General features: G+C 39.4%; 2 protein-coding genes, 1 long non-coding RNA gene and 2 pseudogenes across 6 annotated transcripts; 2 read left to right on the top strand and 3 right to left on the bottom strand.

The window, feature by feature from the left end:
• Window positions 1-56,316: 56,316 nt before the first annotated feature.
• On the bottom strand, window positions 56,317-70,917 carry LOC132535246 (uncharacterized). The gene is made up of 3 exons (XR_009547015.1): window positions 70,795-70,917; window positions 66,755-67,088; window positions 56,317-57,141 (listed from the first exon to the last, which is right to left on the bottom strand). It is a non-coding gene; the product is annotated as an uncharacterized LOC132535246 (long non-coding RNA).
• Window positions 70,918-89,251: 18,334 nt separating this feature from the next.
• Window positions 89,252-90,197, bottom strand: LOC103108024 (high mobility group protein B1-like; annotated as a pseudogene).
• A 282,342-nt stretch (window positions 90,198-372,539) lies between these two features.
• Window positions 372,540-479,123, top strand: TGFBR2 (transforming growth factor beta receptor 2). The gene is made up of 7 exons (XM_007516856.3): window positions 372,540-373,161; window positions 413,444-413,612; window positions 420,219-420,409; window positions 452,774-453,573; window positions 456,345-456,486; window positions 473,412-473,539; window positions 476,434-479,123. Exons 1-7 carry the CDS (start codon window positions 373,068-373,070, stop codon window positions 476,611-476,613), a joined length of 1,704 nt encoding a protein of 567 aa, XP_007516918.1. The 5' UTR covers window positions 372,540-373,067; the 3' UTR covers window positions 476,614-479,123.
• Window positions 479,124-507,290: 28,167 nt separating this feature from the next.
• Window positions 507,291-947,139, bottom strand: GADL1 (glutamate decarboxylase like 1). 4 transcript variants are annotated; one of them, XM_060180480.1, is made up of 16 exons: window positions 946,994-947,139; window positions 799,844-800,021; window positions 700,872-701,044; window positions 694,269-694,395; window positions 691,616-691,706; window positions 687,874-687,980; window positions 687,006-687,121; window positions 682,038-682,117; window positions 681,858-681,912; window positions 678,118-678,234; window positions 674,459-674,523; window positions 673,695-673,776; window positions 623,236-623,435; window positions 601,207-601,258; window positions 588,655-588,744; window positions 507,292-509,668 (listed from the first exon to the last, which is right to left on the bottom strand). In XM_060180480.1, the coding sequence occupies exons 3-16, from the start codon at window positions 701,022-701,024 to the stop codon at window positions 509,495-509,497; spliced, it is 1,509 nt and encodes a 502-aa protein (XP_060036463.1). In that variant the 5' UTR covers window positions 701,025-701,044; window positions 799,844-800,021; window positions 946,994-947,139; the 3' UTR covers window positions 507,292-509,494. The 4 variants fall into 4 exon arrangements, with proteins under 4 accessions (XP_060036465.1, XP_060036463.1, XP_060036462.1 ...); XM_060180479.1 differs by lacking the exons at window positions 799,844-800,021; window positions 946,994-947,139 and adding an exon at window positions 728,756-728,922; XM_060180481.1 differs by lacking the exons at window positions 507,292-509,668; window positions 799,844-800,021; window positions 946,994-947,139 and adding exons at window positions 585,360-585,623; window positions 728,756-728,922.
• Window positions 821,565-958,765, top strand: LOC103108595 (protein arginine N-methyltransferase 3-like; annotated as a pseudogene).
• Window positions 958,766-1,153,433: the final 194,668 nt, after the last annotated feature.

Genomic DNA, 1,153,433 nt, shown 5'->3' on the forward strand with positions numbered 1-1,153,433 from the left:
TAAGCATAAAAGAACATTTCAGTGTCACCTAATCAATTTTTTTAATTTTTTATATATTTATTTTGGATATAGACAAAGAAATTGAGAGGGGAAAGGGAAATACAAAGGGAGAGAAAGTAAGATACCTGACTTACCACTTCTCTGCTCATGAAGCTTTCCTCCAGTAGGTGGGAAACAGGGGCTTGAACCCAGGTCCTTGTATATGATGACATGTACATTCAACTGGGTACACCATTGTCTGGCTCCAAGTCTTACCTAATTTAAAGAATAACAGAGGGGCTGGGTGGTGGTGCACCTGATTGAGCAGCACACATGTTACATCATGCAGGTTCAAGGCACTAGTACTCACCTGCAGGGAGAAAGCTTTGTAAGTGGTGAAGCAGTGTTACATGTATTTCTGTCTCTCTCCCTCTATATTTTCCTCTACCCTCTTGATTTCTGGCTGTATCCACACAATAAATAAATAAAGATAATGCTCCAAGGGGGGGAAAAAAAAGAATAACAGAGTAAGTAGACTTCCACATACAACTGGATATAGGTAAATGAGTAATGTCAAACTCCCCATTTCTAAATTCAATTTTTCCCTGATGTTTCATTCTTAATGTTCACTTACTGAAATAAACCACAGATGCCACTTATCATGAAATTTGTTTTGTCCTCTCTCATATGACTACAGGGATCACAAGTAAAAACACTTTGTATATAGAAATGACTATCTGAATAGTAAGAATTATTATGAAATACCCAGTCAAAAGTCATACTGTTTGTTGACCATCCTTAGCATGGTGATCTGATTAGCCTTTAATACTATGGTCTGATTAGTATAGTATTAATACCCATTTTATAACAAAAAACTCCTTGGAAGAAATCTACTGATATTAGTGTTTGAAAATGTTCTTAAGACCTGTATGAATAGCTCCTTTTGCTTTAAAAGACCCCTGATACTCTCAGGAGCTTGGTCACTTTACCAACAGCACATTTATTTGTGTCTTATCATTTGCAGTTTAGTAACTGAAGGGCATCAAGATGAAACTAATTAGATAAAGGTAAAAAGACAACCAGAGACAAAACAGGACAACCTGGTTTTTATTGGTTTGTTTTCTGCTTTCTAGGCCGTAGAAGGATCACTCACTTTTCTCCATCTTAGTAAAATGACAAGGGCACCATGACAAAATAAGTAGATTCAGAGTAGACTATCTCCTCAGAGATAAGAGCCTTATATCCTTAAAATTTATTCCATTGGTAGATGGAGCATGCATTGAATCTGATACAAAAACTGCAACCTTGAGCTTTCTGGAGGTGAAAATTGAACACGAGTTCTGTCGTCATTCTTTTATGCCATGATATCTTGGATAACTTACTGATAATAGCTGAAGCAACAATACAATACTTTCTGTGACTTTACAACCCTTCCTCCCCCTCCACCCCAACCCCCACCCCAGAGGATTGTGTTATTTTGAATTACTTGTTCTTCCACACTGAAGCACATGTATAGGTACTTATCCGGTCTCGTCAGGAGGGGTGGGGGTGAATGAGTCCGATTTTACCTTTAGAAAAGTATGAAGAAGGATGAAGTGTTTCCCTCTATTTCTTTGAGCAATTCATTAGTTTCAACCTTTTCTGAACATGCATGCATAGTAGTATTGTGCAGAAGCTGAAATAGTCAGTTGATTGGCAGAGTGCTGAGAAGAATGCAGAATTATTCCCTTGAGTTTCAAACAGCCTCAGCACAATAAGAAAATTCTCATGTATTGTTCTCAAGAAAGCCTTTGTCCCTTTCTTCCTCTAAATGCTCTTGTTCCTGCCATGGATCTGTTTAGCTCCAAAGGCTTTGCTAAACATTCTATTACTCAACTAAAAGAGGTGGGGGGAGAGATAGAGAGAGAGAAAGAAGAAGGAGGAGGAGGAGGAGAAGTAGATGGAGGAGAAGGAGAAGGAGAAGAGGGAGAGGGAGAAGGAGAAGGAGGAGGAGGAGGAGGAGGAGGAGGAGGAGAAGGAGGAGAAGAAGAAGAAGAAGAAGAAGAAGAAGAAGAAGAAGAAGAAGAAGAAGAAGAAGAAGAAGAAAAAGAAGAAGAAGGAGAAGAAGAAGGAAGAAGAAGAAGAGGAAGAGGAAGAGGAAGAAGAAGAAGAAGAAGAAGAAGAAGAAGAAGAAGAAGAAGAAAAAGAAGAAGAAGAAGGAGAAGAAGAAGGAAGAAGAAGAAGAGGAAGAGGAAGAAGAAGAAGAAGAAGAAGAAGAAGAAGAAGAAGAAGAAGAAGAAGAAGAAGAAGAAGAAGAAGAAGAAGAAGAAAAGAGAAGAGAAAAGAAAAATCTGGAACTTCATGTGTCAAAACTTTCCCCTGTAGGTGGACTCTTGACCTCTAAATCCATCCAGAGGTTTTAACCTTGTTAGAGAAGTGGCAAAAAATTAGTTTATAAGCTGGTGGAAAAAAAAAATCCAAGAGAGATAGCTCACTGTGTAGGGTATCTAATTGCCATGCACACAACCCAGGTTTGAAGTCAGCCATCATAAGAGAGCTGCTAAGGTAATGGAGGAAGATTTGTTTCTGTGTTACCCTTTACTCCAATACACATCAGTTTTTCTTCCACTGGGTCTCTCAGTACTATTGAAAAAAGTGACCGCAAATGGTAAAATTATGTAAAGCTCCAATCCTGCACCCTGCCACACATACTTCCTTTTATTGACTCACACTTGAGAACATACTGTAAATGCCTCTGAAACAAATGCCTGTTTTGAAAGTTTGAACACTATGAAAGCTACAAGGTTTTGCCAGGTCATTTCTTATCAAGGGCATCTTAGTCTCACTCAATTGCAATGCATACAAACATGTAGTGTTATCAATAGCACCACTGAAAACAATCCTGGTTTTTTTCCCCCAAATTCTTTTATTATCTTTATTTGTTAGGTAGAGACAGCCAGAAATTGAGAGGGATGGAGAGATAGAGAAAAAGAGAGATTACTTGCAACCCAGCTTCACCACTTGCAAAGATTTCCCCCTGCAGGTGGGGACCAGGGGGCTTGAACCTGGGTCCTTGTGCATTGTAACATGTGCGCTCAACCAGGTGCACCACAACCTGATGCCAACAATCCTGTTATTAAGTACAACTTTGTCCAAAATAATAATATCAATATCACATCTTCTCAATCATTATTGCAAGTATTTATCTTGGTTATGTTTTATTATGCATTTCAATGTCTCCATTAATTCCTTTATCAAATGAATTACAAAGATTTCTTTGTATTTTTTCTCAGATCTCAGACTGATTTCCAACCCTCAGATAATTCTGTCTCTTAATTGTACACTTTTCTGTTGGGGACACATAGAAGATGACTCTTAGCCCTAGCTAGGATTATCTAATGATTAAAACTGTCAAAACTTGCTCCTACTTAATATTTACTGACAGTCTCATGTACCCACAAATCTGTGGACTTTGTGTGAAATGTTTGTTTCTCCTTCAGCAGTAATTCTTATACCTAAAGGAATATAAGACTCACCCAAAGAGCTAAAAAATTGAGCTAATAGAAAACAGTTACAACAAGAATAATACCCCCCTGCCTGTGTAACATTCCGTATCAGTATATTGGAGACTAAATGCACAATTTCTGAAAAATACAGCTCTTTAGCTTTAAATAATTATAACACGTAGGAAAAACTACTGGTCTAACTACTGGGTCATAGGAAAACTCACAATGACATAGTTGGTACTAGTACTCATGGTTCTTCATTATTTAGGCACTGCCCTTTCCATTAGTCTATGCATAGTGTCCAAATGTAAGCCATAGCCAGTGATCCCATTCAGCAGTGTGAAGTTCAACCATTTAAAAATTATGACTGATTTGAATTTTCCCCTAAATAAGAGCTAAGAATGCCAACTTGCTTCACCTGAGCAACAGTTATATCTTAATGTGTGCAACCTCTGCATCCCTGCTGGTCTCAGCTCACATTCCATGGTCATAGCTCGGAACATTCAGGCTGCACTATTTCAGGACCAGTCTTCCTCGAGCGGCAGAGGATGCTGACCCAGCCTCCCTTCAGACAGCTGGGCAATTTCTACACTGATGTACCACATTGAGGGCAAGGTCCTGTAGAGTCCCACAAGAGGGTTTATGATGTTGTTCCCGATGGAGATGACCAGTAATGGTGGAGAGAGGGATCTGTTAGAGGTCTAGGCCTAACATATCATGTGAGAATCCCAGGATTCCCTGACTAGGGCCTGGATGATGGGGTGGCCTGGTAGTGACCAAAAGGGTCATCATTAAAGTGTGTTGGTCTCTTGCCATTATCCAGCTTTTTTAGTCCTTACTTTATCTGACAGGGCTAGGCTTAGAGAGATTGGGGGTAATAAAATTGAAAGTAGGAGACGAAGGTATCTGATAGTCTGATGTAGCAGATGTGTTTTTCCAAAGAAAACTACCACCAATATTTTATTCTCTTTGGTCCTTTTACAAAATAACAGTGACATTCCTCCCAGAGAATGATGCATTCTGTGTTTCCTCCCTTTGAAACCATGAGGACATCTCAAACTACTTTGCCCAATAGAATACAACCTCCAATGAATATGCCTTCCCAAGTACTTAATTAAAATTCCATGCATTTCAGCCTTTTTACTCTTGGATAGACCCTCTTGGAAGAAAACCATCATATTATGAGAAAACTAAGCAGCCATGTGAAAGAACTATGTTGTTTCCTGGTCAAAGCCACAGTTACTGCCATAAGAGACAGTCAAAATTAGCTGTCAGGAGAGAGAGAGTGAAACTGCACACGACCCAGCCCTCAGGCTTCAAATCCTCTCCAGTTGCAAGAATCACTGATGTGTGCTTCTTCCCAAGTTGCAGATGTTTTAGCATATTAATGATCGCTGATATTCTTTTGGAGATTCATTTCTTTCTGAATTTATGAGAAAGAGCCAAAAGGTCACTGGCATATGCAATGCTAGAGTCACAAACCTGAGACTGAATGTTTGAAGGTACACTGTTTTATCCACTGTGCTGTGCTGTATCCCAGGACAGTGATATTTTAAAGCTTTGAGTTTAACAATTTTAAATTTATTCCTCAAATTTAATTCAGTTTTATCTTATATTTTATTATGTATCATATGTTTATATTACAATATTTAAATTTTATTTACTTTCTATTTCTATTTTCAATACATGTATGCAATATTAATCATATATTAATTGTACTTATATTTTATTTATTTACTTTTATTGCCACCAGGGTTGATGCAGAACTTCGTGCCTACTTGATGAATCCATAATTCCTTCTGGCCATTATCTTTTTCTTCTTCTTCTTCTTGTTCTCCTTTTTTCCTCTTCTTCTTTATTTGATAGGCTAAAACGAAATTGAGAGGGGATAGGCTAATAGGAAAGGGAGAGAAATACATCTGCAGCACTGCTTCAGTGTTCATGAACCTTCCCTCTTGCAGGTAGGGACCAAAAGCTTGAACGCAAGTCTTTGTACATGGTAATGTGTCACCTTGAATCAGGCGCTCAACTGGAAACATCACCCCTGAGCTATTAAGTTTGGAATACGTCATTATTAAGTAGTAGGTGACTGTGATTCTACTTTCTTTACAATAGGTTTTTAATAATTACATAATAATTTACTGAATCTATTGAACACTCACAAAGTTCCAGATTAATAATGTGACATATTATAAACCCTGTAACAACTGTCAGTTAATAAATATGCATTGGATTATATATCAGTTTTTGTAAACTGCAAAGTTAATTACAAGTCAGCTCCTCAAAGATGAATCTGCTATCTCTTGTTGAATATACTAAACATCCAAGTCTAAAACCTAGAAACCAAACAGTAAAATCATGACTGTAAAGAATCCTATCCTTTCAGTACTTGCTAGTGAAATAATCTCTCCTTTGACTTGTAAACTGTACTAAAAAATTTAAACCTCAAGTTGAATTATCTCCTTTTCTTTCACTACTTCGTATCCAATGAATCACTCTAAATGGACAAAAGAGTAGAAATCTAGCTTACCTTGATTATGTCCTTAAGAATATCCTGGGATACAGAGCCACAGACACTATTTCCAGAAACAAGTGTTGGTTTGTGAGCCAGCCAAATCCCTTCATAATCGATTGTATGATTTTGTGAGAAGAAGCACTATTCTTTACGTTGGCTGCCCTCCGCTAAAGCAGAATATGTGTCATATAAACTCACCAAGGAACTCCAGACCAAGTGTTTTCAATTTATGAAATGCTAGATGTGATCTACAATGAGTTAATTACTCTTGGGAACAAATTGCTATCTTATAGATGAAAGCAGAGCTTAGGATTTATTGCTGCTAGTGAAATAACTCACAATAATGTATGATAATTTCTTCTAAGGCTGTGGTCTCCAGAGTTGAGGAATAATCCCATGTCTTGAGAAATGGGGATATAAATTGATGACAGATTTTTCAAGAAGTAAAGTTTCTTAAAGCAATAAGTAGTTTCAACTGTTGAAACAGACTGGAAAGTGAATAGAGAATTAATAGGAAAAATCAGAGATGACTAGTCCAAAAAGAAATGACAACTTATAAAGAACCTATAAAGAGTATTAATAAATATATTTTACTTATGTTCAGTGCCAATAGAAACACTATTATAAAGACAGTAGAGATGAAAGAGGTATAGACATACATACAAATAATTCTCAAATAATACTGTATAAAAAGAAGAACATAGAAGCTGTGATTTAATACTTTTTGCAATGTGAAAACATGAAAATGAAATTATATTTTATTTATAGGCACCTGCATAAATAGAATACTGTGAAAGCAAACATGAGTATGATTGATGACATTCAGAGTATCAATTATCTCTCAAAGGAGGTGATAGGATAAACCAATGACTACCTAGGAAGCTTAAAGACTACGTTTTCCTAAGTTGGGTGAATTGTTTCCAACTGATGTTTTTTTCCACAGTGTTTTGTATTCACAATGATAGAATGACCACTATATATTCTGACATGCAAATGTGATATATGTACTCTTTTCTAAGTGACATGTTTCAAAATACAATGAAGGAAGAAAATAGATTGTCACCCTATGTGATGGCAGACTTTTCCTAAGAACTTTCTAAAACCTTTGTAAACTTGAAAACTGAACAGTCGATTGATCAAATCCTGCTTCCGCATGGCAGCAAAATTAATTGCCCTGCTTTAGAGCACAGGAACTTGGTTCCTGTTACCCATGCTATAAATAGACAGGATAAGGTTATTTTGAGAGGAGAACAATGTTTAACATTTGGAACATTTATTTTTAAGGACATTCCCTTGGTACTTGCCCTTTTAGCATAACTGAGTCCTAAACATGCCTCAGAGAATGAAGTCCCGCAAAGTCTTGACACATCCTGTGCAATTGTCTTAATACAGCCTTTCACCTGTGTATTATGACTCTCCCTGTTTCCCAAGATGGCTCTTTAACTATTTTGTAAGGCAGTTTTAATTTTCAATTCAGTCATTAAAGAATCATAATTCTTTTTCCGACCCTCCTGCCAAAAACAGACAAACAGCATCCATAATCCTACTCTAAACACTTTACTGGAATGAGTATTTACAAATAATGATTTCCTCACACCTCTTTGTAGTCCTCTCATCTCTCCATGGGTATGGATCATATTCTGTAATTTTTTTTTGCCTATGCTATAATTTATATAGATTTATTTGTATTTTTAAATTTTTCTACAGTAAGTGTATTTATTCTTTTTTTTCTTCTGGAGGGAGGTTAAATGTGAACTGCGTTGTTTCACATACCAACAGCTTCTTCCTTTATTCTCTTTGTAACATCTACTGTATGCATATATCAAGGTTTATCTATCTTTTGGAAAGAATATAAAACTCATTCTGGTTTTTCCATACCTAAAATTATTACTGTTGCTATTACTATTTCCTTTCTTACCATGGAACTGCTCATCTCTGACTTGTGTGGTGGTGCTGGAGATTAAACCTGGGACCTCAGAGTCTCAGGTATGAAAGTTTTTTGCATAACCATTATGCTATATACCCTGCCTCAAATTATTTTTTAAAAATTGGTGGGGTCACATTAGCAGTAATCATACAAATACATTTGTCCTTCATCTTTACTGACTCATAGTCATTCCAGACTCCTTGTATTGCTTCTTCTCTAGGGGATGGCTTCAATGAACTTACAAGCATTTCCATTTCTGTTACACGGTTTCCACCTCTTTATCAGACAGACATCATATTCTATGGAGAAGCTTGTTAGTGCAAAGCTAGCACTAAAATCTAAAACAGCTCACGCTGGATGAAATTCCATTGTAAATAGGCAAGTTTTCATACTGTTGTAGGAGGATTCTAAAACTGAGTGGCTTATAGAGCTTTAATACTGAGCTTTTACATGTGTTTATTTCTGCTTCTTTAGATTGTAGGTATTATATCTGAAGTCATGCATTTGAGTTTACAAAAAATATAAATGTATTTTTCTGTGGCATTAATACTCTAAGCTGAAATCAATGTCTAACTGGATACACATTTCACCTAATGGCTGAAATTTGAATTTAGTCAAACCAGTGCATTTTACAGATAAATTAATTTGCCCTACACACATGTATACACACAAAAAAATACACAAACATTTTTATTCTACTTATGTTTTCATCTAACTTCCACAGGGCATGTATGTGCACAGCAGTCATAATTTTGAAAAGAATGAGTCTGCCCTTTGGTTGTCATCTGTGCTGATGCGTACTGTGGCTCGTCTTGTCCATCTGTCCTCCAGGTGTCAGCCCACACATCTTACTCTGCATTGTCTTTGCACCATCGCCACCCCCTTCCGTATTGTGACTATTAGTCCCATGTCTACACATGAAGATTATTATTTCTCTTTCTGCTTTTTGAGACTGGCTGTCTAAGTCAGTTTCTCTAAGTCCATCTTAGACCCATCGATGATGAATGATGAAAATATTGCTCATGTCTTGTTTCCAAACCATGTGAGGATATGTATGTCCTGCTTTCCAACAACTCTACTTCCCATATTACCTTGAAGTTTTAATCTCTCCTAGAATAAAGTCTGAGGAGTGGGTCTTCAGAAACTGGACTTATTTTTCTCCTCTGCTCATGAATGCTTTGTTAAAATGTGACAGTTTGCACGCAGAGATCATTCCCTAATATAAACTGGTATTTATTTATTTATTTATTTATTTTGCCACCAGAGTTTTCAGTGGGATTCCATGCCTATACACCACAACCTCTACCAGAAGCCATTTATTTATTTATTTTCTTTCTTTTATTTTTTGACAGAAGGTTAGAGACAGATAGATAGATGAATACATACACGCATACACAGATGATAGAGAAGGGGAAATACCTGTGGTGTTTCTCTACCATTCATGAAGCTTCTTCACTGTAGATGGGGACCTCGTGCTCACACTCAGGTCCTCACACATGGTAATGTGTGTGTGTTTTACCAGGTTAGCCACCAGCTAGCTCCTAGTATAAATTGTAAAAAAAGATCTTGTTTCTCACTTACATGAATTTTTGGGGTATATAACATTCTCCAGATTGTCATATATACTGATTTACATTCAATCCCAGTGCCAAATTCTTCAAAATAGCATCAGAAATGTGTTAAAGTGAAACTCAGAACATTTAATCTCTCTGCAGTTGGAGAGCACTGCTTTGGTAAGATTTTAGAAGAAATTCAGGACAAATCAGAGTGAGGTATTTATAGCCTTTGTGGTATCGATCTGAGTATCATAAGGTGAGTCTTTCAAGGAGGGTAACTGACTTCAACTGAGCAAAGTTTATCCTGTATTTGTTTAGGACTGGTTAGCTGTGAAGCAAGAATTTTGGAATATGTGATGATGAACAATTTTTTGTTTGTTGACATGAGATGGCCACTGTCTCTGATGAATTGATTTATAGGAATTTCCTCCAGAAAACAATAAAGTTATTAGTGTACAGTTTTATCTCTCCTGGGCTAGTTTCCTGGAAAAAAAATAAAACACTAAGTTATGCGGACATAAATGATCATAAAAAGTCTTATGCAAGTTCTTTTGGCATAGATGTACTCAGATCACAATCATTTAGACCTAAACTTGGATGCATATGTAGACACACATATACTGTACATACACACGTATGTATGTATGTCACATTGTCAGAGCCAGAGATGCAGGATACCCAAAAGAGTACTCAGAGAGACTGGAGTGGTGTGTCTAAGAACCTGGAGATGACCTTCACTGACCTGTGTCACCAGAGGAGTGAATTCAGGCCAGCAAAAAGACCTTTTCTTAGGGTCATGATCCTTTTATTAACAAAGTTTACAAAACATCAGAGATTTCAGGTACAAAGAGGTAGATCTGAGTGGGAATCAGAACGAACAGTTTGCTGAATGATTAAAGATACTTAAAACATAGGATGTCATAACTGAATCTAAAAATAGTATATTTAAACTGAGCATGTGGCTACTGTTTATTAGATAGCCTCTTTCATAACGACCGTTAAGACAGTAAATGTCTAGTATCTCTGGCTTCCCTGAGGATTTGGCCTGACAGCCCAGCTGCATTTGAAGAGTATTTAGATAGCTTACTGGAAACAGAGTATTTCAGATACTGAGTGAGTTAGACACCAAGCCTAAATTCAAGGACATCTGATATGAATGCGCGGGTGCACATGTTACAGGGCTCAAGGACCTGGGTTAAAGCCCCCGGTCCCCACCTGCAGAGGGAAAGCTTTGCAAGTGGTGAAGCAGGGCTGCAGGTGTCTCTCTTTCTCTCTCCCTCTCTATCTCCCCTACCCTCTCGTTCTGGTTGTCTCTATCCAATAAATAAAGATAATAATAAAAAAAAGTTTTCAATTTGGGTGATTACATTAAAGGTATATTTTTATAATTCTTGCATACACAATTAATTAGTTATTGTATTTCTATTTACATATTTATTATTAAGATTTCCTAAGCACTTCTGGGTTCATTGAATCCCACCAGTTATAAATGTTCAAGCATACCTCATACTATAAGGAGAGAGTGTCATGTTGTGGGTGTTGTGAATGACTCTAGTAGTATAACTGAGAGAAACAATAAATAAATTAATAAAATATATCTTGCATGTAAGTATCCAATAAATCATAGTTGGCACTGTCATCACTGCATTATATAAAAGATTTGCTGGCAATGATGAAGCAAGAGTCACAATCTCATTAATGCGCGTTTGATTAAACTCTGTGTAAATATCCATTTGGTGCAAGGAGCCACTTTATGAGTAAAAAAACATATATGGTGAGCAGTGAGAAGAATTAAATGTATATTTACAATCTGTTGCAAAGTATCAGGAAAGAGAACTAGATCTCACAAGACCCTTAAGAAGAACTCTCACTGACATTTTAATCTTCCTGCCTTCAGAGAAAATTAGGAAAAAGCAGCATGAAGTCTGAGTACCTGAGGTTTTGTTTTGTTTTGTTTTAGAGCACTGAGAAATAGCCATTCAATGTCTTAAAATTCTGACCAGGAAGATTTACTATTGATATGTTGTGAGGAAGTAGCTGAGGAAATAGACAGAACTCTGAGGTGGGGGCAGGATAGAGCTAAGTTTTCTGATCCTACATTTCTCTGTTCTATTTTGGTTCTGTTCAAATTCTCTTGTGATGACAGTGTAAGTTTGGGAATATATTGATGATTATTTTCTCTTTTTCTTTTTCCTTTATTGTGGATTTAATAGTTACTGTACAGTTGTTGACACTTGGGTACAATTTCTCACCACCTTGTGATAGGTGTCTACAAAATACATTTACCAACAACTAAAGTTCCTTTACACTATCACGCACCAGCACTCCAAACCTACCCACCCCAATTACCTGTGATAATTTTTTTTTTGCCTCCAGGGTTATTGCTGGGGCCCTGTGTCTGCACCATGAATCTACTGCTCCTGGAGGCTATTTTTTTCCCATTTTGTTGTCCTTGTTGTTTTATCATTTTTGTGGCTATTATTATTGTTATTGGATAGGAGAGAGAAGGGGAAGACAGAGAGGGGGAGATAGACACCTGCAGACCTGCTTCACCACTTATGAAGCGACCCTCCTGTGGGTGAGGAGCAGGGGACTCGAACCAGAATCCTTACACTGGTCCTTGCGCTTCTGCGCCATGTGTGCTTAACCCATTGCCTTACCACCCAACCCCCGATAATATTCTCAAAAAACTTAGGGTTCATTAATACTGCCTGGAATGTCAATTTCCTCTCCATGGATTTTTAAAATATTTTATTTATTTATTAATGAGAAAGATAAGATGAGAGGGAGAAAGAACCAGACATCAATCTGGTACATGTACTGCCAGGGACTGAACTCAGGACCGCATGCTTAAGAGCCCAGTACTCTATCCGCACTGCACCACCTCCTGGATCACTCTATTTGATTTCTAATGTAGCTAGAGACATGCAAGAAAGGTAACCAAACTGTAAAAATTCATTACCTAGAGTGGAAAACCCATATGTTCCCTAGTTGCATCAGTATATTACACATTAGTATAATGGTCTCTATCACTTTAAATCTATAATCTGGAATTTTATACCATTTGCAGTGCTCTTAGAGAATGGGAATGAAGTATGTGGGGAAAAAGCAGTATGGCCATATCTTCATTAAATATACTTAAAATTCTTCTCAGCTTTATGTATCAGGTCGGTAGAACAGAAGAACTTGTCTTTCATTTTCAGGACCTAAGGAAAGATATATAGTTTTCCAACTAGAAATAATGACCTCTTGTGGTTTGGGAGATGCTTCAGCAATTAGAATGTAGAACTTGCCTGAATGAAGCCCCAGGTACAATCCGGGGCACTGCACATGCTGAGCAGGACTCTGGAAACTCTGCCTGGTTCCTAGTGGGGGCAGGGCACAGACTCAGTTTAGGTGAGAGTTCTGCTGTCAAGTTTCATAAAACTGAGTTTTAAGTAACAGTTTTTCCCTTTCTATCTTCCTTCCTTTCTCCATCTCTCTCTCTCTCTCTCTCTCTCTTTCTTTCTTTCTATCTTTCTTGCTTTTTGCCACTAGGATCATTACTGGAGCTTGATGTCCTGAAGACTCCACCATTCCAAAGGATGTATTTCTTTTTTTCTCTAATAGAAATGGGGGTGAGGCTGGGGTTAGGGAAGAGAAAATGAGACACCTGCAGCACTACTGCATCACACCTGAGACTTCCCCATGTCTCATTCATGTCTGGGAACATAAATCCAGGTCCTCCTGTGTGATAGGAAATGTGTGTGCTCTGCCAGGCACATCACAACCTCACCCCATTTCTGTTTCTTGTCTACTAATGAAGAAAGCTAGACACTAATCACACAGTCCTTCTCTCTCCTCTCCAGTTTGAATGCAGACATTTATTTGCTAGTTAGGTGTGCACCTTATGCTCAAATCTGAAGGCAGCACTGATGCAGTCACAAAGGTCAGTGTGCCTGCCTTCAAGTCACTGAACGCAAGAAATTGACTACATCTAGCTTTATTGTTCAAGTGAGAAAAAATAAAGCCCTAGTAGCTTAGCTAATAGGAGTTTTCAGTGATATGTAGTCATTAACATTCTTGGATGTTATGGACTTTATCTAGGTTAGAAAGTAGATAAAAGTCTTGAAACAAAGCTGCCCAAATAAAAAATCCACATCTGAGTTGAAAAATAAGCATTATTTTTCTTTCCTTTTTGCAATAGAAAAAAATTATAATCTACATCTGGATGATGCTTTCCCCAGGTGCACAAGACAGGAAAGATGGAAAGTTAGGCTGTTCTGGTTTTTCACTTTGAGATCAGGAACAAATATAGAAAAATGATTCTCCACAGAAAAGGAAATGCCGTGATTCAAATTTCAACAGTCTGATTTTCCTCTGTGCTCAGAGTCCCAAGCCTTGAAGCTGAACTCCCCACTCAGGTTCCATGGGTCCAGATGTCTGATTTTGAAAAGCTGCTTTGTATTGGAACAATGGAGCTATGCACTGTAATTCTTTCATGTACTGAACTTCTTTGAAATGCTTTCATTGAGAACACAATGTGTTTACCAAATTTTTTTTAAAGGAAAGAAACTTATTTTTTAAAAAATATTTTTTATATTTTATTTATTTATTCCCTTTTGTTGCCCTTGTTTTATTGTTGTTGTTATTGATGTCATCATTGTTAGATAGGACAGAGAGAAATGGAGAGAGGAGGGGAAGACAAAGGGGGAGAGAAAGACAGACACCTGCAGACCTGCTTCACCACCTGTGAAGCAACTCACCTGCAGGTGGGGAGCCGGGGGCTCCAACCAGGATCCTTAAGCCAGCCCTTGCGCTTTAGGCCACCTGCACTTAACCCACTGCACTACCGCCTGACTCCCTCTCTTCTTGATTATTATACTTCTAGACTATGGCTATATATTTGAATCAATGCACAAGCAAAAAAAAAAAAAGTTTAGATTCAAACAAACTGGAAATTAAATCTTAGTTCTACCATTTATGGAAGTATGAGTCACTTGCCACTAGTACTCTGGTACTTAGAAGATTGTAACTTTGGACAAGAAACTTATTCTGTCTGAATCTTCATTTTCTCAGCTGGAAATGAAATTACTAACACTTGTCATTAAGGTTGTGGTAGGCAGTGGAGCAACATTCCTGACATGTAGCAATAGTTACTATTGTTATTAATTAATACTTGCCAAGCAAACATCCCATTTTTCTTAAAAATAAATAATAGCAACAACAATAATAATAATTACAACAAATTCCCACAGGGTCATTTTTGTCTAGGACAAGGCAGGAGATGGATGATAATGAACTGAACCACTTCTCAAAATCTCTAGTCTCTACTTCCTAACATTCCTGGGCAGCTGTTTAAGTCAGATTGACCCTTAGCAATTTTAGAAAACAAGATTCGTTTGAGTAAAGATGGTCTTTGTTACTTTCTCTACACCCAAATGAGTTGGAAAGGCTGACAGTCCAAGGGCAATGGGAAGTCTAAACCAGTCCCTTTTGGAAGTCCTTCTATCAATCTATTGAGAAAAAAAAAAGGGGGTTCAGAGTTCCCTAAAGAGGCCTTTTGCTAAAATGAGAGAGAGGAAAAGCAGCTTACTCTCTCTCTCCTACATGCTGGCTCCTCTGCTCCCTTGCAGATGAATGGCTTAAACAGCTGTATTCTTTGTTGGTTTATTGATCTTGAATAAAGTAATTCTAGACAAATTCTTGTATTTGGTATAACGTCCACAAAGTATAGAATATGTCATAAAAAAGGTGTCTGCCAGACTGCGTCACTGAACTATATATCAAACTGATTCTTATCCTGACAGTCAAAGACTAGTAATTTCCAATTCATAACCTATTAGGATATAGTGAATATAAAATGCAAGAGGCAAATTATAAAGTTGATGCAGAGAGATAGATAGATAACAGAGACTGATTTCACTGACTGAGGAAATTGAAGCTTAGTGATTTTCCTGAGCCCAGGATTTACCTGCAGTGAGCTAATATTCTCTGGAGACTATGCAGACTTGAGGCCAGACCTCAATTATAATATAGGATTTGCAATTAATTCAAGAGTTTCCTGGAAGTTCACATGATATTTCTAGGCTGTTGCTGGTAGTATGAGTTCACTTTGATTCACTTGTTACCAAGGATACTGTGAGATGTAAATGCTATGATGTTTTGACTTACAGTGGTAGAGGCCTCACACATTGGCAGATAAATGGCGCTGTCTGAGTAGTTGCAAGGTCTTTCTGGGTTTCCATCATGACACGTAAGAACTCAAGCTTTATTTTCCTGGATTGGGATGCTGACTTTCTATGTACACATTTTCCCTCCTTTATCTTTAAAAACAAGTATACAAGTCAAACTTTTCTGGTAGGATATTCTTATGGGAGGGTGGGGGATATTTTCACCACAATGAGATTCATTTGCAAGCAGTTAGCATATTATTGATCCTTGGGGCTTATAACAATTGAAAGCCTGTAAGGCAATTCGGCTGGACCTTTTGTTTTTCGAATTGAAGAACTGCAGAGCCTCAGCTATTTCATTACCATAAAAAGAAGAAAGAGAATACACAGTAAAAAGTCTGTGCTATAGCCTGACCTTGACATAGACCTGCAGCGCCACCTGTTGGCATCTGTATGAATAATCACCACATGCATCACAGGCCTCAATTTTCCAAAGGTAAATCGAATTTATCTCTAAAAACTTAAAAAGGAGAGAGGGTGTGGTATGTGAAGGTCAGAATTGAAATAAACTCACTTACATTTGAAAAGGAAAATCGTGTCCCAGAAATGTGGGGTACAACATACATCTGGATGGTTGGGAGGAAACCACTGCTGTTAAGATATTTTGTTTTTAGTGAGGTGCTAGAAAAGAATGAAGACACGGATGGGACTTGAGAGCTGTGTAGGTCTTTGAATAACAGCATGAGCTCTTGGTTGTTGAGATGAATAAAGTCAAGATGCTGGGATATTATATATTGCAGTGCTATAGAGGTTGGAAGTGTGAGTGGTAGGATTAGAACTCACTTCTTTGGGTATTTTGGTTACTACAAGGTGCATTCTGAATGACAGTCTTTAAAAAGATGTATTTTAAGGGGCCAGGTGGTGGCACACCTGGGTGAGCACACACACATGTCATAAAGCACTAGGACCTGGTTTCAGCCCCTGGGTCACCACGTCTGGGGGGAAGCTTTGCATGTTGTGAAACATTTTTTGCAATTATCTCTCTGTCTCCCTCTCTATTACCTCCTTCCCCCTCAATTCCTGACTGTCTCTATCCAATAAATACATAAATAAAAGACAAAAACAAGCACTTAAAAAGAAAATGTATTTTAAGAAAACTCTCCTCCTGTCTTCTAGTTTTAAAAAATAGAACATTGTTGAGAATCAGAGAGAGTTTTCACAATACTAGTTAAAGTCACACCACTCAGAAAGCAACTGTAGTAATAACCTACAATTCTCACTATCATTTTTTTTTGGCGACACCTATAATGATGCTTATACATTTAAACTTGCTGACAAACTAGTACTTTTCTTCTCCTGTTTCCTCTTTGTCATCAATTCATTTATCCCACCCTCCCACCCCCTCCCCACCACCAATTTATTGTGGACAATCAAGGTGGTGTGTGCCTTGAGATGTTGAGATGTACAACTACGAGGTTGCAGTTCGCTGAAAGGATTGGTTCATAACTAGAGACAGCCCAGAGCTGATGAGCATGTCTTGGTCCATCTTCAGGCAAATTCAAAGGGGTTGGAAACTTAACTGGTATATTTGTCCTTCCCTTAGTCCAGCAAAGTTTACAGAGAGAACAGATGAGGGGGAATGACCGCTGCTGGTAAAGGATCAGGGAGTCCGGCTGGACTTATAAGCACCATGTTTGAAGAGAGTCAGGGAAAATACTACCAGGAACAATATACTTTAGAACTCCAGACACTTTCTTTTCCCAAAACTAAAGACATTCACCTCATTTTTGTTAGATGATACCAAATTATATTAAGTTGAGTGTCACCTTAGTACCTGCAGAAAATGGTCCTATGACTTGATTTTAGAATAACTTACTCCCCATAAAATCTATTAACCAAATTAGAAGACTGAGTATTATCTATAATTAATTACTCCTCTGCTTCACTTCTAAAAACAGTTTGCTGCTTCCAATATATTTCTAAATCTGTCCTCTCCTCTCTGTTTCACTATCCCTATTTCTGTAAGTGGCATGTATATTTTTTACCAGAGCACTGCTCAGCTCTGGTTTATTCTAGTGCAGGGGATTGAACCTGGGACTTTGGAGCCTCAGACATGAGAGTTTCTTGCATAACCATTATGCTATCTACCCCCGATGCAAGAGTCATATAGTATACTCCAAGGGATTCCTAGCCAATCTCTTCCTCTTCAAATCCATTCCCACACTGCTCCAAACTTGATCTTTCTCAAATATAAGTTGACTCATCTAATCTCCTTGAGCAGGCATAGTATGCACTTCTATGAACATGGAGTACACAACTTTCCAATTTGGCTCAAATTTCCTGTCTGACCTTATTTCCTTGCTTGACACTTCCTGCCTTTTAAACACGCAGGCACCTTTTTACCACACACTTGTTCGTTTGGCTTTGGTATCTCTCTCTCTCTCTCCATATATATATATATATATATATATATATATATATCATGTCCTTTATCCTATCCCCGGGTTTGAATCCCTTTGCATTCTACAAGGTCAATTCTTTTCTCACTGCCCCAAAGCAGCTTCTCTACAATTCTCCAGCAGGGAACTTTTCAGCCTTGTTTACTTGCCCTCTACCTCTTTATTACATTTTTGTTTTGCAGGACGAGACTCATTGCATTATACCTCTATTAGCATATAACTCTTTCTTGCATAGACCACTAGTTTCAATATATTATGACCCAGGTAAAAACATTTTGTCATTCACTGGCCCACAAATTAACTAGGACAATTAAACATGAATTTGTCTCTCTGTTGTGTTAGAGATGCAGAAATTATTGAGGAATAAAACACCTAATAATCTCACTCAAGATCTGCCTCTTCTGAATTTGAATTCAGAAGAATATACTTTTTTATACTTGAGTATAAAGGTAGTTGGGAAGCAAAGAATGTGTGTGTTCTGAGGGCCAGGCAGTGGCTCATCCAGTTAAGTGCACACAGTACTAAGGGCAAGGACCCAGGCTAGAGCCCCTACCTCCCCACATGCAGGGGAGTCGCATCACAAGTAGTGAAGCAGGTCTGCATGTGTCTGTCTTTCTCTCTATCTCCCCATCCTCTCTCAATTTCTCTCTGTCCTATCCAATAAAAAGGAAAATAAAATAAAAGGCTCCCAGGAGCAGTGGATTTGTATTGCTGGCACCAAGCCCCAGAGATAACCCTGGAGATAAAAAAAGAAAGAAAATAAAAAAGCATATATGTGTTCTACATTGACTGAACTCTATTGAAAGGCAGTGTCTTTCTAGATCTCCACAATGAATAGTGAAACAGGCAGAATGTGCAATTTTAGTTCTTACCAATGCTCTTGTCAGTAGCTTTAACTGAAAACACCATCTGTATTATGTTGATTTACATGTATATTTTTTCCATCTCTTTGTTTTTGCCATGAAGGTGAACACTGGAGCTCAGTGCCTACATGATGACTTTACCTCTACTGGTGGCCATTTTTATTCTTTATTATCCTTTTATGTTAGAGAAAGATATTAAAAGGGAGAAATGAGGGAAGACACTCAGAACATTGCTTCACCACTCGTGAAGCTTCCCTGCTGCTGGTGGGGAGTAGAGTCTCCAGTGCAAGGCCTTGCATGTGGCAAACACATATGCTGGACTGAGCACATCACAGCTCAGTGCATGCACTGTTCCTTTTAAAACAGTTTGGATGCACTGCCCTATAGTTTTTGTGAGTACTGTATACCAAGACTTAACCAGTGGTTGGCGTGAAATGCTTGCATGGCGAATGAACTTTGTGTCATGTTAGTAATGGGCATCAGAATGATGACTTTATGGGGACATTTGGGTTCCTGATCTTCCGTCCACGAGAATTCACTACGTTCACAGTTAAAACTGCACTTTGAGGTAGATTTCATTTGTAGATATTTCAAATCACCATCTTTTCTGAGTGTTGCCCCACTTTCAGATTAGAGAAGCTGAAAACTACATTGTTCAGATAGTGTTGCCTGTGTGTGTTGATTTAAGATGCCACCAAAGAGGGAAATTGAGATAAGATTTAAAAGCTGAAAGAGGGGGCTGGATGGTGGTGCACCTGGTAGAATACACACATTACCATACATGAAGGATCCAGGTTCAAGGCCCTAGTCCCTTGAGGAAGTTTCATGTGCAGTAAAAAATGATGTTTTTTTCTCACTCTCTCTCTCTCTCTTTCTCTGAATTTCTGTCACTATCAAAAATAGATAAAATTTAGAAATTAAAAAAAAAAAAAAGAAGACATTATTCTCTGGTGGCAGCATTGGTGAGTGCGTGGTGGCATCCTGAGCCAAGGTGCTCAATGCTTGGTTTTGCTGTCATGAGTTACAGCAACTGTAGCTCTCTCCCTATGGCTTACAGGAGAGCCCTCCTTTAGCTGTGTTTCTGGAAAGCACTCATGTCTCTCCCCCTAGGTCTGTGCCTTATGACCTCTGTATCCACTTTGTTCCATTTTCATCCTCTCAGACTCCCTTTGCCTGGGGAGCAATTTGGGATCCTTTCCTCTCCTTCTTGTCCTCCTTGAATTTTCCTCTTCAGCTTTGCTGTGGGTTCTTTTATCTCCTTCCTTTATTCTCTTTGACACTGCCACTCTCTTAGACCTCATTAGTTTCAACCTCTCCACTTCCTTCAAGAAAATTTGCTGTTTTCCTGCCATAGTTCTCCTTGTTATTTCCCTTTCTTTCAAGAAGCTCATGTCAGCAATAGAAATAAAATTGTTTCTATTCATTTCTATTTCATATATTGGTGGCTTTCTCCAATATAAATACAAACCCAAAATGCTTTTTGTAAGATATTATCTACAAATTACTCTGACAAATGTGACAATCTAATAAAAATCCTTATGTGATTTATGTATATAAGATCATATCATAATGCAATACCATACATACCATATAGCAAGTATTTTCATGAACTGCTTGTGGAGGTAAGTGTCAATTGAACAATGGTGGAATAAGGATAGTCACTATTTTGTGACTGTGAGGCTCATGCATATATGAAACAGAACCAATGTGTCCTGGAGCCCCGCTTCCCCAGAGACCCACCCTACTAGGGAAAGAGAGAAGCAGGCTGGAAGTATGGATCAACCAGTCAATGCCCATGTTCATCAGGGAAGCAATTACAGAAACCAGACCTTCCACCTTCTGCAACCCACAACCACCCAGGATCCATACTCCCAGAGGGATAGAGAATGGGAAAGCTATCAGGTGAGGGGATGGGATGTGGAGATCGAGTGGTGGGAATTGTGTAGAGTTGTACCCCTCCTACCCTACAGTTTTGTTAATGTCTCCTTTTTTAAATAAATTTTAAAAAACTATGCACAAGAATGTTTATGGCAATATTACATGTAATCTTTCTGATCAAGAAGTAAAGTAAGTCCATCAGTGATAAAGTTTACATGATAATTATGATCTTTTTTTTTTTTTCTCGTCAAAGAGGCAGTGAGGAAGAATGAAAGAATGCAGCACTGAAGTTTTTTCCAATATGGTGAGGACCGGCTATCTTTGAACCTAAGTTGCACAGGTGGTAAAACACCTATCCAAGTGATCTAGCTTGTTGGCCTTATTTGTACGCTTTTCACATAAAAGATTTTATTATGTCCTATAAACATAATGTTGAACAAAATAATAAAGGTCAAGGATACTCACAGTATGATTAGATTCACATAAAGTCAGAAACACGGAGAGAGAGAGAGCATAATGGTTATGCAAAATGACTGTCATACCTGAATCTCTGTGGTCTCAGGCTCAATCCCTACCAACATTCTAAACCTAAGATGACCAGTGTTCGGGTCTCTTGCTCTACCTGAATCTTGAGTTAAAATAAATAAAATATTTGAAAGAGATCGTACACTCCATTTTTAGATACATCTTCCATGGTGTATTTGGGAAGGAATGTTGTAGTTAATGTGAAATTCAAGACAGTGTTAGCTTCAAGGAGAAAATAAGGGAGCTGGGTGTATAGTCCCTGTGTTGCTGGTAACAGAATATCTTGATCAATGCTATGGACATTTACTTTAGAAATTTGTTAATGAAGAAACAAATATATACTCTTATGTAACAACTTACTTGACAGCAGTTAATGATAACTATTCTCTCCTACAACTTTTGAAAGATGTACTGGAAACTACTGTCATAATTATATTATCCCTAAAATCTGGACACTTTTAACCCCAGTTCTCTGTTTATCTATAAAATAAACAAAACAATCTCTGTATATGTAAATCTATATCTACTTCCCCTACCTCCCCCAGCCCCTACTCCCCCCAGTCCTGGAACCCTTGGATAGGGCCCACTTTCCCGTATGCCTCTCCCAATCCATACCAAATAATACTGCATCCGCCGATCACAACCTAACCAATGCAACGATTGCCACCTCAACATGCTTCACCTCAGACTGTGTCCAGAGACTTCACGTGTGGAATGACAACCCTTCAGCTTCATTACTTGGGTGAGACCTTTCCTTTTATAGTACACTCTAATTTCATCTCAGGTGGTTCACTTTCTAACAAAGTCCCATAACCTAGATATACACCAGTTTCTGTGAGAGAGAGCTTATGTTCACACGTATCCATAAACTACTGCAAAATATATACCTGAAAGCAGAAGTACACTAGAGTTTGCAGTGAGTACCTCCCTAACACTTCCTCTCCACTATTCCAAGCTTTGGGCCCATGATTGTTCAACAATTTGTTTGGCCTCGTATGTTAACTCTCTTTTCAATCACCAGGTTCCAGATGCCACCAGGATGCTGGCCAGGCTTCCCTGGATTGAAGACCCCACCAATGTGTGAGGCAGACTGGGAGTATGGACTGACCAGTCAACGCCCATGTTCAGCGGGGAAGCAATTACAGAAGCCAGACCTTCTACCTTCTGCAACCCTCAATGACCCTGGGTCCATGCTCCCAGAGGGACAGAGAATGGGAAAGCTATCAGGGGAGGGGGTGGGTTATGGAGACTGGGTGGTGGGAATTGTGTGGAGTTGTACCCCTCCTACCTTATGGTTTTGTTAATTAATCCTTTCTTAATTAAAAAAAATAAAAAAAAAGAAATGGGAAAAAAAAAAGAAAATTCACTAGAATAGTGTTGCTGCCAAATTATATAACCATAGTCTATCTTTTTTTTTTTCTTCTCTCTCTCTCTCTTTCAGTCTTTTTGTTTTTTTCTTTCTGTATATTCTGGCAACTGACAATCATTTGTACTTACTACCCAAAAAAAGTGTCCTCAATAGCTCATTTGGTCTCTGTGTAAATTTTTCTTGGACATTGTTTTTTTCTTTACTGTGCCATCAAAAGATAAGAGCATATTCCCTTTGCTTGGCTGAGAACAGTCACTATCAAATTGATTCTTTACTGCCAGCGCTAAAGATTAAGAATTTTTATTTTATTTTTAGAAATTTTGATTACCTGAGAAGATTGTTGCACCTGGACTGCCCTACCTATCTCTAGAGAATCTTAGGAAAATACTGCATCTGCACAGGCTGTCAGTTCCATCTTAATGCATCTCCAGTTCACTGTAAAGTCTGAATCATCAGTGGAGTTTTTCTCTAAGGAAATATTCTAGGACTTCTGGTAACTCAAGTCCTGGATAATATAAAGAGTTCTCTAGTTGCCTCAAAAATCCATACATTATTCCTGGTCTTTTAATCTTATAGAGTTGACTATGAAAGGGATTTCTCTCTTCAATGAAAAACAGTAAATGTTCTTTCTTTTTTTAAAAGATTTTATTTATTTATTAGTGAGAAAGATAGGAGGAGAGAGAAAGAACCAGACATCACTCTGGTACATGTGCTGCTGGGGATCAAACTCAGGACCTCATGCTTGAGAGTCCAAAGCTTTACCACTGTGCCACAGTTTATCCTGGACCACAGTTAATGCTCTTTCTTAAGAACAGTTTATGTATAGACTAATACCAGTAATTGTTGAGTTGTCTTATCTTATTTTTTAAATTTTAAGTAGTTTGTTGATTTTATTTTAATGAGCAAGACAGACAGACAGTCCAGAGAACTGCTTAGCTTTGGGTTATGGTGGTGCTGGGGATTGAACCTGGGATCTCAGAGCCTCAGGCATGGATATTATTTGCATAACTATCATGCTGTCTCCCCAGCCTCTATTGATTAACTTTATACATCAAGTTTTTAAACAATTATTTATCAATAAGTGGTAGGAAATTATTTTGTTAGTTGTAGTAGATGATTAAATGGTAAATAGTATATTTTCTCTAAATTCAAAGGTGATTTTTCTGTACAGGAAGACTTACAGCTTTTTGTCTAAATTAATGTAATTATATGTATAGACACATAGGTTAGGTGCATAGAAATATACTCTCAGATTAAAATAGTAATATATAAAAAGCACATGTTGTGGAGGAGGTATGAGAACTAAAAACTAAGACACACCATTTCCTGAATTCACTGTTCTCACATAGAAAGGAAATTTCATAGATGACAAGCTCTTGGAGTTTGATACCAAAGAATGGGTAGTTCTGATGTGATTTTAAAAATGATTCATTCTGAGATTTAATGGAAAACTCAAGGTTCTGAAGTGTCTGTCCCTAAAGACAGAGTGGATAGTGGTGCCATTTGAGATGGGAACATTACTATTTTGATTGTTATTTGAGTTTCAAGTAATAGTCAAAACTAGATTACTGATGGAAACTAGGCTTTATGATGCTGTATAGGCATTGATGTTCCAAAGGCTGACAAGAGCACAGGAACTTAGTCAAACATCAGACAAAGTGATCTAAATTGATCTGGGACGCTTGGGAAGCCCTCTGAAGTCAGTGTACCAAATACCCGTAGTTCTTGTTTGTACTTTGAATACTAAGCTCCTTTTGTCAGAACACTGAAGTTCTTTATTTTTTAAATTGTTTTATTTTTATTTATTTATTTATTCCCTTTTGTTGCCTTTATTATTTTATTGTTGTAGTTATTGTTGTTGTTGTTATTGATGTCATTGTTGTTGGATAGGGCAGAGAGAAATGGAGAGAGGAAGGGAAGACAGAGGGGGGAGAGAAAGACACCTACAGACCTGTTTCACTGCTTGTGAAGAGACTCCCCTGCAGGTGGGGTAGACAGGGGCTTGAACCAGGATCCTTAAGCCAGTCCTTGTGCTCTGCGCCACCTGTGCTTAACCCACTGCACTACCGCTGACTCCCCGAAGTTCTTTCTTGGCTGTTTATCAGGAGCTTACACATATTTAGAGCCACTATTCTCTTATCTGTAAAACGGTAACTCATTACTTTTGCCACACATGATTAAGAGGAGTATGTGAAATGACTCTTATAAACCACATAGTATTGTGCTGACCAAAATAAATTTTCTTGTTTCCAGGTGTAAAGTGGTATCTCATTGTCTTTATTTGCATTTCTTTGATAAACAGTGACTTTGAGCACCTTCTCACATGTTGGCTCTCTGGATCTCTTCAGTGAAATTTCTGTCCATCCGATGTGAGTTGTGTAAAGATCTTCTCCCATGCCTTTAGGTGTCTTTCTGTTTGTGTGGTAGTACCCTTAGCTGTACAGAGCTCTTCAGTTTCATGTAGTCCTCTTGGTTTATTTTCTTTGCTACTGGATTTGAATTCTTATAGGCTTTTTAGAAGCATAGGTCATGAAGTGTCCTGCCAATGTTTTCTTCTATGTATTTGATAGTTTCTGGCCTAATATCCATGTTCTTGATACACTTGGAGTCGTCTTTTGTGTACGGATATAAGTTCAACTTCATTTGCTTATATGTTTCAATCCAATTTTCCCAGCACCATTTGTTGAGGAGACTCTCCTTTCACTACTTAATGGTTTACTAATTCTTGTCAAAAACTAGATGTCTGTAGGTGTGAGGACTTATTTCTGGATCTTCAATTTTATTCCACTGGTCTTTGTGTCTTTTTTGATTTCAGTACCAGGCATTTTTTATTACAGTAGCTCTATAGTATAGCTTGAGGTCAGGTAGTGTAATACATCTTGTTTCTTTTTTTTAAAGATTGCTTTGGCAATCCAGGGGATTTTTTTTTTCTGGTTCCAGATACATTTTTGTATCTTTTGTTTTATTCCTTTAAAGTTTGTTGGTACCTTGATGGGGGTAGCACTAAATCTATATATGCTCTGGGCAGGATGGTCGTTTTGACAATGTTAATCCCTGTAACCCATGAGCATGAAATGTCTTTCCACTTCTTTGCATCTCTATTTTATTAAAGAGTGATTCATAGATTTCAGTGTATAAGTTCTTTACTTTGTTAGAACTGTTTTGTTATTAGTTGTTAGGATGTACATTCAGGTTATCATATATCAGAGCATATTTACATTGGCAAATATTTAAAAATAAGTACTGGACCTTCTATTCCTTTGCTTAGTAAACACAATTACATATCACTGTAGGAAAGACAAAATCATGGATGCTATGTATGAAAGCATCTTTTCTGGTGATCTAGTATCTTTTCCCAACTATCTCATGAATAGTTGGAATGACATGTAGCTTTTTTCTTCAAACTAGAAAAAGAAACTATGCATTCATATTGATTTTCAACATTGCATCTGTTACTATGAAGATAAAAGAATCAGGCAGCACTGCACAATGGGTGGGATAGTGCTCTTACTCAGATAAAATAGAAAGTAAAAATGCAATGGTATCGCCTATTTTAGGAGTTGATAACAGTTTCAGCTACATGTCAAGTTTCATTTTCTGTCTCATTCCTAAGAACACAAACTCTATGTATAAAAAAGTTTTCCGGCTAGTAAAATCTAAGAATATAAAGCAAACTAGTTTTTGTCAGGCTAAGCAAGTTTCAATTGCTCAACAAGTTGACCAAATTTAATTACCTTACAAATCTGACTTGCATTGAATACTTAGTCAATACATATTGGATTTAAAATATTTCTCATGTTTTATCATATTGAACTCTGTCATTTCTAATGCTGTCAACAACTTCCTTGGACTACTTAGAGATCTTGACACTTGATTTTCTTTTTCTTTTCTCTTCTTTTCTTGTCTCTTCTTTCTCTTCTTCTTTTTTTTATTGTCACCAGGGTAATCACTGGAGCTCAATGCTTACATGACAAATACACCACTTCCAGTTGTTCACGTTTTTCTCTTTAGAGTACCCCTTTATTATTCATATCTATCTGAAAAATTTTCTCCAACAACTATTTTTCCAACTGTATGTATAATAGTAACTAACACAAATTGCATACAACATGATACATTAAGACTTATTTATCATATATCCATTATTTGTAAAAACAAACTTTTTTCAGAATAGGAATTGCTTTTTAGTCATCACTGATCCTTAGTAGATGAGATCCACTTGATATGTTACCAAATGAAGGAGGGAATCTTTTTTATGAAGTACAAACAAGAGATACAATGAAGTCTGTATTTATTACTATTATTATCATGGTGATGATCCTTACAACTACCATCCAAGGTATTGGCAAAGCAGAAATTCAGATAACAGGAAAATGAATCTGAAGACCAATGGACGATGCTCAAAGTTTTTTGAAAGCTACTTGTCAGCTGGATTGCAGTAGGTCCCAGAGTCATACTACACTTCAGTTGTATTCCATGCAAAGTGCAAATAATGCCATCCATTTATAACATTTAGAATATAGACAAAATTGCTATGAAACTCCAGACCTTGATTTAAATGGTCTATTATTTAAATACTTCTATATCATTTTTGGCTTTTTAAATATGTAAATTTGTGAATATTATTGTCATCAGGGCTATTGCTGAGGCTTGGTACCTGTGTGAAAAATCCACTGCTCCTGGAGGCCATTTTTTAAATAATTTGATGGACACAGAAAAGAATTGAGAGGTAATGAGGGGGATAAGGGGCGGGGGAGAGAAAGAGAAACATGCAGTACTGCTTCACTGCTTATGAAGCATCCCCCTTTCAAGTGGAGACCAGGGGCTTGGGACCAGGGACTTAGGCATGGTACCATGGGAACTCTCCCAGGCTTGCCACCTCCTGGCCCCTATAGCACATTTGATGTGATTATAATCATGTGCCACATACTCATCCACAGATACAAGTCCTGCTATATTGATATTTTTGTCTCATCCATTTGTGGTAGAAATCAAGTCATTTCTATGCTGGTGAAGATCCAAAGCAAGACATTATCTTGGGTTGGGGGAGGCTGTGTCACTTACATTACTTTAACTATCATTCCTTTGGAAGGAATTTACTTATCTGGCCACCTAGTTCTGCAAAAAGAAGCTAAGAAATATAACTCCTCTCTGAATGCTTGTAAGCCCACTTAAAGGGTTTTTGGTTTTTTTTAACTGGAGTAGAAAAGAGGAGATATATTTGGTGGGTAGCTGATAATGTACCCCACCCACTACTTCAGCATGACATTATGAAGACTGAGAATGAACATGTGTGGAATCACTTCAAAAGGGTCTGGCACATAGTGTGCACTCTATAAATATTGTCTACTAATATTCTTACTTTTATAGTCAAGGAAATTGAGATTCAGGGAGGTTAAAAATTTTTTGCCTTGAGGGCCCACACTAAGTGTCTGGCAGAGTTAAAATCGAGCGTAAAGATTTCCACCCTTCCTGCCTCCTAAAATATGGTACCCACTTACTGGCGTTTGGGAAAGAGAAAAGGCAAACCTGTTTCACACACTGGAGATGCATTTGTGTTAGTGAATGAATTCTCTGTGTGTGTTCGTTGCTAAAGCTATGGAGCTAATGCTATGGAGCTAGTGCTATGGATGCTTCAGGTCCTACCTTTCAATTGTCATAGGATTTGGCAGAGTCTGAATTTTGGCTATCATCTCTACAAGGTTATCAGAGCATTGGGTAATTGGAGCAAAAATCTTCCACCCCCACTACTCCAATAAAATGTCTTTGTGAAAGAAGTAATTTCTTGGGAGGGACTCTTGAAGGCAGAAGGCAGAATATGTTAGTTTTGAGATGGAAAGTCTCTCTCTTTTTTAATGTTTATTTATTTATTCCCTTTTGTTGTCCTTGTTGTTTTATTGTTGTAATTATTATTGTTGTTACTGATATCATTGTCATTAGATAGGACAGAGAGAAATGGAGAGAGGAGGGGAAGACAGAGAGGGGGAAAGAAAGATAGACACCTGCAGACCTTCTTCACCGCCTGTGAAGCGACTCCCCTGCAGGTGGGGAGCCGGGGGCTCCAACCGTGATCCTTATGCTGGTCCTTGAGCTTTGTGCCACGTACGATTAACCGCTTAACCCACAGACCTACCACCTGACTCCCAAGTCTTTTTTTTTTAATCTATTTTTTTTTTACGTCCAGGTTTATCAATGGGGTTTGGTGCAAGCACTAAGAATCTACTGCTCCTGGTGATCATTTTTCCTTTTTTTTTTTTTTATTGGATAGCACAGAAATTCAGAGAGGAAAGGGAGCTAGAAAGGGAGAGAAAGATAGAGACCTGCAGACATGCTTCTTCACTTGTGAAATGTCCCCACTGCAGATGGGGTCGGGGTTTGAATAAGGATCCTTAGGCAGGTCCTTGTGCTTTATACGATGTACGCTTAAGCCAGTAACTATAGCCTGCACCCACCCCCAACACTTTTCTTTTTTAAAAATCTATTTCAACTTTGTTCAGAATAGCTTGTTTCTGGATAATGCATTGTCACATCATTACTTCATCCAACATAGCTGTTGACACTTTAATATCTTCTGGCTTTCACTGTTTATTATTATTAATTTTTTTATTTTATAAAATTATGTGTCAATAGGGATTTAAATCTACACCATTCCCACCACCAGAGTTCTGAATCTTCAGTCTCCCCACCGCAATCTAGCACAGTTCCCCTAAGGTTGTGGACATGGGCCAACCATCATCTCTACAGCTATCTGTCCAGATTTATTCGTAGTTGACCCCCCTTTTTCTGATTCAATCCTCTCTTCCCCTCTAAGCCACACATGACATCATAACTACTTCTATATGTCCCTCTCCTTTTCCTTCTCTTTCTCTCTGGGTGCTGATGCAGCTGGAGTGCAGAGTCCTCTTATCTTCATCCTATCACTTCTCCCGCACTGGGAATATGGATCAAGGTTTTTTTTGGGGTGCAGAAGGTGGGCGTTCTGGCTTCTGTAATTGCTTGTCTTCTGTACATGGTTGTTAACAAGTTGATTCATACACCCAGCCTGTTTCTATATCTCCCTAGTGGACCAGAAAAAATGTTAAGTGACAGTTCCAAGATGACACAGTATCAGTGAATAAACCTGATTTTATTTATTTATCTGGACTCTATGATTCATACATATTCTTTTTACTGTGTCAGCATACATTTTCTTAACTCAGATAAAACGTCAAGTACAGTCTTGACAGTTTAAATACAGAAAAAGCTGATTTTTTGACTACTTGTCAATATTTTATTCTATGTCCAGAATGTTTATAACATCAAAGAATAAATTAGAAACCTTATAAACCTGGTTATTGGACTGTGTCAGTATGCTGAAACTCATGATAAAAATTATGTTAGGAAAGTTGGAGTGTGAGTACTAAGCCACTCATTACATGCAGATTGGATTTTGGCGTGTGTATGTTTCAGTACTTTGTATTACACACAGTATCACTAATGCTGTATTTCCCATCTCCTTTTCTTTCAGCTCTTAGGTATGTCTTGGCAGATTATCAAGGTGCTCAAAAAGAACACTTGTAAACTGAAGGGATGTTTCCAATGCAGTGAATAGTATTTAAGGAATCTAAAATGGCAACCACAAAGGAAATTCTTCTGTTAGTTTTTGAAGTCTCTTAGTTCTTTAGCAAAATGCTCTTCTTGTAGCCTTTGACTTAAAGAAGTATTAAAATCAAAGAGGTATCCTTGATGTTTGATAGGAACTTATTATATAAGAAGATGACTTTAGAATAGCAATGATGGACTTTTATGGTAAATCAAAGAATATGAGATGTTCATATGTCAAATGGAAATCTGGGAAAAGATGATAGAACAGGCAGAAAATTCATTCTCTATTTTTTTCCCCCTCGAAAGTCTGCCTGATGCTTAGCTAGAAGGGCAGGAAATAATGGAAGACATTTCATATAGGTATAATTGAACCTCAGATCACACTTTGGTCATTTTACATTCCCTAAGATAATTCAAGAGATTCTTAGATCTCAGGCTATCTCTTTGTAGTAAGAACCTTAATGCACTGTGATAACAATCATGAACTTTAGATAAGACCTCACTTAGCTTGTGAGCTACGTAATCTAAGACAACTTGTTTTTTTTTTGTTGTTGTTCTTTACCTCAGTATCATTCCAATTCCCTATCTTTGCCTGCAAACTTTGCTTCCATAGAAAACTTAAAATGTCATTATTCAATTTTCTTTGTACCTAGCGCTTGTGTGCATGGTTCAGTCCAGTAAAATTTCACAGGAATTCAAGGAAAAAAATCTGCTTAGCAGTCTCTCATATACAAGGGAAAACCCTTTGCCAGTAATTGTATCTATATAATGATGTGAGGACTGAAGTATGTTGCAATCATGACAGACAAAGCTAAGAAGCAAATATACAATTGACAGCATATTGGAAAACTGGAAAGACCCTGACCCTTCAGTGATGACTGTTTTTATCAGTGCACCAATTTTGAAACCTCACATTCCTTTAGTCATCTTCTGTTTCTCAGGCATCCATTACAAGAAATAATTACCAACTATAACATTACACCACTTCTAGATAGATTGTTAAAGCTAAAGAATCATATCAACATCATGAAAGATACAATAGTAATTACTATACAATTATTGTGAAAGTTAAAATAATAGAATATATTTAAAACAATGCAGCAAAGTATAATACTTGACATATGTAGATATATGGTGGGTAATATTTTTAATAAAAGAGTGATGCCTCAAATCTGATCATTTTTACAACCATCACATTTATATTATTCTGTGTTTTTAATAACTTTGACACAGCTGATCAGGATAATCTCAATCTTTTAAAAAATATATTTATTTATTTATTCCCTTTTGTTGTCCTTGTTTTATTGTTGTAATTATTGTTGTCATCGTTGTTGGATAGGACAGAGAGAAATGGAGAGAGGAGGGGAAAACAGAGAGGGGGAGAGAAAGATAAACAGCTGCAGACAGGCTTTACCACTTGTGAAGCGACTCCCCTCCAGGTGGGAAGCCGGGGGTTCGAACCGGGACCTATACACTGGTCCTTGTGCTTTGTGCCACCTGCGCTTAACCCACTGCACTACCGCCCAACTCCCAATCTTTTTTTTTTTTTTTAGTGATTTACATACAAAATTACAAAGTAACAGGAGTATAATTCCACACCATTCCCAACACCAGACTTCTGTGTCCCAATTCCCTCCACTGGAAACTGCAGTAGTTCTTCCAAGTTCACAGATATGGGTTGACTATTATTTCTATAACTATTTGTATTTATATATATTTGCCCATTTTTCTATGCTCCCGCCTTTTCTTTCTTTCTTTCTAAATTACAGCTGCACCTACATACATATTACTGCTTCCAAATTTTGTCCCTATTTTCCTCTTCTCTGTGTCCTGATGGAATTGGATTTCAGAGCCCCGTGGTCATCTTCCCCTAACATTTCTCCTCTTCTGGGAGTATGGACCAAAACTATTTTGGAGGTGCAGAAGGTAGGAGTTCTGGCTTCTGTAATTGCTTCTTTTCTGGAAATGGGCATTGGCAGGTCAACCCATACACCCAGCCTGTTTCTATCTTTTCTTAATGGGGCAGGACTCTGGAGAGGTGTATTGTTATATGGAAAACTGGGAAATGCTAGTGCTAATTTCACAGACGTTTACTATCTCTAGCACATTTGAAAAATCTTCTGTCAAAAAATTCCCTATTTAAATAGTTGATTTTGTGACATGTTTATTTTGGTGTAAGGGTGACTTTTTATTGCTGCCACACAGTAACTTGACTGTGACAGTTAAGTGACACACTACAGGACTGTTTCGTTTAAATAAATGAACAGGAGCAAAGAACCTAGAAAATTGAAGAGCCAGGCAAGTCACATGTGTAGAAATTGGTTTGGTCAGGATCAAGCAACTGTATGAAATCCAGATGTCTTTGCTTAGTTAATGGGGATTGGGTGTTGGGAATTGTGTGGAGTTGTACCCCTCCTACCTTATGCTTTTGTTCACTAATCCTTTCTTAAATAAAAAATTAAAAAAAAAAAATCTCAAGATTTACTGCTGAGTTGGAGATTCCACAGAAAGGAACCCTTCTGACTCAACTTACTTTTCTTCTCCTTTTAAACTTCATTTTAAATGGTGGACATGATAAGAATTGAGAAATTAAAAATGAAAAATCAATTTTAAGAATAGTGAGGCACTCTGAATAGAAAATTCCTGAACTCTCTTTAGGAAAGCTAGTTTGCGTAATGATTAGGTGACAAATTTGAGACAAGTAGAGGACCTTGTAAATTCAGAGTGGATCCCACCAACCTCACAAGACCCCTCCCCCCATTTTTTGGCAAGTTTTTGGCATTACAATGATTTAAAATAATGTATATGTTTTAAAGAAACTCTTCTTTTAAAAAAGATTTTATTTATTTATTAATGAGAAAGAGAGAAAGAACCAGACATCACTCTGGTGCATGTTTTGCCTGGGATCGAACTTGGGACCTCATGCTTGAGAACCCAGTGCTTTATTCACTGTGCCACCTCCCAGACCACTTAGAGAAACTATTTAGATATTAAATATATGTTCCCACACCACACCTACCACCCAAGTACCAATATCCCCCTAACACAGACTACTGGATCTCTGCACCATTTCAACCCTCTTCTTATGGTAAACTTGGTTCAGTGATTAGAGCCCAAGGGATTGTTTAGAGTTGCTTGTGCCTGTTCCCTTGCTTTGTTTCTTTAGATCCCACAAAGCAGTTGAATTATCCAGTATTTGTCTTTCTTATCCTGATTCATTTTACTTAACATGACCCCCTCTAGTTTTATCTACCTTGTTGCAAATGACAAGATTTCATCATTTTTTTAAGTTGAGTAGTATTTCCTCAGATATACAAAGACAGCTTCTTTATACACTTATCTGTCATTGGACATGGGCTGTTTCCCTATTGTGGTTGTTGTAAATCGAGCTATAATAAGCATAAGAACTATAATAAACATAAATGTACACATACTTGTTTAGATCGGTGATTTCAGAGTTTTTGTATTAGATATCAAGGAGTGGAATTGCTGGATAATATGTCAGCTTATTTATTTAATATTTTTAGAAAACTCCATACTGTTGTCCATAAAGTCAGGGCCAGTTTGCATTCACACTAACAGTATGCAAGGATTGCTGCTTTTCCACATACTCAACAGCACTTCCTGTTTCTACTCTTTTTGATATTGGTCACAGAGTCTGTTAGTTTCTTCATCTTGAGTAATTCAATAAACATAGAACTCTTAGCTAGAAAAGCCTCCAAAGCAACACAATTGGATCTTATGCTACATGTCTATCCAGTGATCTTTGGGGAACCTACTTATGGGGAACAAATTTGAGAGTCAACTGCAATATCCTTTTAAACAGAAACACCAAAGAAGTGAAAGACTTGTATACTGAAAACTATGAGTCACTATTCAAAGAAATAGAAACTGATACCAAGAAATGGAAAGACATCCCATGCTCATGGATCAGAAGAATAAATACCAAGATGAATATTCTCCCCAGAGCCATATACAGATTTAATGTGATACCCATCAAAGTTCCACCAAGCTTCTTTAAGAAAATAGAACAAAAATTAAACAGAAACAGCTTTTCATTATGTGAACAGTGGCCCAAAGCTTTATTTCATGTGTCTATAGGCATGTGAACAACGTTGTTCCATTCTAGTATGATCTTCTTTTTCAGTTCATTAGAAAGAAAGAAAGAAAGAAAGAAAGAGAAAGAAAGAAAGAAAGAAAGAAAGAAAGAAAGAAAGAAAGAAAGAAAGAATGCTACACAATGAATAAACCACTCAGTGGCTATATATGAAGTGGCTCCTAAGTATTAGCCATTATGTTGGAATATTAAAATAAGAATAAACCCCACCGAGGTACACCATGACTGGAAACCAGCAGAACTAGCCACTGGGAAAGGCATGTGCAGCTCTGTGATCTGAGTTATAGAGCTTTAATGAACAGCAGCATGAAGAACAGTCTATTTTCAAAATGAGCTGCACTTTATTTATTTTATTTTGACTCCCAAACTCAGATATTCACACTTAGTGATCAATAACATCACAGGCAAAAGGAACCATGTACATAAATGCATGGATATTGAGAAAAAAGTGAGGCACTGGGGAAATGGGAACAGTTTCTGCTAGTAATTGGAAGAAATGATGCAAAAACTCAGATTACCAAGCATCTTAGTTATCTATTATGGGAGATCTTTAACTTCAGGTTGTGGAGGTGGGAGACATGAAAGATGTTAGCTGGATTCAGACACAATCAGATAATCTTGCATAAAGGACATTAAACCCAACTGGAGGAAGTCAGGATGTGATAGATACTTGGACAGAGACTGTCACAGAGATTTGAGTTATCTGCCACATATTTGAGGATCTGGTAACTGGATGAGCAGAGAAGGAGTCAATGATGCATTTTAATTCTTGGTAAACATCCAATCTTGCCCAGACCATCCTTAATTTGGGTTGTTTAATTTCCTGTTCTTATAATTCTAAGTCTGGCTCTTATTCTATAGTTGAAGCAAATCACTTTCTCCTGAGACTGAGCTCTAGAGTGAGTTGGAAAAAATTTAATGAATGGCCAGAGAAACATCAACTGTGTAGAGATTGATTAGGAGCAGGAGCTCTGGGGCCCTCTTTTTAAAGACTGCTTTATGAACACATCAGTGATGAGCTGAGGCCAAAAATGAGGTGTCACTCTGAATGCAGTATGAAGAAAGGTTGGTTATACCAGATGTTTCCCAGTTTGCTTCGAGAAATCAAACCCCCAGAGAGAGGTTAGGAAAAAACCATCAGGGTCCACTAATGGATGACAATGGTTGACTGCCTTTTAATGATCTTCGCTCTCCACAGAAGTTTCCAAGGATAGGAAATGTGGAAACAGAAAGGCCATTTGCCTAATCAAGTCCTCACTTAACTTAAGCTGGGAACAAAGCACAGAGCATTTTTCAGTTTCTGTTGTGATTTTCTGAACTTCCTAAGGCTGGGAGAGGTGGGGGAAGGGATATAGTCATGTGGTTTGATTTAAATATTCTTTCTGCTTAATACTATCAGTCTTATTAAAAGTTTTCATGAGGAAAACCCATCAGACACCCTCTCACCCCGACCCTACCAGAAGAGGAAGGTTTTAACAATTTGCTAATTATTAGGACCGCTGATGCAGCTTTTTTCTTTGAGGCCTTTCAAAGATATCTGTTCTTCTAAAGAACAACATTTGTAATCCAGCCTATCAGCCAGGAAATACCCTCTCTAAACTTTGATGACATAAGCTTGTGCCTGTTATTATATTCTCAGTGGTTTGGTACTAAGTAAGCCAAAGAAGAGATGAACATTCTGAAAGAGAAGAAGCTAAAGCCTGGTAAGACTTAGAAATTAGAACTTAAATGAACTTAGAAGCTAAAATGTAGAACCCCAGAAAGATCCATAAACCAACAGGCCAGCCTCAACTGAAAAGTGAGACTTTTGCAGATGAAAGTCTAGCAACAACCACAGACCCACCTGGACTCAGAATCTTCATTTCAGTAAAATCCCCAGTTGTCTCCTTGAACAGTTGTTTTCCACTTGAACATATGTAGGTTTCATGTGACAAATGATTGGGGCAAGTCACCCAATGGCTTATTCTTCATGTACTTCAAATCATATGTTTTTGCTTTATTAGTTTTTATGTGCATAAAAAAATTTAGCTGTTCCATAATTTCTACAAAAAAAAAAAAAAAGAACCACGCATATGAGAAACTAGGATATCAAGATGCAATGATCAGAATGGTAATAAATGGAAACATAAGGAAAATCCTACCACAGGGGGAGTTAGATGGACAATTTACAAACCTTTTTCTTTCCAGTCACAGATCTATTTTATCTCAAACGTATCACATGTCACAGAAATACAAAAAAAAAAATAAAAAAACATAGTTTAAAGTTAACTGTTTCATATTTATTCATTTAAATCTTTAAAAAAATATCCTTTTGGTTTTGATTTGGTACTCTAATTCAATTCTCAGTGTTTTGCTCTACAAAACAACAAAACCACCAGACTAAAATAGCTTGTTTGTTTATTCATGAACAAACACATAACTGTGGTCTCATGAGAAAGATAGCAATACTGCAGTTGATGGTGGGGCAAGAATTTCACCTTCACTATTGATTGATTTTAAATTTAAAAAAAAAAGTGTGATCTGGGAGATGGCACAGTGGATAAAACATCAGAATCTCAAGCATGAGGTCCTGACTTCAATCCCTGGCAGCACATGTATCAGAGTAATGTCTGGTTCTTTCTCTCTTTCCTATCTTACTCTTAATTAAATAAATAAAATCTCAAAAAAAAAGCCAAACAGGCAGACAAAAGCAGAACCTGGCATATAGTAACAAATGATGAAATGATGAATAAAAATTAAGAATATTTAAAATGACTTTCTTTTTTCTTTCCTTTTTCTTTCTTTCTTTCTTTCTTTCTTTCTTTCTTTTTTTTTTTTTTACTATTTTATCTTTTTATCATTTTTTTGTTTTCTTTTCTTTTGGATAGAGATAGAGAAAAGGGAGAGAGAGAGAGAGAGAGAGATACTTACAAAATTATTTCACCACTTGTGGAGCTTTCCCCTTTACCCCTTACACGTGGGGACCAGGGGCTTAGATCTGAGTCCTTGAGCATTGTAAGATGTATTTGATCAGGTGTGCCAACATCCAGTCCCTAAAAGGACTTTCCTAATAAACACTATTCATGTTATCATTACCTGTACCAAATTGGCTTGCAGCATTTCTGTCTTAAAAAATAAATCCTTAGAAAAAGTGAATTGAATTTAACGCCTTCTAAATTGATCTTGTAAAAGGTGATAATTTGGTTTTTTTTGTTTGTTTGTTTTGCCTCCAAGGTTATTGCTGGGGCTCAGTGCCTGCACCATGAATCCATTGCTCCTGGAGGCCTTTTTTCCCCCTTTTGTTGCCCTTGTTGTGGTTATTGTTGTTGATGTTGTTCGTTGTTGGACAGGACAGAGAGAAATGGAGAGAGGAAGGGAAGACAGAGAGGGGGAGAAAAAGATAGTCACCTGCAGACCAGCTTCACGGCCTGTGAGGGAGGTGGGGAGCCGGGAGCTGGAACCTGGATCCTTATGCTGGTCCTTGCACTTTGCGCCACCTGCGCTTAACCTGCTGCTCTACTGCCCGACCCCCAAATGGTGATAATTTTAACACAAACCATGGACCTGGGGTCAGGAATGAACTGATAATCAAGTTCAGGAACTGGCTTTGAAATCATGAAGTGTAATGTATTTTAAAATCACCAAGGCATCCTCATTAGCATAAGGTTCATAAGGTGTTCTGGCAAATGGTTCCCTTTATTTCACAACTGAAAACAAATGGGTCTTAACAACAACCCTTGGGTGTCTCTAAATAAAATTATCACCAAGCATCACTAGAAATAGCTTTGTGTTGTTTGTGAATTCATGTCTATAAATACAAAACTCTACACTATCAACCCTTCAATCATAGATCCTTAAAACAAACCGCTTACAACTGAAAGTTGATTACATTCAGAATAGAGTTTTAAAAGGAGACTTCAGCTTCTGCCACCGTATGTTCATAATACATTCTCAAGTCAAAAATTGTAGAAGTCCTAGGATATGTTGATTTTTATTTTATATTTTATAAATAATATAAAGATTGGTTGCTCTAGAAAATTTGAGTAGTCTCACCCACTGACCTGATGCATGTAACCCAAATAAAGGGAGTCTTTTCTGCAGTAAATTAGATTTTATATTTACTAAAGAAAAGCTGTATGTATGTGTGTGTATGCATATTTATTGACCAGAGTGCCTGGCAGATCCAGTATATAGTAGTGTTAAAGACTGAACTGGGACACCTTCTTTACATCAAAAATTCATTCTAAAAGACTTTTTTTCCCCCTAGCTGCAACAACTATTGTAATTAAAGTATTAAAGTTCAAATCCAAACACACAGAACAAATTCTGCCACTAAGAAGTACACATTTATTCTTTTTTTAAAAATATATATTTTGGGGAACAGGTGGCAGCACACCTGGTTAAGTGCACATGTTATCATGTGCAAGGACCCAGGTTCAAGCACTAGGTCCCCACCAGAAGGGGAGAAATTTCACAAGCAGTGAAGCAGTGCTGCAGGTGTGTCCTTTTTTTTTTTTTTGGTCTCTCTCTCTCTCTCTCTCTCTCTCTCTCCTTCTCTATCCCCTTGTCCCTCTCAATTTAATTTTCTCCCATCAAAATAAAGTTATATTTTTTTAAATATTTAGAAAATATTTGATTATTTTTATTTTAGGAAAGAGAGAGAGAGATAAAGGGACCAGAGTACTTCTGTGGTGCAAGGGATTAAAACTGAAAACTTTGAGCCCCAGGCATGAAAATATTTTTGCATACTCATCGTGCTGTCTGGTGTATGACCATGGGAAACAACTTAAACTGGAGGAGAGGGTTATGTAGACATCTCTCACAGGGTGATGAGAAATTGTACCCATGTGTTAACAACTATACTCTAAACCATTAGCCTCCGCCCCCAGTAAAATAACAAAAGAAAAAATACATTTAATTAACAGTGTTAAAAACTGTAAAGGTGAAATATAGTGAAATAATTCAGTTCTTTCAAATGTTACTCATTTGCTCTCACACAAAATCTTGAAATATCTGTTCTCATTCTGATGTATATGTGCATAATGTGCTTAAGAGACTATAAGTTTTCAGAGTCAAAAGCCAAGACATCAACTTCATTACAATCCCTATTCTACCACACCTGAGTGTTAACTTGAATTAATCAGTGAAGTGATAAGTAAATCTTATCTCATTTCTCTCTAGTGCATAGTTAGTTATCCTTAGTGGTACAAAATTCTGATGAGTTTGGTGGGGAAAAAAACTGTCAAATTCAAGGACATCTCTTGTAAGTAAGTATCCAGCAATGGCCTTATATGATGCTCACTTAAACAGCAGTTTATTTGCCAAAGGCTCATTCAAGAACAGAAAGAATTAAACTGATTAAATGCCAGCCACAAAGCAATAAATTCATAGGGTGCTATAGTCATACAGGGAGAGTGGAAAGATTGAACTTGAAATACACAGATAATTTAAAATTACAACAAAAGACTCATTTTCCTTAACAAAAGGCAGAACTGTCTTCTCAATGTTCACTTTGCTTGGGATTCTCAACTCTCTGGTTCTACATGAATGTTACTGGGCCATGTTACACTTCCTGGCTGGACAGGCAGAATATCTACAATTTAGACCATGGAATTCTAGGCTCAAGAAAGGCCAAAAAAATTGGGTAGACCTAACAGATAGATGATCACCTTAGATTTGATTTAGAAGTAATAGACCCAAGAAAATTTTAAATGTAACACATTTATGTTTTCTTTTTGTCAGTGAGTTGATAAATACTAAACTTTATAATCAGAGACGCCACCTCCATTCATTACAGTTAGGAAGGTTAAAAGGAACTACACCTTTTCCATTGAACAGGCAGGAGATATGTTACTGACTTCATGCTCAATCAGGAAGTGGAAAGGTACATAGACAGGGTATAGTGTTAGATGTCTAGTTAAACTTTCAGAATCCTTGTGAGAAAGCTACTTCACAATTTGTTCACTTATTCATTTGTTCTACCTCTAGATTTTCTTTCTTTTTTAAAAATTTATTTTTGCCTTCAGGGTTATCGCTGGGGCTCAGTTGCCTGCACTATGAATCCACTGCTGCTGGAAGCTTTCTCCCCCATTTTGTTGCCCTTGTTGCTGCTATTGTTTTTGTCGTTATTGTTATAGTTGCCATTGCTATTGTTGCCATTGCTGTTGTTGTTGTTGTTGGATAGGACTGAGATAAATTGAGAGGAGGGGAAAACAAAGCTAGACACCTGTAGATCTGCTTCACCACCTGTGAAGTGACCCTCCTGCAGGTGGGGAGCTGGGGTTCAAACTGGAATCCTTAGGCCAGTCCTTGTGCTTTGTGCCAGGTGTGTTTAACTGGCTGTGTTACCACTCACCCCCATCTCTGGATTTTATAACAGAGTTGGCTGTATCATCCAGTTTCTGTAATAGTAGCTCAAGAATAACTTTGGGGAGAGCAAATTAGAATTTCTTATAACAAGAAAAAAACTGTAGGTCATAAAACACAATAAAAATAGCCCTTAGACTTGTAAAACCAAAGTGGTTTCTTGAGAGGAAGGGTAAGATGGGTGGGAGGAATGGTTACAGATTATTTTGAGGGGGCCAGGTTGTACCACACTCAGTTAAGCACTCATAGTATGAAGCCAAAGACCCATGCAAGGATCCAGGTTCGAGTCCTTGGCTCACCACCTATGGGGGTGGGGGCGGTGGGTTGCTTTCACAAGCAGCAAAGCAGGTCTGCAGGTTTCTATCTTTTCTCTCTCACTTTCTCTCTCCCCCTCCTCTCTCAATTTCTCTCTGTCCTGTCCAGTAAAATGGAAATACACTCCTGGCCTAAAGTGTGGCACAGTACTTGAAAATCTCATGTGATTCAGGTCTTCAGACTAGCTCACTTGGATACTTTGCTGTTTTGCCACCCAAGCTGGAGCCTGTCCCACTATATGGATCTTTTCAGGGGGAATTTTACAATTCTCTTTCCAAGATGAAGGCGGTAACTAGTTGCCATGGAGATGATTATCCAAGCTCCATTGAGGTTTCTGATTTCTGAGGGTGTGTGATAGGGAAGGTGTGTGTGTTTGGGGCGGGGGGGGGGGGATGAACACCAAGAACAAATAATTTTGTTACAGCACTTTCACATTTCAAAGCTAACTATTAAATTGACCCTATTGTATCACCAGTGGGACTATCTAGTTATCATGATTTCTGTTGGTGATGAAAAGTTGTTGGATATTAACACTAGAGCTGAGCTGTTTGGAATACAGAATTAGACATAGCCATGGGCCATATCCTGTGTTCGAACCTCAGTTGTCCCCAGGGAGACAGAATGAAAAGAATAGCATCTCAAGGTTTCTGAACGTTGTTTGGTATTTCTGTAAATGGAAGGTAAAAAAATGTAAATTTAGAGCTTTTGCCTACTGCTGGTCTGCAGCAGCAATTTCCAGGGTAGACTAATGGAAAGAATCTTGGCTAGGTAATTAAAATTAGATTCAAATCTTGGCTCTGTTACAAAGTCCCCTAAGACTAAGGTTGCTAGATTTAGCAAATGAAAATACAGGATACTTAGCGAAGTTTTAATTTCATATAAACACATACTTTTTAGAATATGCATGCCCCATGCCATATTATTATAAAGATTATTCTTTGTGAATCTGAAATTGAGATTTAATTGGGCATCCTATATTTTTTCTGTCAGTCTTTCCTTAGAGAAATCACACATACATAATCTTCTAGAGACAGTCTTTTCATATTTAGTTTGTTTACATGAAAATAGTTTTTTGCTTAATAAGTTATTTCTAGGGTAGCAAAGGTTACCTGTTATCACAAGTGTCCCCTGCTTCTTAGAAAGTTAATATTGTAGGATTTCTCATGCTTCTATCACATCCAAGAGGGTTCCCCTTCATCTTCTGGATTTATCATTTTAAAAAATATGGTTTGACTCCTTTTTTTTAACCTCTCAAAAAAAAATCAGGGTGCAAACTCGACAATAAAGGCATTTTACTTGGTAAATACAGAAGGGGATTACAGCTGGGAAGGAGGTTTTAAGAGCAAAAGCAAGTCAAGCCCACCGCAGAATGACTGGGAGTGAGTAGACCGGAAGAGACAAGTTCTGCACTGAAGCCTGGAGACCTTCCAGTTTTTATAGATTCTTTTATAGTCCCTCCCCTTCCTCTTGTTTGTAAGCAGTTGACTCAAATCTGCATCCATCAGGCGGCCCATAATTTACTGATTCCGCTCAGGTGATGTTGAATAGGCAACTTTAGCTGCTTGCGACAGACCACAATCTCTCAGGTGACTTTTACATCAAGTGAGGGCCCTCCACTTTAAAACTCCATTGCTTTCACATGGTCCCCTCTATCCTAGGGCTATTTTCAGCATTGCTACTATAACAAGGTTCAGCCTATTGTAAGAATGGTCGCTGATACTCTAAGATGCGAAGTCACTGAAGTGTTTGAGACAAAGGATGATATATTTGTACTAAAATTTAAAATTCATACATTGGGTGTGTTTTTAATATATTTCACTTGTACAGAAGAGATCTGGGGAAGTTGTGTAATGGTCAAAAACCACTCATGATCAGCTGTTAGAATGGCATTGACTTACCAAGTCTGGAGGAGTTGCAGGTTTGGGGCCATTAGAAATAGAAAGAAGGGAACTCCCCCCTGAGCACATATTAGGAGTGCGATCCATGTACAAAGACCTGGGTTCAAGCTCTCAGTCCCCACCTGCAGAAAGAAACTTCATAAGCTCTGAGGAGGGGCTGAAGGTGTGTCTCTTTCTCCCTACCTCCCCTCCCCCTCTCAATTTCTCTGTCCTATTATGTAAAAATAATAGATAAGTAAGTAAAAGTCCAAATTCTAAGGAAAAAAAAAAAGAAAGGAAAAGGAGTGGATTTGGGGGGGGGAAAGTTGTATTTGCAGGGACTGGTATGTGGCTCGCTTAGTTGAGTGCACACATTACTGTCTGCAAGGACCAGGTCTACCACATGAGAAGGCCTATATGGAGGGATCTTCATGAGCAGTGGAGTGGTGCTGTGATGTCTCCCTTTCTCTCTGTCTGGCCGCCCCCCCCCTATTGATTTTTCTTTAAGAAATTTATGTGCAAAGATCCCGGTTCCAGGCCCTGGCTCCCCACCTGCTGGGGCGGGGGGTCTCTTTACAAGTGGTGAAGCAGGTCTGCAGGTGTTTCTTTCTCTCTCCCTCTCTATCTTCCCCTCCTCCCTCAGTTTCTCTCTGTCCTGTTCAACAACAACAGCAGCAGCAACCATCATAATAGCAACAACAATGGGAAAAAGATGGCCTCCAAGAGCAGTGAGTTCATAGTGCAAGCACCAAGTTCCAGCGATAATCCTGGAGGTAAATACATACATCATTAGTGACTCAGTCGTGATTCACAGAATTATAAGACAATAGAGGTATAATTCCATGTTGTCCCCACCACTAGAGTTCTGTGTCCCCATTCCTCTTCAGCAGAAACTGCAATAGTTCTCCCAAGACCACAGATAGGGGTTGAATTAGTCTCTATCTCTATTTCTTTCTGTTTTATTGTACTTTTTTTTTTGTCTATGTCCTGCCTTCACAGGTGACAGACAAAAATGATGCCTGATTCTTTCTCTCTCTCTTCTCTTCTCTTTCTCATAAATAAATAAACAAACTATTTAAAACTAATAATCCTTTCAATGTCTACTAGTTGCCCAGGTGAACAAATATATCTATGGGTTAGAGAACAAACTGCTCCTGTAGCTACAGTGAGGTTCATTGCCATAACTGTGACATTAAAACAATTAGATTGAATGCTTTTACCGAAGAGAAGGAGAGAGAGAGAGAGAGAGAGAGAGCAGTAAAGGTCTAGAGAATGGGCCTCTCAGCCTCTCAACTTTAAGTGATCAAAAAGAAAAGGAAGAATCATCAAAAACTTGCTACAAACTTGAAACCAGAAAGGAAGTGATTCAAGAACAAATTTAACTGAACACAGATGCACTCAAAGGTTCAAATGCCATTGGTTGATTAAGATGAGAACTCATGAGAGATCACTGAATTATGCAAGGTGGACATCACTGGTAACCTTTCAACTCTTCAAATTTAATTAATTAGAGAGATAAAAACTTAACTAGTTCAGTTCATTAGCGAACAAGAAGAAAGTTGCTTTTTTTGGGGAGGGGGAAGAGTTTTCTTCTGTGAAATAAATAGGTGATTAAGTTTTCTTTTTAAAGTAAATTCAAATTAGATCCTAATTTATTTCCACTAATTTGACAATTATTTGCTTCTTGTTAATTATATAAGTGACATAAGATTAGATGTTATAGATACAATGATCAGCGAAAAGCACCGTGATGCTGACCTAGGTTTTGAGTTATAGTAGATGCAGAGAAGGCATTAAAGGGAAGTTTACAATGTGTTCATAGGGACCATAAGTTGGCAGAGCAGGGAGTGAATTGGACTTGTGTACATGAAGTCTGGAGTGCAGATCTGACTCTGCATATGTAAGAGTGTTGTTCTTTCTTTCTCTCATTAATGAATAGATATCTAAACAGTTCTAAAAGAGTCAGATTAGAATGCTGTGGGATTCAAAAAGACAATCAATAGTTAATATTATCATCACATTATTTGTTAATTGGGTTAACTTTGAAAAGTCCCTTTGTTATGGTTTGCTGTACAGTACCCAGTATCTTGTATATAGCTGTGCTATTGGAAGTGTCGTATGCTTTACATTGGCTTGTTCTAGCCCTCCCCCCGCCAAGAGAATTGGATCAGGCCTGCTAATTTCGCGGGCCCGCTTGGCCCCGCCCCAAGGAACCCCAGGAGAGGGTTCCTGAGTTCGAGAGTGCCAGAGTTCCTGAGTTAGACTGAGTTCCTGAGTTCCTGAGTTAGACAGAGTTCCTGAGTTCCTGAGTTAGACTGAGTTCCTGAGTTCCTGAGTTAGACAGAGTTCCTGAGTTAGACTGAGTTCCTGAGTTAGACAGAGTTCCTGAGTTCCTGAGTTAGACTGAGTTCCTGAGTTCCTGAGTTAGACAGAGTTCCTGAGTTCCTGAGTTCGAGAGTGCCAGAGTTTCAGAGGGTTCCCGAGTACGAGAGTTCTAGAGTTCCTGAGTTCGAGAAGAAGAGAGAGAGGGCCAGAGAGTTCCAGAGTTGGAGAGTTCCCGAGTTACAGAAAAGGAAAGAGTGCTTGCGCCGCCGCAAAGAGACAGCAGAGTTTTGTTTGGTGATTAGTTTGTCTTAGTTTATGAATCGTGGTTCCTGAATAAAGAAATACAGCTTCCCTGCCCAGCCGTTGTCTCCGCGTCTCTGTTACCCGCCGTGAAGCAAGTAAAAGCTTATAAAAGCTTTTCAACTGATAATACAAATGATATCTACACACATACTCATTAAAAAATTGAGAGAACCAGGAGATAGATCACCAGAGAGAGCAGAAGCCTTGCCATGCCCAAGTCCCAATAAACCTGGGAGCACCACAGCACCAGAGGAAGTCCAGCAAGTTATGGAGTAGTGCTATGGTTTCTCTCCATATATATATATGTATGTATATATATATATATATGTATGTATGTATATATATTAAAATGACTGCAAGTCAGCCCAGGACCTGTGGAACTCAATATACACAAAGCCCCTGTGCTGCAAAAGAAGGGGGAGGGGGGAAGAGAAGAACTGCTATCTTGGCTAAACCCCCTCACAGGCAAGACACCAGTTAATCAATCAATGGGAATCTATGGACTAAAAGCTCCAATTCAGGAAAGTCCCGATGGAAACATGCTGATAAGCACTAACACCACTCTAATTCCTTAGAGAGTTCTAAGAATTCTAGAACTAACATCAGTCATGATATTGACTTTTGGTCTTTTACATGTCAATAATCATGGAAAAGGTTCTCTTCTTACCCAGTATTGCCAGTAGCATGAGATCCTGGTCAAGGGAGAAAAAGAGACCAGATTAGTCTAACAGGTCACACCAACAAAGTGGGGTCAGGCTGACCTCTGCGCTCACCAGGAGCCAAAGCTATACAGCTGAGCAAGTGTGTGTGTTTGAACCTCACAGGACAACTGTCATACGCCATTTGTATTATCAGTTGAAAAGCTTTTATAAGCTTTTACTTGCTTCACGGCGGGTAACAGAGACGCGGAGACAACGGCTGGGCAGGGAAGCTGTATTTCTTTATTCAGGAACCACGATTCATAAACTAAGACAAACTAATCACCAAACAAAACTCTGCTGTCTCTTTGCGGCGGCGCAAGCACTCTTTCCTTTTCTGTAACTCGGGAACTCTCCAACTCTGGAACTCTCTGGCCCTCTCTCTCTTCTTCTCGAACTCAGGAACTCTAGAACTCTCGTACTCGGGAACCCTCTGAAACTCTGGCACTCTCGAACTCAGGAACTCAGGAACTCTGTCTAACTCAGGAACTCAGGAACTCAGTCTAACTCAGGAACTCAGGAACTCTGTCTAACTCAGGAACTCAGGAACTCAGTCTAACTCAGGAACTCTGTCTAACTCAGGAACTCAGGAACTCAGTCTAACTCAGGAACTCTGGCACTCTCGAACTCAGGAACCCTCTCCTGGGGTTCCTTGGGGCGGGGCCAAGCGGGCCCGCGAAATTAGCAGGCCTGATCCAATTCTCTTGGCGGGGGGAGGGCTAGAACAAGCCAATGTAAAGCATACAACAGGAAGCTTCTAATCTACTTGGTCTAGGCTTTTGAGAGAGTCCGTATATCAAATACATAGCCTATATATTAAAAAGATTCAGTTTGTGTTTTGAGAAACTTTGAGACATACAATTGATTTCCCCCTCTCATATTAATTAACTGCTGATTTATATGTCTACATTTTGCTAGGAGTGTACATAAACACCATTCCCACCACCAAAGGACTGTGACCCATCCCTCCCGCCCACTCCCACCCCCCACTGGCCCAGGAAGCTACATGTCTACCCCAATCCAAACCAAATAATATTGCATCTGCCGATCACAACCTAACCAAAGCAACGATTGCCATCTCAACATGCTTCACCTCAGACTGTATCCAGAGACTTCACGTGTGGAATGACAACCTGACTTCAGCTTCATTACTTGGGTGAGACCTTTCCTTTAATAGTACACTCTAATTTCATCTCAGGTAGTTCACTTTCTAACAAAGTCCCATAACCTAGATATACACCAGTTTCTGTGAGAGAGAGCTTATGTGCACACGTATCCATAAACGACTGCAAAATATATACCTGAAAGCAGGATTACACTAGAGTTTGCAGTGAGTACCTCCCTAACACTTCCTCTCCACTATTCCAAGCTTGGGATCCATGATTGCTCAACAAATTGTTTGGCTTCATATGTTAACTCTCTTTTCAATCACCAGGTTCCAGATGCCACCAGGATGCTGGCTAGGCTTCCCTGGATTGAAGACCCCACCAATGTGTCCTGGAGCTCAGCTTCCCCAGAGACACACCCTACTAGGGAAAGAGAGAGGCAGACTGGGGGTATGGACCGACCAGTCAACGCCCATGTTCAGCGGGGAAGCAATTACAGAAGCCAGACCTTCTACCTTCTGCAACCCTCAACGTCCCTGGGTCCATGCTCCCAGAGGGATAGAGAATGGGAAAGCTACCATGGGAGGGGGTGGGTTATGGGGATTGGGTGGTGGGAATTGTGTGGAGTTGTACCCCTCCTACCTTATGCTTTTGTTCACTAATCCTTTCTTAAATAAAAAATTAAAAAAACAAAAAAAGAATGCTGTGGGAACAAGCTGAAAAAAGTGGCGAACCTTAGTAGGTCAGGGTCCATTTCACAGAGATGAAATGGGATAGCAGCGGTGCACCTATATGCAAGGACCCCAGTTCAAGCCCCCCTTTTTTTCTGAAAAAAAAAAAAAAGTCCTGGGAAATATGGTCCTCAGCATGATCTAGAAAGCTTTTATAAGAACAAATTATTGACCACATCCCAGACCTACTGTATCGGAATCTCTGAGGTGAATATTGTGTGAGGAGGAAGCATTTTATCAAACTTTTAAACAAACGTAGGCAATTTTTATATAGCTACAATTTGCAAAGCAGCTTACTATAGTATCTCTGTTGACACAGTAGTTTCAGATTTCTTTTCTCTTGTGTTTCTCAGCTCACACGATTGTAAATACTTTATTCTAGGACTACATGTTTTCTAAGATAGCTTCTAATATTTCAATGAGAAAATCTCGAATTTTTTTTCTTCACATTTTATACTTCTGAACTATTTCAATTAAAAAATCAAGTGTGTTTAACTTTCTACTTGTTAAACAGCAGGTTGATATTCTTCATTTGATCTAGAACAACTACTTAGGGAGGATCAGGTCTGGACATTCAGAAAACATGACCAATCAAAGGGAAAAAAATTTTAAAAAGGCATAGCAGGGTTCATTCACCATGAGTTTCCATGAAATAAACTGAACTGTTTTTTTAGAACTCTGCCTCTTTCAGGATTATTATTTTCTCTAATTCCATCTCCCTAGAGCATCCAAACTTCCTTGTTATGCTCTCTGGAAAGTAAATAGCAAGATCAATAGTTGCTGCTTTAGTCATTACTATATTCCAAGTGTTAAATGTTTTAGAAATGTAATTTCATTTGTTCTTTGCAGCGGTCCATGAGGTAATTATTACTAGATTTATTTTAATAAAGCTTAGAGAATTTGAAATAAACATGAAATGCTGATCTAGAGGATACAGCCAAGCCTATTGGAGTCACGAGTCATAAGTCTTCATTTCACAAAGGCTGCCTCAATGACAATGACTGTCCTGTTTTTCCCCAGGGACATTTGTTTTTAACATAATCTATGATCACAAAATTCATTGCACTGTCTCGAGGGGGCTAGAGCAATGAGGAATATACGAAATGTATCTTATATATTTTTAAAGCTATTAGGTGAAAGGAAGAGAGGGAGAAGGAAACAACGAGAAGAGAAAGAGAGAGAGAGAGAGAGAGAGAATATCACTACTCTACTGCTGGTGAAGCTTCTTTGCTGGTGCTTCCATGTGGTGTCTGGAAGCTACAAGCTAGGCTCTCACACATGTAAAGTGTATAATCTAATGGGTAGGCTGTCTTTCAGCTTACAAGTTTTGTTACGAGAAGGAAAGACGAAGAGGCTCAAGCGAACTCTGCCATATGTATTGACAGGGATCAAACTCGGAGCCCCACAAACATGCCAGATCTGGGCTCTACGCACTGAGGCATTGCTCATCTACAGGATTCTTAGTCTTTCTTTAAGTGTTAATATAGTTCTATAAATAAACACTGAATATTAGCTCTCATCACTAGTATACTGGGTTATCAGAAAAGTCATAATGTAGTTTTTCTACAAAACAAAAATGTCATGACTTTTTCAACAACCCAATATGATTTTTCAAGTGAAAAATTATTACCTGCTTATGCAGAATAAAGTATAGGCTGATTTGCATTGGCTATGTGGATTATTGAAAGCTGTTTTTATGAAATTGCTATCAAGCCACTTTAAAAGGACAGGCTATAAGTAGGAATGATCTATTATCTCTATTTAGACAATATTCCAGAGTTAGTCAGGGATGAAAGGTGGGGTAGAAAAAAGAGGGACCACAGCAAGGGATAGATAAATCTACCCCTTACATTAATCTTTACTGCCAGTTTTAAATGTTTTAGGAAGGACACCTGCAATGTAAATAGGAAAGGAGTGGACAGTCAGCCTTTCACAAGTTATCCTTTTACCTAAGGGAAGCATCCTGTGGGTTATCCCAAAGGAATTCAGTTTCCTGCTTGGTTTGCCATGGAAGGGGAGGAAGGCCTGACAAACAGGGCCCTTTGGTTTGCTCAGCTGTGAGATTTCCATTAACCACACAGAAGTTCGCGTGGGCAACACTGTGTGTTTACATAGCTCACAGTGGCATCTTTTCAACACCCATCATTGTCCGGAAAGTCCTCCAAAGCCAATAATCAACCAAATAACATGAACAAGCACTACTGTCAAACTGTTTTTATAGAGTAGCCCCTGAATGACATTAGTTGAATTAAATCCCAACAAGTCTAAACAGCATGCATGACAGATAGTTCAGTGTGTCCTCATGCTTGCTGGCCTATTAGCCATTTCCTTCAGGACACGTTTTTTCCACCAAACTGTTGGAATTTTACACTAAAACGTATAAACAGAGACAAACCATGCTCTGAGTTTTATTGAGGAACTTTTCCATAATGGGAAGTCTTAAACCATTTTCCTTGAGGAGTTCAGATATGATATGAATAGCTAGTCATCATCCTTATGGTTTGGCTTTTCAAAATCACTTGCTCACATAGTCTTTTTTTTTTTTTCTGTTCTTAAAGCTTGTGTCTTCACTAGTACTATGTCATTTTACCCATTACAAAACTATGGCTTAATGTTGCTAGAGGGTTGTCTTAAAATTATTCACCCAGTGAGTAGTAGCAAAAAAGGTATAGGTGCTATACTTTCATCTCCAGAGCCTAGATGCTTTGCAATACTCATCTTCTACATTTTGTCACCCAAGGTGTGTGCAATGAAGCAGCAACATCTCTAACTGCTGAGGACTTGTCACAAAAACAGAGTATTAGCTCTCACTTGGATCTACTAAGTCTATTTCTAGGGTTAGGAAGATGGCAGAATGGCTAGGCAAAAAGGCCACCCAATGATTGAGGCTCTCAGCTCCCAGGCTGTCTCCAGCACTACCATGAGCCAGAACTGAGTAGTGCTCTGGAGGAAAAAATCTGAATCTATGTGATTAGCAAGACCTCTAGTTGGTAACTGAAGTTTGAACAGCCCTCTCCCAGTTTCTCACCAACACAAGAGCTCCTCTCTTCCTTTCTCCAGTGGAATTATATTTTAACCTATGAAGGCATTTGAAATCATGTGTTTAAACACCAAGAGAACAGCTAGCTTCGTGCTATTTCTTAAAAGGTTATCAGAGCTTGACAGTCTATCATTTTATGTTCACTTGTTCAGAATTCTATTGCTGATACCAATTAATACAACTTATAATTCTGCACATGTGTTCTCACCAGTCTGGTTACCAGTCTGGTGAATTGTGGGGGGAATTCATCTGAAACTTGAACCTAGTATTTGACTAAGTTGAGTCAAACTTTTAAATGAAATGTTCCATGCCAAGTAAATGCCTATAAGGTTGCAGCCTACCTGACATATGCTGTTCTGTTTAGCTGTAGATTATATTTGATGTTCCTAAGACAAATTACCTATTGGAAATCAATGCTCTGTCCAATGGCTTTGCTGATAACCAGTTAAATTAGCTCAGATATGTCATTTAACTTCTTGGTTCTTGTTTTCCTGCTTGAAATGTTGAATCAGGTCATCTCTATGCATCTCATCCAAGACTCAGCACAAAACTGGAATTTTAAAAGTTACTGAAGATTTATGGCATCTGGAGGAGGAAACTATATTCACAGCCAAATAATATCTTTCCTGTCTGCATTCTTTCGTGAATAAAATCCTCTCTGGCCTTCATTAATTGCACTTACTATAACTGTTTCCTTTCTTACCCCAAGTACAAAAGAACTTCTAAAATCTCAGCAATGTAGGCTAGTTCAGCCCCCAAATGAAGTATGCAGCACTGAATGCCAAGGAGTTGCTCAAACACTCCACAGAATTCACAGAGCAATCATAGGATCAGATGCCAGTAAGTTAGTGTTGGCGGCCTGTGGGACGAGTGTATGGAGAAAAATTAGACAAAATGGGCCTGGGAGGTGGTACATCTGTTTCAGCACATGCATTAAAGTGCACACAGACCAGGGTTCAAGTCCTTGGTCTCCACCTACAGTGGAGAAGCAATGCGGTGTCTCTTTCCCTTTTTCCATTTCTATCTCCCTCCCTCCTGCCAATTTATTTTTCTTTCCAATCAAATACTAAGAAAGGGAGAAAAAAAAAAGAAAAGAAAAAAATACATACACAAGTAAGAAACCTGAATCTCAGGGTCAGGCAGAGGTAGCGCAGCGGGTTAATAGCACGTGACACGCGAAGCACAAGGATCGTAAAGATCCCAGGTCGTGCCCTGGCTCCCTACCTGCAGGGGAGGCACTTCACAGGCGGTGAAGCAGGTCTGCAGGTGTCTCTCTACCCTCTCTCTGTCTTCCCCTCCTCTCTCCATTTCTCTCTGTCTTAGCCAACAACAATGACATCAACAATAACTACAAATAAAAACAATAAAACAACAATGGCAACAAAAGCGAAAATAAATAATAAAAAAAGAAACCTGAATCTCATGGCAACATTCATCTGTCAATAATCTTTTCTATTAGGCATATCCCCTTATAACAAGCTCCAAATGGATGGCCCACATGCTCAGTTAGGTCTGGAACTTCCTGCTTAGTCTCCTGCTGAAATATGGTCAATCTGTAAGGAGAAATTTTATGAAGACACTAGACCCATAAAGTGAGATGGTGCTGCCCAACTGGTGCTATTTAACCAGACAGGGTCACTGTAGACATTTGTCGCCTGTGATTGTCATACTCGTAGAGGTGGGGTTGGTGCTGGTAATGAGTAGTGGTAAAATTTAAGAACTAAAAACTAACCCCAAAGTCCACAGAACATTATATTGGGTAAAGACCAATAATACAGGGCCTAAACCAATTTAAACCTGTTTTAAGAACTAAAAACTAACCCCAAAGTCCACAGAACATTAGATTGGGTAAAGTCCAATAATACAGGGCCTAAACCAATTTTAACCTGTTTCTAAGTAGAAAAAGTTGATATAATTTTGTTCTAATGAAGGTGATAACTTCTGACTCAGAACTCAATATAGTAAGCAGAGGAGGGTTCTCATGATAGTTCAATGAAGAGCAAGAGGGAAAAGAGAAGTAAATATAGAAGCCCCCAGGAGACATGGCAGGCAAGGTTCTGGGGGACAATTCTGCCTTCTGGTTCTCTGGTCTACCTGGATCTTCCACTTTCAAGGTTTGAGGAAGCTCTAGGAATACATTCACAAAGTCCTTTCAAGAAATAAATAGCTTTTAAGACAAAATGAGTGTGTATCTATTTGCCTGGGTCGTTCTTCATGGAACTGAAAATTATCACAGAAACATCATGATTTTATAAAATTCCTAAATATCCTCCTCCCTTTCCCTGTTCTTTTCTTTTATTTCAGACTTGTAGAAAGAAAGGTATTTTATACTCCACTTGTACACAAATGCATGCATCTCTCTAACCTGAAGAAAAATTTTATAAAATAAGTCTGCTTTGCTATGAGATGCATTCCAATACTTTTTTTCTACCTTATTAAGTTCTATTTTGCTCTGGAAAAAAAGAAAGAGAGAAAGAAATAGAGAAAGAAGGAAAGAAAGAAAGAAAAAAAGAGAAAGTAGCTAACATCCTGGGTCCTCCTAGCATGTGTACTTGGCATTTATTTATTTATTTATTTATTTAGGCACCTGCCAGGCTAGCCTGAGGGTGTTTATTCCTGGGAACGTGCTTTCTGGATTGGAGAGAACTCAACGAGAGCCAACCTCATGACGTGGGTGAGGAACCAGGAACTCTCGTGGCTGAGCTGCAATGCAATGCTGCCTTTATTGATCAGAAAAGAACTGCCTTTTTACCTTCTGAAGCAGAAGTGGCAGGCTGGAAAAGGAAATGGTTAGGATAGGGGATGGAGAGGAGAAAAGAGCTCGAAAGTAGCAAGCTTCCATCTAACCAGTGGGGATTAAACCAATGTCCTGCAGGCAGGGTGGGTCTCAGACAAAACAATGATTATGTAAATAGACCAGTGTTAAGCAATGCAGGGGGCCTGGCTGAATGACCAACAGGCACCTGATGCTATTTCAGGTTCTGGCATCCTCTCTAACATCTTCCACTAGCTCTGTTGCTAGCCTTCTTGGGACCATTTTGGGTCACCAACTGCCTCAAGTCAGAATATCTGCCATAATGCTGTTACTAGAGAGATGACAAAGACAAACCCTTATTTCCTTGCTCCTTTCAAGTGCTTGTCAACAAAACAGAAAGCAAAACAGTAATTCTAACAATGAGAAGGTAATAAAAGGAATGGGTTACACTTAGTACTAGAAGACTAAAATGTCAAAAGGAGTAATGGAGATAAAAAAATAAATAAATAGCACTTCTGAAATGGAAGTGGATAAAGATAGGGAGTTGGGCTATTTGAAGGTTGAGCTGACAGAGCTGGGACTCTTTCTAAAGTCAGGTTATGTTCTATGCATCTCATCCAAGACTCAGCACAAAACTGGAATTTTAAAAGTTACTGATGATTCAAGGAATCTGGAGGAGAAAACTGTATCCACTGCCAAATAATACCTTTCCCGACTACGTTCTTTTGTGAATAGAATCCTCTCTAGCTTTCATTACTTAATTAATAAATGCTGGAACTTTTGGGGGGGGGATTCTGCCAAAAAAAATTAGATGAAGTCCTCTACAGAATCAAAACTTAGATCTCCATGATGGCAGTGCCAACCAGCTGAGATAACTATTGCTGGAGGGGGGAAGGTTTTTTACCATAAGTTGGTTTGGGAAGGAACGAAAGCTATTGCAAGCTGGAACTAATTGCTGTAGTTTAAACCAACATGGCTGCCAGTGAACCAGAGATCATGTAACACAAAGCAAAGGAGCCAATAAGAGGTGGCAAGCCTTTTCTTCCTCATCAAGTCTGGAAGCCCCTCTGACTCCAGAACCCCTATTGTCTTATCATGTAAATATGTCTTCATGTTTGTGGAACTCAACAAGAAATTTGGTAGAAAAGCAGAAATAAGGTGCTCCAGTCCTAGTGACAGAGAGGTCACAAAGCAGAGACAGGGTCTTTTTTGTTCCACTCTCAGATTCCACAGATCACAGCCACAAAGGCCATATAAGTGTAAGAGAGTTAAGGTTATTGGCTAGCCCACAAAAATTAAAATATGCAGGCAGCCAAGATAGCTCACCTAGAATGTGCCTGCCTTTCTATGCAAGCAACCTGGGTTTGAAGCATAGGACTATTACCACAATAGGAGAAGTTTCTGTGGTACAGTCTTTATCTGAAAAAGTTGGCTTAAATTTGTGAAGCCCTGAAGACAAAAAAGCAGATCAAGTATAGAGAATACATATTTCATTGAATTTGACAGTTCATAACAGTTAAGGAGACATAACTCAGTAACAAGTAAAATCAAATCCTTCATACAGACCCCAATTTCTTTTTCTTTTTTTTTATGATATGTTTTTTTTTTTTTTTTTGCTTTTTTATTTAATAAAGGAGACATTAACAAAATCATAGGATGGGGGGCACAACTCCACACAATTCCTGCCACCCACCCAATCTCCATATCCCATCCCCTCCCCAATAGCTTTCCCATTCTCTATTCCTCTGGGAGCATGGACCCAGGGTCATTGTGGGTTGCAGAAGGTGAAAGGTCTGGCTTCTGCAACTGCTTCCCCGCTGAACATGGGTGTTGACTGGTTGATCCATACTCCCAATCTGCCTCTCTCTTTCCCTAGTAGGGTGGGTCTCTGGGAAAGCGAAGCTCCAGGACGCATTGGTGGGGTCTTCAGTCCAGGGAAGCCTGGCCGGCATCCTGATGGCATCTGGCTGAAAAGAGAGTTAACATACAAAGCCAAACAAATTGTTGAAGAATCATGGACCCAAAGGTTGGCATAGTGGAGATGAAGTGTTGGGGGGTACTCACCGCAAATTCTAGTGTACTACTGCTTTCAGGTATATATTTTGCCCTAGTTTATGGATACGTGTGAACGTATGCTCTATTTCATGGAACTTCAGACCCCAATTTCTATATCTGTTCTTCAGATGGAATCTACTCTTTGACTTTCTCCTTAAAAACTATATAATTTTGGGCGGAGGGTAGACAGCATAATGGTTATGCAAAGAGACTCTCAAGCCTGAGGCTCCAAAGTCCCAGTTCAACCCCCCCCCCCGTACCACCATAAGCCAGAGCTGAGCAGTGCTGTGGTAAAAAAATAAATAAATAAAAATTAAAAATTAAAAAAACTATATAATTTTAAGGAGGTTCTATCATTTAATGTTTACTGAGAGGATATTGGTGCTTTAGTTGTTGGCATGGTGAGGTAACATGCATTTGAAAAGATATGAAACTGTATTCCTATAACATAACACCACTATAAACCAATGTACTTCAGTAAATAAAGTTTTTTTCAGTTCCAAAAAATGTTTCCTTTAAAAATTTATAATGCAGCTACCAAGTAATGGTGTACCTGGTTGAGTACACATTACCATAGTCAAGGACCTGGATTCAAGCTCCTGGGTCCCCATCTGCTCTGGAACCCTGCAACAGACGTCTCTATCTCTCTGTTTCTCATCCTCTATCACAAGAAAAGAAAATAATGACTGACTAGTGGAGGAGCATAGGCACCAGTGATAACTTCTCAGTTTTCTCTTTAGAGAGAGTCAGTCCCTGCCATCATAAATAAACTGGGAACAGAACTTTTTTTCTGCCTTCCCTAACCCCTTCCTGTCTAATATACAGTCTCCAACCCCCAGTATAGTTTTGAATTTCAATACATATGAAGGGGGCTTGAGGCAAAGAAAGTGCCTCAGAAGATAAATAAAGTGTTTTCTGACACTACATCCCAGTAACTAGTTTTATTTATACTGGGAGCATGGATCCAGGATCATTGCAGGGTGTAGAAGGTGGAGGGTCTGTCTTCTGTAATTGCTTCACTGCTGAACATGGGCATTGACAAATTGATCCATACTCCCAGCCTGTTTCTATCTTTTCCTAGTTGGGCAGGGCTCTGGAGAGGTGAGGTTCCAGGACACATTGGTAAGGTCCTCTGCCCAAGGAAGTCAGGTTGGCATCATGGTACCATCTGCAACATGGTGTCTGAAAAAGGATTAAGATAGAAAGCACAACAAATTGTTGAATAATCAGGAACTTAAAGGCAAAAATATAGCAGATAAGATTTGAGGTCTCAATTTTGGAAAAAGCTACTAGGTCTATTTTAGGTATATTCCAAGGGGCCCATGGCTTTACTAATTTTTGCGTGAGCCCAACAGCTTACATGCAGGTGGGCCAAAGGTATTGTCTGGGGAGATGCTGTCAGAGTTAGAAATAGGACTAGAAAGCTGGATCTGGGCAGAAAGTAGCTTCTAAATATGGGGAAAGTATATAAATATTGTTAACTGTAAACCCCATGAATTGCCCTGCGGTTCATATTCATCACGAGAGCCTGTGTAACCTTCACATCCTTGTAGGTCTGAGCTCTCATTCTGTAGTCATAGCTAGACACATTCTAGGCTGCCCCCATTGCAGGACCCATCTTCCTCGAGTGGCAGAGTATGTTGACTCAATATCCCTTCAGAGAATGAAGCAGTCCCTACCATTGTTGATCCACATTAAAGGTTAGGTCCTGTAGAAGCCCACAAGTAGAAACTATTTGGTTAAGTACTCTATGGTACTTTTGATAAGGAGCCCCCAAATATTATATGGTTATGTCTCTACTGAGACCTTAATGTTAACTGATTCTCAGCAGGGAAGATGCCCCTTCTTCCTGTCTTTACCCTCACAGCAAAAGATGCTCTCTGATGTGGAAAGATTTTAGGGATACTGGGTCCCAAATTGCAATATTGTGTGCTAACAAGCATCTTGAAGGCTTCACAATACTCAGAGAAGAATTTTCTGATCTCCCTGCTATGGCCCCAATATTTCTGTACATGCCACTTTTTCTCCCTGCCAACTTTCCAAAGCCATTAAATCAAGACTGTAGAGAAACAGCTCTGGAAAAAGAAAAGAAAAGAACTGAAGTAAAGTTGACATTCTCTGAGTGTGACATTCACATGCAAAAACACTATCCAGAAAGCACCCAACTCTCTGCCTTGAGAGCAGAAACTATTCTAATGAAAACCTTTTGTCGATTAAAAATCAGAAGATTTGGGGGGAGGAGCTGGTGGCTTAATTTCTGCCCTATGCTACTTTCCTCTGCCATATTTCTTTGGAAAATAGTTGAGGTTGGGGAGTGCTTGATATAGTTCATGTGGAATTCAGTAAAAAATTGAGGCAAACAACATTAAATATGCCCCTTATGAGAAGCAATCCATTCTTGCTTTCTCTGTTTATGGATAGACAACCTGCTAATATACTGTTGACTGAATTACCTTAGGCATAAACCATCTAAAGGCAATAAATTCAACTTTCATCAGGTGCCTCACAGCAAAGGCATTTTCCCCTTCATCTTACTTCCACTGGCTCTTGAGTATGGGTCATAATTACCCAGAGACTTTTAATTAAACACAGAGGTTGTTGTGCTTCTCATTCAAGTTGGGACTGTGTCCAGAAACTAGCATTTAGACATGTTCTCTAGAGATATTTGATTTCTACTTCCTTTATTCATGAGGCTCTGAACAAGCAGGCCCTAAGATCAAGAAGATCTTTTAAAAATATTTATTTATTCCCTTTTGTTGCCGTTGTTGTTATAAAGGAGATTAATTCTGCCATTGATTGGGATTTATATTTTAAATAGTTGGGAACTACCAGCCCTCTTTCATATGTCCCATATCATTTGAAAAAAACACACAGAAGAAAGCTACTTATGGTATAGCAAACTCTACTTTGCTTCTAGTACTAGCCTCACTCTTGTCTTTTCCTTGGAAAACAAGTTGTTAAAATTATTCTTTGTTCCTTTCACAGCTTATACAGCTCTAGGAATTTTGCTCACAGTGAGGACTGACACCACACTAGCTGGTTCTCATCTGTCATACAGTGTAGATTACACTTAATGTAACTTCTCTTTTGTTTAAGCATTTGCACAACTAACAGCACTTTCAGTCAATTTTTAATGTTGTTTATTTATTTTGATAGAGAAAGATAGAAATCACGAGGGTAGCAGGGGATATAGAAGAAGAAAGACAGAGATGCCTGGAGCACTGCTTCATTGCTTCACTACTTGGGGACCTGAACCCGGGTCCTTGCACACTGCAACATGTGTACTCAACAGGGTGCACCACCGCCCAGACCTTCAGTCAATTTTTTAAACATGTGTAAGTTATCAATATGGAGGAATAGTAGCCTACTCAGCCAAAAAAAAAAAAACTGAAAAAAATGTAAAACTGTTTACAGATACCAGTTCTGCTTTTGTGTAAGCTGTGCAACCACCTGTTAGAAAAAAGCTAAAATCATTTACATCTCTGTATTTATTACTTGGTATAAGAAAGCTTCTGTTTATTAACAAAGAAACATGCTAAAAAGTATGAACAGACTTATCTTAAATGAAGATTATTCATGTGATTCTCCTATGAAGAAATTTGTCCACCAAGCTATCTCATGCATAGAGTTCACATTCAACTAAGCTTTTAAGATACTTTAAAACTCAGACAGACTCACCACTGTTTTCTAAATTCTATTCACACTTACTTAGACCACTCTCCATTTGCCAGATATTGTGAATTTTTATTCCTAGTGTCTTGTCTCCTGTCTCAGACTATGCTCTTTTTCTACCATCTTTCCCTAAGCTGAGTCCTGCTTGCAGCCTAGAATGTTCCTAGCTATGATCACAGAACATGAGCTCAGGGATGCAGAGGTTATACAGGCTCCTGTGATGAATATGGGCCCCAGATCAAATCAATGGGGTTTATAGTTAACAATAATTACGTACTTTCCCCAGATTTGGGGCTACTCTCTTCCCTGATCCAATTTTCTAGACCTTTTTCCAACTATGACACCATCTTCCCAGGCAGTAACTTGGGTCTACCTACATATTAACTGTCAGACTCAGGCAAAAACTAGTAAAGCCAAGGGCCCCTTGGAATATACCTAAAATAAACCTACTACCTTTTTCCAAAATGGAGACCTCAAATCCTATCTACTATATTTTTGTCTTTAAACTCCTGATTATTAAAAAATTTGTTCTGCTTTATATCTTAATGCTTTTTCAGACACCATGTTGCAGATGCTACTATGATGACAACCTGACTTCTGTGGGAAGGAGGAGGAGGAGAGGAAGAAGAAGAAGAAGAAGAAGAAGAAGAAGGAGGAGGAGGAGGAGGAGGAGGAGGAGGAGGAGGAGGAAAGGAGGAGGAGGAGGAGGAGGAATGATGTGAATGGGGAAGGGAGGAGAAGGAGCAGAGGATGGGGAGAGGAGGGGGTAGGGGGAGGAGGAAGAAGGGGAAAGGGAGGGGGAGGAGAATAAGAATGAGAAAAAGGAGAATAAGAATAAGAAAAAGTATAATTTTTCTTTCCCTATGGAAAAGGTCCATTGTGTTATTTTACCCATTGTTATACCCTCTTAGCATTTTGTTCTTCCTCATAACAAAACTACATTTCCTTTAAAAGCCCCACAGTAGAAGCATCCAATAGCACAGCTATATACAAGATGCTGGATACTGTACAGCAAACCATAACAAAAGGACTTTTCAAAGTTAACCCAATTAACAAATAATGTGATGATAACATTAACTATTGATTGTCTTTTTGAACCCTAAGACAGCAGGAACCTCACATCTCCACTATAGAGCCCCTACTTCCCCCAGTCCTGGAACCCTTGGATAGGGCCCACTTTTCCGTATGCATCTCCCAATCCAAACCAAATAATATTGCATCTGCCAATCGCAACCTAATCAACACAAAGATTGCCACCTCAACATGTTTCACTTCAGACTGTGTCCAGAGACTACACGTGTGGAATGACAACCCTTCAGCTTCATTACTCAGGTGAGACCTTTCCTTTTATAGTACACTCTAATTTCATCTCAGGTAGTTCACTTTCTAACAAAGTCCCATAACCTAGATATACACCAGTTTCTGTGAGAGAGAGCTTATGTGAACACATATCCATAAACTACTGCAAAATATATACCTGAAAGCAGTAGTACACTAGAGTTTGCAGTGAGTACCTCCCTAACACTTCCTCTCCACTATTCCAAGCTTGGGATCCATGATTGCTCAACAAATTGTTTGGCTTCGTATGTTAACTCTCTTTTCAATCACCAGGTTCCAGATGCCACCAGGATGCTGGCCAGGCTTCCCTGGATTGAAGACCCCACCAATGTGTCCTGGAGCTCAGCTTCCCCAGAGACACACCCTACTAGGGAAAGAGAGAGGCAGACTGGGAGTATGGACTGACCAGTCAACGCCCATGTTCAGCGGGGAAGCAATTACAGAAGCCAGACCTTCTACCTTCTGCAACCCTCAACAACCCTGGGTCCATGCTCCCAGAGGGCTAGAGAATGGGAAAGCTATCATGGGAGGGGGTGGGTTATGGAGATTGGGTGGTGGGAATTGTGTGGAGTTGTACCCCTCCTACCTTACGTTTTTGTTCATTAATCCTTTCTTAAATAAAAAATTAAAAATAAATAAATAAAAAAAATGAAACCAAGTTTCTTACCAGAAAATTGGTTTCCGTTAAACAAGAAAAAAAAATAAAAATAAAAGCCCCACAGCTTGTACTGACAACTAATTTATGCGCAATGGTGTATCCATCAGTACAGAGTCAACAAAGAAAGATAGGGAAAGAAGAGAGGAGCATGTTTTACTGGTATGGCTTTTCATTTAAACAGTTAAAGTGTTCAGAAAAAAACAAATTGTTTCAGTATTTTGAATTTCAATTACTGTCTAGCTTCAAGTCTTCACTGTGTTGGATTGGTAGAAAATGCTAATAGTCACGGTAAAGTGTTTTCCTCCTCCCAGCACATGCCAGAATTCATGCACAGCAGGTTAAGCGTGCACATGGCATGAAGCACAAGGACCGGCATAAGGATCCTAGTTCCAGCCCCAGGCCCCCACCTGTGGGGAGGGGGGAACCTTCACAAATGGTGAAGCTGGTCTGCAGGTGTCTATCTTTCCCCATATGTGTCTTCTGATCCTCTCTCGATTTTTCTCTGTCCTATCCAACAACAATAGCAATGACAACAAGGGCAACAAATGGGAAAAATGGCCTCCAGGAGCAGTGGATTCATGGCGCAAGCACCGTACCCCAATGATAACCCTGGAGGCAATAAAATAAAATAAAGAATTCATGTGGTTTATGTGGTGATAGGATAGCAAAAGTTGTCATTTAAAAAAACAGTACCTAAATATAATTTTACTAGCGATTTAATAATGGTTTCCAAGACTAAGAGTTCAGAGTTATCAGAGAGAGGACTTTTAAGAACCAGCTTCCTTCCAAACGCATTGATATCCTCACTAGCCAGGTCCATACAGTGAATCTCTGCTTCTATGACAAGATTGAAATGTGGGAATCAGATAATGTGTCTGAACATAAAAATTGGTCAACTTATAAAGCTGCATTAATCAAAATGATCACAAAGAAGGTCTAGTCTCTTCTAGGTTTAGAAGGTAAAACTAATACACAGAGTAGATAAGAAATTCCCCAGATTTGTTTCATAAGCTTGGGGAAGAATGGTCTGCCTTTTTAATTTAATTTAATTTAATTTTTTATTTTTTTTAATTTAATTTAATTTATTTATTTAATTTTATTTAGTTATTGATGTCATTGTTAGGACAGAGAGAAATGGAGAGAGGAGGGGAAGACAGAGAGGGGGAGAGAAAGACAGACACCTGCAGACCTGCTTCACCGCCTGTGAAGCAACTCCCCTGCAGGTGGGGAGCTGGGGGCTTGAACCAGGATCCTTACGCCGGTCCTTGTGCTTTGCGCCACATGCGCTTAACCCACTGCGCTACTGCCCGACTCCCATGGTCTGCCTTTTATTTTATTTTATATCTCCAGACTATTCCACGTCTTTCATTTCTAGAGCCCTGCCTGTTCTTGTTTTACTGAATCAAACCTTAAATTTCAGAACAGTTACTATTTTTACCTGTCAACAATTGTGTTCCGTTTATCAAAGTAGATACATAGTCAATTGGGTAATATTTGCATATATAGTATTACATTTTATTCTCTAAAATGATAGACATTTAAACAATTGATACTGAAGGATATTGATAATAATGGATACTTCTTCTAGCGTTTGCCCTTCTTCCGTAGCCAGTCAACAGCGTCAGGTTGATCCTGATGTAAAGTTTCGAGACCTCCTTTGAATCTGGAGAGGTGGCAGTTGACTGTGTGGGTCATAGTCTGTCTGTAGCCGCAGGGGCAGTTCGGGTCGTCTCTGGCTCCCCAGCGATGGAACATAGCGGCGCACCGGCCATGGCCTGTTCGATAGCGATTGAGGAGGGCCCAATCATAACGTGCTAGGTCAAAGCCGGGTTGACGCTTGCAGGGGTCTGTGATGAGGTGTTTGTTCTTTACCTCAGCTGACTGCCAAGTCTGTTTCCAAGAGACTGGAACAGAGAAGTTCAGTGTAGGTGTAGGGGACCAGATTGGGTGACGAGACGTCAAGCGTTGGACAGGGTGGGCGAAGATATCCGCGTATATTGGCAGGTCCGGTCGAGCGTAGACATGGGAAATGAACTTAGATGATGCCGCATCCCGACGAATATCTGGCGGGGCGATGTTGCTAAGAACTGGCAGCCATGGAACCGGGGTGGAACGGATGGTTCCAGAAATTATCTTCATGGAGGAATATAATTTGGAATCGACCAAGTGGACATGGGGGCTACGGAACCATACTGGGGCACAGTATTCTGCAGTGGAATAGCATAATGCCAGAGATGATGATCGTAGTGTGCAATCACTCGCGCCCCATGATGAGCTGGCTAGTCTTGCAATGATGTTATTCCTCGCACCCACCTTTGCTGCAGTTTTTATGAGATGTTCGTGAAATGGCGATCGAGAGTAACGCCAAGATAGACTGGCTGGGCTTCATGCCGGATTCTCGTATCGCCAAGCTGCACATTAAGCTCACGCGAGGCCGAGGCATGGTGTAGATGGAAAACAGATGATACCGTTTTTGCAGTGCTAGGGATTAGTCGCCATTTTTTACAGTAATCAGATATCAGAGACATGTCTTTCGTGAGTGTTTCCTCGAGGATGTCAAACTTGGATGCCTGAGTTGCACAGCAGATGTCATCGGCGTAGATGAACTTCCTTGAAGAAATTTCTGGGAGGTCATTGATGTAAATATCAAATAGCGTAGGAGCCAGAACAGAGCCCTGGGGGAGGCCACTTGAGACAAGTCTCCATCTGCTAGACTTGTCACCCAGATGCACCCGGAATCTTCTGTTTTGGAGAAGAAACAATATAGTGTTGGCCACCCATGGAGGCAGGCATCTTGAGATCTTGACTAGGAGACCATGGTGCCAAACCATGTCATAGGCTTCTGTGAGATCAACAAAGACAGCACCCGTCTTTAAATTCTTCTGGAATCCATTTTCAATGTAAGTTGAGAGGGCCAGGGCTTGTTTGCAGGTAGATCTTCCTGGGCGGAAACCAGCTTGGGCGGGTGATAGGAATTTCTCTGTAAGATGAGAAATACATGACAGAAGCAGCCTCTCAAGGAGTTTGTAACACATGGAGAGGAGAGAAATTGGTCTATAGCTGGCGGCCAGTGTTGGGTCTTTCTTTGGTTTCAAAACCACTATAATCTTCACACGACACCAAACTTTGGGCATAGACTCAGATTCCAAGATGTGGGACATGAATGAAGCGAGCCACTTCTTTGCCGCGGGACCCAGGTTAAGAATGAGTTCTGGGGTGATGTTATCATAGCCAGCAGCTATTCCCGGTTTAACCCTCTTCAAAGTGTCTTCCAGTTCAGACAGTGTAAAGGGAGAGTGTTTTGGAGATGGACAAGATAACTGGAAGTGGGATGACCACTCATGGGAAATTTCTCTTTATAATGGATACTGATAATAATTCATAGTGATGAACAGTTCAGATATTGTTTACAGAATGTTACTTCAAAGCAGGAAGTGCTTTCAGATATTACTATCCTCTGATTATCCATGCAGCCTCGGTATACCTGGTCTGGTTTAGAAAGATGCTGGCTTTTTTTTTTTTTATTGAGAAAGCTATTTATTATCTTGTAAAAATAGTAGTTTGTAAGATAATATATACTGTGTGATCTTATTAATGTCAACATAAGTGAGTATAAACACTACTATAGTTGTGCTTAGAAGTACTTTAAAATGTTAATAGTACTTATATTTGAGTGTTGGATTATTGTTAACTTATTTCTTAATACATTTGCATTTTCTTATAAAGGAAAAGTTAAAACATACCACTAGCACAATTCATAATTACATTTTCTCATTAATTCTAAAAGAACCAGATTGATTATATAAGCATAATAAAATGAACAATTTCTTAATTCAATATAAACTGTCAGTTTATGGCTATATTTTTTTTATCTTGGCCAACTACCAGGTTTACTTTTAGGAGGGAAAATTAAAGGTATCATTCTTAATAGAGGGGGCTGATAATATGATATCATGTCTTACTTGTAAATTTATCATATCCCAATATCCCATACAATGTGGATGTACCAATATTTAAAGTTGTAACATTAAGTCAGGCAATAGCCATTAAAAAAAAAAAAACACACACCTGCAGGCAGAAAACAAAGAACAAGTCCTCCAATAACGTCAGTGTCCTTCAGGTTGGTTTTCCTAGACAGCATTCTAACAACATGCACTGGGTGGTGTGTCATTGCTCAAGGGCTAGTTGTACTCCCCCACCCACACACACTACCTGCCACCAAAGGAAACACACACACATACACACACACACACACACACACACACACACACACACACACACACACACACTTGCCAAAGTTGTAAATTCATAGACACTGAAATCAACTATTAAGAATGATCATGTTCAAACACTTTATTTCTCTCAGCAATGTTCATAGAACAACCCAAATGTCAAGTACAAATAATATGACAAAAATGATATCACCAGCTAATTTTCCATTTGAATGTCTGGTATTGCATATGGGTGTTGCAAAGACTGATGACAAATCATTTTAGCAGCCAAGATCATCAATAAAGAATCTTAATGGTTATAATGTCCATCTGTTTAAGAAGAAAAAAATAGTATTTTATGTAGAGACCCAACATTTCCAAGTCTGGTGCTGAGTGCCATAATAACGTTCCACCAAAGCAGACCCAAAACAATGATTCTGTACAAGTAGTTACCTCAGAGTTTTGGGGTACATTAGAGGTGAATAGTGGAGAGGGGGGAGGGAGAAAGGATAGTTGTTGAACCACCCATTATGTGGACAGCTACAGCTTAATTTAATGGCAGACATGTTGGGAAATGGAGAATACTTATCTTTCAGCTCAGAGCCTGAGAGAGAGCAAGTGGTCATGCATCTACTTTAATGAGTTGTGTGTCACACTGCCCTCAGAGATGAACTTCTTGGCATTTCTAATTTTATAGTCATACTTAAGGTCAGAATAACCTTCTTTGGTTCTGAAACAATACCCCCCCCCCACGCACATCTAATATACAAGATATAGACAGTGGATGGTCAATTTCTGCATGAGTAAACTGAAATATCCAAAAGGTATAACTAAAATACTGATAATAATAATGATGTCCACAATAAACCAACACATTCACTTTTAGTTTCTTGAAAATAGAAAACTCCCTCCTCACCTTTTACAAACCTTTTCTGAACAGCTGAGTAGTATTCCATTGTGTATATGCACCACAACTTTTTCAGTCACTCATCTGTTGTCGGATAGCTTGGTTGCTTCCAAGTTTGGGCTATTACAAATCATGCTGCTATGAACATAGGTATACACAGATATCCTTGGTAAAAATTCTGCTCATAATCCTCTCTTCATGTTCTGGTGAGTTCTTCATAAAGTTTGGTTACTAGCCCTTTGTCTAGCATGTGATGTGCAAAGATCTATTTCACGAGGAGCCTCTCACATACTGACTTTTTCTCTGAAACTGCCACATTGAGGTAGATGTCAAAGCTGTGTTACTGGATAACAACAACAATGAGTCTAAACATTCAGTCCAAGTAAACTTATATCTTTATCAAGCTGTATGTTTTGAACAGTATATACTGATGAAGTGCAATTGTAACTGAAGGTCTAGCAGTTGACATTACTAGTAAAATTCAACAAAATAAAAGTACCATCCGGTAACAGAGAAAACCTGTCTGCCTCCATGTGAAAGTACATCATTGACCATTTAAGGCAGATAATACAGAAGAATAGTTTTTTTTTCCTTGTTGAAAAATATTTGTGCAGCTTGATAGCAATGGTAGAATTCTGGACTTAATAAGGCCACAAGTTTAATCTTCAGTATTGCATATGACAGTGACTCTTAACTCTTCTTCTTACTCTCCCTCTCTCTCTCCCTTTCATTCTTTCCCTCAGCAAATTAAATCTTTAAAAAGAATGAAAAATAAAGCATTGTTGGGATTATCATTATTATCTCCTTGGAAACCTACATAGAGAACATATTTTTAATAAAATAATACATGATAGAAGTCTAATGAGCATTATCTTCATCTGGGAAAGTCTTTGGTAACAGTGAAAAGATTTGCTGGGAGTGTGGCCAGACTCCAAACCACAGAGGTAGGCGGGGGATAGATTTACACTGTGTACTAGCCCGTGAAATGTGAACTCTTGAGCAATGCAGAAGGGCGAGGTTGAGAAGCAAAGCCGAGAGTTGCTGAAGGAGAGGAGCCAAACACAAGAAGAGAAACAGAGACTGGGTGTGGTCAGTTAAATTCCTCTTTGGAGGAATGATGCTTATGCCTATTTGTTCCTTGAAAAGTAGTTTTTATTGTTGTTGTTGTCGTTATTTTTGGTAGATAACATCCCTAATTTCTTTTTTTTAATTTTTTTATTTATAAAAAGAAAACATTGGCAAAACCATAGGATAAGAGGGGTTAATTCCACACAATTCTCACCATCAGAACTCCATGCCCCCTCCCCTGATAGCTTTGCTATTCTTTATCCCTCTGGGAGTATGGACCCAAGGACATTGTGGATGCAGAAGGTGGAAGGTCTGGCTTCTGTAGTTGCTTCCCCACTGAACATGGGTGTTGACAGGTCGATCCATATTCCCAGCCTGTCTCTCTCTTTCCCTAGTGGGAAGGGGCTCTGAAGAAGGGGGGCTCCAGGACACATTGGTGGTGTTATCTGTCCAAGGAAGTCTGGTTGGCATCATGCTAGCATCTGGAAACTGGTGGCTGAAAATAGAGTTAATATATAAAGTCTACTTTCATGGGCTAAATTATACTGTCCCTCCCCAGTTGAAGAAAGTTCATTATTCTTATGAGTATTTTGATGGGAAGGATTTTTACTGAGAGGAATATAGAATAAACTGATACTCCAATCACAATGGAAATGGAGTTCAGGGAAAACAAATGAGTTCCAAGAACCTAGGAGAATAGAATAGTTGTGATTATAAACTGCCACTAGAAATGCACAGTATTCATGCAGGAAGGACTCTACTAACTCCACCAAGGAACTGGTGAAGGTTTGAATGAATCACATCTGCATATTAAAATGTAGAGTGACACTCAAATCAAGTCTGACATACACGTATGTATGTGTATGCTGCTCATCAAGCATTCTAATAGCAAAACTGTTTCCTCTAGTAAGTCTCAGAAAATACATACTACTTATTTGCTGACATTTAAAAAATAAACATATTCCCCACCTGCAAGGGGAAAGCTTTGCGAGTGGTGAAGCAGGGCTGCAGGAGTCTCTCTGTTTCTGTCCTTCTCTATCACCCTTTCCCTCTCAATTTCTGGCTGTTTCTATCCAATAAATAAATAAATACAATAAAATTTAAAAAAATAAACATGTATTTTATATATCCCCATAATAAAGGTTGTATTTCTGTCACTTTTTAAAAAAATCCTTATACATTGACTTTGGCTTTTGTTGTTTTATTTTAGGTAGATCTTTCTCAGTCAACAGAGTGGAGGAAACATTGGTAGTAACGAGAAAAGGTGGTGGTCATTTTCATTTTCAAGATTATTTTTTGGCATCTATTACAAAATATGTCGTCTCCTATAAAGAATAAGGGTGCTATATGTCCTTGTCACTAAAGAAAGTCTAGAGAGAAACCTAAAGGTCAACTATGATGCTAATAGTGACAAAATACTGTATTTCCTATAGGTAAAACTCGTTTCATTTTGTAACATGACTATAACTATTATTATTTATATTTTATAGCTTATCTATAAAATGCTATTATCTGTGAATATTAACTATAGTTGTTTATCACACTATGTTCTTCAATTAAGTGGTTGAGTTGTGATAAAAGCTTAGTCATATTAATGGAGGTAGAGTTAATGGGTATGCATCTTACTGTATAGTTTATATTATTCAATTACTCAGTGAGTTATTTACATCTTTATGAATATTGACTCCCATATAAAAGTATAGAAAACTATCTGATCTACCACTTCATTACCAGTTATCAGCTTGGGTTGTCGAAATTCTGGATGAGAATTATTTTTCTTCATGTGATTTTGTTCCATTTTACAATAGGAGAAAAATTAACTATCTGTGTTTTATTTTGATTGTGTTTGCTTTACTTCAGTGTATGTGAAATGTCATGGCATAGGACTGAGAAAAGCTATAGTATACTAAGTGCTTAATATCTCAGCAGAAATCACCTAAATTCTTTCTATCATTAATCATCTTGAAAAAAAGGGAATGACCTTTTCCCAGTAAAAGCAATGACCATTTCTCTCCTCCTTATTTCTTATCTCCTGCACTTCCACTATCTAGTACAAAGTAAGACTTTACTAAGTTCTTGGTTGTTTAATGCACAGAAATAAAGTAACAACAGGATAATTATAATGGCATGTAATTAGCACACTTGTACACAATAGCGTAAATAATATAAATAAAATGCATATTTGGTATTTAATAAATATTTTCTGACTCAGGAAATGAAACATGAATGAATGTTTTACATTAGTAAGATACCAAGAAGAAATAGTCTTTCTGTCTTCAGCACTAAATAGCTCCCAGAAGCTGACTGCAGGGAGGATTGCTAAATGATCATAAGCTGTAGAGCAGAGAGGATGGGGGAAAGAATGAGTCAGCTATTTATTCCCTATTAGGAATGCAAATTCTTGATCTGGAAATGCTTGAATATTTCTTCAGTAGAAGAGCTTGAAGGCAGAGCAGTTGGCTTTTGGGGGGCATTTTATTTACTTATTTATTTATTAGTGCACAAAAGTCAAGGGGTGGTTCACTAAGTAAAGTAAATGCTTTGCTTACAGGATGCCCTTAGCATCTATCCTGGTCATTGTGTATCATGGAGCAGGGTTCTGGTTTCTCTCACGCATGCACCTATTCTTTCTCATAAAGTGTATTTCAAAAAAGATTTTGAAATTAAGAGCTAGTGGATAAACATTGATGTTTATTCTATGAACATTTTAGAATAAATATAGGCATAATGAAGACAATAAAAACTGCCCAACATCCTAACACCTGAAGATATTCGGTAAAGACTCTGGTGTGCCTCTGTAGGTGTGCACATATGTGTGCCTTTGTGCACATGTGCGTATGTACGTGTGTGCACGTGCACTCACACGCAAATGGGAGAGGTGACGAGATAAACAGGAAGAAAGGGACTGGTAGATAGCTCACCACAGGAAAACAGGATAAACGAGATAAACAGGAAGAAAGGAACTAGTAGATAGCTCTTACCACAGGAAAACACCATGTACCAGTATTGCAGGAACTCCGTAAAATGTTGAGCTTTCAAAAAAGAAAGAAAAATATAGGCTCTGGAGAACAGTGGAATTATGCATGTATGAGGTTCCATTCCTGTGCTGAAGACAAAAATAAAAAGAATAAGAAAATATAATCCTACACTTACTAAATTTATCTCTATACCATATTCCTTACTATCTAGGTTAGATCATGTTCACTATACTTGATAAATTTAATTTTTCATTGGTATGCCATGGTAAGCATTTTTCAAGCAACACATTTATTTTTTATCATATTACTCTTGATGCTTGACCTGAGTAGATGCATTTTATTGACACTTTGAATATAACCAATTCTGTTCAGCAGGTTTTTATTTTATTATTATTACTACTATTATTATTATTTGCCTCCAGGATTATCACTGGGGCTTGGTGCCAGCAATCCACTGCTCCTGGTGGCCATCTTTTTCCCATTGTTACTGTTTTGCTATTATTGTTGTTGCTGCTGTTATTGTCGTTGGATAGGTCAGAGAGAAACTGAGAGAAGAGGGAAAGACAGAGACACCTGCAGATCTGCTTCACTGTGAAGTGACCCTTTTGCGGGTGGAGAGGCATTTATTTTTTTATTTCTTGTTTCTTGCTATTGACTATAGTTAGCAGTATGAGCTGAAAGTCCCTGAACATCTACCTGGGCCTTTGATGAATGATCAGACTATCGTATTTTGCTGTTGACTGTAAACCATTAATCCCCCAATAATGAATTTTTTTTTTAAAAAAGCTTGCAGTCCAAGACAGTGAGACTTACCCTTAATGCTGGTTCACATTCATCTGTACTGTACAATGATTCTTGTGAATATAATTAACTATGTGGGCCCAGAAATAACCCTGCTATTGGGAGGGCTTAAAGAATTTATGAGTCATTTCTTGTATTCTGAAACAGGTGACAAAGAAATAATGTTTTTTTTTTTTCTCAATGAAGCCAGTGGTTAAATGGAATTCCCTAGTGGAAGTGGGAGTGGTTGTTGGTTTGCTTGTACCATTCCCTTGCAGGAAAACTGCACAAATTTAATGAGCTGACCTCACTTAACTTACTGTCCAGTAAGGGCTGGAAAGAAAATTAAAGCTGGGAGGGGGAAGAAATGTAGTGAGGATGTGAACAAGGTTGAAATTTTAATTATGTTTTATATTTGTCAGAAAAGATACACTTATCCCTATTATTTGCAAAACTTGGACCAATGAAGTCAATATACTATACATGTAAATATTATAAATTTTTAAGTTGAAACAACAAAGTGTTTCATCTTCATGCATTCCATTTTCTTACATTGAAACATATCTTCATAATGATATATTTAAAATTTTGTATAGAACTATAGATTTTTATGTTTTAGAAAACACCTGCTGTTATTGAATGAAACTATTAGTGTGTACTTTAGGATATTATATAGATAGATCAGACATATTTAATGAGATGATGAAATAGGATACACAGAATTAAGTAGATGTGTTTATTAAATGAAATTTATTACATTTTTTTTATTTTGGTAGCATTTTGATAGAGTATAAAATTTTGATATAATTTTATTATAGCCATCTAAAGTTAATAGTGAAATATCATTGTATTCCAAATAAATTAAAAAATTACTTCATCAAAATTAAATTAAATGTAAATATTTAAAATATTATTATACCTATGTTTTGAAATGTATTTTATTCTAGACTTAAAATTTGCATACTTATTTGTAAAGCAAAATTTGAACTCTAATTTTACATTGATATATATTTAAAGCTAAATATTTTTAAAAGTGCAGCTAATTCTAAATAGTTTTTAAAATTTCTACTGTTCAATCACTAATAAGAAAAATCAGACAATTCTTTACTTAAACATTCAATACCTATCCAGTTTTCTATGAAAACAAGTGTATCACATTATATGAATATTTCATCCAGACCAACAAAAATGCAAATGTAAGAATCAGCATATTTTTTAACATTCTGATTTTTTTTTTTTGTAGACCACTATGGACACTCATGGTGAATATTATGCTGGTTCATGTGTATTCGTGGAATTGCATATTGGAGCATAAAGAGAAACAAGGAAATGGAAGTTCAATATTATTTAGTTAGTTAAATTAAGGAATACTGCCTATATATATGAGAAAGAGAATTTGATGAATTGACTAAGTTGTCTCTCTTCTCCCCTAAAAATTTTATTGATAACTAATAAATTGTTCTAAAATTTAGTTACTCCAAACAACAAAATGTATAATTTCACTGTTTATGTGGAATAGGAATCTCACTGTGCTAACTACCTGGATGTCCATGGCTCAAGGCATTTCCGAATAACTTTGGTGATGGTGTTAGGCTGCCGCTCAGTGTCCATTGGGGTAGGATCTTATCTCATGAACATACCCATGAGAAGGATATTGTATAGGAGAATGAATGCTAGGATAACAGCAATCAGATGGAGACCATTTGGGATGCTCATGAGCACAACCAACTCCTCCTCTCTTTCTTTAAAGATTTATTTCTGAGTCAACAAAATGGTTCACTTGGCTAGTGTGCTGCTTTATCATGTAGACAATCCAGGATTGAGCCCAACTAGCACCACATTGAAGGAAGCTTTGATGCTGTGGTCTCTCGCTTTCTCACTTGCTACTCTCACCTCTCTGTCTCTAAACACACACACACACACACACACACACACACACACACACACACACACACATACACACACATATATATATTAAAGAGAGTGGGAGAGAGAATACCAGAGCAGCATTCTGGCACAATTCTTCATTTATTGTGCTACCTCCCAAATAATGCATTTCCAACTTCATTCACTGGTTCCAACTCCATTTAGAGTTTGGAGGTCTTCTTAAAGAAAACAATGCAAATTATCAAATCCAAAATCAGGAAAACAACAGTAAGTATTTATTTAGAGGGATAAAATAAATGATAACAATTTGCAAATCTTATAAAGCAATGAGATAATAAAAATAAACTAAAAAAATTAACACATTCTTAGTTGACTGACTGCCATAATCTTTGAGATTATGAGGATCTTTGCTTGTCCCTTTTTACAACAACTCTGTGATATCTTTATAGCAAAAGTATAAGATAACATAGTCTTTTATTTACCATTGTTCATCAAAATCTGTACATACATTTGTTTGAAGTTTAATACCATCATAATATTTTAACACATTAAATTCTAGAAAGTGCTTATGATTTTTTCACCTAGATGAACTGCAAGATTTGGAATAATTTTCTTCAGTCTAGTACCTGGCTGTTGGTATTTTATTCTTTGTTTTCTACTATTTACATATTTCTTGCGCTAGGTGTAGATATCTTCATATAATAATCTTTGGAACCCATGCATCTGTTTGTGCACCTGTGTTCCACTGTTCTGTTGACAAAATGATGTAGGCACATTTGTGGAAATTATTTATACAGTGGGGCTACTATCAATAAATATGCAACTGTGTCAGAGAATTACATAAATACCTTTTACTTAACATCATTTTAACTGAAACCTTTTAATATTTGTATCTATTTGCTACACAACTGGAATGAGGGAGAAGTTTTCAGTGAGAAGAGCGAGTGGCCTAGTTTTATATGAAATAGCGTACTTTTGAAATTACACACTCAGAAAAGACATAATTGTAAAGTTATAACTTTACCAAAGGTGTGTGTGTGTGTGTGTGTGTGCGTGCGCACGCGCGCTTTTTAAATTCTCTTAGAATCTAAGATTCATTAGTTTTCATAAATTCACTTCTAGTCTTGGAAAACTGAAGCTCAGGTAGGAAAGTTCTCAAAAGAATGACAGAGCACTATGCAGAGCACATCTACTTTTCTGCATTCAATCACTACTGACACTTATATTGATTAAAAAATGTAGTTAATGTATGACTTCAATGTTTTCTGAGGAAAAGAACAAGAATGTGGGTCAGTTTATCCCCACTGTGCTCTCTAGTCCTCATGACTATGTGTGTCTTCCTTTTTAAAAAAATATTTTATTTATTTTGGTGGAAAAAAGAGATATAGAAATAAAGATACAGAGGAGGAAAAATAGAATGAGAGAGAGAGAGAGATAATACCAGAGCACTGCTCAACTCTCATTTCTGGTGATACCATAGATTGAATCTGGGATCTCAGAACTTCAGGCATGAAATTCTTTTGTGTAACTATTATGCTATCTACCCAGTCCTAATGATCTCTTTTTTATTAGTGATTTAATATTGATTTTAAAATTATGAGATAAGAGAGGCATATTTCTATACCATTCCCATCATCAGAGCTCTGTTTTCCTATTCCTTCCACTGGAAAAGGCAATAGTCCTCCCAAGGTCACAGATTTTGGGTTGCCTAGTATTTCTATAACTATCTTTGCCCATTTCTCTATGGTCCTTCCTTCTCTTACTTTCTAAGTCACACTTACACCTACTGCTACTTCTAAATGTCCATCCTTTTTTCTTCTCTCTCTCTGGGTCTTGGTGGAATTGTAGTTCTGAGCCTTCTAGCCATGTTCCCCTAACATTCTCCTCCTCTCTGGAGGTATAGAACAAAATTCTTTGTGGGGTGAAGAAGGTGGGAGTTCTAGCTTCTGTGACTGCTTCTCTTCTAGTAGCATTTGGAACTTGGTGGCTGAAGTGCAGTAACATATAAAGCAAGACAAAATGTTAAATAATCAGGAACCAGGAAGTAGGAATAAAGCAGATGAGAATAGGAATTTTAGGGTGGATAAAAGCTAGGAAATCTATTTTAGGTATGTTTCTAGGGGCCCATAACTTTACTAATTTTTGCTTGAGCTTGATAGCTATCATGCAGGTAGACTAAAAATATAGTCTGGTAAGATGGTGTCAGAGTTGAGACTAGAGATAGGAAGTTGGATCAGGTTAGAGAGTAGCTCCTAAACTTGAAGAAAGTATATAAATACAATTAACTATTTCCCACCTAATTTTCCTTTTTTTTTCTTTCTGAGAATTGTCTTTTAAAAATATATTTAATTAATTTGTTTATTTATTTATGATCAAGATACAGAGAAAACGATTCAGAGAGACCAGAGCACTGCTCAGTGCTGATTTAAGGTGGTGCTAGAGATGGAACATGGGACTTTGGAGCCTCAGATATGACAGTCTCTTTGCATGATCATTATGCTATCTCCCCTACCCTATGAGAATTTTATATACTGGTGTCTGAGTTTTTTTTTATTTTTTTTATCAGAGCACAGCTCAGCTCTAGTTTATGTGGGGGATTGAACCTGAGACTTTTTCTAGTTCTCTTTTTAAATATCTTTGCATGTACAAAAGGTTTATGGAGACTCAAAATTATCTGCCTGAGCCTCAACTAGACGGGAGATTCACACTGTCAAAAAACAAAACAAAAAACATTGATAGTTAAGTGGGAAGTTGATCATGTGCCAATATTTAAGGAATGTTAGTGATGGAAATTCTGAAGTACCCACCTAGCCTAGGACCTTAGACACAGGAAGATTTCTGCATCATAAGCAAGTAAGATTTGACTTACTCTTACCTCTGAATTAAAGTATGACTCAGTCCTTTCTGTCTAATTTCATTTGTATTATTTTGTTCCCATCTATCATAGTATTATTGGAACATTTTAACTGAGATGGTTCCATACTCTGAAAATGAAGCCTTAGTTACAAGAAGGATAAAAATTCATCACTGACATCTGTCATCATTTAATTAATTGGAGTGCCCTTAGTAAGACCCAGAAGAATGAGTACCACATCTGTGCACAATTACATTATATCTGTGTAGTGGCCTGCATTTCACAGTTTTGAAATCTTGTTTTTCCATCAGTTACAGAAATATACACAACTCAGAGAATGTCACAATTCTAGTCCTGGCTAGGTTATAGGAATCAAACCTAATGAAAACATTTTGGAATTCAGTTTAACAATTTCTAGAGAAAAGCATTTTGCTGTTAGCAGAGGTTAAAAAGTCCCTGTAGAAACAGAAATAATTAGATGCAAATTAGGGAATTATTTCAATATTTTGAAACATGATTAGCTTAAAACATGATAACTTTTTGTTCAGAATCTTTTGTAATAATCCTGGTTTCAAATCTAATTCTCACTTTCTACCACAACCTCATGCAGAGAGGTGCCTTGTATTTGTTACATCACAGTGACCAAATATTTGATTTAGAAAGTATTAACATGGGGGCTGGGAGGTGGCAAATCCAGTTATCACACAGAAGGGTCTGAATTTGAGCTCCCACTCCTGCTCCTCACCCTTGGGGGGCTAGCTTCATGAGACCTGAAGTAGGTCTGCAGGTGTCTGTGTTTATCATTCTCTCTCCATCTCCCCTCCCTTCTCAAATTCTCTATCTTATTAATTTAAAAAAACTGAAAAGAAAGAAAGAGAGGAAGAATAAAAGAAAGAAAGAGAGAGAGAGAGAAAGAAAGGAAGGAAGGAAGGAAGGAAGGAAGGAAGGAAGGGAGGAAGGAAGGAAGGAAGAAAGAAAGAGGAAGGAAAAGAAAAAGAAAGAAAGAACAAGGAAAAAGGGAGGGAAAATAACCACCAGGAACAGTGAATTCATCATGCAGGCATAACTCTGGTGGCAATTAAATAAAAGGAAGGAAGGAGGGAAGGAAGGAAGGAAGGAAGGAAGGAAGGAATGAAGGAAGGAAGGAAGGAAGGAAGGAAGGAAGAAGGTTGGTTAACATAAAATGGCAAAAGAGGACATATATCACCTGGAATCATTCTTTTCATTATTAAAGCTGCAAAAATAGAAGATAAATATTGCATATTGATGGGAAACCTGAATTTCTCCCTCCCTCTCTCTTTTCCTAGTATAAGAGTAAGATTTTCTTGTTCATAATGAAATTCAAACAAAAAACAACAACAAAAAAACCCCCCTTGAAATAAGCCTTCAAGAATTCACCAGACTTTGAGCCAAATGTGTGAGTAACCATCAGTACAGGTTCATTTCTGTTGCTACTTTACTGGCAAACAATGGCCAACTGCCAACGTGTGTTCAATCCACACAGCTGTTTTTAGTGATTCATTTCCCTTGATTTCCCAGCTGACCCATTCAAAAGGCAAACAGCAGGTTTCAAGCCCCAGTTGCTAGCCACATTGCCACAAGAAGCCCTTCCTTTCAATTGTGTGAGCTTGTTTTTTAGACTACAGTAGGGGTCACTTGCATCAAGAAATAAAACTTTCTCAAGGACTAGGGGGTAAAAAGACAAGAAAGATTTAAAAGAAATCCAAACATTGATTTTATACTGAGTTGCACGTCGTGGCTTTGAATCATAATATGGTTGCCTCTCCACCTTTCTCTCATTCCACTCCAAGAGTTTTGTCCCACATTCCGAAAGTCACACGAGCAGTTTCCAAGATGCAAAAGCTTTTTTCACCCATTTGCACCACCACTATTCTCACCAATTACAATGTTCTCTGCTCTTCTTTGTTTAAGAAATACCTGTTATCTCCAAGATACAACCCAAGTACTACAGGCTTGTGAAGCATCTTGTAAATCAACCGGATATGTTAGATTCCACATTCTAAATGGAGGCATAATATTCCCAATAGGGTGGGAATTCAGTCTGAATAGACAAAATAGTCTTTCCCTTTTGAAATACACAAATAATAAACAGGTGTTTAATTTAGCTTATATATGAAATTTTCATTTGAGGGAATAACTGGGGGAAATCTCTTAAAAAAAAATTCAGAGTGGTAGGAATTAAAAGATAATTAAGAAACACTGAGCTACACTCTCCAAAGAGAGGCTGTGTCATCGAACTCTACCACTTAAGGAAGTCTGATTATGAAACGAGCACAGCCTAGAATCTTCCCAGCTATGACCATGGACTGTGAGCTCGGTCTAACAGGTATTCAGAGGTTGTGCAGGCTCCTGTGCTAATTATAAATAGATTTGGGCCACAGGTTACATCTCTGTGGTAAACATTTAATTGCCTTTATATATTTTCTTCAAATTTGTGAGCAACTCTCTGCCCTAATCCTGCTTTATAGTTCTACTCTCAACTTTGACACTATCTTCCGAGACAATAGTTCTCATTCACTCTCATGTTAGCTGTCAAGCTCAAGTAAAAATTATTAAGATATAGGCTCCTAGGAACATTCCTAAAATACACTTCTTAGCTTCCTTCTACCCTAAGGTTCTACTTTCATTTTCTCTATTCCTAATTCTGGTTCCTGTTCATTAAACATTTTGTCCTGCTTTCCGTCTTACTGCATCTCAGCCACCAAGTTGCAGATGTTACTATAATTCCATCCTGACTTCCCTGGGCAGATGACCTCACTACTGAGTCCTGGCATCTCACCTCTCCAGAGCCCAGCCCCACTGGGGGAAGACAAAAACGGGCTGAGAGTATGGATAAACCTGCCAATGCTCATTTCCAGTGCAGAAGCAACTACAGAAGTCAGAACTCAATATATGCAGTGTAATTGATATGCAGACTCTCTCAAAAGCCTAGACCAAGTAGATCAGAAACAACCAACAGCACAGCTATACACAAGATACTGGGTACTGTACAGCAAACCCTAACAAAAGGACTTTTCAAAGTTTACCCAATTACCAAATACTGTGATGATAACATTAACTATCGATTGTCTGTTTGAACCCTAAGACAGCAGGAAACTCACATCTCCACTGTAGAGCCTCTACTTCCCCCAGTCCTGGAACCCTTGGATAGGGCCCACTTTCCCGTATGCCTCTCCCAATCCATATCAAATAATATTGCATCTGCCGATCACAACCTAACCAACACAATGATTGCCACTTCAACATGCTTCACTTCAGACTGTGTCCAGAGACTACACGTGTGGAATGACAACCCTTCAGCTTCATTGCTCGGGTGAGACCTTTCCTTTCATAGTATACTCTAATTCCATCTCAGGTGGTTCACTTTCTAACAAAGTCCCAAAACCTACATATACACCAGGTTCTGTGAGAGAGAGCATATGTTCACACGTATCCATAAACTACTGCAAAATATATACCTGAAAGCAGAAGTACACTAGAGTTTGCAGTGAGTATCCCCCTAACACTTCCTCTCCTCTATTCCAAGCTTTGGGTCCATGATTGCTCAACAATTTGTTTGGCTTCGTATGTTAACTCTCTTTTCAGTCACTAGGTTCCAGATGTCATCAGGATGCCGGCCAGGCTTCCCTGGATTGAAGACCCCACCAATGTGTCCTGGAGCTCCACTTCCCCAGAGACCCACCCTACTAGGGAAAGAGAGAGGCAGACTGGGAGTATGGACCGACCAGTCAATGCCCATGTTCAGCGGGGAAGCAATTACAGAAGCCAGACCTTCTACCTTCTGTAACCCACAATGACCCTGGGTCCATGCTCCCAGAGGGATAGAGAATAGGAAAGCTATCATGGGAAGGGGTGGGATATGGAGATTGGGTGGTGGGAATTGTGTGGAATTGTACCCCTCCTACCCTCTGGTTTTGTTAATTAATACTTTCTTAAATAAAAAAAAAAGTCAGAACTCCCACTTCCTGCACTCCAAAAATTATTTGGCCCATACCCCCAGTGGGATATAGAATAAAAAGTTTATAATGAAGGCGATGGGACACAGAACTTTGGTGGTGAGAACTGTATGGAATTATACCTCTATTACCTTTACAGCCTTATAAGTCAATATTAAATTACTAATAAAAATAAAGCATAAAAAAGGATATGGTGGGCTATTAGCTCTTCTGTCTTTCAATCTAATATTAAGTATGTTATGATTAATTCTAATTATTGGGATATCAAAAAGAAAAATAAAGAAAAATGGCTTCTAGGAATGTTAAAGTCATGCAGGCACTGAGCCTCAGTGATAATCCTGGTGTCAAACAAACAAACAAACAAACAAAACTTCCACTGAGCCCTACAAAGGAGATTCAGATCCAATCCCACTCTTTCACTACCCTATGTTTTCTTGAGATGATGTTTCAAGAATTTTTACATTCCTTTAAAAAAAAAATAAGTGATTTTCTAATTTTAATGAGATTTAAAGTGATTTGCATATATTGTATCTGACATGTAGGCCATTTTATCAATCAATATCCCACATTATAATGATGATTTAAAAAATAGTGCCAGGGAATAATCAGCTCTACTCAGCATATGTAATGTCCCATCTACTCTGCAAATATTTTTCATCCTTACCCTCATTTAACCCTCCCCACAGACCTATGAGACTAGTATCACTGCTTTCCTGATTTACAGATGAGGAAATTGAGGAGTAAAATTATTAAGTAATTAGCCCAAGGACTCACAGATGCAACAGGGAACAGTAGCTATTAAGCCCGGGAAAATCTGATTACGAAGTCTAAACTTTAAAAGTTCTATCCTAGTTAAAAAAAAAAAAAGTGTTTCAAAACACTGCATTTTAAAAGCACATAAATGATGAAGATCGTTAATACTTTCAACAAGATTAAATAAATGGGTAGGGCATTTCAATTGTAAAGAAATAGGACTTTGAGTTCCTGGTGTAAGATGTGGAAGGAAAACTAGTTTGGGGATAAGTGTTTTGCAGACATCTATCCTGGGGAGGTAAGAAATCATATCCATGCATCATAACTGTACTGTAAATAAGTAACCACCAAATAAAATGATAAAAACAAAAGTATCTCTGTATGTACCATGAATAAAATGTAAATTGGTGTAAATTGAAACAGAGAAAATCATGATAGTTCACTTAGAATCTACATTAAGCCTTTCCCTTCATGGGTGAGAATCACACTGAATTCTCACAAGTTCTGTAAAAAGTTATATGTTGATTAGCAGTTGCTATAAAATTCTTAATTATACAAGGTTATCTATTTAATTGTGTGAAGCGATTGTCTTTGCGTAAAAAATAAACATTGTCAACAACAAGAAAGAAGGTAGTTGAAAGAAAAATGTGAGGAGGCAGGTGGTGAAGAGACAGAAAACCCAAAGGCAAAATTCTAGTTCTTGTAAATCCTACTGCCTTTACCCACTCCAAAGATGAGTGTAAATGAACTTTTTAAAAAACAGAAATGTCACTGGACTTGGATATTTGTAGCTCAATCCGTATCTCCAGCCTGTTTCTATCTTTCCCTAGTGGGTAGGGCTCTGGAGAGGTGAGACTTCAGGACACACTGGTGGAGAAGCAGTTACAGAAGCCACACCTCCCACCTTCTGCACCCCATAAAGAATTTTGATCCATACTCCCAGAGGGATAAAGAATACGGAAGCTTCCAATAGAAGGTATGGGACACGGATCTCTGGTGGTGGGAAATGTATGGAATTGTACCCCAGTTATCTGATAGTCTGATTAATCATTATTAAATCATTAATAAAAAATAAAAATGTCATTACAATAAGATAGCGACTACAAAAATAAAAACATCCCAGAAGTCTAAATCTGGGAAATGACTTAATTAAAAGAATGACATCAGAGCAGATTTTTTTTTCCCATTTCTAGAGGATAAGACATTTACATGTGGCAACATTTCATTTGGGCCCTTTCAAAGACCCAGTCACGTATTGTAACGTTTAAACTAATATGGACAGAGTGGTGATACTTCTATTTAAGTCAAATTCTTTTTAAAATTGTGGCTTTACCACAGAGAAGGAAGATGATAATAGTCATAGACTCATGACTTGAGCTACGCATTTTATGGCGAAAGAAATTTCAGATTATTCTAATACTGAAAATGACTTACTAGCTAGTTTTATTTTTGTATGTGAACAGAAACCATTCTAGAATGTATTGCCACTGCTAGTTTACTCCTACATTTGTTATTGGAAAAAAAAAGTCAAGCAGCGTTAAGACGGCAGGAGCGAGAAGCACCTGCACTGAACCTTGAACAGTTGACTTACTTTCCAAAAACCTCAGTGTCCACACTGACCCTGTTGAATGACATTTTTTTAACCTCTAAAGGTGGCTTGAGTTTAATAAGGAAGTAAAGATCCAGCTCAGTTTCTTTTTTTTCTTCCCTACCCACCACCAACTGTAATTTAATTGGCAGTATTTTATAACTTCTATTCTACCTTTATAACATATGACAGTCAGTTTGTATGATCTAAAATATATGTTTTCATATTCAGTTTGTTGCCTGATTAAAGTTAAATGTATATTCCAGGGCTTGAAATTTAACTATAAAACTTATCTGGGCAACCAGAGACTATAGGTGACTTGGAAAGCTAGTTGGAGTAAATACCTAGTTGTTACAAATGTACAAGTACGCACTGCTGTTTACAATTCACAAACATGCACTGACTTTTCAAAATATCCATAGTCATTACTGGAATAGATACTTTGCAAGTGACTCTGAAAAATCTGGCTAAATATACATTTTTCAAGAAAGACAGCTGGAGAGGATGATGGAGGTCTGTGAGGGACACTAAACAAAGACATGAAAGAAAATAAAAAGCAGGGCTGGAGAATTATCCTAGTGGTAAATTATAAAAATTCCATGCAAGAAGTCTCAAGTTTGATTTTTCTGGTGTAGATGATCCCACTCATCAACAGAAGCTGACTTAGAAGATCTGAAAGGGAAACTAAAAGCAAGACCTGATCAAATTGTAAGTAGGGCACCAAAGTAAAAACCCAGTGGTGAGGGGTAGACATGTAGCTTCCTGGGCCAGTGGGGGGTGGGAGTGGGCGGGAGGGATGGGTCACAGTCCTTTGGTGGTGGGAAGGGTGTTTACGTACACTCCTAGCAAAATGTAGACATATAAATCAGTAGTTAATTAATATGAGAGGGGGAAATCAATTGTATGTCTCAAAGTTTCTCAAAAGACAAACTGAATCTTTTTAATATATAGGCTATGTACTTGATATGCAGACTCTCTCAAAAGCCTAGACCAAGTAGATTAGAAGCTTCCAATAGCACAGCTATATACAAGATACTGGGTACTGTACAGCAAACCATAACAAAAGGACTTTTCAAAGTTAACCCAATTACCAAATAATGTGATGATAATATTAACTATTGATTGTCTTTTTGAACCCTAAGACAGCAGGAACCTCACATCTTCACTATAGAGCCCCTACTTCCCCCAGTCCTGGCACCCTTGGATAGGGCCCACTTTCCCGTATGCATCTCCCAATCCAAACCAAATAATATTGCATCCGCTGATCACAACCTAACCAAAGCAACGATTGCCATCTCAACATGCTTCACCTCAGACTGTATCCAGAGACTTCACGTGTGGAATGACAACCCTTCAGCTTCATTACTCGGGTGAGACCTTTCCTTTAATAGTACACTCTAATTTCATCTCAGGTAGTTCACTTTCTAACAAAGTCCCATAACCTAGATATACACCAGTTTCTGTGAGAGAGAGCTTATGTGCACACGTATCCATAAACGACTGCAAAATATATACCTGAAAGCAGGATTACACTAGAGTTTGCAGTGAGTACCTCCCTAACACTTTCTCTCCACTATTCCAAGCTTGGGATCCATGATTCCTCAACAAATTGTTTGGCTTCATATGTTAACTCTCTTTTCAATCACCAGGTTCCAGATGCCACCAGGATGCTGGCTAGGCTTCCCTGGATTGAAGACCCCACCAATGTGTCCTGGAGCTCAGCTTCCCCAGAGACACACCCTACTAGGGAAAGAGAGAGGCAGACTGGGGGTATGGACCGACCAGTCAACGCCCATGTTCAGTGGGGAAACAATTACAGAAGATAGACCTTCTACCTTCTGCAACCCTCAACGACCCTGGGTCCATGCTCCCAGAGGGATAGAGAATGGGAAAGCTACCATGAGAGGGGGTGGGTTATGGGGATTGGGTGGTGGGAATTGTGTGGAGTTTTACCCCTCCTACCTTATGCTTTTGTTCACTAATCCTTTCTTAAATAAAAAATTTTAAAAAAAAGTTTTTTTATTATTTTATTTTTTATGTTTTTATTTTTTATTTTGATTAATTTATTTATAAAATGGAAATACTGACAAGACCACAGGATAAGAGGAGTACAGTTCCCACCATCAGAACTCCATATCCCATCCCCTACCCTGATAGCTTTCCTATTCTTTAACCCCCTGGGAGTATGGACCCAGGGTCATTATGGGATGCAGAAGGTTTCAAGGTCTGGCTTCTGTAATTCTTCCCCGCTGAACATGGGTATTTTATTATTTTAAATAATCATTTATTTATTTAGGATAGAGACAGAAATTGAGAGAAGGGCAAGACAGAGAAGGAAAGAGAGTGGTCTGGGGGGTCGTGCAGTGGGTAAAGCATTGAACTCTCAAGCATGAGGTCCTGAGTTCAATCCCCAGTAGCACATGTACCAGAGTGATGTCTGTTCCTTTCTTTCTTTCTTTCTTTCTTTCTTTCTTTCTTTCTTTCTTTCTTTCTTTCTTTCCCTCTCCTCCTATCTTTCTCATTAATAAAGAGACAAAAATTTAAAAAAAAAAGGGAGAGAGAGATATACTTGCAGCACTGTGGCACTGCTCATGACCATCTCCCCAGTAGGTGTGGCCTGGGGACACTGTCAGGTATGTGCCCAACCAGGTGCCACCACCCAGACCCCCCCAAAAAAGTTTTTTTTGTATTATTATTTTTAAAATGTTTATTTATTTACTTTCCCTTTTGTTGCCCTTGTTGTTTTATTGTTGTAGTTATTATTGTTGTCATCGTTGTTGGATAGGACAGAAAAAAATGGAGAGAGGAAGGGAAGACAGAGAGGGGGAGAGAAAGATAGACACCTGCAGACCTCTCTCACCACTTGTGAAGTGACTTCCCTCCATGTAGGGAGCCGGGGCTTGAACCTGGATCCTTATGCCAGTCCTTGTGCTTTGGGCCACGTGTGCTTAACCCATTGCACTACTGCCCGACTCCCAAAAGTTTTTTTTTTTTCATTAGTAGGCACTTTAAAACAATGTCATGTGCATATTATTGTGCTATCCTTTCAAGTAGCATAAAAATTAAACATCTTAGCTCCATTTTTTTAGCTGAGTAGGTTGGGGTTCCAAAAAGTTAAGTAGCTTCCCCAATCTTCTTCTAGCATTTGCCCTTCTTCCATAGCCAGTCAACAGCGTCAGGTTGAGCCTGATGTCAAGTTTCGAGACCTCCTTTGAATCTGGAGAGGTGGCAGTCGTTGACTATGTGGGTCATAGTCTGTCTGGAGCCGCAGGGGCAGTTCGGGTCGTCTCTGGCTCCCCAGCGATGGAACATAGCGGCGCACCGGCCATGGCCTGTTCGATAGCGATTGAGGAGGGCCCAATCATAACGTGCTAGGTCAAAGCCGGGTTGATGCTTGCAGGGGTCTGTGATGAGGTGTTTGTTCTTTACCTCAGCTGACTGCCAACTCTGTTTCCAAGAGTCTGGAACAGAGAAGTTCAGTGTAGGCGTAGGGGGCCAGATTGGATGACGAGACGTCAAGTGTTGAACAGGGTGGGCGAAGATAATGCGTTTGGTGAAGGACAGCCCCTCAACATTAAGTTGGAGGACTCAAAGAGCAGGACCAACAGCTTGAAAGCTGTCAGGAGCTGCTTGTTGCTGGCTTTGAAAGTGACTGGGATCCATGTGGATTCAGTCGGCTAGGAAGGATCGTTAGTTTCCCCAATGAATGTGTACTCACGGGATGCACCACGGGAAGGTCGATCCAATCCATCCCAATATAAGCCACTAGTAGGAGTCTAGGATGGAAGGGACTCTCAAGGGCATGCGATTGCAGGCTGATTTCCAGTGATACTTGAGCCAGGATGAGTAGTTTAAATTAATTTAAGTAAAAATAGGGAATATGTTACATCCTATAAGGAAGTCATGGGAGATTGAAAAGAAACAGACTCAGAAAAAAAAGACCTAATTTCAATGGATTTATACACTGCTGGGCTCTCAGTACCCTTCCTCCCTCCGTCCTTTTACCCTTCCCTTTCTCTAGTTCTCTTAAATCCATTTCTTGGCTCTTTCCCCATCATCTTTTCTTTTTTCCCCCCCATCATCTTTTCTTGCTGTCTTACCCCATGGCTCCAGAATACTTCAGTATCATATCTTACAGCTATATGACAATGGAAAGGTTTCCCTGACTTCTCCTAAGATAAGCTATTCCGGAAAGAAGTATTATTTTTCTATTCTTATTCCATATCTATATCTGAAAATACAGAAGTGTGAATGGAGATAGTGACAACTACTTCAGGCCAGGCTGTATGCTGACACCTATGATGAGGACTTGCATTGTTGTTTGGAATCCGATGAAACAAGCAATGACTGCTCTCTAGTTAGGGAAAAAAACAAGGATTGTGAAAATGGGTAGAAATAAGTTTTAACTTCATGTTATGGCTTCCTGAATATATGGCATTGATCTTTCTTACTATGGAAGTAATCTCTGAAATAATAAATTTGAAAAATGCCAATGCCAAATAAATAATTGCTCAATGAAGTGAAGATAAAGTGTCAGGTAAATTTAGGGATGCAATAGTGATAAAACTTTGATTTTAATTAAAATTTCTCAAGAGGACTTATGATTGTAGAACAATCACCTCCCCATCACCTGTGAATACTTCCCACAGGCACTGTATTTACATAGATTTCAGGATTCTGGAAGACAAGTAGAATACTGTGTGTCTGTGTATATGTGTGTGTGTATGCGTACATATGCATGTGTGTGTTTTCATAAGATGGAGTGAAAAACTGGGTATACCCTTGTATTGACATCACTTTTTCTTGTTTTTGCTTGTTAATTTTTGCCATTGAAAAACCCAAATCTAGGCAGAGCTGAACAGTGTTCTGGTAAAAAAATTTAAAAAAGAAAGAAAAACCCAAATCTAGCAGTATTTATGCTAATGTTCTGATAATGTTAGCAAATAGGTATTTCTGAGGACAAGTATTTAGTGTTAATGTTCACTTTTCTCTAAACTGTAAAAATCAGTGACATTTCATCAGTTTTTTTTCTTCTGAATTTGCAAGGTTGTGTTAAATCATTTCCAAATTCAGTATTTGTGGCCTCAAAACTGAGAACTATCCTGGTAAATTCTTGTACATGTCTCACTTTTTTCATCCCCTCAGTTCAGCTCTATTCTTCTCATGATCACTTTCATGTATTAATTATATTCACAATGATTTTCAAAAATAACCTCACCCAGGCTTATTATATATTTTTATGGAAAGACATTTAAATCTAAATGACCATTTACATTAACATTTATCTATCTAACATAGATTAGTGATGGTCATTAAAGGCTTTTCCCTAAATAGAGTCTGATTTTTAAAATCAAAATTGAATTTTAGATTTGTACCACGTAACATAAGCACATTATCATGTTGGCTGAAATTGCTAGATATCTCATCCAGTTATTCATGACTTTGAAATATGAGTTAGTGTTTCTTATCCTACTGTCACTGAACTGAAAGTACCCTTCAATGAGCATCATTTATTGAGCCTGAATACTGATGAGATGTAAGGACGCTTAATGTTTACTTGTGCTGTGTGTCTTGGACACTCAGGTTCTACAGACATGGGTACATTAATTTACATGTCAACATTCTTTTGTATGGAAATGGGAGGCAGTAATCACCTTTTTAATTTTAGTGAATTAATTAATTTTTATTGCCACCAAAGTTTATCGCTGGGGTTTGTTGCTGGCACTATGAATCCATGACTCCTGGTGGCCATTTTTTTCTTTCTACTTTAATTTTATTTGACAGGACAGAGAGAAATTGAGAATGGAGAGAAGACAGAGAGAGAGAGAAAGATAGACACCTGCTGAAAGAGAGAGAGAGAAAGATAGACACCTGCTGACATGCTTCACTGCTCATGAAGCATCCTTCCTGCATGTGGGAAGTAGGAGCTCAAACCCACATCCTTGCACATGGCTGTATGTGCCCTAAACTAAGTGGCAGTAATCACTTTTACATTATTGATCATCTCATAACTAACTCTGAGCCTTCTTGCTTTGTATTAGTTTTCAGTAGGCTTTGAACAGTCTCCCATTGCTCTGGAACATAGCCCAAATTATGTAAGATTGCCTTCAAGGACCTGCAGGTCTAAAGTCCTCCTAACTCCATTGTCTCATCTGTCTCTCTTTGCCAATCCCTTTCATGACTAGCTTTCTGCTCCTTCAGTTCCTCTGAGTCAAGCACCAGACTTTCCTTTACTCTCCACAAAATGCATTCACAAATCTATTCCTCTTCCCCAGAACATTCTTCCCTGTGCACCTTCATCTGGCTAAGTTTTACTAGTTCACACTTCCCAGACCACATGTGTATTTTCAAGGAGTGATGTGATGTGTTTTAGGCTTAGATTTCTTTTTTTCTTCTTCTTTTTTTTTATTAATAAAAAATTGCATTTACTTAGAAGCAATCAGAATGTCAACAAAACAGCTGCAACTTTCTTTTTTTGCAATTACAGAGTGGTATTTCAGTTTAAAAGAACAACAATTATTTCTTTTTTTAATGTGAAGGTCTTTCTTTTTTATTTTTTAACTACTTTTTGTTATTATCTTTATTTGTTTATTGGATAGAGACAGCCAGAAAATTCGTATAAGCTGCATCATAGACAACTGAAGATGGAAAAAAAAAAAAGAACGACATCCCCATATATAACTAATTTGTGCTGTGCACCAACAAGAACCTGCTTTAAATTTCCATTTTACAATTTACAACCCCCTTACTGTACCAGGCAAGATTAATGGCTATTGAAAATACTACCAGGATAGGACTATCAAAAGATACATTCAGTAGTGTGTTAACTATACAAAAAAAGACACTGTACAGTGTCTTATTAATCTTACACAGCCTTACATTTCAATTTTTTTTCTTTAAAAGGAGTGAATTGTATACAGGGGGGTTAAATGCTTTATAGACAAGGAGAAAAAACTGTGGTAGAACCGACTTATTCATCATCATCATCTTCCTCTTCATCTTCATCTTCCTCCTCTTTTTTTTTTTCTTTTTCCAACTTTGACAACTCTCTTTGTGGCTGTATCAGGCTTGCCTTTAGCTCGGTAGGCAGCAATATCCTTTTCGTATTTTTCCTTCATCTTAGCAGCCTTCTTCCCATAAGGCTGCTTGTCATCTGCGGCAGTGTTATTCCACGTCTCTCCCAGTTTCTTTGCAGCATCACCAATGGATAGGCCAGGATGTTCTCCTTTGATTTTGGGTTGATACTCAGAACAAAACAAGAAAAAGGCCAACAGAGGCTTCTTAGGTACATTGGGGTCCTTGAATTTCTTTTTTGTTTCCCCTTTAGGGGGGATATAAGTTTCATTTCTCTTTCATAATGGGCCTTGTCAGCCTTTGCCATGCCTTAAAATGTTCCTTTCTCTTTAGCAGACATGGTCTTCTAACTATCTGGGCACTTCTTAGAAAATTCTGAAAAGTTGACTGAAACATCTGGGTACTTCTTCTTGTGCTCCTCGCAGCAAGTTTGCACAAAGAATGCATATGATGATGTTTCGCCTCTTGGCTTCTTAGGATCTCCTTTGCCCATGTTTGATTACTTTTCCTCCGTGAAGCATGGAGTCGCCCAGTGCCTGTCCAGCTCGCTCTTGCCCTGGCACTGTCTCTGTGGAGCTCAATGTACTGAAATAGCTGTGAGAGCAGGAGCCAGACGCCCAGGCCTAGATTTCTAAGGGTCTAATTAGGGTTTACAATTTTTCCTTTAACAATGGATATCTGTGTCCCAAGGTTAATAGGGACCAAGAATAAAGAGAGGAAGAGCAGAAACATGTGGATTCTTTAACTGTTTTGTGTGTCCTTTCCCCAAAACTAGTTCACTGGAAAACAAAGTCAAGGAAACAGGAACTGAAGTAGCTAAAGGCTAAAGGATGGAGTTAGCCACAGAGAAGCTATCAAATCCCATGGTTTTCCTAGACTAGTCTGAATAAGATGGCTAAATCGCACCTATGAAACCATTCCATGAAACTATTCCACACAGACTATTTCCAACCACACCTGTGGTGTTTGTGACCTCTGTGCATAATTCTGAGTACTGACATTTAGCCATAAGCAGTGAGACTATTGAGGACCCTTGAATAAACTTATTCTTTACATTTAATCAACTATCATCTGACTTTATTTTAAATAGTTTGCAGAAGTGAAGTGTGCAAATGCATGTGTGTTGTACTCTGAGGAATTATACTTCAACATTATAATTTTCACACTTAATACTCCATACTCACAATGGCATTTTCATATCATCTCTGAAAGGTACTTGGCAGCATCCCAAAATCCAAAGTCACTAATTAGAGGAAACCTCTGCTGAGTTGAAGACCGAGATCAATCTCCCACACATCCATACTTTCTTATTAGAAGCATCCTGGTAATGACTGTTTCCCTATTTATTGGCTTAATAATGTTCCCTCCCTGTAGTCTGTGTGCCTCCTGAGGTTTGGTACTGTCTTGATCACTGTTTTCTTCCCACTGCTTAGACCACACTACATGTTCAGCAGAGAGACAGCAAAGCACATTCTAAACTTATTTTCTTATAAAATTTAAGCATCAACATATGTCTGAAATTGTTCTCACTGTCTCTTGTTTCTCTCTCCCAAGTATGAGCTTTAATTCTGCTGTCATGTACATATTTAAATACTCCATAACTAAAGGAAATAAGTTGTTCATTGTTCAGAACCATGTAGCAACTACGTTAGATGTTGTTTGCAAATTTGATGATTTTACTATAAGATATAGAGATACAAGAAACATGAGAATAAATTCAAATTTATTTTTTAAATATCCAGGCCATAGAACTTGTGAATAATAATTATTTGAAGCAACCGAAGAAATCATTGAATATATCATTCAAATGACTCAGTAGTAAATAAATAAACTAGATAGATTCTGGGTGTTTCTTTGAGATGTTTACTGAAAAGAGTCTTGGGCTAGTAACTCTTTTTAAAAAATATACATTTAATTTATTTATTGGACAGAGACAGAAAGAAATTGAGAGGACAGGGAAAGATAAAAAGGGAGAGACAAAGAGAGATATCTGCAGCACTGCTTCACAGTTTGGGAAGCTTCCCCCTGCGGGTGGGGACCAGGAGCTTGAAGCCAGGTCCTTGTGCATTAAAGCAAGTGCACTCAACCAGATTCACCACCACCCAGCCCCCGGAAGCTCTTCATACTTTATAATTATCAATATTTACCCACCACTCTGAGCCAACTTTTTTAGACAGATATGAAGACAGACGGGGAGAGAAGGGAAAATATTACAGCACAAATGTTTCTGCCAGTGTAATGGTGGCTAGATTTGAACCTGAGTTACATTCATGGCAAAACAGTTACCCTCCCAAGTGAGCTATCTTGCTGACCCTTGGGGCTCATCCCAAGAATTTCTGACAATAAGCTAAGTTAAAGCCTAGAAAGGTTATACTAAGTGGTGTAAAACATTCAATTGTACAACTAAGATATATGTAGCCTCAGAAGCTAACATTACTTCTCAATATGAAAAAAAAACCTAAAACAATTTTTTTGAAGAGACATTCTAAAATACATCTAAAATGTAAAGGAGAGAACTAGGTGAAGTCTATGAGCATGATTATTTGTTCCAGTTGACCCCAGGGAAGGACACAGAAGAGTGCAGTGAAGACTTTGGGTCAGCCCATGTTCCACTTGAGTGAACACTTTTCAGTCTACAAAATCCTACTACTTTGAACTTTGGCTCTTGCTCCCAATCTCTGCAACATATAAAATAAAATTATAGCTTAATGAGAAAGATCTGTGTTTGATCTTGATGCTTATTTTGCATATTTATACTCTGTAATTAGCTTGAGAGACAATTCAGCAAATGACTGCAGACATGTGTTACACATGAGAAAAAAACAAAACACCATACTGGAATTTATCACCTGCTAGTTGAGTTACTTTTAGAGAAAGGTCTCTTTTAGATCCTGGACAACTCCAAATTCAATTTTAAAATGATAATGTCACATTCTAAGGTTAAAATTTAAACATCTGTGTTATATCTGATATAATCTCTGGCATATAGTAGGTGCTCAATAAACAACAGTCACTGCTACATTGGTTAGTTAGGTTTTTTTTTTTATGGTACGCTTTGAGGAGTTATTTTAAAAGGAAGCACACTTATCTAAAGCTAAATAAAGGCACAAAGATGGAGTCATGCCCCAAACAACTCAAGAAATTGGAGGTAGTAAAATAACATATTATGGTAAAACATGCTGCTTTTGTTTTGCCAGCAGAAGTTATCACTGGGGTCGGGTACCTGCATGATGACTACACTACTCCTGGTTTTCGCTTACTTTTTTATTTCTGCTTTCTTTTACAGATAGAACCATAGAGTAAAAGACCTGGAAAGCGGGGTGGAAGGACAGGGAGCATGAGATAGACAAATACTTGTAGCACCCCACCTCCCAACACACACACACACACACACACACAGACACACACACACATGTGGGGACAGAAGGCTTGGACCTTGGTCTTCACTTATGACAATGTGTGTACTTTACCAAGCATGTCACTATCTCAGGCCTGAAAAGATGTCCTTCGAAACTTAATTATGGACAGACAATAATGGTGATTCAATGAGCAGGAGAACTTTGTTGATCTTTGACAATACCAAAAGATATAACAAATGGTTCTTACATATGAAGTGACCTGAATTCCAGCTGGCTATGAAAATGCAAATTATACTTAAGTCAAGGATAGACTATGAGCAAAGAAACATTTAACCAAAGAGTAATGAGCCATGGTGGACCCGGTAGAACTCACACATAGCCTTGCACAGGAACCGGAGTTCAAGCCCTTGGTCCCCACCTGCCGGGTCAGGGGAACCTTTTTTTAAAAAATTGTTTATTGGGAGATTAATGATGGGGGGTGGTTTATGAGTGGTGAAGTAGCTGTGGGCTTCTGTCTTTCTCCTTCTCTGTATCATCCTTTCCTTTCAATTTCTCTATCTCTATCAGAAATAAAAGAAACATATTTAGCCACCAAGGAGCAGGAGATGCACCATGCGGACACATAGCCCTGGTGATAACTCTGGTAGAAATAAAAAAAAAGTAATTAAAATAAAAAGAAGTAGTGTAGTACTATAGGTGTCTCTCTTTTTCTCCCCTACTTTCTCTATTTCTCCATGTCTCTCTCTATCAGGAAAACAGAAGGACAAATGGAGGCTGCTAGAACCATGGAGTGCAGGCAGTGAGCCACAGCAATAACCTTGAAGACAAAATAAAACTGAAATAAAATAATGTTTATATAGCTTTTCAGACAGCAATCATTACAGCTATTGTTTAAAATATCATTTTGTATATCTGTATCCATGAAATAAATCAGGTTTCTCACACACACACACACACACACACACACGATGTGAAAACACAGAAAATTCAAAGGTGGTGTGATGTGGAGCTGGTACATCACATTTCAGTCCTAACTTTACAGCCACTTATTTTGCATATGGATTTTTTAAAAAAATGATTGCATTAATCAAAACCCTGTTTATTCTACTATATTAGTATTGATTTCCCCTTTATTTCTCCAATTTATATTCTGCCTCTTTAATTGTCTACAGCCTACTGCTTCTCACTTCTCTGGGCTGAAAGCACATATCACAGCCATGCTGGAGGTGCTCTTTGAAATAAGATGCGTCTATAAAACACAAAACACACAGAGTTGAATTAGGTTTTATTTGTTTGTTTTTGTTGTTTTTTTCTATGGTTTCTCATTGAACCTGATCCTGATTTTTTTTGGGGGTCAATCCCAGTTTTTATTTGCATTTATTATATAAGCCAATGATTATTTGATTATACTGAGTTTCCTGAAAATTGATAAATGAGTTCATTTGATGGGTGACATTTTAGGCCAGGAAAATTAAACAGCAACTAGGTTTTTTAGAAGGAGCTAGTATTAAAGTGCTATGAAATATCAATTCAACATCTACAACTCAATGAAAAGAAGAAGGGGAACAATAAATACGATAAAATTTAATATTTGGGGGGAACAGGAAAGACAAATAAGCAGCAGTTTTTGTACAATTGCTGAAATCTTGTTGCTAAAATTATGCCATCCAGGCAATACTGCAAATGGGGATAATTCATTACAATTAATATATTTTTTAATTTTGTTGAATAATTAGGGACAGAAGGATATACAGAGCAAAAGACCACACCGCTACTCAACTTTGGCTTGCTGTGGAGCTGGGGATTAAACCTAAGACCTTGGAGTTTCAGCTATGAAAGTCCTTTGCATAACCAATAAACTATCCTTCACGTCCAGATTGATGACAGTTTAAGATGAAGAACATGGAAGGTGGTTTTTGAGAAGCAGAATATAATTGATGAGACTGGCCTAGAATGTACTTAATATGGGTCTATCACCTAATACACAAACCCTGCCCACAAAAGCTCAGTAGTCTCATTTAAAACATCTGTTGAGGTCCTGATTAAGATGCAAAGATTTTCAAGAGGCAACACCAGTCTTCCAAAAGACTTCTAGCAAAATAAAATAAAGTAAGGTAGAATACAAAATAAGTACTGGGATAGCACATCTATGTTGGCATGCATGCAACCCAACTTCAAACTCACCTCCTACTATATTGGCACACACTTTGGTACTGTGGTGCCTCTATCTATCTATCTATCTATCTATCTATCTATCTATCTATCTATCATCAATCATTTATCTATCTATCTATCTATCTATCTATCTGAAAATGTCATTCTAGAGCAGTAAAGCTATAGTCACAGCATATATATTATATATATGTACATATATGTATATATATATTAACAAACTGTGGTGGCTTTCAACTAGATATACATAAATTTCAGCAAACTATCAGCCAAATATCCTTTCCATTACTTAAGACTATATCAAAGAAAAGCAACACAATTTGCAATACCATTATAATTATGTCATGTTTATCGTCAGTGGATTGTTCTCTACTTACTTGAACTAATCATCTCACTTGTTTCTAAGACACACATTAGGCATCCACAAGCCATAGCCCTGCCATCAGAGCTCACAACTCTCCTTTGGGCATAGTTAACCCCAATGGTAAACGTGGCATGAGGTGTGTGAGGCAGGGAAATGTGTGAGCCCTCTGAATCCTTTGTTCATTTAGACAGCATGACATTTTACAGCTTCCCTCAAGAGAACACTCCAATTATCTCTGCAATTTGTCTAGGTTTCTGGATAAAAATCTGTTTGAAAATTGTCTTCCTACCCCATTTCCCATGGTGATAGGTTGACTGAAGAATGCACTTTACTGCTACATTTTTATTTCTGAAGAAAAAGTGCTCACTAGACATTTGTTTTCCATGTGTTTCCCTGAGAGAGACACACACAAACAGGAAGACTATAAAATAGAGCAGGATAAATTGGGACAGCAAGATAAACATGCACTTTGATTCTGCTATCCTAACCTATTTTTAAAACTAAAGCAAAGGACAAGTTCTGTTTTTCTCCTAAGCCATTTCATGGGAATATGCTCAGTGCCATGGTGGCAATATATAGCATAAAGCAGCTCTCTCTGTTTCTGGAAAGGAAGTTCAGTTTCTGGTTGATTTTTTTTTTTTTTTTGTATTTATTTCTAGAAGAGATACCGGTAGTTGTTTTTTGTCTTCGGTTTTCCGATAGATTCGAGATAGCAGCAACTGCCACTTCTTGGATCCAAGTACCACTGGAAAAGCTACTATTTTATGATTCCTTTTTCAGTTTCCAATATGAAATGCTATGAAATTTAAAATGACAACATACCTAACCTTTGAGTCTACCCCCATTGGGCCTGGGAGATAGTAGCAAGGTGGTTATGTCTTAGACTGAGTCCTAGATAAAATTCCCAGCACCATCATAAACATGAACAGAGCACTGCTTTCACAACAAAGTAAATAACTAAATAAACAAATAGATAAATATTTCCTTTCTGAAGATTTGGAATGATCTTTGAGGAGAAACCAGGGATCAATTGGGAATACAACACTACAAACAGATTCTAATGTGATTTACTTCAAAGAAGGCAGTCGTTGTGAAAACCTTTCAATTGGAATAAATTTCAAAATTTCCATGAAAACTGGTGTACCAGAAGGAAAGAAAGAAATCAGCAAAATTCTACAGAAATCTGAATTTCAACCCCACTCCTTACTTAATGTTCACTAGATCCTACCACAGTACCTTTGCATGTGCTGTTCTCTGTTGCTTTGACTGTATCTATTTGGTATTTTTTCTATGTTTGTTTTAGTAATGTAAACAATGTTATAACAGACTGGTTAAGAGAAGGTATTTGAAATCCACACTGCTTGAGTTTCTTCCTAATCTGTCATCAGCTGTGTGAGCTCAGATACACTACTTACTCTCTCTGGCCTTCAGTTTTCCTACCCAAAAAAATAAGATTTGATATGACTGACTTGATATTTAAATGAAAGTGTGTGTGTGTGTGTGTGTGTGTGTGTGTGTGTGTGTGTGTGTGTGTGTGTGTGTGTAATATCCCTATGTCTATATCTGGCTATCTAATGTATGTGAGCTTAGAGAATCCTGTATCAAAAATTTGTTCTTAACACCAATGTTATAAAAATTCATAAAATTAATACAACTAAATTCAACCTAGAGACTTTTCAAACCTGGCTTTGGGATTGTATTTTTAAAGATGCATCAGTTGGTAAAGTAGACTTCTTTTTCTAATATTCTGACAACATTAGGAGCATTTCCAGATTTCAAATGATCAGCTCTTCACAGCTTCACAGCTAAGTTTCAACCTTACACTGTTTGCCTCAAGTTTTTTTCCCTACTCTTAGAAGAAATCATTAGATTTCATTATAAACAAATGCTACAAAACACAGCTGAGAACACCTCCATGAATGAACTAAGTTTGGAGAAAGTATTCTTAACAAGCACATTAGCTATTTAAGTGTTTAGACATCCAGAATATATGCTTTACAATTTCCTGGCCTGCACCTGGACTTTGAAGTTAAAGAAGATAGTCATATAAATGTTCTCGGAACATTCTGAAACACTCCACATTCTCAAAGGAGCTTGGGATACTTTGAGAGTAAAATATGTCTGACTGGATTTATCTACCACTGCTTATTATTGTCTCTGTATGCCAAAAAAAAAAAAAAAAAAGTCAGACCACTACCTAATTATTGTGATTTTTATCCACATGTAACCGACAAATGTTGTCCCTTATGTACCCGAAAGAAGGTAAAGTTCAAATAGGTGCCTTAGTGATAGCAAATCAGACTATCAATCTTGAGGGTCCAGAGGTCCTCAGTTCAATCCTCAGTAGGAACAGAGAATTAATCTACAATGCCAAAGTTAAGGAGTGCTCTGGATTTTTTTCTCTTTCCTAAATAAATAAGAATATTTATTTATTTATTTATTATTTTGTTTACCAGAGCACTGCTTATCTCTAGTTTATGATGGTGTGGGGGACTGAACTTGAGATTTTGAAACCTCAAGTATGAGAGTCTGTTTGCATAACCATTAAAATGTTTCAGGTTTCAAACTTAAGTCTGTATTTTTTCATTTCCCACAAACTGATAACATTTGAAATCATTACTGTAACTTTGTGAGTTTCCAAAATAATGTGTGCTTTTGGAGAGGGTATCATAGATGTATATTAATTATATTTTCATGAAGTAAAAGGAAATTTGAGTTGTGCTCTGATAATAACAAGGTCTGGCAAAAGAGACAGAGATTACTGCAGATATTCATTCATTATTTTTTCACTTAATCACATTTTAACCAAGGCCCAGTATTTGGTAGGGTTTTATAAGAAAGTTAGATTTATTTTAATCATCCTACAGTGTGCCCAGACACAGACTAAACAGATGGATATGATACAGCTTAATAGCATGATGAAAACATGCTATCACATACTATGGGGACATTAGAGTCACTCAACTTAGGGGGTGAAATCAAGAAGAGTTCCTGAGAAAGAAATACTAAGCTACTACTCATCATGAAGACTGAATCAGCGCTGGCAAATAGAGCATGATGAGAAGTACCTCCACCCCTGAGAAATAGCAGATTCAGGTGGCCAGGCTCCCATGTTACCATGCACAAAGGCCTGGGATCAAACCTCTGGCCCGTTTCCGCCTGCAGGGGGGTGGTAGCATCACATATGGTAAAACAAGTGCTGTAGCTGTCTCTAGTAATTTCTCTCTGTTATGTTGAAAGAAAGAGAAAAGGGAGAGAGAGAGAGAGAAGAGAAGAGGAGAGGGAGGGAAGGAGAAAGAGAGAAAGGAATGAAGGAAGGAAGGGAGGGAGGGAGGGAGGAAGGAAGGAAGGAAGGAAGGAAGGAAGGGAGGAAGGAAGGAAGGGGGAAAGAGGATAAGGGAATGCTCAGATTTCCTCATCAATAATGTGGGCATCAACCTCTAATTGATCCTACTCTCTTTTTCTTAAATGTTTTTTAAATTTTTTTTATTATCTTGATTTCTTGGATAGAGAGAGCCAGAAACCTATAAGGTAGGGGGAGAGAGGAGAGAGAGAGAGAGAGAGAGAGAGAGAGAGAGAAAGAGAGAGAGAGAGAAAGAGAGACCTGCTTCACTCCTTGCAAAGCTTTCCACATGCAGGTGGGGACTGAAGGCATGAACCTGGGTCCTTGTTACATGTCTACTCAACCAGGTGTGCCACCACCCAGCCCCAGATCCTACTGTCTATCATCACTGTTCACGTCCATCAGGAATGACATCACAAGCACTTTCATAGGCCTCTTCTGAACGGTACACTCACTATAAACTGGCAATGGTAGGGATTGCTCTACTCTGAAGGGAGGCTGGGTCATCTTACTCTTCTACTTGAGGAATTACAGAAGTCAGAATCCCACCTTCTGTACCCCAAAAAGAATTTTGGCCCATACTCCTATGGGTAAACAATAGGGAAGTTTCTAATGGAGGGAATGAGCACAGAACTCTGGTGGTAGGAACTATGTGTAATTCCATTTAGAGCACATCAAAGTCACCCCCATATCAAAATCCTTATTTCCAATTTAAATGACTTTTTAAAAATATAAGGCGGCATTACTACATTTCAAGGTTTAGGGTTTGATGTCTTAGATTGATTTCATCCCACCACAATTTGCCATCTTAAAAAAAATAAAAATCCCACTGCAAATTTCATAAAATCCTTAATTTGCTTTTGTGTGTATTGAGGACACAAATTTTGTCTTATCGATAAAAAACCCATGCCAATGAGTAAATGTAATAATGCATTTCAAATTATAAAGTGAAGCATACATCATTCCAAAACTCTAGGAAGATAAAATATGCATTTGGAAGTGTCTCATTTACAAGTTTAAGAATCTAGTGGGAGAAGATGATCACAGTTCTAGGAGAAAACAGATGGTACAATTAACTGGGGTAATTAAGGAGATTAATGAAAGGAAAAGTTGAGTAAAAACAACAATTGATCATGATAGCAAGAGTAGGAGAAATGTACCACCCCTAAGTCTTAAGAAGCAAGGAAAAAAAAAAAAACAGTTTATCAGAATGAGGAGAAGCTAAATCTATACTTAGAGCCTTACTAGTCTGCAGTTTTGGCAGAGGAATACTGCTACTGCCAACTCTGGCCAGAGGGAACAAAGGTGCAGATTTTGTACAGTGACCAAAAAAAATGGGAAGACAGATGGCAGGGGGGACTCCCTGATGCTGTATGAGTTATGTAATTTTGGAAACAGTGACCAATTGTAAATATACCTAGAAGTTATCATGGTTTCCACTTGAATGACGGGCAAGTATCATTGTTAGCAAAATCATGTCACTCGTGTCATTGGGAATATAGCAAGTGATTTTAGTTTTTCATAGATTAAATGTTTTACTTCTATCATTATTACTTTATTTTAAAATAATATTTGAATTATTAGTATGTTTTAAAAGAGAGAGAGAGAGATACAGAGAGAATGACACAGACAGAAAGACCAGAGGGGGCCGGGTGGTGGTGTAGCTGGTTGTACAAAGACCCTGATTCAAACCCCCAGTCCCCACTTGCAGAGGGAAAGCTTTGAGAGTGGTAAAGCAGTGTTGCCTCTCTCCCTAACTACCTCCCCCTTCCCTCTCAATTTCTGGATGTCTCTATTAAGTAAATAAATGAATAAATATAATTTAATTAAAGAAAAGATAAAGGAAAGAACAGAGCACTGCTCAGCTCTGGCTTATGGTGGTGTTGGGGACTGAACCCGGGACCTTGTTGCCTTAGGCATGAGAGACTTTTGCATAACCATTATGTTGTCTTCCTAGCCATGAATTTATAATTGGATTTAGATACTAGTGTTTCAGGATACTGATTTTTCTGTTCATGTTGGTCATAGTTTCTTTCTTAGTTAGGTGGCTTTATATAAGAAAAGATGACCTAAAATACAAGCAAGTATCATTCACTTCAGTTAAATGATATTTGATATACATAGTATTATATGTTGCTTGCTTATGGAATTAATGACATTTTTTTGGTGTAAGAAGATTTAGAAATCCAAATATTCTGTCCATTACCTTAGTTTTAAATTAGTATCTCAAACAATTAAGAATGTGAAGCACCCAGAAGAATTAAAGAAGAAAGGGTGAAGCAACAATTTTCTTTAGAACTTAGCTGAGTGGACAGAAGGATCGTCTTAGCAACAGACTTTATCGTCTAATTAAAGAGAGACCCTCTGACTAAATGGAGAAGCAAGCTCATTTCAGCTGGTGATGGTGGGAAGTGATTGCAATATTTTGCTTTATCCAAAGTAAAGTAAATAGGGATACTTTTACAGTGTGAGTTTTTGCTGTCTGGGCTGCAGTCTAATTGTTAACAAATTTTCAGTACTTAACAGGTAAGGTCAGGTCAATTAGAGGTCTCAAAGTAACCAAGATTTTTTTTTTTACAAATGATTTCTCAAAGAGCTGCATGCTTCAAGTGTTGAATAATGTATTATTAAAGCTAGTTCACTGGCTGTTCTAGTACAGTGAGATTCTTTTGTTACTTTCACTAAGTTGACCCTTGCTCTTGAATATGCCATGTTATTATTTCCTTTCCTAGTTGAGGAAAGTCCAATTTTTCTTCAAAGGGTTGCTTCTCCTCCCTAAGTGTAATAACCTGGTAAAATATTTAGTGAGAATATAAAATGCAATATATTTTTATTAGAATTATAGTAACCAACATACCTATTTCTGGGCAAATCATCAGTTTGGCATTGTCAGTGGACTGCTTTTTCATCTGTAGAGCAACTGAGTGTTCTAAAAGCTCTTCTTCTACTCTCCCAAAGAATTTGAACACACCTCTGAGCTCTGTGTATACCTAGCTCTCTTTTTATTTCTGAAATTATAAAAATTTCAGGTTTGTATACCCTTTTCATGATCAAAATGTAAAAAATATCTCCTTCTTTGGTTTTTTTTTGGGGGGGGGGCCTCGAGGGTTATTTCTGGGGCTCATACACTGCTCCTGGAGGGCATTTTTTTTCCCTTTTGTTACCCTTCTTGTTTATTGTTGTTGTTGTTGCTGTCATTGTTGTTGGGTAGGACAAAGAGAAATCAAGAGAGGACTGGAAGACAGGGGAAGAGAAAGATACCTGCAGACCTGCTTCACCGCTTGTGAAGTAACCCCCGCCCCTGCAGGTGAGGAGCCAGGGGCTGGAACCAGGATCCTTACATCAGTCCTTGCACTTTGCAGCTATGTGCGCTTAACCTGCTGTGCTACCGCCCGCCGCCCCCCCCTTCTTCTGGGCTTTTACCTTTGTCCAAAATCAGATCCATTCTAGTAGTCCAGTGTTTCTGATTATTTCTTAACACCTTGGTTCATTAAAAGGGCTTTTAAATTTGATTAATATTTATATCATTTGTATTTTGGGGTTCTAGTTACCAAGTCCTTGACTTAAGTATAAAAATGATTTATCAGCTTCCTAGAAATGTTATAACATATTACTACAAATTGAAAGACTGTAAACAAAATATGGTAATTTATTCTCTTACAATTCTGGATGTCAGAAATTTTAAAAATTGTGTGTAATCAGAGTCATTCCTGTGTACTCTAAAACCCCCAAAAGAGAATCTTTTCTAGTTTCTGGTATCCTAGTAACTCTTGGGTTTCTTTCCTGGTACAAAACCCATTCTGAGTCCTGCCTCCTTCATCACAAGACATGTCTCTGTCTTCTCTTCATTTCAATTTAACTAATTTCATCTGCAAAGGTGCTATTTTTAAAATAAAACCCATATCTTGAGTTTGCTGGTGGATATGAATTTGTGTGGACACTCTTCAATCCAGTGTGAATTATTATTATGATATTAAAAAAATATTTATTTATTCCCTTTCTGTTGACCTTGTTTTTTTATTGTTGTAGTTATTATTGTTGTTATTGATGTCATCCTTGTTGGATAGGACAGAGAGAAATGGAGAGAGGAGGAGAAGACAGAGAGGGGGAGAGAAACCTGCTTCACCTCTTGTGAAGCGACTCCCCTGCAGATGGGGAGCCAGGGCCTCAAACCGGGATCCTTATGCCAGTCCTTGTGCTTTGCCCCACATGCGCTTAACCCACTGCACTACCGTCTGACTCCCTGATTATTATAATTTACAATGACTCTTCTTTTTTCCTGAAACTTAATTCTTCCATATTTTAGCAACTAGAGGGGACCAAATGCCTTTTGTTACTCTATTTATAAATGCAGCTTAGTGACAGTGCTTTTCTAAGATACAGGAAGTCTCCAGTTTTTTCCCTTTTCTGAGATCTCTAGGAAGTTAAAAAGTAAAGCTCAAACAGCGGTTGGAAGAATCACTATACAATGACATACTCCTGTAGCCTCCTTAAGATATTCTGCCAAGAGCCCTGTGTCCTCAGAATTTACCAACCAGCTTGCAGGCCATTATTACACAGAACTCTGTGCACTGAATATTTCCAGCATTTCTCCTACAGTCATTCACAGTAAAGATCATCATTCTGGCCTATCAGACAATGGTCAACCTAGCCACTGTGCATTTTCAGGATGTCACACTGTTAATCTGGAAGATAAAAACCATAAAGGTAGAAGAACTGTGTCTCAGTGGTTCTAAGTACAGGGTTAAATGAGCACAACTGGTGAGGTACCAGGGAACTGAGGATAAGCCAAACTCAAAGGGCAGATAAACAGATGGACATTAGGCCTAAACTCAGAGACAGAAATGAAGCTCAAAAAACCAGAGCTTTAAATATTAGAGTATGCTGATCCAATCAGGACCTGATGGGGAGAGGAAGATCCTGGAGAATGTACCCTAAGTTCACATTACTGAGCACTATTTACTTTGCATCCATTACTGGGAGTTCAGCACTTTATATTCATTACATGACTCAACCCCAAACAACCTTGTGAGATAGACATTATGATCTTCATATAGCAGATGATGGAACTGAAATTTAGACTAGCAAACTTTTTGAAGTCATTTTGGGAGAGAATCTAATCCATGAATAAAGAGGGAGATATTAATGGTCACCAAGTTGGTACAGATGATTAGAATATTATTAGCTCTGTTCCTTGGACCTCCTTAAATTTATGTTTAAATTACTACCCAGTCATGCAAAATGGGTGATAGTTGGTCATCACATGGCAGGAAAAAAAGCAAATAGTGACAAATCAGCTAATTTTGTATCTGAGAAAAGAAACAGGCTCTGACTTTTAGAAGTCTAGATTTTTTCCTGACTTTTTGTCTGTATAGACATAAATTATATTTTCCATTTTTTTAATTTTTACTTATTAAATGGAAATATTAATAAGACCATAGGATAAGAGGGGTATAATTCCACACAATTCCCACCAACAGAACTCTGTATCCCATCACCTCCCCTGATAGCTTTCCTATTCTTTATCCCTCTGGGAGTATGGACCCAAAGTCATTATGGGTTGCAGACGGTGGAAGGTCTGGCTTCTGTTAATTGCTTCCCTACTAAACATGGGTGTTGGCAGGTGGGTCCATATTCCCAGCCTGTCTCTCTCTTTCCCTAGGGCTCTGGTAAAACAGGGTTCCGGGACACATTGATGGTGTCGTCTGCCAAGGGAAATCAAGTTGGCATCATGGTATCATCTGGAACCTGGTGGCTAAAAAAGAGTTAAGATACAAAGTAGAACATTTGTTGACTAATCGTGAACATGTTCCAATTTTTAGCCTAAAGGAAACCCATGGGCAACTCCCCCTGTGACTTCCCTGCCAATAATAGAAATATTCAGGGAGATGCAGGTACTCCTAACCCTGGAGGCAGAAAAGGAAAGAAATGGAAGAAAAAGTCTCTAATAGTGGACTAAGTGGTAGTTCAATAGTAGCCACAGAATTTGCAAACATGAGATTATAGTTTTGTCTCCAGTGCCATGTACCAGAGTGATACTAGTTCACCATTAAATACATCAATTTAAAGTCAATTTAGGGGGTGAGGCTATAGCGCAGCGAGTTAAGCCCACATGACGCAAAGCTCAAGGACCAGTGTAAGAATCCCGGTTGGAGGCCCTGGCTCCCCACTTGCAGGGAGTTGTTTCACAGGCGGTGAAGCAGGTCTGCAGGTGTCTATCTTTCTCTCCCCCTCTCTGTCTTGCCCCTCCTCTCTTCATTTCTCTCTGCCCTATCCAACAATGAACGACATCAACAGTAACAATAATAACCACAACAAGGCTACAACAAGAAGGGCAACAAGTGTGGGGGGGGGGGAATGGCCTCCAGGAGCAGTGGATTCATGGTGCAGGCGCTGAGCCCCAGCAATAACCCTAGAGGCAATAAATAAATAAAGTAAGTAAGTCAATTTAAAACCTCTAACAATGGGAATTGGGCGGTAGCACAGCAGGTTAAGCGCACTTGGCACAAAGCGCAAGGACCTGAGTAAGGATCCGGGTTCAAGCCCCGGGCTCCCCATCTATAGGGGAGTTGCTTCACAAATGATGAAGCAGGTCTACAGGTGTCTATCTTTCTCTTTACCTCTCTGTCTTCCCCTCCTTCCTCATTTCTCTCTGTCCTATCCAACAACAACATCAATAATAACTACAACAATAAACAACAAGGGAAACAAAAGGGAATAAATAAATACATATTTTAAAAAATCTCTAACAAAAATCATACTGTGAATGCCAAATGGATCGCTTGCTGACAACATAGTCATAATATCTTATAGATTCCTCCATCCCTAGGTTTTGTTATTTAAACATAGTTCCTAAGCATTAGAAGAATCTCTTTTACTTCCTGATTTTCTAAGAGTCAACTCAGAGAAATAACACATTTGGATAGTGTGCTGCTTTGTCAGCTTCCTGACCCAGGTTCTAGGCTGACCCCCATGACACTGAAGAAAGTTTAAGGGTTGTGGTCATTCTCTCTCTCACTCTTAAAATTAATGAAATAAAATAAAATAAAATAAAATAACCAACAAGTAAAGTGGAACTGATGGTTTCCTTGAATTGCTGCCAGAGAGTATATCCTTACGACATCAATATCTCAGTGTGTGTCAACTTTTTCAGGGCATCTGAGGAATGGAATAAGCCCTCCAGGACAATGTCTATGTTCCTGTCTTTTGAGAAAAATTTTAGTATGTATTTTCTCACAAACTGTGTTGTTTCTGTTTTCATTTTTCTTTTAAGAGACTCCAGAGGCCAGGGCTATTGATTATTTGTCTCATAAGGTCAGTCTGCTGCATAGAACCTAGTATATAGCAGATGGCCAATTTAGTTGTTGAATAAACAATAATGAAGAAGCTATCTCTGGAAATGCATTAAATGATCATGTTCTCTGGTAGGATGAAGGTAGTTGGAATGGCCTAAGGCAGGGGTCAACAAAATACAACCGAAGAAGCATACCCAGTGACTGCTGACATTTTTAATTCAGTCTTATTGGAACTCTCTATTTGTGTAATGTCCGTGGCCACTTTCACACAACAGCTGAGTGGCTATGACAAGGTCTCTGTGCGCAACAAAGCAAAAAACATTTGATACCTGACCCTTGATACAAAACAAATGTGTTGACTCATGACTTAAATGAAAGAATGAATTAAGCGTAAAGGTAAACAATCAAGACTAATTACGGAATCCTTGTTATGTGCCTAATACTATTGCAAGGTTTACAGAAGACACAAATACTTAAGTAATAACTCCTATAACCATTTGAGGGCATTGGTTTCAGCAGTTTGCCCAATAATGAAGAGAAATGATCGTCCATTGTTGGAGAGGAATGAATCTCCTGGAGATAGAGCAGCTGAGAAGGTACAGAGGTGCTAAGTAGAGGAATAAAAGGAAATGCAAAAGTAGTTGTCTGGAGGCAACAGTCACAATAGTGACCAGAACAATACAGTTACCACCTAATTCCCCTCATTCCTATTTTCCAACATAGAACTGGAGAAAGAATCCCATTCTGTATTCAGTAAAGTATGAAGACTGAAACTCTTTCACTTGGATATTGAATGAGGATAGCTGAAAAATGTGCCTAGTCTTACACTGCAAATATTTGATCTCTACAGTCTGTGTGTGTGTGTGTGTGTGTGTGTGTGTGTGTGTGTGTGTGTGTGTGTGTAATATTGTTGATGTCATACTGTGAATTAAGGGGTTATGCATTTTAGTGGATCGCAGTCTTGCACAGGAAACTTCATTGTTGCTCTAACAAGCATAGTTGTTTTCCCTGTAACCTTCTAAGCCATGCAGTGTATAAGTCAGTGTGGTTCTGCTATCATACCTGGGAATGGAAGAATCTATATGAAACATGAACTCAGTAACAAGCAAACCCCACATCTAATCGGCTTAACACAACATTAGTTCATTTCTTGCTCAAGTTACCTGCACAGGTCTCTGCCTCCTACAGTAGCCAACGAATGAGGTCTGCAGGAGGTCATTCTTTTTGCACCCCTGCTTTGAACCTGCATGCACTGAGAAAAAAGAATTGCAGCACTCACCTACTACCTTTAGTGTGCTTCACTTTGAAGTGATATACATACAAAAGATTGTCACTTACATATTATCGCAAGATTTAAAACCTACATTTTTGTTGTTGATAGTGAAAGAGAGATCAAGAGCAGATCATTAACATTTTAGATGTTGCAGAGACTCAGACTCAAAAGCCTCATGGATGCAAGGCATGCTCTATGTTACTGTGCTCCTTCCCCAGTCCCTGGCACCTGCTTCTTTTATTGATTTATTTATTATTAATGATTTCATATTGGTTTACAAAATTACAAGATAACAGGGGTACAATCCCACACCACCAGAGTTCTGTGTCCCCATTCTCTCCATGGAAACTTCAATAGTTCTCCTAAGGTCACAGTTATGGGTTGAATACTATTACTATAGTGATCTATATTTAATTATCTATCTATCTATCTATCTATCTATCTATCTATCTATCTATCTCTATCTTTTGGCCTATATTTTCTATGGTCCTATCTTCTCTTTCTTTCCATGCCAGACCTATACCTGTTACTACGTTCAAATGTCTTTCTTTTTTCCTCTTTTCTCTCTATGTTCTTATGAAATTGGATTTAAGAACCCTCTAATCACCTTCCCTTAACATATCTCCCCACCATGGGAATATGGACCAAAATTCATTTTGGGGATAAGAAGGTGGGAGTTCTGGATTCTGTAATTGCTTCTCCAATAGACCTGGGCATTGGTAGGTTAATCCATAACCCCAGCCTGTTTCCACCTTTCCCTAGTAGGGTAGGGCACTAGGAGAGGTGAGATTCTGGCACATTGGTATAGCCCTCTACACGGGGAGTTCAGGATAGAATTGTAGAAGCATCTGCAATAAGGTGTCTGAAAGTTAGTTAACATATGAAGCAGGAAAAAAATGTTTAATTACAAGAACCAGAAAGAAGGAATAGAACAGGTGAGAATTGGAATTTTAGGGTGGATAGACACTAGGAAGCCTATTTTAGGTATGTTCCTAGAGGCCCATGAATTTAGTGATTTTTGCTTGAGCTTAAGATAACATGCACTAAGAATATTGTCTGGGAAGATGTTGTCAGAGTTGAGAATAAAACTAGAAAGTTGAATTAAGGCAAATAGTATCTCCCAAAGTTAAACAAAGCATATAAATAAAATTAATTTTTTAACCCATTAATCTGACCCAAGACCCATGTATATTCGTATTTAACACAGGAGCCTGTGTCACCTGTCACCTCTAAGTCCCTGTCAATCTGAGCTCACAGTTTATGGTCACAGCTGGGAACATTCTAGGCTACAATCATTTCAGGACCAGTTTCCTTGAGTGGCAGAGCAGGATGACTCAGCCTCCCTTCTGAGAGTGGGGCAGTCCCCACTATCGCTAATTTATAGTAAGGGCAAGTTCCTGGAGAAGTCCTCAAAAGGGCTTATGATGATATTCCCAATGAAAGTGACTAGTGGTGGAGAGAGAGGGGTCTAATAGAGGTCTAGGTCCATTCTATGTCTGGGAGAAACCTACGACACCCTGACTAGGACCCCATGTGATGGGGTGGCCTGGTAGAGACCAAAAAGGTCACCGTTAAGTGAGATAGTCAACCTCGCACCTCTTTCTATCTAATTCTAATGTTATTATTTTACCATTATTTTCATAGTTACATTAGATTAATAAAACAATGTGTTTTGCTGGTGTTTTTCAGTCAAGGATGCACTGACTTTGATTACTTCAAAACATAATTTGTTGAATGTCTCCTTTAATCCATATATTAACACATTCAATATCTTAGCTACTAGGAATATAATCAAAACAGAAAGCATACTGGCAGTAATGCAGATTAATTTAAATCTATCTTCTGGATGTGATGGAGGAGTTGGGACTCTGCTGGGATCATCTGGTTTTCTGTTGTCTCTTTCAGTTGGAGATGAGGACATTGTAGGAAGGGCAACTGTATTCAAAAATGTGAACTCTGCTATGCTTTACAAAATATGACAGAGTGGTAGGCAAGGAGGAAGTTCATAAAATAATTCTTTGAGTGCACACATTACAGTGTCTAAGGAGCTGGGTTCGAGCCTCCAGTCCCCATCTACAGAGGAAAAACTGTAAGCAGTGAAATAGTGCTGCAGGTATCTCTCTCTCTTTCCCTCTCTATCCCTCTCCATCTCAATTTCTCTCTCTATCCAAAGCATGAATAAATACATACATAAAAAATTTAAATAAAATTTCAGTGGATACAATGATGAGAAGAGAGGTCTACTGGCATTCAGAAAGATGTCTGGGTATGTATCTTACATGTGTGAATGGAGGCTAGAGGTAAGCCTGCTTTGGGGCTGGCTGGTAGAGGACTGGGATATTTCTCTTCATTTATACTGAATGACATGTTGTAATGAATTTTCCTTGCCCAAGTTGTGGTCCTACTTTCCTCTTTCCTAAAAGAAGCTTTTCCATTTGCTCACACCTACTCCAAAGTCCTTTGGCCCTTTCTATTGGCTCCCATTGGTAGCTTTAAAACATAGGATGTTTTAAAGCCAAATTATTCTCCCTACATTTATAAATGCCATTGTCTTTTCCCCTTTGCAATTTTTCAAACTTGCTTTCAATCTTTGTGTTAAGGTTTCAGCAATGTATGAGGATAAAAAAATATCCCCTTTACAAGTGGCCTTTTCTATTAACCTGGTTCATCCCACCTTGTCAAAACACTTAGCCCTAAGACAGTAACTCCTTCAAAGTCCTTGCTCAGATTTCAATTTACCAGTGACCTTGGGTGGATGAATCACTTTGCCACTCTGACAAAGAAGGTTCCTCAGGGGGAAGCAGCAGTATTCATTTTTCACTCAGCTACAGACTAAGAATTTAAGGATCTCTTAATATTTGAACAGTGCCCTGTAGTCAAAAAAGGAGAAAAATGGCATTGACATTCTATTTGGTAACACTGATTAGTTAGAAATAGATGAAAACGTGTGTCCAGTCCGCCCTCTGAGCTCAGGTTTTACCACAGATTATCAGAACAACATTGTACTTCCTCAGTAGCTGCCTCATTTCTAAACCAGCTGCCCACCTTCTGGGATTACTTCCCTCCTCTCCATCCTATCCCTCTACAAAACCCTAAGAGTGATCTCTTATTGAGCACATACTATCTACATACGGTAACCATCACTTTATACATTGGTGTAGGTGGCATTGCTCACATTTCTTCTCGCTTCCATGTTACCGTGGTTTTAATGTCATTTCCCATATGACTTTACAGTTCCTCCCACACAGGCAGAATGTACAACCTGCTTTGTTGATGTTGGGTTTACTCATGTGATTTGCTTTAGCCAGTAGACTCTGGTCTCAGTGATGTGTCACTTCTAAAGTCAGGCTTTATTTCTCTCTTGTCTTTCTGCCTCTACTAAGAGAACAGGTCTAAGCTAGATACCTGAAGGGTGACAGACATGAGTCTCTGTTACCTGAATGGTCTTAATATCCAGCCAACATTTAGTAAGCCCCAGGTCATGTGCAGCCCCCATCTAACTGCATGAATGGGAGAAGCTAATGATATCAACCATGCCAGGTAGCAGTGACATTTAACTGACCCACATTCTCAGGAGAAATTATAGCATAGCATTCATTCATGCATTCATTTTTGGTAATCTCCAAGACTCCATAACACTGATCTCCAAGACTCTAAAATTCTGAGTTTATTTTTCAGATAGAAACAGAGAGACAGAGAAACAGAAGGAGGGGAAGAAATCACAACACCAAAGGAAGCTCCCATCAAAGTAGCGAGGCTCAAATCTGTGTGACACACACAGCAAAGCAGCATATCATCCAAATGAGATATTTGTGTGCCCAACAGGGTTTTATTTTAAGCCATGCGTTTGCCGTGCTATAATAGTTAACTGATAAGCTAATCTTCCTCATAATTTTACAGAGTAGATATTACTGCTACTCCCATTTTTGTAGAAAAGAAAACCAAATCTTAGAAAGTTTTAAAATTGCATAGCTGTGAGATGGTGGAGTTAGGAGTCTAAATCCTAATGTCTGATTATTCAAAGTCTAATATCCCTGTGGACACACCCTTTTTGCAATCCCCCTCCCCCAATTGCTCATCTCAATAGGGAAGGGCTCAGTTGTAAGGAAATACAATTCACTAAAATCCAGGCTTTTTTTTCTTTCTTTAACTTTTTCATTGAAGGAATTAATGTTCTGTAGTGCAGTCATTGTCACATGCAGATGATTTTATTAAGCACCAGCCCCACAATTCTCTTCCACCCTTCCGTAGTTCACCCTTTTGCCCAGAGTCCCTTGTTTTGATGTAATACATTACTTCTAAATATGAAGAATTTCTTTTTATCTGGTTCAAAATGAGAACTCCAGGAAACTAAACTTAGGTGGTAAGAGGAAGTATCTCTATTATCTTGTGAAGCTTCTTGGAAATATTCCTATAAACATAAACCCAGCGCATTTCTGAATTGTCATTAAATTGTGTTTATTTATTTATTTATTTAGGTAGTGCTAATGGCTTGCTCACACAAATAACAAATGAGTCATTTGCTGAAACAAATAGCTTCTTAGAGTGTTCTGCCTACCTCTTAACACAGTTAATGGTTCTTGTACCTCAGTCAGAAATAAGTTTGTTTCCAAACTGAACAACTAGTTAAATGGGTCAGTCCATGCATGATCATTAAGGATGAATTTTTTGAAAAATGGAAGAATGAAGTCTAGCTGGGAAAGCACTGTGTTTTCATGGAGATGACAGAAGAAAACTTGGCTTTGCATGGTATTAAGAATGCTTGCTCTCTCTGGAGGCATCCTGAGCCCATACATCAACCCTGAATGGAGCAATGGAGGGATTGTTTTGCTCATTTCTATATGGTATCTATATGAAATTCTTTCACTTAAAAAAAGAGTTAGTTTCATTCTAAAGTATGGTGAACAAATAAAACTTTGTTCTTTTTAAGATGTCACCTCTTAATAATTTTTTTCCTATTTGCAAAGTTCAGTATTAAAACTGTCATTGTTTCAAGCATTTTTTTTGTTTGTTTCAGATACGTTGTAGTTGCTATTACATTTACTCTTATAAAAGTGCAAACAAGAAGATTCAAGATTTTTAGTATGTCATAGAGCTTTTCTATAACTTAAAAAGAATGAGAAAAGAGCTATTATCAGCTCACAGCCAGTAAGTCTGGTATATTATACATTGCTATAATTACTTTTCAAACACACAGCTTTGTGTGGGGGAAAAATGAATGCTTGTGATGCCTGAATCATTCAGAGCCTTCATGATTGTTCTATTGTCAATGACAAATGAATGACATTTTTCTTATTTTCCATTCTATATAAAGTTGGGAAAGCTGACATTCTTCTTTTGATTCATTTTCATAAAATGGGGCAAATTCTTCAATATGACATTTTTCTTCATAAGCCTATGGGCTTAACAGAATTAAATAAGTGAACATTGAATGCAATTCTTAAAAACTCACTTCTAATTATATGAACTCCAGCACATACAACAATTCAATAAAGATTAGAAATAGGATATGAGGAAAACTTTCCTTTTCCACCTATATTATTATTTATCCTTTACAAATACACTTTGATTCAAAAAGAATAAAAGGTTCTTCCTAAGTTATCTCTTGACACATTGTCTAGTATTATTAGTATCCTCTGTCAATCACATCTTCTTTCATTTAAGTATTTTAAAAGTTTTTTTAAGCAAAGTTTGACATACAACACTAACAATCTACAAAATCACAATCACTTGCTGTAGCATTTTATACCTAAAATAGTTTATTTCAAACAACTGCTAGTGTTTTGACATATACATAAAAGATTATTCTAACGCTTATAAACTTGAAGTTTTCATGTCAGGTTACATGACATGAAATGTGTAATGAAATTTTAAAGTAACTTTTTTAAAATAAACAATGAATCAGAATAAAATATATTGATATAAATATTTGCTTGATTATAACAGCTAGGTTGATGGTAATTTTTGACTTGTCCGCCCTTTATTTAAGAACATTAGAAACAGGTGAAATTGCAAATGAGTGTTTGCCTAGAGTATTTTAAGGTCAATGAGACTAAAGCTAACATGCAGATTTTGACTAAATACCTAGGTCATTGATGTATCCTTTGACAATTCTGTTTGGAAATAGACAACTTTTAATACATTAAAAATATGTTTTACTAGATCATTTTGCACTTCTGTTTGGTGTTTAGATGCAGTTGAATAACCTTCAGTATCCTTTTCAAATCACTCTTGCTAAGTCTAAAAAAAAAAAAAATAGGCTTCTCATGATTTAGCTTAATAAAGAAAGCACTTTGCTTTAGGTATCCAAGAGCATTTTTTCCAAATGATTTGAAAATGTTAGTTCACACAAACACCTACAAGTGAATGCTTATGCCAATTATTGTCTTAACGAATAAAACTTGAAAGCAACTAAGATATCCCCCAGTAGGCAAATAGATAAAGTGGAAAGCTGTCAATCCATGAAAAAGACATGGAAGAATATTATGTGTGTAACAGTGTTTGAAATAAGCCATGATAAAAAGGTTACATAGAATGGTATTCCAACAATATGACATTGTGTAAAAGGCAATCATGCACTACGGGTGGTGATACATTAATGTAAGTTCATCTATTGTACCAAAAGTACCACACACTCTTCATGGTGGAGGATGCTGATCTTGGGGAAGACAGTGATTTTATGAATGTAGGATGTGAGTAGGAACCTATAGTTCCCGCTAAACACCAAATCTAAACATACCTTGAAGATAAAATTTCTTCCCAACAAAACTTATTACAAAAATAGTAAGAACATAATATTCATTTGCTGATGATTAATGTCTTTATTTGTTCTTTTTAAATATTTACTTATTTATTATCTTTTGTTGCCCTTGTTGTTTTATTGTTGTAGTTATTATTGTTGTTGTTATTGATGTCATCTTTGTTGGATAGGACAGAAAGAAATGGAGAGAGAAGGGAAAGACAGAGAGGGGGAGAGAAAGATAGATACCTGCAGACCTGCTTCACCACTTGTGAAGCAACTCCCCTGCAGGTGGGGAGCCGAACGAGGATCCTTATGCTGGTCCTTGCGCTTTGCGCCATGTGAGCTTAACCCACTTTGCTACTGCCTGACTCCCTATTTATTTGTTCTTAATGAGAAAATAAGCTGCTTTCATGAATTGTAGGAAATGATGTGTTATATAGTTTACCAGCAGACATTCATGCATGGCTGTACCTTCCTTTCAGTGAAAACTTATCGAAAAAAAGAAAGGATACAAGGTGTTTTACTTTCTTGGAATTGAACATTGCCACCATGCCAGTGATAGACTTGGAAATACCTCTAGAGCATTTATTTTCACAGAAGAATTTCTACTTAGTAAAGTAATGTTAAGAAATCCACATCTGAAACAAAAATCAACTCCAAATGGATCAAAGACCTGGATTTCAGACCAGAAACAATCAAATACTTAGAGGAAAAAATTGGTAAAACAGTTTCCCACCTACACCTCAAGGAAATCTTTGATGAATCAAGCCAAATTTCAAGGAAGACTAAAGCAGAAACAAACCAATGGGACTACATCAAATTGAAAAGCTTCTGCACATCCAAAGAAACTATTAAACAAACAAAGAGACCCCTCACAGAATGGGAGAAGATCTTCACATGCCATACATCAGACAAGAAACTAATCACCAAAATATATAAAGAGCTCAGCAAACTTAGCACCAAAAAAGCAAATGACCCCATCCAAAAATGGGCAGAGGATGAGATCCAAAAGGCTAACAAACATATGAAAAACTGCTGTAGGTCACTGATTGTCAGAGAAATGCAAATTAAGACAATACTAAGATACCACCTAACTCCTGTAAGAGTGGCATACATCAAAAAGGACAGCAGCAACAAATGCTGGAGAGGCTTTGGGGACAAAGGAACCCTATTGCATTGCTGGTGGGAATGTAATTTGGTACAGCCTCTGTGGAGAGCAGTCTGGAAAACTCTCAGAAGGCTAGACATGGACCTTCCATATGATCCAGTAATTCCTCTCCTGGGGTTATACCCCAAGGACTCCATAACACCCAACCAAAAAGAGGTGTGAACTCATATGTTCATAGCAGCACAATTCATAATAGCTAAAACCTGGAAGCAACCCAGGTGCCCAACAACAGATGAGTGACTGAGAAAGCTGTGGTATATATACACAATGGAATACTATACAGCTATCAAGAACAATGAACCCACCTTCTCTGACCCATCTTGGACAGAGCTAGAAGGAATTATGTTAAGTGAGCTAAGTCAGAAAGATAAAGATGAGTATGGGATGATTCCACTCATCAACAGAAGTTGAGGAAGAAGATCTGAATGGGAAACTAAAAGCAGGACCTGATCAAATTGTAAGTAGGGCACCAAAGTAAAAGCCCTGTGGTGAGGGGTAGACATGCAGCTTCCTGGGACAGTGGGGGGTGGGAGTGGGTGGGAGGGATGGGTCACAGTCTTCTGGTGGTGGGAATGGTGTTTATGTACACTCCTAGCAAAATGTAGACATATAAATCACTAGTAAGTAATATGAGATGGGGGAAATTAATTGTATGTCTCAAAGTATTTAAAACACAGACTAAGTCTTTTCAATATATAGGCTGTGTATTTGATAGGCAGACTCGCAAAAGTAGATCAGAAGCAACCAATAGCACAGCTATATACAAGATACTGGGTACTGTACAGCAAACCCTAACAAAAGGACTTTTCAAAGTTAACCCAATTAACAAATAATGTGATGATAACATTAACTATCGATTGTCTTTTTGAACCCTAAGACAGCAGGAAACTCACATCTCCACTATAGAGCCTCTACTTCCCCCAGTCCTGGAACCCTTGGATAGGGCCCACTTTCCCGTATGCCTCTCCCAATCCATATCAAATAATGTTGCATCTGCCGATCGCAACCTAATCAACACAAAGATTGCCACCTCAACATGTTTCACTTCAGACTGTGTCCAGAGACTTCACGTGTGGAATGACAACCCTTCAGCTTCATTACTCAGGTGAGACCTTTCCTTTCATAGTATACTCTAATTCCATCCCAGGTGGTTCACTTTTTTTTTTTTTTACTTCTTCTTCCTTTTATTTATTTATTTTTTTAATGCATAAGATTCCCCAGATTCCCATTTAGCAATACAACCCCCACTATTTCATTCATCATTTTTCATGGACCTGAATTCTCCCCACCCACCCACCCACCCCAGAGTCTTTTACTTTGGTGTAATACTCCAATTCCATTTTAGGTTCGACTTGTGTTTTCTTTTCTAATCTTGTTTTTCAACTTCGGCCTGAGAGTGAGATCATCCCATATTCATCCTTCTGTTTCTGACTTATTTCACTCAACATGATTTTTTCAAGGTCCATCCAAGATCGGCTGAAAACGGTGAAGTCACCATTTTTTACAGCTGAGTAGTATTCCATTGTGTATATATACCACAACTTGCTCAGCCACTCATCTGTTGTTGGACACCTGGGTTGCTTCCAGGTTTTGGCTATTACAAAACCTGGAAGGTGGTTCACTTTTTAACAAAGTCCCAAAACCTGGATATAGACCAGGTTCGGTGAGAGAGAGCATGTTCACACTTATCCTTAAACTACTGCAAAGTATATACCTGAAAGCAGAAGTACACTAGAGTTTGCAGTGAGTACCCCCCTAACACTTCCTCTCCACTATTCCAAGCTTTGGGTCCATGATTGCTCAACAATTTGTTTGGCTTTGTGTATGTTAACTCTCTTTTCAGTCACCAGGTTCTAGATGTCATCAGGATGCCGGCCAAGCTTCCCTGGGCTGAAGACCCCACCAGTGTGTACTGGAGCTCTGCTTCACTAGAGACCCACCCCACTAGGGAAAGAGAGAGGAAGACTGGGAGTATGGACCGACCAGTCAATGTCCATGTTCAGCGGGGAAGCAATTACAGAAGCCAGACCTTCCACCTTCTGCAACCCACAAAGACCATGGGTCCATGCTCCCAGAGGGACAGAGAATGGGAAAGCTATCAGGGGAGGGGGTGGGATATGGAGATTGTGTGGTGGGAATTGTGTGGAGTTGTACCCCTCCTACCCAATGGTTTTGTTAATTTATCCTTTCTTAAATAAATAAAAAAAGAAATCCACATCTTTATTCAAATAATAAAAATTTTTATTGTATTTAATAGGTTAAGAGGAGTATAGATAAACATAGTCCCCACCACCATAGATCTATGTCCCTATACCTCCTGCCCCACAAATGAGATTAAAATCTATCCTCCTCATGCCCCCAGAGACTTAATAATTCTTTCTTTCAAATATTTATTTATTCTCTTTTGTTGCCCTTGTTTTATTGTTGAAGTTATTATTATTGTCATTGTTGTTGGATAAGACAGAGCGAAATGGAGAGGGAGGGGAAGACAAAGATGAGGAGAGAAAGATAAAACACCTACAAACCTGCTTCACCTCTTGTGCAGCGACTCCTCTGCAGGTGGGGAGCGGGGGGCTTGATCCAGGATCCTTACACTGTTCCTTGTGCTTTGTGCCATCTGCGCTTAATCTGCTGCGCTACTGCCCGACTCCCCTAATAATTCTTAATTAGACGGCACTGACATTAGGAAAGAGATCTAAATCTAAAGATTTGGGCAGGGATTTTAAATAATGTGTTTCTGTTGCTAACAAATGATCTCAGATTTAGGGAAGTATCACATAGTGCTATGAGTTTTCACTCAATATGACACAAAAAAAATGTTATGTCATCTCTCCAAGTTTATGGACAGCATGGCATCTGCTCAGGTCTAATGTAAATAAAATCTTTTGTTGTTGCTGCTGTTTTTAAATAAAACCTTGTGCTAAAATCTTCATAGATGTCATTCACTTAAATATGACAACATCCTGTGAGCAATTATGCCTATTCCTGTTTTTAAAATGAGAATATTAGAGAGCAGAAGAGCTAAGTACCTCTAGGGGGTTTACTTAACAAGTACATGAAATTCTATATCTTGAAGTCATTTGTGTTTTGTTTTGGAATGGCTATGCTTAATTTTCTCACTCCTCTACTTCCCTAAGTACTCCTTCCTTGGATAGAGAGAGGTAAAGTCAACACTTTTGAAATGTATATTTTATTACCTTTCTGTTTTTAAAAGTTAATCACCACCATAGATTTGTGAGAAATGGCAGTAATTTTAACTTAAGATAAAAAAATTAATCCTAAAACTTAAGTATTGACTAAATGTGATTTATTCAAGACAATTAATTATTTTGAATAATTAAGAAAATGAGAAAGAGAGAGAGAGAGGGAAAGGGAGAGGGAGAGAGAGAGAGAGAGAGAGAGAGAGAGAGAGATCAGAGCACCAGTCAGTTCTGGCATATGCAGTGCCTGTGATTGAACCTGAGGTCTTAGACTTGCTAGTCCTGTGTGCTATCACTGTGCAATTGCTCCAACCCATCCAAAATAATTTTCTCTGTGTCATAAACTAGCCCTTACGTACTAGGATGACAGAGGAAAGAAAAACGCAGTCTTGTGTATTAAAAAAAAAAAAAAGATTTACTTCCTTAAAGAGGACAGAACTTTTAGAACAAAGAGAGAGCATAAGGAATCAGAGGACCCATGCAGAGATCCTGCTTATAGGACAAAGGCGGGGCCATACTAAAGACCATGGTTGAATTACACAGGCCAGATGTTCAAAACACAAGTTTATCTGTGGTCTGATAAAGGAGTTCATGTGATGCCAGGAACCTCCATTCTGTGTTCTGTCGTCTTAGGTAAGAAGGGACGATGTTTGTGCAGCTGGTATCTACATTCAGACCATTCACCTCTACTATGTGCTGATGCTTTCAGGGCCATCAGCTACTCGACAAAATTGGCAGGATAGTTAACTGGGAATATGGCTGCCAGTGTCTTGGCATCAGTGCTTCCAAGTCAAATTACTACCCAGTAGTGAGTGAACCCACATCTTCACTCACATGTTTTAAAAGGATGCTACTCAATTTGAAGACAAGGGCACACAATGTCCAAGGTCAGGGTGCTAACATGAAATTTACTAAATAGGGAGTCAGGCTGTAGCGCAGCGGGTTAAGCGCAGGTGGCGCAAAGCACAAGGACCGGCATAAGGATCCCGGTTTGAACCCCGCCTCCCCACCTGCAGGGGAGTCGCTTCACAGGCGGTGAAGCAGGTCTGCAGGTGTCTATCTTTCTCTCCTCCTCTCTGTCTTCCCCTCCTCTCTCCATTTCTCTCTGTCCTATCCAACAATGACAACAACAATAATAATAACTACAACAATAAAAAACAACAAGGGCAACAAAAGGGAATAAATAAATAATAAAATAAATATTTTTAAAAAAGACTTAAAAAAAGAAATTTACTAAATAGTATACTTTTATACTTTTCTAGAAATCACACTTTTCCTCAAAATCCGGTAGCAAGGCAGTGTGTGTGTGTGTGTGGGGTGGTGGCAAGGAGAGTTTATCTGTAGAATACAGAATTTGTGTAAAGTCATAGATTTGATCCCTGGTAACACATACATCAGAGCTGACCACTACTCTAATATCTCATTTTCATACAGCTAAATAAACAAACAAATGTTTAAAAATAAACAAAACAAGGATTGAGTGGTGATGTACTCAGTTGAGCACACACATTATCATGTATAAGGACCCGGGTTCGAACCGCTATTCCCTATCTACAGGAGAATGCAGTTTGCATGATGACACAGGTGTGCCGGTCATGGATTGTTCTACTTTCCATTACTCTCCCTTCCTATCAATTTCTTTCTGTTCTATCAGATAAAATGGGGAGGGTGTGATTGGCTAGAACTGATTCATAATGAAGGCATCCCACCCCAGCAATAACCCTACTGACAATAAAAACATACATAATAAAACAAAATAAAATGTGAGAACAGATGAACAGTAGAAATATCCACTGCCTCCAGTAATCAGCACAAAATCAGCTGTTTCAGAATTATTTGAAGAAATCATTGTTGAGATTGGTGGTAGGTTAGTAAAATTTGTTCTAAGTTTTTTGTTTGTTTGTTTGTTTGTTTTTGAGTCCACAAAATTCTCCACAACTTTGAATCTCTCAAAATAAAATGATGTGAAGAGTAGCCATTTCCCTTTAATGATGGCAGGCTCGTTACTGCATCACCAAAGACCCCCTTCTAGGAGAAAGGCTTAAGATTCCCCTGAAACATGCTGCTTTAGACTTCAGCACAGACTTGAGGATAACTAGTAAGCCTCTATCCCAGTGATGTTTTCCTTTCTGCCAGTAGAGCTCTTTGAAGCAACAATTTGCCACTCCTCAGGAATATCTTCAAGTCAAGAATGATGGGCTTGAAACACATGGGTCTGAAACAGATCATAGAGAATCTGAATCTTGAAACCCATCATCCTTCACAGTTTGTGAAGCAACACCTCTGCAGGTGAGGAGCCGGGGGCTCGAACTAGAATCCTCACACCAGTCCTTGCACTTCACGCCTCATGAGCTTAACCGCCCAACTCCTAATATATCTGTTTATTCAAAATCAGTGCTCAACTCTGATTTATGGTGATTCTGGGAATTTAAATTCAGTTAAATTAATTTGCATATCCATTATGCTTTCTCCCCAGTCTAGCCCAGATTGATTCTAATTTTGACTTTCCCTAGTAGGTCTTCTTTGTTGCATTTAGTTCTATCAAAGCAGATTCTGAGATACATTCTCTTGTGCAAGAGGTTTACTAAGGAAGCTTCCTGGGAGGGACCAGTAAGGACCATGGGAAGCAGGACAGGGGTGAAAGAGTCCTGGAAAACATGTGACTTTAGATAAAGCTCATTCCAATCCTGCCAGGAAATCTGGAGGCCAAGTTATATCTCACTGTCTTGCCTGGAGGCAAGAGAAATGGGTTTTCACAGCCCTGAAGAGTCAGTCATGGATGAGTATCTTTTTTTTTTAGGTTATCTCCTCCTAGGTCCCTCCAAATCTTCATGCAAAATGGAAAGTGGCACCTTTCACCCCAGGGTGGTGCTCTTAAGGGAGTTCTTTTTTTATTTATTTGTTTATTTATTTATTTATTCTTTTTATAAAAATTTTGCCTCCAGGGTCATTGCTGGGGCTTGGTGCCAGCACTGCAAATCCACTGCTCCTGGAGGCCATTTCTTCACATTTTTGTTGCCCTTGTTGTTACTTGTTATTGTTGTTGGTGCTGTTGGATAGGAAATGGAGAGAGAAGGAGAAGACAGAGAGGGGGAGAAAAAGATAGACACCTGAAGACCTGCTTCAACACTTGTGAAGTGACCCCCCTGCAGGTGGGGAGCTGGGGGCTTGAACCTTATGCCTGTCCTTGTGCTTCGCTCCATTTGTGCTTAAGCCACTGGATGTGCTACCGCCGACGCCCTCCTAAGGCGGTTCTATAGGAGTAGCTTAATGGAAGCCAAAACACATGAGAGCTGGAAGGAATCAGAAGGAACCATAGATGTGGGTGGGGTGGAGTGTAGCGCATTTGCTTCAGTAGTCAGAAAAAAATTTTCCTTCTATTAATTTTGTGTTTTGGCTTGTCACACACAACCAGGGATCTGTGCTTGCTTGCTTCTATAACTAGTGGTCTCTAATCTCCTTCCTCTTTCTTCTTCTTTTTCTTTTAAAAATTTTTTAAATAAATTTTTGTATTATCTTTATTTGTCTATTGGGTAGAGATAGGCAGAAATTGAGAGGAGTGGAGAGATAGAGAGGGAGACAGAGAAACACCTGCATTTGCACTTCACCATTTGTGAAGCTTACCCTTCTGAAGGTGGGGAACTGAGGGACTCAAACTGGATCCCTGCACATTGTGTCATGTGTGCTCAATCAGATGCACTAGCGCCTGGCCCCTCTTTCACTTGTCATACCTTTCTTTTGCCACAGGGTTAATGTTGGGCCTCAGTTCCTGTATGACAACTCCACTGTTCCCTGTGGCTACTGTATGTGTGCATAGTTTGATCTGGTTTGTTTTAAAGATGATGCACAGCTGAGTAGTATTCCACTGTGTATATCTACTGCGGCTTTGTTAGTCATTATCTTTTGTTGGACACCTGGGTTGCTTTCAAGGTTAGGTTCATGAAACTGTGCTGCTATGAACAAATGTGTACATAGATTTCTTTGAAAACAGTTCCCATTTTGCATAATATATTACAAAACTATTTTGAGCAGAGCATATTTTTTTGACAGTTTGTGAGTCTATATTTAAAAATCTCAATGCTTTGTCCCTATACCTTCTCTCCTAAAGGGAAAGTTATACTTCCCAGGGTTTTTGGAAGAACCCTATGTGATTGTGTTTTGGAAAATATTTTAAGCTTACTGTCTACATTTAAAGTAATCAACGTAAGTGTGCCTGTCTGTGTAGTTTTGTGTACAGACAAATGTGTGCATGGACCAGGGAAGTGTGAAGCGTTTTGAATTAGGTATCAGTGTTACACTATTATGCTACCAGATCTACTCCATATACGCTCCATATCAACGCACAAATAACCAGTGTTTCATCTGGACATCTAGGTTTCTTCATCTGTAATGTTACATGATTCGGTGAGTTTACTAGAAGGTTCTTTTATGACTGGAGAACATTTTCTGACATTTCTGTAAATGCAAGTGTTGACTCTCATCCACCTATATCCTTCATCTCAAAATAAATAGCTAGATGATAAATATAGCTAAATAAAACATCTACTTTCTTGTCCTAAGACTCAACTTTGTGAAAAATAGATGTAGTTCCTCTAAAATGACCAGAAGCGATGCAAAGTGGGTCATCATGGTCTTTAGACCTTGACACTATGTGAAAAATGTTAAAGTAGTTCCATAGAGACATAGTTGATGAAGAAGCATCATTGCCACTGCTAACATTTCATTACAGATTCGAAGAAGGTGCCCCTACCCTAACATAAGTACATTCAGCATTAGTTACACTATCAACCTGCTATGACTGTCAGTCGGTAAGAGATGTGCACACACATGTATGCCCAGGGCAAGAATTCATTCCTGTCATGTCAGATAATTTTTTTATTTGCTTGATAGTATAATCTCTATTTTGAGTTCCTTGAGGGCTAGTACCAAGTTTCTCACACCTATGTAAAGCCTTTATTTAATACCTACTGAGGCTCTATACATATGTTAAATTATTTAATCTGTACTACACCAAAAATAATTATAAAAAGGTAATTGATCTTGTATGAAAGCTCTGCTGCAGCCAGGAACCTGGGAACACTCAGTCATTCCACTGACGTAGTCCAAATTCATCTGTTTCTGCTCATGCTACAAAGAAATGAAAATTCTGCATTCCAGCATGTTGTATGAAGGAAATAAGTTTATTTTGTTCCTTTTTTTTCTCTCTCCAGAACTGATCCCCTCCATTACTGTCTTGGTCACTTTTAGAATCCTGGGAATGGAGGCAAGACTGGAAACTCAACGCTCAGACTTTTCTCAATGCTGGTGATTTTTGCTGCTACTCTCTTCCCCCCAAAGAAGGGCTGAGCAGAACTTGCCCACCCCCCACACCTCCCACCATAGAGCTTGATTCCACTTCTCCCTCTCTGATTATATGAAGACAATCCAAAATCCCAGTTTCTTTGGTGTCTTGATTTTACTATTTTATCAACCTACTGTGTGATATAAATATTTTAAAGATCAACTTATGGATTAGCAGGACTGCTGGGACTGTAGCTATTATGCTCATATCCCAGGTTTAAAAAGGTAGAGAAAGTGGAATTAATTTCCAATTGAGTCAGAACTATTCAAGGACTTTACCAGAAGCTAGAGCATTTCTTGTGAGACATTAGTCACAAGAAGACTAAGAAACATATTTTTCTACACCTTAAACAATGTCTTCACCTAAAAATCAGTAATGCATAATCAAGAAAGTAGAGAATGATATCTAATAGGCCAATGTTAAAGATATTATCTCTAGGCTACAGATGCAGATATTAGGTTTCATTGTGACTAACTGTGTACAATCTTAAAATCCAAGAACTAGTAGTCTATTCCTCCCACAAAATGTGTTATTTTCAGTGTGTACCATCACCATCAATATTATTTTAAAGAAAGGCTTTCCATGCAATAGACAACAAGTGTATGTTTGGGTAGTGAGTTAGTAAGTGAGCATCCTGAGCCAGTAATAGTATCATGGTGCAGAGCAAGGTTTCTAGAGCAGTATTACTCAGTCATCTTTCGTTTTCAGTCTATGTTTTTGCAGAGATGGGGCCTCAATATCTATGATTTCATTTATCTGGGTTTTTTTTTTCAGAGACAGAAAGATCAACCATAATATCAGAGTACCATAGTGCCTCCCATGTTGTGACAGGACTTGAATATAGGCCACAGGCATAGCAAGACACATACCCTACCAAGTAAGCCCTGTGAATTTTGTCAAAGTAGATAAATACAATAGGCATAGGGTGAATTTCATGCATTCATCTTCTTTTTCTTTCTTCTTTCATTTTTGCCAGTTAAGGTCTCATGTGCATAATTCTGCCACTCCCAGGCTAATTATTTTTAGGATAGAAGGGAGGGGGAATTGACAGGTTGAAACATTACAGCCCTGCTGAACAACCCATGAAGCTTCCTCCAATACCTTGGTCCTCCTATGTAGTGACTGGGCTTAAACCTAAGGTCTGCTATTCTACTGGATGAACTATATCTCAAGCTAGAAACTTCATACCTAATATGACTGTAAAAAACAATCATGCTGCTGATCCATGTAGTGTATTTTGAGAAGCAAAGGTGGAGACATACATTATCCAGTACAATGACCACTTGCTGTCTATGGCCACTGAACACTTAAAATGACTAGTCTGGTTTAATATGCATTACTCAGTAGGTATAAAGTGCAATTTTTTCAAGATATTACGCATAAAAGGGAATACAAAAATCTCATTAATATTTCATGTATACATTTCAAATTAAAAGTTCATTTTTTAAATTTAGCATACTTGTTATGTAATTTGGTAATTGCTGCTTATGATTAAAAGTCATTTTGGTCATACATATTCAACATACTTCTCTAGGCTCACTCTTACCTGCTGTGTTCCATAAAGTCAATGAGGCTCCCAGTGAACATATAAATTTTTAATGATGGACATAACTATCATGCTTACATTTGAAGCTTAATGAAAGTTGAATCTTATTGCTAAAATTTGCACAGACTATAGGTCTTTGCAGCAAAGGGAGTCTGGTGGTAGCAGGTTAAGCGCATGTGGCAAGAAGCACAAGGGCCTGCATAAGAATCCCAATTCCAATGCCCTCCCCCACCTGCAGGGGAGTCGCTTCACAGGCGATGAAGCAGGTAGCCAGTGTCTATCTTTCTCTCCCCCTCTCTGTCTTCCCATCCTCTCTCCATTTCTCTCTGTCCTATCTAACAATGATGACACCAATAACCAAAACAATAACTACAACAACAATAAAAAATAACAAGGGCAACAAAAGGGAAAAATAAAGAAAATTTTTAAAAAATAAAAGAGAAAAACTAATCTTCAAATTCTTTGTTTTCACCAGTCTAACTTTTCCCAGAATACGTAGGGTCTAGGTAAATTCAGCAGAAGTCAATTTGTTGAGTGAGCAATTTGTCTAAAGTCAATTTGTGAAAAGGTTGACTCATAAAGTGAATCAAGAAATTTACTTATTAACTATTTAGTTGTGGTTCATGAATTTTGATTTTTTTTCCTCATAACTTTTTAAGGGTTATTTAATTTTTTTATATAGCAGTTCTCACTGGTCGAGCTCGAGTTACAGGGTAAAGAGAAGAGAATGTAGAGAGAAATAAAAATTAAACAGAGGAAGATGCAGAATGAGGTAAAGAGAGTGCATAAAATTCAAAAGATAAGTAGGGTAGAATTATTCAAGAACATATTTGCAAATTAGAAGCACCCTTGTGGATATATTTTTCAAGAATACATTATTAACTATGCAAGAAGACAACAGTAATAGGCCCTGATACCCAAGAAAATAATCTTGAATGTATATTTATTAACTATCTGAAAAATCTTTACCAACATAATCTCTTCATGATAATTTATTTATAAGATTTTTTCTTTTCTTTTTCAAACTTTTATATTATCTTTATTTATTTATTGGATAGAGACAACCGGAAATTAAGAGGAGGAGGGTAGAGAGAGGGACAGGGAGATACACCTGCAGACCTGCTTCACCACTCACAAAGATTTCCCCCTGCAGGTAGGGATCAGGGGCTTGAACCCAAGTTCTTGTACACTGTAATATGTGCACTCAACCAGGTGCACCACCACCCAGCCCCAAGATTTTTTATTTTCAATGATCAACATTATGAAATGTCTTCCTATATCCCAATCACTTGTGTCTCTGTCTCTCATCCTCCAGCTGGTAGCACAGAAAGCCAAGATAGAAGTAAACTGGAGAGTCCTGGAACATTGTTATGCAAATGAAAATAAAAAATCATTCAAAACAGGCTGTTAAAAATTCATTGCTTTATTTTTCTGGCAAAGTGTGGTCACTTAGTGCTTTCAGTAGTTGACTTGTTTTAGGATGTGTAAATGAAAAAAATTATACTTAATGATGTACATTCTGACGTCTACTTTCATGATAAAAAATTAGGCAAGCAATGATCATATAGGTACTATCTTATTTATTTACACTCTAGGTCTATAGGCTAGCATGTAAAATCCAAAACAATGTCAGAAAATATGTCTCTACAGGCTGGGAGTATGGATAGACTGCCAATGTATAGACCTGCCAATGATCACGGGAGAAGCAATTACAAAAGCGAGTCCTTCCACCTTCTGCACCCCACAATGATGCTCCCAGAGGGATAAAGAATAAAAAAGCTTCCAAGGGAGGGGATGGGATATGAAGTTCTGAGGATGGGAATTGTGAGGAATTGTAGCCCTCTTATCCTATGGTCTTGTCAATATTTGCATTTTATAAATCAATTAAAAAATAAAATAAGAAAATGTGTCTCTATTACCACCCTGAGCTCTTCCCACCTTGTCCCCAATCACTTATCAACCACACTGATTCTTCCTTCTAAGTGGATGTGATTTTAGAAACTTCTCCTAAATTCCACAGTCACTGTACTTTTTAATATGCAAATAACAAGAAAATCTACTTGACATTTAATCTCATAGCTCTGTTAGCAAATAAGGGAGACAGATATGCTTTTCTCCACTAAATAAATGGCAAAATAAACATCAGTATCTTAATGAAGAGATGAAGGTCAATGACCAGCAAAACATGCCTAGAACAAGACTGAGGTCTTTAATATGACTAAAAATAAATTGTGGCAGAGAGAATGGGTGGCCAAAGGACATGGAATGTAGAGGAGAGGGAGTTCCTCCTCACACTAACATCTGTGTGGTTGGCTCCAGAGGGAACTATCTTCATTTCATGTTGCTGTCATAACCTGGCTCATTTAAAATGTGCATAACTAGGTTTGATTGCTTCTGCACCTTTTCTATATTTGCACACAAAGCTTTGGTGTAATTTGGCTTATATAAATTATAATTTATAGGATCAACTGGTACTGCAACAAAAAAGGACTAGAACGACTTCAGGGACCCACCAAATCACTGGTAAGTGCAAACACATGTGGCTTGTGGACAGAAAAGAGCCTAAGGAGAGAGACTGAGTGACTGGTAACAGTCAGGCACTTTACCAGTTGAGGCACCACCTCCAGTCAGAATTGCAGAAAGAACAAATGGCACCCTGGAAGAAAACACTAATTATTTCAAGGTCATTAGAGAGCTGAAAGCTGAAAGAACTGAGATAAGAACACAATTAGAGGACAAGCTAAAACAGTATCAGAACAGGGTAACAAATAGATGAAAACAGTAGAGGGGAGAGAGAATAGAATAAATGAGGCTGAAGACAGAATTAGCAAGATTGAGGATGAATTAGAGACAACTAAAAAAGAAATAAAAGCTCTCAAAAAGAGATTAAGAGATACTGTAGGGAGTCGGGAGGTAGCACAGCGGGTTAAGCACACGTGACGCAAAGCCCAAGGACCAGAGTAAGTATCCTGGTTTGAGCCCCCGGCTCCCCAACTTCAGGGGCTGTTGCTTCAAAGGCAGTGAAGCAGGTCTGCAGGTGTTTGTCTTTGTCTCCCCCCTCTGTCTTCCCCTCCTCTCTCCAAATCTCTTTGTCCTATATAACAATGATGACATCAATAACAACAGCATTAACTACAACAACAATAAAAAAGGGTAACAAAAGGGAAAATAAATAAATGAATATTTAAAAAAAGATACTGTAAACAACAACAGAGACATATGGGATTACTTCAAAAGAAATAATATACACATTATTGGCTTACCATAGGAAGAAAGAGAGGGAGAGGAAGAAAGAATTCTTAAGGACATAATAGCTGAGAACTTCTCTAGTCTAGACAACATAAAAGACATAAAGATTCAAGAATCCTAGAGAGTCCCAAACAGAATTAACCCAGACTTAAAGACACCAAGACACATCATATTTAGAATGGAAAGGAATAAGGATAAAGAAAGGAACATGAAGGCTACAAGAGGAAAACAAAGAGTCATCTTCTGAGAAAACCATAAGATTTGCAGCAGAATTCTCCATAAAAACACTACAGGCCAGAAGAGAATAGCAAGATATCTATCAAGTGATTAATGAGAAAGGCTCTCAACCAAGACTACTGTGTCCTGCTAGAGTGTCATTCAGATTAGATGGGGGCATAAAAACCTACTCAGACAAGCAACAGTTGAAAGAATCAACTATCACCAAGCCTGCCCTGAAAAAAGTTCTGAAAGTTCTCCTATAAACAGTCAGACCACCATAAATATGCCATATATCAGAACACTCTAAAAACTACAATAATGGCATTAAAATATCTCCAATTTATGATATCAACAAATGTCAATGGCCTGAATTCACCTATTAAAAGGCACAGAGTAGAAAGATGGATCATAAAACACAACCACTTAACAATTACTGGGTCAAAGAGGAAATAAAGGAAGAAATCAAAATGTTTTGAGAGTTCAATGAAAATGAAGACACAAGCTATCAAAATATTTGGGACACAGCTAAGGCAGTACTGAGAGGGAAGTTCATAGCCATACAAGCATACATTAGGAAACAAGAAAAAGCACAAACAATCTGATTGCACACCTTAAAGACCTAGAAGAAGAATAACAAAGGAAACCTAGAGCAACCAGGAGGACATAAATAACTAAAGTTAGGGCAGAAATAAAACATTGAAAATAAGAAAATCATACAAAAGATCAATGATAGTAAATGTTGGTTCTTTGAAAGAGTGAACAGAATAGACAAACCTCTAGGCAGACAAAACAAAAAAGGGAGAAGAACCAGATAAATCAGATTGTAAATGAAAGAGGAGACACCACAATCAAAACCACAGAAATTCAACATATCATGTGAGGCTTCTATGAACAACTATATGCCACCAGTCCAGAGAACCTGGAAGAAATGGATGAGTTCCTAGGTACCTATTAACTTCCAAAATTAAATAAATAGCAACTAGATAACAAGAACAGGCCCATCATAGCTAATGAAATTGAAACAGTTATCAAAAATCTCCCCAAGAATAAAAGTCCTGGACCAGATAGTTTTACAAATGAATTCTACAAAACCTTCCAAGAAGAACTAATATCTCTACTTTTAAAAGTCTTCCAGAAGATTCAATACACTGGAATACTCCCTGCCAGCTTCTATGAAGCCAACATCACTTTGATACCAAAAGCAGACAGGGACACAACCAAAAGAGAAAACTACAGACCAATATCTCTGATGAAAACAGATGCTAAAGTATTGAGCAAAATTCTAGCCAACTGTATACAGCAGTATATTCAAAAGATTGTTCATCATGACCAAGTGGGGTTTATCCCAGGGATGCAAGGTTGGTTTAATATACATAAATCAATCAACGTGATCCACCACATCAATAATAGCAAGACCAAAAACCACATGGTCATATCAATAGATGCAGAGAAAGCCTTTGACAAAATCCAACATCCCTTCATGATCAAAAAGCTACAATAAATGGGAATAGACGGAAAATTCCTCAAGATAGTGGAGTCAATAAACAGCTAACCTACAACCAACATCATACTCAACAGACAGAAGTTGAAAGCATTTCCCCTCAGATTGGGGACTAGACAAGGCTGCCCACTTTCACCATTACTATTCAACATAGTGTTGGAGGTTCTTGCCATAGCAATCAGGCAGGAGCAAGGAATTAAAGAGCTACAGATTGGAAGAGAAGAAGTCAAACTCTCCCTATTTGCAGATGACATGATAATAAACATAAGAAAACCTAAGGAATTCAGCAAGAAGCTTTTGGAAATCATCAGTCAATATAGTAAGGCGTCAGGCTACAAAAATAACATTCAAAAGTCAGTGGCATTCCTCTATGCAAACACTAAGTTAGAAGAAAATGAAATCCAGAAATCAATTCCTTTTACTATAGCAACAAAAACAATAAAACATCTAGGAATAAACCTAACCAAAGAAGTGAAAGACTTATATACTGAGAATTATGAGTCACTACTCAAGGAAATTGAAAAAGACACAAAGAAGTGGAAATATATTCCATGTTCATGGATTGGAAGAATTAACATTATCAAAATGAATATACTACGCAGAGCCATATACAAATTTAATGCTATCCCCATCAAGATTCCAACCACATTTTTTTTATAGAATAGAACAGATGTTTATCTGGAACCAGAGAAGACCTAGAATTGCCAAAACAATCTTAAGAAACAGAACCAGAGGCATCACACTCCCAGATCTCAAACTGTATTATAGGGCCATTGTCATCAAAACTGCTTGGTACTGACATGTGAATAGACACACTGACCAATGGAATAGAATTGAGAGCCCAGAAGTGAGCCCCCACACCTATGGACATGTAATCTTCCTCTTCCTTTTTCTTTGTCATCGCATCTGGGCTGATTTCAGTAGAGCAGGAAACAGAAGCAAATGACAGGTCACCTCAACACCAAAGCTTCTCTCAATGTGTTGGATGCCAAGTTCAAACCTGGGTTATAAAAATGGCACACCAGGAACAAGAATATATATTTTAAAGACTTATTTCATAAGAGAGACAAGATCACTGCTCAGCACTGGCTTATGTTGATGCCAGTAATAGAATTTGGCACCTCCAGACCTCAAGCATAAAATTCTGGTTAACAAACCTTGTGCTAGCTACCTGTTTCTACTCAATTTCAAAATGAGAATACTGTTAGATCAACACATGCAATACATTAATAAATTCACCTTAATTCTGGAGATAAGTTATTTGGGTCAGGATCCGTTTGAGGCTGAGAGGGGATTGTAATTTGCACCCACCAATAAGATAAAATAATAATAAAGCCAGCAAAAGCTGACTAGCTTACGAATTCAGCTGCTAATAGAGCCAGAAATTTTAGGGCTGACAGAAGTAAACATTAAGATATGAGCCAAAAGAAGAACAAAATAAAACTAGGGTCAAAGTAGAAACAGTCCTTGGATTCGTACATTGGAACAATATTAAGAACAAAAGATCTTTTCCCAGATATGAGAAATCCCCATCTCCCACGATCGATGAATCACTGAGCCAAAATATGGATCCCTTGGGGATGGTGGACAATTTGGAGGAAGACAGTAAAGAGAGCCGAAGCTTGTACCCTTCTCCAAGTGAAGAGAGAGCCGAAGATTTCACAATGGAAATGTTGGTAGGTACATACGATAATTCTCAGAATGCTGTTTGTCAGACCATCCTGTTCTTTGGTAAAATAAGGTTTTCCTGACACAAATATTCCTGACCTTTGGAAAGTAATTATGATTGTTGTGTACCAAATGACATGTGTTTGTTTTTGCCTCTGTGAAAATAAGAGTAATGAATGATGCTAGCTGATATTAGCTGGTAACATGAGAGCTTACCTTAACACCACTTTAGTCTTAACAAAAGAATGACAGTTAATGTAGGGGAAAGGAATTTCTTTTAGAACACAGGAAACTGATTCAGAAAAAAAAAAATCCAAACTTCATATGCTAAATTCTAATTTGAGAAGTCTGATATCACAAGGAAGAGAAGACACAGCAAACTTACATTTGAAGGCAAGGTGGTGATGGGATGGGTGAATGCAATCCCAGGTCATTCAATAGTTCTCAGTAGAATCTACATTGAAAGGTTTTAGTCTCTCCCTCTCTCTTCCCCCTCCCTCTGTTCCCCCCCCAGCCTTCCTCTTCCTCTTTTGCTTCTCCCCCCTCTCCCTTTCCCTCCTCTCCCTTTCCCATTTCCCTCTTCCCCTTCACCCTCTACTCCTTCCCTCACCTCCCTCTCCCTCTTACCTCTCCCTCTCTGCCTTTGTCTCTATCTAAAATAATAATAACAAAGACCTTGGGTTCTGTGGTCAGGTTGAAATAAGAATGTTTGTCAGTATTTTTCTTTGCCTTCTCTTCCACATTCCCTGCCTTACACACACACACACACACACACACACACACACACACACACACACCTACACATATTCAACATTCTGAAAACATTGCATCTCCGTAGGGATAACCAAATACTATTCAAGGTTTTGCTGTCCCTCTCCATTAGCAGTACTGACAATTGATGCCTACTGGTGGCTGCCTGCAAATGCAATTAGACCCTGAGTCCACTGGGAGCATTCAAGTGCATTTCATTAACTACTCCAAGACTGCATTCAAACTAATTTTCTACCTGCAAGAAAAATGGACACCTTACACTAACAGACATGAAACTAGATCAGGTAACCATTGCCCTTTCATAAAAGAGGTATGCAAGTCTTGGTCTATTATGCTTAATAGAGTTGTATCTTCTGGGTTCATTAGCAAAGTCTGTTTCCCCCAATCAAAGAAAAAAAAAGACCCTATTCTTTCTTGAAACTTTTTTTTTTTAGGACAGAGAGAAATGGAGAGAGGAGGGGAAGACAGAGAAGAGGAGAGAAAGATAGATACCTGCAGACCTACTTCATTGCCTTTGAAGCGACTCCCCTGCAGGTGGGGAGCCAGGGGCTCAAACCGGGATCCTTACGCTGGTCCTTACGCTTTGCGCCACCTGCACCTAACCCACTGCACTACTGCCTAACTCTTGAAACTTTTAAAGAGTACAGTTCATAGTCCTTCCAAAAGTAAAGTTATTACAGTTTAGAGGAAAAGAACATATGCCTTGGAGTTAGCCTGACTGAATCACCTTCTAATCACATCTTGAAAAGTGTTACCCCACAAATGAGTAGCAGTCAGGATTGGAACATAGACTGCTTTTTGCTAATCTTATGCCTTCTCTTAATGTTCATCTAGATTGTGCCCTATTAATAATTGAGACTTCATCCAGTTTTAATGAAACTTTTAGAAATCACATATTTATAAAGGTAGAATATTTTTTAAATTGTGTAGTAAATACAAGAATCTTCTGGAATCATCATGCAACCTGAGGCATCATTCTCAACTCCAATATTGAGTTTATTCATTATGATTTGTGGACTATTGTAGCAGTAAGTTCTTATTAATTAAAACTGAAATTTAGTTAAAAATAACTGGAATGTTGGTCTCAGGTGATTCTTAATATGAATCTGAAGAAAAAAGCAGGGAGCTCTGAAAAGAAGTATCAGGGCAAAAAAAATTACTTATCGTAGTAGCAAAAGGGGAGATAAGAGCCCAGTAACAATCCATAGTACGAAAGGATTAGGATAGGAGAGCATGACTCACTGTACCCCACAACCACACCCAGGAAGTGTGAATGCCAAATGAGCAGTCATAGTTGGAATTAGAGCCAATCTCAGGTCTGCCTGCATTAAAACAATAAACCGTTAAGTGTTCTTATATGATAATGCCATAGCATATTTGAGAACTCAGTCTTGAGGGCCAGAAAGATAACTCACCTGGAAGGACACACGCCTCGCCATACATACAGTTCAGATTCGAACATGCAGCACATGGGTGGTACTATGGCACTGAGGGCGGTTCCTGCGCTGTGGTGGCTCTTTTTCTCTATCTGAATGAAAAGGTGGCCCTGAAAGAGGTAGAAGTGTGTATGCACTAGGTCCCCATGCTACAAAAATAACTGGTCATAGTCCTCAGATATATATACTGGCTGGATTTGATATTGTTATTTCCAAAAGGACACAGAGAAATTGAGACAGGAGAGAGAGACTGAGAGGGAGAGAGAGGGGTGGGGAGAGGGAGGGAGAGAGAGAGAGAGAGAGAGAGAGAGAGAGAGAGAGATTGATTGATCTGCAGCACTTGCTTCACAGCTCATGAAGATTCCCCCCTGCAGGTGGGAAAAGGGGCTCGAACCCAGGTTCTTGATTTTGGTAACCTGTGTTCTTAACTGAGTAAGCCACTACCCAGCCCTCTTGGCTTATTTTTTCACTGCCTGGCTTCACTTTTGCAAGTTATTCAGTCCCTTGAAGATCTGAAGCCTCAAATGAATAAAAACAGAGTATCTTTCTTACAAGTTGGTTGTGAAACTTAAATGGCAAAAATCTAAGTAATGTACTTGGTGAAGAATGGGACCTAATATGTGTTAGCACATATTAAGTGTTATGTCTTGGGCATCACGTGTATACTGTGCTCTGATCTATGGCTTGGTGTATAAAAACATCTCTAATCAGTGTTCTGACATGTTTTAACATAAAATCAAGTTATCTCTATAACAATGACATAATGGTTCTTAGTCCAGCTAATGCTAATATGTATTCCTTTAGCCAGCTTACATATTTCTTATTTCCTCAATATTTACTACTCAAGACTCAAGTTAATTTAAGCTTTCTCTAACTCTACAGGTCAGAGAATTCTTTTTTTCTAAATAAAAAAAAAGGATTTTAAATAAGATCTGCTTGCAGAAATTAGTCTTTCTGTGTAGTATTGTATAAAATTCCTTGAGACTCATTCAAATTAATTTTTTTTCAAAGAACCGGGGCAGGGGGGCAATAGCCCTGAAGCTTCCTTCAATGTGATGGGGGCTAGGTTTGAACATGGATCATGTGCATGGCAAAACACACTACACAGCAAACTTTTTCACCAGCCCTAATTTAAGATTTTTTGTTCTAATTTAAGAAATCCTTAAAGACTCATTTCTCAGGAATTTCCACATAAATAATTCTACTGATGTGTACTTAATTAACACTGAGTTATAAGATAGTGGACATACATATACAAAATGTCCATCTAGGTTCACTTTACAAAGAAGTGTTGGAGGAGAAACAATTAATTATTCTAGTCAGTGCACAACTCAGCCAACTCCACCTTTTTCTCAAATTGGTGACCTTAACCTTACAGAAAAGATCAAATAGGCAAGGAAGCCAGTAATTCTGCAAGTTTAATTGATAATTGAGAGAAGATGACTGTAACTCATTGTTTGTTTGTTCCTGTTACAAATAAAAAAGGGGGGGTGTAAAGAGTGGGAGAAACACCTGAAAACCAGTTAGGATATAGGATAAATGGTATATAACAGCCTTCTTACAAAGTTATTGTCACATTCCAGCGAATCAGAGTCCAGGAACCTACAGCTAATTCCAGTGCACAATTTTGAATTAAATTGCATTAAGTTTTCCTTTTTTTAACAGATAGGGTAGGGGGAGGGAGAGAGAGAGGAAGGGAGGGAGGGAGGGAGAGAGAGAGAGAGAGAATGAGAGACCATAGCACTGAAGCTTCATTCAATGCAGCAGGGGCTGGATTGGAACCTGATTCATGTACACAGCAAAGCAGTGAACTACCCTAATGTGAGCTTCACTGGCCATGAAGTGTCATGTAAAGTTTATCAACATAGCCTTAAACACTTCAGACAACTTCTAGGCATTCCCAGCCTGTTTAAAACCAGAAAGTTTGGTTTTTTTTCCTTCTTCCTTATTTCCCCCTCTCTCTCACACACAGACACACAACACACTTTTCTTTGAGTACAGAAAATGATCCAAAATGAGCCATGATCCCCACCAAAACAGCCTTTTTCTGCCACTACATAAAGGTAATTTAGATGATTTTTTTCAAAGTCTGTGTTTGGATACAAAGGGATTTTTCTTTTTATTCTCAGAAGCACAATAATCAATTCCTCTAAGAGGAAAAAAAATTCCCAAATACATTGCACAGAAAAGATAAGGCGACTTCTCTCTAGGGAGATGGGAAGAACAAACAGTGTTGTCAACACAGGAAGGCTGCCACAGAGGTGAACACATCCCCCTACCACCCTGATTAGAGAAAGCCAGGAAACAAGGGCTGTTTCCTTGGGAACTACCATGAGAACCAGGCAGCAGTCCTAAGCTTGATAGGGGGAGGGAGGGGAAAAAATGTGTAAAAACTTCTATTCCAGCATGGCATTTATTGCTCTCACATCCTCTACAAGGGAATTTGTTTCTGAAGCTGAGATCACTATACCATTGAAAAAGACACCACGGGGGTCGGGCGGTGGCACAGTGGGTCAAGCGCATGTGGCACAAAGCGCAGGGACCGGCGTAAGGATCCCGGTTCGAGCCCCCGGCTCCCACCTGCAGGAGAGTCGCTTCACAGACGGTGTAGCAGGTCTGCAGGTGTCTATCTTTCTCTCCTCCTCTCTGTCTTCCCCTCCTCTCTCGATTTCTCTCTGTCCTATCCAACAACGAACAACATCAACAATGGCAATAATAATAACTACAAGGAAGCTACAACAACAAGGGCAACAGAAAGAGGGAATAAATGGCCTCCAGGAGCCGTGGATTCATGGTGCAGGCACCAAGCCCAGCAATGACCCTGGAGGGAAAAAAAAAAAGAAAAGAAAAAAAAGAAAAAGACACCACATTTGCCTCCTCCGAGACAGAACTGGAAAATAGGCCAGAGGAACCTAGCAAGAATTAAGGACAGAAAACAAAAAAATAATTCTCCATTCAGATTATGTGTAGGAAACAATGAGTTTGAGTGGATAATCTAACAAAAAGTATGCTTAGTCTTAATTAAGCAAGACCTATGTTTACCAGGATTCCCTTCCCTAATTTAATTTATGTTAACCTAAACCACATAGGACAGGATTAAAAAAAATTATCACTACTAGGTTTATGGCTGGGACTTGGTGCCTGCACTAAGAATCCACTGCTCCTGGTAGCTGAATTTTCTTTCTTTCTCTCCCTCCTTCCCTCCTTCCTTCCTTCCCTCCTTTTTCCTTCTTTCTTCCTTTCTTTCATTTTTCATTTGATAAAAGAGAGAAAAATTAAGAGAGGAGGGGGATGCAGAGGGAGAGGGACAGGGGGGCCTCTGTAGCACTGCTTCACTGTTTGTGAAGCCTCTTTGCAGGTGGGGGTCAGGGGTTAAACCCAGGTCTTGTTCATGGTAGTGTGTATAACTCTACAGGTATGCCACCACCTGGGCCAGGACAGGATTTTAATGGGAAGCATAAGCCATGTTCTTGTGTTAGGATAGGACATGAGACATAGTCACAGTCCCTGCAATGATTGCTGCTTTGTAGGCATGCTTTTTCATGCCTACTTTGTGGGCATGAACAGAAGCCAGGGAAACATCGTCTTGCATGCCTCCCAAATCGTCTTTCAGGTTTCCAAACACAGACCAGATGCATCTTAGCAACAAGACAATGTGCATGTCAATTTCTCCTGCAAGCCATTAACATTACTGGAGTTCAGGACAGAGACTGAGTGGCATTCTGGTTCTTGGGTTCCAGTCTGTCTTTGTGGACTGCAGTTTGTTTTTTCTCTGCCACATGCCACTTGTTTTTCTTTCTTGACTGCCTGTCCTACTGACTCCGGACTACAGGACCAGATGTAGAAACAACAAGCATAGATGATCTACTTAAGTATGTCTCACAACTAAAAGATCACATATCTGTAATAAATAACTAAATCCATATCATCCCTAATGATTTTATTTCTCTGGTCAGAACCTGCCTGATACCATCTGAATTCTAAAAGAAAGGAACAATGTCCATGGTGCTGAGTTTATCCCGCTTATTAGCCAGATGATCAAAAAGAGGAAGCTCTAAAGTTTACATATAGCATTAAGTCATGGAAGTAGACAGATGCAGCTGGCAGTAAGCTGCCATTCCGAAGCAATAAAAATGATAGTTGGAAACCTTGAAAAATCTGCCTTTAAAATGGTTTAAGTAATGTGTTATATAAATTTCATACACATGTGTGCATATATATCGGCAAATATATGTATACATTTGTAAGATAAACAACACTTTATCTAGCTGACATCTCCCTTTTTGCTTACTAGGCTTAAATTGATAGGCTACCGAAAGAATGCTGAAATATAACTCTTTAATTCAGTCTGGTTCTGGTTTGGAGAAAAGAAGCTTGCTCTTTGCAATGTTGAAAAGTAAGAAAAAATGATTGTTATAGTGTTTTATATATTATTCCTTATACTCCATCTCATTCCAAAAGTATTTGAGGCAGCTTGCAAAATATGCAGACTAAAATAAAATGAAACAGATAATAAAAATGGAATAAAGGGAAAGTGTGGTTAGAAATATAAAACAGAACATGTATGAATTCAGGAAAATGCACAAATTCAAAAGAGTACATGCAATTAATTCTGATGAAATCCAATCTAATTTGTATCAGCATTACATTGTGTTAAGGAGACTTAAGGCACTTATGCAGTTTAAGTTTAATTAAGCAGGATTCAGTATCCTTTACATGAAAGCTGATCATTCAATTATATTCTGTATTTATCTGCTTTTGATTATAATGTTTATTTTATTTACAGTTTCACATTCTATCTAACAAGCAGACACAATTCAGTTAAAATTAGCAAGACAGTGAAAAGATTCAAAATAATGCCACGGGAAGAACAATTGAAGGAGCTGGGAGCAGACTCCAAGAGAAGGAAGATATTGTGAAACAGAATAACTGTTTGCAACATTAAGGCTACCTTCATAGAATAGGGAATATTTGTAATTTATTACCAGGAGGAAAATATGAAGTGAGAGAGTTAAAGGTAAAAAGATTGAAAATACATATAAACTGAATATAATATTCATATCCTTGTAAACAAAAATTTAATACAGTGCTTTGACTGTTTATTTTAATTAAAAATATCATTGATTTAATAGTGGTTTACAAGATTATGAGATTGAGGCAAATAGGTCCTACTACATAAGCCACCAAAATCCTGTACCCTAACACTCCCAATGATAAGCACTATAATTCTCATAAAGTCTCGGACAGTTTGATGATTTCTTTCTTTCTTTGTTTATGCAAGTTCATGTGTTTCAACTCTCTAGATTCCACATATGAGTGCTACCATCTCATAGTTTGTACTGGTTTTAACCAGAGGTGCTTTCGGTTAGTGAGATTCCTCCTTACTGGTGATGTCACAGAGATGAGGCCAATACTCGGTGTGAGAATGGAAATGTTGATGTAAGTGTTTGTTTCCTATCTTGATCCATATCATAAACACCACCCCAAAACTAGTCGTATATGCCTTTAAAAAATCATGAGTTAAGTACTTGCAATTTGAAAAATAAAATCAGATCCTAAAATGTGAAAACTTGAGTGTTTCATTCATTTTCCTGGGAAACAGACCAGAACAATCTAGTCATACCTGAGATATATATTTCTCAGTCATGCCTAGCTTAGTTTTTCTTGTTTTCTTTTCCCACACCTAATAATAATTCCAATATAAACTCTCATCCCTACATTCTAAGCCCGAGACTGTATGAACTAATTCCCATCCTAAAGTAGATATACTTAACTGGATGGGTAGTTTTAAAATTCATTTCCAAGATGTAAAAATAAGAAAAGTCACACAGACTTTGATGTGGACAACTTTGGAAACACAGAAAGATAAGGGAATGCTGCTCCTGTTTTTCTGTATGACAATATTCTCACTGAAGTTGAATTTTGGGTCACCTATTTTTAGATGAAATTGGGATACTTGTGTTGCCTGCACTCTATATTGTCTTATATAGTTAGACCAGCTCTGTGCATCTGACTGGGCTGAAATCCTTACCATGTATTTTGAGTACCCTAATTGGTAGACTTTTCTGCATTGGGAAGGGTTTTAGAGGATGCATATGTCCATAAGAATATCCTAGTGGGTAGCAGTAAGATATCATAATGGTTATGCAAAGAGACTCTCATGCCTGAGGCTCCAAAGACCCAGGTTCAGTCCTTCACACTACCATAAGCCACAGCTGAGCAGTGCTGTGGTAAATATATATATTCCCAAGAGAAAAAAACTTGAGGCAAGAATTAAGTGTTGGTACTTTATTTGCAAGTGCTATAAGTGCAGAAGCTAAGAAGAATAAAGTTAGTCTGGTAATATAGGAAATGATTATTAGGAGATAATAATGTTATTGATCATAGCAGTCCTCTCAGCAGGCACACACTCAGTCAGGTGGACTACCGAAGAACCATTTGTACAAGAAATTGTGTTACCTTGGTTGGGAGAAGAAAGCTTATGGTCCCTTTCTTCCTTTTTCTCATTGGTTCAAATGCTCATTAAAAATTAGACATCTCGCCCCCACACCTGTGGACATCTAATCTTTGACAAAGGGGCCCAGACTATTAAATGGGGAAAGCAGAGTCTCTTCAACAAATGGTGTTGGAAACAATGGGTTGAAACATGCAGAAGAATAAAGCTGAACCACTGTATTTCACCAAATACAAATGTAAATTCCAAATGGATCAAGGACTTAGACCACAAACTATCAGATACTTAGAGGAAAATACTGGCAGAACTCTTTTCTGCATAAATTTTAAAGACATCTTCAATGAAATGAATCCAATTACAAAGAAGACTAAGGCAAGTATAAACCTATGGGACTACATCAAATTAAAAAGCTTCTTCACAGCAAAAGAAACCACTACCTAAACCAAGAGACCCCTCACAGGATGGAAGAAGATCTTTACATGCCATACATCAGACAAGAGTTTAATAACTAACATATATAAAGAGCTTGCCAAACTCAACAATAAAACAACAAATAACCACATCCAAAAATGGGGGGAGGACATGGGTAGAATATTCACCACAGAAGAGATCCAGAAGGCCAAGAAACACATGAAAAAATGCTCCAAGTCTCTGATTGTCAGAGAAATGCAAATAAAGACAACAATGAGATACCACTTCACTCCTGTGAGAATGTCATACATCAGAACAGGTAACAACAGCAAATGCTGGAGAGGGTGTGGGGTCAAAGGAACCCTCCTACACTGCTGGTGGGAATGTAAATTGGTCCAGCCTCTGTGGAGAACAGTCTGGAGACCTCTCAGAAGGCTAGAAATGGACCTACCCTATGATCCTGCAATTCCTCTCCTGGGGATATATCCTAAGGAACCCAACACATCCATCCAAAAAGATCTGTGTACACATATGTTCTTGGCAGCACAATTTGTAATAGCCAAAACCTGGAAGCAACCCAGGTGTCCAACAACAGATGAGTGGCTGAGCAAGTTGTGGTATATATACACAACGGAATACTACTGAGCTATAAAAAAAATGTGACTTCACTGTTTTCAGCCGATCTTGTATGGACCTTGAAAAATTCATGTTAAGTGAAATAAGCCAGAAACAGAAGGATGAATATGGGATGATCTCACTCTCAGGCATAAGTTGAAAAACAAGATCAGAAAAAAAAAAAATCACAAGTAGAACTTGAAATGGAATGGGCGTATCGCAACACAGTAAAAGACTCTGGTGTGGGTGGGTGGGGAGAATACAGGTCCAAGAAGGATGACAGAGGACCTAGTGGGGGTTGTATTGTTATATGGGAAACTGGGGAATATTGTGCTTGTAGAAACTATTGTGTTTCTGTTGAATGTAAAACATTAATTCCCTAATAAAGAAATTAAAAAAAAATTGGACATCTCTGTGCTACTGAGTTGCATGACCTAATCCTTCCAGTGCTAGATTTTTGCCCTGAAATGCTCCACCCCTCCCCCACACACACATTCTAATAGTCAGAGGAAGAGAGGCAAACAATATTTACAACTGGTGGGGCTGGTTGAACAGCAACAGTTAAGGGCAGGTCCAGGGCAATGCAAACAGATGTTTGTGCTGGCTGAGGGAATTTACCAGAATGGGACTAAACAAAATCTGCTGTCAACGAGGAAAAGCAAATGAATGAAAGTCACAGGGAACACTAAGGAGGTAGTCTAAGGCTAACAGCCCTACATGCTCCAAAAGGGCTTTCCACCTGCTTTGAGAATGGATTTGTATCTTTTAGCGAACAATGGGTAGGGCTGAAGGTGTCCATGCATAGTGAATATGGTAAAATACTGCTAGTGATGGTTTGGCTCATATGCAAAATATAGATAATTGAAACTCATGAACTTTCAAAAATATAAATGAGAGTAGTAATCAAAATATATTTGATGAGAACTATCATCCCCATGGTGGTGCTGAGGTGGGGTATAGAACTTTGGAGGTAGATGCAGCATGAAACTCTGCCTTATAATCATAATCTTGTAAACCATTATTAGATCACTAATAAAAGTTATATTACTGGAGGTAGGCAGGAAATAGTGTCCTGACTGAGGGCACATGTCACCATGTGCAAGGACCTAGAGTCAAGTTCCAGGTCCCCACTTGCCAGGGGAAAGCTTCAGAAGTGGTGAAGCAGTGTTACAGGTGTCTCTTGGTCTCTCTCCCTATCTATCTCCCCTTCCACTTTCAATTTATCTCAGTGCTATCAACATTAAAGAAAAAGAAAAAGAAACAAATGAGTGATATATACATTATGTAGGCCTGGGGTCCCAGCAGTATTACTGGTGGCAAAATAAATAACTAAATACTATATTATATTATGTTACTTTTTAAATCAGACTAAGGGTAATATTTCATGATACAGACAGGTTATATAAAATTCCAATATCGGTGCCCATAAATAAAGTTTTGTTGGAACACAGCCATGTTCATCCATTTGTGTATTGCCTATGAGTTGAGTAATTATAGCAGAGTCTGCCAAGCTTAAATATTTGTGATCATGCCCCTTTACAGAAAAAGTTTTTTGAGCTCGTGTCCAAGGAAGCCCATGTGGTGTATCCAAATCAAGAAGCAAAATAAAACCTCCTCAACAAGGTGCAAGAGGACTATAATCATTCAAAATTACATTTAAACCCACTACAATTTACACATGTCCACTTATGCTCTCTCATAACCCTGGAGATAACTGAACTCCCCTACACCATCTGTGACCATTATCCCCTTCCTGTCACCATTATCTGAGATGAGTTACAGGGCCACAGTGGACCAACTCTGTGCCCAGTGAAGCAATGTGTAGCTACTGTAATGATGGGCCCCATTTTGCTTACAGATAGAACTAAAAGAAGAAGTCTCTATGACTGAATATAATAAGAACTCCCCAATGGGGAAGACTGAGTGTTTAGAAAAATATCTTTAATATGAGGATTAAGTAACTTCTGTTTATTCATTCTTTCAAAGAGCATCGGTTGGATCTCTTAAGCAGTGATGTGAGGTAAAGATGCTAGAGACGATTATAAATAATATGACATCGTTCCTGCCTTGGCACTTTGAGTATCACCATCCAGCAAGCACTCTGAACCTCAAAAAGCTTGGTTTTCACAAACTAGATCAGTGACTGAGAGGCAGACTGACACTTGCAGCTGTAAAGAGGAGGCATCTGTCTGAAAGTAGGATTTTCTTGGGATCGTAGATGCCCTTGTGATATGAAGCCAGATCTTGATTCATTTGTATACTTTATGCATTGTGTGGTTCTTCTTTTCTTTTCTTTTTTTTTAAGATTTATTTATTTATTTATGAGAAAGATAGGAGAAGAAAGAGAATCAGATATCACTTTGGTACATGTGCTGCTGGGAACTAAACTTAGGGCCTCTTGCTTGAGAGTCCTATGCTTTATGCACTGCACCATCTCCAGTACCACAGGTTCTTCTTTTCTGATGGGACTGATTGGCATAGCCAGTGTCATCCACAAACAGCCAGGTGTACCACTAATTGGTCCCTTCTAAGACTTTCTTTTCCACTCTATTTTAGGGCAGTCCCAGCTCACCAGGCTTCTGACTCAGCCAAGAGTCAAAATCACAAACAAGAATACCATATTAAATTCCAAGAAAGAGATCTTGAGGGAGACATGTCTAGTTCTTTATAGGGACTACACCCCACACACAAACACATAAGCACACACTCCAAACCCTATAGAGTGGAGTCCTGTCTTATGACTTTCTGGCAACAAGGAGGATGCTGAGAAGAGAATGAGGTTGTGTCTTCCTTCTGCACAGCATAGAATTCACAGAAAATAGGTCAGTAAAGACCTAAAAATACTCACAGCAGATCCATAGATTATAGGAATATAATATATTGCTGGGAAATTGTGCCGATGCAGTCACATCTGCCACGTTGTCCCCTCAGGCTACTGCTAGTTCCAGCGAGATTGGGACATTCTCGGAGTGCCTGTTCAGCCATGTTGTGCCCTCAGGGCATTGTCTATATCCCTGCGATATTTGGAGTGCTTTGGTTACTCCTCCCGCCTCCCATTCTCACGAGAGTTATTATCCTATCCTGGAGTGCTATGGTTATTCCTCCCCCTTCCCATTCTCACGAAAGCTACTCCTATAAAAGCCCTTCTTCTTCTGCACCTCGTTCTCTTGCCAGCGCTTCACTCCGGTGTTCAGATGCAGGAAAGGTTACTGTGTGAGGCGGCCATTTTCGCTACCTCTACGTGGCCCAACCTGCTTCTCTAGCACCCAACTCTGAGGTGCCAGCACAAATAAAGATTTGTGTTTCCTCTTCGCTCCGGACCCCTCCCCTCTCTCTTCTCCGCAGCTCGCGCAGAACAACATCTGGCGCCCATCATGTTCTGCACCCATGCCCCACAGGGTGGCCTGGCCCGAGGTCCCCAAAAGCTGCCCAGACACAGGTAAGTGGCATCTGCCCACCTCTGTGGCCCTGCGTTTCCCTCCACCATGGGAATTTTTTCGTTTTATGAGGAGGTGTCCCAGTTATTATCTCCTTCTGCCCTGGGACAGATTCGCGCTCTCACAGACGGTTTAATTTTCGCTACCCCTTGGATTTTTATAACTGTGGTCGCCACTTACAAGATATGTACAACGTGGTCTGCCATGAGGATAAGTGACCTTGAGGCTGAGATACAAGAGTTAAAGCACATGTGCTTAAGACTCAGACGCCCTCAGTGATAAGCAGATAGACCCAGAACTTCCATTCCCACAGACACATACATGTTTTCAGAAGATCCTCCTCCAATCCTGCCCCCTGCTGCCCAGGGTTCAGTTTCTCCTGAGATACAAGAGTTAATAGATATATGCTTACAACCTAAACACCCTAAGCGATTTGCAGACAGCACCCAAACTTCTGTCCCTGCAGACACCTGCTCAGTTCCTTCTGCGGCTTCCATGACCCCTTCACCCACTGTCCCTGCAGACACATGTTCAGTTCCTTCTGCTTCTCTGGCCCTGCCCCCTGCTTCCCCTGAGGCTTCCGGATCTCTAACCCCTTCTCCTACCGCCCCAGTTTTGGCTTCCCCTGAGGCTTCTGCTTCTCTGACCCCACCCCCTGCTGATACGTCATCATTAAGAGACCTAGTGGCTGAGGTACGGGAGTTAAAGGATATTTTTTCAGCATTTAAGGACTTTAAACCATGTGCAGTCCACCCCAAGAGCTCCGTCCCCATAGATATGCGTTCAGTTTCCCCTGCGGCCACTACAGCAGTTTCCACGGCACCTTCCACTTCTGTAGTTCTCTCTCCCGTGCCATTGGACCAAATCCACACCTTCCTGGTAAATGTGGCCCCTTCTAAACAAAACCCTCAGCTGTGGCAGCCATACACCTCTTAAGAGATTGGAGCACTCAGGCAGGCGGTCAGGGAGGACGATATGCACTCTCCATGGACCAAGTCCGTTTTAAGGTGTTTTTACCACCATCTTAACACGCTGCAGGATTGGAAGGACCTGGCTCGTGCTGCACTCCCAGACCCCCTCTACCTACAGTGGAAGGCATGCTTCCATGATGAGTGCTCTAGACAGTCGCAGGAAAATAGTAACAAACAGGTAGAATGGGATTCTGATGCTTTGTTTGGAGAAGGAGCTTATGAATCTGGAGCTTAGCAGGCAGAAGCCAGGTTTCCAACCGGTTATTTTGAACAGGTACACATCTGCGCAACACAAGCATGGGAAAGGGTGACCCCACCCAATGCAGATTCATCAGTTCCCATTAACCCTCTTCGCCAAGGCACTGATGAATCATTAGCGAGCTTCATCTCAAGGGTGAAGACAAGCTTAGAGAGAAAGGTTTATAATCCTGACGTCCGCTCACTACTCCTGCGCTCTATTGTTTGGGAAGGCATGATACCACAATTCCATCAGGCACGGCTTAATCTTAAACACCTATACCCAGATAATTGGATTTCAACGACACAGGAACTTACATCAGGTAATTATGGGGCACCCACTATGACACAGGTTTATGCAGTTACCCCACGTAATCACAACAGGGCCTGCTTTCAGTGCGGTCACCAAGGACATTGGCATAACCAATGTCCTGATAAGCTGCGACCATGCCTCCAGTCAGGGAAACCCCGCCTCCAGTCAGAGCAACCCTGCTTTCAGTGGGAGCCAGAGGCCATGTACTGTTTGTCCAAGATGTCGTAAGGGGTTTTATTGGAAGAGAGATTGTTGGTCCCAATTTCATAAAGATGGTTCGCCCCTGAATGGTACAAATTAGGGGCCTGAGATTTTGTGAACCACTCCTGTTTTAGAACGGGGTCACCCTTCTATGACAGTAAAGATTGGTAATATTCCTTTTAAATTTTTGATTGACACGGGGACAGCAAAGACAATTTTAAGGCAAGAAGAGGTTCCCCAAGATTGGGAACTTATCCCTGGACCCAGTATACATGGAGTAGGAGGGGTGAACCAATCATTTCACACAGGAGACTCGCTCATGTGGGAAGACCCAGAGGTTCTACCGGACACTTCCACCCTTTGGTAGCTAATATTAGCACCAACCTATTGGGCATGGATATTCTGGAATGTCTTGATGTTAGGATATCCACAGATGCCTCTGCAGAGTGTAACACTCGTTCCCGCGAGACCAAGCCTAATCAGCACCCACAATACTAAATGCCACTGTTCGTAGCCAAACACCCAGCTTAAGCTGGCTTTCTAATGAGCCTGTCTGGGTGGAACAGTGGCCTTTACCTAGGGATAAAATATAAATTTTAAAAGAGCTCATCCAAGAGCAGTTGTCCTTGGGACACATTCGCCATTCTCGAAGCCCATGGAATACTCCTGTCTTTGTGATTAAAAAGCGCTCGGGAAAATGGCGCCTCCTTCAAGATCTCCATGCAGTAAATAAAACCATGCAGGTCTGGGGCTCCCCCCAAAGGGGTTTGCCTCTTGCTTCTGCAATTCCCACGGGAATTCCAATCATAGCTATTGATATACAAGATTGTTTTTTCTCTATTACCTTGCATCCGCAAGATTGTAAATGTTTTGCCTTCTCTATTCCTTCTATTAATAATGCCAGCCCTGCTGATAGATTTGAATGGGTAGTGCTACCCCAGGGTATGGCCAATAGTCCTACAATTTGTCAGGAGGCTATTAAATCTGCCCTTTTCCCATATATTCATAAGAGCCTTCATGTTTTTCATTATACAGATGATATTTTAATATGGGGAAAATCAGATACAGATCTCTATGCCTTACGTGATTTTCTCATTCCTGCATTAAAGAAAAGTGGCCTTAATGTAGCTCCTGAGATGATACAACTAATTCCTCCAATATCTTTCTTAGGTTCAGAGATTTCTTTAATGCAAATTTGTCCCTTAAAACCTAATGTCACCTTTCCTTCTAACCTTACTCTTGCTTCTTTACAAAGTTTTCTGGGAAATTTAAATTGGCTTAGGCAGTATCTCTATCTGCCTACAAGCTGCCTCCAACCACTGTTTGACCTGTTAAAAGGAAACAAACAGCCCTCCTCAAAACTTAAGTTAACTCCCGAGGCCTCCTTGGCACTGGAAAGGGTTAACAAGGCCCTCCAGGACATGCATCTTGTTCGATTCTCCCCCTCCTCTCTGGTAAACCTTCTAATCTTCAACTCCACCACCACAGTAGTAGTGGCATTGTGGAAAGAACATGGGGTTCTTGAGTGGCTTCACACGCCAGTAGGAGGAACTCCAAGACTCCTTACTGAGATAGATGTGTTAGCATTCATGGTTCGCCAAGGGAGAAATAGGTCTGTGCAGGTCTTAGGGAAAGAACCGGGTTTAATTATTCTGCCCTTTTCTCTCACAGATACAGAGTGGCTTATACGCCATCATCCCACTTTGCCATAAGCTTCGTGGGGTTTCCAGGACAAATAGATAACCGTTTTCCTTCCAATAAATTGATAGCTTCTTTACCTCTTCTGCCTCTACTAGCACCTAAACTTTTCTCTCGAGATCTCATTCCTTCTGCTCCTACAGTCTTCACTGATGGTGGAAAAAAAGGAGCTTCTGCCCTTATATATTACCCATACAAACAATCTCCTAAACCTCTCTTTACTGAGCTTCCTGAGAATTCCCCTCAGTACAAAGAACTTTATGCTGTTTTCCTTGCATTAGAAGCTGTACCAGAATCCTTCAACCTTTTTTCTGACAGTATTTACACTGTTAACTTACTTCCATGGCTTGCTCGTTCTTATGTGAAAATTGATGACAACCCACTTTCCCCTCTCTTGATTCAAATCGCCTCTATGCTCTGTTCTCAAACCCTACCACTGTATATTCAACACCTTCATTCCCACAGCCCTCTTCCTGGTTCCCTGTCCAAAGGGAATGCTGCAGTTGACTGCCTTGCCTCCACAGGAACTTTCCCAGTCTCTGTCTCTGATCCTGCTGATTTCCATTCTCTAACCCATGTTAATCTTGAAGGCCTTCGAGCTCGATTTCCTGATGTTCCTGTACCACAATTAAAACATATCCTCTACATGCTCTTCTTGTGCAAGTCTCATAGAGACACCTGCTATCCAGACCCTTGGGGTTAACCCCTGAGGTTTAAAAGCTAATGCTTTTTGGCAAATTGATGTCACCCACATACCAAACTTTGGCAAACAAAAATATGTGTTTGTCTCAATTGATAACTTTTCTAAATTTATGTGGGCTACAGCTCAGACTGGAGAAAGCTCTAAAAAGCGTAAAAGCCATATGCTTTCCTGTTTTGCTGTGATGGGTATACCTCTTCAACTGAAAACTGACCGTGGACTGGCGTTTACCAGCAAACAATTTAAAGATTTTTCTTCCCTCTGGAACATTACTCATACCACAGGCATTCCCTATAATCCACAGGGACAAGGCATTGTCGAGAGGACCCATCAAACCCTTAAGGCTCAACCAAATAAAATTAAAGAAGGAATGTACCCCCCAAATATCTAGCTAGCAAAAGCCTTAACTACGTTAAATCTTTTTAATATTTACAATAACTCGGACATACCTCCTATCATTCTTCACTGGCAAACACCATATACCCTCCCATCTATTAAGGTCAAATGGAGAGACCCACTCGATAAAATTTGGAAAGGGCCTGACCCATTATTGACCATGGGAAGGGGTTTCGCATGCGTTTTCCCTCAAAATTTCTCTAAACTTGTCTGGGCTCCTGCCCGCCATGTCTGACAATACCCGCAGGATGGCGCTGTTATCCCTGAAGAACAAGAAATACTACAGAGGACCAGACGCAGGATACATCCCAGGACCCATAATACGACATGGCTGAACCTACAAAATCTGGCTCACAGAGACCTTTCTCTTACCCTTTCCCTGAATGTCTTATATTATAACTGGCCAATTGTGTTTTGTGAGTGAGTGTGTTGAATGACAAAAATTTTTTTTGCATGACCCATCTGCTTGGAGTACTCTAAAAGGTAATTGGCTTTATATAAAAATGCTGGATGCAGCCAAAGTTTCTGGAGACGTCCAGAAACATTCCAAAATTTTTGTTTTTCTCCCTCTTTTGATTTATATATATATTTTTGTATATATGTAAGTGTTTAGTCTTAAACTGTGTGACTAATGACGGATATAAATTTGTTTTTAAAAATAATAGGTTTTTATAACAAAAGTTCTTTTTCCTCCAGTGTGTTATAACTAAATGTTTATGGGTATGTCTCAAGTTTGGTAACACTAACTTAACGGTCAAAAGTGTAACCCTACAACTACACTATTACCAGACAAGGTAAAAATTAATTTGTTAAGGTAACTAACTATTTAGGTAAAAGTCTAAATGTTTAACGTGACTATACATTCCCAAAACTAAAATATATAAATTTTATATACAGGACACATTTGAAGGGCCCCCAAAGGTGCCCTGTAAACTATCTTGTGGAAATTAATCCACAACAGATCTGGCATCAATCTGGCACTCTAAATGTTAAAACCATTGTCACTAACATGCGTTAACTCTCTAAGTAACCTGAGTCTGTTTATAGTCCAAAGTCAATTATAGTAAACCTCTAACTTGTTACAAGTTTTTTTTTTTTCACAAGTAAGTGATTACAGCTATCAAGCCTTCATATTAGGAATCATCTGTTCATATGGTAAGGTATTAAACTGTAAGAAGTTCCTCCATATCCAACCTATGTGAATTAACAACATTCACATATTCTTGTACACTTAACTGGTGTATCTTGTCTTGCCACTATAGGCCTGCCTTTGTCAGCCAACAATTTAAAGACATTTCCCTTTATAACATCACCCATGCCACGGACATCCTTTACTACCCCCAAAGACAAATGACTGTTCCCCTAGACATCACATCCACTGGCTGCTTCCCTTAGACTTTAGATATGATCCCATCTCTTCATACCAATGGATAAATTCCCCCTTCCTTACCTGTCTACCCTTAGTTGTGGGACCCTAGTTTGTTTTACTTCTTCTGCTCACGATAGGTCCTAAAATACTTTTTTAAAAAACATTTTAATTTATTCATTAATGAGAAAGATAGGAGGAGAAAGAAAGAACCAGATATCTTTCTGGTACATGTGCTGCCAGGGATCGAACTTGGGACCTCACGCTTGAGAGTCTAATGCCTTATCCACTACGACACCTCCCAGACCATGGTCCTATAATTTTTAATAAGCTCATGGCCTTTTTTCAATAACAGATTGATGCCATAAAGATTCAACCTATACAAACTCACTATCATAGGCTGGACATGGCAGAATATTGAATTGCTGTGGAGGATTTGCCCCCCTCCATCAGAACGTCCACCATGTAGAGGACTGGATAGCCAATGACGGGTAAAAGGGAAACTAGTGCTATCCAATCAACCTAAGACAGGGCACCTGGTACTACTGGGCAAAAATGACCAGGTGTTCCAATGACGGGTAAGACGGAAGGCTGATCCCCAACCTAAGACAGGCACAGTCCGCCCTGCCACAAAACAAAGTCTGCCAAATATCAAAACATGATATAACAAAGGGGGACATGTGGGGAGCCACATGTGCCCTCAAGGTTGCTATTGGCATGGCCATAGAGTTTATGTTAAAAGATAGTTCCTGGGAATCAGGCAGTAGCGCAGCAGGTTTAGCGCAGGTGGCGCTAAGTGCAAGAACCGGCTTGAAGATCCCAGTTTGAGCCCCTGGCTCCTCACCTGCAGGGGAATTGTTTCACAGGCGGTGAAGCAGGTCTGCAGGTGTCTCTTTCTCTCCTCTTCTCTGTCTTTCCCTCCTCTCTCCATTTCTCTCTGTCCTATCCAACAACCACAATATCAGCAATAACAACAATATAATTACAACAATAAAACAACTAGGGCAACAAAAGGCAAGATACCAAAAAAAAAAAAAAAGGGATAAGATAGTTCCCGCTTCCCTACACCTTAGAGTCTTTGTTAAAAGATAAGTTCTTTTTCCCCATGAATATATAATAATTAATAAATAGGAAAGATACATCCCCCAATACTCAGTTGGCTAAGGCACCAAACCTCTTTTTCTATAAAAAATTCAAATCAGATGCCCTGCTAACCACGAGAAGCAGATTGTTTTTGTTTCTTCCACAGGAATCCTGGAAAAAACCATCTGGACCCCTGCACACCCTGACATCACCCACTAGATGGCACGACTACAGTGGCACACCCCCCCCCCAAAACCCTAGATGTCACCTGATGCGATCTGAAGAACCTGATTCACAGACTCCAAGGACAGAACTTTTTTTATTGCCTATCTGCCTTTCCTGCTTCTGCTTTGACCTGTCATGTTTTGGCGGTTCCAGCTCACTCTCTACAGAAAAGCAGAATTCCAGAGGCTGACCTTCCTCATGCAACATTTCATCCGATGCTATTTCTCCCCCTAGTTGCCTACTTTGGACTGAGACTTCTATCGGACTTGCTGGTATACCCTTTGGACACTTTAGACAATTTTACAGCAGCTTCCTTCCCTTCACGTTGCTGGTTTTTCATAGACTGACCCTGAGTAGTTCATAGACTTTACACACTATTGCCCTGGGCATTAGATAAAAGGAAAGGGGGAGATGCTGGGAAAATGTGCCGATGCAGTCACATCTGCCATGTTGTCCCCTCAGGCTACTGCTAGTACCAGCGAGAGTTGGGACATTCTCAGAGTGCCTGTTCAGCCATGTTGTGCCCGCCCTCAGGGCATTGTCTATATCCCTGCGATATTTGGAGTGCTTTGGTTATTCCTCCTCCCTCCCATTCTCACAAGAGTTATTATCCTATCCTGGAGTGCTATGGTTACTCCTCCCCCTTCCCATTCTCATGAAAGCTACTCCTATAAAAGCCCTTCTTCTTCTGCACCTCGCTCTCTTGCCAGTGCTTCACTCCTGTGTTCAGACTCAGGAAAGGTTACTGTGTGAGGCGGCCATTTTTCACTACCTCCACGTGGCCCAACCTGCTTCTCTAGCACCCAACTCTGAGGTGCCAGCACAAATAAAGATTTGTGTTTCCTCTTTGCTCTGGACCCCTCCTCTCTCTCTTCTCTGTGGCCAGCGCACAACAACAATATATAATGGATGGATCCGGAACTGTCATATAAAAATCATATGTAGTCAAAAAAATTTCCCCAACTCCCTAATTTCTGGTAGAGTATAATCCAGCAAATATCTCCCCACCCCCTACTACCAACTCTAGCATTTCCCAGCTTGGGAATAAAGTGTTCTTTCTTGAGTTAAGCACCACGGTAATTCATTGGCTTGTCTCTTGGAGCCATGTGCTATGTAAACATGATATTATTTTGAAAGTGTGACTCATAATTAATATAAGATGTTTACACTTGAACTGTGATGGCAAGTGTGCCCACCTTGGATCTCACACTTATTCAGTGAAGTGGAAAGTGAAAAATAAACTGTTTTCCTCATTTGCTTTTCCTTTGTTGACCTCCAGCCATTAGATCTCTGTAGTAAATGTCCACTCTGTGTGTGTGTGTGTGTTTGTGTGTGTGTGTGTGTGTGTGTGTGCATGCACACACACTCTGTCTCCACTGTACCAACAGGAAACCCAGCCTCCATCTATTTTTATCCTTTTTTATTTTATTTTTGCATCCAGGATTATTGCTGCCTACACTACAAATCCACTACTCCTGGAGGCCATCCTTTTCCATTTTGCTGCCCTTGTTGTTGTCATTATTATTGTTGTTGTTGGATAGAACAGAGAGAAATTGTAAGAGGAGGGGGAGATAGAGAGGTGGAGAGAAAGACAGACACCTGCAGACCTGCTTCACTACTTCTGAAGCAATCCCCCAGCCTCCATTTTAATCAGACTAAAAACACAGAGTCAACTAGAAGGGAATATGTCTGTCCCATGGGACCCTAAAATGAGGCAGAATCTTTACATTATATTGGGTTCCAAGAGCAAGAGAAAGTTCAGGCTGAAGACTATCTAAAGTGGGTGCTGGCCTCTTGTCTTGAAGGAGTTCAGATTATCATTTCAGAGCATGTAGTACCAAGTACTAGAAGCTGTGACACTGGACCTGGGTAGAGTATGGAAATAGCCTCAGAGGACAACAGATATAACAGACACCTGGGTGGCTCTAGGAGAATCTTTACATGAACTCAGACTCCCTAGTTAAATAAAATCATGCCCCAAGAGGCATAGCTGGGCACCAACTTGTGGATAGTGTTCCTGCTCCTACTTGCCCTCTCAGCCCAATATTTTGTTGGCCTATTCCAACCATGCAAAGCTGCACAGCACTCCTCTTCAAAGGGAAAGGGGGTGGCCAAGATCTCTTATGATCCTCTGTCTCTGTGAAGCTGAATTAGTCTCAGGGCTTGGGTTGTTTCAGCAGGTGGGAGCTATGGAACTCTAAGGCTGGCAGTCAGGTTTCTCATTATGTGTGCTGGGCTCAAGAACCATCCTTTTAATCCCCCCAACAATGCCTGTAACAAGAAACACTGATTCTCCTTTTGTTTAATTAGAAGACTGTTTTCCCATGAGCATTCTGTCTGATTTATGAATAGCTATTGTTCAAAATTTAATTGCATATTCTGTACTGCTCAATGGAAGCAGGGCCATTTGGGTATGTACTGCTTGCTTTACATTTTCAAAAACCTTTTGCTTAAGTGTATATGATTTATTTCCATGTGATGCATAAAATCACTGTATTCCAAGAATGTTGTTGTGCGCGGGCCACGGAGAAGAGAGAGAGGGGGTCCGGAGCGAAGAGGAAACACAAATCTTTATTTGTGCTGGCACCTCAGAGTTGGGTGCTAGAGAGGTAGGTTGGGCCACGTGGAGGTAGCAAAAATGGCCGCCTCACACAGTAACCTTTCCTGCGTCTGAACACAGGAGTGAAGCGCTGGCAAGTCAACAAGGTATGGAAGAAGAAGGGCTTTTATAGGAGTAGCTTTCATGAGAATGGGAAGGGGGAGGAGTAACCATAGCACTCCAGGATAGGATAATAACTCTTGTGAGAATGGGAGGGGGGAGGAGTAACCAAAGCACTCCAAATATCACAGGGATATAGACAATGCCCTGAGAGCACAACATGGCTGAACAGGCACTCTGAGAATGTCCCAACTCTCGCTGGTACTAGCAGTAGCCTGAGGGGACAACATGGCAGATGTGACTGCATTGGCACAATTTCCCAGCACAATAAATAATCTATTCTTATGTGTTATTTGTAATCATTGCTAAGTCTTGTGGAAGTGTCTGTGCCAAACATTTTGGAAATATGTCTTATTTGGCTCAAAGTCTTGCAGTTTGGAGAAATGACAAGGTTGAGGCTGAGTCTCTAAGTTGCCCACAGCTTTCAGCTATTTAACCAATGAAAAACACTCCTAGTCTGCATGAATAAAAGACTAAATCATCTTTAAAACATTTAGTTCATAAAATAGCAATGTGATATATATATATATATATATATATATATATATATATATATATATAATTCTTTTCTGTAGTAAAGGAAGAGAGAGAGAGAATGAGAGACACTACAGCAGTGCTGTTTCCCTTGTACATGGTGGCCTCATGTGGTGGCTGAGTTGAACCTGCTACTTTGTGCATGGTAAAGTGTACACAATAGCAATTGAACCATCTTCCTGCCCCCAGTCCCAAACAACCTGAGAAACATAGATACATATATGTACACATACATTGATATAGATATATGTTTGCTGATACTCAGATACAGTGTCAGAGAATATGTTGCAGGTCTGAGGAAAATTCTACAGACATTATAGTTGAGTGCCTGCAATTAGAACTTTATCAGTTAACACTCACACTAACCATCTACAGCCCAGAGCCTCCTTGCCCTTTCTCCACAAACACACATTAGAGCTGACATCAATAAAGCTAATTATGGACTAGCAAGATAAGGAGCCAGCTAGCATACCTGCATTGTTCAGCACTAGACTCAAGTTAGACCTAAAGCCACATGGAATGTGTTACAGTAATAGAGGTGTCCGTACACATTTCTATTTATAACTCTCTGAGTTAAAAGGGGAGGGCACAGACCAGTGAACACATGACTGGGCAACACCCTGGTAGAAAGAAAGAAAGAAAGGAAGGAAGGAAGAAAGAAAGATCTATTTATGCAAGATACAAGATGATATAGGATAGATTTCCCATTCTCCTCCATTAGCTTCTCTTCATTCACCAACACTATTATTATTATTATTATTTTAAAAAGGGAATTCATTAACTTTGCTCTCTCATTCTAGTCTTTTTTCTTTGCCAACTCTAATCCTGTCTTTCTCTAACAACCAGTGCTACTTTTAGGGGTAGTTCTTAGGGGCAAAAGAACCAAAACCTCAATTCGCCAAGCCTGCCTGAGTCTATGATTATTTTATTTTGTGTTATCACATGTTTCTCCCAAGGAGTGGGGAAGAATGTAAAGATATTACTGGAGAAGTAGTAGGAAGGGTTTTTGAGAGGACAAGCGTAGTACTTTTATAGTATGGAATGAGCAGAAGAAAAGTAACCACACCTGGCAGAGAGTGACCCAATAAAAAGGGCAGGTAATCTCTGCAGGGAAACTGGCCCCAGGTGTGACTAGAATCTGGAATTTAAGAGAAGGGAGAGCACGTGAATTAGCCATCCTCTTCATAGCTTTCTTGCAGTCTGTTACTCAAATACTACATCTCAATACTATTTATGCATAACTTCTACCTCATGTCTTTGTAAAAATAATAATAAAAAAATTTCCACTTTGTACACCTCATCACAAACTCATTAGTCATTTTTGCGAACAACATTGTGACCAGGGCCCTTCTCAGTCCCCTCTGCCCCTCCTCCCTCACACACATTGGTAACACCACTATTATTTGTTTGTTTGTTTGTTTCAACTATGGTCAGAGTGTATGAACCGAATTTAAGGCATCTAGAAGCATTACCATGGACCAGGTCATTTCATTGGCTTTCACTGTGGCATTGGAAACTGGAACTATGAAATGCAAGTAAGGGTGAGTTCAAATGAATTTATGGGATCCAATTACCATGATTTCTACCACCATCTCTAACTCCCGCCTAGCCATCACCCTTTAACTGAAAGGAACACTTTACTCACTCTTCCCCACACATACCCCAGCTGAACCACACCCTGTGTTGTTGCCTTAGTGGGAGTTGTTTCTACTGATTCATCAACTCAGTTCCCAAGGCAACTAGAGTGGCAAACATACCCAGAAGGCTAACACTCATAGAGGACTGTAATACTGCCTTTAACAGGCGTGAAGTAGGAGTGCTGGCCACACCCTGGTATGTTCACCATTTTCTCTCCTCAGACCCAAACATTCAAATTCTCAATTTCTCTTTCTCCTTGTGAGTCATTAACAGGTATTTACATAACACCTATTATGTGTGAGATGTGTTTTTAAGCACTGGAGGAACAGAAATAAACAAAAACTAAACCTTTTTTTTAAAATGATCACTAATTTTACATGCCTTTGGTTTTCCATTACAACACTAAGAAAAAAAACACATAGGATTGCACAACTAAAATAAAAAATTATTCAATTAACAACCAGAAACTGCTTGAAGCCTGCATTTTTTTTCTTCTAGAAGATTTTCCCAAGGGGTTAGTTAACATTACTTCCCATTAGCAATCTGAATCTTCAAGGTTACCAGTCTAGAGGTAATCCACATATCCCTCTATCCCACCTCCATCCTGCCCTTTCCTAAGAGAAGTAGCTTTGCCAGAAATAATCCCTTTGTTTGCTAATAACCTTGTTCTACCCTCTTTCGGATTATAAAATCCTTCCATTTTACATAGCAGTTTGCATAGTCCTTCTACTTGCTGGAGAGAATTCTGTCTGGTTTATAAATTATTTAATAAAGTGAATTGGATTTCCAAATTTATTATACAAAATTTGATTGTTAACAATTACAAATATTGTTTTCAATTGAAGAACCTTGTTTCGACTTTCAAAACCAAGATGCAGAACATTCCAGTTATTTGATTCTTTATGTAAAGTTGTTAGCCTTTCAATAAGACACATATTACATAGAAATATGTAAAACAAAATCATATAGTTCAGGGAATTTTACCATGAGTCTCTCAAAGCAAATTCATACTAGCCCAACCTAGAATCGGAAAGGAATTATCTAGACTTTCAGAGATACTGCTTATATCTTTCATCAAACCAAAGTTAAACTTGCCATCAAAAAAGTCAAAGAAACAGCTGAATAGAAAACACTTGAAAGCAAGTTATGTTGAGCAATCCATCATAGGCTGCTAATCAAACTTCAAACTGAAGAAATGTGGGTATGGTTTTATGTTAAGTAGACATAGGGTGATGCAATTGTTAGGCATTGCAGGGCAGGGGAACCAGCATAACAGTTATGCAAACTGACTCTCATGATGAGGCTCTGAGGTCCCAGGTTCAATCCTCCATACCACCATAAGCCAAAGCTGAGCAGCATTCTGGAAAAATAAATAAACAAAAAAAAAAACAAATAAATAAAAAGGCATCCATAGCTATGGGCGAAAGGGAAAAGGTAGCTATATGTAATTAAGGGACATGCAGCAATTATGCACCACATATACAGAAAATAATGAAGAAATCTCATCTGGAGCATATATATATATATATATATATATATATATATATATATATATATATATATACTTTATTTTAGGTTGGTGATAAGAAGAAAGACTATATACCAACAGGAAGGGCTCCAATGTACAGCCTGCTCTGATCCATCCTGTCTAGCCAGCTTCGTGGGGTCCTTATCAGCACAAAGACATTTTCAAGGCCTTTCTTAGTCCAATCAATGTCAAGAGAATGTAGCAATAGCTGCTCTCAGAGTTGAAATACAGTCCACACTACAAGCCTCAGTCAATGAATATTTCTTTGCTTTTTTAAGCTAAAATGACTGTCTCTATTTTGATAATTAGGAAAAGGGTGCAGAGTTGTACACTGTTTTTAAATACTTGAATAGAAACTTGATGGTAATAACACATACTCTTAAGTTTACTTAGTTTTGAATTGCAAATAAATTGAAATTAAAAAATAACTTATTTCATGTCAGTTTCTCTTCTTTCATTCATAATTTTATTTGAAGCCCACTCATATTGTGGTGGGTGACTGATCACTATGCTATCTAGAAGAAAGTTTATAAGGGGGCCAGGCAGTGGCACACCCAGTTAAGCTCCTGTAGTACTAGGTCCAAGTACCCATGCAAGGATCCGGTTTTGAGACCCCGGCTCCCCAGTGGAGATGCTTCACAAGTGGTGAAGCAGGTCTACAGGTGTCTATCTTTCTCTCCTCTCTGCCTCCCCCTTCTCTCTCAAATTCTCTCTGTCTTATGGAATACAATCGAAAAAAAAAAAGTTCACCAGAAGCAGTAGATTCTTAGTGCAGATAGTGAGGCCCAGCAATAACCCCAGAGACAAAAAAAGAAAGTTTTTAAAGTCCTCCGCTGAGAAACCGACTAAACCTAAATTAACAAAGCAGCTTTTTTCATTCTATGAAGAGGTTGGTTCTGAAATCTGGCTCATCACCATGGCCACAGAACTGGATGTTTGATACCTGTTGACAAAAGAAGATGGTCATAATTTCAAGGGAACTTCTTTAAAAAGCACTTTGAGAAACAGTCCTGTCAGACTTATTCCCAAATAAGTCATGCTTTTTATCTCTTTGAATATTTTTATCCTAATGTGAACAATGTATAAATATCATTTTCATGTTATTCATTCAATATCATTCATGTGCGTAGGGTATATTTTTCATCTCATCTTTACTTAGACAGTTGTCCCAGTCCTATTTTCTATCTATTCTGTTGACCTGTTTTTATTCTCTGTAACACTGTTACCTGAAACAGTGTCTGAAATGTGGTGGCATTTACAGAGAGTAGCTAAGTTATCCCTACTATTAATTTTTTCACTCAGTGTTCTTTTTTTTTTAAATTATTTATATAAAGGAAACACTGACAAAAAACATAGGATAAGAGGGGTACAAATCCATACAATTCCAACCACCAGAATTCTATATCCCATCCCTTTCCCTCATAGCTTTCCTATTCTTCATCCCTCTGGGAGTGTGGACCCAGGGTCATTATGGGGTGCAGAATGTGAAAGGTCTGTCTTCTGTAACTGCTTCCCAGCTGAACATGGGCATTGACAGGTCAATCCATACACCCAGCCTGTCTCTCTCTTCCCCTAGTGGGGCAGAACTCTGGGGAAACAGGACTCCAGGACACATGGTGGGCTCATCTGCCCAGGGAAGTCTGGTTGGCATCATGTTAGCATCTGGAACCCGATGGCTGAAAAAAGCAGCTAACATATAGAACCAAATACAGTTATGTCAACATTCCAAAAATCTAAAAATATAGCAGACTTTATGATTATATGTAGAGAGAACAAGTTAGAGAAAATTGTGTTTACAAATAATTAAAGCAAACATGTATAGTATGCATATGTAACGTATCTCTATATATGTCACAAAGATTGTTAAAGCATATCAGTTTAGGAAGAAAATAAATATATTTAACACACCAATATTAAGTCATTTATCTGATTATTTTCCATTTTTGTTCATTCCTAAAGAAGGAATTCAGAGGAGATGAACCAGAAACTACATGACTTCCTAACAAAGGGGATGAGAACAGGAGATAAGGAATTAGAATAATTGGTCTAAAAAGAGAATTACAATCCCTTAAATGTAACTTTCATTATGACTCTCTGAGATCCACTGTAATATTTCATATGTGCACTACATACCCCAAATTGAACAAAAACATTACAACAACCAGGACATGAGGGTAAAACAAATGGCATTCAAAGACAAATAAGCGCAACTGTGCTCAAGAAATCATACAGTCATGCTTAATGGGATGGAAGGAAAGAAGCCATCCAAAGTAACTTTGGGAAGCTGCCTTAAATGTGTATTATAAAGCCAAAGACAAAACCAAAAATACATACATGAAAGTTGCATATATTTTTTGTCTATTTCTTAATTTCACTATCTACTATATAAAACAGAATACAGCTATATAAAACATACCGTTTCATGTTAACTGTTTTTGTTTTATTGGCACTTTAGTACTTTAATTTTGCTAATGTTCTAAGTATGAGGTATTTTTGCTTTTGTTTTTTTCTCAATGTCAAAGCTTCACTAATCCTGAAAGACATTATTCAGCTCTACCCTTAACATACTGGGGAAAGCTTTTATGATCTGGTGTTTTCCCCTTCTTCTTCTGTCTCAATGTCTGTCTCTGCTCATCAAAAAAAAAAAAAAAGAAAAGAAAAAAAAATCAGTATGGAGTGGTGAAGCCCTAGTGATGATGACAACAAAACTGAATAACTAAATAACCATAAGAGAAGTAACAGGTCTTGCTCATGGTAGTGTTGACATTAGTAAATGTGGAAGAAAATAATTATCATAAAGGAAAAAGCCAAATAAATAAAAGAAGTAGAGAAGAACCTCAAAATATTATGCCAGTAACCCTAGCATGATTTGCATAGAGGAAAATGTTCTGTTTTATGTATAGTTTCATGACTACTGAAAATATATTTATTTAGTCATAAAAAATCATGATTTCTGTGAGTTTCATATAAAACTTCCTGATCCAACACAACCACTAATAGCCTTCTGTTAGTGTAAATTAATTTTGCCTATTCTAGAATTTTCCATAGTTCTAAAAACTTCCGAATGTAAATTTAAAAATTGGCCAACAAACTGAGGACAGGTTATAAAAGGTTTTCTGCTTTTTAATTTTCCAAATCAAACTTCATATAACACAGAGGCCTCAAACTGGGCTTTATTTGGAATTAGAGTCTCCTTGTAGTCATCTGGGAGAAGCACATTCATGTTTATGAGAGGAAATGGAGTACTAGAAATATTAGTTACTACTAGCCGTAGGTTGGAAGGGAAAGAGAACAGGAAGGACCAGAGGGAGGTTGAAATGAGAACTAGGAGAAGAGTTGCCTGAGAGTGAGGACAATGCAGAAAATATTGCAAAACATAGAGCAAAGAAACATTTTCTGACTGCATCTCCCTTTTGTCATTCTTAAATTATCTACTGCCTCCTCTAGGCTGAACAGACCGGAAGTAGATTGGTAAAGGAACCCGGAAAATGCAGTCCAGTTGAATCAATTTCTACAGTAGAGGAAGGTCAGGAAATGGTTCTAAGGCCAAGCAGGCAAATGATAAGCCCAGTCTTAGTGAGAAACACTTCTTGACCTTCACTTTTGGGAAACTAAAGGACAAATGGTCTGGTGTGGAAGATTTAAGCCCCTAAATATTTTATCTTGACCATCTTGAGTAAGGTGAATGGGGACGAATTATTTCATTTCAACACACTTCCCAGGGGTGTCTTGTGAAATAATGAAAATGCACTAAGAACGAATCACAGAGCCAGCACCAGATGAATACTGAGTGTTTTCTGGTCTTCAAATCTTACCTTGGAGGGTCATTCTATTTTAAACAGAAAATGAAGTAAATTGTAAGTGAAAAGAGAACAAATATTTTAACATCTGAGCATTCCTAGCTGTAAAATTAAATAAAGCAGAGAGACTGATAGAAGCATGGCCAAGGCATTTATCTTTTAGAAACACTGAAGTATCACTAAGCAAATAATAAGCCAGGAAAAGCAAACATTCGTGTTCCTGCCATTTCAGGGTGTGCTCCTAATTCCTTTAATTCAGCATATTTATGAATTGCCTTGCCCACTTTTCTGCATTCTCCCAATTCTTGCGTCCTTGCAGGATACTGTCCTTTCACACAAGTTGTTCTTCTTTAATAAAGTAATAGCCGACACAATCTGCCCTCTCTGCACAGTAATTATGTTAGCCTGTTGTTCTTGATTTTGTTGCTAAGGTCTGAGAATCTGCTAATGTTCCACAGTGGGAGTGGTAAGGGCTAGGGGCAGGGAAAAGCATGGTCTTCTAATTTTCCCAAACACCAGATGTGTTGTTTTTTTCTTTTTTAACTCTTACATCTTTAAAATTTTTTCTCTGAAAAAGGAAAGAGAAAGAGAGAGAAAGGGTTAGAACAAGTGTAGGATACCAGTTCTTAGTTTCTCAGCATACCCACAGAGCTATGTGTGGAGATTTCATGCTGGTGGGTCCTTGTGTTTCTGCTACTCATTTGAGAAGCTATACATACATATATAGTAAAACCTGTTTGGTTTTTATCATGATTTTTGTAATATGCACAATCAGAATATAAGTCTTTAATATAATACAAATATTATAATACAAATCTTTTTTTTTCTCTGTTAAGATTTATTTAGTTTTATGAGAAAGAAGAAGAGAAAGAACATAGTTCCACTTAGACTTGGCATGGACTCTGTTGGAAACCCAACCTGGGACTTCATTCATGCAACTGTTGTGTTCTACCACTGAGAGAGCTAATCCCTTGACCCTAGAACCTATTTCTTATATATCCTCCCCACCATTTTTCATTGATTCATTGTCAGTTACTACTGCTGCACTATCTCAAACTTAGTGGATTAGAATAACTTCATTATTGCCTTTGATTTGTGAGGTCAAGAGCTTGGATACATGATTGGGCCAATAGCTCAGCTGGACTTGCATACATGGGGCTCCTGGTTCAATTTCCTGTAATAGGATGGCACTACAGCTTTTCTCTGTGTGTGTCTGTCTCTGTCTCTCTCGCATACTTAAATTTTCTCTATCTCGTGTGAAATAAAAATAAATCTTTAAAAAGATCAGTCTGGGGCGGGGCAGTAGTGCAACAGATTAAGCGCACATTGCAGGAAGCCAGGGACCTGCACGAGGATCCTGGTTTGAACCCCTGGCTCCCAACCTGCAGGGGATCACTTCACAAGCAGTGATGCAGGTCTGCAGGTATCTGTCTTTCTCTCCCCCTCTCTGTTTTCCTCTCCTTTCTCAATTTCTCTCTGTCCTATCCAACAGTAGCAGCAATGGCAACAATAATAATAACAACAAGGGCAACAAACTGGGGGAAAATGGCTTCCAGGAGCAGTGGATTCTTAGTGCAGACACTGAGTCCCAGCAATAACCCTTGAGGCTAAATAAATAAATAAAATTTCCCTTCTAAAGACCTATGGGCTCCTTCCTTTCTACTTTGTTCTAGTACAGTGGTTCTCAGTGAATGCTACATCTTGGATACATGAGCCTGAAATCTAAAGAACATTTGTACGTTCTGTATCTAAAGGAGAGGCCTTATTAGATGCATGGGAAGGTTAAAACCTCAGCAAGAGATGTGAAAAGCTGTTTATTTGCCCCCCTATACTGAGGAATGACTGACTCAGCAAGACTAAAGCCTCTTTCAAGATCCTTCCCTGGAATCAGGGTGTAACAGCAGCAGTTGGAGGCAACAGATGTCACTGAACATGCTGACAGCTTTTATATAGTGGAGAATAAAATATTTAAAGGGCCCATAGTACCAATAGCTGTTTTTTTAATTGCTTTCTGTTTTCTTATTTCTAAAACTATGTACTTGCCTATCTTTGCATTAGTCTAACAGTCTTCCCTACTCTCTTCAGATAAGGCATGAGATTTCTTTCCTTTTGTCACATTTTCTTCAGCTGATAAAAGAGGAGATAGTCTGCTCTCCTATTCCTCAAATATATCTGGAGCAACAAGCTGTATTTCAGAATAAGTCGTGGCTATTAGAGAAACTGGAAATGGACTGATCCAAACGCAAAAACGCAATCATAGAACCCCTGGGAAACATGATGTCAATAACTGAAAAACATGCTCAACATATATATATATATATATATATATATATATATATATATATATATATATATATAGAGAGAGAGAGAGAGAGAGAGAGAAATAACTTCTCTATGTTTAGGGCTCTGACACCTCCCCAAAGTTAGTCAAAGACATATACATTGAGAATGAGTATTAGATAAAAATGACTGGGCTGAATCATGGAGAGTTTCCCAAGTCTAGAAAGCAAAGTAGATAGATACATTCTGGTTTCAGGTTCAACACAGTTTGCTTTTCCATTTATGATTGTATTCTTTACTTGTGAACTGACTTACGATGGGAAGGACAAATTCTTAATTCTCCGTATAAACCTCACAAGGAATATGAAATGAATTTTGGCTATTAACTCTATAAATCTCCGCATGTGAATATGTGCTATTTCAATATTATGTCCTTTCTCTTGCTTCTGCAGTATTTGTACAACCCAAGAAAAATTTATGTTATCCCTTTTTATTTCCAGTGATAGTTTTTATTACAGTTCACCTGATATTCACAGATGATTTAAGATGTTCCTCTAACCAAGCTTCTGGAAGCAGATCCCATGCCCTTAATAGTCTTGGTGATCTATCATGTCTAACAGATTAATATGCATTTGCAACAAAAAGAAAAAAGTCACAAAGCTATTTTAACTTTCAACTCTGGATAACTTGCTGCATAACACGTTTGTTAATAATGTGAACAATAGCAAGCTTGCTAATTGTCTTCACTCTTCAAATGTTGCCTCGTTAAATTTCACTTTATTTTCCTGTACAGTTCAAGAGTTGCATACACAAAAAAAATGAATTGTCTAACTCGTTGCCATATTTAATAAAAATGTTCCGAAGTGGCTTATTTCTAATACAGCTGTACTGAGGCAGCACAGGCTATCAAGAGCTACAGGACATCGAGACTGTATGGACCTTTATAAATGAAACAAGTTTACAAGAGGGAAAAATGATACAACTTGAGTCTATAAAAGTAATCCAAGTTTTAAAAAAGTGAAAACCATTCTCTCATCTCCCCCCACAGGAAAAGGAAGAAACAATTGCTTCCCAGATAGAAACATTCTCTGAGAATTATCCATGATACTTCTTAAGCTCAAGGTTGTTTGCTATTTGGGAATCACATGATCTTGCACAATGCTATTTCTTTGTTGTCTCTTTCTCAGTTTCTCACAAACCACAACCTTTCGTCAGAGTTCCTCTCTCCAGTCGATATAATTGAATCTCCAGTTTTTTATTTGTATTTTCCAGGACTTCACTTCTCTGGATGACCTATTTAGACAGAGAGAAAGGGAGAAAGGGGTAAATACCACAGCACCAAAAAGTATCAAATAGCTCCCAAAGAGAAAAAGGAAAGAGAGAAGGTCAGATGGCAATAAGTTGACTTATTAGACACACTATCTATGATATGTCAGTCTCTAAAGATTCCCAGATACAGTCCCAGTTCCTGGATACTATTAAGTGAGCAAAGGAAACTTCTAGAGATTTATTGAATAGGTAAGAACTAAGTAAAAGTCCTAGATGGTGTAGAGGTGAATTTAGGAAGGAATTATGAGTTTCATTTTTGGTGTCTCAGCCAAAAGATGCTTTAAAAGATGAAAAAAAAGCAAGTATCCCAAAATGCAAAATGTAAGATGATCTCATCCTGAACCTCTTAGGGCAGTCAAGCCTCCTGAAAAATGTTTTTAAGAATTATGACTATTTATAGTAAACAGGCAGGAACCAAATGACACAGGCCTATCTCATTTAGCCCTGAGTATTTTTCCCAGACTAACCTGATTAAAGGTTGTAGGAGCCATTATGACATCATTCTTATGTAGCTGGATTCCTACATGCTGAATGTATTACAAATACAGCTAGGCACTTATTGGGTAACATAGTTATCATTTGAAAATTTGTTGGCATGATATTTGAGTCCTCATCACAGCTAGGTCAAGAGTCTAACTCATATTTTCCTAGTGTTTGCCTATTAGAGTGTAACAATAGTTAAAGTTCAATGTGTAGCATGTACATATATATATTAAAATATATATATACATATATACATTTTAATCATTGGGGCTTCACCATTCCAGGCCAACTTTCTCAAAGAGAAAAACAAAAGCATAGGGAGAGGAGGTCAGAGTTGGTGGCTTACCTGGTTGAACACACATGAGAAAATGTTCAAGGACCCAGGTTCAAGCCCTGAGTCCCCACCTGCAGGGGGAAAGATTCACAAGTAGTGAAGCAGGTCTGCAAGTGTCTCTCTCTTTCTCTTCCTTTATCTCTCCTCCCTTCCCTCTCAATATCTGATTGTCTCTGTCAAATATATAAAGAAAGCAAAAAAAGAAAAGCAAAAACAGAAAGACACCACAGCACCAAAGCTTCCCTCAGGCTCAAACCTAGGCTGTGCCCGGGACAAAGCAAGCACACTATCCAAGTGAGTTATCTTATTAGCCCTTTAGTAAACATTTTGTCATTGGAATAATGTATTTTTAGGGGTCGGGCAGTGGTGCACTGGGTTAAGTGCACATAGAAGTAGTAGGAAAACCAAGTCATTCACTATAAGTCTACAAGTGCCCCAAGTAAGCTGCATCATAAAGACTATCTTAGTATGAAATAGACTGGTCAATGCATTGCAATCTGAATAAGATGTTTAATCCTAGTTTTGAAAGCCAATGAATATACTACACTATGTGGCAAAAAAAGAAGTTTTCATATTTGATAAAGTGTCTTAAAAATGCAAAATAATCTGGTTTATTTAAGCGGGGACACAAGTTTCCATTAAGAAGAATTCAAGAAGGTCAAAGTCAGAGAGAAGACAAGCAATGACAGAGAACAGAGAGGCTATAGGACTGAGTTTTGAAGATAAAGGAAGAGGGGCCATAGAATTCAGAATGCCTCTAGCAAACAGAAAAGAAAAGAAAGCAAACTCTTCCTGAGAGATTCTAGTCTGAATGCCCCTCTTCTGACTTTGATTTTAGGCATATACAACTTAGTTTGAACTTCTCTTCTGAGCAATGAGATGATGTATTTAAGTACTTTCATTATGTCTGTGGCAATTTGATTCAGCAGCTACAGGGCAAACGCTAGAAGAAGAAGCAGCTACAGGAAACTCATGCAACCAGTGGACCTTAAACTAAGTGTTGTGCATTAGGGAACATGTGCTATCCTATTTAATGAGCCTCAGAAGGAGTCATTGCTTTAAAGATAATGCTAACTGAGGTATAACTACATTGGGAATACATTGCTTCACTGACCCTAAGCAAAAGGAATTATGGGCTATGTATGTAGTCAGTATACAACTGACATCAGGCTAATGTTAAGACAGGTGACAGTAAACTCCTGAGGAGTTGTGGGGCTGAAGTTATTTCATGAATGGTATGGCGCAAGTTCAGCCCTTTTCACGCTTTCAACTTTTTCGTCATTCGTTTCTCATCTCTGGCCTCTTCATTCCCCAGAACAAGAGATGCTGTTTCTCTTGAGATCCACGCGCCATGAAGCTGAAAGCGGCTAAACCTTTAAAAAACTCATGGCTACTTAATATAACCAAGTAACGAATTCAGAAAGAATCACTGCTTTAGGATTTCAAAAAAAAAAAAAAAAAAACCACCTCATGGCTCCTGCGACATATAGATATTTTTTCTCTCCTGAGTATGTTTTCATCTCAACATTGCGTTCCTCAATAAATCTGCCACTTTTATAACCCCCAAGCAAAAGTCACCAGAAGTTTTTTTTTGTTTGTTTGTTTCTATATAACTATAGAGGTGAATGTGGCATGAAGTGACAAAATAAAGGAAGAACTATTAACATGCACCAGCCAAGAATGCAAGTTAGACTCAGAATACTTATACACTGCTGGTGGGAGTGCAAATTGGTCCAATCCCTGTGGAAAACAATCTGGAGACTTTTCATAATTCTAGAAATTGACTTAAATTTCTATAAAACAAGTAATTCTTCTCCTAGGGATATAGCCAAAGGAAGAAAAATGAAACATCTAAAGAGATCTATATACACCTTTTTTCATAGTAACACAATCTGAAATAGCCCAAACTTGGAAGCAACGCAGTGCAAAACTTAGGGGTAAGCACAGGGAAGGTGGGAGAAGGAGGGGACTGGAGGAGAAGCTGTGGGGTCCTGGTGAATGATTTGAAGACGAGAATGTTTTTTCAGGCACTGATTACAGGGCAATGAGAAATTGCTCCCATGTGTCAGCAGTTGTTAACTAAACTATTAACCCCCTCCAATAAGATGAAGAAAAAGGAATGAAAGTATATTACAGATAAAGAATTTTATTACAAACTTCACTGCATATATGTTCTCAAATTTTACCAACATGAAAATGAGGCATGGAGAAAGCTTACTATTACACAGCTGACAAATGGTAAACAGAATTTTTTTATTGTTGTTGTAGTTATTGTTATTGATGTCTTCATTGTTAGATAGGACAGAGAGAAATGGAGAGAGGAGAGGAAGACAGAGAGGGGGAGAGAAAGACACCTGCAGACCTGCTTCACTGCCTGTGAAGTGACACCCCTGCAAGTGGGGAGCCGGGGGCTCGAACCGGGAGCCTTATGCCGGTTAATGGGCTTTGTGCCATGGGCACTTAACCCGTGGCGCTACTGCCCAACTCCCAGTAAACAGAATTTTAACCCAAGAAGTATCTCCTCAAACCTGTGTCCATAGTGTCGCTGTTTTGCAATCTCCCATGTGGCTATGACATGAGTTATTTTAATAGGCAATTTCTTCAGCATGTCAAGGTATAAAGAACTGTGTTGGGAACATATAGAGCCAAGAGTAATTTAATTAAAGATGGTAAACAAGAACAGCAGGTTACAAGAAGGGCAAAGCAAGGACAAGAGTGGCATAGGACCCACAAATGTCATTTGGGCTTCATCCAGCAAACAGTCCAATGAGCTAGTTGTCAACTGGCAAAGGTCAAGACAGTAAAGAGGTCTCGGGAAGAAAAAGGGTACAAAATATAGGGACACAATCAAAGAGCTGAACATTTGACGTTCATGACAGTCTGCCTCAAAGGGTATCGTCACGGTAGTTTCCACATACCTCTAGGCACACAGAGCATCTCTTAGTGTAGACTTTATGGATATAGGAGCTTCAATAGATATTTATTGACGTGTGTACCAAAAACAAAGCACAAAAATATTTATAGAAGCACTATTTATAATAATCATGTTCTGGAAATTACCCAAATGCCCATCAACAGTAGAATACATAAATACATTGGGAAATTTATATATATATATATATATATATATATATATATATATATATATATATATATATACATAATTGGATAGACACAAAAGTTTCGAGAAGATAGAGAGGGAGAGAGACAGAGCAATACCTACAGCCCTGCTTCACTACTCATGTAGCTTTACCCCTGCAGGTAAGGATCAGGGGCTTGAACCTGGGTCCTTGTGCACTGTAATGTGTGCATTTAGGCAGGTGTGCCATTGCCTAGCCCCCATTGGGACCATTTTTACACACACACACACACACACACACACACACACACACACACACACTACTCAGCAATATGAATAGAAGGCTTAGAACTATGCTTGAAAACACATTAAAAATAAATAAATACAAAGTCAAACAAGTTGTTGAACAATCATGGACCTAAAGACTGGAATAGTGCAGATGAAGTGTTGGGGGTAGAGAATGGGAAGGCTATCAGGGGAGAGTATGGGATATGGAGATCAGGTTGTGGGAATTGTGTGGAACTGTACCCCTCTTATTCTATGGTTTTGTTAATGTCTCCTTTCTTAAATAAAAATAAATAAATAAAATATAAGTATAAATAAATAAGTAAATAAATAGAAAACACAGTTAAATCTTCTGGATGTAATGATATGTGAGAGAAAGTAGACAAAACGGCACATATCCTATGTCTGGAGGGGAATACAAGGTATCAGGATTTATGCAATGTAAATAATCTTTTCTTCTTAATCTGGTGTCAGTTGGATATGTTTGACATGTGGAAATATATTGTGTTGGAAACCTGGAAAGTTTCTATGTAATCTTATATTTCAATATAAATGTAAGGACAAGACATATACATATATAAGTCTCTTGGGTGATGGGAAATGTTGAAACATACTCAGATGTGACTGAGAGTTAATTAAAGTGAGCTTAGCCTCTCTGATTAACTGCTGGAGAAAGCTGATAGCAGGTTGAGAAGAAACAGGACCCTGTGATTTTGTCAGCTGAGCTTTATTTAACACCCTCTGGAGCCTGCATGCACACTCACTATGTCAGAAATACATCCGTGTTGCTTACAATTGCTAATTGCTGGCCACAGATTAATTTACTTATCATTATGTCCCACGAAGATAACTTACTTCTCCTGACAAATGAGTCATTTAGTTCTGTAGATGGCTCCGAATCACACATGTCCTAAATATTTATCCCTGTCGAGCCTAAAAGAAATGGTGGTTTTTACAGTTCTATGAAACCAACCCATATCCGTGTTCAGCAGCTCAATTACTTGTATAAATATTTCATCATTATGTCCATGCCTGTAGTAACTTGTTATTTCTATTCTTTAATAGTCACTAGGGACACTAGTAATGAAAACGAAAAAATGACTTATGCTAAAGATCACTTTGTCCAAGATCATTTTCTTTAGCAGAACTTAGCCAGGATGATCAATTAAACACTTATTTTATACTGTTATTACCATCAAAAAGTCTACTGTGTGTGAGGATGGGTGAGGACAGAAGGTGGTTGTGGGAAAGTAAGTCCATAGTTCCAATCAATTGTGAGGTTTGCAAAGATTTGCAGTGCTTAGATTTTCAAATAAAAATGTCTGAATAGTCTAGATTGTAATTGTCAGCATTTTTTATTTAGACTTTGGGAGCAGGGTGGCCACCTACCTGGTAGCGTACATATGTTACCTTGCTCAAGGACCTGCATACAAGCCTCAGATCAAGTCTGCAGAGGACAAGCTTCACAAGTAAGGAAGCAGCACTGCAGGTATCTCCTCTCTCTCTCTCTCCCCTCAGTAGGTTTCAGTATCTCACCCTGTAATAAAGGAAGAAAAAAAAGAGAAAGAAAATAAAAGAAAGGTAAAAGAGAAAAGAGAGAAAGAAAAAAATCCAACTTTATTTTTAGCCAGTATTAACTTTTGTTGTTTTTTCAAATCATCTTGAAAAAGAAGAATGTGTTGAAGGTTATGCTAGGTTCTCAGGAAAGTTATTATGGTAAATGGTAATACCCAACTTGAAAGCAAGTGGGACCTTTGTGGTAGGAGGAAGTGCTAAGAGCTAAACCGCCCTGCTCTTGTTCTTAACTCAAAACTTCTGTCCTGGTAGGCTACTTTCAAATCCTGTCTCAGTAGCACACGAATACGCCACAAGAAAACAGCTGCGAATGTTAATCATATCAATGTTGAAACATCAGCTGCATGTCAAAGGTGTATGGCAAATGGAAATTATGTTTCTAAGGTTTCCTGTTCTTGGCTTTTGTTCCAAATTCAATGTCCCTTTTCAATATTATGTTGACCCTTTGGATAATTTCTAATTCTGATCCTTTACTCACAATCTTTGTTTTTAGTAACTTTTTTTTGGGGGGGTATTAAAAAAATGCTTGCTGTGCACAGTTCCTTATTTCCCCATGGTAAGTGCAAGCACACCACACTCTCCTTAAGTTGACATATTCCTCCATATAGGAGACTGGTCCTCAACCACCTCAGCCTCATAAAGGAAAATCTCTTAGGTAATAGGTCAGTAGAAGGAGGTGTAGATGGGCAGAATTCTTTCTTTCTTACTTGCTTTTTTTCTTTTCTTTCTTTCTCTCTTTTCTTCTCTTTCTTCTTCACCTCCTCCTCCTTCTCCCTCTCCTCCTTCTCCTCCTCTTCCTTTTTTCTCTAAGATGAGACTGGGCCAGATTTGACTTATGGTGGTACTGGAGACTGAACCTCAACCCTTGGATCCTCAGGCATAAAAGAGTTTTTGTTTGTTTGTTTGTTTTGTTTTTGCCTATATCCTATGATATCTCCCTAGACCTGGAAAGAAATCTTGAACTTTCATGAAACTTACAGAGTTGACCTGGGCTGCCAGAGTTGACTGTGGTAATAGTAAAGGGGTGTGTGTGTGTGTGTGAGAGAGAGAGAGAGAGAGAGAGAGAGAGAGAGAGAGAGAGAGAGATAACTTGGTCATTTTACTGGTCTTTCAAAATCTAGTGAAGAAGAGATATTTTCTATAGGCCCTATTCAAATTTGGAACTCTATCTTTGTAAGAGCAATCAATGGGGTATTCTCCCCTTTATTCCTATTTTGAAGAAGAATTTGCACATGATAGAAATCTGCTCCACTAAGTCTTGTCAGCTATCAGACCTAGTTTTAAGGAAGTTTGGAAAACTGATTTTACTTCTCTAGACTTCAATTTTCCTCATCTGCAAAGTGAAGATAAAGAAACCTATTCAGTAAATTTGCACAAAGGCTAACTCTGAGTAGATGCTTAAGAGAGCACAAAATGATACCTGCCTGAACTTTATCACCTCTGTCAGTCCCGTTACCTCCACATGTCTCCAGCATTACTTTATGTACTATAATATATGCTGCTCGACTCCTAGCTGCTGCTGATAAATTATTTTCTATTGAATTCAAAAGAGTCAATATTTCTGAGAAATTAACCAATGTGGGTTCTTTTTGCCTTGGGGCAATTATCTTTATTTCAGGAAGATTTTTTAGAGGCTTATGTTTTGTTTTCAAAGAAAAGATAGAAATACTAAGATAAAATAAAGGAACATTTCAACTATTTCTCAAAAATTGTTATTCCCCAGAGGATAAAAGTAATTATATGCATAAAATGCACATATTAGAATTAGAAGAATGTGGACTTTATAAAAATAGAACTCAGGACATACTACCATCCTGAAACTCAAAAATATGAAAGGAATTAAACAGATCTTATCTGGACCTGTACATTCTCTTCTATTTATTTGAGATGTGGATAAAATACAAACTTTCAGGGCAGGGAGATTTGGCATATACCTAAAATAGACCTATTAGCTTTTCCAAAATGGAGACCCCAAATCTTCATCTGCAATATTCTTGCTTTTGGGTTCATGATTAGTCAACAATTTGTTCTGCTTTATATCTTAACTGTTTTTCAGCCACCAGGTTCCAGATGCTATCATGATGCCAACTGGACTTCCCTGGGCAGATGACCCCACCAATGTGTCCAGGATCCCCACTTTCCCAGAGCTCTGCCCCACTAGGGAAAGCGGGAGACAGGCTGGGAGTATGGATTGACCTGTCAAAGCCCATGTTCAGTGAGGAAGCAATTACAGAAGCCAGACCTTCCACTTCTGCACCCCACAATGATCCTGGGTCCATACTCCCAGAGGGATGAAGAATAGGAAAGCTATCAAGGGAGGGGACTGGATATGGAGTTCTGGTGGTGGGATTTGTGTGGAATTTTACTCCTCTTATCTTATGGTCTTGTCAGTGTTTCCATTTTACAAATAAAAATTATAAATAAAATAAAATGCAATCTTTCAGGCCAGGGAGATAGTTCAATGGCTAGGATCATATATACTCCTCACTTTTGAGCCTTGACACCAGATGGAAGTGACATGACATTGGAGGAAGTTCCACTAGCAGTGAAATCACACAAGCACTAGTCTGTAGTTCCAAAGCAGAACAAAACAAACACACAAAAAGGAAAATTTGAGGATTGGGAAATTTTTGTGCAGAAGAACTTCCCTTTTAGAAGAGAATCCAAGGAAATCGTAAGATACCTGCACAGAAGCTGTGCTCTATTCTGGTATGCAGTGTGTCATAGAAGTAGTGCCCATGTCACCTGTAGCCACAGGTGCATGCAAATGATAAACAGAGGATCATGGGTAATGTAATCTATTGGAACATGCCTATCTGCCATTATAATGCCATGGGGGGAAAAGTAAGAGCACCTAAGCCCTCTTTGCGTCAAGTCTCCAGATATGTGGATGAGAGTGTGAGCTTTATTATATAGTTTGTTTCACAATGGAATGAAATAACTGTGTGTCTTATAGTGCTTGGTAACTAATTAGTATTCATTGTTTATCATTTACTTTCCTAACTCTAACTCCAGAGAGAAAAACATGGCGGGAGTGGGGGAGGGTTGGAGTGGGAATTGCTTCTAGAATTAAAAGGAAAACAAAGAGCCGGGGAAAGATGTTTGTCAGAAGATTATTAATGTTTTTTTTACTGCTAATTATGAGACCAGGTTTGCAGTTCCCAGATAGGGACTGCAATCAGCCAGATTTTCAGTTTGATGCTCCTTACAATTAGCAAGGTGCGGCCTATTGATTAGCGACAACTCCAAATTTTCAGGCCTTTTTTATCCTCGTGTGCAAGATCTCTGGCATCACATCTGAGTGAGATCAGACCTTTGTTATATCCCTCCAAAGGATGCCCACAATATGTACTGTCCATCTAAAGGAAAGAAGAAAACCTCCCAGAACAATGCTAATGGCAATGTGTGTTTTTCTATCACAGATCCACAGAAAAGCAGCTAGTTTTGTATGCTCATTATTTTAGACCTTCTGAAGATTCAGAACAGAAAAATAATGCCCGGTACCTAATTAGTATTCACTGTTTATCACTGATGGGAAGTTGAACTGACTTTCCCATCTTTTGCTTCCATATGGCACTCATGACTTAATAATGTGCTGATAGCAAAACACCATATAATCTTCCCAACCGTGTACCCCCAAATTTTATAATGAGAAATTTATCTTTCTAAGTATAATACTGTATTTCCCTGTCAAGAGTTCTGTCTCCAAATAGAGAAACTATTTGTTCTTTCCTGACTAACATCTTATGGGGATTAAAGAATGATGGCTTGGAAGACTGACCCGGAATCACTCAGCAGTGAAGGCTGGGGCTCTGTCTAGAGGTTTGTCTTTCTCATCTACAAAAGAGAGTGTGAAACAAAGTCTTCTCTGATTACATGAAACATATATCATATATTTCTAAAGCAGATTCGGTTTTAAACATTTTATCCATTTGTTCTCATGAGAACATTCATTTTCTCTTTGGTCAAAATTTCAGACAAATATATTGCTTTAAAGATTATTATTGACCAAAGTTTCTGTGATTTTGCTAGAAGCCAGAAAGTGACATACCTTGGGTATAAGAAATAAACACTTTCAAGATAAGTGAGATTAAAAGGTAAAACATCACCAAAAAGGGGAAAAAATAGATATGTTAGAGAGAATCTAAGAATATACCAGAGGCAACCTCAATTTCTTTACATACTTAAAACTTGCAGGCTACTCAGCAGTACATATGAACAGGTAAACAATTGATTTCATGATCAGAGCAGTAGGATACTTTCATTTTACTAATTTTCATGTGAGTTTACAACAGAAATACTTTGGTATTTCTTTAAAAAGCATGCTTTATCTACAATTAATTGTGTATTTGAATTGCTCATGACAAAGAATAGCCTACATTCATTCATCTATTCAGAAAATATCTATAAACAACTAAACAACTATAATGCATCAGAAGATCATGTGTGCAGCAGGGATAAGAGAAATGAGCAGATCCAGGTCTCTGTTCTTCAAAAGCTCAACATATATAAGAAAAGAAAATGTACAAGTAAGTGTAGTAGAAATAAAAACAAACTCCAAAAGTACCTTGTAAGAGGTAGGTGACTCTTAGAGGAACCTAGTAAAAATTCATGAATAAAAGGATGTTTGAGTTGAGTTCAGAAGATTAGTAAGTCCCTCTAGAAAGATAAAATAGCATTTTGGTTGAAACAACAGTATGTGGAAGTGGATTTAGAATAGGGCATGCTATGTTAATGATATTCCAAGAGACTATGCTATTTCCAGAGCATCGTGTGTGAGACAGAACAGTATGGCAAGAAATGTAAGCCAGGGCAGGTCATGATGAGGTAGGAATTCCATGCCTTTACAGCATTTGAACTTGACCTACATGAGAAAGCATTTGAAGCAGAGGAAAACATGACCGTGCTTTCCAACAGAAATCAAGAGAAGCTTAGAAGGCAGAGCTGAGTGAATAATAGGTAGAAGAAGCCTTTCATGAGAATACAGATATAGTCCACATGAGATACAGAGAGATTTACCTAGAAAAGCTCTCATTGATGCTGTTCATGGTGTGGTTCTGGGGCTTAAACCCAAGATGTCATAAATAGCAAGATGTGTGCTCTGCTGGGTGAGCTATCTTCTGGTGCTCCAGTGAAGTGGAATTGGGTGTAATTCACTGAAAAATAAAATGAGAAGAGCATGGTAGATTTGAGAGACAAGTAGAAAGGACACTCCAATATTAGAAAATAGTAGAGGGGGCTGGGTGGTGGTACATAGTACATAGCACAAGGACCCATGCAAGGATCTCAGTTTGAGCCCCAGCTCCCCAACTATGGGGGTCGCTTCACAAGTGGTGAGGCAGGTCTATAGGTATCTTTCTTTCTCCCTATCTTCCTCTCAATTTCCCCGCTGCCTTATCTAAAAAAAAAAAAAAAAAGTCAGAAAAACATAAATGGCCAAGGACTGAGCCCAGTGATAATCCTGGGGAAAAAAAAAGTTGAGAGAATAACTTTAATGAGTTTAGGAGGAGTGATTGGTATCAAAATTTAGATAACACCAGATTTCATGTCTAATTTTTGTCATGCCTGCTTCATAATAGTCATTAAGCTAGACACAGTGAACAAGATGGAAAATGCCACCTTCTAATGACAGTAGAATCTAGAGGATCTTCTCTCTCTCTCTCTCTCTCTCTCTCTCTCTCGGGAAATTTCTCCCCCTTCTCAGTAAGACTCTTCAAAAAATTACTGGGGGCAGTAAAAAATGGGGGCAGGCAGTGGCACACTTAGTTGAATATACAGATGACAGAGCGCAAGGATCCTGGTTCAAGCTGCTGGACCTCACCTATGCTGGGGTGGGAGGGAGCTCATGAGCTGTAAAACAGTGCTGCAGGTGTCTCTCTGTCTCCGTCTCTATTTCCCCCTTCTCTTACAATTTCTGTCTCTATTAAAAATAAATAAACTATGTTTTAGGCTTATGTTTTGAGGAGGCCATGTAGTTTATGTAAAGTCTCTTAAATTTCCCTTTTAGACAGTGACTCCTGTTCTACCAGAAAAGGATGCATTATTTACCTAAGAGAGACAGTAAGAGACTGAAATAAAGCATTCTGCTTCCAAGATGATTTTAAATAGTGTTTGCCTTGTCTTGTAAAATACTGCTGGGTAACTTATACATAGTAAGTCATCAGTAAAGGTTTTTGATGTTAAAATAAATAAATAAATAAATAAACAAACTAATAAAAATGAATTGCCAGGAGTCAGGCATTAACACAGAGGGTTAAGCAGACATGATGCATGGCACAAGGACTGGCGTAAGGATTCCAATTCGAGCCCCAGCTCCCCACCTGCAGGAGTGTCGCTTCACAGGTGCTAAAGCAGGTCTGCAGGTGTCTATCTTTCTCTCCCCCTCTCTTTCTTCCCCTCCTCCCTCCATTTCTCTCTGTCCTATCTAACAATGACAACAGGAATAATAACAATAACTACAACAACAATAAAAAAAACAAGGGCAACAAAGGGGGAAATAAATAAATTCTTCTTCTTCTAGCGTTTGCCCTTCTTCCATAGCCAGTCAATAGCGTCAGGTTGAAAGCTGTCAGGAGCTGCTTGTTGCTGGCTTTGAAAGTGACTGGGATCCATGTGGATTCAGTCGGCTAGGAAGGATCGTCAGTTTCCCCAATGAATGGGTACTCACGGGATGCACCACGAGAAGGTCGATCCATTTTTTTAAATTTAAATAAATAATAAAATAAATAAAAATAAAAAGCCCTATCTACAAAAATTAAAAAATAAAAATGAATTACCAAAAAGGATTATAGGGGTTTAGTTCTATACCACACCCAACCCCAAGACTCGAATTTATGAGAAATTAAACTGGTTCATGGAGTCTAAAAAGCTGAGAGTGGGTAAGTTAGCTCAGACATAGACATGGCAAGGCTATTTTAAAGAGTTTAAACTTTATCCACAGTGCAAGGAAAAAGCATTGAAGGAATTCTAGAAGGGTAGTGATACAATCAGACCTGTATTTTCAAAACCTCACTTGCAGCTACTGTGTGGAGAATGAGATGTTAATTAAAATAGTGAACCTGGATGTGATTACCTGGGGCAAAGATCACAATTCAATTCAACCTGCTAATGTGCTCTGGCCTCTGGAGTGTTAGGGTATTTTTTCTTCTTTTTGTGTAATTTAATTCTGAATTAGTTGGGAACATTCTACAATTGGAAGTTCTCACATAAAATCAAGGTTATAGACTACTCTTGAAAATTAGAAAAGCTGGCAGGGCCAGGTTCACATTCATGTCAGCAATGACTAGAGCTTGGGTGTCTACGAAGGAACCTTTTGGAATAAAGTGGGTGCTCTTTTCCATTGCACAGGCTAATGGAGGTATTGAGTTCTATTTTATTGTTTCTGACAACTGCCTAATTTGAGAGTGACGAAGCGTTGTGCATGCTTACCTAATACCAAACTCACAAACAAGATCTCATTACCACTGACTGCACATGGACCTTGTTCCAGCCATTTTCCTTTTTCTCATCAGATTTCCCCACTCTGTGGAAGCATTCCCACTAACAAACACACATGTACAAGCACGTGCCCACACACACACACACACACACACACACACACAAGCTATTATTTCTTCTATCATATCTCTGTTTCAATTTTTAAAAATTTTTAATTGAGTTAATTATGATCAACAAGTCCACTGAATGAGAGGGGTATAATTCCACACAATTCTCACCACCAGAGTTCTGCATCCTATCCCCTCCTTTAAAAGCTTTCCTATTCTTTATCCCTCTGAGAGTATGGACCCAGGGTCATTATGGGGTGTAGAAAATGGAAGGTCTGGCTTCTGTAATTGCTTCTCCTGGACATGGGCATCGGCAAGTCAATCCATACTTTCAGTTTCTAAGTCAAGGTGTCTTAAGGTATTTGCTTAGAGTAAGAAGGTCAAGAGTTTCTTCATGGGCTATTAATATTGTTGCATTTTTATGTTGGCGTTAGTAAGAGTACAGTTGAATGAATTCCTATAGGGAGAATTTTTGCTAATGGTAGCATATCACTCCAGAAAAAATTTCCAATTACTTAGTACAGCTGTGACAAAATATTGACTGATTACATCTGAGCTCAGTTCATTTAAAAAATGACAAGCATTAGAAAGTTGATCAATCAGATGTGAGTTGGGCATAGGAATGCTCAATATATTATATTCTCCTGAACCCTCTTTCTTCACCTGTCATTTAAATATTTATAATTCTCGAGGCTAATATTTGGATATTTTTTTATATATCCATTGATTCAGCTAAGAAATATTTACTCAACACATTGTTTTTCCAAGTTCTTGGGATTACTAATAAATATATGTCCTTATAAGTTCAATTGCATGTTGCATAATAAGTAAATTAGTGTCTTACAAATGGTGTAGAAAGAAATTAAGAGAAATGAGAAATTCTGGTGATAGAGTTGGGTTTTCCAGGGTAGACTGCATTTAAGAGGTGATATTTGAACAAAACTTCAGCATGAAGTCAAAATGTCAATAGAAATAGATCCCTGGGGAATGAACTTTTCTGATAGTAGGAAGGGTCAGTTGAAAGGCCCTGCCTGAGAGGTCATGTGACTGACATATTTGAGAAACAACAAGGCGGTCCTTCTAGTTGAGCATATGGGGAAAGGAGCAGAGACAAGATGGCTTGAGTAGCTGGGGAAGTCACTGTGAGAGGCTTTGCTTTTACATGAGTAAAATAGGAAGCATTTCAGGATTTTAAGGAAAGGAATGTCATATTCTAATAGGTCACTTTGACTGACTGTGTTCAGGAGAGTTGAGTGGTGATGCACATAGCAGAAGCACATGTACCACAATGTTAAGGAACCAGGTTTACTTTCCCAGTCACCACTTGCAGAGAAGAAACATCACAGGTGGTGAAGTAGTCCTACAGTTGCCTCTCTTTGTCTCCTCCTATCTTCCCATTCCCTCTGTTTCTCAGTCTCTATCCAAAGAAAGAAGGAAGGGAGAGAGAAAGGAATGAAGGAGGGAGGGAGGGTGAGAGGATGAAAGAAAAAAGAAAAGGAAGGAAAAAAGAAAAGGAAGAAAGAGAGAAAGGAAGGAAGAAATAAAGGGAAAGGAAGGAAAGAAGATAGAAATAAAGAGGGAAAGAGAAAAAAGGAAGAAAGAGAATTTGAGAAATAAAGAACTGACTTAAATGTAGCAATATGGTAATCAATTAGGAGGCTGTAGTAGACAGAGTTATGGGAAAGTCCCCCATGATTCATGACCTTCTAGGATTAACAGTTTCTGTGGAATCCTCTTGCTCTGAATGTGAGTTGAACCCAATAGATAAACTATGACAAAAGTTTGAATGTCACCACCTAGAATAGACTGTTAAGAATGGTGACTTCTTATTTATTTGCACTTTCTCTGTGAATCCTCTCACTTTAGTGAAGCAAACTGGAATATTGTGAAGCACGTTATGGAGAGATTCATAACAAGGCACTGAGGGAGATGACTAGTCAATAGTTAGCTAAGGCAGTCATCCCTCAGACCTATGACCACCACAAGCGGAATCTTACCATTGACATTGTGCATAAACTTGGAAGTATAATAGAATCTTTTAAAGATGAATCATGATATGCTTTCCCAACGGTCACTCTGTGAGGACCAATCAATTTATATTCCACTTTCTTGAACTTCAGGAGAAATATTTTCAATTGCACTACCATAGTTTCTTAGACATTCCTAGCAACATGGCATATAGCTGTAGTTTCCTTAGACAACAGTTGCACCTGTAGAGCATCTTTCTCTTCCCTATTTCACTTGTTCAATTCCCAAACTAATGTTTCTTGAGATCACTTGCTCAAAATGAACTCACTGGCACAAGAGTCTTTGTTTAAGCATGTGCTTTTAAGAGGGGTTATGTTGAGAGGTAATCAGTAGGAAGTGAAACCCACAAAGAATCAAGACTGGAAATTTAGAAATGACTGTTGGTAAGATAGTTCAAGGGAATTATAGGTGGGGGAATAATATTGAAATAGATTATTTAACAAATGAAGGTAAAACTTTGGGGATTTCAAATACAGACTACTCTTTCTTGAATGAAATTAACATTCTGGAGGAATATATAGGAGACAGTGGGAAAAGACAGTTATTCCAAGAAGTAAATATAGTTCTGTGGAAAGATATAAAAACACGCTAATAGGGAGTCATATGTGCCACATTTGGGAGAAAGTATATAGGAAGAGAATGTCAAGCTGTCTAACAAGAAAAATTTGCCAGAGTAAGCCTATGAAGATTTCAGGCAAATAGCTGAGATCAGGTTGTTGTTATTGATGTTGTAGTGATCGTATAGCAACACTGAAATCTGAAAGAAGAGAAAGTGGTTGAAGAATTTTAGAAACAACAATACAGCAAGCATATAAATGGTTACAATGCTACAGAAAATGCTAAAACAAAGCAGGGCAAACCTGTGTACAGGAGCCCAATTCTCTCTTTCTTATTGATAAGCTTCCTTCATTAGAAGCATTTTTAACTTGTGAAAGGAAGAATTCATGCCATTATCATCCTAACTATTGATGACAGTTCCTTGGTTCATAATTAATCTGACCCAATGTAGCTAATTCAAAAGTATCTTCACGGTTGATTTTTTTTTTTTTTGTATTACAATGCAAACAAGATCAATACTTTGATTTGGTAAAATCACTTAGGGATTGTTCTTGTTTTTAATCTAGAATAGTAGCACTGACTCTTGTTTTACAAGACATTTGCTTGTTGTAGATACTGAATTCAGACATTTTTAAGTCAAGCTACTGACTAGTCAGAAGTGATTGATCACATAATTGTTGCTTTTAGGAATTTAGTCAGGTTTTCTGTATTAATCTAACATGACCATCCTGTGATAGTGATCTGTAGACGCTTAATAGAAGCCTTATTTTAAGTTTGGACAACGATATAAATGCATTTTCAGCTTTACCAGCATAGAAGCTACCCATAGAGGGAAATAAAGAGAGTCATACCTAAACCATCCCCATTTGTGCTGAGCAGGCATTTGTTTGTTCATCAAGCACTTGAAGCGAATTATAATGAAGTTCTCCATGTCATGGGATCCTGTGATTTTCCTCAGAATTCTATGAAATACACTCATGTCAACTCTGTAAATATAGAAGAAGAAAGACGTGGATAATGACAAAAGAGAGTTCAATAGTCTTTACCTCACATTTTGGAAGGATTACTATGTAAACAATGAGGAGAGCATCTTAATCTTGAAGAATACATTGCAATGATCATCATGCAATATAATCCTCTTCTGCTAGCTGGCAGAGAGGCCTACTATTAACTATTTTATTTTATTTTATTTTATTTTATTTTATTTTATTTTATATATAGAGAGAGAGACCAGAGCACTGCTCAGCTCTGGCTTATGGTGGTTCGGGGGAATTGAACCTAGGACTTCAGAGCCCCAGGCAGGAGAGTCTCTTTGCATAACCATTATACTATCTCCCCCACCCCTATGTAACATTCTTATACAACCTTGAAAACAAATAATGACAAGTTTCAGGGCATCAACAGTTAAATTGAAAGCATATCTTTCCTGGTTCTCCCACCAGCCCACCTACAAACCATCGTACAACACACCTGACATGAAAGTGTATGTGCTTCCTTTATACCCAGTGGAAGTCTGCTTGTCAATCAAACCCAAACCATTTTCACTGGAGGCGTCAGTTTCCTAGGGAAAATACTCCTCCTGAGTTTTCTGACAATAACATCTTAAATATACATTCATACATTAGTAACAGAGACTGGAAATTTCAATCACTTGGGAAAAATAAGTTTGTCTTTCTTCTTCACATAAAATAATCCTTAATTTGATAGTCAGGACAACTATGATAGCTTCAAAGCACTATTACAGGAGTGTTCTCAATTTTTCTGTTATCAAGTTTCTTTCACACTGAAAGTCATACAATTTCTGGAGTTCCTGTTTGCCTTCTGTTCCTATTTACAAACCAGCCAATGGCATTTCTGAATTCATATTTTTCTTATGAAATTTTACCAGGAGCACTGTCAGACTACTAATACCACATTTTTCAAACTTTCCATATAAAACTACAAATTAATTTGATTTATTTGCTCCCAAATTATTCCCAACAGTTTATCAAATGTTTCAGTATTGCACACATTGGATGTCATCTATATTATTGCCTTTAGATTCCTGATTATTAAACAATTTCTCCTTCTTTATATCTAAATGCTTTTCAGCCACCAAGTTGCTGATGCTACCATGACATCAACCTGACTTCCCTGAGCAGACTACCCCACCAATGTGTCCTAGAGCCCCACCAGGGAAAGATAGGAACAGATTAGAAATATGGATCGACTTACCAACACCCATGTCCAGAATGGAAGCAATTACGGAAGCCAGAATTCTACCTTCCTCACCCCATAATGATCCTGGGTCCATACTCCAGAGGGATAAAGAATAAGGAAGTTTCCAATAGAGACGATGGGATATGGAGTTCTGGTGGTGGGAATTGTGTGGAATTGTACCCTTCTTATCCTATGGTCTTGTCAATATATTTTATTTCATAAATAAATTTTTAAAAGTCAGTAATACATATATTGTTTGTTTGTTTTTACCTTCAGCTTACTTTTAGAAATAGGTGTTTCTCAAGATTCGCTACATATGTTATAATACACAAGCTCAAAGATTTTGATGTTCAGATTTTTGTTTTATGCCACGGTGAGACACTGCTGTATATTTTATTTATATATTTATTTTTAAAGGATGGCATTTATTTATTTGTTTGTTTGTTTATTCATTTATTTTTGCCTCCAGGGTTATCACTGGGGCTTGGTGCCTGCCCTACAATCCACTGCTCCTGGAGACTATTTTTTCCATTTTGTTGCCTTTATTCATTGTTGTTGTTTTTTAGTTTTATTGTTATTGCTGTCATTGTTGCTGGATAGGATAGAGAGAAATTAAGAGAGGAGAGGAAGACTGAGGGGGAGAGAAAGACACCTGCCGACGTGCGTCACCACTTGTGAAGCGACGCCCCTGGCAGGAAGGGAGTCACAGGTTCAGACCAGGGTCTTTACACAGGGCCTTGAGCTTTGCGCCATGCACGTTTAATCCGGTGCGCTACCGCTTGATATCCCAGCTATAAGTTTTATCTCAGAGCCCAGGTTAAAGAAGAAATTCCTATCTAGGGACCAAGGTACAAGAAAATGATTTGAACCTTTTGCTTGACGTGGAAGACATTGTTTCTGCTCATATTTCATTGGCCAAATCCTTATGCCAATGAAGGAGAGAAATTCAGCCCCACCCCCATGTGAGAAGACTACAATGTGTTACCTTTAAAAAAGCTTAACAGCAACGGAGCAGGATGCATAAGCTTTTCATCTGGAGGGAAAAGCAAAATGCAGTAAGCTCACTATGAATATTCTCTTAGATTTTGTTACTTTAGAAAACAATAGTCTCAGGGAGTCGGTCATAGAGCAGCGGGTTAAGCACAGGTGGCGCAAGGACCAGCGTGAGGATCCTGGTTCGAGCCCCCGGCTCCCCACCTGCAGGGAAGTCGCTTCACAGGTGATGAAGCAGGTCTAAAGATGTTTATCTTTCTCTCCCCTTCTCTGTTTTCCCCTCCCCTCTCCATTTCTCTCTGTCCTATACAACAACGATGACATAAACAACAACAAGGGCAACAAAAAGGGAAAAATAAATTTTTAAAAATTATACATAAAAAAGAAAACAATAGTCTCTCCTATCTTCTTGCAAGTATGACAGCTTCCCTGTCCTATTTATGACAGATCTCTAATGTTAAAGAAATAACGCTTCATGAGCAGCTCTTCATCAGTGAACACCTCAGTTTACTTTTCTCTCCATGTAACTGTGAGGTTCGTGGTATACATAGGGTTGAGCTTTCATTTCCTTCTGTGGAGGTTCCACTACAACATACCAGCTCTTGGTTTCTGATCTATTTCCATCTTGCTTTACATTCCCATACTAGTAGTCCTAGTAAACACTTCCCAAATAAGTTACTTGCAATTAAAGCCTTGTTTGGGGAAATTTAAAATTTTAAAGAGAATTTTAAAATTCTATTTTAAGGATAGAAAAAGGAAGATACTATTTAAAGTAAGGATACAGTCTGCCCCAAAGAGAAGAAGACTGGTTGGTAAACGACTGTCTCTGCCAGGAACTCTACCATGAGCATGGATCCATGCATCTTCTTATATTTTTCATTCCCAAATCTGTCCATCTGTTTTTCAGAGCAGAAAATGTATTCCCAGAAGGGAGGAGGAGGCTTGTAATAGATTATTTCCTTCCACTTTTGGACCACAGAACTCAAGAGTAGTCATTTACTCTAAATAAACTTAGCCATTTTGCTTTTCACAGAACCTCAGGCATGCCTCCACATAATTTCTCTTTAAAGATATTTGTGCTCCTTGCCCACAGTACTGACGCTGCCAGTACTTTGTGCAGATGGTGAGAGCAGGTGCATCCAAGGCCCTTTCTCTAACTCTAGTCCCCATGCTTCTCTCCCATAACACTGAAGTATACTGTCTGCACAACCACATTGTCATTGCTCTCCTGCAACAAAGAAGCCTCATGTCTACACAAAACACTTTCTCCATGCACACATGTACATGCACAAACTAATGCAGATAGTAGTTTAGTTTTTTTTATATTTATTTATTTATTTTACCTTTTGTTGCCCTTTTTATTGTTGTCATTGTTATTGTTGTTGTTGTCATCATTGTTGGATAGGACAGAAAGAAATGGAGAGAGGAGGGGAAGACAGAGGGGGAGAGAAAGATAGACACCTGCAGACCTGCTTCACTGCCTGTGAGGCAACTCTCCTTGCAGGTGAGGAGCCAGGGACTTGAACCCAGATCCATATGCCTGTCCTGGCGCTTCATGCCAAGTGCGCTTAACCCACTGCACCACCGCTCTGCTCCCAGTTTAGTTTCTTTTTTGATAACTAAGGACAGAAATAAATATATTTTTTTAAATCATCTTTCCAGTCTGCCTCTTCCTTTCCTTCCCTCCCTCTTTTCCCCCACTTTCCCTCCCCTTTCCTCTCTTCCAGGAAGTCAGTACAATACTTGTTCTATCACATAAAATATTTTGAGATCCACAATTTAATATCTTATATTTTATTGAAGAGTATACCTAATATCTTATAGTTTATAGAAGTTGAGTTTGATGTTTTTGGTATAATGTGTTTCCCTTGATGGAGAAAACTCATGGAAAGATACTTAAAACAAACATAAATAATCCTTTTTAAAATATTGCTCAGAAATCAGGACTTTGTTGCTGGGAACAGCTCTAGGTGTGAATAATGGACTTTGGGAACATAATTAGCACAAGGCTGAGCATAACAGGATTTATGCAAGCTTACAAGGGGTCATGGGTAGAAGGGACTATCTAAGCAAGGACCTAGAGCAGCTTGAGTCCTTTTTGGATATTCTCCAGCGTGGCATTTTCCTACTATGAGCTACTCCTGCTCTCAGTTCCTATGGTTCCTGCCCATCTGGTTACTGCATGCTCTGCTTTTCCTGGGAGCTGCCACAATGATCCAATGTCATATTCTCAGATGCTGTTCTCCTTACCTGGAAGGAACATAGCACAGTGTTACATTTCCCTTCAGTGGAAAGTAAGCTTGGGGACGCTTAGGGATAGGCAGAGGTACTCGTTAATCCCCTTTGAATATGACCTTTGATAAAGCCAGGAAGCTGGTTTCACTTATTCAAAGATATATTTATTTGAAGACATATTCACAGAAGAAAACCCTGAAAGCAGACTACACAAGGATAACCAGACAATCCAAGAACTAGGAGAAGATATTGGCAAATTACACATTCAACAAGCAATTTATATCAAACATCTAAAAACAATACATAAAGCTCAACAAGAAGGGAAAAAACAGCTTGATAAAAAATTAGGCTAAAGAACCAAATAGACATTTTTCTAGATATACATGGCCCAAAGACATTTGAAGAAATTCTCCACTTCACTTATCACTGGAGAAATGCACATTAAAACTACACTGAGATTTCACCTCACACTTGTGAGAATGGCTTACATCAACAAAACAGAAAATCACAAATGCTATCAAGAATGCAAATTGGAACAGCCCCTATGGAATACTGTATTGAAAGCCCTTAAACAAGTAATAATGAAGTTACCAATGATCCAGCAATACCACTCAGACATTTATCATAAGGACAAGCAAATACTAATTTGAAAGCACATACGTTCATATGTTCTATGTTCATAGCAACATTATTCACTGTGGTTAAAGAGTGTAAGTTGCCCAAATGTCCACCAATAGATGGCTGGATATAGAAGTTATGGAATATATTCTCCATGTAATAATCAGTGAAATAAGTAAAGAGATGAAAGATAACTAGCAAATGGTCTCACTCAAACATGGCATCAAGAAACCTGAAACACATGGACTTGCAAAAATAAAAAGAGGGGTGGGGGTGGGGGAGAAAAAAGGAAGCAGAAGCAAAGGAAATGTCTGTAAGACTCTGTGAGAAATAAGGCTGTTATTGCTGGGAGGGTTAGGACACAACTTTGGCGATGGGTGCACTGTGGAATTGCACCTTCTACTCTCATTATCTTGTAAACCACGATAATTCACAAAAACAAAAAATGGCTTAGAAAACAATTAATAGAGTTCTTAGGGAAAGAATCTTTGGGTATTGGCTCAGGCAAAAACAGGAAAAGTCAGGGGACCCTTGTAATATACCTAAAATAGGCCTAATAGCTTTTTCCAAAATGGAGATTCCAGATCTTCATCGGCAATATTCTTGCCTTTAGGTTTATGATTGGTCAACAATTTGTTCTGCTTTATATCTTAACTCTTTTTCAGCCACCAGGTTCCAGATGCTACCATGATGCCAACCTGATTTCACTGGGCAGACCACCCCACCATGTGTCCTGGAGCCCTACCTCCCCAGAGCCCTGCCTTACTAGGGAGAGAGACAGGCTGGAAGTATGTATCTACACCCAATATCTATGTTCAACAAAGAAGCAATTATAGAAGCCAGACCTTCCACCTTCCGTACCCCATAATGACTAGGGTCCATACTCAGAGGGATAAAAAATAGGGAAGCTATCAAGGGCAGGAATTGGATACAGAGATCTGGTGGTGGGAATTGTGTGGAAATGTACCACTCTTATCCTATGGTCTTGTCAATATTTCCATTTTATAAATAAAAATTTTTTTAAAAAGGAATATTTGGGTATTGATGACACAGAGCTATAGTCGGCAGAAACCAGACATTAAAATCACCAGATTTTATGTTTCTAATAGAAGTAAAATTTATATAGTATGGTATAAGATTTATTAACTTTTTATTTTTATCAAATGAAGACATTTAGAAAAACAACCTATAAGGAAATATCAGTTATCAGTGCCACTTTTATTGTTATGTGGAAAACTGGGAAATGTTATGCATGTACAAACTATTGTATTTATTGTTGAATGTAAAACATTAATTCCCCAATAAAGAAATTAAAAAAAACAACCTATAAGGGAATATCAGTTATCGGTGCCATTTATTTTTAAGGAAGAGCATTTGAAGCTCCCCTTCCAAATGACTAGGCACTGGCTTACAGAAAATGTGAATATGATCTTTATCCCACCACTACCCCCCATGTTGAGATGTAGGGCTGGTGAAAGCTCCATGTTGGTGTCATTCTATTTGAAGAATTGCATTAGGGAAATATCACATCAGGTTATTTCCGTAAAAGGGTTTTTATTTTTTTAACTGCCTTTAGATGACATGCAGTTCAGCATTAAAGCTGCTTTTTCATGCTTGAGCAATATTTTTAAAAAAAAAATTTTGAGTCGTCTTGCATGTCAGATTTACAAGAATTCATGTCCTAATGTCAAATCATGAACTAGCTGTTCATAAGTGCCCACTCACGGGTGCACAATAATGAATTAAATTATTTCTAGGGAAAAGTGTTCCAATATACAGAACTATAGAATTCTTGGTATATATTTCTGAAATTTCTCTCTACATGTATCTATCTCTATGCAAATAATATGAACCAAAGACAAGGGGAGGGTACATTCTATGTGGTCCAGTATTTTTGTTGTTGTTGTTGATGATGCAATGTGTATCATCTGGACTAATCGAAATGAGTATGTGATAAAGGAGTCCTGCAGAAGACTGAAAGCGTATACATTTGTTTTCAAGAAACCAAGTGATTTTGCACATAAGCATATTTTTCTCATTTAAGAAAATAACCATATTTTAAAATAGTACATTTCAAGAAAAATAGGAGGGAAGCTGCAAGTGATCTAAACTTTGCATTACGATACTTCAAGTTTGGAAAATAAATGCACAATTAAGAAAGAAACAGTGCGGCAAAATATCAGTGATCATTGAAGTGAGCTAACAGATAGACAAGAGTTCATTGTGGTGTACTCTCTAATTTTGAGAATGAAATATGATCCAAATGAAAATGTAATTAGTAACAACATTAAAATACTATCTTGCAATAATTTATGTTTTGTAAGGACTGCATCAAAGGAATTGGAAGGGTCAGGTCATATAGTTTTAGAAGAGAGATACTGAAGTTTAGACAACTGATCCATGTGTTCTTTTTATGTATAAGTTAAGCTTATGAAGTGACCTCCTTCACCTCATCTTGGATGGAGCATGAAGTAATCATGATAAGACGATAAGACAGAAAGAAAAGGCTGAATATGGGATTATCTCACTTATGGGCAGAACTTAAGAAACAATAACCGAAACGTAAAAACTTGGAGTGGCTAGGTGTATTACACCAAGGCACAGGACTCTGAAGATAGATGGGGCAGGGGTGGGGGAAGAGGGGACTTTCAGGTTCTGGTACATGATGGTGGAAAAGGACCTAAGCTGGGGGTGAGAATATTTTGCAGACACCTATCATGAAGATATGAGAAATGTTACCCATGTGCCAACAAGTATTTTATAAACTATTATCTTCCCAATAAAATACATAGATAAATGAATAAACAAATACCACAAATAAAATGCAAATGTTTAATTATAAAATATGAATTTTAAAAGTATGTATCAGTAAAAATAAAATCAATCAATGCTCAGTAATGATACTAGTGAATGGTTCTCAGGCAAGAATCATCACTTGATACAGAGGGACATTTCTATTAAAGTGAAAACTATTTGTGTGGTTTTAAAGTGTCTCCCTACTGGTGATTTGTAAGTTGCAAGAGGAAGACTAATTACAAATACACAGTGGAAAAGAAACAATCCTTTGACCATATGATCACAATTAATTTCAGATTATTATGCTTTGCTACTGAATGTTCTGAAAAAGAATGACCCCTTTATGTCGAAATTGCATAGACAGACAAAGATAATGTCCAAAGACTTGGTGCCCTACCTTAAAAGGATCTTGAGTCTTAAAAACCATACAAGGAGCTAACTTACTCTGAATTACCTAAGAGATGGGATGCATTGGATCGACCTTCTTGTGGTGCATCCCGTGAGTACCCATTCATTGGGGAAACTGACGATCCTTCCTAGCCGACTGAATCCACATGGATCCCAGTCACTTTCAAAGCCAGCAACAAGCAGCTCCTGACAGCTTTCAACCTGACCTGTTGACTGGCTACGGAAGAAGGGCAAACGCTGGAAGAAGAAGAACCTAAGAGCTTTATTATGTGAGAAGAAAATAGGAAAATATCTTACTGTTTTAAACTTAAAGACAACCATAAACCAACTTAGACACTTGGAAACTTTCTGAACTCAATGTTCAGAAATAATATCCAGATTGATTGTAAAAAAATCATAGATATGAACATGTGGCATGGTTTCAGTTATTTCATTGTCATAAAAGCTTTTATTGCTAAGACAAATACTACAAATAAACAAAAAATCAATTAAAAACTTATAAAAATCAGTAAAGAAGACTCTGCGAGAGAGAGGAATCAAAACAATTAAAATATGAAATTACATAATTCAAAGAAATTGACTATAACTTAGAGAATGATAAATTTTCTGGTAAATGTAATTGCAGAAAAAAATGAAGAGATTAAATTTTAAAAAATAATTTTAAAAATAAAGTTAGAGATCAAAAATATCATTCTTGTATTATCATTAACATGTCATAGCAATAATCATGTGAAAGTCACTCCATGAACATAAATACATCACACACAAAATCCTGGACTAGAAATAGAAAATAAGGGTCAGGTGTTGGTACACCTGCCTAAGCACACACATTATAATTTATAAGGACTCGGGTTCAAGTCTCCAGTTTCCACATGCAAGGGGGAAGCTTCATGAGTGGTGAAGCTGTATGCCGGTATCTTTCTTGCATTCTATCTCACTATCTCCCTCCTATCCCTCAACTTGTCTATGTTTCTATGCCAAATTAAATAAATATCACAAATCTCCTTAAAATTAAAGAAATCGAGTAAATAATTAATACTATACAATATATCTATGATACGCAGTGGTAGAATTCTGGACCTCTAAGACTGAGTTCCTGAGTTCAGTCATTAGTATTGCATGAGCCAAAGTTATACTTTGACTATGGCTTTCTCTTTAATAAAATAATTTTAAAATAAATACATTTTTTAAAAAGTATGAAGTAGCCTTTAAATTTTTTTTTAAGCTGGGCCAGGTGGTGGCATACTTGGTTAAGTACATGTACTAAGCTCAAGGACCTATGCAAGGATCCAGGCTCAATCCCCTGATTTCCCCCTGAAGGGAGGATGCTTCACAAGCAGCAAAACAAGTCTGCAGGTGTCTGTCTTTCTTCCTCTCTATCTCCCTCTTCTTTCTCAATTTCTTTCTGTCCTATCCAATAAAATGGAAAAAAAAATTGCCACCAGGAACAGTGAATTCATAGTGCTGACACTGAGCCTTAGCAATAATCCTGGAGAACATATATATAGCATGTCCCTGCTGACTTTTCTATGGTGGAGGAGTGGGGGACTCTCATGGAAGAAGGGTCTATCCAATGCTGCTTGAATGTCCACAGTGAGTCAACAAAGTCACTTCATTCATGACTGCTGAGTTCAGTTCCTGTCATCCTACTGCCACATTCCCACACTGTAGATTTTGACAAAAGTGATTTAGTGGAAGAAAGAAATTCTTTTGGACAGTCTGTGTAACAGGTGGGTAGCAGAACTCTTTTCACCTTCATTCCCTTCTGTTCTGTAACCTCTGTGCAGAAGAGGCCTTTCTTGCTATATGGGAATGGAAGAAGAGGGAACTGATACCTCTGTTGATGATCCAGTGCTGGGGCTTACGTGGGATGGCTCCAGCCAGGAGGTAAGCTTACCAATTCTTCCTCTTTGGCTCTAAGGGGCTCAAAGATCTAGACAAGAGACATCAGGGAGCATTTTGGTATGAACACTCATTTATTTGAGGGTAGGCTTGGGTTTATATAGAAAGTTTAAACAAAGAACATTTTTTAAATATGTCAGAAATTACAGGTTTCTTAAAGGTCAGCTTGCCCCTATGGTAGGGGACTGGTATGACAAGAATTGATGCGATACATAAAGGTCAAGACAATTATTCTCCATGATGCAAACAGGTTAATTATCTAAAAGTATTTGAAAGAAGCATAGGGGTTAAACCAGTAAGGTGAGATGGAGAGAAGATAAACAAGGATTAATGTAAATCATAGATATCAAGGAACATAAGGAAATAGAGTTTCAAAGCTACTGTCTGGTATTGGGGAGGTGTTTGATGGAGTGTGTTCTCCTTTGTGATCAAACGCAAGGTGGATGTGTGAACTTTGGGTGACTTATGTGAGCTTTGAATGAACCTTAAAGCAGGCAGCCATGTTGCCTGCTGCTAGCAGGGAGAAACCGTGAGATTTCTGTGAGCTTGAGAGTATAACAAGGGAAAGCTGAGTCTGGAAGACTTTTCCTTCTTGGTTCATCTCTATGAGAGAGGCTAACAAGCGGGGTGTCTTTCCAGACCTCCATCCAAGGATGGGAGAGCTTCCCTAAGCCCTACCAAGCTTTCACATAGTCCCACACTCCAGGTCACCGAAATCCTGAAATGTAATCCTGGAATCCTGAAATGTAAACCAAGAAATATTAGGAGACTTTTTTGGTTATTGTTTCTGTTTGTTGGTTTGTCTCTTTATTGCAAGTATTAATAGTTTATAGCAAATATAGTTGTCAATACATGTGTAAAATTTCTGTTTCCAGCGTAGGCCCTCCTCCATCATCATGCACCAGGTTCTGAAAACCTCACCAGCAGCAAACCCCCCAGAGACCTTTACTTGGATGTAATACACCAAACCTAATCCAAGTTCTGCTTTGTATTTCCCCTTTCTGTTCTTATTTCTAATCTTCTGTCCATGAGTGAGATCATTCCATATTCATCTTTCTCTCCAGTACTATCTCACTTAACATGATTTCTCTAAGCTCTGTCCAAGATGAGGTGAAAAAGGTGGATTCACCATTTTTAATAGCTGAGTAATATTCCACTGTGTATATATAACACAACTAACTCAGCTACTTATCTGTTGTTGGGCTGCTTCCAGATTTTGGCTATTACAAACTGTGCTGCTATGAATATAGGTATACGCAGATCATTTTGGATAAGTGTGTTTGGTTCCTTAGGATATATCCCCAGGAGAGGAATTGCCAGATCATAGGCTAGGTCAGTTTCCTAAGGGTCAAAGAGCAGCTTCACATTTTCCTTATCCTCGACTTCACAGACACAGATAAACTGCTGGATAACCCTTCATTTATTGATAGACTTCTGAATTATAATACCTATTATTTATCTGAGTAACTATTTTTCTTAACTACTACAGTTATGCATTATGGCAAATAGATCAGGAATTCTTTGTTATCTCTGTAGTTTTGTGTCCAATCCCCAGGGGTGTTTTGGCCATATGAGAATAAACATAGATAGTGGCTAAAAGGCCTTTCCATGAACATGAAGCCTCTCTTATCTGATATATGCCTACATCCTTGAGGTAAAGTCAGGATTTGCAGAGTAAACATAGAATCTGATATAATCACTAGAATTGGAGATAACATGTCTAGTATAGAGTGCTCTACATACTAGGAGAGAGATCATCATTCAATTATGCATGCCCTTAAGGGATCTTATGTAATGATTTTATTTTATTTATTTATTTATTTATTTATTTATTTAACCAGAGCACTGTTCATTTCTGGCTTATGGTAGTGCAGGGGATTGAACTTGGGACTTTGGAGCCTCAGGCATGAAAGTCTGTTTGCATAACCATTATGCTATCTACCTCTGCCCAATAATGCTTAAGATGTTCATATTTCTGTATAACTCTAAGATGTTTATACTTAACATAGCTGTATGCACATATACCCAATAAATAAAGGGACAGGGCAGCCCATGCAGTAATCTTGGAGAAAGGAGGCAGGCACATTCCAGAGATTAGAAGACACGTGTGGGAGACATTTCTGTAGAACCTCACAGTGCCTGCTGGGGAGACACTCAGCAGAACCTCATTGTGAGAAGTTCACCATGAGTCCACCACTCCCTATAATCTCTTTTCTCACAGTACTAAGACCATAATGAAATTGATTTCTCACCCTGAGATGTGAATGAAGTTCAGCCCCTCAGCATCCAGAGACTCTGGAGAACAAGCACGGTTGTGTTTTGGCTTTGGTTTGGTTTTTATAGTAAACAGCTTACACTTTCATATGCCAAACATAAAGTCGTGGGTCATCTGAGAGAGTTCTAGCTGAGTGGGCTAGTCTTGAATGCTCAAAGGAGCAACCTGCAGGGATCTGGTGATTAAAGATTCAATGGGTTCAGGTAGTAGAGTACAAGAGGTCACAATCACCCAGCACAAGACAACTAGACAATTTATAGGTGCCCACATGGATGGCGGAATGTGCCTAAGGACAAGGTCAGTTATGTCAGCAGTGAAGTCAGCAAAAGATCAAGATTCCAAGCTTACAACTACCATCACAAGTACACACACCTACTTCTCTACTTGTTATTTATAGTCTTGTGTTCTTGGAAAAGAAAGAGGTGCAGTACAGAATATGATTGAATCTTTCTGGACTTACTGAAATAAGTAATGGGAATGAACAGTGGACTATGTAATGAATAAATGTGATTGCTTGGACAAACTGAATCGAAAAGTCAAAAATCAAATTGGGTTAAGAAATAAAATTCAATTCTGTATGCCTGAATCTGTGATGGAAAAAATTCATGGCCATTAAGCCTTAATCAAATTCGATTTCTCCTTGCTTGGTGACCCTTGACAATTTCCTTGTGGTACTTAGACTAAAATCCAAAGCCATCGTGCTCTAGAAACTGGATTATCTCTCCCTGTTTATATCTCTTAGCTGTGTCTTCTCATCTCATCTTCTTTCAACCATTTTTCCAGGGGCACAGACTTTACAACCCCTTGTACAGAGCAAGGTCCTTCCTAGTTGATGTCTTTTCAGTTTCTAGTTCCTTTTTTAGAGACTTCAGCTTCTTGTCTGGAATACTATTTCTTTGTTGTTTTTTTCTTCTTTTTGAGATTCCTCTTAAACTTCAGTTTTCAATTCTAGTGCCAGATCTTCAGAGAGAGCTGATTTTAAACTAGAGTTCTTTCTGGTCCTGGTGCATAAGCTATAGTTCTTTCTAATAAGTCCTATTTAGAGATCAAATTCAGTATCTATTCTGTTTACTTGTTTAAACAACATTCTCCCATCAAATGTAAACTTCCTAAAAACTAGGAACTTATATCACCATTTCCTTCCATGGTACCTGTGACAAAATAAATATCTATATTAGAAATTGGTATGTATGTGTAATCACTATGATTTCATTATTCCTAGTAGAATTTTTCAGATAGACAGCAAAAAAAGAGGGAGCGAGAGAAAAATATCAAAGCTTCCCCTAGTGTGGTTTTAAGCCTGTTCATAAGCATGGCAAAGAAAGCACCCTTCCATGTCCTAATACAATCCTAATACAGACTTTTTGATTAAATTAATTACTAAATTATTTTAAATCATATTGAAGAAGAGACTGCTTAAATAAAGGGAACTTTTCATGAAAGATACAGATTAAAAATGAACAAAATCCATCTTGTAAATATAGGGTTGTATAAAGCCAACTGAGTGCTAAAATTTTAAACTTTCAATAAAAATTTATCAAATATTTAAGATTTGGATGAGATTAGATATCACTTCTGTTTTCTCTTTTATACTTGAATTTCCTGAATTTTTTTTACACATACATATAATTTTTGTAAGTATTAAATATCTCAAATACAGTCATTAACTAATGACTTTTAATAGCCTCTTTTTCTTCCTTGATCTTTTCAGTGATTCTTAATCCTAAAACATAAAGGAAATTGTCAGGGAAACCACAGGCCAGGTTGAAATCCTCCTACTGTCTAGTGAACATGTGATCTGGGGCAAGTTACTCACCTTTTCTGAATTCCCATTTCAACATAATATGGAAATAGTATTACATGGGATTAATTAAAACTATTCGCACAAGATAATATTAAAATAAAAAAGACTGGGGCTAGGTGGTGGCACACCTAGTTGAGCACACATATTACCATGCACAAGAAGCAGGGTTCAAGCCCCCAGTCCCCACCTGCAGAGGGAAAGCTTTGCAAGTGGTGAAGCCAGTCTGCAGGTGTCTCTCTGTCTCTCTCCCTCTCTAGCTCCCCTTCCCTCTCAGTTTAGCTGTTTCTATCCAATAAATAAAGAAAATAAAAATAAATAAATAAAGAGTCCAGTGTGTCTGCTATTTAAAAAAGGAAATGGAGGAAAAAAACTTAGATGCGAATATCACCATTCCCAGATACACACTTTCCACTTTCCTTCTCAGTTTGTTTTCCCTACTGTTCTTTTCTCTTTCTTCCTCTGTAATCTGCTACCCATCCAATCTGACCTAATATCAGAAATGGTTTCTGAATATGAAAGTCTGACTCCTTTCTTTGGTGTTTTTTATTCATTTGGTATCCCACCAAGGTTTTCATCATGACTTTATGCCTGTACGGTTGTCCTGCTCCTCAGCAGACTCATGGTTTTCATTGGAGAGCTAGAGAGACAAAGAGAAGAGATGGAGAGAGAGAGAGAGAGAGAGAGAGAGAGAGAGAGAGAGAGAGAAGACAAGGAGAAACATCATATCACTGCTCCACCACTTGGGAAGCTACCCCTTTGCACGGTGCTCTCATGGCGTGTCCCTGGAATGCAAACCCAGGTCCTCGCGTGCAGTTGTGTGCACTCCACCAGGTGAGTTATCTCTCCCCACTCCCCAGCTTATTTCTTTGAAAAGACTCCTCAGCTCAATAAAAAAAAAAAATTAAGATTGATCTGGTGAAAGAAAAAAAAAAAACTTGTCTCCAAGACTCTGCAGATTGTGTCTCTAAATTCTTGCCAATATTTTCCTTTCATTGTTTCTTTCCAAGCTTTGAAACTCTTGGCATGGGGAGTGGGGAGAAAGCTGACAGCCTTTAGGTTAGGATTTGAAAAGCTTAGGGCAAGAAATATTACCATGTAAATAATATTATATACTGTCTTTTCCTAACCAAAGAGGTCAGAAGTTTCAAAACATGGGAGACAAATTATAATTGGCAAGTACCAGGATGAGGGAAGGGTTGAAAAATGAATGATTCAAATAAGGAGGGGGGGAAAAAAAGTATACTTTCTAGCTGACTCCGAGGATTCAAAGTTGAAATGTTATGATTCTTCTGGCTTCTCTTAGCAGTACTATATATTTCCATTTCACGTGGGAAGGACAAAATGAGGCAAGCAATTCAGGATTAAATGAAAACAGGTGGAACGGAGAGCTACGATTCCATTTTTACCACCTGGAATAAGGGTATTTGCCTCTTGTGGTTTTATAAGCTGGGGTGCGGGGCTACTGAAGAAATAACACCATCTATAAATTGAATCAACACTCATTAAACTCACTTGGAGAAATTCAGTTAGGAAAATAGCCTAGATGGAAAACAGCCCTTTGTTTTTATAGGATTTTACAATAGGGAGCATGCTAAGCTTTCAAACATTATATCAGGGAGGAGCTAACTATAGAAATTACCTTGATGTGGTATTGGACTTGGGGGAGCTGATGCCTCTCTAGAGAAAATAGCATATTTACAGCATAACACTGAGGCTAGACAGATTTTTATTGTCTTAAGACCCCCCAAATAGCAATCTTAATGTTATTTATCTATTACCCAGTTTTATCTCCCACCACTAGCAACACTTCTCCACCTCCTGCCCAACTCTCCTTCGTGTCACAACTCTTTTCAGATGATTTTTATTTATTTATTTTCCCTTTTGTTGCCATTCTTGTAGTTATCATTGTAGTTGTTATTGATGTTGTTGTGGTTAGGTAGGAAAGAGAGAAATGGAGAGAGGAGGGGAAGACAGAGACAGGGAGAGAAAGATAGACAGCTGCAGACCTGCTTCACTGCTTGTGAAGTGACTGCCCTGTAGGTGGGGAGCCGGGGGGGCTCGAACCCGGATTCTTAAGCCAGTCCCTGAGCTTTGTGCCGCATGCGCTTCACCTGCTGCGCTACCGCCTGACTCCCTTCAGATGATTTTTTTTTTGTACTGTCATTTCATTCTCTGCAGTCTGATGATGACTAAGATGACTGCAGTGTATTCAGAAATTATGAATTATTACACAATCAGAATTGTAAATAGCACAGCAGAATTTCATCTCTTAAAAAATACACAGCATCAGGAGTCGGGCGGTAGCGCAGCGGGTTAAGCGCACCTGGCGCAAAGTGCAAGGACACGTTGAAGGATCCCCGTTGGAGCCCCTGGTTCCCTACCTGCATGGGAGCCGCTTCACAAGTGGTGAAGCAGAACTGCGGGTGTCTTTCTCTCCCCCCTCTGTCCCGTCCTCTCTCCATTTTTCTCTGTCCTATCCAACAACGAAGACAACAATAATAACCACAACAATGAAAAACAACAAGGGCAACAAAAGGGAATAAATAAATAAATAAATAAATAAATACACAACATCTACTGACAAAATTAGCTCTTTTCCTACAAGCTTGGTGTGTCTGAACAATAGACTATTTCCAGAATTTAAAAAAAAAAAAGACTCTTCAAAAGTTCATTTCAGACTTATTTCAGTTTGTGAAACATGTGGACATGCCTCAGGATCCAGGAGTGGGGCCAAGCGGTGGTGCACCTGGTTAAGCACACATGCTACCATGTAACAAGACTGGGGTTCAAGACCTTGTTCCCACCTGCAGATCGATCTCTCTCTCTCTCTTTCTCTCTCTCTTTCTCTCTCTTCCTAATGCCACCCTTGAATTTTTCTGTCTCTATTCAATAAATAATAAATAGTTAAAAATGGTCTAGGAGCAATGATAAATGCTATATATAAATTAAAGGAGGGGAAGGGAAGAGGAAGTCGCCAACCTCTCTCCTGGAGCTCTCTCACCTTGTTGACTTACCATATATAGTTATTTAAACTGAGTTACAAAGGAGAACGGAATGTTATAGGTTAATAACTGAATCTTTAACTGAGACATGTATATTTCTGTAGCCCATAATTTTTCCACCATCCCAGATTTTGAGGTGACTCAAGAGGATTAAGTATTTATAATGCTAGAATCAGTCAAAAGTGTGTTCATTAGATGTAGTTTTAGAAGAAAATATTCTACTCATTTGGAAGAAATTCTTTCATGGCCCTATTCACTTGTATCCTGTTTCTTTTTTTTTTAATTTATTTTCCTTTTTGTTGTCCTTGTAGTTTTATTGTTGTAGTTATTATTGTTGTTGTCGTTGTTGCATAGGATAGAGAGAAATGGAGAGAGGAGGGGAAGACAGAGAGGGGGAGAGAAAGACAGACACCTGCAGACCTGCTTCACCGCCTGTGAAGTGACTCCCCTGAGGGTGGGGCTCAAACCAGGATCCTTATGCTGATCCTTGCACTTTACGCCACGTGCTCTTCACCTGACTCCCCTTCTGTCCTGTTTCTTAATGTACCTTTATTTCATGATGAAATAGCAGGGCATAAGGGGACCGAGACAGTAGCACACTGGGTTAAGTGCACATAGTATGAAGTGCGAAGACCCATGCAAGGATCTGCATTGGAGCACGTGACTCCCTGCCGCAGGGGGGCACTTCACAATAATGAAGCAGGTCTGCAGGTTAGTCTTTTGTCTCTCCCCCTATCCATCTCCCACTCTTATCTCAATTTCTCATTGTCCTATCCAATAAAATGAAAGAAAAAAAAAGTCTGCTAGAAGCAGTGGGTTCATAGTTTCAGCACCGAGCCCCAGCAATAATCCTGTAATCCTGGATGCAAAGAGAGAAAGAGAGAGAAGGAACATGTGTTGTTTCTGGGAAGCTAAAAAGGAGTGAGTATGCAGAAAATATCTAAAGTGTGAATTTTCCAATGGTTACTTGAGGGGCATCTGGTAAGACAGCTGAAGCACTGGAACTTTCAGTTATGGCTAATTTAGAAATAAGAGAAATTGATTCAAGGGCAGAGGGTAGATAGCATAATGGTTATACAAACAGACTATCAAGCTGAGGCTCCAAAGTCCCAGGTTCAATCCCCTGCACCACCATGAACCAGAGCTGAGCAATGCTCTGGTATATAAGAAAGAAAGAAAGAAAGAAAGAAAGAAAGAAAGAAAGAAAGAAAGAAAGAAAGAAAGAAAGAAAGAATGGAAGAAAGAAAGAAAGAGGGAAAGAAATTGATTCAATTTACATAAGTCCAGGGAGGAAGGAAGGAAGGAAGGAAGGAAGGAAGGAAGGAAGGAAGGAAGAAAGGAATTGGTTCAATTCACATGTCCAGGTATTGAAAGACCAGAGGGAGGCCTGCTAACATGCTGACGAGATCCATATGAGATGGGTTCATTCTGCTGCTCACTCTTGCTCATTATACTGCTTTATGTGAAGAATTTCCCACTTTTTCATAGAAGACCTGCTCTTTAGACCAAGCTGTGTAACAGGAAAATCTAAAATCTAACTCAAAATGAGTTAAGATACAATCTGTCATCTTAACAAATTGTCTTTCTAAGCCTAAACATGCTCAAAATACAATTAAGGTCAGACTGTGACAGAGAAGACCAATACCACCAGATGGACTTTATTCCACAAGGAAGGTCCAGACAGGGTCTCTAAGTCAGTAGACCATTGGGATGTCATCTGAGACTGATGCAAACATATGTGTTACTTTCTAGAATCAGAATGTTCTCCTTCAGCAGTCTGTTAAGAAAACTTTTTGAGGGTGGGGGAGATAGCATAATGGTTATGCAAACAGACTCAGAGGCTTCAATGTCCCAGGTTCAATCCCCCACACCACCATAAGCCAGAGCTGAGCAGTGCTCTGGTGTTTCTCTCTGTGTCTCTCTCTATCTGCATCTCTCTCAAAAATAAAATAAATAAAATATTTTTTAAAAAACTTTGAAAGTCAATTTCAATACGTAACTTTTCAAACTTTTCCACAGTGAATACCAGCATTGGCCCAATAGATTCACTGGAAAATCGTAGATCCAATATAACTTAAAAGTCTCTACACCAAAGGCAGCAAGGGTAGTCATAGTTTGTTATAGTCATCACATTGCTCCTTTTTCCTAATACAAGATCATTGTATTATATTTTTACTGGTAGCTTCAGGAAATGTCAAGAACATCTGTTTAATGATCAACCCTTGCATGGCAGCAAAGGAACATGCATGATTTCTGTGCTGATCCAAGAATCCATGGGAAAATTTCAATATTCTTTTTTCCAGTGCACTTGTTAGATACTATTTTCCAATTAAATAATGAGGATAGAAGTTGACCAAGAGAACTCTCCAAGTTGAAAGGTTAAGGTTATTCTAATTGTAGCTAATCTTACTGCTTTGGAGAGTAAAATGAAAAGTTCTTGGTGTGAAACCATTAATGAAAGTAAGTCACACTGCTCACTACTCCACAGAACTAAATTCATCAACATGATTTCCTGTTATAATTAAGCAATATACTAGTTGATCATTACTTCTAGCTATGTCCATTTAAATAATTAAATTCTATGCCTAGGTCTTCTGTGATATTTGGAAAGAAACAATGAACTGTTTAATAACATAATTTCATGCATGGGCTTTCACATCTTTGGAGGAAAACGAGTGAATGTCCTTAGAGTAAAAGAGAAAAACATCGAAGATTTCAATGAAGTCATTATTTTTAAAGAGAAAAGAACATATCACCTACTTCTGTCCTCTAGATTTAGTATAAATTATCTAAAAAGCCATAAATACATACTGAATAAGCATTATCCACCCCCTTTCTGCTCTGCTAATAGTGTCCATCAATGTAGAACACACAGGATGCTGTATCTCACAATGGAATTTAGTCTCACACAATGAGAAAATGAACATGGTCAAGATAAAGGCAGATGCTGTGAGCTGGGATCCCATACCCCCAAATTCATATACTGGAGCTCTCCCTCCCAAATGTGATTGACTTTTTAGGAGAAAGTAAAGCCTAAATGAGGTCAAGGTTGGGGCTCTAATTCAGTATATTTTACACTGTAATAATAGTCCTCCTAAATTCTTATGAGAGAGAAGCAATAGTAAGCACAAGCACAGAGCAAATATCATATCAGAAAGTAGAAAGAAGGTGATCAGTTACAAATCAGTTTGAGAGGCCCCAAGAGACATTGAACCTATCAATATGTTGGCTTTGAGCTTTCTGTCTTCAGAACTGTAAGAAAATAAATTGTTGTTTAAGCCACCCAGCCTGTGGTATTTTATTGGCAGCCCTCATAGACTAGTAAAGCAGGTATTATAGATTAGTCCATATTGCTGTATGCTAATATGCCAACAAGTTTAATATTTCAAGTTTTTATTGAGACAGATTTGGTTTATAAGACTTTCTATGTTTTAGGGTACAACCTAACCCCTCAACAGATTGTGTACTACCCTACCACATGCCCAACACCAAGGTGCTAATATCTTTGTCCCACTGTTTATGTGAATCACTCCTCCACTCCTTCCTACTTTAGTAACCTCAGTAATGAATCAAAATCACAGGCTTCATTTTTGTTTGACTTATTTCTTTAAATTCAAAGTGAGATTATATGGTATTGTCATTCTCCCAATGACATATCTTGCTGATTAATAGCCACCCTCACCAGCAACTCTGTTTGTAGTAAAAGACAAGACCTAATCTTATCTTAAAGTTGAGTAGTCATCCATTGTGTGTGTTCTCTCAACTGTCTTTGAACACTTGTATTACTTCTACCTCTTGGCTATTGTGAATAGAGGCACAATGAATATAGGCATATATATTTTTTTTCAGGTTAGTGATTTTGAGGTTTTTGGACATTTTGAAAGAATATATATATATATGGATTCATATATATATATATACAGTTATGTGTGTGTATTTATACATTATACATACATAATTTACAACAAAGGAATCAAGATTATAAAATGGAGAAAGAGGAGTCTCTTTAATAAATAGTGTTGGGAACACTAGAGAGTCACATGCAAAATAATTAAACTGGATCACCATCTCACACTATGTACAAAGATTGACTCTAAATATATTAAAGTCTTAGATGTTAGACTCTAAACCACAAAAATACATGTGATATAATAGAGGGCAAACACTTCATTCTACTGACTTTCAGGGATGACTTTAGACAACTGACTCTAATGAAAAGGAAAGAAAAACAAAGGACAAATGAGATCATATCAAAATTAAAAGTTTCTTTACAGCAAAAGAAAAGATTGAAACAAAAAAAAATCATGCTACAAAATATGATGAAATCCTCATTCAAATATAATTGGCTTGCTTTTTATAAATCATTTATCCCAGTATTTATAATTCATAAATGATTTATCAATGCTAACTATTTACCAGATGCTCACATCAGTATTAAGCAAAATTTAAAAATATGCCCTTGTTTTTATAGAACTTGGTTCCCATTGAGGGACAGTCAGGAAAATGAATGAAGAAGCAAGTAAATGTTGTAATTTCAGGTAGTAAGTGCTGGAGAGGACATTCCTGTGGCATATACTAGTCACTCTAGTTTCTTTCCTTACTCATTTAGCCCTTGAAGCACAATAGTTACTAAAATTTATTCTTGTGGGCTAATTTTACTTCATTTTACACATTTAGAAATGGTATAAACTCCTTTGTGTCTGATTTACTTCAATCAATATGATAATTTTGAAATCTATTCATGGTATTGCTTGTAGCAGTAGTTACTCATTTCTGTTATTCTATAGTATCCCAATTGCATGATCATATCCCAACTCACTTATTAATTCTCATTCTTTTTAGAGAGAGACGGAGAACCAGCTGGAGAGAGAGAGATAGAAGGCAATGACAGTGACAAAGCTTCCTTCAATTTGTGGGGAACAGACTCGAACCTGGGTACTGTTCAAGTCAAAGCAGTGTACTAAATGAGTTTATCCCACCAGCCCTCATTTATTAATTCTACAGCTGGTGGATTCCAGTTTGTACCATTTATTTATAATACTATTAACATTCTCATCAATATCTTCTGATGTATTACATACACAAGCCCAAAGTGTACATCTGGCCTTGGAATTGGTAGATAAGAAAGTAAGCATGAGAACAGCTTTGATCAATACTCCCAGGAACTTCTGAAAGTGGTGGTAGCAAATTGTAGCTTCACTAGCAATAGATCAGAGTCTGCTTTTTTCATGCTGTCATGCATTTGGATTTAATTTGTTTGTTCAGTATATAATGATAGATCACTGGGGTTTTGATTTACACTCCTCGATGACTCGTGATGTTGAAAATGTTTTATGTTTATTGGCATTTTGATTTTTTTTCTTTGGTGAAGTGCCTGGTGTGCATAGCTTCTATCCATTTTTAAATGGGTGGACTGTCCTTTTATCCTTTATTCCTATGTGTTTTCAATATATCTTGATTACATTTCAGAATATTTTTTCCAGCTTTATTTGGGATATGATTCATATTCAGGAAAATTTACCCATTACAGATTTGGTAATTTTTAATAAATGCTGAACAATATAAATAAAATGTTGCAAAAGCATTATGTGATTTTTATTTTCTTCAGAAACAATCTCATTTTTTCTGAAACTCAGAGAAGGATAAAATCACCTTTAATCCAATTAAGAATAACATCCTAGTGAGTATACAGAACTTCCTTTGAGCTTTTCCATAATGCAAATGCTATTTCAACAATCCCAATAAATTGCTTTATATTATTATTGTTATTATTACTATTATTATCACTATTGTTGTTGTTGTGGTTGTTATTATCATTATTATTATTATTATTATTATTATTATTATTATATTTTGCCGCCAGGGTTACCACTGGGATTTTGTGCCTGTATGGCAAATCTACCACTCTTCAAAACTATTTATTTTCTTTTTCTTTTTTCTTTTCTGATAAAGTCAGAGAAATCAAGGAAGAGGGCAGAAATGAAGAGGCAAGAGAGGGAGAGAAAGAGACACCTGAAACACTGCTTTATCGCTGATATAGCTTCCCTCCTACAGGTTGGAACCAGGGACTTGAACTGGTTCTGGCACACGGTAGTGCGTTCTTGACACCACGCACCACTACCCATCCACCAGCTACCCCTGCCCTCCACCCAGAGCTTGGTATAGATGTAAACTAAACATTTCAGCTTCTAAATGCTGCCCTCTTTTACTCATGTGTTTTTACTTTTTGCAGTTTACAATTTTTAAATACCCTGAGGGTTAAAATGTGCGCAGAGTTTTCACAATCATATTTCTGGAGTCCTCTTTTCTCCGAGACATTATCCCCTCAAGGCCTGACAAATTCAATAACCCCAAACACCAATTCATTTGTCCTCAAGCTAAAGCTAGGAAAGCAGGACCTGTCACTCTTCACTTGACGTCCTAGCCCCACATCTCTTATCAAGTACTAAATTCCTTAAGGGAAAATGTGTCCAGGAATATTAGACTAATTCTGATGTTTTTTTCTTCAAAAAGATGACTACTTTGTGTCAAACAGTAGGGAAAGTAGGTTGATTAGTTGGTTTGTATTTTGCCCAACTTTTATAGGTGTTCGAGTAGAATGGTCTCTACAAACCGATCTACCGTGACAAAATGCAGAAATTACAATCCATCAAGGATTTACTGATAGAAAACTACGTACAGCCCAGCTTTCAGCTTGGCTCCCACAGCACTGCAGGAAGCTTTGGGATTTTCGTATCATCCCCTCTCATCCTCTCCATTTCTCCCATTCTCTCTCTCTCCTTTTCTATCTGAAAATATTAACTCAGATAAATGAATTCCCAGTGAGGACAAAACTAGAGACGAAAATAAAAAATCCTTATGTAAGCTTCAAGAACGCCTTATAGCCAATGTTGATTTTTTTAACTTCTCTTTTTTCTTTTTTTATTGCCACCGGGGCTCATTGCCTGCATGATGGATCCAGCACTCCTGGCTGCACTATTTTGCTTTTTTCTTTTCTTTTCCTTTCTTTTCTTTTTTTTTTCTTTTTTTCTTCATTTGATAATGCAGAGAGAAATTAAAGGGGATTGGAAGAGAGACAGAGAAACCAGCAGAACTTGCTTCACTGTTTGTGAAGCTTCCTCCCCGTAGGCAGAGGGAGAGAGGGACTCACACCTGAATTTTTGCTCATTACCTAATGTGCAACACCTGTTCCCATGAAATTTCAATTTAATTACCAAAAAGATCTGAGTTAGTACTATCTAGTTGCATAGAAATGTATGGCTAGAATAAAGCTTTAGGGTATACTTCTACTTTTTTTTTTTACTAGAACTTTGAGCTCCAGACTCTAGGTACAATCTATGTCCTAGTAGGTAAAGCCTTACAAATAATCCCCACACAATTATCCCTACATCCTCCACAACACTTCCAGTAGAGCTAAGTAATAATTTTTAACTGTAGTGACTTGAGAATAAATGTACTCGAGGCTGGGTGGTGATGCACATACATTACAGTGTGCAAGAACCCTAGTTCGAGCCCCCAGACCCCACCTGCAGGGATGAGGCTTCACAAGTGCTGAAACAGTGCTGCAGGTGTCTCTCTGTCTCTCTCCCTATTAATCTTCCCCATCCCCTCTCATTGTCTCTCTGTCTCTATCCAAAATAAAGAAAGAAATATTTAAAAAATAAAGAATAAATATACTCTTGCAATGTTATGAGACATTCCTACTTTAGACCAACCAGTCTCCCCCCCACAGAAAATGACAATTTTCATCCTCTATCTTTAATTTATTTTGATTATTAAAAATATTTTTAATTATATGTTCATCTTTATGAGAGGGGAGTAAAGATAAGAGCACAGCTGAATCATATTATTATTATTATTGTCATTATTATTCTTATTATTTTATGCCAAAACACTGCTCAGCTCTGGCTAATGGTGTTGCAGGGGATTGAACGTAGGACCTCAGGCATGAGAGTGTATTTGCATAACCATTATGCTATCTCCCCTGCCCCACAGCTCAACTTTTGAGTCCTGCGCTTTACTATTGAACTATCTCCAAGACCCTGGTAATATTTTGGAAAATCAATTCCATAAATGAAATGCAACATTTGCAGACATAATCATGCTAGAAAGCCAAGGCAGGTTACCACACTGTGGAAATGTCCACCTCCATTGGTGAGGACTTTGGAAATGAAACCAGAGAAGCCCATTAATCTAAACTATACTATAGCACCTCAGCCCAGTTTCGGCAAAACAACTCCCCATCTGGTACTTTTGCCGCTGGCACTAACTGCAGTTAAAGAAAGTTCATGTTTCTCGGGAGGCCCTGGTAAAGGAAAGGCATCTTTAATTTAAGAAAGCAGGATCAATCTCTATCTCTCTCTTCCACTAACAAGTGCTTTTGCAGCCCTGCTCTGGGAGTAGAATTCTGTAGACAGTGTCTGCATATTGCTTTGGTCCCCAAAGGCGAAGCATATAAAGTAATTGCTTGCTGTTAAGTCAACATAGGCTCTACTAGAGACCAGTGTTTGGGAGTCTCTCAACAAAGCCTTGGTTGAGTTACTTTCAGCCTGCCTGCTTCTTGATCAGGCTACTCTTTGGTGTAAATATTACACTCAGTTCAGAGACTTCAAGTTTATCCATGTGAAACATTATTTCCCCAGTGCTTATTTTTCCTGAAATTAAATCCACTCTTTTGAGAGATACGGGAATTTACTTAACCACAAGAGAGTCATAAGAAGTCAACTCCTCTACCTACTACCCAAGAAAGATGGGTCCCGAAATCAGTGCAGCCTGGAATGTTCTTAGCTATGACCACAGAATGTGAGCTCAGACCTACAGGGATGCAGAGGCTACATAGGTTCCTGTGCTCAATATGGGCCCCAGAAAATCGATGGGGTTTACAGTTAACAATATTTATTTATATACTTTCCCCATATGTAGGAGTTACCCTCTTCCCTGATCTAGCTTTCTAGTCTATATTCCAACTATGACACCATCTCCCCAGACAATAACTTGGGGCCACCTGCATATTAGGTGTCAGACAAAGGCAAAAACTAGTAAAGTCATGGGCCCTCTGGAATATACCTAAAATAGACACTACTAGCATTTTCCAAAACAGAGACTCCAAATCTTCATCTGCAATATTCTTGCCTATAGGTTCATGATTAGTCAACAATTTGTTATGCTTTGTATATTAACTCTTTTTCAGCCACCAGGTTCCAGATGCTACCATGATACCAAACAGATGACCCCCACCGAGTGGCCTAGAGCCCTGCCTCTCCAGATCCCTGCCCCACTAGGGAAAGAGAGATAGGCTGAGAGTATGGATCAACTTGCTAATGCCCCACGTTCAGCGGGGAAGCAATTATAGACGCTAGACCTTCCACGTTCTGTACCCCATAACAATCCTGGATCCATACTCCCAGAGGGATAAAGACTAGGAAAACTATCAAGGGACGGAATTGGATACTGAGTTCTGGGGATGGGCATTGTGCAGAAATGTACCCCTCTTATCCTATGGTCTTATTAATATTTCTATTTTATAAAAATAAATAAATAGGCAACTCCCAGTTTTTCCTGCCCTCCCATCATGGAACACTCTTGGCATTGAGGACCATTCTGTTTAAAACACAGTAACATATTGTTGCTATAGAAAGCAAAAGAAAGTGAGTTGGGCGGTAGCCCAATGGGTTAAGCACAAGTGGTGAGAAGCACAAGGACCCGTGTAAGGATCCCAGTTCAAGCCCCCGGTTCCCCACATGCAGGGGGGGTCGCTTCACAAGCAGTGAAGCAGGTCTGCAGCTGTCTATCTTTCTCTCCCCCCCTCTGTCTTCCCCTCCTCTCTCCATTTCTCTCTGTCCTATCTAACAGTGATGACATCAAAAACAACAATAATAATAACTACAACAACAATAAAAAACAACAAGGGCAACAAAAGTGAAAATAAATAAATAAATAAATATTAAAAGAAAGCAAAAGAAAGACTTTTGAATGAATGGAAGCCCTAAACATTCTGATCATGCCATTTATTTGTAAAGCTTATTTAATATCATCAGTGATATTTATTGCCTAGAAATGCATTAAACACAAACAGCCAAAACCATGGTCATATGTTGACTCTTGATATATGCCAGAGAAGGCCCTCAAAATGTTGTCAAGAACTCATAGAAAGACAATAACTTCTTTTTAAAACCATAATTTATATCTTAGGAGGGAAAAGGCACACAAGAATTTTCTGGAGATATGTATCTTTTTTAAAATTTATTTTATTTATTCCCTTTTGTTGCCCTTGTTGTTTTATTGTTGTAGTTATTATTGTTGTCATCATTGTTGGATAGGACAGAGAGAGAAATGGAGAGAGGAGGGGAAGACAGAGAGGGGGAGAGAAAGATAGACACCTGCAGACCTGCTTCACCGCTTGTGAAGCGACTCCCCTGCAGGTGGGGAGCCAGGGCTCGAACCAGGATCCTGATGCCGGTCCTTGTGCTTTACACCACCAGTGCTTAACCCACAGCGCTACAGCCCGACTCCCTAAAGATATATATCTTAACTTAGATGTGGGTCTAGTGAATACAAATATTTGTCAAAATCCATCAACTGCCATATTTAAGATTTCCCCATTTAATATATATAAATCACACTTTGAGCAAAAAAGGAACAGAGTAAAGAAATTAAGAATCTCAGATTGTGCCGTGAATAATACTATCAGGAAGAAACAGGAACTGTTTATAGAGTTATCACAGTGGCCAAGCAAGAGAGACTGCCTCAAATACAGCCATCCATTCATGAAGACTCCTCCTATTGGAGGTTTAACTTTCTTTACCTGACACTCCTGCTATATCTGTCTTTTATTATCTCCCACCTCACATTCTCTTTGAAAATAGGAAGAATGTAAGTTATCAAGTTATCCATGTTTGCCACCACCATCCGGGCACCAGTATTACAAATTCAGCACTGACACTTCTCTTCTTCACAATGATTCCAAGCAGTATATTCCCCTATATGAAAATGAACATCTCTGAGTGGAGGTTCTCATAGTGGTAACATAGTGACAACCAGTTAAAAATATTGTGGCAACCATGAGTAATTGAACATTATTTTGTAATGGAAAAGAAGTTTTCCATCTAAAAACTTAACTTTCAGTTTCTTCCCTCCCCCAGGAATCTTACTGAGTATTCTTCTCTTCAGGATTATATTTCTTGCCACTAAATGAGAAAAATTAAGAAAAAACACCAGTTGGGCCGGGTGGTAGTGCATCTGGTTGAGTGCTCATGTTACAATACGCAAGGACCTGGGTTCAAGCCCCTGTTCCCCACCTGCAGGAGTAAGCTTTGTGAGTGGTGAAGCAGGGATGCAGGTGTCTCTCTGTTTCTCTCCCTCTCTCCCTCCCACTTCCTTTCCCATTTCTGGCTGTCTCTATCCAATAGATAAATAAGTAAATATAATAAAAAAATTTTTAAATGAAAAATACAAGAAAGATCTACATATATATATTTAGAAAGGAGTCTCACACATAAGCAATTTCACCACTCCTGGGCCACAGGACCACTTGTTTTAACATTTTATTGGGGGGGGTAATGGATTATAGTACAGTTATTGACACATGGGCACGATTCCTCATCTCCTCATTACACATATCTGCAAAGCACTCTCACCCCCAACTCATTTCCCCATCCGCCATCATACTCCAGGAATCCAAAGCAACAACAACAACAAAAAGCCACCTCTCCTCAGACACTATTGCTTTTGTACAATACATCAATCCCAGTCAAGCTTTACTTTGTGCTTTCCCTTTCTGCCCACAACCAATTTTTCAGAGAGAAGGAAGGAGTGGGGAAGGAGAAAGCCTGGAAGCATCACGGCACCAGAGTTCCCGCTGCTGGTGTAGCATCGCCATAGACCATTGGTGTTCCTACCCAGAATGTGTGCATAGCAGAGGACGCACCCTATCCGCTGAGCTCTTCCTTTGATCCCTATATTTACTTTTTTAAATAAAACACCTATTTTGCAGTGTTAAAACACTCTTGAAAAACAAACTTTTCTCAATGTATCCTGAAAGGAAGTAGTTTTTCTTTGATGTTCTATAGTGACTACAGAATAATAGCAATAAGAAGTCAAAAACTGGGAGTCAGGAGGTAGCGCAGCGGGTTAAGTGCACTTGGCGCAAAGCTCAAGGACTGACCAGCTTAAGGATCCCGGTTTGAACCCTCAGCCCCCCACTTTGCAGTCTAGTCGCTTCACAAGCGGTGAAGCAGGTCTGCAGGTGTCTATCTTTCTCTCCCCCTCTCTGTATTCCCCTCCTCTCTCCATTTCTCTCTGTCCTATCCGACATCAGCAACAATAATAACTACAACAATAAAACAACAAGGGCAACAAAAGGGAATAAATAAATAAATAAATATTTTTTAAAAAGAAGTCAAAAACTGAAAAATAACTTTGAGGTAATTCATGAAAATGTCCTCATCATTTATTTTGTTTTGTTTCTGTGTAAACGAATTTAACTTATGATAAATTGTTAATATAGTTCTCATTTTTAATCAAAAAGTTTGAGACATTTGATCCATTTTTCCCCTATCATATAAATTGAATAGTGATTTGTGAGACTGTAAGTTAATAGGAGTATATATTAACACCATTCCCACTACCAAAGATCTAGGACCCACCCACCTCCAACTCCCGGTGAAGCTGAACATCCACCCTCACCCTCCACCAGAGAGTTTTACTTTGGTGCCATACTCCAAACTCAGTCAGATTCTGCTTTGAGTTTCCCTTTCCATTCTACTTCCTCAACTTCTTATATTTGTCTTTCTTTTTCTGCCTTAGCTCACTTAACATAATTCCTTCTAGCTCTATCAAAAATGTGTCAGAGAAGGTGGGTTCACTGTTCTCAATAGCTGCATAGTATTCCATTGTGTACATATACCACAGCTTTCTCAGCCACTCATCTGTTGTTGGGCACTTGGTTTGCTTCCAGGTTTTAGCTATTTAGGCTATTGTACTCCTAATAAATTTGCCCTGTAAAACTTCAACACCTCACTCTCTCTCTTTCCCTTAGTTGACCTTAGTGAATGCCACCTATCATTGGGTACACCAATCATAAGAACCAGAGAAACCTGCTACAGTGGGATTGGTGTGGAACTACATCCCTTTTAACTTATAATCTTATAAATCACTAACAAAAAACTAGAGTAATATGTAGCAGATTTTTAAAAAAAGTGTGTGACTGGGTAAGCAGATAGGTCAGTGGGTAAAATAGATGCTTTATAAACCTGAAGTGTCCGATTTGATCCCTGGTGCTTCACAAGGCCTAAGAAGTACTTAGGACTCTGCAACACACACACTGTCTCTCAAGAAATAAATAAATAAATGTAGTTTTTTAAATAAAATCTCAAATGGAAACAAGTTTTTCTCTTCAACAGTTTGTCCCTTCCCATAGAAAAAAAAATTTAAAAAAACACCTTTATTTTCATTTCCCAAATAATGAAGATCTGTCATTCATTAAGTGATACTCAGAAAAAAACAACCAAACAAACAAAAACAGGAGGTTTGGAACATCCTTTCCTTCCCTAAATTAATTTCCTTTATACACAGTGAAAGGCCTATTTGCTTAGGGAGAAAGAGATCAGCCCTAAGTATTCCAACTGGCTCTCCAGTCAAGGTCATTTAGAGGTCAGAGGAGAGCCAAGGTAAACAGTTCAAAAGGGCCAGGTTTCTTTAGTCTGATGTATCAGCATGCTTTCTTATGTCCTTTCTAATGTGCTCCCACATAATCGAAGACTAATTACTGACTTAGTGAGGGAATTTTGAAGTCTGGCCTTTCCTCCTCAGTTATGATCAGGAGCTCCCCAGTGTGTGCCGTTTCATGTATTTGGAATTATTTCATGTATTTGAAATTATTCACATCTATCTGCAAAACAAGTAGTACTTCTCTATCTGCCAGGAGTGATTGTGGTATGCATTGGCACTCACATTATCGTCTACTATCTATCTATCTATCTATCTTTCTATATACATATATATGAAATATTCAAAAAGAAAATTACATATTACATAAACTTAAAATATTAATAAATAATAACAAAAATACACAGCTGAGGATTGCTGTTTACATAGTCCTCTGGGGCCCAACTATAGAAATAAGCAAATGAATCAGAAATAAATTTCTCCTCTAAATGCAATACTTGCCAAAAAAGAAAAAAAGAAAAGACTATGTTTTCTAAGATTTGTTTATCTTATAGTACTTGTAGAATATTCACTTTCTTGGCTGAATATTTACAGGCCTCACTTAAGTGAAATTATTATTATTAATAATTTTTATTTTATTTAAAATTTTTACCAGAGCACTGCTTTATTTTATGGTAGTGTGGAAGACTGAACCTAGGACTCTGGAGCCTCAAGCCTGAAAGTCTTTTTACATAACGATTATACTCTCCTTCCAGCTGAAATTAAACTTGTGAATTTAAATATAATGAGTGCTCAAAAGACTTGTTTTTGCACCTTATGAACTTAATGAGATCCAGCTCAATGCTTCACACAGAACTAGTGATAGATATTTCCTAGAATTTTAAAACTCCTACAAGTAATAAAACTACTTACAGTTGTGCTTTAAACATAGCTCTCAGCTCAGCCTCCCTTGGTAATCACACAACATACTTGGTAGATTTGGAGGAGTCACAGGTTGAAAGAGGGAACATTTGAAGAGTGTGCCCAGGACATGCTCTGCTGCTTCTCAATCCTCCCTCCGGAATGTCTTTATTATGACCCTGTAGGTTATGGCTAATGTAATTTCTGTCACCAGAATGGAAAGAAAGCAATGACTGAGGAGGGAGGGAGGACTATTTTAAATCCTGGAGACAAGAAAGTAAACAGAAAACATGATTGTAATATTGAGAATTCTTGTTGGAGAATCTATGGAAATGACAAGTGTTTAAGTTCAACTAGAGCCCCATAATTACTTCAGTCTAGTCTTCCAACTATATTAAAAAATATTATATTCATTGAGACTCAATTTTTAAGTTCACACTAATATGTCGTCTCAGCCCCAGCCTGACAGTGGCTAGAAGAGTTGTTTAGGATGTAGATTAGCCTGCAGGCCAGGAAACTGACATTACCAACCTCTACCCCTGAAGAACAATGGAAGGTGATTTACAAGAGATGAGCCAGCCTGAGGGCTTGGATCTGTTGCTACTAATTCTACTAACACACCTGGAAGACAACAAGAGGTGATTCACTTGAGAGGAGCCTGACTCTGGCAATGCCTTGGGGGTATGGACACTTGAAAAACAGAATTGAACGAAGTAGCTGCAAACGAAAATGGACATTTGGAAAAAAAAATTAAAAGGACTTCTGTTATGGGAATTGCAACTTCACCCACCAACCTCTACACCTGGAAATAATGAACTCATTTACATAGGGACATGGAATGAACTGAGAATGAGGAGCTGTGACGTGAAAACCTTTACAGAGGGAAGAAAATAGGCTTTGTTGGAGGGACATTTGGTATGGAGTATCCTTGACTCTCATTGCTGACTGTTTGCTATTTTCTATGCTTAATAAGTATTTCTTTCCTGGTTTTTTGTTTGTTTGTTGTTGTTGTTGTTGTTGTGTGTGTGTGTGTGTGTATGTGTTTTAAGCACAAATGAAGTTAGAGGACTCATAAACTAGGGGCAGGCAAACCCAGATATGACAGAATTTTATAATTTATTCAGTATGATAAACACCAAATTCCTCTTGTTCTTCAACATTTTCTTTTTTTAAAAAAAAATTATACCTTTTATTTATTTATTCCCTTTGGTTGCCCTTGTTGTTTTATTGTTGTAGTTATTATTGTTGTCATCATTGTTGGATAGGACAGAGAGAGAAATGGAGAGAGGAGGGGAAGACAGAGAGGGGGAGAGAAAGATAGACACCTGCAGACCTGCTTCACCGCTTGTGAAGCGACTCCCCTGCAGGTGGGGAGCCAGGGCTCGAACCAGGATCCTGATGCCGGTCCTTGTGCTTTACACCACCAGTGCTTAACCCACAGCGCTACAGCCCGACTCCCTAAAGATATATATCTTAACTTAGATGTGGGTCTAGTGAATACAAATATTTGTCAAAATCCATCAACTGCCATATTTAAGATTTCCCCATTTAATATATATAAATCACACTTTGAGCAAAAAAGGAACAGAGTAAAGAAATTAAGAATCTCAGATTGTGCCGTGAATAATACTATCAGGAAGAAACAGGAACTGTTTATAGAGTTATCACAGTGGCCAAGCAAGAGAGACTGCCTCAAATACAGCCATCCATTCATGAAGACTCCTCCTATTGGAGGTTTAACTTTCTTTACCTGACACTCCTGCTATATCTGTCTTTTATTATCTCCCACCTCACATTCTCTTTGAAAATAGGAAGAATGTAAGTTATCAAGTTATCCATGTTTGCCACCACCATCCGGGCACCAGTATTACAAATTCAGCACTGACACTTCTCTTCTTCACAATGATTCCAAGCAGTATATTCCCCTATATGAAAATGAACATCTCTGAGTGGAGGTTCTCATAGTGGTAACATAGTGACAACCAGTTAAAAATATTGTGGCAACCATGAGTAATTGAACATTATTTTGTAATGGAAAAGAAGTTTTCCATCTAAAAACTTAACTTTCAGTTTCTTCCCTCCCCCAGGAATCTTACTGAGTATTCTTCTCTTCAGGATTATATTTCTTGCCACTAAATGAGAAAAATTAAGAAAAAACACCAGTTGGGCCGGGTGGTAGTGCATCTGGTTGAGTGCTCATGTTACAATACGCAAGGACCTGGGTTCAAGCCCCTGTTCCCCACCTGCAGGAGTAAGCTTTGTGAGTGGTGAAGCAGGGATGCAGGTGTCTCTCTGTTTCTCTCCCTCTCTCCCTCCCACTTCCTTTCCCATTTCTGGCTGTCTCTATCCAATAGATAAATAAGTAAATATAATAAAAAAATTTTTAAATGAAAAATACAAGAAAGATCTACATATATATATTTAGAAAGGAGTCTCACACATAAGCAATTTCACCACTCCTGGGCCACAGGACCACTTGTTTTAACATTTTATTGGGGGGGGTAATGGATTATAGTACAGTTATTGACACATGGGCACGATTCCTCATCTCCTCATTACACATATCTGCAAAGCACTCTCACCCCCAACTCATTTCCCCATCCGCCATCATACTCCAGGAATCCAAAGCAACAACAACAACAAAAAGCCACCTCTCCTCAGACACTATTGCTTTTGTACAATACATCAATCCCAGTCAAGCTTTACTTTGTGCTTTCCCTTTCTGCCCACAACCAATTTTTCAGAGAGAAGGAAGGAGTGGGGAAGGAGAAAGCCTGGAAGCATCACGGCACCAGAGTTCCCGCTGCTGGTGTAGCATCGCCATAGACCATTGGTGTTCCTACCCAGAATGTGTGCATAGCAGAGGACGCACCCTATCCGCTGAGCTCTTCCTTTGATCCCTATATTTACTTTTTTAAATAAAACACCTATTTTGCAGTGTTAAAACACTCTTGAAAAACAAACTTTTCTCAATGTATCCTGAAAGGAAGTAGTTTTTCTTTGATGTTCTATAGTGACTACAGAATAATAGCAATAAGAAGTCAAAAACTGGGAGTCAGGAGGTAGCGCAGCGGGTTAAGTGCACTTGGCGCAAAGCTCAAGGACTGACCAGCTTAAGGATCCCGGTTTGAACCCTCAGCCCCCCACTTTGCAGTCTAGTCGCTTCACAAGCGGTGAAGCAGGTCTGCAGGTGTCTATCTTTCTCTCCCCCTCTCTGTATTCCCCTCCTCTCTCCATTTCTCTCTGTCCTATCCGACATCAGCAACAATAATAACTACAACAATAAAACAACAAGGGCAACAAAAGGGAATAAATAAATAAATAAATATTTTTTAAAAAGAAGTCAAAAACTGAAAAATAACTTTGAGGTAATTCATGAAAATGTCCTCATCATTTATTTTGTTTTGTTTCTGTGTAAACGAATTTAACTTATGATAAATTGTTAATATAGTTCTCATTTTTAATCAAAAAGTTTGAGACATTTGATCCATTTTTCCCCTATCATATAAATTGAATAGTGATTTGTGAGACTGTAAGTTAATAGGAGTATATATTAACACCATTCCCACTACCAAAGATCTAGGACCCACCCACCTCCAACTCCCGGTGAAGCTGAACATCCACCCTCACCCTCCACCAGAGAGTTTTACTTTGGTGCCATACTCCAAACTCAGTCAGATTCTGCTTTGAGTTTCCCTTTCCATTCTACTTCCTCAACTTCTTATATTTGTCTTTCTTTTTCTGCCTTAGCTCACTTAACATAATTCCTTCTAGCTCTATCAAAAATGTGTCAGAGAAGGTGGGTTCACTGTTCTCAATAGCTGCATAGTATTCCATTGTGTACATATACCACAGCTTTCTCAGCCACTCATCTGTTGTTGGGCACTTGGTTTGCTTCCAGGTTTTAGCTATTTAGGCTATTGTACTCCTAATAAATTTGCCCTGTAAAACTTCAACACCTCACTCTCTCTCTTTCCCTTAGTTGACCTTAGTGAATGCCACCTATCATTGGGTACACCAATCATAAGAACCAGAGAAACCTGCTACAGTGGGATTGGTGTGGAACTACATCCCTTTTAACTTATAATCTTATAAATCACTAACAAAAAACTAGAGTAATATGTAGCAGATTTTTAAAAAAAGTGTGTGACTGGGTAAGCAGATAGGTCAGTGGGTAAAATAGATGCTTTATAAACCTGAAGTGTCCGATTTGATCCCTGGTGCTTCACAAGGCCTAAGAAGTACTTAGGACTCTGCAACACACACACTGTCTCTCAAGAAATAAATAAATAAATGTAGTTTTTTAAATAAAATCTCAAATGGAAACAAGTTTTTCTCTTCAACAGTTTGTCCCTTCCCATAGAAAAAAAAATTTAAAAAAACACCTTTATTTTCATTTCCCAAATAATGAAGATCTGTCATTCATTAAGTGATACTCAGAAAAAAACAACCAAACAAACAAAAACAGGAGGTTTGGAACATCCTTTCCTTCCCTAAATTAATTTCCTTTATACACAGTGAAAGGCCTATTTGCTTAGGGAGAAAGAGATCAGCCCTAAGTATTCCAACTGGCTCTCCAGTCAAGGTCATTTAGAGGTCAGAGGAGAGCCAAGGTAAACAGTTCAAAAGGGCCAGGTTTCTTTAGTCTGATGTATCAGCATGCTTTCTTATGTCCTTTCTAATGTGCTCCCACATAATCGAAGACTAATTACTGACTTAGTGAGGGAATTTTGAAGTCTGGCCTTTCCTCCTCAGTTATGATCAGGAGCTCCCCAGTGTGTGCCGTTTCATGTATTTGGAATTATTTCATGTATTTGAAATTATTCACATCTATCTGCAAAACAAGTAGTACTTCTCTATCTGCCAGGAGTGATTGTGGTATGCATTGGCACTCACATTATCGTCTACTATCTATCTATCTATCTATCTTTCTATATACATATATATGAAATATTCAAAAAGAAAATTACATATTACATAAACTTAAAATATTAATAAATAATAACAAAAATACACAGCTGAGGATTGCTGTTTACATAGTCCTCTGGGGCCCAACTATAGAAATAAGCAAATGAATCAGAAATAAATTTCTCCTCTAAATGCAATACTTGCCAAAAAAGAAAAAAAGAAAAGACTATGTTTTCTAAGATTTGTTTATCTTATAGTACTTGTAGAATATTCACTTTCTTGGCTGAATATTTACAGGCCTCACTTAAGTGAAATTATTATTATTAATAATTTTTATTTTATTTAAAATTTTTACCAGAGCACTGCTTTATTTTATGGTAGTGTGGAAGACTGAACCTAGGACTCTGGAGCCTCAAGCCTGAAAGTCTTTTTACATAACGATTATACTCTCCTTCCAGCTGAAATTAAACTTGTGAATTTAAATATAATGAGTGCTCAAAAGACTTGTTTTTGCACCTTATGAACTTAATGAGATCCAGCTCAATGCTTCACACAGAACTAGTGATAGATATTTCCTAGAATTTTAAAACTCCTACAAGTAATAAAACTACTTACAGTTGTGCTTTAAACATAGCTCTCAGCTCAGCCTCCCTTGGTAATCACACAACATACTTGGTAGATTTGGAGGAGTCACAGGTTGAAAGAGGGAACATTTGAAGAGTGTGCCCAGGACATGCTCTGCTGCTTCTCAATCCTCCCTCCGGAATGTCTTTATTATGACCCTGTAGGTTATGGCTAATGTAATTTCTGTCACCAGAATGGAAAGAAAGCAATGACTGAGGAGGGAGGGAGGACTATTTTAAATCCTGGAGACAAGAAAGTAAACAGAAAACATGATTGTAATATTGAGAATTCTTGTTGGAGAATCTATGGAAATGACAAGTGTTTAAGTTCAACTAGAGCCCCATAATTACTTCAGTCTAGTCTTCCAACTATATTAAAAAATATTATATTCATTGAGACTCAATTTTTAAGTTCACACTAATATGTCGTCTCAGCCCCAGCCTGACAGTGGCTAGAAGAGTTGTTTAGGATGTAGATTAGCCTGCAGGCCAGGAAACTGACATTACCAACCTCTACCCCTGAAGAACAATGGAAGGTGATTTACAAGAGATGAGCCAGCCTGAGGGCTTGGATCTGTTGCTACTAATTCTACTAACACACCTGGAAGACAACAAGAGGTGATTCACTTGAGAGGAGCCTGACTCTGGCAATGCCTTGGGGGTATGGACACTTGAAAAACAGAATTGAACGAAGTAGCTGCAAACGAAAATGGACATTTGGAAAAAAAAATTAAAAGGACTTCTGTTATGGGAATTGCAACTTCACCCACCAACCTCTACACCTGGAAATAATGAACTCATTTACATAGGGACATGGAATGAACTGAGAATGAGGAGCTGTGACGTGAAAACCTTTACAGAGGGAAGAAAATAGGCTTTGTTGGAGGGACATTTGGTATGGAGTATCCTTGACTCTCATTGCTGACTGTTTGCTATTTTCTATGCTTAATAAGTATTTCTTTCCTGGTTTTTTGTTTGTTTGTTGTTGTTGTTGTTGTTGTGTGTGTGTGTGTGTGTATGTGTTTTAAGCACAAATGAAGTTAGAGGACTCATAAACTAGGGGCAGGCAAACCCAGATATGACAGAATTTTATAATTTATTCAGTATGATAAACACCAAATTCCTCTTGTTCTTCAACATTTTCTTTTTTTAAAAAAAAATTATACCTTTTATTTATTTATTCCCTTTGGTTGCCCTTGTTGTTTTATTGTTGTAGTTATTGATGTCGTCATCATTGTTGGATAGGACAGAGAGAAATGGAGAGAGGAGGGGAAGACAGAGAGGGGGAGAGAAAGACAGACACCTGCAGACCTGCTTCACCGCTTGTGAAGCGACTCCCCTGCAGGTGGGGAGCCGGGAGCTCGAACCCGGATCCTTACACCAGTCCTTGCACTTTGCACCACATGTGCTTAACCCACTGCGCTACTGCCCGACTCCCGTTCTTCAACATTTTCATCTGTGACATGAGCTTGAGGAATTGTGTTGCAAAAATACCTGAGCTATGAGGTTGATTATGACAATTAAACAAAATAATAAATGCACATATTTTCACAGAGCTTGAACTATAGTTAATGACTCTAAAGAGACCATTTTCTTTCTTTATTATTCAACTTCTCACTTTACAGATAAGATAATAGTTACAGGTGTGGGTGTCTTGCCCAGGTTTACAAGGGTTCATGAATAGGTAGTAAGATAATGAATAAGGGTGAGTGAACCTCCTTTTGGAAGATCTGACATGGATTTCACTCAAAAAGAATTTCAAGAGAACATGCGTGGTAGATGTGTGCATTTGTTCCTCCAATATTAAGGGTTCATCATACATTTTCTCAACAGAGAATTGAGGAGAGAGCATGGTTTTCAGGTACGTTAATTTTTTTTATTTGGGAAAATTGAGAATATTCCCATGTTAGGGCGAGAGAGAGAGAGAGAGAGATGTAAACAGAGTTGATACTCACATGGTGATAATCAGAGAGAAAGCCAAGAGATCAAAGGTCTAGCTTTTTAAAACCCGATCACCACCTCCACCTTTCCAAGCCACATCTGTAACCACTCCTATTTTCTGGGTGGCAACTGGTCCCTCAGCAATACAACTTGAGTTCATATCTGATTTTGAACCCAAAACCTCCCCCAGCACACTAGGAACAGAGCAATTAAATGACTCAACTGAGTGTTTTGTCCAAAATGATCCGCTACTATGATCCAGCATTTTGTTGCTTAAAATTTGCAATTCTATACAATACAATTTAGTATACAACAGTATACTAAGCTTCTTCTTGCCCTCACTTTGGTAACCACAGGTATTACTAAATACTAAAGATGATATCGTCTATGGACTTTCTCTCTATCTGATTGCAAAAGAGGAATTTCTGAAGTTGCATCTAAGGGAGATGAAGTAAGTCAACGAAATATGCCTGTCTCCCTCATGCCAAACATTTCAGATTCAGTAATAAAATCCAACATGTGGAGTTTCACTTAAAAATAAAGTTTTTTCATTACTTAGTAGCCCAGCTTTTTATGTTGTTACTTACATGTGAAAGTTACTCAATCACTGTAAATGACGAATGGTCCTATTAAAAATTGAGACTACCTATTAAAAATTGAGGCTATAACTCTGCATAAGAGTTATATAGCGTATCAATTCCTACTGAAGAGACTGAAAGCAAACATGTAAATAGATTAAATCTATTCTGTATTTTAAGCAGTATTAAGTACTGTGAGGAAAACTAGGTTGAAGGTTGAGTCAGTATAGTAGAGAAGTTAATTTAATTTGAATTGGATATTCTGGCACATTCTTTGAGGTGGTGACTTTGAGCAGAAACCTAAATGAGATGATGGGGGCTGGCATGTAAATGTGTTGAGGACAAGCAGTTAAGGAAAAAAAGGAAAGGAAAGGGAAGGGAAGGGAAGGGAAGGGAAGGGAAGGGAAGGGAAGGGAAGGGAAGGGAAGGAAAGGAAAGGAAAGGAAAGGGAAGGAAAGGGAAGAAAAGGGAAGGAAAGGGAAGGAAAGGGAAGGAAAGGGAAGGAAAGGGAAGGGAAGGAAAAGGAAGGGAAGGGAAGGAAAAGGAAGGGAAGGGAAGGGAAGGGAAGGGAAGGGAAGGGAAGGGAAGGGAAGGGAAGGGAAGGGAAGGGAAGGGAAGGGAAAGGAAAGGAAGGGAAGGAAAGGGGAAATGGGAAGGGAAGGAAAGGGGAAATGGGAAGGGAAGGAAAGGGGAAATGGGAAGGGAAGGGAAGGGAAGGGAAGGGAAGGGAAGGGAAAAAGGGCAGGAAATAGCAAATGCATTTGGTTTGTTAGAGGAGTTGCAAGTGGCCACAGTGGGTGGGTCATTGTGGTACAAATGAGATTTCCAGAAAATAAAATAAAAAACAGGGAGCAGGGGTGTTGGTTAGATAAGAAGATCCACAAGAGGGAGATTGACTTTTATTGCAAGTATGACTCAAAATCTGGAAAGTTTTAAGCCTGATGTGAGTCACATTAAAGTGTCTTTACTGCTTTGTGAAGAATGGATTATAGAAGGAGCAGAATGGGGGTGGGGAATGAAGAAGAAAGTAAAATTAAATTAAAAAGAAAGAAAGAAAGATCATGCTGGGAAATGACTGCTAAATTCCTACTCTGATTTAGACCAGAAGGCTCCTGGTCAAATTTGGTCCATAAGAGAGAGGCCTCAAATTTGCCATAAATTAAAACAATTGTTTTGTATCAGTATTTAGTATTTCAGACTTTACTTGTATAATTTAGAAAGCAGTAATTCTTTGAGATTCAACTTTATCAGAGTCTTCAGAATCCAAATGAGGTGACATTCAATCTAATGCTAAATGTATTTGTAATATCATAAATTTTTCTTCCCAAAATCACACATTTCAGAAAAGTACTAGCTTAGTTTACATAGCATTAAGATTTAGCATTGATTTACCCATGTGTGGAAGATAAATACATTAATTCTACCCAGAAGTTCTTCCCTTACTTTGAGAAACAAGGACACTTCTACTAGCCACAAATCAACAACACTAGTCTTATTCATTTATGTGCTATTCTCTCTCTCTCTCTCTCTCTCTCTCTCTCTCTAGTTTTAGAGAACATCCACAAATAGACCCTTTGCCAGAAGAAGATAAGTTGTGGGCAAGGCTCCATTACAGAACCTCCATAAGTTACAGTGATAGAACATCTTGGATATGTTCAATGAACACGAGTGATTGCCACACACCATCACTCAGAAAGTAAGTGCATGTGTGAAAAAGAAATACCTAGCCACTGAGAAACTAAATCCTCTAAATTGTTACTGTCTTTGCCTCCATTCTGAAGAATAAACCACAGAAACTTGCAATATCCAACCACTGATATATGCCTCCTACCCACCATCGAAAGCCATTCAAGCTCCAGGTATCCAATATCAACTCCTGCAGACATAAATCTGGTCAGCATTTTGGTTAGCCTCAGGAAAAGCATCATGGGAACAGATGAAGTTCATACTTTACCTTGTACTGAAGCAAGATGATAATGCTGAAATTGATCTTTACAGGTATAAACTATTCCTCTTAAAGGTATTAATATTGTCATTTAAAGCCTCTTTACTCTAAAATAATGTTAAACAAAGAGGCTCTAGGAGCTAGGCTGCTGTATACTTGGTAGAGTATACACATTATCATTCTTTAGGGTTGGGGTTCAGGCCTCCACAGCCCACCTGCAAGGGAGAAGCTTCAAAATCACTGGCACAGTGCTGTGGTTGTATTTCTTATACTCTATCATTCTTTTTATCTCCCTCTCTATATCTCTCTGTTTCTATAGGAAACATAGTTAAAAGAAAAGAAAAAAAAAGTTTCCAAATCCCAAAGATAACCTGGAGATAACTTTTTATTAATTAAAAAATTAATAAAAACCAGAAACTTCATGGAGAGGGTCCACAAAAGATTCAAAAGAACTTATCGATAAAGTATGTCTTCAGTGCTATCTGCATGTCTTTCAGGGCCTAAGGCTCAGATATTCTAGGTGTTTTAAGTCTGTGTATCTACAAAAGTCTAAGACTAAATAATTATTTCTTTTATTACCCCGAAGTCTTTAAGCTCTAAATTGGAAAAAGGACTCTATGCAACAGAGACAGAAGAATTTACCTGTGGGTCAAAATGACATGAATAATTTTCAGAAGCATAAGTGCAAAGTCTCCATCTTGTCTCTAAAACAAAGGTGCACAGGTAGTAAGGGAATATCCCTACTGACACACATGGAGAAACACATAATGACACTTGATGAACTGTAAAAGATGTTTGCTTTCAAGGCAGATGTATATTTAGTCTTTGAGGAACTGTATACCCTCTTTGAAGACTATGCTTCCATACTTAATATAGACTTCTTTGAATTAAATGACCTTAAAAGTAAGCAGAAGCTATGAATTAGTGTTTGGTATCATCTGCTGCTGTGATTTTTTTTTGTGTCATCATCTCATCGTGTTGAGGAATGCAGCAGGGATGTATGTGGAATGCACGTGTATGTATATACATGGTCCTATATTTTAATTATTTATTGGATAGAGACAGCCAGAAAGCAAGAGGAATGGGGAATATGAAAGAGACAGAGACAGAGAGATACCTGTAGCCCTGCTTTACCACTTAAGAAGCTTTCTCCCTGCAGATAGAAACTGGGGGCTTGAACCTGGGTCTTTGTGCATTGTAATATACAAACTCAGCCAGGTGCTCCATCAGCCAGTCCCTATGTCTACTTTCATAAGGAGCTTCTTGTGGATTAGGTGATGAAGCCAAATGAGGAGCACTAAAATGTTAGACCATCTGAGGGAACAATCTTCATAGTTTGGGGTCCCTCCATTGTTATTTCATCTTGAATCATTCAAGCAGAAAAAGAAATGCTGAATATCAACATTACATAACTAAAGTGAAAGGGCCAATTTATACTTTTAGGATAAAGGTGAATGTTTCCTCTAAATTAAGTAAATGGAGGGGGGAAAGAGAGGGAGAGAGAGAGAGAGAGAGAAGGAAATAAGATCTCTTTTCCTTTCTTGTTGAACCCAAAATAAAGGTGGAGGCCCACAGTCAAAGTCCTCATGTGTAGAAAGACTAGGTTTTCTCCAGGAAAGGTGAAGCAAACCAAAGTCAAGAAAAGATCAAGTGACAGACTGAAAAGCTATTTAGGATCCAATAGTACTTTTTACATGGTAGTTTCTTGCTTTTGTTCCCAAATCTTGAACCCAAGTTTCCTGTGACAAATTAATACAGATGCCTGTCTCCACTGTTAGGTTGAAACAGTACTGAGACAGAAGACATGAAACAGATGGCTGATAAAATGGACTAGTGAAAAACCATATGGGAATTGTCAAACATATAAACAATCCCTGGCGTTCTGAGATATGATTAGAGAAGGGATAAAAGAAAGGAGACTTTATACAGACTCTGCAGAGTCACTCAAAATGACAACTCAGATAGCCCCAGTATTTTGGCATTCAAGGTTCAAGAGAAAAGAGACAATGGAGATATCTGGTTGCATAAGCACCAATTAAAGAGAGGAGTGTTTTAACAACTCTAAGACTCGAAGGTTCAGTTACTAGTAGTAACATATTATTTTGCTGTCGTTGTGTTCTCCAGACTTTCATTGTTCTGGGCTGACTATTTTAGATGAAGCCAAGGGACAGAGATGGGGGTGGGGAACTACTGTGCGAAGCTGCCTTCAGTGCTGTGGAGCTTGGATTTGAACTTGGATTGTGCACATGACAAAGCAACAATAATCCATGTGAGCTATTGCAACTGACAGTAAGTTGTATCAAGCCCTTTCACTGACTCTATTTGTTGTCTAAAACTCAACACAAATGAAATTACCAAGTCACAAAATGAAGCCAAGCATTCTCTGGAGCTAGAAGCACCAAAGTCCAAACCTTGCTCTGTCACTTACTTAATCATGATGTTGAGCGTTATCATGACTGTCCCTGAGTGGCAGTCTTTCTCACCATAAAGGAAAAATAACAGATGTTCTTTGCACAGATGCAATGTAGTAACACTGCTGCACAACAAATACTTAGGTTTTATCATCTCTCCCTGCCCCAGAGTCCAGTTCTCTGTTACCTCTGGTCGTGCTTCTCAATCCAGGAATTACATAAACCTCGTGATGATCTTCCTAAGGTTCAGTTTTCAATTCAGCTGCTTTGGGATCCTACATCTTTTACAAGTATTCAACTGAAGATGACAAACCACCATTCAGAGTACAAACTCTACCTGCCATTTTCTAGAACACACTATTTGATCACACCCTCCCCTTCTATTTCTATCACCTGCCCTTTTTCTTTCATTGGTCCCTGGCTTTTACTTCATATTTCCACAGTTCTGTTCTTATTTCCATTTTTTTTATCTGAAAATATTCTAAGACTCCTATTTACCTGTTCTTATACTCTTGGGAAGGGTTGGTCAAGTTTAAAAATCTGCTTCAACTGTTGCTTTTATACAAGCATTCTGATTTTGCCACTGCTAGCAATACAGTCATGAAAGTGGAAGTGTTCCCCATGTTTCATAGACTATGATGCACAATTTATTACACTTAGCTGCTTTTTCACCTTCTAAAAACATAAACAAGAACTGTAGCTCATTTATATTTTATCTATAATATATAGCAGTATTTGGTAAATAGTTGTTTCTTGGTGAATAGTAATTAACATAAATAAATGAAAATGATATAGTGTAGCTGCCAAACCAGAAACTAATTATAACTTAGAAAAAAACACATAGAAATACAGCATGTAGGGGGTTGGGCAGTAGCGCAGTGGGTTAAGCGCACATGGCATGGAATGCAAGGACCCTAAAAAGGATCCTGGTTCAAGCCTCCAGCTCCCCACCTGCAGGGAGGTCACTTCACAAGCAGTGAAGCAGGTCTGCAGATATCTGTCTGTCTTTCTCTCCTGCTCTCTGTCTTCCCCTCTTCTATTTCTCTCTGTCCTACCCAACAACAACAACAGCAATAACTATAAACAACAAAGGAAACAAAAGGGTAAAAGTGGTCTCCAGGAGCAGTGGATTCCTAGTGCAATAACCCCTGGAGGCAAACAAAGGGAAAAAATATATAGCATATAAAACAGGGATTTATTCAGTTATGCTTCTAGATCTGAGGTAACATGTACATGATGTAACAAATACAATGACGCTGGTGAAGAAAATAATTCAAAGAGGTCAGGTTGTCAACAGAAACTGTTTAACTAAAGACGAAAATGATGCATCAAAGAATGGCATAGTCATCTTCAGATACTTGAATCTGCATCACACAAAGAAGTTGACTTCTATTTCACAGTGTCAAGATCTAGGATTTGAGCCAGAGAGGTAAAATAAAATGAAATTAAGCTTGGAAACAGTAGGGAACCAATAATAATATTTTGTTTATCCACATAACAAATTGTTTGCAATTTATTATAATTGTTTGCTATTATTTCTGGATTTAATCACTTTGCACTGACTTTTCCACATAGAAAGAAATATACAAAGAAAGGGAAATACAACACTGCACTCAAGATTCCCCTGGCGCCATAGCGCTCCCATGTCATGCACCAGGGGCTCAGACCTGGGCTGCCGGCATGGCAAGCAGGTACTCTCTCAGGTGAGCTATCTCTTCAGCACAGAGTAATATATAGAATATGTGATATATGAAAGTATATATATATATGTGAAATATATATATATATGGATTATATATATGTGAAAGTACATATATATATAAAAATTTTTTCCGAAGAGATTTTTTTTCAGAAGGTGTTGAGTTACCAGTTCCAGTCCATAGCAATCCAAATATACCAAGTTGTTGACTGAGGAAGAAATTCTAACAAAACAAAAAAAATTTCTATGAGATGTATTAAAGACACTTTCATTTTCAAGAATCCAGTGAGATGGCACAGTGGATAAAGCCCTGGACTATCAAATGTGAGGTCCTGAGTTCAACCCCCAGCAGCACATGGACTAGAGTGATGTCTGGTTCTTCTTTTCTATCTTCCTCATGAATAAATAAATAAATAAATAAATAGTCTTTTATATTTATTTATTTATTCCCTTTTGTTGCCCTTGTTGTTTTATTGTTGTAGTTATTATTGTTGTTATTGATGTCGTCATTGTTGGATAGGATAGAGAGAAATGGAGCGAGGAGGGGAAGACAGAGAGGAGGAGAGAAAGATAGACACCTGCAGACCTGCTTCACCGCTTGTGAAGTGACTCCCCTGCAGGTGGAGAGCTGGGGGCTTGAACCGGGATCTTTATGCCGGTCCTTGCGCTTTGCGCCATGTGCGCTTAACCCGCTGCACTACCGCCCAACTCCCATAAATAATCTTTTAAAAGAAGAATTCTCAGGGGCCTGGCAGTGGTGTACCTGGGTAAGTGCACATACTATAGTGTGCAAAGACCCAGGTTCAAGTCCCTGGTCCCCACCTGCAGAGGGAAAGCTTCATGAAGGGTGAAGAAGAGTTGAAGATGTCTCTCAATTCCTCCCTCCCTTCTCAATTTCTCTGTCTCTGTCCAATAATAAATAAATAAATCTTAAAAACAAACAAAAAAGAATCTTCAGAGCAAGTTAGCACTTTAGGGGTAAATTTCTGCTAAAGCTATACCTTTGAGGAAAGGTCACAGAAATATGTGATTACAAAGATGTGTTTGTGATTTTTTCTGTGAGAGTGAGCATCTCTATTAAATCTGTCAGCCATATCTTCCTTACCAAATAGAGTGAGAGAGATGATTGCTTAGCAAAGGTTGCAGGAGGCTGGACAGTGGAACACCGGGTTCAACGCACATAGTACGAAGAGCAAGGACCTGTAGAAGGAGTCGGGTTCAAGCCCCCAGCTCCCCATCTGCAGGAGGGTCGTTTCACATCTTTTTCTCCTCCTCTCTGCCTTCCCCTTCTCTTTCAATTTCTCTCTGTCCTATGAAAAACTTGACAACAGAAGCAGTGGATTCATGGTACAGGCACTGAATGATAACCGTGGAGGCAAAAATAAAAGTTGCAAAATGCACATTATATAAGTTTTGGTCACTCCTTTCAGAGAACACATGGTACCCAAGGACTGTTTACTGAATATTAATTGATAATTTTAAGGAAAAGAAAGGTGGAATTCTTTTTTTCTACATACTCTGAATAAGGCTAAAACAAGGACATATAGATTTTTCATTTATGAATTCTTTGATTTTGACAGATATTTCTGAGTTATTGAGACTACCAATCTAGAATAAACCAATCAGTAGTCCAATTGGAAAAAAAATGTATTGTTCATAAATAAAGTAATAATGACCATTCAACAAGGGATCCTGTTAGTAACTGATAATAAGGGAGTAACTACTAGGAAGTACTCTCAGTAAAGAGGTATTTTGATGTGAACCTTGTGATTTTTGGAAGCTTTAGAAATACAAAGTTAATTTCCTTGATTCATGCAAACCTTTTTGTTTTAACATGGAGAAGGAAAGTCTTGATCGTTCTCTTACATTATGGGTCTCTAAGTTCCTCAAAATTTTGAGCGGTAACTCAAAATCAGACAAAAAGAAAAACAGGCAATTTACAAAAGCCATTATAATTATGCTGCATAAACTGATCAAAATAACGTATGCAGACTTACCCTGTAGCTTGTACGCAAACTGCTAGATGATACATATTAAACCAACCCTAGGATACCTGTCTACCATTATGAAATTCTGTGATTTATATGAGCTATTATGAAGTACTAGCAAATCTCCAGCTAGAAAAAAACTGCAACATAGCCAGAAGTGTTCTCAGGATATCTTGAAGACTGAAGGGTCTCTCTTGCAATAGAAGTCCTTCATGTTCAGCAACTGCTGATCTCATCCTGTGGTAACCTTCCAAATATTTCATGGTTCACATTCATCTCAAGGCTTAATTACTAAATACTGGCTTTCCCAATCATCCATGGTTTTAGGCCTGAGGAATTTGTCTCCAGTCCTCTGGTAAATGTTAAATCTTTGTTAGTGAGTGACAACTACAGAATAACCTCAATGGCTGAGAGGCAAAAAAAAAAAAACTGAGGGAAACAAAGATATAATTTTTGGCCTTTGTAGCTCTGTAAATGTTAAAGGGGAAAAAAGCTCTGATGTGAATATCCTATAGATACAGTTGCCATTTTCTTGACCCCAAAGAAATGTTCTTCAGAAAGCTCACTTGTTCTGATACTAAAAATGCCTTCTTGTCAATCTCACAAAGCTGTGTTTTCCATCTCTCATGAATGCATTCTTATGATTTATATATAGCACTGGCTCTTGGAATAAAATGGGTGGGTGACAATAATACCATTGTTGTTCTAATGTATCAAAGAATCCTTTCATGAGAAAAGTCATCTTAATAGACTTAACATGTCAAATAGACTAAGCCCTTAAACCACACTGAAGTATCCTTTCATTGGGGCTTAATTCTATCCAAATCATTAGAAAGCCTTCTTAGAAAAAAATTAAATGGTCAAGGTCACCTTCAGTTGTCCTAAATTCTAGAAGAAATAATACTATAAGCATAGTTTTAAAGTTGAAAGTCATATAATATGAAGTGCCACATTTTTCAATCTATAAGATGATAGTTCGTAGAGACATGTGATTATACGTTCATTTTCTCCTATTTCTTTGAAAAATTAAGGCTTTTTATTTTGAAATAATTATAGATGAAGACAGAAAAACAATGCAGTTATTTGTCACAAATCCTTCTACCATAGACCCTCAAATTAAAATTTAATACTTGCTTTATATTTATCTAGAAAAACATTTTGCAGATTATTTGTGAGTACAGTGCAGACATTAGATCTTTTAAATATTTAAAAGTTTAATGTCTTAACAGCAAAAGGCACTCTCTTATGCAACCATAGTAGTTATCAAAATCAGAAAATTAACATTCCTGTACATAATTCTTTCAAACCTCGGGACCTCACCCAAATTTCACTAGTTGCCCAAATGTCTTGTATAGCAAAAGTAAAAAAAAAAAAAAATCCCTACACCACAGCACAATTTAATTTCATGTATTGTATTTTTTCATATCTCTTGGACCTTTCTAATCTTAAAAATTATTTTAATATTTATTTATTTGTTTATTTTTTTAATGAGATAAAGAAAGAAATTTGTAACAATATACAGAGAGAAAGAGACCAGAGCACTATTCAGCTCTGGCTTATGGTGGTCCTGGGAATTGAACCTGGGACCTCAGAGCCTCAGACATGAAAGAATTTTATATAAACTGGATTTCCTCTGTTTTCATTGGCTGTTCCATCCCTGTCCTCACTCGTAGATCTCTAAATGTTAGAGAGGTCCAAGGTGCCCTCTGCCTTCTTCTAGCCTCAGTTTATATTCACGTTGTAGTCTGGGCCAGTCTTATGGAAGTAAGTGCCTTCCATCCATACTAGCCTGTCCCTTCCCTGGTTGTCACACTCACATATTCAACCTCTAATGCAAATCTTTGTTTGATTGTCAAAATAAACCTAAAATCATAATAAAGCTTAACCAAACTTTTGATCCCTCTTCCCAAAATTTACTACCAGGGATTCTGAATTGAGATAAATAAGAAATCCAAGCCTTGGGAGTTGGGCGGTAGCACAGCGGGTTAAGAGCACGTGGCGCAAAGCGCAAGGACCGGGCTAAGGATCCCGGTTCGAGCCCCAGGCTCCCCACCTGCAGGGGAGTCGCTTCACAGGCGATGAAGCAGGTCTGCAGGTGTCTTTCTCTCCCCCTCTCTGTCTTCCCCTCCTCTCTCCATTTCTCTCTGTCCTATCTAACAACGACGATAACAATAACTACAACAAGAATAAAAAAAAAAAAACAAGGGCAACAAAAGGGAAAAGAAATAAAATTTAAAAAAAAGAAAAAAGAAATCCAAGCCTTAAAAATATAGTAAAAGTGGTTGAATAAAAGAAATATCCTCAAAAGAAGAAATTCTATTTCCATCTATCAAACTTTCTACAATTCATACAGTGTTCTGCACTTCCACAAGGGCTGGGACCTGTAATTGTTAGTGTAATTAGAAGTCTTTCAGGGGCTGGATGGTGGTGTATCTGGTTGTGTGTCTGTATTACAATTTTCAAGGACCCATGTTTGAGCCCCCAGTCCCCACCTGCAGGGAGAAAGCTTTGCAAGTGATGAAGCAGTGTTACAGGTGTCTCTCTGTCTCTCTTCCTATCTCTCAGTCTCTGGCTGTCTCTATCCAGTAAACAAATAAATGAAGATAATAATTTTTATAAAAAGAAGTGACAAAAGAATAAAAGCAAACAGAGCAAGCAGCCATGTCAAACAGCTGTAGTTAACTATGCTGCCTGTAACAATTGTTCCTACACACAGCCATCATTTCATAACTAATCGCACTCTGCATAATACAGATTGTGTTCCTGCATTAATCAATTAAGCTACATATAATATTCCTTAAGGGAGCACAAACTATAGAAACAATATCTGTAATGACCTTCTGCTTCAATGCACTCACTGACAGGAAGATTACTGTCTCACAAAGCAGTCCATTTCATTTTAAAAATATTACCCACTCTTATTAATGACTTCATACTGACTCTAGCACTGATTGCTACCGAGTAATTCTCCCCCACCGATGGCAAGTTCAGTCTTCTAGAGCTACAAAATAGTATTGTTTCTTCCCTACATGGCATGGAAAACTACCATGTTTCTTCTGAATTTGTTTTCTTTCCCCTGCATCACTATAATCCTGTTTAGTAAGTGATTTCTCTGTGAAATTAGAGACAAAGAGGTAGACCTTGCTGTTTGCAAAGTGAACCAAAGCAAACTAAGGTGTTGGTTCAGGCCAATGAGACTGACCTTTCAGTTATTATAGTGTCTAAGTCTCATGATGACAAATGCTACATCCATATTTACTGTTGTCATTGTTTAATCTTTCTCTACTGCAATAGCAATACAAGTCCATTTATAAACAAGGAGTAGACTGCCAGTTGGAAAGCATATTGACTTGACTTCAAATTCTCTCTTGGTCTCCCCATTGAGATTACAAATCCAATAGCACTGACCACTGTGGAAGGTCTTGTGACTCCATGGCTGATGTGTCATTATGATATTCTCACCATCTCTATGAAATGCATTCTGATATTTGGAGACACTCTTCTTTACCAGAGGTCTTGAAGTCAAACATACCTGCTTCACTTACTGAATGGGTAGGTATGTTTGTGTATGTTTAACAAATCTGTTTAGGCAAGTTGACATGAAATATCTGAAGTTGACAAATTGACATGATTGGCATGTATAATTCCATAAAGTAATCACATGAGAAGTAAACATATATATTTTCCCCCAAAAGTTACTTGTACATCTTTGTAGTAACTTCTTGCTAGCTTTTGAACCTCCAAATATTCAAGACATCATCTACTTTTTTTTCAATATATACTTTTTTGTATTTCTTTAATGTTATACAGACGAAATTATATGGTACCTTTGTGCCTGTTTTCTTTCACTAAGCATATATATTTTTTAGAAGTGTATCCTTATTGTTATAAGTATCATCTTGTTTGATTTTTCTTCTTTTTTGTGAAATCATATTCAATTAGATGAATATATCAAAAAATGTGGTCCATTTTTTATAGTGGACATCTTGGGCTATTTCTAGTATTTTAATGTTACAAATAAATTGATCATATTTCTTCTGATCTATTTCAGATGGGTAATCTCATCAATGGTTATCTATCATTAAGTCTTCTAATGATCAACTGATTCTTTAGAAGGTACAGCCTAATAATTTTCTTAAAAAAATAAATAAAAAGACTTACAACAAAGTCCCCAAGGTTTTATGTTTGTGAGAAACACAATAATATCTATGTATTAATTGCATATCTTTTAGAATACTCTTCTTTAGAATTTTCTATCCAATACAAAAGTGTAAACTCTTTCTTCTCACAGGTTGAGGTAGTCATTTATTTATTATTTTTTTAAATATTTATTTTATTTATTCATTCCCTTTTGTTGCCCTTGTTGTTTTATTGTTGTAGTTATTATTGTTGTTGTCGTTGTTGGATAGGACAGAGAGAAATGGAGAGAGGAGAGGAAGACAGAGAGGAGGAGAGAAAGATAGACACCTGCAGACCTGCTTCACCACCTGTGAAGCGACTCCCCTGCATGTGGAGAGCTGGGGTTCGAACCGGGATCCTTATGCCGGTCCTTGTGCTTTGCGCCACCTGCGCTTAACCCGGTGTGCTACAGCCCGACTCCCAGTCATTTATTTTTTATCAGAGAGATTTGACTGGACTTAAATTCTGGAGTTTACACATATTTGCAATTTTTTTTTGTTCTAAAAGATCTTAGGTCACTTATAAAAGAGGACTCAATAATTCACCCTATATTTCAGAAATCTCAAGAAGAATATTCAGTTTAAATTCATACCCTGGATTTTCTAACCTAGACAAATATCAAGAAAGAGCACATTATCTAATCATTGTTTTCTTTAGTTGTCTTTATTATGTCAAGATACCAATTTTGAATCCTGTAGTAACTCTCTCTTCTTTTTTAATTCCTCCCTCTCTTTTTCCTCCCTTCTCAGTTTCCTTTTTTGTGCTCAAACTACTTCAGGTCAATCTTCCTTTTAGAATAAACTGAAGAAGGTTGAAAGTTGTCAAAAACAATGAGATAGGAATTTAATTCCCTCGTTCAACATCAATTTTTGTTCTCCTATAAGTCTTCTAACTTGTACCAAAAATGTGAGATGCAGAATTTTTCATATAGTTTTTCATATATAGTATATATACATATATGTATAAAACTGTATAATTATACACATGTAAACACCCAGGTTGTCATCTGGGCAGAGTGGCAGGTTATTTGAAAGAAGTTTCTGGGGTTTCACATAGAGTTTGCTATTGTTCTCCATCAAGCAAACCCTCCCCTTTCAGATTACATGAATGACTGCTATTGATTTAACTTGGTTTTGGATGAGAGCACTGAGATCATGGAGCAGAGCTAATGGTTCACTTGGAAACCATTCCTCCCTGTGCTAAACAAAATTTCCTCCCCTCATCTTTGACTTTCGGTCAAATTACCTTTCAGCAGCAGTAGGAAAAAGTACCCATCAAAACCAATTCAATTTCTTAAGCTATGATCATTTAAGTTAATGGAGCCATATTACAGTTAGTCATTTATCTATCACATTGAAATAATTTAGTTCAAAAAGGGGCAAATAAAAAAAGACTTCATGTTTTTCTTTTTCTTTTGTCTTGGCTTAGTCTAAAGACTTCATCCAGCCTGAAATTACTCCAAACCTGAGAAACAAATATCCCAAATTCTGGATTTTCTCCTTGAGATTTCTTCTCCACCATTGTTATTACAACCTCTTTCAATCTCCTGCATTCCACAGTCAGCAGTATCCTATTGTGAATTAAATGGTTAATTCACAACAACCTGAGAAGTACCAGTAAGAGGCTGAAGTGTTACATAATTAATGTTATGGTACTATGCAAATGTGGCATCCATTTCATTTTAAAATGTCCCATATTAATGGAGCTTTCAGATCATAAATTACATCAGCATCTGGGATGATATATCCAGAAACCAGAGTCAAAGTCTGAGAAATAGCACATAAAGAGTTAGATACTGACATGAGATTAATATTTAAAAAAATAATAGAGATTTAGTCTGAATTTTTTAGACTTTAAGATACAAATTCAACCTCAGATTTATTTAATCAGGATAAGAATATTTGTTGGCTTTCATAACTAGAAAATTCAAGCATACGTAAATCAAAGCATAGCTTGATCAAGAGGTCTAGACAATGTTGTCAGCAACTTATCTTTGTCCATCTCTCCTGCTTTTTGTTGTTGCTATTGTTCAACTTTATTCTAAGTCAGGCTTAATCCTTCTCATTGAAAAGTGATAGCTACTTTATTCTAAACACTTATCAGTTTCTCTAGTCTAAAATTAAAAAGCAATGCATTGGTTTTCAGTCACTAATCCAGGTTTCACTATTCCTCCTCGGATATTAAATCCTCCTTTTCCATTGTCAATTGGAATGATGCTACGTTTTGTTAGTAGATGATGCCTGATGCCAGAAAGGTTGTGTGTAACTAAAGGCTTTTTCTTCCTGGTTTGAGTAAACTTCAGTTTTTATTCTTCCTTATTATTGTTGGACTGGTATGTAGATCCCTCAGTAGTACTGCTCCCATCAGGTTTCTTGTCAGCAGTGAGAACCTCAGAACAAACCCTTGTGGGCAACTTGTCGGAGTTCTCAGGGAATGGAATGACCCAGCAGGCCTCCTTAGAGTGAATCTTAGGTGCATTATAATGTGATTACTGTCAAATTTCTGGTGATATCCCTAACTTGATAACTTGATTGGCTTCCACAATTCCACCCACATCAATTCTTCTCCAGCTTAATTCCCACAGGCAACTTCATGATGAATTCTTGAGCCACCCAACTGGCAGTTAGTTTTCTGCTTGTAGCCCATACCTCACCAACTTTGAACTAGTTCTGGTGTGAGCAACTTGAGGGAACCTCTTCCTCATTAATTGGTATAACCATGCCTTTTCCAGTGGGGTGTGAATCCTGACCTTGAGAAGGACTTCCAACCTTCAAATTTTCTTCCTTCCTTCGGTGTTCTCATTATTCCCAGGGTGCTATTTTGATTTCTGGGCATATTTTTTAAGATTATTTTTTAAATTTTATTTTTCAAGAGAGATAGAGTTAATAATACTGCTTACCTATGGCTTACAACTGTGCCAGGAATTACACCTCAGATCTTTGGTCGCTCAGCCATGAAAGTTTGCTGTGCTACCAGTGGTTATTTCCCCATCCCTAAATTTATGTTTTAGGAATTCTTATTTTCCTAGAAATGACTAAAACTTTGTACAGAAAGTTCTTTCTGTTTACATTATGTTGTGGCTCTGTTTCCACACTGGAACCTGACATACCGGAAGTAGTGCTTCTTCATTTAGACTGACCAGATAGAGGTTTTTCTTAAAGTTCCAGAAGTAGTTTCCTAGTGAAGATGACTAATGACTAGAACTGAAATCATATAGAATATTGTTCAAACAGTAAAGAGGATACGTTAATATAATTAATGAAAATATTCAGATTTACACAATTCGAAAAGATTAGATTTATACTTGATACCCTAATTCAATGCTACTTTTTGAAGACAATTTCTATCATCTTTTTGCTCTATTTCTTTATAGTGTTGACCTGTTTTGACCTTGCTTCACTTTTATTTCCTGAATGGTTTCCTGAAGAGCCTAGGTAGTCATGTACTCTTATTCAGAAACTGAAATCTTCTGGATTAGACACTGAAAAACCAATATTCAAGGGAGTTGGGTGGTAGCACAGCAGGTTATGCGCAGGTGGTGCAAAGCACAAGGACTGGAGTAAGGATCCTGGTTCAAGCCTCACCTGCAGAGGAGTCATTTCACAAGCCTTGAAGCAGGTCTACAGGTGTCTTTCTCTCCCCCTCTAAGTCTTCCCCTTCTCTCTCCATTTCTCTCTGTCCTATCCAACAACGACATCAATAACTAAACAATAAAAAACAAGGACAACAAAAGGCAATAAATAAATAAACTCCAATATTAATTTTAATTTGAAAAACTTAATTCACAAATTCATCTCTGAACTGGCCCTAGAGGCAAAGAAAGCTCTAATTATTTTAACACACAGCACATGTTTTAGCGCATAGCTTCATTCTTTAAAATGAGGGATAGCAATATATGACAAATAATAGAATATAAAGTAGGAAGTCAATCTACAGACACTCTCTACAGGAACTACTCTACTCCTTCATTGCATCCATACAACATCCCAAACTTCTTCCTAACATGCAACAACCATATTGTATTTATCTTTATTACGGAACTTCCCCCCGCTGATTTTAGGTAAATTCTTCAATGGCAGAAAATGAACGAGGAATGTTGGGCTGAGGAGACAGTGTAATGGTTATGTAAACAGCCTTTCATGACAAAGGCAGCAAAAGTCCTGGGTGGTGGTGCACTTAGTTGAGTGCACATGTTACAGTGCGCCAGGACCCACGTTCAAGCCTCTGGTCCCCACATGCAGCGGAAAAACTTTGCACGTGGTGAAGCAGGGCTGCAGGTGTCTCTGTCTCTCTCCTCTATCTCCCCTTTCCTTCTCAATTTCTGGCTGTCTCTATTTGATAAATAAATACAGGTGATTAAAAAATTTAAAAAGCATTATAAAGATAAATTACTTTTTTTAAAAAAGTCCCACATTTAATACCCAGAATAACACTATAAGCAGTGTACTGGTAGAAAAAAAAATTAGTAATAATAAAAAAATAAAACCTGAATGCTGAAAGGCTTGAAACATAATAATGGGAACTTCTTGCAAAGCAAGCCTATGGCAAAGGCAAAATAAATGAACAGAAGATTCTGCTAATTTTTTAGAAGTAGCTTAAATGAGCCTGATGGTCAGAACATGGAGAATAAAAGTGACAAAATAAATTAAATGGAGACAATTAAGATATCTAACTCAGGTGACTAGGTGAATTGAGCAAGGGAAAAACAGAAAGCAAGTTATATAATTATTGGAGTTGATAAAGAGTTTATGATACATACTTTATAAAGCTCAATTTCTGTTTCTAAGTGTTCAAAAATGAGAATCTATTTATAAATAACACAAATATTTTCCTAGTTCTCCTCAAATTAAAGAGGGAGATTACTCATTAATAATTATTTACTATTTATATTATATCAAGAGCAGATGGCCCTAATGTAAATAATCTATATCATCTCCAATAATTATATTACTTCTTTCTGCTTCTTCCTTGGCTTAGTAAATTTGTTTCTTTGTTCACTTAACCCACTGCACTACCGCCCAACCCCAAATTTGTTATTTTGATGTCGATGGATCCTACTTAATTTTTGAACTAGCTGGCTCCAACAGTGAGAGAAGATGGAAGGATGGGTAACAGTTGACTGTTGACTGACCAGTAGACAATGTTAATGCGTATCCCTACGGACTGGAGAAGGGATATTCCTCCTACTATGCTTTTCATTTTTAAATAGTGCTGAATTGAAATCTCTGACAACATCCTTCATGAAAAGATTTTTGTCTATTTTCTGCCAATGAGCAATGATAGAACAAGGTATGAAATGTGCTGTTTGGTGATATTTTATATTGTTGTCTCCAGTGATCTAAAAAGGAGTGGATTATAAGATTTAGAGGAGAACTAGACCATGTACATAAATTCTGAATCAAAGTAGGTCTGAATTAAAATTGGATATATACCATTGCTTACCCCTATGACCACATGACTTTGAATAAAAGTGTAACCTCTTTAAATTCAGTTATTTTACCTTTTTTTTTTTTTGCCTCTAGTCACTGGACTTGGTGCTGGCACTACAGATCCTTTTTGTTTTGTTTTCCCCCACCCCCATCACTTTATTCAATAAAACAGAGAGAAATTGAGAGAGGAAGGGGCACAGAGGGGGAGAGAGAAAGATAGACACCTGCAAGACCTGCTTCACTACTCGAAAAGCTATTCCCCTGCAAGTGAGGGCCAGGGGCTCTAACCTGGGTCCTTACGCGGGTCCTTTTACTGTGTGTGCACCACTGCCCAGCTCCCCCAGTTATTTTATCTTTAAAATTCGGATTGGTTTGGGGCCAGGTGGTGGCACATCTGGTTGGGCATATATTATAATGCACAAGGACCCAGTCCAAGTCCCCAGCCCTCACATGCAGGGGGAAAGCTTTGCAAGTGGTGAAGCAGTGCTGCAGGTGTCTCTCTTTCTTCCTCCCTATCTTCCCCTTTCCCACTCAATTTCTGGCTGTCCCTATCCAATAAATTAATAAAGTCAATGAAAAACATTTAATTTAGATTGCTTCACGGAGCTAACTCAGTGTTAGAGAACACACTTATTACTGAGGCCCTCTAGGCCCAAGGTTGATTCTCCAGCACCATCATATGTCAGAGCTAAATGATGATTTTGTTTCTCTCCTTGTCATAAAAAAAAGATAAGCATGGATAACAACTATTACTTGACAAAATATTGTAGATATATAACATATGAAAAATGTTGCCTAGCAAAGAGTAAAGGAATAATAAAATAACAAAACAATTAATAAATAGGAATAGTGTATAAATATAAATATAATAAAGATATCTCCTCTCCTTGTGGGGTCAAAGGAACCCTCCTGCACTGCTGGTGGGAATGTCAATTGGTCCAACCTCTGTGGAGAACAGTCTGGAGAACTCTCAGAAGGATAAAAATGGACCTACCCTATGACCCTGCAACTCCCCTCCTAGGGATATATCCTAAGGAACCCAACACATCCATCCAAAAAGATCTGTGTACACATATGTTCTTGGCAGCACAATTTGTAATAGCCAAAACCTGGAAGCAACCCAGGTGTCCAACAACAGATGAGTGGCTGAGCAAGTTGTGGTATATATACACAAAGTTGTGGTATATATACACAATGGAATATTACTCAGCTGTAAAAAATGGTGACTTCACCGTTTTCAGCCAATCTTGGATGGACCTTGAAAAAATCATGTTGAGTGAAATAAGTCAGAAGCAGAACGATGAATATGGGATGACCTCACTCTCAGGCCGAAGTTGAAAAACAAGATTAGAAAAGAAAACACAAGTCGAACCTGAAATGGAATTGGAGTATTACACCAAAGTAAAAGACTCTGGGGTGGGTGGGTGGGTGGGTGGGGAGAATACAGGTCCATGAAAGATGATGAATGACATAGTGGGGGTTGTATTGTTAAATGGGAATCTGGGGAATGTTATTCATGTACAAACTACTGTATTTACTGTTGAATGTAAAGCATTAATTCCCCAATAAAGAAATGAATTATTAAAAAAAAAGATATCTCCTCTCCTCTCCACTCTTCTCCTCTCCTGGATCAACTAGCAATACCAAAGGAGACCACCTGGGACCGAAACAAGACAGGACTAGAACGACTCCAGGAACCCACCAAATCACCGGTGAGGGCAAATACGTGTAGCTCCTGGACAGAGAGGAGCTTAGGGAGAGATTAAGTGGCTGGTAACAGTTCAGCAATTCATCAGTTGAGACACCACCTCCAGTCTTTTTCACCAAGAAGGGAAAAGCTGAAGGGAGGAGAGGACTCCCCTGAGACTCATCAAGTGCAACTCTGAATCTCTACTGCTACTGCCCTCAGAATCTGGAGCAGTGGCAGAGAGGCCCTGTGCTGACACCAGGGGACAGAGAACTAACCAGGAAACTCAGGAGAAGATCTATACCTCAGTGGCCTAGTGGTGGGGCTGTGAAAGTCTGTTTGCATAACCACTGGATTATCTCTGCCACACTCTGCTTTATCTCTTGGTCAGGAGTCAGTGATTAAGCTAAGAAGTCTACTTAGAATTTAAAAGCCCTCAGGCTCCCATAGCCTACAGGAAAGAAAGAGCACAAAAAAGGCTTTTAAGCCACTGAGCTCCAAGTCAGGGATTAAAATACTATTGAAACAACTCTTAACTTCTACAACTGTGAATCCTTTAATTACCTTACCTGCATTGACACAAGTCAATCCAGCCAATAGTGATCAGTAGTTTGAAAAGTGATGAGAGAGGGACCTCATAACATAATATTTAGAATTGTTAAACCAACAAGAACAAATATTGGAGAAATGAACCAGGACAAGAATCCAGCTAAAAGCCCCCCAAAGGGTGAGGCACAAAATAATGAGGTCAACATCCAAACACTAGTTAAGGAAATAATCACATGAGTTAGTAAAGAGTTTGAAAGAATTGTCATCAGAAATGCAGAAACAACAAATAAGACTCTGAGAGAAAACCCTAGTTATCTCAAGGTTACTAGAGAACTGAAAGCTGAAATAGCTGAGCTAAGATAGAATGGGAGAATGGGAGAAGATCTTTACATGCCATGTTGTTAAAATTCGGAGGCTCCAGCTGGCCAGGCTAGCTTCACGGGCGGGTAACAGAGACTCAGGGACACACGGCTGGGCAGGGAAGCTGTATTTCTTTATTCAGGAACAACGATTCATAAACTAACCCAAACTAATCACCAAACAAAACTCTCCTGCCTCCTTCTCACATGGTGCCAAGAACTCTGTTGCCTCTTTCCCCCGCAGCAGCGCCAAGCACACTCAAACTCTGGAACTCTGGAACTCTGGCGGGGTTCCTTGGGGCGGGGACAAGTGGGCCCGCGAAAACTAGAAGGACTGAACCAATTTTCTTGGCAGGGAGAGAGCATACAACAATGCCATATATCAGGCAAGAGGCTAATAACCAGAATATATAATGAACTTGCAAATCTCAACAAGAAGAAAACAAATAACCCTATCCAAGAATGGGGGGAGGACATGGACAGAATATAAACCACAGAAGAGATCCAAAAGGCCGAGAAACACATGAAAAAAATGCTCCAAGTCTCTGATTGCTAGATAAATGCAAATAAAAACAACAATGGGATACCACTTCACTCCTGTGAGAATGTCATACATCAGAAAAGGTAACAGCAACAAATGCTGAAGAGGTTGTGGGGTCAAAGGAACCCTCCTACACTGCACTGCTGGTGGGAATGTCAATTGGTCCAGCCTCTGTGGAACACTGTCTGGAGAACTCTCAGAAGGCTAGAAATGGGCCTACCCTAAGATCCTGAAATTGCTCTCCTGGGGATATATCCTAAGGAACCCAACACACCTATCCAAAAAGGTCTGTGAATACATATGTCCTTGGGAGCAAAATTTGTAGTAGCCAAAACACAGTTATACAACAGATTTCATTGTGCAGATCATCTCATCTCAGGATCAAAGTTGTTTTCCATTCCTTTTCAGTTCATGTAAAATTGTTGTTCACGACATACCTTCCACTAGTGTCGTAGTTAATATACAATAAGGCAACTTAAAAATTCTCTTATTGAATGAGCTCAATGAAGCTGAAAGTCTTGTTCTGGTCACTGCTGTGTCCTTCACACTGTACCCAGTCTCTGTCATAAGTAAGTTGTACAACCATTAATCGTTATATGGTATGGGTATAATTTGCATTCTACCTGAGCCATATTACTTGGCCATTAAGTGGGTTCTTTTTTGTTTTTCTCCCCCACAACAGTTATCTCTGGGGATCCATGTCTATAGACAAATCCACTATTCCCACTTTTTTTTCCCATTTTTTTTTCTGCTTTCTTTCTTCCTTTATGTCTTCCTCTGATTTGATAAGATGGAGAGACATTTAGAGGACAGGGGGAAATAGAAAGGGGAGAAAGAATGAGAGACACCTGCAGCACTGCTTCATCTCTTTTGAAGTTTTCCTCCTGTGGGTGGGGACCAGGGACTTGAAACCTGTTCTATGCACATGGTAGCATGTGCACTCAACTGGCTGTGTCATCCCCCAGACCCACAATGAAGTCTTATTTTCTTCAAATTTTAATGCTTTTATTAGCTAATGCAAAGAGAACCAGCAAACAGCAATAAAATTAGCTGATGACAATAAAATTGTTGGAGATGTTGGAATTCAATTGTGCCAAATCATACCATAATCATAGTAAAGCTGTAGTTGGTCTGTGAGCCAATTCTACTCCTCAGCTGATGTCTTCTCCACACAGTGATATTAATAACAAATTGGAAAGCTGGAGAGGGAATTTAGCATTAGAACCCCAGACTTATATGCCTAAAGCCTAAGGCTCAATCCTTGGTACCACCTTATATCTATAGTGGGAGCAGGGATGCAAATGCAAGGCAAATATTAGGAGGAAGGAAAGATGAGACTCATTGGTCTTACCAGATGCTGAGCTATTTAGATATTGCAGAGCATGCAGTCCATTTTATGACATCCCCCAAATCTGTCAATATCGGTCATATTGTGTATATTGTTCCCAATGTCATAAAAATGGTGACTGTTTGGTATACTTCAGAAGTGCTTAAGTGCAAAAGCATGACTTTCTATAGGAGGGATAAGTCTAGAAACATCAACTATGGTAGTGTTTTAGAATTAAAACTTCAATGATTTAATGATCTCACTCTCAGGCCGAAGTTGAAAAACAAGATTAGAAAAGAAAACACAAGTCGAACCTGAAATGGAATTGGAGTATTGCACCAAAGTAAAAGACTCTGGGGTGGTTGGGTGGGTGGGGAGAATACAGGTCCATGAAAGATGATGAATGACATAGTGGGGGTTGTATTGTTAAATGGGAATCTGGGGAATGTTATGCATGTACAAACTATTGTATTTACTGTTGAATGTAAAACATTAATTCCCCAGTAAAGAAAAAAAAAAAAGATTTAATTGCATCTGCAGTAATGTCAGCTACAGGGATGATGACGGAAAACTTTGACCGCAGGGCTGGCCTTAGCTATTAAATGTGTCAGTAATAGCGCGCTTTTCTAGCTTTGTTTATGTAGGTTAGTGATTTGTTAGCTCAAGAATCTTATGACTTATCATCTTAATAGAAGATGTTGAGAAATAAGAAAACATAACCCTTTGAAACTAACTTTAAAACATCTGGAAAAAATGGAATTAGAGTAAATGAAAGTGACCCAAAATCCAAACACAGAACTGGGGAGAGAGAGAGGTAAAGAAGGCAAAGGGGGTGGGGTGGGGGAGTAAATGAAAAAAGGAAGGAAAGAAGGACATTTAAGCAGCCAAAGGATTCATCTTCCTTTTTCTCACATTATAAAAGCAAGGGAAAAAAAAAAGGTAAAAAAGGAGAAAAAAAAATGGAAAAAGATGAAGTTAAGGAGAAGGAAGAGAAAGTGATCAGTGTAACTGAAGAAATGCTATCTTTCCACTTCTCCTTTTTGGAGACTAAATAAAAATAAAGTAAATAAATAAACTCCATAGAGAGTTTACAAAATTTCTTTATTTCATGGACTATGTTGTCTTATATAAAAATGAGAAATTTTAATTCTAAAAAGAGTAATTCTTGACTTATTATTGTCCTTAATGTAAAAACCAGCAGTAGATCAAATGTATCTGTGTTTTCAAACACTCTCCCTACTCCACGCGAGGACATAAAGCCTATTTCCTGGGGACCTAACAATGTGAAGTTGTAAGCTGACTTACAGAGTTGTGGTGGATTTTATTAATAATAATAATAATAAAAGTGGAGGGTGTAACAGGAAATCTGATTGTGACCATAGATCAAAGTTGTTTTCTTCTCTACCATAAATAAGGTTGCTATTTTGATACCCATCTAATTAATTCATTTATCTATTCCTTTTTTCTAAACTAAGAATGACAAGAATGTTATTTATTGTTTCATAAAACTCCCAATTAGTGAAGCCTTGATAGATAGTTGTAAGCATTGATATGAGACTGGAAAATCCATAGAATCCATGGAGAGAAAAAGGTTATTGGTTCAATCAGGACTGGAAGATTAGATTTAAGCTTCAGTGTTTCATAAACTCAAGCCTCTCAGGCTTTTGATCTTGATAATTTGTAGCAGCTTGTATGTGATTATGCAGCTGTTTTTTTTATCTGGCATGGGTTGTGGAGGTCTCTGCAAATTATCCTAAAGTTTTCTTGTAGACACAGATTGGCTTTAACAGGGATAATGTCAACATTTCGTCATTCATGTGCACAAATATTTGATAAGAACCTACTAAGTACCAGGTACCACTCTGAATTTTTGCAATACAGAACAAAGACTATAGGAAGATAAGGGAGATCAGGAACTCCAGAGGTTCAAGGAAAGATTCCAATCTTTGTGTTAGGCTAAAGTACACTGAAGAAACAATATTTAGAGCAAAGACATTCAAGGATATTAATGGAATGAACCATACTGAAGAGGGAGTGGCAGAGGGTGTTGAAGTGGCCCAGGCCTAGGGAATAAGCTACACAAACTAAACAAACTGTTGTCAAGTCAAATCAAGGAGATCTACAGATGCCAGGAAGGTGGAAGGGAGAAAAATAATGTCAGGACTGCTGACAATGGTATAAATTTAACCTGAATGAGGTCAGGGACTCACCCAAGGGTTTCATTGTCTAACTTATCTATGTAAAGGAATATTTTCTTTGATGTGTGCAAAAATAGGTCATATGGGCATGGGTGGAGATAAAGAGAACAGTTAGAAGTCAACTACATGTCTTGCAGGTGAGAGATGGTGGTAACATGAACCAAGATTATTAAAATAGAGGTAGAAATAGTAGTGATCAAGAACAATGAACCCACCTTCTCTGACCCATCTTGAACAGAGCTAGAAGGAATTATGTTAAGTGAACTAAGTCAGAAAGATAAAGATGAGTATGGGATGATCCCACTCATCAACAGAAGTTGACTAAGAAGATCTGAAAGGGAAACTAAAAGCAGGACCTGATCAAATTGTAAGTAGGGCACCAAAGTAAAAGCCCTGTGGTGAGGGGTAGACATGTAGCTTCCTGGGACAGTGGGGGGTGGGAGTGGGTGGGAGGGATGGGTCACAGTCTTTTGGTGGTGGGAATGGTGTTTATGTACACTCCTAGCAAAATGTAGACATATAAATCAGTAGTTAATTAATATGAGAGGGGGAAAATCAGTTGTATGTCTCAAAGTTTCTCAAAACACAAACTGAATCTTTTTAATATATAGGCTGTGTATTTGATATGCAGACTCTCTCAAAAGCCTAGACCATGTAGATTAGAAGCATCCAATTGCACACCTATATACAAGATACTGTATACTGTACAGCAAACCCTAACAAAAGGACTTTTCAAAGTTAACCCAATTACCAAATAATGTGATGATAACATTAACTATCGATTGTCTTTTTGAACCCTAAGACAGCAGGAACCTCACATCTCCACTATAGAGGCCCTACTTCCCCCAGTCCTGGAACCCTTGGATAGGGCCCACTTTCCCGTATGCGTCTCCCAATCCATACCAAATAATATTGCATCCGCCGATCACAACCTAACCAACACAACGATTGCCACCTCAACATGCTTCACCTCAGACTGTGTCCAGAGACTTCATGTGTGGAATGACAACCCTTCAGCTTCATTACTCGGGTGAGACCTTTCCTTTTATAATACACTCTAATTTCATCTCAGGTGGTTCACTTTTTAACAAAGTCCCATAACCTAGATATACACCAGTTTCTGTGAGAGAGAGCTTATGTTCACACGTATCCGTAAACTACTGCAAAATATATACCTGAAAGCAGAAGTACACTAGAGTTTGCAGTGAGTACCTCCCTAACACTTTCTCTCCACTATTCCAAGCTTTGGATCCATGATTGCTCAACAATTTGTATGGCTTTGTATGTTAACTCACTTTTCAGTCACCAGGTTCCAGATGCCACCAGGATGCTGGCCAGGCTTCCCTGGATTGAAGACCCCACTAATGTGTCCTGGAGCTCAGCTTCCCCAGAGACCCACCCTACTAGGGAAAGAGAGAGGCAGACTGGGAGTATGGACCGACCAGTCAACGCCCATGTTCAGCGGAGAAGCAATTACAGAAGCCAGACCTTCTACCTTCTGCAACCCTCAATGACCCTGGGTCCATGCTCCCAGAGGGATAGAGAATGGGAAAGCTATCAGGGGAGGGGGTGGGTTATGGAGATTGGGTGGTGGGAATTGTGTAGAGTTGTACCCCTCCTACCTTATGGTTTTGTTCATTAATCCTTTCTTAAATAAAAAATTTAAAAAAAAAAAGAAATAGTAGTGAATTGGACGGTATATTTTCAGTGTAAGTCAACAGGATTTCCTGACCATTAGGATATAATAAAAATAAATAAATGAATAGCTAATCCATTGTCAGCAATCCTGACATTATTTTTCTCCCTTCCACCTTCCTGGCATCTGAAACACTCTCCATTTTGTTTGTAGATCTCCTTGATTTGTCTTGACAACGTTTGTCAATTTCTCTGTTTCTATCCAATTATAAAAATTAATTTTAGGGGGAGTTGGGCTGTAGTGCAGCGGGTTAAGCGCAGGTGGCGCAAAGCACAAGGACCGGCATAAGGATCTGGTTCGAACCCCGGCTTCCCACCTGCAGGGGAGTCGCTTCACAGGAGGTGAAGCAGGTCTGCAAGTGTCTATCTTTCTCTCCTCCTCTCTGTCTTCCCCTCCTCTCTCCATTTCTCTCTGTCCTATCCAACAACGATGACAACAACAATAATAACTACAACAATAAAACAACAAGGGCAACAAAAGGGAATGAATAAGTAAAATAAATATTTAAAAAAAAAAGAAAAATAAATTTTAGGGAGTCGGGCGGTGGCGCAGCGGGCTAAGCGCACGTGGCGCAAATCGCCAGGACCTGCATAAGGATACCAGTTCGAGCCCCCGGCTCCCCACCTGCAGGGGAATCGCTTCACAAGCGGTGAAACAGGTCTGCAGGTGTCTGTCTTTCTCTCCTCCTCTCTGTCTCCCCCTCCTCTCTCCATTTCTCTCTGTCCTATCCAACAACAACGACATTAATAACCACAACAGTGTTAAACAACAGGGGCAACAAAAAGGAAAATAAATAAATAAGTAAATAAGTGTTTAAAAAAATAAATAAATTTTAAAAGATATTTTTTAAAAAAAGAAGTCCAGTGAAAAGTCACTTATAGAGTAGTTATCAAGAGATAAGACTTGAGAATAAATCAGCAGAAGTACAAATCCAAAATTTTTATTACTTTACAGAGAGAGATAATATGTGCTAATAGGGAAATTCATCTATAGGCATTTTAGATTGAGCAATGTAAGGAGTACACCACCATACAACCTAAAAAATGCCTGATCTCATCTGTACACTGTTAGGGGAAACTACAATTTTCTATGGAGACCATGGGGATAATAATAATTATTCCTGTAGACTGAATCTCTATTCCTGGAATAGCATTCACAAGCATGGTATTACTCAAGCTAGCCAACAAGAAGAAAGGAGAAAGAAAAGCTCTCTTAAAGAAAGAATTTACACCTGCATTGCCCTTGTGGCAGAAGCTGTTATGGGGGCCGGGAGGTGGCCTAGCCATTTGCACACAGATGGCACACAGATTCAAGCCACCAGGGGCCCCTGCAGGAAGAAAACTTCACGAGAGGTAAAGCAGGTATGAAATTGTCTGTCTTTTTCTCCCACTCTATTTTCCATCCCCTTACTATTTCTCTCTGTCCTATCTAGTTAAAGGAAAAAATAGCCACTGGGAGCAGCGGATTCCTAGTTCAGCCACTGAGCCATGGAGACAGTTGAAAAGGAAGAAGAAAGGAAAGTAGGAAGGAATATGCATGTTTGTGAACTGGTAAGTAAATGGAGATTCTGCTCTTCCAAAAATCTTCTCATAAAAGTATCATTACATAAAATCTTACTAATACTACTTTCAATAGGTAGATATAGCCAAGACAAACGACTGGCAGGGTATCTCTCCTGTGTTCTCAGTGTTTGAACTTTTTCCCACTCTGTGTCTCTATCTGAGTAGTGAAAAATGACCTAAGCTGGGGGTCAGGATATTTTGCAGGCGTGAGTAGACGAAAAATTGTATCATATGTCAACAACTGTACTGTAAGCCAGTGACACTTCCCTGAATAAAATGATCAAAAAAAAAAAAAGTGACCAGGAACAATATCACATATACTAAAGATTCTGGTTCCACAGGAAAGAGAAAAAAAAAAGACCAAAAAAATTTACAATACTAGTAAAATCAGTTGTATAATAAATAATTACAAGAGCTGTTGGTTGCTCAATTTTTACACAAGAGTATTTTGAAAGAGAACTTTTGGGTTGTTTTTAACTTACTACAAATGAATTTGTTCTCATGTCACTTTAAGGAACCACTGCAGACAGATTGGCACCAACAGCTCTGTCTCCTTGCTAGATTTATGTACAATTCCTGATGTACTTTGGCATAAAGATATTCTTGTGTGTCTTACACACTATTCCACAGTTTCCAAGTTGGGAAGTCATTTGCATTGTCAAAAATATTCTGACTGAAGATATAACCCATGTACTATAGACAAGGCTCAGAAATGACAGACTCCCCATGAACAGTTGGGAAAGTTATTCGCAACAGAAATTTTAGTTCAGGCAAATCATCTGTTGTCATCTGCATTACCAGTTCACTGTTTAGTTTACCCTTAGCTAGACCTGCTTCATCTATCACTGTCCTTGTGTTTATCAAATGTGAATGAAGCCCACTGACTTAAACAAGATTGGAGGAAAGAGTGGAGAGGGTTGTAGAGGCCTGGGTCATGTTATAAGTACTAAGTCATCTATATCTTTATAATAATGTATTTGATAGAAGAGAAAAGCAATGCCCAACCTGTCCAGAGCCATAGAGCTGATTATAAGTGATAGGAACATAATCTTCCCTATCTGATTTCCTACATAACCACTAGTCTTTAAAATCTCTCAGTGAGAAAGGCCAACAAGACATCGGTAGACAGAACCAAGAAGACAATCTGTTTCTCAGGGTTGTTCTGCTGCTGACGTGAAGTATTCAAGTTACAGGCATTTAGGGGGCTCTGCTGCTGGCTACAACGTGATCCTGCGCAATTGCTCTACATCCCCATAGCCTGTTTTTTTTTTTTTTTCATTCTCAAGAGAACAAACCAGAAAAGCTCAAACATCCCAAGAATCTGTTACGTCATACTGTCAACTGCATCCAAAACCAATGTGGGTGGCTTGGATCACTTTTATTTCTCTTAAACAAAGAGTCCTTAGCTGATTGAAGACTGTCTTGAGAATCCTGCCAGACGTGTCTCCTTTCTCCATGTTGGGAGTGGTTGGAGAATCCACTCTATTAGAAAGAGTAGGTGGAGTTGGGGTGGGGGCGGTAGTATGCCATGGCACACCTAGTTAAGCACATATAGTCCTATGTGCAAGAGCCTGGTGAGATAACCCAGCTTCAAGCCCTCACTCCCCACCTGCAGTAGGAATGCTTTACAAGTAGTGAAGCAGATCTGCAGGTGTCTTTCTTCTTCTCTATCTTCCCCTCCCCCTCTCAATTTCTCTCTGTCCTATAAAATAAAATAGGAAAAAGGGGAAAAAGAAAAGAAAAGAAATAAAGGAAGAATATGACCAGTTGTTCAACCCCATTGTGACAATGTCATGAATCAGGACTACTGGATCTCAACAAATATGATGAGGCTCGGAAAAATCTTTCCAGAATTAATACTGCAGAGAGGTCACAGATGAATCAGTACATTTTTTTTTCAACTCATAAGATCATCCTGATTACTTTTCCCCTTCTCATAACTCATGCACACTTCCATACCCAGACTCACACACACTCCAATATAGGTCAGTATGTATTTGTCTCCCTATCCAAACCCCCAGCACAGAGTAAGTTTTGACTCAAATGCTGGCCCTCCCTCGTTCACACTGTCAGGCCACTGCCAACTCCTTCTTGCCAGGGAGGTGAGGGAAAAGTCTTGCTGTGGAAAGACAATTTTGATGAATTGGCTGCTGCTGAATAATTCATGCACTTTGTGAAGCTAATTACCGTAATCGAAAGATGCTGCTACGAATCCTCTTTCTTTCAGAAAGGGCTGAAGGAACTGAAGAAAAAAAAAAAAAAAAACCTTCAACAGCACACCCTGGTTGGATATGTCACCAGGAAGTCACATCCAATGCTCTGAAGGTGCTGAATATATTTTTTCCAATTGCTTTTTAGCTTTGTAATTACAAGGGTCTGAAAACCTTGATTTGACTTTTCAATAACTTATAGCGAAAACCCATTGCCAGCACAAGCAAAGCAATTTCCATGATGCCTGTGGGACGAAACGAATTGTGAAGGAGCAGAGGATAGGAAAGTGATCTCCATCCCCCCTCCTCTCTTCTCCACTGTTCTAGTTTGTCACTCATTTTCATTTCCTATTTTTAAATGCTAGCTAGTGAGCACCCAATTCGGCGTGTGAGGGGTTGCCTTCTGATTTCAAGGCCCTGCAAGGCCACATTAAAATAGGATTTATTTCACTTAAACTCTAGAGAGCATGGAAATGCAAGAGGATTTTGTTTCCCTCCTTGCATGTGCATTATTCATCACCCTCTGCTATTTCAGTAAATTATAAGGATAAGGCAGTTCTGTTCCTCACCATGACTCAAATGCCATTCATGGGATTTAATTTTGTTTCTTTCCTGTTTTTTTTTAAACATGTGATTTCTTTTCCCCCTACATATATATATATATATATCTGTGTGTGTGTGTGTGTGTGAGAGAGAGACCTTCCCTAATTTTTCATATTCCTAAACAATTAATCAAATAATGAGCATATTAATCTAAAAGCAACTCTCAATAATTTCTCTTTTTTTTTTTTTCCCTCCAGGGTTATTGCTGGGGCTTGGTGCCTGCACTACAAATCCACTGCTCCTGGAGGCCATTTTTTTCCCATTTTGTTGCCCTTTTTTGTCTTTATTGTTATTTTTACCACTGATATTGTTGTTGTTGGATAGGACAGAGAGAAATCGAGAGGGGAGACAGATAGACACCTGCAGACCTACTTCACCACTTGTGAAGCGACCCCCCTGCAGGTGGGGAGCCAGGGCTCGAACTGAGATCCTTACCAGGTCCTTGTGCTTTGTGCCATTTGTGCTTAACCCGCTGAACTACTGCCTGACTCCCCAACTCCCAATAATTTCTTAGTCTACTGACAGAGAGCCCTGAGGTATAGCATTGACACTAGACTTTCAGTTCTGAAGTCGGAAATATTGATAACCCACAGTCCCCCATCCCTTTGCCCTGTTTGTATCTAGAGGTCAGCTGATTTGAATCAATTGCAGATGTCTCTCCTGAGAAACTGGCACTATAACTTTGAGATAAGAATTAGCTTCTATAATACATTCTGTTAAAAAAAAAGTACTGAGAAGTTAGGGGTGATAGAATAATAACCATGCCAAAAAACATGCATTTTTGAGATTCTAGGTCTTGGCTCCATTTCCCTCACTATCATAAGCCAGAGCTGAGCAGTGCTCTGATAGCTTTTTCTCTCTGTCTCTATGCGTCTTTCCATCTCATGAAATAAGATAAATAAAATATATATTTCAAAAGGAGAAAATAATTGGAAATCCTGAAATTATGTAACCACATGGATAAGAAATTAGAAGTCAATTTGAAAGACAGGATAGATAAGTTTTGAGGGGCAAATAGATATAAAAATGAGAAATCATCTGAGTTTTTGCCACAGTCTGTTCTCTGATCCAGGTCATTTTTTAAAATGTAGCTGCATTCTGAATTGTAGGTACTGTGGCATATCCCTGTAATATGTTTTTGAGAGGTTATTCCATCCTTCCTCCCCTTTTTCTTTTATGAGTGCATTTTAAAACAACTGCAGTTATTTGTATACCAGGAGGTCTAACTAATATAAACTAGTAGAGTTAGTATAATCCAAAAGCACATGTTTCCTTCATCGTGTCTCCTTCAGGCCTTCCTGACAAACCTGCCTCCCTTTGGGGCTGCTTCACTTGATGAATTTAAACTTGTACTGTATTTACTTTATCTATAAAATGCACTTGTATCAGATTGCTTGAGCTCTCCTGGTGTAGTTCTGGTCTATTGTGTAAACACAGCATTGATGTGATGTATATAACTTGCATTATTTACCCAACAGACTGTGTAACTGCTCCAAATGAACCATTATGATTGTCATGTGGTGTAAATCCATCTTCAGGCACTTTTGAAAGCATGACTCACTGTCTTCTTTTTGTGCAAGGGAATTTATGAAATGCATATTATTCGTTCAATAAACCCTGATGTCTGCTTGGTGAGGTTTAAAGCTAAATTAATCCACTGGAGAAAAATGAAAGCTGTGAACAAAGAAGAAATAATACTTTATATGGGCTCATTCTAGCACACTCCTATTCTAGAAAAGAGTGAATCTACAGGGAGTCCGGCGGTGGCACAGCGGGTTAAGTGCACATGGCGCAAAGCGCAAGGACCAGCGTAGGGATCCCGGTTCTAGCCCCTGGCTCCCCACCTGCGGGGGAGTCGCTTCATAAGCCGTGAAGCAGGTCTGCAGGTGTCTATCTTTCTCTCCCCCTGTCTTCCCCTCCTGTCTCCATTCTCTCTGTCCTATCCAACAACAATGACATCAATAACCACAACAATGTTAAACAACAAAGGCAACAAAAGGGAAAACAAATATTTTTAAAAGTTAAAAAAAGAGTGAATCTACACATATTAGTAACTATTTTAGTTCACCTCTTTACAACCAAGTGCTAATGAATAAGAGTTCGTTAGAGTCTAATCTAGTTTTTAAAAATCTTATTTATCCATTTTCCTTCATTAGCTCACAGACCAGTCCAAGCTGTTTTTCTTTTCATTTTTTAAAATTCTTCCCCCTTCTGTTGCCCTTGTTGTTTTTATTGTTGTTTTAGTTATTATTGTTGTTGTTGTTATTGATGTCGTCGTTGTTGGATTGGTCAGAGAGAAATGGAAAGAGGAGGGGAAGACAGAGAGAGGGAGAGAAAGACAGACACCTGCAGCCCCGCTTCACTGCTTGTGGAGCGACTCCTCTGCAAGTGGGGAGTCGGGGATCGAACCGCGATCCTTACACAGGTCCTTGCGCTTTGAGCCACATGCGCTTAACCCGCTGCGTTACTGCCCGACCCCCGAGTCCAAGTTTTTTTTCTCTCAAAAATTTGTTCACGGCTCTTGGCCCAGTTTCGGACATAGTGTGCACTCTGTTCACACAGCTGAATAATTATCCGAGTGAAATTTCAAGGCTGAGACCTCAAGATTCCAGGTTCAATCCCCAGCATCATGATAGGTCAGAGTTGAACGGTGCTCTGACCTCTCACTCTCTCTTCCTTCCTTCTTTCTAAAAAAATAAGTTAATCATTTAATTGGAGCAATATCTCCATTTTACAGAAAGGTGACTATGTCTCAGAAGTGGCAAATTGGCATTCAATCGGATCTTTACCAAACCTCTTTCAGTTATATCAAAATGATCAGGAAAACCTCTTCAGAGACTATGAAACATTACTGCAACACTACCATAGCCAAAAATCATGGATTCCCAAGAACTAGAAGAAGCACTTCACACTGGACATTGATCTATTATAACACCTTCTCTCTATTCATTTTGCTACATGCTCTAGACAAATCACTTACTTTTCCTCACCTTTTCTTTTCTTCCTAGCAAGTGAATCAAATTCACTTTCTGAACATGCTATTTGGGGTAATCGTTTCAGTTGTCTTTATTTTTATTTCCCTTCAATTAGTACCCAAAAATCTTCTCATAGTTTATTTGATGGGTACCTTATGCCTCAACCAAGTCTACTTCTGCTCTTTCCATGTGTTCAGAAATATGTTATGGGAGTTGGTGGTAGCACAGCGGGTTAAGCACAGGTGGTGACAAAGCACAAGGACCGGCTAAAGGATCCCAGTTCGAGCCCCCAGCTCCCCACCTGCAGGGAAGTCGCTTCACAAGAGGTGAAGCAGGTCTGCAGGTGTCTATCTCCCCCCCCCCCCATCTTCCCCTCCTCTCTGCATTTCTCTCTGTCCTATCCAGCAACAACAGCAACAAGAATAACTACAATAAGGGCAACAAAAGGGAATAAATAAATGAATTCTAAAAAAATATGTTATAACTGAACCCGACTAATAAAAGTAATAAATACATAATAAATAAATACAATAATACATTTTTATTATTGAAATTTCAGAGGTCTTACAATATTAGTAAAGTAGAGGGACAGGTAGTATTTCTCTTCCTCTCGTTTTTTTTTCTTTTTTAAAATATCTTCTTTTTTAAATAAGTCATTATTTTATTTTTTTATTATCTATTTATTAGATAGAAACAGCCAGAAATTGAGAGGGAAGGTAGAGAGAGAGAGAGAGGCCTGTAGCACTGCTTCACCACTTATAAAGCATTCCCTCTATAGGTGGGGACTGGGGCTTGAACCCAGGTCCTTGTGCACTGTAACATGTGCACTTAACCAGATGTGCCACCACCCAGCCCCTTTAAAAACTTTAAGAAAAATAAAATAGAGTGGAGGGTAGATAGCATAACGGTTATACAAACAGACTCTCATGCCTGAGGCTCTAAAGTCCCAGGTTCAATCCCCTACACCACCATAATCCAGAGATGAACAGCACTGGTGAAGAAGGAGGAGGAGAAGAAGAAGAAATAAAAATAAATAATAAAAAATAGAATATTTTACTGGGGGCCAGGTGCACCTAATCAAACACACATATTACCATGTGCAAGGACCTGGGTTTAGCCCCTACTCCACCTGCAGAGGGGGCTGCTTCACAAGTGGTGAAGCAGGTCTGCAGGTGTCTATCTTTTTCTCTCTGTCTCTCTATCTCCCTCCCTTCTCAATTTCCCTCTTTCCTATCCAATAAAATAGAAAGAAAAAAAAAAAGGAGTGATGGATTCACAGTGCCAGCACCAAGCTGCAGAGGTAACCCTGGTGGAGAGTAAAAAAAAAAAATAAACAAAAATATTTTTTTTATTTATTTATTTCTGATAGAGACCAAGATAAATTGAGGAGGAGGGAGATAGGAAGAAAGAGAAATCCTGCAGCACTGCTTCACCACTTATGAAGTTTCTCCTTCTGCAGATGGGAACTGATATCTTGAACCTGGGTCCTTGAGCCTTCTACCAAGTGCTCTATCCCTGGTTCAGTACTGCCCAGCCCCTCTTTCTTTTTCAATGTTGTTGTATGCAGGCATCTCCCCAGACCTTTAATATCATATCAGATAGTTGCCACTGCTTTGCTAGACTTTTTCTTTTTCTCCAGATGGAGTGTGAGAAGCAGAAAGGAAGAGAGATGATAAGAAAGAAGAGAGACACAGGACAATTACACTTCTCATCAAAGAACCTCTGTGTGGTTCCCATGAGGTATGAGAGGCTTGAATCCAGCCCTCTGTGCCTGTTGAAGTCTGTGCTTTACCAGGTGAGCTGTCTTCCTTCCAGTCTCCAGATGGAATCATTTTTACCAGCTATAGCTGCTGGCTGCTCCAATGTGCATTTCCATCTTTGACCGGATTTTTAATTTTCTCAGTTGCTATCTTTGGTTCCTATAGTTTTTCCTGAAGAATAACAGTGCCCATCCTTCAGGAAGTCTGATGCTGTGGTATGCAGAGGACACAGTCCCCTGACATACTTTCTTTTGTACTCAGACCCACCCATGTCTGGGGATAGCACAACATAGCTGACTTATTGCACATGATTCTGAGTACAAAAGCAGGGAAAACCCACAAGCTGCCAGAGACTGTTATTTGTCACTTAATCTGGCCTGGGTTAACTTCAAGGTCTTACCTGGTTTTACAAGAATGTCTCCCAAATGATCATTATCATTGGGTAGGGTGGGTATGAAACTTCGGTGGTGGGTGTGGTAGAGATCTATAGCCCTGAAATTCTAAACCATGTTAAGACATTACTGTTACTAATCAAAATACAATTAAAAACAAATGGGGAAACTATATAGATATAAATTTCATGTGGTAGGGGAACTGCTTTAATAAATGCTTGCTTAGTAAAAAATAAATAAAATGTCTCCCAATCTTTTGAATTGGTTCCCAAAGGGCCTCAAAGTAGTTGAGTGAGGCCAAACCTGGGTGAGAAGAGCATGTCTCCCTGTAGAGCATGAGCCAGAAGGTAAGAAGGGAGTTCTTGGAGAAAGAAATGGCTTATGGACCGGATCGAAGGCCAGATAGTTGTCTGACATACTACTGTAACTGTAGCTGGACACCTTTGGAAATAGTCTCAGATGATCACTCTTCTCTACATCCTGGAGAGAAAACAGTGGTCTGCTGAGATATTGCCTGTTTTGAGCTGACTTCATTTACTCATTATGTATTTTATGCAGCAGAGAATTTACATCTGGACAGAATGCACTGCAAAACAAATTAAGTTAATTTATTAATCTTAAAAAGTAGAACTGCTATACTATTTTTTCCTTTTTTAATTTTTGAATTCTCCTTCATACACTGTACATATAAAAGGAACTCAGTGTCTTCACATTTCCACACTTTATATAGATGCAGAGAACTCTCTACACACACTTGTAACTTCATGAGTGCAATATGATTAATATAAAGTTATTATTATAAATGTAGATTTATTATTTATATAATTATTAGCATAACCCAAAGTGCACCAGTGTTTTGTGACTTTAACTAGTTCCTCTTTTACCAGAGGAAATATTTACAGCAAAACTTCATTATAATAATGATAGGGGAGGGTTTTGTTTTGTTTTTTGCTTATTTGAGGGTTTTTGTCCTTGTGGTGATTTTTAAAAACTTTTATATATATATATATATATATATATATATATATACATATATATATATATATATATTTCCCCTTTTGTTGCCCTTGTTGTTTTTTATTGTTGTTGTAGTTATTATTGTTGTAATTGATGTCGTTGATGTAAGATAGGGCTGAGAGAAATGGAGAGAGGAGGGGAAGACAAAGAGGGGGAGAGAAAGATAGACACCTGCAGACCTGCTTCACCGCTTGTGAAGAGACTCCCCTGCAGGTGAGGAGCCAGGGGCTGGAACCCGGATCCTTACTCCAGTCCTTGTGCTTAGAGGCACATGCTCTTAACCCGCTGTGCTACTGCCCAACTCCCCCTTGTGGTGATGTTTTTATACCTCAGTTCCAAGTAGTTATCTGAAGAATGTCTCTCTTGCGTAACATCTATAGGCTATCTTTCTCTGATAGAAAAGGAAAAAGAGAGAGAGGGAAAGAAAGAGAGACAGAGAAAGGAAGTCAGAGTCAGAAAGGAAGTCAGAGATAGAACACGGCACCCTATTACTTTAAGAATCAGGGTTCTGTGAAGCGCAAGGACCTGCGTAAGAATCCCAGTTCGAGCCCCCAGCCCCCCACCTTGCAGTCTAGTCGCTTCACAAGCGGTGAAGCAGGTCTGCAGGTGTCTATCTTTTTTTCCCCTCTGTGTCTTCCCCTCCTCTCTCCATTTCTCTCTGTCCTATCCAACAACGATGACAACAACAGCAATAATAACTACAACAAAAAACAACAAGGGCAACAAAAGAGAAAATAAATAAATAAATAAATATTAAAAATTAAAAAGAAAAGAAAAAAAAAAAAGAATCAGGGTTCCAGACCTAGATTACACGTGTGATGAAGCAGGTGCCTTCTCAGGTTAATTATCTCACCAGTTATCCTTAATAAAATTGAGAATGATATATTATTTATTCACAAGGCTGTAAGATAATAGGATAGTTCCTTACCACTCCCACCACCAACGTTGTGTACCCCCAGCCCCCTCCCCTGACAACCACAATAGTCCTGCCAAAGTCTTAGAGTCAGGCTGATTACTTTGTTTTACAAGGTCATGTGTTTTGATGCTCTATATTCCACACTTACCAGTTTTCTTAGAGGGATGAATACGGTCTTGCCCTTAAGATGATCATTATGAAGTGTTCCTTAAAACACATTTATGTCAAAATCATGAAACTACTCAAAATCTTTTCATTTTTAAGTAGCAACTCCCACTCACCCCTTCACATTCATGTTTGAAGCCATGCACAAAGTATAATGCCATAAACTTAATGGGTGCTCAAGAAAATAATTGAAAACCTCTTGTGCTGTCCCTTAGAGGAGATAAATAAAAGATCTCAAAAGAGCCCTTTTTCACTGAATTTCAGTTGTTTTATAATGCCTAAATAGTAGAGTTTGTATGCCAATAGCTTTGGGGACCAGGAAGTAGAGAAAATTGGAGGAAACTTTGGTCCTTAATTGTCTTCTCTTATTGAAGTTAACCACTACAATCATGAAATGTTTGTTCTAACCCTTTAGTGCTGCAAGCAGATAGGGAATTTCTATTGTCCTAAAATAAAGTTGTTGTCACAGGGGATTTCTTGCTTTCATTCTAAAGTATTTTAGTCTAGTATTTTTTTAAGCAAATGACAGAACATATTTGACAGAAGTTTTTTTTTCTCTTCCTTGGAACTCAAAGGGAAGAAACTTTTTGAGGACATAAGGACTGCTAGAAGGCGGCAGCTTCACTTTGAAGAGTGGAGACAGCCCCCAGAGAGAGTTAAGTTGGGGGTCTAGTTTCACCATTTACTAGATACTTGACCTTGAACATCACTTATATATTCAAACCTCAATTTTGTTTGTTGTGTAATGAGAAAAATATGGGTACCTATTCTGTACTGCTCTGAATGGCACTATAGAGACTATGCATGAGAAAGGTCTGCTTCAGGCTCTCAACTAATGATTATGTACAAATCCCTCTCCTTATTGAAGATAGACAATGGACTTCATATTAATATTACATATTATTGAATACAGCATCAAGAATACATAAGATGGCTCTTAGAACATCTTAACCTTTATTTAGTAACTACAAATAAAAAGATAAAACATGAGCAGTCTGTGTGAATAAAGACATCAATGCTCATATAAAACCTCTATAGTGCAATAAATATCTTCTAAGAATCGTGGTTGTTAAGACATCTCTTGAAAGATAAGAAATTACTGCCAGTGAGTTACATAGGAAAGCAATCTGGATCTTTGTAGGAAGTGTGTTTGCTGATTTAATGAGTTCACAAAGTTCCTAATAAAGTGGACTGACTGAAAATATACTCACACCCATGTTCCTTAATGGGAGATTTTTAAAACTCCAAGAGCAAAAAGAAATATATATATATATATCTTCAGACAACAAAGATTAAAGACACTTTTACTTCTTTCATTAATTAAGGAATTCCAAAAGCTTAAGAGCTCTGTATTGGGAATGGAGACAAAGACAAAATATATGCTCATGTTACAATATTACAACAGGATAACTGTTTCTTCATGGCACCTTTTTTCCCCCAAAGCACTACTCAACTCTGGCTTCTGGTGGTAAAAGTGATCGGAACTTTGGAGTCTCAGGCATGGGAGTCTCTTTCCATAGCTATGATGTACAGATATGTGCATGTCTTATGTTTAGGTATGTGTTTTTCTGACCTCTTCAGCCTTTATGAAGAGAAAGTGTTTATTCTTTCAACTCAAATAACTGTCGTAACCAAGATCTACTTTTATTAGGATCACAAATTAAAATGCATTTCAGATGTTTGTTAAAATATTAGCTTTTTTTATTAAAATAGAGCTATCTACTTCCTGATACCACCAATGGGATCATAAATAGCATAATTTCTTTGGGGGGGTGAAGGTTTTCTTTTATTGTACATATTCCTCTAGATAAGCACATTTAAAGTTATCTTAAGCCATGGACTTTTTGGTTCAGTGAAACCTTGCAAAGGATTGCATAGTATCCCAAAGATAACCACCACAGTTACCACAAGTCTTACAAACAATTTGCTTATTTCTGTTTTGTTTGACTTTTTTTTTTTTGGCAAGTTCATGTAAGATCTTTAGATTCCACATATGAGTCAAACCATCTGGTATTTGTTTGTCAATTCTTCACTTATTTTACTAAGTATAATCACCTCAAGTTCCATCCATTTTGTCCCAAAGGATACAGGATCATCTCTTTTGATTGAAGAGTAGTAGTCAATGGAATATATATCCCATAACTTCTTTAGCCGGTCATCTGATGATAGGCATTTATGCTGCTTCCATTCTTTGGCCATTCTTTGGTGAATAGTGCAGCTATGAACATAGTTGTTGTGTTCCTGGTTCTATTCTAATACTGATCATCTCATTAAAATTGGAATTCTTTTGCTGCTTCTTTTCATGTGGTATTCTTCTCAATAATTCTTTTATTATTATTATTTTTCTTTTATTTAAGAAAGGATAAATTAACAAAACCATAGGGTAGGAGGGGTACAACTCCACACAATTCCCACCACCCAATCTCCATATCCCACCCCCTCCCCTGATAGCTTTCCCATTCTCCATCCCTCTGGGAGCATGGACCCAGGGTCTCTGTGGGTTGCAGAAGGTGGAAGGTCTGGCTTCTGTAATTGCTTCCCCCCTGAACATGGGCGTTGACTGATTGGTCCATACTCCCAGTCTGCCTCTCTCTTTCCCTAGTAGGGTGGGTCTCTAGGGAAGCGGAGCTCCAGGACACATTGGTAGGGTCTTCAGTCCAGGGAAGCCTGGCCGGCATCCTGATGGCATCTGGAACCTGGTGACTGAAAAGAGAGTTAACATACAAAACCAAACAAACTGTTGAGCAATCATGGACCCAAAGCTTGGACTAGTGGAGAGGAAGTGTTAGAGGGGTACTCACTGCAAACTCCAGTGTACTTCTGCTTTCAGGTATTCTCAATAATTCTTACAAGGCATATTTGGTGGTGACAATTTATTTCATTTTCTAAATACTTAAAAAGATATTTATTTCTCTCCAAAATTTGAAGGATAATTTATCAGGATACTAAATTATTCACTGACAAGCCTTACCTTTTAATACTTTGAATATGCTATTCCACTCCTTCCTTGCCTCTAAGGTTTGTGAGGAGAAATCTGATGTAAGCCTGATGGTTCTATCTTTATATATGACTTCCTTTCCCTGGCAGCCTACAGTATTTTTTCCTTATCCCTGGTTTTGGACAGTTTTACAATGATGTGTCTTGGTGTGTGTCATTTTGAATTTAAAAATTTAAGTGTGCATTTACATTCTTGGATTTCTATATTTTGAACACTGCTAAGGTATACAAAAATTTCTGCTAACATTTCTTTGAATATGTTCTCTAAGACTCTCTACCTCTCTTCTGCAGGGATCCCAATAACTCTGGTGTTCATATTCTGATGCAATCTGCTATTTTATAGAGAAGTGCTTCATTTTTCCTAAACCGTTCCTCTCCAAGAGTTTTAAATTCCCATAGAGTTGTGGCTGATAGTCTCTCCTCCGCCTTATTATGTCTATGTCCAATGTATCTTACCTCTGCCTGAACTGTACTCAACATGTCCTTTAGGCCTTGTATTTCTGTTTGGAGTTTTTTTTTCTTCTGTAATTTGGTACTTTGTGTTTTTCAGTAAAATTATTACTGAATTCTTGAATATTGACTTTATTTTCTTGAACTGATTTCATAATGAGTTTTCTGAACTCTGTCTCTGTCATTTTTCTAGATCTGTGTCTGTCTGCTCATTTTGGAGTTTCTGTTTCTGCATTTAGTATTCTAAATTAGTTTAGTTTCAGAAACATTTAGTTTCTGTTTCTGTGTATTTCTGTTTCTGCATTTAGTATTCTTTTGTTGTTGTGCAACAGCATTGGAAACTAAAGAAGTGACAGTTGTAAATTGTGTGATTTTTTTTTCTTTTGAACAGTTTTCTGTTGCTTAAACTCAGACCTGGAAGTGGAGCATCCCAGCTGTCAGCCTCCCAATTTGGTGCCAGCCATCCCTAAGCACCACTTTTTAGTCCTGGGAATGGCACTCTCACTCCCTTTCCATCCACAAGCTACACAGGTCTGTACTCACCTGTAGCTTAGGCAATTTTCTTTTTCCTTTTCTTTCTTTCCTCCTTTCTTTCTTTCTTCCTTTCTTTCTTTCCTCCTTCCTTCCTTTGTTTCTTTATTTCTCTTTTTACAGTTGTTTCTTTAACTCAGATCTAGAAGTGGTGTGCCTCAGGTGCCATGCTCCCAGTCTTGCATCAGCTGTTTCTGTCTTTTAGTCCTGAGAATCACCCTTTTTCTGTCCAAAAGCCACATTTTCCTACTCTCCTGTGGCTTGTTGAGTTTCTGATAAAAATCTGGTCATTATTAAAAGTTAAGTAATATAGTAGACACAGAAGACCTTGATTCTTGCTCAGTCCTGGTTCTGAATCATGTTGGGGAAACCATTTAACCTAGAGGAGCCAATAACTATCTATGGAGGCTTCTAACATTGATGGTGCGTGGTTAAGGTCCTCATGACTCTAATCTCAATTCTATTCTTCCACCTTTCTCCACTTCTTACCCCCCATAGCTACCATACATATACCCATTCCTTACATTGTACACTCATGTTTCTTACAGTTACCAATTATGTGGAACTCATTTCTTCCTGAAGTAATACTTTCCCCTTTGCCTGGAAATCTCTTTTCCTAGATACATAAAATGAATTATACACACTATTTAGCTCTCTATTTTACTATGATTTTTTTCCATATGAACTTTCTTAATCTCCTAATAAAGAATATTTCCAGGCACCTACTTCATTATCTTCTCCCCTTGCTCTATATTTTACCTAACAATTATTGACATCAAAATTACCTTGTTTATTTAAATGTTCAGTTTCTCTTCTGTCTCTTTTATTCACTGTGAGAATAGCACCTGAAACAATGTGGTTTCTTCAGTCACTTATTGGATTCACATTGAATAGTATCTGTCTGTGGAAATGAGAACTCCTTGAGATTCTTATCTTTGGGGAAAAAAATCCCACATCTCCATTCTGGGATCACTCTCTGTGACACCAGATATCAACTATATCTTGTCAGGCAAGATTATATAAATTAAGTAACTTTCCTAGGAGAGTAGAGTTAACATGTGGCAGTGTCTATATGTATTTGAATTCTGATATCAAATTTAAAAGGCCTGGGTCTTTTTTTGTTAGTTTTGTTTTTGTGTGTTACATTTGCCAACATTTTGACAATTCCTGATATTTAGGTATTATGATCAAATATTCCACCAGTAAAAATAAAGATATACCAAAAACTCATTCACAGATAGATATTATGATACATATAAATTAGATAGATATAAACTGGAAAATTATATGGAAGTAAAAATACTGCTACATATAATAAACTGACTAACTTTGTTCTGTGTAAGTTCATGTACACATATACATAAGAATCTCAAACTCTATAGATAAAAGTTGTACCTTTCATACTATGTATACTGCTCTTTAGTAAAAAAAATCAAAATTAATACAAAGTCAAGAAGAAATGCAAGTAAAAATCAAAGTAAAAAGAAAATCAAGGATTTACTAAACAATGCGATAGAGCAGTTGAAATTAGGATGGCATGGAAAACTCCAGAGATATGGTGCCTGTAGAAAGCCTAGCAGACCATCTCATTGGGAATTCACGATTGTCTTTGGTGGCTGACAGCTGACAGGAAGATGGATCTAACCTCTGCCATCTGTCTGAAACCACCTCCAAGAAAGCTGAGCCACTGAAAAATTTAGAGAAGTAACTTGTTTTCTCCTGCCTATTTTGCCTCAGTCCCACTTCTTGAATTTAATGAAGCACTTTCTTCTCAGAGCAGCCTTTTCTCCTAACCACCCTTACTTTCCCACACATAGTGAGAAGGGTGAGAAATGTCCATCACACTTAGATGATGTTTGGTAGGAAAATAACCTTGCTAGACTTCTGTGTGTCATTAGAATTATCCTGCATTGAAAAGACTATGGTGAAAGCATTTAGTCTTTCCCTGTTTTTGTTTTGTTTTGTTTTTAATAGCAAGTTATTTAAAAAAAAACACCAAGATAGTGATGCATGGAAATGTCTGAGACCAAATAGGCTGCATTCATCTTTATTTTATTTTATTTTTAAAAAACACCCCATCTACATCAAGGAAGGGAAGATCTGGATAGTTTAGGAAGAAAGCCTATGTGACTGCTACAAAAGAAGGAAGGATAGGCAACCTCTGCAAAAATTGCCTCAGGGTCCTAAGGGACACATTGTGAAGAGGCAGGCTCCCTGGAAAGCTCTGGTAAATGGCTAATATCAAATCAGAGGACAAGATCGGTTTTCCCAGTGAATGGGGATGAGCGAGTCATACATCTGGGCACTTCAGTGTGCCTGGAAAATGAAGTCACCAGAGAGTCTGAGAGAGCTATGTCAAAGGCTGAAACTTGTTTATGGAAAAAAAGCATTTTGGGGGCCTTGGCTTTGCTCATGCACAGAGCCCTCTGGGCTGCTGGGCAATGGTTATTCTCTACAAAGTGGTTCTTGTCCTCAAGAGCAAGTGTTCTGAATCCAGGTCTCAACATGAAGCTCAAAGGAAAGGCCGGCCTATCAGTTTTCTTTATTTCCTGTGGGCTTGGCCACCACCCCAATCTCAAAGGGCAGCTTTTAAAGTGACACCTTCAGTTCATTTGGAAGCTAGTACCTCATCCGAAAAAGGAAGCCAAGAAACACACCAAGTATATATGGGCTGGAAGCAGAAAAAGGTGGCAAAAAAACGATGTGACTATTTACAATGTAACTGGCCTCATTCATCCCTTTCACACATGCTTACACGTCCTGTAAAAGCATTAAACTGCCTCTTTTCTCTCTTCGAAATAAATTGAGCTGTAAGACTCAGAAATGTAGGCCAGATTACAATTCAGATTTGTTCCTGCACAATTTCCTCTTCCCACAAAAGTCTCTGTTGGACAACAACCATTACTTGTCCCTATTTTTCGTGGGCATGAAGAACATAATGACAAAGTAGGACACTATGGTATAAAAATTGATGAAGGTCTTTACCTCCCAGGTCTCTGTAGGGATCTCAGTCTCCCAAGGTCAAATGTGGTGTGATGCTGAGGAATTCATATAATTTGTGGTATTCTCCCCCACCCCCATTTCTTGTTTTGGAAAACTCTTTCTACTTTTTAAATCTACAAAAGCTTCCGTGATTCCCCACTCTTACTCACCCTCTCCTTTTGTTCCTTGGCTGGGACCTGACAAGTGCTTAATGTTACATCTCTGGATCACATCTTCATTCAAAGAGAAGAATTAAGAGACAGACAGAGAGAGAGAGAGAGAGCTAGAATAACAGTAAAGCTTCCCTTGTGGCCACAGCACCTGCTTACTGGTGTTAGGACTTGAATCTAGACTACACGCATGGCAAGTCATGTGCCCTACCTGGTGAGATAGGCCTCTGGATGATGCCATGCTCCATTCTTGAGTCTCTTTAGGCTTGTCCATAATAGATATTTAAATTATTTTATTAATTTATTAATTTGTTTATAAAAAGGAAACATTGACAAAACCATAGGATAAGAGGCATACAACTCCACGCAGTTCCCACCACCAGAGCTCTATATCCCATCCCCTCCCCTGATAGCTTTCCTATTCTTTAACCCTCTGGGAGTATGGACCTAAGGTCATTGTGGGATGCAGAAGGTGGAAGGTCCGGTTTCTGTAATTGCTTCTCTGCTGAACATCGGTGTTGACAGGTCAATCCATATTCCCAGCCTGTCTCTCTCTTTCCCTAGTAGGGTGGGACATTTTTAGGGATTTTTTAGGGACTGAGGAGGAAAAGTGGAGGAGTTTTTCCTTGTAAGCCTCAGAGAGAATCACTACTCCTTGGGCAACACCTTGGTGGACCTCTCTCCATTTGCCTTCACTGAGGAATTCATTAGAATACCAAAGGAGGAGGGGCATATTCTGAGAGAGCAAGTCTCTCTCTCCTTCCTGCTTTAAAGCACAGAAGGGAACCCAAGTGCATGACTATGAGTCCTGTCAAATAAGGCCTGCAGTGTTTGCAAACCCAAAGAAGTTTAGAAGATTTCATTAGGGGAGTAGGGTGGTAGCTCAGCGGGTTAAGCGCACGTGGCGCAAAGCACAAGGACCGGTGTAAGGTTCGAGCCCGGCTCCCCACCTGCAGCGGAGTCACTTCACAGTCGGTGAAGCAGGTCTGCAGGTGTCTATCTTTCTCTCCCGCTCTCTATCTCCCTTCCTCTCTCCTTTTCTATCTGTCCTGTCCAACAACAACAACATCAATAACAAATACAACAACAAGGGCAACAAAAGGGAAATAAATAAAATACATTTTAAAAAAAGATTTCATTAGGCTCCATCACCCTCCCTGGCATGAGCTAACCCCTCTCTTCATTCAATCACTGATTTTCTTTTAAAGACAGGTTGTTGTCATTGCAGTAATTCTTATAGCAATTCTGCCTAGGCTAGGCTGTGTGGCATGGGTAAGTTCTGAATCTCTTTGGGCTCTAGCTTTTCATCTGTCAGGCAGGAATAGTCAAGGTCTCATCTTATTAGATAATTCTGAGGAACTGAAATCCTACATATTAGTAACTGGCTCATTGTAAATGTTTATATAATACTGTTACTTGGGACTGGAAATATAAGGAATATTTATTTATTTATTGGCAAATAAGCATCTGAAAATAATCAAAAGAATATTGCACTCAAGGGATGTCTTCTCTATGTATTTACTGCTCCAAAACTGTTAGGAAATCTGATTTCTAATTCTATCTCATTTATAAATTGTGTGCTTTATCTTGCACAACACTACTGTTCATGACCATTTTTTTTCTTCTTTCTTATGAATTATATTTTACAGAACAGTGCTCAGCTGGTCTGTGGCGGCATGAGGGACTGAACTTGGGACTTTGTAACTTCAGGCATGAGAGTCTTTTTGCATAACCATTATGTCATCTACCCTCACTCTTCATGCCCCCTTATATATTTCTTTTCATTAATATGACAGAAAGAATTTGAGATGGAAGGGGAAGATAAAGAGGGAGAGAAAAAGATAGACAAGGAACTGAGGGCTTAAACATAGGTTTCTGGGCATGGTGATATGTGGTCCACTAGGTAGGCAGGCCACTAACCAGTCCCAACGCTTATATGCTCTTGAACTAAACCTTTACCTCTTTGAGTTTCAGTGTCCTTATCTAGAAAATGAAGATAATGTCACTTAAATTTAATAGAAACAGTGGTACTTAGCAACCTCCCAAGTCCCTGCACATTCAAGGAAGTATAACTGTCCCATATGTAGATAGCCCTTCTGAAGAAAAGAATAAGAAGGCAGGGAGATTGCTTACTTTTGACACAGACAAACTACCTCTTTGAGCCCCCAATTTCTTACCTAAAAATTATATTAATAATATATGTTTCATAGGTTTCTTGTGAGGGGTCAAAGTGATTATTTATACAGAGGTGCCCAAGGGCTATCCCACAGGTGAAACCGTAAATGCTTATTTATTATTATTATTATTATTTTGCTTCCTTTTTCTCCCAACTCAGAGAATCTACTTGAAATTTTAATTCAAGGAAAGCAGGTGCCTAAAAGGCGCCATGTCCTATGCTCTCTCTCTGAAACCAGCTGAGGGTACCCGTAGTAGGTCAGAGAGAACTTGGAGAAGGAATGTAAAGACATGATTTCCACACTGTGCAAACTTACTCTGCTTCTGGAAAAATCTGCCGGGTGTTGACAGGAAGTCTCCTGCTAGGGTGTCTCCCAGGGTACAGCTCAGATGATGGATCTCCCACAGCAAACTATAAGTGAGGGTTCCTGAAACTGACAGCTGTGATTGATTTAAGTAAGTTGATTTTACACAGCAGTATGAGCAACTCAGAGAAATGGAAATGAGAACAAATGATGTCTGCTGCACATGGGAGAACAAGGCAGAACATGTGCTGTTCCCAGCCCTGTGGGTTCATAAAACCTGCCCTCCAGTCATGTGTGGGTGCTGTTCTGTCCACTCAGGGAAAGTACACTGGGAGAGAAGAAGATAATATCCAGGATGGGGAATGGCCAGGCAGAATTTGTGTTCTGACTTTTCAGGTCCCCAGTGGACTAGATAAGGGCACAAAGGGGGAATATTTCTGTTCTGAGAAACTGAAGCATAAAATAGGATATTAGGAAAAAGCATCCCAAGAGACTCTGACACTGAGATGTTGAGTGATTGATTGGAGCTGAGTTTTCTCCACTGTGGACCATGTTGTGAATAGATGTTTGAAAATCCCAAGTCTTCTTTTTGAGGATTCTGTGATCCTAAATCTCTGTGTCCCTCAGACTCTGGAGGATCTGGGATTCAAGAGGACAGATATGCTGACTAACAGTTGTCAATGGAGAGTGGGAGGTAGCACAGCGGGTTAAACACACATAGCAGGAAGCACAAGGACCTGCATAAGGATCCCGGTTCGAGTCCCTGGCTCCCCACCTGCAGGGGAGTCGCTTCACAAGCGGTGAAACAGGTCTGCAGTTGTCTATCTTTCCCCCTCTCTGTCTTCCCCTCCTCTCTCGATTTCTCTCTGTCCTATCCAACAACAACAATAGTAATAACAACAACAACGATAAACAACAAGGGCAACAAAAGGGAAAAAAATAACCTCCAGGAGCAGTGGATTCATAATGCAGGGACCGAGCCTCAGCAATAACCCTGGAGGCAATAAATAAATAAATAAATAAATAAATAAATAGTCATCAATAACATCAAGAGCTGACTCACAAGATTACCGACTTTTAGGCACACACTGGAATCAAGAATGACATGAAGTAGGTAGACAATGTTCACTCTTTTCCTTTATAGGTTTTCTTGCTAAACAGATGTTTGATTTTTATAGTTTGGAAGATTACAATTATTTTATTTAGTGAAACTTTTTACCTGTCTTCTCTATATGTCATGTATGAGGAAGTTTCCATCTGCCTAATTTCAGTTAGCATAGTATACTCTAAGTTCATTCATGTTGTTGTAATAGATGGGGTTTCACATTAGTTTATACCTGTATAGTATTTGTGTGTGTGTGTGTGTGTGTGTGTGTGTGTGTGGGTGTGTACCCAACTGTCCTTTTTATACTATCGCTATCATACGCATACACATACACACACCCCAACCACATCTTCTTGGTCTGTTGTTGGACTCATAGGAGGATTCTTAATCTTGGCTATTACACATCATGCTGCAATAAACTTAAGAGTAATTATGGGGGAGTCGGGCTGTAGTGCAGCGGGTTAAGCGCAGGTGGCGCAAAGCACAAGGACCGGCATAAGGACCCCGGTTCGAACCCTGGCTCCCCACCTGCAGGGGAGTCACTTCACAGGCGGTGAAGCAGGTCTGCAGGTGTCTATCTTTCTCTCCTCCTCTCTGTCTTCCCCTCCTCTCTCCATTTCTCTCTGTCCTATCCAACAACGACAACAATAATAATCACTACAACAATAAAACAACAAGGGCAACAAAAGGGAATAAATAAATAAAATTAAAAAAAAAGAACGTAGATCTTAAAAAAAAAAGAGTAATTATATCTCTTTGTCTTGGCTTTGTTTTAATTTTGTACTGTCTTTTAATTTTATTTCATTACACTGCTTTTTGTAATGTCCTTCCCTCTACTAGTTTTTTTTTATTTGTAGCTCATTACAATACTCTCACATTTCGCTCTTTTATTTTATTTTATTTGCCTTTTTACTTTTCTTACTAGATTATAACTCAGCTCTGCCTATTGATGTTGCCAATAGTCAAACTTGGACCCTCACATGCAGGTCCTGCGTGCCCCTTGGATGAACATTTTCTTTGTTCTTTACTATTATTCTACTTGGGTGTTTTCTACTGTCTTATTGTTCAACTCATCATTTACACTGTCTGTTTCTTCTCATTTCTGACTAGGCCCTTTATTGTACTCCTGTGGTCAACTATTGTATCTTCAAGTCCATTATTTCTATTTGAAACATTTTAAGACTTTTCTTGTCCTTGCTGTAATCTTATTTTGTTTATCTATTGTTTTACTAATTTTATTTAGCCTCATTCTATTTATGTTTCCACAAGCTATTTGGTTTCATTAAATTTGAGTTTTTCCTAGGTTTTTATTCTGCTCTATTATTTGCAGAAAGACCTCTGTTTTCTTATTTTGTTTAATAGTATATGTCAGTATTATGTACTGAACTGTGTGGCATTCACTAGCTTGCTATGTGGTTCTTGATGCTGAATCTTGGGTCATAGGATATAATATTAGGCTGTTTATCCAATATAATCTGTAGTCTGTTGCTTTATATATGGATACTTCTGGGTCTGTTTAGACGATCAGAGATTTAGTGCCCACCCAATACAGTGACCAAGCAAAGAGTGAAGAGGTTGCTGTTCATAGGTACCATGAATTCAACACTCCTATGGAGCTACGAGTGTCCAAGTGAAGAGAACAAAATCTGCAACTTCACTTTCCTCTAAACTAGTTCCTCTTTCTTTGCTTTTTTCAGCCACTTCAAATGATCAGTTATCTCTCAGCTGTGAGCTAGGGTTCCTCTATTAGGATTTACTGCCCACATTTTTCTCAAAGGTTAAACAGAAAGAGAGCAAGTTAGATGTTGCTTTAAACTATTATCAGACCACAGGCTCACAGGTAGATATGATGAGCATAGTTCATTGGTGCCCTCAATAAGAACTGCCTCCCTTATCAGCTATTTTCAATTGAGGCACCCTAGGCTCAACGCAAGAAGCAACCAGTGAATAAAATCTACTGATGACCCTAGATTTGACTAAAACAAGGGCCTTGCATAATATGAGGTTAGGGACACTTAAGAGATCACAGTTGGTGCACTTACCCAGTTGCAAATAAACCCCACAGTTTATGCCCAAAGGTACAAAATCTAATTGCCTGCATCAGAGTTCAGGTCACCAGTTTCCATCCTAGACAAGAGCTGTGTTGGCAGTCACTAGCCTCAGGCGCCCAGCAGAGGGTTGTGAGTATCTTCCCATTTAATTCTGGCTCCTTGACTGTTTTCTAACTCTCTAGTGCCTGCCTTTGCTAGGATTTGTTCCCCCACAAGTTGGCAATGGATATCTTCTCCTAACCACTTCACTACCCTCATACACTCCACTGCTCTCCAGAGGAAAGAGACTTTCCAACTTTTGCCTGACTCTCATTTGCAGTTTCCCTCCTTCTCACCAGTCACAGTATCTGGGAAAAATATCTGGTGGTTTTACTTATAGTTCTTGCTACCGTTCCTCGTGTTTCTCACTACTGTCCCTACTAAGGCGCTCTGATCCTTATCTCAATCTTATGCTTCCTATCATTAATCATTTTTGTTAGAAATCATAGAATAGTTGTATGTACTTACTTATCCACTGTCTTGCCAGAATTGAGCTTGGAGCAATGTATTCAATTTGCACTGAAACATGGTTGAGACCACTGCGTCACAGAAAAGACAGACTTGGATGAGGACTCTCTCTTTCCAGGAAACGTGAACTTCAGCAAGTTGCTCAGCCTCTTTAAGTCTGTTTTCCTCATCTGTAAATTAAGAATAATGACAATGCATGGGTCTTTGAACTGCTAAGATTCAAATAAGACAAACACACATAAAGCACGAATACTCATTAGGAGTTACTGTCACCATCATTATTGCCTAACTAGTCATATGTAGCTACCATCAAAGCTATATACAGGGGTTGGGTGGTGGTGTGCCTGGTTGAGCACACACATTACAGTGCTTAATGGCTCAGGTTCAAACCCTTAGTCCCCACCTGAAGGGGGAAAGCTTCACAAGTGGTGAGCAGTGCTGCAGGGGTCTCTCTGTCTCTCTATATATATCATCCCCTTCACTCTCAATTTCTATCTCAATACAATTAATTAATTAATTAATTAATATTTTTAAAACGGTATATACACTGTGAACAATATTGGCCCAAAATATTTGTGTGGAGATCTGGTGTTAGCTTAGGAGCTTGATCTAGGATCTGTATTCTTCTACCATGTCCCATTAGGTGTTCTCACCTAAGCCCCCAAACCTACTGTGAATTCTCTTCCACGGTCTGAGCCTAGAACTTTCCCCTTCTAGCTTGCCTCTTACACCTCCAGTATGCATATATGCATTTTGGGAATAATCTACAAATTCCTCAAGATTACACTGTGCTAATCTAATTCTGTTTCTTTTTAATTTCCTATTCTGATAACCTCACCATCAAACTCAAGACATGAAAGTCACCTGAGTTCTTGATTTCATGAATACTTTTCCCTCTACAGTAGTACCAAATTATCAAGTCCTATTTAGACCATCTAAAGAGCTCTCTATATCTGTACTATTTCTTGTTCAATGAAGATAGTCTCTCTCTCTCTCTCTCTCTCTCTCTCTCTCTCTCTGTCTCTCTCTGTCTCTCTCCCTCTCCCTCTCTCTCTCTCCCTCCCCCCCCTCTTCCTCTTCTCCCTCCCTCCAAATTTTTCCTTAGATGTTTCAACTTTAAGTCATATCCTATCTAATCATATCCTCATGAATAACTTACTACAATCTATCTAAATTGTGTATGATAATATGTATTACTTATGCTAAACATGTATTGGTGCTTATCCACTTTTCAGATGGCAAAAGCCACTTTCCTAAACTTGGCTTTCAAAATTATCTGTGTACTGTCCAGTCTAAATTCCAGCTCAGCATTCTAAGTATTTTCAACTTCCTTTAGCAACAAGAAATCCCCAGTTCCCCCCAGTTGCTTTACTTCCCAGTATTTTCTTAGACTGTTCCTCCTTCTGATAGATGGATAGACAGATAATCCTTTATATCTTAAGTTCAGTGTTGACACTTTTCTGGGAAGACTTTCCTACCTCCCAGTCTGGAAGAACAATCACTACTTTTAAGTTCTCACATTATTCTCAGTCACTGATTGCACCACATACCACTTTGGATGGTACTTGCCTGGTTATTTTTTTTGTCCCCTGCAATCAACTATCATAGCTCCAAAGAGATCAAGTCTCATTCAGCCTTGATTCAACAGAATATAGAAGAATGTCTTAGAAATAAATACTTTGAGGTTGAATATAAGTAGTAACTGTCTTTACTTTCCCCCAAATATTGGAGATCCTTTTTTTTTTGCCCTCCAGGGTTTTGTTGCCCTTGTTGTTTATCATTGTTGTTATTATTGTTGTTGTTATTGCTGTCATTATTGTTATATAGGACAGAGAGAAATTGAGAGAAACATAGATACCTACAGACCTGCTTCACTGTTCATAAGCCGACAACCCCCACCCCCCTACACCCCCACTGCAGGTTGGGAGTCTGAGGTGCGAACTAGAATCCTTGAGCCAGTCCTTATGCTTTGCCATGTGTGCTTAACCCTCTACGCTACTGCCTGCCCCCTACCCCCTTCTCCTTCTTAAAGTTTGAGTGTTGCTGGTGTTGCCTAACTGCCACAGTCAGAAGTTACTCTCCATGCCCAAGTAAAAAAGAAAAAAAAAAAAATAGACATAAGACACAACTTACTTGAACAACCTTTCACCTCCCCCACCTCCTCAGAGTTTGGAATATGTATCAGGATTAAAGGTCTGGACTTGGATGGCATTGAGCTATGAGCCATGTATGTTATCAAGAATCTAAGAGTCACAGGTAAGCAGAATCCTTTGTGGAAGGAATAGGGACTTTAAAGAACCAGTAGAGTTGGAAAAAGGAAGCATTCTTTAGAAAATTTGAGAGTCCCAGGTCCTTGAGTTTCCTCCCATTCCTTGTTATTTACTCCCTGCCCTCACCACCTACAGTAATATATGAAATCACAGCCATCTGCAAGGGTCTGGGAAACAACTCTGGTAGGCAAGTACAAAGACAGTACTTTGGCTCCCCTTTTCAAACTTTTGGTCTTATATCACAGTCTTTATTTTATCATATGACTCTTTATAATTCCTAAGGCCCTACACTAGACTAAATGCTTAGAAATTGTTCAAAAGATGAAGATTTGTGTGAAAGCAAATTAATATGAAACTTCCAAGAGAAACATATAAAAGGATTAGGAAAAATAGGACAGGAGAGAGAAGAGAACTGGGCAAAAGTCAGGTTTCAGGTGAAGTCAAACCTTATCCCAATCTCAAAGGAACTACCATAAGACAGTTTGTTCCAGAGAGTCTGAAAATAAGAAAATCTGTTTTTTGAGTCCCTACAATGGTCAGTCATTGACTTGGGGATGCCAGAAGTAGGAAAAGAATGAAAACATAAATGCCAGACACCTCTGGATTGGACATTTTCAATTGTCCAAGGACAACCCTCTGAAGAGGGCTGCAGCTATCAGTTCTGCTGACAGTGCTATCACTATCGCTGCGCTTCTGATATTGTTATTAACAATATCCCAAGCAGATGATGAAAGAATGTGGTGATTTTCCTGAAGTCACAGATCTTTTGCTTTCTTATGACAATATCGCATAATCTTCTTTAGCTGAAAGTCCTAAGGCAGTGTGCTACTTCTGAGACAGTAACTAGATCTTCTGTTCAGTTCAACAGTATCTTCTTTATCTTTAACTTCATCCTTACCTATTCTCTGACTTCACAGACTTGAATGTGAGTTTGAAAGCCATGATTCATAGCCTGACCAACTCTAATCTCTGTCAGAAGTGAGGTAGGAAAAAACAGAGATGCTGTCATTGTCACTCCCAACTGAATCCACAAACCAGAAATTTTATCATGCAGTTATGAGACCAGTGAAATAGTTTGCTTTTTTAAGCAATTACAGAATCCAGACCTTTTACCTTCTGCATCCCATAAAGAATTTTGGTCCAGGCTCCCAGAAGGGTAAAGAATAGTAAGGTTTCCAATGAAGGGGATGGGATATGGAACTCTGGTAGTGGGAATTATATGGAATTGTACTCATCATCTTACAATCTTGTTAATTGTTGCTAAATCAGTAATAGAAAATTAAAAAGAAAAGAATTGAATCTATCTTTGCCAAAAATCTTGACAAGTCAACAGAAAGAAGAATGTTCTTATGGAAAATAGCATCCAAAAACTTGACATCCATCCCCCCTTGACATCCATTTCCTTAGACTGTTGAGGTCCTCAACAGTCTATGAAGTTTTCAGCCTTCTATGACTATGAGTTTGATCACACTTCTCTGATTCTGAGATTATAGGCCATACTATTAAATGTTTTTGTCAATTATAGGATAATGTAATACAAATGCTGATTCATTGCTTTTTGTGTGAAGGATGCCATAATTATCCTACTTGATATCAAGCCCTAATATAGTATATAACATTTTTACAAAAAGTTTGATGGCTTATGTGATGTCACACCCAATAGAGCATGCAAGTTACAGTGTGATGACCTGGGTTCAAGCCTCAAGTCCCTACCTTCAGGGAGGAGGTGGGGAGAGCTTTAGGAGTGGTAGAATAGTTCTATAGGCATATTTTTCCTCTCAATTTCTCTTCCCCATTCTCTTCCTCTCTCTCTCTCTCTCTCTCTCTCTCTCTCTCTAGTATTTTGTTTATTTATTAGATAGAGACAGAGAGAAATTGACAGGGGAAGAGAGATAGTGAGAAAGGAGCACTGCTTCACCAGTTGTGAAGTTTTCCCCTACAGATGGGGACTCAAACCTGGTTCCTTGGGCTTTGTAACATGTGCACTTAACCAGGTGTGCCACCACCTGGCCCCTCTCTTTTTCTTTATCATAATTAAAAAAAAAAAAGGAAAAGGAAAGGAAAGGAAAAAAAAAACAAAGGTCTCCAGTAGCAGTGGTTTTATCAAGTGGACACAGAGGCCCAACAATAACCTTGGTATTAAAAATAAATTAATTTTATTAAAAAGTTTGAGTGTTAAAGAAGTAAATAAATAGATTAAATATTTTTTAAAGTGGTGGGGGGGGGGGCGCTCGATAGTGATGTATCCCATAGAATGCCCGTGTTGCAATGTACAAGGAATCAAGTTCAAGCCTCCGTCCCCAGCTGCAGGGGGGAAATTTTCACAAGCAGAAACGCAGTGCTACAGGTGTCTCTCCTTCTTGCTCCCTCTCTACCTCTCCCTTCCTTCTTGGTTTCCCCCACCTCTATCCAACAGATAAATCTAAATTTTTTTTTTAAGTGTGAGTGTTTATTATGGCCCCAGAACTAATCTCATCATTTTACATAGGACTTCTCTCACATAATCCTCAAAATAACCCAATGAGGTAAGGAATTACTATGCTCATTTTTCAGACAAGTAAATTGAGGCATCGAAGGACTGATAATGACTAAAATCATTAAAACAGTAAGACTTGGCACAGACATCTAATCAAGGGGTTACCTGACTCTGGCACATAAATTCTTAAATTTTTAATAGTTTTACCTTTATGGAGTGCCAATGGTGAATGAATTCTTATGTTTTCATCACAGGCCAATACACTCTCTGACTTTAATCATTTGTTTCAGATCTGCACTTTCTATGAGTTAATTAAATTGAGTTCCAAACAAGTTTAGACATGTATTAAGACTTTGCAACTGAGCCAATCACAGCTAGTTATATTTCTTTAAATACCTATTATACTAGTTAAGGCTTAAATAGCAAAATACCACAAACTAAGTAATATAAATATTTATTTTTTAAATAGTTCTGAAAGCTGAAAATCTGAGGTCAAGGTAATGGTAAATTTGTATTTTTCTGAACCCTTTTTCCTTGGCTGCCAGAAGGCTACCTTTCACTGAGTCCTTACTGGCCCCTTTTCTGTGTACACACAGTCCTGGCATGACTTTACATATGCAAATATCTTTTTATAGGCACATCATGCAGATTAGATTAGGGTTCACTTTAAAAGCCTCACTTTCACTTAATTACCTTTTAAAAGGCCCTATCTCCAAGTATAGACACATTCTAAACTGCTGGACATGTTTTAGGAAGAGATAATTCACTACCTGTAACACCTACCTATATAGTGGCATTGTGAAGGTATTGTAAGATATTTCATGAATAAATGTAAATAAATGAGGCTTGCTTTCTCACTGCACTGCACCCACAGATTTCTACATAGCAATGTACCCTGTGTTGATAGGCTCAGTACAGAATGAAGTATGCTGAGGCAATTGAGAGCTGACTTCCAGCTCAGAGAGTAAGTTCAAGCTTGCTTCATGGTAAACCTATTCTTAAAGAAAGTTACCACTCAGAAGCTGATATGGGGCTAAGAGGTTATGGTAGATGACTTTTTAAAAAATTCTTTTAAATAAAATAAATAAATTCTTTTAAATAAATAAATATTTATTTATTTTCCCTTTTGTTGCCCTTTTTTTGTCACAGTTATTATTGTTGTTGATGTCCTTGTTGTTGGATAGGATAGAGAGAAATGGAGAGAGGATGGGAAGACAGAGAGGGGGAGATAAAGACAGACACCCACAGACCGGCTTCACTGCCTGTGAAGAGACTCCCCTGCAGAAAGGGAGCCGGGGGCTTGAACTGGGATCCTTACACCAGTCCTTGCGCTTTGTGCCACCTGCTTAACCCACTGCACTACCACCTGACTTCCTATCCATGGTATTCTAAACCAAAGAAAATAACAGGATAATGCATCCTTTACTCACATTGTCTTTCTTCTCTTTTCTTTTGTGGTCTTTTCTCACCCTTTCTAAGCTGAGGTCAATGTAACTGGAGTTGAATCCCCCCCCAAAAAAAAACATGATTATAGGGAAGGTGGGTGTCGGGTCTTGCTTGATCAATAAAGGTAGTTCTTTCTCAAGGCCCTTGACCCTCCCTCAAGCATTTCAGTCTATGTTATCAGTCCCATAAATGATAAAAGAAAACAACATTTCGCCTAGAAACAAGAAGGAGCTTCATCCAGGAGTAAATCCAATGGATTATTAATCAGTAGGCCTTGAAGTCACTCCTCACACTGTACCGTTCAAATAAGTTTACTGTATTTGACCCTGAGAGCAGCAAAACTATGATAGACATATTTTATACGAGTGTGACTTATTTTTTTCTTCCTTGACTCCTCCATCCTTCTCTGTTCTTCCCTGCTCAGTACCTCTGAGTCGCTTTACCCTAAGGTCTAAACTGTCCAGACTCCCTTGTTCAATGGCATCTTGATGGGGTTTCTATATATCTTCAAGGTCATGCTACTTTAGCAAATGTAAAGCTGCTACACTCCTTTTAATAGCCCCTTTGTACTCTTTGCATTCTTTGGCATTTACCTCAAAGAGTTGGGCAATGGGTAGTGACTCTATCAAAGGCACATGTCATAGCAACTATTCTTCTTGTGAGGGTAGAGGCAGGTTGGGAGTGGAATGTGAATCTATGTCCTGACTCATATATCTATTCTTCACATTCCTAATTTATTAACTAGTTTTCTAGAGCTCACTGACTGACAGTAATCTTTTGTTATGACAAATAATGGAACAATTACTAATGTACATACATCATTTGTCACATATAGAAACCCATCCAAATTTCTCTTTTTAAAATATAATGCTATGAGCCTGCTTTCACTTCCTAAGTCACACATCTATTAAACATCCAAATGTCTTCCCTATTTCTCTCATCTTTCTCCAGGTCCTGACAAAACTGAAATTCAGAGCTTTATGGTCATCTTTCCCTAACATTTCTCCCCTTTGGGATTATGGACCAAAATTCTTTATGGGTTGCCATTAAAAATGCAAGCGTCCACACTCATATAGTACAACCCTTTCTCAAGCTGGGAGTCATCAGCCACATTTGTGAGAAAAATTTTTTAAAAAGTTTGCCTCTTCATTTCTGTTAGCATATTTGAAAATTCTCATTTTCATTTAAAATAAGTGCTGTGTTCTAATAAAACAACATTTCTAAAAATGGATGTCAGGTTGGATTTGACCCATGAGTCATGGATACTGACCCCTGGTATAAAAGGTAAATCATTATCTAAGTGACATTTTTCTTTCAATATGTGCCAGTGACAGATACTTTCTGTGGATCATTCTGTATCTGCTTGCCATTCCTCATTCTATGTCATGTAGAGAAACATTTCTTTTCACATATTTTTTACATTCCATGATTTTTATTGGTGATTTACAAGATTATAATAGGGTGCAGTTCTACGCCGCTTCCACAACTGAAGTCCTATGTTATCACCCCCACTCCCCTAGAGATAAATACCATGGTTCTTCCAAGGTTTTAGAGGTGGGTTGACTGCATTTTTTTTTCTTTTTTCTTTTGCAAGTTCACGTGTTTCAGTTCTCTATATTCCACATATGAGTGAAACCATTTTGTAGCTGTCTTTCACTACTTTCTTCCTTATTTCATTCCCACTGATCTTTATCTCAAAGGACACACCATTGGCTTTTCTTAATTGTATATTATTATTCCACTGAGTACATGTCTCTTCAAAGGCTGCATATCATCAGCTCAAAGCCTGAAAACATTTAGTTGCCCAAAGTTCTGACATGCTTGAGATCCTTCATACTATGCTCATTCTGCCATAATGTTATTAGAAATAAAAGCAATATAAAACAAGCCAGTATTGGGAGTCGGGCTGTAGCGCAGTGGGTTAAGAGCAGGTTTCACAAAGCTGAAGGACCGGCACAAGCACCTTGAGGATCCCGGTTCGATCCCTGGCCCTCCACCTGCAGGTGAGTCACTTCATGAGCAGTGAAACAGGTCTGCAGGTATCTATCTTTCTCTCCTCCTCTCTGTCTTCCCCTCCTCAACTCAGAGGTTCTCTTCCCCAGACTACCTCTCCTGGAAACCTCAACCCTGTACTAGTCACCCCCTCAGGTCTGTGGCAGGATGTTTTGCACTAGTCTGTTCTCACCTTTTGCTTTCCCTCTTCACAACTGGGATATAACTGTCTTATGGACAAAGGTTATTTCTTTTTCACCTCCAGCACTTTTGGTTTGAAAAATTCAATTATTTTCAGTCTTTTCAACATAGTCTTCCTGAAAAGAAGTGATAACTTCATTAAATAAGTCATTCCTCAAAAAAAAATGCATGAGACTCTCAGAGTCTTGTTGCACATTTTTATTGATGTCGTTGTTGTTGGATAGGACAGAGAGAAATGGAGAGAAGAGGGGAAAACAGACAGGGAGAGAGAAGGATAGACACCTGCAGACCTGCTTCATCCCTTGTGAAGCGACTCCCCTACAGGTGGGGAGCCAGGGCTCCATCCTTGCCCTTCATGTCATGTGCGCTTAACCCGCTGCACTACCGCCCAACTCCCAGCACAGATATCTTATTCTTATCCCTCAACACTCATTCTACCAATCCCTAGGCTTTCTCTAACAGCAACAATTCTTAGTTTCTTTTTTTTAAATATATTTTTATTTATCTATTATTGGATAGATACAGAGAGAAATTGAGAGGGGAGGGGAAGATAGGGAAAAAGACAGAAAGAGACCTGCAGTCCTGCTTCCCCACTTGTGAAGCTTTCGCTCGGCAACCAGGGGCTTGAACCTGAGTCTTTGCACATTGTAGTGTGTGCTCTCAACTAGGTGGCTGCCACCTGGACTCTATTCTTGGTTTCTTGTTCACTCAAATTCCTCCTTTTTACTGGGAAGGTAACTCAGTAGGAAAGTGCAGGACTTCCACGAGTTGAATTCTGTGCTTAATCACCGTTCTTTATATGTTTCAGGAATGTTCTGGTCTCTCTTTTTCCTTCTTTCTCTTTCTTCCTTATTTTTTACATGACAGACCAGAATTATTTGGGAACTACAGGTGAAAATACACATTCATACACAGTGAAGGCAGATTTGAGGGTGAATGATGCTAGTCAGGTGTATTGGAAAGAAAGAGAAACAAAAGTTAACACATTCAGAGGGAGTATGAGTAGATATTAGAATAAATAGTGTTTTTCTTACCACCTCCATAAAAATAAATGAATCATGTAAGAATAATAAAAAACAAGGGGTTGGGTGGTGATTCTCCTGATATAACACACATGTTACCAAGTACAACAACCCAGTTTCAAGTCTCTAGTCCCCATCTCCATGAGAAAAGCTTCACAAATAGTGCTGCAGGCATCTCATTTTCTCTCTGTCTCTCTTCCTTCATCTCTCTCTGTTTCTTACCCTCTGTTAAAAAAAAATGGTCTCCAGGAATAGTGACATCATGTTGACACTGAGCCCTAGCAATAACTCTTGTGATGGTAGTAGTAGTAGTAGTAGTAGTAGTAGTAGTAGTAGTAGTAGCAGTTTTAGCAATCATCATCATCATCATCATCATGAATCTCTTCTTTCTTTGAAAGCTCTTCACCACAGCTCTCTGGCAGTTGTCTTAATAAACTATACTAGAATTTCCAATAAGTTTCAGTAATGTAATTACTTAAGTGGTAATTAATTTTATTACTTATATAATCTGTATAACCAGTGCATCAAATCAATAATTTTATAGTTTTCCTTAGGAAGAAGCTAAAATTAGGGACAAATGAATGCCCTTGGTCCATGCTCCCAGAGGGATAAAGAATAGGAGAGCTATCAGGGGAAGGGATAGGATATGGAGTTTTGGTGGTGGGAACTGTGTGGAGTTGTACCCCTCTTATCCTTTGGTTTTTGTCAGTGTTTCCTTTTTATAAATTAAAAAAAAATAGGGACAAATGAGTTAACTTAATGAAAAAATAGTAAGAGTATAGTGTATCCAATAGAGCTCAACTTTTTTTTTTTTTCTTTAGTGGGAGATTAATGTTCTACAGTTGACAGTAAGACGCAATAGACTGTACATTCATAGCATTTCCCCAGTTTTCATTTTCTTTCTTTCTTTCTTTTTTTGTATACCCTTGGGATAAATGCCTAAGAGTAGACTGCTGTGTCATAAGGCAATCTCATTTTCTTAATGTCTTTAATTGGGGGATTAATGATTTACAGTTGACAGTAAAATGCAATAGTTTGCACATGCATAACATTTCCCAGTTTTCCACATAACAATTCAACCTCCACTAGGTCCTCCTCTACCATCATGTTCCAGGACCTGAAACTCCCCCCCCCCCAATCTCTTACTTTGGTGCAGTACGCCAAACCAAGTCCAAGTTCTGCTTATTGTTTTCCCTTCTGATCTTGTTTTTCAACTTCTGTTTAGGAGTGAGATCATCCCATATTCATTCTTTTGTTTCTTGTTGGTCATCATTTTTCCTTTGGCTAATTCTGCTTCTGTTTCTATCCATGCCATAACGCCAGGTTCCCATGCATTGCTTAACTCTGTGGTTTATTTACATAATCACTGTTTTGTCTGAGACCCACCCTGCCTGCAGGGCATTGGTTTAATCCCCACTGGTTAGATTCCCACTGGTTTAATCCCCACTGGTTCATGCTCTTTTTCCACTCTGCCCCTTCTCCTAATCACTTCCTTTTTTCCACCCTACCACTTCCATCTCAGAGGATATTTAAAGGCAGATCAATAAACACAGCAGGGTATTGTGTGTTCCCACTCTGAGAGTCCCAGAGTCTCTCTCGCGTGCGATGCTAGTTCCTGATCCCTTTCCTGCACAGCAGCCTAGACTAGGTTGGCTCCAGTCGAGTTCTCTCCAAGCCAGAGAGCCCGTCCCTGGGAAGAAGCACCCTCAGGCTAGCCCTGCAGTTTCTAGTGTATCTCAGTTAACATGATTTCTTCATGCTCCATCCAAGATGGAGTGAAGAAGGTGAATTCACCAATTTTAATAGCTGAGTAGTATTTCATTGTGTATGTATACAGAGCGAGCTCAACCTTTATCATATTTGGGAACTTGGTTTCAAAACACTGGACACCATAGAGAATCACCATGAAAAGGGGAACCTTCACAAGTAGTGAAGCAGTTATTTAATGTCTGTTCATATCTCTCCACCTCTCTCATTCTATGAGAAAAAAAATAATAAAAAGATGCCCTAGGTCTGTGGGGACAGAGCAAATAAATAAGTAGATACATGAATATGTAAGAAAAAGGAAAAGATTGTGTAAGAAAACAGCACAAAATGTGATTAAAAATAAATCCATAAAAGTCCTCAGTTATGATGGTCAGATTTCCTTTATTCTTATTTATTTTTTATTTGTTTCTTAGATGTAAGCTCATGCTACCATGGAATGAATCCAGGGCCTACAGGATGCAATGCTTCCCCTGAGCTGCCTTCCCAAGCCAGTGTTTTCATTCTGGCATTTAGGAAGAGAGAGAGAGAGAGAAAGGGACAGCACAGCATCATTCCATCATCCATGGTGTTCCTTCTCATACTGTCCATGAGCTCTAACATGGGACCTCACACATTGTGAGACACAAGCTCTACTAGGTAAGCTGTCTTCCGGCCCCTGACGGTCAGTCTTAAATTTCAGTTTGCCTTAGCTTTTATGCTTAATTATTCAGTCTAACACAAGTCCTGGTGTAGTTGTGAAAGCTTATGTATAGATGATTAACATCTATAATAAATCAATCTTTCATGAAGGAGATTGCCCTCTATAATCTGATTGGGTAGGATACAGTAAACTGAAGGGGTTAAGAACAGTCAGAAGTTTCCTTGATAGGGAAAAAGTTTTGTGTGTGAACTACAAGGTCTTCCCCTACCCTAAAGTTCTGTCTGTCCTGGCTGACATGGGCACCTGGCCTCTAGGTTTTGGCTACATATAACCAGTATCTACAAATTCCATTGGCATAAGTAAACAAAAAAAAGTAAACACATATACATATATCACAGGCAGATAATTTTCTGTTCTACTGGCCCTTTGATGAACCCATAAGAGGTATATCAGATGACTGAGGTTTTTTGTTGTTGAATGGAGACAGAAATAAAGAGAGAAGGGGAGATAGAGAGGGAGAGGGAGAGAGACAGAGATACCTGAAACACTACTTCACCACTCATGAAGTTTTCCCTCTGCAAGCCGAACCTGGGGGCTCAGACTCAGGTCCTTGCACATGGCAACATATGCCCTCAACCAGTTGCGCCACCAACTGGCTCAACCCGATTTCTTTTTCCCTTTTTTCCAGGGTTATTGCTGGGGCTTGGTGCCAGCACTATAAATCCACTGCTCCCAGTGACTTTATTTATCTTTCTTTTCATTAGTTAGAACAGAGATGAATTAAGAGGAGAGTAAAGAAGGAGAGAGAAAAATAGACACCTGCAGACCTGCTTCACCACCCATGAAGTGCCCCTACTACATGTGGAGAGTGGGGGCTTGAACCTGGGTCCTTGTACTGATCCTTGCACTTAACCAGGTGAGCCACTATGGCCCCCCTGAGGTTTTTCTTCTACAGTTATTTGTCTGGGAAAACATTATTCTGAAAACAATGCTTAAAATCAGCATCTGCCTTCAGTGTTTAGTATTGTTCTTGTAAACAAATTTTGAGGTCCTAGCTTTCACACCTTTATAAAAAGATTTTACTTCTTTCCTGCTTTCCCTTATATTGTTTGTATTGGCTCATAGACTTGCTGTCCTTGCCAACTATATCAGCTTGGAAAGGAATAGTAATACATTTAAGCTGACATATATTACCTGACACAGTAAAATGTTCTGGTACTTGATTGTCTCATGTGCTGTCAAAATAGAGGTGCGGCTTGGAATCCTGTGATTTTGGATGCTACAAAGCATCTACATCTGGAGAGTCTTATTAGAAGATGTGACTTCTGACCTATTTTAGTTCTATTAAACAAAATACCTCACAGAGGGCTACAGAACTTTAATTTTCACAAACTCAGAGCCTGACATTTATGTGCACTAATATTTAAATTAGTGCTCGAGAAGCTCCCCAGAGGACCTATAAAATCCAATTTGTGGATTCTGTAGCATTGTATTTGAGAAATTTTTAGTATACTTATATGAACACCAAATTATAGACCCTACATTAAGTATAGTTATATGAACACCAAATTATAGATCCTACTGAAGCATTCTGTGGTAGGTTCAATTACTGACCAGAGTTCTCTTCCAGTTTCATACCCTTCCCTGACAACTTTGTAGATGAAATCTATTCCCTTAACTTTGGGATTAGTCAAGAGATTAGATTTAGTCAATAGTGGGTGGAGCAGAGTTAACTGATTGACTCTAGGTAAAATACGTTATGCTAGCAATAGTAAACATACATATATTCTAATTGTTAGCTTTATACATGAGGCTACTGAGGAGATACCAAAAAGAGTTTATCCTAAGGGAGCTTAATGGAATAACTAAAATGGTAGAACTCTCATGGCAAGTCAGAAGACTGACAAACTAAAATGATTGTCTACATTATTTGTCCCAGGCCCACAAAGTAGAGTAGCTTGCTCAGGTTGATGTAATGTACAGCTGAAGCATTGTTATTAGGAGCTGGGGTGGTGGTGCACTCAGTTGAGTGTATACGCTTCCATAAGTAAGGACCCAGCTTCAAGCCTCCAGCCCCCATCTGCATGGGGGAGGCTTCATAAATGGTAAAGCACTACTGCAGGTACTTCTCTTACTTTCTCTCTTTCCATCTGCCCACAGTTTCAATTTGTCTCTGTCCTAACAAATAAAAGTAAAGAAAAGAAGCGTTGGTCCTTCTCATAAAATTTTGCTGTATCACAACCAATGAAGGAAACCATACTAAGTTGGGAGGCTGGTGTCTTCTGCCGACTCTACTGACCTCAACTCAGTTTTTCTGAAACCATTAAATTCTACTATCTGTTGAAATAAAAACAAATGCCACAAAATATTATTGCACTGTGCATGAAAATCTTTTTAGGCTATTAAGAATTATGCATCAAGTGGGGTAGGTGGGGGCACACCTGGTTAAGTGCACACACTGCAGTGTGCAAGTAACCTGGTTCAAACCCCTGGTCCCCACCTGCAGGGGGAAAGCTTCACAAGTGGTGAAGTAGAGCTGCAGTTGTCTCTCTGTCTCCCTCTCTATCACTCCTTCTCTCAATTTTTCTCTGTCTCTATCCAATAATAAATAAATAATAATAAAATTTAAAAAAACAATTATGTATCCAAATTCCTTTAGAACCCCTCATGAGCAGAGAAAAACTATTTGCTATATTAGAGTCCAATTAGGAATTGGGAGTTGGGATTACTTTCTTTTAAAAAAGTTGGGATTACTTTCTTTTAAAAAAATGTTTTATTATTATCTTTATTTACTGATAGAGATAGCCAGAGATAGTAGGGGTAGGGAGATAAAGGAGAGAGACAGAGAGACACCTACAGACCTGCTTTACCGCTCTCCCTCTGCAGGTGGGGACCAGGGGCTTGAACCTGGGTCCTTGCACAATGTAATGTGTGTTCTTAACTAGGTGCGTTACTGCCTCGCCCGGAATTACTTTTTTTTTTTTTTGTAATTTCTTTATTGGTGAATTAATATTTTACATTTGACAATAATTTGTATATGCATAACATTTCCCAGTTATATAACAATACAACCCCCACTAGGTCCTCTGTCATCCTTTTTGGACCTGTATTCTCACCCCCGCCCACCCCAGAGTCTTTTACTTTGTTGTAATACACCAACTCCAGTTCAGCTTTTACCTGTGTTTTCTCTTCTGATCTTGTTTTTCAACTTCTACCTGAGAGTGGGATCATCCCATATTCATCCTTCTGTTTCTGACTTATTTCACTTAACATGATTTCTTCAAGCTCCATCCAAGATGGACTGAAAACAGTGAAGTCACCATTTTTGACAGCTGAGTAGTACCGGAATTACTTTCTAAGACTCAAGTGTGTCCGCTCTGGGTGACAGAAAATATGATGCGGAGTATATACTACACAAGGAATCTGGGTGCAGTGCATAACCTAAAAGACATATTTTTTAATACCTGCACAGGTCACAAACTCTAGTGCTTTAGACCACAAGAAGCTCACTTAAACACTCTTATTATGTACAGTCTCCTTAATTAAGGAGCAAATGTACTCTTCACATCCACAAGGTGAGTTCACTGCTAAGGGGAGCTCAGCTCTACTGTGCCCTTGCATAAGGCTCAGAATAGGCAATGCTCAAAAAAAAAGATAAACATGATTCTAGGCACATTTCGTGCCTCATCTCTATGGCCCAGTTCCTGTTATCCATCAAGTTGGTTTTAAAATAGCCCACATTTTTCAGTCCTGCAAAGTCAACAGTACTGGAAAGTTGGCAGGTACACTTGTTTAAACAAAGTTCCCAAGTTTTCTGCTGGCAGGTGTTTCCAGAATTCTTGGAGCACAATTCTTTGGATAGGATATTTGCCAATATACATAGCAACAGAGGGAAAAAGTGTTTTTCCTTTAACACAGTGGAGACACTGAATGCCTTAGATGCAAAGCTGGATATTCAGGTCAGGAACTTATTCTGACTTTAAGTCAAAGAATAAATAAGAATAGAACCCAACATCACTGCATCCAGAATTCTAATGGGTTTCAGAGTGAGCTAGGGCTTCTTATCAAATTGGTGGCAGGTGTTCCCCAGTCATCTTTGTAGAGTTTAACCCCATGAGTTGGGTTCTTCCTTCTTTGTCAATTTCCTCAGATTCCTGAAGGTCTCGTTTTCAAGCTTTGTAGCTAATTCTGCTTGAAATTGAGGTTGAAAATGATGAGTTTTGAAATTTAATACGATGGAGGCAGAACAGGTAAAGATTTCTTCTTCTCCCATTAGCAGCTAGGCATTGATTTTAGTTACTCAAATCTAGTTTTTCAAAATTGAAACTTGGGACTGCTTTAAAAGCACATGACCAGTTTTATAATCTGTTCCTTGGCAGTTGAATTTATTCATATTTGCTGCCTTTAGATTTATTCCCTTAGCCATTCACTTAAACTCAACATTTGTGATGGAATTCTGTAAGAGTGAAGTAATCCTTTGTCTCTCACCCTGAACTTAAGGAAAATAAACAGAAATTGTTTATTTTTATTTTTTATTTTTATGCATGACCAAAGTTTGAGGAAAGAAATTATAAGTGTGGAAAGGCTTAGGGTGCAAGCTGTAAAAGGAAGTCAAAATATTTCTGCTTTGGAAGGTGCTTAATGGTCACTAAATTGTAACTCAGTGAAAATTTTAGTTTCAAATTCTGCCTATAAAACTTTAGCATATTTGGCACTGTTGAAAGTTATTTATAGTAATTTAGCCTATAATTGTTACTAGTGACACGTGTATATTCTATTTAAATTCCTTAATTACTTTGGTCTTATTAATTGGACCCATCTTGGGGATTACTTTATGCATTAGCCTGGGTTTCGTCTCACTCTCACTCTCTCTCATATTGTCTTGTCATTAAGTTTTTTTTTGAACACTTCCCTATGAATTTCAAAATAAGAATGCAATGTATAGACATTCTGTGCTTTAAATGGGCCCTTTTAGTAAATAGTCATAGACACATCTGAGGACTTTATTTTGTAAAATTATCTGGTTCAGAAAAAAAAAAAGAACTATTTGGGGGGTGCCTGGGCTCCCCACCTGCAGGAGGGTCACTTCACAGCGGTGAAGCAGGTCTGCAGGTGTTTATGGTTCTCTTCCCCTCTCTGTCTTCCCCTCCTCTCTCGATTTCTCTCTGTCCTATCCAACAACAATGACAGTAATAACAACAACTATTAACAAGGGCAACAAAAAGGAAAAAATATCTCCCAGGAGCAGTGGGTTTGTAATGGAGGCACCAAGTCCCAGCAATAGCTCTGGAGGCAAAAAAAAAAAAAAACTATTTGGTCATCAAAGGAAATCCAATCTATCTCTTTATGTTAACTGTGCCATAGAAGGCAAACAAGCCAGTTCAACTCTAACTCTGAAGGATATTTGAAGGTCTACCAGTGGTTAAAAAGTTAGACTTGGATCATGCAGACCTGAATTCAAATTTTCATTATGCAACTTATCTGTCCGGGGTTTAAGGATGAGGCTCTTCATTCAGTGTTAACTGACAGCTGATATAGTCACTTCCTAACTGCATAACTTAATCAGCCTATTAATCTATCTGGGTTTTGTTGCTTCAGTGGTCAAATGACTAACAAGAGTAGATATGGTCCAAAGAATTAAGGTAACATATTTCATGTAAATGTAAGTTAGATCTGTACAAATAGGAAGTCCAATAAGGTAGTACATGTCAAATGCAGAACTCATGAATGTAACTCAAAATGAGAATAGTCACAGAGAAAAGTATGTTTAACCTATCATTCTTAGCTTTAATTGTTTTGTCTCCTGGCTAATACACATCTCCTTTAGGAAAAGGAATATGTGGACCTATTTTAAAAGATGAAATTGTTTAATCACTTGTAGGATTATCTTGCAGAAATAATAGCTACAAGGATTTGATTAAGTCTTTCAGACACAGTCATGAAGCATCCAGGTGACTGAGAAAAAGCTCACTGCTCCTCAGAGGCTTCTTTTCTACCTTGAAGAGTATCTGCCTGATCTTTTTTATGAAAGTCAGTGGAAGAAGGCTATGGGAAAATTGATTTCTCAGCGATAAATCAGGAGGAAAAAATCCTGAGAAGATATGGGAGGAAATGAACTTATTGTTTGTTTGTTTTCAGAAACCAAGAAATGTGAATTCCAGGCAGGATATTGTTTTCTGCCAGATCATCTTATTATATGTTTTTTTGTTGGAAGAGGCAATAGTGCTAAACCAGATCTTTGCCCTGAAAGATAACAGGCCCAGAGGAATTGCTCTTGGGTAAGTTTCAGTAAATATGATGTATCAATATTGCTTTTACTGTTAACTCCCAATGATTAAATAAGAAAGGATTGATGAAGCAATAACTTTTTAATTTTATCTCCTTTTGCACTTGCTTAGCAGAAGAATTGTGACAAACTTTCTAGCTACCTCTGGATCTTTATTACCATATGATAGGAGCAATCGGTTTTGAGATGTTTATTCTAAAATGTATTTTCTAACAATGCTCAGCTATAATTTTTAACTTACTGCCTCATTTGGGATTGTAACAGCAAAACTACCGTTTGGAGAGGTAGTTTCTTTGTGTATAAGTCCTGTAATTTCATTTTATAGAGAACAAAAACTGAAGTTTAGAGAGAATAAGTAAAATTTAGTTAGTGATTAGTTGAACTGGAGTTAAAATACAGTTGTACCACAATTCAAAAACCAAATTCTGTTTACAGCAATATGTGAGAACATATTTTGTTTGCAAACACATAAACCCACACATGCTCCATACCACTTCTCCCTAGCACAAAGAAAGTACCAATAAGAATGTACAAAATTATGGAAATATCTGAATGTAGGAATATATTTTATATAGGAATGGCTTGGAATGGAACATGTTTCCCTTGGTATTTTACCAGTACCTGTGTGACACAGATAACAACACAATAATCTAGTTAATAAATTAAGAGTGATATTTTACATATATGTGAATATTATACTTGCATGACCTACAAAAATAAATAAATGCCAGTGAGTTCTTTTTTTTTTTTTTTGCCTCCAAGGTTATTGGTGGGGCTCGGTGCCTGCACCACAAATCCACTGCTCCTGGAGGCTATTTTTTTCCCTTTTGTTGCCCTTGTTGTTTTATCATTGTTGTGATTATTATTATTCTTTAATTTTTTTATTATCTTTATTTATTTATTGGATAGAGACAGCCAGAAATTGAGAGGGAAGGGGGAAATAATGAGGGGGAGTGACAGAGAGACACCTGCAGCCCTGCTTCACCACTTGCAAAGCTTTCCCCATGCAGGTGGGGACCGGGCGCTCGAACCTGGGTCCTTGTGCATTGTAACGTGCGCTCAACCAGGTGCGCCACCAACAGGCCACAATTATTATTATTTTTGTTATTGATGTCATTGTTGGATAGGACAGAGAGAAATGGGAGGGTGACAGAGGGGGCAGAGAAAGAGAAACACCTGCATCCCTGCTTCACTGCCCATGAGGTGGCACCCCCTTCAGGTGAAGAGCCCAGGGCTCGGACCAGAATCCCTGTGCCAGCTTAGCATGATATGTGCTTAAACTGCTACCGCCCAACCCCCACCAATGAATTCTTATCCAGTTCTTGGGTGATTCCTATAGGATCTATTGTCTAATTATATTAGAAGGTAAGACCTGAGATAAAACTTTTGGTATCTGAAATACGAACACGGGACTTTCTTAGAGAACAAGGTAGAAGCAGGTTGAAGTGAAAGGAGGACATATCTATAAGTTTATTATCTATAAGTCAATTTTTTCCTTTTTCTTAGACTCTATAAATTCAATACCAAAAAGATAGCATAAAGTAATTAATAAAATATTTTCTACTTAGACCTAGACACTCTCCTCATCTACTTCTGATTCACTTCCCTCAATCACTCTAAGCCTAGTCCTGTTAGATAAACAAAGTAGGTTAGCAGCAGGTTAACACCCACATACACAAGCAATCTTCTTGCAGGCTGAGAAGATCTACACTTCTAGAAGAGAGAAATCTGCATGTAAACTCTCTTATATCTATTATTTTTTATGTGGTACTGGGGAATAGACTCAAGGCCTAGGACATGCATAATACCACTGAGAGGCCTTCTAAACCCCTATCTTTCCCTAGAATGATGAAGCCTGGCCTTCATCATTCTAGGGAAAAACATTGGTACACTGATGTCTTATTTTCCTTATCTATTTCTAATAAACAGCCTCTATGACATCTCCAGGGTCAGGACACAGCAATAAATTTACTTTTAAAAGTATGCGAACTGTTAAGTGAAATAAACTAGAAAGAAGAGGATGAAGAATGAATATGGAATGATCCCACTCAAGACAGTGGTTGAGAAACTCTTCCCCCTCTTGACAATTCATGTTAATCCTGGCCTCCATCATTCTAGGGAAAAGCTTTGGTACACTGATGTCTTATTTTCCTTAACTATTTCTCTATCTCTTTCTTTCATTCTACCTAAAAATTTTGATCTGGAGTCCCAGCAATGACCAAAGGAAGAAGAGAGAGAGAGGAGAAAAACACAATACCACACCATTCTTCATAGAGCTCTGACAGTGCCACTAATGTTGTTCCCCTGTGCAGAGACTTGAACTCAAGGTCTCACACACAGCAAGGTAAAACTCTACCACGTGAGTTGTCTCCAGGCCCCTGCATGTAAACAGTCTGTGGTCTGGTTAATGCTTCTTTGCAGAGTTGTTAAACTAGGCCTTTTGTTTAAAATGCATCAGATGGGAAGAGCAAATGTTTTGTTTTGCTCTCAGCACCTGCAGCTATGTGGCTAACACGGATATAAGGTCCCTCATACTCTTGAGTTAATTTTGCCGCATTAAGAGATTCAGACCATTGTGAGCAAGGCTGGCCAGGGCTTTGTGAATTCCAGCTGAGATCTTGGCAGCTTTCTCATCAAATTCTGCTTTTATAATTTGCAGCAACTTCCTCAAATAGCTGCAGCCTTCTCAGATAGAGATTTTAGAAGTAAAGGTCCATATGGAAGGTCCATGTCTAGCCTTCTGAGAGTTTTCCAGACTGCTCTCCACCGAGGCTGTACCAATTTACATTCCCACCAGCAATGTAAAAGGGTTCCTCTGTCCCCACAACCTCTCCAGCATTTGTTGCTGCTGTCCTTTTCGATGTATGCCATTCTTACAGGAGTGAGGTGGTATCTTAGTGTTGTCTTAATTTGCATTTCTCTGACAATCAGTGACCTAGAGCAGTTTTTCATATGCTTCCCCAGAGACACACCCTACTAGGGAAAGAGAGAGGCAGACTGGGAGTATGGACCGACCAGTCAACGCCCATGTTCAGCGGGGAAGCAATTACAGAAGCCAGACCTTCTACCTTCTGCAACCCACAATGACCCTGGGTCCATGCTCCCAGAGGGATAGAGAATGGGAAAGTTATCAGGGGAGGGGGTAGGATATGGAGATTGGGTGGTGGGAATTGTGTGGAGTTGTACCCCTCCTACCCTATGGTTTTGTTAATTAAACCTTTCTTAAAGAAAAAAAAAAGAATTTGAAAAATAAAAAAAAAATAAAGAAGTAAAGGTCCAAGCCTAGGACAAAAGCACAAAAATGCTAAGAACTACAACCATGTTTACCAAGAGTTGCTCCAATATGGCTTATTTTTGGTATCATGATAGCATGATAACATGCCTAGAAAGTCCCAAAAATTCCAGTAAAAAGCTACTGGAAATAATAAAGTCAGTAAAATAGCAGGAGAGAGAATTGACATGTATAAATCTGAGGTATTTCTGAATACAAATGATGAGTGAGAGGAAAGATAATTGAAGAACATAGTCCCATTTACAGTTGACCCCCCCACTCAATAAAATACCCAATTCTTTCACAAAGAGGTGAAAGAACTTTAAAGTGAAAGATATAAGATACTGCTTTTAAAAAATGAAATAGAAATGCATTCTTTGTACTTGGACTGAAATAATAAATATTAAAATAGCCATCCTACCAAAAGCAACCTGCAGATCCCAATGACATTTTTCAATGAAATTGAACAACTTGTCTAAAAATTTGTGTCAGACCACAAAAAAACCACAAATAGCAAAAGCACTTCTTAGAAAATGGGGTTATCACCTGCTCAAATTCAGTCTATATTACAAAGAAATAGTAGTCAAAACAGCATAGTACTTGGATAAAAGTGGACACTGAGATCTATGGAAAAGATTTGAGAGGCCATACAAGTCCACACATATATAATCACCTAATATCTGACAGTGTGGAAAAAGAAGTCTTCCTCAACAAATGGTGCTGGAACAACTGGACAGCCACATGTACAAAAATAAAACTAGATCATCATTTAACACCATGCACCAAAATCAGATCAAAGATCTGAATATTAGAATAGAAACTATAAAATATATAGAAGATATTATTAGTGAAATATGGCAGGTCCTTAACCTCAAAGACATATTAAGAGACTCAAGCCCATGGAGATGTGAAATAAAAGCAAGAGTAAATAGATGGGACCATATCAAACTAAAAAGCTTCTGTAGGGACTTCCAGGACGTATGGTTTATGGAGTAGCTTTAATCAGACCTTCGCTCTCCCCCATGAAACTATTGTACACAACAAGAGATTGAATTGGACACATAATCTACAGCTGAAAGAAATTCACAGCCTCAGGTGGGTGCCAGCGCACGCGGTTGGGGAAATGGGAGTGGGTTGGAAGATACGGTCGATCGAAATGAGACCTCTGGGCAGAGGGTGCTCAGTGCCATTTTGGGCAGTAATGCAGTTATCAGACACCCCAGAAGAAAATAAATTGAAGCTTAAAACCTCTCAATCTTTGACCCATGGTTTTTAATAATATTATCATTTAATTTATTTATTTTGGTTATGCCACCTTCCAGACACCAGGCTGCAAATGCTACCATGACTCCACCCAGACTTTTCTGAGCAGATGACCTCACCAATATGACCTAGACCCTCGCATCTCCAGAGCTCTGGACCACTAGTGAAAGATAGAAACTTGCTGGGGGTATGGATCAACCTGTCAATGGCTATGCTCAGCGGAGAAGCAGCTACAGAAGCCAGAACTCCTACCTTCTGCTCCCCATAAACAACCTTGATCTATACTCTCAGCAGGGGAGAAGTGACAGGCTGAAGATAAGAGGACTCCAGCTCCATCAGCACCCAGAGAGAGAGAAGGAAAAGGAGAGGGACAAATGGAGGTAGTTATGATATCATGAGTGGCTTAGAGGGGAAGAGAGGATTGAATCAGGAAAAGAAGGGGCAACTATGTATAAATGTGGACAGATAGTTGTGGAGAAGATGGTTGGCCCATGTCTAAAACTTTAGAGGAACTGTGGTGGATTGCAGTGGGGAGAGTGAAGATTCAGAACTCTGGTGGTGGGAATGGTGTGGATTCAAACCCTGTCAAGATGTAATTCTGTAATATAAAAATATAAAAATAAGAAAATTTTTTAAAAGCTTCTGCACATCAACAGCATCTATACAAGGATAACTAGGCAACCCAGTAACTGGAAGAAGATATTTACATATTGCACATCAAATAGGAAATCAATATCTAGCACCTATAAATAACTATACAACTCAATAAAAGGGAAACAAAAACAATGATGACAAAGTAGGCCAAAGAACTGAATAGGCAGTTTTCTAAAGAAGAAATACACATGGCCCATACAAATATGAAGAAATCCTTCACCTCTTCACCTCACTTATCATCAGAGGAACGCAAATCAAAACTACACTTATATAAAACAGAACAAACTGTTGACTAATCATGAGCCCAAAGGCAAGAATATTGCAGATGAAGATTTGGGGTCGCCATTTTGGAAGAAGTTAGCAGGTCTGTTTTAAGTATATTTCAAGGGGCTGATGACTTTACTAGTTTTTGACTGAGCCTGACATCTAATATGCAGATGGGCCCAAGAAAAGCAAAGAACTTGGGTTCAAGCACCTCAGACCCCACCTGCAAGAGGGAAGTTCCTCCAGTGGTGAAGCAATGTTGCAGGTGTCTCTTCTCTCTCTCTTCCCCTTCATTTAATTTTTCTCTTTTTTCTATCCTAAATAAACAAAGAAATAAGTAGCTGAGTCATTTAAGAACCACCATTCTCCTACTATGTGCACTTAACCTGGTGTACCACTGCCCAGCCCTAAGAACCATCATTCTCATCTCTGAGATGAGAGATAGAAAGAAATAAAGGAAGAAAGAGAAAGAGAGAGAGAAAGAGAGAGAGAAAGAGAGAAACTATTGACCTGGTAAAGTACTAAAAACAATGTACAAAGTAACAGAAAGAACTTGATATTTTAAAAAGTATAATTATCTGTTCATTTTGATAAAACTAAATGAATCATTCATGTTGCCTCAAGATATCTTGTTAGGAGTAAACATATAGAGGGAAGTGATTCAATAATGGTGAAAAAATAAAATAGGTAACAACAAAGGACACTTGAGAAAATAATTGTTGATATGTAGGATTAAAGGTATAACATATACTCATTCGCAAAGCTTGTAAATTAGTAATTTACAAAACATACACCTTTTCTCACAGACTTTGACCTTTCCAGGTAACCAGAGAGAAAGGCAGGGCTGGCACTACAAACACAGTGTCACAAAAGAAATAAATGGAATTCACAGGAATTGAGAGATTTCCTCATTATCACAAAGCTGTAGTAGAAGTTAAGAGAATGAAACCCTGTGTTTTCAGTCTGGATGCAAAAAGGAGAGACCGAACACTCTGTAGAGATGAACTTCCCTTTCCTTCTACAACTAGTTCTGCTATTAACAGTGCACAGTTTACCTCCACTACCTGCTTTTGTTAAGCAGTCTCTCTATCAGATAGTCTCACATCAGTGGAGACCTTGAGGTCTTATCTGAGTCTTCTAAAACTCTCTTAAGGCTAGATTAAGGTTTTAACATTCCCAGTGCTGGGATAATCCATTACTTTAGAGGGTTCCTGAAGTATTGGCCACCCCATTTGTCATCATAAGACCCAGTTTTGAAGAGGAAAGGCAAATATATTGTCATCATTTCCTTTCTGTGGAAAAACAGAAAACAAAATACAGAAATTCTGTCATTTCCCTCAGGTTAAGTGACAGGCACTGACCTTTTATACTCAACTGATAAAACTCCAAAATAAATATAGAGTGACGCACACCTGAAGAAAAGAAGCCAAATCAAAGATACCAAACTTTAAAAAAAAAATATTACTAATAGTTTGTTACAAGATTGTAAGAGTACAATTCATAGCTCTACACTACACTCAGTACTAAAGTTCTGTATCCTCACCATCCCACCTCTCAGAGATAGTTCTCATAAGTCTTACAGTTTCTTGCTTCTGTTTTTTGGGGGGTTTTTTGTTTGTTTGTTTTTGCCTCCAGGGTTATCACTGGAACTCAGTGCCTGCTCTATGAATCCACTGCTCCTGGAAGCTACTTTTTCACTTTTGTTGCCCTTGTTGTTTATCGTTGTTGTTGTTATTACTGCTGTCATTGTTGTTGGATAGGAGAGAGAAATCAAGAGAGGAGGGGAAGACAGAGAGGGGGCAAGATAGACACCTGCAGACCTGCTTCACCACCCATGAAGTGATCCCCCTGCAGGTGGAGAACTGAGGGCTCAAACCAGAAACTTGAACCAGGATCCTTACACCCGTCCTTGCACTTTGTGCCATGTGTGCTTAACCAGATGCTACCAAATCCTTAATGAGGAGAAAAATACCTAGATAATTAGACTGTTGCTCTGTTGACCATGTCATAGAAGGACATTTTCCTGTTCTTGTAACTTGTAACTCACTCATAATCTTTTTTCCTTATATTTTTGGCAAAATGAAGCACTTAGTATGTTTGTAAAGCATATATACACTTTCTCTTTTAGTGCCTCTCTACAATTTGCAAGTCAGGGAACATCCTGGTCTCCATATGTGATACTCTAGACTTCAAGACACAGTCCATAATGCAGCATAGGTGAAGGAATAGCTATTACCAGGAGAAATTGGGTATAAAGAAGCAACAGCTCCTGTCTACTCAACCCTCATATTCCCCTGTGAGAGGACTGCCTGGTCCACTGTGCTGCTGAGCCTGAACGACAGGTCTGCTTTCTAGAACGTGAGCCTCCCACCTGCAGGCCTTTGTAGTGCAGACACAGACACGCTGCTGAGAAAGCAGTTGGTCCACAGGGACCATGGCAAGCTGCTTGGAAGCAGGCGTTACAGATTTCAGATGGCAGCTGTTGTCTGGGAATGCTGGCTGGCCAGCACTTGGAGACCTTGGTGACAATGGGATATTGCATTCCACTCTGGCAAGAGGGGAAACTGGCCTCCATAGGAAGCAGAGCTTGGGTTCAGGCCCTCCTCACAAGAGAGTAGGGTGGAGCAGGCAGAGCTGACCCATTGCACAGATCATACGAATTGACCTTCTGTGGTCTGCTCATTGCAATAGATACCCGCTAAATATCTACTCAGAATCTATATAAACCAAAGTATGAAGAATGATCCAGACTATCAAAATGTCCTCTAGAAATGTAGGGTTCCCCCCTGCTAAAGCTTCTCTATTAAAATTTTCTTTAGCAACTCAGGAGATGGTTTAGCAGCAGACCACAGGACTTGCAAGTGTGAGGTGCTGAGTTTGATCTCTCCACCACATGTGCTAGAGTAATATTTTGCCTCATTCTGCCAGCTATCAATCAATAAATAAATTGATGTTTAATGTAGCTTATTTCGATGTGGATTACCCTGCCAGCATGAAATCTCATGTACAAACTGGAATTGGCATGTTGCACTAAAGTAAAAGACTCTGGGGTGGGTGGGGGGAGAATACAGGTCCAAAAAGGATGACAGAGGACCTAGTGGGGGTTGTATTGTTATGTGGAAAACTTGGAAATGTTATGCATGTACAAACTATTGTATTTACTGTCGAATGTAAAACATTAATTCCTCAATAAAGAAATTAAAAAAAAAGAAATCTGATGTACATCTGAAAATTTATCCTTGACACATAGTTTAGTGATGGCACCAATTTCTAAAATGTCATGGAAAGAAAGATCTATTTTTGAGTGTTCATCACATAGACTTTTTATTACGACTTACTTTTTCAATTTAAAGCAGTTTAAAACATTATAGAAACTGTTAAATTCCCCTTTTCGTAGCCATCACAGTCTCAGTCACAAACTCCTATTGGATTGTTGGAAAAGTTACAAAGCATTTTTGCTTAGAAAATACATCCTAACTTTTCCAATAACACAATATTTTAAAACAACCACTTTCAGGAATTTGACATTAAGCTTTACTATGTGATTTCAATTATTTTTCTCACATACCTCTTTATTCAATAACTATGAAGGAAATCACTGTGCCATTAAGATATAATTTTTTGTCATACTGTGTTCATCAAACAGAAATTTGCTTTATGTATCTGTTATTTAGGGAAAAAATTGAATTAGTACTGGCAAGATAACTTATGTGAGAAGGTGCCTGCTTTGCCATGTGTGCAACCCAGATTCTATCCTAGCCCCCACCGCTGTAATTAATGTCTTTCCTTCTTTCCCTCTACCTCCCTGTCTCTTTCTGTCTGAATAAAAAGAAAAGCAGCAAATGCAGTAAAGTTCCAGTGACAATAACAAATAAATAAATAAATAAATTTGAATTGTATATTATATATATATATTATCAAAGTTATAGAAAATGAAAAGACCCTTATGTAACTATAATGTAGATTAATGAATATGACCGGACCTTTAGATACTCATGATTATTTTATTCCTTTCCTTTCCCCTAGAAGTAACAACTACCATGAATTTTATGTAAAGAAAAAAAATTCCTTTATTTTCCTTAAAGCTTGCATCACACATGACTGAACTACAAATAAACACTGATAATTCAGCCACCAGGTCCTGGATGCCAGCATGATGCCAACCAGACTTCCCTGGACTGACGACCCCACCAATGTGTCCTGGAGCTCCGCTTCCCCAGAGACCCACCCTACTAGGGAAAGAGAGAGGCAGACTGGGAGTATGGATCGACCAGTCAACGCCCATGTTCAGCGGGGAAGCAATTACAGAAGCCAGACCTTCCACTTTCTGCATCCCACAATGACCCTGGGTCCATACTCCTAGAGGGATTGAGAATGGGAAACCTATCAGGGGAGGGGATGTGATATGGAGTTAGGGTGGTGGGAATTGTGTGGAGTTGTACCCCTCTTATCCTATGGTTTTGTTAATGTCTCCTTTCATAAATAAAAAAAAATTAAAAAATAAATAAATAAACACTGATAATTTCTCCTTGCTTTTGTACTTTATCGACAAAGGATTTTACAAAATGCATTACATTTTATAAATTGATTCATGTTAATGCAGATAGTTGTGAATCAGTTATATTCAACAATATGATACAAAGAAATAGCCCTGTGGATATATATATATATATACATACATATACACACAGAGAGATGATTCTTAGCAAATTTTGTATTTATTTAATATGAGAGTCTTTGTCTTTCAATGGGAGCAATTAATGTATTTACATTTGCTGCCAACCTTGATTCAGATATTCAGTAGTAGATTACAGTGTCCTGGGGAAAATATCTACAGAGGTTAAATAGATTTAAAAATATTTGTAGAACAAGGAAGTAATCACAAAGAAGTGAGTGCTATCACTTGGGTTGTCAGTTACTCATTGTTTCTCTCCACCAGTAGCTTATGGAGGCTGAATAACTTTCAGGCTATGTTCCTAGCCTGTGGGTAGTGCCTTCCTAAGGCCAAGTCATCAGTACTTGCAAAATCACTTCCTGATCTTAGTACATGACCCCTACACCCTACCACAGCCTTAGAATACTTCTCTCTAGTTACAAGGGTTACAAGTGTCCAAATATTTTTCAGCCTCTCTCTGCCTTTGAGTTGTCTCTTGTTTCAATCAGAATTACCATTCTTTGCATTAATATATAGTTGAAAGGTTAAAAAAAACATTGACATAGTTTTAGGAAAAAATATTGGTTCAAAATTTCCATATATTCAAAATACAACAAGAAACTTTCTATATCTTCCCATTCTATCAGAAGAGCAAGGAATTTCATATGGTCTCTGCAGAGACTAAGATTTAGAATGTGCAGTGAATTATATATACCAAACTGCAATTTAACAGTTTATCTGTTATTACTTTAAAAAAAACTATAATTATGGTTAACTAAACTCTACATAGGCAAAATCATTTCTTGCCATTAAAAAATATATTTATGTGGAGAAGATATGACGTTGGGGTCCTGCTGGATGATGGTGAAAAGGACCGAAATTGGGAGTGAGAGTGCTGTGCAGACACCTACCATGAGAAAGTGAGAAATTGTATCTATAGGCCAACAGCTATATTGTAAAATGGGGCCAGGTGGTGGTGCACCTGGCTGAGTGCACATATTACAATGCACAAGGACTGGGGTTCAAGCCCCTGATCCCCACCTGCAGGGGGAAAGCTTTGTGAGCGCTGAAACATTGCTGCAGGTGTCTCTTTGTCTCTCACCCTCTCTATCTCCTCTCAATTTCTCTCTGTCTCTATCCAATAAATAAAGAAAGATAATAAGAAAATTTAGAAAACTATACTGAAAGTCATTCACTTCCCAATAAAATGATGAAAACAGTTATTTATATTAAGCTATATTATATCCAAGTATGATATGTATGAACATAGCACTGCAATATAGAGCATCAAAGAAATAATAAGTACAATGTTGTGTTTTACATAATGTGAGTATTTAAATAATAGCATAGGAGGGATTCAGGCGGTAGCACAGCGGGTTAAGCGCATGTGGAGCAAAGCTCAAGGACCGGCATAATGATCCCAGTTCCTCTGGCTCCCCACCTGCAGGGGAGTCTGCACGTGTCTATCTTTCTCTCCCCCTCTCTGTCTTCCCTTCCTCTCTCCATTCCTCTCTGTCCTATCTAACAACGATGACATCAACAACAACAATAATAACTACAACAATAATGAAAAAGAACAAGGAATAATAAAGAATAATGAACAAGGGCAACAAAAAGAGAAAATAAATAAATATAAAATCATAATAACATAAGTGTTTAAAGCATAAAACATAAAGCAAATTTCTGTTCTAACAGTATTTGTGGTTTTGTTTCCTAAAGTAAACAGAAAACAAAGGCACAGATCCTTCTATTAATGTCAAGACATGGCTGAAAAATACAAAGCCAGAATTGTTTTCTGCCCTCCCGTACATTTTCTAAATATATCCTTTCTTTTTTAATTTTATAATTTTTTATATTTAATTGTTTTTGATAGAGACAGAGAAATTGAAAGTGAAGAGGGAGATAGAAAGGGAGAGACTAAGAGTAAGACTTGCAGTATAATTTCACCACTTGTGAAACTTCTCCCTTGCAGGAGACCCAGAGATTGAACTCATGTCCTTGTGCACTGTAATGTGTACCATTCACCTGGTGTACCACCACATGGCTCCCTCCCAATCATTTATTTTCAGAATGGCAATAACATAGACAGAAAAATAAGAGATGATCTCACTCATGGACAGAAGTTGAGAACGGAAAAAACCAAAAGGCAAAACACAAAGTAGAACTTGGACTGGGTTTGGTGTATTGCACCAAAGTAAAGGACTCTAAGGGGGGTGGGCTTGTTTTGTTTTGTTTTGTTTTGTTTTTGGTCCTAGGGCATGATGATTGAGGAGGACCTTGGCTGGGGCTGACAGTGTTTTGCAGAAAACTGGGAAAATTTACACATGTACCAACAACTGTATTTACTGTCAACTATTAATCCCCTCAACAAATATATTTTCAAAAGAGTTCAGATGTAGGCATTTAAATTCAAAGGCTTGTTTAGAAATTAAGTTCATTGTCATTTTCATTACCGTTGGGTTTACTGGTTGTCTTTGTGATCATCAGGACTTTGCCATTTGGGAATAATTTTTTCAGATGGAGAGAGAGAAGGAGACATAGCACAGTACTGAGACTTCCCCTAGTGCCACAGTATTCCCATGGGTACACAGGGGCTCTGGCCTGGGGCATATGCATGGCAAAGCAGGTGCCCTCCAGGTGACCTGTCTTGACAGCCCCACCCCATTTGGTTTTGATAATTTTACATCCAGAATGAAACAATTACAACTAAAGTGAATGGAATTTGATCCTTCAAAAAATTAAAAATATAATTAATGCTCAACTCAGCAGTCCATTTCTAGGTATGTTCCCCACCCCCATCACCCAAAAATCTAAATAATTCAAACCAAAGCTTGCACAATTTTTTTTCATTTTCATAGCAACCCTACTCACAATAACCAGTAGGTAAAGTCTTCCCAAATGTTCATTCACTCATGAATAGATAAAACATAATGGAATATTACTTAGTCTCAGAAAGCAATGAATTACTGATATGGGTTACCACATGGTGAAACTACAAAGATGTTATGCTAAATAAGTGAAAGAAGTCAGGCACAAAAGTTATAAAATTATGTTATTACATATATAAGAAATATCCATGGTAGGTAAATCCACAGAGACAGAAGATTAGTGATTGCTTGGGAATGGGAGGAGGGGCAATAGGCAATGAATGCTTAATGGGCTCAGGGTTTCCTTTTGAGGACAATGAGTATGTTGTAGGACTAGGTAGAAATAGAGTTGCACAACACCGTAAATATACTAAACACCAATGAATAGTATACTTTAAATGATTTATTCCTTGTTAAATAAACACTTTAAAAACCAAAAATATCTGTAGTGACCTAGGTTTGTTTAACTCAGAATTTTTCGAATTTGAACCATAGAAACCTCAGTAATTTGTGTATATTTGAGGTTAGGCCCACAGACAGATGACAAGGCAGATAAATCATAGTAAGAGCCATGAGGAAGGAAATAAGAGGACCCATCCCAGGGAACTCCTAAGTGTCAAGGGCAGAACAAAGGAAAAAGATCAAAGATATATAAAGAAGAGGTGATAAGTAACTAAAATTCAATTGAAATATAATACGGACAATGTCAGTGAGGTAAAGAACATGTCTTAGGTCAAGTTCTTCAGGAAGCAAACTTGTTGAAGATTTATAGGCCATAAGTTCTGAAAGAATTCCCTATGTGTCCACATCTATAAATAGTGAGGAACAAAGAAGTGGGCAGAAGAAGCTGAACCATAATGTAGGTTCAACAAAGACCTCTGGCAATTCCAAAGGCTGTATGATCCTTCAGATCTTATGCCTTGGTCTTATACTTCTGTGTCAGCTGAGCACTCCAATGATTTAATCTTCCTTGAGGAGGGCAATTTCTAAAGAGAGATTCATCTGTAAATCTTCAAATTAAAGCATTCCTAGAAGTGGAGTGGTCAGTGTTTTGGCCCCAAACTAGTTTGATACCATACAATAACATCCAAAACCTTAGACAATTTTTCTCAAAAGGGCAACAACCTATAGATCTAAGAGCTATCAACTTTAAGATATCTACATTCAGTGATTATGAGTAATTTTTTTTCTTTATACACTATTTGATGTAGTATTTTCACTTTACAAAGAAAAGGTCAAAAATGAATTCAGGTTCTAGTATATCATCCTCTCTAGCAGAATAGCCCAATAAAGTTTTACTAAAATTAGATCAACGTGAGATGTCACAGATTAATTATTTATGAATTTTATTGATTTATTTATTTAACTTGTGCACTAAACAGCTCTGGTTTATGGTGGTGCAGGGGATTGAACCTGGGACTTCAGAGTCTCAGGCATGAGAGTCTCTTTGCATAACTATTATGGTATCTACCCCCGCCTGACAAATTTAAATTATCGTTGTTCATCATACATCCAGAAGTCTCATTAATTTACATCAAATTGTGATACATTTTACTTGCTCTCTGTTCACCTACTGTGGTTCACTTACCCTCTACAAAACTTTTCAAGAGAAGAGAGGGTGATAATTAAATATAGAGATTCATGACTAAAAGTCAGTGAGAGAAAATACAATAATTCTCCTTTCATATTTTATGATTCTTAGCAGTATAAAAAAGTCATCTTGGAAGACTACTATTTCAAGCTTCCTTTTTTATTTATTTGTTTAAAATTTTTTTTAACTAGAGCACTGCTCAGCTCTGGCTGAGAGGATTGAACCTGGGACCCTGGAGCCTCAGGAATGAGAGTCTGCTTGCATAACCATTATGCTGTCTACCCTCTGCCCTATTTCAAGCTTTCTAATCTGCCCTAGTCTGAATCAAACCTCTGGGAGTCATGGGCCCCTCACATAGGTGCATTATATGAACCTAGGAGTTTTTGTTTGTTTCACTTGATCACACTTTGACTAAATGCCAAGAGCCCCACAATGTGGGGTACTATATGAAATTACCCTGTATAACTTCTTTCCACATTCCCTATTCAGATGATAATTACCATGTTAGATTGATTAGGTGTTCTTTCTATAAACAATCATGGAAGAAAATTCTTTATATTGGGATAAAAAAGAATTGTTCATCTTGTGAACAACTAGGTCATTTTAACATTATAAATGGTGTGAATCACATACTTATAGTGTCTTCTCCTGATCATGGCTTAGAAGAAACTTAAAGTGAAATTTGGGACACACCTCTAACAAATATTCATGACATCATAGTGTATATTTATGTCCTGATTCACCTCCACTTCTATTCATTTTCTGACTCATTTTTTTCCTTATTTATTTGCTAATTCTAATATACTTAAATCCATTGCTTTAAATCATCATTGTAACAAGCCTGGGCATAAATAATCAGATTATTCTGACTATTAGCAAGTTGACATTCAACAAATCCAGTACATCAATGAAAATCATTTTTAATTTCTTTATTGGAAGATTAATAGTTTACTATCAACAGTAAATACAATAGTTTGTACATGCATAATATTTTCATATAACAATAAAATCCCCACTAGGTCCTCCTCTGCCATCATGTTCCAGGACCTGAACCCTCCCTCTAGTCCAGAGTCTTTTACTTTGGTGCAATACACCAACTCCAGTCCAAGTTCTGCTTAGTTTTTTACTCTTCTGATCTTGTTTTTCGACTTCTGTCTATGAGTAAGATCCCATATAGTGAAATATCCTAATACCAAAGTAGCCCCTGCCAATATAGTCCAAGTGTTTCTTCATGCAATACTGTGTGAAGTAATTATAGCAATGCTGCATCGAATTAATTGGGTGGAATTTCAACTTTTGACTCCAGGAACTGGTCTGACAACATTCTTTGACTTGACATATCATTGGACATGGTAGAAAATAATAGGCCCAGTGCAATTCCAAAGAATTATTGAGGAAGGAATTTAGAAAATGTCCTGCAATTTTAATTCTCTTCCCTTTGCTCCTAATCTTGTTTGCTTATACATATTCTAGCATAAAAATAATATAAAGGCTACAGGACTCAAAGATTTGATTAAAGTATTTCTGACTCTGAACATTTGCACAGAGCAAATTCTTTCTTTACACCCAGTTGAAATTCACAAGTTACATTTTGCTATGGAATAAAGAAATTCCTAGTAAGTTTGGGTTGCCATAACCAACTGTATCTTGGGAAGTAAAATTTAAAATATTTAGTGGCTATGAGTTAGTGCATTACAGATGAATTTGCATTTCAAGATAGGTATTAGCTGTAAAAGTCTTTTATAATCAACATTGCCTTTCTGCTAGGATTATATAAAGTATCTGAGTTAACCAGAAATGAGCTCAAAATTGTAGTGACTTCAGAATTGAATATTTTATTATAAATCTCTTCCCCTTCCCCACTTTTACTAAGATAATCTTGAGGAAAAAAATGTTTCTGATAACACCTATGGGTAGGTAGCATGGAACCTCAGAAAATTTTTAATCTGTAAAATTAGCCCTCTCCATCACTCTAGGTAACACATCAGGTACCAGTTAAGCAGGCACTGGTATTCAATTGCTTAGAGTTAAGCCCTGGATTTAGTAAATATTAAATAAGTCACACTGGGATTTTTAACTTTGTCTTCCCATGCCTTGTTCTCTCTCTCTCTCTTTTTTTTTTTTTTGCAGAGTCAGAATAACAGTACTATCTCAGAGTTTGTTTGTTTGTTTGTTTCTACTGAGGACTAAAAGAGTAAATTGATTGAAAGGTCTAAATCTAAAAGACTAACTCTATTGAAAGCTCTAAACAACAATGCAGTTTAATATATGCCAGTCTAGCTTCGTAGGTGGGAGACAGACGACCAGGGACTCATGGCTGAGCTGGGAAGCAGCATCTCGTTTATTAATCAGATACATCACCTTTTATGCATCTCTTCACCGGAAGTAGCAAGGGAAAGGAAATGACTAGGAGAGGGGGCAGAGCAAAAAAAGAGCGTGAACATAGAAAGCTTCCATCTAACTAGTGGGGATTAAACCAATACCCTGCAGGCAGGGCGGGACCCAGGTAAAACAGTGATTATGTAAATAGACCGCATCGTAAGTAATATAAGCGAACCTAATGTGATGATCAAAACAGAAGGTCTTATAAGCAGAATTTAGAAGCATACCAACAAATATACATTGGTCTTCCTTTTAATTCCATTCTAGATGAGTCCTTGAAATACAGATTTATCTGTAATCTCTACTGGAAGATTTGACAGGAAGTCCATCCTAGGAAGAGCATTACTGTCATAATTGTTACATCTCTATCTATAATAAACAGTGACAGGGTAAACATGGTAAACAATCAGAATGAACCAGATTTAGACATGTAAGGAGTGAAAACAAGAGACAAACTTGTATCACTAGAGGATTGAAATAGGAATAATAAAGTGCTCAGAGGGCCAGGTGGTGGCACACCTTGTTGAATGCACATGTTATAATGCACAGGACCCAGGTTCAAGCTCCTGGTCCCCATCTGCAGGGGGAAAGCTTCACAAGTGGTAAAACTGTGCTGCAGATGTCTCTCTTCCTCTCTACATCCCCCTTCCCTTTCCATTTCTGGCTGTCTCTATCTAATAAGTAAATAAGATAACTTAGAAAAATAAATAAAAATGAAGTCATCTAGGAGAAGGGCAATAGTGCAGTAGGTTAAGCGCACGTGGCACAAAGCTCAAGGACTGGAGTAAGGATCCCAGTTCGAGTCCCAGCTCCCCACCTGCAGGGGAGGTCGCTTCATAAGAGGTGTCCTAGCCAACAACAGCAACATCAATAGTAACTACAAAAATAAAACAAGGGCAACAAAAGGGAATAAATAAATAAATATTTTTAAAAGTCTTTAAAAAATGAAATTATCAGGTTTGGTTTTGAGAAAGATAGTTTTATAGATAGAAAATTAAAGAAAAAAAACAAAATTAAAGTGGCTTAAACAAGATGAAAATTTGTATGTGTGCAAATTTGGTATATGTAAATATTTCTTTTTGTTGCTTTATTGTTTTCTTTCTCCATTCCTTCCTTCCTTTCCTTGGTGTCATGTAAATGAAATTCATTTATGTCCAATCTTAGGCTGAAGATTAATAAGACAAATTCTAACATTTATCCATAACCAAGACTCCTCTGTCCTACTACTAGCCCATGAACAATTTTTAAAAAGTGAATTTTTATTTCAAGATTCAGAAAGAATCTTCAAGATATAGGTATTATGTCTTTGTTTCAGGTGTCAGGAAAGGGAAAAAAGGAAAGAAGTCTATGCCATCTTCTTTTAAGAATGTTGAGGTCAGGGGGTGAGGTGATGTCATGTCACTAAAGGACACTCAAAGAAAAGGGATTCTATGAATTACTTACCAATGAAGGAATATTTGTTGACAGCTAATGGCATTCCACAGGTCACAGAAGAGTATCATGTAAGAGAGCAAGAGATTAAAAAGTATTGTTAGGAAATTCTAGTATGTGTCTACTACTATTAAGAGACACACTGTCTCAGGCTATTTCAGTGGTTTAGTGGCAAAGCTGAGTTGTTGTGACAAAGAAGGCTCCGGTGACAGAGAAGGATGTATATGGGATGACCCCACTCATAGAAGTTGAAAAACAAGAACAGAAGGGAAAACACAAAGCAGAACATGGCTAGAGTTGGTGTATTGCACCAAAGTAAAAGACTCTAGAGTAGGTCAATAGTACTTTTAAATTATTAAGTAAAATCTTATCTTGATATCTAATGTCTCTGTTGTTCAGCAATCTGATTCTAGATGTACTGGAAAATGGGTCCACCCTTACTCATTTATATGTCATTGTTGGTAAAATTTTAATATATTTACACTTTACCTCAAGGCACATATATAATTTAAGTCATATGGATCGTTATGAGTGTGGAAATTATGTCTAATCCAACCACATGGGAATTATTTTAACTTAAAAGCATTTTAAACCATCATCTTTTACATATGCAGTTATTATGTGAGTCAAAATGTCCTAATTTTTTTATTCCAGGACAAATGAATTCAAAAAGTTTTTGAAATCACCAATAGTGAGTACAAAAAGGGAAGTGAAGTTGAGATTCAATTCAAGTGTAATTTTTTTTTAAAGTATTGAAGCCTAATACTAATGGCTGTCACCTATGAAAATCAAAAATGTGTTAGAATAGCAAAACAGAACAAGATTCATGGATCCTGTGACCTATTTTCCATTTAAGCACATAATTAAAGGATCTCAGCACTAAAGCTAAAATGCCATGGAAATACTTTAAATGCTATCCTGAATTATCTTTACTTAGAGTTGGTTGGAAGGAAATTTACCTGTTTGAATAAATTTAGCAGAAATTAGCTATATAAATGGAGAACCAGTGGACCACATTAACACCTAATAAATAAAAGTCAAAAAGTGATAAGTTAAATAAAGTACTACAGCTTCTTTGCAGGAAGACTTCAGTTTGAGCTCAGGTAATAATGAAATAGGAAATGAATAATTTGGGAAAAATCAGCCTGTGTTGTTTATTTCAATACTTAGTATCCTGCAGGGGCAAAATTTGTGTCTCATGAAATCTCAAACTTTAGTCAAGATCAAACTGAAGCAATCACAAGTTGCTTTCAAAGTTTTTCCAGCCATTCATTGAACACACCACCTCAAAATGTTCCTTCCTTTCCCCACAATGCTATTGTAGTGTTGGAAATGTCCCATATCTGTGTCCCGTTGTGGCATTTCCTAACCACCTATGACTACTGAGTACTTGTAATGACCCAATAACAACTGAATTTTTTTTTCTTTGCTCAGTTTAATTTCTTTAAAGTTTTATTTACATAACTATACCTGGGTAATATTTACCTCTCTGGACTTCACACATTTGAATCTTCTAAATATTTTTTAATTTACTTGCATATAAACAGAGAGAGTGTGAGAGAAGGGGGAGATTGCTGGGGAGAAAGAGAGAGAGAGAGAAACAACTGCAGCAATACTTCATTGGTTATAAAGTTTCCTGGCTGCAGGTGGAAGCCAGAGGCTTGAACTGAGGTGCTTGTACCTGGTAATGTGCGCACTTTACCGGATGTACCATCACCCAGAACCCATAATTATTAAATTTAGTAGATTTCATATATCACAACACAAAAGAAAATCTGGAAACTTTTTTCATAAATGACATTTATTTTTACTTAAATGTAATAATGTGACTACATAATATTATTAGATACATATTTTAGTTATAGTTCTAAGAGTTAGAAATAACTAATAGATATAATTAATTTAATATAATATAAATATTTAAGAACCGACCACCAGACCTGACACACTACTTTCTGTACTTCTTACTGCACCTCATCCTTTTTTTTTTTAAATAGAGCAGGTTCCCTACCTGCAGGGGTAAAGCTTCACAAGTTTGTTTTTTTTTAATATCTATTTTTGGCAGTACTCTCTGGTTACAGACTGTGCCTTATTATTATTTTTTAAATAAATTTTCCATCCTTTAGTTAATGAGAAAATGACAAATACATTCCATCAAAAAATCAATACTGCACATTATTTGTAAGGGAAATAAAAATCTTCAAACTTTATTTAAAATACCTATTGACCAAGGGAAGAGGAGTAAGCAAATCTCTCAAGTCATTATTGTCCTTTTTTTCTTCAATAGTGCCTGCCCCCTGAGTGTACACACACAACTCACAGTCATAAAACTAAAAGGTCTACATCTTGTAAACATGGGCATTTCTTTTCAGTATAGGATATACAAAAAAGGATCAAATCAGAGCTCCATTCTTAATATTAATAGAGGCAAAAGTATGTTCCTTTCTTAAACACAAGTGTTCAAAGGTCAAACTAGATGTCTTTTTTTTTTTTCTTAACACCAATCAATGTAAATTAAAAGTTTTACCTAAGAGTAACAAACGACAGGGGGGGCCGGGTGGTGGCGCACCTGGTTGAGTACACATGTTACAATGCGCAAGGACACAGATTCAAGTCCCTGGTCCTCACCTGCAGTGGTTAAGCAGTGCTGCAGGTGTCTCTTTGTCTCTCTTCCTCTCTATACCCCCTCCCTCTTGATTTCTGACTGTCTCTAATCCAATAAATAAATATATATAATTTTAAAAATTAAAAAACATAACAGACGATAATAGATATTAACTAACATTCCTTTCTTAGCAAAAATAAATGCAAAGTAGTATTCCTTAATGATATTTTTACTTCCTAATTCCTCCATTGCGCTAATATTTCTTCTTCTTACATATAGTGGGAATTCATGCTTATATGTCTTTCATCTGTGTTCCTTAACTAGCCCTCCCTTTCCCTCTCCCAATAGTCAGTGCATGCGGAAATTATTTAAAGATGAGGCCTATAATTACATGGCTAAGCTGTTCAGAATATCTGGGTCTCTCCCAGGTATACAGAAGTTTTGCTTGCCACTAATAACTTTTGTTTTACTTTTTTCTCCTATTAATCTACTACACACTTATTTGTTATTCATCTAGTCCTGCAGAACCCAAGGCAGTCTGGTTTATTTCCACCTCTACATCTTGGATTTCGAGTTTCCAGGTCTGTGAAAAAATAACACTTCTGTTGCTTATACCACCAAATATGTGATTCTTTGTTAGGGCAAACCTACCAAGCTAACATAGGCTTTTTTCCAATTTCTAGATTCAGTTGATGTCCAGATCAAATCTCATATAGGACAGTGGTTAAAATGTGTTCGTGGGAGCCGGGCAATAGAGCAGCCCGTGAAGCTCACGTGGTGCGAAGCGCAAGGGTCAGCATGAAGATACCTGTTCCAGCCCCCGCTCCCCACCTACAGGGGAGTAGCTTCACAATTGCGGAAGCGGGTCTGCAGGTGCCTATCTTTCTCTCCCACTCTCTGTCTTCCCCTCCTCTCTCCATTTCTCTGTCCTATCCAACAATGACGACAACAATAATAACTACAACAATAAAACAAGGGCAACAAAAGAGAATGAATAAATAAATATTTTTTTAAAAATGTGTCCTTTACTACGAAGAGGAGAAATAGTACCAACCCATGATCTGACGTGTGTCTACCAATGCTAAGCACAGAGTGGGTGACTTTCAGCACTCACTTTACTTAAAATGCCTGTCAAATGGAACTTCCAAGTAATAAATAACATATGGTGAAAAGAAGTAGAATAAAAGAAAAGGCTATCATCTTTTCGTATTGTAGTTGAAGCCCTTTTCCCAGATGGGTTTGTAGCAGAAGAACTACTCTGAAAAGAACCTATGGAGAACTTTCAAATGTGGACTCTAGGAAACAATCAACCTCACTTCCTGGCACTTTGGACTTTGTCAAGCAACAGGAACACCAGAATCGCCTTAGTGGAAGGGAACAATAACCTATTTATTCTGATATCCTGTCTCCCACTGAGATTTATGCCAGGGACTTATGTGGGAAGGCTAAATACCACAAGAACTACCTATTGTGTACCACTTGATGGGGCATGGGAAGGGGGAGTTCAGAGACTATGGGAAGGGTGTTTATTTTCCTGAGGCAAGTATGATGTGTAAACTACCTTCAGCAATTTGTCCCCATGGTTTGGATTTCTGAGGCCCTGGTTTTCAGAGCTGCAAAAATATACGCTATGAATGATGACGACACAGTCACCCTCTACTTTCCTCAGCTGCCCTTTGGTTTCTCTGTGACTTACCTTCCTTGTAATCCAAAAAAAAAAAAAAAAAACCGATAACACTGCCATAAATTCTAAGTTATTTTTTTTATTTGAACTTGGGAAAACATTACATATTCAATTTTCCATTTTCACATGTAGAACACCAACAATTTCTAATAGTCTATATTTGCTAGATCTATTCAGAATTGATGATTCCTAAGTTTACTTGGAAACAAGACTACTACTATATTTATTGTTACTTGATGGTCATTTATTCATAGACGCATTAAAAGTTTTTTTTTTTTTCAGGCATAAGCAAAAACTAGTAAAGTCATGAGCCCTTGGTATATACCTAAAACAGACCTATTAGCTTTTTCAAAAAAGGGAGACCCCAGATCTTCATCAGCAATATTCTTGTCTTTAGGTTCCTGATTCAAGAACAACTTGTTCTGCTTTGTATCTTAACTCTTTTTCAACCGCCAGGTTCCAGATGATACCATGATGTCAATTTGACTTCCCTGGGCAGACGACCCCACCAATGTGTCCTAGAGCCCCACTTCCCCAGAACCCCACTCCACTAGGGAAAGAGAGAGACAGGCTAGGAATATCGATTTACCAACGCCCATGTTCAACAGAGAAGCAATTACAGAAGCCAGACCTTCAACCTTCTGCTTCCCATAATAATCCTGGGTCCATACTCCCAGAGGGTGAAGGAATAGGAAGCTAATAAGGGAGCGAATTGAATATGGAGTTCTGGAGGTGGGAATTGTGTGGAAATGTACCCCTCTTAGCCTGTGGTCTTGTCAATATTTCCATTTTATAAATAAAATGTTTTTTAAAAATTCTTTTTTCTTCCACACTCTGAAATACATTGAAAAAAGTAAGCACTTCTTCCTGACAATTAACAAAAGATGCTTATTTTCCTTTTAAAAAAAAAATTCAACATCTCACAGCTGCTGGTTAGGGAAACAAAGTAAAGAAAGTAAAACTTTCTTTTTAAAAAATTTTTTCTCTTTTATTTATTTATTTCCTTTTTGTTGCCCTTGTTTTTTTGTTTGTTTGTTTGTTTGTTGTTTTTTTTTTTTACTGTTGTTTTAGTTATTGTTGTTGATGTTGTCATTGTTGGATAGGACAGAGAGAAATGGAGAGTGGAGGGGAAGATAGAGAGGGGGAGAGAAAAACAGACACCTGCAGACCTGCTTCACCACCTGTGAAGTGACCGTCCTGCAGGTGGGGAGCAGGGGGCTCAAATCTGCATCCTCATGCTGGTCCTTGTGTTTTGTGCCACATGTGCTTAACCCACTGTGCTACCTCCCGACTCCCTAAAACTTTCTTTAAAACAACCATTGGCCACTGAGGGCAGGGAGGTATATCTGTCAAATTATTTCCCCACTGAGGGGATGGGAGGGTTAATGGAGTTGTTTCTCAAATTATTCTAAATTAACCCCTCCCCCCTCCAATGTGTGCTGTATTTTTAATGTAGTTCCATCTCTTTTGATTACGTGCTACACTGTCTTAAGAAATAGTCATTTGCTCAAAAACCCACTTTGTAAAGCTGGGGGTTCCTCCTCCATAAAGGATATGCAAAAAGCATTAAACTAGAATTATCCTCTTAACTAGTAAATGCTAACTAAAATTCTTTTCCTAGATTAAAATTTCTTAATTTTCTTCTACCCTAATCCAACTTTCTAGCCCTATTTTCAACTCTGATACCATCTTCCCAGACAATATTTTTAGTCTACCTCCATGTTAGTTATCATGCTTGAGAAAAAATTACTAAAGTTACTAAAAGAAAACACAGACTTCCTAGCTTCCTTTCACCCTAAGATCCTTATTCTCACTTGCTCTATTTCTACTTTTTGGTTCCTGTTTATTAAACACTTTGTCCTGTTTTATGTCTTACTGCCTTTCAGTCATCATGTTTCAGATGCTATTATGATTATATACTGACTTCCATGGGTTCCTGACCTCACCCATCCAGAGTGCTACTCCTTTAGAGATAGACAGAAAAAAAGGCTAGGGGTTATGGATCAGCCTGCCAAATCTATACTCAGCAGAGAAGCAATTACTGAATCCAGAACTCTCACTCTCTGTATCCCATAAAGAATTTTGGTCCAAACTCCAAGAGGGGGGAAAAGTGTTAGGGGGAGATGACCAGAGGGCTCTGAACTCCAATTCAGTCAAGACCCAAAGACAGAAGAGTTAAAAATGAAGAACATTCTGAAGTAGTAATGGGTGTAGTTTGGACTTAGAAAGGAAGAGAAGGCACAACCAAAGACAAATTGGGCAAATATGTATAAATATAGATAGATATAGAAATAAGAACCCAATCAGCCACCCCACCCCCCCAGCTCTGGGGGCAATGTCGGGGGCTTTGGTGACTCTAGAAATAAAAGCCAGCCTGTATCTGTGGACTTGGCCCAACTATTGATGTTTCCAGTGGAGGGAATGGGACACAGAACTCTGGTGGTAGGAATGGTGCAGTACTATACCCCTGTCATCACATAATTTTGTAAAGCAATATTTAGTAACTAATAAAAAATTTTATAAATTTCTTTTTTATAATTATAAAAAAACAATGATTTTTCATCTCTTCTTGCTTGGTTACACTGTTATTTGCTTTATTTTGTTCAATCTAATGTCTACTCAATGAATTACTGTTTTTGTCTTATATAAGAATTTGAATCCACTATTGGGATTTTGAAATACTCCAGTAATCTTTGTTCTCAAAAATCAAACTCTCAATATGATATATATATATATGGGTCCCTGATTCTGTCCGTGATTTGAGATTCCTATGAATTATACCACTTGAAATCTTTGATATGTCAAGATGAATCAAGAATAAGCATGGCTTATTTGAAAGGAAAGCTCTCCCTGAAGTCATAATGGAAAGCACTAGAAGTAAGTTTCAGAGTGGCCGGCAGAAGCTGGTGAACATTCTACAGAGGGTAAGAAAACATTTGCACTCCATTTGAAGTTTTTACTTACTATTCTGGCCCATCTCCAACTATCTGGTTCTATATGCTCATAATATACATATATATACTGGGTAAGGGCGATAGCATAATGGTTATGCAAAGAGATTCTCCTGCCTGAGGCTTCAAAGTCCCATGTTCAATTCCCCAGCACCACTATCAGTCAGAGCTGAGCAGTGCACTGATTAAAAAAATAAATAAATGCATTATATATATAATTTATGAGAGTAATATTATTAAACTCTGTTTTTGCTGATTCAAAATATATCACATGAAAGACAATCTGTCCTTATAACTTGAAGCTTATAACAGAGCTGGAGGAACTATCTGGAGAATCAAAGCATATGCGTAAACAAGAAAAATAAAATAAAATAGAATATCAACAAGTGAATCCTGCTGACTCATCCATACATCAGTCAATAGTTGTGATCCTGGGGATACTTCACAGAAATGATGTGGTATGTTCATTTATTTATGGAACAGAGGAAAGATTTTTAAATAAAATTTTATTTATTTATAAATTTTAAATAAAATTTTATTTATTTATTTAAATTTTATTTATTTATAATAAATTTTATTTATTATTTTATTTATTTATTTATTATTTAAATAAAATTTATTTATTTAAATTTTATTTATTTAAAATTTTATTTATTTATTTAAAATTTATTTATAAATTTTATTTATTTATTTTTATTTATAAATAAAATGTATTTATTTATTTTAAATTTTATTTATTTATTTTATTATTTATAAAATAAAATAAAATTTTATTTATTTATTTTATTATTTATAAAATAAAATAAAATTTTATTTATTTATTTATTTATTTAGTTCAATCCCTGGTACATGTACTGCCAGGGATTGAACTAGGGACCTCATACTGGAGAATCTAGTGCCTTAGCCACTGTGCCACCTCCTGGATCACAATCTTTTTCTTTTTTTTTTTTTTTTAACTTCTGATCTTTAATGGCTGACGTCCCCAAATTAAACTGATACAAAACAAAAGAAAAAGCCTTAATTATGTATTTATGCACCAGCATTAGTAAATAAAAATTGACTCCTAGAGACATCCAGATAATTGATCTTCTGTATCATCTTAGGCTAACAATGGAAAAAGCCTCTGAGCTACTGTGTAGGAGAAACAAGTTCTGAGAAAGTGAGGGGAAGAGAATGATGATATGTAAGGATTGTACTAATATGTAGATAAGAGCCTCCTATGAGTATACTGCAGTGGCATGTTTTTATTAGCTGGTAATGTTTACTTTACCATTCTTACCATTCATTTAAAAATGAACACATCTCATTTTACTCCAGGAAAAAAAAAAAAGAATTTAAGAAGAAAATCTACTTGCAGGACCAGGTGGCAGTGCACATATTTGAGCTCACGTTACAATGTGCAAGCAGCTGGTTTTGAGCCCCTGATCCTCACCTACAGGGGGAAAGCTTTGCTTGTGGTAAAGCAGAGCTGCAGGTGTCCCGTTGTCTCTCTCCCACTTGATCTGCCCCTCCCCTCTTAATTTCTAGCTGTCTCTATCCAATAAATAAATAAATACATAAATAAAATTAATTTTTTAATAAAAAAAGAAATCTGCTGCAAAGTCTTTTATTTTATAGCAGGAGTTGGAAAGACTTTTCCATAGTCAGTACGTGTGAAACCAGAGCTAGAGTGAAACAAGAGAGGTCTCTGAGGCAAAAATCCAAGGAAACACTCTCAGAACCATGCAGGTGCCTCTGAGGAAGCACTAGATTTTACACCAGAGAGAACTGACTCACTTCAAACCGCTGTGAGCTTGAACAGTGCTAGCCAAATATTCTTGAACCATCACTCAGCTTTGCCCTCATTCCCTTCCACCCTTCCCTAGCACCAGAATAGCAGAAGACAATTCTGAATAAATGGGTGTGGTTGTGTTCCAATTCAATTTTATTTACAAAAACAAAGCAGCTCAAGTTTGATCTCAAAAAGGCCAGCTAACCAACTCTAGGCTCTAATTTCATGGAAATGGAAATGTTATGCCACATTATTTGATTTGACCATTAAATTTTACTAGTATTCAAAACATATTTTATGTAAAGGAAAAAAACATCTATTTAAAAAATAAACATTTTTAAAATACTATTTGGAAATACATAACATTAGAATTAGGATTCTAGAATTTATTCCAAAGTCTTATATTTCTGGGTTATATCACATGTATATTTTTAGACCTTTTAAAATTTATTTATTAACTTTCACCTACCCAACTATTAATCTCTCTGCCACAAACTTCTCATTCTTTAAAAGCTGAATTTAATTATTACTTCTAGGAATATATCTCTGGTTCTTCATTTTCTCCAAATATAAAATTGTTCATTCAGCCTCTTTGAGGATATAGACTTTGGTTTAGAAATCTATGCTAAAAGATTTCAAACTACCTTGGGTTCTGATTGACTGTCTCATCAGACTACAGAGCCATGGCCCATCTTGAAGCCACTTATTTTTCTAAATAGGAAGGTGTTGCATTGTTGGTGGTCATTCGATATATCCATAGAAATAAAATGAATTGAAACTCTGTAATGATTTGTTCTTAATGTTTCATAAGGTATCACTCCTAAAAGCCCTTCCCATTCCATTACATTCCAAACAGGCATTTCTGAAGCCATGTGGGAAGCATGTATGGGATTCTGTTGGCTCCAGACCATGATCATAGCCTACACTTAATCTTTTAACAAGCTGATATACTACCCACCAGTTAGTTATTATACTCTAATTTTTCCGATGCTACATAATGAGACTATACTGAGTCTAAGCATGCTATCCTTTATTAGAAAAAGATTCATTGCTAATGATTTTTCAAAGTTGCTTAACCAGTGCTGAGACATTTTTTTTTTCATAATGATCTAGAGGGTCAATGTAAGGGAGGACACAGATGAAACAAGAATGATCATGAGTTAATAATTAATATACTTAGTTGTTGAATTCTCCAGAGCTCCTTATATATTTTCTTCCAATTTTGAATACATTTTAAATTTCCCATAAGTAAGAATAACTGCACTTCATTTGAAAGGTAAGGGTGTTTGAAGTCTGCCTTTGATTTTGGTAACTAGATTTTTCTTTAGAGGACAACTCATAGGAACTAGACATACTGATCAATTCTAGATGGTGGATTAAAAGATTGATAGACACACATACACAGCACATACATGTACATGCAGGGCCTTCTTCATTGGTCCTATTTTCTGATATTCATTTATTTACCTTATCCTGATTATTTCTAGCTATTTATCCATTCTTAATTGGCTGGTGAAATGCCAAAAACAGCACAGTCTGGTATAATGGCCTGGGAGTAGGAACTCTTAATACATTAATACTAGCTAATTATTGAACTGCTTTTGCTATATAACAGAAAGGTGTTTGACAGAACTTAAAGAATCTGTCAAGCCAAGTACAAGTTTTCATGCTTTAGTGTCTGACACTATTTGCCAGAATCTAATCATCATCATTTCCTGATCATCTTGTGTTCTTTCAAGACGTTTCTGTAGACTGCCTGTTGTCAAAGCCTTGTAAGTTCTTCTCTATACCAGATTTTAGTAAAAAAAAAAACTCTAAAATATAGGTATCTTACAACAATAAAGGCTATTCCTTTATCCCAAGGAATACAGCTGGAGATTGCTATCAGACTATAGGGCTGCTCCATGCGTTTTCTCATTCAGCAATCTGAAGGGGAGAGAAGCTCCTATGTGTGCCCTGCCTGTGCTACTGACATAAGAGAAGAGGGGAAAACTCTGATGGAAATTTGAGAAACCTCGGAAAATTTCTGTATGAACACAGACTGTAGCACAGCCATTACATTCCACTAACCAAAGCATTTCATATGACAAAGCACAAATCTGTAGGGTAGTATGTTAACTCATCAGCCAGGAAATACAGTAAATAGGAATAATTACTGTCTCAAAAAGAAAAGGGGAGGGGACAGGCAGTCATGTACCCAGTTAGTGCACATAGTACAAGGACCTGCTCAAGGATCTGGGTTTGAGCTCCCAGATACCCACCTGGAGGGGAGATGCTTAAGTTGTAAAGTAGGTTCCTTACTCTCAATTTCTCTGTTTTATCCAGCCAAAAAAAAAAGAGGGGGTGGGGAAGGCTGTTAGTAGCAGCGAATTTGTAGTGTAGGAACAGAACCCCAGCAATAAACTTGGAGGCTAATAATAATAATAATAATAGCATATTATCATTATTATTGAATTTAAGAAATTAAATTAGGGGGCTGGGTGATAGCTCATCAGGTATAGTGCACACAATACAAAGCGCAAGGACCCCCACAAAGATCCTGGCTTGAGCCTCACCCCTCCTCCCCACCTGCACGTGGGGTCATTTCACAAGCAGTGAAGCAGGTCTACAGGTGTCTGTCTTTCTCTCCCCCCTCTATCTTCCCCTCCTCTCTCAATTTTTCTCTGTTCTACCCAATAAAATGAAGAGAAAGAAGGAAAGAAAGAAAAAAAGAAAGAAAGAAAAAAAGAAACAGAGGAAGAAAGAAAGGAAGAAAGAAAGAAAGGAAGAAAGAAGTGGCCTCCAGGAACAGTGGATTCATAGTGCAGGCACCAAGCCCAGCGATAACCCTGGAGGCAAATTAATTAATTGGTTAATTAATTAATTTTAAAAAGAAAAGGGGAGTAAATACTGTGAAAAGGCATTTAATCTACTACTTTCTATTTTTAAAAATACAAGTCTATATAGAGGTAGACAAATTGAAAGAGAAGGAGGAGAGAGCAGAAGAGAGAGAAAGAGATACACACCTGCAGTACACATCAGTGCTTCTGGGGACTAGAAGCTGGAACCTTGGCCCTTGGACATTGCTTGTCATTGTTGTTGTTGTTGTTTTTCTTTACTTGGGGGGGATTAATGGTTTATAGTCGACAGTAAATACAATAGTTTGTACGTGCATAACATTTCCCAATTTTCCACATAACAATCCAACCCCCACTAGGTCCTCCTCTGCCATCATGTTCCAGGACCTGAACCCTCCCCTCCACTCCAAAAACTTTTACTTTGGTGCAATACACCAATTCAAGGCCAAGTTCTGCTTTACGTTTTACTTTTTTTTTTTTTTAATTAACACCATTCCCACCACCAAAGGTCTGTGTCCTTACCCCCAAGCCTTACCATGGAGATGAAAATCTACCACCACCACCACCCCACCCAGGTTAATTTTACTTCGGTGCAATACTCCAAACTCAATCAAATTCTGCTTAGCGTGTACATTGTAATGTGTGTTCTCTACTGTGTGCACCAGAGCCTGATTCCTACCACTTTCTTCCTAACACCCAGCTACTTTTTAGACTATTTACTGATATTCTTCAAACTTATGTGCCAATGAACTAATGTGCCAATGAAAAATTCTCATATTTTATAATGTGCTATAGTTATTAAGATACAGTCACTGGGAGAGACAGTATAATAACTACATGGGACCTCTTGGTATAATTTTTGCAAGTGCTTATTGTGTATCTGAAATGATTTCCTATCAAATATTTTGAAAATTAACATATTGACCCAGTTTTTGTTATGCTCATCAATTTCATCATAATCCACTTCCTGGTTTAAAGATCTTTAATCACAGTAAGAGAGTTTTTTCATTTTACTTTCTCATCTTAGAGAAAATAAAATTTATGTTCAAAAGTGTATGATTAACAAATATCCAATTTCTTACAACAATAGGGGAATTTGAAAAACTCATCAAGGGTTTTCTACATGGTTTTTGCAGGACAACGTAGTACAAATCTGTTGGCATCCAGAAGTTTAATGACTGAGGTTATATGTAGAAAAAAGGAGTATTATTTAGAATTACACACATCAAATAACTCAAATACTACTACATAATTTTGAACGTCAAAGGGATTAACTTAGCTCTGATGTTGTAAAACTCCAAAATGGGCTGTCCTGGACTAGTAGTCAAGAATCCAGTATCCTTCTAAATTTCTGTTCTACCTACTTACATAACTTTGTACATCACATTTGCAGAAAAACAGCTGCCTATATGACTTGTTTCACTCAGGAAGAAAGGTAAAGGAACGTAAGTGGAGAATGTACACAGAAATATTCCTCTTTTAACTAAAATATGCCTACTAGCTATCTATAAACAGAGTTGCCACCCCCCAACTCTTCATCTGCACTACTCCAGCCTTAAAGTTCATGATTAGTCAACAACTTATTTGGCTTTATATGTTAACTCTCTTTTCAGCCACCAGGTTCCAGATGCTAATATGATGCCAACCAGACTTCCTGGACAGATGACCCCGCCAGTGTGTCCTGGAGCCCCGATTCCCCAGAGCCCCACCCTACTAGGGAAAGAGAGAGGCAGGCTGGGAGTATGGATCAACCAGTCAACACCCATGTTCAGCAGGGAAGCAATTACAGAAGCCAGACCTTCAACCTTCTGCATTCCACAATGACCTTGGGTCCATACTGCCAGAGAATTAAAGAGTAGGAAAGCTATTGGGGGAGGGAATGGGATACGGAGAGCTGGTGGTAGGAACTGTGTGAAGTTGTACCCCTCTTATCTTATGGTTTTGTAAGTGTTTTCTTTTTTTTAAGATTTTATTTATTTATTTATGAGAAAGATAGGAGAGAGAGAGAGAGAGAGAGAGAGAGAAAGAACCAAACATCACTCTGGTACATGTGCTACCAGGGATCAAACTCAGGATCTCATGTTTGAGAGTCCAATGCTTTATCCACTGCACCACCTCCCAGACCACAAGTGTTTCCTTTTTATAGATAAATTAAAATTAAAAACTTTAAATAAAAAGGAAATATTCCACTTTTATGTGTAATAAAATAAAGTATCCAGTGCCATCATTTGTGCAGTTTGCTTCTACTACATTGACCAAAATTGAGTTGCAAAGATATTCTTTTATTGAGAGAGAGAGAGAGAGAGAGAGAGAGATTAAACCAAAGCATTATTTTGGCATATGTGTTGCCTAGGGCTCAAATTTAGGACCTTAAACATGTAAGTCCTGTGCTTTCCTCCCGTGCCACCTACAAAACCTACACATTTATTCCTAATTACAACAAAAACTGGGTCAATATGTTAATTTTCAAAATATTTGATAGGAAATCATTTCAGATACACAATAAGCACTTGCAAAAATTATACCAAGAGGTCCCATGTAGTTATTATACTGCCTCTCCCAGTGACTGTATCTTAATAACTATAGCACATTATAAAATATGAGAATTTTTCATTGGCACATTATGATTAACTAGACTCTACTACAGATCCCATTAAGATATCACCACTTTTTCATGCTCTCAATTTTTTATGTCTATGTATATACTTCTACTGCATTTTATAGAGATCATATAACTATGGTCACAATCAAAGGACAGAACCGCACCATAACACAAAGGAACTCCGGGAGATAGCTCTTTGAAACCCCCTCCGCTGCAGCCCTGAACAAAATCAGGGATCCTGCTAGGAGGGAAGAAGGGAAATGGATTTGGGGTAGGAAGCAAGCAGCACCAGCCACAAAGGGTAGCTATTTTTAAGGAGAGGGAATTTTCCGTGATATTGAAAGTATGAATAGACGCCATCCACCCCCATCCTTCCTCTCTACACATACCCTTTTTTTGTTCTTTAGAAATCTCTCAAACAAATGCCATACAATTTGATTTATCTCATGCTGTAGGTCTGTAATGACCCCATTGAGATGTGGAATTCATGGCTTCAAGAAATAGCAACTATATGTCTGAGTTCAATGCCACTAAAACCACCCAAGAGACCAGTGAAAGAACAAAGGGTTTTTGTTGTTATTGTTTCAAAGAGAATGATTCCTTGACGTAGGAGCAAATGGACACAAGTATAGGAAAGTGAAAAATCCAGAGGATCTCAAATTGTATCATCTTGGGAAAGAGAACTGGGAGTAAAGGTGACCTCTGAACTAGAAGAACAACCATTATTTACAGTTTATTTCCAAAATTACCTGAATGAGGTTCAAAATATTGCTTACTATGGCAGCCTAAGGAACATTTCATCTCTCTGTCTATCATACATGTTGTTAAGTTACAATAATGAGGGGACATGTATTATGATGATACATGTAAAGTATATGTGTGTTCATAGTGGCAAAAGTACATCGTCTAGAAGTAGAAATGTGCATAAGAAAAAAGAGTTCTTTATTAATTGCTCTTTGTTTGAATGTCCTTGCTCTGTCAAAGTTCCAGTCAGCTCAACCTGATATGGGTGGTTGGTGACCGACAATGGCAATTTCATGAAATTCTAGGAATTTATGTAATATTTATCCTTTCTACCATCACTAGCTATTAATAAGTCTGCTATATTCACTGATATTATAATTAGTGTTAAGTTAATATACTCAGAGGACAGAGAAGATGACCCCAACCCCACCAAGGAAATAGGTACTAGAAAAGAAATTTAGGAGCCGGGTGGTGGCACACCTAGTTGGGCACACATGTTACAATGTGCAAGGATCTGGGTTCAAGCCCCCAGGCCCCACTTGCAGGGGCAATGCTTTTTGAGGGGTAAAGCAGTGCTGCAGGTGTCTCTCTATCTCTCTTCTTCTCTATCATCCTTTACCCCCTCGATATCTGGCTGTCTCTATCCAATAAATAAAGATAATTTTTAAAAAATCTAAAAGAAGAAAAGAAATGTATCCTTCCCAAAGTATCCTTTCCCAGTGGTGCCTTTTCCATAGTTCTTGGTGTGATAATTGTTAAGGTGAACAACAAAAGGCATCAGAGTACGTAACAGTTCAACTATTCAATAACCAGCAAAAGTAGTAATGGCAATTGATAGTGTACAAGTTCCCTTAGTGTTGAGTGTTGAGAACATCAATTCAATCTTCCTCAAATTTCTTAGACTCAATTCTACTCTCTAAAGCTAAGAATTGCATTTTTTATGTATTCATTTTTTTCTCTGAACTGAAAAATGTCAAAGACCATAGAAGGCATAGTAGTAAGACCTCATGTTTAGACACTAGGCTGGTAATACACACAAATGAAGTACATTTACAATGTTTACAATAAGGAAAGGTGAGGAGTATGACTAAGAGTTGTTAGAATGCATTACCCCAGTGCATTCAAACCATTATTAAAAATGTTTGATAAAGAAAGAAAAAAAACAAGGAGGGTAAATAACATAATATTATGCAAATAGACTAACATGCCTGAGGCTTTGCAGTCCCAGGCTCAATCCCCCTGCACCACCATAAAGCAGGTTGTGCAGTGCTCTGGTAAAAAGAAAAAGAATTAAATAAAAAAAAACACACACACAAGGGGGCTAGGTGATGGTGCATCTGGCTGAGTGTACACATTATAGTGCACAAGGACACAGGTTCAAGCCCCTGGTCCCCACCTGCAGAGGGAAAGCTTCACAAGTGGTGAAGCAGGACTGCAAGTATATCTCTCTTTTTCTCCTTCTCTATCTCTCCCTCCTCTCTGAATTTCTCTGTCTCTATCCAATAATAAATAAATAAAAGTTTTAGTAAAAAAGTAAAAATAAAATAAACACAATATGCTTGCTGCTTGCTGTATAGTGAGATGAGCAGATCCAGTCTAGGGTCTCCCACTATAAGACTTTTGCTGGACAAAAGACAAATATGCCACAAGCTAAGATCATCCAAAACTCCTCACTATTCCTTTACCATGTTGTAGAAATTCAATTGTCTGTCGTGTTTAAGATTCCCCGTTCACAGACATTCATGCAATGTATTCAGTTTCAATATTATGTTATCAGTCTCTAACACCAATGATTCACTTTTCAGCTGCCCCATAAAACCTGAAAATTGGCACAACATTATTAACTTTGTAGTTTTAATATTGAGCTTAGAAGCAACAAATACCTTCATATTTTCAGTAGATATCCTCATACATAATATCTTCAGGTTTTCAGTTCTATTGTGATCTAATTTTCAGATGAGAAAAGTAGAGGTAATTAATCTCAAAACTGAGAGATCCTTTATATGTTCTATAATACAAGATTAGTTTTATTGATACTAAAAATGAATGTTTATCAGCCCAATGTTTTCTGTGGTCAAAACTCTTCAAATGTGAACTTTTCCTGACGGTTCTTAAAGTATACTTCATGTGTAACATTTGCAAGACTAATGAAGGAATATATATGTATATTTATTATTATTATTTTTATTTTATTTTTTTTTTTTTTACCAGTGCACTGCTCAGCTCTGGCTTATGGTGGTGGAGAGGTATTGAGCCTGGGACTTCAGAGCCTGAGGCATGAAAGTCTATTTGCATAACCATTATGCTATCTACCCTCCACACACACCCTGAAGGAATATATTTTTATTCAGAATTGGGTTTGTGTGGTCCGGGAGGTGGTGCAGTAGATAGAGTATTGGACTTTTAATCATGAGTCCTGAATTTTGTCCTAGGCAACACATGTTCCAGATTTGATATCTAGCTTTCTTTCTCCTTCTCTCCTTTCCTCTCTCTCTCAGTTAATAAATACAATCCTTAAAAAAAAAAAAAAAAAACTGTACTGGAACATGCCTCAGGTTGGGCCAGGAGGTCATATATTTAAGATGACAGCAAATTCTTTACGTTTTTCCTCTTGGGATATGTAATCTAATCCACCACCACCACCCCCATCCATCTGCTTGCTTACACACAAATGGATACAATGTAAATTGTATTCCTTTTGAAAATTCCAGAGTTCCATTTTAAGATAGTTTATAGCTTTCACTGGAGTATCTTTAAATATGAGCTCTGGAAAATTTGAAATACCTGAGGACTGGGAGCCTACATAGTGAGTGGCTGGCTGGATTGGTCCTGGTTATGCTGACTACATGACAGTATCAGCTCCTTCCGGACTCAGTCACCCATGCCAAGATGTTAAGTATGTGGATAAAGTCACCTTGGGCCCTCTGGCTACTGAGTAACAGTTGTCTCACAAACAAGAAAGAAAGAAAAAAAAAAAAGTCATGTGAACATATGAACCCAACCAAATTCCTGATCTATAAAATTGTGAGATGTAACAAATCCTTTGCTTTCTTAAACCACTTTGAGGCCATTTTTTAATGAGGGATAGGACATCATAGTCATGAATAAATTTGGACATGTATTATATGTGTGTGATGCAGTAGATCAAAACCTTAAATAAGATAATACACAATTTTACAGAACTTAAATAGAACTCAAAATGACCCTGACATCATAGCATGAACTTCTTAGCTAGTACTACTATTACTACTGCCTCCTGTAGAAGCAGAGACACAAAAAGCTTGTATGAACTGTTCATGGTGATAGCATAACTACAATTCAAATCAAGCTGCTGATTTCAGAGTCTGTACTCTTGCCACTTGAGATAAAATTGACAAGAACCTTCTTTAAAAATTGGATTTTATACTAGTGGGTTTTTTTTATTTGTTTGTTTTGCCTGAACCTGAAATATGATATGCAGGTGGATCCTAATTATTGTCTGGGGAGATGATGTCATGGATGGCAGAAGGACTAGAAAGCTGGATCAGGGAAGAGAATAGTTCCCAAATATGGGAAAGGTGTATAAATATTGTTGACAGTGAACCCCATCGATTTGATGTGATCTGGGGCCCATATTCAGCTTAGGAGCCTATGTGACTTCTGCATCCCTGTAGATCTGAGTTCACATTCTGTGGTCATAAGTTGGAACATTCCAAGCTGCCCCAATAGTAGAACCCATCTTCCTCAGGTGTAGCATAGAGTATATTGTCCAGCCTCCCTTCGGAGGATGGAACATTCTCTACCATTGTTGATCCATGCTGAGGGCAAGGTCCTATGGGGGCCCACAAAGGGGTCTATTGTGTTGTTCCTGATAAAGATGACCAGTAACAATGGAGAGAGGGATTTATTTGAAGTCTAGGCCCATCATGTCTGTTTGGGAATCTCAGAACTCCCCGAATAGGGCCCCAGTTTATGGGGAGGCCTCATAGTGACTAAAGAGTCATCATTAAAGTATGCCAATTTCTTATCCTTATTCAGCATTTGCAGTCCTTGCTTTGGGGTGAGTGAGAGAACTGTAATAGGAAGTAGGTGAGGAAGGTATCTAAGTCTAAGTAGACACTATTTCATTAAGAACTTTATACTGACTCACTACAGACTATTGTATATTTTTGCTTTCAGGTATATCTTTTGACCTAATTTATGGATACATGTGAACATATGCTCTATCTTATGGGACCTGGTCTATATCTAGGTTTTGGGACTTTGTTAGGAAGTGAACCTCCTGGAACAGAATTAGAGAATACTATGAAAGGAAAAGTCTCACCCAATACACTAGTATAGCCATAGGCCCTTTGGAATATAATTAAAATATGCCTATGAGCTATCTACAAAACAGAGACACATGCCCCCCCCCCAAATCTTCTCCTGTGCTATTCCAGCCTTTAAGTTCATGATTGGTCAACAATTTGTTTATCTTTGTATATTAACTCTCTTTTCAGCTACCAGGTTCCAGATGCTAGCAGAATGCCGACCAGACTTCCCTGGACAGACAACCCCACCAATATGTCCTGGAGCTCTGCTTCCCCCAGAGCTCTTCCCCAATAGGGAAAGAAAAAGACAGGCTGGGAGTATGGATCGACCTGTCAACTCCCATGTTGGAAGCAATTACAGAAGATAGACCTTCAACCTTCTGCATCCCACAAAGACCATGCATCCATACTCCTAGAGGGTTAAAGAATAGGAAAGCTGTCAGGGGAGGGTATGGGATACAGAGTTCTGGTGGTGGGAATTGTGTGAAGTTGCACCCCTTTTATCCTGTGGTTTAGTCAATGTTTCCTTTTTATAAATAAAAAAAATTTTTTAATTATATTTTATTGATTTGAACAACAGAAGGGCTATCATGGAATCCTTCGTGTTGTAGTCCAACACACGTGTGTTCACCTCTGTTTCACTCTGGGTTGTGTTGGAGGAACTCAGTGAAAGGCCACTCTGGTGCAATGTTGCCGGTGAATGTTGAGCCTGATTACATTACACAATCCTCTATTTATAAGGATCCTCAGGGAAAAAAAATTCCCTTCCTGACATTAGGAACAGAAATCATTACAATTGTTGTGAACAGTTGCTTGCTTTTCAATAATTTCTACCGGGCTTAAAATCAAGTATAAGGTCCTACTACATAACATCTTAGGTTAAGTATTTTTCTGTCTTTCTCTTTCCAGGTTGGGTTTCTATCCCAACCTTTGCTCCCTTTTTATTTATGTCCCAGTTCTGTGAACTTAGTTTGTTTCTAATTTGTAAATATATTTGCATTTTCTAAACATAATTTGGATAAGTTATTTGTATCAATTGATTAGCAAAATAATGAGTTAGATCCTTTTTAAAAAATAATTTCTTATAATTTTTTAAGTTATCTTTATTTATTTATTGGATAGAATCATCCAGAAATTGGGACCGAAGGGAGAGACAGAGATACACCTGCAGTACCGCTTCATCGCTTGCAAAGCTTTTCCCCTGCAAGTGGGAGCTGGGAGCTCAAACTCTGGTTTTTATACATTGTAACATCAACCAGGTGTGCCACCACTTAGCCCTAGATTAAGATCTTTTTGAGCCATTGTATGAGTTCCAGAATTTAACCTTGTGAGTATTTAAATCTTTAATCTGAAGTAGGTGTGTGTGTGTGTGTGTGTGTGGGGTGTGTGTGTGTGTGTGTGTGTGTGTGTGTGTGTGTGTGTGTGTGTATGTGTGTGTACTCTCATGTACACATGTAAACTATGTAATAGTTGCCCTAGCAAGAAAGTATCTCATATCAAGAACACTGTTTTTGAGAATAGTTCGACCTGCCAATGGAGAAGTAATTACAGAAGCCAGACCTTCAACCTTCTGCACTCCATAGAGAATTTTGGTCCATACTCCCAGTAAGGTATAAAGAATAGGGAAGCTTCCAGTGGAAAGGATGAGAACTATATGGAATTGTACCCCTGTTATCTTACAATTTTGTTAATCATTACTAAATCACTAATAAAATTATTTTTAGAAAGGTAAGTATTTTAGTTAAAATTTATCATTTACTTTTTCCAGTTGTTTAAAGTATTGATATTTCTGTTAAATAATGCTTTATAAATTTAAATGAATGTAAATTTTTAAAAAAGGAGAAGAATAGTTCCAGGGGAAACATCTCACTAAGATGATTCAAAGAAGGATGACGTTTTTTTGGAAAAAATATCAGAACATTCTTGCAGGGGGAAGAAATAAAATTATATATAAAGAGACCTAAAATTCAGGCACAATAGTTTTTATTTAGCAAGAAGTCTGCACATAGTGATTTCCATTGCTAGTTCATGGCAGAGTCTCTTAGACTCTGTGCTGGCATTGTAAGGTGTTCACTGCCACTTTCTGCATCACTCCTTCTTGGAATTATTTACAATCCTAGGGATCAGGGACAGCTGGGATAGCAAGAAATCTCTTCTAGACAACATTAATGCTTTCATCATGGAGGAAAAGTTCTGAAGAACTCCAGAAAATTGTCTCTTATATCTCCTTCTTCAAAACAACATGACAGAATTATAGGTCGTTGCAAGGAAAACTGGGAAAAGTAAAACTGACATTATCCATCCATGTTGGAATAATGGAAAGTCAAGGAGTAAAAATGGGACTGGGGATAGTTCTATGTGGGGCAGACACATATTGCATATCACACAATTTTGAGTGCTCAATTTTATTAGAAACACAGGTGATAAGAAAAAAACATTTCATAATGGTTTTTGACCAATTGGCAGGAGCCAATCAGAACAGGAGATGGCCTTGAACTGCTAGTTGAACAATGAGGGTTGCCTATTATGTCTCAGTCTTGATTAGACATAGTCTTACAATGCATTAGTGAAATTCTAAGATGATCCGTGTTAACTCTGGAGCTCTACCTAGTCTTGGGGAGCAAAAACATCTGCTAGTCCCAAAATATACCTTGAGCAAAAGTATAATGTCACTGGAGAGGTTCTGAAGGCAAAATGAAAATAAAAATACTTCAAGATAAAAAGCTTTCTGGGAAAGGTCTTGCTCTGTGGAGAGGGCAAAACAAAAGTCCACCTAAACTTGGTCTTAGCCCCTATTTTATTTTTTAAAATAATCCTCCTTTCTTCATCCCAAAGTTCTTTTCCTTAGGGCAACATTGTGTGATTTAATTTCTGACTCTCTCTCTCTCATATGTATAGGACGTATACATGCTAGCAATAAATTTCCCTTTACCTTTTTCTCTTCAATCTGCCTTATGCCTGTTGATTATTTTTATTAAAAATTTGATGATGGTTTATAAATAATAAGATTTCAGGGATATAAATTTCATACCATATCCACCATCAAAATTCAGTGGTCCCTCATAAGCAACATAGTTATTAAAAGAGCTTGGGAGACAATTGGGTTGCTTTTTTTTTTTTAATATTTACTTATTTATTTGGATGGAGACAGCCAGAAATAGAGAGGTAAGGGGGTCATAGAGAGGGAGAGAGACAGATAGACACCTTCAGTCCTGCTTCATCACTTGTGAAGCTTTCCCCCTGCAGGTGGGAGCCAGGGGTTCAAACCTAGGTCCTCGCGCATTGTGACATGCCCTCAACCAATTGCGCCACCACCTGGCCCTCTTTTTGTCTTTAAAAAAAAATTTTTATTTATTTGAATGAGACAGAGAGAGATACAGAGAGAAAGACCAGAGCACTATTAAGCTCTGGCTTATGGTGGTGCTGGGCATTGAACCTGGGACCTCACAGCCCCAGACATGAAAGTCTTTGCAGAACCACTATACTGATTCCCCAGTCCACTTCTTTTCTCTTTTCAAGTCTGTATGCTTTAATTACCTATGTTCCAGGATAGGCAAAATAGCTCACTTAGAAATAGTATTAAGCCACACTGAAGGAAGCTTTGGTGCTAGCTTCTCTTTCTCTCTCTGTCTCTCTCTCTCTCTCTCTCCTTACTTTTATTTTTTTCATTATCTACGGTCCAAATATGAATGAAACCATTCCATAGTGTTGGGCATTATGCCAGCTTCCCCCTGCTCGATTGCTTGATGCTATGGTCTATTTACATAATCATTGTTTTCTCTGAGACCTGCCCTGCCTGCAGGGCATTGGTTTAATCCCCACTGGTTAGATGAAAGCTTGCTACTTTTGCGCTCTTCCCCCCCACACACTCCGCCCCCTAGCCTACCCATTTCCTTTTTCCAACCTGCCACTTCCATCTTGGAAGGTATAAAGGCAATTTTTTTCTGATCAATAAAGGCAGAATTGCATTGCATTCCCACTCAGCCACAAGAGTTCCTGGTTCCTCTCCTGCATCACTGAGTAAGCAGCAGCCTAGGTTGGCTCCAGCCGAGTTCTCTCCAACCTAGAGAGCACATGCCTGGGAAGAAACACCCTCTGGCTAGCCCAGCACCAGTTATCTTTTACCTTCTTACTTCACTAAGCAAAATCACCTCTGATTCCATCAATTTTACCCTGAAGTAAACAATATCATTTGAAAACATATTCTGTTTGGGCGAGGGGTTAGTGGTTTGCAGCACAGTTGCTGACACATAAGTACGACTCATGATCCATCTCTCCATTGTCTAGTTGTGTGGGAGACACTCACTACAGCAACATAGGGCCCTTTCCCAAATTACATATCAGGACCCCTATGCCCCTTCATCCCACCCTTTCTCTTTTTTCATTGTAGAGTAGTATTCCACTGAATATATAACTCATACCCTCTTTTACAATTTTTTTTATTTACAACCTAGGTTATCACTGCCAGCACTATGTATCTGTTGCTCCTGGAGGCCATTTTTTCTTTTCTTTTCTTTTTAGTGGGTAGGACAGAGAGAAATTGAGAGAGGAGGGGAGGCAGAGAGGGAGAGAGAAAGACACTGCTGACCTGCTTCACCCTTTGTGAAGTGACACCCCTCCCCCCCTGCAGTTGGGGAACCGGGGGCTCAAACTGGGATTCTTGAGCAGGACTTTGTGCTTAACCAGTAGCACCACTGCCCTGCCTCTCTCATACCCTCTGTATCTAGCCACATATCACTGGATTTTGTGTAGTTTCCATACCTTGGCTGTTGTGAATAATGCAGTTGTGAACATAGAGGTACATACATCCTTTTGAATTAGTGTTTTCATGTCCACTGGATATATGCCTAGGAGTGGTGTTGCCACATCGCAAGACATTTCCAATTTTACTTGTTTCAGGACTGTTAATGCTATGTCCTTAGAGACTACACCAGATTGTATTCCCAGCAACAGTACAGCAAAGTTCCTTTCTCCACATTCTTGCCAACACTTATCATTTCCTGTATTATGGTTCTAGAACATTTCACAAGTGTGAGTTAGGATTTCACTGTGGTTTTAGTATATATATATATTTTTTTTCTCTAGTGATTATTTGTCTAATTCTGAAAACACAGAGGAATACAGGATAGTTTCTATTCCACTTCCATCCCAGGAAGGAAATAAAAGAGCTTCCTTCAAGTGAAGCACAGAGAATGGTGTGCTAGCTACTAGCTGCCTCCAGCAAGTTTCCTGGGTTCCCTCCTATGGTTGAGTGGCAGGTCAAGTACAAAGTCTTTAGAACGACCATCTTCCTTTGCCAGAGTAGTTTTGTATCTGCTGTCTTTGTACACTAAGTTTAAAAAGCATTTGACTGCTAGCAAAATGTCTGATAAACATGGTTAATTCACTGCAGCTGGAGCAAAGTGTTTTCCAAAATGTGTTCTGCATGATAATCCCTTAGGATACTTGTCTAAAACTCAGTCTCCTAGACCCTATTTCAGTCCTCTAATTAGATATTCTTATTCCTTGATTTAGGGCTAGGGTCCAAGTTTCTATATTTTTAAGCAAGATTTAAAGTTGAAAATTTACCTAGATTCCTTAAAATCGACGATGTCCTAAAGGGGGGTATGTACAAAAATAAGGCTAGAGTGAATTCTGTTGTCTTTAGTGATGATTTTTTTTTTATTCCCTCAATTCTTGTGTCTGACATTTACCTTGAAATTCTCATACAGATTCTGAAATAACATTTCTGGTTTCTCTTGACTTATGTCTATGTATGCTAAGTAAAAAGTGAAATTGTCATTGAAAATCTTACATATATAAATCACTTCTCAGGCCCTGTCAGGAATGCTTCGTTCCTTCAGTCAATGAGGCAGTATTTCAGAATAATTAATTTAAATGACTGATGCAGCTTTTTTTTTCTCCCCAGGATTTAAATAAAAACAGACAAGCACTGACAAATGCAAGAAGTACTGGGTAAATGGTTGAAATTTAGGTATTCTTTTATTAGATCACAGCAGTGTGGGACAGATTAAATTTCAAGCATGGAGACTTTCATGACTGTTACTGCGATTACAAAGCATTCATAGGCATTCCATTCCTAATAATTACCCTCTCAATGAATGCAATGGTGCCTAAATATTAAACAAAAAGGTCCTAAGAAAATTACAGTTTGTTTATCCCAATACTGAAGGACAGACTGTACATTAATTAAATGTCCTTGCTTCAATTTCTATGTGGTATTGATTTTTCAATTCAGAGTTAATGCTTACGTTCTCACCCTTTAAAATGCTTGTTTATACAATTATTTCTAATCCTCTTTGGATAAAGATTTAATTTATAATTGAGTAGCTTCTATCCTCTACTTTAATTGTTCCTAACAAATGATGCAAATGAAAATGTCCTCTAAGGCTGGGAAAATTGTGGCTGAGAGAATTCTCACACATTGACTTTTAATATGTTTTGATCATTTCTCCGGAAATGTTATTATAGTTGAATAAGTGCCCTCTCCCATTACAATGGAAATACAGAGCTGAAGTATGAAAGCATAGGTTTGTGTCACAAAGCCATGTCCACCAGGACCCACATGAAAATAAAGAGAAATAGATTTGACTAATGAGTAAAATGAATAGTTATTTTATTCATGCTTTACTTACTCTGTTTTGTCTTCTCCTGGTCCCTCTGCTTCTTTCTCCTTTTTAATTCTTCCCATGACTTCCCATTACTTGTTAATCTTTAAAAATCTACATTTAAATCATCTTTAAAATAAAACTGTTTGTATTTTAGGGGGAAAATGTCAAAGCAATAAAAGAAGAAGAAATAAGCTGAGAGAGAGTTGCAAATAATGGATCAAAAGAAAGCTCACCCAGTAGAGTGGGCATCTTATATATAACATCTGCACTCTAGCCCCACCACTACATGTGTGCACCGCTGACGGCACCAAGAGAGTGAGTTTCCTGAATGGTGGAGTAGTACTGTGATGTCTTCCCCTCTCTCCTACTTTTAATTCAAAGAATTATAGTAGTTAATTGGTCTGGACCTTTGAAAACAGTATGTAGTTTCTTTTTTTTTTAATTTTTTATTATATTTATTTATTTTCCCTTTTGTTGCCCTTGTTTTTATTGCTGCTATTGTTATTGATGTTGTCATTGCTGGATAAGACAGAGAGAAATGGAGAGAGGAGGGGAAGAAGAGAAAGACAGACACCTGTAGACCTGCTTCAACGCCTGTGAAGCGACCCCCTCCCCCGCAGGTGAGGAGCCAGGGTTCAACCGAGATCCTTACGCAGTCATTGCTCTTTGCGCCATGTGCGCTTAACCACTGCGCAACCCAACTGTATGCAGTTTCTTTAAAAAATAAATTTAAAAAAGGAAATACCTTATAATCCAGCAATATCACAGCTAGGATATAAATCCAAAGGATATGAAAACACTAATATCAGGAGACCTATGAACCGCTACGTTCATAACTTCATTGTTTACAATAACCAAGGTGTGAAAGCAACCTAAATGCTCATTGACGGACGGACAAAGGAATTATGGTATCTATCTATCTATCTATCTATCTATCTATCTATCTATCTGTATGTATATTGTATATATGCATATATGTGTATATATATATTATGTAATACTCTTCAATTTTAATAGAATAATACTCTGCAGTTTAAAAAGATGAGATTGGGTTAGGTTTAAGGATTAAGATTAAAGTTAAGGGTTAGGGATTAAGGTTAGCAGTTGGGGTTAGGCTTATAAAATAAAATAAAGGGGGCCAAGAGGTAGTGCAGCAGGTTAACTGCACGTGGTGCCTGTTTGAGCTCCTGTCTCTGCACCTTTGGGGGGGCGGCACTTCACAAGAGGTGAAGCAGGTCTGAGGGTGTCTATATTTCTCTCCCTCTCTCTGTCTTCCTCACCTCTCTCCATTTCTCTCTGTCCTATCCAACAACAATGATAACAATGACAACAACAATAATAACCACAACAATAAAACACAAGGGCAACAAAAGGGAAAAAAAAACAACCTCCAGGAACAGTGGATTCATGGTGCAGGCACCAAGCCCCAGTAATAACCCTGGAGGCAAGAATAGATTTGTTTTTATAATATCTGCTAAATCTACTTTATGCTTAAGATTAGTTTTTCACTGTAGTTTGTGGATTTATATGAAACATTTTTAAATTGAAGTGTATTTTAAAGCCTATTATTCTATCAACTGAATGTAATAGATTTTTTTAAATGTATTATCAGGGCTTCACTACTCCAGGTAGACTTTTTCAGTTAGAAAAACAGACAGAAATGGAGAGGCAAAGAGCAAGACACCACAGCAATAAAGTTTCCTCAGTGCAGTGAGGACCAGACTCAACCTGGGCCATGGCCATTACAAACCAACTATACTATTCAAGTATACTATCTTACAACCAACATTACTCTATTTTTGAAGAAATTATAAAGAAAAAAAATCTTGATAAAATCACTGAGATATGGCAGAAATTAAACCTCAGGGTCTGAGAAATAGCTCATTTACATAGTGTATCTTGTTTGCCATGTGCCTAACCCAGGTTCTAATTTGGCCCTCACCACAGTGACAAGTTTCAGTGCTGTAATATTTTATTTTATCATTTTATTGGAGTATGATTAGTGGCTTACAGTGCACTTGTTGACACATGGATGCAATTTCTCATCTCCCCATGAGAGTTTTCTGCAGAATACTCTTACCCACAACATGGGTCCTTTTCCATCATCATGCAATAGGAATCCAAGGTTCTCTACACCCCCTATTTCCCTCATCTTGCCCAGAATCCTTCACTTTGGTGTGATACACTCCACCCTGTCCAAGTTTTGCATTGTGTTTTTGTTCTCTGTCCTTATTTCTTAAGTTCCAATTGTAAGATCATTCAGTATTTGTCCTTTTTTTGGGTGAAGTCACTTAACAATGATGCCTTGAAGTCCCATCCAAAATGAAGCAAAAGGTATGATTTTTTTTCAATTGAATAGCATTCCGTTGTGTGTGTGTGTGTGTGTGTGTGTGTGTGTGTGTGTGTGTATCATCTGTCTCTGTCTCTATCTGAGAAATGTCACTCTAGAGAAATGAGGCCCTAGCAACAACCAAGAAAATAAAAAGAGAAGGTAAGAACAGGAGAGGGGAGGGTAAAAGAGAGGAGATAAAAAGAAAGGGAAAAAAGAAGGGGAGGAGAGGGAAAGGGAAGGAAAAAGAGGGTTAAATAACTCAGTTGGTTGCATTGCCATAGACATGACTAGGCTTGACCCTGGACCCCAGGGTATTGTGGTCTCTTGCACACTATATACCTCTATGTCTCTAAAAAAGCAAAGGAAAGAAATTAAGCCTCAACCCAAACTATACCACTGGTATTCATTACCATAAATGATATGACAGAATGCACTTCCCCTTTGTTCAAAGGCTATAGTGATGCTTTTTTAAAAAGTATTAATTTTGGGGAGTTGGGCAGTAGCACAATGAGTTAAGTGCACGTGGCACAAAGTGCAAGGACCAGAGTAAGGATCCTGGTTTAAGCCTCCAGCTCCTCACCTGCTGGGGAGTCACTTCACAAGTGGTGAAGCAGGTCTGCAGGTGTCTAATTTTCTCTCGCCCTTTGTCTTCCCCTCCTTTCTCCATTTCTCTCTGTCCTATCCAACAACAATGACATCAATAACAACAATAATAATAACTACAACAATAAAACAACAAAGGGAATAAATAAAGAAAATTTAAAGAAAATTTTAAAATATATTAATTTTTATGATTTGCAACAGTTTTACTTAACAAGTGGTACTACAGTAATAGCAGTTGTGGGTGATAATTATGATCTTCCACCTGTAAAGTACCTTGTTCTAACTTTACCCCAAACTAGATTTTCTTGATTCATCAGATATATAGCAGGTTTTTACCTGACCTACATTTGGACTGAGCATAGTGTCAGCTTACTGAATACCAGTGAAGCCTGCGTATTGTGAATTTTTCCCACAGGCCCCATTCCTGGAGTGACAGAGAGTGAATCTTTTCTCATTTCAAGTCATAACACCTCCACAAATAAGTGTTTTGAATACATGTTTACGGGACTGTTTCCCCCAGAGACAAGAGCTCCTATAATATAGAGAATGTGCACTAATAACACCGTTTCTGCTCCATTTCAGTTACCTAATAAAGCCCATTGAATAGAGAGATACATAGTTGAATGGATGGATGTTGCTTTATCTTTCTACAGTGTAAGCTTGAAACGAGTGGTACATGTTACCACTTTAGGAGCATGTTCGAACCCTAGTGTCGTTGCTATCTATTAAATCTACCCATCACTTTTACGAAATATCAAGTAACTCTGAATGAATTGATGATGTGATAGAAACTTAGCACAACAAAGACTTCCCAGTCTCCCCTCCCTTTCATATTTTTACCTAAACTCTTCTTTATCATTTAAGCAACTATTTACTAAAACTTAAACCCTACTCTCTTTAATTTTTTGACTTATATAAACATAATGTTGAGAGGTTTGGGAGTCTGTTTTAAAATTGCTTTCTACTGAAGGTATTGTACTGCTACATAGATATTACATATGCTACATAATGCATTGTAGTATAACAAACATTTTAGGTGTGAATTGTTACAAATAAACTAGTCATGAGATCACTGAAAGTTTTATTTTATCCTTCATTGTGTAGTTGGAATCTTTTACCTCACTTACTCACCTGACCTCCCTATATGATAAACACTTTTTGAAAGCTTAAATGTGCTTTACCCCATTATAAAAATAATATTCATGAGCGTTTGAGCTCTATGAACCCATTACTCCATTACATTATTTTTCTAGTGCACACAAGGAGAGCCAGATAAGGACTGAAACTTGTACTATCCATTCCGATACTTTATGAAATTGCCTTGTACACAGCATGGGAAATACTGACACCTTGGCACAGGGGAGTGCCATATCCAACAATAATGTAATCTTTGTTAAATTTTTTAAATTTATTTATTTATTTTTATTTAAGAAAGGAGACATTAACAAAACCATAGAATAAGAGGGGTACAATTCCGCACAATTCCCATAACCCGATCTCCATATCCCATCCCCTCCCCTGATAGCCTTCCCATTCTCTATCTCTCTGTGAGTATGGATCCAGGGTCATTGTGGGTTGCAGAGGGTGGAAGGTCTGGCTTCTGTAACTGCTTCCCCGCTGAACATGGGCGTTGACTGGTCAATCCATACTCCCAGTCTGCCTCTCTCTTTCCCTAGTAGGGTAGGGCTCTGAGGAAGTGGAGCTCCAGTACATATTGATGGGGTCATCTGTCCAGGGAAGTCTGGTCAGCATCTTGCTGGCATCCGGAACCTGGTGGCTGAAAAGAGAGTTAACATACAAAGCCATCAAACTGTTGAACAATCATGGACCTAAAGACTGGAATAGTGCAGATGAAGTGTTGGGGGGTATTCCCTGCATGCTCTTGTGTACTTCTGCTTTCAGGTATATATTTTTCCCCTAGTTTATGGGCACGGGTGAACCTATGCTCTATCTCAGGGGGCCTGGACTATATCTAGGTTTGGGGACTTTATTGGGGAGTGGAATACCTGGAATGGAATTAGAGAATACTATGAAAAGAAAGGTCTCATCCGAGTGATGAAGCTTCTTCTTCTTCTAGCATTTGCCCTTCTTCCGTAGCCAGTCAACAGCATCAGGTTGAGCCTGATGTAAAGTTTCGAGACCTCCTTTGAATCTGGAGAGGTGGCAGTCGTTGACTATGTGGGTCATAGTCTGTCTGGAGCCGCAGGGGCAGTTCGGGTCGTCTCTGGCTCCCCAGCGATGGAACATAGCAGCGCACCGGCCATGGCCTGTTCGATAGCGATTGAGGAGGGCCCAATCATAACGTGCTAGATCAAAGCCGGGTTGATGCTTGCAGGGGTCTGTGATGAGGTGTTTGTTCTTTACCTCAGCTGACTGCCAACTCTGTTTCCAAGAGTCTGGAACAGAGAAGTTCAGTGTAGGCGTAGGAGACCAGATTGGATGACGAGACATCAAGCGTTGGACAGGGTGGGCAAAGATATCTGCGTATATTGGCAGGTCCGGTCGAGCGTAGACTTGGGAAATGAACTTAGATGATGCCGCATCCCGATGAATATCTGGCGGGACGATGTTGCTAAGAACTGGCAGCCATGGAACTGGGGTGGAACGGATGGTTCCAGAAATGATCCTCATGGAGGAATATAATTTGGAATCGACCAAGTGGACATGGGGGCTACGGAACCATACTGGGGCACAGTATTCTGCAGTGGAATAGCATAATGCCAGAGATGATGATCGTAGTGTGGAAGCGCTCGCGCCCCATGAGGAGCTGGCCAGTCTTGCAATGATGTTATTCCTCGCGCCCACCTTTGCTGCAGTTTTTATGAGATGTTCGTGAAATGACAGGGTGCGATCGAGAGTAACGCCAAGATAGACTGGCTGGGCTTCATGCCGGATTCTCGTATTGCCAAGCTGCACATTAAGCTCACACGAGGCCGAGGCATGGTGTAGATGGAAAACAGATGATACCGTTTTTGCAGTGCTAGGGATTAGTCGCCATTTTTTTTTTCCCTCCAGGGTTATTGCTGGGCTCGGTGCTTGCACCATGAATCCACCGCTCCTGGAGGCCATTTTCCCCCCTTTTTTTGTTGCCCTAGTTGTTGCAGCCTCGTTGTGGTTATTATTGCCATTGTTGACGTTGCTTTGTTGTTGGATAGGACAGAGAGAAATGGAGAGAGGAGGGGAAGACAGAGAGAGAGGGGGAGAGAAAGATAGACACCTGCATACCTGCTTCACCACCTGTGAAGCGACTCCACTGCAGGTGGGGAGCCGGGGGCTCGAACCGGGATCCTTATGCCGGTCCCTGCGCTTTGCGCCACGTGCGCTTAACCCACTGCGCCACCGCCCGACCCCCATTAGTCACCATTTTTTACAGTAATCAAATATCAGAGACATATCTTTCGTGAGTGTTTGCTGAAAGGTTGTCATTCCACACCTGAAGTCTCTGGTCACAGTCTGAAGTGAAGCATGCTGGGGTGGCACTTGTTGCATTGATTAGGTTGTGATCCGTGGATGCAATATTATTTGATTTGAATTGAGAGCAGCATGCAGAAAAGTGGGCCCCACCCTAAGGTTCCAGGACTGGGGGAAATATAGGCTCTATAGTGGAAATGTGAGGTTCCTGTTGTCTTAGGGTTCAAGAAGACAATGGATAGTTATTGTTAAAGTCACATTATTTGGTGATAGGGTTAACTTTGGAAAGTCCCTTTGATAGGGAAACTAAAAGCAGGATCTGATTAAATCGAGAGCAGGGCACCAATGTAAAAACCCTGTGGTGAAGGGGAGGGTGGCCATTGGGTTTCCCGGCACGGCGGGGGCTGGGGGGGGCAGGTGTGGGTGGTGGGGATGGGACACAGTCTTTTGGTGGTGGGAGTGGTGTTTATGTACAATCCTATTAAAGTGTAAACATATAAACCACTATTTAATTAATATGAGAGGTGAAAAAATAATGTAATCTTTTAAAAAGTCAACACAAAAAAACTGCTTTGAATCAAAGTAAGTATGGACAACTTAAAAATAATCGTGGACAATCCTTAAGGAACAAGAGTCAGAAATTTTCCAAGTTGTCTTCCAGGACTTTTTTCCATTGGTGGTGATCTGCTACTCCAGAAACATCACTTGGGATCCTTGGGGTTCTGTCTCTGTCTCTCTCTCTTGTTGTTAAAATTCGGAGGCTCCAGTTGGCCGGGCTAGCTTCACGGGCGGGTAACAGAGACGACCAGAGACATACGGCTGGGCAGGGAAGCTGTATTTCTTTATTCAGGAACAACGATTCATAAACTAAACCAAACTAATCACCAAACAGAACTCTGTTGCCTCTTTCCCCCCGCGACGGCGCCGCCAAGCACTCTCGAACTCTGGAACTCTGGAACCCTCTCGGGGTTCCTTGGGGCGGGGCCAAGCGGGCCTCGAAACTAGCAGGACTGTTCCAATTTTCTTGGCAGGGGGAGAGCTAGAACAACCCAATGTAAAGCATACAACACTCTCTGTCCTCTCTCTCTCTTTTCTCTCTTCTCTTTACCTCAGTCTGTCTCTCTCTTTTATTCTGAATCACCTATGGTGCAGGTATGGGGGGAGGAGCTAGTAGTAGTTTACAGTACAGTTGTTGATACATGAATACAATTCCTTATCTCCCCATTACATCTGTCTGTAAAACACTCTTGCCCCAACTTAGGTCCCTTTCCACTATCATTTTATGTTTCTTTCTTTTTTTTATTGATTTAATAATGATTGACAAGACGATATGATAAAAGGGGTACATTCCACACAGTTCCCACCACCAGAGTTTCACATCCCATCCTCTCCATTGGAAGCTTTCCTATTCTTTATCCCTCCAGGATCATGGACCCAGGATCATTATGAGGTGCAGAAAGTGGAGGGTCTGGCTTCTGTAATTGCTTCTCCATTGGACATGGGCATTGGCAGGTTGATCCATACTCCTAGCCTATTTCTATATTTCCCTAGTCGGGTAGGGCTCTGGGGAGGTGGGGTTCCAGGGTATATTGGTGAGATAATCAGCCCAGGGAAGTCAGGTTGGTACCATGATAGATAGCATGTGCAACTTGGTGTCTGAAAAGACATTAAGACAGAAAGCAGAGCAAATTGTTTAATAGTCAGGAAACTAAAGGGAAAAAAAATAGTGAATGAGATTTGAGGTCTCCATTTTGGAAAAAGTTAGTAGGTCTATTTTAGGGATATTCCAACTATTTTTCTAATAGTTAAGGAAATAATTATCTTTCCACTTAAAGCATTAGCTGATGAAATAGTTTCCAATTTAACATGTCATTCCTTTTTCTTCTTGTTTTCTCTCTCTTATCTTTTTCTTGCGATGAGAGTAGATGTGGAGCAAAGTTCACCCTTAAAGTGAAAAGACTTTTACCAGGGTTTCAAGAAAGAATTTTTTCAAGTTCAAACAAGTTTTAACTTATGGGCTCTTAACCTTTCTGCTATTGAACCATCAAGCCAATCCTTATCAGGCTGTTCTAATCTCTCTCCCCCCATTCACCCAGATGGCACCAACTCACTGTTATTTATTCTTATCTTACTGAAGAATTTGTGCACACAGAGAAAGTAGGTTAAAAATGAAGAGCAGAGGGAGTCCTGTGGTAGTGCAGCAGGTTAAGCACACGTGGCGCAAAGTGCAAGGACCAGCAGAAGGATTCCGGTTTGAGCCCCCGGCTCCCCATCTGCAGGGGAGTCGCTTCACAGGTGGTGAAGCAGGTGTACAGGTGTCTATCTTTCTCTCGCCCTCTCTATCTTTCCCTCCTCTCTCCATTTCTCTCTGTCCTATCCAGCAACTACGACAACAATCATAACTACAATAGTAAAACAATAAGGGCCACAAAAGGGAATAAATAAATAAATATTTTTAAAAAAAAAAAAAAAATAGCAGAAATCAATAGCTGGAATCTGAACAGTGGGCAGGAATTTTTGTTTACTTTTTTTTTTTCCAGAGAGAAAGAGAAGTGCTTAGAGGTTTGATTGCAAGGTATAGGTCTCCAAAGCATTTAATTAAGATGTCTGAGGCAGATAATAATAAATGTTAGGGATTCAGCTCCTTGAATGATCATTCTGCAGACAGTCTGGAAGCAAATAATCAGCAGGGCCAGAATGCACGTTGCTCCTTCTGTCTTTTTGGTTCTGTCCTGTAAAGTCTTCAAACTGACTATGAATATGACCTCTGAAGTCAGCTTGAGTGTAACTAGAAGACATTTGTCTTGATACGGATTGGCATCAAATTCTGGCTCTATCATTATCAATGATATCGTAAGTCTTAAAGTTAATTTAAATTCTCCTGCTCCATTTCCATCTAAAAGAATTGGGATTATTAGGGGCCTTGTGGTAGTACACCTGGTTAAGAGTATGTATTCCCATGCTCAAAAACCCAGGTTAAAACCCCTAATCCCTAACTGCAGGGGAGAAAGCTTCATAAGGGGTGAAGTTAGATACAGGTGTCTCTCTGTCTATCTAACTCTCTATCTGCTCTTCCTTTCTCAATTTCTATTCTATCAGATAAAATAAATAAAGTTGAAAATTAAAAAAATAAATAAAAATTGAGATGATTCAGAGTTTTGTGGAAACCAATTGAGAAACTATTTAGGAACTCAATTGAAAAACTATTTGTTTATTAATAATATATAGCATCTCAGAATTTAAGTATGACAATGACCATGTTATTTTGTGAGTCACAATTTGCTTGTACTCCTGTTTGTTATTACGTGAAAATGACAGATAGGAAGCTCTGACTTTCAGTTATCTGGAATTACTTTATGACCAAACAATTCCTCTTTTAGGGATTTACCTGATGGGAAACAAAAAGATTATGTGAAAAGACATATGCACACCAATGTTCATAGCAACACAGTTTGTAATAGCCCAAACTTGGGAGCAACCCAAATGCCCAGCAATAGGTGAATGACTAAGAAAGGTATGATACATATATATTATGGAATACTACGCAGCTGTCAGATAATGAGAAAAATCTCCTTTGCAATATTGTGGTCAGAATTTGAAGGCATCATATGGAGTGAGACAAGTCATAGAGAGGAAGACCGGTACTGAAAAATGACTCACTTACAGGTGGAACTTAAGAATAAAGAACAGTAAAGGAGAAAATAAGGTGTAACTTGGACTGGGTGTGCTGTACTGCCCCAATGCAAAAGACTCTGGGGAAGGAGTGAGAGGGACAGGATGAAGTTGGGATCTTGTTGTGTCTCCGAGACACCAATAAAGGGCTGATGAGAGGCTGTGCTTATGTGCTAAAAACTTAGTCGGTCAGTAGCACAGCAGGCTAAGCTCAGGTGGCGCAAAACGCAAGGACCAGCTTAAGGATCCTGGTTCGAGATCCCGGCTCCCCGCCTGCAGGGGAGTCGCTTCACAAGCAATGAAGCAGGTCTGAGGGTGTCTATCTTTCTCTCCCCATCTTCCCCTCCTCTCTCCATTTCTCTCTGTCCTAGCGAACAAAAATAACAACAATAATAATAACCACAACAATGACAAAACAAGGGCAACAAAAGGGAAAAAATAGCCTCCAGGAGCAGTGGTGCAGACACCTCCAGCAATAACCCTTGTGGCAAATAATAATAATAATAATTATTATTATTATTATTTTAGGAAGAAAGAAAAGAACATAAGTTGCTATGTTACTGTAAAAAGTTGCTGTCATAGGAGTTGGGCAGTAGCGCAGCGGGTTAAGCGCACGTGGCGCAAAGCACAAGGAGTGGTAGAAGGATCCCGGTTTGACCCCTGGCTCCCCACCTGCAGGGGAGTCGCTTCACAAGCGGTGAAGCAGGACTGAGGGTGTCTATCTTTTTCTCCCCCTCTCTGTCTTCCCCTCCTCTCTCCATTTCTCTCTGTCCTATCCAACAATGACATTAATAACAACAACAGTAAAACAACAAGGGCAACAAAAGGGAAAAAAGAAAGCAAAATTTAAAAAAAAAAAACTTATGCTCTAAACAATAATCTCCCGATAACATTTTTAAAAAGTCACAATAAACATGTTTTTAAATACAAACAAAAAATATTATATGTGAAATGTGTTACATCTAAGAGAATTAGGCCCAAAACTTGGAATATTTTTGGAGCTCTAGAATTGTTATAGATCAGAATGCCCTCAAATCAATTCCCTGTTGGAATAAATAATAACAATTCTAAAAAACCTCACTTCTAATATTTAAATAACAATAGATCCATGCTTATCTTTTATATTCATTAACCCCTTGTCACAATACCCTTATTTATATGTAAGAGATCTTTTTTGCTAAATTTTGGAAATAGACTAAGGCTTTTCTGCAGCTTGAGAAGTTTCAGCTTCCTACAGAATGAAATAGAGGCTAATTAGCTTTCGTTAGGAAATCTAGGTTGAAAAGCACATAAAAATAACTGTGACTTAAAAAAAAACAACTGTGACTTCAAAAAGACCTGCTTGATCACCTATAGTACAGAGCAAGCGCTGTTGGGATTATAATCATTATGACTGTAGTGAGTATATGTTTCTAGCAGATCTTACTTGCAAATGTACCTAAGAAAGTTTAGCACAGTAAGCAGGTCCTAGTGAAATTGAATAAGCACTGAGAAATGTATAGGGGAGTGAATGTTTCAAGTCAAATCATTCCAGATATCCATAACCATCAAACAATGTGATGGTGAAATATTTTAAATCCTGGAGGGAATTATCTGAGAGTTGAAATTCTGAGAGTTGATCTTGAGTTTGGGAAGTCACAGGATTTCATATCCGAGTTATCAGTAGACACATACCCTTGGAGGCCTGTGCTGACCAGTAATTTGCCACACATCACAGGTGGCTGTGAGTTACTTATAATGTTGCTTGTTCAAATTGACATGAAGGTGTGTAAAATATATAATGAAAATCAAAGATAGTACACAAATACCACTAACTACTTCATGAAAATGCTAAATTTTTGTGTGTGGAATTGGTAATACTTGAGATGTACTGAATTAGTAGTCTCTATTATTAAAATTAGCCTTACTTATTTTCTACATTTTGAAATGTGGCTTCTATTAAAGGGCTGTGAGACGGGATTGATCCTAACTTTTTTTTTTTTTTTAATCAGAGCACTGCTCAGCTCTGGTTTATGGTGGAGAAGGGGATTGAACCTGGGACTTTGGAGACTCAGGCATGAAAGTCTCTTTTCATAACCATTACGCTATCTAACCCTGCCCTGACAGGATTGATCTTAACAGTTTCAGACACAGGGTTGTACTATATGAATTGAGTCGTCCTAAAGCAACACTACCAAAAATTCTTTTGAAAACTGTTTGAGTTTATAGATAAAATTTCTATGAAGAAATGACCAGTAGGGCCCAGGCAGCGGTGCATCTGGTTAGGCTCACTTGTTACCATGCGCAAGTCCTGGGTTGAAGCCCAGCCTCCTCACCTGCAGGATGGAAGTTTACAGAGACATGAAGCAAGTACTGTAGGTGTCTCCTTATTTCCCCACCCCCTTTCAATTTCTTTGTCTTATCAAATAATGAAGTAAGAAAAAGGGCATGGGAAAGATGGCTGCCAGGAGCAGTGGATTCATCCTGCAGGCACTGAACCGCAGCGATAATCCTGGTGGCAAAAGAGAGAGAGAGAGAAAGAAAGGAGAGAGAAAGGAAAAGAAGTGGTTGACAAGAAAAATTAAGAGCTAAACCTAAACCTTCATGCTTTCCAGCAAACTTTAAGTGACAACCGCTGGATCCAACATTTTACAAAATGCCAAAAAAGAGAAATGGTTATTTTCTCTGTTATAGTAAAAACTGCTGGGAAAGCATTAAGATACAATGTGGTAACACATTAAGAGCATTTGCCTGTGAAGTTACTGGAAAATACTTGTAAAAATTTATGGACATATTCTAGAGATAAATATTCAAACCAGCAACATAATGTGAGAAGATTTGCACAGCAGATGAGCAGTTGAATAAAAATGCAGGTACTGTATGCCCCTCAGCTTGGGCTCTTTGATATTTTTTTTGTGATAGGGCTATATAAAGAAATTTATTTTGGAGAACTACTGGGAGAAAATGTGAAATCGTATTTTTTAAAAAATATATTTTAACAAAGAATGATAGCTTTTTTGGCTAGGAAAAAATTGCAGAAATATAAAGCCAAATGGTAAAGATAGTATTCTTTTCTTCTATAGTATTTGTTGGGTGGGGTAGAGTTCCCAGCTAAAAGAGAGCATTATCTAGGTCCCTTTAAAACAATCTATGGTCAAGTGACTAAATTCTGGACAATTAGATGAAGTTATTAGATAGACCTTCTGAGAAATGTCTTTAAAAGGGAGATCAGTGAGCTAAAATGAAATCCTTTGATATTATTTTTCTTTTTTTGCTTGTTCACGGACATATGGTGGTCATATCCTCAGCAGTTACTTTTGTCACTTTGAAGATAGAAAGTTACATGAAAGATAAGGAAGCAAAATATTTATGACTGCAGAAGTGCTGTGGTAGCTCTGGAAGTTATACCTTGAAGCTTATTCTGTACAAGAGATATTTTATGTGTTTCATGTCCTTTTAAACCATAAACATCCTCACCTATGAGAAAGAATGGAGTAGGGGGGCTGGGCGGTGGCACACTCATGCTCACAAATCACCCAGTACCACCTGCAGGGAGGATGCTTCATGGGTGTTGAAGCAGGTCTGCAAGTGTCTATCCATATCTCTCTCCCTCTCTAACTGCCCTTTCCTCTCAATATTTCTGTCCTGTTAAGTAAAAGTAAAGTAGAAAGGGGAAAAAATGGCTGCCAGAAGCCATGGGTTCATAGTTTCAGCACTGAGCCCCAGAAATAACCCGGAGGGGAGGGAAAAAAAAGGGAATGCCCAGGATCATTGATGGGGTAGAGGTGGAGGGTGGTTGGAGGGATGTGACAAATAACACCAGCAGGGCAAATCAGGACCCAAGAGGATAAGAAAAACTTTAGAAAGACTTCATATCTCCTTCCATTAGAATTGTACCAGCCTCCATTAAGAGCACAGTCCCAACTGGATCTCTCCAAGGTTAGTCCCTTTACAGGGTACCCTAGAGCTGTCTTGATAAAGTCAAAAAAAAACTCCTTCAGAATCAGAGCTTGCTAACACTCAGGTCTCATTACCTGCCACTCCCCTCTTTCCTTAGTTCCACCATCCCTTTTGAAGGCTTGCTTAAACATTAATTCTTTATCACAAGAGCAAAGTCAAGTGGAAGAGCCAGAGAGATAAAAGCACATCAAAGGAGATAGTCGGCATTACAGTCATTTGGCTACAGTTTGGGAGCAAGACTAAGCAGTAATATTACAGCCCTGTGGTTAAATTTTCATGTGAAAAGTTATACATCTCTCATGAGGGTCTAGTCAATATTTTCTAAAGACACATGGAAGGCCCCATTTGTTTTACTGCATTGTGCTGGTAAGTTCAACAACAGTCTCCTAGCTACTGAACTCACTGTCAACATAAAAGACAAAGAATACATTTTGTTTTACTTTTATTTCTCTACTTTTTGTGTATGAGCTCAAACATGGCATATGGATTTCAATTGTTGAACTGGAAGTTTCTTCTCAACTTCATCTCCAACAGGTTCTTAAATATTTTGGAATGCAGATGTCACGCATAGACTGAACTTAAAACCTTTGTGAATCCTTTATAAAATCATATCAGAAATCTTTGACAAAGTTCAGTAATTCTTTCAAAAAATGTAGCATCGAGAGTTTAATATTTCAGGTCAGATGGTGGTGCACCTGGTTGAATACACATAGTATAAGAGTTTAATATTTCAAGCTCCCACATTCACAAAGACAAAAATTAATCTTGTAATTATAGATGTACAACATGTATATCTATAATTATAGTAGTAATTATGTACTATGTGCATAAGAATGCATGTATGTGTATTCATGTGTGTATATAAGTAAAAAAGCAAAATATTTAACTTATAAGTTAAGGGAACAGAGTTATATAAGTTTACACACCACTAATAGGAGGGTCATTATTTCATAGCTACAATGAAACACTATTTTAATATGAAGGATTTATATTTATGTACAAATCATGAACTGATTGATAGTTAAAGAATAATGCCTTAAATAGGCTATTTACTTGATCTAATATTGTGTCTACTTGTATATTGTCATGATATATAGTTTCAAGACATGAAGACCTCACTTACTAGATTGTGTAAAACCCACACAAAGGAAATACAGTCCAAGGAATGAAATAGTTAATCAACCTATACATGCGCTATTGTATACCATGACATACTATAAACAACAGAAACATATTCTTGCAATTACATGGGGCTGGTCGGGGGCTTATGTCCAAGTTCTGTTATGCCGTAGCTATGGAGGCCTTAGGCAGAATTATTCAAGGACAGAATGGGAATAACAGCATTTTATCCTTCACAGTAGTTCAACTATAAGTAACACCAAGCCATACTGAAATTGTTTAATAAGAACACTAATTATTTCACATTCAAGAACTAGAGGAGAATGGAGTTGACTAAATCTGTCACTTGGTGACATTAGAGACTATGCTTCCTTGAGTTCTGCTAATATTTTCTTTCAGTATTATCTACTCATCTTTACTAGATGGCTATGTGGGTTCAAACCATGTTTTCATACCCTCATGTCCATAAGTTCAAAAAGAAACACTCATCTCTTCTTAAGGAAAAAAAAAACTTTTAAATAAATAACTCATTGTGAAAAGTCACTTCTCAGGACTAGGAAATAGTTTACCCAGGATGGTGCATGCTTTACCAGGTAGAAAGGAAACCTGAACTTAAGCCCAGTACAAGGCAACAAGGAGAAAAACATTGTCCCACAGAAAGTGGGGCAATGTTCTGGTTTTTCTCTTTTTCCCTCTTTGTTTGCCTCTCTCTATCTGAAATCAAAAGAATAAAAAAGAAAGAGAGAGAGAGAAAGAAGGAAAGAAAGAAAGGAAGAGCCAGGAATGGTGAAAAAGATACGATTTCTCTCTCATGTACTCATTATCACCAGTAAATTTCTTGTTTATCCAGAACTGGATCAGTTGCTCACATCTTAGTCTATAAGTAGGGAGGCTAAAGAAATGGCATAATTAGCCCATACTAATTAAGATTCATCCTGTTGAAATGTAAAAGAAAATTACTTGAAAAATGTGTGAGTAGATAGAGAAATAACATTTGAACAATGTAGAAAAAAGTTCAGGTAGAAAAAGAAAAGGTGGGAGTCAGGCTGTAGTGCAGCGGGTTAAGCGCAGGTGGCGCTAAGGTCAAGGACCGGCGTCAGGATCCCAGTTCAAACCCCCGGCTCCCCATCTGCAGGCAGGTCCCTTCACAGGTGGTGAAGCAGGTCTGCAGGTGTCTGTCTTTCTCTCCCCCTCTCTGTCTTCCCCTCCTCTCTCCATTTCTCTCTGTCCTATCCAACAACAACGACATCAATAATAACTACAACAATAAAACAACAAGGGCCACAAAAGGGAATAAATAAATAAAATTAAATTAAAATTAAAAAAAAAAGAAAAAGAAAAAGAAAAGGTATATACAATTTGGGCTGGAAATAGACATAGTTTGGATGAAATTAGGAAGTATACCCAAATACCTAATAAATCAAACTCACATTCTACTGAATGAGACCAACAAAGTGTACAATATATGTAAGAAGTCAAAAATTGATTATTATGTGGTTATTGTCTTAAAAAGTCTCCTGTGATGTAGAAAACATAATGTTTAACTATTTAAGACAGTGGTAATTTGAATTCACCTAGATAAAACATGAAGAAGAAAGAAAAAAAAAAGCCAGAGTCTGTGAGGGTAAGGATAGTAAATAATTAAAGAAGTACTAAGAATTCATTTCCCAGTTGAACACAGATTATGAAAGAGAAGTCTGGAAGGACTGAACTTTCTTACACAATATGAACAGTATCTGTGGACAGTGGTGTCATTGCTAGGACAAAAATGCAAGAGAAAAATCTACTGCAGGATTAGAAGGACCAACTTCAGATCTAGGAAGTGACACAAAGGATAAAGTATGAGGTCCTGAGTTCCATCTCTGGCTTAACATGTGCCATCTGGTTCTCTCTTCTCTTTTTTTTTTATCCCTCTCATAAATATATAAATCACTTAAATATTATATAAACTGTGTCTGCAGAATATTCCACTGTAAATTTCATTGTAATATAATCTACCATTTACTTAGTAATATGCCATTTACTCATTCAATAAATACTTATTTTATGCCTCATATTGTGTTTGACTCTAAATTCAACTGTTTTATAAACACTGCTATAAGACAGTTGCCTAATGGTCTCCAATCATTGGTTTTGTGGCAGATTTTAGAATCTACTCACTGGTATATCATTTCTAATTAATTACACAGTTGGCAACAGTATCCTCAAACACAGAAGTAACACTGTGTATGTCATCTCAGGACTGGAGTTAGCTATCTTCAGCATCATTAAATTTAGACTTGCACATACAACCCATACACACTTGAGAACTTCCAAGTTGAATGCTTAAGAACACTGGTGCAAAACCAAATTCAATTTTGTTCAAAGAAAAGATGAAATTTGGTGCTAGTTTAGCAGTGAATCATCTGGGTTTTGTTTGTTTTTGTTTTTTCTGTTCTGCTCTTTTGTTGTAACAGCTGGTACAAGGCACAGGGGGTGGGGAAGGTCAGGGCCAGGGCATCTTCTGAGATGTCAGGACAGCGCAGCTCTGGGACCCCAGGCCGGGCTCTTCCATCTGGGGTCTCCATCATGGGGGACGCCCAGGGGCAGCCCGCAGCGGCCGCAGAAGCGCTTGGGCTGCAGGTTCTTCCTGGGCACCAGCTAGCAGCTGGAGCAGCGGGTCCCGTATTTCTTGTACCTGATACCGCAGGCGTTGCAGAAGGGGGGTCCCGTCCTCCGCGTCCCTCCAAAGGGGGGTCCTCTGAGTCCGACAGGAAGCACAGCCGAATCATCTGATTTTTAAGCTTAGCATTTGTCAGTGCTTTGCAAGGTACTTATGAAAGGAATTTGTTTTGCTTGTCGAGTCAGGGCCTAATGCATGTATAATCTCACCACTTCTGGATTGGCATTATTATTATTATTATTATTATTATTATTATTATTATTATTATTATTGGATAGAGACAGAGAGACATTGAGAATAGAGGGTGAGATAGAGAGGGAGAGAGACAAAGAGACACCTGCAGCACTGCTTCACCAGTCATGAAGCTTTCCCCCTGAAGGTGGAGACCAGGGCTTGAACTTGGGTCCTTGCATGCTGTAACATGAGCACTTAACCAAATGCTCCATTACCTGATCCTGACTTTTTTTTTTTTTTTTGTATTCAGATAAAGAAAGAACTTGCTAAAGAGAGAAGAGAGAAACAACAACATAGATTTTCCCCCAGTGCCATGGCACTCCCATGTGGTGCCGGGGCTTAAATCTGGGTTGCACAAATGGCAGACATGTACCCTACCTGGCAAATTAACTCTCCAAAAGTTATTAATTTATAAGAATTTGGTTGTCGAGGGAATTTAGACAATTAGACATGATGTTAAATGGAACAATTTCAGTAAGATGGTTATAGATTCACATACTGCTGTAAATAACAGAGAGAGATTCCATGTGTCCCCAATTTTTTTCTTTTTTGTCAATGGGAAAATCAGAAAACTCTATTCAGTATTTCAGTCACAATATCATCACTGAAGCTGCCAAGATACAGAACTTTTCTACAGCCACAGGGGTGCCTCATCCTCTAAATGTCCTTTTCTCTCTCTGGAGATTTTCATTGTTCTAAAGTCTACTGTGTCATATCATAGTATAGCCACTCCTGCTTTTCTTTGATTAATATCTGCATGATCTTTTCCTTTGTTTTTCTTTCAATTTGCTTATAGCATTTTTTATAGAGTAGGCTTATTGGCAACACACTTTTTTAATTGTTCAAATTCTTTTTCTAATCTTTAAGTTCTCAGAAGGCAGGGTTCTGTTAAACTTCCATTGACAGGAGTTCGGGCGGTGGCGCCGTGGGTTAAGTGCATGTGGCGCAAAGCGCAAGGACCTGCGTAAGGATACCGGTTCGAGCCCCCGGCTCCCCACCTGCAGGGAAGTCGCTTCACAGGCAGTGAAGCAGGTCTGCAGGTGTCTGTCTTTCTCTCCCCCTCTCTGTCTTCCCCTCCTCTCTCCATTTCTCTCTGTCCTATCCAACAACGAACAACATCAACAATGGCAATAATAATAACCACAAAGAGGCTACAACAACAAGGGCAACAAAGGGGGGGGGGAAATGGCCTCCAGGAGCGGTGGATTCATGGTGCAGGCACCGAGCCCAGAAATAACCCTGGAGAAAAACAAAACAAAACAACTTCCATTGACACCTGAAAACAAGTTCTAGGGCATGGTGGTATCCACTAACATAGCAGCAGAGGTGCCCTTCTCATTTCCAGACAGAAGTGAAACTGTTAAATCTCTACTTACTCACCTCAAGAGCAGGAAAAGCGGTAACATGTGAAGGTAAAAGTGGCAAAAGCCAAAGTTCTTCACAGATACCATAGAGACTGCAGAGAGCAACCTGGGCTCCCCATTATTGCCATTAAGCTGTTAGGTAATGAAAGGCACTTCTCTTTCTAATACCTTGACCTTCTTCTATACCATGTTGGTGAGAGGGTTCCTCAGGACAGCATCCTAAAGTGGAAATCCAGGATCCTCATTTGCTCTTTGCTGGCATGGATGGGGGAGGCATAATGCTCTATATGGTTTCCTACTGCACAGCAGTGAGTTTCTATAACGTTTGTCTCTTTTTAGGTTGCCTTTTTCCTGATGTTTTAGCTAGAGAGTGAAGATTTGGGTTGAAGCTGTTTGGGTTAGGTTTTGGCAACTTCATACTGTTGAATTTTTATGTTCTGAATAATGGTTATATGATGAAGAAAAAGAAAAGACTAGAGAATTTAATACTATTAAATCATTCTTCAGATTTGACAGGTAGACTCTAGCTGGACTAGCTCCCTTCCATCTTACACAGTTTTTTTGTGTCAGTTTTACATATGTTTGAAGATTTTAGATGCACTGATTATTAGGAATGGGGGGGGGATCTACCTTATATTCTTAGAAGTGAATATATGATATGATTATCATCTCAACTTTAAGCATAAGTGAACTCAGAAATGTTAGAATCACTCAGTTAAATGGTGGAGATCAGCCAAGAGGTTAAAAACGAGCATTCCAGAGGAATATAAATTGTATGTGGTTCCAAAAATCAGTACTTTATCTATTCTTAGTAAACTTCCCTTTGTTATAACATCCCTTTAAAAATGTGATGAAATCTACAATTCCTTCTTTTGAACAAACACATACTGTGTGCCATTTGGGCAAATTCTATGAAATCAAGACTAGAATCTTCTCTGATGGAGAAAAGTGCTCTACAGTGCTGGGAGTAGAAGTAGAGGGGTTACAGAAAACAAATGCACTTGGATAGTATATTTGCCAGATTATGAGAGACCAAGGTTCAAGCTCAACCTGTACTTCAGTGCTATGGTATTTTTCCCTCTCCGTGTGTCCCTTTATTTCTTTCTATCTGCAAAGTCTAACTTGGTGGAGTGGAGACGCCCTAATGACAACAGCAACACACTTTGGGGGATGAGTGGTGGCACACTTGATTGAGCGAGCACACATGCACTATGATTCAAGCACCTGGTCCCCAACTGTGGGACTGGAGGAGAAAGAGCTTCATGTGTGGTGAAATAAAACTGCAAGTGTCTCTCTCCCTGTCTCTCTCTTTATCTTCTCTTTCCATCTCAGCTTCTCTCTGTCCCTATGAAATGAATGGAATGGGATAGGATAGGATAGGATAGGATAGGATAGGATAGGATAGGATAGGATAGGATAGGATAGGATAGGACAGGACAGAACAGAATAGAGTAAATGAAAATAGGAAAGGGAAAAAGAGAAAGTGGTCATGTTCATAAAGATGTAGCAGAGAACTCTGAAAGATCTTTCTTTGGTTTGAGAATTATTCTCAGTGCCAAAAAGCTCTTAGAAGAGTGTAGTCAGGGAGTCAGTGCCATAGCGTAGTGGGTTAAGTGCACGTGAAGCGCAAGGACCTGCATAAGGATCCAGGTTCGAGCCCCTGGATCCCCACCTACAGGGGCATCGCATCACAAGTGGTAAAGCACGTCTGCAGGTGTCTATCTTTCTTTCCCCTTCTCTGTCTTTCTCTCCATTTCTCTCTGTCCTATCCAACAATGGTGACAACAATAATAACAACAATAACAAACAACAAGGACAACAAAAGGGAATAAATAAATAAAATATTTTTAAAAGACTTTTAAAAAAAGAAGAAGAGTGCAGCCATGGGGTTATTGCTGCAATTCTATGAATAGTTGCTAAGCCAAATCCTCCTCACTAGGATCCCACCATCTTTCTTCTATCACACACACACACACACACACTGGGGCCCCTCTCAGATTATTCTCTCAGATAGACAGCTCCACTGGAATCGCCTGTATAAGATGACACCATCTACTTGTATTTAGTCACTGTTCACCATGAGGGTTGGGCTGGCTGCAACAATACTCCCAGAGCATTCTGATTTAAGAGCACTTCTGACCCCTTCTCTATAGGAGACAAGTGACAGTGTTTGAACTTTAGGAGTAGATTTAAGCATATCAATGTACCCTGAACTGGGGATAAAGATAAAAGCCCAATTTAGAGACATGGAAGCCAGCAGTATAGAAGCTAAGAAGTCCCTGTGGAGTAGAAGAAAGAGTCTAGGGAATTATTTGTGTTCTGGTTCCTACTAGTTGTATTGCCTCAGAGAAGTCACTAATGTCAGAATCTCAATTTCTTGCTCTGTAAAGGGAAGTTAATCATTTCTGTCCTGCTTACATAATGTGGTTTTCATAGGCAGCAAATAAGATCATGTTTTTAGAGACTCTGTGAACTGGGGAAAACGCTATCAATATTAATTTTAGATTTGACTACAGATTGTACACTTTGCCCTGAAGAAGATTGTTTACAGAATTATTACTTTTCAACAACACCTATTTACATAAAGGACCTTGTTCAAAAACATAAAACTTCTGTGGGAAAATCATTATCTAGTTTTCTCTACCTAGAGAAAAACATCCCATGGGAACATCGATGTTTCCCACAAAAGAAGAAAATATATATTTCATTAAAGCAGATGGTTGGGATGAAAAAAAAATAGAGCATAATTAAAGGCGTCTATAAAATGAGCCAAATAAAACATTAAGAGTTGTGAAAGCATCCCAGTGTTTTAATCGTTGTTCAGTTTGTCTTGCATGTGAAGAGAAAATGGAGACAATAAATTTCAGACGTAGTCATTCTAAGCCCCTCCCCCTAAAATCTGAAACAACTGGAAGATTCCAGCAGCCTTTAAGTGAGGAAAGAATCTGCAGAGCTGATGGTTTAATGTCATTAAGACTAGGAGATAAGCATTTACCATGACAATTCTAGACAAGGACCTATGAGCCAATTGTCAGCTTTGGTGAGAGGCCACCCTTTGAAATGCCCGAAGGCACAAGTGGCACATGCTTCTCCAATGACTGCATGAGTTAATAATTAATAGCCTCTTGAGCTTGAGCAAATGATTATGCAAGAGCACATATCACATTGTGGATTCTTCATCCCTGATATACAAAGCTTAAGTGTTTCATTACCATATATCTTTTGCACTCGTTCCTAACAGTTAATCTAAAGTTTCTGTGTCTGTAGAACGTAAATTGATCAAAATCAATTTATCATTGACAAATATTTGCTTAACTTTGGGAGATATAAGTTAAAAATGGATGAGAAATAAAGGTCTCCTCCTTACATCCTTGCTACCAACCAATACTCAAGAATGAAAGTAAGTCGAAGATTGAATTCTGCATCACATATAAACATTTATAAGCAAACCAGCAACGACCTCCTCTGTAGGGAGGTGAAGACTCTGCTCTGGACTTTTCACAGACTCTGGAAGTGTTTTACAGGAAATGGTCACTCTGGGAAAATATGGCGATTTTCTGCCAGCGATATTCCGTTAATAGTTAATGTGAGAACACGTGCCAGAATCTTCTGAGGGTGACTGAACACAGACTAATGGGTGAGGCCTAGGGCTCTGCTTTGGGTAGCAATCATTTCACCCATAAAAATTCACTCTATCAATTAACAAAGCCTCAGAAGAAGCTGCTTAGCATTGTAGTTATTTGATAAAAAGCCTGCTAAATGCCACCATTTCCCTCAAAATATTTATCACAGCACATTTTACAAATAAATCTTAGTATTTGCTGAATCTATTTAGGACACATGCATATTATATACCCTAGAGAGTACAGTGTCATAGATTTGGAGTAGAGATTAAAGTTAACTAGTTTTTGCTTGTTTGTTTGTTTGTTTGTTTTAACAGAAAACTGTTCAGCTCTGGCTTATGATGGTGCAGGAATTGTACCTGAGGTTTCAGAGCCTCAGGCATGAGAGTCTCTTTGCATAACTATTAGGCTCTCTACCACCATCCTAAAGCTAGCTCTTTAAAAAGGTTGCTATAATAATTTTTGACATGACTAAATTAATCCACTTTAAAATACATTTTTTATAGGACAAGAATATAACTTACACATGGGAGGTTATCTGCTTTGCTCTAGATGCATTCCAACTCCAGCCCCAGCACACCACAGGGGAGTGGGAGCATGACACCATGACACTGGAGGAAGCTTTGGCTTTATGGTGCTATTTGCCCCCCACCAGCCTATTTTATCTGAAAGTAGATGGATTGGATGAGGAAAGCCCATGTGACAAGGAAACATTAAAAACAAACAAAAAAACCCACCCAGATTCAAGTCCAGTCTTCACAGGGGGGCTGGGGTGCATATCTATTTATCTGCCTGGCTGTCTATCTATCTATCTCAGTCTCACTGTTTCTATCCGAAAAAGTCAGTCCAGAATAGAGAAACCCTGACAGTGACTAAATAATAACAATAAACCAATTAACAACATTCATTATGAAGTGATTTAGCACTGCTATGAAGTGAAAAATTAAAGCAGTTTATTGTAATTAAACCATAATATATTGTTTCTAACTTGCAAATACCTTAAATTAATTAATAATTATTTATTCAGCTGAATGATTTTGGAGACTGAAAATGTACCACAATTTAAAACATAAAAATGCAAAGGCTGAAGTATTAAATGTAAACAGTTTACTAGTATGGACTAGATGACTGTGACTTTAAAGACCTGTATCAGCACTCAGATGGCAAAAACTATTCTCATTCATTTGTATCGTTTTCACTTGAAGGAAGCATTTGTCAGAATTTTAAGAGGGAGGTTATGTGGTATTTAAATTCCATGGCAAGTATGCCCAGTCTCATTTGGTAATCAGTCATTGAGTGCAGATCCTATTTTGTTTCCCAAATTCAAACTCTTCAGAATCTCAGTTCTTGACTATTTTACATGGTGGCCTCTACTCATAGCATCACCCTCTTAATTGGATTCACTTATTGAGCCGTAAATATGGGCTAGGCAGAAGAAGCAAAAGGTGTAAAGTTCCTAAGATAAGAACCTCACTCTTTAGTGAGGGAGAAGAACTAGTGTCATCACATTACAAATCAGCCTAGATCTTGGTTCTGACACCAGTGTTCTGGACAAGAATTCCATATTTGTCAGTATTTATTTTTTTTAATTGGGGAATTAATGTTTTACCCTTTGTCAGTATTTAATGTCTTTGTGGTTAAGCATACCTACCTGCATAACATCTACCTTTTAGGTTGTTGTGAAGACTGAATATACTTACTCATATTAAAAAAAAAAAAAGCCAACCAGAATAGAATGTGATACATAGTCTGATGGATAACACATTTATTGGCTATCATATTACAAGTGTAGGGTGTTTTGGGAATTATTTTGTGCATGTGATCTCTTTTTGCTTCACCCCATGCCAACTTAGATACAAATTCCTGCCACCAAACTGAACTTTGTTACCTTTTTTTTTTTGGATTTAGAATAATTTTTCTTTTTTAAAAATGTATTTATAAAATGAAAATATTGATAAGACCATAGGATAAGAGGGGTACAATTCTACACAGTTCCTACCACCAGAGCTCCATATTCCAGCCCCCCCCCCGTTAGCTACCCTATTCTTTTTTATTATTATTTTATTTATAAAAAGGAAACACTGACAAAACCATAGGATAAGAGAGGTACAACTCCACACAGTTCCCAACACCAGAACTCCATATCCCATCCCCTCCACTGATAGCTTTCCTATTCTTTATCCCTCTGGAAGTATGAACCCAGGGTCATTGTGGGGTGCAGAAAGTGAAAGGTCTGGCTTCTATAATTGCTTCCCCAACGAACATGGGCGTTGACAGGCCGATCCATACTCCCAGCCTGTCTCTCTCTTTCCCTAGTGGGGCACGGCTCTGGGGAATCAGAGCTCCAGGATACATTGGTAGGGTCGTCTGCCCAGGGAAGTTTGGTTGTCATCATGTTAGCATCTGGAACCTGGTGGCTGAAAAAAAGAGTTAACATATAGAGCCCAAAAATTGTTGATTTATCATAAACCTAAAGGCTGGAAAAGTTCATATGAAGAGTTGGGGGGTTCCCCATTTTATAGATAGTTAGTAGGCCTATTTTAGTTATATTCCAAAGGGCCCATGGCTATACTAGTTTTTTTTCTCTCCAGTTCCATGATCATGACTTTGGTTGTGACTTATTACTTTAAATTTGTTTTCCTGGCATAATCTTTATTTTTTAAAGTTTTATTATTATTATTTATTAAATAGAGACAGAAAGAAATTGAGGAAGTATAGGAAGAAATATAGGAAGAGAGAGAGACAGACAGACAGACAGAGGGAGACCCACAACATTGTTTTACTGCTCCATAAGTTTCTCCACACTACAGATGGGGACCAGGGATTTGAACCAGAGTCCCTGCACACTGTAATTCCTGGCATAATCTTATGCCCTAAGATACATCTCTAAGACTGCTAAGAACGAATCTGAATACTTCATGATTACCTCTTGTCAGCTTCTTCTGATCAAAATTTCCTTTATCACCTTGCGTAGGTGCCTTTCATCACCTTGAATAGGAGATATGATCCCTGGTCTGACAAGGAAATTAGGGCCTCTCAAAAATCAAGCTATCATGACCCACACACAGGTTTTGAAATTCTTAACTAATGTGGAAAAGTTATAACTGCAAAAGGAAATTCAGAACATTTGGCCCATTTTTATGCTCGCACTTAGATACATAAGACTATAATTGTGTGATTCATATGATTGGAGACTATGTATAATTCCTATCATATAGTTGATGTGGTTCTGTTTGGTGCAGAGATCAACTTCTGTAAGGAAACTGCAACATTTTCCTCTTTCCACTCCACTAGTGAACTTCCCTATTATTTGGAAATGATTTTTATCTGGAATTAGCCATTTACTCACTATTTGCTTGTGTCTCATGACTATAAAATCTGGACTGCTATCATGTTACTAATTCTAATACCTCAGACACTTGCTAGGAGTAGAAAATTCAAGATAGTTTTTTTTTTTTTTGGTTCATATGTTTGGTGCCTCAGCTAGGAGGGTTGGGACTGCTGCTACTGGCCTGAGTGATAACCTCTTTCTCCAGATCATTTCGCATATGAATACCTTGGTCTTCTTCGTGAGGGTGTCAGTATACTCAGTAACCATACTTGACAACTGGCTTCTATGAGAAGTCTCTTCTTGAGATTAGTATTAGAACAGACAATCGTTCACTTTTGTCATGTGCTATTGGTATAAGCAAGTTACAAAGATAGCACAGTCACAGGCAAGAAATTAGAAAATAGATTCACATTATGGATTAAGGACTCAGCATAGGAATTTGGGGAAATATAATTCAGTCTTCAACAACGGGGTACAATTGCCTCAAAAGAGAAAGGAGTCAAAGAGGAGAGAATGCTAGAGAAGAACGTGTAAATATACAAGACAGTAGATAAAGAATTCAGCTGAGCAGCTGGCTGAACTGCGCCTACCAGTTACGCTGCTAATCAAACATAAAGTATAAGCAAAGCAGTAAAGCTCTTTTTTTTTTTTGCCTCCAGGGTTATTGCTGGGGCTCAGTGCCTACACCATGAATCCACTGCTCCTAGAGGCCATTTTTTCCCTTTTTGTTGCCCTGGTTGTTTTATCGTTGTAGTTATTATGATTGTTTTTATTGCTGTCTTTGTTGGATAGGACAGAGAGAAAGGGAAGACAGAGAGGAGGAGAGTAAGACAGACACCACGGGAGTCAGGCAGTGGCTCAGCAAGTTAAGTGCAGGTGATATAAAGGACTGGCATAAGGATCCTGGTTCCAGCCCCTGGCTGCCCACCTGCAGGGGAGTCACTTCACAAGCGGTGAAGCAGGTCTGCAAGTGTCTGTCTTTCTCTTCCCCTCTCTGTCTTCCCCTCCTCTCTCCATTTCTCTCTGTCCTATAAAATAACAATGACATCAATAACCATAACAATGTTAAACAACAAGGGCAACAAAAGGGGAAATAAATAAATATATATATATATAAAAACAAACAAACAAAAAAAGACACCTGCAGACCTGCTTCACTGCCTTGACTCCCCTGGAGGTGGGGAGCAGGGGCTCGAACTGGGATCCTTACACAGGTCCTTGCGCTTGCCACGTGCGCTACCGCAGGGGACACACACACACACACACACACACACACACACACACACACACGTTCATTTCCTTCTAGATTCACCCAGATACACTATGGTGGATGAGCTGGTTAGGTGATTAAGATCAACTATTTGATCAATTTATTCCACATTCCAGATTCTGGAGTAGGCTTCATTTTCAATTTGGGATTTCTCCCTTAGTAGCTATGGGATCTTTGCCAAATACAAAATCCCTTTAATCCTCAATTTCTTCATCTGTTATGTAAGGATTAATATACTATTGGGAAGACATGCTCCAAAGTGTTAAAAAGTTCATCTTTGGTCTACAGGGGTGAAATATCCTTTTTGTTTTCTTCTGTTGGCTTATTTGCATTTCAATTATTTTTCCACTTGAAAATAGAGATAAAAGATACAGAGAAGGAAAAAAGATAGAGAGCATCATATTGTCGCATTAGATGCCAAGGCTAGAGCTAGGGGCTTCACTCCAGAAATTACAACAGTTCATCCACTGCATCACCATTCAGGTCCTCATATATTACTTTTATAATTTAAACAAAATCAGTCTTCTCCAAAAGAATCTATTATGCTTTTTGAAAATTGTGTTCTAGTCTCTCTCCTTACCACATTCTCCTCTTCTATTAATAGCTGTAAAGAATTAAAAAGACAGTAATAGATTAGATAAATGGATAATCTCATATTTCATTCTACAGAATCTGGTCCCCTACGGCTACACTGAACTGTTCCAGACTCTTGGAAACAGAGTTGGCAGTCAGCTGAGGTCAAGAACAAACACCTCATCACAGACCCCTGCAAGCGTCAACCCTGCTTTGACCTAGCACGTTATGATCGGGCCCTCCTCAATCGCTATCGAACAGGCCATGGCCGGTGCGCCGCTATGTTCCATCGCTGGGGAGCCAGAGACGACCCGAACTGCCCCTGCGGCTACAGACAGACTATGACCCACATAGTCAATGACTGCCACCTCTCCAGATTCAAAGGAGGTCTCAAAACTTTACATCAGGCTCAACCTGACGCTGTTGACTGGCTACGGAAGAAGGGCAAATGCTAGAAGAAGAAGATTCTACAGAAGACTAGAAATAAACAGTGGTGGGGTCGGGCTATAGCGCAGCGGGTAAAGCTCACGTGGAGCAAAGCGCAAGGACAGGCTGAAGGATCCTGGTTCCAGCCCCCGGCTCCCCACGTGTAGGGGGCATCACCTCACAGGCGGTGAAGTAGGTCTGCAAGTGTCTATCTTTCTCTCCCCCTCTGGCTCCCCTCCTGTCTTGAGTACTCTCTGTCCTATCCAACAACAACAGCAATGAGTAACAACAACAAGGGTAACAAAATGGGGAAAATTACCTCCAGGAGCAGTGAATTCGTAGTGCAGGCACTGAGCCCCAGGGATAACCCTGGAGGCCAAAAAAAAGAGAGAAATATATAGTGGATGTAGTGCATACAGTGTGTATGTGAAAATTTATTTATTGAGAAATAAATTATCTGTGCATTCAAAAGACTATACAATAAGTAGGGTGAACTTTCACAAAGTAAATGAATAACTAAAAAGAACTCTAACAGAATATAGCCAATAGGACAAGTACAGGTTAAAATAACACACGCACCTCAGGTTGTCTCGGGGAGAAGAGAGAGCATATGATGCTGAAGGGATCACAAATGTTTCCCTGAAGAGTTAGCATCTTGGATGACTGAAAGGGTGGGTGACCTTCTAACTCACTGTTGTTTAAATGCTTCTTGGTTTGTTTCACAATCAAAGGAAAACTGGTCAAAAGATAAGCACTAGGAATGCAGAAGGATGGGGGCTGGGCTGTGGCACACCTGGTTGAGTGCACCTGTTATCGTGCTCAAGGACCGGGGTTTTAGTTGAGCTTCCCCACCTTGTCCCCACCTGCAGGGAGGAGGCTTCATGAATAGTGAAGCAGATCTGCTAGTGTCTTTTTCTCTCCATTTCTATCCCTCACCCCGTCTCAATTTCTCTCTGTTCTACCTAATAAAAAAGAAAGGGGGGAGCTTAAAATGGCTGCTAGGAGAAGTGGATTCCTCATGCAGGCACTGAACCTCTGAGATAACATTGGTGGCAATAAAATAAATAAATACATAAATAAGAAAAAATGCAGAAGGAGAGACTGGCATGGAGAGGAGTCTTTCTGTTAACTACTTTAGTAGCCACTAACCTCAACAGCTGCAAGTTAAAAGGTTCAGAGAAGCAGAAAGCCCTTGTCTCATCACAGCTGGGAAATGAAGGGCTTAAATTAACCACATTTTTATTTAGCCCAATTGTTCTATGTATGTATTTGGTTTGTAAAACTGGAATAATGAAGATACTTTATATTGTTGAATTCTCAGCCAACTGGGTTTTTGCAGTTTTTTTTAACATAGTAAATGTTTTTAAAAAATTATCTTGATTGTTTTTAACATACTGAGTTGAGTTTTTATCTTTAGTTTCTACTTTCTTTTGTAAAAATATTTTCATTTATTTATTATTGGATAGAGACAGAGAGAAATTGAGAGGGGGTGTGAGATAGAGAGGGAGAGAGACACTTGTAGCCCTGCTTCACCACTCGCGAAGCTTCCACCCTGCAGGTGGGGACCAGAGCTTTGAACCTGAGTCCTTACACACTGTAATGTAAACACTTAACCAAGTGTGTCACTGCCTGGCCCCTAGTTTCTATTTTCAAATTGTCCAATATGTCTACTGACTGTCTATGTGAATATACGGACCATGTCATCAAATATACAGCTATATTAGTTGAAGGTATCAATTTTATCTTCCAGTAAGGATAACAAAAGAGAGATTGTGATACATTTTTAAGTATGCCTATGAACACATGCCTATGAACACATCGTGTTAGTGTCTCAAACTCATGTTTGAAGTTGGCTTTGATGTTGCTGAAGTTAGATTTAATTTCCTAGGAGGTTGAGGGTTGAATGAGAAATCTTATTGGTGGTGGTGCATCTGGCTGAGCGCATGTTACAATGCACAAGGACCTGGGTTCAAGCCCCCAGTCCCCACCTACAGGGTGAAAGCTTTGAGAGTGGTGAAGCAGTGTTGCAGGTCCCTCTCCCTCTCCCTCTCCCTCTCCCTCTCCCTCTCCCTCTCCCTCTCCCTCTCCCTCTCCCTCTCCCTCTCCACTATCCCTCCCCTCCCAATTTCTGGCTGTCTCCATTCAATAAATAAATTAAGATAAAATTAAAAAAAATTTTTTTGAAAGGTCAGTGGAATAGCTTTTTTGTACAGTGCCCTACTTTGACGTGTGCAGCCCAGGTTCAAGTGCTATTTGCATAACACTGAAGGAAGCTTTAGTGTTGTGGTCTCTTTCACTCTCTCTGTGTCTTGCTATATCTATTTTTCTCCTAAAAAAAATTCTAAAGGCAAGCAAATTCAAAATCAACATGAATGATATGTGATAACAAGGACCACCAGTTAATTACTAATTCATGGAACCAAATATCTCACACTTGATTTCCAACAATATAAAAAAATCTATTTTTGTAATAACTTTATCTTTGGAGTCAACTGGACATTTATTCACCTCTCTGTGTTTGAGAGATTAAGGAAGTATATGCATGTTGTGCAAAGGAACTTGGACGAATCTACAAAAAAAAAAAAAAAAAAAAGCCCTTATACTTCTCCATTTTAGGAAAAGGAAGAAGTAAGTAGGGCACCAAAGTAAAAACCCTGGGTTGAGGGTGAAGGTGGATGTTCAGCTTCATGGGGCAGGGGGGAATGGGACACAGTCTTTTGGTGGTGGGAATGGTGTTTATGTACACTCCTATCAATTTGTAGTCATATAAGTCACTATATAATTAATATGAGAGGGAAAAAATTAATTGAATGTCTCAAACTTTTTAAAGTTCAGACTGTGTCTTCTTAATACATAGGCTGAGTCTTTGATATGTTGACTCTCTTAAAAGCTTAGACCAGGGAGAACAGAAGCAACTGGTGGCACAGCTATATGTAAATAATGTCAAAGGACATAAATTATGGTGATGTTGTGTATGAAACAGCAAATCCTAACAAAGGGATATTTCAATGTTAATCCAATCACCAAATAATGTGATTATAGCAGTAACTATCTGTTGTCTTCTTAAACCCTAAGACAGCAGGAATCTTCTGCTTCCTCTTTAGAGCCTAAATTTCCCCCAGTCCTGGAATCTCTATGGTGGGGCTCACTTTCCTGCATGCTTCTCTCAATCCATACCAAATGATATTCCATCCACTAATCAATGCAAGGAGTATCACCTCAGCATGCTTCACTTCAGACTGTGTCCAGAGACGACAGGCATGAAATGTCAACTCTTCACCCTCATTACTCAGGTGAGACCTTTACTTTCATAGTATTCTCAAATTCCATTCCAGGAGGTTCCCTTCCTAACAAAGTCCCAAAACCTGGATATAGACCAGGTCCCATAAGATAGAGCATATGTTCACATGTATCCATAAATTAGGGCAAAATATATACCTGAAAGCAAAAATACATAATAGTCTATAGTGAGTCTGTATCAAGTTCTTAATGAAATAGTGTCTACTTAGACTTAGATACCTTCCTCACCTACTTCTTATTACAGTTCTCTCACCCTAAAGCTAACTTCATCAAAGCAAGGACTGCAAACGCTGAATAAGGGCAAGAAATTGGCTTACTTTAAGGATGACTCTTTAGTCACTATTATGACACCCCATAAGCTGGGGCCCTAATCCGGGAGTCCTGAGATTCCCAAACAGACATGATGGGCCTAGACCTCAAATAAATCCCTCTCTCCATTGTTACCAGTCAACTCTATCAGGAATAACACAATAGACAGCTTTGTGGGCCCCCCATAGGATTTTGCCCTCAACTTGGATCAACAATTGTAGAGAATGTTCCATCCTCCAAAGGGAGGCTGGACAATATACTCTATGCTACACCTGAGGAAGATGGATCCTGATATTGGGGCAGTTTGGAATGTTCCAATTTATGACCACAGAATGGAGCTCATATCTACAGGGATGCAGAAGTCACATAGGCTCCTAAGCTGAATATGGGCCCCAGATCACATCAAATCGATGGGGTTTACAGTCAACAATATTTATACACCTTTCCTATTTTGGGAACTACTCTCTTACCTGCTTTCTGGTCCTTCTGCCATCCATGACATCACCTCCCCAGATTTCAGACTCAGGCAAAAACAAACAAACAAAAAGACAAAAAAACACTAGTATAGCTACAGGCCCTTTGGAATATAACTAAAATATGCCTACTAGCTATCTACAAAATGGAGGGCCTCCCAACTCTTCATCTGCACTATTCCAGCCTTTAGGTCCATGATTAGTCAATAATTTGTTTGGCTTTGTATGTTAACCCTATTTTCAACCACTAGGCTCCATATGCTAGCATAATGCCAACCAGACTTCCCTGGGCAGACAATCCCACCAATGTGTCTTGGAGCTCTGCTTCCCCAGAGCCCTTCCCCAGCAGGGAAAGAGAAAGACAGGCTGGGAGTATGGATCGACCTGTCAACACGCATGTTCCGCGGGAAAGCAATTACAGAAGCCAGACCTTCCACCTTCTACACCTCACAATGACCTTGGGTCCATACTCCCAGAGGGATAAAGAATAGGAAAGCTATCAGGGGAGGGGATGGGATACAGAGTTCTGGTAGTGGGAATTGTGTGAAGTTGTGCCCCTCTTATCCTACGGTTTAGTCAATGTTTCCTTTTTATAAATAAAAAATTAAATAAATTAAAAAGAAGAAAAGAAGTAATTACATCATCTGCTGAAATATATTGTGTTTATATCTCCATAGAATGACCTGAGCAGGATTAGGAACTACCTAGGATAGTTAAGTACAATTTACTTCTGAAATGTGATTGTTCCATGCATTCATTCATCCTGGAAAACATGTAATAACCATTTACTATGTGCTAGATCCTAGGGATAAAAGATTGAGTGGTGGGAGAAGCAATTACAGAAGTCAGACCTTCCACCTGCTACTACACCCCACAGAGAATTCTGGTCCATACTCCTAGAGGGATAAAGAACAGGGAAACTTCTAATGGAGAGGATACTGAACTCTGGTGGTGAGAATTATATGGAATTGTATCCCTTTTGTCCTACGCTATCATTAATCATTATTAAATCACTTATAAAAAATATTGAGTAGATGGAAATTTATAATCCCTACTCCCAAGAAATTTGAAAATAAAGAGGTGAAATAAGTGGAAATTATGAATGATACAAATAACTACAAAACTGTAGCTGTCTCAAGTGCTGCAAAAAGAGAGGCATAAGTTACACACGTGCCAAGAGAATCCATTTAAATGATCACACAAGAAGGTGAAGGAAAGCTCACCCATACAGAAATTATATTTCACTCGAGGAAGACCAATACTAGGCTAAATGAAGAGGAAATGATTGGCTGAGGAAGGGAGCCTGAACTGGGGTGGGTGTGGGGGTGGGGGTGGGGTATGTGTCTGTGGGGGAGAAACATTAGGTGTGTAGAGAAGACTCTAAGCTGGAGAGAACAGATGGCCTCTTCTGCAAGATCACAAGAGAGAAAGGAAGGCATGAAGGCACCTTAAAGGATCTACTGTCTGTTCTCTAGTTCAATAGCAGTGGGAAGCCATTGAATATTTTTATTCAGAAGGATGCTAAAAATGGCCTCCAGGAGCAGTAGATTTGTAATGCAGGCACCAGCCGCAGCAATAACCTTGGAGGCAGAAAGAAAGAAAGAAAGAAAGAAAGAAAGAAAGAAAGAAAGAAAGGAAGGAAGGAAGGAAGGAAGGGACACCTGCCACATTGTTTTATCTCTCCTGAAGCTTCCCCCTCTGAGGTGGGGATGAAGGGCTTGAACCAGCTTCCTTGTACATGGTAACGTGTGTACAACTGGTTAAGCCACCACCACCAGGCCCCACAGTTGCATTCTTAAAATATGACTTTTGCTCTTAAGAAACTAAGTGGAAGGGCTCAGGCTGCATGACTGGGGAACTCTGTTCAAGGCTGGCAGGGTCTTGTATATGCTGAGTGCTGAGGAAATGGGAGAAGAGAATATTGAACTACACAGTATTGCTAAAGTGACTCCAACTTGGGCAAGACTATTGATCAGCAAGACAATGTCCAACCATTCAATTTCATTGCACTTCCTGTCTGCTAAACAGAAGAACTGGGAAGTGGCATTTTCCTGAGAAATAGTCTGTGAGCCATTGCAGTGCCGGACACAACAGTAATGACCAGAATTAATGCCCCAGAATCAAAGAAATGGGTTGGCCAGGAAGGCTTTCAGAATTTAACCCCCTAGAAAGGCTATTTGCCTTTATTCCCAGTAAGACTGTCTACCTGCCTCTCCAAAACAATCTTTCTTTGAGATAAGGAATTTATTGTGCAACTTGCAGGAGGATCTGATCAAAGGGCTATAGGTACAAAATCTAAGTGTTTGAGAGCTTGAAATAGGGCAAGTCTATAATTCAGTATCCAATGAAGACACACAGGGAGGGAAAGGGGCTTTACTAATAATTAAACTTCTAAGGAGATATGTCCAAGCACTACTTGAGCAGACCTGGTCACCTTAGCAATATGGGAAAGTTGGAAGTTTATTTAGTATTGCTCTCAGTGTTTCCTCCTTTTGGAAGGCAAACTGATTATTCTCTTTGGTCTGTTGTATTGGGATGCAAACTGAGGCATTGAACCCTCTCTTAGGCCACTTTAATCTTCACAGCCCTACAGGGTACACCAAAGATATTGTTTCTTACCATCGCTAGTTTGTAAAGGCTGATCATTTACAATAATTTAATAAACAGCACTCCCCACCTCCAGACCCCCACCTCCCAAAAAAGACTTCTAAATCGGAGAAACTACCCAAAAGTCCATCAGACTCTGTACCTTGGGTCAAAGAAATCAGAATCTCTATTTTAACCAGATTTTCTTCAGTGATCAGAATGCATATTATAGTTTAAAAATGTCTTTTTATTTTTATTTTACACTTTGTAATGAGAGAGATGTACAGAGAAAAATGTACACAGAGAGAGAAAAGGGGAGAGAGAGATACTAGAACAGAACACTGCTCAGCTCTGACATAGTGCTGGGGATTGAATTTGGAAGCTCAGAGCTTCAGGCATGAATAATGAATATCTTTCACACAACTATCATGCTGTCTCTTCCAGTCATCATATTTTACTTTGAGAACAACTCCCCTCCACTCCTATCTCCCCCCAAAGGAAAAAAAAAAACAAACTTCTGGACTTCCCAGTCTTCTACCTAAAGAAAAACGTTTTACACCGTGATGATGTAGGCATCTATAACTGAAACAAAAGTGTAGTGAGTCAGTACTTACTCCTAGTTTATTGGAGGAAAGATGGTCAAAACTCATTAAATTTCAGCATCCCACTAATGGGTCCAGACTTGTAGCTTGAAACCCAAATTGTAAATCCCCAAGGAAGAATCCACGGGGGGGGGGGGGGGGGAAGGGAGATGTTTCCTGAAGGGAGGGGGACAGTGAAATGGAAAGTACATACACCTTCTCAGTCTAGTGACTTTCTGAAACATGTGCACGTAGTCACTCCGGAGTCAACAGTTGGAGGCAGGAACTCCTGTGGGCCTTGAGGGGCAGCTGAAAGTTTGCCAAAACCCTTGAAGGGGCTGGTCTAGAGGAACGTGATTGGCAGCTTCGAGGAGAGCGAGGGCTGGAAGCCCTGGGAGAGGGAGCAGCTCTGGGCTGCGAGCGGTCCTGCCCAGCTGTTGGCGAGGAGTTTCCTGTTTCCCCCGCAACGCCGGGTGAAGTTGAGTGAGTCACTCGCGCGCACCGACAGACGACACCCCCGCGCGCGCACACGCCCGAGGCAGGAGCCGGCCTCCCCGCAGCTCCCCTCGGCCGCCCCGCCGGGGGCCTCCCCGCGCCCCGCCGGCCTTCAGGCCCCCTCCTCGCCGGCCCGCGCGCCCGCGCCACAGCTGGCCCGCACATCTGCCCGGCCGGCCCGCCCGGCGCGGGGTCCCGGGAGTGCGCGGCGGCGCGAGGGCGCAGCCGGGGCTCCAGGAAGGCGCCTGGCGCTGCGCTCCGGGCTCGGTCTATGAGGAGCGGCGGGGTCTGCCATGGGTCGGGGGCTGCTCAAGGGCCTGTGGCCGCTGCACATCGTCCTGTGGACGCGCATCGCCAGCACGATCCCACCGCACGTTCAGAAGTCGGGTAGGTGCCCCCCCATCCCCAACCCCGGGCTTGGCGGGGCGCGGGGGGTCCCCGGGCCTCCCCGCCCCTTCGCAGCGCTTGACAGTCGGCCCTGGGCACCCGGCGCTCCGGCGGAAACAGAAAAGTTTCCCCTCGCTGCACCCACGTAGATCAACAACCTCGGCGGCAGAAGAGGAAGGGGGGGGGTCGGGTTTTTCTTCTAAAAAGAAAAGGAAAGTTAAAGTGGACGGCCCCCTTTGTGCAGAGACAGGAAAGGCGTTGTGTCAGCCGCGATCGAGGCGAACCCCCACCCCCGGAAAGGGAAGTTTGAGAAGTTGGTTATCTGGGGAGCAGCGGCCCGCTGGCTGCCCAGGCCGCCACAGCAGCTGGCACACCTGGAGCCACCGCGCCCGGCACCGGCCCCCCAGCCCCCCTCCCCCTTGACCACCTCACTCCATCCATCTGCAGCGCCTGCCCGCTCAGGCAAAAGCTGCATATTCCTCCAGGCCGACTTCTGGGCCTGGAGTCACTGGATAAAAGTTTCCAGAAGGCAAAGATTTCCAAAGAAAAGTTATCTGGATCCACGGGTGACTTGCTTTGCTGCCAGTGGCTTTGAGAGCAGAAATGGGCAGGTGGCTGGTGGCGAATGACTTGCAGCATGTGCATGCCTACTGGGTGCTAGATGGTGGCCAGGTTGCTGTTGCCTGGAGCAAGACAAGCTCTACCTTCCCAGAATTGATGGTTCTCTGCACTTATCACTGGGTGGAAATGGAGGTGTTAATATCCTAACTCTTTTGCCAGCTCAATTTCTGTCTCTAGATACAGGGTTTTTTGTTTGTTTGTTTGTTTGTTAGTCGGTCCCCCCCCCCCCCCAAGCACTGCTCAGCTGTGGCTTAAGGTGGTGGTGGGAGAGGGATTTGATTCTAGGACTTTGGAGCCTCAGGTGTGAGTCTTTTGCATAACCATTATGTTATCTACACCCACCCATTAGAGGTATTTTGGGGGGGTTGGGGGAAAGATGGCTTTCAGGATGCAGGAATTGAGTTTTCAGGCATTTCTTAGGAAAATTATGACATCCTTCAGCTTTTAACACAATGTGTGCAGCTATGAGCCACATAATTGAGTATTTGCAGCTGTGAACTGAGTTACAGTGCTGGGCCCTTTGCAGGGTACATCAGTTTCCTCATTTAAGTGGCCCTATTAGATGGGATAATTTTACACTCCCTTAAGCTTTCACATCAGTGGCTACTCTCCTCTCTCCTCTCTCCTCTCTCCTCTCTCCTCTTTCCCTTCCCTTCCCTTCCCTTCCCTTCCCTTCCCTTCCCTTCCCTTCCCCTCCCCTCCCCTCCCTTCCCCTCTCTTCCCCTCCCCTCCCCTCCCCTCCCCTCCCCTCCCCTCCCCTCCCCTCCCCTCCCCTCCCCTCCCCTCCCCTCCCCTCCCCTCCCCTCCCCTCCTCTTCTCTTCTCTTCTCTTCTCTTCTCTTCTCTTCTCTTCTCTTCTCTTCTCTTCTCTTCTCTTCTCTTCTCTCTCATGATTTGGAACTGTAATGTGCAGCCTTGGGATGAAGTGCAAGCTTGACAGCCCACATTATTGTGAGGCACACCTTATTTACCAAGGGCTGCAGGTTGACTGACCTTTAGGTTGTCTAGAAGAAATATGCACCAGGTTCTAGCTGGTACATTCCAGAGTATTTGTAGTGGATTGAGGACTTAAAAAATGTCATGCCTTATATCGAAGGTGGCATAAAATAGGAGTTTTTTTTTTTTTAAGGGAATAAGGAAGAAAGACTGTTATAAACAAGATATCTTAACTTACTACTTCATTTTTTTCAAATGTTTTTCTACACTGCAGCACCAGAATGCTCAACTGTTTGTGACAGAACTCTTAAAAACTAAGTTGTGTTTTGCTAATAAGCATCCTTAATTTTCTGTGTATGTTAAAAATCCTGGAAGTTTGTTTCAGATTAGAAAGAAGGAAATTAGGGGCCTTATTTTGCTAGACTTTGTTTACAAGGATAAGAGATTTATGATTTGCAAATTCCAGGCCCAGCAGTTCGTGAGTCAGTTTCATTTCATCTATATACACATTTTTAAACAATTACCTTAAAAGCCAAGGAGCTTTTTATTTGGACTTTTAAACCATTGTACTAGACCCATAGATTTCATATTTGTATGGGTTTAAAATTCCTATGGTTTTGTTAATTAATCCTTTCTTAAATAAAAAAGAAAAAAAATTTCAAAATGACTGGAGTTGGTGTATTGCACCAAAGTAAAAGACTCTGGGGTGGGGTGGGGGGAGAGTACAGGTCCTGGAAAAAGATGGCAGAGGACATAGTGGGGGTTGTACTGTTATGTGGAAAACTAAGAAATGTTATGCATGTACAAACTATTGTATTTACTGTGGACTGTAAAACAATCCCCCAAAAAAGAAATAAAAAAAAAATCAAAATGGCTGAACAAAGAAGCATTTTGAGTATGTATTCACCTGTAATTAAATTTCAAAGAGATTTAAAAGTTCTTACTGCAGTCCTTAGTTTTTAACTTGTTTTGTTTGTTTGTTTGTTTTTTAGACAGAGGCAGAGGGAGAGTGAAAGAGACCACAGGACCAAAGTTGACTTCAGTGCCATGGGTGCCAGACTCAAACCTGGGTCACACTCAGCACAGAACAGTACACAATCCAAATGAGCAATTTCACTAGACAAAGGTAGTTGGAAATTAAAGGTGATGGAGATTTTAAAAGGCCTCATTTCACTCACATCTAAATTTTACATGCAGATAAATTGTTTCAGAATATTTCTAACATAGTTGGCAAACTGCCCAATATTTTTCAAAATAATCTTATTTCATGGTAAAATACGAGGAAATGAAATTGTTGTAGACTGAAAACTAGGCAAAGAATTTCAGTGTAAGAACAAACTTTACTCAGATGTATTTTTAATTTAAAATATTTTTGTTTGACTTGTGAGAGTCTCTTCTTTCAAAATTAAGTAATTATTCTTTGGGGGGAAATTAGGGGAAAAAAATCCTGAAAATCCTTCAGATCTGAAAAAGTGACATACTTTTCTAATGTCCTAATAAGAGTTTCTTATTGAGTACTACACATTTTTAAAAGTGCATAAAAACAGACTTCTTTCCTTACATCATGTTAACGACATCCTTAGTTTTCAGGGTTAAAGAATACAACTTATTAGGTCCACAGATCTTTGGTCTGTTTGCTTTAGTTCCCAGAAAGTATATTCGTACCTCTAAAATAATTCCTTTAACCCTATTTTTAACACACTGGCTGTAGTATACACAAAATACATAACCATTTGGGTTCATTGCCTTCTTTCTGAGCTAGGATCCCATGGCCATGAGTCCTCACTGCTGGCTGTTTAGTCAGCAGAAAACCTGCATATTTTCCAGTTCAGTTTACTGATCCCTGCCTCCTCTCCTTTCCCCTGTGGAAACACAGCTTTTAAAATATTTCCTTATTTCTGGACCCCCATTTTCCCAAAAAAGAAGGACACCTCATTGGTGTCATTTTAAAAGGTGGCTAGTATTCATTCTTCCTTCTCTACAACATAGATATTCTTTTTGCTAGGCAGGGTGCAGAGAACAGGAGACACTGTCCCATGAATAGTAGAAACCTAGTGCCTTTGCTGTCATTGGCTTTCACATCTGTGAACTTGTTAAAAGCCAAGAGAAGAATATGCATTTCGGGAATCAGGTGGTAGTCGTGGATACGGAGAGTATCCTTCTCAGTTCCTCCTCTGAATAAATGTTTTCAGTGGACAAGTCTCAGTTTCTCATTTACTCTAGAAGCTTCTACTCATTTACTAGCTGTGTCACCTGTTGTAGTCACTTTTCTAGCCTTTACTTGCCCTCACCTGTAAAAATGTGGATTGTGGCATCAAATAATGTTTTAAAGAGTTTTATCAGAGGACTTCTAACATAGTAAATGCTCAGCAAATACCAGCTCCCTCTATTATCACCAAGCTCCTTCCTTAGTCACATTTTAAGGGGTCTTGCTTGACGTGATTGCCAGCTGAATCTCCATATCCCATCAAATTCTAGACTTTCCCAGACCACTCTTATCCACACTGCATGCACATTCTGTGAAAAAGTAAGATGATTGTGCCTTTGGTTAAGATTGTCTGTTTGAATCTTCTAATTCCTGCTGATTTTCGCCTCCGCCTCGTTTTAAAGATTTAATAGATACCTGTTTGGAGTGCCCCTGGCTAATTTAAGTAAGTATCCTTTCCTGGGTATAAAGCTTCTTTCTCAGCTGGTGACAGCAGTGACACACACTTGTCTTTCAATGGACCTCCATTGCTTCTGTCTTCAGGGTCTCCTGCAACAGTACTTGATATACCATTTAGTATCCTAGAAATGCTGTGTTGAGCCCCCCCCCCCCCCCTTTCTTCCTTCTGCAGTTAGTACTACCAAGTTGAGCATTGCTGCAAACTGAGAGTTTGGTCTGTATGGTGGAATCTATACTTTCAACGAGAACAATTTGGACTCTGGCTGTTTATAATCTGTATAATTGGTTCATTCATTCTACGGAGTTATGAGAAAAGGTAACTTCAGCTTTTGACAATCACATTGGAAGTGTGCTGGGAGTTTTCACCAGCCCTTTTAGCTATAACATTGAATTTCTATAGAGCACTCAGAACCATTACAGGCACTTGAAATTTTAAGAAAAATTCTCACAAATACTGAAATCTATTTTTTTTTCTAGAAGACTGTCAAAGGAGATTTTCATCAAAAGGAAATGCTGCTGTCTAAATTTAGCTTGTAGGTGCCTTTCTTCAATATAGTCTTATTCTTTGGTGTAAAAGCAGTGAAGCAGAGTTGCTCTAAGGAAGTGTGGCCCTGTGGTAGCAGATTTCTGCTACAGAACAGTGTGGATGTTATTTAGATCTGATGTAAACAACCACCAACATGGTCTAAAATAGGATGCAGAGGAAGCATATTGCCTGTCTACTGCAGCATGATATTATTTAGTCAGTTTCCATATAAAAACATAACTCTACCACCTTGTTAGTTTCTGCTCTCCAGCATCTTGTATTCCATTTCAGCAGTGTTAATTCATACATCCAGTAGAAATTACTTCACAGATAAGTGTTTGCAGCTAGGATGCTCACTTCTTCTATTGCATTCCTTCCCCACCTTCTAGTACTTCAGAGAAAAAGGAAGCTTGTCATCAGGTCAACATTCCTGATTTCATGATTTACTTTCCTTATGTCACCTTTCCTTCATGATTGTCTGTGTACTACAGAAAACTCAAGATTTGTACACACAAACTCTGCAGTGCCCAGTATGCTCATGGCAGCCGGGTAATGAGAACCACTGCAAATGATCTAAGGTGTGACCATTGCAGCATTTGGATGTGCACTGTTTTCAAAGTCGTGCACCCCAAACTTCAGACATAGTAGGACTGACTTCTGTAGATAGGCCTCAAACAACTGCTGGTAAGAATGAGAAGAGCAGGGAGTCGGGCGGTAGTGCAGTGGATCAAGCGCACATGGCACCAAGCGCAAGGACCTGCGTAAGGACCCCAGTTCAAGCCCCCAGCTCCCCACCTGCAGGAGGGGTTGCTTCACAAGCAGTGAAGCAGGTCTGCAGGTTTCTGTCTTTATCTCCCTCTCTCTGTCTTTATCCCCCTCCTCTCTCAATTTCTCTCTGTGCTATCCAATGACAGTAATAATAACAACAACCACAGCGATAAACAAGGACAACAAAAGGAAAAAATGGCCACCAGGAACAGTGGATTAGTAGTGCAGTCACTGAGCCCTAGCAATAACCCTGGAGGAAAAAAAGAAAATAAAAAGAATGAGAAGAGCAGAATTTTCCCAAAATAACAAAAAAGAATGAGGGGACTTTCAAGGTCCTACTAATTTCAAAACTTGCAGGTGGCTAAGATTCTTTTTCAGGATGGCTTCTGCCTTCTACTTGTCATGATTACCATTTTATATCTTGACAATCAACATTGAGCAGTTCCTCTTTAGATATAGTTAATTTATTTCATCCTACATAAGATTTTATTTTATTTTATCTTACCTTATTATTTATTTACCAGAGCACTGCTCAGGTCTGGCTTATGGTGGTGATGCTGGGGATTGAACCTGGCCTGCTTAGACTCTTAAGATTCTCCCCTCTAGCCTCTTCCCTTTATTTTTTTTTTTCCTTTCCCCTGTGGTCAAGGCTATAGATCTTTAGAATGAATTTAACTTCAGGACAGTGCCTTTGATTGGTGAGATTCTTTCAGGGAAAGACTGTTGACTGTTAAGATATGTGAGTCTTTCTCTTCCCTCTCTTTTCTGATGCGATAGTTTTCAGCTAAGCTAAACTGATAAGCATTACATAGGAGCAGAAAGGGCCTTTGCCCGAAGCTGTAGAGGCGACTTCCTAATAAAGGAAGTATTTATTTTTTTAATCAAGCTTTTGGCCTTTGGAAGAGGAGATTCCAGTTCTCCAAACAACTGCTGACGCAAGCATCTGGGAACTCAGGTAATTCTGAACCAGCTTTGCAGTTTACACGGACAAGTGGGTCCGTCATCTTGAGGACCTTCATAGCCAGTGGTGTTTGCCCCTGAGGCATGACAAAGGAAGAGCTGTGTATGTGGAAGTGCTGAAACTTGGGCATTCACAGGTTCCTCTTGGTGAAGGCTGGTAGAGCAGACAGTGGAACAAGAAAAGTGGATTGATGGTTGACCAGGCCTCAGTGTTGTTTTCTCACATCTACCTTTTCCCGGGGAGGGACTTCAAGTAGTAGTTTGAGTTTTAAAGTTGTATTTGTGGGGGTGGGGTGGATGGTGGATCACCCAGTTAAGCACACAAATTACCATGCTCAGGAACCCAGGTTGAAGCACTTGCCCAAAACCTGCAAAGGAGACACTTCATGAACAGTGAAGAAGGTTTGTAGATGTCTTTCTCCCTGTCTGTTTTCCCCTCCTCTCTCAATTTCTCTCTGTACTGTCTAATAATATAGAAAAAAGGAAGGAAAAAGAAAGAAAGAAAGGAAAGGAAGGAAGAGAGAACGAAATAGGAAATGGCCACCAGTGGGGGAAAAAGAAGACTGTGTTTGCTGTTTAAGACATTGTGAACATGTGTTTGCCAATCAAGCTGGAAGGATAAAATCTATGTTCATGAGCCTGGTTTGCAGCTATCAGTGTCTCCATTTGCCCTCGCAGTATTAGGGATCTATCTGGTCTCAACAACATTCCTTTACAGAGGTGTTGGGTGCAAAATTAGTTCTGTTGATTATATATTTGCCCTGGAACAGGGAGGCTGTTCACTAATGAAGTTGAGAGTTTGTGTGTGATCAAAGTGTTGTATTTCTTCTGGGAAAACCAGTTTCCCATAGTTTGTGCTTTCTTGAAGGAAACATAGTCTGATTAACTTAATTCGCTTTATCCTCTATTTAATTTCCTCCTTCTGCTAACTCCTTTTTCAATATTATTTATTGGATAGAGACGGAGAGAAATCAAGAGGAAAGAGGAGACAGAGAGGGGGAGAGACTGAGAAACATCTGCAGCACTGCTTCACTGCTTGTCTGTCTGTAACTTTTCCCAGAAGATTTTCCCGTGCCCTCACTGCATTTCCCCTGTGTATTGGGAGCACAGGGCAAGGTGAAACTTATCTGATGTTTTCCTTTACTATTGTAAATATTTTAAGTGATCCCTGACTTTCTCAAGCTATCTCTCCTTAGAGATAAGAAAACCAAGAGTATAGGAATGTAGAGAAGCAACAACTGCCTTCTGACACTGTAACAGAGGATTGTCAAAACTACGGACTTTAGAAAGCTTAGGAGTTTGACAGGACAAACATGAATATTTTTGAAAGAAAATATGTAGTCCAGTGCATATTTTCAGCATAGGCCTCATCAACAATCTGTCTGTTAAAGTTGTAAATTAGTACAGAGAATCCATTGACCCTGGCAGAAAATTCACTCAAGTACACATCATCCTGTGGGTCTTGTCAATATTTACATTTTATAAATGAAAGAAAAAAAACTAACTTGGCAGAACTTTTTTAAAGGATGAGACTGTTTTTACTGATATATTTTATTTATTTAGTATAGAGACATAGAGAAATTGAGAGGAAAGGGATAAGTGGAGAGGGAGGGAGAGGAAAAGAGAGGGAGGTAGGGAGAGAGAGAGAGAGGGGGGGGAGGGAGAGAGGGAGAGGGAGGGAGAGAGAGAGAGAGAACTGCAACACTGCTTCTCTGCTTATCGTGCCTTCCCCCTTCAGGTTCTTCTTCCATAGCCAGTCAACAGCATCAGGTTGAGCCTGATGTAAAGTATCGAGACCTCCTTTGAATCTGGAGAGGTGGCAGTCGTTGACTATGTGGGTCATAGTCTGTCTGTGGCCGCAGGGGCAGTTCGGGTCGTCTCTGGCTCCCCAGCGATGGAACATAGCAGCGCACTGGCCATGGCCTGTTCGATAGCGATTGAGGAGGGCCCAATCATAACGTGCTAGGTCAAAGCCGGTTTGACGCTTGCAGGGGTCTGTGATGAGGTGTTTGTTCTTGACCTCAGCTGACTGCCAACTCTGTTTCCAAGAGTCTGGAACAGAGAAGTTCAGTGTAGGCGTAGGGGACCAGATTGGGTGACGAGACGTCAAGCGTTGGACAGGGTGGGCGAAGATATCCGCGTATATTGGCAGGTCCGGTGGAGCGTAGACGTGGGAAATGAACTTAGATGATGCCGCATCCCGACGAATATCTGGCGGGGCGATGTTGCTAAGAACTGGCAGCCATGGAACCGGGGTGGAACGGATGGTTCCGGAAATGATCCTCATGGAGGAATATAATTTGGAATCGACCAAGTGGACATGGGGGCTATGGAACCATACTGGGGCACAGTATTCTGCAGTGGAATAGCATAATGCCAGAGATGATGATCGTAGTGTGGAAGCGCTTGAGCCCCATGAGGAGCTGGCCAGTCTTACAATGATGTTATTCCTCGCGCCCACCTTTGCTGCAGTTTTTATGAGATGTTTGTGAAATGACAGAGTGCGATCGAGAGTAACGCCAAGATAGACTGGCTGGGCTTCATGCCGGATTCTCGTATCGTCAAGCTGCACATTAAGCTCACGCGAGGCCGAGGCATGGTATAGATGGAAAACAGATGATACCGTTTTTGCAGCGACTTGATGAGGACTTGGTGAGGACCAGCGACTTGAACCCAGGTCCTTGTACACTGTATATAATATGTGTGCTCAACCAGGTACACCACCATCCAGCCCCTGAACTTTTCAACATAGACACATGTCATTGGCTTTTTACTGCCAGTACGTGGAGGTCTGATCTTCAGAAAACTACTCAAGATGGTTCATGGACATACATCCTACGACCAATGTAACTATCATTTATTAAGATCTTGTTACTTTCTAGGTCTGAGTAAATACTTAATGTGTATTATTAAACCTTCCAGTAGTCTGTCAAGTTGATCTGATAGTACTCAATTTAAGTCCTCTAGAGAAAGGAAACTTAGCTAAGACCAAGTAGTTGGTCTTAATTATTCTTGCACAGGAACTAAGGTGGTCTGGCCAGGCCTTAGTTATCTTTTAGGGGAGATGAGGCCACCTCAGTTGACATTAACCAAATGGGTGGTGGGAAACTATCAAGGGCATGAGAAATAGTGATATTGTTCAACATGCTGACAAGGTGTCAAAATTTTGCACATACATCCACATTGAATTTCTTGAGCTAAATAAAATCAGTATCAGTTCAATTATCAGGTCTTTAGAAATCATGGCTGCCTTGTGATCTCAATGGAAAAGTGAAATACATATCCGATGATAGAGTTTGTGCTGCGTCACGGAACAGATCAGAAGTTGAGCTAGTCTGAATACAGCGGGCACATCATTTAGAAGGACTGGGGGAATTCAAGGATGCGTAACCATAAGTAAGGGGTGCATACGGTATCCTAGGATAGGTTCATCATGAAGCGAATGAGACTTGACCAACAAATTTGCTCCTCTCTTCACTCTCAGAGAGGCCCTGGCAGTGTGATTAAGAAGTGTCAGCAAGTTAAAAAATATTTGAGATATTTCACAATGCTCTGAATCATACTGATCACATAAAAAATGAATTGATGGAGCTCTTCCCAGTTTAGAGGCAGTCCAAAAAGTTTATATGACATGACTTATAATGAGTTGCAAAGCTAGAGAAATATCTCCCAAGTTATTCAAGAATAAATTAAAGATCCTGATGAACAGTTTTAGGGGAAAAGACTCAATTATTTTTCTAGTATCTCTGTGAGAATGTTACAGAATATCTTTGGGCAAGGAGACTAAAGACTATGTAATGAGGGCCTGGGTGGTGGCGCACCTAGCTGCACACATGTCACAATGTGCAAAGACCTGGGTTGGAGACCCCAGCCCCCACCTGCAGGGGGAAAGCTTTGCAAGTGGTGAAACAGTGTTGCAGGTATCTCTCTGTCTCTCTCCCATCTCTACCACCCCCTTCCCTCTCGATTTCTGGCTGTCTCTATCCAATAAATAAAGATATTAAAAAAATAAAAAAGAATATGTAATGAAGTCTTACAGCAAACAAACTTCAAAAGTGTTTCAAGCAGTCAACAGAAACAGTTATTTTTCATTAAGTTTAGGGTATTTGAAACATCTAAACTTTATTTGTAAGGTGTCCTTTTAAATTGTAAATAACAACTTTCATTTTCAGCCATTTCATTCTTTTCCTTAATGAGTGAATCTTAGCCCTTATGAACTTCAGCTTCTCTAAGACCCAACTCTTTGACTGTGACCCAACTTGCTTATCAACTTAGAAAATAAATTTACAAGGCCACCTCATCCTCCCTCATTATAGTCTAAAGTCTGAATTACTGTGTCACCAAATCAAAACTTTTTTTCCAGGCTGAGCTAAATCCTTCATCATTTTCCTAGTTTAGAGGCCCCTTGCCAAGTTTGAAAAGAAGTTGCAAATAGGTGATTATCACAAAACCTTCATCTTGAATGAGAGGTAACCTGCATCTGACCCTTGGCTGAGATTAAGACTCTGCCTAGGAGCTTACTGGTGCAGAACAAAGCATGCTGTACTGGCAGTCAAGGTGTCTAGGTGACCTGCTTAAGTCCTCGAGTCTCACTCAATTTCATTTTTTGTATGTGTACAGTGAGAAAAATTGGACTAGATGAGATTTACAGGCTTCATTTTTTTATTCAATTCTGAAATGTTTTCACTCTGTATGTTAGTAGAGGAAACCATTAAAGTCGATGTAAAAAAAATACACTCTTTAACTGAAACTAGAAAATGACCCAAAGTCACCACAGGTCACAACTGACAAACTGCACACATGAACTTGTGGTTTCCACAGGGTGACTACTATTTAAAAAAGGAGAAGAAGGAGAAGGAGGAGGAGAAGGAAGGGGAGCGGAGGCTGGTGAGACAGCTCACCTGGGAAGGTGCCTGCTTTTTACCATGCATGTAACCCAGCACTCTGGGGGAAACTTTGGTGCTGTCATCTTTTCCTCTCCCCTTCTGTCTCTTCGTTGCTCTAGTTCTACTTTAAGAAGTCTGAAGTGGGGGGTCGGGCGGTAGCACAGTGGGTTAAGCGCACATGGTGCAAAGCGCAAGGACTGGCTTAAGGATAGCGGTTCGAGTCCCCCTGACCCCCCCTCCAGGGAGTTGCTTTACAGGCGGTGAAGCAGGTCAGCAGGTGTCTATCTTTCTCTCCCCCTCTCTGTCTTCCTTTCCTCTCTCTATTTCTCTCTGTCCTATCCAACAACAATGACATCAATAACAACGATAATAATAACCACAACAATGGTAAAACAACCAGGGTAACAAAAGGAAAAAAATGGCCTCCAAGAACAGTAGATTTGAGCCCCAGCAATAACCCTGGAGGCAAAAAAAAAAAGTCTAAAGTGATGACTGTGGCTATGACCAAACTGAAAAAAAAAAAAGAAGAAGAAATAAAAACGTAGTTATTTTGAAAGTGTCTTGGTACAGGTGCCTGAGCAGACATCCTTCTCTAAATACCATGTTTACTTCATCGTGCACACACTCGTTGCTGAAGGAAAGGCTTACTTGGTTTGGTGGTATTACTATTTCTCTTTGGTTAATTATGGTATCTTCATTTTTCCCCTTCTGCTGAAGTGGCAAAAGTGTCTGTGAAGGTTTTTTTTGAGGTAGAAAATCATGTAATATTTTGCTGCATGTGCCTATAGAAATGAAGCCTACTGAGCCTTTTGTTTGTTTGTTTTGCTATTTTTTTTGGAGGGGCAGGAAACTCATTTAAATAGAATTAGTCCTCCATTGCCTTTATCACCTTAATTAAAATATTCTGACATTCTGAGAAAAGGCAGAGTCTGTTACAGATTGACTCTTTCGAGACTGCTGTTTTAGGCAGTGCAATAGGTATAAATTCCATGCCAACATTTCTATATAGTGTGCAGAAACTTGTTAGCACAGAGATGGAATGTTCCCACTAATTATTTGAATGGCTATCTTGTTACCATACATTGCACTGCTGTTATAGTCTTTTTAAAAATTTTCTTAAAATATTTTTTTATTTATTTTCCCTTTTGTTGCCCTTTTTATTGTTGTAGTTATTATTGTTGTTGTTATTGATGTCATCATTGTTAGGACATAAAGAAATGGGGAGAGAAGGGGAAGATTGAGAAGGGGAGAGAAAGACACCAGCAGACCTGCTTCACCGCCTGTGAAATAAATCCCCTGTAGGTGGGGAGCCAGGGGCTCAAACCAGGATCCTTAGACCTGTCCTTGGACTTCACGCCACGTGCGCTTAACCCACCCGACTCCCTCTTATATTCTTTTTAAAAAAGTGTTTTATTATCTTTATTGGCTAGAGACAATCAGAAAGCAAGAGGGAAAGGCAAGGTAGAGGGGGAGACAGAGAGACACCAGCAATACTGCTTCACCACTTGCAAAGCTTTCCCCTGGAGATAGGGACTGGGGGCTTGAACCTGGCAACTTGTGCATTGTGTTATGTGCACTCAACCAGGTGTGCCACCACCTGGCCCCGCTGTTATATTCTTTAAAGCTTCTATCATTGGCAATAAAAAGACCATATTATGAAATGTGTCTTTCAAATATATAGGGGAAAAAGAACCATAGTACAAGCATTTTTGTACTCACTATCCTGCAATGTCTTCAATTGCATTTTATAAGATAATTTCTTTTTTCCTTTCTTTCTTTCTTTCTTTCTTTCTTTCTTTCTTTCTTTCTTTCTTTCTTTCTTTCTTTCGCCTCCAAGGTTATCACTGGGGCTCAGTGCCTGTACTACCAATCTGCTGCTCCTGGAGGCTATTTTTCCCCCTTTGTTGCTCTTGTTAACGTTGTTATTATTATTGTTGTCATTGTTGTTGGATAGGACAGAGAGAAATTGAGAGAGGAGGGGAAGAGAGAGAGGGGAGAGAAAGACCTGCTTCACCACCCTTGAAGCGGCCCCCCTGCCTCCAACCAAGATCCTTAAGCTGGTCTTTGCACTTTGTGCCATGTGCGCTTAACCCATTGCACCTACCACTCGGCCCCCTCTAACATAATTTCTTGCAATCTTAATCTACCATAGATCCTTCTACTTTTGCTTTTATAAATTCACTATCACACTTAATATGGTCTTAACCACTTCTCGTAACACATATTTACTTTAATTAGCTATAGTCCTATCTTCTGTTTTCTATGTCTTTCAACTTGGAGGCCCGTTTGCTCCACTTCCTCACTCTTTCAGGACTCCCACCCCCATACCCAGTTTCCTTTCTAGACATTTATTTACCTTTCTTGAGTTAGATACATCAAGGCCCAAATCGCCACCCTGAAAATGAAACTTTTCTATCATCCTTTGATAATAGACACTGGAGATGTCCTAATACTCTGCTGCTCAGTTAGTGAGTAGTCCAGGAACTAACAGAATCACTGAGGATTTGTCAGGCATAGAGAATATTGGACCTTTCCTAAAATCAACTGCATGGGAGTGTAGGTGTAACCAGACTCCCCCATGATTCATGTGTGTGCTAGAGGTTGAGAAGCTGTACTTGCACACCGTATTGAAGTGTTTACAACAAAGGAGTCAAATCATAAGCAGTGCTTTCGCGGCATCAGATTAGACTTGCTCCTGTCTCTAAGGAAGGAAAGGATTCAAGGAGGATGAGCTCCCAGGTTTATGAGAATCTTTTGACTCCTTCTACACCCCAATGCCCATTTTAACTGCAATTGATGCCGTCAGAAGAGAGAAAGCTCTGGTAGCAAGGCTAGTAGTGAATCAGTCTTTTTTTTTTTTTTTTTTTAAGCAGAGCACTGTTCAGCTCTGGCTTATGGTGGTGCGGGAGATTAAACCTGGGACTTTGGAGCCTCAGGCATGAGAGTCTGTTTGCATAACCATTATATTATATACCCACCGTGTGAATCACTCTTAATGTGCCCTTTTCCCCAACTCTCTTCCATAGTTGTTCTCTACCAGATGTCCCTGGATCACCCATAAACCACAAGCTGAAACCCAAGGAATCATTCCTTTGCTCATCTTATAGCATTTATCTTGCCTACTCATTTGGCATTTAATCACAGACTGCCTTGACACATGTAGGCCTTAATGAATTCTGGACCTATTTTGCCTTGGCATTTCACACACTATATAGCACATCACTGCATGCAAAATATGTACTAAATAAATTGTTGAACTGAGGTCAGCTTATTCGGGAAGTGCTTCTACTCTTTAAACATTTTTTTTTTCATCTTTTGTTGTTATCTTGAGAAGCTTATTTGGTTTGCACTCAGCAAGAATTCGTGATATTTTTTTGGAATCTCTCAACATTCATTTTAATATGGTTCTAATTGCACCACTGTTGGCTTCTGTATTTTACTTATCATAAGACAATGTTTTGTATCTCAATGACTTGTCTTAAAGATTAAGGGTCCTCATAGGTTAAAAGAGTCAGTTATCACAATTGTTTTTTGATTTTTTTCCTCAACTTATTTTGTCTTATTTTCTGTTAATAGTATCTGAATTTTTTCACCTTTTGACATCTAAACTACATACAAGGCAAAAACAAAAAAAAATGTTAAAAACTTTCCATTGCAACCTCTATCTTAAGTTGCTTCCTGTGTTTCAAATCTCAACTTATTCATCAGAATATTTTTTTAGTCTCAATATCTGGAATCTTGTAATCAGATACGTATTTCTAACAAAAACCTAGTTATATGAGATGCATAACCATCTGGTTTCATTTTTACTCTTTGATTATGCTTCCACACGCATGTCTGAACTCTTACTTCCTGTCATCTGTAAGACTTTGCTGTCATCTGTAAGACTGTACTAATGGGGTTCTATCCACAGACACCAGTGCTCCCTTATTTTTCTTTTAAAGCCTATTTCTTTTTAAAAAATGTTTATTTGAGAGGAAATAGATAAATTGAAAGGGGAAGAGGAGATAGAGATACCTGCTGTGTTGCTTCAGGGCTTGTGAAGGCTTGCACCACAAGTGGGGGTTAGGGGCTGGAACCCAGGTTCTTGATGAACTAATGTGTGAACTCTCCTAAGTGCACTACCACCTGCCCCCCCTTTTAAAGATTTTATTTATTTATTAATGAGAAAGATAGAAGGAGAGAGAAAGAACCAGACATCACTCTGGCACATGTACTGCTGGGGATCGAACTCGGGACCTCATGCTTAGAGTCCAAAGCTTTACCACTGTGCCACCTCCCGGACCACATAAAAAAAGTCGGCCCCCATAGGACCTCACCCTCAGTGTGGATAAACAATGGTAGGGAATGTTCCATTCTCTGAAGGGAGGTTGGACAACATACTCTACCTACTACCTGAGGAAGATGGGTTCTGAAATTAGTGCAGTGTGGAATGCTCCTAGCAGTGACCACAGAATGTGAGCTCAGACTTACTGGGATGGAGAGGTTACATAGGCTCAAACTGGGATCTTTACACACCGATCCTTGTGCTTCCATGCCACATGTGCTTAACCTGCTGTGCTACCACCTGGCCCCCAACACCTCCCTCCATTTTTACTAAATGAAGTTTGGCCTGAGTGCTAGTTCCTCTTGTGTTTTCTGTTACTATCTCAGTGAGATTCTTTTTTCTCCTCTTCACAGCCTTTTTCATAGGCCTTACCACCTATTTCAAGATGAGGTGGCTTGGGTCACCAAGTTACCCAAGTATATACATGTGTTTTAAGTCCTTTGCTTGAGTGAAAACTCATTGAGGGAGAACCTTCTATCTGATGTTCCCTTAGCACTTAGTTTCCATTCTTACTAGAAGGTTGTTGCTGTTTGGAATTCATTATTTTTAAGGGCCTGCTAAACTGCTTTCAGACTCTGTGACTATATATATGTCATTTTTTTCCCTTACCTTTTCATTGCTATATATATGTCAATGACTTTTTAATTATAGCCATCTGTAGTTTTTCTTGAGGTAACCACAAGCATGCGGGAAATTTCAAGCAACCTGATTTGTGTAAACTAGTCTTTACAGTAGAGGTTTGCTCTCTCTTCAAGTCTTTAGTTTCTATGAATTTGGGGGAGCTGTCATTTCTGGGTGCTAAGAGCTGTTGTTTTTCCATCCACTGTAGGTGGTGACCTTTGATTCAGTTGTCTTTTCATGTGTGGATCTTTTCAGAGGACCCAACACATTATGACTGTAGAAGTTAGAAAACTCATAACGCAAGCCATATTATCTGACTCAGGAGAATTTGCTGCCCCTTTTGTCTTTCACTTTATGAATCATTGATTATCTCCTGGTCTGGAGTGGTTGCATAAGAGACAGCTGAATGCAATGTAAAGGTTCTGAAGACACTACTATTAGATATTCCTAATGACAAACATTCTGCAGTGCAGAGGTAACTTCTGGTTGCACTTTGAGGAAAGCCTAGTTAAATGATTAAGGAAGCTTAAAATATGAAGTTTTCCTTAGTTAAGTGTTGAATAGGAATGAGTGTCCAAGGAAGGTATGGAAAACCTCAGCCTCTCCTCAACTATAGTCTCTATCAACTCCCTTCAGAGCCACACTGGATAAATGTGCACTGGATTTCAGAAGAAGCTTCCAGACAGGCTCCTGCCGTCTTCCAGTGGGATCCTCATTCAAGGAACATCTCACGTATGAGAATGTTGGAACTACTGTAGCTTTCACAACGCGCTTAATCCTATATAGAACCATTTATGGTTGATGTACCGTTCATTGGCTAGCTTTCAAAACTGCTGAAAACGTTATCTTCCAAGATTTTGATGGTGGTACTGGTGAAGATGTTGGTATGATTATATAATCAGTTATATCTACTCAGCATGTTGCAAAGCATTTTGTCAACCCCAGAGTGTTTCCTATTCTCAGTTTATTAATGAGGTGCTTGTAATATCTTCAGGGCTCAGGAGGGGACACTTCCTTTATAGTTCAATGTTTGCTTCTTGAATAACTATTGAAACTATAATTAACTTTAACTCTCATTGCTCCAAGCCTACTGGCCTTGTTACTCTTCAGGATATACCTTCTTTTATATGTAAAAAGGAACCAAAAGTTAGATGTTTTTGTTACTTGTATTCTGTCTGTCAAAACAGTTTTGTTTTTCTCTATGTATCTTTACTTAGGCAGGCATCTTTAGGTTCTAGGAAAAGAAACTCCAAACAATACTTAACCTCTAGTAGAATGGGCAGTTTTGATTATAATCCATACTTTATAGTAAAGTGTATGTTAAAGTTAGTAATTGGAGTGAGTCCCTGGCATCTTGGGAAGGTGATATTGACTCAGCATCCCTTCTCTTCAGTCACCTCCACGTGACAACCACAGGAGCTGATGTGATTCTTGTGTTTACTTAATAAGACATCTTGAAGTTTTAAGAAAGCAAAGGGGTCAGAGGAGCAGTTGATGATACACTAAGGACTTGTTTGTGTGTACTTACTTCTCAGTGGTAATGAGGGCCGTATTGGGAAAGGCCTTGATTTTAGTGAATATTTGTGCTCATTGCCTTCTTTGGTACTCATCTGATGGGAACAGATAATATGCCTTTCATGATTAGAGTAGCTATTAAACGAATATTATAAATACAACAGATATTGCAAAAAAAGTGACTTACTTGACCGTACAAAAGAAAATTAGTGCCGAAAGACAGAGAAGTGATTTGAATGATTCAACTGTCATTGAGATAACTAGAGAGAAGATCAACAGTGGGGGAAGGGAAAACTACATAGAGATGATAAGTTTGAAGAAAACATTGAATATCACTTATGCTAATCTTTCAATAATTCCATAGGTTAACAGAGTGCTTTATTTATCTGTGAAATGGCTTTGCTAGTATGTCACAGTTAATGTTGGAAACAGCCCTTTGAGATGGACATAATTATGGAGTCCTAGAAAGAGGAAACCACCCATTGCATTGGAACAAAGATTATTAGTTTGCTATTTTATCATTTCACCATTATTAAGTAATTGCATTCCCTTAATGCTTAGATTTTCCTTTTTGTTTTCTGATACAGACAGAGAGAAATGAGAGGCAGAGAGAAAGGGAGAGAGAAAGAGGTAGAAATAACAAGAGAGAAACCTAGAGCACTGTCCCACTGCTTGTGAAGCTTTCACCCATGGATGGGGGCCATACACTTGAGTGGGGGTCCTCAGGCAGGGGACCATGTTGCTCTACCAAGTGTGCCACCACCTGACCCTGATGCTTGATTTTGACTTAAATCTAAGCTAAGAACTATGGCCCCATTATGTTTTCGTACTTTTATTGATAAATGGTAGGAGACAGAAGAGTTAATTTACATCAGAAGCCTCTTCTTGGCCTTGAAAAATCAGTGGCCATGTTTAAGAGTGAAGTTCTTAAAAGATATACATCTTGGGGAGGGGGTTGCCTGCTAATATTTTCAGAATTCAAACCATGAAATAAGTATTTATTCCCTTTCTTTTTTCCCCCCTATTTTGCTGGGGGGGGGGTGTTTGTTTGTTTGTTTTGCTCTGCTTTTTCTGCCATCATGTTTATCGTGAGCTCAGTGCAAACATTATGAATCCACAGCTCCCAGCAGCCATTTTTTCCTTTTTTAAAAATTATTTTTCTCTATTTATTTTTTTTACTGGATAGGACAGAGAGAAATTTAGAGAGGAGAAAAGTTTCACTTTTAAATGCCATGTACTATGTAGTCTTGAGGGTTATGCCATTATTGCTAGTAGACAAATTTATTAAAATGAAAAAATAATAAAAGAGCTGACAGGTGTAGCCTCTGTTCTTTACGAGAATTTCAAGGTGCTTAACACAATCTGGGGGGTGGGTCTCCTAACATTAGAAAAGCACTCCTTCACCTTGTAACCTTGTTGGCCTAGTATTATCTTTAACTTTCCCAGAATTTCTTAAGGATGAGTGTCTGAGTAAAGATAGAACATCACAGTAGTATTAACAATATATTAGAATTAAAAACAACCCAAGTGCCCACTGGCTGAAGATTGGACCAAGAATATATAGCACTTATACACAGTAAAATATTTCAAATTAAAAAATAAAAGAAGCACCCGGCTCCCCACCTGCAGGGTCTCTTCACAGGCTGTGAAGCAGGTCTGCAGGTGTCTATCTTTCTCTCCCCATCTCTGTCTTCCCCTCCTTTCTCCATTTCTCTCTGTCCTATCCAACAATGATGACATCAATAACAACAGCAATAATAACTACAACAATAATAAAAAAAATAAAAAACAACAAGGGCAACAAAAGGGAAAATAAGTAAATATTAAAAAAAAAAAAAGAGAAGAATAGGAAAAGACCCTGCCATCCTAGCAACATAGGAGACTCAGAGGGTGGGGGTTAGGCAGCATCGCAGCGGGTTAAGAGCACTTGGTGTAAAGTGCAAGGACTGGCATAAGGATCCTGCTTCAAATCCCCACCCCACCTGCAGGGGGGTCACTTCACAGGCAGAGAAGCAGGTCTGCAGGTGTCTATCTCTCTCCCTTTCTTCCCTTCCTCTACATTTCTCTCTGTCCTATCCAACAGCAGCAACAGCAATAACAACAATAATAATAACGACGACAATAACAACAAGGGCAACAAAATGGGAAAAATGGCTTCCAAGAGCAGTAGATTCATAGTGCAGGCACCGAGCCCCAGCAATAACTCTGGAGGCAAAAAAAAGAAGACTCAGGATATTAAATGAAATTAAGCTAAGAGATAAAGACACTATAAGATTTCACTTATATGTGGTACATAAGAAGCAAAGAGAGGGGGCTGATCGATAGTGTATGGAGTAGAGTGCACACATTACCATGTGCAGGGATCCAGGTTCAAGCCCTGAGTCTTCACTTGCAGAAGAGCTTCATGAGCTTTGAAGTAGTGCCACAAGTGTCTCTGTTATTCCCCCTCATCCTCCTTCCATCTCAGTATCTATCAAATAAATAAATTCTTTTAAAAATTTATTTATTTATTATTTGGTAGAGACAGAGAAAAAAATAAGAGGAGAGGGAGAGACAGAGAGAGCCCTTGCTTCACCACTTGTGAAGCTTTCTTCCTGTAAGTGGGAAAGCCAGGGGTAGAACCTGAGTCCTTGCGCACTGTAATGTGTGTGCTTAACCACGTGCACCATCGCTTGGCCCCATAAACAGATCTTTTCAAAAGAAAACAAATGAGTTGCATAAAACAGAAACAAACCTTTAGTTTATAAAACCAAATTAGCAGTTACCATAATGGAAGGGGGTTGGAGCAGGCACATAAAAGGGGTCAATTGTATGACACATAAAAATGTATATTTAGTGGTGTCCCTGATATAGTATATACAGATGTTGATTTGTAATGACGCACACCTGTTATAATGCATATGTTGTTATAATGCAGTGTTACTGTAATGATTAAAACAAAATTGCTTGTTCACAGAAAAAAAGTTAAATAAACCTCAAATACATAGTCAAATGTCATGTCAAAGAAGCTTATACTGTATAAAGTATCTAGCAAAACTTACTTGTGTGACTATGACATTTTTAAAGGATATGGTAAGAAATAACCTCACCTTGCACAAATGACATTGTTTGCCAGCACCCAAAGCTCATTTATGTTTCTGCTTTCTTTGGAAATGCTCAATAAAAGTGTTATTGTCCTGACAACATAAGAGCAGCTGAGTTTGGCTTAAGGAAATGGATTAATCCAAGTTTCCACACTATACAGAAGACTTATTTCTCTACTCTCCCACCAGTATGCATCAGGATGATTTATCTAAGGGACTGGGACAAATAATCATTTTTAGCCTGTCTTCTCAATGATGGCCCCCCTCCAAAAAAATAGAAAATACATAAATAAACAAACAAACAAGCTTCATTAAGCAATGCCTTGGTTTATGAATTCATCAATTTCAATTGTAATATAAAGATGGAGATTTCTTTGAACTACAGTATATTTCATAGTCACCTTCTTAAATAAGATCTTTTAAAAAGAATTCCTATACTATATCTGCTAGAGTAATATATTATATAAATACATTTCTTTAAATTATAGGTTTACATACAGATTCCTGTTAGGGACAATGTAATTGTACCAAAAAAAAAATCCTAATATTTTGCACTGTTCAAGAATGCTTACTCTTCAGATCTGGCATATAAGTGTTGTTTAGTCTCTATTTGTTTAATAGACTGAAAAAGAAAAAAAAAGTATTACACAGACTAAAAGTTGAATTAAACTGCAGGAATATATTGACTGAAAAGTTATCTTGTTGTGTTACATTTGTTTAGCTTTGTACTTTTCAAAAGGCAAAGCTTGCCCACAACTGCTAACTCTGATCTAAATAACTATATGCCTTACTGCCTTTTGTTGCTAGATTATCTAAGGGAGATAGACTTTCTCACGTTAGTCTCCTTGAACTCACTATTCTTTTTGCCTTATGGGGTCAAGCCACTTTAGAAATTCAGTTTTCTCAGGAAACCTGCTCCTTAGATCTTTCAGACAGATCTTCCTTTAAGCATATTGTCCCCTTGGTGATTGGCAAAGGATTTCCACCCTTTAAAAAGATAAGAACTTGTAAAATCTGTGCTTAAAATTTAATCTAAAAATGATCTTCCCGGAAGAATGTGTACAATAGCAACCAAATACCTTGGGGCCAGTTATGTTCATGATTCCTGCCTCGTCCCCCAAATGCTATTAAAGTTTGAATCACATAAGAAAAGTATCTGTGTTGGGTTTGACTCTACCTGTATACATTACAATTATTTACAATAATGCAGGTTATTATGTTCTTAGCAGTCAAAGCAAGTTGAGAGAATTCATTTGTAGACCTGTCCACCTTAACCCATACTATTTCTAACTCCTGAATTTGAGTTCCTCACTCCATAGAAAGATCTTTTCAAACTCCTGTTATAAACTAAAATCACGGAGGAATATTTTAGAACAATTCTCAGTGCCTTAGCCAAGACTATACAATTACTGATTCATTGCTTTGGTGTAGGACTGTAGCAATCAGTGCTGTTTAAAAGATTCCCTGATTAGTCTTATGAGGAATCCAGATTGAAAAATATTGATTTACCCTACTCCAAATAGTGGTTACAAATGGGTAGTCTGACTAGAGAGGTCAAGCAGTTTACTCCTATTAGCTGAGTTTAAAACCTCTCATCTTCTGACTTGAAATTCAATATAACAGATATGATCAAGGTTTTGGAGTAGAGCTATAGGGGAGTCAAAATCCCTTTGCTTTTGGAAGCCCACCTACAGAAGGGAGTGAACACATACCCTGAAAATACACATTTTCCTCAGGTCTCCAAGGAGGCACATTCAGGTCATTTCTTAGCACCAGCAATCATAGTGTGATTCTTTGTACCTTTCCCTTCCTGTCCTCTGGGATCATAGAGCTTTTTTTTTTTTTTTTTTTCTCCACTTTTTTTTTCCTGTTTCTTTTCTATATGAATAGGATTCTGATGTTTTGATAATATTCTGTAGTAACATGCCCTAAAAATAAAATTGTGTCTTAAGAAATAAGCCACTCCTCCTATGTCATCTGTGTTTTTAGCTTTAATTGTAAAATGACTATAAAGTTAGTATTGTTTTGAGGGAAGAAAAAAATAATGTCTATGCCTGTGAAGCAGTAGAGAGTATAAAACTTTTAAACTCCTACTCAAATATTGGCTAAAGAAAAGATCAAGAGGCAGGTAAAGGTCTCCAAAGAGAAAACCTGCCTAGAAAGAAGCCTGTTAAGGTGAGCTCCTGTCCCTTAGTCACTGGAGTCCAAGGGGATGACCACTCTGTGAGTGCTGAGACCCTCCCTTCAGAAGGAAGTCTGCTACTATGGGTCACCTCTGTGCTTTGTTCTCCTAGAAACTCACCCCTCCTTGGCATGTGGTGATTTAAAGCCTCTCAAAACATGAGAAAAAGAGTCAATATTTTTTCTAAAATGTTAATTTCCTTGCTGTAGGCTTATGTGGGATTTGACTGGAAACATAATCTGTGTGCTTCAGCTCTGCATTACGTTTCAGTCATTGAAATGGGGCTTAATAAGAATTACTTGGGACCTCAGGAGTCAGAGGAGCCTTACTGCTTTTTTTCTTTTTTCCCCAGCAGTCTTTTATCTTAGGCACAGGGATTTGCATTTTGCCAACTGACTGGAGCCTTCACAGGTTTCAGCTTGTTGCAAATGTAGCTGGGCCCATTTTTCTCACTTTCAGAACCTTCTGTTGCTGCCACTCATGGCTTATGGGTGGTGGACCCTGTGACTCTCGCCCTTGTTCCCTAATTGTACTCTCTTCCTATCTAAGCAGTAGCGCCATAGACACTCATCATGTACTACTAACTAAACACATTCCTTAAAAAGTTGAAACGTAACTGTATTTCTAAATGGCATCCAAATTGTGAGGGAGGTCCCTTCCCAGAAAACTCATCTAGCTCTGCCTTACATCTCATTCCGGTTCTTTGCTGTCTCATCCCCCAGAAATTGAGAAACACAGGCACTTTGGGATAAAACTCTGTGTTGCCCAGTAAAACTTTCTGTGGTAAGAAAGAAAGAAAGAAAGAAAGAAAGAAAGAAAGAAAGAGAGAAAGAGGAAAAAGTCTTTATCTTTCCTGGCTACTTAAAGGCTAGTAATCACTTAAAAATATTTCCTACTACTCGAAGCTGAATATGTAATTGTATTCAACTTTAGTAAATTTATTTAAATTTTATGTTGACGAACCACGTATGCCACTGGCCACCATGTGGGAGCATGGTGTAGCTCTGTATTTTGGCTTTGGTTTCAGAACAATGTGCCTGGAAAGAAGCAGACTTTCTGGGATACTTCATCTTCCATCTTTATTAATATGTTCTTCCCTTTGAGTGTTCTTGTGGGACTCTGACTTCTGAACTGACTTCTAATCCTACTAATTAACTAGACCTTGAGCTCTTATTTTTTTAACGCACTTCACTGGCTTTTTATGTCTTCCTCGCCTGGGTTCAGTTTGTTTTGTTGTTGTTTATTTCTTTACAAATAAAGACTATTTATTAGAAGTGTAAAGAATTTTCTTGAAACTTGAGGATGGGATATAAAACTTGGATTCAGAGAACTTAGGAAAATGGAAAAGTTTGCTGAGTAGCAGTCACCTTGTGCCAGACAGTGTTCCAGATTTGCGAGCGGAGTCGTGAACTAAACACAGTCCATGTGTGCAAGTTTGTAAACAGGATTCCACAAATATGTCACGGCTGATAAGTGCAGGGTAAGAAAGAGAGTAATGGCGAGTGCTTGCAATTCCAGAAAGAGTTGTCACATGCTTTGAAGAAGGTAGATATATCTGTGGTAAAAAAAACATTCTTGTCAGAGGGAACAGCAAGTTCAAATGCCCTAAAACCTGAGTGTTCCTGTCATCTCTGCCCTTTCCCTCCACCTCCCCATGAACTTTCATCCTTGCTTCTCTTTTTACATGGTCTAGTCACACATGAACTCAACAAGAAGTAAAGCTAGCCTGTAGGCTCTTTGTTGTCATTAAAATATCAGACTGATATGGATAAGAGATTGTGAACTGTTCTTTCTCGGATGCCTCTGGGGCCATTCAGCATTTGCTATAGGCTCGTTTCCACTCCAGGACTTATTAGGCTTAATGAATATGATTCTTCAATACGTGGAGGGTTCAGTGAAAGGTGCAAATGTTAGCTGTACAGCTGAATTTATTTTAAAAAAATCTTAACAAGAAAGTTTTGTAATTTGACATTTTAGTCAAAAGTAATTCAAAACATAGCAGTTTTAAGCTACTTTCCTCACGCACCTTAGTTCTAAATGTTGTTTCAGCATATGATGTGGCCAGTCCTTCCAGAAGAAAGGAACAGGGTGAGTGGAGTACAGTGCTGTGTGAGAAGATGGTATTTTAAGGACTTTGAGTGTCTTTCTCATTCTCCAAATTGAAGTTAGTGGCTACAGTGGCATCCAGCACAGCCTGTTGGCAATCAAAGAGTGGCATCATTTGAATGTTGTTCTTTTGTCTCACCATCTTTACCGGAGTTTTGTTATTAGTGTTTGGAGGGAATTTGGTTTTTTCACTCATTGGAGGGTAGCATCAGTCAAAAATGCAGCTACTTATCTCATGAGAGACCTTTATCCTGCTTATTGCAAATAGCATTAAGGTCATGACAGCAATGAGTAATGCCTAGGAAAAGCAAAGATCACCCTCACACTTTCTCATCCAGCTGCACTGTGAGAAAACAAGCAAAGTTGCCCAGTTTAAGGGCAGATTCTCAGATTTCATTTCAAATTTCCTGCCCTTTGTTGTCCTTTCTTGATGCCTTAACAATGCCTGAAACTTGTTTCTTTTTTATTTCACTTCCTCTACTTGAAAAACATGAAGTGGGGGTGGTAGGGTGGTGGCTCAGAGACTTGAGTATTATCTTAGAAACCAAAGTGAAGCTGAATATGTTGTTTCAGTCTCTCAGGTAAACTAGTCAAGGGAAGTCTGACTGGTACTTGCCAATTGACAATCTCCTCAGTTCTTGAAGTAGATCACTGTTCTGGTATAACACTGAAACTGTATTGAGTGCTTTCTACTTTCATTTCCTTCAGGTTGACTGTATTCTTTTTCTTGATTTGCATTTTCAAGAATCAGCCTTGATTAGATGGCACAGTAGAAATAGTTGGACTTTGAACTTTAACTTTTAATTAAGTCAATGTTTATTGGTCCTCTGTAACATGGTAGACACTGCACAAACCCTGCCCTCATGTAGCAGCTCACTACCTGCTAACTTCAGCATGTTATCCCAATGCTTTTCTCTTCTGTAAAATACAACCAGTCTTCCGAAACCATCCGTCAGACATAATCTAGGGGTTTGGCAAACAATAGTAAGTTTTTATCCAATCGTGCCTGTTACTACTATTATCATTCAAACTAAGCCCAAAGAATGTGTTCAGAGTAAACATGAGCATTTCAGTGTTGAAGTTTATTGTTTTAAGCTATAGAAGCAAATACCTTTGCTCTAAATGAGAATTTCCTCCTCATACATCCCCTGTAAAATCAGAGGAAATGCCTGCAAGGGCTGAGTGGAAAGTGGTCTTTTGTCACCTGACATGATTTTCCTTTCTTCTAATCCCCTGATGCACAGTCGCCACTGCAGTTTTGTTCTTGCAAGGCTGGAGGGAGGATGAGGTTTAAGTCTGTGTACAAATGGTAAAGGAAGATGTGGTACTCACACTGCATACTAAGAAGTTGCAAAGGGAGGGTTTCTCAGCTAGTATAGAGAACAAAGCGAAATATAAAACTCATTGCTTGATCACCCTAAAGTAAAGCTTTTTTTCTTATAAAAGGAAATAAAGCAGCTCACCAGGACTGTCAGGTATAAATTGGAATATAGTTGTTATTAGTCCCCCCCCCCCCCCCCCCGTTTGGGGGTTGGTGTGTGTGTGGAAGTCTAAGGGTGAGTATTTTACAAAATTGGAGGGACCTTATAGACATCTTAAAAATTATGTTCAACCCATCTTTTTGGTCAGAAGACAGGCTCAGAAAGTGACTAAATAATTGTCCAGAGTTTTTTCTCTTACAACCTACTTTCCCAGAGGAAATCATATGACAATATCAAACAATTTCTCCAGGAGTAAATGGCACCAAAGAGATGATATTCAAAATACTACTTTCTGTAAATTGGTTTGGCATAGAACACTTCTGAGCTAGATGTTTAAAAAACTGCTGGAATTGTTTCTCATGCTCTTCTCCAGTTCACTCATCAGCTGTCAATTAGCCTGTAGTGGTTTGCTTTCCTTGAAAAAGAAATCTGCGCCTAAGTTGAGTTCAGCATGTGAGAATTCCATGATCTCAAGGCGCCTCATTGCCTCCCCATCCTGCATGTCAGACTCACTAAGTTTATTAACATCTTGCCAAAAAACACACTGAGTGTCTCAAAGCTAGGCAGATCATCTCTCACTTTTTAAACACTGTGCAAGAATCAGCCGATGATCTGAAAAATTGAATGTGATCCTCAAGTTACCACCTGATAAGTCTAAACTGGTTGTGAACAGTACTTTTTAGATGAGATTATTTGGTTCTGCAAAGTTTGCTTAAAGATACTAGCACTCTTGGGAAACTTAATTGTAACAATCATGGGTTCCATTATGTCCCTCTGGAAGCTTTAAAGCTTCATAGATGAATCAAGAATTATTATATTTCAATTTGATTACTCACTCATATTACAGGAAAGATGTTTTAGTAGTCATCAAACTACAGTCTGTTGATGAGTAGGAATAGGTTTACTAGACTTAATTATCTTCTCATGCCTTTTCTGTAATTTTCTTTCACGAGAAAGCATTGCATGCTATATTATTTTTCTAACCAGGAAATGCTTCTATAGCACTTTTATTGTCTAGACAGTTTTCACAGATATTTCAAACACATATTCTCTTCATTCTGACTCAAAAAGTACTATTTCAGGTTTGTCTTTTTTGATTTTTTTATCCAGAAATCAAGGGGGGTGGATGATAAGAGAGGGGGAGGGGTGATAAAGAAGGAGAGAGAAAGAGAAACACCTGTAGCACTGCTTCACCACTAGCAAAGCTTCCCCTCCTTTCAGGGGGCGGGTGCGGGGCTCGAACCTAGGTCCTTGAGCAGTGTAATATGTGCTCAGCCAGGTGTGCCACCAAAAGTACTGGCCCCAAAAGTACTATTTTACCAATAAACAGATGATCCCAAGAAACTCAGTAACCTATCCTTGGTTCTACAGCTAATTCTGATGTAACTTGCAGTCACCCTCAAATCCTTAAACATAAAAGCTCTTGGATCATGGTCCGGGAGGTGGCACAGTGGATAAGGTATTGGACTCACAAGCATGAGGTCCTGAGTTCTATCCCTGGCAGCACATGTACCAGAGTGATATCTGGTTCTTTTTCTCTCTCTCTCTCCTATCATTTTTCATGAATCAATAAATAAAATTAGAAAAAAAAAGAAAACACAAAATTATGAAAACCAGGGTTTTATTAAAAAAAAAAAAAAAGCTCTCGGATCCTAAAACACACCCACCCCAAAAGATTTGTGTATACCTATATTCATAGTGGCACAATTTGTAATAACCCAAACCTGGAAGCAACCCAGATGTCCAACAACAGATGAGTAGCTGAGCAAGTTGTGCTCTGTATACACAATGGAATACTACTCAGCTATTTAAAATGGTGATTTCACTTTTTTCAGCCCATCTTGGATGAAGCTTAAAGTAATGATGTTAGGTGAGATATGTCAGAAACAGAATTATAGACATGGATGACTTTACTTATAGAAGAAACAAGATGAAAAAAAACAAGATGAGAAGAGAAAACACTAAACAGAACTTGGACTGGAGTTGGTATATTGCACCAAAGTAAAAGACTCTGGGGTGGGTTGGGGGGAAGGTTCAGGTCCTGGAACATGATGGCAGAGTATCTAGTGGGGATTGTATGATATGCAAGTACAAACTATTGCATATACTGTTGACTGTAATCCCCCAGTAAAGAATTTTTTTTTAAAAAAGCTCTTGGGTCCTAATCAAGCTTTCTTTATTACCTGTGCTTCCTAAAATAAAGGAAATGGTTAGAAAGAAGCAAATATCTTTTTTTAATTGGTGTAAAATTGGTTTATGATATTATACCTTTTAGCAGATTGTGTGTTACCCCACCACATGCCCACCATCAGTGTGCCAATATCCTTCTCCAACTGCCTATTTGACTCTTCTAGGAAACGTGATGTTTCCCGTGTCCCTACTACTCCCCCCAACTCCTCTTGGATATGCTCATGGTCACTGAATGATTGTAAACCTTTACAACTGTTTAACAGATTTCAGCAGATAGCAATATCGGGAAGGACAAGGCTTCCATCTGACCTCTGGCTCTGTCTCTCGTTAATTCTGGATAGGTTATATCATATCACCTCTTGTCTTTTTCTTTTCCCATCTATAAAATTGTGATGACAAAATTACTTGGTTGTGATAAGGTGATGAAATAATAACTACAGTACTTAATACTGAACCGCTGTTTATTCCACAGTCAATAAATGGAGGTATTAGGAATAAAAATAACACTATCCTTAATACAGATCCAAATTAGATTTGTTTTCTAAAGTATGAAATTTTCCTTTCTGATGAAACAAAACATAACTTTTCACATTAGATGGTCAAATGACTATTAGAGAATGTTCATCTTGGGTTTAGAAGATGGCTCACCTGGCAGAGTGCATGCCCTCCTATGTTGGTGACTCAGGTCCAGCTACCTGTAAAACAGGGAAGCACCATATGGCACATCACAGTACTGGGAAACACTGGTGGGTGTTGTGGTCTGTCTGTCTGTCAGTGTCTCTTTCTCTGAAATAAAAAGAATGAAAATGTTGAAGTAGGAGTGGTGAAAGTGTGCATTTGTGGGGACTGGGAGCTGCAAGATCTCCATGTTCGACAGTTAAGTCATGAATGTTTCTCTCCCAGTTAAATCTCTGATCTTGGAAGAGAGAATTGATTGGACATGTTCAGTCATCACTAATGGTAAAAATTCAAATGACTACAAGATCATGCAGCGGTGTAGGGGGCAATGGAAAGGCCAGAAGGAGACTGAGTTGAAGTTCTTCAAAGTTCTCTAGGCCACACCCTCAGCATCAGCTGACTGATGTCATGAGACTGTGCTGACCCACTGTTGCTAAATCTTTTTATTAAGTGTAATTAGAAGTCCAGCGTTTCATGTGAAATATCCTGGCATTTAAAACTTGCTTCACATCTCTCAAAGAAAAGAGTTTAAGTCAAACAGAACACATCTGTGCACTGTTTCTTCCTCAAACACCCCCGCATAGCAAGCTTTAGCTTTTCCTAAGCACAAACACTCTCAAGTTATTTGGTTGTCAGAAAACAAATGTCGAGGACATCACCCTTTAAAGGAGAACCTCCCTTGAGGGCAGTAGTGTTTCTGGCCTTTTTCCAGAAAAGGAATATGGGAAACATCTGTTTTGACCAATATTTTTACATACTTAATAAAACTGTAATTGAAAAACCTTTCAGGCACAAGGCACATACTAGCTAGCTTAAGGCAGCGCAATTTGCAAGCAGGCAGAGGGGGAAATCTAGAAGTGAAAAGCCATGCTTTGCCATGCATGTGACCCAGGTTTGAGTCTGCCCCACCTCCCACCACCACATTGGAGGAAGCTTTGGAGATGTGGCCACTTTCACTCGCAAGCTCTGATTCTCTGCTTCAGAATAAAGAAAGAAAGAAAGGGCCAGAGAAATAGCTCACTTGGATAGTGTACTGCTTTGTCATGTGTGTGACCTAGGTTTGGGCCGAGACCCCACCTCCTTGAAGCAAGCTTTGGTGCTGTGCTATCTCTATCTATCTGAAGTGGGGAGGGAGAGAGAGAAGGAGAGAGAGACTTCTACAGAATTTGTGTGGTCACTATCTTTTTAAAAGAGATTGATTACACATGACTATATTTTGCTGTTGATAAACCATTAATGCCCCAATAAAGAAAAATAAATAAAAATAAAAAAGTTTGATTGACGAGAGACAGCCAGAGCATTATCCTGGCAAATGGGAAGCCAGGAGTTGAACTGGAGACCTTGTGCAGGTGAGTCCAAGATTCTATCTACTGCACCACCTCCTGGTCCCTATTATCTTACTTTTTTCTTTTCTTCTCTCCTTGTTTTAACCAAAGCACTGCTCAACTCTGGTTTATGATGATGCAGGGGCTTTTGATTATTTTTATTACTATCTTGCTTCTTTTAGACTTATTTTTACCTGTGTTGTTTTGCCTGATACCCAAAGGACTAGTTAATCATCATGTATTTTCCTTCATCTCTGGCTTATTTTCCATCTTGCTGTAACACATCGTCCAATTCGTCTTGGTGGAGGCGGAATTGTTTTTGCATTTACTGTTAACTGAAAGTATCAACTTTAAAGCACTTACCAGTAGGGTAAACTAATTTGACAGTTCAATAATCTGAGCCAAATTCTGCTCCTTCACTCAATACGCTGTCCCATTTGCACCCACGTGGTTTACTTTTCTCCACTGATTTCCGTTCTTGATTCCCAACTTCTGTCTGCTGCACCTCCCCCACCCCTCATGTTAAAGTCATAATACTTGAAATACACTATTAAGAATCAGCACTTATCAACGATAAACTAAAATTGCCTCATATGGATGATAGGATTGGATGTAGTCTGCTCACCGCTACGTAGGTTTCAGAAGTGTATTTTGTCCGCTAGATCCCTATAAAAGATGGAGAAAGGAGACTGAGAGAGCTTGACCTATTTTAGTTTTGGGAATATGGCAAAAGTGTTACTGTTTTGAAATACTACCTTTGGCATCAACATAGATATTTCCATCTGTGAAAGCCATTTGAAATTGTTTGGGTTTTCTCCTGATATGTGGCCTGATCCTGGGATGTGTATAAAAAACAAAAAACAAACAAACAAAAACCAGAGAGAGAGAAAGGTAATTTTAATAGGCCTTGGGAGAGCTCAGATAGCACTTAATTCCTTAGAGATCCAAGAAATTTAAGTTTCAGCAAGAAAACAGGGTGCTTATTTGCAAGTTAATGAAAGTGGACTGTATTAAATCAAGAAGGAGGTGATTGAAACTCAAGCTCAGTTATTTATGTTAAAAACTAATTGCTTTTAAATTCAGTTACAACTAGAATTTTTTTCTCTATGTGGCATCTTCTAAAATTTCCTTGAAAATCAAATTTTTTTACATTTTAGCTTAAAGGCACAGCCATGTTGTAAATGTAAAATGTCCTGTTGAACTAATCCCATTGAAACATCCTTTCATTCGTGAATTTACTTCTTTGTTGAAAGCAAATGTGTGTGTGTGTGTGTGTGTGTGTGTGTGTGTGTGTGTGTGTGTGTATGTGTGTGTAGGGGGACATTCTTAAAGTGAATTCAAACCCTCAGTGTTAAAAATCACTTCATTGCATAATTCATACCAGGAACTCTGCCAATCATACACAAACACATGTGCTCATACATACACTTCTCTCCAGTTCATTCATACTACCAACAGAATAGTATATTTAGCTTAGAGTTTTATTAAGAAGCTCTACCGCTGTTCAGATTCAGTGATGATCTTTCCAGCCCTTAACTTCTAAGTTTTTATACCAGACATTCAGTTTACTCAGTTCATTTTTAGAATAAAATATTTCTGTTAATGAAATCAGGTAGATGAAACCTTGCATTCTGTTCTTGACTGTGTACCTCTGCTCAAACATTTACTAAGCTTCCTTAATTTTCATTGCCCTTTGTAATTATAGTTTTGGCCAAGTCAATCTTAAGAGAAATACTCACTTTTGGAGCCTCAGACACGAGAGTCTCTTTGCATGACCATTATGCTATCTACCCCCACTCAAGAAATACTCATATTTGGAACATTCCTGTTGCTCTCATCCTTTCCATATCTCAGATATGTGTTTATTGAATAAATTTCTGTTTTATGGGAACTGACCTATAGATTGTCTGAATCCTTATTCTATTTAACTTCTAAGTTATGCTCTTAACTCATATGAAGAATAGATGCCATCAGGACTCTTGTTTCTCTCTTTCTCTCTCTCCCTCTCCATCTCCCTCTCTCTTTCTCTCCTTTCCCCATCCACATTCTGCGTTCCCACTTTAAATTAGTGATGGCTTCTCTAGTCCTAATCCTGAGACCCTTGGAAATCCTCACCTTGCTGCTCTCAAGAGACATAAAACTGTAGAAAGTGAGGGTCCAAGTACAGATCTAAAACTAGGCTGAAAAAAAGTCTTTTATTAGAGACTCTAATTATTCAGTAACTATTGAGAGAAGGAAATATTCCTGAAATATCTTGGACTTAATATTGGGGTGCTCTATTTGTTTATTATGACTGACCAAATCAGTACATTTGCTTTGCTGGAAGTGTCTTATCTTTTCCAAGTCACGAAGGAGGTCCTCCTAGACTTGCTTCTCTTTCTTGGTGGGAATATGTGTGTGACAGACCAATAGACTTATCCCACCTTGTCCCAGGGTCCACAGGGTGCTTGTTGCCAGCATCATAGACCATGGCGGCTGTCTGCCAGATGGTTGCCTCAGTGTCTGACTCTGAAATGCCAACTGCAATTAAAAACATTTTTTCAAAAAACAGGTCTTTAAATTCCAGGCCCATATTAGCCTCAGGGCCTATGATCACTTAAGAGGCTAAGCTCTAGAGAAAAGTAGATGGAAAGACATAGGATGAGAAATGCCTGTTTGTTTGTTTTGTTGTTGGTGGTGGTGTGTGTTTTGTTAAAGAAGAGGAGTATTTTATTTTTTTAGATCTAAAATGAGTGGAGAAAGAGAAATAAGAGTCATGCCCTGTGTTCTCCATGAGCTTTCTATCTAAAGTGTGGTTTTATATGTGCTAATCTTAGTTCCTACCTGCAGTGATCAGTTTTATAAGTACTAGGCTTGACTAGTGCCCAGTTTTCTCAACAAATTCTAGCCTAGGTATTGCAATGAAGAGAATGTGTGCATGTGATTAAAGACTCTGATCCTTTGACATTCAGTCTAGGAATTTCCCCCCTTAATAATGTGAATGGTCTTTTATCCTGTCAGTTGGCAGGCATTATGAACAAAAACTGAGGCTTCCTAAGGAAGAAATTCTCCTTCAAAACTATAGCATCGATTACGACCCAAGTTTGCAGCCTGTCGGTCTGGACGATAGATTTCAGACTTGGCAGTCCCACAGTTTTGTAAGCCAATACTCTCTTCCACACCTGTGGGTTTAACGTATTCCCAAGGCCTCTGTTTGCTTAATAACATCTGGGAAACACTGCTCCGAAGTCTAGTGACTTCTACTCACTGATTGCTATGGGTTATTCTTTGAGATACTGCTCTTATTTGTGGAAATTCTGCAATCTTACTATGACACATATGACACATACAGCATCAAGCAAGAGATTTGATCCCCATACTCCCAGGGGGTTAAAGAATAGGAAAGCTATCAAGGGAGGGGATGGGATACGGATTTCTGGTGGTGGGAATTGTGTGGAGTTGTCCCCCTCTTATCCTGTGGTTTTGTCAGTGTTTCCTTATTATAAATAATAATAAAAAAGAGATCTGATCCATGGGTATTCTTTTCTTACTGGTGTTAAGTTTGACTGTAATAAAGAGAAAAAAAATATTCCTTTGGACAACAATAGGTACATATATGTGTTCAAAGACACATAAAGACACTTTTAACAGTGTTTATACTTATCTGTCAAATCTTAAGATTTTACCTTATAGTTCAGCTATTAACTGACTTTATTTTAAAGATATGGGCTATAGGAGGCTGGGCAATAGCACAGCATTAAGCACACATGGTGCAAAGTGCAAGGACCAGCTTAAGAATACCAGTGTGAGCCCCAGCTCCTGACCTGCAGGGGGGTCACTTCGCATGCAGTGAAGCAGGTCTGCAGGTGTCTATCTTTCTCTCCCCCTCTCTGTTTTCCCCTCCTCTCTTGACTTCTCTCTGTCCTGTCCAACAATAATGACAGCAGCAGCAGCAACAACAATAATAACAACAATGATAAACAACAAGGGCAACAAAAGGGGAAAAAATAACCTCCAGGAGCAGTAGATTCATAGTGCAGGCACTGAGCCCCAAGCCCCAGTGATAACCCTGGAGGCAAAAGAAACAAAAATATGGGCTATAATTTATATTTTTTTTATCAGGAATGAGTCCAAACACCTTATTAGTCTGTTTTTTGTTTGTTTGTTTGTTTGTTTGTTTTTTACCAGAGCACTGCTCAGGTCTGGCTTATGATGGTGCAGGGGATTGAACCTGGGACTTTGGAGCCTCAGGCTTGAGAGTCTCTTTGCATAACCATTATGCTAATTAGTATGCTTTTATCTGACCTTCAAAGACAACAGTATTACTCCAGAAATAGACACAGCTAAGTAATTATTTAATTCATATTCTCATAATCAAAAACTCAGTCTCTAGGTAAGAGGTTGGAGAGGGGAGAGAATGTGCCTTAAAATGAGGAAGGCAGTCTGATTTAGACTGAAGGTCTTGCTGTTAATCATGGGTTTGAAGTGATGTGATATTGTCATTTGCTAAAACAAGCTGCCCACGCTCACTTCCTCTAATGAATAACTTTCTAGGTGAAAGTCATTTTTATTGGAACTGCTTTATGGAAAAGCATTATGAATAGGTAATTTGCCTGTCATGAGTAGAAAATTTGCCAAGGATGGTCAGCTGCTCACAATGGATCTGTTGGCATTAAACTACTCTCCTATATATGAGAACAGCTTAACTAAAGATACTTAGGAGAGTCATTTAACAACCTGAACTAGGGTTTGCTATAGGATTAACTACTTGATGTAGGTTGTGGTTTGGCTTAGAGTAACATCTTTATCCCTAGTTATTAACATGTCTGTATTTTTCATTTCTTTGACTTTATATAAGCCTTGTGAGCTAAACAGAAGATGATGTTTACACCACATGCGCTTAACCCGCTGGCTACCGCCCGACCCCCAGAAGATAATGTTTAATGCCTGAGATCAGAACAGTAACTTCTTTTCCCCTGGGATGGAAGACACAGATGTAATGATGTGCACAGTGATGGACCACCTAACTTCCCTGTGGCCCAGCTTAGCCCGTCATCCTATTCTGACGAGCTAGGTTTCATTTCTTAGCGTGTTAGCAGTAACACGTGAGGGCTTTTGTGCACCTGACATTCTTCAACTGGAGCTCTGGTGCTCTCAGTGAATGTGTGAACCAACCCTCTGAAATGAGGAGTTCTAGTTTGTTCGCATTTCTCTCTGCCTCCTCATTCCATGGTAGCTCATAACTTTTCACTAAAAAGATGACCTTCCCCCCAACAAAGGTTAAGCCCCCTACACTTATCTCGCTTCCACACCAGTGCACACCTCTATGCAGCAGTGTACTGGCTTAAGGTTGAAAGTTATTTGCCTGAGGAAATTATCAAGGTGTGTGTGGTATTGGTGACCAGTCAGGAAGAATCTCCTGAGGTTACTAAGTAGTGACTGGTTGGTGAAGGGTGGGGGACTATAGTGAATGATCTCTATGTAAAGGTTTTCAAACATATTTAAAAAATGCTGATTAAACTCAAGGTCTGCTCCTCTTAACAGTGGTGATTTTGACTGTGGTCAAGAGAAAAATGAGGCCTTCTCTCTGACTGGGTATGCCTTTTTCTGCCACTCCCCCTCCCCAGATGCAAGAATCTACCAGCTTAGAGGAAAATCGGCTATTTTCCCCTGAACTCTCTGGGGATGTTTTTTTTCTCTTTCTGAGCCTCATGGTAAGGCAGCATGAACTGTACAGCTGCATGAACCCAGGAGTCCTGTGACACAGACTGTAGGGAGAGTGGGGCCCCTGAGCTGTGTCACATGGTAAGCTGTCTTTCTCTGATTTCTTAACTCCTTTTATTCTTCCTCCTCCTCTGTCTTCTCTTCCTCCTCCTCCTCCTCTTTTTTTATTTTTGTGGTTCTTTTTTGTCACCCTGCTGGTGGTATTTTGCAAAACGTCATGTCTAAACCACTTACACATGCCAACATATCAGTGGCTGCCACCGCTGCTTCCAGCACTTTCTCCTGTGTGCTTTGACTTCTCTTTATCACTCCTAACTCCTGTCACTTTTCTCACACTTCTTAAACTTTTGTTAGAAAAGGGATTTTTCAGTGCAGAAAAAGGACTCCTTTTCATCAGAGTGGGTATAAAAGTGCTAATCACATAGCTTTAGATGTGTTTTACACACACACACACACACACACACACACACACACACACACACCCTTCCAGTTTCATTGGGGGCCTCCCTCTTAACTATCATATAAGTTGTGTTTGGGAGTATCTGTGTGTGTGTGGGGGGGGGCTTGCTCTTTTATGTGGTTTATTTTAGCCATATTGTTCTGAAATAATTCTACCTTAAAGTTCTCAGCCTTGGTGGTGCAGCAAAATCATTTGGGCAGCTGCAAACAGTTGAGATGATCCCAGATGTCAGAGCACCCCACCCCACAGAGTAATTAAATTAGCGTATCTCAGTCTTCATTATATATTTTTTTAAGCTCCCTGGGTGGGAAATTCCAATATGCTCTCAAAGTTGATAACCTCTAGTCTAAGATGAAATCGTAACATGGTAGAGCTGAAACACCAAAGCTTGCTAAACTTCAGCCTGGAGAACATTATACATACAAACACACACACACACACACACACACACACACACACAGTTACACACACACACACACACAAAGTAAATATAATATGGTTTAGCATTTTTTGTTTTAAATTCTTGTCCTTGTCCTGAAGATAAACCTAAAAGGTTACATTAATTATTTCACAATTGGTTCTAAATTTGACCATTGTTGAAAAAAAAATCTTCATCATGCTTTAGTTTCAAGTTGAACTCAAGATTCAGAGCATATTTTGGTCTGTATTTTTAGCTAAGCATAGAGTGTTTGGTCTGGGAGACACTGAGATTTTCAAAATAGTTTGTTACCTAAAAATACACTTCCTGAAATGGAACTTGAGTCCTGAGGGGGATGAATGGGCTTATTTTTTCTTCTATATTTAATGTTGCCACAAAAAAGAAAATCTTAAATTTATATATGTTTGTATTTTTAGAGACCCAGGAAACAGGTGTCATGCCTAAGTGACAAAGTGTGGTGTGGCAAAGTGTCTGAAACAGAAATCTAAGATTCACAGGACAGGGACCAACTAGGAAAAAGGTGTTGGCCTCGTTTTTCTCGCTTCTGACTGGAGAAGTCAGAAGGGAGAAGAAAGGAGACTGATGGTCACCAAAGGCTGATCATGTAGTGATGTCTCCCTTCAGCCTGAGTGTGGCTGGTGCCTTGCCTAGTGCCACATATGTTTAGACGTTTGATTTTTCTTAGTCTAGCATATGTGTGCATGCCTTAACTTCATGTTTGCTGACAAAAATACCCAGTAGCCTTACTTGACTTTGAGTCTCCCTGCAATTACCACCATTGCCAATGGGAGTGGATCTCATTAAAGAACAAGAAAGCAGGGCCAGCACCCTACTTGCACCCTATCTGCACCCTACCAACACTTCACAAGCTGGTGAAACAGGTCTGCAGGTCTATCTATCTCTGTCTCTGTCTCTGTCTCTATCTCTATGTCTATCTCTATCTCCACCTCCTCTCTCTGTCCTACCCAATAAAACAGGACCTCTGCCTCTCCAGACCCCTTCCCCACTAAGGAAAGACAGAGACAGGCTGGGAGTGTGGATTGACCTATCAATGCCCATGTTAAGCAGGGAAGCAATTATAGCAGCCAGGCCTTCCACCTTCTGCACCCCATAATGATCCTGGGTCCATGCTCCCAGAGGGATAAAGATTAGGAAAGCTATCAAGGGAGGGGATATGGAGCTCTGGGGGTGGACATTGTGTGGAAATGTATTCCTCTTATCCTATAGTCTTGTCAATATTTCCATTTTATAAATAAATATTAAAATTAAAAAAGAAAAGAAACAATGGCCACCAGGATCAGTGGATTCATAGTGCCAGCACCAAGCCCCAGCGATAACCCTGGAGTCAAAAAACTAAAAATAAACAAAAAAAGAAAGAGATGCATAGGATGGTCCTCAGCTTTGGTGAAGCAAGGCTCTCAATGGGCAGCACCGTCTCCCTAACCCCTGCAAAACAGTCTTCATTATTTCATAGACAACACTGAATGAATATGATATCACCATACTCTCCACAAATTCTTAGTCATTTCCCACCTGGTATAAAAAGCCAGATGTGGACGTTTGGTATTTCTTTCTTTGTGTGTTCATTTCTTCAGTCGCACCTGCAATAAATATTTTTAATGCCTTCTCAGCTGTAAGCCCTCATCTTGGTATGGGAGACACAGTATATAAACAAGGCAAAGAAAGTTGCTTTGGAACATATACTTTGGCTGGTGGATTATAAGCAAGTAAGTGGTTGACTTGTTTGTGCAGAAGTTGAAAAGAATCTTGTGGCAGTTTTAATTGCACTTGTAGGCAGATTCAGGAGGTGACTTTTAGTCAGATATCAAAAAGGTGATGAAAAGACAAGACTAAAGGGAATGATAAAAGGCCCGAGGGAGGAAAAGACTTGGCTTCATCCATGAGAGGCCCACATATCCTAAAAGGTGATGAGTAGTGAATAAGGGGCAGGGGTGCTTCTGGGGCAGTGGTGGTGAAGGATGAAGTTGCAGAGATCGCCTTTAAGGTGGAGCTTGATTTTTCTCTCCTGCAGAATTCATCACTTCACCAGTGTGAGGGGGTCCTATCTAGGAGATTGTGGTCAACTCACTATTGCTTCAGCTACTGATTTCCCTCAAAGCAACAGAGAGAGGTCATGGCAAAGAGAAAATCTCTTGCAAAGAAGGCTGCTGTAGCTCCTATCAGGATCCTTCAGGAAGACCTGGCAAAGTTGTACTTCACCTTCTGGTGTGACTGCTGAGTGTCAACTCCCCTTTACACTTCACAGCTCTGCACTGCTGTGGCCCCTCTCCTTAACCTTCTGGGTGTGACTCTTGTCTGCCTCCTACATCCTTTGGCTTCTCTCTATTTTTGGTTGCCCTGCTCTGGTCTGTTTCCTTGTCTATCCACCCAGCTAAGCTATAATTTCCTTAAGGTACTTTTTTTTTTTTAATTGTATTCTCAGTCACCAGTACTATGCATTGGGCCAGTGCAAGTTGTGTTTCTTCATTGAATGGTAAGACTTTTATAAAAGAAACAAAAACAAACAAAAAAAGAGCTCCTTAGAATAATCCCTGACAAAGGCAAGAAGGTCTTCAAGCTTCCCCCACCCTAACCACCATCACCTCACCAGCCCCCCTACAAAAGCTTTTATTACTAATGGCCTCTGTGAGGAAAAGTGCAATCTGATCTGAATTTATTATTTGGCCTTTCTCAGTATTGATGCTTATGACACCAGGTTTATCTGAAATCGCATAACATCATTAGGAATTTGTTGGCAGTCTGCCTAGTAGCTTAGATAATCATTCAATATATCTCTCTTCTCTCTTTCAGTTAACAATGGCATGATGGTCACTGACAACAATGGGGCAGTTAAGATTCCACAACTGTGCAAATTTTGTGATGTGAGGTCTTCTACCTGTGACAACCAGAAATCCTGCATGAGCAACTGTAGCATCACAGCCATCTGTGAAAAATCGCACGAAGTCTGTGTGGCTGTTTGGTAAGGCTGCCTTGTTTAAAAAAAAAAGTAAAAAAAAAAAATCTTTCTTTGGGGGTGGAGGGTAAATAGCATAACGGTTATGCAAACAGACTTTCATGCCTGAAGCTCCAAAGTCCCAGGTTCAATTCCCCCGCACCACCATAAGCCAGAGCTGAACAGTGCTCTGGTTAAAAAAAAGTGAAAAATCTTTCTTTTATGGGATCATGCAGTGCTGCACCTAATTAAGCACACCCATTACCATGCACAAGGACCTAGGTTCAAACCCCCTGGTCCCTACCTGCAGGGGAAAGCTTCACAAGCAGTAGTGTTGCAGGTATCTCTCTCTTGTAGCCCTTTCAATCTCTCTCTGTTTCTAATAAAATAAAGAAAATAATAAGTAAAATATATTTTTAAAACGTTCTTCTGTCCCTTTCATAAGCAAAACATACAATACCTAGAGTTACTATGCGTTCATCTCTTGATTACTCACCATCATTCCATCTTTCTTTCCTCTAGACCACCTTCCTTTCAGTTATGAATTGTAGTTTTTAGAGATAGTCTGTACAGTTTCAGATAGACACACATATCTCTTGGTGTGCATATTTGTATATGACAGTATTTCTGATGACTTTGATATCGATACTAAGTGTGGAAAAAATATTTTTGAATCAAGGAGAGGACCGTGCCGCTTTCTAGCTTGTTTGACACTCCTTCTTCAGATATTCAGAAGGGACGACAGAGACCTTGTTTTTCTCACATGGTTTAATGGAAGCAGAGGAGATGGGCTATCTGAAGGAGAAGAAAGCACTATTGTAAAAGTGGAAAAAAACTCTGGCGACCAGAAAAACAGCTCACCGTGGGAAGCTCTGGTGTGCTCACCTTACCCCTGGCCTACGCACTGTATCTCTTCCTCCAAGACTGTGACTGCCTATTTTTCTTGAATCAGGATTTCTTCTATCTCTCTTTGATCCCCTGCCCTCACCACACCCAAATACACACTGGCTACTCAGGAACCGTTTGATTCATAGAGCTCATTTAAAGGAGCCTCTATTTATTTTTAATAAAGCTGCGCAGATTCATTAATGAAACATACAGTTATTCTTATGTTTTAAATCGTCAGCTATTTTTATTTTATTTGATTTGACTTAATGTTGCCTTTACTTGTTGGCAAACAACAACATCACCCCAAAACAACAACATCTAACCCCTTTGGGAATAGAGTCTTTTGAAATTTTCTCCAGACCACAGAGAATTAGCTTTGATGATAGATCTGAAAACCTTGCAAATTTCCCTACATACCAGGGGATGAACTGGTTTCTTAAGAACTAAAGGAATGTTAACAGCAAAGACCTGTCAGTACAGCTTGCTATACCTGCCAATTCCCTTCGTGTCCAATTCTGGGCAATGCTTTGAAAATGGGATTTTGACAAAGATTGTGTTCAGAGGGAAAGGACCAGTGTGATTAGAGGTTTAGAATGCTTGCCATCTGAGGAAGGGCCAAGGCAATTAGACATGGTTAGTCCAGTAAAGAGAGGACATGGATTCTGTTGAGAGATATTTGAAAGGCTCTCCAGTGAAAATATAATAAACTTGTTATATATAACTCTGAAGGGCATAGGAGGAACCATGAAGCATAGAAGGGATACACTTGTACTCAGTGCAAGTTTAAACATTTTCATAATTGTGACTTCCTAACCGTAGAACTGCCTTCCTACTCTGGAAAAGTCAAATAAAGTTCAGAAGGGGCTGGAACCATCTGAAAGACAAGTAGAGGAAAGATTGAGACACCAAGCTAGATAACCTCAGTGTTTTCTTCTGTAGTTCTGTTCTCCACGGATGATCTTTGTTTATAAATCCACTTTGGAGTGACAACTTACTTCCGTTACTGAAGACAGGCGTTTTTCATTAAGATATTTTTCTGCTGACCCCATAGAACAAATCTAAATTACTTTAGTAGTCTTAGGAAATGTGAGCTTGTCAGGGGGAAGGGGCTTCCTGTCTCCTTTGTGTCCTGGCCAGAAAGAATAAATACAAGGGCTAGGAGATAGCCAACCTGGTAAAAGCACACACGTTATTATACATGAGGACCCAGGCTTAGCCTTTAACGCCACATAGGAGATCTATGAACAGGGAAAACTTCATGAGCAATAGAGCTATGCTGTGGCATCTCTCCGTGCTCTCTTTCTCTCCCTCTCTTGATTTGGGGGGAAAAAAAAAAGCACTCATCATTGGGAGCAATGGAATTGCACAAATGTGTAGCCCTGGCAGCAAAAATTGAATGAATGTTAGCATCACCCACATCCTTGTAGAGTGGAAGTGTAGAAAAGCAAAAAAGGGGGAGTCTGGTGGTAGCACAGTGGGTTAAGCGCACATGGCGCAAAGCGCAAGGGCCGGCTTAAGGATCCCGGTTTGAGCCCCCGGCTCCCCACCTGCAGGAGGTCGCTTCGCAAGTGGTGAAGCAGGTCTACAGGTGTCTGTCTTTCTCTCCTCCTCTCTGTCTTCCCCTCCTCTCTCCATTTCTCTCTGTCCTATCCAACAATAACAACAGCTGTGACAACAATAACTACAACAAGCACAACAACAAGGGCAACAAAATGGGAAAAATAGCCTCTAGGAGCAGTGGATTTGTAGTGCAGGCAGCAAGCCCCAGCAATAACCCTGGAGGCAGAAAAAGAAAGAAAAGAAAAAAAGGAAGCATAGTGAGCACTGGGTATTCCTCCCCAACCCATATCAGGTCTGAAGCGCCCACCCTTTCAGAACATTGGCTGCTGGAGGATTAATCATCCCTGAGTCCTTTCAGGTAATTGACCTCCACTGAACCAAGCTGCTTCATGGAGTTTGACCCATATTCCTGGGCAACATGACTGCTTGATGCAAGGGTACAAGTAGCTAGCCATGTTGCTTCTGTTTTGAAACACTGATTTGTCATTCCAACTTTATAGGCTCCATAGTTTTAGTTATTTGTTGTGTGTGTGTGTGTGTGTGTGTGTGTGTGTGTGTGTGTGTGTAGCAGGAATTCCTGAAACCATTAGCCTTCTCAGGTACAAAGAGATGACTATAATTCAGTTTTAGGAAAATCAAAATCGCATGCATATTTTTGATTATACATGGATCAGTGATCTAACCCCCTGCATGTTCAAAGCTCCAGAGTTTTTCTTCACGTGTTCAGTTGCATACTTCCCTCCCATTAGGGAGAGCACTCTTAGAAAAGTAGAGAAAGCAGTTAAGGACTCTGTCTAGGCTCAAGTATTATAATTTCATTTTTGCTGTGTAATTTGAGTTTTCTGTAAGATAGAAAGCAAGAGATTCTGGAAGATTTGTCCAGTGATCACAAACTCACAGTTACATTCTTGTCCCTTCCTTGGCCTCTGAAAACTCTGAAAGAGACCCCATAATTTTCCTTGGGGCCACAGAAGATTCAGCATGTCTTCTTTTTTTATTAACAAATCCAACAGGCAACTTTACACACACACACACACACACACACACACACACACACACACACACACACACACACACACACACACACCTGTTATGCCTGGGAGAAAAGTACTCTTGTTTTGACTCACTGCTTTTGCAGAAACTTTCCTTTACCTTTGGAGCAAAAGGATGAGAAGGTTTTTAAGTATTGGTTTTCATGGATACCCGAAAGCAGAACACTCCTTTGAAACCTTTTGTAAGCCAAAATGGTGTCAAGTGTAGAAGTGGTTACTGTGAGTTTATAGGAATTATTTTTAGCTTTTTCAGATCCCAAAATAATGTACCAAATTCTACCAAACATCACATAAAGCCTAAAACCACACGAACATACAGTGAGTTGTCAGAAAAGTCATGACATATTTTTCTCTGTGAAAATGCATCATGACTTTTTTGACAACCCAGTAGTAAAGACAAGAATGTTATGATAAACACACCACCTCTATAAAATTGTTCATGAAGAAAGAAGCTTAGTGATGCTCCTACTATTCAGCTTGGCTGCTGCAAAAACAAATACGGATGTAGTCGCCAAAAGGCCAAATGTTCTACTTCTGAATGACACTGCCCAAATATTGATATTGTTTTCACTTTTTGACTTTAAAAGTTAAAGCAAAAGCCTTTTTTACATTTCTTTCCATGAAGAAAAAAGCTGCTATTTAACTAATGCAAAAGCAAAATGTCATAATGTGAACATTCCAAAGCAAACCGAAAACCCCCATATATTTATTTCTCCTTCATTTGTTGTATCCTGCTGCCAAGTTTCACTTAGTTCTCTGTTACCCACACTACTCCTCCCAAAAGTAAGGATTCTGATTGTCCTCTTATGGTAGGAATGTACTTAGCAAGTACTGGATCCTTTCTCACCTGTGAAAGTGCTAACTTGAGAGCCACTGAGATCTTTCTCTGAGGGGTCTCTGTGCCTCAGCTGGATTCAGTTCTGGATATATAGATAGAATTATACTTACTTCATTCCATCTTGTTCCATCTTTGTTCCTAGGCTTGTATTTCTTCTTTTCTTGTTGATATCTGTCCCTTAGTGCTCTTGAATTAAATGCTAAGAAGGGGGAATTTCTCAATCACTTTTTTTTTTCTTTTTCCTCCAGGGTTATCGCTGGGGCTCAGTGCCTGCACCACCACTATGAATTCACTGCTCCTGGAGGCCATTTTTCTCATTTTGTTGCTATTGTTGTTATTGTTGCCATTGCTGTTGTTGTTGTTGGATAGGACAGAGAGAAATCAAGAGAGGAGGGGAAGACACAGTGGGGGAGAGAAAGACAGACACATGCAGACTTGCTTCACCACTGTTGAAGCAACTACCCACCCCCATTCACCCCCCTCCCCACACACACACACACAACAGGTGGGGAGCCGGGGTCTCGAACTGGTATTCTTTTTTTTTTTCTTTTTTGCCTAGAGGATTCTCACTGGGGCTCAGTGCCCGCACTATGAATCCACTGCTCCTAGAGGCAATTTTTCAACTTTGCTGCCATTGTTGTTATTCTTGTTTTATTGTTATTGTTGTTGATAGGACAGAGAGAAGTTGAGAGAGGAAGGGAAAACAGAGAGAGGGAGAGAGAGATAAGACACCTGCTCGAATGGGATTCTTAAGCCAGTCCTTGCGCTTCATGTCATGTGCACTTAACTCACTGCACTGCTGCCCAGCCCCCAGAGTCAGTCTTTCGATGGGATGGCCCTGCCTCTTTTCCTGATGAAAGTCTTATCTTAGCTGCTTCGTGCTTGCATTTCTACCTTCCATTTTCTTGCTTCAATCAGTGAGCTTATTTGGAGAAGGCAGGTGGTTGGTCAATGTATATAAATATGTATAAATATGTGTTCACACATGCGTGCACGCCAAATCCTTCTCCAGAAAGATTACACTCACAAAGTTTATTGGTCCTAGTATGGCATATAAGTCATGATTATTTCTTTCCTAAAATTTTCTCTAGGTGGACTTTTCTCACACCATTCAAGATAGTAGCTTTTATCAGCTATAAATGACAGAGTTAGAGGAAGGAGGTCAGAGAAACCTTGGTTTTGGACAGAGTCACATAAGATGACAAGCTTATGATAGGGACAGAGAGAAGCAGGCAGAGAATAATGTGCTTTTCCTGAGGATGGCAGAGTTTTATTTAGCTTTCGCAGTTATAATAGTGAGAATTCATTCTGCCATTTTGAAATGTAATGTACACTTACAGCCCATTGAGCACTTGCTGGGGCCCAAATAAAGTGCCACGTGAGAGGTTACCTGAGCCCTTTGCTGAGAGAGGCTCTAAGTGTGTGATACAAAGGCATAAGAAATGTACAAGTAGTTCATTTATGGCAGCATGAAATCCTTCACTGAACTGAAAATGAAGAGCACCTTGCAGATCCTTCCCCCTGCATTTCAAGTCTTCTCTTCTTTTGTTCCTCTGGGGACAAAATGTGGGGAACTGCAAGTCTTTATTTAGGAAGTTTCTTCTGTTGTCTCTTTATGGCTAGATGCTGATGTGGAGTATCCCTTCACACATGATGCCCTGGGGCTCATCAAACAAACAAAAGCCCAAGGAGCTGCTCTTTTGAGAACAGTTTATCTAGATTTGACCCTACCTATGCCAACTATGTGCACAGTGTGAGCCTTGTAGTACATACAGGTTTAAAATCATCCTGATCAGGTGAATGAGTCGTGGCACACTTAGCTGAGCATGCATGCTACTGTGCTCAAGGACCTAGGTTCAAATCCCCAGTCCCCACCTGAAGTGGAGCAGAAGTTCATGAGCAGTGAAGCAGTACTGCAGGTGTCTTTGTTTCTTCTTCTTTATCTCCCTCTTCCACCTCAATTTCTCTCTGTCTCTACTCAAATAAATAAATAAAAATAAAATCATCCTGATGACCTAGCAGTCTTTCTCATAACTTTCTCTCTACTAAGCTTAGACTTACTGAGTACAAGGTATGAGCAAGGCAGTTCCAAAGAAAGCTGCCATGTTTGTGATTACAAATGGGTATGACAATAACTAAAGAGAAAGCTGAAATAACTAGAGGAAACAAAAGAGAGCTTATCATGGCCAGGAATGACTTTACAAAGAACATATATCCCAGAGTACTTTTTTACCCAGAGACCACATTCATGCATTATTTTCCTCTCCCCTGACCCATGAATGTCTTGTGTCCTAGGAGGAAAAACGATGAGAACATAACACTAGAGACGGTGTGCCATGACCCCAAACTCACCTACCATGGGTTTGCTCTTGATGATGCTGATTCTCCAAAGTGTATTATGAAAGAAAAGAAGAGATCCGGCGAGACTTTCTTTATGTGTTCCTGTAGCGCTGAGGAGTGCAATGACCACATTATCTTTTCAGAAGGTGAGTTTTCTTCTCTGGAAGAGTCTGGGACCTGGCTTCCCCTGTGTCAGTGTTTGCATCCCTACATGCACATCTGGAGAGCACATCCTTCTATGGCTGATACAGGAACGCGAACTTGTTACACACTCTGGTTTGGGAACCCATTCACTTGCTTACTATTATCAGTGTTGGTTCTGGGCCTCATCAAATCTGAGGAAATTCAGAAAAGTGAAATCTATTGCATCTAGTGGGCATTATCACATTGTTCTTCCACACCCAAAACAAACAAATAAGGTCCTGGATGTGATTTTTTTTCAACACTAGAAGTGATCCATCTTTTAAATTTTGCTAGTTAAACAGTGAAAGAATATTCTTTTGGTTTTTTGCAATGTGATATAGAGTAGGGCAAGGTCATGAAAGATGCAGATAGTTCCTGTTTAATAAAAAAAAAAATAATTAGATAAGCAAACAAACAGAAAAGAACATTTGGAACAGAAGTGCTTGATATACAGTAAAACCCTGCAACTGGGTATTCCAACAGTGGATAGTGATGGGTCGCCCGCCTAGTGTGTGGTGATCGCTAGCACTGCAGACCCACCTCTTTCTCCGTGTGTCTATTCTTGTCCAGAGCACAACCTGCGGCTGCTTCTCAGCGCACAAAGTCACACATGCACATCTTGTCAGTGTAGCACTTTCCAAAGTGACTCTGTCTTCCTTGTTTCTTTCCCATTCCACAAAATACTCCATTGCTTCTTCTTTTTCTTTTTTTTAGTTAGAAGGGGAGATATAATAAAAAAGTAATCTTCATGAAGTCACAGTGACATCTGATATCTTGACTGAACATATGCCAGGTTTTTCTAAGTGTATCACCTTTGAAAAGATCGTCCAGGCTAAGCCAAGGGAATTAGTCTCTAGTAATAAAATGTCCAGACACTTTACTACCACCTATTAAACTTTTCTGTCTTTTTTGCCTATTGGATTACCTGTAATGAAAGAGTTTATTTTAACCAAAAGGATCAAATGTGGAGAACCAGCTTGCAAGATGAAGGTTGATAGAGCTTTATACTTATGTTATTGTAAGCATATTATTAAGTTCATTTTTCTGTATTGTTTTTACATAGAGAAAGGGAGAGAGAGGAAAAAGAAAGGGAGAGGGAGGGGACAATGTGTGAAGGAAAGAGAGAGGGAGAGAGGGAGAGAGAGAGAGAGAGATGCCACACCATCAGAATCTCCTTACAGTGGGAATACAGTGGGAGCAGGGCTTGAACAGAACACTATCCAGATGAGCTATTTCACATGTCCTAGAACTTTTTTTTCATAGGATTATTTTTGAATTATTTATGTAAGAAAGAGGGAGCTCAGAGCATCACTTTAGCATATGCAGTGCCTAGAACCATGCTGAGACCTCAGACATGCAAGTCCTGCTACTGACTGAGCCATCTCCCTTCCCACACAGTGTATTTCAATTCTGATGACAGTCAGGGGCCCCCAGATTGCCATTTCCCCTTTCATTCCTTATCAGACTATTGCTTTCCTTCTGAAGTGAACTGATGAGCTAGAGGGGAATTTCTCTTTGCAAAACTCAAGACATCTAGCTCTGTCGACTACTCAGAGATCTGGGAGATGTGGGAGACCTTCCAAAATGTTTCAGAGGCTGTTTGCTTTTCAGATACACTGTTTCTTTTTTTTGTTTGTTTAATCTGAGATGGACTATTTCCTTAACCTAAAACAACAGATTCTGAGAGAAGTGTTTTGCTATTCATTGTCTTCTATCGTCATCATCTTTTCTTTACACTAAGAAATAAAAATTCAAAGTAGTTTTATTTGTCTAGTTGTCATGAAGATAAAGGCAACTACAAATCTTTGTTTGATGCGGCATATTACTGTGTCAGATCTTTTCTGTAAAAGCATAGTGAATGATAACTGTTTACTTCTGTTTTACTTACACATGGAAAGAAAAGAAGTTGATCCATGAGTTTGCATTTTAAATGCATATCTTTATTCTTCAGTGCTGTCATTAGTAATAGCTGGCATGCAAAGAGAATGTACTTTTTAGCCTTTTCCATAACATAACTTTACTTTCATAACTTTCTCATGAGGTTAACATCCTATCCTTCTGTAAATATTATTGATGAAAAAAAATGAGCTTGGAGAAGAATAATGCTTTGCCTTGGACCACATGATTAGTAGGCAGCTTAGCAAGGATTTACTAGGAGTTTTTAAAATTTTATTATTATTATTTTTTTAATATTCCCTTTTGTTGCCCTTGTGTTTTATTGTTGTAGTTATTGTTGTTGTTATTGATGTAGTTGTTGTTGGATAGGACAGAGAAAAATGGAGAGAGGAGGGGAGGGGAAGACAGAGAGGGGGAGAGAAAAATAGACACCTGCAGACCTGCTTCACCACCTGTGAAGTGACTCCCCTGAAGGTGGGGAGCCGGGGCTCGAACCAGGATCCTTAAGCTGGTCCTTGCACTATGCGCCACATGTGCTTAACCCGCTGCGCTACTGACTGACTCCCTACTAGGAGTTTTATATGCACTAAACTATCCGTAAGAACTTCACATCTTTTCTCCCTTCCTCCTTTTTTTTCCTTCCCTCTTTTCCTGCCTTTTTATATTTCCTTCATTTTCTCTACCTAAATAGACAAGGTATAGACATGTTTAAAAAAATAATAACAACTCAAATGCTACTAAACCAGTGCAACAAAGTCTGGCTTCCATTTTGTTCCCTAAGTCATTGTTATCAGTTGATCTCTCATTCTTCCGGAGAGATTCTCTACATGGAAATTGTGAATTTGATAAAGGTTAGCACAGAAACCTTTAAAAACAGAGGTTCATTTACATAAAACAGAATTTACTATTATAAATGTATGATCTGCTTGATGGTGACAGATATCTACACTTATGTAACTACTGCTACAGTCGAGATACAGAACATTGCCTTGACTCCTAATTAGGTCCCTTATGCCCTCTTGCAGGCATCATTCATGCTTTTTATTCTCACTTTAAACCTTTGGCTGTTTTTTCCCCTACATTTTGTGATTTTCTTACTATATAACCAATATCATGCCTCTGCAGAATGGGCCTGTGGGGTGCCCCAAGCTTTGGATGACAAGACCCTGCTGTGTTCCTCTGCCTCTAGGGTCACCCAAGTCATTACAAAGAAATGAAAAAAGAAGGAACAAATGCCAGTTCTGAAGAGTTCAGCTCAACTTTCCGCGTGCTTGTGTTGCCTGTCTGAATGACCCACAGTGAGTGATTGTGAAGCCTGGCAGACAGTTTTCAGGGAGTCTAGGCCTTTATGTCAGCACCAGTCTCCCTTTCTGCCCCACTGCAGACTCCTGAGGACCAGCGGGTACTAATGGTTTTTGCTCGTCTTTCATCCTGTTCAACTTCTCAGTGTCTCCTTATTCTCTGGACATACAAAATGGGTAGGAAAGGGGTTGAAGATATACTGAAATAATCTTAAGGCCTGGAAAGCTATTTCTATTACTTTCCTTGGGGGATGGAGATGGGGAAGTAAGAACACAGAAGTTGAGTGACTTTCCTACTATCATTCAGTTAGTTAGGGGCAGAGCTGTGACTACTGTGTACGTTTGCTGGTCCTGTCCAGGTCTTGTTCCTCTTGTACAGAGTTGAAATCTGCCTTCACAGGGCAGCAGGGTATGCATCAGGGCTGCTCTGAAGAGCTGAAGGAGAGGAAATCAGCAGCTCTTCTTTGCCTGACCGATATACTGAGCTACAGAAGAGGACGGAAGCACGGGAAGATGTTATGGCTTACATCACTGGGAACAACTGCTGCAGAATAAAGGAGGGAAAGAGACTTTGTTGTCTTTCTCTTTGAACCATAGTCACCTGTACCTTTGAGTTCCCCCAATGGGACCTTGTGCTGTGTCCAGTGGCTTCTCTGCTTCCTTAAAGTAGCCACAGGCAGAGAATAGTAGAGAACCAGCTATACAACAGCTCTGTCTCCTTGTAATCTGAATATTTAGCCTTGCCATAAGATGCTGTGTAGGATTCTGAGGAAGCTGGAGTCTACCCCAGTATTCACCAAGACAAAAGATTCCAATTAAAAGAGAGACTGTTTGTATTGGTCATTACTGATGACCTGTGAGGCCAGCCTCACTGTGGGGTGGGGAGGAAGGAATCCTGAGCTAGCAGCTGCCTGCCTGCTTGAAATGATATATCCACTTTGCAAAGACATTATGTGGTAATCGACTTTTCACTGAACTTTTAAAAATCAAATACAACTGCTAAGTTTTTATTCATTTTGCAGGTGGATCCCAAGTACACTTGGAGAGCATGCTTAGCTTAGCTCAAGGAGGTGATATCTGCTGGTTTAGGTAAGAGAGGAAGAGTCTGCTGTGATAGTGATGAGTGAGAACTAGAGGGGTAGGGAGTGGTACTCCCAGTAAGTAGGAACATCACCAAACATGAAGATCTGGATTCAAGTCCCAGTCCCCACCTGCAGGGGTGGGGAAGTTTCAGGAGTGGTGGAATAGTGCTCTTTCTCCTCTGTCTCCACTAGACAGTAAGAGGGGGAAAAAAATAAAAAGAGGAAAAAAAATCCAAAAGTGGTAGAGTTGCAATGTAAGCACTAAGCTCCAGTGATAACACTGGTGAACAAAAATAAATTAAGAATGTGAATTCGAAATATATAAAATGAGGGATAAGAAACTGTAAGAATAACATTTAAAATGAATTGCCTTATAGCCATACTACTAAACATTTAGTAGTAACATCTTGAGTTATCAGATTGTTATACTTTCTCATAAGGGAAAGAGAGAGGCAGACTGGGAGTATGGACCGACCAGTCAACGCCCATGTTCAGCGGGGAAGCAATTACAGAAGCCAGACCTTCTACCTTCTGCAACCCACAATGACTCTGGGTCCATGCTCCCAGAGGGATAGAGAATGGGAAAGCTATCAGGGGAGGGGGTGGGATATGGAGATTGGGTGGTGGGAACTGTGTGGAATTGTACCCCTCCTACCCTATGGTTTTGTTAATTAACACTTTCTTAAATAAAAAAAAAAAAAGAATGTGAACTCGAACCTGGAGTCAGATGGTAACCATTGGATAGCGCTTTGCCATACACTTGACCCAGCGCCAAGCCCCAGCATTACATGGCCATATTATGTATGGCACTGGAAAAGGCCCCAGTACACACATGCACACTCTGTCTTCTCTCTCTCTCTCTTTTTCTTCCTCTCTCTCTCTCTCTTTTCCTTTCTCCCTTCTTCCCTCCCTCCATATTTATATATCTGTCTCTACCCAAAGGGAAAACAATGAGAGAGTCAACCCAAGATCAGTGAAATTGCACACATGTGAGGTCCTGGCAAGGCAACAAAGAAAGAAAGGGAGGCAGAGGTGACTTAGCAGGACTCACGGTCAATTGTCTCACTTGGTAGCTGTTCCACCTCGGCTCAGTAACCTCACATGCCCAGGCTTCTGTTTCCTCATCTGTGAATAGGAATGAAGAGAGTAGATGTGGCAGTATCCCAGTAAGGAACTGTTAGCTGTCAGTTGTCAGTGTTTTCAGCGTTTCATGTAGGGTATAGAATTTTATCTTAGTACCTGAATCCAGACCATTCAGCCCATAGCTCTGACTGCAGCCTTGGGTGACTGTGGTCTCTCTCATAGTTTGGCCGTGGTGTGCCAGCAGAGCCTTCAGATTCCCTAGGTATTATACCACAAGGCCCTTGAAGGGGCTTCTTTTGCTTTCATCTCCGGCTCATCCATTTCCCTTTTTCTCCACATGCTTTCACAGAGGCAAGGGAGCTGGCTGAGTCTAGGATTTCTAATCAAAGCTAACCACATCCCTAACATCAGGTGGATAATATTACAAATTAGGCATGTTGTTCCTGTTTTGACTCAGAATCACTGCAGGAGGCAGCTAAATAAAACTGGAAGAACTCACAAGTGCCTTTCAGATCAGTGATTAGGCTAATCTTTGTTCTGTAATTGCCAAGGGGATTCATTACTCTTCATCCCCGCCCAGTGGAAAGCTTGCTTTGTTAAGGGCATGCGGCCTTCTTGCTGAAAGGCTGTACCTTTGATAACCAGGCAGTGCTGATAATGGCACTAACCTGGTGACTGCTGGTGTGGAGTGGTTATGTTCCAGAGTGCCTCGAACAGTAGCTGGCACGCAGTAGGTTCTTCCTTCTTTCCCTGGAAGAAAGCAGGGCACTTGATACCACGGAGCATACCTATTTCAAAACATGAACCACTCTGCTTTTCAAAGTGCCCAGAATGCAGCAGCAACTAGTTGCCAGGAGCTTGTTGGATGCCCAGAAACTTAGGTCTCTCTTGGAACTACTGTTAAAACATCTGCCTAGTAACAGTGTTCTTGGTGATTTGTCTGCACACTAAAATATAGAAACCACTAGTGAACACAGGTGGCTAGGGGATGGAGCAAGATAATGGATCTTACTACCTTCATGCTAGCAACTGATCAAGGTAATCAGCTCAAGAAGAATGTATTTGATCTTAAACTTGCTCATTCAAACAAAATATGCTATAGACAGTTCATCTTAAACCGGACACTTCCACTCCCCAGAGAAATGTGTTTTTTTCAACAGTGATTATTTTTTTAAGATTTAACCTAAAAAAAAAAACCAACATTTTTATGGGGCTGTGTGGTGGTGAATTTGGCTGAGCACACACACATTACAGTGTGGAAGGACCCAGATTCAAGTCCCTGACCCCCACCTGCATGGGGTAGGCTTCACGAGTGGTGGAGCAGGGTTGCAGGTGTCTTACTTTCATTCTTTCTGTTTCTCCCTCTTCCCTCTCCACTTCTTTCTGTCTCCCTCCAACACAAATATACGCTTTTTGTTTTTATAATTTTTATTTATAAGATGGATATATTGACAAAGCCATAGGATAAGAGGGGTACAATTGCTCACAATTCCCACCACCAGAACTCCCTATCCCATCCCCTCCCTTGGTAGCTTTCCTATTCTATATCCCTCTGGGAGTATGGACCCAGGGTCATTATGGGGTGCAAAAGGTGGAAAGTCTGGCTTCTGTAATTGCTTCCCTGCTGAACATGGGCATTGGCAGGTTGATCAATATATATAATTTATTTTACTTTAAGGAGAGAGAGAGAGATGCATGAAGAAAGACTCACAGTGCAGAGAAACCAGAACACTGCTCAGCTCTGGCATATAGTGGTGCTGGCAATTGAACATGGCACCTCAGACTCTCAGGCATAAACGTTTTTTGCATAGCCTATATACTATCTCCATGACCCTAAATGTGTCTTTTATATGCTTCTTAAACTTTATGCTAGCATAGATCTCGATGCAGAGTCTATCAGGCACCCTTCTTAATAACATTTCTTCAGCTTCTATGATAATTTATATGCTAATTTATTTGTTATTATCTTCTAATTAGTTATTTTAGTACTTATTGCTTACCCCTTGTATCTCCTAAAGTAAGAAGACATTTGGGAATGCTCTCAAAAGGCACTTTGCAAGATGTTATTCTGAATTGGATCTAGAAGGAAGATAGTTGTGAGCCCCAGAGAGTCCTGGAGAATTAAGGTAGCACTAGAAAGAGTTATCCTGAATCAGTTTTATTCCTGGCAAACGCTAGAAGAAGAAGTTTTATTCCTCAGTCATCTGTTATGACCATGTTGGGACTGAGTGCATAGAAAGCAAGAAGAGACAAAGGAGATATGCTCTTGAGTATTGACAGCTCCCAGGAGACTGAACCCCTGGCCATCTTAACTTGCCTCCTCACTTGAAGCTGAATTACTTATTCTAGAATCTGAGAGACACCATAACCATGCAAGAAAATAAATTAGCTCAAAACGTAGGGCTCAGTATTTGGAAAGTATTGTTTCCAGACCAGAAGTCCACAGGACTGCAGACAAGCGGGCACCATGCACCAAGTCCCCCAGCTGTGGGGATTCACAGGAGGGTGGTAGCAGCGACCATTATCCTGTGCTGAGAGCCTACTCTGGATTGGTTCATTTGTGTGCTGACATCTTTCAAGTGTGTTGTTCTGTTTTCCAGAGTCATAGATTTTTTTTTTTTTGCATTATGTTTGAACTGAGGATTTTTACTACTTTATTCATGTGTAGTTGATGATATATAGATAATGAACGGGGGTTGGGCAGTAGTGCAGCAGGTTAAGTGGAGGTGGCGCAAAGTGCAAGGACCTGTGTAAGAATCCTGGTTCGAGGCCCTGGCTCCCCACCTCCAGGGGGGGTCACTTCACAGGCAGTGAAGCAGATCTGCAGGTGTGTATATTTTCTGTCTTCCCCATCTCTCTCCATTTCTCTCTGTCCTATCCAACAACAATGGCATCAATAACAACAGCAATAAAACAACAAGGGCAACAAAAGGGGGGAAGCAAATTTTAAAAAATTAAAATACTTTAAATATATATATATATATATATATCCATATGGACAATGTTGTACAATTTTAAATGTACATTGTAGTAACCTGATAAAACAAACATATGTATTTCTATATTGAAAAGATTCTTTCCATTCAACTAATTAACCATTACAGTGTGTGTGTGTGTGTGTGTGTGTGTGTGTGTGTGTGTGTAGAGAGATTGATTTTCTGTGTGAATATTTTCACTTCTTTTAATTTCATTTATACAATATGTTATCAAGTATGTTTGCCATGTTCTACATTAGATCTTTAGAACTTATTCATCTCACTTATGAAAGCCTGTGCCCTTTTACTAAACTATCCATGTATTCCCTACCCCAAACACTTGGAAACTTCATTTTTGCTTTGTATTTCATAGCATGTTGAAGTATATCAAATCTCCTTTATCCTTTCATATATTGAATAAAACTCGTATTTGCATATGTTGACCATAGTGAATAACATCAACATGATGTTGCAGACATCTCTTCGAATTCCTGACACACACACACACACACACACACACACACACACACACGTCAATACATATATATATGTGTGTGTGTGTAACTGCTGGATCATATGGCAGTTCCTTTTTTGGTTTTCTGTAGAACCTCTATAATAGCTGCACCAATTTACATTCCCACCAACAGTTCACAAAGTTCCTTCTTCTCCACATCCTTGCCAACAGTTGTTGCCTTCCTGTTTCTTTTGGAATCATAACGTATTATGCTGAAATGAAACCCGTGAAATTAACTCATCCATACTTTTAATTTTCACTGACAAAGAAATTGTTCTCCAGAAAGAATGGGCAAATTTTCCGGGATCAAGCAGTTGGCTGTATCACAGGAAAATCCAAAGGTTTTGTCTTTTTCGGGGGATATCCTCACTGTCCTATATTCAGGTCAGGGTAGGAGGGTGTACTCTTCATTGGTCAGTTCACCATGCATAAGAGGCTTCCTGCTTTCAGACACAAGAATGGTGACTAAACAGCAGCATGGATTCTGCATCCAGCAAGTTCTTGGCAAGCAGGACAGTGCCAGACTTGCACTGTGGATGGTGTTGTGAGCAATGATGCTTCTAAGGGTGGTCTAATAGGATTCTCATTTTTTAAGAAGATCATGATGTCCCCAGTGAGATCAGCTGGGTTCATATCCTAACTAAGTCACTATAAGCTGCTTGACCTTGGGTGAACCATTTCATCTTTGAAAATTGGAGGTCGATGGGAGGAAGGGAGGCCGAAACAGTGCTTGCTTTGCATAGAATTGTTGTGAGGACAGATGAGTTTATTCATGTAGGGAACTTAAAATAGTACCTGGCACAGATCAAAAATTCAATAAATCTTGGCTGCAAATAGCTACCATTGTTCCCCTTAATGCAAATATCTTATTTTTGGATTTTGCCAAATGAGTGAAGAGCTTTGTATCAAGGTCATGGTTTATTCCTCTCCTTCCTGAAAATTCCTTCGAGTGTATTGTGTGTGTGTAGTACCCATCATAAGCAAGGGTCCTATGAATCAATGTTGTGTTCACGGTACAGAATGCTGTGGAGGAAGCTATTCACTGTGTACTCTTATCTTCATGAGGAAGCCAGGAGAAATAACTCTTGACTCTTTGCCTTGGAAAAAGTATTTTTCATGTGGGGACCTGTTTGCTTCTGATCTTAAGGACATATTGAAGCATTCCTAGTGGGTTCAGCAAAACTTCTCTCATCAGTTAATAAATGATTTTGGTTTTGCAGACTATAATGTCTCTTGTCATAGCTTAACTCTGCTATGAAATCATTAGTATAACTGGACATTGGTGGGCTGGGTCATGGTGCACCTGGCTGAGTGCACATGTAGCCATGCACAAGGACCCAGGTTCAAGCCCCCAATTCCTACCTGCAGGAGGGAAGCTTCAAAAACTGTGAAGCAGTGCTCACATCTTACTTTCCCTCTGTTTTCCTTTCCCCTCTCAATTTCCCATGTCCTGTCAAATAAAAATTAATAATAAGTAAATCATAAATAACTGGACAGGGGCCAGGCAGTGGCAAACTGCGTTAAGTGCACATAGTACAAAGTACAAGAACCCACACAAGGATCCTGGTTCAAGCCCCTGGTTCCCCACCTGCAGGGGGTGGGTCACTTTACAAGTAGTGAAGAAGGTCTGCAGGCTTCTTTTTCTTTGCCTCTTTCCCTCTCTACCTCCTCCTCAACCTCTCAATTTCTCTCAGTTCTATTTTAAAAAATTGAAAAAACTGACTTCAGGAGCAGTGGACTTGGAGTGCAGGTATTGAGCCCCCGCAATAACCCTGGAGGCAGAGGAAGGGGGGAGAGGTGGAAGGAGAGGGAGGGAGAGAGAGAGAGAGAGAGAGGGAGGAGGGGAAATGGACATTGGATGTCATGATGATCCAATAAAATGTACTTACGGAAACAGGCTTCAGGCCAACCCCAGATATAGGTGATCCTGTTCTCCCAGAAAAGTTTCAGATCAATCGAACTCACTCTTCTAACAAGTCTCTGGACATACATGTGTATGTTGATATCACTCCTCCAGTCTTATTTTATTTTCTCACACATATTTGGTGTTGTCTCAATTAAAACTTACAGGGTGGTGGAGATAGCATAATGGTTATGCAAACAGACTCTCATGTCTGAGGCTCTAAGGTTCCAGGTTCAATCCCCAGCAGCATTAGCCAGAGCTGAGCAGTGTCTGGTTAAAAAATAAAAATAAAAAAAACTAACATGTTTTTAATTATTATGGCTATTTTTAAATTGTGTGCAGTTTTATTTATCTTGAAAGAGGATGGTACTAGCAACATACCAGTTTTACCTCACTAACTTAGAAATCACTTCTCTTTCTTTCTTTTACATATATTTTTTCTTTCTTCTCCACCCTTTACCTCCCACCCCAGGCTGTACTGTTCTGGGCTGGCTTTCTTTCAGGGATAGAGGGAGGGAGGGAGGGAGAAAGAGAGGGAGGAAGAGAGGTTACAGCAGGAAAACTTCCCCCAGTGCTGTAGAACTTTTATGCAGTAATAGGGACTTGAACCCAGACCATGCTCATGGCAAAGCAGGCACCCTCCCTAGAAGCCATTTCTGAGTCAACACTGAGCCTGTGAAGCTAGTTAGAGAAGCAGAGTATCAGGGCCAGGCCATCAGGGCCACCCAGGGCTGTGTTCATTGCTTTGTGCAGGCTTCAGAGCAGTTTGCACATTCTATTCAGACAGTTGGAGAAAAGAAAATGGAGACTCCTAGTAGTCACAGGATTCCAATCCTCCCTTTCTCATTGTTGCAGAATTTCTTTTTAAATGAAAACAGTTTCTTCGGTTTGCAAGCCTCGCTCTGGCAGGAAGACAAATGATTTTTTTACAGTATCAGACATGCGGTTTCCTGTCTATGTTTAACTTGCTAGCAGAACATCTCAGCCAGCTGGTTCCCCCTGGACCTATTGTGACCTTAATAATTTTGGTTCACTCCACCCTGCAGACCCACCCTCTGACTTGATCACACGCCTCGTTCACTTTGTTGATTCCTACTGGTTTCTGAGTCAGGAAAGGCTTAGAAGTTCTTCCCTCTTTCTCAGTCTCACTGAGTGCTTGTTCTGCTCTGTATCAGAGGGTTGAGTTCTTAGGGGTGACTGGGGGTGGCCTGGGTAGCTCTTAGTTCTTGCCTGTAAGAAATGAGAAGAAATGGCGCCTTGGCAGTGCCAAAGATTCTCAGTGTGTGGGCTCTGAACTCTGCCCTGGCCTGACTTGCCAACTGTGCATTTTTGATTCAAGAGAAACAAGCCTGATTTACTCTCTGGTCTAAGTTCAGAGGGGGGAGAAATAAGTGTGGACATACGGTTAAGAAAAGTTGTTAGAAGAGGAAGAAAATTATGGATTGAAGCCACTTGCCTCATTCCAGGGAAGAGAAATCAGTTATTTGAGGTGGTGACTCAGTATGGAAGGGAGGGAAGGAGCATTTGTTATGAATGAGTGAGACTAGGAGGCCTCCTCTGAAGTCTGAATACAGGGCCCATGTCTGGCCAAGTAAATAATAAAGATGGTACATGCCAGAGGGCAATGTGACTCAGTCTAGCGAAGACGGTGTTTGTATTTGCAGTGACTTCAGGCAAAGAAACCACTTTTGTAGTTTCCTTTCTCTCTCTCTTCCCTCCCTTCCTCCCTTCCTTCCTTCCTTCCTTCCTTCCTTCCTTCCTTCCTTCCTTCCTTCCTTCCTTCCTTCCTTCTTCCTGAGCAGCAAAGTAAACAGAACTGTTCTGAGGCCAGATGTGGTTGCTGGTTGTGAGTATTTTTTGCCCCAGAATTTCATTATGATATGAATCATGGCAGAGTGGAATTCAGTAAGACCACAGTGCCTCACAGTCCTATCCACTGGACCTGAGTGAACAATGTAACACTTGGATCATGTGGCCGTTAGACTCTGAGCTTCCCTCTGAAAGTCTCTAATCCCCCCATAATCTTGTCCTTGTGGTCCAGAAATAGTACAGAGATGGATGACAAAGAGTGTCCATGAGTACTTTTAAGTGTCCAGTGTCCCATTAGTGGAAAAACAATGGGAAGCTAGCTAACCACTGTGAAATTAACTTTCATTTCTGCTCATAGTAGACTCCAAAGGCTGTGTTTACCACCAGTTGCACATATGACTGATTTGAGCCTGACATTCTTTTCTTTTCTTTTTTTTAAAGACTTTATTTACGAGAAAGATAGGAGGAGAGAGAAAGAACCAGACATCACTCTGGCACATGTGCACCGGGGATCGAACTCTGGACCTCATGCTTGAGAGTCCAAAGCTTTACCACTGCGCCACCTCCCGGACCACTTGAAATTCTTTTCTGGTGCTCAAATCTCTCCTTTATGTTGCTAATTATGTGGATACCAATCCTATAGGCATACTTATGCCTATTAAAAAAAAACTGATCATTAACTTTCAAAGGAACCATTCATATTTGCCTTTACTTTTTTTTTTTCCATTTTGCTCATTAGAAAAGATATCAAGAACAATTCTTTCTACTTTCATCTTATTCATAGGGCCCACTTCTGTCAGACTGAAGTAGTTGTTCTTCACATAGATTGAACATTGAAAACACCTGAGAAAGTTTTAAAAACTACTAATTAGCTGGGCCTGAGCCCTGCAGTGTTAACTTAATTGGTCTGGGGCCTGGTATTAGGTTTTCCAAAAAGAAAAGAAAAGCAATTCCACAAAGTATTCTACTGTGCATCCAGTATTTGAGAACCACTCAGGGCACTTTATTCTGCCACCCATTTTTATATTTCTCATCATCCTCCCCATAGAGCCTGGAGAGGGATGGTAACAATTAGAGAATGGCAAGCACCACAGGAAACAGCCAGAATGTGGCCTTCTAGGGTAAAGGAGAGAAACAAGCGAAAGAAACAGCTATACTACCATATCCCTGAGGAGTAGTGAGAGCATTTAATATGGGGCATTGCTGTGTTTTGCACATTTATAAGCAATTACTTTAGAATGTGGTCAAGGGCCTCACTGGGAATGCCCATCTGAGGTTTTTTATTTTTTTTTCTTTTAAAATATTTATTTTATTTATTTATTCCCTTTTGTTGCCCTTGTTGTTTTATTGTTGTAGTTATTATTGTTGTTGTCATTGTTGGATAGGACAAAGAGAAATGGAGAGAGGAGGGGAAGACAGAGAGGAGGAGAGAAAGATAGATACCTGCAGACCTGCTTCACCGCCTGTAAAGCGACTCCCCTGCAGGTGGGGAACCGGGGTTCGAACCGGGATCCTTATGCCGGTCCTTGTGCTTTGTGCCACCTGCGCTTAACCCACTGCGCTACAGCCTGACTCCCTCATCTGAGGTTTTAGGGCTGGTGAAATCATACATTGGTGGCCAGCACATTTTGAATCTGTATAACACCGTGTGCGCCACTGGAGCTGTACACATTTTGAATCTTAAAGTGTGACAGGCCTGGTCTGGGTATCATTGTCAGGAGAAAGGCCAGGTGGAGAAAAGGTAGCAGCATGCATACTTGGCACCTGTGAGGATGCTCCTGTGGGAGACAACTGCAGCAAACTGGTTGGCAGGAAAAGCCAGGAGAAAAGTGAGGATGTGCTTTGGTGAGCTAAAAGGTGTCCATAGCGTGAATGACTAATGCGTTGTTGTAATGTTGAAAGGCCAGGTGGAGAAAAGGTGGCAGCATGCGTACTTGGCACCTGTGAGGATGCTCATGTTGTCATCCCCCTGTTGGATGAGATGCTAAAAAAAACTGGAGAAATGTTTCTCTGTTTCCTTGAAAATACAAAGAACCCAGAGAGAGCAGGAGATAGATACCAAAAAGATAGCCAGGAGTGAACTAAACAGCCAGGGCAGATGGAGGTACTAGCAAAATATAAGCTTCACGATCAAAAGGCAGGATTTAAAAAAGGGGGGGGGGGAGTTACACTTCCTGCTGCAAAGAACTTATGTTGAGTCTGAGACTCTGCTCATGGAGAGACATTCATAAGACATATCATCTCTTGGACAAAACCTGTCATATTCTAGTTGCTCTCTTAGTGTTGTTTGTCTGCTTTCTAAAGCCACAGCAACAGAAGCAGCAGAAGTCTACACCCCAAGGAGGAACATGTGTGATAACCAGTGCAGTGGAAGGAATGCTTAGCATGGCACAGGATCAGAAATTTCAGAATTGCTTTAAATGGAGAATTAGCAAAATGAAACCTAACAGGTAAATAAATGTGAAGCCAGGCATATAGGTTCAGATGATTGATTGCACAGGAGCGCTTAACATTACCCTGGCTTGGAATCCTCTCATATACAGCTGACCTGGGGGGTTTGAAGATGTTAAGCTGATTCTATAATCAGAGTAATCTGGCATAGAGAGTCCCCCCAACCCACCCCACCACCCCCCAAAAGAAAACAGAACAAATAAATACATCAGCAACAATCTTAAGTTGTATTATTGTAAAGAGTGGCGAGAGCCCCCTGGACTCTTGCATGTGCAGGTTCCATTCTAAGTATTGTCCCTGAGTCTAGGAAACATATATGTAGAATCTTGATTGGCAAGACTAACCTCAGAGAACTGAACACTTTTTACTTAGGAAGAGGACCTGAAATGTATTGAGCATGTCCTATAGGTAGAACAGGCTGATTTTGGCATCTGATAAAGATATCAGATGTTCGAGTCTGATGTATCCATCCTCTGAAGAATGATTGAAGAAAACAGGATGTTCAGCCTGGGAAAGAAATAATGGAAGGAAATGTTTAAGGATCCAGGAGGAGTTTGAGTTTCATGGCAGAGGAGAAGGAATTGTTTTGTTGTCTTGGGGAGCAATGTGAGAACAAGTAAGTGGAGAAGAGAAAAGCCTCTTCAAAGTGTAGCGGTTATTCATGGGCCTGGGGATGGAGACACAGACCTTCGGTGAAGGGAATGGTGAGAAAGAGAGAGAGAAAGGGAGGTGGGGAGAGAGAGATAGACATCTCAAAAATATAGAAAAGCCTCTTCCTCCTTCTCCTTCCTCCTTTTTCTTCTTCCCCTTCCCCTTGTTCCTGCTCTTCCTCCTCCTTCTCCTCCTCCTTCTCCTCCTTCTTCTCCTCCCTCTTCTTCTTTGCCAACAGGGTTATCATTGGGGCTCAGAGCCTGCCCAATTCTACCATTCCTGACTGCCACTGGTTTCCTTTTTTTTTTTTTTCATTTCTAATAGAGGCTGAGAAATAGAGAGGAGAAGAGAGATGTAGAGATTCCTGCTTCACTATTCATGAAGCCTCTACCTGGCAGATAGGGAGGGACAGGGGGCTTGAACTAGGTTCTTGTGCATGACAACATGCCTGCTCTATTTGTGAACCACCACTCAGGCCATGTAAAGTATATGCTTAAATATCCTAATGTTGGGAAGTCGGGCAGTAGTGCAGCAAGTTAAGCGCACATGGCGCAAAGCGCAAGGACTGGCTTAAAAGATCCCAGTTTGAGCCCCTGGCTCCCCACCTGCAGGGGGGTCTCTTTACAAGTGGTGAAGCAGGTCTGCAGGTGTCTTTCTTTCTCTCCCTCCTCTGTCTTCCCCTCAATTTCTCTATGTCTTATCCAACAACAATGACAGCAATGACAACAGTAACAATCACAACAACAAGGATAAATATATATATATATCCTAATGTTTAGACTTTATCCAGTAGGTCACAGTGAGGTCTATTATGATTTGGTTATGGAATGAATTATAAGTGTTTTTTTTAATATTTTATTCATTTTTTAATATTTATTTTATTTATTTATTCCCTTTTGTTGCCCTTGTTGTTTTATTGTTGTAGTTATTATTGTTGTTGTCGTTGTTGGATAGGACAGAGAGAAATGGAGAGAGGAGGGGAAGACAGAGAGGAGGAGAGAAAGATAGACACCTACAGACCTGCTTAACCGCCTGTGAAGCGACTCCCCTGCAGGTGGGGAGCCGGGGTTCGAACCGGGATCCTTATGCTGGTCCTTGTGCTTTGCGCCACCTGCGCTTAACCCGCTGCGCTACAGCCTGACTCCCTTAAGTGTGTTTTTCTATTCAGCCATAGGTTTTAGCTCTACCTTTCAAAAGTATTCCAAAAGAACCTATCATACTGGAGTAGACTGCATGTAAGGCCCTTTTATTGAGGAGACATGTGGGAAGAACTTAATAATGTCAATCAGACTGAAGTGGAATCTGAGAGGTGGGGAATAGCTGGCTTTTGAAATGTGTATAATTGGAATAAAACAATCACATGGACTGGAGAGAAAACTGCTTCCATCATTTTGGGATCCAACATTCTCAGAATATGTCCAGAATGTCCAACAGCGCTGTCCATATGTTGGAAGTTAAATGAAATCCTGCATTCTCAGTGAGCTTTCTGCCCTTCTGCTGTTTAATTAAACTGAATTTTTATTGTTTGCCTGGATTTAATTGTTTGCTTCATTTTGCGATGATGGATGGGGAATCATATCTCATTCTACACTCTTCCAGCAGTTCATTTGACTAGAAAAGTCTCATGGACCATTTGCTCATTGGCTAGCACTAAATACAATTGTGCTAAAGCTTTGCAAACAAGCCCTATAAGAATTTTCTTTGTTAGAGGAAAGCATCCCTGTGGATAGAGTACTAAGGAATTTACTCCAGGTTTGCTAAAGCCATGCATCTCAAACTGGGATGTGTGAATGAATTACCTGAGGAGCTCTTTTGAAAATGCAGACTCTGGAACCAGTAAGATATTTCACTTGGACCATGCATCTTCTTTGTCATGAACAGGACCCAGGTTTAGGTTGAGCCCTCATTGCTCTGGGGAAAGTGTTGGTTTTGTAGCATTTTTCCCTCTCTCCCACTTTTTGTGTCTGAAAATTGTGGCTTGGAGTGATGATGCCACAGCATGACAAAAATTACATATTCTAATTCAGCAGTTTAGGACAGAGTTGTTCATATTCTGCATTTCCAGTAAGTTTCCAGGTGATGCCTGCTGATTCTGCTGATTTGCAGAACTCACTGTGAATAGCAGATGCCAAGAGATTCTTTCTGTACCATGCCATCGATTTTTTTAAAATTATTATTATTATTTTGCCTCAATGGCCACTGCTACAGGAGTCCATTTTCCCCATTCTGTTGCCCTTGTTATTATTATTGCTGCCATTACTGCTATTGTTGCATAGAACAGAGAAGAATCGAGAAAAGAGGCTAAGACATAGAGAGGTAGAGAAAGACAGACACTGGCATACCTGTTTCACCACCTGTGAAGCAATCCCCGTGCAGGTAGGGAGCCAGGAGCTTGAACCAAGATCCTTAAACCAGACCTTTCACTTAGTGCCATGTGCACTTAACCCTCTGGGCTACCGCCCAAACCCTGTCATCAATTTTTTTTAAAGATACAAGAAGTGTGTTTGTGTGTGTGTGTGTGTGTGTGTGTGTGTGTGTGTGTGTGTGTAATGGGGCAAGGATAAGAATATGAAATATAACAGATATAAAATATGACAGATGAAAGAGACCATTTGTTTTTCTTCTTATGAAATCCTTTTTCTCTAGCTTCTCTGTGCCTTGAGAATGCTATAACTTAGGAATACTTCCTTTGCTTGTTGAAAGGACAAGTGGTAGCATAGCTTGCCTAGTAGAGCAAACACGTTTCCATGTGCAGATTTCAAACTACTGTCCACCAGTCAGTCTACTGGGACAGTGAAATCTTGCAGTCATGAAATCCCAGTGAGGAAAACATGACTGCGAAAGATAAGAACTTGGAAAGCCTAATAAATTATTAGAAGATACAGATACATAATTGATTTTTCCTTAGTTAAATCATTTTCTTTATCGTAACTGGTTTGAGTTAATGTCTCCAGAAAAAAAGCAATCCAAGCCAAACAACTGAAAAAAGCACAAACCTATATTTCCTTCTTACATATATGTGTGTGCATGTGTGTAGATGTGTTTATTTGTTTGTTTTGCCTCCAGGTTTATCACTGGGGCTGACACTACGAATCCACTGCTCCTGGAGACTATTTTTTTTTTTTTCCCATTTTGGGTGGGGAGGTAGGACAGAGAAAAATTGAGAGAGGAGGGGAAAATAGGGGTGACAGAAAGACAGAAAGACATCTGCAGATCTGTTTCACCGCTTCTGAAGCGACCCCCTAGCAGGTCGGGTGCCGGGGGCTCAAACCGGGATCCTTGCACAGATCCTGCACTTTGTACTATGTGAACTTAACCCAGTGCGCTACCACCCAGATCCCTCCCCTTTTTTTTTTTCTTTACTGGCAGTGAATTTTCATGGAATTTATCTTTTTAGTCTTTTCCATGCCCATGATTATGTCCACTATATGCCTTTGTTCTGTTCCATTATCAGTTGTAAGAGGTTTGGATATTGTATTTGTTGTGATACACTACCAATTTGGGTTGCTACTGGTTCTTCCTTGAATATCTTTCCTATTTCACCAGTTTCAACTTTTATCTTTCTTCTCTCTGTCCTGTGTTATTTGTTTCTACAGTCTTGTCCATTTTCTAAATTGTCACTTTGAATTCTGTGTTGGCTTTGATCCTGGTGTCTACCACAGTATCCATCTTCTGTGAAACTCTATCCCTTCAGCTGTTTCACTAAGTATGATGCACGGTTGCTCTGCTTAGGGCCCAGCTCACTTCATGTATACATTTATTTATTAATACATATGTATATATTATCTAGATTCCATTTCTATAAAATTGGAATAATGAGGGGGCCGGGTGGCAGCACAGCAGGTTAATTGCACATGGTGCAAGCGCAAGGACCTGTGTATGGATCCCGGTTCGAGGCCCCAGTGCCCAACCTACAAGGGGGTCGCTTCACAAGCAGTGAAGCAGGTCTGCAGATGTTTATCTTTCTCTCCACCTCTCTGTTTTTCCCTCCTCTCTCGATTTCTCTCTGTCCTATCCAACAACAGCAATGACAACAATAACAATAAAGGCAACAACATGGGGAAAAAAATGGTCTCCCAGAGTAGTGGATTCATGGTGCAGGCACTGAGGCCCAGCAATAACCCTGGAGGCAAAATAAACAAGTAAATAAAACCCCATGAGACCAATGTTATCATTAAAAAATAGGAATAATGATAATAGTACATATCCAATAGTCTTTGTTATAAAGCTTCATCAAGTAAAACTGCTTTTAGCATTTAGCAAGCACTTGATAATAATGTGAGTGCTCTCTAATATTACTCTCAGGGTAGTTAGTGGTAACAGGAAGTACTCCTTACTCGAGCATAGTTTGGGATTTCAGCCCTATATCTATACCTATATCTATATCTATATCTATATCTATATCATCTATATCTATATCATCTATATCTATATCATCTATATCTATATCTATATCTATATCTGTATGTCCTTTTGCTTTAGATGAACAGATAGATGTGTGGAGATCTTTGTGCTAAGAGTGTCACTGCCACCTTCACCAGAACTCTGTATTTGTCATGTGACAACCATTAGTAAATATACTGGTGTACCATTGTGTACAGAAAAACATCACCCAGATCCTTTTCTGTTGCTCAGATAGACCACTCTGTTGGTTAAATTGCATCCCCCTCCCCAGCTTTTCTTTGGGTGGAAGAATTGCCAAACTACTGGAAATATTAAGTTTCACTTCTTGGATTCACTTATAATGATTTGGTTTAGATCAAGACTAATTTACCAGGACCAGAGAATTAGGTCACCTGGTAGGATGTGCCTCTTGTCATACCGGAAGCTTGTTGCGAGCACAGGTGCCACTTAAGGGTACAATCAGGCACTGGGTGGAAGTTAAGGTGCTGTGGTGTTTCTCCTTTTCTGTGTCTTTTCTCCCCCTCCCCCTTTTGCCTCCAGGGTTATCACTGGGACTCGATGCCTGCACTACAAATCCACTGCTCCTGGAGGCTTTTTTCCCCCCTTTTGTTGCCCTTGTTGTTTATCGTTGTTGTTATTATTGTTGTTGTTACTGCTGTCGTTGTGGGGTATGACAGAGAGTAATGAAGAGAATGGAGAAGACAGAGAGGGGGAGAGAATGACACCTGCAGACCTGCTTCACCGCTTGTGAAGCGACCCCCCCGCAGGTGGAAGCAGGGGCTCAATCCGGGATCCTTACTCTAGTCCTTGTGCTTTGTGCCATGTGCGCTTAACCCTCTGCACTACTGCCCAGCCCCCTCTTTTTTCTCTCTGTTTATCTATGTAAATGAAAATGATTATCCGAGGTCTGGCTAGTGGCACACCCAGTTGCGCATAGTCCTATTTGGAAGTAGCCAGCAAGGACCCCCGTTCCAGCTGCCACTCCCCATCTGCAGTGGGGATACTTCATGAGCAGTGAAGGAGGTCTGCACGTGTCTATCTGTTTCTCCTTCTCTACTTACCCCCTCCCCTCTCAATACCTCTCTGTCTTATGGGATAAAATAGGAAAAGATGGCTCCTAGAAGTGGTAGATTGATAGTGCTGGCTTCGATAACCCTGGGGGCAAGTATATATATATGAAGTGAAATACTGTATGAACGAAGTCCCAGTTTTGCAAAATATTAACTACTATTACTAATATTAGTAATAATAGTAGTGATGATAATAATGATATGTACCAAACAATTTACCTTTTTCCTTATGTTGGCCTTAATTTAATATCTCTTCTACTATATGATTGTATTTGAAATTAGTATGGAGGTCCAGTTTTAGCTTTCTTTTAGAAGCAAAGGTTAGATTTGGGTCTAGTAAAGGACTTAAAAGAGGTTGGGAGCAAAATATTATTAGTGTGTGCCTCTGTATGTGAGTAATTTTTTTTTTTTTTTACTCTTAAGTCACTCAAAAGGAATATATGCCATGGAATTTCCCTCAAGTTTTTCTGCTAGTTTGTCTTTATATGGCATACTAACATTTATCTCTGACATTTGTTTTAAAAATGTTTATTTATAAAAAGTATGACATTTGAAAATGGCTCATTTGCAGTGAAATTTGGCCTCTCTATATGGAATTCACTTGCTTAGAGCTGTTTAGAGCTGTTTAGAATTATGAAATAGAGTCCTGGTTTCCTTGCAAGGAGACAGCTCAGTGGAATGAAATGACCAAAAGCTTAGAGCCAATCAGACCTTGAGAACTAGAATATCAGGTTTCTCTGCTTTGGGATGATTCCTGTTAACTATAAATTTCTATCTTCATTCCTTTATTCTGTTCTTTCTTATTTCTTTCACTTCCCTCTTTTGTCCCACATTGCATGAATGTTTATTGTGGCATCAATCACAGTTTGAAAGCACCAACAATGTTAAAATGGATTGTGGTATATTTATCTAAGTAGCTCTTAATTTCTTAGCCCTAAAAAATGAATAGTTGAAGAGGTATTTTGAGTATCAAATTATATGTATATTTGAAGTTCCTTATATATAGGAGATCTTCCCCCCCTCTTTTTTTTTCCTTTTCTTTCTTTTCTCTAAAGGATATATGAAACAATGTATTTAACTCAAGAGTAACATGTGACCTCTGTAATTATTATTCTGGATTCTTTGCTTTAAAAGAGAATATTCTCATTCAATAAAAAATGTATATACAGAAAAGCACACACACAAAAATACTTATCATAGTTAATTATTATAAAGCTAACACCATGTAACCACATCCGAGGCCATAATAGATGTCAGCCTCCCCATGTTTCCATCCCTCTTCCCTTCAAAAGTAACCACTAGTATTCTTTTATCACTAGCACTTCCTCATATGTTAGTTTTAAAAGGCTTTGTCATCCATGCATGTATGCACCTGTAGATACCACTTACGTTTTAGGTATTGTTATATAGTTTTATTAATTTGGTAATGTAATAGAACTAGGGCTATCTCTTTTAATATCCTACCCCTCCCAATTCCTCACCATCCTTACAATATATCTATTGAATAACTCCTTAACTGGTAGAGTGCACACGTTGCAGTGCACAAGGACCCACATTCAAACCCCCAGCCCCCACTTGCAGGGGAAAGCTTTGCAAGTGGTGAAGCAGTATTGCAAGTGTCTCTTTGTCTCTCTCCCTCTCTATCACCCCCTTCCCTCTTAAGTTCTGGCTGTCTCTATCCAATAAATAAATAAAAATAATTTTTAAAATGTCAAATCGATGAATGTCAAAAAAAAAAACTTTTACCTGTACTGTCTTAAACTCTAGATTTTGCTGAATGCTCACTAATGATGTAGTTAACTTTTTATATTCATTATATTTCCTGAAAATTGACAGAAAGCCTTGTCAGAATAGGGTGGGTCTCTTTGGTTAGTCTACCAGTGGAGTTACATTTCTCAGTTAGACTCACTAATATCTGATTGTCTCATTTTGTGATAGTAGCCAGCTCTGATGCCAGTTATTAAGATTCATTTAATTTATTAGGGCTTGAAAAGATAATAGTCTATTTCCATCAACTCATTTTCATTTGCTAGCTAGAGTAATTTAATAACAAGATACCTCTTTCAAGTCTTCAACTACCTGGTGGTATGGTATTATAGAAAAGGTTAGATAAGCACTTGAAGTTTGTTCTTTATTTTCTAGTTTTCAACATAATGAGCTGTCTTTCTAATGTCTTCAGAAGATGATCAGATGTATATATATCATATTATTAGGGTGATGTTTTAAATGTAAGCATATTTTTATCTTTTTTTTAAATATTTTATTTATTTGTTCCCTTTTGTTGCCCTTGTTGTTTTATTGTTGTAGTTATTATTGTTGTTGTTATTGATGTTGTCATTGTTGGATAGGACAGAGAGAAATGGAGAGAGGAGGGGAAGACAAGAGAGGGAGAGAGAAAGACAGACACCTGCAGACCTGCTTCACCGCCTATGAAGCAGCTCCCTTCAGGTGGGGAGCCGGGGGTTCGAACCGGGATCCTTACACCAGTCCTTGTGCCTCGCGCCATGTGTGCTTAACCCATTGCGCTACCGCCCGACTCCCAATGTAAGCATATTTAATGAGGTCCAATGCACTGCTTCTCTCATCTATATTAAAGCTCTGAATAGCCTAATTTGACCAATGGGAGTCTCTTCAAGATGGTTCCTGAGTGGTCATGACCTGTGTAGTCTTTGATCCAAATACATTATTTTCATAGTCAGACTAAGTGACATTTTGCCAGGAAGCTCTGAATTCATCTACTAGAAGAAATAAATTGATGAGTCATTTTCTTTCTGAATCAGAAGCCTAACAACATGGCATATGATTTTAGTAAAAACATAATCTCAGTGAGATTAAATGAGTTATCTGAACACTCGTGGATAAGGGACACTATTTAGTCTTGTGATTTTTAAATGTAATTATTTTTCACACCTTATCTGGGGACTTATAGTCATGGGCCCCACATGGTACAAATAAACCACAGAGGCAATTGGAACAAAATGAAACACATACCTACATTGCTGAGAAGCTCCTAGTTTATTCATGGGACTTAGCCTTTGTGAGAGAGGAGATCACCATTTCACATACATTCCTCATAATATCTGTTATATTGTTTTTAATCATTAATACAACATAAATTGCCTCCCTACCTATGCTCTAGGTTGCAAGTATATGATAATAAACAAAGACCACAACTCTATAAGTCTTTGTGCCAGAGAGTTTGCAAGAGAATTGATAGTAAGCTCAATATTTTCTCAGTTTTCCACAAAAATGAAGTAAGCAAGAATATTACAGAAGCAACTAAGATCCTATATACTTCTCTGTAAAACTAACTAGTGACAGTATCTGGCTTGGTTTTTGGTAAAATAAAGTCATATCGTACTTTTTAATTTTCAGTCATTTATTTGTTTTACTTTATAGGAAAGAGAGAAACTTAGAGGGAAAGGAGGTAAAGGAGAGGGAGAGAGAGAGGGAGAGGGAGAGGGAGAGGGAGAGGGAGAGGGAGAGGGAGAGGTAGGAAGAGACCTGCAGCACTACTTCACCATTCATGAAGCTTTCCCTCTGCAAGTGGGGCCCAGGGGCTTGAACCTGAGTCCTTGAGCATTGGAACCTGTGTGTTTAGCCAGGTATGCCACCATCGTGGTCCTGAAGTGGTACTTACAAAACAAGCCACCCACTGTCTAGTTTAATAAAGCACGTTATATGTTGGCTATCTTTAGGGTCCAAAACATTGAAAGGAGGTCTGCCAAGCTCCCTTCACACATGACAGAATCTCTAATGGGACCCAGATTTACCCTTGGGAAGCAGGGTGCATTGTTCCAGGAGGATCCATCCTTAGCACCAGTTTACTCTCTTAATAACTTTCTGGAGAAACAGATGAATTTCAAACGCTCTGCTCTAGGAAATCCTGGCACAGAGACTAGCATTCAAGTGTCTTCACTCTGCCAAAGACTCTTTGTTTTGTGTGTTGTCTGTGTGCCACACTGACTGCTCAGCAGTTAAGTGAAGTATATGGGTCCTTTCTCAGTGTGGAGGATGTTTTTAAACACATAAAACCTAAGCCAGGGCCAACACGAGTCTTCACCTGGGAGGGTCCCTGTTTTGTCACACACGTGATTTAGACCTCCACTACACTGGGGAAAGCTTTGGTACAATGGTGTTTTCCTCTCTCTCCTTCTTTCTTTTTGACAAAGTTGGTCCAGAGAGGTGAGTCCCCAGTAATGACCTCCCTCCACAAAAACAAGCAAAAAAAAAAAAATTCAAACACAGTATCTCAAAGAAAATCAATGAGATTGCAATAATAATAATTAGCAAATACTTTAAACATAAATGGAATGTGTGTGTTGTAATTCTGTAGTGATATTTTAAATGATGAGATCTATCAGGAGATTAAAAAAACAAGAAAACTGAAGTTGCCTAATAGATGAGTATAAATAATATGTCAAGTCATCTACAGCAAATATAATATGGTATGAAAATATTAGTGGGTTTAAAGTTTACTTAAAGGAAATAAAGAGATGTAAATTTTATCTGTTTGCCAAATTTGTCAAATCCTCTGAATTCTTTTTTTTATTTTTATTTTTTTATTTAAGAAAGGAGACATTAACAAAACCATAGGATAAGAGGGGTACAGTTCCACACACTTCCTACCACCCGATCTCCATATCGCATCCCCTCCCCTGATAGCTTTCCCATTCTCTATCCCTCTGGGAGTATGGACCCAAGATCATTGTGGGTTGCAGAAGGTGGAAGGTCTGGCTTCTGTAATTGCTTTCCCGCTAAAAATGGGCATCGACTGGTCGATCCATACTCCCTGTCTGCCTCTCTCTTTCCTTAGTAGGGTGGGGCTCTGGAAAAGTGGAGCTCCAGGACACATTGGTGAGGTCATCTGTCCAGGGATCCAGGGAAGTCTGGTCGGCATCGTGCTGGCATCTGGAACCTGGTGGCCGAGTGATGAAGCTGAAGGACTCAGCTGTGGTTGTCATTCCACACCTGAATCCTCTGAATTCTATCCATGAAGCCCAGATTAGGAATTTATGCTATCACAGTATAGACCCGTTTGTAATTGATTTTATTGTCTGTTGGGAGGTGAATGGTTTGCAGTACAGTGCTTAGCACATGGGCAGTATTTCACATCTCGCTGTGACAGGTGTCTGGGAAACACTCTCACCTCCACCTTCAGTCCTGTCCTACCATCATGTTCCAGGACCCGAAAGCACCCCCTTCACACCACTCCCTGTCCTTCCTCCCTCAAGTTCTTTGGTGTCACTCTTAGGCAGAACTTAGCCCCTATTTTAACGAACCCTGGAAAAGTTCTTGTTTTTAGCGTCATGTCTTTGGGAACTATATCTAGCCTAATATATTATGTGACAGGGGAGTTAAATATGAGCCTTCACTCTTAAATAGCACTTCCCCATGCATACACTCAGGAAGCAATTCATGTCATTTTCCAGTAGTTTAGCAATTATATTTCGAGTCCCCCATGTTTTAGACCCAGACAATGTTCTGGGAAGAGATCCTAGGAATAGGGGCCAGATGGTGGTTAAGCGGACACATCACAGTGCACAAGGACGTGGGCTCAAATCACTGGTCCCCACCTGCAGAGGGAAAGCTTCACCAGTGGGGAAGCAGGGCTGCAGATGTCTCTCTGCCTCTCTGCCTATCTATTCTCCTGCCTTCTCAATTTCTCTGTTTCTATCCAGTAATAAATAAATTTTTAAAAATTAAAAAAAATATCCTAGGGATATTCTGCCTATCAAACTTATTCTTTCCAGGCAGAGGAAGAACACTAATTTTCAGGGACATTCCTCAAATATGTTTTTGTGAAGAGCTAAAGGAAGCAATATACACACCCAGGATATGTCCTTCCAGATCAATTAGCCAAGAATTATCAGTATCACTTAAGAGTTAGCTATAAAATCACTTAGTTCAGCCTCCAAGAAGAAAACCACTTTGTCAAATTGAGAAGTTACATATAAAGTTATTTCTAATTGACTCTCATCAATTTAAAGTTTAAAAACACTACGATATGTGCCAAGGGAGTTTCTCCAATCAAACTCCTTCCTGATGCACGCTTTCCTGTTACCTGAGTGCATCATCTTGAAATCGCCTGCGCTTTAGGTCCATTCTATGTTAAATGTTTATAATAACAATACGATTTTCCTGTCAGTTAAATGTAAAAATGATCTAAAACTCTTTACACACGGCCAGGTAGCTAATAAGTATTGAATTCGAGTTTCTGAGTAATAGGGAGCTGGCATAAAGAAGTGTTTTCTGCTGATCTCAAAATAGAGAGTACCCACATCTGGCTTGTACCCACATCTGTGTCCCTTTTGCTAGTAGCAGCCCAAGGGTTAATGCTACAGGGGAGTGTGGGTGGCTTCTGTTTAGATAAAGCCACATCCCAAAGCTTCCTTTCAACCCCCTTTGCTATTGTTAGGGTTTTAATACCATCTCTTTGAAGTTTCAGAGGAGACATGCTAGTCACTGTACTTTTCCATGTAGGTTGTCAAAAATAAATCACAAGACATTTGGGGGGCATAGTAAAATTTCTTTTTTTGATATTGACTAGCAGCTGGGGGTGGAGGGGTGGTGGTGTTCTGGATCCTTCAATGATTGTCGCCCATAAATGTCAGGGAATTTTTGTTTTTATATATTCTGCAGCCCAAAAGGGAAGAGAAATTAGTGAGAAAGATCCTTTACACAGTAACCAAGATTTATGAAATTAAATGACTGGAAACAAACAGTTCATTTTGATGTTTTGTGTGCTTACAAAGCATTAGAAATACAACTAACAATGCAGTAATTCTGTTTAAGTGTTTCTGTTAGTTCTGTTCTAGCATACATAAAAGAGAATGTTCACACTACAATAAAATGAACAAGCTCCAAACTGTACTGTGATTGCATTATTATATTAAAATTATATAGGAAGTCAGGTGCTAGCGCAGTGGATTAAGCACATGTGGCTTGAAGTGCAAGGACTGGCTTAAGGATCCTGGTTCGAACCCCCAGCTTCCCCAGCTGCAGGGGAGTCGCTTCACAGGCTGTGAAGCAGGTCTGCGGGTGTTTTTATCTCCCCCTCTGTCTTTTTTTTTTCACTTGGAAGGAAAATTCTAATTTTATTTTATTTTTTTAAATTTTTTTTTATTTAAGAAAGGATTAATTAACAAAACCATAGGGTAGGAGGGGTACAACTCCACACAATTCCCACCACCCAATCTCCATATCCCACCCCCTCCCCTGATAGCTTTCCCATTCTCTATCCCTCTGGGAGCATGGACCCAGGGTCATTGCGGGTTCCAGAAGGTAGAAGGTCTGGCTTCTGTAATTGCTTCCCCGCTGAACATGGGCGTTGACTGGTCGGTCCATACTCCCAGTCTGCCTCTCTCTTTCCCTAGTAGGGTGTGTCTCTGGGGAAGCTGAGCTCCAGGACACATTGGTGGGGTCTTCAATTCAGGGAAGCCTGGCCAGCATCCTGGTGGCATCTGGAACCTGGTGATTGAAAAGAGAGTTAACATACGAGGCCAAACAAATTGTTGAGCAATCATGGACCCAAAGCTTGGAATAGTGGGGAGGAAGTGTTAGGGAGGTACTCACTGCAAACTCTAGTGTACTTCTGCTTTCAGGTATATATTTTGCAGTAGTTTATGGATACGTGTGAACATAAGCTCTCTCTCACAGAAACTGGTGTATATCTAGGTTATGGGACTTTGTTAGAAAGTGAACCACCTGAGATAAAATTAGAGTGTACTATAAAAGGAAAGGTCTCACCCGAGTAATGAAGCTGAAGGGTTGTCATTCCACATGTGAAGTCTCTGGACACAGTCTGAGGTGAAGCATGTTGAGGTGTCAATCGTTGCTTTGGTTAGGTTGTGATTGGCGGATACAATATTATTTGGTATGGATTGGGAGAGGCATACAGGAAAGTGGGCCCTATCCAAGGGTTCCAGGACTGGGGGAAGTAGGGGCTCTATAGTAGAGATGTGAGGTTCCTGCTGTCTTAGGGTTCAAAAAGACAATCGATAGTTAATGTTATCATCACATTATTTGGTAATTGGGTTAACTTTGAAAAGTCCTTTTGTTAGGGTTTGCTGTACAGTATCCAGTATCTTGTATCCAATAGCTGTGCTATTGGATGCTTCTAATCTACTTGGTCTAGGCTTTTGAGAGAGTCCACATATCAAATACACAGCCTATATATTAAAAAGATTCAGTTTGTGTTTTGAAAAACTTTGAGACATACAATTGATTTTCCCCCTCTCATATTAATTAACTAGTGATTTATATGTCTACATTTTGCTAGGAGTGTACATAAACACCATTCCCACCACCAAAAGACTGTGACCCATCCCTCCCACCCACTCCCACCCCCACTGGCCCAGGAAGCTGCATGTCTACCCCTCACCACAGGGTTTTTACTTTGGTGCCCTACTTACAATTTGATCAGGTCCTGCTTTTAGTTTCCCTTTCAGATCTTCTTACTCAACTTCTGTTGATAAGTGGGATCATCCCATACTCATCTTTATCTTTCTGACTTAGCTCACTTAACATAATTCCTTCTAGCTCTGTCCAAGATGGGTCAGAGAAGGTGGGTTCATTGTTCTTGATAGCTGCATAGTATTCCATTGTGTATATATACCACAGCTTTCTCAGCCACTCATCTGTTGTTGGGCATCTGGATTGCTTCCAGGTTTTAGCTATTATGAATTATGCTGCTATGAACATAGGAGTACACACCTCTTTTTGGTTGGGTGTTATGGAGTCCTTGGGGTATAACCCCAGGAGAGGAATTACTGGATCATATGGAAGGTCCATGTCTAGCCTTCTGAGAGTTTTCCAGACTGCTCTCCACAGAGGCTGTACCAATTTACATTCCCACCAGCAATGTAAAAGGGTTCCTCTGTCCCCACATCCTCTCCAGCATTTGTTGCTGCTGTCCTTTTTGATGTATGCCATTCTTACAGGAGTGAGGTGGTATCTTAGTGTTGTCTTAATTTGCATTTCTCTGACAATCAGTGACCTAGAGCAGTTTTTCATATGTTTGTTAGCCTTTTGGATCTCCTCTGTTGTGAATGTTTTGTTCATATCCTCTGCCCATTTTTGGATGGGGTCATTTGCTTTTTTGGTGCTAAGTTTGCTGAGCTCTTTATGTATTTTGGTGATTAGTTTCTTGTCTGATGTATGGCATGTGAAGATCTTCTCCCATTCTGTGAGGGGTCTCTCTGTTTGTTTAATAGTTTCTTTGGATGTGCAGAAGCTTTTCAATGTGATGTAGTCCCATTGGTTTGTTTCTGCTTTAGTCTTCCTTAAAATTGGGTTTGATTCATCAAAGATGTCCTTGAAATATAGGTGGGAAAGTGTTTTACCAATGTTTTCCTCTAAGTATTTGATTGTTTCTGGTCTGACATCTAGGTCTTTGATCCATTTTGGAGTTGATTTTTGTTTCTGGTGAGATAAAGTGGTTCAATTTCATTCTTCTGCATGTTACAACCCAGTTTTCCCAGCACCATTTATTGAAGAGACCCTCCTTTTTCCATTTAATCCTTTGTGCCCCCTTATCAAATATTACATGTCCATAGGTGTGGGGATTTATTTCTGGGCTTTCAATTCTGTTCCACTGGTCTGTGTGCCTATTTTTGTTCCAGTACCATGCTGTTTTGATGATGATGGCTTTATCATATAGTTTAAGGTCTGGGAGTGTGATGCCTCCATTGCTGTTTCTTTTCCTCAAGATGGTTTTGGTAATTCTAGGTGTTTTCAGGTTCTAGATAAATAATTGTAGTGTTTGTTCTATTCTTTTAAAGAAGCTTGGTGGAACTTTGATGGGTATTGCATTAAATTTATATATGGCTCTATCTCCCCCTCTGTCTTCCTCTCCTCTCTTCATTTCTCTCTGTCCTATCTAACAATGATGGCATCAATAACAATAATAATAATTACAACAATAAAAACAAGGGCAACAAAAGGGAAAATAAATAAATATAATTTTTAATTATATCTTCACAAGGAGGGATGTGCAAGAGACACCCTTTGGAAAAAAATTAGTGACTTAATATTGATTTACAAAATTATAAGATGACAGGGACATGATTCTGCACCACTCCTACTACCAGAGTTCTGTGCCCCTGTTTCCTCCAATGGAAGCTATAGCAATTCTCCTAAAGTTGCAGATATGTGTTAACTATCACTTCTACGACTCTCTGTCTATATTTGTATATATTTGCTCTTTTATTCCGGACTTCTCTCCCTTTTCAAGTCACACCTATACCTATTACTACATCCAAATGCCCCTCTTTTTCCTCTTCTTTTTCTGGGTCCTAATGGAGTTGGAGTTCAGAATCCTTGGGTCATCTTCTTCCTATTGTTTCTCCCCTTCTGGGAGTATGAACCCAAATTCTTTTTGGGGTGCAGAAGGTGGGATTTCTGGCTTCTGTATTTGCTTCTCCACTGGACATAGGCATTGGCAGGTTGATCCATACCCCCAGTCACAGTTGCCTTTCCCTCCCACTGATAGACCTGGAGATGACAGTTAAGGGATAGCCTGGATATTTATCCGAATAGGATGTGTTTGGGTTTGGAGCATGGACTATGGAAAAACTGTGGCAGGCTCTGTGTTAATGGGATATCATATATGCAGACTTTTATTGTGTTGTTGGCAAAGTCATGTCTCATTTTTACTTAGAAAAGCAGAATGGGCTGGGCAGTGGTGCACCTGGTTAAGCACAGGTATTGCAGTGCATAAGGACTAGGCCGTCCGCCTTCAGGGGGACGCTTCCAGATGGTGAAACAGTGCTGTAGATGTCTCTCGTCACTCTTCCTCTCTACTTTCAGTTCCCTCCCAACTTCTCTCTCCTTCCAAAATGAAAAACGTAGAGAAATGTGTCATGACTTTTCTGACAACTTAATAGTAAATAGCCAGGCCTGGCTTTTTTTTTTTCCTGTATTTTTAAAGTGTTCTGCAAGGTCTTGAGTGTAGTTGACATTCAACAGTTCTTTGTCCACTCATTCAGCACTCACGGAGGCCCTCAGCTCTGCTAGCTTAGCATCCTTTCCTGGACTAAAACCTCATAATATTACTACACAGGCACATGTAGGTGCATGCATGCGCACTGAAGATTTAAATACCTATAGATACCTGAGTTCTAACTCTGTTTCCTCATAGATAATACCCACTAAACTCAACTTTTCTTCCTTTATTTTTCTGTTTCAGAAAATGTGACCAACAATCCTGACTTGTGGCCATTAATATTCCAAGTGACCGGTGTCAGCCTCCTGCCACCACTGGGCATTGCCATAGCGGTCATTGTCATCTTCTACTGCTATCGTGTTCACCGGCAACAGAAGTTGAGCCCGTCCTGGGATAACACCAAGTCTAGGGCGCATATGGAGTTCAGTGAGCATCTTGCCATCATCCTGGAAGACGACCGCTCTGACATCAGCTCTACATGTGCCAACAACATCAACCACAACACAGAGCTCCTGCCCATCGAGCTGGACACTCTGGTAGGGAAGGGGCGCTTTGCTGAGGTCTACAAGGCCAAACTCAAGCAGAACACTTCTGAGCAGTTCGAGACTGTGGCAGTAAAGATCTTTCCATTTGAGGAGTATGCTTCCTGGAAGACAGAGAAGGACATTTTCTCAGACATCAACCTGAAACATGAGAACATCCTCCAGTTCCTTACCGCCGAGGAGCGGAAGACAGAACTGGGGAAGCAGTATTGGTTGATCACTGCCTTCCATACCAAAGGCAACCTGCAGGAGTACCTCACTCGGCATGTCATCAGCTGGGAGGACCTGCGCAAACTGGGCAGTTCCCTAGCACGGGGCATTGCTCACCTGCACAGTGACCACACGCTATGTGGGAGGCCCAAGATGCCTATTGTGCACAGGGACCTCAAAAGCTCCAATATCCTTGTGAAGAACGACTTGACCTGCTGCCTGTGTGACTTCGGTCTTTCCCTGCGCCTGGACCCAACTCTGTCTGTGGATGACTTGGCCAATAGTGGGCAGGTGAGTTAGATCTGGGTCCCCCTTACATTATTCCTGTCCTATCCTATATCTTGATCCATTTCTTATGCCACCTATCACCCAGAGCCCCACACTCTGCATACTTGTGTTGGGACTCTAGTTAAGGTAGGCATACACAAGTTTCCCCCTGCCAGAGTCCTCTTGGACAGCATTTCTTCTCCTGTTTCATCTAAATCAGAAAAAAAAATTTGGGGGGGGGGCTTGAGTAGTAGCACACCTGGTAGACACTTTATTTACTCTGTACCAGGCTCTGGGTTTGAACTTGAACACTGTGAGAGCACTGTGCTTGATGATAGAGGGATAATAAAGTGTTGCTGTGATGTCTCTCCTCTCTCTACAAGAAAAGAATGTGAAGACTATTCCCGGGAAGTTGCTCGGTGGTGATAATCTGAGTTCATTCAATAGGAGAATAGCAAAAAGACTTTATTCCTTTTTGAGTCAATCCTCATTTCTCTTCCATTTGCAAATTACTTTTGTTTTACAAATTGTTATTTATATATATTGTCCCCTCTTGTGTCTGTACTCAGCCCTTCAATATATATTCCATTCTAGAAGGCAGTGTCCTTGATCCATTTGGTCACATGTAACAGTACCTCAACAGTTAGTGATTGGTAAATATTCACATTCATTGACAAACTCAATAAGAAATGCCTTTATTGGGGCCAGGTGGTGGCGCACCTGGTTGAGCACACGTGTTGCAGTGCGCAAGGACCCAGGTTCAAGCCCCCAGTCCCCACCTGCAGGGGGAAAGCTTTGCGAGTGGTAGAGCAGGGTTGCAGGTGTCTCTCTGTCTCTCTCCCTCTCTGTCTCTCCCTTCCACTCAATTTCTGACTGTCTCTATCTAATAAATAAAGATAATTAAACAATTTTTTTAAATAGAAAAAGGAAATAAGGATAATAAAAAAAAGAAAGAAATGCCTTTATTTATTTACTTAGTAGAGAGAAATTGAGAGGAAAGGGGAGATAAAGAGAGAGTGGGCCACCTTTGGCAGTGCTTCACTGCTAGTGAAGCTCCCCCCAGGGGTGGGGACAGGAGGCTTAATCCTGACTCCTAATGCATACTGACGTGTGTTCAATTGAGAGCACCACTGCTTTGTCAAGGTCCAGTAGATGTCATCCCTTTTTTATTTTTTATGTATTTTTACAATTTTATTTATAAAGAGGAAACACTGACAAAACCATAGAATAAAGACGGGCACAACTCCACACAATTCCCACCACCAGAACTCCGTATCCCAACACCTCCCTTGATATCTTTCCTATTCTTTAACCCTGTGGGAGCTTGGACCCAAGATCGTTGTGGGATGCAAAAGGTGGAAGGTCTGACTTCTATAATTGCTTCCCCGATGGGTCTCCCTTTTTCAAATGTATCTACTCTAGGCTGACTTTTTCAGATAGAGAAATACAGAGAGAAGTAGAAATGCCGTGTCATCAGAACTTCATCCAAATATGGTGAAGGCCTGGACTGGGTCTTGGCCATGTACATGGCAAAATCAGATGTAGAGACATTTTACTGTTTGATCCATCTCGTAGGTTAAGCAGATTAAGCTAGAAACCACTTTGGTTATGAAACTACTACTGAAAAGTGACTAGAAATCACCAAGAGACCCATTACTAATGAGGAGGGTGTCCCATGTTTTCACGTATCAGACTGTTAACTGTGGATTTGAGTGGAGTCTGGAGAACACCATTATTTTCCCAAACCAGTCAGAGGGCTACACCCCTGACCCTCTGAGCCGCTGGCTGCACATGCGCTGTGGAGGCAAACATGTTGAAAAATGGACAGACCTAGGGTCTGACCTAAGGTCAGAGTCATACAATGATCGAGTAGGAAGAAAAACTTCTAGCACAAGCGAAAAGACACATTCTTGAGATGATAATGTCAACTCACTTGACCTTCCTTAAGTTCCTTAGGCTGATGGTATTTCATTGTTAATCAAGATATATATATACCACATAGGTAAATCCCTCCCTTAAAATATTTTTTCTTTTTTATTTCCCTTTACAGATTCCAATGTTTTCATATTCTTACCCATCATCAGAATAAAACTACAAAGCATATGACATGAATTCTGAACTGATACAAATTTGGTCTTTTACCATGGGGATACTTGCACATAATCTCATTTAGTGGAAGTTGCATATAATTGTACTACATCGTTAGGACACTATACTATGAAATAGGTTATAAAAATTAAGATACAGGTTCAGTCCCCAGCACCAAATAAGCAGAAGTTGAGTAGTACTCTAGTAAAATGGGAAAAAGAAATAAAAGAAAAGTGAAGACAGTGAGTAAAACTAATGATAGTATTTCTATTATTGTGCTATTGCTGATTTTACCACAAGTCTTAGAGTTTTAGAAATGAAAAAAAAATACCCACTTAGTTTGTAAAAGCAAAAATAAATATCTCAGAGCACTGCTGTCTCAAATGTTACCTGCAAAATATTATTTATTATGGTGACATATATCATGGAGTTAGATAGGGCAGCTCAGGGAACTGACTTTTTCTTATTTGGGCATATTTGTCTATATACCTGGAAGGATATTTCTCTCCTTAGGGAGAGAACACTTATTAATAAAAATAATAATAATTACATAAGCTATATAATTCTGTGCAGATCTCATTGCTTAAAAGAACATTGTGCTTTTTAAAGGTTATCTGAAACATGTAGGGAACAAATAACAACTGTATTTTGCAAGCTCATAGGTAACTGGAATAAAGCGATATGCTCCATGTCTGTTTATGGTCTAGGTGGGAACTGCAAGATACATGGCTCCAGAAGTCCTAGAGTCCAGGATGAATCTGGAGAACGTTGAGTCCTTCAAGCAGACAGATGTCTACTCCATGGCTCTGGTGCTCTGGGAAATGACTTCTCGTTGTAATGCAGTGGGAGGTAAGTAGGGGGCATCATTATGGTGCAGTGGTGGGCATGCTGTTGAAGTGATGCCACATCATTTGCTTCAAACATGAGTGTGGGGCTACCACATAATTCACTTCAGAGTGAGAACTGGCTGAGATGTGGTAGAACTCAGTCATTCCAAAACAGTTGAAGTTGTGCTAAAACCCCTTGGTTTTTATGTTGGAAGCCATGTTTGCAAGGTAAAGGTTTTCTTCTTTTTTATTTTATTTATAAAAAGGAAACACTGACAAAACCATAGGATAAGAGGGGTACAACTTCACACAGTTCCCACCACCAGAACTCCTTATCCCATCCCCTCCCCTGATAGATTTCCTATTCTTTAACCCTCTGAGAGTATGGACCCAAGGTCATTGCGGGATGCAGAAGGTGGAAGGTCTGGCTTCTGTAATTGCTTCCCCACTGAACATGAGTGGCGACAGGTCAATCCATACTCCCAGCCTGCCTCTCTCTTTCCCTAGTGGGGTGGGGCTCTGGGGAATCAGATCTTCAGGACACATTGGTGGTGTTGTCTGTCCAGGGAAGTCTAGTTGGCATCATGTTAGCATCTGGAACCTGGTGGCTGAAAAGAGAGTTAACATATAAAGCCAAACAAATTGTTGACTAATCATGAATCTAAAGGCTGAATAGTGCAGATGAAGAGCTGGGGCAGGACGGGGGCTCCATTTTGTAGATAGCTAGTAGGCATATTTTAGTTATATTCCAAAGGGCCTGTGGCTATACTGGTCCCCCCCCCCCAGCCTGAAATCTGATATGCAGGTGGATCCAAGTTATTACCTGGGGAGATGATGTCATGGCTGGCAGAAGGACCAGAAAGCTGGATCAGGGAAGAGAGTAGCTCCGTAATGTGGGAAAGGAGTATATTGTTGACTGTAAACCCCATTGAATTGATGTGATCTGGGGTCCATCTTTAGCTTAGGAGCCTATATGACCTCTGCATCCCTGTAGATCTGACCTCACATTCTGTGGTCATGAGTAGGAACATTCCATGCTACCCCAATATCAGGACCCATCTTCCTCAGGTGTAGCATAAAGTATGTTGTCCATCCTCTGAAGGGAGGATAGAACATTCTCTACTGTTGTTGACCCAAGTTGAAGACAAGGTCCTATGGGGGACCAAAAAGGGGTAAATTGTGTGGTTCCTGATAGAGATGACTGGTAACAATGGAGAGAGGGATTTATTCGAGGCCTAGGCTCATCATGTCTGTTTGGGAATTTCAGGACTCCCCGAATAGGGCCCCAGCTGATGGGTTGGTCTGATAGTGACTGAAGAGTCATCGTTAAAGTATGCCAGTCTCTTGCCCTTATTCAGCTTTTACAGTCCTTGTTTTGATTACGTTAGCTTTGGAGTGAGTGAGGGAAGTATAACAGGAAGTAGGTGGGAAGTGTTTCAAAGTCTAAGTAGACACTATTTCATTATGAACTTCATAATGACTCACTACAGACTATTGTGTATTTTCTGCTTTCAGGTATAACTTTTGGCCTAATTTATGGATACTCATGGGACCTGGTCTATATCTAGGTTTTGGGACTTTGTTAGGAAATGAACCACCTGGAATGGAATTAGAGAATCATATGAAAGGAAAGGTCTCACCTGAGTAATGAGGCTGAAGGGTTGACATTCCACACCTGATGTCTCTGGGGGAAGCTTCACAAGCAATGAAAACAGTGCTGCAGGTTTCTCTCACTCTTTCTCCCTATCTACCCCTCCCCTCTCAATTTTTCTCTGTATATGCCTTAAATAAATAAAAACATTTAAAATATATAAATAATAATAATACACTCAATAAAGTCTCCAAGGTGGGTTCAGATCACATTCTCCCACTGAGTAATTTGCTATATCTTTACCTACTTCCCAAGTTATGGAGATGCCATTTTCTTTTTTATTATTATTATTAATTATATTTTTTATGAGTATTGTTCCACTCTGGCTGATGACGGTGCAGGGAATTAAACCTAGGACTTTGGAGCCTCAGGCATGACAGTCTGTTTGTATAACCATTATGCTATTTACCCTCTTCCCTGGAAATGCCATTTTCTATCTTGCTGATGTAATTTTCTGATTTCCTTTATGATCTTTCTTCCCCATCATAATTCCAAGCATAACTTGGTTTCTCTTTGCACAGTGAATTTTTTTTAGCCACATTTTGTCCACTGAGAATAATTTTCTGCTTGAAAGGTTTGACAGTCCCACAGTGGATCCTAGACCAATGAGAGTTGCATGAGAGACAATGCTGTTGTCATCGTCAGAGTAAATTTACCTAGATCTCAGTTTCCTTTCCTGTTCTTTCAGACCTGTTATTCTATCCACATGAGCTAAGATGGTGCTTCTGTCTCGCTCTCTGTGAGTGCAGCCAGCCTGTTAAGGCCCTGTGTGAGCTCCTTGCTTTCATTGTTACCAATGACTGAAACCCTTCTCTGTTGATATCTGCTGAGGGTGGAAAAACTGGAGCGAGTGGGGAAGAACGGAGTTCAGCAACTCATATCTGTTCTAAAAATGGACGCTGTATAAACAAGTTTTCCCAAGGAAGGAACAGGATCTCATCTGTTCAGCTAGTCTCAAGAAAACCTTTCATAACCTTTAGGACAGCTTTTGGGGAACTGGAAGAGGCCATCCTAGTTCTCATTCTGTTTGATCTTAAGTCTACAATCCTCTTTCTCCCATCTCCGCTCAAAATATAAAACCAGTTATTGATCTACCCACATTTCAGTCCAACAGAAACCCTTTTACTTGATTGTGTGAGCCCACATATTGGGCTCCCTTGCTGTCTTTTAAAAGATTTTACTTTTAGAACAATGGGTGACTCATAACTGTTCTTATGCATGAGCACTTAGGTTCAGGCCCATGTTCCCCAACTGCAGAAGGGAATCATTATGAGTGAAGAAGTACTGTAGGTGTGGTCCGGGAGGTGGCACAGTGATAAGGCTTTGGACTCTCAAGCATGAGGTCCCAAGTTTGATGCCTGGCAGCACATGTGCCAGAATGATGTCTGGTTCTTTCTCTCTCTTCCTATCTTCCTCATAAATAAATTTAAAAAAATTAAAAATAAAGAAGAAGTGCTGCCGGTGTCTCTCCCCCTCCCCTCCCTTTCCGTCTCTTCCTTTTCCCCTCTCCTCTTTTCTCTTCTCCTCTCCATCTCTCTGTCTCTCTCTCTTTCTCCCTCTATTAAAAAAAAAAAAGGGCTTCCCAGAACAGTGCTCATGCAAGCACCAAGCCTCAGTGATAACATCAGTGACTATAACTACAGATAAAGACGTTTATTTTTGGAATATCTTTTTATTACCACCAGGCTTCTTACTCAGGTTCTGTGCCTGCATAACAAATCCAGCTTTCTCAGCAGCCACCAGTTTCTTCTTCTTTTTTCTTTTTTCTCTTTGTTCTTTTTCCTTTTTGATACAGCAGAGAAAAAATTGAGAGAGAAGGAGGGGGAGAGAGAGAAAGAGCCACCGGAGGCACTTTTTACTGTTCATAAACCTCCCTGCCCCACTCCCACATGTGGGTGGAGAAGAGGAGCTTGAATCTTGGTCCTGGGCTTTGGGAGCATGTGCTATCTACCCCGTGAACCACCACGCCGGCCCTGGAATATTTGAAAAACACATTTTTAGCTAGTCTCTAGTTAGCATCATAGAATTTTCGCTTTAGTATTTCAGTAGTCCCTTGAAAGGTACAGAAAACCTGAAGACTTAACTGTCCTAAAAGGAGAGGTCTTGCCCTTAAGAAGAGTTTTATTTCCCCTTGACTTGAAAAATGACCATATACAGTGTGGGGTTCATATGTCTTGAGTTACTTCTCAGAAGATTCTTGAGTTGCTTTTTTTTTTTTTTTGCCTCCAGTGTAATTGCTGGGGCAACACAAATCCACTGCTCCTAGAAGCCATCTTTTTCCCATTGTTGTTGGACAGGACAGAGAGAAATGGAGAGAGGAGGGGAAAACAGAGAGGAGGAGAAAAAGATAGACACCTGCAAACCTACTTCACCGATTTCCAAGTGACCCCCCATGCAGGTGGGGATCTGGGGGCTCGAACAGGGATCCTTACACTTGTCTTTGCGCTTTGTGCCTGCGCTTAACCCACTGCACTACTGCCCCAGCTCCCGGAGTTCTTTATTTATCAACTAGCCTCTTCCACTGTGCAGAGCAGCACAGTCAAAGCCAGAGAAAGAAAGAGCACTACGCTGGAGAAGCCTTGCTCTTACCAAGCATGAATATGCAAACTAATCATTGGAATACGTTGTGCTAGCTGGCTAACCAGTACAGCACTATCCTTACCAAATTCCTCGGGGGGGGGGGGGAGTTGGGCGGTAGCACAGCGGGTTAAGCTCACATGACACAAAGCGCAAGGACCAGTGTAAGGATCTCGGTTCGAGCCCCCCTTCCCCCCCCCCTACCCCCCCCCCCCGCTCACCACCTGCGGGGGGGGGGGTCACTTCACAAGTGGTGAAGCAGGTCTGCAGGTGTCTTTCTTTCTCTCCCCTCTGTCTTCCCCTTCCTCTCTCCATTTCTCTCTGTCCTATCCACCAACAAAGACATCAATAACAACAACAAAAAAAGAACAAGGGCAACTAAAGGGAATAAATAAATATTAACAAAATATATATTTTTTAAAATTCCCCTGAGGAGCTCAAGTGATGAGCTATGGTAATTAAGGGGAGTGTTCAAGAGGAAAGGCTTCCCAGTGGAAGTAGGTTTGGTTTAGATGAAGAAAACCACAAGGCAATAAGAACCATTAGGACCTGAGCACTTGCTTCATTGACATCAGCTCATTTTATATACTGAAAGGTCTTTGAATTAAATTCTGCTGTTGGCCCCATTTTACAGATAAGAAAACAGGCATCAGGAAGTGAGAGTGTTATATTACAGGAGTCCAAGCCTTTTAAATTCTGGTCCTTGGACCTTTACTTCCCTGTGTCTTGACTAATGAAAATACGAAATTATCAGATCAAAGCTGATTACTGCTACTTTTATTATTTGTCTATTACTGATGGCTAGCTAGTACTACTTGGTGCATCCTCACCTTTGACGTGAAGCCTCTCTAAAAAGTGCTGGCAAGACAGTAACATAATTGGGTAACATTCACTAATAGACATGCTTCTGAAAGTCTCCAGTAATCAACTTTACTCTCCCTTCTGGATAAAGTTAACCCGTAGGCTATCAAATTCTTCAGCGTATTATAGTTTCACTACCTCAAAGTCTGAGGTTAATATCTTACCCTTCTTTCTCTTGAAGGTGTATTTGTTTACTTATTCTCATTTAACAAATATTTATTGAGTACGTATTGCAAGGCGGGCACTATTCAAGAACAACCTGCATCTTAAATCAAAGGAGAGTGAGTCTAATGAAGAACGAATATTAGAGACAAAAAGATAACACAGAGATAGATATCCATATAACCTTGGGAGAGAGAAACAGTGGATGTGGTGAGTTTAGAAAAAACAATGAAGTAGATTTAGGGGAATGGATAATGAAAGGGGTGTTACTTCAGATATTTGAATCATGTGAGAGAGTACAAGAAAAAAAAACATATCAGAGAGTCAGGACATAGTACAGTGATTATGCAAAACACTTAAATGTCTGAGACTCCTCCAAGATCCCAGGTTCAATCCCCGGCACCACTGTAAGGTAGAGCTGAATAGTGTTCTCATAAAAATAAAATAGGACCAGGCAGTGGCACACCTGGTTGAGTGTACATATTTCAGTGCACAAGGACCCAGGTTTGAGCCCCTGGTTCCCACCTGCAGGGGCAAAGCTTTGCAAGTGGTGAAGCAGTGCTGCAGGTGTCTCACTGTCTCTCTCGTTCTCTACCTCCCTTCCCTCTCAATTTCTAGCTGTCTCTATCCAATAAATAAATAACAAAAATATAAATGAATAAATAAACAAATAACATAAGATAAAATGTCTCAGAGCTATTTGAAAAGTGAACAAAATTGAAGGACCTGGTTGGATAGTATGTGACTGTTGCTTCATAAAAGAGAAAAGTCATGGAATCCCCACTTAGGAAAGACAAGACTTGAGGTGTTTTTTTCTTTTTTTTTGTTTTTACAGAAATCTCTGTTGGGTATTTCAGTTTGTTTAGTGTTCCTGCAAGTGTGTGTTTGGGTGGGGGAGGCAAAGGAAGGCGAGGTCCCTTCAGAGGCCCCGTTGGCAAGCACAGCAGGTACAATATTCACGTCATCCTCAGCCAAAACTGGCCCACAAGCAAACCAACTTCCAAATCCCAAGGCATTTAGCCCCCTGAATAGGAGCTGCCGCACAGCAGCCAGCTAAGCAAGTCTTACACAAGAGGGGCAACACAGCCTCCAAGAATGACTCCTGCATGTATTGTCAGCTGCCTGCAGTCATGTGAGACAAACAAAAAGTATACATTAATCCTAAAGAAAGTATAGAATTAAAAAAAAAAAAAGAAATGGTGGGGCATATAAGAATATGATGGAGGAGAGTCTAGACCAGGAGACTGTCATTTGGTAGGCAGATAGGAAAACTCAGGTTCTGCTTGGGGGGAAACTGTCAACAACTCTGCAGTGCTGTGAAGCTGGAACTATAATCCAAACAACAGCTGTGTACCAGATGCTGACTTTCTGAGGAATGACATTGCTGTCCCAGAGACTCGCCCTCAGAGTCTTGTAGAACAAGGGAGTTTCTCTTGAGAGAAATTATCATTAAAAGAAGCAGCCTGGGAGTCGGGCTGTAGCGCAGCGGGTTAAGCGCAGGTGGCGCAAAGCACAAGGACCGGCATAAGGATCCCGGTTCGAACCCCGGCTCCCCACCTGCAGGGGAGTCGCTTCACAGGCGGTGAAGCAGGTCTGCAGGTGTCTATCTTTCTCTCCTCCTCTCTGTCTTCCCCTCCTCTCTCCATTTCTCTCTGTCCTATCCAACAATGACAACAACAATAATAACTACAACAATGAAACAACAAGTGCAACAAAAGGGAATAAATAAATAAAATAAATATATATATATAAAAAAAAGTTTAAAAAAAAAGGCTAATAGAAAAAAAAAAAAAAAGAAGCAGCCTGGCCTCCAGAGGCGTAGTGGGCTCCTATAAGTGAAAAGACTGCAGGGTAAGGGAATTAAGAAGAGCAAATTGTTCTCGAGCAATGAAATAAGAGACATTTCTTAGAAAAGATGCTGTCTGAGGCATGCAAGGAAATTCTGAGGGTTATCAGGCCTTGGGGTGGCTGGCTCAGTCCTGACGGAGGATGAGACAGGGACTTGATTTGAATAAGGAATTGTGCTTGGAGGTTGGGTTAAGTGCACATAGCACAAAGTGTTCAAGGACTTGCATAAGGATCTCAGTTTGAGCCACCAGCTCCCCACCTGCTCTGCGCGGGGGCGGTGGGGGCCACTTCACAATTGGTGAAGGAGGTCTGCAGGTGTCTGTTTTTCTTCCCCTCCTCTCTAGACTTCTCTTTGCCCTATCCAACAACAATAACAGCTATAATAACAATAACAACCACAACAAGGGCAACAAAATGGGGAAAATAGCCTCCGGGAGCAATGGACTCACAGTGCAGGCACCAAACCCCAGTGATAACCCTGGAGGAAAAAAAAAAAAAAGAATTCTGCTTTTGGCCCAGTGGAGGCACACTTTGTTGAACACACATGTTACAATGCACATGGACCCAGGTTCAAACCCCCAGCCCCCACTTGTAGGGGGAAAAGCTTTGCAAGTGGTAAAACAGTGTTGCTGGTATCTCTCTGGCTCTGTCTCTCTCCACCACTTCCTCTTGAATTTTGCTTCATGAGCCTCTGTTTTGTGTTAGGAACTTCTCAGACCCTGAAACAAGAATTTGAGCACAAGGAGTTTATTTGGGAAAACACTCAGGAAATCCTTTTAGAGAACATGGAAGTGAGTAGGAACCAAAGTCACAACATGATGTATAATGACCAGATGGGTCGCCTCTTTGGGCCAGGGAGCACAGTCCTGCTGGGGTCTCCGGATGTGGTGATCAGAATGCACCTCAGCTTCATACAACTGGACTCAGGAGGAAGCTGTGTATTTATCTTCCAAATTCTGTTGATTTGAGGATGGAGGCTGCGCCCAGGGCAAGTTAAAAGGGTGAAAATTCCAGCACACTCAGCCTGCTTGCCCTTCTTGGAGTTGGAAATGGTGAGTGATGAGGGTTGATTGTGGCCTGTGGGTCTGTGTATCACACTGAACAGGTTAGTAAGTAATGCACCTGAGATCTTCCCAGTTCCATGGAAACTAAGTCTAGTATCTTTTCCAAGGCCTCATTTGTAATATAATGAGGCCAGCTAAACACAGCTAATAATAACTCTACTTAATGATGTGTGTCATTAGCTCTTCCTTTTAAAATACTAAACTAAGTCTGAATCTCTAAACTTTCTTTTTTTCCTACCCTTCAAAACAGTTCTGATTTTAAACATGGCTCGCATAATTTAAGCCAGGTATAGCTCTTTCCAAATCAACCCTACTCACCCTAAGAGGTGATTTTCCCTCCTTCCTTTTTCCCTCCTTCCTTCTTTCCTTTCTTTCCTTCTCCCTATCTTTCATTTTTTAATTATCTTTATTTATTTGATAGAGATAGCCAAAAAGCGAGAGGAAGGAGGACAGAGAGGGAGAGAGAGATGAAGAGATACCTGTGGCACTACTTCGTCATTTGTGAAGCTTTCCCCCTGCAGTGGGGACCCGGGGCTTGAACCTGGGTCCTTGCACAAAGAGGAGTTTTTTTTTCTACCCATCATCACAAAAGGGAAGCCTGAGTCTGAGAATCATCTCATCAAATACACAGATTTTAGAAAGTACTGAATTAACTGCACTGCCAACCATACCCTAATCAGGTGTGTGTGGTACAAACTGAGACAGTCTCGTTTCTCCCCACATCCACCACCAGCGTGTTCCCTTACATCCCTAAACCCAATGTGGACAAGTGTTTGGGTTTAATGTCAGTAAATGATAGCAGTTAAGGAGAAGGCTGCTTTGCATATTTGCTTTTTATCTAAACAAAGCTTTTTTAGAAGCTACAAACTATAATCATCCAACTGATCCCATAAAGTTCCTCTTCTAGGGGTCACTTGGTTGGAGGACGAGCCAGTGCAGAAAGGGACACATTGTTCACATCTGGGACAGGCTGGTTCCCACCTGGGGCTGTCCCAGCTGTGTTTGTTCTGCTTGGCAGAGAATGCGCACACTGCAGTGTTTGGTAGAGAGGAGAAAGCATGAAGGCTTCCTAAAAAAGGCAAAGCCATTTCATTAAAGTAATGGCCACACAGCCGGCGCTTCCCAGAATCCAGCGTCCTCTTTGTCCTTAGTTTTTTCAACTGTGTAAATGAGGTGTTGGGTCACATCTGTGGAGACTCCACTTCAAGATCTTCTGTCTGACTCATTTGAAATGTTTAATGATTTGTACAGTCATTCCCTACGTCAATATGCAACTACTATTCCTTGCAAAGCAGTTTGAGCAGTGCTGTTTGAAGTACTTGTCCTCAGTCTGTTTTAGATTTGAGACATGATAGGAATAGGCACTGAAGGTATTGCAGCTTTAATAGCCTCAACTGATATTCCCATGCCATCGGAATGGGATTAATTTTTCTTCTAGTTTATTTTTGTAACATTTTTACCAAACTCTTAGTTACCAGAGTATTTAGGACAAAATACCTGTTCTTTTATTTAAAAATAAATTAACAAAACAAGTTTGAGAAGTGCTTTTCCATAAGCAATAACAAAACATTTAAAATCAGTTTTAATCCTACCATTCAACCCAAATGACTTTTGTAAAAACAAGCAAGGGATTAAGAATGATGCAGAACTCTGGTGGTTGGAATTGGGGTCCTGAGTAGCTTGCACACTGAGAAGCATCTCAGGCAGTAACTGTGGTGTTTTTTCTTCTCTCTGAGAGTGATGGAATTGAACAGGTGATTTATCCAGGAAATGCCCTGGATACAAAAACTTAACTAATTATTATCGTTATTATTATTATTATTATTATTTGCCTCCAGGGTTATTGCTGGGGCTCGGTGCCTACACTACAAATCCACTGCTCCTGGAGGCCATTTTTTCCCTTTTGTTGCCCTCGTTATTTATTATTGTTATTATTGTTTTTCTTATTGCTATCACTGGGTGGGACAGAGAAATCACGAGAGGGGAAGACGGAGAGGGGAAGAGAAAGATAGACACCTGCAGACCACTGCTTGTAAGGCGACCCCCCCAACCCCTGCAGGTGGGGAGGCGGGGGCTCAAACCAGGATCCTTAGGCCAGTCCTTGCGCTTTGTGCCATGTGCGCTTAACCCGCTGCGCTACTGCCCGGCCCCCTAGTTAATTAATTTTTAAAAAGGAATAAAAGAGTGGGAGAGAGATATTTGTTTTCTTTATAATTCATTGCTTTAGTGACTTTATAGTTTTTAAATTACATCTGTTTTCTAAAATACAAGCATTTTATCTGCACCCCACAAATGAGAGAAACCATCCTGTCATTTGTGAAAATTATTATCATAGGGAGGGGGACAAAGAAGTTTGCTGAGTGACTCACCCACATATGTGAATATAACTATCCAGTTGAACACATAGGATTTTTTAAATCAATATTAAATCACAAATAAATTTCAAATGTATTTATGACCCTACTTGGAAAACACAAATAGGGAGAAAGTATAAAGAACTTGCTCTCAGAGATTTTGCTAAAGTGAATTAGGTCTTGCTCAACCTTTAGATGCCTGAAATCAAGGGCAGGAAGTTGTAACTGCAAAGTTCCAGACCACCAGCTTTTTGCCAGATGCCAACTTTACTCTGATTCCCCAGGACTTCCTGGGTTGGGAAGCATAAAGACCACTCAGACCCACCCATCTGGCAGAGCCTTCCGCCCTCTCGTGGCCTTTCCTGGGGTCAGGCTTCCACCCAGCTGTCTGGGGCTGTCTCTTTGCCAGCTATGAGTACATGTCTTCAATGTTCAAAGGGACCCTGTGGGCAGCTAAGGCTGTTAGGAATATGGCTTGAGAAGGAATGGCCTCCAGTATAGTGTCGGGCGGTGGTCATCTTCCTCACCCTGTTGGGGACTCAAGAAAGAGATTTCTGTAAGAGCCACCAGAGGGAAAAGGGGAAAAAAAATACTGCTTGGATGAGGTACATGATACATGCTGTGAAGCTTTAGATAACCGCCGTATACTTTATTGGTTAGAAGAAAAAAAGGTTGTTGCGTAGCCAGTAGGATGCTTATGACCATGCTAGAGGATATGGGGTCAAGTACCGCTCCCCATCTGCAGGGGAGAAGCTTCATGGACAATAGAACAGTGCTGCACATCACTTTTTTCCCCCTCCAGCCTTCTCTTTTTCTTCTGTTTTTCTCTGTACAGAAGAGAAGGGGGAAAATGCTGCTGGTAGTGGTAGAATCACCAAGCCCCAGTGATAACCCTGGTGGGAAAAATGAAAACATAGATGAGCATAAGATGTTCACATTTAGGGAGAAGAGAGCAGTGACAGGAACCGTAAAACCCGTTATTAGCAGGGGCCCAACAGCGGCACACCTGGTTAAGCACACATATCATCAAGCACAAAGATCTGGTTCAAGCCCCCAGTTTCCACTTGCAGGGGAGACCTCTCCCAAGAGCTGAAGCAGGTCTGCAGGTGTCTTACCTTTCTCTGTCATTTTTTCTCTTCCCAGTCAAATCAAATAGAAATAAGAAGAAATAAAGGAAAAAAAAAGGGCCAGTAGGAGCAGTGGATTCATAATGCATGCACTGAGCCCTAGCGATAGCTCTGGTAACAATAATATATATGCCAAAAAAAAAAAGCAATTTTAGCAGTTTTAGAAAGTACATAAGGGTGGCCCAGTGGATACAGCTTTGGATTCTCAACCATGAGGTCCTGAGGTCGATCCCCAGCAGCACATGTACCAGAGTGATGTCTGGTTCTTTCTCTCTCTCCTCCTATCTTTCTCATTAATAAATAAATAAATAAATTCTAAAAAAAAAAGTATGTAAGTATGACATTGCTTAGGATTTGAAGTAAGCTCATCTTAGAAGAGGCATGCACTGGGATATGTCAGTTTAGGTCAAATTAGGATCACACTAGACTTCTGTGTTTTATACTTGGAAGGGAGGAGGAGACGCATAACTTCTCATGGTCCTCCAAATTTGTCTCAGGGAGTCTGTATCCTTGCCAGCTCCTGTCAGACTGCCTTTGACCTCTCTTTTTTAAGCAGCCTTCCTCAAGCCAGAGGTGAGAAGCGGGTCTTCTATCTTGGGGACACCAGGGAACCTCACAACTTTCCAAGCTTTTACAAAAAGTAGGAAGTAATACAACTAAAATTCTCTTACCCCTGGGAAAGGACTTTTGCTTTTGTCTTCTTGTCCACAGAAACCTTCAGTACTTTGTATTTCAGCAAAAAATATTATGGGTGGCAATGCCCCATGCCATCCTCTAACAGCTGTCTGCTGTACCCTTCAGAGAAACCTGCTTTGGTCAACAGAGCACTTACAAAATTGTAAAATTGATATAAGGGCTGGGAGATACAGCAGTGGTCATACAAAAGAGTTTCATGCTGAGGTTCTGAGGTCCCAGGTTCAATCCCAAGCATCACCACAATCCAGAGCTGAGCACTGCTCTGGTCTTTATCTCTTTATATATTTCTCTCTGTCTCTCTCATTGAAAATAAATAAGATGGGAGTCGGGCGGTAGTGCAACGGGTTAAGCACGGGTGGTGCAAAGCACAAGGACCAGCATTAAGGATCCCGGTTCGAGCCCCCAGCTCCTCACCTGTGGGGGGTGTCGCTTCACAAGCAGTGAAGCAGGTCAGCAGGTGTCTTTCTCTCCTCTCTGTCTTCTCATTCTCTTTCCATTTCTTTCTGTCCTGTCCAACAACGACGACATCAATAACAACAACAATAATAACTACAACAATAAAGCAACAAGGGCAACAAAAGGGAATGAGTAAATAAATAAGATATTTTAAAATTAATATAAATGTTGCAGAAATAAAATAGATTCACCCTGAATTGTAATCTCAGCTGTAGAGGCTTGTTCTGTGTTCACTGAAAGCATCTCAGCTATGCCGTGGGTTTGATTCTGATCCTGATGGTTCCTCCCCTGCTTGTGATCACCCACTCCCCCCCCTTCTGCATTTCTGGAGACTGTAATAGTTCTGCCATGGGAAACAACTGATGGTTTAGCATTTTCTGTTTCTCAAAAGGGGCAATATCAAGATTTCCTCAGAGTGGATTTGCAGCCATACTCAAATGATGCAGTTTAGTAGAGGGAGACTTAGAGAGGAAGGTGGAAAGCCTTCCTTGACTGCTATCTCAGGCTAGCTTTACTGGAGGTGGAGTCTGGTAGGAGGGATTTGGTGCAGTGATTTATTCAGCATAGGCATCACAGAAGGGAGTAACAGTAGCATGCGGGAACAGAGGGGAAGTTTTGGGAAAGGTCTGGTTTCAGCATGATCTCTAGGGCAGCTCTGGAACCTGAATTACACCACAGTGATCTCCTGCTGAGGCAAGAGGTCTAGAGGATCAGAACTCCCACAATAGTTATTGGTTACAGGCTGTCCCTAGGGATGAGACTGTCCGGTCCAGGCACTTCCCATAAGCCAAGGGCAGTCCTCCAGATAAAAGTGGGTCCCGCTGGGGTCAGGTACCTTTTGCTTGGTGAAGGGATCTAGGCAGCGTGCCAACTATGCCTGCAGTAGCAGCCAAGATGGTTAGAAGTGAAGTCAGGAACTGGCACATTGCCCTAGAGGCAGTTAATATCGCAGACACATCCTGCCCTGTTGCATTATACCTCATCAAAGTATACGTACCTAAAAGCCGAGTACTCAAGGACATCTCCCAAGAACCAGCTTGGTACCACATCTGCTTCTTCACCCTTCACCCTGACCCCAGCTGTAGCACAATTCACAATCCACGGCACTTAGTAAACATCAATCAATCACTGTCTAGTGAGTATGCCTCAAGCTACTTTCACAACCACTCCTTGCTGGTTATGTTAATCGACCACTACAAGAACTGCTTGCTTTTTTTTTTTTTTTTCTGCCTCCAGGGTAATCGCTGGGGCTCGTGCCTACACTATGAATCCACTGCTCCTGCTGGCCATTTTTTCCATTTTTTTATTGGACAGGACAGAGAGCAATGGAGAGAGGAGGGGAAGACAGAGAGGGAGAGAGAAAGACACCTGCAGACCTGCTTCACAGCTTGCAAAGCGACCCCTCCCTGCAGGTGGGGAGCCAGGGGTTGGAACCAAGATCTTGTGCTGGTCCTTGGGCTTTGTATTACGTGCACTTAAACCGGTACATCACCACCCGACTCCCCCCCAAATGCTCTTAATCACAAGAGAGCATCATACTATTTGTTTAGATTAGATGCAAGGTAACTTAGAAGGAGAACACAGAGGTCGTTCAGCCCAGCCCGTTCATTTCACAGAAGAAAGGAGGGTGTCGGAGTAAGCCCTCAATGGGAGCCAACTCTTATTCTCTCTGATTCTCAGTTCTTTGATTTCACTTGAATTTGACCCAGTTCATGTTTACCAAAAGCTTACTATAAAAGAAAGAGAAGGAGAGAGAAAGATAGACACCTGCAGACTTGCTTCACCACTGGTGAAGTGACCGCCCTGCTAGTGGGGAGCGGGGAAGGGGGGCTCAAACTGGGATCCTTGCGCTTTGTACTATGTGTACTATGTGTGCTTAACCCGCTGCGCCAACACCCAGCCCCACTTTGTGGTTTTCACATCTACCCAGAATGCCTGCATTGGCACTATGGATGTGATCTGAAATTAATTAAATCTTTCTTTCTTTCTTTTTTTTTTTTGCCTTCAGGGTTACTGCTGGGGCTCAGTGCCTGCACCACAAATCCACTGCTAGTGGAGACCTTTTTTTTTTTTTTAATCTTTTGTTGCCCTTGTTTTATTGTTGTTGTGGTTGTTATTATTATTGTGGTGGTGTTGTTGAATAGGACAGAGAGAAATGGAGAGAGGAGGCGAAGACAAAGAGGAGGAGAGAAAGATAGACACCTGCAGACCTGCTTCACCGCTTGTGAAGCGACCCCCCTGCAGGTGGGGAGCCAAGGGCTCAAACTGGGATCCTTATGCCGGTCCCTGCACTTTGCGCCATGTGCGCTTAACCCATTGTGCTATCTATTGCCCGACCCCCAAATCATTCTTTCTTTAATAAATCATTTATCAGGATCCTATTATCTTAGAGGCCCTGTTGTGAATGCTAAGGACACAAAACTAAGAAAGAATCCTGGAACCTGCCCCCAATCCTCATGTTGAGACAACCAGACAATTATAGTAAATCTGGTGCATATGAAATAGAGTTCTGTAAAAAGCAAGAATGGCTTTAAAGGGTGCTCAAGCAAGTTTTTTCTGAAGAAATTGACCTTACTTGAACTTGAAAGCTTTCATGAAGCATTTACGTTATCCTGTTCTTTGCTATTTAGGAAGTACCATTAAAGGAAAATTATCTGTTAAATTTTTGTTTGTTCAAACTGTTATTTGTCTGTCTCTTCTGTCACCCCAATGAAACGGTATTTCTCAAGTTTGTTTCATCACTGCTATCATAGAGGTCTTCTAGACATTGTTCCCCTTGAATTGTCCTGTGTGACAAAATACACACAATATAAAATCAGCAATTAACCATCTTCAAGTGTACAGTTATTTATGTTGTTATGCAACTACCACCATTATCCACTTCCAGAAATCAATCTCTCATCTTCCCCAGCTGAAACTATCTATTGAGCCATACTCCCCAGCCTCTTCAGCCCAGACTCTGAAAGCCACTATTCTGCTTGATACCTCTGAAAAATTATCCTATCCAAGTGTCTTGTATATATGTAATCAGACAGGATTTGGTCTGGTTTGTTTCACTTCACAGAATGTGTTCCAAGCTCATTCATGCTATAGCATGTACTATAATTTTATTCCTCTTATGGCTGAATGTCCCTGTGAAATTGAAAAGCACGTAGTAAGTGTCTGTGTACACTAGGCCTGGGGGGGGGGCATAAGCAATTGTAGTATATAAGATTTCCCCACCTCTCAAGAATCATTTCCCCCATTGAGACCACATCACCCTTTTAAGATGGCTCTGGTTGTTCATTCTCTCCCAAACTGTAGCATAATACCTCATACACAGTAAGTGTTCACATAACTTGCTATTTCTCAAGTTCTTTTCACTCCTTCCTTTTAATTTAATTTAATTTTTAATGTTTTACAGTCAACAGTAAAATAGAATAGTTTGTACATGCGTAACATTTCCCAGTTTTCCGCATAACAGTTCAACTCCCACTAGGTCCTCCTCTGCCATCCTGTTCCAGGACCTGAACCCTCCTTCCTTTTAATTTTAATCCACTGTACTAAAAAGCATCCTTAAAGAAATCACAGCTCTGTTTTATGTTCCGAGCTTTATGACACCAACCAGATAGCTCAGCAACATACTTCCTTATTCCTGTTGCACACAGTTTTTTTTTCCTTATAAACTGGAAGTATTGACAAGACCATAGGATAAGAGGGGTACAATTCCATATAATTCCCACTACCAGAACTCCATATCCCACCCCCTCCCCTGATAGCTTTCCTATTCTTTATCCCTCTGGGAGTATGGACCCAAGTTCATTGTGGGATGCAGAAGGTGGAAGGTCTGGCTTCTGTAGTTGCTTCTCTGCTGAACATGAGTGTTGGCAAGTTGATCCATATTCCCAGCCTGTCTCTTTCTTTCCCTAGTGGGGCAGGGCTCTGGGCAGATGAGGCTCCAGGACACAGGTGAGGTCATCTGCCCAGGGAAGTCAGGTTGGCATCATAATAGCGTCTGGAAACTGGTGGCTGAAAATGAGTTAAGATATAAAGAACAAATTGTTGACTAATCATGAACCTAAAGGCTGGAATGTTGCAGATGAAGATTTGGGGTCTCCGTTTTGGACAATGCTAATTTCTTACTGGTCCCCTGTCTGTTGCTTTCTCAATAGAAGTGAAAGACTATGAGCCTCCATTTGGGTCCAAGGTGCGGGAGCATCCGTGTGTTGAAAGCATGAAGGACAACGTGTTGAGAGATCGAGGGCGGCCAGAAATTCCCAGCTCCTGGCTCAACCACCAGGTAAGGAGTGACTGCTTCCAAGGACAAGGCAGACAGACTTGTTCCTAAGTAGTCCAGTGGGTGAGTAATAGGTAGTTCTGGGAGATGAGCTTCAATCCAGGGCATGTCCCTTCTGTGACCTTATTAGGTTTTATTGTATCAAGACAATTTCAGTAAAGTGGGATGGTTCTGTTTATGTCAGGAAAGGCCACTCAAAGAAAGCTCACAGAAGGGGGCCAGGCGGTAGTGCAGCAGGGTAAGTGCAGGTAAAGCACAAGGACCAGCGTAAGGATCCAGGTTCGAGCCCCCGGCTCCCCACTTGCAAGGGAGTCGCTTCACAGGTGGTGAAAAAGGTCTGAAGGTATCCATCTTTCTCTCCCCCTCTCTGTCTTCCCCTCCTATCTCCGTTTCTCTCTGTCCTGTCCAACAACAACGACATGAATAACAACATTAATTATAATAACTACAACAATAAAAAAGGGCAACAAAAGGAGAAAAAAGCAAGTAAAAAAAAAAAAAAAGAAGAAGAAATCTCACAGATACTCCCAGTGAAGGTCTTTTGTCATAATAACACCCTTCTTGGTAAATTCTTTGCTTCCTCTTGCCCCTGTGCTTTTCTATGGGGGGCTGGAGGGTAGCGTTTTGTTTAAGGTATTTCCCAATGAGTTCAAAGTGTTTTCTTCTGGGAATCTCCCCCCTAGAAGGGAGTACTTAGCATGAAAGCTAAGCCAAATTTATGAACCAGCTGGTCTAAAGTTGATCCTGTGAACTCAGATCTCAGCTGTGCACACAGCTGGGAAAAGAGAAGATCAGCTCCTCACTCTGAAATAAAAGAAAGTAGAGACAAGGGAAATGTAGGCCACCTAAAGAGGAATTCTTTTTTTTATTTTAATTTTTTAAATTTATTTATTATTGGATAGAGACAGAAATTGAGAGGAGAGGAGAGACAGAGAGAAAACTGCAGCCCTGCTTTACCACCTGCAAAGCTTCCCCCCTGCAGGTAGGGATCAGGGATTTGAACCCAGGTCCTTGTGCACTGTAGTGTGTCTACTTAATCAGGTGCACCACCGTCTGGCCCCCTAAGAGGAATTCTTTCTCTAGAGAACACCGTGGCTTTTTTCTTTTTTTCTTTCTTTTCAAGAAATAGTAGGTGAGGCCATCCACAGCAAGGCTGTGGTTCTAGACTTCCAGGGAGACCCATCCAAATACTTTATTTAAGAGCATTCTGATGCCAGCCTGAGGTCAGAGAAAATGAAGAAAGTGAAAGAAGGACGTGAGAGTGAGAGAACTGGCACACCAAGAAAAGAGCCTCATGAATGAAAAAGTGAGAAGGAACAACACGCCCTGTCTCACATAATGCTGTTCTTTCTACTCTGTGAAACCTCCAGCTGATTCCTTTGGATAAATTGCCTTATCCGGAGAAGACTGGGGTGGGGGAGGTTAAGTTAGAGACTTCCTTTAGAGCCAGGCCGATTCAGAGAAACACTGAAGACCAAAGCAGGTACAGTCAGAACATGTGGGACAGGAAGTGAGTCGTCCGACTCCTAGCCTAGAGACCTGAGGACATGCTTTACTTACAGTGGGGAGAGCGAGGCCAGGCAATCCCAGACTCTCTCCCCCACCCTTGGTTGACTCAAATTATAAAACCATCTCCTGTAAACTCTGAAATCAGAAGGCACTAGTGTTGTATCTACACACTGTTGCCTCCTCTGCTGCACGGTTCTTGTAATGAAGCCATTATTCATGATGATAAAATTCTGGAAAGAATTTGCATGATGCATTTTTTTCTCTTAATGAGATTTGTTGCCCTATTGATTTCAAGTTAATGCTTAATATTTAATTGAATTTACTGCCTGTAATTACAGTGCCAGACTAAAATAAATGTTACTTGTATACCAACAATAACACTCCACTTGTAGCAGCGCCATCAATCAATACCATCAATTAGGGGAATTATACAATTAATTCAACATCATGAACTCACTCACAGAGCAGGTGTGTATGCGTGTGCTGTGTGTGTGAAGTGGTGTTACTGGTGTTAGAGGGGAGAGGGGGAAAGTGCTGGCCCTCAAGGATTTGCGTGTCTCACCAGGGGACAGTACTGCAGCTCAAGCTGGCAAGGACAGCCTTATCCCTCCCTTTTGGGCTATCTATTTTAGCCCTGCCTGCATAGCAACCCCCCAAAAGGGGGGGGACTTGGAAATAATAACAGAAATATTTGTACTGTCAAATCAAAGCCAAGGCCAGGAGAAAAGGCCTTTGCCAATGAAGTGGAAGGCATTTCCTGGACAGGTCTTTTGAATGGGGTCTTTATGGCAGGTTAGGTTGAACCTTCTGAAATGGCCAGGAGGCAAGCGCTTCTGACCTCTACAAAGAGCTGTTTCATAGAGTCCAGCTGGATTCTGTTGGAGAGAAGTGGGGTGTAGCAGAGGCATCTTGCATAGCTACTGGAAGCTGCTACTGAATCACTCCACAGAAGGTGTGGACTTAGGACATTAAGCCAGACTTACACCTGGAGCCACTGTGAAAGGGTATATTCAGCCCTGTTCAGACAGAGCCATGTATGTGATTCCAACTATAAGATCCACTGGAAAAGGCAGAATTGTAGGCGATGGTGAGATGATTCATCCTATGATGATAGCAGAAGCGTGGTGGGGAGTGGTGGATAACAAACACCCTGTGGAGATCAGGTGCCACTAGAGCAGATGAGTACATCGGGTTTCCAGGGTGGTCACAGGCACCCAGCAGCCCCTTCTTTCCATTGGAAGTGTCGGGCCTGTTGCCATGAGCACTCTGCCAAATGCACAGGCTCTGCGACTCCGGGCCTGCTCTGTGGGGATGGGCTCAGCAGGCCTCCTTGCCCTCCATGGAACCCAGCCACTCAGGCAACCTATGGACTTTCTCTCCCCCTGCAGGGTATCCAGATGGTGTGTGAGACCCTGACCGAGTGCTGGGACCATGACCCCGAGGCCCGACTCACAGCCCAGTGTGTGGCAGAGCGCTTCAGTGAGCTAGAGCACCTGGACAGACTCTCAGGAAGGAGCTGCTCCGAGGAGAAGATTCCAGAAGATGGCTCACTGAACACTACCAAATAGCTCTTCCGGGGCACACTGGGCTGAGCTCAGAGGCCTCGCCTGTTACCAAAGAACAGAGGCAGCAGGAAACTGCCCCTAAACCAGTGCTTCCTGGCAACTCCAGGTTCCCTCTCTTCCCTGAAGGCTGTGGGGATTGAGCAGAAATGACAACAGCAGGGAGTGGGTGACATGAAGCATTCATTGCCTTTGACATTGTCTTAGGATAAGCTGTTAACACTTCTCAGGAAATGAGATTGATTTTTACAATAGCCAATAACATTTGCACTTTATTAATGCCTGTATATAAATATGAAATAGCTATGTTATATATATAAATATATATAAATCATATCTATATATATATACAGCCATACTCGGGAGAGAGGCAAGAAAAAAAGATCAAATATTCCCAGGAAATTGGCTTGATTGGAAAGCTCCAGAATGGAGCTTAGAAGAAAGGGATCCATGTCAGCCAGTATTAGCACTTAACAATCATGCAGGTGGTGGTTCTCTGATTCCACAAGGGGGACTTTGCATTAGAAGGAAGATGCCTTGTCTCAGATTCTGTTATGGCCATACTGCACTTGCTTTTGCAAAATATCCTCTGGGCCTGGGAGAGAGAGAATGTCCTCTCTGGCCATGGAGGTGATTAGAGTCGCACTGTTGGGGTTAGGACTGGGGAAACCAGGTTGTGGGGTTCCTGTGTGCTTCTCCTGGACTTTTCACTTGAGCTTCAAGCTCCACATCTGACTTGTAAACCACCTTCCTCCTCTAGTTAGAGCCTGCCCCACCTCTAACAGTTTAAATGCGTGGAGCCCCAGTTTGTAAAAACCAAAAACAAACAAGTGAAACCAAATTCCCCTCGTGATACTGCCACATTTTCTACTAATGAAAGATTATTTCTTTTAATTCCACTTTATACCTGTGTTGCTATTCTTAAGCTTAGCTCTTCTTTTCCTGAAAGGGAATGAATCTCCCCTCTATAGAGTTCCTCCTAGTTTGCTGAGTACATTTGGTCTGCGTCTCTAACTTTCTATGCAAACACTAGCGTTGTCCATCTTTCTGGGCTCCTGAATGTTCAAGTACATCTTGGCCAAGGATTCGAGCTGCACCTTATTGCCATAGTCAGAACTGTATGTTTGGACTTCCTGAGCATGTGTTTTTGCTTGACCGGTTCAGCACTTAGCTGAATTGAGCCACTTTTTTTTTTTTTAAATATTTGGAGATTTTGCAAAAATATTTGGATCCCCAAGTGAAGATAGATAGCAGATGGTTTCCATTTCTCTGGTGCACATCATTCAAAAATGAAAGTATAGGCACTCTTATCAATCTGCTTTACCACTTGCTGTAAACATTGGTATTTCCCACTGCTCACTCTTGCCCTGGTCTGGGGGTTCAACCTGCCCTTAACCACATTTCTCACATTTTTACCAGGAGCATGCATTCAGGCAGCCATTCCCTGGCTGTGCAATGTGATTCTGTTTCCCACTGTCTCCATGATCTGATGCTAAGATTTGAAGTTGATATATATATATATATCAACTTCAAAAGCATATATATATATATATATATGCTTCTTCTAGGTGGTTCCCTTGTGTTTGCGTACTAAGAGCTTCTCCCTCTTCATTTAGGAAGAGAATTCTTTATACCAAGAAGCTTTCCTTGTGGTTTCGGCCACACCATCACACCAGCCTTTGCAGAATTTGCTTTGCGAGGACTTGAATGTGGGATACCAGCCCCATTTAGTAGGAAACCAGTGTCCACTTGGACAAGAACAAAGAATGAGCTTTAATACTCCATAGGAAACTTGATAACTCACAACATGTATTAATGCTGCATATAACAAACTCTTTTCTACAAATGTTTTTGTAGCTACTTATTTTCAGCCAAATAGGAATATTAGCAAGGACTGGCATTGAGCAAAGTCAGCTCCAGTTAGGTTTTTGGAAGTTCTCCATCTCGTTGGGATTTGGGATGGATATACTGAAGTTGGGATTAGGTGGAATTTTCTAGGCACTTTGCTCTGTGTGGGTAGACTGAGTGAGTTAAGGATAATTTGGTTGCTGTACTGCCAAAGTGCCCAGAACTTCCAAGCTCCTTAGGACGCTTGGATGCTGTCCCAATAGCTGTTACTCATTGACCTCTAGTGGTGAATTTTCAGAATACTGGTCCATTAATGGGCTCTTCCAAAATCCAAAAGAGCTTTATCACTTCTGGGTCATTATCAGCATAAACTGGAATGTAGTGTCAGATGATACTGTGGCTTGTTTTGTTTATTTTTTTATTCAATAAAAAGACCAAGACTACATTCTGTCGTTCCTAAAAAACAAATAACTACTATGCAGAAAGGGAAAGTTTTATTCTTTTATGGAACATTTCAGCAGTACTCATGTATTAAAATAGGAATGTGAATGCTATATACTCTTTTTATATCAAATGTCTCAAGCACTTATTTTCATTCTATGCATTGTTTGTCTTTTTATATAAATAAATGTTTATTAGATTGAATAAAGAAAAAGATACTCAGGTCAGCTTCTTGTCTATTGTTCTATTCATAGATGTCTATTTGCCCTGTTTGGTTATTTTTCAGTTTTTATAGAAAAGGTCACATAACAAATCCTTTCCCACTTTTCCATATTTATTGGCTTCTTCAAAAGGCAGCTTCAGTCCTCTCTCTCTCTCTCTCTCTCTCTCTCTCAGATCTTAGTCTTATCTTTGGTAGTTACCAACTCCATCTTTCTTGTGGTTTTGTTCTTTTCTTGATAGGATGAGACAGAAACATATATAATGAGAGACACGTACATCACTCTTCCACAGCTTATGAAACTTCCCCTACAGGTAGGGCCCAGGCACTTGAACCCAGCTCCTAATGATTAGGAAGGCTTATACTCTCCCAGGGCAACTTCCACCTGGCTCCTCAAATGATGGTGGCCTGTCCCTCATACCAGGGCCCTGACTGTAGTCCCTCTGCATTCCCTGGTCACCATCTTGGCATGTCCCCCGACATGCTCTTGGGAGAGCAACCTCCAGCCATAGGACTGTGTCTTCCAAGGCTTGGCAGAGTTAAAGTTGTTAAGAACACATGCCTGTTTCTAGTAATTTCTGCCTTCCTCACTCCTAGCAGATCGTAGATTATGACTCACTAGGTGTCAAGCTTCCTACCTTTCCCTTCCTTTCTCTCTCTCTCTCTCTCTCTCTCTCTCTCTCTCTCTCTCTCTCTTTTGCCTTCAGGGTTATCGCTGGGGCTCAGTGCAGGAACTACTTCTCCACTTCTCTTGGTGCCCGCTTTCTCTTTTTTATTGGGTAGTACTGAGAGAAATTCAGAGGCAAGGGGAGAGAGAGAGACAGAGAGAGAGAGAGATGGAGACACATGCAGACCTGCTTCATTTTGCTCCTGAAGCGACCACGCTTCAGGTAAAGACCTGGGAGCTCGAACCAGGATCTTTGTGCAGGTCCTTGAGCTTCATACTATGTGCACTTAACCAGGTGCACCACCACTGGGCCCCTTCCTACTCAACCACAGCTTCCATTAGAGGGTTTTTTTTGTTTTGTTTTTTTTTCTGTCTCCAGGGTTATCGCTGGGACTCAGTGCCTGCACTATAAATCCACTGCTCCTGGAGGCTATTTTTTCCCTTTTGTTGCCCTTGTTGTTTATCATTATTATTATTGTTATTGCTGTCATTGTTGTTGGATAGGACAGAGAGAAATCGATAGAGGAAATGAAGACTGAGGAGGGAAAGACACCTACAGCTCTGCTTCACCGCTTGTGAAGCGACCCCCTCTGTAGGTGGGAAGCCAGGGTTTGAACCAGATTCCTTACACTGATCCTTACACTGGTCCTTGCGCTTTATGCCATGTGCACTTAACCCACTGTGCTACCACTGCCCCCCAGAGTTTTTTAGTCAGCTTATCTGCATCACCAGGTGAAAGTGTTTTAGGCAGCTAGTTCTAGGTCCTTGTGTTGGGTTCTCCCGTGATAGGAGGGTATATGTGATTTTCTATAAGCTACCTGTGTAGCATTTTCTCCTCTCTATAGAACCTAGGCCTCTATCATGCTATTTCACTACTCTGGGATGCTTTTTCTTTCTTTTCTTTTTTTTTTTAATTTGTTATTTATAGTATGTTACAACATTGTAAATGTGCACTGGGAATGATGGATTTGTAGTGCTCGTGCCAAGCCCCAGTGAAAAACCTGGTAGCAACTGAGAGAGAGAGAGACTGAGACTCACACCAACACATGTTCTTTCTAGTACAGCGGGAGCCAGGCTCAAACCTGGGCCATGCATATGGCAAAGAAAGTGCTCTACCCACACAACAAGCCTTGCTCTAGTAAGGTGTCAGCTGAACCAGTAGTATGCACGCTTTGTACACATGAGATCCCATGTTCATCCCCGCCACCACGTGCCAAGGAGTGGTGTTCTACACACAATAAATACATCTTTTTAGGTGGTTTAGTATACCCAGGGCAGCTTTTGAAAAGAGATGTGTACTTCAGACTGGTAGAATGATAAAGCTGTCCTGTGTAAGGTCATCTGAGGAAAACGTTCATCCATGAGGTACCTGTTGTGTCACGAGTTCCTCCTCCACAAATTCCATAAATTACAATCATGATGCTCATTATACAGATGAGAAGTCTCACTCCCACAACTTGAGTCAGAGGTCTAAGGTCTCCCCAAGTTGGAATCTGCGTATAAAACCAAGCTACTTGGGAAATGGAATTTGGACTCATAACTTGTAATTACACTTAGTACCTTTCTGTAGACTACACTGTCTCCTGGGGGAACCGGTCCACTCAGAGTGATGGGAGCACCACTCCATGATGGAGTAGCCCCCAATTTCATTTGTGTGGTTCATTCTCATCTTTTCCATGGGTCTGTGCTCAGTGAGGGTAGGGAAGAAAGAAACTCATTGCTCACCTGATAAGTGCTTGGCTGAATTCTTCCTGTGAAAACCATGAAAAGATGAATGAATATGCTTCAGTGTTTCCTAATGTGGAGAATATGCACTGACACTCTGACACTGGAGTTGCTTTGCAAATCACACCAATCTTTATAAAGGTAATTTCTGTGAGTTTGTTTTTAGTTGAAATATATTAGGAAAAATAAACACATTCAGCCTGAACTTTCACAAATACTATTACTTGAAATATAGCTGAATTAGGAAAAACTCACATTGGTTTTTGAAATGCATTAAGTAGATAATGGCATTTATTTTTTGGTAACTACAGGAAGAAATGTGAATGACAATAATTGAAGCTACAATGTTCTGCCCCAGAAAGCAAGTCATGTGAGTCGTAATATGTGTTAAGAGCCAAGTAAGTAGCAAGCATTTTCCTTTCACGGCATTTTTACCTGCGTTGATCTTCATTATAAACCAATGAGGGAGATTTGCCTCCATATTAGAGATGAGGAAACTAAGGCAGAGTGTGAGGTCTTGCTAAAAAAGTTTCCCCAAGGCTAGGTGGTAGCACATTGGGTTAATCACACACAGTGCGAAGCTCAAGGACTGGCGCAAGGATCCTGGTTCAAGTCCCAGGCTCCCCACCTGCAGGGAGGGTCCCTTTCCAAGCAGTGAAACAAGTCTGCAGGTGTCAATCTTTCTCTCCCCCTCTCTGACTTTCCCCTCACTTTCCCCTCCTCTTTCAGTTTCTCTCTGTCCTATCCAAGAACAACAATAATAATAGCAAAAATCACAATGGATAAAAGATGGCCACCAGGAACAGTGGATTCATAGTGCAGGCACCAAGCCACAGCAATAACCCTGGAGGCGAAATAAAATTAAATAGGGGGCCAGTGGTAGTGCCACAGGTTAAGCACACGTGGCGCGAAGCACACGGACCAGGGCAAGGATCCCGGTTTGAGCCCCTGCTCCCCACCTGTAGGGGGTTCGCTTCACAAGCGGTGAAGCAGGTCTGCAGATGTCTTTCTCTCCCCCTCTCTTTCTTCCCCTCCTCTCTCCATTTCTCTCTATCTTACCCAACAACAATGACAGCAACAATAATAATAATAACAACAACAGTGATAAACAACAAGGGCAACAAAAGGGAAAAAAATAGCCTTGAGGAGAAGTGGATTCATGGTGCAGGCACCGAGTCCCAGGGATAACCCTGGAGGCAAAAAAAAAAATTAAAAAAGAAAAAATAAAATAAAGTTTCCCACAGTTAGGTAGGCAGGATCTAAATGAAGGCAGTGGAAGGAACTTCAGAGCTCAGACTCCCCCCTTAAATATGGAATCAGAAGGAAAGATGGAGCATCCGGAATGTTCCTGAGAAACTAGTAATCCTTAACCTGCAGTTCAGAGGAAGAAGATGCAGTATGCACAGGACAGAAGGAGGTTGGCCTTCAGAGAGCTCAGGGAGAGAAAATGGTTCCTCCCAAGCACATAGACTATGGGATCCAGACCAAAAGCTTCAGCCGAAACAGGATCCAAGGTCCTCTGATGCCCTTGCAGGCTGGTTCTTGCTGCTACAAGGCCAAGAACTTTCCCAGTTGGCTGTAAGTCTGCTAGTGTCCTCAGTAGGGATACAGCCAGCGCCAGCAGCGTTTGGCTATGGGTGTTTTCTGTTCCTAGCAGTTTTCTATTTTGTGGCGGCCAGACTTATTTTCAGCTTTTCATGCAAAATGGCATACTAAACAAGGACCGGCACAAGGATCCTGGTTCGAGTCCCTGGCTCTCCACCTGTGCACAGGGGGTGGGGGGGAAGTGTCGCTTCACCAAGCAGTGCAGCAGGTCTGCAGGTGTCTATCTTTCTCTCCCCCTCTGTCTTCCCCTCCTCTCTCGACATCGCTCTGTCCTATCCAACAACAACAACTATAGTAACAAAGGCAACAAAAATGGGGGGGGGGTGGCATGCTAATAGTCCAGCCTGGAGGGAAACCCTTCCCCTAAATGACAGGCAGGGAACTTTTCTTCTAATCAAATGTGTCTGTTCCATTTCAAAGAAGTCACTACAGTAGGCATCTGCTCACGTTGCTCCTTCTTTTCCTGGAATGATTGAAATTGTTGCTTATCACATTTCCTATTATTTTATTAGTTTTTTTTTTGAATAATCACAACTGGAGACTATGAGTTTGGGGCTGTATCTTTCAGACCTACTTTGCAAACCGTGCTGATAAAGGCAAGATTGTGAACTTTCCTGCATTGCGTGGCCTGCCAATCAACCTCACACAGCGTGATTTAATTCTAGTACACCTCCTGATCTTTGGTGCATTTAAAAATAACTTGCTAATTGCCTTCCTATTCTAATTAAGCTAAAATTGTACATGCTGTGAGATGCTTGCTCTTTCTCTTGCTACCACCCGTCTACACACACACACACGCACACGCACACACACACACACAAGCGCGGTTCTTTAAAAAATGTTTCTATAGGCAGCAAAATGCCTCTGAAAGTGTCCTCAAAATCTTCCCTCTACAATGTTAGACAACAAACCTGCTGTAGGTATAGTTCCATGGAGCCATCACCAAAGACTGACTTTTGAAATGTCATGTTATGCCGAAAGATTCATCTACCCTGGTGAGGGTAGATCCCATTGCAATGGCTATTACCTGAGCCACTGGGCTTGTTATGGTCTGCCTCTCTTTTGGCTCCTCAGCTTGCCATGAACTTGGTATTATCCTTGAGAGAGACTGAGGCCCACTATGTTTGTTTCCCAGCACACCCTGGCTGCTTCCTTAAATGCCCCTGTACCCTCAGGGTTCGTCCTGGAAGTGAGAGGCAGGAGCTCTGTGCTCCAGAGACTTCCACAACTGCCATTTCTCCAAGTCCTGGAGATTTCCAACTTCCATCTTTTTCTTCCAAACTCCACCTCTGCCCTTTCTCAACAGATAGGGATATACTAACAACTTGGGGCTGAATCATTAGCAACCACATAAATAGTTCACTTAATCTTCAAATTTTCCCTGTAGAGGAAAAAATTTTACATTTCAGCTTTCTGTGCTCTAAAGAAAAGGAAGAACCAAATGATTGTTTTTCTATAATAAGAGCGAATGTTCACATCCTGCCACAAAAGAATACATCAGACTCATTTATATGCATTGCATATCCTCCAGCATAAAAAGATCACACTTCTGTCTGATAATTTTGTGGGTTTTTTTTTTTTTCTTTTGGCTGTGACTTATATCTCCTGATCTCCTGGGTGTGTTGGGAGGGCAATCCCTGACAACACTGAAGAAATATCACAATGAGAAGACAAGGGTAGACATGGTGTTGACTGTTGAGATCCTACACCTCCATAGTCCTATCTGCTATTTTAAATCCAGTAGCTCTTAAAAAAAATCTAAATAGACTTTCTTTTTCTCTTAGCTAACAGGGCTATTGCTGAGGCTCAGTGCCTATAGGACTCAGACTCCGCTACTCCAGGCAGTTATTTATTTTTTTGATGGATGAGAGATAGAAAGAGATAGAGAGGGAGAGAAAGGAAAGACACCTGCAGCACTACGTCACCTCTTGTGAATCTTCTCCCTGTAGGTAAGAAATGGGGACTGGGACACAGTTTCTTCTGCATCGTAACATGTACCCTCAAGCTGGGGAGCCATCTCCTGGCAAATTTTCAAACTGATTTGGTTTTTAAGCCTGATGAGACTATGAGGTTGCTTATAGTCCTTATCACATGAAGGGTACATATTTTTATGTGGCAGAAATAACTATATATGCTATGATGGTTAACTAGACTGTGCTTCAATATATATGAGATTATCCTTCAAAAAAATCTCCACGAAGTATTGACTTCTAAGTCCACATGAACCTGGAGGTGGGGATAGGATTGGCATAGATGTAAATAAATAAATAAATAAATAAATAAATAAATAAATAAATAAATAAATAAATATATATGTACTCTAAGTACATGTATATAACCCCACACTGCCAATCCATTTATCATTTATTATATTTCATCACATACCCATTTGTGGGGTCCTAAAATGATGTCTTTAGAGTATGACTGTTAAAGCTGAAAGCAATAGATAAACTTTTAGAATTTCAAAATATAGTGATGGACTCAAAGCAAGATAAAAATACAGATCACATCAAAGGAAAGAAAAACTTCTCATCTATACCACAGCATCTACTCAGAACTCTCCAGTCAAAAGAATATAAGGCAACTGTGATGAGGGAGTATGCCCATGGGGCAGGAGACCTGAGTGCCTCAGATCCGGGGGAGAAACTGCTGTCATCATCATCCGAGAATAGCCAGCCTTCACTAGAGTGATATATTAAGTTGACAGCCCATGGGTATGGCATTACAAACTCTAGAACCCCAGGATCTACTCAAGCAAGCCTCACTTGTCTGCTGTATGAAGGAAGGACACCGACATGCTTCCATCTAGCTATAACTTTCCATTCGGAGCAGCCAATTATTCCATGAATGTCAATCAGATGTGACCTCAAGGCCCAGGAGACATTCCTCAAGCCTCATCTGCTATGAGTTAAGCTAAGTCAATTTGCCAGTCATAATTATCAAACTCTTTAGGGTATCAGTCGCTTTCAAATTAGAAGCAGACTAAGTCTCTAATAGTCTCCTAACAACCTCATCAGCAAGACGGATCCCAGCAAAAGTATTTAGCCCTTATTGTTCTCCATCCAAACCACCCAGTAAGCAGATACCTTGCTCTGAATGCCTGTATAGCAAGCAGTTGCTTCTCAACCCAAAGCTTCTACGAGAAGCATGGAGGGGAAGTTGGCACAATCTATCCAAAGTCTCTACCCTATTCTTTTCTCAACAGCATCAGAGAGAACCTCCCAGAGGGATAATGGCTGCTGCCTTCAGCAGGACAGGTAACAAGCCCTCTTCCCAGGAGTTGATTTGGTTTGCACAGACAAATATTTCTGCCCTAAGGTTTACACACAAGTACTAGAAGCTTCACTACCAATCTGAGTGGGTCCCTAAGGAGAGTGATGACCCTGATGGGAGGAGACTACCCCAGAGAATTTAAGAGATGGGAGGGGTCTGGGGAGGGCAGGAAGAAGAGGGTCAGGAAGCCATGACTTGGTGCTTTCAGAAGGGAAGAGGGAACAGAATCTGCATGTCACATAGCCCGAGTGCATAACAGAGTAGATGATACACAGCTTATAAGAAACATACAGAATAGTCGGGCGATAGCACAGTGGGTTAAGTGCATGTGGCGGAAAGCGCAAGGACTGGCATAAGGATCCCGGTTAGATCCCCAGGCTCTCCACCTGCAGGGGAGTCTCTTCACAGGCAGTGAAGCAGGTCTGCAGGTGTCTATCTTTCTCTCACCCCCCCTCTGTCTTCCCCTCCTCTCTCCATTTCTCTCTGTCCTATCCAACAATGATGACAACAATAATAAGTACAACAACAAGGACAACAAAAGGGAATAAACAAACAAGCAAACAAACAAATATTAAAAGAAAAGAGCATGCAGAGTACACAGGACACACTGGACACATGCAGATACCTATAAGGACTGCTCAGTGAACCCACTGAACTGGAAGACAAGTCTTAGTGGAATTTCCAGTGGGCCCAAGCCAGAGAGATCTGGATAAGTCCACTTCTCCCCATGGACGTCACTCAGCTGCATTCCTGGCTGGCCAAGCCAAAAACTGCTACCAATAATTCCCAGATCTTACTGTTAGGGGTCTGCTTAGAGAAAGACTCCTCTGGAAAAAAAGATATTAGCTAGCCCTCCTCTGCAACCTGCGGGCAGCTAGGAAGAGAGACCAGATGTGCCAAGGTGTCTGCATCCTGTGCCAGCATCTCCCTTTCTACCTAACTCCTTAGACCATAAAATGCAGATGAATGCAGATGTTAGGGTCTGCAGACAATGGACAATGGCTGAAGTAAATCCCCTCAGAGTCCTCTGCAACCCATGATCCCACTATAAAACTTAGAAGGGGGGACAGGCGACAGCACCAGGTGATAGATAGTGCACCGGGTTAAGTGCATATGGCACAAAGCACAAGGACCAGCATAAGGATCCTGGTTTGAGCCCCTGACTCCCCACCTGCTTCGCAAGTGATGAAGCAGGTGGCTATCTTTCTTTCTCCCTCTCTGTCTTCCCCTTCTCTCCTGATTTCCCTCTGTCCTCTCCAACAACGACAGCAACAACATGGAAAAGATGGTCTCCAGCATAAGTGGATTTGTGGTGCAGGCACGGAGCCCCAGCAATAACCCTGGAGGCAAAAAAATAATAATAATAAAATTTAAAAAAATAAAAAAATAAATCCTTCCCTGAATTGACAGAAAAACACAGAATTCACGGTGATAGACACTACCTTCTACCAACAGGAGTTAAGCAATACACAAGGGGGATAGTAATGCACACACTAGTTACCCTACAAAAGAGAAGATTGGAAGTAAAGTTAACTAACACCTGCGGAACACCTGTGGATTCTGAAGTCCTGCCCTAGGGAAAAATGAGGAGTGAGGTCACTGGATACGAAACAGTCGCGATTAGTGTCCTATTCAAAATATTTAAAGTTTTCCAGAAAGACTAGGGAATTGTTGAGGGAAAATTCAGGACACAGGGGGGTCCTGGAGAGCACATTCCGGTTTCACTGAGTTTGCACACAGAGAGCTGGGATGCACGCTAGCATAACTTTAGCATAGATTGTTTTCGCTGAGTTTGCACATGTGGAACAGAGATTCACTTGGTGAAGGGTTCCCCTTTTCCCTTGCACTATATTGGGGGGGGAGTTTACTTCATCGGGCCAATGAAAAGTGGGCCTCCATGTGATGTAAGGAATGTTATAAAAGGAGCAGATCTTGAACAAAGAGGGGTCTTGGGGCCTTGGCCACTGACCTTGGCTTTTAGCCTGGGCTTCTGAGCCCAAAGACCCTCGGGAAATCTATCCCCCAAGTCTTTCCTCTTAAGGTTACTTTGCATGGATTTTAGAAACCATACACTGGAAGGTGTGTCCTCTGAAATTCTTTTTCATGGAAGCAGTCACAACCAGAGGGGAATCCGCTCAAACCAGCACATTCCCTCAACAATTGGGGCTTAGAAAACTGGGTCTTGGGGGCCAGGTGGTGGTGTACCTGGATGAGGGCACATGTTACAGTGCGCAAAGACCTGGGTTCAAGCCCTCAGTCCCCACCTGCAAGGGGAAAGCTTCACAAGTGGTGGAGCAGCTGCAGGTGTCTCTCTGTCTCTCTCCCTCTCTATCTCCCCCTCTCTTCTAGATTTCTGGCTGTTTCTATCCAAAAAATAAATAAAGATAATGAAAATTTAAAAAAGGAAACTGGGTCTTGTTGGAAGGCAGCTTAGGGAAAACAGCAACCCTCCCCTACACCCTGCAGGAAGCCCAGAGAAAGGACCTGAGGCAAGAGCAGAGGCCAGTTGGGCACCAACACTCCCTTCCAACCTGACTGCAAAAAGCCATAAAATGCAGATGAAGGCCTGTGCGAGCACCTGAAAAACAAAGTCCAAAGCACATTCCTTGAGGGGGCCGCCCTTTCTCTGAAGGGACTATAAAGTTTAGAAGGCGGGGCCTGCTGATAGTAGCAAGTTAAGTGCACATGATGCAAAGCTCAAGGACTGGCATAAGGATCCACGGGGGGGGGGGGGGGGGGGGGGGGGGTGTTTCACCTCACAAGCGGTGAAGCAGGTCTGCAGGTGTCTATCTTTCTCTCCCCCTCTCTGTCTTCCCCTCCTCTCTCCATTTCTCTCTGTCCTATCCAACAACAACGACATTAGTAATGACTACAACAATAAAACAGCAAGGGCAACAGAAGGGTTTATTTATTTATTTATTTTTCCTTTTTGCTGATGTGTAGTTACCCTACAATGAACCTTATTTTGTAAATCTTTTAAAATATTTTCATTTGAGTAGAGACAGAAATTGAGAGGAAAGAGTGGAGGGGGGAGAGACCCTTAAAATGCTATTTCACCACTACTGAGGTTCCCCCACTACAGGTGGGATCTGGGACTTGATCCCAGATTCTTGCATATGGCGACATGTGCCCTCAGCCAGGTGTACGGGATGCATTGGATCGACCTTCTCGTGGTGCATCCCGTGAGTACCCATTCATTGGGGAAACTGATGATCCTTCCTAGCCGACTGAATCCACATGGATCCCAGTCACTCTCAAAGCCAGCAACAAGCAGCTCCTGACAGCTCTCAACCTGACGCTGTTGACTGGCTATGGAAGAAGGGCAAACGCTAGAAGAAGAAGAAGCCAGGTGTACCACTGCCACATTCCAGGAATCTTATTTTAGAATAGCCTAAGCATCATCATTTTATTAACAATGATAATTTCTTTTATTGAATCTTCAATAACATATTTTCTTTTCCTTTGAAAAGTTTTAATTTAACTTTAAGACTTCAATAAATTTCAAAAACACAATTCTTTTAGGCATTTTAGATAACGAAAAGTCATATGCGAAATGAAATCTCAAACAAACAAAATCACATGTTATATGCTACTAGATTAACTCAAAATCAACCACAGTCCGAAACAGAAAAGTGTAAAATCACAGAACTTCTAGGGCAAATGCAAGAAATGAATAAAATGAAAATGTAGGAAATAAAAATGCAAAAGAAATATAATTTGGAGTTGTGGGAGAATCAGGGTGAAGCATGTCCCATTGGTGTCTGGTTTACCAACATAATTCCACAAAGAATTGAGGAGGCCATGTTCTTCGGGAATTATAAACTTTATTTAGAACTATGAAAACAGCCCTTTGGAAACTTATGGATCATTGGCTAAAATGGTGAGACTAGGTTCAAGCTTAGCCCTTTTCTGCACTTTTTTTTTTTTTTTTTTTGCTTCCAGGGTTATTGCTGGGGCTCAGTTCCTGCACCAAGAATCCACTGCTCCTGGAGGCCATTTCTCCCATTTCATTGCCCTTGTAGTTACCCTTATTGTTGTCATTATTATTATTGTTGTCATTGCTGTTGTTGTTGCTTGGATAGGACAGAGAGAAATGGAGAGAGGAGGGGAAGACAGAGAAGGGGAGAGAAAGACACCTGCACACCTGCTTCACCGCCTGTGAATGGACCCCACTGCAGGTGGGGATCCCGAAGCAGGTCCTGTGCTTTGCGCCAGGTGCACTTAACCTGCTGTGCCACTGCCCAACCCCCTACAGTTTCTAAGCCTCTTGTGTTCTCTTCCTTTCTAATCCATATTTACATACATCACTGCTTCCTGTGTTCTTTCCTTTTCTTCTCTCTAGGGCAGTAAAGGGTCTGACTTCTTTCTCAGGTGTCCTCCATAATTCTTCCCTCTCAGTGACAGGTTCAAAAATAAAGTTTCTTGGTCTTAATCTTCTGCTAACATTTTGACAGGGAGAACTCACAGATGTAGCATCAAAACATAAACTATTACAGAAAAAATATTAAATAGCAGTTGATCAAAATTTAGTGTTTGTTTTGTGGAAGACATTGATAAGAAAATGAGAAGATAAAAATATATACTGGGAGAAAATATTTTGAAATCACCGATGACTTGTACCTAGAATATATAAAGAACATTAGAAAAACCAGCATTAACAGAACAAAGTCATTTAAAATGAACAACAACAAAAAGAGTAAGACTATGTAATATAATATATACAATGATTATGTAGTTGTTAAATATATTCCTTATTCAGAATATAATCCACATATATGTCTATGTAGATATAATACATGCACACATATATATATGGCTGAAAATAAGCATATAAAATGGTTAACATTGTTCATCAATAGAGAATACTTACAGACATCACTCCACAAGCATTGGTACTACTAGTTTAAGAAGATCAGAGTAAGTCAACCTTATTGATATAATAAGGACAATTTTGAACTAAAGGCAATTAAGAAGCAATAAACACAGGAGCTTTTCTCTGCCCTGCAGCTTTCTATCAAAAAGCAGAACTTAAATTTCCCTTTTTAGTAGAGAAAATTTGTCACCTGAGATGATTTGAATCTTCATAGTTAACATATACTGTAAATTCCCCAGTAAATGTGTATTTTCTGGTCTCCTTCCAAATAGCTCAGCATGAGGGACCTAGATTTACATTCCTGTGATCTCAGACCCAAGGTTTCCTCCCTGGCACTACCATATGTCAGAGATGATCCATATGTCACTTTGATCTCTTTTTCTCTCTCATGAAAATAAATATATTACTTCACAACATTTCATTTTAAATATTTGCTCAAGCAACTGAACAATTGGAAACATGTCCACACAAAACCATATGCAATCTCTCTATATAGATTTTTCTTGAACATTATCACAAACTGAAAATATATAAGGTATCTTTCAACAGGTAAATATACACACAAAGGAATATTGCACAGCTATAAAAAATGAACCGTCTGCTAACATAACAACATAGGTGAATTTCAAATGCATTTTTTTTTTCAAGTGAAAGAGTCTAGCTCCTAAGAACCGTCTTTACACACATCTGCTTATAGAGCATCATGAAAAAGGCAATACTATGGCAGTTACAAACAGATCATCAGTTGCCAGAGTTTGTAGGTGAGAATAGGAGTTGACTGCTGACAGGCCACACTAAGAAAAAATTAGGTTATGAAACTCTTCCCAACTGAAGTTCTAGATATCTAACTCTATATAATTTTTAAACCATAAAATTAACACACCAAAATGGTAAAATTTACAATAGATTAAACATTTAAAAATCAAATAAGGATTTCAGAGTAGTACTGAAGGAAAAAGAAAAAACCTACTCTGACATTTGTTGAAATGGAGAGCATTGTATTCAAGACCTACAATAAGAACATCTCAAAAGCGATAGAGAATGAATTCCAAATTCCAAGTTTCTCTTTATTTTTTGTCAGTGAGCTAAGAGAAGGGAGTTTGTGAATTAAAAAGTACTAGTTTTCTCAAAATAAAGACAGGTCCAGAATTTAGATATCAAAGGTAGAGGGACAAGGATTATCAAGTATCAAGTGTGTGTATTGGGGTCTGGGTAGGGAAGGGACTCTTTAAACTATCTAGCAAGATTCTTGCTAAAATTGTACTTTGCAAGGCTGAAGCTAGTAGTCATATATCAAAGTGTGCTTAAAAGGACTCCTAGGAATCTATCTAAAGTTTGGGCAAATAGAGATTCCCTGACAGTAAGCAGAAAAGAATAAATTCAGTAGTATTATAAAGGTATCACACACAGACACACACACACACACACACACACACACACTAAAGAAAGGAAAGAAAAAGAGGTAGCCTAAGTTACTCATATTTTTTTTGTCTAGATATTATATGGCTAATAAAAAATTTACAATGTGCTAGTTGTTGATTTAAAAACTGTCTTATTTAATGAAAGAGAGTGAGAGAGAAAACAAAGTAAGCCAGAGCTATATGCAATGCCACAGATGGAACTTGGGATCTCAGACTTGTGAGTCCTATGTTTTATACACTATCCCACCTCCCAGTATGGTAATTGGGGGGGGGGCAGCATTCACATTTCTGAGAACAGTATAAAAATCTACTAGGGCTGAAGAAGGAAGTAAATGTAAATAAAGACTGTGAGATTTCCTACAGTCAAAGAAAGAAATTACAAGCAAGCAGCAGGCTGTGGCTACTTCTCATTTCTTCCCCACTCGTGCAGATCTGTCTTTAGTGTTCCTACAAGTCCACTGTAGCTTAAATTAGTTGAGTTTGATTCTCCACTTGGCTGCTGTGGCTCCTGTAGGCCAGTCTTTTGTCCGGAAAGGAAACTGCTATACAATCTAAGTCTAGAATATGCCTGACTCCATCATCCAGACCAAAGGTTGCTTAGTAATTTCCCTTATTTTCTGTTCTTAATTGTTATTCTGATGGAAAAGGCAGAAAAGAGATTTCAGGGACAATTAACATAGAAATTAAGTAAAGTCATCAGCAAAACTATCAAATTCACAATGGGGTCCAAAGTCATCCAGATACGATTCTCTGATTATTAGCTGAGTAATCTCTTTGACAAACATTCATTGCATCTTCTCTTATTTTTGAAAATAAAGCCAGGGGCCTAGATGCAGCACACTATGAATAAGGATTCAGGTTCAAGGCCCTACCACCATATGGGAACATCATGCGAAATAAGTGCTGGGGTATTTCTCCTCTCTGTGTGTCTCTCTCCATCTGTCTCCCATTTCTATCTCTATCTTAAATCTTGAAAAAACAAAACAGGAGTCTGCTTGGAGTGCTAAAATATTGCATGTGTAAAGTCCCAGCAGGGAAAAAAAGGAGAAAGGAACCAAAAGTAACATGCTTTTTACTATATCAGACACAAGATATGAACACACTCTATTACCATAATAACAGAAAACATCACAGAAAGCACTCAACGAGCAAGGAATATGAGATGATTGTAAACACTAATTTCTAACAGCCAGGCATGTTTTAGAAGACAGCAGTTGGAACAGGGACTGGTAAAGCAGATTTTCCTCAGTTTCATGATTGTTAGAATACTTCAATTTTCTGAATTCAACTACATCTCTCAAACAAAAACTCACCTGTTTATCTAAAATTAGATTCATCCCAACTAAATTACCAAAATAGATTCCCTTTCTCTTTCCCTGGCTACAACAAACACCCCCCACACACACACACACACTGAGAATCAAAGATTCAGCATAAATCTTCCACAAATTCCTTCACTCATCACAATATACCCTGACTTTGGCCCTTGATGGTAGTGCCATCCGCACACACATTAAACTGCCTGACTTGAAGAAGTGAAATTCAAACATCAGCTAGTATTCAGGTCGGTGATCTTAGTAGAGTTTTGATCTCAACTAGGAATCACATTTTCAAAGCTTCGCTGTCCGACTCTGTTAAATGTCTTATTCCTCACCTCTTGTATCTGGATTTTATTATTCAGACTTGGGCTCGGCAGCATTTAATACATGGTTTTCCCATGATGTAGGAGCATGATGGTCCTGCTGGATCACTGCATTCCAGTTAGAATTTCCAACTCCCGTTCTAGAACATGAAAACCAGGTTGGTTCCCATACCTGGACACCATCCCCTGTACTTTTACCTTTTCTTTTGTAGATTCAGAGAGAAACAGAGAGAGGGAGTAAGACAGATGTCTGTAGCACTGTTCCACAGCTCATGAAACTTGCCCCACTCCCTGCAAGCCCCCTAGGGGCTTAAACTCAGGTCCTCACAATACACATATGCACTCTATCAGGTGTTCCACTGCCTGTACCCCCCAGGACACATATTGTTCAAAACAACTCCAGCCACATAACTACATACTTTCACACCATCATCCAGTCATTATCTATTGCCATATAGAGGTAGCAGTGTGGAGGGGAGGGAGAGAAAGAGGGAGGGAGGGAGGGAGGGAGGGAGGGAGGGAGAGATATGTTGAAAGGGAGAGAATAGAATAGAATAGAATAGAATAGAATAGAATAGAATAGAATAGAATAGAATAGAATAGAATAGAATAGAATAGAATGGAGTGGAGTGGAGTGGAGTGGAGTGGAGTGGAGTGGAGTGGAGTGGAGTGGAGTGGAGTGGAGTGGAGTGGAGTGGAGTGGAGTGGAGTGGAATAGGATAGGACAGGACAGGACAGGACAGGACAGGACAGGACAGGACAAGACAGGACAGGACAGGACAGGACAGGACAGGACAGAATAGAATAGGAGCGAAGGGTAAGAAGAGAGGAGAGAAGAGGACAGCAGACAAGAACAGAGCTTTCAGTTTACTTCTTATAGAGATCACATTTTCATAATCTTACAACACAAATCAATACAGAGAGGGGGTGATATGCTATGGCACAGATATGCAAACTTTATTACATAAATACATGTAATAGTTTAGGTAGGTATAAGAGAAGGCTACATGCCAAGAATCTGCTTCTGCATAATCTTCAAGATCTGTTCCTCAGTCTTTATTGTTCACATTGGGAGAAGTGATGCAGAAATTTCCACATAGACTTTTTTTCTTTGGCTACAACTCTGATGACTAGAGAGCTATCAGATACTGGAGAGGCCCAAACAGATTCTTATAATTTGCATGTTTAATCTTTGTGCTCTTGCCTGGCAGATCAGCAAGTGTCTATAATATGAACATACCAATAAAATCTCCTTGGAATCTGAACTAAGGAGGTGAGAGACATAAATATTCATCCTAAGACCCAGAGAAATAGCCAGTAGACACTAAGTTGAGACTATTGGTCCCAAGATCAAAACATTTCCTTTCTATAGATCCAAATCTGAAAAATATTTTGAGCAACATGATCTTTTTTTTTTTTCTTTTTCTTTCCTTTTCTCTTCTTTTCTCTTTCTTCAGTGACTGACCTCATAATCTAACTGAAACTTCAGACCACTTACTGACTTTGGTATGATGTAGAGTATCTCACTTTTAGATTTAGCATCAGTTCTTACAAAATAGCATCAGCTCAACAAAATAGCTCACTTGGATAGTGTGATTCTTTGCTATGTGCATGACCCACATTCAGGCCTGGCTCCCACTACACTGGAGAAAGTTCCAATGCTGTTTGCTTGCACATACTATCTATCTATCTATCATCTATCTATCTACCTATCTATCTATCTATCTATCTATCTATCAAAAAATGACATAAGTCAAAACCAGGGAGGTGACGAGGTAATGAAATGTCCATCAGCATCCATTGCTCAACCTCAGTGTCCTGTCCACCAATAGAATAGGACTCCACTTGCAGGAAGAATAGCTGTGTTTCTGGTCTGACTTAGTAGCTTTCTCCTCTTTGGTCTCCAGAAGAACATGCCTACTCAAAGGGAAATTAAAGGCATCAAATAACAGAATACAAATAATTTAGGACAAGCTATGTATCTGAGTCACAGGGGCACACAGTGTACTGCTTGTGATCTACGCTGGAGTTAGTCGTCAGTCAAAAATGTAGAATTCTTACAATGTGAGTCTGTTCTAAGCAACGCTAATGAAGTTATCAACCAACTCGTGACTCAGTAGATGTGGCTCTAGTGTAGTACTCCTTTAAGGAACTCTTTTGAAGCCTGAACTGTACACATTCATAGAAAAACAGTTAGTCTGTGATAAGTCAAGTCTAAATTCATTTTCTAAATTTATCCGGGCTTCTGGGTATTTCTCTGTGCCTGCACCATTCCACTGTTTAAGGTGGATTTTTTTTCTTTTTTTTTTTTATTCCCCTATGATATAGCACAAGAGACAGAAACAGAAAAATAGATGATAGATGACAGATAGAGAGATAGATGATAGATAGACAGACAGACAGATAGATGGGGGGCTGGGTGGTGGTGCACCTGGTTGAGCATATACGTTGCAAAGCACAAGGACCTGGGTTCAAGCCCCCACCTGCAGGGGGAAAGCTTTACAAGTGCTGAAGCAGTGCTTCAGATCTCTCTCTGTCTCTCTCCCTTTCTATCTCCAGACTACTCTCAATTGCTGACTGTATCAAATGAATAAAAGATAATAAAAATTAGAAAAAGATAGATAAATAGATAGACAGACAGATAGGACACTGTTCCACTGCTAGGGACTGAGGACTTGAACCTGGGCTGAGGTGTGTGCTCTATCAAGCAAGCCGCCAACTGCCCCCCATTCATTTTTTGGGGTACACTGTCCTCTGTTACAGCAGGGACACATTACTAACAAGAACCCTCTCTATATTATGATTCTCACGTGGATTTGGAGAGTAAGGTTACTTAAGATTTTTCCTGGGGGCCCGAGGTGACTCAACTAGCTTAGCATACACATTATCATGGGCAAGGCGCCAGGTTCGACCCCCGTCTGCAGAGAAGAAGCTTCATGAGTGGTGAAGCAGTGCTGCAGCTGTGTCTCCATCTCCTCTTTTGTTGAGAATACGTTGTGTGTAATTGACCTGTGAACGTGAGGAAGGCCGGGCCATGCGGGCACGGTTAGCAGGCATCATTAGCGTACCACAGACATCACTTACAGTGTAACTAAAAGGATTTAAGGAAGAGTCTGGTGGAAATACAGCCCCTTCCATTCTCACCTTTGACCTTTCCTTAGCTCTTTCTTGCTTGCCTTTCGCCCCCTTGTCTTATCTTCTCCCGGGACCCACACATGATGGAAGCTAAATGTTGGTGAATATTTAAGGACTCATGGCTCCTGCCACATGATCGACTGGTCTTTTCTCTTTTGCTATTTTCTCTACCACGGTTCTTCAGAACTGAATAAATTTGCCACATTTATAAACCAGCACAAAAGAACTGTAATACTTCTTCCTTCTCAACTTCTCTCTGTCTTTATAAACAAAATAAAGGAAAAAAAGAGAGTTTTCTATACAACGTGGAACAATTTTGCATTTATTCCAAGTGTTTCCTTATGTGAAGACATTCTTATAAAGGGCAAATCAATTACTTTCCTGCCAACTCCAACTGTCCTTATTTCAGCAATCACGTAGTGATCAATTAATATGTGTCTACCCCTTAATGGATCTCATGACTTAGTTCTTAAAATCCACATAAATTAACAAAATCATAGAGACTTTAAATTTTTTAATTATATTTATTTATTTCCCTTTTTGTTGCCCTTGTTTTTTATTGTTGTTGTAGTTATTATTGATGTCCTTGTTTTTAGATAGGACAGAGAGAAATGGAGAGAGGAGGGGAAGACAGAGAGGAGGAGAGAAAGATAGACACCTGCAGACCTACTTCACCGCCTGTGAAGCGACTCTCCTACAGGTAGGGAGCCGGGGGCTCGAACCGGCATCCTTATACCAATCCTTGTGCTTGGTGCTACGTGCGCTTAACCCGCTGCACTACCACCCAACTCCCTAGACTTTCTTTTTTCACCATGCTAATCTCTAGGTCTTAGTCATTCCTGAAGGCTTTTTTTCTTTTTTAATTTTTCTTCTTTTTTAAAAAATATTTATTTACTTACTCCCTTTTGTTTCCTTTGTTTTTTATTGTTGTTGTTATTACTGATGTCATTATTGTTGGGTAGGACAGAGAAATGGAGAGAGGAGTGGAAGACTGAGAGGAGGAGAGAAAGAAAGACACCTCTCTCCATTTCTCTCTGTCTTATCTAACAAAGACGACATCAATAACAACAGTAATAACTACAACAACAATAAAAACAAGGGCAACAAAAAGGGAAAATAAATAATTATTAAAAAAACAACAACAAAGAAAGACACCTGCAGACCTGCTTCTGGGGGACGAGGTAGTGGTGGTGCTTCAGGTTAAGTGTACATATTGAGGAGCACAAAGACCAGCGCAAGGATCCTAGCTCAAGCCCCAGCCCTAAGTCGCCTTGCAGGCACTATGTGTACTTAACCGGGAGCACCACCACCTGGCCCCCCAGAATTTGATCTTTATTCTGAGAATTAAAGTCACTTGGCTCCACATAATTTGATATGATGGGGGTGGACAGTGTTGCACTGTCCATTGAGAGTACATGTTACAGTGCACAAGGACCTGGGTTCAAGCCCCCACTACCCACTTTTGGGTAGGGGCTGAGCTTAAGAAGTGGTAAAGCGTGCAAAGTGCAAGGACTGGCGTAAGGATCCCGGTTCGAGGCCCCAGCTCCCCACCTGCAGGGGAGTCGCTTCGCAGGCGGGGAAGCAGGTCTGCAGGTGTCTCTCTTTCTCTCCCCCTCTCTGTCTTCCCCTCCTCTCTCCATTTCTCTTTGTCTTATCTAACAATCATCATCAACAACAACAACAACTACAACAACAATGAAGAACAACAAGGGCAACAAAAAAGGGAAAATAAATAAATATTTAAAAACAAAAAAGTGGTAAAGCAATGCTGCAGGTGTCTTTCTCTCCTCTATCTTGCCCTTTTCTCTTGATTTCTTCATATCTACCCAATAAATAAATAAGTAAACTATAACAAAAAATCTTGAATATCAAGACTGAGAACTGAGATCCACAATGTTAATATAGTCTAACTACTCATCTCAGAAGGTTTGGGCACCCCCTTCAGAAGATTGTAACTCAATGAATATCTTTAACATTTGTTTTAAGATATTCCTGTCAATTGATTCTTGAGGCAAACATTTGATTCATATCTCTTACTAGGGCAAATGCACACCTCCCCTCCCTCCTCACCCCCCCCCCCCGCCCTTGCAGGAATAGCTTGTTTATCACAGTGGTTTTTTTTTTTAATTGTTTATTCTTTTAAAAATATTTATCATTGAGGGAGTTGGGTGGTAGCACAGCGGGTTAAGCACAGGTGGCACAAAGTGAGCAAGGACCTGCATAAGGATCCCGGTTCGAGCCCCCAGCTCCCCACCTGCAGGGGAGTCGCTTCACAGGCGGTGAAGCAGGTCTGCAGGTGTCTATCTTTCTCTCCCCCTCTTGGTCTTCCCCTCTTCTCTCTATTTCTCTCTGTCTTATCCAACAATGACAACATCAATAGCAATAATAACTACAACAATATAAAAAACAACAAGGGCAACAAAAGGGAATAAATAAATATTAAAAAATTAAAATAAAATATTTATCATTGAATAGAGACAGAAATTTAGAAGAGAGAGGGATAGGGAGATAGAGAGGGAAAGAGACAGACAGACACCTGCAGCACTACTTCACCACTCGTGATGCTTTTCCCTTGCAGGTTATAACCAGGGGTTTGAACCTGGGTCCTTATGTACTGTAATGTGTACGCTTAGCCAGGTGCACCACTGCTTGACCCCCAGAGATAACTGTTTTCACCAATATTGTGATCCCTCCCTGATAGCACTTCTTACTATTATAATTCAAATACTTTTTTTTTTTTTTAAATTTGGATGATTGCTTCTGTTTGGGCTTTTCACAGAGGTTAGAGCCACTCAGTCTTTAGAACAATCACAGCACAGGCAATGTGTCACCAAGACTGCCCAGAAAAGTCTGACCAGATGAAGCTTATTTTTTTTAATTATTTATTTTCCCTTTTGTTGCCCTTGTTGTTTTATTGTTGTTGTAGTTATTGTTGATATTGTCGTTGTTGGATAGGACAGAGAGAAATAGAGAAAGGAGGGGAAGACAGAGGGGGAGAGAAAGAGACACCTGCAGACCAGCTTCACTGCATGTGAAGCGACTCCCCTGCAGATGGGAAGCCGGGGGCTCATTCCTGTATCCTTCCTGTGCTTAACCCGCTGTTAAGCACAACCCGCCCAACCCAACCCCCAGCTGAATCTTATTACTTAAATATATACATACTCACAATTACTGGCAAGTGGTGATGTGCCTCACACAGGAATGTGTTAGCATTTGCAAATTTCCCTACAGTAGCACCAAACCCTTTACCAACCCCTTCCTTCTCATTCACCTGAGGGACCATACTCATTGAATTTTCCTTGACCCTTAAGTCCTACAGCCCACCTACCCCGCCCCCATCTCTCTCCATGTGGTGGGGACTAGGCTGGGATGCTGTGGCCAAGACTGGCCCAACCAGCTGCATTTTGTTCTTTTCACTTCTGGCAGAGAGGATGCTCACTGCAGCAAGTCCAATACTCAGACTGGTTACCAGCCTAAGCAAGGAGGGAGTCAAAGATAATTTCTGCTCTATCCTTCCAATTTCAAAGGCAAAAGCAGAAAGAAAAAGTTTTATATTTTGTTTGAGAAAGGGGCCATGCTGGTATTACGATAATAAGCTCTAACTAAAAAAAAATTGATTTTTGATGCTTTTGTTTGCCAAATGACTGTGGAAGAGTCAATTTTCTAAGATTAATCCAAGTTAAATGTTTCTTCTTTCTACAACTACAATAGGGCAAAGAAATTTAGGACTTGGATTCTGGGGCATAGGGGACCTTGACTTATTCTTAAATCTACCACTTACTAGCTTAATATTCTTCAAGACTTATTTTAAAGTATCTGAACTCCAAGCACTTCAATTACAAAATGGAGATAATAAGCAGGAATAATAAAACTCCATTAGGTTCTTCCTTTTCCTTTAGATCTCTAAACTGTCTACCACTTCACATTAAAAAAATGTTCTCATGTATTATGTACTTAATGTTATTTATTTAAGAATCAGTCACAGATGGCTGGGAAAGTATAAACAAAATCAACATCAAGCCCTTCGGAGACCTCTAGGAAAGATATTATTTAACAACACATCCGATTGTTTTACACAGACAAGACCACCACACATTCCAGTGTATGATTATTCCTTGATCCAAGAAACTACTGATGCCAACTGGACACCTATGTGACCAGAGGCCACTACATTTTGTCATTGATCCACTAGCTTTTCCTACTTAAACCTACTACCTTATATAAAACACAAATCCCACTGTGAGAGTAAGATAATTTCTGAGATAGGAGTCGTCCATCTTCCAGGTTGCCAGCACCTGAATAAATCTGCGTTTTATCACATCAGTCCTTTCTTACTATCTCCCCTTCTTCCATCTTTTCTCTCTCTCTCTCTCTCTTCAATGGAGATAGAGGCCAAGAGAAAGATAGATAGATAGATATATAGATAGATAAATAGATAGATAGAGAGGAACTATAGCACTGAAAAGTCCTTTAGTGTAGGGAGGATCATTCTCAAACTTGGGTCCTGCACATGACAAAGCAACACACCATCTAAGTGATCTAATTCATCAGCCCCCTCACACCAACTCTTACCTCTCAAGTAATGACTTTTAAACAACTAACATGCATCTAATGTTCCACAACAAATGTACCAGTTAGCATATATCTTTGCCTATAGTATGGGCTCAGTAAACGTTAACTAGTATTACAATCACAGTTAATTTCTACACTAGAGGAGCCTTAAACTTGTGGAATTTTCCTTGAGAATCACATACTTTTAGAATAAATAAATAATCTTAGGAATCAGAAAACTGTATTCATTTTTTGGCTTTAGCGACTATATTTCATTTCACATACCACCCCTCCCATCAAAGCCTATTTCTTTAAATTCTGGCTGTGCAATGTTTCATTTGATTTACTTCATACCTGCAGAGAAGGAAGTGAAGAACAGAATGAGCAGTGTGAGCGCTCATTCTTCTGTCTGTGACTCTAATTTAACCTGGGGTTATACTTTGTTCTGTTGAATTAGTTTTTTTTTTCTTCTACTTATTGCACTCCCTAAAACCAGGAACTTAAAAGGGGGGAGGGGGCTTTTTATGCATCCCATTGGATTAAGCAAGTTTAATCCAATTTTCATTGAGTTTCATTGAGTATGAAATAAGCCCTGTACTAATTAGAACAAATCAAACCAAGTCTAATTGCTAGTAATGAATTCCCACAAGATCAAGTAAACTCAAATGGAATGTGATCAAAGTAGAGAGACATAAAATTACTCCAAACTGGGATCTCCTCAATTCATATTGTGTTAGGCAAACTCACATCAGTTTAAATAAGGGAGACTCAAACTGGTCCTTCAGAGATGAAATCTAATGTAAATTGTTTCTATAGCTCAGGTTTGGCTCAAATTAAAGGGATTAAAGCATTTCAAGTGGTAGGGCAGGTCGTGGTATACCCAACAGATATAGTAGTATACATCAAGACTCGGATTTAAGAGCCCTGTCACCCCCTGTGGGTGGGGGAGCTTGATGAGTAATAGAGTAAAGTTGCAAATGTCTCTCCTGTCAGTCCCTCTCTCCCTATTCTCAGCTTCTTCTCTCTCTCTCTCTTTCTCTGTCTCATCTCTAAAAATATAAAGAAAAACAAAAGAAAAATGAATAAAAAAACGTCCAGTGGAGAGGTGGAGTCACCATGTAGGCACTAAATCCCAGCTATAACCCTCGTGGCACAATAAAATAAAGTACATTTTGTGCTGTATCCCTCCATTTTCCATTGGATTAGGCAGATGCGAATGGGTTAAAGCTGACTGTTCAGCCTCAACAAAGTGAACTTGAACAAGACAAATTGTATTTCAAATGGTATAAAACCTACCTTTATCAACTTTGGTTGATTTCTAGGGAAAAGGTGCTTGAAATTGCAGGAGCCAGACCTCCCACCTTCCGTACCCCATAAAGATCTTTGGTCCAGACTCCCAGAGGGATAAAGAATAGGGAAGCTTCCAATGGAGGGATATGGGACTCTGGTGGTGGGAACTGTATAGACTTGTACCCCTCTTGTCCCACAATCTTGTTGATCATTATTTAATCACTAATTTTAAATAAATAAATAGTCAAATGGAAAAAAATTGCTACCAAATCTTCCCAACATTTGACAATCCTGCAGAAGTCTTTAGCTGAAAGCACCTGTACTCGCTGTCTGAAAATTCCAAGGGTGTGCAAGATTGGTCAGGATTTTCAGGAAGCTAATCCTCCTGTGATCTGACTTCATCCAATTTATCTACCTGTGAGTTAGTAGTTCAGTCTCCTCACCTCTTAGATGGGATGTGTGAGATGTATTCCACAGTCTTCCCCAGAAGTGCTGGTCACCCTCAAGCCTCAGCTGTCTTTTGATTTGTTCACTAATGCTCACTGTATCAACTTCCTTTCCATCTCTGTTTCACTTTGCCACTCCTGGACTTTGCTTTCCAGGGTTACCTGTGTCCGTGTCTGTTTGCACACAGCCAAATATAAAGCAATGTCTCTGAATTGCCTATCTTAGATTTCCTTTGCAATAAAGAAAAACAAATCTCTCTAAAGAAATCACAATTATTTGAGTTTCCTATTTTATTTATTTAAGATATATTTATTTACTTGTTATTGGATAGAGAGAGAGAAGTTAAGAGAGGAGAGGTGAGGGGGAGAGAAAGAGGCAGAGAGACATCTGAAGCCCTGCTTCACCACTTATGAAGCTTTCCCCCTGCAGGTGGGGGAACCAGAGACTTCAACTTGGGTCCTTGTACACTGCAATGTGTGAGCTTAACCAGATGACCTGGTTTCTAGGTCATCACCAGGGTTACATTATGTCAGGCAGAATTTTTCAGGTAGCCAGAGCTAGGGGGAGGGTGGTGGGTTGTGGTGTGAGGAAGTGCACATAGTACTAAGTGTGGATTAATTGCACATAGTACCAAGCGCAATGACCCACATAAGGATCTGGGTTCAACCCCCCCCCCCCCATGGCCCACCTGCAGGGGGAATGCCTGGCAAATAGCAAAGCAGGTCAGCAGGTTTCTCTCTTCCTCTTTATCGCCCCCTCTTTTCTCAATTTCTCTCTGTTCTATCCAATAAGATAGAAAAATGGCCACTAAGAGCAGTAGATTAATAATGCCAGCACTGAGACCCAGCAATAACCCTGGAGGCAGAAAGACAGAGACAGAGACAGAGACAGCACAGGAGGGAAAGACACCACATCACTGAAGTTTTCTTCAATGTTGTTGAGGCCAGGTTTAAACTTGGGTCTTATGTATAGCAAAACACACTATCCAAGGGAGCAGTTTTGATGGCTCTCTTATATTTGGTTTTACCTCATCCTATCTAATCCAATTAATATTGTGATACTGTTTTAAGTCTAATTTCCATTATGTGATTAGATCTTTGCCCAGAGTGGTTGATAGAAATCTGGAGTTGAAAGAGGTATTTAAAGGCTATTGATTGAATAAGGTCTGGTAGCAATTAGAACTATTAAAAATCATATAATAAATGCTCACTTATTGTCTAATAAAATTGCAACAAAGAAATGACCTCTATGCTGCCAATTCTAAGGTAAGTCCTTATTTTTTTTTATCCCACTTCTAGCTTAAATACAGCTAGACTCTCCTTTCTGAAAATTTTTTTCTTTACTTAAATCTCCAGGATACTATTCTCTCGGTTCTTTCTCTGTCTCATTATCTCTTGCTTTTTTTTTAAAAAAATCTTGATCCTGTCACAGAGGTCAATCCTTGACACGTCTTATTTTAATTTTTTTTTTTTTATTGCCACCAGGGTGATTGCTGGGGCTCGGTGTTGGGACAATAAGTTCCCTGCTCCCTATAGTCATTTTCTCCTCTTTCTGAGCCTTCCCCTATTGTCCCTTCTTTTCTTCTGTTTTCATTTCTTTTTTCTTCTTTCTGATAGAAACAGTGATAAACTTGAGAAGGTAGGGGGAGAAAGAGAGATAGATGCCTGCGCTGCTTCACCACTCCTGGAGCCTCCCCTGCAGATCAGCCCAGATCCTTGTGCATGGCAATGTGCACCACCCCCGGGCCAAGAAGGAACTTCTTTACATCTACAGACACTTTTTAGATGAACTCATCCAAAGCCATAATTTGAAATACCATCCTTGTGATGATAGCCTCTCAAACCTTCATTTAACTCAAGAATCTCCCCTGAAATCCAAACTTTTAAATATTTATGGTTGATTGGCTTCCATAGTTGAATCTCGCATGATCAAAACCAGGCAAAAACATATCTTCCTATGTTTGCAGATAGCAATCCCTTTCATATAGCTGCTGAGCATTAAAAAACAAAACAAAGCAAAACAAAATCACTGATGAAGATATCATGAATTTTAAATTTATTTCTTAAATACTCTAACTTTATCAATCAAGTATATTTTGATGTCACCACAGTTTAACAACCCAAGGCTGATTTTGTAAAATTTTTATTAGTGATTAAATGTTGAGTCACAAAATTATAAAATAAGGGGCCAGGCAATGGCTCACTTGGTTAGGAGCACACACTGCAGTGTGCAAGGACCCAGGTTCAAGGCCCTGGTCCCCACCTGCAGGGGGAAAGCTTCATGACTGGTAAAGCAGTGCTGCAAGTGTCTCTCTTTCTCCTTCACTCTCTATCTCCCCCATTCCTTTCAGTGTCTGTCTCTATCCAATAATAAATAAAATAAAAATATTTAAAACATTTTAAGACAGCACACCATGCCATCACCAGAGTTCTTTATCCCCATTCCTTCAACTGGAAGTGACAGCAGTTCTCTTAAGGCTGCAGATATGGGTCAACTATTAGTTCCACAATTATCTATCTATGTTTGTATATGTTTGCCAGGCTAACTTTTTCAGATATATAGAGAGAGACAGTCTGAAAACACACAGAGAGAAAAAGACACCATGGCAGGAAAGCTTCCTTCAGTATGATGTGGGTAGGACTTGAATTTGGGTCATTTGCATGAAAAAGTAGTCTTCTTGCTAGGAGAGCTGTATTATCTGCTCTCTAAGGTGTCTCCATTTAACTCTAAGTCTCCACCTATAGCAATCAACATACTGACTCCCACGTAGTTTTTGACTGTATCTTATGTTCCTCCATCACTCCTTCCAGTCACACGCATCATTTATGTCCATACCGGTAGTGGAATATACTACAAATATAAATTCTCGGATATTTGCTGTACCCATCCTGTGGAGAATCCTTTCTCTAAATATTCACATGGTTTTCTATATCATTTCTTTAGCTTTCACTTAAATGATATCTTATTAGAGAAACCCATCCAACCATTTTTTCCTAGTAGCACAACGCATTGTCTCTCCCATAATATTCATATTCTTAGAGTTTCTTCAAAGAGCTTCGCATCTCTTGACCAGTTACTACTTATCCTCCATGAGGATAATTTCTGGAACTATCCGTTCCACCCCAGTTCCATGGCGGCCAGTTCTTAGCAACATTGCCCCGCCAGATATTCGTCGGAATGCGGCATCATCTAAGTTCATTTCCCATGTCTAGGCTCGACCAGACCTGCCAATATACGCAGATATCTTCGCCCACCCTGTCCAACGCTTGACGTCTCGTCACCCAATCTGGTCCCCTACGCCTACACTGAACTTCTCTGTTCCAGACTCTTGGAAACAGAATTGGCAGTCAGCTGAGGTCAAGAACAAACACCTCATCACAGACCCCTGCAAGCGTCAACCCGGCTTTGACCTAGCACGTTATGATTGGGCCCTCCTCAATCGCTATCGAACAGGCCATGGCCGGTGTGTTGCTATGTTCCATCGCTGGGGAGCCAGAGACGACCCGAACTGCCCCTGCGGCTACAGACAGACTATGACCCACATAGTCAACGACTGCCACCTCTCCAGATTCAAAGGAGGTCTCGAAACTTTACATCAGGCTCAACCTGACGCTGTTGACTGGCTACGGAAGAAGGGCAAACGCTAGAAGAAGAAGAAGAGAAGAGATAGAAAAAAAAAAAGTTTCCAAAAGAACAGGAACATTGTCTACTTCAATCACAACACATTCCTGCACCCAAGTAACTGCCTGGAATACTGTAGGCATATGATAAAAAAAAAAAATGCAATGAGTGACTACATCACAGTCAGACTACTAGTTAAGTGCACAAGGACTCAGACCCAGTTTAGAGAACCCAGTCTATATCTGCAGGGGGAAAGTTACATGATTTGTGGAGCAGGCTGCTGAAATCTGTTTCTCTCTCTGTCTCTCCCTCCTCCCCTCCCCATTTCTGTCTCTGTCATAATTGGGGGGGGGAGGAAAAATGAATGCCAGGAGTAGTGGATTCATACTATAGGCACTGAATCTCATCAATAAACTTAGTGGCAAAGCAAAGCAAAACAAAACAATGCATGGCAGATAAAAAAAAAAAAGACTTCAAGAGAGAGAGATATCCTTAGCCTGTTATATGACTTAAATTTTCTTATTTAAGGTGTTAATTTAAAAAAAAGACAGCTTTCAATGCATCTCAATTATTTATGTTAAAATACCAATCAACCCCCACTCACTTTTAAAAATGTTCTGTTGATCCAGTAAACAGGCAATGACAGGAAAAGAAAAAACAAACACTCTAAGTAGGTGCTAGTATTGATTTTTTATTTCATGAAACCCAAATATTGCAAAAATTGTTAATCATAAATTAAGAACATTCACGTAGACATCAAAACAAAAATGCAAGAAGAGATATAATAAACACACACAAATAATTATCACCAGAATAATTCAGTGAAAAATTAAGAGGTTCTTTGACCAATGGAGATATTGAAAAGCCACACACCTTAAAGGGGAAATACAGAATAAAATTAAACAGCACAAATTCATTTTATACACATTAAAATTTAAATGAAGCAAGTTGATGGAGTATGGAAAGGTCATAGAATATGCTAAATCGAATACTTGAACACTCTTCAATCATTTGCCTTCCAAATCCGAGTTCTAATTATATTCATGATTCAGCTTGTTAAATTCTGCATCCACACCTCTAGCTTCCATTTACTTCTCGGTCAAGTAGTATTCTTGCAATACAGGACTCCAGCTAGAGATAGGATTATAATTATTCACTCCCAACAGTAGCAGAAGAGGTACACACACTGAATAAGACCTCTGGTTCCCAGCCTCTCTGCCCTATATGTCACCTAATAGTATACACTGACATTTCAAAACTTAGAAAGAGAATCTTTCATAATTCTGGACTTCATTTTCATTCTTTTCTATAAGCAAGCCATTGACACAGATAGTTCTGGGAAGAGAATTAGAAATATTGCTTTGGTTGGAATTGATTTTTTTTGTCTCTCCTCGCTAATTAAAATAAACGAAGAATGTGGTTAGTTTTAATTGCTGAGAGTAGCATTCGGCTTGCACAGAAGAAATATCTTTATAACGTAAATGTCTTCTATAGACTTTATTTTAAAAAAATAGCTTCAATACATATCAGGTGCCCTAAACATGGGTGCTAGAGGTGCCACTACCTTTCAAAGACAGGCTTGGAGACCACTGAAATGCTAAATATCTCTTTGCTGCTCAATCTCCAGAGCCAGTATTCAGGCCTAGCAACATGTCACTGAACCCCTAGTTCTCAGATTTTGTCTAGTCTCTATATCACCCAATGGGCACTTTCAATACAGAATACGGGGCTCCACTCCCAGTAGTTCTGGGGAGGGGCTGGGAATCTGCATTTTTAACATGTTCTCAGCAATGCTGCTGCTGCTGCCCTAAGAGCCACACACTGACAACTGCACTGGATTCATATGTCCCTTAAAGAGCAATGAACCCAGGCACTTTGTGGAACCTATTAACTTTCTTCAAGCTTCCATCACAGGGAAAATCCTTGAAAGAAATCTATGTTCTAAGTCCTCCCTTATATTAGCACCATCCCCAGGCAGCTAAAAAATCATTAACACTATTTGCTTAGCATAAAAGTTGCACTCAGTCCAGACAGAGCATGCTTCCTACATCCTACTGGAAGGGTTGTAATCTAACATACGTCCTGCCATGGCCTGAACCTTCCCCAGGACAAGACCTGAAAGTCACAGCTACATGTCTCTACCCAGTAGGTCTATTTCATCCAGGAGGAAGTCCATGTCCTCTCGGCTCACTTGAGGGCTGATCACCACCTGCCGAAAGAAGTTAACCTTCCCCCGATGGGGCTGGTAGCCCAGCATGAGGCTTCCCTTCTTCATCATCCTCTCTTTTATGGTTGGTGCTACCTGTGTGTGTAAGAGGAGGGAACGGAGTGAAAGACCAGAACAGCAAGGTAGTACAACTGCACAGTACCCAGTTACGTGACACTGACGGAACCCACTGGTGTGAATCCCATTCTCATGTACACAATAAGGCCAAATTAAGAACTTATGGTGTGTATGTTGACTCAAGCACTTTAGATGTATCAATTAAATCACTCTCACGACGTTACCAGGAGGGGCATACCACTAATAGGCACAGTCAGAGACGAGGAACTAGAGGTGCACGGAGATTAAATAAATAGCCCAAGTCTCTAGGTTTAATAAGTGTGAAAGTCAAGATTTTAACGCAGGCAGCCTCACTGTAAGTTTCCGCTCTGAAACCTAACTCAACAGGCAATGGTGCCTCATTAAAAACAAACCACGTTCGGGGTGATAGTCTCCAAAGTGTCAAATGTGACATTCCCAAATTTGTTTAAACTAAAATCACATTGCAGTTTAGGCAGCTTTAATAAAGAAAATTAGTTATAAAAGAGGAAAGACATAAAATGACAGTTTTGCATTGATAGTTTACCAAGGAAAACAGTTATCTAGGTATAGGGTGTCATTTTATTTTGAAGAATAACATTTGTTAGTTTATTAATAGGACACATGTGAAATATAAACACTTTGTCTTTTATTAAGAGCTGTAAAGCTAGTAATAAATTTAAGAAACTTGTAGTTTTAGCTAACATAAGAAGAATGTGCTCCCATAATCCAAACTCACAAATGTCTCAAAAAGTTTAAAGTTTGAAAAAAGTAGTGCAATTTGAGGACCCTGTGGGGAAAGTAGTCTGTTTTCAACTCAGTGGTATGGCCACCCAAGAACTAGGTTAAAGACTTTTAAAGTAATGAAGTTAGTATTTGAAATGTGAATTGAAAAGAATTAAGAAGCCACTCTTATGAACTTAGAAATGCAAATAATCTTTTGCCATTGAATTTTAACTAATAATTTCTTAGCAAGGGCCAAGTAGTGATCCAGCCAGTAGAGTGCATATGTTGCCATGTGGAAGGACTTAAGTTCATATTCTCAACCCCTACCTGCAAAGCAAAGATTTATAAGTGGTGGAGCAGTGCACAGGTATCTATCTTCTTTCCTGTCTCCTTCTTTCTCTGTCACTCCTCTCTATCTTTCTCTCACATCCTATCAAAAAGAACAAAAGCTGGGGGCAGTCAGTAGCACAGCGGGTTAAGCGCACATGGCACGAAAGCTCAAGGACAGACATAGGGGCCCCGGTTTGAACCCCCAGCTCCCCACCTGCAAGGGGGCCGCTTCACAAGCGGTGAAGCAGGTCTGCAGGTGTCTATCTTTCTTTCTCCTGTCTCTGTCTTCCCCTCCTCCATTTCTCTCTGTCCTCTCCAGCAACAGTAATAGCAGTGACAACAATAACAATAATAACAAGAATAAGGGCAACTAAATGGAAAAAATGTCCTCCAGGAGCAGTGGATTTGTAGTGCTGGCACCGAGCTCCAGCGATAACCCTGGAGCCAAAAGAAAAAAAAGAAAAGAAAAGAAAAGAAAAAAGAAAAAAGTACAAAAACTAAAAGAATAGCCACAGGGAGTATGCTAGAACCATTCAGGTACTGATCCCCAGCACTAACCCTGGTGGCAGAAAAAATAAAATCCGAATGTGTCCTATGTGAATGAATGGAAAGGAAATAAAATGAGTTTCCTTTCTTGTCTTTCTGAGTATTTGAGATTTAGCCACTCCAGAAGGAAGGCAGCATACATAAACAACACCAAGATGTATACACCATCTACTGAGTTTTAAATTAAGGACACAAATCACAGTTCCCAGGAGCCTCTCTCATGCTGTGACTACCCCACACCACTCTAATTTTTAAATCTACCCATGTTTGGTCAGATACAGACAAGCTAAAAGACTATCTGACATTCAACATGATCTTAATCTGTTTCAAAGCTTATGGAAATAGAGAATGTTTTTAGACCTCTGGATATGTTGGAATCAACCACATTGTTTTCTGAAGGGATGTGCAAGAATAATTTTATCTTAATACTTTTCCCCCTCACATGTTAATTTTAGAAACAAAATCCTTAAATAAACAGTGTTTACAATGCTGGCAGCAGCCAGAACAAGCACCTGTTTGGCACAATCACATTGTCATTCTAACAAAAGGACAGAGGTCTCTCCAAGCATAGGGAAGCAGGCAAAGTAATTTCATGACTATTAGAGAAAAAAAATAAAGGTAGAAAAAGGGAGAAGTCACAGTTCAAATTAGTGAACAAAACGTGGACCATCGAGACATGTGCATTTCTGAAAAGATCACAAATTTTATCCTGAGATTTTTTGAGATGAGTACAATAAGGCAAAATAAACATCACCTCTAGTATCTTTAGAAATCTCAATAACAAACCTCCCATGGTCACTGAGATTAGGAAGCTGTAACTCCCTACGAGACCTAATGCATATCTGCTTGCAAAACTTGAATTTGTAAGCTTCAAGCATCAGCAGAGTTTTCTTCCAAAGTTGTTTATGCAAGTATCATTAGCTATTTGAATTATAAAATCTAGTGAAATAGTGCATAAACAAATAAGAGAGGATCTATAGAAAAATCAAGTTAACATCTGTGGAAAAATGAGGTGAAGAGGTACTGCAAACAGTCTGTCACCAAGTTAGGTATGACAGGAAAGTTATAAAAGTGTCAAGACAAATTTTTGACAGTCGACATCGATTCTATGCACAGATGCTTACACAGGCGCCTTTACACTCAATCCACTTAAGAAACCTGTACCAAGGCTGGGAGTATGGATCGACTTGCCAACGCCCATGTTCAGTGGGGAAGCAATTACAGAAGCCATTCTGCATCCCACAATGACCTTGGGTTCATACTCCCAGAGGGTTACAGAATAGGAAAGCTATCAAGGGAGGGGATGGGATACGGAGTTCTGGTGGTGTGAACTGTGTGGAGTTGTGCTCTTCTTATCCTATTCTTTTTGTCAGTGTTTCCTTTTTATAAATAAAAATTTAAAAAAAAAAAAACCGTACCAGACATAACAGTGATTCTCAGAGTGGGCGAGTTTACTCTCATCAGAAGTCTACTAAAAAGTGGTTCACTTGCTTTAGGTAAACATCTGAAATCACTTTTCTAGAAATCACTTTTCTAGAAAAAAAATCTCTTCATCAAAAGATGAGGAAATAAGAGTATATAGATATGTTCTAAATTAAATAATTTATTTAGAATTTTCTTTACTTTTAAAAAATATTTATTTATTTACTTTCCCTTTTGTTGCCCTTGTTGTTTTATTGTTATTGTTGTTATTGATGTCATTGTTGTATAGGACAGAGAGAAATGGAGGGGGGGGAAGATAGAAAGGGAGAGAGAAAGAGAGACACCTGCAGACCTGCTTCACAGCCTGTGAAGCGACTCCCCTGCAGGTAGGGAGCCGGGGTTCAAACCGGGATCCTTATGCCGGTCCTTGTGCTTTGCGCCACGTGCGCTTAACCCGCTGCGCTACAGCCAGGCTCCCTTTAGAAATTTTTTTAAAGATAAAAATAATAGAGAGGTAGTGAGGCAGAGCAAGAACGAGAGAGAGGGAGTGGAAGGAGCAAGAGAGGGAGAGAGAGACTATAGCACTTAAGCCTCCTTCAATGAATTGAGGATAGAGCTAGAATTTGGGTAGTGCACATGGCAAATCAGCATACTATCTAAAGGAACTATTTTGCTAGTCCTAAGATGATTTGTGATAATTGACCAAGCCTGTCACTCTAGGTAGGAGGGATTCAGGTGTACACATGACTGGAGGTGTTACCCACCATCAGTTAAGAGCTTACAGCCTTGGTTCTATAGACTTCTATTATTTTATCAAATAGAAAGTCCTTTCATATTTATCTCCATTCTCCTTTAGATATCCAGAATACCAGCAGTTCTGGTTTAAAATCAATTTGAAATTTAAAACAAACATGTTCTTGACACAAGACTACTTGGTATTATCTGCTCTTATTTACTTTTCAAAACCTCTGGTTCTTCCTCAAAATTATGTTATGTGCCTTGCATTTGGACTGTGTTAGATTTTTTTTTTCTGCCTCTCTTAATGTATTAGAGGCTTGCCTAAAGTAATTATCAAAATGAATGTCACGTTTGCATTTCTTGTAAGCAAACTGAAAACGGTTTCTAATGTGAGCAAGGAAGATAAAAGGGTCCTCCGGACGATTTAATGTAAAAGGCTTTTTGATCTTTAAATTCTTTCGTGGTGTGAAGCAAAAGAGTCTGCGTCCACAGGGAAACACATGGCTGAAGAACCAAACTTCTGAGCCAGATTTTGTCACTGGCTTTGTGAAATCACAAAGAAATGACTAAGCATTTATAAGACTCAGAGATAAAGCGAGAGTTTGACAGCACAGGACACAATTTTGGTATCTGTGAGCATAAGCTTAATTTCTAGAAGCAATTAATCTTAGACAAAGACGGAATATCTACATAGTCTATAAATACTTCCTGGCAAAAGCAAGCTATGAGCAACACCAAGGCTGAATAAATTCTTATCAAAAATTATTGTAGTGTTAGGGGTAGTAGTAGTAGTCCTTAACATTTTACTAACTCTAAAATCTGTAATATGCATCCACAGATCTGACTGCTATGAACTCAAAGCTTACTGGAAAGAAATCTTTTTTTTTCCTTTTTTTTTTTTTTAATATAGGACCAACCAATGTTGCAACCACCAGCTAGCTATCTTATCACTTTTACACTTTAAAAATATTTTCTTTTTCTTTTTCTAACTAACTTCCATCCATACATAGTCCAATGCTGGGTAACTTTGGAATTCTCTTTTGCTGATCACAGCAGAGAAACAGTCCTAATCTAAATGGATGGAATATGCACAAGGGAGAAATATGCACAAACTAAATGTAAGTATCTGCACATCTCCCCTAAATGGAGCATGCATGGAGAAAAAGCAATTTGGCAGGAGTAAGATTGCTTCCCCAGCTCTCAATTATTTTACTGCTGGCTTTCCTTCAAATTGTAAATCAAATTCTTTTCTCATGCCTCAGTGCACTGGTCCCTGCATCTTAAGTGGAAGAAGATCCTGACATTTCTATGTGGTTGCACAGGAACTTAATCGACACATTTCTGTATGACTGCTATTTCCCCCTCCTTAAATTATGTTCCAGCAATGATTTAGTCATTTAAACAGAATTTTGTTGTCACTCCCCTACAACACAAAGCAGCATTTCATATAAAAGTCATTTATACCCAACGGGGGATCTCTTTCTCTCTCTCTGGTTAAGTATAGTAATTTGATAGCAGGAAACTGACTAGGAACCGGCATAGTATTTAATTAAAGTTATAATATCAATTAAATTACATCTCTAAAAATGTGTCACATACTAAATGTTAACCACACATTTCCCCCCAGTGTATCAAATACTTCGCAAACTATCTGTGAGGAAGTTTGTTTACTTTGTAAAGTATGAAGACATGCTTTTGAGAAATACAATGAAAGGAAATTGCTAATTACTAAATGAAAATGAATAATGAAAGGCAAGCCAGATTTTAAAATTTGTATTAAAATTCAACAGTAAAGTTACTCTTCAGTTGTTACAACGGTCTAATAGTAACTCTCCATTTCCATGTTTTATTTTCAATACTTTAATTTTATTTTTTAATGTTTTTTTTAACTTTGTTTACTGAATTTGATAGGACAGAGATAAACTGAGATGGGAGGGAGAGACAGAGAGAGAAAGAGAGACACTTACAACATGGTTTCAACATTTGTGAAGCTTTCCCCCAGCAAAGAACTGGAGGCTTGAACCTGGACTCTTGAACACTTAATAAGTGCACTTAAATGAGTGTCTCACCACCTGCCCTCTTTTATTTTTATTTTATTGCATAGAAACAGAGGAATTGAGAGAGAAAGGGGAGCTACAAAAGGAAAGAGAGAGCTATAGTACTATTCTACTCATGAAGTTTTCCCCTTGTAGGTAGGGGCCAGGGGCTTGAACCCAGGTCCTTGTGCATAGTACTATGTGAATTCTACCAGTTATGCCTTCTCATGACCCCAGTATTTTTCTCACTGTAGACTGGAAGCATGCAGATGCAGATCTACATGGGATCTGTGGCCATACTCTAAGGAATGGTATTCTGTCTTACTCTCCTTGGTTACATGTGGGTGTGCACTATCTTAATCATTCATTTAGATTTTATTTTACAAACAATGGCATATTTGGAAATTGGCATGGTCTTCATAACATTTAGAGCTGTGTTTAATATTCCATTATACCACTGTGTTTATATAAACATCTCCCAATTGTCAAATCTTGGAACCATTTCAGTGAAACCACAGACTCAATAACGAACTCTAAATCTGTCCCACAGTGTCTAGTCCAGAGATTATAATAGCAATTATTCAAAATGTCTGAGATCTTAGAACTTGTATACAGTTTTCCCCATCATCTCCCACCTGTCGAATACCAGGTTGTACAACCCTGGGGTAAGTGAAAGCAAACCCAGCAACATTGGCTTCCAGGAAGCAAAAGAATTCAGAGTTTCTAATAATTCCAAAGAGGTTTGTGTTTTGCTAAATCTGCTCTTAAATCAGGAGCAAAGGTTTATCCCTCCAACTGCAGCTTTTAAAGCTGCCTTCTCAATTTCAGTTTAATTGATCTGCATTCCAGTTACTCCAAGGTAGCAGAGATTCTTTGGGGCCAGGGGACTAAACTCATAATAAACTGCCATTTTTGTGACTAAAACAGGGGTGAGAAACAGACTAAAAAACTGGAAAAGAAAACTTTATGAGTTTTACTGTAACTACCATTTTTTTCCTAAGGTGATTTTGTTAAAAGGTCATATCAAATACAGAAAATTATCTGTATTTGTTCTTCTCTCTATAAAAATACACTCAAGTTTTCTTGTCTGCCCATTTGTTTCAGATACAGGCAAAGCGGTACTGAAAGAGACCACAGCACTCAATCTTGCTGTTTATAATTTTTTTAACTTTATTTATTAAATAGAGGCAGTCAGAAATCAAGAGGGTTGAGGAGACGGAGAGAGAAAGAGAGACACCTGCAGTACTGCTTTAGCACTCACAGAGTCTTTCCCCTGCAGATGGGGACTGGGGACTCAAACCCCGGTCCTTGTACATAGTAACATGTGCGCTCAACCAGGTGCGCCACCACCTGGTCCCCCTGAATCTTCCTTCAGTGTGGTGGGGTTTGGTCTTGAACTGTCACGTACATGGCAAAGCAGCACACTGTCTATGTGAGTTGTTACTCAAGTTTTTAATTTCCCTATAAGCAAAACTTGAGAAGGGGTTATCTTTGAACTTTTCTATATTCTCCAGAATAGAGCAGATATAAATACCAAAGGTAATTATCGTAACACTAGGTTAACTAAATAAACACTTAGAAAGCAATATACTGGGAACTATTTCACCTGCTGTTTTTGAATGCAGCTGTTTCAGTTCTGAGATAGCAAACTTTTTTTTTTTAAAGTACCAGAGAGTAAACATTTTAAGCTTTGTAAGCCACACAATCTCTCTAGCAAATAACTCAGTTCTGCCACTGCAGTTTAAAAGCAGTCCTAAACAATATATAAATAAATGAGCCTGGTCACATTTTTAATAAATTTTACTAAGAGGCAATAAAGGGTAATGTATGATTTTTCTTATGCCATGCTGTTTTTAGATGATTTCTCAACCTCTATAATGTGTTAAGCTCATTTGTAATTTCTCAGTCTTCAATAAATAAATGAAAAGCTACATCCAATTAGAAATATACATTATGATATTCAAACTCCACCCCCTTTAAGGCAAAAGTACATAGAAAAGTGTGTTCATTTGGCTTTGTTCAGAAATGCTAACTTGAGTCAGGTAATGATAAATATCTTGATTTTATTCCTCCAGCAAAGCATGACAACAGAATCTTAGATAGATGGTCAAGGTTTTGACTGAGACTTTCTTGCAGGGCGGTTCTTCTTGACTAATCACACAGTGCCGGGGCCTACACTTTCTCCCCCAATAATCAGGCTGCCCCGCCTGCCATTTCACTCTGATCTGATTTCTACACAGGATACGCAGATCCAGCTCATGAAAAGTGCTGGCATGAAATTCTGTTTGTACCAGTGTCCAGACTGCTTCTGAGGTTCTGACAAGCTACACAGTCTTTCTGCTAGGCAGTCATGTTTTGGGGTACTGTGTTTGAGGACATCTCAGATACTCTTTTTCCCTTCTCTTACTTGATTAGAGAGAGAGAAATTGAGAGGGGAGCTAAGATAGAAAGGGAGAGAGAAAGACACCGGCAGGCCAGCTTTGCTGCTCACGGCGCTTCCCCCTGTAGGGAAGGACTGGGGATTTGACCCCAGGTCCTTGTGCATGGTAGCATGTCTGCTCAGCTGGGTGCATTAGCGTCCAGCCTCCTTCTCAGATATTCTAAGGTCAGTTAGGCAGTGTGGGTGAAGGCAGAGATCTATGAATGCATAGACGGTAAGTATCAAGTTCAAAGATTAAGTGGAAGGTTTTCAGTCCATAAAAAGAATCAGCATCCCTAGGTCATTCAGAGAATGCAGATGGAATTTCCCCCATCCCTCCTTCCCTTCCTTCTGAGCAGAGTGCAGGCCAGTACAGTCACAGATCAGAAGCAAAGAGAGTTTCCCTCATTTCAGAATGCTTAGGAGACAGTCCAAACAGACTAAAAGATCAGTAAACTGTATGGGAAAAGCTATCCTGAAGAGAATATCCCCAGTTCTTCACCCTAACTTGTTTATATCCCTAGTTTCTGGCAATATCATTAAAGCCTCACGATAGACCTTTTATGAGCTAGTGAAGTGAAAGGTTATCAGCAGTCCCATACTGAATCTCAACTTCTCAAATGTACAGCTTTTCCCTCAAAGCTTCCATTAAAGAGAAAAGATACATTTGTCTTGTTCCCTCTCACATTGCTCACTACAAATAAGATCTCACTCACATGGGGCATAAAGATAAAATGAAGGCATGGACTAAATAGAACAAAAGTAGTTTTAGACTATGAGACCAATCAGTGCTCACCAGAAGTGAAGGCGGGGGTGGGGGGGGGTGGGGCTCTGGTAAATCATCTATAGGATGAAGGATAGAACCGCATTTGTGTGTGTGTGTGTGTGTGTGTGTGTGTGTGGTGAACTTAATATAGCATATACATACATTGACTCTTCTTAATCTAATTGAATACTGGAGCCTCATGCATGTATGATACCATTGTCCCTGGGACAATTACTCCTTAGAGAGAGAAGATGGAAATAAAGTAAAAGGGAAGTGATACATACATATATGTGTGTGTATATATATATATATATATATATATATATATATATATATATGGAGAGAGAGAGAGGGACAGAGAGAGAAGAAAGACATAACAGTACTGCTCTGCTCTCTATGGAAGCTCCCCCTGCCAGTGTCATGGTTCCTGCATGTAATGCTAGGATTCAGACCCAGGTCTCAACTCTGGTAAAGCCTATGTTCCACTTTGTGAGTTATCTCCCAGTCCCCATGATTTTTAATGATGATCACTCAAAACATATATAATATTATAATACACTATAAATACACTTCAATAAATAAGAAAACAGCAAAAAACAAAAAGGTATTGTCTCAGGGGTTGGGTAGTGGTACATGGGGTTAAGTGTACATAGTATGAAGCCCAAGGACCTGCTCAAGGATCCCAGTTCGAGGCCCCGGCCCCACAACCTGCAGGAGGGGTCACTTCACAAGTGGTAAAGCAGGTCTGCAGGTGTCTGTCTTTCTCTCCCCCCTCTCTGTCTTCCCCTCCTCTCTCCATTTCTGTCTGTCCTATCCAACAACAACAACAATAACAACAATGACAACAATAGTAAAAACAAGGGCAACAAAGTGGGAAAAAATGGCCTCCAGGAGCAATGGATTCATAGTGTAGGCACCGAGTCCCAGTGATGGCTCTGGAGACAAAAAAAAAAAGTCTCTCCCATTTGTCTTTTATCAAGAAAGAGCTCAAGGGTATGTCACTGGAGAGGACTTCCTAAAACCTGAGTGCCAATTTGCATGTGAATCAGATACCTTGAATTCTTCATTCTTCCTACTATAAATAAAAACTGATTTTTTTTCATTATTGGTGAAACTGAGAACAGGTAGAGTGGCAATGGGTCTATATCCAGCTAACTATATATCTTCCAGTTATTGATCTTTGTGTTATACAGGCAGATGGTTGCTTAACAGGTGAAAGAAAATATTTCCTTATGGTCTAAACATATTATAATACAGGGGAGCTAGCACAATAGTTCTTTCATGCCTAAGGCTCTGAGGTTCCAGGTTTAATTACCACCACCACCACCAAAACCCAGAGCTGAGAAGTGCTCTGGTCTCTTACTCTCTCGTTAAATAAATAAGTAAAACATCTAAAAAGTAAATGCACTATTATACACAAAGGTAAGTGATATTTTTGTCTTATATAAAAAAATTCTTTGTTAAAATGGTTAGCTCTAATCACTGCAAACGAAAATCTTTTGTCTGATACAAAGATGCAGTTACTACCCTACAATTCAGAAATCTTTCTCTTTATTTTCAAATAAACTTCATTCATCACTTGCTCAAAATATGACAAACTCTAAAACCAGGCATTTGCCTTTGTAACAGTTTGTTCTTATTTAACATAATTCTAAGCCCACAGTCCTAAACTGCAGACACTTAAAGTTTTGTTTTAACATCATCTTTGTTTATGTATTGGATAGAGACAGCTAGAAATTCGGAGGAAAAGGGGAGATAGAAAGGAAAAGAGGCAGAGAGACACCTGCAGCCCTGCTTCACCGCTTGCAAAGCTTTCTCCTTGCAGGTGGGGACCAGAGGCTTGTGTCTGGGTCCTTGTGCCCCGTGACAGGTGTGTTCAACCAGGTGTGCCACCACCCAGTCCCCATTTTAAGTTTTCTTGATCATTAAGCCAGTTTTCATGCCCTACCAAGGACGTAACTATACCTGTGAAACACCAACACATGCCTACATTTCTCAGAGTGCTTGATGATTCAATGGGAGGGAATCTACAGCCTGTTTAGTTTATGCCCAGGTGCATTTGAATCAGTCTCTGGTTTTCTAGCCTAGATTTAGTCGTAGGTAAAAAGGGGTTGATTTCTTTGTCATTTCATCAAGCTACACATTTTCTTTTTGGAATAGGAAATAGCTCGAGAATGCTGCCTTTTATTGATACTACTTGTCAAGTACTTGGAAGCTGATTCTCATATTACTTGATAGAAAATGAGTCACTCCATGCAGTTTAATGCATTACCTGCTGGAGCAACTGTTGGTTGATGCAGAATTTAGAGCTTTAAAAATACAAACTAAAATGACATTATTGAATTTGTTATTTCCCTTACTCTTTTTCATAGGTAGTTTGGCCATAGAGCCTTAGTAACAAAATAGATGTGAACATTTACATTGCAATTCTTTGGAAAACAACACGCTGCCCTTGAACTAAGGGGCTATAAGCAAAGAGGAGAACATCTCTCTGATGCAGTACAATTTAGCAATAGAGGGAAATTAATGACTGGTGCAACATGGAGCAGTCCCATTACATTATTATTGTTGTTGTTGTTATTATTATTATTACCTTCAGGGTTATCAATGGAACTTGGTGCTGGCACTATGAATCCACTGCTCCTGGTGACGATCCACCCACCCCCCCCCGTTTTATAGGCTAGAACAGAGAGAAATTGGGAGGGTATGGGGAGATAGAGAAGGAGAGAGAAAGAGAGATACCTGCTTCACAGCTTGTGAAGTAACCATCCTGCAGGTGGGGAGCTCGAACCTGGATCCTTGCACGGGTCCTTGAGCTTCATACTATGTGCACTTAACCAGGTTTGCCACCACTGGGCGCCCCATTGCCAGTACTTTACACCAAGTGAAAGTGGTCACATATTTGTGACATCAAACCATGTAGATTACTAGCTGCTGGGGGTTTGGGCTAAAGGTTGCAACCTGGGGGATGTTGAGGGCTGGTGGAATTGTGTGTGTGGTACCAGAGTGGTGGGCACATGAAAATTGACTATACGGGAGTCTGGCGGTAGCGCAGCGGGTTAAGCGCAGGTGGCGCAAATCGCTGGGACCGGCATTAAGGATCCCGGTTTGAGCCTCCAGCTCCCCACCTGCAGGGGAGTCGCTTCACAAGCGGTGAAACAGGTCTGCAGGTGTCTGTCTTTCTCTCCCCCCTCTGTCTTCCCCTCCTCTCTCTATTTCTCTCTGTCCTATCCAACAATGACAACAATAATAACTACAACAATAAAACAACAAGGGCAACAAAAGGGAATAAATAAATAAATAAATATTTTTTAAAAATTACAAAAAAAGAAAATTGACTATAATTGTTTTTTTAAACTATAAATAATTGTTCCGGTTGAAAATTTCCTTTCTTTTAATGTGCAATTCCTAAAATAATTTTTGTTCATAGACTGTTAGCTCATAACTTGTCATCCTGCTATAAATAAGAATCTTGAGTCCTATCCTAGAGTACTGTATCAGAATCTGCATTTATTATTATTTTCTTTGGGGGGATTAGTGGTTTACCATCAATACAGTTGTTGGTACATTTGTAACCTTTCTCAGTTTTCTGAGTAAACACTTTAACCCCCTGCCTAGGTCCTAGTCCACCATCTTGCACTAGGCCTTGAAACTCCCCCCACTTCCAGAGTCCTTTACTTTGGGACCACACACCAAACCCAGAGATGGGACTACAGTTTAAAGAAGAAGTAAGACAAACCTTGTTCAAAACTAGGCATTTACCTTGTTTTTTCTTTTAAATTATGAGAGAGAGAGAGAGAGAGAGAGAGAGAAAGAGAGAGACTGACTGACTAGAGCATCACTTCAACACAAGAAACGCCAGGGATAGAACTAGGAGCCTCAGCCATGCAAATCTTGTACTTACATTTCTGCCAAGCAGAATTATTTCCCACTACCTTATTTTTCTTTATATCCCTCAGAACCTAATATGAAGTTTTGTCAGTAGTTAGTGCTATAGTTGTAAAACTCATAGAATAATATACTTAACTAAAATGTTTTTTTTTCTTGCCTCTAGTGTTATGGCTGGGACTCAGTGCCTCAACTATGAATCCACTGTACGTAGGCCATTTTTTTTTCCATTTTATTGCCGTTGTTACAATTGTTCTCATTGCTATTGCTGTTGCTGGATAGGACAGAGAGAAATCGAGAGAGGAAGGGAAGACATAGAAGAGGAGAGAAAACTAGATACCTGCAGATCTGCTTCACCACTTGTGAAGTGACCCCCCCCTGCAGGTAGGGATCTAGGGGCTTGAATTGAGATCCTTGAGCTGGTCCTTGTGCTTCACTCCATGTGTGCTTAACCCGCTGTGCTACAGCCTGGCCCCCTAAAATGTAAATTTTTTAAAAAATATTTATTTTATTTATTCTCTTTTGTTGCCCTTGTTTTTTTATTGTTGTAGTTATTATTATTGTTGTTGTCATTGTTGGATAGGACAGAGAGAAATGGAGAGAGGAGGGGAAGACAGAGAGGAGGAGAGAAAGATAGACACCTGCAGACCTGCTTCACCGCCTGTGAAGTGACTCCTCTGCAGGTGGGGAGCCGGGGTTCGAACCGGGATCCTTATGCCGGTCCTTGTGCTTTGCGCCACCTGCGCTTAACCCGCTGCGCTACAGCCCGACTCCCAAAATGTAAATTTTTAATAAAAGGTTTTGAGAAGACATATAACTATGTGGGATCAGACCAACAGAAAAAGCTTAGTGTCCTAATCCCTAGGCAGGAGATACTGTATAGTATCTTTGTGCAATTGATAAAAATTTAGAGTAAAGATCCTAAAAAAAAAAAAAAATTAGAGTAAAATACTATGTCTAGAGCAAGTAACATTGTGAACAAACAGTACATACCAGAGGAATAATGCATTTAAAAAGAATCTGTTGCACAAGTTCTGGAAAGAAACTTAGCTCTGGATTGGGGTATTTGCTTCTAGTTCTTCTATTAACTACATGGCCCTGAGGGAAACACTTAGCTTCTCCAGATCTAGGGACAGCTATGGAGTAGGAGCCACCATTTCAGATCATGCTCCTGAGAAACAAAAAAAACACAATGAAAAATCACCTGAAAACAAAGCACAACCAGAATCTCCAAGTTACAGATGCTACCATTCTGACTTCCCTTGGCAGATAACCTCACCAGTGTGCCCTGGAATCTCATCTCTCTAGAGCCTTACTCCACTAGGGAAAGATACAAACAGGCTGAAAGTATGAATCAACCTGCCAATGTCCATGTCCAGTAGAAAATCAATTACAGAAGCCAGACTTTCCATCTTTGGCACCCAATAAAGATATTTGGTCAAGGCAGGAGAGATAGCATAATGATTATTCAAAGAGACTCTTATGCTCGAGGCTTCAAAGTCCCAGGTTCAATTCTCTGTTCCACCTTAAACCAGAGCTGAACAGTGCACCGGAAAACAAACAAACAAACAAACAAACAAACAGGGGAAGATAACCAAGGGGCTCTGAACTCCAATTCCATCAGGACCCTGAGAGAGAGACGAGGTTAAAAAAAAAAAAAGGTGGGGGGGGGGAGGAAAGACACTCAGAAGTAATAGTTGTGACTTAGAAAGGAAGAGAAGGCTGGACTATAGAAAAAAAAGGGCAAATATATACATATAGATATAGATAATTATAAAAATAAATGTCAACCCAACTTGTGACCTTGGGAAAACTACTGCAGTTTCCAGTGGAGGGGGTGGGGACACAGAATTCTGCTGGAAAAGGTGTGGAATTATACCCCTGTTATTTTATAATTTTGGAAATTAATTTTAATTAATTAATTTTAAATTAATTAAAATTTTAATTAATTAATTAATTAATTTAATTTAATTAATTTTAAATCACTAATAAGAAATAAAACTAGGAACTAAAAAAAAAGAATGACTTTCATTAGACAGAGAGAAAATGATACCAGAGTACTGTTCAACCTTGAAATATGGTAGTGTCTGAGATTGAACCTGGGACGTCTGGGATCTCAGGTATACAAGTCAGATGTGTTACCATGAAGTTATCTCCTTGGCCCTGTTAACCACTTGTAAGTACAAAAGATGAAGAGATGGTTGGACAGTAATCCTTGAAGCTTTTTCTTCATGGTGTGTAGCATTGAACAATGGGTGTGGCTAAGTGATTTTTCTTTCTCTCTCTCTCTCTTTTGTTTTTGGTGGTGGGGAGGCCCCATGGCATATTAGAACAGACATTTAAATATTCCCACCACATTATTAAATACAGTTTTACTCATTATTGTAGAAGGTTTTAGTTGAATTGTGTTAACATAATTTTTTACTACATTTGATGTTGCAGTTTCTCGGTTGTGTTTTGGGACCATTTAAAAAAGCTAGTAAGTATTTTCATATGCCCCAACTCAAAATCTGTTTAGCCTGATGGCTAGATAAATCTGGTGTGCTCATGTCAGAGTGGTCACATGTTATAGTGCTCTGCCTTGAACAGACTCAATTTACGCTTATGATTATCACAGCACCTTTCTTGGTTGATAGTGTCCCAGTTAATATGCTACTAAGTTATATGGTTTGTCTTATCTAATCATAGTATAGGAAGAGACTGACTTGGGAAATATTTCCTGAATTTTATGGTTTTTGGCTATTTTAACTCCTCTGAGACTTTCAATCCTCTTCTGTTAAAACTAATCATTGTTATTTAGAATATATATATATATATATATATATATATATATATATATATATATATATATATATATATATTGGCATCAGCTGGCTACTCAATCATATTCACTAGCACTATTAGTTTCGTAGAATGAGTTTGTTTTTAATCAATTTACCTTCACACCTGGTCTTTTACTACACTATTTCATTATAATCCCTAGAGATATGAGCATTTGAAAGAATTGTGGAAACATGACTTGTAATTTATTCTTTCTACCCAAATCCCAAATTGCATTTAAATAATTCTGCGAGTTTGAGAGTTAGTACTTCTAGATGTTAAATCCTGCACGTTTGTCACTTCCATATTTAACTTCTATTTGATTCAGGTTTCTTTTCCAGCATTGTTTTTTCATTTATTTGTTTTTTGCCAGAGCACTACACAGGTCTGCTTTATGGTTGTGCTGGGGATTGAACCCAGGTATTTGGAGCTTCAGGCATGAGACTCTCTGAATAGCCATTATGCTATTTACCCCTGCAAACCTTTTTATTTTCTTTAAAAATATAAGACAATTGTTGATTATCTTGGCAGTTCACTTGGGATAAGTGGGAGGAGAAACTTTCTTGAAATGTGTTACATACACATGAGTTTCTATTGCATTCTCAAACACACACACACACAGAGAAACACACACACACTTTTCTTGTTGGAGTTTCACCATTCTGAAACAATTTTTTCAGATAGAAAGAAAAAGAGAAAGACCCCAAAGTACTGAAGCTTCCCCCAGTACAACAAGCTATATTTTTTTAAGGAAATATTTACTTCTTTTTGAACATGTGTGTCCAAAACTGCAGTCTCCTTATACTGCCTACCAGCAAAAGTTTTATCAATGTAAACTGGAGGACCTGTATTTAGATGTTCTTCCAGTGTGCTTGAAGATAAAAATCACCAGAATCTAGGCTCCAGTATAAAGCAACTGACTTTGACTTTTATTGGGATAGACTTTTGGGTCTCTTCTCTATACCGGATACCTCAACTGCTTGCTATCAAGATGTTAATCTATGAACTTGAAGGATGAGAGTCTTTCAGCTAGGACTTTGGGAGAGGTGAGAGGTACAAGGTGAGAAGTGTTTCAGAATAGAACAAAGTAAGGAATTCTTGAGTTGCTTATGTCAGTTTCATAATAAAACAAACCAGCGACCTTCCAAGAATCTGCTGGTGAACTTTTCTGTTAATCTTAAAACCTGATAAGGCGTTCAAAACACTTAGTCATGGCCTAGTAAACCACAAAACTCTTTGCTTTGATTGCTTACAAAACCAATTTGTCTCTTTCAATCTATTTTCTGCCACTTCTAACCTGCCCAGTTCTTCCCACTGTTTTACATGACCCTCATGTGCTTCTGTTGCTTTCTCTGCCCTTTGTCCCCACTCCCACTAACTGAGAGAGAAGCTGCATTGGTGTAAGTCTTTCAAGCTTAAATTATGTAAAGTTTCTGGTCTACAGCCCATGAAATCATATGCATTTCTGAGATCATTTCAGCTTGGCAAGACATGGAGTAAAAGGGCTGGGCATTTTGGAGATGTCTTTATTTCTTTTCTTTCTTTTTTTAAATAATATGGATTTTTACCTTTATTTCCTTCCAACATATTACCTCAAAGTCAGACACGCACACAATTAAAAAAACAAAAAACATATTTCCACTTAAAGAAACTGCCTTCTTTATGCCCTTTCCAATACAGACGAGGAAAGTCACAAAATAATGAATTTAGAATCCAAGATGTACTGAAGAGCATACTTAGCCTCATATATGGTGTTTGCAATACAGAAACGATGGGAACAGCAATTCCAATAAACCCAATGTCAGTCAAATAGTCAACACAGCTGAAATGAGCAGTCATAAAAATAAGCCAAACTGAAGGCTTCAGTTGAAGAATGGATATAATAAATACTTTTACACACTCTATAAAGCTAGATTTTAACAGCCAATTGAGTCACAAATGTCATCTTTGCTAATAATGTCTCAGTAGCTATTGTGGGCCAACTCCCAATTTTAGTCTACATTGGGAGCATCATATAAGGTTCCTCAAAATTAGAAATGTGGACGTGCAAGGTTCATCTGAATAGTGTGTTTAACTTTGTCATGTCCACGATCAGGATTGGATCCTGTCTCCCATTTCACTGAAGAAAGTTTTCTTGCCTCTGGAATGATACGTGGAGGAAGGTGTTTTTCCTTCTGTCTCATTCTATCAAAAAAGTTGGCTCAAAGCAATAAAGCATGACTGATGACCTAGTAAATACATGAAAGAAAGAGGGAGAGAGAGATTGAGAGGGAGAGAGAGATTGAGAGAGAGAGAGGAGGAGGAGGAGGAACAGAAAGGAAGGGATGGAGGAAAGGAGAGAGAGAATGTAAGAGAGGGAAGGGGAGAATAAGGGAGAAGGAGGAAAGAAAGGAAGAAGGCAGGGAGGAAGGAAGGGAGTGAGGGCAGACAGACAAGTGACTTGGCAATTGCCAGCCAAGTTTGGCACCACCCTCTAGGTGCATTTGGAAACACTTGTGAGCATTTTGGGCTGCTGCAATTACTGCAGAGGGCTACTTGCATTTAACATGTAAAGGTCAAGGCTGTGAAGCATTTCACAGTGCGGCAGGTGTCTCTGTCTTTCTCTGTCTCTCTCTCCCCTCTCGATTTCTGGCTGTTTCTATCCAATAAATAAATAAAAACAATTTTAAAAATTAAAAAAGATTGTATTTGGCCCTCTCAATAGTCAGTTTAAGAACCCTCATGCTCTCAGAACTACCACCAACTACAGCAAGTGGTGCAGCTTCACTGGTTTTTAGCCCCACAGCTGCGCATTCGTCCCTCCTCCACACACTCAGTGTGATAAAGAACACTTGAGAAGTTTTTTGTTTTTGCCTCCAGGGTTATTGCTGGGGCTTGGTGTCTGCACTATGAATCCACTGCTCCTGGAGGTTATTTTCTCCCCTTTTGTTGCCCTTGTTGTTTATCGTTGTTGTTATTATTAGAATTGTTCTTATTGTTGGATAGGATGGAGAGAAGTGGAGAGAGAAGGGGAAGACAGAGAGGGGGAGAGAAAAAAGCGACCTCTCTGCAGGTGGGGCTTGAACTGGGATCCTTATGCTGGTCCTTGCGCTTTGGCCATGTGTGCTTAACCCGCTGCGCTACCACCCAGCCCTCACCTGAGAAATATTCTAAAGAAGAATTCAGACTCTGTTTCCCACAAGTTTTTTGGGGGTAACTTTTCCTTGAGAATCCTATGTCCTTCTGATAATTGGCACAAGGCAGCTGGTCACCGACATTCCATCTTTTGATTCATTCCATGGCAAGAAGCATTTAACAGCCAATGAGACTCTTGGGAAGATAAATACAAAACACCTATGAAGTGTCAGGTACAGATGTGAAGTTGTTCTCAGTATTTCACAGCAGTAACTTTTAGTAAAATCTGCACTGAGCGGCTCTGCTTCCTTCTTAACAGAATATTACTATTATCACTATTTATTTATTTTACCAGAGCATTGCTCTGTTCTTGCCACCCCACATCTCTCTCTCTTTCTCTCTCTCTCTCTCTCTCTCACACACACACACACACGCACACACACACACACACTTATTCACTCACTCTTTCATAGAAATCTCTTTCATTGTGTATGTTTAATAATATCAATAAGTGACCTTTCTTGGGTCATTTTTGTAAGACAGAGCGCAACCAACTATAGCACTAAAACTTCCTTCAACGTGGTAGTGACTGGGCTCAAAGAAGCTGGGTAGCAAACATGGTTTGCCACCCAAGGGAAATATCCCTGAGGCCTATTCTTCATCTTTTTACATGAGAGAAAGAGAGAGATGGAGATGGGGAGAGAGAGAGAGAGAGAGAGATGGAGATGGGGGAGAGAGAGAGAGAGAGAGAGAGAGAGAGAGAGAGAAGGAGGAAAGATTCCATAGCACAATGCCATCATCTATGGAGCTGTCCCATCTCCCCAGTGCCTTCATGATGCTCCTATGTAATTAATGTCAGGGTTTGAAGTTAGGATGACTCTCATAGTATGATGAATGCTCTCCCATGGGAACTATCTCTTGATCTCTTGTTATACTTGGCTTTTAGTGGAATTGGAGCCTTGTGGGAGTATGATTTTATCACTCCAGTCATGTTTTTCATTGAGAATGAGAAGGAGAGGTTGATGGAGAGGGAGAAAAGAGGTAGAAGTAGAGAGAGAGAGAGAGAGAGAGAGAGAGAGGAGAGATTGAAGTAGAAGAGAAAAAGAGAGAGAATAGCATTGAAGCTTTCTCTGTTGCTATTGCACTGCCCATGCCTGTGTGGTACGAGGACAATGCCAGCACCGTATTTGGTAAGCTCTCTGTCAGGTCCCTTTCCTTCTTTAATTGGGTTCTAGCGGATCTCAAAACAAGTGGAGATTTAGATGGGAGAGTGTTCTTCCAATATTTTCCTCTATATGATAGTTTCTGTTCTAACATCCAGGTCTTTCACCCATTTGGAATTGACTTTTGTTTCTGGTGAGATAAAGTGGTTCAGTTTCTTTCTTCTGAACATTTCAACCCATAAAGATATGGGCAGGCTGGGAGTATGGATCGACTTGCTAACACCCATGTGCAGTGGAGAAGCAATTACAAAAGCCAGATCTTTCACCTTCTGCATCCCATAATGACCCTGGGTCCATACTCCCAGAGGGTTAAAGAATAGGAAAGCTATCAGAGGAGAGGAGGGGATACGGAGTTCTGCTGGTGGGAACTGTGTGGATTTGTAGCCCTCTTATCCCAGGGTCTTATGAGTATTTTTTTTTATTTTATAAATAAAAAATGAGTGGAGAAGTTCAATTTTATAGATAAAATCCTGAACTTTCATGTTCACCCATTTTAAATTTAGTTTACAAAATGGCATGTGTTAGGGGAATGATTTCACAGCTCTTGATGCTGTGTGTTACCATATGCTCAGCACCAAAGAACTAACAGCTTTCCATCAAAGGTCATGGATTCCCGCTATAACTTCAACACTCTCCACACTCTCCAATCTGAACTTTTAAAGTCACACGTTTTATGTTCCTTACTTTTCATTTTAAATTTTTGCTAATTCGGAGACCTACCATGAGGATATTTTAAAACAATTATTGTTCTTGCATTGCTCATAAGAATATTAGGGAAAAATGTTAAACTGTTAGCTGTTCTTCACTGAAATCTGTATAAATGCTCATAAAGGGATTTCACAATACTCAAAAACATTAAGCAACAACTTTTAACAGCAGTGCAATCAGTGGACTTAGGCAGCAAAATGCTTTCCATCTGCACATTTTGAGCAGATGAAAAGTGAGTTACAAATTCTTCCTTTTGGAGTTTGCTCATTTCTTACCCTCATGTTTAAAATCGAAAGTTGCTTTTTGCCAGAAGTCATGGGTATTCCGATTGTATGCCAGCAGACTACAGGCTACAGACTGCTGCAAGGCAGGGGGGTGTGACAAAAAGGCAAAGAAGACAAGACCATTCTCAGCCTAAACCAAGTTCCATTGCACTTGCTTGATATATTGGAACACTATAAAAGCCTGTTTGAGTGAAAGGCCTCTGCCATTTAAAATTAAATTAGACTGGCAGAGTCAGATAAGTGCACCAATCACCATGGGCAAGGACCTGGGTTCAAGCCCACACTTCCCACCTGTAGGGGGCGCACTTCACAAGCAGAGAAGCAGATCTGCAGGCCTTTCTCTCTGCCTCTCTAGCTCTCCATCTTCTCTCAATTTTTCTGTCTCTACTCAATAAAAAGCAGAAATTGTTATTGGAACAGTAGAATTTCCTTTTCTTCTTTTATGTTTTTTAGTTTTTTCCACAGGCACTATACTTTATGTTAGTGCTTAATCATCTGATATATTATTTTCACTGTCATGGTGAATTTATTCTGTTATGATGAAATTCTTTTCATTTTTTTAGATTTTTTTCTTAGAAATTATTTTCTTATGATGAACTTTTTCTGACTAAAATATTACCTTCTGATGTAAGTTTTTTCTTGTTCCTAGTTTCTTTTTTAAATTTAGTATAAATTTATTAGTGATTTAATAATGGTTTAATAATGAGCCTTATTAAACCATTACTAAACCTCAGTGGGTTTAAAAATGCAACGTTAGGAGTATAGTTCTGTACCATACCAATCACCCCACCCAAATCTCAAAAACTTTTAGAGACAATCTGGTCATTCTTTTTTAATTTATTTTTTCTTAGGGGGTGGTGGGCAAGTACATCTTTTTCAATTCTTTACATTCCACATACGAGTGAAAGCATGCAGTGACTCTCTTTCACCTCCTTACCTACTCTGTTTAGCATACTCACCTCCAGTTCCAGCCACTTAATCCTGACCACTGAATATGTCCCCTACAAATATTTAACCAGTTGCCCATCAGTAGGTTACTTAGGTTGCTTCCCGTCCTTGACTATTTTGAATAATGCAGCTCTAAAGTTTCCTAGATATGTAAGCAGAAACATTTTCTTGTTGTTATTTAATTTTGCACATCTACCATAACCAATCTCTAAAAAAAAAAAAAACATTGCATGTCTCATCGAGAGACATACTGTAAAATGAGCATGCTTGCAAGCCCTTTTTCTCCTCCTCCTTTTGATACAGTGTGTGGACTGGGACCAAGACCTCCTGCATTCAGAGGCATGGTTTCTGGTGCTGAACATCTTCCCCGGTCCAGGTGTTCTTATTTTTAAGTATTTCAAATGACGTGCTTTTTCTTACTGGGTCAGTTACCACTTTCAGAACAAGCACATGATCCTTGTTACTAAGTGATTGAGAAGGCTTTTCAGTGCTTACTACATATTATACTAAAATGTCATGGGAATGAGCAAGAGAGAGCACGGCCATGAGACAACGTCTGAGATGTTACATGGTTTTTTTGTTCTCTAGAAATTGATTTATTTATTCATTCTTGAGGCTTGGACTGAGACCAGAACACTGATCAGCTCTGGCATGTGATGATGTGAGACACTAACCCTGGGCCTTCACCATGCAAGTTCTATGCTTTTACACCCTGTTCTCGTCCCAGCTCCGTTTCCCATGAATTTTGAAGGTCATTCAACGTGTATTTTTAATAAAATTCTCCAGTCTTTTTCTTTCCTGGTCTGTTGTGAGAAAAGTAATTTCGGATTACTTTCTTGATTGACTTGTTCAGAGATAGGTAGAAAATGAGGAAATTGCTTTTAAGAATCTGCTTTTGCTTAGCATTGAAATAATGAAGTTATGCTGAATGGAGCACTAAAAATGGAACCTGGGAGGCAGTACAGTGCTCTGTAATGGCTGACTAATCCATCTCCTCAGACACTTCTGAAGTCCAAAAAACGCTACATAAAAATTAAGTTTTTTAACCTGTGTGAGTAGATTATTGTGTGGCTTCCTGAAATAATCCTCTCATCTCTAACACAGTTCTGACCCAGTTTGGGGAACATATCTTTAATATCTTGTTCCACTTCACTGACCTCCTGGCAGAATAGCCAGAAATATCTGTATGTAACAGGCAACTTTCATCTTCTGCTCACAAAAGGGTCAGCTTTCTTTAAAAAAGAAAACTGAAACTTATAAGACAGCTCTTTAGGTGATTTGACTTTCTATTTTATAACCCCAACAAACAGGAGGCAGAGATATGAAATAACTGAGGTGCCTCAGAATAGTGCCTGCTTACTGATGGGTATAAATCAAAAGCCGTTGGCTGGCCCTGCTTTTACTTCACTTCAGCATGGATTTCTTTGTCATGTCACAGACTGAAGGGAAAACAGAAACATCTATGTGGAAGATGAGGTGAGGCTGGGTGTTGTTAAAATTCGGAGGCTCTAGCTGGCCGGGCTAGCTTCACGGGCGGGTAACAGAGATGACCAGAGACATACGGCTGGGCAGGGAAGCTGTATTTCTTTATTCAGGAACAACGATTCATAAACTAAACCAAACTAATCACCAAACAGAACTCTGCTGCCTCTTTCCCCCACGGCGGCGCCAAGCACTCTCTCTAACTCTGGAACTCTCTTGGGGTTCCTTGGGGTGGGGCCAAGCAGGCCCACGAAACTAGCAGGACTGATCCAATTTTCTTGGCAGGGGGAGAGCTAGAACAACCCAATGTAAAGCATACAACAATTCCCCCTTTTTTTAACTAAATGACTACAGTATCAAGGGTGTGGGGTGAACAGAAACCTATATCGTATAGGCATTTAAAAAAAAAGAAACTGGCACAAACATGGAGAAACATGTAAGCAAGTAACAAGAACCAGTGTGCTGCCAAGGGAAGGCCTGAGGGGGCCATTTCTTATCTCTGTGGGCAAAACTTTATCAGCTTAAAAAAAACATTTCTTGCCTCTGGGGGGCGTACTTGCCTCGACAGGCATTTGCATGGGGGTGGGGAACGGCCTAGAGTCCCAAAGGCAGCTGGCTGCAATTTACTTACTATGAAACAAAACTTGTGATTAGCATAATCATAGCACAATCTAATGTTTCTAATAGAGAAGGAATTTGAGACTTTTACATATCAACAACGTCTTTTAAACCTTTTGTTACACCCATTCAAGATGGAGACACACCCTAGGTGTGCGCAGGAAAGGAAACCTCAGGCATGAGAATAATTAGCATAGCCATTGTGCGATCTACCATTTCTAATAGAGAAGGTAATGGAGAGTTTTACATATCAACAAGTCTATTTAACCTTTTGTTATACTCATTCAAGATGGAGACACACCGTAGGTGTGCACAGGTCTTTAGACCAACTTAGTTAAAATATATTGATTGTTAACTAATTTTTACCTCAGACTTTAAATGTAAGTTAATTTTATCTTTATGAGAATTACGTTGAAAACCTTTTTCATTTAACTTTGACTAGTAAGAATTTAGCCTTAAAGTTACTGTTTACCAAACTTTAAACATACACATAAACATGGTCATTAATACACAAGGAGAGAAACCTTTGTTACGAAGACATGTCATTTTAAACACGAATTTAAATCTGTACTGTCTTAGTTGTTGGGGGGGTGCATTGTCAAGTGGTGGTCTCTTGGGCAGCTTCACTTCTAGGAATTGCAGGTTGCGATCTCTGTACAAATCTCTGCGTACTCCAGCTTGTCTGCCTTCAGACCGGAGCTGAGGATCTCGGCCAGCGTGTCCAGTTTTGGCAAGGGGCCCGGGATGTCCGGGAAGTCTGGGATCGTTCCAGAATTCATAGCACGAGGGCGGGCGGGCGGGCCAGCCTTGTAGAAGGTGTGGGCCGAGGTGCCCGGGGTGGCGGCCATAATAGGCCGCCGTGGCCCTGCCCCATGGCCCTGCCATGTCCGCTGCCCTGTTCCATGGCCCTGTCATATCTGCTGCCCTGCTTGCAGTGGCTGAGCAGCGTGGAGGGATCTCGTGTCCAGTGCCCTGCGCCATGCGGTGGAGAGCCGGCTCTTGTGGGCTGGCCTCGGGCTCTTGCGTGTTGGCATCAGGCTCCAGTGTGTTGGCACCAGGCTCCAGCGTGTTGGCATCGGGCTCCAGCGTGTTGGCGTCGGGCTCCTGTGTGCTGGCGTCAGCCTCCTGCAGGCTGTGGGGCTGCGGGCGTGGTGCGCGGGGTTGTCTGGGAGCAGCTGTCTGGCTGGCTGTTCCACCAGGTGGAAAAGGCAGCTCCGCGCCTCGCCTCTTGCCCGCTGGCTCTTCCCGACTCCTCTGGCTGTTTTGAGTTCACCCAGGCAAGTGGAAACCACAGAGTGGTCAAGAGATAAATGTTCCAGAAACAGCAAAACAGTCTCGTGAAGAAGGAGCAGAGGCCTTTAAAGATCTCTTCACAAGCAGAAGAGAAGGCCATAGTACATAGGTAGCCAAATTGTCTTCACTTATCTGAGAGATGCGCAGGTCAGGTCCACGTGGGCGCCATTTGTTGTTAAAATTCGGTGGCTCCAGCTGGCCGGGCTAGCTTCACGGGTGGGTAACAGAGACGACCAGAGACATACGGCTGGGCAGGGAAGCTGTATTTCTTTATTCAGGAACAATGATTCATAAACTAAACCAAACTAATCACCAAACAGAACTCTGCTGCCTCTTTCCCCCACGGCGGCGCCAAGCACTCTCTCTAACTCTGGAACTCTCCAACTCTGGAACTCTGGAACTCTCTTAGGGTTCCTTGGGGCGGGGCCAAGCGGGCCCACGAAACTAGCAGGACTGATCCAATTTTCTTGGCAGGGGGAGAGCTAGAACAACCCAATGTAAAGCATACAACAGCTGGGTTGCTAGAACAAAACTCAGCACAACAGGAGAAAAATCGGTAAGTGAAATGTTTACAAAAATACAAGAACATTGAGAATCCACAACGTACTGATTACCTAAGTGGATTGTAAAGAGACTAACTCTTCAATGGATAGATAGGGGACTGATAATAACTCCTCAATTATTCTAATTATTTTCTTGTTTAGTTACTTTCAGTACTGCCTTGCCCTAGGAATATATATCCATTCTATTGTCATATCCTTGTCCATTCTGAGATGAAATTTTCTAAGGTTAATTGTGTATTTCTGTTACCTATTCATTCATTTGGTTGTGATACCAAATTTAGTGGGGCTGGGGTATGGGTCAGAGTTTCATCCTTTAGCCCAGATACCACAATGAAGATGAGGGTTCACAATGGAACAAAGTTATATGCACTGAAAAAAAACCACACTTTCCTGGCCCTGCACACATTACCATGTGCAAGGACCAGGGCTCAAAGCCCTAATCTCCACCTACAGGTGGGAATCTTTGTAAATAGTAAAGCAGTGATGCAGGAGCCTCACTTTCTTTCTTTCTCCCTCTCTAGCTCCCCTCACCTTTCAATTTCTCTCTAACCTATCAAATAAAAATTAAAACAAACAAACAACAACAAAAGCCAGAAAAAAAAAAAGCTGCCTGCAGAGTTGGATTCCTTCTGCAGGTACCAAGCATTAGTGATAACCCTGGTAGTAAAAAAAAAAAGCAAATAAAAGAAATACATTTTCATTATTATAAGCAACAAAGATGACGGATTTCTCATTTCTTGCTATAACATCACTAAGTAAAACTTAATAACATCACTCATGTTAGATTGTATTAGGATAAATCTAGCATGAGTCCCATTTTAGAGGAAATGAGGTCATTTCTATTTGCTAGATAGCTTGACTCTAGTATTTCTTTGCATTAGATGCTGAAGACTAAAACCCCAACACAAGAGGACATTGCATTCTTAGAATTCTATTGGCATAGTCATACAAATAACTTGACAGTTCATAGCTATTTTTCAATAAATGTACAACATTATAAAATTAGTTTAGCCATAGAAAGAGATTGTCACTCACCTGCATAGGTGTTATATATATTTTATATATATATATATATATATATATATATATATATATATATATAATTAGATAGTAATTTATCTAGGCTTTGAAGATCACATTGCTTCAGTTATAACTTTTTGCTGATGTTATAAAGATTAAAGCTGCCATAGATATAAAAACAGTGAGTGGGGCTCAAGTTTCCTGAGTCACAATAAACCTTTACAAAATATTCGACTGATTGAATTTGACCTGTCCCTGCCTTAGTATAAGAAAAATAAAGTAATAAAAAATATTTACAGTAAGCTTTATGTTTTCCAATCATGTATATTGTTTTAATATTTAAAAAAACCCTACACAGTGCATAATGAAAGACATGGTTAATTTTTCAGATGTGAAAAGATATAAGAAAAGTTATTTCATGAAATTTTGATGGAAGTTAATTAAGATGAGATGTAAAGTGCCAATGCCTAAGCATGCGATATTTCACCTTCTTTTATCTTCCTCTGGCCTGTTAAACAAGACTCGGCGAAGATTTTCAATACCATTTAATGCATGTCAAGTTAATGAGTGGGGTCAGGCAGTAATGAGGTGAAGCAGAGAATCCTTTAAGTCAACATTTGCTGTGCAATTACTTTGATAAGGTTTGGTAATTAAGAATAAATTCTGGGGGTCAGGCAGTAGCACAAGGGTTAAGCGTATGTGGCGCAAAGCACAAGGACCGGTGTAATGATCCTGGTTCGGGCCCTGGGCTCCCCACTTGCAGAGGAGTCACTTCACAGGCAGTGAAGCAGGTCTGCAGGTATCTATCTTTATCTCCCCCTCTCTGCTTTCCCCTCCTCATTCCATTTCTCTCTGTCCTATCCAAAAATGAATGACATCAACAATAACAATAATAACCACAACAAGGCTACAACAACAAGGGCAACAAAAAGGGGGGGAAATCGCCTCCAGGAGCAGTGGACTCATGGTGCAGGCACCGAGCCCCAGCAATAATCCTGGAGGCCAAAAAAAAAAAAGAATAAATATTAATACGTCATGATTTACATGTTCATTTATGGATTCCTAATTATATTGACCTGATAAGGAAATGCTTATTTTCAATTTAGGGTATATTTTGACTGATAGAAAATAATTCTGTGTTCTACACAAAAATCATAAAAGTACTATAGCCTTTCATTAACACTCTATCCCATATGGACAAGAACAGAAGTAGGAAGGAAAAAATAGAAAATAGGACCCTCCCCTCAACTTGGATCAACAATGGTAGAGAATGCTCCATCCTAAGAAGGGAGGATGGACAACATACTCTATGCTACACCTGAGGAAGATGGGCCTATATTGGGGTAGCTTGGAACGTTCCTACTCATGACCACAGAATGTGAGCTCAGATCTACAGGGATGCAGAGGTCACATAGGCTCCTAAGCTGAATATGGGCTCCAGATCACATCAAATCGATGATGTTTACAGTCAACAATATTTATACCCCTTTCCCATATTAGGGAGCGACTCTCTTCCCTGATCCAGCTTTCTGGTCCTTTTTACAGCCATGAAAGCATCTCCCCAGACAATAACTTGGATCCACCTGCATATCATATTTCAGGCTCAGGGGAAAAAAGAAAAACAAACAAACAAACAAAAAACTAGTATAGCCACAGGCCCTTTGGAATATAACTAAAATATGCCAACTAGCTATCTACAAAATGGAGGGCCTCCCAACTCTTCATCTGCACTATTCCAGCCTTTAGATCCATGACTGGTCAACAATTTGTTTGGCTTTGTATGTTAACTCTCTTTTCAACCACCAGGTTCCAGATACTAGCATGATGCTGACCAGACTTCCCTGGGCAGACAACCCCACCAATGTATCCTGGAGTTCTGCATCCCCAGAGCCTTTTCCCACTAGGGAAAGAGAAAGACAGGCTGGGAGTATGGATCGACCTGTCAACACCCATGTTCAGTGGGGAAGCAATTACAGAAGCCAGACCTTCCACCTTCTGCATCCCACAGTGACTCTAGGTCCATACTCCCAGAAGGTTAAAGAATAGGAAATCTATCAGGGGAGGGGATGGGATACAGAGTTCTGGTGGTGGGAACTGTGTGGAGTTGTACCCCTCTTATCCTATGGTTTAGTCAATATTTCCTTTTTATAAATAAAAACTTAAAAAAAGAAAAGAAAATCTTAGCACTGTCTGATCAAATAGAAGTCAATTTGTGATTTAGAGGACTCAGACTGGAAAGTCAAATCCCTTTTTTTTTAATTTTGTGTGTAACTTAATAATGATTTACAAGAGACTAAGTACAAATACAAGATGGTAGTTCTACTCTGTTTCCTACTACCAATGTTCTATATATCCCAACCTCCCTATATCCCTACGCTTACCCTCCAAACTCCACTAATCAGCATAATTCCCACAGTCATAAGACAGTTTTGACTATTCCTCAAGTTCTCTTTCAAGAAACAACAAATCTCAATATGTTGCCTTGTGTTTTGTTAAGTGCCGACTATCAAATAACTAGGGTCAGATGTATTCAGAAGTCCTTGACCAGAATCCACCACAATTTAGCACTTGGGTCATAGTAGCAATTGATGAGACAATTGAAATAACCATTTTCTTTCTATAAACTTAAATGTCACCAGAAAGAAAAAAATGTATATTTACTTTTTCAATTTTCTGCTTGATTTAAGATTTAAAAATTATATTCCAGCCCCCTTCCTGTATTTCCCCTTGTATCAAAATACTGCACACTCCTTCTCATCACTCCATTTTCCATTTCTTATCCTTCCAAAATAGGGGCCAATGACACCAGTAACTACAGAATGTCTTTTCTATCCAGGGGCTGGATAATCTGGCAAGCATCAACTCTATTACGATTTCCTCCAAGACACCAGAGCAGATGTGGATACCTCCCCCTATCCCACCCTTCGAACTAGTGTAACAAGGAAGGTGGAAATATTCTTCTGCAAAAGGTGGGCATAAGTATAATGAAATTTCTGCTACATTCCCACGCTAGGGGAGACTTTCAAGGTAAATGAAATGACTCTGAGATGTTAGTATGTTGTGTGCTTCAACAAAGATGAAGAAGAATGTAGAACTGAGAAATAGTTCAATATTCCTTTCATTCTGATGGTTACCATAATTCACAAACAGTAATGTGCATACACAGTAGAATTACCACTAGGCCTTGATGACTCTGTCTAGTATTTTCAAAATGAGGACAAATTGCACGGAAACTTTCTGTAGCTGCCTGTTAAAAATACAGATATTAGGATATCACTCACTGCAGGCCCACTGAATCTCCATTATTTAAAGTAGTTAAGTTTTACACAGAGTCCCCAATTATCTTGACATGAATTCAGGAGGGGAACTGTTTTTCTTTTAAGAAAATAAGATACATGTGAGCATGTGAGACAGTCAAATCCATTGCTACTTTCTGGCGGCACCAAAAAAAAAAAAAAAAGAAAAGAAAAGAAAAGATGGCCTCCTTGGACAATAAAGTGGCAGGTAAGCTAGCATTTCTTTTCACTTTCCCTTCATGTGATGCCTAACTAGCCCTGAAACATGAAATTTATCACACTCAAGAACACCAGCAGACAAAGTATAATTTCAGGATGCAAAAGAAATGTCATTAAAATAACTGTTGATAAAATCATCATTATTTTAAAAAAATAGGGGAAAAAAGCCAGATCTACTCACCCATAAAAGCATTTTCATAAATTTCTGTGCTGTATTTCAGTGTCCCCAAGAGTCACCAAGGCAGGGCAATGAAAATAAAACTATGTGAGTTGCAGCACAGAAGGGCAAAGGTTACTGAGAATCTGTTAAAGAATACAATTTAGGCCAGGGATTTTCCATTCTGTTTCCTCATAGGTCATTTTGGGACCTAGTAAAATTATAGCAGTGTTATAGTGGTGTTTCTATAATGTGGTTCCTTTCCAGTTCCAGCACGTTTCTCTTTGCCCCTAAGACAATTTTCATTATCATAGGCCTGAACTAAGCCCTGAACATGATACCTATCACCAGGTCAGTCAGTTAAAACTGGGCTCTGCTTGGTATTGTTCACAACCAATCATCAAAAACAGAATCAGGGCATTAACCCATTTCTGGATTTTAACATTCAACCTATTGAGTTATCTAAATTTTCTCTTATTTTCCCTGAATCTTCCTCTTGAACTAAAGTATGGTATTTTAAAAAGTTTCCTTGGTTACTGATAATTATTAATCAACTGCATATACAGCTGTCAAAATGGCAGTGTGTTTGGCTATCCATGTAACTGAGCAGGGAGGGTAAGAAGGCAAAAGAAAGGTGAAATTAAGTAATCCTAGAAAATAAATACCTTCACAACTCTTCAGACATTTCCTTAGTTTATACAATCTTCAAGTCCAGTTTATCTTGGAAAGATGGTCTCCAATATATTTAGGGGAAAAAATTAATGTAAAAAAACCAACATTACTTTATCATTTCCTCTGGAATGAAAACTTTAAGCATAGTCATATATAAGGGAATATTGAACAAAAATGTACATATATAGGACATAGAGTTTATATATTCAATTGGTCTATTGTATTATATAAATATATTTATACATTCTTCATTTATCCAGCCTACTCACTAAATATGAATTCCAATTTCTGTCTGGAATGTAATCTGAGGTTGGAACTTACTGGGTATTTTTTTTTATTTGTTTGTTTTTTACCTCCAGGGTTATTGCTGGGGCTTAGTGCCTGCACTATGAATCCACTGCTTCTAGAGGCCTTTTTTGTTTGTTTGTTTTCATTTTATTGGATAGTACATAGAGAAATTGAGAGAGGAGGGGAGATATCCAGGGAGAGAGACAGAGAGACACCTGCAGACCAGCTTCACCGCTTAAAGCTTGGTCTGCAGGTGTCTCTCTGTCTCTCTGGGACTTGAACCGGGATCCTTGAGCAGGTATCTGAACTTCCTACTATGTGAGCTTAAGCCGGTGCACCAACTCCTGTCCCTGAGCTCACTATTTTCTTTGGGAGAGCTGATTATCATGATCATTATCATCACAAGAGAGTTAGGGAGACTGAAAGACTGCAGCACTAAGGCTTCCTTCAATGTTGTGTTGAGGTGGGGGGGTGCAGGGTTCAAATCTGCATTGCAAATACGGCAAAGCAATCCAAATAAGTTATTTTAGTAGTTTTCACCAGGGAGTTTAAAATAAATTGTTCCCCATTCACAACCCCAGCCAGATCACTGGAATTATGAATGATGAGTATGGCAAAACTTCCTGTTAATCACCTGGAAAATGGAACCTGTCAAAACCACTTCTCCCTTAAAACTGGGAAGTGTGCCCTGCAGAAGTTCAACGAGATGCAGATCTGTCACTCACTGGCTAACTGTGCAAGCTCCAGTCATTGTTGACTGTGCAGGTCGGTCACAGAGATGACTTGTGCTTTGTGTTTTCCCGCTTTCTTCCAGGACCAATCTCAAAGAAACTATGGATTGATTTGGAACACCATCTAGTGAAGAATTTGAGGAAGTGCATGGATGTTTGAAAGGGGAAAAAAAAAAATCCAAGTTAAATTCTGCTTCAACTGATTAATGCTTGCTTTCAGATAATTTTATTTAATTTTTTCTTTCATTTTATTATATTTATTTTTATTAGTGAGTTACAAGATTATTAGATAATAGGGGGTATAGTTTTATATCACTCCTACCACCAAAATTCAGTTGTATCCAGCCCCCCAAGAAAAACCACCAGTTTTTCCAGGGTCATAGAGATGGGTTAATGTCATCTATTTTTTTTTTAAGTTCATGTTTTTGAATCTCTATATGAATGATGGTGTGATGTCTTTTTTTTTTTTTTTTTGGCCTCCAAGGTTATTGCTGGGGCTCAGTGCCTGCACCATGAATTCACTGCTCCTGGAAGCTATTTTTTTTCCTGTTTTTTGTTGCCCTTGTTATTTTTTTTTAATCATTATTGTGGTTATTTTATTATTGTTGTTGATGTCATCATTGTTGGATAGGACAGAGAGAAATGGAGGGAGATGGGGAAGACAGAGAGGGGGAGAGAAAGCTAGACACCTGCAGACCTGCTTCACTGCCTGTGAAGCGACTCCCCTGCAGGTGGGGAGCCGAGGGCTTGAACTGGGATCCTTACACTGGTCCTTGCACTTAGCGCCACATGCACTTAAACCGCTGCGCTACCGCCTGACCCCCATCATTTTTTTTTAAGTTAGTAAAAAAGTGATACAGAATGATGAGGATATATTTCTGTAGAGACCAGAACCCCCAAGCCACTGTCTCTTCCCTCAAACTTTCCCATGGGCCACAGTCACAATATAAGAAATGTCCCATGCAGTCAGCACAACCAACTTGACTACTAGACAGTCAGTAGGTGGGAAGGGCCCCAGAGTTTGAGACAAGTGCTGTTTGAGCAGCAGGGTCTTTAATGTGCACCTATCAGTCACTGTGTTGTTCAACAACACATCCTGGGTTTCAGAGGTCTTAGCTGTCAAAAAACTTAAGAAAAATCTAAAATTCACTAGCTTTTAAAACCAGAAAAATCTATATCGAGTCCCTATTTCACAGTGTACTGCACACAGACAGCACTGGATAAATATAGCAATGTTCAATAACTAGACATGGTAGCTCAATCGTTTAACTAGGGGGAAGAAAGCTGAATGCAATTTTACATTTTGAATTCATCTATTAATTCTGTCATATATATGTATGTTAACTTCTCAACTTCACGTTTCCATATTAGACCCCATGATGTTGATTTATATGCCCTCAACGCTGAAGAAATACTATCCCTAACTACCTCTAAACTTTCCACTATGGAAAGTAATTAAATCAGAACATAAAGCTCCCAAGAGCTGAACGTTACGTGATTTTTACTATAGTTAACTACTAATTCTTTCTAATTTCCAACAAATAATAATTCATCTTATTCTGACGTAGGGGATTCTCATTTTGCTATTTTGCGTCAGAAACTTCTTTTGTCATGACTCTGAAGCTGCGAAAGGTATTTTCCATTTGGAAGCATCACAGACTCTATAGGTAAGTAAGTCTAGCTACTCTGAAGGGAGGAAAATGTGTGTGTTTGTTTGTTTGTTTTTCTATTTTGTTCATGCTCCTGAGACTTTTCTCCTTCCTTTAAAAAATTATTTAATTAGCTGATTCATTTAATTTTATTTTACCAGACTACTACTCAACTCGAGCTTATGGTGGTACCAGGGATTGAACCTGAGACCTCAAAACCTCAGGCAGGCATGGCTTTCTGCATCACCATTATGTTATCTCCCTAGCTTACCCTCAAGATTTTTCTTTTCGGTGAAGAGTGTAATTTTCATCAAGCAGGTCCCAGAGTCTCAGTTAGAGGCCATGGAGAAAAGTAACACTCCTACATGTCTTTGGTCTCCTCTCTCCAGTTAGAAGGAAAGTGATGAGAATGCTGGGTCTCCCTGCATTTCTCCTTCCAGTTCTTCTATTGTCTGACAACTGGATAATGAGTTATCACCATCTTAATCCATTCATGCTTACATTTAGCAATAAATATACCTTGGGACATTTCTTCAAGAAATTAACATTTCAAACCAGTAAGACTTAAAGTGAACTTAGAGAACAGAAGAGTTTTCAAACATTTCAACTCTGCTTTCCTTACATGTTTTGGTGGTCCATTGTTGTTTAAAGAGCTCTTTGTCTACTTTTAAAGATATATTTATTTAAGATAGAACAAAGAGAGAAAGAGAGAGACTACAACACCAAAACTTCCTAATTTCTTTCATTGCCGTGGGAGCTAGCTGGGCTTGAACACAGGGCAAAGCAGCATACTATCCAAGTGAGCTATTTCACCAGTCATAAATAATGTTTTCCCGAAAAAATTTATATATTAATAAGAGAGAAAGCCAGAGTATCACTCTGGCACATGTGATGCCGGGGGATTGAACTTGGTGCCTCATGCTCGCAAGTCCAATACTTTAACCACTACCCCATTTCTTGGGCCACTATTTATGGTCCCATAACTGGGGGGAAGAATTTTTGTTAGAAATTCTCAATCTTCTACACAAAAGCTGAAAACAGGCAGAAGAGAGACGAGCCTTTACTTAAAAAAAAAAAAATCTAAAACTCAGTAGCTTCTATTGTCAGAGGTAAAAGTATGGTTGAGAATTCTGTGGGCCATTTAGTACATGCTCTAGCAGGACCTGATAACTTGAGGAATTCTGATGAACATGGTTAAGATTGAGAAAGCAGTGAAAAAAATTACATGTATATAATGATTATCATGTGATGAGCAAAAAGATGAAAATTTCAGACACGGTGTCATAAACGATTGAAGAAGACTTACAACAATGCTTTGAGCAACATTTTGTACTTTAAACAGAGACCCCGAGATATTGTTGGCAGTAATCCATTGTATAATCTGTAGCCAAACTATTCTCAATCAGAGTAAAGCACAGGAGTTTTCAAATACTTTCTTCTTCTCCTGCTCCCCCTCCTGATTCAGAGTAAGTCAGGGAACATTTCAGATTATTCTTATAAAACACTCCCCTCACTCCTGCTCTGCCATGTTGTTGTGAATAGAAATGAAGGTGCAGAAGTCACAACTGGAAAAGCACACATGATATAAGTGTAATTGATTCCACTTGACTTTAAGTTGTGTTCCAAGTTGGGCAATGTACATACCAACAGTGTCAGGTTCTCTGCAGAATGCTGCCTAAGTGGGTGGTGCCACGCCAGTGGGTGTGAGGCATTATCACTTCCATTGGCACCACTAGCTCTCCAGCCTCCCTTTCCTTAGGTTTCTAAGTTTCTGGGTCTGCTGAGATGCCCAAGCAACATGCCAAAGGTGAGGCTGTGTGAAGTGTCATTGTAGGGGTGGTCATTGAGGGTTTAAGTTTGCAGAGAGAGAAGCCTACTGGATAAAGCTTCTCCCCCCCATATCAATCTTTCTCCACAAGTGGTATATATATATATAGATATATAGATATATATCTATATATCTATATATATATAATTACTGCTTTAGTAACACATACACGGAATATACACATGCATGATTATGTTTGCAGATTACATGGTTTCATATTACTTGATTTAAATTGATTTGTTCTCCCTATGAATTTGTTTTTCAGCTTGGCTCAAAATAAATGCAACTAAATTCATTGGTTTTAGAAAGATCTTCTTTTTCCTTTCTTTTTTTTTTAAATTAATAATGAACATTAAGTCCTGGAAGGAAAGAACATTAAATATTTCACCTATTTTTGGAAGACACAGGACATCATCAGCATCTACAAGGTCAACTTTTGTGCAATGTGAAAGGCAATGTGCTTTGGAGACAAAGAAGGAGAGAGCTATTTTAGGCAAGCTGAATATACCTAGCAGGGAGATATATTTTTTAAAAGTCCTTCAGATTTTGAATGTAGCTATCTGTGGAAAAATAGATTAATATGAAAATGTAAAGAGAGATAATTTGAGGGATTATCTTTTGCTTCTCATTGATCCGTTTGCATTGTCCTTGTGTCCCATAGGGCTTAAAACATATGACCTGAGAAACTTAAACATTTTCTGTTGCACCAACGCCTCCTGATGGTTTTACCATACTAGTGCTTACGTTTTTAGAGGAAAGCTCTTGGGGATATAGTTGTTAGTTGGATTTTTCTTTAGTCACAGGCTAGAGTAGGATTACACGGCATGGCTGAATCTAACTTCCTCTTTCACCCCCCACCACCCCTCTTCTTCCCCTATCTTTCCAGCGTGTGATAGCAAAGGCTAATGAGGCCAAGGATGTGGAAGGATAACAACGGAAGTCTTGCTGATGGCTGACTGAAGCAGTTAGGCTGAGATTCTGAAATTAAACCCAGCAGGCAAAAAGTTTCCAAAGCCTGTCTGCTGAAACCGATTTCATTAAAGTGCTGGTGTGTTTTCTCAATACTTACATGACAAGGGACTGGCTGAACACTTCACTGAGAAACCTGAGCCAAAGGTACAGTGCGGGCATGCTGCTCACCAGGTATTCTCAGATAATTCTGAGGCTGCTATCTACAACTAGCTTGCTCTTCTTTTAAGTTTAAGGAAGGTCAACTTTGCAAATTGAGTACTCACCCTTGCTGGCATGAGACAACACTTAACTTTCATTTCAGACACCCTAGGACCTCTCTGTGCCTATCTGACAGTTAACAAAGTGCAGGTTAAGCACAAAATTCCCCTTAAGTGCCATGCTTTGCATGGAGGTGTAGAAATTTATGGTAAAAGATGACAAGAAGAAAGTGGAATCTGTGCTCCAGCCAATGTCAGATCTTAAGAGAATACCCTGCATCTGTAGTTTCTTTCGTAGCTATAAATTTGCCATAACCTTGGAGATGAGGGTAATGCAGGACACTGTTTGCTTCTTCAAATCACCAGAACAACTCAGAAACCCAGTCAAGGAGCTAGAAGTGATTCTTTTGCTGACCTTCCTCTCTTAACCTCTTCACCTTAAACATCTGATAGTTCTTTAAAAAAATGATGGCTGGAGCACACTCCACAGCAGGATCACAGTGGCCAAAGGGGGACCATGAATTGTTCTACAAGAAATGTCTCTCATCTCTTAGTAGATTTATAAATTTTCCACCAAGTGTTGGAATCCAAAGATTAGTTTGTTGAAATTAGATCCAAAAATAGAACTTTTGTTTTATTTAGGAGTTCTTCTAATGCCCTCACAGCAACTGGTAAAGAACTGTTAATGACACATTAACCATGCAGTTGTTGAGAGATGAGCATTTTCTTCTATTTAGCTTAGTGGGATAATTATGTCTTCTGTCTCAAAAAATGATTGCTAAAAATGTGAGACAAAAGTCAAGCCAGTATAAGTGGATGACAACAAAGTGACAGTCTCTGAACTCATCTGAGAACTGGAAATCTTCATTCTCACCAATTTCAGTCAGTTTAAAACACTCCATCGTCAATAGATTTGAAAACATTAAGTCTGAAGTGTATACAGACTCATAAAGGTGAGTCATAACAGATATATTTTCAAATGAACTTTTCTTTAGAAACAACTGTCACTCCCAGTAGATGAATGCAATGTTTTTTCTTATTGGTGAGACAGTGATTTACTGCTTCTGTGATATCAATCTACTAAGTAACCTTGTGAAATATTCGCCACACTCCAAAGATCCCACCTAGGATTGCAAGCATGGGAAAGAAAATTGCCTTTAGATTGTGAGTGGAGACAGTACCAATTTACTTTACATGCACTGTACATAGCTACATTTTTTTTTAATTTGACATGCATTCCTTCCATTCAAAGTGCTTCCTCAAAAGCAGCTTTCCCATTTCCAAACACATCTATGGAAACACCACTGACAGATTTGCAATGTGTATTTTGCTTAATGTGCCTATTGCTCATTTGTTCATTGGGCGCTTGATTATTGTGTATTTTAATTTTTGTTACTTTAAATTTCAGGGAAACAATACAAACCTGTCAGGTAGTATTTTTATTTTCAATATAAAAAGAAAATAAAGGGGAGTCGGGCTGTAGCGCAGCGGGTTAAGCGCAGGTGGCGCAAAGCACGAGGACCGGCATAAGGATGCTGGTTCGAACCCCGGCTCCCCACCTGCAGGGGAGTCGCTTCACAAGCGGTGAAGCAGGTCTGCAGGTGTCTATCTTTCTCTCCTCCTCTCTGTCTTCCCCTCCTATCTCCATTTCTCTCTGTCCTATCCAACAACGACAACAACAATAATAACTATAACAATAAAACAACAAGGGCAACAAAAGGGAATAAATAAATAAAATAAATATTTAAAAAAAAAGAAAGTAAAGTAATTCTAAGGGTGGTTTTTAGTGGAAGAGTGATTTTTAGGATACCTGTTTCAAACACACCAATACTTCAAGCAACAAAATGACCTGCACATTTTAAAGGATAACTGGTTAGTCCCTATCCTAAGCAGTAAATTCATCCTTTTAATGTCATCTTTACTCATATGTGGTCCTGAATGACATCTGACTGATAATATGAAGAGAACAATATGACTGTAGGGTCCCAGTTATAAACTCCCATCCACTTGTTTCTTAATTATTAAGTGTCTGTGTCACCTCTATAAGCTTTTGATAGTTTGCAAAGTGCAAGAAAATGGACTAGCTTCTTGGTTTATTTTAATCCACTTACGAGATTCCTCATTTGACATCTTAGTCTCAGTGGGCCCTGTGGGGAAATTTTTTTTCACCACATCTTAATTAATCAGGGAAGAAAAAGCAGTTGTTTAAAATGTTATCACTCAGACTTCCGGAGGTGGGGCTACAGAGCAGCAACAGCTGTGTTTCCCTCCTCTCCTCTCCCAGGTCAACTAGGAATACCAAAGGAGACCACTTGGGACTGCAACAAGACAGGACTTCAGGAAGCCACCAGATCACTGGTGAGTGCAAACACATGTGGCTCTTGGACAGAGAGAAGCCTAAGGAGAGACTGAGCAGCTGGTAACAGTCCAGCAGTTTACTGGTTGAGGCACCACCTCCAGTCTGTTTTACCAACAAAAAGACTGCTTAAGGGAGCAGAGGAATCCCCTAAGACTCACCAAATGCAACTATGAGTCTCCACTGCTACTGCCCTCAGAGGCTGGACCAGCAGGGGGGAGACCCTTTGCTGATTTCGGGGAACAGAGAACTGACCAGGAAACTCGGGAGAAGATCTACACCTCTGTGGCCTAGCAGTGGGGCTGCGTGGTAGGAGCCTTTCCACATTGTTCTTCTGATGAGAACATGGTGAATGATTGCCTCAGAACCTACATACTATAAAAGGGACTTGTTTAGACACTCACAGGGCCCAGCAGTGCTGCCTGGCTTGGCAGAGAAGCTGAATTGAGCCTGGAGCTTTGGATCCTTAGGGTGTGAGAGTCTCTTTACATAACCACTGTATTATCTCTCCCCTGTTTGGACTATGTGATAGCTTGGTAGAGCATAGGGGAACTCTCCCATCCTTGGATAGACACTCTGCTGGTAAGTCTCTCTCATCATAAAGGTGAGCCATGAGGGAAAAAGTCTCCCAGACTAAGCTTGCCTTGTTAGTCTCTCAAGCCCACAGTGTCGTATGCTTTACATTGGTTTGTTCTAGCCCTCCCCCACCAAGAGAATTAGATCAGTCCAGTTAGTTTTCGTGGGCCCGCTTGGTCCCGCCCCTAGGAACCCCGCCAGAGTTCCAGGGTTCCTGAGTTCCAGATTTGGAGAGTTACAGAGTAAGAGAGAGTTCCACAGTTGAAGAGTTTCAGAGTTCCAGAGTTGGAGGGTTCCTGAGTTGGAGAGTAAGAGGGAGTGCTTGTGCCGCCGCAAAGAGACAGCAGAGTTCTGTTTGGTGATTAGTTTGTCTTAGTTTATGAATCGTTGTTCCTGAATAAAGAAATACAGCTTCCCTGCCCAGCCGTTGTCTCCGCGTCTCTGTTACCCACCGTGAAGCTAGCCCGGCCAGCTAGAGCCACCGAATATTTTAACAACACCACAGAAACCCCAATACTTCCCTCCATTAACTGCAGGCTACATGGCCGCCTATTTTAAGATTCACTTACTCAAAGTTCACAGAGGAGAACACACCTTATCACACACTCCTAGCAGTGCCCTTTGATGTCCTCAATTTGCATCAAACCTTGCTTATCTTTTCTCTATCTTGCCTTAACTGGTTCAACCCCTCTTTCCCCTCAAACGCCTCTGGGTAATTAAATGCCTGCATCAAGAGACTAATTATCTTGACCTTTATGTATCTGCATCAATTCTTGTCATACCAGCCCCCTACCATAGGGGCAAGCTGACCTTTAAGAAACCTGTAATTTCTGACAAATTTGGATAATGTTCTTTGTTTGGTTTTCTACTTAAACCTTGCCCACCTGCTAATAAATGAGACCTGAGACTTGAGATCTGAGGTCTGAGCATGCTACAGGTCTCCCTGGTGTCTTTTACTTCATGTTGTCCCCTGTCGCGAGCGAGAAAGAACCGGTCCGTTACCTTTCCCCTGGAGATCACCACGCCAGAGACCCCGACACTCCCCCACCTTTATCTCTTGCTTTATCTCTTGGTCCGGAGTGAGTGATTGAGCAAAGAAGCTTACTTATTGTTTAAAAGGTCTAAGGCTACCATAGCCTATAGGAAAGAAAAAGAACAAAAGAGGTTTTAACAGCCACTGTGCTCCAATTCAGGGATTGAAATAATATTGAAACAACTGTTAGTTTCCACAACTATGAACTCTTTAACTTACTTAGACATAGGTCAATCCAGGCAAGAGTGATCAGTAATTTGAAAAGTACTGAGAGAGGGACCTCATAATATACTATTTAGAATGGTTAAACCAACAAGAAGAAATATTGGAAAAATGAACCAGGACAAGAGTCCAGCTAAAAACCCCCCAAAGGTTGAAGCACAGAATAATGGGGTCAACATCCAAACACTAGTTAAGGAAACAGTCACAGGAGTGAATAAAGAGTTTGAAAGAATTGTCATCAAGTGCAAAAACAACAAATGAGACTAGATGAAAACACTACTTATCTCAAGGTCATTAGAAAACTGAAAGCTGAAATAGCTGAGCTAAGAACACAACTGGCTGAACAAGCTAAAACACTATCAGAACAGGGTAACAAAATAGATGAACTCCAGAAAACAGTAAAACAGTAGAGGGGAGAGAGAATAGAATAAATGAGGCTGAAGACAGACTAGCAAGATCAAGGACAAATTAGAGACAACTAAAAAAGAAGCAAGAGGCTTCAAAAAGAGTTTAAGAGATACTGAAAACAACAACAGAGACCTATGAGATGACTTTAAAAGAAATAATATATGCACTATTGGCTTACCAGAGGAAGAAAGAGAGGGAGGAGAAGAAAGCATTCTGCAGGACATAGTAACTGAGAACTTTGCTAGTATAGACAACATAAAAGACATAAAGGTTCAATAAGCCCAGAGGGTCCCAAATAGAATTAACCCAGACTTAAAGACACCAAGAAACATATTTAGAATGGAAAGGAATAAAGATTAAAAAAGGATCCTGAAGGCTGCAAGAGAAAAACAAAGAGTCACCTACAGAGAAAAACCCATAAGATTAGCAGCAGACTTCTCCACACAAATACTACAGGCCAGAAGAGAATGGCAAGATATCTACTGAGTCCTTAATGAGAAAGGCTTTCAACCAAGACTACTGTATCCTGCTAGACTGTCATTCAGATTAGATGGAGGCATAAAAATCTTCTCAGATAAGCAACATTTGAGAGAATCAACTATCACCAAGCCTGCCCTGAAAGAAGTTCTGAAAGGTCTCCTATAAACAGTCAGACCACCATAAATAAGCCATATATCAAAACACTCTAAAAACTACAAGAATGGCGTTAAAATTTCTTCAATATATGATATCAATAAATGTCAACAGCCTGAATTCACCTATTAAAAGGCAGAGAATAGGAAGATGGATCAGAAAACACAACCCAACAATATGCTGTCTACAGGAAACCCACCTAACTCAACAAGACAAACACAGACTCAAAGTGAACGCATGGAAAACTATCACAAGTCAATGGACGACAAAAAAGGGTAGGAATAGCTATTCTCATATCTTACATGATAGACTTTAAAATGAAATTTAAAAATATAAGGATGGATACTACTTAATGCAGAGGATCAGTCAATCAAAATGGCTTAGCAATTATTAACATCTATGTACACAATGAGAAGTCATCTATATACATCAACCATTTACTGAAAGACTACAGCAATACATTAACAGCAACAGAGTCATAGTAGAGGACTTCAACACCCCACTATCTCAACTTCACAGATATTCTAGGCAGAAAATCAATAAAGAAATAAAGGAGCTAAATAAGTAGATAGATAAACTAGAACTATTGGACATTTTCAGAGTCATTCACCCTAAGAATCTAGAATACAAATTCTACTCAAGTCCACATGGGTCATTCTCAAGGATAGACCATATATTAGGCCACAAAGACAGCATCAGCCAATTCAAGAGCATTGAAATCATTCCAAGCATCTTCTCAGACCACAGTGGAATTAAACTAACACTTAACAAAATAAACATAAGACTAGTAATAGTCCCAAAATGTGGAAGCTCAACAGTATACCACTTAACAACTACTGGGTCAAAGAGGAAATAAAGGAAGAAATCAAAATGTTTCTGCTTGTCCCTGTTCAGGCGATATATGCCAGGCTGGGCTAGCTTCACAGGCGGTAGAGGGATGACCAGGAACTCATGGCTGAGCTGGGAATGCAGTTCAATCTTTATTGATGAGCGATGAGCGGGGATGTAGTTCAACAATCTAATCTAATCTAATCTAATCTAATCTAATCTAATCTTTCTTCATTCAAAAGCCCTGTCTTTTATGTCTCCTGAGGTGGAAGTGTCAGGAAGAGGAAGTATGTAGGATAGGGGGTGGGGTGAAGGAAAATAGCACATGAACCAGTGAGGATTAAACCAATGAAAACAATGATTATGTAAATAGACTACAACATCAAGCAATGCAACAGAAGGGGTCTTAGAAGCAGAATTTAGAAGCATACCAACATGTTTCAAGAGTTCAATGAAAATGAAGACACAAATTATCAAAACATTTAGGACACAACTAAGGCAGTACAAAGAGGGAAGTTCATAGCCATACAATCACACATTAGGAAACAAGAAAAAGCAAAAATAAACAACCTGATTGCACATCTTAAAGACCTAGAAGAAGAAGAACAAAGGAACCCTAAACCAACCAGAAGGACAGAAATAACTAAAGTTAGGGCAGAAATAACATTGAAAGTAAAAAAAAAAAAAAAAAACATACAAAAGATAAACAAAAGTAAATGTTGGTTCTTCAAAAGAGTGAACAAAATTGACAAAACTTTAGTCAGACTCAGAAAACAAAAAAGGAAGAAGACCCAAGTAAATCTATTGTAAATGAAAGGGGAGATATCACAACCAACACTGTAGAAATTCAACATTTCATATGAGGCTTCTATGAACAACTCTATGCCACCAAGCTAGAGAACATGGAAGAAATGGATGATTTCCCAGATACCTACGAACTTCCAAAATTAAATAAAGAGGAACTAGATAATATGAACAGGCCCATCAAAGATAATGAAATTGAAAAAGTTATCATAAACCTTCCCCAAAATAAAAGTCCTGGACCAGATGGTTTTACAAATGAATTCTACAAAACCTTCAAAGAAGAACTAATAACTCTACATTTACAAGTCTTCCAGAAGATTGAAGACACTGGAATACTCCCTTCCAGTTTCTATGAAGCCAACATCACTTTGATAACAAAAGCAGACAGGGACACAAGCCAAAAAGAAAACTACAGACTAGTATCTCTGATGAACACAGATGCTAAAATATTGAACAAAATTCTAGCCAACCGAATACAGCAGTATATTAAAAAGATTGTTCATCATGACCAAATGGGGTTTATCCCAAGGTTGCAAGATTGATTTAATATACATAAATCAATCAATGTGGACTACCACATCAATAAAAGCAAGACCAAAAACCACATGGTTATATCAATAGATGCAGAGAAAGCCTTTCACAAAGTCCAACATCCCTTCATGATCAAAATGCTACAAAAAATGGGAATAGATGGAAAATTCCTCAAGATAGTGGAGTCTATATATGGCAAATCTACAGCCAACATCATACTTAGTGGTGACATTCTCACCAGCAGTGCAGAAAGGTTCCTTTGACCCAACAACCTCTCCAGCATTTGTTGCTGCTACCTTTTCTGACATATGACGTTCTACAGGAGTGAATTGGTATTTCATTGTCCAACGCTTGATGTCTTGTCACCCAATCTGGTCCCCTATGCCTACACTGAACTTCTCTGTTCCAGACTCTTGGAAACAGAGTTGGCAGTCAGCTGAGGTAAAGAACAAACACCTCATCACAGACCCCTGCAAGCGTCAACCCGGCTTTGACCTAGCACGTTATGATTGGGCCCTCCTCAATCGCTATCGAACAGGCCATGGCCGGTGCGCTGCTATGTTCCATCGCTGGGGAGCCAGAGACGACCCGAACTGCTCCTGCGGCTCCAGACAGACTATGACCCACATAGTCAACGACTGCCACCTCTCCAGATTCAAAGGAGGTCTCGAAACTTTACATCAGGCTCAACCTGACGCTGTTGACTGGTTACGGAAAAAGGGCAAACGCTAGAAGAAGAAGAAATTGTTTTATTTATTTGCATTTCTCTGACAAGTAAAGACCTGGAACATTTTTCATGTGTTTCTCAGCCAACATAGTGTTGGAAGTTCTTGCCATAGCAATCAGGCAGGAGAAGGGAATTAAAGGAATACAGATTGGAAGAGAAGAAGTTTAACTCTCCCTATTTGCAGATAGTATACATAGAAAAACCCACAGAATCCAGCAAGAAGCTTTTGGAAATCATCAGGAAATACAGTAAGGTGTCAGGCTACAAAATTAACATACAAAGGTCAGTGACATTCCTCTATGCAAACATTAAGTTAGAAGAAGATGAAATCCAGAAATCAATTCCTTTTACTATAGCAATAAAACAATAAAATATCTAGGAATAAAACTAACCAAAAGACGTGAAAGACTTGTATACTGAAAATTATGAGTCATTACTCAAGGAAATTGAAAAAGACACAAAGAAGTGTAAAGATATTCCATGTTCATGGGTTGGAAGAATTAGTATCATAAAAATGAATATACTACCCAGAGCCATCTACAAATTTAATGCAATCCCCGTCAAAATTCCAACCACAATTTTTTTTGAGAATAGAAAAAATGCTACAAATGTTTATCTGGAACCAGAAAATATCTAGAATTACCAAAATAATCTTGAGAAGAAAGAACAGAACTGGAGGCATCACACTCCCAGATCTCAAATTATATTATAGGGCCATTGTAATCAAAACTGCTTGGTACTGGAACCCAATGAATAGACCCACTGACCAGTGGAATAGAATTGATATCCCAGAAGTAATCCCCCACAACTATGGATATCTAGTCTTTGACAAAGGTGCCCAGACTATTAAATGGGGAAAGGAGAGTCTCTTCAACAAATGGTGCTGGAAAAAATGGGTTGAAACATGAAACATAATGAAACTGAACCACTCTTTTTCTCCAAACACAAAAGTAAAGTCTAAGTGGTTCAAGGACTTCTGAATATTAGACCAAAAACTATTAGATACTTAGAGGAAAATATTGGAAGAACCCTTTTAGGCATAAATTTTAAAGAGATCTTCAGTGAAACAAATCCAATTACAAAGAAGACTAAGGCAAATATAAATCTATGGGACTACATCAAATTAAAAAGCTTCTGCACAGCAAAAGAAACCACCAAACAAAGAGACCCTCACAGAATGGGAGAAGATCTTTACATGCCATACATGAGATAAGAGTTTAGTAGCCAAAATATATAAAGAGCTTACCAAACTCAACATCAAGAAAACAAATGACCCCATCCAAAAATGGGGAGAGGTCATGGACAGAATATTCACCACAGAAGAGATCCAAAAGGCTGAGAAACACATGAAAAATGTTCCAGGTCTTTGCTTGTCAGAGAAATGCAAATAAATAAAACAATGAAATACCACTTCACTCCTGTAGAACGTCATATGTCAGAAAAGGTAGCAGAAAAAAATGCTGGAGAGGTTGTTCGGCTAAAGGAACCTTTCTGTACTGCTGGTGGGAATGTCAATTGGTCGAACCTCTGTGGAGAACAGTCTGGAGAACTCTCAGAAGGCTCGAAATGGACCCACCCTATGATCCTGCTATTCCTCCCCTGGGGATATATCCTAAGGAACCCAACACATCCATCCAAAAAGACTTGTGTATACCTTTGCTCATAGCAGCACAATTTGTAGTAGCCAAAAACTGGAAGCAACCCAGATGTCCAACAACAGATGAGTGGTTGAGCAAGTTGTGGTGTATATACACAAGGGAATACTACTCAGCTATTAAAAATGGCGACTTCACCATTTTTAGCCCATATTGGATGCAGCTTGAAGAAATCATGTTAAGTGAAATAAGTCAGAAACAGAAGGATGAATATGGGGTGATCTCACTCACAGGCAGAAGCTGAAAAACAAGATGAGAAGAGAAAACACTAAGCAGAACCTGGACTGGAGTTGGTGTATTGTACCAAAGTAAAAGACTCTGGGGTGGGTGGATGGGGGGAGAATACAGGTCCAAGAAGGATGACAGAGGACCTATTACGGGTTGTACTGTTATATGGAAAACTGAGAAATGTTATTCATGTACAAACTACTGTATTTACTAGCGAATGTAAGACATTAATTTCCCAATAAACAAATTACAAAAAATAAATAAAACATCATCACTCTTGTACTAGGAAATAATTCAATTGGTAGAGTGCATGGCTTGCATGCCTGAGGCTCCTGGTTAGAACTCTGGAACCCCATGAGTGCCTGAATGGTGTTTTGACCTCCCCCCCACACATACCTTTCCCTGTCCCTGTCTCTCTACCCCTCCTTTCCATTGTCTATCTCTCCTCACTGTGCTTTTTTCTTAGGATTAAAAGCACCTAAAATCACGGCCACCAACAGTTTTTCTACAGGGAGAGTGAGTATCCCATGTACCGTCACTTTTATTCTCTTACTTCCACATTCAGGTGATAAACTCAGTTAAGTCCTTCAGACAATGCATTGACTTGATAAGTGGCTTCCATCTGAATGAGTCCTTCAGACAATGCATTGACTTGATAAGTGGCTTCCATCTGAATGAAGAAACATTTAATAGAAAAATGGGGAATATAATGGTTTGCATTTGAAGTATGAATCCACCCTTTTTATTCATCCCAAGTGTTATGTGCCAAGTGAATATAAGAAGCAGGAAGTCCACCATCCAAGTTTATAGAGAAGTAGGTAAGGAGGAGCCTCCATTTAATAAACCGGGAGGAGCAAACTGTAATTGTGCCAATTGATGAAGTTAAATTTATCAAGTAATGATATCTTATAGATCCCCTTATGAAAGAATATTGTGACTACATTTCAAAAATACATTTGGCCACAATGATAAGCTGTCTAAAGCTTAAATCCCAAAGGGATATAAAAAGAGATAGTTCTACAGAGATACTGATGAAAATTTTTCAATCTCCAGGAGCCTGGGAGTCATAAGAATATGGAGTTCAGATTCCGTAGCTAAGCTGACAGATGATAAAGACTACGTTTCTTCGATGGCTAAATATTTAAGCTTCGTGGAGTGGAAGATATATGACTGTAAATGATCCAAGAATATGAAATGAGAGAATGAGAAAAAAACTGCCTGTGAAAATACACTGCAGACATAAAATCTCAACTCTTTGAGAGCTCCAGTTTCTTCTTATTTATTGTGAACTGTGGTTGATAGAGTAAATTAAGCAGTGAGATGTTTACTATTTTTAACAGAGATAAATTGGCAGAAGTAGAAGATGTAATTACTCAGCATGTTTTCCTAAAAATGAATCTTAACTCTGTGCCATGAGAGACAGCAACTGCAGACACTGGATAATTTCCCTTTTCTTTCTTTTATTTTTCCTGAAAAAATAATCTCATTTGTTTGGGAGAAGTTAATACTTCCTTTTTCCTACCAATTAATAAAATGGTTAAAAGTTAAAAAAACAAGTTTTCAATCAAGTGGTTTTTTTATTGATAAAGTACATAAAAAGGGGACCACTTCAGAATTATAGAATTTATGCGGGGATTCAACTTCCGGAGGCGGAGCTACGAGCAGCAGATCGCTTTCTCTCCTCTCCTCTCCTCTCCCGGATCAACTAGGAATACCAAAGGAGACCACACGGACCGAAACAAGACAGGACTAGAATGACCACAGGAACCCAGTAAATCACCCGTGAGTACAAACACGCGTGGCTGGTGACAGAGAGGAGAGAGGGGCCTAAGGAGAGATTAAGTGACTGCTAACAGTTCAACAGTTTATCAGTGGAAACACTACCTCCAGTCTGCTCCACCAACAAGGGGACAGCTGAAGGGAGGAAAGGACTCCCCAGAGACTCACCAAGTACAACTCTGAGTCTCCATTGCTACTACGCTCAGAATCTGGAGCAGCAACAGGGAGGGACACCAGGGCACAGAGATCTAACCGGGAAACTCAGGAGAAGACCTATACCTCGGTGGCATAGCTGAAGGGCTGTGAAAGTCTCTTTGCATAACCACTGGATTATCTCTGCCACACCCTGCTTTATCTCTTGGTCAGGAGTCATTGATTAAGCCAAGAAGCCTATTGATAGTTTAAAAGCCCTCAGACTACCATAGCCTACAGGGAAAAAAAAAAGGCTTTTACACCACTGAACTCCAACTCAGGGATTGAAAAAACTGTTAACTTATATAAAATGGTTAAAACAACAAGAAAAAATAATGGAGACTCGAACCAGAACAAGAGTCCAGCTAAAAGTCCTCCAGAGGGTGAAGCACAAAACAACGAGTTCAACATCCAAACATTAGCTAAGGAAATAATAACAGGAGTGAGTAAAGAATTTGAAAAAATTGTAATCAGAACTGCAGGAACAACAAATGAGAATATGGAAGAAAATTCTAATAATCTCATGGTTATTAGAGAGCTGAAAGCTGAAATTGCTGAGCTAAGAAGGCAACTAGCTGAACAAGCTAAAACAGTATCAGAGCAGGGCAACAAAATAGATGAACTCCAGAAAGCAGTAGAGGGCAGAGAGAATAGAATCAATGAGGCTGAAGACAGAATTAGCAAGATTGAGGATGAATTAGAGACAACTAAAAGAGAAGTAAGAGATCTCAAAAAGAGATTAAGAGATGCTGAAAACAACAACAGAGTCCTATGGGATGACTTCAAAAGAAACAATATACGCATTGTTGGCTTACCAGAGGAAGAAAGAGAAGGGGAGGAAGAAAGCGTTCTCCAGGCCATAATAGCTGAAAATTTCTCTAGTCTAGACAACACCAAAGACATAAAGATTCAAGAAGCCCAGAGGGTCCCAAACAGAATTAACCCAGACCTAAAGACACCAAGACATGTCATACTTAGATTGGAAAGGAATAAGGATAAAGAAAGGATCCTCAAGGCTGCAAGAGAAAAACAAAGAGTCACCTACAAAGGAAAACCCATAAGATTAGCAGCAGACTTCTCCATACAAACACTACAGGCCAGAAGAGAATGGCAAGATATCTATCGAGTGCTCAATGAGAAAGGCTTTCAGCCAAGAATACTACATCCTGCTAGATTGTCATTCAGACTAGATGGAAGCATCAAAACCTTCTCAGACAAGTAATAGTTGAAGGAAGCAACCATCAACAAGCCTGCCTTGAAAGAAGTTCTGAAAGGTTTCCTATAAACAACCAGACCACCACAAATAGAACATATATCAAAACACTCTAAAAACTACAAGAATGGCGTTAAAATATCTTCAATCTTTGATATCAATAAATGTGAATAGCCTGAATTCACCTATTAAAAGACACAGAGTAGGAAGATGGATCAGAAAACACAAGCCAACAATATGTTGTCTACAGGAAACTCACCTAACGCAACAAGACAAACACAGACTTAAAGTGAAAGGATGGAAAACTATCATTCAAGCCAATGGCCCACAAAAAGGGGCAGGAACAGCTATTCTCATATCTGACATGATAGACTTTAAAATAGATAAGATTAAAAAAGATAGGAATGGACACTACTTAATGCTCAGAGGATCAGTCAATAAAGAGGACTTAACAATTATTAATATCTATGCACCCAATGAGAAACCATCTAAATACATCAAACTTATACTGAAAGAGCTACAGCAATATATTAACAGTAACACAATCATAGTAGGGGACTTTAACACCTCACTCTCTCAACTTGACAGATCATCCAGGAAGAAAATCAGTAAAGACATAAGGGAGCTAAATGAAGAGATAGATAAACTAGAACTATTGGACATTTTCAGAGTCATTCATCCCAAGAAACTGGAATACACATTTTACTCAAATCCACATGGATCATTCTCAAGGATAGACCATATGTTAGGCCACAAAGACAGCATCAGCCTATTCAAGAGCACTGAAATCATCCCAAGCATCTTCTCAGACCACAGTGGAATTAAACTAACACTTAACAATCAACAAAAGATTAGTAACAGTGCCAAAATGTGGAAGCTCAACAGTACACTTATTAACAACTTCTGGGTCAAAGAGGAAATCAAGGAAGAAATCAAAATGTTTCGAGAGCTCAATGAAAATGAAGACACAAGCTATCAAAATATTTGGGACACAGCTAAAGCAGTCCTAAGAGGGAAGTTCATAGCTATACAAGCACACATTAGGAAACAAGAAAAGGCACAAATAAACAGCCTGATTGCACATCTTAAAGACCTAGAAGAAGAAGAACAAAGGAACCCTAAAGCAACCAGAAGGACAGAAATTACTAAAGTTAGGGCAGAAATAAATAACATTGAGAATAGGAAAACCATACAAAAGATCAATGAAAGTAAATGTTGGTTCTTCGAAAGAGTAAACAAAATCGACAAACCTTTAGCCAGAGTCACAAAACAAAAAAGGGAGAAGACCCAAATAAATCGGATAGTAAATGAAAGAGGAGATATCACAACAGACACTGCAGAAATTCAACATATCATGCGAGGCTTCTATGAACAACTATATGCCACCAAGTTAGAGAACCTGGAAGAAATGAATGATTTCCTACATACCTACCAACTTCCAAAACTAAGTAAAGAGGAAGTGGATAACATGAACAGGCCCATCACAGCTAATGAAATTGAAACAGTTATCAAAAATCTTCCCAAAAATAAAAGTCCTGGACCAGATGGTTTTACAAATGAATTCTACAAAACTTTCAAAGAAGAACTAATACCTCTACTTTTAAAAGTCTTCCAGAAGATTGAAGACACTGGAATACTCCCTTCCAGCTTCTATGAAGCCAACATCACTCTGATACCAAAAGCAGACAGGGACACAACCAAAAAAGAAAACTACAGACCAATATCTCTGATGAACATAGATGCGAAAATATTGAACAAAATTCTAGCCAACCGGATACAGCAGTATATCAAAAAAATTGTTCATCATGACCAAGTGGGGTTTATCCCAGGCATGCAAGGTTGGTTTAATATACGTAAATCAATCAATGTGATCCACCACATCAACAAAAGCAAGACCAAAAACCACATGGTCATATCAATAGATGCAGAGAAAGCCTTTGACAAAATACAACATCCCTTTATGATCAAAACACTACAAAAAATAGGAATAGATGGAAAATTCCTGAAGATAGTGGAGTCTATATATAGCAAACCTACAGCCAACATCATACTCAATGGTGAAAAACTGGAAGCATTTCCCCTCAGATCAGGTACTAGACAGGGCTGCCCACTATCACCATTACTATTCAACATAGTGTTGGAAGTTCTTGCCATAGCAATCAGGCAGGAGCAAGGAATTAAAGGAATACAGATTGGAAGAGAAGAAGTCAAACTCTCCTTATTTGCAGATGACATGATAGTATACATGGAAAAACCTAAGGAATCTAGCAAGAAGCTTTTGGAAATCATCAGGCAATACAGTAATGTGTCAGGCTATAAAATTAACATTCAAAAGTCAGTGGCATTCCTCTATGCAAACACTAAGTTAGAAGAAATTGAAATCCAGAAATCAGTTCCTTTTTCTATAGCAACAAAAACAATAAAATATCTAGGAATAAACCTAACCAAAGAAGTGAAAGACTTGTATACTGAAAATTATGAGTCACTACTCAAAGAAATTGGAAAAGACACAAAGAAGTGGAAAGATATTCCATGTTCATGGGTTGGAAGAATTAACATCATCAAAATGAATATATTACCCAGAGCCATCTACAAATTTAATGCTATCCCCATCAAGATCCCAAGCACATTTTTTAGGAGAATAGAACAAATGCTACAAATGTTTATCTGGAACCAGAAAAGACCTAGAATTGCCAAAACAATCTTGAGAAAAAAGAACAGAATTTATGCAGGGGATTTTATGAATAAAAAATACTATTTAAGCCCAAACATTATCTAGAGGTTTCAAATTTCTGCTAAGAACTAAATTCGACCTTTCTGAAAATTACATCTCAAATAGATTTGTCATACTTATGATAGAAAAAAAAAATAGCTGTTGTCTTGAAGATGTCTATCTAATGACTGCTAGTCTCATTTATAAAAGAACCTGGATATTTTTCTTTTTACTAAATAACAAAAGAGGACAGCTTCAATTAGTTCTTGGAAGAAGGCACAACTATAAATGATTAAAAAGTCCTACACTGTAAAACGTTTAATAGTCAAAACTTCTCTAGTTCAACACTATACTGATATATAATGATTACTCACTTTTAATATATATTAAATTAGAGGCTAGCTGGTGGTATGCCTGGTAAAGTACACATGTTCCCATGCACAAGGACTTGGGTTAAGCACCCTGGTTCCAGCCTGTAGTGGGGAAGCTTCATTAGTGGTGGAAAAGTGCTGCAGATTTCTCCCTTTCTCTTCTCTCTCCCTCTCTATTTCTTTCTGCCTTTATCAGAAAAAAGAAGGGGAAAAAAAGAAAACTAACATTACCACCAGGAGCCATGTAGTCATTGTATAGTCACTGAACTCTGGTGATAAAACCTGATTGAAAACAAATACACACACAGAGAGAGAAAGACAGGGAGAGGGAGAGAAATGACAGGTGAAGACTTTTTATCTAGGGCATTTCTTGGAAATGTCCTAGTAATTCTACCTTAGTGTAGTATTGGTAAGATAGGAAATTATCAAAAATTTTGGTTTATTATTTGTCTGGGTGTAACAGTTTCACAGACTTGCTGAGTGGTGGCAATGTTACAGTTATTTATATTTCTATGTTTGTATATATTCTCCATTAGACCATTAATTTATTGTGGGCAAGGAATTCTTCCAGAACAGTGACTAACATAATGGAAATATGCAATAAATATTCATTACTTTAAAGAATGAATGAAATAAAAACTAAATATCTAGTAGCATATTTCATGATAGAAAATGATTTAACATGTGTCAAAATACTTTCTCTTTCCCTACTGATAACACATGAGAAATAGCCATCTATGTTCTCAGTATTTGTACATAACATCCAAAATCAGCTTTAAATGATTGATTCCACTGTACGAACTAATGATACTTCTACAGATGTGTGTGTGTGTGTGTGTGTGTGTAATTGTATATATAGGCGTGTGTGTGTGTGTGTGTGTGTGTGTGTGTGTGTGTGTGTGTGTGTATAAGCCTGATGGTACAAAGCAAGAACTGTGCAGGCAACACTAAGCCCTCCAATTATTCAGTTGGAGGAAATCTTAAGAAATTCCTTGGCAGCATGGAACTAACAGCAACAGAGATTAAATGAATCACCACCCTTAGGACACATATTTCAGCTACACAAAGAAACATTCCTTTCACTTTAGCTTTTGTATAATCATATCTTCATGGATCATGAAATTAGCATGGAAATTGGTGACATATTGACACAGTTATGTAAGAACTAAGTTTAAGTGTTAGACCCACTGAAACTGAACTACTCAGTTAACTGATTTGGGTCGTAGTTTCTTCATACAAAAGAATGGGTGATAGATAATAAGAATAAATGTGAAGGGATTATGAGATAGTTGAGCGGTGTTCTGGTGTTTCTCCCCACCCTCAAAATATAGCATAAAAGATGGAGGCAGTTCAGCAGAGTAAGACTCTGGGTTCATTCCTCGTTAATATGTGAACAAGAAAATAAATGCTTTACAGAATTGTAGGCAAGTCAGGAGAGACCTTATGTGTGAAAGCACTTGTTAAGACATAAGTTACTTTATGTAACGTATATAGTTATGAAAGAGGTGTCTTTACAGTTGAATGTTAAAAATTAGTCTGATTTGTCTATCCTCTGAGAACATTTTGCAATGTGACTTCAAGGTTCTTCCCAACAAGTGGTGAATTATATTCTTCCACTGTACTTGCTTTTCAATATTCCTGGTCTTACCAATTTACTCTGATCTACACAGCAGATGTAATGATGTACTAATTCTGAACTCAGACTTCAATATATCTCCTCCTCCTCCTCCTCCTTCTTCTTCTTCCCCTTCCCTTCCCCTTCCCCTTCTCCTTCTTCTTCTCTCTCCTCTACTCTACTCTCTCTCTCTCTCTCTCTCTCTCTCTCCTACTTCCAGGAGAATAAGCTCAGAATGAAATCTCATAGAAGGAAGGAAGATTCTAAGATCCTATGAAGAAGAAAGGTCAGCTGTCTCATACGAGGCCATTCTAATTCAGACAATAGCAGCAAGTTCAGCCACAATTAGTAGAATTGCTGACTTCACATACAGTTGACTTCAGGTCTAAGAGCGAGTCCAGTCAAGATTAGCAGAGCTACTCAGACAATTTGTGAATTGACAAGCAGCTACAGAGCTTTGTGCTTCAACCACAGTGCTTGGGGGGGTAGTTTGTGTAGTGATAGCTAACTGATAGACATGCTTATAGCTTCTAATTATAACTTTTAGGAAAATATCTTGAAAAGAAGGGTCAACATGGCCAGAACTTGTGCTGATCAATACCAACTGTTTGTTTCAGCCGTTTCTTTTAGTATTTCAGCATGGTTCAGACCACAAGTCCTGGTTGACCTCAGCATTAAAGTCAGGAGCAGAAAGATTAGGGACCAGATAGAGGCATACCTGGTTAAGTGCACACATTACAGGGTACACTTGAACGCAGGTTCAAGCCCCTGGTCTCCACCTGTAGGGGAAAAGCTTCAGGAATAGTGAAGCTGGGCTGCAGGTGTCTCTCTACAATATTCCTTCCTATATCCCTCCCTTTCAATTTCTCTCTGTCTCTATACAATAATAAATAAATAAATAAATAAGCAGAAATACTTCTTTTAATTCACAGAACACCATGTGAATGACTGTTTCTGCTTCTAGGATGCTGTCGATAAAGAAAATAAGAAATGACTTCCTGGATCCTATCAAATCCCTCTCTAAGTATGCTCCTCCAATAACTAGTCAAATACATAGGCAGGGCTCCTTTTGAAAACATAGTTTCAGAAACCAACCTGCATTCTCTGGCACTGGGAAATTGGTGCAGAGAAGCAGGAAGTAATTTTCTGACAAATGCAGAAAAGGAAAGTGACTAGAGCCTAGTTTATCAGAAGCCTACAAAGATCCGTATGTGTTCAAGGAAATTGCACAGTAGAAAGGTAATTAGAACAGCAATGAAAGAATAACTAACTCATCAAATCTTCTTTATGACTAAATATGTCCTTGCTCACAGAGCACTGGTCTTGTACACTCAAGGCTAATGTTGCCATTAGTGAATATTCTTGGGATAGTTATAGGCCCGTGGACTAATGTTTCCATTTATCTCTCCCTTGTTTGTAATTTATTTATTTGCCAGAGTTTAATCTTTTCCGGCGAGGATGCACAAGCAATGAACGAAGGCTTCAAAGTTCAGCATTGAAATATTTCTCATGATTGATTGACAAGATTCACAAAGCTATGAGGAATGGGAGGGAAGCATCTACAACTACTACAAATAGTTTACCTCCTCCCACCTTGCTTAAAGGGCTCTCTCTTTTTTAAAAAAAAAATTTTATTTATTCATGAGAAATGATAGGAGAGATAGAAAGAACCAGACATCATTCTGGTACATGTGTTGCCAGGGATTGAACTCAGGACCTCATACTTGAGAATCCAATGCCTTATCCGCTGCGCCACCTCCTGGACCACAGGCTCTCTTTTTTTAACTACACTTTCTGGATATCTGATCTTTTTTCTTTAGTGAGGTATGCCTATAGCAAAACTGCTTAAGCTACCACTCAGATCAGCACAAGCTGAGAAAAGTGTCTGCACTTAATAGAAGAGATCAACGACCCATCATTGAACACTATGTCCTGAGTACCATGGTGTTCACTCACTATTTCTAATTTGTCTTCTCAACAATGCAAGGAGGTAGGTATCACCTAACTCATTTTACAGATGATATTTGGTCAGACAGAACAACCTCTCCCAAATTTCTTATCACTTGTTATAGGCAAAGGAAATAGCAAAGCTAAACATTTGAACTCAGAGTTTTGGTTCCCCTAATCTTCTTTTCTTTTGAAATAATGCTTTTATTTGTTACAACTGGCTAAGTGTTGTAGGTTGCATGAACCAAATGTTTCATCTTTCTTAATGAATACCTTTTCTTGGCAGAACCTGGTCCAACCTGCTTGAGGCTGAACTTTACAGGGATAATATTGGCAGCCTCACCAAGCTGTTAGAAATCTTTAACTTACACAGGTCTTTCAACCTTTTGTCCCCGTATCCTCACCAACAGTCAAGGTAATTAAGTAGAAGAATTTTATGAACAGAGTGGCATTGCCACTAACTGAGTAACTAATTAACATGAAATGTTAGCTAGCTTACCACCTCTGAAGGTAATATAAGACTCTGCTTCATAAAGAGAGTGGTCAAGGGAGTTGGGCTGTAGTGCAGCGGGGTAAGTGCAGGTGGCGCAAAGTGCAAGGACCAGAGAAAGAATCCTGGTTTGAGCCCTGGCTCCCCACTTGAAGGGGAGTCGCTTCGCAGGCAGCGAAGCAGGTCTCAGGTGTCTACTTTCTCTCCCCCTGTCTTCCCCTCCTCTCTCCATTTCTCTCTGTCCTATCCAACAACGACAACAACAATAATAATGACAACAATAAAACAACAAGGGCAACAAAAGGGAATAAATAAATTAAATAAGTTTTAAAAAAAGAGAGTGGTCCAAAAAACTAAATGAGATAAGGTGTGGGATATTCTTGGCAGAATATAATATAATACAATGTAATATAATACAATATATTATATTATACATTATATTATATAATTCAATATATTATATAATACAATATATTGTATTGTATTATATTATATTATACAGTATATTATATTATATTATATTATATTATATTATATTCTGCCAAGAATATCCTACTAGCATACTTGTACATTCATGGAAGGCTTGCATCTATTTTTTAAAAATCTTTTTGAGTATTTTCTATATAATATAATAATATAATGCAATATAATTATAAGTAAATAATATAATACAATAAATATAATATAATATAATGATATAACATCATATTATAGCATAGCATAGCACAGCATATATAAGAGAGAGAGAGATGAAGAAAAGAGTAAACTGGGGCCAGGTGGTGGTGGTGCACCTGGTTGAGTGCACAGGTTATAATGTGGTAAGAACCTGGGTTTGAGTCCCTGGTCCCCACCTGCAGGGGGAAAGTTTTGTGAGTGGTGAAGCTGGGCTGCAGGTATATCTTTGTCTCTCTCTGTCTCTATCACCCCCTTCCCTCTTGATTTCTGGCTGCCTCTATCCAATAAATAAATAAAGATAATAAAAATTAAAAAAGAGTAAATTAACTTTCTTCTAAATAATGTTTCTTCCTTTATGGCATAGAAATCTATACTTTCAAGACTCCATTACAGCTAGGGTGTATGATATGGCTGAAAGTTAACTATTCATATGCTATTATAGAAGCCACGCTGTCAGAATTGTACCTAGTAGAAGAAGTTTAATGGCAGAAATCCATTTTCACCAGGCAAACCATGGTAGAGGGAGCTGGTTCTAGTCCTCACATCATTTGTGGCAGATTGATAGTTTCAAAAACCACTTTCAGCTGGGGCAGGAGCTGCAGCTCCCTGAACAACTTCGACCTGGGGCAAGACTCAGAAATAACTGTCATGAGATGGCGGAAATAGCATAACGACTATGCAGAGTCTCCCGACTGAGTCTCCAAAGTCTCAGGTTCAGCTCCCCACACCACCATAAGCCTGAATTAAGCAGGAGTCTGGAAAAAATTAATAAAAGCCATCCTAGCAGTAACAATGATTAAGTATCTAATTCTCTATATTTTTTTCATAAACTGAAGTAGATTCGTGCTCTCTATATTTAACACCCAAGTAATCACTGAGATGACAAACTCATCATTCCTTTTATGTCTCTACTTAAAATACTTTGTTCATGTCTATAATTCTTGTTACACTTGAACTTTCATTATAGGGATTTTTTGACATGTCTGTCTCTTCTTCAAATTGAAAGTTGCCTGATAGAATATATTATGTACTGTCATCTTACATTTTCCTATAGTATTTGTCACAGTATCTGTCACAAAGCATTGGCTGAAGTCAATTGAGACAGTTTCCCATAGTGACCTTGTGGTAGGAAAAGATTTATTTTGAATTATCATGATATTTTATTATTCCATATTTTATCTCTTGCTGAATTTTGCCTAAACTGCTGATTTTAAAAGTGATCACCTTTGTGGGTAGATTAGATAACTCTTTAGAAATGTTTATTCTCCTCTGTTCAGTTACATGGAAATAATATATTTTCCTACTTCACCAAGAAAGATAAGACTTGATTCAGCCTTCTGGTGTTCAGTATAATCTCACCATCTTGTAATGTTGGGTTCAATTATGTGATTTGCCTTGGTTGCTCCTGTGCTAGCAGAAAGAATATATGACAGAGAGTCTTGAAATGATCTTGTGCAGTTGAGTTTGTTCCCCAGTGCTAGAAGAATGTGCCTGAGATAGTCCACTAGCTCTAGAAAAAAGTTAAGAGTTACTACCACAGGCTGAGTTCAAACCATAAGAAACACCACCTCCCCTTTATCTGATGTATCAGCAGATGTGCAACAACAAAGTGTTCCCTGCTCTACAGCAGTAAGACTTCATGATTGCTGATTACACGGTCTAACTGTAGCAATAAATTGTGTTCCTGGAAAAGCAAAAAAGGAAATTCAGCCTTTTAAAGAAGACTACAAGTATCAGAAAGAGGTGTATCTTGCCTAACACTCGTTATTTTATCATCCCTTTCTATCCATACCACTCTTCCTACTGTAGACTTCTCTCCTTCATTTCCACGGATATCTGCCTTGCTGCCTCTCTAGATACCGTGACACTGTGACACTCACTGCTAATCTCACGTGCCTTATTAATGGATGTAACGCAAGTCCTCTTCCTTGTGTAGCATGCTGCAGAAAAGGCTCAAATTCTACCCCTAATCCTAAGCTTTCTTTTTTTTAATTTTTAGATATTTTCAACTTTATTTAATTTGATAGGACGGAGAGAGATTGAGAACAAAGAGAAATAGAGAGGGATTGAGAGGCACCTGAAACACTTGCTTCAGCGCTTGTGAAGATTTCCCTCCGCAGGTGGGCACCGAGAGCTTGAACTCAGCTCCTTAAACAGAGTGATATGTGCACTTAGTCAGGTGCTCACCAACTGGCACCTTATTCTAAGCTTTCTTTTGGTCACCACTGATTCTTAGATACAAGTAGGCTGTCTCCAACAGCCATCCCTCCAAGTATCTCTCACTTGGCGCTCCCCAGACCACAGCCAGAAATGTCTTTGATTTTTACCCTGCTGCTTCCACTATCTCCAGTTCATTAAAACATAAAACATCAGCACTAAATAGCTATCTCCCTCTAATCAAATTACACTCGAAATTTATAACTTGTAACTACTTTGTGGGAGAAACATGTTGCTTTTACAAGGTTTTTTTTACAATAGCAGTTATTTAAGTTAGTGGGATTTATAAGCTAAAGTCAGTTGGAATCATTTTGCAAAGTAGAGAATGATCTTAATGTGATCAAAATGTGTTGTCTAATTTCAGGAGTTTATTATACACAGTTTTCTTCAGTTGAAGTCAGAATGGTGATAAACAGAAGATAAAGCCTCATCTATATTATAAAAAGATTGTGAGGGAGCCGGGCAGTAGCGCAGAGGGTTAAGCGTACATGACGCGAAGTGCAAGGGCTGGCATAATGATCTCCATTCAAGGCCCCGGCTCCTCACCTGCAGGGGTGTCCCTTCACAAGTGGTGAAGCAGGTCTGCAGGTGTCTATCTCTCCCCCTCTCTGTCTTTTCCCCTCCTCTCTCCATTTCTCTCTGACTTAACCAACAATGATGGCAACAAGAATAACTACAATAATAAAGCAACAAGGGCAACAAAAGGGAACGAATAAATAAATAAATAAATAAATAATTGTTAAAAAAAGAAAAAATTTAAATAAATAAATAAAAAGATTGTGAGACTCACTGAGGGTTTTGGTGAGGGGAGAGAAGCCCTAGGGAGACTAGCCATTTATGCTTCAGTTCTCAAAATTAAGCACTGAAATATCAATACACTGTCCAATTAAAAAATCAGTGGCTAATAAGCAGTATAAGTGATATTAACTCAGACTGGCAAAACAGGGATTAAAATTTACCATGCAGAACACAGCCCATAAAAATTTAGACACTAGATTTATTTTTCATTCTAGGGGGACATGGCACTGTCCGTTTTTATATGGGCAGTTAACAATGGGCCTCTGAAGAGACCCTGGACATAAATCTCATATTGCATACCTTACTCATTTTATCAATTCTAGTTTGCCTTAAATTCTACTTAGACCTAGATACCCTCCTCTCCTACTTCCTATTTCACTACCCCCAATGACTCTAACTCTAACCCTGTCAGATAAAGTAAAGACTGCAAAATCTGGATAAGGGCAAGAGATGGGCGCATTTTAATGATGGCCCTTTTGGTCACTACCAGGCCAACCCATCATCTAGGACCCTCGTCAGGGAATCCTGGGATTCCCACATAGATATGATGGACCTAGACCTCTAACAGATCCTTCTCTCCACCATCACTGGTCATCTCCATCAGGAACAACATCATAAACCCTCTTGTGGGACCCTACAGGACCTTGCCCTCAATATAGAATTATAGGGATAGAAATTGACCCCCTCTCTGAAGGTAGGCTGGATTAACATACTCTGATACTTTCGGAAGACTGGTCCTGATGAGTTCAACCTATAATGTCCCTAGCTATGACCATGGAATGCGAGCTCAGACTGATAGGGATGCAGAGGTTACACAGGCTCCTGTGCCATATATAAATAGACACAGCCCTAGGGCAGATCAATGGGGTTTACAGTTAATGGTATTCATATATTTTCCCATATTTAGGAGCTACTCTGATCCAGCTTTCTGGTCCTATTTCAAATTCTGACACCATCTTCCCAGACAATACTTTTAGCCCATCTGCATGTTAGATGTCGGGCCCAGGAAAAAATTAGTAGTCACAGGCTCCTTGGAATATATATATTTCCAAGGAAATATATATATATATATATATATATATATATCCAAGGAAATATATATATATATTTTTTTTTCCAAACTTATTCCAACATGAATGGCCCAAATCTCATCTGCTATATCTTACCTTTAAGTTCCTGATTATTAAACATTTTTCCTGTTTTATATTTTAATACCACCAAGTTGCAGATGCTAACATGATGCCAACCTGACGTCCCTGGGCAGACAATCTCAGCAATGTGACCTGGAATCTCACCTTTCCAGAACACTACCCACTAGGGAAAGATAGAAAGAAGCTGGGGGTATGGACTGACCTGTGAGTGCCCACATCCAGCAGAGAAGCAATTACAGAAGCCAGACCTTCCACCTTCTGCTCCCCATAATGATCCTGGGTCCATACTCAAAAGGGATAAAAGAATAGGGAAACTTCCAATGGAGGGGAGGGGATATGGAACTCTGGTAGTAGGAATTGTACCCCTTGTATCCCACAATCTTGCCAATGATTATTAAATCACTAATAAAATAATCATATATACAAAAAAAAGAGAGAGAGAAAGAAACAGGCTTGGGGCATGGATTGACCCATGTCTAGTTAGAGAAGCAATTACAGAAGCCAGACCTCCACGATCTGCACCCCATAAATATCTTTGGTCCATACTCGCAGAGGGAAAAGAATAGGGAACCTTCCAGTGGAGGGGAGGGGATATCAACTCTGGTGGTAGAAATTGTATGGAATTGTACCCCATCATCCCACAATCTTGTTGATGATTATTGTCATTAACAAAATAAATTTAAGAATAGAAAAAAATGGGAAAATAACAACAACAACAAATCTGGAAGAATTTCCATTGCACTGTACTTGAGTGAGAGTTGGTCTGTCATAGATAGAAACTTCTGAGAAAAACCTTCAAGAGGGGTGTAGCTATAGCCTCCATCGTCCCTGATCAAGTTGCTGAGTTAAAAGCAATTCAGAGTGTTCATGGGTTTGTAGAATAAATGAGATGGTGCTTAATGAGTATACGCAGGGTTTATTGACACAACAAGTGACTAAGATTTTTTTTCCAGGCACCTCATGTCAGCAGTGCACGTACATTTTCACATCCCATTAACCGCAGAACCTGGAATGTTAGATGCTTATTTTCACTGCATGAGATTATATTTTAGCTCATGTACTAGCTATGATTTTTTTTTCCTCAAAATAGAAATAGGGTAAACTTCCTTTCTGCCTCTGTAGTTGACACCTATTCTCCACTGAAAAAAAGTCTTCATCTACACCAAACTTTATTTGAATAATATCAGTATTTATCAAAATGCAGTGACCTAAAAGAAGAACTAGACTAAGGTTTGTGTGTATGCATGTGTGTGTGTGTGTGTGTGTTTGGCAAAGAGAAAATGACTACTGACCTTAAAGTCAAGCAATCATATTGAAATGATTAGTCTAAATCTATCCACAATAGAACACCTCCACCAGTGCTAATTACCAGACAAACTTAAGTTTGAAACACCTAGAAAAGCATCTAGTAAATAAGTGGGCAGATTCAAATGAAAATCCTGACTCCCTGTTTGTCTCTGATACTAAGGCATTGCTAACTCATCTGGCAGATGTCATGGCACTCAGTTGACTAGCAACAGTCTCCTTCTGCATGTGAATTCTTCCTGGACCACAGTCTGCTGCTCTAGGATGTGGTCTAAAAGATGAAAGATGGTCTCCAGTCTACGTAAGGCAGGTGAGACTATAGTTGATGTTGATGTTGTATAGCTCTGCTGCTATACTTCCAACATTGGAATGCCCCCACCTCAAAATTAATGTGCTGCTACCATTTTTTGGACATCACAGACAGATAAAGGCTTCCATAAGAAACACAGCATGATTAATGACAGTAGACAAAGTCTGAGTCAAAAAATATTTAGACATTTGAAGGTAGAGAAATCTATACTTCTTCTTCTTCTTTTTTTTTTTTTTAGGTGTGGATGTAACTGAAGGTGATTATGCTGAGTAAAATAAATAGAGAGACGAGATCTACTACTGGATGATTTCACTCATATGTGGAATCTAGAAAACTGAAAGGTGAGCTTACAAGAAAAAAAGAAACAAACAAACTTTCTAAGACTTCGTGAGAGAATTATGGTGGTTATCGCTGGGAGATTGGGCCGAAGAACTTTGGTGGTGAATGTGGTGTGGAACTATACAATCTTACTACTGCAATCTTACAATCTTATAAAATATTAATCTACTAAATAAATATAATAAAAAGACACAAAACTGTACATTTTGATTAAGTTCTTCTGCATTCTGACCTAATGATGATTTTACCAACAAGAGACAAGGTGACAGTAACTAACAACACCACTCTACTAGAATTATGCAGATACAGGAGGCGGTTCCCTTCAAGCCATTGAAATGCTCATCTCCAGGATGAGCATTCTCAGGGTAGAATGACTGCATTGCCATGCATATGCCCCAAGTCCCTGGCACCACATGGGAGGTAATATGAATTTGAGTACTTTGTAATTCTCTATCTTTCCCTCCCCCCCTCACTTCCTGGTAGTGACAAGTCAAGTGTTAGGAAATCCTTCCTAGGCATGCATGTCTCCCTCTCCTTCTCCCTCCCTCTCTACTTCTAGCTCTACATCTGTGCCTCTTTCTCCCTTAATTAAACAGAGACTCAGAGCAGTGAAATCACCCATGAGCCAGAAAAAAAAGTCAATGTCTTCTAAAATGTTTTAATAATCAGTCTTTATCCTGAGGATCCCACACAGATCATCTTTCCTAGGACATAATGATTCAGTCCTTGCTGTATATCACAATAGCCAGCACGGCAAGAGCCAGTTAAAAATAAAAAATCCCCTCCAGACTGACTCAATCACACTCGTAGGGTCATATTTTTAAAAAGATTTGGTCTGATAGGCAAAGGATGTAAAAACCATGATGTTGCTAGGAAACCACTATTAGTATGTAAGTCTAGCACATCAGCTGATGCCTTTATTTGTTGACTAATTAACTCAGCAAACATTCATTGTGCTTCTAGCTTATGATAGTAGTAATGTGAGAAAATGAAAAAAGGTGAATCATCCCCATTATTAAACAGCACAGTGTATTAATATTTTATTATGCAAATAATACAGTAAAGTACTCAAAAGGACTTATCAGATAGTAGGGTTGTTTTCACAATAACTTATGCACAGGACCCTGAAGTTAGAAGGGTCTCACGCTCAGTTTAATGCTCCACTGTCACTACTTTGAAATTCTTGATAATTTAGCTCAGGTGGCAATGCATCTTCATTTTTCACTGAACTCCATTGTAGACAGGTTTAGAACATCAAAAGTCAAGGATGGGTAACCCCAGTAAGGTACACTGTCCTCTCTTTCCATCTCCCCTTTCACCAATGGTCTTAATAGTCCAAATGGCTGCATTTGTATTGACAACAGGTGGAGTTCCAATACATTTTCCCTTTGCTATTTATCAGAGACTTCCTCCTACAAGTAGTTTCTCATTCCCAGCTCTCCTCTTTGCTGACTTTGATCCCCTCAGTATTGCTTCAGTAGGGTAAGGACCAAGATAAGGTGGCAAAGATGCCATAGGTTATTCATACTCAAGTGTCAAGAAATACTTCTTGGGTAAGAAAAGTGACAGACAGCCTAATTTTAAGATGAATTCAGGCATCAAAATCCCCCACTAGAGAAAGAGATGTAAGTGGTTTAGAGAACATTAGATAACAGTCTGATTCTCCCAGAGAAAGAGACAAGAATTTATCTCTAAGGTTTCTAAGAGCTGAGGTGAGCTGTAAACAGTGATGAGGTAGCAGAAAAAAGGAGGCAGACACCAGAGACAAAGGAACTCATATGAGAAAAAAGGAAAAGGTGACAACACCAATATTCACCTCTAGTACTACTCAGCCTGGGTGAGCTTAAGGGTTTTCAGCTTGTATCCTGAGATACAGGTCTCACGCTTATAAGGGCTCTATTCTTAGTTTAATGCTCCACTGCCACTTGAAATAATGAATGGTCTGTAGAAATGGAGTCCCACGTCTAAATTTTGTACAATGATTTAGAAAAGTAGACTGTTGGTTCTATTATGTGGCATGTAAAACAGTTCATAATCACTGTCTCCACTAATCTGTGCCATTCTCATAATATATAATTGTTCTTGTGGTTTTATATACAAGGAAACGGAGACACGGGTGGTAAAGTACTTTGTCAAAAGGCACCTCACAAGACAATGATGAAGCCAGGATTTGAATCCCAGTTTTCCCGTTTGCCAAGGCAATGTGCTTAATGACAGTGGCATAGTGGCTTTCTAAGTAGTGGCAGAAAGTTGGAATTCAGCTGTATGAAGTTCCAGGCACATGAACAGGCTTAGCAGGGGGGCAGAGCAGGAAAGCTGAATTCCAGAGCATCATTGCAGATCTGAATCAGTATGGACTCTTTCTACTGTGGCAAACAGAGACACGATGTGACATGATCAGGATTGTTACTTAGAACATTTATTATTATTGCATTGTATAGGGCTATTTGAAAGGCAACAAAAGCCCTGAAGAAAGATATTTGAGGCTGATAGAATCCATCAGACATGGGTTAGCCCAATTAATAGTAATGAAAATTAATGTTTAACAAGCACTTGTGCTGTACCAGACCCTGATTTGGATTATGCTACTAAATCCTTATCAAAACACTACGATATATATTCATTTTGTTATCCTTATTGGCATCCATTGAAATGAGGAGAGAGGAGGTATTTAAGTAACTTGTTCATTTTCACACAACCAATGAGTGGCAAGAATACTTATTACTTAAGTCCAGTAGCAATGTTTTAAACTCTAATAAAATTTCTTAATGAGACATCTTCTCTTAAAGTTATTAAATGCATATGGAAAGTGTATAACATTTTTAAAATGCTGTTTTTAAAAAGAGGCAGGAGGGTAGAATTTTAGCAGATTTGAGAACTCATTATAAAGCTATTCCATGTAAAACCTTTTGTTCCTGGCACAAAAGCAGAAACACAGATCAATAGAACAGACTGGAAAATCCAGAAATAGGGTAAAGTGTTTACAAAATGTAGCACATGACAACAAAAGCTTCCCACAACAAAAATCCTGTTAGAAAGAATTATTTAATAAATCAAGTGGTTATAACTGGGTAGTAGTTTGGAGAAACACACCAAGTTAAATTGATATTGTATATGGTATGTTGGTATGTTTCATATTGGTTTGGTCCCCTTCCCCCCACCTCTGGAAGACTGTGGTTTAGCCCTGCTAGTTTCACGGGGCCCGCTTGTCCCCGCCCCAAAAGAACCCCAACGGACGTCCAGGGTGCCAGCAGCAGCCGCTGGAGGAGAATGATGGGGAAGCACATGGTGTGGTGCTTTGCCCACTTGTGAATAAAGATTAAACTGCAGCTTCTCAGCCCAGCCGTGTGTCCCCGAGTCTTTGTCTACCTCTGTGAAGCTAGCCCAGCCTGCTGGAGCCCCGGATGTTCACAACAAATGGCGCCCAACGTGGGGCTGACCTGCACATCTCTCAGATAAGTGAAGACAGTTTGGCTACCTATGCACTATGGCCTTCTCTTCTGCTTGTGAAGAGATCTCCAAAGGCCTCTGCCCTTTCTTCACGAGACTGTTTCGCTGTTTCTGGAACATTTATCTCTGGACCACTCTGTGGTTTCCGCCCAACGCCAGCCTGCAGGAGCCCAACACCAGCCCGCATGAGCCGGCTTTCCACCGCGTAGTGCAGGACATTGGGCGCGGGCTCCCTCCACGCTGCTCGGCCACCAAAAGCAGGGCACCAGACATGGCAGGCAAAGCTGCAGCCTCTCATGGCCACGCAATATACCGTATACATGGATTCTACATGGATTATGGAGTTAAATTTAAAAAATAACTGAATGATAGAAAGACCAGCAGGAGATGGAATAGAATATTTATCAGATTTGTGAAAGAACAGTAACTTCAGCTTTGAAGCAGTGGAATAAATCATGAAGAAAAAGACTGACAGATTCAAATACATAAAAAAATGTAAAACTTCCATACAATGTAAAAACAGTAAGACTAAAATAAAAAGGTTATTATATTGAGGTACTCAGGGCAATATTTGCATTCCATGTGACAAAGAGAGCTTGAAGCTCAAACTATATACAACCTCATTTAAATCTGTAAGGGAAACATCAGCCCTCAAAATATAAATATGTAAAATGTGAAAAAGGACTATATGGCAAAACACAATTAGCAAAGAAGAATATTGTTCAAATCACTGACAATAAGACAATGAAATTAAATTAAGATAAGTGTTCTCACCTTTCTAAATACCCCCCCAACTCAGTGTTACCACAATTAGAAAGAAACCTGTGTATGGATTGGCAATACAAATCACCTGAATTGCTTTGCCATGAACACATCCTAGATTCAAACCTAGGCCCCACTGCACTAGAGGAATCGTTGGTGTCATGGCTTCTTTATCTTTATCTAGCTCTATATCAATATATATAAAAAGCTAATCAAACAAAGTCTTAGTAATGTAGTAAAGAAAGGAAGAAAGCAAGAAAAAGAGGGAAGAAAGAAAGCAGCCTGTGTACTCATTTCTTGTTGGCAATATTATCATTATTAATGAAAATAGTCATAAAAAATCAGTGGTGCTGGAACTCTGGAGTGGCTATGTTCCCTGAGACTCCAAGGCCCCATGTTCCACCTCCCCACCCCCCGTTGAACACCATAAATGAGAGCTGAGGAGTGCTTTATTACGTTTACAATTGAGGGAAAGCAATGCTAAAATAAAATAATGGAATTATTTAAATTTGTTAGAGTTTGGGTATTTTTATCAGCTAAAGGGCACAATACATCACAAGGGAAAATTTTAAAAAATGAGGATATTGGCAGAGGAGATGGTGCAGTGGATAAAGCATTGGACTTGAGAACAAAGTGTTCCAAATTCGATCAATGGTATTGGATGTACCAGAATGATTCTGTGCTTCTTTCCTTGCCATTAATAAGTAAAACTAAATATTTACAAAAAAGAATAAATTCTTTAAAATGTTAGGAGAGAGAGAGAGAGGGAGAGACGGGGAGAGAGAGACAGGGAGAGAGAGAGAACGAGAGAGAGAGAGAGAGAGAGAGGAAAAGAATATAGGAAAGGAACAGATGAATGGGAAGGATGGAAGAAGAAAGTAGAATGGTGCCCTAACAGGACCCTTAAAAGCAAACGGGGAAGAGACTGGCATGGAGATGAGCAACATGCCTCCCTCCAGAAGAAAAACAGAATCATGTCTGAAATGCGGAAGATGAAAAAGAAACAATATGATACATGAAGATGAAAAAGAAACAATATGATACATCGAGAATTTCTTGCCTCAGTGAGTCTTTGTTAATCTCACTGAACCTGTATCCTTGATAGCGGTGATTCTGTTAACATTTTATAACAGCATTTATTCACTCAGCTTTTAGTCTTGTCACTTCCTGGGAAGGAAACAATCAGCAGAAGTGCCACCAGGGGGCAGGTTTGGTACTGGCAAAAGGACTTCAAAGGCACACATTAAAAAAAAAAAAGAAAAGAAAGAAATCTTTTGTTTTGCGATAAATACTGCATTGAGCCCAGAACAATTTCCTTAATGGTTGTGCTGTGGGTATAAATGTTGTTCCATAAACTCAGGTGTGTAAGGAAAACCAAGTACTTTATATCCTTTAAAGAAAATGAAATCTAACTTCAAGCTTCTGCAGGCTAGGTTAAAGGCTTCTCTTGGTGATAATGAAGACTCTCGTGACCTAAGATGATCCCACAGAGGGTCCTGGGGGAGGGTTCTTAGTCAGCGCTAATATTTGGGTTATTGATTCAGTACATGAAGTATTCATGATCAGAACCAACCTGATCACTGTAGACTGTGTTTCTGCTGTGCTAGTACTGTGTTATGAACACACACACACACACACACACACACACACACACACACACACACACACACACACTTCTTGAGGGTACTCAGAGACTGGAATCTGGGATGCATTTCTACTGTGGAACTCTTTCCTCCTGCACCACAATTTCACCTTCTTTTCCCCCTATATCTTCAGGGATACCGAGCTTTATTTGACGCTGCTTGACTTTCAATAGATAGGTCAAATTCAGAACTTCTTCCAAAATAAGTCAGAAAAATCCAAGACACAAAAGAAGAAAACCCATTAACTTAGAAGGAGTAAATAAAAGAAAGAAAACCTATTTTTCTTTCTTTCTTTCTTTCTTTTTTTTTTTTTTTTTTAGTGAAGACATCTGTACCTGACAGTCTTCCTGGTTTTTCCAGACTTTTGAGCTATTACCCATGACAATTCCTCTCCTGGTGCTTGTGAAAACAAGATATAAAGATTTTTTTCAAAATGCAGTAATGAAGGAAATAATAGCTATCATAGAAAGTTTACTGCTGTTAAAATTTCTATTTAAAACAAAAGAAAGCTCACCGTTAACTTCCTATCACAAATGAGTACCCATAAGAATGTCACTGGAGAAAGAAATCCAGTGAAGTGTAGTTATTTAGAAAGATAGTGGCTGAACAACCGGGGAGACACTGTCAGCACAATAAAAGTCATGTCATATTTAGACATGCTGTATGTAAAAGGCATTCTACACTAGGTTCTTCTTAAACAGAAATGTTACAGAGAGTGCAGCTTTAAAATGAGTGATAACTGGGGAAAGAATGGACTTTTGAAGACTCTTTGTCACAAGGTCAATAGGGAATGCCATATGAAATATGTGGTTTTAATACAGTCACACCTTTAAAGAAATGGCTATTTTAGTTCATAATCCAAAAAAGAGGGGCAGGATATACTAATACCATAGATAGATGGAAATAATAAATAAATAAATAAATAAATAAATAAATAAATAAATAATTAGAACCCTCAAAAACACAAATTGTGGGGCCAGGTGGTGTCGCACCTGGTTAAATGAATACATTGCTATGCACAAGGACCCAGGTTCAAGCTGCAGGGGACAAACTTCACAAGTGGTGAAGCAGGGTTGCAGGTCTCTCTCTCTCTCTTTTACTCTCTCTTTCTCTCGCTGTATCTCTCCTTTCTCCCAATTTCTCTCTGTTCTAGCAAATAAAATAAATTAAGCTAAAAAAAAAGGACAAATTGTTCTTGAAAATGCTTAAGACCATTTATGCATATGGAAGAACACACACACACACACACACACACACACACACACACGGCAAGCGACAGGAAAGCCCTGCCTACAGTCTCATGAAGTGGCCTTCTGAACGTCCTTTCAGTGAAGCTTCCACAGAAGTCCATCACCCTCCCTAGAGTCTCAGCCTATTAATCAGAAAGCCACTAAGGAGAAAACTAAATTCTCTCTAATGAAATCTGGGCTATCATATCAAGTCACATCTCCAAGTAAGCAGTACAACAACGAATACATCAAGTAGGTTCTAAAAGATTTATTCCTATTCTCCTCTTGAGAAGAATGGAGACCATTATAAATGACTAACATTACTCATAAATCCACAGGTCAGTAAATAAAAGCTGATACGGACACGGACACATGAGAACACAAAAAGACAATGTATTAATTGCTTTTAAAAGTAAATTTTGTTGGTGAGATGTGGAATTATTTATGAAATGCCAATGAAGGAGGAAATCTTCATCAGAACAGTGAGCAGTGACTGAACAAAACCAAATGATAGAATTTTCAGGCACAGCCTCTGGGTCTAACACTTTCGTATTTGGCCTCTGGGCTATGCCCAACTTCCTTGTCCTTGATAACTAAGCTCTGTGGTAAGGCTTCAGAAGAAAGAAACACACATCAACATATTTGAGAGAATTGCTTTAGAGAGCAAAGCACAAGCCCCCACAATGGCTGGAGCTTTCAGGGAGCCCTAAGAAGTCTGCTGAAGATCTCACTGTAATTCCAGAAGATAAATTATCAGCGTATTACTGTCTCCAGGAGCAAGTCATTAAAAGAAATAGTCAAGTTACTTGACTGCGTATGCTATAACTGTGATCTCTGAACAAAGCAATTTCTTCTGGCATAAGAAGACAAGAATTTAGAAGACAGGATTTGTTTATGTATTCATTTATTTATTAATGAGAAAGCAAAAGAGAAGCAGAGCATCTCTCTGATATGTGCAGTGCTGGGTATGGAACTCAGGGCCATGCAAATCCTACTTTCTATCACTTTGCTGCCTCCCTCAAAATACTAATTTTTTTTACTAATTAAAAATTAATTATTTAAATTAATTTGCCTTATGTATCTGAAAGATATATACTACAGAAAGTAATACATGTAGATATTTTAACTAATTTTATATATTCTCCACTCTTAGGCTTTTAATTTGCACTCAATTACTTTTTTCACATTTTAAAAAAATGTATTTAGTTAATGAGAAAGAGATCGCTTCATAGAGGGGATTAAACCCAGGGTCTCACACATGAAAGTCCTGTACTTTACCTGAGGAGCTACTTCCCTGCTGTTTTGCTTTCACATTTTTAACTGTTAGGAAATTGTCAAAACCTAAAGAGGGGTTTTTTTTGTGATTTTTAATTTTTACTAGAGCAATGCTCAGCTCTTGTTTCTAGGGGTGCAGAGAATTGAACCTGGGACTTTAGAGGCTCAGGGATGAGAGTCTGTTTGCATAACCATTATACTATCTCCCACACCTCCCTAAATTTTTTTTTTTGCCTCCAGGGTTATTGCTAGGGCTCAGTGCACCATGAATCCACTGCTCCTGGAGGCCATTTTTTCCCCTTTTGTTGCCCTTGTTGTTTTATCATTGTTGCGGTTATTATTATTGCTGTTGTTGTTACTGTAGTTGTTGTTGGATAGGACAGAGAGAAATCAAGAGAGGAGGGGAGATAGAGAGGGGAAGAGAAAGATAGACACATGTAGACTTGCTTCACTGTCTGTGAAACAACACCCTTTAATCTAGACTAGCTCTCTATGAAATCCATGGCAATACCAGGTCAATTACTCTACACTTTGGGTTATTATTATTGCTTTTGTTGTTGTTTTCCTGAAAGATAATTACTTTTACAAAACAAATAAGCATTGTAGGAAATTTTAAAAAAAGCAAAGATGCACAAAAGGAAAGTCTAGAGATCTACCTCTAAAAAACTTGTGTGCTCATATTTGACCCTTATCTAGCTACATATATGTGTGTGTGTATATGTGTGTAAGCATAATTTTTTCAAAACTGATGTCATATTATATTGACTACTTTAATTTTCATGTTTACAATTACTAATAAATTACTAACATCTCATTTTAGAACTGAATTTTAATAGTCTATATACCAGAAACCTGTTCACAAATTATGTACTAAAGTTTAGTCAATTCCCTATAGCTAGATATTTATTTTAATTTTTTTTTCTGAGCCAAGGAGGATACTCAGAAGGGTAGAGCATAGGATTTCATGTCTAAGACCCTGGATTTGATCTCTGGCGCTACACATGCCAGAACAGTCCCCTGATCTCTCTGTTGGTTTTCTTTTTTCCTCTCTTCCTGTCATCAATTTTTTTTAAGTTGTCATATTATTTTTAGTAATGATATCAATGTTGGGGAGCTTCACTATCCCTACAAATTTATAACTATTTCATGGAAATCCTATATTACTTCTGACCTAGTTCCCCAGCTGTAACATTTTTAAGACTACCTTTCTTTAAGAGGGAGTACAGGAAGAAAATAAATGCCAATAAGTGAATGTTTTGGTAATGCTAAGAATGAAAGGCTAAAGCTTTAGCTGATCTTTAGAAAAGGCGTACAAGTCTATATGCCCCTTACAGTTTGTACAATTCCCCTGATATGATCGCAGGCACTAAATGTGAGCATTAAAAGCACAGTCATTTGCTCTCTGGTTGGTGACGCTCTTTACTAACTAGTTTCTAACCTGTTTCCTAACCAATAGCAAACTACTGAGACTTCTATGGCTCAGTTTACTCAGTTCAGGAGTCAATCCTGGAAGTCGCAATAAGCTGACTTAGAAAAGTACTTAAAGACTGGAAATAGAGGCCCTTAAAACCAGCCAGGTGAGACTAGATTATATCCTGTGGATCAATTAATTCCAATGGAAAACTACTATTTTGGAAATTTTGGCAGATTGATTTGTTTTCCATGATGCTTGTGTGTTGCTACTAGTGTTTATTAGGTAGGGCCCAGACAGTCTAGCCTACCTGCAGTGTGCAGACCAGTCCCGAGCAAAGAACTGTCTCACGTGACTGTCTCACATGACATGAAACTTCCCCACCCACTGGACACAGGTTCTCTACAGGACATTTCCTTCTGGAAATGAGTTAATTGAGGAGCTTAGTTACAATTATCCAAATTCAGAATCAAACTCTGTTTTTACATGTGCATGCAAAATACTTTGTGCCCATTAAAAAACAAAAACAAAACAAATAATAATAATAATAATGAAAACACTGCTTTCTACAACCATGGTAACTGAAGGGAAGATGTCCTCTTTAACACGTCACTAAGACTTGTGCACCATCACTGAAGTCACATCACTAAAGCCACATTGTTTCTGTTACTTGCATCAGCAACACCACTGATTTATAAAAGCCTCCATTTCTTTTTATTTCTTTCCCCAGAGCAGTTCTCAAATTTTAATGAGCTTACCAATCATCTGGAGATTCTTCCAAAAAAAAAAAGTAATTCTTCCAAAAAAAAAAGTAATGATTTAGTAGTCCAGAGTCAGAGGGACTGAATCAAAGCCTGCATTTCTATCTGACTGAAGTCCACTGTCATTCTATGAGTGCCTGTGAGTTTCAACACTTCTGTTTGTCCTCTAGTGTGACTACTGTTCACTACTGCTCAAACTTTGATGTAATAAATGCCCACAAATGACTGTACTTACTATTGACTGTAAACCATTAATATTCCCCATTAAAAAGATATTTGCTCTGACTACAAAAAATTTACTTCTTCATATTATTAGTCATCTATTATATATATGTGTGTGTGTGTGTGTGTGTGTGTGTGTGTGTGTGTGTGTGTGTGTTAAATTTTCTCTGGTTTCATTTTATGAGAGCAAAGGAAACGTGAACAATTTTTAATCTAAATAGTAGTAACTGGATCTCTGTAGTCAAAAAACGTGCCTTGTAGAATGAAAACCATTCAGAGGCTCCTTGCAGATGAGTGACACGTCAAAGCTACACTGGAAGTATGCATGTGAAGCAAAAAATGAAAAGAGGAAAGAGAGAAGGCAGGGAGGAAGAAAAATAAAAAGGCAAGAAAAGGTGCGAATACCCTCTATGCAGAAACACAGTGCAAGTTTAGAATGACTGAAAGAATTCAAAACAACATTTTATGGAGAATAATTTGAAAAGGTATCATAACTCAGGAACTGAATAAATGTCATAATGTTACGAGCTTGCACAACAATAGATTTCAAAAAGTCTCACGCTTATGGACACAAAACAGCAAGTGCAGACATACACATGTACACACTCTGAAAGTCCACAGTCATTACCAAATAATCCCTCTCCCCAGCCACTGCTGCCAAAGGGTAGACTTGTCACACCACTGCTTCTGAAATCTGACAGCTCAACCTGACGCTAGTCTGAATTGGAGTGGCAAAGCCTTATTCAGTTTATTTGTTTGTGCTTCTTCATCCACGATAAACCCTGAAATAAATTTCAAACTGAAGTACACTTCAGGTTATAAATCATATACTTGCATTCCACACTGAAGAAAGCATAAAACTACACAGATCAAATACATACACACACGCGCGTTTTATTTGCTGAACCCATGCACGTACATACACATAGGGCAAGAGGGTAAAAGAAATTGAGAATTTGTCTGAAGAGGGGCCAGGTGGTGGTACACCTGGTTGAACGCATGTATAAAGACCCAGGTTCAAGTCCCTGGTCCTCTCCTGCAGGGGGAAAGCTTTACGGGTGAAGCAGTGTTGCAGGTGTTCTCTGTCTGTCTCCAATTCTATCACTCTTGTCCCTCTTGATTTCTGGCTGTCTCTATCCAATAAATAAAGATAATAAAAAATTTTTAAAGAATTTGCCTGAAGCATGTATATTTACTAATCAGAATCAACCAAAACAAACCATTATGAAGTTATGGCAAGAGGGAGCAATGGTTTAAGTGACATAAAAGTATTTCTAAAATAAAGGAATGGAGAATCAGAGATTTAAACATGAGAGAATCTATGTTGGTAAATATTGAGGAGAGAAGAGTATATCCCCATTCAATTTAATTCCCATTCAGTAATTAAAATGTATGCTGACATCTGGTTCCTTTGAGTATTGTGAATGATTATTTAAATACAGAGTGAGTCAAAAATATCCCTAAACATAACAGGACCATTTTGTCATCCTGATTTGTGTTGCTGCAACTATCCTGAGTCAGTTAAATACAAATATCACATTCTTGGTTGCTTTTCTTAACAATTGAAAAGTGAGAAAAGTGGCAAACATATCTTTCTCAACTTGAAGCAGTTAGCCCTCCATTCCACCAAAATAAAGAAGTGTCACTTGCATTCCATCACAGTGGAAAATGTCCCCGGAAACCTTACCATTAAATTCTCACATTGTCCAGTTCTGGTTTCTTTTTATGGGTTACTCGGCACCTGAAATGTATTCTTAAACATGTTTTTTTTTTTTTTTCTATTTGGATTGTGTGACTAAAAAATGCAAGACAGATCCCAAGACCTATGGAAACTGCCTGAAATAGATAATGAAGGGTTTGTGTAAGAAAAGATTCAGAGAACATCATCCATCTCTCCTTGTCTTTGCTGCTCAATCTCAGGTTTGACAAGAGGAGGGATATTTATATGTTGGGGATGCATTATGCTACTGTGCAGGAAGTTTAATGAGCCAGGAATAAACAGAAAATGACCTGAGGCGAAAAGGAGATGCTGCAGGTGAACTTAGAGGCGGCAATAACTTAATGATCACGGTTTCCCTCTCTCCTAATTAGACTTTAGCATGACTTCTACGTGCTTTCCCATGGAAGTTGAGGACCCCAGGACCTGCCCTGTGCCTGATGCTCTCCCTTCCCACCATGCCCCTTTAGTCATCTGTGGTCACTCAATCACACCCTCCTCACTGAATCTTCTAGGCTGCCATGTTGGAAACTACTTCTTGACAATTGTTCCCCAACTGGCGGCAAGCTATTGTTCACAATTCAGCTCTTGTTTTTTTTTCTTACATATATTTTTAATTTTTTATGAGCTTTATTTATTAATTGGACAGAGACAGCCAGAAATCGAAAAAGAATGCAGTGACAGAGAGGGAGAGAGATAGAGAGACACCTGTAACAATGCTTCACCACATGCAAAGCATTCCCCCTGCAGATGGGGACTGGGGGCTCGAACCTGGACCCTTGTGCATTGTACCATGCAGGTGTGCCACCACCTAGCCCCGCTCTTGATTTTTCTGTTTATACTGCAGTAGATTTCACCCCCATCTAGGCAACTGCTTGTGATCATCTTTACTTATTTGCTTGTTTATTTTATGAGCGAGCCCAGAGCACCACATAGCTCTGATGTGTTTGTGATGTTGGGGCCTCACACATGTAAGTCCTGTGCATTTTCACTATGACAGACTATAAAGGACACTTAGGACACTTTATACTTTGCCACCTATGCATGGGAATGGCGGAGTCTAACTCTTTGATGCTTTTCACTTCAGTATATAGCACTGTGAGCACTCAGAAATGTTTTTTTTTTTTTTCTTTTTCTTCTACAAGGCAAGGGAAGAACTATCATCTGCATAAGTTGTTGCAACTCTCACTGACTTCCTCATTCAGGGAAGGAAGGGGCTGGTCGGTCAAAGCTTGCATGAAGCAGGGAGCAGGGTCTTGGATGAAACTGCTTTACAGAGAAGCTGGAAAGGCTAGAAGGGTCACCAGCCCATTCATTGTGACCTCTCACAGTCAACAGAATCCTCAGGACAACTCCTACTGGGTCACTTCAATATACCTCATGTCCATGTATGGCAGGGGAGTGGAATCAAGTAATGTTAACTTAGGGAATTTCATAGTGCTTGGGCATCTGGACTAAAGGTAGTATTTGCAAGGGTTGGTACAGGCGGGCCACAGAAAGTCCTGCACCCTGGGACTCCTCACACTGGTTAGTTGGCCTTCTACTGCTGTCTGAGAAGAGTTTCAAGCACGTTTTGTACAATGATCAGTTGAAACTCACTGCACGCATCTCTTTCTCTCTTTGTCACATAAGCTCCTTGAGTCTAAGAGGAAGGGTCTTTGTTGGTGGAGAAAACAGACATTTTCACACTTGCAAAGGGTAACAGATTTAGACTTATAACATTACCAGTGAGTGACGTGATACAGCACTAACATGCTCAGAAAGGAGTCATTCATCATACAACTTTAAGCCAGTGTCCCTAAACCAGATGGCACTCTTGGAATATATCTCTGAGCATTAGACTTTTAATAAATTTGTAATTATCTTGCGAAGAGTACAGTTACTTTGAGTTTGCATGTGTGTCAACACTGTTAATTTGTTCAATGTTAAACAATGCTTACTACTGCTCTGTATGCTGTTATTATTTTTTTTAATGAACTAGGAACCACTGCTCTGGGTTTTTAAGAGATATTATAAAATACAGAATTATTTGTTGTTGTGGCGGTCTGGTGTCAGGCTGCACCGCGGAGAAGAGAGCGGACGTCCAGAGCAAAGGGGTACACAAATCTTTATTATAGGATGGGGGGGTTTGGTTCAGACCACGTGGAGCCAGCCGGCAATGGCCGACCACGGGGGGGGGGGGGGGGGGAGAGCAGGGAGCGAGACCTCAGAGAGGGAGAGCTGAGAGCCCAGAGAGGGGGGGGTGAGGGGGCTTTTTATTGGGCAACAACCAGGAGTGACGTGTAGGGCCAGGATTGGTTGAAGGGGGCAATGCTAGGGTTTCGCGTGGTGTAGTGAAACCTGGGGGCGGAAACTGCATCAGAATAACTCCTCAGCAACAATTATTTAGAGATTGAGCATTAAATACATTTCGTCATAGAGAAAAATAAGATTCGGCCATCACTTACCAAGTGGAGTTTTGCCCAGAACTCAGGTCCCTCTTCCATAGTTCTGAGGCTTGGTGGAATATACCAAAAGCAAATATTGGCATATTCAGGCTGAGTATAAAGAACATTTGGAAATTGTTTTATTAAGCTATTATTAATGTTACTCTGTTAATTAACTTATTGTCAATCTAATATTTACCCCAGGATATAATTAAACTTTTAACTGGTTCTTTTAAGACTGATAGCACATGTATTACTTTGGCAACAATCAGGATTTAATAAAGCAGATATCCATTCTGCTTATCTCCTTTTTTAATATTTTATTTTATTTATTCTAATGAGTGAGAATAAATAAAACACACACACACATATATAAATATATATAAACATAGAGAGAGAGAGAGAGAGATGGAGAGAACTGGTGAGCTTTTGCTTATTGTGGTGCTGGGGATTGAACCTTGGACCTCAGAGCCTCAGGTATGAAAGTCTTTTGCTTAATCATTATGCTATCTCCCAGGCAGTTCTGCTTTGCTTCTGATAAAAGCCTATGGGGAAGTTTACTTCTTTACTGAATACACTATTCCATCTAGAATAGAAGTAAGCACAAGTTCAGAAACAAAAACAACTATGCCCCTCCCCCAAATTAAAACTACACAGGAAAACTTAAGGCTGATTCAGTCTACTTTTGACTATCAATGAGCATACGACATACACATGACCAGAGATCCCCTGTTCCCCTCCTCTTCCACCCTGATTTATGTTATTTTTTACACTTAACATATCATTACAAGAATTCCTCCTTTGCTCAAGGTAGCTAAAGTTGGCTTCTTCTCCCTGTTACACTAGACAAATGCAAAATCCCTGATTGCTTGTAAGTTCATAACATATAAGATACTTGAATTCAGTAACAAGCCATAGTCAACCATGCTTTGAAATAATAATAATAATGGGGGCAGAGCAGTGGTGAACCAGGTTAAGCACATGCATTATCATGCATAAGGACCTGGGAGTTCAAACACCTGCTCCTCCTCTGTGGAGAGGAAGCTTCACAAGCGGTGAAGCAAGTACTACAGGTGTCTCTCTGACTTTCTCCCTTTCTATGTTCCCCTTTCTTCTTAATTTCTCTCTGACTTATCAAAAAAAGAAAAGAAAAGGACAGAAAGAAAGAAAGAGAAATAAAGAATGAAATAAAGAAAGATAGCCAGGAGCAGTGGATTCATTGTGCAGGTACAAAGCCCCAGTGACAACCCTGGTGGCAATTAAAAAATGAAAGAAAGAAAGAATAATAATAATTTTAAATTCCTTTCAAACATTAGTAAGGATGTGAACCAGCTACAGAACGTGTTCAAAACAAAGATTCCCTGTTAAAGCAAAACTCAGAGTCTGATTAAATCTATCATAGAAAATGCTAAAAAAAATTTTTTGACATTTTAAGAAGTAACAGGGATAAATTCTGAAATAGATGGTCTTTGATTGAGAATCTGTGACCTAATGTGGCTGTCAACAAGCCATCTTCCCTAGTGATTTGTTTTCCCATGAGGCACACATAGGAAAACAAATGTTTGGTTACACATGTATCCAGCTACTGTCACACAGAAAAGGCGTTTTCCCCTACAGCTCCATCTTCACTGGATGAAAACACAGGAAGACCTACATCAAAGGCAACTGGCTTCAAATCCTGTACTCAGTTATGGATATTATTATGTTAAGAGTTTGTATATAAGACACACAGTAAAGTCTGTGGGTCATGCCTATGAAATCAGCATCTTCCTTATTTGATTCCTAGCAAGGAGGTGTATTGCATCAGAACTAAAGACTGGGGTGAAGGAAAAGAAGGGAGAGGAAAGGTGGAGAAAGAAGGGAGTGGAGAGGATGTTGAGGTCTTGGTGCATGAGGGTAGAAAAGGACCTAAGTTGGGTGGGGAGAGTGTTTTGCAAGTACCTGTCACTGGGAGATGAGAAATTGTGCCCATATGTCAACAACGATGCTGAAACCCATTAATCAACCAATAAAGTGATAAAAAATATAAAATGTCAAAAAAGCACTTCAGAAGAAGGAAACACATTTCCTATCAATCTCTTAAAAAACAAAACTGATACTATACGTAGTCCTGCTTTTCGAGAATTTTCAATCGCATGGAAATTCATTAAATATTTCTAGCATAATCAGATTAGTTTTAAAAGATATTCATCTTATGAATTTTAAAGATATGTTAAGTTTTATGAACACTGAGAGTGTTTGGGGGTGTGGGGAGAGAAATGAAAATTGAAAGAGAGATCAGATCTCTGCATTGCCAGGGTTTAAACTTAGAACTTTAAATGAGATCCCTGTGTTCCACCAGCTGGCCCACCTCCCCAGCCACATTGAATTGATCATCCTTTCACTTCTTAGACTTGTAACATGCTTGTCAGTTTTGATCAAAAAAGAAGGAAGGGAAGTGGGGGTAAGAGTAGGTGGAGGGGAACAGGAAGATGGAGGAGGAGGAGGAGAAGGAGGAGGGGAAGGAGGAAGAGGAAGAGGGGGGTCAATGCAGCCTGGGGTGGCTTAGCAGGTAAAATGAGCAACAGGAATGTCGCGCATAAGGTTTCCAGTGCGATCCCTGGCTCTGCATGTTCTAAAGTCATTCTCTGATTTTCTCTCCTTCTCAGTCTCATTAATAACTAAACAAATACATTAATGACTAAACTTCAAAATGTAGAGTAATTGAATACAGAATTCTATGTAATTCTACTCATTTTCCACAAGCATTAATCATGAGTCTACAGTGGTCTTGATGTTTATACTTAAGGATTTATATACTTTAGGACATTTATACTCTCGGATTTCTGATTAATAACTGATCTAGTTTATCAAAGACACTGGTCTTTCTAATTATTTAGCCATTTAGTGTCAATAGTTCTTTTCAAATAATGTAGCTGTGGTTTACTAGAAAAAATAGAAGAAAACATAGTTATTATCTGTAGCCAGGGAGGTAGTTCAGCAGAACATGCCTTGTATGGATGAGTCTTCGAATTCAATATCCACTACTGCATATGGTGAAGTGGTGCTCCGGCCTCTCATAATTTTTTTTTCAAAAATAAAAAAAATCATTATTTGTCACTAGATTTTAAGAATTTAGGTCTTTAAAGAAAATATCAGTTATTAATTTACTGCCTATCAGTTCAAAAATCTAACTTTTCTTGGTGCCCTGCAGGAATGAAGATGGACTCAGGGACTATTTCTTCATGTAATCTGGTCCAGTCTTGGACTTGTCAGCAGAGGGTGCTGGAGGGATGCTGAGAAGAAAGTGGTCTATCTTGGCTCCTGAGTGCTCATCATGGGGGATCCTGCAGCCAATGTGGTCCTGTCTAGCAGTATTGATGATCAGACATAATCCCCCCCACCAAGAATGGTAACAGGTAAGCACTCCTAAAAGACTGTCTGTCCTGTCACAATTCCTCCAAGGTATGGGAATAATTCCAGTGAGGCTTTTGATAGCACCTTGTGAGTTGCAAAGCATGATTTTCTCCTGTGCATGGATTCCTCCAGCACTGCAGAAGGTAAATTTCTAGAGAATACCTTTCAGCAGACAACAATGAAGTGCAGGGAACTTCTACGCCATCCAGAGCATTATTATGGCTATAAGAGGTGCCAGGTGATGGTATTACCTGGTTGAATGCACAGGACCTGGGTTCATGCCCCGGTCCCTACCTGCAGAGGGAAGCTTCATGAACAGTGAAACAGTGTTGGAAGCCTGCCTATCTATCTATCTATCTATCTATCTATCTATCTATCTATCTATCTATCTATCTATCTATCTATCTACTCTTCCTCTTCTCTCTCACTTTGTCTCTGTCCAGAATAAATAGTTGCAAAGTTAAAAAAATACTGTGAGGGAGTCGGGCTGTAGTGCAGCGGGTTAAGCGCAGGCGACGCAAAGCACAAGGACCGGCATAAGGATCCCGGTTCGAACCCCGGCTCCCCACCTGCAGGGGAGTCACTTCACAGGCGGTGAAGCAGGTCTGCAGGTGTCTATCTTTCTCTCCTCCTCTCTGTCTTCCCCTCCTCTCTCCATTTCTCTCTGTCCTATCCAACAACGACGACAACAACAATAATAACTACAACAATAAAACAACAAGGGCAACAAAAGGGAATAAATAAATAAAATAAAATATTAAAAAAATACTGTGAGACTATGTAAAATATCACAGAGCAGTGCCACTAAAGAACAAAATGGTTCTGTGTATCATGATGTGGTCTCTTTCCCTCTCTGTTTCTATCTCTGTCTCTATCTGGGAAAAAGTCAGCTTAAATTAAAAAAAAAAAAAGAAAAGGAGAGTAGATACATAGTTATCTTCATTTTCAAACAGAAAAGTACATACTATTCTAGAAACAGAGTTGGCACTTTGGTAGCAATCCGAGGAAGGGTTATTGAGTTAATGATTATGAGAACAGTCGGAGAACAAAAACAGTGTTTACCAAGGTGCAGTAGTTTGTATTCTCTAAAATTGAGCTTGTTACAAGAAAAACATTTCCTTTACTTAAAATAACATTAGATACAGTAAATTAAATCCAACACTATGAATTTTATTAAGTATAAATACAATATCTAGCACATACACAGATTGAAAAAAATTGTAAGTATAGAGAACAGAGGCATGATAGATATGATAGATTTTAATTGATATTAAGTTCAATTTTTTTAATTTCCACCAGGGTTATTACTGGGGCTTGGTGGTAGCACCATGAATTCACTGCTCCTGGCAGCCTTTATTTTTTCTTTCTTTCCTTTCCTTTCCTTCTCTTCTTTTACTTTTTCTTTCTTCCTGTTTTTCTTCCTTTCTTTAATTCTTCTTTCTATTTTTATTTGATAGAACATAGAAAAAAATAAGGGTAGAGGAGAAGAGAGAGACAGAGAGAGAGAGAGAGACACCTGCTTTACTGCTCACACCCCTGTAGATGGGCTGTGGGGTCTCAAACTTGTGTCCTTGCACATGGTAATGTTTACACTCAACTGAGTTCATAAAATTTTAATATCTGGTTAGACTACAGAAAACTTTAAAAAGCAGCATTGGATAGTATGAAAAACTTGAATCTTCAAACTGCATATGGTCTGAATCTCAACTTCATCAGCTCTTTGCTTGGACAAACATCAAGCTCTGTAAGGTTCAATTTATGAATTGCAAAGTATATTTTCAGATCCAGAAAAGCTGGTATGATGAGTGAAGACATTATTTGTTTCCAATATTCAGTACCATATTTATCACATATAAGTGCTCTGTTAGTATATTTAACTATTATTTGGGGTATATTGATAGAGAGAGATGCTCCCTTTCAATTGATGAATCTGTACTAGCTGAGACAAATCACTATGTTAATATCTGCATACAGAACTTGAGGAAGAACAATAAAAAATGATAGTATATTTCAAGAGCATGACTCATCATGTTCAATATAATAGGCAGAATTCTATTATAGTGGATCAGTGTTGGGAGGGACGGAGAGAGAGAAAGGGAGGAGAGGGAGGGAGAGAGAGAGAGAGAGAGAGAGAGAGAGAGAGAGAGATACAGTGTGTGTTTATTTCCAAGAACTCAAAGGCAATGGAGCTACAAGTAGGCACGTAAAGTGCAATACAGTAAATATTACAAAATAAGAATGTCTTATAATCAAGGCCTAGCAAATGGAAGGCTGTTGAAGTCAATGTATTGGGGAAGGGTAAAAATTTACTATGAATACAAAACAGGGTATACTGAAGACACCTAAAATTGAAAATAAAGGTGGAAAACACTTCATGAAGGTTTCTTCTTATGTCATATTTGGAGGTTTGGATTTGGCCCCAGAGACAATACAGTATCATATAGTATCAATGTGAAGAATTTTAATATAGGACATAGATTTCATTTTCTGCCCTATTGATTTTTTAGTATTTATTTATTTATTTATTGGATATAGACAAAGAAATAAAGATGGAAGGCAAGGATAAGGAGAGAGAACCTCTTTATTTCTCCTTCCCTCTCAATTTCTCTCTGTTCTGTAAATTAATTAAAAAGAGAAAGAGAGACACCTGCAACACTACTTCACTGTTTGAGAAGCTTCCCCTCTGAAGGTGGGGCCAGGAGCTTGAACCTGGGTCCTTGCTCAGGGTAACATGGGCACTCAATTATGTGTGCCACCATATGGCCCTCATATTTCACTTTAGAAAGGCCATATAATGATTGAATTTAGAGGACAGACTGGAGAAACCAAGACTGGAAGTAGAAGATGAGTTAGTCAACAGTGCCAACCTGAGGAGTGTTGGGACCCTAAACTAAGTGACTTTTGAAGTGAAGGAGAGTAACTACCCAATACATGTCTGAGGAGATTTCAGAGGAAGTAGTGAAGACAGCAGCAAGGGTATTGTGTGGACTTATCATAGGTCTAATGATCAAAAAGCGTGTTGCATGCCTAAGAGGGGACTCAGTGGTAGAGTGTGGAACATAAAGGTTTATTGTCTCAATATCCTGAGGACCATTTTATGCCAGAATGATGCTTCTCTGTTCTTTCTCTTTATGTCATAAATAATGATTAAAAAGATATCTATAGAATTTTGGTGAAGGAGTGTCTACACTCTGCTTTGGAAATGTTCAATCTGAAGTGTCAGTGGGAGTCTGCTACAAGCCTTTTGGTAAATCCATGTACAAAGGAGTAGAGTTTAGGCAACAAGTCAAGGATGGAGACAGATAATGATGCCATTGGCATTAAAGCTCTTGATATGGGTAAAATGTCGCTGGGACATAGGGAGGGTCAAGGACAAGTGGAGCATATTTAAAGTGGCACCTTCATATACAGACAGAATGGAAAGGAGAAAAAAAATATAAGGAAATCAAGGTGGAAGTGAGGAAAGTTAAAAAGAATGGCAAGGAAAACAATGAAAATGCTGCAAAAGTCCAGCATCATGAAAATGAAATAATGTTCATTGGATTTAGCAATTGTAAGCTTGCTGTCACGTAGTACAACTCTGTGAAAATATAACTACATTGCAATATATTTTAACAGTAGGGGGCCATCATACTCAAACATAAATAATTAGAACTTTCTGGAAAAAGAAATGAACTGTGAATTCCCTACACAGGAAGTATTCAGGCAGAGAGTGATCTACTGATACTGTCAAGAAAGATACCCTGCATCGAGCAGAAGTTGACTACATGTCCTTGAAGGTCCTTTTTTATTTTTTTTTTCTTATTTCTTTTAAAGACAAGATGTGCTTACCTCTGACACTTATTCTATTATTCTTTTTCTAATTTCTTCATTGGGGAATTAATGTTTTACATTCAAGAGTAAATATAATAGTTTGTACATGCATAGCATTTCTCAGTTTTCCATATAATAATACAATCCCCACTAGGTCCTCTGTTATCCTTCTTGGAAGGTCCTTTTTTAATCCAGAAAGATTAAATTCTAAATAACTGTTTTATTGTAGAACTCAGTAAAAGAAAATAAAAAAGTTGAATACTTAGAACTTTCTCAAGAGATCAAAATAATATATGTGAGTGAGAGTATAAGAATGAATGTACCTTAAGGAAAGCATCTATCAGATCTTAGATACTACACACACACACACACACACTCACACACACACACACACACACACACACACACACACACACACACACACTCACATAAACAATCACACACACACACACAAATGAAGATATGATTTTCAGAGACTTTTAAATAATGTAGAATTCATTTGAAACGATAATTTTCAGTCATCTTCAAGAAGATAGGCATTATTTTTCTCTTTTCAATACAAGATATTCACGTAAAGGTACTCTGTTTTGTTGTACTCACTTATACGGTTTTCAATATTCCACTTAACACCCTTATTACTAGTTGCTAAATAAACACATATAACAAGGAGGTGGGCGGTGGCACACTGGGGTGAAGAGCACTTAGTATGAAGCTCACGGATGTAAGTTTGAGCCCTGGCTCCCCACCTGCAGAGGGGTCTTCTCATAAGTGGTGAAGCAAGTCTACAGGTATCTTTCTTTTCCACTCTCTGCCCCCCCCCGATTTCTTTATGTCATACCCAACAACAACAACAGCAGCAATGACAACAATGGAATAAAGATGGCTGCCAGAAGCAGTGGATTTGTAGAGCAGAGACAGAGCCCCAGCCATGACCCTGGAGGCAAAACTCAAAAAAAAAAAAAAAAAAACTAAAAAAACATATAACAGACCCTGTTTTTTCCTAAACTGAAAAACAACTTAAAGTTTTCAGTTTTACAAACTTACAATCCAATTGAGTCTGCTTTTCTCCAATGTTCATCAGGGTTATATTTAATCAATCCAAAGAAGCAATTGTTAACAAAAAAAATAAATTAAATAAGGGGGACTAATCAACTTGACACTTCGATGCAAAACTCAAGGTCTAAAAAGTTCATTTCTCCAAACAGAACATAAAAAAGTCAAATCAGGGGCACATATAAAAATCCTCATAAGAACAGATTCTGGAATACTATTTAGAAAGTCATCTTCACTGAGCTTGGGTCGACTGCCTTCCAGAGATACGCTATTCATGGCAGAGGGCTGCATAATAGCTGAAGCTTAATTTGCTTCATGACTTGAATGTTTGCAGTTCCATAAAGTTGATGGAAAATGGTTCTTTCTTCGACTTTTCAAACTTTTAGAAAAATATGTAAATAATGTTTACATCAGTTCACCTTTTTTTTCTCATCACGTTTTCTCTTTGCTCTTCCAATAGAATATGTACTTCTGAGGTCTACAACACTTTTCACAAGCACTTCAGCTCCTATCAGCAAAAAATATGGAAACTAAGACTCTGAAAACTAAAGGTACAACTCAGCCTCAATAAAATAGACATGATGACTGAAAGCCACACATTGGCCAATAGTATAGCAAGGAGTACTCAAGCAGTCATCTCACTTCTAAATGCTTAAGTACTCTTATTTTCTTAGTCATAATGTATTTATTATGCCTAACAAAATCAGGGGCGGGGCAGTAGCACAGCATGGCGTGAAGCACAAGGACCAGAATAAGGATCCTGGTTTGAGCTCCTGGCTCCCCACTTGCAGGGGAGTCACTTCACAAGCAGAGAAACAAGTCTGCAGGTGTTTCTCTCCGCCTCTCTGTCTTCCCCTCCTCTCTTCATTTCTCTCTGTCCTATCTAACAACAACAGCAATAACAACAACAATAATTACAACAACAATAAATAACAAGGGCAACAAAAAAGGAACATAAATAAATAAGTAAATAAAATCACAGAGAATTTCTTCTTGCTATCCAGTCACCAATTCACCTTAGAGGTCCTCCAACTATTTCAAAATTTACTTTTTACAGTTCGCTTCTTCAAACTAAGAATTCAATGATTGCAGATATGTGGTTGGTTGTCGTACCTTTTAGGTCTCTTTGATCCTACCTCCTTTGTTTTTCTGTATGCAGCTGACAGTTGAAGAAACCAGGTCAGCTCTCCTGCAGAACATTACACATTTCCGTGCTTCTATGTAGTGTTACTAGAAAGTTGTTAGAAAACTTACTAGAAATGTATGTTTTCTGTATCTTTGTAATTTATTTTATCTTCTTAGTTTTCAGAAACTTTGGATCCTTGGAACCTTCTAACTTGATGCCTCTTTTGTAGACAGTGGTTGAAACCATGTTCACGATTTTCTGGAGCCCATTTTGAGAGCCACCATCATACCTCACTAGACTTACTGCAGTGGTCTACAATTTGTCTCCTTTGTTTTCTACTTGTCCTCCCTACACAATCATTCCTCTTTTCTCATTGAATCAAGTATGATCTCCCTCCCTCCCCCAAAAAAACTATCTAATTGGAGACATAATGCTTTATGAGGCAGTTGCTGACACAAGGGTACAATTTCCTATCTCCCTATTATAAGTGCCTGTACCCACTGACACTATCAATTTAAATTCTTTTCCACCTTCCTGTACTGGGCTCCCAAGATCCCCTGTCCTGGAGTCCTTTGCTTTGTTGTAGTACTCTATATAAAGTCTGAGTTTTACTCTGTGTTCATCTTTTTCTTTCTTTGTTGCTATAGTTCCACCTATAAGTGAGATCATCCAGTATTGATATTTCTTTTGGTGTATCTCACTTAAAACTTAAGTTTTAGCCAACATGGGGCAAAGCATATATTTATTCCTACTAGGACTATAGCTGAAGTTTGATGCTCGCAAGAGGACTCCACTGTTCCAAGTAGTCAGTCATTGTGTTTGTTTGTTTTGATAGTGATAGAAAGAGAAAAGGAATAAGGAAGGGAGAGAAAGACAGAAAGCTGCAGCATTACTCTAACACTTGTGAAATTTCTCCCTTAAAGGTATAAACTAGGGGACTGAGCCTGGCTTATTGTGCATGGTTACATGCATGCTCTATTTGATGTGCCACCACTCAACCCTCAATGCAGACCTTTAAAAATGACTCTGTTTATGACCAAGAATTGGTGCAGTAACCAAAGCACTAGACTGAGTAATCTGATGCCTGAAGTTTGATCCCTGGAATCACATGTGCCAGGTTGGTAGTCTGGTTTTCTCTCTCTTGGAAATAAGTAGATCTTTAAAAAATGAATTTTGTCTACTTACATGTCTCCAGTGGGTACACTAGAAGTCAAAGTCAAAGGTTTTCCCATGACCTACCTGAGCCTGCCCATTCTTCTTGACTGTGCTCAAAGTCTACCATCTATAGCACCTACCTAGTCCGATGAACCTAATTTGAGGTCCTCAAACACATAAAACTTTTTTTCAGTGTTAGGTCTTTGCATATGTTTACTGTTTTTACTTAGAATGTCTTCCTTGGAGACAGAGAGATATTTCATCCATTAAATCACAGGATTTGCATGTCTGAGGTTCCAGTGGTTATAGGTTAAATGCTTAGAGGCACACTATGCCAGAGATGAGCAGTGCTCTAGCGTCTCTTGATTTCATTCTCTTAATCTCATGAACATGAGTACATATATATTTTAAAAATAGGTGTCTTCCTCCATCAGATATTCCCATTCCATTCTGCTTATCATCATTTAAGTCTCAGCTCAAAATCAAGCTCAGAGGGCTCAACTTGAACTAGCCAACCCAAAGAAGCCACACTCCACCCTCACCTCCATTTTAGCATTTCACTCCACTGATTTACAGGATAGCACCTGCACATCTGTACTGATATATTAGACTATTTCTAGTGAGTCTGTTTTATCATTTCCATAACACAACTCAATAATGGATGTTTTCAATACATTGATTTCTTTGTGTACTACCTACCAAGTTCCATTTGAATGTATGCGCTGCAAGACCAGGGGGATTCTGTGTGTAGCTCCAGTGCCTGGTCCATGAGTTACTCAAGAAACTTCATTGAATAGGGATTGGTGAGATTGCCCACATGGAAGGCTCTGTGTTTTGCCATGCACAAGACAGACCTGGATTCAAGCCCCTGGTACATCATTTAAGAGTACTAAGGGAAGCTTCAAGGCTGTGGTGTATTTCTCTCTTTAAAAATAACTTTCTGACATATAAATGACAAAAGTTAAGTCAGATTGTTTACATACAGTATAGGATCCCAGATAATAATTTGTTAGTGATTTTTTTTTTTTACATTAGGTTAACATTTCCTGTAAAGGAGCCAGCAAACAGATCATTTGGATAGTAAACTGCTTTGCCATGATGTGCAACCTAGATTTGAGCCTGGTTCGCACTACACTGAAGACTGCTTCAGTATTGTGGTCATTCTCTCTGACTCTCCATCTCAAAAAAAAAAGTATTGATAATATTTTTCATGTCTTATAGTCAAATATTTTAGGTAAAACACAATATTCTCTTTTTGTAGTCACCTTAAGACTTTTAAAAAAATATTTATTTATTTATTTATTTATTCCCTTTTGTTGCCCTTGTTTATTGTTGTTGTTACTGCTGTCATTGTTGTTGGATAGGACAGAGAGAAATGGAGAGAGGAAGAGAAGACAGAGAGGGGGAGAGAAAGACAGACACCTACAGACCTGCTTCATTGCCTGTGAAGCGACTCCCCTGCAGGTGGGGAGCTAGGGGCTTGAACCGGGACCCTTATGCTGGTCCTTTGCACCATGTGTGCTTAACCCACTGTGCTACTGTCCAACTCCCCACCATAAGATTTTTATATGCAAAGCAACTTAACAACAAAGTGACTTATTTTCCCATTGCTCCAAAGCTAATATGCTCTCATTATTTTATGAAAAGAGAAAAGTGTATGCATTATTGTACAGTCACTTAATTGATTTTTAACATGCAGTCACCACTATAGCACAGCTGAATATTTGCAGTACAATCATTATGCAATTTATATATAAAGATAGAGATCATAATTTATTCAGCATTATCCCTGGTAATTATTATTGAGCACTTTAATTTTCAGTTCTTAAAGCAAGTGTGTTCTCTGTGAATCCAACAAAGGAAAATGCTCACTAATAGAATAAATTAACATAATGGACTTTATGAATTAAGCTAATTACTTGTTTTTAGGTCTACAGCACAAAAGTCAATGAAATATAACAGTCTAAAAAATTACTGCCTTCATCACTGTTGACTGACAAAATCCTGAGTGTAATTTTTCTACCACTTACCTCTATAAGTAACTTGAATCCTTCTCTTTTCTTGATTTCTTCTACTAGATACCTAAAATGAAAGTCACAATAATGTATATATTCTGCCAACAAACAAGCCCATGAACATGACTGATGAACAGTAAAGGAGTGATGCAGAGACAAGTCTTAAATACAAGACAGGTAAGAGAATAGGTTGAAGAAAAGACAAAACATGCAGAAATCTCATAGGGTCAAAGAATTATAGCCTTTTGATTCTGTGTGGTTTATCTCATCTGTTTATCACATATGCACATTTATAAAGGGGTTAATGGTTTCCAGTACAGTTAATACACACTTAGGCACAGCCTCTCATCTCCTCATGATAGGTGTCCAGGTGTCGGCAAGATACTCATTTCCGTCCCTAACTCCTTTAGCCTAGCATACACCAGGACCTCAGTGCCGCTCCCTCCCATCCCTTTCCTTCCTTCCCCAGAGTACATTATTTTGGTATAATATACCACACCCTAGTCCGAGTTTAACCTTATGTTTTCCTTCACTGCTGGTTTTTTTTTTAAGATCCACCTACGAGGGGGCTGGGTGGTAGCGTAGCTGGTTGAGCGCACATATTATTATGCTCAAGGACTGGGTTCAAGCCCCTGATCCCCACCTGCAGGAGGAAAGCTTTGCAAGTGGTGAAGCAGTGTTGCAGGTGTCTCTCTGTCTCTCTCCCTCTCTATCACCCCCTTCCTTCTCAATATCTGGTTGTCTCTATCCAATAAATAAAGATAATAAAAAAATTTTAAAAAAAGATCCACCTATGAGTGAGATTAGTCAGTACTGCTCTTTCTCTTCCTATCTTATCTTTTTCAGCATGATTCCTTCAACTTTTGACCAAGATATGGCCCACTGTCTCCATTACAATTCAACATAGTCTAGGAAGCTCTTACTGCAGTGATTAGACAAGAAAAAGGAATTGAAGGGATAGAGATTGGAAGAGACGAAACTAAGTGCAGATGATAGGATAGTATACATGGAAAGTCCAAAACAATCCAGGAAGAAACTTCTGGAGATTATTAAACAATATAGTTAGGTGGTAGGCTACACAATTGACATACAAAAATAAGTGGCATTTCTCTATGCAAGCACCAAGTTAGAAGAAGAAATCTAAACAGAGATCCCATTTACCATAGCAACAAAAACAATCAATTACCTAGGAATAAGCCTAACAAAGCATTAGCCTTTAAATCCCAGTGTGAAAAGCTACATAAAGTAGACTAGAAGTAAGTCTTTAACTGTGGGGATGGTGTCTATCTTTCTCTCCCCCTCTGTCTTCCTGTCCTTTCTCAATTTCTCTCTGTCCTATCCAACAACAATAACAACAATGATAATGACAACAATAAACAACAAGGGCAACAAAAAAGGGAAAAAGTAGCCTCCAGGAGCAGTGGATTCATAGTGTAGGCACCGAGCCCCAGCGATAACCCTGGAGGCAAAAAAAAGTTAGTATCTTAAAATATTTTAATATCTTAAGATATTAATATCTTAAGAACTTTTCAAGACAGCAAGAAAGAAGTAAAGAACTCACTGCTGGCATCATGTTAAAATTATGTGGCCTACAGTCATTGACACAGTGTATATGAACTCATCTCAATGGTCAGAGAAAAGAAAGGAAGAAAGAAAGAAAGAAAGAAAGAAAGAAAGAAAGAAAGAAAGAAAGAAAAGAAAAGAAAAGAAAAGAAAAGAAAAGAAAAGAAAAAGCAAGGAAGGAAGGAAGGAAGAGAGGAGGAGGGAGACTGAGAAAGGGAGACACTTGCAGCACTGCTTCACCACTCATGAAGCTTCTCCCCTACAGGTAGGACCTGGTGGCTTAAACCCTGGTCCTTTCACATTGTAACATGTGTGCTCAACTTGTTGGGACTCTTCCTGCGCCCCCCTTCGTAAAAATACTAAAAATGAAACAATGAATACATTTCTATAATCAGAGAGTTACTTGTAATCTTAATCTGTCAGGGAAGGATTTTACACATCAAAATCCACACCCCGATTACATGAATGAGGAAATTGAAGTAGTATCAGATTATTAAGGACTTTATTAGATGCTCAGTTAAAATCTTCACCTCCCGGGTTCCTGGAAGATGGCAGACTGAGAAGCTGCTAGTGGCTGAGCTCTGACCACATCTCCTGGAAACGGTAGGATTTTCTGCCTTTAGTAGGCCAGCCAATAAGGGGTCCCTGCTAGGAGCTCCTTTTCTTTACCAAATTCCTGTCCCACCAGGGAGTATCATTCATTCTAAGTCTATACCCTTCTGAAACCTCTGGCCTTTTTTCTTTCTAGGTAGCCAAGCCCCCCCCACCTCACCCCGCATAGCTAATTAAATAATTAAAAATAAACACATAAAAAACCTTTCCTTTCACTGCCCTTTTATGACTGTTCTTTTACTTATCTTTCTCTCTCTCTCTCTCTCTCTTTTCTTTTTCTCATTCTTTTCATCCTTTCTTCCTTAATCCTACAGCTTCCAAAGTCATAGTCACCAGCCCCCACACCAACAAACAGTGTGCTTTTTTGACTTCACTGATACACATTTGGGAATTTCCTTTCACTGTTCTTTAATTACAGCTCTTTATCTTATCTTTTCCCTTTTCTCTCTCTTGCCTCTTTTTTTTTTATCTTGTCATACACTTCTTCCTTCTTCTTTGCCTTTCTGAATTTGTGAATTATTTTGGGGAAGAAATCTGACTCAGAGTAGACTCTCTATGTGTGTATCTCTGCTCTAATTCCCTTTCCCCTCTTGTTACCCCTAGAATATACAGTGGATAGTAGATTTGCATAACTGTCTATTCTTGCTATACCTTCTTTCTATTCTCTTTCTTATTCACTGGGATTTGGTTACTATTTTTTCATGGACTGGAGAAATTGTTTGGCTAACTGGTAATGATTAAACTGCTTCAATACTTGCTTCAGTTGCTACTGTAATTCCTGAGGTTTATGAGTGCAATTGTCATAAAGGTATTTAGTACAGTGTTACTTGTACTCAAGACACAACAACTGAGGAACAACAGAGCATAAAAAAAAAGAAACACATAAATCAAAAAAATGGGTAGATCAAAAACAAATAAAACTGCTACTCCAATGAATGAAAACAAGAGCCCAGAAGAAACTACAAATCAGCCAGAAGTAACCATAGAAAAGAAAAGTATGCAAGCAATAATAAACTTATTAATCACAGAAATGAAAACAACATTGGAGGAAAGGAATGGCAGTATTAGGGAAACAACAGTTGAGACCCCCAAGGAAATACTGATTATCTTGAGGCAATTAGAGAACTGAAAGCTGAAATAGCTGTAATGAAGAAAGAAGCTGAGGCAAGGGAAAGCAGACTAACAGAAGTAGAAAACAGAATTAGTCAGACAGAGGATGAGTTAGAGAAAACGAAGAAAGAGGTGAAAGAGCTTAAAAAGAGATTGAGAGACACTGAAAACAACAACAGAGACATATGAGATGATCTCAAAAGAAGTAACATTCGTATAATTGGCCTGCCACAGGAAGAAAGAGAGGAAGGGGAAGTAAAAATTCTAGAGGAAATAATAGAAGAAAACTTCCCAAACCTGAATAACAGAAAGGACATCAAGATTCAAGAGGCCCAGAGAGTACCAAACAGAATCAACCCAGACCTGAAGACACCAAGACATATCATAGTCACAATGAGAAGAAGTAAGGATAAAGAAAGGATCCTAAAGGCGGCAAGAGAGAAACAAAAAGTCACATACAAGGGAAAACCCATAAGATTATCTGCAGACTTCTCCACTCAAACTCTAAAAGCCAGAAGGGAATGGCAAGATATCTATGGAGTCCTGAATAAAAAAGGGTTTCAACCAAGGATAATATATCCTGCTAGACTTTCATTCAAACTAGATGGAGGAATCAAAACCTTCTTAGACAAACAACAGTTAAACAGAGGCAACCATCACCAAGCCGGCCCTGAAAGAGGTACTAAAAGACCTCTTATAAACAAGAACATCACTATAATACTTGCAATATATCAGAGCAAACAAAAAATTTTTTTTGAACAATGGCACTATAGTACATTAAATCCATAATATCAATAAACGTCAATGGCTTAAACTCACCCATCAAAAGGCACAGGGTGGGGGGATGGATCAGAAAACATAACCGAACCATATGCTGCTTGCAAGAATCCCATCTGTCACAACAAGATAAACACAGACTTAAAGTGAAAGGATGGAAAAATATCATACAGACTAACGGACCACAAAAAAGGGCAGGAACAGCCATTGTCATCTCAGACACGATAGATTTTAAATTAAATAAAGTAATAAAAGATAGGCAAGGACATTACATAATGATTAGAGGATCAATCAGCAAAGAAGACTTAACAATTATTAACATCTATGCACCCAATGAGGGGCCATCTAAATACATTAAGCACCTACTGAAAGAATTTCAAAAATACATCAATAGTAATACAATAATAGTGGGAGACTTCAATACCCCACTTTCACACTTAGACAGATCAACAAAGCAGAGAACAAATAAAGATACAAGAGAATTGAATGAAGAGATTGACAGACTAGACCTCTTGGACATTTTCAGACTCCTTCACCCCAAAAAACTGGAATACACCTTCTTTTCAAATCCACATAACACATACTCAAGGATAGACCACATGTTAGGCCACAAAGACAGCATCAATAAATTCAAGAGCATTGAAATCATCCCAAGTATCTTCTCAGACCACAGTGGAGTAAAACTAACATTTAACAACAAACATAAAATTATTAAAAGTCACAGAATTTGGAAACTAAACAACATACTCCTTAAGAACCACTGGGTCAGAGATTCACTCAAGCAGGAAATTCAAATGTTCCTGGAAACAAATGAAAATGAAGACACAACCTATCAAAATATTTGGGACACAGCTAAAGCAGTACTGAGAGGGAAACTTATAGCTATACAATCACAAATTAAACACCAAGAAGAAGCTCAAATGAACGACCTTACTGCACACCTCAAGGACTTAGAGGAAGAAGAACAAAGGAAGCCTAAAGCAACCAGAAGGACAGAAATCACTAAAGTTAGAGCAGAAATAAACAACATCAAAAATAAAAGAACTATACAAAAGATCAATGAAGCCAAAAGTAGGTTCTTTGAAAGATTAAACAAAATTGACAAACCCCTAGCCAGACTCACCAAACAAAAAAGAGAGAAGACTCAAATTAATAGAATTGTAAACGATGGAGGAGATACCACAACTGACACCACAGAAATCCAGAGAATCCTACAAAACTTCTATGAAGAACTATACACCACGAAGCTAGAGAATCTGGAAGAAATGGAACAATTCCTAGAAGCATATGCCCTTCCAAAACTGAGCCAAGAAGAACTACAAAATCTAAATGCACCAATCACAAAGAAAATGAAAACGTTATTAAGAATCTCCCCAACAACAAAAGTCCTGGACCAGATGGCTTCACAAACGGATTCTACAAAACTTTCAGGAAACAGTTAGTATCCATACTTCTTAAGCTTTTCCATAAGATTGAAGAAACAGGAATACTCCCTTCCACCTTCTATGAAGCCAACATTACCCTGATACCAAAAGCTGATAGGGACAGAACAAAGAAGGAAAACTACAGACCAATATCTCTGATGAACACAGATGCCAAAATATTAAACAAGATCTTGGCCAACTGGATACAGCAACATATCAAAAAGATTGTTCATCCTGACCAAGCGGGATTCATCCCAGGAATGTAAGGTTGGTTCAACATCCGTAAGTCAATCAATGTCATTCACCACATCAATAAGAGCAAAGCCAAAAACCACATGATTATCTCAATAGATGCAGAGAAAGCCTTTGACAAAATCCAACACCCATTCATGCTCAAAACTCTACAAAAAAAAAGAGAATAGATGGGAAATTCCTCAAGATAGTGGAGTCTATATATAGCAAACCTACAGCCAACATCATACTCAATGGACAGAAGCTGAAAGCATTCCCCCTCAGATCGGGGACTAGACAGGGCTGACCACTGTCACCGTTACTCTTCAACATAGTATTGGAAGTGCTTGCCATAGCAATCAGGCAAGAGAAAGAAATCAAAGGAATACAGATTGGAAGGGAAGAAGTCAAGCTGTCACTATTTGCAGATGATATGACAGTATACATAGAAAGACCTAAAGAATCCAGCAGAAAATTACTGGAAGTTATTAGGCAATATAGCAAGGTATCAAGCTACAAAATCAATGTACAAAAATCAGTGGCATTTCTTTATGAAAACACTAAATCTGAAGAAGAAGACATCCAGAAATCACTCCCATTTACTGTTTCAGCAAAATCAATCAAATACCTAGGAATAAAGTTGACCAAAGAAGTGAAAGACTTGTATGCTGAAAACTATGAGTCGCTACTCAAGGAGATAGAAACTGATACCAAGAAATGGAAAGATATCCCATGCTCATGGATTGGAAGAATAAATATCATCAAAATGAATATTCTCCCCAGAGCCATATACAAATTTAATGCAATACCCATCAAAGTTCCACCAAGCTTCTTTAAAAGAATAGAACAAACACTACAATCATTTATCTGGAACCTGAAAACACCTGGAATTGCCAAAACCATCTTGAGGAAAAGAAACAGAAATGGAGGCATCACACTCCCAGACCTTAAACTATATGATAAAGCCATCATCATCAAAACAGCATGGTACTGGAACAAAAATAGGCACACAGACCAGTGGAACAGAATTGAAAGCCCAGAAATAAATCCCCACACCTATGGACATCTAATATTTGATAAGGGGGCCCAAAGGATTAAATGGAAAAAGGAGGCTCTCTTCAATAAATGGTGCTGGGAAAACTGGGTGGTAACATGCAAAAGAATGAAATTGAACCACTTTATCTCACCAGAAACAAAAATCAACTCCAAATGGATCAAAGACCTAAATGTCAGACCAGAAGCAATCAAATACTTAGAGGAAAACATTGGTAAAACACTTTCCCACCTACATCTCAAGGACATCTTTGTTGAATCAAACCCAATTGCAAGGAAGACTAAAGCAGAAACAAACCAATGGGACTACATCAAATTGAAAAGCTTCTGCACATCCAAAGAAACTATTAAACAAACAGAGAGACCCCTCACAGAATGGGAGAAGATCTTCACATGCCAGACATCAGACAAGAAACTAATCACCAAAATATATAAAGAGCTCAGCAAACTTAGCACCAAAAAAGCAAATGACCCCATCCAAAAATGGGCAGAGGATATGAACAAAACATTCACTACAGAGGAGATCCAAAAGGCTAACAAACATATGAAAAACTGCTCTAGGTCACTGACTGTCAGAGAAATGCAAATTAAGACAACACTAAGATACCACCTCACTCCTGTAAGAATTGCATACATCAAAAATGACAGCAGCAACAAATGCTGGAGAGGCTGTGGGGACAGAGGAACCCTTTTACATTGCTGGTGGGAATGTAAATTGCTACAGCCTCTGTGGAGAGCAGTCTGGAAAACTCTCAGAAGGCTAGACATGTACCTTCCATATAATCCAGTAATTCCTCTCCTGGGGTTATACCCCAAGGACTCCATAACACCCAACCAAAAAGAGGTGTGTACTCTCCTATGTTCATAGCAGCACAATTCATAATAGCTAAAACCTGGCAGCAACCCAGGTGCCCAACAACAGATGAGTAGCTGAGAAAGCTGTGGTATATATACACAATGGAATACTATGCAGCTATCAAGAACAATGAACCCACCTTCTCTGACCCATCTTGGACAGAGCTAGAAGGAATTATGTTAAGTGAGCTAAGTCAGAAAGATAAAGATGAGTATGGGATGATCCCACTCATCAACAGAAGTTGAGGTAGAAGATCTGAAAAGGAAACTAAAAGCAGGACCTGACCAAATTGTAAGTAGGGCACCAAAGTAAAAGCCCTGTGGTGAGGGGTAGACATGCAGCTTCCCGGGCCAATGGGGGGTGGGAGTGGGTGGGAGGGATGGGTCACAGTCTTTTGCTGGTTGGAATGGTGTTTATGTACACTCCTAGCAAAATGTAGACATATAAATCACTAGTTAATTAATATGAGAGGGGGAAAATCAATTGTATGTCTCAAAGTTTTTCAAAACACACACTGAATCTTTTTAATATATAGGCTGTGTATTTGATATGCGGACTCTCTCAAAAGCCTAGACCAAGTAGATCAGAAGCATCCAATAGCACACCTATATACAAGATACTGGGTACTGTACAGCAAACCATAACAAAAGGACTTTTCAAAGTTAACCCAATTACCAAATAATGTGATGGTAACATTAACTATCGATTGTCTTTTTGAACCCTAAGACAGCAGGAACCTCACATCTCCACTATAGAGCCCCTATTTCCCCAGTCCTGGAACCCTTGGATAGGGCCCACTTTCCCCTATGCTTCTCCCAATCCATATCAAATAATATTGCATCCGCCGATCACAACCTAACCAATGCAACGATTGCCACCTCAACATGCTTCACCTCAGACTGTGTCCAGAGACTTCATGTGTGGAATGACAACCCTTCAGCTTCATTACTCGGGTGAGACCTTTCCTTTAACAGTACACTCTAATTTCATCTCAGGTGGTTCACTTTCTAACAAAGTCCCAAAACCTTGATATACACCAGTTTCTGTGAGAGAGAGCTTATGTTCACACGTATCCATAAACTACTGCAAAATATATACCTGAAAGCAGAAGTACACTAGAGTTTGCAGTGAGTAACTCCCTAACACTTCCTCTCCACTATTCCAAGCTTTGGGTCCATGATTGCTCAACAATTTGTTTGGCTTTGTATGTTAACTCTCTTTTCAATCACCAGGTTCCAGATGCCACCAGGATGTTGGCCAGGCTTCCCTGGATTGAAGACCCCACCAATATGTCCTGGAGCTCAGCTTCCCCAGAGACACACCCTACTAGGGAAAGAGAGAGGCAGACTGGGAGTATGGACCGACCAGTCAACGCCCATGTTCAGCGGGAAGCAATTACAGAAGCCAGACCTTCTACCTTCTGCAACCCTCAATGACCCTGGGTCCATGCTCCCAGAGGGATAGAGAATGGGAAATCTATCAGGGGAGGGGGTGGGATATGGAGATTGGGTGGTGGGAATTGTGTGGAGTTGTACCCCTCCTACCCTATGGTTTTGTTAATTAATCCTTTCTTAAATAAAAAAAATTTAAAAAAACATCTTCACCTCCCAGGATTTCTGGAGATGCAAAATTTTTGAGTAACCTCAGGGTGTCAGGATTAGCATAGGCTTCCTCGGGATGGATTTCTTCTGATTAGGCTTGATTTAACAGATTACCCATGCTTTTGTGCTTGAGGAGGTAAGGAAACCAATGTAACACAAAGCCTTTCATTATATAAGTAGAGATTATATACTTCGTTCTGTGTTGTGGTGTGCTTTTAAGTATTTTAAGCTCCTTTCAAGATGTTATTCAAGGAAACACATATATGAGTATTTGTGAAGAGATATAAAGATAATTAATAACCCCTTTCTCCCTCACTGCATTCTATTTCTTCCTCCCTCAGGTAAACATTAACAACTTATTATGGATCTTCCCAGACACTATCCCCTACTCTCCTATATTATTTTGCTTTCTCTTCTACAATTTCCTTAAAAATTGCAACAATAATTACCACATTGCTTAGTACTTTATTTTTCTCTATTACCAATGCATAATGAGCATCTCTGCGGTTCAATCAAGGTAGATATAATCCACTTTTAATAGTTTCATCATACAGCAATGCACTGCTCTGACACATTTTATTTTACCACTTGCTAGTTTCTAGATATTAATGAATCTTGCTTTAGTTTTAGTTTTTGTACAGAATATATGTGCCTGCATCCATGCACATATATATACATAAAGGTATATGTGCTTATTGAATAGCATTTTATTTTAGACATACGGAATCTATCACCCTTCATCCTACCCTGGCAGCTTTAATTTCTGCTAACCATTTAAATTCACCGTAGCTACCCTAGCAAGCACATTTTTGTCAGCACTTTTGAGCATTTCCTTTTATTTGACCTCCAGATTTGAAATACTGGGTCAAGTGTTTGGAACTCTATAGGATCAAGATCAAATCCTAGCTGTCAAGGTACCATTCCAGAAGGCATATCTATCCTATGCAGAGAAGACCTGTCAATGTTAATTTATTTCTATGGTCTCAATATTATTTTTCACTTTTCTTAATCATTGTGGCTTATCTCCTTCCTGTATCTGTGTCTTTTGCTTAGGATTCTTGCATTGCAGTCACTCCCAGAGACTATAAAGCCCAGTTTAACTGAGCTGAAGGCAGAGGTAACTTGGGTGAAGTGTTAACTATTATATCAAAAACAAAATGTTTAAATTAGTTTCTAAACCACGCCCTGCAATATACCATTCTTAAAAACTTTTCCACATTGATAGCTACTATCAAATAAATGTAAGCAATGCTGAGCATGTCAGTCAGATTGCTTTTGTCTACAATGAATCTATATGAATCTATCAATAAGAATATTAGCTGAGCTGCTTAGATGGTGCAACAATGTCATTACTAAACCGTCATCTTGAATCGTTTCAGCTTGCAGTGCTCACTGCTCATTTGTTTCATGATCACCAAATGGCTGCCATGAGATCACGAACATAGAACAAAAATATAAAGGACTAGAGCAATAATATTTCTTCCATGGTTTCTATTTAGGTAAGTATACTTTTTATGAAAGAAGACAGATAATTCTTCAAGTATTTTTGATGACTGAAAGTGAATCATGTCTCCACTCCTAAAATAGTTGTCGGCAAAGGGAATTGCCTTACATCAATATTCCCAGCTGGATTATATGCGTCCTAAACAAAATAAAGATTCTATTAACAAGCAAAAAAGGGAGACTGGTTGGTTGGTATCTAATCAATAATATCTGCATGCTCTTTAAGGTCAAATTAAAAATGTTTCTATACTGCAGGGTGCTTCAGAACTTTAAATGTACTAACAAATAAAATGAATGCCCAAGATAAGAATAATATTAATAGAATTTTTCCAAACATATTTGATCATAGAGACATTTCTTGGTAGAATATCTATTAACATCTTTTGGGAGGCATTTGCACCATGAAGTATAATTTTAGAAATACTAGTTTAGGGGGGTCGGGCAGTGGCACGGTGGGTTAAGTGCATGTGGCACAAAACACGGGGATCGGCGTGAGGAACCTGGTTCGAGCCCCCGGCTCCCCACCTGCAAGGGAGTAGCTTCACAGGTGGTGAAGCAGGTCTGCAGGTGTCTATCTCTCCCTCTCTCTGTCTTCCCCTCCTCTCTCCATTTCTCTCTGTCCTGTCCAACATGAACAACATCAATAATGGCAATAATAATAACCACAACGAGGCTACAACAACAAGGGCAACAAAAAGGGGGAAAAATGGCCTCCATGAGCGGTGGATTCATGGTGCAGGCACCAAGCCCAGCAATAACCCTGGAGGGAGAAAAAAAAATACTAGTTTAGAAGTACTTCTTTTATAAGATACCTTACTCACTCCTTGAATAAATCCTTAAATCAACTGTTTGGGGGAAGGAATCCAAATTAGGCTTGAGTCACTTCTGCCTACACTCACAGGAATGATTTATTCCTCACAACTTTTCTTTTCAATATATGGAAACAGTCTAAAGATAAAATACATTTAAAGATAACCAGTCGTATCTGATGCAAGCTAGAATAAAGATATGCATTAAGTTTGAGGACACAACACAGTAATGATAAACCTCTTTTTTTTTTTTTTTTTGATAAATCACTTCTTCTAAAAGCTATCCAGTTAAAATCAAAAAGCAACAGAAACTGACCAAGTGGAACAGAATTGAGAGCCCAGTAATAAGTCCCACACCTATGGACATTGAATTTTTGACAAGGGAGCCCAAGGCATTAAATAGAGAAAGGAGAATCTCTTTGATAAATAGTGTTTGGAAAAATGGGTTGAAACATGCAGAAGAAAGAAACTGAACCACTACATTTCACCACACACAAAAGTAAACTCGAAATGGGTCAAAGACTTGGATGTTAGACCAAAAACTATCAAATGCTTAGAGGAAAATATTGGCAGAACTCTTTTCCATCTAAGTTCTGTAGGCACCTCAATGACTCAAGTTCAGTATTGCTATGGAAGACACAAGCAAAAATAAACCAACGGGACTACATCAACTGAAAGTCTTCCGGACAGCAAAACAAACCAACATTTAAAGAGACTCCTTCCAAAATGTGTATTAATCTTTACATGCCATACATCAGACAAAAGGCAAATAAGCAAAATATATAGAGAACAAACCAAGCTCAATAACAACAATAACAAAAACTAACCCATCCAAAAGTGAGGCAATGTGAACAGAATATTCACCAAAGAAGAGATCCTAAAGGCCAACAGACATGAAAAAATGCTCCAAATCACTGATTGTCAAAGAAATGCAAATAAAGACAACAATAAGATACTACTTCACTCCTATGAGAATGGCATACATCAGAAAGGATAGTAACAACAAATGCTGGAGAGGCTGTGAGGAGCATTTAAAGGAAGCACTTGCATGGCTGGTAGGAATGTAAATTGGTCCAAACCTTGCAGAGAGCAGTCTGGAGAACTTTTAGAAGGCTAGAAATGCATCTATCCTGTGATCTAGCAGTTCCTCTCCTGGGTATATAACCTAAGAAATCAAACATAACCATCCAAAAAGATCTGTGTATACCTATGTTCATAGCAGCACAATTTGTAGTAACTATAATCTGGAAGCAGCCAGGTGTCCAACATCAGATGAGTGGATGAAAAGGTTGTGGTGTAGATACATAATGGAATACTGATCAGCTCTTGAGAATGGTGAACTCACACTCTTTATTTCATCTTGGATGGAGCTTGAAGGAATATGCTCAATGAGATAAGCCCGAAAGTGAAGGGTGAATATGGAATGCTCTCATTCATGGAAAGAAGTTGAGAAATAGGAACAGAAAGGGGAAACACAAAATAGAACTTGGATTCGATTTGGTGTGTTGCACCAAAGTAAGGGGTGGTGGTGCTTTTAGGCCCTGGTGCATGATGATAGAAGAGGACCTAGGCTGGGAGTGAGAGTGTGTTGTAGAAAATAGACAAATTTTACCCATGTATCAATGACTGTATTTACTATGAAGGATTAATTACTCCCCAATAAAAATAAATACATAAATAGAAAAAAGCAACATTAGCTTAATACAACTTATTAGTGTCTTTTCAACTCAGTTAAGCCAAAATAGAGAAGGGAGAAAATTCACATTAGCAAGAATTTTTGCCATTCCTACTAGGTAAAAAAAAAAAACTCAATAAATTAAGATTCTGACTTGATTTTGAAATATACATTAATGACAGTCTTGCACACTTTTCTTTGCTTAGAAATGTGCTTCTCACCATAGAGACCTGTAATTGTTGTATGAGTCCATTTAATAATTTTTCATTTCCTATATCATTTTGTAGAAACAAGCTTTCCTTTCTGAAAACAGTCTTTTCAGTGCTCCGTCAATTCACCATTCCAGTCAGCGTTTCCCAAATGTGGGTCAAGCTTCTCTTCTAGTCTCGTCTCCTCATTTGAAATTTCTTTCTACGTGCAGAGCCTTCCAGACCTCATGAGATTTTTCCCCCCAGCTCTGTGCCCTGGGTATATTCGAATATATTGCATGGCATATGTAATTGATGAGAGTCCTATATATAGTATTCTACCGCAATTGTGATTTTAAAACATTGCTGATATAAAAAAATGAAAATACTGACCCTTCTATAGGAGCCTAGACTCCTTCTTATCACATAGAGAAATACAACAACATGAAAGTGCTATTGTGTGACTACTCACCTTTTCTATACTGATAACGATAAATCCCTCGGTGTGCATGCAAGTCGGTGAAATGAATTCCATTTGTAAGATTACAGAGATTGTGTGTCAAGGGAATAGATAAATGATACATTGGAGACCTAACCAAGTAGCAGGATGGGAGTTCCTGAGATGTTTGTTGTTGTTGAAAAGACTTATGCACATGACTCTTCTAGGCTTGCTTTAAAAATTGCCCCTTGGTGAATATACATTTACCAGAGTGTGGTAACAAAGTTAACCTCAGCAACAATTCTGTTTAAGATGACTGCTGCTACTTTCTTTTTTTTAAAAAATATTTATTTACTATTGGATAGAGACAGAGATAAATTGAGAGAGGAGGGGAGACAGTGAGGGAGAGAGACACCTGCAGCCCTGCTTCACCACCCATGAAGCTTTTCCCCTGCAAGTGGGGACCAAGGGCTTGAACCTGGGTCCTTGTGCACGGTAGTGTGTTGCACTTAACCAGGTGTGTCACCGCCTGGCCCCACTGCTGCTACTTTCTGAAGGGAAGAGGGAGAAAGCTACCTACCTGGTCAACATATAATGAAGCAATCATTAGTTCCTTAAGATCTTGTTACGTCTTTTTTTTTTTTTTTTTTGCCTCCAGTGTTGTTGTTGGGGCTCGGTGCCTGCACTGTGAATCCACTGCTTCTTGAGGCCATTTTTTTCCCTTTTGTTGCCCTTGTTGTTTATCGTTGTTACTGCTATTTTTTTCTTATTGCTATCATTGTTGTTGGAGAGGACAGAGAGAAATGGAGAGAAGAGGGGAAGACAGAGAGGCGGAGAGAAAGATAGACACCTGCTTGCTTCACCACTTGTGAAGTGCTCCCCTTTAGGTGGGGAACCGGGGGCTCGAACTGGGATCCTTATGCTGGTCCTTGAACTTTGCACCATGTGCGCTTAACCCAGTGTGCTACCGCCAACCCCCCCTTGTTGTTATGTCTTAAAGTAATTGTACAAATTTTAAAATTAAACTCCATTTAGACTTAGGAAAATAGGTAAATTATTTCAATGGAAACAGTGCAATCCCTGCCGCAACATATCAGGGGAAAGGAGTTGTAACAGCTTCCTTCCTTCCTTCCTTCCTTCCTTCCTTCCTTCCTTCCTTCCTTCCTTCCTTTTTCCTTCCTTCCTTCCTTCCTTCCTCCCTCCCTCCCTCCCTCCCTCCCTTTCTCTCTCTCTCTCTTTCTTTGTTTCTTTCTTTTTCCCTTTCTTTCTTAAGCAGCTTTTCTAGTATTTAATAAACCTGACCTAGGGTCCAGAAAATCTGATATTTCAACTCTAGCAGGATGGTAGCACTATATATGCACTCCAAATAGAGCCAGTCATCACGTGTGACTTTCCTTTTCTAGGGTTGTGATCTCCTGAAGAAAAGTCTTCTGCATCTTAGAAACAATGTAATATTACTCCAATTTATACATGTTTTAATATCTCTATTTTATTATTAGATTAAGACATATGGCAATTGAGAGGGTTAGGAGAAGGAGAGAGGAAGAGAGACACCTGCAGCCCTGCTTCACTACTCGTGAAAGCTTTCCTCCTGCAGGTGGGGACCAGAGGCTTGAACCTATATCCTTGCACACGGTAATATGTAATAACCAGGTGTGCTACTGCCTGGCCCCTTAGATATGTTTTTATGCTAACTGCTTTTATGCCAAAAAGGACTTTTTAAATTACCTTTATTTTTTATTGGATAGAGACAGCCAGAAACTGAGAGGGAAGAGAGTGATAGAGAGGGAGAGACAGAGATACACCTGCAACACTGCTTCACTACTCAGAAAGCTTTCCCCCTGCAGGTGGGGGCCTGGGGCTCAAACCTGGGTCCTTGTGCTCTGTAACATATGCACCCAACCAAGTGCGTAGATAGGACTTTCTGATTATGTATCAGAATAGTTTCTACTAGTCAAACTCTAGAGCAAGTGGCTATGGGTCTTTGCCACTGATGGGAAATGGTATTTCACCATTTACTAGTCAATTTTTTGAACTGATCATGCAATCATACAGTCAGTGATGTTCTAAAGCTATCAGTAGATTGTGCTGGCTAATTGGAGTCAATTGTTCAATTCTCAGGAATTTTGTAAATTGCAACTGTTGGACGCATGCAATTCTCCACATTGGGCTGATTTAAAACATGAAAATTAGCAATTACAAATTGGGACTGTTTTCTTTTCCCCTGGGGGCTCAGTTAACCACTTTCTTGATTATACTACACATAAAATCAAGAAAAAAGAATAGTTCTCACAGTCAAGCAAAAGCTCTTATCTTTCCTAAAGATTAGAACTAGAAAAGAATCAGCCAGTTTGGAAAAAACAAATGAATCTGGTGGGGAAAAAAAAAAAAAAAAAGAACTTCTGATGTTGCTAATTTAGTATAATTCTTAACTTTGGAGAAAAATTCTCCAAATTTGTAACCTCACATTCTTTCTAAAGGACATGGCAGAAAGGACTCTGCTCTTTTGTTTGGCATTGAGAGTGGGAGAACAGAATGACTTGCTCACCCCCAGGAATAAAGTGTTGGGCATCAAGAATGTGAGAAGTTAAGGGAAGAAAACTATTACAAGTTACAGCATGAAAGAGGAGGGTTTGTTTTTCAAATATTTAAATATAGGTCACAGAGTCTACAGTGATATTCACTGAAATGTTAATTCAATTCAAGTCAACTTGACAAACATTTACAAACAATAGTGTTTGTTGAATTGAATTGAAATGTTAACATTTATCCTCTTGTGACATTCTCTGCAAAATTAGAAAGTATCCTCAGACTATAAATTAAATTCTACCATGAGATGAATGTTAACTTTATAAAAAAAAACGCAATTATCAACTATTTATATCTAGTTTTATTTCAGACACCTGTCATGGAGTTACTTAGCTGTTTAGATAAAATAATGCAGAGATGTTATGGAATTTAGATATTTTGAAAAGAATTCAAAAAAGGGAATACTTTGGATTTTTGCATATTTATTTATTTATTTATTTATTTATTTATTTATGCCTATCAGAATTATCGCTGGGACTCAGTGCCTACACTACAAACTCACTGCTCCTGGAGGCTATTTTTCCCCTTTTGTTGCCCTTGTTGTTTATCATCATTGTTGTTACTATTATTGTTGCTGTTATTTCTGTTGTTGTTGTTGGAGAGAACAGAGAGAAATCCAGAGGAGGAGAAGACAGAGAGGGGGGAAAGAAAGACACCTGCAGACCTGCTTCACAGCTTGTGAAGAGATTACCCCCCCTTGCAGTTGGGGAGACAGGGCTCAAACTGTATCCTTATGCAGGTCCTTAGGCTTAGTGCCATGTGCACTTACCCCGCTGTGCTACTGCCTGGCCCTGGATGTTTGCATTCTTAATTAAATAAACAACTTTGAACATTTACCATAGATATTTCATCTTGTCACCACAGGGTAGCTATCTCCTGACTGACCACATTTCTCACAATGTTTCCGTGAATATACTCCCTCTCCCTCTCTCCATATATAGCTTATATCCTTTCAACGGTTTCTACAGAAGCTTGTTATATAGGCTTTCAGGAAAAAAAATGTTTACTGATAATGTATATATATTTTTCTAAATGGCTAAGTTATTTAATAACATACATTTTGCTTTTTGACCTGTGCTCCTAAGGAATATTAAGACAGTAGCTTCTCAGGAAAAGATATGTTAAGCATAGTATGTTAAAGTTCAACAAAGAATAATCAAGCTCTGATGAGCAAACCCTTGCAGTTCTTGCAGCTTTTAGTTCTTGTAAGAGGGCAGGTTATACTTTCTGCCTTTTTTACACTAAGCTTGGGATGTGGTTAGTATTGACCACTGAGAGGCTGGTAGGTATGAACCAATCAATATTTAAAAAATTATTGGGGGGGCAATGCTTTACAGTATAATCTTTATTTATTTCTCTTTTACATTTTATTCAATACAACAGAGGGAGATTGAGAGGGGAGGCAGAGATAGAGAGGAAGAGAAAAAGACAGATGTCTGCAGACATGTTTCACCACTTGTGAAGTGTCCCCACTGCAGGTGGGGCGCAGGGGCTCGAACCCAGGCCTGTGCATAGATAATACTATGTGCGCTTAACCAGGTACACCATCTCCCAGCCCCTTATAGGATAGTCTCTAACACATAGGCACAACTTCTCATCACCCCTCAACTGGTGTCTAGGAGACACTATAGGATCCTAAATATCCCTAATGCTGTCCTTTTTCCCCTCCTTTTCCAAAGTCCTTTGCTTTGGTGCAATATGCTACAACCAATCCAAGTTTCACCTTGTGTTTCCCTTGCTGTTCTTTGTTTTTAAATTCCACCTATAAGTGAAATCATCTGGTATTGGTCTTTCTCTTTCTAGGCTTGTCTCACTCAATATGATGCCTTCAAGTTCTGACCAGGCAATTGCAAAGGAGATGATCTCAATGTTTTTTGACAACTGCATAGTACTCCACTGTATATATATATACACACCATAATTTCCTTAGCCATTCATCTGTCATTGGTCATCTGAGTTGTTTCCAAGTTTGGGCTATTATAAATTGTGCTGCTATGAATATTGGTGAGCATGGGTCTTCTCGATAGGTGTTTTTGTTTGTCCTAGGTAAATCTCTAGGAGAGGGCCAATTAAGACTTTCAAGTAGACCTGTCTTCCTGAGCTTTCATCATTCCTATCACAACTAGTCTGCCAGACTTCTAAGGCTGCAGGGAATGTGTGAAACAGACTCAGACACCACTCTCACGACCCCCACTGTCATATTATGATAGGCAAGTCACTTCAGCTCACTTGTCATCTTTTCAGAATAAATCAATATGAGTTAAAAAATATTTTATTTGTTTTCATGAGAAACAGATATACCACTAAGATCAGATGTAAGTTGCTAATAGGAATTTAAACTATGACACACGGGGTCTCAGACATGCAGGGCTCTTGTGCTACCTCTGGGCTCTCTTTCCAGCTCAACAGATGCAATTTTTAAATTAAGTTAAATATTTATTTATTTATTTTTACCAGAGTACTAGTCGGTTCTAGTTTATGTTGGTGTGGGGGGGTGAACTTGGGACCTCCGAGCCTCAGGTATGAAAGTTTTCTGGATAACCACTATGTGTCTTCCTAATGCTAAATAATCGTGATTTAAAAAAAACAAACCAGTAAAAATTCAGATAGTTATTAAACAGAGTGCCCATACCATACTCTCAATATAAAAAATGGGAATTTTATTTTACATTTTTAAATTTAACTGGTTAAATTTTAATTAGAGACATACACATAGAAAAAGAGACCAGAGCACTGCTCAACTTTGGCTTATGGTGCTGCTGACTGAACTGGGACCTCAGAGCCTCAGGCATGAAAAGTCTTTTGCATAATCATCATGCTGTCTCCCAAGACCTGTTTTACATTTCTAAGGAGATATTTGAGGACATTACAAATAAAACGTGAACAGGAAAGAAAGACTACAAGTTATCAGAAGAGAAAACACAAGTAGAACCTGAACTGGAATTGGCGTGCTGCACCAAAGTAAAAGGCTCTGAGGTGGGTAGGTGGGGAGAATACAGGTCCAAAAAGGATAACAGAGGACCTAGTGGGGGTTGTATTGTTATATGGCAAACTGAGAAATTTTATGCATGTGAAAACTGTTGTATTTATTGTCGAATGTAAAACATTAATTCCCCAATAAAGAAATTTAAAAAAAGGACTAAAAGTTTATCCAAACAAGACTTCAAAAGTTTTAACATCAACGGTGGCCAAGCAGGTGAGAATAACTAAAACTCATGCAGCAAGTAGCTTGCATATGAGTGTTTTCCTGTTTAGTTTAGTTTAGTTTAGTTTAGTTTAGTTTAGTTTAGTTTAGTTTAGTTTTCACCAGGGTTATGGCTGGGGCTCAATAATCTCTACAACTTCACCTTCCTGATGTCTGTCTCCCGCTCCCTTTTTTCTTATAAAGACAGAGAGGAAGGTAAAGGCGGGAACTTTGGTTCTCCAGAGTCAGATAGCATCTTGCTCACCTACTTTTCAACACTGTGACGGAGACTGCTGCTCTTGGGAAAGAAACAAAATTCTATTATTTAAACATTTTAAAAATTTATTTACTTAGGATTGAGACAAATTAAGAGGGAGAGAGAGAGAGATAAAAAGGGAGAAAGACAGAGAGATGCTTCAATTCCACCACTAATGAAGTTTCTGCCCTGCAGGTGAGGATCAGGGGCTTGAACTAGCATCCTTGTGCATTGTAACATGTGTGCTCAACCAGGTGTGCCAGTATCCGGCCCCTTAAAAAAATTCTCTATATTTAAGCACTTCAAGTCTTGAACTGTGTGACATTTAATGCCAGCAAGGTTAATCCACTGCAGTCCAGGCTCAACAAATAGCCACCAGGGAAGCAAATAATATATATATATATATATATATATATATATATATATATATATATATATATATGTATGTATCATATATATATATGTGTATCATATATATATATATATGTATGTATGTATACAGCACAGGATCTACAGGCGTGTTTTCACTGGTTCGATTCCCAGCACTGCTTATACCAGAACACGGTAGTACAATGAATGAATGAATTAATTAATTAATGATTATTTGAATATAAAATTGAGGGAGGCAGTTCAGTGACAAAGCACAAAAGTTACAAACTTGAGATTCCATTAGAATCAACCTCTAGCACTACTTGTACTAAAGTGATGTTTAGATCTCTCTCCCATTCTCCTTTCTCTCTCTTCCCCCCTTCTCTCTCTCTCTCTCTCTCTCTCTCTCTCTCTCTCACACACACACACACACACACACACACACACACACACACGCTCATAAAAATATCTTAAAAATAAATTAAGGAGGAGCTGGGTGGTAGTGCTTAAGGATCATGGTTTGAGTCCCTGGCTCCCCACTTGCAGGGAGGTTGCTTCACAAGCAGTAAAGCAGGTCTGCAAGTGTCTATCTTTCTCTCCCTCTCTCTGTCTTCCCCTCTTCTTTTGATTTCTCTTTGTCCTATCTAACAACAATGACAATAATAATAATAACAATGATAAACAGCAAGGGCAACAAAAGAGAAAAAAATAGCCTCCAGGAGCTGTGAATTTGTGGTGCAGGCACTGAGCCCCAGGAGCAATAACCCAGGAGGTAATTAATTAATTAAGGAAAGGGGAGACAGCATAACGGTTATGCAAGTGACTTTCATGTGAGGCTTCAAGGTCCTGGGTTCAGTACCCTGTACTGCCATTAACCAGAGGTATGCTCTGGTCTCTCTCTGTATCCTTCTCTCTTTCATTAAAATAAATAAATAGATGAAATAAAAATAAATTTTGCCATGACTTTCTCACTTGTGTCTGAAAGCCCTGTTCAGGTGGACACAAGCCAGTATCTGTATCTTAACAAATGTTCTAATGTCTTTGAAACTGGCTTCAAAAACTTTGTGTCTAATGAGATAACAAAGACAATGAGCATAAAACAATCACATAATGTACGTCTTTTTTTTTTTACTATTTTTTTATTATCTGTATTTATTGAATGGAGACAGCCAGAAATCGAGAGGGTAGGGGAGATAGAGAGAGAGAGAGAGAGAGAGAGAGAGAGAGAGAGAGAGAGAGAGACCTGCAGCCCTGCTTCACCACTTGCAAAGCTTTCCCTCTGCAGGTGGAGAACCCGGGTCCTTGAGCACTGTAACATGTGCGCTCAACCAGGTGCGCCACCACCCGGTCCCATAATGTATGTCTTCACATTGGCCCCATTTACTCTCTGGCCTACTTTATGAGTTTTTCACATTACCATGATCTCTCTCACAGTCAGAGCATTGGTCCTGGTTGTCTTTCTTGGCCTGACTCCTCTACTTTCTTCAAAGAGTCTTTGTTGAATGCCACTACCTGCAGGAAGCTTCTACCAGTGCCCCTCTAAAACATACAAGGTGACCCTCCTGAGTGCTTTGAGAGTGCCACTTATCCCTCTTTTCCAAAAAGGAAGTTCACCTGTATTTTACTTGTTTTGGCAGCTGGATATCATCTCCAGAACCTTGCAAGGCAGAAGATAGGAGTGTCTTATTCACAACATACAGTAGGTATTGAGCTAATACTTAGTGGAAATAAGCAAAGCACAAAAATGAAAGAGCATGTTCAGGCCTATTTACATTAAAGACATACATGGACACACACATACATACCTAGATAAAGCAAGAGCACGATTAACTCTGTCTTCAAGGCCTAATGTTCCTATGGCCTTCCAAGTCATCCAAAACTTGAATGCATCAGGTCTCCTGCTACATTGTATAGACTTGTCTCCTGTGTCATAGCTGACATCATAGAACTTATCCTGCTGGAACAGGTAAGATGCATTGGCAGAATAGCATCTCTTAAGTAGGTCCTTTGGATAATGAAGAAAGAAAAATAAGATTGCCCATTTTTAGAATATAAATGATTGAAAAAAATTACACTTAAACAAACAAACAAAAAAAACTATGTGAAATTCTACTACTCTGTGCCAAATATATTGGACCTCACTCTCTGACTACTCTGCATTATAATCAGTAGCTGTGTACTAACTTTGAGGCACAGGTTACCAACTCTGATTCCATAACACTTCTGAGTTGAGACTGCTAAATTCATCTCCTTCACATCTTCACTGATGAGCATTGTGAAGTTTGGAGATAACCATGTCTTCCTCTGAGTAACACCAATGTATGTTAATTTCTCAATATAGGAAAGTCTGCTACAACTCTGTCAATGATTCATGTTTGGAAACATTCCTAAAATATAGTATATATATATATATATATATATATATTTTAAATTTTCTTTCTTTATTTATTTATTGGATAGAGATAGCCAGAAGTCGAGAGGATGGGGGAGCAGAGAGGAAAAGAGAGAAACCTGCAACACTGCTTCACCACTTGCAAAGCTTCCCCCTGCAGGTGGGACTGGGGGCTTGAACCCGGATCCCTGAGCATTGCAACATGTGCGCTCAACCAGGTGCACCACCACCTGGCCCCCAAAATATAGCAAATTGCATAGAGTCTATACACCCTCATAGGCACCAGGGCCTTTAGCCTTAATTTTCAATTAATACTCATAATTTAAAGGCAAGAAATAAGAGTACTCAAGGATTAAAAACCCAAAGAAAGTGATATGGAATACTTAAAATAATAGCCACCAGTTTTAACCACTATGAAACATCAGCTACAACTCCAAAGGCTCTTTTGAGTTAGTCTCAAATTGGTTTTATTTTCAGCCAAATTAAACTTTTACTCAGTTACTGGTTACTTCTAAGACACAGGTGACAATATAGTCTTTTTTTTTTTTTATGATTCTGGAGTCTTCATTCATGAACATCTTCATTCCCAGAGGTATACATCAGACACCTCTGAAGCGGTGGTGCACCCAATTAAATGTACATGTTATGCATAAGGACCTAGCTCAAGCTCCTCTTCCCCACCTGGGGGAGCTAAGTGTCTGGAGCAGTGAAGCAGTGCTGCAGGTGTCTCTCCTCTCTCCCCCTCTTTAACTCCTCCCCCCTCTCAATGTCTCTATGTTCTATTAAATAAAATAAACATTAAAAGTATTTTTTAGGGGAGTCGGGCTGTAGCGCAGGGGGTTAAGCGCAGGTGGCGCAAAGCACAAGGACCTACATAAGGATCCCGGTTCGAACCCCGGCTCCCCACCTGCAGGGGAGTCGCTTCACAGGCGGTGAAGCAGGTCTGCAGGTGTCTATCTTTCTCTCCTCCTCTCTGTCTTCCCCTCCTCTCTCCATTTCTCTCTGTCCTATTCAACAACGACAACAACAATAATAACTACAACAATAAAACAACAAGGGCAACAAAAGGGAATAAATAAATAAAATAAATATTTAAAAAAAAAGTATTTTTTAAAAGCCCTTTCTTTCATTACTAGGTTATGCCCCACTTGTAGCTTTTTTTTCACCTCATTGCTTCACCTTTGCTCTATTTTATTATCATATTTCTTACATCCAAAGAGATATATGCAGCATATTTATAAATCCTGAATTTTACTTATGTATTTATTTAGTTGTGTATTTTACCATGCACTGTTCAGCTGTGGCTGATACTGCTGCAGAGGTTGAACCTGGGACTTTGAAGCCTCAGGGATAAGAATCTCTTTGCACAACCATTATGCTGTCTACCTCCTCCCTAAAACCTGACCTTTATCCACATGGACACAGCCATCCTTTTATCCCCCTTTTCAGACCTCCCTTTGTGTCCTTGCTCAAGTTTTGCTTCCCTTTCAGTTTCTTTATCTGCCCACTCTACTGGACTTATTTTATTTGGTTGCACGTGTGATTTATTCCTGTATTTCTCCTACATAAAAGAGCAATCTGCATATATTCTTATGCCTTCTAGAAAAGAACATACTTTATCAGAGAAATAATTTTCCATCTATGGCCACATCCACAGAGATTCACACTCCTAAGCACAGAGGACCCTCACTACACAATCAGAGTAATGCTATAACTCCCTACACTCCACACTTCCCCAGTACTCCCCTGACATGTAATGTGAACAGAATAAACACATATTCATCAACTTCCCCTTGGTTTCATACTTTGACAATGCAAATTTCTAAACCTCAACAATTAAAAATAAAAGCAACCAAACATCAATAACGTGCAGGAAACTACAGAGAAAGCTCCCAGTCGCCACAGAAGTCCAAGAAAACGATTTCTCTTCACAGAGCATGTATTAAATATATTCACTTGACTGATCAGCTTGTATTTAAAGAATAAGAAGAAAATAACAAAGTATTAGATTCAAAAGGAGGGGCCCGGTGCTATCACACCTTGTTGAGTGTACTTGTTACAATGAGCAAGGATCTGGGTTCAAGGCCCTGGTCCCCGCCTGCAGGGGGAAAGCTTTGTGAAAGGTAAAGCAGGGCTGCAGGTGTCTCTCTCTGTCTCTCTCCCACTCTGTCTCTTCCCACCCTCTAGATTTCTGTCTCTATCCAATAAATAAAGATGATTTAAAAAATGTAGATTCCAAAGGAAAGCATGATTTTGCTGTCTTCATAGCAATATGGCTCTGTTAAAAAGTAATAAAGGTTAATAAACAGTATTTGTTTTGTTAATTTATTAATTGGGTATAATCGATGATAACACCAAAATCATGATTTTATACTATGTAGAACTATATATATACTGGGGCCCGGAAGTGGTGCATCTGTAACATAACCTGTATGTTACAAGGATTCAGGTTCACGCACCCAGTCCCCACCTGCAGGGGGGACACTTCACAGTGGTGGTGGCACAGTGCTGCAGATGTCATCCTATCTCTCTCCCACTCTATCTTCCCCATCACTCTTGATTCATCTCTGTTTTTATGCAATAGATAAATGCATATATAATATATATATATATCAAGTATAATCAAAAACTCCAAATTCCCACTCATCCAACATCCAGATAACCTGAGTGTAAAGTAGTAATGAAAGAAGTGCTAGTAAGCTTTTAGTCTGGCTCTGCAGGGTCTTATTGATAGACAAAAAGAAAGACTAGATTGCTCTGCCCTGAAGAATGAAGTAGAAATAAGCAAGGCCTACTCTTTAATCTTTACTTTAGCTTTATGATCAATTGCTGGATTCTGATCACAGCTGCTTTCACTGCTTCTCTCTCCCCTCAAAGGTCACAAAATTTGGTTATTGTTTCCATGGCAACCAGAGCCTGACCATACTTTATAATATTAAAAGGCCAATGCATATGTTTTAAGTTCAAAGCATACACACACACACTTGGACTAGCATCATGATTATAAATTTACTTTCAACAGCTATCAAAGATCGAAAAAAAATCCCCCCAGAAGATGAACTTTGGTCATGTACGGGGCAAATTATAGTGGCTTTTGCTGGTGATTGAAAGCAAGAGAAAGCCCATCCATTATCAGAAGACAAATGGCATCATCTTAGGCAAATGGAGAGGAGAGCCAAGAAAGCACAAGGCAGAATGAGTGATGGCCCTGTGATGGTGACACTGTTCATTTTGCTGCACTGAAAAATCCTTCTGCCTTGAGAAGTTTCATAAAGAACAACCGGAGGCCTGGGATTTGCTTTATTGAAAATAAATGAAAACTTCCTCCCAAAGTTCCTGCTTTGCATTTTAGTTGATATCCTTGTATTAAAATGGATGAGGTATCTTTCATTTTAAGATACACATCAAGTGAGAGAAGATACTCAAGCCTTCAGAGAAAACAACGTTTTGGAGTAAGTATAGTCAGAGTGAGCATTTTTGAAAAATTTAATTAGTCTGTATTGTGCTATCAAACAGAAGGACCATGCTTATCTTGCTTACCTTCACACTCTCAATCGTATCAGAAAAACAAATCCTAGTTACATGGACTCAGAGACAAGTATTCAACGAAAATATCAGTTGATTTATATTGTAAATCATTAACAGACATTGTGTTAGGACTCTCAAAGTGTAAATGGGACGAATGCAGGTAAAATAGCTTCAGAAATAATCAGTTATTAGAGGAGATTATATTTAAAGTCCAAGCAAAGTGGGATCCAGGATGAAATCTGGAGTCATTGTTTTCCCAGTTGTTCTAGCTTCTGAATGAGTATTATTCCCACAGCAGAAAGCTGGGAGGGAGCTGGTTTGGGGGGTTATAATGGGCCCAGTAAGCACAGTGTTGCTGCTTAGTACAAGAGTTGGGAAAGGAGGAAAGACAACCTCCGCCAGTGATGACAGGCAAACACAAGTTGATCATCGCCTTTCCACTGCCAATAATCAGTTTGAAACTTTTGTTGTCTAAAGCTAGTATTGGCTAGGGGGTCGGGAAATGTGACTCGCAAGAATCAGACTGCTATTAAAACAGAGGAAGGCTGACAAAGGGAATCCTACAGTAAAGAGAAACAGACAAATGGCAAGCACACTACATGAGTACAGAATCCACAGCAACCCTTTCTCTCTGTGTTCACAACACCCAACATAGTACATAGTAGCAACAGGCAGAGACAACATTTCAGAATGTCTTATTATTGACCAGGCACTATGTACGACCTCAATTAAAACTGATGATTATCCAACAAGATGGACTCTATACCTCTTGTCAACACCACTGCACATGTGAAGAAATTAGCATAATAACTTTCAGCTAACTACCTAAGGTAATGCAAACAATGATAAGTAGTAGGGCTGTGTTTTTAACTGATGCTGCTTAAATTCAGGGCCCTAACTTATTATCTTTTTTTTTTTTCTGTACTGTAGGCACCTAAATAAGTGTGGCAGAGAGAGCTCCGTAAACACAGTTACTGGAGAGATTAGCAAAAAGGACAACGTTAGAAAAAAGAAAATTAAACTAGAGGTCTAAACAACTAATACCTTGTTTCAGACACTTACGTGATCTTATAAGTACAACTTCCGGTCTTAGTGATACCCAGTCTAGAAGCAAGCTAAAATTTTTCTAAATACTTGTGATTCTGATGATTTTTAAGCCTGTCAGTAAAACATACAATGAATCAGCAAATTACATGCTTTATAATATGCATGTATTTATTTACTTATTTATGAAAGAGATGGGGGGTTAAAGAAAGAAACGACATCACTTTGGCATATGCTGTGCTGAGTCAGATGTAGGATTTCATCTAAGTGCTACACTCTTATTACTGAGCCATCTCTCTAGCCTACCATACTTTTTGTGTCAAGATTACCCAAACCATTTTCATTTCCACAGACCAGATCAACCTCCACAGTTTCTCAGTAGAGTTAGACTGAGGTGGCCTAACTCCTCACAATCATGTTTTCTAGCTTGTCAAGAAAAAAAAAATACCTCAAACTCTCCTCCACGTGGCTCTTCCCATGTCTCTGTCGCATGTCAGCATTGTCTACAAGCAATACATTGCCTCTAGTCAAAACCTAAGGTGATATGTTCATGATTTTGTACTAGTTTATTCATTAAAATTATGTCTTAAAGAATCACTTTATAGTGATATCATAATGCAAGGATCCTGGGTCTATAACTCTTTGGAGATATTAAACATGGAAGCTAACTTTTGCTGATTGAATAGGAAATATTACATTTAGACTGGAAGTAGCAGTTTTGAAAGCTCAGTTGCAACCTAGCCTATAAAACTTCACAATATATGAAACTTTACAATGACTATAATGTCTGATAATTTAGCTTTAACTATTGAATGGACATTCTGAAAACTTTAATATATGTCAACACCTTGTTAAGCACTTGGTAATGTAATAGTAAATGAGAAAATCACTGTCTATGAATTTTAAGATGGTAGCAAGGACAAAAACACAAACAACTACAGTGCAGCTTTATAATGGGGGGGGGGAAGTGAGGTAGAAGGGGTTCATTTTCCAGTAACGTGAAATAAGTTAGCAGGGCTCTTCAGCAGAAGAAGTATGTCACCCACAAGCCAAAAGATCAGAAGTAGTGAAGGTGGAATTAATTCAGCATAACAGGGGCTAATGAATGAGGCAGACCAGAGCTAGAATGCTAAAAACTAAGACTAGTCACATTACCATGGATCTCAAAGTCAGGGTAAGAATGATTGGTCATGGAATTTTCACAGATGCACACACACATTACAACTTAAACCTCATTATTGACCTGCCAGAGTAAAATGAAAATCAGCAGATGTGAATTCCACTTTTGATTCAGTCAATATCAGAGCTCAAAGCGAATCACTTAACATCTTAGATTTCATTTTTCTCATCGACTCATGGAGATAATAACACTTGCTCTAATCACTGTACAAGACAATTACAATATCTGATAAAATGATGTTAAACAGGGGACTTCTCTCAGTCTTCAACCAAGATGCTGTTCACCACTCCATTTATCCTTTACTCCTTTCTTTCTGGGCACCCGACTCCTCCTCCTCGATGTCTCCATTTGTTTTTACTTCTGCTTACATCTTTCTCTAGGCAAGCCAATGAACTAAGTGCCAGATCTAGATCTCCTCATTTCTTCTTACTATTTTCACTCCCTCCCCCTTTTTCTGAGTTATATCTGTCTGCCAATAGGTCCGCAGAAGTAAGTTGATTGAATATTAAAACTGTGATAAGGAATATTAGAGAAATGGAAATAGTTATGCCCAGTCCTCATTCTCAAAGTGGACCTAAGCCTGATTTTGCTTAAATATATGAGATGGGCTTCTTAGTTGTTGGTCTTTATAAGTCTCAGCATATTTACATGGAAGATATAAAAGGCATTGTATAACATTAGAGTGGGCAAGGGCATGTACTCAGTGGGTGAAGGTTAAGATGTTGCCAGATGTTGGTGCACTGCACCAAAGTAAACGTCTCTGGAGTGGGTGGGGGGAGAGTACAGGCCTTCAAACAGGATGACAGAGGACCTAGTGGGAGTTGTACTGTTGTGCGGAAAAGTGAGACATGTTATGCATGTACAAACTATTGTATTTACTGTCGACTGTAAAACATTACTCCCCCAATAAAGAAATTTAAAAAAAAAGGATGTCGCCAAATGATCAGGTGTAGCTTTTCTACATGACTTGTCAGTTTCCTTATGCAGGCAGGATGTGGATGCATTGTTAGTGTGGTGTGGATGAAACTGAATAATAATAATAAAAAAGGACAATAATAATACAAACCAGACCGAACCACAGAAAAGGTCATTTAATAGGTAAGTCATGTATGACTAACTGACGGGACACAAAGGGGAAGAAGGTAAGAAGAGAGGGGGGAAACAAAGGAGGAAGGCAGGGAAAAGAACAAAGTGTAGATATTATTTCAAGGTGAGTTTTCAAGTTCTAAAGGTCAGCCCAAGGTATCTGCTTGTAAGGGTGTGTCTGGAAACCAGCCATCTATTTGGTTCTCTTCTTATATACAGAGGCTTCTGCACCAGCAAATCACCTGGAGGGCTTTTTATTATTTTTGGCCTCAGTGAACTTTAATGTATGAAACAGGAAAATGAGAATATAACTGTGTATCTGCATTTTTGTCAAAGTATCTTCACGCACAACTCTTTTCTTCGTTTCCCCTCTTTCTTTTATTTGATAGAACAGAGAAAAATTAAAAAGAGAGTGGGAGATAGAGAGGGAGAGAGGATGAGAGGAAGAGAGGCACCTTTCACCTCTCATGAAACTTCCCTCCCTGCAGGTAAAGATAGGTGACATGAACGTGGGTCCTTGCACATGACAAGGTGTGTACTTAACTGGATGCACCAATGCCCACTTCTGCCCACGTCTTTTCTCCCCTCTTATTAACTATTAAGATTTCTCAAACTCAAATTGAAGGGAGAAGGAAGTAACACAAGTTCTCCAAATATCCAGTGATCCTGCCCCCTGTCATTGATCTTCTATGGCATTAGATCTTGGATTACTTTTTTGTAAACGTAAAAGTTTCCATGTCTTTAGGGGAGACTAGAGAAAGACAAGAACCTGTGAGGGAAGAAGAAAAAGGCATGTGAATGTCCATTATCATGAAGAAAGCAAAGGAAAGAGAGAGGGAGCATGCTGTTGCCTCTGCTTGTATTTTTGTGGAAGGAAAGATACTGAATGAGACCAATTTCAAGCCTGGAGTGACTGAATTACTGAATTTGCCTTGTTAAATCTGAACTGGCCGCATTCAGCTTTTCCCCTAAGGAGCAGAAAAAGAAGGTGGCAATGGAGGTCAGGGAGGAAGAAGAGGTCAGAGCAACAGTCACGCATGAACGGGGTGGATTTGAAATATGGACACAGTTACAGAAAGAACGAAACCTAAATATTTGTAAATATGGCACAACAGTTGGATGTCAGGACTGAAAAGAACTTTAGAAGCTAACTGATTTTTCCTGCGAACATAATCCTGATTAACCTCTTTTACACAGAAATTGTCAGAACAAACTCTTGTCGTTGACTTTTGTGGATAAAGACACATTGAATGGGTTCTAAAAAACCAATCACTAATTTAAATATAAATTAGCAGCTGTTGTTTCTAAGTCTCCTGCTTCTTATATCTACTGGGATTGTTCTTTTGTTATTCAATGAATTAATTTTTCATACAAATTCCAATTAGTTCTTTCTCCCATCTGTCTTTTCCTTCTTCTTTCATAAATGTGTGTACCTTCTTAATTTCTTTGAGAATGCGAAACCAAATTACTTTACTGTCATGCTCAAATTATTTTATTAATTTCATTTCTTTTTTGGGGGGGATATATAATGTTCTCTGGATATGCCTATGTAGCCTGTGATACAAACTGCATGTGTGTGTGTGTGTGTGTGTGTGTATGTGTGTGTGTGTATAAGACACACATGCACACTGGTTTCACTCTGAGAACATACTCTTCATAAGGAAGCATATATTAGGGACTGGGTGGTGGTGCACCTGGTTGAGCACACATGTTACAGTGCTCAAGGACCCGGGTTCAAGCCCCAGGTCCCCACCTACAGAGGGAAAGCTTTGCAAGTGGTGAAGCAGGGCTGCAGGTGTCTCTCTTTCTCTCTCCCTCTCTATCTCCCCTACCCTCTCGATTTCTGGCTGTCTCCATTCAATAAATAAAGATAATAAAAAATTTTTTTAATCAAGCATATATTTCCGAATGGATGGAGAAATGAAAGCAGTGTCATAAGAGAACTACCCTGGATGTCTATAAAAAGACACACACTGAGTCCATACTCCCAGAGGAATAAAGAATAGAGAAGTTATCAAGGGAGGGGATTGGATATGGAGCTCTGGGGGTGGGCATTGTGTGGAAATGTACCCCTCTTATCCTATAGTCTTGTCAGTATTTCCATTTTATATATATATAAAAAAGACACACACTTTCTTTCAACCCCCCTCTCCCTTTCTCTCTGTCTCCCTCCCTCCTTCCCTCCTCCTTTCCCTTCCCTTCCCTACTTCCCATGCTATGTCTTTCAAAGAGTTGATTTTAACCTTAGGACTTTGAGTAAACTTGTCATGAATGAATAAACGAACATTTAAAAAAACAAAACAAAACAACTCCACATTGTGTCTAATATAGTCTGTATACATACTCCAAATGAATGTTAAGTGTACATAATTGCCATGTTAGAAGTAGCGTTCCCATCAGGAAAATCTACAAAGAAAGCATGTTAATGAGAAACAACTCTCTGGCTTTTCCATTTACATTCTGACTTCCCTCCACCTATTTCTCAGAAATATAAGTTGATGAAACAGAATAGAAATAAAACCACGGGGAGTTGGGCAGTAGCGCAGCAGGTTAAGCGCAGGTGGCATAAAGTGCAAGGAGCAGCATAAGGATCCAAGTTCAAGCCCCCGGCTCCCCACCTGCAGGGGAGTCACTTCACAAGCGGTGAAGCAGGTCTGTAGGTGTCTGTCTTTCTCTGTCTTCCCCTCCTCTCTCCATTTCTCTCTGTCCTATCCAACAATAATGACATCAATAACAACAATAATAACTACAACAATAAAACAAGGGCAACAAAAGGGAATAAATAAATAAAATATATCTAAAAAAAAGAAATAAAACCATGAATATGTGGTCAGTTGATTTATGACAAAGGAAATGGGCATATGCAATGGAGCAAGGATAGTGTTTCCTTTAAGTTGTCTTGGGAAAATTGACATTTGTTTGCAAAAAATAAAACTGGAGTCCTATCTTAGAACACACAGGTTTGTTTTTATTTCTTTTCTTTTTGATTATATTTTATTAGTGATTTAATAATCATTTTCAGGATTATAAGACATCAGGGGTATAATTTTATACTAGTCCCACCACCAAAGTTCTCAGCCACCATCCCCTTCCATCAGTGACCACCACAGTTCTCCCAAGGTCACAGATATGAGTTGACTATGCATAGATATATATTTGTTAACCCAAAAAGGATTAAAGACTTTAATGTAAGATCTGAAACCATAACACTCCTAGAAAAAAAATGTGCAGTAAGTACCTCAACACAGGTCTTAGGGAGGCTTTTTGTTTGTTTTTTAATAACACCAAAATCAAAATCAAACAAAAACCAACCGGAACTAAATCATACTCAAAAGCTTCCACACAGTAAAAAAGAACATGCACAAAATAAAAAGGAAACCTACTAAATGGATGTAAACATTTGCAGACATGAGTCTGATAAGGGGCTGATGTCCAAAAACTATAAATAGAAATAAACATAAAATTTGAATTTGAAAAAAAAATTCAAAGATCTGAATAGTCATTTTCCAAAGGAGACATACAGACGGTCAATAGGTACATAAAAAAAATGCTCACCACCATGTTTCTATTTCTCTAACATTTGTGTTTTTTTTTACATTTCCACAAATGTTCCCTCTGTCTACACATCTGTTCTACACATGTGTTCTACACATCTCAGATGTGTAGAACCTTGTTTTTGAACCTTTATAGCAGAAATGAGCCTTGGTCCATCACTTGTGACATCAAGTTCTTCTTTTTGTTTTGCCTCCAGGGTTACTGGACTCAGTGTCAGCATTACGAATCCACTGCTCCTTGTGGCCATGTTTATTATTATCATTATTACTATTATTATTATGAAGCGTCCCCATTGCAGGTGGGGACCGGGGGCTAGAACCCAAATTCTTGCACCGGCCCTTGTGCTTAGCACTATGAGAGCTGAACAGGTGCACCACCACCAGGCCACAACATCTAACTCTTCGCATTTGTCTTTCGCACGCACATCCTTAACTCTGTTCCTACAGGTAGTTTTCATTTCAAGTTTCACATCCACTAGGCAATTATTCAATATGCTCACTTAATTGGAATCTGCCTTCAATTTTAATCAACAAGACCTCAACATTTCTGGACCTCTCTATAAAGATTACTTCAGCATTAAACAGACAGATTGATTTAGAGAAGATAGGCATCCATTAGTTTTTCTTTCGACATTTCTCTTCTGTTTGGATTGATGAAAACCTTTTTACCATGGCACACCTGGTTGTGTGCACATGTTACAGCGAGCAAGAACCAGGGTTCAAGCCTCTAGTCCCAACCAGCAGCAGGAAAGATTTGCAAGTGGTGGAAGCAGTGCTGCAGGTGTCTCTCCATCTCTCTCCCTCTCTATCAACCCCTTCCATTTCAATTTCTGGCTGTCTCTATGCAATAAGTAAATAAAGATTAAAAATAGTTTTAAAAATAAAAATAAATAAAGCACAATCTTTTGATGTTGCCTCTACATTGAGAGGGAGCTTATTATTATTGATGAAATTCACAGTTTATCTTCAAACCCTTCACCAAATCTGAGTTCTTGTATACTCTTCTCCTCTCCCATAAGAAAGTTATGATCACACATGTTGTGTCTCATGGACCACCTTAGTATAGGAAGTGTTTCGTATCCTGATTTATTGACCTCTGTTACCAGCTTTGCGTCATTTTTGACCAGCAAATTCAATTGTCTTTCCACTTCCCTTTCCTATCAAAGCATTTCCCAATTATTGTATCACCTGCACATCAACTTCTATCTATGTCTTCAATTAATTCTCTCATCCTTACTTCCCAGAATAATAAATCTGTTAACATAAGCAAAACAAAGACTAATAAAGGAGTTTGTTCTTGAGTTCCTGAAGAACTTCTATCTTCCACCATGTGGTGATCTATGTGAGCTTTTCGTCTTACCATTTCAACATGTCCTTTTGAAAAGTGCCTATCAATTTCCGCTGTCTCAGACTACTACTCTTGTAGTGACTCTTCATGAAGTTGCTCAAGCGGATGATCTGGTTCAAGCTGTTTCCAAAAAGTTTCTACATTCTGGGTGCTAGGTTTCCAACAACAACAACAAATATGATTTCTCTCTGTCTCAGTTTACATACATAATTCTTTCAGTGGCACAGTAGCCTATGGGTGTATGTTTTTATCAAGAACTATCATTACTTCATTCATGATTTTTTGAAAGGGAACTTTGACATAACTGTTGCATTATCTTCTTCCATTGAGCTAAATGTTGCTTTAAAAGAACATAGAATTACTTGGCATGGCTGATTAGTCTCTCCTTTCTTTGATTAATTTAGTGTTTCTTTTAACATACTACTTTTCAGTATGGATATTGTTCCAAGTTACTGAGTAGGTCTCACAGTTCTGCAACCCAGCTGAATATAGAAGAGAGGAACTGCATGAAAGATGGACACAGCTATTCAGCTCCCTGCATAGTGATTGCCAGGGAAGTGTATCTAGTCCTCTCAAGTTCACCATCATGTCTGGTTAGTTTCCCTTCTCCACTTTTCTTGCTGTCTCCCTCCCTCTTTCTCCTAGTCATCCCTTAGCCACATCAGCAAAATGGTGGTATGTGCCTCTGTAGCCAGAACTGAATGAGGAGCACATTTCATAGACACTGCTAGTTGGGTTTCAGACCATCACAGTAATGCAAAAACATCAAGAAAGAGCCGCATGAACTTTTCTCTTCCTTTCTTCATCAATTTTCTCAACTCGAGCTTCTGGATACCTCTTAAAGTTTCTGCATCAAGACTTTCTGCTTGACCTTGGACTTTTATATTAAGGGCATACCTCTTCCTTCAAAGTTCAAACACTAACTTGTCACTTCAGCATTTCTGCTGCTGTTCCCTCACCTCTCTCAACATTCATGCAATTGAAAAGAGGATCTTCTCTGGACTAGGTTTTGTTCTGGTTTAATCTGCTAACTGAGTCACTAAAATTTTATATCAGTAGTAAGAGCATTTCATTTTCTTTATGCATTCTGTGCTCACGAATGTAGCACTTCTAAATTTCTCCTAGAACTTCTTGTTGCCTTCACCATCTGGCTAGCAGGTGTAAGAGACCTAGATGTCAGTTTATCTCCACTTGTGACATGATTTATTCACTATGCTTAATGATTTCTGTTTTTTTTTTATTTTAAATGAGACACATGACCCTTTCATTTGAACACTGAGGGGGGCATTGTACAATTATTAATTGTCCTAATTTCAATATTGCTGTGTCTCATGGATGCTGAGTAAGGAAGGAGAAGAGAGAGGAATGGCTGGTTGCTGCAACAGTCAGAACGCACAGAACTTTTATCAGTTTTTTTGTCTGACATCTCTTATAGGGTTGATTTACAGAGCCTCAAAACAATTATATAAGTAACAATAAATAGCACTCATTACAGATCACTAGCAAATAGAATTAAAAGTTTGAAATATTGAGACAATTATTAAAATATGACCAATAAGTGTGAATGGAATACATGTTTTTGGGAAAATGGTATCAGTGGACTTGCTCTATGCAGTATTTCCACAAACCTTCATTTTCAAAACATTGCAAAGCACAATGCAACAGACTGTACCCACACTAGAGAACACATGAGGAGGGCTTTGCTATCCCAAGGGGGAAGGCAGTGAGGTCAGAATACACTAGTTTCCTTCCTTTATTTCTTTTTTTTTCACTTTATCTTTTTCCTGAAGCAATTTTGCATCATACCTTTGTATTGATTACAATGTCCATTACTGAAACTCAATATCATTCTACTTTTTAAAATTTTTATTTATTTACTTGATACAGAGAAATTGAGAGGGGAGAGAGATAGAAAGGAAGAGAGATAGACACCCGCAGCCCTGTTTCATCACTCATGAAGTTTTCCTCCTGCAGGTGGAGACCAGGGGCTTGAACCCGGGACCTTGCGCACTATAATGTGTGCACTTAACCAGGTGCACCACCACCTGGCCTCTCATTCTACTTTTCCTGGCAGCAACATCTACTTTAGCATCTCCTGATAATATGATACCATCACATAATAACAGGGGTCAAATCAAGTTGATATAACCTGATCTAACCTCTTCAGCAATCTGTGAGTACTTAGTGTTAATGTCCAGTCCTGCTTCTTTTTCCAGAAAGTTTCTTGGAAAAATCTAGAAAATTTTATTAAACTCTATGTCTGCAGACCTAATAGGAAATTTATGAAAACAAGAGCTCTCCAGTGCTTGTCCTGCTCCCCTTCCCCACCATGAATTTGTCTAATATGTAAATATTCCTTAAATACTGCCTAAGTGTTAGCATAAGCCAATTTAAAAATGAGATAACTGAGCTAAAATATATTTTTAAGAAATGCAGTTTAATAAGTTTAAACAATGATGATGCCTAAAGGAGAGTGAAAAGTCAGGCTCAATGTCTTAGAGAATGTGTAAGTACTGCTATAAATAGGTGAGAAATATTTGATAGTGCAGAGATCATTTGGCAACGCTTTTGCAAGCCTACAAGCATTTAAAAATAGTGCAATTGGGGCTGCTCAGGACAGATGGAGATTTTCTGATTTCCCCCAGGCAACTATCAATAAACCTGAGTTATAATCTGAGATAGTTTTATTTTTCAAAATTTGACTCCTATTCATAGAAATTATTATAAGGATATTTACCATGTTCATGAAACTGAAACAAAAGTTTGGTGGTATAACCAGCATTATTACATGAAATGCATACTAATATTTTCTACTCCATTCAGTAAAAGAAAAAAATAAAACGGTGATATAATTTAACAGTTGACTGTATGCTTCAAGACTAACTAGCTCCCGTAATTCTTAACCCTTGATACTGTTAGAACTACTTGAAGGCCATTTTAAAAGTGATGCAGGGTCCTTGCTCCAGGCAGAAAATTCAGAACCATTGATGTGGGTAAGGATGATTTATTTTTTTAATTTCCTAGATGATTTAAATATTTAGCCAGCATTAAGAATCACTGCTCTACACAGCCAAAGAAACTATCACACAAAGAGACCCCTCGCAGAATGGGAGAAGATCTTCACATGCCAAACATCAGACAAGAGACTATTCACCAAAATATACAAAGAGCTCAGCAAACTTAGCACCAAAAAAAGCAAATGACCCCATCCAAAAATAGGCAGAGGATATGAACAAGACATTCACTTCAGAGGAGATCCAAAAGGCTAACAAACATATGAAAAACTGTTCCAGGTCACTGATTATCAGAGAGATGCAAATAAAGACAACATTGTGATACCACCTCACTCCTATGAGAATGGCATACATCAAAAAGGACAGCAGCAACAAATGTCGGAGAGGCTGTGGAGACAGAGGAACCCTTCTACGCTGCTGGTGGGAATGTAAATTGGTCCAGCCTCTCTGGACATCAGTCTGGAGAACTCTCACAAGGCTAGACATAGACCTTCCATATGACCCAGTAATTCCTTTCCTGGGGATATACCCCAAGGACTCCATAACTCCCAACCAAAAAGATGTGTGTACATCTATGTTCATAGCAGCACAATTCATAATAGCTAAAACCTGGAAGGAACCCAGGTGCCCAACAGCAGATGAGTGGCTGAGAAAGCTGTGGAACATATACACAATGGAATACTATGCACTATTAAGAACAATGAGCCCACCTTATTTGACCCATCTTGGACAGAGCTAGAAGGAATTATGTTAAGTCAGCTAAGTCAGAAAGATAAAGATGAGTATGGGATGTCCCCACTCATCAACAGAAGTTGAGAAAGAAGAACAGAAAGGGAAACTAAAAGCAGGATCTGATTAAATCAAGAGCAGGGCACCAATGTAAAAACACTGTGGTGAAGGGGAGGGTGGCCATTGGGCTTCCCGGCATGGTGGAGGGTGGGGGGGGGGGCGGGAGTGGTTGGTGGGGATGGGACACAGTCTTTTGGTGTGGGAGTGGTGTTTATGTACAATCCTATTAAAGTGTAAACATTATATAAACCATTATTTAATTAATATGAGAGGCGAAAAAAACTGATATGTCTAGAACTTCTTAAAACACAGACTGAGTCTTTTTAATACATAGGCTGTCTTTGATATGTTGTCTCTCCCAAAAGCCTAGACCAGGGAGAACAGAAGCAACCGACAGCACAGCTATATACAAGATGCTGGGTATTATACCCCAAACCCTATCAAAGGGACTTTCCAAAGTTAACCCTATCACCAAATAATGTGATGATAACAATAACTATCCATTGTCTTCTTGAACCCTAAGACAGCAGAACCTCACATTTCCACTATAGAGCCTATATTTCCCCCAATCCTGGAACCTTAGGGTGGGGCCCACTTTTCTGCATGCTGCTCTCAATTCAAATCAAATAATATCGCATCCACGGATCACAACCTAATCAATGCAACGAGTGCCACCCCAGCATGCTTCACTTCAGACTGTGACCAGAGACTTCAGGTGTGGAATGACAACCTTTCAGCTTCATCACTCGGGTGAGACCTTTCCTTTCATAGTATTCTCTAATTCCATTCCAGGTGTTCCCCTCCCCAATACAGTCCCCAAACCTAGATATAGTCCAGGTCCCCTGAGATAGAGCATAGGTTCACACGTGCCCATAAACTAGGGGAAAAATATATACCTGAAAGTAGAAGTACACAACAGCATGCAGGGAATACCCCCAACACTTCATCTGCACTATTCCAGTCTTTAGGTCCATGATTATTCAACAATTTGTTTGGCTTTGTATGTTAACTCTCTTTTCAGCCACCAGGTTCTGGATGCCAGCAAGATGCTGACCAGACTTCCCTGGACAGACGACCCCATCAATGTGTACTGGAGCTCCACTTCCTCAGAGCCCCACCCTACTAGGGAAAGAAAGAGACAGACTGGGAGTATGGATCGACCGGTCAATGCCCTGTTCAGCGGGGAAGCAATTACAGAAGCCAGACCTTCCACCCTCTGCAACCCACAACGACCCTGATCCATACTCCCAGAGAGATAGAGAATGGGAAGGCTATCAGGGGAGGGGGTGGGATGTGGAGATCGGGTTATGGAAATTGTGTGGAATTGTACCCCTCTTATTCTATGGTTTTGTTAATGTCTCCTTTCTTAAGTAAAAAAAAAAAAAAGAAAGAAAGAAAGATAGACACCGACAGACCTACTTCACCACTTGTTAAGCGACTTCCCTGCAGATGGGGAGCTAATGAGGTCTAGAACCTGGATCCTTCTGTTCCTTGTGCTTTGCGCCACCTACGCTTAATCTGCTGCGCTACAGCCCGACTCCCCCCTTTTCACATTTTTTATAGCACCAATGGTTTAAAAGTTCTTGGGGGTGGGAATTGTGTGGAATTGTTCCCCTCATATTATATAATTTTGTTGATATTTTCTATTTTTTATTTTATAAATAAATTAAATTTTAAAAAAAGAATCACTGCTCTAATGATTCTTAATGTATTTTTAAAAATCTGTGCTAAAGGTTTCCACTACCATTTTATTATGATGAAACTAAAAAACTATTTCATGAATTGTTTTACAGGATCATCTAGAATGGTTATATGACTTTATATTCTATCATGTTCATGATAAATAAAACTGTTACCTGTGAATAACCATGGGGAAATGACTTAGATCCACACACCTCAATCAGGGGAATGTAGGTAGGATATAGATTAAGTTCTAATCTCCCTGGAAAAGCAGCTGATAGGTCATAGGGTAGATCTAATTCTTATGTTCTGAGGAACCTCCAGACTGTTTTCCACAGGAGATAAATAAATTTACATTCTTACCAACAGTGTACAAATGTCCCTCTTTCCCCACATCTTTGCCAACACTTGTTGTGTCTGTTTTTTCTAATGTATGACATTCTCATAGGAATGAGGTGATATCTTATTATCGTCTTTATTTTGTATTTCTCTGATAGTGACTTTGAACACTTCTTATGTCTATTGGCCATCTGGATATGTTCTTTAGTAAAAAAAAAAAAAAAATCTGTGTATTTCCCCCATTTTCAACGGGGTTGTCTATTGTTTTTTTTTTTTTTTTTTTGCTGTTGCTGAGTTTTGTGAGTTCATTATATATTCGGGTTATAGACCTTTTTGTGATATACACAGGTATGTAAAGATATTCTCCCATTCAGTACAGCATCTTTCTGTTTTGGTGATATTTCCTTTGGCTGTATTTTTCAATTTGCTACAGTTCCATTGGTTCATTTTTGTTTTGTTTTCCTCGCTGTTCGATTGGAGTCTTCAAAGACATTTCTGAAGCATAGATCATGACATATTCTGCCAGCTTCTATGTATTTAATAGCCTTTGGTCTAATATCCAAGTCTTTGATCAACTTGGAGCTGTCTTTTGTACATAACAATATGTTGTGGTCCAGCTTCATTTTCAAACCTCAATTTTTAATACAATTTCTTAGAAGCATATATTAAAAAGTTTCTTCTTTCTCCATTTAATTCTTTGCCTTCCCTTGTCAAAAATTAGTTTTCCATAGATTTCTGGTCTCTTAACCTATTTGGCTGTTGAGTGTATCTATTCTGGTTCCAGTACCAGGCAGTTTTGATTACAGTAGCCCTGCAGTATATGAGGTCAGGAACTGAGATGCCTTCATTCTTGTTCTTTTCTCTCAAAATTGCCTTGGTAATTCTGAGTATTATTTTAGTCCTAGATAAACATTAGTACCTTTTGTTCTATCCTCTTGACACTTGGTAGAACCTTGAGATGGATTGCATTAAATCTATATGATTCTGGGGAGAATAGCCATTTTAATTATGCTAGTTCTTTTACTCTGTAAAAATGGGATATGTTTCCACTTATTTATGTCTTTTTGTATTTCCATTAGTAGTTACTCATGTTTTTTATATACAGGTGTTTCATCTTTTTCCTAGTACTTAATTGTTTTTCTGCTATTGTAAATGGGATTGATTTCTATAATTCTTCTTCTGGTTTGTTATTTGAATAAAGGAATATCACTGACCTCTGAATATTAATTTCATAGTTTGTCACCTTACTATATTACCTTACAACTGCTAAGAGTTTTCTGCTGGATTCTTTTTATTTTTTAAGGAGAGAGACATAGAGAAAGATACAGAGAGAGACTAGAACATTGCTCAGCTCAGGCTTAACATGGTGCTGGAGACTGAACCAGAGACCTCAGAGCCTCGGGCATGAAAGTCTTTTGCATAAACACTATGCTTTCCTGTTAAATGAGATAATTCAAAAGGAGCAGATTGAATACTAGATGCTGTCACATGGAGTTGTTACTTAAGAAGTAAGACAATAAAAAGGGAAACAAGATGAAGCTTGGATCTGGTGGGATGTATTGCAACAAAGCAAAGGACTCTAGTCTAGGAAGAGATAGAGAGAAGTCATTGGATATCTAGTACATAATGGTGAAGAGAAACGGGTTGGTGGTGGGAGTGGTAGACCTACTACAGAGAGATAAGAAACTACACCCAGGGGTTGGGGAGCTAGTATAATGGTTATGCAAAAAGACATTCATGGCTGAGCCCAGATTTAATCCCAAACATCCCCATAATCCCGAGCTAAGTAGTGCTCTGATAAAAACTAACAAACAAAAAATGTGTCTTATAAATCACTATCCCCCCTTTATAAAATGATAAAAATAAGTTCCAAGCTATGAAATAGATAACCAAATATTGGGACATAGATGAGATGTCCACACTCCCCATCTATTCAGCTTTATGAAATGATATGCATTTTTATTTCAGGTAGAAGCATAGAAAAAAGGGTGGGGGGAAACTATAGCACTGAAGCTTCCCGCAATGCTGCGGCTGGGCTTGAATCTGGACTGTGGACGGGCCAAACTGCACCTTTCAAGTGAGACATTTCACAGCCTTCTATGCATATCAGATAGGGATAAAAAATATTTTGTTATTTTTATAGTCTTATCAGACAGAAAATGTTATGAATAAAGTTAACTCAATTCTAGCAGTGAGATTTGGGAACTATTTTTTCTGGATGTCTTTCAACTCTTAAGTTTATTTGATTTTTTTCCTTGTATTTAATTATTTGAGCCCCCATGTTGTTGCAATAAGGATTTATGCTAGCTTATAAAAATACAAGATGGGGGGGTCGGGTGGTAGCACAGTGGGTTAAGTGCACATGGTGTGAAGCGCAAGGACCCATAAGGATCCTGGTTCCAGCCCCCGGGCTCCCCACCTGCAGTGGATCACTTCGCAAGCGGTGAAGCAGGTCTGCAGGTGTCTATCTTTCTCTCCCCCTCTCTGTTTTCCCCCTCCTCTCTCCATTTCTCTCTGTTCTATCCAACGACAACAATAATGACAGCAACAGCAACAATAATAATATACAACAATAAAAAAACAAGGGCAACAAAAGGGGAAAAATAGCCTCCAGGAGCAGTGGATTTGTAGTGCAGGCACTGAGCCCCAGCAATAACCTTGGAGGCAAAAAAAAAAAAAAAAGAAAGAAAGAAAAATACAAGATGGTAAAACGACAAGAGAAAGGTGAGGGAAAAGAGAAAGGGAAGTTGAAGAGACAAGGTATGTGAATGTGCGGGGAGATAGGGAATGTTAGAGTAAAAGCATAGTTGGGGGGGAAGGAGATGAGGTCAAGTTCAAGAGAAACTGCTTGGAAATAGAAAAACCTGGATCAATATGTGTACATAAAAAGGCATGCACCAGAGCTGATGAAAGGAGTTAGATTATGTGTCAATTTCCTAGCACATCTGGTAACCTTCACACAGCAAAAGCATCCAGTAGCCATTTACTATTTCTGAGTTCTGAGTATTTACTGTCTAACTGTCAAATACATCACAGGCTTCATCAAATCATATTTTCATTCATATGTAAATTGAGGATAATGATGCTACATTGCAACCCACCTCCTGGGACATAAGTATTCATGGCATGATGTTTAAGTGAATGTCTAGAAAAATATTTATTAATGAAAGTCTAAATGGCTCAGCTGCACCTCACCAAAAGAGGTCCACAGACATATGTGGAAATGGTGTCTTTCAAATTGGGTAAAATGGACACGGAGCAAGTGAACTACTTTGGAGTGAGGATAAGAAAGTGGTTAAACAATGGGACAGAATATGTCACAAAACCAGTCTGTGTTTCCTACTGTGTTTCCTATTGTGATGCTATTGATAAAGATCTGATTTTTTTTTCATGTGAAATTTCACATGATGAGCAGAGGAACTGCTGCATTACATTTTTTGGAATTTAACCTCCTTGAGAGATCTGATCTCTAAGGTCTGGAGTATAGGTAAGAGCTTATTTTTAAGACAAAAATCATTTTATTCACATATATGTATATATATGATAGAAACAGAGAGATATCAAGAGTAAAGGGATAGATAAGAGTGGGGGTATGGGCAGCACTGCTTCATCACTTGTGAAGCTTCCCCACTACAGGTAGGATACAAGGACTTAAACCAGGTCATAGCATATTGTATCAACTGTGCTCTCTTGGGTACGCCATGGACTGGTCCCATAAGAGACTGATTTTGTACACGGAAAAAAAAAAAAAAAAAACAACTCCTGAAGCATTGGTTTTCTGAAGCTCTAAATCCCATTAAAGAGTTGTTGGGAGCAAGACAGCATAATAATTATGCAATGAGACAGTCATGCTTGAGGCTCCAAATACACAAGTTCAATTCCCAGTACCACTGTAAGCCAGGATTGAACAGTATTTTGGTTAAAAAAAACAACAACAACAAACAATGGGGAGTCTGGCGGTAGTGCAGCGGGTTAAGTGCATGTGGCGCAAAGCGCGAGGACCTGCATGAGGATCCAGGTTCGAGCCCCTGGCTCCCCACCTGCAGGAGAGTCGCTTCCCAGGTGGTGAAGCAGGTCTGCAAGTGTCTATCTTTCTCTCCCCCTCTCTGCCTTCCCCTCCTCTCTCCACTTCTCTCTGTCCTATCCAGCAACGAGGACATCAACAACAATAATAACTACAACAACAATAAAAACAAGGGCAACAAAAAGGAAATAAATAAATATTAAAAAAACAAAAAAACCCAACAACTCATCTTTATATTATGGGCCCTAGATCACATCAAAGCAATGTGGTTTACAGTCAATAATATTTCTACCCCTTTCCCATATTAAGGAGCTACTCTCTACCCTGGTCCAGCTTCCTGGTCCATTTTCCAGCCTTTTTCCATCATCCTGGTCCTTTTTCCAGCCTTTTTCCATCATCTCCCCGGACAATAATTAGGACCTACCTGCATATCAGGTTTCAGGATCAGGCAAAAAACAAACAAACAAACAAACAAAAACCACTAGTATAGCTACAGGACCTTTGAAATATAAATAAAATATGCCTACTAGCTATCTATGAAATGGAGGACCCTCCCAACTCTTTCATCTGCACTATTCCAGCCTTTAGGACCATGACTGGTCAACAATTTGTTTGGCTTTGTATATTAACTCTCTTTTCAACCACCAGGTTCCAGATGCTAGCAGGATGTGACCAGACTTCTTTGGACAGACAACCCCACCAATGTGTCTTGGAGCTCCGCTTCCCCAGAGCCCTTCCCCACTAGGAAAAGAGACAGGCTGGGAGTATGGATTGACTTGTCAACGCCCATGTTCAGTGGGGAAGCAATTACAGAAGCCAGACCTTCCACCTTCTGCACCCCATAATGACCCTGGGTCCATACTCCCAGAGGGTTAAAGAATAAGAAAGCTATCAGAGGAGGGGATGGAGTTCTGGTGGTGGGAATGTGCGAAGCTATACTCCTCTTATCCTATGCTTTTGTCAATGTTTCCTTTTTATAAACATGACCTTGAACATGTGTGCTCTACCAGATGCCCACCACCCAGCCCCCTGATAAACATTTTCTTTTAGAGGTCAAGTAGTGAGTAATTTCTGTGTATACTGTACAATTTCATTTTTTGTACTATCTTTACTTATTTATTAGATATGGACAGCCAGAAACTGAGAGGGAAAGGGATGATAGGGAGAGAGTCAGAGAGACACCTGCAGCACTGCTTCACCACTTGCAGAACTTTCCCCTTGCAGGTGGGGACTGGGGGCTTGAACCTGGGTCCTTGTGCATTGTAAATTTTGCACTCAACCAAGTGCACCACCATCCAGCTACTACAGTTTCTGTCACACTCAACTCTGAACCTACAGCATGAAGTCAGCTATATAGGGTATTTAAATGAGTGGACATGGCAAATGGCCCATGAAAACTATGTTTACAAAATGGTTGTCAAGCTAAATATAGCCCAGGGAACATAATTTGCAGATTCCTGTTGTGAAATATTTTTAAAAACTGTGATAAGACAACTGTTTCAACTGTTACATAAGTTGGGGAAAACCTTTTAAAATTTTTATAGTGTTCTTCATTTTTATGAAGGCAATTTCTTTTTTTAAAAAATCGTATTTGTGAGACAGTAAGTTAATAGGAGTGTATATTAACACCATTCTTGCCACCAAAGTTCTGGCCCTGCCTCCACCACAGTGAAGCTGAACATCTACTGCCACCCCCACCCCAAGACTTTTATTTCGGTGTAATACCCCAAACTCAGTCAGATTCTGCACTGAGTTTCCCCTTGTGGTCTTCCTTCTCAACTTCTGTTTATGACTGGGATCATCCCATACTCATCTTTTTGATTTTAAATTCATTTTCTCCACAAAAATATGTAACCTCTGAAAGAAAGTACTTAGTATGGTAAAATTGACAGGTTGCTTTCCATTTTGGTTTTGACAAAAGCTTTATGCAGTTTCCATAGGAAATGGCATCTGATGATCCGGATTTATACTAGTTCATACTTTCTGCTTACATTTTTATTTTTAATTTTTAAAATAATTTTTAAAATCTTTATTGGATAGACACAGCCAAAAATTGAGAAGGAAGGGGGTGATAGAGAGGGAGATAGAGAGACAATTGCAGTACTGCTTCACCACTCATGAAGCTTTCCCCATGTAGATGGGGACTAGGGACTCAAACCTGGGTCCTTGAGCACTGTAACATGTGTGCTCAACCAGGTGCACCACCACCCGGCCCGCGTTTAAATTTTTTATTAGTAATTTAATAGTGCTTCACAAGACTGTGAGATAATAGGGAAATAGTTCTTTGCCACTCCTACCACTTAAGTTCTGTGTTTCTCACCCCCTCCAGGATAACCACCATAGTTCTTCCAAGTCTTCAAAAAATTATTTTTATTTATATATTGGATAGAAATAGCCAGAAATAAGGAGGGAAGAGGGAAATAGAGAGGAAGAAAGACACCAGCAGCACTGCTTCACCACTCCCAAAGTCTCCCCCTGCAGGTGGGATCTGGGGCTTGAACCTGGGTCCTTGTGCGTTGTTGGGATGTGCACTCAACCAGGTGAGCCACACCCGGCCCCATTCTTCCAAGTTCTTATGGACAGATTAACTAATAATTTTTTATTTTTACTTTTTTGCCAGTTTATATGTTTTAATTCTCTGTTTTCACATATGAGTGAAACCATCAGTCAGTTGTCTTTCACTATCTGAATTACTTGACTAAACATAATCACTTTCAGTTTCATCCATTTTGCCCCATTTTCTATGTGCCAAGTGGTTCTCCACTGAGTAAATGTCCCATAACTTTTTAATCCAGTCACCTGTTAATGGACATTCAGGTTGGTTTCATATTTGGGTTATTGTGAACAATATAACTAAAATCATGGAGTGCATATGTCCTTTTGAATTAGAGTTTTCATTTCCTATAAATGTGTAAGAGTGGTAGTGCTGGATGATAAAGTATTTACGTTTTTTTACTTTTTCATAATTTTTACATATTTATTTTCCCTTTTGTTGCCCTTGTTGTTTTTATTGTTGGTGCAGTTATTATTGTTGTTGTTATTGATGTCGCCGTTGTTAGATAGAGAGAAATGGAAAAAAGAGGGGAAGACAGAGGGGGGAAAGAAAGCTAGACACCTGCAGACCTGCTTCACTGCCTATGAAGCGACTCCCCTGCAGGTGGGGACCCAGGGGCTTGAACCGGGATCCTTAAGCCTGTCCTTGCGCTTTGCACCACATGCGTTTAACCCGCCGCACTACCGCAGGACTCCTGGCACACTTTTAATAACTATTGATTTGAAGTATAAACTGAAGTTAGAGAATGTGATATCTATTTTTCTTCATTTTCCTCAGGAGTGTTTTGGCTGTGTGTGTGTGTGTGTGTGTGTGTGTGTGTGTGTGTGTGTGGTGTGGTGTGTAAGAGAGATTCCATGTGAAATTTTGCATAAGTTGTTCAATTTCCTTGGAATATATAATTGGGAATTTGATAGCTATTTGTTGAATATATAGATTTCATTTGGTATGACAGCTATAATAATATTTATTCTTCCAATCCATGAACGAGAAATGTACCGTCTCTGTGCCATTATTTCTTTTAACAAAATCTTATAGTCTTCATTTCAAAGGTCCTTCACCACCTTTGTTATATTTATTCTGAAATCATTTATATTATTGGAGTCAATGGTAAATTGAATTTATAATGACACTGTGACACTCATATGTATATAGAAATGTCACATATTGTAAGCATTGATTTTTTGTATACTACTATTTTAGTGAATTTATTGATGGGTAATTTTTGGTAGACTTTTGGGAGTTCTCTAGGTATACTGTCACATCTGCAAATAATTATAGCTTAAAATATATTTTCCGATATAACTTTCTTTGACATTTCTTTCTTGCCTGACTGCACTGGCAAGAACTTCTAAGACTGTGCTGAACAGGACTAGTGAGAGTGATATCCTTGCTTAGTTCCTGATTTTAGGGGAGAAGCTTTCAGTTTTTCCTACTGAATATGATCATGTCAGTTTATCATTTTGAGGAATTTGCCTTCTCCTCCCAAAGTCCAAGAGCCTATTTAAGTGAATTTTAATGTCAAATGGTATAACCATGTAATTTTATATTTATGTTTGTTGAATGATACATAACATTGATTTGTGGATGTTGAATCATCTCTGCTTCCCAGGAATGAATCCACTTTATATGTTGTTGGATGCTATTTGGCAGAACTTTGTTGAAATCTTTGCATGAATGTTCATCAAGGAAGATTATAACCTTCTCATTGCTTTTATTCATCCACCATCTCAAGAAGAGAAAAAACAGGGTTTTTTTTTTTTTTTTTTTGGTTTGTTTTTGTTTTTGGAGGGGAGTGATGGAACTGGCTACTTCCATATTAGCTTTCTGTTTTAAGGTTGTATTTTGTCAATAGTTTAAATAATTTAAATTTGCTTAAGAAAAGTGGCAGCAAAGACCATGAAGCTCAAGCTAAAAGTTCATTCTGTGCAAATAGCACAGATAAAATACAAAAAATGAAGAAAAGAGAGTAGGCTCACTGATGGTTTAGAAGCAGGGGGATGAAATGATTTCTAGGATTCTCTTGTTTAGTTGGCCTCTAGGTATGAGATTTCTATTTTCCAAACCAAATACTTGTTTGATGAAAGACAAGTATCCCTTAGGGAAAAATTTTACCCAGTATATTCAAAACAACCTTGACTGCAAATCCTGTGGGACTTTTTCTTTATCTACAAAATCTCTATGCATCCTGGACTAGAAGAAACAAAGTATAATAAGGAAAACCCACAGGTAAGATTTGGGGACTAAACTGAGTTAAGAGATTTACAGTTGTAACCAGCCACGCTAGGTTTGGGGAAATTTGTTTGCACTAGCAGAATCATTAGCAATAGTTTGTTGTTGTTGTTGTTTTGTTTTGTTTTTAGTTTGTAAGGAGTTTAAGTACTCAACTTTTATCTTTATAAATCAAAGTTGCTCATTTCTGTATCATATTGTGACTTAAGAATGAGTGGTTCTATTTAGAAAAGTGAAGTTGGAAAATTTCCTGTTTAAATGCAGGCAATGTAAATTATACGAGGAAAAGTATGAATGGGGGCATCAGACCAATTCTAAATCCCACTTCCAAACCTTACTAGCTTTGTAGCTTTAAATTTTTTTACTTATGCTTTCTTTACTCAATTTCACACTTTGTACACTGGGCATCATAATTGTCCCTAGTCATGGCAATGAAATGGGGATTCAGTGGGCTGCTATATTTATCCACTCATTTATCTGCACACTTCAAGCCTACATGGGGTATGAGAACAGCTAAGGTACCTCTAGATCCATATAGATAATGGATTAAATGGTTTGACAATAAAGAACTTTCATAAATGGCAAAACAACTGCTTGAGTAGAGCAGAGACCTCAAATGGGGCTGAGAAAGCAAAGTTGCCTGGAAATGATGATGCATGGCAGAGAAGTTGGTAAGAGGAAAAAGTAGCACTCAACTGGGCAAAGAAGAGAGTGTCTGGTTTTCCACAAAGAGGGGATTTGGCTTTAGGAAAATGAATGCAATCTTAACATGATGTCTGAAGACCTCCTTTGCCATTGGAAAGTGTTCCTAACCCATCTCCCAGCACATCCCCTCACATCCTTAGACATTTGGCACATGGATTACTTCAACATTGCCTTGTTCTACTCCCAAGCCACACATTGCCATTTCAGAATGTTTTTCTCTGTCAGAAACCACAGAATAAGTATCTCATGTCGCCTCACAGGGTGGCTCTGTTACTGCTAATCCCCCTTCATATTCTATCATTAATATATAGTTCTCCACTTTAACATAAGGTACTCTCTTGAGAGGCACTAAAGGTTGACAAGCACCATATCCCAGACCTATAGTGACCTAAAATGAAAGGTAGGCATCTTCCTTATTCCCTGCCTAACCAAATTTATGAAATTGTTAGAATCATGAGGGACAATGCACCTTCTCTGGGATCTTCTCTAACCATATCCTTAGAAATAGCAATTTTGGTTCTAGATAATTATGACATATACCTTAAGTATAAGTGGTTACCTTTCTCAAGAATATCAAAAGCTATAATAAAAAATGGGATTATCCATATGACAAATATTAACCCTAGTGGGTTCATTTTAATTTATTGTTCAACTGTAAGTCAGACTCAAACTTCTGGCCCCGTGAATCAACCTCACTACTAACCTGACCCCACACGTCATTGCCACATAATTCAAACTGGGTGTGTCCTGATCATTTTGCTCCATCCTTAAGTCATCTTCACATGGTTCCTCTGTCCTCCTGATCATGTCTGAAGGCTCACTATGGTCTTTGGTTGTCAGATCACACGAGTCACAGTCCTTGTTTCTATCTCTATTCCCAGGGTCCCCTGCACCTTCTTGTGAAATTTCATTCACTTTTTTAACACAAATTTCCTGGCATTCGCTCTGAAGTCTGCAAAAGATGAAGAAACTATCTCAGCACTCTTAACCCTAGGTGTACCATCTTTGTATCAGTTCTGCATTAGCATGGTAACATAAGTACTATATCAAAGGGGACCTTCCCAATTCTGTGTGACCTAGAATTTTAGACATGAGAGAAAAGAGTTTATATATTCTACACTTACATAAAAATCCTGTTGTTTCCTAGTCTTCCCGGGTTTGCACATTCATCTTTGCACTTGAATTTTCCCCAAGCAATTTCTACAAGGATTATTTATTTACCTGGGAATGAAGGTGGACACTGAAAATAGATTCTAATAAGATATCCCATCAAAGGCAACTTTTGAGTTAAGTGGTAAAATTGTGTCACTCATGATTTCTGGTTTTATTTAATTGGCATTTGACTACCACAAATGAACCAGAAATTCGTAATGTAACTTAAACACTTAGAAGGATAAAATCACTTTTCTCAATTACTCCTGGCTCCAAAAGTAAATCAATATTGCTGTTACAGATTAATTGATAAATAATTTAAATGAGAACACTTCAAAACAAATCTTAGGGAGCTGATCCAGAACTGCTCTCAAATGTAAAATAATATTCTTATAGAACAAAAAATTAAAGAAAGTAGTATAAAATGAATAAAAAATAAATTTAATAAAGATGTGAATTGAAAAATAAATTCAGGAAATGAGTCCCCAGAACATAAGGTAAGCACACTGAATAAGAAAAAATTTGAAAGCATATTAGAAAAAGTAAGACTCCAAGTGTATATATTGGAGAAAAAATTAGATAAAAATTATAAATAGACAGCACACATTCTGAATGCATTTGAAAAATTCACTAAAATGAATCAAATATTTGAGAAAATATGTTCTCAAAATTGACTCCAGTAGAGCAGGAAATCCTTAGCCATTTAATAAAACAGTACAACTGAATACTCAGTTAAAGAAATATCCCCCCCAAAAACTTTTGTGTAGTAGTTTTATGATAGATTTTTCTGAGGAATTCTAAGAACTGATGATCTCTAGGCTATAATAATTGTCTAAGACAAAGAGGACTGTTTAAAACTGTGAAAATACAATCAAACGAAGAAAGATCAGTCATATGTACATAGAGGCAAACTTCCAAATGCATTGTCAATTCATTGAATTATTTATTTTAGTAAAATGGGTTTAACTAGGAATGTAGGAAATCTACTAGTACACACTTAAGAAATCAAATGGGAAGGGTCAGCAACAGAGCTCACTTGGATTGTGTGAGGCTTTGCTATGCCCCCATACAACATGGAGGGGTGCTGTGATATTGTGGTCTCTTTCACTCTCTCTCCACCTCTTTATCCCTATAAAAAAAAAAGGAGAAAACACAAGGAAAGAAAGAAAATAAAAAGGAAATGAGAGAACTACCTTATTATGAAATAAAAAGAAATGTAGTAAAACCCAGTGCTAGTCCCTATGTAATTACTCAAGAGATTGTAGAAAGAAATTATAACTTCTGGCAATTTTATAAAATTGCAAAGAAGACAAAAGTTCTTTCTATTTACTATCAGTATGAAACATACTTTTTGGAAATCCCATCAGTGCATTATAATCTCAACTGATATGGAGGTTAGATATAAGAAAACAAAATTTTAATTTTATATTGATATGATCATATGTTTAGAAAATGCAAATGATATATGTCTCAGCACTAAAAATAAATCTAGCATAGTAGGGACATATAAGTAAATACTAAGATTTTCCCCCCTATACCAGTAGTTGCTGTGAAATATTTAAAAACTGTTTATATAATGATATCAATAAATATACAAATTAGTAAATAACAACAGCAAAGCAGATACAGTTTCTCTATGAGAAAAAATATCAAAATTCTATACAGCTGAAATTTGTTGGTAAGATTATATAATGTCTGTGACTATTTTCTTTTTATAATTACACAAGAGTCAGAAAATGTAGATGCAGAATTAGTGTAGCCCTGAACTGATTGTCTCTGATGCATTTGATGGCTACTTAGCTTATTCATCTCTGCTCTTCTATATGACTTAAAATTTCATAATGAAATATTTTTTAAAAACTGTGTAAAATGAAAAAGATCTGAACAAATGGAGTTGCATACCATGTTTCTAGATGGAAAAGATGAAGTAATGTGAAAATGCTAAATCTTCTCAAATTAACTAATAGAACCAATAAAGAAAACTCCAACAGAAGATTTTTATCTGTATAAAAGTTTCTAAATCCATTTGGGAATACAAAATATGAGAACAAATCATAATATGAATGGAGTCAGTGGTACTGCAGCGGCTTAAGCCCAGGTGGTGCAAAGCACAAGGAACAGTTTAAGGATCCTGGTTTGAGCCCCTGGCTTCCTACCTGCAGGGGAGTTGCTTCACAAGTGGTAAAGCAGGTCTGCAGGTGTCTATCTTTCTCTCCCCCATCTGTCTTCCCCTCCTCTCTCCATTTCTCCCTATTCTATCCAACAACGACAACATCATAATAACTACAACAATAAAACAACAAGGGCAACAAAGGGGAATAAATAAATAAATATTTTTTTAAAATAAAATAAAGAGGGAGTTGAGCAGTAGTACAGTGGGTTAAGTGCACATGGCGCGAAGTGCAAGGACTGGTGTAAGGATCCCGGTTCAAGCCCTCGGCTCCCCACCTGCAGTGGAGTCGCTTCACAAGTGGTGAAGCAGGTCTGCAGGTGTCTATCTTTCTCTTCTCCTCTCTGTCTTCCCCTCCTCTCTCCATTTCTCCCTGTTCTATCCAACAACGACAACAGTAATAATAACTACAACAATAAAACAACAAGGGCAACTAAGGGGAATAAGTAAATATATATTTTTTTAAAAAAAATAAAGAAATGTGAAGACTAACTTTACTAGGTGAAATGAATTGTGAAACTGGGATAATTATAATGATGTAAACTTTAGCAGTAAATGAATTTAATTCAATAGATGTGCTTGATTCAATAAGTAGATTACTCCAAAATAGAATATCTAGTTAAATCCTTGTCTGATCCTTTCCACTTATGAGTCTTAGTTAGTATCCCTCTGTCTGTTCTGCCCCAGTTTATATACACTGTTAGAAAACTGGTATCATTTAAATTAAACATTTTTTTCACCTTAGACAATTCCCTACCCCCTCTATTTGATATGCAGGTCTTATAAAGTATTGGGTTTCACTTGGCATATTTAATAGACTAAGTTGCTCTTGTAAAAGTTTACTTTCACTTCAAAACTTTTTTCTGCAGATAAATAGGTATTGTGTGTCATACAAACTTGTCAACAGAACAGTAGATATGGCTTAATGAGATTTTCAAATATCATGATCTTCCAACAGACAAAGATAGCAAGGTAAGTAGATTTAGCGTCCTGTGTTTCCAAGAAATTTCTGATAACATGAACATTTATGATTTCCACAATTGTCTGCATGAGATGGGGATAGGAGAGGAAATACTGTAAATTATGCAACAGAAAAAAAAACAAATAAACAAAAAAAACTATTCCACAGCTAAAATCGGTTTCCCTTCGATTCAGTGGCAAGTTTTCAAGTTATATTTTTGCATTCAACAGGTTTTGCGTGGGAAAGCATGCTGGCTTGTGGAATATTTGTACCTCAAGTGAGAGTTCTAGTTCAGGGGAATAGTAGTTAATCTCATTTACAAAAAAGCCATGGCCACATACATATTTTCTCCCATGCTTGTAATATATAGCAGTTAGCTGAGGAACAAGCTGGTGTAATTTCTTGGTAGGATTGTTTGTACAGGGTTAGATCTGCAATTGCAGAAAAAGAACTGAGCTGCACAAGAGATGTAATTTGTATCTTCTAACTCTTTGCTTAAGGGGGTATTAAATTTAATTGAGTCAGTCCACTTGCTTTGAAATTATACTGCAGACAGACAGATGCAAAATGGCAGATGGTAGAGCTGTATAGAGGCCGAGTTTCAGTCAATGAAAGAGCCTCAATGATTTGGTACTCTTGTCCCAGTAAATGCTATTTACTTCTAAGTTTTCTCCATTTAACTGAGCTCTGGTGTATTATGAGACATATAAAGTCATCACATACTTCAGTGCTAATCTGCTTTAAAAGATTATTGTTATAGAACTCTTAGATTCTCACAGTCTCTATAACAAAATAGTTTTTACTGAGTCATTTCAATGATACCACTAGTCCTGGAACATTTTAAGGATATGCAATTTCATTATTTATACTTTTATTTATGTAACTTTACATAAGAAATTGGTTATACCTTTAAATTTTTTAGCATGTGTCTAAAATTATATATGTGCACACCCAATAGAGCATACATGTTAACAGTGCACAAGTATCTGGGTTCAAGACTCCAGTCCTGATGCAGAGTGGGAAGCGTCACAAACAGTGAAGCAGTGCTGAAGGTGTCTGTCTGCCTGTCTCTCTTCCTCTCGATCTCCCTCTCTACTCTCAGTTTCTCTGCTTCTATGCAAAAATAAATCAATGAATTAAATTTGTATATATGAGGTGGACTGGTGAGACATTTCAGTTTATACAACATTCATGCCTGAGAATTTGAAGTCCTAGGTTAAATCTGCAATGACCCCATAACCCAGAGCTGAATAGTGCTCTGATTAATTATAGGTATATATAACATATATCACATATATATATATATATATATATATATATATATATAGAGAGAGAGAGAGAGAGAGAGTTACCTAAACACACACTACTAAACTGAACTTAGGGGTTCACATTAGCTATGCCTATAATAACAGTGCCCAACATTAAATAAATTCTCATATGATTCTATAAGCTCGGGTTTCTGTTTCTGGGTAAAGAAAGGAATAAGCTGATTATGGAATCAACTTAGAAGAACCGTGTCTATTATTAAAGATGTAGTTATATGCTAATATGCACACATCTTAAAACGTTCTAATATTTTAACTTTGACTGGTGGGGTTACAAGTAATTTTCATGACCCTCACTGTGTTTGACTCAATGATATCATCACATATAAAAGTGGGGGAGGGGGAGGGGGTAGAAAAATAGCTCAGTCCGTTAGAAGACTAGCTTGTATGAGGCCCCAGAGGTCCCCAGGCTCAATCTCTAACACCATCATAAATCAGAACTGAGTAGGGCTCTGGTCTCCTCTTCCCCTACTCTTTTATTCTCTCTGTGTCTCTCATAATAAATAAATAAATTTTAAAAAATAGAGGAGGCCAAGTGGTGGTGCACCTGGTGAAGCACACACATGACCATGTACAAGAACCCAGGATGGAGCCCTTGCTTGCCACCTGAAGGTCGTACTTCACAAGTAGTGAAGCAGCACTGCAGGTCTCTCTCTCCCCCTTTCTATCTTCCCGTCCTCTCTCAGTTTCTCTCATTTTACCAAATAAAGAAGAAAAAATGGTCACCAGGAGTAATGGATTTGCTGTGCAGGCACCAAGCCTCAGCAATAATCTTGGAGGTAAAATAAATAAATAAACAAATATAAAAAAATAAAATAAAAAAGGATGCATTTTAAAATAGAAAAAAAAACAATATGTTTCCAGTATTAGGATTAGACAATTCCCCCTCCGCTTGTTGGTATATGCAGAGTCACTGACATTTTTGTTAAATCCACGGCAACTAAGTTTTTCATAGCCAGCCTATTCAGTGAGGTTGTTCTCTTACCTGATCTACATTTTAGAAACACCTGTTTTTTTTAACTTGATTACATAACTAAAGGGTATATTTTAATTATTTGCTTAAAATCCATTTCCCTTATGAGCCCTTAAGTTCACCTAGATCAGAGAAGACCGCATATGCTTGCTGGATGAATGAAAGGATGAATAAATTAACAGTTGTGTATCCCCACTGGCAGCACCAAACAGCTGCTGATTATTAAAAGTCAAAGTCTGACATCCACCAATCGCGGTAGTAAAAGACCAGATGAACTGAAAAATGCAGTCCTGCAAGCAAAACAAAGAAAATCACTATAAAAATATAAAAATCTACACCTAATGAAAAGCATAGTAGATCATTCTACAAGGCAGAATTAAACTATTGGCTGGTTATAAGGAGAGAAATAAAGCCAATCCAAAAGATTTGCTACCCCAGAGACATTTTCAGATAGAGGGAGAAAAGCTGAGACAAAATTTAGAATGATAAGCAGCTTGGGAAAAAAAGGATTATGGCCGAAATGTGGGGAGGTCTCAGACACCGCCTACATTTTCCCTCATCATTAGGCAACGTGAGAGCTCTGGGAGAGAGTAAAAAGGTACTCAAGATCCCAGGGGTGTAAATCAGTCCATTATCTAGTTGCAACTCAAAGTTTCCATGACATGAGAATGCAGCTCATATTCTAGAAAAGTTCCAAAATGCCAATTATATAGGAAGATGAGAAGGATGAAATATAAAATCATCTATGAAGAAAACTCACTTAACCTGAGACTATGCATATGCCTAAAGGAAAATTTTAAGATGAAATATTAATTATAATTATAATGCATTATAACTATAGTTATCATTAGAGTTCATTATAATTAGAATTCAAGATTATAAGGAGTCTTCTAGACAACATGAGAGACAGTCATAATAGACAAAAGGAACAGTCTGACTAGCACAAAAGGGAGTCTACATATTACTTAACAGGGACAGCTAACTGCAAATTTGTCTGCAAGGTTCATGAAGATGAAACCTAACTTCTAACAATTTCAACAGGAAACAGAAGACATACGTGAAGGAGACTCCACTAGAAACAACAACACTGAAAAACAAACAGTAACAAAGTCAGGAATGGTGTTAATAGGTTAGACAGAGATGAAGACATGATGAATGTATTTCAAGATGGAATAAAAAATTACAACAAAGCATGGAAAGACAAAATGTTGTAACATGTGAAATAGAGTAAGAAAACAAAATCTACAGGGATGCAGAGGTCACATAGGCTCCTAAGCTGAATATGGGCCCCAGACCAAATCAAATAGATGGGGTTTACAGTCAATAATATCTATACACCTTTCCCATATTTGGGAACTACTCTGTACCCTGATCCAGCTTTCTGGTCCTTTTTCCAGCCATGACATCATCTCCCCAGACAATAACTTGAATCGACCTGCATATCAGATTTCAGGCTCAGGGAAAACAACAACAATCAACAACAAAACTAGTATGGCCACAGGCCCTTTGGAATAAATATTTCTACTAGCTATCTACAAAACGGAGACCCTCCCCCCAACTCTTCATTTGCACTATTCCAATTTTTAGGTTCATGATTAGTCAACAATTTGTTTGGCTTTATATGTTAATCCTCTTTTCAGCCACTGGGTTCCAGATGCTAGCATGATGTCAACCAGGCTTTCCTGGACAGACAACCTCACCAACGTGTCCTGGAGCTCTGCTTCCCCAGAGCCCCGCCCCACAAGGGAAAGAGAGAGGCAGGCTGGGAGTATGGATCAACCTGTCAATGCCCATGTTCAGTGGGGAAGCAATTACAGAAGCCAGACCTTCCACCTTCTGCATCTCACAATGACCTTGGGTCCATACTCCCAGAGGGTTATAGAATAGGAAAGCTATCCGGGGAGGGGATGGGATATGGAACTCTAGTGGTGGGAACTGTGTGGAGTTGTGCCCCTCTTTTTAAAAAATTTTATTTATTTATTTTCCCTTTTGTTGCCCTTGTTGTCTTTTTACAGTTGTTGTAGTTATTATTGTTGTTGTTGATGATGTCATCATTGTTGGATAGGACAGAGAGAAATGGAGAGAGGAGGGGAAGACAGAGAGGGGGCGAGAAAGATAGACACCTGCAGATTGGCTTCACTGCCTGTGAAGCAACTCCCCTGCAGGTGGGGAGCCGGGGACTCGAACCGGGATCCTTACCCCTGTCCTTGTGCTGCCACGTGTGCTTAACCCGTTGTGCTACTGCCTGACTCCTGAGTTGTACCCCTCTTATCCTATGGTTTTGTCAATGTTTCCTTTTTATAAATAAAAAATAAATATATAAAAGTGCAACCCAAAACAAAAAAAGGCTAATATACATTTAACGGGAATGACAGAAAACAAGAAAGAAAAGGTGACGGAATCAATAATTCAACATATAATCTTCAAAAGTATGAAACATATTAATCAATAGATCCAAGAAATCTAATGAAACTAAAACAAGATTAACTAAATATTTAAGACTTCATAGATAAGCAGTCAAATAAAACTTGAAAATCTTAAAAGTATGCCACAGGAAAAGTAATTTCACCTGTTTAAAAAAAAGTCAGTGAAATCAACTTTTTAATTTTTTTTGCCTCCAGGGTTATCTCTGGGGCTCAGTGACAGCACTATGAATCCGCTGCTCCTAGAGGCTATTTCTCCCATTTTGTTGCCCTTGGTGTGGTTGTTATTGTTGTTATAGCTGTTCTTGTTGTTGGACAGAACAAAGAGAAATGGAGAGTGAGGAGGGGAAGTCTGAGAGGAGGAGAGAAAGATAGACACCTGCAGGCCTGCTTCACCACTTGCAAACTGACCTCCCTGCAGGTGGGGAGCTGGGGCTGGAAGCTGAATCCTTACTCCTGTCCTTGCGCTTTGCTCCATGTGCACTTAACCTGCTGAGCTACCACCCAGCCCCCAATAATCAACTTTCTTAAAGGCAATATCAAAAGGCAAGAACACACACACACACAGACACACACACACACACACACACACACACACATTCTGAAAATAAATGACAGACAGAACTTTATTCCCAGGAAAAAGAAATGTAGAAACAATCAAAGAATCAAAATCTAAAGAAACATCCTATCTTTTGATCTACTGAGAAATTTCACACACACAAAAAAAAGATAAATGATACCAGATATAACTTCAAAGTTATAACAAATAATGATGTAAAAGTGTTCATGGATTTTTTTGTAAAAGCTAAAAATACATAAATAAGTAAATAAATAACCCAAATGTCCAATAATGTAGAATGAATTAAACAAAATTGTAACACATATGGAATGGTATAAGACAGTCAAAATGAATAACCATCAGACTGTGTTAAAAAAAAGAACAAGACATACAGACATGAGCAGCCAGGCTTAAACCCTAAGTGTAAATTGTCTGATCAAATTATCAAAAGTATAAATTTTAAAATGCCAGGTGTAAGCTGTTATTACTCGCGGCTACATGCCAACAAAGCAAACTAAAAAGAAGATCAAGAATGTTACTATTAAGAAGGAGAACATACAGGACTTCTGAGTTCCTGGTGGCATTCTTCATTTAAATATGTGATGGGAATGACCTAATTATATTTTTAGATATAAATTTAATTTTGATTTATATATAATACATATCTCCTGTATTTTATAACAAAATAAAGTGAACATCTTCCAAGTTCTTCCCTAAATCTCACAAATGAACAGCCATGGAATATACTGAGTTTCTTTAAGTTAAGAAAGCTCCTTAATCATCATTTGCAATCAGCTGCAGAATGACTGAAAGGGAGGTGTATTTACTGTGTGAGGGAGCGCGCACTTGTGCTTCCTGAGTGAATTATCTGTGTCCTCAATGTAAAAGGTATGGGAACTCTTTTAGAGGGTTTCTGTAATCAAACAACTCAGTTCACAATTTCTTTATTTTATGCCACTAATAATTTCTGTGCAAATTAAAGCCTAACTATAACTAAAAGCTTATATAAAATAAATCTATATTTTCTACCTTTGAGTTATCTACACACACTAGAATATGTCTCTAATTCATATGTATGTTTTAAATTGTCATAGAAATACGGAGGGGAAAAAATGGACTCCCTGAAAATGTTTGCCCTTAACACAACAAAAACTAGAAAGTCTAATTAGGAATGTCAGACATATTTTTAGATGTCTTCTATAGAGAATAACAATTATGACAACTAGAACTGTGTAAAAGGAAACAAACTGATTTATTTCAAGAAGCCAAAAGGCCCTCAAACGTCATACCAGGCAGCAGAAATAGAAGAAAAAGCCATGTTGCAGCAAGTTAATAGTAAAGTAAAAGTAAGATAAATGACAGCTGTTTGGAGTACTTAAAAAGGTTACAAAAACCAAATTTTAGCCTACCCACTGAAGCAGGTGTAGCATGCTAATTATAGCATGATTTTTTCCCCACTAGCTCCATTTTAAGTTTCCTTTAATGTCTTTATCCTTATGTTTTTTATTTTCTTATATTAACTTCTGTAGTTCTCATATTCATTGATTCTAATAAATTTTATAGAACAAATTCAATTATTACTATTTATGGGACATTTCAGCTACTATTTTTTGTTGTTAAATGAGAGATGACAAAAGAAAACAAAGACTATATATACATTTGGGTATTTCTTAATAAACTTGACATCTGTAATGAATGAATGGCAAGGGAACAAAAGTTGGGATCCCATACTGACATGAGGTAGCTACCATGAAGAATGAATTGTGTACCTGGAATAATATCAGCAACACTGGCTTTTTTTTTTTAAATCTTCTACAGAAAATGTATTTGTAGAAGATATTAAATTCAAGAGTAGGCAGAACCCCAACTCATCTAAGTCAAACTGACAAAATAAATGCAGCCTAATCAGTAAAACCAGGTGGCAGTCACCCAAGAGTTTTGAAAGTACTCAAGGATGAAATTGGGAAGCTGCTGGCCAAGGTGTTGGATCCAACATTACAAATAGCCACAACCAGCTCACAAATTAGCAGATTGTGAATGTCATTCTGTTCATTAGAAGGGGTCAAGAGAGGACCTAGGGAACCTGAGAAAAGCAAGTCTCTCTCTTCTGCTTGTCCAGTCTCCAATAAATAAGAGCACCATTAGATACTAAAACAGAAATAACCTTCTATGGTTTCTGGAAAGGGAGAGCATGATTCACTGATTTATTATTGGCTTTTGAAACTTGTACATAAAAGGCCCATTTTGGCACAGTTTAAGGATTATTTTAAGTGTCAACATGAAGTGTATATAAAGAGATAATGGATATATCAAACCTTATGGATAAAAAAAAGGAATTTCTACACTTTGTCAAAAAGGTAATAATCAGGCTGGGCAGTGGTGTACCCTGTTGAGTGTAGATGTTACCATGAACAAGGATCTGCATTCAAGCCCCCAGCCCTCACCTGCAGAGAAGAAGCTTCATAAGTGGGGAAGCTGTGCTGTAGGTCTCCCCAGCCTCCCTTCCCTTCCCTCTCGATTTTGTCTCCACCAAAAAAAGAAAAGAAGAAGAAGAAGAAGGAGAAGAAGTAGAGTAAGGAGAAGGAGGAGAAGAAGAAAGAAGAAGGAGGAGGAGGAGGAGAAGGAGGAGACAGAGAAGAAGAGGGAGGAGAAGAAGAACAAGAAGGAGGAGGAGGAGGAGGAAGAGAAGGAATAGGAGGAGGAGGAAGAGGAGGAGAAAATTCCCACATACTACAAAGATGTCTCACTCATTGGGCCTTGAAAGAGATTGGATTATGATGATAAAATCATACAACTTTATACTGGGGTTATAAAATTCAAAGCTTATTACCACTTAATAGTATTGGGAAGAAGCACATAGATCACTTCAGAAAACAGTTTTCAGATTAACAGTAGGGTCCTCCTTTGTTCTAAATAGTGAGCAAGCTATAGCAATGACTAAGACCCCTTTGTCTCCCAGTAGACTCCATTAATATGAGGGTTCCAAGAATTGTGGAACAGTCCCTGGAGGAATCTGTTGGAACCTGCAACCATTTATAAGTACAGGCTAATTAATTACAGAAAACAGAGTACACACTCATGATTGTGTACCAATGCATCCCTTGGAGTCAGTCACACAACTGAATCCAAGTAACGGGTCATAGAAAGCAGGGCTCTGTAATATGGAGCAGGCTCCACTTTTAAGATCAATGTTTCATTGCAATACCAACAAATAAAGTAAAAAATCCAATTTGATTGTTTGGAGACTTAATGGATTCTCAACATGTGCCACTCTAGCAATAACTATTACATCTTGTCATCTCATGGCAAAAGGGAGCAGACATGCAGTGTTTGCTACAACTTACAACATTCTGTGGTTTTCTAGTATGATGCATATGTACACATTTCTAAGGACTTCATGAAAAGAAAAGAAGCTTTTGTTTACTATAGTTGTTAAAACAGATCTATCTATCTATCTATCTATCTATCTATCTATCTATCTATCTATCTATCTATCATCTACCTACCTACCTACCTATGAGAGGAGAATGTGAGGAGAGAGAAGCTGATCGTCATTCTGGCATGTGTGAATTTAGGACTAAGAACTGAATTTAGGAATATGATGACTTCCACCAGTTTTGTGTAGTTTGAGCCTTGCTAAGAATGAAGCAATTTCTCAGCTCTAGCAAATGCATCCATGGCATGAGGAATGATTTTGGCAGCATTAAGCACAGGAGATTGATGCCTCTCCTCCAAGTCAAATGCTTCTTTTAATCTTACTGGTTTCAAACACCTACCTTCCTCCTCTTTTTTCTGCTACATTTGCTAGGGAGCTGTCATTCCAAAGAAATTCATAATATAAGTCTAGGGGGAAGTTTGAATATCTCTGACATGATAGAAACAAAAGTGTCTTTAAAAACTGAGATTGCTTAGTATTTTCAAACCATCCAATGATACATTCATAGTAACTCAGTGAAGAGATAAAGCATGAAAAAGAAATCTCCACGAAGCAGGTGATTTTCCTGATATATTTTCTCTTTCTTTTTTCCTTTTTTGCCTTATTTTACATGTGTCATCTAATAATTGTCATTTTCAAAATTAATTATTCAGGATATAAATCAATGGGAAGTGAAAGAGCAAATTTCTCAATGTTCCAGGAAAAATGATTTGCCTTCTCTTGGGGCCACATTAGGAGACAGATTATTTTCGCTTAGCTTTGCTTAGTTTAGTTTGACTTGCCACAAGGGTTATAGCTGCAGCTCTCGGTGCCTGCATGATTCCACTGCTACCTGCAGTCAGTTTTTTCTTTTTCCCTTTTGTTGCCCTTAATTTTTATTATTGTTGTAATTGATGTCGTCATTGTTGGATAGGACAGGCAGAAATGGAGAGAGGAGGGGAAGACAGAGAGGGGGAGAGAAAGATAGACAACTTGCAGACCTGCTTCAATGCCTGTGAAGTGACTCCCCTGCAGGTGGGGAGCCGGGGGGCTCGAACCGAGATTCTTAGTCAGTCCTTATGCTTAGCGCCACCTGGGCAACCCGCTGTGCTACCACCCAGTGTTTGTTTGCTTGTTTGTTTTTTTAGAAGGAAATAGAGAGGTAGAAAGAGAGTGAAAATGACCACAGCACCAATGTGTCCTCCAATGCAGTGGAGATCTGGTTGTACACATGGCAAAGCGGCTCTTGGTGAGCCACAGCTGTTTGTAAATAGAGGGTGAGAGACCAAGATACAGAGTGGGAAAGACAGAAAGGAGAAAGACTTGCAGCATTGCTCCATTGCTTGTGGAGCTACTCCCCTGAAGGTGAGGCCCAGGAACATGAACTCAGCCCTTGTACATGGTAACAGTGCATGTGCTATACCGAGTGAACCATCGCTTGCTCCTGTCCCCCCCACACTCCCCATTTTTTTCAAGCAAAGCACTGCTCAGCTCTGGTATATGGTAGTGATGGTGACTAAACCTGGAGGTGCTTTACTTTTTGTGTTTTTGTTTGTTCCAATTATATCCAGTACTTGTCTGATAGCATTTCTTCAATGAGTATTTATAGAATAAATTTCCTAAACTTCTTTATTATTCTCTTCCTCAAAGAGAAAAAAAGAGTCTGTGCTTTGAGTCTCCTTTATAGTGAAGATAAAATGAAAAGAACTGCAAGCTACAAAGCTTTATACTTGAAACTTAGGTAGCTCAGAATAGGATATGTCAATACCCCTATCCAAGGAAGACCCCTGATAGGTAAGTTAGTATATGCAGCAGATAAAGTTAGAAGGGAAAATGCTTATGTGTGTATCCTTAAATGTGGGTTTATAAATGTTTTTACTTACGGAGCTGAAAAAGTTAGAAACCCTCGATGTCAAAAATTACACACACACACACACACACACACACACACACACACACACACACAACACACTTAATCAAAAGGTAAACATTTTGGGAAGAAAATTTAGGAAATCTATATTAAAAATATTTTGGGAAATTATCCTTTCTCTTCTACCTCTAGAATATTTTCTAAGGGAACTGTAAATGATGTTTATACATATTTAGCAAACAAATCCAAACTAACCAAAACTTTAACACAGTCTAATTGGTCAGAATATGGAGTGATCAAGTAATTATAGTATATGAAAATTATTGAATCCTATACAACTACTAACATATCATGTTGACAAAGAAAAATGTTTACTAATTTACTAAGCAGCATATACTAAATATATATATATATATTATAATTTAAGATAGCATATATATGCATAGAAACACATTTAAATATCTGTATTTGTAACCTATTTCTCTTATTCATCTTTATCTCTTCAATTTTCCTATTTGCTTATGATGAATACAGTCTCAAGTAAATATATAAAAATGGAAATAACTGAAAATCCATATTCTTTCTTTAAAACATCTGTTAAATTGCAGCTTCTGAGTAAAGAGAAAGTTCCTGTGAGTTTTTAGGTGGAAAAGGCCGTTAGAAATAGAGAGGAACAACCTGTGCTCAGAAGATCATCCGAGCAGCCCGTCTCACACGCTGTCAGATTAAAAAATGAATCTAATTGGCAGTGAAAACAAAAAGCCAATATTGAGAGTTTTTTCTCTATGCAACTGATCCTTAGAATAGATTGCCTTTTATTTTAGATCAAAGAGTCAAAATCGTCTTTGATCCAAAACAGCTGTGTAGATTCATCAATGACAATTAAAGTCAACCTATCTATAATGAGAGAGAGATTTTTTAAATCCCCGATTGCCTTTGTTTCTTTTGTATGAAGTAGAAAGGATCAGGAATAGTACAACTTTGAGAGCAGCAGGGCTGCTGTATTTCTGATGCAGTGCTCTTTCCGAATACAGGAAATTAAAAATGCAAACATCACCAGCTAGTCTATCAGAAAAACAGCATTGTGGATGTCAGGGCTTTGACGGTACAAATGAGGGAATTAGTTTTCCCTTAGCAGAAGTGTTTTCACTAAGTAATTTGCTTTCTTTTAACTACAGTTATCCCCTTACATTAATTGCAGAAGTAAGGCCAAATAAAAATCACTACTTATCAGTTACTGCTGGAGGCAAATGTAAGCCCTTTTTTAGGGCCAAGGCCGTTTAAGGCTCATTAACTATAACTGTAATCATTGTTATTTCAGCATGCTCAAAAAATAATAACAATAATAATTCGGAAAAGGGGAGAAATTAAAAACTCCTTGCTGACATAAAGACAGATATATATCTGAAGATGTTTAATTGGTGTAATCATTAAATTTTCAATGAATTGTAATGCTTTTTCATTTTTCAGTGAATGACTGATACTCACTGACACTGGGAATATGTAGTGAGTGTAAAGGCATAGTCCCTATCCTCACATAGCTTACATTCTAGCATAAGCAAAGGATATTACATGAGAAATTATAAGTGCAAACCATGAGATGACTTTTAGAAGCTATTATAAAGAGAAACGGGGAGATGAAAATCCTGTGATTCTTCCGAAGGAGGTGGCATTAAAGGTTTAAGAAAGATGAAAGTTATGGGGACGGGGTGGTGGAGATCTGGTCAAGTGCACACAATAACCAAGGACCCAGTTTCGCCCTGCTCCCCACCTGCAAATAAAACAGAAAAAGAAAAGAAAAAGAAAGAAAGAAAAAGGGAAAAATGGCCACCCGGAGTGGTAGATTCCCTAGTGCAGGCCCTGAGCCCCAGTGATAACTCTGGGATAAGTTAGAGAGATGATAGACAGACAGATATGATAAAAGATGAAAGATATTTATATGCATAATGTCCCTCTCCATTCCATTAGTATTACTCTTTTGGATCATCTTACTACTTTTCTGGCCATTCTGATTCATATTTCACTGGAGTCTCCTTTTCTATCTAATATCTAGACTCTAATTATTCACTTGGACACCTTGCAGGGATCACAGATTTAATGTAGCCAATGCTAAAAATCAAAATAGATCTCACTTATTCTTTCCCTTTATCACTCTCCACTTCTTTGCACATGACCATTCATCATCTAGTTCTTGAAACAGTAATAAGAGAATCAGCCATGGAACTTGTTTCTTCCTTATAGACCAGAGATAGCTGTGATTCAGATCTGTGTAGCTGATAACTAAAAATATCTTTTTTTAAAATGTTATTTTCCCTTTTGTTGCCCTTGTTATTTTTATTGTTGTTGTATTAATGTCGTTGTTGTTAGGACAGAGAGAAATAGAAAGAGGAGGGGAAGACAGACAGGGAGAGAGAAAGATAAACACCTGCAGACCTGCTTCACCACCTGTGAAGCAACTCCCCTGCAGGTAAGGAGCCGGGGGCTCAAACCGGGATCCTTATGCTGGTCCTTAACTAAAAATATGTTAAGCTTCATATGTTAAGCTTTCCATTCAAAAATTCTTGCTGGAGTAAAATAAATTATTTCTTTTTCCATTACTGGGGCATTACTGATCCAATCTGGCTTTTTCAGGTAGAAAACCAGACATAGATAGAAAGATAACACAGCACCAAGTTTCCTTTTGTGTAATGCAGGTTGGATTCAAACCTGGCTTGTGGACTTGACAAAGAAAGCACATTATTCAAGTGAGCTACGCTGCTAGCCCTGTAAATTCATAAGAATGAATCTTATATCCACTCTGGTCTTTTTCCAATTTACTGTCTTGGATGAAATTAGTTTCAGTTTATTCCATTTTTTCAATCATTCCATTATTCTGAATAGTAAGTCTAAAATCATTAAAAGATTTCTAAGAGCCTACATGTTCTATACACAACTAATTGTTAGTCTCCCTCCAGTTTTGACATTATACTCTGCCCTTAGCACACCATGCTCTTATTCCCATTTCTTACATTAAAAGATTTTTCCATTATTAAAGACTTTGTGTGTTGGGGGGGTGAGTTGGGCGGTGCTGTAACTATGTAAGTGTGCATAATATGAAGCACAAGGACCCACACAAGGATCCAGTTTCGAGACCACCGCTCCCCAGGACACATCACAAGCGAAGCAGGTCTGCAGGTTTCTCTCTCTCTCTGTCTTGCTCTCTCTCTGTGTGTCTCTGTCTCTCTATGTCTCTCTCTTCCCCTTAGTTTCTTTTTTTAATTAATTAATTAATTTACTTATTTATTTATTATTTATAAAGAGGAAGCACTGACAAACCATAGAAAAGGGGTACAATTCCACACAATTCCCGCCACCAGAACTCCGTATCCCATCCCAACCCCCCCACTTAGTTTCTTTCTGTACTATCCAATAAAAAGAAAAGAAAAAAAAAGACTTTAAACTGGCTGTTCCTTCCATCTGAAACATCTCATGTCTCTCTGCTATATAGCCTCTAAGTACCATCTTATTCTCTGTATCAGATAGAAATGTTCTTGGCTATAAGTTACAGATTGCCCAATGAAAGTACTTTAAGCAATAAAGACTATTAATCACATTACATGGCCAAAAAAAAAAAAAAAGTAGTCTCTTAGTAGACACTTTTAGAATTAGTGCAGCATTTCAAAGGAACTATCAAAGACCAAGACTTTTTTCCTTTCTCTTCAGCCATTCTGTTTGTTCACTTTTCAAATTAGGCTTGTTGTGTTTGGCTTCTGGGGTTGCTATCAAGTTTCCATGTTTCATGTTCTCACACAATTGCATTCAAGGTAAAAGGCTGAAAGAGTACTCTCATCTAGTAGACAGCAAGACTCAAATTCCTCCATTCACACTTTCTGTAAGCCATGCCAATCATATTTGTGCTATATAGTGATTTTTTTATATGCAAGGAAAACTGATTATAGCAGTATTAAAGGGCAGAAGAACAAAGGACTAAAATGTCTGTACAATATATAATCAGTAGTATCTTTTTTTAGAGAGGGAGAATTCATTGGGAGTAGATAGCATATGACTATGCAAAGCCTCGTATGCCTGAGACCCCAGAATCTCAGGTTCAGTTTCTCACAACGCCATAAGCTAGAGCTGAGTAGTGTTCTTGTAGAGAGGAAGAGAGAGAGAGAGAGAGAGAGAGAGAGGGTAAGGATTTGTCAAAAGATTAAAGAATTAAATATATATAATTTATTCATGGTTCCCTCTGTGAGATTAAAAACTCTGTGAAATACAAGTGTTTTATAAACCCAGAATCAACACAATGCCTGATTCATATAAGAAATTAGCTAGATACGTGTGCACATAAGCTCTCTCTCACAGAAACTAAACTACTGCAAAATATATACCTGAAAGCAGAAGTACACTAGTGTTTGCAGTGAGTACCTCCCTAACACTTCCTCCCCACTATTCCAAGCTTGGGATCCATGATTGCTCAACAAATTGTTTGGCTTCATATGTTAACTCTCTTTTCAATCACCAGGTTCCAGATGCCACCAGGATGCTGGCCAAGCTTCCCTGGATTGAAGACCCCACCAATGTGTCCTGGAGCTCAGCTTCCCCAGAGACACACCTTACTAGGGAAAGAGAGAGGCAGACTGGGAGTATGGACCAACCAGTCAACGCCCATGTTCAGCGGGGAAGCAATTACAGAAGCCAGACCTTCTACCTTCTGCAACCCTCAACGACTCTGGGTCCATGCTCCCAGAGGGCTAGAGAATGGGAAAGCTATCATGGGATTGGGTGGTGGGAATTGTGTGGAGTTGTACCTCTCCTACCTTATGTTTTTGTTCATTAATCCTTTCTTAAATAAAAAATTTAAAAAAAAAAGAAATTAGCTAGAGGGGGTCTGGCACAGAAGGTTAAGTGCACGTGACACAAAGCACAAGGACTGGCATAAGATTCCAGTTTGAGGCCCAGGCTCCCCACCTGCAGGGGGGGTCACTTCACAGGCAGTGAAGCAGGTCTGCAGGTGTCTATCCTTCTCTCCCCCTCTGTCTTCCCCTTCTCACCTCATTTCTCTCTGTCCTACCCAACAAAAACAACATCAATGGCAACAGTAATAATAATGACTACAACAAAGGCAACAAAATGGGAAAAAATGGCCTCCAGGTGCAATAGATTCATAGTGCAGGCACCAATACCCAGCAATAACCCTGGAGGCAAAAAAAAAAAAAAAAAAGAAAAGAAAAAAGGAAAAAGAAATTAGGTAGTGTTAGTTGGCTGAATTATATAAAAAGAATGGGACAGAAAATAGATACTAAAGAGAAAACTGGCCCCATCCCTATGTAAACCATTCTACAAATTTATCAGAGCACTAGGAATCAACCTACCTTATTATCCGGCAATCCTTCTCCTGGGACTATACCCAAGGAAAACAAAGAAAACTATTTGAAAAGACTTGTGCATACCTATGTTCATAGCAGCACAGTTTGTAATAGCTCAAATTTGCCAATGACAGATGAGTGGTTAAGAACATTGTAGCACATATATGTAGTAGAATATTATGCTGCTGGTAAAATGATGTAGTCATTTTTATTTTTTGTAATGTCCTGGTTAGAATTTGCAGGTATCATGTTGAGTGAGACAAGCCAGAAGAAAGACAATAAATACTAAATTACTAAATGATCTCTCTTACAGGTGAAACTTAAGAATATAGGTCAGTAAGGGGAAACATAAGGTGAAACTTGGACTGTGTTCAATGTATCAAAACAAAGCAAAGGATTCTGGGGAAGGGGGAAGGATGAAGGGACACTGGAGTCCTGGTGTATCTCCTAGCCACCTATCAGGGGATCAGGAGAGGCTATGCCTATATGTTAAGGATTATATTGTAAACCATTAACCCCCAATGAAATAAAATTTTAAAAAAGGAGATAAAAAATTATCAACACAAAACTTCGTTAACCAATATTCTAGATAATTTGAAAAAAGTCTTTTTTCCAAAAAATAAACAATTTTTGAAAGTGCTTAATTCTTTGTGCAATGAATACGATTTTCCAAAACTCTTAGCTCCTGCCATGTGAGTAGATAAGTGCACTACTATTTTTATTCAGACCCAAGAATGAATCCTTTAAAAAATATAAAACATTAAACTGTTTATAGAGTTAGGTGGTCCAGAAAATTTTAAATTGTCTCAAGTACACAAATGGAAATCAGTGGGAGTCGGGCTGTAGTGCAGCGGGTTAAGCGCAGGTGGTGCAAAGCACAAGGACCGGCATAAGGAACCTGGTTCGAACCCCGGCTCCCCACCTGCAGGGGAGTCGCTTCACAAGAGGTGAAGCAGGTCTGCAGGTGTCTAGCTTTCTCTCCTCCTTTTTGTCTTCCCCTCCTCTCTCCATTTCTCTCTGTCCTATCCAACAACGACAACAACAATAATAACTACAACAATAAAACAACAAGGGCAACAAAAGGGAATAAATAAATAAAATAAATATTAAAAAAACCAAACAAATGGAAATCAGTTCTTGGATAAAGCACTCAGATATCATTTAACAAAAAGAATGTATAAAAGGTAGCAAGTTATTACAAAAATAAGTCATACCAATTTAAGTCTAAATTTTCCACTCCCAAGAGCATCACTCCACAGATGAGGATGTGATTCATATTGGTTGGTTGGGGAGAAGCAGGTGTGAAATGCCTGGTACATACAGGATGCTTGACAGGCTTTTGGTCTTGCATCAGGAGAAAAAAAAATGCCTGGCTTCTTCCTAATTCTCTTGTGTAACTACATATGTAACTACAGTCAAGCTGAGTATGTTCATGGATTTAAAAATGGTAATACAGTAATCCTAAAATACCCTTTGGTTATAATACTCAAGTCATTCTACGACTTAAAAACTGAAATGAAATAAGTTCTGTGATACTGAATAAGTTAACTGCAGCCAATTCGATCAAAACATTAAGAAATAGATTTGTATTTCTGAGAGTATCTATATCTACAGTTGTAGAATCTATCCCTTCTTTCTGATAAACAGTTTGTTTGGTCACAGAAAATCACACAAGGCACTAACATTCATATATCACATTTAAAAAGAGAGAGATTTGTAACAGCACAAGCAAGACTAGATTTCAAGTTGTATATAGATGGTTTCCATTTGAAATAAAATTTCTGAAAAAGGAGGAAATGACTTTAGCATTGGCAAAGGGAGTCCCCTAAGAGGGAAAAAAAAATTATAAGCAGATGGATGAGAAAAATGACCACATGCTGTACACAGATCTTGAGGCGGCATTTCTAAGAATGAAGCTGCACTTCTCAGCCTGGGCCACTTCCCACAAGCATCCTTATTTAAACTGCAGAAAACATAGGAGATTTATGTTCAGCCAAGGAAAAGCTCTGTAACTTTTGCCACTTGCCTCACAGAAATACAAACTAGTTTCCAAATCTTCCCAGTGTTAAAATAAATAAGTAACAATCACTCCTAACTGGAAATCCCCTAATAAATCAGCATTCAATGATCAGCCCAGAACTAACATCTTCCCACATAAAGGGGCTGTTAAACCCTAGCTAAGCATATTAAGCATTCAATTTAATGTATGACACACATCTGTTCCACTTTCTCAGCAAGCAGAAATTTCAAGATAACTTAAATCCCAGACTTAATCAAGGAGAAAAAAAATCTTGGCAATGTTTAAAACTAAATTTCAAAATCTAATCCAAATGAGGGTGAGAGAGACCATTTTGCTGTAACTAATGAGATTATGTAATACCTAAATCAAATTCACAAAATTACCTGAGCAGAAACATAAAATCTTTTATCTGGGCATATTTAGCTTTCCTTTTTATACCATCAACATTTACCAGAGAATTCCTCTGTATTTGCCTCAAGGCATTGAAATGCAAACAAATAAACAAACACAAAGTGTCCTCTGAAAGCAAGGTAATTTAACCCCCCCCCCTGCATACCCCAAGGGCATGAGAGAAAAACTCACAGATTTGTCTTTAACCAGGAGAGCACAGCACTGAATTCCAGCCATCAGCATCTTGTGTGGGTTCCAGGCCACAGAGTCAGCCCTGCCATGTTAAAGAAATGGCAAAGGTGGGAGTTTATAATGGGCGAAAGAAGGCTATTAGTAGCAGGATTTACATCTAATACTCATAATAAAGACAGTGTTCCATAAGATTCCTTGTTTGAGTGGAAACTGGAAAGTTTGGAGATGTATGTTTGTTTGTTTTGCAAAACAATTACTTTGACTTACTTATGTACTGATTCTTGTGATTTACAAAATTATAAAATACCCACCCCCACCACCAAGGTTGTGTGTCTCTTCCCTCCACCTTCAAGGATAATCATCACAGTTCTGCCAAGGTCATAGAGACAGGTTGTTTGGCTACTATTTTGGTTTTTGCAAAGCTTTGATTACCACCCCTGACCCCCCATCTCCCACCATGGACAATTTAAAAACCATTACTTGGGACTTAAGGCCTGGCTGATATGCAGCAATAATGCACAGGTTTGTATGCTCGAGGTCCCAGGTTTTATTCTTTGCAAAAAAATAGCCAGAACTGAATGGTGCTCTAGAAACAAGTGGATGGATGGATGGATGGATGGATGGATGGATGGATGGATGGATGGATGAATGAATGAATACAATTGCTTTTGATTTTTTTTTTCAAAATATAATTTAAGTGGTCAAAGTCTAAGGAGATTTCCTTGAGGAAATAAAAGGCTCTATGCCCGAGAAACTACCTTTACCTGTGAATGCCATGCAGAAGCCTGCGATATTTCCTTGACATCAAAGCTGAGCCACCCCAAGAGGCCTGTCAAGATATTTATATAACCAAAATAAAGTTATTACTATTTGTTACCCAGCTTGTCCTAGAAAACTTGAGTGACAATTTCTGTCTACCTTATGGGATACTTTAAATTGATGTGAATCAATTTGTACTCCAGGAACTAAAAAATAAAAACATTTATTTATTCGTTTTAATTACAGAGTTACAGAGAAAGATGCAGTGCACCATTGAACTTGGGTTCTTAAAGTGGTGCTAGGGATCAAATCTAGAACCTCAAGATGCCTCAGGTATGAAAGCCTTCTTTCCATAACAATTGTGCTAGCTCCCCAGCTCACTCAAGGAAATTTACATCTTGTGTTTTATTTAAGAAAACAGAATCTCATCATGATAAATAGCCCCACTTGGATCCTTGCAGTTTAAATTCATACACCTTCAAGAAACTGAGACATTAACTCTTTGAATTGCATGTGGACAGAGAGACTCAAGACCCTGCAGCATCTGAGCGCCCTACACCATAAGGAAGTAGATAAAGAAAGAAGTAGAATAAGTAAGTAGATAAAGAAAATGTGGTATTTACACACAGTGAAATAATACTCAGCTAAAAAAAAGACTAAATTTCTATGAGCCTAAGAAGAGAAGGAATGTGAGGGGATTGTGCAAAGTAAAATAAGCCAAAAGGAGAACAACAAACACTGGATGAGTTTATCAATGAGTGTAATATGAGAGAGTAAGATTAATGAATGGATAAAATAAATCAGAGGAACATCAATAACAAAACTGAACTGAGTTTATCAGAGGGGGAAATGTTGGGGTAGAGGAAAGATTGGAGTGAATTTAAGAGAGAGTAGCAAATCAGTTGTTTTTATTTAATTAATTTTGTTTTTTTTAAGATTTGGCTGCATTCAAAGCACACCATTTTCAATACACTATTTACTACTTTGCCTGACACTTGGCATGACAGTAGGTGACAGACAGATTTTATTTAGGAAGCCTGAGATAGGAGGGGAGGTAGCATAATGGTTATGCAATAAGCCTTTCATATCTGAGGCCATAAAGGTCCTAGGTTCAATCCCAGCACCACCATAAACCACAGCTGGCCAGTTCTTTTATCTCTCTCTACCTCTGTATTCCCCATTTATGTAAATAAGTAAAAATTTCTATTTAAAAAAAAAAGCAGGAATACTGACTGGGAGTATGAAACTTTGAATCATCTATATACTCTGCTTCAGGGAAGAAGTGGACCAACCTTGACATTCACTCCAGCAGAGCCTGGAATATGTTCTCATAGATGAAGAATAGTACTACAAGTAAGCAACTGGAACAAAATGAAGTTTTATGGGGCTGGGTGGTGGTGCACCTGGGTGAACTCACATGTTAGAATATAAAAGGACCCAGGTTCAATCCCCCAGTCCCGACCTGCAGGGGGAAAGCTTCACAAGTGATGAAGCAGTGTTGCAGGTGTCACTCTGTCTCTCTCCCTCTTTATCGCCACCCCCCCTCCATTTCTGGCTTTCTATCCAATAAATAAATAAATAAATAAAGATAATACCACAAAAGTTTTTTTTTTAGGTTACAAAGTGAAGTTCATTGTTATCCATTTATTTTAAAATGCATTGTACATAGTAGGCATTTAATAAATATCTGTATTGTTAGATTGGATTGGACAACAATTTATCTAATGTACTAAAGGAATTGGCTCTAACAGAGACGGTGGGTGCTTACTCCCCCCTGTGGAGCTGAGGTGTGGCCTAAATATTTTATGTGAATGTGCTTCTTTAAGAAGTAAATAAATAAAATATTTAAATTTTAGAAAATCTAGAAAGGTTATCATTTTATTAATCATAACTCTAAGTTTTATAAACCTTTTAATATCATTTCCAGTTTAGAAAATGTTGAATTTGGGGCCAGGTGGTAGGTGGTGGTGCACCTGGATGAGTGCAGGTATTGCAATGTGCAAGGACCTAGGTTTGAGCCCCTAGTCCCCACCTGCAGGGGGAAAGCTTTCTGAGTGGTGGGTGAAGCAATGTTGCAGGTGTCTCTCTCGCTCTCTGTCACTGCCATCCCTCTTGATCTCTGGCTATCTCTATCCAATAAATAAATAAAGATTTAAAAAATGTTGAAGTTATTCTGTTTTACATAAACTATATAATCCATTTTTGATGTTACTTTTATGAGGGTAGACGTTTTATGTATAATTGCTGATGTATTTCTGTTTCCACAGTCATAAATGTACTCACTTTCTATTGTCTTTTAGGACATACCATATTATTATCCTTCTAAGTCTGTAAAAATCAATACTATGTAAGTTGAACTGTGAACATATATACATTCTGCAATCAACATTTGACAAGTAGCTTACCTGAAGTATTTGCACTGACACGTTAAGTCTATAATTCCAGAGATCTTCATATTACTGCTCATTTTACCAAATAGGTACATACATCTATTAAATGTCTTAAGTTGTCAAAAACTTCTCTTCATATTACATTATAGCTATTTTACTTTGAAAGCATAAACTCATCCAAACTGTTAGATTATATGTAGGTATCTGCTCTCTACCCACATAATGTTTCCTTACTTACCTTCCACTCAGCATGTCAAAAATACTGTCCTTTCTTTTTTTTTTTTCTGGTAAGAAATTTATGAATAACTCGCCTACCCGTGAAAAACTCCCTAGAGTCCTATCAATAAATTCAAACCTTCGCTGTTGGGTTGGATCAAACTAACGCCTAACTTTACACACAAAAAAGGAAAACAAAAGATGCTCAGTAAGCATTCATAACTGGTTGGATTCTATTTTTAAACCCTAGGTAAGAAGAGTTTTAAGAATTCTATTAAATAGAGGAAAAATGTTTGTGAACAACCCCAGGACTTGGAAAATTAATTAGTAAAAAAATCCAATTTTCAATTAGAAAATTATGAGGAATATGACTTATTTCAATTCCTCTGAAATAATTATCTATGACATATCCAGATAAAACCTCCTTTAATTATAGCAAGCAATTAAATAATTCAGCTTTTTGTAGTTTTTGGTTGATTGGGATAATGTCATTTTAGAGCTAGAAGATATTTTACAGACCATATTTGCCACTTTCTTTTTTATAAGAGAGGAGACTAAAATCTAAATGTGTCCATTATACCATGTTATCTACGTAGAAGTAGCCTTAAGGGAACAAAGAAAATTCATGGGAGAAGTCATACAAGGAAATCCAGAAAACCAAAATAGAATTTATGCATTATTGTAATTTTCTTCTTTATACCTTAAAGGAAATGATGTAATTATTTCCCCTTCTTAGAAATGCATCCTCAAATAAAGTAAACTAAAGAGCTCACAACTAGTTTCTAAGACTACAGAATACTTTGGGGCTTGGGAACTGGCTCACTGACAAAGCACATAATTTAGTCATGATGGAGCTCTGGGCTCCATCACCTGCACAGAACCAAAACTGAACATCAGAAATGATCGACCAATGCAGCCTTGGTAAATCTTTCTTTCTTATTTTCTCTTTCTCTTCCGATGTCATACATGTACACACACATATAATAAATAAATAAATTTCCACCAAAGCTATAGCAAGAGTAGAAGGTTGAACCGATATGTAATACAGGCAAACTTACATCCACATGAAGCCAGAGGCCATGCCTTTCACAGATGTCAGCTATTGCATCCAAAGGATCAAAGGCTCCCAGCACTGTTGTACCGGATGTGGCACAGACAAGAAATGGCACTGCTCCCTGTGAGAAGGACCCACACACAAGAATTGTCACCCTCACCACCAAATGTTTCCTGTAGCAGGGTGTTAAATATAAAGGTTATACATCCTGGTATCCATTTGGTTTCAGTAATTATTTTGAGTAACTCCTCTATGTGGCTTCTTGTCATTACAAACAGATTAAGGAAACTGAGAGGATACTACAGGAGTAGATGTTCTGCATCCCAATTCAGTATGCACCTATGCTATTTTTACTTCTCTCTGTAGCCTTTCCTGTCCTATAAACTACACACGTAGAAATTGCGTAACATCACTGTAATGACAGATGAGAATTCTGTATGATCTCTGCCTCTTTCTTGGTAATATTCATTAGGTTTCCACGGTTGCCAGAATTGCTGTCCTTTTACAATGTACAAAGGAACATGCTTAGGAGACAAACTGCCTCTTCTAGGTAGACTTGTCTGCTTGACTCTTTGTAAAGTGAACGTAGATTCAAAACAAACAGTGTTGTTTAGGTATAGACCTGACATCAGAAGGTCTAAATAACCTCACTGGGATGTACTTTCCATAGCAAGTACCACAAAAGAGTAATCCACCAGAATGTGCTGGAAAAGAGCATCTGCCTCACTTCCGCTAGTCTTCTTCCTCATGCAACTGATGCCTGAAAAAGTTAAATTAGTGCCAGTGGAAAATGAGGAGGAAAAGCAGAATGCAGAGAAAAATGAAATAAAAATTCAACCAAACAATCAAGGCATCTTGACCTCACAGGGGACTGCATGGCAACTAACTATAGAAAGGGTTGATAGAGTTGTTTCCAAATGTGTCCTGCCCATCATGTCACTGGAGATATGTTGCTCCCTGTGGACAATTTGTAGGTAAAGTTGGAATGTGGGGGGAAACAGCTGGAACCTTTGGTTCTAGAATACCTGAGGAATTCATACAAGAATGTTTACTGACTATAAGCATGGCTTTACCTCCATTTAGGTTGAATAACTTGTCCCTCAGTTTTCATTTGAAGTGCTGTTCTTCTTGAACATCCTCTTCATGTCTGACTAAATTGCAAGGACTGTTTTGTTAGAACCAGACTTATTCCAATTTACCTGATCTTGGACAGAAAGAAGTTATTTCTCAGAGGAAAAGAGGCAATACAAGGGCACTTGGGTCCCATCAATAAATTCAAATGCAGAGAAATTGAAGTGATGGTGTATAATGAACCCAGTTGCCATGGAGGCCATACAGTCCGCATGTGTCTTCAGCAAGAATAGTAGGTGACAGAGTCTCTTAGAATCATGAATTTAGGAAATTCTTTCCTACACTTAACTAACAACAGATCATGTCCTTATCACATTAGCAACCCCAGTGAAATGAGAGAAGATTTACATCAATCAGTAAAAGGAATAGAGAAAGCGATTTACTAAAACTAGTTAAGGTGACTTTTCTTCATAAACTGTATGATATGACATTTGTCAGAAAATTTCTATGCAAGCTATTATGGCTTATTAATGAGTTTTCCTCACCTTTTAAACACTATAGCTTTATATATCAGCCCCAGAAATTAAACTTTGGCTATCTGGATTGAATCTTCCAGATTTTATTTTTGGCTCTCCTATCTAATGTTATTAAGAAGAAAATTCAGTGGAAATATTATTGTGTTCTATTGTGTTGAGCTGCATGACTTACACAAGCTTGTCATTTTAAAGACTTCTACACAAAATATTTTCAAATATGCAGTGGCTATCAGAGTTTCATCTTCTTATAAATACTTTAAAGCCTTTGATTTCTCTGTGGTTTTTACCATTTTTATAATGGATTCAAGTAAAGGTCATTGTTTAACAGATTTTTAATGGATTGTGGTTGACCAAGGAATTGAACCCAGCCAAAAAAAAAAAATACTTGATGTACTATTCTCTTGTAGCAATATAAATTAAATGCTTGAAACAACAACTACATCTGAAACTATTGTGAAAACTAAACCAATCATCAGGCATAACATCCTCAGAACTTTTTTTTTTTTTCTGGGTGAATCTAAGCCCAAGGTTTAACTGACTTGAAAGAAAACACTATATGTTGATTTTTAAGAGTGCATATAAATATATCAAGATATATATATGAAATATAGATGAAAAGATACAACCTCTGGTATTTATGTCAAGTTAAGCTAGTGCTGGTGGGAGAAGATAAGGTGTAGGTGAAATAGAGGTGAGTATCTGATAGTGATTGTCAAAGCTGAGCGATGAGTATACTGATGTTCATTATATGAGTTTTCCACATGTTAAAATTTTCCATAATGTGAGATTTAAATTTAAAAAAGAAAGCAAATGAAGAATCATGTACCATACAATAAGCACACTCAATATTCCTCACCAAGAATTAATGACATAAAGTTCTCCTGAAGAAATTATTAAAGTAGATTTTAAAACACACTACACAGATAGAAGATTAAAAAAAACAACAACAACAATGTAATATCAGTGCTTTGCAGCAAAACAAACAGGTTGCAATGTAAATTTTACCCAAGTCAGGAAAATCGTTACCTGATGGCTATGGTATATGTAAAAAACAAAAGAACAGGTGTAAAGTGTGAATCTAAGGACAAACACCTGAAGCCAATACATCTATAAAAAAAAAAATCGGCATCTTTTAAAAATATGAAATGTCAAACCAAATATAGAGATTTGGCATGCCTCAGGATATGGTGGTTTTTATGAAAAATTTATAGCTATAGAGAGTAAATAAGAGAAATAATATAATAAAGCTTACAAAATAAAAATGAAAGAATCTTTCTAACAGTGTAAAATTCTAGGAGGATAGAGAACTCCCAGCTCAGAAGCCTGTCTATAATTTTAGCAGTAAGGCCTGATTTTGCTGCTACTTGTTGGGAAGTTGTGAGAAAGTAGTCCCAAACTCCATCAGCAATAAGGATTGTGGTGGGAAAGAAACAATGGGTTTGGTGCACATAATCTAGTAGACCTTTGGTCTAAGAAGCAAGATCAGTGGCAGTAAGACAAAGGTCTACCTGAAAACAGGTCCCAGGGTCATACTTAACTAGCATATAGTAGATGACCAGGGCCACGTCTTGCCTTCCTCTGTAACAGACATTCCAACTTTAGTACATTCTGGCAGCTAAGGAAGAGAAGACTTTCTTCCAGAAGTAATACACTAGACCTAGATCCAAAATGGGCTAGTGATTATGGATGGGCTTTAGGTGGAAGCAATCTGGAATAACAGGAGGATGAACAAATAAATTCTGAAAGCAAGCCAGAAATGATTGGTTTGGCCAGTAGAATTCTCAGAGCCAGCAGTCTGTAGGAGAGCAGAAGATGGGGCCCTGTTGGAGAGGCTAGGTTCATCTTTTATGGTTAAGTTCAGGCAAGAATTCTAAATACAATGATGTCAGTGTTTTAATGGGCTCCAGCCACCTGGGAATGAGAACATCCAAGAAACTCCAGAGAAATGGGGAGCCAAGCACCTGGAAATAGAACATCTGTAAATGAGCCTCTCAATTTTTATTACAACACACTCTCTTCTCTCTCCCACACATAAAAAATGGGTCTGGCTGTTTGTTCTCCCTCCCTGGCTTTCTTCCTTACAAGCCCACACACAAGCATTCATTTTCTCTCCATCTTTTTCTTACTTCCTTCTTACCTCTTGTTTGGCTTGCCAGATGCGCTTGTCCAGTTCCTCTGGTATCATTTTACCCCTATGAGAAACCAATTTGAGACATTAATTTATATTTAGGAATACTCAGATATTGGCACTGGTTTTTTTGAAGTATATAAATTTCTTCCATCCACCCACCAAGATGCCGGATTCTGCCTCCATTACCTTCCATCAGTTTCGACAAAGTAAACATTCTCAGTTCCAATCCCAAGAAAAGAGGCTGCCTTCTTCATGGAGTAATGACACTAAATTAAAAGAAACAAGAGGGAAGAGAAACCCATGAGTGCATAGCAGGGAAAATGTACTGTTTGCTATCTAAACTGCCATACATTCCATGGGTGGACACAGTCTTTTGAACATTATTCATAAAACAAAATAAAATAGTAACTTAATTGAGCTCCATAGTTACATGGATGAGAAGATTGACCTTAGGTCAGAGAAGTCAGGACTTTACTCCAGGCTTTCCCAATTACTATAAAACATTCAACAGATAATGTTTACTCGTTAAATCTCCACGTGCTCATCTACTTAGTGGACATGTCAATACCTGCTCTATCCGCTTGTGTTTGGTTAGTATCCACAAAGGGCTGAGAACAGAGCCTGACATATGGAACAGATTCTATTACTGGAGGCAGAGAAGTTTCTTTTGATGCTTTGAAGATGGCTCAGTACTTATAAAAAGCAGAATCTAAATCTTGAAAATTCATAAAAGGTGAATATGATTGTCTCAAAGACTGCAATGACAGACTACAGAAAAGGTTAATTATTTTCAAGAGCAAGCAAAGGGGTTGTAAATATTAATAAAAAAAAACCTGACCAATTTAGTTTGATATCAAATGGAAGACTGGAATTAGACAGAGAAAAGTAGCTAAAATCATTGATCCGGTCTATTGATATTTCTTATTGGCAAATAGTTGTATATACTTTAGATTGTTGTGCCTCTTTTTTAATACTACACAAGGCCTATTAAATAATTAGCATTCAAACATTGGAGATTCTGTTCTTTATATATTAGGGTAGACAGGTGTTCAATTAATTATTTTACATGCCAGAAAAATTGAAGGTGCTAAGGACATTATTGTATCAAAAAACCTTAGTAATTTAATTTGTAGGTGTGAACGTATTAAGAGAGTAGTCAGGCCTTCACACCTAACTTGATACATTCCCTCAAATGTGGTGATTTTTCTTCTTTTGTCAAGGGAATTTTATAGGGAGCTCTTTTTTTAACTCTGTAAAAATAAATGCAGAAGTAACACCATCAAGGGAAAATGAAATCTTCTTAAGTAATTAATTTCCAAATATCAAATGGAACAAGTCCAAAAAATGCCTGTAGGATGCATTCATTTCAGGTTGTTACAAGAACATATGCATAGTGAAGAATAATAAAACACATGAAAATGGAAGTCATTCTCTACTTACTATACCAACCCAGTCTAACAAATGTGACATAACTCAAATGAATTATTTCTCTGCAGAGATTCCAACTCTGGCAACGAAACAGCTATTGATTTCATCTGATAAATGCTAGCCTGTCTCAGCGACATCTGTCTCTAAGGAAAACCTCACTGCTTTGCTCTGAGAAAATGGCAAAATATCTTTCAACCAGTGGATCTAAACTGAAGTCTGAACTTCTGAAAGCATCAGAGAAAGGAAAGAACACTGAAAGGGGGGAGAAGATAAAGAGAGCAATACTTTAGACATGCTGAGAAGTTTCAAGGAAAAGAAAAAGCTAGAAGGCTGGATGGAGTTCAGAAGCGGCAGCTGTATTTAAAACAAAGGGTGGTTGCTTCCAGCACCAGCGAATGAGAAGTCGGAATCTCTAACATCCCACCTCTCTACAGGTTTCATTGGTCTGCAGAAGAAGCAAAAACCTCAGTCGGTGTTCATTTCTGTAAAGATTAGACAGAAAAATGCCAGCAGTAAAAGGTGGAACTGTACTGAAGTTTTCCTTTCTGGTTTCTGCAAGGATTTTTTTTTTTTCCCTAGGATCTTGGTTTTCTCCATGAATCTGTGCTTTCCACTCCATCTAAATTGTGTTCTGGATATTTAGACATCTGTTATTGTCCATTTTGACAATACAATTATCTCCAGGTGGCAGAAAGAGAATTTTGTGAAATTTCGTGAATTTTACATATTAGGGAAGACAGAATAGGGGCTAGAGGGCTAGTCCCAAAGCATACAACTTATTGAACTGCTGGGACTGACTGAGTTGCTAAAGCAGCAGATCAGTTTTAATCAAATTTACAGTGCTGTGCTGGGTATGACATCTTAAGAAGTACTAGCTTGCCTGTGAAGAACACCTGCAATGATATCCAAATCAGGTGAGTCACCTCAGGTGCATGGTTCAAGGAGGCACAAGCCTGTAGATGTGCATTCTGCATGCCTCAAACACCTCCCCTGACCCCGGTTTCACTTCTGCTTGAGCAGAACTAAGCCAATTGATCTCTGGCCTGGACTGTGAAGTCCTTTGTCTTGTTTGACTTTTTTTTCTTTTTTTACATTTATTTATTTTCCCTTTTGTTGCCCTTGTTGTTTATCGTTGTTGTTATTGCTGCCATTGTTGTTGGATAGGACAGAGAGAAATGGAAAGAGGAGGGGAAGACAGAAGGGGTGAGAAAGATAGACATCTGCAGACCTGCTTCACCGCCTGTGAAGGGACTCCCCTGCAGGTGGGGAGCAGGGGGCTTGAACTGGGATCCTTCTGCTGGTCCTTGTGCTTTGCGCCACCTGCGCTTAACCCACTGAGCTACGCCCGACTCCCTTGACTTTTCTTTTTAATGGCAGGCAATGATTATTACTTTATATGGTTTGCTGGACTTATTTGACTTGTCAAGTGCTTTTACAAACCCAAGGCATAACCCCCTTATCTTTGGTTACTAGTTAGCAATGGAGAGGCCACTTGGACATACTGACAGCACAGGGAATTCTGCCATGTTCTTCCAGGTCTCCATCAACAACTGAATTCTAATCAAAACCAGAGCATGCAGGAACATCTTCAACGGGAGGTACATCTATTCTGTGTTTGATGGTGCAAGATAGAGGTGGAGTAGCACTGCCCAAGTTAATGGGGTAGTACAAAACTTGGCACAATCACTCCACCTAATAAAACAATACAGAAAAATAAACCTGGGGTCATGGGCTATTAAAAAGAAGGCAAGGGAGATTTGGCTAAGAGATATGCAGAGAGTTTAAGACCATTTAGAAAAATGTAGATTTAGGGGCCAGGTAGTGGTGCACCTGGTTGAGCGCACTTATTACAGGGCTCAAGGTCCCAGATTTGAGACCCCAGTCCCCACATGCAGGGGGAATGTTTCATGAGTGGTAAAGCAGTGCTGCAGGTGTCTCTCTATTTCCTTCTCTACCAACCCCTCCCCTCTCAATTTCTGACTGTCTCTATCCAATAAATAAATAAAGATAATAAAAAGCTAAAAAGAGGAAATGTAGATTTACTGCATTTTTAATGAACAACAAAGATTTTTTGTAGTATGTGGTGAAGCTAATCACTAAAATATAAATTAGAATAATGCAGGCTCAGGAAAATAAATAGTACAGTGCTAGGGCATAGACCTTGTATGTATAAGGTCACAGATTTGAACCCATTAACCAGAGCTGAGAGGTATATTGATTAAAAAGAAGTTCAAATAAAATAATGACCTAAGTCTTTTTGCAGAGCAAGAAAAGGGATAAATTAGATACTAAAGTTTATATTGATAGTATGAAAATATTTATGGCTACAGCATTTTGAAATTATGAATTTTTCTATGAAACCCACATTATATAGCCTGAAAGTTTGTGTTCCTTCAAAACTCATATCTGGGTTCCTGGATGTGCCTTACTTTGTCAAGTAAGTAATATGTAAATGACTATGGGCCAAGTCATAGTATGGGGTTTAAAAGCCCTAAGTGTGCCTCCATGTTCTTCCCCACTGCACTGTCACTGAGAGTAAACACCAGAACTGTCCTGTCAGAAGACAGGAGATTAAATAAATAAATAAATAAATAAATAAATAAATAAATAAATACAGGAGATGCACGGAGAAGGCAGGATTCACTGAAGTACTCTGAGCCAGTTATCAACCAGCTAGTCCTTCAAAACACAGGAAGCTCAACAAAGAATAGAACTGCCCAGCTATCCAAGATTTAAAAATACTACTATCTACCTATTGTTCTATATCACTGGGTTTTGAGGACTAACAGCTTGAATCCAGTTAATGTGTATGCTTTACCAAGTGATCCAGCATCAGGCCTCACTTTGGAGATAATTTGTTTGATATAAGAGATGACTGACAAAACTCATTTTTACAAATTCGGAAACTAAGGTACAGAGAAGTGAATCAAATTACTCATGATCATTTACTAATTTAACAATTAGTAGAGACAGTAATTGAATCCAGTGAGTTTAGCTTAAAGTCAATGCTCTTACCTATAGTGAGATCTTTTACCTTAGTGAAGAGGTTAGAGGAACCTAACCTCTTTTATTATAATAAAATATCTCTCTCTCTCCCTCTCTCTCTCTCTTCTCTCTTCTCTCTCTCTCTCTCTCTCTCTTCTCTCTCTCTCTCTCTCTCTCTCTCTCTGTGTGTGTGTGTGTGTGTGTGTGTGTGTGTGTGTGTGTGGTCAGTCACTGTTACTAAATATCTCCCTTTCCTCTTGAAAACTTGTGCTAGCCATTCTAGGCAGTCAGTTTTTATGAGATAATGTGAATAAAGCACACAGCTGAGATATATCAGTGATGATTGTTTATGTGCTAATAAATGAGGCAATCATATAAGAGATTCACTGAGAAAACATTTGAAAACATCAAAAAACCCTTTAAAATTAAATGATCTCTTTTCTCAAAGAAAATAAGACAGACTGTGAATTGTAAATATTGATGATATATTCAATTGAGTGGCCAGGGGTTATGATAGCAAACTCATAAGGGTTTCCTGTGGAATGAAATATGATAAGATACTTAGTCCTATTAGTCACACACACACACACACACACACACACACACACACACACACACACACACACACACACACATAAGATATAAGCACATCAGGAGTCCCCACACAAACGAACCCTCTAAATAAAATAATGGATTCTCAGAAAATCTATATCTGGTATCATGAGTGATTTTTTTTTTTACCTCTGCAGATGTGAACAGGATTAATCTTGGCAACCCAAATAGGCCCTTCTCTTTAATACCAGGACAATATTTGTATCTAGCTAGGTTCATTGCATACATATTGGACACTGAGCCACCTGAAAAACAAAATAGAAACAACACTTTTATAGTAAGAAGTTACAGCTCCTGAAATGTCAACTCTAGTGATGCATCAACTACATGAATGTCTGTGCTGCTGTAGTCTAAACATGAGTCCCTGTAAAAGTCATTTAAATACCATGCCCACCTCTTTTTATTAGCGATATTACTCTGCATATCCTCAAATACTTCCTATTATTCTTTTGCAACAATATCTAGTCTCCTTACAGAGGGAAATTTTTGGTATATTCTCCTACTCTATGATTTTTACCCACTAGGAGTTCTGGACATAGGACAAGTGCCCAGATTTCCATAGTTACTAATATTATTGCTAAATATAAAATTATAATACTTGTTTACCTCTGGGCATTATATAAAAGGACTATAGAGTAAATAAAATGTGACCCAAGCTTGCAAAAATAAAATTGCAAAATCAAATTGATTGAAAAAATGAGAAAGAAAAGGCTTTCAAATTCCCAACAGCAGATAAAGTCATTTATGGTAGACTAGAATTCTAAATGATAGATATATATCCTTTGTTTACCTTTTTTTTTAGCATTCATGCAAAAACATTATCACTCTGCAGAAATGCACAAGCTAGATTCTCACTAAGAAGCATTATCAATATCTAGTGTTTTTTAATATGAATGCCTGTAAATAATTCTTCCTTACATATAACATGAATACATTTTTAGATATTTGTAATGATACTTGTAATGAAAAGGGGATGGCAATGACTAATTATACTTACCTGGGTTAAATATTCCATCCCCTTCTTTCCAGCCAATAAACTCAATCATTTTCTTCAGAACAGCTTCTTCCACTAACAGAAATACTGGGGACACCTCATACGTATAACTAGATAGATATAAAAAACACTTCACTTCTATGGCTAAAGTCAGTCCATCCCTTCAGTATTCCCAAGAAATGCACATCGAATTTTATTAAACCAAGTGACTTTTGAATGCATACAGTATATAAGCTACATCTCCAATACAAATTCAGAAATAAATTTTCAATTCCATTGGAAGAGATAAAAGCAAGGTGTCTGAATTTTCTTGTGTTAGGATCATTCTATATAATTATTTGGATACCAGCTAAAAAAATTTTCTTTACTAATTTACTAGTAATAGAACATCGTCAACTCTGTATAGAGACTATCTACCCTTAATGGGGCCTTTTTCCACCACAATTCTATCTTTGTAGAAACGGGAAGCTCTCTGTGATATGTCTGTTACCTGAAGACTGTACTGTAAAGTGCTACCCAGGTACAGGAGTGTCAGTGAAGGATTTGCTACTTGGTGCAAGGACTTAGCTGTCACAGAGCATTGCTAAGTTGACCTCCCTTGGAATTGCCAGAGTCATACACTTTCCTGAAGTGGCTCACACCTGATAGCTGGTTCAACTGAACCCTACATTGGTCATTTCACAGAGAATGCCTTCAGGGTAATATGAGACTTTCATTGAGTCTCCATGACAACTTGAGTCTTATCTCTTCTGATTCCCACTTCCTTCTTTTTCTATCATCCATCTTGGTCCTTGGGATATTCCTTTAAAAACCACTTCCCCAGAGACCCACCCTACTAGGGAAAGAGATAGGCAGACTGGGAGTATGGATTGACCAGTCAATGCCCATGTTCAGCGGGGAAGCAATTACAGGAGCCAGACCTTCCACCTTCTGCAACCCACAACGACCCTGGGTCCCTGCTCCCAGAGGGATAGAGAATGGGTAAGCTATCAGGGGAGGGGATGGGATATGGAGATCAGGTGGTGGGAATTGTGTGGAACTGTACGCCTCTTATCCCATGGTTTTGTTAATGTCTCCTTTCTTAAAAAACAAAACAACCTACAATTCCATCAGCTTCCCCACCCAGTTAGCTTTCTCCTGCTCGCTCTCTTCCCTGCTGCTTGGCCATATGAGGCACAGCTCTGTGACCCAGCACCCCGGGTACTTGTGCTGCTGCTGTGCCCAGCGTGCAAACTGCACCCTGCAGCCTGCTCACAGCCTGGTTCCTGGAGTGCAGTGGGCTCCTTTGACCTGGAGGCTGCCTGCTGGCCCTGAGCCCTGCTTTACTTTGCTCTGCTCTCTGTAGCCACCAGGTTCCATATGCCAGCATGATGCCAACCAGACTTCCCTGGACAGACGATCTCACCAATGTGTCCTGGAGCTCTGCTTCTCCAGAACCCCACCCTACTAGGGAAAGAGAGAGGCAGGCTGGGAGTTTGGATCACCCAGTCAACGCCCATGTTCAGCTGGGAAGCAATTACAGAAGCCAGACCTTCTACCTTCTGCATCCCACAATGACCTTGGGTTCATACTCCCAGAGGGATAAGGAATAGGAAAGGTATTGGGGAGGGGATGGGATACAGAGATCTGGTGGTGGAAATTGTGTGGAGTTGTACCACTCTTGTCCTCTGGTTTTGGTCTCCTTTTTTAAATAAATAAATAATAATAATAAATTGAAATGAAAAAAAACCCATCCTTCTATATAGCTTGCAAAACTCCATCTGCAGCAGCTTCTCAACAACCCAACCTGTGACAGTTCCCATGTCTTGCTTTCCAAATGTTTGAATGTCTGCAGTGACTAAATCTCTATGATCTTCTTAGCAATCAAGAGATCATTAAACTGTTTTTGACTAAATGTATTCTCTAGATATGCAAGTCAAGCAAACACATTTAGATTATAGCTATATAATGTAACGCATTATTTTACCTAGAGGGGACACTTGGAAAGAAGAAATAAGGATGTCTACTATGTAAACTCTTGGACATCCTGAAGCTACTACAAATGATCACAATTGAAAGTAGAAACTCATGTTCTTGCCCTATTCACCATGTACTTGTGAACACAGATATGCAAGCAGACTTCCTCACTATTCTCATTTCCAAGATCTAATATGTCTACCAGTATTTTGGGTTTTATCTTATAAACATGTTTTCTCTATATCCCTCTCTGTTTTTGGTCATCAGGATCAGGGATATTCCTGGGGGCTGGTGTCCAGATAGGCTTGCTGATCCTGCCTGACATTTATCTCTCTCTCTTATAAAGGATGAGAGAAAAAGAGAGAGGGAGATAGGGATGGAGAGAGACAGCTTTACCACTATTCCACCATTTGTGAAGCTTACTTACAGGTGGAGACTGGGGGCTTGAGCCTGGGTCCTTGTGCATGGTGACATGTAAACGTTTACCACCACGCAGCCCTTATTCCAATCACTTTTAAGTCCAAGCTTCTAACATCTCTCATCTGACTAAGCTACTCCCCTCCTAACTGGGTCCCTCCAATTCACTAGCTATATTTCTAGTACTGCTCTCAATAATCAAGAGCACCTAATGATTCAGAATCTTCAGTGATTTTCCATTTTACTTAAAATAACTCATGAACATCATCTATTCAATCTTATTTCTCATTCCTACTTATTTCCACAGTATTTTTTTTTCCTTTATTGTATTTCTCTTATATTTGATAGGACAGAAAGGAGTTGAGAGGGGAGTAAGCAACAGAGAAAGAGGGAGGGAGGGAGGGAAGGAAAGAGGGAGAGGGGGAGGGAGAGAGAGAGAGAGACCTGTAGCCCTGGTTTGCTGTGACCCCAACAGGAGCCTAAGCCCCTTTTACATTAAGTTATAACACTGCTTCAAAACTCTTGAAGTTTGTCTCTGTAAATTGGGGCCAGGGCTTAAGCCTGCATTGCTCTAGTCTTACCCTCTACTAAACTGCACTGCTCTGACCTTTCATAGTGGAGGTCACACTGTCTCCTGCCTCAGAACTTTCTTTTCTTTCCTACAAGATTACTTCTGCAAGTGGGGACCAGGGCCTTGAGCAGGAGTCCTTGTCCATGTGCGCTCTACCTGTTGTGTCACTGCCTGGTTCCCCACAAGGACATTCTTTCTCAATGTAGTTCCCTTTGTGTGAAATCATTCCTCCTTGAAAATCATTTTAAATTAAATTAAAAATCATTTAAAATCATCCCTCTTTTAAAAACTGAGTAACTTTTTCATTCAGTCTTCAGCACATAGCTTTCATTTTCTCCAAGATTTAACTGAGCTTCCAGTTAGTAAAAATTATCCCGCTTATATTCAATAGTAGCCTGTACATATCTGTCATATGAGAATTTTAATTTTACATTCATTTCTGTGGATTGATTTGATTAACATCTCTAATTAGATTTTCTGTTCCAACTTTTTGGCCCCTGCCCCCAGTACTTAGCACTGTTTACATATGACTTCTCACACAGAAATAAATGAAAAGGTTCTTAATCAATTTCTTTCATCTGTTTAGGGGATATAATAGTGCCTGGCTTACCCAGTGCATAGTGTTACTACCAAATAAAACAAGTCTTAGAATACTGCTGAATATTATGACTCTTCATTATGTTTAATGGTGGTATTAGTTAAATAAACCCATTAAGTAAAAATACATGAAATAAAATTGCATCTACTTAGAAACATTTCTAACTTATGTGCAGTATAAAACTTCAGTAAAATAGTACTTACACGCTTGGGTTTAGTGCTTCTGTTATAAATCGGGCAACCAAGGAATAATAATCAAGTCCAGCATATAACTGGTTGAAAAACCGTGGATGGTCTATAAATTTAAAGAGAATTTTTCACTTATACAGTAACAAATTTTTAAACTTTAACATAGCAATGACCTAAATGAACACTGCAGTTAATAATAGCAGTTAAGACACAAAAGTACTTATACTGGAGGATTCTACTTATTTGACATTCAATATCAGATGGAGATCTATATAGAGGGAAGTGAGAATTCTGGGTACCTTTTAGGGGGGAGGTATTGATTGGAAATCGTGCTTATGGGAAAATGTGAAGTTCTGGGAATGGTCTATATTTCAACTTAAGAAGTAGTGACTTACATACAGATAAGTACATCACTTAAAATGTGTCCGTTTTACTAAATGTTAATTAAGACTTAATTTTTTAGGGAGTCGGGTGGTAGTGCAGCAGGTTAAGCGCAGGTGGTGCAAAGCTCAAGGACCAGCATAAGGATCCTAGTTCAAGCCCCCGGCTCCCCAGCTACAGGGGAGTTACTTCACAGGCGGTGAAGCAGGTCTGCAGGTGTCTATCTTTCTCTCCCCCTCTCTGTCTTCCCCTCCTCTCTCCATTTTTCTCTGTCCTATCTAACAACAGTGACATCAGTAACAACAATAATAATAACTACAACAATAAAAAGGACAACAAAAGGGAATAAATAAACAAATAAACAAAAAAACCTTAATTTTTTTAAAAACCAGACAAAATTTAACCAGGTACAAGGCAAACAAATATTAAGAGCCTGCCTTATAGATACTTATACTGAACAATAGCACATTTCTAAGGAAACCATGAGCATACTTTTAAGAGCTCTGGCTTGTATTCTCCTTTATTTATACAAGTCAGACTCAAATAGAACATTGTAGGAAATACATGTGGACACTGTTTGTGACTTTTGTTTGGACAAATCTTGTGACTTTTGTTTCAGAAACTATCCATGAGTCACCCCTAACTTTACATGCTCTTCACTTACCAACAGGGTTCCCCTGAGGCTACTGGCTGTGTGTAGCTGTTTTCATTGTTCAGACTGAACCTACTTTTTCATAATACAACTGATATTATGTAGATTGAGCGGGATGTGACTATGATACTTACATAAACTATCTGATTCAACTTAAAAAAAAAAGTCGACTTTAAGACTCAAGCAACTTTAGTTCCAACTTTCAGTATATTTTTTCCTTCATATAAAAGGTCTTACAAAGGCTCTTGGCTTTCCACAGAGTGAATATTCACACTACGCACAAGGCTAACTGGCTTGACATCCTCAGTCACAGGAGGCCAAACATGACAAAGAACAAAGAGGCAGGAGATTTAGTTCCAAATTGGGGAACCATTTTAGGTGGCGACCTCTCACTGCAGCTTATAGCTTTGGTTATCATTTCTTTTTCCCCCCATACTTTCCTCTTTAGATTAAGGCTGAATAAAAAACAAAAGTCTCAAAAGAAAATTACTTTTCAAATAAAACATGAAAATTTTCCTCTAATCTGGCAAAAAAAAAATACAAGATATCGCTACAAGTAATTTCAATAAGTTTTTTTTGAAGTTCAGTGCTAATTTATGATGGATTTCCATGGTAACATTATGGAAAATATTCAGTAAACTGAAAAATCTACTACATTAAATGCCATTCTACACAGCTGACATATCCTATAATAATAAGATATGTATCTCTGCTTTTGATATGCTAACTGGTTTTTGATACATACCCTAGAACTTCCCAAGGGAATATAAACCAATTATTTTCCCCAGGATTGTCTTATATTCTTTCCACTAAATTTAGCTCAGTATCAGAATTTACAGAGCATAATGCCTGTATGGTCTTAAGCACTAGATTATTTTAACATCATACTAAGAAATGCATAATTTGGGAAGTTATTTGAAACTACTCCTACTTTGAAACTAACTGGGTATACAGGATATTAGTAGTCAGTTGGAATAGCTCAAGACTGAAATTATGTTTCTGCATTCACAGGACCACGGTGGTTTAACATTACTGTGAAACTGTCATGTACTCCTTTGTCATATCTCTTTAAATAATTTTTATTATTGATGAATTTGATAAAATTATTTAACAATTTACTAATACCAAAGAATTGAACAATCGCATTCAAATAAATCTATTAGTATGTTTACTATTAAAAACACCCTCTTGAAAACTTTTGTATATTCTGAATCATCAGTTTTTTTTCAATAAAAAAACTCCTGACTCTTATAAAATATCTATAATGATAAAAGGTATGCATATACTTATAATGCAGTTCATTAATCAAAATATCACTTCCCAGTTTGGACAAAGAAAATGAATGATAAGGAGCAATGACAATAGTTGACCTTGATTAGATAGAGGGATAACATTTGCCAAGGAGCAGATAATATTTATATATGGCCACTAATACTAACAATTTTTAAAATCAATTTATCTTTGCCCTTGAAAACACATGGTACTACAGAATAAATTAGCCATCATTCAAACATCAGAATTACCATTTTTATTTCATAAATACGCCTTATTCAGCTCAAGTAGGAGGTAAATACAGGCTAAAAAAAGTTAAGAACTTGTTATACAAACAGGAAAGAAGTAAATTCACGTCCTCACTAGTTTTGACACTGTAGCGTATGACATCCTGGCAGAGTTCCAACAGCGTGTGAGGTGGCTCTCCTGCGGCTCTCATCTCCAGATCAAGGAGTTTTTTCAGTTGTTCAGGAGGCTGCCATTCACAAACCTGTGGATTCGGCAATGACACAGTTAATGAAGTAGTCATGTGTTGGGAGACTATCCTTCAGAAGTTTCCACATTCAAATATACAACTGTAGCTCTGCATAGGGGAAAAAAAAAAAAAAAAGCAATGCTGATTTCGTGAAACATTCTAAGTGGAAGTAAAGGAAATAACAAAGTGGGGTATAAGGGAGGCCAAAACACATTCGAAGAGTGAAGTCAGTTTTGTATATCTAGAATATGAACTCTGGGGAAGAAAAACAAGAAATTAGACTGGGAGACTGACACAACACCGAATAGTTTCTCTGCTTGTACTCTTGCCCCAAGAGAGCTGATTTAACAAGTAGACTCCATAATGATCCTCTTACATTTAAGTTATCTTGCCAAATACCTTCACTGTTTACTTATATCATTTAAATTAAGAGTTAAAAATTCCTTATAGTGATCTAAACTAATTCTGCATAGTGTGATTCCTCTGATCATGTTTTCTTTCTACTCCTCTGACTATCCTGCCACCGTAGGTCCATATTATTTCATAGATGCTACAAGCATGTTCCCACCTTAGAACCTCTGCATTGGCTCATCCTCTCTACCTGCAATGACTCAGCCCAGAATGTTTTCCCAGCTAACTTGCTCACCTCTTTCCAAGCTTTATTCAAATTCCACTTTCTCAATAACATCAATCGTGACTCCTCTATGTAAAAACACAAGCTGTACATTATCTCATCTTTATCAAGCCTCTCTCATGCACTCTCTCCCCTCATCCTTTTTCACACCGCATATCACTTCCCAGTATATGTTATATTCATTTATGATACCCTACATAATATCTATGAGATCAGAGATGCTATTCTGACTGTTCACTTACACAGTACAAGCTACTTAAGAGGTGCCCAATAAAAGCAAAATGAATTTTGTGAAGCATACATTCCTGCAGAGAAACAAAAAATATACATTAAACACAATCTAAGAAAAAATATCACAAGAAGATTACAAATACTTTGTTTAGTTCCTTGGTTTATTAAGAAAAAAATAATTCCCCACCTACAGGGAGGAAGCTAAAAAATATGATGAAGAGATACACAAGATTGAGATCATGAAAGGTTTTATGTTGTACATGACAGAATTTGAATTTGGCTCTAAGGAAACCTCTGAAGTGTTTTGGAGGGAGAATGATATGATTGTATGTATATCTTGAACTGTATTTTTAGTTACTGTATAGAGATACCAAGTAAAATCAGAGGTTACCATAATTAACTGAACAAGAGCAGGTAGTAATATTGCTCAGGGTAGATATTTATGAATGATAGATATCTGAAAATAGTAAAAATGAAGACTCAAAATACTTTGAAATCAGTTACAGTAAAAATAAAGAAAATTCAAAGACAATAAATCCTGAGAGCTTTTAGCTTGAACATGTGTTCATGCTGATGACACGGAGAAGAAACTGGTTGTGGGTATGAGATAGATGATGAGATTTGAGCATGTTGAATCTAAATCATTTTGAGAGGAGCTAAAATGGCTGTTGTGATGGTGTCAAGCTCTTATGAGAGATCTGAAATACAGTTCATACACACTACTAAATCAAGGGTGACATAGTTCAGGGAGAACCCACAGCTAAGAGGCAAAAGTATTACCTGGACACCACCAAGATTTGAGATACGGGTAAAGGGAGAAGCGTTCTGTTGTGAGGTGGAAAGGAAGCCAGATAAGTAAAAAGAATCCTAGGAGAGATCAATGATATCAAACCAAAGGGGGAAATGTTTTAAGGAGAAGATGTCCATCACTGTCAGATTTTTCTAAGCAATCAAATTACATAAAGACTGAAAAGTGCTCATAGGAATAATCAACAAGGAAGGATGTCCTTGGCAAGAACAGTTTAACTTAGAGATGGGAGTGGAGGCCAGATTGCTATGGAAGTGAGAATGTAGGGGGTAAGGAAATAGAGGGAGGCAGAGAATGTAGACAATCTTTACTTCGGCCTTGGAGGGGAGGAGAGAGACGGAGTAGCCAGAGAGTGAGAAGATCAGGAGGTGAGCGATTTGGAGAAGCCAGGAAGTAACAAGTTATAGAAGAGGCATGAAACTAAACTCTGGTGTTCGAGCCATAGTACACAGAAGTGAATCAAAAGCAGTTGCAGTCAATGACTTCTTCTTCTAGCGTTTGCCAGTCAATGACTGCTGATATATAACAACATGAGTAGATTTCAAATGCCTCTCACTTAGGGAAACTAGAAAGGCTCAAGTGGAAAAACAACACTGTGGTTATGATTCAATCTCTCTGGCATTTACAATTGCCAACAACTGCAGGGAAAGAAAAAGATCTGTGACTGACAGGGGTTAGAGTTGAGAGGAGAAGTTGACTGTTGAGATGCACAGAAAAATTGGAAGGGGGAGGGATCTGTTCTGTATTTCAATTGTGGTGATGGCTGCATAGGCTTTTTTTCAAGCTTACAGAACTGGATGCCAAAAGGAAGAGTTTAAATTCATTGAATGTAAATAATAATTAATTCTTTAAGTGGCTGAGAAACAGTATCCAAAGAGAGGGTACTAGAAATTATCTCACTAAGTGTGAGGCTGCATCTACTGATGAACTTTTGAAAGTGCCTTGTTGGACCTCTGACAAAGTAGGCTAAATGAGTTGCATAAAAACTTAACTTTCCAATGGGTTTTATGTCTCGGACTTTTAAATGCATAGACTTCAGTTCTGAGTACATATCCCTTCAGTCAAAGCACTTAAGATTTCAAATGAATAAACTGATTGAATTTGATTTTTTTTTCTTTCTTTCTCCCCCCCTTTCTTTCTTGGAGTGTATATTAACACCATTCCCACCAACAAAGGTCTGTGTCCTTACCCCCAACCTCCAACCCCCTCTAGTGGAGCTGAAAATCTACCCTCACTCTCCCCCCCAGAGTTTTTTACTTTGGTGCAAAACTCCAAACTCAGTCAATTTCTTTTGCTTTGCATTTCCCTTTCTGTTCTTCTTTCTCAACTTCTCTTTATGAGTGGGAATATCCCATACTTGTCTTTCTCTTTCTGATTCATCTCACTTAACATAATTCCTTCTAGCTCCATTCAGGATGGGTCAGAGAAGGAGGATTCATTAGTCTTAATAGCTGAATAGTATTCCATAAATGGGCCCTAGGTCAGATGGATGAGGTTTCTAGTTAACAGTGCTTATATACTTTTCCCATATGTGGGAGCTACTCTTTGCCCAGATCCAGCTTTCTAGTCCTATTCTTTTTTTTTTTTTTTTTTTTTTGCCTCCAGGGTTATCTTTGGGGCTTGGTACCTGTACTACCAATCCACTTCTCCTGAAGGCCATTGTTTCCCCATTTTGTTGCCCTTGTTGTTGTTATTATTGTTATTGTTGCCATTGCTGTTATTGTGGATAGGACAGAGATAAATGGAGAGAGGAGGGGAAAACAGAGAGGGGGAGAGAAAGATAGACACCTACAGGCCTGCTTCACTGCCTGTGAAGCTACTCCTCTGCAGGTGGAAGCCAGGTGCTCTAACTGGGATCCTTCCACTGGTCCTTGTGCTTTGCACCATGTGTGCTTAACCTGCTGTGCTACCGCCCAGGCCCCTCTAGTGCTATTCCTATCTCTGACACTATCTTCCCAGACAATACTCTTAGCCCACATTCACATTATCTGTTGGGTTCAGGCAAAAATTGGTAAAGTCATAGGCCCCTTTGAATATACCTAGCTTCTCCCACAATGAAGACCCCAAATTTCATGTTATACTCTTCCCTTTATGTTCCTGATTATTAAATGATTTTTTTCTGCTTTACATCGTAATGCTTTTCAGCCACCAAGTAGCAGATGCTACCATGATGCTAACCTGACTTCCCTGGGCAGAACACCCCACCAATGTTTCCTGGAACCCCACTTCCCCAGAGCCCTACCCCACTAAGGAAAGAAAGAAACAGGCTGGGGGTATAGATTGACCTGCCAATGCCCATGTCCAGCAGAGAAGCAATTACAGAAGCCAGACCTTGCACCTTCTGCTCCTCATAAAGATTGTTGGTCCATACTCCCTGAGGGATAAAGAATAGAAAAACTTCTAAGGGGGGAAGGAGATCTGGTGGTGGGAACTGAATTGTATGGAACTGTACCCCTCTTATCCCACAATCTTGACAATCATCATTAAATCACTAATTATAAAAAAGTTTATCAATGTAAAAAAAACCAAAAAACTTCACTTTCCTTTCTTAATTCAATGTAGGCTTCACTCCAACTTCACATAGAGTATCTGCCTGCCTACTACATTGCATTTGTCTTATTCTTTAACTGATATTTTAGGAGTCCAACCTATATAAGCCTTTGCTCCCTATATGAGCCCTTCTTCTCCCCTTCCCCCCTTAGGAAAAATCAAAAGAGCTCTTGTGTGAAGTAATCTAGTACTTTTACAATTCTTGTTCTACTGTTTGCCTTCTTATTTTATTCAACACACACAGGTTAACTTGTTGCTGCCCATTAAAATTTTATTAAGCTAGTTAAAATATTTTAACCTTCAAGACACCATAGCACAGTTCAAACATCCCTGGCCTCCATGAAGTCCTCAATATCTGTCCCAGTTACACCAAGTTCACCACATTTTTTTTTTACTGGAATTCCCAGTTATCTTTTCCAATGAGAATTTATCCTTCCAATTTGATTATAAATTCCATTCAAAGCCTCGTCTTTATTTCCCTCCTCTTTATATATCTGAGGACTAAATACAGTTCCTACCATAGCTAATACTTGTTTAATATTTAATGATGGAATAAAGGATAATTTTCAAAATCTCATCAGAAAAACCAAGTAAAGTGAATCATTTCTATTTTTTTTCACAAGTACAGGTAAAGCCAGAAAACATACAATTATAAATATATAATCAGGAAATATCAGCAGTAATTTTGCTTTGAGCAAAATTATTCCAGTCATATAATATTTTAATCAATTTTATGTTATTTTTCTAGATATGTGTAATAAAAAATTGACAAACTCACATTCACATTTTTATGGCAATAATGTTAGACTAATAAAATTGTAATAAAATCCCTATGCATCTATTTGTTAAATATCTAAATAATTCCAGTATTAAAGGTGATCAATCTATTAAAGGGTAATATAACAATATTAAGAACCTTATAGATGACCAGTAGTTAAAAAAGTACAAATTCTGAAGTAGTGCCTAGATTTTAGTGGAAGTACTTCTATTTTCTTTTTTTTCCTTCTCTTCTCTTCTTCTTCTTTTTTTTTCCCCTTTTTAATTACCACTAGGGTTATTGCTGGGGCTCAGTGCTGGCACTATAAATCCATGACCCCCAGAGGCTATTTTTCCTTTTCTTTTTTTAAGACCATTTTATTCTTTTAATTTTTTTCTTTCTATTTTATTAGACAGAGAGAAATTGAGAGGGAAGGGGAAGATAGACAGGGAGAGAAAAAAGATACCTTCATATCTGCTTCACTATGTGTGAAGTGTCCCCCCTCAGCTGGGAAGTAAGGACTTGAACCAGGATCTTAAACATGGTAAGATCTGTGTTTAACTGGTGTGCCACCACCTGCCCCCCTTAGTTCAAGTTCTTCAACTTACTTGTATGTGGTCTTTTTTTCTTACTTTGTATTGGTCTTCAAGGTACTTAGCCTCTTTTGACCTAGTTTTTCTCTCATACCTAAAATGAATACAATGCACAATACCTGCCTGCCTCTGGGTTTTGTATGGATTAATAATACAAATGTGTGTGGAGGAATCCTTACAACACTGTAGTAAGTATTCAGAAGAATACGATGTAACGGTAGTTCAGCCTGAAACAATTTAAGCCTGAATTCGAACTTAACAGCCAACGAGTTCTAGTCTGAGCTTAGCCAAACTCCTGATACAAACTTTCAGACCAATCTTTGAAAAGTTTCACACCTCTTTTTACCTTCTGCTTGCTTTGATTGTTTTTACATAATTAACAAGTACATGAAAAAGAGCACACTTTAAAAACTAAGTCAGATCATTAGGCAATTTATAGTTCATATTATTATTTAGAGAAGAACATTTCATCCTTGTGTTTCACAGTCTTATCTGGTTAAATAGACGACCCGAACTGCTCCTGTGGCTACAGACAGACTATGACCCACATAGTCAACGACTGCCACCTCTCCAGATTCAAAGGAGGTCTCGAAACTTGACATCAGGCTCAACCTGACGCTGTTGACTGGCTACGGAAGAAGGGCAAACACTAGAAGAAGAAGAATCTGGTTAAATTATGGCAACTTGGCCAATCACCAGACAAGTGATGTCAGCAATGTGGGGACAGCAGATGTGTATGGGGACTGTAGAAGGGCAGCTGTAAACTTGCTGGAAACCTGCGCATGAAATTTAAACAAAGGTAAATGGGAAATGAACGTGTATGCTTCCCATTTCTCTTACATCAAGTCCCCTAGATTTGGGAAGTGGGACTGCCTTGGTTTTTCGATTCTTGAGACTTTATGTAGGTGTTTATTTTACCTTCTCATTAACATTTGTAGACTTCAAAACCACTTCTTCCATGATTAGCCTGCAGGCCTCTTTGACAAAATTTTCTCCTGCTTTTGCATCTGTTGTGGGGCCATTCAGTAGAATTCCATCCACAAGAACAGCAGTCTTCTTACCTGGAACCATCTCTTCTTGATCAATTTCTCCTGGAAGCATACACAGAAATCGTACTAAGATGTACTCTAATTCAATTACACAACAAAAAGCAGAGAGTAAAATGAACCAGCACTGCAGATTCAAATGGCATATCTCCTTTAACTACACTGGGGTCATGGAAGCTGACAGTTTCCTATGGTGCCCAATGGGATGATCAAAGTTGTATTCTTCACTCCTGTGGCATCTTCTTTAGCACCAGAAAATGGAGAGGATCTCGAGATCCTCACTTAATACAACTCACTTTAGTCACACATACCTTCCAAGTGCACGTACAGAAAGAACTTCACAAACAAACACAAATCTATTTCATGCAAACACGCTCTCAATTTGTTAAGAATTAGCATATAATTTAAATTAATATAAACATGTTATTACTTTTACTTTTTTTTAAATTTTACTTATTTATTTATTTATTCTTTTTGTTGCCCTTGTTTTTTTTTTTTATTGTTGTAGTTATTATTGATGTCATTGTTGTTGGGTAGGACAGAGAGAAATGGAGAGAGAAGGGGAAGACAGAGAGGGGGAGAGAAAAACAGACACTGGCAGACCTGCGGTGGCCTGTGAAGTGACTCCCCTGCAGGTGGGGAGCCGGGGGCTCGAACCGGGATCCTTCCACTGGTCCTTGTGCTTAGTGCCACCTGCGCTTAACCCGCTGCGCTACTGCCCGACTCCCTACTTTTACTTTTTTTTTTTTTTGTCTCCAGGGTTATTGCTGGGACTCGGTGACCGTACTATGAATCCACTGCTCCTGGAGACTAGTTTTCTTCTCTTTTGTTGCCCTTATTGTTTATCGTTGTTTTTGTAATTATTGTTGTTGTTATTTCTGTTATTGTTTTTGGATAGGATAGAGAGAAATGGAGAGAGGAGGGGAAGACAGAGAGGGAGAGAGAAAGATAGACGCCTACAGACCTGCTTCACAGGGATCCTTGTGTCAGTCCTTGCACTTTGTGCCATGTGCACTTACCCCGCTGTGCTACCACCCGGCCTCCTTAATTTTGCATTTTAAGCCTATCTTTACCCTTTATGTTATAGAGAGTTTCATTCTTGAGAGCCCCTCCTTCAATGACCTCAGTCATTTCCCACTGATAACAGAATAAGAGAACATGAGCAGCAGAAGTTTGCATAAGTTACTATCTAATGCCTCTAATATTTAATATCCAGAGCACTAATGAACCTTTAGTTCTGTCCTTCATTTTCACTTATCTGGCAGTTTAAGCATAGACAGAAAGAACAGATTGTCCTTAAGATTGAATGACTACCACTTAGTGCCTGAAGGTGAAAAGTCAACACAGAAATCTACATTTGAATATAAAGGTTACTGCCTACCCAAAACAACCTCCCACAAAAATCACACTGGAAACTTACTCAACCAACATGTCACACATCTTAATTAAATTGTATTCCTTTTTCTAATGACTACCAGTCTCCTTTCTATAGTGGAGATGCTTGTTTACTGAAGTATTTCTGAGCAGTATTTTTCCATCCTGTGTCTTATATTGTGGTTCACATACAGAGTGTAAACCTGCATGAAATGTGCTGATGATCGATATATATTTCAGATAGCTTTATACTTACTGAGCTCTCTAGCGACATTAACACTTATGCCTTAGAGTCTGTCTTCATTACAAAGTTAAATGTATTGGTAAAATCGTGTGTGTGTGTGTGTGTGTGTGCGTGTGTGCGTGTGTGCGTGTGTGCGTGTGTGTGTGTGTGTGTGTGTGTGTTTTAAACCCGTTAGTTCTATTTCTGGCAAACTTAAATGACATTCATTGAGGTTGACAATCATGTCACAGGAAGACCCCATTTTGGGAAAGATGAAATTTGCAGTAAAGGATTATTCTTTTATCCTCACACTGAAGCGTGAGTCATTTAGAGTGTCAATGTCAAATTTTAGTTCTGTCCTTCACTTTCACTTATTTTTCTCACTTGAAAGGATGTATTAGCAAGGTTTAGGGCCAAATGATGAAACTGTGGAATCAAGCTTTTACATGGAAATGCTCTATACCTAAAGGCATTTTTTTCCATTTTTTTCTTTTTTGGCCCTAAAAATAAATTGAAAAAGAGGACAATTACTCAGGGAACTGGGTTACGCCAGACAAGAATGCTATTATTAAACACCCTGAAAGTTAGGGATTTTTTTAAAGCCTTATTAGTAATGTTTTAGGCTCTTATTACCCAGGGAATAGCAGTCCTCTAAAAGTCTCTTATCTCTTGGTATACACACACACACACACACACACACACACACACACACACACACACACACACCATGTGCACACTGAAATATGTCACAGATACCCATTTATAACCAGAATAGCAGAGGAACTGGAATTAATGTTATGGCTGTCTCCACTAAAGGCAATTAAATCCCCATAACTCATATGATTTTTCCATGAGAAAGTACTATTAAAACCATAAAGAACTGGTTATAGATTATGCTTCTATAACCAGCTTTTATTCTTCCATAGCTAGATACCATAATGTGCCTTTTCTTAACCCCCCTCCCGTTTTTATGCAGTTGGAAATATTCTCTAGAGATGTTTATAATGAGTCAAACTGTGACCTGGTAATGATACTCAGAACTTCGATTCCAATGACTAGAGCTTGTAGTAGCTAATTATGAAGTCTCTCAACTGGAAGAATCTTCCATGAAAAACATATTCAGAATCTTACTGCTTTTCATCATTTCCTCCCTGACCAGTATCAAAGGTTCAGTCCAAACCACCATCAAATGCTTGGCTTACTACAGTAGCTTTCAAACCAATACCCCAGACTCCAACCTTGTTTTGAATGGTCTCTGATCTCTTGTGTTCCTTTGAAAAAAATAAATCAGATAACATGATAACTTCTTGACTCAAACTATTCAATGATTCCTCATCTCATCACTCTATCAATGTAAGTCACTCTATCTAAATGAGTCTCCCACCCCCCACCCCCAGTTTCTCATGGACATCAAACCTCACATCTTACTATTATTGCCCAAGCTAATAAGGCTTCATGAATTTGACTTCTTCACTGTTCCTGAAATCTTCCTTACATATCAGTCCATTTTGCCTGTGATGCCATGGCTTTTAAATTATTTACTATAATTTTTATTAGTGGTTTAATAATGGTTTACACGGTTACAAGATTTAGGGGAATAGCTCCACACTGCATCTACCAACAAAGACCTGTGCCCCCCCACCCCAATGACGACTCCCATAGTTTTCAGAAAAATTTAGAGTTTCTGTTAGGCCTTTTATAGCATCCCCATTTAAAACTGCAACCACATTCCTCCCCCACCTTTTTCTTCTGTTCATTCTCCAGAGGAGTGACCAATGTATAATATACCAGTATTTATTTAATTTTTAAGGTATTCTTTCCAACAGACCTAATAAGCTCTATGAGACTATGAACTTGCAGACAGATACACATTGGTTACATCCTTGCTTCTGCAACACCCCGAAACTGTCTGCCAGTGTCATGAATATTTGTGGGTTATTAAATAAAAGTATCCTGATCAAGTTCTTTCAACCAACAAGGGAAATCCTCCTCGATAGATCATAAAAGTTGTCTCTAACCAAGCAGGACATGTCCTTGGCTGGAGATGGTGTAGAAATAGAATGCAATTCATAGGTTACAGAAGATACAGTGGGAGCCTAAAGAACTTGGGAAAGGGTCAGCTAGGTAGAACTGAGTTTGTGGTGTGCAGAATATGAAATGGTTACTAGCAGAGAGGCCTTTCACTTGCGTTGTCTTCACTCTTTTTTTGCTACAGCCATTCTCTTTTTATGTTCCCTCCTTTCCATTTTTGTTGTCATTTTATCACAGGAAATCAATCCGCCAAGAAGTCACACTCTGGGAACTGTACTTGATCTGATTTCATCCCCTTCCTCCCCCTCCCTTTTTTTTTTCCTAAATTCATTTTAATAGGGGAGAATTGACTAGAGCATTGACAAGCTCTGACTTATGGTGATGCTGGGAACTGATTCTGGGACCTTAGCTGCCTCAGGTATGAAAGACTTGCATAACCATTATGCTATTCTTCCAGGCCCTCAGTAACAACATTTGTAAATATGAAAATCAGATAACCCTTAATATACTATGAATTCTAAATTTCCACCATTTCCTCAGTGCAACAACTACCAAAGCTCTCTGTAAGATGAACCACTGTCTTGATCAAAGATACGTACTACTCTTGCTTCACAAGTAATTAACTCAGATTCAAATACTGCTCTAAATATTGAAAGGTAACCACTTCTTTGCCATGGGATTAAATACATTAGAACAGACAGTAACTTAAAACATCATTGCATAGTGGGTACTCAACAACTTTTTTTTATATTAGCAAGATTAATAAATAGCAGTAGGTTCATAACAGTAGGATGCATCTGGTAGCATTTGCTAAACACACGTGTTCAAAAGTGTAAAATAAACTGTACATGTGGCTATAAGCCATGACAACAGAATGAGAGATCTCCTCAAAAATGAATATATAGCCAGAATAATAAACTCTAGGCCAAATGGTCATGAGCTATCTCCTATGGAAGAATGATAGAGAATAGGACTTTAGAGCAGAGAAACCCCAGTGACAACAACAAAAAGAACCAATATTTTTTATAACCTCTAAGGTTATTCAAACATTTAATATCTTTACTTGCTTGGCCTCCCCTTCACCCTTTAGTAATGTATTTATTTTAACATCTGTCAAGTCACTCACTATGAACAACACTCACCAGGGGCTAACAACATGAATTGGATTCTCTCCTCAGGGTATCTTAAAATCTCACTGAGGAGTCAGGTGATGAAAATTTAGAACAGCATAAGACAGATATACTGTACACTGTGTTTCAGGCTCTGACCTGTACACTAGTTAACAGTAGTAAGATTTATGAAGTTGAATCGTCATAAAAACTCTGGTTGGCAAGTCAGCTTTATAGATGATAAAATTGAGCTTCAGAGGTCTTAACTGGCTTTTTCAAGATCAGATAAATAGTAAACAGAAAATGGGGTAAATAATAAGTAGAATTTCTGTGAAAAAAAAAGACTTCCTTATAGTCATCTGCAATTTAAGGCAATGCTAGGGAGTTATGTCATAAGATGGATTTCACTCAGTTCCTATCCTTAGTAATTGAAGCCTCAGAGTATTGAATAATTGTATTAGAAGATAACAGATATCAAGTACCATGAAAAAGGCACCAATAGAATGAATGCTTTAAACTTAAGCAATGCAGACATCCAGGGTTAAGTCTTCAGATTATAAAAGTTCAGATAACAGGGAATGTAACAAGCAAGAACTTGTTTTCTCTTTAAATATCTGCAGTGATCATTAACTGCCCCCCAATAAAGAAAAAAATATATCTGCAGTAGTAAATAAAGTTGAGAGGGTAGGCGGAAACAGAAAGGGAGAGAGATAGAGAGACCAAAAGTATTGCTTCACCACTCACAAAGCTTTTCTTTTTCCGGTGGGGACCAGAGGCTCACATCTGGGTCCTTGTGCATTGTGATATGTGTATTGAACCAGATGCACCACCACCTGCCCCCTTTTCCAGCCATGAGCCATAGGTGTCTTTACTCACTTGTGGATTGGTGAGTTTCGGAATAAATCCTGGTCATACTTTGTTGAGTTTTCAGGTGATTTTCATAGCCTTTTCTAGTTGATCAGGGAGAGCAGTGAAGTGAGTCTGTTGTTAGTCCATAGCCATGCCTTTGGAAGTCCCCCCCAAAAATCACTTCTTAATGTAGTAGTAAGCCTACTGACAGCCAGATGTCACAACATTTTCCCTTACAGTGACATCAAATGTCTGATTGTATTATTTGTACAAACTTTTACAGTAAGTAGATAGAATATGATAGGCCAAGGCCTCTAACAGATGCCTCTTTCCACCATCACTGGTCATCTCCATCAGGAACAACATCATAAACCCGCTTGCGGGTCTCTACAGGACTCTGTCCTCAATGTACAACAACAATGAAAGAAACTGCCCTACTCTCTGAAGGGAGGCTAGGTCAACAACTCTGCTACTCTAGGAAAACCGGTTCTGAAATGAGTGCAGCCTAGAGTGTTCCTAGCTATTACCATTAAATGCGTGTTCAACTAACAGGGATGCAGAGGTTACACAGGCTTCTGTGCTAAATATGAATAGACAGGGGCCCGAGGTCAGATAGATGGGGTTTACAGTTAACAGTGTTTATATTCTTTTCCCATATTTGGGAGCTACTCTGTACTCTGATCCAGCTTTGTTGAATGTATTTGTTATAATGCACAAAAACCTGACTTCAAGTCTCCAGTCCCCACATGAAGGAAGAAGCTTTAGGAGTGGTGGATCAGTGCTACAGTTATCTATTGCTTTTCCATTTCTTTTTCCTCCTTCCTTCTCAATTTCTGTCTCTATTCAATAAATAAACAAGACATAGAAAATTTTTTTTTAATTTCCATTAGCACTCTAGCTGGTCTCAAAGTTTGAGTTTTGAAAGCAGGCTTATTTTGATGCAAATTTTAACTTTGCTGCTGTGATCTTATTCCTATTACTTAATTTCCACATGATGAAAGTTCCTTCTCTGGAAAATGGGGGAAATAATCACACTTATTGCATCATCAGGAGGATTTAATGTGGTGATGTATGCAAGTTGTTTAGCAAAGGGCCAGGGATATAGTAAAAATCACAGTAAGTGATACCTATTAATGTGATCGAATCTCTATGAACTCACTGTTGGCACCTACATTCTGCTGTTTGTTCAAGTAAGTAAAGGTTAGCATTAATAACCTTAAGTCTATCGAAAAATCTTCCAGTGAAAACCAGGTTTCCCATCCAAGTGTATTTAATTTTGAAGAGAAATTAAGCATTAAGAAAACAATTCTTGATTCCAAAAGTTAAAAACACTGGATTAAAAGTGAATGCAGGTCTCTGAATTGGTTGGGAGGGCTGGAAAAAGAACGCATCAGAAAACATGCGCCAAGTACATTAGAAACTAAGGGAGTGCTGAGGGCCAGGGCCCAGAGAACCCAGCAGTCCAACGTAGGGCTGAGAAGCAAAGTCTGGGGAATGAGAATACTATTAGTAAATTTTTAATGATCTGTTATGTGTGTGAGAATATAGAAATATAGAATGTACAATGCCTATTCTCAATTATTAAAAGTCAAGAAAAGTGAACATGTAGGAGGTCAGTGTGAAGTAAAGTCTAGATGAGAGAAAATGTGGAAAATGAGCCTTTTGTTCTGGACTTCTCTAAGTCAGATGTCTCTTCTAGACTCAACAAAGTAGATGCCAACTTTAGTCAGTGTACCTGGGCAGGCCAGATCAGACATTATTTGCACTCCTTTTGAATTTCAAGCCTGCTTTAATCCAACCTTTGTTGCCATAGGAGTGCAACAATGAGAGAGTAACCACGGACAATCAGTGAAGAAGAGTAAAGGACATAAATATTGAGATGCAATAATGTGCAAATGCAGAATAGAAAACAGGAAAATGTCCATCCCTTATATTAGGAGTTAGTCTTGCTATCTTATTTTGTGGTTAAACTCTCCAATTAAATGCGTAGTAAGTTGATACTTGCTTTAATTTATGCTTTAATGAAACATCACTAAGTACTTACTATTTGCAAGAAATTGGGTGGGTAAGAGAATAAGAGAAGGAAAATAGTCATTCTTTGTACCCAGGCAGCATCTTCTCCTTTGCAAAATATATTTCTGGAAGATGACATTCTCTTATTATACAAAACTTTTTTTTTTTTTTTTTTTACTCCATGGTGCTAACATCTGAGATACAACTAAATGATTAAGATTCTGAAGAAACACAAAACACATACTCATCACTGAAAGAGCTAGGATAATAAATGCTAATCAGTTTTTAAGACAAATTCCTTGAAAAATGTCCCTGAGATGGAAGGGAAAAAATGTTGCATTCCACTGGAAAACAGGTCAAAGAATAAGGTAGCCAGAATGTTTTCAGGAGAGTAAGTTTATCTATTCTTGCTCTGTTGTAAGCTTTATTTGACAAGTTATATATCATTCTACTATATATCATAGCTGGTCATATTAATAGGCAGTTCTCAAAAATATTCTAACCCATCATCTCTTCACTAGATGCTATGAATTTCTCTGGTGGGCACAACCTCAAATGAAAAAAAAAAGTATCATAATGGTAATGCAAAAGAGACTCTTGATGCTCCAAAGTCCCAGGTTCAATCTCTTGCACCACCATAAAGCTGAGCAGTGCTCTGGTTAAAAGACATGATGGAGTCATATGCCATAAGAATGAAATATAACATACTCAGTGAATTTCAGGACTGGAGAACTCAGCGGTGGATAATATGCTTTCACTTGCCTCAATGGGATCTACTGCATCAAGATGCATTGTGTTGCCCTCGAAACATACTCATTATGTCTTCCCTCTCACCACTGCCACTCCAGGAACCACAGTTCCTGTTGATATGTTCTTTCTCTGCCATGTTGACTCTTTGTCCTTTTACTCTTCATCCTGATTCTTGTTTGTATGTATTTGTGAAGCATCAGAATGAACTTATTGTTTTACCTGTGTGCATCCTGTGTCTTCTGAGATTTAAGGTTGAGTAGGGACAATACATTTTCTTTGGGGGGGGGGGGTTGTCTACTTGGGATTTTTCTCTTCTTTCCTCTTTTCTTTTCATCCCTTTTCTCCCTTTCCCTTCCATTTCCTTTCCTTTCTTTCTTTCCTTTTTTTTCTCAATCAGCATCCCACTTGGAATCACTTTCTGCCTGAGAATAATCTTAACAGATCTGTCTTGTAATGTCTTTCCTGTTGTGGATATTGTTAAGTCTCAAGTATTCCATGTATCCAGAGATGCCTTGGCTTTCATATTTTTCTAAAACCAAATTATTTAGTTCTCTCTCCATTTCTGTGAGTCTTCTAAGGTCTTACCAATAAATTCTTCCTTTTAGTGAGCAAAAGTTACTTTGCATCTTGTGAGCTAGGAAACTGGAACTAGATCTTTGTTTCTGTACTTGTTCCCAACTAAAGAACACCAATGTATATTACTAAGTATGCCCTGCCCTCTGCATAGTCATTATTTTACACCTATTTTTATTCTTCTCCAGAACTTGGGGATCATACAGTTATTGACAGAAAATGCAGAAAGATTTTTTCTCTTTAAAAAAAATGGTCCACCTATGTGACAAATCTGAATGATCACCACCAGTGAATAAATTATTCTCCCATGTCAGGAAATGGTGAGGAGCCTCACAAAGCACCCTGCATTCCTTATACTATGGCCTACCTACATAATCATTGTTTTGCCTGAAAGATCCCCACCCATTCCATTCCTTTGATCTATCTTCTTTCTACCCCCAAGACCCTCTCTGCCTGCAGGGTAGTATTAATCTTACCAGTTAAAACCCTGGCAACAGTTGCTAAGGAAGTTTCTACCTGCCCAACCCCTTTTGCCTTTCTCCACCCCTTTCCTAGCCATTTCCTTTTCCAACTTGCCACTTCAGGGTCTGCCTTTTAAAAGCCTTGGCTCTTTGATCAATATAGATATTGCATTGCCTCACTCTATGTGTTTGGTTCCTGAGTCATCTTCCTCGCGTCGCTGAGTAGATGCCCAGGCTGGCTGTGGTTGAGTTCTCTCTAACTCAGAGAGTACATGCCCAGGAAGAGGCATCCCCACACTAGCCTGGCACTCCCAGAAACAAAGAGCCTGGAAAAAAAAAAAAACTGCTAAGAAGAAATATCTGACAAATCACAACACAAGCCACTTTTATAATTTTGTATTTCCTAATAGCTTGCCAGTATTAGAATGGTGTGAAGGAGCAAAAACATAATTGCACTGACAAAAAAATTACAATAGTTAACACTTATCGGATCAGGTATTAAGCAAGAAATCTTGTATGAATTACTTCATTTAATCTTCATAATAACTGTGATAAAGATCTTTATTAGTTCCATTTTGCACAGTTAAGTTGAAGCCAGAGAGAGGGGATCTTCCTAAAGCATAGAGTTACAAGGTAGCAAAGCCAAAATCCAAAGCTATATAGTCTGTGTACAGATATCATATTACTAATTACCACATTCTACATTTTCCTCCCAATAAAGGCACGGCAGATGATACTGCTTCTTATCAACCACACTAAATTATTTGGATACATATTTTGTACTCCTAAAGCAATAAGCAATTATCTTGGAGCTATGTATTAAATTGCAATGTGTTGCAATTTGATATATAGTTTTAAAACCAATTTGCTCAAGTGTTGACTTCAGGATTTTAAATGTATTCAATTTAACCAGCAATTTAAATGAAAAATTTAAATAAATGCTATAAATGGATGCCTCATTTGCATGATCTGTTGATTAACTCTGATACGAGGCTCATCTGTACTCAGATTTCTGTCTCCTAGCTGAGGCCTTTGGCAGATCAACTCTGGGTGAAGAGAGGACAATTCCTCTCAGCACCTAAGCTCCTCAGTGCATACTTTGTAACATTCACAAGTGGCTGGCCTCAAATAAAAAAGCCTGCCATCTATGAATTTCTTAAGTGTGATTGGACAGTATATACTGAGATGTTGCCTGGAATGGCAGTGAGACCACTTCAAGAAGCATCTATAACAGACAGTCTACACTGCTTTCGGGGGAAGGTGGACTCTGTAACTTAAAAGGAAAATGCGCTGTTGGATGGATACGCAAATCTGAGGCCAGTCTACTGAGCAGTAAAGTAGACAAGAAGATGAAGTTGCCATGGGCATCTTCTTTCTCATCTTTATGCAGCACAGTAACATCCTTGTCTCCATATAAAGCAAGAACAATTGTCCTGATAGACTGATTCTCTGGTATCAAGTCCCAAAGAAACAACCTATGTTAGGATTCTTGGCTTGGTGACTGTTTCTGGAAAACCCAAATGGAAACAAATAATCAACATTTATGAATGGCTCTGGACCAGACACTGCATCAAGTCACTTACAGGATGCATTCCTGTACAGATGTTCATGAAATCCTAGAAAACAAGTGTCATGTTAGTTCTACAAACATGGAAATGAGAACCAGAGAGGTTAATTCATTTTGTGGTGGTTATATAGCTGGTGTAGCAAATAGCGGATTTGATATGTAAGCCATGATTGATTGCAATATCTCTTCCCTTTTCACTAACCATGCAGCCTTTCTCACTGGGGAGACTGGACTAGCACATGTGAAGCAACAAGAGAATAATTAACTACTAAACTGATGTGTTATATTGAACAATTCTGGGCAAAACTGTCACCATACTTATGTTTCACAATTATTTTCTAAAATTCTCTTCTGTTGTATCATCAAATTGAAAAATAAAGCCACTGACAAATACTAGGGAATTCAATTTTTCATAGATTTTCTTTCTCCTCTACCACTACTTCATACAAATTAGGTACAGAAATAAAACGAGCTGATGGCATAACAGGCTATAACAAGATGATATGCATATGAAGGAAATATGTTCCTTAGGTGTATTTTTTTTGGCCCACATAGCATCTGAAAGAACAGATAAGGTATGTCATAAAATACCAACTAAGTCTCTATTGATTTTGTAAGTCGATACAAAGTATCAGAAGATCAAACACAGCACAGCATCAAGAATGCTGAATTGGGAGTAGTCTTATCAGGGAAAAACCTCAAACAAAGGGAGGATTTAACAACAGATTTAATAGGGAAAACTTGGAGTGTGGAGATTTAAGATCTATCGATGTTGAGGCTCAATCACCAAAACAGATTTTAATATTTAATCATGACTTACTGACATCAAGTCATTTAGGTAGTTGCTGGGCAATCCTGAGGAGCTCCTTCCTGCATGCTAAAATTCTTAGCTCTACAGCAAGACATCTCAGATGCTGGTGGGAACAAATGAATAATCCAACTCCAATTTAATCAGTGCTTTGCAAAGCTGATTTCTTACTTTTAATTATCTGCTCTGATGATATTTACAGAAAGAACACTGCAATTTGGAATGGTGGAGTTCTAACCCAGACTCTGGCCTTACGTAGCTTCATGGCTGCAAGTAGTACTTTCATCTCTCTGATTAAAAGTTGCTCTCAGGTGGTTGAGGGCACGTGTGACAATGAGCAAGGACCCGGGTTCGAGCCCCCAGTCCGCACCTGCAAGAGGGAAGCTTTGCGAGTGGTGAAACAGCATTGCAAGTGTCTCTCTGTCTCTCCCTCTCTATCACTCCCTTTCCTCTAGATTTTTGTATCCAGTAAATAAAATAATGATAATTAAAAAAGCTAAAAAAAAAGTTGCTCTCAGGAAAATGATGTGTTGCAAGACAACTTCTGCTTTGAAGACACTTCAGGTGTTTTTCCCTAGGAGAAGCTGGAAGATATCTCTGTGGTTGGGGGCTGAGCGGTGGTGCACTGATTAAGCACACACACTTAGTACTAAGCACAAGGACTTTACAAGGATCTGGCCTCAAGCACCTTGCTCCTCACTTGCAGGGGGGATGCTTCACATGCAGCAAAGCAGATCTACAGGTGTTTATCCTTTTTTCTCCTCCACTACCCCCCCTCCAATTTCTCTGTCCTATCCAATAAAAATAGAAAAAATGGCCACCAGGAACAGTGAATCTGTAGTGCCAGCACTAAGCCCCAGTAACAACCTTGGAGATAAGAAAAAACAAAACAAAACAAAAACCAAAAATTCTGTTGTTGCCTTTAGTGCTTCCATAAAACTACCATGTAAGCAAATCACTCTTCCTCCCTGCCCTACTGCTTGAACTGAATCCCAAGTAATAAGAGACCAAGACCGTATATATCATCACTTGATCTGATCTCTTTTCCCCCCACCTATTATTTCATGTCCTAAGTAGAGAATCTTTATTGATCTCTCCTATATTAAATACAGCCCCCTTTTCTGGATCTTTACTTCCTGAGTAATCTTTAAAGATACAAAAGAATATCATCTCCTTATATGAACAGAACTTTAACTTTTAGGCCTAGGGTGTAGTATAAAAGGAGAAATAAGAGATTTAGACATCTGTATCTCAAGTTAAATCAGTATTGTGGTGTGAAACAGCTATTTTGGCCACTGGGAGCTAAACAGTACTTACCTTTCTTTTGACATTGTACCTGCCAAGATCATAACAACCTCTCTCAGACAAACAGGCATTCGGAAACACTAAGGAAAAGCACAGTAATACATATCTTTGAAATACCTTGCACACGGAAATGCTTTAAAATCACATTGTGGTGAAGGCTGCACAGTTCTGCACCTTTACTACAAATTGAATTGCACATTCAAACAGGTGAACTTTATGGTACGTAATTTTACGGTAAAGCTTTTAAAATAGCATAAGGAGTGTAAAAAATAATCACGCACAGTGGCTGTGGCTCCTGGAAGTTGTACTGTGAAGTCTCTTAATGGCACTATTGATGGAAGCAAGAGTACTAGGGAAAATAAGGAGAGAACATGCAGATAGTGCCCTTTTTATTAGAAGTATATGACTAGTCATAAAATCAATACAAACCAATAACTAGAAAGCTGCAGCCAGGGAAGTGGCATAGGGATAAAATGCTGGACTTGCAAATCTGTCATCTTGAGATCTATTCCCAGCACATCTACCCAGACTGACACTCTGATTCTTTTTTTTTATTAAGAAATGAATAAATCCTTTCAAAAATAAGATGGCTATAATTGTATTCGAATTGGAATGTACCTGCCAACTCCGTTTACACATGTGTCCTTCTTGCACAATGAGTTGCTCAGTTTCTTAAATAATAAACATGAACTCTAATTATACATAAATGTGCATGCATAGTTGTTTTTATTTACATATGTTTTATTTAAAAGCTCCCGATCTTTCAACAGTAGATATAAAGGAAGTTATGAAGAGGAGTACTAAATAAATACATACACTGACATCAATGTAACTTATTTATTGGCTCTCATTATAGTTGATCTCCCCAGATTTTATTCAGAGAAACTCTGTCTCATGCCATGTACAGTTTCAACCTTTTGTGGGTTTAAGAAAAAGAAGACAAAATAATGATCAAGTTGTTGCAAGAAGCCCATTGCAAGAATTCTGCAAGTGATTTATTATAAATGCTGTTAGAATTGATTAGAAGGAAAAAATGTAGTTGACACTCATGGGAGACAATGATGAAAGAGATTTAAAATATATATATATATACATATACATATACATATATACAAAAACTGGGCACCAGGTGGTTGTGCACCTGGTTCAATGCTCACATTACAGTGCACATGCGCCCAGGTTCAAGTCCCTAGTCCCCACCTGCAAGGGAGAAGCTTTTGAGTGGTGTAACAGGGCTGCAGGTGTCTCTCTGTCTCACTCCCTCTCTACTTCCCCCACCCCTCTCAGTTTCTGTCTCTATCCAATAAATAATAACAATTTTAATAAAAAATACAAAAACTAAAAAAGAGCAAGTTGACATCATCCAGTGAAGAGACAACCAATTGGACACATGTTCTGTTTTGAGAAAGGTGGTATGAGTAATGTTCACAACGACAATGGCAAGAAACACGAAAGAAGGTACACATTGTTTAGGGAGGTGAGTCTGTTTCTGAATAATTTTTCCATATTCTCTGCCTTAAAAGTATTTTTCCAAGCTGGTGAAACAGCTACTTAGCCAGTGTGCTGCTCTGCTACTCGCTACTCGCACAACCCCGTCTCCGCACTGAAGGAAGCTTTGGCGCCATCTTCTCTTTCACACTCTCTCTCTCCCTCTCTCTCTCAAAAAAGTTTCTTTTTCACATTTGTTTTTAAAATTAATGTAAAAAAATTTAAATTTCTGCTTACTTCCCTCAACATTTTTAAAAAGTGAAGTAGACATCCTCACAGTTGTAAAGTGAACCGGTTCATTGTATTTTTAACTTGTCATTTTCTTCAGTGATTTAAGCATCTTTCCGTATGCTAAGTGATCATTTGGATATCATCATTGCAGAAATGACTGCACCTTTTTTTTTTTTTAACTCAAGCACTGCTCAGCTCAGGTTGATAATGGTGTCCTGGGGATTGAACTTGGGACATTGAAACCTCAGGCATGAAATCCACTTTGCATAACCATTATGTTGTCTCCCCAGCTCTGTTCCAGTCTTTTGTCCCTCAAAGTATTAAAAACCTTCCACAAGAGACTAGTGTATTCTTGCCTACCCCACCCTTTTAACATACTGCTCTCAGGATCCAAGGATTTTGTTTGCCTTTATCTTAAAAAGAAATATTAAGAAAATTAAGTACTTATCTTGTAAAGACTTTAGCAGAAATTGGCTATAGAGCAGATAGCCTGTAAACCACTGTCGAAAGAGGAGGGATGTGCACAGAACATCAGTGCAAAGTGTGGTGACATATAAATACCAAGTATAAGTGTGAAATACTTCTGAAATATTATGGTTTCGTAAAAATACAGTTAAATCACTAATAAAACAGGTTATAAAAGAAAGTGAATCCTTCAACTCTAAATAACTTATTTGCTGACCACACTTCCCAGGTCAAATATTCCAGACATAGAAGTGATGACAAGACAACTGTAAATCATTTAACCACAACTTGGAATCTAACAACTTGGGATAATAGCCTGCTACCAGAGGGAAATGCAGTTCTCGTGAAATTCCATTCAATAACAACTTTGTGATGCTCATAAAATAAGTATGTGGTGAAAACTCACACTGGAGACCTCTGTGTCTACAGACTCCCAGTCTACAGAGTCCTTAAAGCAGTGAGGACAACAGAGGTATTTGAGGAAAACAAATGTTTTAAAAACTCTCTCTTTTTCCTTTTTGTCACCAGGATTATTACTAAGTCTCAGTACCAACACTACAAATTCACCCAGGTGTCTGGCCATATTTTTCCCTTTGTTTTTGCCTCCAGGATTATTGCTGGGGCTCAGTGCCTGCACTATGAATCCACTGCTCCTGGAGGCCATTTTTTGCCCTTGTTGTTGCCACTGCTGTTGTTGTTGTTGGATAGGACAGAGAGAAACTGAGAGAGGAGGGGAAGACAGAGAGGGTGAGAGAAAGATAGATTCCTGCAGACCTACTTTACCTCTGTGAAGCAACACCCCCCCCAAAAGGTGGGGAACTGGGGAGCTCAAACCAGGATCCTTCTGCTGGTCCTTGTGATTCATGGCCATGTGTGCTTTCCCCTTAACCCACTGTGCTACCACCTGCCCCCTCTTTTCTTTTCTATTCTATTTTTTTTTGACAGAATAGAGAGAAATTGAGAGGGGTGGAGAAATAGGGAGAGAGAAAGATAGACACCTGCAAACCTGCTTCACTGCTTGTGAACTGTCTGCCCTGCAGGTAGGGAATGGGGGGTTCAGACTAAGGTCCTTCATCCCCATAATATGTGCACTTAAGCAGCTGGGGACCCAACACTGTCTCTTTTTCAATTCCTTTATCAAGAGTAAAAGTCAAAGATCTCCTTTCCTTATTTTATAATACATCTATTATATGGTCTGGAGGATTTATTTAAATCAAATCTCATTTTAACACTTCATCCCCAGAGAGGTCTATGCATATTTACCCATACACTTCTATGTGTTAAATATTTACTGAGGGCGGAAGATAGGACATACGCTCTTTCGTGTGTCTTGTACTTTTTGTGTGCTCTAACAAAACACCATGAGGGAAGCAGTATTGTCTCTATGCTTCCACTGTACTGGAGAGTGGCATCTTAGAGAGGAGTCTCTGCTATTAGAGCCAGAAACTAAGCCTGGCCCTACAAAGGGTCAGAGCTCAAGCCCTACCCTCCCTTTTCACTGCTCTGACAGTAGCCTACTCTTTGTCCAACCATAATTTTAAAAAATTTTTATTTATAAAATGGAAATATTGACAAGACCATAGGATAAGAGAGGTACATTTCCACACAGTGTCCACCACCAGAACTCCGTATCCCATCCTCTCTCTTGAAAGCTTTCCTATTCTTCATTCCTCTGGGGGTATGGACCCAGGATCATTGTGGGGTGCAGAAGTTGAAAGGTCTGGCTTCCATAATTGCTTTCCCGCTGAACATGGGCATTGGCAGGTCGATCTGTACTCCCAGCCTGTCTCTCTCATTCCGGGGCTCTGGGGACGTAGGGCTCCAAGACACATGGTGGGGTCATCTGCCCAGCAAAGTCAGGGCCCAACCTCAATTTGACCAAGTTCTGACTGATTATTGTGATCATTTGTCTTTTCCATTTATGGGACTTCAATGGATTGGTAATCCAGATACATTTATGCTATGTTTTAGAAAAACTGTACTCTTTTGTATCATTTTAGAGTTCTCCCAAGTTTGTTTCTTTATTTTAACTATTGTTTTAGCTAATCATGTTTTCTTCTGTCTTGTGATACCAAAACTTTGTAATAACTAAGTATTCAGTAGCAAGAGATTAATTAGAACACATTTAAATTCTGATGTAAAGATTTGTTTGGACAATAGAAATGTCATTCGTGCTTATGTAAGATGAAAATTAACCAGAGGACTGCAGCTGGAAAAACTTGATGTAAAATGCATAGAACAAATTAAGGAAAATAAAACCCCCATCTCCAAACCTCTTCCCAACCAACAAACCAAAATTATTTTCTATCAACAACAATGTAGACAAAACACAGAAAATGCACCCAAGCAACAACCTAAGGGGAAAAATAAATAATCTTATACCTAACCACACACAACTACTTTTAATTTCCAGATCTATAGATTGTTGCTTTAATTTCTTAAGTATAAATGGATTATTAACTTTAAATGGAATGTACTCTTGCAATTCACATTTTTGTGATCTGCCATGGTATAAGTAAGCCAAGACTTACATTCTTCAACCCAAACCCTATTTCTAAACATTCAGTGCACTCCAACATTCATTACTAATGGTAAGGAGAAGAATTACCTGCCTGTTAATTAACCAAGAGATTAAAAATAAAATCAACAATCTGATAACAGGACAGACAAGCTTTACATATAAAAGCTTGCAAAATAGCCACATAATGCTCCTATACTATTAATGCTCAAAATAATTAGTAAATGAGAGAATTAAACTTAAACCAATTTACTGCAATGCATAATAAAGCTAATGCAAGAATTAAAGAGCTGAAAAAGAAAAACTTAACAAAATGTTTGATATATGAATTCTAATAGATGAACAGATTTTATGGTTGCTTCTGAAATTCAACAATTAGACTAAAAATGTAAAAACAATATGTTCAAAGGTAATAGCAACATGGAGAAGGTGCCAGTTTCCTATCACTAATCACAAAAGTCAGGATTCTGCTGGCCTGGCCGCAGCACATCTAGTTAAGCCCAGTACTAAGAGCAAGGACCTGCCCAATGATCTGGGTTTGAGCCCACCCTGCTCCCTACCTGCAGGGAAGATACTTCACAACAGTGAAGCAGGTCTGCAGGTGTTTTTCTTTCTCCCTTTCTATAACCCTCTCCTCTCTCAATTTCAAATAAAATAGAGAGAAATGGACACTAGGGGTGCTGAGGCCCAGCTATAACCATGAAGGCAAAGGAAAAAAGAAAAAAACAAAAAACAGAGGGTTCTGTAGAGATAAGAACCTCACCTAAGAAGAAGTAGACATTCTAAGAGTCGCACAACAAATAAAACATGGAACAACAAAAGCAAACGTGGAGCTGGTGAGAAGAAGGTTTCCGTGGGGCCAATGAGGTTGCCTAAGCTAGTGATGCCTAAGAAAGGGGCTTCCTTGAGGGAGGGAGCCTTGATGACATACACAGAGCAAACAGAGTCTATTTAAGTAGAATATAAACATCATGCTGTGAGGGACACCTCTGGGCCTATGTTGCAAGCCCTGTGCTCCCCACAGTTGTAGTGTATAGGGAGGACTCAGGGATTCTGATTGCTCTGGGACATCGAGCTGAGTGGAACCTCTGGATCCCAATGTATTCTACACTACTGGCGGTAGAACATCACCAGCTATAATTCCTGGTGGGTGACATTAATTAAGCAGGGGACCAAAGGAGGTACAGTGTAGCTAAAAAGTTATCTTGGAGTTTTAGTTATAAATCTTGACTGCCACTCCCCCTCAGCTTAGCCCTGATAGTCATCATAGCAATTAATGCATATACAATGAATGAACTCAATTCTATGCTAAGTATTTATAAGTACCATTTTATGCAATTCTTCTTGGAATTCTGAACTACAGATCCTGTTACTAGTTATGGATGAAGAAGCTGGACCGCAGAATCTGGGCAGCATTCCCCATGTTATAGTTTAATCGCACCTGCGTCTAGAGTTCAGAAACTAGAATCCAGACTACAACATAGTGTGTCGCTAATTTCTTTACATTTCCTTGTTAATAGAGTACCTGTTATAGACAAGCAAGGAACATGAAAGAGAAAGGGCTAGAGTGATACAGATTTTATTTCAAAAGAAGGAAGACTTCAAGAAAAATAATCAATCCATGAATATTCAAGCAGCAAAATCCAGGCTGTAGAGGACTTTGTAAGCCAAATAGTCTGGGTTCATCAATAGATACACTATATGAATATAGAAAAGGACAGGAGGGCCAATTTATAAATTAAAAACTATCATAATCATTTAAAAGCTTACAGTCCTTTAATTATTAATGAGTTAAATTGCTTAGCCCAAATTTAATTAAGTCTAAATCACTAAGTCTAGGAATGCATACTTGGATGGTTAGATATATTAAAAAAAAAAAAAAAAGAAAGAAAGAAAGTAGTAACTATCAAAATCCCAGCCATGGTTACTTACAAGGGAGCAAAAGGGCTATAACTGGACTGGGGTATATTAAAGGGTCTTCTAGGACCATGACAAAATTACATTTCTTCATCTTTTTGGCCATTCCAAATGTGTGAAATAATGACTATATATACTCATTCCCGCACAAGGAAAAAAGTTTAATGAACATAAAACAGAACCAACCATCACGGAGTTCTAGAGTCTCTCAGTAATTACTGAAATTCAAGGTAAAAGTAGGAAAGGGAACAAGGGGGTCTGTTGGAAGCTGTGGGAGTCAGAAGCAAATTCTATCAGGAAAATTCCACGGTGTAGATATCCTTTTCTTTCTTATTTAGTTTATTTTAAAAAATTTATTAGTGATTTAGTATTGATTTACAAAATTATAACATAGCAGAGGAATAATTCCACACTGTTTCTACCACAAGAGTTCTAGATCCCCATTCCCTCCATTGGAAGCTACCACAGTTCTCCCAAGGTTGCAGATAAGGGTTAACTATTATTTCTACAACTGTATATATTCATATATATTTGTCCAATTGCCTCTGCTACATATAAATATAGATGTGCCCTGGGTCAGGTGTGGGGGGGAGGTAAACAGTAAATTTTATTTACAGATTTTCTTCAAGTTTGGGAGCTACTATCTACCCTAATCCAACTCTCTAGCATAGCCTCAACGCTGACAGGATCTCCTCAGACTTTTGTTGTTGTTGTTGTCATTGTTGTCCAACTCCATGTTAGCTATCAAACTCAAGCAAAAACTACAACCATCATAGGCCCATAGGAACATACCTAAAATAAACTTCTTCACTTCTTTCCACCCTTAGATCCCTACTCTCATCTGTTCTAGTCCTACTTTTTGGTTGCTGTTGTTTAATCATTTTGTCCTACCACCTTTCAGTTGCAGATGCTCTATAAATCCTTAGCACCACCATAAGCCAGAGCTGAGCAGTGCTCTAGTCTATCTTTCTTTTATTTTTTTTCTATATCTCACTCACTAAAATAAGTAAATAAAAACATATAAAAGAACCAAAAATGCATATCCTTTGTCATTAGCTCAGAGTCATTTTTTCTATTTTTCTACTTTAATTTTCTTTTTAAATTCTCATGCCCTTTAAATAAGACATACTATTTTATTGCCATGATAAACTCAAAATCATCTGAACATTAAAAAAATAGAGAGATAAGAAAGCAAATTTGAAAAAAAAATTAAGAATATACGCTAAGTGTCCAGAAATAGGAGATTTGGCAGTACAGTATAAGTAACCTAGAATAATGTTTAAATAGCACTGACTTCTTCTTTACAAAGAAAATTAGTTCACTACATAAAAATCAGAATGATTTCTTAAGGGATACCCATAACTCCACCTATCTAGAAGCAATATCTTTAATCTTTTGTTATCTATTCACTTAGACTCTCTTTCATTACATCATTTTCCAACACCAGAATGCCTTCACATAGCATTTATAGTCTACCAACAATGTTAAACTATCCAGTTAATGAACATGTATGTGCTTCAAGTACTCTCCAATTGCTTGAAAGATATTTTAAATTTTAGGTATGATCAGCAACTTTAAAAGAGAAAACTATACTGTCTGGAGAGGTAATTGAGTAGTAGAGTGTTAGAATTGCTTGGGGGCCCGGCGGTAGTGCACATAGTATGAAGCACAAGGATTGGTGTAAGGATCCCGGATTGAGCCCCTGGCTCCCCACCTGAAAGGGAGAAGTAGGTCTGCAGGTATCTATCTTTTTCTCCCCCTCTCTATCTTCCCTTCCCACTCAATTTCTCTAGCCTATCCTATAAAAAAAAAAAAAGTCCTCCACCGAGCCCCAGGGATAAATCTGAATGCAAAAAAGAAGAAGAAGAAGAAGAAGAAGAAGAAGAAGAAGAAGAAGAAGAAGGAGAAGGAGAAGGAGAAGGAGAAGGAGAAGGAGAAGGAGAAGGAGAAGGAGAAGGAGAAGGAGAAGGAGAAGGAGAAGGAGAAGGAAAAGAAGAAGAAGGAGAATGAATGAATGAGAATTGCTTTTTCAAGTCCCAAGTTCACCCCTCCACACCATCTAAGTCAGAGTGATGATGCTCTGGTTCTTTCTCTATAATAAATAAATAAATAAATAAATAAATAAAGCTTTAAAAATAAATACATAAAGTTTATTCAGAAAGGAGGAAAAAATAGACACAAATTCAGAACTGCAAGTTAAAAGGACTAACGTATTTCAAGAAGTCACTCTCTTCTTCATTAATGCTGTCATTTATTCAGCAGACATACACTGGCTCCCTAGACCTACAAGTCAGGCACTTTGTCAGGAGCTGGGGATATAGTAAATGACAGAAGATGAGGCTGATGCCTTCACAGACTTCTTGAAAGAAAGAGATCAAAACAATGATTGCACAACATGTTTAAAAGTGCAGTGAGGTGGGCAACACAGAGATTAGCAAGTTTCACTAAAACAAATCCATTCTCAAGGAAAAAAATCTTGAAATCAATGTGAAGATAACTCTATTGTGTCATTGGCCACATAATTCTCTTTTCCCTTTTTGTAGATAGTGACGAAGAGCCAGGCAGAAAGAGAGAGGGAGGGGGAGAGAAAGGGGGTAGGGGAGAGGGAGAGGAGGAAAGGAGTTGGAGAGGGAGAGGGAAATAGGGGAGGGGGGAGGGAGAGGGGAGAGCAAATGGGGAAAGGGAGAAAGAGGAAGGAGAGAAAGAAGAGAGGGAGAGGGAGAAGGGAGAGGAGAAAGGAAGAGGAGAAAGGGAGAAGGGATAGGGTACAGGGGAGAGGGAACAGAGGATAGGGGAGAAAGATAGAGACCACAGCACTGACACTTCCTTCAATGCAGTGGTACCAGGCTTGAAACTGGGTCATTCACATGGCTAAGAGTTCATTCACCCAGTGAGCTATTTCACTACACCCCAAATTGCCCTTTAAGTCGCTTTCCACCAAAAGAGCTCACCTGGTTAGTACACCTACTTTGCCATATGCAGAACTCAGATCAGGCCCTCACTACATTGAGGAAGCTTTAGCGCTGTGGTCTCTCTCTCTCTCTCTCTCTCTCTCTCTCTCTCTCGCTGTGGTTTTTTTTTTTTTTCTCTCTCTCTCTCTCTTTCTCATTATCTGGTTCACTATCTGTAAATGTTAGTGGCAGCAATGAAACCTTAGTGATTACAAAAATAAAAATCACTCTCCACAAAACTAACTCATTCATTTATTTTAATTTATAAACTAGAACCAGACATACAGAAACAGACTGGGGATATGGATCGACCTGCCAAGGTCCATGTTCAGTGGAGAAGTAATTACAGAAGCCAGACCTTACAGCTTCTGCACCCCATAAAGAATTTTGGTCCATACTCCCAGAGGGATAAAGAAAAGGGAAGCTTCCAATGGAGGGGATGGTAACTGTATGGAATTGCACCCGTTACCTTACAATCCTGTTAATCATTATTAAATCACTAACACAATTAAAAAATAATAATGGACTTGGACGGGGAAGACCATTCACCTGCCTTGTCATACTCAAGACCCAGGTTCTGACCCAGGTCCCATCACACTGAAGTATGCTTTGGTGCTGTAAAAGCTTTCCTTCTCTCTTTCTGTCTCTGTCTCTATCTCTTCCTAACTGAAGAAATAGTCAACTCCGAGTAGTGAAGCTTGGGTGAAATACATATTTAAATACACACATATAATAATAAAATTCTTACTCTTTCTCAAAACTGAAAACTCTAATTACAGAGCTACAGTAGCAGCAGCAGGCAAGCACACCAAGGATGTGTGGCCCATCCCACACCTGACTGGCTTTCAGCATTGCACAGGAAGTTGTGTTCAGTAGTCTCCTACCTGTGAAGGAGTGTCAGTCCAGGATATCCTCCTGTAAGCGTGCAGGGTGACTGCACTTCCCAGCCAAGCACATCATGTCCCAACAACATCTACATACAAGTTTTTTGAAAACAACACATGAATTTATGGGGTTTGGGAGCACTATCCCCCAGGCACACTGTATTATTCCTAGCCTTCACAGTGATTCTCAACACCGGGTGTTTTTTATACTTACTTTACAGATGCAGACACTGAGACTCACAGATGTGAATTTTTAGGGGGTGGATTACTGGTTTACAGTAAGTACAGTTGTTGATACCTGTGTAACATTTCTCAGTTTTCTGCAAAACAGTCTCATCCGCAGCCTAGCTCCTCCTCCACCATCATGCACCAGGACCTAATGGCCCCCCTTCCTGCCACAGTCCTTTACTTTGATGCAATACATTAACACTGATATATAAGAGGCAGACCCAAGTGGGTTGTAGGGTAGAAAACTCACGCTTTCTTCTTCATTCTGTCTTACCTTTACTTACAGAGAACAACTATGGTTTCTACCATGGACCTATGTCTTCTACATGGACTCATCTGCCTTATCCTAAAAAGAGTATAACTGGGGGGGTTTCTAGTTGAACACACATGATACAATGCACAGGGACCCAGGTTCAAGTCCCCAGTCCCCACCTTAAGGGGAAAGTTTTGTGAGTGGTGAAGCAATATTGCAGGTCTCTCTGTTCTTCTCCTTCTCTATCATCCCCTTCCCACTTGATTTCTGGCTATCTTTATCCAATAAGTAAATAAAGATAATAAAAATAATGTTTAAAAAAAGAGTATAACTGGTCAACCTGTTCCAAAAGAGGACTGTTTGAGGGTTGTCCCTGCAGACACTGTCCTTTTTCCTGAGAAAGACTAAACTGCTTTGCATTCCTAGCCACCTGAGAGTCCCTGGTGGAATGGTGAAGCTCATGCCCCAACCTGAGAAAGGATCATTTGGAGTTGTCTCCACACACCTGTGGCTTCCAGCCCAGCCAATTGCATGGATCTTGGAATACTGACAGCATCCCCTCCTATCTTTATCACCAGAAAAGAAGAACAAAGAATGTTGGGAGCACTTTGTGACCTTAGAGCTACACTTTAGCCACACTTCTCCCAAATGGCTCCTGTAGGGTGAGGTCAAGGAGTTTGGTTCAGTTCACCCATAGACATCCAACATCCTATACCAATAACAGAGTACTATTGACCAGTGTCAGAAATGTGGACTCTGGAGTCAGAAAGCTTGGGTGATAGTCAACCTGTCAGAGTCTCAGTTTTCTCAAAACCAACCAACAAAACATAACAAAACAAAACCAGTGCCCTTCTCATTGGTTTGTTTTGATAAAATGATACTTGTAATTGGTTCCCTAGTAAATATGATGTGATAAACAAATGTTAGCTCTTTTCATCTTAAAAGGGAGGGATTGTTAATCAAGTTGGTGAACTTTGTTGTAGTGGGTTCCATCTAAACAATGATCAAAATCAGTCAATCAAGAAATAAATAGAGAAGAGGTAAGAGAGGCATTGATGCACAGGTCCTGGTGCATGATGGTGCAAAGGATAAGGTTAGAGCTGAGTGTTTTGTAGATACCTGTCATGGGAGATGAGAAACTGTACCCTTGTGTCAACCACCGTACTAATGCCCAGGACAATTCCCTACTCCTAAACTCCAATCCAGGGAATATCAGGAAACCAGAATTCACTTTATGAGATGAAGGCTATAAAGTGGATAAAGTGAATTTTTCCCAATAAGGGAAAAAAATGTGAAAAGGTTTCAGAGAGAAAGTAAAAGAAGGGGTAAGGAGAGTCAAAAGATTATAGTAATTTCCCCCTGAATATAATGATTTCAATGTTATTATAGTATAACAGTATAGAAATGTCAGATTTTCAAGAAGGAAAATTTTACTCCCTCCTATTAAAGCAAAATCTTCCTTCATTTTAAAAGTGTTTTCATAAGAACTATGGATTAATTTTTAAAAAGCATCAAGACAGTGTCTTTGTAGGCTGAATTATATAGGTTTATGTAACTATGTCAACCCATAACCCACCCAAAGAATTACTTATTTTTAATGAAATTAAACATTGATTCTGGATTAATAAGTTGCACAGCCTCCTCGTAGATGCACTACAGCAAGATCATAAGCTGCATCAGACATGAAGGATGGAGTAAGAATTCTGTATCTGCAAGAGGATTCCCTCTGACATTCTTCCATAATGTAAAAGGATGTAACATAGCCAGTACGAGAGTTTGCTTGATGCTGGTGTCTCATTTAACATACTCATCAAATATCATTGCACATCATTTTGTCATTTTGTCACACCTACTTGGAAATTTACTAAGTCTGACAGATATATACCCTATGTTCATTTAAGGTGTTGTAGAAAACATGTAGTACATTTAAGTGCAATTAGATATGGTTTTCATCTTATCTCTGCTCAACAATAGCAAGACAGACAGCAGGTTAAGCATCCCCATGAACTCAGGAATTTAGGTTTAAGCCTAAGCTTCCTATCTGGCAGCTCTTATAATTATCACAAGCTTTAGTCAGGCATGTTAGGCTATATGAACACATGTTTAATTTAGGAAAAACAGATTCCATTTCTTCCTTGAGTTCAAAAGAATGTGTGACTTTTCAAAAGGAATTAATTGTGTGTATATATATATGTATATATATATATATATTTGTTGTTATTATTATTATTTCTTTTTCCCCAGAGCACTGCTCAACTCTGGCTTATGGTAGTACAATAGGTCTGAACCTGAGGCCTCAGAATCTCAGGCATGAAAGTTGGTTGCATAATCATTAGACTATCTCCCCAGCCCAAGAGCAAAATATGCAAGGCTCAGGTAACAAATGGCAATCACTCTGCCTAGTCTTCACTTACATGAAAAAAAAAAATCTACCTTGGTAGCAGGGTTTAAAAAAGTCAAAAATCTAATTTGTACTTCTCAATCAGTTATCATAGGGCCAAGTCTTAAGCTATATGTGCTAATCCTAAAAACACAAATGTATCAATTTTACAAAAAGTCTAAACAGTTTAAAGTGCCACTACTTATGCTACTGAATGAGAACAGTAGCTACACACACACACACACACACACACACCCACACACACACACACGGGGGGGGGGGGATATGAATTATCCTGGGAAATTTCCTTGCTATAAAAGGAAGGAATAAATCACTGTAGCAGAGTGTTTCCTGCCTTGCCAAGCACTATGAAAGGTTCTCTGCCCTGCAGAAGTCTGATCCACAGGGAACCCAAGCTAGTGTACCTGCTGCACCTGTTGAGGCCAAGGCCCCAGAGAGTTTCGATTTAACAAAGCTTCATTAAGTAAGCTGTGTTCAGCTAAATCCAAAAGGGTTATGGATACAAAGCGGAGTTATTCCCAGAGGAATTGCTCCTCTTAAAAGGTCAACAACTAACTAGTTAGTAAAAATGCCGGAGGAGTAATATTGATGACATTTCAAAGCTAGGGTCCTTGACTAGAGGACACAGAGGAGTTAGGAAATCTAGCCTGACATCTTCAGAGAAGATCCAAAAAAGATGGGGTGAATTGGATATAAGGGAAAGGCTCGGAGGACTTCAACAAGCTTTAAAAGCAACAAGACCTTTCCCTGGTAAATGCTGGCAACTATCATCTTACAGTAGCACTGTAAGAGACACTGAGTGAATGATAAAGTTAGTGGCAGTCTGCTGCACAATGCCCTGTTTAAGCAGCTAATGCCCAGGACAATTCCCTACTCCTAAACTCCAATCCACGGAATATCAGGAAACCAGAATTCACTTTATGAGATCAAGGCCATCTCTTTTTAACGTCTAGTTGCCAAGCAGTGGGTGCTGTGTATGACTCAAAGCAGAAGTTACCTTTCTCTCAGAGAAGATACTTGCATGCTGCAAGCATCTGTACCCCAACTATCAAAACCCCAATATGCAAATTAACAAAACTTCACAGTGCCCCATATGCCCCAGGCAAGGTTTCTCTAAGCCTTATGAAAATTAACGTGTTTAATAATAATATCCCCCAACAAGTGTGGGCAAAGGCGCAAAGCTCATGAAGATGAGGAGTTCCTGATCACCACAGACCCCTGTTCCACTAAAAAAATAACTTCCCTAGGCCCCCAGCCTGCCCACCAGCACCAGGGAAATTAACTTCCCCTCCCACACTCCCCACAGGGGGCGATTAAGGACTGAGAGTACAGCCATGCTGGGGGAGGGGGTAGTTACCTTCCTCTGAGTACTCTGAGTAGTTCTGGTCCTTGCTCATCTCTGCTCCCCTACTCCAGGCTGCCTGCAGGCTTGGCTCCTGAAGTCTCAGGCAGGTTCTTTACTGAGGCACTGCACTCCTTGAGGACACGCAGGTGCAAAGGGAGGTACCAGGGCGTGTAACAAACTCCTTTCACTTTGCTGCCCAGGCTCCAGTGCCAGCCTCCCGCAGCCTGGGACTCTATTATAACTTGGCATGAGGTTGGATCAACTGACCCAGGGACAGAGTACCCCCGCCCTCACTAGAAAGGGGTGGGGAACTATCTATGTGTCTGTGTGTAGGCAATGCCATGTGGGAACAGGCAGACAATAGCCCTCAGCAGCCTTGCCAGGGCAGAGACTGGACTAGGCAGACAATGGACTGAGACCTGTAACCATCGTCGCATTGTCTTGCTCTTTGGAGTAACAGCCTGGCAGGATATGAGCTGGCCCGAGGAGCCCTAAGCTAAATATGATGCCTAACTCCAGTCTCCCAGCTCCAGGAACCTATTTTAGGGCAGCTGCTGGGGTGAACAGAATTTGCTGCCCGTTCATTTGGTACTGCCTTGACATATGAGAGTTCTGCAAATGAATCCCTTTTCCGGAATCTGATTTCAGTCTCTGTGGAAAATCCTTCTGCAAATTTTCAAGTTCAGAGAATAAAAAAGGAAGGGTAGCACCCTGTTGTTTTCTCGTAGTGTAATAGGGAAGATGGCATAACCCCAATATATTGGTCTCGTCTTTAGACTCACGTTTTCTCAATGCTGTGTCTCTTCCAGCATGCCCCTGAAAACTGAGTCTCAGCCATGTTCCCACTGTAAATTTAAATTTAATCAGTGAGTGTGGCTTTTTTTTTTTTTTGTCATTCCTCCAACAAGCTTTATGTTTAATGTTCAATTCCCTTGGGAGCTTTTAACTTAGACTGCTGATATGATAGGTGCAATCAGTTAATGCCACTTCAAAGCACATTCATGACACTACTGCATTACATCTGTAATCTAGAGCCTTCAATACACTGACAAAATAAATAAACAAAGAAAAGGAAAGGAAAAAGGAGTCCTGGTTTACTTATGTGCAGTGCCCAGTATAATTTCTCAGCAGGGAGATTATGTCCTCTGGTTAGTATAATTACAGTCCAGTGCAGACATTTCTCTTAAATAAGAACTAGTTATTCCTAATATACCCAAAACTGGTTAGAAAATAAATGGAAGTGAGAGCACTGCAAACAATTTTATGTGATTTCTGAGACACACTTCCCCCACTCTGCTCCTTTGTATCCAGTGTCACCAGACAGAAAACTGAGATCCTGTGGTAAAAGTATAACTAAGAACTGCAGGAATCAACCTCTGGGGACTCTAGTAGAACTACCGAAAGAGCTATACATTCTGGCTAGTTGTTCATTTTTGTTGCTATTATCAATAACTATATAATAAGCAAATCCTCTTCTTTCCAGCTCAGCTCAAAACAGTGTCAAACACCACTAAATTATTTATCTCTCTGTATGAGACAAAACGGGCCAGCTGGCTTCAGAATAAACCACAAAAGGGTCAATTTAGAGATCTAGAAAAAGACCCCTTCTACTCTCACCCCTTCCTTTCTCCAGTCAGGGAATACCCCATTCAAATAGTCTTAGCTTGATATTGAACAACTAAATGAGCTGACCTCTTACTGAGTTTACCTTAACCATCAGATTTATTCTATTTTTTAAATATTTATTACTTTTTAAATTATCCCTTCGTATAATTCTTCTAAGAATGGAAATTATTGTTCCCCATTTACAGAGTAGCAAATAGGCTCAGCTTGCCCACAAACACTGAGGTGAGGAGTTTCAGAATCTTGACTAGAATGTACTTCTCTATGGTATCTGCTACAAACAACACCACATAACAGGGAGAGACAGGAGCAGAACACTTAAAAAAATATATATATATATATCAACTACAACAGCCTCTTAATGAGCCATGTTGTGTTAAGCTTGGTGCGTAATCTTAATCCAGTACATTAGTCTCAGTCAGCACCATAAGTGACTCAACTGGAATTCAAATTTAGGGACTTCAGAAGTTTATCTTTTATGTTATATGTAACATAACTACTTTGTTTTATTTTATCTGCTTTTGGCATCATTGGTAGACATTTGTCTTACTGGGTCTAGAGTGATGGGAATTGGAGATGACCTTGAAATAATAAACACCATTTTATATTGAATGTGGACATTGCAATTTGGAGAAACTTAATATGTCTTTTGTGTCCAGACATGTAAAGAACTACTTTTAACCTGCGATGATATGATAGGGACTAAATTAAGTGCAGCACACAGATAAGACACAGTCCTGAAGAGATTATTGTCTGGGTTAGTGAAATGGATGTGTGAACAGCTAAATCAAAATGTATTAGGTTAGATGCCACAATAGCAAAGTGTGCAAAAGCGTACAGAAGCAGCACTGAGTGGACAATTAACTATGTCAGAATGGCCTGTGCTTTTCTAGGTAACAAGAAGGCTTTTAAATCCCAATGGCTTTCAGAAACCAAGATGTATTTTTCATGCCTGCTAAAGGCCCATCAAGAATCTACTACACAAGGACCGGCATAAGGATCCCGGTTTGAACCCCGGCTCCCCACCTGCAGGGGAGTCGCTTCACAGGGGGTGAAGCAGGTCTGCAGGTGTCTATCTTTCTCTCCTCCTCTCTGTCTTCCCCTCCTCTTTCCATTTCTCTCTGTCCTATCCAACAACGACAACAACAATAATAACTACAACAATAAAACAACAAGGGCAACAAAAGGGAATAAATAAATAAAAATAAATATTAAAAAATAAATAAAAAAAGAATCTACTACAGCTTTCTTGCATTATTATGAACATTTAAAAACGCTAACATAGGGAGTCAGGTGGTAGCACAGTGGGTCAAGTGCATGTGGCACAAAGACCAAGGACCAAGGTATGGATTTTGGTTCAAGTCCCCGGCTTCCCACCAGCAGGGGAGTCACTTCACAAGTGGTGAAGCAGGTCTGCAGGTGTCTCTCTTTCTCTCCCCCCCCCTACTTCCCCTCCTCCCTCCATTTCTCTCTGTCCTATCCAATAACAACGACATCAATCACAACAAAAACAACAATAAAACAGCAAGGCCAACAAAAGTGAATGAATAAATAAATAAATATTAAAGAAATTTAAAAAATGCTAACATAGTCTTTCATTCTAGAAGTCTGGGAGAGAGCAGTAATGGGGGGAACATCCCCAGAGTACAGAAATTGAAATGAGTAGGCGGAAGGTAGCATCTGGCTTCATCCAGGTTTGAAGCCCACTTCTATGGCTGATGGCACTGGTGAAAAGCTTCAGTCTCTCTCCCCACCGGCCCCCTACCCCCACCCCACTCCCTTTTCTATTTGAAATAAAGTTGGCCAGAGAGGTGAACAATCTTGTGCCTATTGGTTGCTATGGAAACACACAATTCATGAAACCCAGGAAGACCCAGGAAGAATGGTCCTGACCAGGGACCATTCCAGACACAAAGAAGCCGTCATGATCATTGATAGTGGCAACTCAGACTGCCCCTTTGTTTGTGTTCTGGTGTCTGAAATTGAATACAATCTTCAAAAAAATCACCAAAAGGTCAAAGATGAAGGCTTCTTTCTTTTTCTTTCTTTTTTTTTTTGTCATAGCTACAATTAGTTTACACAGACAAGGAACTCTGTGGACATGCCCTTGGATAAAACTACCACTAATAAGAAAATTTTCTAAGACTCTCCTCTTAAACACAAGGTCCTCAAGAGCATAAGGTCAAATTTTTAAGAAGTACAAGAACAAATACTTCTTTAAGAAGGTGAAATACCATTTACTTTAATAATAACTACTATTATTATTATTGAACAGAGCACTGCTCAGCTATGAGCTATGGTGGTGCTGGGAATTGAATCTGGAACAGTGGAAACTTGGTTATAAAAGGTTTTTCCACTACTGTTATCTTCCCACCCCAGAACTTGCGATTTTAAAGAATATCTTGTTTAAGTTATTAACATTTGTCTAAAAAGAAAAGAAAAAAAGGTCCCACTCAGCTTGAGACACACAGATACAGCAGGTCACTATTAGAATATAGAGGAGGTTGATATGCAGACTCTCTCAAAAGCCTAGATCAAGTAGATCAGAAGCAACCAATAGCACAGCTATATACAAGATACTGGGTACTGTACAGCAAACCATAACAAAAGGACTTTTTAAAGTTAACCCAATTACCAAATAATGTGATGCTAACATTAACTATTGATTGTCTTTTTGAACCCTAAGACAGCAGGAACCTCACATCTCCACTATAGAGCCTCTACTTCCCCCAGTCCTGGAACCCTTGGATAGGGCCCACTTTCCCGTATGCCTCTCCCAATCCATATCAAATAATATTGCATCTCCCGATCACAACCTAACCAACACAACGATTGCCACCTCAACATGCTTCACTTCAGACTGTGTCCAGAGACTTCACGTGTGGAATGACAACCCTTCAGCTTCATTACTCGGGTGAGACCTTTCCTTTCATAGTATACTCTAATTCCATCTCAGGTGGTTCACTTTCTAACAAAGTCCCAAAACCTAGATATACACCAGTTTCTGTGAGAGAGAGTGTATGTTCACACGTATCCATAAACTACTGCAAAATATATACCTGAAAGCAGAAGTACACTAGAGTTTGCAGAGAGTACCTCCCTAACACTTCCTCTCCACTATTCCAAGCTTTGGGTCCATGATTGCCCAACAATTTGTTTGGCTTCGTATGTTAACTCTCTTTTCAGTCACCAGGTTCCAGATGTCATCAGGATGCCGGCCAGCCTTCCCTAGACTGAAGACCCCACCAATGTGTCCTGGAGCTCAGCTTCCCCAGAGACCCACCCTACTAGGGAAAGAGAGAGGCAGATTGGGAGTATGGAATGACCAGTCAACCAACGCCCATGTTCAGCTCAGTGGGGAAGCAATTACAGAAGCCAGACCTTCTACCTTCTGCAACCCACAATGGCCCTGGGTCCATGCTCCCAAAGGGATAGAGAATGGGAAAGCTATCAGGGGAGGGGGTGGGATATGGAGATTGGGTGGTGGCAATTGTGTGGAATTGTACCCCTCCCACCCTATGGTTTTGTTAATTAATCCTTTCTTAAATAAAAAAGAAAAAAAGAATATAGAGGAGGTACTTATAAGCAAGGTATAACCTTGGGACACCCTTCTTCCTTCTGGTGTTACAACCAAATAATGGAAGGAGACTTATTAAGAAATGAACTTGTCTTTTTTCATGTTTTTGCTGCTGCAACTCACCACAGAAAATGATATAGCTTTCCCACTATTTGTATTAAGAAAGAAGCAGCCAGCATATGTCTCCACCCTGCAGTGAGTACTTCCCAGATAGATAAAAGTTTTCTAGGGGGAGTCGGGCTGTAGCACAGTGGGTTAAGCGCACGTGGCGCAAAGCACAAGGACCAGAGTAAGGATCCCGGTTCCAGCCCCTGGCTCCCCACCTGCAGAAGAGTCACAAGCTGTGAAGCAGGTCTGCAGGTGTCTATCTTTCTCTCCCCCTGTCTTCCCTTCCTCTATCCATTTCTCTCTGTCCTATCAAACAATGATGACGACATCAATAACAATAATAACTACAATAATAAAACAATAAGGGCAACAAAAGGGAACAAATAAATATTTTTTAAAAAATTTTCTAGGGTAAAACAGAGACAACTGTAAACGTATTAGAGCTGGATGTCCTACACCAGTAGGCACACACTGCCCACTACCAGCTGAACCTGGACTACAAACTGAGTTTATTCAATTCTCACCCGGATTTTTTTTAATCAACCAACAAAAAATATCTCATAAAAATCCCATTCTTAGCATTTCTAGAAAAATCAGATCCACTGGTCATCAGTGGACTTGCTTTTTCTCAAGGTATCAATCAACGCTTCAGTCTTTAGTCCTCTTCTGCTGACTTCTGATAGAGCCCACTTTTGTGTAGGCATGGAAGTTGGATTAGGCTTACAGAACTACTAATCTATATAATCAGAAAAACAACAACAGGGCATTTGACATTTGAGAGTGGAAGGAGATGGGGTCAAGGACTGATGATGCCTTGAGCTTGTATGTAGGGAGAGGAGAGAGAGAGAGAGGTTGACAATGCAAGAGAGAGAGAGAGAGAGGACTTCAAATCATGTTACAATTAAGGCTGTTGTCTGGGAGTGAGGGCAACAATGAAAAGTCATTTTTGTGGAGGAATAATGTGGTGAAAAATGTTTTGAGAAAATGAATCCTGGAAAATCTAGTATTTGAAGGTGTGGCCATGGAGGACCAGAGAGAGTTTCTCAGTATACTTGTTAGGTCTTATAAGCCTTGAAGATCCACCCCAGGAAATGCCAGGTAAGAAAATTCAGGGCATAGGCCCCAGAAACTGTATTTTAAGCCAACACCACAGGGGCTCACCCTGTGAGAAAAGCTACAGAGAAATGGTGCAAAGAATGTTCTTGGGAACCAAATGACTCAGTCCAACCTTTTTCTTTACCACTAAAAGCTTTCTAATCTTGGAAATATTATTAAACCTTTATGTTGCTCAGTTCCCACCTTTGAAACATGGGGATGATGGAACCTATCTCAAAGGGGCATTAGTGAGGAGAAGATGCACTGGCATACAGAAAACACTTAACAGTTGTGTTTAGTACAGAGGAAGTGGACAGGCAATCTGAATACTTTTTTTTTTTCTTTCATGCCTTCTGTCATGATAGCTCTCGGTGTATTTTTGCCCATGAATCTTTCACCTCTTTCCCCGGATAATTCTTGTGCAAATGGGCCCAGGGATACTTCCAGAATCATTGTCTTATAGGACTGATTCTACTAGACCTACTGTGACATGCTTACAGCTCTGCTTGGGATTTGCATATTTCTGTGTGAAGTGAAGACAGAAAGGGCTAGCAATTAAAGCTGTGAACATTTTTAAAACAAACAACTCTCAGACTGCTGACACCCACTTTAGTCATTTGTCTACTTTAATCACTACTGGTGTTTTCTACTGGGAGAAGAATTCTGAAAAAGACACATGGGTGGACGCAGGAGCTAACTTTTTGAGACCTAAAGCAATTTTTCTGGATATGTGCCGCACAGCCATAACTGTGGTTGTTGCTCTCATTCTCTACATTCTAAGGAGAAAAGAACTGTGAGCAATGCTAATTAGGCTGAATAAAACAAACATTCTCTTTCAGTTTTCACAGTGGTTTTCCAATTGTAACTTGAGGACTCAGCACACGGGATGGTTATTTATTTTCCTAAATAAAAGTAATGAGAAAAATGATTAAAGGTGAAATTAGATTCCTCCTGGCAACTCTGTGTAAAAGAGGGTAATTGAAAAGGAGAAGCCAGGTGTCTGGTTTTCTGTGTGTAATACAAATGAAGTGCATTTGCTTTTTGAGGGTTGAGAGGGAAACTTTTAGGTAATTTTGGTGACAGCTGATTTTCACAGGATTTGGGGTTGGTGGTGGGTACACACAGGACACTCCTCCTAAATTAAACAGTGATCAAGAAGGTCACGCAGCTCACTCCCAAATCAGAGCAGATTCATTTCTATTTACCAGGTTCTCTATAATTTTAAAAAATATTATATATATATATATATTTTTTTTTTTAACAGAGCACTGTTCAGCTCTGGCTTATGGTGGTGCAGGGGATTGAACTTGGGATTTGAAGCCTCAGGCATGAGAGTCTCTTTGTGTGATCATTTTGCTAACTCCCCAGCCCTCTCTATAATTTTTATGAGACGCATTTGGACCTTACTGCTGTAGAAGTTTCCAGAGTCACTGATATGAGGTTGCAAATAGCTGTCTACAGTACAGGTCTAGCTGGTCAATTTTGAAAATATATTTCTTGAGAGAATTCACATGAAATTAGAATTTCAAATTTGCAGAAATAAGATATATATCATAACCCATGTTTTTGCATAATCATAAGATTATACTCAAGTACGGAAGAGTACAATTTCCTTACATAGGAAATATATTCTCTGTGTTTTTGTTTTAGACTGCTCATCTAAAGGGCGAGGGGGAATAAGTCTTCTTATCACATAGAACTGCTGAGAGAGAAGGAACTGATCTATGTAGAAAACATGCTATTGGATACATAATAAAAATATGAATAGAAACTAGAAGTACTATAGAGTTTGTGGAGGGAAAAGATTTCTTCTGCTCTGTTGGTGGGAATTTGAACTGGATCAATATCTATTTTTAAAAATTGAAATTTTATCAAATATTAAAAATAGATCTATGTGATTCAGTAAGTCCTTTCCCGAGTTATCTACTAGGAGAATACAAATACACTCTTCCACAAACATAGGTCTACTTCTGTGATCACTGCAGCTCAACTTACAATAACCAATGTGGAAGGAGCCCCAGCATACAGAATAGTTGATGAAAGGATAGCAGATTGACCAAGACGTGCCAGGAGATACTGTCAGTGATAAGAAATGATCATGTCTTGTCATTGTGACAATTCCACAGGAACCAGGGGAAGTTGTGCTAAACAAAGGTCAGAAGGAGAAAGACAAATTGTTAGTTTCACTCATGTGGAGTGTAAGGGAACAAAGCCAAACCACAGCAAATGACTGAATCCTAACTGCGGACCTGAGGTTGCCAGAAGGAGAGAAAGGAGAGTAAATGTGTGAAGGTGCTGGTACTTCGGTACTGGGTGGGGTGTGTACGGTGATACACATTAAAAACGGTGTGAAGATGCCCTGCCAAAATGCATAGTCTCGTGAACCAACATGGTCTCCATTAATTTTTTAAGTGTTACAACATCCAGCTAACCTGCTTTGTTTAAAACCCTGTTGGTCTTTAAATGCATTATCATCCATGACCTTATATGTATGTCATGAAAAGACAGATTCTTTTTTTTCTTTTCTTTCTTCCTCTCCCTTCCCACCTACCTACCTTCCTTCCTTCCTTCCTTCCTTCCTTCCTTCCTTCCTTCCCTCCCTCCCTCCCTCCTTTCTCTCTCCCTTTCTTTTTCTCTCCCTTCCCTTCTTTCTTTCTTCCTTTCTTTCCTCCTTCCTTCCTCCCTCCCTCCCTCCCTTCCTTCCTTCCTTCCTTCCTTCCTTCCTTCCTTCCTTCCTTCCTTCTTCCTTCCTTCCTTTCTTCCTGCCACTAGAGGTATTGCAGGGGCTTGGTACCAACACTACTCCTAAAGGTCACTTTTTCTTTTTCCCTCCACCCTTTTCCCCCTTTTCTTTCTATTTAATTTGCTAAGAAATGTGGGGGTGGGGGGGAGCAGGGATATGATGGACAGAGAAGATGAGAGATTGATAAACACTTTGCAGACCTGCTTCACTGCTTATGAAGTATCCCCTCTGTAGGTGGGAATCAGGGGCTTGAACCTGGCTCCTTGCTCATGATAATGTGTGAGTGAGTGCACTGCCACCCTCCAAAGAACCGCTTGTTAAAAGCAAAGGAAGTTGGAGGAACTTAGCACTTTTCTGCCAACAACAAAACAAAGCAAACACCAAAACAAACAAAAAAAACTATTACCTCTAAGGGGAGCAAAACTTATGAAGAAGAGAAGTGAAGAGGCTAAAGTGTTACAGACCTCCAAATATTTCTGTTACAGTCTGAACCTTGAAAATGTTCCCCTTGAACATTCTCTATCCCTTCTCCTGTGCCTGAAAGTGGTAAAAAGTCTTTTTTGTTTTTAATCTAAGTGGTTTGGGGTGAACTGAAGAGGGTGTGAATAAAAGTCTCAAGACAAAGCCGTGCCCCTAAAAGTCTGTTGGGAAGAGAGCTGGGAAATAACTGACCAGGTAAGGAGCACACCTTGCCATCTGCATGGCCTGAGTTCAAACCCAGACACCACATGAGGATGCCATGGTCTTGGGGAAAACACCACTCTGATGCAATGATATCTCCCTCTCTGTTTCCCTCTCTCTGAAATAAAAAAAAGGACTGATAAGAACAGTTATGTTCAAATTCCCCAGTCACCAGAATGTGGCACAAAAAGGTGAGGTCCAAGTACCTTGCTGCAGGGCATAGTTCACCTGCAGGGGTGAGAGTGCGGTATCACCAAAGATTGTCCTTGGGTGCTGTGCTAGGTGTTTTCTATATATTCTCCTAGATGTCTTCCTACTCTTCTCTGTTCTGTTCTGTGAACCCAGGAATCTGACCTTGATCAGCTTGTTTTGCCTCAAGCTGCTTCACAGACATTTTGTCTGCACTCAGACAATGCGATTTGATGGGCCACAGGCCTTTTGAGAAAAACAAAATAGAAGTGGTGAGGGTTTGACTTCCCCTCTCCATTAATGAATCAATCCATCAACTGCCTTTGACTGCCTGATTTAATGTGCTTAAGCCAGTTATCAGGTAGATTTCTTTTTCTATCCATGGGCAAAAAAGAAGAAGGCTACTTTTTGCAAACAGAAATCTTTTTGGTTTCTAATAGAGCAGTAAGAGATCTGCTTTTGCACACGCACTTTTAATATACACACACTTTTAACATATTGCCAGTCTTTGGCAATATATTCATTTTCAAGTATTTTATGCTTTTAAGTTGGTTGTTGACTTTTCATGCTTCGTGATACCCCTCTTTACTTTTTATTTCCTCCTCTGCTTCAGCAAAATTGCTTTATGGCCAATTAGTTATGCATTGAAAATGCTTGAGTTGTCTGGTAAGCAATGCTCAATCAGTTATAAAGGGAACATTAAACAATGTGCTAATCAAAATATTTAATGTAAGTAAATGGTGACATTTAAAATAAGGACAATGTTGACCTATGCGAGCATTTGCCTACCATTACCTTGAAATAGTATGAAATAAAGCACAACAGACATGAATTTTTCAGTCTGGTTTTCGTGCTGCTTGGGCTACCATTGGCCTCCCCCACCCCCAGACCCCCACCCTTCTTCTACCAGGGAGCTCACATTATTTGAGTTTTCAAACCAAGCATATGAGAGAGTTTCTACATTGTGAAAGTGAAGGAAAGTCTACAAAAGAGGATGAATTTGATGGTAAAAAAGAAAAAAAGGAGAGTTGCTTGGCCAACATCAGCTGCCATAGGTCACAAGTGGCAATTGAGCAGTTACGTGGCTATACTGATAAGAGCGGTGCTGGAAGGGTAAAATGTAAGCTAGAGGGGCCAGGCAGTGGGACACCTGGTCAAGCGCATACATTACAGTCCTCAAGGATCTAGGTTCAAGCCCCTGGTTCCAACCTGCTGTGGGGAAAACTTCATGAGTGGTAAAGCAGGGCTGTACGGGTCTGTCTCTTTCCCTCTCTATACCCACCTCCCCTCTCAATTCCTCTCTGTCTCTATCCAATAATAAATAAATAATAAAAAATAGAAGCTAGATTTCAAAGGTATATTCTAAAAATAAATAGCTCATTAAGATTGCCTTGAGGGGACCAGGTGGTGGCGCACCCGGTTAAGCGCACACATTACAGTGCACAAGGATGCAGGTTCAAGCCCCTGGTCCCCACCTGCAAGGGAGAAAGCTTCACGAGTGGTGAAGCAGTGCTGCAGGTGTCTCTCTATCTCCCCCTCCCATCTCAGTTTCTTTCTGTCTCTATCCAATAATAAATTAAGTAATATGTTTAAAAATCAAAAAAAAAAAAAGATTGCCTTGAGTATTGATTGTATACTGAAGTCATAGTCTTCTCATACAGTGTGGATTAGGAGTGTCACTGAGAATTGTTTAATATTTATTTATTTATTTATTTATTCCCATTTGTTGGCCCTTGTTGTTTTATTGTTGTAGTCACTGATGTCATTGTTAATAGGACAGAGAGAAATGGAGAGAGGAGGGGAAGACAGAGAGAGGGAGAGAAAGATAGACACCTGCAGACCTGCTTCACCACCCATGAAGCGACTCCTCTGCAATTGGGGAGCTGGGGGCTTGAACCGGGATCCTTAAGCCGGTCCTTGCACTTTGTGCCGCGTGTGCTAAACCCGCTATGCTACCGCCCGACTCCCGTCACTGAGAATTTTAAGAAGCAGTACATCAGAACACTGTTTATGCTCTACTCCCTCACTTGCCACTCATGAGCTTTGTTAAGTAATAGGGAAAAAGTGGGGTTTGAATGGAACTGTGGTGTATAGTTTGCAGTCATTCCTATCTGAACCACACAGTCCACAAAAGCTCTGACATGTCCCCCATGTGAGTGTCTTCTGGGACATGTTCCAATGAGCAAAAGAGTTTCTGTGAAGCAAAGATGTCATCCCGGAGAATATGTCCTTTTAGATTTACATGCAATTTTCTCCAGCATTAAATTCTTCTCTCTCCCTCAGATCAGTTACAGTCCTCTTTCTTCCTTCCTCTTCCTCCTTCTCCTTACCTTGTTCAGTTTACAGTGTTAGTTTGTTCTGATAGCTGGCATTTAGTTCAGCTATTTCAGCTTTCAGTTCCCTAATTACTTCGAGATAGCTTGTGTTTTCTTTCAGGGTCTCACTGGTTATTTCCCTACCTGATAGTATTTTCCTCAAAAGCTTTTCTTTCTTCTGAGATTAATGTATCAATTAATATTTGAATATTTTCCTCATTTTCAGTTGCTTCTGGCTTGCTTGGAATTTCTTCTGGGCACCTGTCCTGACTCATTGTTGTAGTTGATTTAACTGGTTTTCATTTAACCATATATATATTTGGTGTATTCTGTAATTTTGTGTCCTGACTATTGCTGTTCAGTTACTGTGCTGGTCGAGGGAAAGTCACGCTAAACCAAAGATCTCTCATGACTAGTATCACAAATCTCAGCAAATGCAAGAAAAGTGGAAATGAATCAAACCAGATAACAGGGAAGAAAACAAATGAATATGGTAAAATGATAAAAAGATGAAAAAGAAACAAAAACAAACTAACCCAGCAAGACTCATTCAAACCCCTCCCACTGCAGAGAACACTGTCCACCACCGGCCAATGCAACAAAGGCAACCACAAAAACTTAATCAAGATAGGCAGCAGGAAGTGAAAAAATGAAGGCAAAGCCACACCAGACAAAATTTCTCTCAGATATGAAATCACAAACAAACCTCAGTAAATATAACAAGACGAATGCCAACAAAATCAATAGTCACAAGAAAAGAGGAACTCCAAGCCAAAGGCCTACCCAAAAGAGAACTGAGTCAGTCACTATCCAATGCAATAGCAAAGGTAAAAGGAAGAGTTAGTCAAAACAGAGAAAAAGAAAAAGAAAGAAAGGAGGAAAAAGTGGAGGGGGGGGGCATAAAACCACTACAATACAGATGACTTCCACAGGCAAAATCACAGGAAATCCTTCAGCCAATATCCAGCAATGACCTAGCAAGCGAACAGTCTAACACAATAAGGAGCAGAGACAGTGTGTAAGTCAAGTCAGACCTGGGGGAGAAAAGCCTCTTAGAACCCAAACTGTCCCTTGAAGTTGCCTTTAGCAGAAATACAGGGATGCAGAGACACAAGGCAGTGAGAATTGCTCACTGGTCACCTTTCTTGACAAACTATAGCTTTCCTATTTCTTGGAACATACTTCCAGATTCCTGTTCTTTCATAACTGGAGCTTTTTAGCCATTTTTGTATCTTGTTACATTTTCCAGTTCATATCCTTAAGAGTCTTACCTGCTAGATACAAAGGAGTCTGTGAACTATCTTTACTAAACTAAACCATTTCTCCCTGAAATGCCCCAATACAATCTACACCTAGTTGTGTGGTTTCTCTGTATGTTTCTCTTCTCTCTCAGTGTCTTCATCTGTTAAGATAAATCAATAAATAAACTCTCTGGGGGTCATTTTGAGATGATACATATGAATAGCAGAGATTAAGTTCTGGAACATAGCAAGTCTTTATTACACACTGAAATTTTGTTTGTTTGTTTGTTTTTGTTAAAAGGAACACCAAAATTTGTTATTAAAACAATATGTACTTTAACCCATTACATGACACCTTGTAATTTATGGTAAAGCTTTTTCTTTTCTTTCTTTTTGATAATTTTTTTCCTTTATTTATTTATTTTTATTTTTTATTTAACCAGAGCACTGTTTAGTCTGGCTTATGGTGGTGTGGGGGGCTGAACCTGGGACATTGGAGCCTCAGGCATGAGAGTCTGTTTGCATAATCATTATGCTATTTACCCTCCGCCCTTATTTATTAATGGAGACAAAAATTAAGAGGTCATAGGTTAGGGCCAGTTCTAGCGTTCCGAGAATTCTCTAGACTGCTTCCCAAGGGAATTGGATCAATTTGCATTCCCTCCACTAATAGAAAAGGGTTCTTTTTTTCCCCATCCTTGTCAACACTTCTTGTTTATTTCCTGTCTAATATATGGCATTCTCACAGGTGCGAAGTAGGATTTTATTCTTGCTATTATTTGCATTTTTGGTAGTCAGTGGCCTTGAGCATTTTTTCATATGCCTGTAGGCTTATAGATAAACTTAGTGAAGATTCTATCAATATCTTCTCATTATTAATAGTGCTGTTTGTTGTTGCTGAGCTTGGGCTGGTTCTTTGTCCTTTGTCTGATGTATGGTATGTAAAGATCTCTATCACTCAGTAGAGTGTCTTCTTATTTTGTTCCTTCTTTTAATATCTTGTTTATTCTAGTGAGAGAGAAATACAGACCACAGTATTGTCCAATTCTGGCTTATAGTGATGCTGATGACTGAACCTAGGACAGTGGAGCTGCAGGCATGAGAATCTTTTGTAATCATTTCCCCAAACATCATGTTATTTCCCCAGCTCAGTAATGCTTCTTTTTGCTGTGCAGAAGCTTTTAATTTTGAAGTAGTTCTATTGCTTCTGTTTGTTTGTTTGTTTGTGTCTGTATTTCCTTGCTGTTGAATTAGATTCTTTAAAGGTGTTTCTGAAGCAAATATAGTGCAGTGTTCTGCCAATTTTCTTCTAAGCAGTTGATGGTTCCGGTCTAACATCCAAGTTTTTTTTCCCCCTTTTATTGGATAGGACAGAGAGAAATTGAGATAGGGGAAGCTAGAGAAGGAGAAAAAAAATCAGACACCTGCAGATCTGATTCACCACTCCTGTGAAGTGACCCCCTCCAGGTGGGAAGCCAGGGGCTCAAACCTGGATCCTTGTGTGAGTCCTTGCACTTTGTACTATGTGTGCTTAACCCCATGAGTCACCATCCAGCCCCCTGATCCAAGTCTTTAATTCATTAAGCGTTGAATTTTGTGCATGAAAGGTGGTGCTGTTTCATTCTTCTGAGCAAGAGTTTTATTTATTTTGAGGACAAGACAAGGTGTATATATATATATATGGGTCGTTCTCACGTTATTCATATAGTCTCAGAGAGCAAGGATTATTCCTAGTCCCAACCCTGAAATAAATATAGCAAGTGTTGGATTTTAAATTCTAATTATTTATCATGCAGCAGTCAACAAACTTTATCAAGATCGTGTGATATTATCGCCAAGTAGTGCTAGGAACAGAGGTAAATATGCACTGACTTCCTGCTGATAGTGGAAGAGGATTATGATTCTTGCTGATAGTGGGTGGTAAGTTGAGGGATAAGGCATGCAAGTTGGGGGTATTTCTGTCCTTCAAGAAGGATGATCTGAAATAAGGTGATTTTACATAGCAAGAAACTGTCTAGATCATGAGAGACTCAGCTGGTCTTTGTCAAAAAAGCAAAAGATGGCAGTATTACACAGCTTGGTGCTTTTAGTGAGTAGTGAGGTTTGAACTTTCCTTGGTATCCAGATCAGTCCTTGTGTATATATCTACATATGCACTGAGTTCTTATGGAGCTGGGGAAATTTATTAAAAGGAAGATGCCTTGGTTCTATATCGGATTTTGTTTTCCTTTATTGATGTGGGCTAAGATGAGGGAATAGCAATTTAAAAACTCTCTCTAGGTGGTTGTAAGGTGAAGCTAGGTTTAGGAACCTCTGATCAAACACAGAGCTGAGAGCAAAAGTGGGGGCAAGAAACAAGGCGGGTGTGAGTACCAAGCAGCGCGTGTCATAGGGGGGCATATCCCTCCTCCTATGCCCCCACCACAAGGCAGTTTTCCTGAAAATGGGTTTTTTCTGGTGATGAATTTCAGCATCTTCCTTTCTTACTCACATGGGATTTTTTTCTCTACTACATCCACCTCCCAGTATTCTTAGTATTTTACACAATATGGACAAAAGTACAGGAAATGGTATCCGCTTAACATGCTTAGCTAGATGCAATATATCGGAGCAACATGGAGATGGCCACAATATGAACTTTTCACCAGTTACCATTGACTAACCAGATGATCTTGGCTGAGTCGTTCTCTAGATTGATACTCATCTGCAAAATGGGGATACATAGGTAGCAACTCACAGGATACTTGTAAGAAATAACTTTCTATGTCCTCAGGGTATAGCCACTGTGTTATTATTATCCACATTCAATGCTCAAAGAAAAACTGGGTAATTACTGGAAGCAAAAGAATTTACTTCTACAGAACAGCTGTACTCTGTAAAGCTACCCTGATCCCAGAATATGGCCATGAGCCAGGCCTCCAGTATGTTGATCCTGCCCAGTGAATGTGGGCTGGCATGTCCTACAAATGATGGTATCTGAGAATGGAAGGAATATGGTAGGGAAAAAGGCTTTGATATGGTGCCTGCTGTATGGACCCTTTCCCCTTTGCTGCATGTCCCTCCATCCCCATAAACACGTGTGACATTAACAATTAACTTCAATATCCCTCCAGTTAGAGTAATGGGTGAGGCTCACAAGATGCATGAGTCACTTTGTCTACCCAGACGCCTCTCACAGGCACATCTCTCAAAACAGAACTCAGTGGTGTTGTGGTCAGGCAGCCTGGAGGGTTTTCTGCACGCACAGCCCCCCTTAATTCCCCCATCCCCCACAAACACACAGATCCACACCCTCCATCTCTCTCCAGCCTTCTCTCTTTTCTTTTTTGTTTCTCTTTTTCTACTTATTTTTATTAGTGATTTAATATTGACTTATAAAATTTTAAGATAATAGTGGTATAATTCCAGAGTATAATTCCAACCGCCAGAGTTCCGTGTTCCATCCCCTCCACTGGAAACTGCAGTAGTTCTCTCAAGGTCGCCAATGTGGATTGGGTTAGAAAATGCCTTTCTAGGTCACTCCTACACCTATTACTAATTTTTTTTCTTCCTCTTCTCTCTCAGATAAGAGAAACAGTGCCTGGCTTCCTCCGGTGTTTCCCAGATTCACTTGCCTTTCAGTGATGCATAAAAACAAGATTATTGATGATAAATGCTTCAGGTTATAATGAAATGAGTCCTCTGGTTTACTTCTTCTATCATTTACCCATCTGGAAGTATGGACCAAAATTCTTTTTGAAATGTAGAAGGTGAGAATTCTGCCTTCCGTAACTGCTTCTTTGCTGGACATGGGCATTGACAGGTCAATCCATATCCCCAGCCTGGTTCTATCTTTCCCTAGTCGGGTAGGGCTCTGGAGAGGTGAGGTTCCAGAAAACACTGGTGAGGTTGTCTGTCCAGGGAAGTAAGGATGAAATCATAGTAGCATCTGCAACTTAGTTCCAGACTGCTCTCTGCATCGAAAGTCAACCTGTTTGAATTTCATCAACATTTCCTTTTAGACTTTTGCAATGATTTATCAGTGGAGGCCAGACAGACCAGTCAGAAGAATGGGAGATGGGAGAAGGAATACTCAAGGGGTTTGTTCTCCAGACCCCTGTCTTGAAAGTCCCCATAGTTAGACTGAGGTTTTTGTTTGTTTGCCTGCTTGGTTGATTGTGTGTTTATTTTTGATAGTCACTGCTTCTTATGAGGTAGCTAACTCTGCAGGAATCTCTCTCCTTTGGGATTTTTTAAGTTCTGCGTCACTTCGTTCTGTTGGCTTAGAGATCCTGACACCCCTGTGTTTTATATTATCCCTTGTGATTCTTCTAAATCCTAACTGGCCACATCTTTATAATTAGTCCCTTTGTGAATTCATCTTCCTAGAATTGTCTCTATGTTAATGTATCATCTACTTCTTATTGGGCTCTTAACTGATACAGGTTGCAGATGGAGATTACCTTCATTTCAGGGACAGTAGAAATTGGGTTGATATAAATCATTCTTTAGTGTAACTATTTTTGTAAAGACTGGGTTAGGTCTTAAATTCAAAGGGGATATAAAGTTTAAGGAGTGTTAATTGAGAGACTTCCTCTGTTAAACTTAAAGACAGAGTTTCTTTGAAGGAAAAAAAATACAATTAAAAACTTTATAAGGATATCAGATCAAAACCAACCGGTCAGCCTCTCCCCAGCTCCAGCCAGGGGGTGGAGGGGGATGGGCTCTGGGCATTTATCAGATCAAAAAATTTATAAGGGGCCCAGTGGTACCGGTACAGCTGGTTAAGCACATGTTAACAATGCACACAGACCCAGGTTTGAGCCCCCAGGCCCCACCTTCAGGGAGAATGCTTTGTGAATGGTGAGGCAGTGTTGCAAGTGTCTCTGCCTCTCTTCCTCTTTATCTCCCACTTCCCTTTTGATTTCTGACTCTTTCCGATAAAGATAAATTTAAAATTTTTTTAAAAAGAAAAAATAAATTAAAATTGTCCCTGCTGATTACTTCTTCCTGTGTATACTGGACTGAGCACCTGATGACTGAAGCTATGGCAGTCACTTTGTGACATTAAGGTATTGAGAAATAATAACAAAAAACAGCATGTCCAGAGTGTCTAAATACATTTACTCCCTCTCTATATTGTAATGTATATTCATAGAACGTGGATCCTTAATGACATTTAAGGGGCCAGGTGGTGGCACACCTGGTTAAGCACTCACACTATAGTGCACAAGGACCTGGGTTCAAGCCCCTGGTCCCCACCTGCAGGGAGGAAGCTCCACAAGTGGTGAAGCCAGACACCAGCTTTCTCTCCGTCTCTCTCCCTCTCTATCTCCCCCACCCCCTCATTTTTTCTGTCTCTACCCAATAATAAATAAATAAATAAATAAAAATTAAAAATACTTTAGGGAGTCGGGCGGTAGCGCAGTGGGTTAAGCACATGTGGCACAAAGCGCAGGGACCGGCATAAGGATCCCTGTTCGAGCCCCCGGCTCCCCACCTGCAGGGGAGTCGCTTCATAGGCGGTGAAACAGGTCTGCAGGTGTCTGACGTTCTCTCCCCCTCTCTGTCTTCCCCTCCTCTCTCCATTTCTCTCTGTCCTATCCAATACAACATCAATAACAACAATAATAACTACAACAACAATAAAACAACAAGGGCAACAAAAGGGAAAATAAATAAATACAAAAAACTGTAAAAAAATACTTTAAAAATAAATAAAAATTTAAAAAATGACATTTTAGAGGCACTGCATAAAATCTAAAGTCACCTGTTTTGCATTCCTATTTTGGTGACATAATTAAAAGCCATTATTGTCTAAGCCACTGACTGACAGTACAAAGATAGGAGTTTGATAATAAAGGTGATATAAACATTCTCCAGCTTAGGTGGGGGCAAAGTATGAAGTTTGGGATGAAGAAGGATGTGTGATGACTTACCCTTATTCTTCTTTTTCCGGGAGGTAGCAAGATATGTCCTTCACCCACAACTGATACAACATCAGTGTCTCAAAAACTTCTACATGCTCTGGATTTGATTCCCATGTCAGGTTATCCTAAGCACATTCCTACTTAAGTCTCTAAATCTCCTAGTCTGATTCTAGATTTTATCTTCTCAGGTCCTCCAGGGGCTGAGCAGACCTGAACTGCTACCATTAGTGGCGATTTTAGATCTCCTATCCCAACTATGTCCATTTGGTTATTCCACTTCCCAATTATCTCTGAAAATCACCTTTTTGTTCATGTGGGAGGAAGGAAATAAACATTTCTCAAGTACTTATCCGAATCAGGCTGTTTCCTGGTGATTCACATACAGTATTTCTAGAACAATTCTGTAACATCGGAAGTACAATGATCTCTATTTCACAGAGACAGAAAATGAAGTTTGTAGATGTTAAATCACTCAGTCTTGCCATAGGACTAAATCCATTTGCTTTTGGCACACATAGAGTAAGGACAGATTCTGCACACACCTGTCTTATTCATAGCCTAACCATTCCTATCTTCTGCTATGTTTCCCCAATTCCTGAATTCCTCCTCTGCCCTCTGCCTCCTGATCTGTTTTGTCACCCAGACAATGTACCACACTGACCATCCATTGTCTCCAGGGGCCCAAATTTGGTCCAACTTTCAGATCTCTTCATACAATTTTAGAGCTGTCAACACACACCCTAGCTGTGCTGCCTGACTTATGTATTTGGCTTTCCGAACTCATTTCAAAAATTGGTTTACACCATAGTCTACATTGAAGGGGAATAAGACAATAAGGCACATTACATCTAAAGAAATATGAAATAATCACTGTTTACCACCTTTGGGAGTAAGGGCAATGGAAGAGAAAAGAAACTGGGGGAAAAATGGTATTGAGTTTACCCTGGACTCATTTGACAACCCCTTCCACCCCCTTCGCTCCCCCGCCCCCAGATTCTCAGAGCAATGTTATCTTGAGTAGAATTCCAACAGAGAGGTGCCTTAAGAAATAAATCAGAAGATCCATTGTAATCTAAGAGGGTTTCTTGCTGATGTTTAAGAATCTAATAGTTTTGTTTCCTTGTTTTTTCTGGAACCTTGAGGCTTTGGTTAAAAAAAAAAAATCTTGAGGTATACAGATACACTGTGTTTCATACACCAGAACATTGTTCAAAAGTCTGGCTATATTCTATTTCTAAAGTAGATTTGGTTAATATGGAGAACATACCTTTAGCAGAAAAAAAAAAAAAAAACCTTGATAAACTTCAGAGCACTTGCACATAGCAACGTGTTTTAAGTGTAATAGATCATCAATATCTGACGAAGTTAATACTTTGTCTTTTATTAAGTGTTTCTAAACACACTGGTACAGTTAACATGCCAAATTTTCAAACCCCTTAAGCAAAGATCGTTGTTTTTCTTTTGTTTGTAAGGTCACCAAGTTTTAGCAAAGTCAGAAATTGCACAAAGTCATACATGTCACTAGCAACTGAGTCTGAATTGCAACTGAGTCTGAATTCCAACCCACATTTGCCAGATTCCAGAGCTCAAATATACTCTGATATATCACTCTGATATATGACAGTATATCACTGTGATATACTGTCTTTCTTTCATTGGCATCAAAAGTTCTTTATTTTGAAATACTCTATTTACAAGTGGCCATGTGCCAGACTATCTAGAGTGATTTACTAGACTTTGGGGTTGGAAATCAAGCCAAAGGATGATAACTCATAGCCTTTGTCCTTTGGGGACCTTTAGGAGGTGAAAAGGTAAGTTTATAATAAATTTTCCCCTTTACTAAATTACATGTTAACTCATGTCTGTCAAATTCTGATGATCCTTGACTTTTTAGAAAATCAAGTTATGACTAAATATAATCTCTCTCTCTCTCTCTCACACACACACACACACACACACACACACACACACACACACACACACACACGGAATGGGGGCTGATAAGCTAATTCAGCTAGGAGGGTGCTTGCTTTGCTGAGCTCCACCCAGAGATGAGCCCTTGGGCCCCAGCACCCTAGAGGAAGCTTCAGTGCATTGGCTTCTCTTCCCCTCCCCCTCTGCCCCTGCCTCTGCTTCTTCTTCCTCCCCAACCCTCCTCTCTCACATTCTATCTGATAAAGTTGAAACCTGAACATGACAGATAAAAAGGGGGTGGGGAGGAGGAGAGGAAGGGTGGGGACTGGTATTTTAATTGGCTGCACTAAAAGGATATGCATTCTCGAAGCAATGAAAATCAAACGTACCCTTTCTTTGTTCCAGAAGTGTTAACCAACAAGAAAGAGCCTCTTGGAAGTGGAACATTAGAAAACAAACAGTGATTACACTGCATAAAAGTTTATAGTAGAAAAGCTTGGTAATTATACCCAAAGTTAAATGTATTTGAAGTTTGAAGACAGAAGCCCCAGAACTTTTTAGAAAAAGAGCCATGTTTCAGCTATCTTTTTAAAAATTTCTTTTATTACGTTTATTTATTTATTTATTGAGTAGAGACAGCCAGGAATCAAGAGGGAAGGAGGAAATAGAAAGGGAGATAAAGGGAAACCTGTAGCACTGCTTCATCACTTGCAAAGATTCTCCCTGAAGGTGAGGACTGGGGCTTTGAACTCAGGTCCTTGTGGATTGTAACATGTGTGCTCAGCCAGGTGCGCCACCACCCAGCCCCCAGTTATCTTTTCTGTGCAACAACTGTTCTTTTTTATTATTACTATTTTAAAGAAAGAAATCATCTTTGGCTCGTGGTCATGTGGTAGTTTAGGTTAAAGGCAGACACACATTTTTTTTTTCTGCTGGTTTCTTCTGAGCTCACTCACAAGTTTACAAGTCCTTGGTGGATTTTCTGGGGTCGACTTGTGTTTTCAAAGGTCCCAGCCAAATTAGCTGGATGACAGCAGCCTCTTTCCATGCAGACTCAGATTCTTTAGAAAGCTAAGCTGCAGGGAGAAAGCTTTGTGAGTGGTGAATCAGGGCTGTAGGTGTCTCTATCTATCACCGACCCCCCTTCAATTTCTGGCTGTTTCTATCCAATAAATAAATAAATACAGACAATTTGAAAAAGATTCTCTGAGATTTTTTTTAATAAAAAAGAATAAATTGATGCTTTAAAAATACATCAAAACAACAAAAAGCATAAGGCAGACTTGTGTATTATTTTAATTTTCTACATGTGTCTTTTGAATTAGGAGAAATAAAGTGATAGACCAAGGCCTGAGGTCAGTGATGGTTTATGGGAATTACTAGGTGGTTGGGGAAAGACCAGACCACTCCCTTCCAGATGTGCTTCCATCATTTGAGGGGCACAGAGATATCTCACCAGAAAGCTCAAGCTCCTTGCACATATGTAACCCTGGTTTAAGCTTCAACATCAGTAATGTGGCACTGGACAAGTTCTGGTATTGTTTCTCTCTCTCTCTCTCTTTCTCTCTCTCTCTCTCCATGTGTGTCTATGTGTGTGTAAATGAATGAAAAAAATCATCCAGGAACAGGAAACTTTGCATTGCATGAGATCTACACTCTGGGAATCTTCTGTTGTTATTCAAATATTCAGACTGAAAAAGTGGAGCAAATTTGGTTAAGAAAAATCAAACTCTTGGTTACTGAGGAGTTAAATTAATTCAGTGTTCAAAGAGTCAGTGTAGTAACAGCAGATGTAGTTGCAGAATTTTCATTTAAAAATATATGTGGGCTAACTACATAGAATAAGAAACAGCCAAGAGATCAGCAATGATCATAAAGCTGGCATTCAGAACCATGTGTGAGTGTGTGTGTGTGTGTGTGTGTGTGTGTGTGTGTGTGTGTGTGTGTGTGTGTGTGTATGGAAAAGACTGGGAAATGGTGTGATTCAAATTTATGAATGAATAAACTATCAAGTTTGTATTGTCCTTCCTTGATTTTTCAGAGGAAGTCAGTCATTCATCAGTTTTCACCCAAATCTATCTATTGTAATTATCATATGTTTATTGATTTCTCATTTTGTGCTAAGCAGTACACACAACAATGAATATTGTGGAGATCTCTGTTTATCTGGAGAGAAAATGCACAAATCATTATGTTCTCCCTATCCCATCAAAGTGGGGTCTGGGCAAGAAAGAGGAGGTGGACTAGAGACTAGAAGAAATAGAACTACAGAACAAGTGGAAAAAACAACACATAGAGGGATTCGGATTTCAGATAGAACAATTAAATACTTCGACAAAACTGGACATTAGAAAGAAAGGAAAGGGGGGTGGGTGGTAGTGAATACAGTTAAGCACATATAGTACTAAGCACAAAGGCCTGCACAAGGATCCTCAATAGAGACCCCCTCTCCACATGCCTGAAGGAAGCTTCACAAGCCATGAAGCAGGTCTGCAGGTGTCCACCTTTCTCTCTCTCTTCCTATCTCCCCCTAGTTTCTCAATTTCTGTCTTACCCAATAAAGAAAGGTTCCAGGCTAGTGTGAGGGTGCCTCTTCCAGGGTGTGTACTGTCTGGGTTGGAGAGAACTTGACCAGAGCCACCCTAGGCGGCTACTCACTCAGCAACACAAGGGAAATGACTCATGAACCAAGCTCAAGGCACCTAGGCAATGCAATATCTTTATTGATCAGAGAGCCAAGGATTTTAAAGGGAAGACCTGGAAGTGGCAAGTCAGAAACAGAAATGGCTAGGAAAGGGGTGGAGAAAGGCAAAAAGGGCTGGGAAGGTAGGAACTTCCTTAGCAACTGTTGCAAGGGTTTTAACTGGTAGGATTAATGATACCCTGCAGGCAGGGAGGGTCTTGAGGATAGAAAGAAGATAGCTCAAAGGAATGGAATGGGTGGGGATCTCTCAGGCAAAACAATGATTATGTAGATAGGCCATAGTATCAGGAATGCAGGGTGGAGCAGGGGGAGCTGGCTTAATGTTTTAAGGAATGCAGGGTCCTTTGTGAGGCTCCTCACAATTTCCCCACAGAAAGGGAAGAAATGAAAGACTGAGAAGCAAAACAAAGGCATATTATATTTAAAGGCAGCATGACTATATGATGAAAAGCAGTATTTGCTAGTATTTCATGTATGCTTAATTTTTTTGTATTGTATTTATTTATTTACTGGATAGAGACAGCCAGGAATTGAGGGGAAGGGGGATAGAGAGGGAGAGAAGGAGAGAGACACCTGCAGACCTGCTTCACTACAGAAGAAGCGGAAAAGCTTGCAAAGCTTTCCCCCTGTAGGTGGGGGGTGGGGGCTTGAACCCAGGTCATTGTGCATTGTAACATGTGCACTCAACCAGGTGTGCCACCACCTAACCCCTGTAATTCATATATTCTAAGAGTAAAGTGAAAACATATATTAATTTCTAGCACAATTCTATTTCTGGTTTTCAATGTGTTCATATTCAAACAAATGATTAAACAGATCCACAACAATGAAAATGATACTTTCTAAAATCATTTTGCTTTATCAGACAAACTCATGATCTTTTCAGCTAAATTATAGGTAGAGAAATTGGAAGCATGACACCAAAGCACTGCTTGCTTTCAGTGATAAATTTGACAAAGGCTGCCATTAAATAAAATCTAGTAGTCAAAAGTCAGGTTAAATAATTTGTTCTATTAGGCAGATTCATTGTGATTGAATAGTTCTCATTTTGCGGACATCAGTTAGCATCACTCTAGACAGAATCTCAATGATATTCATATGTAGGTTTTCTCCTTGCATTTTTGTTTTTAATCAACAATTTAATGAAAGATAACTGGCTATGTACTACTTTAGTAATACAAAAATAGCAAATGAATTGGAAAATGGAACCTATGTTCATGTGACTCTAGATACATACTATCAAGTTAAATTTGAGATAAAAGACTTATACGTAGTTTAAAACTTTTGGCATATCAGCAAAATGGAAAATTGAGGACTTGTTTAGATCCCAGGCTGAACAAACTAATGTTGAAAAAAATTACTGAAGAAATTCTTAAGCATTCTTCAGAATTACCTGAGAAAATTAATCTGAACTCATTATTAGATAATACTAGCTAAATATTCCTTTTTAATATGATAATGATCTGCTTACTTTTTTTTTTTAACCAGAGCACTGCTCAGCTTTGGCTTATGGTGGTGCAGGGGACTGAACTTGGGACTTAGGAGCCTCAGCATGAGAGTTTGCTTGCATAACTATTACGCTATCTACCCCTACTCAGATCTGCCTATTTTTTAAAACAGTTTTTATCATCCAATACTACATACAAAGTTACTGGTAAAGACATATGACTGAAGGATTTTCTCTATTTTCTCTCTCTCTCTCTCTCTTTTTTTTTTTTTTTTTTTGCCTTCAGGGTTATTGCCAGGGTGCCTGCACCAGGAATCCACTGTTCCTGGAGACCATTTTTTCCCCTTTTGTTGTCCTTGTTTTGTTTTTTATTGTTGTTGTAGTTATTATTGTTGTTGTTATTAATGTTGCCTTTGTTAGATAGGAGAGAAATAGAGAGAGGAGGGGAAGACACAGAGGGGGAGAGAAAGATACCTGCAGACCTGCTTCACTACCTCTGAAGCAACTCCCCAGCAGGTGGGGAGTGGGGGCTTGAACCGGGATCCTTACCCCCATCCTTGCACTTCGCATCATGTGCGCTTAATCTGCTGCACTAACACCTGACTCCTATTTTATTTCTTTTTATAAGAGTTTTTTATCAGGAGTCGGCCTGTAGTGCAGCGGGTTAAGCACAGGTGGCGCAAAGCAAGGACCGGCATAAGGATCCTGGTTCGAACCCTGGCTCCCCACCTGCAGGGGAGTCGCTTCACAGGCGGTGAAGCAGGTCTGCAGGATCTATTTTTCTCTCCTCCTCTCTGTCTTCCCCTCCTTTCTCCATTTCTCTCTGTCCTATCCAACAACGACAACAACAATAATAACTACAACAATAAAACAACAAGGGCAACAAAAGGGAATAAATAAATAAAATAAATATTTTTTAAAAAAAGACATTTAAAAAAAAGAGTTGCTTTATCTACTTTAGGGGCCAGGCAGTGGCACACACAGTAGCAGCGTATACACATTACCATATGCAAGGACCTAGGTGGAGGCCCCAGTTCCCACCTGCACAGGAGAAAATTTACAAGTGTTGAGACAGTGCTGCACCTCTCTCTCTCTAGGGTTATTGCTGGGGGTTAGTGTGGCGCTATGAATCTACTGCTCCTGGTGGCCATTTTTCCCATTTCTTTCTTGGATAGTCCTATAGTCATATACACTGAGAGAGGAGGGGGAGGTAGAGAGGAGGAGAGAAAGATGGACACCTGCAGACCTGCTTCACCACTTGTGAAGCATCCCCCTGCAGGTGGAGAGCAGGGGGGCTCCAATCGGGATCCCTGCATGGGTACTTGTGCTTCATACTATGTTCGTAAACCCCATCACCTCCCAGACCCCCCTCTCTCCTCTATCCTCTCTTTCCTCTCAATTTCTGTCTCTATAAATATAAAACAGAATCTCTAGTGGCATAGGAATAAAAATATTTGAGTTATTCTACTTTAATATGAGAGAAAGTCAGTACATCATTCTAGTATATCTGGTATCAAGAGTCAAACTCAAGTCTTATACTCTACCATTAAGAGTCCTCTGAGTCACTAGGGATTTACTTTAAAGTGGTCTAGGAAAATAGCAAAATAGAAAAGTAGGAGATTGAATATTGAAATACTGATAGCAAGAAATGACAAAGCTGAAACCTGGTAATGGTTACATGAGAGAGATTAAATTTAGTTCTGGCTCTAAATATTTTATAAAACTATGATTGTTTAGTCCTCTGTTGGTAGGTAGATGTTAGCTTGTCAAAAATTAAAGACTTGCCTCTTCCTTACTCAGGAAGGAAACACTCACTATGGGTAATATTTGTCTGAAAAAAGGGTTTGCATTTAGAAGGCTCTGACGATCAGGCTACTCAAATCAGCAAGTTCTACTGTGCTTTTCTGTAGAGGTATATTCACTCTTCTATCAAATCTGCTTTACAAAAGCCAAAATTTTGTAGTTCTAATGGTGTGTGTGTGTGTGTGTGTGTGTGTGTGTGTGTGTGTGTGTGTGTGTGTGTGTGTGTGTATCTTCATGTGTTGAGGGAAGAGAGGGTTCTGCAGATCATAGAACAGGTAGTGAAACCAACTCTTCATAGTCCTTCTAGAAATCTAAGTCATCCATTATCTTCTTGGCTTCCCTACAAACTTTTTGTTATTTCAGTCCAGTCCAGAGGACACCTCCTTTTATGGCCTTGTCTTCCCCAATTAATCATTGCAAAACAAACTCCTCCCACCCAGTGTTTTCATCATGTGACTGCTCCCTGTGGGAAGTTACAAGCTCCTCATAGAAGGACTGAAACTTAAACCCAGTGTCTACTTGTCAAGAAGCTTCATCTGGCTGAATGTCTCCCCTAACCTTAGCAATTCATGATTTGTGAAACTAAGTTCCTGAAATGTTTTTAAATAAAAGGAATGATGTGTTCATCTTACCCTTGGCAAATAATGAACTACATTTACTTTTGTAAATGGACAATTCTGCTTCAGAAAGGCAGTTGGAGTTTGCACCCTGTAAAACTGTTAAAGGACAAGAACAGAATTATATGAAGTGGAGAAATGTGGAGGAGGCAAGTGCAAATAGTGTACAAGGTAAGAAAGTAAATGTGTCAAGGGTAGAGGCACTTCAGAGGAGGGTGGAGAATTCTGGAAATTAAGGGTAAGAAATAAGCTTAGTAATTCAATTGACACTTAGGCAGCCTATGCAATTATTTTGACATTTAGCAGGTGCCCAATACTCAGAATATTTTTTTAAAACTCAAGCTATACATCTTACAAATTCATCTTAAAATCAATAGGCTGCATCATACAACTGAAAGTTGATCTAATCCAACAAAGGGAAAACGATGGAGTGGGGAGATGACGTGACAAAGCCATACAGTTATTGACAATCAGGACACCAAGTAGGATTCATATCTTTAAACTCTTGATTACTTTCTTCTTCTCAAGCACATTAAGCATACAAGGACCAGGGGTAGGTATTCACCTATAGAATCCCAAAACTCTAGAAAGCCACTAAGGTTTTTCCCTTACCTGCAATTTGGAGCTCCATTTTAATTTTGCTGTTATCTTTAAGTACCTTATGAATACAAATTGTATTACTAGCCTGACTCTACCAAGGAAGAGTTTGTCGCCCAGTAATTAATAATAAGAGCCAGTGGGATATGGGATGAAGCAGCAAGAACTCTCAGTTAGCAGGTCAAACATGCTCAACAACCTCATCAGAGCAGTGACCCAAAGGAAAATTTAGGCAAAGTCACCAAATATTTCCTTATTCCCAGGCCCTTTGGCTAATTTAAAGTACTTCTTTTATTTCAACACTTAATAATATATGACAGTGATGACTGGGTTATTTTCTATTTATTAAAACCGCTTATTTTATTTTATTTTGTGTTTTATAGTATTCTTTATTTAAAGAGGAGGTTGTAATACTATATATAACTCCTGAGGGTATCATGAGCACAAAATGGGTTCATTTGTATAAAGCTGACACATTGTTATTCTTACAAAAGTGTCAAATAAACAACTGTATTCTTTGATGAAAGTTTCTTGGGTTGGATGCAGTCATTTCAAAAGCTAGTTCCTTACACCACTCCCCAAAACAACTAATACCTATTTGAAAGTTGACACAGTGGAACACAGTTCTTTCACAGAAACTTCTAATTTATTTTATTTCTGTAGGGAAGCTAATGTCTTACAGTACACTTAGGCATAATTTCTCACCTTGCTATGATAGACATCTTCAAAACTCCCTCATCTCCAGCTTAGGTCCTTTTTTCATCATTATCTCTTCCCCAATCCTTCACTCTGTCTTCCTTCCCTAGAATCTTTTACTTTGGTACAACACACCCAATCTATGTTCATAGCAGCACAATTTGTAATAGCCTGAACCTGGAAACAACCTAGGTGTCTAACAGCAGACAAATAGCTAAGGAAAAAAAATATATATATACATATAGTGGAATGATGATACTCAGCTATTAAAAATAATGAAATCACCTTCTTCACCTCATCTTGGATGAAGCTTGAAAGAATCATGTTATGTGACATAAGCCAGAAAGAGAAGGATAAATATGAGATGATCCCACTCATGGACAGATATAAGAAAGGGGAAATACAAAGTATAATTTGAACTGTTTGGGTGTTTTTTTATTTTTTAAAACACCATGTCTTCATGTGTCTCATTCTACCTGTTACTTTTCAGTCTCTTTTAAAGGATCATTCTCATTTACCAATGATCTTTTGCCCACAGCATATATGTGTTAAACAGTGTCCAAGGTGCCAAGGATAGAATATGGAACAGATACTCCAAGTCCTGGATCTCTTGGAGCCGATATTCTAGAGAGAATCAATAAGAATCAATAAGAATCAATAAGAAGACAATTAAATCAACAAGTTAACATTAGAAAGAAAATTCAGCCTTTACCAGGGTTGATAAATAGCTCAGTTTGGGTTTTAACTTTTGTTTAAGAAGGAAACTTGATTTTGGTCCTTGCTATTTGGGAAAAGTAATTGACAGGGGGATGGGGGGTGGTGATCAAAGTGACAAGCAGCATCCTGTACTTGCACTGCTTAGAATAGGGAGTAAAGATAAATGGAAGTCAGGGCAATGCCAATGAAAGCAGCCAAACTGAAGCCATCTTGCCAAAAGTCTGTCCAACATGGCTGAAGCACTGGGCAAGGTAACAGTAGCAAGAAATGAAGGGTTTGCTGCCAGAGACTGAGGTAGAGTTTGTAAACAAACACAAAGAAGTGCTGAACTGAATTCAATCTCAAGTTTCAGGAAAACTTCCCTGAGGAGGCTATCCATCTCTCAACAAAAGCTCACTTTCTGTTTGGAAATAGAAGGAATATGACTAATTCAAACTCCTTAAAACACGCTGACGACCTATAAGATTCTAGTAGATGGGAATAAACCGATTTTTAAACCAGGGCAGGAAGAACATTTCTCAGAGCCAAACCAAGGGTAATCATAAATAACAACTTTCAATACCTCCTAGTGTGATATAGTTGATTGTAAAAAAGACAACTAGACATGACTCCATTAGTTCTTTGTGTCTGGAAATCATGAAACTTATATAAGATTTTATGACAATAATACATTCTACACTAATCACTTGTCTGTTTACTTACAGACCTATCCTCCCTTGTGTTCTTTTTTTGAATCACTGGGCACTCACTCTTGTAAACTACATTCTCCAAGAACTCTTGCCTCTTGATTTTCACTTAGTTTCAGGCAATGGGATATACTGACAAAAGATTTAAATGTGGTTAAAGAAGAAACCAAGACATATTCCATCCCTTCTATCTTTATTTAGGGCTGGGTCTCCAGCAGAGGCTATAGGTCCATGTCCTGTATGACTCCAACTTAGCTGCAGTTCTCACCAGGTAGACACAATTACTGAATACTGAAACACTCCTCCCCTCTGGATGAGAGCATCTTCCATGTATACACTTACCAGCCTTTGAGTTCTACCTTATTCTTTCTAGCACTTTATTTTGTCACCAGAACTTTATAGACAATTCCTTTTATTAAGCTACCGAGAATGGGTTCTGATTTCTGGCTGAAACCTGATTTGTATGATAAGCCTTGGGAAAGTATCCAAAATGTAATGAAATTTATCTGCCTCGTGATCAATCTCAACAGATTGATGAAAACAAGTGAAACACAAATCTAATTCCAAAACTTAGGGGGAAGAAAGTGTGACTAAAGTTTTGAACAGGCTATAAAGAGATGTGACCAGTGTGCCAGCATGAAGCAAGCTTCCCTAAAGTCTCTGCTTGTGACATTCATCCCTGCTGCTGTGCTGATCTGTCCCGGTCTGTTTCCTTAAAAACAAACTCAAACTAACAAAGAAGCTTTCAGAATTGATAGGAAAAACAAACAATGTTATTAGCTCACTCAGCTTCATTGATGTTATTAGTAACTTTACATTTTAATTCCAAAAGAATTAGAATTTTCCAATAAATGACTAAAATCTTGCAATTAAAAAATTTCATCACAAAATAAGCAATGATGCCATAAGTTAATTTCTGTTACGTTACTATTATACTAGGGTAAGCAGGAAAGAACAGAGTAGGTCAAAGTATAATAATAATTGAAGATGATAGATTTAAATTTTAGTATATCAATGTTTCTATTAAATTTAAATTATTTTGATTCTTGAACTGGATAAACAAAAAGTAAAGTAAAATAACCACCAGAATAGAATAAATCTAATAAAATATTTGTAGGTCCCCCACATTGAAATCTGAAAACTTTATTTCACCCAAGACCTACATTTATTTAAATTTATTTTCAGTTACAAAAGAATTACAGTGATAGATATACACACCATATTTAAGGGTTGAAAATAACTTTGTTGAGGTATCAGTTCTCCCTAATATGGAAAACACTGTAGAGTTACAAAGTTTTCAGATAGCAAACTCACTCTCAGGTCATTCCTGAACTGACTGAATAGAACACTACTTACAGAAGAATCTAAAAGGAAAAAGTCTTAGAAGTAGTGGTCTAGATTTGTCACTATTTTTAGGGAAAAGGTAGGCAACTTAAATGAGGAAAGTGTTCTTAAAGAAATAATGAAATGTGGGGGAGAACAATGAAAATTAAAGAGACCTATAAACAGAAGAGTATAACAAAATCAGAGTAAGACGCATCAATCAACCTTCCTGTCTACAAATGTCAACATGCACTTCATTGCCACACCAGAAGAGGGCACTCTTAAACTCAGAAACCTCCGAATCAAAGGGGAATATGCACTCCTATGTTCATAGCTGCATTATTCACAACAGCTAGCCAAAGTATGAAATCAACCTGTCTATCAGTGGATAGCTGGATAAAGAATTTATAGACTATATAATCAGTGGAATTACTCTGCAATTAAAAATGGGTTATATTTCACCTTGCTTACTTACTTCACTAATATAATCACCTCCAGTTCCATCTGTTTTGTCCTTAAAGACAAATACAACATGGTTTTGCTCACATGTGAAATATAAAGAATTGAAACACATGAACTTGGAACACAGAGACATAGAAGCATCCAAACTGTTCCTAAGACTTTGCGAGAATTATGGTGGTTACTGTTGGGGGCCAAGGGGAGGCAAAACCTTTAGTGGCGGGTAGAATGTGGACTTATACCTCTGTACCTTTATACGTCTGTAAACCAATATTAAACAACTAATGAAATATTTTCAGATGAGACCATTCACTTATTTAATGTTTTGCTTGTAGTTAAATTTAGGTGAGAAATTTAAAAAGACAATGTTGCATCCTTGAAGACAAAACAGACGGTATCAGAGGTGATTATTCACAGTAAAGTTAAGAGGTGAAGGACAAATGTAGGGTGGTTTCATTTATATGTGAAGTATAGATAATTAAAAGCATGAACTTTCTTTATAAATGGAATAGAATCCAACTGTCTCTAAGTCCATGAGAACTCTATTAGTTCTTACTGGTAGGGACACTAAGAACTATACCTTTAAAATAATATTATTTTGTAAGCCATTATCAAGTCACTAATAAAAACAAACCCTAAGAAATACTTTCAAGCCTCTTAACCTCACCATCTGTTATATTACACACACACACACACACACACACACACACACACACACACATACACACATCATATTTAAGGATTAAAAATAACTTGATTAAGGTATCAGTTCTCCCGAATATGGAAAACACTGCAGAGTTACAAAAATTTCAGATAACAAATAAACTCAACCTCAGGTCATTCCTGAACTGATGTAATAGAACTCTACCTATAGAAGAATCTAAAGGTAAAAAGTCTTAGCATGTGTGAGATTAGGAGCAGTGGTCTACATAAGACATAGATAGCAGCTATGTAACACTTGATTGATTATCTGGTTACATCTAAACAATCTGAAAGCAGAATACAGGCAACATCCATGAGGGAGGGGCTGAGGAGAGCCAAGAGGTCTTGGTGTAGATGACATAGAGGGGCCTAGGTTGCAGGTGAGGGAGTTGACAAATTGTACCCATATGTCAATGACTGCAGTGTAAACAGTTAACCACCTAATAAGAATAAAGAAACTGGAAATCAACTATTTTACATGCTAAAAATAGGTTTTGTTTTTTTTTTTTGCCAATTGCTGTAACAAACAGTTCCCAAAGCTCAGCTGCTTAACTTAATATGAGTGAATTTTTCTTTAAAAAAATATCTTCAGTGGTGGATTAATGGTTTACAGTTGATAGTAAAATATAATAGTCTGTACATGCATAACATTTCCAAATTTTTCACATAATAATTCAACCTCTCTAGGACCTCCTCTGCCATCATATTCCAGGACCTGAACCCTCTGTCACCCCCCAATACCCCAAAGTCTTTTATTTTGGTGCAATATACCAACCCTAGTCCAAGTTCTGCTTTGTGTTTTTGCTTCTGATCTTGTTTTTCAACTAGTTTTCAATTTCATTTGTATTTCAATTATTTTTCAAAAACATTTATTTATTCCTTTTGTGCCTTTTGTGTGTGTGTGTGTGTGTGTGTGTGTGTGTGTGTGTGTGTGTAGAGAGAGAGCCATTCAGTGTAGCACATGTACCAGAGTGATATTTGGTTCTTTCTTTCTCCTCCTATGCCTCTCATTAATAAAGAAACGAAATCTTCAAAAAAAGAAAGTATACAATAGAACTTGTAAAATCTTACAGAAGGTTAAGGAAATGGCTCACTTGGATAGTGTGCTGCGTTGCCAGGTTTATGACCCAGGTTCTAGCCCAGCCCCCACCTCATTAAAGGAAACCTCAGGGATATGGTTCCTTTCACTATTTTTTCTGCCCCTCTGTCTCTATCTAAAAATACAAATAGATAAAATAAAAATAGGCACAGAATCACAGCTTTTAGGAGGCAAGTTTAAGCATGTAGGGATTTAAGGAATATTGTGTTCATAAATTATTTAGCAATTTACTAGAGGAAGACCATGAGATCATTGGAAGAAATGTCTAAAGGTTTTAAAAACATGCACATATATTAAGTATATCCAAATGTACACATATATTTATTTGTAGATCAGAGACAAATACAATGAATGGCTGTGGTAAGGATGGGGAATAGTTTCTAATAGCTATGAGCCTTAATAACGTCGAAATAACACAATTAAAGTAGAAGCTCGCTGGCTGTCATGTAGGCAACAGGTAAGATGTAAAGGATACCATTTAAAGATCACAGATCACAAAGCAGGAACCTAAGTAAGAAAAAGAAAGAAAGCACAGAACTATTCATGTACAGGTGAAGGGTAGAGCACAATTACAACCCTTTTCTAAGTAACAGGTAAGAATATTTTAAAACGAAACCAGACTACTCATAGAGAAAATATCTACCAAAACATATAAAATTAAACAAAGCATCAGGTGGACAAAACATAAGGGCCACCTTAAAAAACACATTAATACATAGCTTATGAATATTTTTTTCTTTATTGGGGGATTAATGGTTTACAGTTGACAGTAAAACGCAGTAGTTGGTACATCTGTAACATTTCTCAGTTTTCCACAGAACAATCTAATCCCTCATCTAAGTCCTCCTCCACCATCACATCCCGGGACCTGAACATTCCTCCCTGCCCCTGAGTCCTTTACTTTGATGCAAAACACTAACTCCAATCCAAATTCTTCTTTGTTTTCCCTTCTGTTCTCATTTTTCAACTTCTATGAGTGGGATCATCCCATATTCACCCTTCTCATTCTGGCTAATTTTACTTAGCATGATTTGTTCAAGCTCCATCCAAGATGAAGTGAAGAAAATGCATTCACCATGTTTAGCAGCTGAGTGATATTCCATTGTGTATATAGACCACAACTTACTCAGCCACTCATCTGTTGTTGAACACCTGGGCTGCTTCCAGGTTTGGCTATTATAAATTGTGCTGCTATGAACATAGGTGTACACAGTTCTTTTGGGGTATGTTTGGTTCTGTAGGATATCTGCCAAGAGGAATCACAAGGTCATAGGGAAGGTCCACTTCTAGCCTTCTGAGAGTTCTCCAGACTGCTCTGCACAGAGGATGGGCCGATTTACATTCCCACCAGCAGTGCAGGAGGTTTCCTTTGCCCTGTGGATATTTATTCTGCTTTATATGTAAAAAGTAAAAATAAACCTTTTTAAACACATGGAAAAATCAATAAAATGTTCATTTCCAAGTAAACCACAATCAATTACATACAGTAGAAAGAGTATGAAAAGCATTCTTTGTTCCTGTTGCAGTAGAACTAGCCATAAATTATGGCAACAGTAACAAAACAAAAGCAGAAACGTCAACGTGAAAATGAACAAAACTCCCTGTAACCCTGGCATTACAAATCCAAACACAAGCGGCCCAGTGATAGCATAATGACAGTATTTGCTAATAGCCAGTACTTAATTGAGTATCTGTACGGATATATCGCTGCATGAGCATAATTACATGGAGGTGTGATCCTGAATTTCTCAGCTAGGGTTGTGATAGCAAAGAGCACAAGCTTTAACACCAGAGTGTTAAAGATTTCCTTGTGATTCTGGAGGCTGAAAGCTCAAGATCATAGTGTCAACAGGGTTAATGTTTTGTTGTTGTTGTTTACTTTTTAAATGGAGGCAGAGAGAAATCCAGAGGGAAGGGTGAAATAGGTAGAGTTAAAGAAAGACTGCCTGCAGTGCTGTTTCAATGCTCCTGAAGCCCCCCCCCCTCCCCCCCCCCCCCTGCAGGTGTGGACCAGAAGTTTGAACCTGGGTTCTTGGGATTGTAACACTTTTGCGCTACCAACCTAGCCCCAAGGTTGGCTTTTCTGAGGCCAACATATTAGCTTGCATCCTCTTCCTCATCCTCCTTCTTCCTCTTCTTTTTTAAAAGTCACACACTCTTTCTCTCTTTTAGTTTATTTTTAACCTTTACTTATTACTGGACAGAGACAGCCAGAAATTGAGAGAAGAGGGGGAGATGGAGAGAAAGAGAGACAGAGAGAGCACTGCTTCACTACTTGCAAAGCTTTCCCCTTGCAGGTGGGGACTGGGGCTCAAACCTATATCCTTGCGCACTGTAACATGTGCATTCAACCAGGTGAGTCACCACTCGGCCCCTTAGCTTGCATTCTTTTTACATGTTCTTTCCTCCCTGAGTGTCTTTGTTGGTTAGGAGTGACCCCATAACCTCACTTAACTATTCTGAGGCCCTATCCCAAGTTATATGCACAGTCTAAGGTACGAGGTGGAAGGAGAAAAAAAAATGGTCATAAGACACAATCATAAGCACTTTAAAAAAAATATTCTTTTGTATTATCTTTAATTTTTTTTTTCCTCCAGGGTTATTGCTGGGCTCGGTGCCTGCACCATGAATCCACCGCTCCTGGAGGCCATTTTTTCCCCTTTTTGTTGCCCTAGTTGTTGCAGACTCGTTGCGGTTATTATTGCCATTGTTGACGTTGCTTTGTTGTTGGATAGGACAGAGAGAAATGGAGAGAGGAGGGGAAGACAGAGAGAGAGGGGGAGAGAAAGATAGACACCTGCAGACCTGCTTCACCGCCTGTGAAGCGATTCCCCTGCAGGTGGGGAGCCGGGGGCTCGAACCGGGATCCTTACGCCGGTCCCTGCGCTTTGCGCCACGTGCGCTTAACCCACTGCGCCACTGCCCGACTCCCTATCTTTAATTTTTTATCTTTATTTATTAGATAGAGACAGTAATAAATAGAGAGGAAGGGGGAAACAGAGAGGGAAAGAAACTGAAAGACACTTGCAACCCTGCTTCACCACTCTCAAAGCTTTTGCCTTGTGGGTGGGGACCAGGGGCTAGAACCCAGGTCCTTGCACATTGCAACATATGCGCTCAACCAGGTGCGCCACCCCCGGGCCCCCATAAGCACTTTTTGACCGTGGCCGTCTTCTTTTTCTTAATGTCCTATTCCACTTTTCATTCCCACATCCTCACAGAGCTGTGCCCTCCCTCAAGATAATTCATGCGTGCACGGTTCCATTTTCATCTTTCCATACTCCTGTCAATCATGGACACACATTAAACTCATATGTCTACAGACAGGCATATACAAGGGCTTTTAAAATTAATGAAAATGCACTTAGTTTTTCTTCTTCAAAAATCCTTATGAAAATATTACCATGAAAAACTCTTCACTAATCCTTTCTGAGGACTGCAGTTTTCCAGGGTGTAGATGGGCCGTTTCATTCATCTACTCCCCTGACAGCTTTTGTTGGCACTCTGAGTAATGTTGTGGAAACACCCCAGCACACAGGGCCCTTTCTGCACCAGTACTTTTATTTCTATGGGAGAGACTCCAGAAGTGGGGTTTCTGGTTTGAAGGATACACACATTTTTAATTCCAACAGACACTGCCAGATTCCTTTTCAAAAGGGCTGCAACACTCCACCTCCTCAAGAGACAGGGATATTCCCTCCCTTCTAAAACTGAAGAAGTTGAAGTGCAGAGGTCACTGGTCTATTCAAGCTTATCAGAGGTCAAGCTGGCTCTATTCCTCTTTCCATGCCAATACTCAACCACCCCAAGTGGCCAGCACCTGAGGCTCAGCCAGGTGGGTGTATTGCAGGGCAAAACTCAAGGTTTCCCCTTGACCCACCTGTCCACTTGGCTGGTGGTGCCCTCACTGTGCTTGCTGGTATAAGCTGTTGAGCTTGTATGCTGACTAAGTGTAACAGCCCTCTCTTAAAGGATACAGATCTACAATTTGTAGAAATAATGATACTCAAGGAGCTGAAGTGGGCACTAGAGCTTGCTGCCACTAAATTTTATCTGAAAGGGCCACAGGTGCTGGTTCAATGTGAAATATGGGTAGTCTTCTACCTGCTTAAACACATTCCCCAATACAATGTGCTATGAAAGTGTAAGGGAAGAGAGAGCAAGGACCAGAGTTAGTGGGGTTTTGTTTGTTTGTTTGTTTTACCAGAGCACTGACCATCTCTGGTTTATGGTAGTTCAGGGATTGAAACTGAGTTTCAGAGCCTCAGGCTTGAATGTTTCTTAGCACAACCATTATACTATCTCCCCCCACCTCCAGAGTCAGTTCTGTTAACACCTCTTTACTCTTAGTTTCCAGATTTTTGTGAACAAAATGATTATTAGCATGTGTCATTCACTAAGTCCTGAATACTTAGTAGATTTTTGAAAGAGAGAGAGAGAGAGACAGCATTAATTTTAAGAATAAGCAAGTTGAAGCATCTTTCCTAAGGTGTTGTTAATAGAGCTTATTTTGGGAATCCAATTATGCCTCTGGATGTGTGTGCTGGAAAAGGTTAGACATAATAATCTAAACAGCATTGCTGTAACAACATCCTTTCCAAATAAATTTGAAATAAAACAAACAAGTCTCTGTTTTGACCACAGGGAGGAAATCAGCATGGCATTTCAAGCTTTTCATATGTAGAGAAACACAAATTTCTGCTTATTTGAGAATAAGGGAGGGAGGGAGAGAGAGAGACAGGAAGCAAAGTCCACACTACAATTCAAGAGAGACATAAACAACACCATTTTACATTCTTCTTGAAAATATACCATAGAACTGGTCAGGTTGACACTGGAATAATCAAATAGGAGCCACGTACAAAAAGTCAACAAGTCCAGTACACTTGACAATGAGAACATATGAGCAAGAGGACAGGAATTTCTGGGTCTCTGTGACAGACTGAAAACTTGTAGGGAAAAAAAATAAATAAATAAAAGTAGGGTCCAATTTTGCAATGATGGGATAATGTGTAATTCATCCAACCTTCAATTTTCTTTCAAATAGCTCTTTAAGTATGTTCATTTTTTTTTTTTTTTACTTTCCCCTTAATAACTGTCCCAGTCATTTTGGGTGAATAGTTTAGGCTGAACTAAAAAATGCTCAGGAAGTGGAAATGAAAAAGAAAAAAGAAAGAAAAACACAGAATTTATCTTTGTATTTTGAGTCTGTGGTCAGTCTTTTTAAGAAGTGCTATATTTGCTTCATTTTTTTTTTGTCAATACTTGTAAAGGCTTCCCATAGGCTAATGACAAATATTTATAAAGCATTTTGACTTTCTCTAAAAGCAGAATTTTTATAACTCTCAGGAAGATAAAGTAGGCAACACATGTAATTACCCCTAATTTTTAAGTGTAAAAATGAATTAAATCACTTAAGTAGGGTTATTTAGCTAGGAATGGACTCAAGAAGGGCCCAAGCCTCCAGGGAGTATGTACAAACAGCTATATTGCATCAAACCTAAATCAGTTTAAAACACCTAAGTTCTGAGATGACTATGCACCATGCTGGTGATCAGGCTGGCTGAGAAGGATATTGAGATGTCAGCACTAGCTCTGATGGGTTTGTAATAACCTCTCTAAGTACAGTGAGGGCATATTAGCAAGCATGGCCATTTCCCAATCCAAAAAGCTCCAGGATCCATAGTCTCCATTTTGACCATGATTTCTTGTTATGCATTCATTCATTCATTCATTCATTCATTCATTCATTCATTCTCTGTCTTCTTCTCTCTCTTCCTTTTGCTCTTCCTCCCTTCTTTCCTTTTTTATCTTTCTTTGAAATTATCTAATTCCCAGTTCCACAGAGAATAATTTGAAATTGTGACACGGGGTATATCTCAATCTTTCAACCTTCAACCTACGTAACTAATTCCCTCTTCGTCTTTGTCTTTATCCCTTTTCCTTCTAAACAGGGTTTACTTATTTTTCAGTTGCTTCATCCTGTCAGTCAAGATCAAGATCTCACCTTTCCTCTGCTATCCTGCCACATGAATCTGTTCAACTCTTTTAAAATCGTAATCCTTTCCCTCTCCATTAATCCCTGCCCCTTGATGTATAAGCATAGCTGAGTTTTTCATGTCAGAGAGTCTGAGAGTGAAAAGACCACAGTACCAAAATTCCCTTCAATGTTCAGATTCAAACCTGGGTTGCACTTGTGGCAGAGAAACATACAGTCTAAGTGATCTGTTTTGCTGATCCCCGACCTTATTTTTTACTTACACCTAATGCCATCAACCTAGCTTTCTACCTACTTTCTGGACCATATTTCTCAAAATTGAAGTGTTTCTGAATTTCTGTTTATCTTTGTGTATAACCTCTGTTCTGTATTCCTCACGTTTCACTCCTCATCTGTGTTCTTTCATTTCAGAGACACCAATCCCATGATTTATTATTATTATTATTATTATTACTATTACCAGAGTACTTCTTAGCTTTGTCTAATGACTGTGCAGGGGATTGAACCTGGGACCCCAGATTCTCAGGCAAAAGAGACCATTATATACCCCTGCCTAATTGATTTTTTTTTAAACCAGTGTGACTTCAAGATCTATTAATTCAATTAGTCTTCTAAGATGCTAAATTCTTCTTTGATTGTTCTGTATCTTTTTTTTTTTTTTTGCTAAACCCTATTTGAAAACTTCCTACTGAAAATCATTGAAAATTAGTCTTCTTTCAAGCCTAAATCCTGCTGGAGTAAATATCTCTGCATATAAATGTTAGTGCCACTAAAATTTCTGATGTTCAATTTTAACTCACCCATCTGTATTGCTTTCCTTTTCTTTTATGTTCTACAGGCGATAAAAATTATGGTCTCATGCAAGTGCTCTACTGCTGTGCCACTTTCCCAGCTCATTTCACTGTTTTAATGCCAGAGAGTGTGGGGACCAGGTGGTGGTGTAACTGGTTGAGTGCACATGCTACAATGCACAAGGGCTTGGGTTCAAGCCCACAGTCCCCACTTGCTGGGGAAAAGCTTTGCGAGTGGTGAAGCAGGGCTGCAGGCGTCTCTTTCTCTTTCTCCTTCTCTACCTCCCCCTACCCTCTTGATTTCTGGCTGTCTCTATCTAATAAATAGAGATTAAGAAATATATAAAGTAAATCATAAAAAAAGAAAACAGTGTCCACAAAGCATTATATCACCATACGTGGAATTCTACTTGTGATCTATTTAACTATTTTTAAAAATCTTAATTCTCTCCCTCTCTGTTAATCTTTTCCCCTTAATTTATAAGCCTGAGTTTCTCGTGCCTAAAACCAAAGTAGAAACAAAACTTCGTGCAGTAGATGCTGTGAGCACGCCACCCATACTTTCTTGACTCCTCCTATTTCAGAGCATACCAGCATGATTTCAATCTGCTGACAACTGCATCCTTTTGTTAGGGGACTTCTTTGGCCACCAGAGTTCAGTATCCTGCTATTCAGTAAGTTCCACTCAGTTAATGACTTAACTTCCCAATTTGAGGAGCAGTCTCCTGCCAGTGATTATAATAACTGGTGTATAAATTCCTTGTTTACTCACCTATCTGGTAACCAAGAGTTATCCAATAGGATTAAACTCCAGATGTCCCCAAATAGCAAGTCTTTCTTTCTTTCTTTCTTTCTTTCTTTCTTTCTTTCTTTCTTTCTTTCTTTCTTTCTTTCTTTCTTTCTCTTTCTCTTTCTTTCTTTCTTTCTTTCTTCCTTCCTTCCTTCCTTTCTTTCTTTCTCTCTCGCTTTCCCTTCCTTCCTTCCTCCCTCCCTCCCTCCCTCCCTTCCTTTCTTCTTTCCTTCCTTCCTTCATTATTATTTTCTTAACATTGCATTTATTGACACATGGGTACAACTATGTTATGTACCAGATCCCCAAAGTTTTCTCCATCTCCCCCCCTTCCCCAGAGTGTTTTGCTTTGGTGCAATACAACATGTCCAGCCCATGTTTCACTTTGTGTTCTCCCTTCTCATCCCTATATATTAATAGTAACTTTCTTAAAAATTCACTACTTATACAAAAAAAAAATCAACCTATTTTCAAAACCATGGGAGAACTAAAGTGGTTATCTATGGGGGGGTAGGAATGGGGACAAATTTTTGGTGACAGGAGTGGTGAAGAAAATAAATAAAAAAATACTTTATTTCAAACATTTTTTTTTCTTCTTTCCCTGTCTCATTTCACAAAGCATTTCCTGGGATTTTCTCTCAAATAAACGATTTACTCTTAAATATATGTTTCAAAGTGAGCTTCTGGGAATACCGTAACCTGCTGGACTAGCTTCGTGGGCGGAGACAGATGACCCAGGACTCATGGCTGAGCTGTACACAGTATCTCTTTATTCATGCAGAACACAGCACAATCTAAGCCAAGCTAAGCTAAACTAAAGTAACCTAAAACTCACAATACTGTCCTTATATATACTTGCCAAGTAGGGTGTAAACAGGATGTGACGTGGAGAGTGTGGAGCAAAAAGAGATTGGTGAAAATCAGGGTATGACAAGGAGAGGGGGTGGAGCAGGAGAGAATTCTACCACTGAACCACCAATGCCCTGGAGGGAGGGTGGTGCTTAGTTAACAGTGGTTTATGTAAATAGACCACAGCTGTAAGTGGGATCAAACCAATGCCCTGCAGGCATGCTGGTGCTTAGTTAACAATGGTTATGTAAATAGAATACAGTGCAAGCAGGGGGGATTAAACCAAATGAAACAGAAGGGGTTTTTAGAAGCAGAATTAGAAGCATACCAACAGTAACCTAGATATCTTCCCTTCATATTCTGTCTGCTTCTAGATGCTACACACATTCTAACCATGTCTTGTTAAGATTCTTGAAAAATAAGCATATGATGAAGGAGCTTCACACTGTTACTCACATGAAGAAATTTAGCTCATGGGTTTTCTTTTTCTTGTGGAATATTAAATTTGGAGTTATAATTTCTAGAATTAATAACATGGCAGCTCCATAATACTTTCCAGGCTGTGTATTCCATCCACTTAGAGAATTTTTGCAAATACTGGGCACCTCTGGGTTGAAATTTGTATTTCTTTTACATTCACAGCAGTTTTCCTCTTTCTTATTATCTCCTATTTATTTTTTTCCTATTTTCTATTATCTCCTTTTACCTTCACAATAGTTTTGCTATTTTCTATCAATTTTTTTTGACTTCTCGTCAACTTTCTCCAGTTTATCTACCACATTTTTATACTATTCCCTTTTTATTTTTATTATTATTTATTTATTATTATTTTTTATTATTATTTACATCCAGAGTTACTGAGAGGGCCTGGTGCCAGCTCTATGAATCCAGACTCCTGGAGACCATTTTTTCCCATTATTTTTTATAGGATAGGACAGAGAAATTGAGAGAGATGGGGAAGACAGAGAGGGAGAGAGAAAGATGGCTGCAGACCTGCTTCACCGCTTGTGAAGCTACCCCCATGCAGGTGTGGAGCCGGGTGCTGGAACCAGGGTCCTATGTGCACTTAACCCAGTGTGTTAGAGTCTGACCCCCTATGATCTTTATTTTAGTTAGGGACAGCCAGAAATCATGAGAGACGGGAGCCTTAGAGAGGAAGAGAGACAGAGACACCTGCAGACTTGCTTCACCACTCGTGAAGCTTTCCCTCTGCAGGTGGAGACCCTGGGCTCGAACCCAGGTCCTTGCACATGGTAATGTGTGTGCTTAACCAGCCGTGCTACCACTTGGCCCCAGAAAGAAAGACACCTGCAACACTGCAGGTGGGGTCTGAGGACTTGAACCTGGGTCCTTGAGCACTACAATATGTGGGCTTAACCAAGTGTGTCACTAACAGGTGCCTGCTACTCTCTTCATTTAAGTTAAAAGTACTTCTCGACTTTCCAAGGTCAACAGCTCTATGGTGAAGTTAGCTTGGGGAGGGTTGGAGAAGAAAGACAAAGTGATGGAGAGGCCAAGGTCATACTCTGCTCAGGTCCCTCAACTCTCTCTTTAGCATTTATTTACTTGACAGGAATGTCTACTTGCCAGCCCCCATTCTGGTACACTGATGCACTTTCACCTCCAGTCGCTTTGTTTCTGAAGACTGTTCTCAATCTACTAGAACTCACACTGTCTGCAAGCATCAAGAGCAAAGAGCACTGGAAAATGCCTGTTCCACCATGGGGGTTCCAGAATACAAAAGTTCCTTGTCTCAGAAAATGACAACTCTGGGTGTGAGTTATAACTCAAGAGCTTCCTGTGGGATCAGGCTAAAGCTATTTTCTGCAGGGCTTTGCCTGATAGCATACTTCTTTTGGGCTCCCCTTCTGTTTGTCTTCCCTAATCCCTTACTGGTCTTCACAGAAAATACATTATTAGTAAATCACTTGTACACTTCTGGGGAATCAAAGTTAGCAAACTGAATAATAAATATTTCTTAGACTAAAGGAATGGAACAAAACCACGTGACTCTTTCCAGATGTGTTGCTACATTACGATAGCTTTTGAGACTTTTCTATTACCTTTTAAAAATCAGCACGCTGTTCCTGGGTAGTATTTTATTACAGTTCATGAAGTCTAAGAAATGTAATCACAATCATTTGCATACATGCATACTCTTCAAACTTCTATCAACAAACCATAGGGGAAAACAAAGTCATGTAAATAATTTTAAGACAGACACTGTGACCTCTCCTAGCATTCTTAATTTAACCATTTGTAGAAATTACTCATTAAAACCAAGAAAAAATTATAAGCAGTTTCAAAGAACATTTGATACACAGAAAGATGTGGATATCTTTGTGTAAACCAGGAATTTATTTTCTATAGAAGATAAAATAGTGCTGAAATCATTGATCTCTCTTTCCTCTTTCATGTGACAGATTGTCTCTTGCCTGCTCTGTCATAAAAGTAGGTGGACCTTATGTCTACATCTCCTTTGACAATCAGTCTGACGTGAAGCCTGGTCAACAGAGGGCACTGAAAGAACAGTAGAGAAGGAAGGGGTTCCCTTTTCCTGGTTTTTGCCCCCACCTCCTTTGTATTGCCCTAGTTATGTTTGGGCAAACTGGGTGGTTGTATATGGTAGTGACCCTACTGCTGGCAACCAGAGTTAGCTGTTCTTGCTGGAATGCCATAGAACTCCTTAGAACAGTTATTGAGGGTTCTAGGCACCCAACTTGTGTAGAAATTTCTTGATGAGGCACCAGGCAGTGGCACATCCAGTTAAGGACACATAGTATTAAGCACTAGGACCCACGCAAGGATCCGGATTCAAGCCCTGGCTTCCTACCTGCAGGAAGGACGCATCACAGCAAGTCTCTGTCTTTCTCTCTCCCTCTCTATCTTCCTGTCCTTTCTCAACCTCTCTCTGTCTTACCAATAAAATGGGAAAAAAATGGCTGCCAGGAGCAGTGGATTCGTAGTGCCAGCACCGAGCTCCAGAGATAACCCTGGCGGGGAAAAAAAAATTCTTGATAACACCCAATCACAGTTTTAAGGAGCTTCATATTCACAGAACCTTTCTAATAAAGCCATCAGGTGTCCCAGCTGGTTTTATAGAAAATAGTGGCATCTACTCCTCACCTTGCTGGAAGCTTCCTGGTAAGTTCCTTTGCAGCAGATGTTTTTCTTCCTATCAGTCTCAGCTTTATCCCACTGACTTCAGGCGCCACTACACAGTAAATTTCTCCATATTTGATGAGCTTCAGTCATACCGATCAACAAGGTCTGAACCCCAACCTCTGGGAGAATAATCCCCACCCAAGTGTGTCCCCTTTTTTTGGTTATGTTTCCTCACTGTTATAGTGCTCTTCAAGTTTTTTTTCTTGTCTGTTTTGTCAACTCCTTGTAATTCTGTTCCCCATTCAAAGATTTTTCATTAGGCTTTCCTTCACTTAGCTTCAGATAGGACCCTAAATAATAGATAAACCAAACAAGGAAATGTACCTAGATCATATATATATATATATATAGATAGATAGATATAGATATAGATATAGATAGATATGTAGATAGATAGAGACAGACACACACAGAAAGTTTATTTTTTGAAAAGATGTCTAGGTTGTGCCCTTTAAATCTTTTTCTGACTTTGTTCTTATCACTCTCACAAAAAAGTTGCCACCACCCCCAGCCCAAGTGACAGCTCAGATTTTTCATGACTAAACATATGGCCATGTGGAGATATATATATTTTGTCACTCCTGCAGTATCTACCTAGCATTCTGCTTTAACAAACAGGCATCATGTTTAGTTTTTAGGAGAATTCTGCAAAGTCACCAGCATCATTCCTCTTAGAGATAAGGCCACCGAAACTCAGAGATTTTAGAAAATGTGCCTAGGACTACTTGATTGGTATGTGATCAAATTGAAACTCAAGCCTTACACTGCAGATTCACTAGACTCTTCTATTGAAAAGACATGCATGGCCTTTTCCTGTCCTCTATGACATCTCCCATTGACACAAAGTGAAAGTTTTTAGATCTTCTTTGTTATCTCAATATTGGCTGGATAACTGTTACGTGCATAGGATATATATAGTGTTTTTCCCCCTTTTATAGTACCTTCTTTTCTTCATAAGGTGATCCTTTAGTACAGCTGCCTGGATAATTTGCACTCATTGTCTGTCTTCAACTTTAGTGTTAACTCTCTTGACAACAGTCCCTCCTGTTAAGTTCAAGGAGATGGACTTCCATATGCTGCCCTGCAGCACCAAGACTCAAGTGTAATGGCTGGCTAGGAGTGTTTCCCTACAGGAAGTGGGAGCATCTGGAGTGTGAGACTTTTATATTAGTGTGTTCTCCAGCGTCCAGTGTGTGCTGCATGCTAAGTACTGAGCAAATGCTTGAGGAGGGAGAAAGGAAAAGAGAAAAGGTAGGAAGAAAAGGAAGGGAGAGTGAAGTTTGAAACTGCATGCCTGTCTGTCATTGGCCTTTTGGATGTCATTTTATCATCTAGATTAAATTAAATTTATCACCTGAAATTTAAAGTAGCTCCAACAAACACAGTTTTGAGTGGATCTTAGTCTTTATTCTGGTTAGCGACCTCACACAAACACAGGAGTCACACTCTATTGTGTTACTACTGCCCATACAATAGAAATGGTGCCAAGTGATAGTTACTATTTAGAGAGATGCCATATAGGTCAGACCCTATGCTAAATATTTGCTATTCACTGACTCATTAATCAACACAATTTCTTAATAGTAAATTCTATTTCTGTTCCACTCAAGAAATGTAATGCTGTGGTCCGGGAAGTGGTGCAGTGAAAAAGCTTTGGACTCTCAAGTATGAGGTCCCGAGTTCGATCCCCAGCAGCACATGTGTCAGAGGGATGTCTGGTTCTTTCTCTCTCCTCCTATCTTTCTCATAAATAAATAAAATCTAAAAATATATATGTAATGCTTAGAAATATGAAAGGTCTTACCAAAATCACATTATATATATATATATTTTTTTTTTTTTTTTTTTCCTCCAGGGTTATCGCTGGGGCTCAGTGCCAGCACTATGAATCCACTGATTCTGGCAGAGTTTTTTTTTTTCCCCCATTTTATTGGATAGGACAGAGAGAAATTAAGAGAGGAGGAGGTGATAGAGAGGAAGAGATAAAGACAGACATCTGAAGACCTGCTTCTCCTGCTCTTAAAGCAACTCCCCCCCCCCCCCCGCGCAGGTGGGGAGCAGTGGCTTAAACCCAGATCCTTGTGCTTCATACTACATGTGCTTAACTGGATGTGCCACTTCCCACCCCCCCCCCAATCACATTGTGCATTAATAGTTGTACTGGGGTTGCTAAATCAGTTTTTAGGCCAAGCAAGTCACACTTGTAACATCAAAATATGCTGCTCTCTGAGGAATTTCTGTATCATTTCATACCGAGAAGCTTTGGAAGATAACAGTATGGATGGGGCCTGAAAAATACTATCAGTTTTAACTAGTAAGAAGTACTTCAAAATTCTTAAGCCAGTCAAAGTGTGATGACTTTTCCCTTGAGAATCAACATAAAAACCACTTCGTGTGAAATCTGCTCACTGATTTTGGTGACCATTGGAGGGTGGGGAGAACAAGCAAGAAGCGAGAAGCTAAATTTACACAATCTCCCACTAAATGATTAAAAAAAAAAGTTATAAAATGCAGTTGTGCTCCATCCGGAGACACCGAATAGACTACTGCCATAAAGAAAACACTACAACTGTGAGACTGTGGAGCACAGTCAATTCCTAAACACACTGCAGAGATTTCGCGTCAGGGTTTGTCCTCTACTAAGCAAGTCCCCCACACCCTGAATGAAGGAAAAACATTAGGTAGAAATGTAGAGGGCAATTGAATTTTGAACAGCAATGAAACAAGCTTCACAAGAATTGGTTTCAGAATTAAATGGCTTATGTGATGTTCACTTTGATTCCCAGTGCTTCAAAATATTGAGCGCTATTTTTGCATGTGCTTCCACACTTAATTTCTCTGTATGTAATATTGCCCTGCTTTGACAGGCATATTGTGTTAGAAGGGAAATGGCACACATAGGGAGGTGGACTACCTGGGGACTTATTATATGGAAGTCCCTGTGATTTGCTTAAACTTATTCAAAGATCAATGCAAAATGATGTGTTTTGCATCTCTGCCCTGAATCTTCTCTCGGATCTTTTGGAGAGGCAGGGAAGAGAATTTGCAGCTCTGAGTCCTCAACTTCAACAACTCTCCACCTTGGTTCTGCCCAAATTGAATTTTGGAATGGTCTATTCTCAAATGACTCATTCTCAGAGCTATTGGCCATTTGTGGGCACTTAATTAGATATAGGCAGGTGGCACGAGAACAACACAAAAGTATGTACTTCCCAGCCCCTGGTCCGCAGGAAAGATTGCACATAAACCATTTGCAGGTGGGGTCTGCCTAGACAGCTCACTCAGTTCGGTACCTGCTTTTCCATGTGCTCTGCCTGGTTCAGGTTCCCCGTCCATGAGAGGAATATGGCATCAGAAGAAACTTCAGTTCCGCTGTGTCTCTCCTTCTCTCTCTGTTTCTACCTGTCTTTCTCTCTGAAAAAGTCTGAGTGGTGAAATATAGCATGTGCCAAATCCCCAGAGTCCAAAGGAAACATTTGAAGGCACTCAGAACTGTTCTCCCCGAGATTCTTAAAATTACCTCTTGGGAATAGAGATAATTCTGAACTGAGATCAACCGAAGGACTAGAGGTTAAAGAAAGATGGTTGCCCCTCTTCTAATCAAATTGTCACTACTCCCTCCCTTCCTCTTTCTCCTCCTCCTCCTCCTTCTTTCTCTCTCTCTCTCTCTTTCATCTTGAGGTCTACATGACCTCACTACTCCTGGCTAACTTTTCCAGAAATACAAAGACAAGAGACAGAAAGAGAGAATGACGAACAACATAACATAATTCCTAAGTGGCATGCCAGGGCTCAAACCTCAGTTATGCGCATGGTGAGTAAGCACCATTCCAGGTGAGCTATAACATCTGTTAAAAAGCTAGGGTCATACCCAGCCACTTTTTCATCTAGAAAGAGAGAAGTGAGAGAGAAGGACAGACATCATAGCACCTGATCTTTCTCAAGGACACAACACCTCACAAATAGCACTGGTACTCTAATCTGTGACCGCGCACATGGCAAGGCAGCTGTCTTAGCTGGAGAGCAATCTCCATTCCCTCTGACTCAGTAACTTACTGATAGAATAATGATAGGAAATGTGATCTTAGCCAGATGGGAAATTACCTATTGAAATGACTTTGGGGCCAATTAGTGGTATGCCTTGTAGAGTGCACTGGACCCATGTTCAAGTCCCTGGGCCCCACAGATAAACAGAAAGCTTCATGAGAGGTGGAGTAGTATCACAGGTTCGTCATTCTCTCCCCCACCATCTCCCTCTCCCTCTCCCTCTCTCCTTTCCCTCTGTCTCTATCCAAAAGAAAAAGAAAGAGAAAGAGAGGTGGGCAGCGGTGCATCCAGCTGAGAGCACACATTACTATGTGTGAGGATTAGGGGTTGGGACTTGAGCCCCTGCTCCCCACCTGCAAGCTAGCAAGCGGTGAAGTAGGTCTGCGGGTGTCTCTCTTCCGTCTCTGCTTCTCTATCTCTCCTTCCCTTCTTAATTTCTATCTTATCAAATAACAGTTAATAAAAAAAGAAAGACAAAAAAGAGAGGGGAAGGAAGCAAAGAAGGGAGGGAGGAAGGGAGGAAAGAAGTATGCTTGGCTGCTGGGATGGGTGGATTCTTTACGCAGGCACTGAGTCCCAGTGATAATCCTGGTGCTGGTCAAAATTCAAAAAGAAGGAAAGAGAAATGACCTCTTACCTAATTAAATAGCTGTGGTGTGCGGCACGTACTGTGGTAAGATGAGCAATTGTACCCATGTGTCTTATAAATCTTTATTCAGCTGAGAACGCAATAGCAATATTTAAAAAGACTGATAATGTTACATGGCAAATGCCAACCAGACATCATATGCCTTGTCATTCGTGTGGTGTGTAAGAAATACCCATTACCATTTGTGGTCAAAAACATCAAACTTGAATCAGAGCAAACCCCTAAATCTAGCTGTCAGTTTATAGAAAATATGGGGGCACAGAGGAACATGTTAAATATACACGGAGTGGGGGGTATAAGAAATTCTAATAAGTAAATTCTATAACACAAATCAGTCACTGGTTATTTCAACAACATTTATGAAAAAGAAAACAAAGGGGGTAGGCTTTGAAACCTAAGACATTAAAAACACATCAAAGGCAATGTAAGGACATTGTTAGGTTTCTGATTCAAGAACAAAAAATGTTTATAAGGCAATCTCGAAAATGTTTACCATAAACTGGGTATTTAATTATAAGGAACTATCTTTCTATTAATTTCACAAGTTTTATTTATATCACAGGTCTATTAAAGACTGTGGAAGAAAGAGAAAGACATGTCCAGTTTGAGAATTCTAATTGTGGCTTTATTATGGTTTGAGTCGGTGTATCAAGTACATGGAGAAAATGTGTGATATTTTAGCTGTTGAGAATAAGAAAAGTTCAATTGCTTTTTCTGTGTTTGAAAGTCATAACCAGGTTAAGAAAATGTAAATAAACACACCTAGGAAAGGATCTGTTTCATTATAGAGTGAATTAGCACTTAGGTTAATGTTTGTTTGCTGTCTTAAAAGTAGTACGGGGGTCAGGCGGCGCCACATTGGGTTAAGCGCATGTGACGCAAACCGCAAGGACCGGCGTAAGGATCCCGGTTCGAGCCCCCGGCTCCCCACCTGCAGTGGAGTCGCTTCACAAGCGGTGAAGCAGGTCTGCAGGTGTCAATCTTTCTCTCCCCCTCTCTGTCTTCTCCTCCTCTCTCCATTTCTCTCTGTCCTGTCCAACAACGAACAACATCAACAATGGCAATAATAATGGCCACAACGAGGCTACAACAAGGGCGACAAAAGGGAAAAAAAATGGCCTCCAGGAGCGGTGGATTCATGGTGCAGGCACCGAGCCCAGCAATAACCCTGGAGGAAAAAAAAAAGTAGTAAGGCACTACAATCACTTTTTTTTCTTGTATTCACTGCTGATTATAAGAAATAAACATAAAATATGAAAAAAGAATAACAAGCTTTGAAGCAGGCGATAGGGACGTAAGGGTTTATTTTGCTAATGTCTCTGCTTTTCTGATAACTAAAACTTTCCAGATCAAACTTGCAGATAAATAAAGAGTAAATTAAAAGAAGGGGAGGGAGGAAAGAGGAAAGAAAGTAGGGAAAAGGAAGGAAGGGTGGAAGGTAAGGAAAAGAATGGATAAAAAAGGAGGAAGGGAGAGAGGTTTCAAGAAGGCATTCTGATTCCAGTTCTCTTCAAAATGAGTAGGTTTAGTAAATTGATGATTCCAATTTCAATGCCAGGTAAGATGATAGGACATAGAATTGAAATGGTGAAAGTTACATTTCAAAGAAGAAAAAAATTGAAGCTGAGTTCACCAGGTTTCTCAAGATTTCCTCTCTCACTATGTCTTTTTGACAGGCCTGTCAGAGAGATGCTATAGATATAAGACCTCTGGATTCAGCAGAGCGTTTGTCAAAGTCTCTCATGATCTTTATAAAGAAGGTGGAAATTGCCGCTCAGATGATGACAAGGAGAAGAGAATTTATGACTGGTTGAGAATCTGTCCCCGAGAGCTATGTATCAGCAGTCCATGTCAGGCTGGGGGCAGCTCTTTAGCAAAAGGCTGAAGGACTCCTGTTCTGCATGGCGTTGCTTTCTATTGAAGACAGATGAAGATCTACAATATGTACTGGTAAAATTGACAGGAGATCTAAAGCCCAACACCTATCTTTAAGTACCACTGATGGCAGGATTTTTATTTAAAGATATCTCAACATGCTATGACAAAAGTTAACATTGACAGCCTAAAATCTAACAATGCTTATTATCAATCAGCCAGGGAAGTCAAGACAAGGAGAGTATCGATAAAAGCAAGCCACTAATACAAAAGCTTATGTGTAAAAGACTTGCCCATTGTCCAGACACATTATTAAAACTTGTTAGCCACACATTATTACAACTTGTTATTACAACTTGTTAGCCACACATTATTACAGCTTGTTATTACAACTTGTTAGCCACACATTATTACAGCTTGTTATTACAACTTGTTAGCCATCCGTGAGTGGGACACTCCCCTCCAAATTTGGTTATCATCTCCTCTTGGTTTAAGACATGCTGACTTAAAATTTTTCTTTCACTATAAATACCAGATAAATCAATAATGTAAGTGACTGCCGAAGTTAACTGGATCTGCTAATTTGATTCTAGGGTACATTAAAACAATTACTTTCTATGGGCCAAAAGACCAAACAGATAGTTTTCTAAAGAAGAGATACACATGGCCCACAGATACATGAAAAAATACTCCACTTCACTTATCATTAGAGAAATGCAAATTAAAACTACACTGAGATATCATCTCACACCTGAGAGAACGGCAGACGTCAGAAAACCAGGAAACAACAGGTGTGAGAGAGGCTGTAGAGAAAAGACAACTCTGTTTCACTGCTGATGGGAATGCAAACTGGTACAGTCCATGTGGAAGACAGTACGGAGAGCCCTTAAACATAAAAATGGAAGTACTTCATGAACTAGCAATATCACTCTAAGGCATATGTCCAAAGGACACTGAAATAGTCATTAGAGGAAACATATGTCCCCCTATGTTCATAGCTACATTATTCACAACAGCCAAAGAGTGGATGGAAGCAACCTAAACACCCATCAACAGATGACTGACTAAAGAAGGCATAGGATACATATCCCATATAATCTGTGATCAGAAAAGATAATACTATGTCCTTGGGGCAAAATGAATGGAACTGGAAATGATTATGCTTAGTGAAAGAAGAGATGGAAGACAACTACCAGATGGTTTCACTCATATGTGGAATCTAGAGATCTGATTTACATGAACTTGCCAAAAAAACAAACAAACTCCTGGACCACCCCCCCCAAAATTGACACCTGTTTTTATATTTGTATCAACACGTTTTGTATTTTTCTCAGCATTTTGCTATGAGAGCAGCTCTTAAGATTCTTATGATCACAAGATACAAACCACTATTCAATCATTAAAATATATTAAATTAAAAAGCAAATTATCTAATTTGATCTCTACACTTACAGCTGGGAAAATTAATACCACAGAAGAATATTTACATACTAGTTGGCCATCCTTTTAAAGATATTTCTCCAATGTGCATACTAGTTCAAAAGAGTGGTAAAATAAATTAGACTTCCTAGTTTCTATCTACATTAAAATTTTTATTCCCATATGCTCTATTCCTACTTTATGGTTCCTGTTCAGTAATCATTTTATCTTGCTTTATATCTTACTGCATTTCAGCCACCAAGCTGCAGATGCTACTACAATTCCATCCTGACTTCCCTGTGCAGATGACCTCACCACTGTGTCCATTCCAGAACCTCACCTCTCCAGAGCCCTGCCCCACTAGGGAAAGATAGAAACAAACTGGGGGGGGGGGGTGTGGATTGACCTGCCAACACCCATGTCCAGTGAAGAAACAATTACAGAAGCCAGAACTTCCAACTTCTGCACCCCATAAGAAATTTTAGTTCATACTCCCAGAGGAATAAATGTTAGGGAAAGATTACTAGAGGACTCTGGACCATCAAGACCCAGAAAAGAAGGGGAGGGGGGGAGAAAACTCAGAAGTAGTAGGAATGACTCTGAAGGAAAGACAAAGAATGTAGGACTATGGGAAAAATGTACAAGTATGTATAAATATAGATAGGCAGTTATAGAAATAATAGTCAATTCCTATCTATGATCTTGGGAGAACTACTGCAGTTACCAGTGGAGGGACTAGAGACACAGAACTCTGGTGGTGGTAAATGTAGGGTATTTTACCCCTGTTACCTCATAATTGTGTAAATCAATATTAATTCACTAATTAAAATTTTAAATTATTAGGCCAAAGACTTACAAATCATGTTTTAAACATGAATTCCAACAAATCTTTCCAATGTTTGAAGTAAAGAATGGTAAAAATATAATTTGACCCTGCAGAATTTTTTTTTATTTTTGAAATTCTACCCACTGGAATGCTTCTGTATCATTCTGCATGATCACCCAGGAGAAAGACAGAACAGCCCACAACTCTGTCGGTCAGGTATTCTATGACTTGGTCCAACTCCATCTTACCTAACTTGGAACCTACCTTTAATTCCTTTCTGCTTTTGTTCCTCTTTCTCTCGGAACCTAGCAGAATTCAGAGCACACAGCTGATGGTAAAGCAATATTTGATAAATGAGTAAATGCACTTAAACTTGTAAATGCCATGCTTATCAGCATAGTAATAAGAGAAGAGAATAAAAAACCTTCTTGAATAAAGAAGTTGTTTCATCTATCAATTATAAATATATTCAAATTCCTGGATCTGTGTTAAGATAAATGCACAGTAATTTTGCTTAAAACACTTTTTAAAAAAGCAATTAACTTAAGGGTACTGTGATGCCCCTAGAGATGTTCATTCATTTGAGGAAGATGAACACTTCATTTATATTCACTGATGAGCAAGAACCCAGTGGACAACTTTAAAAATAGACCTTTTTTGGAAAAAACTAGGAACCCAAATCTCATCTCCTATATTCTTACCTTTAGGTTCCTGGCTATTAAACGATCTGTTCTGGTTTATGTCTTAGTGCTTTTCCAGACACCAAGTTGCAGATGCTTCCATGATGCCAACCTGACTTCCTCGGGCAGATGACCTCACCAATGTGTCCTGAAATGCTACCTCTCCAAAGCCCTACTCAACTAGGGAAAGCTAGAAACAGGCTGTGGGTATGGATCAACCTGCCAATGCCCATGTCCAGCAGAGAAGCAATTACAGAAGCCAGACCTTCCACCTTCTGCACCCCATAATGATCCTGGGTCTATATTACCAGAGGGATAAAGAATAGGAAAGCTTCTAATGGAAGGGGATGGGAGATGGAACTCTGTTGGTGGGAACTGTACCCCTCTTATCCTCTTATCCTGTCTTGTCAATAATTATTAAACCAGTAAAAAAAGAAATATATATATGAAAAAAAGACCTTCTTTTAAGCTGCCTAGATCCTTGCTTCCAAATGTAGGGTACATGGACCAGCAAGCAACATTCATATTACCTGGAAAGTTGTCAGAATTGCACAAGTTCAGGCCCAACCCCAGAGTTTGAATTTGCATTTTAATAATGATTCTTGGTAATTAGTGTACAAATGAAAGTGTAAGAAATGCTGCCATGCATCACTGCAACAGACTGAGCTCGTTAGTGAGAAATGCCATTTTGCTGCAGCTTATTGGTTAGTACAGAGCCGGTCAGGTGCATCACCTACTTAAGAACTCAATGGAACATGCCCCATAAAACTAACTTCCAGAAGCCTTTAGACTAGTTCCTTAACTGTTAGGCAGAACCATATGAAATCAGTGCTATTCTATGTTTTTGAACAAACAAAAACCCCCTCATTTCCTATATTTCAATACCATGTTACTTCTACCACTTAGGGAAAGCTTGTCGTGGTGCATCAACCTTTGTGTTAGGTGTCTTAGTAAAATTCACAAAACACTTTATGAGTAAGATATTACATCCTTTCTATATTTGAGGAAGGTTTGATCTAGAAAGGTTATATTCCCAATGTTGCACAGTCAGTAACGGGAAAAAAAAAATCAGATTTACACCCAGCCCTAACCTCAAAGCCTGCGAGTTTTCCAGATGTCATCCACACGCCATCACATAGGAAGATAGGAAATTTGTTGAAATGCACCTCTCTAGGTTCCATGCCAACGGTTGAGCTGAATTGCCTGATATAAAAGCTTGAAAGTTCATGTTTTATAGCTTCTCAGGGACTTGGATATCTATGCTTCACTTAAAAAAAAAGACTCATTACAAGTATTTTTTTCAAGTAATTGATGGAGAGCCACTGGCATAAAAATGTTCCTCAGGCTGGTGAAAAGCTCACTTGGATAGGGCACTGCTTTGCTACACACTCGACTCAGGTTCGAGGCTAACTCTCACTGCATCATAGGCTACTTCAATGCTGTGGTCTCTCTCTCTTTCTCCCTCCCTTTGCTTTTTCTGTATCTCTTGTTTGTTTGTTTATTTATTTATTTACTTACTTATTATTGGATAGAGACAGAGATAAATTAAGAGGAGAGGGGGGATAGGGTGAAAGACAGAGACGCCACACAGGCAACCCTGCTTCACCACTCTTGAAGCTTTTCCCCTGCAGGTGGGACTCACAGGCTTGAACCTGGGTCTTTGCACTTTCCAATGTGAGTGTTTAACCAGGTGCATGACTGCCTGGCCCCACACACACTCTCTCTCTGTTTCTAAATAAAACAAAATATAGTTCAACAAAGTACAAAGTGACCAGATAGCTAACATCCAGAGCACAGTACTTGCTTTTGATTATTACCATAGTGCAGTATCTAACAGATTCTTCTTTAGATATCAAAAAAGTATAGTTTTGGATGACAGGGGCCAGGTTGTGGCACACCTGGATGAGTGCACATGTTACAATGCATAAGGAGTAAGGTTCGAGTCCCCAATCCCCACCTGCAGGGGGAAAAGCTTTGCTAGTGGTGAAACAGTATCTCAGGTGTCTCTCTGTCTCCCTCTCAATCACCCTGTTCTTTCTCAATTTCTGGTTGTTTCTATTCAATCAATAAATAAAGATAAAATTTTAAAAGGCTTGATAGAGCATCAGAAACTCTATCTCCTATGTAACAACTACCTTGGGAACCTCAGAAAATGTAACAAAACTATTTTCAGCCCTAGAATGTTCAGTGTCCCCAACCCCACTCCCTGTTCCTCCCCCTGGTTCTAATGCACTGGCAAGCAGGATGTCATGTACATCAAGGCACACCAAGGCGTTCAAACATGCTGACATTCCATGGAAAGTCTTGTTAGAAACCTCTGAATAATTTGAAAATGTGTTCTACTGACAGCAATGCTCTATTCTCTCATACTTTGTGTCACTGGGAAATTTTGCCTGAGATTCCTTCTTCATGACAGCATCACTTATGTCCCCAGGCCATGAGGTCACTAGGGGCTAATGGTGTTTGGTTCTACTCTGGATCCAAACGGGTGATCCAGGACCCAAGACTAGGACTGAGTGAAATTTCAGAATAGGGTTGCCAGTGGTCTAAATGCAGGAATTAATGCAGTGATCAGATTACAATCCCAGAAGCTGATGCATAGAGAATATAATTATATCAAGATCTCAGGGAACTCAGAAAATAAACAGCCTCTATGACATCTCCAGGGTCAGGACACAGCAATAAATTTACTTTTAAAAGTATGCGAACTGTTAAGTGAAATAAACTAGAAAGAAGAGGATGGAGAATGAATATGGAATGATCCCACTCAAGACAGTGGTTGAGAAACTCTTCCCCCTCTTGACAATTCATGTTAATCCTGGCCTCCATCATTCTAGGGAAAAGCTTTGGTACACTGATGTCTTATTTTCCTTAACTATTTCTCTATCTCTTTCTTTCATTCTACCTAAAAATTTTGATCTGGAGTCCCAGCAATGACCAAAGGAAGAAGAGAAAGAGAGGAGAAAAACACAATACCACACCATTCTTCATAGAGCTCTGACAGCACCACTAATGTTGTTCCCCTGTGCAGAGACTTGAACTCAAGGTCTCACACACAGCAAGGTAAAACTCTAACTCTACCACGTGAGTTGTCTCCAGGCCCCTGCATGTAAACAGTCTGTGGTCTGGTTAATGCTTCTTTGCAGAGTTGTTAGACTAGGCCTTTTGTTTAAAATGCATCTCAGATGGGAAAAGCAAATGTTTTGTTTTGCTCTCAGCACCTGCAGCTATGTGGCTAACACGGATATAAGGTCCCTCATACTCTTGAGTTAATTTTGCTGGATTAAGGGATTCAGACCATCGTGAGCAAGGCTGGCCAGGGTTTTGTGAATTCCAGCTGAGATCTTGACATCTTTCTCATCTGAGTGGAAACATCAGACTGCAGGGATTTGATCACAGGCCTCTAGCTTCACATCCACCGCCTTAACCTCTCGTCAGCCGTCAGCCATGCTGAGGGAAGGTTTCTAGTAATCTTAGCTTCTATACATAATTATGAAAACCTGCAAGAACCCACTTCCTGCTTCCAATCACACCTCTCTGGTGTTTTCCCTTCTCCTTCTCACTCTGGCCCTCTTTCTTCCCTTCCCACGCCATATCTATTTTAGAATCATGATTATATTTGAGCCTCAGGGCTCATGTTCCTCTTACACTACCCTTTGGAGGTCCCAATTCTGTGAACCAAAGAGCTGAGCCTTTCTTTTCACTGACTTCATCCTTTCCCTCTGTCAAAATGAAAGATTTTGACATAGATAAATGTGCACCTACTAAATTATTTGTAGTAGCAAATGTTGCTGTAATGAGATCAACCAAGAGCTGTTGCCATGGGCTTCTACCTTGGTCTTAGGAAAACAGGTTACAGAGAAATTTCTCTTCATAATTCCATTGAAACAAGATGTAACAACAAATCCTTTCTAAAAAGACCATAATGGATATTGATTCTTAGTTTTAGACTTTGTTTCATTAAAATACTAAACAGAATTCTATGGGGAATGAGCAGTATTGATTGGTTCATTTTGTTTTATGGGTTTGTTTCCTATGTAACATGTAATTGTATTTTATAGTTGCTATAATATGCAAGAATTAAAGACCTAATTTGGCTAAAGAAGAATTGGCTTATAAATTATGAAACACTCTCACTCATCAAACTCCTGGATAATTAAACAAAATTTTAGCAAACACTATCTTTGTAGACTGTTTTTCATTAGGTGGGAGATGGAAGAATGGGAAAGGAACGTTTTCTTCTGTCACTTTAAGTTACTTAGCACTTAAGCTACTAGAGATGAGCTTAGGGCTTTCAGACAAGGTTGTTTAATTTTTTTTTGCCAAGGTCTATTAAGCTGTCCTTTATTTCCACGTTATTTTCTTATAGAATCTCCAAATGAGTTGCCACCAGTGATATGGTGAAAAAAGCACAGAAACTCCCAAGTAATCAGACTTAAATTGAAACTGCCTTTGCCTTCTATGTGAAATAGCACAAGTTACCAAAAGGAACATTTTAAGATTTTAGAAAAATATTTTTCCCCACATAGGTAGATAAAAAACATTTCACTGCTTCTTCCCTCCTCGTTTCACTAGGCAGATTGTGCTTCCATGTATACTGACTCTGCACTTGACCATATAGCATGCTTTAGTCAAAGGAAGTTGAATAGATAAGACTCTACCAAGATCTTAATAATACCAGTATGGCTGAGTTCACTCTTTTGATTTACTGTTATAGTCATTAGAAAGGGAAGAAATTTCTCTCTCTCTCTCTCTCTTCCCTCTTCCCTCTTCTTTTCTCTCTCCTTCTCCCTCTCCATCTCTCTCTGTCAAGTAAAAAGTTAAAAATAAAGAACTCTGGGAGTAGTGGAGTTATTATGCAGACACCAAGTCCCAGCAATAACCCTTGTAGAAAGAAAGAAAGAAGGAAGGAAGGAAGGAAGGAAGGAAGGAAGGAAGGAAGGAAGGAAGGAAGGAAAGAAGGAAGGAAGAGGAAGAAAGGAAGGAAGTTGGGAAGGAAGGAAGAGGGGAGGGAGGGAAAGGGAGAAAGTTCCAGTTTCTCTTGGCTCCAAGTTCACATTCCAGTTAAAATAAAACCCACCAGGGCTATACACTGTCTCTCTTTCATACATGTGTAACAAAGGATGGAACTATTTTCAAGTTTTCAGGTGCTATTCCACGTATCTGTAACAGTCCATTAGTTTGCTATCTCTACTAACAGTTTGTCCTAGAATACCTATGTTCTAGTTCTGTCTACAGTCTTTACCCTCTACTGTTCTTGTAGTTCATGACAGGACATCTCAGGGACATGAGATATGTGGTCTCTGAATCTACCCCAAGGAGACTTGACTGTCTCTGAAAGCTGGAATACAGCAAACTTGTATTTAGACTTTATATTCATATATGTATGTATATACATGCTATACATTATTGTCTACAAATAGTGTCTATAAAAACAAAGTTTAAAAGAAAAATCAGCTTTAATAATTTTAAATCCAATTCAACATAAATATCTGAAGGAATTCATTAAATACTCAACTGTTGAACTGAATACATGAGGACTTACATTTAATCCATGAGGACTATGAATCAGTCTCACAAAGCATTATGTTGAGTGAAAGAAGCCAGAGACAAAGTATATTATGATTTATTCCTTTTGTCACTGTTCTTTAAACTCAACATCTGTAATAAATATGCTCATATAATCTCTTTCCCAATTTGAACAAGTCTAGGATTTTACTCTTGCTATATGCTTAGAATAGTCCACATAAAGTTACTCATGTCAATAAAGTTGTTGAAAATCTACATATATACATATGTGACATAAACCAGAACAAGAAGGGTTTGCAGTAGCTGGCCTTGCTCATTGGCAGAACTAGAAAGAGAAAGCGAGTAAGAAAGGGAAGAAAATACCAGATGAAACTCTAATTGACTGTAGTGTGTTGCAACAGAACAAAGTGCTAAAGGGAAGATGGGGGCAGGAAGGGGTTAAAAGGGAGATGAGGACCCAATGTCCTATGGTGGAGGATACGGATAAGAGGTACTGACATCCATCATGGAGAGATGAGAAACTGCACGTAAAAACAACAGTCTTGACAATTATCATTTACCTCAATAAAGCTATTTAAAAATGAATCCTAATACTGAAGATAACACTAAATCGATTTTCGTTATTCTAAATTACAGATTATTAAAAAAAAAATCAAGAGTTAGGAAGGCAAAACAACCTTGCTCAAAGGTAGATATGCACACAAATCTACTTGACTTTGGGGTCTTTGATCTTTTGACATAATCAGACTATGAATAGTTCTATTCATTCATTTGTAAATGTCATCAGAGACATTTGCCAAAGAAGTAAAGAACTACTGAGAAAGGCAGTTAAAACTGGTTGCTCAGAAATCTAGAGGAGATGGTGGTGACGTCTTTTTTGCTACCAAACAGTTGTAGCCTCCCCAGAGGACATCTCAAATAGATTTTCGCAATATTTTTTCTTCCACCATCTTTCACTGTTCTGGATAATTATGTGCCTTAATGCTTTGAGAAGTTCCATCCTATAAATTAGCTTCATCGGTGACACAGAAACATTTGTCTCTCCTGGTGGGAAACTTAATGAGGAAACAACTGATCAATGACAAGGAGAAGTCAAATATTAACAAAACTGGGAAGGGATGGTTCAAACTGCTACACGTATCACATGGACTAGGCAGAATATTCTTAATGAGCTGTAGTAAGATTCAACTCTTTGCAGCCAAAAAAAGAAATCAGTGATTTAAGAGATTGTTTAAATTCACTTGATCAATGGCTGAGGCTCCAGAGGTGACCTCTTCTCGGAGCAAAATGTGCTCCTCTTCTCGGAGCAAAATGAAATGAAATAGACTAACGAAAGTTTCATTCTAATCACAAAATTCTCCCTCACTCTGATTCTTTCAGAAATCTCTCTAGGCTGTAAAAATGGCAGATGATAGAATCTATCCTCTTCCAGCCAGTTTGATTTTTAAAAGCATCAAAATGAGGCTTCCAGAATGGAGATAAGTGCTGTAGCAGACAACCGAAAACAACTACTTCTTAAAAACAAAACTGTAAAGCAGGTTAATTAATTTACAAAGTGCAGGGTGTGCCAAGAGTGCAATAAAAATCCATCCCACTTAGTGTTCACTCATGTTTCAGCAAAACAGATCATTTACAAAGTGCTGTAAATTATGTTATACGCAAAACTATGGTGCCTAATTCTCAGCTGCTCAAATGTATTTCCCTAATAGGGGCAACTGAGCTAAAAAAACTATTTATTTTTAAATTACTCTTTTAATTTTTATCAAAGTAACATTGATTTATAGATGTATGTAGGTTTTAGGTGTATAGATTTATAAATTAACCAATGTAAGCACATAATATCTGGCACCAAAACTATAGTTTTCACCTAGCATCATAAAGTTGATCACTTTTACCATTCCTGTGAAGCTATCTTTTTTAACCCCCCCTCCCAGGGTTATCTCTGAAGCTCAGTGCCGACACTACAAATCCACTGGTCCTGGTGGCCATTTTTTCCATTTTATTGGACAGGACAGAACGGCATAGAGAGCTGGAGAGAAAGAGACCTGCAGGCCTGCTTCAGCGCTTTGAAGTGTGCCCTCTACAGCTGGGGAGTGGGAGGGGGTCAAATACAGATCCCCTTTGAGGGTCCTTGAGCTTAGTACTATGGGCGCTTAGCTGGGTATGTCACTGCCCACCCCACCCCCAGAACACTCCTTACTATCTAATTGGTGAATATCTTTATAGATTGTGTTGTTAGGACTATGTCTTGAAATTCTCTAGGTGCTTCAGACTAGGGTGGTGGCAGTAAATGTGTGAAAGTTAAATTTCATATTTGTTTTGAGAGTAGAATTTTCTTACAAGTTAATGTAGATGATGAAAAAGTGGGAGGCACATAGGAGTTTCAACTCTTAGCAAAGGTAAGATGGAATCACATAAAGAAAGCAGGGAGCAGGAATGAGAAAGCTGTGATTGCAGCAAATCTATAAGAAAGGGGGAAAGGGGAGTTTAATCTGAACTTGTTGAGCATCTGCTATTGATATCCTGTACTTCTAAGTAGAGGACTAGAGTAGGCAACTGAATACACTACACGAGGAAAGAGGTAGAAGACTTAAGTTAGTACGCCTACTTGGTAACAGAGGCTGTATTATAACCCTGACCAAATTTACTTCCACGGAAAGACTGTGGGTTAGATAATTTGCCTCTTTCTCATTTTATAATATTTTTAAGATAAATATTGAGCACCACAGAATTTGAATAAGTTTATCATACATCTGGTGGATAGAGAGGCCAGGGGATTCATACCTATGTTGTATGATGCCAGAGCCAAACCAAAGTACATAGCTTTTGTTTGGTTTTGGTAAGCCATGCTTCCCCATGTAAAATTCCTCTGTCTCGTTTTACATAATGGAAATGAAGTATGTAACTACTTCCATGAATTAGGATATAGGTGGCATATTCCAGTGCTTCCAAATGACAGCCATTTAAGCAAAATTACTGATGCTTTTTTAAAAATTCTCTTTTCTGTGTAACAGACTGGAGGGCTATTGTGTCAGCTCTGCTACTAGGCATCATTGAAGAAGGACCCGGACCTCTGCCAACTTCTAGTCCCACCATACCCATGACACTTCCCTTACCTGGGTGGAGGAAGGGGGCGGAAATGGCTGATGGGAGCAGTGAATTCATAGTGCTGGCACCAAGCCATAGCGATAACCCTGACAACAATAACAACAACAAAAGTAAGAGCTTACAGGACAGTGAACACATCCTCTGGCTGGAGGCTAACACACCCCAAATCCAGAGAGACAGAAGTTTCTGTTCTTGGGACCACTCCAGACCTTACCGTATGTATTTATTTATCTGGTTGATTATCTATATCTCTTATGATATATTTTATTATATTGTCTATTATATCTTACAATCTATAATAAACCAGCTACAAGTGTGTCCTGAAGTTCTGACAGATGTTTTAGAAAATAATCAAACCTGAGGAGGGAGTAGTAGGGACCTCGATTTTATCTTCATGTGATCAGAAACACAGATGACAACTTGGCATCTGAAGAAGGGAGGGTAGTGTTGTGAGACTGTCTTTAACTTATGGGGTCTTTGCTAAGTTCAGTGTCATAACTGAATTAAATTGTAGGGAATTCAACTAATGCTGCAGGGAACTGATTAATTAGTGTGGAGGAAATCCCACATATATAGTGCCAGAAGTTTTATGAGTGTAGGAGTAGTGAGTAAAGGAGAAACACAGGAGTTTCTTCTGAACAGATGGGGACAAAGTGAGGTGTAATCTGTGTCTAAACTGTTGTCACAGAGAGTCAGAATCTTATCTGGTAATCCCAAATTCCTGTCACTCTTAGCTACGATGAGTCTTGAGTGATATGAGCTTTGAATTATCAGTTGTTTTTCAATAATGCATGAGTCATATCAACTATGTCTACTCAACAATTCCAATTTCCCTTTCTATGATTCAATATCAAGATAGCTCTTTTATAGCAAAGCAACTCTTATCGAAATACCTGTTATTTATCAAATATAACTGCCAGGTTTTGAAAGATGGGATTAAGAAATACTAAGATTCCACCCCCATTTTTATTATTAGTAGAAAAACAGTGAGAGTAATTATGAGAGTAGGTATGAGAAAAGAAATCAACTGTAAATTCCAAATTTACATTTCTGGCTCAAACAGGACCCCAAAATGAATTCCACATTCATATATCTAATTATCTCTGTCTGGACATTAAACAGATACTACAATCTCAAAAGGTCCAATCTTAAAACATTCATACCACACACTGTATGCCCATAACAACTGATGGCAATTCTATCTTTCAAATTCTTCCACAGAGTAATTTTGAAGTCTTCTCATTTTGTAGCCATATCTAACCTGTCAGGAAATCCTTTTGCCTCCATCTTTAATATAGGTCCATAAACGGATTACTTTTTGCCTCATCTAATATTTCTATTGCCATTCCAATTTCCTTCTCCTTCTTCTTTTTCTGGCATATTATAAAGCCCTACAATTCCAGCTGTACCTCTTACTCTTGAAGCCAGAATGATGCTTTCAAAACATCATGACTCATAACATGTTCCTCCTCAGTTCAAAAGCCTCCAGTGGGCTTCCTATATGCCTCAAGGTTATGGCCAAAATCTTCACAGTGGTCTTCAAGATTCATTCTTGTAACCTTATCTCATATGGCCCTATCTGATTCACTCATTTGAAGCCATACAGAGTCCTCTTACTCTTCTGGAAAAAGCAAAGCATGTCCCGTGGGGGAACTTGTTCTAACTGGTTTCCTTCCTAAAAGACATATATATATGTATATATATTGTTTTTTGTTTCTTTTCCCTCCAAAGTTATCACTGGGGCTTGGTGCCTGTATTAGCAATCCACTCCTGGAGGCCATCTTTTTTTTCCCCATTGTTATTGTCATTGTTGTTGCTGTTATTGTTGTTACTGCTGTTGTTGATGGATAGGATGGAGAGACATTGAGAAAGGAGGTGAAGACAGAGAGAGGGAGAGAAAGATAGACACCTGTAAACTTGTAAAGCTACCCCCCCCCACACACACACACATACAGGTGGGGAGCCGGAGACTTGAACCTGGATCTTCGTGCAGTTCATTGCACTTCATACTATGTGGGCTTAACCCAGTGTCCCCCCCCCCCATAGTTATTCCTTTGGCTCAATCTTTCACCTTCTTTAACTCTTTGCTAACTTTCAGAGTGAGGCTGACCTCCAACTCCTATTGAATGCCTCAGTTAGCAAAGATGGAATAAACCCAGAAGTTACAGAGCCCTTAGGCTTGAATAGTTAATTTTTGGGAGGGAAGAAGTAGTTTAACTTGCTCAGGTCTGAGGAAGAGATCACAGTTGATTGACAAGCTGAATGATGTGAACTCTCTGCTGATGTGCTTACTCAGAATGCATACAGAAAAACCCATGTGGGAGAGGGGCATCAAAAAACCACAATGTTAATTTCTTATAATGAGATAACAATGGAGCAAACTTCACCTTGGGATGCTAGATCTTTCTGTGTTTGTACCAAAGGTGGATGTCCACAGGTAGTCAAGCACTGTGCTCTAATCAAGATACGTTTGACTAACTTCCACCTGAATTTGGAGAAGGGTCTCAATTAATAATTACTATGCCTTACTGTGTGGACTTCTGTGGTTTGCATATATAATCTATCTCTCAAGATGTGCACTTGAAGCTGGCTATTTTGTCAATGAACTACCTTGTAAGATGGGGACTTGTAGGCCACCAAATTTCCTTCCCTCTACTCACTTCTAGCTATTCTAACTACTCTAATAAACTCACATTTTCTGGTTAAATATTTTAAAAGAAAAATAACATCGTGGTCCGGGAGGTCTCAAGCATGAGGTCCTGAGTTCAATTCCCAGCAGCAAATGTACCGGATTGATGTCTGGTTCTTTCTCTCCTCCTAACTTTCTCATAAATAAAATCTTTAAGAAAAGAAAAATAACTTATCAGCCCAACCAGAAGCACTTCATCTAACATTCCTTTATAGAATTGAATTAAAGAGTACAACAGTGCCAAGTGTTTCTGTTTAGATTGGGGAAAAGGCTGAGATTCTACTGGTCTAACAAGGCCCTAGATGACACAGAAGCTCTGGTTCATGGAGCACATTTTGAGGAGCCTGGCTAGCTTATAGTGTTAGAAGTGGAACTGCTCAAATTATGTGATTCTGTCACATTGCTCTTCAAGGTTGTTGACTCTATTTTATAAGCCAGAAGCAGCACCTGCCCCTTTTTATACCTTTCCTCCACAACAAGTCAGAGTTTTTAAATACCAATGACCTGATGGTTAAGAGATAGAACCTTGCTTAAATTTCGATTTCTCTAATAACCATAATTTGGGCAATTTTCTTATCTGTTCATTGCATGTTTGGTTTTGCTCTCATATATGGTCTTATTCAATTATTTTTGGATTTGCCTATTTATTTGTATAGATAGTTTTAAAACTGATATATCAATTGTTTACCTGTTATACCCTTTGCAAATATTTCCTCTAGCCTCTGGGTCGTTTATAATGTTGTATTTAGTGTACAGAGTATTCTTTTAACATGCTACTTATCTTCATTTTAAGATGCTTCATTTTAACTATTTTTATTTTCTGAATTCTCATTATAAAATTTTGTTTGAAATTGTTTAAAATTTTCTTCCTAAGCTCAAAAAAACCCATAAAACTATTATTATGTTTTTCTACATATTTTTTTCACATATACTGTTTAACTTGTTTTGAATTGGGTTTTGTGAACTAGTTTTACTATGTTTTCCCCTGAGGGAAAACCAGTTGACATCACTGATGGAATAGTGCATGTCTTCTACAATGACTTGTAAAGCTTGCTTTGTCACTTATCAAATGTTACATATACACTGATGTGCTTTGAAAATTCTGATATGACTAGCCATTCCTCTGCATGTAACTATAATGCTGCCATATTTACTATGGCTTTCTACATTTTGATATTTCATAGGACATCATATTCTTCAAAATGATGTTAATTAGGTATCCACTCTTTTTTAGTTCTTTTACTAACTTATCACAGAGAATTGCACAAAAGTACTTTGTAAGTTTTCATCAACCAAACAGCACCTGAAAAGTCAGCATGCAGATAAAAAACTCTGTTAACATTTTCAAAGAACTTCACATCCCATTTCCTGTCTTCCTTAAGGTTAGCCAACTTCATACATGTTAATATGATTAGGTAGTTTTAATTATGTTAATACTCTGTATAAGTAGAAATATACTTCACTCTCTCTTTTCTGCTGATTGAGTTTTTTAAATTTTGTATTAGTGATTTAATATTAATTTACAAAATTATAAGATAACAGGGGTGTAATTCCGCATTGTTCCCAACCACCAGAGTTCTGTGTCCCCGTGCCCTCCATTGGAAACTGCAGTGGTTCTGCCAAGAGTGCAGATATGGGCTAATTAGTATTTCTATAACTCTCCATATATATATATATATATATTTGCCCATTGTTTTTCTATGCTTCTGCTTTCTCTTCCTTTCTAAGTCATACCTACTACCTCTGAAGTAGTATGATATATAAAGAGAGAGGGAGAGAGAGAGAGAGAGAGAGAGAGAGAGAGAGAGGAATAAGCCATTTGCTTTCAGGAAAGACTTCAAAATTGGCAAAATTTCAGATTACAAAGTAAAGAAATTCTCAGATGCTTCATTTCAGTAAATGTACCTGGTATGAATGATCAGCCTAGGTGTTGTTTAAATAGGTAAGGTCAATACTTTATGCAAACACCACCCTGGCCAAAAGCAGGCAGAAGGCTCTCACACACACGGCATTTAGGAAACAAAGTCATGATTAATTCATGGCCAAGAACACAACTAATTTTGAGCAGTAAATAAAAAGTCTTGCCTGGAGGGCCAGCAGATCAAGATGGATGTTACTTCACTGGAAATGCTCAAGGACAAAAGCTAGCATTTCTTTTTCTTTTTTTCAACTTCAGTATCACTTTATTTAGGAAATGCTTGAGGGTAATTGTCTCAGGAGTACAGTTCCACATTTCCCTAATATAGGCACATTTCCTAATACAGTTCACTTCAACCTCCAGTAAACCATCATCATCCTCCATCACACAGCACTAAATCACGAGGCCCCACCCATAGCACCTCATTTTCTTCTCAAGATCCCCTAATCGGCTATTGTAGACTACAGAGAAGTTTCTTGTTCTGCTTCTGCATTTAGACCAAAACCTAGTACAGTATGGACTGCCAATATTTGTGAAATCAAATAGTGAATGAATGAATGAATGAATGAATGAATGAATGAATGAATGAATGAATAGATGAATAGATGAATCACAGGGTTGCTAGAGAAGATAGTCTTCGACAGAGACATAATGTTCTTGTTGCTTTCACTTTTTCATTTCATCTATATCATTATGAAGATTGACGAGAAAGGCGAGAAAAATATCATTAGAGGAATTTCTTTAAGAATTTTTTAAGCAGAACTTGGACTGGAGTTGGTTTTTTACTTTCAGAGTGAGGCTGACCTCCAACTCCTATTGAATGCCTCAGTTAGCAAAGATGAAGTAAACCCAGAAGTTACAGAGCCCTTAGGCTTGAATAGTTACTTTTTGGGAGGGAGGAAGTAGTTTAACTTGCTCAGTTCTGAGGAAGAGATCACAGTTGATTGACAAGTTGAATGATGTGTATCTACATGAACTCTCTACTGATGTGCTTACTCAGAATGCATACAGAAAAACCCATGTGGCAGAGGGGCATCAAAAAACCACAATGTCAATTTATTATAATGAGATAACAATTCTTTAACCCAACACAGAACTGTAGAATCAGATACTTTGGTTGTATATACCAGCAATTTGTGGTTAAAATAAGCTTTTTCAGAAGTCTTTTGGGGGTGCAGAAAGTTGTGATAATACACATGAGAATTGAGAGCTGAAGGATTTTGCACATTGAATTTTACAGTCTTATATGTACATTGTAATTCCCTGGGTTCAACAATAATGAGTTTAGTTCCTGGAACAGGATGGCAGAGGACCTAATGGGGGTTGTATTGTTACGTGAAAAACTGAAAAACGTTATGCATGTACTAACTAGTGTATCTACTATCGACTGTAAAACATTAATCCTCCAATAAAGAAATTTTTAAAAATCATATACATTCAACCATGTGTGCTACCTCCCAGCACCCGAAAGACTTCCTTTCTGTTCCACCAATCTTTGCTCCAACAAAGAACCAAACATTTTTATTCCATAAAAATACTTAAAATGTAAATATCTCTGGAGAGAGAGAGAGAGAGAGAGAAAAGCAAAACTGTTGACTTAGATTCACACTAAGGGGTAAATAGCTTATCAGATCTCTTCCAGAGAGTAGGTTCTGATAGCTACAGACTCCATGGAGAGAAAAAGGCACTGGGGCAAAGTAAAACAAATGTTGCCTGATTTACATTTTTGCTTGAGGCTGCCCTGCCTCTGTATTTGGTGCAGTCTTTACTGAATCAATTTCCAAGGATTTGTTTGGAAGACTGAAAACTAGCATCAACCCCATTCCTCTACACCCTGGGTCATAGTTCCTCTACCAGCCTGCTTTCAGGCTTCTAGTCTTTAATAAATCCAATGCAATTCAGGCCTAGACCCTATCTTGATGAGATTGGGATAAAATACTAAAAACAAATCTGAGAGAACTCTAATGGAGTTTACTAGAGGTGTTTTTTTTTTGGTTTTTTTTTTTTTTTTTTTGCCTTCAGGGTTATTGCTGTTGGCTCAGTGCTTGTATTAGGAATTTACTACTCCTATGGCCAGTTTTTTCAATTTTTTGGAACAGAACAGAGAAAAATTGAGAGGGGGAGGGGAAGATAGAGATGGAGAAAGACAGACACCTGAAGACCTGCTTCACCATTTGTGAGGCTACTCCCCTATAGGTGGGGAGCAGAGGCCTCTAGCTGGTATCCTTGAGCGTGTCCTTGAATTCATACTATATGCACTTAACCTGGTGTGCCACTGCCCAGCCCCCTGGGAGTAGGTTTTCAAATGGATATCTGCAGAAAGTTTATTGAAACAAGCACCCCTGAATGGCTGACAAGTCAGACTAGGGCAGGAAGACTGAGCAGCAATGCAGCTGCACAAATGTTATCATCCAACATACAGATCTAGAGACAAGATGATCCATTCTGTTGTCCTGAATTAAGGTAAGAGCACTGTCTCACTTATAAAGAACACAGACTAATCATGAATGAAAAATATTTACCTTAAACGGAGCAGAGTGAGACCGCTGAGTTCTTGAGCAAGGCAGCTCCCATCAGCTGAGGTCAAGTCCCCAATATGTCCAGCAGTCCAGAAAATGATCCTGGAGGGAGGTATTAGCTGGGTTTCATGACGTCCACTCCAGTATCTTACTGCTCCTTTTAAGGACTGCATGCTTTGAACTAGGATTCACCAAAAGGAAGAAAAAAAAAGTTCATTATTTTATTAGAAACTCTACTAAGATCCTTCCTCTTCAGAAAGCCATATGACACACAGTAATGTTGCCCAGGATTTTTCAGTTACCAGTTTGGCACTAACGGTTTGGTAATACATGGTAAATATGATCCCAGACATACAAATTTAAATGCTTGAAATGCAAGTTAGAATAAATTACTTCTAGGTAATATCTTCTTTATATTTCAATACAAATGTGTACGTCAGTAATAATATTCATGTAAACACCATTTCAGGACAGTGAGGAACATTTAACAGTGTTCAAAATGAAAAAGGAAGAATTAGAATTGAAAAAGTCATTTAAGGTGAGAGCTTGCCCTAGAACAAATGTCAACCCCAGCTACCCAATAAAACTTGAGAGGAGAAAAGAAACCATTCTATATCTCTCTGGGTTCTTCAAAGCTGATCAAACAAGTGAACATGCTGATCAAACAAGTGAGCATGCATAAAAGAATAAAAGAAAAAGTAAAGTCAACTTTATTTTTATTTTTTTTTCCTCCAGGGTTATTGCTGGGCTTGGTGCCTGCACCATGAATCCACCGCTCCTGGAGGCCATTCCCCCCCCTTTTGTTGCCCTTGTTGTAGCCTCGTTGTGGTTGTTATTATTGCCATTGTTGATGTTGTTCGTTGTTGTATAGGACAGAGAGAAATGGAGAGAGGAGGGGAAGATAGAGAGGGGGAGAGAAAGACAGACACCTGCAGACCTGCTTCACCGTCTGTGAAGCGACCCCCCTGCAGGTGGGGAGCCAGGGGCTCGAACCGGGATCCCTACGCCGGTCCTTGTGCTCAACCCACTGCACCACCGCCCGACCCCCTAAAGTCAACTTTATTAACATGTGTACCTCTTGGTCACATGGGAGTCACATAGATTCTATAAAATCTCTTTCATATTGCCCCGAAAGACTTTTAGTAAAGGAGGCTCAGTGAAGAAAGGGTCAGTTATGGTGACTTTAGTTCCACCTTCCTCAGGAGAAGGTCATAAATCAGAAGGAGGGGACCATGGTTGCATTATAGCTGCCTGATGAGATCTAGGCCGAGGAACCCTAGGAGGTGACTCCGAAGAGCATCAATCTTCCATCTTCTTCACAGACCATGTTCTCTCTAGAAATCTCTATTTTAAGACAAATCTGCATTTCACCTTCAGGGATCTTGTCCATGAAATCACTTTCTTTAGCAAAAACAAACAAACAACAACAACAACAAATATCCTGGGAGTGACATAGTATGCTTCCCTGGAAAATCATCTAAGAAACTATAAAACATCTTATGCCCACATTATTCCCCAGACCAATTAAATTAATACCACTGGAAGTAAAAGGTAGGTGCCATTATTGTTGAACCAGGGAATTACAATGTACATATAAGACTGTAAAATTCAATGTGCAAAATCCATCAGCTCTCAACTCTCATATGTATTAACACAACCTTCTGTACCCCCAAAAGAATTCTGAGAAAGCTTATTTTAACCACAAATTGCTGGGACACACCACCGAAGTATCTGATTCTACAGTTCTGTGTTGAGTTAAAGAATTTACATCTATAATTATTTCCTGGGTGGTGTTAATGCTGATAGTCTTAGTGACCTGACTTTAAGAAAGAAGGTTCTGGAGGCTTTGCCTATGCGATCAGTCCTTCACAACATCCAGCAACTATCTTTGGTCCATGGTCATTACCAAATACCACTAACTTCATCAGACATCTTGGAAAATCTTGGGGAAATTATTCCTTTATCAACAGTTGGGCTTTACCATTTGCTTAGACAGCCACCACCAGCCACCAGGTAAGACAGTCTTGGGCTTCTTCTACAACGAAGATTTTTTTCACCTCCGTTTATTTTAATTTCTTTATCACTACTGGCATAATTTTACAGTTCACAGGGTTAGGAACACTATTGTGAAATATCAGACTTAACGTTTCTATTGCATCAATTCCAACGTTTATGCTACTGAAAAGTAAATTTGTTCAATGGTGTCTTCTCACATTTGTTATTTTTTTTTAATCCTGAGATGGATTGGATACATTTGTCCTCTTCTAAGCAGTATTTAGCTTCGAGGTTATAGAAATGTATTACACTAGTTTTAACTCAAATGAAACAGTTACAGAAAATAACACAGGGGTGGGCAGTGGTGCGTTGGTTGAGTGCACATATTACTATGCACAAGGACCCAGGTTCAAGCCCTCAGTCTACACCTGCAGAAGCTTTGTGACCAGTGAAGTGTTACTATTAGCGCTCTTGCGCTCTCTCTCTCTCTTTCTCTCTCTCTCGTAATAAATTTATTTATGAGAGGAATAGTGGGAGACAGAGAAAGAACCAGACATCACTCTGGTACATGTGCAGCCAGGGATCAAACTCAGGACCTCATGCTTGAAAGTCCAATGCTTTATCCACTTCACTACCTCCTGGAGCACAGGCTATTTCTCTTCTTCTCTCCCTTCTTGCAATTTCTCTGTCCTGTCAAGTTAAATAAGTAAATAAATATTTTAAAAGGAAATAGCAGAAATATGGACAACAGTGATTTATCTACTGTCTTAATTTCCTCTAAACCAGGTATTGCACAGGTCATTTAAACTGAGGTTTCTATGCCCACCCCGTTCCTCCCTTATGTCCTTTCAGTGCAACAAAGAACCTTACAAAATTGGTATTAAGACTCATACCCTCAACTGCCAGCATTAATTCTGAAAAGACAGTTCGGAGATTTAGATAAAAATTATTCTTCTTTTCTAAAAGAGCCTGAAGAAAAAGGAAACTAAAAAGTCCTCGTTTTCTGTAGTAAAAGAAAAATATTCACACAATTTCTCAGTTTGGCCAAGATTAATAACTCATAATGTGAAGATATTGGCTTCTGTTGAATAGAATATCAAGATTTATTGACCCGTGGAGTAAATATTAACGGAGGTGAAACTGAGGTTAATAACAAACCTCAAGGGACAATACATCTTTCTATTTGCTGTAATAAAAAGTCAGCCCATATACTGCTCATACATACATTCAAAAACCTCTTTAACCAGAAAGTTCTGGAAATCTCTTTGCTCTGACAGACTGCTTAAAGATATGGCCAAATTTCCATTTGTATTAACAATCACTGGGTACCAAGGCAGTCAGAAAAGCAAAACATTAATAATGTCCTCTGAGGATCAACAGTAGCCAATCAAAGGGCAACTACGTATTTACATATGCAATCTGATTGGAAGAGACTAATACTAACCAACATCGCATGCTCATCAATCTCACTAGTGTGGGCAGTGTAGTGATTGATCTGACCCACACTACTGCTTGGTCACCTATTAAGTCCATTTTCTTCCCACACGCAAAATAAAATGATCCAAAACTTCAAGCTGTATACAAACCCCAATAAATATGCTCATTGCCAAATACAAATTTCATAAACTAACGTTTGCTAAGGAGACTTTTTTTAAGTGTAAGCAAAGAATGCTGGGAGATAGATCACCAGGTAGAGCATGCGTCTTACAGTGATGGAGTAACTTGGGGTCAAGTCATTCCACCATGTTGGAACACACATGAGGAGCTGCTGGATGGTGAAGTGGCACTATAGTGTTTCTTCTCTTTCTCGAAAACCCCTCCATCACCCACTATCTGTCTCTCTCTTAAACACACACACACACACACACACACACACACACACACACACACACAGAGATTTGGCCCTGGAGAAAGGCACTCAGCACCAGTACCATACATGCATGAAACCCCTCCACATCTTGTAAGGGGGAAATAAAGGAAATACACATTTATGTGAGCAAAGGTGCCAGAGGATCTTCGTTGAAACTCTAGCTCTACTGTTTATTCACTCTGTGGCCTTGGCACTGTGCAATTCACACTGTTGCTTTTGTCCTCTGTCCACTGTTTGCAAAATGAAGATAACAAAAGCAACTTCTTCATATATGGCTGTGAAAGTAAAGACTGACTGAATGGAGATGTAGAAAATAGTCTAGTGTGCAATATCTCAAATTCACCATAACTCCACGACTAAAATAAGCAAGACTTACAGCTTTTATATACAAAGTTTGAAAGATAGCTTGCACTGGACTCATTACTAGATGTCAACAATGAAGTGGTACAAAGAAACAACTGACAGGTGCTGGAAATACTGACACCTCTGCTTTCTATTTTCCACAATCCCCAGCTCTCTCTGTTACTCCTCATCTTCAGACTATATTTCAATTGACAGGTATTGTCACTGTAATACAGTTGCTTTTCTTTTATAATTTCTTATTATCTTCATTTATTAAGTAGAGACAGCTAGAAATTGAGGTGGTAGGGGGAGATAGAGTGGGAGAGTGACAGAGAGACACCTGCAGTACTGCTTCACCACTCAACAAACTTTCCCCCTGCAGGTGGGGAACAGGGTCTTGAACCCAGGCCCTTGCACATGATAACATGTGCACTCAACCAGGTGCACCTCCACCTGGTTCCTCAATTGCTCTTCTTAGAGTACAATGAAAAAGCAAAGGTACAAATATTCCTCATACCTATGTTTTTCTCAAAAAATAAAAGTAGAGGGTAAAATACAGACTAGAGCCATGTGTTTGAAGAAAAATGCATCAGAAATACTTTTTTTTAGATATTTATTTATTTTCCTTTTTGTTGCCCTTGTTGTTTTTATTGTTGTAGTTATTATTGTTGTTCTTGATGTCATCGTTTTGGATAGGACAGAGAGAAATGGAGAGAGGAGGGGAAGACAGAGAGGGGGAGAGAAAGATAGACACCTGCAGATCTGCTTCACCGCTTGTGAAGCGACTCCCCTGCAGGTGGGGCTCTGGGGGCTTGAACCAGGATTCTTACACCAGTCCTTGTGCTTCACACCACATGCGCTTAATCTGCTGTGCTACTGCCTAACTCCCTCAGAAATACTTTTCAAGAACATAAAGGCTTCTGAGTCTAATACGCCAGTAAAGTGTGCCTGTAACAAAGAATACAACTTAACCTGCCATTAGGAAAACAAACCATGAGAGGAGCCACAACTGATATGCAAAGGGTACCAATGAAACGTTTAATGGACTGTAAGAGAAGCTGACATTTCAACACAATTGTCTCTGTGATTGTGAAGAAAATGAGCGATACGACACATGGCAATATAAACCATGTGCATCAGATGTTATTTATACTGTCCAGTTCTTGTAGTAATTTCTACTTAGGATCCCTAATGTGAATCAACATCATTATTGAATAAAAGAAGAAATTGTAGTCAGAGAAATTAAGTAGCTGAGCTAATTGTAACATTCCAAGTAGAGATGAGACCATCTACAGCATGGGTCTCTTGACCTCTCTCAGTGTCATTTCTTTCACCTTTCAATTAGACATACATGGAGGAAAGTTACACCAAAATATGAACCAACCTGAATAGAAACAGAACTAGGGGGCTGGGTGGTGGTGCACCTGGTTGAGTGTACATGTTACAAAGCATAAGGACCTGGGTTCGAGTGCCCAGTCTCCACTTACAGGGAGAAAGCTTTTCAAGTGGTGAAGCAAGGCTGCAGGTGTCTGTCTCTTTCCCTCTCTTTCTTCCCCTTCCTCTCAATTTCTAGCTGTCTCTATTCAACAAATAAATAAAGATAATAACAAATTTTAAATAAATAGAACTGGCACTGGACTAAAAGCTGCTAGGGTAAGAATACTCTCCAGGTGACTAGGACACAGAAGCCCTCTGTAAGCAAGGAATTCCACTGTACTACAAGAAACTACAACAGGGAAGAGAATTATAAGGTGCAGAACATTATTGTGGGGATCTAGGGAATGGTTTTGTGTTACCCCCTCCCACTCCCCCACGCCCTAAGTAAGATTCTGTACTTACACAACACTGGAATGGGAGGTAAGAAGTTATAGTGTGAACCCAAGCAGTGGCACACCAAGCTAAGCACACATAGTACTAAGCGCAAGAATCCAGGTTCAAGTCTTCACTCCACACCTGCAGTGGTGAAGCTTTACAAGCAGAGAAGCAGATCTGGAGTTATCTCTATTTCTCTCTCCCCCTCCCCTCTCAATTTCTCTCTGTTCTATGCAATAAAAGGGAAAAAAATGGCTGCCAGGAGAAGCAGATTCATAGTCCTGGCACCAAGCCCCAGCGATAACCCTAAAGAGGGGGGAGGAGAGAAAAGGAGAGGGAGAGACTGAGAGAGTGATAGAGAGAAGAAAAGAAGTTATAGGGTTAGGCTGGCAAGATAGTTCACTTTGACATAGGTAGGACCCAAATTTGCATTCAGCCCCCAACACACTGAAAGAAATATTGGGGCTGTGGTGACTTTCCCTGTCTTTGCAGCTGTGTTTTGGTTTTTCTATATGAAGAAGTTGGTGAAGGTCAGTTGACTGTGTTGCCACCCCCCAAGGAAGAGCAAGAAAAGGAGGAAACCACCACTGACTGCTACCATAGGGTAAACACTGCTTCAGAGTTGTGGCAGTTGCCATTCTGAGAATTGTTTCTAAAAGCAGAACTGATGGACTCCATATCTGAATCCCATATTTATATTTACTGAGCTGTTGTCAAATTTGGGGAGTAGAACTCAAACCACTCCCCAGCAAGCAGTTGATTTATCCAAGAACTAAGAAACAAATTATCAACAGAATTCACTCTTGCCAAATAAACAGATCCATCCCTCACCAACCCACAGCAGACTGCTAGCAAACACATCACACACTTAGAGTCATGAAGTACCCAGCAGACCTCCCAAAACAGCCATCTAACAAGAGACTCCTCTGCCTAGCTTACTCCCTTGCCAATTCACAGCATTCTAGCCCCAGAGTGTGGGCAGTCACCACCTGGGACAAAGGCTCTATCCTTTGTTCAGACCTTACGTCATGTCCATGACAATCTAATGACCACTGGGCATTCATGAACTTGAACTCATGATCACCAACAAGGCTTGTTTGCCCTTCATGCTACACTCTTCAGGGCACTTCTGACTATGAGCACCTGGTTGCTTCCCAGTCCTGCTCATGAGCAGTGCCGACCTCCAGCAAAGGTACTCACAAAGCAGCAAACGTAATGAGAAAAATAGAGAGCATTACCTGAACTGATGGACCAATGCAAAAACCTGGATAAAACTCAAAGTACAGCTTGAGGACATGGTTCAACCTGACAACATCCATGTCCAACCAAGAAGCAATTACAGAAGCCAACTCCCACCTTCTGCACCCCATAAATTTTGGTTTGTACTCCCAGAAAGGTAAATAATAGGGGAAGTGAACCAGAGGGCTCTGTACCCCCATTCCCATTCCTCCAGGATCTGGCGTATTTGTCACTAGGAATCTTGTTTTTATGCCATCACTGAAAGGAACGTGAATCTGGAAAACACTAGAGGAAGCCAAGCACTGTTTCACTTATGTAAGAGAGGAGAGGAAAAAGAGAAAGAGAAAGGAAGGAAACAGAAGGAAAGAAAAAGAAAGAAAAGAAAGAAAGAAGGAAGGGAGGAAGGGAGGACATTTGGAAATAGTAATAGGTATAGGGGTGACTTTGGAAGGAAGTGAAGGGGGGCTGGGCAGTGGCACACCTGGTGAAGCACAGGGGGGATACTTCACTCATGGCTGTCTTTCTCTCTCCCCTCCCCTCTCAATTTCTCTCTGACCTGTCAAATAAAATAAAATAAAATAAAATAAACAGCCATCAGAAGCAGCAGATTAGTAGTGCTGGTACCAGGCACTGAGTCTTAGTAATAAACTTGGTGGCAATAAGTAAGCATACAGTCTTATAAACCAATGTTATGTAACATTTCACAAAGATAGTGAAAAGATTACACATGCAGATGACTTCCAGTATGGCTTTATAATATTACTTCAAGTAAGTACACATGCTGAAGAGAATTTAATTCCAAACTTACCATCTAATGGCATCATACTTAGAGGTACATAGAATCACCAAGTGCCAGCTTCACCCTCAGAAAACTCAAATACCTTTCCTGAAATTGTAACTGTTCAAAGTGTTCAGAAGATGCAGTGAGATGTTTGATCTACTGGCTTGTAGGTCAACAGACCATATCAATGAAATTGACACTCACCCACATGAAGCCTTTAAATGTTGAGAGTGAAAATGCAAAACAGGCAGTAAATACTCACTTGGTGACAAAACATCTCACTGATAGCCAGAAATGGCCTCATTTTCTTTCTGCAGACAATAAATACAGTTTTCATTTCTTTCTAAGAAAATGTGTGGCCTTACTTAGCATTTCTTACTAAATCTTAACCAAGTCTCTGTTTCACCTACTTTCATTCTATTATCTCATTTTTTGCTAAGTACATGAATGTACTGACAATTATCTTTAGAAGGACAGGAAGATACATGCCTAAAGCTTAAAAAAATGTAGAAAGAAAGAGAGAGGGAAAAAAAGGAAGAGGAGGAAGAGGATTGGAGACAATAAGCAAAAACAAAACCAGAGGTACAAATTATTGAAGCCTAAGTATATAATATTAACTCTTATCCGTATTTACTGCAAATGCTGTTCATTCTCTATACATATTTGATGTTTATTCACCCAATGATTTTCTTTTTTAAAATGTTTTATTGATTTATTTTGTATAAAGATTGGGAGACATTGAGACTGAAGGGGGAGATAGAGAGGGAAAGAGAAATACAGCCACCTGGAGACCGTCTTCAGCACTCCTGAAATGCTCCCCACCCCACCCCCTGCAGATGGAGACCTGGGCTTGAACCTAGGTCATTGTGCATGGTAGCCTCTGTGCCCAACCAGCTGTGCTACCACCTAATGCCCCATGACTTTTTCAATGTCAAAAGTGTAAACTGATTTTCTCAAAACCGTTTTATTATTTGTATTTATTTATTGGACAGAGAGAGCCAGAAATCAAAAAAGGAAGGGGGTAGTGGGATGAGGCTTGTGAGTACAGGTGAGATTTTGGTTTCCTCTAGCATTGCATTCCACTCACTGAAAGCCACCAGAAGAGAAGCAGGGCCAGAAAACATCTCACACGACAGAGCACACGCTTTACCATGCCCAAGTACCCAGGCTCAGACTTCTGCACGACATGGGAGCACCCTCTGCAAACTTTCATGTTCTTGATCTATCTAGGAGTATGGACCCAGGGTCATTATGGGGTGCAGAAGATGGGAGGTCTGGCTTCTGTAATTGCTTCCCCGCTGAACATGGGTGTTGACAGGTCGATCCATACTCCCAGTCTGCCTCTCTCTTTCCCTACTGGGGCAGGGCTCCGGAAAGATGGGGCTCTAAGGTACATTGGTGAGGCCGTTTGCCCAGGGGAGTCAGGCTGGTGTCATGGTAGAATGTGAAACTTGGTGTCTGAAAAAGCATTAAAATATAAAGCAGAACAAATTGTTTAACAATCTGGAACCTAAGGCAAGAATATAGCAGATGAGATTTGAGGTCTCCATTTTGGAAAAAGTTAGTAGGTCTATTTTAGGGGCCCATGACTTGACTTTTTTTTTCTCTTTTTGTTTCCTTTATTGGGGGAATTAATGTTTTATATTTGACAGTAAGTACAATAGTTTTTACATGTATAACATTTGTCAGTTTTCCACATAACAATACAACCCCCACTAGGTCCTCTGTCATCCTTTTCCAGGACCTGTACTCTCCCCTCCACTCACCCCAGAATCTTTTACTTTGGTGCAATACACCAACTCCAGTCCAGGTTCTGTGCAGATGCTTTTCTATATGATGTAGCCCCATTGGTTTGTTTGCTTTACTTGCAAATGGATTTTAGCCATTGAAAACACCTACAAAATTAGATCAAAGAGTTTTGCCAATGTTTTCCTCTAAATGTTTCATGGTTTATCATTTAACATCAAAATCCTTGATCCATATGGAGTATACTTTTGTTCACAGTGAGATGAAGTGGTTCAGTTTCATTATTCTGTAATTTTCAACCCAATTTTTCCAACACTATTTGTTAAAGAAACACTCCTTTCTCCATTTAATATTTTGGGTCTCCCTGTCAAAAATTAAATGTCCCTAGGTGTAGGGGCTTATTTCTGGGCTCTAATTCTATCCCACAGGTCACTATGTCTATTTTTGTTCCATTACCAGGCTTTTTTTTTTTCCTACATAAGCTTTATTATATATATGAGATCTGGGAATGTGATGCCTCTAGACATTTTTCTCCCTCAAGATTGCCATGGAGATTCTAGGTACTTTATGATTCCAGATAAACTTTTGTAGCATTTGTTCTATTCTCTTAAAGAAATTTGGTGGGATCTTAATTGAGGATTGCACTGAATCTGTATATGGCTCTAGGCAGAATATTCATTTTGATGACATCAAGTCTTCCAATCCATGAACATTGGATCACTTTCCATTTCTTTGTATATTTTTTTCTATTTCCTTAAATAGTAATGTGATTTTTGGCATACAAGTCTTTCACTTCTCTTGTTAGGCTTACTACTGGGTATTTGATTGTTTTTGCTGCTATGGTAAATGAGATTTGATTTCTGAATTTCTTATTCTGACTTAGTGTTTGCATAGATGAATCCCACTGATTTTTGAATATTAATTTTTAACCTGTCACCAAATCTATATCATCTACCTATATCCTATTGAGTTTGTTTCTCTGGAAAAATCTTGATTAGCACCCCCTTTTCCTCTGTCTCTATTTTATTGCTCAAACCCAGGTCTTCACCATCTCTTTGCCTATATTCTTTGAGTTTGCTAAAACCTCTCTCCTGATTTTCAGTCTGGTCTCACTCAAACCTCCAGAGAATTCTACAGTTCAAATACACAGCCACCGGAGTCAGGCGGTAGTGCAGTGGGATAAGCGCAGGTGGTGCAAAGCGCAAGGGCCAGCATAAGGATCCTGGTTTGAGCCCCTGGCTCTCCACCTGCAGGGGAGTCGCTTCACAGGTGGTGAAGCAGGGCTACAGGTGTCTGTCTTTCTCTCCTCTTCTATGTCTTCCCCTCCTCTCTCCATTTCTCTCTGTCCTATCCAACATCAATGACATCAATAATAACAACAATAATAACTACAACAGTAAAAAACATTGAAAAAAAAACAAATACACAGCCATAACATTCTCAATAATATCTCATATTTTTAACATTCTAGTTCCCATGCCACCCCCCTCAAGATTTTCCTGATAGCCCTACAATTTTGAGATTTTCTTCTCTATCTACAGTCTATGGTTACTGCCATAAGCTGTTTCTGTCCTCAGTGTTTTCCTCATCTTAACTATCCTTCTTCCAAAGCACATCTTACCCTGCTCCCTCTCTTGCCCACTGGTCTAATTCATGCTCAGTCTCTAAGTCTCAGGAAACCCCACATTCTCTAAAGATTCTAGCAGCTGCCCCAACAGATGGATTATCTGCCCCTCCTTTGTGCCTCCTTCACACCCTTCATACTCCCTGATTTGCTTTCTAAGTACTAGTTTATGCATCTGTCTGCCCTATTAGGATATATATAATTTGTCAGGACAGTTTTATCTTTATTCCTGTGACTGAGCAGAGCTTCAAAATAATTGTGAGAGTGTCCAACAGATTTTGACAGAGTGCAGGCTTAGACAAAATATACACATATATCTTTTGTCCCCTATCCCTCTAGACCTCTGATTTCCAGGTTATTGAGGGACTACTACTAGGAGATATAACTTCTAGTTAGCTAATGCCTATAAGTACATCGATACATACATTCATACAGAATAGACTATATATATGCATTCTATATATATAATATATGTACATATGTATATATAGAGTGCATATACATATTTACACACACAGAGGAAGGGGGAGAATGAGTATGTACAAGGAACTAAAGGAGACTGAAGGAGCAAGGCATTGGCTCAGTGGTATAATACATGGGTAAGACAATGAGTTAGAGCTCTGACACTTTATATCTTAATGTTTTTCACCCACCAAGTCACAGATACCGTCATAATGCCAACATGACTTCCCTAGGCAGATGACCTCACCAATAAGTCCTGAAACCCCACCTCTACCTCACTAGGGAAAGACAGAAACAGACTGGGGGTATGGATCAAACTGTCAACACCCATGTCCAGCAGAAGCAATTACGGAAATCAGACCTCCCACCTTGTGTACCCCATAAAGACCTTTGGTCTATACTTCCAGAGGAATAAAGAACAAGGAAACTTCCAATGGAGGGGATGGGATATGGAACTCTGGTGGTGGAAACTGTGTGGAATTGTACCCCTCTTATCCCACAATCTTGTCAGTCATTATTAAATCACTAATAAAAATAAATAAATAAATGAGATTATATGAGGTTATATGAGGTTCTTTGCAGAAGGAAAAAAAAACAACAACTAAGAATGGTAAAAATAAAAACTGTATTGTTCAGGTGATGAATCTGAATACGGGTGTGCTATCACAGAAAGCCAAGTACTGATACATCACAGAAGCCTTCTTTATAAAATAGGGAACATGCTTGCTTATTGGCCTTGGAATCCACAATGGAGACTGGAATCATGCTCAAATCAACATCCCAGTTCCTTCTGTTTTCAGGGAACATTTATACAGGAAACGATGAGGGAGGAGCATGGGAGAGAATTCAGGGGCAAACAGGAAGGGATCTTCCTGCCTCTTAATGACAGCCTCCTGGATCAAGAAAGGCCTCTTCTCAAACTTTCTTCTAGAGCAAGTTGGCATTGTTCTTGAGGGACAAAAAAGGCAAAGAAGCAGGGCTGTAGTGAAGAAAAGTCCCTGACCTTACCCGTTTATGTCCCACATTCAATTTGAGCATATTAATTGCAGGCAGAACACTGACCAAGTTACTATCTTCAACTCAATAATTAACTATGTCAAGTCACCTCCTCCTCCTAGGACTATCTCAGACTTCCCTTTTCTGGGGCTGGGTGGTAGCACAGCAGGTTAAGCACTCAAGGACTGGCTTAAGGATTCCCCTTTGGGTTTGAGCCTGCTTAAGGATCCAGGATCCCCAACTGCAGGGGTCATGTCAGGGGCATTGAAGCAGATTTGTAGGTCTCTATCTTTCTCTTCCCCCTCTTTGTCTTCCCCTCCTCTCTCAACTTCTCTGCCCTATCCAACAATGATGACGGCAGTAACAACAATAATAATAACAAAAACAACAGGGGCAACAAAAAGGGAAAAAAATTAGCCTCCAGAAGCAGTGGATTTATAGTGCAGGCACCGAGCCCCAGCAATAACCCTGGAGACAAAGAAAGAAAGAAAGAATCTTCAGTATGAGGCTAAATTTAACCCTACAAGAAGGTTACCATCATACCATTATAACTTAATGTCTTGCAATAAATATTTCAAATTGGGTTTTTTATCACAATGTGATAAAATGTTATATAAGTTGAGTTTTATTTCTGGGAAATCTTTTTTTTCTGTGAAAAGCACTAAAATCATAAGACTCCATGAAAGGAAGACAAAGGGAAGCTTTAAAAATTATGTCTTATGTTTAAAAAAAAAAGAGACTAGCCATAAGTTTGGTTTTTGCAAGTACTAGTCTTCTTGAAGTTTGTTAAAATAGAAATCAATGCAGTTTGGATTGGAGATAAACTGGCTTTTTGAACAGATTCCCCTGTAGCAAGCACAGGCATATGTCACTGCTCCAGGCAACATTCATTTGAATTCAAAATTGGAATAATTTGTCTCAAAAATTTTAATTCTAATTCAGTGTAAATGAATGGAAAATTTTTGCATAGTCAAAGCTGGATAGAGGTAGTTTCCATGATGTCACATTTTTTCAAGCATCTCTTCCTCTTCTTTTTCAATATCTCTGTTGACAATGATCTTTGCCTGGCTTAGCAGTTTTGCTAATCATTGCAACTATTTCTGACAACCTCCTTGGTTTTGGTATATTGGTAGTCTAATATATGATACTAAAAATTCAAGCATTTTTAATTAATATATATTTATTTATTCCCTTGTGTTGCCCTTGTTTTATTATTGTAATTATAGTTGTTATTGATGTCATCGTTGTTGGATAGGACAGAGAGAAATGGAGAGAGGAGGGGAAGATAGAGAGGGGGAGAGAAAGATAGACACCTGCAGACCTGCTTCACGGCCTGTAAAGTGACTACCCTGCAGGTGGGGAGCCGGGGGCTCGAACTGGGATTCTTATGCCAGTCCTTGCGCTTTGCACCTAACCCGCTGCACTACCACCCGACTCCCAATTTCAAGCATTTTTATTGATGTGATTTTATTGCTTTCAAATTTAAATAAATATAAAAGGCATTTGCATGTCACTTGCACACATAAAGAGTTCTATGCTGCAGTCAAAACTGGTGTTGAACAAAGCTCTCTTGTTTAGAGAGTATTTTTCTAAAGCCCCAGAAAACCTCAAGAAGAAGTAGAAAATGACAATTGATACAGTTAAGCTTCATTCACAAGAGTAATTCTTATCTAGTTCAAAGGATTTCTGAACAAGTGGTATATAAATCTGACAGTTTTGAAATTGGAACAGGTAATTCTGTTTAGAGTATCACTGGTACAAGATAAAACCAGAGAAAACATATATAAAAGCCATAAAGCTTTCTCTGAGACAAAAAGTAAAAAAAATACAGTACTCTTGTGTTCACTCTCTCCTCTCTGAAATCTTTAAAACCATAAAGCTATTTGAAGATGAAGGATCTTCTTTCTCTTATTCTTCTTTTAAAATATTTTATTTGTTTGTTATTGGATAGAGACAGAGAGAAATTGAGAGGGGAGGGGAAGATAAAGATAAAAGAGTCAGAGAGACACCTGCAGCCCTGCTCACCACTAGTGAAGCTTTCCCCCTGCAGGCGGGGACCAGGGGCTTGAACCTGGGTCCATGCACACTGTGATGTGTGCACTTAAATTCTTTCTCATATTCTTGAAGAAAACACACAATACCCATTTTAGTAGTTAGAAAAGTCTGTATAAAGAAAATTCTTGGGGCTTTCAAGACAGCATAAAGCTTATGCATAAGACTTCCATACCCTGCCTGAGGCTCCAAGCTCCCAGGTTCAATCCCCAACACCACCATAAACCAGTGTGCTGGTATCTCTCTGTATCTCTCTCATTAAGATAAAATAAATAAAAATAAAAATATTTAATTAAATAAGAAAGTGCTCAGGTGCCAGATAGTGCCCCATGTGGTAAAGCACATATTACCACATGCAGACACTTAGTTCAAGCCCGGGGGGTGGGGGGGGGTCTCCAGGAGCAGAGAAACAGTGCTGCAGGTGCTCCTCTAGCTCCCCCTTCCCTCTCTGCCTTTTAAATAAAGAAGGAAAGAAAGAAAGAAAGAAAGAAAGAGAGAGAGAGAGAGAGAGAGAGAGAAAGAAGAAAATACTCACAGCTCCCCAGTTGTACTATTAACATATACTGGTTTATTTTGTCTTAATTTCAGATTTAATGCTTCCTTTCCTTTAGATTTATTTAATGTTTCTTTTCATTCCACCAGGCTTTCCTGACTGTATGACTCTACTGCTCTTGGTGGACTCTTAATCCTAAATAAAGGGGGAGAGAGAGAGAGAGAGAGAGAGAGAGAGAGAGGAAGGAGGGGTATCACAGGAACACCCCACTGCTCATGGAGTTTCTCTTTTGTGTGGTGCTCTCATGTTGTGTGTCGCCAGGGGTTAAAATTCAGGTCCTGAACATGCCAAAAGTTCACCTGTTCTGCAGCTGAATTATGTTTAAGTCCCAATTGATTTGTTTGTTTTAATGATTAAATGACATTCTTAATCTTTCCATGATTATTGTTTCTTTCTCATGTGATGTACTTTTGAATATTGCTTTACTCATTTTGCTAATGATAGTAGTTAGCATTTATTTTTGACATACTTAAAATTTGCTTCCAGGGTTATTGCTGGGGCTCAGTGTCTGCACCATGAATCCACTACTCCCGGAGGCCATTTTTTCCCATTTTTGTTGCCTTTGATGTTGCTATTATTGTTATTGTCATTGCTGTTGTTGTTGGATAGAACAGAGAGAAATTGAGAGAGGAGAGGAAGACCTGGGGGGGGGAGAAAGATAGACACCTAGAGACCTGTTTCACTGCTTTTGAAGCCACACCCTTCACCCCACACAGGTGGGGAGCCAGGGGCTGGAACCGGGATCCTTTTGCCGGTTCTTGGTCCTTGCCCTTCGCGCCATGTGCGCTTAACCTGCTGGGCTACCACCTGGCCCCTTGCTTGCTCTTGGTTTAAAAACTCATTTTGTTAATTTGAAGCATGCTACACACTCACAATAAATATTACAAAAATGCTATAATTGTCAGTAACTAGTAATCTAGCCTTTATAACCACAAGAATTTGTTAATTTTAAGATAAGACAAATGATGAGAGTGATGCTACACTTACAAATAAAGTCACTGTAAACTACCTGTATGTCATTTATAATTAAGCTCTCCGTACACTATCTCTGCAGAACACTTTTTTCAAATTTGAATATTCATAAAAATCACTTAGGTGCTCTTGTTTATTTTCAAGTCCCGCTTTAGTAGTTTTTGTTAGGACCTGGGATATTAACAATTTGAGCCTGGATAGGATAGTACGATGTTGAGGTGAGTAGCTGGGAAATGACACTTTGAGTGAGTAGCAAGGCTCTAGACTACTCCATGTGGACACACTCATTCAGAAGTCAATGTCAGAGACCACCACCAATGAGAAATGTATGTATGGTTTTCATCGGTAGAGCTGTTGGGGCTTTCCAAATCTGAGCAGACTCTCTCATAGAAACAGAGAAAGGCAGACATGGGAAAAGGGAAAGATAGCACGGCACTGAAGCTACCCAACACAGAGGGAGATGGGCTGCGACTGAGGTGACATATATAACAAATCCACGTGAGCTATGTTGCCAGCCCTTGTTTGTTTTGTTGTCCTTTTTTTCCCCCTATGATTAGATTCAATGAAAGGAATGTACTGGAAGCAGTGAGGCAAAAGCAGTGGAGTTATCTTGGCCTCCAAATTTTGTAGAGGGGATGATTTATAGGTAGAAAATAGAATTATGAGGGCCAGCAGGGGTGCACCTGGTTAAGCACACACACTACAGTGCACAGGGACCTGGTTCAGGGGCCTGGTCCCCAACTGCAGGGAGAAAGTTTCATGAATGGTGAAGTAGACCTTCAGGTGTCTCTATCTCCCCCCCCCCGAACTCTCAATTTCTCTGTCTCTATCCAATAATAAATAAAATAAAATAAAAAAGAAAACAGAATCATGAATTTTGAATAGAGCTCCAGAAGGCATAGCTGTCATGGTATATATGTGTGGTGAACAGAAATGGAAAATGATTATCTTAAAAATTCCCTTCTTTCAGTTAATGGCTCTGAAAGAACATGGAAGTGGAGCCAGAGTATTTTCCTGGGATCTCTTGCTGCCTGTCTACCTCTGAGAACCAGTGAGTTTCTTCTTTTTTTAATATTTTATTTTATTTTATTTATTCCCTTTTGTTGCCCTTGTTGTTTTATTGTTGTAGTTATTATTGTTGTTGTCGTCATTGTTGGATAGGACAGAGAGAAACGGAGAGAGGAGGGGAAGACAGAGAGGAGGAGAGAAAGATAGACACCTGCAGACCTGCTTCACCGCCTGTGAAGCGACTCCCCTGCAGGTGGGGAGCTGGGGTTCGAACCGGGAACCTTATGCCGGTCCTTGTGCTTTGTGCCACCTGCACTTAACCCGCTGCGCTACGGCCCGACTCCCCGAACCACTGAGTTTCTATCAGACATTCGTCTGATCACTGTCCACTGTGGCCAGCACACTGAGGGGACATGAGACTTCCGTTGACCTCCTGCTCTAGGCAGCTCCACCTGGTTCTCAAGCCTGGCCAGGTGACCCTCCCGAAAGCCACATAATTTCCATAGCTTCTCTGTCAAAGCTCTGATCCCACTGCACCGTCACTGCCTGGTGCAATTATCACTATCACCCCCTGTCACTTTTCAACCTTGAGCTTCTTGAAGGCATGAGTTGCTTATGCCATTGCTGGTCTGGAACAAAGCATTATGAACAGCATCTAGAGAACACTGACCACTAACTATTCATCAAATGAGTGAGAATCTGAGGAAGTCATCCTCTCTGAATCTTTTCTGCGTTTTTCTGATGGGAAACTGAAATTATCTAAGAGAGTGAATCTGTAGCTGTGCTACCAGAACTGTCTGCCTGGTTTTCTTTTGTACTTTATGTTGAAATAGTAGGTTTGATGCCTAATCCTCTACTACCAGACTACTCAACCCACTGTCACTTACACTGGCTCTTGGAGCCAGCGCAGATCTAATTTCTGTAGCCTACTTCACTCAAGCAATGACAGCGGAGAAGCTCCTCTTTCTATTTGCCTTCATTAATCATTGTGCATATGGGTCTTGGGTTGCTTCAGGAAGAGCCCTTTTCATTTCTCTTCCTTCTTCTTCACCACCTCTTCTTCCTCCACCTGCTTCTTCTTCCTGTTCTTTTTTTTTCCTCCTTCTTTTCTTCTGTTGTTTTTGCTGGGACTTCGCCATCCCAGGACGATTTTGTAAATTTAAATGACTTCAAATTTCACCACAGTGATCTGGGATCCTGGCTTGAGCCTCAGTTGCATACATGGCAATGCAGGTGCACAGCCAGGTACAAGGTCTTACTGCCCACTCTCCCACCCTTTGTTTAGGAGTAAGAGAGAGTAAGAAAGTCACAGACTTCCCTTATAGAAGCATAAGCACTCTGGTCCACAAACTTTCCCAATTAGAACAGCCAGTCGACAACCTTCAAATTTCCCAGGATGCACCGGTTACTCCAGTGTCCCAACTCCCTTGCTGCACTCTCCAGCACGTGGCTCCCTGTGGTTTTCATTGCACCCAACCAATGGCAAGGCAGAAGGCTCACATAGGACAAGGGACCACCTCTATAGGCAGCTAGCCAGAGACATACATGAAGTTAAATCATAACTGTTAAAATGAGATATGGGACACTGAGTCTGCTCATGGATCTTTCAGATTGCCAATGGTTCAACCACACTCAAGGGTCTTCCTCATATCCACCTTCTTCTTCCAACCAGTAGGGGTCAGAATGGTGCTTTCTTGAATACTGCAAGTATGTCACCACTAAGGCGACTTCTTTATGTTCCCATTTCATGGGAATGAGCTGCTGCTACCTCCTCACCAAAGATGTACCGGCAACATATATGGGCATCCTGAGTGCTCTTGAGAGTTCTTTAAATGAAATTTTAATGCTGGAACATTTTTTTTAATTTTGATAAAGCTGTGCATGTGTGATCTAAAGTTGTGATGCACAAGTTTATCAAAATTAAAAAAAAAAAAGTTGACATTTTGGTTTGTGGTCACGAGTCATGCCAAGATACACCTTTGACTGTTGTGGGCTAGTAGTACATAGAGGCAACTATATGTCAAAGTTAAATCACCCCTTCTTGACCAGCAAAGGACAAAAAAAGCTTTACAGTTTCCACTAGTCAGAGAACCTAGTAGTCTCTTAGGGTTTTTGCAGAATTTCTGTTACAGAAGAGTGGTGGAAAGCTGGTACTTACAATATGCTCCCAAAACAAGGGCTGTGTGGAACAAAGAGACAGTCTTTTTCACAGTCACATACTCCTCTTGAAATGGCAATTCAGTTTCAGCTAAAGAGTGTCATCCATCAACTGAAATTATGCTGTCAATTTAATTTTTAATGGTCTTATACATTTTAAAATTTAATTTGCAATTTGTTTTGATTTCATGCCTTTTAAAGAAAGGTAAGTGGAAGAAGTCTATTGGAACTTTTAAGCCTACATATTTAATTAAAGTTATAATAAAAACAATTTGAGCCAAGGTGGCCACCAAGTTTCCCTTTTAAAGAGATCCTCTGTGCATTTGGCAAGGCTGACAAACAGGAAACCTCTCTTTTAGAAATGATAACTGCAGTGTGCTACGTGAATTCTCAAGGCAGCATAAAGAGGTACAGAGTTGGCATCAAGTGGAGGCATCCTCTATAGAAACTGTTGGTGTGTCTCCTGGATCACCTTCCTTAGGTCTGCACACCTGCCCCTCAGTTGCTGTGAGTGGTGGCTCCCTATGGCTCAAATCTGCACCCTGCTTTCTCCAAAGAGTGGCCTTCAAGAGAAAGATAACTAGCATGGAGATCATACTTCTCCCTCCTGGCTAGGGTTCCCCTCAGCCATAAATGGCTGACTTGAGGACATAAAAGACCAGTCAGTCTTCTAGCCTTAAGACAGACTTAACTTGAGGTACATTCCATGCTCCAGAGACTACCCCCCACACCCGTGTGACCAGGAAGGAGTCAGAGTGCTGAGGATACCATGTCCCTGCTCAGCACTGTTTCCATCTTCATACTGCAAGCACATCTCAGCACACTTGTCTTACTCTTCTTGTATTACTCTGTTTCTAAGGAGCTAACCTAAGATACCCTCCTGATTCATGGGAAACCTACTTGGCATTAAGATAGGACCTACTGCTTGAGTCACACAAAGTCTCTGGAAACAGCCTCTTCTCTCCCCATTGCCATGAATAGGAGACAGTTACCTCACTCTCCAGAACATGTTGGAAAATATCCCCCAAATGATATTTAATTACCAAAGAAGTCTGGCAGATTGAATCTGAGGATTTCTTACTCATAGTTTGTGTGAAAATGTTAAAACCAAAATGACTCCACTTAAATATTTCTATATCCGCAAAACCAGATTATTTCTTTCCGGGATGTAATTTTAAGAAACTTTTTCTGGTCTGAGAAATCAGCATCTCCCCCAAGCACTCATTGCTATATCAAACTAAACAGGTTTTGGACCCTGGATCATATACACCTGCAACAAGTTATTATTCATCTTCCTAAAAAGTGACCATCTTTCTCTATTTGGTAGAAACCACTTATCCTACAAGTATAGAATATTATTCTAATTTCTTTCTTACCTTGGTAAACCATTCCAGCTGATAGTTTTTTCACATGTGGAGAAGATAGGGGATTATTCATCATTTATCTTCTTCCTCATGTGTCATTTGCTCAAAGTGAAAATACATTTAACAAAATGAGGAAACCAAAACAGTTCAAATTAATTCAGGTACTCTGGGGTCATCCCACTCTCCTGTCTTTTAAGGATGCAAGTGTTTCGATAAAGTCCTATATTGAGCAGTCCCGCACTGCTGGTGGGAATATAAGTTGATCCAACCCCTGTGGAGAGCAGTCTGGAAGACTCTCAGAAAACTAGAAGTGGACCTACCCTATGACCTGGCAATTCTTTTCCTGGGTGTATGTCCTAAGGAACTAAACACACCCATCCAAAAAGATGTTCATAGCAACACAACTGTAATAGCCAAAACCTGGAAGCAATCCAGGTGTTCAACAACAGAAGAGTGAGTGGCTGAGAAAGTTGTGGTATATATATATATATATATATACAAGTGGAATACTACTCAGCCATTAAGAAAGATGAATTCAACTTCTTCATCTTATCCTGAATGGAGCTTGAAGGAATCATGTTAAGTGAGATAAGTCAGAAAGAAGAGGATAAATATGGGACGATCTCACTCACAGACAGAAGTTGAGATTAAGAACAGAACGGGAAGCACAAAGCAGACCTTGGACAGGGTTTGTACCGCTCCAAAGTAAAGACTCTGGGAGGAGAGGGAAGCTTTCAGGTTCTGGGGCACAATGGTGGAGGATGAGAGCATTTTGCAGAAAACTGAGAAATTTCAGAAGGCCAGCCATGGCACACCCAGGTAAGCACACGTAGTACTAAGCTCAAAGACATATGCGAGGATCCGGGTTCAAGCCTCTTGCTCCCCACCTGCAAGGGGGACACTACACAGATGTGAAGCAGGTCCTCAGGTGTCTACCTTTCTCTCCCTTTGTCCCCACCTCCTCTTTCAAGTTCTTTTTGTCCTATCCAATAAAATGGAATAACAATGGCCTCCAGAGCAATGGATTTGTAGTGCCGGCACTGAGTATTAACCACCTCCTTCCTAAAAACTTCTTCATTTATTTATGGATATTGATTTTTTTTCTCTTTTTAATCTATTCATTTTTTATAGAAACAGAGATAAACTAGAGGGAAGTGGGAAATAGAGGGAGAAAGAGAGGCATCTGCATTTCTGCTTCACCAGTCATGAAGCTTTCTCTCTGAATGTGGAGACTAGGGACTTGAAACCTGGATCCTTGTAGATTTTCAAATGTCTTCTCTACCAGTTGCACTATTACCCATCACCCAAGGTCCCAACCTTAAACATAATCACATGGAAAGTTTAATTGTATCTATAATATCAAAATACATTAATATGTATCTAAATCAAGTCTTTATTTAGTATATTCTATTGACACGTTTAGTACCAGAATAATCACAGGGTTGCCTTCAGCTTCAAGCCCCCCAATGGATGATAAATTTTATAGTTAACCTTTCTATAATAGAGAACAGCAAAGGAGTCTTGTACCAACCAACCTTTAGTACCTGTTGAAATCCAGCAACCAAAATAATTGAAACTGGGTGTAAATCTTAATTTATAGTCTTTCATGAAAACACCAAAGGCGTGGCTAATTATAACACAGACCTAATTTTCTCTCAGAGTTTGTTCCTCATTTCTTTTGCTGTCAATATCTTACACATGCATGGGTGATGAACTAAAGTGCTTCTTGTCTTTCCAGTCTAAGTCTAGATAACTCTCTAACTCAGCCTGTGCAACTGACTTTACTCTCCCCTGCTCTATCTGACTTAGGTCTTTATTCTTGCCCCACCATATAGTCTCTCCTCCATTTATTTCAGCTGTCTTTTTGTCTCCCCTCCATAAAAGAGTAAGGAGAATATGTTGCATGACCCTCAGTTCCCAATAAGGAAACAGTTACCACCACTGCTATTGACAACCATCATATAAGATGAGAGTCTTGTCTGAAACAGATCAGGGAAGGGCCCAGAAGAAGCATGCTGGGGTACTGCATGTCCTACCTGGAGTCTATATTTCCTGTAGAGGCCCAGAAACATGAGACAACAAATAGCATTCAAACCCTATCATATCAGGGTTTTTTTTTTATTAACTGTAAGGACATCCTTACAAATAAATATACTGTAAATGGAAAAAGCCCCAGGATAGAACCTGCCATTGTGCTGTCTCCTCTACCCATTCATTTTATGCTGAACCATTTTAAAAAAACAAAGCCAGTGAATCACTACACTGGTGTTAATAAATAAAAGTCAGTCTTCCTTATGGGGAAAAAATTTGTGTGTGTATTTGATGGAAGGTATCATAGGAACATAAACCTCTGGGGAAGTTAAAAATAGAAAAGACTGTCTGAAGCATTGAGAGACTCCTTTAAGAGCTGAACAGCTTGGTAGCATTGAGTAGCACCTACAGCTCACAGGGGAATCCCATAATTCTGATAAAGTAAAAGCATAGGACTCTGGAAAGGAATGGAGGACAGGAGAGAGAGAGAGAGAGAGAGAAAGACAGTGTGTGTGTGTGTGTGTGTGTGTGTGTGTGTGTGTGTGTGTGTGTGTGTGTGTATTGAGGTAGGGGTCTTCCTTAAATTGAAGCTGAAAATATTTTGCAGATACCTATCTCAAGGAGATGGGAAATTATACTCATGTGTCAACAAGTATACTATAAACAATTAATCCCCCAATAAAATGAAGGAAGAAAAAGTGAATGGAAGATGTGGTGCCGGAGACAGGAGTACAGATGAGCAAGAACATGAAGGCTAAGTTCCAGACAGGCCATCTCATGGAGGTCAACACTTTAGAAGACATGATGGCACCGAGAGAGGGCCAACCTGACAGACAGCTTTAGGGGAAGATTACTGCAAGCTTAGAGAATGTAAACAAAGGCAGATTTGGGAGGAATCAATAATAGTGAATTTTTGGAAGACTATTAATCTGTATGTGGTATTGTATTCCTTTAAAAGTGGCTCTACATATTAAAAGCAAATGTAGCTACCTATGTTTAGATTCTTATGCTGACCCTTTTGCTGCTGTTAGTTGTTTGTTTGAAACAAGCAACACTGGGGGAGTCTTATTCTTTATCTAACTTGCATGACAATTAGAAAATAGCTTAGTGGGGGCCGGGCAGTAGCGCAGAGGGTTAGACGCACGTGGCACAAGTGCAAGGACCAGAAAAAGGATTCCAGTTCTAGTCCCTGGCTCCTTACCTATGGAGGGTCAGGGGGGTCACTTCACATGCAGTGAAGCAGATCTGCAGGTGTCTATCTTTCTCTCCCCCTCTGTCTTCTCCTCCTCTCTCTATTTCTCTCTGTCCTATCCAACAATAATAATAATAACCACAACAATGATAAAACAACAAGGGCAACAAAAGGGGAAAAAAAATAGCCTCCAGGAGCAGTGGATTCATGATACAGGCACCAAGCCCCAGCAATAACCCTGGATGAAGAAAGAAAGAAAGAAAGAAAGAAAGGAAGGAAGGAAGGAAGGAAGGAAGGAAGGAAGGAAGGAAGGAAGGAAGGAAGGAAATAGCTTAGTTACAAAGATACACACCCATAACCAATGCCTACATATTTCCCTGGTGGTCCACAACCGTCATGCTGGTAAAGGATATGTCCAGTAAATGCTACCCTCTTAAATGAGGCAGCCATTTTAAAAGGGAGAGGAAATATGAAAAATAGTGAATGGGGCCTTCAGCATAGCTCATTTGGATAATGTGGTACTTTGTCATGTGCATGACCCAGGTTCGAACCCAGCTGCCAACACATTAAAGAAAGATTTGGAGTTGTTCTCTCTTTTCCTCTCTCTCTTTCTCTCTCAGTCTCTCTCTCCCCATACATATATCTTCCTCCCTGTCTCTATAAAGAAAGATTGAAGGGAGAAAGGATGTGAGGCAGGAGAGGAGGGAGAGAGAAAGAGAGGAAATTAGCAAACAGAGGTGAACTGTGAAATTCACTGGAGGTTCAAGTGGCTGGAGGAGAGTCAGAAAAGAGGAGCAAAAGAGCGACACAGAAAAAGGGAAAAACTGCTCCAGAAATAGGAGGGTTTGGGTTTTTATTCGAGGAGGATGATGGGAATATGAAAATGCATGTAAATTATTTTGAACTCTCTATTCAGAAAAACAGACTCCATGAAAATATTTTATTGTGGTTCTAACAGATATACACAAAGTGCACTTAGTCATTTCATAGTGGAACAATACCCTATTATCAAAATGAAACCAGACTTACACTATTAAGTAGCTGGATTTACCCAAGGCATATGTACATATAGCAGAGTAATTTACACCAAAAGATGTTATTTTTAAAAGGACTATTATATTATTTCACTTTTTTATGAATAGCATTGCTATGTTGAATACAGAAAAGAGAGTAAGTACTTGTATTCTAGGGCATAGACCAATGGTTCAAAACAAAATATTATTTCCCACCTACTGAACACCAGCAATGTAGCCAGTATTGGACATATTTAGATATCATTCATGATGACCTTGAAATCTAAATAGGGAAAACTAACCCTTCCTAGGAGAGAAGAGCAGGTGCCATCAGCAACAGATAGGAAGGTGTCATTTCTTTCCTATGGTATTATTTATACAAAGCTAAGTGGATCTGTGAAGTCAACTATCTCTGGGCAATCAGCTCTCTTCTATAAGTCTAGAATATACCTATCAAATAAGCTAGTAAATTAAAAAAACATAATTTTAGTATCTAGAGTGATCTCTTGATAAGTGTGCAGGCAGTCACTAGAAATATTGGCCCAATGGTATTCTAGGATCAGCTAGAAACAATCGAGCTTTCTGTTAGTGCCATGGTAACCTGTAGCTTTTGCTTCCGGTGTGACTTTCCTTCATACTTCCAGCAGCCTAAGAAGAGAAATCCAGCATAGAGACACTCTTGGTCAGGCCAGAATCACTTTTCCACTTTCATCTGGCAGTATCTCTGAGTACTAGATCTGAATCGAACATCAGGTAAGTGTCTGCATATCTGAACATTAGGTACAATTCCCTATACAACAGACGCAGAGTTCCTAATTCAAAACAGAAGATTCAAAAAACACTGAATTCTCCACGATTCTGACCGAGATCTTTAATTCAATAAACACTGCAGTAGTACAGGATCAGATGTAGTTTCTGCACAGAACAAAACATCAGGCTATGTTATAGATTATTAATAAAAATAACTAAGATTACTTGAGCAGTACATCAGATCCTGTTAAATATTTTTCACTTGTACAATAGCATGAAGTGTGCATTAACTTCCTCATTATACAGATCAGATAACTAGAGACAGAAATTGTCTGTTTCTATAGAAAGAGCCACCTCAACCTACATCGTCTACACTTTTACTATTTTTTATATTTATTTATTTTCCTTTCGTTGCCCTTGTTTTTTTATTGTTTTGTAGTTATTATTGTTGTTGATGTCATCATTGTTACATAGGACAGAAAGAAATGGAGAGAGAAGGGGAAGACAGAGAGGGAGAGAGAAAGATAGACACCAGCAGACCTGCTTCACCGCCTGTGAAGTGAACCCCCTGCAGGTGGAGAGCCAGAGGCTCGAACTGGGATCCTTATGCAGATCCTTGCGCTCGCGCTACATACGCTTAACCCACGCTACCACTCGACTCCCACTTTTACTATTAATCACAGATTTGGGGGTATTGACTGGGCTCAGCAAGGTAGTTTTCATTTAGGTCTCTCTTGTACTTGCAGGTAGATAGTGAGTGGGGCTAAAGCCAGATAAAGACAAGTTCAGTCATGCAACTTGCTGCTGGACTAGAGGCCTCGAAGAATTGAGGACTGGAACAGAGGAGGTACCTGAGGAATGAATCTCCACCTCTATGTGATCTCTCTGGAACAGAGACTTCAAGATATCAGGAGTGAGAGAAGCCAGTGGAAGCTGTTTAGATGCTTTTATGATTTGGATACTGAAGTCATATATCAAGCTTACTGTAATAACTTTTCCATTATCACAAGGAAGAGCCAAATCTTCCACTTCTGATACAACATATATAAAGGAAGCATTGTTACAGTCATTATTAGCAAATAAAACGCCACAAATACCTCACTTAGAGGTGAAATAAATTTATTTTAAATTTAAGTGGTTGTACTGACATTTACATTGACCATTCTAGTAACTATCTGAGGCTTAGTTTCTAAACAAGGTTGAAGTCTACTGATGTACTCCAATGTCCTCATTTAACAACTGGGGCAACTATGACTTATAAATAATCAGTAACTTACTTGCACAAGACCTTACAGTGAGTTACTGTTGGAACAAGACAAGATTCTCTATCTCTAAGATACAGTTCAGTTGTTTTCTTCTTTTTTTATTCCCCTAATCTCTTCCCCAGTAGTTTTCCCACTTTATTTCGTTTGTATATTTCTTTGGCAACACTCAGTGAACAAGGACCCACAGTCACTGCTTTTATTACACAGGTGCTAGTCGTAGTAGAGGTCAATGTCAACAAGCCCCACATTACTCTCAGGTTACGATTAAAAGGAAATACTACAAAAGGTCCCAAATGTGAAGAGGGTAAAGATTTCCTCTAGTAAAGATGCCCTAAACTTAGCAAGGAGCCTGCCCATCAGAACAGACAGGTGCCACAAATAATTACATCAGCATTGATGTGTCCCTACTCCCTCAGTCAAGGCAAGAAGACATTTTCTTTGTTTAGGTCCAAGACTGCAACCCAAGCAGTCATAACTGTGGGCTAGAAACTTCAAATTTAAAACCGATTTGTTCTAAGGTAAAAGTAAAATATGATTTTCTACTTTCTGGCAGAAAAGAATGTCGAAGTGACTCCTTAAGTACTTTCTGGAAGTTAAATCACTTCTGCTGAGGAAAAATGATGAGTCAATAGAAACTCAATCATGATCGGAGGGATTAAATTTTTCTCAATAAGATGATTTTTTTTCAAGGAAGGACAAAGTATTTAGAAGAATTGATTTCCAGTAGATTTTATATTAACACTCATCACCTCTCTCACTTAAGGTTTACCCAGCCTGTTGTTATGGAAATATGCAATGTGGTCCCAAATGCAGCAGGTTTTCACAGCAAGATTAACCAGAAGGGCAGTACAAATGCTCCTTAAAGTACAGCACTTTGGGATTCTATTAAATACAAGAAAAAAAAAAGGTAAGCAGGAAGGAATTTACACTGACATCTTACATTACTAAAGGTTTGGCTGCTGTGAAGAAACTCCATCTGACTGCCGCTGCCTCGTGGATGGACCTTTAATCAAATGAATCACTTCTGAGAATCTCAGAATATTAGAACTGGAAAGATGCTAAAGATTTCTGTGACGGTCAGGAGAGAAGTAACTCACTCAATCACACTGTTGGTAAGATAAAGACTAGAATTCAAGACCCCTAGTTCCAATACCAAATTCATTGCTCACATTTTCACACCAATTCATTCTCCACATTTACATCTCTTAGAAACAGTTTAGCCAAAGCAGGATTAGAGGCACAGAAATACTTTATGTTGTAGCTGTGTGTGAGATCCTGAGGATAGTCCCAGGACCACGTGGGTGTGCCATCAATGGCAGAGCAGTGCTGAAGTGTCTCTTTGCCAACTCTTTACCTCTCACTTCTCTATCTCTCTAAAAATAAAGTATGAAGAACTGGGCTAGAGTAGTTGCTTGACGGTATTGTGAAGGCATAAAACCACTCCACTCCTTGGTGCTGCATAAAATAATATAAAGTGAATTAAAAACATAGGAGCATAGAAATCATAGAACTCAGAGGAAAAAGATTTTTGCAAACATCTGCCCTTTGTTTCTCTTCTGGTAACAATCCAGTCCTGGATGGGTTTGTAGGTTGTGACCCCAATTAAGTCAATCGCCACAGTATAACCAGTTTCACTACAGCCATTCAGGAATGGGCTTATCGACCAATCAGAACTGTGGAAAAGAATCAGATTCTTTATTAAGTTGAGAAAATATTCTACTCACTCCCTCTTGTAAGGGAGAAGACTGGCCTTTAAGTCACTGTAGCTGTATACCTATAAGTTTGATGTTGAGAATAAAGCTGCCCTGGAAGAAGACAGAGTCAAGAGATGAGACACAGCATACACAGCGCATACCATTTGAACCCTGAATCCAGCCCTGTCTGAAGCCAGCTCTAACCACATGCTTAATGTATGGGAGTCACAGAAGTTCACTTAATCACTAAAACAAAAAGTGTATTTGGAAAGGGAGAAGCAGAGAAGACTGAACATCAGTTAGCATGCTGGCAGACTAAAAGTGGTGTCTGGGAAGATAGTGTCAGAGTTGAGAATAGGACTAGAAAGCTGAATTAGGGCAGAGAGTAGCTCCCAAATATGAGAAGAGTTTGGGGTACTGCACCAAAGTAAAAGACTCTTGGGTGGGGAGGAGGGTTCAGGTCCTAGGGCATAATAGCAGAGGAGGACCAAAGAGTTGTATTGCTATGTGGAAAACTAGGAAATGTTATGCATGTACAAACTCTTGTATTTTACTGTCGACTGTAAACTATCAATCCCCCAATAAAGAAATTTTAAAAAAATATGAGAAGAGTATATAAATAATATTAACTATTAATGTTAACTGCTAGATCACTCTTTGCTCATAAAAATCACTGAGATGCCAGGTTAAAACTCTTGAGACTGCAAAGGCATAAGAGCCACGCAGATAGAAGAAACAATCTCTGATTTCTATGCAAGAACATCAGATATGCAAAGGGTTCTGGAGTTGTGGCCTTTGGTGGCAGTTTTGGTTTTCTCCCAAGAATACGTTTGATATTTTCTTCTGGTTTCACTGGCCTTTGGGTGTCATAGACGATTCGGCTGAGGCCAGTCCTAATTCACACCTAAGCTCTAAGGATAGTAAGAAGCAAGTGTCACACTCTCATTTATAAGTCCTATCAAAAGGGAAGTCAGTTTCTAAGCTGTTTCCCCAGTGAGGCCAATGATGGAAGGTGTCAGAAGCTCCAAGGCGGGGAGATCTAAGGGTCACCTATAATTAGGGGCTTACTCATGCCATGAAAGCCATCAAGCTTCAGAGTAGATCTGCCAACTACATATCTGAGGTGGTACTCAGTTTCATCCAGTCTCTCAACAGCCTCCATCAATATCCTCATCCACATTTTTCAGGTGAGAAAATTGAAGGGTGAGGAAGAAATTCTTGGTGCAAAATCAATGGTCAGGAAGCAGCCAAACTGCTACCCCACAGAAATGCGGCATAGTCTCCCTTGGCCGAGAGCTCCTCGTGACCACACCCACATGTGAGAAACTGAATGTGGTATGAACTTGTGAGGCCAAAACATTTAAATCACATTTATCTTAATTTTCTGAACATATCTGAATGCTTTATTTAGCTAGGCAGTTCATCAAGGGCCAAGGACATAACTCAGTAGTAAACTGTTATGCTTGCTTAAGGCCCTGGGTCCAGTACCTGGCTCAGCATGAGACAGCAATAACACAAAATAAGTGGAAATCTGTGGATGGGGATGGTGGTGTGGTGCTTTACTCTATCAAGAAAATTGGGCAAGGGAGGGGGCTGGCGGTGGCCCGCCCAGTTAAGTGCACATACTCCTCCACAAGAATATGCACAAGGACCCAGGTTCAAGCCCCCACTTCCCAATTTCAGTAGGGACACTTCACAAGTAGTGAAGCAAATCTGCAGGTATCTATCTTTCTCTCAGTCTGTCTCCTACACCCCTCTAAATTTCTTTCTGTCCTATGGAATAAAAATTAAAAATATAAATAAAAATAAGTAAAAGAAGGCCACCAGAAGCAGTGGATTTATAGTTCTGGCACCGAGCTCCACTGACTATAGGCAACAATGGGGGAGGGGGCAGATGCATTTTATGTGTGAGACCCTGGGTCCACATTAAAATAATAAAAAGTAATTAATCAAATTAATTTTTATCTCGGTATGTTCTTCTAAATGCTTGTGTGGGGTGCACAGAGTAGACAGACATCTAAGAAATCCTGCTGATACAATAAATACACCCTAGGTGCTCTGACAACCTTCTCATGTATTAACATAATGTGCTTTCTCATGTTCATAAATGATTCGTTAGCGATTATTTCCTTCATAGCTTTGCCTTTTCATCTCGGGTGCATCACTGCATTTCACTCCACCACCTCCTGCAACAAGACTGATGCTAACAGAATCCAAATCTCAAAATCTTTCCCAGACACTTGGCCCTCTCTCCCTCTTTTTGCATTAGCCTTTTCCTCCAGGTTACCTCCAGATCACCCGATAGAAATAACACACCCTTTGTAAAATTTCTAATTCACAAGGCAATCTTCCAAGATGAACTGATTTGATTTTCAGTCAGCTATAGAAGGCAAGACAGGTATCACTAAATCCTGTTTCAAATGAGAAGAAAAAGAGAGAGAAGGGAGAGAGAGAGAGAGAGAGAGAAACAGAGAGAGAGAGACTGACTCAAAAGGGCTAAGTTACATATAACTAGGGCACAGAAGATACAGATTCAAACCATAATTTTCTCTCCCTCAACACTGTCCCATGCTCTTTAAGCTAAGCCTCTCTTTTTCCTTTGATTTCTGAGCCAGCTTGTCAGGGGACGCCAACCCACCAACCTACCAACCACCAGATATCAGCTCTGCCACCCTCTTGCTCACAGCAGTGAGAAACAGTTGGACTCAACAGGGAGCTGAATCAACATACTTTTCAAGGATTGAGATTATCATAGAGATGGCACAGAAATGAAAGTGAGCTGGTGACGAGAGAAAACCTTTGTGGATAGAAACTGCACATTCAGGGCTGAGGGAACTCCTCCAACAACTCACAGTACTTGTCTAGAGTTCAAAGAGAACTCTCCTCACCAAGGAGAGCACATGCCCTGTATACGAGAAGCCTAGGGTATGAGCCTTGACACCTCTTGGGAGCACCAGGGATGCTCCAGAGATTGTGGATGGTGTTGTCATGTTTCTTTTCCATGTGGTTCCCACTTTATCTATAAAATGGCCCTGGAAATGTGTTTTGCAGCTGTGTCATTCATACACAAGACTATTTTCAGGCACTGGATTCATTCCAGTCACTGCATAAGAAAGAAAAATACCAAAAAGAAGCCCAAAGTCCGTGGACAATTCAAAGTCTGGCCTGTTGAGTGCTTGAACCTAGTTTTGCTACTTTTATAACCGTGGGAAATTTTCAACCTCTGGGCCTCAAAAGAATTGGGGGAAGAAAATAATAAGTATCCTAACAAACTTTTGAACATCATTTGAGGTAGGTAGAGTTAGTGCTTAGGATATAACCTTCTTAACAGAAGTCGTCATCAATTTTTAGTCTGTGCAACTATATGTAGTCACAATGCTTCTACATATACAACAAATATATGAAAATAGTACACTATAAGCAGTTAGCAGGTAGTTCAGAGAAACAACGAAACAAGCTACTCCTTTGAGAAACATTGCAGACAACTGCTGTTTTTTTTTTTTTTTTTTTTTTTTTTTTGTATCACACACAAGCATTGGACCTATTTTATCCTGCCTAAGACTTTTCACAAATCATGAAACAGCATCATTCTTTGTGTGTGGAAGGAGGTGAGTATAGTGCACAAGTACGGGATGACACATGACGCCCTGGCTACTGCCCTTCAGCTTAATTGTGACTGCAAAGCTGTGGCCAAAGAAACCTTAGTCTTGTTCTGCATGAATCTGCCTCAGCAAATCCTTGGGTGTGGTGGTTACTCAGGCACCATTCAGAGATGAGGAAAGTTTCCACAGTGTGGTTTCCAGGAGTGAAGAGTTATATGATGCTGGGGGAAAGGCAATTTGAGGCACCCAGCCAGCACAACATCTTGACCTACCTGGCTCTGAGACTTTGGGGCAGCCTAGATTCTAGTAAAATAGTAACCCACTGAAGTTGTTGACAGTGTTCACATGGCAGCCAAAGTTTGTCTTTGATGAAATTCTGAGTGGAATAGACAGAAGCAGATGAAAGATAGTAGAATAATTAATTATGGGTCCTCACTGTGTTTGTTTACTAAGCAGATTTTAGAGGTCTGGCTAAAATAGTTAAGAATAAAATCAAACCATGGTGGAAAATTTGTTACTTTGAGGAAATAAATTATCCTTGGAGAAGGACTCATCATCTTAATTAAGGTAATAGTCATAATATCTATTTATAGAAATAATGATTCTTTGCAATTGGAGGGGAAAATGGAGAATTCTCTGATACATTCTACATATTTGGAGTATCTTCCTCTCTTACACACTGTGGCAAAGAATACCAAGTAAAGAATAATATCTAACCCAAATCCTCATTACATTGTAGTCTTGTGAGAGAGATGGACTTGCTTTACTATATATAGGGTAGAGGTCAATAAGAAAGCTCACTGGGTAGTGGATAGCCCAATCATGGATGGTCCATGTTCAAGCCCCAGTCTCACGAGAATACAAAGGCATTAAGGGGAGGTCCAGTGCTGCTCCCTTTCTTCCTCTCTCTCTCTCTCTCTCCATTTGAATTGAATTACATACCTGCTAGGCTCTCATTCTATAAAAATAAAAATATAGTGCCAGATGAAATTGTAGAAGTATATATTATTTTCCGGAAATGGTTATAATAACCTCTGTTGTCATCTCACATGTTCTTCTAGAACCTAATCACTCTCCTGCCTAAGAGGTACAGACTAATCCTCCTACTGATAAATCTAGAAAAGGTGGCAATCCACTTCTAAAAGGAGAATGCACAAAAGGTAACTGTGCAACCTCCAAAGCTGTCCTAACAGTTTTGAGGGAGCATGTGCAGCATAACACATGGAATAGAAGACTCCTGGACAGATATTTTTGTTCCCTGATCTTTACTTTGTAGTAATCAGAGGGCCTAGCAAGAAGTTAGTCTCCCAGAAATATCTGTTGAATGTTGTGAAATAGATAGGGATCTCAAATTCATTGGTAGTCTAAATAAAGAATTATTAGTGACACTGAGAAAATAGGAAATGCTTCTCAGAGGATGGGACAAATTGAGTAATCACAAGGATGAATCTATATACTTTATTTTTGTAATCAAGTACAGAATGGGAAGGAAATAGCATATAGAACAAAGAGCAAATGCAAAGCAGAAAGTCGTAAGAGAGCTGAGCTGATATGGAGAAGTCCAAGTGCTAGTGTTATAAAGAGGATGCATAAAGGTCAATGGTGAAGAATGTGTCTGCAGAAGCAGGAGGGCAGACTCAGGTCAGGAGATATCCTATATGCTCAAGACACTCAAGGGTGTCAGGAGGGAAAGCCTTTCTACTCCCCTTATTCACTAACAAAATCCTTTCAAGGTAACCACAAGCTTCTCCATGCATTTGCCATGTATACATGTGTATAGGACAGTAGGACTCTTAACAGCCGGTGGATGTTACAAGTGAAGTGACTTAGTTCTACACAAATTATGAAGACTTTATCTGCTCCCTACTTCTCTAGGTGGACTGTATTTTAGATGCAGAACATAACTGCCAATAGTTCAGGAATTCACAAGCCTCTCTGGGGCTCTTAAGGAAACTTGCCACCTCCTGGAGGCACAGACACAGGAAGAGGTCTCCTCTGAAGGAGGCAAGAGCAGGTTAAGTCTTGATTCACTGGGTGAAGAGTTGGGGAAATGAAAAAAAAAAAAAAGGCTAATTCTTTCCACCATGACTTCATGGACCATGGGGTCTTCAGTAAAGCATTTTCTTCATGAGTCTGAATTCTTACTGACTTATGTAAAAATTCTTCCTCTTCCAAAAAGAATTTTTCTCTTGTCTTCTTCCCACAAGAAGAGAAGTATCGTATCTGTCTGGTGAGACAATGCAGCTGAGTGAGCTTTCTTAGCTAGGTCTCACTTAAAGCCCAGGCCAACAGAGGAAATTCTGAGCTGTATAAGGGTTCTGCTTATGACTATATATATATATATATTTAACTATATGTATATTTAACTCAGGAGATAAGGACAAGGAACTCCACTTTACCTCTTATCTATAGCTCACACTCTCAAGTTTAGCATTATTGCAATAGCATACTATCCTTAACTTTGAGATGAAAAATATTAATAACCAGTCCTTATATAATATTTGTCTTCTGCTCAATTCTATCAACAATAGTTTATAAATGTTAATTCATTTAGTCACTATTAAATGCCATAAAGCATAGGGTAAGCTTTACAAAGTGGGACACATCCCAATTGCAAATACCTTTGGATATGTTTAGTTACTTGACAAAAGTGGACTGAGGAATAAGGTTATGAATCAGGTGACCTCAAAATAAGATTATCCAAGATCCTCCAGGTAGGTTCAGAGTATCACAAGGAAGTTTAAAAATAGAAGAAGGAGCAGAAAAGTCTGTTGCTGAGTGAAGCAATAGAAGAAAGACTTGACCTACTACTGTTGGCTTTGAAAACAGGAAGGAGTTCATAAGCTCAGGAATAGGATAACACCCAGAAAAAAAGGCAAGAAAGTAGATAGTGTCCCAGAGTTTCCAGAAAGGAATTTTAAGAGCCATGTACTTTTCTCTTGCTTAAGAAATGCTATTTATTTATTTACATGATATTTTTAGGAGTCAGGCAGAAAATCCAAGACTTTATATCTGATAACACTTTCCAACTCAAACAATTAATATACTCAAGCTTTGCAAAATTGACTTCTGCTTTTTTCCCCCTTCTCTTACAGAAAAGGCTAGGGTTTTTCTCTACCTTTGTAAAAATTTGGTAAAATGTAAAGAATTTTAGTCCACACTCCCAGAATAATAAAGAATAGGGAAGTTCCAATGGAGGGGATGGTATACAGAACTATGATGGTTGGGATTGTGTGGAACTGTACCCCTCTTATCCTACTATCTTGTTAATAATCATTAAATCACTAATAAAAAAGAAATAAAAGAAAATGAAATAACAAATAGGCAAGAAGGATTTGATAAATTACCCCATTACAAATCCTAACAGGGGAAGAGATGATAATAAGCATTCTATAACCTTGGGCATCTGACCTACATTCTTTCATTTTTATCAGAACAATAGCCTCATGTAGTGGGAATGCTTATATTTCTTTTTTTTTAATTATTTTATTTGATAGAACAGAGGGAAAGAGGGAGAGATAAACACGTGCAGCACTGATTCACTGCTTGTGAAGCTTTCTCTCTACAGGTGGTGACCAGGGACTTGAACCTGGGTCCTTGTGCATGCTCATATGTGCTCTTAATGAGGTGTGCCACCACCTGGAACTGGAATGCTTATATTTCTCATCTAACACATAAGAAATTTTAAGTTTAAGGCATTTCACTGAAGAAAAAAAAAAATCCCTTACAGATGATCAATAAGCACATAAACAATTCTCAATTCACATTACTATAAAAACACAAATCAGGGAGTCAGACGGTAGCACAGTGGGTTAAGTGCACATGGCATGAATTGTAAAGACCCTGGTTCAAGCCCCCAGCTCCACACCTGCAGGGGAGTCACTTCACAGGTGATGAAGCAGGTCTGCAGGTGTCTATCTTTCTCTCCCCCTTTGTCTTCCCCTCCTCTCTCCATTTCTCTCTGTCCTATCTAACAATTACAACATCAATAACTACAACAACAAAGCAAGGGCAACAAAAGGGAAAATAAATTAATTAATTTTAAAAAACACACAAATCAAAGTGACAATAGTGTATCACCGCTCATCTCTCAAAGTAGCATGTATCAAAAAGAATAGAAAAAGTACTGGCAATAGTGAGGATAAAGAGGACCCTTTCATACAGGAAAGGTAAGTTGGTTCACCCTTTTATCAAAAAGAAAATGGTATAAAGTTTCCTCAAATTAATAAAAATTAGATGTAGTAATTCTTGCTTTACCTATCCACCCAGAGAACACAAAAAATATTTATCCAAAAAGATGTGTACATCTATGTTCTTCACTTATCTTGACCAAGACACAGAAACAACCCATACTAAGAATATTTGAATGGGTTAAAATTCTGTGACATGTGCACACAATGTAATATTACTCAATTAAGAGAAAAGATGGAAAAGATGCCTTTTACTACAACACTGACTGAACTAAAGAGAATCATATAAAGCAAAATAGTTCTGAAAGAGAGAGATAAATACAAAATGATCTCAGACATATGAGATATAAAGAAACAAAGCATGGCAGTCAAGTCACATAAAAAGGAACTGTTCAAGTGGGGGAGAGAGCATAATGGTTATACAAACAGACTATCATGCTTGAGGCTCCAAGGTCCCAGATTCAATCCCCTGCAACACCATAAACCAGAGTTGAGCAGTGCTCTGGAAAAGAAAAAAATGAACTGTTCAACTCTTGCTACAAAACTAAAAGGAGTTACAAGGGTAGAGGGGACCTAGTAAGATATAGTGGTATAAATGCTATGGTTAACACCCCTCATGAATTACTGTAAAAGTACAACTCTAAAGCTCATGTCTTTATAAGCCCATGTTACTTCAATCTTTAAGAAGTGAACTTCAAGAAAAGTGAGATTTTCAGAGACTTGCCTAGAAAACTGAGACATTTGCCCATCTCATGGATTAGTAATAAGTGATGATAAGAGTCAGGACACTACAGTCTAACAAGCAAGCCACTCCAGCAAATATCTTGCTAATAAAGAATCTGCTATCACTGGAGCTGGGAGGTGGCATGCCTGGTGATACACACATATTACAGTGCACAAGGACCCAGGTTCAATCTTCCGCTGCCTACCTTTAGGTGGGAAGCTTCACAAGTGGTGAACAGTAATGGGAGCATCTCTATCTCTTCTTTCTTTTCTACCTTCCTTTCCCTTTCAATTTCTGTTTCAAGTCAAAGTAAACAAAAAAATAAATAAATTTAAAATAAGAAGGGTCTTATTTTAAGCCTTCCTATATACACAAATATGCATGGCTTGAAGTCCTTGGTGAGAAAATATCATGGGAGTATTTGGACAGGGAAATTTTTTAGCCCTTCTCTGTGGACTAAGTCCTGCCCTATAACTCATGTGTTGATAACCATTCCTATTTTGGTAATTGGGAGGTTATAGATTTCTAGAAGACATAGTGCTAATTACATATATGTCAGTCCCAAAGGTTTTTAGAAATAGTTAAAGCAGGGTGCTCAACCTTTGGGAGAAGTGGGTGTCAGAATCAACAAAATATGAGATAGCATCTGAACAGAAAGAGGTACCATCTGTCTGTATCTCTAGCTGCCAAGTTCAGTAAAAGACTAGTATGTTTTAATCACCAAGTTGTTACCTTGTTACTTACAAGCACAAAACCTCAGTGAGTATATAATAAGCACTCATTGTTCATTTCCCATGCCTGCTGTTGAATAGGCTGAACTGGATTTGGCCTCGGGTCAATGGTTGGGTCCCAGCTTCTATCATATATCAATCATTATTCTGGGACCAGAGAGCTATCAGGAGTATGTCTTTTTCTTTGTATATTTTTTATTTATTTTGCAAAATAAAGTCCTCATACATGTACAATTTCACTGCTCCTGGTCCACTTTTACATTCAGATAGGAGACAGAGATTGAGAGAGAGAGAGACAGAGAGAGGGAGAGAGATGGAGAGACACCACAACACAGCTTCACTCAGTTTCATGGCATCTCCCATGTGGTGCCAGGACTTGAGTCTTGGCCACACACATAGCAAAATACGCATTCTACCAGAGCTCTATCACTCTGGCTCTGAAGATACTCTTGTAATTCAAACACATAAGTTCTTGCTTCTCTTCTATGCAAACAGGTTATCTACTTGTACTATTAGAAAAATGCAGTACGGCATTCCTGGTCCTTAACTTCCAACATGTGGATGTCTGCTGAACCTCTTGTTCACCAGAAACCTGCTGATATAATATCCCTAAATGTGATATAACATCCCACTGGCATGGAGTCTACTTGCTGTGACAGAACACCCTCATCTGGAAATGCTATTTTTTTGAGCATTTTGTGATCTTGTCCTGCTGTCTGTCCATCAAAACCAACTGTAGGGAGTCGGGCTGTAGCGCAGCGGGTTAAGCGCAGGTGGCGCAAAGCACAAGGACCGGCATAAGGATCCTGGTTCGAACCCCGGCTCCCCACCTGCAGGGGAGTCGCTTCACAGGCAGTGAAGCAGGTCTGCAGGTGTCTATCTTTCTCTTCTCCTCTCTGTCTTCCCCTCCTCTCTCCATTTCTCTCTGTCCTATCCAACAATGACAACAACAGTAATAACTACAACAATAAAACAAGGGCAACAAAAGGGAATAAATAAAATAAATATTAAAAAAAAAAAAAAACAACTGTCACAAGCTACCCGCTATGTATATAATGGCAGGTTCACTGCAAACTTATTCCTTTGTAAAGAATTTTTCAAGTGTACTGAGCTCAAAGGAAAATTTGTTTTCAGTTATATTCTCTTTCAACTGGACAAAACAGCAGAGCAAGGGTGATAGTCTATTTACTGTGTATATCTCATAATAAGTTAAGAACATGCTTTCCAAGTGTTTACAAAGGTAGAGAAAATTCCTAGTCTTTTCTTTAAGAGAAGGGGGGGAAAGCAGACATCAGTTTTGCAAAGCTTGAGTTAAAAAATGTTATCAGAAATATAATCATGGATTTTTCTGCCTTATTAAGAGATAATAAAATAATCCAGGCTTCACTTTACTGACTCCCCCCAAAGTAAAAAGACTAGGAAAAAAAAAAAGAACTAGAATTACATGAGCAAGTGAAAAGTACATGGCTCTTGAAGTTTTATATATATTTTTATATAATTAATCTATTTTTGTGCACTGTCTGTTGCCTCAAAAATAAAAATGAATAAATACTTAAGAGTAGAGGAAGATTTCATTACCCTTGTATTTTCATAAAAAAGGATTTCTAATTTTCTGTGCTCAATATCCATTAAATTTCTCCTCAGAGAATAACACTAATTATAGTTAATATAATAATTAATTATAGTTAATATATAGGTAATATAATAATTTATAATATTTAATAATAATAACATGTTTTTAAGTCAGGCAAACTCTTGGACAGCCATCTGCCTCAATTTCATTATCGATGCAATCAAGATGTCAATATCCAATTCAGTTCAAGGGGCTGTTTTAAATATCATCAGACAAATTCCAAAATGATTGCTTAATATTGCAGAAATTTAGGCTGGAGTTACCATAAAATTTTGCTCTCTTCCATATATCTATTCTGCATAAGGATCCTGAGTTAGCGAGATCACATGCCTCACCCATTTCCCCCTGTGTCAGTGACAGGATTGTGACTAATCTGTGTATTCACTACTAAAATTCCTAATCAATTTCAGGGATTTGTCCAAGTAGGGACTCAACAAAGTAATCCATAGTCACGAAGGGGAAGAAAGTTTGGTGGTGGTGGTGGGGAACCAGGGAATCATGCTGGTTCTTAAATGCTTCAGTGCAGAGGGGACATATATCACTTGGACTCAGAAACCATTAATCAGAACTAGTTACATTATGCAGACTCTTGCAATAGGACTGGGGAAAGTGAAGCAATTAGCACCTGGAATGTATACTCTCCAAACAGTAAATGTCTCTATCTTATCGCACTTCAAGACAACCAAATTTGATTTTTTCCATCTTCCAAACACGTTACTCTAGCTAGTATATGTACATTTCTGGTTCAGTTGAACAGAGAGAAGCACTAATTCCCTCCCATCTCTCTTATCTAATCATTATTTTTATGAGCTCACTAATAATGCAACTGACATTCACGTTGGATAAGAATTTGGATAACTCACCACAAAAAATCATGGAGAGAGGGTCGGGTGGTAGCGCAGCAGATTAAGCGCATATGGCAAAAGCACAAGGACTGGCATTAGCATCCCGGTTCAAGCCCCCGGCTCCCCACCTGCAGGGAAGTCACTTCACAGTTGATGAAGCAGGTCTGCAAGTGTCTATCTTTCTTTTCCCATCTCTGTCTTCCCCTCCTCTCTCCATTTCTCTCGGTCCTATCCAACAACGAACAACATCAATAACAACAATAACAACTACAACAACAACAACAAAGGGCAACAAAAGGGAAAATAAATATATTTAAAAAAAAGATAATGGGAGTCTAGCAGTAGCGCAGTGGGTTAAGCGCACATAACGCAAAGCGCAGGGTCTGGCATAAGGATCCCTCTACGAGCCCCCAGCTCCCCACCTTCAGGGGAGTCACTTGACAGGCGGTGAAGCAGGTCTACAGGTGTCTTTCTTGCCCCCTCTCTGTCTTCCCCTCCTCTCTCCATTTCTCTCTGTCCTATCCAGCAACAACTACATCAATAACAATAATAACTACAATAAAACAACAAGGGTGACAAAAGAGAATAAATAAATAAATAAATATTTTTTAAAAAAAGATAATGGAGAACAAGAATCAGGAAGGTGAGAGAGCACTGGGTATAGGCTCTTTTTTAAGAGTCCAGAAAGATTTCAAGAATAAGCTTGCCCATAAGAAGAAGGTCAGATTTATAGAAAAGGAGAAAGCAAATGAGAAGAGAATGCAAGCAGATTCTATGATAAATCTCACTGCTGTTAGTGTCAGGAGTTCCGTTTGTAGGCACTGTCTGGGATGGGGAGGGCTTTCTTCGGAAGAAGTTAATTATTATTCACTAGGGGGCTGGGATGGGAGAGGAATATCTAAAAGACTAAATTTTTCCCTCGAATTTGACATGTTCCTTTGTTCTAGTCATATATGTTCATTTTGGGAACTATCACGGCATCAGGTTCATGATGGGACTCCCAACCAACTGGTACAGAAAGTGCATTACAATGAGATACAAGGTCACAGAGCAGAGTTTTCAGGAGCTATTTAGGTTCCAGCTGGTTCCTGTCATTCATGTTTACCACTTGGACTTTAAGTGGTCAGTCTGTGTTCAACTCAATGTATATATTTGCTTTTGCCCTGATGTAGCAGTGGAGATGGGCATTTCCTCCTAACTAATTCAGCCTGCTTCAATACTAGAGTTTGGGTAAAGCTCTTAATTATTGAGAGTACATACAAAGACAGTAAAAAGCAATGGGCTGAGATTAAGGAAAGATCCCCAAAGGCCCCATGTCTAGAAAATAAAGCATCAATAGAATGCTGAGAAGAAAAGTAATATTGACCCGTTTGGAAATTTTAAAGAGAAATAATGACAACAACTAGGAACTGCTAGCTTCCAAAACCCATCCATGCCACAGGTTAGTTTTTATTTTTGTTTTTCACTTACACAAGATTTTTTAAACATCTTAATTAATTGCCAACATTTTTTTAAATTTACTTTTTAAAGAATTATTATTTTTTTAATTTTATTTTATTAATTAGAACAGAGTGAAACTGAGAGGGAAGGAGGAGGGAGAGTGATAGAGAAACACCTGCAGACTAGCGTCAGCCCTTGTGAAGTTTTCCCCCTGCAAGTGGGGACCAGGGGCTTGAACCCATGTCCTTGTACACTATAATGTGTGCTCCCACCCAGGTGCGCCATCACTTGGCCCCAATTGCCAACATTTTTAACTGGCAAATTGTTCATAGAAGCCTATATTTATTGATTCTTTTAAAAAGCTGAAAAACTGAACCCCTGTGAACCAGAAGCAGTTTTATTCTGCAATGAGTGGCAACAATGTTCTGGAGGTGAGAGTTACTCTTTATAAACGTCCTACCTCCACCCCAGGCCCTACTCATCTCTTTACTCATTTATGGTACATGATGACCCCAGTAGGTATTTCAGTTTGCAACTTCAGGGATAAATGAGCTAGTCCATGTTATTCCCAGCTCTGTGAGCAATCAATCTGTGAAATACATAGAACTAGCTTCGAATGAGAAATCTAAAGCAGTTAACTCCAAACATCATTTTGTAGACAGCACAACACTTTTGGAAAGCAATTTAACAAAGTATCAGGACTGTCCAGACCTTCCTTGATCTTGTTAATTTTACACTTCAGGCCCTACCATAAAGAACCATTTCCTAAAATACTTTAAGTAAAAGTCCATTATGACTTTATTTATAATGAAAAATAATTGGAAATAATTAGAAAGTATATACTGAAATATCTAGGTAAATGGTGCTATATAAATATAGGAAACTCTAATACATAGATACAAATGCCAATTTAAGATCATTCTATTAACCAACAAGCTTGCACTTTAATAATAAAGTTTATACCGATTAACCCCTTAAAGTTAAAAGACCCTGAATAAGGGTTATGCAAAAATAATTTAATGCATAAGACTCCAAAATGCCAGTTTCAATACTCCCACCACAAATCAGAGCTGAGCAGTGCTCTGGTAACAATAATTTAATTAATTTAAATTAAAAAACTAAGAAACATGCAGATTAAATTCACTGTATTATTCCTGGTATGTTCTAATCTAGAGGAAAATATTGCTATAGAAGGCATTACTTGACAGAATTAACAAAATTCCAATAGAAAATTTTATTAAAGAATTACAAATGTCAATATTAAGTACCCTATTTGATCACTGTGTTGATTATATAATTGCCATGGTCCTTAAGACATAGCTGCAAAAAGACAGAAGAATGCTAAGATGGTAAAATATTAATTGGTGAATAGAATTAAGGATAAGTGAGTATCTAGTATATAATTCTAGTCCTATCATTCTGCAGTTTTTTAAAAAGACTTTTCATCTACAGAGTACTTATGATATAATGCTAAATTAAAATGTCAAGCTGAATATCACATACATAGTTTGATTATATATTTAAAAAATATTTCACCATGTAAAAATAAGACTGAAAGGAAAACACTGAGAGATTAACAGTTCCTAAATTTTGGTGGGGAGACTGAACTGGGAATGTTTTTCTTCACATTTCTAATAACTATCAATCACTTTTATAATGATAATAATAAGAAGAACTAAAACAAGAAAAAAGACCTATAGGAAACTCTAGGAAAAAAAATAATAGTCACCCCCCCTTCATTCCTAACTTTTGAGCCTGAAGTGACAAAGGAAGCCAGCAGTGACAAAGGAAGTGGGTTCAGGCTTTCAGCTATTAAGCTGTGAAAGACTTTGCTTCAAGGGTTGCCAAGTGACCTTTAATAAATACCTGTCAGAGACAGAAAAATCATGGTATTCCAGAGGACTCAATATATAATTTAATTTTAGTATCACTGTGGGACTGCCTGATCTAGCCCCAGATTTAAGATTTACGACCAAGCTGAGGAGTATTTTTGAATGATTCTTTTTAGACTTGGATTTTAGGTTCATATACTGCAAAGTAGCTAAACCGGTCTTGGGTTCATAGGTCAAATGCCTCGGGTCTAATGGATTCATAAAGCTGTAAGCCTCTTTCATCAAAGATGAGGCTCACATTTTGTCAGTTCCTTGATGAGATACCAACCCAAGACAGCCCAGAAATTCTTCCCCAGTACCCTGCAACCTTTTCTACCTTCTTTGTCTTGACTCCAAGCCCTGACTCATTCTCAAAAATTGGTTATCCTAGATCAAAAGACCTGCCTCACTCTGTCTCTCTGAAACACTTAGCACCCTTAACTAGCCTTTTCATAACTGGCCTTGACAGTAATTTTTCTATGGTTATCTTCCTTTCCTCTATTCCAGAGGCTGTAGAAATCTATTCCACAGGCTGTGGAAATTTCACCCATTTCTGCCTGTCACTCACTCATATCCATTATACTATCTTGCTGGAGTCACATCTGTCTTTAGAATATCAACCAGTTCCTCCCATCCAGGTAGGCTGACACTTCTGATTGCCCTCAAGACAGGCCTCGCTGGGGCAACATCTTCTATTTCGACCCTAAGGCCTCCTTCCTGAAGAACCTAAGCTCCAGATAGCCTGGACAAGAGAAACAAGTGGCAACATGACTATGTCCTTCCAAGATACCAGATTTTCCTCATCATCTACTTGATGGATTTCTTCTAATGTTTGTGATACTGATTCTTTTCAAATTTTATTTCTTATTTATTTATTTATTTCTTCCAAGGTTATTGCTGGGGCCTAGTGCCTGCACTACGAATCCATTGCTCCCAGCTGCCATTTTTCCCCTCCTTTTTTGTTGTTGTTATTGGACAGGACAGACAAAAATTAAGAAAACTGGGGGGGGGAGAACTCTCCCCACCCTCACTTGTGAAACGTATCCCACCCTGCAGTTGGGGAGTAGGGAGGAGGCTCTAACCAGGATCCTTGAGCAAATCCTTGTGTGGGTCTTTGCACTTAGTACTATGTGCCCTTAACCAGGTGGGCCAATGCCCCACCCCCTGTGATACTGATTCTTAGTTTTCCTCTGATTAATGAAAACCATCCTGGCATTACTGCTCAGGTACTAACAGGATAATCATCCTCAGTCACCCTCCGAGACTCCCGACTCCCTGGGATTATTATGAAAAGGTACTGAGCTCCCATGTGATGCCAAGGCACTGAATCAAGTATGTGGATTAAGACTTGAGAACCAATCCTGCCTCTGTCATTTACCAGTTGTGAAACTTGTATGCTGCTTATACCCTCTGTGCCTCAGTTTCTTCATTTGTCTAGTGGGAATACCTGCCTGTTGGATTACTGAGAATATTAAATTGCTTAAAATATATACAATGCTAAGAGCAATGCCTACCATCTAAGAAGCACCAGACATGAGTTCTGATTAGTGTTCAGAGGTCTGTACCGGTCATGCCACTCACTGCTCAGGAGCATATCCATCTGCAGACCAAGTGTTACATCATTTTCCTGACAAATCGGGATTTAGAAATAAGTATCCCATAGAGCAGCAGGAAGCAAGCTTGTGGTCTAGGCTCGTAGGTGGTCTCTTCAAACTTCCCTGCTAGAGTCCTGCCAGTTTAGGGAGATGTCTGAACCATCTCAGGGATCCTAAGGATCCTAGCTTCAATGACCTCTGTTGGTCTTTCTGCTACTCCAATTAATACTCCATTTTCTTTGCACCTTCAAGATAAGATAGAATATTCTTCTCAGTGGATCACAGAGCATGAGTTTCTTGAGAATGCCACCTCTAAACGAATCACCAAGTCTGAGCACTCATTAAATGGGTGGAGACAAGTGTGCTATCTAATAAAACAGCTCCAGACACTATCTGCAGGAACTTCATTCATGGACACCCTTGCCTCTGGTTGGAATTTTAGGGTAAAGATCAGAGAGCAAGAGAAAGATGGTGTTGTATTTATTTCCCTGGTTCCTCCCTGGATCTGTGATAAACAGTGAGTTCCTTTTCTCAGAAGGTCACAGTCATGATGGACAAGCTTTTCCTGCAGTCACAATTCATCTCTCTTCTGATTAAGGCTGTTCCCTATACCTCTCCTAGCAGAGATAGTATCAATTTCCTCTCCTTTATAGGTAGGTTTCTTTGATATTGTCCACATCTTCAAAACGGTCCCTTCATTAACCTCTTTCCAGGATTTCTTTGAGTGTCTGCTGAGACTCTGGATGATACTAACAGGATTTCTTTAAAAACGAACTATTTGCCACAATAACTACTATGTATTTTTCTCTTACTATGTTGCATCTGAAAGACAAGTATCTTTTCCTGCATTATTTTGATTTGTCTTCCCTTATCTCTGTAAGAACACTGTGATTGTTTCTACTATACAGATGTGAAAACTGAGGTTCAGAATGGCAATAAAATGTGAAATGGTGAACAGCAGATTTAACACCAAATCTAACCAAACTCTAAGCTCCATGACTTTAGCTGAAACACAGCAATGGATATCTTCATGAATCAGTAACTGGGTGGATTCTCAGTTCACTTGGGTCAATATAAACCCACAAAATGATTAAGTTACTAATAACAAAAATTCATGTCCCACAATTCCAGAGGCAGAATATCTCAGAACAGAGTGACATGTTTGGTGAGAATTTCTCCCTGGTTTATAGCTTTCTCTCCCCGTGTTCTAATATGGCAGAAGCTAAAAAACTCTTTGGAGCCCCTTTTACAAGACATCAAGCCATCCCTGAAGGTTCTCTCCCTCCAGTTTTTTGTTTGTTTGTTTTGTTGTCACCTATGCTTCATCACTCCAGGCCAACTCTTTCAGATAGAGAGAGGCAGGGACAGAAAGACAGATGGAGAGAGTGAAAGACCCCACAGCAATCATTGAGGCATACCACACCCACCACACACACACACACACAAACACAAAGTGCAGTGGAGGCTGTGCTCAAATCTGCGTCTCATGCCTCACGAAAAAGGCAACTTTCCAAGTAAGCCATTGCTCAGATCCAGCCCTGTCCTTGATTGAAGCAACTCCCGGAGTTCCCCCCTTCTGGTGTCATCATCTTCAGGGGTTAGATTTCAACTTAGAATTGTTTGAGAGACGCATTAAGACCAAAGCAGGAGCAATCCCTCAACAGGTTTAGTCATTTTTTTCTCCCCACTCCCCTCTATCTCCACAACAAGTTTTTAAACGACTCCCAAGCTGATATTTCCACATTTAGAAATCTACTCTAAATGTCACATAGGAAATGACTCCACTGAGGGGACTGAGCAGTGGCGCACTCACTTTGCCACATTGCCATGCACAGGACCCAGATTCCAGCCCCCACTCCCCACCAGCAGGGGAGGGCTTCATGAGTGAGGAAGCAGTGTCTGCAGTGTCTATCTTTCTCTTCCTGTCACCTCCTCCCCTCTCAATTTCTCTCTGTCCTATCTAATAAAATAGAAATAAAAAAAAAGGCCACCAGGAACAGTGGATTTGTATTGCTGGCACCAAGCCCCAGCAATAACCCTGGTGGAAATACTAAAAAAATTTTTTAAGAAATAAAAAATAGGGAGTCGGGCTGTAGTACAGTGGGTTAAGCACAGGTGGCGCAAAGCACAAGGACCGCATAAGGATCCCGGTTCGAACCCCGGCTCCCCACCTGCAGGGGAGTCGCTTCATAGGCGGTGAAGCAGGTCTGCAGGTGTCTATCTTTCTCTCCTCCTCTCTGTCTTCCCCTCCTCTCTCCACTTCTCTCTGTCCTATCCAACAGCGACGACAACAATAATAATAACTACAACAATAAAAAACAACAACAAGGGCAACAAAAAGGAATAAATAAATAAAATATTTTAAAAATTTTAAAAAAAAAGAAATAAAAAATAAAGAATATATTAAAAAGGAAACTACTCCTTTGACATCTTGGATTTCTACTGGCAAAATGCTCTCCCACTGAGCTATACGCCCACACATCTACTAAGCTATACCCCCTTTCTAAAGGGCATCATAAGTGTCAATTTTTAAGCTCAAGAGAAATGTCCTTGTCCACTCTTACTTACTCATGTAAAGGTGACCAAAGTCATCAGCATCCTCTCGCACTGCCTACATCCTTTTCCATTCATCAATGGAAAACAGAAGCACTAGACATGGTCTTTGTCGTCTATACATCACCACACCTCACATCACTTGCCCGCTTTAGTAATAGGGGAGATAGGAAGTATCTTTTCTACACCTCCGGACCATCAATTTACTTCCCCTAGTGGACATTACATTTTCCATCAGCAAATAACATGCTCTAGCATCTCTGTTCCTTAGGATAAATGTTTAAGTCATCTTACATTTTACTTATCTATTGCCCCAATTCATTTGCTCTATTTTTTCCATACTTTTTTTTTTTCCTGAATCTACTCAAATTTTAGCAAAGCCGATGGTCTTCTCAGGGATATTCAGAACTTCCTTGATGCCAAATGCAGTGATCCCCATGTCAATGTTACTTTACCTACTTACCTCAATATAGTTGAATATTCTCCTTGGACAGCACACTTTTTTTTTTTCTGTAAAAGCATTATAGACTCCTTCTATCTACCCAATGCCAGGTGTTTCTTCTTAGTCTTTTTGCTAGCATTTGTCCTTTGACTGATCTCTAAGTTCTGGACTGTATTATTGAAGAGCAGTCAAACTATGTGACATTCCTATGTTCTGTGTGATTTCAGACACAAGAATCTTCCAGTTTGATATTTTCATTATGAAATCCATTCTGAGTGCCATTTAGAAAGCTCCTAATTCAACATCTTCAACATTAAAGGACATCAGAAATCCATGATAATCAGAGAATATTACACTTACACACACACACACACACACACACACACACACACAGTCTCCCTCCATCGCTCTCTCTTCCCTCTCGCAATACCAGTTCTTTTCATCTCATTGAATTTCATAGTTCCATGCCCTAAGAAATAGAAATCCTCTTTGATTAGTCTCTCTTCTTTTTTTTTACTTTCAAATTTAAAAACCAACACAAAGCCCACTAGCATTACCTCCAAATACTTTTCAGATTCACTGGCTTCCCAACCTCTTGCTACAACACTAACTCCCTAATAGACTTCACTCTATTCCTCCTCCCCAAGCAATCTGTTCTGGACATACAGTGAAAGTAGCCTTTTTAAAGTATAAATAAATCATCCTATCACTCACTTCACACTTTCACGAGACTTACTAGTGTACTGAAATGTTATCCAAATACCCAGATGACTTGACAACTCCCCCAATTTCTCACCCTTCATCTCACTGCTCACCAAGCTAGTCACACTGCCCTAACTCTATTTTTCAAACATTTCTAAAGGTTTCCCTGCCTTTGTACTTTGTAAGTCTTCTTCCTGTTCATTCTATCACCAGACCTTCATGTTGCTGGCATCTTATCATTCAACTTCAGTCTAAGAGTCACCTCCTCACAGATTTCCTGATTTCCTGGTCTTAATTAATTGTCCTTTCTCTAAGTTGCTCCCAATGCATCAACCTATTGTACTTTCCTTAAAGCACTTATTGCTACAGAAATTTATCTTGTTCACTATCACAGTAATTAGCACATTACTGTCAGTTTGCCCATCAGAAAGAAAGTTCCAGAAGGGTAAGGATCTTATCAATCTAGTTAATATTATATCCTTGTAGTCTGCCACAGAGTAAGATATTGAGCAGGGTCTCAAACATGGGTAAGTAAATAAATGAACTGACAGTAAATGCAAACTCAAAATGAGAGAGATATGGAGATTTGGGGATCAGCTGAGGAAATTTCTCGACTGGTATAGTGTAAGACCTGCGTGCCTGAGGCTCCTGGTTTGACCCCTGGTGTTACAGTGTGGAGCTCTGACATTCTTTCTCCACCCCTCACCCCAAGTGTGCGTGTGTACATTTCATATGAAATAAATCTTCCTGGAGATTTTGGAAAGAGAAAACGCCATAAGAAAGATAGATTCAATGGAATGAGTCAAAATCTAGTCCTACTCAGCCTGCTGAATTCTTGACAGTTGGTCTCAGGATTAAGGGGAGAAAGCATATGGTGCAAGAAAGTGTTCTGAAGAAAACCTTGGCTGCATTTTTCCTTACATGGCTGCTCCCAGAACCTTGCTGAGACCAGGGCTACTGACCAGCCTACGACCTACAAAGGCAATTAGCCTGTGGGTGCCTAGTGGCTTTGGTACATCAGGAATCATACCCTGCTATATTCACATGAGAAATGAGTCACTTGTCTCTAATTAAATTTGTTCAATGGCATCTCCCATTCTTATAAAGTTCTCAGTATCACCAAGTAGAATATAAAGTCAACATAAAGGTGTCTTTTGAAGCAGAGATGTGGATACAGGGTATATAACCTTAAGAGAAAGCACTTGGGTCTCATTTTGGTCCTATGGTGAATGACTCAGACAGTCACACTTGATTCAAAGGAGACTCTTTTCAGTGGAGTGATCTCAGGATCTGAATCACAAAACAGAACAGGAAATATAATTCTGGTGTAGAGACAGGGTATATTATAACCCTCCTCAAATAACTTATGGGATAGCTGAAAGCTGGTGAGATTTCAAAAAAAAAATTATGCTATTGAATAAAATATTTTTAAAATCATAGCCATTATATTTCAAATTCTTTGAATGTCATCTATTATAAGATTTCAGGAAAACTACTCTGCTTTCATGGACCTTGGTTTCTTTGCTCACAAAATGGGGCTACCACTATCACCCAGGAGAACTACCCCAAGTCAGAATGTGGAAAGTCACTCTAATTGAGCAACAGAAATTATCAGGCTGGGACACACGTAAATAAAAAAAATACTAGGAAACATATCTAGGATCTCTAAAACAATATGTCACAGAAGACAAGAAGAGAGTAATGCCAATGAAATATTTGAAATTGGGACTTCACAGATGGTAGTAATCAAATTACATATCAAAATCTCAGAGAAACTTAAGGTTAAGATGAAGAAAACTTCACACAAGGAACTTCACAGTCAGCTGCTAAAACCAAAAAGAAAGAAAAACTAAGAAAGCAGTTGGAGGGGTAGGCAAATAGCGTAAAGAGGTGACTTTAAACGTGAAGTGCTCAGTGGAGACTTAAAATGGACTTTTCATCAGGAAAGCAGAGCCCAAGAGGACAATGGATTGGCAACTTTAAAGTGGCAAAAAGAAACAATTTCATATTTTTTTGTATTCAGCGGTGTTCCTAGATGTCACCTTTGGTCAACAGGGGATTATACATTGTTTACTCAGACCCAGGGCTCCAAAGTAAAATTTTACTTTGCATATCCAAGGCCCACTAGGGTAATCATCTGGATCCACCCACCCACCCACAGCATTGCTAAGATTAATAAACTTCCAAGTGGAGCCACCTTCAAACCACACAAGTGTTCTCAGTCATGAGCGCTCATTAGGATCACCTAGGGAGGTTTGAAAGCAATGCACACCCAAGCCCTACACCTGGAGAGTCTGATTTAACTGTTCTGGGCATTTTCTTTTATGTTAGCAAGATAATTATAGTGAACAGCCAGGTGGCTTGCAACCTGTTGTTGCAAGAGGGTTCTTTCTCCTTTGCAGAAAGACATGATTTTAAATGCCAGTATTATTCTTGTGTGGAGAATTATGTAACAGTTCTCTAATTTTTTTTTAAGTGGTAGCCAGAACCATCTTTGGCAAGGCTGTTGTACAGCTGACTCCTTCTCAAATTTGCTGGTATCACCTGGAGAGTTTTAAAATAGACAAAGGAAGCTTGGATCCCCAGAAATTGCAATTTAATTAGAATTTACTTGCCTGCATTGTCACTTGTATGACTTTTTTTTTTTAAGCTCCACTGATCTTAAGATTTCTAGACCTGAGTTCCTAACATAGGTTCAGGAGTTCTGGTCAACCAGGGGTTCTGGTCAACCCGGGGTTTTCATGGAAAATAGTGAAGAACAGATAGAGAGAGATGGACTCCCAGACCTCTGGCCTGCCTACTCTTTGTCCATGCATACTTGGCCACCACTTTTTTCCTCTCAAAAAGGCATCTGTGGGCACCCTCTTGCCCCCTGTATGACAGCATCCAATTGGCAGCTTGCTTCATGTCAAAGTCTGTTCCTGACAGAGACCTCGTATGTCTCTCCATGCCCTTTAATGTCCATCCACAGAGTAGAAACCTCATTACATCAGAGTTGAAGGGGTTGTCAGAAAACAAATGTCTCCCGTCTGAGTGAACAGAAGGCAGCCAGCTCACAGGAAGCTTAGATGTCTGCATGTTGCTGTAGCTGTCAGAACACTCAGCAACTGTCAACACAATCTGCAAAGCTCCTGCCTGAGGACTGAGTGGCACTCATGGTCCCCACCCTGCCCTTTCATGACTGGGCGTCTTCCATGAAAGGTGTCTCTCACAGCCTTGGTTTCAGCATTAACATTGCCTCCTTTGCATCGTTACTAGGATAATACCATTCAGCCATGGGGAGGATTGAACTGCTGTGTAATTCAAAGGCCAAGTTTCACTGATGTATGTTCAATTTCTTCTTTTTTATTAGTGATCTAATAATGATTAACAAGATTGTAGGATAAGGAATACAAGTCCATATAATTCCCACCACCAAAGTTCTGAATAACATCCCCTCCATTAATTTCTGTTATTTATTTGTACTGCTTTTAAATAATCAGTATTGTTATTTCTTTTCATCAAGGAATTGACTTATAAGACAGTTGCCATATGGGTGTACTTTCATCATCATTCTTCTTCTAGCATGGTTCCCACCACCAATGCTCTCTCATCCTCCTCCCCCTACCCAAATCTTTGACCTTGCTGCAAGAGACCACATCTAGGCCAAGTTTGTCACTGTGTTTTGCTTTCCTTCTTTGTTTCTTAAGTTTTCCCTATAAGTGAGATCATCTGGTATTTACCCTTTTCCTTCTGGCTGACCTCGATACTATTCCTTCAGCTTCCATCCAAGATCAGGCAAAGGAGATAATGTCATCATTTAAAAAAATATTTTCCTTTTATTTTATATTATTATTGGATAGATACAGAGATAAATTGAGAGGGGAGGGAGAGATAGAAAGGGAAAGAGACAGAGAGACACCTGAAGCCCTGCTTCACCACTCCTGAAGCTTTCTCCTTACAGGTAGGGACCAGGGGCTTGAACTCAGGTCCTTGCACACCGTAATGTGTGCACTTAACCAGATGTGCCACCGCCTGGCACTAATGTCATCATTTTTTATCACAGAGTTGTATGCCATTGTGTATATAAATTACAACTTTCTTTCTCTCTCTGTCTTTTTTCTTTGTTTATCTTTCCTGGCTTCTCTCTTGGAAGAATATACATATATACATATATTATATATTACAACTTTCTTGAAAGCTTGTTTGGAGGTTCTAGCAGGGGAGCGCAGCGACTCATATACCCTTGACCAAAGACCAGTCCATCTCTATTTGGGGAAGTCTGTCCTCTTCGACCTAGCACACAGGGGAGGGACGCACATGGAGCGGTGAGGGAGGAAGGGGACCCCCCTAGCCAGCCAGATCAGCGGAATCAACCCTGGTGATCAATGGGGTGACAGAGGTCACAGCCAGATTGCCCTCAAACCTGTATATATTACAACTTTCTTAACCATTCATCTGTCGTTGAGGACTAGGGTTTGTTCCATGTTGGGATTATAACAAATAGTACTAGTATAAAAATGGGTGTACACAGATCTCTTTAAAAAGGTGATTTTTTTTTTTTGCTTTAAATATCCCTAGGAGAAATATTGCTGGGACATAGAGTAGGTCCATTTCTAATGTTTGAGTTATTTTCAGACTACTCTTCTCAAGAGTTGAACCTATTTACATCTCTAGATTCAATTCCTATCCTCTAATACTAGGGATTCTAGGCTTGGTAGGGCAGTCACAAATTTCCTGGCCTTGCCTTTGTCTTTTCTTTAGTAACTATTTCTTCTCTCTTTTTTTCCCCCCAGGGTTATTGCTGGGCTCGGTGCCTGCACCATGAATCCACCGCTCCTGGAGGCCATTTCCCCCCTTTTTGTTGCCCTTGTTGTAGCCTTGTTGTGGTTATTATTATTGCCATTTAGATATTGTTTGTTGTTGGATAGGACAGAGAGAAATGGAGAGAAGAGGGGAAGACAGAGAGGGGGAGAGAAAGACAGACACCTGCAGACCTGCTTTACCGCCTGTGAAGCGACTCCCCTGCAGGTGGGGAGCCAGGGGTTCGAACCGGGATCCTTACGCCAGTCCCTGCGTTTTGCGCCACATGCACTTAACCCACTGCGCCGCCGCCCGACCCCTTTCTTCTCTCTTTTTAAGGAGACTCGCCTAGAGTATGTATCCAAATCTCAGAAATCTAGGTCTATCACATTATACTATATCTCATTAACACAGAATATATATGCATTCTTTTCAGCTACCAGGGTTATCTGTAGGGTTCAATGCCTCCACAATAAATACACCACTCCTGGTGGCCTTTTTTTCTTTCTTTCTTTCTTTTCTTTCTTTCTTCCATAATAGAAACAAAGAGGAATAGAGAGGAAAAGAGAGCAAGAGAGAGACAGAGCAAGAGAACTAGGAAGATAAAAGGGAGAGATACCTGCAACACTGCTCTTCATCTCCAGAAGCTTTCCTTCTGCTGTGAGAACTGGGGGGCTTGAACCTGAGTCCTCACACATCGTAAAATACAGACCTAGTGCACCAACATACTGCCTCAGGTATAAATGTTCTTAACAAGTATCCTAGAGCATTGTAAAAATCATGAGCCTCCAAATCAGAGGCAGTATCCTGTGGTCTGAGAAAACAGTTATCCTGGATGTTAGTCCCAGGTGGGCAGTTTGCTGGTACAGTGACCTTGAGAGACCTCCCGGACTTTCAGTGTCTTCTTCTGGAAAATGGAGCTGAAGTGTTACCCAGTTTACAGCTTATGTTGGTACCAGGCACATCGTCACCAAGCTATTCAATAATGGACAATAAACCCCCTAAAGCATCAAATAACAAAGTCAAGATTTTTTTTTTAAATATGAAAAGTGTAACAAAGACAAATGAGCACAGAGTGCTGCAGAGGTTAAAATACTATCAGGGCAACAAAGAGAACGAAATTCCAAAATAAAGTTACCTGGTACTGAGTTTAAATGGCATTACTAGAATGCAAATCTGAAAATGTACTAATCTTCCACTTTCACATCATAAAAGAAGGTGGGAAATATTAGTCATATTTCTCCTACGGGTCACTAGTTACCTAGTAGTCATATTTCCATTCTGATGGATATGAAAGACTATCACTGAGATTTTTATTTCCTTGCCTAATTGAACTTGAGAATTTATATTTACCCTTTGTTTGGGCTACATTTTACTAGCTTTTTTTCATAAGCTTGCAACTTTATTCTGGCATTTTAATTGTCAGCATGCAAGAACACTTTGTAGATCACAGATATTATTCTTTGACAGGCACTTTTACTGTAGCTTTTTCTTTCCTAATCTACTTTTTTAATTGAAGTTGTTTCATGGGAAACTTTATTCTTTACTTATATGCTACCCTGAAAGCATCAAGTACTAGCTAACATGTATAGGAAATGTCTTTAACTTCAGAAATAACCAGTGAGTAGATGAATGACGAGACCACTCACTCTTAGAAGGTGAAAAATATTAGGGAATCATTGAGAAATGAGAGTTGAGAGTCATTCTTTTTTTTAAAAGAATTTTTAAAATATCTTTATTTATTTATTGAATAGAGACAGTCAGAAACTGAGAGAAGGAGGGGAGATAGACAAGGAGAGAGACAAAGAGATGCCTGTAGCACTGCTTCACCACTTGCAAAGCTTTCCCCCTGCAGGTGGGGACCGGGAGCTCGAACCCAGGTCCTTGTGCAATATAATATGTGTGCTCAACCATGTGAGCCACCACCCAGCCCCAAGAGTCATTCTTTCCAAAGAAGAAAATGTTGGGCAGGTGAAAGGAAACAATATCTGAATGACTGGCATGTTAATAAAGGCTCACATTAATTCTGAATAGTCACAAGCAATAAAGCCACATCAGAGGAGAATTACAAGTAAGCATAAGTGAGCTTGATACAAAGAAATATCTTAATAGTCAAGACTTTCTCAGAATTAAGTAACTGTGAATGATTTAAAGTGCTCCATGAAATTTCTGAAGATGGCCAATAAAAAGGAGAATTCCTAAAAAAAAGATATTATGGACAAGTCCCTATCATCCAGAAAAAGTGAAATGAGTTGGCATATTGAAGAGAGACGAATTAACACAGTTTGATGATCATAAAACCACTAGAAGGATCAGAGACATTTGAGACAGTAAGTAATTCCTTTCAATTTCACTGCTACAATTCTGTTCTTACAAGACAGAGAAATGTTAATGTCATGTTGTAACCAGTAACATATTGAACCTCACTGTTAACTTCCCAACTCCTCTGCAGTCCAATAAAATGAATATTGGGAAAACTCAGAAGTTTCTGTAAGGAAAAAAAAAACTTATACACAAAGACCATATAGGCCACTGCTGGTACAACTGTTAGGAGTTGACTTCTATCTTTGTTTTACCTTTGTATATATACCTTTCATTGACAGAATGTAAATAATCTCCACAGGGTTAGACAGAAAAGATTCTGAGAAATAAAGTTCACACTTCTAGCCTTCAATTCAGAAGAGTTAGGGTAGGGAAAACGAGAACAAAATCCAAGCATCAGTTAGGGGTACACCAGGTGTTTTCATTCTACGTGGTCTGATTAAAATGTATATAATTGGGGTTATATATCTGTGAACCCTTTACTTCTGAAATTGCTCTTAAAATACTGTCTTTTTTTTTTTTTCAAATTAATAACCATCACAAACACTCCTGAATCCCTTTTCCATGGCTTTAGGACAGCAATGAGCATCACTGCCTCTCTAAGCACAGTGGAAACCCACCTCCCACCTTCTCTACTGTGCTTCTAGATTCTGGGAAAATGGTACTTAAATAAATACCATCAGGTAACCAGAGAAGTTGAGGTTCTTGATGACTGCTAGAAACTACAAGCCTGTTACTCAATTCAATTAATATGTATTAAGGAGTACCTTCTATGAACTTTTTTCTTCTTTTTTTTAATATTTATTTTATTTTATTTATTCCCTTTTGTTGCCCTTGTTGTTTTATTGTTGTAGTTATTATTGTTGTTGTCATTGTTGGATAGGACAGAGAGAAATGGAGAGAGGGAGGGGAAGACAGAGAGGAGGAGAGAAAGATAGACACCTGCAGACCTGCTTCACCGCCTGTGAAGCGACTCCCCTGCAGGTGGGGAGCCGGGGTTCGAACCGGGATCCTTATGCCAGTCCTTGTGCTTTGCACCACCTGCGCTTAGCCCGCTGCGCTACAGCCCGACTCCCTCTATGAACTTTTAAAAGAGTATTTTTAAAGCTGAGAGGGCCCAGTTGACACAGTTGTTAGAGCACTACCATTTGCTTTGAAGTTTCTCCTGCCCATCTACAGAATCACTGCAGGGAAATGCAGACAGTGGTCCTGACCTAACCTGAGTTCATCACATCATCAGTGGATGGGTCTCCCCCGTTCACTCCATTAGTGAACCAGATTTCAACATTAATTCTCTATAATGAAGACTTGGGGATAGAATTGATAGAGGAAGGGAAACTTATAAGAACAAAATGATCAATACAGAAAGTATTTTAAGCTACTGTTAATATTTTATTTACTCATTTATTGGATAAAGACAAAGCGAAGCTGAGATGGAAGGGGGAGATGGAGAGAGTGAGAGACACCTGCAGTACTGCTTCACCACTTGTGAAACTTTTCCCCGGCAAGGGGCTTAAATCCAGGTCCTTGCACATGGGAACCTGTGTAATCAATTAAGTGTGTTATCATGTGGCCCCCATACAGAGAGAGACCAGAGCACTGCTCAGCTCTGACATACGGTGATGCTGGAGATTGAACCTGGAACTTTAGATCCTCAGGTATGACAGTTTTCTTTTTAATAACTGTTTTATGCTAAATCCCCGGCTCATAAAGTTTTAGTAATTCATTTTTTTACATTCCCGTTAGAAGGCTAATGTCAAGGTCATTGAGACATCTAGGAAAGGGCATCCCTCTGACCTCACCTAAGAGAGTTCAACCATGAGGATAATAGCTAACTGACACCCTCCCTTCTGAGAATCTCTGGGATGTACAAGAAAGCTGCTCACTCTTCAAACAATTCCTTGTGAATGACTGGCACCATTCAAGTAGCAGGGTCTGGTCATTCTTTTCCCAATGTAAAAACTCCTTCATGGACAACTTTTATGCCAGCCTTCCCTGTTGGCCTGCTCAGATGGTCAGGTGTTCTTACAGCAGCACCTGGGTCTGAGGTTCAGCTTCCCAGATCTATTTTCCTTTCTCCTCTCTTGTCAAGATCACACTGTCGTCTGAAGTCTGTTACTGTTACTTGCACTTTATCTTTCATAGAAGTTCTTTCCACTAAATTAAGCACTCTTGTTATTGGAATTCTGTATATATTTTTGAGTGGTTGAAGTGAATACTAACTGTGGCATCTGCTAGACACAATATTGTTTTTGATCCAGAGAAAGTAATCCATCCTAGTGCAGAGGGTGGCACATCTAGTTGACTACACTTGTTACCATGTACAGTGACCTAGATTCAAGTCCCTGCTCCCCACCTGCAGAGGGAAGCTTCACAAGCTGTAAAGCTGTGCTGTGGGTATCTGTCTTTCTTTCTCCCTATATTCCCCTCCCTTCTCAATTTCTTTCTGTCCTATCAGATAAAATAGAAAAGAAGAAGGAGGAGGAGGAGGAGGAGGAGGAGGCAGCCTCTAGAAGGAGTGAATTTGCCCTGAAGGCACCTAGCCCCAGCTAAAACTCTGGTAACAACAACAAGAAAAGTAAATAATCCTTCCTTTCTGTTTGCTCTCCATCTTCACATCACTGGATTTGGGAAAACTAACATAATGAATTCTTATTACCAAGCAGTTGAGATTTGGAGTGCCAGCTGCTTATAAAGGCTGCTTGCTCTGTTTGTTTAAAATTTGACTCTTAGAATGATGAAAGGTCCCTAGCTTGTTGGAAAATGACTTTAATTGCAGTCTTTAAGGAGAGAAGTCTTAGTCCCAAAATCTTGTAGTCCAAATAGCCAAGGACAACAGTTCTGATCCCTATACCTAGTACTATAAACATTCTTTTCATTTTGTTTTATTATTCTTACATCATGGTGTTCCTTTGGAGAATGAGTTAAACAGGCAAGCCTGTATTCTCTAGCTCTCAATTCCTAATTTAGAGCAGGACTATATATGCATTTCCTGCTCTTAAATTTTTTTAATTAAAAAAAAATTCCACCTGTAGAGAAATATAATGTCACATGCCTCTCCCACCCACCCCCACCCCCTGTGCTCCAATTCAGAAAGCAAGCTTTGCTTGTAAACCACAGAACAGTTACAATCTGCAAGAACTGTTTTCCACGTCCCCGCCAAAACATGTCATTAAAATTCCTTTTCCACCCTCAATACCATATTAAGTGCTCCTTACCCCTAACTCTATTTGTATTTCTTGTTGCCAGGAAGGAAGAATTAGCACAATATTTGTTTTAAATAGGAATTCACATAGCCCAATGCCCACAGTTCTTTGTGTTAGAAAAAATATAGAGCAACTGAGTTACATATAAGATAATTATACTACGCAAAGTTAGAGCAACTTTTCTAGCAAGAGAATCCAGTACTCACCTGAAAGTCTAACCCCAGAGTTGCAAGTGCCAGATGATCAAAGGAACACAGTGACATGGAGGGTCATGGAAGTCACTGGACAAGACAGAGACTGAGGTCTTCTTTGGCTTATAATACAGAGGAGACAGCCAAAAATACACTGAGCTGTAATCTTCTGACTTAGACTTTTCAGCTATATGTAACTGATCAGAAACGGGATACAGGTATCCAAAACCTCAGTCTGAAAGTGTTGCCTGCCTGATGTCAATAGTACTTCTTGGCCAGTCAATATAGAAATATATTGACTAAATATATTTAATTAAATACAGAAGTGCTTTACTTTCTTCAACTGCTTATATGTAATTCTCATCAATGACAAAGCTAAACAAGAAGGCCCTTATTTGCCCTTGACTCAAAGCTAGGATATGATGTAGTCAGCAGGCATCACACCAATTGTCATCAGCACTAAAATCTTTTACCTGTGGGCCTATTCCTTTTGTTTTTACTACCTATCTTGTCCTTTCTGACTAACAGCCCCACTATAATCCATATTTATTACTTTCTCCAAGGAGGATAGAAGCATGATTTGCAGAGTTGATGAGGGGCATTGAAACCATCAGTTTCAATAAGCAAGAACTGGCAGGGGCACACAATTGTACTTCTCATGCACTGAATCAGTTCCTCTGCAGATATTATCATATACTTGCATTCTTTACAGAGTTAGAACCCTAAGCATGAATGACTTCATCACTTGTGGGATGATTTTTTCCCATTAATATACAGAGAGAGAGACAGACAGACTATGAAGCCAGAGCTGGTGCCCTGCCTTCCCCATGAAGTGTCAGAACTTGACCCTGGGCCACATGTGTAGCAAGGCTACCCAGTGAGCTCTCTCTCACCCATGCCCCTCATTTGATTATTGACCTCATATTTTATCTTTCTTTCTGAACATGTGCCACATGGGATGAATTTAACTGCTTAGCTAAGTGGGAACTACATTTCCCAAAATGTCCTTTGTAGCCTGGTCCTGGATTAAGTTTACTGTGGAAAAAAAAACACAAACATTATGTGAGTTTTGTAAATGAGGAGTCAAACAGTAAGCACCCCTTGGTGTTCCGAAGTTGGAGGACCTGACACTATTACAGCCGCTTAGCATCCTCACTCAGCTGCAGCATACTGGGATAGGCAGCCGGCCCACATATGCTCCAGTTCTTGTCAAAATGTTCCTTCTCCAGTTTCTAATACCCGAAACCTGGAAGCAACCCAGGTGTCCAACAACAGATGAGTGGTTGAGTAAGTTGTGGTCTGTATACACAATGGAACACTACTCAGCTATTAAAAATGGTGAATTCACCTTCTTCACCTCATCTTGGATGGGGATTGAAGGAGTCATGTTAAGTGAGATGAGTCAGAAACAGAAAGATAAATATGGGGTGATCTCACTCATAGGCAGAAGTTGAAAAAACAAGATCAGAAGGGAAAAGACTAAGCAGAACTTGGCCTGGAGTTGGTGTGTTGCACCAAAGTAAAAGACTGTGGAGGTGGGAGGGTTCAGGCCCTGGAAAATAATGGCAGAGGAGGACCTAGTAGGGGCTGTATTGTTACATGGAAAACTGGGAAATGTTACACATGTAAATGTAATGCACTGTCTTTTACTGTCAACTGTAAAACATTAACCCCCCCCAATAAAGAAATTTAAACACAAAATGTTCCTTCTTCTACAGTGCCTAAAGCAGATGGGTGTGTAGCTGTCCACACACCAGCAAGGATTTCAAATTCTCCTTTGAATTTAGAGATAATTGATGTGTGTTCCAGTGGTCCCTTGTTCTCACCCACATTATATCTAATTTTCATTCCCAGCTGCTTTTCCTAATCATCTTAGGCTCAACAACACAGACATGGGAAAAAGTCTTATATTGACTAATTTATTATTAGGTTAATGGTTTACAGTACAGTTGTTCACACATGTTTAACATTTCTCATTTCACCCTGATGTCTGCAAAACACTGTTACCTCCAACTTAAGTCCTTTTGCAGAATCATGTACCAGGACTCCGGCCTACACTACCTCCCACACCCCTTCCAGTTCTCTCCCTGTTCTCCCCCAGGTTCCTTTACTTTGGTACAATATACCAAACCCAATCCAAGTTTTATTTGGTGTTTTCCCTTTCTGTTCTCATTTCTTAAGTTCTGTCTATGAGTGAAATCATCCCATATTTATCCTTTTTTGGCTTATTTCACTTAACATGATTCCCTCAGGCTCCATCCAAAATGAGGTGAAGAAGATGATTTCATTGTTCTTAATAGCTGAGTAGTCTTCCATAGTGTATATATACACCACAACTTTTTAAACCAGCTCCTATAATTGTCTTAGGCTTAAACCTTATAGTATCCCTTCATCACTATTACTTCACTGTAATTCTACATTGCTACTCTAGTTTTAAAAATGATATACCATTGACTTTGCAGTAACCCCTCTACTAGCAGGATAAATTTCCCCACTTCTTGACTTAGAATTTTTCTGGGTACCTTGCCTTGAAATGATGTATGTCAGGTTTTGTGTAATGTAACTCTTTCCTCTTACAGTCCCACAATCACCACAAGAAGAGCGAGCATGCTCTGGCTATAGCCTGCCCTAAGAGGGAGATGAGATCTATGTGGAATATAGCACCACCCCCCTCAGTCACTGAAATCTGAAACAAAGCTTATAGTCACAGGCCCACACTGCACAAGAACTGACTCACAGATGCAGAAATATCAAATACTCATTTTATTAAAAATAATTCAGTTTTTGAAGAGTTTGTTTATGTATCAATAACTAACCAATATTATCTTTAATGTTTTTGTGTCAGGAAATGGATTTTAGCATTTGCAAGATAGTTCACCCTGTACGACACCCACAAAGCATCAGGTTCAAGCCTCAGGACTGCATGGGAAAACCATGGCACTGGCACCATGGGCAGCTCTATGTATAGTGGAGGGTTACCTGTGATGTGCTCTTGCCATCTTTCTCTATATATATGTAAAGTATAAGAATGACACTATTGTATGATGATGATGATGATGATGATGATGATGATGCCTGGCCACAGTGAGACCTCAGAGGTGTGAGACCTTGAACCAGGGGGGAGAAAGTATTCTACATATTCATAACGTTTTTCAGAGATAGACTTTTTAAATGTTATTTTCAAGTCAGAGCTTTTTTTTGACCCCTGTAAATATCAAATACCTCTTTCATCTGCTCCACGAAGCAAGGATAGACGCACATAAACATATTGATGCTTAATGCAAATCAAACCCCCCAAACTAAACAATCTTTGAAGTAATTTCTCCATTCTCCTGAACCCCAGCCTTGAGTAATGCTTTGTCATCTTTAAGCATAATTTACATTTAATAAAAGTCCTTTCTTTATTGATGGGAATTTCAATAATTTGAGCATCTCTAGGGCCTGACAGAAATGATTATCACATCCAGGAAATTGGAGAGAAATGGGTTATTACTCTTAAGTCAAATAAAGCTGAAGGGAAAAAAAGGAACTAGGAAAGGCAGAGGGAGATAAATCCAGAGAGGAGGTGGAGAGGGGGATGAGAACTAGAAGAACTGGCATGCAGGCAGATTGCTGGTTTCTGCTTTCTCTTCCATTGTGAGACAATTGTCCAAAGGTTCAGGGGAGACTGCTAAACTGGCAGGAGGGAGGTTCTGCAGAAAACTGCAGATTCTTTCTATGATGGCCCCTTCAAGGGGGCAATGAGAAAGCTATTGCTGTAGCTGGGGAGGAAGGCAAGTGGGAAGACTGCTCCGAATTTATTAACTTGAGGCTTCCAGAAACCTCTTCTCCCTGCTCTGGTAATTCCTGGGGAGCCAGATAGAAGGAGAAAATGAAGAGCATCCTTCAAACAAGCGCAGGAGGGAAGGTGAATGGGAGGGGTTCAAAACCCCCAGAGTCACACTATTCAGGCCCCTGAGGACAAAAGCTTTTCTGTGAAGCACAGCTGGCTCCCTAGTCACTTGGTGACTTTCTATGAAGCCATACAGGTCATGCTCAATGGAAAAGACTATTTTCCTCTTCCACACCACAGGGGTCACCTTAATCTGTCACTGGAAACTATTCCGGTGACTTTTGCTCTGACCCTCACAGACTCCCGCAACCCCTCAGCAGCAGCAGCTGGGCACTTAAAGATGTCAACTCCAAGGGTCTCTCAACTGACCTTCTCATATACCTTCCCCTCTTGTCCCATCCAGTAGAGATCTAGTAGCTGGAGTGTCTCTAAAAATATATAGATAAAATAATATTTTAGGATAAAAAATTTTAAATAATATTTTTAAAAAACTAACTTGTAGTGAAAACTATGATAGTTAATGAAAGGTAAAGATGGAGGAATGAAAGAAGGGATTGGTAGATGGATGTCTTTGATATAATGGCACTGGAACCATGGTGGTAGGTTCAGTGAGTCTTACACACACACACATACACACACACACACACACACACACACACACACACACACACACTTACTTCAGTCTTAGATTTTTAAAACATTATAAACTTGTATTAAATCAAACAAACAATTTTAGAGCAAAATAATTTGAATGGTGTCTAAGGAGCAGCCTTTGGCTAATGTCAGTGTCACTAGACTATCCTTTGTTTACTAACTTCCTGTCAACTAGCCTCTATTTCCTCCAAGGCACCAAGTTGCCTTCCACCCCAAGATGTTTGCACACGCTATAGACTATCTGCCTAGAACTTGTTCTTTTTGAGTGAACTTTCTTTAATTTTTTTTATTGCTGAGCTAGATAGTCTCCATTTTCCTAATCTAATTCACTTTTCTACCTCCCCTGCTCTATTCCCTGACCCAGAGGGTGAATATACATGGATATTATTAACAGCTTCCTTTGTCCTTTAGTCCCTGTATGCATATTTCAGAGAGTAGTGCTAGTGTACTTTTTTCCTGGGTGGTGGACGTCACTGCCGTCTCCTCCTCTTCCTTTTCCTCCTCCTTCTTCTTCAATGAAGAACAACTTTTACTATTGTCATGGATGTTACAGTGGCCAGTTATCACTGTGTAACAACCAAAACTTCTCAGTGACATAGATCAATAAATATTTATTTCTAAAATATCTTCAAGTCTCTTGAGGTGGGGACAGGAAGCTACTCATAGAAATTGCTGAAAAATAATAATTGATATTCTGTAACTGGTGATTTGCTATCTTGAAAACTTGGGACAAACTAGTGGCTAAAGTTGTTTACATCTATGTTATCCCATGTACCTTTGCAGGTAGTACACATATGATAAACCTTGTAACCATAAACCCCATCTGTGTTTTGTTTCCTACCTAATGAGAGACATCCAAACCTAGCGAGTTTTCAGCAATAGTAATGTACACAAAATCAATTCTCTCACTCATGCTCTCTCCTTCTGCCTCATGAATAAGAGTGGTATGTCTCCCAGCAGCTCAGATGACCTGGCAAGCCCCTCCTCTTGGAAACTGTAAGTATTAAACTCTTCTTCTAGTGGCATTGACTTCGTTCTACTGGCACTCAGTTATACTGATAAATTAAAACCCAGGTACAATTTAAAACAGCTGTACTCAGCTGGGCAGTAATAAAACAAGCCCAGTCATCTAAGTAATTTTGATGATTTCATTCTCTATCCTCCCTACTAAACTACTATTCTCATGGCTGTTTGGGTCATCTATATATTGATACCACCTAATAAAATATCTGCTATATGGCAAATTCTGGGGTTTTATTAAATAAAGTGAGCATAAAAAACAGTTTAGTGTCTGAATGCAAACAAGTCGAGGAACTTCTCTATTCTTTGACAGAAGAATTCTGAAAAGGACATTGGTGTTTTCTGAAAGCAGAAGTGACTGTGATCTATCACTACATAAAAGTGGTGATTCCTTGCTAAAAGTACCCACTGAATGTACACAAACAGCTGTAGTAACATCAAAGTATGACCCAGGGAGTGGTGACCAAGACTTCAAAGACGCCTGGGATGTCTTGGGATGCTCAATAGATTCTCACTGATTAACTGTGAAGCCGAGTTTGGAATAAAATGAACTGCAGACTTTCAAATTGCTTGACCTCTTTGAGTCCTGGTGTCCTTCTCAATAAAATGGGATTCCCTTGTCTGCTTTCACTGTCACTGTGACAATGAAAACTGACAACACATGAGGTAGTGACAGTGCTACAGCCTGGTAGAACACACATGCTATCATGCATAGTGACTCAGGATCAAGTCCCCAGTCCCCACCTGCAGAGGTGGGAGAAGTTTCATGAGTGGTGGAGCAGTGCTGCAGATGCCTCTTCTTCTTTGTCTTTTCCCTCTCTTTCTCTCATACCCTATCCAAAATAAATAAACAAATAAATAAAATAACCACTTAGGATGCTGGAGCCATGAAGGCAGGGAGTCCCAGTAATAACCCAAAAGCGTAAGTTATAATGCATGAATGAGTGCTACAAAATACACATACTGTAGATCAAATGTGTTATTTGTTGCTTTGCAGTAGTGGCTACATTAATGTTAACCACTGCTACTATTTGGTGAATTATTATTTGCAGTAGTGTTAGTTGTTATTCATAGTTACAAGTGAGGGAAAAGTGAAATAAAGTGTTTCATTGTCCACTAGCAAAGCTACCCCTTATAGAACATCAGTTGAACACAAAGTAGAAGGTGAAAACAATGAGTTGGATGGGTCAATACAAATTGTCCCCTCCGAGCCTTTTAACTTAGGTGACTTCTCATGCTGATAGAAAGGTGGGAGCTGGAGAAAAATGAAGGAACTAGAGAAGCAAAAAAGAGTACGCCTACCAATTTGGGGATATTCAAACCAGGAGAAACAGTGCCAAGTATCAACGGTCCATAGCCTCAGGGTGAAACTTTATCATGTCTCAATGTGCAACCTAAACATTGTGTTCATGATACTTGAGCCCTATCTTGCAGGGCTCCATAATACCCCCCCCCCCGATTAGGTATATCAGTCTAGAGACTATATAAGGATCCTGGCACAAAGCTGAGATATACTGTACATTGGTTATCACTATGCTTCAAAGAAGAGTTTAGAGAAATAAAAAAGTCTAAAATGAGTAGTATAGAATAAGTCAGTTTTTACATCTTCCTATCCTCCATGCCCTGAAATCTAACGTTCGTGGGCAACTCACTTATGAACAGAAATCTAATAGTTGGGGGACAGGTGGCAGTATACCCCGTGGAGTGCACATGTTCTCGTGTACAAGGACTCAGGCTCAGGCAATGAAAGACAGAAAAAGGGTCCAGGGAGTGGCACATCTGGTTTAGTGCACACATTACAGTGCACAAGGACTTAGGTTCAAGCCCGTAGCCCCCATCTGCAAGGGGAAAGCTTCACAAGTGGTGAAGCAGAACTGCAAGTGTCTCTGTTTCTTTCCCTCTCTACATCCTCCCTTCTTGATTTCTTTGTCTCTATCCGATAATAAATAAATTAAAATATTTAAAGGAGAAGAGAATTTTTAAAAAAAAAGAAAGGAAGGAAAGGAGGGAGGATGAGAGGGAAAGATGAAAGAAGGATAAAGAAAAGAAGGAAATAAATCTAATAATTTCCAGCAAAAGAGTATTGTACAGGGACTTCTAATAATAATAACACTATCAGCTAGATTCTTTTTGGTAGTCACCTAGGTCACTCCACTCTGGATGAAATATATATATATGGAGTAGATAGACAGATTTATATAGAGAAATGAGGAGTGAAAGAAACCACAGCACTGAAGCTTCTTTCAATGTATTGAGTGCCTGTCTGAAACCTGGCTCTCTTACATGGCAAAACAGCACCCTATCCAAGTGAGCTGCTTAACTGGCCCAGCAGCTGGATTCTTGAGACTTAGTGCTTTTGAGATGGATTTCACACATGGCATTTCTTTAGTCTAAAGGTTTAAGCACCAAAACCAGGACAGCTGCCATACATAATCCACCACTGCTGTCCATGCATCCAGAGTGGGAAAGCTTTACTATCTGGTCTTCCTCACGCAGCCAGCTATTTCAGCCACTTTCGTGTTAGCCATATTTCTGAATATCACTAAAAGGCTTTGCTAGTGGTAATATAAAGTTAAATGAAAAGAAACCAATTGGACTTGGGGACGAAAGAAAGAATTCTGAACAGTTCACCTGCTAGCTCACTGGCCCTTCGGTATAGCTTTACAGTTTCAGCACTTACAGGGACTTTCTACTCATTTCCTGTATCTGTTGTAACAAATTGCCCATAAACTAGTGAGTTTATATAATGCAAATAAATTATCTTACAACTATTGAACTCATAAGTTCACTATGAGTCTGACAAGGCTAAAATCATGCTAGCAGCAGGGTCATTTCCTTATGAAAGCTCTTCAACAAAAATCTCTCACCTTTGTTCTATTTTCTTTAAGGTTTTTTTTTATTATTTATTGACAATTGGATAGAGACAGAAACTGAGAGGGGAATGGAGATAGGGGAAGAGACAGAGAGACACCTGCAGTCCTGCTTCACCACTCTTGAAGCTTTCCCCTTGCATGTGGGCAACAGGGGCCTGAACCTGGATCCTTGAGCACTGTAATGTGAACACTTAACCATGTGCAGCATTGTCTGGCCCCTGTCTCCCCTTTTAGCCACTTCTGGTTGCTGCTGTCATTCCTTGGCTTGTGGTTATATCGATCCAATCACTGATTCCATTGCCACAATACATTTTTCTCTCCTGTAAAATCTTCCTCTCCTCTCTTTCTTAGAAAGATATTTTGAGGCCACCTGGTATCTGTCCTGTTCTTCTCTCACTTAACATGATTCCTTCTCACTCACAGGTGGAACTTAAGAAACAAGGAAAGAAGAGTAAAACACAAGGTGAAACTTGGACTGGGGTGGTGCACTGAGCCAAAGCGAAGGACTCCAGGGAAGCTAGGAACAACAGGGAGGAGTGGAAAAGGAGCTGGCATCCTGGTGCAGGATGGTGGGCAAACGCCTAAGTTGAGGGGTCTGAGTGTTTTCAGACACCCACCATAGGAAGGTGGGAAATTATACCCATGTTTTATCAATAGCACTATAAATAATTACCCATTAAATACAATCATTTAAGGGTGGAAAAAGGCATTTTTACTGTATTTAAAAGTCCTCCTGATAGGCCATGATAATCTCTCATTTTAAGATTCTTCACTTACGGTAATGACGTACCTGGCTAAGCACACACATTACAGTGTGCAAGGACCCAGGTTCAAACCCTTGGCCCTCACCTGCAGGGGGAAAAGCTTCATGAGTGGTAAAGTAGGGCTGCAAGTGTCTCTCTGTCTCTTTCTCTCTATCTCCCCTTCCCCTCTCAATTTCTCTCTGTTGCCATCCAATAATAAATAGATAAAAATATTTATTTTTAAAATTCTTCACTTAGTAACATGTAAAAAACTCTCCTTTTGCTATATAAGGTAAAGTTTCCAGGCTCTAAAAACTAAACTATGGGTATCTTGGGTGGACAAAGGAATTATTAAACCCTCAGGGAACTGGAACAGCAGCAAGGAAGCCCTATACTGACATCTGGGGCCAGAAGACTCAGGAGAAAATTACACTCCTGGTGATCAAGAGGTGTGGCTATCTAGTAGGAGCCCTTTCACATCGTTTTCGTGATAAATTAGGAATAAGTGCGAATAATTCCCTCAGAAGTCAGGATTTATTCAGAAACACAGCGCCACAGAACACAGCTAGGCTAGGCTCCACCTCGGGGTGCGGTGGGGACTAGGCACAGGATTTCGGACCCTGGAGACATGGGAGTCACTTGCACAACCACTGTGCTATCTGTCCCCCCCAGCCTGTTTTATCTCTTGGTCATGAGTGAGTGAGTTCTTCTTCTAGCGTTTGCCCTTCTTTCGTAGCCAGTCAACAGCGTCAGGTTGAGCCTGATGTAAAGTTTCGAGACCTTCTTTGAATCTGGAGAGGTGGCAGTCATTGACTATGTGGGTCATAGTCTGTCTGGAGCCGCAGGGGCAGTTCGGGTCGTCTCTGGCTCCCCAGCGATGGAACATAGCAGCGCACCGGCCATGGCCTGTTCGATAGCGATTGAGGAGGGCCCAATCATAACGTGCTAGGTCAAAGCCGGGTTGACGCTTGCAGGGGTCTGTGATGAGGTGTTTGTTCTTTACCTCAGCTGACTGCCAGCTCTGTTTTCAAGAGACTGGAACAGAGAAGTTCAGTGTAGGTGTAGGGGACCAGATTGGGTGACGAGACGTCAAGCGTTGGACAGAGTGGGCGAAGATATCCGCGTATATTGGCAGGTCCGGTCGAGCGTAGACGTGGGAAATGAACTTAGATGATGCCGCATCCCGACGAATATCTGGCGGGGCGATGTTGCTAAGAACTGGCAGCCATGGGACCGGGGTGGAACGGATGGTTCCAGAAATGATCCTCATGGAGGAATATAATTTGGAATCGACCGAGTGGACATGGGGGCTACGGAACCATACTGGGGCACAGTATTCTGCAGTGGAATAGCATAATGCCAGAGATGATGATCGTAGTGTGGAAGCGCTCACGCCCCATGAGGAGCTGGCCAGTCTTGCAATGATGTGATTCCTCGCGCCCACCTTTGCTGCAGTGATTGAGTGAGTGATTAAGATAAACAATCTACTTATAATTTATTTTTAGCATTTTTATTTTCTTTTTTAAATTTTGTGATTACCTGCTCAGTCTCTCTTACAAAGCCAGTTATTAGTAGCCTCATGCGGTCAGAATCTTGCCCCAGGGAAGGGAAGCAAAGAAACAGTTCAGTCACACCCACAGAATGGTAAACTCTTCTCTCTTCAACACAAGAAAATCAGAGAGGTGGGAAAGGAGACAACATAATGGTTATGCAAAGAGACTCTCATGCCTGAGGCTCCAAAGTCCTAGGTTCAATACTCAGCTCCTCATCCCCAACTTCACCCCAGGGCCTGGAAGAACGAAAAGCCTGAATTGAGCAGTGCTTTGATGGAGGGGGTGGGGAGGAAAGGAGAAAAGGGAAAGGGAGGGAAGGGGAGGGGAGGGGAGGAAGGAAAGAAAAGAAGGGAGTCGGGCAGTAGCATAGAGGGTTAAGGCACTTGGCGCAAAGCGCAAGGACCTGCACAAGGATCCTGGTTCGAGGCCCTGGCTCCCCACCTGCAGGGGAGTCGCTTCACAGGCGGTAAAGCAGGTCTGCGGATGTCTGTCTTTCTCTCCCCCTCTCTGTCTTCCCCATCTCTCTCCATTTCTCTCTGTCCTATCCAACAACGACTACATCAATAACAACAACTATGAAAAACAACAAGGGCAACAAAAGGGAAAATAAATAAATATAAAAAAAAAGAAAAGAAAAAAGAAGAGAAAATAGGGGAGAGGAAAGAGGGCAGAGGAATAAAAAATAGAGGTGTAAGGTTTAATGTTTATAATAAATGCCTTCTGTTAGCAAGCAAAAAAACCAGACCACCATCCACTGCAAGGAAGCAAAGATGTTTATTACAGATTCGAATCTGGGCCAAGCGGTGACTAGCAGCAGTCCACCAGGCTCGACCCGAACAGGGCTCAAACCATACAATTTATAGGATATCAGAGTACACTCAGGGTGGGGAGATATGCAAAACTAAGATTCCACATCCAGTAACATTCTACAGAAAGCGCCAATCAGTTCAAACAAAGCAAAGGCAGGATCCAATCATTTCAAACAAGGCAAAGGTGGGATCCAATCATTTCAAACAATTAAGCGAACTATAGAAATTGTCTAATTTTAAAAAAACAGGGTTAACACACTTTCCCGCCATCAGCTGCAACCATCTGGTACAGCTCCCTTTACCTTGTGCAAAGGTCCTGATAAACAACAAGTGGCTCACTGTTCAGGTCCTGTTTTTCTTGTTTTTCATGAGGGGGAAGTGCAAGGAATTTTCCACTCTACACCTCTTCATTCATCAACCTCTGATTCCCTTTTCTACCTCTATTTTCACAAATGCGTAGTATTTTGATTTTTTTTTTTTCAATTTTTAAAACCCTTTTTTTTTTCCTTTTACCAGAGCACTACTCTACTCTGGTTTATGGCAGTTAAAGGGGTTGAACCTGAGACTTTGGAGCCTCAGGTAAAAAAAGTCCCTTTGCATAACCATTGTATTACCTACCCCCGATCAATTCTAAATATTTCTATCATCCTAGTCTAAGGGCTTTTCTTCAGCATTTCATTTAAATATTCTGGCAATGAAGTCCCTTGCTCTTTCTTCATTTGAACAGGCCTTCATTTTGCATCTGTCTTGGAAAAGAAATTTCACTGGATGCACCAGTATGAGTTTTGTCTATCATTTTAAAGATAATATTTCACCATAGTCTGTCTCTCTCTTTTTTTATATATAAGAAATCTATAGTCGTTTAAGTAATGTAGATAGTTTTAAGTTTTTAATTTCCTGTGTGGGGGTAACTAACCTTGGTACTAAGAATGTGTTTTTGCCCACCAAATCTGGGAAGTTTACAACATCCCACTTCCCTTGTATTTTAGCACATGAATGGTATGCTATCTGATGTTGCCACATAAGAGTCCGAGGCTCTGTTCATGTTGAAGATCCTTTCTCTTCTGTTTGTCCAAAGTTGATCATTTCTGTTGACATATTTCTAAGTTCACTGACTGTTTCATTTTTCATCTTCACATGCTATTGATTTCATCCAGTGAAGATTTTATTTCAAATACTGTATATTTTCTCAACTGCGAATTCTTTACTTTCTTTTTTTTTTTCCTTTTTTCTCTCTTTGGTAATCCTGGGCAAGCTTTATCAGAGAGACAGAAAGAAAAAAGGAAAGAAAGAGTAGGAGAGAGATAAAGAGAGAGTAGGACTGAGAGAGAAAGAGAGAAAAGATACCACAGCACCAAAGTTTCCCCTTATGTGGTAGACGCTGCGCTCATGGCAAAGCAGGTATGAGCTGTCTCCCTAGTGCCACATTTGGTAGTTTAGATTCTTATTTTATGCTATGCCACTTTCCCCATTAATTTCAAGAATGCTCATCTCTACCTTACTGAGTTGAATTATAAAAAACGGCAATAAAGGAATGCACTCTACCTGCTGAGCCACCTTCCTGGCTAAGGACTGCATTAAAGTCTGACTAAAATGCTAGCTATGGGATAGTTTCATATTTGATATCTTGATTTTTTATTGGTGATTTTGTAGTGATGGACAAGATTGTGGGATAAGAAGAGTACAATTCCACACAGTTCCCACCACCAGAGTTCTGTGTCCCATCCCCTCCATTGAAAGGTTTCCTATTATTCTGATTTGTTTTTTATTCAAATCTTCCTTTTTCTTTTTCTGCTGAGTAATTTTGAAATTAATTATATCTGGGGATTTTAAATAATATTCTGTGAGACTATGGACACTAACAGTATATGTAGGAGATTTCTAGAAGAAGATATTGTTGGTGTTAACAGCAAACAATCAAGTCAGGTTCAGGCAAAAGTTTCTCCCCTATGCTCTATGGATGGTGGTGTGAGTATCAGTCTCCACTATATTGTATGGGATTGCCACATGCATATTATGCAGAGATGGGTCTGGGACTTAAAGACTCTTCTTGCCTGGTTTTCATTCATCTTTGATGGGTTTCCTTGGGTCTGCTACTGCCTTCTTTCTTTTTCTTTTTTTTTTTTTTTTTTTTTTTTGAGGATAAAACTACAATTTTTGTCAGTTCATATATAATTAAGGTAGTTATTGAAATCTCTCTCAGTCTCCTGGCAGGAATCTCCCACATTCTTTGTCTCCAAGAGGTATCCTTTGTGCCTGCAAAATGCTTGACATCTTCTTATATCCCATAATGCACGGAGAGATACACACTCAAAGAGTAAATGGCTGTGGTGGCTTTCTGTACCCAGGCCCTACGTAACCCTGGTACTCCACAATACTGACCATCCCCACAGAGAGTGACAAAAAAAAAAAGAGGAACTATATTGAAATTTTAAGAATAAAGAAAAAAATGCTATTCTGCCTTGACCAAGCCAGACAATCTGTTTCCCAGACCACAAGAATTGTACATAAATTCACTTAACACATTGGGTGTCTCCACCGATCAGAAAAACTCTGCTAGATATAACCAGACAAGCTTTTAAGATGAGTTTAAATCATTACTAGATGACTCTGCTCATGAGCTGTTAAAATCAGGAGCATAAATATCCTTTTCATTATTTATTTGCTTTGATTTTTTGAGAGAAGAAGAGAGAGAGAGATCAAAGCACTGTTCAGTTCTGGGATTACAGTATTTCCAGGGATTGAATCTGGAACCTTTCTCATGCAAGTTCTGGGTCCTACTTCTGTACAATCTCCTATGCATTGAATCAAGTGACGGTTTATTTCTATAAAACAAATTTGTAAATTATGAGTAAAATAAGTTCACCTACAACAAAGTAGATCTTTGAAATTTCAGAGAATGAAAATCCTGTTACTGAATAGCATTACACATTTTTCATGCATGTTGAATTTTTCTCTAGCCAAATTTCATATTCGATTATTCTATCACTGAGGTTTTGGACAACATTGACACTTGTAATCTAAGGTATTACTTTTAGGATTGATTAGTATTGGCTTAATGCCAGAGGTTTTACTAAAAACATAAAAAGTAAAGTAATGGTCTCTGTAATATTAAGTCTAAGAATTCTGAAAGATCAATGGATTTTCTCCAGAGTTCCTAGATATGTCAAAACTTCGAGAGATAAGAATATTTACATCAGTAATCCAACACAGACATCAATTCACTATAGAGAAAAAGTAGAAAAAGAAGAGAAAAGAAATCAAGGTCATGGAATGAAGAGCCTTTAAAAAAACAGCAGTTAGAAAGGTAAGGGAAACATAAAATGTATGTGGCCACATAAGGTCTTTGAATGATTTTATGTTAGGGATAAAGTAGATACAACTCAAAAACTCAACAATAGAGAAATACTTATGGTATGGCCACTCAAAAGATTATATACAGTCAGATAAAACAGTGTCTAAAAGAACTTTTCCTTAGAATAACAAAATCTATGTTTTCTAGTAAACTATAAAAGACATACATACAATGTCTTCCTATGCAATATATGTTTGTCATAAGCTTTCTTTACAAAACTAGCTCTGGTGAATTAACTGGCAGCTTGGAGATGTTTTAGGGGCACCATGAATCAGCTATATAGCCGGACTTGTCTATTCTATTGTGACATCATAAAGTGTGGGGAGCCAAAGAAAGATTACAAAATGAGTCACTTGAGCTCTTTGTGAATAACTGGATTTGACTATAATGGAATAAATATCAATCCCAAATCAATGAAACAGCCTAGAATGAACAATATATCTGAGTGCATATAGCTAGTGTCATGAAAACTCTGGAAAACAGAGGACATAGCTGGGTGCTTCAATTTTATATCTGGGAGGGCAATTTGACCAAATGCCTAAGTACCACTAATTATGCTATTTGAACAAAACCCAGAAATTCATAGAAAATTGTGGGCTCTCATGAAATATCATCTTTGCTGTTTTCACTATAAAAAAGACAGGATAGAAAAAGTGAAGTAGTAATTACATATTCTTTTTATAAAGTGTTGTCAAAATTAGGCTGGCAAATGTCTAGCAGGAAGTGGATAGAGAAGTGGTAATATGTTCCTAAAATGAATTCATTAATAATAAATCTATGAACTATAGACATGTTATGTAACATGGATGAGTCTCAATTATGCTGGGACAAAGAATATAATATTGTATGATTCCCAAAGAGGCCTGTGGTGAGGAAGCAGGAACTTGACTCCCTGAAACAGGAGTGAAGGGTGGAGGGCAAGTTTTCCTCTTGACTGTGAGCTATAATTGTGAGACTGTAAGAGACAGCATGAGTATAATGGCAAGTCAGATTTTTATCACTACCCTATTAGGACTTTTGGGCTGGACCTGAAAATAAGTTAAACTGTCATATGACAGACTAGCAGGAGAAAAAACATGCACATGTATGGAAACTTTAAATGACATGGGTAGCAGCATAAGGAATGAAGATACACAGTAATAACAGAACCTTTATGCTTTTATAATAGGTTGAACAAGAGAAGCAAGTTTGGGAAAGTAACTGAAAACTAGGTGAGGCAATAAATGAAAAGGACAGGTTAAATAAAGTCTGTTTATACAGCATTCTCCCGGTTTTAGTTTCAAGTTCTTAATGGTTAGAATGATAACTTTCTTTCTGGTGCAGAAGGAAGTATCTTTCACATGGTAATTTCATCTTCTGTACTCAAGAAGGGAAACATTAAAAACTAGGGAGAAGAGGGGAGTCAGGTGGTAGCTCAGCAGGTTAAGCACATGTAGCACAAAGCCCAAGGACCAGCAGAAGGATCCCAGTTCAGGTCCCCAGCTCCCCACCTGCAGGGGAGTCACTTCACAGGCGGTGAAGCAGGTCTGCAGGTGTCTATCTTTCTTTCCCCCTCTCGGTCTCCCCCTCCTCTCTCCATTTCTCTCTGTCCTATTCAACAACGATAATAACTACAACAACAATAAAAAAACAAGGGCAACAAAAAGAAAATAAATAAATATTTTTTAAAAAATTTTTAAAAACTAGGGAGAAGAAATGGACAGAATCTTCACCAAATAAAAATCCCAAAGTGCCAACAGGCATGAAAAAAAATTCACAAATTTATCGATGATCAGAGAAATGCAAATAAAACAAGTGGGGCAGCCCCCATAATTGCTACTTTATCTGGAGGACAAGGTCCTGGAGACGCCCACAAGAGGGCTTGTGGTGACGCACCCGATGGAAGTGGTCAGTGAAGGTGGAAAGAGTTATCTATTAGAGGTCTAGGCCCATTATCATCCCTGTGGAAATCAAGGATTCCATGACTAGGGCCCCAGAGGATGGGATGGCCTGGTAATAAATTAAATACACCTTGGATTTTAGTGAGGTCTAAGTTAACCTTAAGTTTTACTTTATTTGATGATTCTTTAATTATTTATTAAATTATTTAAATTATTAATTTGTTGGGTAGAGACAGAGAGAAACAGAGAGATCCAGGGGTAAGTGAAGATAGAGAAGGAAAGAGACAGAGATACCTGAAGTACTGATTCACCTCTTATAAAGCTTTCTCCCACAGATGGAGGCTAGGAACTTGAAGCATTATAACATATGCATTAAACCAAGTGCACCACCACCTGGCCCCTTACTTGATGACTCTAATAAAGGTTAATATAGGGATAATAATTGTCCTTTAATTGAATTTTAAAGGTGGCATAGTTGTGATCCTTCTGTGTGTTAGTTAAGCACACACACACACACACACACACACACACGTTAGTGAAAATTCGTTGAACTATACATTTAACATAAACTCACTCGATTTCATAGAAATAATACTTGAGTTAAATGTACTGCTACAGCACATTTGTTTCCTAGCATAAGATGTTAAACAGGCAAATTTATGAAGTTCTCTTGAAAGGCATTTTAATTACAAAGACAACTTCCTGCCTACTGAAGGGTTACATGGAGTTTCAAAAGATGATTGTTCTCAATCTCCACTGTGCATCTTTCTGAAATTCTGACGCTGCACTCTGAACAGGACTTTTCAGATCTCCAAGGTGATTCCGATAAGCAGCCTTGGCAGGAAACGACTGATGTCATGACCTCTGTGGGGCTTCTTTAGCAGAGAATATGATGATGTCTGGGTTATTTTGTTTCATTTTTTTTTAATCTGGGATACCAGGAATCTCAGTGTTTCCAAGGTTAAGGAATTGGGTCCTTATAATCAAGTTTTGGTGGATATTGATGAGGGATTGACCTAGACTATCCTCTTTCAGGAAAAGATTCTGAGAAATGAAAGAAAAAAATAAATAAAATGACTTCCGCACACTCTCCTGGGCATTCAGTGTTCCCTTAATGAACTAGCTACACTTAGCTGGTTATTGAAAACAAAAAATGAGTCATTTCAGTTCCATAAAATAAATGCTATACTAATGCTTTCACAAAATTAGAGTTGGATTCAGGAAAACTGCATTTTATCGTATCAAAATGCAGAAAGAAAAAAAAGGCAATGTGTCAGGATTGTTACAAATAAACATACTGCTAGCTTTACAGAAAAGAAACTCACTGCCTTCTTCCTCCCTTTTGTTGCCCTTGTTGTTTATGGTCATTGTTGTTATTGCTGTCACTGTTGTTGGATAGAACAGAGAGAAATGGAGAGAGGAGGGGAAGACAGAGAGGGGGAGAGAAAGATAGACACCTGCAGACCTACTTCATTGCTACCTGCAGGTGGGTAGCTGGGGGCTCAAACTGGGATCCTTGTGCTTTCCACCATGTGTGCTTAACCTGCTGTGCCACCGCCCAGCTCCCAGGTCACTGCCTTTTACTGACCCTGCAAAAATGGAGGAGGTTGCTTATGTATGCTGGGGAAATATGGGTACCAGGAACTTTACAACCATTATCTTCAGTCTTCATTCTCCCGACTGAATATACTGTACAGAGATATTACTGTGCGGATCTGATGATGTGGCAACTGAGAACCAGAAAGATGATTTACTTAGTCACAGCCTCACAATTCATAACAGAGCCATGTCTTCAATCCCTACTTTCTCAAAAACTGGTGTGTGTCCCTTCTATTATGTGATACTTACTGCCCCAAAATTGATAGTAGTAGTATAATAGCAACCAGCTATTAATATCTTCAGCAGTGCAGGAGGGTTCCTTTGACCCCACAACCTCTCCAGCATTTGCTGCTGTTAACTTTTCTGAAGTATGACATTCTCACAGGAGTGAAGTGATATCTCACTGTTGTCTTTATTTGCATTTCGCTTACAAAGACTTGAAGCATTTTTTCATGTGTTTCTCAGTCTTTTGGATCTCTTCTGTGGTGAATATTCTGTCCATGTCCTCCCCCCATTTTTGGATGGGGTTATTTGTTTTCTTGTTGTTGAGTTTGGCAAGCTCTTTATTTATTCTGGTTCTTAGCCTCTTGTCTGATGTATGACATGTAAAGATCTTGCATTCTGTGAGGGGTCTCTTGGTTTGGGTAGTGGTTTCTTTTGCTGTGCAGAAGCTTTTTAACTTGATGTAGTCCCATAGGTTTATGTTTGCCTTAGTCTTCTTTGTAACTGGATTCGTTTCATTGAAGATGTCTTTAAAATTTATGCAGAAAAGTGTTCTGCCAATAGTTTCCTCTAAGTATCTGATAGTTTCTGGTCTAACATTCAAGTCCTTGATCCACTTGTAATTTACTTTTTTTTTTTGGTGAAATACAGTGGTTCAGTTTCATTCTTCTGCATGTTTCAACCCATTGTTTCCAACACCATTTGTTGAAGAGACTCTGTTTTCCCCATTTAATAGTCTGGGTACCTTTGTCAAAGATTAGATGTCCATAGCTGTGAGGGCTTACTTCTGGGCTCTCAATTTTATTCCACTGGTCAGTGTGTCTATTCACGTTATAGTACCAAGCAGTTTTGATGACAATGGCCCTATAATACAATTTGAGGTCTGGGAGTGTGATGCCTCCAGTTCTGTTCTACATCAAGATAATACTGATTTACAAGAACTGTTTAAAGTGCACTATTTCACCTCTCTTCAGATTGTGTGTTGCCTCACCAATTCCCACCGCCAAGATATCTCTCTCCCCCATCCAAATCCACTGAGACCTCTATCCCTTGGGCCTATGAATTTTAAGTACCTTCTTTTTTCCAATTTTGCAAACTTAATATTCCATTTTGACTCCAGTGATTATGGCATATAGGAAAAAAGCTGCTTGTAGAAAATTCTGGTTTGCAAGATCAATGTGGAGATTATTATCCACCAGTTTTTTTTTTTAATAATGGATCTTCTTCTAGCGTTTGCCCTTCTTCCATAGCCAGTCAACAGCATCAGGTTGAGCCTGATGTAAAGTTTCGAGACCTCCTTTGAATCTGGAGAGGTGGCAGTCGTTGACTATGTGGGTCATAGTCTGTCTGGAGCCGCAGGGGCAGTTCGGGTCGTCTCTGGCTCCCCAGCGATGGAACATAGCGGTGCACCGGCCATGGCCTGTTCGATAGCGATTGAGGAGGGCCCGATCATAACGTGCTAGGTCAAAGCCAGGTTGACGCTTGCAGGGGTCTGTGATGAGGTGTTTGTTCTTTACCTCAGCTGACTGCCAACTCTGTTTCCAAGAGACTGGAACAGAGAAGTTCAGTGTAGGCGTAGGGGACCAGATTGGGTGACGAGACGTCAAGCGTTGGACAGGGTGGGTGAAGATATCCGCGTATATTGGCAGGTCCGGTCGAGCGTAGACGTGGGAAATGAACTTAGATGATGCCGCATCCCGACGAATATCTGGCGGGGCGATGTTGCTAAGAACTGGCAGCCATGGGACCGGGGTGGAACGGATGGTTCCAGAAATTATCCTCATGGAGGAATATAATTTGGAATCGACCAAGTGGACATGGGGGCTACAGAACCATACTGGGGCACAGTATTCTGCAGTGGAATAGCATAATGCCAGAGATGATGATCGTAGTGTGGAAGCGCTCGCACCCCATGAGGAGCTGGCCAGTCTTGCAATGATGTGATTCCTCGTGCCCACCTTTGCTGCAGTGTTTATGAGATGTTCGTGAAATGACAGAGTGCGATCGAGAGTAACGCCAAGATAGACTGGCTGGGCTTCATGCCGGATTCTCGTATCACCAAGCTGCACGTTAAGCTCACGCGAGGCCGAAGCATGGTGTAGATGGAAAACAGATGATACCGTTTTTGCAGTGCTAGGGATTAGTCGCCATTTTTTACAGTAATCAGATATCAGAGACATGTCTTTCGTGAGTGTTTCCTCGAGGATGTCGAACTTGGATGCCTGAGTTGCACAGCAGATGTCATCGGCGTAGATGAACTTCCTTGAAGAAGTTTCTGGGAGGTCATTGATGTAAATATTAAATAGCGTAGGAGCCAGAACAGAGCCCTGGGGGAGGCCACTTGAGACAAGTCTCCATCTGCTAGACTTGTCACCCAGATGCACCCGGAATCTTCTGTTTTGGAGAAGAAACGATATAGTATTGGCCACCCATGGAGGCAGGCATCTTGAGATCTTGACTAGGAGACCACGGTGCCGGACCGTGTCATAGGCTGCTGTGAGATCAACAAAGACAGCACCCGTCTTTAAATTCTTCTAGAATCCATTTTCAATGTAAGTTGAGAGGGCCAGGACTTGTTCACAGGTAGATCTTCCTGGGCAGAAACCAGCTTGGGCGGGTGATAGGAATTTCTCTGTAAGAGGAGAAATACGTGACAGAAGCAGCCTCTCAAGGAGTTTGTAACACACGGAGAGGAGAGAAATTGGTCTGTAGCTGGCGGCCAGTGTTGGGTCTTTCTTTGGTTTCAAAACCGCTATAATCTTCGCACGACGCCAAATTTTGGGCATAGATTCAGATTCCAAGATGTGGGACAGGAATGAAGTGAGCCACTTCTTTGCCGCGGGACCCAGGTTAAGAATGAGTTCTGGGGTGATGTTATCATAGCCAGCAGCTGTTCCCAGTTTAACCCTCTTCAAAGCGTCTTCCAGTTCAGACAGTGTAAAGGGAGAGAGTTTTGGAGATGGACAAGATAAACAGAAGTGGGATGACCACTCATGGAAAATTTCTCTTTTCCAGACTGGGTCGGTCTTAGCACGTCCAACTTGAGTTAGGTGACTGGCCACTGAGTTTGGAGATACGGGAGGATGGGAGATGGGAGGGGGTTGGCTACTGGCACCCAGACTATGAAGAAGCTTCCAGGCCTTCCTACTTGAGTGGGTGAAGTTCAGACTTTCCGTGAGTTGTTGCCAGCGGGCTTGGCGTGCTGCATCCAGGGAGGCAATGAGATGGTCAGCCACATCTGGGTTGCCCGACTCATCATACTGCTTTAGTAGTTGCTTGCATTCAGCAAATTCAATTAGCAAGCTGGAAAAATTCTTCTGACAGTTTCTGCAGCAAAAAAAGCAATGTATAGTGTCTGACATGATGAAGAGGGCTGAAGAAAGCAATGCTTAGAGCAAGAATTGCCAGTTGGAATTGACTCTGGAAAAATGGTGCCTGCCCTCTTTATCAGATCTGCTTCCAAGCAGCAACCCATGTCAGGGCTTCACATTTCACCGACATATGCAAGTTCTTACCTTGCTAAGCGCTACAGGGCAAATGCCAGAGTGGAAATGTGAACTGGGGTTACCCTGCCTCATATATCACCTGCACAACTGCCAGCTGCATTTTCACCAAAGAACTTTTATTCAGAAGGATGCAATCTGAACTGAAAGAGAATCACAGAATCCATCACAGGAAAACATTCTTTAGGTGAATGGATTTATACAGATACACGTGTGCCTCCTTGTTAAATATATGCCAGAATGGTTCCAGTTTCAGTGACTGAAGATTGAAAAGCTAACTGCTGGTGTTTACCTAAATTTTGACTGTTAATAGTGATAAGGAACCGTATTTATTTATTTATTTATTTATTTATTTATTTATTTATTTATTTATTTATTTTGGGTAACTACTACTGGGGCCTCACTGATCAGAATTAATAGTTTCAGAGAAACAGACAGAGAGACAGAGATACACCATAAACTACAACTTCCCCTAGTGCGGTAGTAATCCCATGTGGTGAATCAGGGGCTTGAATCTAGGTCACACACAGAGTGAAACAGACACCCTCCTAGGTGAGCTATGTTGGGGACTCATCTTCATGTAGAGGCAGATAAGAGGTACATTTAGGGGCATTTCTACTTTTATCGCCACTTTTATCAAATCCATATTTTCCTTTCTTTTTAAAAACTATATTATTTATTTATTTATTCCCTTTTGTTGCCCTTGTTTTATTGTTGTAGTTTATTGTTGTTGTTACTGATGTTGTCGTCGTTGTTGGATAGGACAGAGAGAAATGGAGAGAGGAGGGGAAGACAGAGAGGGAGAGAAAGACAGTCACCTGCAGACCTGCTTCACCGCCTGTGAAGCGACTCCCCTTGTAGGTGGGGAGCCGAGGGCTCCAACTGGGATCCTTAAGCTGGCTCTTGCACTTTTTGCCACCTGCACTTAACCCGCTGCCCTGCCATCAAATCCACATTTTTCCATGCCAGCATTATCTTGATTCCAAATGATTCAGTCAATGTCCATTATTAAAGTTGATATGGAATGGCTTTCAATTTCATCCTGTGTTAGCCTCCGAGCTCTTCCTCCTGCCTCCCAGTGAGATGTGTTACTGCAGCTGCAGAGAATACGAGCAGTGGCACTTTTTACCACGGCCCTCAGCCCTCACCAGAGCTCTTCATCCTGAGATTTGGGGGCTGACTGAGGAACAGAGGAAGGGAAGAGACAGAGCAGAAACTTGCCTTAATGTTTTCAAAGACTCTATACCTTCCTTGCTTTGCTCTTTTTTCTTCCTCTCTAGAGAATGGAGTGGTAAGCCTCATTCTCGCAAATATTCTAGCTATGACTGCTAAGGTTGGCCCAGTTTTATTATATGGACAGAAGGTGGCTGGGGGCGGGATGGGGGCAGTGAGAGGAGGAGGAGTTGGGTTGTTGAGCCTGTTGAGAGTGGAGAGACATGCAGAGGGGATGGTGGAAATGGATGAAGAAAGAGAAACCTGCAGCATTGCTTCACCACTTATGAATTCTTCCCCTCTGCACGTGGGACCAGGGGCTTGAACTGGGATCCCTGCACATGGTAATGGTAATGGTAATGGTAATGGTAATGGTAATGGTAATGGTAATGGTAATGGTAATGGTAATGGTAATGGTAATGGTAATGTATGTACTTAACCATGTGCACCACTAGCCAGCCCCTACCATGTTTTAATAAAACCTGAGATCACGCTTTGGACCTGGAACTGCCAGGGGGAATAAATAAAGAAAGAAATTCCAATTAGATTTATTATTCAAGTATAAATTATCTGTAGTAACAGGGTGAAAGGTCTTTCTGTGGAGCACACACTTTATCATGCACAAGGATCTAGGCTCAAGTTGCTGGCTACCACATAGCAAATATAGGCAAAAACGTGATGAGTGGTGAAAGTATTTTGTGCTCTCTCTCTCTCTCTCTCTCTCTCTCTCTCTCTTCACTCTCTATCTAACTAGAACAAAATATTACTTTGCAGGGAATAGTGGGACCATGGATGCCCCCAGTGAACCCTGTAAAGCAAGTAAAAATAAAAAGGGAACACACGCATAGGCACAGGCATATGCACATGAACTCACATATGTTAGTAGAAGTGTGTACTAACCATCTCATGGGTCATTCTTTTTTTTTTTTTTTTTTTTTTGCAAAACTGAGACTTTTTTTATTGCTTTCTTTCTTTTTTTTTTTATTTTTTTTATTTTTTATTTAAGAAAGGATTAATTAACAAAACCATAGGGTAGGAGGGGTACAACTTCACACAATTCCCACCGCCCAATCTCCATATCCCACCCCCTCCCCCGATAGCTTTCCCATTCTCTATCCCTCTGGGAGCATGGACCCAGGGTCATTGAGGGTTGCAGAAGGTAGAAGGTCTGGCTTCTGTAATTGCTTCCTCGCTGAACATGGGCGTTGACTGGTCGGTCCATACTCCCAGTCTGCCTCTCTCTTTCCCTAGTAGGATGGGTCTCTGGGGAAGCTGAGCTCCAGGACACATTGGTGGGGTCTTCAATCCAGGGAAGTCTGGCCGGCATCCTGATGACACCTGGAACCTGGTGACTGAAAAGAGAGTTAACATACAAAGCCAAACAAATTGTTGTGCAATCATGGACCCAAAGCTTGGAAAAGTGGAGAGCTAGTATTATGGAGGTACTCACTGCAAACTCTAGTATACTTCTGCTTTCTTACTTTGGTGCCATACTCCAAACTCAGTCAATTTCTGCTTTGCGTTTCTACTTCTTTTTTTTTTTTTACATGCATAACATTCCCCAGATTCCCATTTAGCAATACAACCCCCACTATTTAATTCATCATTTTTCATGGACCTGTATTCTCCCCACCCACCCACCCACCCCAGAGTCTTTTATACTTTGGTGTAATACTCCAATTCCATTTCAGGTTCGACTTGTGTTTTCTTTTCTAATCTTGTTTTTCAACTTCGGCCTGAGAGTGAGATCATCCCATATTCATCCTTCTGTTTCTGACTTATTTCACTCAACATGATTTTTTCAAGGTCCATCCAAGATCGGCTGAAAACGGTGAAGTCACCATTTTTTACAGCTGAGTAGTATTCCATTGTGTATATATACCACAACTTGGTCAGCCACTCATCTGTTGTTGGACACCTGGGTTGCTTCCAGCTTTTGGCTATTACAAATTGTGCTGCCAAGAACATATGTGTACACAGATCTTTTTGGATGGATGTGTTGGGTTCCTTAGGATATATCCCCAGGAGGGGAATTGCAGGGTCATAGGGTAGGTCCATTTCTAGCCTTCTGAGAGTTCTCCAGACTGTTCTCCACAGAGGTCATGGGTCATTCTTATATGTAAGTGATTTTTAGTACTCAAGGTAATGTACCACAAAACGGGGCAAGAACATCTATTCTCATATATGAGGCAATACATTTTAAAATAAATAAATTAATAAAACATGAGCATGGACATGACATTACATATTGTTCAGAGGATCAGTTAACCAACAGGATGTAACAATTATCCACATTTATGCACTGAATGAGGGAGCCAATCAAAATACATCAGACATCTACTGAAAGACCTATGAAAAAACACTCTCTCAACAACAGATAATGTAGACAGAGACAGATAGTGTACATTTTCAGAGCCCTTCGCCTGAAAAAACTTGAATACACATTCTTTTAATTTCACAAGGAACATTCCCAAGAATAGATTGTATATATATATATATATATGTGTATATATACATATATATTTATATGTATATATACATATATACATACACACACACACACATATAGTCACAAATGTCAATACATTCAAGAGCATTGAAATTATACCAAGTATCTTTTCAGACTACAGTGGAATCACACTAACATTTAACAACAAACAGAAAATTAGTAAACGTCTCAGAATATGGAAACGCAGCAGAACATACATAAAATGTCCCTAAGATTCAAATGAAAATGAAGACATGAGTTATAAAAATATTTGTGACCCAGCTAAGGTAGTACTATGAATTTTTCTAAGGTAGTAGAAAAAGTCATAGCCATACAGGCACACATTAGGAAAAAAGAAAAAAAAATCAAATAAACAACTTGACTATACACTGTAAGTACTTAGAAGAACAAAGGAACCCCAAAGCAAACAGGAGTCAAATAATAAAAGTCAGGGCAGTAATAAATAACAACAAGCTAAAAGAACCTTACAAGGTAAATGAACCTAAGTGTTGGTTCTTTGAAAGGGCAACAAAATTAACAAACCCTTGGCAGGGCTCACAAAAAAAGGGGGGCAGGGGGAGACTCAAATAATTACGATTGTAAATGAAAGAGGAACTATCACAACAAACACCACAGACATCCAAAATATCATGCAATCCTATGAATAACCATGTGCCACTAAGCTCGAGAACCTGGAAGAAGTGCAAGAGTTCCTAGACATACATAACCTTCCATCACTGAGCTAAGAGAACAGACCAATCACAGCCAAATAAATTGAAACAGTTATCAAGAACCTTCCCAACAATGAAAGTCCTGGCCCAGATGGTTTTACAGATATCTATATTTTTATTTACTGATTCTGGCAAACACAGTTTGGTTCTATATATTAATTATTAGCAACTCTTTTCAGAATGCAGGCTACCACTGTTTTAAAAATTGTTCCATAAACAGCATTCTGAGACAAAGAAACAGGCCATCTACGGTCAGATGGTAGCTTAGTGGTAGAGTGCATGCCTTATATGTGTCAAGTCCTAAGTTAGGTGTCTGGTGCTGTTGAAATAATGGAGAGATATTCTGGTCTCTCTATCTTCTCCTTCTTCTGCTTCTCTTCCTCCTCACCCTCCTCTCCCTTCTCCTGCTCCTCCCCTTCCTTCTTCTTTTCCCTCCTCTTCTTCTTCTTTTCTCCTCTTCCTGTTCTCTCTCTCTCTCAACAGAAAAGAAGCCATGAGCAGCCTCTTATACATGACTTTATGTCCAATTCACCTATTTCATGGCACCAAGACACTGTCCACTCGTCTATGTTTACTTGCCTCACACCCAAATGCTCCTTGAACATTCATCCACTGAAAATCATGTAACTATTGTATTCATGATCAAACACCTGCTCTTCTCACTCATTGCATTCAGACTGTTAGATCCCTGAACATTCCTAGGACCTATACAAGTAAGTGAGAAATTATACCCACATGATAACAACTGTCCTGTAACCATTAACCCTCCATAAAGATCCTGATTTGCTTCTTAAATTCTGTCCAGAAGATAAATATTTCTCCACCCCTCTTAGACTCTGTGGCTGTTCTGAGAATTGAAGTGTTATGAGATGGATTAACAAAAGAAAAGCATACAAATAAACTCAATATTTGTACATGTATGGGGGAGTCTGAAGAAGAGAGAAGACTAGATAAAGCCATTAGTCCCAAAAGCTTATTCATCTTTTCTTTACAAAAAGAACAGTAAATGGAGGGGATGTGACAAGACAAAGAGGCTTGGGTAGCAGCAGTAAACTGTGCGACAGTGACTGTTAAATAAATGGAGGAAAATTAATGGGAGATATGGCTATTTTAGTAATTTTTTTGTGCAGCTTTATATCAGCATCAACTTCCAGTAACCGGTGATAAGCTCAGGCACCAACCTCATGGGAAATTTTATGTCCTGCTTTTAGGTTAGAGTGTCCTCTTTGCCTCTGTTGTTTCTCAAATATCCTTAGCTCAAAATAATCCACATGCCGCCGTGACATACCCTGGGGATGGCATAATCTGGTTGGCTTCAGTAAATTCCACTGACATTCACATCCAAATCGTGCATTTTCAGGGCCAGGCAGTGGGCATTCAATAGAGTGCACGCATTACCATGCTCAACCACTGGGGTTCAAGTTCAGTCCCCACCTGCAGGGGTTGGGAGTGGGGGACAGTAGAGCTTCACCAGTGGTGATGCAGTGTTACAGCTCACTCTCTTCCTCTTTCCCTATCTCCCCTGCCCTTCTCCGTTCCTTTCTGTTTATATATGAAAAAGAAAGAAGGGAAAAGCAAAGAGAAAAGAAAAAGGAAATATCCATTAGAAGTAGTGGATCTATCCTATAGGAACTAAAAGCCAGCAATAACCATGATGGCAACTTAAAAATACCTGTTTTTGGGAGTCGGGCGGTAGCACAGCAGGATAAGCACACGTGGCACAAAGCGCAAGGACCGGAGTAAGGGTCCCAGTTCGAACCCCGGCTCCCCACCTGCAGGGGAATCGCTTCACAGGTAGTGAAGTAGGTCTGCAGGTGTCTGTCTTACTCTCCCCTTCTCTGTCTTCCCCATCTCTCTCCATTTCTCTCTGTCCTATCCAATGACAACATTAATAACTACAACAACAATAAAAAGACAACAAGGGCAACAGAACGGAAAATAAATAAATAAAATTTAAGAAAAATATATGTTTTCATGCCTACTGTGTGTGTGAGTGTGTCCATGTGTACTTTTAACATTCTGGGAAGACTTTTCCTATTCAAATAGACAGGGAGACAGAGTAGGACCAGAGTCACCCATCCCCACCCCCATGTTATCATAGCATAATAGCATAGTAATAATTTCCCTACCTGGTAAATTATTACTCCACTCATACATGATTTCTCCCACCCTAATTGACAATATAGTATAGTAGAAACCTAACTAACTTAAAGCTGTCTCAATGGAGGCTCAACGCAGGAGTATGCAGCCCCATCAAAGTGACCACACAGGCTGGGCTGAAAAATATGGCCCCAGGTAACATGGCAGCTGGCTGCATCACGGAACACATTCCTAGTTCCTGATGTCTTGAGTTCATCTTGCTGTATGCTTCCTCCACTGACTCCATCACAGGCAATGCCTGACCTAGATACTCTTGGGTCCCTTTTACTGTTTCTGAACATCCCTTTCCCAGCATCTCTTTCTATTAGTTTTGAATAAACTGCGCATGTGATTGATTCTGGAGCTTTCCCTGGAGCCACTGGACCTGTTTTCCATAGACAGAAAAAGCAGCAGAAATGCCAACCGCCACTTTGGTGCCTTTGACCAATGACTGGTGGGAGAAGAGACTGGAAGTCTTGCTCTCATCCCTGCCAGAAAGAGAGCTGAGGAGTCAGGAACTGACATGCCATCTCCCCCAAGGACTGGACTGAAACTGCCACCAGTGAAAATTAGCTACTGCTGCCACCTGCTCAGCTCCCCACTTCTGCTCCTCTCTTTCCATTTTCTCACCACTGTTACTCACAGGACTTCCTTAATAAGCCACTTGAACATAAATTCTTATCTCGGGGCATGCTCCCATGGAAGGAGTCCAATCTAAGATATAAGATAGTCCCTTTTGATCCAAGACAGACTAATACAGAAAGAAACAAAAAAATACTGGAGAAAATTTGAATTCTTCTTACACATTTCAGCCACATTGCTCCATTCATGTGTTCAAACTCCCTCCCATTGTTGACATGAAATTAAACCACTCAAGATATCTAAAAATGAAACTAAACGCTTTCATGGTGAAATGTTTATATGGGTAGATTTTTTTTCTTTTTGGAAAGCAGAGGGCATTCTAATATATTTCCAGAAATGACAATAATTAGTTCTAAGAGGAAATTCAAGAGTTTCAAAGTTATAATTTTGGCAGAAAGCATTGAAACACATGGAGTGAACATCAAAATTGTAATTTGCTAGAGCAGTTAGATAATTGTCTAAGTGGGTTGGGTGAGGAGAGCTGCTTTCTAATTAGTTGGAAGCTTCCAAAAATCCTTTGTGTGACTGACTAAGCATTTTGTGAAAAAGTCCTACTGAAAACAAGAATAAAGGCAGTGAAAAATATTTTGAGGTTTCAGTATTTTATTTGGAGGATTATATTCAGACAGCTAAGGGAGACATTTTCTATAAGGTGCCCTCATGTGCTCACATTCAAGTTAGAATCTATTCCGAGAGAAGTGGATGAAAGAAGGCCAGTTCCTTGGCATTTCCTCCAGCAACAAGGCCAACTTGAACCGGGGAGAAAGCATAATGGTTCTATGAAAAAGACTTTCATGCCTGAGGCACCAAAGGTCCCAAGTTCAATCTCCCTAGCATCACCATAAGCCAGAACTGAGCCATGCTCTGGTAAAATTAAACCAATTAGTTAAATAAGTATAGAATCAAAGTCAACCAGCTCCCTGATTTCCCCCTTAATATTCCAGATATCTTCAGTTGCTTGGTTGGGTTCTGCTAAAGCATACCCTGAGGTAGGGACTCTTGGGCATGAGATTTGGTGAGGAGGTGTTCTCAGGGAATTAAATTAAAGAGGGGAGGAAGATGGAAATTTTTTTTTTGCTATTTTTTTTAATATTTATTTTATTTATTCCCTTTTGTTGCCCTTGTTGTTTTATTGTTGTAGTTATTATTGTTGTTGTCGTTGTTGGATAGGACAGAGAGAAATGGAGAGAGGAGGGGAAGACAGAGAGGAGGAGAGAAAGACACCTGCAGACCTGCTTCACCGCCTGTGAAGCGACTCCCCTGCAGGTGGGGAGCCGGGGTTCGAACCGGGATCCTTATGCTGGTCCTTGTGCTTTGCGCCACCTGCACTTAACCCGCTGCGCTACAGCCCGACTGCCGGAAGATGGAAATTCTAACAGAGATATGATCTTAAGTAAAGTTTATTGAGCCCCCAGTAAATTGTGGAAAGTAAGTTGTTCCACCACTGTCCTGTTTGGAGGAAAGAGGACTGGACTTTTAGACCCCATGCAACAGTCTTTCCAAAGCATCTGTGACACTGGGTTCCCTTATATCCCTAATGTCCCAGAGGAAATACCATGGCAAAGTGACTCCTCTCCCTGTGCTGTAATGGCCTAATGTGTGTCCCCCTCCACCACATAATAGTTATACCAGCAATTTTTCTAAAGAAAGAAACCTAATCCTCAAATCATTCCATTTTTATGATTATCCAATGCAGGCATCCAACTAAAACAAAACAATTCTTTTCTCTCTTGCAGTTTCACATTTCAGTCTTTATTAAAAGATGTCTATCTCCTCTGCAAATGCCCCATCCTCTCCTAGGTTTCCAAAGACTGCTTTACTTGCTGGGTCTGCTGAGTTCTCTCTGTAGGGTTCTGTCCTCACAGGAGGGAATCTGAGGCAGCTGGCCAGGATGGATTTAAGAAAATCTGTTGTTCCTCAGCTCAGCCACGGGACTAAGCCCCTGAAAATGGTTCATTCCACTTAGGTTTTGCCATTTTGATACTGAGAAGATTTACAACAGGGCTTTCCAGGATTTGGGAGATTTCTGTGAAGTCTCAGAAATCATAAGGTTTGGTCCCCTGGGAGGCTGCAGTTACAAGAGGTCAATATGAGCTCCAGCTCTGCTGCCTCTCTAGTGACCTGAGGAGACCCTGGCTGTCCCTATGCACCAAACCCTGCATTGTGTACAGGCGAGACGGTGGGTGTATGCCCAATGTCACCATGATGGGGGTGGGGGGGAGACACTGAGCTGACTTCAGGATCCTTCTCTGGGTTAACAGAAAACCAGACTAACCCAAAAAGTTTGAGAAAAAGAACCACGTGGGACAACCTTGTCAATTTAGAAGCCTTTTCAAAAGGAAATAACCACTCTCCACTCTCGGAAACACTGCATTTTGAATTGGCCAGCTGAAGAATCAACCAGCATGGACTTGGGAACAGGATGAAAGGGGGTGTGTTGCCTTTGTCATCATTCCCCCTACAAGACAATTGGGCTACTTAGCTCAGATCTGAGTTTAAGAATCACAGGGCCACCCTCCCTGCTGTGCTGCTTTGCTGAGCAGGTGCTCTGTGTTCCAAGACCATTTTCATGGGGAGGAGCATGAAAGGGAGGTAGGTGGGTGGTGACTTTTGTTTGCAATGAATTGTGTTTAGAAGCCTTTTGAAGAGCAAAAAATAGACCACTGATTGACCTAAAGCCATGCATGAAATGGGATATGATAGCTGGTACAAAGAATCGAATAGAAGCTCCCACAATATTGTAGCTATCTAGAAAGGAGAAAATTGTCTAGAGCTGCAAAGATTTGATTTTTTTTTTTTATCCCCAATGCTGAACCTCCTGTAGAATCCTGAACAGTATCCTTGAGTGAAGGGTAGCTGACTAGCTAGTTAGCACTGCTAGACAGCAGTAAGGCTTCTCTGACTCTACTTATATAGCTACATTAATATTCTTTTGTGGCTATTGTGAGGGTGTAACACTTCACTCAGATGTGGTATATAGATAAGCAAACAGATAAACAGAATAAGCATAAACTTTTTAAAAAGAATTTATTTATTTATTCATGAGAAAGGAGAGAGAGTTTCAGCCACCAGGTTCCAAATGCCAGCATGATGCCGACCAGACTTCCTTGGACAGACGACCCCACCAATATGTCCTGGAGCTCCGCTTCCCCAGAGACCCACCCTACTAGGGAAAGAGAGGCAGACTGGGAGTATGGACCGACCAGTCAACGCCCATGTTCAGTGGGGAAGCAATTACAGAAGCCAGACCTTCCACCCTCTGCAACCCACAATGACCCTGGGTCTATGCTCCCAGAGGGATAGAGAATGGGAAAGCTATCAGGGGAGGGGATGGGATATAGAGATCTGGTGGTGAGAATTGTGTGGCGTTATACCCCTCCTATCCTACAGTTTTGTTACTGTCTCCTTTTTAAAATAAATTAATTTAAAAAAAAAAGATAGAAGAAAGATAAAGAACCAGACATCACTCTGGTTTATGTGCTGCCAAGGCCTGAACTCAGGGACCTCATGGTTGAGAGTCCAATTCTTTATCCACTGCACCACCTCCCAGACCACAGCATAAACATTTTATTGTAAGACCAATAAGTACCAGAAAGGGAGGCAGTGTTTAAATTGGAGACAGTGGAGACAAATGTATGTTAAAGGGTAGGAACTGAACTTGTAGTGGTGAACTTAGTATAGTGTATACACATGCTGATTTTCAACAACATATACTTGCAAATTATAAAATGTTAGAACTCAATGCTCTTTCAACTTACACACACAAGAACGCACACACAGAGACATACATAAACATATGGACAAAGGGATAGCTTCCCTGGTAGGGTGCATTTCTTGCCATGTGCAGGGCTCTTGGGTTCAACCCTGGTACCACATGTGAATGCCAAGATCTTGGGGGAAACTCCAATACAGTGGAGCACTTTTTGAAATGTCACACATGGTGATGGTCATTTTCTCTGTATTATCAAATCTCAAGGACCTTAGCAGAAAAGCTTGTTATCCACAAACAAAAACAGAACAACCATAAACAAATAAATAAAAACACCACACACACCCCAAATAAAACCAGTATCCATATGACAAACATAAGGAAACCCAAGGCTCTGTCTGGACATGACAAAGCTTGTACAGACCACACAGCCAGGAAATAGTACTTGAATGCACTTGAACTAAAAGTTGAGGGAGGTGCTGTCACACAGACATCTGGAGCCTCACCTTCCCAGAGCCCTGCCCCACTAGGGGAAGAGAGAGACAGGCTGGGACTATGGATCGACCTGTCAACGTGTTCAGTGGAGAAGCAATTACAGAAGCCAGACCTTCCACCTTCTGCATCCCACATGACAACCCTGGATCCATACTCCCAGAGGGATAAAGAATAAGAAAGCTATCAGGGGAGGGGAGGGGATACGGAGTTCTCGGGGTGGGCAGCACAGTGTGGAACTGTACCCCTCTTATGTAATGGTCTTGCCAGTATATGCATTTTACAAATAAATAAAAATAATATAGAAAGATAACAAATAAAAGTTAAGGGAATTGATTTCTCCTTGACTCCTCATCCTGTCAGGCCTGCTGTTCACAGTTTACGATGTCGGGGGTTTGTGGGCTGACAGCAGTCACCATTAGCTCATCTAGTCCCTTCATACTCTGCAGCTACTCGACCACCACATACAGAGGAGTCTCCTTTGAAATGATTCATCGCCACCAGTCCTCACGGTATTTTTTTCCCCTCCACATCAGGTTCAGCCTTCATCTCTTCCTATTTCGATCTGGTTGGCATTTTCCTACGGACTGTTCTGACTCAGGCTCTCCTTCCTCGTCCTATCAGCCAGCTCACTGCCAGGCACCAGCTTCTGAAAATAGTGTGTCCAGCACCTCACCACCCTGCTCCAGTGTCTGAACTAACACTATGGCACTGTTTTCCACACTAATGGTCCTCTGCCTGTGTGATAGTCTGGCCTCATCTCACAGAGCCGACACCCATCCTGAATTTATATTCCTTTTTTTTTTTTTTAACTGCTTCCTTTACACATCTGGTCACCTTCACCTCATCGTTGAGGAACCAGCATGGAGAAGCTGTATTGCTCTCCTGGTCAAGTTCACGTCTCACTTCACTCGTGATGGTGGTACTTTAAACCAAACCACACAGTCCTCAACTTCTCTATACCGAAGTTCAGCTTAGATTCCTGACCAAAGGAAACACTCAGACAAGAATTTAAAGCTTTTTGATCAAGCTTTTCCTTGATCAAATTAATTAATATATACAGTTTTGCCTACAGATGCAATCAGATTGAATTAATATATACAGTTTTGCCTTCATATTGTAGGACGTATTTTTTATTTTTCATTAGCGATTTAATATTGACTTACAAAGCTGTGATAGGGGTATAATTCCATACAGTTCCCACCACATGGGTTTTGTGTCCCATCCTCTCCACTGGAAACTTCTGATTATATAACTTTTATTTATATCCATGTTTATATTCATTCCCCCATTTGTTAAAATTGTTCTTCCTTCTTCCTTTCTAGTTCACTCCTACTCCTATTACTACTTTAAAATGTTTTTCCTTTTGCCCTCTTCTCTCTCAGATAAGCAAAACTATGCCAGGCTTTCTCTGGTGTTTTCTAGTTTCGCTTCCCTTTCATTGATGGTAAAATAATAATAATAATAATAATAATAATAATAATAAAGATTATTGGTGACAAATACTCCAGAACCTGGTAAAATGGAGGTACCAAGCCCTCTGTTTTACTTCCCCTATATTTTCCCCTCTGAGAGTATGGACCAAAATTCCATTGAGGGTGCAGTAGGTGGGAATTCTGGCTTCTCTGTTTCTCCACTGGACATGGACATTGGCAGGTGGATCAATACCCAAAGGCTGTTTCTATCTTTCTTTAGTGGGGTAAGACTCTGGAAAGGTGAGGTTCCGGGATTGTTGAGAAGTTAGAATCATAGTAGCATCTGGGATTTGGTGGCTAAAAGGCTGTTAAGATATAAAGCAATATAAAATGTTTAATAAACAGGAATCATAAAGTAGAAGTAGAACAGAAACAGGGACATTAAGATAGAGGGAAGCTAGGAAGCCCATTTTAGGTATGTTCCTAGGAGCCTGTCTGTGTCTTAGTAATCTTTACTTGAACTTCCTAGCTAACTTGAGGGTAGACCAGAAATAATGTCTGGGATGATGGTGTCAGAGTTCAAAGCAGAACCAGGAAGAAGGATTAGGAGAGAGAGAGAGTTGTTCACAAACCTGAAGAAAATATATAAATGCAATTAACTGTTTACCGCAATTATCTATCTAGCTTGAGGCTCATATTTATTCATATTTAGCACTAGAGCCTATACAACCTTAGAGTCCTTGTTAGACTCAACTCACGGTCCATGGTCACAATTAGGAACATTCTAGGCTGCACTGACTTCAGAACCAGTCTTCCTGGAGTGTCAGAGTAGAGTGATCCAGCCTGCCTTCAGACATAGCTATGATATGTGTATGTGAGTTAGTCCTTCTCTCTACTCAGATGATGTGATCCTAACAGGGTAAATCCTATATGATCTAATTGCATGGTCTGCACTGGAAATATCACAGTGACTAAGACAAAGTAGATGTCCAGAAAATACTGGCTGGTTGAACTTAAAGGCTCATGAGACATGGCTGACCTAGCAGAACATATGGCTTGACACATGCACAGACCAGCCTCTCGTCCCAGCACCACACACCACATGGGAGATGTTCCCCTCTCTCTCTCTCTCTCTCTCTCTCCCCGACAACCCCTCCCTCTCTCTCCAAATGAAAAAGTGACCCAGAACAGTGAAACTGCACTATGAATCAGTGGGGTTTATAGTTATACTTGACGCTGTATGACTTCAAAACCCACATCATTTTTTTTTATACTTTGTCTTGAAAGACACAATGCCATCTTTTTTAACTGTCAATCAGTATTCCATTGGATATATGTTCCATTAACTAAGTATTTAGTTATTTTAATTTGATAAGACAGATAAATTGAGAAGGAAAGGGGTAGAAAGGAAGAGAGATACCTGCAACACTGCTTCACCACTCATTAAGTATCCACCTCGCAGGTAGGAACCAGTGGATTCAACCCAAGTCCTGAGCGTGGTAAGGCTACCACGTGCACGCAGCGGGGAGTGCCTCCACAGAGCCTGTCCTATCACTTCCTCATGAAGTCATCCATTCACAGGTATTGTTTTGATTATTGCCATTACTTCGGTTTCCTTTTTAGCTATTGTCAAGACTTTCCATTTTATCCTGTAGTTTCTCAGTTCACTTTTTACATACAGAGAAACGTGCCGGGTGACCCACCAGTAGACTTACTCTGTTGACTCTTCTGCCTGGTCCCTTTGTCTTCCTGTCCTCTCAGCCTGCTGCACAACTACTGTCCCCAACATAACCCTTCATCTTTATCCAGGACATTTTCTTTGCCTCACTCTCTATGGAATTTTTAGTCTTCTTACTGTCAAACCTCTTTTACTTTCTCATGTATTGTGAGGAACTACTTCCAGAAGGTTTCAATGAATGGAAGCTTAAGAAGTAAGTCACAGGGAGTCAGGCGGCGGTGTTGGGCAGTACACCAGCTCCCCCCTGCTCTATTGCTTAAGGCTGCGGTCTATTTACATAATCACTGTTTTACCTGAGGCCCGCCCTGCCTGCAGGGCACTGGTTTAATCCCCACTGGTTTGCACTCTTTTCGCTCTGCCCCCTCTCCTAGTCACACCCTACCACTTCCTTCTTGGGAAGTATAAAAAGAATCTTCTTTTCTGACTAAATACATTGGATTGCCTTCCGGCTCTGTGAGTCCCAGAGTCTCTCTCCTCCAACTAGCCCGACATGAGTTCCTGATCCCTCTCCCAGGCAGCAGCCTAGGTTGGCTCCAACCCAGAGAGCACATGCTTGGGAAGAAGCACCCTCAGGCTATCCTAGCAGCGGGTTAAGTGCAAGGGGCTCAAACCAAGGACTGGCATAAGGATCCGGGTTTGAGCCCCTGGCTCTCCACCTGCAGGGGAGTCACTTCACAAGCGGTGAAGCAGGTCTGCAGGTGTCTATCTTTCTCTCCCCCTCTCTGTCTTCCCCTCTTCTCTCTCTGTCCTATCTAACAATGATGGCATCAATAACAACAATAAAAAAGGGCAACAAAAGGGAATATATATATATATATATATATATATATATATGTGTGTGTGTGTGTGTATATATATATATATATATATATATTAAAAAAGTAAGTCACAGTTTCTGTTTGGAATAGACATGTCGGTGACCCCACAATTTCTGTAGGCTTTGACACTTCAGAAGACATGGATGTGGGGCCAGGTGATGGAGCACCTGATTGAGTGCACATGTTACAATGCACAAGGATCAGAGTTTGAGCCCTCAGTCCCCACCTACAGGGAAAAAACAGGGCTGCAGGTAGCTCTCTGTCTCTTTCCCTCTCTAGCTCCTCCTACCCTCTCAATTTCTGGCTGTATCTATCCAATAAATAAAGATAATAAAAAAATAGAAGACATGGATGAACTGATGATAACAGAATATCATGTTTTTCACCTTCAGTACAACTGTGCTGTTATTGGGCTGACAGAAAAGTCATGACACATTTTTGCATAGAAAGACACATCATGATTTTTCTAACAACCCCATACAAAAATAACATAACCAAAGCAGAACAGCACTGAACAGGTCTCTAAAATGGACCTTTCCTGAAAGAGAGAAAATGTACCATAGATGTGACGGCGATCTGGCTGCGACATCTGTCACCCCATTGATCGCCAGGGTTGATTCGGCTAATCTGGCTGGCTAGGCGGGCGTCCCCTTCCTCCCTCACTGCTCCATGTGCGTCCCTCCCGAAGCTGCATGCTCGGTCGAAGAGGACGGCCTTCCCCGAATAGAGACGGACCGGTCTTTGGTCGAGGGTATACAAGTAGCTGCGCTCCCCTGCTAGAACCTCCAAACAAGCTCTCAAGGTGAGAAAATGTACCTAAGATGCAAGAAATTCAAGAACTTCAAATGTTCTTCTTATGAATGTGTCACCTTTCAAAAATCTGACTTTAACTCTGTTAACTTGCTCCCCAAGGGCAAAATATATTATGGGTGATTTTTTTTTTTCCCTATAGTGAGAGAACTGGGAAGCAAACTCCTCAGAGCTCATTAGCTGTATAATTAACCTCATAGCAATTTCAACTCAAAATCCTCTTGCAGTGCACAATGAAATCAGCAGATAAAACAGCCTGGCAAGAATAGGGCAGCCCTGTTAGCAGAAAAGAGTAACGGGGAGGTAACTTATGAGAAGCCTGGGCTCTGTTCTTTCTCTCCTCCTATTTCGCATTCAGACTGCCAGTGAGTCATGATGTGAAAACTCCAGCCCAGGTTTTGAGCGTTTTCTCGTGCAAGCTTCAGTGCTTAGATTAGAAAGCCTGTTTTGCTCCAGGTGGAAAACCAGCCATGATGAATTAATCCAATACACTTTCTTGTTTTTTAATTTAAAATTGTATCTTGAGGTGTATTCATTGAAGGCAAACACACAAGCCTCAGGAGAAGCAAGGAGGGGTTATTTCCCACTACTTGGCTCTCTTTGACCCAGAAAATCAGACTAGTGATAATATTATACTGTACCTTTAGCAACATCAGCTAATTGACTGAGAAGGCACTCCTTAATGATCTATAATTGTAATGAGGGCTCTGGAAATGGAGGGTGACTGACCCATGTTCTCTGTCCCTGAGGACATACTGGGGAAAGAGTGGAAAGTTTTTATTTCCTGTCCGCAGCTTGGTGTCATTTTCCTGTTTCAGAGGAAACAGTAAGTGGGTTCTTTCATTTAGCTTTATTTATCTCCTTCTCCTTCTGCTTCTTTTTCATGTGTTCCCTTTAAAACTGAAGGGTGCTTGTAAGATGTTTCCCTGAATTGTACATTCTCCCAGAAACTGAAGCAGTGTTTGCTGTTTTCTTGTGTTGCCTTAACAACTCCACTGTCCCAGGCCAACTTTGTCCTTATTCAGCTAAAAGAGACAGAGAGAGGGGAAGAGACACTCTAGCACCAAAGCCCCCAGCCTGTAGCACTCCTAATGTGTTAAGCATGGGAAGGAAAGTGTCCTGTCCAGACACTTACGTTCTGACCCTGAAGTGGTGTGTCTTAAAACTAAAGCTTTTTGGTTGACAGAAATATATACAAAGATGGCCTTACCCCAAGTTGTCTTTCTGTACATGAATTTTAAGTCTACCATATTTTAATATGATTTAAGGCCAAGCTCCTGAAAGTGGCATTTCCAAAATTTATTTGGCTAAAAAATCTTTTATTTGGGGAGAGGGGATGAGTATGAATGTGCCGTTTTTTAAAAAAATGTATTTATTTATTTAATGATGATTATTGTTAATTATAATTAGTTATAATTAATAAATAATTATTAAGAATGTGAGAGAAAGAAACACCAGAAAACTAATTATCTCTCGCTTATGACAGTTCTGGAGATTAAACCTAGTACCTCAGAACCTTAGGCACAAAGTCCTTTTGTATAACCATTATGGTGTCTCTCTAGCCCATGAATGTGTCCTGTGTTTCACAGGCCATTGGTGCAGGAGTGGAGTTTCAGAAATAAAAATGCCAACACAGGTAACTTTCTGTCCCCTCATCACATAGTATATTTTTGAGTCAGAGTAATGCAGGTTTGGGAAATAAACAAGATGTGGATAAAAGTTGTTTTAGTTGACCTATTGCTCTTCAACCATTCAGACTGAGACACCCACCACTTTAAGAACTCAGACAAGAACAGAAGGTTAGGTGTCCATCTTTTGACATTCAAAATGGATTCTGAAACATTTAGAGGCAAAAACTGTGAGAGTTAGGGCTTTCATTTTGCAAAAGCTGTGATTTTTTTTTCTCATATAGAGTAAAAGAAAGTGATTGCCAGTTCTAAAGATAAAAAGCTTATAAACTCAAGAGGATGAAAGTTCAGAGGAAGAGGATGTGTCCAGAGAGAAGTCCCACCATCACGCAGGGAGGAGATGAAAGGCTAGGGAATAATCCAGGGTAAGATGGAAGAGGATGAGATCACAGGGAACATGTAGCCCTCCTACCCCACAGAGAAAGAGGATAAGCAGATGTGTATGAGATGCTGGGAAACCCAAGTGGGAATCAGTCAACACTACAGGTGAAAAAAGCTTCTTTCCTAATTCACTTCAATGGTTCTGGGAGGATACTCCCAAGAATCCTACAAAGTGGACCCCACAGTAGAATGCGAGGCTAAGTAGAGCCTTACAGAGTTTAGGTAGCAAAAGCCCTTGAAATTGCACATGTGGTTCTCAAAGATATCCATGATTCCTCTTACTCACATGGAGGGCCCCAGGAGAAGGTCAAGAAGGTTCAGGCATTGGAAAGGGCCTGTGGTCAGGAAGGGAAAGATTGAGTATACAAACATCAGGATGTACTTAGATCCATTCATGCCTGAATTCTTGGGGTTTTGTTGTTGTTGTTTGTTGGTTTCATCTAATTGTGTTTATTTCACTAGAAAATATGAAAGAATGAGTTAAATAGAGAGGATAGAATATAGCAAAATACAGAGGCTAAGTATTTCCTCTTTTCTGAAAACAACAAAGGAATCAACTCACTTAAAGAGCAGAATCTGAATGATGGAGTCAGAAAAAGTCTAAGCAGATAGGAAATAAGTATCAAGCCTCTTGAATGCCAAACTAGTAGATCTTATTTTTGGTCCAGTAAGCAATAGTTTGTCAGGGCAGGTTAAACAAAGATGGTATAATGAAAATCGTCAGGAAAATTGTTCAGGGAGGTTACATATACAGGAATGATTAAAGTATAACATTAACCTGGGATTCATGTACCTAGGTAGAAAACAATTAACAAAACCTTCTTTACACTAACATTTTATTGGGAAGCATTATTTTCTTTCATATTGAATATAAGCAGTAGATTGCAGCAGGATCGGCAGTATTTGTCAGTATAAAAGTTATGAGTATTTTCAAATCCCATTACAGTTGTTTCAGATGTATAAAAATACACATTACAATCCTCAAATTGTTATTACTGCACCTACCATTGGATTTTTCTGTCTGAGGTATTACAGAGGAAAGCATATATTATCTTAGCATGTGTTTGTATAGGTAGGGGTTCCATTTCAAAAAAATTATTTTGATATAATTGCTTTACTTTGTAATGCTATGTAATTTGCATTATATGTTTAAGTTAATTATTTGTAGGGGAGCCTTGAGTTGTGCTACAGGAGTGGGACCCAAACATTGCACACAACTTATTTCACCAGCTTAATAGATAGCAGTCAATAAGGTGTTCAGTTCTCAAGCATGGGGATGCTAGTTCAGTTCTCAATACTGCATGCACCAGAGTTATTTTCAGTTCTCTTCACTTTTACTCATAAACAAACTTACAAAGCAAGTCTAACAGTGGTACATCTGGTTAAGCACACGCATTATATTGTGTAAGAACCCAGGTTCAAGCCCCTGGTCCCCAGCTGCAGGAGGGAAGCTTCAGGAGCACTGAAGCAGTGCTGTAGGTGTCTTTCTTTCTCTCTCTTTCCTGCTCTATCTTTCCATCTCCTCTTAATTTCTAATTGTCCCTTCAAATAAATAAATGCTAAAAAGTATTACAAATCATTGCATTGGAAGATGGATAGGCTAGCAGAAGGCTAGAAACATAATAATGACATAATCCAATTTTGAAACCTAGAGAATTTTGAGTAAGGAGGAAACAAGGAAGGGAAAATCTCAGCTTCAAGCACTCTGGGAATTTTTGGTGTGGAGCTAGAGGATGAAATGACCCTGTACAATTTAGTCGATAAAAAAAAGTGTAGGAAAGCTAGGACTCAAATTTTGAAGCCTGAATGAAAGAGATAAAGCAATCAACAAATGGTAAAAACATAAAGTTGGGCATACAACGCTGGGTTTAAGATCATTATTATCTATTCTAGCATGAAGATAGGTCTTTTAAAAAATGTTTCATTTTTTAATATTTATTTATTCCCTTATGTTGCCCTTGTTGTTTTATTGTTGTAGTTATTATTGTTGTCGTTGTTGGATAGGACAGAGAGGAGTGGAGAGAGGAGGGGAAGATAGAAAGATAGACAGACACCTTTAGACCCGCTTCACCGCTTGTGCAGTGACTCCCCTGCAGGTGGGAAGCTGGAGACTCGAACCAGGATCCCAATGCGGGTCCTTGCGCTTTGGGCCACACGTGCTTAACCCACTCTGCTACCGCCTGACTCCCAAAGATAGGACTTTTTAAAGGAGAAATTCCACTGGAAAATTAAAATGTATCGGCTCCCCACCTACCGGGGAGTCGCTTCACAGGCAGTGAAGCAGGTCTGCAGGTGTCTATCTTTCCCCCTCTCTGTCTTCCCTTCCTCTCTCCATTTCTCTCTGTTGTAACAATGACAACAACAATAATAGCTACAACAACAACAATAAAAAAACCAATGGCAACAAAAGGGAAAATAAATAAATATTTTTTAAAATTTAAAAATTAAAATATATCCTGGGAGCTCAAGTGTACTGGGGAGGCATCTGTATGAAAGTGACATAAATGGACATGAAGTGGATTCCATTTTCATGGGAGCCAGGTGTAGAAGAAACCCATAGTCTTTATCATTGAGCTTCACACTCTGGTGCTCTGAGACTCTTCTACCTCTGCTGCCCTCTATATACTGACTGTCATTGTCAAGGGTAGGCATGGCACTGACTATAGCAATTCCCAGTCTCACATAACAATAGGCAGAGAGTGTATCTTTTAGTTCTCTCTAACATAGAAAACTTCCTCTTTGCCCAACATTCCCAAATGTTCATTCCTGTTAGACAGCCTTGGATAAGAGGTCTAGATTCAGGGGTGGTGTGTGTGTGTGTGTGTGTGTGTGTGTGTGTGTGTGTGTGTGTGTGTGTGTAAAAAAACTCAAAGCAAAGTGCTTTCTCTCCCCTCTGATAACCACCTTAATTCTCACAAAATCTGAGATAGTTTGGTTCCTATTTTTTGTAAGTCCCTTTACTTATCTATATTTGATTTCATCTGGTAATTGTCTTTTATCTCTTTACCTATTTCACTTAGCATAGTCACTCCTCAATTTCATCCATTCCATCCCAAATAATACAATCTTATCTTTTTTTTTATTCACAGGGTAGTATTCCACCATATATGTAGCCCATAACTTTGTCCCGTCATCTGGAGGTGGACATTTGGGTTGCTTACATATTTTTATTATTATGAAGAACAGTGGAACTATAAACAGAAGTGTGCACATATCCTTTCAAGTTAGTTCTTTCATGTCCTTTGGATCTTTTTCTAGGAGTGGTATTGCTCGGTCACTTTTACTTGGTTAAGTAGTCTCTATTATGTATTATCCCATAGGGGTTATGATGGCGCTTCTTTGAATAGTGTGACTTCATATGCAGGTCTGTCTAGAAGAGTTCCCAATTACACTGTTGTCCCTGTATTGTCTATAATAGAGTCCCTTCCCATCTCAAATGTCCTCCACTTTAGAGGACAAAGCAAATGCCTAAATTGAGACTACAGAAGTAGAGAGTGGTTTTACCTGGGCTGTGTTCCACCTCTAGCCTGAAGATTGGGTAGGGAAGTATTCCCAAAGCAGGACAGGTTCCAGGAAAAAGCATGGAATCCGGACAGATATTAAAGCCCAGAGACAGATACCTGCATTAGCAGATGTGGTGAAATAAACTAGATTCTGTATATACAAAAATGTTTATAGTAGGGTAAAACATGAATAAAAATAATGAAAGGAGAATACAAGTAAATAATTTTGCCCTTACAAAGATGAGAATAGAAGCTCTAATTTATTTAGCCTGTGTCTTTAGCACAGTGTCTGTTTCTGAACCATTTTCATTAAAAATAAGACAGCAGAGACTACTGAACATGAATCCAGAGGATAAATTCCATGAACCATAAACTTTTCCGCTTCCCCTGAAGTGTTTACAATGTGGAGGAGATGGTGGGTAGTTCTTTCCTTCTATCTTTACTCAGATTCTGCAGAAAAAGTCCCATGAGGACACACCTGCGGAAGTAATCACCTCTGCCCTCAAATATTTGCATGCCATTAGCTAGTCACATTATAGAAGATGGTGTACAAACATCTAACCTTTATTCTCTAATTTCTCAATTGAATTCTCAAGCCACTACTACTGATTACAAAATAAATAAATAAATAAATAAATAAATCTTGCTCTTTTACCCTCCAAGTACTCAAAATCTTCTGCGTTTAAAGTTGATCAATTCGAGTTTTAAATATAGTATATTTGTAATCTTTATTCAGGAACATCTGTGTATCTTTCAAGTGCACTGAAAATATCAATGAAATTTTCTCCCATAGGGGAGATTTATAACCAGTAGAGTAGTGCTGCCAGTGTCTTTCTCTCTTCATATCTCTGTCTCCTCCTCCTCTCTAAATTTCTTTCTGTCCTTGTCAAAAATTACATAAATAAACAAGATTAAAAAAAAGGATGATAGCAATGAGGGAGCCTTGTCCCAAATTGTTGATAATTTCAAAAGATTAAGAGTGGAGCACAAAGTCAAACAGGCAGTCCTTTCAGAGTGTGGGCTGCTGTACAGATCATAGTCCACACGGTCATTCTCGTCTCTTCTCTCTTTTCCACCTTTTACCCCCACAAGATTAGATCTTTACAAAGCTTCTACTTCCTCTCTACTGAGGTTATAAGTACATTTTGATACTGTAACATACTGAGGTTATGTCCTGAAAAATACCCTTCTTTTGCAGGATATTCTATTCAGCAGTTAAGTTACATATTCCCTTCTATCTTGTCATTGTCTGTTGCTTTTCATTCTGGGATCTATCTGTTTAGTGCCCTTTCTCAGGCATTTTATAAATATGGTACTTGATGATACTTCCTCTCACTTATACAAATCCATAAATTTCTTTCTGTCCCCCTGGGAAGTGCAAAATGTCTTGACTGAGTCTAAGACTTTAGGTATAGGCTTTTTTTCTCTTGTAAGTATAGATATAGATATTATCTTACTGTCTTCTAATTCTCAAAATTGTTGCCAAAATACAATCAAGTGACAATGTGATTCCTTTTTTGTTTCCTGTGTATTTATTTTTCAGCCTTTTGTTTTTCCTCCAGGGTTATCAGTGGGGTTCAGTGCCTGCACTACAAATCCACTGCTCCTGTGGCCATTTTTACTATTATTATTATTATTATTGTTTGGACAGAACAGAGAGAAATTGACAAGGGAGGGAAAGACAGAGAGGGAGAGACAAAGATAGGCACCTGCAGACCTGCTTCACCACTTGTGAAGCGACTCCCCATGCAAGTGAGAAGCTGGGAGCTCGAACCAGGATCCTGCGTGTGTCCTCATGTAGTTATTTTTTTCTTGAATATTATAGGATTTTCTTTTTACCCTTTAAATTCAGGAAACTCCCGCCAAAACACATTGCATTAAATAGCCATTTTCTTCAGTACTGTCTGGTTCTCAGAACAATTTCACTCTGTATACTGTTTTCTTCTGAGATCATATGAGATCAGGGTGATATGGCCATAGACAGTGTTTTCTTTAGCCTCAATTTGTTTCCTCTTTGGTTCAGACAGACTTCTTTTAATTGTTATGTTTATATATTTTATACATAAATTTTATAAATAAACTCTCCTTCATTTGTTCTTTCCTTCTTCCGGAATTGCTATTGTTTATATATTAGTTCTCATGGATCTACATGGAAATTTGCTTAAGTTATTTACCTATGATTTCATTCTCTTTGTCATTTTGCTCGTGTTTATTATTATTTCTTATGCTGCACCAGGGCCTCATGAATGCACAATATCACTGCTTATTGGCCTCCAGGGACCTATTTTCTCTTCTATGTTTAGAAAGAGAGAAACAATAGAGAGAGAGAGCATCACAGTACCATGCCACCACCCGTGAGCATCCCCCGCAATGCCACTCATACACCCTACTAGGTGAGACCCAGCCCCAAAATGGTTATTCTTGATATACTAATTTAGGTTTCATCAGACAATACCACCTCCCTTTCATCTATATAACTTCTAGGTAAAATGCTCATGATCCTCATTCTTAAGACTTTCCTGTGTACTGTGGTAAAATGCCCTTCAAGTTCTCATTGCTCTTTCAATGAATTCCTGAGGGAATTGTTCAGCACTTTTGTTTCTCTTAGAAACTGTCTAGGCCACTGCTCTGCTGCTTTCTTTCCTTCTTTCTCTCTCTCTCTTTCTATCTTTTCTTTGTTGTTTTTTTTTTGTTGTTGTTGTTTGTTTGTTTTTTACCAGAGCACTATTACTCAGCTCTAGCTTAAGGCTGTGCTAGAGATTGAACCTGGGGTGTCAGAGCCTCAGGCATGAAAGTCATTTTGCATATCCATCATTCTGTCTCCCCAAACTCTGCTAGCTTCTTTCAGTTGCTCTGGGCTCTAGAACTCTTTATCTTGAGTTCAGGCCACCCATGGTTTACTTCTTCTTCTTCTTCTAGCGTTTGCCCTTCTTCCGTAGCCAGTCAACAGCAAAGCTGTCAGGAGCTGCTTGTTGCTGGCTTTGAAAGTGACTGGGATCCATGTGGATTCAGTCAGCTAGGAAGGATCGTCAGTTTCCCCAATAAATGGGTACTCACGGGATGCACCACAAGAAGGTCGATCCAATGCATCCCCATGGTTTACTGAAAATAGGGCAAAGGTTGGGGGATGATCTGCCTTGTGTGCCAACTGCTAATAGGCATCTGGAGAGAAATGAAAGTCAATAGCAAAACAAAGTAGGAGTAACTCCATGAGTAGTATAGGGTGGAGCAAAGGATTTTCAATTATGCAATCCAAATTTGAACCCTGCTACCACATATACCAGAGGGTTGCTCCTGTCCCTTATTGATAAATAAGCCTTAACAAAAAACAAACATCCAAAAAAAAAGCTAGGAGTCAGTCTTCCTTTAACATTCACTAGGCATTCACAGCCAGTTACACAGTGGCGGTAATAAAGTACACCTTTCTGTCTAATTCTTCTGTGGGTCAATGTTTTAAACAATCGCTATGGTTACTTGGTGACCGCTGAGTTTTAAACATGTACAAACTTCAAATTAGCACATTTTTTATTACTTACTTTTGAATAGGCATGCGATCATATTAAATTAACCAAGTTAATCTAGAAAACTCTCAGTGCCCAATGCCCCTGGGCTTTTTTGAGCTTCTTATGAAGAATAACGGAGTACTTTAGAATTCTCCTAGCTCACTCCATATGCAGCTTGCACCTTCAACCTCTGTGGTTCTATATATCCTGTTCTGAACAGTCTACTGTAAATAAACAGTGACCAGTGACAGCACAATAACTATACAGGCAAGAAACAGAACTAGGAATGTTTGAGTAGTGCTAACTATATGAAGAATTGAAGTTTTTATTTGCTTTTGAGTTGTTTTCTTTTTTTTTCTGAAAGAAAATATATACAAACTGCAAACCATAATATGTTTCTTTGGGAAATGAAAATTTTAGTTCACAGATGTATTATTTTACTGTATTTTAACACTGGAAATTATTTTTCTCCTCATTGACTACTGTTTGTTTAAAAATAATAATAAAGAATAAGGGCTGGGAGATATTTCATGCAGTAGAGTCCATATTTCACCTTACACAAAAACCCTTATTCAAGATCCTGGTACAACCTGGGAGCACAAGCAGTGGAGTGGTGCTGTGGAAGTTCTGGCCTCTGTAATTGTCTCTCCACTGAACATGGACATTGGCAGGTTGATCCATACCCAAACCTGTTTCTATCTTTCCCTAGAGGGGTAGGGCTTTGAAGAGGTGAGGTCCCAGGACACATTGGTGAGGTAAGTCTGCTCAGGGAAGTCAGGATGGAATCAAGGTATCTGCAACTTGGTAGCTGAAGGGCAGTAAGATATAAAGCAGGACAAAATGATTAATGAACAGAAACCAAAAAAGTAGGAATAGAGCAGATTAGACTAGGGATCTTAGGGTGAAAAGAAGCTTGGCAGTCTATTTTAGGTATGTTCCTAGGGGCCCATGACTTTTGTAGTTTGAGCTTGAATTTGATAACTAACATGTAGGTGGACAAATATATTGTCTTGGAAGATGGTGTCAGAATTGAGAATAGTGCTAGAAAGTTAGATTAGGGCATAGTAGCTCCTAAACTTGAAGAAAAATCTATGAGTAAAATTAACTGCTTACCCCATCCACTGGACCCAAGGCCCGTATATATTCATATTTAGCGCAAGAGCCTGTGTAACTTCTGAGTCCCTGTTAGTCTGAGCTCACAGTCCATGGTCACAGTTGGGAACATTCTAGGCTGAACTCGTATCAGGACTAGACTACCTCAAGTGGCATGGTAGGATGACCCAGGCTCTGCTCTGAGAGTGAGGTAGTTCCTACCATTGCTACTTTATAGGGAGAACAGGTTCCTGGAGTGACCCATGAGAGGGTTCATGATGATATTCCTAATGGAAGTGTCTATGTCTATTTCTCTATCGGAAAAAGTCCGAGTCCTAAAACTAAGTATGCAGGCCCTCAATGATACAAAATAATAATAATAATTACTATCCTAGACTTTCTCAAACATTGTTTCTAAGAATACTTTGTATTGAAGTGAAAAGTAGTAGGTATAGAAATTTTATATGTAAAGGAAGGAGGAGGAGAGGAAGTGTTAATGATCTGTATAATCATCAAAATAAAATGAAACACTATTATTTTTACAATGACTATTATTAACCCACCCCATGATTTTACAGAGAACAAAAGTGAAGTATAGAGACAGACAGCTTGCTCAAGATTACATAGCTAATAAAGAACGGAACTGGGACTGAACCCATGGAGTCTTATTCAGAGTCTCTGCTTGTAAGCCCTATTGCGGTATCACATTACTTATGAAAACAATAATAGCAAAATAGTATCAACTCCCGGCACAGATATGAGCAGACCTTAAGATGGCAGAAGAAAACTTTATTTATAGGTGGGATGATGTGAGATAAAAAAGACTCTGTTGGGCTTCAAATAGGAGTTGATACTTGACCTGTACAGAGAACTGATGTGAACTGGCCCAGAGAGCACACACACAAAAAGACCCAAAGGCTCTAGGCAGCGGAGAACATGACGAGAAAGGAAATCATGGCTGGGTTATGGGGTATGTGAATGGAGAGGTTGGCAATACTAGAGATAAGGTTTACAAGAGTGCATAATTTAGATCAACAAAGCTCTTGAGGGTTGAGTCAAGTTGTCTACTCCAATTATAAGTGGATCTAGTCAAGAGCAGCATGTCTCACCATCCTGCCTGTCTCCTACGGAAGCTCTCAGATAATTAAAGAAAGACTCAGATGTTTCTGCTCTCTAAAAGAAACCAGAACACCTTGTTTCCTAACCCTGCCCTACTTTGAAACAAATACCTTATTGTCAAATCAGAAAACAGTTTATGTGAGCAAGACCTCCAGAGGGAAGGGAGGGGAGATCCACTTCAAGTTCCTGCACAATCATCCCACCTTCACTCTGGAAGTTAATAAAGAAATCTGTGGGGTGGGGAGGTGGTGCACCAGGTTGAATGCACATATTACAGTGTGCAAGGACCCAGGTTTGCACCCCGGCCCCCACCTGCAGGGGGAAAGCTTTGCAAGTGTTGAAGCAGGGCTGTAGGTGTCTCTCTCCCTCTCGATTTCTGGTTGTCTCTATCCAATAGATAGTAGTAATAATAAGAGTAATAATAATAATAAATTTAAAAAAGAAATCTTTGCCATGGAAAAAACCTGAAAAAAAGGAGGTTTGCACTGCATATATTTCCCCAGCCCCCCATTTCTTCTTCATATGTGTGCAAGGCAAAGGGACAAAGAAGAGTAAGTCAAATGAGAAAAGAAAGAGAAGAAAAGTTTCTTATCAACCCTGTAATACTAGAACAAACCAATGTTACCTTGGAGGAAAGCAAAAATTAAAAAAAAAAAACTAATAATAATCCTTTTCTAGCATTGAATGACTATTCCTAAGACCTAGAATAAAACTAGGACAGAGGTCTTCAGGACTTCAGAAACTTTTATTATCAGGGTAAGAGCCTCCTCAGTTTAAATGAGAGAGGAGAAAAACAAGTTCTATTTCTGATTTCAATAATACTGCAGCAAGCTTCCTTTAAAAATGGCAATAGCCTTAACTGGAAAGATTAATTTGAAAATTATCATCCATTTGCATCCATCTCTTCTGTCTCCAACATTATGAATAAAATTAACCTTATTAATGAAATCAGTGCAGAATTATTAAAGTCATTGTTTAGAGCACACTAGAAAAGAGACTCATAATACACATACACATTATACAGTCTCTCACTGTCCAATATACAGCAGAAGTATAAAGAATATGTGAAATGATGAAAGGAAGGGAGGAAGGAAAGGAGGAAGGGAGGGAGGGAAGAAAGAAGAGGTATAAAGAGACAGTAAGTTTCCTAGTGGCTATATGCATATTCCTTACTATTTATTTATTTATTTATTTATTTATTTATTTATTTATTTTAAAAGGGATACATTAACAAAACCGAAGGGTAGGAAGAGTACAACTCCACACAATTCCCACCACCAGATCTCTATATCCCACCCCCTCCCCTGATAGCTTTCCTGTTCTTTATCCCTCTGGGAGCATGGACCCAAGGTCACTGTGGGTTGCAGAAGGTGGAAGGTCTGGCTTCTGTAATTGCTTCCCCGCTGAACATGGGCGTTGACTGGTCGGTGGCAGACTGGGAGTATGGACCCCGACCAGTCCTTAGTCTTTCTCAGCTTCTATTTCCAGGGAGTCTAAAGAAATCAATGCAGTTATCCTGATTCATAGCAGGTATTAAATAATTAGCAACATCTAATATCATCAGTTCCAGTCTAGGACTTGTCACCAACATAACAACAGTATAACCACTCACCCACTGCCTCTTCCCAACTATCCCAGAATCAGGGATAGTTTCTGGAACAATGATCAGCAAAGCACAGAGGAAGTGCACCCCAGACTTTGTTCTCAAAGTTGTGTTTATGGAAATCCTCAGACAGCAAGCAGGTCCCCAGACTCCAGGACTCTGTGTCACCTGATAAAGACAACTAGACCCAATAAGGCAGTATGAAGAACTACCTTAACAGCCACTCACAGTTGAATTGAGAAATTTTCCAGCCCCCTCAACCCCCTCGCCTATAAACTAAAATGAAGTTGTTTCCTGCAAATCAGTCAGCAAGTGCTTTGGGGAGAGGAGATTTATTCTCAAAGAACAATGAGGGAGCAGAGCAAATACTTGGCGACTAAAAGACCTTCAGGGGTGGGGTAAAAAGCATAATACTTATGCAAATAGACCCTTATGCCTGAGGCTTCTAGGTCCCAAGTCCCATCCCCTGCACCACCATAAGTCAGAGTTCAGCAATGCACTGGTTAAAAACAAACAAATACAAATAAAATAAAAGACCATGGGTTGGATTGTTTTTGCTTTTTTCTTTTGTTTTTGGTTTTGTTTGTTTGTTTCCCCTTCTCTTTATCAATGAAAAAGATAGGAATACTTCTGAGTCACAGTAAAGGCCACATCAAACTTAAAATGAACAAGGCTTCAATTAAGAAGCCTGCAGGAAGCTCAGGAAATGGTGGTTTCTTGTATGCAGATAGTTCCTCTTCCACATCTTTTTACAGATCGTGCAAAAACAAGGAGGGGTTTCACATAATACTCAGAGGAAAGTAAGTTGTCTTCCACAGACTTGGATTTTATTTTTAGCAAATGGGTGCCTCTTGAAAGAGCAGACCAGTAGTTTTCAACCTCCTGTGCATCAGAAATGCCTGGAGGGCTTGTTAAAACACAGACTGCTGAGCCTTGCCCTCCAAGCTTCTGGTTCAGGAGACCCAGGTTGAGCCTGATAATCTGTATTTGTAATCAACTCCCAGGAGACACTGATGCTGCTGATCTGGGACCACACTTGAATATTCACTGGAACTCAGGGCTTAAAATCAAATCTAATTGGTGGTTGGCAGATCAAAAGATTAGGAGTTGGAGGGGAGGGCTGTTAAATTGGGACAAAGGGGATGTTTATGTTGATTTTCAATGAAGTGCACCTGAAATACATATAATACTACAATACTCTCTCTCTCATACACACACACACACACACACACACACACACACACACACACGGCTCTAAATGAAAGAATAAGCAGGAGTAAGAAATGGCCATTGTCTACTATGATATGAGAAGACAATATAATGGCCAGATGGGGGGGGGGAATTCTTGTAAGATATGCCCATAAGATAATGATAACCAAACTCACAAGACAAAAAAAATGAAAACAATCCATTCATGATGAATTCATGATGACTTCAGGACTAAGCAATTCTCTGAAATGACCTCTGAAACAATGATTGTTAACTCTTTATTATTATTTATTATTATTGTTACCTCTTAACAGACTGGAAAATCAGTTTTTCTAGGCAGAACATGAACAGATTATCTCAAATTTGGTGTGATGGAGCTTTATCAGCCTACCAAGGAGGCTCAACCTCATTAAAACCTGATTTTTTTGTTATCTTTTTTTTATTGTTGTAGTTATTATTGATGTCGTCATTGTTGGATAAGACAGACAGAAATGGAGAGAGGAGGGGAAGACAGAGAGGGAGAGAGAAAGAGAGACACCTGCAGACCTGCTTCACCGCCTGTGAAGCGACTCCCCTGCAGGTGGGGAGCCAGAAGCTCCAACCGGGATAATTAGCTGGTCCTTGCGCTTTGCGCCACGTGCGCTTAACCTGCTGCGCTACTGCCAGACTCCCCAAAACCTGATTTCTAAAGAGATCAGTGTCTATTTGTATTAGATACATTGTCTATCCCAAGTCAAGAACCATGTGACAGTTTTACTTCAATGGAACTCTCAAAGCTGAGTGGGTCTCTGCCAGATATGCTCACAATTGAAAGAAGAGGCCTTGGTGTGGTTTCACACTGGGTCTATCCCACTGTTGACAAACAAAAGAAGGCTAAGAAAAGACTCCAGGGACAGGAATCCTGAGGATCCTTGGGCCCAGAGACCCTGACTAAGCCCAAAGTTACCAGGGCCAAAGACACCCCTCCTGGAGGGTTCACTTTTCATTAGCCCATGGGATAAGCTTCCCCCACCCCAACCATCATATAAGTGCAAAAGAAAAAAAAGAAACCTTCCACCAATTAAAGCCCCACTTTTCATGTGCAAATTCAGTGAAAAACACCTCTAAACTATAAGTGTGTAGTGCGTATCCCTGTTCCATATGTGTAAAGCTTAGAAAAATAATCTTCAGGCCCCTCTTTCGCTGATTGTTCCCTCAACACCATGCCTTCCTTCACAGTTGCACAAGGAGGAAGCTGAAGGATCAGGAAAAAAAGGACCACAAGCTTTTTGGGAACAAGTCTGTGCTTCACTCATCTATGTTTCTCCAGAGCTCAGCATGAAAATCCAATAGGCTCAACACTGTTGACCTTATCAAATGTCCTTCTAAATGAGGCCCCTTTGGATAACTGGCCCATTTAAGAAAACAATCCTTTATTTTCCTTTCTCCTTTTCTCCTCAACAACTTCTGCTCTTCCGGATCTATAGACTATTTCCCAATGGGCACTTCTGGCACATAAAACACAGTCATTTTAGATGTGAAGAACCCCTTTGAGATCCTTTATAGCATGTGACTCACCCTGACTGTTATCTCACTTTTTTCCCAAGAGATTCCAGACAGAGAGAGAGAGAGAGAGAGAGAGAGAGGGAGAACAGGTACAAGGAAACAAAGTCAACTGTGAATAAATTTGAATTATTTAGCAGCATTTCATTAATAGATGAGGTAGCTTCTAAATGCAGAATACAAGGCATCCCATTAAAAATGGTGTTGGAATATATGACTTACTTTGGAAGATGAAATATAAAATACAGGGTAATCAACTATGTCTATTGAACTGAGACTGAGGGGGTTCCTAGATACTTTTGTCTATGCTAAACCCTTGAACAGACATCCTGTGTAAATTGGAACTTACTGTTAAAACTAAGCTCCTACTTCAAGTCTAAATATTTGAAACAATGCAAGGGGTGAGGGGTTCTGAATACAATGACCTTACCTGGCATCCTATTAGAAATACAGGGTAGAGCTGAGGACACAGCATAATGGCTATGTGAAAAAGTCTCATGCCTGAAGCTCTGAAGTCCCAAGGTCTCTCTCCAGCACCATCATAGGTCAGAGCTGAGCTGCTTTCTCTCCCTTCTTCTCCCTTGCCCCCTGTGTGTGTGCTACTTTATATATCTCCTTATCTTTGTTTCTTTTTCTCTGCATCTACCTCTCATTAAAATAAATAAAAAGAAAATAATAAAAAAGAAGTAAGTTGAGGGCTAGGCAGTAGTGCAGCAGGGTTAAGCACACATGGCACAAAGCGCAAGGGCCAGAGTAAAGATCCCAGTTCGAGCCCCCAGCTCCCCACCTGCAGGGGGGTCACTTCACAAGCGCTGAAGCAGGTATATCTTTCTCTCCCCCACTGTGTCTTCCCCTCTTCACTCAATTTCTCTCTGTCCTATCCAACAACAACAGCAGCTAGGACAACAATAACAATAACAACTACAACAAGCACAGCAACAAGGGCAACCAAATAGGGAAAATGGCCTCCAGGAGCAGTGGATTCGTAGTGCAGGCACTGAGCCCCAGTGACCCTGGAGGCAAAAAAAAAAAAAAAAAAAGTAACTGAGTTCTTAAAAAAAGAAGAAATCTCAGGGTCAGAGTAAAGAACAAAGCTCAAAAGTCTTTTCCTGATCTTGAAGGCACAAAAGCTGAGCCACAAATTAAATACAACCCAATCAGATCCGTGAATTCTTGACCCCTAGGAGTGGGGAGTCATGAAGTGGAAGATGTTGAAGAATGCTCTAGCCCTAAGGAATACATTCAAAGGTGAGCTCCTTCTGCATGCTTTTCATTGGCTTGTTCAAGGACCAATTCCACTGATTCTATTTTATTTCAGTGTTCTGAAACAATAAAGAAATGGGTTTTGGCAAATCATTTCTGGAACCTAATTGTTTTGACATAGTGGACTCCAGCATTCTACCCAAGCGGATTTCTCTTCCCCTTAAGTTATTTGACCATGAAATGACGCCTTTCAGCAAGAGTATTAGATACCAGACAAAGACACTGCAATCCCCACTGATTGCTGGGAAAGGGAAAAGAGGGGGGAAATGCTCTTAAATGGAACATAAACTCTATTTAAAAACTTTTTTTTTTCTGAAACACAGTGATTGTAGAGGCTCCAAACCAGGTCACTTGGGAACAAACCTTTAGATTCCCTTTCGAAGGCACAGTTTCCCATTATTGTCAGCGGACCATATATTTCTTAGTACCTCTGAAGAAATGTTCAATCCATAAGCTACCTAAGGGCTGCTGACAAATCAGATGCCGTTCTAGAAAAGGATGAACCTCACTGCCAGGAGTAAAATGGAAACTTGGTAAAATTTTAGAAGAAAGGGGCTAATTTCCTCCAATACCCCATCCTATAATCTAACTTCTGAGCTGGCTCAGCTCACACTTTGGGAAATAGTAGTAGGTTCTATTAATATTGTCAAGCCTTCAAGGTTTAAAATCCCTATGGCAGCACACACAGAATATAGAATTGACAAATCTGGTGTGTTCCATGTCAGTTTTGAAAGTGGTTTCTAACTGTACAGTTATTTTTCTTTACAGTTTCCAGATCATTCTACATCATGTCATTAGCATGCCACCAAAAATTTTTTTTGTTTCTTGCTTGGCTGCTTTTTATCTCTTTCTTTCTTTCTTTCTTTCTTTCTTTCTTTCTTTCTTTCTTTCTTTCTTTCTTCTTTTTCTTTCTCTTTTTTTATTTTGATTTTTCCCCTTTTGTTGCCCTTGTTGTTTATTATTATTGTAGTTATTATTGCTGTTGTTACTGATGTCGTTGTTGTTGGACAGGACAGAAAGAAATGGAGAGAGGAGGGGAATACAGAGAGGAGAAGAGAAAGATAGACACCTGCAGACCTGCTTCATCACCTGTGAAGCGACTCCCCTGCAGGTAGAGAGCCAGGGGTTTGAACCGGGATCCTTATGCCGGTCCTTGTGCTTCGTGCCACGTGCGCTTAACCCGCTGCGCTACCATCCAACCCCTCTTCGTCCTTCTCCTCCTTCCTTTTCTGTCTTTTGTTGTTGTTGTTGTTTTGTTTTTACTGCTCTGCTCTGGTTTACAGTCGTGTGAAGGACTGAACCTGGGACCTGGTCCCAGGTATGTCTTTTTACATAACCATTATGCAACTCCCCTCACCCCCCCAAATCTTGTGAGTTTAGACAAGCTTCTATTCTTCCCAGAGCTGAAGATATGTTTTCTAGCCATGTGATCAAGAACAGATAGAATGATAGAATCAGGTATAAATCCTAAAGCTCCTAGTTTATTTACTTATTTATTTATTTATTTTAATATTACATTCCTCATTACTTACTCGTTGGGAGCTTAATACCCTTATCAAATCCACCAAGGATTCTCTGGGATATTTTTTTCTCCCCTATATTACCCGATAATAACTACAAGGTTCTTCTCAAAGAAAAAAAATGTTTTGGGTTTCTTCAATACCTATACCTAGCTATACTTTTTTTTTTATCAGTTATGCATTTATTAGCATGACAGAGAGAGAGGACCAGAGCATCATTCTGGTAAATACAATGCTGGGGATCAAGTTCAGGGCCTCATGATTTTAATCACAATGTTCTAGCCTCTATACCACCTCCCAGGCTACACTACTTATATTTCTTTTCTTTTTTATATTTTTCCCTTTTGTTGGCCTTTTTTTGTAGTTATTATTGTTGTTGTTATTGATGTTGTCATTGTTGGATAGGACAGAGAGAAAAAGATAGAAACCTGCAGACCTGAAGTGACTCCTCTGCAGGTGAGGAGCCAGGGTTCGAACCGGGCTCCTTACGCCAGTCCTTGCGCTTTGGGCCACGTGTGTTTAACCCACTGTGCTACCGCCCAACCCCCTATTTATATTTCTTAATGCATAAGATTTTTATTAATGATTGTATGGATTTGTGTTCTATCCTTAAAACTCATTCAAGCATTCTGCAAATATTTATTAAACCTTTCAATAAAATGTGTGACGAACCGACATTGAGAACACAAAATCAGTTAAAACAGTACCTGTTTTCAGATACAGGACAGGGATTAGTGATCTTAATCTGTAAAAGTCTAACTAGTAAATAATTGAGATTTAGTGGTTAGGTGATCTCTGTCACAACTACTCTGCCATTATTACAAGAAAGCAGACAGAGAAAAGAAGAGAACCTTCTATTTCCATAAAAGAGAAAAGACTATTTCATCTCATATCCTCATATCCTATACAAGGTCTGGGTGTTAGTGTCCTCTCAAATGTTATACAGTGTATATTCTTGTCCACAATATGGTGGTCTCAGGAGGTATGAACATGGGAGAGGTGACTAGGTCCCATGGGAGAGAGTATTTTATAAATGAAGTTAACGCTCATACAAAAGAAACCCCACATTACTCCCTGTCTTTCCCTTCCACCACATGAGAATTCAATGAGAAGAGTGTCAACAAAAAAGGGCCTTCACTCAGTAAGACACCTTGATCTTGAGATAAGTCAGACAACTTGAGAGTTTTAGAAAATACGTTGTGTGTGTGGTGTGTATAATGACAGGGCTTTCTGACATGCACAATCCCATAGTTTTTGGACTGAGTTTTTCATTCTTTTCATTTCAGATAGGTAGGTAGGTAGGTAGGTAGGTAGATAGATAGAGAGATAGATAGATAGATAGACAGACAGACAGACAGATATTGAGTGATAAACAGAGAAAGAGAAGAACAGATAGCAAACTACCCCTCCACCATCTGTGAAGCTCCCTGAGAACTACCCATTATGCTCCTATATGGTGCCAGGCTGAGTTTGAAGGACATTGATAGCATCTTCTAGAGACTTGCTCACTGGTAAAGCAAGAACTTGGCTGAGAGCAAGTGCTCAAGTTAGTGTACACAAATAAGTATCTAAATGTGAATCACTGGATGGGAATGAGCTACTAATGGGTTGATTTCAGATAGGGAAGTCAGCAAAGGGAGACTATATTTTGAGACAGAATTTCACATATGATTCAGTACAGTAACTTAACCTCATCCCTTCATGGGGAATGCTCCTACAGGAAAAGTATTTAATGTTTGCAAAGTGCTTCAAAAGAGTCATGATACTACATAATTTCAGCAGTGACAACCACCATAAGAACTCTTTATGCTTAATATACCGTAGTGATGATAATACCATAATGGGTTTAACCATAAAGGATTCAACTCAGGTAATATTGTGCATGTACTTGGTATTTTTGCCTCTGTTTCCAATTCTTTTCTAAAAATGTCTTTAGCATAATTTTCCCCAAGACCATATTTCTGAGATACATCTGAAGAGGGTTTGTATTTACACTTCATTTGAATATATGTGCCACTTCTTAGCTGCTGATTTTTATGTTCCAGTGTGATTACTGTCAACCCCAACGATTGTCAATCTTGCATTTTTCTCCTTTTAATGAAAATACCTAGATTCACATAAGCTCTAATAGTTTTCAAAGCAGTAACTTTTTATAGATGTGATTCCTGTAACAACCCCAAAGATAGCCAACTGTAGACATTGTTATTATGAATTGTGACTGTAAAGAATAAACAGGGCCAAAAATCCAATCATATAAAACATGAGCCTGAACTATTGTGAAGTTAACGCATACTTTTTCAGTCGTTCCTCCAATAACTTTGTGGGGGGAGAGGATGTTCTCACTTATTAGATGTGTAGGACTTAAGCTAATTACTATAAACAACATGTGTGCCGAACACTACATTAAAAAAAAAATCTCTCTCTAGCAGTAGGATTCTCAGACCTAGTGTAACCAAAAACTAATGAACAAACAAAAACCACTAGCACCCATTTATTCTCAAAGGCCTCTCAGTAAGTATTCTTAATAAGTAAATATTAGCCACTCTAGTTTTAGATTATTTTAACTCACCACATGCACACAACCTTACATGTTTTCATTTAAGTAGAGAGAGATACAGAGACAGAGAGACATCATAGCATCAGAGCTCCCCCAAGTACTGCTGTAAAATTTCCAGTGTGGTGCCAGGACTCTATTCTGAGCCATCATATAGCAAGGCAGGTGCCCTACCCAGTGAACTATTTCTCTGTTTCCCCAATGATCTCATGATCTTTTTTTTTTCCTTCTACATGGCATTATTGTATCGTTTGCACTTTGCAGAAGAGAAAGGTGAGACTCAAAGAAGATAAATGATATATCCAAGATAACGTCACTAGTGTTTGTTGTTACCTAGAACAAGAAGCCAATACTACCCTGCCTGAATGTGTGACTTAGCTGCCTTTCAGGACACTGCTACCTTAATTCAGACTACCACAGCAAAGTACCAGAGACTAGGTGGCTTATAAGCAATATAAATTTATTTCTCATTCATCTGGAACTAAAAGTCTGAGATTAGACTAGGATGGCCACATTTTTTGTGAGAGTCATCCTATGGGTTCTGGATCGCTAAATTGTTACTGCATCCTCACTTGGAAGAAAAGGGGCTAGAAAACTCTCTGGAACCTGTCTTTATCAAGGCACTAATCCCACTAATGAGCAGGTTACCCTTATGATCTAATTCCAAAAGCCTCACCCCCTAAAACCATTACATTGGGAGTTAGAATTTCAACATGTGAAATTCTATGGGGTAGACACAGCATAAATTTCATAACATTGTTTTCATTGTATTGTTTCCATTGTGCAGATGAGAAAACTCTGGTTCAGAGAAGTTAATGATATACCCAAGAAAAACCAGTATTGTTTGCTTACAGCTTGAACTCGAAGCCAAAACCTTGTTTCTTCTTCATCTGATCTGACAGTAACCATCTATCACTCAGCAACTATTTCCCTTCACACAATCAAGTCATTATCTTCTGACTCTAGTACAATCTCATGTTTGTTCTTACATTCTACTTTAAAATATTTATATCTGAAACATACACACAGTTAAAGAGCTACAGTTATAACGGTTCCCTCACTCAACATTATACAATATTATCCTTTAGGATTAGGGGTGAATTAAACAAAATAGATTTTTTTATCTGAAATAAGCACTATCTGGAAGAAGACAACAACACAAAATGCTGAATGCTCTGATGGTCCCATTCATTAGACACCAACACTGTTCCCTTTTTCATCCACTTTTACAAAATTTAGCTGCCATCCCAAAGTCATCCAGTGATACAAAGATGGTCTTGGAAGCTCTAATTTTTGCCTGTGATGCTGGAACCAGAAAGAAGACAGTCAAGAAGCGCAAATGGGGCACATCTCTCTGCTGAGTCAGGTCCTTTTAATCAGCTGTTCCAGTAATTTGACTCAGCACTTTTTTTTTTTGGGGGGGGGTCAGAAGGTAGCCCACATAGACACATCTAGCAATGCAGAAAACTTAAGAATGTATTATCTTAGTTGAATTCATTGCTTACCCCAATAAACTGAAATTTTGTTTTTATAAAGAAGAAAAGCAGTAATTGTTACAAGGCTGAATAAAAACAACCCCGAATCTCCAAGATTTAAAACAAACAATGCTTTATCATCTGTGCATCTCAGGTGGATTCACAGAAATGAACAGATTCACCTGGGAATCTGGCTGTGGGATCCCAAACGGGCAAACTGAGAAGACAGACTATGGTGGAAATTGTCTGTATAGCTGCAGTTTTGTGAGGGAACTTTCCTCGTACCCATGATCCTATTAAACACCCAAAGTCTACTGAGATACTCTGCAGGCCACAGGGGTTACTCAAAGAGGAAAAGAGACTCGGGAACCTACCAGAGGTCTGCAGTGTACTCATCAAATAAGTGGCATCACATTGGGGGGGACAGTGCAGTGAATAGGACTACTGTGCTGCATAACTGTAGGAATGCCATTCACATACAGTCTATGGAGTTAACAGTATAAAACACAAATGACCTTAAGCATAAGTCCTCCACAGCACACGTCTCAAACATTTGTCTAAAACATGTCCTTTCCTAAAGCAACAAAGATACCCTTAGGTAAAGTCATGTATGTTTATTCTCTGATATTCTATGTTTTAGGCTGATCAAAACATACTGATTTACACCTCAGTAATGGCCATTCAGTTTCCTTCCTTCCTTCCTTCCTTCCTCCGTTTTTCTCCCTCTCTTTCTTTTCTGCTGCTGCAAGCACTATTACAAAAAGCATCCATCTCTATAAAACTTCCAATCATGTTTCACATTATATATACAAAAACTCACAATAGATAGAAACTAAAAGCAAAAACGAAATGTGTATTTAAAATAAAGATAGAAAGTATTAGGAAAATATAAGATGAGGTTTTTATACTCTGGGATATGAATGATCTTTATAAGAATAACATAAAACCATGCCCTGGATAGATTAATTTTATAGAACTTCTATATGCATAAACAATACAAAGTTTAAAGGCAAATAAACTTGAAGATAATGTTCACAATGCATATTACAAACTAATGACCAAAATACATTTTATTTAAATAGCTTCTCTGAGTTGATTTCTAAAATGAATAATTCAATGGAAGAAATGAGTGAAGAAGATAAGCTGGTTATTCACAAAGGGGGGAGGGCGTGTGAAAAGCAAGACACTCGATCTTTTAGCAAATAAAAGTTAAAATAATAATAAGATATAGCATTTAACACTTTAAAGCATGAAGACAAGTGTCTGTTTTTAAAGTGAGGACATTCACTGTTGGTGATAATTTAGAAAAAGAAGCGAGTTCATGCAGACTAGGAGTGGGAGCAACTCAACTTCTCCTACAACTAGTCCAATAGTTTTGCAGGATAATTTAGTTCTTAACTACCCAGTTAGTATGTAAACACTCAGCAGTTTCAGCCCTCAGAATTCATGCTAAATAAATATTCTGTATATACATAGAAACACATATGCAATGGAGACCCCAAATCTTCATCTGCAATATTCTTGCCTTTAGGTTCATGATTAGTCAACCATTTGTTCTGCTTTATATCTTAATTCTTTTTCAGCCACCAAGTTCCAGATGCTACTATGATGTCAACCTGAATTCCCTGGGTAGATGACCCCACTAATGTGTCCTGGAGCCCCACCTCCCCAGATCCCAACCCCACTAGGGAAAGAGAGAGGCAGGCTGGGAGTATGGATCGACCTGCCAATGCCCATGTTCAGCAGGGAAGCAATTACAGAAGTCAGACCTTCCACCTTCTGCACCTTCCCCATAATGATCCTGGATCCATGCTCCCAGAGGGATAAAGAATAGGGAAGCTATCAAGGGAGAGAACTGGATATGGAGCTCTGGGGGTGGGCACTGTGTGGAAATGTACCCCTCTTATCCTATAGTCTTGTCAATATTTCCATTTCATAAATAAAGATTTTTAAAAAGAAACACATATGCACATTTGCATGGGCAGCATGGCAACTAGGATATCTGGAGGAACAAAAAAGAAAAATAGGAAATCACCTCACTAGTGATTAAGAAAACAGTACTTTGGAATATTCTTCATCATGAAAATAAATGGCACAGATATAGATAATCTAAGGTGGACAAATGTTCACAATATACTCCTAGAGGAAAAACAAATGTAAATTTGTATTAAGGAGCTGGGCAGCGGTGCACAGCCAGTTGAGCAGACACGTTAGCATGCACAAGGAGCCAGGTTCAAGCTCCTGGTCTCCATCGACAGGGAGGAAGCTTCACAAGTGGTGAAGCAGCACTGCAGGTCCCCCCTTCTCAATATCTTTCTGTTCTAACAAATCTGAGAGAGAGACAGAGAAATAAACTTGTATTAAAATGTGCAACTTCCTTGCAAGTACCTAAAATTGTTCCTACATAATTGCAGCCATGTAGAAAATTTCTAGAAGATAAGACACGTATGTTCTGGCATTACTTCTATGGGGAGGGGATCTGGGTTAAAAGATAAGATTTTTCTATTTTAATATTCATACCCTATTATTTTTTTTGTTTAAAAATCATATATGTTTAGGGTTTAGAAATAAAGGTTTGGGGGCCGGGCAATGGCGCTCTGGGCTAAGAGCACATAGTTCTAAGCACAAGGACCTTCACAGATCCAGGTTTGAGCCCCACTCCTCACTCCTGTGGGGGGTGGGAGGATGTCACTTCACAAGCGTTGAAGCAGGTCTGCAGGTGTCTTTCTCTATATCTATCTATCTATCTTCCCTTCCTCTCTCAATTTCTCTCTGTCTTATCCAAAAAAATGGCCACCAAGAGCAGTGGATTTGTAGTACCAGCACCAAGCCCCAGCAATACCCCTGGAGGCAAATAAATATTAAATAAATAACTATATGCATATTTTTAAAAGAGAAATAATGTGTCTTAATGTCTAACTCTAGCAGTCCTGAGCAGGGTGACATTTTCTGCAGGAAAAGCAGTGACATTCTGCTGAATCAGGCTAGCGTTCCAGAGTAGAGGAGGCAGCCTGGTTTGTATTATTTGTTGATTTCCACAGTGTAAATATCTTTACCATTTTGAATTTCAAGTGACTCACAAAATTCCTGAATATTTAACACAGTAGGTATTGAATAAATCAATTTTTGAAAACCAGGTGTTGAACAGAGCTAAACTGCTAAGGCCCTGAATAAATAAACAACTGAGAAACTCTACCCTCAGGTAGGGTGAAAGGATCCCTGCTGACTCGGTGAGTCTCACTCTCTTTCATTCACAGCCTCTCTGCCTCTCTCCCCAGTGCGCCACTGTCAATGCGTGGTTCAAGACTTCCTAGGCTGGTGCAGTCTCATTACAGTTGTGTAAGGTCAATTTACTTCCCCAATTCTCTAAATGAAGCTATACCCTTAAGAAATAGGTCAGGTAGTAAAAGGAAAGGCTGCCAGGAAGTGTTCCCGATTCCTTTCAAGTTCAGGCACCTCCAAGCAGCTGAATCCTGCAGATGGTGCACAGAGGGAGAGATCTTGGGTGAACTCTCGGCCCCTTATAAAAAGATTTCTCCAGATGGGAAGTGGTGAGGGCTGTATGAGAGCCCATTTTCAGGTGCTTGTCTACATTCTAACAATTAGCAAGGCACCTGGCAATTTACTGAATTAAGATGAGAACCTCCCCCCACCCAGCCATGTGTTTACACCCTAAAATCATAAGAATGCGAGAACTACCCTAGAGTCATTAGTATGATGAACCACTACTAGCATTTGCTGGGACTGAAAAACCTGACTTCCTCATTTTGTCACCCATCTTATTCCACACTCCAGTGGTTTTTATGTGGAGCTTCAGTGATGTGTGCAAACTCAATCTCCCTCCAGACCTACCCTAAGCAGACATCTGCTTAGGCCATTCTTTTGAATTAAGTGTATACAAACTAAGCCATCCACACTTTTTTTGAAGGAATCTGGAAATATTTTTCCAGGCAGTTGGAAAAAGGCCAAGACCATTTCAAATATGAATTTCAGGGTCCCAGTTAGTCAGAACTAAAAAAAAAAAAAAAAAAAAATTCTAGAAACAGGACCAGGATTCTTCACCTCTTAGAAAATCACAGTCCATAATGGGTCTGAAAAAATTTCTCTGAATCATGGAACCCAGGAAGGTGACATCAATGCCTGGAAAGAATAGGTAATGGGAATAGAAGATGATGCTTAAAGGAAGAAAAAAAAAACTTACCCACTCTTAGGGAGAACTTCTTGGCGATGAGCTTAAACAGAATTTTGACATATACAACGTTAGTAAATAAGAAACCAGTGGACTCAAACAGGAACCGTATGTGACAGGACCTTAAGAGTCCTGTCACATATGGTTCCTGTTTGAGTCCACTGGTTTCTTATTTACTAACGTAAACGGCCTCGTAAGAGAATATTCCTCAATAAAATATATCCAAGCAAGTATAAAAAGTGTAACACAGGGGCCTGACGGTGGTGCACCGGTTGAGCGCACATGTTACAGTATGCAAGGACCCTAGTTCAAGTCCCCAGTCCCCACCTGTAGGGGGAAAGCTTCACAAGTGGTGAAGCAGGGCTGCAGGTGTCTCTCTGTCTCTCCTCCTCTCTATCACACCCTTACCTCTTGATTTCTGGATGCTTCTGTCCAATAAATAAGTAAACATAATAAAAAATTTAAATGTAATCCTATGAATAAATGTCCGTGCTTCAACAAAACACTGTTTACATAAATAGGCAGGAGTTTAGAATTTCTGACACCTGCTAATTCTTATTTGCACTCTCTTCCTCAACCCACTACTAGGAAACACAGCTCCACTTCTGAAATCAAATAGCCTTTGATATCCTATCAAGGAAGACTATGGAAGATAGCATAATTATTATGCTCTGAAGTCTCAAGTTCAATTCCTATACCACCGTAAGCCACAGCTGAGCACTGTTCTTCTCTCTCTCTCCATTCTCTCTCTCTCCCCCAAGAAGAATTTACTTCTTCCAAGAAGAATTGTCATTGATTGATATAACTGCCTTTGGTGAGTTTAGCATTTGCAGTCAGATGTGGCCTTTCATGCTAGCTCCCTGTCTTATGTCCATGCAACATGTTCTTATTTCTGAAGGATAGTCATATTCATTACTTCACTCTTGGGTTTTCATTCTTAGCCCTATCACTGGGGAACATAACATATCTCAGTGGTTAGAAAAAAAATCAAGCCTATAAAGTTAAATTAGTAAGGGTCGTTTAAGTCAGAACAGACTAAAGTAAAGCATTAACTTCTAAATGTCGGTATTTAAACAGGTTTACTTCTTGCTTCTATTCTGTATCTAACACTGCCATCAGGGTAGGTAGCTCTGCTCTATACATTTATTCAGTGGCTAAGGTGATGGAGGCTCTACCATAGTCAGCATCCCAAGGTACTGCAAAATGACAGGGGCAGCTTAAATGAAAGGGACTCCTCCTGCTACAAGTGAACACTCTTGAAGGGCACTTGAAGGGCATGAGAAGGAACACTGGGAACTCGGTCAAGCTGGCCAAGCAAATCCCCTAGCCAAGTGAACCTACCATGCCATCCTCCAATACACACATTCCATACAAAGCAGAGAGGAAGAACCAGATATCAGGATGTCTCGGACTTGCACCAAATCTCCTTTCATCTGCTGTGAGGCCACAGAATGCTGCCGGCCTGCACACCACAGCACAAAGACTAAAGGATGGGGGAGGGGGCTCCAAGAACTCAGTATACCTCAGCACACACTTCACTTTTCACAACTTACACTGACCTTGAACCAATTATAAAACTAGGAAGACCTGGAAACTCAGAGCCTCTTGCTATTGAAGCACCTACACATCTGTGAGTATATCTCTCTCCCTTCTATCCCTGCCTTGCTTCAATAATAAGCGCGCACTTTAGTAAGTGCCAGAAACCTGACAGAGTGTCCCTGTGATTCTCTACCATGAGATTCACCTGTGACCTGTCCAGTGGTATTTCATGGAGGACTCCTAGACATGTATTTACCCCACTTCACTTGCAACAAAAGGAGAATGTGGAAACTTCACACTCTGTAACACACAATTCTTCAGTCACACACAATTCTGCTGTCTATTGTCCATTGTGATAGGTAATCGCATGGCCACAATAGCTCTGAGAGCTTCAAACATATCAGTGAGCAGGTGGAACGTTTGATGAGCACCAGGGCCTTTGCTACACATGCTGCTTCCTGACCTAGGCCAGGGTATTGAAATACCTCCACCCCTCCTTATCCTCCAAGGTAAAGCTAGAATAACAACAGCTTCTGATTCAAGTATGGTGGTCATAAAAATTGATAATGTGCTTTTAAATCACAGTGCCAGGCATATAGTAAAGATTCAGCAAAAGTCAGCCATTACTATCATTGTTACTAACTACATGCCTGTGAGAAGAAAACGCTTTGCCCCTCTGAGCCTATGTTCTCTCATCTGCAAATCAAGCAAGTCAATAACAGGGTTTAAGGTAGCAATTAAATTAAACAGCACTATACGTAAAAAAAAAAAAAAAAGATCTTTGCACTGTGCCTGACATACAATAAGCACTCAATAGAAATTACTTCCCCTTACTCTATGCAATTATGAATTGATTCTTCTTTTCAGAACTGGCTGCAATGGGCTTGTTTGTGGGTTTAATGGCTGCAATTGTGTCTAAGATGCTGACCAATGGAAACTCAAACATAGACTATTTCAAGCCAGAAGTGATTTTAGAGAATCTCTATTTTTCAGAGGTAACTTAAAAGCTAGAGATGTAGAGTTAAACACTGTGCTGCACTGTTTTTTCAGCAGCCAAATTACATTGGAACTATATTTCCCAGAAGCCCCTCCCGTTCATACTGCAGTTCCTGGTGAACAGTACAACTCTTAAGCCCCATACCCCTGGGAGTTCAAAAGACAATAGGTATGGAAAGTTGACAACCACCATGAATTTCTTTGTCAGCTTCTCATGCAGTCTCACTCCAGCAGTTGAATTTGTATAATAGCTGCCAAATTTTACTGACAGCTCTAACCCATGGAGATAGTCAGCTAGGAGTTAACATAGGAATTTTGAGGGGACACAATTAATCAAATAACAGTCCAGTAATCAGCCCTGGTGTGAGTGTATTGTTTCCTGTCAAGATTCTTATGGTGAAGTGATACCACAGAATACTTTAAAATATGATTTTAAAGAGATAGATCTTTTAAGGTGTAATTAACATAAAGCAAGGTCTTAAAGAAATGCTTAATCCAACGGAGAAGAGATTAAAATTTAATGATGGCTTCCTAGACCATAAAATTACAAGGAAACAGCTTCACATTTCACCCACCATCACAGTGCACTCCCTCCACCAACGGATAACCACCATAATTTTCACAAAGTCGTAGTGATAGTTTGACAACTTTCCTTTCTTTTAACAAGTTCATATGGTTCAGTTCATTATACTGCACATATGAGTTGGCCATTAGTAGTTGTTACTCAAAGAAATGCAGGTCATCTGGTGACAGATATAAACTATAACCATGAGAATCCAAATTAAAGAACCTCAAGATATTATACATGGTAAGAAGGATAACAAAAACAAAAGGCCATTGTAGGAAAGGTTACGAAATACTAGACAGGAAAAGGCATGAGTTTAAAAGGCATAGTGTACTGTATACATGTAACTGTGTTATACATACAAGTATATATACAGTTTACATATAAACATGTTTACATATTTAGTCTGTTTCCCTCTCATTTTGTCTCACCTATCAAATAAAAAATTAAATTTAAATAAAAGCAATATAAATGTCAGAATATTTCTTATTTCACCACCAACAAATTTGTATGATATACCAAGTGCTAAAATAAATACCTGTCAAGAATTATGCTGACTCTCAGAAAGCCAGAAGTGAACTTTCCCTATGACTCTGTAATTCCTCTCCGGGGGATATATCCGAAGGAACCAAACACAACCAACCAAAAAGATATGTGTATACCTATGTTCATAGCAGCACAATTTGTAATAGGCCAAAACCTATAAGCAACCCAAGTGTACAACAACAGATGAGTGGCTGAGCAAGTTGTGGTTTATATACACAATAGAATACTACTCAGGTATTAAAAAAGGTGATTTCAGGGGGTTCAGGCAGTAATGCAGCAGGTCATGCACACATGGCACAAAGCGCAAGGACCAATGTAAGAATCCCGGCTTGAGCCTCTGGCTCCCCACCTACAGGGGGGTCGCTTCACAAGTGGTGAAGCAGGTCTGCAGGTGTCTACTTTTCTCTCCCCTCTCTGTCTTCCCCTCTTCTCTCGATTTCTTCCTGTCCTATCCAACAACAACGACATCAATGGCAACAATAACAATAACAACAACGACGACAACAACAGCAAGGGCAACAAGATGGGGAAAAAATAGCCTCCAGGAGCAGTGGATTCATAGTGCAGGCAACGAGTTCCAGCAATAACCCTGGAGGCAAATTGAATTAGATTTGTACTGTTACTAGTCTCATATAAGAATGTTTGATGCCCTCATAATAGCTTCCCAGGAATCTGAAGAGTAGCTCAGCAGTAAAGCACATAAGTACTATGCATTAGGCATTGGGTTCAAACCCTGCTACCTCATGGGAGCTCTATGGACAGGACCAAGGCTGAAAATCACTGGAGCTGATGCTTTTATATCCCCCACACTCTTCTTTTTTCCTCTACCCCCATAATGATAGAATACAAAATGGGTTAAATAACTCACCAGTATTGCACATTAGATTTGTTGCCCAGAATTATATGTAAAAAAAAAAAAAAAAAGACGTGTGTCCAGAAGTGTCTAATGTTAACCAGCTAATTAGTAACACACTCAAGTTTATCAACTAGTTGATAATGTAATTTCTCCTCACATGTTCAAAGTCTTAGTTACAAGTTCTCTTCATTGATATCTTACTATATCTCAGATATTCCTCAGTTAATACTTTGTCTCTATCATTGGTTTACTGAGGGGAAAATGGACAAAGCTTTTAAAAGACTATGAATACTCCAGCCTCCCGACCTTGATGATACAGGGTCTGTAGCTTCCTACTGTCTTTTTCAAGATATAAAATGGCAAATAACTCATCTAGGATTTATGATAACATGCTCCCCACATAACAGCAATGGAAATCCCCCTAGTTCATCCCCCACCAGATTTTCTTCCTGTCTTACTAACGTTCTCGTTGTGGACAGAAGGGGATAAGGAATTGCTTTAAGAGCAAATTCATAATCACTTCTAGAAATATATCCTTCAGTGAAGGGCATAGAGAAGAAAATAATTAGAAGACTGTAGATCTTGTTATGAAAACCAGCTGTTTTCAGTTCTTAAGGCTGTTATATTCTCTTTGCACCTTCCTTTGTGTAAGCACTCCTGTAACTTGAATTTTTTGCTGGTGTCATTTTTTTTTACTGCTTTTAGGGAAAACAATTCCATTTTGCTTGTATGATAAGCCAGTTATTTCCTTTTAGTAAACTTCCTTGATCACAAAATGTCTCACTAATCAAAATCTGTTTCACAACATGTCGTCATAAGATCTGTATACTCAGTGTAGCAGAATATTAGACTTCTATCTCTATAATTTGCCAGAAGACCAGCAAATCCCTGCTTTTTCTTTCTAATTATAAATATAATGTAGAGCTTTGACATGCAACTATTTTATAAGTATGTAATGCAAAAAGGCAACTTCCCAATCTCTTACCCTGGAAATTGTCACTTTAAACAACTATATGCATCTTTGCTTTTCTGATTTTTTTTTTTTTTTTTGCCACCAGAGTCATCTCTGTGGCTGGGTACCTGCCTAACTCCACCATCATTCTCATAGTCATTTTTCCCCTTTTTGATAGTGGGTGACAGACAGAGACATAGAGAGGGAGAAAGAAGAGACAGCTGCAACACGTTGCACTGTTTATGAAGTACCCTCCCCCCCAGAGGTGTTCCCATCTGGTATTTTGGGGCTCACAGTTCCTCACACATGCTAATATGTATGCTCCACAAGGTGAGTCATTTTTTGGTCCCCTTCATGTTCTTCTAAAAAAAAGTGGGGGTCCATGGGTAGTGCAGTGGGTTAAGGGCACATCGCATGAAGGATCCTGGTTCGAGCTCCCGGTCCCCACCTGCGGGGGGGGGGGTGGTTTGCATCACAAGCAATGAAGCATGTCTGCAGGTGTCTATCTTTCTCTCTCCCTCTCTATCTTCCCCTCCCCTCTATTTCTCTCTGTCCTATCCAATGACAACTTTAATGGCAACAATAATTAACAACAACAAGGGCAACAAAATGGGAAAAATGGCCTTCGGGATACATGGATTTGTAGTGCAGGCACTGAGCCAGAGTGATAACCCTGGAGGCAAAAAAAAAAGTTCATTTTATGCATACTGCTCTGTCCCATTTTTTTCTTTTAAAAAATCTTTATAAGTAACTTAATATTGACTTACAAAATTATAAGATAACAGAAGTATAATAGTATAATTATGCACTGTTCCTACCACCAGAGTTTTGTATTCCCATTCCCTCCATTGGAAGTTACAGTGGTTCTCCCAAAGTTGAAGATATGGGCTGACTATTATTTCTATAACTATCTGTCTATATTTAATATATTTGCCCTCCCCTACCACTTCCCCATGTTCCTGCCTTCTCTTCAAAATCACACCTATACCTATTACTACATTCGAATGTCCTTCCTTTTTTTCCCTCTTCTCTCTCTGGGTTCTGATGGCGTTGTAGTTTAAAGGCCTATGGTCATCTCCTGTCATTTCCCACACTCTGGATGTCTAGATCAAAGTTCTTTTGGGGGGTGTAGAAGGTGGGAGTTCTGGTTTCTACAATTGTTTTTCCACTGGAAATAGGTGTTGGCAGGTCAATTTATACCCCCAGCCTATTTCTATCTTTCCTTAGAGGGTTAGGGCTCTGGAGAGAGGCGAAATTCCACAATACATTGGTGAGGTTGTCTGCCCAGGAAAGTTAGGATAGAATCAAGACAGCATTTGCAACTTGGTAGCTGAAAGGCAGGAAGATATAAAGCAGGACAAGATGAAGAGGAATAGGAGCCAAAAAGCGGAAGTAGATAATCAAATATTTTCTACTTAGGCCTATATACCCTCCTCACCTACTTCCTATTTCACTTCCCTCAATCACTCTAACTCTAACCCTGTCAGATAAAGTAAGGACTACAAAAACTGGATAAGGGCAAGAGGCCATCATACTTTAATGATGGCTCTCTTGGTCACTACTACAAGGCCATCCCATCATCCAGGGCCTTGATCAGGGGATCCTGGGATTCCCACATAGATATGATGGGCCTAGACCTCTAACAGATCCCTCTCTCCACCATCACTGGTCATCTCCATCAGGAACAGAATCGTGGACCCTCTTGTGGGCTTCTACAGGACCTTGCCCTCAGTATGGAACAGCAATGGTAGGGACGGCTTCATTCTCCAAAGAAGCTGGGTCAACATACTCTGCCACTCAAGGAAGACATCAGCCCTGAAATGAGTGCAGCCTAGACTGTTCCTAGCTGTGACCATGGAAAGCAACCTCAGACCAACAGGGATGCAGAGGTTACACAGGCTCCTGTGCTAAATATAAACAGACATGGCCCCTAGGTCAGATCAATGGAGTTTATAGTTTATGGTATTCATATATTTTTCTCATATTTGAAAGCTACTCTCTTCCCTGATCCAGCTTTCTAGTCCTATTCTCAACTCTGATACTAGTTTCCCAGACAATACTTTTAGCCCACCTGCATGTCAGCTGTCGGGCCCCCACAAAAATTAGTTAACTCATGGGCATCTTAGAATATACTTAAAATAGACTTCTTAACTTCTTCCAATATAGAGACCCCTGATCTCACCTGCCATATTCTTACCTTTAAGTTCCTGATTGTTAAACACTTTGTTCTGCTTTACTTTTTTTTTTTTTTTTTTGCATCCAGGGTTATTGCTGGGGCTCAGTGGCTGCACTATGAATCCACTGCTCCTGGAGGCCATTTTTACCATTTTGTTAGCCTTGTTGTTGTTGCTGTTGTTGTTATCATTGCTGTTGTTGTTGGATAGGACAGACAGAAATCGAGAGAGGAGGGGAGATGGAACAGGGGAGAGAAAGACAGACACTTGCAGACCTGCTTCACTGCCCATGAAGCAACACCCCTGCAGGTGGGGAGCCAGGTCTCAAACTGGGATCCTTCTGCCAGTCCTTGTGCTTTGTGCCATGTGCACTTAACCCGCTGTGCTACCGCCCGACCCCCTGCTTTGCTTCTTAGTGCTTTACAGCCACCAAGTTGCAGATGCTATCATGATGCCAATCTGACTTCCCTGGGCAGAAGATGAGTGTGTCCTGGAACCCCACCTCCCCAGAGCCCTACCCCAGTTGGGAAAAACCGACCTGCAGATGCCCATGCCCTGTGGAGAAACAATTATAGAAGCCAGAACTCCAACCTTCTGCACCCCATAAAAATCATTGGTTCGTACTCCCAGAGGGATAAAGAATAAGAAAACTTCCAATGGAGTGGACGGGATATGGAACTCTGGTGGTAGAAATTGTATGGAATTGTGCCTCTCCTGTACCACAATCTTGTCAATCCTTATTAAATCATTAATAAAATTTACGTATATATAATTAGAGCAGATGAGTAGCGATCATAGGGTGGAAAGAAGCTAGGAAGTCTATTTTAGTTACGTTCCTAGGGGCCCATGACTTTTGTAGTTTTTGTTTGAGTTTGATAGCTAACATGCAAGTAGACAAAGAGATTCTCTGGGTAGACAATGTCAGAGTTGAGAATAATGCTACAAAGTTGGATTAGGGCAGAGAGTAGCTCCCAAACTTGAAGAAAATCTATGAATAAATTTAACTGTTTACCCCATCCACCTGACCCAAGGCCCATATATATTCATATTTAGCACAGGAGCCAGCACAGTTCATGGTTGTAGCAGGGGACATTCTAGGCTGCACTCATTTCAGGGCTAGTCTTCCTCCACTGGCATGGGAGGGTGACCCAGCCTCCCTTTGGAGAGTGTGGCAGTCCTCTCCATTGCTACTTTACAAGAGGGCAAGTTCCTGGAGTAGCCCAGGAGCTTATGATGACTTTCTGATGGAAGTCACCAGTGATGATGCTTCTATTTTTTTCTCATAAATCTCTTGTAAATAGTACATCTTAGAAAGACATTTCTGTATTGGTATGCATATATTCTCTTGCTTTTGAATAACTACTACTATACCGTAATATGAGCAATTAGTTCCATTTTCAAGGGCATTTGGGTTGCTTTCTTTTTGTATCAACTGCCATTGATGCAGCTATGAGCACACCTATGCATGTGTCATATATAGTCACAAAAGTGAGGGGAGAATAAAACCCGGCCAGAGGTAACTGGAAGACAAGATTTGTTAACAATACCAGTTTACACTCCCATTAGTACTGTCTAAAGTCGCATTCTTCGCTATGCCCTCTCAATATTGGATATTATCTATTCCTCTTTCATCTTGGTATTGTCTAACTCTTATTATAATTAACATTGTGAGACTAACAATGGATCCCTCTCTTATTCTCTTCCTTTAGAGGCTAAAAATTCCCTAAGTGATAAATAGGAGATTAAGTTTGCCTAGGAGTAATTAGCATTTATATAGTGTCTCATTCTTCAGGCTAATTCACATTTACACAAGCAAACAGATATTTGACATTGGGGAGGGGGGGAAAAAAGCATGTCCTTCTTGAAAGCTTGTGCTCTTTTGCTTTTGTCACACTCCGGGGACTTATAGCCTAATGACCCTTCCTAACCCCTCTCCCTTCCCCTAAATAGATTAAAGTTTGGTATTTAAAAATCACTTGACAGGACTTGGGGAAAACAGATAACTCTGTCTGCCCTGTGTCCCATTTTGATTCAGGCAGTCTAGAGAAGGAAGTCATTCTTCTCAAGAATGAGGCATCAGGGGTCAGGCAGTGGTGCATGTGGTTGAGCACACACATTATTATAGTGTGCCAGGAGAAAGATTGAAGTCCCTGGTCTCCACCTGCAGGGGGAAAGCTTCAGGAGTGGTGAAGTAGGGCTGCAGGTGTCTCTCTCCCTCACTATATCCCCCTTCCTGCAATTTCTGGCTATCTCTATCCAATAAAAAATAAATTAAGAAAGAAAGGGAAGGAGAAAGAGAAAGAGAGAGAGAGAGAGAGAGAGAGAGACAGAGAGCTTATAAGCAGAAGTTGAGAAAGAAGAAGAGAAAGGGAAACTCCAAGCAGGATCTGACTGAGTTTGGAGTAGGGCACTAAGTAAAAGTCTCTGGCTTCAACCCACAGAATGTGTTGCTTCTAACCACTGACTAGGATATTCTTGAACAATTCTACCACAGTTTACCTATGTGTTCTCTCATCTAGGAACAAGTAGGCTGTGTCCAACTCTACCTTCTCTTATTATTAACCAGGTCACAGTGCACAGTCACATTGCACAGTCACAGTGTACAAACCCTAAGTAAGAATTCCTTTAGTTTTCTTTTTTTAAGTTCCTATTTAGAGTTTATGCCCAGAAGTTTGATGGTTAGGTTTGGGCAGTTTTATTTTTAACTTCTTGACATTTTTCAAAAGCACAGCAAATGTTATAACAAACCCCCATATAACCATCTGTCCAATGATTACATTATCAATATTTTTCTGTGCTGCACTACTTCTCTGTTTTGTTGGATTATTATTATTTTAAAATCCCACACATTGTGCCATTATAACAGAGTATGAAGGGGTTGAAAAGTTTTAGGGGAAAAAATGGAGATGATTATGGTAACTTTCAGTGATTTGGGATTACTCACAAGATAGCTGTCCATCAGCTGGGATTGCCCACATGCCTTTGGGGGAAGGAGATCACAACAGAGTCACCAGCTACTTTGCCTAAAGAAAGGAATAGAATCTGCAGCCCTGCCTCCTGGCTCAGAACATTTAAAAACAAACAGGGAGCAGCAGCAGTGGTCGGACAGAGGAAGCCATGCTGTACAACATACGTAAATAATCTTTTTTTCCCTTACATAAAAGATGGTAATAGATTTATTGTCAGTATCAGATAGAATTTTACCCTAAATATTTCCAAATGCCTCTCTCATATATAATATTTTTAAATAACCTCACTATCAATATCACACTTAACAAAATAAACATTAATGGGGCCGGGCGGTGGCACACAAGATCAGGCACACATATTACCAAGCACAAGGACCCAGGTTTGAGCTCCAGCTCCCCGCCTGTAGGGGATCTGCTTCAGGAGTGGTGAAGCAGGTCTGCAGGTGTCTTTCTCTCCCTTTCTTGATCTCCCTGTCCTCTCTCAATTTCTCTCTGACCTAGCTCATTAAAATTAAGGGGAAAAAATGGCCACAGGGAGTAGTGGATTCCTTATGCCAGCACTGAACCCCAGAGGTATCCCTACTGGCAATAATAATAATAATAAAAGCATTACTTATAGGGGTCAGGCGATAGCGCAGCAGGTTAAGCGCAGGTGGTGCAAAATGCAAGGACCAGCATAAGGATCCGATTTGAGCACCTGGCTCCCCACCTGCAGTGGGGCTGGGGTTGCTTCACAGGCAGTGCAGCAGATCTACAAGTGTCAAAAAAATTACTTAATATTTTAATACTTCTTTCCTTTTTACCAATTTATTAAATGTTCTTACTGTACTGAGGGATAATTTATGAAATTATATATATTTAAAGGGTGAAGTATAGCATGTAACTGATCCAGTGGGAGTGGCAAGAGTGCACATCCTTGCCTGCTTCCTGATAGCAGAAGAAAAGGTGTCAGCATTTTACTGCTGAGAGTGACCTTAGCTATGGAGATGGCACGTATCGGCCTTAATTATGTTGAAATACATTCCTTCCAAACTCAAGGTGGTTGAAAGGCTTTATCTTGACAGGCTATTAGATTCACTACAGCTACTGAAATGATCATATAATATTTAGCTTCATGTTTCGTTTTTATATTATTATTTATTTATAAAAAGGAAACATTGACAAAACCATAGGATAAGAGGGGTACAACTCCACACAATTCCCACCACCAGAACTCTGTATCCCATCCCCTCCCCTGATAGCTTTCCTATTCTTTATCCCTCTGGGAGTATGGACCAAGGTTATTGTGGGATGCAGAAGGTGGAAGGTCGAGCTTCTGTAATTGCTTCCCTGATGAACTCTAGAAGCTTTCCCGTGCAGGTGGGGACTGGGGGCTTGAACCAGGGTCCTTGTGCACTAACGTGTGTGCTTAACCAGGTGCACCACCATTTGACGCCAGTTACATATCTCATGAAACAACGCATTTCTTCTTGGTAACTTAATCTGTTGATGTGTACTTGTTCTTAGTCACCTTTAGCATTCTGTGGTATCACTTGCAATGCCACCACTTTTATTTCTGATTTAGTCTTTTTTCTATTTTTTTTATTTGTAATTTAATAATGATCACCAAGATTATGGGATAAAAGGGCTACAATTCCACACAATTTCCACCACTAGGGTTCCACATCCCATCCCCTTCACTGGAAGCTTCCTTATTTTTTGACTTTATTCTGATTTATTTTTATTCTCTCCCATTTTTTTCTTAGTTTAGACGAAAGTACATCAATTTTCAGTGATGTTTTCTGATTCTAGTGTCTATTTAGTCTACATATCTATTATAGTCACTGTTATTTCCTTCTTTCTGTTAACACTGGGTCTATTCTAAAGCCTTGGACTGTGAAGTTATTTGAGATTCTGATTCTTTTTTTTTCCTTTTTAAAAAATATTTTATTATTTTTTCTTTTTTCTTTTTTATTGGGGGGATTAATGTTTTATTTCAAAAATACATCAATAGTAATACAATAATAGTGGGAGACTTCAATACCCCACTCTCACACTTAAGACAGATTAACAAAGCAGAGAACCAACAAAGATACAAGAGAATTGAATGAAGAGATTGACAGACTAGACCTCTTGGATATTTTCAGACTCCTTCACCCCAAAAAACTGGAATACACCTTCTTTTCAAATCCACATAACACATAATCAAGGATAGACCATATGTTAGGCCACAAAGACAGCATCAATAAATTCAAGAACATCAAAATTATCCCAAGTATCTTCTCAGACCACAGTGGAGTAAAACTAACATTTAACAACAAACAGACAATTACTAAAAGTCACAGAATTTGGAAACTAAACAACATACTCCTTAACAACCACTGGGTCAGAGATTCACTCAAGCAGGAAATTCAAATGTTCCCGGAAACAAATGAAAATGAAGACACAACCTATCAAAATATTTGGGACACAGATAAAGCAGTACTGAGAGGGAAACTTATAGCCATACAATCACATACTAAACACCAAGAAGAAGCTCAAATGAACGACCTTACTGCACACCTCAAGGACTTAGAGGAAGAGGAACAAAGGAACCCTAAAGCAACCAGAAGGACAGAAATCACTAAAGTTAGAGCAGAAATAAACCACATCGAAAATAAAAGAACCATACAAAAGATCAATGAAGCCAAATGTTGGTTCTTTTAAAGATTAAACAAAATTGACAAACCCCTAGGAAGACTCACCAAACAAAAAAGAGAGAAGACTCAAATTAATAGAATTGTAAACGATGGAGGAGATATCACAACTGACACCACAAAAATCCAGAGAATCCTGCGAAACTTCTATGAAGAAATATACACCACCAAGCTAGAGAATCTGGAAGTAATGGAACAATTCCTAGAAGCATATGCCCTTCCAAAACTGAACCAAGAAGAACTACAAAATCTAAATGCACAATCACAGACAAAGAAATGAAACCATTATTAAGAATCTCCCCAACAACAAAAGTCCTGGACCAGATAGCTTCACAAACGAATTCTACAAAACTTTCAGGAAACAGTTAGTACCCATACTTCTTAAGCTTTTCCATAAGATTGAAGAAACAGGAATACTCCCTTCCACCTTCTATGAAGCCAACATCACCCTGATACCAAAAGCTGATAGAGAGAGAAAAAAAAAGGAAAACTACAGACCAAAATCTCTGATGAACATAGATGCCAAAATATTAAACAAGATCTTGGCCAACCAGATACAGCAACATATCAAAAAGATTGTTCATCATGACCAAGTGGGATTCATCCCAGGAATGCAAGGCTGGTTCAACATCTGTAAGTCAATCAATGTCATTCACCACATCAATAAAAGCAAAGCCAAAAACCACATGATTATCTCAATAGATGCAGAGAAAGCCTTTGACAAAATCCAACACCCATTCATGCTCAAAACTCTATAAAAAATGGGAATAGATGGGAAATTCCTCAAGATAGTGGAGTCTATATATAGCAAACCTACAGCCAACATCATACTCAGTGGACAGAAGCTGAAAGCATTCCCCCTCAGATCGGGGACTAGACAGGGCTGTCCACTGTCACCGTAACTCTTCAACATAGTATTGGAAGTTCTTGCCATAGCAATCAGGCAAGAGAAAGAAATCAAAGGAATACAGATTGGGAGGGAAGAAGTCAAGCTCTCACTATTTGCAGATGATATGATAGTATACATAGAAAGACCTAAAGAATCCAGCAGAAAACTACTGGAAGTTATTAGGCAATATAGCAAGGTATCAGGCTATAAAAATCAATGTACAAAAATCAGTGGCATTTCTTTATGCAAACACTAAATCTGAAGAAGAAGACATCCAGAAGTCACTCCCATTTACTGTTGCAGCAAAATCAATCAAATACCTAGGAATAAAGTTGACCAAAGAAGTGAAAGACTTGTATGCTGAAAACTATGAGTCGCTACTCAAGGAAATAGAAACTGACACCAAAAAATGGAAAGATATCCCATGCTCATGGATTGGAAGGATAAATATCATCAAAATGAATATTCTCGCCAGAGCCATATACAAATTTAATGCAATACCCATCAAAGTTCCACCAAGCTTCTTTAAGAGAATAGAACAAACACTGCAATCATTTATCTGGAACCTGAAAACACCTAGAATTGCCAAAACCATCTTGAGAAAAAGAAACAGAAATGGAGGCATCACACTCCCAGACCTTAAACTATATGATAAAGCCATCATCATCAAAACAGCATGGTACTGGAACAAAAATAGGCACACACCAGTGGAACACAATTGAAAGCCCAGAAATAAATCCCCACGCCTATGGACATCTAATATTTGATAAGGGGGCCCAAAGAATTAAATGGAAGAAGGAGGCTCTCTTCAATAAATGGTGCTGGGAAAACTGGGTTGTAACATGCAGAAGAACAAAATTGAACCACTTTATCTCACCAGAAACAAAAATCAACTCCAAATGGATCAAAGACCTAGATGTCAGACCAGAAACAATCAAATACTTAGAGGAAAACATTGGTAAAACAGTCTCCCACCTACACCTCAAGGACATCTTTGATGAACCAAACCCAATTGCAAGGAAGACTAAAGTAGAAACAAACCAATGGGACTACATCAAATTGAAAAGCTTCTGCACATCCAAAGAAACTATTAAAGAAACAGAGAGACCCCTCACAGAATGGGAGATGATCTTCACATGCCAGACATCAGACAAGAAACTAATCACCAAAATATATAAAGAGCTCAGAAAACTTAGCACCAAAAAAGGAAATGACCCCATCCAAAAATGGGCAGAGGATATGAACAAAACATTCACCTCAGAGGAGATCCAAAAGGCTAGCAAACATATTAAAAACTGCTCTAGGTCACTGATTGTCAGAGAAATGCAAATTAAGACAACACTAAGATACCACCTCACTCCTGTAAGAATGGCATACATCAAAAAGGACAACAGCAACAAATGCTGGAGAGGATATGGGGACATAGGAACCCTTTTACATTGCTGGTGGGAATGTAAATTGGTACAGCCTCTGTGGAGAGCAGTCTGGAAAACTCTCACAAGGCTAGACATGGACCTTCCATATGATCCAGTAATTCCTCTCCTGGGGTTATACCCCAAGGACTCCATAACACCCAACCAAAAAGAGGTGTGTACTCCTATGTTCATAGCAGCACAATTCATAATAGCTAAAACCTGGAAGTAACCCAGGTGCCCAACAACAGATGAGTGGCTGAGAAAGCTGTGGTATATATACACAATGGAATACTATGCAGCTATCAAGAACAATGAACCCACCTTCTCTGACCCATCTTGGACAGAGCTAGAAGGAATTATGTTAAGTGAGCTAAGCCAGAAAGATAAAGATGAGTATGGGATGATCCCACTCATCAACAGAAGTTGAGTAAGAAGATCTGAAAGGGAAACTAAAAGCAGGACCTGAGCAAATTACAGCAGGAACCTCACATCTCCACTATAGAGCCCCTACTTCCCCCAGTCTTGGAACCCTTGGATAGGGCCCACTTTCCCGTATGCCTCTCCCAATTCATATCAAATAATATTGCATCCACCGACCACAACCTAACCAATGCAACGATTGCCACCTCAATATGCTTTACCTCAGACTGTGTCCAGAGACTTCACGTGTGGAATGACAACCCTTCAGCTTCATTACTCGGGTGAGACCTTTCCTTTTATAGTACACTCTAGTTTCATCTCAGGTGGTTCACTTTCTAACAAAGTCCCAAAACCTAGATATACGCCAGTTTCTGTGAGAGAGGGCTTATGTTCACACGTATCCATAAACTTCTGCAAAATATATACCTGAAAGCAGAAATACGCTAAAGTTTGCAGTGAGTACCTCCCTAACACTTCCTCTCCACTATTCCAAGCTTTGGGTCCATGATTGCTCGACAATTTGTTTGGCTTTGTATGTTAACTCTCTTTTCAATCACCAGGTTCCAGATGCCATCAGGATGCTAGCCAGGCTTCCCTGGATTGAAGACCCCACCAATGTGTCCTGGAGCTCAGCTTCCCCAGAGACACCCTACTAGGGAAAGAGAGAGGCAGACTGGGAGCATGGACCAACCAGTCAATGCCCATGTTCAGTGGGGAAGCAATTACAGAAGCCAGACCTTCTACCTTCTGCAACCCTCAATGACCCTGGGTCCATGCTCCCAGAGGGATAGAGAATGGGAAAGCTATCAGGGGAGGGGGTGCGATATGAAGATTGGGTGGTGGGAATTGTGTGGAGTTGTAACCCTCCTACCCTATGGTTTTGTTAATTAATCCTTTCTTAAATAAAAAAAATTTTTTTAAAAAGGAAAAAAAATGTAAAAAAAAATTTTTTTAATTTTTTCTTTTTTTCTTTTTTCTTTTTTATTGGGGGGATTAATGTTTTACACTCAACAGTAAATATAATAGTTTTTACACGCATAACATTTCTCAGTTTTCCACATAACAGTACATCCCCCACTAGGTCTTCTGTCACCTTGTTTTGTCTATATCTTGATACTATGTATTTGTATATGTGGCTTCATAGTTTTCTTGTCTAGTTCACTGAACTGTTAAGTAACAGTTGCCTATTTTGATAATGAAACAAATATTTACTGAACACCAATATAATTTATTTATTATTTAATGAGAGGTATAGATAGAATAGATAGACGAGAGAGGGAGAGGGGAGGGGGGAGGGGGAGAGGTAAAGAGTACACACCAGAGCACTGCTCAGCTCTGGCTTATGGTGATGCCAAGGATTAAGCTTGGGACCTTGGAGACTCAGGCATGAAAGTCTTTTGCATAACCATTACTAACCATTATGCTATCTCCCCAGCTTATCATTTCTTATTCGTTTTAGTGTTTGCCATAGTTGTTTGCTTATGATGTTGCTTGATCAGATTTCATGAACTAGTTCTCATTCATTTACTAACCAGATATTTATTAACCATTCTGATTAAAATTCTGATTCTTAATATAGGTATTTATCATTTTGGAATGCCCCTCTTATAAGCACTTTCATTGAATACTGTAACATTTTTATCTCCCGTATTTTCATTTTCATCTATCTTAAAATATTTTTAAATGTTTTTTATTTATTTATTTAATTTATTTCCCCCTTTTTGTTGCCCTTGTTGTTTTTATCATTTTTGTGGTTATTATTATTGTTGTTATTGATGTTGTTGTTACCAGATAGGACAGAGATAAATGGAAAAAGGAGGGGAAGACAGAGATAGGGAGAGAAAGATAGACACCTGCAGACCTGCTTCAGTACTTGTGAAGCGACTCCCTTACAAGTGGGGAGCGGGGGCTCAAAGGGTGATCCTTATGCAGGTCCTGGAGTTTCACGCCATGTGCACTTAACCCACTACGCTACAGCCCGATCCCCTTTAAAATATTTTTATGGTGACTGTAAAACATTAATCTCTCAATAAAGGAAAAAAAATTCTTTTTTTTAGTTTCTCATCTGATTTCTCTTGATTAAATGTGTGGGTTAATCTTCACATAGCTGAGATTATTCCAGTTTTCTTCTTGTCCTGGATTTTTTGTTTCATACTATTGATTTTAGATAATAATCTCAGTATAATTAAGTTCAGCCTTCACTTTACTGATTACCAGTCTTGTAGTTTAATATATGATTTATCTCATAAAATGTTCCATGTGAAGTTGAGAGGGTGTGTTCTGTTGATATTGGATGGAACATTCTGCATGATACAGGAAAATACAGACATTGGCATCCGGGGAAAGAAAGTAGACTCTTGGTCATCTTTTGTCTAATATCCAGGCAGTCAGAATCTGTTCTGTATATACTATTTAGCACAGAGATAGTGAATACATAATGTTAGGACTCGGATGCCCATCTCATGGTATTATATGGAAAAAGGCAGAAAGGACAAAGGGGTAAAGAAATGTTAGAAAATACACTGTCTCGGCTGGGAGTATGTATCAACCCGCCAATACCAATGTTCAGGGGAGAAGCAGTTACAGAAGCCAGACCTTCCACCTTCTGCACCTCATAATGATCCTGGGTCCATGCTCCCAGAGGGATAAAGAATAGGAAAGCTTTCAAGGTAGGGGATTGGATGTGGAGCTCTGGGGTTGGGCAATGTATGGAAATGTACTCCTCTTATCCTATGGTCTTGTCAATGTTTCCACTTCATAAATAAAAAAAATTAAAAACATATACTGTCTCTTGCCAAATTTTCTTTCTACAATTTGGTTGGGATACATTCTCCCATGAATTAGGGGGAGAAAAGTATAATATTCTAATTGAGTATTTGTTTTTAATGAAGCTTAGTATCTAAAAATTATGATAAGATAAACAAGTACTTATTGGAAGTTTTCCAGTACCAGTATAGATTAGGAGAGCAACACATAACATGCTGTATTAATTTTTGAAAGATGGTTCAAAATTCAGAAAATTGGGGCTTAGGCTGTTCTTCCATACATAAGTCCTTGCTTAAGCAAAGAGTGATTTAAAATACAGATACAAGCATTAAATGAGTACTACCTAGCATAATGTGGGTTCTCAAAAAACATTCATTTTATTCTTCTCTCACAATAAATTCAGTTGATTCTATAAAGTTTTCTTTGAAAAAAAAAAAAAACTGAGAAAGTGTTACAAGCACCTAGCTACTCCAGATGTGGGCTATAGGGCAGAACCCTGCAAGTCATCAGAGACTGTCTGGGAATGCAGTCTCAGGTCCTAACCCTTCTACTGTGTCACACTCTAGATTTCTAACTAGATCCCTATGTGATCCGTATACACATTACAGGTTGAGAGGCACTGCTTGTGGATAAGGAGGGCTGGGCTAGTAACTACACTGACAGGTGGGAGACTCCAGACAACAGAAATCTTCCTGGGAAGCCCAGACAAGTCTGTTGGAGCAGAAGCAAGCAGGTAGGTGAAGGTAGGACATTTGCAGATGATCTGAGCATAGTTGTTCAGAGCTGTAACTGGCTGCAGCTTTACCTCAGGTGTCTTTCATTCTAAGCCACTTTCTTTTCCACTGAAGAGCTCATTTTCACCCTGTTGGTTCTCTTTATAGCCTTACCCCCTCACTAACAAGTGCCTTTTTGCAATTTAGGAAGTACAGCTCTGATGCTAACAGGAAAGGCTCAAATAACCCTAAGGCATCTTTAAACAACATTAGTCAGCTTCTGCTAGCAGCTGAGAACTATCAAATAAAATTTCTTAGTTGAGATGGGAGGTCCTCTTTTGAACCTCTTTTAAATATCATGGCAGTTTGGGGTGGGGACGGGGGTAGGGGTGGGAGCAAACCCCAGATTTTATGCAAGGAAATGATTAGAATTTAAAACCTAAGAGTTTAGAGTGGCTTTCTTTCTTCTTTTTTCTTCCTCTCTTTCTTTTTATTTATTTACTTATTTAATTTATTTTTGAGGCAAGTGGAGATAGAGTCCCACTTCCCACAAGACTAAGAGATTTCTGGATATCCAAACCTCTCTTACAAGTGGTCTGGCAAGTATCTATTAGTTCTAGATCAGCAATTTTAAAATTTATTTTTAATTATTGCTACTGTATTCTACACCACTCCTCACCTATACAAGTTAGATGCTTAGGTAAATAGATAGATAATGTTAGGGAGGGCATTTTCCTTTGCTCAATTAAGTTTTGTAATCAAAGTTCTATGAATTAAGATGACAAAAGAGAGATGAACAATCGAAAAGGCAAGTTAACTCAAATAACTGAATGAGACTTATAGAAAATGTAGCTCAAAGAAGCAGTTATGATTTGAAGTTCATGTACCATTTTAACAAATGAGAAAGGAAAAAATACTTGGGAAAAACAATGAATGACTTTGTGGGAAGATAAATGAATATTAGGGTTTTAGGGAGAGTAGATTGGAAGTCTCATAGTTTTGTGACAATATTTGTTTTTGAACTTCACATCTCAGTGCCTATATCCCCTAGTATATCTACCCCCACTGTCAGAAACTTCTCTTTAAGGTGGAATTATGTTAACTGAACTCTTTCAGAAGGCTCTACTTTAAGACAGATAAGAGAGAAGGAAACGCTCTATATGTGTTCATTTTTAAGTGTTCAGCACAAATAATATTCACACCACAATGAAATATTCTGGACCTTTTCAATAATTTTGAAAGTAGTGAGAGGCATATAGAAAGAATAGAAAGAAATCAAATCAATCTCTCTGTTGGGATGTGAGTCTCTCTGAAGACTTACAAGACTCAGGAATCTAAATTGAAACTCAAGTTCCAAAGCAGGATTTTTAAAGCATAAACTAGAGAATAACTGTATATCAAGATCTGGGTTCAGTCTTCACCCAGCTAGTTGCCCTGGCTCATGAGAAGAACAAAGAAGTGGAGATGGAGGGTCAGGGTTATGTGTGCATGCATATTACCAAAACTAGTCATGCAAAGCCATTTTCCATAGCCACCCTATATAATAATTCTCTTATTTCCCAAGGTCACATGTGTAAACTGTTCCAAAACATAGATTCCCAAATAGGCAAATACACTAGCCTCTTGGCTTCTCTTTTGCAAAGTGGTAGGATTGAGTTTTGGGTGGCCCTGGACTTGTTTTGGGAGAGAGTGAAAAATAGTTTCAATCACACCCCATCAGTTCTCTGCCAACAGATTTGAACACTTAGTGAAAGGTGACTCATCTATACATTCACCATAACTCATGCGCAAGAACAATCATGGCAGCATTATTTCAGTCACTCCTGACTGAAATGCACTACTGCCATTCAACAGCAGAAGAGAAAGATGAATGGTGGAAAATTCACATGGTAATAGCTCTACACTAATGGCAATTTCTAAAACTATAAACAGAATGAGTGAACTTTACAAATACAATGTTGACTGAAAGAGGCCATATACAGAAGACAGCATATTGTCTGTGATTCATTCATATGAAGTTGAAAAGCTATTCTGTGCTGTTCTAAACTGAAATGTAACTGACTCTTGAGAGCAGTGCAATGGTATAAAGGGACCCGGAAGGATTTCTGGAGTCCTGTAATACTTTGTTTCTTGATACGCATGCTGGTTAAAAGACAGCTGATGAAAATACATGACTCGGGTTTGAACCTGGTCCCCACCACACTGAAGGAATCTTCAGTGCTGTGATCTCTGAGTCAGTTCTTCATCTACAGTGAGAATATTCACTTCCTTTTGTTTATGAGAAATCATGTTCCTTAAGTAAAACTTATGGCTCATTTTTAGGCAGAAATGGAGAAGTATATAATCCTTCCTGGATTGCCTTCAGCTCAAAATAATCGATATACCAGCATGACAAATTTGGGATAATCCATTCTGATTCCTTTCAGTAGATACCATATTCCACTTATCTGTTCATCTGATGATGAGTACTTGGGTTGCAGCCACCTCTTGGCTTTATAACTAGCTGCTATAAACATGCATGTATAAATCACTCTCCAAGATCCTGCTTTCATCTTTTTCAACTTACACCCAGAAATAGAATTGTGAGAGCACAAGACATTTCTTCTCTTCTTCTTCTCCCCCAAAACTGTCCTATGTTATCTATAGCAATGGTTCCATCTTACATTGATGACAAAAGGCAGGGCTCAAGGTTCTTCATATCCTCATCAACTCTGATTTCCTGTCTGTTAAACCCAACCTATTCAAAGCCCTGCCCCTCTAGAGAAAGATGGAAACAGGCTGGAAGTATGGATTGACCTGCCAACACCCAGGCCCAGTGGGCAAGCAATTACAGAAGCCAGACCTTCCACCCTCTGCAACCCATAGTGATCCTGGGCCCATGCTCCCAGAGGGATAAAGAATAGGAAAGCTTCCAGTGAAGAGGATGAGGATACGGAATTCTGGCAGTGGGAACTGTGTAGAATTACACCCCTCTTATCCTATGATGTTGTCGATCATTAATAAATCAATTAAAAAAATTTTAAGTAATTTTATAGGACCAGATGGTGACTTACCTGGTTGAGCTTCCATGCTGTAACGTATCACGCTTCTAGTCCCCACATGTAGAAGGGATGGTGCACGAGCAGTGAAACGATGCTACAGGCGTCTGTCTTCCTCTCTTCATCTCCATATCTCCCTTGCATCTCAATTGCTCTCTTTCTCTCTCTCTCCTGTAAATAAATAAATACATAAACTATTTTTAAGAAAATTTAAAGATTTTTTTAAAGTAATTTTATTTTGGTTGCCAAGCTGGTGAAGTAAAACTTACCTAAGAAATACTGTCAAAATGATTACCAACCCCACTCCATGGTTATAGGTTAAAGCTCAAGATTCATTTTTTTCTACAGGTCCAGTTCACTTTCCTGATTTAAACATCTTCCCAATGTTTTCTCAACGCGACATTATTGACATTTTACTCCTCTACTTCCCCTCCTCCAGTTTTCTCTGCAGTTTTATTGGCAACTGCTAGAATCAACAGGACATGAGCAAGCCTGTAGAGGAGGAAGGGGGAATTCTTAGTCTCCAGGACATGGCAACGGGGGTAAATTGATAGATCTGAGAGCAGATGGTGCTCGCTACACAAACATTTCCCAGGGGAATATGAAGCCCAGCTCTGGCATTGTATCTGTATTTAGCAACATGAGGTTTGCCTCACTCAAGTCTGACTGAGCTGTTTGGTTTTTTGTTTTGTTTTTGTTTTGTTTTTTTAAAGATTCTTCTTGATGCTTATATAAGAAAAATATCAAGCCAAGAATCCTTTCCAAATCAAGGCCTGGTGTTTCATCAGATGCTGTGCTCCAAATACATGCTTTCAACTGTCTCTGCACGTTTACTTTGGTTCTTGCCTCTTCATGTCCCTTTTTATGTGATTTTTCTTTTTTTTTTTTAATTTAATTTTATTTATTTATTCCCTTTTGTTGCCCTTTTTGTTTTATTGTTGTAGTTATTATTGATGTCATTGTTGTTGGATAGGACAGAGAGAAATGGAGAGAGGAGGGGAAGACAGAGAGAGGGAGAGAAAGACAGACACCTGCAAACCTGCTTCACCGCCTGTGAAGGGACCTGCCTGCAGGTGGGGAGCCGGGGGCTGGAACCGGGATCCTGACGCCGGTCCTTGAGCTTAGTGCCACCTGCGCTTAACCCGCTGAGCTACAGCCCAACTCCCTTATGTGATTTTTCTATGCAGCTTCTTTGGATCGCTTGATTCTGTTCCAAACACTTCATCTGTCATGCTAACAACTCCAAATTTGCCTATTAGGTTCCTGTTGACTAAACTTCTTTCTTGTCAATCCCTCACAAAAAAAGATTTCAAAACAAGTTGAAAGGGGTTCTTTCAATGTGTAGGGAATTATTTCCTTACCGATGAAATACGTATCCATTGGCAATGTCAGTACCCATTTCAGGTAGTGTGCAGACAGTGAAACTTTCTCAGTGTAAAATGTTACTGAGATACAAAGGTGAAGACACATTATGGGGGAAATTAAGCCCTAGCAATTCCCTTTGTTCTTTGTATGTCATCTGTATGGTTATAATGTTCCCACACAGTGTCTAACACATAATAGGCTCAATATTTGATGAAGGGGGAAAAAGAAAGAGGGAACGGGAGAAGAATATGAAGCAAAGTATCTAATGGTAATGTAAAAGCCTTTGAGTCTTTTTTTTTGTTCACATTTCAAAATCAGCTTGTTCAGCAAAATACTTTATAAAATAGTTATCCTGTGATTTAAAGTAATTGGAATATTCTGCATACTATCGCTTCCTTTTGTGAATAGTCCTTATGTGCAAGGGAATGCAAAAGGCACTAGGAATCCTACTCAGAGAAATATAATTGATTCTGGTGTTTCCAGGGTATGCCATGGAATCCTGTCAGTATCCTTGACGTTTCAAACCTTCCTATCATCTAGTCATGTCCTATAGGACCAGTGGTTTTCAGAGCACACTGTGGCAAAAGCATCTTCAACTCAACCATATATAATTCGGAGACTGTCATTCTGAATCGTTTCCATGCAAAGAGCTTCTGAAACCATAGTTATCAACTACAGAATTGCCTCTGACACTGAACCAAGAGCCTCCTGATGAAAACACTTGTTCCTGTAAAGCCGAGAATATGTAATCCTATTTGCTACACAAATCGTGCATTCTACACATACCATAAGCCTACACTGGGGGGTTGCTTTTAAGTCCCAATGGTTTGTAGTTTTAACGACACTGGACGGTCTGGCTGTATGTAACAAGTGGCTTTGTAACGCTCTGATCTTGAGGTCATTACAAATAAGTTCAAATGCTTGAGAAACACATTTATTTGTGTGCCATCTGGTCCTGACACCACTTTCATTCTGTCACTAATTTCATACACCAAAACCAAGCACTGATTACCCTTTTCAGAGATGCCCATGTTTGACAATAAGGAAAGCAAGTAATTACTGAAACCAGAGTTTCAGGTGCCAGTCAATCATTAATAAAAGCAATCTCTAAGGTTGTCCCATAAGAAAAAGAATGGAAAACTTGCCTGACAATCCAGATAGAAAAAAAAAAAAAAAGGTAGAAGAATATGACTTCTCATGCCAAATTTTTTTTTTTTTGTCAGCAGATGGATATTCTACCATAAAAGTTAATATGGGCATCCACTGACATCTAGTGGACACCCAAGAGTTTGCTGTTTTGTCACAAATTACACTATAGGATTAGCAGGCTGTATAGTAATAGTATGTTAATGGTATTTAAGAAAACATTTTTCTGATGTTTGAAACCAACTGATTAGATATACTTAATATTATAAAGATTTTATTGCTCACACTGTGTTAAAACAGTGGCATAAATAGACGCCTACCAGAGTTAGTATCTTACTCTTTACTAGTGATTTTCCAGAGTCTTTCAAAATTATAACACCTCAAAGGTTTCATACCCATATATGATGTGTGCCTGCTGGATATATTTACCTAATATCAGAGGCCAGAATGATCTCATGAAGATATATGAAAGTCTTTCAATTTTGTAAAAGCTTTTTTTTTTTTAAGATGGAGACAGAGAAACAGACAGCTTCCTTCAATCTTCAATGTGGTAGAGGTTGTGCTTGAACCTGGGTTGTGCACATGACAAAGCAGTACACTATTCAAGGGAACTATTTCTTTTTCTAATTTTCAAACATATATGAATTAATTGGATCTAGATGCTGGTGAATCAGGAATATGGAAATCTTGGAAGTTTGGTGAAAAAAAAAGCTGAGTGAAACTACTGTGGACACGGTCACAGGTGGGAGAAGAAGGGCATTTTATCTAAAGAGGAAGTTTGTGCCTCTTATTTCCAGCATGATGTTGACCAGGAGACTGTGAAATAAAGCCTATTTATCTAGTTGTAGAGAGCTACCAGACTAAAGATGGGAGGAGAAAAAAGGGCAACATTTGTCATTTTCACTCGTGGATTCATAAAAAGTACTAAGAAAGAGACTGGAGGACTAAGTCAAACTTAATAATACAGGCTTTACGTGCTTGCTCTGGCAGCACGTATACTAACATTGGAATGAAAAATACAGGTTTTACAAGGTATGTAAAACCTTCAAAATATGGGGGTATGGATTGGCCTCCCAATGCCCATGTCCAGTGGAGAAGCAATTACAGAAGCCAGAACTCCCACCATCTGCATCCCAAAAATAATTTTGACCCATACTCCCAGTGGCAGAGAAGTGATAGGAGGAAAAAGGTTAATAAGAGGGCTTTGGTTAAGTTCGAGGGCTAACTCCTGGAATTTTTATAGTTCTTCACATGTTCTTGGTTGAGAGTCCAGTGCTTTATCCACTGTGCCATCTTCTGGACTCTTCCTATGTTCTTGTAACCAATATTACTGCACTGCTTGTTCCGCCATTACTGGTATTCCCTCCTCACATGTTTTCATTCCATACTTATATGGTTATTATACTTCTAACTTTGGAAAATTATACACTAACAACAGGAAAGAGGTAGAATGTTTTTAAACAACTAAGAGAAATTCAAATTCATAGTTAACTAAAAGACATTAAAAGAGAAGCTGATAAATGTATTAGGGTTGAATGATCTATTTAATTTATTTTGACATTGTAAGTGGCCTCAGATATGTATTGAAACATTTACCATATTTTCTCAAGCCATTGCATAACTCTGAATAACTCAACTAAAAAGCTGTATTAGGACTGGTCAGCTGAGCACCTGATGGAACACACGTTACCATATGCACAAGGCGCCAGGTTAAAGCCCCCAGTCCTCACCTGCAGGGAGGGAGTTTCACAAGTGCTGAAATAGCACTGCAGGTATCTCTCTTCCTCTCTCCTTACCTATTTTCCCTGCCCCACTCAATGTCTCTCTGTCCTACTAAATAAAATAAATGTTAAAAACAAGACAAAAATATTTTTAAGAGAGAAAGTTATATCAGTCACTTTTTGTAATGCAACAACCTCCAAATTTATACCTTCAATACTTATTTTTCTTAATCCAAGATGTGCAAATCATATAAGGAGACTGTTTTAGATGTGGGTAGTGTTGAAGTATGCTGCATTTCTGGAGCAGTAGCTATCTGCAACAAGTTCTCTTCATGATAATGACAAAAATGCAAGAGTAAAAGCTCAAACACTTGAATACACTTCAGCTCATGTTTGTTTGCGAGTGTTCCACTAACCAAAGCAAGTTGCCCAGTTAAGCCCCAAGTTGAGGTGTAAAGCTGGGAAGTGGGGAAGTGAAGGACACTGTAAAGTCACATATCCAAGATTATCTTCAAAGTAAACACCTCCAGAAGGGAGGGAGCAATCTAGTTTACAACAAAGGCAAAAGTGCTAAGGTATAAAAAAGCATGGCTGGTCTGGCTTCAGAAGTGCTAACATCACAGACCAGATATGAAAGATGACAAGAGAACAGATACTACTCATTGCCTACAGTAAAGTACCCTGGGTTATGTAATCATGGATCTTAGACATATTCGTTACTCAGAAAAGTAAAACAGATACAACTTTCAAGTAAGTGTGAATCAAACTTGAAACCCATGTCAGTTTCTGCAATGCTGATCTCAAGATATGTCCAAGGACTTTGCCCTGTTTTGTGCCTCAAGTCCCCAAAGGTAGAGTGAGCTGGAAGCCAGTCATGCTCTGCATCTTCTAAATGTAAATGAAGCTTGTGAAAATGTTTTTATATAGCCGAGTTCTCAGTAAAAATTACAAAAAATAAAAAATGAAAATACAACATCACTGCTTTGTCTACTATGTGTACAGCTTATAGTTGTTAGTAATGTTTGTCTATTAAGATATCAGCAGCTCATTGACTGCAGTAGGTTAATCAGCTTAAAATTTATTTTTATATGAATAAACTTGATCAAACTCTGAAAATGCTCTTACATAACTGACAGCATTATGTACTTCAGTGTTCCAATGATCAGAGAAGCTGTGACCTTTTCCCATGCAGATTATTCAAGTGTCAGTGTCCAGCTACATGATCAACTACTGAAACACATGAGAAACTCAGTAGAAATAGAATAGTAGAATACTGTAGGAGAGGTTGTGGGGTCAAAGGAACCCTCGTGCACTACTGGTGGGAATGTAAATTGGTCCAACCTCTATGGAGAACAGTCTGGAGAACTCTCAGAAGGCTAGAAATGGACCTACCCTATAATCCTGCAATTCATCTCTTGGGGATATATCCTAAGGAGCCCAACACATCCATTCAAAAAGACCTGTGTACAAATATGTTCTTAGCAGCACAATTTGTAATACCAAAACCTGGAAGCAACCCAGGTGTCCAACAACAGATGAGTGGCTAAACAAGTTGTGGTATATATACACAATGGAATACTACTCAGCTATAAAAAATGGTGACTTCACCATTTTCAGCCGATCTTGGATGAAGCTTGAAAAAAATCATGTTAAGTGAAATAAGTCAGAAACAGAAGGATGAATATGGGGTGACCTCACTCTCAGGCAGAATTTGAAAAACAAGATCAGAAGAGAAAACACAAGTAGAACCTGAACCGGAATTGGCATGTAGCACAAAAGTAAAAGATTCTGGGGGGGGGAGAGAATACAGGTTCAAAAAGGAAGACAGACGACCTAGTGGACCTAGTGGGGGTTGTATTGTTATATGGAAAACTGGGGAATGTTATGCATGTACAAACTATTGTACTTACTGTTGAATGTAAAACATTAATTCCCCAATAAAGAAATTTTTAAAAATTTAAAAAGAAAAAGAAATAATACTGTAGGGGGCCAGGCCCTAATACAACAGGTTAAGCGTACATGGCATGAAGTCCAAGGAACAGGGAAAGGATCCTGGTTTGAGTCCCTGGCTCCCAACCTGCAGGGAATGGGGAGGCCACTTCACAGGCGGTGAAGCAGGTCTGCAGGTGTCTATCTTTCTCTCCCCCCTCTGTCTCCCCTCCTCTCTCCATTTCTCTCTGTCCTATCCAACAACAATGACAGCAATAAGAATAATAATAATAACAACGATAAACAACAAGGCCAACAAATAGGCTCTAGGAGCAGTGGATTCATATAGTGCAGGCACGGAGGCCCAGTGATAACTCTGGAGGCAAAATAATAATAATAATTAATAACAAATAAATAAAAGAAATAATACTGTAATTTTCAAGCCAGGTTGCATCTGGCTTTAATTCATTCATCTTGAGTACTATTTTGCATTTCACTGTCTGTGAAACCTATGAAAAAATATGTATTTGTGAATTAAAATAAGCCTTAAGACTATAAAACCAAATTAGGAATTAATCAGAACAGAAAGAGAAGACTAAGGAGTAAACCAGGTAATGGAAGCCAATTGTATGGTGAAGGACACATTTACTTAGAGTTTTAGTGATGAACCTAGTATAATATACACAGATGTTGACTTATGATAACATACACCCCAAAATATGTAGTACTCTAATGCAACTTGCTTTAATTGAAACTTATTTTAAAAATTCATTCTTTTGGTGATAGTTATTATCCGTTATTACTTTAGTTGGTATTTCAAAAATATTATTCTCTTACATATATTCTAATGGTTGAGTCACAAATATGCAAAGAGGGTCTTGCTGGAGTGATTTATTGTCTCTCTGTGACCTCCCATTCATGGTAGAAAAAAAAGTTATTCCAATAAGAGAGATATTCAAGATGCTCTAGATTAGGCCAAGCTCAATGGAAGTTCATTTTTTCCCCTTCATCTGTGGTAATTTAATGACTATTTGGTTGGTCTTGTAAAATCTCACACCTCTGGGTTTGCTCTTGGCTGGGGCAACAAAATGTTTGGTTCAATACTACCATGATGCCAACCTGCCTTCCCTAGGAAGACGACCTCACCAATGTGTCCAGGAACCCTACCTCCCCAGAGCACTACCCCACTAGGAAAAGACAGAGACAGGATGGATCAACCTATCAATGCCCATGTCCAACAGAGAAGCAATTATAAAAGTCAGACCTTCAAGCCTCTGAGGCCCATAGAGATCTTTGGTCCACACTCCCAGAGGAATAAAGAATAGGGGAGCTTCCAATGGAGGGGATGGGATACAGCACTCTGGTGGTGGGAGTTATATGAATTGTACTTCTTTTATCCCACAATCTTGTTGACCATTATGAAACCACCACCGATAATAATAATAAAGGAATTAGGAGGAGCCCCAAACTAACCGGGGTGGGGGGAGGGTTCAGGTCCTGGAACTTGGTAACAGAGAAGGACACAGAGGGGGTTGAATTATGTGGAAAACTGTACAAAGTTACACATGTGCAAACTACTGTTTTACTGCTGAGTGTAAACCACCAATCCCCCTCAATAAGGGGGGAAAAAAGTTTGGCTCATGCTCGTGTCTCTCTTCCTCCAACAGACACTAAAACCACAAGACCAAGTTCTTGAGGTCTTTTAAGTTAAGATATAATCTCTGAACTGGCATTCCATCTACATATTATTGGCCAAAATTTAAACACAGCCAGCTTACATTCAAGGGCAATAGTCCAGCTGTCTATTTTGTGTTAAACAAACCACCTCTGAATACAGTTGATTAAATCAACGAACATTTTGTTTTGCTCAGATAGGTCATTTGGTCTTGGTGAGGGCAATTCATCTCCGCTCCACTAGATGTCAGCTGGGCAGCTCCACAAGCATTCCAAGGTGCCTCAGTCACATGACTAACAAATTCCTCTGCTAAGAGGTTCTCAGGGGACAGATTAGCTTCCTTGCACAATAGTGACTCAGTCCCCAAAGTAAGCATCTCAAGAGACCAGAAAAGGCAGCTGCTAGATTCTTAAGGCTTGGCCCAGAAATTGGGACCTTACACTTCTACTATATTCATTGTCAGGCAGTTACCACCCAGACTCTGTGACATGGTCAGAGGCTTATCTCTCATTGGAAAAAAAAAAAAATAATAATAATAATAAAGGAAAGAATCTGGGGGCTCTATTTTACTGTCATAGATGTACTCTAAGTTTTACTCTTGATGAGACAGGTGATAGTATCACCTTGCAAAGGACATGAATTCTGGAAGAGGTGGCAAACATTTCACCATCAATATAAGTAAAGGGATAGAGACCGGTGGTTCAATACGACTCTGCTCCATTTAACCAAGGTATTATTTTATTTGTTTCAGTTTTAGGTTAACTATAATGTGTCAAGAGGTAAATTTAGAAATCTTACATTATTTAAATGGCTTAGAGAATTTTATATATAAAGCCTTTATAAGTGCCTCTCTTTTATTTTGAAGTAAATGTTATTACTTTAGCTCCCCTTGAAAGCTGTGAAATCATGTTTTATTGATAGGATGACTATTATACAACAGTGGAGGTAATCATCTTATTCCACTTGACAAGATGAACACGGACTGCTTTTTTTTTTTTTTTTTTTTGCACAGAAGAGACAGAGAAGTACTCAATTACAGCTGTGTGATCAATAGAAAATCTCTCATTTATATGAATGACAAAGGCATTGATTGCACATGGGGCAAGAAACTTTGGAAGCTATAGTCACCCGGAATGTGCGTTGAGCAACCTCCTCTTTGCCTTATGAACTGCAATTGAAATCTAAAAGACCAACAAACAGAGTTACCCACTGACTTCTGCTCAATCTCACTTACACACATTCATATATGATTCTATGGGACAAAAACACTCTTTCAGGGAGAAAACTCTAAATTATATGCATCTCTTATATCTCCAAGTCCCTATTTTCCTTTTGCAAGTAGTGAGCAGATTTCAGGCAAAAGGCCTGATGTCCTAGAAATCCTAAAAGTCAGTATTTTATAGTATCCACTTAATATGTTTTGATAAACTTAGTCCATGTTCTCCTAGCCCCCCTACAGGAAAGTGCTGAAAGGGCAACAGGTAGAGCCCACTGAGCCATAAACTGAATCAGCTTGAGTTTGTGGACTGCGAGTTTCTCAAGCGCTTGCAGCTAGGCCTATAGGTCAGGAGTGAGAGAGACTTCACTTTTTAAAAAAGTGGAATCTCTCGGTTTTATCTTTGTTTTAAGGTACCATAAAGAAGATTACTCATTTTTCTATGATATCTTGGATACACAAAGGATGTGACTGCCAAGGATGTGTCAATGAAAACTCTTAATCACCCAAGGAAAGAAATCTGCCTCTCTTGTAGAACTGAACATTCATTCATGTATCCTAAGATATAATTGCCTTGTACATACGCACCAGCGTATGGTAAGGGGAATGTTCTTGACATGGCTGTAATAAGGGAATAGCTTAAAATGCCTGCTGGTAGGAAAGCTGAGTAAATAAATCATGGAATATTCATGGTAGTTATTACTTTACTTTTTATTCTTATTTTTAATTTTTTATTATCTTTATTTATTTATTGGCTAGAAACAGCCAGAAATTGAGAGGAAAGGTGGGCAAAAGGCAGAGAGACACCTGCTTTCCCCTTGCAGGTGAGACCAGGGGCTCGAACCTGGGTCCTTATGCACTGTATGTAGCACGTGCTCTCAGCCAGATGCGCCATCATCCAGGCCCCTAGTTATTAGTTTATAGCGTTTTCCAACGAATGAACTATAGCTATAAATAACTATAGGAATAAACTTAACAATTATAATATTGAGTGGGATAAAAGGAAAAACTAGAAAACGGAAAATATCTAAAACTAGACACACACACACACACACACACACACACACACACACACACACACACACACACAATGAAATCACTCGTGTTAGTTCAGTAATAAGCTCGTGGCGCCCCTTCCCGTCCCGCCGCGTCCAGTCCCGCCGGGTCCCGCTGCACACGGGCTCCGGGGCGCCGGCCACGTGCTCCCGGTGGGCGCCGCAGGGCCCTGGGCACCAGCTCCTCCCGCAGGGTCCGGGGTCCGGGGCCCTCTGGGGTTGGGGGTGCGGGGCGGGGACTCCGGACCCCTTCACCTACCTCACCCATGGACCGGGAGCAGCGGGAGCTGGGCTCAGACAACTGGGACGACACCCGGGAGGACGACAGACGGACTGACGGAGGGACCCCGGACTGAAGGACGGACCCCGGAAGGACGAAGACGCCTAACTGCCGAGCCGCCCCGCACCTGCGCCACACCCCCTGCGGGTTGGGCCCCAGGCTGTTTACATCTGCTGAGCATCGTTTTCATATTGGGAGCAGGGTCCGTAAACAGGCACTTGAATTTTATGGATACATTAAACTAGTAAATTTTATTCGACTTAAGAATCCTACAATCGAGTATTTGGAGTCCATATGCAACCCAGTGCCTGGGGAGAAAGCAGAGTATTTGTGACTAGTGTTAGAACATGATCTTCTGCAAAAAGTGAGATAATTTGCTCCGGTTTTTGTGATGGACGTAGATGTCAGGACCTACTCGTCGTATACCACTGAGGTTGCAAACCTCCGGGGGGATCAGGGTGGCGTTTATTTTAGCTCTTACGGGATCCATGAAGAAATGCTAAAGGACAGTGAATGAACAGAAAGTTAGCGAGATTTGATATATCAAAACCCACATATCTTTAAAAAAAAAAAAAAAAGGTAGTTTTGCATGTTGGTTGTGGAACTGGGATTCTGTCTATGTTTGCTGCTAAAGCTGGGCCAAGAAGGTTTTTAGAGTAGATCAATCTGAAATACTTGACCAGGCAATGGGCATTATAAGACTGAATGGATTGGAAGATACTCTTAACACTAATTAAAGGAAAAGTTGAAGAAGCTCATCTTCCTGTAGAGAAAGTGGTTGTTATAATATCCGAGTGGATGGGCTAGTTTCTTCTTTTTGAGTCAAGGTAAAATCTGTACTTTATGCAAAGAACAAATACTTGGCAGGAGGATCGGTTTACCCTGATATTTGCACTATCAGCCTGGTGGCAGTAGGTGATGCAAATAAGGATGCTGATAGAATTTCTTTTTGGGGTGATATTTATGGCTTCACTATGTCCTGCATGAAGAAAGTGGTTATGCCAGAAGCTCTTGTGAAAGTTTTAAATGCAAAGACTTGTTTCTGACCCTTGTAGTATTAAACATATAGCTTGCCATAAGACATCTATCACAGATTTGGAATTTTCTTCAGATTTTACCCTGAAAATCACAAAGACATCTTCATGCAAGGCAGTTACTGGCTACTTCGATATATATTTTGAGAAGAATTGCCACAAAAGTGCCTTGTTCTCTACGGGCCCCAAGAATACCAAAACACACTGGAAGCAAACAATATTTCTATTGGAAAAGTCATTTTCAGTAAAAGCATGTGAAGCATTGAAAGGAAAGGTCACAGTCCATAAAAACAAGAAAGGTCCACATTCTCTCATTGAACAACTTTCTCATTGAACAACTCCACTCAAACTTATGGGCTTCAGTGAAAAAAAAGCACAAAAGTCATAAAAGCAAAATTATCTAATGGGGTGGGGAGAGAGGGGAGTGGTTGGAGTCAGGGGCTTTCCGTGAGCCCCCAGGTGTGGTACGTTCTTTCCTCATTAGTCCCCTAAAGTCTGGTTTCCTAGGCATCTAATGTAATTCAGCTGAGAAAGGGAACCATCTAGTACTCGAACCATCTAGTACTCGTGGTCCAACCATGTTGTTCGTGGAAATTTGTCCAGCCAGGTAGATCTCAGCACATGTAACTCCTACATGGATTTTAGACAGAAAAAAAATGGTCTAAATTTATAACAAAGAATAGTCTTTGTTATCTTTATAAGTTTCATTAGACTAGTGGCCAAACATAAATCATTACACATTTTAGTGCAGATTTCCTGCTTTTCTGAGCAGAGTTTACACTGTACGATCTGTTAGACTATCAGGATATCATAGATTATAAACAAGTATGAGAGCTAAAATTTGGGAAACAGAAGTTTTACTCTTATCCAGATCATACTGAAGACCACTCAGCTGCTTGTCTTGATTAGCGTGTTTCTAGTTCTCATTCTGTAGTTCTCCCATCTTGGAAATAAGCCTAAACTATATTTTGTGTTGCCCAGGATATTTAATTTCAAAACATTTATCATAGATTTCATAAGATTTTAGAGATTAAGATAAATATGTTCTTGATGCCATCTTCAAACTAGCTTTATGTGCAAAATTCGACATAATTGTTAATATATTTACTTTTTCAGTCTATCAGGTTATGTGTAATACAAGGTTATTTACTGAGTTTGAAATGCTGAATGAAAAACATTCAATAAAATGTATTAAACATTAGTAATATAAGCTTATTTTTAAATATTTATTTATTTTCCCTTTTGTTGCCCTTGTTGTTTTTTACTGTTGTTGTAGTATTATTGTTGTTGTTATTGATGTTGTCGTTGTTGGATAGGAGAGAGAGAAATGGAGAGAGGAGAGGAAGACAGAGAGGGGGGAGAGAAAGACGCCTGCAGACCTGCTTCACCGCATGTGAAGCGACCCTCCCCCTGCAGGTGGGGAGCCAGGATTCTTGCGCTGGTCCTCAACGCTTTGCACCACATACGTTTAACCCGCTGTGCTACATCCTGACTCCCAATATAAGCTTATTTTGGCTCCAGGTGGTGGCACACCTGGCTAAGTGCGCACAGATTCAAGACCCTGGTCTCCACCTGCAGGGGGAAAGCTTCACAAGTGGTAAAGTAAGAATGTAGATGTCTCTCCCTTTCCCTCCTTACCTTCTCTCTGCTTTTATCTGTCTCTATACAATAATAAATAAAATAAAGATTTATTTATTCATTTATTTATTTTATTTTTGCCTACAGGGTTATTGCTAGGGCTTGGTGTCTGCACTCCGAATTCACTGTTCATAGAGGCTATTTTTTTCCCCTTTTGTTGCCCTTGTTTATCATTTTTATTATTGTTGTTATTGTTGCCATTGTTGTTGGACAGCACAGAGAGAAATCGAGAGAGGAGAGGAAGACAGAGAGGGGGAGAGAAAGATAGACACCTGCAGACCTGCTTCACTGCCTGTGAAGCGATCCTATCTTCTAATGGCATCACTGAATTTAATGATGGAAGATTTCCTACAAACATCCAGTGCATAGCAGTATGATGAGGAACATTAAGAATTAGGAAACTGGAGGTTCCCAGAAGATGGCAGACTGAGAAACTGCTAGTGGCTTGAGCTCTGACCACATCTTCTGGAAACGGTAGGATTTTCTGCCTTTAATAGGCCAGTCAATAAGGGGTCCTAGTGGTGACACCAAGGAGGTGACTATAGCTTAATTTGGGTTAAAAAATAGAGTAGAAAAAAAGGGAAAAAAAATTTTTTCTTTTAAATTATTAAACACACCTCCGCCCCCTTCCCCCCCCATAACCAGTCCCTGGGGACCAGCTCCTAGCAGGCTCCCCTGCTGAGCTTCTTTCTTTACCAAGATTCCTGTCCCACCAGGGAGTATCATTCATTCTAAGTCTATACCCTTCTGAAACCTCTGGCCTTTTTTCTTTCTAAGTAGCCAACCAACCCCTCACCCCACATAGCTAATTAAATAATTAAAAATAAATAAATAAATAAATAACTCTTTCCTTTCACCGCTCTTTTATGACAGTTCTTTTTCTTATCTTTTTCTTTTTTCTCTCTCTTTCTTTTTTTTTCTTTTTCTCATTCTTGTCATCCTTTCTTCCTTAATCCTACAGCTTCCAAAGCCACAGCCCCCATCCCCCACACCATCAAACAGTGTGCTTTTTTGAATTCACTGATACACATTTGGGAATTATTTTGGGGAAGAATTCTGACTCAGAGTGGACTCTCACTGAGAGTATCTCTGCTCAACTTCCCTTCCTCCTTTAGCTACCCCTAGAATATACAGTGGATAGTAGATTTGCATAACTGTCTATTTCAGCCATCCTTGTCTAGTCCTGAGGTTTTTTTTTTTAATTTTTTTTCTCTTTCTTAACAATCAGCTGCCTCTGATCACGAGGTTTGAGGTAATCTGGGACAGGGTTTTTTTTTTTACCCTGCTCTATTTTATTATTAATATTATATAAAGGCATATATCCCCCCCCGTAGGTGGATCAGAATTAACTCTTAGGGTATCTTTCATTGCTAGGGTAGTGGGCATCTTATCTATTGTGAGAGGAACTTGTCTCGTTACTCCTACCTCCTCTACAGACTCTCCCCTTCCTCCTCCTTCTAGCTAATTAAAAAAATTAAATTAAAAATAAAGTAATCAAAAAAACTTTCCTTTCACTGCTCTTTAATTACAGCTCTTGTTCTTATCTTTTCTCTTTTCTCTCTCTTGTTTCTTTTTTCTTATTTTTCTTTTTTTGTATCTTATCATACACTTCTTCCTTCTTCTTTGCCTTTCTGAATTTGTGAATTATTTTGGGGAATAAATCTGATTCAGAGTGGACTCTCTATGTGTGTATCTCTGCTCTACTTCCCTTTCCCCTCTTGTTACCCCTAGAATATAGAGTGGATAGTAGATTTGCATAACTGTCTATTCTTGCTATCCCTTCTTTCTTTTCTCTTTCTTCTTCACTGGGATATGGTTACTATTTTTTCATGGACTGGAGACATTGTTTGGCTAACTGGTAGTGATTAAACTGCTTCAATACTTGCTTCAGTTGCTACTATAATTCTTGAGGTTGGTGAGTGTCATAAAGATATTTAGTACAATGTTGCTTGTACTCAAGACACAACAACTGAGGAACAACAGAGCATAAAAATAAGAAACACATAAATCAAAAAACTGGGTAGATCAAAAATAAATAAAACTGCTACTCCAATGAATGAAGACAAAAGACCAGAAGAAACTACAAATCAGCCAGAAGTAATCATAGATAAGAAAAGAATGCAAGCAATAATAAAAGTATTAATCATAGAAATGAAAACAACATTGGAGGAAAGGAATGGCAGTATTAGGGAAACAACAGTTGAGACCCCCCAAGGAAAATACTGATTATCTTGAGGCAATTAGAGAACTGAAAGCTGAAATAGCTGTAATGAAGAAAGAAGCTGAGGCAAGGGAAAGCAGACTAACAGAAGCAGAAAACAGAATTAGTCAGACAGAGGATGAGTTAGAGAAAACGAAGAAAGAGGTGAAAGAGCTCAAAAAGAGATTGAGAGACATTGAAAACAACAACAGAGACATATGGGATGATCTCAAAAGAAGTAACATTCGTATAATTGGCCTGCCAGAGGAAGAAAGAGAGGAAGGGGAAGCAAACATTCTAGAGGAAATAATAGAAGAAAACTTCCCAGACCTGAATAACAGAAAGGACATCAAGATTCAAGAGGCCTAGAGAGTTCCAAACAGAATCAACCCAGACCTGAAGACACCAAGACACATCATAGTCACAATGAGAAGTAAGGATAAAGAAAGTATCCTAAAGGCTGCAAGAGAGAAACAAAAAGTCACATACAAGTTAAAACCCATAAGATTATCTGCAGACATCACCACTCAAACTCTAAAAACCAGAAGAGAATGGAAAGATATCTATCGAGCCCTGAATGAAAAAGGGTTTCAACCAAGGATAATATATCCTGCTGGGCTTTCATTCAAACTAGATGGAGGGATCAAAACCTTCTTAGACAAACAACAGTTAAAGGAGGAAACCATCACCAAACCAGCCCTTAAAGAGGTTCTAAAAGACCTCTTATAAACAAGAACATCACTATAATACTGGCAATATATCAGAGCAAACAAAAAAAATTTTTTTGAACAATGGCACTACAATACATTAAATCCATAATATCAATAAATGTCAATGGCTTAAACTCACCCATCAAAAAGCACAGAGGTGGGGGATGGATTAGAAAACATAATCCAACCATATGCTGCTTGCAAGAATCCCATCTGTCACAACAAGATAAACACAGACTTAAAGTGAAAGGATGGAAAACTATCATACAGGCTAACGGACCACAAAAAAGGGCAGGAACAGCCATTCTCATCTCAGACACAATAGATTTTAAATTAAATAAAGTAATAAAAGATAGGCAAGGACATTACATAGTGATTAGAGGATCAATCAGCCAAGAAGACTTAACAATCATTAACATCTATGCACCCAATGAGGGACCATCCAAATACGTCAAGCACTTACTGAAAGAATTTCAAAAATACATCAATAGTAATACTATAATAGTGGGAGACTTCAATACCCCACTCTCACACTTAGACAGATCAACAAAGCAGAGAACCAACAAAGATACAAGAGAATTGAATGAAGAGATTGACAGACTAGACCTCTTGGAAATTTTCAGACTCCTTCACCCCAAAAAACTGGAATACACCTTCTTTTCAAATCCATATAACACATACTCAAGGATAGACCACATGTTGGGTCACAAAGACAACATCAATAAATTCAATAACATTGAAATCATCCAAAGTATCTTCTCAGACCACAGTGGAGTAAAACTAACATTTAACAACAAACAGACAATTATTAAAAGTCACAGAATTTGGAAACTAAACAACATACTCCGTAAGAACCACTGGGTCAGAGAGTCACTCAAGCAGGAAATTCAAATGTTCCTGGAAACAAATGAAAATGAAGACACAACCTATCAAAATATTTGGGACACTAAAGCAGTATTGAGAGGGAAATTTATAGCCATACAATCACATATTAAACACCAAGAAGAAGCTCAAATGAACGACCTTACTGCACATCTCAAGGACTTAGAGGAAGAGGAACAAAGGAACCCTAAAGCAACCAGAAGGACAGAAATCACTAAAGTTAGAGCAGAAATAAACAACATCGAAAATAAAAGAACCACACAAAAGATCAATGAAGCCAAATGTTGGTTCTTTGAAAGATTAAACAAAATTGACAAACCCCTAGCCAGACTCACCAAACAAAAAAGAGAGAAGACTCAAATTAATAGAATTGTAAACGATGGAGGAGATATCACAACTGACACCACAGAAATCCAGAGAATCCTGCGAAACTTCTATAAAGAACTACACGCCGCCAAGCTAGAGAATCTGCAAAAAATGGAAAAATTCCTAGAAGGATATGCCCTTCCAAAACTGAACCAAGATGAACTACAAAATCTAAATGCACCAATCACAGACAAAGAAATGAAACCATTATTAAGAATCTCCCCAACAACAAAAGTCCTGGACCAGATGTCTTCACAAACGAATTCTACAAAACTTTCAGGAGACAGTACCCATACTTCTTAAGCTTTTCCATGAGATTGAAGAAATAGGAATACTCCCCTCCACCTTCTATGAAGCCAACATCACCCTGATACAAAAAGCTGATAGGGACACAACAAAAAAGGAAAACTACAGACCAAAATCTCTGATGAACATAGATGCCAAAATATTAAACAAGATCTTGGCCAACCGGATACAGCAACATATCAAAAAGATTGTTCATCCTGACCAAGCGGGATTCATCCCAGCAATGCAAGGCTGGTTCAACATCCATAAGTCAATCAATGTCATTCACCACATCAATAAAAGCAAAGCCAAAAACCACATGATTATCTCAATAGATGCAGAGAAAGCCTTTGACAAAATCCAACACCCATTCATGCTCAAAACTCTACAAAAAATGGAAATAGATGGGAAATTCCTCAAGATAGTGGAGTCTATATATAGCAAAACTACAGCCAACATCATACTCAATAGACAGAAGCTGAAAGTATTCCCCCTCAGATCGGGTATTAGACAGGGCTGTCCCCTGTCACTGTTACTCTTCAACATAGTATTGGAAATTCTTGCTATAGCTATCCGGCAAGAGAAAGAAATCAAAGGAATACAGATTGGAAGGGAAGAAGTAAAGCTCTCACTATTTGCAAATGATATGATAGTATACATAGAAAAACCTAAAGAATCCAGCAGAAAACTACTGGAAGTTATTAGGCAATATAGCAAGGTATGAGGCTACAAAATCAATGTACAAAAATCAGTGGCATTTCTTTATTCAAACACTAAATCTGAAGAAGAAGACATCCAGAAATCACTCCCATTTACTGTTGCAGCAAAATCAATCAAATACCTAGGAATAAGTTGACCAAAGAAGTGAAAGACTTGTATGCTGAAAACTATGAGTCGCTACTCAAGGAGATAGAAACTGATACCAAGAAATGGAAAGATATCCCATGCTCATGGATTGGAAGAATAAATATCATCAAAATGAATATTCTCCCCAGAGCCATATACAAATTTAATGCAATACCCATCAAAGTTCCACCAAGCTTCTTTAAGAGAATAGAACAAACACTACAATCATTTATCTGGAACCTGAAAACACCTAGAATTGCCAAAACTATCTTGAGGAAAAGAAACAGAAATGGAGGCATCACACTCCCAGACTTTAAACTATATGATAAAGCCATCATCATCAAAACAGCATGGTACTGGAACAAAAATAGGCACATAGACCAGTGGAATACAATCGAAAGCCCAGAAATAAATCCCCACGCCTATGGACATCTAATCTTTGATAAGGGGGCCCAAAGGATTAAATGGAAAAAGGAGGCTCTCTTCAATAAATGGTGCTGGGAAAACTGGGTTGTAACATGCAGAAGAACAAAATTGAACCACTTTATCTCACCAGAAACAAAAATCAACTCCAAATGGATCAAAGACCTAGATGTCAGACCAGAAACAATCAAATACTTAGAGGAAAACATTGGTAAAACAGTCTCCTACCTACACCTCAAGGACATCTTTGATGAATCAAACCCAATTGCAAGGAAGACTAAAGCAGAAACAAACCAATGGGACTACATCAAATTGAAAAGCTTCTGCACATCCAAAGAAACTATTAAACAAACAGAGAGACCCCTCACAGAATGGGAGATGATCTTCACATGCCAGACATCAGACAAGAAACTAATCACCAAAATATATAAAGAGCTCAGCAAACTTAGCACCAAAAAAGGAAATGACCCCATCCAAAAATGGGCAGAGGATATGAACAAAACATTCACCTCAGAGGAGATCCAAAAGGCTAGCAAACATATTAAAAACTGCTCTAGGTCACTGATTGTCAGAGAAATGCAAATTAAGACAACACTAAGATACCACCTCACTCCTGTAAGAATGGCATACATCAAAAAGGACAGCAGCAACAAATGCTGGAGAGGTTGTGGGGACATAGGAACCTTTTTACATTGCTGGTGGGAATGTAAATTGGCACAGCCTCTGTAGAAAGCAGTCTGGAAAACTCTCAGAAGGCTAGACATGGACCTTCCATATGATCCAGTAATTCCTCTCCTGGGGTTATACCCCAAGGACTCCATAATACCCAACCAAAAGGAGGTGTGTACTCCTATGTTCATAGCAGCTAATTCATAATAGCTAAAACCTGGAAGCAACCCAGGTGCCCAACAACAGATGAGAATACTACACAGCTATCAAGAACAATGAACCCACCTTCTCTGACCCATCTTGGACAGAGCTAGAAGGAATTATGTTAAGTGAGCTAGGTCAGAAAGATAAAGATGAGTATGGGATGATCCCACTCATCAACAGAAGTTGAGTAAGAAGATCTGAAAGGGAAACTAAAAGCAGGACCTGATCAAATTGTAAGTAGGGCACCAAAGTAAAAACCCTGTGGTGAGGGGTAGACATGCAGCTTCCTGGGACAGTGAGGGGTGGGAGTGGGTGGGAGGGATGGGTCACAGTCTTTTGCTGGTCGGAATGGTGTTTATGTACACTCCTAGTAATATGTAGTCATATAAATCACTAGTTAATTAATACGAGAGGGGGAAAATTAATTGTATGTCTCGAAGTTTTTCAAAACACAAACTGAATCTTTTTAATATATAGGCTGTGTAATTGATATGCAGACTCTCTCAAAAGCCTAGACCAAGTAGATCAGAAGCAACCAATAGCACAGCTATATACAAGATATTGGGTACTGTACAGCAAACCCTAACAAAAGGACTTTTCAAAGTTAACCCAATTAACAAATAATGTGATGATAACATTAACTATCGATTGTCTTTTTGAACCCTAAGACAGCAGGAACCTCGCATCTCCACTATAGAGCCTCTACTTCCCCCAGTCCTGGAACCATTGGATAGGGCCCACTTCCCCGTATGCCTCTTCCAATCCATATCAAATAATATTGCATCTCCCGATCACAACCTAACCAACACAATGATTGCCTCCTCAACATGCTTCACTTCAGACTGTGTCCAGAGACTTCACGTGTGGAATGACAACCCTTCAGCTTCATTACTCAGGTGAGACCTTTCCTTTCATAGTATACTCTAATTCCATCTTAGGTGGTTCACTTTCTAACAAAGTCCCAAAACCTAGATATACACCAGTTTCTGTGAGAGAGAGCATATGTTCACACGTATTCATAAACTACTGCAAAATATATACCTGAAAGCAGAAGTACACTAGAGTTTGCAGTGAGTACCCCCCTAACACTTCCTCTCCACTATTCCAAGCTTTGGGTCCACGATTGCTCAACAATTTGTTTGGCTTTGTATGTTAACTCTCTTTTCAGTCACTAGGTTCCAGATGTCATCAGGATGCCGGCCTGGCTTCCCTGGACTGAAGACCCCACCAATGTGTCCTGGAGCTCTGCTTCCCCAGAGACCTACTAGGGAAAGAGAGAGGCAGACTGGGAGTATGGACCGACTAGTCAATGCCCGTGTTCAGCGGGGAAGCAATTACAGAAGCCAGACCTTCCACCTTCTACAACCCACAATGACCCTGGGTCCATGCTCCCAGAGTGACAGAGAGTGGGAAAGCTATCAGGGGTGGGGGTGGGATATGGAGATTGCGTGGTGGGAATTGTGTGGAGTTGTACCCCTCCTACCCTATGGTTTTGTTAATTAATCCTTTCTTAAATAAAAAAGAAAAAAAAAGAATTAGGAAACTGAAATGATTTAGAGGAATGGGAAGAGATACTCAATTTCACCATTAATTAGGGAATTTTAAAAGGAAAAAGAAGATACAACTTTAGGACACTAATATTGGCAAAAATAGAAAGAAAATATAAAATGCACATGTAATATTATTAAAAAAACTACAGAAATCTAATAGAAAAATAATCTAATTTAGACAACACAATGAATAATGAAGCATTATTCATTATTCATTCTGGATATATATTAAAGAGAGACTCTCTCTAATGCAGGTCCATAAGGAGAAACATACAAGAATGTTCACATCACTATTACTTGAGAAAGCAGGATTCATCTTAAGAAGAATGAATAAGTAAAATGCAACAAGTACATATTATAGAAAGCTTTGCAAACTAAGTAATAGTCTGAAGCAATAAACCAGAGTTACCAAGTACACAGAGTTCTTAAAAGCTTATCACTAAATGGAAAAAATTAAATAATTTGATTTACATTTACATTACACTTATATAAAGTTAAATAAGCATATACACAACCATATATTTTCAAAGCTACAACAAAATGTAAATGAACACATTAAAGAAGGGTAGGAAGTTTATTACTTAAGTATACCAGAATGGGTATCTCAGACATAAAAGTGACATCAGAAGTAGGGATGAAAGTGACATAATGATGAAATAAAACATCACAAAGGAGGGGTGTTACATAACAAACTAAAGTGCATAGCGTGCCACTAACGAAAGCATGCATTTGGGTTCTTCTAGGCAGTTGAGTGACACACACACACGTACACAAGAACACACATACATAAATGCATACAATCATTCACTGGGTATTTTTTTCTTATTGGTTTAATGATGGTTCACAAGACTATAAGACTGCAGAAATATAGTTTCACACTGCATCTGCCCACCTGCTCCCCCATCCAGTGTTCTGTACCCACTCAATGATAAGCAACAATGTTCTCACAAAATCTTGGAGAAAGTTCAGTTGCTTCTTCTTCCTCTTGTTTATTAGTTCATGTGTTTCAGTTCACTCTAGTCCACATACAGGCGAAACCAGCTGCTAATCCTTCATTTCCTTGCTTCACTAATCATGATCACCTCCAGCTGCGTCCATTTTATTCTGAAGAATACAGTATCTTTTTAAATTTAGGAGTAGTATTCCAATAAATATATGTCCCAAAAATTCTTCATCCAGTCCTCTGTCAATGGGCATTTAGATGTGTGTGTGTGTGTGTGTGTGTGTGTGTGTGTGTGTGTGTGTGTGTGTGTGTGTGTTTTAAAACTACTTGACAGGGTCAGAGCTCAAGGACCGGAGTAAGGATCCTGGTTCGAGTCCCCAGCTCCCTTTCTGCAGGGGGCATCGTTTCACAAGCGGGGAAGCAGGTCTGTAGGTGTCTTATCTTTCTCTCCCTCTCTGTCTTCCCCTCCCCTCTCCATTTCTACCTTATCCAACAACAATGACATCAACAACAACAACAATCATAATAGCCACAACAATGATAAAACAACTAGATCAACAAAAGGGAAAAAAATAGCCTCCAGGAGCAGCAGAGTCATGGTGCAGGCACTGAGCCCCAGCAATAACCCTGGGGGCAGGGAAAAAAAACTACTTAAGTATCTACTGAGTCCTCTAATCTTACAGACTTAGTTTTGTCATCTAGCAGAAAAGTTATTTAAAGAAGACTGTCAAAATTTGTGTTGGATGACAGAAAACTAGAGAATACCATTGGGACATCAAAACTGTATCTATACGCTTAAATATTTACTGTTACTCATGTAGTTGGTGTTATCATGGACAAGTTAGCTTGTCAGAACATGTACAGAAAACTGTCAAATTCTTCTCTAAATGCCCACAAACTAAGCATTTCTACATTATCTCTTAGAATTGTTTTATACTTTTTTTTTTGCCACCAGGATTATAGATGGGGCTAGATACCTACATTGGATGACTTTATAATTCCCAGTGATAACATTTTTGGTAAAGGCTTAGAGACAGAGAAAGAGGAAGAAAGAAAAAGAGAAATAAAGAAAGAAACGAAAGAATGAAGAAATAAATATGGAAAAGAAGGAAGGAAGGAGAGAAGGAAAGAAGGAAGGAAAGAAGGGAGGGAGGGAGGGAGGAAGGGAAGGGAAGAAAGGAAGGGAAGAAAGGAAAGAGGGAAAGAAAAGGAAGGAAGGAAGGGAGGGAGGAAAGAAGGAAGGAAGGAAGGAAGGAAGGAAGGAAGGAAGGAAGGAAGGAAGGAAGAAAGGGAGAAAAATGGACAACCACAGCACTGTTCACTACGTATGAAGCTTTCCCATGCAGGGGGGGACCAGGGCTTAAACCTACCTTCCTGAGCCTGGCAAATGTGTGCTTTACTGGGAAAATGATACTAGAGCCCTGTTTCAGATTTTTCAGATCATGTCTTAGGTACGGAATTTCAGCTATCTCCCTTCTTCTGCCTCTCTAATCTCCAAAACTGTTTTAAAATAATGGAAACAGTAATATTGACTTTAAAATAATAAGCATAAGATAAAATTCTAGATTATCTAGTATTGTAGAGTGTAACCCATTTGAATTTCTTTTTTTTTTTTCCCTCCAGGGTTATTGCTGGGCTCGGTGCCTGTACCATGAATCCACCGCTCCTAGAGGCCATTTTTCCCCCTTTTTATTGCCCTTGTTGTTGTAGCCTCATTGTGGTTATTATTATTACCATTGTTGATGTTGTTTATTGTTGGATAGGACAGAGAGAAATGGAGAGAGGAGGGGAAGACAGAGAGGGGAGAGAAAGATAGACACCTGCAGACCTGCTTCACCACCTGTGAAGCGACTCCCCTGAAGGTGGGGAGCCAGAGGCTTGAACCGGGATCCTTACTCGGGTCCCTGCACTTTGCGCCACATGTGCTTAACCCACTGCGCCACCTCCTGATCACCCCCCCATTTGAATTTCTTTGGGTAAATGAATTTATACTTGCTTGGTGATTTTTTTTTAGAGAATTCATTAATAATTAATGATTTCCATAATAAACATTGATAACTCACTAAAGGCCACTGCTTTGTAGGAGGCTCCAGTGACTTAGAACAATACATAAAAATACAAATATAATTTGGAGACAGATTAACAGATGAATATGAAACTACTGATTCGCTATGTAATGGCCTATTGCAAAGGTTGTTACTTGGTTATGTAGTGCATAGAAATTAGAAATGCAAATGTTACTTCCTGGTTGTGCACTAATGACCTTCATCTATATAATGGCACAGCATTTGTCAGGATCAAATCAGATAATGGATGTGGCATTTCCCTTTAAATTGCAAAATAAGAAAAGGGAGTTGGAATTTTCATTTTAATTTCTACAATTATGTCCAAAGAAGTGGAGTGGCATATTAGCAAAAGTGTTGTTAGTTAACCATAAAAGTTAGTCAATACTAAATGAATCAAACAATAAGAAAAATCTCACCACACAGAAAGCTCAGCAGGAGACAGGATACACAGGCTTAAAAAGAGTAGTCTCCCCTGCAATTCCTCTCCTGGGGATATATTCTAAGGAACCCAACACATCCATCCAAAAAGATCTGTGTTCTTGGCAGCACAATTTGTAATAGCCAAAACCTGGAAGCAACCCAGGTGTCCAACAACAGATGAGTGGCTGAGCAAGTAGTGGTATATATACACAATGGAATACTACTCAGCTGTAAAAAATGGTGACTTCACCATTTTTAGCCGATCTTGGATGGACCTTGAAAAATTCATGTTAAGTCAAATAAGTCAGAAACAGAAGGATGAATATGGGATGATCTCACTCTCAGGAAGAAATTGTAAAACAAGATCAGAAACGAAAACATAAGTAGAACCTGAAATGTAATTGGCATACTGCACCAAAGCAAAAGACTCTGGGGTGGGTGGGTGGGGAGAATACAGGTCCATGAAGGATGATAGATGACATAGTGGGGGTTGTATTGTTAAATGGGAAACTGGGGGATGTTATGCATGTACAAACTATTGTATTTACTGTTGAATGTAAAACATTAATTCCCCAATAAAGAAATAAATTTAAAAAAAAAGAGTAGTCTCCACCACTTTCTGTCCCTCTGTTTTTTAGCTTCTCAAGAGTCTATACCTTCAGAGTCACAAAATGACTACCAAGAGCAGTAGAGTTTCCTGGTAGGACCCTGAAAGAATTTCTGTCTGTAACCTTGAGGTTTAAGATAGAACTCCTGAAATAAGTTTCTCTCATTCTAATTAGCCTGATCTGGAACACGTGCCTACCCAATAAAGCTTCACTATGGCCAGTAGCACGCACATACTGACATGCTTTAGGTACCTAGGAACTGTAGCCAAAGCGACTTTGCGCAACTCCAGGGGGACGTATTCATATAGCTCTGAGAAATGAGCCAGGATATCAGTCAACAAAGCAGATTAGCATGGATCTCTGAGACAAAATATCACCTTTAATTAGACATAATTTAATATCACCTTTAGTTAGACATCCTCTAAACTGGAAATAGGAAGGCCAGACCCATGAATTTAAAACCAAATCATTTAAATCTTCTATTAATTTATCCATCAATAATTCTTGTCATCCCTAAATACTGCTGTCCTTCAGATTCTCTTCTGGACACCTTTCCACCATGGTTGATGAACCCAGATGCTAAGAAAGTCATATCAGGATATTCATTTTCCAAGTCCTTCTCTCTCTTATTGTTAATTATGGGGAAGTTTGTCCCCAACATCCTAGTGATTTTTTTCCCTGACAAACATAGAATAGCTTTCAGTTGTAATTTCAAAAGACCATTTAGAGTCTTGGATTTTTACCGAAGTCTCCATTTTTCTATTATTGTTTGTTTGTATTTTGGTAATCTGTGACCCAAATTATGACATTTTTCCCTGTCCTCTGGCTAACTTGAATTTTCTTTATAGAATTTTCTGCTTTATCCAATAAAGGATGATGTCTCTATATGTTACAATTTTCTTTTATCTCAAGTTCTTGAGGACTTAAAGTAACAACTCTGCATTAAGCATTCCCATACATAACTTCACTCTAAACCCTCTACACATCCAACTTCCCACAAATACCCTGGGTAAACAACCATAGATAAATAGAAAGACAATGATGAGGATGATGGTATTGATTTTGACAAAATAAAAACAAACAGAAACCTGCTGTTAACAGACAAATGACACTAAGTCCTTCAGATACCCAAGACAGAAACCGCAATACTATCTCAACTCATCTCTCTCTTCCTCTTCCACATCAATCAGTGATATAATTCTCTCTTTACCATTCTTCAGTCTAATGCTCTCCCACCCGAACTATTTCAGCACTATGTCTCTATAGCATTCTTGTGCACATTTCCTACTATGTCCCTTACTGTCTGCCCACAGTGTCATCCAACCTACATGTTCTCCTTCCCAAGTACCCTCTCTGCTTCACTTTATGTAACATCCAATGCAAAGATACAAAAAGTCTGATCATGTCACTCTCTTACTTAAAACCTTTCACAGTTCTCCACTTTGTAGCAGCAGATAAAACAATGGGGGCTTCTAGACAATTTAAACGCCAGAGTCTACAACAACTTCATTTAAATTAGTGAGTCAGATGAAGGATTGTAGTAGATTTGATTAAGATCCATTTATTCCATAGACCTGTGTCTCCCTCTAGTTCTAAACCTTTAGGGAAGATGCCATCATAGTCACATTTATCACTCACAGGAGGTCCTTCTATGACCCCCATTTTGAAGATAACAAAACCGGGAGACAAAGAGGTTGATTAGCTTACCACAGATCACATAAGCAACAAATACGGTTTGATAGCCTAACACAAGAGTCAGTTATTTAATCATTCATCCAGAGTGGTATAGTTATCAGTCTTAACTCCATTAAGCTATTGAGGATAGGCAAAAAAAAAAAAATACATTGAAATTATTACAAGCATGTATTAGTTTCTAGGGAAAAAAAAACTCTGTAGCTTCCTAAAATTCTCAAAAGGAATCATGTCACAAATTAGTGGGGGGAAAAAAAAGAAGAGAAAAATATCATTAATTTTCCGGGACTATAAAGGGACTTCTAGATATCATTATTGGGAAACTTTGAAGATTATAGGATTTTGAAATATACACATCTGTGAATTTTTTTCTTGTGTTTATAAAGCTTCCTTCCAGTGTGGTATGAACTTGGTACTAGTAAGACAAGTGGTGTTTCTGCAGATCTGAGAGTGACTAGAGTCCAATATCCTCCCAGTCCAATGTGAAGTGTGCAACTGGACACAAAGAATGGGACAACAAGCTCACCTTCAATAAAAAGCAAAAAATAAATAAAATGTAATCTGAGCCAAGTCCTTCAGATAATGGTGTTGCTGAAGCTAAGTCATTTGCAGGGAAAGTTGAGTCACATTCAGATCCTTTCAGATATAGGGGGCTTGGCGCCTGTTCTTGGGGGCCATCTTTTCCCTATTTTCCATTTTGTTATTGTCTTCCCCTTCTGCCCCCCCAATGAGATAGGACAGAGACAAATTAAGAACAGAGAGGGAGAGAGAAACACACCTGCAGAGCTGCTTCACTGCTTTTAATACACCCCCCTATTAAGTGGGGAGTGGGGGCTCAAACCTGGGTCCTTGCACATGCACCCAACAGGGTGTGTCACTGCCTGGCCCCATATGTGTTTTCAATTGAAAACAGTCATCCTCTCCAGGTCTGGATGCAAAGTGCCTTGCTTGCCATGATTAATGACTGTCTCCACAAAGCTAGTCTTGGTGATGACATGACAAAGCTCCTCTGTCCCCATGTGTTAACAGTACAGCAGGACCATTAGTTGTTGGCAAGAATTCCAACATTGCTCTGAAGATGTAGATGAATGCTAGTGAAAGGTAAAAGCATTCATCCAAAAGGAACACAACAGATTTCCCTAAGCTCATGCTCACTATTTTCACTTAGTAAACCCTGTCCCACTTCAAAATTTATAGGCATTTCCTATTCAAAGAAAAAGATATATTTAAATTACTCTCTATCTTTTCTAAACTTTAGATTATGAACATATACTATTATCATAAGGATGAATGATTCATAAATATTTATTTTTGTAAAGTCTTGTATTCTTATTCTGATTCTTGAAGATTGTACATCGCAGCAACCAGCAGCTAGCTGGAGGTCGACTACAGCACTAAGAGGGGCATTCAGCTCCAGGACCTCAGCTGCTCCAGGACCTCAGCTGCAGTGCCCGGAGGCTGCAGGAGTGGTGTGTTGACTGTGAGGTGGTACAGTCGGGCACAGAGGAACAGGTGAGCTGGGCCAACCTGCACAATGAGCAGCAGCTGGGCCTCCAGCAGATCAAGAGCAAGGTAACCTTAAAAACAAAAGCAAACAAACAAAACACCCCATCAAATTCACTGCAGCACTTAGTGAAATGTCACAGGGCTCTGCACAGCACCTGACTGAGCTGGGGGAGGCTGCCCATGGCACCAACCAGCGCCAGCCCAGCAAGAAAGCCTTGAACGGCAAGGGACTCAGACAGAGCGCCAAGATTTGGTCTAAGTCTAACTGATCAGACTGTCTGTTTCTTCCCTGGTGACTGTGTTGTTGCCTCTGCCTGCCTACCCCTCAGGAAACCCCAGAGAGCTTGCTTGAGCCCCTGGGCCAGCTGGGGAGGTACCACAGCTGTTATGCAAAAGACTCTCATGCCTGAGACTCTGTGCTCCCAGGTTCAGTCCCTAGCACCCCATAAGCCAGAGCTGAGAAGTGCTCTAGTCAGTCTCTCTCTCTCCTCTGCCTCACTATCATCAAAATAAAATAAATAAAAACAGCCCAATAAATAAGTGTGTATATAATGAATACTAGAATACTTGAAAAGAACAAACCAATGCTGCCTAGGAAAACTGAGAGAATCTTAAAAATTCATTGAAGAATTTAAAACAACATACAAGAAAGTGCATACTATATGACTGCATTTATGAATTAAAAAGTGGCAGAACTCTGTAGACATACAAGTTATTTTTAATTTTTTTAAATAATTTTTTGAAATTATTACCATGGCTTAGCATGTGCATGGTGACTCCACTACTTCTGGTAGCCATGTTTTTCCTTTTTCTTAGATAAAAGACAAGAGGTGAGGGGAAAACTAGGGGAAAGAGATACAGAGATGGAGAGCCACCTGCAGCACTGCTGCACCACTATTGATTCCCCTGCAGGGGAGCTTAGACCCAAGGCCTAGGGCATGCTTATGTGTGCCCTCTACCAGATGGGCCACCAACTGAGCCCCGTAAGAATTATTTTAAGATTTTTTAATATATATAAACTGCCAACACAGGAAGACTCTAAAAACAGAATACTTATCTTCTGTAAAAGGCATCTCTATTTGTAAAGAAAATCTTCATTTGCAAGTGTATCTCCATCCCTACAACTCAAAGTAAAAGACAACTCTAAATCACAAAAAAACTTTTATCAATAGATGATTTCAGTCTGCACAAAAAAGATAAAAACTCTTACCCTTGCTTTCCAAGCAGTGCTCCATAACTTGCTTTCACAGTACACACACACACACACACACACACACACACACACACACACACACACACACACCTTTCTTTTGCTTTCAGCTCAAGTTTGTCATTTAAGGAGGTGGATCTAGAATTACTCAGTTTCTATGGGTATCTCCCAGAAGCAAGGTCAAGGTATTAAAACCATTCTATTTTTTGATAGAGATGATATTAAGTGAGTGTTTCTTTGTGAATACAGGCTTAGTGGATATGTGTATAAATGTGGATATTCACATATGCATATGTATGTATAAAAAATCACCACATTCACATTTGAAATTTTGTATACTTCATATTTGTTATACCTTTGGAGGAATCCAGATGCCTAAGATGATTCTGGTTAATCCTAAGAGAAAACAGTGGAAAATTATATTATGCAGAGTCAAGAAGCCAAAACTTGTTTTACAAAAGAAGGCACAGAACCAAAGGTATTTCATTATTTAACCATTACTAACTTTCCTTTAGTCACAGTGCTATAACTACATGTTTCTATTGCCAGATGTCACTTAATCTATAGATATAAGTTAATTGGTGGGAATACATGAAGAGAGGAGAGATCACAGTGGGTCCTTTAAGAAAACAAAGGGACTCTTCCTATGTCCCCTTCCTCTTTAATGTCCTTTTTCCATTGCCATTGCCTTTTCTTTTCTCTGACTTAGTGTCATGCTAATTGTTGCCTTCCTTTGCCTTGTGTTGTCTTCCTCCCTTCTCTCTCCTATCACTCATCCCAGTCAAATACACCTATGTTTTAATGGATCTCAGAGTTGTCTCCAAAGGATAAAAACCCAAGAAGTAGGTTAGCACAAAGCAGGCTTCTGTAAAAACATGCACTATTGTAGTAACATATTTATTTACAGCACATCCTGTTCTCAAAAAAAATTTTAGCCAACTTACAAAAATTCATATATGCCAAAGTAATAAACAACTGTTGTGGGAACTGATGTTGGAGAAACATCAGAATTGGAGGGATAAGATAATTCTAGGAAACTACTCAGTGCTTTAGGATAGAGAGATATTTTCATCACTGTCTCTAAAACTTTAATATCAAAGTCTGGAGCTGCTGTTCTCACTATCTCCCTTGTGGAATCTCCATTGAGGGGGATCCTGAAAAGAAAAACAGATTCAGATCTCTTAACTTGAAACAAATTAAGAGAATAGAGACCATCTTATATTTGAGTAGCTGGCTTTGAATATAGATGTAAGTACTTGAAAATCATGTCCACGATCTAAGTGATATAGCTGCCTCCAGTGTACAATTGAATCGTAGACAAATTAAAGAGAAAATATGATCTGATCAGAGACAGGCTGGCAGGAACTCTTCCTTCTGTACCAACTCAGAGGCCTCTGGACACAAATGGTATGTCACTTCATGTCAATCAAGCTGCCATAACTAAGCATATGTCTACACACTGATGCCCAGAATACAAACATATATAGGTAGTGGGAATGAAAATATTATTCCAAACATTGTCAACACCAACACCAGGAAATATAGATCGTTTCAAATATTCTCATTTTACTGATCATTCATCGAAATCTTATATGTATGCCAGAATCCTAGTGTCCATCCAACGAATTTAAAATGTTACTTACTACTAAGATATAACCTAGAATATTAGAAATTACAGTGGGGTCATTAACAGTTCTCCATAACCTACAGTTGTCTAAATGGCCTCAAATAAAACACTTTTCTTAGAAATATTTACTTATTCACGGGCAAAAGAGAGAGAAAGGTGTGTAGAGAAATAAAGAGAACACTGCTCAACTCTGACACTTGTTAGTGCTGGGATTGAACCTCTGGGCATTTGTGTGTGCATGTCCGAGGCACTATCAATGCTCTGTCATAGATGTTTTTGTTTTCCATTATGAACGACAGAATAGGATGTAAAAATACATGAACACTGTGAAACCCTTGAATATTGCAAATGTGTAAGAATCCTCTGTAGGGGTTGGGCAGTAGCACACGCAGTTGAGTGCCCATGTTATCATGTGCTAGGATCTGGGTTCAAACCCCTGGTTTCCCCTGCAGGGAGGAAGTTTCCCAAGTGATGAAGCAGTACTGCAGGCCTCTTTCTTTTTCCCTATCTTACTTTTCCTCTTAATCTGTCTCCCTAAAAAATAAACAAAGAAAGAAAAAACATAAAAATAATTTTTTACAAAACAGAACACCATATAGATAGGCCAGTGAAACAATTTACTTGATAACGTGCTGCGTTGTCACGCATGCAACCCAAGTTCAAGTCCAGCCCTCACTGCACCTACAGGGGGGCCATTTCATGGGTGGTAAAGCAGGTCGTCAGGTATCTATCTTTCTCTCCCCTCTCCATTTTCCCATCCTCTCTTGTTTTCTCTCTGTCCTATCCAACAACAATGATACCAATAACAACAACAACAATAAACAACAAGGGCAGCAAAAGGGAAAAAATAGCCTCCAGGAGTAGTGGATTTGTAGTGCAGGCACTGAGCCCCAACAATAACCCTAGAGACAGAAAAAAAAAGAAGAAAGAAAAGAAAAGAAGAGAAAGAAAGAGAGAAAGAGAAAAAGATTTTGTGCATGAGAATTTATGACATAACTTTTATAAAAATTGTGCTAGTACTTTGAAGAGCATATAACAGTATAATAAATGTATAATGTTAGAATATGGATTAAGCCATTCTTAGTTAATCTTTTTCTTGTCATAAAAGCCATCCAAGATAATATATATATAAAATATATATGGTTATAGCTGGACAACCTGAACCTAATGAACTAAAGGTCTCTTGTAGCCCCAGAGGGAACAAAACTAAGCAAATTATCATTCTTCACGCTTCCAGGCATATATATTATAGCATGGATTGTTTTATCTGCTCTGAAATAAGGTAAATTCAGTTTGTAACTATCATATGAAAGCAATTCATCTGACACATATTTATACCATTATATGATCATTTCCTGAAAGTTCCCCAGAACAAGAAAATCATTAGCAAGCAGAAATCTTATCTACCAGCAATGAGGAGTATCAACTTTTCCAGAAATAACAAACAAATAAACAAAGCCAGCCAGAATGACTTCTTCCTGGGGCAGTAGGAAATCATCTTTACCATCCTGTAAAGAGTCAGCTGAAAGGGAAATTCCTGAAGAAACACTGACCCTCACCCACAGCTTATAGAAACTCACTACCATCACCACCGAGCTGGCAACCCACCCTGCAGAGTTCAAGGGAAAGAAAACACTTCAGTCTGGAAGCTTGAGAGTCCTACACATTCTAAGCCCTCTTATGCAAAGTGCTCCTAAGGCTTTGCTGCAGCTGATCACTATATGCACCAACTTTTCACTGACTGTTCCCCTAATAACAAAGAGTGAATGATGATAGCAGCAACAATATTAGCTGACTCTCTTAGATGTCTGTTAGGTGCCAAGTACTGTTATAAATATTTTATTATATACAAAAACATTTAATGCTCCCATATCCTTATGAAGCAGGTGATTTTTAATATTTATTTATTTATTTATTTATTTTAAGAAACTGTCTACAGATGTAGTAGTCAATGTCTAAAAAAATTAAATAGGACACCATGGCCACTGTGTATAAGAGGGAGGCAAAGCAAGGATTTCCAAGCTATTAACTCAAGCCTACATTCTCACTCTTGCTGCCTCCTGGAAAAATGAGACGTCCTTGTTAAAGTCCGTTTCTTCAGTGTTCAGGATCTTCTTAGGATTATAATCTAGCACAGCATCAATAAAAAAAGGCATGGGAGGGAAAAGTGCAAAAAAGTGAGAAGAGAGAAATAGGAATGATTTAACAAGCAATACTTTCACTTAATTTCTCTACCTGCTAAATATAGAACTTCCTCCCTTAAGGCATTTTTGTGAGAGAACAGAACAAATTTTAATGGGAGTTGGGCAAGGAAAGGACAAGATGCCAAGTAAACTGTTATCTGTAGATCACTGCACACATGTAGGGTGTTCATAGCAGTATTTGAAGCTATAAGAAATGCAGTAAATGCAGTTTTGCACAAAGCATATTCTATTTTCAATGTTAGTCTGTTAACTCTCCACAGCTTCTGGCATTCTTCTGCTGTAGTCAAAATTTGTGAACCTTTATGTATTCTTCTTTGCAAGGTTCTACACTCACTTATGAGGTAGTATTTACTACTTAACATTTTCTTTCTTTTTGTCTCAAATTATATTTGATATCTCCCACATATTTTCACTTTCTTTTTTCTGAGCTCTTATATTCTTGTTTTATGTTTCAGCTCCAAGAGATTATCTATGGTAGAAAAATTGGTTGTGATTATTATTATTATTATTTATTTTTATTAGTGATTTAATAATGATTTATAAGATTGCCAGATAATAGGGGCATAATTCCACACAGTTCCCACCACAAGAGTTTTGTGTGTCCATCCTTTTGATTGGAGACTTCCAATTCTTATCCCTCCAGGAGTATGAACCAATATTCTTTTTGGGGTGCAAAAGATGGAAGTCCTTGCTCCTATAATTACTTCTCCACTGGACATGAGTATTAGCAGATCAAACCACACGCCCAGCCCATTTCTATCTTTCCCTAGTGGGGTAGGGCTCTAGAGAGTTAAGACTTTGGGAAACATTGGTGAGGTCATCTGCTCAGGGGAGTCAGAGTGGAATCACAGTAGCAACTGCATCTTACTAGCTGAATGGTGCTAAGATATAAAGCACAACAAATTGTTTAATATAGAGGAACCAGAAGGTAGAAAAAGAAGAATGAACTTATGAGTCTTCCAGTGAGAAGAAACGAGGAAGTCTAACTTAGGTATCTTCCTAGGGGGCCATGATTTTAGTAATTTTTGCCTTAATAGCTAATATGTAGGTGGGCTAAAAATATTTTCTGCGGAAATGGTATCAGAGTTGGATTTTTACTTTATTATTATTTTTTTTGACACTAACATCTTTTCTAGTAACAAAAGCCTTTCCCTGCCACTACTTTAGTTATCTTTTATCACTTCTTGTGCCTATCCCTTGTTTAATCCTGTACTAAACACATTTTATTATTTACTGTTGAAGATTGTGTTTTCACTAGCAAGTATGGGTAGGAAATCTATGTCTTACAGATTTCTGCTGAAGTTATACTTGAAAATTGTGTGCCCCCAGTCCTGGAACCTCTAGGGTGGGGCTCACTTTCCTGCATGCTTCTCTCAATTCATACCAACTGATACTGCATCTGCTGATCCTAACCTAATCAATGCAATGAGTACCACCTCGGCATGTGTCACTTTGGACTGTGTCCACAGACGTCAGGTGTGGAATGTCAACCCTTCAGCCTCATTACTCGGGTGAGACTTTTCCTTTCTCATAGGATTCCTTAATTCCACTTCCTGTGATTCACTTACTAACAAAGCCTCAAAGCCTAGATATAGACTAGGTCCCATGAGATAGGGCATATGCACACATGTATCCATAAATTAGGGCAAAATATAGACCTGAAAGCAAAAGTGCACAATGGTCTGCAGTGAGACAATAAATAAAGCAAGCAAGTAGAAAGACCTAAGAAGACACCAAAAAGTACCCAATGAAATAGTTTCTACTGTGACCTAGATACCCTCCTCACCTACTTCCTATTACACTTCCTTCAGTCATTCCAAAGCTAACCCTATCAAAGTAAAGACTACAAAAGATGAATAAGAGCAAGAGACTGGCATACTTTAATGATGACTCTATAGTCACTATCAGGCCACCCCATCATCTGGGACCCTAGTTGGGGAGTCCTGGGATTCCCACATAGATATGATGGGCCTAAACCTCGAATAGATCCCTCTCTCCACTGTCACTGGTCACCTCTATCAGGAACAACATAATGGGCTCCTGTGTGGGCTCCCATAGGACCTTGTTCTCAATGTGACTCAACAATGGTAGGGAATATTTCATCCTCCGAAGGGAGGTTGGATAACATACTTTATCTACCACCTGAGGAAGATGGGTCCTGAAATTGGTGCAACTTGGAATGTTCCTGCTTAAGACCACAGAATACAAGCTTGGACCTATAGGGATGCAGAGGTTATATAGGCTCCTATGCTGTATATGGGTTCCAGGTCAGATCAAATTGATGGGGTTTACAGTAAACAATATTTATGCACTTTTCCCATATTTGAGAGCTACTCTCTTCCCTGACCCAGCTTTCTAGCCCCTTTTCCAGCCATGACATCATCTCCCCAGACAATAACTTGGGTCCACCTGCATATCAGATGTCAGGCTCAGGCAAAATCTAGTAAAGTCACGGGCCCTTTGGAATATACCTAAAATAGACCTACTAGCTAGCTATTTCAAAACAGAGACCCCCAAATCTTCATCTGCAATATTCTTGGCTTTAGGTTCATGATTAGGCAACAATTTGTTCTGCTTTATACCTTAACCCTTTTTTCAGCCACCAGGTTCCAGATACTATCATGATGTCAACTGGACTTCCCTGGGCAAATGACCCCACCAATGTGTCCTGGAGCTCCGATTCCCCAGAGCTCTGCCCCACTAGGGAAAGAGAGAGACAGGGCAGGAGTATCGATCAACCTGTCAATGCCCTTGATCAGTGGGGAAGCAATTACAGAAGCAAATACTTGAATAAAAATTAAGAGTTTTCTTACCCAGAAATAAACAGGAATAACTAATTTCTGGGCAAGTTCCAACTGTCTCATCTTGAAAGGGCTTCTTTAGTAATTTGGGAAGGAGACAATGAGAACATTGACCATAATATTGGCAGAGAGAATCTTCATCTAAATCCTGTACTGAATTTTTATCCAATGAATTCTGAGTCCTTTATCTTCCTTTAGAAAAAAAGCAAAAATCTATTATCATTCAATGCTGTGATTAACCTACCATGAAGCTGATCTGCATATTTCTTGTGTGAAATGGACTCAATACATTTTAATTGCCCACAATAAGAATAACATTTTTCATAATGACAGGCCGTGCACATTGCTATTTCTATTCATTTATCTGAGTGTCCAGACATACATTAGCCTGGGTCAGGGATATACACACAACAGTCCTTGACCATGTTGCTAATCATAATGATCCCTTCATACTTCTACATTAAGATGCTTCACATAGACTTAGAATGACTGCCTAAGATCACTTATTAATATCCAGACTGTGTGGCCAAGAAAGGTAATGACTGATAACTTGGGTCACAAAGGGTCTTTGGAGACAGAATATAGAGTCTATTCATATTTTGTTTGAATATTTAATGAAAAGACCATAGTTACCTTATCAACTCTCTCTTGACAGCCAGAAACTGGCTCTCGTGTTGACCTTTGACTCAGTGTGGGACCTAGGCTACCATTTTGCTTACTTAACTGTTCTTAAATCCCAGGGAACTATGCAGTACATGGAGATTATTTCCAAAAGGTGAAACCTCTCTGAGCAAGTCACAAAGACAGAACTCCACCCGGGACAGGCCTATCAAACCTTTTACTGTAGAAAAGAGTGAGTGCTTGGAATACAGTGCTGTCACTGCTGTCAGCACAGAGTGAGCACAGCATGGACTTGAACCCAGCTGCCAGTATGTGACAAGCAGGTGGTGATGGAGTTTGTACTCCGCCAGAGCTCTTTTTTCTTTGTTTGCATGAAAATAAATTGGCTTTACTTTTAGTTCCTTTTATGAATTTCTTTAAATTCTACCAAGCTAATGGAGTCCATTTCTTTGGCCACTCCTATACCAGTCCATTAGCACCCACTCTGCATTTCATAATAACCCTATTCTCTTTGCAAGGCATGCAAGGGTTCACATCCAGCTTGTCTGATAGGAGGAAAAAAATCCAAAAGTATCTGGTAAGTCAGATACCTGGCTAAGACAGAGATTTAGTGAGAGGATGTCAGTCAGTTCAGAGTCCCTCAGAGAATGTCTGCCTGTCAGTCTTGGTCTTGCTTCATCTTCAGGCTGCCAGCCAAGAAGACAAGTGATTAGTTCAAGGCCATCTTCTGGCCTCTACTGATGGTGGGAGGTATACAGAGAGGGATGGATTTGGATGAGTTCCATTCTTAGAAAAAAATACTCAAGTTCCTTTATAGGGTATAAAAAAGTAGCTAGAGTTTTTAGCTTCTACGTCACCAAGAGTCAAACACAGGAGAGTTTTGAGAGCTTCTGGAGCTTTTCCTCAATGTTTAATTTCCCCCTACATATGTTACTTCCCTTCACCCCCACATACACATATTGTTTCTAGTTTTTAAATTTCTTTGTATCTTTATTTATAGAATAGAGGCAGCCAGAACTTGAGAGGGAAAGGGGAGATATAAAGGGAGAGCTATAAAGAGACAGAGAGACACCTGCAGCCCTGCTTCACCATTCACAAAGAGCCTGGGGGCTCAGACCTGGGTTCTTATGCACTGTAACATGTGCCTTCAACCAGGTGTCCCACCAGCAGCCCCCTTACAATACAAAAAGTCTATACAAGAGGTACCTGTGGTCGTGAACAGGGGAAATGAGAAAGGCAGAGTAAAAAGTTGTGGTTTCATCCACAGCATATTTCAGAGGAAGCAGATTCAAAGGAGGTCTCGAAACTTTACATCAGGCTCAATCTGACGCTGTTGACTGGCTACGGAAGAAGGGCAAACGCTAGAAGAAGAAGAAGTGGGGTGAATAGTAGTATATATAAGGGGAGAAGAAGTCAGAGAGAGGCTTTGAAATACTTCTGGGGAAATAAGACAAGTGGAAGGAAGATGTCCTTGATCTCTAAAAGCTCCAGAGAGTGTGAACCTAAGCCAGGACTCTGGAAAATGCTATCCTTAGGAACTGCAAAAGTTTTGAAGTCTAGACCTATACCATCTGCTATGGTCCCTACTCACTCCTGTAGCTACTGCACACTTGCAGAGTTTCTAGTGGAACTGAGAATCATTTAATTATGGGAACTTCATATAAAAACTGTTCATGAGTTGTTTTTATATTACATGGTAAAATAACAATGGTAATATATTTAGTTCAATATTATACATTACTAAAATTAGTGTTTCTTTGTAACCAGTTGGACTATAACTACCTAGTAGGCATACAGGACATTTGTGACTCAGATACATATGAGTTGGTAACTACTTGTCTAGACAAAGACATACAAAATTTTAAAACTCTGAAGTAGATATGCTCACCATGATGAAACATTAACTTCCTCCTCTGGACTCCTGTATTTCTTGCTTCCGTGAGAAGCATTGAAGTCAAACTCAGTAGAATAGTGAGTTAGGAAAGTTTGGGCCCTGCTACCGCAGTCTAGAGAACAAGAAAATTAGTACAGTTTTTCTTTTAATATATCAGTTTTCCTTCTTACTTCTAAAAGGATCCAGTTGTGAAGATACAGGAAACAGGAAGCATATGACAATGCCCTTCTCTGCTCCAATTGTCACTGTTAATTCTGCTTTGTTGTGGAAATTTTCCATCCCTGACCCTATGCAGACTGGGAATTCTGTTTCAATACACATGTCATCAGATGTGCTCCCTTTTGCATGAAGACACCAATCTTAGAATATCCTGGGAACAAACTCGTTCCTATTTGCTCATCTTCTGTTCATCAGAGAGAAGTGAAAAGTCAACCCACTGAGTAAAAGTAGATGATTATAAAACATTTATCTAACAAAAGACTAATACCTGGCATACAAATGTATTGGTGCATATCAATATGAAAACTAAACTATTCAAATATTTGAACAAATCCTCAAGAAAAGAATACCTAGCATTGTAGCGATAGCTCTCCAGGAAAAGTCTTTTGCTGAGATATGTGCGTGGCCCAGGTTCCAACCTTAGAGCCGCATGGGAGAATCCACAGCACTGTGAAGGTCGTTCCAGTACTGCAGTTGCTGCAGTTGTTCTCTCTATCTCTTTTTCCCACTCTAGAAGCAAGGAACTCACATGTGCAAGGTCCTGGTTCTGTATAAACAAATAAGGAAAAAAAATAATATTTAAGGTACATCGTTATCTATGTACATCTTAATTAGGACTATAAGTGAAAAGATTATCCTAACTTTCCAGCCCACAAAGCCCTACTTCTCATTCCTCTCTACTCTAGCCCAATGCTTCTGTTTAGCTTCTCAAATACTCCAAGTTCACTGCACCACAAGTCTTGTTTTTTTCTAGGATTTTTCTTTCTTTTAAATAATCTTTTGTTTCTTTATTATTGGATAGAGACAGAGAGATTGTTAGGGCAGAGAGAGATAGAAAGGACAGGAGACAGAGAGATACCTACAGCCCTGCTTCACCACTGGTAAAGCTTTTCCCCTGTAGATGGAGACCAGGGGCTGGAACCCAGATCCTTAGGCACTGTAATGTGTGCATTTAATCAGGTGTGCCACTGCCTGGTCCTAAGGCTTCTTATTTTGTTCCCTCACTCTGAATGTTCCCCCTGCCCTTCACTTAACTAGCTCTAATCTGCTTTCAGACCCCAGTTTAGAAATGTCTCCTCATTTTGGTACGCACAATGTACACACAAAATAAGGTTTATATCCATAGTTTCTACCTTTCTTAATGACACTTATTATGACCTATATTATTTTTTCTAAGTCATTTGAGGAGATTCTCTTTCTGGTTAGAATGCTCATATGACCAGGGTTATAGCTTAACAGTAGAGCTTGTGTTCTGCATATATTATACTCTGGATCCATACTTACTTATTTCCTCAGAAATTGTTCTAAACAAAGAACGTTCATGAAGGTACTGACTGTGCCATGCTCACCATGCTAATTTGGTACTTGAATGACTAGCTCATCTTGTTTTTCCCAGGACTGTCCCACTTTTAAAATTTAAAGATTTGCATCTGGGGAAACCTATCTATCCCTGAGAAAAACCTGACAGTTGGTCACTTTACTCAGAGTTTCACCTGGTTTCCCCACACTGTAACCACTTAATAACTGTTGAACAAATATATGGGTTAAAGTTAAACAATGTCTAGGAAACTTTTTTTTTAAAAATGTACAGAAAAATAACACTTATTCTCCTAAATTGATATAAAAAGAAAAGAAAAAGATACGAACCCAAGGGTAGAGGTGTGGGGTGTGGGCAGAGGAGGGACAGTCTGTGCCCAGCAGGCCTGTGTCCTGTGAGCTCTGTCAGATTATTTGTTGGTGCCATTTGGTAACATGTCTCAGGCCTTAACTTTAAAGTCGCTTCTGTGGTTGCTAACTATTCCCCATGGTCTCTTTTACTTCATGGAAAGAAAACTGACAAAGTAACAGACACTACCCGCAAGCACGCTGATCCAAACATTTAATTTAAATGATCATGCTATGTTGGTGTCCTCAGAAAATGCAAGTCCTTCTGAAAACTTGCCATTATCGTGTCAGGGAGAGCAACATTGCAACCTCCACTGACTCTGCGGACAATTTTCAGTTTCCTCTACAGCATCACTGTCAGATGATCATTTGCTCAGTAGGTGAGAGCAACCATTTCTGAAATTGAAGTGATGACCTAATGATGTCCAACTCTTCGGCTTTCCCTCAACCCTTCTTTTTTAACCCACTGAAAGTTCCATTTCATTAGAAGACCTACTTTTTGACCCAACATTCTTTACTACTTGTGCCTTTGGAAGGAATTAGCTAGCCAAGTTCAGTTGAAATGAAAGAGCAGCAATTTTCACAACTGAGAGTTACAGTTCTGTGGGATGGGAGATCAGAGGGCATATGAAGTATTGGTTAGCCCTCATTTCTCAAGCCTCCAGACACACACATTTTCTACAATTTACTATTACAACCCGACTTAAATGAGGAGAGCACTTGGAACTAAACATACTGCATTATTATCATCTCTAATTGCCCACCGTATATACTACCTTCCTTAAGATTTAGCAGTTCTTCCAATTAAAATCCATTTTCTCACACGTTAATTTCGCACTTAGCTATGTGACTTTGGTAGACATGTAAAGAGACATTGCTTTTCTTTTTTTATATTTATTTATTTATTTTCCCTTTTGTTGTCCTTTTTAATTGTTATAGTTATTATTGTTGTTGTTATTGATGTCGTCTTTGTTAGGTAGGACAGAGAGAGAAATGGAGAGAGGAGAAGACAGAGAGAGGGAGAGAAAGAGAGACACCTGCAGACCTGCTTCACTGCCTGTGAAGTGACTACCCTGTAGGTGGGGAGCTGGGGGTTCAAACAGGGATCCTTACACTGGTCATTGTGCTTTGTGCCATGTGCGCTTAACCCACTGTGCAACCGCCCAACTCCTAAGAGACATTACTTTTCTACTTATGCTCTGACCATCCAACTATCTCCATGAGAAAAGTATATACCACATATCTCATTAGTTCAAGAAGGAAAAGAGAAATGTGAAGAATAATTAACTGGACCCAACTCACAGCTTTCAGTCAAATCTACATGAACTTAGATCATACAACCCTTAACCATTACCCAGATATATGATGGAGAATGCTAGACTGGTTAATTTTTAGCCACTGAACTAGAATTTTTTTTTTTTAAGACAACATTGTGGCAGTAAAAGAAAGTCAATGCAATAAAAAGGAGTGTACTTATGCTCTCCTAAATCTCCTAATGAACATTCACCATCCCCATCCAAAGAGTCAATAACAACTCTTGCAAACAATGCTATTTCCAAACAGAAAAAAAAAAACCATATTGAGCATGAACATTATGCCAGCCCCATGTCATGTGCTTGATATATATCTTCCTTAAGGGCACAACACAGTCGCTCATCATATTGTATTTTGGGCTGGATATAGACACCTAAAAAAACCCAATCTACTATATTGTGTACTTCACTGTATTCCCTTCCACAGAAAGAGCTAACCCAATGGTCCAAAAGGAGACATTTTTTTCATGGATAGATGACTATGTGTAACAAGATCAAGAAAGCAGTCACCAGGCACTTGTGCAGGCATAGGAATGGGGTCCATGCCAACCAGGAGTGGGCATATCTCTTCTTCTTCTTCTAGCGTTTGCCCTTCTTCCGTAGCCAGTCAACAGGTCAGGTTGAAAGCTGTCAGGAGCTGCTTGTTGCTGGCTTTGAAAGTGACTGGGATCCATGTGGATTCAGTCAGCTAGGAAGGATCATCAGTTTCCCCAATAAATGGGTACTCACGGGATGCACCACGAGAAGGTCGATCCAATGTATACCAATCTTCAATCAGCATAATAATAAAAGACAGACGTTCAATGCCTTCTATCCCAAAGCAGCTGCTAAACAGCATTCTGACAGTATCTATAGTATCTGTCTTTTTAACAGATAGATGGGGTTGGGTGCAGTGCACTGGGTTAAGCGCACATATCCCAGTTTGAGCCCCCGGTTCCCTACCTGCAGGAAGGTCACTTTACAAGCAGTGAAGCAGGTCTGCAGCTGTCTTTCTCATTCTCTCTCTATCTTCCCTCTCAATATCTCTGTCCTATCCAATCAAAAAAATGGGGGGGAAAAGTGGCCTCAGGAGCAGTGGATTCATAGTGTAGGCACCTAACCCCAGTGATAGACAGTAAAGTAACTTTACTTATAAATTTTACCAGTCATACCTGAATAGCTCAGTGACAGTCAGTGTCCAATCATTACCAGAATCTAGTATTAGAACATCTCCATCACTCACATAAACTTCCCTTCTTCCATTGTTCCCATTCCCATTTCTAGAGAAATAACCATCTGCTTTCTATCTCTGTAAACTGCCATTTTTAGATGTTTAATGTAAGTGGAATCATAGAATACGAAATCGTTTGCATCAGACTTCTGTTAGTGTGTTTCTGAAGTTTATCTATGTTTGAACATGGATTCATTTCAATTTTTAAGAAAATTATTTTTCTTTAAATATTTGCCCCCCCCCCAAAAATACATGATCATTAAACAGAATGTATAGCTTCAGTGCCTTCAACAGTAAGACCCATGGAGCTTAGCCCTCACAAGGAATGGAAATAATATTGATTAAAGTAAGAAGAATGTTTATTCTCCACTCTCCATATCCCTTAGCACACTGCTCAAAAGAGAATGCAAAACCTTAATTACTGCAGATTATCACGAGTCATCATTACCTCTTAGGAAAAACAGTGAATGTTACATGTTTCCTGAACCACAGACAAAGTTTCTCAGACTGCTTTGACAGTCAATATGATGAGCGACTGTGTTGTGCCCTTGAGGAAGATATAAATCAAGCACATGACATGCGGCTGGCATAATGTTCATGCTCAATATGTTTTGTTTTTTTTTCTGTTTGGAAATAGCATTGTTTGCAAGAGTTGTTATTGCCCCTGTGGAGGGGATGGTGAATGCTCACTAGGATGTGTCCATTTGCTCTCTCTATATCTCTCCCTAGGAATGTCTGTTTCTTCTTCTGTCTCTAGATCTCAGTGTATGTGTTTCTATATTTATCTGTAGATCATTCTCTAGGTCTCCATCTTTGTCTTTCTCACTGATCTCTCTTACTCTCTGTGCACATGTGTTCAGGCCAGTTAATCACCACTACAACTTTTTTTGTTGAGGCCTTGAGAACTTTTGTGATGAGACAGTCTTATCCCCCAGGAAGTCTCTGACCAAGACCAGAAACTGTCTCTAAATGCATGCACCAAAGACTACGAAAACTTAAGCATTAACATCTGAGTTGTAAATAAAAGGGACAACTGATCTCAGTATATTTTTTTTGTTTAGTAATTTTTTTAGCATTCACTTTTGAGAGAAAGAGCCAGAGCATCACTCTGACATGTGCATTCTCAGGTATCAAAGTAGAGACCTCATGCTTAACAGTGCAGTGCCTTATCCATTGTCTGGCAAATTTTAAATTGTGATAATTGAGCAATCCAGGAAGAAAATCATTAGAATTTTTTAAATTAGTGATTTAATATTGATTTATAAAATTTTGGGGGTAGCAGGGATATAATTTCACACCACTAGAGTTCCGTGTCCCCGATCTCTCCATTGGACACTGCAGTAGTTTTCCCAAGGTCACAGATGTGCTTTGACTATTATTTTTATAACTATCTGTCTATATTTATATATATTTGACTATTTTTCTTATGGTCCTGAATTCTCTTCCTTTCTAAGTCATACCTATACCTATTACTACTTCCAACTGTCCTTCTCTTTTCCCCTTCACTCTCCAAGTCTTGATGGAATTAGAGTTCTGAGCCTTCTGGTTACTGTCTTCTGACATTTCTCCCCCTCTGAGAGTGTGGACTAAACTTCTTTCTGAGTTGCAGAAAGTGTGTGTGGGGGGGATTCTGGCTTCTGTAATTTCTTTTCCACTGGACATGGCATTGATGGGTCAATCCATAACCCCCTCCCCATCCTGTTTCTATCTTTCCATAATGTCACAGGGCTGTGGAGAGCTGAGGTTTCAGGACACGTTGGTGAGGTCATCCACCCAGAGAGGTCAGCATGGCATCACAGTAACATCTGCACCTTAGTGGCTAAAATGCAATAAGATATAAAGCAGGGAAGTGTGTTTAAGAAAAAAGGAAGCAAAAAGTAGAGATAAAGCAGGTGAGATTAAGCATCCTGGGGTGGAAAAAGGCTAAGACGTCCTCTTAGGTATGATCCTAGGGGCCCCTGACATTAGTAATTTTTGCTTAAACTTTTTACTTAACTTTTTGCTTAACTGTTTACTCTGTCAATCTGACCCAGGTCCCATATATATTCATATTTATTACAGGAACCTGTGTAACCTCTGAATCCTTATCAGTTTGAACTTGTAGTCCATAGTCATAGCTAGGAACATTCTAGGCTTCACTCATTTCAGGACCAGTCTTCCTCGAGTAGCAAAGTAGGCTGGCCCAGCCTCTCTTCAGGGAGTGGGGCAGTCTTTACCACTGCTACTTAAGTGAGAGTAAGGTTCTTGAGAGACCCACAAGAGGTCTTACAATGATGTTCCAGGTGGAAGTAACCTCTGATGATATAGAGAGGGACCTATCAGAGGTCTTGGCCCATGTTGTCTATGAGAGACTCCAATGATTCCCTAACTAGAGGTCCGGATGATGGGGTGGCTTGGTATTGACCAAAAAGGACATCATTAAGTGAGCCAGTATCTTGTTCTTATCCAGCTTTTGTAGTCCTTTCTTTATCTGAGAAGCTTAGACTTGAGCATTAGGTTTCTATATAGTTACTTATTATTTCCATCAGAGATACTGGAACATCAAATTAGGTCATAATTTGAGAAGAGGGGGTTCCTTTTATAAAATTAACAACTTAAGTAATATATATAAATTTGAATGTACAACCAGTCAAGACAAATGTGGCAGTCACTAGGGGATTGTAAACAATCTCATGGACAAGCTGTGCCCCCAAGCTGGGGATCACGTACTATACTGCCACCATTCTCCTAAGCCAGTTGACATATTTGCATTTGCACAGCCATTTCAGACTCTGCTAAACAGAATTTTTATCTTAAAGTAAAACACTGAGGCTACCTATGACATATTGTGTTCTGCCTTGTGACAATACCATGCTTAACATTTCCACACAAAAAGTTTGTGACTATGACAAGACTACTTTTTAAAATCATGCCAAGAAGAAGTAGTTTGGTGCATTCTGGCAGTGAATTTGAATCCAAAACCATCAGGAGAAAGACAAAGCAAGGTTCAAATTAAACAGAATTTAATTAAACCGAGAATAGGAAAAGATCTAACCTTATAACTATAATAAATCCTCCACTTCAAAGGTAGAAAATAGTGAATGGGAGAAGATGGGAACATAACAAACCTCTAAATCCAACAGAATCAACCACTTTCATGTTGCTGCTAACAGAATTGTGAGCAACACAAAGGAGATAATTAAAGAAATTTTTATTCACTTTTCTACTTCTATCACTTAAAACTTAGGGAAAGCTAGGTCTAGAATTACTCTATATTTTTAAAATGTAAATTTCCTTGAAAACCATTAAGTTAATCATATCCCCTCATCCATGAAACTTTGTCACAATTGGTTTGTACAAGGCCCTCCTTTTGCTTTATTGCTCTATTTACTTATTTTTTTTATTTCTTTTTGTTATTATTGTTATTGTTCTTTTTATTATTATTGCCACCGGGGCTGTCCATATATATAGTTGTTGAGATCTTTTGAGTCTCTAAGTCCTCAGATCAAAAAGCTACTAGATATACATCTTAATTCCAACACTCTGGCATAATAGTTGAGAGGTCCAACTGTCTAACCAACATTGGCCAGAAGATGGGGTGAGGTCAATAGAGAGAATACTCAAACAAAGGAAATGAGGGCCATGCCAAAAACTACATAAAGACCAAAGGTAGACCAAAATTGGCAAACAAGGGATTGTGAAGTTTGTGTTAGGTGTGTCTTCACTCCTGCAGAAGTGCGTGCTCAGACTGGAGGCATTTGGACTTTGGCTCTGATTCTTGGGCCGATTATGGTCTTTCTCTCCTGAGAGTAATGCTGTCTTATTGGTGGCTCCAATAGTTAGTGAAAAGACCTGATATGTTTCTTAAGTAAGCCTGATAAAATGTGTCTACTGCACAACTATATCCAGAGATCATATGTGTCAAAACCTATGGCTCCTGGTCCCTGATTACAGTCTAAATGGAGAAAAAGATTTAGTTTTTTTCTAGGAAAAGCAGACTCTCTAAAGAGCTATCTAGTGTCTAGAGTCAGTCTACAAGATGTATATGTATATATGTGTATACATATGTTTATATATACATCTATATATAATATTTTATATGCAAGATGAATTGGAAATATTATCTAACCTATTAGATAATAGGTTTTTTTGTATTTTCTTGTGAATATTTTAATTTGCTTATATACAACCGATAAAGATAGTTAATATTGTTGCATTCTCATTGTGAGTCAGACACTAGGCTGAGTGCTTAACACTTATAATTGCCATTGAATACTTATACTTTGCCCACATAATAGTTCTAATCCCCACAGAGTCAGAGAGATGGTTTTGAATTAAAGTACAGGATTTGCTTGCCTGAGGCCCCAGAGGCTCCAAGTTCAAAGTCTAGCATTGCAATATGCCAGTGCTGAGCAGTACTCCAGTCCAGATTTCTTCCTCTCTCTCTCTCTCTCTCTCTCTCGCTCTCTCTCTCTTTATCTCTCTCTCTCTCATAAAACAAGTAAATATTTGAAAATGAGAAAACATATATACATGTGAATTCCCTCTGTGAGGACATCTCTCTCATTATACCAAGTAGAGATCATCTCCTCATATTCACTGGAGAAATCTGCATACCTTTGTTTCCCCTAGTAAACTCCCTAACTAACCCATTCTTCATTTTCCCAAAAATATTCTGCTATGGCTATATTCTATGTTTACATAAAGATGTCATCTAAAATTATGCTTTTCAGGGTCTACCCATGTTCATGGAAGGTAAATACATTATTGATAGATTTCTTCTTACTTTCCTCATCAATCGTTCTGACGCTTATTTGACAATTTGTCTGTTCTCTGAAGAACTCAGAGCAGTATAGGATCATTCCTTCTGCTCCCCAACTAGGCAGTCTAGAGGACTACTGAGGAAATGACAGGGAGTCAGCTATTACTGCAGTACTTGTGTGAACAGATGCCATGGTTCTATATAAGTCTTAGGGTACACTCCTCCAGTAGCAGGCCCTGTGGTGTCAGGCATTAAGCTAGCCCCCCCACCCCATCCTGCATTACTGATACCTATTTACATAATCATTGTTTTGCCTGAAAGATCCCCACCCATCCTATTAATCTATCTTCTTTCTACCTCAAGACCCACCCTGCCTGCAGGGTAACATTAATCCCTCCCAACAGTTGCTAAGGAAGCTTCTACCTGCCAAGCGTGCTTTTGCCCCTTTCCTAGCCATTTCCTTTTCCGACTTGCCACTTCCGGTTTTATCCTATAAAAGCATTGGCTCTCTGATCAATAGATCCTTTTGCATTACCACGCTGCCAGGAGTTCCAGAGTCTCTCTTCCATGTTCTGCCCTAGAGGAGGTCACCTAGAGGAGGTCACCTAGAGGAGGTCAGGTGTGCAGACTGGGAGGCAGACGCCGGCCATTGCAGTTGGCTCCACATGGCTTAACCCGCTGCACTCACACCTGACTCTGGGGTTCCCACATAAATAAAGATTTCTATTGCTACCACCACGAGCTCGGTTCCTGAGTCCTCTATCTCCTGCGTTGCTGAATGAGTAGCAGCCCAGGTTGAGCCCAGTTGAGTTCTCTCCAAGAGGAGCTCGGGGAAGAAGCACCACCACGCTAGCCCGGCACTGTGGGTACAAATATAGTACTTGAGGGCTAATCCATGTCATGCCAGTATAAGGAGGCAATGGAGAAAAGGTTGACAATTTATGAGTCTATATCTGACTCTCGAAGCTCAAGGAAAGAATATTCTTCAAATTGTTCCCACTAGAGAAATGAAGGGGCAAAGATAACTAGACACCGGCTCCCACCAATTGAATGATCCGCTGGTTGAGAGATCTGTTGGTGGAGGGCTCCTCCCAGGAAACATAAATGGACCAGTCTAGGATGGAGGGAGTGTGGAGAGAAGTCCCAGCCACAAAGTTATGGAAGACTTGAATGAATAATACATTAACTGTTTCTCTGGGCAGATGGTAGACTCCTTTCCCTAACTGAAAAACAAGACCAAAGAAAATGAGTTGTCTCTAAATTGATTGAGACTGCTTCTAAGTGGAAAATGGCTCAAAAGAGAAATTAATTTGATTTATAGACAGAAGAAAATGAATTTCTTTTACATCTGAGTTTATGAGTACAGATTCATAATCACTCAGCTATGAAAACCAGAAACCTATGCCAGCTAGCATAAGCATAAAGAATTAATTACAGGTGCATAGGGATCTTTCTTGGAACCCAAGGGAGCTAGCAGCTGAACTTTATCATATCAAAGCATCCGTAGAAAGTAGAATTGTATCAGATTAAGGAGGGCAGCTAATCTCTCACCCACATGCTTGTCTGGGTTCCAATCTGGCCACCCAGTTTTGATTTTGCCCTCATTCATTGCCATGTTTGATTTTTTTTTTTCTCCCTGTCTCCCACCATCTTTTTCTACTTCACCCTTCTAACTTCTCTGTTTATATATAATTCTCCAAATTGCAGCCCCACTTCTATTAGGCAAAATTCTAATATTTCCCTGTTCATACACTAGGGCTCCCAGAGCTCGCTCTCTGGGTAGGGTGTATGCCTTGCTGTGTGTGAGGACCCAGTCAGAATCCTGGGACTATAAGGTACTCTAGCAGTAGAGGAAGCCCCAGTGCTATGGTGTCTCCTACTTCTCCATTGCTCTCTATCTGAATGAAAAAAAATAGTGCTCCTGATGGGTGAAAGTGAAATTGTGCATTTCCAAGGTCTGATTGCATTTTTAAAAAAAGATTCATGAATTTTAAAATCTAATTGTTTCAGGCCAGTGAAATAGCTCACTTGGATAATGTGTTGCTTTGCCATGTGTATGACCCACGTTTGAACCTAGCCCCCACCATATTGAAGGAATTTTGGTATTGTGGTCACTTCTCTCTCTCTCTCTCTCCATATATATATATATATATATATATATATATATATATATATGAATCTAATTGACTTTATTAAATGACTCATGAATTAAATAGGGCAGCAATCCTAGCAAGTTTGAAGGCCCTGCAAGAACCTGCACAAAAAATGAGAGATTGGAGTCAGGTGGTGGCATACCTGGTTGAGAGCATATGCTACAATGTGCAAAGACCCAGGTTTGAGCCCCCAGTCCCCACCTAGAGAGGGAAAGCCTTGGCAGTGGTGTAGCAGTGTTGCAGGTGTCTCTCAGTCTCTCTCACTCTCTATCACCCCTTTCCTTTTTGATTTCTGGCTGTTTCTATCTAATAAATAAATAAAGATAATACCATTTTTTTAATTTGAGAAATTTCATAGAAATAAAAAGGGTGAGACAGGCTGTTAGCAAAAGAAACAATTATTACAGATAATGCTATTGGAAATAATCTTCCTGGGAAAAGGTGGAAGAGACAAAGATTACCTCAAAGGTGACCATCAGGAATCTCCTGTTTAAGATCACACATGTGGGGGAAACTGAAACTCTTAGTAAGATATTAAGTCTGGGTTGACTTTGGCATGAACAGCTCAATTTTAGAAGTGTACTTTGTGTGTGTATGTGTGTGTGTGTGTGTGTGTGTGTGTGTGTATGTGTGTGTGCGTGTGTGTGTTCTTTTTAAAATGCAATCCCTGAGATTCCTAACTTTCTGGTATACACAACTGTTTAGTCTTCAAGACCATAATGACTAAACTTTATATAGCATAGATGACTACATAGATGTTTGTTGGTGGCCTAAATTAATCAAGTAAACCTTCCACAGGCCAGAGATCTTCCTGAGAAAAAAGGCTGGAAACTTGAAAGGGGTTACACATGAGGGAGATTCTCCATTAATGGCTCTGGAAACAAAGGATTCTTCACAACAAGGACAGCACACAGGCTCTGGGAGCCAAGCACAGACTCTAGCTGACAACCAGTAAGAAGAGTCCTATAAACATGCGTGAAGAAAGTGAATTTGGTTAAGCATAAAACATTTTGAAGGAAGAGTCTTTCTCAGAACCTTCACAGAGGAGTATAGTTCTGACAACATAGCTTTCTGTCCTACAACAATATAAACTGTATCAACCCAGCTAAGTACAGTCTGGACTTCTGACCTTCTTCTTCTAGCATTTGCCCTTCTTCCGTAGCCAGTCAACAGCATCAGGTTGAAAGCTGTCAGGAGCTGCTTGTTGCTGGCTTTGAAAGGGACTGGGATCCATGTGGATTCAGTTGGCTAGGAAGGATCGTCAGTTTCCCCAATGAATGGGTACTCATGGGATGCACCACGAGGTCAATCCAATGCAACCCAACTTCTGACCTTAGAACTTCTAGTAGTAAGTAGTCATTTAGTGATAATTTGTTGCATAGTAATAGGATACATGTATAATTGGCAACATAGTACTCATCATTAATTGGTTCCAGAAGGTAGTATGAGTGTGGGAGATGACAAATACTACCAGCCTAATAGAGGAGGGGAGATGATGGCATGCCAGTAGTACCCCCACCCTTCCCAATGTCAGATATGCTATACAAGAGGATCAAGAGATGACATTCCCTGTAAGAATGGTTCCACCAATCTTTGCCAATCTTGCCAAGGCCTGGAAATCCCCCTACCAGCTGATGGTCAGGCATCTGTTCTCCTGACTGCCCCTTGGCACCTCTGTTCCCCAAACTCCTTTCTCAGCATCCTTGCCCACAGGTACTCCTGCCCCTCTGTTTAGCGTACCTGCCTCCAGAACCCTTCCAACAAGAGCCAAATAAGCATCCAGTACTGAAACATTGATTTTTTCACTGAAATTCATTGACTAATGAATCTGATAAGTTTCTAAGCTGATTGAGTCCTAGCGTATAACTTCTGAAATCTGCATACCATCCATGGCTTAACAGTTTCCCAGTTCAAACACCCAAGATCAACCATGTAGCCTCCGTTTACTAAAACAATAGAATAATCTTGTCCCTATTGGTCAAATATCCATCACTGACTTAGATCACAATGGCTATGTATGTTTTCCAGCGCTCACCTGCACTGGTTGTAGAGGTTCAGTTTCAGACAAGAAGACAGATGTAACAGGCAAACTGGCTAGTGTGTTCAGTCACTGCACCTCCAACTCAAATATTCTGCTAGTCTATGCCCTGCCTTGTATTATGTACACTTCTGTTGGCTAACTAGCTGGTAAGTTCACCAAAGACAAATAACATTACACTCTAAGATGAGTACTATCTTAGGGGCTCAAAGACCAGGGTACAAAACCCAGTCATTCTACTTATTTGTAAGATAGGCACATAGAGAAACTATAAATAACCAAGAAAACACTTACAGCCATCTGAGTCTCTCAGGCCCTTAAACTCTCCTTCCCTCCCTCAAGCACAAGTTAAAAATCATTAACCAGCCCCTACATTAAAAAGAGAAATACACCCACAATTAATTATTAGCTACATTGCTTAGCAGCTTTACAACCTTGCCTAGTAAGTTTAGACTTGTATTCTCATAATCAATCTCAAGAGCATAGAACTGCAGAGCCCTCCAGTCCTCTCCATTCCAATGGATCTACTTTAAAACTCTGGGTGCCCATGGTAAGGGCCAATGGGCTGACTCCATATGCATAAAGTTTCAGAAAAACTGAAGAGTAACTAAATGGCTAGCAAGATAACACATGACAAGCGTGAACAAAGAATATATAATTAATTGATCAATAGATAATCTGTAATCTTGAATTGCTTAAAGAGTCATTTGCAAAAGACCAGACTCAAAAATGGTGCCTCCAAAGCTGCATGTACTAAGGAGAACAAATAGGATGGGGTGTCTGTGAAGTAACCTCCCATTAAAGTAGCCAACTTATGACTTTAAACCCAGGGGCACCTGGGAAACAACCAAAACTTTTCTGCTGATTCCTGCCCCATGTATCAGTCATTAGCCTATTCCTGTGTTTGCCCAAGAATTCACTTTGTGATATAAAAGTTATGCTTGATCCTTGTTTGAGGGAGCAGCTCTATCTTTTCACACAGGCTGATTCTCTGCCAGTCATACCTGGTAGTCATTCAATAAAACCTTCCTGACAGGGAGTCTGGTGGTAGCACGGCAGGTTAAGCGCACATGGCGTGAAGCGCACTGACCGGCATAAGGATCCTGGTTCGAGCCTCCAGCTCCCCACCTGCAGGGGGGTCGCTTCACAGGCAGTGAAGCAGGTCTGCAAGTGTCTATCTCTCTGTCCCCCTCTCTGTCTTCCCCTCCTCTCTCCATTTCTCTCTGTCCTATCTGATGGCGAAGATGTCGATGGCAACAACAATAAATGGCTACAACAACAGTAAAACAAGGGCAACAAAAGGAAAAATAAAAATAATAAATAAATAAATAAATCTTTCCTGATTTTAGAAATTAAAAGTTTCTTCAGGAATTTCATGACTGGGTTTTGAGACAAGGACCAAGATTTTGAAGTCTGCGTCTGTAACGCTTAAGGTAAAAGTGTAGGCAAGTCTCTCAACCTCTCAGGACCTTTCCTCACTTGTGAAATGGGAGTGATGTGCCCTGCTATTCAGGGATGTAATGAGAATTAAATAAGATGATGTAAGAAGGACTCTCTGTGGGTCTTTAATGAATATTACTCTCCATCTACCATTTTAGTTATATAAGTTCATTTTCTATGCCCACCATAGCAGCTGGTACAATAGTTGAAGTTCATTGCTGCTTTTAAACTCATCAAATTAAGCAAATAGAAAAGCTCACACACTGGTTGTCTGACTGATGGAGAGATGTAGCACATCAGTATCAGGGAATTAACCCTCTTATCATAACCAGCAGTAAAATCAGTAGAGGGCAGTCTGAATAAGAGGCCCACTAGGTAAGAGTCTGCTAAACAGTTAATAATAGTAGCATGGGGGGTTGGGCGGTAGTGCAGTGGGTTAAGCACACATGGTGCAAAGCGCAAGGACCAGCATAAGGATTCTGGTCCGAGCCCCTGGCTCCCCACCTGCAGGGGAGTTGCTTCGCAGGCAGTGAAGCAGGTCTGCAGGTGTCTATCTTTCTCTCCTCCTCTCTGTCTTCCCCTCCTCTCTCCATCACTTTCTGGCCTATCCAACAATGAATGACATCAACAACAACAATAACCACAACAAGGCTACAACAACAAGGGCAAAAAAAAAGAGGGAAAATGGCCTCCAGGAGCAGTGGATTCATGGTGTAGGCATCGAGCCCCAGCAATAACCCTGGAGGCAAATAATAATAATAATAATAATAATAATAATAATAATAATAATGGTAGCATGATGAGAGCATTGAGAATGCACCCTGTGTTGTATACCTAGCACTATAAGGGCCCCCTGTTATGTCTCATTTAAAGTGTAATATAGATTATTCATAAATGTCACTATTCCCCATTTTACACACGAGGAATAGAGATTCAGAGAGAAGGAGTACTTATGACAGGTAGCAAGTGGCAGGGTCAAACTCCTACCCTGGCTCTATAGGTCTCCAGTGCCCAGAGTTTTTAACCATTCTGTGTCAAATTGCCATGAACATGGTGTTCCTCTGTTGGAGATAGTTCTAGCTTGTGGAAGCACTCATGGTATCTTGGGTGTCTGAAACTCAGTGATAAGATATAATCCCTTTCATTGACTGCTGGGAGCTTTTAAAATCTCTAAATGTTCAAGTTTTTTTTTTAATCATAGGGCAAGAAAAGTTCCCAAGGAAAAGATAATAAGCTTAAACCTGCCAATGAAAAGAAAGATGTAGCACATCTTAAAAGAGAGAGCAGAGCAACTCCATTTTCTTACCTACAGCAAAACTAGTTAAGTCTTCCAAGCAATTTCTTCTTGGTTTTCAGTAGTTTAGAAAATTAAGAGAAAATAAATAAAAACAACTGCTTCTTGTCCTTAGAAAGCAAAAGTAGCTGTTTTTTTGTTTGTTAGTTTGTTTTGTTCGGGGCTTGTTTTTGTTTTGTTTTACTTAGATTTCAGCAGGATTGGGACCTCCTAATAGAGTAAAAATTTTCTATACTGTTTGAAATATCAGAAAAATCCCTTGGGCATCCTCAGACATCTTTATTCACTCTGTGCCCAGGTAGAATATGTGGTCCTCTCCTCTCTACCATTTCAGTATCAGAGTAAAGGAAAGCTACCTCAGGCTGTTACAGATAACTTAGGACTGGCTTTGATCGTTTTAATAGCCTTGTTTGCTCCACCATTTAAGAATCGGCCATTATTGTTCAAGTCTCTTTGTGTCAGTTTGACATTCACCTTGACAAAGAGTTTATTCTTGTTTGATCTTCCCTTGTCTTTCCAAAGATAGGGAAAAGAGGACTTGGGACCTAGAGGGAAATGCCTGTTGTTGCTTTCTTTGTAGAGTCTGGAGAAAACCTCCCATAGGGCATCCCTGGTCCTAGGCTAATGGGGCTATCTTATAATACAATAACATCAAAGAAAAAAACAAAGGGTGATTGTTTGCATAGGAGTCTAGGGTCCTGTGTCTAAGAGGTTAGAAAAACTGGAAAAATCAGGAAATATACCAAGACCCAGAATATGATTTACTACATGAATAATAACTGGGATGTGCTTTTGAGCTCAATGATCCATTGAAATAAATATTACTTATTTTTTGACATGATATATTGATAAGTATATGGTTTATGTCCCTACATATATACATATATATATATGATACATTGACAAATAATAAAATAAAATATTGGGCAGAGGTAGATAGCATAATGGTTTTGAAAAGAGATTCTCATGCCTGAGGCTTCAAAGTCTCAGGTTCGTTCCCCCATGTCACCATAAGCCAGAGCTGAGCAGTTCTCTGGTTAAAAAAGAAAGAATAATAAAATTATATACAGATTGTTACAGATACCCTTCCTATGCTCTCTTCCTTGTCCATATAGAAAACTCCTAACTTCAAACTTAATTTATCAAAAACTCATAAATTTTTCCAGAGGTTTTCACTGAGTCCAGCTTTGCAAGAACAATGATAACCATACCAATCATCACACTGGGTTAGCAGAGTGTATTAAGTAGCTAGCAATCCCCAATAGCCAAGGTTGTAAGTAAATATAGAGGTGGGCCAGAAAACTCTGTTAAGTATAGAAATGTTATTTAAAGTAAGGTCTATGAATTCTGCACAACAACTGTACCAGAAAAACAGAAATAAGAACCAGAATTTAGGAATTTATGTAGATATCACAGTACTGGAACATGTTACAAAACCCTCAGTGCACATCAGACAAGAGGCAAATATCCAAAATATATAAAGAGCTCACCAAACTCAGCAACAAGAAAACAAATGAACCCATTCATCAGTGGGGAGAGAATATGAACAGAATTTCCTCCATAGAAGACATTCAAAAGGCCAACAAACATGAAAAAAAAAATGCTCCAAGTCATTGATTGTCAGAGAAATGTAAATAAAGACAACAAAGAGACAACTTCACTCCCATGAGAATGTCATATATCAGAAAAGGTAGTAGCAGTAACAAATGCAGGTGAGACTATTGGGACAAAGGAACCCTCCTGCACTGCTGGTGGGAGTGCAAATTGGTCCAACCCCTAAGGAGAGCAGTCTGGAGAGCTCTCACAAGACTAGAAATGGACCCTATGACCCAGCAATTCCCCTCCTGGGCATGTATCCTAAGGAACCAAACACACTCAACCATAAAGATTTGTGTACACCTATGTTCATAGCAGCACAATTCATAATAGCCAAAACCTGGAAGCAAACCAGGTGTCCAACAGAAGATGAGCTGCTGAGCAAGTTGTGGTCTATATACACAATGGAATAATGCTCAGCTATTAAAAACAGTAACTTCACTGTTTTCAGCCCATCTTGGATGGAGCTTGAAGAAATTATGTTTAGTGAGATAAGTCAGAAACAGGAGGATGAATATGGGATGATCTCACTCATGGGCAGAAGTTGAAAAACAAGGTCAGAAGAGAAAACACAAAGTAGAACTTGGACTGGAGAGAAATGCAAATTAAAACTACACTGAGATACTATCTCACACCTGAAAGAAGGGCTTCCATCAACAAACCAGGAAATGACAGGTGTTGGAGAGTTTGTGGAGAAGATGAAACTCTGCTACATTACTGGCGGCGATGCAAACTGAAGCAGCCCCCTTGGAAGACTATATGGAGAGTCCTTAAACTAAAAATGGAAATAAGTACCTTATGATTCTCCCCAGGTTTTTGTCTGGGGAGATAGTGTTACAATTGGAGAAAGTTCTAGAAAGCTAGATCAGGGAAGAAAGTAGCTCTCAAATGGGGGGAAAGTATGTAAATATTGTTGACTGTAAACCCCATCGATTTGATCTGGGGCCCATATTGAGTACAGAAGCCTATGTAACCTCTGCATCCCTGTAGGTCTGAGCTCACATTCTGTGGTCACAGCTAGGGACATTACAGGCTGCACTAGTTTCAAGACCCATCTTCCTCAGGTACTAGGTAGAGTATGTTGTCCAATCTTCCCTTCGGAGAATGAAACAGTCCCTACCATTGTTGATCCACATTGAGGGCAAGGTCCTGTAGGGGCCCACAAAGGAGTCCATTATATTGTTCCTCATGGAGATAACCAGTGACAATGGAGAGAGGGATCTGTCAGAGGTCTAGGTCCATATCCATGTATTCCTTTATCTTACCTTCTTTCCCTGGCTGTTCATCCTATTTTTTTTTTTTTTACCTATTATCACAGTTCACACTAAGAACCTACACTGGCCTTTCCATTTAGAAGGTTCTCCTCCCTCCCTCACCTCATGCCATTCTTCTCTGCTGTTATTTCTTTATTTCCCCTTCTATGGAAGTTAAGATAATCTAAACTATCCTCATATATTGATCTGTTGTTCATGAACCTAGAGCTGGTGTACTAAACAATACAGAATGTGCTTAATAATTCACCATACAAAATAATAATGCTTGCTACACAATGCTCAATCTTAATGACAGGCAGAAATATCTACGCAAATAAGCATCCCTTTACAAAAATTTTCATATTTTTTCCTTCTAAAAGAGAGAGAAAGAAATTAAGAAGAGGTAGATAGATAAGGAGAGAAAAAGAGAGATACCTGCTTCACTGTTTTTCTGCTCATTAAGCTTCTTCTCTACAGGTTGGACCAGAAACTTGAGCCAGAGTCCTTCTATGTTTCAATTTGTATGCTTTGACAGTTGCACCACCACTCAGCTTCTACATTAGTTTGGAAACACAAAGCATACAGTGTCCACTTGATGAAGAAATAAAATTGAGAAAGTAACTCATTCACAACTGTCAAAGGGAATGTTTGTATCTGGAAAACTACCTTTTGTCTTCAAAGTTCTATTTGTGGCATTTACCCTAACTCATAAGAATTCACCAAGAACCAGAGCAATTTAGTCTATAAATAATGTCCACCTGAGTTGGTTAAAGAGTTCATGATTTAAGGCCAACAGTAAGTGGTGACACAGCCCATTAGGTGTGGGACTGAAAGTACCAAAAGTCATGTTTTCATGACCATCAAAGTAGCTCTGTTCTTCTAGGGATAGAGAAGATCTCCAGGGAAGAAAGATTCAATGTGGCCACCCTCAAAGTCATCTGACCCTGATGTTAACACATAGAAATCAAGGTCACTCACTGTTCCTGGATTTTCAATCAGGTTCCAAATGCCCCTGACATGAAAATAGGCCATGAAATGTCATCCAAATTTTGACAAAAGGAGGAAGAAAGACTGTCATGTAAAAATGGAGAGGCCTGTGAGGAATTGTCACACTGGGATTTGCAAAGCTATGCAGAAGTACAGACCCAACACTTAGCAGGAGAGATGTAGTTGTCTGTCAGACATCTAGCCTGGTTTGTGAAGCTGTCAGGCAGTACTATGGACTACAGTCACTGCATGAACTGGTCAAGACCCAGAAGAATCGCCATAGAACAAAAATCCTGATAGAGAATTGCCAGCAATTCCAAAAGGGCACTGGATTCTGCATAATACCAATGTGCCAGAACTTCAAAGACATTTCAAAGTCTCTTCTCCTGTTGTCTTTCCCTTAGCCCTCTCCCTGTCTTCATCTCCTCCTTCCTGTCACTTTCCCCTCTCTTCTTGTCTTCTTCTACCTGTTTTAAGAGACTTTCATGACTGAAGAAACAGAGAAAATTAATAAAGAGTATACATTTATTAGAGATAATTTCTATATGTCTGACATTTAAACTTGCAAACAACTCACAACTATGGATTTGTCTTCTTTTCTCTCCTTTTATGATAAAAACACTAACAGTCAGCCAATATGATAAATCACATTTTAATTAAATTAGTTTCAGGGAAAGACACAGGAAAAAATAAATTTAGCACCATCTGTCTATCATCTATTAATCGACCTACTTTATATAACCCAAACAAATATTTCCCAAGCACAAACACAAGAACACAGACCATATATTTATGGTCAGGTTACTCATCTTGAGAGCAATAAGCAAACTAAATTCCTTTTCTGCATGGACTGGCCCTTCCAGTTCTCTTTCCTTTTTTCCTCAGCTTATTCAAGGACAAGTCCCAATCATGCTTCTCTCCTGAGGTCAGGAGTAGGGAATTAAAGTCAGTTGAGTCAAAGCTGATGTCCCACTCAATCTGTAAGATCATAAGCATAGACTCTAACATTTTTATATCTGTTTTGTCAAGAAAAATTAAATTCATGTTAGTTCTACATTATTTGTTGTGAATATAAGAGTAATATAACAAAATCAATATAGTAAGTGAATATAATGAGTGTTGACAGAGAGTTTAGCACAGTACCTGGCACACTCAAATATATAGCTATTCAAATATATAACTATTGTTATAATTAATCCTGAAGAATGATGATCTGTAATGTGTAAAATGTCTCTCCCTGTCATTTCACCAGCACTGTTCTTCCTGGAAGCCCCCTGCCTATGGATAAATTTAATCAATGATGTGTTTTTTTTTTTTTTCAGAATGATTTCACTTGATGTCTTTCGTGCAATTAACATTTTTTCCCTCCAGGATTATCACTGAAGCTTAGTGCTGCCACTAAGCAGCACTAATCCACCATTCCTGGTATCCTATTTTTTTCTCCTCTTTGTGTGTGGTTTTTGTTTTTTGTTTTCATTGTATGTGATAGGACAGAGAGAAATTGAAAGAGGCAGGGGATATAAAGAAGGGGAGAGAAAAATAGACAGCTGCAGACCTGCTTTACTATTTGTGAAGTGTCCCTCTTTATTGTTTTTTCATTAGAAAACAACCTCTCAAACCACTTCTTCTTGATCTCTTTCCTCTACCATTGCAGTGCTTACACAGATATGGGTGAAAAGGAGACTAAATTATGGAGAATCATGTCAACCTTGCCAAATAAGTGTCAACTTGACCCTTAGGACAGGTAGGCACCATTGAGCATTTTGCATGGCAAGATTCTACTTTTATTTTTCCTTTTAGATTTTTCTTTTTTAGAGTGCTGATTAGCTCTGGCTTATGGTGGTGCAGGGAATTGAACTTGGGAGTTTGGAGCCTCAGGCATGACAGTGTCTTTGAATAACCATTATGCTATCTCCCCCTGCATTAATTTTGACAGGAAAGGGGGGAGGGACAGAGAGGCTAGAGAGACAGATTGTACTTCCTCTTTCACCCAGCTTGGTTCTCACTTTTCTCACATTTGCTCTTTGAAAGTTCATGCATACCTGTGTCTACTAGAATGACACTGTCTGAACCTATATCCGTGGCCCAGTCTTCCTTCTGAGTGGAAGGTTAAAAGATCTGACTAGCTTTAAGGCATCTTTAGATGGTGTGCGGACACTTTGTAGTGTTCCAGGTGAATGTAATCGTCTCCCAGCTGTCTTTCTGTGTGAACCACCAATCAATCAAGTGGCATTTCTGAAAACATATCAACACCTGTTTGCATCATTCCCCTCCAAGTCCAGCCTCAGTCCTATCTCCTACATATGCTTCAGTCCATTTGTGGTTCTTCATTTCTACTGAGACCCTTCCAGAGTTAACATGCATCACAATTTCTTATCAGTATTGTTCTCACAAACTTCCAATAGACACAGGGATTACAGCTATTTTAATTCATTTTCTATTCTATATCCAGAGTAAGTTATATATATAAAATATAAATATTTTTTAAATATTATATATTATATTAAATTTATATTTTATATAAATTTTGTTTATATTAATTTTATATTAAAATTATATATAATATATATAAATGACTGTTTCATTTGAGATAGCATTTTGAAGAGATATTAAGATACAAAAAAATGACAAAATGAACCCCCTGCAATTCTACTACTTAGAATTAACTGTGATGCATTTAAAATTAAAAATATCCTAGTCTGGACTGTACCATGCCTGGCTAAGCACATGTTATCATGTACAAGGACCAGGGTTCAAGCCCCCAGTTCCCCCCACCTGTAGAGGAAAAGCTTCACAAACTGTGAAGCATTACTGCAAGTTTTTATTTCTCCCTCTCTCCCTATCCCCCTCCCCTCTCAATTTCTCCCTATAAAATTTAAATAAATTTTTAAAATCTTTAAAAAAAATTAAATCTCATGTGGAAAAGTGAGAAATGTTATGTACATACAAACTATTATTATTTTACTGTCAACTGTAAACCATTAATACTCTAATAAATAAGTCTAAACAAATTGAAATCTCACCATATCACATGTGTAAAATGGTCAATGGTGTCTACTTGTCCTAAGGGTCAAGTTCACACTTATTTGCATGGTTGACGTGATTCTTCATGATTTCCAGTCTCTTTCTTACCCATACCTCCCCACTCAGCAATCTGAAAGCCAGATGACAGGAAACTAATTTTGTTCGCTCCAAAATACTAAGTCCCTCTGCACACCAGGCTTTTTTTTGCCTTTGAGGAGGAGGACTGTGAAGGGATAAGAAACTACCTGAGCTTGGTGCAGAAGCAGCAGTAAATATTAGAAGGCAGCTGGAAGTCAGCTCATAGAAGTGATGTTCTGAGCAAAACTTTAGATGAAACCAGTGGCAGCAGCAAGGAATCTTGGAATTGCTCAGACATTTACTCAAATGCAACCTCTTTCCATTCACCCCTGAACTTACCCAGAATGCCTTCAAAGCCTACATTTGAAAAGTAGTTAAGTATATGTACTATATATTTTGCATCTTTTGGCTGTTTAATGTACTCAAAAGAGAATATATCACAGAGACAGATGATTATAATTCTCTAAGTCTCCTAAAAGGCAGAAATCTTTCCCCTGACATCCATTCCAAGGGGTAGAGGTGATCTTTGAATGGAAAAGGAAAGAAGGTCAGTAACTTCAGTTAAGCAGTTGTATCATGAAGACAAGGGGAAGAATCGAAAGCTTTCTGGCAGTTTCTTTGCTTTATGGATGTAGGTAAAAGGAAACCAAGAAGGAAGACAAATCTTTTCACTTTTTGTGACAGGTTTCACAAATTGTCTTATTTTAAGGAAACACTAATGTTTCATCTGCTGCCCTGTTCCAGTAAAAGATACCTAGAAAATAGTACCTTAATTTTAACCAGAATTTTCTTATTTTAGTCTATACTGCATATTGTCTTCAAAGACAGCATTAAATACCATTTGTTGTGATAGAAAAAAATTTATTGTACTAGTAGTATATAATGTGATCACACCATCAGAATTACCTAGGAAATTAGTACCCAGCACAGAGGAAAGTGGATTGTACACATAAGAGACCTAATTCCCAAGATTGTGATAGCAATTCCTGTTATTTCTGTGGATGATTTATGATAAAAGCTTTGTTGTAGGTTTTTCAGAATTCAGTAATCTAACTGATCACACCTCTGCTTCTTCAGAGACTCTTAGTATTATGAGAAGAAAACCAAAGAAAAATGATAAATAGAAGGGAAAGGAAATTTGTAGCTCATCTTTGCATAGTTTTCCGGAATTTTGTTAGAGGATTGATTGTTACTATTACCTATGAAAATCAACAGCTCCACTACAAGAATAAAATTTGTTCTGAAATATAATAGACTTTTCAGCAAAGTGAAATATTTTCAAAGAGTTAATGTTCTGGTTATGAAAAAAGTGCATTGGCTTTTAGAACAGGTGTTTCCCAGCAATTAAACTTGTGTAAAGATGAATATTTTAATTTGTAGTGAGAACTTTACACAGATGGCCATAATGAAAACTCTAAACTGTCATTTAATTTACTGTTTAGAACTTTATATTTTTATGCATATACCCTCAAAATGTTCAGTTCCCTAAGAACAGTTCTAAACAAATGTACTCAGTGTGTCACCAATACCTAAAAGATGCCTTACCCAGTAAGGTCACTAGAAAGTTTATGAAGATGCAGAGTGGAAGGGGTAAGTTTTGAGAAAGTTTATCTTTGTGTTAGAAGCAGTCCATGCAATAAGGACATATGTGTGAGTATCAAAGACATACTCTCTCTCTCAACTATCCAAAAGTGCAGAGTAAAGAAGTCAAAGCATTGAGTTATCTCTAGAAACATTCTCTACTGAAAAAAAGCCAGTCCCTTAAAAGTAGTCTTGTTCATAAATATGAAAGCCACTATTTAGTTCTTTACTATATGCCAGATGCCATGGCTAGTCCTTTGTAAACATAATTCCATTTCACTCACCCAACAATCATATTTAGCAGATCACAATATCTTCATTTTACAGATAACAAAAGTAATTCATCACCTAAATTCTGTATGACCTTGAAACACCAGCAAGGTCATTTACTTCTAAGTTACATGGATTTCATGAGGACAAGCTTTTCAACTTCAACTAAATTAAAGCAAGATTGTATATGTTAAATTCATCCAGGAAATTTATAAACGAAACATAAAGAGTAGCATTTGCTTAATTTTTAGGTTCCACAAGAGGATGGTTTATTTTAAAAGCTAAATATTATCATAAATATTTATTGGAGTAGGATTCACAGATGGAGATTGTTTTGAAGACATACAAATCATTCAGTGCAATTTAGTACTGTTCTCTCAAATTTTTTATCAATTCAACGATTCAATTCAAGAATTATTTGAATACCTGAGAGGTAGAGGGACACATGACTAAACAAGCAATACTTACACTGCATTGTAAATGCTATCAAAGGGCAGAATCAGGGGATTACAGGTACATATGTAAAGGCAAGGAAGACTTTGGACAGAAAAAAATAACATCTTCCTTAGAGACCAATGGCAGAGTTACTCATGCACACAGGAAGTAGAATTAAAAAGTTCACTTGGGCGAAGGGTAGATAGCATAATGGTTATGCAAACAGACTCTTCATGACTGAGGCTCCAAAGTCCCAGGTTCAATACCCTGCACCACCATAAGCCAGAGCTGAACAGTGCTCTGGTAAAGAAAAAAAATAAAATAAGATAAAAATAAAATAAAATAAAATAAAAAGTTCACTTTAGGTCCCGGAGTTAAGAACACAGTTTGTACAAGAAGGGAATTCTTAAAACAAGCACCAGGAGGGGCCAGGTGGTGGTAGACCCAGTTGAAATCACATTACCATGTGCAAAAACTCAGGTTCAAGTCCCTGGCATCTAGCTGCAGGGGAGAAGCTTCATGAGCAGTAGAGCAGAGGTATGGTTCTCTCTCTCTCTCTCTCTCTCTCTCTCTCTTTCTCCCCTCTCAATTTCTCTCCATCTTATCAAGTAAAAGAAAACAACAGCCACAAGGAGAGATGGATTTGACATGCTGACACCTAGCTTCAGCAATAACCCTGATGACAATAACAAAATGAAATAAAATTATGTAACATTAAATAAACACAAGTACCACGATGTGAATGGATGCCAAAAAATGATTTAAAAGAAATGAATTGGTATTCTGAAGAGGGACCAAATAATAAAAGCTTTATGTGTCATTTTATTTTATTTTATTTTATTTTATTTTATTTATAAAGATGAAACACTGACAAAACCATAGGACAAGAGGGGCACAGCTCCACACAATTCCCACCACCAGAACTCAGCAGCCTATCCCCTCCCTTGATAGCTTTCCTATTCTTTAACCCTCTGGGAGTATGGACCCAAGGTCATTGTGGGATGCAGAAGGTGGAAGGTCTGGCTTCTGTAATTGCTTGCCCGCTGAACATGGGCATTGACAGGTCTATCTACACTCCCAGCCTGCCTCTCTCTTTCCCTAGTGAGGTGGGGTTCTGAGGAATGAGAGCTCCAGGACACATTGGTGAGGTTTTTTGTCCAGGGAAGTCTAGTCGGCATCATGCTAGCATATGGAACCTGGTGGCTGAAAAGAGAGTTAACATACAAAGCCAAACAAACTGTTGACCAATCATGAACCTAAAGGCTGGAATAGTGCAGATGAAGAGTTGTGTCATTTTGAGAATGCTGAATTTGATACAAAAGGTGATAGACACTGCCAAAGACTTTCCGAGGTAACTATTGGTTTCTACTCCGCTTCTGTCTCTAGAATAAAATACAAACATCACTTCAATTTCTGGCAGTATAAACCTCTGAGAACTTTTAGCCTCACAACATGTTAAAGCCCTTAAAGGTTTTATTCTGCAGCAGACTGTAATTTTCTACAGGAATTTGTGATATCTGGAACTTGCCCATTTTGTAGCATGTTCAGTCCTCCTTAACTCTCTATTGCCACAAGGTTCCCTGTCTTATAGCTTAAGGAACAGAGCCCTTCAGACCCAGGCAAAGTTATACAGAATGATGACAATCACTCAGTACCTTCATATGAAACTTTACAGTGGATTTCTTTCCATTTACTTTGAACATTTATTTTCCCCTTGAAAAGAGAGCTTTTATATCACTGAAAAAGTTGAATTATGGGGTCGGGTGGCAGCGCAGCTGGTTAAGCACACATGGCATGAAGTGCAAGGACTGGCATAAGGATCCCTGTTCGAGCCCCCAGCTCCCTACCTGCAGGGGGATCGCTTTGCAAGCGATGAAGCAGGTCTGCAGGTGTCTGTCTTTGTTTCCTCCCCTCTGTCTTCCCCTTTTCTCTCCGTTTCTCTCTGTCCTATCCAAGAACAACACCACCACCAACAACAATAATAATAACCACAACAACAATGGCAACAAAAGGGGGAAAAATAGCCTCCAGGAGTAGTGGATTCATGGTGCAGGCACCGAGCTCCAGCAATAACCCTGGAGGCAAAAAAAAAATAAAGGTGAATTATTCCTTTATATGACTTTTAAAGTTGAATTATTCCTTAACAAATATTACTGACACTAGGTAAAAAGTTTTCAAACCATTTAAAAGTTTACTGCAAATGTCTTCTATGGTAATACAAACTTTGAAACATACTGAAGTCATTCATTTAAAATAAAAGCTAAACACAGTGTGCTTTATTGACAAGTATTTTTTCCCTTCTGGGCAAAGGAAAACTCCCTAGTTACAATGTGGAAATTTTATTGATGTAATACTATACAAGATACAGAAAGAGAAATAGAGAGAGAGGTATCTGTACTCAAAGGTCAAACAGTAGTATAGAAAGACTTGTATTAAAAGATCAGTAGATTTTTTTTTTTAAAAAAATGTGTGTTCTTGTATTCATTTCATTTCAGTTCTATTTACAGTAGCCTAGATATAGAAACAAGTCAAGTGCCCAATGATGAATGAATCACTAAAGAAGATGTGGAATATTTAACAGTTATAACAATGGAATCTTTTCATATGTGACACTTGCCATTTGGATAGAACTGGGAAATCATTCAGAAAGAAGAAGTTACAAATACCAGGTGGTCTTCTTTACATTTGGGATATAATGAAATAAGGCAAAAGGAAAGACAAAAGATGAAGTAAGATGCTATCTAGAGAACTAAAGTTACCAGAAGGAGAGGCAAACTGAGAGTAAAACGGAGGGGAGAGTGATGCAATGGACTGTGAAGGAAGATGATTTCAATGTTTCTGGTGGAGGTGGTGTGCTCATATGCACTGAAGATGTGTGAGTCTGTACCCCTGGAATATGTCTATCTACATATTCGTGTGAACCAGCCTTACCTCAACATATTCTTTAAAAAGTGTGAGAGAGAAGCTAGAGTACCACTCAGGTTTATGCGGTGCCAGAGGCCAAACCTGATGCCTCACAGATGCAAGCCCAGTGTTCTACTCACTGAGTCACGGAATGATAACAATAGTAAAATAGATAAGTGAAAAAGAAAGTGGGATACAGTCATAGAAAATACAAATAATATCACAAATATTTCAAGTATCACCCAGGACGGAATTTTCACTAACATATGCTGCAATTTGCTACCGGCAGATGAGAGAGTTTAATTCAGAACAGAAGCTGGGTTTCCACCTATAAAAATTCCACACGCAACAGCACGCCCTGGCTAGAATAGTAATGCCTGACTTGTGACTGAAAACATTCCATGCCTCAACAGATGGCTCTCTTCTGGGGCTTAAAACAGGCAGGCATCAGCCGGTTTTCTGACAGCAGTGAAATATGGACCCAAGAAAAGGAAAGACAGAAATACAAGGGGGTCACCAACCCAGGGTCATAGCACATTTTTTGTGAAGTACATCATTTCTGGCCATCCCCAGCAGGAGTTTCCCTGAAACACACAACACAAAGCCGGTGCTTCATTACTGAAGCATGCCAGAGAATTCATAAAGCAGGAACCACTGGTGAAAGTGAAACCTCATGACTTCTTTTTATTACATTAAGATATGTAGTAGATCTTGTTTGTCTCTTTGCTTTAAGAAGCTAAGTATATTGTTCCATATAAAGAATACAACTCGAGGTTTATCCTTCTAGAATAATCCAGACCAGAGTTCTTATTTTCCCAATGCTAATTCTCATCCATACTAGGAAGAATAACTAAGCCTTTTAATTGATGATGATCCCTGTGTAGTTTTGGGAATAGAAAACCCAGGCCTCAGATAGGCTTTTCCAACCTGGTGTGGATGATAATTAACATCCCAATATATCCAAACTATACTTGTCTTCCATCTAAAAGCCAATTCTCTTTTAAGTTTCCCATACCAGTAAGTGATTGTGCCCTCCATCTTCCACTATCTAGTCCAAAAACCACAAGTTAGCTTTGCTCTCCTCTCTTTCCATCATCTTTTTGCTGTTAACCAAATCCTGTCACTTTGACAACCTAAATATCTTTCTAAGAGTCTGTCCTTTTCTCTCCAGTTCTATTGTCAATCCTTAGGTCCAGTTCTATGCCATCTTAGTCTGGAATCATGTGACCTTCAGTCACATAACACAATTCAGATGGAATTTCTCTTGCTCAAGATTTTCCAGTGACTCTCTATGACTTTGAGAGTAAAGTTCAAAGCCAGTACTCTGAGTTGAGACCCTTCACGTTCTAGCCCTTGCCCCTCTCTGAATGTTCTAATGCTTGCACTCTCTGCTTCTACAGAATAAACACTAGGCGATTGCCTCAATGTATTATGTTCCCTCTTTCTGCCCAGTCTTTGTGTATGAAGTTCTCTTTGCCTAAAATGAACATTCTTCACCTAACTCCTTGTCACTAAGCTTTATGCCAGCTTTCCCTATCAACATAAAAGCTTCCCTTTTCTTTCAACAGTTAAGTTCCCTCCCTACCTATTCTTTTTTTTCTTTCTTTTTTATTTCTAAAAAGGAAGTATTGCAGGGATAGATAGCATAATGGTTATGCAAAGAAACTCTAATGCCTAAGGCTCCGAAGTCCCAGGTTCAATCCTCTGCACCACAATAAGCCAGAGCTGTGCACTGCTCTGGTGTTTCTCTGTGTCTTTCTCTCTCTGCATCTCTCTTAAAAATAAAATAAAGGGAGTCGGGCTGTAGCGCAGTGGGTTAAGCGCAGGTGGCGCAAAGCACAAGGACTGGCATAAGGATCCCGGTTCAAACCCCGGCTCCCCCCTGCAGGGGAGTCGCTTCACAGGCGGTGAAGCAGGTCTGCAGGTGTCTATCTTTCTCTCCTCCTCTCTGTCTTCCCCTCCTCTCTCCATTTCTCTCTGTCCTATCCAACAACGACGACAACAACAATAATAACTACAACAATAAAAAAAAACAAGGGCAACAAAAGGGAATAAATAAATAAAATAAATATTAAAAAATAAAATAAATATATATTTTTAAAAATCCTTTAAAAAAAAGGAAGTAATGACTAAAACATAGGCTAAGAGGGGTACAACTCCACACAATTACCACCACCAGAACTCTGTATCCCATCGCCTCCCCTGATAGCTTTCCTATTCTTTAATCCTCTGGGAGTATGGACCCAAGGTCATTGTGGGATGCAGAAGGTAGACAGTCTGGCTTCTGTAATTGCTTCCCCGCTGAATATGGACATTGACAGGTTAATCCATACTCCCAACCTGTCTCTCTCTTTCCCTAGTGGTGAAGGGCTCTAAGGAAGCAGAGCTCCAGGACACATTGGTGGGGTTGTCTGTCCAGGGAAGTCTAGTTGGCATTATGCTAGCATCTGGAACCTGGTGGTTGAAAAGAGAGTTAACATGCAAAGCCAAACAAATTGTTGGCCAATCATGGACCTAAAGCCTGGAATAGTGCTGATGAAGAGTTGGGGGGGGGGGGTTGTCCTCCATTTTGTAGATAGCTAGTAGTCATATTTTAATTATATTCCAAAGGGCCTGTGGCTATACTAGTTTTTTTTTTCTTTTTTCCCCTGAGCCTGTAATCTGATATGCAGGTGGATCCAAGTTATTGTCTGGGGAGATGATGTCAGAAAGCTGGATCAGAGAAGAGAGTAGCTCCCTAATATGGGAAAGGGGTATAAATATTGTTGACTATAAACCCCATCGATTTGATGTGGTCTGGGGTCCATATCCAGCTTAGAAGCCTATGTGACCTCTGCATCCCTGTTAGATCTGAGCTCACATTCTGTGGTCATGAGTAGGAACATTCCAAGCTGCCCCAATCTCGACCCATCTTCCTCAGGTGTAGCATAGAGTATGCTGTCCAGCCTCCCTTCAGAGGATGGAACATTCTCTACAGTTGTTGATCCATATTGAGGGCAAGGTCTTATGGGGACACATATTTGGAAACACTTGGAAAAGTTCTATTTAACACTCTAATTATTTTATCCCTATGGAAAAATTGGTATAATTTGGAAGCAATAGTTTAATGTCCAAAAGGTATTATGGAGTTGAAGAGAAAGTTCAACCTGCTAGAACACTAACTTGCATGCAGAAACCCCAGAGGCTGCAGGTTCAATACCTACCACTACCTTATGTCAGAGATGAGTAGTGCTCTGGTCCTTGCTCTTTGTTTCTCCTCTTTCATTCTTTCTGTATCTCACAATAAACAAACAAACAAAACGTGGCATGGACAACTTTGCTTTGGGCATATATGTATACTAGGAAAAGGACGCCCATATCAAGGTAGCTAAGTTTTATGCAATAACATATTTAACTTCATCAAATGTTTTTATAGAAATGAGTTGTATAAATAGTAACATTTGTACTGACTTTTAATACATCCTAATAAAGATTCTTAGCAATAGTTGCTTTTTGTTTGTTTGTTTTTTTGTTTTACCTAAACACAGAAAGCTAAGTCCAATAAAGAATAATCTCAGCTATATTTGTTTTTTCTGGTCATTGTTCCTAAGTGTCATTGACCTTATGCAATTGATGTATTGGATTGTGTACTATTTTCCTTTCCAGAGGAAAGAGGAAAAGGAAGTGAGTTCTTCATAATTTTTATTGTTTTGGAGTCAAAGATTCCAGTGGATTGCCATTTCCTGTTTGTAACATCCAGGAAAATCTACTTAGTTCTCAGCCACCTGCCAAAAGCAGAACAAAATAAAACAAAACCATCTAAGATTCCAGAAGAGTAAGAACGTTGTGAGGGATAAAGATTAGAGAGTAGAAATCGTGAGGGGACTTTGACACCTATTTAATTCTAGTGTATTCATGTAATTCCTTTTCTATCTTGTTTTCTAATTACTGAGAGATTTGACTTCAGTTCTGTTTTGTTACTAACACTTGGGAACTGGGCTTATGATTTGTAACCTTGTATTTTTCATTTTCACTTTTATTTTTTGTGGAACTGAGGCCTCACACATATGCTATGTCACAGCATACAGACAGACACTTTGAGAGAGAGAGAGACCGACAGAGAGAGTTGTCAGAATATCAGAACTGCTCAGGGTGCTGTGACACTCTCATGGGTGTCAGGTCTCCATGTAGGGTCATGCACAGGGTTAGAAATCCTAAGTTAGCTCTCTAGTCCTAGTCATGTAATTTACATAATAAAATTTTGTAGTTACAAAACCACTTGAAACTTGGGGACATTTGTAAGAATTTAGTTTTTACTGAAATAATAAGTGCTCAAAGTTATGGTTTCACCCTGAAAATTGCAAATCACAATGTAAGGACATATAAGTGATACATGTTCTGGGCAGACATCTCTTGGTGGCAAGAAACAAGAATTATTTAAGAAAATGCTGATGGAATGTGTTTATTTTAGGGCATACTAAAGTACTTTTCAGTAGGTTTTGATGCTACACTAAGAAAGTATTGAGATTCTCTTTCCTTCTCTCTCCTCCCCCTCCCTTCTCTCTCTCTCTCTCTCTCTCTCACACACACACACACACACACACACACACACACACACACACACACACACACACGATAATCATTCCAAAATGAAGTCACATTGTAGTTTAAATGACCTTTGACAGTCCTGTAGTGAAATAACTAGGATGATGGTGTCTGAATTCAACTTTCAGTGCAGGAGATTCTGTTTACCTTCCTGTACATAAATGTTTGAATAGAATGTGGGATGTGTCACAGGGCTCCTGATCTTCTGATCAGCAGGGCTCTGACTATGAGTATGATCTGTGATCGGATATTTGCATGGAGAGCTAAATAAAGAATCATGATTTAAGTGGTGTTTTTTTTTTTTTGCACATTTTTTTCTCATTGTTCTAGCCAGATTAAAGAGATGATATGATGGCCTGAATTTTTACCAACTTCTGTTTTGTTTTGCTTTTCCTACTTCTAGACACAGTGAGCAAATGCTTCAGAACATTTGACTTTGCATAATAGAATTTGTGGTTTATATTTCCATTGAAGTGAATTATACCATGGAAAATACTGACATGGGACTATTCAAAATGGTATTTAAAAAAACCAAAAAACCCAAGTCTGGATTTTCTTTTCTTTTTAAAATATTTTTATTTATTTTATTTATTTTCATTATTATTAAATATAGACAGAGGGAAACTGAGAAGAGAGGGGGAGATAGAGGGAAAAAAGAGACAGAGACACCTGCAGCCCTGCTTCACCACTTGTGAAGCTTTGCCCCTTCAGGTGGGGCCCAGCGGATTTAACCTGGGTCCTTATGCACTGTAATGTGTGAGCTTAATCAGATGCACCACCAACTTGCCCCCTGGTTTTCAATATCATTTGTTTCATCTAAGATGCAGAGCTGATTTTTCTGTAGCTATCCATTTCTTCCAAAGGCACAGAGGGAGAGAAATACATATTTACTGGTTATTACTGCTCTATTCTATCCAGAAGGGACATTGCTACTGATACTAAGGTGATTCAGGGAAGAGGAACTTCTGGGTGGTGACTTAGATTAGGGGATGACCATGCTGATTGCATCCCAGCCTTTTTTCCAAAGCAGGTCTTACTCAGCTGGTAATGTTGTTTCCCATCTAAGGCTCCCATTGGGTAACAAATACTTCATTTCATCATGATAAGCAAAGATGGCACTAGATGCCTCTCAGTGTTCACTGGGAGAAGGAGGAATCTCTTTAAATTAAACCCTCTAATAAAAGGCTTGAAGCTTAACAAAGGGCATTTCACAGAATAATTGGTTATAGCAATTGAGTTTTCTAGAGATAATTTTTTTTGGCTTTCACTCAAGTTGTAATGTAAATTGTGTTCAAGTGGGAGTAGACAGAGGGAGTATCGATGGCCTTTTATAGGATTCCAGTTAAGCTTTTAATTTACACTGGTTATCTCTACCTCTGGATGTTCCCACATCATTGTCTATGAGATAGTGGAGAGGAGAAAAATGGTATTCTATTTTCTGCACCCTCTTCTTCTTGAGATCTTGCATCTTCATTTAAAAGCAATCAAGTAGGCAGGTGGAGGGATTGGAAAAAGGATGACTTTTAATAGCTTTTGAGATCAAGATTCCAACTTCCTCCTTAAAGACTAGCCCACACTTTTCTAATATCTAACTTTGTGTTTTCAGTTCCACCTTGTGTGTCTTAAGAATTTTTCATTTTTAGATTAAAAATTCCCTAAGAAAGATAGCAGGGCTTCTGGAGGTGGCATAGGTAAGAGAATACTCTTTTAAATCATCTCAATTCATACCATCAGTCAATCTGAATATGACTCATCTCTGACACAAGTCTGAGATCTCATAAAGTCTAGGATACAGTCTCTATAAACAGCATCAGCAGGAAATGTGCTGTCCAGTTGGAAAGACAGGGTGGTTCATTATTTTACTCTACTATTCTTCTCCCCTTTCCTCTTTGGTTGTCTATATGAGATAACTCTAGAAACTTAATCTGGAAGAAAAGACAATCAAGTGTCATAGAGAGAAGCCTAGTGTCAGACACGTAGAGTTCAATATAAACACCAAATCCAGAGAGGCAGGGACAAGTTCAAGAACAGATCTCAGAGCCAAGATCTTAGTGAAAGAAATGAAGATCAAAGTAAATGGTAAACATAATGAGAGAGCAGAGGCTGACTCTGGAGAGATGGTTGGGACGTATTTCAGAGAATTGGTATCAAAACTCAACATAGAAATGTGGGAACAATCTAAGTCTGTGACACTCAGCTGCAGTGTGGCAGTAATGTTGGCTTGTAACTTCAACAGAAAATAGTGTGGTGGTGGAAGCTGTCGAATATTCACTGAAGAATATCCAAGAAGCTGAGAGAATCTCCTTTTCAGCAACAGCTTGGTCCTTCTCCAGAATGCCTCCTCCCCACCAAAAAAAAATTACCCAAGCTTTTGAGCCCTAGCTGCAAATGAATTTCTGCAACTCTGTGATGAACCCCTACATTTCTTCAACAGGAAAACAAGGAATGAACTGACAGTGCCATGACAGTGCCTGTTTGAGGCATATAGTGGTGAAAGAGTGAGCATCACTGCTTTTGCCTTCTTTCCTTGGTCCAATAAAGTACAAATCTGTCCACCAGGCTGTATATGTTCTGCTCCAACTGTTCTGAAAGACTCCTGATACATGTATCGCAGTACCTGGCTCACAGGGGCTGGTAATGGTACATCTGGTTGAATACACGTGTTACCACACACAAGGACCTGGGTTCAAGTCCCTGTAAGGGGAAATTTCACAAGTGGTGAGGTAGGGCTGCAGATGTCTCTTTTTTCTCCCTCTCTGTCTCCCTGCCCCCATTCAATTTCTCTGCCTTATCAAGTAAAAATAAAAGAAAAAGAAGGAATAAAGGGGGGGATAGCTATGGGGAGTGGTCAATTTGTTGCACATCGAGCCCCAGTGATAAACTTGGTGGCAAAAATAATTAATAAACAATAAAATAAAATATTTGACCTTATTTATTTATTTAACCTTATCAAAGCAAGGACTGTAAAAGCTGAATGAGGGCAAGAGACTGGCAGACTTTAACAATGACTCTTTAGTCACTATCAGGCCATCCCATCATCTGGGGTGCTAATCAGGAAGTCCTGAGATTCCCAAACAGACATGATAGGCCTAGACCTCCAATAAATCCCTCACTCCATTGTTACCAGTCATTTCTAACAGGAACAACACAATAGACTCCTTTGTGGGCCCCATAGGACCTTGCCCTCAACTTGGATCAGCAATGGTAGAGAATGTTCTCCATCCTCCGAAGGGAGGCTGGACAACATACTCTATGCTACACCTGAGGAAGATGGGTCGATATTGGGGCAGCTTGGAATGTTCCTACTCATGACCACAGAATGTGAGCTCAGATCTAACAGGGATGCAGAGGTCACATAGGCTTCTAAGCTGGATATGGACCCCAGACCACATCAAATCGATGGGGTTTATAGTCAACAATATTTATACCCCTTTCCCATATTAGGGAGCTACTCTCTTCACTGATCCAGCTTTCTGGTCATTTTCCCAGCCATGACGTCATCTCCCCAGACAATAACTTGGATCCACCTGCATATCAGATTACAGGCTCAGGGGAAAAAAGTAAAAAAAAAAACTAGTATAGCCACAGGCCCTTTGGAATATAACTAAAATATGACTACTAGCTATCTACAAAATGGAGGACAAACCCTCCCCCCCCAACTCTTCATCCTCACTATTCCAGGCTTTAGGTCCATGATTGGCCAACAATTTGTTTGGCTTTGCATGTTAACTCTCTTTTCAACCACCAGGTTCCAGATGCTAGCATAATGCCAACTAGACTTCCCTGGACAGACAACCCCACCAATGTGTCCTGGAGCTCTGCTTCCTTAGAGCCCTTCACCACTAGGGAAAGAGTGAAGGTTGGGAGTATGGATCAACCTGTCAATGTCCATATTCAGCGGGGAAGCAATTACAGAAGCCAGACCTTCCACCTTCTGCATCCCACAATGACCTTGGGTCCATACTCCCAGAGGATTAAAGAATAGGAAAGCTATCAGGGGAGGGGATGGGATACAGAGTTCTGGTGTTGGGAATTGTGTGGAGTTGTACACTTCTTATCCTATGGTTTAGTCAATGTTTCCTTTTTATAAATAAAAAATTAAACAAAAAAGACCAGAGAGAATGACAAGTATGACAACCTCACTCGATTTGTACACACACACACACACACACACACACACACACACACACACACACACACACACATTTCTATAGTTAAATTTTCAGAATTATCCACTTACTACTGACTAAGTGAACAATAAATAAGCCATTTAAAACCTACTCTTAGGTCTTCTGTTCACATTTGATATGACAGAACTTTTGGGGTAGAGTAAATTATATAATTACAAAATAGGGAACTTTCAGAAGGGAATAGCAATATAGTGATGTTTGCCCCTGTAATTTAACACTGTGGGTTAGATAAAGATCTGTCAAGGGTAGTGACTGCACTGTTCTAGGATGACTGTGGTCCAGAATAATGAAATCACAGAGTCTGCTTGACTGAATATAAATTGCTTCCAGCAGTTTCTCTAGCACTTGGCCAAAGTCAGCATTGCCTACTACAGATTGGAAAGTCAATGTTCAACATTAAGCAAAACAAGCCAGAGAATTGTTATATTAGCTGTGTAAAAAAGGTGTTTTATGAGACAACAAAGGGTCAGGATTTGCCATTAGCTACTTCTTTATGACAGGGCACGCCAGGGGGTGTTAGCACAAAGCTAGTGTGCTTGACTAATAGAGTTGATGACTACCTAGTGCTCTTCTTGCAGAAGTGATAATGTTCTATCTCCCCTGGTTTGTAGGCTGTGAAAGCTCTACTTGTCTCTCCACATTCCAAGAAAGAAGGCTGGATTTCATTCCAGTTCTGACATCTAGAGTCAGAGCAAATAGTAAGGCGATAAGGTTATCCAGTGACATTTTCTTCAGTCCTAAACATTGGTGGTAAATAAAAACAACAGCAACAATAATAGCCCCAATGATTACAACAGTTAATAAAGAAATGTCTTCTTCTTTTTTTCAATTGTTTAATTGCCATCAGGATTATCTCTGGGGCTCAATGCTGGCACCAAGAATCCACCATTTGGGGGTGGCCTTTTTTTCCCCCATTTTATTTGATAGGACAGAGAAATTGAGAGGTGAGAGGTTTAAGGGGAGAGAATGATAGACACCTGCTGACCTGCTGACTTACTTCTCCACTCACGAAGCATTCTCCTACAGATGAGGAGCAGGGACTCAAACCAGATTCTTCCACTTGGTAATGTGTGTACTCAACCGGGTGCCAACATGAGGTCCCCAATAAATACCCTTTTTCTATCTTATGCCATAGAAGTACCCTAAAATATAACACAATTACATACAAAAGTTACTCATGGCTAGGCATAATCCTAAAGATATATTTAATCTCTAGAACTTCCTTGGGATGCAACATCCTTGCCATCTTATCAAAGTGGTATTCAATAACCTCATATGTAACCTATGATATCAATCCAACCTTTGATGTGGGCTGAATGGGCTAGTTGTGTAACCTTATTTGAGAGTAGATTAACCTTATCACTAAATGTCATTTAATGTTGACTACTTTCAAATTCAGCACCCTTGCAAAACATCAGGAAGCAAATTAAAAATTGTCTTTGAATTCCTATTAAGAAAATCTGACCTACGCCCTAAAAGTTCCTAAGATTTTGGAAGGACTTTGAAGAATTGTGCTTATGTGATTGTGCTATTCTCAGATAATTATTTATATTATTAAATTCTATTCTGAGTGACAAATAGGAAAAGAAATCCTTGAACTTATCTGCCAAACAGCTGTCAAGCTTTGTTTTACCATAGTGACTCAGAAAATTATAGTTATGTTGTCCTGACACCAGAAGTGTTCGTTCTTCTTTTGGTAAGTAAATAAATGATAACAAAACTTTTTTTCTTCTCTACTGAAAAGACTTTCAGTATTCCATTCCAGAACATTATCAACTCATGTTATATGGTAATTTGGTAATTGCTTTCCCCAGCATCCATATTGTGTGTTTATATCATCAACTCTGAAAGTGAGGTCTTCAAAGATTTGTCAAAAATTTAAAAATCCACCTGTTAATTCATTGTCAAACTACACATTGCTTTACCATTTACATGTCAGCAGATTTATCAGGTGATGTGTGAAAATAATAGTGACAATAAAATAGTAGCAGTGAAGATTTGTAATGGAGTAAAGTCATCTAATGACATGATTCCATGAGTAATGAACATCAGAAAGAGACTTCATTTACTCAGGAGGATTTAAACAACCTTGTGTGTGAGGCACTGAGATATCCAGTCCTGAGGAAGAAAAAAGTAGAGGTCAGTTGGAAATAGCATCAGCTGGATAGAACCTGGGCCTTGCAGGCAGGTGGAGCTAACCTTGAATTTCCCTAGGCAATAGGCAACAGCTGATTCTCACCAACTGCTAAGTGTTTTCCTCTCGAGAGTGCAGAGCTTACTTGATTCATGTATATATATTTATTTTAATAAACTAGTTTTAGTTTGTCTCAGTATTTTCCACATAGGCCTTGGGTTTAACAATTTTTTAATTTTTTTTATTTTAGTTTATATTTTGAGGAAGGACAGAACCACATTTAAGAAATAATAGATATCGGAGGCTGGGTGGTAGTGCACATGGTGCAAAGCGCAAGGACCAGCATAAGGATCCTGGTTCGAGCCCCTGGCTCCCCACCTGCAGGGGGATCGCCTCACAAGCAGTGAAACAGTTCTGCAGGTGTCTGTCTTTCTCTCCACCTCTTTGTCTTAGCCGCCTTTCTCAGTCTCTCTGTCTTATCTGACAACGACAGCAATAACAACAGTAATAATAACAACAGTGATAAACAACAAGGGCAACAAAAAGGAAAAAATAGCCTCCAGGAGCAGTGGATTCATAGTGCAAGCACTATGCCCCAGCAATAACCCTCGAGGCAAAAAATAATAAAGTAATAAAAAATTAAAAAGAAATAATAGGTATCATATATATGCATATACCTTTATCTATTTTTTCAAATGGCAGTACCTTGCTTAACATTGTACAGTATCAGTGTATATTATTACAACCAGGAAATTTATATTGACATAATTTACCAACCTCTGAGGACTACAGGTTTTTAAAAAATATTTATTTATTTTTCTATTGCCTCCAGGGTTATTGCTGGGGTTCAGTGCCTGCACCATAAATCCACTGCTCCTGGAGGCCATTCCTCCCCCTTTTGTTGCCCTTGTTTTTGTAGCCTTTTTGGGGTTATTGTTGTTGATATCATTCGTTGTTGGATAGGACACACAGAAATGGAGAGAGGAGGGGAAGACAGAGAGGGGAAGAGAAAGATAAGTACCTGCAGACCTGCTTCACCACCCATGAAGCGACTCCCCTGCAGGTGGGGAGCCAGGGGTTCGAACCGGGATCCTTACGGTCCTTGTGCTTTGTGCCACATGCGCTTAACCCACTGCGCCACCACCCAACCCCCTTATTTATTTATTCCCTTTGTTGCCTTTGTTGTAGTTATTATTGTTGCTGTTATTGATGTCGTAGTTGTTGATATCGTTGTTGGATAGGACACACAGAAATGGAGAGAGGAGGGGAAGACAGAGAGGGGGAGAGAAAAACAGACACCTGCAGACCTGCTTCACTGCTTGTGAAGCGACTCCCCTACAGATGGGGAGCCAGGGGCTCAACCGGGATCCTTATGCTGGTCCTTTCGCTTTGTGCCATGTGCGCTTAACCTGCTGTGCTACTACGCGACTCGTGGACTACAGGTTTTACAAAAACTCATGTATGGGTTTCTGTGTGTGTGAAATTAGTTGTGTACAATTTTATCACATGTTGCAGATTTGTTCAGTCAACAGCACAATCAAGTCACAGAAGTACCTATACAAGGCTCTGTCATGCCACCAGTTTATAGCCACAGCCACTGACATTCCCTCTATCCTTGGACAACCAAGAGTCTGATTTCCATCTTTATAATTTTTTAGACTTTTACATAAATAGTCTTTTAGTTTGAGCCAGACTTTTCTTTCTTTCTTCCTTCCTTTCTCTCTCTCTCTTTCTTTCTTTCCTTCTTTCTCTCTCTCTTTCCTTCTTTCATTCTTTCTTTCCTTCTTCCCTCCCTTCCTTCTTTCCTTCCTTCCTTCCTTCCTTCCTTCCTTCCTTCCTTCCTTCCTTCCTTCCTTCATTCCTTCATTCCTTCCTTCCTTCTTAGAACACTGCTCAGCTCTGGCTTATTATGGTGGTGTGGGTAATTGAGCCTGAGACTTCAGAGCCTCAGGCAGGAGAAACGTTTAGCATATCCACTATGCTATCTTTCAGACTCCACTTTTTTTTACTCAGCATAATTCACTTATGAGTCATCTAAGTTTTTGTATACCTCAAAATTTCATTCCCCTTTGCTACTAAGTAGTGCTATTCTACAATGGAAAAGTGACAGAATTTAACTTTTCACTCACCAGTTTGAGTCGTTTATAATTTGGAGCTATAATGAATGAAGTTGTTGTGACATTCACCTGCAGGGGTTTCTGTGAATACAGGTTCTCATTCCCTAGGAAGAGTATCCAAAAGTGCAATTCCTGGTGCATATGGTAAGTGTACGTGTGGCTTTATAAGATTGTCCAACTACGCTGTAGAGTGTGGCTGTATCACTTTACATTCTCACAGTGATGCATGAGTCATCTAATTTCTCCATACTTGCCAACATTTGGTGTTATTACTATTGCTTTTATTTTACTCATTCTGATAGGTATGGAGTTATAACTCATTGCAAATTTAATTTGCATTTCCCTAATAGCTAATGATGTTTACTGTCTTCTCATATGCTCGTTTGCCATCTGCATAGTTTCTTCAGTGAAATGTCTATTCACATCTGTTACATCTATTTTCTGATTAGATTGTTTAATTTTTACTGTGGGTTTTTAGAGTTCTTTATATATTCTAGATACAAGTCCTTCGTCAGCTTCATGACTTTCACATTCTCCCAGTCTGTAACTTGTGTCTTAATTCTCTTAACATGATTGAAAAAAAAGAACAATTTGTTCATTTTAATGATATCCCATTTGTTAAGTTTTCTCTTTATAGATTTTGATTTTGGTGTCAAATCTAAAAACATTTCAATATCTCTATATTCTAATACTTTCTCCTATGTTTTCTGCTGGAAGCTTTATAGTTTCCTATTTAACTCTATGATCCTAGGGATGTCCAATTGCTCCAGCAACATATGTCTTTTTCTCATTGAATTGCTTTGGCAACAATCTCAGTCATTCAGTTCTTTCAGTTAATATTACTATATGTTTAATTTTTTTTTCATCTTAGTGTAGACTCTTTCCATTTGCTACAATGCAAGAACTAGCTCTTTCTAAATTTCTAAAATTACTATTTTCTGGTTTCTATTTCTCTTCACTGGGATGCCAAAGACATCTTTCTAAGACAAATATGAGTGTTTTGTTTAGTTCAAAATACTCATTGGACCTTTATTACTTACAGGGACTGAGAGTCATTAAATGGAATCCATTCAGAATCTGTCCTTAACTTTTCAACAATCTCTACTTCTTGTGCTTCAGATCTCAGTGCCTTTCTCACACTCACCTCTACTCATGTTGGTTTTTTTTTCTATGAATCGCTTCTGAAATATTTATATGAGATTAATGGATCAATGTTTGGGGCCAGGTGGTGATGTACCTGGTTGAGTGCTCATATTATAGTTCACTAGGACCCAGGTTCAATGTCCCTGGTCTCCACCTGCAGGGGGAAAGCTTCACAGGTGTTGAAACAGGGCTGCAGGTGTTTCTCTCTCCCTCTCTATCTCTCCCTCTCCTCTCAATTTCTTTCTGCCTCTACCCAATAATAAATAAATAAATAAAATGGGTTAAAAACAATTGCTTTGGCAATTTTATTAAAAAAATCAGTGATATATATATATATATATATATATATATATATATATATATATCTAGGATCTCTTTTCAGTTCAATTGATCTTACTGATCCTCATGTCTGTTCTTTCACCAAAACCACATTGCATTGGTTTTTATAGCTATATAATATATCTTAACATCAGGCAGCATGCTTACTCCCTCATAATTATTTCTTTTAAATAGTTTTGCTAGTTTATGTTTTATTCATGCGTGTGTACATTTTAATGAGTTAACCTATGTCAGTTAAAAAGAAAACTGTGCTAGGGAGTCCGGCAGTAGCGCAGAGGATTCAGCGCATGTGACGTGAAGTCCAAGAACAGGCTCCCCACTTGTAGGGGAGTCGCTTCACAGGTGGTGAAGCAGGGCTGCAGGTGTCTGTTTTTCTCTCCCCCTCTCTGTCTTCCCCTCCTCTACCCATTTCTCTCAGTCTTTTCCAATAACAATGACATCAATAATGACAAGAATAATAACTACAACAAGAATAAAAAACAAGGACAACAAAAGGAAAAATAAATAAAACTGTGCTATAATGTTGGCAAGATCTGCACTAAACCTATAGCTCCATTAAAAGAGAATTAACATCTTTGCTAATTGAATAGGTTTAATATTTTTATTAGTGATTTAATAATGATTGATAAGATTGTGGTCTAAGAGGGGTACAATTACATACAATTCTCACCACCAGAGTTCCATACCCTCCCCTCCATTGGAAGTTCCCTATTCTTTATCCCTCTGTGAATATGAACCAAAGATCTTTATGGGGTGCAAAATGTAGAAGGTCTGGCTTCTGTAATTGCTTCTTTGCTGGACTTGGGCATTGACAGGTCGATCCATACCCCCAGGCTATATTGAATTTTTTATGTATAAACACCACCTTGATTTTAATTATCTTCTCCAGGTTGTTTTGCCTCAAATTTTGGATTGAAATATCCTCAGGACTCATAGCTGAGAAAATTACATCTTCATTTACTATAAATGCTGGGCCCATAACTGCTATACTGGCACAGGTCTCTGGCATCAGACCCTGTGATTACAGTGCTGGTTTCTACCTGTATTATTATGGACAATTGTATTTTGAGTCCTAACATCACTAGGTATTATCTAAGTCAACTTGATCCTCAATTTCCTCAATTATAGTGTAACAATGGCTTCTTCGGATCATCTTTACAAGGAGGCTATTGTTCTTATTATGTTAACATATATTTCTATCACTTAGCTAAATTGATGAGCAGTTAGATTGTAGCATCTAAGCTGCCAAGTTACAACCATCCTTATAAGTGATATTTCATCTACTTTATTCCATTAGACTGATTTGTTAGAATCATTCTGGGCCATGATGTCATCTACATTTGCAGCCAGTCATTGGAAAAAAATGGCATACAAGGCAAAGAGACACAAAGCTTAACATGCAACTACAGAAATCTGTTCTCATTTAGTTCCTTGGTTTCAGGTAACAGAAACACATTCTAGGAAAGGATATAAATTAAAAGAAATCAAAGAACCATGCCTGGGAGCAATAGAACCAGGTAGTGCCAAAATTAGGAACATGACAATCTCACCCAGGAGGCCAGTTCTGGAATGAATAACCTCTAAACATCGTCCACTTGCTTGTACTGTGTATTCAAGAGTTGGAAGTTAGAAAAAGATCCTCTGGGCTGAAATCAGGTCTCCTTACTGGCTCCTGGCTGACAAAACCTTCTAGCATCTGTGACATGTTTCTACCTTACATTTTCCCATTTACCTAAAATGCCTACAGTGAAGAGGTAATAACCTCAGTTGGAATCATGGTGCTGCTATAAAGATGACATGATTACTTAATATCATAGAAGTCCACTCCAACTTTTTATCATTTGCTAGTGGTTTGGCACTCTTTTGAGATGGTTATTCAACTAGGTAACTGTAGAGCAAATGACTCTGGGAAAGGAAGGGGAAGGAGAAGGTGAAAAGAAACTTGAGGGTCTGTTGCATGGAGAAGGGACCTCAGCTGTGGATGGGAATATTCTGCAAAGAACTTTCACAGAAAGATGAAAAATTATACTTGTGTCAACAAATACTTTATAAGCCACTATCCCCCCTCCCCATAAAAAATTATTTTTAAAATGTGCTTGCATAATGAGAGAGAGGGAAATAGAACCAGGAGGCTGCTCTGGCTTAGGGAGTGATAAGGATCAGGCGGGGAACCTCACAGGATGCAGACTCAGCGCTCTGCCACTTAACTACCCCTTGGCTTTGATGTCTTCAAAATCTGTTTAGCTTTTACATAGACTTTGGGGTGAAAACTTGAGCAGGCAAAAAAAAAAATCTAAGAGAAGTGTAGAGTTGTAAGTAAAAAGAAAAATGGAAGACTTATGGGAAGATGATGAAGGAGTAGGGATTACAGAGAAGGGAAAACTAGCCAAGAAATGGCAAAGATATCACATTCGATAATGCGGCCCCTAGAGAAACCCTCTCCAAGGAGGTAATTGCCTGTTAGTTAGAGTGAATGTGTCACAGGCAAAGACAGAATCACTGGCCCAGGGAGTGATGCAGTAGCTAAGCACAGCACTTAGAAGTGAGAAGTCCCAAGTTTGACTCAGCACCAAATGTGCTAGAATGATATGCTCATCTTTCTCTTTATCTCTAGCTCTCTGTCTCTCATTAATAAATATTTTAACTAACATTTTTTAAAGAAAAGGATGAAATCTTTCCTTCAAAAAGAGAGAGAGAGAGAGAGAGAGAGAAACTGATATCCCAAGTGGCAGAGCAAACAAAAGGATAGCAGTGCCCACCTCACTTATATCCTCACCCTTCCCAAGCAGTAGCAGAAGTCTAGGATTTAAAGCTCCATAAGCCATGGAATTGGGGAGCTAAAAGTAAATTTATATAGATCTTAAGGGGCAACTGAGCCTCCAGCTGACTTTTGGATTATACATATTTGCATTCACATACGAGAAACAATGGAATATTGAAATCTTTAGTCCTTGGGTGATTTTCTCAAGCAGAAAAAGGGGGAAAAAAACATGGTTTTTGCTCCATTATTCCAACTTTGATCTTTCATTAATTCTCTAAGGCCATAAATAACAGCTTAAATAATGTTTCTACAAGTTAAATTATTGAAGGATTGTGTGTATATGTGTGTGTGTGTGTGTATGTGTGTATGTGTGTGTGTGTGTGTGTGTGTGTGTGTGTAGCTATTATTATTTCCTGCTGTGCATTTCAACACAGAAGCCTTTGATTTTGAGCTATAAGTATCCACAACCACACTACAACTTCCAAGGGCTAAATTCCATTGATTATGGGCTCTTTTGCCATATGTTTGTAAGATATACAATTAATTACAACCATGAATAATGTATGCTATATACAAATACCAGAGGTGAGGTTGTCTGTCACAGATCTATTCCCCAAGGAAATGTCTAAATGGAACTCCTGAAGGAAACACTTTATACTAAGAGACCCTCCCATTCTGACCACCAATTTGCAAGGGTGCAAATTGAACATGAGTGATAAATCTTAGCCTTTCTGTGGAGGCCCGAAGTGAAAAGACATGGTAGACCAGTTGAATTATCTTTCTTGAGTGTATCTGAAACAGAGAATGGGTAAAGGAATAGTGAAGGAGGTATATATATATATATATATATATATATATATCATGAGATAGTTTGTGGAGCATAAAAAGTCATTAGCAAGGGTGGGGTATAGCATAATGGTTATGCAAAGAGACTTTCATGCCTGAGGCTCTCAAGTCCTAGGTTCAATCTCTCACACCATCATAAGCCAGAGCTGAGCAGTGTTCTCGTAAAAAAAAAAAAAAAAAGTCATTAGCAAAATAGAATTATGAGAAACAAAGTAATTGCTAAATAATAGATAAAGAAGACATTAAACAGGGGTCGGGTGGTAGCACTGCGGTTAAGCACACATGGTGCAAAGCACAAGGACTGGCGTAAGGATCCCAGTTCGAGCACCTGGCTCCCCACCTGCAGGGGGGTCGCTTCTTAGGCAGTGAAGCAGGTCTGCAGGTGTCTATCTTTCTCTCCTCCTCTCTGTCTCCCCTTCTCTCTCCATTTCTCTGTGTCCTATCCAACAACAATAATAACCACAACAATGATACAACAAGGGCAACAACAGGGGGGAAAAAATGGCATCCAGAAGCAGTGGATTCGTGGTGCAGGCACTGAGCCTCAGCAATAACGCTGGAAGCAAAAAAAAAAAAAAAAGAAGAAGAAGAAGACATTAAACAATTGAGTGAGTTGTAGCACATTCGGTAAAGCACATGTTACAGTGCACAAAGATCCTGGTTCAAGCCCTCAGTCACTATCTGTAGTGGAGAAGCTTCACAAATAGTGAAGCAGTGCTGCAGGTGTCTCTTTCTCCCTCTCTAGCTATCCCTTCCCTTTAATGTATCTCTATCCAATAAATAAATAAATAAAATTAAAACATTTTAAAAGTTTACTTAAAATAATTACAACAGAAACAAGGGGAATGGGTAGTAGTAGACCTGATTAAGTGCATGCACTATAGTGCTCAAGGACCTGGGTTCAAGCCCCCATCCTCACCTGTAGCAGAAAAGCTTCATGAGCGGTGAAATAGGGCTGTAGGTGTCTCTGTGTCTCTCCCCCTATCTACCTCTCTCTCCCCTCTCAGTTTTTCTCAGTTTTTATCTAAATAAAAATGGCATCATATTAATCCCATCTTGCCCTACCCCAAAGAATGAGCAAATAGAAGTCACTTCCTTAACTACCTGCTTATATTCTTGGCTTATTATTTTTCCTTTTTTGCCTGCATCTACCACAGCGGAATAGTCAGAGTTTTATCATCAGGCATCAGGGCTGATGGAAAGGCACCATTCTAATTCTTTGCTTTCTCCAATCCAGAATGAGATTTACTAGAGACACTTTCATTGAACTAAAGGTATAATGACCGAAAAGTCTACATTTGTCCTCTCATAGAAATCATAGAGAGAAATAACACCTGAACTTTCATTATTTTTTTTTTTACACTTTATAGCACTTTTCCTCTTATGAAATCAAGTTGTAGCAGCAAGGGGAAAAATAAGAGTGCCCCTTGCATATTCACCAGCATGCAGACTCTAACACATCACTAGCTAAATAAAACACAAAGGTAGCATGGAATGGGAGACATGGCAGTGTTGTCACGGCTCGTCATTCAGATTGCCAATTCAATTAACTGGACCTGCAAGGAAGGCGGGTGGGGGAAAGAAACGTATTTGGAAGTTGTTTCACTACAGGCCAAAGTATAAATGTGCACAGGGAGGAAATACAGTTAAACATATTTTCAGGATGTGGCAAGAGGATGTAACTCAACCAGAGAAATTTATAGCTGCAACTGGCATCCCTAGCACCATGAAACTATGCACGGATGCTACTTTTAGGCTTTGAGGATCAAACACCTAGATTCAAAACATAGATAATAGAATAACAACCGCTCCTTAATGGGGAGCAGAAGATAAAAATAATTTGCTACACTTCACTGGCTTCCACCTCATTCCTCTAAGACTGCAGTCCTGCGCAGTTAATTTATCAGGCCATAAATAGTTGCTGCAGATGAGGGAAAATGCTATCAGTGATGGAAGAAAGGGAAGACAGGCAGGAGAGACTGAGCCGGAGTTACATTTCAGACACCAAAGGCAAGAAGTGAGGTAGAAATAAGGAAGTCCTAGTGAAAGCAGGACTGTGTGAGTGTGTGTGTGTGTGTGTGTGTGTGTGTGTGTGTGTGTGTGTGTGTGTGTGTGTCTTTATTTCTCTATCTATCTCTATGTCTGTCTTTCTTTCCTTCCAGGGCTATTGCTGGGGCTCGGTGCCTGCACTGTGAATCCACTGCTCCTGGTGGCCGTTTGTTTGTTTGTTTGTTTGTTTGTATCTACTTTATTGGATAGGACAGAGAGAAACTGAGAGGGAATGAGAGACAGACACCTGCAGACCTGGAGTAGTGGATTCCTCATGTGGACTCTGAGCTCCAGCAATCACATTATTGCAAGAAAAGAAACAATAATGAAAAAATTAAAAAGAAAGAAAATGGCAGGTAAAATAGCACAGGGTTAGGGCTCACATGTGCATAGGGCTCACATGCAAGAGTCCCCAGGTTTGATGTTAGCACTGGCACCACTGGTAGTCAGAGCTGAGCAGTGCTCTGGTCAAAAAGCAGCAAAGAGGATTTGAACATTTCATGCCACCTCCCTTTCCTTAGATTTCTCCTTGTCCCTAAACTCACAAAGGAGCACTGCTGTCAAAGGCGGGCAGGTTGAGAGAATAGGTGGAAAAGAACTTGATCTTGAGATCAGTGGACATGTTTGTTCCAAAGTCAGGAGAAAATATTGACTGACACTCCAGTCAAAAACATAATAATAACCACTTAAATTATCCACTCCTTTTTCCTAAAGTCTTCCCCAATGTGGCCACTTGCAATTCACTGAAAGGATATTTTCATCTAAATTCTAAGTATATTACTCAGAAGAGGCTTTTATATGAGATAGCCTTGGGGACTTTCTGGAAGAAGAAAAAAAAATTCAAATGAGAAATACAAAGTGCTTTAACATTTGGCAAAGTACAATTTGCTTTCCCTTTACTCCAAGCCAGAACTGGAAGGGAAAGAGAGGTTTGCCAGTCACTGCAAAGGGCCTTGCTTAGTATTTCAATAGATTCACGGGAATGCAGAGGCAGGAGAGGCAGTGCCCCCAACACAAAGCAGCCCAGACCCCTGAGCTGCTAGCTGGCAAATTGCCCAGAAGAGAAAATAGGACACTATTGAATTTGAAAGCATCTCAGTCAGTGACAGGGTGGAAGGATGCTGCAAAAGGATAATGACAGGAAGAGGGTTTGGGAAAGCAGAGATGAAGGACAGGTGCATTTTATAAGTGGAAAATTATTTTTCAGACACAAAAGGACAGCTTCAAACAACTTTACTAAGGAATTAATACAGCTTTAAAAAAAGTCCTAATATACTTTTCCAATATTTGTGGAGCTTCCTTCTGCCCTGATCCAGCTTTCTAGTCCTATTTCCAACTCTGACACCATCTTCGCAAACAATACTCTGAGCCCACCTGCATGTTTAGCTCTTGGGCCCAGACAAAAATTAGTAAAGTCCTGAGCCCCTTGGAATATAGCTAAAATGGACTTCCTAGTGTTTTCCAACATGAAGACACCAAATTTCATCTGCTGTACTCATTTTTAAGTTCCTGATTATTAAACAATTTGTTCTGCTTGACTTCTTAACGCTTTTCACCCACCACGTTGCAGATGCTCTCATAACACCATCGTGACTTCCCTGGGCAGAGAATCTCACCAATGTGTCCTGGAACTCTACCTCCTCAGAGCCCTACCCTTCTAGGAAAGGATAGAAACAGAGCCCTACCCTTCTAGGGAAGGATAGAAACAGGTGTGGATCAACCTGTCAAAGTCAGAGTCCAGTGGAGAAGCAATTACAGAAACCAGACCTTCCACCTTCCACACCCCACATAGATCTTTGGTCTATACTCCCAGAAGGATAAAGAATAAGAAAACTTCTAATGGAAGGGAGGGGATATAGTACTATGGTGGTGGGAACTGAATTGTATGGAATTGTATCCCTCTTATCCCACAATCTTGTCAATCACTATTAAATCACTAGTAATAAGAAAGTGTCCTAATAAAGAGAAGGTGTGAAAAAAGGAGAGGTGTTTTCAGTGTGGTTAAAAGTTGCAGTCTGGGGACTAGGCAGTGGTGCACCCCATTGAGCATACACACTGCTATATGCAAGGAGCCAAGTTCAAGCCCCCAGTTTCTACTTGCATGGAGGATGTTTCATGGATAGTGAAGTAGTGATACAAGTTTCTCTCTCTCCTCTTCCCCTCTCAATTTCTCTCTGTCCTATAAAAAATATTTTTAAAAATGCATTCACCTGTGAATAGCTCACCTGTAAGCTACACATACTGCCATGCATGGTCCCAGGTTTGAGTCCCAACATTACATGAGATTACCATGGTCCGTGAGGAAGCTTTGATACTCTGTCTTTGTCTCTGTTCCTCTCTATTCATATATGTGAAGTGAAAAGCAAAGAAATTTTGTCTAATCCATTGGGAATTTATAATCTATAATCTCATCACAGATTTACAATAAGAGTTAAAATGTAAACACACATACACAGACAGATCATACCAAGACTGAGGTGTGGGAGGCAATAAGAAAACTCATTCATAAGAACTTTTTAATTGCTTTGCACTTGTTCTGAATCTTCTCCCCCATTTCTTCTGATGGTGATTATGATTGTATTTTGAAATCGTGATCCACCACTGCAACACTGTAATTATATAAATATAGCATTATAAGTGAAGGTTAGTGCCAGAAATAGCAAAGCAGAGAGGGTTGCAATTTGTCTTTGTGGATGCAAGTGTATATGTGTATATTTATAAATACCTCCCATTTACATGGTAGTTGGAAATTATTTGCTACTTCAAGTATGGGAGGCTAGGAAATAGAACAAGATCCTCAACTTCATTTTCGGCTGTAAATGAAGGCCAAAAAAGACAGTTTCTTCTAGTCATGATAAATGGAAATAATGAAATAAGAGGGAGGCTTAAATTTTGCTCATATCCCTACATTGGCCTGCAGTTGAGTGAACACTGGTGACTCTGCTTGTGGAAAGAAACAAGACTGGGGAGTACAGTCTGTCAGCAGTGGTTTCTAGCACTGCTAGGACCTCAAAGAATGTCCCTTAAGCATCAAGCAGAATAAAAGAACTAACTCCTTCACCTACTTTCACTCTTCCTATAGCAATATTCTCATTCCACAACAAGATTCATCAATCAATAGCAATGAAAATTGGCAGATAACCCAACATCTCAGTACTCTCAAGAAGAAGTAAAATCCTAAAGTGTGAAATGTTATGCATGTACAAACTATTGTATTTACTGGCAACTGTAAAACATTAATCCCCCAATAAAGGAAAAAATAAATAAAATTCTTTTTTTTCTTTTATTTAAGAAAGGATTAACAAAACCATAATAAAATAAAATTCTAACGTATGTTCTGAATGTGTCATGGGAGAGTATATGGAAGCTCCAAAGTATGTCAGCAAATTCTTTGAAACTCATCTCTTCATAAGGTGAGAGCTGATTCCCCTCCCCTGGAATGTGGGCTGTGTATGCTAATTGAGCTATACCGAGTGATTCATTTTTAATGGCCGATAGATGAAAGTAATGCTGTAGAATTTCAAAAAAGCCTAACTGATAAAAATACTGAATCTCTTTGGAATCACTGTTTCTGGGGGAGTCTAGCACAAGGTCTCCAACTCATGGAGAGGAACACATTGCAAGGAACTAAGGTCTCCTACCAACTACTGTCACCAACTAGTCAGCCATGTATTCTAGCTACCTTGGAGAAAGATCCTCCAGTTTACCTCTTGCCTTTAGATGAATGCAGTTCCATACAGCATCTTTTATAAATTACTTGTTTATTTATTACTGCATAGTGACAGAAATTGAGAAGGGAAGGGGAGGTAGAGAGAAAAAGAGATAGAGAGAAACCTGAAACCCTACCTCACCAATTGTGAAGCTTTCTTCCTGCAGGTAGGGACCAGGGGCTTGAACCCAGGTCCTTATGCACTGTAATGTGTATGCTTAGCCAGGTGTGCCATGGCTTGACCCCACTATCCTACTTCTTCACTGAAATCTTATGAGAAATCCTGAGCCAGAACTACTCAGATAAACTACTCCCAAATTCCCAGTGGAAAATATTAAGTATAATAAGTTTTTGTTTTTGTTTGGGAGTGATTTGTTATCTAGTCCTAGATAACTCCTATAATCTGAGTAATATGGACCTCAATGGCCAGTGGTTGTAGCTTGCCCATTTAAGTCCCTCACTGTTCATCTTCAGATCGCCCCCCAAAAATACTACCTGCACTTGGGGGCTGAGTGATGGCACACCTGGTCGAACACACATGTTACAATATGCAAGGACATAGGTTCAGCCCCCAGTCGCCACCTGCAGGGGAAAATTTTCATGAGTAGTGAAGTAGTATTGCAAGTCTCTCTCTCTCTCTCTTTCTCTCTCTCTCTCACCCCTTCCCTCTTGATTTATGGCTATCTCAGTCTAGTAAATAAAGATAATTACAAATTTTTTTTTTATAAAACTACCTGCACACAAAATTTTTGTCACAGGGGTCTAAAATGTTGGGGGAAGGGGGCATCTAAAATAATTATCAGTATCATTGCTTAATTTTTTAAATGTTTTATGAAGATTTATTTATTTATTTGTTAAGATTTATTTCTTTTTATGAAAGACATGAGCAAGTGAGGGGTTAGAGCCCTGCTCAGCTGTGGCATGTGGTGGTGCAGAGGATTGAACCTGAGACTACTAGGGCCTCGCACATGCAAACCTGGTGTGCTATCACTGTGCAACTCCCTGCTCCACATGATCCTCATTTTAGGGATGAGAGAAAACATGAAAAGCTTAGTTTTATACAGTAGACAATGACAGAACAAGGTTTTCAGAGTCTTCATCACAGCTGCCTCCCCATTCCCAATTCATGGCAATCCTAAACAATCTTCTTTCCTCAAGAACAATAAATTAATTTGCTCGCTCACTGAGGCTTAAGTACTCATCATAGTCATAAACATTTTAAAAGCCAATCTAGCCAACTTTAATAACAAAGGCATGGATTTTGAGTTACTTAAGTCTAAATCTATTTGTTTTACCTACTAATACCTGTACACAGCAGGGAGGAATAATTAGCAAATTAATGGGTTATTCTTCTGTTGGTATTAATGCAAAGACCAAGATGTGACTTTACTTCGTGAAGGCTAAAGGTGCAGCTCTGACACTGCTGGTCTATGTCACTTGTGATTTATTACACTCATGATCAAATGATCCTGCTGTGTGAATATGAAATCATGCAAATGCAGCCTATCTGTCCTGTGATTTCTGTTATGATCAAATGAAGTGTACATCAGCTTTGTCTGTCAGATATTTAGTCATAATCATTATTGCACAATGTGGTAATTAGACATAAATGGGACATAAATGACTCCTGATAGCACCACTTTGTATGTCAAACAAAAACTTGTGTTTTTCTTCTCCCTTTGATACTTCCCTAGTATCCTTCCTTCAGTGCCGCTGTGGTTGGTTTCTTCTGAGTCAGAGTGGTAGGAAGGGGAAAAAAATACATATGGGCTTTGGAACTCAACAAATTATTTAGGCCATAAGAGTTTGATCAAGTGGTCTGGAAGGTGGCACAGTGGATAAAGCATTGGACTCTCAAGCATGAGGTCCTGAGTTCAATCCCCAGCAGCACATGTACCAGAAAGATATCTGGTTCTTTCTCTATCTTCTCCTATCTTCCTCATTAATAAATAAATAAAATGTATTTTTTAAAAAGAGTTTGATCAAGTCAGTTTGCATCTCTGGGTCATATATAAAATGGCAATAAAGTCACTCTATCAGAGTCACTATGAGAATCAAATAAGAAATTGAAAATCAGCTAACATGTAGCAGGTGCTTGGTGCGGGTCTCCTTCTGAGAAGGAAAAATACTGGAAAGTGCCACTCATTCATGTATGTAAAGAAATATGAAGGCAAAATGCAAAGTCAAATGAAGACAAACCCTTTGACTATGACCACAGAACTGAGGTGACCAAAAAAGGGGTGGGGTGGGAAGCAAGTGAATTGAAAAACTAGAAAGATTCAGTGATTTTTGGTGACTGGACATAGTATGGTAATTCTTATTTTGAAGAAGTTTGAAATTGTATCTATAAAAAAAACATAATTTCATAAAGAAATGTGGGCTGGGGACACATAATGTAATGGTTATGCAAAAAGACTGTCATGCCTGAGCATCCAAAGTCCCAAGTTCAGTATCTAGCACCAGCATAAGTCAGAGCTGAGCAGTGTTCTTTGTCTTTCTCTCTATATAAATCTCTCTTCTATTAAAAAAAACCTATTTTATTAAAAAATCTGGAGAATTTAACTCATATTAATTTTTTAAATCTAAGTTTACATCCAAGATAAAATAAAATGTTTATGATATTGTTGAAAACTAGTACAGATTATTGCTTCAATTTGTACTTATTTGTGCAACCATTAGAAATGCATGTGGTCATCATATATTTCACCTTTTAAAACATTTATTAGAGGGATTAATGGTTTACAGTCAGCCGTAAATACAACGGTTGGTATATGTGTAACATTTCTCACTTGGACACATAACACTGTAAGCCCCCACCAACCGCCTCCTCCATTGTCATGCTCTGGAATCTGAAACCCCTCAGCCTCAGAGTCCTCTACTTTGCTGCAATGCAACAAACGCAGCCCAAGTTCTGCTTTGTGTTTCCCCTCCAGTTCTTATTTCTCAGCTTCTGTCTATGAGTGAGATCATCCCATGTTCATCCTTCTTTTAAAACTAAACAAACTGGGGCCAAGCTTCAGCTCACTCAGTAGGATGTGCCCCTTGCCATGTGCATGGCCAGTAGGGTCCAAGCACTAGGAATTCATAAGAGTGTAGCAGTACTTTGTGCATAGGGCTAAGGGCTTCAGTGCTGTGGTAGTTCTCTACACGTATCTGCCTAACCATCTGTCTGTCTGTCTATCTATCTGTCTATCTGTCTACCTGAAATAAGAAGGATAAAAAAAAAAAAGTCAATCAAGGAATGGTGAAATCACACAGACACACTGCAAAAATAATGAAAATTTAAAAGAAACAGTTTCCCTTCCTGCCTCTCATCTCATATTACCTCACTTATCAAGATCACTTCCACATACATTAGCCTCAGAACTTCTTTTTAACTTTTTGCTTATCTTTATTTATTTATTGTATAGAGACAGCCAGAAATTGAGAAGGAAGGGAATGATAGAGGAGAAAGAGAGAGGGAGACACCTGCAGCACTGCTTCACCATTTGTATTGCTTTCTCCCTGCAGGTGGGGACCGGAGGCTCAAACCTGAGTCCTTACATGTTGTAACATGTGTGTTCAACCAGGTGCCCGGTCTCAGAGGTTCTTAAACCCCTTTCAGAAAATTAATATTTCTTATTATGCATGCTACTCCCAAGATCACCTGCCTTCAGTCTTTTTTATTTTACTTTATTTTTATTGCCACCAGGATTATCACTGGGACTCGGTGTTGGCAACATGAATCAACAGCTCCCAGGAGCAATTTTTATCCTTTTTTATTTCTTTCTAATTTTTATTAGATAGGACAGAGAGAAATTGAGAGAGGACAGGGAGACAGAGAGAGGAAGAAATAGACAGATACCAGCAGACCTACTTCACCACCTATGAAGCAGACCTCCTGCAGGTAGGGAGTAGGGGCTCGAACCCAGGCCCTTACACTGGGTAATATGTGAGCTGAACTGGGTGTACCACCTCCCAGCACCCCCTGCCTTCAGTCTCCAAAGAAATCATCACAGGATCCCAAGCCAAAACCCTAAACTTAATCTACATATCAAGAAAACACTTCCTACCAACTAAAAGAAATTTTACAAATATATACACATTACTCATGCAAATAGATTGGGCCCACTTGTAGAAATAAACAGATTTTACCTAGGAGGAGGCATGCCCACACTTTGGTATAAATGAGTTCTAATTGTGGGCAAATGATGTTGATGATTTCTTTGTTTGATTTGGATATAGCTGGTTGGGAAGTCCTTGTCTTCTGAAAGAGCTAAGTGAAGAAAATGATGGTTCCATTTGTGTCCACCCACAGGGTAGCTGGTGCTGATTCATGATATGCTGACAAACAGATAGAAAAACTGCACAAAACATTTGACATCCTCATGGCTGTGTGTTCTCCTGGACTTTAACTGGCACTCTGGAGGCAAAGTGCTAACCTCCATGATGTTAGTTAGATTAGGAAGCAAAGCCAGGGGGCAGAAGGTGGAGGGCACAGAGTTTCCTATGCACAAGATCCTGGGTTTAAGTCCCTGGTCCCCACCTGCCGCAGGGAAGCTTCACAAGTTGTGGAGCAGTGCTGTGGGTGTCTCTCTTCCTCTCTAATTCCCCTCCTTCCCTCTCAGTTTCTGTCTTTATTGTGAAAAAAGAAAGAAACCAATACCTACTGATAAAACACACCTTAGAAAAATGACAGTTACAACTGATTAAGGACTTCCCACTTCTTTGCACACCAAAGTTAACAAGTTGCTTCTAGGCCTTATTTCATTAGATCTGCTTGCAAACTGAGTGAGAATTATTAACATTAGTTTAAAGATAAATAGACTGAGGTCTAGAAAGGTTAGAGGCAAAGACCCAGAGGCCCATGAATAGTAGGCCTGAGAACCAGATAGGAATCTTAATTTCAATTCTCTATTCTTATCAGACTCCTATGAATAATTAGCTTGTCTGTGGAAGCTAATTAAGAAGTTGCTCAGTTCAGTTGTTCTATGTGAGTTTTTAGTCCCACAAAACAACATATACACATCACACTGGGTAGTGTAGAAGTATTTTTGAATTATTATTTAAGGATCTTGAGAAGAATTTCCTGTGGCAAATAGAATCCATTTTCAGAGCTGAGGGTAATTGCAAGAAATAGCTGTGATAGGACCACAATATATTGTCCAGTGATAAAGGCACATTCTTTGTTGCTACTCTGGCAGAAAATGTCTTCAATCACAATACTTTCAACTTTCTGTACAAAATAAACAAAACTCATACCTTAAGATAAAAGATAAAACCCTTATTGGAGTACTAGTATTTATTATTATTATTGTACCACCAAGCTTATCACTGGGGCTTGATACCTACATGATAACTCCACTGCAACTGGTGTTCTTTTTTCCCCTTTATTTTTCATATATATATATATACGTATATATATATATATATATATATATATATATATAGAGAGAGAGAGAGAGAGAGAGAGAGAGAGAGAGAGATAGAGGGAGAGAGAGAGGGAGAGAGAATGAGAAAAGAGAAATAGACACATAGATATAGCACTACTTTACTGCTTGTGAAACTTCCCCCTTGTAGGTAAGGCCTTGGGGCTCGACTCTCAGTCCTCTAGTATGGAAGCCTATGCACTCTATCAGGTGTGACACCTAGCCCTTTTAAACGTTTTGAAGTTAAAATTTCTAACACTGTGAAAAATCTCAAGAGCTTCCTGTGTCCCACCAGCCAGCCTCTTTCCCCTACCCCCATAATCCAGAGGGCAAAGAACTCTATAACATCTAGTTCTCTCCTTTGCAAAATGGAAAGCATTTCTCCAACTGCCTTCTGAGAAGTGTTGTTTCCAACTGTAAAATGTCCAGATACTTGTTGAATATAAATCAGAAAAGTTGGACCAGACATAGATTTTTCTACTTAGGAGAGGTATTATTATTATTATTATTATTATTATTATTGTTATATTTTCTCTTTTGTTGCCCTTGTTGTTTTTCATTGTTGTTGTAATTATTATTGTTGTTGTTGTTATTGTAAGATAGGACAGAGAGAAGTGGAGAGAGGAGGGGAAGACAGAGAGGGGGAAAGAAAGATAGACACTTGCAGACCTGCTTCACCACCTGTGAAGCGACTCCCCTGCAGGTGGGGGAGCCAGGGGCTTGAACCGGGACCGTTACGATGGTCCTTGCGCTTAGCCTATTGCACAACTGCCCTACTCCCAAGAGAGGTTTTTAAAGATTATTGGGTGGGGAAATGACAGACTGAGGAGACAAGACACTATTAGCCTGGGCACTGTGTAGGAACATGAATAAGAAAAACAGGTCCAGGGGCTGGGTGGTGGCACACCAGCTTGAGAACACATGTTACAATGCACAAGGACCCTAGTTCAAGCCCCTAGTCCCTACTTGCATGGAGAAAGCTTCATGAGTGATAAAGGAGAGCTGCAGGTATCTCTCTGTTTCCTTTACTATATTCCCATCCCTCTTAATTTCTAGCTGTCTCTATCAAATAAATAAAGATAATAAACACATTTAAAAAAGAACAGGTGCATTTATCTGTGGGACCCCAAGACTTTGAGGGTGTAGTGGAGACTTTGATATGATTTCTGGAAGGAAATGACACTCCACTGTCATCAAGTATGAAAAAGGTCCCCCTCACCCATAAATGTCATCAGTAAAATTCATTTGCTCTCTGGCCTTCCTTCCTGATGGATCTTTTTCCGTGAAAAATGAAGCCGCGTAGTACACACTAGATGGCAAGGTGCTGAGAGCAGTTGCAGTGCTTCTTATTTCCATCTACTTCCGCAGCCCACTCCTCCCCTCATCTAGTGTCCACCTTACTCTGCTCTGAGGCCCAGATCTTTATCCACTGACTGCTGACAAGGTCCAGTCTGTGAAAATCTTACAATGAGAGAGGCAGAAGGAAGTAAGGTCAGGTGATCCCTTCCAACTTCAGTGCCACATGACCAGAAGTGGCTGCATCTACTCATAAAAACAAGCCCTGCTGTGGTCCGGGAGGTGGTGCAGTGATAAGGCTTTGGACCCTTAAGCATGAGGTCCTGAGTTCGATCCCTGGCAACACATGTGCCAGAGTGATGTCTGGTTCTTTCTCTCTCCTCCTATCTTCTCATGAATAAATAAAGAAAATCTTTAAAAAAAAAAAAAAAAAAAACCAAGCCCTGCTGGACTATCCCTCCTCCATGGCTATGGTTAGCTCACCACATCGCTCACAATACAGTTTCTTCCCTTGTCTTTTTAGCTTTGCAGAAGAGATAGGTTCCATTACTGCTAGTCCCTAGCATTTCAGCTTCCCTGTGAATCTCCCGCAGTATCCTCCCTAAACCATCCCGTCTGAGTATAGTTTAGCTTCCTTCTAGTACCCTGACTTCTGGTTTGTAGAGTGGGGAAGGGAATAAGGAGAGAAATAAATTTATAAAAAAAATAGAGAGGCAAGGGAGTCAGGTGGTAACACAGCAGGTTAAGCGCACATGGCACAAAGCACAAGGACCGGCCTAAGGATCCCGGTTCGAGCCCCTGGCTCCCCACCTGCAGGGGAGTTGCTTCACAGGTGGTGAAGCAGGTCTGCAGGTGTCTATCTTTCTCTCCCTCTCTGTCTTCCCCTCCTCTTTCCATTTCTCTCTGTTCTATCCAACAATGATGACATCAATAACAATAATTAACTACAACAACAATAAGAAAACAACAAGGGCAACAAATGGGAAAATAAATAAATAAATATTTTTAAAAATTTTAAAAAAATAGAGAGACAGAAAGAAAAGCCCCCAAACTAATCAAATCTACTATGAGCATTTAAAATTCCCAAATGTGGTCTTCATTAGAGTCTGTTGACACCTACTGTAATCATCAGACATGCTAAAGTTAAATAATTCCACATCCAGGAAGAGTCAAAAATAGCACTAACTTCTTTGGGGTATTCCTATGCTTGACACACAGAGACAAAAGCTAAAATAGCTACACTGCTACAATGATCTTCCAGCACTCCCCAAACCTTGGAGGAAATCTACTAGGACCATATGTTAGCTTGGATCCATCAGGCCAAAGGCCTAGTACCCTTGGAGGTGCTAGGAAGACAGAAGTAGAGAGAGATTAACATGAGTGTGAAGAAAGCTGCTCATCTCTGTGATCACAGTGGGGAAGTTCAGCACCTTCAATCGCAAAACAACTCATCAGAAATTATTATTTCACCTCCTGAGCTTTCAGGCTGTACTTGGACTTAGTTGTATTCTCAAGGAAGAGCTCTTAGCAATGTTATGGAGGGAAAAAAAAAAACAAAAAACTTTAGTAACAGGTCATTTCAGGATTATGAGCAACCCATAGGGAAACAAAACAATAACTAACTTTTTCACACTCTCAATCCATCACTCATATTCCAAGGCCTCCATTTTCTCGAGTTACATCAAAGATTGGAAAGGTTCTAAGATGAGTGAGAAATTTAGACGGGAAAAGATATTTGCACACTACACTTCAAACAAGTGGTTAATATCAAACATCATTAAAGAACACTTACAGCTCAACAAAAAGAAAAAGAACAACCTGAGATAGGATACCAAAGGATGGGACGAAATCCAAACAGTAGGAGTGGGGTCAGAGGACACTCCAGCTATGGGAATGAACAGGAATGTGACACACCAGTGTTAAATCAGTTCCCATTCATCCATCCAGTTATGTATTTACTCTATCTCTGAAAGCCACTTCCCTGCCCACCACTTTAGGCAAAGAGGTTAAAAAGAAAGTTGCTGGGAGTAGTTGCCTGCTTTGGAATTAAAATGGCAAGTGCAGTATTATTCACTGGTCTAGATGTGGTGAAGCTGTCAATCTTTCTGCCTTAGGGAATAATTGATTGCAGAAAAAAGGTACAGGAAGACAGATTCTCCCTCCCTGAGGTCTGGCTTTAAGTTCAGCACAAGTAGCTAAGTGCCTCTGCATTGGAGAAGGCTGGGAGCACAGTAAGTTTGCTCTTCAGCACTAGGTACTTAAACAAAGAGAAGTCTCAGGAGGTCTACTTCCTGCCTGTCCCCAAACCTGACCCAACAACATGCACTACTGTGACCTCTGAGCAGAAACAGTAACTAGGTCAGAAATGGCTTCTGCTTTTGGCACTGGAAGTCTGGAGAAGTCTATAAACCCCTTCTCCTAATAACATCTTTATGTTATGACACAGTTACCAAAATACTTTTAGACATATTGGGAAGGGGAGAGCTGGGCTGTAGTGAACCCAGGTAAGCACACATAGTACTTTGCGCGAGGACATGGGTTTGAGCACCACCACCCTACTCCCCACCTGCAGTGGGGACACTCCACAGTTTATCTCTGTCCTATCTAATTTATCTCTGTCTTATCCAATAAAATGGAAAAAACAGAACAAAAAAAGTAAAAAATGGCCACCAGGAGTGGTGGTGGATTCATAGTGGCAGCAGTGAACCCACCCCAGTGATAACTGTGGAGGTTAAAAAAAATAATATATATAAAAATATATATACATATATATGAGGTATAGCAATAACTTTGCATCTTTATTAAGCATTAAATAAGATTTAGTTGTGGGTACAGTAATAAGAATTATGGAAGTAATGAACATTTCAAAATATCAACAACAGTGGTTATATGCTATGAAAATATCTGTAATATCTAGTAGAGCTGTTAATTCTACTGAGGTTTGCTGACCTACATTTATCACTGAAGGGATTGCTCGGTTTCATTTAGATGTTAGAGAAAACAAATAAGTAATATTCTTCCCATCCAAGTTTATAGATCCCTGAACAGGATAAAATTAGACCACAGCTATAGTTTCTAAATGCACCGAGAAGGCAGGCCACAGGAATTTACAACATCTCCCTTCTTTCAAACAATGAAGTCACCCACAATATGTGAAAGGGACAGTGTGGGGGGCAGCAGGTAAGCTCACTCAGTAGAGCATGCACATTACCATGTACAAGGACCTGGGTTCAAGTCCTAGCCACCATATGGGAGCACCTGCTATGAGGAAAGTTTCACAAGCAGTGGAACAGTGTTATGGTGTCACTTTCTCTCTCTCCTTCTGTCTTTCACCCTCTATTAATAATAATAATAATGATCCACAAAGACAAATAAAATTATGTAGGCACCCAGTCCCAGTAATACCCCTCAATGCCACATTAAAAACAAACAAACAACAACAACAAAAAAAAACACAGGACAGTGAAACCAGGAGTTTGCTGTTGCAAAATGCACTCAGAGATACACTTTGTGCTGGTTGGGATTTTTTCCCCTAGAAATATATAGGCTATTATTAGAAATTAAACTGTGTCCAGTCACACACACCTCTCCCTCGTGAGAAATGTTTGTCTTACCAACATCTAAAACCACAAGCATAACAGCTTAACTTCCTTCCTCTTATAAGTGCCAACCAATGAGGAATCTAATCACTAGGACAAGTCTGTGGCACCTTAAATCCCATAAACAGGAATGAAAAGGTGCAATGACTGAGTATGCATCACCAGCTCAGGAAGGTCATCCAGGCAGAGACTCTGATAACTGGCTGTTGTGAAATGTTACCCTTTGACTCACCATTGGTTAACCACCTTGACAATGGAACGCTGAAACCCAAGTATAAGACCTCATGAGCTCCAGTCCTAGGTTTATAGAGAAATCTGTGCTTCTGAATTCATTTACCCTGGTGGGTTTTATCATCTGTACTCCTGGCAATAAATGCATGACCTGGTCTTATAATCAGCTTCTCTCTGGTTCTTACACTTCATTTCTAAGTTCAATTTATAAGGACTGCAATCAAAGGTATTTAAACTACATCAAAGATTTTAAGTAAGGGGGGCTGGGCAGTAGCACAGCAGGCTAAGCGTACATGGTGCAAAGTGCAAGTACCACTTAAGGATCCCAGTTCGAGCACTGGTTCCCCACCTGCAGGGGGGTTGCTTTGCAAGTGGTGAAGCAAGTCTGCAGGTGTCTTTCTATCCCCCTCTCTGCCTTCCCCTCCTCTCTCAATTTTTCTCTGTCCTATCCAACAACAACAATATCTATAACAATAATAATAATAACAACCATAACAAGGGCAACAAATGGGAAAAATAGCCTCCATGAGCAGTGGATCTGTAGTACTGGTACCAAGCCCCAGCAACAACCCTGGATGCAAAAAAGAAAAAAAAATATTTAAGTAAGAATAGTAATTCTTTCTAACCTGCCTTCATATTAACTCCCAAAATAGCTTTCTCAAAATCTCCAAGGACGGCCTGGGCTTGGAACTAGTTTCAGAGAGATGAGGGTAGAAGAATGAATGGTTTTTATCCTAAGCTAGAATTTCACCAACTTTAATTAGTCTCACAAAGTTTCGTTACAGTTATAATTGTCACTACTACACTTAACTACACACCTTCTCTTAAATGACTCAAATTTCATTATCTTTAACTTCACCTTTAAAGGAAACTTTGAATTACTTTCATAAGTGGAAAAGTGGTATTGCTTGCCACAAATAGAAGGTAACCATGAAAATGATGTGACTATGTAACCCACCAGAGGCCCACTCTGTGAAAAAAGAGAGAATTAGAAAGTGGTAGAAGAGTTGACAAAAATATACTGGCACCAAAAAAAATATATATCTTCTTTGAAATAATCATGACTGAAAGGTAACTGACAAAGAAGTTACTCTTTCCAGAAGTGATTCAGAGGCATTTCCTTGCCATAGGATATATAGTGCTTAAATCATCTACATAGTACAGTACACAGGAATCATCACATCATTTACAGACACAAGAGCAGAGTGAAAATGTGGGGTCTTGTTAAAAAAAACTCATTAGGGTAGATGGTTCAGTTAATAGAGTTGGTGCTTTCTATGCCTAAGACTCAGTTCAATTGCCACCACAACATGAAGCACCTGAAACTAAGACAAATGGAGCTCCACAGATGATGGAGCAGGGCTTTCATTAAAAAAAATGGGAGAGAAGGGGAGAATGCCCTAAAAGCCAGTGAATTCCTAACTCATAAACTCCCACTGATTTCCATTTTTGCCCCATCCCTCACTTTCTCATCTTCTTCAGAAACAACACAAAGGATCATATGTGCCACAGTGGGTGGGTGGGGTGGCTGGGTGATGACACACTTGGTTGAGAGCACATGCTATCATGTATTTGAACCTGGATTTAAACCCCCACTTCACATCTACAGCAGAGAAATCTTCATGAGTGGTGAAGCAGATCTCTAGATATCTCTTGTACTCCTTCCACTTTCAATTTCTCTCTGTCATATCAAATAAATGAGAGAGAAAAAAATTCACTGGGAACAGTGAATTCATCCTGAAAGCAGAAAGTCCCATCCATAACCCTTGTAGCAATAAGTAAATAAATATGTGTTGGAGGAGATGAATAAACAATAAGGAAAGGAAACAAAATCTCTTTTGACATCTATGAAGCTAATGAGGGCCAGTATTCCAGCCACAAGGTCTGTGCAGTTTGGGCTGCTAGTCACCTGCTCATGGAGCTGGAAGCTAAGATTTCAACTCAAAGAGGAAACTAAAGCTCTTCTCCAGACATTCTGATCCCTGTCAGGTTTTCCCTTCTCATCCTGCTCTGAATGCCATGTTCATCCGTTCTCACTTTGATATTGAGGATGTGCTCAGTTATGGAACTAAAAGGAAGCTGTCCCTCCCTGTAGACACACACACACACACACACACACACACACACACACACAGACACACCCTCTATGCCCCAGTTTCCCCAGAGAGGTGGCTGTCCCACTCCCCAGCATGCTCTGCATCATTTCCTCAGGAAAAGCTATGGTTATGTTGACCTACTCTTCTCTGCAAAACATTAAGCTCCTCCAGGAAATAGTATCTGACTTCATTAAAACTGGTGTGCAAAGATTTCCTCTTCCACAGTTCAGCTCTATTGTCCTCAAAGAAAGGCTTCTTTAACTGAGATCCCCCTCCTCCCCCAGATGACTGGCCAGTAAGACCAGTTCCTCTTCCTTGTTTCTCATGTGCCCTCTGATCTGCTCTATAAGCAACATCCACCAGTGAAAAATTCATTCTGTGGATGTCTCCTGAGCTCTGGAACAATTTCTTCATCTAATGAAGCTCAACTAGGCCATTTCAGAATGTTCTTCTAACTCTAACATGATCCTCTCTGATCTTGCCTGCATGTGAAGATACAATGCCATTCAGGGTTAGATGACTCAAAACCTCTTCCCTTGAGAAGCTTACAGTCTTTGAGAGGGAGGGGACAATCATATCATTCTGCTAGAAGGAGCTTCAGAAGCAGAAGAGGAAATCACAAAATCCATCTGGAGACCAGGAGGATTCAATAATAGCAACTATGTTTTGCTGAGTGCCTACTGTTAAGCACCCGGCTATGTATTAGTTATTTACACAAATATTAACTTTCACACCACAGGGCAGCTAGTATAATTGTTCTTATTGTACAGATAAGGAAATTTGGAAATGGCAAAGTTAAGAAACTTGCCAAAAACCACTTACCATGGAATGAATGAGTCTGGATATGGACACATCACTCTGACTCCAAACCCATGTTTCTACCTGTCATTATACATAGTAATTAGACCAATGTTGGTTAATTATTGGGTGCTTGCTGAACACTACATAGTCTCATACATTTACTATTCACAGAAATTCATGCTATGGAGAAGGTGTTCTTTGAATTTCCATTTTGCAAATAAGAAGCAGAAATTTAGTGTAGTTACATAATTTGTTTAAGGTCCACAGGAACCAGAATTCAAATCTAGATCCTAATTACCATATAGTTTCCTACCCATTTTTTGATAGAAGAAAGAGTATGTGAAGCACTTCCTAAAAGCTGTTAGAAAAGAAATAAAGCTTCTGTGTCTTGGGTTCCCACAGAAATATCAGCTAAGAGAAGAATTTGGGTACCAAGAATTTACTTTCAACTCATCCCAGAGGGGAGAGGAAGAGGAGACAGGGCAAAAGGAAAAATGAAGGCTCATGATTGGGGGTTGCCACTGAGGGGAGGTCAGTTACAAAAGGCTTCTCAAGACTCCTCTAGATCTGAGCTCCCACAAGAGATGGTGGATTGCAAAATAGTGTTCCATGGAATACTATTCTGCAATCAAAAAAGATGATAGTATGTCCTTTTGGAAAAAATGGATAGATAGAACTGGAGGTAATTATGCTTGTGAAATTAAGTAAAATGATGAAAGAGAACTACCAGATGGTTTCACTCATGTGTGGACTGTAGAGATCTGATTCACATGCACTTGCAAAAAATATATATGCAAGCAAACTGTAAGACTTGTGAAAGGTTGAAAAGTTTGTGGATTCTGCTAGCTCTTTTGGGCCCCAGGTGAGGAGGCACAGTAGTATCAGTGAGTCCAGGAATATCATTCTCCCCTTTTTTTCACAATGACCAAGTTAAGAATACTCAAATTGGGGAGCCAGATGGTAGTGCGTGGGTTAAGCGCATGTGGCGCAAAGCGCAGGGACCAGCCTAAGGATCCCGGTTTGAGCCCCCAGCTCCCCACCTGCAGGGGAGTCACTTCACAGGCGATGAAGCAGGTCTGCAGGTGTCTGTCTTTCTCTCCCCCTCTCTGTCTTCCCTTCCTCTCTCCATTTCTCTCTGTCCTATCTAACAACAACAACATCAATAATAACTACAACAATAAAACAACAAGGGCAACAAAAGGGAATAAATAAATAAATATTTTTTTAAAAGAATGTTCAAATTGGCATCCACAACACAACCCCGGACAGATTTGTGCTTTCTTTCACCAGTCCTCCTGGGTCTGTAACAGGAATGTCCCTTACTCAGCAGGAGACAGACACGACCGTGAGTTAGGACACCCTGCTTCATGGAGAAACCCTGCTTGTCGTTCCCACCACTGAAATGGGCCACATTCTTCCATTCTTCACCCAGACAATCAGCAGCAACTTCTGTCGCCACACCCTTCTCATAGAAGGTGCAAAGCTTGCACTCATTGTCCACTTCAATGAGTTTCTATGTTGTGAGAAAGCCGCTAAACAAAGAAGGTAAAAAACCTAGGACCAAAGTGCCCAAGATCCAGAATCTTGTGTTCTGCAACACAAATGTTGCCACATTGCTCTGAAGAAATAACACACTAAGAAAAACAAGGAAGAGGCTGCAGAATATGCTAAACTTTGGGGCAAGAGAATGAAGGAGGCCAAAGGAAAACATCAGGAACAGATTGCAAAGCAATGGAGGTTGTCTTCCTTGACAGCTTCTACCTCTAAGCCTGAATTTAGTCAAAAATGAGATTTTTAAAAGAGTAACAAATAAAACCTGGCGCACACACACACATGCACACGCACACACACACACACGAAGACTTGTGAGAATTATGTTGGTTATTTTTTGGAGGTGGGAGGCTAGGGATACAAAGTTTTAGTAGTAGGTGTGGTGTGGAGCAATACATTTTAATCTTACTATCTTGTAACGTACTATTAAAACCAAATAAAAGTAGATTTAAAAATGTGCTAAATGAGCATGAGAATTGCAGAAACAGCCCTGAGATAGCAGGTAGAAGAAATAGTTCTTAATGGAAGTGTGTGGGGGGGGGTGGTGAAGAACATGCTCGCAGAGAGATGGACAGAACAGCAGCTCTGTTGGCCCAGCAGTTTTCTCCATGCCTGACTGATATCCCAGCTCACCGCCACACCAAGGATGTCAACATCATCAAAGCTATGACACTGAAGATTTCCTCACAGGAAAGAACTTGCATCCATCCATCTATCTGTCTGTCTATCGATCTATCTATGTCTATCCTCTCTGGAATACTACTCTGAAAATGAGACAAGTTGGATAAAACTAGGGATGATTATGCTTCATAAAAATAAGGAAAGAAGTTTAATTAATGTTTCCTTTTTATAAATAAAATTTTTTTAAAAAAAGGAAAGAGATAAAAGATGGTTTCACTCATATGTGGAATCTAGAGAGCTGGAATACATGAACTTGCAAAAAAAGGAGATGGGAGAAAGGAAAGAAGACAGGAAGAAAAGAAAGAAACAAGCAAACAAAGAAACAAAGACAGAAAGAAATTTGGGTTTTTTATCTTTCCCTTTTGTTGCCCTTGTTTATTGTCATTTTAATTATTGTTGTTATTGCTGTCGTTGTTGGATAGGACAGAGAGAAATGGAAAGAGGAGGGGAAGACAAAGATGGGGAGAGAAAGATAGACACCTGCAGACCTGCTTTCTTTGCCTATGAAGCGAATCCCCTGCAGGTGGGGAGTCCGGGGCTCAAACCGGGATCCTGATGCCAGTTGGTGTGCTTTGCACCACATGGGCTTAACCTGCTGTGCCACCGCCCAGCTTCCAGAAAATTGTTTTTAAGACTTTGTGAAAACTATGGTGGTTATCTATTATCTTTGGGAGGTAGAAGAGTGGAAACAGAACCTTGGTGGTAGGTGCAGCATGGAACTATAAATTGTAATCTTGTAATCTTACCATCTTGTAACCCATTATTAAGCATAAATAAAAAGGAAAAATAAATTAAATTTAAAAAAAAAGAAGAAGAGATGGTGGAACATTGTCCATGTCTCTCTCTCTCTCTCTCTCTCTCACACACACACACACACACACACACACACACACACACACACCTGTCAGATCTGGCTCTGCTGTTCTGCTCCCTCAATCATCTCTGACGTCAGCAGTGCTCAGGGACAGAATGTAAGACCTAAAGGTATGAAGTCCGAAAGGGTATGATGCCAGGTATTCTGGGCTGGAAGTAAAACAGAAAGATGGTTCTGAACTGCCCCCTCCCTCTACCACCCGCCACAGATGAGGTCAGAGATGCTGAGATGCTGAGTCCAAGTCCTCCCCAGAGGGGAGGTGAGGAAGGAGGGAAGATTTCAGACAATTGGCAGCAGGACCAAGACACCTCACAGCCCACCCAGTGCCTATATTACTGTTCCCTTTTGACAGTTGCCATCACTCCTCTACCAAAATTTCCATTTGCTTCTCCTGTGCTAGGGGTTACATACAGCTCATATCGAAATCATAGAAATGACTTCTTTTAAAAAAAATATTTCTTATTTAATTATTATTGGGTAAGCACAGAGAGAAATTGAGAGGGGAGGGAGATAGAGAGGCTGGAGGGAGAGAGACAGAAAGACATCTGAAGCCCTGCTTTACCGCTTGTGAAGCTTTCCCTGCAGGTGGGGACCAGGGGTTTGAACCTGGGTCCTTGTGCTCTGTAATGTGAGCACTTAACCAGGTGTGCCACCACCTGGCCCCCTAGAAATGACTTCTCAGAAAAGGTGGTAAGCAAAAATGGAACAGTACCTGGTGGCAGAGGGCAGGGGGCAGCTAACCCTCTTTTTCTATCCAACAGCAAAAAGAAAACCCTATACTGTGCTGGCTTATTGCTGGGCTCTTAGTCGCTGGCATTTTCTAGGCTGGTTATATAGAATTAAGGTTGAATACCTGGATTGTCTGTGTTCTTGGGCAAGTTGTTAACCTCTCTGAGCCTCATTTGGGTCATCTCTAGTGTAGGACCAAGATACCTACCCAGTAGAATGGGTGTTAGATGATGCTTTCTCTTTAACTGATTTAGAATGTGGCATGTAGTGAGCATTTGATCAAGGATGAATGTGCATATTTTAACATCTTTGAGTTGATTCAATTTAATATTAAAGAGGAGAGTTCAAGACAGTTATTTATCATTGGGAGGAAGAGAATAATATAATAATATCACAAATGCTAGGCTTGCCAGGCAAAAGATTTCATTTCCCAGCTGTATAATCTTAGGGTCAGTAAACTCTCTAAATTTGAGGTTGTTGCTATCATTAAATGGAGAGAACTATTTTTATCTGCCTCAAAACATTGCTGAGCCCCAGTGGATACCACAAATGTAAAAAAATGCATTATAAATTCCAAAGTAGTATTAAAATACGATGGTTGTGATTATAATAAGAATCAGTGTTTCTTCTTCCCTAACCTATGTACACACACACTCTGTGGGACTGACCATTCCACTGTTGCTAGACCTGGAGCAAGAAATTTTCACCTTAAGGTCAATGTCATTAAAGGGAATGTGCGATTAATATAAAAAACACTGGGTAACAGCTGCTAAGGGTGAGTTGTTCATAACATCAACGTCAAGGGTTGGGCTGCTAATTTATTTATGTATGAGAATGACAACCAGGAAAAGCAATTAGGACATGGGCATCTGTGCTTCTGTGATTCCCAATGGCTGGAGCCATGGCAGGAGTACACCACAGAAGCCTTTCTAACAGTTGCTATCTCCTAACTACCTTACTTCCATGTTGGCTCAGGCTCACTGCCTCTTTATATGCCAACTAAGTCATGTTTTGCCCCAATCCCTCATCTGTTCCTTTCTGCATGCCAACCCAAATTACATGACAAGTGGCAGACGTGTTAAAGAAAAAAACAGACCTGGAGACAAAGGTGTGGGGATGTTTAAAGTATTTTCAGAATTCTTTACAGCTCTCAATTAATGGATCCCTGCAAACAACCCAGGAAAGTAGGGAAAGTAGGTCAATATTATAATCCCTGCTTCGTGGATGAGAAAACAGCTTTAAGAAGAATGGCTTGCCCAAGGCTAAGTCACTGATCAGAAGAGCTGAAGCAGAATTAGATGTGAGAATCTCTGACTGAATCCTGGGCCAAGTATGTGCTTGCTTAGCATGCATAAGGTGAACAATAACTGAGGGAGACTCACTGACTAAGTCCTAAAATGACACATTAATGGCCTCCTTGGTGCAGTGGCAGATGTGAGATTCCATTTAGGTCCTGAAGTTAAAAATGTTTTTAAACATAGGTCCTAAACCCAAACAGTGCCCAAAAGTATCATTAGATACACCCTAGTTGTAATAAAGATGAAGATGTGGGTTGGTCTTCATTGTGGATGTTATTTTGGCTGCCCAATATCTGCATACTTTACGTGACAGAGATATAGACTCCATTGCAAAAATGGCAGCTGTACCTCCCTTTTCCTTTACCTCATGGGAATAATTCAGTTACACTGGATTATTCGAGGACCCTGGTGCCAAGCACTACAGAGAAGCCCAGTGGCAACAGGTCTGGCCCTCATGAGACTGTACCTCCAAGAACATGACTTGTCCTCAATTCTTCATCACCTCTCTTGCCTTCCCAAAGCTTGTACGCCAGTTTTCCAATAGATTCTAATAAATTCTTGCAGGCCAAATTTAACTTGAGTCTCTTTCAGTTATTTGCAAGCCTGACTATGTGCATTTTTGACCTACAAGTGCCATTATTGGTTGCCAAGACAAATTTAAACTGGCAGCATGGGAGGATAAGTAAGTAGAACATCCTTGGAGGGGCAATTTGGCAGTTATCATGCCCCCTTTGATAATGATTCCTGTCTTGTGGAAGTCATCCTACTTACATACTTGTATGATGGTGTGATGCCTTACATGCAAAATTCATTATGCACTTGCATACTATGTGTGGGTATATGTATATCTATGCAAGATTATTTTATATGCTTTTATTTGTAATAGCCAGGTATTTTATAGGCTTTAAAGGTCTCTTTAAAGTTTTATATATGTATATATTCCCTTTTGTTGCCCTTGTTGCTTTATTGTTGTAGTTATTGTTGTTGTTATTAATGATGTCGTTGTTGGATAGAACAGAGAGAAATGGAGAGAGGAGGGGAAGACAGAGGGGAGGAGAGAAAGTTAAGACACCTGCAGACCTGCTTCACCACCTGTGAAGTGACTCCCCTGCAGGTGGGGAGCCAGGGGCTGGAACCAGGATCCTTACACCAGTCCTTGCACTTCACGTCATGTGTGTTTAACCCCTGCACTACCACCAGACTCCCTTTAAAGTTCTTTTTAATGGGATGCTTATTATGGGTTAATATGAGAAAATTGTCTCTAATAACCAGTAAGTAAAAAAAAAAAAAAAGCATACAAGAAGAGTCAGAGTGATAGCTCCCTGGATGCAGTATCTGTCTTCTGTCTTGCTATGTGCACAGCCCAGGTTGGAACCACTACACCACATGACAATAGCACAGCAGCACCAGGGAAGGTCTGGTGCTATGGTGTCTCTCCCTTTCTGTCTCTCTGTCTGAAAAAAAGTGAGCTGTGAGTGGTGAAGTCATGCATTCACAAGGTCATAGCCACAGCTCTGTGAAAGCAAACGAAAAAGGATCAGAGGAGTGTATACACTATGTTCTATAGGAACAAAAAATAGGAACAAAAAAAGAATCTGAATTAGCTATTGTTTTAGTGGATATAAGGCAGCTCTAACAGGATATAGTAGAAACCAAAAGAATAGAAGTTCTATCTTGGAATAAATAAAGTAGGGCCAATAAAAAAAATTGGGGTGGGGCAGTGGCATACATGTTGAGAATACATGCTGCAATGCTCAAATACCTGGGTTCAAGCCCCTGGTTCCCACCTGCATGAGGGAAGGTTCACATGTGGTGAAGCAGTGTTACAAGTATTTTTACAAGAAGAAGAAGGAGGAGGAGGAGGAGGAGGAGGAGGAGGAGGAGGAGGAGGAGGAGGAAAGAAAGAGAGACAAAGGGAGGAAAAGAAAGAAAAGTTGAAAAAGGGTGAAATTTTTTCACTAGGTACCTTTACAGTAATCCTAGAATTTTAAGATCATGTCAACAAATCTCCAAACTGTACATGTATAAAATACCACCTCAGTAAATGAAGATTACCTCTGTTATTCAACTGGCCATTCCTTTTGGCCTTTACACTAAGGGACCCATCACCCTTGTATGTGATAAGAACTGATCGATGGTGGCTATTGGCCTGGCAGATTCCAACATCAGAAAAGGCTGCACCAAAGAGTGGCTGAACTTCACATTGTCGGAATAGAATCTCGTCATGAATATTAGAATGAGGAGAGAATAGTTTGCTGAAAACAAAGCAAGGTGGTTTCCAGTACAAGAGACAAAAAAAAAAGGGTCTTACATTGTATCTTTTGATTTGTGGAATTCAAAGGTATTACACTTTACATAGGCACAAGTACTTAAGAAGGGTTCTTCCATATAATAGAATTGATGGCCTCCAGCTGTCAAGACACCCTCCTCTGTAATGGGAAGAGAACCTATTCATATGAGCCATTGGGAAATATGGGGTCCTTGCAAATTATTTGCATCAGCAGAGTATGTCTGGTGTGATTATGCCTCAGACACTGCCTGATGAGGAGATTTCAGCTTTCTTGCCTTCAGCTCCACTGATCAAACTCAAAGCAAGGTCCCCAAGATAAAATACACTTATTTATCCTTTAAGCCATCTACTTGAAAATCAATAATACTTCAAATTTAATGAGTTGTAAGACAAGTAAATTAGAGTTTGGAGTAAGCAATATTGATTAGATTATTCCATCAACTGGAACCCATAACTTTCCCCTGTAATTAAGTATTCCATGTAGGATACAGTGCATGCAACGCTAGCTGCTTTCAGGAAGAAAGCTGTCCATTCCTATAATGAAAGCCTTTCCACAGGCTAGTCGGTGGTTCACACACTTTCTTGTGTGAGCAGCACTGCCCTTTTGCTTAGCAGCAGCAGGGTTCACTGATAAGTAGCTTTCCCAAAACACTAATCACCCCTCCCTCTAGTCACAGAGCTTCGGTGAATTTGAATATCAAAATGAGGAACTGCAGCTGAGAATAAAAATCACGGTTGGAAGGAACTGCCTTCAGTCGAAAAGAGCTTCTATGGAATGAGAGGCAACAAACACCTCATCACAGATCCCTGCAAGCATCAACCCGGCTTTGACCTAGCACGTTATGATTGGGCCCTCCTCAATCGCTATCGAACAGGCCATGGCCGGTGCGCCGCTATGTTCCACCGCTGGGGAGCCAGAGACGACCCGAACTGCCCCTGCGGCTACAGACAGACTATGACCCACATAGTCAACGACTGCCACCTCTCCAGATTCAAAGGAGGTCTCGAAACTTTACATCAGGCTCAACCTGATGCTGTTGACTGGCTACGGAAGAAGGGCAAACGCTAGAAGAAGAAGAAGAGTCAACTGTTAGAAGTTGTCTTTAAAGTTTCTCTTGCATTTTGCATATCACAGAAGTGTGTGGCCAAAACAGGACAAAGGACAAACCTTAAGTACCTCTGATCACCATTCAACATCAAGCACCTTACCTTTCAACATTAGCTCACCCTGCCTATCATGAATCTTTCCTGCCTTTTCCCTGAGGATACCTTACTTGCTTGTTTGGGTGTGTTTATTTTTTATCATTTGGTTATCGTTATCATCTGGGCTTCATAACTCCAATTCAGCCTTTGCAGATAGAAAGAAGCAGAATGATTAAAGCACTGACACATCCCTGAGTGCAATGAGGACCCAGGGTTCAAACCCGAGTGGCACACACGACAAAGCAGGCTTCTCTCCAAGTGCGATACCTATACCTTATCACTTGAGAGCACTATTTTGTTTTTTAATTGAATAGTGGTTGGTTTTCATTGGATTCGTTTAATTAATGTTAAATGGAATCTCCAGTGTTGTAGAGGTCTTAAGATTTTGGATTATAGTGCAGCCTAACCCATTTTGCTTAGGAAAAAACAAAATGAGAAATTATATGAGAAATGTAACCACTTTGCATATCTCCAGCTATTTTAAATAGGGAAAAACAGAAAGACAAGCAACAGCACTGCCTTTTTTTTTTCACTTTTAATAGTGATTCAATAATGATTAACAAGATTGTAAGATAACAGGGATTCAATTCCACACAGTTCCCACTACCAAAGTTCTGTATCCCATCACCTCCAGTAGAAGCTTCCCTATTCTTGATCCCTCTGGGAGTATGGACCAATATTCTTTTGGGGGTGCAGAAAGTGTTAGGTCTGGCTTCTGTAATTGCTTGTCCACTGGACAAGGATGTTGGCAGGTCAATGCATACCCCCAGCCTGTTTCTGTCTTTCCCTAGTGGGGTCTCTGGGGAAACTGACGATCCTTCCTAGCCGACTGAATCCACATGGATCCCAATCACTTTCAAAGCCAGCAATAAGCAGCTCCTGACAGATTTCAACCTGACGCTGTTGACTGGATACGGAAGAAGGGCAAACGCTAGAAGAAGAAGTGGGGTCTGGCTCTGGAGAGAGCATTGCCTCCATCTGCCGCTGAGAGTACTAACTATAGACTAGTTTAAGTACTAGCTAAGAGCTTATTAGCAGTGCAAGCTCTCAGCCATTCCCAGAACTGTTAAAGCAGATTCTGCCTATTAACAAAATTCCCCAGGTCATTGTGCACATTCGAGTCTGACCACTATACCCAGATTAGCATCTGGGCTCTTACTAATTAATTATGCTATCTTGCCCGAGTAATACAGCCTCTTTGTGTTTCAGTGTCCCTGGCACAAAATAAGCACTCAATAATAGTTAAAGGAGACATATTTCTGGAAGTAAATAAGGAGCTCCTGGACTTTGGAAAGAAGGACACTTTTGATGGGAAGCATAGCGTATGCCGGATAGAAACTGGCAAAGATTTCACTAGAATGGGTGGAAGAAATAGTTGCCTAAAAGGAGAGGTCACTGAACACAAGCATTTGTTCCTTCTACCTCTGCCCCTTGAGCTAGAAGGTGCAAAGGCAGTATTTACAGAGAGAAAAAAAATAAACAAGACTTGGAATTTTACAATTCTACAATTCCAACTATAGAAATTTTACAATTTACTACTTCTCAGGAAGCAGTGAGAATGACACTAAAATATTTATGCATTAAGTGACTGAGTGTGTTACTGACTTAGCACTAAGGTGCACACATGGATATGCCAATATCAAACTATTTTTCATTTCCAGATTAGATTTCATTGATACATATCATCTTTATTACATCGTTAAGGTGACACCCAATTTTATTAGCTAAAGTTTTCTTTATAATTTTACATCTATATTCCTAAATGCTATTATTGCCAATGTAGATATTAAAGTTATATACATTTCATTAAAACCATTCAAAAGTGTTCCTTTTTTACCCTCTGGAAAGGATTTTGTAGGATTATGATTGTCTAGTCTCTGAAATGTGACAAGAATTCCTCTGTAAAAGCATCTAAATGCAGTGCTAACTGGCTTTTCTTTTAAAATGGTCCTTTTTTTCCCCCACAGAGATAGCATGGTTTAGCTACTCTATTTTCAATAAACTTCAGTCATTTTTATTTCCACTGTAGATTTTCTCTTCACCTAAGTTTTAGAATTGGTATAACAATAAGAAGGAGGAAATTCTGCTTTTGGTACTTCCTAGCTGTGTCAGTCTAAACAAATTACTGACCATCCTAGTTTGAGTGTCCTGATAGGTACGAAAGATACAGATATTGAAAAGATACCTTTAGAAGTTGCTAGATGTGTGTGGGGTAGATGGCATAATAGTTATGCAAAGAGACTCCCATGCCTAAGGCTCTGAAGTCACAGGTTCAATTCCCCAAACAACCATAGCTAGTGCTCTGGTAAAAATAGAGAAAGCAAAAGGAAGTCAAGTCACACACTCTATGTGTAATAAGTCACCCTGTGTCTGTGTGTGTGTGTGCGTGTGTGTGTGTGTGTGTGTGTGTGTGCTCACTTTTTCCTTATTCTGGTGGCAGAATATCGATACAGTCAGATGAATCTCTGAAGACATGTGCTGAGTTTGTCTTATAGTGATTCTCAGCTCTGTCTGCATATTTTGAAACACATGGAGATGGCATTAAAAATAAAAGACTTAGATGCAGGCCCCACATCAAGTCAATTCAATTATTGATAGAAATTTCAGGAGTAGTGCTTAAGCCTTGGTATTTTCAAGTGCACTGCTCTAAACTGAGTGCTACTGTGTTAGAAGGAAAGAAGAGAAAGCAAAATTACTCTGCACAAATGACAAAGGGGACAGTAGTCTTGGTTGACAACAGTAAATGAGAAAGAAAATAGATTCAGGTATTTATAAAAGAAAAAGCACCACCTTATGCTGTGGTGCAGTGCTTGGCACTTCAACAGCAAAAAAAAATGACTAAGAGTCTTATTAAACAGTAGGAAACCCAATAGTTTTGATATTGGCTATCTTATGACAAATCTCCAGTGAAGGCAATTACACATTTAATATATGGGATATTTGGGAAGAGGTATAAAGAAAGACACTCGTGGAGAAAGAGCCATTGACTCTCATTTGAGTTGACAGGAGGGATGATATTGAACAAGAATATAAGCAGAGAATAAGGATTCAGCAAAAGCCAGAAATAGGAGGCAGAGATGATCAGGAGACATGCAAAGCCATAGAGGGCTATAGAAATCCTGGGGGAAGCATGGAATTCATGCTCATCTATTTTCTCTAAAGTCTAAAGCATGGGGTGAACTCAGCTGATTTCATGCACACTGTTGAACCTGAGAGGGATTTTTGTGTGTGTGTGTTGTTTTTCCCCATAGGATAGAGAAATTAAAAGTAGGGGATAGAGAAGGAGACAGAAAGATAGACACCTGCAAACATGCTTCACCACTAGTGACGTGTCTCCACTGCAGGTGAGGAGTGGGGGCTTGAACCTGAGTCATTGTGAGAATTCTTGTGTATAGCACCATGTGTGTTAGGCTGGGTGCTCCACGGCCTGACCACCCGCCTCAACCTGGGAGATTTTCATCACATGGGGGTAATTATAATTGGGCCTGACATGCTGAAATAGCAACTTCCTGTACATGCTTCACTGTCCCTATGTTAGAACCCTTGGTACAGAAACCCTGCTAACCAATGTGGAAATGTCAGACACTATTATGGTAATATGTTACTCACACTGTAAACAGACCTTCTGACTTTGACGGTTGCCAGCTTTTGTATAAGCAGACCAATCTTGGCACACAAATTGTGATATCATTTCTGAAATTTGAATGGGAGGGCTGGGGAAATAGTTTACCTTATTAGAGCACAAGACTTGCATGCCTGAGACCTCAGAGATTCCAGGTTTAGCTCAGCACCACCAAAAAACCAGAGCTGTCTAGTGCTCTGATCTCTCTCTGCCCCCCCGCCAGGATAATTTTTAAAAAATAAGTAAAATGTGTGGGTTTTTAAAAATATTTTTATTATGTTTTTATTATCTGTGTTTATTTATTGGATGGAGACTGTCAGAAATTAAGAAGGAAAGTGTGATAGGAAGAGAGAAAGAGAGACACCTGTAGCAGTGCTTCACCACTTGCAAAGCTTTCCCCACTGTAGGTGGGGACTGGGGGCTTGAACCTGGGTCTTGCACACTGTAACATGTGTAACATGTGCACCACCACCCGGTCCCCCCCAAATAAGTAAAATTTGTAGGGAGTGACAAAGTCTCTATCTACCATGCTTCTACTATGGTCTCCAACTTAGTATTTGTGACACTAATAGAGGGAATTCCCACTAGTTTGTGGGAATAGAGAAAAATGCAGGTGAGAGGAGTCTTGCCACGTGAGTACAGGATTCACACCTTCACCTGTGCCATGCCTTCCTTCAGCCTTTGTCAGGTCTGCATAATGCTGTTGGTAAGGAGAAACAACTCAAGAGAGAACTCCAACTAAATCAAGTAACTGTGTACCACATAACATTGAGGAGTACAGAGATTTTTTTTTTCTTTTACAGATGGCCTCTTAGAGGCTTGACTGTAGTTTAATGAGTACAGTGAAATCATTTACAAAGAACCAACACCATCCAATATAAGTCCCCACAGGAAAACCTTTTAAGCTTTTAAGGCATAAACTAAGAAACTTTCTTGAGAACCTTCATTTAAGGGCCATAAAAATCCATTTGTCCCATTGAACACCCTTGAGACTCTGGGTGTATTTATCTATAGAAATGTAAGACTTCTGATTGGTCCTCTCTTTCTGTGAGATATGAAGGAAATTGCTTAAGTGCAGAGAAGTTATAAATCTGACTGACTTGTAGTTTCCTTCAAGTCTCCACTCAGAAATTACCGACCCCCAGGTCAGGGGGAGTCCCATCTCTCAGCATCATTAGGGCTTTCCTCATGTCTCTACCCCATAACTTCTTGTTTTCTGTTGAGGCTATCTTTATGTGTTTGTATCCCTCATGATAACTGTGCCACTGAGCCCTGGGCAACTAAGACTAGACTACTGGAATCAGGAGAAAATTAACGGAGGAACCATTAACTTCCTTCTCCCCTGGTCTCCAATAAAGTAAAAAAAAAAAATAAAAAGAAAGAGAAAAGTAAGAAAAAAAGAAAATCATGGGGAAGAATTCTATTTGGCACAGAATCTGTGATCCAATATACAGGGATATCAGTTTTCTTTTTTTACTTCTGAAATATGAGAACAACTGAAAATTCCATAACCCCAATGGAGTGATGAAACCTGACATTCTCATTTGGCTCTGAAATCTCAGGTCTCAGCAAAGGCAGGTCTACCCACAGTAGCCACCAGTGGCTAATACAAAGATGCGGCTTAGCTCCCTCTTCAGTGAAAGATCTGCTGTCCTTTTACACAAAATGTAACTGGCAGTCAGCTGTCAGTTCCTTGAGACACCTCATCTGGGCCTTACCTTCCCAAGCAGCCCTCACCCAGTGAATGAGGAGGGCAAGGGTATAAAAGCACAGCCCTGTGGAACAAATGTGTCCACAGTACAACTCCAGTAAGATATATCTGCTCTAGGTACCTCCCACCCAACCACCACCGGCTTTCTATTGGTCCTGTGTCACTGTTTGACTTTCCTTCTACTCATTTCTACATTCTTCCCCATTACCTTCACAGGTAAAAGTCCCTAATAAACACTCTGCTCCTCTGACCGTATCTCAGTGTCTTGCTCCAGCAGAATACGACTAGTGAAAATATCAGTACATACTGGCTGACAGAGTGAATGAGAAGAAAAAAGAATGCACAAATCAATCAATGTACAAATGCATACAATATGTAACTAGAACATATTTCAGTTGCACGATGACTCTCACTATTAATAAAATACAGACTTGAATCAGCTCAGTGTCACCAAGCAGTTGCAGTTAATATAGCAGAACACAGATCCTGCTTCCTGAACATGTCTTTGCTCACTGCCGTTGTGTCAGCTGATCTTTTAGCTGTCCTGTGGAGTGGCTCAATTTCACTGTGTGCCACTTAATTCATTCACTGGCCATACACTTGACAAGGAGGAAAGGAGGTTCACTAGATGAGCGAACTTGTTCAATATCTGCTGTCCTGCACATAGTGTCACATGGCATTCAGCTGTGAGTTCCTTGAGACACCTCCTCTGGGCCTTCCACAGTTAATGAGTTGCAAAGCAGACATACAAATTCTTTCTCTCAAGTTCCAAATAAAACTACTCCACAGTTCATATCACTCTCCATAATCAGTAGCCTGTCTGAACTGGAAGACGCTTTGAAGAGGGTTAAACCAGGAACTGGTTTATGATAACATGCTGGCTATGATAACATCACCCCAGAACTTTCTTAACCTGGGTCCCGCGGCAAAGAAGTGGCTCGCTTGATTCCTGTCCCACATCTTGGAATCTGAATCTATGCCCAAAGTTTGGCATCATGCAAAGATTATAGCGGTTTTGAAACCAAAGAAAGACCCAACACTGGCCGCCAGCTATAGACCAATTTCTCTCCTCTCCGTGTGTTATAAACTCCTTGAGAGGCTGCTTCTGTCATGTATTTCTCATCTTACAGAGAAATTCCTATCACCCGCCCAAGCTGGTTTCTGCCCAGGAAGATCTACCTGCGAACAAGCTCTGGCCCTCTCAACTTACATTGAAAATGGATTCCAGAAGAATTTAAAGACGGGTGCTGTCTTTGTTGATCTCACAGCAGCCTATGACACGGTCTGGCACCGTGATCTCCTAGTCAAGATCTCAAGAAGCCTGCCTCTATGGGTGGCCAACACTATATCGTTTCTTCTCCAAAACAGAAGATTCCGGGTGCATCTGGGTGACAAGTCTAGCAGATGGAGACTTGTCTCAAGTGGCCTCCCCCAGGGCTCTGTTCTGGCTCCTACGCTATTTAATATTTACATCAATGACCTCCCAGAAACTTCTTCAAGGAAGTTCATCTACGCCGATGACATCTGCTGTGCAACTCAGGCATCCAAATTCGACATCCTTGAGGAAACACTCACGAAAGACATGTCTCTGATATCTGATTACTGTAAGAACTGGCGACTAATCCCTAGCACTGCAAAAACGGCATCATCTGTTTTCCATCTACACCATGCCTCGGCCTCGCGTGAGCTTAATGTGCAGCTTGGCGATACGAGAATCCGGCATGAAGCCCAGCCAGTCTATCTTGGTGTTACTCTCGATCGCACTCTGTCATTTCACGAACATCTCATAAACACTGCAGCAAAGGTGGGCACGAGGAATCACATCATTGCAAGACTGGCCAGCTCCTCATGGGGCGCGAGTGCTTCCACACTACGATCATCATCTCTGGCATTATGCTATTCCACTGCAGAATACTGTGCCCCAGTATGGTTCCATAGCCCCCATGTCCACTTGGTCGATTCCAAATTATATTCCTCCATGAGGATCATTTCTGGAACCATCCGTTCCACCCCGGTTCCATGGCTGCCAGGAACATCGCCCCGCCAGATATTTGTCGGGATGCGGCATCATCTAAGTTCATTTCCCACGTCTACGCTCGACCAGACCTGCCAATATACGCGGATATCTTCGCCCACCCTGTCCAACGCTTGACGTCTCGTCACCCAATCTGGTCCCCTACGCCTACACTGAACTTCTCTGTTCCAGACTCTTGGAAACAGAGTTGGCAGTCAGCTGAGGTCAAGAACAAACACCTCATCACAGACCCCTGCAAGCGTCAACCCGGCTTTGACCTAGCACGTTATGATTGGGCCCTCCTCAATCGCTATCGAACAGGCCATGGCCGGTGCGCCGCTATGTTCCATCGCTGGGGAGCCAGAGACGACCCGAACTGCCCCTGCGGCTCCAGACAGACTATGACCCACATAGTCAACGACTGCCACCTCTCCAGATTCAAAGGAGATCTCGAAACTTGACATCAGGCTCAACCTGACGCTGTTGACTGGCTACGGAAGAAGGGCAAACACTAGAAGAAGAATCAGTAGCCAAAATCTACCTGGTGACTAATTTTCAATATGGTCAGATGACCAGCTGTAAACAAGTGTTTGGCCTGAACATTTCCTTCTCCCCAGCTGGTTACTCCAATAAGTTCCAAGTGCACCAACTCTTCCTAGTGTGGGCAAACAGACAATAAATACCTGGATGATTCTGATTTTCTTTTTCTTTTCTTTTTTTGCCATTAGTGATGATATGTTTTCCCTTGTGATAATGATGATCATGACAATAATAGTTAATAATAATAACCCATGGGGCCGGGCGGTAGCGCAGCAGCTTAAGCACATGTGGTGCAAAGTGCAAGGACCAGCAGAAGGATCTCAGTTCCAGCCCCCGGCTCCCCACCTTCAGGAGAGTCGCTTCACAGGCGGTGAAGCAGGTCTGCAGGTGCCTATCTTTCTCTCCCCCTCTCTGTCTTCCCCTCCTCTCTCCATTTCTCTGTCTATCCAACAACAATGACAATGATAATAATAGTAACAACAACACCGATAAACAACAAAGGCAACAAAAGGGAAAAAATGGCCTCCAGGAGCAGTGGATTTGTAGTGCAGGCACTGAGCCTCAGCAATAACTCTGGAGGCAAATAATAAAAACTATGTAATAGGAAAATTATATTTACTAATTTAAAAATCTTAAGAATATTTTTTATTTCTAATTCAAAAATCATATGAATATTTAAAAAAAATTTTTAAAAATTTAAAATTATTACTAATTAAAAATCATAAGAATATTTTTTATTTCAAAATATTCTTTTCTATGCTTTATCTTTTTACTTTTTATTTTATAAAGAATACTTCTTTCAACAGATGAACTAAATTAAACAGAAATGAACTCTCAGACTATAAGACCAACTTGCCACCAGAAGTGGAAGAAAGACAGGGGTGGGTAAATCAAGACAATGAGGGCAGGTGTATAGGGAAGGAGAGACTGGACTTAGAGTGAACCTAATGTACTGCATACACATGCTGATTTTCAGTGATGCACACATTAAACCTACATAATGATATAATGAGTGTGATTTCAATTAGAACAGAGTAGCCTTGCAACATTTATAAAAACTAGAATACAATATTTTCTATTAATAACTATAATACTGTATCTTATTCCATAATCAGGTCACAGGGTCTTCTAAATGTGCTTTTGAATATAAACACATAAAGGACTCACTTCACAGAGAGTGAATATAAACACATAACGGACTCACTTCACTTCTCTCCAATGAGGCAAAGTTGAAATATTACTGGATCTAGGCAAACTAGTACTTCCCTAAGTTTTGGGGGGATTTTCTCCATTCACAGCAGGGAGATGAGTCTCTGTACCCAAACTATTTGTCTTGTTCTTTCAGTAGTATCCTTCCACTTTTTTGATGACGCAAAGCTTCATCACGTGACTGACTTTGGCCTATGGAATATCAGCAAATGTATGCTGGAGTTTGAGAAAACTTTGAAAGATTGGGCTTACTCTCACTCCTGTTCCTCCACCATTGCTATGAGAATATTCCCAAGCTAGAGGTTATGTTGAAGAGAGAAGTCGAACTGAGATATTCCATTCAAGTCCAATTTAGAACCCCAAGTTAATGCTGTTACAATATTTCCTATTTATGTCTCTGTTGTTTGCAGTGTCTTCCAATCTCGTTTTTTTTTTTTTAACTCTTTTACCTCCTTTTTAGTTTTCTCTAACTCATCCTTTGTCTGGCTAATTCTATTTCCTCCTTATGTTAATCTGCTTTCCCTTTAGTTCCATTATCATCTAATGACAAAGTTTAGCCTTTTTTCCTCACATTAATTTTCAGCTCTTTTTTTCCCATAGACTCTATGCCTTGAGTTACCTGTAATGATTCTTTTTCAAACATATGCTATCACTTTACATTGTCAAGGAATTATGTTTGTTCTTCGGTGAAACAGAACTTTCTTTTTTTTTTTTTTTTTTTTTGCCTCCAAGGTTATTGCTGGGGCTCTGTGCCTGCACTATGAATCCACTGCTGGAGCCATTTTTTCCCATTTTGTTGCCACTGTTGTTCTTATTGATTTTGTTGCTGTTGCTGTTGTTGGTGGATAGGACAGAGATAAATCAAGAGAGGAGGGGAAGATAGAGATGGAGACAGAGATAGACACCAGCAGACCTGCAAACCGGGATCCTTGCCCTGGTCCTTGTGCGTGTCCACACCTGTGCTCTTAACCTACTGCTTATGGTGTGTGTGTGTGTGTGTGTGTGTGTGTGTGTACTAAGCATATGATTTTTTTAATCTAGTCTCACTATATGTTGACACATATCCTTCCATCTAAATGATGACACAGTCCTCCGCATGTAAAGTTATCGCAAGTTGAAAATGGGGAGTGCATGCAGAGCTCTTAATGAAATTTCCATAGTCTCGTAAACAATTACCTGAAAAGATTTTCCTGGATTATTTGCTCTTACATTCTTCTCTTCTAAATATGATGAATAAAAGTATTTCTGAGTAATTTGAAATACAACTTAATATTAAAACTACTATTCTTAGTTATTCTAGCTTCTTGCTAATGGTAGCTTAAAGTTGCAAGATGCAGTTCTCAATTCTGGTTTCTTTTTTTTGGGGGGGTTTTCTTTTTTTTTTTGGTTTGATTTTACTCTGGGTCAGTGAAGTCACCATCTATAATAATTGCAGAATTATTCTGTCTAGTAAGATAATCACTAGCTACCTGTGGCCAAGAATACTTGAAATGCATCTAGTCCAAATTAAATTTATTCTTAACATGCAAAAAAATATCAAAGACATACTATGCAAATAAATGTAAAAATTCTCAGTAACTATTAAAAGTATCAATTACATTTTGTAATGATAATATTTTTAATAGACCAACATACTTTATTATTCTACCAAATTTGCCTTTTTTTTTCAAATGTGAATGCAAGAAATTTTAAGTTTATTTATGTGCATTTTACATCTATTGGGCAATACTTGTATTGAGAGATACTAATAGAGAATAGTATAAGAATCTGTACTGGTGGCTTCAGAAGGCTATTTTCTAATAGTGTCAGCTCTATGCTCAGGCATGTGAATACATAGGTGAAGTTTGCTCAGCTTTTTCCTGTTTATCTTTGTGTATTTATTTCAAGTGAGGTGAATTTCATTAGTCTTTTGGCAAAGTGTGCCTTTCTCTATCCCCCCCTCTCCCATATATATATAGTCTGTAGCAAATAAATGGAACTGATTGGACAAGGAAAAGAACTTTTAAAAAATGAAAATGCAGAGAGTCTGGCGGTAGCGCAGCGGGTTAAGCACGTGTGGCACAAATTGCAAGGACCGGATTAAGCATCCCGGTTCGAGCCCCCGCCTCCCCACCTGCAGGGGAGTCGCTTCACAGGCGGTGAAGCAGGTCTGCAGGTGTCTGTCTTTCTCTCCCCCTCTCTGTCTTCCCCTCCTCTTTCCATTTCTCTCTGTCCTATCCAACAACGGCGACATCACTAACATCAGTAACAATAACTACAACAAAAAAAAACAAGGGCAACAAAAGAGTATAAATAAATGTTTTTAAAAATGAAAATGCAATAAAGATTTCTTTAGTGGAGAAATTGAGAAACAGGGAGGCTCTAACTTAACCCAACTTAAAAGCAGTTAATTGGTGATACCAAGAGAAAAATCAGAACAATTTAACCAGAAGCAAAAAATCAAACCCTAGCGATAAAAGGTAATGAAACAAATACATAAGGTTTTAAAGTTAGTGACCCAATAATTCTCTACCAAACAGATTGTCAACAGAAATACATGTTTAGACAGTAAACTGTACTTGTTATCTGTTGTCACAATAACATTGCAAAACAATCTCAACATCTCAAAGGATACAATGATAAATATTTCTGTTTGCTCCTATTAGGAGCCAGCTAGGAAGTTCTGCTGATCTCTGCTCTGCTACCCCACACTTATCTGTGTCCTTGCCTGAACAACTGGACTGACTTCCATTTTCTCTTTCCCGCCACGCTAGTTTGGGTTCATACTGATAGCTGTGGTCCTAAAGAAAGAGCAGATACATGGGCTATGCAACCCCTGCTTGCATCAAGTTTGCAACTGTCCCTTTGGTCAAAGCCACTCTCATGACCATGTCAATGTCAACATGAGAAGGAATGGCTAAATTTCTAGGCAAAAATCAGTGAATTCAATGAGGTCAATTAGTGGAGTGTTGACTACAACCCCTCTACCTGCGCAGTCTCTCTGCCTCTACCTATAAACTACTAAGTATACACCTGAACAAGCTGGGTTCATTAATCATTTAGTGAAAGTGAGTACATTCTTGAAACCTTGAGGTATCTCAGTGAGAGGGTATTATGAGGATTTATTACAAGAGTTGGGTTTGGCTTGAGTGATTTGAGGGTGCCAAGTTTTGCTTTGGGTTGATTCTCTCAAGAAAGAGAGCTAGGGGCTCCAGCAAAAATTAGCAACGTCATGGGCCCCTTGGGACATTCCTAGAATAGACTTCCTGGCTTCTTCCCACATGAAGACCCTAAATCTCATCTGCTCTATTCTTACCTTTAGTTTCCTGATGATTAAACAATTCATCCTGTTTTGTATCTAAATGATTTTCAGCCACCAAGTTGCAGATGCTACCATGACACCAACCTGACTTCTGTAGGCAGACAACCTCAACATGTGTCCTGGAGCCCCATCTCCCCAGAGCCCTACCCCATTAGAGAAATAAAGAAACAGGCTGGGGGTATCAACCTATCAGTGCCCCTGTCCAGTAGAGAAGCAATTACAGAAACTAAGCCTTCCACCTTCTGCACCCCATAATGATCCTTGGTCCATATTTCCAGAGGGAAAAGAATAGGGAACCTTCTAATGGAGGGGATGGGATATGGAACTCCGGTGAGTTCTCTGGCCTTTCATATGTATTTGCTTTGGGATTTTTTGCCACTAAAGTTATCACTGGGGTTTGGTGTCAGCACTACAAATACACTATTTCTTGTGTCCTTTTTTTTTTTCTACTTTAACTAGCAAAAAAGAGAGACACTTGAAAACCTGCTTTACCACATGTGAAGCATCCCCCGCTGCAGGTGGGAAGCAGGGCTTGAACCCAGATCCTTGCACCTGGTAGTGTGTGCATTCTCTAGGTTGCCTCACAGCCTGGCCCCATCTCATAAATAACTTATAAAGCTTTTGTACAAAAGTGCCAACAGTAAGGATTGAACCACATTGAGCACAGAGTTGTGTCTAAATCAACGGCTTTATAAACATCCTTACAAAATATCAAAAATAACAATCAAATGAAGACATACTATAAGAAGTGTTAAATAATAATTTGACTGTAAAACCTGAAGTTATATTACAATTATTTAGCAAGAAGTAAAAGAAAAGCAAGAATTACCACTTTCTCCCTGCTTTCCGCTTCCCCACCATTCCTACGGGTGTGGGTGTGGTTTGCCTGCAGTCATGCCTCCTATTACACAGAGATTCTAGAAGGAGTGTGGAAGGCAAGAGGGAGGAGTCACACTTCCTCCTGAGAGGGAATAGAAAGTAGACAGGAAGGGATGGAAAATGTGCCTCTGATTGGAAACCAAAACCCAGAAGAGGCTGAAGCACCTGGAGTTCATGTGTCTCTCTCCCTCTCCCTTGAGACTCTCTGCTCTGAAGGTTGGTATCAGTCTTCCCTAAGTCAGTCTACAATCACTCTACCTTCTGCCCCCATGGCTCACAGGCCTCACCACCAAACCCTCACTGAAGCCCTGAACTCCTGTCACTCTGAGATTCCACCCTGAACAGCCCCTTTGTCTTTCCTTCTTATGCCCCCACAGGCTTTCTAAACTCGCCTGCCCCTCTATCACTTGCTCTTCCCTTCTTCCATCCTTCCCAATCCCAATTTCACACCTTCAATCCCTCCCTTCTCCCGGACACTTCTTTGAAATGAAAGCTTAAACATACACTTCACTTTGACCCTGAGACTAAATTTAGGGTTTATTCTAAGAACAAAATCATGAGACCAGGAGATAGCTTACATAGTAGAGCAAGCACTTGACCATGCGCAAGGAACCAGGTTCAAGCCCCTGGCACCATGTGGGAGTGCCAAGCACAAAGGAAGTTTCATGAGCAGTAGTAGAATGCTATGGTATCCTCTCTTTCTCTCTTCCCCCCCCTCCAGTGGAATCACCCGGTGTAGGGTGGAACCACAAAACACAAAATTCCTATCAGTAAAAAACTAAAAGAAAATAAAATTTAAAAAAAGTATTCCTGCATGGGATTACCTATAAAATTATTAAATTCAGAGTAGTGAGAATTGGTCATATAACCATATGTAACTATAACAATAATATTAAAGAATATTAAATAATAATATTAAATATTATTAATAATAATATTTAATAATATTAAAGAACACTAATGGGGGCTGGGCAGTGACACACATACGACTATGTGCAAGGACCCAGGTTGGAGCCCACACTACCCACCTGCAATGGGGACACTGCACCAGTGGTGAAGCAGGTCTCCAAGCATCTATCTCTTTCTCTCTCTCTGTCTCCCTCTTCCCTCTCGATTTTTCTCTGTCCTGTTGAATAAACAAAAGAAAAAAATAAAAAGGAAAAAATGGATGGCTGCCAGGAGCGGTGGATTCATAGTGCTGGCACCAAGACCCAGTGATAACCTTAGAGGCAAAATACTTAATATGTAAATAACAGAATACTAACATAAAATGCATAGTTTCATAGTACACCATTAAGTAACCAACGAGACTGCAAAAAAGAATGTATGTGCATATATAGGGGATGATGATCTAATTATAAAAAATAAAGTGACTGACACATGGATGAGACAAATTCATTTACGTGTAAGTATAGACATAGGCTGGGGTCATGGCAAGAACACAGTATAGATATACAGATACACATAGATGTGGAGACAGGCCACATCTTGCTAAGAACTGCTATTCCTGTGCTATGGGATTACGTATTATTGTCTATAACTCCTCTCTGTATGTTTTTTACCAGGAACTTAATTATTTTTTCAGTAAGAGAAAAAGGTTGAAAAGAAAATTAATTATTGCCCATGTGTGTTGCCATGGAGTTCTGCAGGATGAGGGCACTTCCTTCTTACCTCGTTATTATTTACTTGGCCAGCTCCCACTGGCTCACAGTGCCCGGGGGCTGGCACACTCTCTGCTCAATGCAAACACAGTTCCCCCACACTGAGCCATCAGTGAAGATATGTTTGCAGAGTTAAACTGAATGTGCTGACTTGCCAAAAGACTCTGATGCCATTCCCCAGGAAACAGACATTAAATCGGTCATAATGGCCGGGGATGTGGTTGGACCCATTAAACAGAGATTTCAGGACCCAGCTGTCTAGATGAAGTGGGAGTTGAACTCGGTCAAGGGGAATGTGAGCAAACCTTGTTGGCAGCGTTCATCAGGCTGACGGACACCTCACTAAGCAATCCTCCCCAGCTCTATCGGTAGAAGCGTAGGCTGTGATGATTTATCCAGCTGGTATTGATTCTTTTCAGGCAATTCAGAGGGAAAGTTTTTCATGAAACTGCCTGGGAAATGGAGCAAGTCCCTGGCATGGGCACATTAGCAGCAATGATTTTTCACTCTGTTGCCGTGTGTTCATGTCTCTCTATAATAATATGAATACTCTCCAAAACATGTACACTAGCTTCCCCCACAAAGAGAATATAGTTCTTTCACACGTCGTGATCTGATTTCCCCATTTCTCAAGCTTCTCTCCAAGAGTATGAGTACTTTGAAAGACACATTGGTTTTCTACATCCTAGAGAGTTTTCTTTTCTGACAAATGGCTATTGCTGAAGGAATCCAGGCAGCTTGACACTATCAGACTGCTCAGGTTTCCAGAAGCTCATGCCTTCCCAAGACTTCATTCATCCCTATAAATTATATGTGAAATCTAATAGCAGGTATAAGACTACTGAGTTGTAGAACTTGAGACACTGTGAATCACAATAGTTTGCTTAACATTATGAACCTGTTGCAGTGATGACTTAAACAGATACATCCACCAGAACCTCAGAATGTGTCCTTATTTGGAATAAGGGTCGTTGCAAATTAAATTCAGGTAAGAATCCCAAGATGAGGTCAGGCAGAAAAGTTTATATCAGCTAGTGACATCTCTGCCTTTCTCTCTCATTGTTTCTCACCACAATAAGCTTCTGAGAATAAACATTTCTGCTTTATTTCCACCTTGAAAATATCAAGCATGCTTCCTTTTGGTCAGTTCTAATCTAGACCCAGAAATAAAAGGGTTCCAGAAATATGATTTCAGCTTAGCCAGGTCAGCATCATAGTAAACTGCTATAAACATAACCTTGAACAAGGGACTTAAGCTCTCTAGAGCCTCAGTTTCCTCACTTAGACAGTTGTGATATTGTGATATTTGTGCCTACTTTATATGGTGGTTATGAGTATGAACAGATAGGGTACAGGTGAGGAGAACAATACAATATATACAGCAAGTGATGGACAATCCTAGGTTACTATTATTATTGTTGAATTAAGATATATTCTAAAGATGGTATTATTTCAGCAATCCACCTTGCAAAATTTATGAACTGACCTTAACTTCAAGAGACCAGCACAGTCCAAGAAGTAGCTCCCTCTACAAGCAGAGTTATTTAAGGGTGTTGAGGGTGAGATGAAGATCAAAACTGGGGAGCTAGCATAATGGTTATGCAAAAAGATGTTCGTGCCTGGGGGTTCAAGAACCCAGGTTCAACCCCTAGAAAAAGAACACACACAACATATTCTGGACTAGCAGAATAGCTCACTTGGGCAGTGTGCAGCTTTGCCATGCATAAGACTCAGGTTGGAGTACAGCCTCCACCACACTGAAGGGAGCTTCAATGTTCTGTATGCCTTTAAGCACTTTCTTTAACTGCTACTCTGTCTTTATAGAATAAAACAAACAAAACTAAAAAAGAAAAACCAACCTAAGTTTACCTTGAACATAGCACTTCTGAGCTAACAATTAAGAGAACTGGACTGGGGGATCCACTCTAGCTCTGGCTACTCCTGTGACCTTGGGCAAAGTCATAACCCCGTTGTTTCAGTTCTCCCAGCCATAGAAGGGGGTGTAATTGCTTCTCTCTCCTAGGAGGGGAGGAGAAGATGTGACAAAGGATTGAAGGAGATGTTAGAGCTCTTTACAAGGACAATTCTTGTACAACAACAACCAATCTTCCTTCACCTTTATAGTGAGGCTTCATCTCCACAGTGAGAAACGTTACATCAAAAGTGTTTCCAGGTGTAGCTTATCATAGAACTGGGATCTTAAGGTCCTTTCTCCTTCTTGATATTAGGCACTGCTCAACAAATAGGTTGTTGAAGAGGGACTGTTTGCCCGCTGCTATTCATAATTCCCCATGCAGTACCAGCAGCCAGCAGTGACAGCAAAGCTTTCCCTGGAGAAATGCTAATCTTGCCAAGAAGCTAAAATGCACCTCATAGTTTACTTATTAAACCATTGTGCTTAATACTGTCACCAACTCCATTTACAGACCCAGAGAATGTTACAATGCCAGCATCTTCTCCAGAATCTTTCAGCTTCTAGAGCCTCCCAATTTCCCTCCTCTTCCACCAACAGCAGAAACCACAGACAACATGTTGTGCCTGTGAAGTGTGTCATTCTCAGAAACTGAAGAGAAGAGGCCTTCTCAGCCCTTCTTTTCCAGTGCAGACACTGGGATTCATAGACTGGAAAACCTTAAATCAAGGTCACACAGCAAGTCCAGCCAATTCCTCATCTAGTCCTCTTCCCTCTAGAGCAACAGAAAACGTTCCTGAGCTTTGTCTTTCATTTTCAGGCCCCTTTATGCAGACAATGTGGGTCATGATGAGAAGCTCATAGCTTAACTAAAGACCAAGTGTTCCAGCGGCAGCTGGGTGAGCCCAGAGGAAGGCTGCATTTCAGTGATTTATTATTTAGTTACAGCTTTCTGTTGGCTAGCAAAATCCATCATAATTGCATTCTCTTCACCCTCCCTTTTTCCCGTTAGTCAAGGTGAATGTACAAACTTTCTATAGCTCTTTCCTCATGAGATAAACCGCTGGGCTGAAAGAGTCCAATTGTATCTTTTGATTAAGTGTTATCTATTGGACAGAGGTTAAAATAAGCTTGAAGAGCTGAGAAAGTGACCAAACTTTCTTTTTACCAGGTATCCTCTAACATGGGGGTGGAGTTTTAGGCAGCTGCTTGGGACATCAGCTCTCTGAGACTCACTTTAGACATCTTTTATTCAAATAGGCAAGAAGTAAGGATGTTGTGAAGTTTCATACACTGGAAGAGAGGATAGCTAGGACCCCCTCCCCCCAAAAAAGAAAAAAGAATTAGGTCTTCATCCTCCAGAACTACACAAACTTCATCAAGAGTGTTAGGTTTTTTCTGTGTTAAGTTTCCTCATCTATAAAAAAGAAGAAAGTAATAATAGTGCAATTATGTCAACCTCACCCATTCACTATAGTGATTAAATTAGTTAATCTTATTTTAAAAGTGGTCAGCAGAGAAAAGTCAAAATAGTTGTATTATTGTTATCATTATTGTTTAGGGTGACAGGTGTCTACAGAACAATCATAAAAGCAAATGTAAAATCCCAAGCAATTCTCAGCAGGAGAGACATGATGATGAAGGAAGGATTAAACCTGATCAGGCATACTTGAAAAGGCCTTTTAAAAATAAATAAATAAATAAATAAATAAATAAATGGTGAGAAATAGAGAGATAAACAGAGACAGAGAAGAGCTACTCACAGCACTGCCCCAACAATCATGAAGTGTCCTCTTTACAGGTGGACTAGAACTCAAGTCTTCACATGTGAGCTTGACCTGGTCAGGCACCACCACCCGGCTCCTGAGAAGAACCTTCTGAAGGGACTGGCACACATTGCTAACCATTTCTGTTAGAGATGAACAGAGTGTACCATGGTGTGGCCTACATTGCTGACATTTTTGCCTTTGTCACGGTAAAAGTCTCATTCAGCAAGTGCTGAGGGGTTTTTGTATATAAGGCATTCATCTACCATCCTGGTTCATAAGATTTTGAAGGGCATAATTTTGCCTAGCATAGCAACTGTTTTACATAATGAGCATTGAAATACTGGTCCATTACACCCATCTTTTGGATAACTAAATAAATGGCTCAATAAACTCCCTTAGAGCAATTCCTCCTTTTTGGAGAAGCTATGAGTAACTCTAGTTGAGCCCAGCCCACCTAATCTATGGCCATCAGGGCATTGCCAGAAAACACCATCCAATACACACTTCAAGAACTTTTAATAAAAAAACTACTTACAAGGGGCTGGCTGGTGGTACACCTGGCTGAGCACACATGTGACCATGTTCAAGGACCCAAGTTCAAGCCCCTGATCCCCACCTACAGGGGGAAAGCTTTGTGAGTGGTAAAGCAGGGCTGCAGGTGTCTCTCTGTCTCTCTCCCTCTCTATCTTCCCTTCCCTTTCAATTTCTGGCTATCTCTATCCAATAAATAAAGAAAGATAAAGCTTTTAAAAAAGAACTACTTACAGAGGCATGGAAAGATTTAAGGAGCCCACAACCAATGTTTTGGCACCAGAAACTAGCAAGGTTAGGGGAGCACATTATGTCCATTTAACTCTGATTTCCAACATGTCATAAGAATCATTGTTTGCAACTATTAGTATGCTTCTAATTCTGCTTCTAAAACCCCTTCTGTTTCATTGGTTTAATCCCCCCTGCTTAACACTGTATTCTATTTACATAAACCACTGGTAACTAAGCATCGCCCTGCCTGCAGGGCACTGGTTTAATCCCCACTGGTTCACGATGTCTTTTTGCTCCGCCCCCTCTCCTTGCCACACCCTGATTTTCCCCAATCTCTTTTCGCTCCACCCTCTCTACATCACATCCTGTTTCCACCCTGCTTGCCGAGTATATATATATATATATATATATATATATATATATATATATATGGACAGGATTGTGATTAGGGATAGCTTGGCTTAGATTGTGCTGCATTCCACATGAATAAAGAGATACTGCTGCCCAGCTCAGCCATGAGTCCCTGGTTGTCTGTCTTGTGCCTGTGAAGCTAGCCTGGCATGCAACATAGCTTTCTTGCTCTCTGCTTCATTCCCCCTCCTCCCTAATAAGTGTGAGTATTTGAATCTCTTTTGCGAGAAAAGATTATCTGATGCCCTATCCTCTATTCTTTCTCACTCCAGTGTTAATTTCTCAGATCTGAGTCATCCAGTTTCAAGCTAAACTAAATTCAAGCTGTGATTTCTGAGAGACTGAGAATAAAAGTCTTTTTATTTCAAATGCCTAGTTCTCAAAAACCAAACTAGGCTTGACTTGCCCACTATTGCTGCTACTATGGGCTCTTTAGCCCCCTTGAAAGGCAAAAATAATAGTGGTATCTAGTTCTCTACTGTACCTACCTGCACCTCTCCCCCCACACACACAACACACACACAAAAGGAGGCTACTGATTTATTTGTATGTGTGTGGGGGTGGGTGTAAGTAAGGGAGGAAGCAGGATGACAAGCAACACCTGGGATTCCTAGAAGTGAAAAATCTACTCATTTAAAGATGCCAGCCTGTCACCACATCTGTAAGTATAGAAGATACTTCTAGATAAGGAAATACCATGGGCTGTGCAGCTCTACCCATCTCCCCTTCCAGTGAACAAATCTGGCTTCAGGAACAGTGCGAAACAAATAACTATGCTTCAACTTTTTCAGTTACCACCACATTCTAGTTCAAGAGCCCAAGCCAAATAGATGTCAATTTATCACCTTGACTAAACTAGAAATTTCAAGAAATTCTAAGCAAAAAAAAAAAAAAAAAAAATTCATAAGGAGTCTTTCAAATTACTTTTATTACACATTGACTCCTGGAAAATGTTGAGATTTTTTTTGCTTATTCTGTGGATAGTAATTATTTTTGATATGCTGGGAGGGTATGATGTATATGACCTAACATTTAGCCAGAGAAATTAAGGGCAAGGAAAACAACTTACATAAGTATCTTTAACCCTCCTTCATGGACCATAGATCAAAGACTTGGACATTAGACTAGAAACCATCAAACATTTAGAAGAAACTATCAAATATTTAGAAGAAAATATTGACAGAACTCTTTTCCATCTAAATTTTATAGGCATCTTCAATGACACAAGTTCAATTGAGGAAGAAAAAAGTAAAACAACGGGACTATATAAAATTAAAAAGCTTCTACGAGGCTAGGCAGTAATGTACAGGATTAAGTGCACATAGTGCAAAATACAAGCACTGGCTCAAGGATCAAGGTTCTAGCCCCCGGCTCCCCACAGGCAGGGGTGTCGCTTCAATGGCTGTGAAGCAGATCTGCAGGTGTGTATCTTTCTCTCCCTTTCTGTCTTCCCCTCCTCCCTTGATTTCTCTGCCCTATCCAACAACAACAATAGCAGCAGCAACAACAACAACAATGGAAAAAAATGGCCTCCAGGAGCAGTGAATTCTTAGTTGTGCAGGCAATGAGCCCCAGCAGTAACCCTGGAGGCAAAAACAAAAACAAACAAACAAAAAAGCTTCTGCACAGCAAAAGAAACCACCACTCAAACAAAAGAACATGGCAGATACTTTCTGAACTTGACTATTTTCTTAAAGGAACTGTGTCTTCCTCACTGGAAGAGAGAATGAAATTAAGTCATTTGCCCCACCAATGCATAAATTTCACCCCTGGTCTACATGAAGAAAAATCACAAGAGTTTGGGTCCCAAGCAGTAGGCTTTGGAGACAAACTTAATGAAGCTTCCTGGGCCACAGCCTCAGTGGGCCACCACCATTTCCATGGACTGAGTGTGCTGGCTCACTGAGGAAGTAATTCCAGAAACTCATAGCTCACAGAAACTTCATGCCTGTTCTTTTTCAATGAGGTTGATAAACAAGAATGAGAGAACTACTTCTCACTGACTAATCTGTTTGCAACACCTACTTCTTAGAAGCAGATGCCTAATTATTATTGACTCAGGTACTTTTTTTTTCCTCCAGGGTTATTGCTGGGCTCAGTGCCTGCACCATGAAACCACTGCTCCTGGAGGCCATTTCCCCCCCTTTTTTTGTTGCCCTAGTTGTTGCAGCCTCGTTGCGGTTATTATTGCCATTGTTGACGTTGCTTTGTTGTTGGATAGGACAGAGAGAAATGGAGAGAGGAGGGGAAGACAGAGGGAGAGGGGAGAGAAAGATAGACACCTGCAGACCTGCTTCACCGCCTGTGAAGCGGCCTGTGAAGCGGCTCCCCTGCAGGTGGGGAGCCGGGGGCTTGAACCGGGATCCTTACGCTGGTCCCTGCGCTTTGCGCCACGTGCGCTTAACCCACTGCACCACCGCCCGACTCCCTCAGATACTTTTTATTACTTAGTGACACTAAGTTTTAAATCTCCAGGAATTAAGACTAGAGTTGACTCTCACTGTAATATCTGCAGGACTTCTGTGTGTGGAAAGGAACATGCATTAGTATTTGTATTTTGTCTAATGCTCAATTCATTGGAATCATATAACAAAGGAAACTTTCAACATCATTTTTTCTTAAGCATTTGAGCCACTGGTTAGAAGCTTGATTAATTCAAATCCATCATACAATTTAAACTGAAAGAACAATTTTAACATGACATTATTCAAAAAGCTTAAGAAGGGAAAATTAGGGGAGCAGGCGGTAGTGCAGCAGGTTAAGCGCATGTGGTATAAAGTGCAAGGACCTGTGCAAGGATCCGGGTTAGAGCCCCCATCTCCCCACTTGCAGGAGGGTCACTTCACAAGCAATGAAGCAGGTGTGCAGGTGTCTGTCACTCCCTCTCTCTGTCTTCCACTCCTCTCTTAATTTCTCTCTGACCTATCCAACAACAGCAGCGGCAGCAGCAGCAACAGCAACAACCACAATGGAAAAAATGGCCTCCAGGGGCAGTAGATTCATAGTACAAGCACCCAGCCCCAGCCATAGCCCTGAAGCTGAGAGAGAGAGAGAGAGAATTGAACCCAGGTGGCAGGGTACCTTGTTGGGTGTACATGTTGCAATGTGCTAGGAACCAGGGTTCAAGCCCCCAGTCCACACCCGCAGGGGGATAGTTCTTTGAGTGGTGAAGCAGAACTGCAGGTGTCTCTCTCCCTCTTTATGTGCCCTTCCATCTTAATTTCTCTCTCTCTCTACCCAATAAATAAAATATTAAAATTTAAAAAGACAAAACTTTTTTAAAGTACAAGTATTTCAAAACTAGCTTCTTACTACCCTAAAATCCCTATTCTCATTTGCTCTATTCCTACTTTCTGGTTCCCATTTATTAAACATTTTGTTCTGACTCAATTTACTTCCTTTCAGACACCAAGTTGCACATACTGCTATGACTCCATCCTGAACTCCATGGGCAGAATTAAATGTGTCTTGGAACCTCACCTCTCCAGAGTCCTACCCTACAAGGCAAAGATAGGTTGGGTATATGGGTCAGCCTGCCAATATCCAGCCATATCCAGCAAAGAGCAATCACAGAAGCCAGAACTCCTATTTTTTTGCACCCCAAAAAGAATTTGGTCCATACTCCCAGATGGGGATAAATGTTACGGGAAGATGACCATAGGGTTCTGAAACCCAATTCCATCAGGACCCAGAGAGAAGAGGTAAAAAATGAAAGACATTTGGAAGTAATAATAGGTGTAGCTGTGACTTAAAATGGAAGAGAAGGCAGGACCATGGGGGGAAATGTATAGATAGTTACAGAAATAATAGTCAACCCATATCTGTGAGCTTGGGAGAATCACAGCAGTTTCCAGTGAAGGAAAGGTGGAAACAGAACTCTGGTGGTTGGAAAGGTGTGGAGTTATATCCCTTTCATTTTGTAATTCTGTAAATCACTATAAAAAAATAAAAATAAATGAATATATGTAGTATAGCCAGTTCAGAAAACTAATTGGCATTCCTCAGACCTACATCTACACTTTGATCTGGAAATGTCACTGTTGGGTGAGTGAATTAGCTCACATGGTAGGGCATCTCCCTGGCTGAGCTCCTGGTACACATTAATATGGCACTGGGGTGGGGAAGCTAGCATTGGTTCTGTGGGGTCTCTCCCTTTCCATTGCCCTCACTATTCTTCTTTCTTTCTTAAAATTCTGACCCTGAGTGATGAAGCTCCAGTAAAAAACAAAACAGAGAAATTATATTCCTAAGTATTTACCCAAGATACCTTTTTAAATGATAACAAAAAAGTCTTGTACAACAATGCCCATAGCAGTTTTCGTCATAATAACCCCAAACTGGAAAAAATATCCATGGATAAGAATATGCCACCATACATTGACTCAGTTGCTAAATGTCAATGATTTAAGCATTTGTGCTGGTAATGAAGCCTATATAAAATTCAAAAAGGATAGTGTCCTGAGAGCTTCCAAGTAGATGAGAAAATAGAGATTAGGGTACAATGGAGAGGGTATGGAAGCCTTCATGTCTTGCCTTATGCATTTCTTCCTCTTGGCTGTTTCAGGATTATGTGACTTTGTGATAAACTAGTAAGTTAATAAGTAAACAGTACTTTGTGTCAAAGAGCTTCTCTAGCAAATTAATCAAACCAGAACAGGGTATTGTAAAAAACCTTTAATTTATAGCCATTTAAGCAAAAATACAGGCAACAGTCTAGACTTATAGTTAGCACCAGAAGCAGAGAGAAATCTTGTGGGATTGAGTCCTTAATTTAAGGAATCCAATGCTTTCTCCATGTAGACTATCTGAGTTGGATTATAGGATATACAGCTGGTATCAAATACTGTTTACTGGACACTCATTAGAATTGGGATCAGAACACTTTTAGTGTCGATAAGAATTAATCCCCAAAATGTTATACCGAATGTAGGAAATCAGGTATGGGTATGTACACTACATAATTCCATATATAAAATATTCAAGAACAGATAAAACTAATCCATTGTGGCAAGAGTCAGAAAAATGTCTTTTTATTTAGAGTGAGGATAGACTGGAAGGAGAAATGAGGGAAACTTCTGCTTTAAATATTTGTTTAATAGGTTAAACTTATCACTCAACAAATTACATATACTGAAGACATCTTTAATTACTTCACATGTATTTTACACAATACATATAAAATATGTATACTTGTATATGCATATATATTAACACAGGTATGTTTTTAACTGTCTGGTGTTACCAGAAAACTACAAAGACAGTGATAACATGAAGAGACAAGATCTCAAAAGAAAAGATAATGCAGAGAAGTAATTCCAACATTTTATTTCATTTCTTCTTTTGGAGCATTTCCTGGTTTAAGAGTGGAGAAACAGAGGCCAGACAGTTTAACATTACACAGAGCGCAGGTGTTAACAATGCGCAGGATGCTGGTTCAGGTCCCCACTTTTCACCAGCAAAGGGGAAGCTTCACAAGTGGTGAAATAGTGTTTCCGGTGTCTCTCCTTCTGCCTTGTTGTTTTCCTCAATTTCCTCTCATTTTTTGTCTCTATCCAAAATAAGTAAGACAAAGCAGAGGAGTATACAGAAACAGAGTTTGGGGCAACTTAAATGTGTGAAAATGTGCTACAGACTAAGCTGGTCAAAAAATTGGTTTCAGTTCTGAATTTTAGAGAGACAAAATATCACAATCATGGTGGATATTCCCAAAGGAATAATGCCCTGAAAGCAAGGTGGGCCGAAACCAGAGCAGCATAATGAAGACTGAATCGTCAAAGACTGGACAGTTTAACTTAATCTATAGTTAATTAAAGTGATCTTCCTCTATTTCAGCTGCTTGTAAAGCAGGTACAAACTCTATCTAGATAAAGATACAAGTTCACATCCTTGAACTTTTGCTAGAGTGATTCATAATATGGCTTCCAGTCTAAGACTGCCAACCATGATAATGAAAAAAAAAGTGAACTAATCAAGGTCAAAAGGAAATAAATACCAAAACAAAGACAGACTATAGAAGATCCAGGTATGGGAAAATTAAGGCAAGACTTTTTAAAATTATCATTGAAGTGGTTTAAAATGATGGAGAATTACAATAAACTGGAAACCACACAAATCCAATGGACTGGTAAATGCTTTAAAAACTTGAGAGCTTAAAAGATTAATTTAAACCATTAACCTTTATTATTTATAAAAAGGAAACACTGACAAAAACCATAGGATAACAGGGGTACAACGCCACTCAATTCCCACCACCAGAATTCCGTATCCCATCCCCTCCCCTAATAGCTTTCTTATTCTTTAACCCTCTGGGAGTATGGACCCAGGGTCATTATGGGGTGCAGAAGGTGGAAGGTCTGGCTTCTGTAATTGCTTCCCCGCTAGCATGGGCATTGACAGGTTGATCCATACTCCCAGCCTGTCTCTCTCTTTCCCTAGTGGGGCAGGGCTCTGGGGAAGCAGGGCTCCAGGACACATTGGTGGGGTTGTCTGCCCAGGAAAGTCTGATTGGCATCATGTTAGCATCTGGAACCTGGTGGCTAAAAGAACAATTAACATATAAAACCAAACAAATTGTTTACAAATCATGGACCTAAAGGCTGGAATAGTGCAGATGAAGATTTTGGGGGTCTCCAATTTGTAGATAGCTAGTAAGCCTATTTTAGTTATATTCCAAAGGGCCCATGACTATACTAGTTTTTTTTTTTCCTGAGCCTGATATCTAATTAAAAAAAATTTTTTTTTCTGTTGTATTGCCACCAGGGTTGGTTGCACATGTGATTGCTCCTGGTGGTCATTTTATTTGAATATAAATAGTACAGAAGTTGAATAGAAGAATAGAACAAAAGCTACAAATGTTTATTTGGAACCAGAACATACCTAGAATAGTCAAAACAAACTTGAGAAGAAAGAACAGAACTAGAGACATCACACTCCCAGATCTCAAATCACATCATAGGGGCATTATAATCAAAACTGCCTGGTACTGGATTGGCACACTGACTAGTGTAATAGAATTGAGAGCCCAGAAGTAAGCCCACATACCAATGGACATCTAATCTTTGACAAAGATGCCCAGACTATTAAATAGGGAAAAGACAGTCTCTTCAACAAATGATGTCGGAAAAATTGGGTTGAAGCATGCAGAAGAATGAGACAAAACCACTATATTCCACCAGATCCAAAAGGAAAAAAAAAAAAGGACTTGGATATTAGACCAGAAACTATCAAATATTTAAAGGAAAATATTGGCAGAACTCTTTTTTACCTAACTTGTAAAGGCATGTGTTCCAAGTCATTGATTGTCAGAGAAATGTAAATAAAGCAACAATGAGCTACCACTTCACTCCTGTGAGAATGTCATACATCAGAAATGACAGCAACAACAAATGCTGGAGAGGTTGTGGGGACAAAGGAAGCCTCCTGCTCTTCAGGTGGGTATGTAAATTAGTCAACTCCCTGTGTAAAGCAGTCTGGAAATTTTTAAGAAAGCTAGAAGTGAACTAAACCTGTGACCCTGTAATTCCTCTTCTAGGAATTATATCCTAAGGAACCAAACATACCTATTCAAAAAGATCTGTGTATACCATGTTCATAGCAGCACAATTTGTAATAGCCAAAACCTGGAAGCAACCCAGGTGTCCAACAACATATGAATGGCTAAGAAAGTTATGGTATATGTACACAATGGAATATTACTCAGCTATTAAATATGATTAATTCAACTTCTTCATCTTAGCTTGGATGGAGCTTGAAGGAATCATGTTAAGTAAGATAAGCTAGAAAGAGAAGGCTGAATATAGGATGATCCCACTCAAAGACAGAAGTTGAAAAACAAGAACAAAACAAAAAACACAAAGCAAAACTTGGACTGGAGTTGGTGTATTGCCCCAAAGTGAAATGCTCTATAGTGGGGTTGGGGGAGGGCTCAGGTCTGGAACATGATGGCAGAGGAGGACCTAGGCTGGGGGTGAGAATGTTTGTCAGAAAACTGAAAAATGTTACACATGTACAAACCCCTGTATTTTACTATTTATTTTAAGCCATTAACCCCTCTCCCCCCACAGAAAGAAAAGAAATACTGATAACCATGCTCTAATTCATACCTCAGGCCTCTACAAAGTGACATTCTTCCTCCAAAAGCAGATTGAAAAACCCAGATCTACAACATGGACTCAACTTCCAAACAGTATTTCTTCTTTAAAGTTGCCTGGGCTTCAGAGACCAAAATCTGAGGATTTCAGCCAAAGGATCAGCCTGTGGGTGGGTAGCTATGTTACTGTGTTGTTACTAGGGTGATACGTACTATTTAAGGTCAATTTCAAATTTTTGCTTTACTTATTATCTCTAATATTGTCATATACCACTTTCATAATAGTTTAATAAATTATGGTGTGAGTCCTGGGAAGTAGCATACTGTATAAAACACTGGACTAGCAAATTTAAGGTCCTGAGTTCAGTTTCCAGCACCATATGTGTCAGAGTGATGCTCTGGTTCTCTCTCCCTCTCTCTCTCTTTATCATTAGCAAACAGATATATTTTTCTAAGATGAAAATATTGCATAGATATTGTGTAGTGCAGTATATGAAGAGCTGGTGTGGTTTCCATAATCAATAAGGTTTTCTCCCACATTGCCAAAAATATTTCTTGTTATTATCAAGAGGGACTCATTCAATAGGCTTTCATAAAAAAGTTAAAAGGTGTAGTTCAGACAGTGACAATATTTGCTCTCCTTTCCACACCCTTCAAGAACAAGATAATTACATAGAGAATTTTAACAGCTTTCAGAAACCTCTTTCTATTGATAATCTTCCCACAGGCAAACACTACTGGTATCCAGGTCTACGTAGCTGGCTGACAGCTTCTTCTTTATAAAAATAGCCTATAGCTTACTGCCTTTCAGCCACCAAGTTGCAGATGCTACTGTGATTCCATCCTGACTTCCCTGGCCAGAAAACCTCACCAATGTGTCCTGGAACCTCACCTCCCCTGAGCCCTACCCCACTAGAGATAGATAGAAACAGGCTGGGGATATGGATTAACCTAGCAATGTCCATGCCCAGTGGAGAAGCAATTACAGAAGCCAGAACTCCTACCATCTGCACCCCAAAAAGAATTTTGATCCATATTTCCAGAGGGATAAAATAATAGGGAAGTTTCCAATGGGGTCACTGAGCCACAGAACTGTAGTGGTGGGAACTGTATATAATTATACCATCATTATCTTACAATCTTGTAAATCATTATTTAACCAATAATAAAAAAATTATAGTGTAGCTTTGATCTTTAGCATAAATAATGGAACTTGAGGTGGTGACCTAGAAGACACAAAATATTTATTTTTCTAATTCTCAGACTATATTTGTGAAGTTAACTTTTGATGTTTCTTCAAGAATAAGTCATGTATTAACAGGTCCCTATGGTTCAGATTCTGAACAAAGAAATAGGACATTCGCTACCTTTTAAAAGACAAATTCTTATTGGAAAATAAAGAGAGGCTAGATTTTATCGTGCAGTAATCTTTTAATCTAAGCCAACAATTGGACTCAATTTCCACCCTAAATAAATTTGCATTTTTCAATATGTACAAATACATACATGTGCAGGTACACAACTCTTCCCTCTTTCTGCTTCTCTGTCTCTCCCTGTCACACACACACCCACTTACCTTGACAGTGTTTGATTTTAGAGTCAAAGAATTTACAGAAGATAGATGTATTTTAGTTTCCTTTAAGATAAGAACCCAGAAGATTCTAATTCACTACTGAACTCTTATTTCAAGTCAGTTTTCCTGATAACTAAGCCACCTCTGCAGTCTAGGACTCTGGTGAAAAGGTAAAAGAGATAGGATAAGGCTCTCATAGATGGATCTGTACTGTACCTATGGATAGAAGGGTGCAGTTTCAAGTAGGATAGCTATATTTCTCTATTACCCTCAGATTTCCATCCAAAAACTACAAGAAATTTTTATCAGATGCATTTCAGCACATGAAATGAGGAAAATAATACCTATGGATGAAAATTCTTCATAAAGTGACTTGGAGAAAAAAATCATAGTTACAGAATTATAGAAAATATTAAGCTCAGAAAACAAATCTCTTTGCTATTAACATTAACATATAGTCATTAGAAACTTAGTGATGGTCATTTGGACAGAAAATAAAACTCAGATTAGAGTGGTGTAGGTAATAGATGGGGAAAGATTAGACACACCTATTTTTTATTAGTGATTTAGTATTAATTTATAAAATTGGAGATAACAGGAGTAGAATTAAGCACTGTTCCCACCACTAGAGTTCCATGTCACCACTGGAAACTGCAATAATTATCTCAAGGTCACAGATGGGTTGACTGTTATTTCTATATTTATATATTTGCCCATTTTTTTCCCTATGGTCCTGTCTTCTCTTCCTTTCTAAGTCTCGCCCACATCTATTGCTACTGCTGATTGTCCTTTTTTTCCTCTTTTCTCTCAGGGTCCTGATGGAATTGGAGTTCAGAGTCCGTTAGTTTTCTTCCTGTAACACTTCTCCCCCTACGGGGAGTATGGACCCAAATTATTTGGGGGGTACACAGTGTAGGAGTTCTGGCTTCTGCAAATGCTTCTCCACTTGACATGCACACTTGCAGGTCGATCCACACCCCCAACCTGTTTCTATCTTTCCCTAGTGGAGTAGGGCTTTGGAGATGTGAGGTTCCAGAACACACTGGTAAGGTTGTCTGCCCAGGGGAGTCAGGATGGAATCACAGTAGCATCTGCAACTTGATAGCTAGAAACCACACATCTTAAAAGATTAGCGATACCAACTCAAAAGTACAGTAAAAACATTTATTATATAAGTATGTGCTGTGAAGGAAGTTACCAAAAAGACTAGATAAATAGATGATAGATAGAAAGACAGACAGACATATAGATGATAGATAACAGGTAGATATTCTCATTGAATTCTTAGAAATACAAGTAGTGGAGCTCCAGTGGTGTAATCAGTTAGATTGCAGTACTTATACAGAAATACAAGTATTAAGTTTAAAAATTCGACTTTAAAAATAAAAAAATTTAAAAAAAGCAACTGACCCTATCCAAAAATAGTCAAAGGATATGAACAGAATATTCACTATAGAAGACATCTAAAAGACCAACAAACATATGAACAATTGCTCCAAGTCACTGACTGTCAGAGAAATGTAAATAAAGACAACAATGAGATATCACCTCACCCCTGTGAGAATGTCATACATCAAAAAGGACAGCAGCAACAAATGTTGGAGAGGTTGTGGGGACAAAGGAATCCTTCTGCACTGCTGGTGGGAATGTAAATTGGTCTAACCTCTGGGGAGAGGAGTCTGGAGAATGCTCACAAGGCTAAAAATAGACCTCCTACAGATGGTGCTAGAAGGAATTATGTTAAGTGAGATAAGTCAGAATGACAAAGACAAGTATGGGATGATCCCACTCATAAACAGATGTTGAGAAAGAAGAACAGAAAGGAAAACTCAAAGCAGAATCTGACTAGTTTAGAGTATAGCACTAAGGTAAAAATCTCTGGGGGGAGTTAGATGTTCGACTTCACTGTGGGGGGTGGGGAGGGACACAGACTTTTGGTGGTGAGAATGGTGTCAATATACACTCCTATTAATGCATAGTCTCACAAATCACTAACTAATATGAGAGGGGGAAAATGGATTAAATGTCTCAAACTTTTTGATGCATAGACCATAGCTCTGAGTATATATGCCTTCAGTCTAAGCACTTAAGACTTCAAATTGGTAATCAGATTGAATTTTAACTGTGGGCTAAAATTGTTAATGCATCTCTAATAACGACTTGTGCTTTTAAATATTAAATCACCTATAAGCTTAGACCAGGGAGAACAGAAGCAACTGGTTGCATCACTTTATAAGATACAACTACATGTAAATAACATTAAAGGATATAAATTATGGTGAGGTCTTGTATGATACAGTAAAGCCTAGCAATGGGATTTTCAAAGTTAACCCAACTGCCAAATAATTCGGCTATAGCAATAAATATCTATTGTCTTCTTAAATAATAGCTGCATATGTACATGTGTATCCATAAGTTAGGGGAAAACATATACCTGAAAGCAATAGCACACTATAGTTTGCAGTGAGTCAATAAATGCAGCAATTAAGTAGAAAAACCTAAAAAAAGACACCATAAAGTACCTACTTAAATAGTTTCTACTTAGACCTAGATACCCCCTTCCTCACCTACTTCCTATGTCACTTTCCTCAATCACTCCAAAGCTAACCTTGTCAAAGTAAGGACTACAAAAGCTGGATAAAGGTTAGAGATTGGCCTACTTTAATGGTAGCTCTTTTGTTCACTACCAGGCCACCCCATCATCTGGGGCCTTAGTCAGGAAAGCCTGGGATTCCCACATAGATATATGATGGGCCTAGATAGAGAGATTCCTCTCTCCACTGTCTTTGGTAAAGAACAGCATCATGGACCCCTTTGTGGGCCTCTAACAGGACCTCAATGTGGATCAACAATGGTAGGGAATGTTCCGTTCTCTGAAGGGAAGTTAGGCAACATACTCTATCATTCGAGGAATATGAGTCCTGAAATTAGTGCAGCCTGGTATGTTCCGAGCTGTGACCAATGAATGTGAGCTCAGATCTCCAGGGATACAGAGGTTACACAGGCTCCTGTGTGGAATACGGACCCTAGATCAAATAGATGGGGTTTACAGTTAACAGTACTTATATACTTTTCCCAGAATTGGAGATACTCTCTTCCCTAATCCAGCTTTCTAGTCCTTTTCCCAACTATGACAATATCTCCCCAGACAATACCTTGGGTCCACCTGCATGCTAGCTGTCAGACTCAGGCAAAAACTAGTAAAGTCATGGGCCCCTTAGAATATAGCTAAAATAGACCTACTAGCTTTTTCCAAAACGGAGACCCCAAATCTTCATCTGCAATATTCTTGCCTTTAGGTCCATGATTAGTCAACAATTTGTTCTGCTTTATATCTTAACTCTTTTCAGGTTCCATCTATGATGCCAACCTGACTTTCCTAGACAGATGACCCCACCAATATGTCCTGGAACCCTGCCTCCCCAGAGCCCTGTCCCACCAAAGAAAGAGAGAGAGAGAGAGAGAGGCTGGTAATATGAACTGACCTGCCAAGGTCTATGTTCAGTGCTGAAGCAATTACAGAAGCCAGACCTTCCACCTTCTGTATCCCATAATGATCCTGAGTCCATACTTCCAGAGGGATAAAGAACTGAAAGCTTTCAGGGGTGTTTGGGGGGGGGGGTGGGATAGGGAGTTCTGGTGATGGGAGTTATGTGGAATTGTACCCCTCTGGGTTACATAGGGTTATGGTCTTGTCAATATCTCCATTTTATAAATTAAAAAATAAAAAATGAGTAAAAAAAATAAAGAATAAACTTAAACTAAGAGAATTGGGATGACTTAACTCAGAACTTGAATTCAAGCCTGCATTTTTATGAATCTAAATCCACTATCCTCTTTGTGTATCAAGAAGTCCAACACAGAATTCTCAGTATAAGAAATAAGATCAGGAGTCAGGCCATAAAGCAGCGAATTAAGTGCACATGGCGCAAAGCTGTAAGGACTGGTGTATGGATCTGGGTTTGAGCCAAAGCTCCCCACCTGCAGGAGCGTCGCTTCACAGGCAGTGAAGCAGGTCTGCAGGTGTCTATCTTTCTCTCCCCCTCTGTCTTCCCCTCCTCTCTCCATTTCTCTCTGTCCTACCTAACAACAATGATATCAATAATAACTACAACAACAAGGGCAACAAAAGGGAAAATAAATATAAAAAAAAATTTTTTAAAGAAATAAGATTAAGGAGAATATTTCATTCTGGACAAGATGTATGTACATTAAAATGCATTTAAAGAGGTGAATTAGGAACAGGAGCCTGTGATAATATAAGAATGCTTCCAAATGGAAATGGGATTGGCAAATACCACCTCATATTATTTACATAATGGAGTTTTGAGTATTAAGTTTAATCAAAATGGATAGAGGGAATAAAATAATAGGTTTTGTATGGAGTTGAAGATTAACTTTATGTTGTAGCAATAGCTGAATTGAATATAAATTGAGTTATTTCATAATTTTAATTGAATATCTTGTATAAGTGCTCTAGAAAACCAAGCATGATAGTTATATTTGTGGAAATAGACACTTTGAGTTTTAGATTTTAGTCACTTACAGCATATGTCTATGGCATATGCCATATGTATTCTGTGGATAATCACTATTAAAACAAAACAGACCTCCAGTATTCAACTCATTTGGAGAAGCACTACCTCAATAGTACAGACACATGCTTAACTGCCTACATATAAATGTTCATTTCCAAGATGGACACCAAGTATGCTGGGAGAGCTAAACTTCCCCATTTATGAGATAACGATTTCATAGAGCTTATAGCAGTGTGTTTTACATATGGAGGAATTTGAGAAAAACTAGTCTGTGCAATTATTGACTAGGAAAAAATATTAGGCAGAATTCAAGAATCTACAAGTCGAGAAGAAAACTGCATCACACAGCAACCAACCTTCACGTGTTGTCATGCCATACTTATTCTTTCACCTTTGGGTATTAAAAATCCTTGAGTACTCCTCAGGAATTATTAACATGAGATCGCCATTCCTTCAATCTTGGTAACTCAACTTCTTTAACCTTCATTAGAATTAAAACACCCAAACTGAGCATAATGGGCATCATAATTACGTTCAGTTTAATGTTTCCTTTTCCCTTAAAATTAAAAGTAAGAGCCCATTCCTTCTACCTTATTTAATTTTAATAACTTACTATTAGTCTTTGGGGGAAATGAAGAAATCATGGGGAAAGGAGTTTGAAGCTTAGTTGGCATAATGTGACTTAAATCCGTTAATTTTGATGAGTTTGATACTTGGTGCATGGGCTTGATTTTCATTAATGGACTCTTCCTCAGGTGTCCCATAAGTGATTTGGGACAAATTTTAAAATGAGAAAATGAAAAAGTTCTGAGAAGATGCATGAAGAGATATGAAATTATAGAATTTTACCTTCAGACTTCCTTCTCCTTATCATAACCTTCAAAGAATCCTTCACTCTGTTAAGGGTTTTGATCACTTTAGAGAGCAGTTGAGAATTTATTGTGTTACACAGGCAATGTAATAAGGCAAATTTTAGAGTTGAAGTGTTCATGTAAGTGTGTGTGTGGGATGGGGTTATATAACAGCAGAAACATGCAGTCCTGGAAATAAAGCTAAGTCATTTAGTATCTTGATCCTTTCATGGAAAGGAAGACAGTAAGATGGGAAAATTAATAAGTTGTTGACTATATCACCTCTTCCAGGCACTCTATGCTAATACCTTACCCACATTAGAGTTCTAATCCTCATCGCAAGCTTGCAATATAAATATCATTTGCCTCATTTTAGATCTATGAAGCAAAGTAATTTCCTGAGTCACAGTCTGGGAGTGGCAGAGCTAAGATTTTATTCCTAATGTGTTTGACACTGAAATTCACATTTTCTAATATAAAACACTTCCTATAGTAGAAGGGTGGTCCAAACTCTGCATTCCACCTGAAAACAGGTAAGAGAAGGAGTGCATTGAACAGTTGCACCTTTTTCAGAAGACCACAAGAAGAACCAAGACTCGAGAAATAAAACTGCTTCTTTTCTAAAAGAAAGGAACATGACAAAAGTTATTAGCTTCAGCTCGGCTTGGGTGTCCACCAAAAGAAGAACCCAGAGTCTAAATTAAGCAAAGTTACTTAGTGGGCATTTCATGTCCCTAGACACCGTGCCCTCAGTGAGTAAATTAAATAGTGCTCATTCTTGTGGAGCTCATAGTATAGTGGGAAATCACAGATGATTCTCCTTTTCCCAGAAAGCACCAGTAGAGTCTAATTTGCACTAATTCAGAGCCAAATGGAGTTTGATTGTTTTCCTGTTTGGATGACATAAAAATAATCATAAGTCTAAAGTATAAAACTTGGTAAACTTTTATATATATTTATACAATTATAACCACTACTTATGCTGAGATGCAGACTATTTCCAGCACTCTAGAAAATGTCTTTATCCCCTCTCAATCATCGTTTCCTCAAAGCAATCATTGCTCTTATTTCTATCACCACTGATTTTTAAATTGCTTCTATAACTGAAGTAGCACTGCATTATAACATTATATTAATTCATCTCACCATAGATTAAAATTTATTTGTTCTTGAGTATGACATAGTGGAATCATGCAATAAATCTTCTTATGTGTCTGGCTTAATTTATTCAATTTCATATTTGTGAAAATTACCTATCGTTGCATATAGCAACAGCTCTCATTGCTGTAAATATACCACTGTTTATTATAATATTAATGGACATTTAAGTGGTTTTACATTTGGGCAACATCAATAAAGAGAATATGAGTAGTCTTCCCCATCATTTTGTGAATGTGCTAGGCCATCAAATAAGTACATGCTTACCTTGAATAAAGCTCCAAGTGGTATTTCAAGAATATTCATACAGGGACAGCAGCAGCCCTGCTTGACCACTAGTGAAGCTTCCCCTGCAGGTGGGTGTTATAATTAAAATTCAAACGGACTTTGGCTGAGGCTTATAAAGGCACAGCTGGGAGAGGGTTCAAACAATCAAAGCTTTATTACAGTAGTATGGGATGTATATTTTAGGTCTGGCAAAATAAGCAATTATAGGCAGGGGTAAATAAGCTAGCCTCATAAGCCCATGAATTAGTTATCAAAACCTCAGCCCCATTAGATAAACAATTATTGGCAGAGGTAGAGGTTACTCAGATGGCTGTAGTGGAGTCTTAGGAGTTTCCCAGCTAACTGAGTCACACATGTTCAGTTCCCAGGAGAGGCAAGCATGGCGGGCATCTTGAGCACCCTCAGCCGACATCTGCCTGAGCAGAAGCAGCAGGGCTTCTTCCTAAGTTCAAAACATTATATATATTCATACAAGGTTAAAATTACTCCACATCATCACCAACATTTGGTATGGTTAATCCTTTTAATTTTAACCATTCTAATAGTTATGCAGTGATATCTTCTAGTAGTTTAAATTTGCCTGTCTCTGTAGACCACTGAGGTCATGTGTCTTTTCAAACCTTTGTTGGTTTTCTTTTTCTTTTTTTTTTTTGGTTCTTTTCTATAAATGCCTGCAGAAGACCTTTGACACAAGTTTGACGCAGTTTGCAAAGAACCAGCTTTATTTCCTGTTTCACACTGCATAAGATTTACTAAAAGACACTTTTCTTCTTTCCAGTCCTTCCCCACCCTCAGTTTTTCCCCCTCCGCCAGCACACTCCCCCCTCCACCCACTGTGAAAAGTTTGCATCAGCTAGAGATGGAAAACTATATTTTTGGCTCAACAGGAAACCCAATTTCATTTAGAAAGCTGAAATAGATTATGACACTTCAGAAGGGTTCATCTCTGCTTGCTTGTTTTTCGTGTAATGCCAGTTTCACATCTCTATTACAGCCCTGTGATTTACCATCCTGGCATAGAAGTACCGAGTGGATGCTCTATCGCCCAGTGTGCTAGAAATATGGCATTACATATATTTAAAAAACTTAAATCACTGAAAGCCCACAAAAAAAATATCACTAGTATTGATTTAAGCATGTCTTTTTGCAACAGGCCTCCCTGCACGCTCTGGGGAGCACATAACATCACCCATAAATATCCTGGAAGGAACACTCACTTTCTATTCTTCTGTCACCCTGAACCGCAGAATCTTTCTTTGCCCTCTGCTCCCAGATTTTAAATCTCTGAACAGGCTAGCTGAGAGAAGAAAGCTCCTGCTTAAAGAGCTTGCTGTAGGCCTTCTGCTGACAGTGCTGTCTTATCTTTAAGCTCCTCCTAAAAACAATAATCATCTATGGTGTCTCTTCATATCACCCTTCTTCCAAAATGCTGAGCTCAAAGAGGTTCTGGTGCTCACTCATTAAGCACAAAAAAGCTTCTATGGGAAGGAAGAAATTGCTACCACAACTTCTGTGAAAGATTTGAGAGCATAGGATGTATCAGGCAGAAAAGAGACTTGAGAGTGTTATCATGAAATCTATTACGTCATCCAGCTACAGAGTCTTAAGATTTTGGAGTTGTGATCTGGGAGAAAGCTCACATGACTGTTAGCACACCTGCTTGAGTGTGAGACCCTGGGTTCAAGTCTTGGTACCACATGGAAGCACCATGGTTGGTATCAAGAGGGGTCCACGGACGGCAGTGCTGTAACATCTCTCCATCTCTTTCTTCTCTATGTCTGTCTCTTCTCTCCATTTTATCTCCCCAGCTCTCAAATAAAATAAAATTAAAACTGAGCCATGAGAGGGTTTGATGGAATGACACATTCATAAGGCCCTGGATTCATTCCCTGGGGCTTCAATAAAAAGAAAGAGAAGGAGAAGGAAGAGAGGGAGGAGGAGGAGGAAAGGATTTTAAAACTAAGAAGACCCACATAGCAGAACTCTTCTTCTCCTTCTCCTTCTCCTTCTCCTTCTCCTTCTCCTTCTCCTTCTTCTTCTTCTTCTTCTTCTTCTTCTTCTTCTTCTTCTTCTTCTTCTTCTTCTTTTTCAGATGAAGAAACTCAGATCCAGTGAGTTTACTGACAGGGGAACTACCCAAGGTCACAGAGAGAAGAAATTACCTTGATGACCACATAGACTGGTATTTGAGCCATGTTACTATGATAGGTCTCTAAGCTGTGCCATGAGTAGCTCACCAGGTAAGACAAGTGCTTTGCCTTGTGCGTGGCCCAGGTTCACACCCTCACACCACATGGGAGGTACCACAGCTTCAAAAGAAAGCTTTAGTCTGTCTCTCCCTCTCTGACATCCTAACCAAATGAATAAAACAGTCCAGGAACAATGTAATCATGGATATGCAAAGCCTCTGCTCTGCAAAGAACAACAACTAAAGGTATTGTCACGATCACAGAAGTAAAATGAAACTATAGAGAGAGTTATGACAGAGTTCATAGAAGAAATAATATTTGACTTAAGGTTTGGAAGGGCAAGATGGAGTTCTCCAGGAGTCGAAGAGAAAACAAATTACACCAAATGCCTCCAAAGAACAGAAGCCTGAAGAATGAGCTAGAGTCCTCAGTTGTCTGGGATCTCCAGGAGCTGTTCCTCAGAAGACAAAAAGCAGCCCCAATGTGCAAACAGAAAATATGTAGCAGGTGGCTCTGAAAGGTGGAGAGTCCTGAGGACAGCAGAGTATAGCAGAAGCAAGAGAGAGAGTGAAAAGAGAGAAAGGATGAGAGAGGAGCTGTAGGACATGTTAGTGCATCATGGTCTAGAGAAACCCCTGCACAACCCTCCAAAAGGAAAGTCTTCTGGTGTATCTGGAAAAACATGCTGGTCATCAAATTCTAGCAAGTCACTCAAGGATGTTATTACCCTGCCCATGGGAGAGTGGGTACTTTGGGGAAGTTGAAGGTGTACTGCTTCTTCACTGAGGCAGTAGTCATAAGAATGTTTTCCATTTAAATAGTTCATCTAGTTGTTTGCTCTGGTAGATTGGGTACTTGTGGATATTTTACAGTGTAAAAGGTTACCCATGTCAGAACTGAAGGCGAACGCCATTTCTCTGGATGGACTGTGGGGGTGTTGAGGTTGGAGGTTAGAGACAAGACTCCAGATGGCTCAGCTTTATCCCAGCCCTCATAGTGGAGTGCAGTGAAGTTGGGGAGCACTCTGAAGGTCACTGTGGAGCAGAGGTGGGGACATGGTTACAGTAAGGTCAAGACTTGGGACTGAGGGGAATAGGAAAACAGGGAACTTTAAAAAGACTCCAGGGAAATTGGGATTCCCCTCCTCTTCCCCCCCCAAAAAAAATAAATAACTGCTCCTCATTTGTTCAGCCTCCATTCAGGGATGATCAATGCAGTTTCTGGAAGCTACGGTTGATCATGAAGGAGCCCTTGCTCAGGGGTGGGGTAATAAGAGTCATATCAGGAAATAGCTCAGCTGGTAGAGCTAGTTAGCCTTACCACTTGATAGGCCATATGGGAGCTTCATGAACTATAAAGGCAGAGTCCCATGAAGAGTGGAAGAGTGCTATGTTGAGTCTCTTCTCTCTCTCTCTCTCCCTCTCTTTCTTTGTCTGTCTTTTCCCTTCCCTCCCTCCTCTTCTTTGCTCTCAAAAAAAAAAAAAACCTGTCCCAGGAGATCTCCCAGTGGTATCTCACATGCTAATTCCTAAGTTTGTTTCTTCATACTATATAAAAATGCAATTACAAATAAATAAAGCAAAAAATAAATAAATAAAGCAACATATAAAGCCAAACAAGTTGTTGACTAATCATGAACCTAAAGGCTGTAGTAATGCAGATGAAGAGTTGGGGTGGGGGGTCTCCATTTTGTAGATAGCTAGTAGGCATATTTTAGTTATATTCCAAAGGGCCTATGGCTATACTAGTGGGGTTTTGTTTGTTTGTTTGTTTTTCCCTGAGCCTGAAATCTGATATGCAGGTGGATCCAAGTTATTGTCTGGGGAGATGATGTCATGGCTGGGAAAAGGACCAGAAGGCTGGATCAGGGAAGAGAGTAGCTCCCAAATATCGGAAAGGGATATAAATATTATTGACTGTAAACACCATCAATTTGATGTGATCTGGGGCTCATATTCAGTTTAGGAGCCTTTGTGACCTCTGCATCCCTGTAGATCTAAGTTCATATTCTATAGTCATGAGAAGGAACATTCCAAGCTGCCCCAATATCCCTCTTATCCTATGGTTTTGTCAATGTTTCCTTTTTATAAATAAATTAAGATAATAAATAAACAAAGTAATAAGAGCAGTAGCATCCTGCCCAAAGGGAAAACCACAATGCCTTCCCACTAATGTGGTCTGACTTGAGGAAACCTCTCCCAACAAAGAACTATTCCTTTTTAAAGAAAGAAGCAGAAGATAAAGGAAACCACCCTACATGAGTGTCAGCTGTGCCTGGGACAGGGCATTCCTTCCAGCTGTCTGCTAATTACCCTTGAAGCACTTAACCCCTAAGAACAAATGCTATGTCCTCAAGGTTTGTGGAGGAAATGAATACACAGTACTCTGTGGTGAGACCAAGAGAGCATTTGTATTCCCTAACACTCCTTTGCCAAAAAAAAAAAAAATTTCACATGTAGGTAGTTCTAGGACAGGTCAGCTACTGGATTCACTGCGCCACCATTTTTCACTCCTTCATTTTGACTCCTGTGAAGCCAGTGCCAGAGTATAGACAACAGAGTGCTTGTGCTCAAGGATCCAACTGAACTGGGTCAAACAAGACTAGGGCTTTGTCATTCCTGATTGCTGTGACCTTGAACAAGTTATTTGATCTATCTGATCCTCACCAGTGAAATGAGGACAGTCACAGAGTGAAACACCTCACTTAGCATCTGCCACTTTATAAGGACACATATGGTCCCAGGAAATGATGATGTTTGTTAAAATAATGAGATGGAAATCAAGCGCATTATTTTTTATTTATTTATAAAATGGAAATTTTGACAAGGCCATAGGATAAGAGGGGTACCGTACGTTCTACATAATTCCCTCCACTATAGCTCCCTATCCCATCCCATCCCTTGAAAACTTTCCTATTCTTTATCCCTCTGGGAATATGGACCCAGGGTTTTTATAGGGTGCAGACAGTGGAAGGTCTGGCTTCTGTAATTGCTTCACCACTGAACATGGGCATTGGCACGTCAATCCATAGTCCTAGCCTGTCTCTCTCTTTCACTAGTGGGACAGAGCTCTGGGGAGGCAGGGTTCCAAGACACATTGGTTGGTTTGTCTGCTCAGGAAAGTCAGGTTGGCATCATGGTAACATCCAGAACCTGGTGTCTGAAAAGAGTTAAGATATAAAGCAGAACAAATTGTTGACTAATCATGGACCTAAAGGCAAGAATATTGCAGATGAAGATTTGGGGGTCTCCATTTTGGAAAAAGCTAGTAGGTCTATTTTAGCTATATTCCAAGGGGCCCATGACTTTACTAGTTTTTGCCTGAGTCTGACAGCTAGCATGCAGGTGGACCCAAGGTATTGTCTAGGGAGATATTGTCATAGTTGGGAAAAGGACTAGAAAGCTGGATTAGGGAAGAGAGTATCTCCAAATGTGGGAAAAGTATGCAAGTATTGTTAACTGTAAACCCCATCGATTCGATCTGGGGCCCATATTTCACACAGGAGCCTATGTAGCCTCTGCATCCATGTAGGTCTGAGCTCACATTCTGTGGTCACAGCTCAGAACATACCAGGCTGTACTAATTTCAGCACCCATCTCCTCGAGTAGTAGAGTATGTTGCCTAATCTCCCTTCAAAAAAATGGAGCATTCCCTACCATTGTTGACCCACACTGAAGGCAAGGTCCTATTAGAGGCCCACAAAGGGATCCAATCCATTACATTGCTCCTGATGGAGATGACCAGTGACAGTGGAAAGAGGGATCTGTTAGAGGTTTAGGCCCATCATGTCTGTGTGGGAACCCCAGGGTTCCCTGACTAGGGCCCCAGGTGATGGGGTGGCCTAGTAGTGACTAAAGAGTCATCATTAAAGTATGCCAGTCTCTTGCCCTTATCCAGCTGGGGGCTCAAACCTGGATCCTTGCTTGGGTCCTTGCACTTTGTACTGTATGCACTTAACTGGGTACACCACCACCTGCCCCCACCCCTTCACCCCATTGCTTCTTAATAGAAATAACTAGATTAGGGGGGCCAGGAAGTGGTTCACCTAGTAGTGCACACACATTATCATACATGAGAAAAGATCTGGGTTCAAATCTCTAGCCACCACATGGGAACACCTTCTGAGGGGAAGTTTCATGAGTGGTGGAGCACTGGTACAGTGTCTCTCCTTCTCTGTCTATCTTCCTTTCCCTCTCTATTTCTCTCTATCTCTCACCCTCTATCAAAATCCAGTGAAAAATTCATGACAAAAAAATGAAAGGAAAAAAGGAGAAAGAGAAAGAAAAAGAAAGAGCTAGCCTTTACTAAACATCAGGCATGTCTCTGAGTGCATTGATTTCTTTCATCCCAGTAACACTTTGAATAGGATGACCACATCTCTTTGTGTGATCAACATAGTCCCAATTTATTCCTAATATCCCCAAGTTATTAGTAGTAACACTAGCAGTCTCCTCCTTTGACTCTCAAAAGTGCCTGGGTTAAAAATAAATTACATTTTCACCCTGCCTGTGGTGTGAGTACCATTATTAACATGGTTTAATTAATGGCAGATAAGTTAGCTAATTTGCCCATAATCACATAGCTAGTAAGCAAGAAAGTCCAAATTTGAACCTGTGATCTAGTTCCTCACCATTGTGGCTTACTGCTTTTCCTGCTTAAATTTCATTATGCCTAAGATTCAGGAAGTTCATGATGCCTGACTTTTCCTCTTCTGCTTCAGTTTTAACCTATTTTCCATTGCCCAGCGTGTCCTGAAAATAGGAGAGCTTCTCATGTCCTGCAGTGAACTCCACAGCTGGGCACCAACACATAGCAGTCCCCTCCTCATGTTCAGGAAATGACTGGCACTCATCTTCTCCCTTCCTTTTTTAAAATCACATAATTGCATTCCCTCTCACATCTATATTTCCCCTTTATTTGATATATTTTTCAGAGCTTTTGTTGCATCTGAGGATCTGCTTCACATATTTCCATTCATTTATTTGATAAATTATTCAGTGACTCCCTACTATGTGTCTGGCGCGAGTAGCCTATCTGACAACAAAGTGTAATAAACAAGACAAATGCATTCCACATTCTTGGGAGCTGATAGTCCAAGTAGGCAAAGCAACACTCCAGAAATGATGGCAAGAACAACTATCCAGTAACACTGTGAGAAGGGCTATGAAAGGTGCAACAGGGGACTTAGCTTGTGGTTCAAGGTGAGATAATGAGTCAGAAAAGGTTTCCTGAAAGAGTCAGGATGATATCACAACAGTAGTGCACAGGACTTGCATGTAAGAAGTCCCAGATTTGATTCCTGGAACCGCCACTAGCCAGAGCTGACACATGCTCTAATCAACAAGAGGGAAAAAGACAGAAACAAGTTTTCTCAGAGAAACTGACATTTTGACTCAAGTCCTGATGGATGGTAATAGGCATTGAACTGGTAAAGGTAGTGGGAGAAGGTGTTTTAGGCAAAGGAAAGTGTGTGGAAAGACCCCTGCAGGTGAAAGAGATTGGGACACTTTGAACAAAGAACAGCCTCTCTGGCAGGAGCCTATGAACAAGAAAGAGCATGGTGCCATGGGAGGTTGGTAAAAGAGGTTTCAAAAGCTAGGTCTTACAGGGCCTGTAGTCCAGGTAAGGAGCTCTCCATGCGATAAAAAGCCTTTGAACTCATTTAGCAGGAGACTAGCCTAATCCTCTCTCCCTGAAATGCTTCATTTCTTGTCTTTCAGATCATTGAATACTTTAAACTAATTGAAGAGGGAGGCCACCTCCATTCATCTCGGTATCCCCAGAGTGTATGACATTTTTAGAATCTTTTAAGAACATTTTTACAAATGAATAGCCTATCCCAAATGCCCTTGGTTACTAGAACCTTCTTTATCTTTTTCAGTAACACATTGCCAACTAGTCCACAGAGACTAAATCTATCAAAAGTCCTGGATCACAGCCACCAGTTGCACAATTCCACCATTCACCTTGTAGTCTATCCTTGTGTTCAGAGAAGGTAATTTACATAAACAACAAGAACAGTTTGACCTGCAGCTGTGTAATGCAATGGTCCTAAAGAGGTTCAGTCGCTTCATAGCAAGTACTGAATATTTACTTGTCTTCATATTTGTATTTCTATGTATTAATTTATGCCCTGCCTTATTCCACAAAGGACTTAGAGGAGCTTGTAAAGATATAAAAAATAGAACAAGATACCATCATAGGAAAAGACCTTTTCTCAAAGGAAGAGAAAAATACAAATGAAAATAAGAAGAGAGCCACAGAAATGAGGTTATTAAAAAATGCATTCTTAGAGTTTTGTACACCTGACCTTACGTTTTTCTTGCAGCCAATATTATTGGGATTTGAGGGGAGTCATTAATCAGATCCTTCTTCAGAAGGCTCAGAGCCAATTAAGAAATAAGAGCCAGGGGAGTCGGGCAGTAGCACAGCAGGTTAAGCACATGTTGTGCGAAGTGCAAGGACCTGCCTAAGGATCCCAGTTTGAGCCCCTGGCTCCTCACCTGCAGGGGCGTTGCTTCACAGGCGGTGAAGCAGGTCTGCAGGTGTCTGTCTCTCTGTCCCCCTCTTTGTCTTCCCCTCCTCTCTCCATTTCTCTCTGTCCTATCTAACAATGACGACATCAATAACTACAACAATAAAACAACCAGGGCAACAAAAGGGAAAATAAATAAACAAAATCTATAAAAAAAAAAGAAAAAGAAAAAGAAATAAGAGCCAGAAAGAAAATTAAAACATTGTGCTCGTTCTTCTGCTGGGAAGGTTGTATTATGGAATTGAACTGGGGCTGAGGTACAAAATCTTCCCTCCAAATCACATTGCCTTGTCTCTAGCCACAGATAGGAAAGCTGGGAATACAAGTGTCATCTTCCCCCTCTCTGAGGAGGACAATCTGCCAGTCAGTCTACCCATTACCCAGAAGGAGTAAAGATAGGAGATAAAAGCACTGATACTCTAAGAGTATTTGCCCCAAGGAAGAACCAGAAGCCAGACATACTTACAGTGGTCATTGTTCTAATAGGAGCAGTCAGTTAAATTATCCACCCTGAGAAGAATTCAAGACCAGAGAGAAGGGTGGGACCAAATCTGCAATTAGAAATTTCAGTACTGTTCTAGTATTCAGCTCTTTGCTGATCTGAGCTAACTAAGCATGTATTTTGCATAGCTCCTCATTTTTTTTTATGTGCACAGAGATTACCCAAAGGTCTTTTCAAAACATGTATTTGGATACATGGGACTTGGTTGGGGTTTGCTTCTAATAGGGGCTGCTGGCTTATACCAAGAGCATCTACAACAGGACTCCTTGACCTGGGGTCCATGCCAAATTCAGGGGTTCTGTGCACTTGAATGACAACAAGCACCTGTCTTTGTTTTAACTAAATTCTAATTGAAATTTCTTACTTCCTTCCCCTGTGAGTGTAGGCAGCAAATCACACTAGTACAAGCAGTGCTGTGATTTTGTCACTGATGGAGATCTCAGGCCGCTTCAATAGCATTTTATTGTTGTGGCAGATGTCTCCAGATTTCACTTCAGGATCTCTACAAACAATACTTAACACTGCTTGGGAATTATAGTCATTATTAGACCTACTGCTAAGTCTTGTTATTTCACAAGCTCAGAAAGAGGCACGTATGTTATCGTCTCGTGAATTAACACACTAGGATATTTTGATAACTATATTTCATTATAGTTGGCTTCATTTGTAGTGCTATGTGCTTTACTTTTTTCCACATTTAACAGCATTATTCTGGGAAAGAATTTGTAGGCATTACTAGAATGAAAGAGAACTTCTTTTTTTTTAATTTCTTTATTGGGGAATTAATGTTTTACATTTGACATTAAAATACAATAGTTTGTACATGCATAACATTTCCCAGCTTCCATATAACAATACAACCCCCACTAGGTCCTCTGTCATCCTTCTTGGATCTGTATTCTCCCCACCCACCTACCCCAGAGTCTTTTAATTTGGTGCAATACGCCAATTCCAGTTCAGGTTCTACTTGTGTTTGCTCTTCTGATCTTGTTTTTCAACTTCTGCCTGAGAGTGAGATCATCCCATATTCATCCTTCTGTTTCTGATTTATTTCACTTAACATGAATTTTTCAAGGTCCATCTGAGATCAGCTGAAAACGATGAACTCACTATTTTTTATAGCTGAGTAGTATTCCATTGTGTATATACCACAACTTGGAAAGAGAGCTTCTTAATGTAAAAAAAAAAAAAAAAGTCTTAACAGAAGTGGCAAACGCCCAGTTGCCTTTGGAAATTCAGTGCATTGCCAGATCACTTACTTATCATCTATCCTACTGAAACTGTGGACTCCAGGATTACAGGAATTTTTCAATATTCATTGCCATCTATTTTCAACATGCCAGATAGATCTGTGTTCAGTCGAGCAGCTTCTGCACAGAATACTCATGTTCTCGACTTAGCCACCGCTTATGAGATGTTCACTCGGAGCTACCTTGAACACTACGGCTTCACAAAAGCCAGTCTGCAGATTTTATTCGGCTATTCTAACAAAACCCACAGACTGGGTGACTTAAACAACAGAAATATATTTCCTTCACTTTTTCCCCTTTTTTGTTTATAAGATTATAAATTAATAGGGAGTGTTTATTGTTTGTTAACATTGTTCCTGCCACCAAAAGTCTATGTCCCCATCCCCACCCCTCTAAAGTGAAGCTAAAAATCTCTCTCTTCCTCTTTTTTGGTTGCTACAATTCACTGAATATTTTCTCTTTTTTTTTTTTTGTTTTGTTTCAGACAGTTAGGTAGATAGATAGATATATAGACAGATAACAGCACAAGGTCACAATTCTGGAAGCTAGAATTCTCAGATCAAAATGTTGGCAGTGTGGATATCATCTAAATCTTCTCACATGAGATTGGTCACTTTGTCCCTATGTCCCCACATGGCCTTTCCTCTATGAGCAGATGTCTGCCCTAATCTCTTCTTAAAAGACACCAGTTACACTGGGTTAGGGCCCAACCCAACAATCTCATGTTCACTTATTTACCTCTTTAAACGTCTTTGTCTCCTGATAGTGGCTGCATGCTGACTTACTGAGAATTAGAGGTTCCAAATATAAATTCCAGAGACACACAGTTCAGCCCATACCACCATGTTTACGGTTGTTTACATCTACTGGGAGTTTTATAAATGCCAGACTACCAAGTACTTAGCATTTCATGAAATAATTGCAACACCCTTAGTGGTTGTGCACAGGACTTGCATGCAAGAGGCCTCAGGGTCTTTCCTCAGCACAGTCAAAACACAAGCACAGACTTACACATTTGCCCCCATGGTTTCAGTCCTGGCTCTCCCAGCGGTGATCCTAGGAAAGTTACCAATTATCTGCCCCCACTGCCCCCCCCCGTGTCTTTATCTTTTAAATGAGATTAGTAATAAAAACCTACACCTATATAGATCAACCTGCCAATGTTCATGCCCTGCAGAGAAGCAATTCCAGAAGCCAGAAGTCCCACCTTCTGCACTCCAAAAAGAATTTTGGTCCATAATCCCAGTGGTGGAGAAATGACAGGAGAAGATGACCAGAGGGCTCTGAACTCCAACTACGTCAGGACGTGGAGAGAGAAGAGGAAAGGGGGAAGGATATTTAGTAAGAGATGCATGTGTGGCTTGGAAAGGAAGAGAAGATGGGACCATAGAAAAAAATGGGCAAATATAGATAAATACAGACAAATAGTTTTAGGCATAATAGTTAACCCATATCTGCAACCTTAGGAGAACTGCTGTAGTTTCCAATAAATGGAATGGAGATACAGAACTCTGGTGGTGGGAATGGTGTGGAGTTGTACCCCTGTTATTTTGTAGTTTGTAAACCAATATTAAATCACTAATAACAACAACAAAAAACTACCTCAACAGGATTGTTGTGAGGGACGAATTACTTAAAATATACAAAGTAGGATGGTGCTTGGCACACAGTCAGGCTATGACCAACGGGTTTCCCATTTTCTACCTCTCAGAGTTCATAAACTGGTGTCACAAAAATAAAAGCACATTCCAGAATAACTAGATGTCTACTCACTCTTTTATTCCTTCTCTGATCATCTCCCAAGTCCCCATGAAGTATAAGGTTCTCTGCACTCTGTTTTATGTCACAGATAATGTTTAAAGAGGTCCCTTTGGTTTCAGACTAGATATTTCTACTCAGACTTCTCCCTCGTGATGTGTAAGTCATTGCCTTTTCTTTTTAAAGACAAGATTATCTGAGGGAACGGAAGCACAGAGTCATTTCCCCATCCACTGACTTTCTGGAAGACTTAAATCGCGTTAAGAGTCATGACTTGTTCCTATTCATTCCGTTACTTTGCTCGTTACCTTTGAATGCTTCATATCCCAGTCAGAGCAAGAAAGCAAGTGAATTTCTCAAGGAAACTCAGGTAACATGCTATCACTCTAAGGATCATTGTGACAGATTATCATTGCAAGAGTCATTAAGTCAGTGTAAAAATCGATTAAAGGAAACTTAGTTTGGGAAGAATAGACCTATGTATATATATATATATATATAGCTTTTGTCTAATATTGTCTATTCTAATAGACAAGACAGTAAGAGCCATTTTAGGGGCTTCTCTGTCTCACAGAAAACAATTTCTCTTCCTTTCAATCACTATCCCCAAATCCGACTATGCTTAATATACTTCTCTAAAGTAAAGACTTGTATTTATTTGAAGATGCCAAGAAAGTCCACTTCACAACATTTTCCATCAACACTAAATATCAGCAACACTGTCTACTGACTATAGAACCAGACATGGCATCCTTCTGGGCACTGCTCAGTGTCTCCATGAATAAGACCACTTTCTGTGACCATGAAAAATAAACCTCTGGGAGCAGGGCGGTAGTTATGGGCATGTGGCATGAAGCATAAGGTCCAGTAAGGATCCCGGTTCTAGCCCCTGGCTCCCCACCTGCAGGGGCATTGCTTCACAGGCAGTGAAGCAGGTCTGCAGGTGTCTGTCTTTCTCTCCCCTCTCTGTCTTCCCCTCCTCTCTCCATTTCTCTCTGTTCTATCTAACAACGATGATATCAACAACAACAATAAAAAGCAACAAGGGCAACAAAAGGGAAAATAAATAAATAAATTTTAAAAATAAACCTCTAAGAACACACAGGCACAGATACACATATGAACACATACTTTCACCCAAACACCTCAGCTTCCTTACTTTCAACTTATGCCACTTTCACCCTAAAGATACAGAAAGTTTATCCATCCTGAATGTGTGTGTGTGTGTGTGTGTGTGTGTGTGTGTGTGTGTGTGTGTATCCCCCTACTGATTACCCAAAAAACATTTTTAATAAATGACTAAAGCTTAGGTTAGGAAAACCTTAGACTCTATTCCATGATCATGAAAAGGTTTTCCTTAGGTATATATTGATTCTTAGCAACACAGTTTTTATTTTCTTGGACAATTAAAGGGAGATTATGCCAGTGGGCCTAGAAAGATGATATCACTGCTTATCACCTGGTATCCAGCAGATAGCGATCTTAATTTAAAAGACCCCAAAGGTCAGTGTTTATTTAGTTCCTTGCAATAATCTGTTTTGCCATAATTCTGGTTTCCTCTTTAATTCCCTTATCTAGAGCAGCATTTTCTCAATTTGTGTTTTGCCGAACAACAGACCCATGAGGTCTTGAGAAGTATTCCCTGGGGTGGCGAAAAATAAGTGGTTCTATGAGCAAACAAAAGTTCTACAAATGCTGGTCTACAGAAAATGAGGTTTACTACAGGACTTTTCAGAGCCTTCAATATGATGATGTGCACTAGCTCAATAGAAAAATTAGGATTAATAAAATAAACTTGCCATGTGCATGGAACAGAGGCTAACATACAGGAACAAACAATTAACAGTAGCATGTGTGATTATACTTCTTTTATTTGAGATTTTTCCAAACTAACGTGTTAAGTATGGTCTTTGTCCATAGGAGAACTCCCTAGATTGAATGTTTCATGGAACACACTATGGGAAAATCTAATCTAATATTTAACAAGCATTTTGCTCATTTCTATGAGCAAAGAAATAAGTGAATTATAGTATCACGAGTAAATGTGCAGTAGAAAAATAATCTTATTACTGATTTGGGAAGCAAAGAAAATGAAGCGTTGGTGAGTATGTGAAGAAGAAAGAACACTGGTGTACTGTTGGTGGGGATGCAAACTGGTCCAGCATGGGGAGAGCTCAAACAAGTGAAAAGGAAGACACCTTAGGTAGGCATAAACCCCAAAGATACACAAACACTAATTTAAAAGGACACACCCACCCCTTATGTTCACTGTTGTACTATTCATGATAACTTCTTCTTCTAGCGTTTGCCACTAAACTAAAGAATGGCAGCAACCTAAATGCTCATCGGTGGACAAATGGATAAGATTATATAATACATACTCCAAGGGATACAACTCTACAGTTTAACTTGGGGACAAAATGGGTACAACTGGAGGTGATTATGCTTAGTAAAGTAAGGACATGAAAGAGAACTATCAAATGATTTTGCTTATATGTGGACCATTGATGATTGAAAAACATAAACTTGCCAACAAAAAGGCATGAGTAATCAAGTTAACTCCAAAACTTTATGAGGGGGTCAGGCACTGGTGCTTAGAACTAGGGTTCAAAACCTGGACTTCCACCAGCTGGAGAGCCGTTCCACAAGTGATACAGCAGTGCTATCAGTGTGTTCCCTTCTCTGTTTCTCCCTCTTTCTCCTTTTCTCTCTTTCTCTCTCCCCCTCTCTCTCTCAACTTCTATATAAGAAAAAAAAAAAACCAAAAAACAAACACCAGGAATAGTGAAATCACATAGGCATTGATCCTCAGAGATAACCCTGATGACAAAAGAAAGGAAGGAAGGAAGGAAGGAAGGAAGGAAGGAAGGAAGGAAGGAATAAAGAGAGAGAGAGAGAGAGAGAGAAAAGAAAACAGGAAAAATTCTGAGGGCTACAGTGGTTACTGGGCTGGGGCATGGGCACAGAAATTTGATAGGGGTGGGGTGTGGAAGTATGCCCCTGTAACCTTATAGTCTTATAAGCCATTATCAAATTACAAACAAAAAGTATGTTTTTAAATAGAACAAGAGTTCATCTGTACTTTATTTATCTACCTCTCTCACCAGAACTAATGGTTCTAATGATTTTGCATGACCCAATGTACTTCATATCTATCTATGAAAAGGATTCTATATTAAGGGAAGAACTTCCAAAATACAGAGGAAATCATATTTTGCACCTTTCATTCACTCACTCATTCATCCATCCATCCATCCATCCATCCATCCATTCATTAAGATGTACAAACATGCGGCCAAGGAGCTGATCCAGTGGTAGAACACTTGCCTTCTATGGGTTAGGCCCTGGTTTGAACTTCAGGTACCACATAAAAAATAGGCATGATATAAATAAATAAAATCTTAAAAGAGAGAGAGAGGGAGAAAACAGTGGTCTGGGAGGTGGTGCAGTGGATAAGGAATTGGACTCTCAAGCATGAGGTCCTGAGTTCAATCCCCGGCAGCGCATGTACCAGAGTGATGTCTGGTTCTTTCTCTCTCTCCTCCTATCTTTCTCATTAATAAATAAATAAAATCTTTAAAAAAATAGGCATGACGTGTGTGTGTGTGCGTGTGTGTGCGTGTGTGCGTGTGTGTGTAGGAGGCCCTATTGTGTATCAGATGTTATTCTTTTTTTATCTTTTTAAATATTTATTTATTTTCCTTTTTGTTGCCCTTGTTGGTTTTTCATTGTTGTTGTAGTTATTGTTATTGATGTCGGCATTGTTAGATAGGACACAGAGAAATGGAGAGAGGAGGGGAAGACAGAGAGTGGGAGAGAAAGACAGACACCTGCAGACCTGCTTCACCGCCTGTGAAGCGACTCCCATGCAGGTGGAGAGCCAGGGGGCTCAAACCAGGATCCTTCTGCCGGTCCTTGTGCTTTGCACCACATGTGCTTTGCACCACATGCGCTTAACCCACTTAGCCTTGCCACTACACTAGGGAAGCAGTTGTGGACAGTATACAAATGAATGGAAGTTCTTCTCCCTAAAAGGCTATTGCCTTTTCATTTATGAAAATAAAAAACAGACTCCGGGCCAACCTGATTTATGGATCATAGTCTACTGACCCCTGAATTATTTTTTCTCCGTGTTTCTTGAGCACTCTTTGCCCTTCTCTCTATTCTAGCATTGACCTGTCAACCATAATTATCTTCATCTGCTTTATCTTCACAACCAGTGCTATTTCTCTCCCTTTAGAACTTGCACTATGTTTTTTTTTTTTTCTTTTTTTCCCACCAGAGTTATTTCTGGGGCTGGGTGCTAATACTATGAATCCACTACTCCCAGTGTCCATTTTTTTTCCTAATTTTTTCCCTTTCTATTTTGTTTGACAGGACAGAGAAATTGAGAGAGAGGGGAGAGAGAAGGAAAGATAGGGACCTGCAGACGTGCTTCACTGTTCATGAAGCATCCCCCTTGCAGGTAGGGAGCAGGGGCTCCAACCTGACTTTTTTGGCCCATATGGTGATATGTGTGCTTAACCAGGTGCACCACTGCTTGGCCCCAGAACTTGCGCTACTCTTTGGAACTACCTGTTCATGGTTCATTTGAGGGTTCCCTTCTCTAGGGTGTGACTCTTAAAGTCCAAGCTGGTGTTGGCCATGTGAACTGGCTTGTCTGGGGGTTCCAAAACCCAAACAGGGCTATATGGTGTCTGTGTGTTTTTCTCTCGGTTTTTTAAACTATTCCAGGAATTTGCTTTCTTTCCTCTTCTTTTTTTTTTTTTTTACAGTGCTCCCTGAGGAGAATCTGGAGCCCATAGATCAATGGCCATCCATCTAATCCTGGTTGCCAGGCACCTGTAGCTATGGTAATCTGCCAGGCATCTCAATTTAGATTTTGATTGCATGCATCTCTTAGGATAGTAAGAAGATGGCAGGTTGCTAATCAGCGGAAGTTTCCTAACCCACTGAACAAATTTCAGTCCTGGCTTCTGAATATCCCAAATGCTAGAAAGGCAGCTCTTCCTCACATGTCAACTTTCCTTGAAGGGGAGATGTTGAGTGATAAGCAGTCTGACAGGTGTTACTTCTCCCATAGTGAGGTTCATTCCTGTCACTTCTGCCATCCCTGCTTTTGAAATCCAAGTCACCCTGGTCCTTCATGCTTGGATTATTCCTCTTGCAACCACCTCCAGAACTACCTCATTTAATCTCAATCCAGCAGAGTGTGAGCTCTTTAAAACAAATCAGGTGTGTCACTCCTCAGTTCTGCATGCTGCAGTGAATGCCCAGAGCAAAGCCAAAGTCCTAAAAATGTTCACCTTGCCCTAGACCATCTGACCCTCTCTCCCAACACACTATTCCCCTAAGATCTTATCTGCCACACTTCTTGGACTGGCTCCACTGAGACCACACTTTCTGCTCTATTGTTCACATGTTCCAATCAAGTTACACCCTCTGAGTGGTTGGCACTTTGCTATTTTCAGGTCTCTGCTCAAATATCACCTTGTCAGTGAAGTCTTTCCGATGTTTTAATTTTAAATATGTGCCTCCCACACAAAAATCCCTAATCTCCTTACTGGGTTTTATTTTTCTCCTGAATGCTTATGGTGATATGCTATAACTTTATAGATTTATCTGTGCCTTAGTTTCCCTTCTCACTAGAATGTAAAACTACATGATGGCAGGGGTGCAGTCTGCTTGACTCATTGTTTCCTCCCATGGGTTAGAATAATATCTGAGGGGAGTCGGGCGGTAGCGCAGCAGGTTAAGTGCACATGGTGCAAAGTGCAAGGACCGGCATAAGGATCCCGGTTCGAGCCCTCGGCTCCCCACCTGCAGGGGATTCACTTCACAGGCAGTGAAGCAGGTCTGCAGGTATCTATCTTTTTCTCCCCTTCTGTCCTATCCAACAACAATGACATCAACAACAACAACAATAACTACAAGAACAATAAAACAACAAGGACAACAAAAGGGAATAGATAAATAAAGAATAAAAGATCTTAAGTATGCATTACTGGGTCAAGGCAAAAACTTTGTCTACTCCTGGTCCAGGTATTTCCAAATGGGCTGGATAATTTATAGTTGTTCTTTTATGCTCTCCAGAGTACTTGGCCTTGTTTAAAACACTGAAAAATGTGCACCATAGAGAATGCTAAAAAAACACAGGTTTCAAAAATAGTCAAAATAACTTTCATACTACCTCAGTTTCTTGATTGACTAGACACCAAACATTATGTGGACCTAATACTACATTCAGCGGGACAAAGAAACAATAGGAAAATAGTAGTCTGTACAACTACATCGAAACCTCAATACTGTTTTCGTCAACATCACTGCTATGGACAAGATTGTTTACCTTCCCTCACTCATATTAAATTTATCTTAAAGCTCTACTTTCAATTTAATGATAAATGGAATTAGGGCCTTGGGCAGTTCATAAGATTTAGGTAAGATTCGACCTGCCAACTCCCATATTCAGCGGAGAGGCAATTACAGAAGCCAGACCTTCCACTTTCTGCACCCCACCGTGATACTCCCAGAGGGATAGAAAGTGGGGAGGCAATCAGGGGAGGGGATTGGGTGTGGAGCTCTGAGGGTGGGCATTGTGTGGAGGTGTACCCCTCTTATCCTGTGGTCTTGTCAATATTTCCATTTTATAAATAATAAAATAAAAGATTTAGATAAAATCTTGAGGATGGAGCTCCCATGCCAGTACTAAAATATCATATGGGGAGTCGGGCAGTAACGCAACGGGTTAAGTGCACATAGCTAAAGCACAAGGACCGCGTGAGAAGCCCCGCTGTAGACCCCGGCTCCCCACCTGCAGAGGATTCGCTTCACAGGCGGTGAAGCAGGCCTGCAGGTGTCTTTCTCTCCCCCTCTCTGTCTTTCCCTCCTCTCTCCATTTCTCTCTGTCCTATCCAACAACAACGACATCAACAACAATAATAACTACAACAACAATAAAAAACAACAAGGGCAACAAAAAGGAAATAAATAAATATTTAAAATACATATACCATATGAAAAAAAACCTCCAGAGTTCTTCCATTCCCTTCTATGTGAGGACTCAGTGGAAACAAACAAACAAACAAACAAACAAACCACGTCATTTGCAAACCAGAAAGAGTCCTGTCTTATTAGGCAGCATCTTGAACTGAGAAAATTAATCTCTTCTACTTAGGACATCTAGTCTATGGTATTCATTATGATTCCTCAGACTAGCTTAAATATTCATGAAAATCTTGTAACTGATAGGTTATAACTCTGGGAACAGCTAGAATGTCTTCTGAGAGAATATCACAGAACTAGCTCCCTTTGACCCATTATATAACTAGTGCTCCTCCTTTCCCTACCTCCAGGAAAGACAAATTGTAACTATCTCTTCCAAGCACCCAACCAAGCAAATGGAACTGGTACAAGATGACGGTTCCAGATTTCCAAGAAATTCTTTCTAGTTAATGGTCCATGAACATTATCCAGTGCACCCCCAGGCTTTCCTGTAGTGTTTCCATTTGCTATGAATTATTTCCTGGAACTAGAACCCTTAGAATCAGACTCTGAAAAGCTTCTAAAATAGCCAAGGTACAAAAATCCAAGGACTCTAATTCCCTTCTCTTTTTTCCTTGTAAACTTAGCTTATTTTGGGGAATAATGGTGATCACCTAAATTTCCATCTATGTTGGTTTAGGAAGACTGAGATTTTGGACCTTTGGTAATACAAAGAACTACCCAAGACATTGTGAGAAGAAAAGTGAAGTAAGAACCATAATGTATTGGCCATTGTGGTGTCTCAGTGAGTAAAGCACATGGCATGCCTGTATCAAGTGCCAGGTTTAATCCCTTTACCACATGTGATGGAAAGATGTCTCTCTTTCTCTCCCTCCCTCCCTCCCTCATTGCCTCTCTTCCTCCTTCTCTCTCCCACCCTTTTCTCTCACACAGATTTTTTTAAAAGGAAAAGTACTGTATTGTAGCTTCTTCTACTTACAATATTGCATTGACACCATATTGCACTGACAATATCAATCCAAAGTAATGAGACACCTATTACCTAACTGGCAACCATCCTTACAAAAGTCCAGAAATATTTTGAAGGCTCAAGTGACAAGAGACAGGTAAGCATTTTAGTCTACACATTTCAATTTGATCTCTTCTGAGAAATCCCGAGTTACTTCTGAAAAGCTCCATAGCCTAAAAATTTTCCTATCCTCAGTTGAGAGATAGAGTTGATTGTCATTTGATGACAGAATAACTTGTCGGACCAGAACCTGAAAAGATTGTTGACAGTGTGAAAATTGTTTCTTGTTGCCTTGGGGTAATACAAATAACTCACCCCTAAAGGTTGGGGCAGTTGTCTCTAGGGTCCTGCCCTGTCTACAGAAAAACCATCTGCCCCTTGTCTGCTCTAAGATTTGTGAGTAACAGTGGCATTGTTCTAGAAAGGCTTTTTTTCCCCTCAAGGTCTCTATCTTTTGATTGTTTATTTCTTATACTTACTGTTGCTGTGTTAAGTCTGAAAGGGTCTAGTGGGTGCAGAACGTACACAAGTCTTGATTTCTCTTTGAGATACTGAGATGCAGAACTCAGTTCTTATTGAACTGTAAAGCAAAGCTATTTAGAATTTTACCTCATCTTTTGAAGACTAGGGCCAGTTAAAACACATATGTAGATATAACAGATATGAGAGAATCAATGTAGAAATATAAGAGTTCAATAAACAGGATATAAAATGTTAGCTGCCACAATAATCAAAATCACAAATTCAAACTAGAAATTTCATTTTTGCCTATCACATTAGCAAAGCCTCTTTTTAAAGATGATATTTAACAATGTTCATAAAGATACTACCCCAGGTTTTATGAGAGTAGGGAGAATTGTAGAAACATGCACTCTCATGCAAATTAAAAGTTGTTTTGAAAAATAATTTTCTAAAAATGTATTTGACAATACATTTAAGGATTTTACATTTTTCCACAGACTTTTCACTTTACAAGTGTATCCTATGTGGTTTTACTTCCATGACTGTAGTGTAAAGAAATATTATGAGTGTGCAGGACTCATAGTTAGTATGACGGACAGATTTATGTGTCAACTTTGGTGAGTCACAGCATCCAAATATGTGGTAATGAAATATTTTTGCATGATACTAACTTTCAAATTAGTGAAATTTGAATAAGGTGAACTTTCCTTTGTAGTATGGGTGGGTATCTTCTAATTAGTAGAGAACCTGAATGGAACAACACACACACACACACACACACACACACACACACACACACACACACACACACACACACGACTTTGCCAAAGGAGGAGAAAATTCTGCCAGTAGGTGGCTTTCAGACTTGACCTACAAGATCAATTCTCCCTAGGCCTCCACCTACTGCTTCATCTTGGATATACTGGACTTTACAGCCTTTCTGTAAACATGTAAGCCAGTTTATTTGAAAATCTTTCTCTCTAGATCATAATGGTATCAAATATAAACAGATGATAGATAGTTGACAGTATTGTTTCTGCTTTTCTGACAAAGTCTCAATAAAATAGTTTCACTCTTTCCTTCAACTCTTAACTTTCAAACTACTCCATGGGAGAGATTCATCCCCTCACTTGAGGGCAAGTTCAGTAAACTTCACAACACATATGGTCATTTTCACATAATAAAGCATCCTTCCATTGCTTATAATTACAAAATAGATGAACTCCCAATAGATGAAGTTCAAAATAGATGAACTTTCCCTTGTGAGAAATATGAAGTTTATCCTTAAAGAAGAGGGGTGCAGAATTTTGATGGTGGGTGTAATGTGGAACTATACTTCTGTAATCTGATAATCTTGTAAGGCTTTATTAAATAAATAATAGAAATGACATTAGTTTTGTTAAACATAGAGTCTCTGGTAAATGCATTTCCTTTTTCTGAGATCACACAACCATTCTATGGCAGAGCACAGATCCCAGCCAATGCTTATCCAACTCTAGCTCAAGCTTCTGGCACCATACCACTGGTGTCTTAATAAAAATAAATAAATAAAACTTTGGGGCCAAAATTTTTTCTTTTTCTTTTTTTTTTAATATTTATTTTATTTATTCCCTTTTGCTGCCCTTGTTGTTTTATTGTGGTAGTCGTTGTTGGGTAGGACAGAGAGAAATGAAGAGAGGAGGGGAAGACAAAGAGGGGGAGAGAAAGAAAGCAAGCAAGCTGCTTGTGAAGTGACTCCCCTGCAGGTGGAGAACCAGGGCTTGAACCGGGATCCTTAGGCCAGTCCTTGCGCTTTGCCATGTGCGCTTAACTTGCTGCCAAAATTCTTTATGGGATGCAGAGGATGGGAGTTTTGTCACTGTTTCTCTGCTAGGTATGGACATTACCAGATTGCTCCATACCCGCAACATGTTTCTATCTTTTCCTAGTGGGGTAGGGCTCTGGGGAGATTAGATTCCAGGACACATCAGTGAGGTCATCTGCCCAGGGAGTTCAGGATGGAACCATAGCAGCATCTGCAACTTGGTGTCTGAAAGGCAGTAAGCTAAGCAGGACAAAATGTTTAATAAAAAGGAACCAGAAACTCCATCAAGATCCAGAGAGAGAAGAGGGAAAAAAAAGAGAGAAAAGAAAAGAAAAAGACATTCAGAACTAGTGTGTAGGTGTGACTTAGAAAGTGAAGGTTGGACCACAGAATAAATGGACAAAAATGGGTGATGATGAGAGAGAGAGAGAGAGAGAGAGAGAGAGAGATTGGGAAATAATAGTCAACCCATATCTGTGACCTTGGGAGAACCATTGTAGTTCCCAATGGAGGGGATAGGAACACAGAACTCTGGTGGTGGGGATGGTATGAATTTGTACTCATATTATCTTTTAATTTTTTAAATCAATAAAAAAAAAGTGGGGAATCAGGTGATAGCGCAGTGGGTTAAGCACACTTGTCACGAAGCACAAGGACTGGCCTAAGGATCCCAGTTTGATCCCCTAGCTACCCACTTGCAGGGGGGTCACTTCACAGGTAGTGAAGCAGGTCTGCAGGTGTCTGTCTTTCTCTCCCCCATCCGTCTTCCCCTCCTCTCTCCATTTCTCTCTGTCCTATCCAACAACGACAACAATAATAACAATAGTAACTACAACAACAATAAAAAACAACAAGGGGAACAAAAGGGAAAATAAATAAATAAATAAATAAATAAATAATTTCTTAAAAAGAAAAAAAAAGCTGAGGGCGGTAAATTGTATCCCACTTCTCCAAGGCACTTCTTTCATTTATCAAGGCACGGAAACTGGGGTATATTTTCTTCCTTAGCATATAGTCCATCCCAACTGGAACCCCCCTGGGCTGAGCCTAGTAAAAGGTGCCTGGCTTTCCTTAGAACCTTTGGGCCAGCAGCTCTGCACATAGCCGGAGACCCTACACCTTAGTGGCTGGTATCTTCTCAGAATGGGGACTGGCAAATTCTGTTCATCTGTCTGGCTCTCCTGATAGATGTGAGGAAAGCAGGAGGTAAGCGCTGAAGATCCGTATGTGTCTATAAAAGTCATTATACACATCACCGGGAATGAGAGGGAAAACAAAGCATCTCTATTTACAGTGTGGGAAAGAAGAAAAGACAAACCCTTTCCAAGCATATGCTTAATCACACTTGTGCGCTGGGAGGGGAGATTACCTGTGAATCTATCCTCCATGGTTGATGCAAGGCTGGCGGAGCTTCCATTTAGAGCTGGACGCTTTCTAACTCCCTAATGGCTGCAAAGAGGGCAGGGCTATGCAGTCCTGACCCGGCCCACAGCGAAGCACATCAAAGAGGCTTTGTTTAATCTGGAACAAGTGTGTTCCAATTTAACTGCCTGCCCCCACGCCCTTCTGGATCCTCTTAATGTCTCAGCAAAATCCAAGGTAGTCTCTGCGGCTGACCTCAGAGGTCACGCCAAAAAGTACTTTTCTGCTTGAAATTTGTTTATAAGGGTCGCTTTTCCACTGGCACTAAGTCATTATCCTCCAGGTGTGACATCTACACCCCATTGGATGAAAGAGCTCTGCTGTTGTAGTTCACCTCAACACAAGGCTGCAGGGGACTTTGTTGTTGTTTAGAATTGCTTTTTGTTTTAAAAAATAAAACCCTGTGTTGCACTTTTTGTTTTTTCTTATTCTAAAAAGCAGTGCCTGTTTGTCACAAAAACAGACAATGGAGGTCAGCAGACCAGAGAAACAAACAAACAAAACTCCACTATTATACCAAAGAATAAGCAACGAACATTTTGGAATACCCTTCCCCAGACTTTTTTCCTCTGTGGAGATTTATCCATTTAGTGTTTCAAAAGATCATGCTGAACAACATGGTATAAACTTATAAACTTGCTCTTTTTTTCTTCATTAGGCAATATGTTGAGAACATTTTTCACAGCATAAATGAAGTTTATGAAGTCTTTTATATGAATAGAAAAAACAAATCACACTTAAAGTTTCCCACTGTTGACTTCGGTCATTGCTCTCTGGAGGTGCTGTGGAAATACTATGGGTCGATTAAAAGGATACAAGTTTTATTATTTTCCATTTGCAAACTAGGGACATTACTAATTTTCTCTTTAACAGCTCCTAGGGTCTTGACTATAACTGGTTTGGAGAGTATCACAACACTCAAAGGTGAAAGTTGCCATTGCTCTATGCCTCCAGGTCAAATCAAAAGAGGCACAAGTCTTTTTTTTTTTTTCCTTCAATATGTATTAATTTAGTTAGATTGGTGGAGACCAGAGCTACCCCTCAAGACTCTGAACGTCATAGCCCCTTTCTGTCACCACTACAGTGCTGGAAGTAAAATTGATTATCTCCCCCACCCCCCAAAAAACCTTCCTTCTCATTAAATCTTGGGGCTGCAGAGTTAGCTCATGAGGTAAGGCACCTGCCTTGCTGTGCCTGAGGCCTAGGTTCAAGGTTCAAGCCCCAACACTACAAGCGAGAAGACATGGTGCCCAGGGAAGCTGGCAAGGAGTGGTGGCATTGCTCATGGGCAAAGCCCACTGTGAAGAAGGAAGAGAAAGAGGAAGAAGCGAAGAAATAGAAGGAAAAGGAAATGGTAGAAGAAAAAGAAATCTTAAATAAGTTTGCCTGACTTCCTCACCAAAGAAGAAAACACACACATGTACTCCAGTCTTACTCTGGTATCTTTGCTTCTCACTCTTTTTTCTTAGTTCCCCCCCCACCCCATTGTCACAAGGCCTAAACAATGAATTCACCACTCTTGGTGGCCATCTTTTTCTTTCTATTTTATTAGATAGGACAGGACAGAAAGAAATTAAGAAAGGAGAGGGAGATTGAGTGAGAAACCTGCCTCACCACTTGTGAAAAGTCTACTCCTGCAGATGGTTAAGTGGAGGCTCAAACTTGCGTTCTTGGTCATGGTAATATCTGTATTTAACCAGGTACACCACCACCTGCCCCCCTTAGCTTTTCTCTTTTTTGTACCTCAGGGTCAACAGATGCTTTGGGACAACTGATAATGATGATAACCTTAGGCACAACTCAGCACCCAGCATGGCAGCCACTGTCCTGTGAGGAAGGATGCTTCTATCTTTTCTGCTGGAAGTCCAGTCCCAGTGCTCCTCACTCAGTTTGCCCATTCTCACCCTTTACTCCTGTAGAGGACCATTCCTCCCAGGCTCCAACTAGGGACACCAAGTCAGACATGAGTTCAGAAGCCAATTATCACTTGCCAAGCTGAACTATCATTGATTTCCATTTTCTCCACCCCCACCCCCTACCCACCACACAGATCCACATCCACACACATGGAATCCATCACCTCTATTTTCAGCACAGGAAGAACAAAAGATTTACTCCACTTCCCTGCTGTTCAGAAGGACACCAGGGTAGTGACCTAGAATTCAGCCCTCTATACAAAGAACCCTACAGGCAGCATTGCCTCCTTGACCCTGAAATATGAACATCCCTGGCTTTCCTCTTTCAAAATAATACAGATCATTAGCTTCTAGGGAGAGACGACATCTCCTTCAAGAGACCAAGGGAAGAAAAGGCTCTTTATTCATGACGGGAGAAAGAATTGTTTCTGTACCTCACCTTTTTTTTTCTTTTTTCCTCCAGGGTTATTGCTGGGCGTGGTGCCTGCACCATGAATCCACCAATCCTGGAGGCCATTTTTCCCCCTTTTGTTGCCCTTGTTGTTGTAGCCTCGTTGTGGTTATTATTATTACCATTGTTGATGTTGTTCATTGTTGGGTAGGACAGAGAGAAATGGAGAGAGGATGGGAACACAGAGAGGGGGAGAGAAAGATAGACACCCACAGACCTGCTTCACCGCCTGTGAAGCGACTCCCCTGCAGATGGGGAGCCGGGGGCTCCAACCGGGATCCTTAAGCCGGTCCTTGCGCTTTGCCTTGCGCTTTGTGCCAGGTGCGCTTAACCCACTGCGCCACCACCCGACGCCGTACCTCACCTTTTATTCTCTAACCCAAATCCAAGCAGGGAAACCGTGTTGGGAAAGCAGTGAAAATAAAGCCCTAGCTAAATTTAAGTGGGTCGTTCTGTTTCACAGCAAAATTGATCTCTTTAAAATAATAGTTACTGATTGTTTTTAGAGAGGACCTGGTGCCATGAAAAAAAAAAAATCCCTGGAAGTTGGAGACAAAAAGCCCAAGTTTTTCTTTCTCCACTACTAATAACATGTGACTTTGAGTCACTTTTTAAAGTCTCTGAGACCGAATTTTTTCTCTTTGCCTAAGATTAAGTGGAACCTTAATAGCGCACGTTTATAAGCTTCTCCTTCCCTGGACAGTGGGTAAACAATTCACTACCAGCTATTGTCAGAGCAATATACTTTTTTGTGCATTTTAATTTTATAAACCCGGGGGGGAGGGAATTAAATACATAGTCACATGAGAAACATACTAGGTGGCATAACTGATTTACTATAACTTCATTTCTTTTTAATATTGTTTATTTATTTGTTATTGGATAGAGACAAGGAAAAAATTGAGAGCAAAGGGGGAGATAGAGAAGGAGAGAGAGAAACATCGGCAGCACTCCTTCACCACTTGTGAAGCTTTCCCCCTGCAGGTGGAGACCATGGGCTTGAACCTGGGTCTTATCACTCTGTAACATGCAGCTCCATCAACTATAACTTTCTAACCATTTGACTCTGAGCGAGCTGTTAGCTGCCCTCTAAAATTCACTTTTCTCAAATACAGTGATACCTAGCACAATTACTTTAGGTCAAGTACTAGCCTAAATGTGTAGGAGTATCAGTTCATTAAAATTTCACCATGGGGGTCAGGAGAAAGTTCATTTGCTACAGTGCAGGCCTCACCATGTACAAGGCTCCACATTTGAGCCCTGGCACCACATGGGATCTTCATGTCACTAGGGAAAGCTCCACAGAGGGTGGGGGGGGGTGGTGTTATGGTGTCTTTGCCTCTTACTTTGTCTCTCTCTTTCTCTCTAATTATCTGAAATAAATAGAATGAAAAAAAACAGAAAACAAAAACTGAGTCCAGGAGAAGAAAGATCAAATGGCCTCAGTTTTGAAGAAGAAAAAAAAAAAAGACGATTATGGCTCTATAAGATAGGAACTATTATTATTATCATTCTTGCCGGGAGAGAATGGGGGTGGGAGGGAAATTGAGACATAGAGGCCAAATGGCTTTTCCTAAGATCACAAAGTGAAGAAGTAGTGAAGCATGAGTCTGACGCCAGAGTCCATACTCACATGTGCATGTCACACCAGCTTTGACCTTGAGATTACAAAAGTGTGATGAGTTTAGCTTATCTCCTGGAACCAGTTGAAAAGATTAAATGCATACAAGATGCTGTTCCCAACTCAACGTTCTCAATATATAAGACAATATTACTCTATTGTGAGTTTCTAGACGAATTTGCTAAATTATTGTTACTTTATTTTTAAACTGGGTGGCAATGCAAACAAACTCAATAGCCAAACATTGCATAGAGAATTAAATTCGAAGCTGAAATAGTATCAAGTTTTGCTGCTGCTTGCTCATGTGTTACATCCATTATTGCTGATGTAACAGACAGGAAGCACGCACTCTTCACATACTCACTCCTTACTTATTGACCCACACTTTTTTCTCCCTCTTTAAAATATTCTTATTGAAGAGATTAACAGTTTACAATAAATACAGTTGTTGGTACATATGAAATATTTCTCAGTTTTCTGCAAAACACTCTCACCCCCAGGCTAGGTCCTCCTCCATCTGCACCCACCAGGACCTGAAAGCCCCCACCCCAACCTACTCCCAGAGTCCTTCCTTTCTTGTAATATACCAAACCCAACCCAAATTCTGCTTTGTGTTTCCCCTTTCTGTGTATTTATTTATTTATTTATTTATAAAATGGAAGTATTGACAAGACCATAGAATAAGAGGGGTACAACTCCATACAGTTACCACCACCAGAACTCTGTATCCCCTACTCTACCCTGACAGCTTTCCTATTCTTTATCCCTCTGGGAGTATGGACCCAGGATCACTATGGGGTACAGAAGGTGGAAGGTTTGGCTTCTGTAATTGCTTCCCCGCTGAACATGGGTATTGACAGATTGATCCATATTCCCAGTCTGTCTCTCTCTCTGCCTAGTGGGGTAGGGGTCTAGGGAGATGGAGCTCCAGGACACATTGGTGGGGTTGTCTGCCCAGGAAAGTCAAGTTGGCATCATGGTAGCATCTGGAACCTGGTGTCTGAAAAAGAGTTAAGATATAAGGCAAAACAAATTGTTTACTAATCATGAACCTAAAGGCAAGAATATTGCAGATGAAGATTTGGGGTCTCCCTTTTGGAAAAAGCTAGTAGGTCTATTTTAGGTATATGCCAAGGGGCCCATGACCCTTCCTACTAGTTTTTGCCTGAGCTTGATATGTAACATGCAGATGACCTAATTAATTTCTGGTGTCATAGTTGGAAAAAGGACTAGAAAGTTGGATCAGGAAAGAGAGTAGCTCCCAAATACATGACCCACACTTTTAATCTGAATTTACCTCGTGCGAAAGTCCATCTGGGCTTTTCTACATGATGCAAGTGGGACTCAGGTCTATTTCATGAATGTCCATTCTGAGGTCCATACTGAAATGGTAGGAGCCAGTTGGGGGAATCTTTTCCCGTGACAGTAACATGATGCCAGAGGGTAAATCCAATGGCATAAAAGCACTCCAAACCACTACGTATGGCATAATATTCTATAAAGCAAAGTGAGTCATGTGGCTGAGCCCAGAATAACGAGATGAGAAAATACATCCCATACCCTCTGAGAATGAAGCAAGACACAGGACCACTAACTAGTGAACAGGGAAGTAGATGGCCCATGATGCCACTTTGCTTTTTCAAAAGATCTACATTAGCATAACAGGTCCTTGAATGACATCCTTTCATCCAATGTGAATTTGCTATAACATATATTTAAAAAATGTCAAGACTGTAAGATAGCTCACCCGGTAGGGCATCTGCTTTGCCAGGCATGCCATAGACTCAAGTTCAAGCCCCATAAACAACAGAGGAACGCTGGGTTACTGGAGAAAATGTCAGTGCTGTGGGGTCAGTCTTTCTGTAATTAAAAGTCAACCTAGAGCAGTGAAACCAGAGGGCAAAATAAATAAATCTATGGCAACAATAACAATAATGACGATGACAAAATAATAGAAAATGACTTCCAGGAGCAGTGGATTCGTAATGCAGGCACCAAGTTGTTGTTAAAATTCGGAAGGCTCTAGCCGGGTTAGCTTCACAGGTGGGTAACAGAGACGCGGAGACAACGGCTGGGCAGGGCAGCTGTATTTCTTTATTCAAGAACAACAATTCATAAACTAAACCAAACTAATGACCAAACAGAACTCTGCTGTCTCTTTGCGGCGGCGCAAGCACTCTCTCTAACTCTCAAACTCAAGAACCCTCTCTTACTCTCGAACTCTGCAACTCTTCAACTCTTCACTCTCCAACTGTCTAACTCTCACTCTCTCTCTGGAACTCAGAAACCCTAGAACTCTCTTTTACTCTCTAACTCTGAAACTCTCCAACTGTGGAACTCTCTCTTACTCTGTAACTCAGGAACTCAGGAACCCTCTCTAACTCTCCAACTCTGAAACTCTGGCACTCAAGAACCCTGGAACTCTGGCGGGGTTCCTAGGGGCGGGGCCAAGCAGGCCCGTGAAAACTAACTGGTTTGATCCAATTCTCTTGGCGGGGGAGAACTAGAACCCAATGTAAAGCATACAACACCAAGTCCCAGTGAACCCTGGAGGCTAAATAAATAAATAAATTCATTTCCAGCCAGTATCTCTGGAGTCTGCGTGGTCTTCCATAGCCCTTGTGGGCTTTCTCTAGGTACCCCAAGTAGGTTTATCCCCCACGTCCCCTCCAATGATCTGCATGTGAGTTTTCTTTTCAAGGCTAAATGGTGTGTGTGCGTGTGTATGTGTGTGTGCGTGTGTATGTGTCTGTCTGTCCATCCTGTTACAGGAGGGTACCCTGTCCAGCTTTGGTCCCTCTCTTGTGTCCTGAGCTGTCAGGAAAGCCTCCAATCACCTGTAAGCCTGGGCTGAAATAAGCAAGTTGGAAAATGAAAGGACACATGGATACAAATGTTTAACAGGAGGCTTTATGCTAACAGGTGTCTTTACAAAGAAGCTTGATGACTACATGGCTGTAGGACATTAGCTTTGGTTATAACAATTAGCCTGCGGTAGAACTGGCTTCATTGTGTATCCTTTCTAAAAATACTTTTTATTTATTTTAACAAAAGATATATAAAGATACACAGAGAGACCAGGAGCACTGCTCAGCTCTGTCTTGCAGTGGTGCTGGGAACTTGGGAACTGAACCTGGGACCTCAGAGCCTCAGGCACGAAAGTCTTTTGCAGAACCATCATACTGTCTCCACAACCCTTCATTATGTATCCCTTTGCTATAAAAAGCCTGTCTGCAGAGCATATCAATGACATTAAGTAAGGATTCATGGTGCCTGTATTTGCTAATCAAAGAACTCCAAGGAGAATGCTTTTAAGACAAAATCTTTGCGTTCCAGTTGCTTCTGCCATAAAGGTGAAAATAGTGTTGGTGCTCGCCTTGTGGCAGTTGCTTCGGAGGCATCACGCACATCCTGCACATCCCGAGGAAGGTGAGAGCAGTGCCTGCCAGCTATGTCCTGGGAAACGGCTTTCTACAAGCTGTGTCTGTATCACACCATTCCTGCTTTTACTATATGTGAGTCTTGTTGAGGATTTGTTGTGTGGCACATAATATGATTTGATAGGTTACTTTGAGGTCTGGAAATATTCCCAGAGCTTAATAATAATTGCTTCTTCACATGCTCTATTGATCGCAGAGGAAACCTGTACATTTTTTCACCAGGGGAGTAGAGGTTAGGGAGGTAACCCTTTTGAACAATAATCTGCTGAAAGAAGGACCAGGTTGAAATAACAGAAACCCAAAAGGATAGTCTGTCTTGTCTTTCCAAAATACCACAGTTTTATTGACTTTAAGATCAGAAAAAGGAAACAAGCAAGAATTACCACTAAAGATAAGATTAAACAAAAATACTGCACTGAAAGTTTTTTTTTCTACTTTTTTTTTTTTAAATGTAGTTTAGGGCAGAGGTAGATAGCATAATGGTTATGCAAAGAGACTCTCATGCCTGAGGCTCTTAGGCCCTAGGTTCAATTCCCAGCACAACCATAAGCCAGAGCTGAGCAGTGCTCTGGTTAAAAAAAAAAAAAGTATTTTATTCTAATAGAGAGAGAGAGACAAAGAGAGTATGACCAGAGCACTGCTCAAGTCTGGCTTATGATGGTGCTGGGAATTGAACCTAGGACCTAAGAGCCTCAAGCACAAGAGTCTTTGCATAACCTATGTCCTATCTCTGCAGTCCCTTTCTACTCATTCTGCAAATTATTTTTGCCCCCTCTGTTCCAGGTAAGCCACAGTCCCTGTCACCAAGTAGCTCACAGTTTAGCCAACAAGCAGGGATGCTGCCAATTGCCACCAATACTTAGTCAGCACCCCACATCTATCCCAGCTAGTGTGTTAAGCCACTTACATAATATAACCTACTCTTAGAATTCTACAAAAAAGAGTTTTGGCAGGTGGTTGCACACGTGGTTGAGCACACATGGTACACAGAGAACAAGGACTCAGATTCAAACCCCACTTCTCGCCTACAAGGGAGAAAGAAGTTTCACCAATGATGAAGGAAAAAAGCAGATGTTTTTCATTCTCTTTTCTTCTCTGTTATCCCCTCCTTTCTCAATTTCTTTCTGCTCTATCAAAAAAAAATAATAAAAATAAGGGAAAAATGACCACCTGGAGCAGTGAATTTGTTGTACAGGCCCCCGTGATAACTCAGGTGGGAAAAATTAATTAATCAATAAACAAGTAAATAAATATTTCAAAAAAACCTCTATAAAGTAAACTCCATTATAATCCTTCTTTAGAAAAAAAAATAATAAAACTGAGGCAGAAAGAGGGCAATCATTTTTGCAGGGTCACACAGAATTCAGCCAATGCCTGAATTCTGACCAGAAATTACACTTTTAAGCAATTCACTCCCAACTCACATATTCCTGGCATCACCCCCACCCCCATTCCTCCCTAGTAGATCCTCTCCCCAAGCCCTAATTAAAAGATCACACACACAAAGGGTCCCCTCCTCCTCCTCCTAGAAGATTTGCAATTGCAAAGCCTCGCCTTGCAAATTCTTAGTTAAATTGGATCTCCCCAGCTGGTGTGAATGAAAGCAACTAGTCTCCAGTAAAGAAAAAGACCTTTTCTTAAGCCTGTAGAAGAGAAACTTGAGTTCAATGTTCACTGAGTCAATGGAGGTTAAGTAAACCCATTGTGAAGGTGGTAAGTAGTAGTGTTTCTCCACCTCAAATGGGAGCCATAAAGAAGCTAGGTAAGGAGGTAAGGAGGCTTTTTTTTGCAGGGAAAACTACTAAGGAAGACTAGGGGCTCCCTTGGGGGTGGAAGAATAGGAGTGATGGAAATAGGTCAAGCAGGGAGGTCCAGTGCAACTACTCAGCCACTCAAGATGCCCTAGAATTCAGTTAACTATTATCCTTGGGATATTTGGATATCTCTCTTTCCCTCCCCTTCCCCCTCCCCTCTCCCTCTCCTCTCTCCCTCCCTTCCCCTCCCCTTCCCTCCCCCTCCCCCTCTCTCTTATCCTCTTTCTCATCCTCTCTTCCTCATCCTCTCTCTCCCTCCCCCTTCCCTACCCCTCCACCTCCCCCTACCCTTCCCCCTCCCCTCCCCCTCTCCCTCTCTCTTATCCTCTCTCTCTCCCTCATCCTCTCTCTCTCTCCCTCATCCTTTCTCTCTCTCTCTCTCTCTCTCTCTCTCTCTCTCTCTCTCTTATACATCATTGCCAGGGCTTCACCACTCCAGGGCTAAATTTTTCAGGTAGAGGGAGAAAAGAAAAGACATCACATAACCCAAGCTCCCACAGTGCAGTAAGAGCTAGGCTCAAACCTGGATCCTATGTATGGAAAAGCAGGAGCCCTCTTGGATGAACTTTCCTACCAGCTTTTGGGTTCTTTTTCTACCTTGCTTCTTTCTTTCTTAAATTACATCTGTTTTATTTTAATGATAGGTATAGAGAGACCAGAGCACAGCTCAGCTCTGGTTTATGGTGGCTGAGGATTGCACCTAGGTCCTTAGGCATGAAAATCTTTGGCATAACCATTATGCTACTGAACCATCATCTTTTTTTTTAGGGCAGCTTTCAGAAAATGCCAGACAGCAAAGATTAAGTAAAACACCAAAGCAAACCACCAGAATATTTCTTCCTTCTTGACTTCTTAACTCCCACAGTCTGTCTCTCTGCAGCCTTGACCTGTGATGGCAGTAAGAAGAAAAAGAAAACTAACCTCCCACTTCCATCATCACCTCCCCAGCCAAAACTCAACAGAAGACCACAGGAACCAGACAAACACTGACATCAAGTCTGCTATCTCAAATACATTCACAACATTCTGTTATCTAGTCATAAGATACACTCAAAAACCAACACCCAGCAAAGAGAATGTTTGAGAAATCAAATAGGGAAGAACTGCTTTGTTTGAAAGTGTTCAATTCAACCCATCACAAATGGCCTGACAAGCAACTGATGAAAAGAATGACACAGAAACTCCAGAAGGAAGCTGCCAGCAATTCTCTTTTCTGAGAAATAATGACTAGTCATAATAAGCACAATATCAGAAAAATCACTCTGATTCCCTCTATATAACAAGGTCCCTCTTAGCCAAATACAAAAGAATGAAATTAGGAGACTATATCACACTATTCATAAAAATTAATTCAAGATGGATTTAAAACTTTGATGTGAAGGGCTGGGTGGTGGCACACCTGGTGCAAAGACCCAGGTTCAAGCCTCTGGTCCCCACCGGCAGGGGGAAAGCTTTGCAAGTAGTAAAGTTGGGCTGCAGGTGTCTCTGTCTCTCTCCCTCTCTATCTCCCCTTACCTTCTTAATTTCTGGCTGTCTCTACCCAATAAGTAAATAAAGATAATAATAAAATAAAATAAAATAAACTTGGCTGTGGGATGGCAGACCATCATGGAGAAGCAAACGTAAACAGCACGGTCTGTGACACTGCTTCAGTGGTAACTTTGGAATTCAAAGCCAATGGGAAGGTCTTATGGGGGGCGGGGGACTGGCATTTGTTCCCCCAATATTAAAAAGTTTGCCACGCATTATCTGAATAAAGAACTTAGGAGAGAGCATGATTTTCAGGTATTTTAAATTTTATTTGGGAAAATTAAGAACATTTCACATATTAGAGCATGAGGAAGAGAAAGAAAGACAGAAGGAGAAAGGGGAGAGAGAGTCTGTCGGTTAAGGGCAAGTGGCACAAAGTGCAAGGACCAGCTTAAGGATCCTGCCTTGAGCCCCTGGCTCCCCGCCTGCAGGGGAGTCACTTCACAAGCAGTGAAGCAGGTCTGTAGGTGTCTGTCTTTCTCTCCCCCCTCTCTGTCTCCCCTCCTCTATCCATTTCTCTCTGTCCTATCAAATAATGACAACATCAATAACAACAATAATAACCACAACAATATTAAACAACAGGGCAACAAAAGGGAAAATAAACAAATAAATATAAAAAAATTAAAAAAAGAAAGAGAGAGAGAGGGCATAACAAACACATAATCTATACAGACAGACAGAGAGAGAGAGAAGCTCACAGATCTAGCTTTTAAAACTCAAGCCCTGCCTCCACCTTTCCAAGCCACACCTGTAATCACTCCTATTTTCTGGGAAGTACCTTGTCCTTCTACAAAGGGAAATAAAAATAAACAAATGAATAATGTCATTTTAGTGGGTTGTGGCAGACAGAAAAAGCTCGTGCAACAAAAGAAGCTTTTATTGAAACAAAAGTACATCCTGCTGAATGGAGAAAAATTTCAATATTTGTTCATTCATTTGACAAGGAATTAATATCTAATACACAACTCAACAAAAAACTTAACAACCCAATCTAAATATGGGCAGAAAAATCTGAAAAGACATTTTTTCAAAATAAATAAATAATAAAATAAGACATACATATAGTGAACAGACATATGAACAAATTCTCAGCATCACTTATTCAGAGAAATGAAAACAATGAATCATCGCTGCACACCTGTGAGAATGGTTTGTATCAAAAAGACTGGAAACAATTGTTTTGACAAGGGTCTACAAAGTGGGCTATCTTCTACAGAGAACTATAGAGGTTCCTCAGAATGTTCAAAAGGAGATTACCATATGACCCAGTAATTTTGTTCCTAGCCAGCTACTCACATATTAAGTCGACACCAAAGGGTAGATGGTGGCACATTCAGTAGAGCACACATGTTATTAGCATGTTCAAGTCCCTGGTCCTCACCTGCAGGGAAACAGCTTCATGAGCAGCAGATTAGTACTACAGGTATCGATCCTTTTCTCTCCTCCTTATCTCTCGCAGTATGGCTTTCTAGAAGACCTGGTCTGACAAGAGGCAGACTCAATGTGACTCTGAGATTCAGAGATGGAGGGACTGAGGAGGGGTGATTATAGTGGACCATCAGGTCTTTCCAGGAAATGAACTTGCCAGTGGTCTCTGAACTTGGGAACCTGGAATCTTCCCACTGGTCTAAGGGAGGGTGAGTCTCTCAGTGGAACACACACTGAGAGTACAATAGATATCCTTGCTTCACCCAACAGGAAGCCTAGAAATTACCTTCCCCTAGCAGAGGTTGCTAACATGCAATCCACAGACTGTAAATCACCTGCTCTTTCCCTGCCAAGGCAGCTACAACTTTTTCATATTAACATTAAATGCTAATTTTTTAGGAAATTTATTTATGTACTTATGAGAGGAGGAAGAAAAGGAGAGAGATGTTAGAGGCAGTAACTATAGAATAGTTATAAGTATAATCGCTTTTGAGTTTTAAGAATAGTTTAAATATAGTTGCTTTTTGCCCTCCTGCCCAGTGAGGTGGAAAATTCCTTGCCCTTTTCCCCTCAACAGAACCTAAAAGGCCATCAATTATTTTGACAGACCCTGCAGTGAACAGACCTCCTCATGACCTTTGCATAGGAATACTGTCACCAGGTAGTTTAAACAGATGGCCTGATGAATTACAAATAGATGGCCTGATGAATTACAAACAGATGGCCAGGTGGTCCCAACAAAGAGCAAAGGAATGTGGTGACCCCCTCCCACTTAGGCAGGGACCTATTGGTCTGGTGTGATGTTTAGAACTAGCCCAGGCTTTATTCTGAATGGATCAGGCTATTGATAAGTTTGAAATGATTGGATATAGGCTGATAAGGTGATGTGTTCCCCCCCTTCCTGAGAGGAGTCTGAATTCCTATAAATTGTGTGGTTTGAGCCTTGTTCAGGGTCGAGCTGGCAGACTGCTGTCTGTTGCCACTCAGCCAGATTGCAATTCGTGAATAAACATCTTTTGCTTCCTTGCAGTGGATGGTGCTTTGATTTCACTTGCTAACATTTGGAGGCCCCAGCGAGATATCCTCGGACGGAGATCCCCGAGGACGCCCCATCCCGGGTCTGGACCCTAAGCAGCCTTGGAAGCCCGGCGCCAGTAAGACAGGCCTGTTTTTTTCTGTTTGTCTTTTCTTTCTTTTGTGTATGGTACCGTTCAGGTGTCCCCGCAGGGCCAAGAGATCTGAGGATTGCGGGACGCTGCGTTGAAATCCCAGATCGCGGCACTAGGGAGTGACAACTTCCAGTGCCAGGTTGGGTTGGGTGATAACTGGATCTGAAACAGGGTCTGCACCCTAAGGATCTGAAACAGGGTCAGACAGCCCAGGTTGAGTTGAGTGATAACTGGATCTGAAACAGGGTCCGACAGCCCAGGATATTAGTTCTGTCTCTTGTGGCCACTCTTTGTGTCTGTCCTCTCTCTGTCTCTCCTCTTTGGCGATTCACAAAAAGGTTAACCTTGTTAGCGTAACTGATGGGTCTAGCCGGAGCTACTCTCCGGTGACTCCTGAAGGCCTAACTCGTGATGCCTTAGTAGCAGCGGCCAGACAGGTAATCGCCCACCCTTGACTGAGTAAATGGTTTGATGTGAATGCCAGTGTGCGTGTTGCGTGCATCACGGTCAAAAGACTACGGGGTCTGATTGGGCTCCAACCTGCGTGTCCGTGGAGTCGTTTCAGCTCAGTGGAGATTCTCAGCCTGCTGAGACCGAGACCGGGGTTTATACGGATACTCCTAAGCTAAGACTCGTTAAGGTCCTACGAGGGGCCCGGCCAGGCGAGCACAGTTGTTTGTCTGACATCCATCGGATGTTAGTTCTTTTTCCAACACTCACTGTTTGTCTCTTTCTGTGTCCAGACGCCAACAGACTCTAAAAGGGAACCCTTAGGTAGGAAAACTGGAGTTCTCATTTATAGAAGCTCCACACAGCCTAGAAAAGGGAGAAGGTCCCAGGTGGACACCTTTTGGGTCAGTAGGAAAAATGGTTGAGAGTGAGAGAACGTGTGAGAGTGTATGGTGTGCTGGCCAGCGAGTACAAGGAAGAGTGAGGGGAATCCTTGGGCTAATCGCTGTGATTCTTGTTGCAGTGTTTGTCTCCCTTCTGTTCCATTTTGACGAGGAGATGGGACAGAGCCAGTCCAGAACCAGCTCACTCACCCCCCTTGAATGTTTGACTAAAAACTTTTCAGATTTTTCTAGGAGAGCCGCTGGGTTTGGAGCCCGGGTGGATGCCTTCACGCTGAGGAAGTTCTGTGAGAGGGACTGGCCAGCCTTTGAGGTCGGTTGGCCTGAGAAGGGAAGTCTTGACCTAGGAAAGTACGCGGCGGTGCACGATGTGATCTTTGGGAATCCCGGGCACCCTGATCAAATGCCTTATATTGAGATTTGGATGAGCATTGCTTATGATAAACCAAAGTATGTGCGGAAATGTCAGGGAGACCCCAGAGGAAAGAAAAAGGTGAAGAGCAGGTCAAGAGTGTTGGGGGTTGAGGGCCGGGTGGGGGAGATTTTTCTTAGAAAGCCCACAGCTCCTGTCCTCCCCACTAATCCCAAATTCCCCTCACGAATGAGGAAGAGGAGGGAAGGGAATCCTCCACCGTACATTAGCACTTCAAAGGCTACCACTCCTGAACCCGATTCCACTTCCGGGTTTCCCTCAGGAGTCCTGAGCCCACCTCACACCTGTGCGGGAACTACGTTCAGTTCAGGGTCCACGCCGGTCGGGACTTTTTCTTTATGGGAGGTGGGGGAGTTAGATGCATCAGGACGGCCCCTCAGAACTTGTGTCCCATTTAGCACTTCTGACTTGTATAATTGGAAGAACCAAAAACCCTCCTTTCTCTGTAGACCCAGAAGGGGTGGCAACCCTACTTGAGTCAGTCTTTTACACCCATCAACCTACTTGGGATGATTGTCAGCAGCTTCTGAGTACCCTATTCACCCTAGAAGAAAGGGAGAGAATTAAAATCGAGGGAAAGAAGCAGGTCCGGGATAAAAAGGGAGAGCCTCCCACTGACCAGGACATGGTAGAGGAAGTATTCCCCCAATCCCGACCTAAGTGGGACCCCAACACAAGCACCGGATATGAGGCCCTCACCAGGTACCGCCAGACTCTATTAAGGGGTATCCAGGCTGCGGGTCGGAAACCCACCAATCTGTCTAAGGTGACCGAGTGTAAACAGGGTGCAGACGAGAGTCCGACTGCCTTCTTGGAGAGGTTGTACTAGGTATATCGAACCTGGACGCCCATAGATCCCAAGGCCCCTGAGAATGTGCAGGCAGTCGCCCTCCAGTTTGTGGCCCAATCCGCCCCAGATATTAGGAAGAAGTTGCAGAAGTTAGAGGGTTTTGAGGGGAAGTCTCTCTCGGAGCTGTTGGCTGTAGCCCAGAAGGTTTTTGATAATAGAGAGGACCCTGCGAAAGCCACTCTGGAACTGAATAAGAAGATGGCGCAGGTCCTTTTGGCTAAGGAAACAGGAAATAGAGAGGAAAGAGGGAGGTATGCGAGAGAAAAAGGGCAGATGAGGGGAAAAGGTAAGCCTCTAAGAGGACTGAGAAAGAATCAGTGTGCCCTATGCAAGGAAGAAGGGCACTGGAGGAAGGAATGTCCAAAAGGAAAAGAAGAGGAGGGAAGGAGGATGGGAAAGGAAGCCCCCCTCTTAGTTTTAGACTGAGGAAGTCAGGGCTCCTCCAGCCCCTGGGAGCCTAGGGTAAAACTCTCAGTAGGGGGGAAGGTAATTAATTTTTTGGTGGATACCGGGGCCACCCACTCAATAATTCAACAACCAATTGGACCCACTGGAAAGGATAAAGTTAAGATTATAGGAGCCACTGGGGAAGCAAGGAGTTACCCAAAGTCCATAGGAAGAGTCGCCGGCTCTGGCCTGAGGACTATTACTCACTCTTTCCTGGTGATCCCTGAGTGCCCTGAGCCACTGTTAGATAGGTATCTCCTTCATAAGCTACAGGCCACCATTTCCTTTGAGACAAACGAAGGACCAATAGTACAAGCAGGTGGCCGAATTTTGCTCACCATGCCAGCAAGGGAGAAATATCGTCTCTATGAAGCACCATGGAATGCAGGCAACCAGGACCTATTAACAAGGTGGAAGCAGGAGATCCCAAGAGTTTGGGCCGAGACAAACCCCCCAGGGTTGGCTAAGCATGTGACTCCCGTAATAGTTCAATTGGTCAGTGCTGCCATCCCAGTCCGCGTCCGGCAGTATCCCATGAGTCGGGAAGCCCAGCATGGTATCAGGAACCATATTAGACGCCTAAAAGAGGCTGGTATCTTGGTGCCCTGCAAGTCAGCTTGGAATACACCCCTTCTCCCGGTCCAAAAGCCCAGAACAAACGACTTCAGACCAGTGCAAGACCTGCAAGAGGTAAATAAGAGGGTAGAGACCGTTCATCCTACAGTCCCCAACCCTTATACTCTCCTCAGTCTCCTGTCACCTGATCGAACCTGGTATAGCATCCTAGATTTGAAGGATGCCTTTTTCAGCCTCCCCTTGGCCCCGCAGAGCCAACCTATCTTTGCCTTTGAATGGAAAGACCCCGAGGAAGGGGAGTCAGGACAGCTGACTTGGACCCGAATTCCCCAAGGTTTTAAAAACTCCTACCTTGTTTGATGAAGCACTGATCAAGGACCTATTGACCTTCCGAGGTGAGCATCCGAGTGTAGCCTCCTACAATATGTGGATGACCTGATGATCGCGGCCTCATCTCGTGAGGACTGCGAAACGGCAACTAGAGACCTGCTCAAGGCACTGGGGAGCTTGGGGTCCCGGGTATCAGCCAAAAAGGCTCAGCTGTGTACCCAAGAAGTAACCTATCTGGGCTACCAGATTAAAGAGGGATGACGGGCCCTGTCTGAGGGAAGGATCCAAGCTATCCTAAAGATCCAGACCCCCACTACCAAGAGACAGGTCCGGGAATTCCTGGGGGCAGTAAGCTATTGTAGGCTATGGATCCCAGGGTTCGCTGAACTAGCAAAGCCCCTCTACACCACCACCAGTGGAGGCGACGCTCCTTTGAAATGGACTGAGACGGAGGAAAGGTCTTTCCAGGCACTGAAGGAGTCCCTGGTAAGTGCCCCCGCTCTAGGCCTCCCCGACCTGAACAAACCGTTCCAGCTGTTTGTAGCAGAAAGTGCCGGTGTGGCTAAGGGAGTACTCACTCAAACCCTGGGCCCCTGGAAGAAGCCTGTCACCTACCTGTCTAAACAACTGGACCCAGTAGCCGCCGGATGGCCTGGGTGTCTGAGGACAGTGGCAGCAGCTGCCCTACTAGTAAAGGAGACTACCAAACTGACTTTTGGGCAGACCCTAGAAATCGCCACAGCCCACAATCTGGCCAGCCTACTTCACTCCCCTCCGGACCGATGGATAACCAATTCTCGGGTCACCCATTACTAGGTACTGTTGCTGGACCCACCTCGCATTACTTTCAAGCAGACTGCAGCCTTAAATCCAGCTACCCTGCTCCCCAACCCAGAGGAAGACGTCACCCATGACTGTGGAGAAATCTTGGAAGCCCTGACCTCGTTAAGAGCTGACCTGACGGACATCCCACTACCGGACGCACAGGAAACCCTCTACACAGATGGAAGCAGCTTTGTGGAAGACAGTATACGGTATGCGGGTGCTGTGGTGGTCACCAACCGGGAGGTCCTGTGGGCTGCATCCTTGCCACAAGGGACATCAGCCCAAAAGGCGGAGCTGATAGCACTCATTCAAGCACTCAAGTGGGGAGCAGGGAAGAAGATAAATGTGTACACCGACAGCAGATATGCTTTTGCCACTGCCCATGTCCATGGGGCTCTGTATCAAGGGAGAGGGCTGCTGACGGCCGGGGGAAAAGCTATCAAGCATTCCCAGGAAATACTGGTCCTGCTAGCAGCTGTTTAGGGGCCAGAGAGGGTTGCTGTCATCCACTGTAAGGGACACCAGAAAGATGACTCAGAAGTCTCACGAGGCAATCAGTTGGCAGACCAGACAGCCAGGGAAGCGGCCAAAAGACTAGTGGGGACTCCAGCCCAAATGGTGGTGGCTACCCCCATACCAGGACAAGTGAAAAAAGGGCAGAAACCAGTATACTCGAAACAGGAAGAGGAGTTGAGCCGGAGACTGGGGGGGGGGGGATACTAAATGAGGAAGGATGGATCGTCCTCCCTGATGACAGGATTCTATTACCCCCAGCCACTGGGAAGACAGGTGGTCTCTCAAACGCATCAAGGTACCCGTTTGGGGGGAAACAAATTAGTTGAATTGATCAGTAAATTTTATTTGATAATTGGTTTGCACAGGATCTCCCAGAGTGTGGCAGGTCGCTGTGCAACATGTGCTAGAGTGAACGCTAACCCAGTACAAGTGAAAGGACCAGGAACCAGGTGGCGAGGGGGGGGAACCTGGAGAACATTGGGAACTGGACTTCACTGAGATGCCTGTGGCTCAAGGAGGATATAAGTATCTCTTAGTTATGGTAGATACCTTTTCAGGGTGGGTTGAAGCCTTCCCCACTAAGAAAGAAACTTCCCAGGTAGTAGTGAAACAATTGGTTTTTGAAATTATCCCTAGGTTTGGGCTCCCTTATTCACTGGGGTCGGATAACGGCCTGGCATTCATTGCCATGATCACCCAACAATTGGCAGAAATTTTAAAAATTAAATGGAAGTTACATTGCATTTACCGCCACCAGAGTTTGGGGCAAGAAGAAAGAATGAATAGGACTATTAAGGAAAGCTTAACCAAGTTAAAAATAGAGACTGGCGGGGACTGGATTTCCCTTTTACCCTTTGCTTTGCTTAAAAGTAGAAATACCCCATATGTGTCTGGATTCACTCCATTTGAGATTGTGTATGGTAAACTGCCAACCCTGATGCCCCGGGTTAAGACTGAAAATTGGCCGAAGTGTCATGGGACAGACTCCTCAAGTCCCTACAGGCTTTGCAGGTGGTACGAGGGAAGGCCAGAGCCACCATCCGGGACAAAAAGCCTGGGACCCGGAGGGAGGAAAGCCGACACCAGGCCCCCTTGTTTGAGCCTGGTGATTCCGTACTGGTGAAGAAGCTGCATCCTGACCATCTTGAGGCCCGGTGGGAAGGACCATACACCGTAATCCTGAGCACACCGACTGCCGCTAAGGTCGCTGGGAAACGACACTGGATTCATCATACTCGCCTGAAGAAATCCGTGGCGGACCCTCCGGAAGTAGAGAATCTGAGGAAATGGTGTGCCGTACCCACCCCGGACCCGATGAAGATATGCTTGGTCTCCTGCTGACCTGTTTTTTGCCCGGTACACTTCTGTTTTACCTCTGCCACTGCCCGAGCTCACATGCCTCTCACCCCCGAGTATCCTCTCTGTATGTATGGGAGCTGAAAAACAAAGAGGGAAAGGTGGTCGCTAACCAACTAACCACCTACATTCACTCTTGATCTGTGCGATCTATTTGGTGCCAACTGGACCAGGGTGATCTATGCCAGCCAGGCTGCAACCGGGGGGATTTCCATAAATGGGGGGTACGGCTCCATTGACCTGGAGGCTCGCCTTTGGGATCGACCCTATTATGTCTGTCTCAAAGAAGAAAGCCCCACGAAATGTAGAGGAGAACCATATTTTTTCTGTGGGTTATGGGGGGAATGTCTGACAGCATCTCCAGTGAAGGACGATGATAAGCACCTGAAAGTCACAAGAGTGATTCGATCAGGTGGCCTGACCGAACCAGGTAATTGCTACACTGGAGACTGTAACCCTGTGGAGGTGACGGTCAAGACTTGGATTGAGACTGATTCATGGACAAGAGGGAGAATGTGGGGCATTAAGATCCCTTTTTCTGAAAAGGACTTTGGGACATTATTCACTATTTGGGACATTATTCACTATTCAACTGCAGATGCTGCCATTATTCACTATTCAACTGCAGATGCTGCCATGGACTCAGAATCCTATTGGGCCCCTGAGACCCATCATTCTGGGAGAAGACCCCCAACCTACTCTCTCTCCCTCTTTAGGGATGGGGGGAGAGAATGAGACTGATAGGGATCAGACTGATGTTGCACCAAGTGGCACTAAAATGACTGACGCAGAACCCTTGCATCCTAGGGTAAAGCCACTAGTGAGAACTGTGGAGTTAATGTATTACCGTTTGAATGAGTCTGACCCTAACATAACCAGAAACTGTTGGCCTGAGCCCCCTTATTACATAGGTGTGGCTGCCTCTGCAGGAATAGGTAGCAAAAAGGGAGACACAAGGAAGCTGGCTCTATCCTCTAGCAACTCAAAGGGCCCAGAATGTAAATGGGGAATACAGCCCCACATGACACTGGGAGATATCCAGGGAGCAGGAACTTGTATTATCACAGCCAACTATAAATTGGACTCCTCCCCATACAGGGGAAATTGCAACTTACCATTAAAAGACTCAAGAGTGGGCAACCCTCCTCAAAGCCCCTGAGGGGACTTGGTGGGCCTGTACTTCAGGCATGACCCCCTGCATCATCCCCTATGGAATGAACAAAAAGGACCTCTGTGTTTTGGCCCATATCCTGCCCCATGTATACTATTCCCATGGTGAAGAAGGGTGGGTGCACTTTGAATGGCAAGGAACAGACTACCTCAGACCAATAAGACAAAAGCGTGTCCCGATAGTGGTTCCTATACTCGTGGGGGCAGCCATAGCGAGGACAGCGGCAATGGGAGCTGCTGCCCTAGCAAAGGAGACTACTCTAGTATAATTAGATCAGCAGATCAATCAGGATATGGCCACACTAGAGGGCACTATTGAATCTCTCGAAGGGTCCCTATCTTCATTGGCCGAGGTGGTCCTGCAAAATCGCAGGGGGCTTGATTTGCTATTCATGAAACAGGGAGGGTTATGTGTGGCCCTGAACGAGGCCTGTTGCTTTTATGCCAACCACTCTGGAATGGTGAAGAAAATTTTAAGCGAGGTCAAGAAAAGGATAGAAGACAGGGATAACCGTCTAAGAGACCTAAGTGAGGACAGCTGGTTCGCAAACCTATTTTCCTGGCCCTCTTGGTTAAAAACACTAATTAGTTCCCTGGCAGGGCCTCTGATCACCCTGCTTCTACTCCTTACCCTGGGGCCTTGTCTATGGAGGTCTTTGATCTCCTTGATTAAAAGGAGAACTGAAGAGGTTATGCTCCTGGAGTCTCATGTCGAGGTACAATACAGCTCAGAAGAAGAAGATGAATCAAGGATTTGATTCCCAGCTAAGACTAGTGGGGAATGTTAGAGGCAGTAACTATAGAATAGTTATAAGTATAATCACTTTTGAGTTTTAAGAATAGTTTAAATATAGTTGCTTTTTGCCCTCCTGCCCAGTGAGGTGGAAAATTCCTTGCCCTTTTCCCCTCAACAGAACCTAAAAGGCCATCAATTATTTTGACAGACCCTGCAGTGAACAGACCTCCTCATGACCTTTGCATAGGAATACTGTCACCAGGTAGTTTAAACAGATGGCCTGATGAATTACAAACAGATGGCCTGATGAATTACAAACAGATGGCCGGGTGGTCCCAACAAAGAGCAAAGGAATGCGGTGACCCCCCCCCCCACTTAGGCGGGGACCTATTGGTCTGGTGTGATGTTTAGAGCTAGCCCAGGCTTTATTCTGAATGGATCAGGCTATTGATAAGTTTGAAATGATTGGATATAGGCTGATAAGGTGATGTGTTCCCCCCTCCCTGAGTGGAGTCTGAATTCCTATAAATTGTGTGGTTTGAGCCTTGTTCAGGGTCGAGCTGGCAGACTGCTGTCTGTTGCCACTCAGCCCAGATTGCAATTCGTGAATAAACATCTTTTGCTTCCTTGCAGTGGATGGTGGTTTGATTTCACTTGCTAACAAGAGAGAGAGAACCAGAACATCATTCTGGCACGTATGACACTGGGGATCAAACTTACAACTTAAGGCTTAATGGTTCAATGCTTTATCCACAGTGCCACCTCCAAACCACTAAGTACTAGCTTTTAAGTTGATAATTCTGCATGACCCATAAATGACATTACAGATCTCCAAATGACACTTGTGAGTGAGGTACAGAACTTTATTCTGCCGTCTTATAATCTTATAAGATACTATTAAATCACTAATTTTAAAAAAAATGCCCTCCCTTGCCCTAGAAAAACTACTCCAAATCTTTCTAGGAAAACTGGGAATAAAAATGGACCCAGGTTCAGGGTAAATTGTCCACAAACTCAGCCTTGCAGGTTGTGAGGGAAACAACTAGCAAACCTGACCCCATGGAAGTGGCTAAAATTCTCTGCAAAGGGGGCAGAAGAGACTGTGGTGGCTGTAAATCCAGCTGTAGGCAAGCTCCAGGAGGGAGGATCCGCCCTGCGCCAGCCAGCATGTGGGCTGGTGCTCATACTGGCATCCTGTTTGCTGCAGGCAAGCATCTTTTTCAGTGGGTTATTTTTGTCTCTGGCCTTGGCTTGTTTTTCTCAGTTCAGCTCCTTGGCTTGTAGCACTTCTTCCCTGCTTTATTTAAAAAAAAAAAAAAGAAGAGGAAGAAAAGAAAGAAAGAAGAGAAAAGAAAAACCTGAGATAAACCACCTAATAAATCTTTGTTAAATTTGTTTTGTTTTGTTTTGTTGCCTTCTAACCTCTTCAACAATTGCCAAAGTCACAAAGTTACAGTTTTCACACAGCAGGAGGCAAACAAAATAGTTGGTGTGCTCATTGAAACATAGAGATCAAGAAAACAAAGAGAGAGCTTTTAATGATTCAGAAGCCTCCTACTTGGGGTACTAAATTCATTTGCCTCTCTTTGATTTAAAGAGGCAGAGCAACACCTGAACAACCTGGTCACACCCATCAGCAGGGAAGGCGGGCACATCTCCCATTGCCGAGAAAGATCCGCAAAAAGGACCCTTTCTTGTTCCTGGCATTTAACTTTTAAAACTTCTCCTTCCCACATACATACACAACTTCTCCACTCTTCACAACTACTCTCTCCTTCAACTTCTATTTTTTTAATACTCTATTATCTATTTATTTATTTATGAGGAAAGAGAGACAGAAAGAGAGACCATAGCAATGTTCCCCTCTGTGCAGGACATCGAACTGAAGACCTCAGTGCCTCAGGCTTCAAAGTCTTTTGCATAAGCATTATGCTGCCCCACCTACCTCTTTTAGCCTCTCAAAATCACTCAACCACAGAATTTTGGCACTTGAACTCAGATATCCTTTGATTTAGCCCGTTATTTATTTGTTTATTTATTTATTTATTTTGAGGTGCAAGATTTTATAAATACTAAAACTTATCTAGTCTGACACTATCTCTCCCCATGGGATGCATATATTACACACACACACACACACACACACACACACACACACACGCACGCATGCACGCACTCACACTCACATTACTTAAAACCCCAATAGTACTTTATGGGCACACTGTTAGTACTTAGCTCATTTAAGATATTTTTTAAAGTTCAAACTATTATTTTTGGGAAAAAGGTAATATGCCAGTGTGATTAATTTGAAAGGTAACAAGTACATCCCTAGATCCCTGACACCCTTGTCCCAGACAATGGATGCAAATTCCTTTAGTTTCTGAGCAGGGGCTCTTAGGTGGGGTGGGGGAGTCAGCAGATTGTCTTTTTTCATGGCTAAATTCTTCTGGGAGCAGATGAAGCTGCAGGGTATCAGTCAGGCTGTGTGCTTGAGATCAGCACCTGTAGACTAATAAAGAAAAACAGGTGGGAAGAGAAGTCAGACTGTAGCGCCATCTGATAAGAAACTCATTTCAAATGGCTCCATGGAAAGTTCTAGACTGGAATAGCCCTTCAAAGCTACCCAGAATAGGGAGGAAAGGGCCCAGCCTTTTGGACTGCTGGGTCCCTCAGTGCCTACATTTCAAGTCTCTGTTACTCATGATAACAAATAATCCCTATCTGCTCTAGGCCCCTGTCCAGCTCTCATTCCCACACTACTCTCAGAAGACTTTTCTTTTGTTATTCATTTGTTTATTATTGGATGGAGACAGAGAGAAATTGAGAGGGAAGGGGGAGATAAAGAGGGAGAGAGACAGAGAGACACCTGCAACCGTGCTTCACCACTTGTGAAGCTTTCCCCTTGCAGGTGGGGACCAGAGGCTTGAACCTGGGTCCTTGTGCACTGTAGTGTGTGCACTTAACTAGGTGCGCCACCTTCTGGCCCCCCAGAAGACTTATTTTCAACATCACTCCAAGCACAATTAGCATCTGTCAGTACCCCTTCACCCTTGCATAGTTTACAGAGTCCATTCATCAATGATATTTATTTAGATTGCTTCTCGGCTGGACATGGACATTAGCAGGTTGATCCATACCTCCAGCCTGTTTCTATCTTTCCCTCGTGGGGCAGGGCTCTGGAGATGTGAGGTTCCAGGACACATTGGTGAGGTCACATGCCCAGGGAAGTCAGGATGGAGTCATGAGAGCATCTGCAACTTGGTGGCTGAAAGGCAACAAGACATAAGCAGGACAAAATGATTTATGAACAGGAATCAAAAAGTAGGAGTAGAGCAGATGAGAACAAGGATCTTCGGGGGAAAAGAAGCTAGGAAGTCCATTTTAGGGATGTTCTTAGGGTCCATGACTATCATACTTTTTGTAAGAGTTTGATAGCTAACATGGAGTTGGATAAAAATATTGTCTGCGAAGATGGTGTCAGAATAGAGAAACAGGCAAGAAAGTTGTGTCAGGACCAAGAATAGCTCCCATTCTTGAAAAAAAAAATATGAATAAAATTAACTTTTCACCCCACCCACCTGACCCAGGGCCCATGTATACATTTATATTTAGCGGTGTAACCTCTGAGTCTCTGTTGATTTGAGCTTATAGCTCATGGGCACTTCTGGGAATGTTGCAGGCTGCACTCATTTCAAGACCCCACCCTCTCTATCCTCTCCCCTCTCTATTTTCCTAACTTTCTCTCTCTCTCCCTCTCTCTCTTTCTCTCTCTCTCTGAATAAAAACTGGATCAGTGAGATTCCATGGTATTGTGTGTGTGTGAGTGCCTGAGTTCATTCCCCACTACCATATAAAAGTGAGGAACAGGAGGGACTGGGTGGTGGTGCACACATTGCCATGCATAAGGACTCAGGTTTAAACCCAGGTCCCCACACTTCATAAGTAGTGAAGTGAGTCTATAGTTCTCTCTCTCTACCTCCCTCCCTCCTTTTTCAATTTCCCTCTGTTCTAATTAAAAGAGAGAGAGAGAGAGAGAGAGAGAGAGAGAAAGGGGGCCAGGCGGTGGTGCAGTGGGTTAGGTGCACGGGGTGCAGCATGCAAGGACCAGCAAAAAGATCCCGGTTCGAGCCCCGGGCTCCCCACCTGCAGGAGAGCTGCTTCACAGGCGGTGAAGCAGGTCTGCAGGTGTCTGTCTTTCTCTCCCCATCTCTGTGTTCCCCTCCTCTCTCCATTTCTCTCTGTCCTATCCAACAACGATGACAGCTATAACAACAACACTAATAACTACAACAACAATAGACAACAAGGGCAGCAAAAGGGGGAAAATGGCCTCCAGGAGCAGTGGATTCGTAGTGCAGGCACTTAGCCCCAGCAATAATCCTGGGGACAAAAATGAATAAATAAATAATAAATTAATAAAAATGAGAGAAAAAAGGGCCTCAGGGAGCAGTGATAACACACACATTAAGCCCCAGCAATAACCGTATGTGTGTGTATGTGTGTGTGTGTGTGTGTGTGTGTGTGTATGATAAATAAATAAATATCAGAAAACTGGAAGCTGGAGGCACTAAGTCATTTGCCAAGAGCATAAAGACAAGATGCAAACACAATCCTCTGATTCCAAGGCCCTCCCCACTTATTCCAGTTATCCAGTGCTCCCAGAAGTCATCTTCTCAAATAAGAAAGCACTGAGTCTAGCCTCAGTTAGCCAACCTTCCTTAAAGCAAAGTTGACTGGCCAACAAATGCCTGTCTTTATCTCAATTACTCATCATCATCAAGATGCTGATCCACTCACCTGAGTCAAGTGAATGACTACACGTTGTTAAACACACACACACACACACACACACACACACACACACACAGAGTTAAATCAACACCATTTGTGTCCACTGTACATTTACCCTCTCTAATAGGCAGTGTTGACATGAACAAACACTGAGAATTCTGTGAACATCTAGTAGATGAGTCACTTATAGGAGAGCAATAGCAGTTGTTTTGCATGGAAGACAGTGACAAGTGAGAGGGTGCTGGCAGAAACTGGCACTTCCCAATTAGTCAGGAGAGGCTTCTTGGAGAAGATGGAGTGTCAGAAACTGTTTAACTCTAGATTGAAGCAAGCTCAGGAAGATAGTTGCCAGATGAGACATAGACATACATGGGAGAATAATAAGAATTAGCATTATACTTGTGCCAAGCTACACAGCGGTCTTAAGTATGGGAAACAGAAGTTGTCTGTGGCTTGTGTAATCACAAAGAGAATTTGTTCAAAAGACATCAGGTGACTTGCACAATTGTGAAGAATGCTGGGGCTGGAAGGTCACTCACCCATTGATGTATATGGTTTGCCAAGCACACAACCCTGTTTCAAACCCAGATATCACATGGGGCCCTGCGAGTGCCCCAACACTAGGAGGAGCTCCTCCCTCTCTGTTTATCTGAATTTAAAAGAATGAAAAAGTTGCCTGGAAACAGTGAGATAGGCCCTGCAAAAAGAGAAAGAGGAAAAGAAAGGAAGGGAAGAAGGGAGTGAGTAAGGGAAAGAGAAAGAAAAGGAAAAAAAAAGAAAGAAACAATTTTCAGAAAAAAAAACAGACTGAAAATGGAAAAGAACAAAGAAAAGAGAAAATCAGAAATTTTGAAAAACCCATAACCCAACTAGTCTACTCTGGTTACCATGTATTAGAGCTCTAGATTCAAGCTAAGAAACACAAACACAGTGAGATACATGTCCTGCCCCTGTGTTCTCTTGAGAATCTGCGATCTTGATACTCACTCATGATGTCACTGAAGGTCTCCCTGGTAGACAAAGGGTCTTTTGTATTTTCCCAGGAATGAATTCAGGAGTGACAATGTGACAGCGATGAAACAGAGCTTTCCTTTAAAAGAAAATAAAAAAGTAAAAGAGAGACGCTGACTGCTTCCACAGAATCTAAACAGATAGTACTTTTAAAGGTTTATTAAAAGATACTGTAGTTCCAGAGTGGAAATCAAACAGGAGAGAGACATAATGTCCTCCTCAAGTCAAGTGATTTTTAAAAAATATTTATTTATTTATTCCCTTTTGTTGCCCTTATTGTTTTATTGTTATAGTTATTATTGTTGTTGTTATTGATGTCATTGTTGTTGGATAGGACAGAAAGAAATGGAGAGAGGAGGGGAAGACAGAGAGGGAGCGAGAAAGACAGACACCTGCAGACCTACTTTACCACCTGTGAAGCGACTCCACTGCAGGTGGGGAGCTGGGGGCTCAAACCAGGATCCTTATGCCGGTCCTTGCGCTTTGCACGGCGTTTTTTATGGAGCTCTTCCTCCAGTTCCACATTCTCCACTCCTTCCCAGACTGATGAAATAGCTGAGTCAGCATTCTTGGACTGGTCCAGTTCTGTGCCAGGTAGAACTGCCATGGCCCTCAGGTGGTAGGTAGTTCCTATGTTAACCACTATTGTTATGGTTTGACATAACCAACTGCAGGGAGTCACTGGTTACTCTTAACTGTCTATTATTTTAGAATGAGGTAAGGGAGGTTTTTATTCTAGACCTGGAGAAATTGCACCTGAGGTTATGTAGCTTCAGTAATTTTCCCATGCTTCTGGGTCTGTACTCTCAGTAACTTTTTCACTATGTTTCCCATTCACCCTTGCAGCCCAATCAATGCCCCTAAGTCCTAACAATGAGACCCCCAAGTTGACCACTCATTAATTCTTCTAGGCTGAGGCTGACCTCAACTTGGGTAACTGAAGTGCCTCAGTTTTGGTGAACATGTCTCTCATTCTCTGGCACATTTACACACCAGACATGTTCTTAAAGTGACAGCAAAGGAGCAAAGGTCCTGCATAAAAGCACAGTGAAACCTAGGCCCAGAACTGGTAACACCATTATTTCAATGACCACAATGAGTCACAAGACCAGCCTTGGTTTAAGGAGTAGAGAAATAATCATATAAGTTGTTAAGTGAGGAAACCACTACCATATAATAAAACATTGTACAGAGGGATGACAAATCTTGATCACTGATGCAATTATTATGTCACTCAGAGGAAATCAGCTGTAAATCACTGTACCTTCTCATCTCCTCAGAGGAAATAATCAAATAAGCATCAAGCAGGTTAATAAGAGAAAATGTAAAGTTTATTATAAATATATATACACTTTGCCTATATGAGAGAGACTCAGAAAGTCTCAGTAATTTTCCCACATGACTTCAGACACCAACTTTAGAATCTTAGATAAACAAAAGTCTAGTTTGACAGGGAGCTCTGGGGAAAGGGACAGCAAACAGATGAAGACCTTAGTCCAGTCCCATTCCTCCACATCACCCTAGATTAGGTCTTTGCCCTCTCCCTTACCCCCCCCCCACTGCCATACTTGACAGACATCCTCACAGAGAAAATTTACATGTAAATATCTTTCACAAAATATGAACTCCACCTGGCCTTTCCAGAATCCTCTTTTAAAATCAGTCTTTGGCTAAAAACATACTCGGGGCTGTAGGTTTTGCTCCCGTGTACAGACACACATATCAGAATCACTGCTGATCTTCATCAGGTTGAACACTAAAGGACACAAATATACCAGGAAAGCAAGTGTCTGTTTTGTTTGCTAGTTTTGCTTTTTCCACTTCTTAAATGGAGTTTGGAGTTCTGCTTCTCACCAAGACCAATGAACTTTATTCCAAACAGAATAAAGTTCAGATGCTGTAGCCCAAAATCTGACAGGACTTCCTTAAATTTAATATATTGGAGGTATATTACAGACCCACCTCAATTGCTCAGCCCTCTTTGTACTCATGACCTTTGTCATGTAGTTAGTTCACTGTGCTCTGCCTCCATGGAGGGGGGGACTTGCCTCACTGTTTGGTACTAAACTCCATCATGCATGTGCTCACATTGGTCTGTGAGGTGGGACTTGAAAGGTTTACAATGGACCTGCACATTAGAACTTGTTCTCTTGCACCATTTTGCAACCACAGAAACATGCCCAGACTAGCTTGATGGAGAACGAGGGAGCTTTATACTAAGTTTCCCAGCTGTCTCAGTCTAGAGCAGTCAGCTAGACATATGAGCAAGTCCAATTCATATCAATAAGGCCATCTAAACAGTCCCCAGTGAACTCAAACATTTGAGCAATAAACACATGTCTATGGTACAGAGGTTTTGTGATCATTTGTTACAAAACATTGTTGTGACAACAAATAACTGGTACAGCCTGCCAATAGTTTACATGTAAGTAAACCCATTTTATTTTCAACCTACAAAGCAAATACTGAGTTTCCATTTGCATAGGTAGTCTCTACCTATGTCATCCAGACAGTATTTGATAGTGGTTTTCCTATAGCAAAAACCACTCTGGATCAACTTACCCCAGATCATAGGCAAAAATGAGTTCGTGACCCTAACCTGAACTTCTGAGATAGAGCTTTTCCTCACCTTGCCCAGGCCAGAAGTGACTCTAAAATGATCCAAGAAAACTTGAACGATAGCCAAGAAACTATTCCAAGGTTAATCCCATTACAGTAAACCCTGGAAACAATGGTAGGTCATCCCTCTCTTGGGAAGTTCTTGAAATAAAAGAACTAGCAAACAGGGTGTAGGAATGCTCTATTTGTGACTTCTCATTGTAACTAGCTTAACTGAGAAAGGATTTGCTTTGCCCTTTATTTTTAACAGGTTAAGAATGTTTAATATATTACAGATAATACCACAGGACATAAGATAATACCATCTATGCAATGCATTATGACAAAAGCTATCAAAATGCCCAGCACTCACTAGACAGTTGGTCCTTCCCTTACCCTTTTGTACCACCAAGCCTTAGACCCAGAGTTATGAACTGCATATATATCATGCACTGGATGCCAAGAATACAAAGACCTGAAACTAGCCTTGAGAAATATAAAATTTAAGGGACAAAATTTCTTTGAACTGGATTTAATTACTAACCCAAGATAATGTTGCTAGAATGTCAAGGTGCTATCATAAGCACCTCATTTGGTGAAAGTGTCAATCTTATGGTAGAGTAAAAGGTGATTTTATTCATTTACTATCTATGAAAAGATATGATGGCTTAATTTTCATGAAGAGAAAGGCATCATCTGAATGTCTTATACTGATAGATATATTGTACATTTTCCATTTTAATACATAAACGTTGATAGTTTGATATTTATTTACTTTTACATAAGTCCACAAAATTATAAATAAACCTCACTGTACAGTAGAAAAATATCACCTTCAAAATAACATAAAAACTAAATTTAGTCTTTCACTTAAACTCTGTTATGGACACCATAAATTATTACTTCAGTGGCTATGAAGATAGTCATAAAAGGTAAAGGATATTTTTATAGGTAAATAGCTGTCTGTGATGCAATTTAGAGTAGCATTTTAAGAAAGAATTGGCAGAAATCCAAGAAAACATGAGAAAGTAAAAGCTAAAGAAAGAATTATTAAAATAACAATGTTAAATTACCAAGACTACCTTTTTTATGCATGCACAAACCAACATTTAACAGTAAGTATTCCAGCTGTATAATTCCTATCATATCATTCCAAGAGCTATTCTGTAACCATCTGAAGAACTTTCCAACTACATTCTTGATTTCAAAGTGTTTCCTCTAAATCCTGTCTAGGCATAGAGTCCCAACATAAACCCTACATTAGAGATCCATGGATTCACTAGCTGCTATACATCAGGAAGGAAGCAAGGCTCTGAGGAAGCAAAAGAAGTAATATTTGAAAAGATTAAAAGTTCTGAGGAAAAAGGGCAGAGAGAACATGTACAACTGAGTAAGGAGGTTAGGTCTGAGGGTGAAGCTACCCATCCGAGATGATGTTTCCTCTCATAGCAGGAAAACACTGAGTACCTTAGGAGTCGAAGCAGAGTTTGGTCAGTGACTCAATTATATGACTATGCAATGAACGGTCATGTTACTACCCTGGACTAACAGCTTTGACCATATTCATCCTGTCCATAAGGTGAATCTCAGTGTCAAAACCACTCTGAAAAGCCCATCAAAATGCCTATAAAAATCTCAGAACTTTTCTCTCTTGCATCTTGATGTCTAGATGTGTTGCAGTCATATTTTCTTGCTCCAGATGGAAACTAACATTTGGGTTCCCTTCACATAGTGCCCAACATAGTGAGATTGGACCATTGATGATTTCTTTGAATAAGTGCCAGGTGAAGCTACATGGTGCAAGAGGTCATGGTGCAAGGAATAATACATATGTACTTTTACTTTTTATTGAGGGGGTTAGTGCTTTATAGTGCAATCGCTGACATATGAATACAGTTTCATTGTATAATAGGCCTCCAGAGTTTTCTTCCTATCCAACCTCTCCCTCTCTCTTTGGAGTCCTTTGCTTTGGTGCAATATACCATGTCCATTCCAGGTTTATCTTTGTGCTCTCCCTCCCTGTCCCCACTTTATTAAGTTTCAGTAATAAGTAAGATCATTTGGTATTCATTCTTCTCTTTGTGGCTTATCTCACTCAACATGGTGTCCTCAAGTTTCATCCAAGATGATGCAGAAAAGACAACTTCATCGTTGTTTACAGCTGAGTAGTATTCCATTGTGTATATATACCACAATTATTTTAACCACTCATCTGAAGTTGGGATAATACATATCTTTGAATATCTTTGAATGTTCAGCGTTTCATGAGGTGCATATTAGAAGAGGAACAGGGAATTCTGGCCAAGTGAGAAAGAGCAGATTTGTGCCTGAGACAATATACTGAGTCCAGAATAAAAACTCAGAGATGAATGTAGACAGAATAGGCCACTCAGTTTAAATTACTTTTTTGATCTTTGTTGGGGGTGGGGGATTAAGGTGGGGGAGTGAAGTTCATGTATTTGAATTTGCATAAATCAAATAGGTATATAATGCAATTAAGTTATGAACTTTTAGTTTATCTAGAGCTCTGCTATGCAATACATTACACACTGTGAATTAGAATATGCTGTAACAATAAAATACATACCAAGTTTCAAAGATGTTGTGAATGAAAATGCAAAATGCCTCATTAACAATTTTTATTTATTTGTATGTTTGCTTTATTATTTTGTCACCACAGTAGTTCACTGCTCCAGGCCAACATTTTCCATAGATAGATAGATGAAGTATAGATAGGTAGATACTAGAGAGACAAACATACAGAGACAGAGAGACAGAGAGGTAAAGGAGAAGACACTAAATGCATCAAGGCTTCCTTCAGTATAATGGGGGCCAAGTCTGACCTTGGGTCATGTGACTAGCAAAGCAGGCATACTCCCAGGTGAGCTATACACTGATGACGTTTTTCTGTTGAATTTTAGATATACTGGATTAAGCTAAAGTTTGCTACAACTGATTTGACTCACTTCTTTATTTTTATTTATATTTATAAAAAGCAAACACTGACAAAAAGGATAAGGGGGTACAACTCCACATAATTTCCACCACCAGAACTCTGTATCCCATCCTCCTCCCCAATAGCTTTCCCATTCTTTATCCCTCTGGGAGTATGGATCCAGGGTCATTGTGGGGTGCAGAAGGTGGAAGGTCTGGCTTCTGTAATTGCTTCCCTGCTGAACCTGGGTGTTGGCAGGTCGATCCATACTCCCAGCCTGTCTCTCTCTTTCCCTAGTGGGACGGGGCTCTAGGGAAGCAGAACTCCAGGACACATCGGTGGGGTCATCTGCCCAGGGAAGTTTGGTTGGCATTATGTTAGCATCTGGAACCTGGTAGCTGAAAAAAGAGTTAACATATAGAGCCAAAAAAATTGTTGACTAATCATGAACCTAAAGGCTGAAATAGTTCACATGAAGAGTTGGGGGGTGGAGTCTCCATTTTGTAGATAGTTAGTAGTCC

This window comes from Erinaceus europaeus, chromosome 21 (genome assembly GCF_950295315.1).
Source record: "Erinaceus europaeus chromosome 21, mEriEur2.1, whole genome shotgun sequence".
NCBI classification, from domain to species: Eukaryota; Metazoa; Chordata; class Mammalia; order Eulipotyphla; family Erinaceidae; genus Erinaceus; species Erinaceus europaeus.

What these genes read in the sequence shown, in the direction of transcription:
- TGFBR2 (XM_007516856.3), top strand. Translation starts at nt 373,068, where the DNA reads ATGGGTCGGGGGCTGCTCAAGGGCCTGTGGCCGCTGCACATCGTCCTG. An exon ending in ACCGCACGTTCAGAAGTCGG is followed by an intron (nt 373,162 to 413,443) that starts GTAGGTGCCCCC and finishes TCTCTCTTTCAG; the next exon opens with TTAACAATGGCATGATGGTC. An exon ending in GAAGTCTGTGTGGCTGTTTG is followed by an intron (nt 413,613 to 420,218) that starts GTAAGGCTGCCT and finishes CTTGTGTCCTAG; the next exon opens with GAGGAAAAACGATGAGAACA.
- GADL1 (XM_060180479.1), bottom strand. Translation starts at nt 728,795, where the DNA reads ATGAGCAAGGACCAGAACTACTCAGAGTACTCAGAGGAAG. An exon ending in GGATGGAATATTTAACCCAG is followed by an intron (nt 687,122 to 687,873) that starts GTAAGTATAATT and finishes TTTGTTTTTCAG; the next exon opens with GTGGCTCAGTGTCCAATATG. An exon ending in GCCTCTGGCTTCATGTGGAT is followed by an intron (nt 674,524 to 678,117) that starts GTAAGTTTGCCT and finishes ATATCTTGACAG; the next exon opens with GCCTCTTGGGGTGGCTCAGC.